The sequence below is a fragment of the Euwallacea fornicatus genome, chromosome 3 (assembly GCF_040115645.1).
Source record: "Euwallacea fornicatus isolate EFF26 chromosome 3, ASM4011564v1, whole genome shotgun sequence".
Lineage (NCBI taxonomy): Eukaryota > Metazoa > Arthropoda > Insecta > Coleoptera > Curculionidae > Euwallacea > Euwallacea fornicatus.
This window is the reverse complement of record NC_089543.1, coordinates 968,081-1,940,369: the sequence shown is the minus strand read 5'-3', so window position 1 is coordinate 1,940,369 and position 972,289 is coordinate 968,081. Positions and strand designations below refer to the sequence as shown.

The window sequence follows — 972,289 nt, the reverse complement described above, 5'->3', positions numbered from 1 at the left end:
ATTCATCAGTCAATATGGAAGAAAAAGTTCACTTTCAATTTTTTTGTATGACACCCAGTTTTCGAAAAATTCAAAACCATTTTAAAACTGGCCTAAATGGTGCTTGTTACCATGATATTTTTTAAGCAAAGCATTTTTCGCACACAACAAACTAGTATGATTTTTAGATGTACAATAAGTACGGTTAAATTGTCGCAATTTAAAATTTTAGCTAAATATCTAAATAAATGCAGGAGCTCTAAAGAAAAAATTGAAACATTTCTGAAATTTGAATACTCTGTAGATAAATAACGAAAGTATGCGGCCCTACGTTTATACAAACTTCTGTATGTACGTACATAATATTTATGAATACCCTGTATTGTATCGAAATAGGTTCCAAATTTATTGCTCCTTTTACTAAATGCAATCAACAAGAAGAGAGTACAGCATTTTATAAGCTGTATAGGATATTGTTAAGGTGTTTGGTACATAAAATAAGTAAATAACCCAATATTGTACAGGGAAACGGTGTATACAAAAGGAAACAAATGCCGAGTATTGTCTTGTTTTAATTACCAACCGAACACTCAAAATTGCAAGTTGATCCTTAGAAATATATCAGTTGTGTACCTACGGACGTAGCAAGTTTTCTTTCCCACATTGAGAGTTTTTAAGATGTTTTTGATTGAAGGCTTTCGCCAATTTTATGTTTTTCATAACACTACGAGAAATAAAAATAATTCATTAACGACGTTTACAATATAATAAAAGATTCCAAAAATAATAGTTTTTTCTTATGTAACCAATTTTGTAATTCTCATTGTCTCTAAGAAAGTAATTATCGACATATTTACATAAACCAACCGACATATGGGAGTTGGTACCTAGCAACCTCCTTTTTGGGTTTCTTGAAGAATTTGTTAACCAGTTGTTGGTCTAAAAAATATAACACATTTTTGGCTTGCTTCTGCATCTTTTTATTATTTTTCAAACTTTCCACTGAGCGTAGCATTGTACTTTTCCGATTTTTTAAATTTTGGCCATCGATATCTCGAAAATTTGTGGATCGATTGTTCTAAAAAAATATTATAAATTAATCGTGTGATATATTTTAGTGCTTAGTTTACCGAGAGAAGCGGAGGTCGCCTCCATTCTTTATTTTTGTAATATTGAAGGGTTCTCAAAAATATATGTCCCTCAGACTTCATTCCCAGCGCTCTTGCGCTTGAAAATTTAATGATTAATTGAAGATTTGCCATATTTACAGGTATGAAGATTAATTATAGTTTTGCAAGCTTGTTCCGATAGCCGATCTAGAATGGACCGCATTCATACCAAAAGTTCAGAAAATTATAATTTTATTGCATAATGCTATAGATATTATAGATATTTCTAGTATATTTATATGGAATATCAAATATTAATACTAAGCATTATGTTATAAACAAGGAGTATACAATTTCAAGGGGTCCGGTTCTCAATTGAGGTATCTTGTCCGGGGTTTGTAAATATGAGAAGCTTCAACACTTAATTTTTTACAGACAGATGTAGGTTAGTCAAATTTTTCTTATTTTTCAATTTTTGAACAATACTGGAGATTTCTCAATCAAATGGAATATGTTTGACATAAAAATTTAGATGTATTTCATTTTGCTTCCTAATATCTGCATAGGCCATTGCCGTGGGAGTACAGGATGAGAATTTCTCTAAACGAAGTATAAAAAAATGAGTTTCAGATACTTACCTCCAGTCAAATCTTCGTCACAACATTCCAAATTTTCAACACTGTCCCTTCCCTATTAGGAACATACAAACATATGAAAAGTTTTCAATTTATTAATAATTTGAGATTAAAATTAATGATAATATTTAAAATAAAAATGCAATTACTTTTTTATACCGATGGATATGTGTTATTTTGATAGTTGATTGGCCATCTAATCATTAGCGCATTCGCAATGTAAAAGGCCACATGGAAATTTGAAAAATAGCCAACTAGCTGATTATGGAAACATACCCTAATGTATTTTGCAATAATATTTGTTACATATTCCATATCGAAATGGGGCAATATTAACACGAGCACAAATATATTCACAAATACTTTGTTTATCTATAAAATACCTTTAGTTGCCAAAGGTATAAATATAACTGAATAGGTACTACCTACGTAAGTTGGTTAGGTACTTGTATACTCAATAATTGATGGACCCAACGGTAAACCATTTATTTTAAATTTAGGAATGATTAAAGCATAAAACTTTCTACATGGCTGATCTTTATAACGCACAAAACCTTAATGTCGATCATGTGACCGAGTACGACTGCTATTAAATTTGTATAAAATGTGTTAATATGAAACTGGATTAGGTTGAATAAAGTGAGTTCTAAGCCAAGGGTCTTGCAAAGCTCGGGGTTTTACAGATGTAAAACAGGTAGATTATGTTTTATTGTAGTCAGTTATTGAGTTTGCTTTCAAATATCCTCGTAAACATCTTAATGCTTATTTTATACTTTCGATCTTTTCCCGCTGAAATACTTTAGTAAGATGCAAACAGCTCTGCAGAAACTTTCTTCTTTCAATTAAAACAACTTCCCAATTTCTATCGGCATCGTTCTCATACCGAAATAATCATTACGTCATGCAAGTTTTTTATAGTCACCCAATTTGGTAAGTTTTCTTGAATTTTTAATATAACCCTCTTTCTAGAATCTTCGACGGATAAGGCAGAGGGGTATTAACTATGTGGAAACTTCATTTTTCTTTTCAGAAAACAAAGTGGGTGTAACAACGTTCTCTTGAAACACATGTTTAATTTCCTTATAAGAATGAGTTAGTTTTTTGTAATAAAACAACTTACTTTCTACTCTGTTTTTTATTGCTGCAAGTGAGGCGAAGGGATAAGAACTTCATGATTTATTTATGAGTCAAAAATAGAATTTTGATTTCGTCCAGTTTTCTTTCCACTAAAGAAAATGTAAATCCTCCGACTTCTTTCGGAATTTATCGGCCACTCGTCTTTGAAGTCGTTTGACTAATATTCCTTTAATTTAATCTTTTTATTGTTTTATGCATCTTGAAACTCCCCTGCCACTATATGAATTATTTACAGGATCTGATATTAAATATTTATAAATGGTTAAATAACTAAGCAAAATCAAATACTTGTTTGAGAAAATGTTTTATTTTTTAAAGTTTTTTCGTAATTTATAATTGACTTCCTTTGGATTTTTCCCGAGATATTCGGGGGTGTCCTGGAAAACGTGGACTAAAGGGCACAGTAAACTTCTTAGGTATAAAGTAAAATGTGCCAATTGAATTCGAATGATTTACCTGACGTGACCTAATAACGACCTGAAAAGTTTCGTTCTTATTACAATATTTTTAATCCCAGGAATTTTTTGAAAGTTTTTTTTCATTTCCACTTTCTTTACTTTTCATCCTGCTTTTACAGAATTTAAAAGTCCAAATTCCCCAGAATCTTTGTGCTAACGTTTTTAAATCAAGGGATTTTTCAACATTATGTCTCTCATTTATACTATTTTTGGACCTTATTTTCATCTATTTCAAATTGCGTCCAGGACACCCTTGCTTTGACTATATTTTTTGACACACCATGTAGGTTGAATCAAAATGTTACAAATCGTTACAAAATTATATAACAAAAAAATATTTTTTAATTAATTTTGATGCCCTATATCACTAAAAATATGGTCGCATATGGATAAAATGAGTTAAATGAGTATATTTTCGCATGAAACATTTCTGGTGTTATTTTGGGGACATGCTGTAATAGTCTCTTTTTACTAAGATGTGATGTGAAGATTTCAACAAATAAAAAAAAAGCAAGAAAGTTGGTTGAGTTGGTTCGCTTTGAAAGTGCTTAAGAAAGTTTCATGAGACGTTTGCTCTGGCGTGAAACTTTGTTGTTTAGGAATTGGAAATCCTTGTTTTGGCTTAACAATAATTTAAAAACATAAATAGAAGATAAATGTTGGGTATTATTTTCGTTTGAATGGTTGTGTTCTCAAAAACAAAACTTGAAGAGTATCCAGGACTTGTAGAGTTGTAGTTGTTATCAAAGCTTTAAATTCGGTGGAATCTGAAGAAGCAAAGAAATTTTAGAATCGACAAATTTAATATATAATCTTTTCAGGAATTAAAAGGTTTTGGAGAAGAATTAGTTAGGTTTGGGAAGGATCAATATGGCTAAAGAAGCATGTGGGTAGGTAATGACCTCCACTTTTCTAGCTAACAAATCGATTTGCTACGTTTAATAGGGATTCTCCGAGAAGAAGGATGTTTAGATAAGCACCCACTTCCTACTTGTCTAAGAAAAACACTTTAAAGCAGTTATTAATTAATGTCTCGAAGGCTAAGATAACGCGTTCAATGAAATCTGCTAGCGGAGGAACAAATTGCTTATTCTTATTGAACGGGAAGTCCCAACGCACGAGTAAGTGTTGGCGTAATCCAACTTATTTGATCTATAGTCACTAATCCCTACGTTTTTGATGGAAATTTATAACACATCCTGCAAAAAAAAATATTTTTGTGAACCGCTAACTTGAACTAAATCTCTTGAGAGGGTCGATCTGAACCAGACAGTTTTCCTGGGGAAGTGGACGGGCCGTAAAATTTGTACTCACTTTCAGAAGCGATTTAAAGCTTTTCTTTTTGTATTTTGTATCAGTGCTGTTTTGCTGGAAACATCTCTGATTTGTAGCCTTTTTCACCCTTTTTAAAGGGAATTTCATAAAAAGAGCTGAATTTAGCTGGCCTGAGTTTGCCACTATTAAGTTAAAGTTAAGTTTTATCTGCAGCCGCATTAAAAAAGTTGAAAACATATAAAAAACTTTGAGGTGATCGCTTTTTAAGAGGATGTTGAGCTTCCTTTATTACCATGGACAAGATGGAAAATTGGGTTGGTTTTTTTTAAATTGTATTCTTGATCGTAGGCTGGGGATCGTTTCAGTTTCGAGCAGTGGTTGTGTATCATAGTTTTCTCGAATGTTATTTTAAAGAGTAGAAATTTTTATTTTTACTCTCCATATAATTATTCAGATTCACAACTAAATAATTTATAACAAAGGGGGACGGTGCAATACTACACGCTATGGGTACTAGAAATGGTAATATGAGGAGGTATTTCCAAAGGCTCGAAGATGGTACAAGATTATCTGTCCTTAAGGGATTTTTCAAAAGAATATCTAGATATTATTTTATTTAATTATTTGTATCGAATTGAATTCATACATTTCTAAGTCTACTTTTCAGTTGTTAAGGATGCAATCTAATTTTTTTCAGAAAATGTTTGCAATTTAAAGAAAATTTTAGAAAGGTCTTTAGAAAATGGTTTTCTATAACCTTTGAAGAATAGTTTGGAGCACAAAGTGAGTCGCTTATCAAAGGGTTTTGGGTGCCCCGCAGTAAACTTCCGAATTTGGGAAATTTCTTGATATTTCCCGTTTTATAAGATTATTGAAGGTATTGAGGATTTTTTAAAATTTAAAAAGCCTTAAGAGTTATCCATGAGCCGTCTAGCAATGTTAAGCTTCGTTTAATACCTTAGACAGTGCGGAAAATTTAAATGTATTTTTGTTCAATTTCATAGTAGTCTTTTATTTTGAAGCAATAGTTATATGTTTATTTTATTAGCAATTTTCGCGATTTTTTATCCCAACGAAAATTGCCCCAATGTGGATTTAAATAATTCATATGTAGGAAATGTGGCTGTATTTTACACGACCTTACTACAAACCATACTAGGAATGATGACATCATTATTTAATGAGGTTTATCCGGATGTTCAAGACCTTAGTTATATAACGAAATCAGGTCACTAGGTGAATTGAAATGTACTCTAATCCATTCCCTGTTGTTTTCAATTTTTCCTCGTACTAGTAGGGACGGGGAATCGGATCGATGCTCTCCATAGGCCCCCGGCTGGAATGGCGATTTGCCTCGCAGCTTTTTAATAACTTTGATGTACAACTGTTGTAGTTATACCTACACCCACTTATCCTCAAGGGATATTTGCAGTAAATGGTCCGACCTGCGTCAGCTGTTACGCAAGGATGAAATTGGCATGTGTGCCCTTTTACGTGAACATTGATATGATTAAAAATTTCAATATTATATTATGAGGTCGATATTCCCATTCCTAAGACTGTCGCAGCTTCCCAGACAACTTTGTACAAATCAATGAAGGCCCTTGCGCAAGAGCACAAGAGTGTCGCATCAGGATCCTCTAAAGAGTAAGACGAATAAGATAAGGCTTTTTATTTGCAAGTTGTTTTTATAGGGAACCAACCCCATTTTGAGCAGGTAAAAGTGGTACTGAGAATAGTGGTTCTTTGTGTAGCTAGGACCAGAAAAATCAGTAATCAACTTTAGGAAGCGCTGTCGAACGCTAACACAGTTTTCAAACAGTTACCGCTAAAAGTTTCAGGCACGCTAAACATACCAGGGGTAATAAAACTAGGTTTGATTTATCTGCTGGAGGTTGATGCCACGTTGATTAATGACGTAAGTTAAAACTGAATTTGCGCCGAGTTTAAAGCGAATTTCTCGGATGTGTTGAATGCTGTGCGGATTTTTTACAAATATATTAAGAATAAGTGTTCATTCAAAAAAATACCTCTGTATTCTGCAGTTTTACGTTTCGAGAAAAACACCTACTTTACTGCTTTTAAAATTGTTTTAATATTCGGAAGGTACTAAAGGCACGTCGAAAAATGCAGTCACGAGGGGTGCCGATCAAATTCACCATGTAAAGTGCCCGCAACCACTGGAAATTAATTTCCGGTTGGTCTGGAAGGATGAAATGTATACGTCCGCGAATCTCTGCTTCTGTTATTGCCACACATAAAATTCAGTTTGAAAGACCCTAAGTTAATCCTTGTGTCAGGTAACCAGTTCAAGTATACTTAATATTATCTTTCAGTTATATTTTATAGCAGCTTTAAAAAGACTCCCTCAATTTATACTATTTACGTCTTAATAAGCTTGTTTACTCTTGTGAATACCGACTTGAGTAGGTACTCCTAAGAGCCCGAATGGACTTAATGGTGCTTCTCAAGAATATACGTTTCTCTTTTTATTAGAATATATTTCTCACCTCGCAAGTTTCGCGGATTTCCTCCAGAAATTTTTATACGATCTTTAAGTCTCAAAGAATTTTTCAGACGAATTTAATTTAATTTAAAGATTTCTCAGTGTAACAAACGAAAATAAGGTTTCCATTCCCAAAGCAAATACAAGTTAGCTACTTATGGACATATACAGGGTGTTTCATAAACATGCTTACAAATTTTCAGAGGACATGTAATTCACAAAAACAAATATTTATATCGAGTAAAGTTAGATCTGAAATCGCTTCGTTTCCAAGATACAAAGTGTTTAATTTATTGTTTTTTTATAATATTTTTTCAATACTTCGAAAATCTATTGAAATAAAGACATGGAAATTGGGGACATGGGCCCCGTTATGGCGGGATAAATGTGCTTGTTCTGGAGCAGACAGAATGTTTACACCAATACCAGGGGCCCCTGTAAGACTATTCAATAAGATATTAATGAAAAAAGTGGCACACCATTTACTTTTTTTATTACGAATATATTTTTTTATATTCTATAAATTTTTAATAAAAAAGACTCTCCAACATGAACATTTATCCCTCCATAGCGTATTCCTAACTTCATGTGCTTATCCTAAACATTGTATTTTGGAAACGAAGCAATTGTGGACCTAACTTTATTTGATCTAAATATTCGTTTTTATGAGCTCTACATCGCCGGAAAATTTGTCGGTATGTTTATGAAATACCCTGTATATTTTCATTTCATTACGATTCCTCTTTTGTTTTCGGCGATTTGAGTAGCCCCATTAGGATAAAGGACTATTATTATTGCAAGTTACGCTCTACGAGCATTTAGGTCCATTTACATAGATTAAAGCTTAATCCCCAGATTAACCAAAGGACTGGCCAAGGTGTGCCCTTCATTGAACCAGTTAAAGATCAGATTTGGCAAGAATGTAGCCCAGACAAACACAGTTTGATTATCGTGTTACGCTATTCTATCACAGTAATCTAAGATTAGGTCGTATGTAGTTACACACTAGTTTAATCAATTGAATTTTACCACAAAGAAATGCATTTAAAAGTAAAATTTGGATTAGTTACAAATTAAATATAACTTAAAGTTTTAATTAAATCGATATCAAAATGGCCTCATATCTCAGAAACGAGAAGAGGTTGTACAACCGGCTGGTGCAGACTTTAATACTATTTAAAGCCTTTGCTGGGAGGATTCCGGAGATATCTATGCTTAAAGTTGTGAAACTATTGAAAACTAGACAACGTACTTTAAAAACGAGAAAATTTTCAGGAAAATTTCGAAATTTGTAAGATGCTGTAATTCAGTGTGGTTATGCATCAGTTGCACACTGTATTAAATCTGATTGTCCTAATTGTGATCCTAAAACTTTGGAGAGCTAGCTTAAGGCGCCCTCAATTTAGAGCACTTTCAAAAATGTAAAAATAAGTAGCAAAGTCGCATCTCAAAAACCAAAAGAGACGTTATTGGGAAAATTATAGAGTTCGTCAAGGCAATTTAGTTGGGGAAATCAAGTGTGTTCCAAGTTTAAAAATTACATGAAAGTGGATACCGATTTTTACAGTCCTGTTTGAAAATTTTCAGTAATATTTATTGAAAATTTTTAAGTAGTAACAATAAGTCGGGTCAATTCGGGTTACTACAAGTATCAGTGAAAACTGAAATGAAGCTTTGGTACTAACGACTTAGAAGTAATGCACAATTTACACATAAAGTAGCAAACAATTGCTGATATTCACTAAAATTGGACCCAGTTCTTGGACGCAAAACCGCCATGTATTAGTATTTCTGTGATGTTATTTTATCGTGAAGGATTATCGGCGAAATCGGTGCATATACCTCGTAAGAATAATGATGACATCTGCTCGTTCATTTCACCGTCATAGATTAGGGTCTTATTTGCCAAAACGAGCAACAAAGCTATAAAAAACCGGGCTACTTCCTGCTATTGATTTGTGCGATTGAACGGATCAATTTTGAATCTATATCCCAAGCTTTTTCCATTTTAACAGCCCTAATATTAGTATTAATATTTGGGTATTATTACACGGAGCATTGGTCCTTTATCCTGAGTTTCAAATCAATACCCTCTCCAGAATGATTTAGATGCACGTTTAATAAAATGTACATCATATCCTCATCGGTTGTGACTTAATTCCATTGCAGAATGGTGGTGACTAACTTAAGCTTCAGGCCATAAAACCATGTGCAATATAGGTCACTATAATTCAAAATAAGTGCTTTATAGTTTAAAGATTTACGCAGCTAGATTGCCTCTTTGTGAAATTGTAATGAACGTACTATCGTGTAATTTAGCTTTGGAGTTTAAAGTATTTTGCTGGACTAAGTAGCTTTTAATGCATCGACGTCATTAAGTGGGGCAAATTACAGCAAAACCACCTGGGGGTAGTTTGTTTGGAGTAAGGCATACGTTGTTTTAAATTAATGATTCACGGCTGGAATAAAAAAAAGTAGATAGTAACTTTAGTCCTAAGCTAAACCCATTAACCTATTACGAGCATAACTCGGCGTCTGCTATTTATTAAGTAATATTGTGCTGAGTGTCAGTTGCAGTGCAGAACTAAGCTTATAAACTGCCCTTAGGGGTATTAAAACTGCTTTGGTAAATCTGGTCTCTTTTTTAAATAGTAAAAGTCATTCTCAAGAGATGTTGTTTCGTGATATTTTTTTGAGGAAGTCCAAAGAAAATATTGGGCAATATTCCTTAATGAACAAAACCTTTCAAACATAATGCCTCAATTTACATTTAGTGACTACGCCGGGGAAATATTTAGATTTTAAGGCCCAAACTTTACTAATTTTGTTTCCTGGGTTCAGAAAGTCGTTATAAATCTCCCGCTTAGGATGCAAATTGCCTAAGTCCACTTTTGACAAAATCCGGGATAATGTGTCACTTCATAAAGCAAAATCTGCTTTTAATTTGCAAATTGCTTTTGCGAGATTTGAGAAGTAACTGACAAGAAAAATTATTAAAGACTTAACATTACAAGAAACGGTTGTTGTTCCCTTTCTTTTTATTATCCAGTGGTAAAAAGAGCGTCATTTGAAATATTGCGAAGAAAATTGCTTATTCGCCCCAGAATGTCGGATTAATTTAACCCAAACAAACGAAATTCAAGCGTTAGCTATTAATTGACGCATTTATAGCATAATTAATTCACAAATCCCAATATAACCGCACATTAATACTCTCTGTATCGGTTAAGCATTCTCACAGACAGCTTAACGTTCCATCTGAATCATCGTTGCAACTTTATGTCCGAAAATGCTATAAACTTGCTAATGAAATTAAGACCATTAAACTCTGTAAAAGATGCAAAATTAATAACGTTTAACGTGCAAAATAATTCCCTGAATATCCCATTTGAACTTATAGTTGCTAAATTCGAGTAGCGGCTATTTGAATTAGTTTAATTAAAATTATGTTTGAAATTAGGTGAGTGAGAGTTGCTGAAATTTCGATAAAATAAACCGAAAATCAACATAACAACTACTTTATTCATTTTATCAAGCGCTACTGCTGTTAATTCATTAGTAATGACTCAATTTATATGTAATGCTTTTAATGAGAAAAATCTAATACGTGTAGTAAATATACCGATTTTTCAAAGGCCTTTGACATGCTTGATAGTGTTATTTTGCTAACACAATTAACGAAGATTGAAATTTAAAATAACGCAGTTAACGTTTTGAACTTTTATTTAAGGAAGTAAGTTGTTGAAGGTTGTGGTCTTCCCGAATAACAATTAAAGTCTCATCGTACGTACCGCAAGGTTAAATATTGGGGCCTGTCCTATGTAATTACATAATTAATTAATTACAATTACTTTTACAACTAAATTGAAGAATTTTTTTTTTATGGCGGTGATATGAAATTATCGTGTCATGTTAGGTAATTTCAGGATAGCTACTCGTGTTTAAGATGCCTCGTGGCTGTTCTCTAAAGAAGAGAGTTGTCCTTCAGGATTATCAATTGCATAACTACGAGTGGATTCATAGCTCGTCATTCAGGGACCTTGGTGTTCTCTGTGATTATAAATTGTCATTTCACCGCACATGGAGGAATTAATTAGGTCAGCTATACGAGGATGTAGGGATTTGTCATTCGAAATACTCGAGGTTTGCACAATGGCGAGAGTATAAAATTATTGTTTTGCCTTGGTAAGGTCGTCGTTAGTGAATGCGTTTATTTATAATATGGTCTTAAAGCTGTTAGACACTGTCAGAAAATGTCTAGCGGTATTTCTTTAAATACCTGACATTTACATTAATTACCTGGTGCTTCCCATAAGTAATCATCGATTGGACATACCATGCAGCTTCCATGCCTTAAATGTACGAGTTCGCATGCAATTCACTGCCACTTTGTAAAATTTTGGAAAATTTATTTGGACAAATCTATTCAAATATAGTTTCAAATTTCCAGACACTCAATATCTATTATTCAAATTCAATCCGTAGTTGGATGGTCCTATCAATCCCCCTCTAAACTTGCCGATAAAACTCTTGAAATGCCCTTTTCACGTACAAAACCGGATTTTTGTATTCACACATCCCCCGTGAAGAAATAATTTTACTGAGTAATATTTTTCGAAGTTGTGAACATCCTGAATATCTAATGTATGTAGAGAAACAATATTGGGAATATTAATATAGTATGTGTACGTATGCAGGGTGTTCCTTAATAAGGTTTTGAAGTGGAATTCTACATGAAAAAATAATGATAGTTTGTTATATAAACTATGCTCTAAAAATGCTCCATTACGAAAATAAGAGACTACAAAGATTTAGAAAAAAAAATGAACCTTAATGATTATTTTCGAAACCTCTTGAGATAATTCAATGCAATTTGGTATGTTATAAAGGGGCATTGATTGCAATAAAAATATGCGTTTCGATGCAAACTATTTTAATACGACAAAAAAAGCAATAGAAAATTTAACATATTATGTTTGACATCGTAATAAAATATGAATTACATCTAATGAGGAATTAAAAAAAAAAGATTTTTACAATTGTTGAAAATGAACCCTTTCACTTCATAGGCATGCTTCCCCCTTTTTCCTCATAGAATTGTGATCTTCTTTCAATATTCCCGGTATATTGTGTATTCTGTCACATGTTGCAACTATCCTCTTTTTTAATTCTTTTACAGTGTTAATGGACATATCGTAAGCTAGCATTTTAAGATGACCTCATAAAAATAAATCTAAATTATTAAAACCGGGGGATCTTGGTGGCCATTTTTGAGGCCCATCTCGACCAATTCAATGGTTTCAGTAAACCCTTTGCTAATAGTCGTGAACAATTAAACTGAAATATGAAGGTGCACTATCATGCATGTACCACATTCGATTTCTTATTGCTAACGAAACATCCTGAAACAGGAAAAGTAGTTGTTCCTGACGAAAATTCAAGCAAGATCGTCCATCCAAGTATCTCGGAAGAAAGAATGGGCCCATTAAATGGTTACCAATGATTCCTGCGCACACGTTAACAGATAATTGATGTTACGTATGCGCTTCGGTTAAGACATGAAGATTTTCATCTGCCAACATGTGATTATTGTGGAAATTTTGAATGGCATTTCTCGAGAAATTAGCTTGAACCGTAAACAGAATACGAGTGATAAATTGTGAATTTTGCGTAATTTCACTAAGGTACCATTAACAAAAGGTCACTGGCTCTGTAAAATCTTTAGAAAGTAATGCCTATATTCTTAAAATATGATACAGATATAACAAAAAATCAACTAATGTTCTTCAAACAGTTTGATAGGAAATATTCAAGTTTCTAGTGATCTTCCTGGTACTTGTCTCAGAATGTTCTTCGACTTGGTGCAGCACCATCTCCTCAATTTCAGGTGTTTGTACAGTTCGAGGTTTACCTTCTGATGTACGTTTATGGAAAATACGAGTTTCAATAAGACGTTGATGAATGTTATAAAAGGTTTGGGGATTTGGCAAAGCACGATTAGGATACCTCTCTTGATAAATGCGTCTGGCTTCTGCATTATCATCAACGAGGCCATACACGTAATGCATTACTGCCATTTCCGCATTTGAATAATTTACTATTATTAACATTATAACACAATTGGAAAAATAAAAATATTGTACTAAAGCACTAGACTGTAGTAACAAAACATAAAACTGAAGGAATATTTCCATAACAATAATAACAACAACAAATTTTCTTTTTCAACTATTTTTATTTTGATAACAATCAGTGGCGCATCTTCTTTTTCTTTGAAAATATTGAAGTAAGCTGTAATTCATATTTCATTACGATGTCAATCCATAATGTGTTAAATTTTCTATTGTTTTATTTGTCGTATTAAAATAATTTTGAATAAGGTTGCATCGAAACGCATATTTTTATTGCAATTAATGCCCCTTTATAAGCTACTTTTACATTTCAAATTTCATTGAAATATCTAGAGCGGTTTCGGAAATATTCATTAATTTCCGGTTTTTTTTCTAATATTCGGCAACCCCGTATTTTCGTAACGGAGCACTTTTGGAATACACCTTATATGTCAAACTATCATTATTTGTTCATGTAGAATCCCACCTTAAAATATCGCACATCATTAAGGAACACCCTGTAGAAATGCAAGACCCAAAGTCCCCTTTAAATTCCCTAAAAATTGAAAGAAATATTTTTCAAGAAAATGGTGGAACACGTCAAATATTATTTTTAGTTGTGCATTTTTTGATGTAATAGAGATGTATACAGGGTTCCTCGTGTAGTAGATAAATGTATTTTTACATTTTTCTATTATGAGTATCATGACGTTTTTGCGTTCTTTCAGAAATTCTGAACATATTTCATGTAACATACCCATGACTAAATTCAATATAGTCCAAAGCAAATTACAAAAAATAGAAATAACCATAGAACGATTAATACTTAAAAAATAACAATATTAACTATTATAATATAATGTATTAAATGTTTCGAACCCTGTCTCGTTGACTTCCTGACAGGGGCAAGCCACAATTCGCTTACCCCACGATCCTTTCTTATCATTTGAGAGGATATTTATTGAAATAACCCCATAAAAAAGTCTATAGTGGTGAGGTCAAGCGACCTAACAGACCACGTTAATTGCAAATATCATATTTCAATATCTGTTACATTCAGACGTGAAAATACATTAAATATGTTCAGAATTTCTCAAAGAATTCAAAAACGTCGTAATATACATAGGGATCCGCAAGAAACAAATGATAATACATTTGTTTATTACATGGGTAACCCTATCTGTCACGTCAAAGAATGAAGAATTAAAAACAATATTTGCCGTGTTCCAGCTTTTTGACGAAAAATATTTCTTTAAATTTTTAACGAATTTATGCGGAACTTTTGGTCCTCTATGTATATCGATGTTTATTCTTTCGTTCAAAGGTTTTTAAATGCCAAGTGTTAAGGCTGGTGATTTGAGGAAAAATGTTGCTTTTATCTTTTCCTTTTAGTTTTCCGACATGGGGTTTGTAGGCCGTCATTAAAAAGATGCCCTCCGTCAGGATGTTTTAACAAATATTTACGTTGTGTCCATCCAGCTAAAGGCTTAATTGAAAAGTTATCCACTGATTGATTGGCGATATAAAATCAATGATGGTTTCTCTATATGTGTGGGAGATATTCCATCAGCTTGTAAACTAGCATTAACGATATTAATTTATGTGCCTCGAAAGCTTATCAACTAAAAATGACTTATACGCATTGCGGTCGGAACCTGCCTTAATCGCACAGTTGCGTTTTAACGTACATGGTTATAGAATAACAATGCAGGCCATCGCTAAAAATACGAAAGCTAGCTCTCACTCTAACCCATATTTTTAAAAACGTGATGGCAGGTCAAGCAAAACTGTTAGGTAATAAAGTATATAAATAAATATAGGAAAAATGCATTAAAATCTATAACTTATTGTTTTACGTTTTGTTTTAGTCCAATTATACTCTAACACAATTGGCATTAATCGGCCTAAATATTAACAATTGGTAAGACATTTTAAGCTTAGTATTACCTACGTATAATTATGAAGAAATCTTTAATATTCAATCATATTGTAATAATATAAATTTCAGATGCGTTTAAATGAACTATAAACGAGTTTGAGTATACAAATATAAACAACCGTCTCGTTATACTATCCGCTTAGAGCAATATTGAGTTCTAATTGACTCATTATTTCAACAACTCTTGCAATTTTATTTAATCATTAAAAATGATTTGCAGTTGTGAGATCTTGTAATTACGAACCAGTGGAGAATTAAATAGCCGCAACCTCGAATATTTGAAGAAAAATCTATCTTTGCAAATAATCTCACATAGCATTAAAGTTAAAGGTTTATTATATTGACTGAAAACGGGCTGAGTTTTCAGAAATTTTTTACCTTGCATTTTTGGTAGCATTTGATGCGTACAACCACCCTCTAAAGTTTGGGTAGGTAGTTCCGAGACACCCTGTATAAACATTTCGTTAAATGAAAATTATAAATTCAGAAAGTAGGTTGGATTTGTCTAGATCTATGGCATTTTTTCACCGAACTAATCTGAACCGAATATCTTAAAAAATCTTTAAAGACAATTAAAAATTTTCTGAAAGCCGTAGCAATTTATTGCACGTGCAAAAATTATTTTAGCATCAGAAAATCCTTTAAAGTTTCAAAAAATGCTTTAAGATATTCTACAAAAACATATTTAAAATGTCCCAAAAAATTTTAGGAAATATACAAAGTTAACTAAAACTTCTTTGATAGCTGGAAAATATTCTCAGAGACCTACAGATTGCTTCAAAGAACCAAGAAATTCCTGAGATATTAAACTTTTGTCTCTGGATAGAGTTGATAGCTAGGCAAAATAATGGAGTTTAGAAACTACTCTATTTTTTTCAATTCTTCTGCTGCTGTACGCTTGATTATACCCTTATAATACTTTTTGTCGATCAACGTTACTGATAAATTCGGCAACTGGCAAGTTTAATTATGTTAAAACCAGCCAGAACAAAAGTATTGCGCTTGAAATTTCGTTTGACCTAGTTTAAACAAATTTACAGAACTTCAGTTTAAAGGCCCTTTTGGAGATAATTGGATTGGCATATTATTGAATACAGTCATGTAACCGAAAAGAATTTTCAGGTAAAAATGTTTTCGTTCGTTCCGTGAAAATGTTATTATAATAGTCGGAAAAGAAATTTACAGAAACTCAGTGAACTCAAAATAGAACCGACCTAGAATTTTATCTAGAAACTGATTGGCACGCCATTATACAGGGTATTTCATAAATATACCGATGCATTTTCGCGGGATGTAGAGCTCATAAAAACAAATATGTTGATCAAATAAAGTTAGGTCCAAAAATCGCTTCGTTTCCAAGATTCAGAATATTTAATTTTTTTTGCATTTTTTTAATATTTCAAAAAAAGTTTAGAGTAAGGATACGATATTAGGGACACGCTTTGATGGGATAAATGTGCATGTTCTAAAGTACACAGAATATTTTCACTTATACCAGTGGCATCCTTGTGATCATTCAATGGGAAGTTTTTAAGGAAAATGGTACTTTAATAACTTTTTTAATGCGATTTTTTTATATACTATTAATTCTTAACAAAAAAAGGCTCCTTAGTATTTTGTTGCTCAAGTAGCCATTTTAAAATAAAAAATAATATCTCATTCCTATGCCCATCCAAAAACCGGCATAGGTTTCCAAGTGAGATTTTTGTAAATTCTTTAGCAGAAATTTATTAATTTTTTTTTAGTAGAACCAGAAGATATGAAAACAAACATGTGTCACACATGCCTCATCGCAAAATCATACCCTTCTTCCAAAGCATGGTTCCATTAAATTTGAACAATTTACGCATGTTGAAACATTGGATAGCCATACGGACGCCACTGATGTAGGTAGAAATACTCTGTTTACTCCAGAACAAATACATTTATCCCACCATAGCATGTCCCTAATTTAATTTCTTTATTTCAAATCGTTTTTGAAATATTTGAAAAAGAAGAAATTAAACACTCTGTACCTTGAAAATGAAGCGATTTCGGTCATATATTTATTCGATACAAATAGTTATTTTTATTAACTCTACATCCTCTGAAAGTTTGTCGGCATGTTTATAAAACACCCTGTACGTTATTGTATTTGCTTCAAGGTGGTATATAAAGAGTTCTTGTCTCAAACATAACTCTTAAAAAAGTTTTGACCAACGCTTTTTGCTGGTGTTTAAATCCTAGTTAAAAGTTAATTTGTAAGCTTCAGGAGGGCCTTCCTTGTATAATAGTTTAGAAAGTTATGCAGCTCTTTTTTTGATGGGAACAGAACGCTGATAAACTTTGCCCTATTGCATATACCGGGAGGATAGTTGGAACTTTCTCGCCAGTATGGAATGTGTTGCGGATTGATGCCTTTAGGGACAACTGAATGAAAAGTAGAATTTCCTCACCGGATTGGAAATACGTTTTAAAACATGAATTATGAGTGCTTTTACTTATGATTGACATGTTTAAATTTGTGGAATTATATGGGTTATTGTTATATTATGTTAACAATTAAAAAATAATAATGATAACCATAATAATTTAACTCGAGAACCCTATACTCTGCAATAATGAACTCTTGCCTCTGTAGATAAATGTTTTGCGCGATGCTTACTAAAGAAAGGTTTCTATTATTCAAACGTCCCTAATTTCACTTAAAAAAAGTAAACAAAATTGGTAAAAAATACAGATTTACAAGAGCGATAAATCCTAAAAGAGTATCAGCTATATGTGGCATCATAAAAGAATTATATTACAGGCAACGTAATGGTTCAAACTGAAAAAACATATTTCGTTTACTTTTTTGAATTTAAAAATAAGAGGCAATTCATCGTGGTATGTCACTATTCAAGGGGGTGAATTTATACATGCAATTTCCGGAAGCATTTGATATAGCTGAAGATATAGGCTATAATGGATAATCTCCCCGAATTTCAGGAAAATATCTGACAAAAAAGAGGGCAATAAGGCAACGCAAAAGTGCCGTTTGTAATGAATGGGAGACTCTTTGCCAAAATATAAATATCCTTAATGTACTGTTTAATTTAACTATTGATTTACATATATATTAATAGAAAACAAGGGCAATACAATTTGAAATGAAACCTGGAGTGTCATATCTAGTGATACGAGTATTCATTTTTATGATGTATTTTGACCCGAAGCACCATTACGAACAACTCCAAAATTTTATTCCATAATGATTGACAAGTGCAAATTGATTTAATTTTGTGGCAGCCAAAACTCTGGACCCACTCTTCTTTAAGAGTGAATATACAGGTTATTTATATGTAGAATTAAATGTCTCCGAATGGATTTTTTAATTTGTAGCAAGTATTAAATCTTGACTGTGTCTTAAAGTTATTAATTCTTCAACTGCCGTTGTTCACATACAAAATGAAAAAAGAATCTAAAACTTTTGTCCCTTTTCTATCTGAATTTTTCTAGTCCTATTTAAATATAATATCTCGAATTTTCTCTGTAAGTTTGACAAAAGTTTTCTTGAGTGATTTATAAATATATTACAGTAATTCTGTCTTCAAAGTGTAACTATGCACATGTAATATACTGAGGATAAATACGACTTCTGCGACCAATTTAAATAAAATATGTTTGATCAAAGAATTCAATCGAGCATTTCATGGAAGAAGATTTATAAGAAATATAGTCATTAACAAAACCATTTTCTAAGAACTTTTAAATATAAAATTACGTAAATTTGTACGTCAATAAATTATGTACAACATCTTAATTCCAGAAACTCTTTTCTACCATACCGTAATAAAGTTTTCTCTGGAAATTTGCTGTCTTAATTGAAATCTGTATTTATTCTTTAGTTACCATTGCTGATGCAGCACCATCGTTAATAAACATTATTTTAAATCTCTCTTTTCCATCATAATTATTCCAGTAGTAAACTTATGAACACAATTATTGCATTAATAAAAATAAGAAAATTTGAATCATAAATCACGTTTTGTAAATTCTGTAAGTGCGAAAAAATACTGACTTATAAATGAAAAACAAAAAATAATTTCCATCACGCCTCATTTGTTTTTTTTTGCGGTTTTGTAACAAATATCTTGAAGTTTAGGGCTTATCACTCCTGACTTTCCTAGAACTATCACTAATAATATCAAATATTTTGAGCCAATTTTTTGAATTCTAAGCCTCTTCAAAGATTACACTGTTTCTTAAATTTTCACCGAAGAATGGTTTTTTTAAAGCAATATTAACAAGGTGTTTATTAAACACTTATAAAAACTCGAAAGGATGAATTTTTGACTTATTTTAAGATAAAAAGTTCATAGAATGTGGATATGTTTCGGTTTGGTTTTTGAAACACAGAGTTTTAAACATTATTTTTTATTTCGAAATTTAATTATATTTTTGTTCAACAACATGGCAATTTTGAAGAAATTCTGAACACTGGAACTATCGGTGATGAGAAACTAAAATATTTACTTAGTTTTTTGTTTAATATTAGAGAGCGCTACATTTAATGTTGTATCTAAATAGAAACAACCATAATTTTTAGTATTTGCCCCTCAAAGCAGCCGTTGTGGAAAAAAAAGTTGAAACTTAAACTTGCGTTGAAAGTTTGTAAGTTTAATCACTGAGAGTTTTTGAAAAAATAAGCAGAAAAATGTATATTTTGTTAATAAATTTATGATCTGACAAACTTAGATCACTTATGAGACTAACACTAACGAACTTCTGCAAATAAGTTAATAACATTTACAGGAATTTCCGAAAATGATTTTTGAGTGCTGCAGTGCATGCATCAATTCGTTTTAACACTGATTGACGAATTTTTTAGAATATACCTATGGTCTGATTAATAATGGCACATGATTAAAATATTCTGTTTCTTAGATCTTGTTCATTTTGGACTAGTGTTTAAAGTTGTGAGTTCAAGTGATTCCGCAGAAAACAATTCAACAATTCATATCTGGTGATCTGACAGGCCAGGTTTGTAATTTCGCCCTTCCTATTCAATGGTTAGAGTATGTCTCATAGAGGGAAGATTCAGGACGCTTTTTGTGAATTTTTATTTTTATCTAATTTTCTCTAATTTGGTTATGTCAATTTGTAAAGTGATGGTCTAACATAGCGCATTATACTAAATGACGTATTTTTCCGCTTAATTTTGACAAATCCTCAGTGATTCAAATGACAAACTTCCAACGCAAGTTTAACTTTAAATCTTTTTTCCAAAACGGGTGCCAACAGTGATAAATAGTAAGAGTCATGGTTATTTAAATTCAGGCATAACACTGTATGTGGCGCTCTTTAACATTAAACAAAAAGCTATGTAAATGTTTGAGTTTCTCATCGCGGACATTCTCAATATTCAGAATTTCGTCAATCTGTTGAATAAAAATATATTCAAAATACCACAATTTTTTTTTGAAGCCGTGTGTCTCAAAAACCAAGCCGATACGGACCTATATTCATATGACCTACTTATCTTAAAATTTAAGCTTTTTTGCTAATTTAAGCAAACTTTAAAAAGCGAAGGTTTACTCTTTAAAGTTTGTACAAGTATTTAATAAACACCCTGTATTTAGTTGATTTGTGGCCGAAACGTTAACCACAATATTCATATGAGCCGCAAATAGATATTATTTTCAATTAGTTTTAACGGTACAATTCCAGCGCTCCACCAACCCTTACTTGTATGTCATGCGTTGTTTCCCAAAAATAAAAAAAGGATGAACAATCAACCTCAAACCTATAGAACATATCTATCCTTATCTCGGATACGCTGCGTAGAAAGATGCGAGACATTGGTAGAATATGTTTTTCCTGGAGTGAGTCCGCATTGCCCAAACAAAACTGCACGCGAATACTTCTCAAATTCTCGTTAATCCGTAGATCTGGATAAAAATTGAGAGCAATATAATTCGAGATGAAACAATGGAAATCATACCTAGTGGTATTGTGACGAGCACTAATTACAATGATCTATTTTGGTTCATAGCACGCTAATAAATAACCGCAATTTCGTAGTAAATATCCCGCCACTATATTCGATCTAAACTCAGCCAGCAGCGCGGCCTGGCTGAGCTGCGTGCGTGCCTTTTTAGCACCTTCCTGGATATTTCCACTGAGATAGACGAGAACAAAGAGAGCGCAGTCACGTCGTTGTCATCATGAGAGTGAAACGCGCTGGCGGGCCATGTGAAGCGGAGTATTTGGAGGTTGGTGCTTAGCACAGAAGTGAAGGGAGGGAAGTACGGGCCGTAGTTCAATTACATCCGTATCGCAGTGGAGCTGTCCCGACTCGCTATCGCTATGGCTTTAGTTCACGTCTGTGTGCACTTATAGTACATAATAAATAACCTAACACCTCTCGGCACTTTATATTCCGGTACTTCGCGTGTATGACCGCTCGACACCCCGTACACGCGGTACACCAAATAAATCATTTTTTCTAATGCCTTGTGTTAAACGAAAAGTTATTTCTAAAATGAGACTCAAAACAAAATTAACTTAAAAATACACCTTCCAAGGTTATTCAGGTTTTGCGCTGGCTCCAAGATTTCTTCTGCTCCTCAACTCTTCACCAGTATGCAGCGTTGTTACTTCTACTGTCGACCCAGGGCCCTGACGCTGGTAGTTTGTCTGCAAATCTGCCTTTTTCTACCACACGGTACAGTACACCATTTTTTTACTCACAGCATCTCTTTCCGTAGCTAGAAAACAAATTTCAATCATAACACATAGGGTTATGTCACGGAACTATCGAGCAGTGCGCTTTACTTCTCGCTTGTTAGACGATTTGTTATATGAGCACACCAATTTAATGCCGTTTTATTCGAATGGGTTACTACCTACCTCGTTTTGCTTTGAGACGGCAACTGAGAAAATTGACCCAGAAAAAGAGCAGCTTCAGAAAGGCAGTATTACTTACTTTATATTATTATTATTATATTACTATATATTATTAGTAACATTGTAGTTTGAAAATGATTGCGAAAATTCGCCATGCAAGTTATTCTAGTTAAAAACTTGGCTCTGGAAATTAAAAATCTGGCCCCGTGGGTTTCATGAAAATCTAAACTTGAAGAAATTAAATGCTTAAATTTAATTGAAAACACAAATAGAATTCGACATGTTTTATCTAAACTGAAAGTTCTGTAGTTACTATTCTACTGAATGCTGTAATTTTTATTACTATTAAGACCACCACAAACTCCTTAAAATGCAATTGCAACATCACTTCTAAACTAATTGCAAAATCCCACTCCTAAATCTCTAGTTCCAGGTTCTTGAATTTATCGTTTAGCTTTGGAAATTCAATTTTCTGTGCTGTGAAGAAAATCTATTCGTTTTAAGTATTGTCGGTATTCAAATGAAAATAAATATTATTCAAAAACATTGCCATCTGAATGACTCTACTATAGCTATTAATATTTCTAAATACTCACTAATTAATGAGTTACCATTATAAAAAAAACCTCAGTGAACCAAAAACGTATGGGTTAATGATAACCCATTATCATCTATTAATATTTTGTTATTAAGCTGTAATCCAAAATTATTTAAAAGTTGGTTTTATGAAATTTTGTGATTGCTACGACCTTCAAGTTATTCTGTTTTAACAAATATTTAATTAGAACTCTATATAGTTATGTCTTTTGGTCTATGCTCATTTGTATTTCGCATGGTGTATGATATTTCAAATTTTCAATGAATCATCGAAAACTGTTATTAGTGATATTTCCCCGGAAATTTGCTGTTTTGTGTCATAAATTTTATGATTCTTCATTTACCATTGTTTACAACCAGCGTTAAAATGGGGGGAAAACGTTATTCGAAATCTCTCGTCTCGTGTTATTATATTTTATACGTATCATCACTCAACCGCGTTTAAATAGAAGAAAATAATAAAAATGTTCCTTGAGCATTTGTCAGGATTTTACAAAAGCTCAGACTTGAACGTGTAATTATGTAACTTAACGTGTCTACCATAAAAACTTTCCTCAAGGAGCTGAACTAAAAACTTTATGAGATTTTTCTCCTACCAATTCCTAAAACCTACATATAAAATCCCAATTCCAGAAACTTCAATACGGAATATACAAGTCAGTGATTTTTTCAGGAAATATGCAGCTTTGTGTACTAAATTTATTAATTTTTCATGCACAATTATTTATAAACCGTTCCAAAATTTAAAAAAAAAAACATTATTAGAAAACTCTCGCCCTCTTCCATATCAATTTTTTTACGCCCATTTTACTAAATTATTTTGAGTGTTCTTTAAGAATTCGATAAATTTTTTTTTGGGGAATGTAATAGATTTTTACAACAATTCAGATTTAAAAAGGCTGATGAAAATGTTGATTATAGAAAAGAATATCGTCAACAAGTTCAAACAATACTTGGTTAATCAATGATCTACACCCAAATTTTAATAAAGTTTTATAGGAAGTTAAACACTAAGTTCCACCTTAGCATGCCTTATATGAATAAATCAAAACAACTTTGTAAAATTTCGACAAAATATTGCATCACAACTTCAAAATTACGTAGGTGTATAACCTTATTTCAAGTTTTTTGGAAGTTCGTGGATCTGTCCTTTAAATATATTGATTCTTTATTTGGCATTGTTTTTAAACCTCACTGAAATGAGGGAAAATATGATTCTAAAACTCCCGCCCCTTTTCCATCTCACTTATTCTAATCATATTTAAATAAAATATCTCGAGTTTTCTTGAAGAATCTCATAATTTTTTTGTCGGATAATTTCCGAGAAATCTTCTTCAGACGAGAAACTGTAATTAAGTACATAGAATAAGTCAATGGTAAAAATAAACCTTCATCAACATCAGTGACCAAACGAGAATTTAATAACTCCTATAACCGATAGAAGATAAAGTACTTTTTTTAAGATTTTCATTGAATTCTCTTATTCATGGAAACACGAAATTCCAGGCGCTGAACAAATATGAAGTTCCATACTTACTTAGCTTTGATGCTAATTCCTTGATGATCAATTGATATAAGAAGGAAATTTTAAATGTAAATTTAGCTTTACTTAAAAATTCTAAAATGATTTTCAAAATCCCACACATAATACAAGTTGTTTGTTTTTTAACATGAATAAGTTTTTGCAACACCTTTTAATTTTTTACATGAGTTCAATGCAACGTGTTTCACTGTTTTCTTTTTAAATGAGCCATATTCAAAATTACCCAAGATATAGAGTCATCTATAAAGATGATTTAAGTATTTTGCAGCTAATGTTACCTAGGGGGTTATGACAGGAAGGTTTAATCAAAATGCAGACTTTACCCGAAAGGGATTCATGTTTTCTTTTGTATTCCTCAAGATCGAGTAGCTGGGAATTTTTTAATATGGTTTCAACGGAATTTTTATTAAAAGTTTCCGACACAAACCAATAGGTAATGGCAGTTGAAAAACATCACTTTGACCATCTTCATAAATAATGACCTGTTAAGTTTGAAAATTTTTACATTTATGCAGAAGTACGGCAATTAATATAAAGTAGGCAATAGAATGAAGAAATAGCACTTTGGAAGCATTCTCCTCAAATTGAACATAAATTATCATACAGTACAGCACATAATTGAAAAAATTAGGGAAAATTATTACAATCATCCCATTGTTTTTAATAAAAGATAGAAGAGAAAGAATTTTAGTAAAGAATGAACTACTTCGAAGAAGAAATATAGAAATATGCAATATACAGAAATAATTACTTTGAAGGCTAATACTTCTAACGACAGTGACCTACACTCTCTGCTCCAATAAGAAAATCATTTATAAAAATTACTCATCAGGCGTTAAACCTAGAGTTCAATTTAATAGAAGATTTTTAATTAATCTTTTCTGCAATTCTACTAAAAAATACCTTTAAATTAAGCAGCTAATTTCCAAAAGTTTATGCTAAAACTTTCATGGCAAATGAACCAAACCATCCTGTACATTTTCACAAATGAAAAGCAATTTTAACCCCGTAGATTACAATCTTCTTACGTAACTACCGGCATATTTGTCGTTTTTACCTGTAAAAATAGATATTTTTTTGGTGAGAAGACACTCTTATTATTCGAAATCTCTTATCTCTAACCCTTCTGAATTATATCTAATAGGATTAACCAAAAATACAATTCAATTTGGAGGTTTTGAATGAAACAGTACTTCTGCAGCGATTTTCCTATTTAATGAGTAAATGTTTGCTAATGCCGTTTCAGCAAATGTTGAAAGGACTATTGCACTTATGTCCCCCATTGAGCCAAGTTCCATGCTTGTTAATAATGCCATAAGAACAAATTGCTGTAAGGATTTAATTATTGGCATTGAGTGGAATAATCAAGCTAGTGCTAATGCAACGGTATTCCAAATAGGAACAAACGTTCGCAAATGACTGAATTCAGTATCAAAGTCGTATTGCACACGGTAAGGCTAACTCCATTAAACAACTAACACGAATTGTAAGTTGTACATCGATTATCAGCATGTCCTTTGTCAAGTGATAACGTTTGTTCTGGACCCTGAACAATTAATGTGGACTTCTCGAATAAGCCAAACACGTATTTAGGTTTCCGAATCCGGCTACAATTATCTCTAGAAAAGCGAGATTCTCCTAGCTGGGGATTGAGCTGGAGAAAAGCTAGGTTTTCTTTAAATTGAAATTCTAATTGGGTGAAAGTAGCAAGGCTAAAGTCACAATTTCAAATTCAACACAATTCAAGAAACTTTTGTAAAGTGCTTCTATTTAAACTTTACCACGTCACATGTTGAACTACCTAGTTCAGGCTTATGATATTATAAAATATGCCAACGAGAGGCCATAACATCCGGCCTTTCGATATAAGGCGATATGTGTTCATAAATTTTTAACTTCAATTTGTCAGCTTGAGTAAGCAGTATTTTTGCCTCTTTTCAAGAGTCACTTTCCTCAATAGACAAAATTCTGAATGCCCCAGTTTACTAAACTCCACCAAAGTGTCCAATATTTTAACCGCGAACGTTTTGCAATAATATATCTTTGGTAGTAAAGTTTTATGAAACCATAAAATAAAGCTACGTTTTGCCTAACATTTTAATAAAACGTATGCAATAAGGAGGTATTTGTTTTAGACTAAGCTAACAAGGCTTTAGAAGGGAAAAACTTTAATAATAGATTCTGTAGGCCACGCATTTTAAACGCCACAACCCCTAAAGAATATTGCCTACGGATCTGGGTCAAGGGCACGAAGGCGAAGTTTAAATTGTGGGTTTGAAACAAAGTCTATATTTGTGTGCAGATCAAGGATCTCCAAGAAGAACTTCGAATTTTCCGACAATCGCTCGAAAATTAATTTACCATTGCGTTCCAAAGTAAGCAGCTTACTGGCCGGTTTCCAGCTGTGAAGAGCGCCACAGCATACAAATTTAACCTAAAGTTTCAATCTTTTACAAACCTCATGCGTCAAGTTTGGCCATTGGAAATTAATTTTTCAAGCGCTATTTGGACAAGCTCCAAATAGGATCAGTTTCTAGAAAATCCATACCTATGCTCCGAAATTCTGGGAATATTAGTAATAGGTCTTTGTTGACACCTCGAGTATCCATCATCATCTTACTTTCCACTCAGCTGTAGAATCACATCCCTGTCCATTAAAGCATCGCCAACAAGTTTAATTGGGTAAGCAGATTTAATAAATTAACAATGAGGCGGCGCGTCAATGTCAAGTGCTTGCCTGTCATAATAACACTTTAATAAATTACCTACTGAACTTGATTTCAACAAGTCTCTGTAATAGATTTTCATTGAAAAAGGATAGCGAAATGCGTAGGAAAACACAAACCAATTACTGTACACACTTGTTATGGCTCTTTCAAGTACACCCTTGCAACACTGAGCCTCTAACCCTAATTACGAAGCTTTTAAACCCCTGAATACTTAATTTGTGGTTGGTTTGGGATTGCTAACTTTGGTTGGTCATAAGCTAATTTGAGTACCGTGGTATTGCCAGTTTTGCCGTCTTTGAAATTATTAAGTTTACTTAGGAGGTAATAATGTGTTTTTATTGATGTGTTTTCTTTTACACTTCAGTTTTCCAGTTTTTGCTCCTTCGTCAAAATAATTTTGGGTTCATAGTTGTTTCGTCATATTAAAAGAGCAATTTAGTTAGACGCTATGTTGCAGTGAGAATCAATAATAATGTATAAGTATGTCTTCTCTAGTCTGGATTTTCAGTGAGCTTTATCTCCTTTTTTCATTTAGTTGGTTTTGTTCTATGCTCCTAGTCTTGATCGTTTCTCTGCAGTTTTAATACGGAAATTATTTTTAAATTTTGAATTTCCAAATCTCAAGGTTAAAAACTATGTCTTATGGATAACTTAAAGTGAATCCAGGCACGTCTGAAGGTTAGAACTCAACTTCAAATTCAACTCACACAAGACTTTTGGAAATAATTTTTTTTAGGAAATACAATCGATTTATATAACTTGATCTAAGTGAGTTTCTCGTCTTACTATTTATTCAGAAAACTGAAAATCTCACTAAAAAAACTAAAAAAATAAAATCAAGGTATTAGTATATAAATCTCACTAAATACTCTATTAATTTCGAGCTACTGTGTGACTGATTGAAATGAAAACCTGATTAAACGTGAAAAAGGTGATTTCAAGCTTATTGGAAAAGACATTCGAATTTCGATATCACATCGGGGTTACTTTAGATTACTCGAAGGAAGATAAAACTTAACATTCAGGCCACTAAAAGTAAAATCTCATTAAAAATCTAATCAATGCACAGAGTTCGTGAGAACAAAATCAGTCTGGATTCAAAAATTTAATTTGACATTATCCAAGTTAATTCTATTTCCAAGAAATAAATCAGGTTACTTTAGGTTTTTGGAAATAAAATCACAATAAGGTTTTGAATCACAGGTCTTAAATTCCATTTTAGTCATTATCTCAGATTATTGCAAATTAGTGGAGCAGCGCCAGAAAATAATTTTGATCACCAGATATAAAAACAGTCATATCTCACACTACAAATCGTATTAATTTGAGTTTTTGGGAAGATAATTTCTTTGGAAATAAAACCCGAATCAACCTGATCTGGGTGGTTTCAAGGTATTACTCAAGTTCAACTAAAGCCTACGATCAAAATTTGATCTAATGTGTACTAATATCCTTTTGAATTCTGATCATTACCGATCATATAACTTTTAAATTCAGGTTTCTAAAAGGAAAATCAAATTTATAATTCAGTTGGGGACAAGTTAAAAATTCAAGTAACTTCAGGTTAATTCAGGTTAGTTTAAGGAAAATTTTAAACTCAAATTTAATTATGTATCTGGGAATAAAACCCTTCTTATTTGGCCTTCTATTATCCAATTCCTCGCTTTGGTTTTGTTCTTAGTTCTTATTTTAATTCTATTGAAGCAGTTGTTAATATAGTCTTTTGGGATCTGGCAGTGAAATGTACAGAGGTATGTGTCTTTCTGGTTTTGACGGTTTTACCAACCATTAAGGTGAGGAGGGTTTATTTAGGGGTATAATAGTGATCTTTGAAAGTATATACTTTTCTCTGATATTTTCTCTTTTTAGTTTTTTTGGCTTTAATTCAGTAAAATAGGTGCTATGGAAAAAACGAAAAAAGTTATTCAAAATTTTATCCGCACACTTATCTCCTAGTGTTGCCTAGTTGGTGAGCATCAAAATATCCTTTCCATACAGGAATTTTTTTAAAAAACTATTTTAGAATTCTTTCCTAGCGGTTGCCAAAAACTCGACTTTCGTGTATAATTTCAGACCTTTCATAACCGTAACTTCGTGAATGATGTTCTATCAAAAAATGCATTAACAAACGAGAAAATTTGCAAATATATAATTACGCCCTTTCCACCAAGAGGGGAATACAAACCTTTATAATCTGGCCAGCGTTAAAGTAAACCCTCTGTATGGTTCAACCTTGAATAATCAGAAACACAATACTGCTTCATCAGGTTCAAGCAAAATGAAATGGTGGTTTGGATTTCGAAAGCAGCAAAAATCATTAAAATATCGTCCACAATAGGTGAAAAAGCGCACGCATTCAAAAGTCGGGCTTTCATATAGTTTCATTTTACTGTAAACGTTGTTGAATTTCGCTCTTTCATGGCAAAGCTCGCCAATAAGTCGAAATTGAAATGTTTTTTGTAGAGTTTATTGGCAAAGCAAAATAATCCAAGAGAGCAAGATATCGCAGCTGGTTGTGCCGAATGTTCTATAAAAACGAAGTAAAAACTAATGTTATTTTAAAAGTCCCTTAAATATTCAAAAAGATCCTATTTAAATGTGAGGTTAAACAAAATCGGTTTAAGGGTAAAAATAACACGTATTTTTTACAGAACCTTATCTAGGCGAGTTTTGCATTTGACGTCATTTTACGAAAAATTATCTTGGGTTTTCAACATGCGACTGCACAGTGATTTTAATTCAGGGGAGATGATTTTTTTAATTACCCTACGTGGGCAGCGCTACACAAATATTGTTTGCTACCCATACAATGTTTCACATATGCATAATTCATCTCGTTTTTATGTCGAAGACACGCTTTTTTTGACCATATTGATCGCGGAACTGGTCCTTAAATGAAATTATTTAACTGTCTTCTTGGAAAGGCTTTCAAATGAATCAGGACAACTACCTCGTAAATTTCATGATCCTAAAAAATACGAGAGGACGTTTAAACTGAAGTGAGAGGAATGACAATAAATGAATAGCATTCCTTATCTAAACGGAACTAGAAAAGGTTTCGGTTGATATATAGCATTAATTTGGCTAAATCTAATAACAGAATAACAGCTAGCAACACGACGTTTATTGAAAAGAACTTTCCGAGCTTTCGCAATTTATTCTTTCAGTGAAATGAATTGCCAGCAAATCAATATTTAGTCGTTCTTAAATGAAATTTTATTTCATTTTTACATTAGACGGCCCCTTCAATTGGCACAAAGGTGCCATTGAGCGAAGGCAAAGGGGCGAAATTTAAGGGGATTGAAGACAAATACGATTCCCAAGTAATGGGGCTATATTACAGCTGGCAGACACGAACCCAAAAATTATGCAAAGTATAAAAATATGCAGGAAAGCCGCAGAGGAAAACGTTGGCCTAAAAGAAGATTATTAGGTTTCTTTGCTCGTCTGGAGTTTATTGGCAAGTCCAAAACACTCGTCCAGATAAGTTTCTATTTAAGCCGATGAGCTTTCGAGAAAACATACTTATATACCTCTAACTTTACCTCAAAAGTTACTAGCCTATCTATCTATCGGTCAAGGCAAGTTTTATTTTCGGAAATGTCATTTTTATTCATTGAGGCGTGTCATCAAGCATTTCAAGTTCAAACCTGGTTTGCTCCTGAATTGCTAGGAGGCTACTCTGTTTAATGCTAATCTATTTGGGAAGCAATAAACTAGGGCTTTATTTGGAAAACAACGTATCATTTACTAGGAGTTATGGGGATAGTTAACAAATTAATCGCAGGAATTATCTGCCTACCAATCCTGCATTAACGAAAGACCTCCGTTATATATTTGAAGAGGGGTAGGTAGGAGGACATAAGCCTTCATTTTGTTAGTTTTTCGATTTTATTTTCCTGGTTAAAAATATATTTGAAATCTTTATGTGGGCTTAAAACCCATTTGATATCCTAAATTTGAAATAAATTTCTAAAGTTTTAAGTTCCTTCAGGCTTTCACATAAAATACCATATTCTTCTATAGAGTAAAACTAAGAGCTGTGTAGAGGGCGAAGTATGAATATAAATCAATAATGTGTCAACTTAGCCGCGAATTTATTTCTTCGGTTTTGAGAGAACTCTTTCCTTTTGATAAATTAAATTTACTTGTTCTTCTTGGAGGGTACCAACGTTTTAGCTCTCGCTGGAAAATTTACGGACAGAAATCCTTTTGTAAACTAATTTTTCGTAAACAGTAATAGAATGCGGTTCATTAGTCGTGTTTCTGTAAATGAAGTAAATGAAATGAAGTAATTAAACTCTAGTGTTTCTGTTGTCTTATTAATTATAATGAGTAATACTTTTCACGTTCTCTTACTTCCTATTTTCTTAAGTTCTATTGATTTTTTGCGTAACTATTAGCGTTTTAATGGATGTGTGTTTAGTAATGATGCTGTTGCTTGGAAAATGCAAATAATAAGAGTTTTTGATTGAAATCCACTAAGAGTTTTCTTTGCAACAATGTATATTGTGTTCAATAGTAACCGACATCTTCTTTCCATTTTTACTCGAAGAATCTATTCGTTGTGTGAATTTGCCACTAAATTTTCCTACATTAAAAATTCAAATTAATAACCAACTGGGCAAAGGCCATTTATTTTAGAGCCCATAAATAATTAATAGCAAGAACATTAAGTAATTGTAATAGAAAAAATATGGGGATAATTTTAAAAAATATCACATTTATATTGATACTAAATTTTGAGAATTACAGGTCCGTAAAAATTATTTTTAGTTTAAGGACTAAAAATATCTATTTAGCCCTAAATTGTAATATATGGTTGAATTCAGAGCACAAATAGTTTCTCGAACATTCTTTATAATGTATATCACATATTTAGATAGATAGTTTCTCGCTATAAAAACGGACGTAATTAAAAAGTGAAATTGATGGTGATTGGTCGAAAACGAAACGTCGGATATAAAATTTGTAACGTGAAAATGAAATATCTAACAAGTTTACTAAGCTATCAATATGCGACACTATCACCATGAAGACTATCAGCTCTTTATTGATCGCATACGGTGAATCTTTAAGAGTGGTACTTACCCAGAATTTGAATTAAATATCTTATAATATCTTAGGAAGCTGCAAACAAGAGATTGGATATTAATTTCAAACCGTAACGCTCCATATTTTTGTGTTCTGTAATAAATTAAATAGTTTTGATTAATATGGGACTTATGTCAGTAGGAACTATTTTTTAATTTTCATCTTAAGAATTCTCCTTTGGGTTACGTTTACTTTTGAATCACTCTGTATATGACATATTTATTACAATGTGGAGTTACTTATGTCGTTTTCTTTCCAATAGTGCAATAATACTCCTTCTTTGTTCACAAATAAATTCTAAAAAGTTCACGTCAATTAAAATTAATTCGTGCTTTTCATGATATAATAAAATAAATGCATTGTCGGGTTTTCACGATTCGACAGAATTCAGTACGCTTGTTTTTAAATTTCTCAATTAATTTTTTTAAGCCTTGTTTCAATTACAATTAATACTAAATATTCTGTTTGTATAATTAATATTTTCTAAAGATTTTTGGAGCATAAAGTGATGTTGTTTTTATTTGTAACATCATGAAGAGGTACCCACATGGGCTTTAAAAGTCATCCCATAGGCACGACTTCATACTGCAGAAATCAACACAAGCAAAACAGTCATAGGTTAATGATGAAAATATACAGCGCTTGTAAAAAGTATTGCAACACATTTATAATATTGCTCAAAAAAGTGCCTAAAGACATATAATTTTATTTAAAGAAATATAAAGTGCATAATTTTTTATGTTCAAATTTTTCACCTCTGTAGAGATATCCCTACAAACTTGTTATTTTCAAATGGAAAGATATCCATTGAAGTATGTTAAATGAAAGTTAATTCAATAAGGGATACTACAATATACTCTGAGTTTTGTTTAAAAAATAACATTAAGTACCTTTTTTAAAACAAAATTATTATTGTTTGAGCATGTTTTTCAACATCCAGTTTATGAAAGTTGCAGTATTTTTTACAAGCGCTGTACGAAGTCTGTTCATTTAATACGCGAACTGTTTGAATTGCGCAGACTCAACTAGTTCCAGGGAAATGCGCTTGGTGTTGCTATGTTCGTGAATATCAGCTTATTATAACGCCATGTCCCAATTGTAGATATCTTCATTTGTCGAATAGCTACCGGGTTTTTGGAGAAATGCAATTTTTTCTGATTCGAAACGAATGATCTAAAGGAGCAAAGAGTTGCTGTAGAGTTTTGTGTAAAATTGGGACAATCTGCTATTGAAATATTTACTATGCTCAACTTGGCTTACGTTGATGTTGATACGAAGCGTACGGCATGTTTCAAATGGCATGAACGTGTTAAGGACGGTCGGCACTCGAGTGAAGGCGATGAGCAATCTGGCGTCCTTTCCCGTCAATTCACGACCTAAACGTCGTCCAAATCAATACCTTGATAGGGGCAAATCGTCGTCTGACCACCAAGGACCTTGCTGAAGGGTGTGAGATATCAGCTTGATCTTGTCACAAATTTTTGACCGAAAAATTGGAGATATGCTGCGAAATTTGTGTCACGCCTAATGATAGGCGAGCAAAAAGTCCATCGCGTCTCGTTTTGTCAGCAATTGCTTGATCGATCAGAGGAAGGTGAAAACTTTTTGTCAAGGATCATAACTGGTGACGAATGATGGGTTTAGGGTTCTGATATTGAAACGAAAGTCCCATCGTTAGAGCGGGTGGGTAAAACGTTCCTCAGTCCCAAAACAGCTCGCAGAGTTCGATCCAATGGCGAGGTGTTGCTGACAGTGTTCTTTGCTGCTAAGGGTGTTGATCATCACGAGTACCTCCCCCATGGCTGAACAATGAATCATATTGAGTACATTGAATTTCAGAAACGTATGAGAGAGGCCATTCGACGTAAAATGTCAAAAATGTGGAGGGGTGGCAACTTAATTTTCCATCACGACCACGCTCCAGCTCATGCAGCCATCAGAATTCGTTAGTTTTTAGCCAAACACTCGATCACTGTTCTTCCCCATTCCCTCTATTCACCTTACCTTCCCCCTTGTAACTTTTTCTTGTTCCCCATACTCAAAAGACCCTTAAAAGGAAGAACATTTGAGACGATTCTCAAGATTAAGGCAAATGCGATGAAGATGTTGAGCGATATTCCAGAAGAAGCATTCCAGGGCTGTTTCAACAAGTGGAAACACCCTTGGGATAAGTGTGTGAGTCGAAGAGGAGAGTACTTCGAAGGGGACCTAGACATGTAACTTCTGAATGAAGTACGTTTTGTTTTATGACGTCAGCATCGTATTTTTCGAACAGACCTCGAATATTCCTTCGAAGATGCTGAAGGTAACTATGCCATATTAAAAAAATATAATATTGGCGGTAGTCAAGTCCCGTGTCTCCTATGGTTACCGAAATTCATAAACATAGTTCTTAATTTATCCATCTTGCGCCTACATGGTGATGATGTTGTTCACAAATGTCGCAGACGGAACCCTGAAGATGAATAAATTTCCGTGCTAACTCCATGCGAGTAACTCTTACAGGAGAACCTGAACAGTGTTGTTAAGAAGTACTTGGTAGCTATATGTTGTATAGAAAAATAGGGAATGAAAGAATGGTAATTAATCAACTCGACGATAATAGGGTGTATATGAAATATATGGAATTTCATCTAGCTATAAATCAAAGTTCCAGTGGAGCAAGGCTAAAAGATAATAATCAATCAAGCTGCAAGTCCAACCGAAACTAGTCCTAATTAACGGGGATTTTCCGCACATCTTATCCAAAATCTCGTGAATGAAAGTGTCATGAGCTGGACTCAAAAGAGTTGCATTAGACATTAATAACTCACTGAGTGATCGGATCACCACGAGTGCATTTAATTATCTCCTGCCACATCGAGGGCTACATGGCGGCTTATCTATAAGCCCTCAACATGGGCTATCTAGGTGTTGGAATGTTTTACAAAAATAACACCTTATAGCTAAGTGGCGAGGTACGATGTAAGTATGTAAATTTTATTTCAATCGCGGCAACAACACGCCTCGAAACTGCTGCCTCCCACAGTGTAAATCCAATTATAATAGCGACTTCAAGGCAGACAAGAGCCCCGTATCTGCTTTCAGTTTTCCAAATTTCGATTATCTGCAGCGCGAAAGCACCGGCTTGTATCTTCCTATTTTATATGTATGCTGTTTTTGGTAAAATAAACTGATGGGATATCTAGACAAGGTAGTTATGTTAAATATCTACTGAAAATTATGGCACTAGAGTGCCAAACGCTAATAGAAATCACTGAAATTTGGACGCAGAAATAAACAGGATGGCACGCAACTTACATATCCATAGATTAAGCAAAATTAAGGCTGACAATGTGATTAAAGAAAACTAAATTGTTGTTTATCAAAAGCTAACAATTTTTGGCATATACCATAGATCGTGATGTTTCATCGTTGTATCATTGTTGTATGTACTGCTTATCATATAGACTTATAGGGTATCAAGATTAGCCAAAAGGCCGCAATCCTTTTCAAATCTCATTGGGTATATTTATAGGTAAAATCGTTTCAATTGGCTTATTTTCACCTGAGAGTTTTGAAATATGCATTTGTTCATGTTTCTCTGGGACCCATATTTGCAATATTAAAGTTTAACTGTTTGAATATTTATTAGTTTCCATAATTTTCCATCAATAATTAGTGGATTTTATTAATATGGTCATAACTCGATTAAACATATTTCATTTTATATGCATAGAATACATTTATTTAAATTAATGCAAATCACAAATCAGTTAAAATTAAAATTTAACTACTATGAACTTTAGTGTTTGTACACAAGGAAAGCACGAAAACGTATTGGTCAGTTGCCGATTTTGAGAAAAAAGCAAACATTTTTCCGTTTACATTTTTCCACTAGCAAAATCATCGTTATGACCAGGGTTAAAAATTTAGGATGCATAGGAAATTGATATCAAATTCTCAATGTCTTTGTTGAAGACAAGTTTAGAGGTGCGCGAGTTCTTTCAAATTTTTCCAAAATATTTACAAAGCACATTGAGTACCCATGTCTGAAGAATCCGTAGATTAGTTAAATGAAAAAGCACTTCAAATTAGGTCTAAAAAAGTAAGGGTCCCTTCGATGTGTTTTTGACAATTTTTTCCCATCGCTACTCAGAACCACATATTTTATGCGGGATTTATCAATAAACTTCCAGTTTTGCATTTCTCTCATTCGTTTGTTTGAGAAGTAAGTTTCCTAAGGTTAAATTGAAATGCAATCACGACCCCGTATTCAGAAGAAACAAACAGAAAATCAGCTTAAACTTTCTTGTGTTTGTAAGTAATTTTGAGGTAAGTTGGACAAAAATTAGGCAATGTGGTTCAGTCGAAGTAGCAAATGGACAAATATTTTGCCATAGATGGGTATAAGTTCTGATTCCGAGAATACCACCTGGCAAGTGGGCGAAATAAATACTATTTTTTACAAGCTGTTATGGATTTTATCTTGATCAACTTCTTGTGAAGCTTAAACGCTTTTGAAGGAAACAAAAAATTCGATATGAATAATATTATAAATGTCAGTTCCCCAGGTTATTTTAGTAAAAATAATAGCGAATTTGTTAAAGCTTTTCGAAGTGTTCTTTGTGAGTTGAAGGGCTAAGATGAACTACCTCTAATAATTTTATAGAAAGAGCCTGAAATGAGGCTGCATCTGCTCTAATAAAACATCAACCTTCATCTCATAATGTCAGTCCCAATATTACGAATGAAGTCCACTGATATCTTCCTCTGCTTGTTTACGCTGGAACTCATTGACCTATGGCTATTCCAGACGAATTTTATGCGACACAGCGATATAACGATCGATTTGTTTCAACCAATGCCGAGGAAATGAAATGTTTTCTTGCTATGAATCTAATAGCTTGTCTGTCCAAGAAACCCAGTTATAGCCCCAGTATAGATATCTATCATAGAAAACCAGTAGAGATATCTATCTAGATGAGGAATCCCTCTACATCTTCAAGCATGACTTGTGAGTGTTATTCGATTCGTATTGGAAGGGCCAAATGTTTGAACATGAATGATCTGGTTTGAAAGGCCTACGCGTTCGTGATGTGTCTCGACTTACAGGACCCAAGCGTGTGATAATGATCTTTCTGATAGGTCAAAGTGTGGGCTTTCGCAAAGTGACCGCAAAGATAATTATAGGCTGGATAATCGCGTTTGGACCACCTTAATTTTGCAGTCTTACAGATGCTGTTTCATACAAAAATAACCAAACACTCTTCCTAAAGTTAATAAGGGTTTATCGATAAAACTAATAATTTAAGGGATAAACAATATGAATAAACACAATTATGACAAGTATCGGACTACAATATGATAGAAATGATCCAGCTAGGTTAGCGTGACAAAATTTGGCCGAAATGACGTGCGCGGTCAGTGGAAAACATGAGAGAACAAGAGCTTCCCATAAGTTTCACTTCATCCTTAAGTACTGAATCTGAGGGTCAACACCCATAGACGTACTTCGATAAAGAGGTCCATGACGGTTTCTAGGCTAACTATCACAGCAAAACGTAGCACTTAGATGAATAGCCGATGGGTCCTTCAACGAATCACTGCAATTATGCTCGCTTAGAGGAATGTGAATTATACCTAAGTTCTAGACTGACAAAGGAAATTGTTGGAAATCCCATACACAAACCAACCCCCATCTGCGAATGATGGGCGTTAAACTATAAACATTCCGGGCATGATACCAAATAGATGGTGGTGTCCATGAGCGTAACATAAGGTCTAAACTTAGGCTAAAGAACTTAAAATTACTAAAATGGAATAAGATGCAGGATTTAACGAGTGTTTTAATTGTCTTTCCTTCAACACTCATTTGACTGACAACTTGGTGCAACAGAAAAAATCAAGCAAAATTTGACAAATTGTACGCATTAACACCAACGATAAATATGATTTCCATTGTTTTCTTGAAGTGTCCCAGCTTAATGAGAACCAAAGCATTGACAAATTAACGATGAAGTTCAAAGATAGAATAAAGTTTTGATAATACGTACCTCTAAATTCGAGAAAAAGAGGATTTAAATTTGGATACGTACAGACCAGACTGGGTTTTTCTCACATTCAAATCTCATAAACTAAAAAATTGGACTCAACATACCTTATATCAATGTTAAATGATTCAAAATTACAGGGTGTTAAAGGTTGAAATTTAATTTGAAAAGTCCATATTAATTTTCTAGGACGAACACTAAAATTGGGGTATTTAAATTTTTGTAAAATTCCAAGTAAAAATTTCGACTAACAGTTTCGTATCTCCTAGAGGACACTAGTTACAACCCATCCCTTGATATATTTGGTCATACGTTGTAACTAAGGTGAAATTCTATTCAATATAATGAAAAAGCCTCTATTTTTTCTCAAAAAAGATTTTGTCGTTTCCCGATATCTCTTATCATTTACGAAATTTTTATCAATAAGCTAATTCGTATTGTATCATTTTAAATCTTCAAAAATGATGACGTTGCCACTGCGCTAGCATTTGAACAATATTTTTCTATATCGATGGATCGGTCGTAGAAGTGAATTTTCATGGCTCGTTCAGACTTGAACCTATGGAAATTCTTAATATGATTAATTGTAGCAAAAAGTATAATAAACAGCTGATGAAATTAGTAATTACGCCGATATGAAATTTTGAATAAAAAGATCTTTGAGAAAAAGGATAGTAAAATGCACTGAGGTGAAAGGTGGTCATTTTGAATAGCTGCTTAAATAAGACTTATTTATCATGTCTTAAGGGGTTTTCATTTTTAATGCAGCGAAAAGCTTATTTAAAAATTAAGAAAGCCAACTTAATAAATTTTTAATTACGTTTTTTTTTAAATAAAGTTATGATATTTGACCTATAGGTCTGAACTTCTCAGGGCCTATGGAAACTCACTTCCACAACCGATTCATCGATTGGGAAAAATATTGTTTAGATGTGCACGCACTTGCAGCCACCATCGTTTTTGAGTTTATGAAATGGTAGGACACGAATGTGCTTATGGTTAAAACTTTCATAAACGAAGGGAGATATCGGGATTAGACGAGAATACCTTGTTTGAGCAAGAATAGATGCTTTTTCATTATATTGAATAGAATCTGGCCTTACTTGCAATCGTAAAAAATACGACCAAATACTCCGTTGCGGTGGGTTCGAAGTAGCGCCCTGCCCTCATTAAAATTCGATAAAAATTAAAATTTCGACCTTTAACACCCTTAACACTTATAATTCTGAAACACATAATATTGATATACGATATGTTGCGCCCGATCGTCATATTTGGCTTTCCCCTATATCAGGTTTCGGCATGTCCTATTCTCAATGAATGATCCTGTATAATTCAATAGACCAGAAAACACAGCACCTCAAAAATCACTCAAAATCCAACCTAATACAGAGCTTCAGCAATTTCTTTTCTCTTGTTTGTGAAGATGAACCGAATTGATGAGGGTTAACAGATTCCAATCCGGTATTCGTGCAACTTCACTCGACCACGAAGGCGTTTCGTGTTCGACGACAGGTTTCCAAATGACTTTAATAACCATGACGGTTAAGTATTTTTCTGGATCTTCCACGAAACTTTAAGTGCCTTCAAAAGTTTGCTGTATTACTTAAAAAGTATCTCACTTCTGGAAAATTCTTTAAAATTAACTTACATTTCATGCCTAGCCCAGAATGGAACTTGAGCTTGCGTTTTTTGTCGGATAGACCGAGGTTAACGAGAACAAAATCGAGCGTGTCGAATACAAACTAAACTCTTAAAATAGACTGATAAATTCCATAAATGACAGGTTTAAAAAGTCAAATCAATGATAAAACATCCAACAGGCCCCAGGGTGCAGTTGTTAATTGTTTGTTTGCAGGTTTCGAGGATTCGGGAGAAGAGCTGTGATTGTTTATCGATTGCGTGAAACCCGAATTAAAAATGGATATTGAGAAGAAAAATCCTGGTTGTGCCGTGGAGGCTCATCTGCTTTAAAAATGCATAGTGCAGGTAGATTTTTGCAATATCAGGCTATGGATGATTTTACTCCGTAAATGTATAAAGCCCCACGATATTAAGTTAAAGTACCTTCTGGAATTGTTCCCTAAAGTATCATGTAATAAAACTCATTGCAACGAGAGGTCAAGCTTATTTTGAACATCAATTGGTTTTTATTGTTCTCACTGCAGATCAAGAAAATCGAAACTTGGTAATCAACGTTTATTTACCGATATGAAATGGCTTAACATCACAGTTCGGGTTGATGTGGTGTAAGATATGAAATACGAAATATTTCAAACGCATCGAATGCAAATTTAGTAACAGGCACTCGAATTTCTAATATCCCTTTTAAGGTCGGATAAGGCTTAGCTGGTAAACGTGACAAGACTGTAAATTTGTAGCTGTGATGGTATACAATTAGGAAATTAGAGCCTTACGTTTTAAAAGGGATTAAACATTCTAGAGATAAATTGACGTTTTGTTGCAATTAATTCGAATTCTCTATAGTCTCGGGTACTAACAGTAGCACATAAAATTTTAATACAGACTATTCTATGAATTCCTGATAGAAACCATTGCTTGATGTTGCTAAAATTAGTTTGGCAGTGTGCCCTCATCCCTTCGAAAGATAAGATTTTGAGGGGATCTAGCAGCAAACAAGATTCAGGTTTAATGCGGAGTTCTTGGCAGCTGCAGCATGCACAACTTGTGTTCAGTCAATCAGAAACAAGCTGTTACCACACCCGAATTTTCTTTATTTTTATCTATTTCGGGAAAAATTATTTTCAATATATGGAGAAACAATCCAAAAGCTGGGTGAATAAAACCAACGTTCAACCTGGGACAAGCAAGTCGGAAGTAACCAGAGGGAATTAAATCAATGTTTTCTTAATTGAATCTCGAAAATCGGCTCTGCAGGGAGCACTTTGAGTTGGGGAGTCAAAGAGAGGTCGAAAATTAGAAATGGCCGGGACTGCCGAAAAGTTCAGAATTTGCCTTAACTTATATCTGTTTACAATTTTCTGAAACTTACAATTATATCGCAACCAAAACATGCTGATAACATATAATTTGCTTAGAAAACCCAACATAGAAATTAATTAGTCTTTGTTTTAATTACATTAGTGACCGTAACCAATTAAATGTGCTGCCAAAGAACATAGCAGGAATTTGATGATTAAATAGCTAATCGATGTAACCCACCTGCGTTCAAATTGTATGAAGATTAATTTTGAATTTATTACCTAACGCGTAATGTATGCAATTGCCTGATAATAAATTTTAATTTTAAAATATTGTTTTCGTAAACGCATATAAGTGGAAATGATCCAAATCTCACCGAATTGCCGCAGGCGGGTCAGATTAGTATCAAATACAAATCCGTCGATATAAGTGAAGTGTTATTTTGAAAGCGTATCCACTACCTCTGGAAAAAAATCGAGAAAACCTTCAAACACTTTTTAAAGGCCAAAGTACTCCATTTTTTTAAAAATTTGGTATGTAAAGGTTAATTATCATTTATTAGTCTAAAGTGATGACTTCAAATCTTATTCGAGTCAAATTTTACAGCTGTAATGCTAGTAGATCCGAGACTATCATTAGATTTAAAATTTAACACGTAAAAACCCACACAATTTATATTTTTTAACTGTTAGATCGGGTACTTCTGGAACTATCCCCGCACATACCTAAACGGTTTGCTATGCACACATATATTGTGCACTTCAAAAGTCTCCCGTTAATTGGAATTGTTCATAGAATTAAAAATTCATTGTTAAAACAATTATTTGTCTTCAAAAATAAAAGTATGTCTACAGAAATTAAAATTCACAGTTTCATGGAAACGTACTTAAAATCTTGCGAACTGGACTCAAATCCCACAGCCAACCTTTGGCTTATTGTTGTGCAGCTATCCAAACATGGAATAATTTAACTTGTGTGGGTTAATTTTACTTTTTGTGAACACGGCAGTGTAAACAATCACAAACTGGAGAGCGAATATTTGAATGTTTAAATTTGATTTACATATTATCCCGAAAACCTTAATCCCTTGGCGCCTAAATTCATAAGTTCGCTATGATATAAATCAACTGCGAGGATAAATCAAGAGACAACAGATTAGATAACCTTGGGTATTAACACAAATGTGAGGTACAACAAACCACATAAACTTCATAATCGATATACAAACAAACTTTCAATTCTGTTTGGAAAGTTTAGCGTAAATCTACCTTCAACACGTGTCCATAGCTAATTTGCTAAAACTCGTGGCAAACTTTCCTTTCGATGTGAATCAACTGAAACAAAGAATGGTGTAAATGAAATTTTCATTATTTGATCGAGTAAAGAGGCTCTTCTCCATGTTCGGCAAAATTAGACAATTTGAAACTTAGTAGTTAATTTAATTTGTTTTAGATACAGCGTCGGCGTTGAGACGCCAACACAAAATCGCAAGATTTATTTCCTTAATCTGTCAAAGCGGCTCCACGCTTTTCCACTTTCCATCATTTTTTCCCTCGAATAAAGGAAAATATAAATTGAAACAATTTACTCCATTTTCTCTCTAAATTGCCATATAACGATGCATTTGCGGTTTAAGGTAAAAAGTTCCGGGACATATCTCGTTATAGTTACACAAGTTTAATGTTCGTTTCGGTTTGATTTTTTATCACAATGAAGGTCCAGGGGTTATGCCCTAAACTTATTAATCATTAATTAACTTACATGGTTTCTGACCGAGAAACACATCGGCTAAGTCTAATATGCCTATCAAGGATCCCATGCAAATTGGCATTTCCTGGGAAATTTCCATGTGTAGATAATATATTTCATACAAATGTTTATTTCATAGCCGAAATGCGAAACCAATTTCTAAAGTTTGAAATTCCGCATAAAATATAAAATTGCCCTTATTGAGTGCAACTAGGAACAGCGGGGATGAAGTGGAGAAATAAATCAATAAGATGTCAACAAAAGTTCGAATGTAGTTCTTTGTTTTAGAACTGCCTGAAAAGAACATTTCCTCATCGGTGTTCAGATAAGAAGTAATTCAATTGTTTGCATTTAAGCTTTGGGAAAAACATCCAGTTTCGTAACGGAAAGACCGACGATATTCTCTCAAAACTATTTTTCAAATACGGCAATTTATTCTTAATGTAATAAATTGGCTGGATAGACTAATATAATTAAGACTCAACGTCTAAGAATGTATGCAATAGTTTTTATCGTCCAATGTCGTTTTATAAAATTTGTCCAAAAACGTTTTTTCTAAATAAACGAACCACTGGCATCGGATCTTAAAAATATCACGTAGTAAGAGAATCCAATGGTACCATATAAATGAGGAGAGAACAAAGAGAAGAAGAGAAACAGATAATATCATATCTCTTTAGGGCTTTTATTAGTTTTATCAAAGACTTCAAAGGCGTTTATTCAATCACATAAAACTGGCACTGTTTTTCATCCAATTTCCCTCCCCAGGTGTAACAAGATCATGGCCCTAGTCTTGAAAGTTCAATATCTGTATACGCTCCAATTTGGTCCTCAAATTTACTGAGATTGCATTTGGTTATTTTAGGTTATTTCAGGTTAGTTTCGGTCAGTTCAGGTCGATTCCGGTTAATCTATCTACAGCATGATTTATCAATTGATTTTTCTACATTATGTTGCTTGTATTTTCCTCTTGAAATAAATTTAAAATGTAAAATTGGTAGTTTCAAATTTTCCTCAAGTTCAATTATTGTTGCTCTTTTTTTCTAATTCTTTCTTTGATCGGTCATTCATCATCATAAATATTCTCCGAACCACTAGTGAAAAACTGTATACCGGGTGTCCAGGCAAATCCTGGAAATAAGAGATTACTACGGTTTTTATTTTCGGCATCTGCTTAGATCATCCAGTTGAAAGACTTTAACATGAAGATTATAATACTCAAGATCGGCTATCATTCCGCCACTTTTTCCAATCTACTAATAAGAGTCGTTTTCATTCAAAACGCCTACAAATTTCAAAAAATTTGAGCGTCCCGCGTAATCGTTCGATGCCAGAGTTGGTCAAAGTCAAGATCAGAATTAAACAAACACAAAGTCTTGATTTTGACCAATCGTGGTCTTGAACGGTTATGTGGGACATTTAATTTTTTTTAATTTGGAGATGTTTTGAGCCAGAACGTCTTTAATTACAATATTGAAAAAATTGCGGAATGCTGACCGGTCTTGAGTACTATGACCTCCATGTAAAAGTTTCTCAATTGGATAATCTGTGTAGGTGTAAAAAATTAAAACCGATTTCCCATGTTAATCTGTTATGTCTAGAATTAGCCTGTGCATCCGATATAATGGTTTCCGATCCGCATATGTAAAGAGTGCATTAAACATCAAAATGGAAAGTCACAGAGGGAAGCTAACACAGTCAGGCCAAGTATGAAATTGTGTAATCATAGAATATAAAATCAGAAATGTCTTTATGAACATTATGCTACCAACGTGCTGATTGAGCGAATTTCGCAGCATACTGAAAAAGAAGAGTTCATTGACAAATTAAAAAGAAAACTGAAAAAAAAATGATCAAGAGGTCGAGAGCCAGTCAGGAACAAAGCCTCAGTAGTTATCAGGACAAGAGATTAAAAGTTATATTTCTCATGTTCGCTACAGTCATTAGCAGGAACAACAGTACCGTAACCGATGGTACGAAATTTGTGGATATATCGTTTATCACCCGACCTCCAATCTAAACCTATTGGTATATGTATTTTATTGGTGTGACATTAGTAGAGTGAGTTATATAGTCCGAGTTAGAGTGCAACTACCGATTTGGCAGACATAATTTTCTCAGAGATGCAAGCTGAACGAATATCAATTACCGAAGTATCAGCTGCTTCGCCCTTATTAGCTGAGAGGGGGAGAAACGGTGAATTAACTATTCATAAATTAACTTTTGGAATAATGGGTTTTAAAATTGAACTTGGTAGTATAAAATAAGGTTTACAATAATTGCGAAGGTATACAATGTGATATGGACTAAAAATTGGAAATAGAAAAGGCTTTTGCCATAAGCGTTCTAAGTTCAGAGGAGGGTCTTCATTGTATCATCTCATACTGGTACCACCAATCATTCCAGAAGAAAGCGGCTAGCCGCATCGTGTTCTTGTAAGCTAGCAAACGATAACGATGGTTATTAATGGTGGCTACTGATGTCAGAGTAAATTAGTCTGTCTCTTTATTAAGGATTTATACTCAAATGTTAGTTTTTAATTTCCTGGACGTCATATAGATGCAAACTACGAATTAATTGCCGTCAACGGTACGTTCCTGATAACAGAGATTTCCAAGCTTACTCTAGGAGTTGACTTCCTGACATATTATGGTGCGCTGCCAGGCTTGCAAAATGAGAGAATTCTGAACGTCATAATTCACTTAATTTACAGGAAAAAGTAATTGAGTGTGCAGTACCTAGAGTTAAGATAATAACCGAAATATCGCACGCAAGTTCACAAGCTTTTTCAGACTTATTCGAGAATTATTCAGCACCGTCGGGGCTGAAAAGCTTCTGCGATAATGTTAGAAATGAATACGAACGAAAAACGAAAAAGTGAAGACGGTGAAGAAAGATTTTGAAGATCGGTACTTGCGTGTTTCAGCATTTTTTCCTAAATTTAGTGCGAAAAGGAACTATCCATTATTAAGTTACTGTTGGTTAATTCCCTGTCATTGGAATAACTATAATGTATTATTCACCACTTTCGTTTTTAGTGTATTCAATTACGAGCCGTATAAATCCAACCAGTGGAACGTTTATTCATAATTTATTGTATTGTTTCACGATTATAATTGCAAAAAATGGTGCAGAAACTGAAAGTTCTAAATATTTTTTGGTAGATTTATTTTTTATTTACATACCTATTTCTGCAGATACAAAATATTCCAGAACTATGGGTTGACAGTTCTAGGGATAGTTTAGTGCAACAATAGAAGTCAAGAACCCGTGTTCACATATGTCTCCCTAAGCAACTACCTTGTGATGTTTCTCAACAGTTATGTGCAAACATGTTTTTATCGAGTGTTAGCACGTTTCATTTTAATTTGTTTGCACAAAATAACACTATAGAAATTATTCAAAATGTCCTCTTTGAACTTGAATGCACCTGTTAAGTACATTTTGTTAAATATTTATCCAGCGTCGTAACCTCTGGGATCACCCGATCCAACACCTTTAGATTTCTTTCTGTGGGGACAGGGAAACGTTTGTTCAACGCCAGTGGAAACAGAGCAAGACCTGATTGTTCGACTCACTGAGGCATTTCAAGTCGTTCAAAACGATTATCAAATTTTTAGCCTAGTGCGCAGAAGCCATATACATAGTTCAGGCAACTGCATTGAAGTTCAAGAACGACGATTTGAACAATTATTGTGATATTCTTGTGTACAAATAAATTAAAATTAAACATACCTAAACTCGATAAAAACATTTTTTCACATAATCGTCTTAAAGCACCATAATGCCGCAGCACCTTAGGGAGATTTTGCGAACACGGGTGTTTATTCTGATGTCTTCTATTGATGCACTGAACACTCCCTAGAAATTTGATCAAATACTTTCGAAACACCCTGTATAAAACTTATACATCTATCATGGCCCTCAAAACGTATGGGGCAATACATTATAAAGTTGTAAATGAAAACAGCGTTGGAAAGTTTTTTCAGAAGCAGCAGCGGACGACCAGAATAAGTTGAAAATATGTCGTATATTCGACTGTAACTTTCCGGCCGTTTTACGCTTCATCCATTTTTCTCTCTGTTATTTAAGTGTCATTTCGTCAATTCTCAACATCGTTTGATATATTGTTTGCTATATTTTGGCTAGTGAGTGGAATCCTAACCAGGGGATATATCTCTATTTCCAATGACGTAGAGTTAAAATGGAATATCAAAAACATACGTCGAAAGGAGAAGTTAGAATGCAATACAAAGTTTTCATCCATCATTTTAGCAGGGGAGTTTAAGCGACGCATCATTTACAGCAGGAGCTTAAAAGGAAAGTCATTGTGAGCTTTTATGAACTGGTGGCAGTATAAATAGCACAGGGAACTTTATTATATGTTAGAACGCGATATTATCCCTCTAAGGAATCACAGATAAAGGAAAGACAATCCGTAATTTTCTTAAGACCTTAAAGTCGATTTTCCTGCCTCCAGTCACAATTTATCTCCGTTGTAAAGATGCGAATGGTTCTCGTAAATTTTATTTCCTGTGTCTGGGAAGAGACAGAGCTAGACTGCGCATCAGTAAAGTAAACATTACGTTTTTAGTACTACGTACCGGAAATCGATTGAATATAAAATTTTCAGCCGTCCCTTTAAACCCTTCAACAACACTGATAGCTGATTTTACATGAAATAACCTGAGCTCGTTTTACATTTTATTTATCCAGGGCTCCCTTTAGTGCCCCAAATTTCGATGTAATATATAGCGGTAGAGAGCCACTGCAATATTTTAAAATGATTAAAATATTAAGGGGTAAAACTTTCATAAAAAGGGCAATGGTGTACTTTGAACGGACCTTTCGGCTTCAACTCGTTTAATTGGGTCGGATATGGGATCCGAGTTTTCAAATATTTATCACTTCATCATAGGGGCGAACAAGGTAATACTTACTTATGACACATTTTTCTCGCCAACGTAAAAACTCCGATTTTCCTCAGCTATTTGATTCAATGCAGCTGAACTCACGTGCCACATTTGTTCGAAGAAATTCAGTAACAATTCAGTTTCCCGAAGTTCAAATCGTACGAAAAATAAAATCCAACATACTTCATTTAATCTGACGAACCCGAATAGGAGGGATTTATATTTCAAAATGTCGGCACTTCGAATGCTGAAAGACCATTTTCTTGAGATTCCTCATGATTATGAAAGTCCAGATTAAAACTTCCGAGATTTTGTCCCTTAACTTTTAACCTACACGGGTTACAAACCTTCTTTTCTTCTGTCATTAGCAATTCAAATTTACATAACAAAATCAATTAGGTTCTAAAATGATTTCGGAAAAACCGAAATTATCACCCGGGAAGGTGCATGAGCCATAATTACATGCACGTGATAGAGTGCTAATTCCATAATGACGGCCATCCACATTAAAGTTGTATTTTTGCCCCGTTTGCAACTGGCGGCTAGACCATTGTTTTTACAGGGTAAACACTATGAAAATAATGACTAGGGAAAGTGGAACTCATTACAATGCTCGAAGCATTCGCTCATGCGCGATGAATATTCAGGAACGCAGAACTGGGCTTGTAACACTACTAGCGGCCATGCTTAATAACTTTTACTGTTATACATCGCGATAACATAACGGCGCAATTTAATGAAATTTTTATCTTTCTTAATTAAGAAGTTCAGGCAGAATTTTGTGGCTCTTAGCATATCATAATTCTTTCTCGAATGCGGCTCTCCAAATTTAAGGGAAGGTAGGTGTTAGAATGACCTTTTTTAAGACGGGTAATTGGGCATTGTACTGTGAAAGATTAATGCATGTTTAGCCACAATGCTCCTCAGAATTGATTCCTTTTTCTTCTTCGCCAGCGAAAGGTGCTGACAAAGAGACACAGGTCATGAGAGGGATTTGCAGTAACCTCATGGCCATTAGTTTTTCACCACCCTCCTCTGACATCTTTCTTAATAAACAGATTTCGAATTGGACCCTGACGGTAATAAGTCGCCTTTTTAAAAGAATTTTCGGAGATTTATTGAATAGCAGTGCTTAGATTGATCGCCTCACAAGATAGAATAAAAAAGAATATTTTTTATTGATGATAGAATCCCGACAGTTATACCAGTTGCTGTTAAGGTTTTGTAAGTGGTTGAAGTAACCACTGCCATTTCCGCGGAGACTTTCTTTCATAAATGGACATTACGGCATCAATAAAGTAATTTGAATAATAGAAGATTCCGTCAGTGGCATCCGGGCAGTTGTGGCCTTTAAGGGACTTGAAAGGGCATGCAAGGCAAACTATAAGAGTTAATATGATGAGTTAAAATTTGAAAGGTGCCTATTGATATGCTAAATCTTTACAGTATTGTGGTTAAATTTCTTTTCATTGTAATTTAGTCCCTTTCTTCTTTTTCTCTAAGCTTCTTTACCTACGTACGTCCTTTATTCTGTCAACTTTCTTGTCGCTTATGTGTTTAGTTTCTTTTTGCTGATTAAGAGCATTCACCTTTTCCTAGGGGTAAATGAAAAAAAAAAGAATTTAATTTCGCAGATTTTTACTTCTCTTGACGTTCCTCTCTGTGCGACTTTGCTTACTATTTAATTTACGTAGCAATTACAGCTAGGAGTAACTTTAAGATTATTCATCCACGAATGAAATACTGAGATAGTATTCAAAGTTCCAATCTTTCTCAAAACCCGCTAGTTCCTTTTTAGCTATTTGATCGAAACTTTCAGGCTATTGCAATTCGTTAGAGAATTTTGAAACATAACACTTATAAATACTTCGGAAAGGTTAACAAACACGCTGATAGTTTGTATTATTAAATAAATACTCGAACGGAGAAAAAATAGAATTATTTCACAAACATATTGAACGCACTGTAAATAGAACGATTTCTTGAATCCACAAATCCACTTGAAAGTTATTTACTTTGATATATTTTAAGTGCATTATAGTTTTCCATTCAATCGAAAGGGCTTCTCGAAAATCGAAATCTCAAATATATCGAATAGAAGGTTTATTTTCAGCCGGAAGAAATTTGTATTTTTTAGCATTTACGCAGAAGTAGGTCCAATGAATTTAAAGTAGGTATAGATAAAATTACAAAATGGAATTTTGCAGTATGATACTTCATGTTGACGGATCCTACTTATGCGAAAATGCTAAAAATTTCAAACTTAAACTCAGATACATCATCGTATGTCGGTTATCGATTGAGCATTTGATGTGGTCAAATGCATAGAATGTTCTGATCTTCGCTTTTGTTGTTAAAAATATATTTGAACGAAAATTGAAAATTGAATTATTTTTTAATTTGTCTCAGTTAATTTCTTGTAATGCAGGAGATAGGAAATGAGTGCTTAAATCGAGTTTGCAATTTTAAACTTTCGTCTTGAATCTCGACAACAAAAACTTTTAATAAATTATATCGGTATCAAAGGAAACTTTTAAAAATTGTATAACGGGAAATTTTTGTTTTGATTAAACACATTCAATCCATTCGAAACTGTTTCGAGCCATTTTTCAGGCGGAACGAACTTTTAAGCTTCGGTAGCATTTGCTGCCTTAGTTTAAAATCTGATTATCCAGCCAAAACTTCCACCATTCATCACGGAAATTGTTCTATTAAATAATTAACATCAATTTCATTCTTTAGGCTTCCTACGAAAGATATTAATTGTTCATAGCACCAAATTCAGACAGTAAATTTTTACGTCGAATCACCTTAACTTAATTGTATAGCAAACGCGGGCCTGATTGCTCCGTACTATAATTTCCTGACAAATAAAGCGACGCTGTATACTTGTGTTACTATGCATTTTTTGATGTAGCAGATATGTATACAGGGTTACCCATGTAGTAGATAAATGAACTTTGTCACTTCTTTCTTATGGAAATCCATGTATAGTACATTATGACGTTTTTGAGTTCTTTGAGAATTCTGAACATATTTCATTTAAAATACCCATGTCTAAATTCGACAGGTTTCCAAAATATCGCGAAAAATAGTAATAATGATAGATCGTACACTTAAAAAATAACAATATAAATTACTATAATCTAATGCATTAAATGTTCGAACTGTGCCCCGTTGGCTTCCTGACAGTGGGCAAGCCGCACGTCAAATTCCTCAAGAACTTTTCTTATCATTTGTGAAGGTAGTTGTTGAGCTTCGTGAGTAATTATATTTTTTAATTCTTCCATATTGTTGCGGTCATTTAAATACGGTCAATGTTTCACATCGCCCCATAAGAAAAAGTTCATAAGGGCGAGGTAAGGCGATCTAGCAGATCGCTCTAATTGCCATATTGTGCAAGTATTTCAATAACTGTTGAACTTACTCATGGATATGTTACATGAAATATGTTCAGAATTTTTCAACTAACTCAAAACCGTTATAATATACATGGGATTCCACAAGAAAAAATGCGAATATACATTTATCTACTCCATGGCAACCCTGAATATGTGTCTGTGACGTCAAAAAGTGCACAATTGCAAACAATGTTTGATGCGCTCTAGCGTTTTTATGAAAAATATTTACTTCAATGTTTAACGAATTTATGCTGGACTTTTGGTCCTCTATGTATGTTACTTTTCTAACATAAAGCGAAGTAAACCGTGTGCAAATAATCCAATTAGCTTATACGCTAAACTTTACTCTGTCGTATAAATTTTACCAACGCCATTGACAAACATAAAGAAAATAAACAGAAATAATATCTAAATAGCAATTCATTAATTTCAATACGACAGGAGCTATACTTCCAAGTTGAATGCTTATTAAACTGTCTCCATTTTGCTTTGAATTAGGAATTCTTCTAGTGTCTCAAGTCGACATAAAGCCTGCGGCTGCTAATCAGAAACTATTGTTATCTATTCAAATTAAGGATTTCGTCTCTAAAGCCGAGAATTCTCAGATGACATCTTATTGCCTCGGTTACTTCGAAACTTCAAACGAATTAGTTCCCTAAGTTATCGTTGTGGTATCGTCAAAAACCGATCATGACAACAATACCTAAACCATTTTCAGTTGTTACCAATTGCTAAAACTAATACTTAACAATGAAAAAGTAAAGCACCCTGAAATTAAAATGGCGTAGACAAAAGAGTTAAAAATTTATACTGCAAGAATGAAGAGTCCCTTTTTTCTATACGAAAAGCTTTGTCAACTCGGTATTCAAATGAAACATTGTTAGGAGCGCAAACGACCCCAACGCCTGTAATTTTTATCAGTTGTGAGAATATCTTGGAGTCGGGGCTTCCTGAAAATTTGATTTGCACTGCTCGGAGAATTTTTCACGTGAAGTTAAGTTTGGCTTGAGACATTTATTTACGACATAAGTGCCACATTCGCCAGATTTGAGGGAGATAATTACATTGAAATTACGAGATATTCGTGAAACTCAATACTAATAATGCCTCCATATCGAAAACTCCAAGTGTACTTAATTAAAAGTTCAGAGCCGATCAGCAATATTGGTTTGCTCTCTGATATTAATTGCAGCATTGTATCATCAGCATCCGGTGATTGTTAGTTTCGACATCAGATTTCTCCAATTTAATTGGGATGCGGTGAAATACAATTATTTCTTAAAGTTAGTTGCCTTTTTCCATCTGGACTGCACCTCTAAAACGGAAACCTTCAGACAAAGTTCAAGGTAACTGGTATTGATTAAATTCGATTTTAATTATTCCGGTGGGTTAGTTCTTAAAACTATCCTTTATCGTTAATATTAATCGGAGGAATGCTCCCAACCCGGGATTTATCGATTAATTCAATTAAATGCACGTTCACGTTTAATTCGAATATCTTGCTATCAATTCAAAATAACGCAAACTAATCAAATGCAAACTGAGGATTGTCTGAATTCTGTAGGAAACTATCAATATTAGACCATCGAGGGCGTTTTCAATGAGCTGCAGCAGACCGATCTGAAACAGCTATCCGAAATAACACATCTAACTATATACTTACTTCAATCTTAATTCACAAAAAGAAATATGTGACATCTAGTGCTTCCTTTGTAGAATATACTAAACACCCGAGAAATATTAATCTAATTTTGAAAATTTGGGGGACGTGCGAGCATTCCCTTCTAAATGTACTTATGGTGGAAAACAAACTTCTTTAATGTAATTTGAGCGCACAACATGGTCTAATGTAAAACAAACATAATATTGTGCTTTGTGTTCACAGCTCGAATAACAACATAGATTACCTGTGAGCTCAGGTGAAAATGTTAATCTACAAATTAAACTCTTTGTAGGATGCAAGGAAGAAAAGTTGAGCACGAAAATACTCATTAAAACATTACACAAAGGTAGGAAATGATGTGGAATAAGGAAAGGAAATGAGTTTATTCAAGACGAAACAAAATCAACAAATGCCTTTACTGCAATAAAAATGAATACCCCTGTAGTGGGACCGTGAGAACGTGACACGCAGTATAATACTAATGGAGTATATTGCGGTAATACATTCAATTCTCATTTGCAACAGACTGAAACTCCAATTGAAGAAATAAGGAAAATCGTGTTGCGAGACTAAAATTGCGATGGAGTCTCTGACTTCAGGTGTTTTCGAAATAGACCATAGCGAATCTTAGACAAAAACCAAACGAATACTGTTCGCCAAAAAAAATAAATAAACGAAGGAGGAAATGGAGGAAGAAGGAATTGAGACGTAGAATGTGAAATATCAGCATTATTTTTATAAGACATTAGTGATATTTCCATGTTAAAATCGCCTTTTCTTAAGATTCGAAATGAATGTAAATTATAATCAAAAGGTTTAATCCAATGTTTTTTCCTTCAGCAGTTCATAGCTTCGAAGTTAAGAATGAAATAAATGGAGGAAGAATGAATATGCATTTAACGAGATCAGAAAACTATAAAATAATTTTGGGGATAACATGAAGAAATGTCCAGACAATGTGAAGTAAAAAAAAACAAAATTTTCTGATAAAGATTCTAGTTTGGTTTTCGGATTTTTTCACAGGGCATAGCAGAGCCTTATTTCGGTTACGTAAGAGGAAAAACATTTGATAACAGGTGCTGTATTCGGAAGTGCCTTAGTCCACATGCTGACTTTATTTATAAACAGTTTGCTGAAAACGAAATTATTTTTTGGACAAACATTTGTTTTGCTGTTTTGAAAGTGAAACCTAGAACTGGCTTAGATCACATAATATTCATTGGACATTTTTTAATATTATCGATACGAAAGGTGCATGTTGAAAGATGGACCGAGTCTTAGGATTTTTAGGAATATCTGGAAAATTGAGATTGAGGATCTCCCGAAACTTATGAGAGATATACGAACAAAATTGCGATTCACAAGAGATTATCGCTACATTAAATGAAAAGAAACGAATTCAGGTCTATGATAGTCTACTTAATAAAAAAAAATTGTTTATTAAATTTTTGCAGTTTTAAACATATTTGATTAATTATTTTTTGGTTAAATTTATGGAACACTTTGTTATTAGTCCTGGGAGTAATTATTTTTACTTTTGCCGTCTTAACGAACTCTTGCAAGAACCTAGAATACCCTGTAGATTTAGTGGTAGCCTAAAAGCATTTTATTTCCAAAGGCAATTCTAATGTGCATTGGGTTTGTTTTGTGCTTTATTCTGTACACTTAAAAAGATTATTTACATCTCATAAGATACGTTCCTTTCGTACGTTACATATTTACAAGTCTGTGGAATACAATGAACGTTCAGTTTTTATAAAGTTTTTTTAACTGAATTTACTCGCCCGAATTCCAAAGCCATTTCTGCATTTAATTGGCGAAAAACTGATGATAATTTTCAATATGGGAACATTATAGCTGCTCTCGTCAATTATTCCGAAGATAATATTCAAAATTCTCATGATTAAATCACTGAAAACAAGTTGAATAATATTCGAAATGGATAATAAACTGTGCCAATATGCAGTTAATACTTCAGAATAATTCAGGCTATGCTTGAATCCCGGAATGGGGAGCTAATTCGATTTTTTCTGCCGGGCCCATAAATTGTAATTTATTTTCCATAATACAATTTTGATTTTGATACCTCTCGCCTTTCATGTTCTTATTGTTTCCCGAGGCGTTTTTACGCCATTCGTCGGTGGATAAAAAGGGGTGAAAAAGATTCACACGCCTTTTTAATTGAAAATGTGTGTTTTGGTATTTTGCCTGGCTTTGAACGCGGATGTAGGTGCATATTAGGAATTTTATTATGCTTTCAGTAGGGGAGAGGCTCCTTGATTAATTAAAGCAAAAATTCCTCGGCCTAGGTATTTATTCCTCCGGATAGCCGAAAGCGTCTCCCGATATAAGATGACTAGAGCATTTTATCACTCGGTCTTTTATTCACATTCACGAACTCTGCATAATATTCCATTAAAACGTAATCCTTAAATGTATTCAAATCCTGCTTCTAATGCAAGTGTCGAGACATACTCAGTTACGCTTAAAAACGAGTGCATGTTCTAGAATTATGTCAATATTATGTATTACGTCAGCATTTATATTGAATTTATGGCTTCCAGAATTCCGGCAAAACTATATCTATCAGCTTTATCCTAAAGAGACTTGTTAGACTGAATGCTGCTAACGTAATTGCTTTATGCAGGGAGCTATCTAATTCGATGGAAAATTATACTGTCCAGAGGTGCATGTTATTTATACGATGCATGTTTGCGTTTGATTTATTTCACTCCTCCCTCGACCTAAATTTGTTCGGCATTTTAATTGAACCATTCACAATGGCTTGATCGAACTAGCCCAATGTTATGGCAAAATGGAATTAGGGCAACAAGGGTAGGAAAGGGTGAGATTACGGTTTAACGATTTCAAAACCTTCTAAATCTAAAACCTACACGAATCTACCTGTGTCCGCAATTGTCGAAAACTCCGCGAATGCGGACCTGCTTTAATTGTGTCTCCATTATCAGCGCTCTGCTGTAACAGGCGAAAGACGTGCTTTTATGTTTATCATAACAGTCCACAAACCAGGGAGATTATAATTCTTTTCAGACGGAAAATTACTTTTAAAATATGAATATTTCGTACAAAATCGATTTTCGATGTGGCTGAAGGAAAATCATCTCTTTGTATTTAGTTCAACAATAGAAAGCCTTTTTTTGTTGATCGTTTGACTGACATTTTTAGGCGTATGAGTAAATTTCAAGGTATTAAAACGTTCGTTTAAGCAAGCACGTCGGAAGAATTTATTACTAGAACTTTTATTTTTTCGTCAGCTAATCGAACAAGTTAAATGGGACGGAAATCAAATTCGAGATAAAATACTTAGTTCGTTTTAGCAATGCCAGCAAGCAAAAGGTCAAGCGAAAAACTTCCAAAAGTAAAAAGTAATTGTGTCATAGATTCCTAGGAAAGTTTTTCAATTTAGATTAAAAACTTTCACGAATTGTCTTGGTTGACTCTTTCAAAAAGCCCGTGAAAGCTGCTGTATACAAAATGGATAAGTATCTAATTTAGGCGACATATTTTCAGACTAGCACCCTTTAATATGCGGAAAACGTTACTCGTTCGCCTCGTTCAAATAATAAATTACTGTTTGTTAAAAAGTAATTAATATTTCCGTAACGGCTATTGTTCTCTTATGCAGACCCGGTTTCCAAAAGTTAATTGCTTTCTTACTTTTGAAAGTTATAATTTGGCAACCGTAATTTAGATATCGCTCTCAGTCTGTAAGCCTCAAAATTTTAATTAACCAACAAGGTTTCCATAATGGTCCGATCCCCAACCGCGAGGGATGGTTAGTTTTTAAGCGAATTACAACACTGATCTGGCTAAAGATTTAATAAACCGTAGGGCTACTTTATTATTTCACATTCCTCCAATTAATACTGCATCAATTATAGGATACAAAAAAAACCGTTCCAGGTGTGATGGGTAAATTTCACGAACAAAAGTGGCGATAAGAAATTTCTGAAAATATGTTTCAAATTCCCACACCTAAAATGCATCGAAATTTTTCACATGAAATTTGAAATAACGGAGAAGTTTTCGTCATTTGTTTAAAACAAAATTCGAGACCATCTCCTCCATTTGCTCGACTGATTAGAGGAAAATGTCGAATACCAAAGTTGGTCGCAGTGGACCAAGGCTTCCACATCGTTTTTTATTCTCATTGGTACGACGGTGAAAAGCAGTAAGTTGTAGCATTAATAAACAATATTACAAGTCTCCCCATGAGAAACAAATATTTTTTAAAAATATGTATGAAAAAAGTTTGGAATTAATACGTCAGCATTGAAACTGTTGGCATGTCCCAAGTTTTTCGTATCCAATTTTCTTTATAAAGCCTTCCAAGTTGTTGTAACGTAGTGTACAGTCCTACCGAATAAGTTTTTCACCTTCTTGAATAGAGATAAAAGCAAATTTTTGCTACTTTGAACTTTTGACATTTTGCACATATAAAATTTAATGGAACACAGGTGTTTTTCGTATTTTCTTTTTAGAGGTTTCCACCTATAACAATATGTGAAAACACATTCGCGCTCGGCATTACCGTGGTTTTAGGGCTTTAAAATACGACATTGTAAAAACATCTTAGAAAAATCACTAAACTATATATCGAATTGGAAACAACAATAAATTTTTATATTGCGGGTTTTAAAGATACATTGGATACAAGAATTAAATTACTGACTTTAATCGAACGTATCAATCTTCCCATTATTGAGGCGGAACGTATTATCACAAAACATGATAATATTTTTTTTAATTATTATTTATTTATACTGGTGTAAGGTTAATGTAACATTTCGTGCAAATTAGCGAATGAATTGTTCGCAGCTTTGCCTTTGTTATCAGTTGCCCACAGACAATAGAACCCACATGGGAAAATCGTAAGTTTTTAAAGTAATTGAACTCAGACTAATGTACGTTCATTAACCAACTGATAAATGAAAGTGGAGCAAAGCTCGACGTGCAGGATGAAAGCTTCTGAAAATAGAAGCAGAAAATATATTATACGCTTCTCTCTTCACACCACTGAAACCCTGTTAACCGGTTCATGTTCAATTATTTGAAAGGCTATTTCGCAATCGATAACCTGTTTCCCAGATGTCATTAACCTTAACAGCAATGTTTGACGTAAATGGCAAAATATTTTATATAGTTGAGGGATTTTCGACTGTAATCTGTGTTCAGCAGCCATTCAACATCGAAACCATAGTAACAAACAGTTTAATAAACTTTTGGTTGGCTTTCCTTTGCAAATTCAAACAGTGAGTGCTTACGCTATTTTCAAACACAGTTCAGGTTAATAGACTTTTCAGATGCCAATAACAGTTATTTTTTTACAATTGGGAGATATTTTCCTGTTTTCAGTTGCAGCTGAATGTCAGGCTAAATTTAGATCTTTTCATGGAAACCTTTAGAAAATTTCATCTTCCGCTTGAGAACAGATTAAATCCACGGGAAACCTTTTAAGTATCCTTATGTACTGCATTCGTTTTAACATTGTTATATTATTGCTAGAGGAAAAGAGAAAACATTAGGTTCTGAATTTGCCCCTTTAAAGACGAAATCTGTTCTATGGTTCATTAATTTACTTTTCAACTCGAAGTTCAAATTCAGAAATCTCAAGTACGGTGGATCTTATTTTGAATCATATTTCATAAAATAAGTATCATTCAAAAGCTTTTTTCGTAAAATTATCTTATTTTATGAATTATTTATTTCTTTCATATGAATATTACGTGCTATAACGAACCTGCTAAATCCTGATTTTTCTGGAGAAATTTATATGTTTAGTTTTAATATGCGAATTTTGCTTTTGATAAATTTGATAAAATATATTAGCGTAACTTTATTATTTACATTTAATATGTAATACATGTATACAAGCATATAGAATTCAGGGTGATTTCTATTGTTTACGGATAAATTTTTAGCTACGCTCTGCATAGAGTGTCTCAGTAATTCTGTTGCAAGGCGAAATGTCCGTTATCATTAGAGACACTGGAAAATGTTTTGTGACACAAAGTATTTTGTTTGATGAAACTTATTATGTGGTGGGAATTTACTATTTTCACTACTTGCGGTTATACCGGAAGTCAATGTCAACTTGCTTATTTCAAATGGTACGCTCTGTATATTTCTTGCATTTTTAGATTCTATACACCAGAATGATTAAATAATTATTAGTATTTTGTATTCCTAAATCTTGCGTTTAAATTCTATATGCGATTTTGGGCTACATAGAGCTCAAAAGTACGCTTATAATTTCGTTTACACTCTCTGCGACTACTGAAAAAGCTATTTTGTCAAAAACCAGTCATACCAACTATAAAGCTAACAAAGATATCTCTAATTATTATTATTACTGAATATTAAAACTTGCAAAGATTAAGAATGATTAATCACTCCGCGGACATGCTTTTCAGCTCTTTGCAACCAAAAATCGCATATGGTATTTATATCACTTTAATGTGTGGAATCTAAAAATGCTAAAATATACATGATGTTCAATTTGAAATAAGGAAGTCGACATTGACTAACATCACGAAGTAAAAACACTAAAGTCCTACCACACAATGCGTTTCATGAGTTCAAACAAATTATCTTCAAAATATTTTCGAGTATCGCTAACCATAACGGGTATATCGCGTTGTAAAAGAGTTACTGAAACACCCTGTATATCGAAAGGTAATTTCTAGTTTCTTAAATAAAACACATTCCACAAACGCTCCGTTAAAAAAAAACTCTTTAGTTCTATACGAGGAGAACATGGTCTTGTAAAAAATTCTACAAAAAAATCTTATTAATAGTACCTTTTTGTTCGAAAACTGTGCGTTATTCGATAAATGCTGAAGAGAAATTTTCGTTCAGATATCAACAGGGAATTCAGAAGTAAATTTTATTTGCCGAGAAAAAACGAATATTAATGTTGATGATTTCTAAAATAAATCGCCATTAGATCCAAAAACACTTCAGTTTCATATGTCGCAATTATTCTTAACAACTTGCAGCGAAATGACTAACGTCCGGATAGTTCAGGATGCAATTACTGAACTGAGAGTAAATAAAAAAATGTATGCTCTACGTTTTCCACCTTCTGCGACTTTTTTTTATAATAATCGATCATAACATAGAACAAAATTTCCAACAAATATGAGGCACTTGTAGAAAATAGGAAAATATTCCATAAGACTTCCAAAAAAACTTTTCAAATCCGTGTTAGTTAAAAATACCAAGGCAAAACATTTGTGCTGCTAATAACCTTTTGGAAATCTTAATGAGTATGAAAATTCCTTATAAATTCTAAAGGTATTTGTTCTTAGGGCAAAAACATACCACAAAAAGTGAGCAGAGATTCCCATTCAAAAAGTCGCAGATCATAATGAGATCTGAAGATTGATTCCGCGATAGATCACCGGATCCATCGATTTTTGGGCTGGAACTACACATTTCAAAATGTAGTTTGTTTCTTTGTTTAAATGTTTTCACCAATACACGCATTTTTCAATCCAAATAAACTTTACCCGGCACTCATAGATAATATTCACACACATCATAAATGAAACTGGGAAACGATGAACGAAAAAACGAGTGCTAGCTACTTTTACGCAGTTGATAAATGACATTGTTCCAGATTCGAATATTGTTTGTAATAACAAATATAATAAAATTTAACTTAACTTGACCGTTGCAGCAGGGATGTCCCTCAAAGTTTCAACGGGTGCGGGAACGTTGGGAGGGTCAACGTGGTCTAGCCCAGTTTTCGTCGATACGTAAGTGGTTTTATTACTATAAGTATAACTCACTCTTGCAAAATTTTCGCAATTATGGGTTGGCTGATTTGTTTAGCTCCATTATTCTGGAAACAATGCCATTGTTTCAACACTAAGGGCTATGGTCTAGTTCACGAAATTTGAATCGCAAAGTTAAAAAAGTGCTCATAAAATGAGTGGTTAGTTATGGCCCTTCTGAAAAGAATATAATCCAACGGATCTCCTCGGCTAAACCAGAGACTTCATTTTTAATCAGCACATTTTAATAAAGATCTATTACCTATCCAATTAACTGCATCCCGGCCTGAATTATTTTGGGGCTGGGATAATATTTTCCAAGCGAGTCTAACCACAATGCTTCGACGAATATTTGTTAGAAATTTGCTTAAAAAAACAATTCCTCGGTAACTTGCAACAATTGATGCTTGAAATGTACCGATAACAAATATTATTGCTTTGTAAATCAACAGTAAAATATATAGGTGATTTTGAAGCCACTGCTTTTACGACCAATAAATTGACTAACTGGGCATAAAACGATGTGTAACATCGATAGAATAAAATGTTTGCTCCATTACACTTTTATTGGCTTCTATCGATTACAGGGTTTAAAAATAAGTGGCGAGTTCTTAATTAAAAAAATTATGCTTCATAAACAACCTCGGAAGAGTATTAAATGCCACCTGTGGTGTAGTAAACTTAGAGCACATATAGTATATTTTCTCTCGAAAATTACGAAACCACACTTTTGGTATTTCAAAAAAAAAAAAAAACTTTTCCAGATTAATTCTTTTATAATAATTCGATTTAATCCTTGAAGGAAGCTCTCGGTAAAATGACGTAAAAGTGTAATCTTCCAGCCTATTACCGAATTACTTTTCGGAGGTTTTGTGTTTGCTCTAATAAATCCATATTTTCGTGTTGGTTGGGAGATCTACAAGAAACCAGGTTATTGCCAATTTCCTTTGTACTCGATAGAGTGTTCTTACTGCTTTATCCCTCTTCTCTTTTCAACATGACACATAAGCTTGTCAAGACGTTTATTATAGCCTGCTGATTGATTAACTTAGAGCAATGTTTCTAAATTGTATTTCTCTGTAATTTTAAGTGGAATTTCTTTCGCGAGTAGGAGGTTTGTAATTGATCGATGTATTGAATATATCAATCTTAGCTTCACTTTGCTGCTTAAGTGCGCATACATTTTTTTATCCCATTTTGGTGTAGGTGTATTTATTTTTATAATGCACACATGAAAATGTACTATCCAGCTTGACATCGGGTCCAAATCAGACAAAATTAGGAAAAAGAGCTATTAAAGAACTTCGAAATTATCTAATCTCATTCGCCCAAACGAGGTTGTAATATTTCATTTAGTATCGGCGATCGGGAATCGCTTTAGTACCTAATGTCGTAGAATTAAATGTACTTTAAAACCTTTCAGAAGCCCGAGTTGATCAAGTGTAAATACGGGGTGTCTTATAAACATACCGATAAACTTTCAGGGGATATAGAGCTCATGAAAACAAAAGTTTAGATCGAATGAAGTTAGATCCGAAATTGCTTCGTTTCCAAAATACAGAGTGTTTGATTCATGCTTTTTCAATATTTCAAAAATGATTTGGGATAAGGACATGAAATTGAAGACACGTTAAGGCGGGATATATGTGCATGTTCTGTAGCCAGCAGAATATTTCCACCCACACAGGTATGTTTCATAGATGTTGATCTACATATCCTCTATCTCTACTAAAATAAAATAAAATTCATTTCTCCTAAAGAATTTAAAAAAACACACACTTGGAAACCTATACCGGTTTCTTGGTAAACACACGAATGAGAAATTATTTTTTATCTTGAAAACGAACATTTAAGCAACAAAACACTAAAAAGATTTTTTTATTGCAAATTGATGGGATAGTAAAAAAATATATTAGTATTAAAAGAAGTTAGTGACGTACTAATTTTTTCGTTAAAAACATCCTATTGAATAGCCACAGGGCAGCCAGTGGTGTAAGTGGAAGTATTCTGTCTAGTCAAGAATAGCAACATTTATCCCGTCACAATACGTCTCTGATTTCATATCCTCATCCCAAACCGTTATTAAGAAATTAAAAAATTATTTTAAAATATAAGAAATTAAGCACTCTGTATCTAGAAAACGAAACGATTTCAAACGAAACTTTATTCGATCTAAAAATTTTTTTCTGTGAGTTCTGGATCCCGTGAAAGTTTGTCGATATGTTTATTAAACACTTTGTATATAGGGTCCAAATTAGTCGACATAAATCGATTAATCTGCATGAATAGGCTTGTAATGTTTTCTCTAATTTCGGAAATAGAGCGACAAAACACTGTTAATACATTTTTCAGAGAAGTGAAATAAACTTTAAAGGATTTAATCCAGGATCGAAAATTCGGCAGTAAACTCGAAGGGGTTAAAATCTAGGTTCATAAAGACATGAAACAGTAATATTTCTTAATAGGTTCCATTAATCTTCAGAAGGGCCAAATGAAAGTTACAGATTCGTAAATTTCAGCAATTCTTCCGTTGAATTCTAAAAATGTCAATTTCCTGATATTTAACTAAGGGAATTATTTGCTAAACATAAAGAAATCTCTTTTATAAATAATTCTGTAAATTTTTAATTAATACTCGATGTTAAGGGTGTTCCTTCGATAAATGAAACACGACAAAGACAATTTGTTTTATGTAAAAATGGACTGTATTAACTATGCACTTATCTCAAAAGAATGTAAGAATCTTGGTCTAAGTAACGAAGAATAGGGAGAATGCTTATTGGGCGGGTACACGATATGATGCGGATCACATCCCGTCACCGACGTAGCTTTCCCCGACAAGACCACAGGAAGAGCAGAAAAAAAGAGTGAAAATTGCTCCGATTATCCCTTAAGTACTAACCCCGAAGAATTCCAACCAGGGGCGCACCACCACCAAGAACCATTATAAGCTATGGCTACAACGAATCCCATAACTCGTGGCCATCTGGGGAATATCTATACTAATCGCTTTTCTGGGAATATTGCGGGTCCAACAAATTGACCATCAAAGCAATAGTCCCTATAGAGAAAGCTTCTTCGACTAGTAGCACATTCCCCAACCAAAGCGTATCCTTAGCTTTGGCCTGATGGGCCATGTGGTCTGGCACCCAGATGGTATTCTCCGAATAAGTATCGCAGTACATAGGCGCAACTTAAGGGAATAAATGACAGTATACATTAAACCTAACATTAACAACAATAAAAAATAAATAGAAACAAAAAAACCAATAACTTAGAGTCCCTAACACTCGAAGCTTTGAAGGATACATTAATGATTCGAAATCAATCTATCTTTCATCTCATTCTAATGATATTCAACCTCCAATAAATATGTCTTTAAAAACGTTATTAATTTTTCAATCATTCTCTTCACTGGATTTAACCCCCCCCCCCCCCTTCCATTAATGCAGTATTAATAATCGTAAACAAATTATAAATATTTCCAACAGAAACCCGGTACTAATTATAATTAAACCACCAAGAGGTATATGATTTAATAAAACCTTTTATTGGTAATTAGCGTAATTGCCCTCCCGCAATGTGTAAATATGTAGTAATAATTCTGTATTATCAAACTAAAGTGTCTGTTTTGTATGTCGACATATTGTGTTTCGAGTTAGGACATTTCTAGGGAAAAACGTGGTGCTGCAAAACAGAAATAATTATTCGAAAGCGACACTGACAAAGAGAATTGGTTTTTGATAATTAACCACATTCGGGGATTTACATGTTGCAATGCACAGAGCTTCAGGATTAACGTATTCTCTATTTGGTGTTGTTAAATTGAGTGGAATTGTTCAAAGGCGGGTATATAGACCATAATACTTTTTTAATTGGAAAACTCATTATTTATACTGGAAATACTTTTAAATTTCTCTACAATTTCAATAATTGTGGGAAATGCTGATTTTTAAAGACCTCTTTGCTTGGGCCGAGCTTAATTTTTCCCTAGAGGCTTCAAATAATGGAGAACCTACCTAATGTTGAATCTATATGCATAGGTCTGGAAAAGAGAAACCTTTAGAGCTTTCCTTTTCAGATCTTTGTTTAGATATTGTTTGACAAAAACCGCTACATTCAGCATTGAAATGCATTGTTCCGTGACATGGCAAACAATGATAAGTGTATTTAGTGTCACCTAGGGCCTGAAATTTCTGATCTATGACTATTTCACACGTCAATGTATGCAGCCGAATCAAATATCATATCGCGAGCCATAAATAACGGGTTTTTGTATAGAGCGGCGGTGATTAATTTTACTTATTTTGTCCCATAGTTTTGCAGGATTATAACAAATAGTACACCAGATAAAACTAAAATCAATGATTTGCTGGGTGTGTTTTCGATAAAGTAAAATGTTATACGATGCTAAAGGACATGAAACTTGAAGCTTGAAATAGTCGGGCGCCATTCAACGGGCGTTACTGTGCGTGTTAAATGACATTTTGCGTTACGGTTTAGAGAACCGGATATGATTAGATTTATGGTGAGGGGATCATTCAGCTATACTTTTTAGTTTATGCGATTAGCTGCTCATTTAAACCTTCTTTTTTAAATTTGTTTCGAATGCCATTGACGCTACTCATACATCGATCTAATCTTTTAATTAAATATTTGAGCCAATATAGATTGGATTGAAATCACCGACGCATAAAGCCATTTTAGAAAGCCGGGAACAAAAGGGTTTATCATTTAATCGAAACACCCTAAAACAATAAAAAAAAATAATGACTGAAAGGATTTCATGATTATCTGAAAATTCTTTCCAAATTCACTCATACCAGTGCCGCATCCAAAATAAAATATTTTGTATTAGTTTCCTTGGATACTGTAGGTTTAAAATAGGAATGTTTAGCTTCAAAAATTTCACAAACGTGTTTGAAATACAATATCTCTGTAAGTTTCTGAGATGTGGTTGTCACCTCGATTTTTATTTTTGCGATTACCTTAGTACCCAAATATTGGCAAAATTATGTTCACAGTGAATCTTTCCTATAGTGCATTTTCAATTGCCTCAAAAGAAGTATCTAGAGTCCACGTACAATCCAAACCAATTAATTTAAATGGAAACTACTCAAGTTGTTCAGGTATTCGTAAATATCCTCAAAACTTTGTCAGCAATCTGAGAGTTCTTCGCATAAAATTTAGGCAGGATTTTCTGATAATTGTCATTCACAAATTTTGCAACAAGTAGAATCTTTTAAAACTGGTAAACATTAATGTAGAGTGGTATTAAAAGGAATAGTTGATAATAGTTTTAAAAAACCTGTGTCAACTTAAGGATAATACAATGTGCTTGACAACCCTTCGTGTGGATTAAAGTGAAAATGTAAATTTGACACTTACACCTTAGAAAAAAACCTTTAGGGTGGAATGAAAATTTGAAAATTCTAAGATAATTTGCGATATTTCTCTGGATCATACAATTTTTCTTTATTTAATCACATCTTACCGTTTACATAATCCACATGCTCAGCTTCCCTTTCTTGCACAGACTATAAATTATTACCTACATAAGCATACATTGGCGTAAATACGCCCTAATGATACATCAAAGCTTCGCATTTACCAGTTTTCATTCCCTTGTAAAAATTATTTATCTTTTGAAATAAAATTTCAAGTTTAGCCTATCAGCAAACCGAACGGGAGTTATCGAGGATTTCATTATTTACGCATATTTATGTCATGGGCGAAAATACTAAATTTTTTATTCATTACACTCCAACCTATGTGATTTTTTCTAGCTTAGTGAAATATTCTTTATACACAGTTTTGTATTACTTGTACAATGCAAATTCGTGCAGTTTTTTAAACGCTGGGTTTGATGTACCTAATTCAAAAGTGATTTTGTGTAGTTCGCTCACAAAATATAGTGGCAGGACCGGTAATCGAGTTTCAATACACCTAAAAAGACCCAAAAACTTTTGTTCAACTTCCCAGAAGTTTTCTCATATTTTATTCTTGCCCTTTAGCGCGGTAGGTCTCGATAGCCGTTTTCTTGCCCTGCAACCTTACTAGGATGCGCTTACTTTTAAGGTTGCTTTCAAAATTTTATGCGATATTGCACTTTTCAGTCATTATTCTCTCGACAATAGTGCTGAGTATTATCGATCCAGAGCTATTGAAAGAACTTTGCCAGTTTTATAACCAAATGATAATATTGTGCCGCAAATGTTCAAAGTGCTACGAAACGCCATCATATTGGACTGTCGAATGGGCTGATATTTAATTCACACTTGCGTAGGCATGTTTCAGCATGAGAGAGCGAAGGCTCTTATATTATTTAGCATTGCAATTGCAAGGGCAACTCGCACATCGTCAAAGATTCAGATATTGAATTTGGAATGATTATTGTTAATAATTAAAGAACAGCATTCGAACTTTTATATCAATGAGAAAAGAAGTTTAAGCATTTGAAACTCTAGAAAATATTTAACATTAACTAAACTATCGGATTTTAAATTTCTGTTTGACGAATTATATTCGTGTTTATTTTAGTCATTACTGGATACTAATTCCGTCAAAAGTTGTAATGTTTTGTCATATAAAGTGAAGCCAAGAGGTGCTTTTTGACTGATTCTCCTGAACGCCCTGTGAAAGAATCTGACGGCACTATGAGATCTTTGTACGCAATTGTGAAGCTCTGTGTTTCCTTAATATTCCCTTTTTTGATTCATAACAATACATCCACTCGCAAAGGCATTACAATTTTTTTTAACAATAAAAGTGAGATTTGGAGAAAAAATCATAACTTGTTAAACACATAAATAATAATAAACAACATAAATGAATATCCAAGTTAAAGATAAACACTAACTGCGTGTATTTCCACCTCGTGCTCTAATGATAGCAGCCTGTGAGGTAATCCTAGAACACAATTGGCAATTAGTCTTTGCGGAATATTTTCCCACTCTTCAAGAAAAGCTACTCGAAGGTCTGCAATGGTTTCCAGTTCTCTGTTGTGAATACGTATGTCCCTTACGTGTTCAGTTGGGTATAGAACAGGGCTAGGAAAAGGCCAATTTAACCTCGGCATCTTCCAGGTAATTCCTGACAACTAATTTTTATTAATTAAAATATTATATTTTTTGATACATATTTGTTTAACATGTTTTGATATATTAGTTTTTTGGTAAACCGCATCATTTTTTCAAAATAATTGTAATTCTTTTCACAATGGGTATGTTATGGATCAAAAAAAGGAATGTTGAGGAAACAAAAAGTTTTACAATTGCATTCAAACATGTCTCATAGTGGCGTCAGATCCTTCCACAGGGTGTTCAAATATAAAATTTAAAATACTACGTAAGATTGAAATTGAATAATATTTATGTCGTGCGGTTTTTTATGTCCAAGAGCATATGTTTAACATGTTATTGTACTGCTAGTAATTCGGTATATGATGAATTGGGTGGTATAACTCTAAACAAATAAATTTAGTTGCATGAAATAAGACTTAAGATAAAGAGCATTTATCCCCAGGACTAATCAAACTTTTTCAGTACATTACATCGTATCAGACTGCGCCGGAACTCTACTCAACAATATACTCTCGTTTGGAGCTCGGCAGAATTTAACCGGGTATAAATAAAAGTTTTATTCCGGCAACCGCCGAAACTATTCCAATTGCGGATTCCATTAAAGTATCACGAAACAGGAAGTCAAGATTCTTGGAAACACTCCCATTATTCGATCAGCATCTTCGGGGATATAAGAGGATTAATCTATGTATTAAATATGTAGTTACTGCCTTCAATCGGGTTTGAGGGCAAAGAGTTGCTTATATTTGCATTCAGGTCTGAAGAACTACAGATGAAAATTATTGAACACCCTGCACATTACTAAACCGATAAATGTCGATTTCGGAGAGTGATTGAACGTACTTTCTTATAATAACAGAAAAGTTATTTTGAATAATTTCCCGTTTGACTTCTAACCAATTCCATGGATTTGACGTCAAAGCATATTATAATAGAGAGTTCTTAGTAAGAATTTTATGTGTTTTTCAATTTAGAGCAATTTTTTCCGTCTATTTCTTATCGCTTTTCCTTTTCGTACTCGAAGATTTTTTTAATATTTCTTGATTTTATAGTTGGGTGCAGCTTGAACGATATCTTTAACGACATAGAACATAAACAAAGCAAAATACTTAAGTTTAAAGATCAAAATTAAAAATAGCATTTTTTACGCGGCTTTCAGGTTTTTGGCCACCAGTTCTCACTGCTCAATTTCACTCAAATTCATAACTTTAACTCAGCATTCTTTTATGAATTTTCAATGTTTTACGCAATAAATTGAAGGAGCTCAACGATTCCAACGTTAATATCTCAAATTCAGGTTCATCAATTTATCACACACACACACACACACACACACCAGATGTCTATTTCTACAAAATTCCCAGATTAATTTACACAAGAAAAATTTCACGTAAGAACTGAAGTATGCAGGGTATCCGTTTCCAAACCTCGCCAACCATAAAAGATACGAAGTCGGTTGTACTGAGGGAAAATTACCCAATTCGGAATTCAACATTTTTCCTCAAAAACTGCAATTTTTTCTGAAAATCTCGAGCAGTCATCGGAATTTTTAATATTTTAAAATGACATATTCTTGGACTCCAAATTGTACAACTTTGCCGCGATTTAACCGACCTCGTATCTTTCACGGTTACCGAGATCCCCACGGCTAAGCTCCAAAAACGTACACCCTGTACAGGGGTGCTTGAAGAAAGTTTTAAGAGATTTCTAGTATTAAATAAATCTTTCCTAAACAGGTTTCGGTTGGCTATAATTCTTGGTAAATTTGTCGCTTGATGGTTTTCGGTCAATGACTATTCGAACTAAGTTTCCTCTCAGCAAGTTTAATGCAATTGACTTAATCTTCGAGTAATGGGTTGTTAAGTTTATCGGGTTATCAAACTCGGCAATCTAACATTGATGCATGGCGACACAATTTAGTGCTAAACGTTTATATGTAATGAATGTTTCCTTGTGTTTCAGAATCTTGGGCTGGCTATTACGAAAAAAAGCTTCTGCATAAACTACTTGATACTTACAACGTGCTAGAACGCCCAGTTGCTAACGAGTCAGATCCGCTCCAACTAAGTTTCGGAATAACGCTAATGCAAATAATAGATGTGGTAAGTTTTCACTTTTTATCCTACCCCACCGGGATGTTAGAGCTAGTTTGGGTATTATGGGCAAATAAAGTTCTGACCTAACTAATTATGATAAAAGATTAAAGTTCCGAAAATTATTAAGTTTTATTAAAATATGCGGTTAGTCTTTGTCGAAAGTTCCAGTTGAGTTTTCGGTTATTATCTCCATCCCTTCCTGTTTTACCAGATAATAAGTCCTTTAGCCCATTACCTAGAGAGAGTATATCATGTTCTTTATAGGGAAACTTATATCTTTAATAAATTTCCCTGAGGATTCAAATATGCTTTTATATCAGGCATGATAACGACGAGGAATATGGCATTCTATTGTCATATACATTATCTTCACCTCATCTTCAACTTAGAATTGAAATATTTGTTCTCAAACGATGAAAAGCTTCACTGCCACGCGAAATTGATGGAAAAAAGACACAATGTATTTCTCACTACATAATAAAGTTTTAACTAATCCTTTGTTCTATGGTAGCATCGCGAGCAAACACTATTTTGCTACTTTAATGAAAACTTGTGCGAAACAGTAAGCCCTGAGGCTTTACGAAAATGTATCCTTTTTTAATAAAATAACCTTCTAAACTTCTCCCCGAATTTAACTCAGCTACTGGCTAGCTCAGCGATATAAAATTAGGGAAGATAGGCGAATTAAAACCTGAAAAAGCCTCTAGAGAAATTACTTTTGGACCAAGCCTTTTTGCTCAGGCCAAAAACTCTTAACTTTCATCACATCGTTATTTTAATATTTAAAGAGCTAAAATAGATTTATTCAAAATATTCTGTACACAGGGTAGTTCAGTATCTTTGCCATTTTGATTTCGTTTTGTAAGGATTTTAAAGAGAGAAGAAGATAGATTTGTGTCGACTTTGTAATTGATTCTTAAGAATTTGATATCAAAATTATGAGCAAAAACGACGTTGGAATGCTATTAAATGACCTTGAAACATCTCAAAAATATCAAAAGAGGTGCAGCACCCAATGAATCCAACAACATCGTTGCTCGATGGTTTACTTTAAGTCCATAAAATTTAATGTCCAATCACATCAAACTGTGTGTAGATTTTGCTTGCCACAAATTTTCTTCTTCAGTCAATGATATTATGGCAAGTTTGAGATATTGCACGAGCAAGTCCTGCACAAGAAATTCCATTTTGTTTGTTCTAGGTAAACAAAAATCTTCAGCTGAGAGTTTTGTTTTTTCTAGATGTTAAGAATTTATTTCCCAATATTCCACGGGTAAATGCATTGACCTGAGAAGATTCTCGTTGAAGAGCACGAATGCCCGTCCATTAAAAGTGGACACTTAATAAATTCCCACTACAGTATTAAGCTGAGAGTTTTTTCAGTTGAATGGGAAATAGTTCTAGTAGAAATTTGCAGAGAATTCTTCGTAGTTTTTTTTCATTTTATATTCATGAATCGCTGAGATCAAAACGGAACGAATAAAAATTGAAACAAAATTAAAAGTTTTGCGAAAGGTATATTGATGATATTTTAATTCTCTGAAAAGGCGATCTGAACTAACCTGAACGTTCTGCACCCACGTAAATAATTTATCGTTAAAAGCGAGGCAGATGCAAAAATTTCCTTTTTGGAACGATTCTTGATAAAAGCTGGTTCCACGATCAACTTTGATGTCTTTAGGAAACCCTCATCTATTGCCAAGCTCCGTATAATTCTAGCTCTCCTCACAAATTTTCACCATTGAATTCCTTCTTTTACGAACTATTCAACCTCCTACTGTCAAGACCCGCTCTCAATCAGGCGTTGAGGGTGATTAACTACATTACGTCTCTAAATGGGTGCCCTAGACAAATGGTTATAAACTTTATTATAAATTCTTGAGTAAATACAAGTTTCAAAAATCTTAGAACATCATTCAAAACAAATGCTGGACTAATCCAAAGTTTTAAGCTAGCTTATTGATCTCATAAATTTTACCAGCTTTCAAGACTGTTATGGATTTTAATTTAATGTAGTTTTAGAATCATCGGAACCTTTTGGAATATATTATTTTTTAAGGAAGTTTGCCACCATACCTCCACAAAATTAAATCAATTGATAAAAGCTTTTACTTTAATTCGTGGCGGGTTCAATTCATTAAGGTTGCTCACCCACACAAGGTGTCTGAGAATGACATATACGGGGTCTCCCAAAGCAAATAAGACAAAGAGCAACGGCAGATTCCTGCCATAAAAATATTAAGATCCGGCGTAATTGTTGTATTCCGTAAGTTAATATTAACAAAGATACAGGGAGTAAAAGTTTAAATTTTATTTTCTATTTTATTTCATATCTTTACAGTCTTCTTCACCTATGATACCGAAATTTGTGTATCCGGAGGTTTTCGTACGTAGCAAACCAGCTAATGTTGTCGGTTTTATAGTAGCTCATAGGGGGCGCCGTTTAAAACCGTCTTGGCTAATTAAAAGGGCTCTATTTTTTTTCCATTCAGCTCCAGTAGTTATATTAATAAAGAATTTGATTCTGTTATATATTTTAGTCAAGTTTTATCTGTTACTAATAGGTACATATCTTTTATCTATAATGTTAAATAGAATAATATTCTTTATTAATAGGACTACTAGAGATGTATAAAAAAACATTAGAGCCCTTTTAACTAGCCAAGACAGTTTTAAGTGGCGCCCCCTATTAGTGAGAATAAAACGACAGCATTAGCTTATTTTCCACATCCGAAAATTTCATATATCAAATTCCAATACCATAAGCCAAAAAACTGAAGATATTAAATAAAGTCAAAAATAAAATTTTAATGTTGACAACCTGTATCTTTATTAATATTAACTTTTGGAATAGAAAAATTGCGTTGGATCTTAATATTTTTATGGAAAAAGTCTGTGGTCGCTCTTTGTCCCCTCTCTTTCGGTCACTCTGTATAAATGGAACAATTATGACTAATTTTAATAAAATTTATATAATTTCTGATACATCTGATATAGGGGAAAATTTTGTAAGCCCATATCAGTATGGACTAATGTACAGTATTGCGTTGATATGCTGCCAGCAGGTTTAAAATGAACTTCACTTTTTAGCAATTAAGTAAATTCCATCAAATTGTCCTATTTTCACCTGAGAGATTTGTGGTCCATTTAGTAGATGCTTTTTCTGGCCCATCCCGAATAAAATGTGTATTTGATAAATAAATTTAATATGTGCCCATACGATGTATTCCCTTACAATGTTACGGAAAACAAAAATTATAGACCACTCTGCTGAAAATGCAAACTTTCTCGTAACAAGAAAGTTTATATCAGAAAAGCAAACACAATAAAGGTTTTATAGTCCTAGTTTAATTTATATAGAAACGCAAAGCTGTAGTTATTCAAGTTCGGGGGTTAAAACTTAAGTAGACACAATATGAAAATCTCATGCAGCATGCATATTAAACAGTGGACGAATTTAATGGGGTAACATATTTCATATCCCTCGAGTTGTCCTAAACTATAACTAAGTTTCGTAATGTATGCCTAAATATATTTGCCAAAGGTAAGTGGGTTGAATTTAGTTTGGGGGTTTATTTCCAAGATCAAATTTTATTGCTTGAATTTTGAAAATCTGGCTTACGGCTAGTACATACTTAAGAAATTTTAAAGGTAATCACAAATTTAAAACGAGTAAAAAATAAAAATAACGCCCTTCCGAATATCGAATTCAGATGCATTTTTGAAATTATTTAGTTTAGAAGGAAACGAAATAAAAGTTTCAAATAAACAGATCTTTGAAGTGAGTCGCAAACCTAAATGCTACAATAAATTTTCTTTTGTTTCAGGATGAGAAAAACCAACTACTAATCACAAACATTTGGCTAAAGTTGGTAAGTGTGACACATGAATTTATTTAACATTAGAAGAAGTTCTTCCTGAGAGAAGCAATCTGCTGACAGTTAAATTGAATAATCCGTCAAACAGCGGCCTTTATAGTCAGGTTCTGGAAGTTCGTCTGCATTGTGAGGCTTAATTACAAAGAACATCGATCAACCTTTCGAAAGCCGAAACGAAGAGATACAAACATATCTTCTCATGATTTCAGATAATCAAATTTCAATTTCCCCCTTTAAGATAAAGAGAATCCTTTAGAAAAAGCAACTTCATAGCAATATCTTACATTAGTTTTGAAGCAAACGTGAATAAAAAGCCGAATTCGCTTCGAAATACGCGTGCCAGAATCCGGAGCAGTAATATGAGCACAGTTTTATATGGAACGAAGTTTCTGGGACTGCGAGAAAATCAATATCTATTTATATATTTTTTACGTATATGCAATAACTTCCCAGCAGGTTCGCAGTTTAAAACTTCCACTCACACAGTACGTGCCAAGAGGGAAATTTAAAATGCAATATTTGATCCAATTTCCTCTTGTTACTTATAAAACACGATAAGCCATTTATGAGTTCAGGGCATGCTCGGAACGAAACTTATTTGCATGAAATACGATGCATGAGGATCACGTGAAGATATCTTTTTTATCCGGGGCATGTCCCATCAAAGACATTAGATAAGAAAATTATGTATGGACATACAGAGAGAATACAATTTACTTATTTTTAACGATTTTTAAATCTTCTTACTAAATCAAACACATAGTTCGGAACCAAGATTACGTAGAAAGCTTACGTATTCGGTGCGGGTTAGGAGAATGTAGTAATAGAAAGTCTATGGTTGGGTAAAGTCATGTTTGAATTTCTTGAATTTGAATCATTCCCCAGAGACCTGCTTTTAGTTTTCAATACAAGTAGGCACTCAAAGAAATAACAAACATATTAAAATGAGAATTTCTTTATTTTGAGTTCAATTTTGTACTTTCTTTAATACCAATTTTATACCTGATTTGAATTTCTCGTGTGTGCAGTAAAAGGAGTTCTACTTCCTATTTGAGCCTCTATGATTCAATACTTGGCACCGGACTCACAATTTGTTTAGTACACAGGTACCAAAATTTCCTATTTTAAATATTACTTACAACGTGAGAAATCTTGATATGAACTGAGATATCTTCATTAGAATAAGGAGAAATGGTATGCCATAGTATCGTAAAAATTATTGGTCTACATAGATCTAGATTATATTTATGTTTATAGCCGAAGACGTGTGTTACTCCGCAACCAAGTCAAATGACAGGCTGACAAAATATTCCCGTATAGCTCATCGTGTATACAATAGTACTTTTACAGCTTAAAAATTTGAAGGTAATCTTAAGTTGCAAAAAAATAGTGTATGTCTCTTCTTGGAAAATCATATGCTCGCCCCATGATATTTCCTTAAACTGCCATTAAATTACATAGTTTTTTCTTACTGTATACACAACATTCTATTAATGGTTCATCTAGATGTAGTATTCTGGTTATCAAACTTTTAATTTTTTGATAGGTTTCCGAGAAATATTTCCCATACTTAAAAAAAAGAAAATGCTGACAAACGAGTTTTCTCTGCGTCGCAAAGAGCGTGAAATTTAATATAAAATAAACGTACGAGGAGAAAAATCGATATGCTGGAAAATCCTTGTTTTCTCATGTGGAAGTCGACCAAGAGGTTCCATCACGAAATTTTATTGGAAGCTCTTTTTTGAGACTCTGAATTTCAAAAAAATATCTTTAAGTTGTCGGAAAAATTGCAAAATTTTCTCTCCAAAAAGATCGCTTTGGAGAAAACTGCTCTATGTGAAAATTTTAGATTTAGAGATCAGAACTGTAAATATGAAGTATTTTCTAAGTTTAGGGAATATGAGAACTGTTCACTATAAAGTCATTTCCCTTTTGGAAACAACGTGAAATTCAAATTTCGTATAATTCTTAATTGTTCGAAACTCCTAAAATCTTTTTTGGAAGTACATAATTGCTTATCAGATAAAACGAACATTTTAAAAAAATAGACGTTAAGTAACGAACATGCACAAAATTTTTGCGGAACAAACTAAATAGTATACGACGCCATTCGGGCCCTTGAAAAAATCATACGAACTATCTGGAAATCCGCAATTTCTTCTAATTTGGGAATTCACGCACGAGAAAAAAATATTCCATTAACTTCATGTTGCAACCATCAATTTGTCAATGGCTCCAACTATCTGCAATATTGGGATTTGAAGCTCTTATTAAATTTCCGATCAACTAATAAATTGCTTTTTGACGTGTTGTGGCTCGAAATATAAAGATTTTGTAAAATTTCGAAATACGGAAGAATGTTAACAAAAGAGTTTTTCACGATCCTAAAATGAGACCACCCTCAGGAAAATACGGGGAAAACAGTGGTTTTCGTGGGGTGACAATCGACCAGAAATAAAAATTGTTTCAAATGAAAAAATACTCTTAGACGAACAGGTTAAGATTCTATTTGGACGACATTGAACAATTATTTGACAATATTTATTAACACATTCACCTAAACAAATATACTAATTTTCATACTAAATTTTGCATTATTTTTCCTATACATTCTTATATAAGGCACCCCAATGTCAAAGAAAAATTTTGAATTGGTATACAAAAAATTATGTATTAATGCATATCTTAGTTATATAATAACGGTCCTATAACAGAAACTCCCTGTTGCAAGATTACCCTGTAAATTATTGTAATATTAATTAGTTTTTGTTCAAATTTAATTATTAGTGTGCTCGTCAAAATTTTGAGCGTAAAATTTTATAATGAGTTTTTGATACCTATAAAAACCCAATCAATTACCTGCAAATTCTGATAATTAAGCTACGTTTAATCACGCAGCAAATGTATCCTACTAATTAATAGAGTTCTATGTATGTTTGCCCCAATTACTCCTCCTTGTGTAGACTATATCAATATTACTTGCACCATCCTATTGAATATGTACATAATATTACCGGAGTCGGTGAACCTTATTGGCGATAAATGGCCCCTTTTTATCTGCCACCTCCAGACATATTCTGATGTAAAACAATATGTAGCTCGACTTGTCTTACAAAAGAAGATGGGGCTCGTACAAACAAGACTGCCCCACTTACCCTGAACTCCTAATGTTGTTAACTGCTCGGAAAGGGAATATTACATTACGAACACAATTCAACAACATTAAGACGTTTCCACAGATAAACTACACGAAATTATGGTGTGTGAACATTAATTCAACTCTACGTTCTCTTTCACGATCATTGTTTCACTGAACGTCAATCGAGTGCACCCTTTTCTTATCATATAAGGCGAATTCGACAACCTATCAGTGGGTGTATCGATTTTTAGATTCAGCTCAGAGCATAAAAGAGAGTGAAATACAGTAAAGAACAAATGATATTTACCCTTGCCATACATAATAAATGTGTGCTAACGTTGAAGTTTTTAATGGGATATAAATTGACTCAGAATTGTTCATGAGAGCAATGTCAAGGTAAATTTAGTAATCTCTTATATGATATGCTCACATGAACCAGAGAATTTCTTTTACATCCTTTTACGGAAATTTAGATATTTCCAACTGAGCCTGGCAAAGGTGCTATTTTAACTCTGAGTTGCAAAATTATGATCTCGGAGGACATACGTTTAAATAACATTTCTAAATTCCATAATAAATTCGACATGTAACATACTGAAATCTAGATGTAAACGGTTCAAAAATCATATAAACTGAGCCTGGTTTTTATTCCCTTTCCAGGAATGGAACGATGTAAATCTAAGGTGGAATTCCTCCGAATTCGGCGGTGTCAAAGACCTAAGAATACCGCCTCATCGTCTGTGGAAACCAGATGTGCTCATGTACAACAGGTAAGTAAGTCGTAAATTAAATCACTCTGCTGTCACATTTGCTACCACACCCGTATACAGGATGGGAGGCATAAAATGAGAGATAAGGGAAAAGGCCGGAAATAACGCGAATTCTTTTTTGGGGTTTGCATTTATTTGAAATTGTGGAAACACTGGGGATATTTAAGGAATGTGCCTCCATGGTAATTTAAGGATTCTACATACATTTAACCCTGTTTTTGTGACGCGAGAAAATTTTTATGAGCGTTCATATTGAAATCGCTTTTAGGTAAATGTCAGTTTTTATATGCCAGATAAAAGCACAAGTCCTTCGCTGAAAGCCTCATACTAATGACATTGATTCTGCAATTTTAATTTGCCTTTCAACAGCTGAAATCGATGTTATTAAATTTATTTTGGAATGATCTGACCTCTGACAGAATTGTGCGGAGAGAAAATTGCCGAAAGCAGGTCCTCAGGTTATTTGCTGAATAATTTCTGTTAATTATGTTGGATCAAACCTATTAATTCCACTACATATTATGTGCACTGTTATATTGTCTATATACGATAGTGGAGTAGTAAAGCAGTCGGTGGTAGGAATTTATACTTTGTGAACACTGATCTGCAGAAATGTATTCCTGGCTACTACTAAAATCAAAATTTTTCCATTTCTAGTCGTCGCACCAACCTCACATGTCGGAATTGACCAGTTCTACTCGTCTTCGAAGTAGAAAATTTACTTTTACTACTCATCTCTAAAGTCAATACTTTTGATCGATTTTTTATGATGTAGCCAATCAGGGGTTGAAAATTGACCCTATGAAACCATTATTTAAGTCGAAAACTTTCAGTTGCAATCTCCTTCATGTCGATATTCGCTATTCGACACTTTCCATGTGCTGCCGTCCCTGAAGATTAGAATTTACTACTCAAAAACGAAATTTTTCATTTGTGATCACATTAAAAGACACCTTAGTAATTTACAACATAGATTTATTCCATATAGCAATTAAGGCTTAAAAGTTTGCAAGAAATGTTTATGATCTAAATTTCCTAATTATACGTATAATTGGAGGGTTAAACATCTTTTACTCATTCACTAGCTAGTTTGACGTAATAAATCGTTATAAACGGCAATCATTAAAAAAAAACTCAAGCAGGTGTTGAAATATCAGAGATATGTTTTGGATAAATACATCTGTTAATCTGTGGCCAGTCAAACGTTTCGTGAAAAATAACAAATGGCTCAATCAAGCCCTTATATTCACGGTTCAATTACTACGGTTTTTTAATCACTGTTATAGTCACTGTTATTGGGGAATAACTCGCGATGCACTGATGAACCAATTTAATTAACTAGTTTCTTGTTAAACACCTGATTGAAAGCTTACCTGTTACCGATTCTCGCACACTTTCCTAATAGAAAAAGCAACGGATATACTATGTCGTTTTTTTGGAGCTTCTCGGAACGTTGGTTCATTTTATAGATGGATTTGGACTGAGAGTTTTCAAACAAATTTATCCTTAACGCTATTTTTCCAGTTCCTCTATAGCGAAAACAAAAATATATTTTTTAATTAGCTCTTTTAAGACAAAGTGAGTAATTTCATATTGCATTTTTATGATGAACTCATTTATTCAAGAAATTAGTATAATAAATAGTCTCTCTTTAATTAATAGCGATTTGGCTTGGAACTTCACGTGTGCTGACCATCCTGTATATGGCCAAGCATACAACACAATGGTCACTATACAGTCCTAAATGTAACAGGCATTAGTCTTAATTTATTTCTGTATGGGCTATAAATCCCGAAATATTGTTTCAGTGCTGACGAGGGTTTCGACGGGACTTACCCGACCAACGTCGTAGTCCGCAATAACGGCAGTTGTTTCTATTTGCCTCCGGGAATATTTAAAAGCACATGTAAAATCGATATCACCTGGTTTCCTTTCGACGATCAAAAATGCGAAATGAAATTTGGAAGTTGGACTTATGATGGCTTACAAGTAAGTAGAATTTACTTTAGTTTGTTTTACCACCGAAGCTGAAGTGGAAAGTTAACGAAATTAAATTTACATAGATTATTTACCTGTCATTTGCTGAAACTAGAAAGCGAGTTTCAGTTAGCTACCTTTAAGTTGGCAAAATTTTCTTTTAAGCGTAGCTTAGAGAGTTATAGCTTTTGAGTTTGAACGTGCTAATGAAAGGATGAAGAAAGAAGCTGGAAGACACGTCGACGAAGAACGAATTATCTGAAAGAAATTTAAGCGATATTAAAAGGTCACAAGTTGAACCAGTATTGAAATTTTTACACTCTAGTAACTTCTGGATAACTTTTGGAAGTTTATTGGACTCATTTTCCCTTTATTTAAAAAAAGAGTATCGCCAGTGCAGTCTTGTGTTTGAAATATCTATTTTCAACTTAATAATATCAAAGCCTCGAAATTATTTTGCTAACCTTTCTTAAGTCAATCGAAACTATTGAATGCTTCAAAGGTTTTTCAATTATATTTTCATTAAGGTAAAAAGACGATTATTTAGATCCATTTTAATTACATTTGCGTTTCTGTCAATTTCATTTTCTTAGCATTTAAACGATTAAATACATTACAGCTCAAACTAATTAAAGAGATTCGATGTTTACTAATTTCGAATCTTATTGCAGTTAGATCTTCAGCTGCAAGACGACAACGGAGGAGATATTAGCAATTTCATTACTAATGGCGAATGGGATTTAATAGGTAAACACACTTCATTTGACGAGAACTATTCTATTTGAATATATAAAGAATCATGGCATATGTAATATATAATTCAAAACTCCAATTTCATAGAGTGCACTTTTTAACAATAATTCAATTTATTGAGATGTGAAAATAATGGTCATGGTCCCAGTTCAATTATTATAAAATGCATTTTTAGCCTCGTTCTTTTTAATAAACCCACCGCATCCAGTTTAAATAAATAGGTCCTCCCAGGTGATTGATTGCTATGGGAGGGAGGTAATTTTTGTCTAAAAAGCATAGGTCGTTTCACGAAGAAGAAACAATGGAGCTTTTTAAATAATTAAAAGAGGTTTCTTAAGTGCTGTCGCAGAAGGCTCTTCTTTGCCTTTTTTTACCCACTTAACAGGTGTCGTTTAGAAAGCTGAGTAGTTCTCACCAATTTCAATCAAGCGTCCGAAATATTTAATATAATGATGGAACTATTCGAGTAGAAACCATCATGTAGACCTCATTTGGTTAAAGTCAATTCATTTTATAAAGCGAACAGGGGCGAGAGTTTTTAAACATTTTTATTGCCTTATATAGTTTCGTGGTAGCCATACCACACATCTGATTCGAGACCCAAATGAGCCATTTCTTACGCAGTTTTCCATTAGATGAGTACTTAAATGGAAATCATCATGAAGCAGATCATATTAAACAGATGCTATTCCGCAATGTTGATTCAATTTATAGATCAATCAAGATCGAGTGTCTTCGAATAATTTGGTTATCCCATACAGTTTCTTGATAAATTAGGGACTGTGCATGAAAGGTGTAGGGCAATTAACAGGTGATTTACTACTCAAACCCGAACTAACACAACTACTCAACTGCAATTTCACTAAGTGTTATTATAAGTACTAATCGTATGTTCAAAATTGCTTATACTAATTTTGTGACTTTGGAAGTAGGCTAACATTAATAAAAGTTTCACAAGTAAGGGCTTACACCTGTAAACACATCTTTTAGTTTAAATGGACATTCTGATTCCATTAGTGAATTTTTAGCTTTCACATACAACTATTCAATTAGAGTTGTTATTTGCTCGCATTAAAGACTTGAAGAGCTATTAAAATATTCCAATATTATTAGTACATCTAAAATCCTCACTTAGTCAAAGGGTATTTTGCAATGTTCACAAAATATTCATGCTCATAATGCTTTTGAAAGAATTTTTCTACTACATAGGAATAAATAGAATTACTATAAAAACTGCCGTTTTAATTATAAATCATTCTGATGAGTCGATTTATGTTGTATAGAAATCGAGAGGTGGAGTTTGTAAACAGTTTTATAATGCCATACAGTCTTTTAGTAAATATAATATATTATGGTTAAAGGCATGGTATAACTCAATTAATAGGTAATATATAATCACAACTCCCTAATTAAGGTTTATATTTATAGAAACATTATCAAGCTAATAATTTCATTCTCAAAATACCTGAAAATTAAACTATGGCGGTTTGACCTTTATAAAATTTAGGTAATTAGTGTTCTGTAACATTGATTGAATATATCTTTTCCTTGCGGAGTTTGCACTTAATATGTTTAAGCATGTAGAATCATTGGACGCGCTAAAAGGTAATATTTGTAAAGACCTTTTTGCGAATTCAAAATATTTCAGTTGCCACACGTGAAGCTTATTTATGGCTTTTCCTTCTGAAAAATACCCCCAAGAAATGTAACGATTTATTTCTTTATTAAATTTTCATGAGGCTCTTGAAATAACACGGCTAATAAATTAATTTCTGTTTTTACAGGCGTCCCAGGGAAAAGAAACGAACTTTATTACAACTGCTGCCCGGAGCCTTACATCGATATTACGTTCGTCATAATAATCCGGAGGCGAACCTTATATTACTTTTTCAACCTCATCGTGCCATGCGTATTGATAGCTTCGATGGCCGTTTTGGGGTTCACCCTTCCACCAGATTCGGGAGAGAAACTCTCCCTCGGGGTTACCATTCTACTGTCTCTGACGGTGTTTTTGAATATGGTGGCCGAGACTATGCCGGCCACCTCTGAGGCCGTACCACTATTAGGAACATATTTCAATTGCATCATGTTTATGGTCGCTTCGTCGGTAGTATCCACAATTCTCATTTTAAATTACCACCATCGAAATGCCGATACTCACATCATGTCACCATGGGTAAGTACTTTGTCTAATAGTTCCTTTCTTGTGTATTTTTCTGAGAACCTTAATAAAAAAATATACGAATTTACTTAAAAGAAGTCTACTCAACTTGGACGGAAACAATTTAGATTTAGCAAGAAACCCTGAAAGGGCGGAAATAAAAACGATGTTCTTATTCTTTCAGCAAGATCCTCAGATACTTGAAATTATATCCGATTCTTGGGCTTATTATCCAAAAGAAAGCCTAAAAGCCGATCGAAGTTAATCTGGGGGAACAAAAGAAAATATTTATTTCATGTAGGTATGCGACTGTAAAGAAGCAGTGTACTAAGAAGTAAAACACTACGGGTTTAAAGTTAACTTTTGAGTAGAGTTTACTTGACATCAACTAGACCTTAATTTCACTCCAAAATTTCAAGTAAGCAAGCAAGAACTTCGAGAAAGTTTATACCACAACCTAGAAAAATAAAATATTACGTTCTGAAACTAATTTTCAATATAATTGATCTAAAATTGACAGACCCTAAAGTTCTAAGTTTATATATGTATACAAACTCCACTGGCACGCGTTAGTTCAAGAGACCAAAGCCTTAAATCTCCTTTTAGATCAAATTTTGATGGCTTTGATCCGTTATTATAGGGGTTGTGTTGTACCAATAAAGAAGGATTTCAGTTTAACAGTTTAACTCTCCGGAATAAGGCTCCCCAACATTATATTCGGTTGTTTCTCGATGGTGGCTTTGAAGAGATTGGACATTTTGAGGCGCCTTTTGAACTCGAAATCGGACCTTACACGGAGTATTGATTTCCCAACATCCCTGGCACGAATTAAATAAAAATCTACGAGTTTTAATATTTAGTTACGGATTGCCGTAGTGAGGTCAAAACTTCAGGGGCAAGATAACGACGTTCTGGTTCCCGTTGGCAGAAGTTCAAGGTGATTCACGTGACCCATCTATTCAGCTATGCATATTCACGGTTGAAAGAGGAATCTGAAAGTTCATGTAGGCTAGATGAGTTAAAACTTTTTCCCAACAATTCCAAGTTCCTCACACGGTTCTTTTAGGAGATAAAAATCTTTGTTTTATTTTTGGTTCAAAACCACGAGTGGTTTATGAACTTTTGATAAAGTCCTGCTCGGGTTTTACAGGAATACCAGTTAACATACTTGATAGATATTTCATTTGTACAGTCAAAAATTATTATTATACCCTAATCATTTTATTTTTTTAACATTATAGAGCACTTTTAGTTGTAGTGGCTTACGATACCCGTGAAACTGAAAAAAAGTTAAAGTACAAAAAGGCGCAAAATACCAAATTCAATAAATTAACAATGAAATAGTGCAAATTGATCCTTACTTTCGTCAAATTTACAGACAATTTTTACAGTAACTCCGAAGATTTTAATAGAGAATAAGATGACCCTGAAATAAGATCAGAAGCCTATCCTTCTAGTTTAAAAATTGACAGGTTCTAGCTGTCATCCAAAGAAGGTTCGAAATAGAACTGATATTTTCATATCGTAGGATGTCTTTTTGCAAATCTTCAATTGACGCGTTTAGAGATTCTTCATAAATGTGTACGTTAATTCAATTGAATTTATTCCACTTGGCATTATACAGATACGTTTATATCGTTCAAACTATCCCGAAGATTACTACCTATATATGAAGAACCCAACTTGGTTATTAATCCTCATGGCAACTGAAATATTTGATATCTATCGATATGGATTAAAATCATCTATTTGCAGCCACCCCATTTATGAATCAGTCAGCATAAATTCAAATTCTAGGTATTGCTGCATTAAAATTGATAAAGGCCGGGAAATCCTTCAGCGAAATGGGGGATGATATTGAGGGTTGATGCGTTTTTCTCGTCGCACTGTCAATAGTAATTTATGTTCGAGTGAAATAAGTTTCAAACTAATTTCAGTGTAGGTATGCGTTTATTTTTCTATTTTTTTTTGTTCACTTAGTCAAAAACGAATCACTGCCGTTAATTTAGCAAACACTCTCTGAACCGGGAATGCTTTTAGCATTTAGATTTTTAACTTCTCCAAATTATTGATAAATCATTAATACAACAGCGATTTACATCAATTTATACTTTTTATGGGAACATTATTTCAGTTTATCAGCAACCATTTTTCCTAATTTTAGTTAATCGAATATTAATAAATTTTAATTAAGCGAGATAAAGCCCTCGTAACCTGGAAGTTTTCGAGCGAAATTAAATAATTAGAATTTTCCTAACAAAAGCTTAGAAACCTTTAAAAATGGGCGACCCTCATTTTTTGAATGCGTTCCTCGCTTCGTATAATTAAAATGTATACAGAGCGCGCAGCGTAAGAACTATTAATTTTTTCCATTCCAAGAATAATATTTCACAGTTCTAAACCCTTCTAGAACACTGAGAAGCGCAACGTTCAGCTGAGCCGGATCAATTTAATCTTCCGCAATTAAAGGAAATTGATTATAAGACAATGCCAATATAAAATCAGTTAACTAAAAAATTAGACCAACTTTTAAGCAATCCCATTCCACACTTAATCCCCTTTGAAGTCGCTTTTCTCACGAACTGATTTATGCTAACTGGATCGTTTAGAGGGCGATTATTTGAATTGCAGTATTGCTCAGAAAAAAATGCAAGGAAGTGAATGCATTTATCGATTATTTTTTAATGTTCGTGACTAAAAATGTTGTTTATATGGGTTTCAGGTAAGGCTGATATTTCTCACGTGGCTTCCAAAAATCCTGAGGATGCACAGGCCTGGACAAGAGGAGGGTAGTTCGACGTATTCGCCCCCACCAAGACCGTCTTCGGTCCAAGCAGATAGAAAGACAATAAATTTCCCGGATGTTGAACTGAAAGAAAGGTCATCGAAAAGTCTGTTAGCTAACGTTTTGGACATAGACGATGACTTTCGACATAATTATCGTAGTGCTGGTACACCCACGCCCTTACCCGCTACGTTTTACAGGACGGTTTTCAGGTAAGAAATTATGTTGATTAGGTGAAACGTCCGGAAGCACCTAAAAGCTTACAAAAAATTTGTAGTTAAAAGCAAATTAAGCCTTGAAATATTCAGATTCAGATGTTGCAACTTTATTTAATGCTACAGCTCCGAGTTCGTATATATTTAATGAAAAGGTATTTTGCTCCTACGTTTTGTGTTCCGAACTTGAGTCGACAAGAGGACTGAACAAGTGTTTGTTTTAATTGAATAGAAAGTGAATTCTGGTTTTGATTCAATTTAAATCCCACTTCACAATGTTTCGACATTCACCTACATATAGAAATTATACCGAACTTTTGCCCTTTCATTTCATTTAAACTTCATTCCAGGAGGATTTTAACAACCACAATTATTATAAGACAACTTCATTATGGAACATAAAAATAGTTGTGACCAATATACTCGTACATAGAGTTTTAAAGGACCTTTTTATAATTTAACATTTCTAAGTCAAACTGTGCCATGAGGTGAAATAAACCATGAAATGAAGACTAATAATTTCATAAGAATAGATGAAAGTTAATTTCTCGAATGTAGATATTTCCCATAAAACTTAATTACAATATCTAAAATTGCTCCGTGGAGACCCAATTTTAGCATTTAGTATAATGAAATGTAGGAGTATGAACAATGGAATGACCTAAATATCGCTGAAACACAGGAACCCCGAAAGGATTCGCAATCTGTCTGCGCCTCATCTGATGAAATTTTTAAGTAAATATCTTTGGGACTTTTGAATTGTCTTCGTATTAACAAAAACCCGCCCGGGAATATCCCTTCATGAATAAAATCGTTTAATTTAGATATCGATCGCTAACCACCTTAAAGCCAATTTAACACACGGATGGGTACCAATTAATCTAGCGTACCGATAGAGTATTGACTGAATATCGTGGAAAGGCCTTGTTCATTAGTTTATCAGAGTCTATTCTTCCAGATTTGGTTTTAATGCAGCTCATTTCAGCAATTTACCTACAAAATTTCTTTTAAATATTTCTTCATTTATGAGATTTTGTAATTATAAAACAGTCAACTAGATATGATGCAATATGTAATCCGAACTTCTGTATTCAGAAATGTTCCTGCTTTTAAACTTGGAAGACAGTATCTGTGTTAAAATATCAGTCAGTTTTTAATTCCTAAACTGTGAAATTTTCGGAATTAATAAACCTTTTAAACTTTTAACTAACTAGGAATAACTTCCCTTTTCAGATCCTATATCTCAATGCAGTGAAAACACTGCCATATGGAATTGCAGCTTTTGTATTCAGAATCACTCTCACTATTCAACTTCTAAAGCAACATTTTTTCTAGGCTTCAAAGAGCAATTTTTCCGACTGAATTACTCTCATTATTAAAGCTCTCATTTAACTTGATCTAACCTCGCCCACCTCACTTTTCAGTATCGTTTAATTATAACTCAATCAATCAGAGATCTTGACATCCAATGCGATTACTGCATTCAGAATTACCTTCATTTTTCAAGTAATAAAGCAGTGACCTTTTACTGAGAATATTTGTCATGTTTTAAACCACGATCTGCTCAATATTTTGTAACATTTTCAAGTAAAATTGCCACATCTGTAATAAAAAATTTTGCTATTTCTGCATTTTCAGAAAATATTTTCACAAATAAAGTATTTAGTGTCTGGTGTTTCTATTCTCTGGTGGTTAAGCTTTGTTACCTCACTTGCACCTACTTTTCAAGTAAAAAATCTTTCTTCGCAATATCAGAATTTTTTTTGCAAGAATTACCAACATTTCACTTATTATCAATCAAGTTTTCCTAAGCTCATTACTGTCATTTTCGACCACTAATTTCGACTATTACATTTTTAGTCTTCTTACCAAGTCACTCATCTTATTCCTTAAATGCGATCCGTTACTTATCGAGTCACCCTTACATTTCAACTCACATTGCACCTAAAATATTCGTTGTTCTAATATAGCTATCGTCATGGATCAACGTGATCTTTGTAAAACTATGTATTTTACTCTGATTGTTGTGAGGCAATTACCCTCACTATGAACAAGTATTAAATTTCTGCTCTTTTTAAATTTTCAAGTCGCTCGTCTGGCAACATTTTATTATTTCCACGCAAATGCCGTTTTTTAATTTCTTTGTTCGTAACTAGACATGCGGTTGAACACTTAAAGTCAAAATTTGTGACTGAAGGCAGAGATAGTAATTTTCAGCTATGATAAGCGTAACCCATCAAAGTGTCCCATGGAGGACCTTTATTATGTAGTCGCTGGCAGCAAGCTGATGTCCATATCGTGCAATTTGTGAACCGAGATGAAGATATTTTGATGACAATTATGTGACGAGAGTGCAAACAAATCTCAAATATTTTTGAAATTGTTCTATTGAAATATATAAATCAGCCGAGAATTTTAATAGAACTAAATACTTTTAATAAAAAGGCATTTTTCTTTTGTGTCAGGTATTTTTATGAAGAAATTTCTAAGGATTAAATTTAATTTTGTTTTTCCGATGTCGTTTTCCTATAGTTCGGAAATAGTTTCTCCTTATTTGCATTATCAGCGTTGGAATTTCATTTGAGAAGGTTTTATGTAATTCGCATCTCTCTGTAATCAAAAAGATGTTCAAGGCAAATTGCTTTCATTAAACTGGTATCCATTTGTCGCCGTTTAACACAATTATATCGCGCATATTTAGATGAAAACGGAAGAAGTATTCACAATCCCTTTGCAACTTCCATAGAGAATTGTGAAGATTTTCTTAGCCATTTGTATGTTATATCCGAGAAAGGATCAAAAGATATTTCGAAAACCAGCGAAATACTTTTATTCAATTTGCTTTGCAGTCACATTCTTCACCGTTTTAACGATACTTTATAGCCGAAGGTATTTTTCCGCTTTATGGTCTCGAGTTGAGCTTTAAGACACCTCAGTCAAAGCTTTTCGTTTCAAGGACACGTCAAATTAATATTTGTTCCTCGGGGTGCAAAATGATACTTCCTTGAAATAACGAGTGCCCTGGGGAGAATGTATAGGGTTCAATCCCCTCTTTACATCGGAGAAGTTTAATAATTCTGCGGCAACTAAAGACCTAGGTAACAAAGCTCCTGTGTAACGCAATATTGATTCTTGCTCAAATATAATTGAAATTGATTCGAGCGAATTTCATTTTGGGCACGTTTTCCCAAATAACATGTTTTGTGATATATTGAATAAGCTTGTTTAGTACAACGTGCCTCAAACAGCTGGTATCTTCTGTCCCGTTTTTAGTAATTGAATATGACCTAAATACAAAACGTGTTTACGAACTTACAGCACAGACAAACTACTTTGAAAGTAGGACTTTCGCGTATTGCTATATGAAATACTAAATCCGCCCTCGTATCTACATTGAGTTAGAAAACTGGACAAAATCGGGCTGGAGGTAAAAAACAAAAAACTTGGATGATAAATGGCATTCTGGTAAAATCGAAAGAATTTATTGGATCCGGGGAGACAGTTCATTAATAACTATTTGCATATCAGCACATTTAGAAAGAAGGATAGATGAACTGATTCCTTAAATCCTCACTTTTTAGAGGGCTGCGACGGAAAAATATGTCAAACGGTGATGTACGATGTTCTTCGGAAGCTCTAGAATTCAAATTTCAATTTAATATTTACTTTCCGTTAGAAGGTGTAATTCATCATGGCATATTGACGGGGTATGCTTACATTTTACATCTCATTACAGAAAAGTGAAGGTGTAAGACCGAGAGAACACGCACTTTGCCTAAACACTTGAAAGTTTGACGTGTGCTAGCTAAGTAACGGGTGGTCACTCAAAATAAACATGCAGTATATGGTGACTTAAAATGTTCTCTTTTTAAATCACCCTACATGTGGGGTTTTATTGAATAGCTAAATAATTTTACACAAGTTGGTATATTCCAGGGAAATCAGATGATTAACAGCATAACTGACACCGTGACGAAAAATCACGATATATACTGAGATGGCTGATTGCGTAGTTATGCTAATTTTGTATGCAATAAAATCTTCTAAAAAAAACACCCATGAACGTCATTACATTAATTGAAAAAACATTAATGAGATACCCAACATTTTTTACGAGTAAATTTCACGAACGGTTAACTTTAGCTACAAGGAAGATGCTAGAATTCCAGGTTTTCATTCAGATATGATATAGTTTTTAATTAATAGATACGTTTTTCGCGGTTAAGCAAATAATTTGTTGAAAACGACATCAAGTAAAGTAGGTATTGTAGTATTAGGTTTTGATACTAACGTAGATATAGAGCGGTGTTTATATCTATGAAAGAAATTACAGGTCAAGAAAAAAGATTATAAATGTGAGTTTATTAAAGCAAAACGACAACACAGCGGAGGTGAAAGCGCAGACACAGCTTCTGACTCGCAAGAGGCCAACAGGAAGAAAAAGCTCCCGTACATGCTCTTCAAGTCCCTTTAATATAAAAAGCCTATGGTGATAAACCGTGGGCTCACCCTGACTAGGGTGCCAGTAACGTTATCTACACTACTCTCCGCATTAAACCCGTCACGCCTAAACTAAGAATTGGTCCTTCACCGACGATTCCGCCAAACGGAATTGGGGCTGCAATTCTAGGGCCGACAAAGTCTATTGCGAGGAATTCCAATGCCGTCAAAGCAAATCGTTGGGAATTCTCGTGTATCACCTAACACCTACCAGTCTATAGCTAAATAGTCAACTACAATTATTGGTTACTTTTACAGCTCTACAATAATATAGAGGAACAAAAGTCCCGTTCAAATTCGTTAAAAATTGAAGAAAATATTTTTCATCAAAATGCTGGAACGCATCAAATGTTGTTTTCAGTTCTCCATTTTTCAATGTAACAGACAGCTATGCAAGGTTTCAAATAACCTCATGAAAAAGTCTATAGGGGTGAGGTCAGGCGATCTAGCAGGCCACTTTAATTGCCCCCTTAGTCTAATCCATCGAAAAGAAATTATAAAAATATTTATACATGTTAAGGATGTTTTAAATTACTCAAAAACTTTATAGTATACATGGGCTTCCATAAGACAAAAATTAAAAAGTACATTTATCCACTACATGGTAACCCTGTGCACGTCTCTTTTACATAGAAAAATACAGAACAAAAAACGATATTTGACGTTATATTATATTGTATATATATATTATACTATCTAGTTTGAATTTCTGCGCCACCTTCTAGTAATTAAAAAGATCGTTCACGTCTCTTCTAGACATTATTTTGTGAACTCGCTTGGTGGCGTAATGGGTCGTTTTGCTGACAGAAACACCAGAAATTATCTTTCAAAATTCCTTCAGGGGTGACAGATATGACGAAAACTGGAGGGGGGGTAGTGAGTCACAGATGTGCGAAATATTTTCACTCCCATTTCAAGCCTTCATGTATAATTTATGTGGCAAGAGAATAGCGTAACAAGACGACAGATATTTCGTTTTCCTATAAAATTCACCGTTCGGTATCAGTTTAATCGAGACATAATTGGATATAAATTGGGTTATTTCAATAACATGGGTCTCTAGAAAATCGTGAATGAAAAAAAAAGGGTTTCGTAACCCTAAACCCCGGATATATGCCTTGGTCCTGCGACCTCAGGGATTTTCAAAACTCAATAAAATCTGATTATAAAAATGGTAAACCTACGTTGGAATGATAGGGACAGAGAATTATCTGATTCCTATTATGTAGGATATTTGTGACCTTTTTAGTCTCCTTGCTACAGCACACGTAGAGGGAAACTCGTTGGTATATACAATTTTATTAAGGGTATTATCATGGGACAACAGAGTAAAAATATGTGAAAGGAATCTTTAAGCAAACGCCTAAAGAGTTGGAGCATTGGTTTTAAAAGGACGCTCATCTGAAATTTAAATTGTCTCTCCCGGCCTGGAAAGCTTAATATTTAAGCAACATTTCCACTTTAAATTGTCTTAAGACTCAGCCTACATAAAAAGAATAATTGTACGGTGGAACTTTTAATTTGAGCACCAAATGTGCGTTGTGCATTTCTCAAGAACCAAGAAGGAGGGGTCATTGTAATGAAAAAGCTTTCGCTAAATTCTCATTAAGTTTCGCCCTTTATTCCTGTCACCCTACGTTTCCTCGCACTACTGATTTTTCATGCCTTGGCCTACTCGGCCTAATAAGTTGTGGATTTTAATTACAACTTTACGGCAATTGCATTTCATGCATTTTCTAGACCTAAACTACACTATAAAAACATATGTCCATTTAGGTTAAACGCAAATGTTCCCCATAAATTTAAATCTTTCTACTGGCCATGAATATTAGAATTCCTTCGAATTGCCGCATCATATTTTATTCCAGAGGCTCGTTCAATATCTTTGCAAATTTTAACAGTTTTCCTGGTTTTAGCCGCTGAATATATTGAAATAATATCTCAGAATTTACCAGGCCTGTCACTTCCAACTGTTTATTGTAAGAACTAACTGAAAATCTTCCGCTGAAATGGCATTTCCCCCGGTATGCAAATAATTTATAAGATTAGGGGTTTCAACAGCAGGAGGTTTCTGGAGCAACAAATGCAGGGCACCTGTGATAGAATTTCAGTTTTCCTGTCCGTAATATGTAATGATGGACATATATAAAACAGTTATCTATCCCCAACACTTTTTCGCTAATTCCACACGAGAATCTCACTTTTGTGATAAAAGCTAAATAATATTTCATCCACGTCCAGCGAGTAAGCTATTTCTTTCAACGTTCCGGCCAATAAATAAACCTAAGTCTTTATCTACCAAAATATAAATCGCCGCTTTAGGGAATAAACCGTTTGAGCTAAATTCGAACAGTCCGTTCTGGATTTCTTTTCAACGCCGAGTTCCAGAACTGGTAGCTTTAAATAAATTTTCTATACCTACTTTATGGGCCGTGACTGATATTAGAGGTACGGAAATCAAAACACATGCATAGCTTGTGCTTAAGTGGGTGGAGCTTTAAAAAAAAATCAATTTTTGTGTGATACGAAAGCTGCCGATAAAAGTTTTATGTAAAAAAATTAAGTCGAACTTGAAATATTAAATTTATAATTCAAGGTACGTTTTCATATCACATATATCTGTATAATAACAACAAATTCATCTGTCGACTTGTACTTTGCGATTTTGAACCACTGCATTCGATTATCCGAAAAAACAGTATCTTAAAATTTTCGAGATTTCACCTCTCAGGGAGGAAAAAAAACTTATGGTTGACGGCAGAAACTAGGGGCATGCTAGTCAGCAGCCATTCAGAGCGAGAAATTAAGAAAATCATTATTGGTTTGATCAATGATGGATGAATTTAACCCTCAAAATTCCAACTCTCCGCTAGTGATTTTTACCCAGAATAATTGCCCCAACCTTTTACTAAAAACAGAATAAAAATGAGACCCCGAGGACTGAAACCAGAGATGTGCTGAACAAAACCGTTTCTAAAGCTACACAGCGAAAATCCAGTCATGGATTAAACTAACTCCCAAAATTGCCACTCTAGGCCACTGATTTTTGCATATAATTACACTTGCTGGTGGTGCACTTCGATAAAATCACAACAGATCTCACATTTTCAAATTTGTACTATAAGATCTAGCTCCACAAAAATTATGCACATATTTAAGCTCAGTGGAGGAGCCATTTAGAGTTTCTGAAAAACAATTATTGTCAACAACTACACGTTTTTAGATAAAGCGAGAATATGGATCGGCATTTTTTTCTGATGGAACGAAAAGCAGTAAATTCCTGAGCAATTACTTACACATTGAACGTGTTTTCGCTTCCAGCTTTAATGTGTGTACGTATCGCTGGGTTTTGCTTAAAGCAGCCCTGGTGTATTAATGCACAACTTGAAATTAACGAGCTTTGAAGAGAATTTAGTTGAAAGGCTCATGTAACTTGGTTGGCAGCAACAACTGGCAAAGTCCAAAAATCTAGGAAAGCGTAAACTGAACAAGGATTTCCAGATAAAGGCCAAGGCCCAACTTCGTCAACTTTACTCACTTTGGGTCTGATGTACACGATTCCAGGAAGTTGGTTTCCCTTGCCCAGTTTTAGTGATAAATTACGAATTGTGTAACAACGACGTTATAAATTGCCTCAATTACACCATTCCTGCAGTGCATGTTCCTAAATTTACACTCGAACATGGGAACATTTGTTACAAGTTTGGTTTAGGCAGCACATTTTTCCTAAAGATGAGTTCGTATTGACCGGCCATTCCTCGAAATAGTTACTCAGGCATTTCTACTACGTACAGGGTCCTGCAATAGTACTATGTATATACTAAGAAAGTTAACAATTTTTTTTTCTACAGGATTACCCAGCACATAAAGACGTATTTTCACAAATCATTTTCTAACGTAGAGGGTGGCTTTAAAAAGTGCAACGAAATACAATTTCGTTATTTAAATGGAATTTCTCAATTTTATGATTCTTTTTAGATTTTTCCTTAAATTTTAAAGTTAGTCTGTGTTAGATGGCGTATTTGTAAAATTTACCATTTCCGAGTTATTCGGACTAATTTAAAAAAATTGAGCTGCTACAATACCGATTTCTGTGTAACACTTGGAAAGCAAAGAGGGGCAATTTTCGGGAACTCAAAAAGGGGAGTTGGGGGACAAGGTAAGGTTAAGAAAAGTGGTAGGTTTTTGAATTCCGAACACGATACCATCGAGAAAGTTGAGGCATTTCATTAAAAATTAGTAAGTTATTAATGTTTGACGTCGTGCAAATTCAGAGGCCTATTTGGGCGGTTGCGGAGAACTTTTTTTAATTAAAAAACGTCAAAGTGTGGCTTATTAGAGCCTCTTTGAGCTCCAGAACGCTGATTCCGAAATTCACAGCGGTTAGGGCACAAAACCGATTTCCGTGGAACGTTGTATTTGTCAAATTTTTCGAATAACTCGGAACTGGTAACTTTTAAAAATAGAGCACGTTAATAAACAGGCATTAAAATTTTAAAGAAAATCCGAAAATAACAAAAAAATGGAAGGTTCTATTTAAAATAATGGAGTTATATATCGTTACATTTTCTGCGATCACACTGTACCTACGAAAATAATTTCTAGTCGTACTCCTTTATGTGCTCTGTAATTCTTCAGAAGAAACAAAATGTTAACTTTATTGGTATAACGGGTAAGGAAGTGTGACGTACTATTGCAGGACCCTGTATACAACTTTTCATGCCAGTTAACCATATTTGAGAGATGCTCTTGAGAGTTATGTAATATTGAAATCTTACTTCGCGATATTTTGAATAAAGCTCGATACATCAAGGTGGATTTTATATTCTCTATCCTCCCGAAATGTGCCAAATTCATTCCAGTTATCAAAATAAAAAAGATTAATACTCCTTTGAATTTATGGTTCTGTTACTTACTTTGGGTCTATAGATCATTTTAAATGGCCCAGAAGAATCCCTTTATGAAACCAGCCGCTATCATAACACACACGAATGTCAAACGCTCCTATTTTAAACATTTAAATATACCTTTGAGTATATTTAGAAAAGTATGATAGATGTTGAAAGCTCAGTTCTGCGAAGAGCATAATTAATTTCCTTCTAAAATCGGATTTTTCTCGGAACTTTAAGACCAAATCGACACGTTTGCGTAGAACTTGGTGTGTAGTTGAGTTGTAATAAATTTCGGCTATATAGGCACGTACGTGACGGTTCGTTGCTCTGAACGTTCTCAGTGCGACAATAATTCCCATTCCCTTATCACAACCACGTTTTATATGAAAAAAGTTAATTAACGAATAAATGAGAAACATAATAGCATTTAGATTGAAAATTGCTTTGTTGGATTTTTCCAATAACAGATGGAACCTAAATAAATATTTTGGTATATTATAATGATTCCAGGTTAAAAGGTGCATTTAGATTGAAATCGGCATTCCCAGGATTTAAAGCAGGCACCTTAATTTACGCGGTCATAGATCATGAGGCTGAAAAACCTGTTCACAGCAAAAATTTAATATTTACAAAACAAATAGCCCATTAATCAATTTACACATGCGCCCGTTCATTTATTCTTCCAATTGAATCAATCACTGGCAAATTTATTAACAGAATGACATAGAAACGTACAACAAAGAATGATTTTAATGTTTAGAATCGGGGGATGTCAATCACGACTCGTATCCAAATACAAATGGTTCCAGTAAACGGTGTTAAAACTTATCGACGTTTAATTGTATCAGCAGTTCTTTGTGCCCAAATTCCCAGAGAATCAACGAAATATCTGGATTTACGTCGATCCCAAATGATTTAAATCTCTCCTTCAAATTCATTGCGTCAATGTGTACAATGGCACTTGGTAGATGAGGAACATTAGTTCAGTATATACGATAAGATTGTTATGACTTCATCATGTTGCAGATTACTACGGTAAATTTCAATATAGGGCTTGAGTTTTTCTAGACATTTTAAATGAATTGGTTAACAAAAACTACAATTTCAGGAAGTTGTACTTTGCAGTTTAGAATAATAACCAGAACCAAAAGATAATTATATGCAAAATTAGTATAGAAAAAGAATTGTTACGAAAGTCCTAGATCAAAGGAGGCCAATCGAGATAATGACCATAAAGGGCCTGATTCCTCGTTTCGGTTTTCGATCTAAAACCCAATGGAAAGATTATTATGCCAGGGTATTCACCCTTTAGGTATGCGCAACTCGTTAGACTCCAAGTTTATCTCTGCTGCTTTGGCGCATTAAGGAAATGAGTAATTTAGCATCCTAGCTATACATAATGATACATAAAGCGCTATTGGATCAAATAACTCAATTTACCGGAATTCTATCGAAATTTTCTTGGTTATACCCGGTGAGGAGTTAAAAATGAAAGTAGCAGCCTTTACCATTAAGTTTGAAGGAAAAGCGAATTGAAACGTTTATTTAACTTTCTAATTACTTTACTTGAAAAGTCATTATTGGAGATTCGTTATTGCCCGTTCATATTTTTAAGGTGAAGGCCGACTAAAACAATCCTCATGCATTCGAAAAATTTATTTAAAAAGTGTCTCAAAATTGAACCGCAAGTTTTTGAAAGGAAATCTTTTCAAGCAGTTGAAGAGCAATTTTAATAATAATTAGTGTGCACAATAGGACTGCGCTTAATAATGTCACCACACATGGGAAAATTCACTCGTTGCAGAAGTTGAGGCAGCAATGTGCCGGATGTGTAAAAAGTTATGACAAATCCAAAATTCAATGTAAATTCAAGAAGAGTAACCATCAGATAATTTTTAATCCAAATACGATTTTCATGTATGGAATAAGCATGGATAATTATTTGTATTCCTTCTATACATACACGAAAATTGAATTTGCTGCAAAAGTTCCAAACGCTAAATTCTCTGTAACGTTCCATGACTGCCAATTTATTGGTATGGATAATCCTACTAAAACTTATAACAAATTCAAAGTACAACTGTTATTCAGAATGCCCGAATGGAAAACTTCAGGAATTTTAATTCAGGACCCTCAATATCTATCAACTTGAAAGCTATTTAAGGTTAATTAGGAAAATTTTTCATTGATCCGAACTCCAACTGACAAAAAGAACATTCAGCTGCACGAGTAGTTTGCTTAATTACTTAGACGACATTTCAGGAATTCCAGGTTTTCTATTGATTCCTTTGAGGTATATTTTAGCCGAAAAACCAGTGGCTGCGTAAATTTCTCTAGACACCATTAAGCACACGCCGGCCGTTAGCCCAGAAAGGACCTCGATAGCCGAGGCATATCTGATGGTTAAAATGACGCAAAAAGTTATATTTCGGCCGAATTTCATATTAGCCAGATGAATGTCACTGGCAACATTTCTTATCGATTTTGTCATTAGCAATAAGTGCGAAAGTTTTTATTGGTTATTGGGCAAGGGGAAAAAATGCTGCTACTGTTTTCGATGTCTGTTACAAATTGTTGTTCCTACAACAGAAAATACGAAATAAATGTTTGTGATTGGAACATGGACAGAAAACGATTTCGTATTTTCCAATATGACATGAGAATTTCTTTTTAGATTTACTTTATACACGCAATAGGTGGGAATTTTTAGGTGCAGGTAAATTGACATGTCGGAACTGTGCGGAGAAGACCAAAAGTCCTGCATATATCCGTTAAAAACCGAAGGAAATATTTTTCACGAACATGCTGGAACGCGTCGAGTATTCTTTATAGTTGTGCATCTTTTCACATGGCAGACATGTATACAGAGTTACTCACATAATAGATAAATGTACTCTTTCAGTTTTTTTTGTGGAATCCCATGTACATTATGACATTTTTGAATTATCTGAGATATTCTGAACATGCTTGATATAACATATCCATATCTATATTCAACAAGTTTCGAAAAAATACATAAAAAAGACAAATAATGATAGAACTATTAATGCTTAAAAAATAACAACATAAACTACTACAATCTAAAGTATTAAATGTGGCAACTCTGCCGCGTTGGTTTCCTGAGGGTGAGCAAGCCGAAATTCAAATTCCTTAAAAATTTCTCTTATCATTTGTGTAGGTATTTGCTGAGCTTCTTGAGTAATTTTATTTTTTAACTATTCTATGTCGTTGGACTTATTTAAATACACCCTATATTTTAAATAATCCAATCAATAAAGTCCATAGACACCATATCAGGCCATGTGGCAGGCCCCATTAGTTACCATATTACGCAAATATTTCATTAATAATTGTTCAATTTCGACGAGAATAAAGAATTGGATATGTTGCACAAAATATGTTCAGATTTTTTTTTTAATTCATAAATGCCATAATATATACGGTGTTCCATAAAAAAAATTTTTAAGTGCATTTATCTACTGCATGGGTAACCCTGCATAAATGTCTGTTACGTTAAAAAATGCACAACTTAAAACCATATTTGACATGTTCCAATATTTTGATGAAAAATATTTCCTTAAATAGTTAACGAATTTATGGGGGACTTTTAATCCTAATGTATGAAGTGAAAAATGGAACAGTTTCGAAGAATCTTTATTAATTCCAAACAATCTGAAGATTACGAAGACACTAACCTTTTGTAATATTTATCACAATATCAATTAAAAATAAACCTCCAAGTATGTATATTGCTTCAGGTCTCTCGGAATTACCTACAAATTCCAACTATTTCACTTAAAAGTGATTCAAAAACCAAACACATTAATGTTCGACCGAATTTTCCATCCTGGATTCATCCACATAATTAATTGCATCAATATCGAATATGTTTCAAACTCAAATTATTTTTTAGAAACAATGAGGAGAGTAATGGGAGCGGTCCGAGACTGCAAGAACAGGGCATCGTGTCATCTCAAAGCAACCTCGTGAGTCAAGAGTACGAGTTAGCAATGATTTTGAAAGAAATCCGATTCATAACCGATCAAATGCGCAAAGAGGACGAAGCTCACAGCATAGCGAGGGACTGGCAGTTTGCTGCCATGGTAGTCGATAGACTGTGCCTTATAATATTCACGTTGTTCACCATAATCGCCACGCTAGCCGTATTATTTTCTGCGCCTCATATCATCGTTTCGTAGCTGCAGCTACCCGTCCCTCTAAAGTTAACAATTCTCCCGTACGACATGAATTTGCTGGTCTGCGCGAGCGCGACATTTGAAGAGGTTCACCCGTAAGTAATGCGTAGTTAGTGTTTGTAAAGTGTTATTACCGGGGCTTCTCAAAACTTAACTGCCAACTTAGCTCGTGTTTATTTCTCATCAGAAGCAATAATGAAATCAAAGCATCGTTCAGAATTTTACTAGAGATTTATTATATTTCAATGTTTTATGTGATAATGCTTTAATAAAACAGGGTAACTAAGGCGAAAGCCCATATGCCTACATTACATTTATCAGCATTTAACAGATTGTTAATCTCTAGCCACGAAAGGAGTCGTGATGTTTAAAACATTTCAGTCTTACTAAGTTAACGATTTCCTAAGTTACGTGGATTCTTAAATTTTCAGAAGTCCTCGAAATTTCTTAGCATTACGACGTTTGCTATTTTATGAAAATAACTAATGAATATATTTATACTAGAGCTTACTTAACGTAGTCAACGTCTTGCTTGAGAGTGACATGTATTTTAGAATATCATCGATATTATGATTATCAACTAATTCACGACTGGTTGAGTCGAACAGCAATACGGTGCCAAAAGCTTTAACGGTATCTTCCAAAAATCAACTTGCCAAACAATAAGTTTTGCTCAATCTAGTTCGCTTGAGTTCCAGAAAAATGATGACCACGTTATTCTAAAATACCGTTTGCCATGACAATATAAACTTAAAAATTTTCCTCTAATCTCGGATCAGGTTTATAGATTATGTGCAATTATTAGCAGTTGAAATTATTTTCATATAGCTAGAGGTAGTTAAAAGAGGCGTGTTCTTGCATGTGCGTGAAATTAAACATAAGTTAGATCAGCAAAGGTATTGAGGAAATCTCTGATAAGTTAGCGAATTAAGTCATTTTTGCTATCTTGTATATTAACACTTGATTGCCGTGGCATACAACTCATGACTTATGAATATCATTAAATATAGAGAACGTAGAATTTAAAGGGATGAGGAACAAGCAAGTAGTTTCACTCCTTGTTAGTTGAATTTCCTTCTATTTCAACTAACTTGTGATATACTCATCAATCATCTATGCTTACATCTGTAAGATTCCTCGGCCAAATCTTCCCCAGATATGCCACATGGACAAAATAAACTTCTAATCACATGAAAAATTTTAGTAGTTTAAGGGTGATATAAATATGAAATATTTTGAAGGCAACTCGGGAACATGTTCTTTTGGCTACACTTGCTGAATTTTCCATATAAACACGTTCATTGCCTAACTCAATAAACCCTAATATATCTATCTAGTATTATCTTTAGAAAAATGTCAAAATTATCAACATTAAATCCACCATCAAGAATCTGTCCAGCACACACCAAAGTTAATTGACAGTAAGTGGAAATTCTGATAGCACGTAGGTAGTAACGTCAAGAAGTTTTCTGATGACTGCCAGGAAATCGTATTGTTAAAAAATCAAACATGATATCGAAAGCCCTTCATTACTGTATCCGTTCATTAAACGATTTAACGAGATGGCAATAAGCTTATTTACTACAGCTTCGTACTGGTTTCCACAGCAACGAGGTAAAACAAACAAACATTAACTTCCCGGCGACAATTTTAATAACAGCTGTATTGAATTTGAAAGTTTTAAACCAAAAATCCTTAATATTTCTCATAAATGGTGGAGTAGAAGAAAAAGTAACGCATACAACTTGTATAAAAAATGTCTGCTAATTAGATAACATATATTATATGGCTCTACATTGTAGCCCCCCCCCCCCCCAACACTATTTATTTTTCCTTTTTTTTATTCAAAAGCAGAATTGAATGGGACAAAAACTATTATCTTTTAACGATTGTTTATTTTTTTGTATATTTTTTACGTCACTACTAACGCAAAATGGCTGATTTTTTAAAAACTGAAACATGAGTCAAGAGACATCTTAAATTAAAGTCTTTCACAAATACATTCTATGGTGTGTTCCGATTCAAAATGTATTAATTACTTTTTGAGAAAAACAGCTATAAACTTGGTGAAAAAATGCAATACTATCTCAGTTAAATAGCACGTAAATATTGAAGAAAATTGTTTGCTGATAGAAAATTAATTTATTTTCAATTTTATACTCACAAACAGTCTTTGGCTATTTTTAATTATTAAGTTTTTTAACCAAAAACTTGTTTGTGACCAGAAAATCGAAACCGAATCAATTTCCTGTCAATAAAGAAATTTTTCATTGTTACGACTGTTTACCTGAGTGCGTATTGAATTTTTTACCAAATTTATATCTGTTTTTCTCAAAATCTACTTGATACATTTCGAATGACAATACGCCAGTGAATACACTTTTCAAAAACTTTAAATTTTCAGAATTTACTTGCCCCATGTTTCAATTTTTTTAAATCGAACATTTTTCGCTACCGGTGACGTAAGCAACATTAAAAAAAAACTAAGCAAACCTGAAAAAATTGTATTTTTTTCTTAATAGTTCCTTAGTAGATAGTAATATTCCTTTTTTCCTTTAAATTAAAAAAAAAATTGTTAAAAAATTAGGAGGAGGATGGAGGCGGGTGACAAATTATTGTAGAACTGCACGGTATACTATTTTTACAAAAATTCTTTTAGATCAGGTAAGAACCGACATTTTATTTCGTCGTAAAAAATTAATTTCTAGTTTTTTAATAAATACTAGTAAAAATAGCAGACCCAATAAAATAAAAGAGTAATAAATACATAAGCAGGCCTTTGACTGGTGGATTGTCGTGGGATTTTATAATTGAGATTTATAATTGAGGATTAAATAATTGAGAATATGGCTCAAAACTTCCATAAACACTTCATGTTTATCGATGTTATGTTACATATATGGAACATATTTATCGTTAAATCGAGGAATGAATTTGTTTAACACAACACGATATAAAACACAATAAGTTTCAATTAAGGACGTCATTTCTTAAATTAGATAAACATCCTGGAATTTCAGCAGAAAAGAACATTGGAAAGAGTTCATTTTTCCACATTTTTAGCGATAATGCTAGTTCTGAAAACTTGATTATTCCTGACAAAGCGACCGAATAATATTAAATGTTTGGAAAAACTGGAAACTTCATAACAATAATGAACGGCTGACAAAACAGCGGAATTTAGGACCTGCACGCAGGGTCTGGAACACATGGGACAATGAATGAATTTTGCGATGAATTTAAGTGAGCTTAAGAGTTTAATTATTTTGAGTGAATTTCTTGTTGTTTTCCAGAAAGTCATAAAACAATACGTATTAGAGGAAACTCTAGACTTTCTGATGGTGCTGGACTTATTAAGATATCTGAGATAACAAATTCCCAAAATAACCAAAAAGTCAATTTTTTTAAAATTAAACAGAAATTTCTAATATATAAATACATTCACATATTCCATTATTTCAACACAGACCACATATACAACTTGATTTTTCCATATTTATATCCATTTAAGAGATTGTGCCAATTGTGAAACTGGAATTTTATCCGAAGAACCGAATGACTAAATTTTTATATTTACATAAATCGGGACACTCAGCGATGACTAACGGCTGACTAAACCATGAAACTTGGACCCTGTGCAATAACACCAACACGTGATTATAATCCAAGGCACACTGTATCAATTTGTTAAGCAAATTTCGGGAAAATATGCTCGAAAAAATTAAAATTCGCTCAAAATTTTAGTTTTCTCGACGAGGAATTTTAGTTAGAATAATTGCTGTAGGGGAATTTCTTCTCATTTGAGAAACACGCCAAATAATGCGATTTAGGGAAAGCTCCAGGTCTCTTCATGGTTGTATGTAAAGTGACCTCGTGATGGAAGTTTCCAAATGAACTTGAAAAATTTGTTATATTTTCTAACTTTATCCGACCACTTTCTCTTCGGCGGGGTCAATTGGCCAATTATTGAGTAAACTGAAATTTTTTTTTTAGATTTGACTACCATTAGTGGCTATTTTTTTCTTTTGACGAATCTTTTGGCTCCCATCGTGTTCGGGAAAAAAATTAAAACATGCTAGAAATTTTGTCATATGCGACTCCAAAAATAAAAATTCTGATTTGTGTTCCTCTCACAATCTCAAAAATTGCATAATAATCTTTGAGATGCTTTCTCCATCTGCAGAAAAGGAAGTTGCAGAAGAGACTTGATTCCCTAAGGTCTTTGATTGGTTGTCCAATGCTGATCTTACAAAAATGAAGAGATGCGGCATTAGAAAACCATTTATCAGGTTTCTGCAGAGGTTTTTATGCTCGGGATCAGACTTTATATCTAACCTTAAAACATTTTAAATTTGAAAAAAGTCAACGCATTTGGAACTGTTTTAGATCTGAGTGTACAGGATTTTTTGCTATAAATTTGAAGGAAACTCATAATTCCTCGACAAAGCTGTTTGATGAGCAAGAGCTAATTCTAAATATAATAGAAATAAAACACAATGAGTAACATCTAGCACAGAGTAAAAGAGCACCCTATAGATATACTAAATGTTTTTTTGTGATTACCTTTGACGGCCATGTACTGGGTGTGATCGACCTCTGTAAAATATTGAATACTGTATATCATGCTGGAAAGGTTGTCACGTCATATCTTAACACCGGGTGCATCTTCACTACTATATTTCGATAATTTCATCTCAGATCTACAGTATGAAGTGAAATTTCTGATATAACAGTGCTAAAGTAGACCGATCTTTCATTATTCAAATAAAGCCCTTAGGATAGTTCTGAATTTACCACGTGGAAAATAGTACAGAGAAATATTTCGCCGAAATGAGTTTTAACTGTATCGGCTTTGCATATTCCGGAAAACATTTTAATTCGCAAAAAGGGTTCTGGGAAATTTTTCTTGAGAAAGTGATTGAAAACAGTAAAACCAATTTTTTTCTAATTTTGCACTAAATTAAAATTGACTCAGATAAATTTATTTATATTCTCAGTAAAACTTTTTCTATAATGATATAGTCAAAATTTAGAACTTATATTTTCCAATACTTCATAAATGATTTGACAATTTGAACAGTATATCGTAATTTTCAATTCACTTGCATCAAGTAACAGTCGTTTTTGTAAAAAGAAATGTTAGATCTAATTAAGGGGGGAATAATTCGTTTAGCTTTCACATTTGCATATGAAAAAGCAAAAAAACTACACTTCCTGTAACCACCCGGTATAAGCGATACAAAGTTGATTAGATATTGCGCCCAAGAACATTTTCCCTAGAAATTCCCCTAACCAACACTTTTAAAGTTTGGAACATTACCTCTAACTATACCTGGAGGACATTAAATCAATATTTGCTTACAGGAGTGTTTCTACTTTCATGTCTCTCTCAATTTTTATGATAAACAATTAAGGAGAGTGCTATAAGAACCTAAAAAAGTAGTGATATATAATAGATATAACCATTGTGATGATATCTGTTTTTGATGTTGTTGATTGTATGACATGGTTCCGAGTTAAACCCTGTATATGTATATGGCGTGATAGATAGCAAACGCAATAAACTCTCGGATCTTGAATTACAGATATTAATTACCCAAGTTCCGAATTACAATGATTATGTTAACGGTTAGCTATCGTGATGGTTAACGCTCCTCTAGTTACGTTCTATACAAAGCACAGGTACATTAATATTGCCATTAGGGTCAGTCAATTCAAGTTGTTATAACCCCGTGCAAAGTGAACTTACGTATAGGTTGGGATATCCATAGTAGTGCGTGTTGTAGTTGAAATTATTTTTATCCAAGTTGCTAGAACTATAAACACAATCATTCTGTGATATAAAAAGTTTTTGGGTTAGTCGGCTATCTTGTACGCGGCTTAACTATGTTCAATGGAACAGGCAAACTGTCAAATGCTTCTATGTAATTGTTTTTTTGGTTCAAGTTCCCCTCAGTATTATAGACAAATGATAGTGTCAGATTTTTAAATACAAATTTTAAATAAAAAAATATTTTTGATATACCCAACCGATTTCATATAAATTGGTGGGCCATCGAGTTGAATGACCCTCTAGATCAGCTTATGTTTCGCAATGAAAATATTTGAAAAAAAAATCGTTAAAGGACATTTGGGTTAGTTAATAATAATAATGTTTAGTGCTTAGATTTAAACTTAAAGAAAACTTTACCATTTGTCGAAAATCTTTTTTCAAAAATCCTAAAATTACTTAGTTTGCCACAAAAATACATCTTTAAGATGATATTAGTAAGGGTGGCTCCACTTAAACAAACAAAAAGGCCAATTTTCTACATCTCCATTACAAAGAAATTTTTTAAAAATTATTTTAAATTTTTTCCGAATTTATAGAATGTTATTTCGTTTTTTTTAAATTAAAACAACGAATTTTTCAAGCTTAAGAAATTTTAGTTATCGATTTAATTTGAAGAATACTATTATATTCCTAATTTCGCTTACTCTTTTAAATATACCATCAGTTTGCAAGGCAGTATATACATGGTGTTTTTGACAGGAGCCATAAGGATTGCAATGCAATATATTGCTCTGCTATTTTTCAATAAATCATAGCTCAAATTACTTTGTTGAATTGAATTTTACAGGGAACAATTATTGAAGATGGTTCAGGTGGTATTTGATTGACAAAACCTTCTACATTGTGAGAGAAATATTCAATAAAAACTCAATTGAAGCCATGTTACAAACTTGCCTGCTACTCGATTCTGAGTAATGTAAAGAAAATTTGAATTTTCTTTCAGTTAAATTATGCAACTTTTATAACGTAGCAACACTATGTAATCCATCTTCACGTACATATAATAAACAATTATGTAATTTCGACTATTACATATATGTTTTGTTTGAAAAAAATCCCTATGATCTATGATAAAAAACACCCTGTATTCGATTGAACGACTATTAAAGCATTTCAATATAAGCAAATCGAGAGCCTGAAAATTAATTTTACCATAGTTTTACGAGGAACATATATCAAATAAATCTCCCTCGCCGCTGCAAATCAATACTGCGAATAGTTGGTGGGATACTTCGAGCTCCCAATTTAAAGGAAGATCCGGTACATAGCAGATACAGGATGTGCGGTAATCACCAAGTATGCACATTTACTCGTTTAACTCAACAAAGGTTATATCGTTATGCGCATTGTTTCGTGTTTCGTTATATAAAGTATGTCCCAGCGTGAGCAATATCTCTAATTATACCAAAACGGTTTTGTATGGAAATATGCGAATGGGGAAGCTGAATCTTTGTTGTCATATTTATGTTAAATTTAATTGCTTTTGATTCTAATTTAAAGTTTGAAAGGGGTTTCATAACGCTGCAATATGTGACACACCGTTTATCTTTTCCTTGTGACCCGTACAAAATTATAAAGATTTGAACAACCCATTACGAATTCTACAGGAGAACTAAGAGCAACAAACAATGCGGGAAAACTAAAATAAAATAGAACCAAGTACATGCATAATAGAGACTATTCTATGAGGGTACTACAACAAAGAAAAGTTTAAATTGGAAAGTAAATTCGGTAGATATCAGCGTTATATTATGCAAGGAAATTTGAATATTATTATACACCAATGTCAAAGGGGTAGTTTAGAATGAATTCCCTGTCGAGGGGCTTTTTAAACAGGAAAATTACGATGCAATGGAATACATTTTATTTACGATGCACAAAGGAACCAATATCAGTGCACAGCCTCCTTCAGTCGATACTTAGCAGAGGAGAATTGGCAATGCGACCAGAGAAAACAGGTCAGTGGTCATTGTACCCAATTGAGTATAAAAACGAACATTCTGTACCTTATCCTATTTCGGTCTCATTTACCAATCGGATGACTTGACTTCGGTGTAACGGATATTACACTGACGAATATCCCCACAGTTTTGATCAAGAAACCAATTTAAAAATAATTATTTTCGTTCGCCTGATATCTTTGATATCAAGACGGGGTTTATTTTATTTATAGCTCCACCGGCCTGATTGAAATGAATCTCTTTGAATGCGGACATCTATATGCGTTACCACACCTTGCATAGGACGTGTATTCGGAGAGAACAAGGAATGTTTGTAATAAATCACGGTATGATGCCAGCATTCTGCCAATGCAGCCTCAACATACCTCGAAAGCCATATTTTAATTTGCGGTGCCATCAACCACCACGTCCTAATTCATTACTTACTGCGTTATGAAAAAAAAATCTGACATCATCATTTAAAAGTTTTCTAAGTATAAGTGGAGACCTAAATGCATGCTTGAACAATTAGGTTTATGATTTGTGATCACCAGTCTTCACTTAAGCGTAGATGGTGTTATCACCACTGTAGAAAGTGTTTTTTCAAAATTAATAACTCTCGTAGAAGCTTGCTTTAAGTTGATAGGTAGGTTTAAGGTTGTAAAAACACTTTCTACAGGTTTTTGACTTCTGTAAATAATAAGCAATACAGTTTTTTAAATGTATATGTTAACTTGTTTCTCTTGGTAATGTAAGGATAATATTTCAAAAGATTGTTAACTCTTAATAAATACATTTAAATCTAGAGATTAGAGTGTAGTGTTTTATAGGGTTGTTGGTAATTAAGATAAATAGGATTTGTTCTTTGAACGTTTATTTTGATATTTGCTTATGGTTTACTTCATTAACTTCAAGGTAAAATATTGTTGGTAATAAACTTTCAATACTTTGCCAAGGAGTTTTCATCTTCACGGCCTCAGAAAGGCTCATTGACAGACTGCTGCTCAAAATGTATCTCTCGTTGGATTAGTCTGTGAATTAAATTTATTTCATGTATATATAATATGGATTTCAATTAAAAATTAAAACTGTCTGATGCAAATAATTCGCGCCTTTGTTAAATCTATCAAATGTTCTATGTCCCGACAAACCCAATGCATCCCTATAGGGATAAAAGCTTTCCATGCAATAATTTAGTCGGATTTTTAGATCAACCCCTATGTTCATGGCTACTTGCTTTTAAAGGAACAATGAATGCTTTAAGGAGCGACCATTCCGACAAATAGAGGGGCGTGGATAATAATGAACATTAGATTTGTTAAATTCATCAATGCGGCTTTCAAATTAGAGCTATCCCATAATCCGATTTTCATTCCGGGTAGTTTGGGTGCGTTTGATGGCCACATGAAACTTGCAGCAGGGGTTTTATTTGAGGAAATGTATTTAACTTTCAGTCTAACGTGGACGAAGAGTTTTCAAATTTTTATTGGTGCCATCGAATTGCAACGTAACTGTTATTTATATATTTATATAGGACATCCGATCGTGCGTAAACCAAACTTCAAGATACAAATCTACAGTAAAAGCGACGATCCAATTCATAAGAAGCAAAGTTTGGCCGATTGATTCAAATTTGATGCATCAACTATTCTCCATTTAGGAATATTTGAGGCGCCAACGGTAACAAAATTAAATCAAGAGCAGGAATGATGGACATCCATTATAATCTTTCCATTTTTTATTGCCTGCCATTTAACCAATTTCAGCGGTATTTTTCTCATGACATATTGATCCTACTGTTTTGTCCACTCGTACCATTTCATACCCTCAAATTTAGCATACATATTTCCGTCCACTTTGTATTATCTCTGAAATAAAATTTGCCCGTCTTAGAAGTTTCCTCTTCAAAAAATGTGTGTAATAGTGCAGTAAGGTGTAAAATGTTTGAACTAAATAAAAATGCAAAACGTATATTGTCATAAGCGAAAATGTAAAATAAACCCCAAAAAAACTGCCGGAGAAACAATTTTTTTCCTACTTCACAATCACTATTCTCCAATTTGGTCCATTATAGAAATGCTTTCGTCCTCAAAACCTCTTTGGAAACTCGCTTCCCCATCGGACCAATACGTTATAAAACAGACAGTGGCGTAATAGTTTCGGAAATTAAACCAATAATGTCCCCAATAATAGGTCCTGCTTTAATCGAATGCATTTCCGCCTTACATTAGCACTCATTCTGATACCAGGTTGACCCTTATTAAAGAGAACTTATTGGATAGGATGATTTATTTAAGCCTCTAATTTGAATTAATTCCGAAAATCTTGATGAAAAATGGTTTTAAAAAAGTGCTTCATTATAAAGCTCGTCCGTGATTTTTGACGTAAAAGCTGCCTATACATTATGTTATCCCCAATGACAAAAACTCACTTGACCGACGCATAATGTTGGAAAAATAATTTGTTCGGTGTGTTCGACAAAAACAGTCGATCAAAATGGAAAAAAGCACCCCTTTCTGGGAGACGCAACTGTTCTTTACCCTTAAATGGATCTGCCGGACAAAAAGGACCCTTTGAATTTGTCATCGCTTTTTCAGGAAGCGTATGATAAATTTGCGAATATGAATATTGAAGGATGGAAGTTTGATTTCGTCTACCTTTTATCTACACTATAATCACGTTAATGTGTGAAATATATTCTAATTATATTTACCATGCCACAGATGTACCACATTTAGTGTCTTCGTTCAATAATGGTAATGCACCCGTTCTAACCAATAAATTATTTGCATCGGCCAAATACACAGTCATCGGTTAATGATACAAGTTAAGCAAATACTAGATTAGCGACTAGACATAAGCATTAACTCTCGCACACACACTCATATTCGTGTGGTCTATCTCTCTTAACAACGTATGTGATGAAACTAAAAAAAATGTAAAAAGTTTTAAAATATAAATCTTTCAAAAGATTAATATCTAAGTCTAGGTAAAACTATCTTGTTCGATTGTTATGTAAAATAAAACTTTTTTCATTATTTCAAACCAAAATGTTAATCCCATAATTAAAATATACTTGTAAAAACTGACAATCCGTTTTGTCATTTTTAGTCACAGATAGCATGTCTTTTCTTAAAGTGCTATGGGTATATCAGTTAATATAACTATGGCATTTTAATGCCACATTTAAGTAGTGCAGTTTTGTATCGTATCCCATGCTGTTGTAACATTTTACTACAATGGATTGTAACTTTGTTAAAAAGGATTTCAATTAAACTTTTAAAAAATTATATATTTGGTATTAGTTTAGTACCCCAATACCCTGTTTAAGTATCCAAAAAGGCCACTTTAATCTTAACACTTGCAGATGCAGAAGGATAGTGGTGACATTTATTACCAACAAAGTCATGTGACGTAGAGTTAAGTATTAACTGCAATCCTAGATGTTCTAAATATGTTTAGCTTGAATATCTCTATATAATAATGCTTTGATCATTGAACAATACATTAATTAAACATTTCACTCATTTTTAAGCAAAAATATTCCATAATTAAATTACTTTATCACTCAACTGAATTCTTATTTCGATAGAGACCAAGTTATGCTTTTCTGCAGTAAATATGCAAGGGCTACAGCCTTGAAACTTCAAAGAGAGATTGAAGCTCTTGAAATAAATGACGGAAATTATCATGGGAGCTTTAAATAAAATTTGAGCAAAATCCAGGATTTCAAGAGATGGAAATTCTCTAGTTTTCAATAAGTAAATGTTTTTAAATTATAATTAGGAACTGTTTGTTTCAGTCAAGTAGACTCATGTAATTGATTCGGTAATCTTCTCTAATCTTAAGTACGTTTTCTTAATTTCATTTAAATCGTTTGGTTCTAAATGGAGAAATAATGTTTTAAAATTCAAATACTAACCAAAAAAAACTGTTAAAACAAGTCACAAGGAACAATAAATAACGATATTTGTAAAAATGGAAAATTAAGAAGGCTTTGCTTAATTATTAATTATATACCTTACTTCAATATACAACTACTTCATTCGAGGTACTTTTCCTACTAATGAATTAATATTTGTATAAATAATATTGTATAAGAAAATTTCAGACTGCTTTTTCGCTAAACCCTATTTCATTTACTTGGGCAGCTATTTTACATCAAATGTAGCAAAATCGAAAGCTAATTATTGTATAGATAAGAATTATTTTAAATTTGTTGATTGAGAAACGATTAAAGATCATAGAAGATAAAAGGAGAGATGATAAGAGGTCTCACATATATTCTGAATTATATATCGGATAATAGAGAATAACTTTTTTAAGTGCAGAAACTAAGCTAACTTACACTAATCTGCAGTTAATATTCAACCAACTTGTGTTCAACCAAATGTTAAAAAATAATTTAATAACTTTGCAAAATGTCTTAAATATTTCCTGTATTGTATCTCAGATAATCTAAACTGACCCTGAGTAGGTGCTGAAATTGAGCAAAATTTATATATTCATAATTCATGTTCTATATTTGTCTGTTTTCCAGCTACAAGTAACAAAAGTATTTTTATAAATGGTGAAAATGAGGTGACCCGAATGATCCTTATGCTGCAGAAATGTATATCACAAACATTGATGAAAGATTGAAAGTCAATATAAGAAAATTATGAATAAAAATAAGGTAAAATGGGATATTCGACAACATTTAACCAAGCAAAAGTTGCCTTAAATCAGTCTCAAGGGTTGCTGAGGCTTGAGATAAAATGTATTAAATTCCTGAACAATCTAATTAGAATAACTAAAATTCCTTTTCTTTACTTAAAACAACATGTAGGAACCTGGCTCACCGCTCTGTTAAAATATATTTAACGAAAGAAGTTAAAGAGCTAAAATAAAAATTATTTCTGAGCGAAACACCAAATGAAAATTTAAAGTGCAAATATAACTTTCTGATTATTGAATATCACGAGAAAAGAACTGCGACATTAACCTTTTATCCTCTCTTATCTGGAATATTTACGGAACAATTGTGATTTTTTCGCAAATAGAAATCAAATCAACAAAAATAAATAATTAATTAAAGGAACAAAAACAGCATTCAACAATTCAACAGTCAACAATTTGGCAGCATAAATTGTCTCCACTTTCACAATTAAAGCAAACTTTATGGCTGTTGCGAATTTCTCCCTGTTATTGCAATATTTGCTTTCTGCTATACAATTATTATGTATGCATCAAAGTCAAGTATCAAGCAGATCTAGGACATGAATTTTCAAATATCTATTAATACCGTCTTCCGCAGTTCGGGGAAGCAGGGATAATCGACAATACTGAACCTCCTCATAATTAGCATTTTTCCGACAGTGATCCAGGGCTGTTGCCAAATTTTCCTGGCAAAAAATACTGTTCTTTACCTGAATTTCATCCTTGAATCCATGTGGATGCAGGTCAGTGTTGCTTCGCCATTCTGTCGCGAAAAGTTTTATGCCCTGCAACCTTGATCACTTTATCGGAGAACTAATTTCATTTACTGTTTGGAGTTGTTAAGGGAGATTCTAAGGCGTCTCCCATTAACGTTTTAATGACAGGACTCATTGGTTTGAGATTTAGCATGCAATAAGGTGGTCTGCAGGTAGCGTGAATGAACTTAATCAATGAAACTTCCGTAACATTAAACCCCCAAATCCTAGTTATACGCAAATTGCCAAAAATTCCCTGATGCGGATCCACCTCTGGAAAAACTTTGAACAAAGCAAACTCTTGCTTTTATACATAGCATGCGCGCTGCTTTCCAGCCAAATCGATAGGGCGAAATCTAAGTTGCGGCATACTCGTCACAAGAGGCATTCACCATCATCAGGTCGCCCAAATCGTCAAGGGTTGAGCCAAATATATTCACCATGACATGAAATGTTTTGTGGACATGAACACGACTAGCGATGCAGGATGGGAGTTTTATAGCATTTTGAAGATTGATTTGACATAATTTTTTTAGGGATAGTTTTTGAAGGAAATTGTACGTTTTCTTTTTTGAGGCCTGTTTTGGAAAGTTATGCAACGCCACTGGGGTTCCCGCTTCAATTCAAATGACAAATCGATGCAGATTTTGTTGGAAGGAAAGCCGATTGCCTTTGGGCTGTAGGTAATAAGCTCTGGGTTTACTATATATTTTTTTAATGTTGGTTTTACCCTAAAAGTTCCATAGAAAAACCGAAATTTTATTGATTATTTGGGTGTGTTACGTAAGAAGCTGAGAATCGATGACTGCCGACTGTTTTCACCCCCGTAACAAACAGACGTCAATAGCACTGTTGCCAGCCTTAAGGCAAATTTCGCGCCAATTCTTCCCTTTTGAAAGCAAACATCAAACATCCCTTCAATGCCCTCTTGCATAATGCTGAACGAATTGCTAACATGATCGTCATTATACTTTAATTGTAGGGGAAAATGCGACGAGGGATTGCGGGAAAAATTAAAAGATTGAGTAAGGGAGCGCATTTGGCAACTAGGTTGTAGAAGGGCTAAAGTGAATTGAACTAACACCCATTCCGCGCCCTTAACTGCGCCATCTGTCGCTCTAAGCGCGCAGCATTTAAGTGGGGATGAGGGGTTTAAGGGTAAAACCGCCCCAGTCGAAAACGTTCGTCGAACACTCCAGGAATTTGGTGTGGCGTGTTTAGGCTCGCTGTTTGTTACTACGGTCCTGAGTTGCGACGATGTTTAGTCCGAGTAAACATGTCTGAACAACACAAGAGTGAAATTTTTTTCGTGAGTGAGAGGCGTGATTTTTCGCTTATTTTCACGTAAATTTAGTCTTTTGGCTTTCTTCTACATTACAATGGAAGAAGCCAAAAACGGCCGCATTTTATATCGATGATATTTAGAATACTTTTCATACCCTCGCACGAGAAACAGTCATGTGGACAACAATAAAACGTTTGGTGTTTCCTTGGGTGCTACTTTTCCTTCACGTTGCTCATTTAGGTAAGCATGCAATTTATTGCCGGCACACCCACTGGAAATTTTTCTACTAACCTTTACGATGTAAACAAAGCCCCTCCCCAGAAACAAAGACTATGCAATTCCTTATTCAACACATTTATATATCTCTTTTCCAGTCAACTGTTCTGAGGATGAAGAACGACTTGTCAGAGACCTTTTCCGAGGATATAACAAATTGATACGCCCCGTTCAGAATATGACTGAAAAGTTGGACGTTAGATTTGGTTTGGCTTTCGTTCAACTCATCAATGTTGTGAGTACCCTTTTTTTATTCGATATGTACAAGTCCCAGCATCGATTCATTAGACATTTCCTAAACTATTAAATAAATAAAACACATAAACTTTAGATGGATTCTCTAGAATTTAGAATATGTAAATGCATTGCGTCTAGAAGGCAATAAGGCACAGCCAGAGTTAACCTATAAACCAAAAAGGGTGTGTTTGTGTCACCCCAAATTGATATTCTGGTAGTTGTGCTAACTTAACGGCTTTCCTGCTTTATGTAAAGCCAAATAGGGAGAGACATTATTTATGATCAGTTGAAAGCTTTTAGATTTTTTAATATTGAACCATGAGGTTTAAGTTATGGTTTGTTTTAGGTTCTGTTAGATTAGTCGAATGGAAGCAATGTTTAGAATAATTGTTTTAACAGATTGCGTTTTCGAAACGAGATTAATGTACCTTTGGTGATGAGTTATCCAAATCGATTTTCCGATACGCAACAGCTTTTCTAATCAAAAACATAATTGAGTGGTTTCAGTGGCTGTTAGTAGGCCAGTAGCAAGGACCTTTTTTAAATCGCATTTTGATTGATTTATTTCAAGCAAATATAGAAATTCTTTTACGTTAAATTTGCCTGTAACTATATATGTACATTTTGTCAGAGATGGTTTATGGGATCCCTCTACCTATTTTTAACATTAGTTTTATCCTCCCTATCGGATTTTTGCATGTCTTGAAGACATCATATTTTTGATAGATTAGCCCATAACGAGAGTTTCTCCTAGATACAACAACTTTACCTCACAATTAAAAAGTCGCGGTTTTAAAGTATTTCAACGATGGTGTATTTTCCACAACCTTTATTGACCTGATTCAGATTTTTATCAACAATCCCATTTTATCGCGTCAAATAGGTGCGTTTTTAAAACCTAGAACCAACTTTTATATAGACAGCATTCCTATAAAAGCACTTAAGACTGCTTTCTGGAAAAAACTGCTTTCATTGAGTTGGGCAGCTACTTTAAACCCAATCCACGACTGTGATGAGAACTGAATAGTGAGTGGATTAAAATTTGCAATTCCGAAATTCTCAACTGTCTTCTGGGAATTTGCAGTTCCGAAAAGTCTCAAATATCTGTATTATTTGTCAGACAACAGAAAATACCAAACGAGTTTTCTTATGATCATAAAATAGAATTTACTTGAATTCACATCAGCAGCCCCTATATCAAGGATTTTTTAAATCGTTAGAAGAAATGTTTAGTTAAAAGCAGGGTAAAAGAGGGCAGTTGGTAAAATTAAATCAAGCAAACACTTAACACGCAAAAAGCAAATCTTCAAATCACTTTTAGACTTATTAAAACCTGAGATGAAGTGTATCAAATTCATGAATAATCTAATTAAAATAACTAAAAACATATATAAATCTGAGATCGAAAGCCGTTAATATGTATTTAAAGAACGAAATTAAAAAGTTAAACTAACAATTATTTATCGAAAAGATAACGAATAATATAGGAATATGGTAAAATTGGAGAGGCACATGCAACTTTGGGGTATTTTTAGGGCTAAAAACTTTTTTTGTTTTATAGTAAATTCTCGTAAAGCAATCTTGGTTAGAAAAAACTTCCTATTAGGCAAATTAGATATTAGAATTAGATAAGCATTTTTATGATTTTTTATCCTAGCCAAAATCATTATCACTTGACTCAAGTTAGTAGGTATCAGTCTGTTAATAAATGACATCTTTTATTAGTTTTAATTGGTACATTCCAAAGGCATCCTTAAATGCTTTTACATTATTCATGTTAGTGTAATCTCAAATTCGGATAAAATCAAGTTAATTTTATTTACGAATTTTTTTTTTTTACTTTATTTTTTTTAAACTACTTTTACTAATTATGTGAATACATATCCTTGGGAAATTTCCTTATTGTTTTAAATATAAGATTTCCTCTATATTGTATTTCCGGTTTAAAGAGTTTTAACTTTTTAATTAGTAAAATTAATCCTTCCCTTCTCCAATATGGAATATTTACAGTAGCATTACTATTGAATATGTTTTACAATAGTGTAAAACTGGCCATTCAAACCAGTTAATAACGGCAGAAGTGAAAAAATTTAATACCTCTCTTCAAATAAGTTCTATTGTCATGGGCTGGGTTGAATGTGCTTTGGAAAATGGTCTGAATGCTTTTGCAAGAGAGCAATGTGATGTATAACACTCAATATTAGAAATAACTGGGAAACGAGGTACTATTGCAAAAAGTGAAAGATTTTTAAGCGCACCTTTAAGAAAGTTGAGTTGGAAGATGCCCAATAGCACATGCCTTATTCTATTTTTTTTCGAGAATAATTCTATCTGGTAATACTTTAATTTACACCAGACAATATTGGGCAAAAATGGAAAAGCTGCATATTCATGTTAAAGGCAGGTGAACGAGTATGCTTTCAATATAATACGTTTTGGAATCATTATCGAAATTCGTGTGCATAAGGAGAGTATCACGAAAAATATCCAAAATTGAAGATAGATAATCCATTAATATTTGTGATCAGGTCTGAAAATTGGGAAGTTGGTTGTGTGACGTTAGACCAAGAGGACTCAATATTCTAACATGAGCAATGTAAGATATCTAAAATTTTGATAGGTACTATAAAAAAATCTTGTTACCAAAATGAACCTACTCTAATGCAAATAATAGTGCTAATGATGTTTGAGTTGATTGGTTATAAAACACTCTAGTGGAGGAGTTCTATTCCTAGACCTGAGAATGGCCATTTGATAGATGCTGCAACAAAGACGAATCATGGAGTTCCTAGTAGCTAAAATGGTTCTACGTTAATGAATTTCGGTATACATAATTATCACATAACGTTAATTATTAAAAGCAAACTGGGAACTTATGTAGACCAGAGAGTAATAACTTAGCAGGACTCTATTTTCTGACACAAAAAAGCTCTCTCACTGCAAGAACACGAATTCGGGAAAATTCTACGAAGTAGTTACATAATCCCACACTTTGCCTATTTTGCGATAAAAAAAAAATCAAGATCTAGCTATTTTCTAGTTATCCCCAGTGTCTGTTCGTCAATTCCTCCATGACGTGCTTGTCGAATGCTGCATTAAACCCAGAGCTACTGTGTGTTAATAAACAACGTAACGTACGATTTTACCGTAAAAGGCATGTGTCAATAAATCGAGCACCATTGGCATGAATTAAACTTTACTGATCAAATATGTTCAGTTCCGAACTACCAAAAGTACGATTTATAAAGAAATAATTAAATATTTGTGTGAACGTTATGGGTTGATAAATAAAATAAAATATTTTTGAAGGACAGTGGTTTTTGTAATAATTCGGAGAAACATTTGAGCGAAAAAAAGTTCATCTAAAGGTAAATCGAATCTAATTTTACTCAATATTCTACACAGCAAACCTAACTGATATTTCAGTTTAAATCGGTATAAGTTAAAATGTTCATCTATAGACCATGTTCAGGCTTTCTCGCTGTATAGGATAAAATCATCAATCATCTCCGCTTCTTCTATCTCGACCCACAATAAACATTACCTTGCACCATTTTTGTTTTAAAAATGCATTTTAGGGTAGGTTAGCGCTACTAAGTCATCAAGACATTAAGTTGCGAGGGAAAGTTCATTTTTCTTAGTTACATGCGTTGTAGTTTGAAACTCGTCGGACCATAACTCACTTTTTCGGCTCTTATTTTGAGCTTTTGTATGCTAATGGTCTTAATAATGTAGACAAGTTTTAATTAAATTTTCTTTGAGTTAGATCGCCTAAATTTGAATTCAAATAAAGGTTTTTGCCCCAATGTGGAAGTCAATGAGCTTTATAGTTTTTAAATCCATATTAATTAGTTCTGTTTGGCCCTTTAATTAACTATAACGATTTTGAGGACGTACAAATGTGCCGCTACCATGAAGATAGTTTTTCGATTAAAGCATGAAACTGCATTTCGGCGCTCATTAAGTGTAATATAAATTTAACGAAATAAAATTACTTCCGAACTAAATATTGTTCTAGAATAATATTATCCAAGCCTTGAATTTAATCGCTTGCATTAGGTGTTCATTCCCTGTTGCCACTAAACTCACAGAGCAATGGAATCTATTTTTCTTATCTGTGTTCATTAATCACCATAATTCAAGCACGTGCATGCAAATCAGATATTCCTTTGTTCGAAGAAAACAGTCCTCTGATTGAATAAATCGAATTCAGGGGGCAAAATATCATCGCAAACAACTCTAACTCTCCGATAAATAAGTTGCCTGTCCTCTATATAAAGGGTTTGCTATTTCGGTCACTTCACAGTCTCTAAGTACAATTTCCTGCTCCGCATTCGGGCTGAGAGTGGTGTTTTCATTATTAAATTCACGTTCTCTCATACATTCGATTTTTTGTCCAGCAAAAACCATAGGTCGCAAACGTTAGAAAATTGTGTTAGGTGCTGAAAAAGACACAATTCATCGTGTTACTGGGAAATAAATGGGTTTTACGAAATGATAGCCTAAAGCTCATTTCACACCCTCCCTCTAATTTTGTTAATACAAGGAGTCTTTGTGTTCATGAATTTCGTAAAAAAAAACACCCTCCCTATCGAAAAATGTATTTAAAATCTCGCCTCGGGCAATGAGTGTTATTGGAAAGGTATCTGACTGTTTTTGAACATTATCTTAATTTAAAGCATCGTATGATATTAAAGAGGCTTTTAAAATTCACCATACCTCATTCCCGAGTCTTACTTCCTAGTGGCTTAAAGAAGATCCTGGTTTAAAATTAAATGAAGGATATGTGCCCTTGAGATAACAGGGTTAATAATAAATGAATTTCCCTTCTCGAACTGTCGCAAAATTTACTTCAATTCAAAGGGTTGTTTCATTAAACCCGTAATATAACTTCAACAAAGACGTGGCAAGAAACCCAGTACTTCCTTTTGATCCCAATAATTTACTTCAATTTGCCCTTTGCGAAAGAGCTTTTAAAGGCCGAATCAAAAATACAAATTTTAATTGTATCTCCTGCTAACCATCAGTTCGAATTTCAATCTTCGTATGAGCCAGTTTCGAATGGAAACTTCATTGGAGAAGGCACTACATTAATTCGCTCCTAAAATCCAATGTCTAAAGTAATTTATAACATCCCAGTAACGGGATGATCGAAACAGATAAAACTAATTTAAATTCATTCTTGCCGCTAACAACTCGTTAACATGGAAGACGCAGACGGTACCAACCACTAAACAAAATTTTTTGTCTCTTAAGTGTCCATATTTTTCAGCAAATTTATCGATCAAATTAACTGACACTGTGTATTTTGCTTAAACTCTTAAGATAAAAGAAACGAGCAAGTCATGATTTGTATTGCAGTCTATGATTTTAGATTACCTAATTGCACGTTACCAATGTCATTTGAGAATTACTTGCATTGAGACTAAGCTATAGACTTTTAACATAATTGAGTATACACTGCTTGCAAAATTCTACAGTAAAGTAATTATTTTTATTCCAATTTTAATTATGCATAATTTAAAAACAGAGACGTATTGAAATTCGGTTTGTTGAGTTCTTGACCGAAAAATTTTGACGATACTACTGAATCTCATGTTTTCTCATTTAAAGAAACAAATCCCATGTAAAGTGATTAAAAACGTCTTAAAAATATATTCAAAGTATGCTATTTTATTGTTGTTATGTTAGTTTTTTATTGCAAAAGCAACTTTAATTTTTTTACAAGTACATCAAAAGAGTCCAATACAAATATGAAGAAAGAATCATTTTTCAGAATTTCTGTACTATAACTTTATTCGTATTCGGTAAGGAGGTTTGATAGAAATTCATTTATTTTACATGTTCCAATATTGTTTATTTCTAATTTTCGAAAATATTTCTTATGGCGTTATTCGAACCTTTCAAGGAAAGATGTATTATACATAAAAAATTCCACTATTTCAGAAATTTCTGTATAACCAAGTATTGAGGCGAATAAAACGAATTTTCCAGAATTCTAGTTTTTCTGATAGCTCAGGGTCTGCATAAATTTTGATTGCTATCAGATTGGAACTTTTTTGACGGGATTTGATGCTTCTCGATTTCGTTTCGAGGCATCTTTGAACAAAAAAGTCAAAGCCACAATCAGAAAAGAATTACGTCCTAAAATACTAAAGCATTTGCAAAAAATATATATAATAAAATTAAATTAAAAAAATGTGATAAGTACTTTGAAATAAAACGCGAAATGGTGGAAGCAACAAAAATTTTATTAACTTTTCTCTTCTTTAATTCCAATAATAATTTTATCGAATATTGTTACAAATAAAATTTAATTATTGACGTTTTATTCCATAGCTTGCTTCATCAGACGAAATAAATTCATGCCCAAAATGTGATTTTTATTTCTGCTACAGAATTATTACAATGTAATTTTTTTAATGAAATTTGGTACGTGTGATTTTAGATCCAGGGGTGCACTCAGATTATTTGTTTAAAAAATTAATAATTTTAATTTTAAATATTCCTTAGAGTTTCTGGGGTAAGGGTATATGCAACATAAACATACCACTCTGTAGTACTCATTAACTTAGAAAATTTTCAGCAATTGTCAGATTTTTCCACATATACGGAATGATTTGGATCAAATGTTGATTTTGGAAAGTGCATTTGCCTTATAGCAAAAATCCAATTGCCAGAAAATGCCATGTAGTCTTTGAAATGACTTTTAGGCACTTTTATTTTAGAGCACTTTTCAAAATTGCGAAAATGAGTTTCGATTTTCCCTCCCACTCCGTCTCCAAAACTAAAAGTGACATTAGAATTCCGTTTCGCCAGGATTGTTATTTGGCATATCGAAAAGATGTTCCACCAATTGTTCCAATATTCTCCGAGATTTTAAAGCTGAATAACATATATTCTCATCTCAATCTACTAGTTTTGAAACGTCTGTTATTGTCATTTAAATTCAGAGTTTTCTGCATTTGATGGTTATTTAAGCCTGGTTATTATTTCTAACTGGGTACCACATGGATGCCTACTTGGACATCTTCAAAAATGATGCCATGTAAGTAGGAAATAAATAACATTATACATTTGTATTCTAAGTCTACGATTTTTTTAATTTACTAAATATTGAAATGAAACACCCGGGCCAAGGGCTGTATTAGCTGCGTAGAAAGTGGGCATTGGAGCGTCCAAATAATTTTAGGAAAAGAGGAATATGTTTTACCGATTTTTGACAATCCCTCCATATATGGCATGCCAAAAGTAAAGCATTACCCAATTTCCCGGCAAATCTGTTCTAGCTTTAGAAAAGGAAATCTGTTTGCCATGCCCATAGAATTAAAAATTTCTTTGATCAAAAGTTATAATAGGTCCAAAGAACCAAATGACGGCATAAATACTTTATTTCTGGTGTAAACACTCGGTATCAAATTTATGGACTTTTGTTAACACTTTGGATTGTTCTACTAGATTTTTCAGAAGAATTTGGTTCAAATTAATGAAGCAATCTAAGACTGTATAGTCATAAACTTGGTCCTATTTAGGTAACCAGAGCCGTTCTAAAGATTAAACAAAGATAATTGCTCTTGGAACCTATTTGCGAACATTACTATTAAGCTTAGGTTTTGTTTCGCCTTGCGAAATATATAGGATTTAGCTGAATTGTGCTCAAATTTGAAACAAAGCAATCTGCTGCTAATGACGTTTAAGTTGGAGATAAGTATTATCCAGTTTCAGTGCTTTGAAACCCGGTCACATATATTTTAGAGTAAGTTTTGATGTAATTTATTGCGTCTTCAAACTTGTCAAAACTGATGATTGCCATAGGGGAATCATTATCTTGTATGTAAATCCTTGCTCAAGCTCCTCAGAAGCTAGGGTAATATTCGGAGTGAACAAAAATTGAGTAACACAAAGTTAAATTATGAACAGCAATTTATATGTAAATTCTCGTCTCTTGCCTAATCTACCGAAAATTATATTAGACCTTAACCTTTGCCTTCAAAAGTGACATAAATTAACTCATATGATATTTTAATTAGATGAGTTTCTCTTGCCCATACTCTGTGGTAATTGCCCAAATACGGTGAATTTGCCTTCTAGAACAGCTTGTTTGTTAGTCAGTAAAAAGTAGGAACACCTGCTGTTGCTAAATCTCATAAATTAGTTTGAAATGTGAAGGGTGAAGGGCATTCCCCAGGTAAACTAGTTCCCTCCTTGGGAACAAGGACCGTTAATAAAATATTTAAATTTCAATCTTAAGTTCCTCAACGCTGAGGAATCAATCCCCTCCTCTAAACTGAAAAGGTTTGACAATGAGTCCAACTCCCCCCCCTCCCCGCCAGTTTTATTTGTGTGGCGAGTTATTCCCTGAAGTTCACTGATAAACCTATTATCTGGCGAAATTTCGAAACTGGGTCAGTGTGCTAATTTTTACTTTACTGCTTTATTTCATGAGAGCATGCTATTCAACCAAACGAAAACAGGAAAAATATATCTTTGTTGTCCTAGTTTCACGGAACTTTATAAAATGACCGCTTCATCCTTTAATTTATGGACCTCAACATCAAAACTTGTCTGAGATGAATTTTAATATCCACATTAGGAACTCGTACTCGTTTGGCTCTAATTAATCTTCAATTAATCACTGTTTAATTCAATATTCCTCCATTACCTTATTATCCGCAAAATCAGGATTTGGTTTCTTATGAGTAGAAAAAGGATTAAAAGTAGCAATTATTCCGCTCGAGGTCGTTTAAGTAGGAAATTAGGCCCACTTAAAGTTACTCTAAATCTACACTAGTTACCGGCCATTATTTGGATTGGAAGCACTTAAAGCATCTTACAAACTTCACGTTAATTTTCCAAAGAGCCTTTAGAATGCTTTAAGCCCTTTAGGCAGATGCGTCCAAAATATTTGTCCTGCATAGTTTCAACATGCTAGGAGAGTTATCTGAAAAACTTCCAAAGAATTTTAATTTGCCTCTTAATTATTACAGTTTCCGAGTTATTATTAGATTGATTATTAGTTAGTAATTAGCAAGGGGTTGCACAATCTCCAGTCAGGCATTTCATGCTGCTGTAAGCATTGAATCAATTCGACCCGAACTTCAGAGTAATACGTCCGTGAAATATGATAGATTTTAAGGTGAACCATGTCGAGAGAGACAACAATTAATTCTGGCTGCCTCATTTATACACCTCAAATAACCAAAACAGCAAATTTCAGTAACCGGATACATGCAAAATAGATCGCTGCTATTGTTTCGGGAAAATTAAGTGATTTCTTCGAACGAGGCTTCTTTAATTAAACACGGAAAATCGATTTATTTTGAAATAATTTATATTAGAAGAATTCATCGGAACATCAGGTGGAAAAAGTAAATTTTCCTTCGAATTGCTGAAAATTAATTTAGATAACAATTTCCAAAGATTTACTTTTGTAGGTCTATTGTAGACGCCATTTTGAATAGGACCGTCAGAGGACTAAACGGTGACTTCTTTCTATTGACTATGATACCGTTCAGTGCTATACCTGTTCCATATACAACCAATCAGCGCAGAGAAACCGTTCAGTCCTCTGTTGGTTCCATACATAATGCCGTTCATGATAGAATTGGTGGAACATTTCTGGATCTATGCATATTAATATATTTTAATTATTTGTTTAGTAACAGAAAATTGATAATATGTTTAGAATTATCGGATAATTCGATTGTCTCTACTCCGTAACCGTTATACCTGGTTTAAAATATGATTCGCAAAAAATACAACAAAAAATAACTCTGACAACCTGTATATCGTAAACCATCAACTTTTGTACAAGACAGGTTTAGTTTAAAAAAAAAACAGAAAATCTCTGTAAATAGTAACAGTTAAACCTCTCCAAATCTCATGAATCATAACCAACACTTCGAAATAGTGGCGTATGCTCTAATTCCTTATCTAGGGCATGTACTTGGGTCGGACGGAGAACTGAATGGTTTGACTGCCAATCAGGCAAGAGGAACCGTTCAATGCCCCTGCAGTCTCACTCTAAATGACGTAGACGACTATGCATTTTTTATAAGACCCATACTTTGATTTCTTACTGGGTGAGATGGAAGACTAAACAGTATCGCCACCAATCGGACAAGAGAAACCGTTCAGCTCTTCATCTGGGCAATTTAATATGGCGTCGGTCATAGTCATTAACTAATGTAATAAACGATCCTACTCTTTTGAGGTGTAACTAACAAATATTAGTAAACAGAACTGAAACAAAATTATTTACCTTTCGTCTTTAATAACAAAATCAACACTCGCCGTCTTTTATACATACACAGTTTCTATTAGGTCTGCTATAATTTGAATTTACTTATTTCCCAAAATTAGCAAACCCATTGTTAATCATTCATTTGCATTGCCTTAAGATAAGACAAACTTAATCATTTTCCGTGACTTCCCTAATATTATTCATACCTGAAGCAAATAAGAGGGTTCTTGAATCTTAATTGATTGACACGTTTGAGCGTAGAATGCGCTAAAATCTGTAATAACTGCGCATTAAATCTTTGCAAAAACTTTGTTTTTGGTACTCTAGAAGATGAATCTAACCGATGTTACATACAAAGTTTTCTTGGGTTTCAGAACGAGAAAAATCAAATTTTAAAATCAAACGTCTGGCTTAGGCTGGTAAGTTCGATAAATTAATGTCTTTAGACACAAACCTCAAGATTTTGATATTTCCAGGTATGGAACGATTATCAGTTACAATGGGATGAAGCTGACTATGGTGGAATTGCTGTCCTCAGGTTACCTCCAGACAAAGTGTGGAAACCTGATATAGTTTTATTTAATAAGTAAGTATATCGAGCTAAAATACTGCCAAGTAGTGATTGATTAAATATTCAATGTTCTTTTTGTTACTCCAGTTTCAAACTCAGGCAATTTGCATCGTTGGCTTGACCTTCTTATTTATTTATTGCCCTACGTTGGGTGTAAAAACATTTAAAAAAAAGGAATATTTTCCGGTAATAGTGATTTATTTTATGAAGCCGAAGAGGATCATTAAGCTCCCTTGTTCCACAAATTTGTAAGAAACTTACTTTTATTTCAACTAATTTAAGATCAACTTTGTTTTGTTTTATATAATTTTTTTAAATGAAATATCTGTTTGGCAAATTCGCTCTACTGAAAAATACTTTTTCGGATTTTATATACGTGAATATTTTATGTTAGAAAAATAGTCCAATTCGCCAAATTGCCGTTTTCAAAGTATTCCCTTGAATCACTACTGGCTATTAAGGCTTTTTATATTTATACAAATTTTAGCTCTCGATACAAGCAAAGGATTCTTTATGTGAATTTTTGCTTTCATCCCAACGCATGCAATGCTTAAAGCGCTGTTCACTTTTGCATGTTACTGATTAAAATTTTAAATAATTCGTTTTCATTTCAACACTAAATACGTAAAAGAGGTTCTTGTTCAAATTACAGTTTTATAAAATAATATTGACATAAAGTGGAGCAGTACAAATTTTAAATTATTTAACTTCTCTTCCAAAGTTTGAGGAAACACAGTGACTTTATTCCTCAAAAATTTTTCGACACTTGAATTGATAAATGTAAAACACAGTAGCTCAGTGCAGAAATGCATTTATCCACACATTTTTGCACGGATCTATATCTCAAAATGTCCTCAAGGAATGTAAAATTTCTTACTTTAATCAACTGGATAGTTCTTTCTGATGTGCGCTTTCGAAATAGAAACTCGATTTAAAAAACCAGCAGTTAATCAATGTAGAAATTAGTTTATCGAGATAATTTTGTTCAGCATACGTCTTAAAAGCACCTCTTGAAATACACAAATTCTCACTACAATCAAAAGGAGAGTTATATTCTTTTCGGGAGAACTTCAAAGGGAAAAACTTGATATCAAAAATAATCGATTACTTATAACATTCACCATATTATACCCCTATTGAGACGTACATTTTTTGAAATATATTTACACAGTACGTGCACCATTGGTGAGACTGAAAATGTTTTATTTGTATTACCTCAGTGTTAATTAATAATTTGGTCTTCAAAAATTAAATGACAGAATAGACAAAAGTCAAGAGCAATAAGGTCGAAAAAATAAAAGTTTCTTAACGGATTTTGACTCATTTAAGGTCTAATATATTCTGAATAATTGCTCAAATTGTTGTTTCAATTTTAATCTGCTTGAGCTAAATCGAAAATCAAAATTTTAAAAAGATTTATATTAAATATTACTAGAATTTCTTTGATGAAGTTATGTAAATTTGTGCTGTATTATGTCTTCCCAATAATTTCTCAAATAGGTATTTAAGTATAAAACCATAAAGAGTAGTTTACCAGAGATGACTTTCGAGTGGTGATTTCTGCTTTAAACTCAGTTAAACAGAAAATATAAAATATTGGAAAATTTGAGAGATAAAGTAACTAGAACTTCTTGATAAGTTTTCGCCAATCAAGAAATTCTGTTATCAATTATTTATACAGAAAAAACAGGACCAGATTTTTTGAATAAGTTGGAAAACCATATATATGTACATATATATATCTCTTGTGACTAGTAGATGCTATAAAATTCTATCAGATCGGGAGGGCGAATTCTAAAAAGGAAACTAAATCCAATAGGAGAAAAATTGTATCATAGCTATCGAATCTGAAATTTTAGATTCTTTAGATTATTGAATCTAATGGCTGATTTGAACTCCCAGCTATTTTACTACTAGCAAAAATTCTAAATCAGGTGAGTGACTTGAAATGATATCCCTGTATATGTAAATATATACGACAAAAAGCTCTCACTTTATTTGGCAATTTTCCCCTATTGAAGCTAAAAATGTCTTTCGAGCTGTTAAATTATTAATGCAGACATTTAAAATGTTAATATTTTGACATCACTCGGGAAGGTTACCCTGAATTTAAATGTTTAGTGCTTTACATTTTTATTGCTTATCTCGTTTTGGGATTTGTTATTGTATTGGACAGAATTTTGACGCAAAAAAACCTTTGAACAGTGACTGAGAACTTGCCACCCCTTAGCAAAAAATCTACCCCAAAGATTCTTTAAATTCCTAAACAGCATCCTGATATTTCGAGAAAAAACTGTGATTTGGGATTTTTTACGGCAATCTTCCCTCGGGATGTTAAACGTATTTATTAAAAATGGTTCCAGTTGTATTTTTCTCACGTAGAACTGATACGATGTGATTTTTATAAAAAGGGAAGTTCATAATAAAGGAATGTAGCCGAAGGCAAGACGGTGAAGATTCATGCTTCAATAACGCCCTGCCTTCTCATATAAATTTTTATGCAAAATGTAATATATTTTTTAAAACTCTGAAAGAATTGTACTACCTCTAACACAATGGCAGAAACATGTAATAGCACATTATACTTGCATGAAAATCTACTTATTCCTATGAATCCATTGTCATTTTGTGCCAGTTTGTGACAGCAATTTGTGAAAAACAAAAGGCCTTAACGCTTCAAAATTCAATAGAGCTGTCACCAAAATGGTCGTGATATTTTTAATATATGTGTGTTTTGCCTCGTCGCTACAGACACTCGTACAAAACCGTGTGGAATAAGATCATTTCCTTACCGCTGCGCGCGCAACCCGTGGGAAATGAAAGAATGGAAGTGCTTTTGGATATGTTTCTTGAACTAGTAATAGTACAATATCCTGACTGTCGTTAAAAAAATTACATCGGTTCATGTGTCATCTCTGACCCATCATACTTAATTATCGATGGGATAATATGGGTACTTGTTATTCAAATGGTTCGGGTTTATTTTGAATTTGATTTTAGGGACCTCATTGCAGGAGGTTAATACGAAATCACTTTTCAAATTTACTTGTTGATTTAATCTCACCATTTAGAGGATGATCAACTTTACCTTCGTTGTAAACTCATTGTCTTCCACGGACTTTCGTCGTGTTATAAAAATCCATTGTTCGAAAGTTGACCATAATACTAAGGATTATTCCATATAAATGAAAACAGAAGCTCCTTCCTCGTTGAAAATATTTTTGTTTCATCTCAACATCTTGAAATATGATACGCATTTTAATATTAGACGAGGTAGAGTATTCCCTTTTTTCTTTTCGCTTCCTTTCAAATGAGAACTGATTTAAGTTAACTTAAATTGGCATATTTACAAAAGAATTAGTAACAACTTTAATTAATGTTTATTTCAGTGCTGATGGCAATTACGAAGTCAGATATAAATCAAACGTACTTATATATCCCAACGGGGAAGTATTATGGGTACCACCTGCGATTTACCAGGTAAGTCCAGTAAACTTTATTGCTTTTATTAAGCGCTCGTAATATATAAAACGTCTCTGATCTACTACTCAAGAGGAATGAAAAATAATGTCTTTATATATGGGGGTGCCAAAAGCTTTATTAAAAGAAATACGATCGTATACGTACTTGTTTCGGAAACGTAGAAACGAGGGAGCCATTGAAATAAAGAATAATGGTCTTTGGTTCCTTCTCTACCCCCTAAGATGATAAATCTATTGTTCATTAAATACATGCATTTATTTCAGAGTTCATGTACCATAGATGTAACATATTTTCCATTCGACCAGCAAAAGTGTATAATGAAATTCGGTTCCTGGACATTCAACGGTGACCAAGTGTCTTTAGCGTTATATAACAATAAAGAATTCGTAGACTTATCCGATTATTGGAAATCGGGTACCTGGGACATTATCGAAGTACCCGCCTACCTCAACATTTACGAAGGAGACCAGCCCACTGAAACTGATATCACCTTCTATATAATCATCCGAAGAAAGACTTTGTTTTACACAGTGAATTTAATTCTTCCCACGGTTCTCATTTCGTTTCTGTGCGTTCTAGTTTTCTATTTGCCAGCAGAAGCAGGCGAAAAGGTTGGTAAATACTTGCTTGCATGCAGTAGGAATATCGACTCAGACAGTGCTTCTCATCCTCAACCTAGCACAATATTTGTAAACATTGAAAATATGATTGGAAAAAATTTCAAAGGAGCGTAAATGAAGGTCCTCAGAAAGGTTTCTTCAAAGCGATGAAGAAAACTAGGGTTGCATAAACTGCCGACCAAATCAACAAGATAATTCCAATGTTTGTCCCAAATTTAACTATTTAAAGCTTCCTTCTACCAAGGCCATTTTTTTGTACACAAATTTGATCAAGCATCCCATTGTCAAATTAAAGACATAAATAAAATGAAAAAAAAAACGAACAGAAACAAGAGAAATAACTTCGGAAGATTATTGGGTATTAAAACACATGTTCAGCACTCTAAGCAGTGGCGAACTCATAGTCAGTTTGGGATGTGCCTAGAGGTTCAAGGCCCACATGAATTTGCTTTGCAATGATTTTCACATACCCCTAAATCCAGAACTAACAAATATTCAAAATATTTTAAATTACCCCGTATGTAACATTCTCCGTTGTCGCCGCAAACCTCGTTTGAATATACTGTACGGCTTCAACACGAATGGTCAACTTTTTAACAATTTTTTTTAACTCAAAAATATCTGAATTTGGGGTAAAAATTGTTGATTTGTCTAGCACTTTATACTAAAGAGTTGAGAAACTGTGAACTGAAACTTCCCTGATATACTTCTCGCAAGTTAACCATAAGCATCTTTCAGGTTACATTAGGAATAAGTATTTTACTATCACTGGTTGTATTCCTGCTGTTGGTCTCAAAAATCCTGCCACCCACATCGTTGGTATTACCGCTCATTGCCAAGTACCTCCTTTTTACCTTCATCATGAATACCGTTAGTATACTTGTTACTGTAGTTATAATAAATTGGAACTTCAGGGGGCCTCGGACACATCGGTAAGTTCGCTCGGTGTTCGTAATTTCGGCATTTCATATATTATGGCCTGCAGGATGCCATCCTGGATTCGATTTGTGTTCCTGAACTACCTTCCAGCGATGATGCTAATGAAGCGCCCTAGGAAAACGAGATTACGATGGATGATGGAGATGCCTGGTATGGGCGTTCCGCCACACCCGTATGGGGTTCCTGGGGACATTCCCAAACATATTAGGTAAGCTGTTAAATCGAATGTAAAAAAAACAGAAAATCACTCTCAACGGAGGTTTAAGACTTTAGAATAAATAAAATAAAGAAAATCCCAAATAATTCAAAATATTGATGAAAAAAGTTCTTGGGTAATGCGGCGTTAATTCATTTAAAAGCTTTGAGGAACTTAGTGAGCAAACGGGGATTTTTATTTGTTCCTTTGTCTAGGGGCATAAAAAATATATTCTTATGTATATTGATTTCCCCTCAACGACCCTTCCGAAATCGAATTAATTCTCAAGAAGATTTATTGAGTGTCTTAATCCGATTATTTTTCAGTTATCACTGGGTGCATGACTGTAATTTTATTCTCAGACTTAACAGCCCTGATTGGGAACCTTTTTACTTTGGCATTTTTTAAATTTACGGATGAAGGGAAGATTAGGAATCCAGGTTGGCAACGATGAAATGAAATCAAATTTTATGCCTCTTTATGAGAAAGAAATTTAATTCAATTACGCTGCGATGTCGTGACAGATTGAAAGTGACTCGGAGGCCTGTTGACTATTTTATTTTTTGTTTGTTTCCAAATAGCGATTAGTGCTAATGAAGTTTGATAAACAGTTGGGACGCTTTTTTAATTATTTTAAAGAAGTAAAAGATTACTTCTCTCTTTAATGTCTCCTGTGTTAGAAGAAAGACATATTGGCCTTCTACAGAAGACATTAACGGTAAGTTTCCTGGCGGTGTATTATCAAGTTGTGTAGCCCTAAAGAAGATAATAAATGTTTCAGAAAACTTAGTTGCTATAGAGTGAAAGCCTAAGCCGATCACTTGAGAATTCACTTCTTTTACTTAATTTTCAAAAACAAGAATTTTTCAACTAAAGTTGAAGTTCTGTGCTTCTGAAACCTACATTCATTGTTTCTGACTTGAATAGATCTTGAGAATCATCAGATTAAACATTCTACTCATTTGGACCCATTCTCCATACATGCAAACCCTTCTTTTACAGATATTATACATTATGGACACAAAAACTCAGGCTGGACAATTCCAATTTCATAGGGCCTATTTAACAAAATCAAAGGAATAATTTCACAGGGTTTTGGTTAGTCTAATAATGATCATATTTTGCTAGTAATTCCGAACATATTCAGTTTTATCGACCCACTGTCATGTCCTGACAATCTTATACACATGCCGTTGAGCTACTTTGCTATAAAATCTTGTTAACGTCTTATTCCTTCGCCGCCTTGAAAATCCTGTCTTGTGCCCTTAGGGATGATGGGCCTTTTTTCGGTAACGTAAGGCGATTTGATAGCAGTCCCTTGATGAAGGAATAACGGGAAGTAATTTAATAAACTGTAGTTCGATGTGTTTTACGATGGGATGGCCTGAGCTAAACGAACGTCAATGACCAAATAACACAAAAGTTGACAACACAAAGAATCTCTAAAAAAATATAAAATATTCAAAACTCTTAATCAAATTAATAAGACGGGCTTTATAATTTTTTTTACTCAAGATTTGTTGTCTTTCCACAGGGTTACGTGCTTTTATCCCCGGTTATTTTATCCACATAACTCCTGGCTATTAATAATAAGTATTTGGGGGAATTTTACGTTTTTACTACCGCATTAAATTGCCTCCCAATTGCTTTGCCTGCGGCCTTTTTGGGTAATTTCAAATTTAAATAAAACCCATTTTGTTAGAAGGATTAACATATTAGGAACTTTCCTTAATGAGTAATGACTGATTCTCTCAACTAACCCCCTGAGGCAAATCTATGCAAATAAGACCTACGTCTCCTGACGATTACAGATTTTGATACATAACTGACTTAATTAAGTGCGGTATTAAAATATACATCCCTAAATCGATTTCCTTTCAACGCATCACTGCAAAACTCCAAAAGATTTATTCGAGGAAAACTTCATCTCCAACATTTTTCAGCTTCGTAATGAATTCAATCCTCATATTTCTCAAATGCTTAATCAATACAGACTAGATTTCTCCATGTCCATATTTCGTATCTAAACAAAGCCCTGATTTGAAGTAAGTAAGAAAATACCTTTAAAAAAACTAAGGATGTGCTGGAAAAGAGAAACAAAACGAGAAATGGGAGGCTCGAATGATACTGGAATTTTGTCAGTTGTATTGTATGACCTTTGGGTTGCCTTGGAAACTTATCGTTTGAAATTAGATATATTTTACGTGATAGGAAAACGACAGCAGTAATTCCGTTATATCAAGGCTCTAATCAGATAATATGGGCAAAATTTCATTATTTCGTTTACACAACGAGGGTTGTTATCTAGGAGATTCATTAATACCAACCTAATTCAATACCCCAACATTGTGGGAAAGTAAAAAATGTCAATTCAATCAGCCAATCCCACTTTGGGTGTTTAAAACACAAGATCGAGGATCATCGAGGGTTCTCAAAGGTAATTTGTATGCAAATACCGCCTCAAATTAATTTACTCTTGCCCTAGGTTTATTTCCTTTAAACGTAATTTCGTTCCAAAAGTCATGTTAAGTGATATTAGAAAACTTTTCCCGAAAAAGGTCACATTGAAAAGCAACTTAAATTATTTGAAAAACTCTCTTAAGGTCTTATCTTTTTTCATTCAATTTTGGAACATGTTATATCATGACTGTTTCATGGTCTCGGGCAAAACTCAGGTGTTGAAAGACCCAAGTCTAATTAAAGGAACACTTAAATGTTAGTTTTAGGTGGGATTATATCATTTTTTAATCGTCTTCTTAGTCGGAGGTTTAAGGAAAAATTCCCTTTTGATGGCCAATAAGAGGTAAATTTGGCAGTTGAAAAGTTTCAGACGAAATGCACGATTTTCAAGTCACCCAAAGCATCGAAAAAATACTTTTATCTAGACTTGCAGTTTGGCCGAGACACCATAAGAAGGAATTTGGCATGTTTGATCTTTACATAATTACTTCCATAACTGTTTCCTTCAAATTAGTACATTATAAGAATCTATTGCTTCAGAAAACCCCACAAGGAAAAGTTTCCATACTGCTAATTCCCTTTAGTAGCTGTTAAGGAATAATTTTAACTTATTCTTCGGTAATAACGTTCTCACGAGAAGAAAAATCTCATCAACATACGGGGTGTTTATTAAATACTTGTTTAAATTTTAAAGAGTGAATCTTTAACTAATATTAGAGATAGAAAGTTGATATGAACATAGATCCGTATCACTTTGGTTCTTGGGGTACAGGGCTAAAAAATAATTTAGTAAGTTCATTATATTTTTGTTCAATAACATGTTAATTTGACGAAATTCTGGTTACTGGGAGTATCGGTGATAAAAAAACAAAAAAATTTAATTAAATTTTCAGTTAATGTTTCGAGCGCCACGTACAGTGTTGTACCTGGATTTAAATAACCATAATGCTTAGTATTTGTCGCTGAAAGCAGCCGTTTTGGAAAAAACGGATTTAGACTTAAACCCGCGTTGAAAGTTTGTAAGTTGGATCACTGAAAGTTTTTAAAAATTAAATCATAATCATAGATCATAGATAGAGGTCACTGCTTTACCAAACTCTAGTTCAAAATGAACAAGACCTAAGAAACAGGATATTTGAATCGTGTGCTATCATTAATCAGACACTAAGTGTATTCGAAAGAGTTCAGTCAATCAGTGTTCAAGTGAATTGATGCATGCATGGCAGTAAGCTGCAGTCATATTCAGCAATTATTGTAAATATTAATAATTTCTTTACAAAAGTAGGTTAGTCTAGTCTTGTCAGTGATCTAAATTTATCACATGATAATACAATTAACCCAAAACATATTTTTTCACTTATTTTTCAAAAACGCTCAGTGATTCAACTTACAAATTTCCGACGCAGGTTTAAGTTTTAAACCCGTTTTTTTCCGAAAAGGCTACTTTTAGTGACAAATTCCAAGATTTACAGTTATTTAAATTCCAGTACAATACTGTATATGGCGCCCTATAACATAAAAAAATTAAGTAATTATTTAAGTTTTTATTATCGATAATCCCAGTATCCAGAATTACATCAAATTGACAAGTTACTGAACCAAAATAAAATCAAAATACCAAACAATTTTTTTAAGCCTTGTATCTCAAGGACCAAAAAGATACAGACCCATATTCATGTGAATTTTTTCTCTCAAAATTAGTCAAAGATTCACTCTTTAACATTTGAAAAAATACTCTATAAACACCCTGTATATTGTATTTCGAGCTTTTTTTCAATCATCACAGTAATTTGCCACTCTTGTAGCAAATTATTGTGATGATTTGACTCATAAATTCCTTAGAGTTTGAACCTATTCTCTAGATATTAAATTAATACGATATATTGTTTCTAGTTCTGTAGAGTCCCAAAGCAAAGTGGAAGTTATGGAGCTCTCAGATCTACACCATCATCCAAATTGCAAAGTGAACAGAAAAACCAATGCCGATATAGGCGTGGCAGTGGGCGCCGATAGCTGTAGAAGAGAAAGCGAAAGTTCCGACTCCATCCTTCTTTCTCCAGAAGTTTCCAAAGCTACAGAAGCAGTAGAGTTCATTGCTGAACATTTGCGCAACGAAGATTTGTACATACAAGTTAGTAAAATTCATTAAGATTTATAAAATTCGGCTGTTAATAAAGAATCAAATCCAGAATATTCAGCACCTCTCCCGATAAGGGTTGAAAGATATCCCCGAGTTAATTTATTTATGAAGACATTTTGCTTCTTTTAATTTAATGCTTTTTAAGTGACTTGAAAAATAAATAAATTAAGACATATTTTTGCACCTAATTTCATAAAATTAAAACTGGACTATTTCCTTTTTCAGACTCGTGAAGACTGGAAATACGTGGCAATGGTAATAGATAGGTTACAACTCTACATGTTTTTTATTGTAACCACCGCTGGCACCGTGGGCATCTTGATGGACGCGCCTCACATCTTTGAGTATGTTGATCAAGACAAGATCATAGAAATATATCGTGGGAAATAGAAAAGAAAACGGGAAATTCTTTTGATCCAGGCTCTTAAATCATGTGGCTTCCATAAGCGAAATTCACAACAAAGGCCTATAGTTCGGTAAAATAGTGTACTGCGACTGGAGGCAAATATTCCAATGATAATAGGTTTATAATAATTAATTATTACTGTAATTGGAAATAAAAATTATCCGTATCGTCCGCACGTGTTAATTCAGAACAATATTTTATTTATTATATCGACAATCGATGAATGAAACTACGTGTGTGCAAATGATATAATAAACGATATCGTCTTTTGTCGCTACCAATAATTTTTGTAGTCTAATAAAATTTTTGATAATGTATAGGACAAATTGCAAAAGGCCATTTTATACTTTTATATTATTCTCTCAATTTAAGAGCAGTATCAAACTCGAACTAAGCGAGATCCGTCTTATTTCTACTAAACCTGAAAAACGAGGGTATGAAATCTACACTGTGTCCCATGTAAAATTTATACCGCAACCCCAAATTGAAACTTTTTTCTGTTGCTTGTAAATCTAATGAGTCTGTAGAGGCAAAATTGACAACAGAAAATGTGCGGAAGCAAAAACGAGCAGAAAAAAGAACAAGAACGACAAAAAGCTTTTAATATGAAACTGTGCCTTAATCATGTATGCTCGAGCTCCAATTTAATATCTCCAAAAGTGATCATTCCAACCAAACTTTCAACCCAAGTCTTATTTCGTTTGTCGAATTTCGCCATTAAACCTGAGTTAAAACAGAAATTTTCCTGATGAACTTTTAAATATTTTTGTACAAATGCGGCATCAATCCCTCTTTTTCTAACACCGACAACTTTTGCAATTAGTTCTACCTAGATATTTATATAACTTTATCAGACTATTAAAACTAAGTTGTTACCAATGGTGCAAAATATTAGAAACGATTTTTTTAAAAATAAATCAGTAGTCAGCTCAATAAATACCGGTAAGGACTTAATTCCAAACACCTACATTTGTCAAAATAAAAGTGTTTAGACTATAGGTTTAGCTTACGATGTCTAAAAGGTAAGCCCTAAATATAATACAGATGCGTTGTACAGGGTGTCTCAGGTTGAAAAATATGCGAGGTAGACCTAATGTGAATTAGAACTTTCCCTTGCCTTGCCTTATTTTACAAAGCTAAAAGGGCGTTGCATTAGGCTTCTTTAGGTAGGAATCGCGTTTTTCCAGGCACCCTGTAATTCATAATAATATGTATCGTCTGGCAGTGAAAAATACTGCTTAAAGGTATACAGGGTAAAAAAAATCCAACTCTCCAATTCATTGCTTTTGATTGTTAGTACCTACCGACATTCCCACTTCACGGCATTAACGGCATACCTTCACAAAGGCTTCTTTAATTGTAATAACACCTTATGTGACCTATAAATTTTGAGAATATTTGTAGAACAATAAAATCACCTAATTCGATACCTATATGTAATCGAACACCAATATCTTTTACATCGACTGATAAGAAGTCGAGTAATGATTATTTAGAGTTTACATTTTTAGGAGGAAAATATGTCTTTCATAATATAATACGTTGATGTTTTACACATTTTACTTTATTTTGACGAATATTAGGTGTATCGACGGTCTTGGCAGAACCTTTAGTAAGTAACTAGACATGTCAAGATTTTACAAATTCAAACGAAATATTCCAAAATCATATATAATAGATTAGAGTAGGATCAATGCATAGGCAGTGTTATACTGTAATAAACCTGTATGATTAAATTTATCAAAATGATACATTCCTCGAAGTTGTCACGTTATAGATGATCACAAGTGTCTGCAAAAAAACATCCTTAAAAACTTAAAATTTTTGTTCTCGTTATAATTTTGTCTATAAGAGTAGCGATCGAATTTAACAATATGATTATTTAGAACGTTAGTACTATAAACGACTGTTTTCCAGTATGGTTGTGAAATGTTTTTCTTTTTCTGTTAGTCAGCAATTGTGCGAAAAATGTATTCCCCCTTGTTAAAAGTTCCTATAAAAGTTTACGTAGTAGTGCTAAAATATAAATGTTCTTTCAAGAAACAATATTTCAGAAAGTGGTGCTACTAAATATTGAAGATGTGCCTAGAGTTAAAAATTATCAGTAATATAGCTATGTTCACATAGAATTGATTCATATAGAAGATATGGGAAACTGCCAAACTCAAACCGCGGGCTTCCAAAATTGCTTGCGTTCTATTTTTTTGCAGGCACTTAATTTTTTAAAATAAACCCCATTTGAGAACTTGGCCTCAAAACGACGAGAAATGAGGATAAATTAGTTATAGAGTTTTATGCATACTTAAAGTTTGTTTGATGTAACCAAAAGTGATGTATGTCTATACACTGTAAAGTTTCAATATACTTGTAATGCAATATAGGTATTACATTCATGTAATTTTACGTTTGTAGCTGATAAATACATATTATAGAATATGTTGGGGTGGCTTCTAGAACCATCCCTAAAGTATATAATTTGTTTGAACTTAAAGTATGATATATACTATACATATAGCAATAAAATTAATTTTGTACTAATTTTTGCAATAAGTAGCTAATAATGCTTAAATTTATAAAGACTATGGATTCTCGATTATGTAAAAAGTCTTGTTAAATAGGTGAAAAGAAACCATTCGAATTCAGAATGCTCAAGGAGAGACGTTAGATAGGACAGAATTCTGAATTTTAAGGAAACTTACTCTCATAGCGAAATATGTAAAAATATGTATTAAACGAACAAAACATTCACATTAATGACTTCATATAATAGTAGGGTGTAAGAGATTTTTGTTCAGAGTAAATACCTCAGAAGCTCTTGGAAATTGACGCAATGCATACATGACATAGTTGTAGGAATCTATCAGTACGAGAATAAATTGAAATTTTTAAACACGGAGACGACATTACCTACAGCATTATGTTTTTGTATTCTGTGGACGATTCTTTGTGATGAATTTGAACATTAAAATTTTTCTCATTTTGGGTATTACGAAACGATTAGGAATAGCAAAAAACTGTTTGAACTTAATTGTCTTATTTTTCAAAAATTTACAAATTAACAAAAAAAACGACATTGATTTTATAAACAAATTAGGTTTACTAAGACTAAACTAGGTCAAAAGAGTACAAATCGTCTTCTTCTATTTCAAACTGTTTGTCAATTAAAAATTGTTAAAATTTGAAAAATGTTAGATTTCAAATGTCATTATCGATCGCGTCGTTCAAAAATAATACAGGTTGTTGCGTTATTTATTTTATTTACGTTATTAATCCAGAATAATTCAAAATATTTCCAATCTAGACCTCCCGTCACCTTCCTACAACTTTTCCATTTAGCCTTTTTGAGAATTTCTAATAAGCCTGAGATATTTGCTGTTAACCAAAATGTGGCACACCCTGTACATATAATAAAAGTAGCTAAAATTAATTCTGTGTTATTAAAACTATGCAAGAATAATTAGAATGCCTACACTCCTGGACATGGGGCTAATGATATATGTTGTCACTTACCATTAGTTAATTAGATTTAAAAAAAGAGGAGCGCAGTTTTCAGAACCTGGTTTCCTCCTTTTTTTCTTAGTGTTCAATTTTTAATGGTAGTTCTAAAGGGTACGAACTTAATAATTATTTCATGCAAAAATTCGCTTATTTCTTGTTCGGAGTTTGAGTCACATTATGCTAAACCCCCCGTCAAGAGTCTTGCAAATTTTCTATCAAACCAGAACCGCATTCGAACTACAAACCTCCATAGAAACAAGTCTTATAAAACTTAACATTCGCACAAGTGCAAGAATTTACAGTGAGGTCCTTAAAGTTTAAGCCTTCACTAAAGGTTAAACTTTAATTATTAGAACTATACAGGTATCACCAGTTCAAGTGGAACATAAGGATTGTATAAATGGGAGAAAGACTGCACAAGGCTTAATATGCTGCTATCAAAGAAATACAACAGAAATGGCCGATCGACGTCTCCACTTGGATATTCGGGTTACTATAGATTCGCTCTCTTCGCAATGGTGGAAATTAAAAAAATATCAGAGCAAAATGTAGCAATATAAATATATGAAAAAAAATGATCCACCGCTAGAACTTATATTCGTAAAAATTCAGAAACGGCGAGATATCTGGACACTGGAGTAACTTCGCCTACCCCAACCCCTATTTTCGCGACTCATTTTGTTGACCTTTTTTTAAGGCATATTAAACCTTATGCGGTCCTTCCCTTACTAGCATAATTTCTATATTTCCACTTGAACTGGTAGTATCTATATATGAAAATTACACGAGAACATTATGGATTGTACAATGTCGGTCCAACGGAATCATATACTCTCACTGAAATTGTCACTGTGATAGTTTAAGTGAGAGTATTTGAGATTTACGAACGTTTTGACTACATTGATTGAAATACTCGTAAGAAAAGCGTTGTATTTCAATGTTCTATGCACGTGATACGCACTGCACTTTCTTTTCGCAACCTCCAACGTGGGTATATTATGCCATTTCGTATAATTGTTTTCTGCTGCTTATTTATAATATTTTCCGTGATTACAAAAATTTAGTGCCTAGGCAGTTAAAGTGATACTTTACAGCATAGGCATTAAAAGTAACTCTTTACAGCCTAATTGGTGTTGCATGCTTTTTTGTCAAACTGAGAGAAAATGTTTTAGTTTTAAACCTAACAAAAACTATGACCGATGTCTTCAGCTCAGGAGTGTAATTTCATACCCACCTTAGCCTTTAATTGTTAAAGATTTTAATATCTATGTTCCTCTTTAAGCAGCTTGTATACAGATTTTATCATTTCATTTTTTTTTCTTTTCAATGGTTAAAACTCTTTGTCACTTTTCCGAAAAACGAGTAAGCATAAGATCTTCGAAAATTCTCACGATATTTTTTTAACAGTTAGGACACACCATAAGAAGGTAGCATTCTTCTAGAGAACTTGAATTGAAAACTTTGCTCAATATATTTAGAATTATTTCCATTACACAATTTCAACCAACAACGTCCAAATATTTTCCTTCCTGTGCATCCTGTAAAATAGTAAAAATCCGGCGTTTCAAGCAGGATGTAGCATTGTTATTGCGGTCTTCCAAGATTCTACGTTGTTGCTTGAAATGTCCCAGTTTATGTTTGAAATTATTAGCACATCAACTGCTCCAAAGTAATTAATAATAAGTATATGTAACTGTAAAATCGGGAGATTAGAATGATGTACTATATTGCACAATATCATACCATCCTTTAACTCTATGCATAGGTGACTACTATATCTTGTATATATTTTTTTAATAAGGAGCAGTTATGTTAGAAGTTATGATTTACTTTAGGTTTGCTCTAGAAATTCGTGAGGCAGAAATTCAAGTAGAATTTTGAGACAAAACGATGAGAGTAACCTGTACTTTTCTGATCGTCTAACTAACCTGTAATTCAAACAAATATCGAACATTTAATAGAAGTTAGTACCGTATAGCACTGCCTGTCGTGTTTCAGCACATAATCGCTTGGAACACCACTGATTGACTACTATAACTTAATAAAAAATACTGTTACTGTTAATGTAATGTATAATACATTAACAATAAAAACAAAAAAGCTAACTGTTATTAAATACTTTGTTTCATTTCCCCATTTCTTGGTGATTAATAGGAAAGGGTGATTAGTTGGAAAAGTGCAATGAAAGTCAATTTATCTTACATTAGATATTTATTTTAAAGCCTATTTAACAAGTATCACTTATATCTCAAAAAATGATTTAAATAAAAAAAAGTATTACATTGTTCGAATAAGAAAAAATAAATTACTATAATTATCAAACAATGTACTCAACTAGTAGAGTCACAGCCTTGGCGACCAACAATACTTGGGTGCTTGTTTCAATATTATATTTCGAAATACAATACCTACTAAATTACTCAAAATACGCTAAAACACTATAAGATCTGTCGCACAAATTGAAAAATCAAAGAATGCTGCCATTAGATTTGGGCGATGAAAATTCTTGGTTAAAAAATCTGCTATAAAGGAACTTTATGAGTAAACTAAATTTAAATCACTTGGCCAAGGGTCTCATAATTATTGTAACACAGACATAGAGGAGAATCAAGGGATAGTTATATAAATAATAATTAGTCTACTACAGAAAAAAAGTTAATTTCATTCACTAAAGACTTCTTTAGAGGTGTATTAATGTAATTGATTTACACGAACTGACGTTTTCGCATGTATTTAAATTTTTTTCGAAAAAGAGTAAAACCATCTAAAAATTTTTTAGATGCTCTGAATTTAATGGCGTTGAAGTTAAACCTTACAGAATGAAGGCCTCCAGGATGGAGGGTTCCACCCTGATACAGTACAATCTAACACCTACAGTTCCATTAAGTTTCTACCTTATACAAAACGAGCTATGTTATTTAATTTAAATTTAGGATGGTTAGTTTTAGATAAACCATGATTAAGCTATGGTATAACTCGGCAAATTTTCTAAAGATTAACCCAATCGATTATTTAATTTGTAAGTAATCGAAGTAAGCGCATAGCTCGAAACTCGTTCTCGTATACGTTGGAACATTTTAATTACTCCATTCCAGCAACAAATTTTTACACTTTTACTTCATTAGTTGAATAAAATTTTTGTGCAGTTTCAATGCAGATTCCCGATTAATTTCGAGAGCATCCAAATACACGGTATTCAATGAGAAAATGCCGAGGATAAAAAGGAAAAATCCTACATTACTCAGTAGTTTCACTGTTTCCTTTTTTATTGAGAAGACTTATTACTTATTTATTATAAGGAATAAACATCTTTACGTTGGAAACGCACACACCTCCAATCGCTTTTAACGACAAAATACGGCCTTAAACCTCGATAAAAGTTTTTCAGTTCATTATCCGAAAATTACTTAACAAAATGTAAATAGACCCAGTATTGTTGGTAGCTACCGCAACCTCAAACTAATGAGTCCATGTCATTTTGGCGACTTATAACAAGGAGATTGCGTTTAAACTGCAATACCACAAAAACTTAAAAACCATGCTGATCGATTAGACGTATAATGGATTCATGTTGGGAAAGCTCATTTTCTCCTGAATACTGCATTGCATCTGTAGATTCGCTAACGTCAGCATGAATAATAAACCCATTGACGTCAGAGACTAGTCTTTTACTGAAACCAGTAGTCAGTTTATCCGTAGCCGGTCTCTTGCAGTTGACTTTCACACCTCCCTTGCCTTTTAGTGTATTTGGACTATGAGGACTATTGCTATGATTTAACCCTGATAGTCCCCGTTCAATATTAACAGTCTCCAATTTTTTCAGTTCTAGGTCTATGGTAGATAACAGATCGTTTCTCTGGTCTTCCAGAAGACGATTGGCTAGGAGGATGGCGCCTCCTAATTTACGCGCTCCGAAATTCGGCAGTATTATAGGTTTAGGATGTGACTTGTACATTCTTACACCATTTAAGTGGTTACTGGGTATGGGCAACACAACTTGCTTCCTTGCTGGTGTCTTTGATGCCGATTGGGGTGATTCTAGAGATATTATGTTGTTGCCTATTTTTAGTAGCTGAAAATGGGAAAAACATCGATAAAATTATAAACTAAAATCAAAGTTCTTATTGTTTTAGTTCACCTTCCTAAAGAGGAAAATCTTGTGAAAACATCCGCCCAATAAAAAAAATAACCCAATTTCGGACCGCCAAAAACAGTCTTAAAAACATGCTCAATATAGATCTGATGGCCCGAAATTAGTTTACTCCTTTGATGAAACATAGCTGCTCTTGAATGGTTCTTTTCAATCTCAACCTACTTCAACAAAAAAATATTCTAAACGCCTTGATGCTTACCTGGACTGAACTCACCACAGATACAGGACTAACAGGCATGATGACAACAGGCACAGTTCCGATCGCATTTCCTTGAGTATTTTCTAAACTTTTTGCTCGAGTTATGCAGCCATTTGCAAATACCTTTGAGGTTTCGTGTTTTACTTCAGTAGACGGTGGTTTCTGAAATAGAAGAAATGTTGCTTCAAAAGCCTAATCGTACCTTAATCTATATATATGAGTGTGTGGAAAATTGTGGAATCTCAGATATGTTTGGAAAATTTGCCGATTTATCATCAAATAATGCAAATTTAAATATCTTTAAAAGAATAACGATAGCTAGATTTAAACTTTGCAAAAGCAAAATTCTATAAAAATTTTAATAGAAGTAATCATTGAAGCTATTTTCTTACTTTTGCTAAAACGGAGGTTGCCGTAGACAATTCGGTATGATGGGTTGAAATTCTAGGTAAAATATGTACGAACGAATTGGCGCCGGTATTATTCTCAGCGCTTGTTGTACTTGCAACTTGGCTCACAACGGCAACGTAAGTTGTATTTGAACTTGTGCTTTTCGCCTCACTGTTTGGGGGCGTGGTACAAGGAACTGTTGTGTGCTTTAGGTCATTTTCCTTCGCAGCTTTCCTTTCGGCTATCAGTTGATGTATGTCTTTGCTTCTGCCCGCCACCTGTTTTCGAAGATGCAACTGAAAGTATGTTCAATATGACTCAATCCACGGATTAAGAGTAAGTACAATAAGTATACTCACTCTATGATTAGAACATATAATAGGCCTCATACAAGGACCCCTATTTCCTTCAATAACGCCGCAATGTGTATCGGGGTCGTATGTTTTTGGAAGGATTTTTGAACCACTACTGCTAGTTCCACTGATGCCACTGATGCTATTACCACTGCTACCTCTCTTTGAAGTTCCAGAAGAAGACCTTTTGTGCCTATGACTGTGAAGATGATGTGAAGGTGGGGGAGTAGCTGGAGGTGAAGTATCCATTGGAATTGTTTTTGATGGTGAAGCTAAGAAAATTGACATTTGTCAATTACAAACTAACAACTTTTTAGAGAGCTTACATTTGGAGTGATGGCTGCTGCTACTGCTGCTACTACTGCTACTTCTGTGGGTGCTTCCATGGTGACTACCACTCTTAGATGGCGACCTTGGGCTGCACTGTACTGACGAAGGACTTTTAGAAGTATGATGGCTTGTGGACGAAGAGGAAGGACTTCGGGGGCTATGATGGTTAGAAGGATTTTTCGATGTATGATGACCAGATGAAGAAGTGGAGGGGCTTTTTGGGATGTGTGCAGATCTCGAACTATGATGCCCAGATGAGCCTTTCGGAGCGTGATGAGCAGTCGAAAGAGTTTTTGATGAGGAAACTATACTATCGGTTTTCTCCTTGGAGGTAGCTGTCGTTGACGTGGTTGTAGGAGTAGTTACGGTTGTAGTTTTTGGCGACTTGGATAAGCCGATTTTTGTTACAGACACTTTTAATTGAAGCATTGAAGGTAACGTTGACCTGGCTGCAGCTTTTGCTGCCTTTACAGGGGGAGGAGTAAATGGCCTCTATAACCAAATATTGATGTCAAAATACGTATTTGTTAAAAGATTTTGTTATACATAAACCTTTTTGATGTTCATTATTTAAAGTAAAAAAAAAATAAATACAAGAAATTCTTTAAATTGTAGTTCATGTGATTTTATTTAATTGAAGTTGTAAAAGTGAACTTTGATTGAACTTTGTAGATGAGTTATCCTAAATAAAAAATTCCAAATCCAAAACCAAAAATTAATACCTAAGAATCGCAGCTGGGTTTACCTTAAATTCAAAGTCCAAAGAACCCTCTCCACACAAAGCTCCTGCGAGAAGAGCACTATTAATTGCTTGGCTACTTGAATTTCCATTATTCAGCTTCTTGTTGCTTCCATTTTTTGCTTGAACTTTCTTTTTTAACAAAGCCAAATGAGGCATATGACTTCTTGAACAGCTCTTATGTGACAAGATATCAAATGGGTTAAATACATGGCCACAATTTTTACAGTAGCTAAAAACCCTCTCCTCCATAGCAGGAATTGTTCCATATATCATAACATCTTTTCTTGGGAGGAGTTGTACTTCATGATCTAAGTAGTGAGTGCCTTTAGGAACTTCTTCTCTAGTGTGAACATTATCTACAGGAGTTAAATGATAGAATTTTACTATTTTGACTAATTTCTCAATGTACGTAATACCAGGGCTATACCAACGAGCAGTTTAGCCCAATGGTGTACACCCCATCTAAGCTTTTAAGATGAAGGGTTCTAACTCTTTTAGTTTCATATTTTGTGCCATAAATAATTGTCATAACACTGTAACAGTTGTAAAACATATTAATATACAAGATGAGTTTTAAATAATAATACTCATAGTAATAGAAGTTTACCAAATTAATTATTTAATTAAAATTAAATTATGTAACAGCGTGCGTTATTGTTAAACATCTACAGATATGACAAATGCAAGAGACAAAAAAAGTTTCTAAATTTAATAATAACTTCGAGTCACAGGAAATGAGCACCAGTGGGGAACCATAACATGGTTTGGAATGAAGGTATAATCCAAAAAAAGAACCATAATGTGGATTTTAACAACTTTTAAAAACTGGTTGTGAAATTTTTACACTCTGTACCTCGAAAACGGAGCGTTTCCGAATTTACGTTCATATGAACTTTTCCTCATATAATTACCCAAGCAATCACCTCAAATTTTGAAAAAGTCATTCAAAGACACTATATAGTTCCGATCAGTGTAGTTTGTAGTTCTAGTCCAAATGAACTAAACTTGACTTGGGTTGAAAAAGAATGACAAAGGATTTGTTGTATATTCTGGATATTTGGGGCGGAAGGGCAAATATTTCACTAATATGTTCGAAAAATGAAATTAAGAAAAATAAGCCAATATGTTGCATTGGTGTATTTATTATTTATTACAATACACGCTTCTGATACCTGAACGCCATTGTTGCATAGGAACATAAAGCTCAAAAAATACTATCCAAGAGTTAAAAATAAATCGTAACTTGAACCACGTTTTGATTTCTCATTGAGATATCAGGGCTATATGTTAGTTGTCAATACAATTTTGTTGAACAAAAAAAATGTTTTCAAAAAACGAAGCTGCAGTTTGATGACAAAATGGTTTTAATTACTATCTGCTGTAGTGTAGCTCAAACATTATTTTTGAAAAAACCTTATTTTCTTTTTGCACCTATATCTATAATACCAAAAGATTCATTTAAAGATGATAATAAGCATTCCTGAAGAATCAAGCTATAACTGAAAAAAAGTTAACAATATTCAGTGAGCAGGCCCAGAGATAATTTTGCTATTTCCATAATTGTGCTGTAATGTATACATATATAGATGTACAAAACAATGGAAATAATTGGTAATGATATAAACTTAAGAGACATAAGTTTTAAGGAGAGAAAACCTATGTTGCAACTTTTTAGAAGAATCAACATCATAAATATAGGTACTGATCCTTGAAAATTTACACATAAAAAAGGGGAAAAACTTTTTAGCTGCAGACATTTCCCTTGGCTCAATATTATAGGAGTAATTAAGAAGACTTTTAATTATTGGTTTCCTTCATTTGACATAATGGTTACCTTCAACACTGTCACCCTCTCTCTATAATTATCAAAAACATTAATATCTAAAAAAACATATGCAAATTGAAAATAGCTTTCTTAGAAATGTTTGCTAAGACAATGAAGCTGAAACAGGTCAATGGAATAAATCACAGGAATTGTAAATGCAAAACGTACTGTTGAATATTAGGGATATTAAAAAGGTTGAACTAAACTGAAGATTTGTGACCTTGCAGTTTGGGTTCAATATCCTGGAGAAGTAATTAGTATCAAAATAACCTTTTACCTGTAACTAATTTCCTGCTCAATCTTCTTATGCCATCCCATGTCTTCTGTATAGTTGTCATAGCTCCTTTCCTACCCATAGAAAGAGTGTAAGTATTTTCGAGGGTAGTCTTAAAATATCGATCCATTCTGTTACTAGATTTACTTGTCTTTACCATGACCCTGGGAGTGGCATAGTTATATTAGAATAAATTAAAAACAACTATAAAGGAGCCTTACTTTAGTCTGACTAACTCAGGAGCAATACACAACCTTAAGTGTTCAATACACCTTCACATGGCACATGGGGGTGTTTAAAAAGCTATCATATTACAAACTGGCCCCTAAAAAAGTATAAATGCTTATAAGCAAAATTATTTGCTGAGGCTATGTTTTGATATATCTAGACAAATATGTTAGTAATGAGACAAAAGAGAAATAAATAGAGCTAAAGGGGAACTAGAGTTTTTGTGTTTATCTTACAATTTAGCAGTCTACTTTCGTTTTGTTCACTACATTTACCTTACAAAGACTGAAAATGGTGTACTCTGATAAATGTTGAATGTAGATGTCCTGTTTTCATTCAAATCCGAATTCTACACACAATTCTAACCTCGATTTCGCAAGGGACGGGGCGACTTGTATTGTCTGGTCGACATGCGAATAAGCATTACATCTGAATGGATTTTAATTTTAATAAAAATAACATTAAAGTTCCTCGAAACTCCAAGTTTGTCTGTTTGTCACACTTCATTACTTTAAAAGCAGGTATCAACATAATTATTTATAATATAAATTAAGACGTGAGAGGCCTAAACATAATTCAACGAGACTCTTTTTAATTAAATTAACAAAATTAGTAAAATTTTGAATTAACAGTTCAGGTAGTAATAAAAAAGAGATCAAAAATCTTCAGAAAATCGTGAATATAGTAAGTGTACAAATGACAGGACCTGACGTCACAAACGTGTCGGTGCAGTAGAGGGGGTAAAATTAAAGACCAAACTGGGAGCAGCTTCACGAGATTGAAGTAAAATCGGTAACTTATGGGCTTTTTTATAGTTATTAACGAATCTCATGAATTAAATACCACAATTTTAAGTCAGCTCGACCTAAGGAACTTTATTGCTGAAGCAGATTTTAAGGCAAATCGTTATATTAAGATAATTAAAACACATGACATGAATCCTTATTATCATGCGCACTACTGCGCAGTGAAATGGCAAGTTACGTTTTAGCAACGATCAGCAAAGCTGACTGATGGCCAAAGACCTGCGCTTTATACATTTACCGTTCGAGCAGCGGATATCCGGAACTCTGACTGTTTGGTCCGCTGTTCGGGCAAGGAGTTTGAAAATTTCTTGATGATGTGACGAATATCAGAGCGGTGTGAGGGTCGCTTGCAAACTGGGTGTTGGAGGCATGCGCTTTGAAGTTTTTTGGGTAACTGATACCTCGAGCGGCTGTAGTTGATCTCGCACCCCCATCTTCTATGGCCTAGTTTTTTCTCCACGTGTGCGTAGCTTATTTCTTCTTTCTCACGTGCCTAGGTTTTATTTTCTACGTGCGCGTAGTTTTATTTTCTACGAGCTCGTAGTTTATTTTCTACGTACCTTTCGTAGTTACTTCTAATAAATAACTCAAATATTCTCTCTGCAATTTCAACATACACGGAGTCAAACAATGTAACGGTGACGAGTATCATTATGCTGAGTAATTGCTTCTCGAACATTTTGAACAGCAGCCGATCTCACTCGGATTGTTGAAAAATAATGGCGAAAAGGGAGACAAAAGTTAAACCCGAATTTCGGAGCTTTAAGCTATTTTTCATTTCACTTCTCGCCTTAAATTTCTGGCATGTTGGTGTGAAATAAACTGACGCTCGCATTTCTATATTTCAGCGTTCCATTCCAAATTTAGCATATAGAGAGAGTGTAGCATTTATCACATATGATCGTGATCTGTACCTACGTTGCCAAATTGTGGGGTACATTTCACTATACACCGTGTATTTCAAATTTAAAATAAGAAAATATGTGGATTCCACGCCATTTCCGAAGTCTTTCGATATTTCTCTTTGCCAGCATGTATTACAGAAATCCATGTCGAAAGTCCAATATGGAGAATGTTGCAAAGTATATATTTAATCTTTTATCTATTGAAAATAGGTATAATTTGAATAACAAATGCAAGGTGGCAACATCTTTATTTTATTAGATAAGATAGTCCAGAATATTTAGCATTGTTACGAGTTTTACCAATCATTGAATTCGGAATGCAAATTAAATAGATATAACATCTAAAATTGAACATTAATTCGAAAACTAGGGGAAATGCACGAGGCCTTTACTATTAGACTAATAACATATTAATCTTCCGACCTAAAACTAGACGTTAACAGTTCGATCACCATCATTATGCCAACATTTTTTAGTCTTAAGGACCACATTTAAATTATATTATCAAGAACAGATAAACTCTTCACTGACTCGACTTTAAGAGCAATTTTAAAAGGAAAAATAAGAAACGACTTTAGGAAATCACTTTATTGGTTAGAAGTAGTCATATTGAATTTTCAAAAATAAACATTTTTGAAAATTCAATGATATAAAAATAAAAATAAAATTAGTCCCCGACTACTACTTCTTGGTCTTGGCCGCCTTTTCTGCAGCTTTCGTGACTTTGCCAGCACCACCTTCCTTGAAGTTAACGCTCTTAATAACTCCTACAGCAACAGTTTGCCTCATGTCACGGACAGCAAAACGCCCAAGAGGTGGGAATTCTTGGAAGGATTCGACACACATTGGTTTGGTGGGCACCAATGTAACAATGGCAGCATCTCCAGATTTAATGGCTTTGGGGTTTTCTTCTACTGCCTTACCAGAACGACGGTCGACTTTCTGTTGAATCTCAGCAAATTTGCATGCAATGTGGGCAGTGTGACAATCCAATACAGGAGTGTAGCCATTTGAGATTTGACCAGGGTGGTTGAGTACAATAACCTGAGCCAAGAAGTCAGCAGCTCCCTTAGGAGGATTGTTCTTAGAGTCACCAGCGACGTAACCACGACGTAATTCCTTGACAGAAACGTTCTTAACGTTGAAGCCGACATTGTCACCAGGGACAGCCTCTTGTAAGGCTTCATGGTGCATTTCAACGGACTTTACTTCTGTGGTGATGTTGGCAGGAGCAAACACCACAACCATACCAGGCTTGAGGACACCAGTTTCAACACGACCGACTGGTACTGTTCCAATACCACCAATTTTGTAGACATCCTGAAACAGAAAAAATGTTAAAAAAATTAGTAAATTATATGGGTAAAATATTTTAAAATTACCTGCAATGGCAGACGAAGAGGTTTGTCAGTTGGGCGACTAGGTGGAAGGATGGCGTCCAAAGCATCAATAAGGGTCTTGCCTTCTGCCTTTCCTTCTTTACGTTCAATGGACCATCCCTTAAACCATGGCATCTTGGTGGATGGTTCCAACATGTTATCTCCATGCCAACCAGAAATAGGTACAAAAACGACAGCAGCCGGATTGTAACCAATCTTTTTGATATAAGAAGAGACTTCCTTTTTAATTTCTTCAAATCGAGACTCGCTATAGGGCGGTTCGGTGGAATCCATTTTGTTGACACCGACAATAAGTTGTCTTACTCCAAGAGTGAAAGCGAGAAGAGCATGTTCTCTGGTCTGTCCATTTTTCGAAATACCAGCTTCAAATTCACCAGTACCAGCAGCTACAATTAGCACAGCACAGTCAGCCTGGGACGTTCCAGTAATCATGTTCTTAATGAAATCTCTGTGTCCAGGGGCATCAATGATGGTTACATAGTACTTTGCAGTTTCGAATTTCCATAAGGCAATGTCAATGGTGATACCACGTTCACGCTCAGCCTTCAATTTATCCAATACCCAGGCATATTTGAAGGAACCTTTACCCATTTCTTGGGCTTCTTTCTCGAATTTTTCGATGGTACGTTTGTCGATACCACCGCATTTGTAAATCAAATGGCCAGTGGTTGTAGATTTACCAGAATCTACGTGACCGATTACTACAATGTTAATATGAACCTTTTCTTTACCCATGTTGACCTGTAAAAGATTAACAGGTATTAGATGGGATTTTTAGCAATAAAAAAAATACAAGCATGTACTTTTGAACTTTTTAGAAGTTATAGCGAAAAAACAACAGGTGAAAAATCAAAATTGTGCAAATATAATTAGTCATTGTTCGCATATGCCTGTAACCTTTAGTATCTATAGGAGCACGTTTTTTTTTCAAGAGAAAATGTACTTCTATTAGAAAATGATACTTGGAATCAAGTGATAGTGAAATTAACGTGGAAACTAACTAATTTAAAGGCGAATTTGCAATATTTCAACATATGGCGGCCATTTATATATCGAACACAGACACGTGGTGAAAGCCGACAATCAGTTTTCCACCAATAAAATTACGGCAACAAAATTTTCACCTAGATAAAATGATAAAACAATACTTCAGGTACTTACGGTTTGGAATTAAATAAATGCAACAGTTGAACTAAGTTGGGTTTTTAAGGAACACTTGAAATCTAACAACTTAACGAGACGGCAACCGCACCGGGAGACGAGCCAGTCAAAAAGGAAGATACTACGGTTTTCAACTCCGTCCCCTCCTTCGTAGCCGTAGTCGGTTTTGTCATGACGTACCGGAAATTCTACAAATGTAGACCAACATGTGCTTTTACGCGCCAAGTTTGAAATCTTGACCCGGTAGATTGTTGTTATACCTTCACAATAACAATTTTGGTAACGTTTATCTAATGAACTTTGAATAAATATGTTTTTCAAATCAGATGTATAGCGTATTCTGCTATTGGAAAAAATCTTTTTGTATTGTGAAATCGAACATAAAAGATATTAAAATTCCATAAATGTAGTAGTGATGAATGTGTGGAGTAAAGATTTCTTTATGAGAAATAATTTTTTTTATTTTGATTTTTGAGAAAACATTAACTAATAGGATAGTTAGGTGTTTCCTCGGTTCCTTCTGTGCTTTGTACTAATATTTTTAACTTTTTTTTCGCCTAATAAATCCATTGACTATTCCGCATTTTATTTTTAAACATTGCAGACTTATTTTATTAATAAACGTACTCACATGCAGCACGGCAGAGACTAGACATGTATTGGAATTTCTGAAACCATTAACCTAGTCGGTTAAATGAGTAAATTTTTGTTGAAGTGTATAAATTTCTATTGAAAAAAACGAATCGGCTCTCACCACTCACTTTTTTGAAGAATTTTGAAGTAACTAAAATTATGCATTTTCAAAAATATCATTATAGGTCCTTTATTTTAGATGACCGCAATATAAAACATTTTTTGTTTGTTTCTTACACATGATATAAAGAAAATTTTTTGTTCTCTCCGAAAATTGAAAAATGTAATATGGATGTTTTAATTAAAACAAAAGCCGATGATGATCTTAAAAAACCGAAACGTTTAGTTTTTAAAGAATGAACCCTGAAGATATTTTTTTTATCAATAATTTTATTGCGAATTTAAAAACTTACAAATCTTCTCGAAAAGAAAGATAAACAGGGGTGGCTTAGGATATTTTTGGCTCTATTTTCTTTAATTGTAACTTTTTACGCAATTTCATCACAGGAATGGAAAAAACACGATTTTCTATATTAAAAACGTGCTCTATATTAAAAAATGAATTTTAAGCAGTACCTAACTTCTTTAATTCCAGGGTTTCACATTTCCCAATATTAGATTCTATCTCTATTAGGGTCCATTTGCCAATATATGTAATTATAAAGTTTTTTGTCGTACAATTGCCCCGAGAAGTATCTTACCTACATCTAATTTTTGAACATCTTGTATGTCAACAACTATCATAACAATTTATATTGCATTGCGTTTTTACAAAAACCTTTTAGACACAATGAGTATATCCAGCTTCTGCTATCTAGATTTCATAAGTAATAATTCCTTTACACCAATCTTTAATAAATTATAACGGACAATATCTGTCACGAAAAATGGAAATACAAAAATAACTAAGTACACAAAATTTGATTTGAAAAAACAGTTTATTAAGGTTTACTAAAAGTTACAAAATAGAAAACTAGGTATTTGTTCCTTTGGTCAGTCCAAGAAGTCCATATATTGCTAAACATCACAACCACCTACTTGATTCTTAAACTATGCGCCTAACCTTTAAGGCACAATGTGCATAAGAAGTAAAAAATAAATTTACGAATTATAACAGAGCTTATGGATCAAACTATGAAATATTTTGCCGAGTATTGTAAGACCAAACAGAAAACATTCTGTAACTATTAAACAATTAAGAGAAAACCTTTATATGGTAGCATTAACCCTATTAACCCACAAACAATAATTGAAATATATCTATATATTTCCTTTTGAAAACAATGATTTAAATGTTATTCTATCACATTAAAGGTATGAGATCGAAGGGTGAAACCGTTTTCCAGAGAAGCTTAGATATACTTGCAGAAGAAGGAAACGTTGCTGTAGCATAATAATAAACAGCAGTAAAATAAAGGATCTAACAAAATTTACTACCATTTTTAGTTTTGACAACAGTAACTTAACAAAATGCGAAGAAAGTTTCCAATTGTCCCTTTTATGGTAAGTACATTAGATTAAAGAGCTACAAAAAAAGAGGAATATCATTGTATGATAATTTGTAACTTCTATAACATTTTGGTAGTTTACGCCTAATGATAACTATACATTATATAAAAACTTTCCTACTAACTCTAAAAAACCTTAGGCCCGTAAAAAAATACTATACACACGATAAAAAAACTTTTAAATATATTATTTATTGTTACAAATTATTGCGTTGTACTTTTTTGCATGTCTCCAAATTTTCTCTAAAACGCTCAAGCGAGAATATACTTTATGAATATATACACTAAAAATCTTACAATTTTAAAATGTCAACGATTATAAGAAATTAAAATCAACTTTGTGAAGTTAAACGAGAGTAGCTCCAGAGCGATTTTCCGCCCTTGGATTATTATTTTCCAGGCTCTCCCGATCCTGGTACCACGCATTCATTTCCTCGGAAAAATGTTCGGAAACTGTTATTTGGGTGAGATCAAGACTGTTGTTTAAGTTAGATTTTGTAGTTGAGGTGGTAGAATCTCTGTTTAAAATTAGCAATATCAGTAGAAACAATTGATCATTTCCTAAAAAAATTACCTATGATGCAGAAACTGCATTTTAGCAGGATACCGATGATTAACCTCCTCTTGAAACCCTTCACTCAAATTCCTTTGACTGGCAAGCCCGCCAGAAACACCCTTTCCAGTCTCCTTTTGAGGAGACTTATTGAATTTTGTTGAATATTTATAGAAATCGGACATCTCAAACGGTTTTGACTCCTCATGGTATGGTTTGACAATCCCAGCTTGTACAACAGTGCAATTCTTAGGTATATTATTATTTAATAATTCCATATTCGGAACCTCAGGTGCCACCCTAGGAGAAGGTCGGGATTCGGCAGGTATTTCCAAAGATGGTTTTATAGACAAGGGGCTTTGAACGGGTGGTGGATGAATGTTTGGTAAATGATGGGGAATATGGTGCATAAGGTGAGAGGGGAAATTTTGGCTGTGCAGGGGCATAGAAGGAGAATGCTGAGGAAGCGGCGGAGGAGGAGGGGTGCGAGTCAGGTACTTATCCTCTGAGGCGAGGTTTGCAGATACGATTGAATGTGACGATGAAATAACTGAATGGGTTGGTGATATTGGGCCGTCTAAAGAAGTTTCCAACCTAAAATGTGAATGTGCTCACAACAACTATCTCGTTTTTTACTGATACGTATAATAATAAAATGAATAAGAAAGTATAATTATATAGAACATCGTATTACATCAGGCACTCTACTTAAATATAGCATTATGGTCTTCGATAAAATTTCATTGCTGCGAGATTAAGCAATCAAATAAACATTCAACTTTTTTTAGGAAACCAAAATATATAAATTCTCTATTATATGAAACCCGATTAGTATTCTATTGTGTTCTACTATTTACATACCATTCTTTCTCTTTCTGCTTTCTTACAGCTCGAATATCCTTAAAGCTGCGGCTGTCACTTTCACATGAGGACGTGTCATCACTCGGATAAACACTATCAATAGTCTGACCTACACTGCCTAAAGATTGAGTTCGTACCAATTGCCTGTGATCTTGAGACCTCCTGTTTGTTACCTGAAAAATGATAAGCAAATATTAAAGACTGCATTCCGCTGCAATTTAGAAGTTGTTATCTCTTACTTGAGAGGGCTTAACAAAGGTGGCCTGACTTTGATCACTGTGTGTCGGTACTATGGCAAGAGTAGCAGATTTACTGTCCACTGGAGAAATTTTCCGTTGGATTCTTTTGTTTTTTCTTCTATCCAAGCTTCCGAATCTGCAAAAACCATACGTTTTGAAGACCCTTAGATCAACTTTATGAGATAAAAACCTTTTGTCTCTTTGCCAGCTACCATCCAAAGTATTAGAAGAGTACACCCAATGCATCTGCCCTGACTCAGACTTTTTCCAGCACCCACCCAAACCAGAATTCATACCATTATTTTCATATTGCTGGTGAGGTTGAATAGAAGTAGGAAATGAGCTTGCATCCACAGTATTTCTATATCCACTGGCTTCCATAACAGATCGATTGTACATAGGTTCTCCATAAATAGTGTGAGTAGGATAATATTGGACATTGCCTTGGTTTCCTGTAGGACTAGATTGAAGTACTTGGGGATACTGTTGACTCATTCTTTGTATAGTGAGGCTATGCTGAGAGACAGGGCTGTGTGACAAATGGAGAACTTCTCTACGAGCTTGAGGGCTATGCTGAGATACGGGACTATGCTGTGAAATAGGGCTGTGCTGAGAATAATGGGGTAGATATTGGTTGCCTTGTAGTACATGGGGGCTATGTTGTGATATTTGAGGACTTTGTGAGACTGATGAAGGGCTATGTATAGCCTGGTTATAAGGATGTGGATAATTGTATCCAAAGCGGGATTGATAGCAGTAAGCTTCTTGCCTACATTAATACAAAATAAGTTACAAGATGCTCTTGAAAATGACACTATCAATACCTGTCAATATAGTCATTGTATCCATTCACACTTAAACGATAAAATCCAGATGACAGGTCTTCAGATCTTGAGTAATCAAACTGAGGGTTTTCTGAATTTCTATATTGCTTGGATGTGCTTGGATATCTGGCTTCTGGATAGGTGTCTGTTGGGCTTAACATTGAAGTACTGGATTTGTTTGACAATTGACTATGTCTATGTTCCTGCTTTAGTGAGTAAGCCTCTAATGTCATCACAGACATGTTATCATCTTGTGATTCAGAAACCCTAGATTTTTTCTTAGGTTTTAGCAGTTCGGATGCTGCCTTTTCCTTCAAAATGGCTAACTCTTCTTCAAGAATTCTTAATTGTTCTTTATGCTTCTGGTATTGAGCTCTATGTTGTCGTTTTACAGTCTATGAAAAGTTTTAAAATTGTATAAAAAATATCGTTTTAGAGCTTCATTAGTTTCCATTCATTAGCTATTTTTGATATAAATTGTATCAAAATAATAATTAAACAGAAACTAATTAATATATATAACAACTGCTTTAGAAGTAATAAATATTTAATTTAAATTTGTTCCAACTGATAATAAGTTTTAAAGGTGTGATAACCAGTTAAAGGTATATACTTGACAGAAGTCTTAAGTAAAGTATACTGAGGATATTAGCACTACACACCTTTTTTATATTACATCAAAATAATAAGATTGATAACTTACTTTACTAATATTTCCTTCATTTGCTAAACCCAGAGCTGCATCCATCATTTTCATATGAAGCTGAATTTCTAATTCCAAATCAGTGATCTTTTGTCTGTCCTTGTTAGTATCATTAAAAGTTAATAAACTTTCATTGAACTGAAAAGCTGTTCCTATTTTTCGTCTTATAGTAGGAGGGGTTTCTCCTATTTCCAGGGGCATTTCCGGAGGAGTAATACCTGTTAGTTCTGCCTCCTAAAGAAAAATTTCTAATAAAAAAGAGTAAAATTTAAAATTCGGCAAGATTACCTGGATGCATAAGGCTTTTAGTTCTTGGTTACATTTTGCTAATTTCTCTTCTATGTGGCGCTTTTTTTCTTCAAGTATAATTTTTCTAGCAGCACTATTGGTGTTGGGAGATACCATTTTTTCTGGTTTTGTTTCACTCGAGGTTGAAGCTACTGCCAATCCATCCTGTAAGAGTGCTAAAACATAAAAATGGGTGTTTGCATTATTTGAATTTAAATGTAATCTAAAATTTTGTGATTTGTGAACGTAAAAAATATGACAATTCTTACCCATTTTTGAAGTGGCATGAATTAATATCTCATAATTCTGCTATGCACTGTTCTGCTCTACATTTATGACTAATAGAAGGAAAATTATTAATTACAACCTTATTTTTCATTGGACACAATTATGATAAGGCTGTGTATGTCATTTTTAGATTATTTATTCATAAGGTCTACTACTGTCCTGGAAATTGTTCTAATGCAACAAGTTGTATGGAAACTTAAAGTAGTCTCACTGATAAGAGTAGTAGGTCTTGTATATAGTTAATAAACTAGTTAAGTCGATTGCTATTTTCCTTGCATAAAACACGTGAATTTTACCGGAAATCTTATTTTATTTTAGAAAATCCATTGATAAATCTACTATTTATTGATATTTCAACTTTCAACAACAAAACAATAAAAATGATGAAACTTCATTTTAGGAAAAAAATTGACCTGCCAAAAACGTTAAATATGTGTCATGTTAATCAGTTGTCAGTATGTAGTTAAAGGTTTTGTTCACAGATGGTCTAGACGCAGATATCAGTAGTTATACCTATTTTTGGTAAAAAATTTACTTACAGAAAAAAAAACAGATATTAACTTACTTAGAGGAGTAAAAAATGAGGTATTAAAATTTTTTTTTGATAAATTGTTACTATACATACAAACTCCCAGACTACCTAAGACGCCATTAATAAAAATTCATTTGATTTAATTAATTCAAGACATATGACACTTTCCCAAATGGCGACCGAAGTCTCAAGGTAAAAATAAAGTGTGTTTTATTTAAATCTTGGATTATTGTCTCTATTATCAGCAATATTTTAATATCTAGCCGGTGCAAGAATCTATTTATCAAATCATTTTAAATATATAATGTTTTAAGCAGTGTCAGATAGTGTGTTTCTCAGTAACATTTGATATGGCTACCTCACAAACTAATGAATCTGACATGGACTGTTCTGATAATGAGGATTGTTATGAAGACTATAATGATTACTATAACGATGACAATAGCGACGTTGAGCAAATAGATCCCTCTAAAACTGATCCAGAGTATTTTGAATACAAGTGCCTCTCTGAGGAAGAAGTGGAACGTCTTTTAAATGAAACTGTAGAGAGTTTGAGTAACCGTCTTGTTATAAGTCCTTCGTTAGCCAAAGCAAGTACCTACCTACTATATATATAATAGTTTATCTAAGTTCCAGTTGTAGGTTCTATTACATAGTCACCTTTGGAACACAAACATAGTTATCCATAAATATAAAGAAAACCCACAGCAAACTTTAATCTGGGCTAAAATTGACCCCCTATTGCCTGCAAAGAATATTATATTTACATCTACTTACATGGCTTGCCCAGTCTGCATCACTACTCAAAGCATAGATAAATTTTTTCATTTGTCATGTGCACACATGTTTTGTAAAGATTGCTGGACTACCCATTTTGAAGTTCAAGTCAGCCAGGTAAGAATTTTTTGGTGCAGATAATAATTATAGTTTTTCGGATATCCACAACTGTAGAGTTTACTTTTTAAGAAATAGTGCATGGTTTTTTCACATATTCAAACATTTATCACAAACAATTAAGCATTATACAGCTATTTTTTACCTGATTTTTTTTCTTTCCACGATCATGAGTGTTGTAAATTGCTAAATTACTTGAAAGTTAAATTTTTTTTCTAAAAAGTCTTCATCTTTCTTACTTGTTAAAAAGAGATAGCGTGAAGAATAGAATGACCATTATAGGGCACCTCAACTGCTATAAGCTGCATGGCCAGGGATTGTGCAATTCTGGCTCCTGAAGATTTTGTATTGAAGCACCTTCAACACAAAACCAGCATCCGAGAGAAATACCAGCACTTTACTTTTCAAGATTATGTGAAATCTCACCCTCAACTAAGGTTTTGTCCTGGTCCAAATTGTTCCATTATTGTTCACAGTAGTGAAATAAAAGCTAAAAGAGTCTTGTGCCAGCAGTGCAAAACTGCTTTTTGTTTTAGGTACCTAAAATATTTTCTAAGGTGAACACTGTTATGAATAGCAAAGTTTTTAGATGTGGGTGTGACTATCATGCACCAACAGATTGTCAAGTAATTAAAAAATGGTTGACAAAATGTGCTGATGACAGTGAAACAGCAAATTACATCAGTGCTCATACCAAAGACTGCCCAAAGTGCCACATATGCATAGAAAAAAATGGAGGCTGTAACCATATGCAGTGTTACAACTGCAAGTATGATTTCTGTTGGATGTGTCTAGGGGATTGGAAATCCCATGGATCTGAATATTATGAATGCTCAAGATACAGGGAAAATCCCAACATTGCCCATGAATCTGTGCATGCACAGGCAAGGGAAGCTTTGAAAAAGTATTTGCATTATTATGAAAGATGGGAAAACCACTCAAAATCTTTAAAGTTGGAAGAACAGACCTTGGAAAAGCTTAGGGCTAGAATAAACCAGAAAGTAATGTCTGGTTTAGGTAAGCTTATATTTTGTTAAATATGTTGTTCAGGTACTGGGTGTACAACTAAGACAGGTTGCTGACTATATCTTGGAAACTATAAATAGCAGAAATTCAAGATATAAACATTATGGAATATGATCAAGAAAAACATTTTAAAAATATTTTTGTCATTGTAGCATTATCAGTTTCACTGGCAGCAGCAACATAATAAGATGTATGGACAATCTTTATATGTGAGACAATTTTTAGGTATATCCATTATTATAAATTTTTTTCACAGTAGTAATATTAAAATAACGATTGAAACCCTAGAGTTAGGTTTACAAGGATTCTCTCTGTTCCCTAACCTTTTTCTTCATAAAATCGCCGATCGCTGGTGCATTGCCAGCCGACTAATCTTTTGTAGCTTAGATGGATCTTGTTTCTTCTCAATTTATATTCTTTAAAAAGTGACATTGAACATTATCTTTTATAGTATCCGAGATATACACGGCAACATTTCTTAATTGAATGCATGCTATTTACAAGGCAAAACAAGGTACATTAAAAAATTAAATTTTTTAATACTTTTTGTTAAGCAAATAATCTTCTGTTTTACAGTTACTAAGGCCTAAATACTTGACCCTAAAAAACCCAAATATTAAATATTAACTTAGAAAGTATTTTGCATAGGCACAATTATATCAAATTAAGGTACTTTAAAATCCTGAACAAAAAAGGCAAAAAAAGTAGATTATTTCTATAATAAAAAGTGCACTATTGTTTTTCTGTATTATTGAACAATAAATTTTAGGCACATGGATAGATTGGCAATATTTATTTACTGCAGCCAATTTATTGGCAAAATGCCGTTACACTTTGCAATACACATATCCATTTGCCTATTATATGGACCCTGGCCCAAGGAAGGAGTTGTTTGAGTATCAACAAGCACAATTGGAGGCTGAAATTGAAAATTTGAGTTGGAAAATAGAAAGAGCCGAAACGACCGATAGAGGGGACTTGGAAAATCAGATGGATATTGCAGAGAAACGACGAACCACTCTTTTGAAAGACTTCTTAGATGTGTGATATTTTTTTATTTAGTTGATTTTTGAGATAAATAATGGCAAGGTGCCACTTCCCAGCTCATTTTGCAACTAATTATCAACTGTGATTATCCGATAAAATTGGGCAAGTTCATCAAAGTTTCCTTTGATTTAATTATATTTTAAGACAACTCAGTTTATATGCATTGGCCACATAATTTTATTCCATTGGAAGACCATAATATGTGGCAAAGTGTATATTTTTTCATTTAGGTCCACTTACTCATAATAATGACCTTACTTTTTTTAGATTATATTATTGATCTTAAACTAGTCACGAACTTAATTATTTAACTTGAACCTATAATTAATCTGAATAGTTTTAGGAGATGTGCACTTAGACTTATTACTCCCATTCTGTATGTGTTACATGGTCTATTTTTGCTTAATCATATTTGCTAGGTTTATGTGCTCTGAGCCGTTTTAAGTTCCTTAGGTAAGTTTGCAGAGCTATTTTTTATTTAAAACAATATTTTAAAGCCTTTTAGCATAGACCAAAAATGTTCAAATTAATATTGTACTACTTATACAGAGCTAATCTAAAACCTCTCCTTTGGCATCAAAAATACCTATCTTTGGACAGGGGAGATTTTAGGAAGGCATTGTGTGTTTCCCTGATTTCCATTAGGAAATCTTAAGCTAAAGTGAAAAGAATGTCTAAATAAATGTTGACTCATAATCATAAGTTGAATATATTTATAAATCAGGAATAGAGAGTATTTCTAATACATATAAAGTCAGTTTCGTGGGTCACGCAAATTACAAAACCTTGTCCAGTTTTTATAACTTGTGCTTTTATGATTTTTAAATAATTTTACTTTATTAGAATGTGTTAATTTTCGTTGAGAGTAGATTATGTTTGAAATATATAATTATGATCCTATATTAGCCAATTGTGGAAAAACAAACTCGACCTGCGAGTAAAATTATTTTGCATTTGCAATTATATGTAAATAAAGTCGATGCTTTTGTTGTTCAAGCAATGTAAATTTTAAAAATCAGTCCGGATTGTATTGTCTATGAAATTTATATGACAATTAAATAAATTTTTGCTCTATTTTACTTGTTTTTTATTTAAATCAGTCTCATAAAAGGTAGTTAATTGAATAGTAAGGAAAAAACCGCTGACTCCATATGGCGTATAACGTCAATTTGAATGCGTTTTTACTGAGTTTCATTATGTCCAGTGTTCTTTTGTTAAATAATAAAGTAATGATTTATTTGCTTTGTAATAAAATTGCGAATACATTTTCTTATCTAATCTGCTTTCGACCTGTGCCAGAACAATTACTTGCGAAGTTAATTAAAGCAGAATTTCCAACTTTTTATTTGGTTTCGTCAATCGCTAGGGGCATAAATAGAGACAGATAGAAAATACAGCTTTTCCTGTAATAATAAAAGAGGGCATGACAATCCGGGAGCGTAGGCGTTTAGAGTGCTGCCTACGTATCTTCTGCCGCTAGGTTTGACGTCATATCCCTCCTAACCTCAAAGTATATTTGACATTAAATTTAAAAACAATCGATTCATTATTGATAATGAGTAGTAGCCATATGTTTGGCCTTTTAATTTTCTTGTTTTTTTCGATATTTGCCGAAGTGACATGGGGCTCAGATCTGAAAAAGTATCCCCTTTTGATGCCCAACGTCCATCCATATCGGGTAAGACTTCCTTAAACAATTCTGTAATTTATTTTTATTCACTCTCTTCTTGAGTCTTAAGAAATACAAAAAATATGGCGCCATATTTGTTATTAAATTGCAATTGCATTATAAAAATCACCTTAAGACGTACTTAAATCTATTTCTTGCGTATGTGGGAGACATGGTACGCCTTAATACAGGTTTTACTTCAAGTATTTATCTAAAGTGATTGCAAGTTCAACTAATATGTTGGGGTTCTTATTTTTTGTAGTTTTTTCTATGATTTCTGAACAAATGTGTTCAGATTTTAAAAAGTATTCTTTTTTAATGCCTAATTTTCATGTATTTAGGGTAAGAAAATATCACTTAGTTTCGTTAATTTTGTTAATCACCACATTCTTGTCCATAGCAGAGTTTATTGATTTATAAATTAACATGAAGAAAAAGTAACCATATTGGTTAGATTGTAAATAACAGTGCACTTAGGATGTGAATATGTATGATGATACATTGTTTAATTACTGTTTAACAAATATTTTATACAGACGGACAGCTACCATATTTTTCCACAGTACCATAACCTTAGGTGTATTATGGCCCACTCAATGTAAGACCTCCTTTGCACTTAACTGATAATTCTCTACAATTTTTGGGTTTGTTGCATGCTTAACTAGCTCTGTAGGACATCCTGTTTAGGCCTTCTGGCCTGACTACTTCTGTGTAAAATAGACCTTACCCTTATCTGGCAATTTCCACATATTTGCAAGGAAATGGTTCATGATCATCTTCTCCCCAATGCACAGCCATCATTCCAATATCTTAGAGATATTCATGTTATGCAAGTGAACTCTGAGAAATAATACTCATTTCTTACTTAACTGTATAACACAGTATGCTGTTGTGGATCAGTCAGAAATTTTTTCATGTGTGCCTTCATATCAAGTAGATTTTTCTAATGCTTCAAGAAAATCATCTCACTCAATCTTTGTAATACAAAAGCAACAATAGTGAACAATCTAAATTTTCATTAATTACTGGGACAAGAATTATAGTTAAAGTTGAAATTATTATATGAAATTATATGTTTCCAAAAAGCACACATTGAGTCTTTTATAAGTTTAGTAAAAAATTATTAGAGCCACACAAGTATTTGTCCAAAGCAGTAACCAATTTTTAAACAACCATAATAATTGCGTGTACATATTTTGTACTAAAAATAAGTGTTGCATGATTTGCATATAGTATACTTTGCTCACCAGTAGTACCAGGTAACTTCTTTGTATAAAATAATATACACAGGAGCGCCACAATAGATCCCTGAGGGTACTTCATAAGTTAAATTTACCTTATTAGATACAATTTTTTGTCCTGAAGATCAAGTTCAATATCCCGTTGTATTTTATGCTTCACATACAATTCCATTAAATGTAATGCATTATGTCTAATACTATACTCATACCATGCTTATTTTGAATTTATTGAGTTAATAATATTTAACGCTTTAGAAAGATCCAGGGACATAGCCACTGTTCACGAATTTTTCTGCCCCTTCAAGTTCTTTCTTTTTTTGCAGGATGACTTTTATGTTTGTACCCCTATCAAAATAGTACCAGACAAGTCATTTTACATTGGTAAGTTTTAATTTTAGGTATTCAATCTTTATAATGCTACTATTTACATTTCTTATTGTCAGTTGGATTTGAACCCAATGCCTCAATGAATGTAGTTCATCATATGTTGCTATTTGGTTGCTCAACTCTAGCTTCATATGACGCATACTGGTAAATCTCAATTTTTCATTTTGCAATGGTATTATGTTGTATCATTAAATAGGAATTGTGGGGAAATGGCTGATTCTGAATGGGATGGAAGGTTGCAAAAAGCTACTCCATGTGCACAGGGGAGTCACGTGATTTATGCATGGGCTCGAAATGCTAAACCTTTAAAATTACCTGATGATGTTGGCTTTTTGGTTGGCAAGGGTACGCCCATTAAATATTTAGTCATGCAAATCCATTATACAAAAAAGTTTCCTGAGGGTCAAACAGATAATTCAGGACTTTTTTTGCTGTACACTCAACGGGAGTGAGTATTTGTTTTGAGTTTTTCAGAGAAATTTTTCATATGTGTGTATTTTAAAGACAAAGCAAGTTAGCAGCAGTACTATTATTGGCAGTGGGAGGGCGAATACCTCCTCATAACATCACCCATATGGATGTGGAGTGTAGGATCAAAGAGAATAAGGTGCTGCATCCTTTTGCTTACAGAACTCACACTCATTCGTTAGGTGAGTTAAAAACAATATATTATATATAAATATTTGCATTGTTTTATGCTTTCAGGTCGCGTTGTATCAGGATATAGAGTTACTAGAGATAACAAGATCGATCATTGGCATCTTTTGGGCAAAAGAGACCCATTGACTCCACAAATGTTTTACCGAGTTTTCGACGAAACCCCCATAAGGCAAGGAGACAAAATTGCTGCTCGTTGCACGATGGATAGTACCGAACGAGAAGAATACACAGAAGTGGGTCCGACAAACAAGGATGAAATGTGCAATTTTTATTTGATGTATTATGTGGAAGAGGGAAATCCCCTCGAGACGCCTAGCTGCTATGATATGGGCCCTCCCAATCAGTTTTGGCAGAATAACGACGAATTGAATAACATTCCTGATAAAGAGGCTTCGTCTCTTTATTAAGAATGTTAACAAAGTCTTTACTGCTTGACATACAGGGCTGCTCAAAATTTTCGTTTCAATAATTGAGAGTTTTTTTTACCTGGATTTTCCAATTTACTGCTTTTGAAAAGGTGCTGTATTGCTTTCCTATGTCTCTCGTTAAATTGACGTTATACACTAAGAATCAGTTGCACAAAATTTGTAGATTTCTTAGTGTATGGCCAATATTTTAATTGATCTAAAAGCTTGTTTTATTATTCTTTGAATTATTTATTATTTAAAAGACTGCGGAAGAAAATGAGAATATTTAGTATTATTTTGTTTTGAGAAATCTCAACAACTTTTATATATTTAAAAAAAATTTTTTAGTGAATTTATTTTTGTATTGTATACGGTACCTATAATCTTCAGGGACTTCTTGTATCTTATCATATCAACTAAGTATTGCTTAATTATAGTAGCAATTGTTTAACAATATCACAATTTATTTTTGAAATTATTTTTTTAATCATACATGTGTAGTTAAATCAACATAGTAACATTAACATTAACAAGAAGTTAAATTCTATGATTTACGATAATTATAATATATTTAAGGGCATTTCCTAAACCTCACATAAGCCTTTGAGGTATACTTAAAGACTTACATAATAGAGTCAAATTATGTCATGTAATATGTAAACTAGAAGTAACCTGTAAGAAGTATAAATAGAATAGACATAGTCTAAAATTCTATAAAGAACCATCTTAGAATATATTCGGTATTTCGAACTTAACCGCATTGAACATTCCAATATATTTATTTATTATATTTATTCCTTTTTCTAGTCGAAGCAGCATTTAGCTGGAATTTTAAGATGGTATTTTTGGACATTTTAATCTGTGGTTTTAACATGTTGCCTACTGCAAGGTATGTATCTGTTTCATTGTGATTGGTTTTGAAGTTTTTAACTAGGTTAACGTTCCACCAAATATTTTATGAGGTTGAGTTTTTGAATTATACCTATATGTTACTACTGCAAATAAATAAAACTGTTTCGAAACTGAATATGTGTGCTTTAATTTAAACGTTGGATTCAAGAAAGTTACACGTAGAATACGTGCCTTTTCCACTTATAATTCTTAGAGATGGATCATTCACGTCGGGTATATGTGGACTTACGGCAGTCCCGTTGAATTAATGAAACTGACAAGTCTACTGAGGTGTAATTTTTTAATACCGCTGGGCAATACAATTAATTGGTTGCCCCAAATATGCCGTTCTGACACGCATCAAAGTTGGACATTCTGTCAGCATCTGTCCAGACGTGTAGTTATGTGCCCATTAGATTATGATATCGTCTGAAGTCGATGCTCTTGTATATCATGTACAGTTGTCAAGCGGTGCAGGAGTATGTGCTTAATCATTGGTGAGTGGTGTGTGGGGGGTCGAGGTAAAGGGCACCGTGTTGGAGCTCCTTATTCCCTATTACAACCACATGGGAATTCTCCTGGTGAATGAATTGGGACTGCTCCATATTACAAGGATCCTCTAAAGGGTAAGTTGGTAGGAAAAGGGGTTGAAATGTCAGCGTTCTCGAAACCTATAGAGTTGTATCTAAATGCATATGTTGAGGAAATTTTGCTGTGTGAGATCTATCTCCATGAGATATTCATGAACATCTGTATTCGTAGGTTTTAGGTGGTTCTACTAGGGGATAAATAACATATCTGTTTGCACTGTAGGATGATATCCTATATCATGTCTACAAGATAACTTTTTGTTCTGTCGGAATTAAAGGACCTCCCTCCTTTGTCCGAGAGAAAAGCTACATTTTAGGTTGCAGAGGCGCTCAATATCGTAGCTTTGATGTGCAATTTCTCCTCATTGCAGACTGCTTCCAGAAGGGGGTGCTAAACGTAGAGTCACTTCGGGAAACTTTTATAGACCTTTTTTACGAAATTGAGGGTTAGCGAACGGTTGGCAGCCTTTCCAGCGCGTTTGACTGGACGTGGTGGAATCTAGAAGAGCCTGTTCCTCGCCCACCTCGAAGGTGGTTCACGACTTGAAAGTGCGTATGAGGAAATTACTTAGACGAGGTTGGTATGCAACAAATCCCTTAGACTCTTAAACAATGTGCCTTAATTTATAATGAGATCCATTCACTTTATTTCAATTGTATTTCTATAGGTATCAAAAAATGTTCTTAGATTTGTGAAATAAATGGTAACCTTCACGCGTAACGTTGATTGCTCATGTAGGATACTAAAGAAGTTATCTAAGTCACAAATTTGTTAATTCGTATAACTATTGGAATTTTATGCATATTATGTCTTTTATAGGATTTTTCTGCTTGGTGTTTAATTTCGTTGGCATTTAAAACATACTTAAATGCAATCTTATCAAAATAAGTAATAATTTAGCCTGTTTGGCAGAATTAATCAGTCGACTATTGTTTAGATTATTTAATAAATAAATTAAGTAGGGTTTATCAAGAGAGGTCGAAGTGTAATGACATTATTAGTAAAGTAGTCGTCTAAATGAAATCATAATGCCCGCCGCAATAAAAGCTGCGTTTGTCTTGTGTGTTTTACAAGTTTCCCTTTGGAGAGTTCATGGTGAAGATGAGTACAGATTTGTTACTAAATATATTGATATGCCTTTGGATCACTTCAGGTAAGTTTCTTTTTATGTAATCAATGTAAAATAAATAAATTATTGCAGTTTCACCAACAACATCACCTTTAAACTGAGGTATTTGGTAAATGATACTTTTTTTGGCGAAGACAAACCCATTTATTTCTACACTGGAAATGAAGGGGATATATCAATGTTTGCCCAAAACACCGGGTTCATGTTCGATTTGGCTGAAAAAAAGGGAGCCCTCATTGTATTTGCCGAGCACAGGTTCGGATTTAGTCTAATTGTCACAATTAGCAATAACTGTGTTATGATATAGGTTTTACGGAAAAACTCTGCCATTTGGAAACGATTCTTATGTATCTCCTAAAAACCTTGGCTATCTAAGTACCCAGCAGGCCTTAGGGGATTTCGTATATTTGATCAACGACCTTCAGAGACAGTATGTCAAGGACGGAAGTCCTTTGAAAAAACTACCCGTTATAGCTTTCGGAGGCTCTTATGGAGGAATGTTGGCTTCTTGGCTGAGAATTAAATATCCTTATAGTGTCATAGGTGCTATAGCCAGTTCAGCACCAATTTGGCAGTTCAAGGGACTCACTCCATGTCAGAACTTCTACAAAATCACCACGGACGTGGTGAGAAATTTAGGTACAGAGAAATGTGTTCAGACCATTACGAAAGTTTGGGCAGCATTAAGGTACGACGAGTGGTAATGTTTTGGTTAAGGTTTTTAGTGGAATGTAAAAGTAGCGGTCTTGTTGGCTAGGCGCGGAGGGTGGGGGGGGGCATTGATTTTTCTTCTGTAATGAAAATTTAAGACAGAGTGTTTCTAATACAGTCAAGACTATTATAGTGCCTTTTTCGCTGTTATGCGCATGAAGTTTCAGTGGATGCAAGCAAAAAGTAATAATTAAGCGGTTGATAAGAGCGACTACTGGTTCCACTTCCATTGTCAATAATTCGCTAGCGTTTTTGACTCCCAAGTAGTACGTCTTAATTTGAGTGTGTGTGTGTGGTTCTATGTGATTTTGGAGAAGGTAAATTACGCGTATACAAGCAAATTTGAATATGTTCTTCGAGAATAAATTCCATGATAAATTTTCATGTAGTCTATCTCTACAAATACTACGATAGAAATAGTATCTTTAGAACGCATAAATTGAAAAATAAACCCTTTTTGTAACGTAATCCGTTCTTGGATTAAGGCGCACTGCTTGGGAGTTAATGACGGTACTCTGTTTCCTTCGCACTTATCAATCTCCTAATTGCTTTTCGTTTGTACTCATTAAAACCTCCTGTGCATACAACGAAAAAAGGGATAAAAGCCGCATAAAAGGAAATTTTTATCAACAAATTCTTAAAATGAGGAAAATAGCAGAAAATCTTTAAAATTTTGCCATAAGTATTTTAACAAAGCCCATTCTGAAAGTTGGGAATCCGTCTATAAATTTTTCGTAATACTCCTTAGTTATCTATTGCCCAGGTAGGTATTCGGAGCAGGGTATCCAGAAAAATTAAATATTTTACGATATCTACATGAATAATTGGCATTTAATCTCTTTTAAACATCTTTAAAGTTCACATTATTGATTCCATACAATCCTATCTGTTCTCTGTATTAAACTCAAATCAACAAAACACACAGTCAAATATCCTGAATAGGGGTGGGGGTGAATAGGCTCCATTACATTAACACTTAGAAATTTTTGAAACAAATTTAAAATGTTGCTCTGTTTTTACGTTTTACGCCTCTTACATGGACCTTAAAACTTACGTAAATTTGCAGGAACCTTACTAGAACTGATAAAGGTAAAGCAAACGTATCCTCTCAGTTTCAACTGTGTGCTGCGTTGAAAACTGACGATGATGTTGAAACCTTGATTGGCTGGTTGGAAAATGTTTATGTGAATATTGTCATGGTGAACTACCCATATCCTACCAATTTCTTGGCTCCATTGCCCGGACACCCTGTTAGGGAAATTTGCGAGCAAAGCGATAGTGTCAGCTACAATGATGATGAAGGCTTGGTGATTGCTATCACCAAAGGATTGCAGGTTTATACTAATTATACTGGTACTACTAAATGTAACGATTTGCTTCATACTGCTTCTTCAAATTTGGGAGAAAAAGGTTGGAACTTCCAGGTAAATTGCGTCAATTTAATTAATTTCTTAAATGCTATTTTGGTGAATAGTCCTGTACAGATATGATTATGCCGATGTGCAAGACCGATGAAGATATGTTTGAAAACGCCCCTTGGAACTTCGAAGAGTTTTCTAATTCCTGCTTCCAGCAGTTTTTGGTTCGCCCTCGTAACGAAGAAGTTCCAATTTTGGAGTTTGGAGGGAAAGACCTTGCTACGGCTTCTAATATAGTTTTCAGCAATGGCCTTCTTGACCCTTGGTCCAGTGGAGGTGTAGTAACCAATATTTCGTCTGAAGTTCTTGCAGTTCTCATTCCAAATGGGGCTCATCACATGGATTTGAGGGCTTCCAATCCTCTTGATGGAATAGATGTTAAAATTGCAAGGCAAGTTCATGAAAGAGAGATTGATAAGTGGCTTGCTAAGTTTTATTCGAAAAACTTCGCACTACCAGTTGAGCTGATTAGGCACTTGTAATTACTACACGAAATCACAAACATACGAACACTTAGTGGAGATTTATTATCGATTATAGTTAGCGATAAATCTACTGCAGTAATGTGGATGTGGAAATAATTCAAAACCCATTTAGGTCATTAGATTCCAAACGTGTCTGCTTTTAGAAAGCGGAAAATTTCGGTTATGAACATGGCAAAATTAAGCAAATTTTGGCTTTTTTATGTGATTATTTAGTAAATAAATAAAAAATAAAATGAAACATCAAGTTTTTGGAAGTCAAATTGCTTAGCTTTTCAAGGATTCAATATTGAAATTTGTCAAGTTTGAAGGTTTTATTGCGTTTTCCATCGGCATGTGTTGTCGAAACACTCTGTAAGTCCTAAAGTAATTTTAAGATATTCGCCTTCCATTACCTTACAACTTTATATTAAATTTTTGTCTGCAACTCAAATAACAGGAGCGATATGGCTTGTAGCGTCAATCCCACTACAAGCCCACCTTGTATGTAAAATTTCGGGAATCTGGAATATGAGGGTATCAGTTTTGCTCTGAAAACTCAGGAGAGTCAAATAGGCACTTGCAATTACTATATGAAAATATATAAATTTTAAAACTTGCTGGAGATCTATTATTGATTATAGCGATAAATCTACAGTAATGTGGATGTGGAAATAATTCAAAACCCATTTAGGGCTGGTGATATGAATAGTAGAGGACAAATTACGGCAGTAATCGGCTGCGGGCAATTGAAAATATCTCATTGTAATGGCATAAACGAATTTTGTCTAATTATTAATTTTGGAAGTTGACTTCGTACAAGCAGAGGCGCTGCTTGGTCATCGAACAATTCTACTCATTATAAAAGCAATCTCAGAAAACTTGAGCGCATATATAGTGAATTCTAGAGGAAAGACCGTTAGTCTGGTACATAAACCAGACAACTCCTAAATCTTAGCTATTGAAAACACTCGAGAAGCATCCCCAATACTCTAATGAGACCCTCAAGTCGGAGATGTGAAGTGTGTTCGTCACATGCCGTCTCCATATAATCTTGATTCTCATAAATTCGACATTGCGAAGGATGTAGTCTCAAGGTGTTGGAACATTCTAAATTCAGGGAATCCTTGTTCGTGTCAAAGAAAATAATTAGATTTCTGGGGGTTTGAATAATTCAAATGGTTTTGTTTGATGAACACGATAGTACGAAGACGTTCCAATTATACTAGAGTTTGAGTTTCTAAAAATGCTTATTTCGATGCATTCTACGTCCACATAGGCAATTTCCGGTGTGTTTTCCCAGTTAAACCCCGGTTCGATATTTCCACTCAACGTTTTGATGAAATTATGTTAAAAATGGCATTGTGAAAAGGTATAAAAATATTGTCAAGTTTGCTTTACCCATTTAGTTCGTTTGATAACCTAATATACCAGTCAGGAGGACGCTCTTCTTCACGATTCGTTACCAATGATCCTGATTTTGCTCTCTCTTTTCGGAGCTTAATATTCCCAAAAAATATTTTTGCTATTTCCATCGACGAACAAGTTAAATTACCCAAAAAACGCCAAATTACATTTTGCGTTTTAACATACATGATACATAAAAGAATGAAACAAATAAGGAAACGACATCTCCAATTCATAGCCACTTGAATAAATTCCTCCAGTTCCGTTGCTAAACTTCCTGCTTTGCTATACATGCATTACTTCAATATGAGAATTTCCTCATGCGACTTTTATTATTTCAACTCCTAATAGTTGATGAAACTCGGGAAATGTCATTTATTAAATTCATGTTCAGTGGAAACTAAAAGCAAAAAGCTGTATCATATCCCTGGATTGTCGATAAATGAACAGACTATTTCCGGTATGAAAACTATATTAATTACGAAATTCCAACTAAAACACAAGGGTACGTAAACGATAATCTGAGGGATTTTCCACTGGCAGCAATTGCTGATGACCAGCTGACCATAATAATTATTCCAGCATTTTACGAATGACTACCGCATTTTTGTCGTCAAAAAGTTGCTGAAATGAAGTTCTCAATTTTAGATGTGGAAGATCTGAAAATTAAAGTAGAATGGAAAAAAATCGGAAGATGATAAACAAAAATGACTTATTAGCTGATCAATGCTAAAGTATATAATTAAAAATGAGAAAATATAATTTTAAATTCAACAACAAAAAATTTTGGCGCGCCATAAACTTTATGATGACAAATCTGAAGATACAAAAATGATTTTCGAGAAAAATGATAATATTTCTCATTGGTTTAAATTAAAGTACTTATTTTCGATACACCCTGTATAATATTTTGCAACCGGCTTTTATTTTGATATTTTTCTATCTGATCTTGAGTAAGTATTGAAAAACAGAAGCTAGAAGTAACTTTTTTTTTTAAGTAGAGTAAAGGTGCGCTACTTTTACGAAATTTTGGAGGTCAATAGGATTCAAGACTGTCGGTTTTGAAACACTTTTTAGGTCCCCAAATATACAATATATTAAAATTGCACGTTTTTGAGGTCGAATTGCGTTTGTTTAGATGAATCGGTACAAGAAATATATATGTAAAATTTTGAGATTTTCATTATAAAATAATGGCAACAACATTTTTTTGCGGTTAATAAATGTTTAGTTATACGTACTTTAAAGCCCACAAGGGTTCTGCTCAAGTATTATTAGCTACTCAAACTATCGCCGATGTAATATTGGCAGATAAGACTTTTTAAAGTTTTCAAGAGTTTTTTTTTGAAATTTTGAGGAAGAGCCCATAACTCAATGAAATAGTAAAAATATGGAAAAAGAGGTATTCAAGCGAAACGTAGAACTTAGTTAAAACTTATAGCAGCATTTCAAATGTTTTAGATTATATACAGTTGATTTATAGAATTTATTTTAATTTATCTAAGGCTAATCTGAGTAATGCTGGATTGAGAATATGTTGAATTTATTTTACACACACTTTGAAGAGATTTAAAATTTTCGGTCAATTGGTGCGTTTTTATAATTTTTTATTGGCTGAAAGAAATTCACAATCTTCCCGAAGAGAGCGTACCGACTGTCTAAATTTTGAGAATTAGTGGAAATTTCCTTTTTAGGAATATAATTTTTATGGATTCTAGGGTTTTCGGGCGGAATGTGTGATTTATGGATGGTTTTTCAAATTCCCTGATACTTTTAGAGCCTAGGACTTGAGATAGTTTTTTTTTGGAACTTCTTTTCCATGAATTTACAAACTATTTGAAATTTGGCTTCTTTGTAAAATTCTTATATTTTCCCAGTAATTGTTTTCTAAGCAGCGTTGAAATCAGGTGTGCCAATATTGAAAGTTTCAGGAGACGCAGAGGTCCAATGTTTATTATGTCTGCTTTGAAGGCCACTAGAGTTCAAGAGTGGTGGTGAGGTGAGTGTTTTGCAAACCAAAAACGTTAAAATCACCCTTGCAGCCAAAAAGACAATATATGCAAAATTTTAAGGATCTCTTCTTTATTGTTTTTTGCGTGGGTTTTTGTGTGTAAAACTTGTGGGTTTGGTTCAACGGAATCAGTGGTGTCAGGTTTGAGTTTTTCAGATAACGCGAAGTGTTCAGATTTGTGTAGTCGCCAAATTCATAGATGACCATTTATTTTTTTATTTCATTAATTTTGGATATACACAGACCTAAGTTCAATCTCGCTATCGAATATCCTTTAAGAGTACGTAGCGGACTTCAATGTTTTTTAAAATTAATATATATTTATGCTTAGGTTTAGTTTAGACTGAGGTCAAGCATCTTTATTTAAAACTCAATTAGCCTGAGAAAATGATTAATTCTCATTTTGGCTATATTATTTTACACTTAAATTCAAGTAAATTTCTCTAGGAAGACACTAAGTTCGATTTTAGATTCGAAGACAATCATATTTTATAGCGGTAGTATACTCTCGGTGAAACGTCTCGGCGAGACCTCTTGGCAAATCTAAACGAGGCAAGAAACTGTGCGAGTGTTCTGCTGTGTTTGTCCAGCCGATATTTTCCGAGATCGTATAGAAATGAGCTCAGTCATTTCGCTTTGTCGTCGCGGCTACTCTCGGATCCTTTGACTCGTGCCAAAAAATAATGATTTTACATAGAGCCTTTACGAGACGAGTAAAGAACAGTCGGGCAAGTTCAGTACATTCCTGCTTTCGGTTGCACTCACTACATCTTTGCGAGAATGTACTGCCGGCATTAGACTCATTTACGTGTTTAGTCTCGACGGTTATGTGCCTATTCTTGTATAGATGTGCTATACACTCGAATTTAGACGCGTTCTCGATCAAAGAGATGGATGACACATTCACACTAAACTAGTGCACATGCTAGCTCTTTTCGAAAGTAGTTTCACTCGTTTTTCTTTCGACTGTCAAATTTCTCACAATAGTTGTATCGCGAAGTTCTCGATATTAATAAATCTTAATGAGTGGTGAAGGCTATTAATTAATTTGTAGGAAAGAGTTCTCTGAGACTACAAGCTCTGAGTGATCCGGACGCAAGATATTCGGCTCAAAATCATTTTTGGCTACCACTTTGTGGAAGCACCTCACCTCGAACATTGGGAAGGATGAAACATTTGGTCCTCAAGCCGGATCATATTAAATTGGCTTCTCGAGCTGAACCGCACATTTGATACTTAAACCTTCAAATCACATTTGGTCCTTCCATCGGACTGAACACAAAATGTTGTTTTTTGTAGCACGATTTGTCTCAGGTCAGTAAGGTCCAAAAATATCGCAGTTATCCCAGCCCTGAAACAACTGCCTCTAAAAAACTTTGAATATCGAAATGAGCGAAAGGTTTTCTTCTGGCTCAGTTTTTCTGCGATTGATGTCACGAATCGGTATTTCCCCGACATACGATTTTTTCGCTAACATAATTACGACTATTAATAGTAGCAAAAAGATTCCAGAATTCTCTCTAACACCCGATTATTCCTATTCCCAACATTAACGTCACTTGCCTGCAATTGCAAGGAAAAAACCCGAGACCATTTTACATACCTCCTAAGCCGGATTCTGGAGCTCATTTCCTTAAACGATGTTTGCCAAATTACGTGGAATCCGCCCCAGTAAACTCATAAGGCGAATTTTAAGGTGAGCAAAGCCTCCGGAAGTTACAAAACTGTTTGCTTAACGGTTAACCTGAACTCAAAACATGCTTAATCTGCTTTTAAACACAACACTGCACATATTCAGAGGTTGAGTAATACGTACTTATTTACGCGCAAGGGTTTTTTTTATTTGTGGGGCAGATTACGTTAAAACAAAAAGTTAAGTTCGGAGTTGGAGATCTACATGAGAAGTTTGAGGTCACAACCAAGTTTTGAATTTACATTTATTAAGATAGGGTTTGCTTTGCGAAAGATAAAACTCAGCCCTTTCGGGGAAGGAGACCTTTGGGGCACCTAAACTCTAATAGGGTAGTTAACTAATTTGGCTTCTTTGGCTGCGTGACTGATTCCAGCGTATGGTGGTTCGATATTAATAAATCTTGGTCGTTAATAAGCGAAATTAAATCTCTGGCCATTTTTCACGCTGGGGGCGTATTTAATCATTTTTCCTGATTATTTACATTTCTTTTAAATTAAGCACGACAAAATCCTTCGATTACACCCCATTCATTCTAAAACAATTAACTTAAAAAAATGTAAATTTTTATAATTTCCGAGCTTTACGGGAAAATTCTCGTAGGCTTTGATAATTCTTGAACAAAAGATTCTGAATACAAACAAAGGCAGCAGGCATTTTTCTGTTTGACTTGGCTGTGAAAGGTGAATCGTACGAATAACTATTATGAAGCGCTGCAATTTTAAAAAGCGTTTTCGTGAACAATACCCGTCAGAATAACCATCACTTTTCCGTAATGCACTAATATTTCCTGGATTGAAATTCATTTCTCCCCATCTAAGAAGCAGAAGGAAAAAATTGCACAGGAAATACATTTAATTATGGACAATGGAATAAGTGAGATCACTGTGAACCATTTCTAATTGAAACCTGATACGCAACAGAATATAAACCTCACGATGGTGAATCATTTTCATAAATCAATAAATCCAAACTACGGTCTTTGTGTAAGCATTTACAATCGAATATTGTGGTAAATTTTTGTGGTGGAAATACGTTTCTACTGAACTGTGAGAGGCAATCAATCCCTTGATTGAGATCCATGATGGACTGTGTTTTAATTCACTTACTTGCTTAATATGATTCTGCAGCTCTCTTAGGGTCTCTTAATAGATACATATTTGAGTGATTGAGCAAAAATATTCATCAGCATACTAATAAGGACTGCGTGAGTTGAATGTAAATTTTCGGGCCCTTTAAATTGGATAAAAAATGGAATGGCTTGAGAACCTTATCTCTGAGTAATCTTTCTTGATTATATCGATATTCTCTCATAGAATGTCAAAATGAACAAGATAAAGAGGTATGGAAACGAGGGGTACATATCAAATAAGACTATTATGGGAACACTGAGGGCATATTGTGTATCTTTCTGAGGAGGGAATCGTGTTTAAGGAAACGCACATTTTCTTAATACATATAATTAATGTGTTAAGGGGTTTCTTCGATAAATGAAACCACAAAAACGCCAATTTGGTTTACATAAAATGGACTGTATTTAACTTGCACTTATATCAAATAATGAAAGAGTTTTGGTCTAAGTAGGAAGAGGGAGAATGCTTAATTGGGCGGGTTACACACTATGATTTCGATCACATCCCGACACGACGCAGCTTCCACACGAAGAGAAGAAAAGAAAAAGGGAAAAAATTACTTCGATTATCTCTTAAGTACTAAACCCGAGGAATTCCAACCAGGGGCACACTACCACCAAGAACCCTTACGGGCTATGGCTACGCCGGATACCATAAATCGTGCCCATCTGGGGAATATCTATACTAGTCGCTTTTCTGGGAATATATTATAATATATTGCAGGCTCAACAAATTGCCCTTCATGGCAATAGTCTCGACCGAGAAAGCTTCTTTTGACTAGTAGTATATTCCCCAGCCAAAACGTACCCTTAGTTTTGGTCTGATGGGCCATGTAGTGTGGCACCCAGATGGTATTCTCAGAATAAGTATCGCCGTACATGGGCGTAACTTAAGGGTAAAATGCAAATACATAACAAAAACCAATAACTTAAAGTCCCTAACAAATGTATATACATATCAGATACATACATTCTTGCGTAGTTTTAACTTAGTTAAATCTTGACCTGATTAAAGTGTTCAAGAGAACATCCTTAAAACACTAAAAGTTACATAATATTTTATTTACACTCTATCAGCACTTAAACGATATTGCCTGAACTCCTGCACTGTCTGTGCAAACCTCTGACAAAGTATACAAAAGTAGAGATTTCCTACATTTTGCAGTTGATCATTTTAACAAGCTCTTGGCATGTTCAGGCCAGTTGAAAATGGACAAAAATTTGGAAAGTTAATGTGACTTGACTATAAAACGTCTAATACCCTGTTAAAACTTCCTTCTTAGAGTGGAGAGAGTTTATGAAGAAATAACGTTTTAGTGCCAAAAAGGGAAAGCAGCTATCCATTTCCATTGGCGAACCTTGCCAAGTGTTCTAATTAGTAATATGTACATACTAAATTACTTATTCTACATATACACAGTGCACCATATGATAAAAATTAAGCAGGTATATTAGCACTAAAACGCGGAGTATGTTTTAGTCAAAACTCCCCTGACATCCATTGAGGTCAATTATAATTATGTTCCTTTACCCTGTATGTGGATTTGTATTTTTACATCGTGAACATATAACTTTTTATCATACGGTTAAATGCCTTAAAGTATGTTTAAAAAAGCTACATATTACATTTCGCTACAATTAGCCGAATCTTTGCAAAAATATAGTACATATTAGCAGGCAGTAAGGGTCTCATTGCCAACTCTTTTTCATTGATGTAGAAAATCATACTGCCTACTTACATCACATCAACAACAGTGAAAACCTACAGAGTGTAATAGATAAGATAATACAGAGTGTGACAACAAAGGCGAGTATTAATTTTGGCACCACGGTAATTTTTGGCACTAGCACGAAGCGGTTTTATTTTTTTTTTCAAGAACACTCTGTATTGCTCTGTTATATAGCTCACCTTAAAATTACCGTTAAGTCTCTATGTAGCAACCAACTAATTAGTTTTAAGTGATAGTGATGAGTACTTTAAACTTTTTGGTTTCATTTTGATTTTTTTAGGTTGCGTTTAAAGCAATAAAATGTAAAAGGGATTATACCAGTATAAAAGAGATATATTTCACTATTTTGTAAATTAATTATTTATGAGAGTAACTGCAAATAGTTCATCAAAATGTGCAATTAGTACTTAGTGTATAATTTTTGAAGTTACAGCTAAACTTTTTTTAATCAAGAATAATTACTTATTATGTGCGATTTTCCATTAAGTTTCATTCTATTCAATCTCAGTCTTTATATTTTAAAATAGATTATACATATAAACGATTTTACATTTATTTAAGCGCTCTCAGCTTACAGATAACGTCCTTAAAAATAAGACTAACATTTAGATACCTGCATATGCTATTTTAAGCAATTCATCGAAGAAGTATATATGTTATCACTTGGAATATTAGCACTGGAAGTATCCATAAATCTGAAACAAATATTGGCATATTAAATTATAGGTCCACCCACATTCAGTCGCCAAATATAACACATATAAATCGCAGGGCAAATATTTAAATTATTTATTAAATACATTATAGGAAGGTAAAGGCTAACTGGGCAAATACTTCAGAAATAGTTGAATTCGTAAATATTGACTATCAGCAGATAAATTGGAAAATTTAAATTTTAAAAGCAAATAATATGTTCCATGGAATGAAGTGGTTTTTATCTATCATGTATAAGTAAATTTAAAATTATATAAATTAATTAGAAAAATGCATATAGTTGATTTTGTGTAGAAGTGCTAAAGTGAGGGGCGTTCAGAAAGCGATGTAAAAATAAAAAAATTGGTATTGTTTTTGGTGGCAGGACACTAGAGAGAGTTATTTCGTATCTTTTTATGGTCAAAAATTGCCTCTAAGATTCCAATATCCCCCTGAGTTAATTCCAGTATTTTGTAATTTACTCGCACATTCCACTACTTTTGAAAAAATTAAAAATTTGGCCTGGCCTCTAAATGCTCTCACGCCTCTAAATTTTTTTTAGATACCTTATTTAATAAAATGTAGAGCCTAGAGTCCTACAATTTATATCTATTATATACTACGTGTTTTAAGAAAATTCAAGCTAACTTCAATAGTCTTCCAAAATGGTTGTGAAAACTGGGAAATTACTAGTTCAAGGTTTGTTGTTTTGTGGCTTTGTCATTATCCCAGATATCAACTTCTACAAAGTTTCATATCACAGATATATCTATTTACTTAAAATGACGCCATTACACGTTGGAGAAAATATCGTTTAGCAGCAAAATATAAGCAAACAAATGTAAAAGTGTACATTTCTCTTTGCATTTATTCAAAATTCTGTAATTGTATCCCAGATATAACGCTGACAAGGAATCGTTCCGAAACTTTCGGATTTATTCAAAAAATTCCTGACTTCTGAAAAATTACATTTTTTTAAATTTTTGACCTGTAACTGCTAAGCACCAAAGCTTTTTGTTGGGTGATAAAGAAAACTATTGCAGGTTTGAGTTTAATGGTAAAAAGACTTCAATAAAGAAAACGAATTCTCAGCAATTGACTTTCTTTATTATCAAAAACTCACGATACACATGCTTGTAGTGGTTGATTTATCTGAAAGGTACACGTTTAATACCCAACAATCCTCCCCACTAAAATTTCCTTTATAGGTTATATTCTGCAAGAGTCGTGTACTGTGTAGTGAACTATTCTTGACCATTATTGTCTGATATTGTGGTTGTGATAAAATTAGGTCATCAGATGCTTGAAGTACTGTTCATGAGGCCTTTCCCGATGTGGTTGAAATCCCTACGGTGAACATCATTTCCAACTTGAATCGCCGCGCTTCGCTTCTTAGCTAAATTAAAAATGTTCCCATTGATGTGTTCACTACTGCAGAGGCCAATTTACTCACTAATTCGAAAACTGCGATTTTTCCATGTTTTATAATTATTATTCAACAATAATATTCATATATGAGATGATTTTAGATCATTCCAATTTTGTTCGAAAAATATACGACTCTTTATCATATATGATTTATAGAAATTTAAAGTCAATAGAAACCTACGGTAAAACGCAGGTTTTAACCAACATATTTGTAATTACTGTTAATGATAATTAACATGTTTTAAAACACATGGATTCAAATAACAATAACATCACCTCTGTTCGTCAAATGATATATAGGGATGTAGGGAATAGTTTTCCGGCAGGGAGCGACTCATTCACGGACGTCAAAGGACCAAAAGCTATGGGTCAATATGAAGGGGGGAAATTGAGAAAATTCTATTTCCTTCGACCTTTTGACACGTTATAAACTGATGTGCATGACTCCATTTATATACTTCGAAGGGGTTTGCACCAATATATATATATATATATATATATATATATATATATATATATATGTATCGTCTGTAGGCTACAGTAATGGCGATAACTGTTCACGAGAGTTTCGTTTGAGAGAAATCAGTCGTTTTTTTCCATAGGATTGACGGAAAAATAATTATTTTCTTGTGCCATTTAAAAGCTCTTTCTGCTTGTATTCGCAATCTAATCCAGTGACAGTTTCAATATATATTTTTTACACAAGAGGTCAACGTTTATATGGGGGATGTATTTATTACACTTGTTGAGTTATTTCTGGTTTAGACAGAAAAATAAAGTTTTCTTTTTAGGATTTTCCATCATTTAAGATTCCGAATTTGACTTATTTGTTTATTTATAGCATTTAGTCAGGATTTATAGGGAATTATTTCCAAAAGGAAAAATATTAGCTCTATAGTTTCGCACAGGTTCCCCAACTTAAATTAGAGATGTTAATGGGTTTCGTAAATTTTAGATGTCATATTTAGTGCTGTTAGTAACTAAAATGCAAAGTGGACCAGAGCTATGCATAGCGAGAGTAAAGGGAATCCTATATGCGTTTGGGGACACACATCAAAGACAATATGCGTTACAGGAATGGTTCCTGTAAGACGAACTCCAGATTTTACTTTTACGGGTATGTCGTTTTCCCCCGTATCTCTTTTGGCGGCTTAATATTTTATTCCCCACAGTGAACATCCATTATCGTAATTTTGTTGCGGTTTTTATATCTACCTGGTGACTTCTTGTACTTTGAACGTTCGCTTTGATCGAAATTTTTCGATTCTACTAGTTTTTATCACCTATTTAAGCCACTACTTCTTAATTTATGCAACGCAGCTCCCCAATTAATATGTCGAATTAGCCCAAATATCTGTTAGCGACAATTTTTATAACAATGTATATGTGAAGGTTTCGAGATATCGAAAAATTCGTGGAAAATTTTCTTCAAAATAAATCTTAAATTAATCATTTAAATAAACATTAAGAGTCTGCGCCATTCACATTATAGTATCTCTTTTACTTTTTGAGATATAACGCTTGTTAATCCCTCTTTTCGCGATTTTGAAAGTGATTCTAAAACGAACATACTTAAAAATGCATTTTTAAGGCTTTAAGGTCTCAGAATTACATAAACAAATATTTCATATGTCGGGCAGTTAAGTTAAACCGTTAAAAACCTGCAATTTGCTTTTTACCGTTTTTTTACAGGAGCTCAGGCAAAGAGGGACAATTTATTGAACATACATTCTTGAAACTCAAAATGTTACCACACGGCAGATTTTCACAGCAGCAATAATGATTTCACCTTAAATACCTTTTTTAAATCCGGAGAGATAAGTATATTGAATTAATACTGCAAGCATTTAAGCTTCGAGTTCTATAAATTGAAAAGAAACTTTCAATTTTAGTAGACTCTTTTTGATTTCCTTGAAATTCACTGGAAAATCTCAATTTGAAATTCTCATGATCCAGTTTAAAATGTTCTTTCACAATATGCAAATGAAGTCTAGTTTGTCTTGGAGTCATCGGATCGAAATTACTTAAAATTCATAATAAAATCTCTACATGTACATGTCTTACCGATACATGGTCATGATGAGAATCGATTTAATCTATATTGACGCAAATTGATAACATTTTTCGTAAAATACATACTAGGACTGATGAATTGAGCTGTTAAATAAAACAACTTGTAAGTTATAGTAAAATCTTTATCTTCATCTTTAAACTACTAAGATCATTAACACCGATTGTATTGTCGCTGTTGTGGATCTTGTAATTGATATAGTTTTGGACACATGCATTTCTCTTATTATGCAAATTTCATCATGGCACTTAAGACTTAAACATTTTCATACGAGGTGGTTAATCGATCCTCATTAAGAAAGTCACAAAATATTTTACACGCCCTGTATTAAGACCCTCAAAGTGCAATTGTTTTGGGATGGGGGGAAAATATCATGTACATAGTATCAAAATACTAAATCTACTTACCAGTAGACTTACTTTTAAAAGTGGAAGCACTGGCTGTTTCACTAAATATTCCCCCCTTGCTGTCAGTATCCGTAATCGACTTTTGCTCAGATTTCCCTACATCGTCCAAATTTGACTGGTATTTGGCATCTGAAAAGAAGGTGAAAATGTACATTAGCAGCTTCCACAAATCACATATTGAAGTGGAAATAAATAATTCTGGTTAAATTTGAACCATAAAGTTGCACGCCATAAATCCTTGGCTGATTAAGGGGAAGTTTTATATTCAAAACTCCAGCCCAAGTTAATTCAAATTAGTAATTAGTGGGCATTTGAGTGGTTGTAGAGTTTGTTTGGAGAAGTTGAAGTTTAAAAAAAATATTGCTAAAAAACCAACGTCTAATTACACTACTTTTCATCAGAATTTGTCTTTATATTTGAGAGCGCCTACCGCGTTTTAATGATTGAGTTCATAACGAAAAAACAGCATCATCGTGCAATTAAATGTAAAGTGGCATTCAAAGAAATGTTCATTAATGAATTCGCCGCCAAAAAGTTTGAAGTGAAGTTTTTAAAAACATTTCTCAATGGTCAAGTCCTTTTGGGTTTAAATAAGGAATATTTTATAATCGCGAGCCTTTTCAGTCCAAAACAGGGCGGACTACGTGTTCTAACTTTTAAATCCAATTAAAAAAGGAAATGTAAAACCTTTTAAGGAGTAAAACTTTTTTTGATTCGCATTTCTTCGAGCGGCGCGATATTAAGTAAATGTTTTCGTTTTCAATGTTCTGTTCGAGGAAACTAGAATTCTTTTCGCTTTTGGCTTCTGGATACCCCATACACATTCCGCTATAGCAGTGGAATTATTAAAAACATTCTTTCATCAACTTTCTTCCTGCAGTTCAGTATCAGCTTTATCTGTACTTAATTCTTAAAAGTACCTTACCGGCAAATATTTCTATTGGTGTTTCACTTTAGAAACTGCCAATTTTTGAACAGCCTCTAATTCGAGATAACCTAAATCGAAAGCATAAAAAGGGCCACATGGGATAAACAGAACGAATGATCTGCAGGAGTTGTTGGAACTTTTAAAGTTGCCAAATCTGTCTGTTTTTCTCTTTTCCCTTTGTCGGGAAAACAATAGCCGAAAAGGGCAAAAGTTTCTGTATAAACTCCTTCCTAAAATTCCAATAAACGTATCAATATGGGAAAGCCATAAACGATACTATAAACAAGAAAATTAAAAAGGTTTTCCCCCTTGTGTAGACAGATTTTTACGAAGATACTACGGATAATATATTTTTATCTTTCATCTATTAGTTTCCTTTGCGATGTTATTCTTATTTATATACCTGTCGATTTAGAAACATATCTCAATCAAGTCAATAAAAATAAATTATATTGGAAATATACAATTTCACTGCAAAGAAGCTGATAAAACATGCAAGTTGTGCTCAAGTTAAGTCGTTTCTTTGATCTTAAAGCATAATTAATAAAATAAGAACACGATACCTTTATTATCAAGATGTATCGTCAAAGAAGATGGGTTTCCATAAACAGAGTTGTTCAAATCTCCCAATCCCCAATCTTTCACTCTACTAGGTGTTTCGGTGGTCGTAGGCTTTGGAGATGTAGTGGGGGGTGATGATACTGCGACAAAAACATGCTTCAGTCGCCCAGGACTGATCAAAATTCATAGAAATGGGATCATTCTTATTAACCCGACAAAGATCTGGTTTCATGATTCACGGAACATTCGGAATAATCCCAAATCTAATAATGCTTCAATAACTCTAAAACAATATGTAAGTATAAAAATGAAGTTCTTATGTCTAATTTTGATTCCTGTGGGGTACAGTTTATTGCAGACTGCCAAACAGAGATGAGCAAAGCGAAAATTGAAGAATTTAAGATCAGCCCTAATAAAGCGGTTAAGTTGGAGGGCTAAATTTCTTCGTTCCTTTCAGTTCAGAGTTATCAAAGCTTATTATCTAAAAGTGCTCGTGGGAATATAAGCTAAGTGTTACGTAACATAATTCAAAATAATATAGCTGCTTTTTGATTTAGAATGGCGAAAGCTTTAAAATAAAATATTTGTGTTCTAGAGAAAAATCTTTTGGTGCAAAAATCTGCTGGCAGTGTGCAAAGAACTTAGTGTAAGTGGCACTATACATTCGTTACAAATAAAGGAAATTATTATCCTTCAGTTATATTTCGACATGCTTTAGACATGCTTTATGTTTTTACCAGTTAGTAGATGTATATTGAAGTATGTAGATGTTATATAGTAGTTCCCATTGTGTGAAATCCAGAAACATTATATCAGGTTTGGTTATATTTGACTTTTAACTCTAAAAGCAACAATTTACTTGGGAATATGTATATGACTTAAACCTTTAAGTTTTCAGCCAACATAGCAGATGCTTACGGGGGACCCTTGGGTGTAGATAATTTGAATTGAAGAAAGACAGCAAGGCATATAGCGACAATCCTCAAGCCACCTCATTTCAAGTTTATGAATCTACCTAGTCAGGGAAGGTTGAATCTTTGAGCATAATTTTGATCTTGTTCGCTTTTTTAAGTGATCAAGATTCATAACAACAATAAACTATATCAACCATCTCTTCGCATTTAAGAGTAATATATTTTTACGTATAAATACATAGCATCTTGATATATGCATATATTTTTATTAAAGACAGTTGCCCTTATGAGAAATGATTCTGATGTCTTCAGTAAACGGAGGTCGAACTTAGCTCCGGTCTGGCAACTGTGGCTGGTTCAATAGAAGTCCAACAATTTTCTTTTATTAAAAAAATATTTTCTTCGATTTTGATGAACCTTGAATCCTTGGAATGATATAGTTAAAAGCGCAAGTATAAGGACGAGATAAAAAGTGTCCGACTTCACAATAACTGAAATTTGGTTTCCTCAATAATTTAATGTGTTTATTCAGTGGCATTCTCCTCTTTTTGTTTTTTTTCGTTTCTTTTGTTCAACTTTATGATTTCATAACGAAATGTCAATTAGTTTTAAAATTTTCACTTTACATGCACTTATAGGTTTGGTACTTGCCAAAAAAGAGCAAAATGTGCTTTCATAAAATACTTTTATATCAAAAGTTGAACGTCAATAGAAGTGAAAATTGAGTAAGGTTCTACATTAGGCAATTCATCTTCATCATTTTCCCCCATAAAATTACCGATGGCGGACCTCAAGGTTGGCAGAACCAGTACGAAAGATGTTACACGTTCGATAAGGACCAAATCAGGTACCACTGAAAGAATCAGTTGAAAAGTGCACTAAATTGCCTTAGGTGACCGGAAATTAAAATTCGTTGAATCTGCTGATACTGTAGGAGTATCTAAAGAGCGGACACATCATTTGCTGACCAAAATGTTAGGCATAACAAAACTGTCGGCAAGGTGGGTGCAAAGAGGATCAAAAATTGACTCACGCAAACATTTCGCGTCAAAGTTTGAACATGTTTATGTATGGAATATATTATGTAACCAGACTGATATTCTGCGTCGTTTCATTAAGATGAGACAAAAATGGATTCAGCATTATTTACTGAAAATCAAGGAGCAGTGTCGACAATGGCCAGCAGAGCATGAATGAGTTCCAAAAAAGCCAAAACTGTTTCATCAGCCGCGAAGATTATGGCGAGTGTGCTTTGGGGTTCCAAAGTGATTATTTTAATTGACTGTCTTTCAAAGGGAAAAACCTTCAATGGAGCATACTATTCAAACCTCTTAGAAGAACTATATCAAAGAAATCTGAAGAAACGTCCTGGTTTGGCCAAAAACAAAATCCTCAGGTCAAAGTCCATCAGGACAACGCACCATGTCACAAGACTCATGCCGTGGTGGATAAAATGGAGCAGTTGTGTTTTCAATTACTACCACATCCACCCTATTCACCAGATTTTGCTCCATCCGATTTCAGCTTGTTCCCGAATTTGAAACAAAGCCTCACCGGCAAGAAATTCGGGACAGATGCTAAAGTGATATCCGTAAACAAATGAGTATTTTGAAGAGTTGAACAAATCTTCCTGTAGCAATGGCATAAAAGCCTTGGAGCATTCCTGGGGAAAGTGCATTAAACTTCAGGGAGATTACGTGGAAAAACTAAATGATAACACCACTAATTTTAACGGTGCTATTCAATCTCCACTGAATGACCATGTACAACAGGAAGGGCAGTAGGTATCTACTTATTAATAGGATAATATGGCAATCATCACAAAGCAGAGAGTAGGATAGATTCTAGGCGTGGAAGCTTTGAAAGAAGTTTGAATATAAAAGTGGCAGGGTTTTTTTCGTTTAATATCTTTTGTTGAAAAGTCCAAAATCTCCATAGGGCTGAGTAATAAACTGGGGCATATATTTTGTGGTTGCGCCTTACTGTTATTTAAGAGTATAATAATATGGCTGCTCGCATATCGGTACGGCACCGTGGTCTGACAATTTGCAACGTACGACGACATATTCATTTTCATTTTATCGTTGATGAATTGCTGGATTTGAACAGTGACACTGATTGAATGGTACAACTCGATTAGGTGCGGTGTTGGATGACTTGCTTGAACGTCGCCAAATTTGTCGACGATCCTTTATATTGCCACTGAAGACGACATGCCATCTGATTGACGGCTTCCACTTCCCAGCGTGAGGTGCTTCAATTTTATATGGATTTTCTCGAGTAATGGAGTTTTGCAACAATTTTAATTAAACAAATATTCCCCCGAAAACCCTATATCCCCGTCAACAGTTTTACATAAAGCATACTAAATAATAAACGTTCCCAAATCCATCCATTTATAAAGTAAACCCATTTCGCAGCGTTTATTATTAAAAAATACGGCTCCAAAGTTAATATTTTAAACTGCAGCAAAGCGATTTGAAAAAATAATGTCACAAAATGCATGACCGGATCATATATTACTCGGTTTTGCCCGCGATTTTTGCCTCCATGGGAAGTTGGAAACGATTTCGACCCTACCCTATGGCGACAGGTGTCCCGTAATGCTATTTCCAAACCCCAAGCATGTCAATATGCGACCAATCGACATTACTATATAAAAATTATTATGCATATGTATCGAAACTCCACCGCAGTTATTTGCCACGAATTTCTGCTGTTTACTGCCAGATGTGCGGGCCACATCCCTGGAGTTTGCGCCTTTGGTAAGGTTGTGGAGAAAAATAGCAAATTCTTGTTGAAATTTATATCAACGCGGGTTTTATTTGTTTTCGGTCGGGTAAAATGTAAAAACTTTCTGAGAAAACTGTCTAGTTTCATAACGGTATAGATATCTTTGCCCTTTTAATTCTTGGAGATTTTAATTTAAGTGAGTGCTTTATTATTTTCTTGAGGATACATTCAGGTGGATTTTATAATATTTAGAGACAAAAAAGATCTTGGTCGAGCCATATTTCCATTACAGCTATGGTTTAATTTTCATTTCAAATATAAGTTACTTGAGGAATTTGCGAGAAAGAATATTCGAGGAAAATCTTTGTAGAGGATTTAAGCAAATTTATTTCTGTCTTCATTTGGATCATATGAGTGAAACGTGTCAAAGATGAGAAACATATTAAGCGGCATGATGATAAATAGTATAAGTATATCCGCAAAGACAGGAAAACGTCTCCATTTCCCTGCGAACGTGAGACATCCGGTGTATTTTTAATATAATGTTTGCGGCGTAATGTCACGAGGTTGTGAGAAGTGAAACCAATATAAACTTTTTCAGTTTCCACGGAATCTTGTAAATTACATTTTTAGAACTTTCCTCTTCTAGATCGACGCGTGCCTGGTATTTTAAATGCTGCTGTAGTATTACAATTCTTTATCCCCAACGTAAGTGGTCTTTATGCTTTAGGCAAAAAAAAATCGAAAAAATAACTAATTAGAGACCGAGCAAGCTGGATAAAGCGGCAAAAATAGATGCTTCGAGGCGAGCAGCGTGTCATAAATACATCCGATATCAGTCTGAGAGGGAAAAGTAATTCCCATAGAAAAGTTGTATACAACAATAAGCTGAACAGATGTGCGCCAGTATTTCATATCTTATGAATTTTAGTAGTTGTTTTAAAAGTCGAATGACTGGTTGTTTGCCTCGCCCATGATTAAGTTAGTTTTTATCTAGTTAAGAAACTTTCTCTTATAAACGGCCAAAGAGAACAATAATATACAGGGTGGTCCCTGGGGGAATTTCAATATTTAAGGAGCAGGTTTTTTGGCTTCCAAAGCAAAAATGTTATATAAACGTATGTCCCAAAACGAGTCGTCTCCGAGACACGGGGTGTTAAATATTAAGGAGAATAAAAAAGTTTTCTGCGCATTTTCAAAATGGTGTAAGATGTTTTATTGAAAGTCGGTATACCTGCCCAGTAGTCCAAACAGTACAATTGCTTTCTATTTAAAGATAAATGCTGTAACAATACCTAACTTGAACTAACCATAGATGGACGTAAGTGTTACCATGTTAATTCTTATAGGAGAATGGAGGTACGCCTCTGGTATTATCTAAATTGGATACACGCTAACAGTTGTTGAAAACGACCACCGTTTGCCATAATACATGCGTGAATCTCTTTTCTCATGGACTCTCCAACACGTTTAAAAAATACCAGGGGTATCGCGAATTACCTCACCCCACTCTACTATACGAGGTCTTAGATGTTTTAAAGTGTTGCCTGGCATAGAGTAAACTAATGTTTTTAAATGTTCCAATAAAACATACTCTAAAGGATTAAATTTCGGAGATTTATTGGCCACGAATAGTTTAGGTGTAGTGTTCCCCCTCCTATCCAATGACCTGCATAGTCACAATCCAGATTGTCAACGGGGTATTTTTTTTTCTCAAAAGCAAATTATCATATTAAACAAACGCAAAACACATTTTTGGTATATTTTGAATCGATTATTTAAAAAATGTATCCAATTTGTAAAATATCAGTGACATACCTTCCATTCCCCTCTAAGGATTAATATGGCAACCTTTATACACGTCTATCGTTATAATATTTTTTTTAAATAGAAGGAAAATGTACTGTTTGGACTATTGAGAAGGTATACTAAGTTTCAATGAAATATCTTAAGCAACTTTTAAAGTATACGTAAAAATATTTCATTTTTATTAATATCGAACGAAATTTATTTCGAAAATGACTCATTATAGGATATATGTTCGTATAAAATTTTCATCTTCAAACTAATCTAGCGAATCAGCTTCTTAAATAACGGAATACCCTTAGGGACACTTCTGTATAAATAACATTTGCAGCCCTCCGGTTATAATTTGAAATTTTTGGTTTTAGATTGATCAAGATATAGTTTTTCAATTCACTAACAAATGTGTTGGTACTCTGAACATCTTAGTTAAATTAGGTTAAATTTTCACGACACAGAATATTAGTCCACGATTTCAAACTGATTTGCAATGGGTCAAGCTGTTATAATAAAATATTATAAATTTCTTTTTGTCTCTATCGGAAACAGGGCGATTCAGGTGTTATGTGAAGAAATTTTAAAGGCGATAGAAAAATAAAAAGAAAAGTTGCATATTCCCAGGCACCGCGGCTATAGCTCTAATTTTTTGGAGATACGATATGAGATGATAGCTTTGGTCGTCATCAATAAGTTTCTCTGTATGGCGAGGCGATGGTTACGACCGTTGGCTTTTCCTTATAAATACTTTTACTGCAGATAAAAGCTTGAATTTGAGAAAATATTGAATTGAGAAAATCTTTTATGAATTCCTGGGATACTGCTGTGTGTTTTAGACAGCCACCTAGCAAAACGACTAGGTCACTGATTTTTATCAGAACTTCAGGAAAATTGGACGTTTACTTTTTCATTATTTGCCCTTAAAATTGGAAAACAAACAGCTGTGAGAAATTAAAGCAACATTACCAGTAAAAAATAAAATATTAACTTTACATTTTTTTGGTAGATATACGTCTTAAGAAATTTTAAAATTTGAACAATATGTCCAGATTTGGAGAAAGTTAGCATTATTTATTTACTTATATCCATAATTATATTCGAATTTTTATCAATGTTGGTAGGAAGAAATCGGATCAATCCTAACTTAAAAAACTGTTTACTGAGCAAACTTGAATTTTGTGTGTGTCAAGTCGTATCACAAAGTACGAAAGACCCCCGTGTAAAGTTTGCTGTTTTGGGTGCTGGTTCGGTTCGTCGAGATAACTAACAGTGGAGTCAACTTCGCGGCTATAATCGTTTTCATTTTCATTGACGTAACATATTGGTTGTGTTATGACATTGTTCTGTTTTATTAATAAACCAAAACAACCAACACTACATTACATTTTCTCATTTTTGTTGCCTAAAATATGTATGGTCCATTTACGTGTTTATTTTATTTGATTATGATTAAATGGTCAATTACATTGATTACATTACATTGATGATTGATACATTATTCAAAAAACAAAATTACGTACAATCCAATTATTTACTTTTTCTTTACGGACCGTCTTGGCATAGTATTGCGCCGAGCATTTTTTTGCAGTCAGTCTCGTTTGACCGCCTCGATCATTTTCTGGTACGATACTGATCAATTTTTTAAAATATGAAATCCTTGTTTAATTAAAAAAAGTGCACGAAATTAGTTTATTTAATTGATTTCAGTTGATTGACTTTTTCACATCGGTGTCCGAATACTGCCGTATTAGGGAACAAAGTTTTCTGTCTTATTTCTGAAAAATGGTTACATTTACATAAAAACCTTAAGTGGCAAAAAAGTATCTTAATTGAACAAGAAATTCATGTCGCTTAGAACAAACCATCAGTGGCATACCATAAAAAAGTTTGGTGTGGTGCAATGGTGGTGCATCCAGAAATATCATCATCCTGTACATAGCCGCGATGATCGAATACGCCCTACGGTGTAGATTGTAAAACGCTTCATATGCTAAAAACTTAGTGGAACATCTTACGTATCGTAGGAGCTATTTAACCCTTTATTCTTATAGCTAGCTAATTTTTCCCGATTAAAATCTGAATCACCCTATACGCTAACGAAAATATATGTTTGTTTACGTTCTAGTGCGAGAGTGAGTAAGGAGCAATAAACGAAAGACAGGAAAGAAATTTCAATTTGGGGCATAAACATTTCAACACAACAACTCTGCCTTTACTCTATAAGTTGCCCAATTAGTAACGTTACTAAATTGTATTCAACATTAATAAAAAGATATAAGAATTATTAGGATGAATTTTCTCCACTTTAACGATACACGTAATAAATAACGCATAGGCAGAATTTATCTTCTTGACTATTGCTTTTCTAACTAATTCAAAGGGCAGGCCTAAAAGGAAACATTCCGGAACCCTCAGTGCTGTACTTATCAAAAAATTTAGGGCAAGCTCTCAAGTGGAGGCCAATTAAGATCTAGCCTTTTACCGTTTGTGAGGAATTTTTGGAAATTTTCCTGAAAATATCTAAAGGAGTTAGATACCTTCCTACTATTTGAGATATTTCACAACTTTCACAGTACTTGTAAAAAGCAACAAGTTAATTGTTAACGCTCCTATCTAGTTCGATTACTCACTTTATCTTAAATAATAAGATTGTACGTGGGAGTATATTTTTTTATTATTAAAATGCTGAAACGTGACATACGTACATGCTAATAGTTCTTGATCGGTCTAATAGAGATTGCGATTTTCGGAAAAAAAGTTTTTCTATTTAGGAAGCAAATTTAAAATCAAGTATCAGAGTTTTCAATTTAAAAGTAGCAAAAGAAAATTACGTTAGCAAAATGACGATGAAGCAGCTTGGTCGATGGAGAAAAATCGTGAGTTCGGCTAAATATGTGCCGGGACCGCAAATTTTATAATTTCGGCTTTCGAGTTTCTCAATCGTGGTTAGTTAGAGACTTTTTTCGTACGTGAATGGGGAACGTATTAAGTTGAAATCTCTTTAAGGGTTGAATGCGTCGTTATCGGTGTTAGTGCCGAGTTTGGCAAACTTAATATCAAACTATTCCCGAAATTTTCAGTTAAGAGGGCAGAATTAGTATTATTCGGGAGCAATGTATCCAGTTGCTAAAGCCTAACCAAAAGCCGAAACATATAAACCCATCTTAGTGCCTTCTTGTCTCGTTGTGCTTCTTCCCAGAGGTCCTTTTTTATCTCACGACGTGACAAGATTTACAAAATAACATCATGCTCAACACGTGTCGTTGCTATAGCAACAGTTTGACTTGGACGAACGTCTAGATAGTTTACTTGCTGACTTTTACTCGTTACCGTGATCATCTTGAAATAATACACCACACATGTCGGTATCTCTCGATACAGCCGTAAATGGTTGATGCAAGTAATATATCTATAAGCAATTGAAATTATTTACTGAGAATACTTTTAGTGGAGATAGAAAACTCGTTCTGAAAGAGTATAACTTGAAAGGTTGGATATCCATTACTCAGTGGTGCCGAAAACCGCAGCATGTCTCGTTGTACAAACTTCAAGATTTAATATTTTATTTGTCGCCAGTGGCATTAGTGCTTTAGGTTCAAGATGGTTAGCTGTAATGATGCGGTCGTAAAACCCCGCATAGTAGTGTTGTGCGATTACTTTTCCATAAAAGGGCGATAATTGAAAAGAGATGGTCCTTAGCGTAAAATGGTAACATTCTGTTCTGATTTATACGTTGTAAGCCTTATTAAGAATGTTAACAACGTAATGAATCAAAACCAGATGGGGCCCTTGGCTTTCGCAAGGGAAAAAAGGATTATTTCATTGAAAGGGTGAGAGGAAATGAACTTGTCGCTACGATGTGTGGAATGAAAAGCCAGCCCGGATTTTTCTACTTAAGGATAAATTACTAACTCCAGATGATTCGATTTATTTTATCTAGCAAAAAATTCACATATGGATAGACCGCAAAATCGAATCTATTACTATGGCTACTTCGTTTGATTGGGGGCATTTAACTCTAGCAAAACGGTAACGCGGAAACTAGGAGAGAATCACAACCTCTTACCTCGAAGTGATTAATTTGCCTGAAATATTTATTCTGGATAAGTTATTTGAATCAGAAATTACGAAAATGCACATTAATTTGAGCTCATCTGGGAAATTAAAAGAGATATCACATCTCCGTTTACATTTCCATGTTTTGGAGAATTTTGAAAAAAAATTATAATTTTTCGAGCGTTGCTTCAATGATTGTGAGTTTACTGAAAAAAAAAAAACTAACAACCTTGCTCAAATTTGGACTAAAGCTCTATATTTGAAGATGCAATTCTCGTGAAGATGCAATACACTTAAAGATCCTCCAGTTGCAAACCATGTGCACAAAACCTTCTTTTACTAGTTCGAAATGCCCGCTGAAGTACCTACATGCCTGAGGGATTTAGTAAACATGAGTTTTCAATTAGCGATTTAACATAATAGGGCGAGTTGGGTGATTTAATCGTTCATTTAACACTGCAAGATTCTTAGAGAATTAATGTAGCGGGTAAATAAATGAATGGCGACAGATCAGTTAAACGTTGTAATAGTTGGCGAAACGGGCAATAGTTGAATGGCTAAACCGGAAACTAAATAATTGAGCTGCAGTGTCCGGTCCAGTTGCATGGACGAAGCCCGACAGATTATTGTCCCAATCTCGATACGAGATCACGTCCTCCGGTGGATCATTCAAATTATCTACTAAATACCCGGTCGAAGCGACACGAGACTTCCATTTGTCAAGTTCTTCGCATAAGCCGCTTCCAGAGCTGCCACATCATTCTGTTCCTATTACCCTTAGAATCACGAAAAAACCTCCTGTTTTATCACAAAGTTAAAAAATTTGAATTCAGGGTAGCTTGCCTCGAATTACTGTTTTTAGGATCGGAGATTATTATTTAATAAAATTAATTACACCCGAGGAATTTCTGGCCAAAAAGACGGATACACACGAGTTTAAGTTGCCACAGTATCATAATGTGATTAATTAATATTGGCAATATTGTTCCCGTAAGTGGTAATACGACAGAATAGGAACAAGCGGAACGAATTAAAACACAATCAGAATAAGAGTTTGCAAACTTATTTGCATATTGAAGGGGGAGCTTAAACAATTTATGCATCCCCACTGTACCGATGTAATTTGATTAACGTCTGGATCGATTGAGCAGGTATACATTTGCTTGTCTACCTATTCTACTATTAAGATATACTGGGTGTATACACAATTGTCTCTATACTATTACATAAATTGTAAATTTACAACAATTATATTTTACTGAGATTCTATGAAATTAGAAAACTCCAATCCCCCATCTCTCTAGCAGACTAAACATATTCTACCTCTCGGATATTTCTTCATATTTTTTTGAAGCAGAAAATATCATGACATAACATTAAGCATTAGATTTTTCATTTAAATAACAAGACATTCATAAAAGTTCATGAAAATTTAGAATAGATAGATTAGAATAGATAAAAATACTTTATGATACTACACTGCTCTTAAATCGATATTAAATTCCAATGGTGATTGCACATTACTAATACATTCGCAGAAAAATTAGAGGCGTAATTGGACAACACGAGAAAATTCCATGAAATAATGTTAAAATTAAACATTCAAAAGTTCATAATATTGATGATGATTCAACAAAAAATTGACAATAAACGCATTTGCACTAAATCCTGGGGCGTGACTGAACTTTAGACGGCGCTCACAAAATAAAACTGACATCTTAGGTCCGAGTATTAAAAAAATTGTAACTTCTTTTAGAGTCTTGCTGTGCCACCAATTTTAGTGAGTTGTCTGCTCCAGAAGTAACTTTTTATCTTCTATAAAATTTAAAAATAGATTTTTCCTTCCTGTACCCTAAACGGAGTAAAAGTTGGACGACGTTTTCGAAAATTACAAAACTCCCGTCCCTTTTCGCTCTAAACAGTAAAACAACCTCCTTACGAGTAAATGGTTTTCGATTGAGTTATTCGTGAAAGGTATTTGTCAATTCAGTGAGTTTTCTTCATCATTTTCAAAGATAAGACGTGATATAATATTAAGATCCAACTCCTATTAAGGTAAGTTTGTAAAACCCTTGAGAAAAGCTTGATATTTATGGCAGTGTTACCTCTATTTTGGCCGCAAATTATTATTACTTGGATTTTAAAATGAGGAAAACTCAAGAAATAATAACGGGTAATCATTAAATAATATTCGCCGTAAATTATAAGAAAATTGGGTTGCTTAAACCATTTGATATTTATAATCATATATCTGACTGCTTATAGATTAAGACTTGAATTTATACCAAAATGTTTTGATATTGCAATGACTATTTGAAGTTTCTTTGAATCATGATGTTGTGGTTATCCATATTCGTATATAATTTGTAACAACCCTCAGAGATCTCCATTATTGATTCTAATAAAATATACTGCCCTTGAATTTTCGCAATCCAAATATTTAATCAATACAAATTTTGTAACAAGCTCTGAATTTAGATGGAAATTGTTGCGAATTTGTATTGAATCAGGCTTTCGAAAGAGTTTCTAGTTCAAATTTCCTCGTACCTACAACTTTTGCTTCAAGTGATACTTTTCGCAAACTTCGACTTAATTTAGAATGGAATTTTCAAGAATAGAAGGAAAGAATTTGTATAGAATATAGGTAGATGTTTTCAAGAAGATACTTGAATTCGAATTTCCCTAAAAAAACTATTCGCCCCACTTAACAAAGAAGTCGCACGTACAATCTGATGGAACGAAAACGTAATTTATAAGATCGCAATATACACTTCACCAAAAACGCCCACCCTGTATATCTTAGAACCGAATCACACAGCTACTTTTATCCAAATAACTACCGTGATTACCTATAAATCTTTTGATCTCTGCCGTCTTCATCACTTATGAACATCCTTGACAATATTTCCAATCGCAAATAAGAAATCTGCTCTACGTATATGGTATTTTATTACGCAGATCAAAGAACTGTCCCGAGTTGGAGAATATGAGAAATATTTTCATTCGGGCATCCACAAATGCACGTATTTACCGTCGAAAGCCAGATATCTCTCGACTTATATAATGTTTGGTCGTTGCAAATATATAACGGAAATTCTGTTTTTGAATCTTTATCATTCTTCTTTCCGAGTAATTCTCAGTATGGACTCTTCTAGCTTTATAAACTAACAAAACTTGTACTCCTTTAGGAAAAATAACTGAATTAAAAACATTTTCCGAACCCAATTCATAGGTTTCAAATAAACACACAAATATAACCACACCTGGATATGGAAAATAAAAATTGGAAATAGTGTAGTGGTGGAACTGTATCGTGCATACTCACTGTAAAGCCTGATAGTTCCATCTGTTTCACCCCTGGGATTTTTTGCTACACATTTGTAAGTTCCATAGTCATTGTTCTGGATATTGTTGATAGTTAGTCGCATGTGGATTTTGTAGCTCGGGTTACCTTAAATTAATAATCAATAATATTAAACTTCTCAATAACACTATAAGGTACCTATAATATTTTCGGCATGATATTTTTTAGATTCATGAATCATCTGTCCATCTTCTCGGGTCCAATAATTGAGGGAGTTTGGATAAGCCTCGGTGAAACACTCTAAGGTCACTGAATAAGCCAAAGGGGCTCCAACCAATTGATGAGGTATCCACAACATAGGAGGAACTGAAAATAACACATTACCTTTAATTTACCAAACATTATCAAAACTATTTCCTCTCGCTATGTCTATAAATTCCAAAGCATAATGTTAGGGGTTAAAAGTAATTTCATTAACGATCTAATTTCAACGATGGTAAGTTATGAATTTGAATACTGGTCACTTTGAACAACGTCCGAATGTCATGTGGACAACATTAAATTTGTCTGTGGCTCTCAACAATTAATTAGAAAGTTTACGGTGTATCAACTTGAGTACATTGGTGAAATCTATTTTGGTTGACTTAAAATGGCTACATTTACTAATGTTTGGCTGTTACAGCCCGAATTTCGATACTAATTTATACATAGTTCTATGATAATATTAATTAATAAGTTTTTAGTTATGAATTTCTATTTAGTAGGAAGTATAGAGTAATGCGGAAAATACGTAGGTCCTCTTTGTTTATAATAGCGTAATATTTTCTAATTACCTTATAGGATGGTATAAAGATGATTTTTAAGTTATGATTGCTTTATTGTTTTAATATAATCCTAATGAAGTTTTAAAAACGTTTTTAAATTTTAATAGAAAAGCTCACATAACCTTTTAACTCGTTACGAATGTACTCTGATTACCGCTGGAAAGCTCTTAACAGACTAAGATTATTTCAACGAGACTGTCTTAAATAAACTAAAAATAAATATTTTCTAAGAATTCAACTGAGAAATTGAAATTTAATATATGAGCTTTTATTATAAGGGTCTCTAAAAGTATAAAACTTCACAATCACAATGAGAAAATCCAAATTCAATACACAGAGTGGCCCAGAGAAAACTTTGCACTTCAATTTTCAGTGTTTATGTAACGAAAATGTGTAAGAACGTATGAATTCGTTGATTTTTGATCCGAGGGAGATAATTTTTTATTGTATCTTTAACCTTTCAACTTCAACACCTTGAGACTGGGTAAGAGTTGGCCTTTTATTTGAAAGAAGTGTGGAGTAATACCTCATTTTGAAGTTAGGTGTACCCTAATTGTAACGTCCAAGTTTGAAGACGGGACTATTATGCTCGTTGATATGACAGCGTGTCAAAATTTGTGAAAACAAAGCTTTTAATAAATAATTAATTTATCATAAAAAGAGCTGCAGACTTTAAAATAGTGGTAGGAAGATGTTTAAAAGTGAGATGTCATTGAATCATTTGGACAGATGTAAGTTTGGTGTGTAGTTTCCACATACGTTAATCGCCCTGGAAAAAAGACTAAAGAGGGAAAAATACCTATCTACTATTGCCATCATTCGAAGTTTGAGTTAAAATATCTTGAGAAACCTTAGAACAATCACTTTAAGTAATGGCTTTTATGAATGTTTTATTGACATTCATAAGCTTACACTGACCGGGTTCAAATATCTATTTTTTATTACTGAGATACGACTCTATTTTGATACCTAAAATCACGATTTTAAAACGACATCTATTAAAGACGATCAATGATCGATACGAGGAGGTAATATTCAAAAACGGATAAAAACGAAAATTGAAAAGGAAGGAAGGAAATACCTACTATTCGTTATTTTTCAAAATTACGGTCCCAGTATCTCTTGGTTCCAAAATATAGGGCTAAGTTGATGCATATTTTCCTAATTTTCAAATTAAATTTTACCTTTAAATTCAATTCAAAAAATGTTACAAAGACAATATACTTTTAGTGATAAAAATTTAAACTTCTATTATATTTTATTTAAGAATGTAACACATATAATCTTGCAGTATAAAACAGTTTTGCTTAAAACGTTTAAAAGTTAATCATATTCGTTAGGATTGCTCCATTTTCACCTAAAAAAGAATGTTAAATGAGCACAATAATGTGCTTACTAATTTTAATGTTAAATTTGTTTAACTACTACTTATCTTTTTAATGTTTTAAAACGTCACAATATTGATCAGCATTTGGTATTTAGACCTACTTATAAGAAAATCTGAGCTGTTAGCTCAGTTCTACTATTCTATTTTTACCTAGAATTAAATTTGAAAAATTAAGTACGTCTGTTTTTCAAAATGTAATTCTGAAAAATAAGGTTGATACCTGTTTAAATAATTTAAATGCAAGGCAGGATAGTATGTGATTTGGAAAGGGAATAGGAGGTAATGTAGACGCCGTAAGAAAGATAGCTGGCATTAATCTTGTCAGAATTAAAGACAAGAAGAAACAAGAGAGCGATGTGTTTGATTCAACGTCTTTTCGACGGGCACAACAAATCAGCTTTAATTTCAAATTATTTGCGCTTATTTTCGGAGAAAGGGATGAATGTTGAGCAGTTCTATCTCTTAAATAGCTACTACGTTTCTGACGTATCAGTGGGAGGAATCTGAAGTTCAAAAATGTTCACTGGGAGAGCTCGTTGATGAAACACAATAATAAAATCCCTTGGGGCTCCGGAATTATTTATTGGCTATCTCTGGATTTGTAGCTTAACCCAGTCTTGACGTAGGTAATTAGAGTTAAAAAAAAAGAGTTGTTAGTGGAACAAGAAATAAAATTCTTTTAAAAAGAGCAACATGCTGCGAGTGATGATTCATGTTGGATATAAAACATTTAGATATTCCGGATTTTTATTATTCGAGTGAAATAGTGGTGAACCGGGCAGCAATATCTGAACTGTTTATATTGCAGCAGTGCTACAGTCAACAATATAAATTAGTATCCATTGTATAATAGGAACTCGGCGCAATTCCTGTCACCACTACAATGGACACAGCTCTGGACTGGCTGAAAATTATACACGAGCCACAATGGAAGGCCAATTCAACCGAGGTAAGGTCATCTTGAGACATTCATGGTGGTTTAACAACCGATTTAATTGTCTAACAGTCAAAAGTCGTCAGGTTGCTTATAAATCTATGAATAAACGATTATCGAAAGAAACTTCCTTCGTTAAAGTGAAGAATATCTGATAAAAACAAAATAACGTTTTTCTCATCGCATGAAAATTCTTTTAAACCTGTTCAAAGAGACTCTTTATTCGTTTTTTATCTCGCCAAAAAATCTGCCGGATTTAAAAGTCCGTACTCGGTAAATTAATATATTTAATCAGAAATCAATACGATTTTCCTTTTAAAATGGAAAACAATTCTACAAAGCAAGGCAGTAAGCATCGGGGGCCCAGAATGTTATGCATTTAAAGAGGCTTCAAAGCTAAATGTTCTTGTAAACAGCTTTTACTCTCGTGAATACGACTGCGGTGTGCTAGGAAAAACGTCTTCACCTAAATTGTAACAAGACATTATTTTATGCTTATCAGGGCTGAGGCTCTATAGTGTAAGAAACAAATTAATTTTAATATTTCGTCAATGCAATTTTGGCACTTCCGCATCTAACTCAACGATTTTTAAACAACGCGTGGCACGCCACTGTTTTCTCTTGAAATAAAAAACGGAAAATAGGAAGTCCTCTGGAACTTCCTTTGCGCGATGCACCATTTTGAAGCAAAAAAATATTTTAGGAAAAAATCTTAATTTAACGATGCAACTTAAAAGCATTTGTCACACAATAATTTTATCAGCTATCAAATTATTTATTAAATTGATTTCAGTTCCGGTTAGTTCAGGTTAAATTTTTTTTTTCGTGATATAAAATGATTTTTATTTGTTTACTCGAAAATGGTGCATTGCGCAAACGAACTTCAATATAACGTTGTTTGACCAACTTGAAGGGGAAAAATTTTATTAACTTTTCAAGTAATTTTTAGATTCCGGAAAAATAGTGTTGTACCATTTTCCCTTTTAAAACTTGCCAGTATCGTGCCGCTAACCGTGAGACTAAAAATTTAGTTTACATTGCTGAATATGCGATTCCTCTCATTGCCATCTTTTACAAGAGTTCATAAAAATAGGAGCTATAGAATGCGAAAAAACTTAGATTCTCGTTTGAACGGGGACTACCACGACACCGAACAAGAACAAATTGCCCAAACAATTAGCTAATTCGCAGTTATAATTCGAGAGACGATTCAGATTCGGTTGGTTTGGGTCATAAAGTAAACGATGCAAATAATTAAGTATTCTGGAAGTCCTTCCGTATGCTAAATAATTCCGCTGGCCTGCCTTTCCAAGCGAGAAGCCCAGGGCGTCCTTGCTAAAGCGAACTACAATTTCCTTTTTAATACAAAAACACCTATGTTGATTTCGGATTAGGACTAACACCTTTAGGATACTATATTCCCGACGGATATATTGGATGATGTGATTTAGGTCAACAAGTAGGAGGTTTATAACTACCTTAAAGAGCAGAGAGGAAATTTGCGGAGGATTCAAGTGAAATGCTTTATTGAGGTGCAGCATATGATTACTGAGTGGATAATGTTTGTAGAATTAGGTCATTTGAGATCGAATTAATTATTCACAGTTCTCAAACCAACTTCGATTTTGAAAAAGCAAAACTTCTGGACGTCTTGGGGAATTTCGGAGAATCATAATTAAATATTTATGCCTCCTAGATGGGGATTGCTAACCCCAGCTTGTGTCCGTGTCCGTTTTTAGCGCGATTTTTTCTCTTCAATTAATAACCTACTTTGTCAGGCTTGTTATATGTTTTAGTGAGCTTTAGCTCACTTAAGAAAGCTGGCGCTAAAGTTGTCGTCGCATAATAATGACGTTACTCCCGCAGATAAAGCTAAATCGACAGCAATAGATTCCTTATTGGAGTGCTCAATTGAGCAAAAGCTCAAGTTCAGCATAGCTTAAGTCTTACTTGTACAACCGCGCTTAATCATTCATTTCGCTTTCCAAAACATGATCAACATCTCGATTTGAAATTAGTAAGAAGCGAGAATGTTTCTTTTTTTATCATAGTTAAATATTCTCTTTCATTTTATAGTCACATCCTTGTTTCTGCCAGTGTTGAATTTCTGAAAAATCTTATTGATAATGATTGTTTTTTAAATTAGAGGTAAGAACTTATGTTTTAATAAATTGAGCTTCTTTTATTCAACAAGTTTCCCTTTCAATCTAATTTACAGATATTTTGGTAGCTCTACTTGGATATTCTGGTAGAGATCACCTATTTTCTGGCTAACCTTTGAAGGACTCTCCGGATCTTTAGTGGAGTCTTAATTGAAGCTTTTAGTATCCGCACTGCTATGTTTATGGCACCATGGCCTGAATTTTAGTCAATCAACATATCTTTGAAATTATTGTTTCGTAACAATTTCACAATTTCATGAATAAACGATGCATCTCCGAAATGGTTAGAGGGCTTCGGCGATAATGAATTGGCACAAATTTCCAACTCCCTATAGGTACTTAACACTGTTGACTTATATTATAGTTACATGATTTAAATAACTTTTATTCATATATGAATGTTCGTTGAAACTATGTTTTCTCAAAATTTTCAACACTAGATAATATGAAATGCGGGTCTTGAGGAACCCTAAATATTGAGTAATTAGTGCGGTTAAACCCTAATTTTATGTTGTTTATTAAAACATACCTTGAATTTACGTATGTAATTGAAATTTCATCTGTAACTGAAATAACACGAAGTTATGAAACCAAAGATTGTTGTAAACATGCTAAATTCGCGAATCTATTTAATTTGTTCAATCTGACCGGCTGAAAGCAACTGAACATGAGCCGGTGCCAACATTCAGTTTTCCAGAGAAACCTTCGTTTCCAAAACAAAACTTTGGATCGACGCAGACTAGTATAACGTCCGATATTGTTACAGTCCTTTTAATGTTATGGATATCCCGTCAGATGCTTTCCATTGTGTACTTACTGGATTTCATGATTTGAAGTTACTTAGCTGTAAACTGCAAGGTGGATTTAATTACACGTACGTTATTAGGAGGCTGTTATGGTTTCTAAACAAGAAAAGAGAATAAAAAGAGCACCTGGTGTAATCCTAATTTGAAATATCCTCATTAGCGTTGAAATTAATTCAAATTTTATGAAAGAAAAAACTGAACACCCTCTCACCAGCTATTACTATTCATTAGAAGGCGAACCTGAATGTCGGCCTTAATTATTACAGACAGACGACGAACAGAACTGAGAATATTTTAGAAAAGTTCTGAACAAATGTTTTACAAAACTGTAGGAGGCACCGGGTGAAATTTTTAACTTATTTGCTTAATATTTATGCCCTGGGTCGTTCGCAGAAGAAATATGTTCATTAAGGTATGCAAATGAAGCAACTGGAGTATAATGTTACGAATTACGTTAACTCTCATTTGAATATTTTATCAGAACGTTGCAGAAGTGCCTCAAGCTTAAACCCTAGAATTAAACCCAAACATGCACAGTGTCGATTCAAGGCTCGGAAGCTAAAAAAGTGCAAGTGCTTAGCATAAATGTGTTTCATTAATTACCCATCCAAAGACGTTAATTACCCGCTAATATCTAACTAATTCCGGGGATATAATAAGCTGATAAAGGAAAATAATGATCGTTACTCCCGAGAATAGAGTTTCCCAAGTGTCTGCTTACCAAGGTAAAATATCGGAAGTCGAAGTTTTAAAACGCGACAACTTAGGAAGTTATAGGGCATACGCTACAGTATTGTTGTTCCGTTCTCGTTCGGAATTTCGTTTTCGACTTTTACCACTTTCTGTTCGTTCAAACTGCCAGCTGTTTTGCATGCTATAATGAAAAGACATTTTAGTCGGTTTGCCAGACCGTCATACAGCGCAAACACCACTTGATTATGGGCTTCATTTTACTACACTACTTGTAACTTGCCTCTTTGCCCCCATAATATGTCGGGATTTTGTCACGTTCTGTATATTCTTTTCAAATTATACTTATGCAAACCTTTACAATTTTAATAAGCTTTTCCTATTATAAATACCTATTTTGCCATGTTAGTCGCCTGTCGACTTTCTATAACTCTATTCTGTGAGTCGAAACGCTACCCCGAAACAATATGCATAGAATGCTTGTTAAAATACACGCATACACATTCCACGAATTTAATGGAACTAACAATAATCACGTTGACAAATTGCAAATTTGACTTTTGGGGAACACCGATTTTGAACTAGTAATTCAATGTAAGAAAAAATCTAAATCGAGTAATGTATGTAAGGGAACATTATGAATGCGCTGTTAATTTTAACTGCAGGCTAATTAAAATAAATTGTATGAATTGAATAGATATTTGATTAGTTTGGGACATAGAACGGTGATATTTGTTGACCGTTATGATTAGGAGGTTAAAGCTTAATTGTATACTCTAAGTTTAAAATCAAACTGATGTTTAAGCTTTCGATTTCACCTATTGCCGAGATTCGACAAAATATCCAGCTTATCCACGGGTGAAGTTTAAATTAAAGCTATACAACCGAGCGTATGAATCTCAGAGCCCAGGCGAAGTCAGAAAGTTAAAAAAAAACTTGCTGCCTCCTAAAGCTGAACTTGCATTTAAATTTTTTCATTTTCTAAATAATCAATTTTAGTTTCCTTGCTTTCCTCTGGCTTTCTCGAAACTCGACCCTTGTGTACAAATACCTTGTGTATTTTTGAGCATTTAGAAACCGCAATCACGGAGGATGATTTTTAATAAAGATCTCTCTACACCTATCCTTTATTGTTTAAGAATTAGAGTTAAAAAAAATCTTTGCTCAAAATAAACTGTAAAAAAGCCATTGCTATTTCATCGCCTTTTTCCCATTAAAACCTCAACTTTCTTGAACAGAACATCCTGTGCACTTTGAATTTTAATGCACTGCAACCAAGATTCTTACTTGATTAAAGTTTCTTAAAAAGGAAAGATTATGTGAAATTGTCCATTTAGGTTTTTATTTAACAAGGAACCCTTAAGACTTCTAAAAATTAAAAATTTGTGATCGTGGCAGATAGATTCCAATATGAGTCTCGCTTAACTTGTGTCTGAGGTACAGAGTCTGAAAGGCCAATCAACTTGTAAAAAAGAAATCAAGGGGTGATGCTTAAAAAAAAATGCGAAAAAATTCACATAAATACAGTTCAGACTTTTTCGCTAACAGGGCAGTGTTGTGTGCATAATTTACATCCAGCTCTCGACTAGCTGCCCTTTTTGTCTGGCATTTCATTATTAACATAACCCTACTTTCGATTTCGGTTTTTGCGAAAGGGAGAGAGAAAGTTAAAACAAAGTCGTAAAAACCTGTCTGCGAAAGTGAAAGTCTTTTAAAAGGAAACAGAATATTAATTAAAATAGGAAATGTAGTTTAAATGCTGGCACAGGCACCGAAATCCGGCATTACCTATGTAAGGATTTGATTAGATTTTTTATCAGTCTGTTCCGATCTCCAATAAAGAAGTTACGTTACTTTCGAAGAAAACCGTTAAGTTTTAAGGGGCATTACCGGAAATTTATTCGAATTTAGATTGTAGCTTTGGGAATATGAAAAGCACATAAAGATACGAAAGCAAGACGATACGTATTCCAATTTTCTGTCATATCAAAACTAGAAATCTTCCGCGGTTTTATTATTGGTCTTCTTTTAATTACCAATTAAGAAACTTACAATCTACGCTGACTTTTATGCGTTTGCTGACTGTGGGAGGTACACCATTGCTAGCTATGCAGAGATAAGCCCCCATATCTAGCCTAGATATTTTCGTCAGCTCCAATTTCTCCCCGTCCCAATCCGGCACTGTAAAAACACGTCTGTGCACACTCTGACATTATACAAAAATTCAAAATTCAATACCTTGCATAGTTTTATTAATAGTAATCTTAATATTATCATCCCTCTTCCATTTTACCGTAGGCTCTGGCGATCCTGTAGCTTTACACACTAAAGTCTCATTAGCTCCTTCTCGCACTATAACGTCGCTGCTGCTGAGAGAGTCATCAATATTTGGAGGAACTGTAACAAAACAAGTTCTCTTAAATAAGATCATAAATAAGAAAAACTATCGGGACAAAACTGTGGCTGCTGTCTGTCCGCCTCGTAAATGCAAATATGGCGCAATTTTGTCGATTCTCGACGTTTTAAGAGCTATAATACACACACTTTTTCTTATAAGAGGCTTCCTCTAAAGCATTTCAAGCAACGACACGTAAAGCAGATAAATTTCACGTTAACTGCCAAACGTTTATAACCAAATTTCCCTTTTATACACTACATCCATTTGGAGGGATTAATAAAACTATACAGAATGACTCGTTTCAGATGGGTATTATATTGCTGGGAACGTAAATTCCTTTATTGAGAAGTGCCAATTTATTTATATTGGGAATATCAAGAATGAAATTATGACTAAGATTTTAGATCATAAAAATTTTGTTTACTGGTGCAATAACAGTCGAACTGTAACATCTTGCAAAGACTGAAAATCTAGGAAGTCGATATTGTTTTTCAATGAGACAATAATCGAAATGAATGCAGGTTATTCATTTTATTTGCACAGTATATAATTGAAAAATTCTTGTCCCTCATCGCTCAACAAGACAATGCAACTCTGATTTAATCGTTTAACCGTTTGTTTCCAGTCTATTTCAGATCTAGATAGATAAGTAGAAGAATGAGATACTTAAAATAATTTCCGTAATTCACAAATTTTAAATGTCTGAAAAGAAACAGGGTGTTGCGTGTAGTACGAGTCCATCTTTTTTTTCGTTTTATGTGCTTCAGTACTCATTTCCTCATCAACATTTTTACATTACAAGGTTGTTCAGCGGATTTTAAGACAACAATATAGCGCTAAATCAGCTTTGTTTCAAACACTCTGTTGGTTTTCTCCAATGCATGTCTCTTGACATGACGTTTAATTCTAATATACGTTAGCAAATTCTAAAGTTAAAAATTAGTTTTCTTAGTTGATCAGTTATGACTTAAGTTAAAATCAGAATACTCATATCTCCCTGCACACATCAATTTAATGTTCAGGTCAGTCAAGAAAAAATATCTCGGTGCTCAATCGGAGCAGAAATTGTGTTTAATTTTAATAAAACTTTGATTAAAATGAGTCCCCCAAAATCTGAAGTGAAATAAAAAAAAATCTTTTCGCCCTTAATTCAAGGCAGAAAAATTACTTAATTGATTAATTATTTGATCTGCATAAACTAATCGCAGGTTAAGTAAATCGAAAGTTGCGTTGTTAAAATATTACCAAATTAGAGGAATATTGAGCTGAACACATGAGATTTAAAACATACCTTTTATTAAGTGTGTATAGATTTTTGGGAAATTATTTATAAAGAATTAGATGTAAAGGGAAAAAATTATAATTGGATTAGTGGGATTACAGGGCAGAATTTCTAGGAATTTAACTGCTTAAATTAATTTCGCACACTTACTATTTTTAATTTAATATTCTTTCTGAGGGTTTATAATATAATAACTTTTAATGTATGCAAAATTATGTAGACGCCTGACTCTGCTGGTAAACCAATGTATTTGTCTAGGAGAAAGATTCATTGCCTGTGAGTAAATTGGAAAATCAACTTTTTACCTTGGATATATAAGCTTTAAGAAATTTTGTCACTGTGTAATGGGTTCGGTTTAAAGTAAGGCGAATTTATATGCAGTGTATGATAATATTGTATACGAGAGACAAGCGAGAAATTGTCTTCTTTGATTACTTTGTTTGAAGTGTTATTCACCTTTTTACAAAACAACTTTATCATAAATAAACTTCATTTAAACCAGACAAACAGATGGTGACGCAAAGTTTTTAATAAGGGTCTCTGAACAGAGCTTTGTTGATGGGCTGTCACGAAAGTTTATTTTTGAAACTATAAAATTTACATCTGTCAAGCACTTGGAAAAATATTCCAAAGGAGTCGTTGTAAAAATCTAAATAACAGTGAATTTCTTCGAGGGGCTCCATATTTTTGCATAGAGAACACGCCTTTAAAATAGGAGTTTTCTTATCCCTCTGCTTGACATTATTTCGTCAATAATTTCATTTGATAATAAAGATCTTAACAATAAAGCATCCTTTAAGCTTATTACTTAAACTCTCGTGCTCCCCATATTTACGAAAATTCCCTTTTTCCAAACAGAGATAATTGAGTTATGTTAAGTAATATGCAGAAAGTACACAAACATATATCATAATTTAAGAACCAATCTACTTTCAAAAGTGTTTTCTTATAAATTACAGCAAAACGAAATTAGGTTTTAAACTACTTTTCCTGTTCAAGCTGTATTGATTATGATTTTCCGCTTTTATATTAAGCTCCTGTGCCAATCGCACTAAAGAGAATACTTTATCTGTGGTCTTAAGGTGCTAAAGTTAGCAACTTACTTGCGTATTCTTGGAAGGTGCCTTCAAATACTTGAAGTTAGCGTAACGACCTAAAATCCGAGCTTGAAATAAAAACGCAATTAGTAAATGCAGTAAAGCTTGTTGGTTTTCCTAAAACAGGGTATGAATTAATCAAAAGGCTAAACCACCGAGTCTAGATTCGAAGATAGAACACACTGTGTCTTTACGGTAAGACGCCATGCAGTTCAGGACCTAGTTAAACAGCACGTACGGTTGGGCTGATTATGGGCAAATTTTACCTTTTTGACCTTTCAGGGCCGTTGTGCCTGATTTTAAATGGACCCGGTCTAATTTAAATGTGCTTGTTTGTCTTATAATTATGTTTATCCGACCATGTTTAAACCTGGATCCGCACAATTCCTTTTGTTCTAATTTCGTTTTTGTTTATTTTTGAGCAGCTAGAAATTACAATTCTTCGAAAACATTTCGTTAATAATGTATATTTCGTATTTTACAGAAACATCAAGAACTACAGAGATACGCAAAAGGTTTTTTCCTCGATGTGGTAACGAAATCTTGTATACAATATTCACGTCGAGTATTGGAGTCAAACAATAAAAATTCTGTACACGGAAATTCGTTGTAGCAATAATAATTTTAAACCACAAATTCAATTGAAGTGCATCCCCTTTTAAACGTTGGGCCAGACAAATCTGGAATGTTCTCTCGGGGACCACAATGATTGTCTACTGAACGTTCAACTCAATAAGATACTCGAGTCCAACTCGGCATTAGAATCCGGTCCATTCGATCAAAGCAGTCTTATATATTTAAATTTTGAGATCCTCCTATTTTTCTTTTTACTGCCAATGAAATTTGATTTCCTCATGGGGCACTTTTATTAACAACCTAAGTATTTTATGTTTCTTATCTGAGTTTATTTTCCCATATATTTTTTTCTAAACGGATCCGTTCTGGAATTGGATACAATGTTTTCATTCCCTTTAAGCATAAAGATATAAATGTTTTTAAATTGCTCAAATGGAAATCACATATCTGTGTTGTATAAAAACAAGTCGTATTTTCCTTTTATTATTTTTCTGCAGTCGAAGCGTAACGAATAAATATAACTGAGATGAAGTTCTTTAACATCCCAAATAGTTATTCACAGCTTAGATATGACTTATTCCGTATGAACCACTATTAGCTTTATTTTAAAGACTTACTATGCGAACGACGTTCTTCGACCTTAAAAATATACTTTACTTTTTATTTTTGTGTTTGACCTTTAATGGCCATTTTCCGATTTTTTACCATCAAACACAATTACTTTCGTTAAATTCGGTAAAACTGCTTTGCCATTAGAGCTACGAGGGCCAAGAGTCCTCTAATTCACAGGGATTATATTTACTACCTTATTGACGAAGCATATCAACAACAACAAATGGAAAAGGTTTATTTAAAAGACAATAAACTTTACGATTTATTGAAATTCCCTAAAGCCGGCTCTCGACTGAGTGTTCGCTTAATTGAGGTTAGTTTTTACAGACAGTAAACAACATTTGCATATAAATTGATAGTTAATTAAAATAACATCCTTTACATGTTAAAGCCTTTGTGTTTTTATATGATTTATATACAAATTTCCATTCCTCCGTAAGACTTAAATACTCGCAAAATTCGTGGTACGAATTATAGAGACTAACCGTACCAAAGGGGAATAATCCTAATTGTGATTTAAGTATTGTTGTAATGCCTAGAAATAATGATTACAATAATATTTTTTTTTTGAAAATAAACAAGAAATATTTTAAGATTACGCTCATAAAAAATGGGAGAGGGTAAAGAATGAAGTTTAATAAGTAAAAACTTTTTGAGCGTGGCGATAAATAAAAAAGTTAAAAACATTTAATTCGTAAATGAAAAATGGGTGGCAAACAGCAGAGCTATAATTAAAGTGATGAGGAAAACCGCTGTTAAAAGTGAACAATCCTCTTAAATTATAAGTTACAAACATTAATTTCTTAATTAACAACTGTGACCTTATAAGTTATTGTTCATCTGTTCCTACAGATCCTCGGAACAAAAAGATGAAACTTGCCGCTGTTCTAGTAATTAATTGCGATACTTTTGACAATGCAGTTCTCAGATTATACAATTGCTTTAGCTTTAACTTTTGCCTTCAGGTTTGTCCACCTGGGTTCACTAATTCTAACTACGTCCACAATTTCCAATATCGCACTAAACAAAAGCAATCACTACAAAGCTTATAGCGTTGAGTTTTTAAAATTGAAAGACACTAAGTCCAGGCAGAAAATTCAATCACGGACCATCTCTTATAAACTTGCGATTGTTTGGTGTAAAACGAAAGAGGCTTTTGTTAGAATATCTATTTCAATTAGGGAACTTTCTCAGTCATGCTCTAATTTTATTTTGTACCTCCCACTATTCGCTGTCCTGATTCCCTTTTTTGGTTCTGACTATACGATATAGGGAAAACTTTCTTGGGTGCGTTTAATTTGGCAATTTCTTAAATATTTGATGGTAATATATGAGACGTATATTAGCAGTTGGGGTGTTGTTTAAACATAATTAAACTTTCCTCGATAGGTACTTTAAATAGGAAGTGTCTTTGCGTAGGGAAATGTAAATTAACTATCGCAAAATTTAACTTGATAAACAAACGGTTACTAATCGAAGCATTCTTTAACTTCGATAGTCAAGCAACAAATTAAAAATTACCTTCTTCACTGAACGATCTGTCAGTGGCAGAGGGGAGAGAGAAGAAAGACAGAAACATAGTAAAGCACAAAGGACTGACAATTACTAGGTTTAAGGGAATTTCAGCCATCCCACAGATTTCAATTATAATCCTAAACCTCAATTCCATTCGATGTAATTGACCAGGTAATAGCTTTACAGAAAGCTTCACCTTACAACCGAAAACGGCCCAGAATACATATTTGTCTCCACCGCACATTCTAAATCATTTGGGTTTAATTATTAGCCTAGGTTTGTTTCTCTTTCAGATGTTTACCAGCTCTATCGATTCCACCTTATGATGTAGCTGCACGAGTTTATTGAAGGATGTGAATTTATAATTGAAGGATATTACCTCTGCAGGCTTAAAACAAATAATATAAAATGTGAATCATACTTTATAAAGTTATGAGGATAAAAGAGGATTAATTACCTACACGCAGAATTTACAGTAACTTAAAAAAGGCTTTGGCTCATTACTAGCATTTAATAAGAGTAGCAATCTAGGAGATCATCAATTAATAATGTCCAAAGAAACGAGAGAGCTAAATTCCGAAAGGCATTTTATCGTGAACAAAAAGAGCCGAGATCGCTATTCTTATCGTAATATTGCAAAACCTCCCAAATACGTTACACCACACATTTAGGACTTTTCCTCTGGACCAATTGTTCGAAATACAATGGGGATAAAGATCCTCCTCGACACGTCTTTAAGCTTTTTTACGCCCATTTTACGATGTCCGTTTTTCTATAATTGATTGTCGTTATGTGGCCGCTACCTTTTCAGTTTTTTATATCTCTATTATTGGCAGGAGCCCTTATATGTCTTTGGATTTTTTTCTGTTTGCAGTTCAGTTTTAGTTAAGCGCCTATAGGAGGCCAATGATATGGGCAATGGGCAACAGAAAGACCCAGTTATAAAGGCGAAAGTAACAAACTAAATTAAAATGTCTAGGTTCTTTGTGTCTTTAACGGAAAGGCAATCTATAGTGCAGCAAGAAGAGAAAAATTGATGTGACTCTTAAGCTTATTTGTTTTTTGTAAAGCAATTACGGTTGGAATTAACTTCAGGAAGGTCTAACTTTTAATTTAAAATAGGGAATAATGGGATTTTACGACCACTATACAATTGCAGAAATAATGCCTTTGCAATAGTTTCCGTTTCTCGCATAAATGATTTGTCAAAATTTGGTCTTTGAATGGTTCATCGATATGATGTTAAAAATTCATAAGCAAGGCAATGCTAAATTTATTGTTATACTGTCTCTGAAGAAAATATAAAAACAACAAAGCTGAAGTGAGTCTTAAACAAAGAATATTTTAATGAAAACTTATAACTGAAAAGGGAATTCATAAAATCCACAAACGGCCTATTTTCCATTATGAAATTACTGCCTTCAGTGCTAATCAGCTTATTAATTATCTACATTTCAGCGATCTAGTCAAATTAAAACGTTTTAGATGAAAACCACTTCGGAAATTGATCAAGAAACGGAAATAAAAGGCGTGCTTTCTGGAAATTAAATTTTATTTTAGGCATGAAACCTTTTGTCAATAGAATAAAGGCTTATTTTGAATAAAGGTCCGACTTTTATGTACGTTGTGCTGAAAACAAATTTGTCTTACATTTCAGCGTACCGACGACGTTCTTTACAATGGCGGTATTTTTGCTTATAACGTGTCATTAATAAAATATGTTGTCGTTATATAATTAAAATAGATTCTTTTCTACTACGAATTTAATTGCCGACACTATCAAAAAATTTCCCTTTTTATGTGTTATTACCAACTAACTGATGCCCTGGCAGGGAAGAAATTCCTAATGAATTCTGACAGGTGAAAAAAGTTTGCACCAGCCCTTGGGGTGCTGCAGCGAATAGTAATGCATTTTCATCGGACAGAAAGGGATGAAGTAAGAAGTTCTACTTCTTACTGTTGTTTTAGTTGAACGCTAACCACCTCTGAATTCGATAGTACTCAAACTCGGAGGATGGGTATCTAGTAATTTAATCAACTTTAAAGAACGCTTTATTTCTTTTACAATCATGGTGAGCTTATATTTTCGTAATTTGCTTTAGTTTTCTTTATCGTATAATTAGTTCTTAGCAGTTTCAAATAGAAAGTTCAAGATCGGAGAAAAATATGAAAAATAGTTACTGAATTGAGAAATAAATTAATTTCATGTTAGAGCAATTAAAAAGCATTCAGTTGTATAGAAATTACTATGATGTTTTAGAGTGACACGGGACAAGCGCTTTCTAATTTACAAGACGTATCCAAAATTTAATTCCGTTTAGAGTTGAACTATTTTTAGACATTTTTCCATAGCAGCCATGGCAAAATGGGCAGCAAATCATTTAAATCTACTTTTATAAAAATTAACGTTATCAATTATTTGAATATACTGACGTTACACCTTATTGTAATAGTTAGAGAAAATACTCAAATTGGACCAATTAAGTATATAAGTTTTTCTGAGAGTGATGAAGGATCAAATTTTCCTAATTTAATGATTACTGAAAAATTTGAAAAGTATGAAAACTTAAATGCGAATTGCCACCTACATCTAATAGTTGAATGAACAAAATTAGTTTTATTCAATCAAACGCATAGGTAAATCAGAAAAGTTAAAATTGGTTGTTTTTTATGATACCACAATTCAGAGGTGTTTAAGCCAATAGAAAAAATATTGGCATTTTAGAATTACCAAAAAAGATTGTTTTCTAAAATTCAAGGATATTGTCAAATTTTTTCAACATTTAGAATACAGGAATGACTCTGATTCTTGTCGAACTTATTACCTGCAGGTCAAACGGGAAAAGCAATGGGAATATGGAACCGTATTAAAGGGAGTTATCAAGTTTCTGCTCAAGGCCCCTAATAATTATCATAATATTTAGATATTCCATTTGAATATTATATTATGAGGTTTCTTCCTTTTGGTAAATATGGATAGAAAAAATTTGGTCCAAAATTAATTGAATTTTCATAAATTTCAAAAACAATTTTTTTTTATTATTGAATAGTATAGAAATTGTTTCGATATTTAGAGCGACGAGAGATGGACTTTTTCTAATTTTCGAAAAGACAGTTAAGCTTCTTTTTAAAATGTACCCCGTTTTTAAAATGTATTTTTCAATTTAAGCTAAAATGGAGTAACTTCAGAGGTTGCATAATTTATTAAAATCAGTTGCGTACCAACTTTCAAAGGACGGATACAGTTTTTTTTTTAATCAGTGTTGGATGTCCGTATTATTACACGAGTTTTGGGTCTTTCGAAAAAGTGAAAGGTCACAGATTCTACAATTTTTTAATATTAAAATGTCAGGTCTTAGTTCTCATTTAATGTGTCCTCTTTTGAGTGTACAGATACAGTTTGTGGTCTTCTAGGAATGTGAGAAGTAATTTCATTTTAAAAATTGAGTAGTTTTAAGTACAGTGACGTATAAAGATTTTGTGTTTTTTAACAAATGTTAAATTTTTTTTCTTGGAAATCGCTTTTTTTGTAAGGCAAATTTGAAAAAAATAATTTAATTAATTTATTTACTCACATAAAAATACAACGCATCGTAATAGACCACTATGTCATTCGTTCATGCCACTCCGTGGATCATGAACTGTACTATTTGAAAGTTTAACTTCAATTTGTTCAATTGAATTTTAAACAAGTATTATAATTAATGCAAATAAAATCTATGCAAACTACGTTGGCGTGTAGACCGATAGAGGACAAAAATCTTCAAATTTTAGCTGATAGATTTAACTTCTGACATCTAGGGAAATTAAAGAATGTTCTAACTTACTTTTTAAAATGATCAGGGACTAGAGTTTCCAAATTTTGCCTGATACAATTAAATCCGAAATACCAAGAAGAATTCAATAGATGGGACGTTTAATTTTAAATGAAATTAACCCTTAACGATGGAACAAATAGATGTTTTTTCTAACTTGGCCTTGGTATTCAAAGCTACTTTATGGCCGGGAATTATGTGTAAATATAATATTAAAACCCCGGTAACATTGCAGACAACCGTGTAAATACTCCGTTACTGAAGCTAGAATATTTCCATGAAAAATCTAATATAACAAAATCTTACTTAGCCTCAGGGTTCAAGGAGAAGCATAACATTTTCATCTTTAATAATTCTTCTTGGTGAAGAATTTGAAATTTCTATTGAGTTATAAAAATGTACCTACCAACCACATGAAGATATCCAAATTGCGTTTTGGCTGTCACAGTGTTGATTTGACACATGTATCGTCCTCTGTCTTCCTCTTGAACGTTGTTTATATGCAGAAACCACGTTCTGTGTTTATCATGCGATACGTTTATCCTTGGGTTACGCGTTATCACGTGATTGTGAACTGTCAAGATGGCGGATTGCTCGAAATGCATCCACGCGACCTGGAAGTAATAAAGAAGGGGAGTTAGTCACGTGGTACATAGTCTTTAAGCTGCAGAATTATTTAATAACATGTTTTACATCGAATTCCACGGCAGAAAGTATAGGAAAATTCCCTGTTATTAAAGATTCTTCGCAATATTGCATTTTAACATAAACGACCAATCTATTACAGTTTTTCTGTATTTTGCTTCGAATTTCTTATCAATAAGTTAGTTGTTTTGAAAGTTTTGGAATCGTAGGAAATAGAGAAAAATCGGGAAACACTTAACTTACCGCCGAAGTTTCTGAATTGAAAAAGATTCGCATTTTAATATTGTCCATTTTAGTTTATATTTATTTCCCAAACTTTCTCGCTTCCAGCATATATTGTTTAATTCAACTTGGCTGGAATTACGTCTGGATTTTCCAGATTTTTATTCGGTTCTCTTTCAGACTTGTTAAAAACGAATTTACTAAATTGTCAAATAAGTTCGAACAAATTTGCTATCACATATGCTTTATTTGCTTCCTTCTCGTTTTCAATCAAATAAGGCTACTGCCAATATACTTTCTCCTTCTCTGATTGGTTACTTGATAAAGAACTCCACTGCGATGAAAGTTTTATTGCATGAGGTTTTACTGCCCTTTCATAACTGGTCATAAAATATGCATTTTTCTTCCTGAAAACACATCTATAAATCTTCTGTGACGGGGTTAATATTGGTGTTAGTTCAAGGTGAAAGGTAACAGTTTAAGCTCAATTATCCAAGCCCAGAGGGTGCAGCTAGAAACACATTTATTGCATTGAACATAATAAAAAGTGATGATCAGGAGTGAAAAAATTTAATCAAATTTGCATTGGCTAACTAAATACAAAGTATTGTACATGTGCCTTAGAGTAATAAGAAATTGAACTTTCCGAATGTTCGAAAAGTAAACTACAAAAAATCCGATTTATAATAAAAAAATTTTGATTTAATTTGATGAGAACTGAAAACATAGAAAGAAAAATTTCTAAATTACTAAAGTTGAACTGGGAATAAATTTTAGTGTTTGATGTATCTCGCTGCTACGCTGTACCTAGTAAAAGGGGACGCATGTTTTATATTTTTGGCCATCCAACAAAATAGATTTTCACTGTATTTCCCATGTTTTCCAATTTAATAAGAAAGGGAAAACGAGTTTTCGAAGGCAGAATTGAACTAGAAAAATGCTGTTTTCAATTACGAAATTTGGATTTAAACATGATCATAACTTGAAACGGGACAAGGGCCCACAATTTTCTAATTCATTAAGGTTAACAAGATCTACTAAATTCGGAAAACTGAAGTAATCAAACTGAACCAATTAAATTGGCAATCAACTTTAGAGACTGAATACAAAGTACATAAAATTAAACAAATTCCTACTCTTTCGACGTTGCCCGATTTAATGAAATATATTGATTGTTATTCACAGGTTGCGCTCCCACTAAAACCCCAATAGTGGCATTGAATAAAGACTTAGTACTTACTAACTTGTGTTTACTCACTGGAATTGTTTTCATACCTACCATTGAACACCTCAATTGTCTGGTTAACTGAAATCTTGGATAATAAATTAATCGACAGTATCCTACAAATTTATGGTTATTTGCAGAATATACTGCATTACCCTGATAATTCTAACATACATAATTTAGTATACAGGTTGAATATGTAAATATAGTAATTGTCAGATATAAATTCACCCAACGCTTCGGTGCGAACCATATTCATCTGGATAAACCGTGAATGGTGCAAAATGGTTTGGTACGTATGTTTGCATGTATGCGATTTGCTATTTAAGACCGCTTTCACGTGGAACGCTTGTTGTCTCACTGATCTGGAAATTCTAAACATTCAGCTCTAGAATTGATTTATTAGTGGTATCCCATTAGGATAGATCTATGATTCATATAGTGAGAACCTCAAATATTTAACAGCTAAATTTGTCAATTAGTAGTGTAAAGCTTGAGCGCAAATCACCGATTATCTCGTATTATTCCACCCACATGAAAATCTTGATTTGACTGTATTTTCAAGTAATTATTCCTGGCAATGACATTAAAACTAGTGTGCTTCTAAAATGCTTTCGGAATGTAATTTTTATGTTTTGTTCAAATATTCTTCCTATCGATCAAAATTTTTTGTTCTTGTTGTACATATTCATAACTCATTCAACAGGTTTTCTGATTAATCCCAAATGCTCCACAACAGTAAAGTTTATTTTCACTAAAAATAATTTTAGGATGTAATCGTACAATTCCCTTTATTTGTCATGCTGTTAGTTAGTTTTGAATTTATTAACATGCATATGTACATGAGTAGACGTCATGTAGCCGTGTTTAAAAGTCACTGAAAGTTACATTCCAGACGATTTGTTAATAAGTGATAATTTAATACAATTTGAAATTTTTCGCCTTTTGTCATTTGAAATTTACGCAATTTCAGTTAGTATTCCTTATTAATACCACGAGAAAAGATTTTGGCCCTCATCAAGTCGATAATGTACGCAAGTTTATATCATAGTCGACGAACTTTTTCCATTACATTGAACAGACAGACAATAAAGTGGGGTTTAAAAATACACCTTGCGTCTTTTTACAATTTATCGCCTCCTGGGGCCTTTAACTTCTTCAACTTAAACTCCTTTCCCTGAATCAGCCATTATTTTTCTATTGGTGCGGTGACAACATTAACATTTTGCAAGTTAAGACCCCAGTAAGATTGCTTTGCTAACACTCTTATAATCGACTATACAGAACCGAATTTCTCTCGTTATTGTTGCAAAACGTATGAGCGGAAGGCGTTAGATTACATAGGATGGGTAACAGTTTATATAGGCCAGACGGTATCAGTTTCTACGTCAAGTAGTCTAGCCTCTCTATATTTATCTATAGGCACTTATCTTTACAAACAAGCTTGTAAATATTGTATTACCGAAAATAGGTCTTTTTCATTCAGAGTTTAGCATACAAAAATAACATTGCCTCTCTTCCTACATAAAATGATATACAGGGGCGTTATGCAAGTACGTAGTCAAATTTCAACGGGTAATTCTTTGGGTTATACTAAAATGAAAAATTTATATAAACATAGGTCCGGCAATGTTTTCTTTTCAAGGTGCAGAGTATCAAACTTTTTTTTTGTTAATTTTTACACATTAACAAAAAACTCATAAATAACAAGAAAACGTATACAATTATGAACTTGAAACTTGACGACAATTTTTAACGTAGTTGAAACGAATCTTTTAAGCTAGAAATTTTTTTTTCACAGAAGTAACACCGAAAATTTAAGAAACATCAAACAAGAAAAACTCTTTATTAAGACTACACTCAAACAATTGATACGCAATTATTTTAGTACAAAACATTTAATAATAAGTAACACGAAAGTTACGATGGTTGCTGAAAATGTCCTCCTTCAACTTCCATGTAAGCATTAGCTCGTCTCAACATCCATTGCCGAACACATTGAAATATTTCCGGCGTATATCTTATCTGATTACATGAATCCCGTATCCGTTGGATTAATTCTTCTTTAGTGTTGACCGGAGTTCTATAAACAAAGGACTTAGCATTTCGCCAGAGGAACAAATCAAACTAATTTAAATCCGGTGACCTGTGTGGCCATGACCGTGCTTAATGCTAAAAAGTATAAAAGTTAAAAAAGTCAATGAAGCATAAATAACAATAATAACTATAAGTGACATTGCCAAATTTCAACAAAATTGCCTAAAGAATGATTAAGATTTTTGAAAAAAAAACAGTATTTTTAAAAAGAAGTTTGACACCCTGTATCTTGAAAACGAAGCCTTAGAGGACCTATATTTATGTAAATTTTCCTACTAGAATCACTCAAAGAAACACCCGTTGAAGTTCCACCACGTATTTAAATAACATCCCCTATAAGGCGATGGCTTAACGAAATTACGAAAATGATGTCATATAATTTTAATTCATACACTCATATCCCTCTGAAACTGCCCATTGATTTCATTATTCTTGTAATTCTTCAGGAAAGCTTTAATATTAAGTATGTATTTAAGCATTACTTTACAGTTTAATTATATGCAATAACATTTCTAATGACATTCTATTTGGCTCATCTACATATCAGTCTACTACACTTCTGTAATATAGTCTGCATTGCCTAATTTTGTCTGTCACACTTATCTGGCAACCCACTGTCTTCAATGTTTTCCTTTTTTGAGGAAAGCTTTAATCTTGAGATTTTTTCGTCTACTTGTTCGCAAATTTTACTATCCAATCATCTCATTTTTTATGCTACATCATGTCTTCAGTATTTTTCTTCTCAAGGACTACTTAAAGGAAGACCTTGAACGTACATATATTCAGTACTTTTTGAGTCATAAGGAAGGCTTTTGACTTGACAGTTTGACAGATACACGTTTCATACATATTGTTCGCAAGTGGGTCGCTTAAGCTCTGATCTTTAAATTACTAAGGTATGAGGATTTGTAAACTTCAATAGACTGAAAAATTTTAACGCATATTTAAGTACTAAATTGGAAAACTGCAACAGCGTTTGATCGTTAATCATGATTCTTTGAAGTCTAAGTTAATATCACCTCAAATTATGTTCTGTTTTAAAAATTATATTTCGGATATGTTGGATCTATATTTTAAACTCCGGAGATTAAACCCGATGTGCCATAAAATATTCATTTTAGACTGAAGCTAATCACTGTGGAAGAAATATGATATGAAAGACAGTGCTCAGATTTAAAAATGATAAAACAAAGACGGAGAAGCCACAGTGAGACGGGTCGAGACAGAAAATCAACGGTCGAGAAAATGAGGTTGGGATGCTCTGGACCGAATAATAGAGGATGGTAGAAGTCGCTTAGCCTCCAGATCTAGGAGTATTTTCGTATTATAATCACTTACATGTCAGTAAACCAATCGAATGTTTTATAGATAGCGGTTGTTTACTCTGAGTGTTGCATAATAAATTGCAGTTATGAAGGGAATTTAATTTAATCTTAACTAAGTTTTGCGGGTTTTGCCAAAACTCACCCCATCGGCTTAAAGTGGCGCAGGTTGTGATGCATGACGTTTAAGGGGATGCTTGATTATTTTTGATTTATTGAGCTTCACCTGGGGTCTTGTTGCCGCTTCCAATTTAATTTTTTTGTCGTCGCGGAGAGGGATTTGACCTGTCGATTTGGGCGCTTTTCAGCAGAATTATACAGGGAAAAAATGGGTAATAGGTATATGATTTTTGTGAAATAAATCCTGAATTTACTCAAGTTTGGCGTCCTGCAAAATGAATAAAAGCCCAAGCGGCTTTGAAGCGTATAGAAAATACCACAAGGAGATAAAGAAATTTGAGGCAAGAAATCTCGAAATTATTCATAGGCTTTACGTCACCGAAGGTGGAATTCGAAAGTATCATCACAGTCTTTTTATTTCTGTTGGTTATCATTTGTCAAAAGAATTTCCTTCGTCTTGGTGGGACGGTCATTTTCGATACAATTTTCAAACGGCAATACACGCACCTCTTCTAGGTTTCCTGGGCGTATATATATTGCTTTATTAACTCTACTATATAGGTGACCCCTCCTTGACATCAAAAGTCACATATACGGTCATTTTTTAATTATAAATCCACGTTTCTTTAATCTCAATGGAGATGTGGATTTTGATGTAGCCGAAATGGATCTTTATGTAGTCATAACCAAAGATTAAAAACTTCAGATAACGGACGGTGCTCGGGCTTGTCAAAAAACCTTCAGACCCAAAATGTTTATTTGAAACTATAAAGTCAGATTGCTAGAATACTGGACTTGATAATGTGAAGTAAATATAAAACATTCCCGAAATATTTCCGAATTCAGCGTTATGTGTAACATTATCTTCTAATGGTAAAATTATCGCCAGACATTTGTCTCCAGGTGGAAAACTCTACTACAGATTGGAATTTCTGAAAAATACTTTTTAAAGATTACCTGGTTGCAGCAAGTCAATATGAGGCGCCAGACAAGTGAAATAATCAATATTGAGAAAGATTATTGGTAGAGAGTCTGCCGGGATTATGTCTACATTCTCAGATCGTGGAGCCGAATCAGACAAAAATAACTCGATTATTTAGTTGATCGAAAAGTACGTCAAGTCGAGGATCAATGAATGTTTTGAACACTACAATTTTCTGGAATGAGTTCAAACTGAGATTGGGAACTACTTGAGCATTTTTTTTACAAACTTCCAGCACCTTATTCAAACCGGTAACTATAATGAGGTAGACACAACGGAAAGTATCGAGGACAAAGCACTCCGAGACAAGATTGTGATGATTAAGGACCCGGTGACCCGAGAAGCCCTGCTGCGAATCGACAAGTTAACTTTGGATAAAGTCATTACATTCTGTAGGACTTCGGAGCAAAGTAAGCAGGAAGGCCTGAAGTTTCAAGACGAAGGTGCAGCCGCAGATGTTAATTTCGTAAAAAAATATAAGCTAGTGCAAGCAAGGTATAGGTCAAATGAGAAAGAATGTATAATTTTGCTATTGAATCGAAACAATAAAACTAAACAATAAAACATCTCAAACGACGATTGATTCGTTTTAAGACTTCTTTAGATGTCCTAGGTATCCAAGACATTTAATCGCTGATAATTTGGCTTTTATTTTAATGCACTGAAAAAATACTACGACAGTAAAGATGCTATAATCGAAACTTCCTCACTACATTATCACTAAAGCAACGGACTGGCTAAAAAAGCAGTTAATATTGGCAAATAGATCATTAAGAAAAGTTTTGATGGGAAATCAGGCTATAAAGAAGTTTCAACCGAATATGACAATACTCCATTAATAAACTTAGATGCATCTTCGACATAGAATTTACAAAGCCGGAATTTTCGATCACCGTTACTAATGCTAGATTTACAGTTAGGACTTAAGAAAGAAAACCATGTTCATGAGTGTGTTTGCGAACAAAAATATAAAATAAAACGTCTATATGATACATATGCTATGGGATTAGGTAAGGGCGATCATTCTTTCAAAATCTTACGAGCCCAAATCGTATTAGGTCCGAAAAGAGATTTCAGACGAAATTGTAAGGCGAAACACCAGCCAAATTAAATTGCCTTTCATAAAATCAGAGCTCAAAATGAAATCTAGCAGTGTGTGCATTACCACCACACTTTCGTTTTGGTCTTCCTCTCAGATCTCTTCGGTGACAATCTTTGGTGTGGGATGTCGAGATTGCGTTTGAGAACATCTAGTGAAATATCAAGTAAAATATCAGAACTCACTAGCGTGACACAGAAAAATAGTACCATGGACGTTTTTGTAAAACTATAAAATCAAATTAATAATAAAAAACTTTTAGAAAATTTACTTTAAAGTTTATGTCGATGATCGATGAAAAGTGCAAACATTTTGAAACTGCATGGGAGTCCACACCTTTTGCTGAACAAAGTTTACCTGAATTGACATCCAGGTTAATGGGAGAGGAGGAGAGATATAAAACATGTGAACACAGTGTAGTCTTTGCAGCTAAAAGCAATAATACTCAGACAGCAAAATGGTTTTTACACCAAAGATATGGTAATTTAGCTACACAGTGTTTTGACATAGAGGTTCATCATAGAAACACAAAACAGAAGTGTTTTTATTGTAAGAAAGCAAGTCAACTAATAGATAATCGTCGGCAGAGAAGAAGGAAAAAACAATTACCTTTATTAGGTGTGAGGGAAGTATTTAGTATTTTTTTTGCTCCTATGTACATGGAGTTTTAGCGAGTGTAAGCAAGACGTAATTAGGCGATTGATAAATGTAAGGGAGACAGGCTAGCGTGGTCGAATCGCAAGGAGTACGCCTCAATCTGAGGACGGATCATATCACAAAAAGGGCTTGTTGCTCAACTGAGATATTCTAAAAATACCGTTTTTATCGTGGTGTTTGTAGAGGTAAGGCTAGAAAAAAATTTATCATAGAATTTGTTTTCCAAGAACACATTCGAATACCTATAGGTATGCGCATAATTTGCGTCCTTCAAAATCACATAGAACTACATCCCTCAACAGATTAAAACGTACTGCTTGCGAGTCAACAACGGTAGCCGATCGTTAACAATGGAAGGGGAAAGGGTAGTCTGTCTCCCTCGCACTCATCAATTGCCTAATATATGCCTCTTACTTGCACTTACTAAAACTCCATGTACATAGCAACGAAACTGTACTGTAGATGATCCTCAACTGAGGGTAACAGATCGGTAGTGAGTATTTCACTAGAGAAAAACGTATTTTCTTGAAAAACCGTTACTTTTAACAAGTACGAAACCAAGTTGAAAGTTTTAATGTGGACCGATACAGGAACTTGCAAGATCCACATCTTTCTTAACTAATGTAGTTTATGTGCTGGCCTTAAAGTTCAATTTGTTTTTCGTCAGATGTGCATTAGATAGACTATAATATGGACTCAAGTAAGGATGGCTGTCAGTTATTGGAAAAGATAAAATGGAATCTGTAAAGTTTTATATCAAAGAACCTGTAAATTTGGTAAGTGACACTAGTGATCAGAGTCATAGCCGTGAAAATATGCAATGTTAAGTGACACGAAAAGTTGTGAGTGGCACTCTCGAAACTTGGCACAATAGTTAGATGAATTTTGAAGGTCAATAATATTCCATTCGTAAATAATGGATTTGTTTGTGAAACGTGTCTTACTGAGAAGCAAGACATGTGGGGTATGGACAAGATGGGATATGTTATACCGTCAGGGCCTGCTGCCTTATTATTAGGAAACCGAAGTAGGCATTTTCAGATTTCGGTAGGGGTACATAGAATTGATTGGTAAATATGTGGGGGATGGGATAAGCCTTTTCAGTAAATCTACGGGCCGTTTCGCCAATTCTCTTCCTCCTCTTCGCCTCACGAAGCTTGTGTGGCGACATTAAATAAATATAGCGAAAACCTCGGCTTGGGAGATCGCTGCATAGTTTCCCAAGGGAAATAATTCGCCTATCCCGCAGCTTGTCTTGTGTATGCCGTGTTCCGATGACTGTTTCACTCATTTGTGAGCCATCAGTACACCAAACCTGATTGTTGATCGACGGTGCCTGAGAAAGTTACACCTTAAATTCCTCTCTCCTCGAAATGTTCATTTCAAATGACTATTTCAATCTGAGATGGTTATTCTCCTCCTTCTCCGATAGTACCCGTGGTATATCCCGTTGAACGAGCCCAGTAACGCGTCAACGACTTCGTCTAATGTTTGCTTTCGCTGTTGGGAGACCTCAATTATCCTAAGCGAAGTATTCCTATTGATCCAGTTCCAGTACTTGAAAAGTTTTTCAAGAAAAATAGAGTTCTGGCTGGGCTCTTTACGAGTCGATATCTCCGCCCGGAGGGAGTTGTGGGGCAAAAAAGTACAGGAAATTTACATATTTTTTTAATGAAGCTATTTCATATTCGAGAGGTTTCCGACCTATTCAGAAACATCCTGTATATGATATTACGCCATTAGGAAATGGATCTTAGCTGACAAAGCCGAATGGAACCGGATTACTATAAAGAAAAAAAAAATTGTACCTCGTTGGTAGCCTAACCTTATCCAAGTGTAAATAAATGGTTGCAATCACGGTTTGCTGGTGTGGTCAGAAATTACGCAAGACAAAATTCCCACAAAAAATAAAAGTACTGAATAAATATCGGAGCAATTAAAATACCGAACAGTGCCTAAATACTGTTCCTCTAATTTTTTCTGAGAAGCGGCAACAGAGTCCGCTTAAACAGGCCGCAGAAAAATAAAGGAAAAATTTATAGTTAGGGGAAGAAAGGCTTTTTTGTCGCTCAAAACGAATACCGAAAATTAAATGAAACATCTTTTATTCATAAAATACACGAGGACATCCCCTGGAGTTATCTTTGGGAAACGCGTCCTAGGATATTAGTAAAAAGTGTGTCCAATTTCTTTAGGACTAGACCGTGACGTCTGATGTATTAAAAAACTAACCGTCAAGAACCGAGTGCGAAAACGAGCAAAAGAGGGATTGGGGAAAACCTCCAGAAAGAAAATTGAACGGCGAAAAAACTTTTGCAAAAACGTTTGCCAACTGACTTTACATCTACATGGGATTCGTATGATTTAAATCCGATGTCCATCGATGAATCCATCATGCACCGTATTGTCCGCAAGAATTTCTTATCCATCATTTCCTTCCAGAAACTCTGACAATTTGGCTCAATACTCGATATTAAAAATACAACCACAGATGTTTCGTTGGTCGGCTTTTGTAAAACTTTTCGCCTTTATTTGGGCATCGTTCATAATTTTTGAACTATTCAGCCACATCGTTTGTCGCTAACAAAATATTTCGCTTATAAACTAAAAAAAATCTCCCACTCAAAATCTGAAAGGCCAGTCAAGACTAAAGCAAATTTAATTAAATTCGTCAAATAAAAGTCATGTCGTTCGTTTTATAGAGTACGTATGGTCGGAAGACCTTATTTAATTTGCGGAATTCTTTTGGCTCTGTTGTGTTCGATTGTTCTTTTCGAAAGGGCGTTAAATCCGGGACTAAACCAGGTTCTCAATGGCTTTCTCTGTCCCCCATTCTTACTTTACAAGTGGCGAGATCTCAGCGATTTAGCTTCTTCAGATACCAGCAAAACGCCTTTTTGTAGCGTTTAATTCGCCGACTCTTAGAGCTTTCATCGTGGCCTCTTAATTCGAGGAAATTTGTTTTATCCTAACTGATGAGGAACTGAAATAATTGAAATCAACCCCATCTATATTTTTGAGAATGAAGACGTCTAAAATGGAAGGGAAAATTGAGAGGAAATAAAATGACATCGAAAGACAAATATGCAACCTGTGAGATGGGGTAGTCAAGTGCATTCCTGTGTTAAGTGAAGACTATTAAAGCGAGTAACACAATTAAAATTTCGCGTTTAGGAGAATGTGCTTGAACGGATTTAATTAAATTGTGATTCGACTGTTTTGGGCCGAACAATTTTATTAGACAGGTTTACTTTAATTTTTAGAATGAAGTCACGTATTCATTAGAAAAATCAGAAAAAAGACTAATTATGCGCGAATAAACACTCTGCATGGTGTGAAAGGTTTGGATATAACTAAATATTTCCTTAACTAATATCCCCTTGTGAAAATCGAAAAATACCTATATTTTAAAATATTTTGGAGTTTTGAACTTTTTAACAAATTGCTCAATTCTCGAACATATCAAAAAATAAATTTAATACTTAAAAGAGGGATTCGCCAAATTAATGTAATACATGATATCATTATTTTGTAAATTCTATTTATTACATTCTCCTTTAGACTCTTTCTTAACCAAAGTTAGCCTCAAAAGGAAACCGCAGTAATACCATCCCTTTCTGATTAAATCAAACTTCATATCAGATTAAGACACGCTATTAGGATTTAATGAAATTCCGTAAAATACGGATGTATAGGCAGTACACTTATCGGTATTACTTCTTAAGTTCTCGGGTAAACTCTAAAAGGGGGTTTGATTTCTTAGGTCGAGGTGAGAGAAATTAATTTTGCGATTAGCAGGGGTGTTTTTTGAACAAAATATTCGAAAAATAGTACTGAAAAGCGCCGTCTTCCGGTACAGCAATGGAAGCCAGCGAGTCTAATGGAGCACCGGGTGTTTGTAATGTGGTTTCTCTATTGCGGGTGCGGTATCAAACGGCATTTTCTTGATTGATAACTCCAAATCTTAATTAGTATTCTATGTGCGTTATTGTGTATTTATAAGTGTGGACTGAGTTATAGTTTGAACACACTCTACTCCAGATTAATGAGGTATTGGAAAATATATAATAAATTAAATGGACAATATTTTTCGTAACTTAATCGATACTAAAATTTTTTCATGGTTACTGTATGGTGTTCAAAAAATTTTAAACCATCATGATAGATACTGCGTGACATAGGAAAAGGAACACTCCGTAAAAATGGTTTTATTTAAGTCATTTTTGTTATGAATGTTTCTTACACTAAAATGAATGCTTCATTAAAAAATTGGACAAATTTAATAATTAAAAACCAAAAAAAAAATTAATAATTTGGCGGGTTTTATATATTCCTGTACACGTCTAGGTACGGATCTAATGAGATGATTGATGTCCTTTTGGGAGATTTCATTCCACACTAACTGGACAGCATGACATAGCGCTGCTAGTGCTTTTGCAGGATGGGATAAATTATGTAATCTTCTACCTACAATATCCCATACATGTTCAATCGGTGAGAGGTATGGATATAGAGGCGGCCAAGGTACCAAATTAATTGCATTTTGTTGAAAGAAGTCCATAAACGCTCTAGCCACATATAGTCGTGCATTGTCTTGCTAAAAAACTGGATTAACAAGAGTTTCCAGACAAGGGACGAGGTGAGATTCCAGGACTTCTTGGATGTATCGTTGGGCTGTCATACTGCCTGAAAAGTAAAGGTAACTTGCTAACATATGCAATAGAGCATCCGAAACCATTACCCCAACAATCTGATGGACATGCCTCTGTATTGTAAACTGAGGATCCCGTCTTTTACTCTGTCTTCTTCGCACTTTTATCCGATCATCATGCATGTCCAAAAAGAATCTGGATTCGTCATTAAACACGATATTATCCCATTCCAGATTCCAATATATCCGTTTTCTGCACCACTACAATCGATTTTGACGATGATTTAAAGTGAGGGGTAACACAAGATGGAGAAGGTAGGAAATCCAGTTTAAAACTTCTTGTACGGCAATAAATGGTTCGAATCCCAATGGGCCTTCCATACTCAGCAAACCACCGATTCGCCATCGTCCTCGACAAGACGAAGCTAAGGCGATCTTGGCGTTCTGTAGTTCTTCGGGATCGTCCAGTATCCCTCCTTTTACCTGTGTACTCTTCTTGGAACTATGCCTAACAACATCTCACTATAATGTTTACATTAGAGTTTAATATAGTGACGATTTTCCCTAAATGACCGACCAGCCTCTCGGAGATCCTCTATTCGACCTCCCTCAAACTCGCTCAGTTGATAAAAACTTCACTGCATACTGTGTGTAGGCATATTTGATTGATCTAAAAGCAATTTCTAACCACACTATACACAAAAAAATGATATTCTGCAATTTCTATAGTAATTTTTTTTTAATCCTTATAACTCGTAAATACTTTGATAAAAATGGCTGAAAATTTAATCGTTTTTTGTGTTCCCATATACAAACTTCATACAAAAATTATTTAAATAAAACCATTTTTACGAAGTGTTTTCTTTTCTCTGTCACGTAGTATATTTATAAATAGTTTTAGTACAAACTAAGAAATTGGAAAATAGAATGAGCACATTCACTATCCTTCTTTGAACTAGAACTGGATTAATTAGAGTGAATAAAATCGAGTTTGCGCGGGGCAGTTATTTGGTCTGGCCCACGACTGAAACAAAAAGAAAGGAGTCGATGTGATACAAACGAGAAGAAGGAGTTGATGAAAGTTAATATAGAGGACATACAGTGGCTTCATTTTAGAACAAGCCACCTTTTAAATAATTATTAATTACGAAAGTTTATGGTTTTTAAAAAAAACACGGCAATTTAGATATCAGGTGAAACATTTAAATTAAAATATTAAATAGATTTGTCACACCTGCGCTCCCAGCTATCCTATCATAAGAACTTTAAATGGCACTGCCTGTCAAGTGATACCCCCTATTAAAGGGTATTAAATTCGCTATTCTAAAACATCAAAAAAACTAAAATCGAACGAGTATTTTTCAATGTAAATAATAAGGTAGGGACCAAGGCAGCTTCATATGCATTATAACGTTGTTTAATAGCGAACGTCAACAGTATTAAAGCCTGATTAGTGTATAAAAAAGGTCTACACGTTAGAATAAAGCATTGAAATAAAACTTATTTACTGATTTGAAGATCATTGCGCTCAGAGAACTGCAAAAGTTTTCAATGAGCCGCATCTGGGCAAGAACGTTAAACACAATTACATCTCGGAACTAGTTCACCAATTTTACGTAACAGGCTCAATATGTAATAAGAAGACTTAAGAGCCAAAAATTTTAAATGAATATTTTCAAATTGAAGTTCTTGGCCACTTCGCTGCAGATCCCAACTTATCTATTACAAAATATCTCAGTTGATCAGTGCATAAGGTTAAAAAAAAATCCGTATAAAATTCAAGTTTTACAATTACTTAACGAACATGACTACGAGAGAAGAATTTAATTCTGCGAACAAATTGTACAAAAAACAGAGGAAAATGAAAGTTTTACTTTCGACATTTGTTTCAGTCATGAATCTACATTTTTCTTGAACAGTTTTGTTAATAAACACAATCGCCGACATGGGGATAATGAAAATCTACACATGCTTAAAGGTCACACCCAATACCCACAAAAAATCAATGTTTGGGCAGATATTCTTGAAAATACAGTGATAGGATCTATTTCTCTAGAAGAAAATTTAACAGGGGAATTATATTTACCTCTTTTCGTAAATGTAATAGACCCACTTGTTGTTGTATCATTGGAACGTCAATTAGATCAAGCCGGAAATTGTCTTAATGAAGAACATTTACATTTTCAACAGGATCGTGCACCTCCTCATTACACTTGTATAACAATGGAACTAGGGAGACAATGGTTAGATCAGCGGTATCCAGGAAAATGGATTGGGAAAAGGGGTGCATTTGAGTGGCCTGCAAGATCCCCCCGACTTGACCCGCTTGGACTTTTTCATCTGGGGACATCTTAAAACGACAGTTCATAAAGCCCAACCGAATGATATTCAGGATCTTAAAGATCGAATATCCTACGAATATAGGCGTATCAGTGCAGCAATTTGAACAAAGTGAGGGATGAACTTGGCCATCGTATCTTTTATTGTTTGGCAAATAATGGTAGTCATTTTGAAAGCCTAATTTAATGATGTAACATATAAAAGTTTGAAAGAAAATTTATTGTTTCAAATGTAATAAACGAAAACGAATTATAAAAAAAATATATTAAAAATTTTACAATTTGTTCATTATTTACATCGAAAATAACTCGTTCGATTTTAGTTTTTTTGGCGTCTCTCAATAAAGAATGAAATGTCCTTTAATAGGAAGTATCACGTGACAGGTAGTGGTATTTAAAATATTGATTTAAATGTCACACTTGATATCTAAAATTATGTTTTTTTTTCAAAACCTTAAATTTTCCTAATTAATAATTATTTAAGGTGGCCTGTTCTGAAATGAAGTCACTGTATATTTCCCGGGAGTCTGACTTGGTATACAAATAATATATTAATAATATAGTATGATATCGTTTGTAAAAAGGTAATATAATTTTTAATTATGAATGTTTCTACAAGTTTTTAGCAACTTGTAATTTCTCTGTATCTCAAAGACCGACAAAAATATACATTCCTGGTGGAAATGAAATTTAGGCGAAATTACGTGCCACTATGTTATATTAAGTAATAGCTCTAAGGTGACTCATGCAGCAATCAATGTGTTAATAAAAATACAAAGACACGGTTTTCGAGAAAGGTGCCTACGTTTTTATGGAACAGATTTCTCAATGCTTCCTTTGTTTATCATAAGTTGTCGTAGATTTTATGATTAGGGTTTCAGCACCTGTTATAAAAACGTACTTTGCAACAGTTCGCTACAGGGCCTTAAATTTCGAGCCTTCCTTTTATGCCTTTCTCAGTTTTTCGGATATTAAATTCACATTTTTTACTTACACTTATCGGTTTTCGATTCGCAATTTTTATTGAAATATACAGGGTGAATTGTTTTAAGAAATGAATGTCTATTTTATCTTCATTAAATTTTTATAATATTGTACTGACTTAAAATTTGATTTTCTATCAATTGATTTTTTTTGGCGGTAAAGTTTTTTTTATCTGTTTTTATTCAACTTGCTTGCAAGGTTACGAAAAAAACACCTATTTTTAAACATTATTTTCCTAATAATGTTTCAACTTCCAGGCATCAAAACAGTTGAAAAATATCTGGATCAGTTCACTTAAATCTTTATTATAAACTTTGCCGTTATGTTCATTTTATATTCATTTATAGTAATTATTTGAGAAACATATAGGGAGATATACTAATAGTATGGGATTGTTTTTCCATGCATCTGCAAGAAAATTAAAAATGTTTCACTGATAAAAAAAAATCAAAAATTGAAAAAGTCTCTAAACTGGGCAAGAAAATCAAATTTGAGAAGCTCAACAGCTAATGCTGTCCCACAAGATGGTTCAGGATGGTGAACGGCGTTTTATTTCTAAAAAACTTGGAACCCTGCATAGTAATACTATAAAGAACTTTAAAGTTTAGCGTTCTTTTTAACAGTAAAGAAGAAAATTACAGCTTTCGTGTACGCGAATAACCCACCTACAAATACGTTTTTCTGATAATTATAACATGTATTATATGTAAATATTAATGTTTTTTGTGTGTTTCGCTTTTCGCTACAGATTGTATCTGCATCTTTGCGGTGCTAACAAAAGAACTTTTATTGCTTTTGTTACCATATTGTTGTCACTTCATCTGGTTTGCTTTTGAAATTTTCTGAGGCCCAAGGCTAGCAGGGGCAAATTTAACAGAGAGACTGAAAGAATAACGTCAAGATAGCTAATCACATTATTCCCTTCGCAAAAACAGAAACGACAAACCCCGGACGATTTTCCCTTCAGCATCGTTGAATTGTCGAATTGAGAGAGTAGATTCGTATTTATTTTTTATATTGAGTTTAAGAAGCGATGCCAAACATTCAAATTTTGAGGTGCATGTGAAAAAAACATTAATTTTCTGGAGGATTTTTTAGAGAGCGCCAATGGTGGTGAAAAGGAACTAAATGAGAACTAGATGGGCACCAAGCCAGCAGAAACAAAGATTTCCTGGTGCACCCCGACCGAGTGTGTAAACGTGGATAAGTGGTAAACAAGGTAGTAAATTTCCTGACTCTAGACGCGACAGCACTGAGTTTCTAGTCTGACCTGAGCTGGACTTACCGCGAAAAATATTCACTTCAACTTCTGATTTAGTATAGAGCTTTCCTTTAGCTTATTCTTTGCAAAGAGTTTTTAATTTTATAGACTTTTCAGCTAACTGGAAATCGCAACAATAAAAATTAAAACATTTTTAGACCTAAGATTTACAAGGTTATAGATTGAACAAATTAAATTTATCGGCAAAGAAGGTCTTGGATGCACCATTTGTTGCAGTTGTAATTAAAACAAAAAGCATTTAATCTCCGTTTGTTGAAAAATGAAGAGAGTAAAGTTTAAAAAAGGTAATAAAACGATAATTTGTCCCCTGTAAAGCGAACTGGAGCGTCTGCGGAAAGTCGCGATCCCGTGATAAGAAAGAGATACCATCACACCGCTATACATAACCGGACGCCGTAAAGTCGTGTTTTCAGGCTGCTCTTCCATTATAGTTATTGGGGAACTTTTAACAATTATATCCTCGTCTTTTAAAGCGAACCTTATTAGCCTTACGACCGAGGGTATAACTGATAAGGGATTATTAGTCTTCGTTTTAACGAGCTATAGATCGCTGATACCTGGCCCTATCTTCATTTGGCCTTAAGTTTGAAAAATCTGCTTGGGGAAACGGTTTTGCGTGCTAATCATTCAAAGTCTGAAATCGATATAACCGAACCCAATCTACGATTTAGGGTGTATGTAAAAAGAGAGAAAGGTTTTGTGGAAAGTCGACGTTCGGTACGGGCGACGGACAAGACCGAGCTGACGTCGTAAAAACCGTTCCAAACTTTCTCATCACAAACTTTAAATGTTTTTATTGTTGATGAGCGTTTATCTACTTTCGCAAGGGGATTTCTCCGCAGCCTTTTCTTGAAAACAGCTATCACTCAACTCTGAATAATCTCAAGAAGTCATCATAAAGGCGTTTAATTTGTACTTTCTGATTTAGGAAGACAAATTAAGGTAATATATTTCCGGATTTGTCGGCATTTTTTCACGTTTCTTGCTTTACTCGACACTATGCTTCTCTTTCCTCTGAGACACAGGTATTTGTTTCTTAATCTTAGATACCATCTTTTCGAATTACTGGGATTTGTCCTTAATTAGATTACCTACCAAGTTTAATTTTTCATCTAATTTCTTCGGCCCGGTTTTGCAATGATTTATCTTCGTGCAATTTATTTCACCCCTCCTTTAAATTAACTTCGATAATCTTGATCGGGCACAATTTTATTTTTAAAGCATTTTTTACAACAAAAAGTTTAAGACAAATCGACCCTTTCAATAGAGCCGCCGAGAGAATGCCTCTTCACAACGTACTTATTTTTTTCTATTTTTTTCAAAACCACAAAAAATATTATGTTCTATTTAGGAAAATTTACTTTTGATGAGTTGAACTGCGAGTAACCTAAATTGAGAAATTCTTGCATGGTTTCTGAATATGCCCTTTTTGAGCCGGTGTAAGTTAAAAAGACTAGGGACTAAGTATAGATTCATCTATACTAGAAAAATCTATATCGTTTTCTGTATTTATGTGTCCAGAGTCGAGTTTTGATTGGTTGAAGACCTGCGAAGAACCTGAGGTGAGAATTTTTCATGCATGTGTCTATGTTTTCTTAAAGTATCCTTCTTTGAACATCTGTAACTTGAATAGGGTGAGAGATAGTTATAGTATGTGCATATCAGAAATAGTCTCTGCCATTCTTTGTATTTAAATATCCAAAAATGCGCAAGGCGCCGCATTTAAAAATTTTATACTGCAAGTGATTTTCACCATCTTACGAATTTACAGGAGAGACGCGTTTCAAACAACTTCCTTCTTAGCAATCAGAAATGGGTTCCTCTGTATCTAATCACAGACGCATTAAGGCAAATGCGCGGGAAAAGACATCGGCTAACCCTCAGTTCACTCGTAACTATTGCTCGTCATCTCTTGATCTACAGGGCGTAGTGGATAAGTCGAAGGATCAATCACCAGGATGCTTATGATATTTTAAGTAACGATACGCAAGATTGTCTTTGACTATAGAAAGTATTATTAACGCCAGGGCATTGCTCACTTAGGAAACCGTAGCTTGAGCGTCCTGCCTTCTTCATTCGTTAATTTCGTTCAGCGTCGACATTTGTCTTTTTATTTTGACTTCCTGTAGAAGCTAAGCAAGCAACTTTGGTATCTGGTAAGTTTAGCTCAATTGGTCTATTTTTACCCTCCAGCAAGATCTATACGTAAACATTGCTCTGAGTAATACGTGCTTCATGTGACGTCAATTAGGCTATTCAGGGGGTAGATAGGCTTAAAATTAGCTAATATTAATAAAAAAATACCACAGCTTCAAATTTCAGATACTCTCCTTAAGGAAGCTACTTTCTACGATTTTTCGAACTTGAATACTGATATCTCACGAATTTGCGCATAAATTCAATTATGCCACTTTATGAAGATTCTGTATACTAACAGCACAATACGAACTTAAAACAAAACTGATTTTAGTTCCTGTTTCTATTAGAAAATGAATTAAGTATCGCATCGATCGGAAGAAGACAGCAACGCAATTCCCGAAATTAAAACCCGAAATGAGTCTTCTAATCTGTTTGATTTCCGATGGCGCAACGTAATTATAAGATACAATAACGCCCGAAGGACCTTAAGTTGTGCCTGGTATACTCGTATAAGTTATGGATTTGATAAGAATACTGTACGTGACTTTGAATAATTGTAATATTCGCGGTGGCATTAAGGCGATTAAAAGTTTCCCACCGAGTTGAGTAAGCTCGGCTAATTTCCAACCGCGACATCCTCCTCAGCTTGTCGATATTTAACAATGCAGTTTTTCTCAACTTTCAGAGTACAAGAATCACGCTCTGACGATGAGAACAAAAGCTTATTTGGAGAAGACTGGTGGCAAAATCCCACGGGATAAACTATCCAAGCCAATTCAAACAAGAAACGGTAACATATGCTGAAAGTAAATCAGACTGTGCTAATTTCATTTAAATTAGTTGGAGAATTATTGTTGAAGGGTTAATCAACATGAGACGCGACATGAATCGGGTTTCAAAATCAAGAATTTGTACTTGGGAAAAAGTGGCGATACTGGGAAAACCGCTCATTGGGAAAATAGGTAAATAGTATTGCCAGAAAAGTACGTCTAAGAGTTCTAACGAACTTCTTTTTTATCGGTGTACAACAACGAAATCTTGCTGCCGCAGTGCTTACTTCGATTGAATATTGAGCTCTTTAGAAGATATGTGGATTTAAAACAATATTAAGGACGGTGCACGGACCTTGTATACACTCCAATACCTTTATCTAATAAAGCGATAAAGGAAACGAGTCCTGGAAAGAGAAAATAGGTAAATGGCATTGTCTGGAAGCTGTAACCAGAACTGCGAAGGAAATTCCTTTTATTCAGTCGGTCTTCAGATTAAGGTGCCAGATTTTTGCATCACACTACTGCCTAAAAGCGTTAAACAAACCGAAAATGCTTTTTACAGATCTTAAGCGAGCTGAGGCGTCAATAAAGTTGTAAAGTAGACCTTAGGGACTGCTGTCGCTTGTAAATCCTCCCCATAAACTCAGACATGTTCGGTCTCGCTCTTTCTCACATTTATAACAAATAATAACAACCCATACATTTTATGTCATTCGTTTGGGAAGCGAATGCCGAGAACTGACTTGCTTTTCGTATTTATGAATACGAAATCCGTTTGTTGTGTATAGGGTTTGCTTCGAAGGAAATGAAATTCATGACGGAGTTGTTTAATTGTTTTTCTCTTCCATTGTTCCTCAATAAGTGATCCATTGAGAAATCATGCCAGTTGTACAAATTGCAGAAGCTTGTACTCGGGAAACATTTTTAAATTTGGGATTAAGAATTGTAACTGAAAATCAAGTTAATTAAAGGGCAGCAGTATTTAAAAAAGTGTGCCTTAAAAAGGACCTGTCTAACCCAAAGACTCTTTTCAGATTACGCTAGCGACCTACCTACGTCTCTCAAGTGTAAACAAAGGAGCTCAATCTTTTAAGTAAGAAAATACATTAAGAATCCAAGAAAGACAAGCATAGATGGTTTTCTCAGACTCCAAAAACTAGCTATATGTACATATTTCTAAATTGCTGAAAAAAATTTACTTGATATCTTAATATTTTTGCAAAGTACCGAGCACGAGCTACGAACAAGGATCCAGTCCCAAGATCTCGACCTAAATGTTAATATTAATATCCCAATTCCAATCCTGAAAATGTGTGGAAAAACCAACAAGTTTGGAATTAGAGAGAGCATTCGGATCGGCGGCTCTCTGGCAATAAAAATACATTCTCAGCTAGGTGATTTCATTTTGGATGAATGCGCTAGTGTTATACAGAGGAATTTTTGCATATCTGAAAGATTCTTCTTTTTTTATTGCCACTATACATTTTTATATTTTGTATTCTGTGTTAGTTTTATCTACTGAACTGACGTGTGTTAATCTAGCATACCATTAGAAGGAGCCTTTCATGATATTTCAATAAATTTATTGCGATCTTTTAAAGTTTGAGATTCAACCCCGGTATCTTCGAATTACACGTTTTGGTACCGAAATCCTAAAAATCAACTTCGATTTATAAAATTAAATTTCGATATCAAAATAATGAAAAGCATATTATGATTTTTTTAAAATCTGCGTACGAAGATAGTTCTAGAAATACTCGACTTGAAATATACAGTCAGTCACGTAAGTCTACGTACACCTGGCACACTCCTATCATATTATAATTAGAATCATGATGTAAAAAATATTTTTAAATGTATTGAAACATTCTCATAAATGATCATTGTTGGCAATTAAAAATTTGAATTTCGATTGATAGGTTGGGAAAAAAATTAATATAAAAATTTCCTATCTCATAAAGGTGAACATAGAGCAGATAAAATTTTATTATACTTACCATAAAAAACAATAAAATACAAATTAATATTTTGTTGGTCTACCTTTTGCATCTACAACTGCTCTCAACCTTCGGGGTATGGATGAAACCAAATTTTTTGTAATATGTGGGGTAATTTCACCTCAAGCCGAAGTTAATGTTCTTTTTAGCGAGACGTTTCCTGAAATATCGTAATTTCATACCCTTCGCTCTAATTCGTCCCATAGGTGTTCGATAAGGTTCGTATCTGGCGACTGTGAAGGAGAATGAAGTTACTTAGGCACGTTACAAAAGAGCCATTTTTTGACAATCAGGGCGGTATGTTTGGGATCGTTGTCTTGTTGGAATATCCTTTGGTTTCCTGATCCCAAAGGTTCAACTGAAGGCAATAGGTTATCACGCTAAATTTGGAAATACTTCTGATGACCCATTACACCTTCAATGAAAACTAAGTTCCTCACTCCAACCGTAGACGTTGAGCCTCATACCATTACATTGCTTTTGCCGTGCTTGACTGTGAGTAACAAGTTTTCAGGTTGCAGCTTTTCATTAGTTTTCGCCATATTTTTCCTTTATCATCGAATCCAAAAATATTGTTCTTGCTTTCATCGGTAAACAAGACCGAGCTCCAAAACTCAAGGCTTTTTTCTAAATACCTGTTCGCAAATTGTAGGCATTGTTTTTGTAATTTTGCTAGGAGATCAGGGGCTTTTCCTAGGAACCCTTCTATGAAATCCCTCTAATCTCAGAATTCTTCTTATAATTTCAGCACTAATACGTTTATCAGTTTGTCTACAAATTTGATCAGCCAAATTCGAAGCACCAATTTCCGGGATTAATACAACTTTTCTAATAGTCCCAATATCGCGCGGTTTTATTTTTTTAGGGCGTCCAGATCGGCGTTTATTATTAATTGAATTTGTTAAATTAAAATTTTTTATAATGGTTTGCATTGAAGAATTAGGTAACTTAACAGTTTTGCTGTGTGACCATAAGATTTTCCTTCGTTTCGTAATTGAACTATTAATTCTCTAATTGCTTTTACAATTTGTCTACACACCATGATGTTAGATATTCAAATTTCGATTTAATGTGTTTCATTTAAAATTTTACACGAGACTAAACGATTCTTTGTGCATATTATTGCGATAAAAATGCATAAAGTGTAAACAAATTTGTAGTTTTTATGGTATTTTTGGTATCTGTTCATTTTGGTGATATTGCAAATTTTGATATTCATTTTTTTTTCTTTCAATCTATTAATCGAAACCCAAATTTTTAATCATCAATAATGATCGTTTATGAGAGAGTTTTAATATATTTAAAAATATTTTTTTTATCGTGATTCTAACTATGAAATAATAAAAATTTTCTAGGTGTACCTAGACTTGTTTATGGGACTGATTGTAGATGACGATTTTTGTTAAAAATCTACCTATATTGCAAAGACCTAATTTGAAAAAGCTTATGTTTACAATTTGAGGTTCGATGTGTGGTGGTTTTGAAGCCGTTGTTAATGAACACTTTTTGAGATTTTGTGAACGTAGAAAAAATTAGTCATCGATAAGTGATTCGAAACTATTATTTGGTTATCTTAGTCCATCTAACATTAAAACGGAGTTAGATTCTACTTTGGGGAATCTGGTCGTTCGTTAACAACAGTAAAATATTGGGTGGCAGAGTTAAACGCGGTCGTACGGGCTGCCAAGACGAACTTTGCAGTGGTCGACCCAATGAAGTGACCACTCCAGAAATTGTGGTGAAAATCCACAAAACTGTACTGGAATACCGTCGGCTAAAGTTGCATGAGTTAACAGACATGACAGAGATTTCAAAAAGTACTGGACATCGCATCTTGACCGAACAATTGGATATGAGAAAACTGTGAGCAAGATGAGTGCTACGCTAACTCACAATTAAAGAAAAAAAGTACCGTGAAAGTATTTCAAGAGAGTGTTTGGCAAAGTTTGGCAGCAATAAAGCCGAGTTTTTGCCTTGTTCATAGCCATAGATGAAATATAAGTTCATCATTTCATGCATGAAATGACAGAGCAGTCAAAACAATGGATTCAAAAGGGAGAATCGGCTCCAAAGAAGGTGGAAACCGTTCCATTTGCAGGAAAGGTGATGGGGTCGGTGTTTTAGGATGTACACGGGATAATTTTTATTGACTATTTCTCTAAAGGAAAAACAAAAAAAAGGAAAATATTGTACAAACGTTTATTGTAGCGTTTTAGTGAATAAATGAGGAAAAAAGCAAAAAAGGAAGTTTTGTTTCGTTATCAAGACAACGCACTACTTCACACTTCCGCCATTGCGTTGACCAAAATGAATCACCTTGGTTTCGAACGTTTTCCTCACCCATCCTATGAGACAGATTTCGCCATTTTAGATTATTTTCTATTCTCAAACTTGAAATAATGGCTCAGTGGAAAGGAATTTGCACATAATGAAGAGAAGTAAATCCAAGGTTAATGCCTGTTTTGAAGCATTCGAAGCTTTTACTAATGACAGAGTATAGAACATCGCTGGAAAAATTGTGTCTACTTCAAAGGAGACAATGTTGAGAAATAACGTAACAATCTCCAATTTATTTTATTTTTTTTAATTATTAGGTCGGGTTCTTTTGGGACTATCCTCGATACTTTGGTTAATGTTAATACTAAGTAAATTATTGTCTCTGACGCCAATGTTTCTTACTCCTGATTTTACTTTAAATTACTTTAAGAAAAGCCTGACTGACACATACGAGACTTTATATGCAACTTTATTTCACTCCATGTAGTCTAGTTTAATTCTGTTTCAATAATCTTGATATTTCTAACTTTAACATACATAGACAATTTTAGTGCTTATTAATTAATAAAGTCCACAGTTCCAAATAAGTACTCGGCTTAAAAAGAGCTTAACTTTTACATACTCTTTTGTTAATTAATTTTGTTATTTGTTTCCAATGTTACCGCGAAAATTAGAAACCGCAGAAGGATATTAGTCTGTTCAAATTAGATTAATTTGTTTACAATAGGGAGAAACTACGCTTCGTTTAGTACTGATATCATTTGTTCGCCTGAAAAGTTCCATTTATGATTATCAATTGGAAGGTTTGTAATTAGAAACATTCTAATGCTTAAAATTGAATTGTTCATAAAACTCGCATATCGCAACGAATCCATATTTGGGTGCTTTGTGATACGCGAAACTCCGCGAGCACTCCAAAGGTATTATTTGAACACTGATGGTATTATAGATCAGACTAATCCTCATCCGGATGTTTCCTGTATTTATGTTTAATCTTCCCTTCGTCAAGAGAGTCCCATTATAATTACTGTCGAATATTTGAGCTCATCATAGCAGAAATAACGGGTCGAAGTAAAAGAATTTGACATAAACCATGGCCCAACCGCAAGTTATTTAGAACTAAATCCACATAATACAGCGCCTTAAATGAGTGGTCTTAGTTAAAATTCATTCGCTTTATGACCGAGGGCAAAATTTCTTTGATCTCAGCGTCGATGTAGTAAAAGTTTAAGGGGTAAAAATTCATTAAAACTGAAAGAAAAATAAATAAGGGCGCCTAAAGCTCCTGAAATGAGTTTAACTCATTAAAAATACATAGAATACCTTGTGTACTAAATTTGTTTTACTTAATGCTCGTTTGTTTGTCCAAGAATTTAGCGGCTGGTCAAAAAAATGTTCCAACTTCCGACTACTTACTTTGTAAGATCCTAAGTTCTTCACTGAGCAGGCGAATTTTACATTTCTCCCCGCTGCCACTGTGATGTTTTCGATGGTATCGGTGAATTCTGGTTCTTCACTTACAACTGAAAATTAAGAAATATTTATTAGTAAGGCAATAAAAAAAGGATTTTTATTAAAATTGATATATGTATTGGATGAAAGTTAATATTAGGCAATTCAATAATTACAATGGATTCCCAGTATGTCGTGGAAAATTGGCACACACGGAAGGTGTTACAAAAAAAGTACGTTAAACCGTCAATCATACAATCCTTGAACGAAAATAAAATAATGTATATTTATAACACAATTTATCACCATAGCGCGCTTTGCTCGAGATACAAAGTGTGAAAAGTTAAATAATTTCATAATAACTGACAATGAATCACTACTAACCCTCTTAACTTATCTGTTCCTATGCGAATTATTTTAAAAAATAAGTTTTTCGTTTAAACTACTTATTTTAGGGCATTGGATGTGTCTTACATCTTTTGCTAGTTCTTCGTGTAGGAGAAACATTAAAATTAGTACTCTGCTGTTTTTGTAATGCGCAAAAAAATGATTTTTTAAGTAATTTTTTTTTTTAATTTTTATGATCCTCTGAAAAAAGTTTTCAATCAGTTTTTATGTGGCAATTCAATTTTTCACATAATTGCGGAAAATGTGAAGTGTTACTACATACACATTTTTACGCCACCTTTTCAACAAGCAGCAGGGCAGTAATTTCAATTATTGTAAATACAATTACATTACAAAAAACCACTCATCTGAAGTAGGTACTTTTTTATTTGGTTTATAAGTAATTGGCGTGTGATTAAAAATATTCGGTTGCCGGGAGATGTTGTTCCAATATGTTCCTTTTCCATATACCTTTCCAATTTTTAAAACCGGTATGCGATTTTTATAAAATTATGTAAAACTTTCCCCGTTTAACCAACTTTGCAGCTCTCACGGTAAAAGAAGGGATCCCCACATAGGTAGGACCAATTGGCGACGCACTGTATGAAAATAAAAAATAAATTTCAAATCGATGAGGGCTGTGTCTGCTAAAACTGCATATTCTCTTTGACATATTAAATTTGGAATTCAACGGCAAAGTCAAATATAACGAGGACTATTTGTCAAGCAGAGAGCGCAAAATGGCGGCGTATTTGACGGTTTTAAAATATTCACTAGAGTAAAGTTACACCAATATTGCCGGTTTACAATGCTTTAGCCTGTTTGATCATTGTACTATTTCAATTTGTAAAGCTATATAGCTGCTACTTTTTTCGACGGAATTAAATCAATCCGGTTTAAACCGTAATTTTGCCATTCACTCACACTTTCCAGACTGGAATCACCGTTGTATCTAATTAAATATTCGATTTGTTCCAAAGGAAAATAATATTTTATTGCGTGCCAATCACGAAGTCAATTTATCGCGCACTTTCAAGACTTCCAAAGCCAGAAATAGGCTAAAAAGTTAAAAATAAGACTTACAAAACGGGATTTCTCCTAAACGTGTTCTGAATTATTTTATTTTTTGATAGAGCAAATTCGCACTTCAGTTTTGGATTATCCAGACATTAAATTTTCAGGAGTAATTGACACCACTAGTTCATAAACCAAACGCAGTCGAGGAAGGCAATGTTTTGTTTTATCATGGATGAGATTCGCTTTCGAACTAAAACAAATAGTTCTCTAGTAAAATTGCGAACATTTTAGTGGAAACTAAGTAAATTGTGTTCAAGTAGTTGCAACAAAGGGGCGGGAAAATATTACCCGTCGTTGTTTCGGGGCGACTAGGCCGAATTAATTGTTTCTAATTTTATTTTCATCTTTCCGACATCTCGTTGATTTTAAAACGTAGACAAGATTTCATTCAGCTATCGTGATTTTCCATGCGGAGAGATTATTATTTATTTAACCTGTCAGGATATTAAGCCAGAAGCAGAAAGGGGGTAGAAAATAATAAGTCAGCTAAGGGTTCTAATTTCTATCGCAACTCCAGATAGAAAAAAGAGATTTTAACATAAAGGCCTGGATATTCCGCAGACGTGAAATTAAATAAACTTAATTGATGGGACCAAATTTAATAAAAATAAAGCACGGGTAAAGCGGACCCTACAATTTCGAGTGAAATTTCTGTTTTCCTTTGATCCCAGGCGAGACTTTGCGGATTTGTTTCCGAACAAAAACCTAAGTGTGATAATTAGGGATGAGAGACGTAAATGTAAGAAGGGATTAAAGAAATTCCGTGGAGGTTAAATCTTTACTTCCCCTTGCGCCCTGTTAAAATAAAGGTTTCAGTTTCGAATACGTGCCTAACATAAACCAGAACTTCACCCTCGGTATTTAAATTTTAAAACCTTAATTATTTGCTATACTTTACCTCTCGCTTCTTGAATTCTTCAGAAGAAGTTACTCTGTAATTAGGATTTAACTCATTGAATTTTTAAACCGTCTATAGTAAGTAAGCCTCCATACAATGCATGTTAACGCCTCCAGTTACATACGTTCCACCTGCTAGCATTCCTAATAGCTCTCCTATTGATCAATAGAAATTATATCACTTACGACACATTGTCCCAAATCGTTAATTATACTCCGTTATTGATAATGTGTTTCTGTAAATCGGTTAAACCGTTTTACATCCATTTGCGATATTCCATACCGGTCTATCAAACAAACGTATCATTTACAATTTAACTCGATTTCTTTGGGCATTGTTGAAATAAGCTGATGATCTAACGAGCTTTCGCAGGTAAACGATGGAAACGAGCACGAGATCGGGCGTTTTTTTTTGTAGAAAGAATCAACCATTGATTTTGTACGATAAAATTCATATTTGTGCATCCGAGATATATCTGCTTTACATCAAGTACTGCGGAGAGATATTTTTTGTCCCATTTATTGATTGGTACATTTTGCAATGGAGATTTCACTATTAAAAAATGAATTATGTTTTAAATTTACATTTTATGTATGTGTTAATATTCATTAAATAAGATCAATTATTTTGTCGTTTTTTGTACAGGATGTCTCAAAAAAGTAGGCGAAGGTATGACTCAGTTATTTTTAAACGGATTGTGATGAATTACGAACCAAATAAAATAATATTTTTCCGTCTACTAAAGTCAAAGTTTTTTTTTTATTTTAACCTTTCTGCTCCTTGGGTCAATTTCAGAATTTCAAACAGAACTCCATTTTTTTTACATTTGTTGATAGAAAGTATTTTTCTGAACCCGATGACGTATAACAAGCTAATGTTAAAACAATTTTTAAAGCGAAAAAATTTAAAAATTATATTTCTTTGACTACTCAACATTCACTTGAATATTATAAATAGGATGTTTCTTCTGCATTTAGCAACGTGTTTATTAAAATTGACATTTGATGATTGCCGCCAATAACAACACTAATCACATTTTTTATTGCACTAAAGAACAAATTTACAATAATCACACTTGTAGCTTAACTGCACACAGAAAATTATATGGAAGAGTGATGTGGTTCCAATAGTTACGGACAGGTTTGTCTTGTCCTTTCTCGCTGGGTATCATATGGGCGCCACTTTTGCATGGCGCCAGGCGTCTTTGTACAAGATGATACAATGGGATGAGATGGAATGAAATGCACATGATCACAGAATAACGCAGATGGCCCCATGACAATACTGATGGTTACATAACTCATAACGTCCAAATTTAAAATATAATCAGCTATATAATACATATTGTTTAAATTTGAAATTTGTTTTCAGTAAAAAATTGTTTGAACGTTAACTTGCCATACATCATTAAATTCAGAAAAATATTTTCTCTCAAAAAATGTAAAAAAGAATACAGAGTTCTATTTGAAATTATGAAGTTGACACCCGAAGCAGAAGAACTTGAGTTAAAATAATCGACTTTAGCATTACTTAGTAGCCTGAAAAATATCATTTTATTTAGTTCCTAGTTCGTCAAAATGCAATTGAGTTATAGCTGCGCCTGTTTTTATTTTGAGACACCCTGTGTTTCATTTATATCATCCAAGATTTATACTATAGAGTTCTGGGAAGATTTATTCTGCGTATTTATTCTTGTACTCTATTCCAAAGGTCAGATTTTTTTTAATAAAAACGTGAAATTAGTATTTAGTGAAAGATGAAACGGAAGAAGAACAACGCTTGAAAGCCTCCCATCACGTGCCGGCATCCAGTCGGCATCATAATCAGTTGCCTATTCCTGGATTTTCTTAGAGACGTGAGAGAAAATAAGTACGACAGCGACGGATATTACAATGTTTTAATAAATCGTCGAATCCGTTACAATACGATATAGTAAAATAAGTCAGTACTAAATAAGCCGATTGCATTTTCAGGAGAATCAATCTCAAAAACTTTTGAAATATTTTGATCAGTTTTAGATCTGTTCGCAGCGTGAAACTGCCCTTTTGAATATGTAACTTTTGTCCTATTTAGCTAAGTCTGAATTGAACATGTGAACGTCCTTATCTTGGACACACACGGTATATCCTGCTGCCAACTGTAATTCACAAAACGTCCCGTCTATTTTTATACGGAATAGTCAATTCTATGTTATAAAAATATGCTACGAAATTCTTCATGTCAAATTGTACGTGTTGGAGTAATACCAGAAGAAACATGACTGGAAAAAAAACGTAGAAGTGACTATTAGGAGTCATTAAAAATTGGGAGAAGAGAGACATTGTTTGAATCTCAAGAAGGATTTCCAATTAGATGTGAAGCCATATGATTTGATAAGGTTTCGTACCAGCCGAAGTGAAAAAAGAACACGTGGTGTAGCATTTTATTAAGCAAAAATTGCCGGAGGTGTGTGAATGCAAATAAACGCGGCAAAAATTCAGAAGCGAAGCGAATTAACCGGCCGCAAGATTTCTTCTGGGTGAGGAACTACGATTCCGGTTGCCGTAACAGCACCTCAACCGCGGGCAATGCGTATATGAAGGTGGCTGATTGTAAAACGATTTCATAACGAGTATAAAAATATCGATAACATGTAAATTGAACATCGGCCCGGAATATGAATCGAATGAAATGAACGAGCGCCGAGTCGCGCTTTATTGGCTGCGAGCTGCTGGGGGAGTCAGCCCAGTGATAAAACGTCTGCTCATGCTAACAGTGCGTTTTACCACCGAGGGACTTGTGCAATTCATGTTACGGGTTAATTCAACCACTTCTAAAGTGCCGTCGACAAGCCGCTTCGCCCATTATCTCTTAGTCAAGTCTCTTAGGGACCTTCAGCGCGACCACTCTCACGTTTATTAAATGCTACTTACTTTCTGCAAATATTTTGCATCAACCTCCCCATCTCTTTTCCAGAGCTTCACCCAAGATTAGCTTCGCAAAAGATTTCATCGTAATGCAATTGAATTTATAGGTTTTGGTCTTACGGCTTCGGTCTATTGGCCCCATCTTTCAACAAGCAGACGCCGCTAACCCTAAAACATTGTTCCGACTTAAAGCCCGAGCTCCCGGTTTATTTGCAGCATTAACGGTTTTCATTCAGGGATTAAATATATACAAATTAGATATCCAATAGTTCTGAACGCTTTTTGCGAAGAGACAAAGCTAGAAAAGAGTCGTCTTATAGAATATTCTCCGGCCACAGCTATTTGAAATAAATTCTCGTTTCTCTGATAGTGTCCATTTCCCTTTACTCGAAAGGCCAGTAACACTTTAGTTACGGAAATTACTTTTTAAACTATTAAAGAAAATTGAATCTTGATTACTTTCATTCTAGAACCTCGTACATAATTAAATATTATAATAATGGTACTTTACAATTATTTTTGCGTTTTAAAACTCGTTAAAACTCTATCTCTGGTCGAATAAATGCCGCTTGACATGTACTCCGGCAAGGGACACTAGAAGATGCCTTATATTGAAATAAATTTAATGCCCTCCTTATTCCCCCAACGAAATAAGAGAAACTTGTGGATTCGCCGTCCGAAATCCGGAATTAGAGGAATATTGCAGAATGCATGTCAATTTGCTGGCAGTGTCAGCGCAATAGCATTCTTGTGCTAACGAAAGTGCCTTCAACTTGAAATTGTATTTTAAGTTCGACCAGAATTTGGTCTGCGTTGCATAAATCTCTGTCAATGTGATTTTAATATACATGCAGGTCTAGAATTAGATATCAGACGTGTACTTTTTGGAATATGAATGCATGATTTATATGAAAACACGTAAAGTAGGAAAAGCTTTTATCAAATAAGAGTATTTATATGTACATACATGCAATGTAATGAAAAAGTTTAACAAACTGCTTTTCCCAGCTTCTCCAAAATCTCATATGAGGTGTCCCGATACGACATAAAGTCCAATAACAGGCGATTAGATTGAAAATGACACTTCGAAAAATTTCGAAATTCTACTGCAGCTTTTCAAATTTCAGCTGAACATAATATCGGGTGGTCCATTTAACCTGACAAATTGGAATATTTCGAAAATTACGCATCGGACTGAAAACAGTTCCGAATGAGATTTGTTTGCCGCGAAGGGACCCATTTAATGCTACTAAACACAACTCTTCAACCTTACACCTGGGGGTGGGACAGGCGTAACTTTGAAATCTTAAATGACAACCCCCATTTTTTTGAAGATTCGGATTCTACGACGAAAGTTACGTGGAATTTTTTTGAAACTTTTTTTGGATTTGCGACAGATGGTGCTATCGTGAGAAAAGTTTTATCCTGATTCCGGAAGAAAGTCTCGTATCTTTTATTTTTTAAATGGAAACTAATCTTTTTTTGGCACATTCGATAGAGTTTAAGAACGTCAAGTGGACTAGGTTTAAGGAAAGAAAATCATCTATAAAAAATAAATTTCATTTTACTTATTATTAAGGATATAAATAAACTTTTAACTTCAATTTTCATGCCAATCAACACAACAAATCAAACATTAAATTAACGATGAAGCAAATATTTAAAATGTCCACCACATTCATCAATACGTTTTCTCAAGCGCGCCTGCAATGCGCGCCAAATGGACACTAAAACTCCGGGAAAAATAGGGACACAAGCATTCCCAATTCTTTCTGTCGTGTTTTCAGGCGTTGTGGTTACTGTTTAATACACTTCTTCTTTGAGATGATCTCATAAGAAAAAGTCAAGTTGAACAAGATCAGGCGATCGTGCTGGCCAACGAATAGATCCTCCACGTCCAATCCATGGATTGAGATGTTCACGATGTAATGTTTCTCGGGAAGCTAAGGCCCAATGAGCTGGGCAATCCTTCGTGCTGCATCGTGTAACTACACAGAATGACAAGTTTCCAAATTAATATCTTCCAAAAATAATGGCAAATGTTTATTCAAGAAATTTTTATACTTTATGCCATTCAATGAACCATTAATGAATATTGACTAATTATTGTATAACCAAGTATCCTACATAAAAGATTTACAGACCATGGCCGTAGATTAGCGACTTATAATGTTCAGTCTAGTTTTTCGGTAGACTAGTAGCGCAAACTGCTTAAATTTACTTGTTCATGATTTGAGAAGCTGGCTACATTCGTAAAGAAAACAAATGAAAAAAAAACTTATTTTCGTTAATTTTTTGCAATGCTCATTCACAAAATTGCATATAAAGATAGATATCATTTTGGTTCAGTTCTTTGTATAACGAAGTGCGGTAAGGATGATATTTAAAATTGTGAAGAATTCTGAATACACTTTCTAGCGATATCCCTGACTCTAATGATAATCTTCTCGTACTTACATGTGGATTTACATTCACAGCTCCTAAAAAAGTATTTCGTTGTTTTCATGAGTCAATATTTTTGAACGCTGTTTTTCGTGGAGGTTTAACGCAACTAGTTTCTTTTTAAACAAACATACAATGCGGTAAAAGGTGGAAAGGGATAGCATTCCTCTATTAGCAAAACAATTCCTATAAGTTTCGAAAGGAATGTCATAATCCAAAAATGCCCCTTACGCAAAAATAATATCAATTCTTACATCATTAAATAATGTATTCATGGTAAAAATGAACAAACAAAAGATATGATACTTTCTTCCGGAATCAATTCGCTATCTGTGACGAACTGAAAAAAAGTTTTAGAAAAACCCCACGTATTTCCGTCGTAGAATTCGAATCCACAATAAAAAAATGGGGGTTGCCATTTAAGATTTTAAAGTTACTCTCGTTCCACCTCAGGGTGGTAGAGTTAGGGGGTTGTGTTTGGTGTCATTGAATAGATCCCTTCGAAACACAGAAATTTCATTTCGAACTTTTCTCAATCCGATGCGTAATTTTTGAGATATTTGGATTTATCAGGTTAAATGGACCACCCGGTATAGTTCCATCAAGTGTATGAAACCTAAATCGCGACTATGTTACAGAGATTCATCCAGGTATGTAGAGAAGTGCTGGAATTGAGTACTTGGTACCTTGTTGCGGGTTGGTGCTACGGAACTGGGTTCTGTTGCATGTCTGTACGTGGCTTTACATGTTAAATGACATGTTAAAAAATGATGATATACCATTATATAAATTATTAGAGCCGGATGATTCTAGATGTTTTAAATAAGTTTTTAGCAAACATTACTTATATTAGTTGAATGTTAAAACTAAAGTTTTGGCCCATACGCAATCGTAATATTTTTTTCGGTATATTTAAATCATGAACAAAAACCCTCCCCACATTTCACCTCAAAGTAGGGCTATATTTTAACTTATCTATGGCAGGAGATATCTCCACTTTTGCTGGAAGCTTCAGGAATCCATTTGAAAACTGTCAATCCTGTTAGTTTAGGATATTACGGGATATGTTTGCATAACTTTATTAATTAACCAAAGTCCGTGCCGAATTAGGATATTTTCGACCCTGATTTTGTTTTGGGGCCAGCAGGGGACTGCGTAGAAACAACAATCCCCCTATAAGGTTATTTCATTAGTGTCGTTACCTAAGAAAATGTTTTCTTGAAATAATCTTCTGAAATAAGCAACACAAAAATGCTCATTTTATTCATGCATATCCAGTGTTTCTTATATAACATTCCGAATTCTCGTCCATGCTGTGTTTTGATTTCTGCTCTTCGTTGATATGTCCGTATATCATAAGATCAAAAAACATGTCTGGAAGCCGAAGTGCTACGTAGAGAAGTTGCAAATCAGCTGTGTGTTTACGTCCCGGGAAACGTGCGAAAATACATGAATATAAATATGTACAAGAGTTGTTAGATACACTATTTTTTTTACATAAGTCAGTGTTTTTTAAAGTGCTTCAAGAATATTTGCTTAAAGCGAACCCTGAAAAGATCAAGAGTCAATACGGATGTTGACATCTCATATTTCCTTGCGGGGCAATATTAAAGACAGCTTATCGGTGACTTACTTTTTCGGTTTTTGTCAGAAGAATGTCACGTTTTAATTTTAATGTTCACTTTATTTATTTTTTTTTGTTAAATATGAATAGGAGTGACACCACTGAAAAAGCTAAATTTTTAAAATATCATTTTAAAAAGGATCATCTCCATTGATTTTCCTTATAAAGAAAATTCTAACTAGTTCAGGTACAACTATGATTTTCTGGCAAAGTTGATTTTTTTTATGTACGCTATTCTCCAGAATCAACGTGGCTACGATTCACACTTTGTTGTAAAATTTTTCAGGGTGGTAAATTTTTTTGGGCCAGGATCTCCTTTACCATTTTGGGCTTTTTTATCGTACGCTACTAGTCTTCTGTTGACCGAAGCTTGGAATGCTTCTTTAATTTTACAAGATTCTCGCATACTTGGATTGTTTCCTTATATAACCATCAATCAGGGGCGAAGGCAAGGATAAAGTGCTTACAAAATATTAAAATTTTATTTGAAAAACTCATTAGAACTAAGACATACAATAAACGCCACAACATTTGTATGATTTGAAAGGGTACGAAAGTGTGGCAAGTCAAAAATCAAAGCTGTTCCGCACAGCGAACTGCAGCAACAAATTGTGTATAGTAGTCACGGAGGTAATGAGTAAATCAAAAATTCCTGGTTAAGATTGTTTTAAAACTAATTGTACTTACTGCACACGTGCCAGAATTAAGTTGGGCACTGAATTGTTTTTTTTTTAATTTAACATATTTCACCTGCAAACTTCTGCATCTCTGAATTTTTTCGATACATTCTTTACAAAATATCGACTTATGTCATGAAAACGGAATGAACTGCAATGTGAAATAAAGGTAAATCTGAAACTTCAACACTCTGTATATCGGAAATGCAGGATTTTAAGAATTTAGTTGATATATCACACTATTCTCAAATGCATATTTCCTATTGAACTTTAACAACCAAGATATTCTATATATCTATCTCAATTGACGTGCTTTTGGTCTAAATCTAACGACACCTTTTTAAAATGACACATTATATACGAAACTGACGATTTCATCAAAACAACCACAAGGTCAAAAAGCTTTTAATACGTGTTAATCCCTACAAAGTAGTCATTCATATACATATAATAAATTAAATCAGCCATCCATGTTTGCAATTAAATTGTTTGAAAAGAAATTAAATTTCCGATATGCGTATTTATACGAAAAATTAAATTATTGATGATTTAACATAATCCCGAAATATATCATTTTTGTTTAGCGGCATTTGCAGAAACTGTTTAAATTGACTATATAAAATTAATAATTAACCTGATGTTATTATTTAACGTTTTGAATGGGATTTTATATGGACCATATAGAAATACTAGGGTGATTAAGGTCAGTATTGCCATGCGGCTCACGATTTTTGATGAATATAAATTCAAACGTTAAACCCGATTCACATTTTTACATTATGCAAATTCCCGAAATTTAAATGAGATGTAATAAACTCGTTGAAAATGCCTCGATAATTCCATAATGTCAAACAATTTAATGCCATAGAGTTTGTTATGCAACTAGACATCGATCATTATTAAATTTTTGCCCTGCCGTGCCTCATCTTCCTGAAAAATCCTCGACAATTTGTTACAAATTTTAGAGTTATTTTATGTACGGGATATGACTACTCGTCTTCTCTCGCGTCGGGGGTGAAAAATCCAAATGCTTTTAGTAACGAACGCAAAATGAATGTAACGTAATGCATAACAAGTAGTTAGCTTGAAGGGTTACTAAGCCGCCCTTAGAATTATAAACCGACACTTCTTTCATCAGCTCTTTATAACATATTTATACGGGGAGAGCTTTCTTCCTTTTCAGACTTCATACCCGAAATTTTCAAACAACCCATTTAGTCTTAAATTTATGCGTTAAACCATTAAAATGCAAGGAAAGGACACTTAAAACAAATAACCGACAAAGCCATTAAAGTCTATATAAGGGAAAAGTTTGAATATATTCATGAAAAATATTGTCACATTTCTTTTAGTTTAGATAAATCTCTTTATATTAGGTGTGTGTATACCCAGGCATGTGGCTTCTGGATTTAGGGAATACATAATGCAGATCTTTCCATGTCAGGAGTGCCAGGCCATATTTGAGTCGGCTTGAATGCATAACCAACCTTGTTGAGCTGATTCCTAATTTGTATAGTTGCCAAGTAAAATTCTTGCTTTTCGTCATCTTCTGACGTTTAAATCAAGCCGACTTAAACGTTACAAGATGACATACAATATATCATAGCTCACCTTCTTGTGAAAGCTAAAAAGTGGACAACACATGATAAATTCATAGTTTAAAAATGGTATATGTGAACTGTCACACAGCTCTTATATTTCAGGGGAAGTGCATATGAGATTATATATTTCCCTGGTTAAAAAAATCCCTTTGGGGACAAATAAAACATAAATGTAATTCCACTCTTTCTGATACAATGGATAACAGCATGGGGATGTCGCTAGTTGGAAGTCAAGAAGTCGGAAGGAATTGCCAGAGAAAAGGGGGAAATATCCAAAATAGGAAATAAGGCTTTAATATTTATTAGATTGCTGAATTTATAGGAAGGTAATAATAAATATGTTCTCTACCTACTTGAGATTCAGTATAATTGGAGCCGATCCCTTGCTAAACCTCCCATCTTGGGAAAAATAAGAGCAAGCAACGGAGTTACAAGTTTATTCATTAAACTCCCCAGGAAATCGGAGCAGTTGTTATTGTGATTGTAATAACGAACCGGTATTAAGCATTGATTTTAAACTGTTCGGCAGATACAGATATCTAGCTGGAATATATAAAGCGGATAGTAAGGAATATTATCTTAAATGCGGCGGGAAGCATTCCTTCACAATAGGTTTGTTAGTAACAAGCCGATTGCCAGAATGCGCAGCCATGAGGTTATAACAGTTATCTTAGCGGCTGGTTTCGCCCATGTTTCTACTAAATATTTACACAGTATTCGTTCCATTCTAGCCTCCTCGGACCCAAAACTAACTAAAGCACAAAGACTGTTAATTTTGCAGGAAAACTATGTTCAAACATTACAGCAACGAATAGATTTTTTTTTCTATTGGAAAAAAACTGACTTTTTAACCGCTTTAAATAGACGATAAAGCGACACTTTTAATGCCTAAGCTGTAAAGTAACACAGTCACTCTGTAATCCACCGAACTTGACAGACACCTGTAACTACCCAAAAATAATAACCGAGTAAGATATCGTTTCCCAATGTTGTTCAATTTTTATCGTTATTTGATAGTTTGGAGTATGGGAGGGGGGCAACTAGGCCTATAGTGCAGCATTACGCAAATTATGGGCAATTAAGGAAATTTCGCAGAGGTCGAATTGTTAGCTTCGGGGAAGGTGGGTTTTCCTCCCGGGAAATTGGAAATCGTCTTAACCGAAGCCAAACCACAACCATACGTTGTTATCAGTCGTGGATTATGAAGGGTTAGGAAACTAGCAGAAGGGAAACTATAGACCAGAAACGTTCTAATGAGATGCAAGACTTCCACGTTTGTCTAATCACAATTAGAGACCGACTGTCCAGTACCAGAACAATGGTTAGGTAATAGAGGTCGTACTGTAACGGTAAACCGTTTACCGCGGTGTTGAGACTTTCAGCTTATTATCCTATTTACCACATCTTAATCGCTCTCTTGCCTTTCTCAAGGCGAACATTTTTAATGATTCGGAGCGACAGGAAGATACGGATTCGGTTTTTTTCATATATAAACCCTAATTAAAACCTTCGAAACAGCGAAGGAAGGTGATTATCAAGTCAAAACGGTTTTTGTGCAATCCCTCACAGCTCAACATCGACAGCCAACATTTGGAGGTGTGAGAAGTTGTGATTGCATTGGAATCTGGAGGTAGGAAGCCTGTAGTATCCAGTGAAATGTCTCGATTTTATTTGGAGATCTGAGACATCAAAAGTCAGGCGCAAATGTGGGCCATGGCATAATGTGCACTGCGCCTTAGAAGGTAAGTCAGAAAAGTTCCCTCAATCTTGGTCTATCGACATGAATATGTGCCGACATCCCTATTTGTAACGAGCAGGGATGTCGATTTGTCGATAATCAATGGATCCTAATTGACAGCTAAGAATCCGGCTATAGGTCTCAGTTCGTGCTAAACCAAGCCATTGTGAACGCTCAGTGGAAGATTCATGAGGTGGGGGAGCCCCGTATTTTCATATATCTTCCACACATACAAAACCACCTTTTTTAGCAAGATCATATCCGCCCTCGTGTAGTGAAGCTTTCTATAGGCAGATCTGAAGAGGCCCATATCAGCTTATCTACACTAGTAATTGATTTCAGGTAATCGTTGTGCGACGCGTTTGCCCTGGAGTTTTGAAGTTTGGTATTGGTATTGTGGTATTTTTGTGATCAATAAAGCCATTTAACATCGGTAAAGAAATTAATGCTTTACATAATAATGATTTGGACTATGAAATTGGAGTTTGACGGTTTAAACTTGCACCTGGAATTGAGGATAGAATAAAAGTTCGCAGAGGTTTTCTTTCTCCAGAAAATGCTAATTAGAGTTTCCCACAATCTTTGAATTTGATGCGGGAATAAAAATCATTGTTGAACCCCCAAAATCTGTTAAAACAAAAATGATCGAATTGTCTGGCAATTCTAGGAGCAGTAAATGTAAAAGCTTAGTCCTCCAACTTTGACATGTATCTGGCACAATCGCTCAAATGGGTTCTTCTTTGATAAATAAAGAAGAAATATAAAGTAAATTCATCCAGTTCGTTATGTTGCAGTTTAATAATAACATATTTTTTCCCGCATTTTAATAATAATAATTTTCGTATCGCCTCGTGGCATTACGGAAATTACAAATTTTCGCAACATTTCAATTGAATTGTTCCTTTGTTGCATTGAGCAATGTATTTTGGGGTTCGTGTCCCGGAGTGGGAAATATGAGCAGTGTAAAGGAATTCATGCGACTGACTGATTTTACTGAGCACGAATTTATTGATTTCTGGTTGTTCTAATGGTACTGTGCTCACAGATTTGTCGGCGAATCGTTATGAGCCACTTTTCAAATTAAGTTTTCGATATTAACTTCTGAGGCGATTCTCCAATTTTGGTGTCAATACTGATTTGGTGCAAAACGTGCACAATACCCAGTTGTGATTCGTTTTCCTTTCCAGATAAAGAAACGGTTATCCGGCGTCGCCCATCGATAGCCCTTTTTAAAATTCCGCCGAAGGGATCGCGCTGTCTTCCTTTTGCCAAGCCAGAGCTGCTTTAATTACGGATTTCCAACAAAACATTTAAATTAGCAGCGAAACGAGAAAAAAATCAAGTTGGAACTGGAAAAGGGGAAAGCAAAAAGTTTGCACCCCGAGTCGGTCGGGGATAAACGAAGCCAAATTGAAGTTGCTGAAAGTGAAACTTACGTAGCAACTAATATAATGATATTCCGTGAATTTGTAACAAACTGCACCCCTTAGAATACAACTGAGACTCCTTTGTTCGAAATGCCGAGTGGCCTTAATTTTACATGCTATTCCTAACACAGGATTATATCGATTGTACACACTGACTGACTGACTGACTGATATGTCCTTAATTTTCACAATGCTGAGCAAAGAGAGGGAGCATAACTATGTCAAATCCAAAATATCTCTGGAGGTTTCAGGTTTGAAGTAGCAATCAATACGAGGGTACCTAAAATCTATTCCGAAGGTATTAATTTCAAATCTGTCAATCGGTTATTGTGCTCGTACGCTTTAAGATATACAGCGTTATGTATTTACACAATTTTAACGATCAGATTAAGCAAATTTTTATTAAACGAAATTATTATACGTTAATGTGCATGCTCTTCCTTTGTTCAAGGTAGTTGAATTGTCTTTTATACCCTACATAATGTGTTTAGTACTAGACCTTTTAATTGACCGACAAGTGATTGTGAATATTGATAGAAAAAAAATCTATTAGATTCTACCAGTGGGAAATTCCCAGAACGTTTCCAGAATATTTTGCGACGATTTTCGATCTTCTTTAACTCTCTGAAGTTCGTAATATTTCTCGAAGATTCTTTTGAATTCCACGGCAGCAAAATTGTCATCGAAATTTCCATCTTTGGAATTTTCGCCTCTCTAGTATATCTACCAGTTTCTTGAATAATCTGTGATGATTTCCAGACTTTCCAGATCTAATTTAAAGGCTGCTTCCGGCAGCTTTGAGTGTTAATAATACTAATTCCGACAACGTGGGTCAATTATAATTAACCGGTAGGTTCGACTAATCTTTAGGGGATAGTATTTTTAAGCTTATAGTCTAAATAACCCGAAAGCTCAGGGTAGCATTCTCTGCGCGTAAGATGAAGCCAAGCAGAACTATACGAACGTGACTCTGAATAAACTCTCTGTGCAAATATTTGTTGCGCTTTCGGATCTTTCCACCTGTGTACCGAAATAAACCCGAAACCTCCTAAATACCTACAGGATGATTCTGCGGCAAAAAGCGACACGCCTGTGTTCCATATAAGATTTACTTCAACAGAGAATATTTATTTGTTTGCTCTCTCCTTTGGTTAAATCTTGAAGCTAATTTTGTGTTTTACCGATATAGCTCGAGTGTATAATATTTTCTTAAAGGGCTGCAGAGAGTTAGGATTCATTCGACTGGGAAACATTCATTATTTCAATACAATGAACTGCACCATTTAGCAATTTTACACTGAATCTACACGCGTTAACACGCTATTCCCAAATCGTTTGTTATTTCTACAAGATTTACAGGCCCTTAATTCCCATATGTCACGTAGTAACGACGGTGGTAAACAGTAAAATCAGTAGCGTAGTGTTTGGTTTAAAAATTGCTGTTTGAGCATATAACGGAACCCCCGTTAGGAATTATATTTAATGATTAAACAGTCTTCTATATTTTATGTTAATCACCGTAGCAAATTTTGAATTCTCCAGTATGTAATCTGATTTGCACGGACCCACATATCTGCAAATTTGCGCTGATTAAGATCGACAGTATGAGATCCCATTCATAATTTGAAGTGATTGACAGCATAATAAGATTTTAGTTCCACCCTGTCAACTGTCGAGCAATTAACGTTTGCAGTCGAATTATAAAAAGGCATTTGGGATTTTAACCTCCCTCCAATAAAAGTTGAAAACTAGATGTCAGCTAGATGATTTTATCTGTTTCAATAAATTGCAGAATAACAAGAAAGCAACGCGCCGCATCCGACTTAAAAAGCGTATTCATTTAAGATTTAAAAATGCGAGGCTTTAGATGTCAAGAGTTTCTGCGAAGACAAGCTCAATAAAAATTTGTCTTATACTGTTGTAAGTAATGTCTCTTTATAGCCTCTTGTAATATGTACGCTCGCAAAATACAACGGCCGGGATCTCGCTGTAATTCTGCCTCTTATGCTCCAAGTAATCTTTGAGAAATTTGTTTCGCGGTATTCGAAACATCAAGTGGCTTTTCTATCTAGCTTCAAAACAATTCCTTTGAAATATTTTTCCAGGGAAATTTATTCAACTGCATACATCTCCGATAATTCACGATACCATAAACATCAAACCGACCACTCTCCTCTAATTCCAATGGGAATTAACATTTGTCCATCGCTGATTTTTATTAGTCTGGATCGGTATCGGTTTACCGCATTGCTACCATAAAAATCGAAGGCCGTAAAACGGTTGTTCTCGCGACACTCCCGGTTATGTAGCGATTCCAGGAAGAAGGGGAAGGAAGGAAGCGCTATAACTACATTAACAATTATTATCTCTTCCGTACGTTCCTTCTCATAATAATTCCGGCAATTGTTACGTCTTGGAATTTATTTGCCTCTGACGTGTTGAATTCCTCACATTTATGCCATCCCCAAGAATTAATTGTTATTTGAACTAATTTGAATACCGAATATTGTCTATCCAATCTATATTCTTCGCCGTATCTGCGTATTAACATCAACTATGTACAGGGTGGCTCAGGAAAAAGTGTTCGTCCTGAATATGGAAAAAAAAAACGCTAAACATGTGAGGTTTGATAGGGAGAGCAACATCATTTGGTAAAGTTGTTTTCGCAGTGTCATCTCTCTAGCCCTGAAAACCACCCCTTTTTTTCATTTGAAAGAAGGGTCGTGCTATACCTCGTTTGAAAGGTAATTTTATTCTCCACATGGCCAAGCTTTTATTTTATTTTTTTTCGTCGGTCCTGTAGAAATGAAACAAAAACCAAATAACTTGATTTTAATCATTTTCCCTGATGCTTTATTTATTTTATAGTAATAAATGTTGAACGGGATCTCCATCGACTTCCATGCACATGTACGTAATGCGTAAAACGTCGTTGCACGTTATCTAATATTTATTGTGTAATAACTTCTTGAAGGAATCAGATTGCATCACAGCTTTAGGTTTTCAAATGTCCTGTTAAGAAAAAAGTCCAAGGGACGTCGCGGACCACTCTTCTCCCAATCAATTTTCCACGAAATTCTTTATCTTGATCATGTGAGAAAGCAGTAGTGTAATGTGGAGCCGCCCCATGCTGTTGAAAGCCTAATTTTTGAAAACAACTTTTCACCAGATTGTGCCCCATTAAAGTTGACGTTTTTTAATATTTTTTTCTCAAAAAACTATGGAAAAGATATTCAGGATGGACATTTTTCTCTGGGACATTCTGTAGATATCAAACTATATAATCCATATTACACTAAAACAATTTTTCCATTTGTTATTAATTAAAATATAAAAATATTTCCGACCGGCAATTGAATAGAGCCCCACATTTCAACGTAGGAATTTCAGAGAGAGTAAGAGATAGGAGGTCGATTAATTCAGGTTAAACAAATGCGTTTAATAATATTATTCCCAAAAGGTTAGATAAAGCTGGTGGCAATTATCATGAACCCACATTTTAAGACTAAATGTTATTTATACAAAGTTTTAACAGAAATTATTCTAAAGCAGTGTCTTATAGAATAATGATTTTATTTTTACAATTTTATGTTATTTAAAGACATTAAAAACCGATCATTTCTTTTTCTAATGAGAGATAGCATATAAACCTGTATTTAACTGACATGAAAAAATAACAGATGATTATTGAAAAAACCTCAAGTAGTCGTTTAAATATCAGAGGCATGTCTTAATTTAAAAGAAATAGAGTTACCTGGACTGGTTTCCTGGTTCCGGTCCTTTGTCTAATGAGAAGCAAAATTCCTCAAAACTTTTGTAATATACATATATATTTGAATATTTCGACACAACTGTAATGCAGAGAGAAAAAAACTCTTTCTACAATATTCATATTTTTTATTCATATTTGTTGCAAATATTTAAAAAAAATTATTGCCCTTCAGGAGAGAAAGAAATTAAAACAGAATTTTTGTTGTTTTTTTTTTAACTACATGCGAATTATTATCAGTCTAAAAGAGTTTATTTTGGCTATCGAAAAAGCCTTCTTTACAAAATTTTGCTTTATTTGACCAAATTTTGTTTAAAAAAAAATTAAGGCATCTTTATTTTCGTACTAAAATCGCTTTACATGAATTATCGTAAAATAATATACTAGAACGCTAATTTGATATAGGAAACTAGTATCAACTTCACGAAAAAGAATGAACTTGGTAAAAGCGCCCGCATCATAGCTAAATAATGCGCCGTTCATACATTCCAAGCGTAGATTTTCGTGAATCTACGCTTGGAATTTTTGGAAGTATTGCCGAAGTCGATTGTAAACTTTTTACCAACCCTCCATAACACATACATTTGAAATAAGAAAAACGTTTACTTACCCTGTATATCTAAATGAATGAACTTCTCGAAAACTGCAGAAAATTGTTTATTTGCATCATGTTGTGGATCCTTTTGATATATTCACCGAAAATTGGTTAAACTTTGCTAAATCATGCAGGAAATTTGAAATCAGCCTACAGAAAACATTGTTGTTTAAATTAGATATTGTTAAAGGGTCAATAACATTTTTAAACTTTATTCTTCAATGCAAGGCAAACCGCGTTTTAAATATGTTTTTGCGATTTCAAATAATGCGTCTTTCCAGTTGGACCGCTGCCTCATACTCCAAAAAATGTTCATTTTTTATACGTAACGTTCCGTTCCGCTTTTAGGTATTTTTCGCTGTATTTGGCAGTGGCCTTTGGCTAAAAATTAGCATTATGCGGTTGATTTGGTCAGCAGTTTATATCATGAACTGATCTTTTTTTTCAAGCAATTTTGCTTCCCTAGAAACTTCGAGGCCCAAAAAACAAAAAAATGTATGCTCTAGTTAACATTTTCCACCAGAACTGTGTTTGGTGTTAACCAAATTAAGTGGTGTTTCATTAAATTTATCGAATTGAGGACGTTAAAATTATCGACAAGTAATATTACTTGGAAAAAATTATTTCATAAAATAGCTGAAATAAACAGGCACCTCACCATTATAAATAAAAAATTGTTTTTTCTTTCAACTAAAGAATAAATACTTGTGTGGGATTTGATCTTGACACCCTCAACGCCTAGATTGTTGTTTACTTTAACTCCATGCGTTTCACTATCAAGGTGGATTCTGCACTCAAAGAAAACGATACCATAGCCGTTACGACTACTATAATATAATCTAACTTTATTACGCTATTTGTAGCCGTTGTGTTTGTTTAAAAAGTTAATAGGCAGAAATAAGTTTCCTTTTTTTTTACTTTCATTATATTTAATTTGAAACTATATTTGTGCTCTTTAAGGGTACGTTTTAGTATTCTACAATTTGAAAAAGTTTATGTCGAAAAAAATTTTGCAGGCTAATAGTCTTAAATATCGTAAAACCTGATATTAAAAAAATTCTCTACTAACGTAAAAACAATAATTGAACCATTATATTAATTAATTTTAGAGAAGTCAGTATTTCATAATCCGTAAATTTTATAACAATCAATGAAATAGGTACTGAACAATCCGCATTTTTAAAAATCAGGTTTCAAATATCGATGTTCGAACCTATTGTTGAATAGTTTATCCATTCAATCTGATTTAAACAACGAACACAAAATTTCTTAAATTGATTTTTTGAAAATTGATATTTCTTCATGAAAAGATGTAACGGGTTTCATATGAAAAAATTAACTCAGTCATTTGGGATACCTTCTACTGGAATGACGAAAATTATTAAGTTTTATAATATTTGATTAGAAGACTCTTGACCTTGATCGGTCTATTTGCCGATTACTCTAAGACCCGTAATTTTCCAAATACAAGATTTCTAAATGGATAAAAAATCAAAGCTATTAACTTTACTAAGTTCTATAGGACCCTCTACAAAAACACATCTTCTTTCGCCCAAATGGAAGTGTGAAACAAAAAAGGGAAGAATCAACAATCCGCCCTGTCAGAAGTGGGTGTCCAAAGACGGGAAGTTACATTTATTAGGGTCCTCTAAAGCCTCAAAATGTCCCGTAATCGTACCGCCAGGCAGTTAGCTAATTTTGGGGCAATTTGGTGCTGTTTTCATGGTTTTATTGGTCAAATTCTCACAGGTGAGACAAAAAGATTAATTTAAATCTACTTGACCCAGTCCATGAGGGAGTTTCCGGATCATCAGTAATGAAATCGCGCATTTAGATTCGGATGAGATGATTAAGCCTGATTTCCGAAAATACCTTTTCATGATCCTAAGCAAATAGTATAGCATTGAATTCATGCGAAAACATCAACTTAAACACGGTTGACGTCCAGTTTACACTTGGATTGTTACTTATGACTACTAAACTAAAAATATAATATTGATTTTTTTGCTCTAAATTGATAGAATTTTTTTTTTGCATTTTGGCCTATTTATAGATATAACTCAATCAATCTCATACTCGACTCGAACGTCGAACGGGGTTCTGATTTAATTGTCCGTCGTACTGTTTTAAAAATTTGGACAGCTTGAATAAGCTTTAAAAAGTTCATTTTCTGGCCGTCCTTTCGGAGAATGGTTTCTGTCTTCAATAATGCACAAACCGAATATCTGCCATTCGGTTTGACATCGACAGGTTTGCCTACCTTCCATCAATTGATTAAATAATGAAATAGCTGCAATCAGGTCAGATATTCAAATTTTTACCATTTATTATTGAAGTTTATCCACAACACGTTTTTCCGAAATTCTCATAACGTTAATCTCGTTTTAACAATGAAAATATCTTACCAATAATTAGAGTACGAATGCCGTTTGAGCAGTAATTTGTGCCAATTAGAGCAATCTGATGTGAAAACTTTATTAATTTAAAGCTATTAAGGTATTAGATTCCTTATTCGTCTTGGGCTATGCTCGTTTAATGGTTACCTTCCAAAGGAGATATCGGATTTTGATTATTAAACGGCCCTTAGGTTTAATACGGAATCTTCCACAATACACCTTAATCTGTTACCATTTATTGAACCGCAAAGCACATATATTCTGCATTACATCCTAAGCTATACGAGGATTTAGTAAATTCAAGCAAGTTATCCTCGGCCAGTCGAAATTGCAATTATGATAATGCGGATTCGCAGCGTGTGTTCCTTTTCCCATTTTACCATAGTCAAATTAGATCTATCATCGATCTAGGGCTTCGTTTTATAAAATTGGACGTCACTCACTCGCGAGTTTTCCTGACTGTCTGCTCTTTCGTCTTAACAAATTACTAAGCTCATCATTCGACTTGATGTCCAATATTCTTTGCGTCTCATCGAAACCTTCCTGTCATTTTTATTTCATGCCTCAATGCACTCACATTACCTCGAGAACTTCTCTTCCTTTAAGTACTTTTCATTTGTCTTTGCACATTTCGATATCGTGCTATTGCACCCCTGAGTTAGTTATTTGATAACTTGCCGTAACTGGTTTAGCCATATGTGTCTATTTGAAACAGAAACTTACATTTGATTTGATGTGAATAAACTTAAAGTGTAATACTACCCAAGTGGAAAAATATTCACAAAAATTTCGCAAATAAAATAACAAATTGCTCTACTTTTCCCTCGCAAATAAGGTTGGTTTTAACTCAGAGAATTAGGTAGAAATCTAGAATTGTCAGGTCCATTAATGTGTTTTGCTGTTACGTATTAATTTAATTTTGTGTAGATAGAAGGTCATTTTCAGAAAAATTTTGTCTAATTTCTTTAAAATTTACTGCATTTACTAGTATTCCAGCAATTAAAGGGGATGTTAAGCATGAAATTAACATAGAAAATGAGTCAAATTTTGGGCATAACTCAAGATTTAACTCCTAGAGACGGGCTGTAAGCGTAACAAAACAAGTATTCTGGAGATCTGAATTTAATGTTGAAAACCAATTTACAATCATCTTTTAAAAGTACATGAAGTAACGCATGTAGAAGAACGTTTACTGTAAGCAAACTATTCCCATAACGAGTTCCACTCGACCTGGTAGATCCTTGTAAATCATGGGCTTTGTATACACAAGCATATTGATAAACTTCGAGCAATTTTTCCGCATAATTTCCATTTTTATATAAGATGATCGCTTTGTTTTAACAGAGCGTTGGCCTCTGCGCCGTGCTCTCGCTTCAACGAACGGACATCACGGGTATTATCCTCCACTAAAACTATTATCGGGATATAGCCAGGATATGGACCTTTGCAATAATAAACCGGTGGATAATCAGTTTCTGGCAAAAAATATTATTCAGATAATTTTGTCTTTTTTACGATCGCAAGGGCAACTTTTTTTGATAATGGCTGTGCTGCGTTACGATGGATTTGGGGTTTTATTGCTTTATTTGATGAAATGTTTAATTCTCCAAAAATAAATATATTGTACCTCCTAAAGGATACTAAATAACTGATATCAATTAATAAAATACGATTCTCTATGGTGGAAAATTCGCGTAGCATATGACTAATGAATTTTACCCATACTTGTTGATATATATATACTATATAATAAATAAATAAATAAATAAATATATGTATATACATAATTTATGAGTTGCACACTTAATAAAACAGGTTAATACATCTGTACAGAGCAAACGTGGAAATTAATTTTAATTTTACAACGTAAATCCCCAAGTTGATCAAAGATGGAAAACCACCGAATTTAGACAGCTAAAACCATTATTGGGTCAGAAATGACTCTGGGAAAGGTATTCATACAGGAAATCGATTTATGGAAGAGATGGTTGACAGCTATATGCATTTGATAAGTGGGAAATGGAACGAATTGATCAAGAAGATAAATGTATTAATGCACATCCTTAGCTATAATTAACGTCATAATTAATTAACATTGTTATAATGCAGGCGGTTATGAGTCTGAATGCTAATATTGTTCTGCAAGCCGCTGAAAGGGGCTTTTGTAATAGGGAGTTTTAGCCCTTATTCATAAAGCTTCAAGATTTTTTCCAATACGCTTCTTCACTTTCTAACATTATTTTTAGTCCTACTCACCAAATAATATACAACAATGAAATAAACAAATGGTTCATAAATAATTTTATTAATCTCCCCTTATGTTATATATTACGTCAGGTAATCCGCAAACAACTTCTTGCAGCAATCTTGAACAGTTCGGGGATAGTCTCATATTGTATTAAGGCATGCAAATCGAGTTTAAATCACTGGAAGTAAGAAACATAATGCATTCTGTTTTGACTATATAATTTACGTTTTTATTACTTATTTTATGGTAAATGTCTGTGAGATAGTCTAGAAACAGAGAAGTATCGCCGAGAGCGAAAACATTGAGTTAAAACGCAAAAACAGGTCGATTTAAATTTTTTTGACCTCTACAATTCGTCTGTTTAAATACTTTATTTAAACCTGCTTCTATAATGGATGTATATGTAAGCAAAAGATATCTAATCTACATAAATCGATCTAAAGGGGCATATTTTTGCATTTTTGCTAAATAATTTCATATCCTGGCATATTTTGGAGAGCTTTCTGAACTTGATTATCGAAAAGTTAGACAAAATCCAGGAAAATGTGGAAAAAATAAATATTTTTCATTGGGAAAATAAAGGAAAAATTCAAACCACATTGCAAACGTCGATATCTCAAAAACAGAAGAAAATCGAAATAGAATATATTATATGAAATACGCTTAGAATTTAAAGGTGCATCCGGAACTTAAATTAAACGAGTTTGTTGTTGTTTTGCTGCAACGCTCTGTATGTACAAAAACTGTATTTGAACGCCATGCGATATTGATGCTTTGTATTGTGAAAGCCCCCAGCACTTTCTTGAATGATGGGGATTCACAACATGAAAACTTCTGTGGGTCGTATAATCTCATATAATCTTAGATGAGGATGATTCAGTATAACTCACGACCACTCACCATTCTGTTAATTTTTGAGCTAACTAATTATATTATATCTATCTCGGAAAAGCAACAGTGACAAAAAAACACCAAAATTAAAAATAGTATTTATTCCACCGTACCAAATAGTCCACCACAATTATCTACCATTCAACAGAAAGGTTCAATTTATTTATAAGAGGTTACGTTATTTTTTTCAATACACGTTAGTAAAAATTAAAAAACTCGTACATACAACTTTCTCGTTCATCTGGGATGGCCTCTGAAATAAAGAGATGCGAACTCTTTTTTCCGAATTTAGAATAAAACGAAAATGAACGGAAAGGGAATACTACAGGGTGCAGCGCGAGAACCAAGCGTTTTTAAATCGAGAAGATTCAACGATTTATAATGGAATTGTTGTGCCTCGGGCATTTCATTATCTGGTCCATAGCATGTTATTATCATTTTTCAGTTGCTACCGTAAAGCAGTCATAGACGATAGAACATGGAATATTCGTGTGTGATGGTTTTGTCATGAGTGGTGAATCTCTGACTGCAGTTCAGCGTGAGTTTTGTTGTAGAATCGATATTAAAAGAAATGATTCTATTCCCACACGTAACACAATCTCAACAATCTACAAACCAGAGGTTCAACAATGAGAAAAACCTCCCTGTCCTCAACGTACTGTGATCGCTCCAAAAAACATTGAAAGGGTGAGGCAAGCGATACAGAGAAGCACACTTCGCTCTGCTCGGAAACATGCCAGATGTAATTTTTTTGTATATGATTATAGAATGCTTTTGACTTTGCTATTTTAATAAAAAACATAATTTAATATCAAAAACTAGCGATTCTACGGGTATTTCAAAAACATTCGATTTCTGCGCCACACCCTGTACGATAATATGTGAGCACTACAAGAATGTAAAAAAACACCACTCGTAAACGTCTATGAAAGAATCTAATCGAACTGAAATAATCCCTGGCTTGGTCCATTACTGCGAATCCTAGAAATACAGAAGTATGTAATAGCAAAAACGGGGTTTTCTGAATTTGCATAATTAGAGCCGTGTTGTTCGAGGCTCCTTAAAATAACTTTCCTTCCCATCTCAGTCCTGTTTTCAAGTTAAAGACAACTTGTTTAACTTCCTTTACTATTTCGTCTACACAAGAAGGCACTATTACGTGGTTTTCCTGTTGGCTTCCGGAAAAGAATGATGATTACTTGATTTTTTATCGTCCAGCGAATGTTTCTTAATAAAGGTAACGTTCCTAGGTAGTGACGGATTGAATTTAATTAGTTAGTTAGAAATCGATTATCATAATAAGTTTGACAGTTTGTAAAATTTGATATCCGTAATTTTATCCGCAAACTGGTAGTAAAATAAGAGAGGGGTTTCCTGTTAACAAGCGCCGAGAGTTGTGTATTTTGATGGAACGCAGCCTGGAAGGTTCCCGGCAATAAGGTGTATAATTTTACATCAGATTTGCATTCTAGATGATACGGATGGCAATATTTTGCCGCTGAAAGTTGCGGTTCAGTTCGAAATGTCATTAAGTTTTCATGCATATTGAACAAAAAGGGACGATGGCTATTGTCCCTTCTTTTTCAGCCGAACCCATTAGTTCATCTATAAAAGTTTTCCTGCACATTTTATCATTCGATCTCAGCAAACATATTACGTACAAATAGATGCATTCTCCAATCGTTGCTCCCACCCTTTGTTATGTTAGATGCGTTAACTTCAGACGAGAGTTGGGGCGAAAGCAATTACGCTTATTAGGGAATCCGATTCATCTGGGTCGATAGAGATATTGGAGATTTGGGCTAGGCTTTGTTTCACAGATAACAAAGGTAAGAATGCCCAAAAGTTAGTATAAGAACCTGCCGGCAATGAAATAGCTTATCAGCAGAATCAAACTTCACAAGATGGGCAAAATTGGCTGAGGAGGTCGGCCATTCGAGGTTTAAACAAATCGGGGAATTCGGTCGAATCGTATTAACAAGTTGGAGATATCTAACTATGTTATGCCCAAATTTACATGAAGTTGGGCGCACTATTATTTAGATTGTTTCGGCAGCAGCTTACATACAAATGCGGCTCTCTGATTTTCACTTATCTTAGGACGAGATGTTATTGACCTAAACCGATTGCGAATTAAATACTACTAATGGGGTTTCTAGAACACAGATTATTAGATTTTCTGAAATATTAATTAGTCATGATTTTATTTTATTTTTTTTTTTTTACTTCCAAAAATACTTCCTAAATCAACATTAACTTTGCAATTCAAGACCATGGAAACAACGCAAGATAGAACAGTCCTAGTAGGGCCCCTATCTTTAATACTTACAATACTTTTATACTACGTGACATCGAAAAGAGAACGCCATATTAAAAATTATTTTATTTAAATAATTTTTGGTATGCATGTTTCTTCCGCTACAACAAACACTTTATTAAAAAACTGATAAAAATTAAATTGTTAAAAACCAAAAAAAAAATTAATAATTTGTCGCTCGTCCGCGGTATTTTATACTTTCCTGTACACGTCTAGGCATGGATCTAATGAGGTGATTGATATCCTCTTGGGGATCTCATTCCAGGTTAACTGGACAGCATGACATAGCGCCACTAGGATTTGTAGGAGATGGGGTAAATTATGCAATCTTACCTACAAAATCTCATACATGTTCAATCGGTGAGAGGTCTGGAGATCGAGATGACCAAGGTAGCAAATTGATTGAATTTTGTTGAAAGAAATCCATAGTCACTCTAGTCACATGTGGTCGTACATTGTATTACTGGAAAACTGGATTAATAAGAATTTCCAGGTAAAGCATGAAATGAGGTTCCAGAACTTCAAGGATGTATCATCGGGCTTTCATACTGCATCTAATGCAAAATAAAAGTCATCTGTTACCATATGCAATAGCACCCCAAACCATTACCATAACAATCTAATGGGCATTCCTCTGTATTGTAAATTGAGTGTCCCGTCTTTCATTCCGTGTTTTTCTTATTCTTGCCCAATTATCTTCCATACCCAAACAGAATTTGAATTCGTCACTGAACACGATATTATGGCATTCCAAATTCCAGTGTATCCTTTCTCTGCATCAGTGCAGTCGATGTTGACGATGATTTAAGGTGAGGGGTAACGCAAGATGGGAAAGATAGGAAATCAGGCTAAAACTTCTTATCCGGCGATAAATGGTTCGAATCCCAATGGGCCTTGCATACTCAGCAAACCACTGATTCGCCATCGTCCTCGGCAAGACGAAGCTATAACGATCTTGGCGTTCTGTAGTTCTTCGAGATAGTCTCCTTCTACCTGTGTACTCTTCTTGGAACCATGCCTGACAACATCTCACTATGATGTTTACATTACGATTTAATATAGTGACGATTTGCCCTAAATGACTGACCAGCTTCTCATAGATTCTCTATTCGACTTCTCTCAAACTCGCTCAGTTGATAAAAACTTCACTGCATTCTGCGTGTAGGCATATTTGATTGATCTAAAAACAATTTCTAACCACATTCTGCAATTTCTACAGTAAAAAAAATTAAATTTCTGATAACTCGTAAATATGTTGATAAATATGGTTGAAAAATTAATCGCTTTTTCTGTTCCCATATGTAAACCTTCATACAAAAATTATTTAAATAGAACGATTTTTACGAGGTGTTCTCTTTTCTATATCACGCAGTATATTTTCATTCTTCTCTTTTGATATTGCACGGAAAACATGCCCACATTTTGCGTTTCCTGCAACTATAGCTAAACTTTGAAGGGAAATCTGAAAAACAAGTTTTTGACGGGTATCAAAAAAATCTAAATTTTGTGAATTTTGTCACCTATCCAAAATTAAATGTTTTACCTTGAAAGTTAAGGTGGCAGTGTGATTTTTCGCTATAATTTCAACACTTACTATAAGATAAATTAATTAGCAAGTACAGCCGTGGAAAGATGACTGAATTTAGGTTAGCTGGTAGTAGTAAGTATTATAAGCCATTTGAAAATTTTCATACAAAAAAAGATCATTTTTATTGCCTCATCGAATTTAGTAGTGGTACTGCTTTCGTAGTTCTAGGTCACTTTGAGATCTTTTTACCACGATAATATATATAACGATTTGCCGTGCGATATAGAAGAAGATTCCTCACATTGCAATAATTTGCCGAGGATGTCGGTCTGTCCTAACACCGATATAATAAAGCGAATAATTGGAAATAGAGTATACTGATGCAGTCGTAAGAAATTCGGAACTTTCTCGAAACTAAATATGACGATGAAGGATTTTTAAAATATACGTGGCAACGTAATAGCAAACGCGACTTGAAAATTTAATGCGGCGTACGTGGTCTAAGGTGTCGAAAGGAAAAAAGTTTAATATAAGCCCCACAAAACCATCTATCTTTTTCGGTAATGGACCACTTCGTATCAGTTACCTGTCACCCTATATTATGCCGTTCACAAATAAAGGTATTTTACCGCACCCTTAAAACTACAAGTAACTCTTTTAAAATTTTTCAAGATAAATTCATCCAGATTTTTACAAGGGATGTTGATTATACTAACGGAAAAAATGTTAATCGATATATGTATACATAAATAAACCAATTTCTTGTTATTAATGGAGAGCTACTGCGGCCCTTCTATGTCGAAGGCTGAAAGTTATGAGAGACTTGCAACTTCAAAGGGACTTATTTATTAAGGAGCATAAAAATGTATGTGACTGAAAGATACATTTTCCAATCCCTTGAAATGGATTTACGGAACGCGGAAAGCCATCAGTTAAAAACACATTTTATTATGGATAGAACAATTTCATGTATATATCAGGGAGGGTGGAGCAAATCGCGTTAGCCAAATTTTCAAAGGCCAAAGCAATAAATCGAATTTTACATACAACTTAAATCCAGACGCTTTGGTTGGGCGTAACTTAGTTAAGCTCTCTGACTGATACTAATCAAAGCCATAAGGACTATTTAGCTTACTGACGTCCATGTAAAACACTTGCTGGAAGTCCGAATTTAATTCCGTTAAGTTCCAGTTTGTTTGTGCGATTGCAATAACTAAGTCTAGATTGATTTTCTGGGTTTGCAAGAAAATTTCCCCTCTAACACACTTATTAGTTTTGTGTCTCCAAAGAAATACATCTGGGTAACGTAGCCTTAAATATAGCCGCGTTACAAATTGCTTTGGCATGTCTCGCGGCTAAAATGCAAAACTCGGGCTGACGTTAAAATTAGAAGCCGCTTGGTGGGCGAGAGTAAGGAGATTTTTTGAACTAACACTGAAATATCTCCACTATAAATATTAAACGTATTTTGAGGAGAAATATTGCTCCAAGTCTTTTAAACTCTTGTATAATACGAAGATCAATGTCGTACTTAACGCATATAAATATATTAGATTCCAAGCTAAATCTGAAGAGCTTTTAAGCAAGTATATAGTGTGTTACAGATTTTTCGGGATACGTTAAAGTGGTCCAAGAAATTTGCGAATGACCATCTCGCATCTAATAAAATTAGAATCAAAATTTAAATTGCAAACACTTTTAAACCAGCACTGGTTTGGTAGATGGCTAATTTTCAGAGTTGGGCTGCAGTTATAATCGCTTCCCCCTAGGCGAAGTATGTTTCGATGTTCTATATTATTTTTATTGCTCTCTTCGAGCTTCCGTTGAAACTGGAGTATAGCTTAATTCCATATTTCAATTTGCTTATTAATTAGGCTGCATACTATGCCCGTTTATTTGGTAGTCGCTAATGAAACAATGAATTAGTTAGAAATATTTTTGTTTTTTGAACGTCTGCAGCTACTCCCGTTATTAATGTATAAATATAATTAACGTGCACAAGGAGATAAAAACAGTTCATATGGATATCAGGCTATTTTTTTGGAAAAAAGTTGTAGAATTTTAGTGAAATATAAATTTTGTTATAATTGTACGTCTACACTGTCTTGCACGAAGCTGCATAAAAATATTAAATATGATGTATTATACATATTCATATTTCGTAGAAAAATAGACTGACTCATTCATTTAGGGTCAATTTTTACATTTAACCAACAGAAAATTCAAAGCTTGGTAATCAGGTTTTGACCCGCAATTATTGAAAAAGAATGTGAAACTTTAAAGGGTGGTTTAATTTCACCTTTCATCAGACAGGAAGTGGTATATCAAATGTTCCATATAATCTTAAAAAAAAGGGAAATAAGGAAATTGGTTTCATTTCCGGTTTTTCACCGAATAGCGAAATCAATTTCCTTACTTCAAATCGAACACCCTGAATATTTGCTCATTTTCGGGTTCTGCTATAATTAACAAGTATCGATCTCTTACCGTTTTCGAAAAAATTCCGTCCGGATTTGCTATGTTATCTATAATAAATGTGGATTTTTTTTTCAATTGACGTTTCTATTTTCCCAATATTTTGACGCCCAAGGCACTTTAAAATATGTTTCAAATATATTAGATTTCAGTAAAATCAACCATTTTCACAAAGTATTTTGCAAATGATTTTGCCAAATACTGTTTTAGGTATTTATGAGATACTGAATGCGTGAATCTTTTCAAAATTGAAAATTTATAAATTTTTTATTTCAAGGAGTAGCATTTTAAGGGTTTTGAATAATCAGAATGGTGCGTCGAATCTCCTGTGTTCGCTCAATTTTTCCACCATTTTTTGTTCACGCTTCGTAACTTCTGACATGTTACGATAATAAGAAACCTTGAACAATATGATCGTTTCGACTTGTCAAAAAACGCCGCAGATATAAACGTTTTTATGCTGTCTGTCTTTGACAATTGCTTTAAAAAATGTATGACTATCAGCATAGCAACCACTTTGTGCTGGAAATGAATTCAAAAAAGCATAAAATGTTTTATATCTGGCCGGTGCCAACTAAAGCCAAAAATACCCATTAACAATCCAATAATCATTACCCTAACATTTATTAAGGTAATTCATTAGGCAAATATTACTGAACTGTAAAATAGATGAAAATTATTAAAACCGTTTCCAACTAGGTATATTAAATTCCCCTACAAATTAAATATTCATTTACACTTTTATGCACTATTTAGTAATTTTGCGAGGCAGCGCAATTTTATAGTACGTCTCATACCTTATCATAGTTAGAAACGATGATTTATGCGGTCTGTGCCATGAATTACAAATTGTAATCAAAAATCGTATGTAAATTATTGTTGATAATGATATTTGGAAAATGATCGAGAGGAATATTCTCTGGCGAAGTAACTAGTAAGATAATATCTGACACAGCAATAAATCAAGTCTCGTATTCTGCAAGAGGACTCAGATAAAACCATTTGGAGCCACGTCTGAAACACCTCAGGCAATTCTTGCGTCGAATTTCTGTCCCTAGTTGTACAATTTTATTTATGCTGGATGGAATATTTCTGCTACTCTGTTTGCCCTTTAAATTAAGCCCATCTTATCAACTCCCAGTGAAACTTTTCACGACCGGCCCTGCTCGGTTTAAATTAGAAAACACGTGTCAGCAATTAATAAATCTCAATTAACATTTAACGAATAATAGCCGGACATAAAAAGAAAGTTGATCCATGGACGCCACGTAGTCAAAACATTACGGAAATATGCCTGATAGGGGGTAGCGGCATGAAAATTGACCAGTTAGTATATAGCACGTTTAAACGATAGTCGTAATTAATGCCCTGATTAAAACCGACTAATATTAACGTCATATATCCACTTTCAATTCAATATACCGACATTAAACATTCCCTTGTGTTTGGCTGCATTATGTCCTACTGTAGACTCCTGACATTGTGAAATAATGTCTTTAGCAAAACAATCGCTTCAGATTCTCATATATAACAAAGAGCATTAGTAACTTAATGCTTGCGCATGACGATTATTACTCAGTAATAATGATTTTTACTCAGGAATTTCCTTAATTAACCTGGACCGAATTTTATCAGGTTTCCGTACTATTTCCAGAGCGGTCAAGGTATGTTTTCATGGAAACCTTTTCAAAGCATAAATTTAAAACCATTTTTCTGGCTTTATCAGGAATTTTATGTGGCCTTTTAAAGATATGCGCACGGTTCGTTCTTTATCGAGTCAGAGACGTATTTTAAATTTTGAAAGTACGTTTCTTTGTAATTTTGTCAATTCCGATAAATTTTATTGTGGCCTCATAAAATATAAATCAACCTATCTAGGATTTGGTCGAATACATTCTTGCGAATATTACATGAAAACTGCTTATTCAACGGGGTTAGAGTATTCGGCTATATATTCGAGAGCTAGCAAAACAACCCCCTTTCTTAAATCTTTTTACTGCGGAAGGTGCTTTATATTTAAAACTCGAAATGTTTCATACGACTTGTTTACATTACTTCAAAAAATAAAGCAGATGTTTTTGTCCACTCTAAAAACACTTTGATTTATCATTTAAATAAATAGAGACAAAATACAAACAAAACCTTTTATTAACTGGCAGTTAACTTTTTATGCACCTTTCTCCACAAAAATCACTAAAAAACTAATTTAAAACGAGAACAGCTTTATTAAAAAGTAATCGCACGATAGGGTTTCCATTGAATTTCAATTAAAGTCGAATAAGTTCATAGCCATAAAGCTTGTTTTCGCAAATTATTTGCGTCCAAACTTTTTAAAAAATCGCAACCCTCCCCATTTGTTTCATGAATTATGCAGCTTTTTCAATTCTTACTACTCACTGGAGAGTGAACAATTCGAACGCGATTATTTATATATGTATGTGCATTATCAAAAAGCAAAATCAGGTGCATATAAATGTTTTTAGCGAACAAAAAGTTGCCTACTACTACAACTTTTGAAATATTAGCGAGAAACGCTTTGTGGCCTGACATCGTGGCATCATTATTTCTAATCATTCTTAAAACATGCCAACGTAGAAAAACTAAATGTGGCCCGAAAATCGACGAAAACTTTGTCTATAAGGTGTTAGACAGTTGGATCCAAACGATAAAATGAATAGAACTTGAAAAAGTTGTTAGAACAAAATCCTTGTCGAGATAATTAATTGCAGGCACACGTTCGGGAAAAACAAGTATCCGGGAGAGTAAAAAGTAGAAATAGATAAAACAAAAACTTTCCTGTTTTCCTTTGCCAGCATCAATTTTAAATTGGCTTAAGGAAAAACACTAATTGCCCTACTGCGATAATATTTTGCCTATTTACTAGCAGCATTTTAATTCGACAGTTTTTGGCTGTCTAAGCCATATTTATGGGAGTTCCTGAGGGTAATTACCCATCTAGACGTTAATTTATAACCATGAAGTTCATTTTAACTAAAAAGATATAAAAAATCTTATGTTTTTTCCAAACGTCCGAACCCAAAACTATCTGTTTTTTTTCTCATTTTCTGGACTAAATGAGAATTTATCAATAAGTACTTGAAAAACACATAAAAGGCTACAAATTTCATTGACAATTAAAAATTATTATAATTCCAATGAAGTAGTTCGATAATGAATGTTGTTATGAAACTTTTGGAAGAATCAGTGTCTGTTAAATCAATTCTACCAAATCATGAAGGAATTTGGGTAACTTTCTAAGTATACTTAGGCACTGAATAGAATGATTGGTACTAAAGAGCAATGGTATGAAATTGCTGTTTACACAAACTTAAATGGTATTTATGTAAAGGTGCTCGCTTGAAGCACTACCGGCATTTCAGCATTGCTTTGCGTGTTTAATTAATGAGCCACAGATTTCGAACTCATTTCGTAACTGTTATTTTTGATGAATTTAGGGCTGATACTATTTTATCTTCAACATCACTGTGTTAAAAGCCCTCCTTGCGTATTGTTGATCAACGCTTTTTCTGTTAACGCCAAGAACTAACGTTATTTCAGAAACTGCAAAAGAACGTTTCATGATTTCAATAAAGTTGACCAAGCCGTTGCTTGGAGTGTTCGTCTGTAACGAGAAAGAAGCTAAAAGTCAATATCTCACGTTGGCATGTTCCTATCCTGGCAGTGACCTATTCATTTCCTGCTATATACATAAACGTGAGGTCACAGAATATAGCCAAGCCAGAAATTTACATTTAAACAATATAGTGGGTATCATTCGCATAATGAACACAATTTAAAAAGTTCCGACGCTTGTTTACACCAGCACCGTTGAAAAAGTAAATTAACTTGTCATTTTCCGTTTTCTTAAATGAGATTTTTTGATGTCGCGGTCGCACCTAAAATGGCGTCGCAATTATAAATTTCTCGTTGCTCATGAAGCATTAATTTACTCGGAGCAGGTTTAGTAGCCGCGAGCTACGAATTCTCCTGATAAAATCTAAAACAGGTTAGTTGAAATCGTGAATAAGTTTAAAAGTGCCTGATGGGGCGTTGTAGCGTTTGCAGCGGGACTAACCGGTGATAATGGCTTCCATCAGAGAGGATTTGTCTCGGCCGGTCTGTTCCATCTAAATCCCGACGATATAACAATAAATCTTTCGCACTATCTGTATCTCGAGCTCCAACTTTAGCTTCCCACTTGTCACTCGCTGCTCCTCGCGAACGAACAATCGTTTTCGCATCTTTTAACTTTTCAGATAAGTAAGATTCATCGTCTTTAGAAGCCTGCCCTACCTATTATTTTAGCCAATTCCGCCGAATATTGCGCTATTTTCTGCAAATTATTTTCAAAGAACAAAGATTCTTGCAAAGCCCGTTGAATGTCAAAACCAAAAGGGATTGAATAGAATTTTTCAAAAATAATCGCAAATGAGATAGAGATCAGTTTCACGATGATAGTGCTTTCAGCTGTGTATTCTCGCGAGAGCCGTCTCAATAATTGTATCACGAGAATCCAATGCCTACACGTAAAACATTGTCCTGACATTATCAACATCTCTTGTAATGATGTAGACACTGAGTTAATTGCACCTCAGAGAGAGAACTATCACACTGTCATTCTCAATACCCGTGATAGTTCCACAGCGGCGGTGACAGTTCTCTCAACTATCTATTTAAACGAGATAATGGTGTAGCGGCGACGCAACAGTGTGATAGGATAGCGTGCCCGTACAGTGTAGTCAACTATAGTCTCGTTTGTACTGTGATATTTTGTGTGATAGTCGTTAGCACTGCATTGTCGCCGTAGACCTTCTTGCTGCCAACTCAAATTTTTAAACAACTCTTCAATACTTTTTTACCCTTTGTGCACGTAACACCCCGCAGAAAATAATAATATACTGCGTGACATAAAAAAGCAAACGCCCCGTAAAAACAGTTTTATTTCAATCATTTTCGATACGCATGTTTGTATATGGGAATACAAAAAACGATTAAATTTTCATCAATATCTATCAATGTGTTTACGAGTTATCAGGAATTTTAGATTTTTTTACTATAAAAACTGCAATAAAATTTCAACAACGTGGCTGTAAAATATGATTTATTCATGTATAGTGTGCTTAGAAAATGCTTTTTAACTAATCAAATATACTTAGATGCAGAATGCAGTGAAATTTTCATCAATTGAGCGAGTTTGAGAAAAGTCGAATAGTGGGTTTAGGAGAGACTGGTCATTTAGGAAAACCACTTAAACACACACACTTAAAATCTCCACCATTGACCTATAAAAGAATTGAATTAACGCTCATAAGTATTTAGTATGAATGATAATATGCATACAAAAGCTCAGTTCTGTACCTCGACGGGTTTCTGAGATATTGTCATCAAACTGAAAAAAAAAATTTAACACCCTGTATCTCGCAAACGGTACGTTTGCTGGCCCGTGTTAAAAGGAACTTCTTTTACGATGAGCAAATAAAACACCCTTCATATGCGAATAGATGTTTTGAAACACCCTGTACAAAAGCTTTTCAATATTCAAGGGAGTAAAATAAAAATGAAAATTTGTCCTTTTTGAATTTTACCTACTAAATCAGCTAGTTAGATTATTACATTTTCGAACAAAAATATTTCCATTTTGATCGAAAACAAAAAATAATTCCGAGTTGATTGAAGTCTTTTCAAATATAAATACGAGCAAAAGGGGTTAACGTGGAAGTCGTGAGACTTTGAGCATTGTGAGACAACTTTTTATTACGAATTCATGATTCACCCTTAGTCGTATCTAACTGCTTTTCATTCGTTTATTAAAACACAAAATCCAAAATAAGTGTCCAATATTAAACTCAAAACCGAAATTCTGTAGCTTCAATTCCGAATTCAAAAGTCGGATTCCGATATTTTGTTGCCGTATTTTATGCTAACGAAACTTTGGAGGAAGAGTGGAAACTAGCCAAACAGCACTGATGTTGCTTTTATGTGAACTGTAATGGAAAGTGGAAAAAGAAGGAAATATTAAAGAGGAAATAGGAAGTGAGGAGTGGATCATATTGAGGCTTCGTATCGAAATCCTTAGGAGTGCTATACAACTAGAAATTCTTGTGGTTTAATTTATGCATATTTGTCTGTTTCCTGATAACTTAAATTAGAATTTTATCTGACAACATCGAAGCCCTCAAATTCTTGTTATACTATTACTTACATATTGTGTTCCTACATTGAAATCTTCCAGAAAAGCTTAAGAAAAGGAAAAAGCGGAACACTCTTTTTGGTTTATGTCCCAACGAATCGCCGGTATTGGATCGACTCTCCAATAGATTAAAGTCAGGAATTTCGGATTTCGATCCCTAAATCCTGACAAAACACTTCTGAAAGGAAAATTTTGAGATTTTCTTCCACATAATCTTCGGAGTATTTCAAACATAGCTGTCTTTTTTTCGTTTATTCTTCTTATTCATGAGTATGTATATATTTTTCTCATTATTTCAGAAAAGAGAAAACGAATCATTTTGTTGGAAACGTTAAGAAAACGTGACGAGTATGATAGACTAATTTCCGTCTTAAACTGCTCAAAAACAAAGAGCAAAAGGGTTCAAACTAAATATTTGTCCTCACTATTTTTTCATATAAATGTTCAAATTGGATTAAAGCTATGGTAGGATTAAATCCTCTAAAAATCATGCGAAAACAAAATATCTCTTTTAATTCTGAAAAAAAAACTTCAAAGCGAGTTACTGATAATGTAAAAGTAACGGGTATAGTTTTGCATCTGAACTACGTAAGAGCAGATGAATAGGGGATATCAGAACTGTTGGAAAAAAGAATTAAAAACTATCAAATGGAAATATTCTTCCCGTTATTTACGTGTCACCAAGACGAATAACATGCTAAATCCTTAAATTCTAACTTTTCTAAGGGTAATTTCCAAAATGAGAATAAGCCGCGAATATTCCGTAAAACATGTATACGACATTAATTAAAATTAGCGGCAAAGTTAAACTGCACATTCAAAAGGGCGACAAAGTGACAAACAGCGGGGCTGATATAATTAACCCCAAAATATATTTTGAAAGTCCAAAAACTAGTTGGCACCGTTTGAGCTTTATGGAACTTTAAAATTTATCCCTTTGCCTGATTTATAAACGGCGCTAAGCTATTTGTACCACTTTGTAATGGCCACTACCACTGTACAGAATTTAAGTGATAAATTTCCGACTGATAAATGGCATTAGTAGCAGTAGCAAAGCGATTTTTTGAAAACATACTTATTTGCATTTGGCTGAAGCGAGGATGTTTTCAATTATGAAAATTAACTGAAGACAAAGAGAAAAATACCATAAATAACTGTACCGATAAGACTATCGCTCTTCAATGAATGAAATATGTTGTCTTTAATTAAATTGTATATCCCTATACAAAGACGCATATTTCCACACCGTTTGATAGTAATAGAACTGCCCTATGCAGGGCCGGATGCTCACACTTTAACCCCCGTATGTTCCCCTTCAAAAATTTCAATACTGGGCCAGCTAGCACCTTAATTAAAAAAATCTAATAATGAAGTTCTAATAATACGGTTTTGGTGGTTATGCCCGATTTTAAGAGGGTTTTCTTTTAGGATGGGCCATAAAAATTCATCCTGAAACCGGTCCATCAGGGGAGTTAAGGGGAATATTAAACGTCGGGGCTTTACTGTGTCCTCTGGCTGGGGTACCAGATGCGGTGCATAAAAATGATTCATAGGGAAGAAGCTGATTTCGACTAATCCTGGTGATTCCCCTTCGCAAATCACATAAAGAATGTCGGGTAAGTTATTATTCTACTACTGAATGCCGGATTCAATATGGGCGTAAACCATATTTGAGCACAATAAGCAGGGTTTGAAAAGTCCGTTTGGTGGTACCCCTCGTATTCTTCTAATTAGAAAAATATGTTAATTTCAGAAATTTTTATCTTCCATTCCTCACCCTTGGAATGCAGTGGCATAAAGGCAATTTACATTTTTACACAAAGACAAAAGAGGCCCAATTTATAGTAAAATAAAATTTGAGATAAAGGCTGTAACTTTAGCACTGAAATATGAGCAGACTAAATTCACCTAGCCTACCTAGTGTAAACATCTGTGTTAATTATTTCTACTTTTGCATTTTATCTTGAAAGTTTTGTTCTTTCTGACCGTTTTTATTCAGGGATTCTGAGTGTTTTCACAAATTTATTGCGGCTACGGCGAAACACTAAAGGGAATATTAAGTAAACTAATTTTACAAGTCAAATTATAAATATACATCCCTTTCTGTACACGCGGAGGTACGTCTCTGTCCTAGGCCTTTATCTTAAGCAATTTGTGAGTTAAATGTGGGTGAAATAAATTATTTCAGTTAATTTCGCTGAGATTCTATTGCAATTACGGCATTTTTCTATTGCATTGGTACCGTATTTTTCTGATAAACATTCAAATTTCAAGAAAAACATGGAATCAAAAATTTGCTCCTTTAAGCATGAATTGATAAGCAAGAAAAGTCAAGTCCATTCGAGCCAACGGAGTATTTTTTGGAATTAATATTTTGTATGCATGAAGCTCTTCATGAAATTTAAAGGCGTCAGGAAGGAGAGATATTTCTAAATCGACAAAAACTATAAAAATGTAAGGAAAAAATTAAATATATCTGAGATAATCTGCAACATTTGGTATCTGTTGATAAGGATATTTTTATGGTGAATTATCTGCATTTAATTAAGTTTCTTTGGCGAATACTTTTTTGGTAGTTCCATGAGGATTGAAAATGTATAAAATTCCCTAACCCTAAACCTAACCTAAAAATTTAATTAGTTTAAAGTTATTATATAACTTTATTTATAAAATTTTGAAAAAGATTCGGGTCAGTTCAGCTCGATGGTTATACGCAATTGCCTGGCTCCTTTTTAATTGGGTTTCAATACACTTATTCCAGCTAAAATATATCTAATTAGAAGGATTAAAACAAAGGATATTGGCTTGAATATATTGGAAACTTAAATGGACGGGAACATAAACTCAAACAGAAAACTAAATGCTGCCGCTCGCCATGATGTATACTTTAGCCGCTCAGTGTGTATATCCAAACCATAGCTAAATTTCTTCAGTGTATCTCCGGAATTAATTAACTTACTAAAATATTTACCGATAATTAAACTCTCAATTAAGTTCATTGGGTCTGCGCTCTAAATAGATAAATACTAACTCCCTTCTAATTTATTCATTAATATTTCGTTGCTAAGTTAATCCGCTATAATATTCTAATAAGAGTAGGTGGTTGGTTATTTGTGAGTTTGATATTTAACGGAGGCTTTTGTGTTAGCGTAAATTGATATGATTAAATTAAAAAAAAAGAGTGAAGAGACATCGTATACACCGATTTCGTTTTACAAAAACAAACTGTGCCTCCCCCATCTGACAATGTGTTGAAACCGAACAGATGTAACAAAGCGTCTATTTATTTGTAAACTCTCCCAATTTTGTCTCTTTTCCGAGTGTTTGCCTTTTGTTTAGCTTACTATTAGCCCGAAAGTTAGGGAAGGAGATTCACCAATAAATTTTAACCCCTCGTGTTAAAAGGTATTTCATTTTTTGCATACTTTTGTCTCTATTGTACAAATCCGAGGTGCTATCTCTGATGGGATGAAATCCAATCGGTGGCAAGACGACCCACAATAGCACGAGGATGGAAGAAAACATCCCCTTAAACGACATCGGGTGGAGAAATTTACATGAGCAAAAACAAAGAGAAAACAAACATAGGTTTATTCTAGGTTTTAGGTAGGGCCGGAAACAGTGGGAAATTTTCATTTTCTAGCAAAAATCGCCCAATACATCCTGACGATAAGAATAAATAACGCTCCCTTTTCGGCGAAAGGGCCTTTTATCTGGATTCAGTTTAAGGCTACGGTTTCATCCATTTACTATGTTAATCCTCTAATGTTCATGGACACTGTCACTTAATGCCCTCTAATACCGCTCTTTCTTCTTTAAATTAATGGCCATCTAATCATCCTTTACAGCCGAGCTTCCATTTGTTTTACACATTGTTAAGTTGCCGTATTTCTAAGATTTTCTCTTCTACGTTGACTTTGAAACCTTGCTTTAACGAGTCTCCTCATTGCTAATAACACGGTATTACTGGCAAACCTATAGGATTTTTTATATGACGTTATATGAACTGGTCTTTTAATCCCATGAACATAATCCAAGCCTTTAATTTTAGACGGTAGTCGAAGTCTGCAAAAATATTCTTAAGCGACTTTTTAAATTAAGTAAATCTGTGAATATGAAATTTCAACACAAAATTCGAGTCTTCTGAAACTACCATCAACTTATATTTTTCATACTAGGGCCGTTTTGGATCTTACAATTATTCGATAGTAGGGTGTGGGTCTTTAAGTTTCATTTTCACCAGCGTATTCTGTTTAAAAACTTTTTTTCAAAAATACCTTTTTAGACTTCGTTCATCTAATATGAAAGACTGAAGATGTTTTTTTTTGCGGCCGCCCTATTTTGGTTTTCTCAAAATATCTGAAAAACCTCAACAGTTAATGTTGGCCAGGTTCAGATTGTTAACCTCGTCTTTCGTTACAAACATAATTGTCTAGAACTTTCCCCGTTTAATGATTTCGTAGCTCCTATTGTTTCCGAGATTCCAATACGTGAGATACCAACTTGGAACGCACTATGGGTGCATAATTTTCTAGAAGAATTAATTTTATGGAGTTAATCAATGGAGTTTACTGAATTTTAAACAGTAGATTTGAAAGTACTTTCTGCCTAAATAACATATTATCTTGACAAAAAGATTTACGCGTAAAAGAAAAGGTTTTAAATACACGCATGCTGAAAATCTAAAGTTATTAAGGATTTTTATTAGCAAAATTGTTTCTAACTGCATTACAGTTATGTAAGGGACATATGATATCTGCAATGTTTGTTAATGTAAGCCTAGGAATAGGAGGTATTTGTAAACAATCTTGAATTTGAAAAAAATTTACAGTATGAGGAAAAACAAGATTCAATTTTTTAAATAAAATTAATGTACTGTAGTTGTTTTTGGTGAGCCCCGATGAATCATTGTTCTTCAGTTCGTTCAATTTTCATTATTTTAAGGATGCCCAGATGACGTTTAAGTGAAAATAAAATGTGACGAGCTATAGGATTGCGTGAAGCTGCGTTACTGCAAATTATTATTGTCGATACTATGGGAACCACTCAGAATGTTATCTACCGCGTCTGTACCCGTTATCGAGACGCTGACAGTCAACGAGAGAGATATTTGAGTCGACCAAGGGTGACAACTTCTCGTATGGACCGTTATGTTCAATTAAAAGCTCGACAGTGACACTATAACTACAGCCCGGTTAATTAATCATCTATACGGGACTCATAATATAGCTGTTTCAAGACATATCATCTACAGGAGATTGAGAGAAGTTAATTTAGTCTCCAGAAGGTCTTGTTGATGCCAACCTCAAAACTGTGGGAAACGCGAGGCTCAACTAGCAAAGGTTCAAAAACATATGATATGAGAACCGGATTAATGGAGAAGTATTTTGTTTCGTAATGAGTTTTGATTCGATTTGTATCCAGATTCTCGAAGAGTGCGTGTTTAGAGAGTACCAGGTACACGAAGTCGAATTCAACGCACACAGGAAGTTCACAGCTACAGAGAAGGCATAGTCATTACGTGGGCAGGAATTTCACTTTGTTGTACACACTGCCAGAGTCACGAGAAATTTATTGAAAGAGAAAAATATTCGAGTTTTAGACTGGCTCGTGCAATATCTCGATCTCGATTCGATTGAGAAGGCTTGGAATATGCTTCAAAGAAAGGTTTCTAGAAACCAGAATGAGTTTCAAGACCAAAATCAGTTATTTCAAGATCACCAACAGGCCTGGAATGATATTAATTAGCAAGGTTTTCTAAGTATCGAAAGGCGTTGTAAATGCACGTGCAGGACACATTCCATATTAAACTTGAAGTTTCTATGCTTTTTTAAAGAGTTTTCAATAATTTCTTTTACTACAATTTATTTTTTATGTATCTTTAAATCGTTTTTGAGCTTCCCTGTAAATCGTTTTTTATGCAGATCCCTTAGTTTGGCATTAGACGTATAGAAATAAAAATAATTTCCATAAACAAGTTCAGGGCCCGGTTCAACTTAAAAAAATAACTTATTGACAAAATCTGGAATTTACCTTGTTTGTGAGCATGTGTGTAAGTAATAATGCGGTAATACTCGATTACATCCTTACGTCATAGTTTTGATAATAACATAAATCGTTTTTTCATCTCTAAAACAAAAATTTACCTGCATGTTCCCTCAAAAAGCCAAAAGGGAATGTTAGACACATTCCAAAGAGGCAATGATATAAAAATGTCAACATGCCATGGGGTTTTCCGTAGAGCAAAAATATAATACTTACATAAAAGCAAAAAATAACAATTAGAACTTCCCCACATAGGAAACCCGAAGGAGGCATTTTGATCAAAGGGAATTTTCCTTGGAATGCTAAGATAACCGCGGTACAAACGTTGTGATTTAATAAACAAAGAGATCGTTAGAAATTTTTAAAAGGTCGGAAAGAAATGTTCATAAGGCGGAAAGAAGTGCTCGTAAGGGTCGCCAGGAGAAGCGTGACAATCAGAGGAAATCGTGACATTATAAATATGTCCCCACAAAAAAGAAACGAAACCCAATTACCACTTTAAGGCTGTCTGTCATCTGTGGTTAGATTCGCTTCCCTCAACAAGAACGTACGATGCCGTTAAATTTGACAGTGAATTTCTGTCCTATATGGGGGTGAAATATTTAGTTCGGATTCATTGCTCCTGTCGATAGCCGCAGAGGGTTTTCTTGTCTAGGGGATGGTCATTGTGAAGGTTCAGTGGCACCAATCGCTTTTTTTTTTAACTTTGTTGCTGAACCCAATTATACTGAAAGTGTAGATATTGAATGACCTAGATAGGGATTACGTGCATGGTGAAAAATTTTTTCTACCTATAAAGAAATTGCGAGACAAGAAACTAAACACAGCAGGTGCGTCACTATCTTCCTAAGAATGGGGCAGATAATAAATCACGTCACACTACACCACTGACATGTAAGGGAAAAACATGGTAAAGCGCTCGGCAACCCCCTAATCAACGTATGGCAGGGTGCAAGCTATTACATTATTGCTAAATAATGCCTGTTTAGCCGAAATTAGGGTGACGATGAATGGCACAAGTGGCTTTTACTTACGGAGACACATTGAAAAATTATTGCCTTCGCTAGATGGGACGTAAAATCAAATTTTCCTTTAAATGGAATTGTATTCTCCAAGATATTAATTCTGCTAATGGCCTCGTTTCTCTTTTATGTACACGACAATAGCTTGAATATTTAACAGCGGTTGAAGAGCATTTTCTGTTTAATAATTAAAAGATTTTAAAGTTTTAACCACACTCAACGCAATTTAAAAAATAATGTTTACTACATAAGCCGTTACTACTTTCTTCATCATTTAATTCAGACATTCTAATATTCCGTTGAGTCAGCAGATCAACATATAGAGTGTCCAATATGAAAATGCTGTCTATGCTACACAGGGTTGGCCACTTTAGCGTATCTTCTTTATAGCTCACTTCCTACCAAGAAAAAGTCGTAAAGATAAACATAAGGGAAGGAGTGGAGATCGTGGCTAGATGGTGGTAAAAGTTACTAAGATCCAAATAATTTCCTTGGTGAAAAATGTGATTTTGGATTGCTATTTTTTATTTCATTTTGCGCGTCTATTTAGGTATTTACATACTAGTGAGGGCAACAGCTAATTCTGGCTTTGGAGTCAGCCCCTAGTCGTCTAATTAAATGAATTCTATATGTTTGAAGCAGTTCCTTCGTTTTTTTTTCACATCTTTTTGGAAATAAAACCGTTTATGTCTTATTATTACACATTATAGTTATATTGGCGAAACATCTAAACCCCCAAAACCCAAAAAATGAAAATTTCGTAGATGAAATATTTGCCAGCGTGATGTAATGAGAGAATTGAACTAAAGTTACCAGATCTGCAAAATCTGTATGCGTCTGCGGAATTAGAAACCCATATTGATATTAAAAATATACCTCTGAGCTCAACAGGACATTTAATACCCAAACTACAGCGTGGTGTACGCTAACCAAGCTATTAGACTGATTAATTTACTTTTGAGGACATATTTTACTTTTGCAGTTTACCATCCCCATATCATTCTCTTTCGCTAATCAGGCTTATTAGTCTGAAATAGGAATGCTGTAATAATTGAGGGGTTACAAACACAGCTGTTGTTTAACAGACTGGGAACGTGAGGTAAATCCTTCATTATCAGGGAAACTTTTCTATATATTGAGACATTACCGTTGGGGAAGTTTCTCTAATGAAATTGGCGGCGGCATTAGGAAGTTTTTTTGGGTCTGCAAATTAAACAAAAAGAAGATCAATTTAAAAAATGGGATCGAGGTAATTAGGAATCAGGTTACGTTGCTCCAGGTAAATTTTATCTTTAAGTTGGAAAAGTAAATAATTTTGAATGCGTGCGTCGGGCCCTCATCAAGAAGTTTCCCTGATTGGTCGTACGTGTTTTTGGCGAAGGTCAAAAATTCGAACAATTTCATTGAATTTGGCGGAAGTCGGCGGGAGCCTAATGCCCAGAGTTTTAACAAGTCGACAAGCGTTCAAACGGGATCAACGAGTAGAATGGCAAGTGAGACAGCCGAGCCCGGCCTAGGTGAACTTATCGGGAGAACTTTTCACATCGCAATTTTCCAGATCGCTGTTGGTATTATCTTTTATCCAGATGCGGATTTGCTACCTCCGTAATAATATATTGTCGATAGACTCGGGAAAAACTTTTAAATGAAAACGGGCAAAATCGTTAACTCAGTTGCTTATCTTCTCGGAATGACAAAGAGAAACTCACCGCCGACTACCTAATCCTCCCTAAAACGAAAATGAATTTCATAGGCCATAAATAGACAAGACAACTCCGACTTAGCGTTACGAGTTCGGCCCTGTCATATCCGTTTTACGGTTCATTGTAGACAATATTTCCAGCTTTTCCACATCAGGTGCCCGGAAAGATCCCTCAGGTGCCCCTCAACCGTCTCCACCTCATCATTTTATCAAATCACATTTTTGCCCCGCAAACTTATGAATTTTACAACTGTTTAATTTTTCTAGTCCCTGCTTTCACGATTTTAATAGCCTTTCCGTGATCCCTATAAAACATTCACCCCCTTAAGACTTCCAGCAGAACATTATCATCCACGGATTTATATCCTCCCTTAGCTCGCATCAGTCTTTAATTACATACCTATGTTGATTTCTTAGAGCTATATTACCCAAGTTCCAATGCATTTAAAAAGTTATGTGATTGGGGAGACACATGGGATCCTCAGGATTAAAGGAAGTTCTAAGTCTCTCGTCTTCTTTGTTGAAACTTGATTTTCGCAAACTAAACTCTTTCTAATTTTGGATCAGTTGATCTAGAAGTAGGAACGTAAATTGACATGTCTTCGGCATTATTGCGTTTTATTTAAAAACTAGTTAAGCTCTGAGGTTGGATAATCTCTCCTATGGCTGATGTTGGAGTTGCTATTTTTTTGTGCAAATATAACAAATAACTTCTAAAATTCATTCTGTTAAAACTCTTATACAAAAACATTTCTTTATCTTAAAATCAATTGCCAAATATGTTTTCTTCAACGACTATATATTCTGGTATCTCTAATGGATTTCGGTATCCTCGTGCTAAAACTTGAAATCGAAACACACTGTATATGTCCAGGATGATTAGATTTGAATTGTTTTGACGGGAAAACTCTATTTCTTGATCGGAAAAGGGAAAATCACCTTATATATCATAAGGTCAATTTTTGATAAATGTTTAATGAAAAAAACCTCAACCGTGTTTTTTATAAATTTAATTTTAGATAAAGCAAAATTTCCAGAATTATTAAGAGAAATTACAAGTTAATAAATGGGGTATTCTCTACATGGTGTTTTGTAACAACGTATAGAAAAATTAAGAGTATAATCCTGGATGCATTTCAAATGAAACTTTTGTGACGTGTACGGACAAATGTCTACAAATCCTTCGTTTTCACAATACAGGGTGTTAAAATATACCAAAAATTTTTTTTTTCTTTAATATTTCCAATATGGCTCAAATTGGATTCTTGAATTTTAGCATGCGAATGTGTAATAAAAAGATTCACATTTACATTTAATCAGTTTTTTTCCACACGACAGTGGCATACGCTTGCGATATCGTTACTATTCTATTTATACGCAAAATGTACGACGTTGCGTTTGCCGTTAAATAAAAATTGATTTTTTTTTGTTCTTTATTCCAATCAAAACCGAAAAAAATGCAGAAACACTTAGCAAGGTTTATTTATTTCCAAATCAATTAAAAAAACCTAATTGAATATTACGAGAACTATTGAAAAAAAAACTTGAATTAAAAAAATAAAAAGAAATCTTGCACTAATTATAAACTACCTACCACTTTCAACGGCAGTAAAAAATAATATATTATTTTTTATATCAATGAAAAATCTAATCCGTACCGTAATGTAAATATTCAAAGAAAACGTTTTTTCTTTTATATATTTTAACACCTTATGTTTTGAAAACGAAGCATTTGGGGGCATCTGTTTATCAGACATTTTCTACTTGAAATGCATCCAAGATTACATCCTTAAATTTTTTATACATAGTTAAGAAACGCTATGTATAGTAATAGTTCCTTTCAGAATGCTTTAACCAAAGTTTGACATAGGGGGATTTGAATTAATGGAATGAAAATGGAATGGCTTAAAAGGAAGGAGACCAAACAGAGAGTTATACTATAATTGGCTTAATTGAAGAATTGATTAATTTAAAATTTGATTTATTTTAAGGTGTTAAAAGTTAAAACATTTTCGGTGATAGAATCTTATAAGAAACTGATGATTTTCTGAAACTAGAGACTAGATTCGTAGAGGGGAATTAGAAGGACTGACCCTTGGTTTAAAAATTAGTTCGAATCAAAAAATTCATTCACACAAAGTTGGAACTGAATAACCTTTAAAACTAAAAAAGCAGCTTATTTTAGATTCCAAGATGATCCAGATGAAAAATGATAAGTACAAGAAGTGTTGGTCGAATAGTTGCGATGAGGAAGAGTCTGTCAATTAACCGTCTAGACAGAACAGAAAGTTAAAAAATATATAAAAAGAGAAAAAAAATCAAGAAGAATAGGGATAGTTGCTTGAAAAGAGTTCTAAAAGCAAGTTAACCTCTTGATGCTAGAATAGAAGATGAGAATGAAAAACAGTGAGATAATTAATTCCTACGGAGTAACTGGCAAGAGGGTTGACAAATTCGACATTTATCTAACTACGAGAAAATTGAGAAAGTTAGCGTCTTTTTTTCTTTAGATTTTAAAACGAATTTGTGGATCAAGATAGTGGAAAACATTTAATTTTTGCAAAGATTGACAATTTTCGTTAATAACTATAAAATTATTCCTTCTCAGGTTTATGCACGAGTATACATATCAAGAATATATTCGCCTGCTTATTTTAAAAAAGAAATTCGCTTTTAGAGCCAAAAAAAAGAGAAGTGATAGTTGCAGGTGATTGGACTATTCCCGGTGTTCAGGCATGGCATTTGGTATTCAAATTTCAATTTACAACGTTACTTTTTACGTGAGACAGAAAAGAAAATAGAGGATAAGCCTTTTGTCTTTATTTTATTGAAAAATATTACATTCCGACCAAGCAGAAATAACTGCTTTGCAAGTTTCAAATTTATTTCACTCAGCTTCCATTATTTGCTGGGTGTGTATATAAAAAGTCATAATCCAAATATGCCAAAGAGTAATTAATTTTTTTAAAATCCGGGTCGGAATTTACTTTTACGTTATAAACCATAAAAAGTTCTTCCGAATTAAGGGGAAATAAGCTTCCGAAATAATATTTCAGTCAGAATAAACACCTCGCATTCGTTTGTATGATTTCAACTTTTGTTTTTTTTTTTTTAATGATGTAAATACTATTTGAACTTTTTCGGAGCGCAACAACGAACCGCTGGATATACGCAGGTACAACAAATTGAAACTTTTAACACCGCATTAATGCAATGCGCTTAATAACACTATTGTTATCTCTTCCACTGTACAACAATTTAAAAATGCATTAAACATTGCAGAGGCAATTGAAATGGATTTGAATCAGGATCAGCAAGGGAAAACTCGCGGCAAAGCCAATTAAGGGCTAAAATACAAAGTTTGCATGGCTGTCACGTGATAATTCAAATTTAGTTCGGCGAAGCTTAAACAAACGTCAAAATCTAATCAAAAATAGCCGAGCAAAAGTTTTCGCATCGAGGAATAGGCAAATGCCATGAAATCATCCGCAGATATGCTCATTTGTTGCGCAGGAAAAAAAGGACCAAATGCACAATAATTGCAGAAGCAGATTTACGCTCAACTTAAATTTGCTTTCCATTTCCACAAAATTCAATTACTTTTAGTATTCGGGCTACAGCTCTATGTCCTTGATTGCATTAGTTTATGACGTGTGCGGAACACATTTTAATTCGTATATTTGTTATTTCCTTCGCTCTTTTGTCCTCTACGGCCTCTCCGAAGAGTTGCACCATCACAGGTATCTAAAAGAAATTACTGAAGGTTTTCCCCCTATGTGGAAACTTTTCTCTTGAGAAAATTTATTGTTGCCGAAATATATTCAGTTCCTCTTCCGATCTTTTAAAAGAAATTGAAATTCCCTAAAGGTTGACTATTGTAGATGTTAAGAAGTCAGCCCTCGCAAAAATAACTTCGTCCTAACTCAGGCCTAACTCTTTTAAATCGCCCCGAACAAGGAAATTTTATTTCCTACTTTCGAATCTTTCCTTTAAATAACTTGATATAGCATCTGTGTCTTTATGTCTGTCGCGTATCAAGGACATAAGTACTGATTGTCTCTGAAATTCTCGTGTTTCACGCATCAACTTAATCTAATAACAAATATCAATGATTTGGCCTCTGTGACCCCGGAGAATTCTTTATTTAATATTTTTGTAGGCAAACTAGCACAATCATCTAAAGCTATATACAAAGAAGTCGGCTTAAGCAGTATGTCATTTTACCGCAAATAAAAAAAAATAAAAATTACACTTTTACGTGATGCTTGAAAACCACTTATTCAGTATTACTTGAAATGGATTACAATATTTGCAAACGCTCCTTGACAATGCAATAAAAACCTTTTTCGTGGAAATTTGTGTGAAAGTTACTTTAGCAATCTACCGAGAACTATTGATCGTCCAAAATTATTACCAACTATTCTTTGTTCTTCAAGAAGCCTAAATTTTGGTGCTGGAGACTCCATGAGCTTCTAATCCGTCGATTAGAGCCTATAACAGCTTTTTGCAAACTTACAAGCTTCTCTGGAGGAAAATGAAGGAAAAATCCAAAGTTGGTAACCTTATTGATAACCTGAAACCTATGGCGCTTATTACATTTTCCAACCCTCGATACTACGGCAGTTACAGAGAAATCTAGCCCAGAAATTGCATTAAATAAATCGACCCGTCGAGCTCTATTTTGAGATGTTCGAAAAAGATATTCAAACTGCATTTCCATTATTTTTGAAAAAAAGCTCATCCTCCAAACACTAAATACAGGAACATAGCGAAACATTCAGTCAGCACGATGTAAGCAGGTCAAGGATGTCTTTCCCCACCTGGACATATCCAAGGCATCATGGCTGCTAACTGGGAGTCTGTAATACATCAGGGACGTAGTAGAAAGTTCCGAATTGCACCCCCAAAGGCCTAATCGCAGGACTTTAGCCCTTCGTTTGGCTACTACACTACTACTCCTACTTTCCAGTTTCTCCACCTCATCTGAATGATTTAAAATTCACATGTTTTAATATGTTCCAGGAATTATTCAAAAGAAGAAAAGTACCTACTTTTTTGACGTTTTTTTCGTGTTAACATTCAAAATTCAACAGAAGGTATTCAATAATAGAATGTGGCAAAAAAGAAGTTTACATACGTTTTCACTGAGATTTTTAATAATGCTATTATTTCAATTTGAAACTGCTGATATACTCACTAGCAGTTCCATATTAACGAAAATAAATGCAAATTTGCTCTCAAAATCGCAGAAATTGGTACGGAAGTTTGATCAAAATTAATTTCCATTAACGTTTGAATTCCTCTAATTCTGATTCAAAAAATATATTAACTGAGACTCGTGATCAACTCTATAAATTTGCATAAACGGGATTTTTAAGCTTCTTAACTTTCCGGAGTTGAACACCACTTTGGTAATTTATTTTGTGATTTTGGAAATGACTTTAAAAAAAGATTATGGAAACTGTATTTCCACGGTATATAAAACTCAACCCAAATCAATGAATTGCAGTTAAAAACTGTTCTCCAAGCATATGAAAACTTTCTCAAAAATGTTTAAAACCACCTTTAGTTTCAGAAGTGCATGAGTTTTGTTCTGCGATTTATTTTGCGACTTACAAAATGCCTTTGGGAAAACTGCTGGATAATTAAATTCCACGCCTTCTAGCCACTAGCTGAGAATTCCAGAGTTGATATAGATTTCAGAAAAACCTATCCTGATAAATATAAGATATTTGCTGAAATTTTTCAAAGGAAGGAAGACGCAGCCGTTATGGTATTTAGAAAAAATTTCCTGACAATATTTATGGAACCTGTGAAACTATCCGAGTCAAAGAAAAATATCAATCGAATCTTCTTGATGAGCTCCATAAGCCTGCTTAAATGTAGTTTTGAAAACTTCTTAACTTTCTGAGGTACAGGGCGAGTTCGTTCATTAATTTATTTTGCGATTTTGGAAGTGAGTTTACAACTCAGTGTAGGAAAAGTTTATGTAAACTAAATTTATGATGTTCTAGAATTTCACAAGTATTCGAATGCTGATGTAAGATCCAATTAATTGATTAGAGTCAAATATTAAAAGAAATTGTCTGAAAACTGGGTAGAACTCTTTAAATTTCTGAAATATATGGGAAATTTCATATTATATACTTAAATTTCATAAACAACTCGTAAAAAGCTCTAATTGTCCTACAAATAACCAAACGTAGGGAAGCTAGTTACTTTTTTTGATATTTTGATCTCAATATTTGACCGTGACACCTGTGGAGTATTGGGTCTCAAGGAACTCTATAAAAAAACTTTTATAAATGAAGTTTTGCAAATTCTTTCACTTTTCGAGAAACTAGATAACTTTGAATTTATGTTGCGATTTGGATAGTCCATTTAGGATAAAAGTTGCATTGGCAGAACTTCTAGAAACAAAGAATTATTAAATTTGAATTAGTTGATTGAAGTAAATAACACCTAAATTTTAAGAATTTGTCGAAAAATATTTAAAATCTTTTACTTTTCCGAGCGGTCTAATTTTCTGACGTTTTTCAATTTTTTACATTTCACCATTGATATCTCTAGGATATGTGAAATAATCTCTATAAAAATATACATCTAATGAATCATCTCGATGAAGTCAATAAATTTTCATTTAAAATTTCTTAACTTTCAGACATACAGGACAAGTTTATATACTTTTTTGCGACTTTAAAAATGTATTTAGAAGTTGATGGAAACAGCATTTGCAAAATTTCAAAAACTCAGCAGGGACTTTACGGTTAATATAAGACATATTAAATAAAGTTAACAAAGTTTTTTGAGTTTTGAAACTCCTTTAGGTTCCGAGATGCAGAGACTTTTTGTTAATTTATTTTGAAGTTTCAAAAATGCCTTTTGAAAAAAATCCCTGGAAACCGCATTTCCAATCTTCCTGGCCACCACTAAGTCCCAGAGATGCTATTGAATTGAAATCGTCACAAATTGGAAATTACTGACACTGGCTGATTGATCCACATTTTTCAAATCATGAAACATGTATGAAATTGTTTTTATATAGAGTTCCTAGTCCTCAGTTGAGCTACAATTTAAAAACCGGCTAATCTGCTGATTAATCACGACTTTTTCTCTAAAAGCTTTTTCATTCTAGCGAGGTTGGAGTACATACATGTGTATTTAAGTGAATGTTTGGTGTTTTAAAGGATGTTTTAATCTTTCTATACATATAAATACAATTATTTTCATAAAAATATTAGCGCCTAAAGGCTTATTAATGAATTATTATTACATCTGTAATGCGCTAAAATTTGAACATGAATTAATAGGTACTCGATGCAAATTATAATAATTTAACAATGCAGTGATAAATTTCTACCTGTGGCCTTAATTACATAATGTTATTATAGTTCTCTGTTATGAAATATTACTGTGGTGTTGTTCTGATTATTAGTGGTCCTGAATCACTGGCAATGTAAAATTTGTACGTGCTCAAAGCTTTTGAGCAGATTATCTCTCTATTATGTGCTCCATTAATTTCAGGTATAAATCGCCCTATTAAGTCAAATTTTTTAAGAAACAACTTTGGTTTTGCATAATCTTTGGACTTTATAATTATTTGTATAACATTGAGATGCAGCATCTCTATAAATAATTAATATATAATTTTGTATATTTATACGTTACGTTTTCGGAGACGAGCCTGAGCGAAAGTAAACACCATAACATTAAGCAGATGTTGATAACCTATGCAGATAAATTTGACCTAAAATATATTTTAAACTTGTTTGTTCATATTTGGAGAAAGAAAATTGTACCCTGGAAAAAATTGGTCAGCTACGCCAAGTTGACTCATAATGTAGTAATGACCAGAAAATTTCTCACAAAACACACTCACCATTTGCAGGAGAACCTCCTGAAGAAGTGGCAGCACGAACTTTGATAAAGAACAACCCGAAGAGTCCGAAAAAAATCACGTACACTTGTCCTATCATGTTTGCGAAAAATTGGTAAAATCCACAAAAATAATGAAGCGCGTGTTTTTGGCTCTAAAATTCAAAGAGGCACTAGTCTCTATACCGATGGCGCGAAGAATACTACGGAGAGCGTTTAATATTTTCCAGATAAAGCGGAGTACATGCGCCTTCTTCTGTCCCCTGCCAATGAAAGGCCGACCGCGTTGTTCATAAACCAATGGGAAAATGAAAAGATGGTACATGGGAGGGACCCCGATATGTAAGATATGTAATTAACATTGTAAAATACAGGTAAGACTTTAGTATGGCTTACCGAAGTTCATTTCTTTAAACTTTCGTACCGACAAACCTAGTTTACTTTCTTTCAAACAGCTTTAGAATCAAGCACTTTATGGTTAACTATGTCTATAACCTGCTTGCACACTTTTACAAACATCTGCTCGAAATTATAAAAGAATTTTCTTTGTCATAAACCGAAACGCAAACTTCAAAAAGAAAAAGCCCTTAAAAGTAATATAGAATTCTAGAAAAAAATACCTTCGTGGGATAGAATATTGCAGGATGGAAAATCATTTGGCAGAATTCTCAAGAGAGAAAACTAATTTAACGCAGGTCAGTTGAATTTCAACTTTGAGTATTCTATGTTTGAACCAACCTGCAGAAAATGTTCTAAACAACAGAGCATTTCTAGAAACATAATTTTTCGTATTATTTTTGACTATATCTTTGCCTTTGCGTCCAGAAAGGGCATTGTTTCCATCTAATTAAAAAAAAACAATTACCATTGTCTATATATGATAGCTTTGCTATGGACGAATTTTATGTGATGGAAAGTTACTTTGCAGAATTTTTAAGAAAAATAACTAATTTAAGGTAATTTAACTGAAATTTAAATTTTAGTAGTCCATTTTCCAACCAACCTCCAGGAAATATTCTAAACAACACAGCAAATCTAGAAACAGACTTTTTCGTGATATTATCAATTTTACCTTCGCCTTTGTGTACAGAAAAAGTATCCTCCTCATCTAATTGAACAAACCAATTATGATTTTAAAGGGAACGATGATAAAAGGATTGTTAAGAATTCCACACGTTTCATGTAAAACTACCCCCACAGACAGAGAACATAAATTCCTCTAAAAAGCTCGAAAATCTACGTGTGCCCGTCGTAATAGAGCTTGAAAGGCAACAAAACATTTCACAATCTCTCAGATAGAGGGTCAAAAAGCAGACGGAAATTAAAATATACGCGACCATTTCTGTTAAGGCTGGTCTGTGAAACGAAATGGCAAAACTTTTAGAGAAAGGACAATAATTTAGTTAGCAAAAGAACAGGGTCAGGAGACGGAATGCGACAACTTCACTGATACTCTTAAATAGGTTTTTAGTCAACGCCCTTTGATATAGCAGAAAGTTTCGTTCAGAAAAAGTGACAACAATGAAGTCCATTAATTCCCTCAAACACGGTAATGTAGGTAAATATTCTCCTAGCTGGTGGCGTCTTATAACGGCCTGATACAAGGCGTAAACAGAACACTAAAGGTTTGTGTGTCTTTTGGCTTCTAAATTGCACCTGTACCTTAACGACTCTTCTGGCCTTATAAGTGGCAATCTAATTATTTTTAAAATATTCCGTAGCATGTCCTAGGATTTTGCTTAAACCTTATCTTGTTTGGATCATCGATGGATATAAATATTCCTACTAGAAGATGTATTTAAGAACATTTGCTCATACATATAAAGCCATTACAAATTTTGCATTAGCATTCACAAGTGAAGTTGCCTATATAAGGGAAATATGTGTAGCGAGAATGTACTTCTCACAGGACCGTCTATTTCGACTACGCTCTCAAAAACCTCAGTCATCCTCAAAAAGTGACTGAATAAAGTTTTTCTAATATTAATACTAGGGTTAGGGGGCTAGAACTAATTGAAACTTGCTTGCACTTGATTTGTTTTATGCTACATGTTTATAAGCTCCAAACATGTGTTTAGGGATAGAGCGAAGTCCGGCCCTGCAACGACGGCAGTGACTCCCCAGGGAGTGTTGGATGATCTGCCAACACGCGTCACGTCTCAAATATACGCAGTTCACAGACATGTCAACTCTTATTTTACACACACTAGTCTATCTCAACGAATAGACAACGAGGACATTTATTTTGCCAAAGTCATTAACAAACCTTGAATAGTCCTGATCAAACTTTCTAGTTTCAGTTTAAATAAGCCTACAAGACAGCTGTAAATAAAAAAATAAAATTTGTCCAGTGCAGGCCTGGCATATTCTCCTCTGGGCGTCTTTATAACTTGAACTTTCTTGTTACCCAGCAAATTACCTAACGACGTATCAACACAGGACTATGTTCTAATTGATTTTAAGATCGATTCGTCAACTTGAATCCCAAATGGTTCGTTAGCGAAAACAGGATATCAACGTTTAAAAAGGTTCCTGGTCTTTTCTTTGCAGTGCCTAGATTTTGTTATACATTTACCAGTTCGATTTTGCAGTTATTACTAATCTTGAAGGCATATTTGATGCTCAAAATCTACAGAGTGGCGTTGTTTTGAGATATAAAACATCTGCAAAAATAAATGATACTTCAAAATAATGTTAATTCTTTAGATTTGCTGCCCACCTGTGATGGTTTGACATTTTCAAATATTGAAAATTTGAAAAAACTCTTGTCAACGCCAATGAGGGTTTTAGCCCTCAGAGTAGTTATTTTTATTTTTCCCCTTTTTAATCTCATCTTATACAAGACTCTTCGCTTACCACTATCTGACGAGCATCAAACAGCACGAAACCGGTAATGGCCTTGCCAGAAATTTTTTACCCACTGACGCAATATGCAATGTTCCTTAATATAGAAGTGTAATATCTCGTGATTATGATTGGGATCAGTGGAATTTCCCTGATTTCATAAAAGATCGTGTCCCAGGGAACAGTGTAAACTCCGAATATCTTTTCTATTGCATGTTAAAAAAAACAACGCTAAAACAAGTCAGCTTTGACAAAAGGAGGGAATTATTTGGTGAATAATTTTTTTTTCGAAATGACAACCCTCTACCCCTGGAAATCACCTCTTTGAAACTTTCAAATTAGAAGGATTGTATCATATCTCGTTTAGAAAGTAATTTTATTCTCCACAAGGTCAAATTATCATTTTTTAGTTTTGTACGTGGATCTTATAGAAATTAAACAAATACCAAATAACTTGATTTTTAAAGTCAAGTCAGTTCGGAATAAAAATTTAAATCCAAAACATTTACACATTACTTTAAGTTTTCTGAAAAGAATAAAAATATGTGGCTTCAACTCAATTCAGGGAGCTCTAAAAAAAAGTTTTGTGAAAATCACTTATTCAAAAACTTATTAAAAAAAATAACAAAAAATACCAAAAAACTGAAATGGGAGTAAAGTGTGCTCCGGACTAAAACGGATTCTATAGGATAAAAATCGTTTCTCATAAATCCCGCAAATATTCTTTAAGGTGTCTCCAGATAATGGCATGTCCAAAAGAATTGGAACACTGATGCGATGCAAGAAAATGACCCTCGGGGGTAAAATTCGTAAATTACTGCAAAGTCTTTATACTGAAACGTTAATTTATAGATCGAAAAGTTCTATTGAGTACTGGATCAATAAGCAAAAAAAATTATTGGTTTTCCTCTTTTGCAAACGTCAAACTTTCCCTTTCACTCAATCCACAAATGACGAAAGACAATTCTCGCATAATCCCCTAAAATCGCATATTAGGGGTGGCAAATTTCATAGTCTGAACAAAAAACTTTTTAACAAGAATCACGAATCTAACTACTCAATTTGGGAAAGTATTTAAAACTTAATAATTTTTCGGAATGGGAAGAGCGCTGTTCAGGAAGGTCGATTCTAAATTGGTTGTATGATAAACTTTGAACCTGAATTCAGCCTGTCCTGAGGGCAGTTTTCAAGTTTTCAGTAATCTTTCCGTATATCTGAATTTTAAGTATCGCCCAGAAGCGCTCAATTTGTATTAAAAACGAGCCTGATAAGGCTTATGCTCGACTTGTGCTTTAAGTTACAAGCACGTTTCTTAAGAACGATGAATTGGTGTCAAAATTCTTCCAACCACAATTTACCTCTCAATCCTTAACACAAACATCCCATTAAAAAATATATGTAATTTTCTTATTTCTGGTAAATTTAGGCCGACCACCTAGATATCTTGTAAATTAGAGTTTAAAGCCGTAACTGTTGATAGTTTAAAGATCAAATATCTGTCGTTCATATATAAATAGTGTTTTAGTTAATTGAAGGAACGAGCTTCGAAGAGCATCATCGGTAATGCAGGCGATATTTTAATTTAAAAGCAGATATTTTGGGCTTTAGCAAAGATATTCCCCGTGTAAACACCATTTTACAATTTAAAAAAACTCCATCAAAAACTTTACTGAAACATCCTCAAGGTTTCTCTTCTTTTAATCAAGAACCTTTATAGACGACTCTGACTTGTCAATAATTTGTTATAGCCAGTTAGCTCTTGGAGGGAGTATATCCCCAATTGAAGTAGATTTATAGTGATGAAATCCTGGACAAAATTAAACTTCTTTGCCTTTTTTCGTGTCATTACTTTCTCTGGCCTTATATTTAAGGGAGTTCAAGTTTTTGCTCAAACGGTGAGAAAAGTTATGGCTATTCCCTTCCAATCGTGACATTCTCCGCTTAATAAAACATTGTTTATTTTTTCGTCTCTGGGGCAAATACAATAAACAATAAGTCCCGAAGGAATTAGATAAACGTGTCAGACAAGATATAAGGATCCTTTCATTCTTTTCAGAGTTAAAAGATGTGGCCTGGCCACAGCTGTCGCCTTATAAGATCAAACTTTGACTTTTCTAAATCAGCTACACATGTATGGGGCCCGACGACGACCCGAATTTCATATTGGAAGACCGAAAGATTAAGGGTCTCAATATGGTTTTGCGTATTATATATTAGATGGCTCTATTTAGGTATCCAAAAAAATCGGAAGAAAATAAGATTTAAGTCCGAATAGCACGCCCCTGGTTTCTTCCAGGTCGGCTATAGTGCATTCATCATTTTAAATTAAGCATTTTAATTAAGATTTATATGGAATCCACGAACAATTTCAATTAAAGGAATATAAAAACTTGATTTATTTCCATTTTTATACGAACGCGTGTTTACAAACAGCAAAGAGAAAAGAGCTTTCGGCAAGTAAATTAGATCTCAAAATTTCACATAACCCCAACCTGACTCTATATGACCTTCATTAGCCTAGATTAATTCAATTATGAGTAGCATCCTGAGCAAAATGAAGTCAACATAGGAATATAGTGGAATAATGTGACAATGCATAAGATCAGATATCTCTCCGGAACCGGAAGTACCGTCGAGGTCAGGTTAAGTCGCTAATCGGGTAGTTCATTATCTAATGCGTCCGGTTGATAAACACGCCAGGCGGGAGTTTTACCCCGTTTTCACCCCTTGTCAACCGATATTAGATAACCCCATTAATATAAATTAGCCAACCGGTGGTGAAATCCCGGTTTTAACTTTAGACGCCGCTACCTTGCTGTCCATTCATCCCATCATTTTTTCTACCTTTCGCCCTTTTGTTTTTCCTATGGGCTAATCTAATTTTAGTCGGATGCCGGATGCCCATGGCGAAGCATCGTAAACGCCTCTATTGTTCGTGATGATGTGCCATAGCTAAGAGATAATAGCACATGACGTTTACCACCAGTGCCGGGGATTTACCCATATAAAATGTAGTTCATGTTCCAGCAAAACTTGCTTCTTCATCTCTTCAATGCCTTCGACCCTGTTTAACCCAATGCAATAAAACTAAACTAGTGCCAAACAAAACGCATCAAGCGAGTATTTTAGGACCAAATTTGAAATTCTTACTCACTAAATGGTCCCAAAGATTTGTTCCAGATATAGATGTGTTCCTGAAGGAATTTACAGGAATACTCAAATAATTCCAATGGCAATCAACGAGATAGACCTAGTCAAATGAATACTAATATTAGAGATTCTTAATGAATAGCATCGGTTTCGGTATGGGTCTCATACACCAAACTAAGACCGACGTCGAAATTAAGATTGTCTCGGACCCAACCTTAAAGTAGAAAATACAGTTTAATGCAAGACCGAAACCGAAATTACTCTTGTGATTTCGCACTGCGCTATTTCGAATTAATTAATATTATATAGGGTACCCCATATTAAACTATGCACTTTAAAAATCAATTAAGAACTTTCTAATCAAAGCAAGAAAATCTTTTATTGGAGTAATATACTATAATTAATTCCATAGAATTTTTCATTAAATTAGATAATTATTCAGTTTTAAAAAATCATGTTTTCTAATTGCCCTCCATCAACTTAAACGCAATTTTGAATTTTACATTAAAAATTTTGCATCACCAGATGAAGTAAATTTCAATCAATTTTTGCAGTTTTAACTGAAAAATCGTTCGTTTACCTCCAAAATTGTTCCTATATCAGCCCAAACAACGACTTTTGAACTGTGGAGATTTTTGGTAAACATTTCGCGAGAATTTTCAGGCTAATCACGAACAAACAAGTACAAAATTTTAAAAAATGTTACAGACTACTCATTTTGATAATTAATTTAAATCTGAAAAAAAAAGGATTAATTTTTCTTACAGAGATTAAGATCAAGATGAAGATTTGCTTTACTGGGAAATGCAAAATTTTGAACTTAAAATTTTAAATTGCATTGAAGTGGAAGGAGGACATTTAGAAACCATTATTTTTAATAATTGTATTGCAATATATTTGTAGAGAATAAATGAAGTAGTTATCCAAATTAATAATAAATCCCATAGAATTAATTATAAATTAATTCAATACGATTTTTAAGTACATAATTTAATATGGAGAACCTTGTATATGCCATAAATATCAAATATTTTAAGGAAAGTGTGTTCAGAATTAGAAAATATTTCTATGACTTCTTGCTCACAAATATCACAAAATTTTTAACAGTGGCACCATATTTCACTATAAAAAATTTTATGGAAAAATTGTAAATAAAAATTTTATACCGCCAATGAAATACCACCAAACTCTCCAATACTTTTCCGAAATTCTTCTATATCACCGATATATATTTTCCTAAATACAAATTTCATTGTGCAGGACGGCTCGCCTTCAATGTGGGATTTTTTTATTTTATAATTAATAATCCTTTGAAATCGGAATACTAAGGATAAAAAAAAGATGTGGTGCTGTTTCTGAGATACCATTAAATTGTTTTAAATTATTTACCAATATTTCTTATAACGTCACTATATTTCATTACAAATTTAAAGAGCGTAGCTAACCTTTCTTCCAATTTAAGAATTTTCATTTCACAGTCATTGGAAACTCCAAAATATTTAATTCAGACAAAATAAATCAGAGGTGGGTGCAACACTAATGAAATCATAGAAAGCCGTAAAAGTCATATATTAAGAGAAAAAATCAAACTGCGATGTGAACTAATGGCAAGACATGATTAGAAAGAGAACCTCTGCAGGGTATGTTAAGTGTGATTTTCTTTTTAAGGAATAATTAACCACTTCAAAAAAGCCTTATTGAACTAAAGACACTATAAAAAAAGATGTAGAATAATAGAGATATGATTTTTTAAATTTATTTATTGAACAATTTATTAATTAACATTTTTAATAATCCGTTTAAAATCGTCTTGTTGCTGAATCTGTTCTAAGTTTCGCACGAGATAGCCAGCAATCCACGTAAGTCGCAAAACTGTGTTTCCGTTAGTGTATACCATATTCTTCATAAGGCCATTTAAATAAAAATCGAAGGGTGTCGCATTGGGTAACTGAGAAGATCATAGAATCCATCACGACCAATCCATTGATTTTACATCACTCAAAGACTGGCGTACTAAACGATTTAAGTTAGGGGGTATGCCATCTTGTGAAAACCACCTTTGTCGAACCACCTCATTTAAAAGAATTTGTTCTACGAAATGTTACAAAGGATTTTGCTAAAAGAAATGAATAATCGTATCTGGTTAATCGATTTGGCAGCACAAAAGGGCCAATAACTTGTCCATTCACCAGTCTGGACGGAACGTTTATTATGGATGACCGATGAATGTGCATTATCGACCGCCCAGGTATGAATATTATGAGAGTTGTTTATGCCATTGCGTGTAAACACTGCTTCCTCGTTAGCTAATTCATAAGTGGAAAAGTTTAGAACTTCATTACTTTCTTAAAAACTATCCACCAAATCCCAGTTGCAGGAGATACCTTTCAAGATTTAGAGCTTGCACTTTTTGTGAATGAAAAAGATACAATCGATTCTTACGGAGTGTTCTTAAAACAACATGATTGGAGATATTTATTCGGCAATCAGCAACCTTAAAATTAAAATCTCTCCTTGATAAAGATGGTACGTTTCATCAAAAGATCATGTAAGATTGCGTCTTTATGAAAGCAACAAACAAACAAAACAGATTTTATTCATCGAATATTTGCGTTACCAAACAAAATTCTTTAATTAATTTTAAAAATACACATCTCCTTTCTTGTACTGAAAAGTACATAATAGAGCTCAGCTGTCAGTTAACAACTAAAAATTTAATTAATTGAAACAAGATAAGATTAAAAACCCTTTTTTAAGGTAAGCAAGAATAAACATAAATAATGCGAAAATGCAATGATTTAACAACAAAAGTGTGAAGAAAACACAAACAATTTTATATTTTAAAGATTCGCAAAACTAGAGGGGCAAAAAGAGAACAGTTAAACTCAAAAACAGAAAACAATCTCTCGAAATTGATGGTAACTTTAATACCGCTTATTATCATGAGAATCTAAGTATCCCTCAAATTAAGACGAGGAACGTCTAGAACGGGCTCAAAATCAGAGTCAGAACTGCTTAATTCTATGGCGGCGAAGAGACATTGCATTCCTGAAGGTCCCATCTGTTCCTTGTCATCATTCTCAGTGCTGTTGCACTTGAACACAAAATTCTTCACGGCCTCCTCTAGCTTGTTCTCATCGTCCAATTTCTCTATGATCAACACTTCTTCCTCCTCTTCCAAATTCTCTAAGTCAAGCTCAGGGGTGCCTGCAACAGCAGTTTCTTCCACTTCCCCAGCAGTTAGCTTCTCTTTCTTGCTACGCAATTGCTCCAACTGTAAATACATCAAATCTCCTTAAAATCTATTAATTGGTACCAATAACAGTCTACCTTAATCCGTGCATCCTGTTGCATCTGTAAGTTGAGTGACTCAGAAAGGCCAATCATCTGAATTCCTGTACGCAATTCGTTCATTGACTCGGTGCGCGCAGTAGAGATTTTACATTTGAGAACATTGGGACGATAACGGTCACGCTGAGGGCTTCTATCCAAAGAGCATAGGCGAACAGTATGCGCATTGCACATATCGCTTTCTGATGCGCACTTTACTGATGTATCTTTAACTTTGGTATGGGTGACTTTATGATCTTGACGGAATCCAATTTCTTTACGAACTTTTTCTTGGGCAAGACGGAGTTGATGACCTCGATCAGGGAGGCGCTCTACAACAGTCCTAAAATATGAAATTTAAATGTAATTTGGTAACATGATATTGGGTCACACAATGATGTTTTTTAAAGTAATTTCTTTTGTAAAAATAGCAATTTAAAACAATCTCATATTAGGAGGTTTTTAAGGCGACAAAAAATTGAAATCCACCTACATGTTTGTCATGTAAGTTATACAATTAAAGTTGACGCATATATTTTGGGAATTATAAATTATAGGAGACTGAAATAAAAATATTGTTAAGATACATGGCCAAGAAAGGCTTTGCTCAATATGGTAAGAATATAATATTTTAATCTATATGGTACATTCAACATATATACTAAGCACAAATAATAAGCATAAACATTTAAGTGAGAGAGAAAGGAATAAGAGAAAAAAATAATTAAAAATACTGCAGATGCAGTAATAGTGTCCCCACAAATAAAAACAAAATTATATTTTTGGTTATCAATACACGGATATATTAATATCAACTACGTTTATTTCTGCGCTTAAATAATATGTTGATTAATTCAAGGGATTATAACTATGGCTCGAAAGACTGTGGTCTCAAAAATAAGATCTTTTAATTGTTATACTTACGGTTTGTTAAGCAGAAAAGTAATGCGGGTCAAAGAAGCCCTCAAAGCCTCAAAGGGTAGCTTCTCTACATCAAAATTAAAGCTCATTTGACTTGGGCGCAAAAATGCAAGGGAATTTTCCTCAATAAGTACAAGTTTGTTTGGAGCGTCAATTTTGAGGTTAGACTCAGAAAATTGATGTTTGCGAGAGTTGTCATCAGGTTTGGCCATTTTTATCGTAGTCAGGAAAAACTGATGAGTGCTTGGACCGTATAGGGCAATTTCCTTTTAGAATACGAGATGTTAAGAGGAGAATTGAAGATTTTTGCATAGAGAAAAAGTTTGTTGTAGGAGACATGTCAAAATACTATTAACTTTTGAACGCAGGTTCCAGAGTTAGCGCAGGCGCACTTTTAATTAATTATCGGAGATGCATAATTAACGTTACATCTATTCACGTTGCAGACTTCTCGCCCTTGTTTAACAACGCCACTAAATAAAGACGGCATGTAATATAGTTTTTCAGTTAACAAACTCCGGGACTATAAAAGAAATGTTCAAACTACGGAGTTTCTTCAACTGTAAAACTGTCAAAAATTCCTTATCTCGTATCAACACATAGTATGATTAACAATGAGTACATGTTAGAAATGTTACTAATTCGAATTTGGGGCCCTATGAGAAGACAAATCTGTATAAAATCAAAACAAATACATTCTTCTATTAAACTTTACAAAGAAGATTTATCAGAAGATATAAAGGAACTCTTATTTTCTGAGTTGTAAGCCTTAATTTTTTTTATTTATTTTATTCAAAATTTGAATGCCTCTATACAGTGCACAAAATATTCTAGAAGAAAACATCACATATTTGAGAACTGACCGTTAATGCAATCAGTATAAGGAAACTTTGCTTTTTTTGAGTCATACTAGATTTTTTAAGTTATCTAATAAGTAATATTTCATATGAAGTTTCCAACTTTCCTTCTTCAAATCTATTAAGCTATTATTACATTCTGAAATATGGACATGGAATATCCTATATAAATTTTATGACCCATTAGAATAATTATTAATGGGTACCTAAATATGTACCTATTTAGAGTTTGCATTTAAACTTTTAATGGAAAAAGCAATTCATTAGCAAATAAAGTCAGCATTCAAAGGTTGAGTATAAATCACTTTTTATCTGAAAAAAACCAGTTTCCTTTCTTTTCAGACAATATAACAAATTAACAGATCACTATTTTCATATAAAACAAGCCCAGAAGTGCTTAATTATACAACCTTTCGTTAAATGGGGCCCAAAAAAACTCTCTATAAGTCCAAAAGAGCAGCTTTCAGAAGCTGTAGCTCTAATTAATACTTTGCCAGCATGGGTTGTCAAAAACACTGTAACAATCCCTTTGGACACTTTAGACAGAAAAGCCCTATTTAAAAGTGGTTCAATGGATAGGATCCAGGATATTATCCAAGAGAGTCCTGACATTACTGCTATCTTTATTAATTCTGGTGCCCTAAAGAAAAGTACTGTACAAATATTACAGGAGAACTTCAAAAGACCCGTATTAGACAGGTATAAAATAGTAATGCAGATTTTGAAAGCTCATGCCACCAGCAAACATGCTAAATTGCAGGTAATATTAAGTCCTGTGATTTAATTTTGTAAGCTAATGTTTGCATTGTAAAGGTGGCTTTAGCAGAGTTATATTATGTGCAAAGAAAATCAGAACAAGACCTTATGTTTAAAACATATAGCAGTGAGATTTTGAGGCTTATGTTTCAACAAAGAGAGCAAAAAATTAAAGATCAAATTAAAATTCTCAGAAATCAAAGAATTCTTTTGAGAAGCAAAAGACAGAAAATGAAATATCCTGTAGTTGCTGTAGTTGGTTATACAAATGCAGGAAAAACTGCTATCATAAAAGCTTTGACAGGTGAACAGGGGTTGACACCTAGGAACCAACTTTTTGCTACTCTTGATGTAACTGTTCATGAGGGGCTCCTGCCTTCTGGCCTCAGTGTTCTCTATATTGACACTGTGGGTTTTATTTCTGATATACCTACCAATCTTATTGAATGTTTTGTTGCTACTCTAGAAGATGCTTTACTAGCGGTAAGTCTCCTTATTATGATGTATGTACCCCATTGTATTTCCTTTAGGATGTTATTTTACACGTAGAAGACGTGTCTTCAAGCAGCTTTGATTACAAGAGAAAGCACGTTCTTGAGATACTGTTGAAGCTGGAGAAGGAAACTGGAGCTCAAAATGTCTTAAATAAAGTGATTTCAATAGGGAACAAATGTGATATTATTGGGGAGGAATTTAAAGATGACAATCTGTTGCAAGTTTCTGCTAAAAAGGGATTTGGTATGTAGGTCTGTGATTTGATGTTGAATCCTTACTGATTTTTTCATAGGCCTAAAACAGCTTAAGCAACAACTGGAAGAGTTTATATTGCACACAACTGGTAGGCAAAAAATTACCATTAAAATTCCAAATGGAGGAGATGAAATTCGTTGGCTCTATAAAAACTCTACAGTCGTGGAAGAAATTCCAGATCAGGATGACATGCAATTTATTTTTGCCAAAGTTATTATTACTCAAGCAAATTTACAGAAATTTAAGCATCATTTTATTTAACATAACAATAGACTATGTGTTACAAAATGTTTTGTTATCTTCACTTTAAGGCTTTGTCTGCCTCCTTTTTGGTAATTTTTCAAATTTTGAACGCTGGGATATCAGAATTATGGGCAATTTCAAATGAGAAAATGAAACTTTTGCAAATAATATCTTATTTATTGAAAGAAGTCTACCCTGAAAATTGGAAACATGATCACATTAACGCCCTGTATATTAAATTTATATAGCTAATTACAAATAAAGGTGAACTATTATCAGCAGCTTCTTTTCCACAATGCACCTCTCATATGTAAGACAAGGATAAATTTAGTCTATTTCTATTTAAATCACGTGAACTGCGTAAGAGCAAAGTGTTAGGTTATGTATATTTGCTTACATTCCCTTATAAATGATTAATGCTTTAAAGTTTTTCTTCATTTTTTTAAGTTAAAGAGCTATTTTATGATAAATAAAAATTCAGGAAAACTTTTAAAACCCAATAATTAAATTTCACAAGATGTCATTAAACAAAGACTTTCCACTTCTGAAAAATGATAGAATCTTAAAGGTAGCTCGAGGAGAGAAACCTGACAAGCTTCCAGTATGGGTAATGAGGCAGGCTGGGCGGTATTTGCCAGGTAACATTGAGCCCCTAATTGTATTGAATTTTGATAAACCCTTTCAGAATTTCAACAATATCGAAAACAACACAGTTTTTTTGAAATCTGCCAAAATCCTGAATATGCTTGTGAAGTTACTCTTATGCCATTGCGTAGATTTGAACTGGACGCAGCAATTATATTTAGTGACATTTTAGTCATTCCGCAAGCCTTAGGCATGAAAGTGGAAATGCATGCTGGAGTGGTACGTCAGCATGTCACAAAGGGGTAACTACTAATCAAATATGTGTATGCCAACTTTTTATATTTAAAAAATTAGTTATTAATATATTACCACAGGGCGAATTACATAGGTTTCTTTGCGTGCGGACTTTGGATTTCTGTACATTAATGAATTTTTATTGTAAAAAATGAAGTCCTTCACTCATGATGCTAAATGTTTAATCTATAAGACATAAAACTTGATAAGCTTACACTATTTGTCAATGACAAAGTGAACCTCCATGTCTTGATATCTTTGAATGTTAGTTAGCTTTTAAAGTATTTTTAAAAAGGGGTTTTTAGGGTTCTGTTGAAATACCTGTTTTAATAAAGAGTTTAAGGATGTTGGTTTGGAGAGACGTTTCCACACGGTTTTAAGTTGTGAATGTTGATTGCGATTTGGAGATATTACTAGAAAAAGAGTTTGAATACTCTATTGTTCAATATTTTTATGATATTGCTTTATAAACTGTTCATTGCTAATTGGGGATCTTCTGTAAATCAATTAGAGTGATTTGTCTTAGGGTTACTTCGTAAGTTTGTTGATGAAACCATAATTTTGTAATACTTTAGGAGAGTAGATAACGTGTCTCCAATTGTAGCCCTTGATATTTTGGCGAATAAAATTTAGCGTGAGGTAAACAAGGCAATCTTAAATTCTAATTAGACACAAATGTTCTGGTTTTCTCTGTATTTTTGACAGATTTGGATCAAGCAAGCATTTTTATCTTAAGATAGGATCATTTTAAAATTGATTTAGTGCAATTGAATATTTTAATTTTAATTATACTAGTCATTTAAGTAACATTTCACACTTTTGCCTTAATGGTTACTGTGCACCACATTTGACAAGTTATTACCCCCTCATTATTTCAATATGGGCATAACATTAGTAGGTTAACACATAATTTGTAGGGCCCCGTACTTCCAACACCTTTAACAGTTGATCAAATAGAAACCTTAACTGTAAATTGTGCTGTTAAGAGTTTAGAGTATGTGGGTAGGGCCATTAACTTGACCAGGCACAAGTTGGAAGGTAAAGTTCCTTTATTTGGCTTCAGTGGAGCCCCTGTAAGTTTTTGTTTTTAAAATATTTATTTATCTCAAAGTGTCTTTTAAGTGGACATTAATGGGGTACATGATTGAAGGAGGAGGCTCTAAGACGTACTCACAAGCCAAAAAATGGTTATACGCTTTTCCTAGCCAATCTCATGCTTTACTTAAAATTTTGACTGAAGTTATTATTGATTATTTAGTCATGCAAATTGAGTATGGAGCTCAGATAGTACAAGTGTTTGATAGTAATGCTGAGTATTTAAATAAAGACTTATATTCAAAATTTTGTCTGCCCTATTTAAAGAAGATATCTGAGGACGTGCGCAGAAAATTAAAGGAAAAAAATATTGACCCAGTCCCAATGGTAATTGCCTCTTAAATCTAGGACTGCTTTATTATAGAGGAAAATTAATTTATTTTAGGTTTTATTTGCAAAGGGTGGTTGGTATTGCTTAGAAGAGCAAGCGGATTTGGGTTATGAAGTGTTGGGTATTGATTGGACTGTAGAGCCCAAGTTTGCCAGGAATTTATTGAAGGACAAGAAAGTCACCCTTCAAGGGAACTTGGATCCTACTGCGCTATATTCTCCGGGCTTAGAGCTAAAGAACTCTGTGGAGAAAATGCTAGAGGAATTTGGAAGTGAAAGGTATATTGTCAATTTGGGGCATGGCATTTACCCTGACGGACCTATCGAGTCAGTTAAAATTCTGGTGGACACGGTTCATAATTTTAATATATAAAAATTTGTTTTGTATTTTTGGAAACTTTATAATTGTGAATGTTTAATATAGTATTTGTTGGTTTATTCATTTATTATTGAGGAAAAAAATTACACTAAACTGTAAAAATTTTTTATTAAATAAATTTAAAGCTAAATAAATTATCAATATACAATCACAATACAGACAGAAGACTCAAACATCACACATTCCTTATAGACTATTTGAATATAATTTATACAATCACGTTGAGCTAAAATAAAAAGGCAAAATATAGGGCATTCGATGATACAGGGCAGTCTTTCTGGGCTTGTTTAGTTTTTATTTACATTCCTGGGAGATTGCCCTATGTATATACATTAGTTAAAAGAGCGTTTAAGAACTAGAAATCACAAATTTGACATTCCTTTAGAATGTAATTTGATACAAAAATGCAGATTATATCTACATTTTTCTCAAGAAGATTAGAATTAAATAAGCAATATGATCACGCCTAGCAGGCTGGCCACTTGCGCCACGAATTTGGAAGCACTGTTTCCCTTTGGTAGTTCTGGAATTGCATTGGAATCTGGAAGTAAACATATCCGACATTATTATTTATTCCTATACTAATTTATGTCAGGTTAATATACAGTTTATCATATGGCAAATATTTATAATAGCAAAAATAATAAAGCTTAATAATGTGGTGTCATAATTTTTAGAACACTGGCATAAATGTTTGTGAGTTAAGATGCATTGGAGTAACTGGGGTCATCAGGTGAGTTCTAGTGCTTACCTATAGTTTTAGTGGTTGTTCTTCTAGGACTAGATGTGGTAAACCGACTAGGAATTGAGAATCGGGGTCCTGAAGTAGTACTTTTGTTCGCGCATGTATAAATAGCTTTGGTCTTAGTCAACTTCATTCCATATTTCATTGGGTCTATGTTCCTTTGGCAATGCTCCCCTGCTTCCTTGATATTAATTTCTTTGTCCGATACGATCGACCCAACAAAACACTCGTATGTCCCGTCTGCCACGTCTCGCCTTTCAGTGTAGGTATACAAAACATTAGACTCTTTCCAATGACCTAAGCATTGGTATTCACGCTCTTCGTAAATTTCTTCAGTTAAGCATTCAGAAACTTGATAGTACATTAACTCAGGAGCTCGACAGTCTGACCATAGTTTCGCACAAAGATCCGGAGCATCAGGAATCCGTCCTGTGTATTCCCCAGTTATGGGGCAAAGACCGTTTTGCATTGATCCGGATATGTCCAGACCTGGAAACGAAAATATCGTCAGTTTTATTCCAGGTTCAGTTTAAAGTGTACAATAAATATCTAGTTAACTGAATGGCATAGGTCATAAATTAAAAAATTGCATTTATTATAGTTAACCGTTCTTTTCTGAGTGGTTTGAAATTGATTGTGTCATTCAAAAAAAATTAATTTAATAAGTACATATACATTTATTTTTACTACTAAGAGAAAATGCGTGACTGACCTGAATCTAACCACAAAGAAATTACTTACGTCCTTGAGTAACCCATGTATTGTTATCAAAGTTTTCATCAGCACATAACTTGTAAACATCCTTATTGCTGCTCGAATTTGTCCCTAGTTGAAATTCCAAAATATTCCTGCTTCTGCTTGCTATCCTCATACAATTAAAAGATTCCTCATCACTGCAATAACTCCTCAAATAAGATCTATATTCTCAAATAAATCCAAAAAACGTACCACTGAGTTCTGCTGAATATCAGATATTTGTCTCCATCCTCTTGCACTCCTACACACTTAATGGTGTAAGTCTTAAATGAACTATGATCTTTGTAGACCATAGTGTCTCCTTCAACTCTGACATACTCCCAGGTGCCAAACATCCATTTGGGGAAACTGCAGATTCCGTAACTAACCTCTGGTGGCCATGGAGTCTCAGTTTTGAGAGCCAAGACAAAGGCTTCAAAACCATGTGTGGAGTTGTATAATTCTGAAGTGCAGGTAGAGTCTCTGCTTACTGCCATTTCAATTTTTCCGGTTACCTTGTCTTGTTTATATATCTAAAGAAGATAACGTTAATTTTAAGTTTGATAAAATTCATGCTCACCAACTTACACCACATCGATATGTAGGTCTTTGGCCGTCTAAATGCCTACTGTCAGTGAAAACTAAGAATGTTTCGTTTTTGACGCCTTTCCAATGCCCCAAACAATCGAATCTTAAATCTGAAGTTTCATGGTGAAACATTTCGATCCTGTATATCATAAAAAAAACTTACTATGGTTTTCTAAATCGCAGCCTCGAATTCTGAAATTGAGTGTAGACCCTGAAGGACATGAGTCTATAGTAGAGGTAAACCCTACACATTCGTTATTCGTGGTGATCTTGCCCTTATAGTTAGTGTAATATTTGCCATCAATTGGACAGTACTGCTTTTGTGTTACTGCCCCTAAGTCATCCTTTATTTCTGCAAGAAATAATATTTTAAGTTCAAGCCCAAGGAAGTATTTACCAGGTGCATCCTTTAGATAACTGCTGCTGTGCATATTTAAAGATGACACTTTCATTAATTTTAATTGGTTTCTAAATTAACGTCATCTAAGTGGTTTGTGATTTTTTTCATTTCCACTAAGTATAAATACAGCGACATAATATTAATTCGGCTTTGCAAAATCCCTCGGAAAGTCACTGACCAACTAAAGGTCGCTTGTTAAGGTGAAGTGCAAATACATTAATAAATTGTATTTAATCATCAGTTATCGCTGCTGCCTGCGTATAAGTAACTTGATCAACATCAGTGCCCTTTGGACGAGATAAAAAAAACATCGCAAGTGCTTCCGCAAACAAACTTAATTAACCGAGTTAAGGAAAGGTTGTTAATTAGAGGATGGTAATGCCCATTGTCTACAAACGCAGCTATATATGTAAATTACTTACTGAACAATAATATTTCCGTTGTTTCACCACGTGTTTGAAGGGATTCTTGTGAAGGACAATTTGCTTCCGCCGCCAGATCGTTCGTGAAACATTTGTCTTGACTTGATATAAAAACCTGAAGAACATTTGAAGAACGAAGCTTTAAATGGAGGCACATGTAGCATTTCGGGTTGCTGTAACTAAAATACGTTTTCCTTAAGAAGACACTCAATTTTGTTCTCATAGAGACTTACTTAGTTATTGATAAGATAACATTATTATTATGCTTTTTGTGACAGTTGCCCCAAACTGATATAGCATTAGGGGTGATAGCCACAGTGCTGTACGCAATCGCTCCTCCTACATTTACTGATTTCTGCATCAAATATTCTCCTTGAAATTGTTGCGAGAAGTAGCAAGTGGACTCTGCAACAGCACCTAGAACACATTTTTTGTGATAATGATATTGTTTGAAAAAAACTTAGATTTTTTAGTAACTTGAACTAGCTTGGCTTTCATTAGGAGTTGCACAGTAACGTGAAATGATAACAATTGTTTTGACGAATTTTCAGTATTTTGGCATGTTTCGGCGAGCGGAACTACTCTTGATTTTTGTAATAATTTTTTTTTTCTTTTTAATACAAGAATCTTCCCTTGTTTTAAATTTCTTTAGCCATCCTCAGTAGTCTTTTTTGATTACTATTGTATGCACAAAGTTGACATATACAGAGTATTTCAGAGTTTAAGTGGCAAAAACTTAGGGGAGAATTCGATCAGCAAGATATCGAAAAAATTCATATCAATATGGGTCGGGAAATGTTTCGTTTCCGAGTAGTTTTTTTTTATTTAATTTTTATTTATAGCTTTAGTTGATTTTAATGAAGTTTTTACGGTTTATTAAAACAATTATCAGACATCTACTTGACTAATTAAATTTGATCTAGAGTTTCCAGGGGCGTACCCAGCGAGTAAATCGGTAATTTTTTTGCAGAAAAAAGTATCACCTTGTAGTTTTTTTGCTGTTTCCGTGTAATATCCGAATAAACTTACTAAAAATACACTTTTTTTCATAATTTTCTTGAGTGTCTCGCTATGTTTTTGAGAAAAGTAAAAATGTTTACGAATTATCCGAAAATTTATCGTAATGTGTTCAATTTATGAAAAAAAAAATTAACTCAGGATCAAATTTAATTAGTTTAGTAGATATCCAATAATTGTTCCATTAACCGCAAAATTTCAAAAAAATTGGTTAAGGCGTTTTTAAGCTAATAATAAAAAACTTAATTTTTATTAAAAATATAACACTCTGTATCTTGGAAACGAAGCATTTTTGAACCCATGTCGATATGAACTTTTTCCCATATTTTGCTGAGCAGAATCTCCTCTAGGCTTTGTCACTTCAACTCTGAAACATCCTATATATGTAATTAATTTCTGAGGTCCTTCCCACACAGCCAGATATGCAATTTTCTTTTCCAAAGAGTATAATTTTCTCTGACCACAATGCAGCAGAGATAAAAACTAGTTCGGTAGTTAGCTCTCTACTATGTTTGTTGGGCTACTAGAATTAAAAAAAAAACACGGTAATGTGCGGTAACAAGTTAAGCTCTGTCGATCATACAGGTCGCTGACTTGTGAAAACGTCAGCGAACCATATCAGATCGTTGTATTCCATTCCTCCTATTCTTAAGCAAAAATATGAAAATTTGTTTCAATGGTATTCGTCGAGTGGTCATAAGGAACCACTTTCGTTCGTATTAAGTAACTGTTTCGATCCCAAGATTATGATTAAGCTCAATATAAATTCCGATTAAGGGTGGGTCGCGGTCCCACGGTCAGGACACCCCTGCCAATACATAACATTCCACTAAAACAATCCTGAGGTCTACTCGACAAGCCATTGTTACAAGTCTTTTTATGACACCGCGCTTTCGCCACTCCCTGTAGATCCGAGTTGTTTTACAGCATCGCTTCTACCTACATAGTGTAAGGCCCCAAGAGAGAATATCATTTTAGTGCCCTTGACGCTACAGGTTAACTTATTTAGTGCGGCCTTAATAAAGAATGGTGGCAGGTGACACAAAGTTACTATAGGCCCTTTTCTGACAATACCTTGTGCCTTTACTTTCAGGTGTGGCTCAGGTGCCTATTCAGAACTAGTGAAATTTAGGGGAGAGAAGCAAAGAATGTGAGTAATCCGAAGATGCAGCGATATTAACAAGAATCGAAGAAAAAGTAGATTTTTATTTGTAGTTCGGTTCAGTGGCCAAGCGTGTAGAATCGAAAATGAAATTATAAAGAATTCCAGCCGCCAAATTACTATCAAAGAATAAAGAGTAACTGCTAGTCATGCCCATTCCAAATCTGTTAAGCTTAAAATCTAATTATCTTTGGGGGAAAGAATTTTACCCACTATCGTCTTGCCTCGTTCATTTCATTTAATAAATCAATTTTGCTCCATAAAACTGGGATATCAATTTAATTTTAATTCTTCAGCCGTGCTCCTATAAAAGTCCCATATTAATCACTGTCAATCAAACTAATATAACATATTAATCAATTTTATAAAAGGCGATTTTAGGAGTTCAGCATAAATACGTTTAAAAATGACCCAAAAAATGTCCAGTGAATTTTATTTCCAGCAACACTGTAGTAGGACTTTTTATAGTTTTACATCAATAAGCATAAATCGGTAATCGATAAACAATAATCGGTAACATAGTATGTAGGGAATCACGATAAATATACGAAATACTAACAAATATCGTAAATGCCTTTTTTTACAAGTTTACAATTGCCATCAAAAATTCATTTTCTTAAGTTATAAGCAAAGGGTCTTTTTTTGCCTTTTTTGAAAAACTCTTAATTTTTTATAATAGATACACGAATGATTTTGACGTTCTGATTATAGAGAGTGTCTGTAAAACGTGTGTACAAAATTCTACCACAGATTTCTGAGACGAAAACATGACGATTTAACCTAATTTATCCTAGTCCACCAAAAGTGAATGGTTTTCAAAATACAGGAAGTTAAAGGGAAGATTACAAAAAAGAAAATAATAAATTACTTCGTTTGTAATATTACTATCGAGACAAAATGTCTTAACGGGGAAGTTTTAGGGAGGAGAAGAGAGAAATCGTTTACATTTTTGATGCACATTGTAGAGGACGCCATCAGAGCGAGGTGAATTCTTTTTAAAGAGGTATTATTTTTTTTATCAACCGGTATAAAACTTATTTACGCTTAAATTTGTGTTTTCCTGCATGTTTAAAAAAAATATATATATCTTGGTACAATTTGTTGCGGGATTCCTTCTTAAGACACTTAAAGTTTAAAGTTCGCTGCATATCTCCAAAATTAACTTATTATATTAATTATATTTATTCGTACAGTTGAAACGAAAAAATCAAAATAATTAATTAATTTTTAATGTTTATAATTTTTTTTAAATCTTTACGATTTAATTTCACTATATCAGTTTTATTTATTTTACTTTATTGAATGAATAAGTATGTATTTATGTAAGTAAAGTATGCGTATTGCAAAGCTATTTTTCAAGACATGCACAAACTTTAAACCTCATATATTTCAACAAGGAATGCCCGTAGGGATTTGTCAAAATGTCTTTTTTTTTCTAAAACATGTAGGAAATACAAATTTAGTCATAAATAAAATTTATACTGGATGATAAAAAAGTGATGCCCCTTTAAAAATAATTCACCTAGCGCTGTCAGCGTCCTCTACAATATTCATCGTAAATGTAAACAAATTCTAATTTCTTCCCTCTAAAAACTCCCCGATACATTTTGCTCCGATAGTAACATTGCAAATGAAATAATTTATTATTTTCTTTTTTTTTAATCTTCAGGGTAAGGTCCTGTATTTTGAAAATCTTTTGGATTCAGATGAATTGGATTAAATCGTCATGTTTTCATCTTATAAATCTATGATGAAATTTTGAACAGACCTCTTAAAGACACGCTGTACATTTTTGAGTAAGTTAAAATGCAATATCATTGTTTCAGTTATTGCATTTTTTACTGTGTCAAAATAATATTAGGAACATTCTTCATAATTCATAAATGTTAATTTATTAACGAAATATAGAAAGACAACCTAAAGAATGTCGACTGCATCTCTACCCTTCTATATCTCAACTACCTATTTCTACTCTTTCCCTCTTCATTCCTGTTCTCGGAGGTATCTCAGTTCAAAAGGGGAATGCCCAATACTCGGTCATTTAGTAGCGAAGATAGTAGTAATCTCGTCTATCAGTACTTTATCCCAAGATATTTTGTCAGCTTCCTTGTCATAATCTTATTACTAACTCTAATGTCATAATGCTAAAAACTTGCGAACTACTAAATTTACAAGAAATATAATGCATTCTCGTGTTGGCGTGGTTGAAAAGGTAATTTTTTTCACAAATTAACGATTACGATGTGATGAGTGATGATTGATCATAAATGTACGGCCTGATCCGAATTTTGGTTATTGCGGAAAAGGCATATTAATCTAATTTGACTTAGGGATGAAATGATGTATCTACAGTTCGTTATCCTCAAATTTTAAATTTGCCCCAAAAAGGGGCGTAGAGAATATTGTAAATACCTATTCATTTTTCTGTTACCGACAGTTAGGAAACTCCCTAATGCACAGCATTTTTCTTTTTTTCGTCTCAGGAAACCAACATCAACTCAACAGCCCACATTCTACATTACCCAAAACACGCAAGCTCCAAAAGAATAAAACAGTAATTTTCTGCTCTCATTACAACGCTCAAAACAACGCACAAATATCTTTATTGCTTATTCCTTAAGCGTAATTTTTTTCTTAGAATAACTGTTATATAATTACCGTCTTTCCGTATATGGCCCTGGTTAGTGAACTTGTGGCGATTATGCGGCTAATGTAAATCTCTTTAATTACAATTTAGTTCCCTCCAATTAACATCGAATTTTTTCTAATTCTTTTTAATGCAAATTCACCATTTCGGATTGAGCTGGGAACAATTTTTTCAGTTGATCATTGATTTTAGCCGTTGCTTTCTCATTGATTGTGTTTCATTGCTGATAAATCTGCGCACGTAGGAGTTTTGGTATTTATATTTAGGTGGTGTTTCCAGTGTTTACTGAGAAACGTGACTGGTGTCTTAAGCGTCTTCTATGAAAGTGTGAGATTGTTATCTGTGTGTGTGTCTGCAAAGTAATGCGATCAGGAATCGTATCATAGTGAAAGGTTTTGCAGCAATTTCAAATAAAATATTTTAAACTGCATGGCTAATAAATATAATTTAAATAATTTTCAAAAAAAAAAGTTATGGGTTATGGGAGTAGTTTAACATTGCACAACTTTCCCAAAATTGTTCAGTTTCAGGTAGTTGTTTACGGATTCTGAAAATTTCAGTAAAAACTAAACTTTTCGGATGTGTAAAAAATCAAGAAAATTACGGCAAAACTGTTTTACTGCAATTAGTTCAAAATATTAAAAAAATATCTTCAAAATTGCCAAGTTTGGTAACGTAGAGGGTACTAGACCGATTGTCTCGATACAGTTATTCATGAGTGTTCCTATATGTATGTATAATCTGCTATCATGGGTACTTTATATTCGCTTAAAAGCTACTTATTCGAGCCATCTATCTGCAATAATTGAGATTCCTAAATGAAACATACAGGCACATGCAGATGTCTTAAAGGCCGAGTACCCACTTGAAAACGAGTCACCTTAGTCGGTTGCATTATCGAACGGTCGTGTTCCGATTTTTAATATTCGCAGACAAGAATAATTGCATAAAATAATCGAGGTAATCAAAAATGTATCCCATTACGGCAATATCGGCGGATATTAATACTATTGGAGCCCTTGCAAAAACCGGTACTGCTGGTTTTAGCAGGCCGGATGCTCAAAGTTTGCGGGGATCTTTAGAGGAACGGAAATTGGAGAATGCATCCACCAGGCCTAGCAGGTGTTCGGCTGCCACTATAATGGGTTGGTATTTGTAGCAGGGTTCTAAAGCAGGATTTTCGAACTAACGCAACGCGATTAAATTGCCTTTTAATGCCCTCATGCATATTATATCCGGCGCACTTGTACAGCGATGCCTTTAAAGCCAGTTTCTTTATTTCTTTCGACTGAAAGTGCTTTTTTAATTATCTTCCGATAACCAATAATTTAACTCATTCCGAGCGAACGAAAAAAAGACCACAATAAATCTCAGGTAAAAATAAAGGTTCCGAAGTTGATGGCTCGAAATTTGGCCTCTTTCTACCTAATAATTGGCATTCGCCCATTATCCACAGACCAAAAAGCACAAGCCACTTGCTCAAATGATAATAATTTGAAGTCGGCCAAGAGCTACCTTATCTTTAACTTTTTTTGCCCAGTTTTCACTGTCAGAAAGATAATTATCTCCTCGGCCTTATCTTCTTTGGAATTTATATTGCGTCCAGGCACTGTCAACCGAACAACTAACAAAGGAGGCGACATAGAATTTAATATTAATGTCATTATGTCACAAATCTACCATTTATATTTCACCCATGCACCCATTATAACAGTACTTTTTCCCAATGAATAAAAATCCGCTCATGTGAATGCCCGCGTCCAAGGAAAGAAGTAAACAGTTCATTCGATTCAAAGAACCCAAAGGTATTCATAAATAAATTAAATCTCGTAATTACAACACTAAAAGTCTTGAAAACGATTTATTGTTCATTGTTTTCGTTTTGCAACCGTGCAGTTCCTGCGGGGCTGCATTTCGAAAATGTACAATCAAATATTAACATCCAATACAGTGTCCATTTAAGAGCCCTTTGGACTCCTTTCAGTTTATTTCCAATTTGATTAAAAAAAAGTTAGTTATGGATATATGAGGGTAACGAAAGTGAATTTTAAAATTAGTGACAACCCTACAGGATGTCCCAAAAACCGGGATGCCCAGAAGTGTTATTTTTTTAAATGGACACCATTTGCATTTTTTTTCACGTACCAAAATTGTCTTTTAATCTCTAGTTTTTTTTACCGTGAAATGCAGTGACTCGAAGCTATGATGTTTTAATTTTTTTCTTAATATTATACAATGACCAGTAAAAAGTACACACCATATGGGATTTATTTAAATTTGTTTGAAATTTTTTTGAAAAAAAAAGTTTTGCACATTTCTGCAAACTCAAAACGCAATGAACTAAATTTGTAATTCTTATTTCATATGGGGGAGTTCCGAAAATTAGTAAAATATCTCAAGAGTAAAGTATCCATATTTATAATTTTTAAGAAAACGAGTATTATGAAAATATGTTTAGAATTGAAAGATAAACCCAACAATGAAGTTTGGAGATTCTATTCCATAAAACACTTTTTAGGATTTTTTATGAGCTACCCCGCATAGAAAATAAAACTAATTTATCTAATATGCCATTTGCGTTTCAGAGAGGATTAAAAAATACAATAACACCTAATAATATGAATAATGTTATTTGTATTTTTTCATTATTCTGTTGCAATACTCCTCCCAAAATGCTCTGAAGTCAGTAATCAGAATTTAAAAAGACCTACAAAAATTGAAAATTGTTGGTTTCCAAGTCTAATAAGCAGCCCCACTATCTATTATTTCCAGTAGTAGCAGTATTTTATTTCTTTCGTTCGATTAAAAGTTATTTATGAATTTCAAAATAAAAACCATTGAAATTTTGAATTTTAACTGTTCAAGTAATTCTAAACAACTTTTTTAAACAACATTTTTCTTAAAAATAAGAAATTAAGTTACTTTACTCATAAGTCAAAGCTATTTTTTGAAAGATTCTGATCTCCCCGTATTAGAAAATCATTTTTTCTCAAGATGAAAGATGTTTTTGAAAAAACTTTTCTGAGCATTGACTTTTTCCGAAAAATTGCTGCAATATTTGTCCCATTTGTGATATAGGGAACCCCACCTGAGGACACCCTGTATATAACACTGCAAATATCTAAAATTTCTTCTAAAACGTCATTGCCTTTACATCGTAGGATAAAAAAACTTATAATTAACATAGGATCAAGAAAAGATTTCATCACGTGAAAAAAATGAAACTAATCCCATTTAAAAAATGACACTTTTTGATTCACCGCTTCTTTGGGGCACTCAGTAGAGTTGTCACTACACAATTTTGAAATTTACCATCATTAATCTCATATAGATCCCCATAAGTTACACACGTAAACTCATTGAAGTACCAAGGGTTGTGAAATAGACATCCTGTAGAGGCTTTTGAATTACGTTATCTCTTGTTTTCAGGGAGTAGTGAAAACAATACCAAGAAATGGGGCCATGAAGGCCAATATGCATGTCAGGATAATATGCATATTAGTCACTCGAGGAGGTTTGCAGATAGCGCAGGTGGAACAGGGGCGTAAAACTTAATTTTCAGTCTCAAATAATATCAAATGTATTTTTTTTAGAAAAAGTTAAGTAACCAGATAAATAAAAATAATAATTTAAATAATTTTTGCCCATTACCTGAGAAAATGGTGCTTATTCATATTTCATATATAAAAATCAATTTTCTTTGTGTGCCATCTTCCGTTCGTCAATACAATGCTTCTCTTGAATTGGGCATTTGTTTTCTGCTCAGTAAATGTTTGGTACCGTAAATCAACCAAAATCTATATTTGGTTGTTGCCAATCTCTTTCACTAAGTAACTTGAATTTGTCTTTATGTCTCATGTTCAGTTACCAAAACTGAATAACTGACGACAAATTTGAAAACAATTTGACTAACCTGATTTTTCTTGAGGGCCCCGAACTAGTCCGAAATTTCGACATAATTTTTGATAACCTGAATTACCATAAACGTATATGACTTTGAATTTTCACTATCTTTAAAGCGCAGGCAATCTCAAATTTTTATTATTTTGTCACTAACCTCGATGCAGATTTAATTTCGTTTCATTTTTGTTCATAACTTCAACTAATATTCGTAATCGGAAAAATTTAATTTCAAAAGCCAAGCTGAATATTTTAAGAAATTATGAAAACTGAAAACTCTGATGTTCAAAACACTTGTCATAAAGTGCAAATTCATACAATCATGTATTGTTATGAAGTTATTATAGATACATTTTTTTATTAAAAAAACTGTTATATACTTAGAGGACCAAAAGTCCCGCATAAATTTGTTAAAATTTGAAGGAAATATTTTTTATGAAAATTTTGGAACACGTCAAATATTGCGTTTAGTTGCAATTTTTATGTAATATATGTATATACAAGGTTACTCATGTAGTAAATGTAGTTTTTAATTTTTTTCTTACAGAATCCCATGTATATTATGACGTTTTTGAGTTCTTTCTGAAATTTTGAACATTTTTCATGTAGCATATCTATGTCTAAATTTAACAGATTTCGAAAAAAATACAAAAAGTAGAAATAATGATAGAACCATTGACATTAAAAAATAACAATATAAACTATGTACTATAATGTATATGTATACCTACGTATATAACATTATTGGAAGTGTTTTATTATTTACATGAGAAACATTTTCTTCGATTTCTAAAGAATTTATGTGGGACTTTAAGTCTTTTATGTGTTTCAATTTGTATCAAAATAACGATTACGCCTCTGTTTCGAAACATGATATGTGCGTCCTCAAGGAACCAAACACTTTCGTTATAAAGTATTTTAATATGGACGGGTTCCCAGCTGACTCATGACACATTTAATCTCTTGGTCGCCGTGTTAAGACTTGTTTGTTGCAACTTTATATCATCTTCCAATTATTTTAATTCGAAGCTGAAGGTCGCACAAGATTCAAGATTAAAAATTTTTCTTAGCTGCATCAGCTTTTACAAGGTGTTGTCGATATTTTATAAGGTACGGTTGTCTATGAGAACATTTTTAGAAAGTTAACGAGCTAAAAATATTAGCTTAAGAGGTCTAGACATTGAGACATTCCTCGGCAGTGTAAAAATACAGACATGTCACACGATGTGTTATCGTCAAAATAGCCAGTGACTCAATGGGTATCGGCGAATGTTAAAAAGCTAATGAGTCATTAGTGCATAATTACTACAAAACGTAAAGAACTTTTTTAAAAAGTTTTCATCAATGAAAAAACGAAGGATACAAGAAGGGTGAGCGTGTATGGTTCATTCAAAGCAACTCGTGGATTTTAAAAAACAATGGGACAAAAAGTAAAAGAAATTTACCCTAAATTTCTATTGAAATCAGCTGCCAAGTTGGCGGCTAATTCCTATTCCATATAACGTACTTCCGCCCTATTGTATTGCGAGAAATACCAGAAAAGTATAATGGAATTCCTTAACGTATTTGACTTCTATTTCTTTTATAGTTCCTACATTCGAAGGTAATGTACCATAAACTTGAAAGTTAAGCCGACTTCGGGAAATTAGCATTAATTTTACATTAACTATAAGACGCTTGATTAACAGTTTTTTTATTGATGATGATAGCAGAAAAGTTTTTTTTTATAGGTAGTACTTACATTTAAGGAAACAGAGGAGTCCAGTCAAAACAGTCGCAACCACGTACTCCCTCTCCATTGCGGCACCGACTAACCCAAATGAGAAAAATTGGCCTAAAGTCCACCTACATGAAGTTTCTCAAAAAAAGTCAAATTAAACTGCGACCACCCGAAAGAACAATAAAATAATCCGAAAAAGCCGCGAGTGTGGGCCGCGACGAGGTACTAAAATCGTCCGAGTAAAATGTGTGGTACTTTATTCTTGTACTCAACCACAACTGAGAACGAGGAAAGACAGGTGCTGCCTCTGAATGAACTGCTCTGCTTTGATGTTTGGCGTGTTATGAATGAAATCATGGCGAGTAGTACCAGCGATGGTTCGCTCTGGGCTTCTCTGCTGACGCCCTCCGGTTGTTACGCCACAACACGGACTAGGGATGTTTACTATTAGGTGTAGACGTAAGAGAGTAGGGATAGGAGGGTGCGTTTTTCAATGAAAAACACCCGTTTGAAGTGTTGTGGGTTAGGAGGTTGCGTCATTCAAAAGGGTGTTCCACAACATTCAGCAAATGTATGAGTAATTTAGAATCAATTATTGATCGATACTCTGTTGTGGGTTAAAGGGTTCAAAGTAGGCGGTACCATTGAATACTCGCACATTTTTATTGCTACAGTGATAAGCATAATTTTTTTTCCTGTAAATTGCGGGATGGAAGGAAAATATGACAGCAAACGACCTTAAAAAGTAAAAACGTACTGGAAATTCCAATAAAAAATTACAAATGAAGTGTTGAAAATGAAAGAACTTAGCGTCGAGTATTGCAACTTTGAAATACATTAGTACTAGGAATTTTTCAGAAATTTATGAATGAAGTACTATTGGAAATAAAAATATCAGAAACCAGTTTATGTACTTCAAGCTGAGTCAAATAAGCAAATGTAGATCATCCACCAAGTTGGTAGTGACAATTTTCCGGGTATTTATGAGTGAAGAAAATTTAAAAATAGAGCGTGGAAGTTGGTTTTAGGTACTGTAAAAGGGAATGTAAAACTTCGATTGTGATCAAGCACAAATTTTTAAGTGTATGACACAGGTTACAGAAAGATTCTATAAATTATGTGATAACTGATAACCGAAGAAACAAGAATTTATCAAATAATCAGGGGATTATTTACTGGAATATATTAACTATGTGGAAAATTGGTACTGGCAAAGTGTCCAAAATATGTATATGATTTAAAAAAACTGAAGAAGAAAGAACGACGAGTCTTAGCATATTGGAAACTGGAAAATCAGTTTTTGATAATCTGGAACAGATATAAAGTACGTGCTAGTAAAGAGTTAGTACGTACCAGTAGTTTTCTAAAGCAGTTTCAAGTTTTTAAGTATCTAATTTTTCATAACATTCAAACTCTAAAATTCTCAACTTTTCAACCAGTTACACCATTTTAGTTGTTGCTTCAAACTTGTTTACAGAAACTATATGAATAATTTAGATAGTTTCTAGTCTCTGAACACTAATATACCTAGCGTTGCATTATAGCCTGACAAAAAATCCCCGTAACAAAGCGAGAATAATCCTTATTTAGTTCCGGCACTAAGAGTTAATAACCAGCAGGGCAGTTATAGTTTTGCGAGTTAAAAAATCTTGATGCTTTGCAAGTATCTACTTGCTCATTTTATTCAATTAACGCCAATTTTTCTTAATTGCGTTAATCAAAGTGCTTAGGCAAGTGTTTATTAGAGCAATTGGTTGTCTTGCGAAGGCAATTTCAGATCCTCATTAGCTGTTAGATTAACAAAGGGCACGAAAACAAGAAAAAGTAAGTAATTGGCTATGGAACCATCCAAAGTAAATTAGAGGGATGCTCTTGGCATGACAGCTAATTGGAATACCTACGTGTATGGGCTGTCTACCCGAAAATTTATTTGGTGAGGAACAGATTCAGTCTAAAGATAAGGCAATTAATTTAGTAATAGGTTTTGGAGGCCAGCAGGTAATGCCCTGTTTTATCCATAGGAAGGATATTGTGGTTTTTTAACCTGATCATATATACTATTGTTGCCTCATCAGGATCCTACCACAACTTCCTTTTACTTCATATCTATACAGGTATTTACCAAGAATTTTTGAAAACCAGACAAAAGTTCTTCAAACCAAACCGCAGAATTGCTTTTTTAACTACACTGCTCGACAACCGGCCAGAAATCTAATATTAACGAAGATTTCATTGATGCGTGTCATGCAGTATATGATCTGTGAAATATCTGAAAACCATAGACCGAAACTAAAACCATAAAACCGGAATTGGTCTCTGTGAAACATTTTTGGGCTCATCAATGATATTGTTGTGTGCTAGGTCTGAGAAAAGCTAACATTTGTTTTACTGGTGAATTGTTGTGAACCTAAATAAACATTACAAATATCATATACGGTGTTTGTGTATTTTTTTATAATAATATGTCACTTAATGTGTGGGAGTGCCTTTAAGCAATAATGAATAATACACAGAAATAATCCCATATTAAATTAGGAAATCGGTATTTCACCACGCTATGGATTTAGAAATGCAGTTTTCCCAATCGCGAGAGGCCGAAAATTAATTTTTTTTAAGGTAAAGTGCAGTTTCTAATTATACTTAGATAAAGAAAGGCAAATATGATGAATAATATAGACAATCTAATATACGATACATCGCAAAAAAGTTCTGGAATATTGTTCATATAAACAGTGGCCTTTCCTGTAGCACAATTTTTCCACAAATGTTTAATTTTCAAATTTCAACGATCATTTGATCCATCTATTGGTGCTACTCCAAATGCACATCGAATACTGTAATGGTTCTTATTATTGGAAAAAATGCGACCTAACCCAGAAAAGAGGACGGAAAATTCGGGAAAGTTGCCTCATGAGAATATTTATTTTTGATCCAAAGAGTACCTAAGAAAATATTTCCAAAAATAAATTTATTACAGAAAAATGTCTGCAAGAACTCCGATATGTATAAACATATATATACTAAAAAATATTAAAACCGTAATACTTCTGATTGTATCGCAATATACTTGATTTTTCGGATGATCAGACCCACTCAGGTAAAATAAATCTTAACATTTTATGTTCCCTTTAAAAGAAATTGGGATCTTCGGTACTTATATCCGCCCTTTTTGTCCGTTAGTCAGCTTGTATTCATTCAAATAAAAGGAAACTTTCGAGTAGCACATTTGGGAATATATAAGCTTCTGCTAATACCTGCGCGTATGCACAAGTAATCCCTTTGGAATTTATATGTAACAACGATTTTGTGAATCATATGTATATTTTTGTTTATTTTAACATTGTCAGCTGCTTTGTGTCACACTAATCCCTGGCAGATCTGGAAACTTTATCATAAATATCTGGGAAAGCATGAACACAGTTCTTTCGAAGTTTATCGTAAAGATCATGGTCGAACATCCTACGGAATTCCTCCTTGGTCATGTACGTATCTGCATAAAGCATCTGAAACCTGAAAACAATTGCTTAATGCTTGTTTCGATATGCAAATCGCAAGCTTGTTGCAATTAACTCCAGACCGCTAAAATGAAAGCTAATTGCTGCTTGATTAATTTTATCTGAAATTACCACCCAGAGAGTTTAATGAACAAACTTACCCATTAACTTCAGTAACATATTTCTCAATTTTCCTTATATCTTCCTTAGGCTTGAACCCTCCAACTTTAGGCACCCCATACAGCCCTATATCGATATACAATTGTTCCCCTCCACTCTTTGGATGCACAAATCCGGGGTTGTTGGGCAAAATAAACGGACAAAGCCATATAGGAAAGACATTAACGGTCTTTGTGACGAATTTAATGCTGTTTTTCATTGTTTCGATGGGCACTAATATGTCCTGCAATACATGGTTGTTTTCATATAACTTCTTAGTGGCTGGTGTTTGAGTCAGTTTCAACAAAGATATCTTCAGGGGCATCATCCAGCCTAACAACAACCGGAAAACTGGGTTGTTTCCGAAAGGAATTATGTCCTGAAATAACAAAGGCACCATTACTTTGCAAGTTCCGACAAGTATGGGCGTTATCTGTGGGCTAACAACGTTTATCTGGGAGATGGGTAAACTTCCTAATGTTGGTGCAATATACCTGTATCATTTAATACATTATTTATTTTTTATAAGTTGACTTTAACTCACGTTTCCAAAGAAAATCTAATTTTTTGCTTAATTTCTTCAATTATCTGCTATTTGTTTCAATTCGTGGCTATTGAAGTTCAATTTAGTTTTCTATCTATATTAACTGATTACACCGACGGCAACTAACAGAATGATTGTAAAATAGATTTGCTGGCAAATTTCCATTTTGTAATTTTATTAGTTATTTTATACTCATTGTACCAATTGCTGCGTAAATGTTAAACATTTCAAACTGAAAAATTAATCGGAATTCGTTTAGATAAGCAAAAAGTGGGAAGGCAAATGACCGGCAGTTCTAAGTTGATAAGAGAGTAAATTGATATCGGGGAAATTAGGTTTTAATTAAGGTTCATCCTAAATTTCATTTCAATCTCTAAAGATAAATAAATCTCTGTCCAATTTCCTCGAATATAAAAGTTTCTGTCTGTGGACATTTTATCTGGTCTATATGAAAGAATTAGAGCGTCTGCTCCATGGAATATGTGTCCGATGAATATGAGAATGTGATTTATGGAGGTAGATATTGATAGTAAAAGGCGTCCTCAGCAACGTTTGGTGCAAAAAAAATAGGGAATGCAATAATTCTTTCAGTAAATTTTTTTTTCCCAAAAATAAGTTATAAAATATGAAGAAAAGGGCATTAGTAATCTTGAAATAAAAGTTTCAACATTCGGGAAGATGATATTTGTTTTGAGTATGACAGTTTTAGGTCAGTTATATTATAAATAGCCTGGAAAGTTGGGAAAAGCTGTTCGAGCCTTCAATTATCGAAAAAGAACAGATTTATTTTTTCCTGAAGTTCCCGAAAAACACGTGAGAGCACTTTTCGTCTTATCATGATGTGAAATTCAACAATTCTTATTATTATTTGCGTATTAAAACATTATCAAGTTTCTTTAATATTCTAAAAATATTTTGCCGAATTAAATGCATGAATACAAGATATATATCCGGAAATAGAGTTGAAATATCATGGGGGGTGACTCTAGAGATTATAACAATAAAAGCAGTTATTCTAAACGTACCCCAAAAATTGTTTTTTAGAGGGGCTCGAACCCTTTAAAGGGGGAACAACTGTGAACATATTTTTTTTGCGATATTTTCGAAACGAATTAGAGAATGTTTTGAAATGTGTGAATAAATCATAAATCTTAAATAATATTAATCTTATTATTGCTGGTTAATAATAAAAAAAAAAACATTTCTATTACAACGATGTTTAATGTGTCTATTAAGATGCATTTCGATGTCCATAAATCGTACTTTCGTTTATGAAAACTCATTTTTCTGGAAAACACGTCATTTTAATGAGATGAAATAAGAGGACCTTTTGTATTTAAAAATATTTGCGATTCGATAATGTGATTTGAAAAATGAAGAAATATTACAAATAAAAAAGTGAGGGTCACATTTACGTAGAGTACTCTCTGTATCTGATGGCCGTGATTAAATTTTGCAATTATTAACGCAAAAATGTTTTCTTATTTCAACTTATTAAATTATTCCGCATTGTATAATTTTTGCGTAAATGGTTTTGAAAATATTACGAATAAAACATGTTCAGAGTGTTTCCTTTAACGGGATTCTAGCCCCGTTAAGAAGTAATTTTTGAGATATGTTTAGAAGAGTTTTTTCTTATATTTTAATTTCTAGAATTGCCTACCAACATATTTCGACGTTATTCCCGGACACACTGTATAGCTGATTAGAAATCTTAATAAAATCTTTTACAAATCCAAAAAGATGCGACAACCGAAACTCTTCTTTTGTTAATGTGTTTATTGAAAAATATAACTTTCTTGGTTGGCCTCAGCAAATAATTTTTTTTTGCTTCTCTGCTTTCTTAAGTTACACCACAGCTTATCTCCCTACGTCGAACTGCAAAAGATTAATTCCTTCTCTGCATAAAAATAAAAAGTCATAAACCTTTCGAAGCTAAAATTCATCTCAAGTACGCCCCTATATCTTGCGTTCTCGATACCTCAATAAATTTCATCTTCCCCAAGTTTTTATATAGATTTATCGCCATAACGTACCTGTAACTCCCAGAAAATCGATCTCGTGTGTCTGTGGTAGTAATCCCTAAGGGGTATATATTCGGTTACAGGTGAGCTCTCCTTTAGCATCCCTTTTACGTGTACGAAAAACCAAGGTTTATACCACTTCCCTATAGCATTAAACTGAAACCCGTTTCATTACATAAAAATCAACTTCATTCTTTAAAAACCACCTTATCATTTTCCACCTCGTTTGTCATAGTTCCCGTCATAATTACAGCTTCGTCCTCACTATAGCCCAAGGCCTCAACAAACTCATTATTCAGATCCTTGCTGGCTTTAGTAAAGTGATTGGCAATATGCTCAGCACCATTTATAGCCTGATAAGTTAGCTTAACGTACTTTTTAGCAGGGATTAGTTTGATTTCTACAGCTGTTAAAATGCCTAGAGTGCCATAGGACCATGGCACTGCACAGAAGAGATCAGGGTTATGTTCTCTAGAACACACTATTAGGCTCCCATCAGAAAGTACCAACTCGAAAGATTCGCAAATGTGTTGGAATAGTCCATATTTGTGTGATGTCGATTCAATTCCAGTGCCCATAACCAGTCCCCCGACAGTCAATTCATCAATTTCCGGCAGTACTGGGATAGTCCAGCCTAAGGGGTTGAGAGTGGCTGTTAGCTGCCCCATGGTGACCATCGGCTCCACTCTAACAACCTGATTATTATATATTTTTATTATGAGGTCAAATTTCTAGATGGTTTTATGGCTAGTTTATTGCTGACGGATGTACTGATTAATTTGTTTTCGTAAAAAAAATGGTAATTGCAGTAAAAGTGGAATGTCCTGTAAATTAACAGTTTAGCGCAAAATATTTAATTGCTAGACTAGTCGCCCACACTGGTGATCATGTTTGTTTATTCGAATGTTATTCACCTTCTTTTCCACGTCTATCTCGAGGATGTCAACTAAATCCAATTCGATTTTCGTCATGGTGCTTTTGTATTTGGCCCGCCTGAAGCAGACCGTTTGCCAACTGGGCCGGGCTGTGCACATTTGAGTACCTTTGCCACTGGAAGCCCATTCTCGAATCTAAATAATGGTCCTGCCACTGATATAATTGATCAGACGTACTTGAGAAAATTTACCTGCTTTTGGACATATTTAACCTTGCTGTCATGCTGTTTGGGCGCGCTGGTCAACTTAAAAACAACCCAATTTCGCAGATAAAACCATAAATCATGGAGGAATGATATTGGTAGCAGAAACAAGCAGACAAAAACCCATCGGTAGTTGATCAAAATATATTCGGTTAACGTCTCGCAACCTTTGCCCATTGTAAATAACACTGATTGATAAATTATTTTCGACAGTCTCTTGGTTTGAATTTGAATAATTAATGACAAAGTTATCTGTCTTTAACTTAAATTGGTGATAGCAGCTCAGTAGCGTAGATATCATTTATGCCATTCGATAAATATGAAATTTCATACTGAAAATAAAGTTCGTTATACAAGGCGTCCCGCGAATATGCGCCTCCATGCGTATTTTGAAAATTATGGCTAAGAAAAAGTTAAAACAGGGTATCATACTAAAATTACGACAATATTTTTAATAAATAGATAGATTATACCGGAAATGGATATCAACTCGCTTATTTTAAATAGAACACTCTGTATATTCTATTAATTTCGATTCTGCGGAACATTATGAACACTTTTCATGTGTAATGTTCTATATCCAAATTTTACGGCTTTCGAGATTTTTAGACGATTTCAAAAAAATGACAGTTGCAGCTATTAACGTATTTTTTAACAAGTCGCAAAGGGCTAAGTATGTTACAATGAAATTTTACGCTGTTGCATGATATGTTTATTATCCTTGAATCCGTGAGTAAATTATGTTATTTTGTACAGTGTGTTCAAAAAGATAGCCCATAATTGTCATTGAAAAATTGTAAAAACTTTCATTTTTTAAATACGAACTCCCTATTTTTTCAACGAATACATATTTAAGATAAAAAAGTAAGTATTGTTTTAGATTCAATTGTCTTTCTCTAAACATAACCGTTACACATTCATAAAAAAAAACACTTCAATGTTCAGTATTCTACTTTAAGTATGGCCGCAGCCATAAATTATACAAACGAAAGTTATTTCAATATTTTAATCATTTATGATGAAGGTAACAAAATATTAACCAGAACAGATCATATATTTGGTATTCGAAATCTAAAAAAATTAAGCCATCATGAAAAGTTCTCAAAAGCATAATAGATCATTTTAAAACTAGTGGATCTGCCAAACCACCTTAAAAGAGACAAGTCTATTGCTGATGATGAAATAATTAAAACTGCAATTTGTAAAATATTAGAAAGTATATTAATGGCTGCCAATTTTTTTGGAAAATTCTAAATATCTCGATAACCATAAAATTTAGGTATAGAACATTATACATGAAAAATGTTCATTATGTTCCGTAGAATCTAAATTTGATATAATATACTGGGTGTTCTATATGAAATAAGTGAGTTGACATTTAAGTTCCGGCATAAAAGGAAATTGTATTTTCATACAAATATTTTTAATCGATAGATCACGTTTACTTTAGTGTGATATCTAAAGTTCAACTTTTTCCTAGTCACAGGTTTCAAGATATGAATAGAGGCCCATATTCGTGGGACACTTTGTATAGGGTAAAATAAGACTCTGGACATTAATAGCGAAATCAATACTAGATACGCTATTTAGTAAAGCGAGGAAGGTATATTTTAAGCCCCTTTCCGCGTCTATTGAGAATGGAGAAATCTGGGAATATAATACCCTTGGTTTCAATAATTTTGCTTAATATCGCAGCGGTTACAGAAACAAACATGGAAACGTTGGCTGGAACCGATAGTACGTTCCTGAAAAGTCTCTGGAAATAATTTTACTCTTTCGCCTTATTAAAGCAGAGACTTGAAATTTAAGGCGCCCACAAACTTTTACTGCTGAATCCAGCGAAAGAAGGCGATTGAAGAAATAAATTGGTAAAAGGAAAGACTTGAGAAAATGATGGGCCTGTGAATTCTTTTAAGTTCAGTTTTATTTTCGTAAAAATTGTTTCAGATTACCCTAGTTGCTATGGGATTCTAAGATATATATATACAGGTGTATCAGGATTAAACGAAAATACCTTTTTAAGTAAACATAGACGCTCTTTCATTATATTGAATAGAATTCGACCTTAGTTGCACTCAGAAAAAAATACGTAAAAATTAGATCAAAATTCTTACATGGCATATTACAAAAATCTAAGTATATCAATGTTTTTATACTTTGGTTTTTGTATTTATGTTATGGAAATACAAAAAGTTATTAAGAAATTTAAAAATTAAATTTTAACCTTTAGCACCCTATAATTCTGAAACCCGCAACATTAATATAAGATATGTTGGGTCCAATCGTTATATTTTCTTGTCTCCGATCTCAGGTTTTGCCATGTTCCATTCCAATATGAATCATCCTCTATGAAAATACAATTATTCAGGTTAGTTCGGGTTACTTCCGAAAAATGTCTATAATTTTTTTCGACCAAATGATTCATATGCTCTCGCCTTCAAATTCAGTTTCTTTTGTAAAAAATAATTTTTCTGAGGTATATTATATCAGGATCGTATCTTTACAGCCTATTCTTCTGTTTAAGTTTATTTTCACTTCTAAGCCAATTTTGCATATGGCCTTTTTTGTTCTATTGATGATATGCGAGTGATAAAGTAAAAAATGTATAACTGATGTTCCATCACAAAAATAAATTTTCTAATTTGTTGTTAATTATCATATTCACATTTTTTTTTTGTTTTTACCATTTTAATTAGTGGAAAATTGCTAGAAATTTGCTAATTTAATCGACTTTGTATCTATAATAATAAAAAAGTTATCAATGGTGAGGACTTAACTTAGAACACTGTATGCTACTCTTGTCCTACAATATAAGTACTCGGCGTTATTAGTCTTGTGGACACGGTCTCCCAATTTCGACGGTTCCTATTGTAATTTCGGAAGCTGTAAGAATACCATGTGGTTTAAATGGGTCGAAGTTGTGTAAGCATTCAGGTAATTTTAGTATTAAAAATTCCGATTATTCCCGGACATGTCCGGAGGAAACACTAAATTGCGACTTTCATGATAACTTTCTTGACTTTATTTTTGAAGGTAGAGAAAATCTGAAACTAATTGTAAGGGCATTTTTGGGCGGACTTTAAAACGTGTTTTATGCACTATAAATTTATTTTTCTAGTGATGAGCAAAACAAGATCAAGACAAGATTCGTCTTATGGTTAGTCTGTCTGGTTTTTGCTTGATCTTGATTTCGCTAAATTAAATATGACCTTGACGAAATTTCGCTATTGTCCATGAGATATTATCAATAAATTTTTTGAGCCAAGGTGAAAATTTGCAAAGATAGTTTGTCGTTGAGCTTACTCCAAACACTAAACTGTGCAAGAAGTTAACGCCCTGTTATTTGACCACAAAAGTTGATTCTCAGGACGTGGCCAAAATGAAAAACATTTAACACATCTGAAAAAGTTCATTAAAGCATATCATCTGTGGTTTCAACTATTTTTGATAAGATGCTTGGGCTCTGCATTCCATTTTGCGGTTAAGGTGATATGTGGTTTCATGGATATTTGGTGAAGCAGTGAAATGACACACATTCCTTAAATGTCAAAAGTGCTTTGTAATTTTCCTCCTTGGTCTGTATTTTCTATAAAAAGGGAGGAAAAAATAAATTTATGTACATATGTGATGGAACCCCCCGTTTCATCATCAACAGGAATAAATTTCACGCTATTGGGGCCTTGTTCCCTCATATTCGCTGTTGTCAGGCAGGAAAAAAGGATGGAAAATTGCCAAGTTCCCTGAACTCTGACCCGCACAGCAGCGACAAAACATCAGGGCTCAAATTAGTTCTTCCGGAAGCCCTTTTGCTTACAAAACGTAAGCAAAGCGTAGTCAAAAACCGTAAATTATCGTAAAACTAAAGTGTTTTAGATAATCTCAACGAACAAAAATAGCATTGAAATGGAAAACCCCCTTTTTTTAAAGAAAAATCATTAATGCTGCAGTGTTTGGAAACTCCAGCTGTGTGCAATCAATAAAGAAGGAAAAATTTGGCAAATCCTACACGCCATTCCGTGTTTACCGTGTCTGGAGAATGGCAGTATAAAACCTTCTTAAAGTCAGCTTTAAATTATACAGGTGATTGCGAAAGTAACAAGACAATAGCGTGCACTTTTGGCAATACATACAGACCACGTTCAAAGGGAGAACGAGGGGCCGAGGGTTAAATTTGATATTCAGCAGAAATAGTCATTAAACAGAGCAAGTTCTTATTTATGAATGGCGCCACTGCTGGAGGGAGTTGCGTAATTCGCATAAGGAAAGTCAGACAGGATTCTACTGCCCAACTGGCGCATATAGACATGCAGGACTGTACACCCCAAATCCCTTATATCTTTTTATGTAGTTAGCTAAAGCTTCCAAGTCAGATGAAATCATCCTGGGAGGTCCTTAGGACTTTCAGGGCGTAAATGTCTCCTACAGAAAAAACATAAAAAAGCCGATAGCAGTAGCATATTACGGTTAAAGAGGCAGTCCGTCCCTGGTTAGGAATAGAGCAAGCGCCCCAATATTGATTCTCAAAGTATGAGGCCTCTGTACAAACCGTTAGGACAGACGACAGATAGTATACTGCAAAAGGTGGGGCACGGTAATGTCCACCCTCACTTTCGGGCTCCCAACTGTTAACTCCCACTGAGAGGTCCTGTAGCTCTTTGAGAAGCTTTTTGATTGTTTTATGGCTTCAAGCCGATCCTCTCACCATCTAAACGGTTTTTGAGCATCAGAGACTCATGATCGGCTCATTTTGGAACCTGTGTAGAGCTACGTGCCCTGCTATGCCCGTCGATAAGGTAAAATTATTTTTTCTTTGTTTGAAATTTGATATTCAAAATCCTTTCGTTAAACGATAATGCGTTTCTGCAATTAAGATTTTTAAGCAACATTATTTGGCTTAGGGTCAATTCAATTCACCACAATAAATAATAATAAACGCAAAGGTTATTATGTTGTTGTCCAACTATAGAAAGCTCATGGGGATTATCGTAAAATTTCGACGGATCAATAATGAATTCTATTAACAGAAAGATTTATCGCCTGAATTTAATAAAAATTGACCCAATAAATGAGGAAGAGTTTCTATTGAAGGATGATTTATGGAATTAAATTAAGTTAAAAATTTGAAAAACGTTAGTAAAACATCTGAAGATCTGACGCGCAAGACTGTTCATGGTCTGAAATTACTAAATTACTGAAGGGTCAAATGGAATCGTTTTTAATTAGCTTTAATATGACTTACTTCTCATTTAAAACCAATAAAATATTGAGCAACTACATTTGAAAAATACATCTGAAATTTTGGAGTTTTTGCCAGTTTTTAAGTGTTTAAAAATCGATATAAAACATCTGTAAAATTGCTTGAAACATCCTTTACATCCTAGTTATATCCTATTTTCATCTAAAAACAAATCTGGAGACCTAACTGTTTTTTGTCAAAAATTCTTTCTCAAAGTTCTAATAATGAAATTACTTTAAATACCAATTTCATAAAAATAAATCGGTTCCAGGTATAAATCAGAAAAATTATCGGAAAATTCATATATTTCACTGCATAATCTTTTTTTCAGGTTGATTCAGGTTAGTTCATTGTAATAATATTTAATATATTTGATTTCACGTGAGTAAGATTTAGGTACAAAGTCGTTAGATTCTCTTAGGAATCTTGAAGGCGGAATATCTCTTAACCGTTTTTAAACCCTGAAATTCTCTTTACTTTTCAATTATCGAAAAACCACTAGAGGTTTGACGTGTCAGTCTAAAAAAGTCTTCAAATATTTCGAAACCTAATGAATAAGCGAAATCTTGATTATTTATCCTTTTACTCAATACGGCTCTTCAACAACCCCGTGTTCGAATGTATCATAAATAATTAATTTAACTTTTTTGATTTGACGAATAGGTAACTCATCAGTCTGATCCTTATTATTATAAATCACAGTAAGAATTTTTCTTAAAGAATTATGGTCTGCAGATATTAAAAATTGACTTTTTCTAACTCTTTACTAATACTTTTGCCAAATGCGCATCCACTATATTGTCAAGAAAATATTTTAACATTTTCAATATATTTCTTGTAATTTTCTCTTACTCCGTTTTCTAGCAATTACACTCCGAGTACCGGAGTACTTACCGATGGCATGAGTATACAGGGCCAAGGCAAGAAGTGGTGAGAAAACCCCCTATTCAAAATGGAATGCCTGCTGGTATTGGGGGTGTTAATGAGCCAATTGAGAAGCCCATCAGAGAAGAGGACTTTCAGTCTGATACAGGTATGTTTTGCCGCCTAGTCAATTAAGGACGTTGTATGCATATCATGCGGTTTGATGTCAACAGCAATTTAGGATAATTAGTCATAGTCTGGGGCGTATTTTAAGATATTTCATGTTAACTAATATCCGGAGAGTGAGGAGGAAAAATTCAATTTCCACCGTAGCTTTAAAGTTGATTAAACGACAACCGCAGACCAACTGGGGTTATAAAGCAAATGTTTCTGGCACCAACAATGTGCTGGATAGATTTATAGAGGTAGTTTCGCCTTCAGATGTATGAAGCAATAAATCAGAAAAAGCTTTTTCTTTTCCTAGCTTACTCTTAACTGGCATTTAAACTTTTGCGTACGTTTGTGACCATAAATTCTGAAAATGCACATTTTTTTCAGCTCCCAAACAAGAGCCTGTAATGCCCCGGAGGAAAAAATATCCAGACCTTGCTTATCGCCATCACGAATTCCTTATAAGCGATCGTGGGGTGACCACCAACGGAGGGGTTGATTCTCGAGCTAGGGTGAGTTTCAAAGCCCCTCATAGCACGGTTTATGTAGAAATCCATATATCCGACATGCTCTCTACACACCTATCACACGCTCGAATTACATTCTCTTGAATTTTATAAGGGAAAACCTAGAAGATTCAGTTAAAGGGCTTAGAGTAAAGAAGATCAATTTATTTAGTTTAATTACGTGGGCTTGGAACTTTTTAAAAAGATGTAGTGATTAGTTTCGGTGATTAATTCAGCTCGAGAACTGCCATTTAGAAGCTTTTTGTATAAAAGATCGTTACCGAGCTTTTCTGAGTTGGACTCGGTAATAAACGAGTATTTAATTGCTATAAATGACTTTACAAATTAAATCCTTTCTCTAAATCTCCGGTATGTCGTATCACAGGTTGGATGACCGGAATCGGTAACCACAAAAATTCAAAGGCCTGAGATTGTTCGGTCATAACTCCGAAATTTATCGATTTGTGAAGTCGTAGAATACCGTCTTATTCGGTTGGATTACGTAAGCCTTGAGTACCTACACAATATCAATAGAGTCTTTAATGGCACTAAAGCTAAAAGCTATGAGCTTAGAGCATGTCGATTCAAGCATAAATATCATCACAAATCACTATAATATTGCCCGACACCTTGCTAACCCTGCCACTAGATCCTTAGTAGAACTCCTATCATTTCCCAATGTATAACTTAGTAAAAAGTAAGTAAGTTATAAGTAAGAACAAATCGATAACAGACACCAAATTAACCGAGTATCTTTAGAAGTAAAATTCTCTCCGGCTTGCCTGCATGTCGTCTTAAAATGAAACATAGAAGACGCCAAAAACACGCATTTTTTTTTGTATTTTGAGCATCAAGCATAGAGCTTCTATGGAATAATGGAGTAATAAACATAGAACAACGATTTTTGACACTCGCTAAGATGTAATGAAATGTCTCAGTGAATAATAACATTGTTTTAATTAGAAGTAGACATAGATAGTAAATGAAGATTAAACCAGCTAGGATTTAAATCTTACTTGCAAACATCTTAATCGTCATTTCCATATAAATTTGCTTGTAGCTTCCTGCAAATAGGTTTGTAAATTCAAATCCGACGCCTCCGGTACTTTATCATGGAGTTAAATAAGTCATTTATTATTTATTAGAAGGACATTATTGAGGAAAGCGAATAAAGTTTATTGGACATTCAAGACGTATTTATATTTTACTAATAGTACCTGTCAAGTAAATTTCTTACCATCAGGAATAATTTAAGAGGTACTACAATGAACATTTTAAACTTGCGCACATACAGTGGTCTTCGAAGCATGAAATTTACAAGAATTAATAATACAATTTCCTCATGAATGAAATAATTCAATATCCATATCTGGTACGCTGATTATCTAACTGTGTTTACAAATGCACGCTCGGACGAACTTAAGATTCATCAAAATCCCTATACTTATATTAAATTCTTTTATTAACTTGGGAAATAGGTACTTAAAAAGCGAAACATAAGGTAAGTTCGCATATTGGTAATTATAAAAAGAACGTTTTGGTATATTCGTAAAAATGAACTATATCATATTGGAGCTGTTTTGCGATTTTTCGGACAGCTTGACCGGGTGGCAGTAACTTTGACCCCTGTAGAGATAAAGGCGTCGAAACACTATCCGGTCCACACCTCTTAAATCGATGTAACATTAGATCGGTTCGGTCATTTATAGGTGTTAATAGTTTTGTCTATTAAATCATCGTGAGTTTAGGCAGATTTTCACATATATTGGACATGCCTACGAGGTAACAATGAGTTGGGGGTGGGTTATGTCCCATAGCGTTAATCTTGTATGTATCCTCAAGTACCTTATGTATTGTTTTTATTATACACTTTTGGGCAATTTTACTGTTTTTGAAGGACGATTACTAACTCATATATTCTATCTGGCATTAAACGTGTAGTTATAATCACATTGCAACATATAATAGGCCACAGGACTGCTTCGAAAGTCCCGGAAAATTTTATGGACAACTGCACAGAAACGGACTTATATCAAAGAAATTTCATGTGGGCCTAAATCTGATTACCGTACTGATTATGATATAAATGATTGATTTATCACAATGTTTTTTCTACAAACCTCAATCGAGGAGCTCAGGTTCGCTATAGGAAGCATATTAGTCGATTAAAGAGAACTAGACAGCATATTAAACTTCTTTGAAAATATCTAACGTACTTTATTATATTTTTTAAACTTGAGGTTTAATAATAATGTTCTAACAACCCTTTTAGTTTTCGAGACACTGATAATCATTAAACAACTTTCGCCATATTTGGTTTTGAAAGAGCCATTATTCTTCTGTATTTGAATTTCGATTATTTTTAGTAGCACCAAATTTTTAAGCAATCTTGACAATTCCACTATGAATAACATAAACTAAACTCATATGTTTCGAAAGGCAAAATAAACACTATTTTTGCATATTATTATATGTACTAAAATCTGTACCGTCGGGTTAAAAATAGCACTTACTGCTGAAAAATTATTGATCGATCTGGTATTAGTTCGGTCAGTTGGTGAACAAATACTCTCTTTTCGTGAAACAGCTAGAACTCTTATGTAAGTAAATACGTCTTGGTAATACAAATTCCATAACGGAACTAGCTGATAATTGAAGTCAATTAAACTGTTTTAACCTGCATGACGGTAGTCGAAGCAATGTTTATACTGTACATATTTTGCAGACTCTTTTTGCAACAATAAACTTAACAGAAGTACGGTAAAACTAATGCATGTAGCGTATCAGTTATACAATCAACCGATTTTAAAATGAATACGTTTCCATACTGAAGGATTGGTTTTTAGATGGCGGGTATCTACAGGGTTATTAGCAACTACTTGAAAACCTACTTGTTTCTGTGGCAGATATACATAGGTCTTCTTTTTAATTGTCAAATGCTAATCCTAACCCTGTAGATCAGTACACAAATTAGAGCAGATTTGAGTAGATTTTTGACCCTCCTAAAAGCTTTATTTTCTATAAATTTCTGTCAGAATTTTAACTAATTTGTGTAAAAGACCCAATGGTGTGCATGCAAAAGTTGAGCATATCGTATATGGGGCATGAGTTAGAGATGTATTCATTTTAATTTCAGTCGGAAGAGCGATTCGGGCCCGATTGGAGGCCCTCGAGGCGCAGCAAGTCGGAGGGGCCGCGCAGGGGGATCGAAACCGAACCGGAGCGCAGGAGAGAGTCCGATCCAGACATGGAAAATATGGTAAAAGATAAGGTCGATTTCCTGCCCCAGGTCGATAATTATTAATTTGGTGTCTTTTTACATTTGAGGTGTTAAGTTTATGAGGTTTGCATTCCCTTAGCCTTAGCACTTTTGCACCAAAATTGTCACTTCTGGGTTTTCAGGGGGTGCAAGCCTCCAATTTCCTCTAGAAACATTACCTGATGATTCTAATTTTATTTTGCTTTAATTAGGGTCACGAAAACGGTCTTCTTCGTAAGGCTATATCAAAAATTAGCACAGAATATCGGAGACAATTTGCTTGGCCTCCGGGGCATGTGTCCAGAAGAGATGAATTGGATGGGACACCGAGGAAGTCCCAATCCATGGGGGCTCTTAAAGCTAACGCTAATGCTTTGATTCACAAAAAGAGGATGGACGTCGAAAATAAAGACGGTTAGTGTTTTGTTAACTAATGAGACCATAAGCTACGAGGTCCGAAATCTCAAAAGGGTAAACCAACAGTCACGTCAGGAACGATATCTGCTTTACTGGCTTTGAATCATAGATATTTTAATCACTAATTAAAGAAAATTATGAAATTAACGTCGTAACGAATTTAACGCTATTATACTATATGTCCTCATAAAGTGAGTGATATGGTCGTAGTTAATCGAAATCTAGAAGGATTCTATCGCTTCTGTATATTTAATTTCGTATGTTAAATAATTTGTATCTGACTTGTGATTTACTTTTAGCGAGCGAACTAGAACCGTTAGTAGATGATCGGTCAAATAAAGAAAAAATTCGAGAAGAGCTAAATAGTGAGTATAAAAAAAAGTTTAGGCCTTTTAGTCATTACCAATATATAAATGGAAGGTTTTCCTCAAAACGAGCCGTTGCCCAGATCGAAAATGTACATAAAGATTTTTCTACAGACTTGGATAACGATTCGTCTTGGTACCGCGAAGTTGTTGAACTTCGCAAAAAAGCCGGAGAATACAAGGTAGCCTCCTTGTGAAGTTAAAACTTCCACCCTGACACAAAATATCACAAATTTTAGCATAGAGGCTGGGGATCAGAGTTAGCACCTGAGCGGTTATCGGACATTTATAATAAACAAGTGGAGCTATGGGACCAAGTCTCTAGAAGGAGTTCCTTATCGGCTCTATCACTAGCATCTCACATGACTAAGAATACTTACACTAAAGAGGATAAAGATGAGGACAATAATAGGAAGAGCTCTCCCACTAAGGCTTATAGGAACGCCGAAAATAATGCCCGAATGATTAGAGATATTATTAGGCATCACTTGGAACGAACAACTGGTGGGTCTGGTACGGCGTTCCTTAACAAAATAAATTACGCTTTCGTCAATCCTTCGCTTTTAGAATTAGACGGTTTAATTCTATCCCCAACAAGGGAAAAACTAGAACCTACAGTCCCTAGAAGAGACGACGATTCCAGAGGTTCGCAGAAAAATAGCCCAAAGAAGGGCTCACCGTTGAAAACTTCCAGTAAAAGAGGTAGTCAAAAAGGAAAAGAGGGTAAGTCACCAAAATTCTTATAAATATAAGCTAATAGCAAAGATTTGTCTAGTTCGATCTCACTCAGTGGGGCCTACGGAAACTTCTAACAAAGAGAAGCAATCTCCGAAAAGGCAATCTAGATCTACAGTGAAAGAGGGCAGGAAATCTGCCTCCAACACCCCATCAAATAAAAGACCGAGGCCCTGTAAGGTTACAACATAGTAGATGCATACAAACAAAAATATACAGAAATTCATTCAATATTTAATCACACGAGAACCGAGGGTGATCCAACGCTATGGAACTACTCTTTTGAGAAAATTATCATTAGAACCAAGTTATCTTTAAAAATAAAACGTCATTGACACCAAGTAATCATTTTAAAATATTAAAGCAATACTAATTGCGTTATATTGTTTTTTAAACATAAAAATTGGGATGTTCCTATATCGTTGAAATTTTGAGTCAGTTTCTGTATAATTATTAAAAATCACCAGTGTGTGCCAAGGGTCGCCCCTTGCTTTTCACATATGGCTTAATTACAATTTCATCAATGTATGTCTCCTTTCCCTCCAAATCCTCTGCCTCTGTAAAGTAGTTTCGTGAATGTGTGTGGCTGATTTGTTGTGACTAGAAACTATTTTCATTATTAAACTTGAATATTATAAAATAATAAAGAAATTGGTTTCTTGTAAAAGCTTTTGCTTCAGAAAATTGGTATTTCAAGGAAAGCTGAGCAAATACCAAGAGTGCACTTAAATCTGTAACAAATGTTTCGGGTTTTTTAGCATCCCTGAACACCACTGTTTCATTCCGATCTAAATCGAGTTCGGTAGTTAAAAACCACGACGACAGATTGGCCAAAACAAATAAAAATAAATCATTAGACTCATCTAAGCGAAACCGAAAAGGAAGTCATGAAGGTAAGACCTTGTCATGAGGCTCGACACTTGGCACACGCGTTTTGTCACACTCCAAGTGTCACTTGTTCCCTGGCATCCCCCAAAAAGATCTCGATTTAAATAAATCTGCTTTAGCGTCGGAACAAGCGAAATCTGACCCGATTGCTATTGAGATGAAAAAGAGCGTGGAAAACGAACAACCGGATAGCATAGAGTATGAGCCAGTTATCAAATCTCCTCCTGAACCTACCAGAGTTAAATCTCCTGAGCAAATTATTATGAGATCTCCTGATCCTGTCAACTGGACTGTCCCATTGGACACCGGAAAAACTTTCACTGTTACTCAGAATGTTCGTGACGGTACGGAACAAGCAATTTGCAAAGTTTTGAAAAAGTAATTTGTTGGTAAAATGTGAATTATAGGTGACCCAAGTAGTCGCCCTCAAAGTGAGGTGAAAGCCTGGACACCTCCAGAAGTTCCCCCACCTGTGGCCCAATCAGCTCCCCCTACATTAGCTCAGGGGCAGGCAACCTTGTCCTAGGCCTAAGGAGCCCTGACATATGCTTAAACCATATTCGATTTGATTATGTTGCTTTAGGTATGGATTAGGAGGAAAGGGTAAACTTGGGCCGAGGCAGGGCCATTACTGCACAGGTACGGATTAGAAAGAATAATTAACCGTATACGCCTACATCTATATGTTTATAGTATAAGACGTCCCATATCCAATATACAATCTCCATCCGAAATTGTATCGTCGCAGCCACCTCTTTTTGGATAACCACTTACATACATTAAACAGTCAAAATGTGATGAGTGAAGGCAACATTAAATTGTAATACGTAATAGCTAGATTAGAAGTATATACTGTGCCATACTTAACAGGGTAGTAGCCAAAATCAGATGGGATAAATGTAGGATTTTAGCTGTCCTTATTTTAAGCCATATTTTAAAGCCATTACGATACTTGACATAACTGCTTAGGTATATGTTTCATGCTGTCCATGTTAACATCGAGTCCGTCAAAAGTTCGCAGCAGGAAGTAACTCATTCTTCGATAAGCAAATAATTGAACAAACAACCATGTAATCCAACGTCCCATTTTTTACAAGATTTTGACAAAATTTGTGATCTCTTATCAGTGCACTCGTGTTTCTGCCGCTAGAGGTTATACAAACTATGGTTAAATAATATTCCATATATTTTGTGTAGATGCGTTTGCTTGCATATTTTCTTGTTAATTTAGTGTACATCGAACGCACTTATTTACTTATAACATAAGTACCGTAAAAGAGATATATAAAGTTTCTGTTAATACTTGAGTTTTACTTCTCATTTGTCTTGCCCACATTAACAACTTATCTACCTACTCAAATTTGTACCTATAAAATACTGAGAAACTGATTCCAGGATTTATTTTTAGAAAATCTGTCTGAAAAGATAAACATTATAGGGTATGCCTTTCGGGATCATGATTATTTGTTTAACAAAAACGATAAAACTGGAGAGTCTTGTGATGCAACTGAGAAACTTCAGAAAAATAATAGCCTCAAATAATTTCATTCTGCAAAAATTTCATATTTTCATTATGAGTTTGATTGTTGAGTAAAGATGGAATTTTAAATTTATTCTACAAAAACTTTTCACAGACCATAGAAGAAATGCCATGTTTAAAACTAAAAACAATTTACGAGTGCAAACTGTTGTACCTGAGGAGATCAGATTTAAGTCTACTTGAATTCCAAAAATTTTTTTTTGTAGATTTCTTTTTAAACTAGAGTTTTTTTACTTACCGAGAAAATGTAGCAAACGAATGTCTTAGATAAATTACTCTTTTTGACATAACAAAATAATTATTTTTACATGATGCATCTGGTATATTTCACGTTCAAAAGTGTCCTATATACCAAAGACTGCATTTAATTTCCAACCACTCTGAACAAGGTACATCAACGGTATAAGGAAAATTTTCTTGACAATGTGTTTTTAATGGCGAACAGTGAATACCACTAAAGTATCCATTACTTTAGACAGCACGGAATGACCTGAACCAAATTTTCTGTCCTTGCGTGTAATGTTTGTTTAAAAGAAGACAGATACATACTCTAACTGATCTCAGCAACGAAGTACTATTACATAATATTTTTATTTTATCTTCACCCATGCATGTGCTCAAGGTTATTCGATTAATTAGGCAGTTAGGTGGTACTAAGCTATTAATTGAATAAAAAATGCACCTAAAAAATTTAGATTTAAGTTATTCCTAAAAGAAAATTTTGTTGTAACAATTAAAATAAAATTCTCTTGTACTTGTTAGCTCAGTTTGATAAGCAAACGTTAGTCGTTACTACACTTCCCACAAATTACTAATTTTAAATTTATAGTAACAAATATAAACTATTTGAAACCACGGTACTATCGTCTCTTATCACTTGAGATCTGTCAAAATTAAATATTCTTAACCTCAAAAGTTACCTTAGTGCGCCACATTCAAGGCTCTTGAACTAGTGATCCTCTATTAACATTCCTGTATTTTCTATCAGTATTTTTACTGCATAGCCTGGAAAAATGTTCAGGTCCTCAGCTATTCGTATTCACAATTTATTCAAAAATGCTACTAATGTAAGAAATGTGGCCCAACCTATTGTATGTGGGGGTACCAGATTTATGTCCAAACATAGTACTGAAACCGATGAACAGTTTGACCAACGGTAAGCCCATTTTTAAACCTTCAACCCTATGTTAGCTTTGATCTTAAATGCAGTTATGAGAAATTCTTCAACAATCCCAACATAGATGGGTGGGATGTCCGCAGTGGAGTCACTGAGCTCTGGGGGTATGATTTGGTGCCCGAACCAAAAATTTTTATCTCAATCCTCCAGGCCTGCCGCAGAGTCAATGATTTAGCACTAGCCATCAGGGTTTTGGAAGCTCTTAAGGACAAATGTGGAAACAAAGTTAATGAAATTTATCCTTGGTATATGGAACAAATTAAACCTACATTGACTGAATTGGGAATTCCCACCATTGAAGAAATAGGCTATGATAAACCTGAGCTTGCCTTAGAATGTGTATTTGATATGTGATTTATTCTATGATTTTAAAAGGGCTTTTAGTTGAACATTCCTATACCAGTCAAACGTTGGGGCCAAATAACATAAATTGTTCATAAATATATGTTTCTAAAGATTATCGCTTTATTTTGCGTATTACCTTTTTAGTTAAAATTAGTTTCAGTAATTAAACTTAAAAAATAAGAAACTTATATAATATTTTAAACAAGTAGCTGAGTTGTTGCCACCTATTGGGAAAAGTCTGTAGCTTGAACTTGAGCTAATCGTTTGCTAGAGAAAACTGTAATCGTGGACAGGTGTCAGAATCACGTTTAAAAGGGATGTCAGGTGTTGATAACGGGCAGAGTGGGGCGCGGGGTGCAAGTGAACCCATTCCCATCACAACTCCCATAACAGTTTAACATTGAAATTTTTGTTGACATTAACGTTTACAAATAGCATATTACATTCAAGTAAAACTCTGCACCAAATTACATTAATAGCCGCTCATATACCTTTTGCCTTCTTAGGACACAATTTGACAATAAGAATGCGCCCACATGATGGCCCTGAAGGGAAATAGGTGATATTACTATAGAGTAATGGACATTGGTCAAGAAAAATATGTGAGTACATTACGCATATTTCAACTTGTTTGTGTTATTTGGGGTGCTATTTTTGTTTTCTATAATTAAGACACTGATGTTACGGTGCTTTACAAATATATGCCTTGCCAACTTAAATGAAGCTCGCTAATTTACAAGTAAAATATCTGTAGTAAAAACTTTATGGTATTGGTGAAAATATGTGAGGATATTTCTAGTTTTCTAAAACATATTATTTATTTTGAGTAAACTTAGAATTGCATTATAGTCAATCGGTAATTGAAGTACCCCTCGCTAGCTTTTATGTTACTCATATCAACTAACTCTTTTGCTGTTTTAAACTTAATTCACTAATTTGTAGGTAATATATAAATTGCAAAACTATTTGGTATTGTTAAAAAAAATGAGTCCATTTCATTTGAATTTATACAATTTTTTAATTCTTAATTCGTAAATATTTAAGTTAACTTGTAACTTATAGTTACTGTTGGAGTTTATCCAACTCTCCAATTTATAATTTCTAATGTGTCTTGATAATGTATAACCTTGAAACTTTTCAACTTTTATCTTAAACAAATTAAAGATTGTGGATTAGATGCTCAGAGAAAAGTAAATCCTCATTTTAGATATAATACACATAAAATACTTGTTGCTATACTTTGTAAGCATATTTTTATAAGAAATATTTGAAATAATAGATTAAAAAAGGTATTTCCAGAAATATAATTGTGGATATACTGCCAATTAATCGTCAATATAACATCCTTAAGAATTAGGAACTTGCATAATCAGTCTTATGAATTACAAGTTAAAGATGAACATTATGAATTAACTACTAAAAACTCAGCAATTGGAAAAATGAAAAAAAATTACTTTGACAAAACAAAACAACAGGTTTCTTTTTTCTTTAGTTATTTAGTTCTTGATCTATCAATCGGAAGGCGTATCAATCCAACAAAGCAGATAATTTTTAAATTTTAAAATAAATTTTTTCATTACATTTAAACTCATCAATTGAGTTCTTTTTACTTCACAAACCCATTAAACTTCTTATCACCAAATATTTTGTTAAATTGATTGTTAATTATAATATTAAACCTCGATAGTGTTGCTCAGCAGCTAATTTCTATTTCTCAGTATTTATATAGACAATAATGTCCCTTTAAGTATAATTAGCTATGTTTGGGTAACGGTCAACAGTGCTGACTGATGACCAGAGGCATGCGCATTAAACTTTTGTCATTCTGTCAGGAAATATATGCCAAACTTTGATTGATTCAAAGCGTTTTGTTTAGTGTTCGGGCAAGGAATTTTCCAATTTAAACATAGTTTCATAATTTTTTTATTGGTTTGAAACAGACATGATTTACGCATGTATGATTTAAACACGTTCGCAAGAATCCTCAAACTATCACGGATAACTTGTCAAAACACACCCAAACTGTTTCAGCAACGATATTCTATATTAGGCCACATTTACGGTCTTATAACCAGTTATAAGCTTAAAGGGAACAAACATATTAAATAGTTATGGTCTTTGTTCTATTAGTAGTTTATAATTTTTATGGTATGTTTATTTATGCAGTTAATGGGCAATTTTGTCTGAAATTAGAGCATTAAATTTTGCATAATTTTTTAAATTTTAGGTTCTTTTACCCTGGATTTTCTTCATCTCCATGTATCATAAGCTTCCTCAAATTATAATACACCATATTGTTTATTATTCTGCTGTTGTTTTGCTTTTTGGTTAACGTACTATTTGTGTAGGCGTGTAAGTACACGAAAATTCTCTTAGCAAGCTAAGGACTATTCCCAACAAATAAGACGAAATTGTCCTTTTTCCCTACAAAAGTGCACTCTTGAATAAACACAACACACAACTCCTTGAATTAGGAAAGACCCATTATATTGACAACCTATTCAGAACCCTTATGACAACGAGTGCTTTGTCCCGTGGTAAACTAATCAGCGTTCGTCCCATTAGCTTCGCTTTATTGCAATTGCAGCTGCACAAGTGCTGGAAAATTTAGTTTGTTGCCCAGCAAAGATACCTAAACTTAAGTATAATTTCTTATTAGTTGTCAACAAAAAAATTGTATAAATTAGAGAGGAGAGGAGATTATTTAATTAAGGCTTTATTGTGAGCCGACTGGAAGTCGAGAGGTATTTGCATTTTATTGAACTGATTTTCCAACCGTTGTGCGCCTTTGCTTAAGGTCGGGCTGAGGTTTTCGAGGTTTTAGTATGCAAAATGCATATCGTAGGAATGGAACTGATTGATGCAATTTAAATTCATTAACACCATCTCCATGTTTAATTGAAATCTAATACTGCAGTTTGTGGGTATAGTGAGCGCATTTGTCGGTAATTATTTGATTATTTCGTCTTAGAATATATTCATAATTAATTTTCTTTAGTAGTTACCTCTATTTCTATCCCGTTTCTGATAAAACGTTAGAAAAATAGTAATAATTATTACGCGATCAAAGCAACCGCATTTTTAAAGTCTCGATTTGAAAGCATATCTATAGGTAATAACACCTTAAATTTATTTATTTCTACAAAATTCTTATCTTGCTTGGTGTTTTAAAATTTAAACTGAAGTATTGAGATAACTGTGGTATAAATATGTAGTTTATGAGTTTTTACATTCAGTTTATTAGTAAATAGCTAAATAAAATGTGTTGTATTTGCGAGGTGACAAGTTCAACAATTGTCAAATTTGAAATTACATTTTAGGTACTCCAATAGAGGACATGCCATATGATGAGCGCAGGACGGAGCCAGATATGGCGCCGTCGAAATGGAACGACTTTCTGGATACGTGCAGGCCTGGTACTCTTCATAGTAATATTCATATGGGTGCAAATAAGCTTTATCGATTTTGGGGGCTCAGGGCCCCCGTTTGCCGATTTCAACGACTCTCAAGCGGCCATACTTAGTATGGTACCGGTGGTGTTGCACAAGTTTCTAGCACCTAAGCCTAAAAACGGTACAAACTTAGGTTTAAATGGAAGCTACAATAATTTAGGGTATTTTAAAGCCACTTTTAATATATCGGACATCAAACGAAGCATAGCGCAATACAATCTTCAGCAGACTGTTTACAACGAAGATCTTTTCGGTCCCCTTCAAAATGATTCTATTGTTATTGTCATTCAGGTAAGAAATTTCATTGGTTTAAAAGTTGGCGTAGTGATTTATTTATATTGTGTATACAGATTCACGATCGGTTAACTTATTTGCGCCACCTAATTGTGAGCTTAGCTCAAGCACGGGACATCTCACAAGCACTCCTAGTTTTCTCTCACGACTTTTATGATGAGGAAATCAACAGTTTAATTCAGAGTGTAGATTTCTGCAAAGTAATTCAAATATTTTACCCCTTTTCCATTCAAACGCACCCCAGTGAATTTCCAGGGGAAGACCCTGGGGATTGTCCTAGAGATATCAAGAAGGACAAGTACGTAGACTTTTTAATTTAAGTGAAAACCGTATTAATGAGATTTTTATGACAGAGCGTTGCAGTTAAAATGCAATAACGCGTTGTATCCGGACTTATATGGGCATTACCGAGAAGCTAAATTTACTCAGACCAAACATCACTGGTGGTGGAAAGTGAACAGGGTGTTCAATCAGTTGGAAATCACAAGGAATCACTCAGGTCTTCTGTTGTTTTTGGAGGAAGACCATTATGTGGCAGAAGACTTTATTTATATTTTGAAACTCATGGAGAAAACTTGCAAAGAGGCTTGTAGACACTGCAATATTCTGTCATTAGGAACATATCTAAAGACTTACAACTACTACGGGGATTCGAAGAAGGTAGGATTCATTTATTTTATAACATAACTACTTCATGCCCTATAATATATTTTGGAATTGCTTGCTTCCTGTCTCTCATTCTCCAACCATTATTCATATTAGACAGGATGTTTTCATATTGGTCCTATTGTTTTCATTTCTATAAGCTCCATTATTATCGTTCAGTTATTTTTGGAGAATTTCAACGCGCAGCAGCTGTTCCATATCTTCGAAGAGATTTAGTCAAATCTATGCAACTGCTTGTATGTGAATTAAATTGGCAAACTAAATAAATTTACAGAAAGAGGCATTGCGCGCGAAACAGCTGTCAAATAAAAAAACTGCCGAAGTTCAGCCCTCATGGACATTTCAGGTGTTACCCTCATTGTATCAGCACCCGCAAAAGGTAGCTTCTGCTTGTTCATCATACTCTGCTTATTGTGTTCGTGGTTTTAACCTGCATTTTCACGAATTTGGCATTTCTCAACACATTACTTGTGGTTGAGCCTTTTCTAAAGGAGGTGGAAATGCTTTTTAAAACAGCAGTGAGTCACGTGAACGATTTCTGCATGCTTTCTCTTTGTTGCCGAACCCTTTCAGGCGAGAAAGGCAGGCAGAAAAAGGTAATTGGATTTGTAGGTAACAAGAAAGTGCACAATGATCTTCAATGTTTTTAAGTTAAGCCTGGTGATGACTCGAACGTGATATCGAAACGTTACTTACATGAATTCATTTCGAGTTCAATAATCTATAAATTGAATTTATAACAGCCGTTTCAATAAAGACATTTTAAGTGGTAATTGTATACTTTAATGACTGTAGCAAGTAATTCATCATTTTACAGTAATTTTTTTAACGACATAACGGAAAATTATTTTATTGCTTAAAGACATTGATTAGAAAGTACTGGGAAACTAAAAGTAGAAGTTTTGAGATCTTGATTTCGAAAGAGGCGACTATATTGAAATACATAAATCACTTAAATTATTATCAGTAATTGATGATTCAAAGTAAAATAAACCTTGCATGAAATTGACCTTGCTCCAGTGTTGCTTTAATCGATTTTTGTGGTTGGTTGCGACAGAACCTTATAATAAACAATAAGGTAGTGAGATAATTATTGTGTTATTTTATTTTCACAGGCACTCATTTTTGAGAATATGCAAATGCACGCATTAGGTTTGTTCGGGAGATTCTCATGTTATTTACAATTTATAATAACAGTAGTATGGAGATTTTATTATTGAAGTTAGAAGAAGAGGGATATTTGCCATTCATAGTAATCCTTTTCAGGAATTCATAATATTAATAAAGATATGCACTACCAGAAAGCGATAAGTCAAGGTTGAGATAATTTCATATTCCAAATAAATCATATTTTTTTTCCAAGAAAATTTACATTTTACTATAATTCCTGAATTTCAAGTAATTTTCAACCATTTTTAATATCAATATACAGGGTGTCCTCGAATTACGTGGCCAAAATAATACCGCAGATTGTTTGAGTGAAAATAAGTCGATTTAACTAAACTTCCCTCAGTCCAAAAGTTGATAATTATGGAGCTACAGGGTGTTAAAGTTGAAAAAAAAAAATCACATTTTCTTTAATATCTTTCGATTTCTTTGAGTTAATTTCACGAAATTTCATATTTGAGGGTGTTTTAGGATACGAAATTCAAATTTATTAACGATTTAGTTGTTTCTTCTAGGGGGCGCCACAAGCGACCATTAGGACACATTTCAATCTCTGTAACTTTTTCGTGCCACGGTGTATATTATTTTGGTATTTAAAAACCTTTTTTCCTACCTTTTATACTTAGAAAAGGTATACTTTATTGACGTCGCTAGAAGCAACGGTTTTGGAGAAAAATGCATCTAAGCCTGATGATGCATGCAAATTACCTTAAAATTAGACGCCTTTCAATATTAACAAAAGTTTTCCGATTTGGAATTCTACGGAAAGGATATTTTTCCTTGTAAACTCGTACACTTTTTTGACTATTACAACGGCAAAGTCCATAAACTAACAGCATATCCACCATTTCAGAATAAGTGAATTTATTGGCCATACTTATGGATATTTACAGGAACAAGAAGCGAAACTGACAAGAAAAACTGAGGGCTAAATAAAAAAACTGACATTTGAGAAACAAATTCAAGTGTTAAAATGTCAATTAAAAACATAGCCAACTGAGTTATTTACTTAAAAGCGCTAACGCAAATATGCAGCGCATTAAAATTATGTGTTTTTCTCCAAAACCGTTGCTTCTAGCGGCGTCAATAAAGTATACCTTTTCTAAGTATAAAAGGTAGGAAAAAAGGTTTTTAAATACCAAAATAATATACACCGTGGCACGAAAAAGTTACAGAGATTTAAATGTGTCTTAATGGTCGCTTGTGGCGCCCCCTAGAAGAAACAACTAAATCGTTAATAAATTTGAATTTCGTATCCTAAAACACCCTCAAATATGAAATTTCGTGAAATTAACTCAAAGAAATCGAAAGATATTAAAGAAAATGTGATTTTTTTTTCAACTTTAACACCCTGTAGCTCCATAATTATCAACTTTTGGACTGAGGGAAGTTTAGTTAAATCGACTTATTTTCACTCAAACAATCTGCGGTATTATTTTGGCCACGTAATTCGAGGACACCCTGTAGAGTCACGGGTAAACTGTAATATAGTTTACCTGTAAGTTATATCTGTTGACTAAAGTTGAAATTCTATTTTCAACCTTAATCACTATATAGGATTCGCAGATACTCCCGTCTAAGTGCACCATTGTTTCATTGTCTTAGACGCAACGTTTACTTTTTAGTCTCGGACACCTGCGAACAAACTTGCCAAGTATCTTCACCTACCTGTCACCAGTGTTTATTTACGCACTGTATCCTTCTATCTGAAGTGTCTCCAAAAAACTATTCATCAGGAAGCACCACAGTCGGGGTGCTAAGTAGCTGCCCTGTAGACAACAATTGATTTCCCTCTAGTGTTCTCTCAAAGATGCCGTGATTTTGCATTCTCGAAGCACGGATTGGGGTCCATCTTATCAGCTAGATTGGAATACCGGGAGTCGTAAGAGCATTGAAAATGTTGCCATCCTTTTTCTTATTGAATACTCCTTCCAAATCAAGAAAGAGTGCAAGCATTATCTCTGTGTCTGAATAAGCCTTTTCCATTTTGTACATTACTACTAGAGAGCCGTTTCTGTCGATGATATTCGATTTTTCTTTGCTATATGCATGTTGTCTTTTGCTAACAGGTTTTCATCCCAATATTTATTTTGTTATATATCTATCAACATATTTTCTCACACTTTTCATTACAACAGATGATAAACTTATTGATCTAAAGGTTTTGGCAACGCTCTCGCTTCATCGTGTTTTCAAAATGCGCCGATCTCCATACCTGAACGACATACTCCATGCCTGGAGAACATACCTTAGCATATCATATAGATGTGTCATGCTAGTCCTGAACATGGAGCTTAACGATGGGAGCACTTTGTTCAGTTTCTTTTACATCGTTGCTGGCATTATGCCGTTAGGACCCTGTGCCTTAAAGGAACTGATTTCAGTTGACACTCCTTTGAGGGCTTTGTTTGTCGGCAGTTTTCAACAGGATTGTAATTTTTCCACCCTGTTAATATTTTAAAATTACCTCTCAATAAATTGTTTTCATTTGATTGCTATACGATTTAATATCTCATTTTCAGAAGCTTAAGCTCGGCAATTCCGTAAGTATTGATGTACATTTTTCCGTGATTTTCTACCTTGCTTGAAAGTGACTTCGGAAATTGCCTATTTATTGTCATAGTTCTTGATTGTGTTTTATCAATTTCGCTTATTTCATTGTTGAATTTATTGTTATTTAGTTTAAGCTATGCCTCAAACTTGTTATTTTTCCAAATTTTCTTTACTTTTTAAAGTGATATAATATATTATAATAATAAACAACTGTCATCCATAGTATGTAACATTTAAAATCTCCCATTACGCGCATCTGCATATTTCCTGTTGGTTTAAATTTCATCAAAATACATTGTCCAAGGCGACTTCCCCTGTCAATCTAGGGTTCTAATACTTGACATTGCAGGTAGAAATTACGCCTTGGATAAGCAGCAAACACAACATGGGCATGGCTTTTAACAGAAGTACTTGGAACGAAATTGTGAAGTGTGCTTCGTACTTTTGCAAGTACGACGACTACAATTGGGACTGGTCTCTGCAGCATATTTCTCAAAATTGTTTGAAGCATAAACTGCACGCTATGGTGGCTAGAGGACCTCGAGTTTTTCATATTGGGGAATGGTCTGTATCTGTTAAAAAGTGACTTGTATTGAAATTTTTATTTTATATCTTTAGTGGGGTTCACCACAAGAAAGATAACTGTGGTTCAACGGCGGTGATATCGAAAGTGCAGCAAGTTTTGAGGTCCGCTAAAAGACACTTGTATCCTGATTATTTGACTTTAACTTATGCGACGATTTTGAAGAAAAATAAGCTCAGGAAAGGTAACGGAGGTTGGGGGGATCATAGGGATCACAAGTTGTGTATGAGTATGACAATTACTTGATTATCAAATTTCCAAGGTTGTAATATTCACTGGCTGATGGCCCTCTGGAGCCATTTTTCAGTTTTCTACAGTTATTTAAGGCCGTCGGTAAATCGTTTTGTTACCTAATCTTTACCATCAGCAGTGGCGTGATATTTTAAACTTAAGCTATAATGCATTTCGTAAGTTAAGCTCTGGGTGCGTAACTCTTCCATTCGAATATTTGAACAATTTAATATTAGCGACCAACTTAACAATGGCAATATTTCTTTTTTGAATATTCTAAAACTTGTTTTCTAACAAGAGACTGAGGATGTTTGTTGTGAAATCAACACCACTAAGGCCATTTACTCAAGCTGAATTAGCACAATATATTTAGAACAAAAGACTTTGAAGCAGTTACTGCATTTGACGGCGTTTTAAATTTTCTGTATTCTATTCTGCATCTTATGTGAGGTTCTAGTCAAATATTTAGCCAATTTTCACTTCAGCGGAATGATCGAAAAGTAATATGTTTTAAGAAACAAGGTACTGAATTGTGGTAATGGATGTTTTCTAGTCTTCATTAGATGAAAGGTCAGGAAAGTCGGTAATGTAGAAAACTATGAACCATTAGATTTATGATATAAAACCACTTGAATGAGTAGTAAATTTTTCTTTAAAATTTAATTTGATTTAATCCATAAACTACAATGCCAATTTTCCCCCTTTCTCCACGTACATTTATAAAAGTCCTGCTGAATGTGATAGCAATTTTTTGTTGATAATTTGTATTTATTTGTTATATTATTGTTATTTTATTGCATTGTTAAGTACATGATTTTGATTTGTGTTTATATTCTGAAGTAGTTTATGTTTTATTTTTGTTATTCAAATATAGCAGTGGTAATATCTACACTACCGGAAAAGGATAGCCGGAAGTTGAGATGAATGAAATATGCTTCCATCTTTTTTAGAAGTAATTTCATGTATTTGTCATAAGTTTATGTTGCAAATGATAAGGTAAGTGTACTAATTAATGGGAAGAAGTACGGGGATGATATATGAAAAATATTGCAACTTTAATTGACATTTATGCATGCATATTTTCACAATAAAATATTGTAATTCTTACGAAGTCAGCGTTTTTGGATACATGCATTACTTTTTTTCTCTTAGAAAGTAGGCGTGGTGCTCCCCTCTGGATTCGCTACTGGTAAATTACTTACCACAACACAACATAACAGTTTTTTTTAACCGTCATTTTTATCTGTTGCCCAATTTTCATTTTAAGTTGCTTCGTGAACACATCAGAACTTATTTCTTTAAATTTTATAATTATTTAAACAGTCATAAAGTACAGAAAATTTAGATTTTGGTAGATTTGCCGTACACCTGCGTATTAAATTTTATTAAGACAATTTTAAGGCTGTATTTTTAAAGAAGTCAAAAGCAGCAAAAGCGATCTTCCTAATTATTCGTGTTTGCGTCATTACTACATAAGCTGGTGCAATCCTCTAAACCCACTTCTCCACTCCTTCGAAAGCAGGCAAGTCAAAATATAACCACAACTTTGCTGACCGATTAATTATTAATGATATACCCTGCAGTAGCTACTCGAATAATTCGTATGTAATACAGGAATCTCGCCTATAAGGACTTTATAGCTTCAAACGTATACAACTTCATTAATTTTAGCTTAAGTAAGTGTACGTGTCGAGAGCGAGGCCATATTAATTTTACTTTTTACATTTGATACAACGAATTTAACTTACTTGTTTAAAAAAAGTATAATTAATGGCTTATTTTTGTAATAACTGGCCATAAAGCAAATTAGTGTAATCCGTAGGTAAAACTGCAATAATTAAGGAAAGTTAAGAAAACTTCGACTTAAGACTTCGCATTCTTAAATACGAATCGGTGATAGCAAATGACATCCAGATTTGATTATTGTGCTTTAATTATTCATTTTTTACTTGTATTGTATCAGTATGTATAAAATACATATTAAATTAAAAATGTGTCATTTTTGTATCCATGACCAATAATTTTAAAATCCCTTTAAGGAACAATCACAATAATCACTCTACATTATTTTGAAGGTAATTTATTTAAAAACCATGAATTACATTCATTTTTTATTATATTACAACCTTGGCTCAGGTACAATAACGTAAACAGAAAACATCTTAAACGGTTATTTCATCGGTAAAACGACTCTTATCATCTAAATTGATAACAATAGAATGCGTTCTTGCATGGCCGGACATTAGATGCCGCCCATTGGTATCAGTCGAGCTTGTCTTTTTGCTATCACTAGGGAGATATGTTGAGCTGCCTGTTTCTTCGTTTTCTTTATTCTTTTCTTGGTTTTTATGGTCTTCGTTTGTCGCGGAACTAGCGATTTCAATGTCCTCATTCGTACTGGTATCTGTTACTGTAAAAGTGACCTCAGTTGTCCGGCATTCATTGCCCCCTTCGTTGGACTTATTGTTAGCGTCTACAGCAAACGAGACACTTTGACGTTTGATCTTAACGTATCCTTCGTCTCTAACATCAGTCATGGATCTTTCTGCAGATATGCAGAGACTACTGCTACTTCGAATAACAATGGAAGATTTTTCGTTGTCGTTATCACACATCCTCGCAGCATCCTGCATAGCGTTGATTTTGGAAGCCAAGTGTCGGTTACCCACTCTCATATTGCGTTCTTTTAATAATTCGAGTTGAGTGTAGAGTCGTGAGAACTCATCTTGAATGTCCTGTTCACTATATTTGGAGTAAATTACTTCTTGTCCCACCACTGAAGAGTTTGCGCTGGTGTATTGAGATGTTTCATGCCTACTTTTTACAAAGAATTTGGATGGGGTTTTGTACACCATGCTTGAGCCGTCTTCCTGCTGTCTATCTCGGTTTTTTATCACCATCACCACCTAAAACGAGAAAATTATTTTGTGAGCGTTCGAATTAATATAAATTCAGCTTAGTTTAATACACCCACTCAATGGAATATATTGTATTACCGCGGTCAGTCGTTATATTTGTGGTCTATTTAAACATAAAATATTTACCATTGCCATATAAGCGTGAAAATTCGGCGGGTTTGAGTGGATAAAGCGGGGGTGAGTTTCATATTTTGCACAAAGCAAAAATTGTTCTGTTTTTCAAGAATGGTTCTATTAAAAACACCTTATCTAAGGGTTTCTCGAGGGAAAGGCCGTTTTTATAAATATTTAATTTTTTTTTAAATTTCGCAAAGTGTTGATATCTCCATAACCAGGGGAGCAATCGCATTGAAACCTACTTAGGTAACACGTCTGCACTCCAATTTGCTTTAAAAGCTTTGTAGAATGAAAAGTTTACATTGAACTGCGACTTCTAAATAAGCGAAAAGTAGCACGAAACTACTTTTCCATATGAATTGATGAACAAATATTTGATTCAGATAGTGATGATGTGATTTGGACCTTCAAAATTAAAACAAATTGGTAGGCCCTCTTGAATCAAGTGTATACATATTAGGGGCACTTTCCGAAATAGTGCATTCTGGAGGCACATTGGAGACTATAGTTTTTATATATATATATATAAGAAAGAGAATATGATTCATTAGGTACCTTGCTTCCGAAAATGAGCCCCAAGAGTAAAGTCACACTGAGCTGAGTATGCACGAAGTAGATTATATACATTAAGTCCGGGTTGGCTGGTTTTTGCAAGAAGAATCTGAAAAGAAACCGGTATATATTCAGTCCAAGCTATAACTAATAAAAGTTCTAAACGGGGAAATTTATATTGCGTTAGCACTAAAACTTCAAGTTGAAAGAAACATAAAAGGAACTTAATTTATTTATATTAATGGGAAGAATGGTTTTAAAAGTTTGGTGCCTCATTAGAAATTTTATTCTATGGTATAACAAGAAAGGCTGTATAAACCTGGTTGATATGTACTAAAAACTTTGCTGATGTTATATGAAATTTGTAGAAGTGTGGGCACAATCACCAAATGGTGGATAATATTTTTTTCTGGCAATAAAGATACACTTGTGTGTAAGTATGTAACATTTAACCTTGATATATATATATATATATATATATATATATATATACATATATATGTACAAGTGAAAAAGTAAATTATCTATGAATTTACCATAAGTCCAGAAATGGCCTAAATAAAGTTGGAAAATTCCAGATTTGGAAACTTTGGGGAATTCAAATTAGCGAAATAATTGCATGAAATAGGAAAATCTTATGATAAAACTTATTAGTATAGATTTACTAATTTGTATTATGAAACTGCTAGAAATTGTAGAACAATTTTTTAAAGTACTGCAAAAACATCTAATGCTGGAAATCTATTTGTCTTATTATCCAGAACTTAAATTTATAAAAACTGTTCTCCATAATTTGTTTTGTATCTTTATTATAGTGGTTTAAGGTAATTAAATTAACCGGAAAATTCTTCGTAAAGATACAGTTAATAATTTCCTCATGACCCGAAATAGTCTCGGAATTAATTCAAATCCACACCTCCAGTGGCGAAAGTTTTTCCGATTTAACAGCAGCGCAGTTAAGATTTTTTTACGCATATGCTTTTGAGAATGTCTCAACTTTGTGATTACGTAAATATAAACATAAGAAAATAAAATCCATGCGGCTTAACAGTTATTGTTCAATCTGGGACTTAAAACTAATCTAACTGAATCACTTTACATTATTTCCTGAAACAACTAAAATTTAAATTCGGTTTATCCCTTGGAGTGTTTAAATAAACATTTGCGTTTGGCTGAGTTAGATCAAATCATATGGGAATTTCAATAATCATAGTTGACAATTCCGAGATACGCTAATTCCAGTTTATTGATTAACCAAATTCAAGGGTGCACCATATCGGTGTCTGTAACGGAACAAGGCTGATTGTGTTTTGGCTTTAGCAATCCGTTTTGCTGAGATTGATCCTAATTTCCCAGTGCTACTGCTTGATAGCTAATTGGATTTTCTCAGGACATGTCTGTAATTACACCAATTTGTCGTTAATTTGTCGTTAAATCAATATCTGAATGTGTCGTACTTTGCCTCCCGATTGTAATTATGGTCCCATACATCTTAGGTAAGGTTTAGCTGGTGTAAAGGACTGAGACATATCGTCGTCTTTAGTCTAGTCTATTTAATATTTGAATTATAGACGGGTCAGATAGGGAAAACTCTTATATATTTAAACCGTGTAAAGCAGAAATAAGTAATTGATTGAAATCGTCTTAAAAGGATATCACGAGCGATGGTACAAATAGCGGAATGCTCCATCTGATAATCCCTGAACGTAAACTTCTGGGGCAATATAATTAAAGTCCAGTTCCGGCTTGCTTAACTGATAAAAATGCTTTTCGGATCGAGATCAAATCGATAATTTTTTTCCATAATGGGATTTATTTTTATTTCCTGAAACTGGCAAGTATTTAAGCAGATTCCAATCTTTCCCACAAAAGCCTTTATGGATTTTGCGACATATACGAACAAATATCTCCAAAGTTAAATGGGTGTGAGTCCGCAGAATGAGGACTGGAAAGTAGGGCATTTTCTCTTATCTCTGGCACTAAATTCTTAGCAACTGTCCCACTAACTTATCGTTATTACTTAAGCGCATACCGGTGTGATAGAAAAATGTTGGTGAGGAATCTCGAAAGATTTTCTCAGAAATCTTTCTGGTTCAAAATAAAAATATTTTTCAACTTTGCAGCTCGACACTGCTCGCCAACGAACGAAATTTTCTTTTATGCGCCATCCGAGAATGCTTTTTGAAGCTGAAACGTGGTTTTCATAATTTCACTACATACATATGACATGCAATTTTAATATGTGAGACGGGGATTTTGTCTTTAGATCTCTCCCTTATGTTATATTTTTAGAGATGCAACGTAATTATTTGCTAAACATTGAGCAAAATGGTTTTAAGTATAATCCTCTTCAGGGTGGGTAATTGTTTCTCCGGAGCATGAACAGAAGCAGTATATAAGAGCAAATATTAATTAATTGATTACATAATCATCTAAACGAGAACATTGTTAAGTAGGCTTTTATATATGACTTGACCTAATTTCTTGAAAATTAAATTTGTATTATTACTCCTATTTGAGTAATGCTAAAGCTCTACACGACCCTTATTTTCACAAGCGCATATGAGAGGCCTAGAAACTCATTGTTATGTTGGTGGCCTAAAATGGCTAAAATTCTATCCCTTTTCGAATTGGTTCCCATTACTTTATTTGAATACTGACTTACTCGGCATTTTAATTATTCATCAAGTTCATGCTTGTGAAAAACGTTTTTAGTGGACCAAATTAGCAAAAATTGAGATTTTTTGATTTAGGTAACCACCAATACAATACTGCCTGAGGAGCTCTTATACAGAGTGATTCATTAACAATGGCGCAACCGAAGGCTGGAGATACTACACGTTAATATAGTGATGATTGAAGAAAATATAGCTTATCCGAAAGTTAATAGTTTCGAATGTATACAGTGCTGAAAGTTAAAATTTTAGTTAATTTGTTTACCATTATTCTGCAAATATATAGATTACACACTCGAAAATTTGTAAAGTTATGTTTTTCTAAGTAACTAATATGACATTTTTTACAATTTGCGCGCTGCCAAGGTGTCATTTACTGTGAATTTTACAGAATTTACTATTAACTTTACAACCTGTACATCCAACTTGAAATTGTGATTCAAAATTTGAAAGAATAATAGAACAATCATTTTACCACGAGTTATGTATTTGTTCTGCATTTTAGTATCTAGATCCGTTTTTGAAAAAAATCTATTAAACAATCACTGCATTTAAATTTGATAATACTAGAAATTAAAAGCTAAACAACTTAATTGTGTTTTCATTTACAGGAATATATAACTCATCATCTAAATAAGCATAATTTTATAAATTTTCTAGCGTCTGATCTGAATATTTTCAAAATAATTGCCAAAAATTGTGTAAAAATTTTAATTTTCAACACCTTGGATATGTGACAAACTATTGACTCTTAGATACAGCATATTTGTCTAATAGTGACCATTTAACGTGTGGTATCTTCAGCTTTTGGTTGTCCCGTTGTCAATAAACCACCCCGTATTGCATCTATGAGGCCCGGTTAACGAAGGGGTAAACCAATTCCGAATCATCAGAAATATGCGCAATACACTGTGCGGAGTTCTTGAACATATTTTTGGTTGGTTTTAATAATTCGGAATTTCTACTTTGTTGGATTGAAGCAATGAAAATAAAGGCCCAGATTGCAAATACATATTAATTAATCGCTAAAAGACTTTCGAGATCAAAAGGTCCCTGCCTCGCACAGAACCTTATTGACGGTCTTTGAAAGCGGTTAAGTAAGAAGTTTCATGGAACATGCTAATAGTTTGAATTATTGCACCTGCATGGTTCGCTTCGGATTTCAGTAACAAGTTTTTTTGTGATGAGTTTACATATCAAGGATTTAGAGGAGATGGTGCCAGTATCCTCTACATTCGTACTCAATATTGAAATACCTGACACTAAAGGTTTTGGGCACATGACCTACCATTTAAAAACATCTACTACGACGTGACAACGTTGATATTTGTTAAAATCATCATATTGCACCAATGTTTCCAAAGTTTTTTCATATCCCGTATATTGCTTCAAACTTCGTTAAGGGCGCATCTTGAGCTGTTAAGTTGAGTTTTGATCAAGTTAACTTTCTTATACTTGCACGTACTAGAAGTCGACAAAAAGGCTTTATTTCCCAACTGAGAGTCGTCGCTTGAAACTCATTGGAGGTATCGATAAACAACTTTCAACTCGATTTAACTGTTCCACGAAAAACTATATATGTGTCTTCCGAGTTTCAAGAGTCAGTTTATTAGAGGAACGTTAAATTGTCTTTGCAACTTTAAGTGTATTTCATTCTACGTGGTATTGATAACGGTAAAGTATAAAAAATACATAGTATTAAATGTTGCAGAGAAATGTGCTAATTTAGTTAATTAACGCGATTGCCATTCGAAAGCGCGGAGTGGTATATAATGCACTAATAGGAGTTAATTACTGTTGACGGATGGAAATTAGATTGTGTGGCTGAGGTCTCAAGACCCTTAGGGCAAATTAGGTAAATGAGATAGGCCATTATGCCCCTACGCACATTCCAGGTGATTTACCTACGAAAAATGGAACAAAACCTGTACCAACTGTGTCATGTGTCGGTATATCGTTACGCGGGCAAACTGAAGCATAAGGCGTGAAACAACACAGGAAGTAGGAAACTGCGGTATAAATCTAAAATCAATTATCGTGGCCAGTCGAGGCGACAGGATTGTTCCAAAAAAATCCAAAATATTTAATTAAATTCTCACCGAGAGGTCTCAGCGATGCGGCGGCGTGCCAAGCCTTTTTAATCTTAAAATCCACCTCCATTCTAGCAACGTTAAATTGGCGTTTAAAAGGATCTCTGCGTTGCAGTTAACTCGCAAAAATGATTTTCCAGTCAACGACACTTACGTTGTTACATTGAGAAATAGGCTCAAGACGAACTCGTTGTAAATTGCCAAGGAAATGAACTTGCTTTCGTTGAATTCCGAGGGCGCCTTCCTTACGACAACACACAGCCGGATGCCCCAAATCAAGAAGGTTATTTCCACTGCAAAAAATCAGCACATTAGTACAAAATGCAACAATATTCTACCGAATATGGAATCGAACATGTCCAGTGTGCCTACTTACGTTTGAATCATGAGAAATACTTTTATCAGTAATTTTACCAAAAAAGTTTTTATAAGAATTGTGCAATTCAAATATGTAATTAATGAATAACAATAATTTTTTTTGCTAATCGGAAAAGACAAAGGGTTAATAATATTTGTGGGTATGTAGGATTAGTTACTTTAGTTTTAAGTCAAGCCACCAGTGTCTCGACATACCCAGCCTCTCTTTCAAAATATTTAATCGTCCTTTGACAGTCAAGTTTGATATATGCTAATACATTTAACTCTTACAAAAATATCGGCAAATTTGGTTCCAGTAAGCCGGTGCCCAATGCCACAGAACTTTAGCTGTTAGAGAACATTCCATATTTCCAAAATATTTTCAATAGATAAGCAACTTACACACATTTAAATATATTTTGGCCTGCTAGATGTCCTGACTTAACCTCTATGGATTATTTCTTATGGGGCGACTTAAAATAAAAAGTCTACCAGCACGACCTGTTACATAATCTTTTGAAGATAATTATTTTGAAAGCACGTTGGGGAATGAGTCAAAATATATTAATGAATGTATTAAGGGAATTTTGCAGAAGAAAGATTTAATGATCCGAATCGGCTATGTCGAGACTAGTAAAATTACCTGAAACTAGAATAACTAATCCTGTATAGTTACACAAATTATTAACTTTTTGTCTTGATGTCTGTCTTGATGAAAGTGAATGATTGTTATGCATTAATTACCCATTCAAATTGCACAATTGTTTTAAAAACATATTAAGAAAGAACAGTTATGATCTTTTCCTTAAACAAGAAATACATGTGCCTTACTGAAACTAATAATAATAAAATTTTCTTGAACAAAATTCATATTTTTAAGATAGCTGGTTTTCGACCTCAAAATGTGATGTCTCATTATTTCATTCTATGTGCAGAACTTTTTATGAAGAATAATTATTTTTCGTCAAAATAATGATAAAAAAAATTCCCATATGATTTCAACTTAACTAGACATACTTTATAATGATATAATGCCGTTCTTCGCAAAGAATGGATCTCAGCAAATTAATTGGGGATTTCTTTGGACGTTTATTTATTGTTGGAAAGCTTAGTTGGAGAGTTTGTCATAGGTTAGGCAGTGTTTTTTCAAAATTCTGAATTAAACATTAAGTTAGGTCAAGGTGTAATGTAAAATTGTACATAACTACTGAGGTAGCCACGCACACTATTCTAAGAATCGGCTTGAGATGTAGGCAGAAAACGTGAAGATTCACAGTAGGTCAATTAAGTCTTCATATACCCAGACGAATTCCATTTATTTACAATTTTCGTACCTTAAAAATAATTTAAATCACAAACGTTTAATATATTTGATCAAATAAGGCATCATTACTCAGATTTATGAAAAATATAATCAAGAAACTCTCTCACTGTAGAAGAAAAATAAAGAAAAATGTCTTTAGATTTGCCTAAAAAAGTATTCATATACTAAAAACCAAAATTTTATGACTCTAAAGAACAATGAAATTTAGTCATTTATATTTGGTGGGATTCTCCATAGCATCGATCACAGCTTATAAACGACGATTCATTGATCCAACTACATTATAAATCATATTTTCAGATATTTTGGATCATTGATCTAAAATAATGTTGCGAAGAAACTCTTTAGTTGAATTTTTTCTTTTTCTTATCCATTTTTCCATATGTTGTCATAAGTGCTCAATCTAATTGAGATCAGGGGATTGCGGTGCTGTCTTTAACAAATGAAGTGTATTATATAGTAGGCATTCTTGAATTAATTTTAATAAATGCTTGTGACCATTGTCTTCTTGAAAATAAAAACTCTTCCAGTCCAAGGTTTTCAGTCTAACCTTTTAAATTGATTTCCACGATATGTTAATACATGAATCTATCTATGTTTCCTCTCAATAAAAGCACCCAACTCATACCCTTTACTGCCATACAGTCCCAAATTATCATCTTTCCACCATCATGTTTTACCGTTAATTTCAAATTGCACTTTTTTATACTTTCCTCCGGGTTTCTCCATAATTTCTTGACACCGTCGGATCAGAATAAATTATATTCGCCTTCATCAGAGAAAATAATTTCTTTCCAGAACTTCATGTTTTTTTTAACCGGTTGTCCAGGCGAATTTTGAACATAGGAGATTAACACGGCAAATAGGTTTTTATTTTTTTGCGCCCGTACGGATTATCCAATTGAAAATTTTTTATATGAGGGTCATAGTATTCAAGACCAGTCATTGTTCTGCAATTTTTGAATCTTCTAAGTAGGATGGTGTTGGTATAAAACGCTTACAAAAAATACATTTGAATGCTCCACGTAACTATTCGTAGTCACGATTAGCCAGAGTCAATGTCAGAATTAAACAAATACAAGGTCGCCAACAACACAAGCGTGAAAATCCCATGACAAATGAATTTTCTTTTTATTTTTATTTTAACCTTTTGTATTTCAATGCAAAAAAGAAAAATTGAAAGCAAATAAATGAAACAACCACCTACATATTAAAGTTCAAATAAACAGGTAAGTCAGTCAAAACAAAAAATTTTAACAAGGTTTTGAAAAATATTTATAGCAATTGCTCAAAGAATCTGGCCTCGAACGGTTATACGGAATGTGCAAACTTTTGAAAATAGGAGGCGTTTTAAGCCAAAACGACTCTAATTAGAAGATTTAAAAAAGTTCGGAATAATGGCTGGTCTTGAGTACTATGTTTTCCCTATAAAAGTTTTTTAATTGGACAATCCGTGTAGGCGCAAAAAAATTAACACCGATTTCCCATGCAAATCTTTTATATCTCGGAGACATTCGGTGTGTTCAAAAGCAAAGGCAACACGTTTCTTCTTGATCACTTTATTTATCCAGGGCTTCTTGGCTGATCTACTTCCATAGTATCCGATTTTTCTGTTATGATCTCTAATATTTTGTGCATAATTTTTTTTCAAGTTCTCTCTTGCAATTATGAAACGAGATAAAGTGCACTTACATTAGAATACTTTTTAATCTTCTATAGAATGAAGCTTTCATTTAATTTCGTTATTTTTCGTGGTTTCCTGAAACGTCTTAAATGATCGATCCTGTAGATCTGTATTTCTGTATGAAGTAATGAATAGTAGCATAACTTATCACAACAGCTTGCTATTCTTTCACAAAATTTTCCCTCTTGATGATATTTGATTATCAACTTTTTGACATTTGCGTAAATTCGTTTTCCTCTTCGCCCTATAACTAGTATTTTTAACTTTACCTTGATCTCACATGTGTAAAAATGTATTAGTGACGGCTTATCGCAATAAATTAAATTTGTAAATAGCAAATTTAGTTTTAAAAAAACTAGAACATCTACGTATGAATACCTTTTTGGGTATACATAAATATGTTTGTCTTTATTTTCCTTGTACAAAGAGACAGTTTCCTGGTTATATTTTTCATAAATCTGTGGAATGAATCCTTATTTGTGCAAATATTTTAAATTTTTATTATTTAAATTGTTTTTAAGTTGCGAAAATTGCAAACCAATGGGATTCGCCTGGGTTGGACCTACTGGACAAGCTTTATCTAGATTTCATTTCAATTTCACCGGGATTTAATGAATGCTACCCAAAGTGAAAAAATTCACACCACGTTGGCATAAATTTCGGCATTTTAAAATGGTTTCGCGATAGTTGCAACTGGCCACGGGTTTTTTCGTGTTTCGTTTTTATTTCAAATGTCAGTTTGGTATTCGGACAACCATAGCAATCCCCCATGCATAGTGAAGATATATTCCGACTGAACTAAAATAATGGGGTCGTTCCTGACCACAAACGGAATGAACGAAACGTGAAAATGAACGGTCGAATTCAACTAACCATCTGAAAGAGGTTGGATAATGGAGAGTCATTTATCCACACCAAATGTGTGTGTTGCTATTATTCGATTTAATTCAACATTGAACTAGTTAACGAAAATTGGCAACATTCGATTTACATTGAAAACACTTCATTAAAAGGGCATAGGATTTATACTCATTATTTTAATGGCAGCCAATTATTTCGAACAATATAAACTATTTAGACTGTATATCAATGAATATTATATTATTCTCAAAATAATTTAATCTCAGCTACATTCAACTGCTAATTCAAAACAAAGAGAGAGCACTTTCTAACATGACGTTGATTAGCAAAATTTTCGTTTAGCAATTTTCTAGCTTTATTAAAACATACTAAGCATCCGAGAATAAAACTAATGCAAGAGAATTATGTTTAAGAAGTAAAAGCTGAGATGGCCTTATAAATTGGAACATCACGGCGATCTACTCAAGATTTAAGATTTTCATAATAAGGAATAAGTGGAGTGCTCATTAATGAACAATTTGTTTGGAATGTTGTTCTTGTTTTCCATTCAATAGCCGCATAGTCGCAAGAGAACAAAAGAGGCTTTAAAATCTTATAAACAAAATAAACATTTAATGATCTAACATTTCAAGGGAGTTGCTTATAAAGTTGATTTTAAGCTTGTTTGAATGGGAGATGAGAGTCTACAGGCGGCTACTTTTTCTTGTAAAGAGCTCTAATCTGTCTGGAAAGGGTAAACCGGAACAACTACAATTAACATTTCATTATCTACATAATGAAAATTTTCGATCTTATTTATTGGGGCCCAAACTTTATTTTTGATTTATGGGTTTCCTTATGCAACTTTCGACAAAAGCATTGTAAATTGCATTGACATTATTTGTTTCGCCCTTACTTCCAGAAATATAATAAATCTTTTCATTCATTCTGCATGTGTCAAAGTATATAAATATCAGGGGTATTGGATCATATCTTTGAATGTCTTCACACCAGATGAGTTTTGTAAACGTGACATGAGCCTGTATATCTATTTTCTGCTATAAGCCATTAGGGAACTTTTTTCGGGCGAATAGGCATTCATCTAAAATTTGAGAACGGACAGGCAAAATCCAGAAGAATTTGTTTTTTACTTGTGTGTCTATAACATAATTGGGAAATTGTGTCATTTCCTTTCTGGCTATTGCTTTAGTGAGCAAGTAATAAAGCAGAGAAATTGTCTAGCAGTAAAGCAAGACGCACGAGAAAAATTATCCTTTCAGACCCAAGAGTTTGGGATTTATCTTTTAATAAAGGCACGTTGAACAAAATTGATTGGACAGTTTCAATATTGGACAAATAATTGTAATGCAAACATTTAAGAAACTACAGAATAGAATTCAAAAATAAACTTCTTTGACAAAAGTCCTCGTTTTTCGAAACGTTACATTTAATGAGAAAGAAACCGTCACGATTCCATTTCCATGATTTCTACTACAATACCTTTTATCGTTTGCTTCAATTTGAAAGACATAAAAGGGATGTAAAAAGGACTTTGTATTGTATTTGCAATTTATTGGAAGACAATGAGTATTAAACTTTTATTTATTCCGAGTCCGGCCTTCAGTCTCAGGCGACCCAATTCCTAAGGAGAATCTGCTTTAAATGCTGATGGTGGGCAACAACGGTTCTGATTCTTGTACGAAAAAAGGTTTCTTCGTTCTAAAAAATAAATCTTCAGCTGAAAATTTACTGTGCGTTTAATTGTGAAATACGTGCCCTTCGAAATTAGAAAATTAGAAAATAAATTTCGGTAAGGTATTTTCATTTAACCTTAAAGAGAAGGTTGTATAGAAAGTGAGAAAATCAATTCTGCTTTCTAGACGGTCCAATGGAACTCTGGAGGAATATTATTGCTGCGTAGCTCAATTTGACGTCGAACTTTAATATGCCTCCAAGGAATAAACTTTCCAGCTAGTCATATGTCCAACTCATCCATCAATATATCTCATTACTCTCTATTCGCCGATTAAGCCAGCTTTGCACAGAGCTAATTTAGCACTCAGGTGTATCCCTAATGTAAGATAATACGATACGGTTCAACCAATGTGCCCCGTCCCTTACCCGTTTCCACTCCATTTTTTGTAACAAATGATTATTTTTTAAAAATTCAAAAGCAGCACTAGAGATGAAAATAATTTTTTTGGCGTTTGTATAAACAGTTATAAATCTGGTAAAATATGCAGTACAAATTCAGTTAAATAGTACGTGAGCAATGAAAAAACTTGTTGGTCGATATGAAATTGGCTCGTTTTGAAAAAGTTAATAATTTAAATAACTATGTATCATTATTTATTCTAGCTTCAAGTTATTCCTCTAGAGTATCGACATGGCTACCTTCTTTTTCGAAACGTTTAATCTTTCTTTTATAAAATTCCCTTAATACGTTCATTATCATATTTTGAGTAACTACATAACATGTTTCCGAAATACGTTTCTAAATGATTAACATTTTGAAATGGACCGTGCTGGTAGATTTTCTGTTTTAACTAACCCCATGAGATATAATCTATAGGGGTTAAGTCAGGAAATCTAGCAGGCCAAAAAATATTTTAATGCTTGTGCGTTACTTTTCCATTGAAAATATTTTGAAGCTATAATCTAACAGCTAACTTTGGTAAGCATAAAATCGAAAACAAACTAATATCTTTTTTTATCAAATTTGTATCTATTTTGTTCAAAACCTAATCGAAAGAGTTTGAATCCCAATACACTATTGAATTTAGTTTTGCGAGACCTCCCATTTGAAGTATCATTTGACACATATTTTAATTTTTTAATAATTAACCATTTTGCTCTATCGGTGATATAAGCAACATGAAAAAAACATCATAAGATAGTATTATTGCGTTTGAATAAAAAAAAATGTTTAAAAGATAACAGGGTAGGTATAATTCAAAGCCGCACTGTATGATGATACACATACATTTCCTACCAGGCGTTGAATATTAAATTAGCTTTTTCTCGGTAATTTCAGGTATACTTGCAAACATCCAGATTCTGAGGCGACAGCAACAAACGTTACTCATCATAGCATTTGCCAGTCCGAAAGCTGGTCTATGCATACTAATGCGTTCTACAAAGTTTTAGCCAGGGAACTATCGTCTATATCGTGAGCTCAAATCAAGATTTGGTTATTTGATAAGACAAAGCCGTAAAATTCAGACACATGCATCAACGCAATTTGTCAAGCAGTGAAAATGTTCTTGCAGGTATCAACATGTTAAATGGACTAAAGTTGCAGAGTTGCTAAACAAAAGTTTCTCCGCTGTCCTACTTCGGTAACTATGCAGGTCTCTTATATTGCACACATCTGAGGAGTTATTCATAGAATCCCAGCTAACTTCATTCAGCAAACTGCAGACACAATGAGAAGTTTCTGTAATGGCTTAAATTAGATCATTCCATATGACAGATTTCATATGGAAGTTTGACAGAGTTGTATTGCGGGATATTTTTGTTGCAGTAAACTAGGTGGTTTGGTCTCCGAAAACCTCCTATTTCATAATTTCACTAATTGCACTAAGTATTAATACTCTTAAAAGCCTGAGAATTGCGACAGTTGTTTATGTCTATAATTTCCCAAACGGATTCCCACTTTTATTAATCAACTATTCGGTTTTTCTTGACTCTTTTGTTCTGAGGAGTTTTTTTTTCATATTTTAAAGGCACACACTCGGAATTAAATTCGTTATGTGGAAAAGTTCCAAGCCCTTAAAGACTAGTAAATTAGCGGCTTAAGGTGCACAAATTCGGGTCTCGTTAGAATCCGCTAATCTGGCCAGACATTCATGATAAATTTTACGTGATTAATTACTTGAAATCCAGAAACCCGCAATGAGACTGAAACAAAAATACCGCAAAACGTATAGACCATTTTAGAGGTCTTATAATTTTTCATTTTTGACGTGGATGATTTTAGAAAATTATTTTAACAAAACCGTAGGACGCTATGTTACCGTAATTTCCCTATGGGAAAGAACAGTTTTTGCTTGATTCTTCTATGACAATTCATAAAAGATAGTTGCATTTCCAGTAATATACGTACAGATAAGAAATTTTCTTTGATAATATTATGAATTACTTGAATTGATACGCGATCCCTTTGAAAAGTTACATCACCAAAACTTTTCCTCCTACGCCACCGTACTTGAAACTACTCGAAAGAGTGCATTTGATTGTCATATTTTATGCTCGAATTTTACCAGGTACTTATCACATAATGGACAGAGATACAAAAAAACTATTTTTAATTCATAAAATTAAAAATAGTTTTGGAAATCACCTACCTGAAGCAACTTGAATTCATTTATAAACTTTCATGAGAAGATATTAATATAAATTTAAATTGCGAAAACTGTAAGAGATAACTATTTGAAATTTTGAGGGTTTCCGGGATAATCGAAAGTGTTTAAGATAACGTTAAAAATAATTTTCAATAATCAGTCCGTTTCGGTTGAGCTATTAAGATAGCCTAAAAGTGGCCTAAAAATAGCATTTTTTTTTCAAAAATCTCCTCATTTGTATCGTTTTTCTAGTTACTCCTTAGCTTGCTTTAAATGTCACTTCACTTTGTCAAATTTAAAGCCTTCTCTGAGGTTAATGCGTTTTTGCTCGACTTAAAGTTTGAACAACAAAGTTAGTCAAAGTAAAACTCGCTAGGGAATATTTTGTCACACCACTTATTAATTATACATTAACTGCGTGTAATATATGGGGCCGTGAATTATGGGGGGTTTGAAAAGCGGTAGTCACCCTCTGCACGTACATGTAAAATGTAAATGTATTATATTATTATAATGGATGACTTACCTGGCAAATTAGTTATAAGCTGGTTTACATGCTACATAAACCATGTTTAATGGACTGACTATGATACGGAAATTTTGTGGTTACCATTGCGGATGACGAAAATTATTTAGAGAAGTTTTCGCTGTTCACTTATGGATATAATGAAAGAGCCTATGGCTTGTTAAAATGCTTCCCCAGAACCAACGAATAAAGGGAAGATCAAAAGGCAAATCAATCAGTTTCCCGCATTTCGAGCTCGATTTCCTATCCTTTTAGATGTAGTGCTTTTGAGAAAATTGCATATAATTATTCTTGGAACAGCGAGCGAGAAAATATTTCCGATTTTATCAATTGGGGCATAAAATTCTTAATTGCAGTAAACGAAATTTGCCACTTGTTGTAGGTTGTAAACTATAATTTCGCCCTTTCAGATGTAAACCTAATAATAACAGTATATTGAAACTTATTGTAAACTTTTCCGGAAGTTTTCCGCTTTACCGCCGCTCCTCTAAACGGTTGTTGATTTTCTAGTTTTAGGAGTTTAATTGCTTCTGGTACTATCAATTAAAGCAGCCATTTTAGTTAATTGATTTTCGTTCATATTAACTCATTTAAGACATGCGCATCATATATTTTAAAATAAAAGTGAAAATACTGTTAGCAGTAGAATATGATTTGGTGATGTGCACGCACATCAAGCAAACATACTATATTGTGTATTATCAAACGAATTTCACGTTGAAGAGGGTAAAGGAAGTCTGAAGGGGGGTTTGCGTTCAATCATTATTTAAATACGAAGCTCTTCACGTCTAATTAGAGTTAGCAATTTGAATTAAAGGAGCGATGATCAACCTAAAAGAGGAGATTCCTTTAAAAAGCGAATAAGCATTTCTCTATTTTTAAATTGCGAAGGTTTATTGAAAATTTGCGATTGAAAGGCGAAAACTTACAAGTCCTTAAGACCATTTTACGGGAAACTTAGGTAATTTTCTATAGCTCGTCAGGGCGTTAAATGCACCAAAATGATAAATTGATTTGCTTTATCAACTTTGTGAAACCAAGTCCTGGAGAATAAATTAGATTTACGTTTGGCGTAAAACGGCAGTTTATTTTCAATTTGATCTCGATACTTTAAAATCTTTCTTGTAATTGAAATGCACCGAAGAAAATACATCAATTCGTGAACGTTGCCGACAAAAATTTGTCTATGCTTTTAAAAGTAGCTATCGAGTGGGTAATTTAGTGGAGTAATTTTCTTGATTGCTTTTTAATGTACTTTTTAATTCAGTAGGGACTCTGTTTTTAATTTTGCTTACAATGCTTTGGCAATATCGTCTATTTTATGGCTTCATCCAGGCGCTGAAATTTAAATTAAAAATCCACAAAAGCAAAGGAAGAAAATATAGCTGCAAGTCTTCCTGGCTCCTTCAACTTCACACTTTTTCGCTTAACGAAAACTTTTGTATATTTCAAATTGGTCAGAAGTCTCGGAACAAAGCGCCTGTTAAAAGACATTGCAAAACTCCAACTGAGACTTTAAATCTGCGAATAAATGCCAATTGAATATAGTGTTTCCAAGTTATACATAAACGCTCAACTTGCTCTAAGTTTCCATTAGAAGTTTGGAGCTGGTTGAAACATTACTGTCATTAGGTACACTTTTAATAGGGTTAGAGTTGTAAAATTACGCGATTAATCATCGAAAGTTAAACGCAGAGCAATAGAATTTAAAATCTTTAGAAACATCTAAATTCATGTTGACTGATGACGATATCATCCAAAACAATAATTTAATAGTTTAGAATGGCAACATAAAATCCAATGTTCTCAATTAAAAGCTCTCGAAAGCGTTCATTAAAATAATTCTACGTAATAGCTCGGTAACATTTGCCTGACGGTTTCACGAAATATCGTTTTTGGTCGGCACCTAATTCATTATAGTCCGCTTATAAGCTTTGTATGTTATCTATTCTGTGTTGTATGTTTATGTTTATTTTCGCGCGATAGGAGTTTTTTTACGACTTGCCATGTAAACATTATTAAATGGACCTCTACAAATATTTTTTATTGAAAATTTGTCAGTTTACCACAGATTTCTGGGTGAGCTTTGTACTTTTGCATATTGATTACCAGAGAATTCCAGGAATTTCTTTTAGTTGGATTTTTTGGTGTTGTGATAAATGCGTACATTTGGGTAAAAGGTTTTGAAGCAATTTCGTTAGGTATTTCAAAATTATGTAGGAATATGTTTTGGATGGTTTGGAACTACCTTATAAATGTATAATCAGCCAAATTTTTGAATTCCTATAAAGTGTAATTATTAAAAAAAAAATCGAGTTCTGTTCTTGAAATTCTCCCCACAGTGTGAGCTACACAATTTTCTTACGCCTAAGCAATTAATTTTACAGCATTTACGCATTTTAATTACATTATCTGATGGCCGAAAAAAGGAATAACAATGCCGGGATTAATAAGACTACCTTCCTGTGCCGAAGCAAAGGCAGAAAAATTAATTAAGATTTTTTTTATAGTCCTTTCACTTTTCTTCTAGACAGTGTATCAGACGTTCTGGATAGAAAGTAAAATTGGATTTTTTTCTGAGAAATCTGATGCATTTTATTAAAAACATGTTCCTCCACGATTTGTCCTTGTAAAAAATTCTTTAGCATCATGGCAATGCGTTAAGAGTTCGAAGCATGTCTTTTATTAACTACCAGATTGAAAATTAAAACTTCAGCTATAAATTCTCGCATGGGGCCATTACAAACCCGAGATTCGTCCACGGAATTGAAACAAGTTTGCAGGTTTTGTAATAAAATTCTATCAGCAAAGTCATAAAGTGTTAACGGGACAGATCAACTCACTTTAGACTTTTTTAGTTTTTGAAAAACTTTCCTGTCAACAACAAACTTCAGAAAAGAGAATTATGAGAGTTAAGTGCATCGAGTTGTTGGCTCTCTTACAACTCATGCTGATTGAATGACTGCCCTTGTGTTTAGGATTCTTTGAAATAATGTCTAAATGTAAGTAGTAATTATCTCGAGGAGCTCTATAATACACTCACTTTCACATGAAATGCACCACCCAGTAATACTAATAATTAAGTCTTGTAATTTTGGCAAAATAATGCTTCAAAATGGAGTATCAAATGATTAGATTTTCAGTAAAAAAGAAAGAATGCTAGTGGTTTTTTTGTCATTGACTTTTTAGATTTTTTATTCAATTGTAAATAAATAAAATAATAGTTACATGAAAATATCAGTTTATTTTGTTGTTGAACTGTGAACAAGACATCTCGAAATGCCCCCAGTGAGATAGCGTCGAAATTTTTCCCACGTTTCGGATTTTGATAGAGGACGAATTATCGGCATGAAGGAGGGTGGACTTTCTTTCCGTGAGATTGCCTGAAGAATGAATCGGAACCACACCACGATTGCGAGAATATGGTCTGCATGGTCTGAAGAAAGGGTTCAGCAACATCGTGCAGCTGGACGTTCTCCCCGTAGCAGCAATGCATGTGAAAATCGACTTCTTAGACGGATGGCCATTGGTGATCGATTTCAAACAACAATGTCTGTTGCAGTAGATTGGATGGGAGCTCTAAATCGTCAGGTATCGATGGCAACAGTTTACAGAAGAATTTCGTCTTTTGGCCTACATTTATACCGCCCAAATCTACGACTGCCACTAACCGCCCAACAGCAAGCTTCCATATTGGCAGGTGTCAAGAACGAGTTGATTGGAGTCATGAGTGGAACAATATCGACTACAGTGACGAGTTGCGATTTTGTTTATGGATCAATGATGGTCGTAGAAGAGTCAGACGATACCGAGGTGAAAGAAGAAATTTGCAATTTTGTGAAATGCGCCACACAGCTTTAACACCTGGTGTTATGGTCTGAGGTGCGATATGTGTTGGTCGAAGATCTTCTCTTGTGTTCATTTCTTGTGTAAACGCACGTCACTACATTAACAATGTTCTGAGGCCAGTATTAGTACCCTTCATACAAACTTTACCAAATAGCATTTTCCAACAAGATAATGCAAGATCACATAGTGCGAACATAACACGACAATACCTGGAAGAAGCACAATTGGAAATACTGCCTTGGCCTGCACGGACACCGGACCTATCGCCCATCGAACATCTTTGGGCCATGATGAAGTGGTCGACTTCGAAATTTACCGAGGCCTCCAAACAATGTGGATGACTTACGACATCACCTTGAGGTAGCATGGAATGAAATACCCCAGGAAGATATTGATCATTTGTTGCAAAGCATGCCGCGAAGAGTACGTGCTTACATTGCCATACGAGGCGATGTCACTCATTATTCATTTTTTAATTAACAAATGTTGTATCCATTTACTGAAAGTCTGATCATTTGCTACTCTATTATGAAGCATTATTTTGCCAAAGTTACAAGACTTAATTATTAGTATTACTGGGTGGTGCATTTCATGTGATAGTGAGTGTAATTTGCAAACGTATTTGTGGTATCCCTTTTACTAATTTGCGCAATTATAAAGTTATTAAAAATACTTTTCCAGGAATTTTGGATCTCACATAATAGAGTAACCAAGGTCGATATGGGACAAATCAACTAAGAATTCCAAAACGTTGAAAATTTCCGAGTTTCCAAAACTACAATTGAGGAACCTAGGTTCAATATAAGATTCATCTAATAATTCATTGCAGCGAGAGAGGTTCATCAAAATTTCAAACAGTACGTAATGTAATCCGCATTATAACGTATTATTTGCAGTACATTATATTATTTGAATTGCTATACAGGGTGTCGATTTGAAAATTTCTCACCCATATTATCTCGAAGTGGGATAGATTTTTTAAAAATCGCCGCATTACATACGTCGATTTTATTATCGAAAGGGAACAATTTTTATGTAGAATTTACTTCACTTCTGTGAATCCTCTGTCCCGTTGAGCCACCTTTTCAAATATTTTAAATAGTAAAGAAGGTTAAGTGATGCATCATTTTAAAGGGCTTTTGATTCTCTACAAGTTGGTACTTCATTTGTTAAATTGGACTGTTGCGTTATCAAGTTAGGTGTCTTTAATTATTCTAAAATCATCTTTCCTATTACTGTCTTGATACCATCGAAACTAAGATTTTTCTATTCAAACATGTCTGATGACTGAGAAATTGTTGTAATAAATCAATTTACTTAGAAACAATATTGATTTATTGTTTCTCCAGACCGCCAAAAGGAAAAATGCATTAATCAATGAAGCAAATGTTTATCAATCTAATAAATTTCTTTAGTTTTCGGTAAGGAACGTCTATGCAGAATATGAATATTGTTATTGCACTTTTGTTTGTAATTCAATGCTGTTTAGATCAATTTTGATATGATCTTGCCTTGATTGTGTTTAGTTGAAAATAGGTAAAAATCGTACAATTGCTGAGTAGCATACTCGAAAGAAGCTGAAATTAAATAAAAATAAAAATTTCGGCAACTGAAAAGAAAAAAACCATAGACGGACATGCAGTGCAGTGCAATGCATGTTATGTTGAAAATAAATACAGTCAGTCACGAAAGTATTCGAACAAAATAAAAATTAATATAATATTGTTAATAAGTACACATATGGTAAATTAAATTATTCTATGAAAAAGAGAATGTGTATAGGCACTTAAGAAAGCAAATGGTTATAAAAAGTATAAATTTGTTCAAACGATATTTGAAACAATCTTCATTTTGCACCACAAAAGTATTCGAACACAATTGAAGTGATTATATATTTGACCTATTAATATTTAGTAGGGCCTCCATTTGCTGCAATTACAGCTTCCAGACGACGTGGTATGGACTCAACCAGGTTTTGGGTGACTTCGGCATTAATGGAGTTCCAAGATTCTCTAAGATACATTCTCTCAAACTTTCCTTAGAGGTGATAGAATAAACTCTAAGCCTTTTTTCGACTTCATCCCACAAATGTTCGATGGGATTCATATCGGGGCTTTGTGGTGGAGTTGTTAATAAGTGTGGATTGTTATAAATCAACCAAGTTTTAACTATGTGCACTGTGTGCTAAGGATCATTGTCTTGTTGGAACCAATAATCCTCAGGCAGTCCTAATTTTCTTACACTATCTTTTAAAATCTGCAGATATTTCATTTTATCCATTATTCCATCTATAAAAACAATATTTCCAACACCACTTGCACTCATACACCCCCACACCATAACCGAGCCACCCCCATGTTTTACCGTTGCACGTAAATTTCTCGAATCCAGTTCCGTATTCTTTTTCCTCCACACTTTTTGATGTCCATCACATCCAAACACATTATACTTGCTTTCATCCGAAAAAAGGATTTTATTCCAATAGGAGTTGTCCTTGAATAAGTACTGTTTTGCAAAGTTTAGACGTTTTTTCCGGTTCTTTTGGTTGATGAACGGCTTACTCCTGGGAACTCTACCATGAATGTCATTATTTCGTAACAAACGTCTACATAATTCTGGATATACTTCTTTTCCGAACTGTGTTAAAACATATCCGGCTAATTTTGGAGCAGAAAGAAAAGGATTTTTTCTGTTTTCACGCAAAACCATTTTTTCCTCACGTTTCGTCAACTTCTTTGGTCTTCCTGATCGACGTTTGTTAATAATATTTCCCTCCTTCCTATTTTTTTCAAGATGTATGAGATAGTTGACTTAGTTCTGTTTAATAAAAGAGGAATTTCTGCGTGTTTTTTTCCTTCGTTATGCCATTTTAAAATTAATTCTCGTTCACGCGCCATGGATTCATTTCTTTTGTTTGCTATTTTCATAAACAATACACTAAAGTGGTAAATCATATTTAACTGTTAAATTTATAATGTTAACTGAAAAATATTTGTGAATTGTTGTCAAAATGATACCTGAAGGTTATTTTTTTTCCCTTCTAAAAATTTTATCTACAAAATGTTCGCATACTTTTGTGGTTCAAAGCACACTATATTCCAAATAGCACTTAAACAAAATGGTTAAAAAAAAAGTTTTTGTTTGTTTATTTATATATATATATATGTATCCTCTTTTTCATAGAATAATTTAATTAGCCATACTTACCGTACTTATTAACAATATTATATCGATTTATATTTTGTTCGAATACTTACGTGACTGACTGTAGTAATTGAAATTTATTTTCTCAACGGCTGAGGAATGATGATAGTTTATTTGAGAAGATTCCAAAAAGGTCATAATTAAAAAGATATTTGCGGTAAGTGATCGGTGTTCGATCACTTACCTCTGAATGTTTTTTTTTCACTGTTTATGTATCCTTCCTCAAGCATATACAGTCAGTCATATAAGTCTACGTACACCTAGCAAATTCGTATTATTTCATAGTTAGAATAATGATCCAAAAAATATTTTTAAATATATTAAAATCCTCTCATAAATGATTATTATTGTTAATTAAAAATTTGGGTTTCGATTAATAGGTTGGAAGAAAAAATATTAAAATCAAAATTTCCGATCTCACAAAAGTGAACATACAGCAGATAAATTTTATTATACTTAAAGAAAACAAAAAATTAATATTTTGTTGGTCCACCTTCTGCATCTACAACTGCTTGCAATCTTCTGGGCTTGGATGAAACCAAATTTCTTGTGACATCTGAGGTAATTTCACACCCTTCGCTCTAATTCGTCCCATAGGTGTTCTATAGGGTTCATGTCTGGCGACTGCGGAGGAGAATGAAGTTGCTTGGGCACGTTGTAAAGGAGCCATTCTTTGACAACCAGGGCGGTATGTTTGGGATCGTTGTCTTGTTGGAATATCCATTGGTTTCCTAATCCCAAACGTTCAACTGAAGGCCATAAATTATCACGCAAAATTTGGAGATACTTCCGATGATTCATTACACCTTCAATCAAAACCAAATTTCCCACACCAGCCGCAGACATTGAGCCCCATACCATTATATTGCCTCCGCCATGCTTGACTGTGGGTACCAAGTTTTCAGGTTTCAGTTCTTTATTAGCTTTTCGTGATATTTTTCCTTTACCATCGGAACCAAAAATATTGTACTTACTTTCATCTGTAAACAAGACCGAACTCCAAAACTGAAGACCCTTTTCTAAATACTTTTTTGCAAATTCTATTTTGCTGTGAGATTAGGGGCTTTTTCCTAGGAACCCTCCCATGAAATCCCTTTGATCTTAGAACTCTTCTTATAGTTTCGGCACTGACACGTTTACCAGTTTCTCTTCGAACTTGATCAGCCAATTTCGGAGCACTAATTTTCGGGTTTAATGTAACTTTTCTAACAATAGTACGAATTTCGCGGAGGCTCATTTTTTTAGGGCGTCCAGATCGGCGTTTATTATTAGTTGAATTTAATAAATTAAAGTTTTTTATGATAGTGTGCACTGTAGAACGAGCTAACTTGACAGTTTTCGCTATGTCACCATAAGATTTTCCTTCGTTTCGTAATGAAACTATTAGTTCTCTAATTTCTTTTGCAATTTCTCTTCGCATTATGATGCTAAAGATTTAAAATTCGATTTAATGTTTTATTGAAAATTTTACACTAAACTAAAATATTATTTGTGCATATTTTTGCGATAAAATCTATGAAGCCCAAAAAAAATTGTAATATTTGTGGTATTTTTACCTGTATGTTCACTTTTGTGAGATCGGAAATTTTGATTTTAATATTTTTTCTTCCAACCTATTAATCGAAACCCAAATTTTTAATTACCAATAGTAATCATTTATGAGAGGATTTCAATATATTTAAAAATATTTTTTGGATCATGATTCTAACTATGAAATAATAGGAATTTGCTAGGTGTACGTAGACTTATGTAACTGACTGTATATATACAGGGTGTTCCGTGAAGAATGCGCCAAAAAGGAATCTGATAATCTAGACATTAAAATAATAAGATTTAACCCAACTTGCCTCATGAAAATGTTATTCGTTTAGGATATACAGGGCGTTAAAGTTAATTTTTGTATTTGAATTTCTTTAAGTAAATCGAGTAGTTTTGAAAATATCTTATTCAAATTTTGAATCTATGTTTTTTTTAAGACCGGTAAAATGAATATTTCATGAAATTTGGGTTTCGAAAAAGAGGGCGCTAGTTGCAGCCTATAGGGCGCACATTTATGTCCATATTTTTTTACAAATGCAATAATTGTGATTTTAAGAGGTATTTTTGATAGATCTATCATTTCTAAAGATAAAAGGTATACTTCATTTATTTCGCTAATTCAAGCCATTTTCGAAATATGGCGAATTTAAATTTCCATAACGTGTCTAAGTAAGAGCATAACATTTTATTAATACACTCGTAAGTAGGCTTTGCAGGATTGTTGAAAACAATTGAAAAAATGTCATGTTGTCAATCGACTGAAAATCAACTGCAAATAGTAAGTGGTTTATTTTGATTTGTATTAATACTCAAGTACTATTTATTTAAAAATGCCTATGAAATGAGAGACATGATCCTAGAAGAGGAAGTGTTAGTTCGCGTTGCAGAAAACCTCCAAAAAAGCGTTAGGCAGTTGGTAAGAGCTACTGGAAGTTAAGACGAAATATCATCTTTATGCATGATGGCGCTCCTCCACATTACCCCATTGTAGTTCGTAATTTTTTGAATAGACAATTTCCTAATGGATGGTTTGGACGAGGAAGTGATGTACCTTGGCCAGCTCGTAGTCCCGACCTCAACCCAATGGATTTCTCGTTATGGGGATACATGAAATCCTTAGTTTATGATACAGAGATAAATACGCGTGACCAATTATTTCAACGCATCCAGGATGCCGCCACAGCGATTAAAAATAGTGACGGTTATTTATTTAGAATAAGACAACACTTAATAAAAGGAGTACGAAAATGCATTCAAGTAAATGGTGGACATTTTTCACACTTGCTAAAATAAAATATACTGTTTCAATAAATTAATAATTGTTATTAATAAATTGTTTTTACTTAATATCGAGCACTTACTTAGACACGTTATGGAAATTTAAATTCGCCATATTTCGAAAATGGCTTGAATTAGCGAAATAAATGAAGTATACCTTTTATCTTTAGAAATGATAGATCTATCAAAAATACCTCTTAAAATCACAATTATTGCATTTGTAAAAAAATATGGACATAAATGTGCGCCCTATAGGCTGCAACTAGCGCCCTCTTTTTCGAAACCCAAATTTCATGAAATATTCATTTTACCGGTCTTAAAAAAAACATAGATTCAAAATTTGAATAAGATATCTTCAAAACTACTCGATTTACTTAAAGAAATTCAAATACAAAAATTAACTTTAACGCCCTGTATATCCTAAACGAATAACATTTTCATGAGGCAAGTTGGGTTAAATCTTATTATTTTAATGTCTAGATTATCAGATTTCTTTTTGGCGCATTCTTCACGGAACACCCTGTATATATATCAATTATGAATACGATATATGAAATTCTAGATTAATATTGTTCTAGAAAAACCTTTGACCTCTTTTTTGATCAATTTCTCTTTACAATAGAAAATATATTTTTTATTCTATCGGGGTATGTTTACATAATGAAACTGCTGCCTTGAATTTGCAACTTTTCCCCCATCTCACTAAATCTGGAAACATCGCATATTATTTTCTATCGTGAATCGTTCTCAAGACCGATCAATTGTACCTTTATAAAAGGTAGGTAGTAAATTTTTGTATGTTTTCGTACCGATATCGCTTTGTACATGATTCACTTGAATGTTAGCCCGGCGATGAACAAGAGGTTCGTAATGTGTGCTCCACTAAAAATCGGGATAATCGCGTTTTCTTTTGTTCTAAAGACCCCTGAGGTACGCCAATAGTATATCCATGGCTTCGTGAGCGAAAGTGGATGTTGCTGACATGATTCTGGCTCACGCTTTTGCTGCCTGGGGATGGTGTTGAAGGGGGGGGGGGGGTAGCAAGTTCGGATTAATGCTTTTTGTTATTTTCAGTTAACTGCTAGCAAGTCAACGAGAACAACGTAATTAGAATTTTGGTTGAAAGTCGAAATTTTTTGTAATTTGCGACCTTCGGGAATTATTCTTTTGCCACTTTCTAGGATTACCTTTGGACTTAATCGAAGAAAAGTATCGCAATTTGAGCTACTTCAAAGATTAATTATTTTTTTGTGTGTCAAGTTTCAACTGTGTACGCTTTTGCTTTGAGTAGAAATTCATTTCGAAGTCAAACTATTCCATAGCTTTTCTCTTCAGGAATTAATATTGATTTCCTTTTTGTTTCAGGTTCCACCTGTGCTTGCCCTTGCTTCGAGTTCAAATTAATTCGAATGTCAAACTGTTTTGAACCTTTTTTCTTAGGAATTAATGTTGATTTCTTTTTTCTTTCAGGTTCCAACTATGTCCGGCCCTGTTTCGAGTCCAAATTAATTCGAACGTCAAACTGTTTCGTATTTTTTTCTCAGGAATTAATGTTGATTGCTTTTTTCTTTCAGGTTCCAACTGTGTCCGGTCCTGCTTCGAGTTCAAATTAATTCGAATGTCAAACTGTTTCGAACCTTTTTTTTCCCAGGAATTAATACTGATTTTTTTTGTGTTTCAGATTTCAGGTGCGTATGTATCTGTTTTGAGTCCAAATTACTTGAATTTCAAAATTTTTTGAAGCTTTTTTGCGGGAACTAATATATATATATATTTCTGTTTCATTTTTCAATTATATCCGCCACTGCTTCGAGTCCAAATTAGTTCGAGAGTAAAACTGTGTGGAAGTTTTTTTCTCAGGAATCAATACTGATTTCTCTTGTGTTTCCGGTTCCAACTTGTACGCTTTTGCTTCGAGTCGCAACTCGTTCGAAAATCTAATTGTTATCAAGATTTATTTTCAGGAAAGCATTTTGAATTCATTTTAAGTATGTTAATGACTTTTTTTCAGGAACTAACGTTGGCTTTTTCAGAAATAATGTTGAATTTTTCTTTTCAAGAATTAATAGTTTTTTCATGCATTTAGGTTTCTACTACATGGTAAGTCAGAAACATATCAATGATTCACATGTGTATTAGAATTTCTAACATCAAAAATGTCCGTTGTTCTTCTGGCCCATCTTACTTAGTCTCCATTAATAAAAATAGTTTAAGTTTTTTGCCGAACCATGTATACCATTTTTAAAATTACTCATAATAACACAGAAATTATTCCAATAAATTTTAACTGGTTTGAATACCTATGAACATTGAACAGTACCACAAATAAGTGAATAATATTTTTCATGCAAGATAATGCCAATATTTATTGGCATTCCACTGTAAACAAAATTCATATTCTACATATTTCGTTTTGAGAATCGAGCAAATTTGTTAAATTAATAAACATTTGCTTAAACAATAAGTCAATAGGTTAGTAAATTTATTTTTTACAACAATTTCCTAACCATAAGAAATATTTGATAAAAAAAATTTTAGTTTCAACGCTATCAAGACACTAAAAGGAAAAAATATTCTAGAATGATTAAAGACGTCTACCTTCATAATGCAATTGTTGGAGGTAAGAAGAGAGGTACCAATGTGTAGAGAATTAAAAGCCTTTTGAAATGATGTATCACTTAACCCCTTTACCATTTAAGACATTTGAGAGGGTGGCTTTATGTGATAAAAGGTTAAAAGAGGCGTAATAAATTTTATATAGGAATTGCTTCTTATTGATAACAAAATCGACGTCTTCCGGGGATTTTTTTTAATCCCCTTTTCGCCCGTAAAAACTCCGTTTCGAGATTATAGAGGTGGAAATTTTTTCAAATTGACACACTGTATACCGCATTACATGGCATTAGACCACGGTATTATGCATTATATCGCATTGCATGCGACATTACAAAGCACTACCACATTACCAACAGAAAGTTTACAAAGAACCAAACAAGCATGTTGAAACGCACTTTGTATTTAAGTTAGGAGTTTGTACAGGGCGTTTCATGCAGGACTAAAGGTCCTTGACTTTCCATTTACTCCGTGTTTATTTAAAAGGATAGAAAGAGCCATTTTGTGCATTTTCACCTCTTAGAAGATAGAGTAGATGTAGAATTTTAAATACTATTAAAAAGGTAATTTAATGTAAAGCAATAAACAAAAGGGCTATCACATAAAATTGTCATTTTGTAATGGAACATTGTATATATTACTATTTCTTACAGCGCAAACATTCATGATTTTGTCACCTGGTTTTTCAAAAACTATTGTAATCTGTGAAGCAGGTCAATGCTAAATAGGTAATTAAGCCTTTTTTAAGGCCAAAATATGGTGGTTTAAAGTATCCAATAATTTACTAATGTCATTAGCAGATTTCTTTGCTGCGTCGGGCAATATAAATAACCATTCATTAATGTAAAAGTTGATTGCTATCTCATCAGCTTATCGTCATTTTAATAATTTTAAAGCGATTAATGATTCGCTTCTGCAAATTCCGAATTGTCATGAGGTTTAAATCATCCTCTTTACAGAGACCTTTAAAAAATTAGTTATTTCCGTAAGCCTTTCCGATTATAAACGATCGAGTTGAACACGTCAATGAATCCAAACCACGTTTGGTGTTTACAAAAAAGCTCAGTAAGCCAAATCCGGTAATTTCCCAAATGTGTTGAGTGATGCCAATCGATCGATTTGCGGGTTTGCTTGAGTTTGAATATTTAATTGCGCGTCATTATTTTGTATTTTACTTGCGTTTGATCTGAAACCAGTTGCTTTGTTCTAGCTGTAACTGAATAAAATCTAGATCCAATCTCTGGCGAGTATCACATTCGATTTCGGACAAAAACTCCAAGCGCGTCTGTATCAGAGAAATTATCCTCCACGCTCTTTAAACGAGTTTCAATTTCGAACTGATATTGTCGGTTTGATTTCAAAAATTCACAAAATCGATTTGGCCGCTTGCAAATAACTTCTCGGAGCATGTTTGGACTAAAGAGGAACATAATTAAAAACTGCTGCTGAACCATCCGAACTTTGACTCAGCTTTTTGGGCATTTTTGCAGATTGGTACAAAATATGGAAAATATGAGATTTTTAATACCAGATATTTGGCAGTAATGCGCGAGCATGTCTTAAATTTGTTAAGAATCATAAAGTCAACCACGATTTGACTCGATGATAGCTTGATGATAATCGAGATGTGAATACAAATTTCAAATGATATAAACGTGGTTGTGGCGTTGAACAAAATGCGAGAAAATACCAAAAACGGGTCGAGTAAAATCTAGACATACACATTGAAAATGCAGATAAAATTTGAAGGAAACTTGGAAAATAGGAAACTACGGATTGGTCAAATAATAATTAAATGATCTCACCAACTGACTGGCTAATGTGCTGCTTGTGCTGTTCCTCAAACTGCAAAATTTCAGGCGTCCCAAAATAGCTTCGTGTACGTGAAATTCTTATCGAAGAACGATAAGTGCTGCTTCAACGGATTCTTTACGCGAAAATCCGTGTCGTGGGTCCAAAAAATGTTCTTGAGAGGAAAAGTGATAATAAAACGAATAAGACTTTGTGGATAGCAACAAAAATGAGAACGTGTACTCTGAACTTAAATACAAAAAAGCGTTACAACATGTTTGCTCGATTTTTTTGTACACTTTCTATTGATAATGTGGTATTGCTTTGTAATGTCGCTTGTAATGCAATATAATGCACAGTACTGCGGCATAGTATCATGTAATGAGGTATATAGTAATGCAAATAGTGTAATGCACTGCAACTAATGCACTGTAATGCAGATTACATTAATTACTATTTGTATATATAATGCATAGTGGTCTACCCGGTCGGAATTTCACGATTGCCTGGAAAACTGCATTTAGAGGGTTGCTAGGACGCAGATTTATTTTACGAGTTAAACACCAAATGTCCTGAAATTTTGATAAATTTTTCTCGTTGGAATCGACTAATGTCTTATATTAAACCTGGGTGCTTTCGTTGACAAAGATCCTTAATCTGGATTTTTTTATAAAATTCAATTCAAAATGACCTTATATCTCAGAAACTAAAAGAAATATTACCTAATGTTTGGTTTAAACGAAGTTTACTTATCAAAGTTGTAAAACCATACTTTTATGAAAAATAATTATTAAATGGTACTCGTTAATGTACAATGTTGTAGGCATAAAAGGACTTGTTAATTCTAAATTAACCAAAATTTGTTTTTAAAGCAATGTCAGTGCTGTTTTTGGCTTTAAAATAATTGGTTTATATACCACATCGTCTTTAATAATTTATCGACAGGCCAAGAGACATGAAAATAGAACGGAACTTTATATCTCTTAAATGAAAGAAATATCACCATTGCGAATATAAATTATTATAGAGCTCCTCGCAACAATAACTATTTACATTTAAATATTATTTCAAGGAATCCTGAACAAAAGGAAAGACATTCAATTAGTATGAGCAGTAAAAGCACCAAGAGCTAGGAGCACTTAACTTTTATAATTCTCTTTTTTGAAGTTCGTTGTTGACAAAATAAATTTTTCAAAATCTATAACAATTTAGAGTGATTTGATGCGTCCCATAAACGCTTTATGACTCTGCTCATAGAATTTTATTACGAAAGCTTCAAAGTTGCTTCAATTCTATGGACGAATCATCTGGTACCGTAATGACCCCATTGGAGAATTTACAGATGAAAATTTAATTTTTCATCTGGTAGTTAATAAAAGGCATTCTCTTCACTCTTAACGCATTATCATGACGCTTAAGAGTTTTTTACGGGGCCAAATCCTGGAAGAACATGTTTTTAATAAAATGCATCATATTTTTCAGGAAAAGTTCAAATTTCGCCGCTTATCCAGTGCACCTGATACACTGTCTAAAGGTAGGGAAATGTTGTCGTGTCTGGCACTGTTATTCGTTTTTACAGCTATCAAATAATGAAATCAAATTGTGTAAATGCTGTAAAGTTAATTAATTTCCTAGAAGTGAGAAAATTGTGTAGCTAACACCGTGAGGAAAAATTTAAGAACAATACTTGAAGAGCTTTTTAATAATTGTACTTTGTGGCAATTAAGAATTTGGCTTATTATATATTTATGAGGTAGTTCTACAGTAGTCAAAACATTTTGCTGAAGCGCGTGCAAGAAGTCGCAAAATGTACATTTTGAGTTAAGTTCGTAACTTAGTCGTAGGCTTATATATTATAACTTAACATAGTCGTTGAAGTGAATTTTCGAAATATCAAAAAAGACACAATTTTCATCACCTCATGTGGTTTATTAACTAAATGCATATTTTGTGATTGTTCCTCTTTGCACGAATTTGAGCTAGATATTCACATAATTTTGAACTATGTAATAATATTTTTTTAAAACCTATACAAATTTGCTTTTTTCCCGCAACGCCAAAAAGACACCGTATAAAACAAATTCCTGTAATTTTCTCGTAATCAGTGTTGGGAAAATACCCAACATCTTCACCCACTAATAAACTTCTTTTTATGTTGCCAACCTAAACCCTTATTAATCACCCTTAAGGGCAGTGTTTACATTAGTCAACTGCATACACATTCCACACTCTTCCCACGCTCATAACTCTTTTTACCCATCATTTTTCTCACACCTTTATGGCACTGTATGTTAAGCAATTCTTAGTCCTCAGCACTAATAATTCACATTAATTGGTATGACTATGAGGTGGTAAAAATATAAATAGATATCATGAGGTTCACATTCGGTTGGAAAAATTGAGATTTGGATCAGTCTCATAGAATCTCTTATACAAAACGCAACGCCTCTTCAACATCTCTCCTATTCTCTTTTTAACTCCTACAGTCTTAGTAGGATCCCTGTACTGCGCTCAATTCACATCTCAGTTGTCCTGTTCAAGGAAAAACTCCCAATCGCAAAAGTTTCTTAACATTCAGTGATCGCTTGTGTTTTTCTAGTTTGCTCTAATTTTACAATTTGTTATGACATTTTTCACTTGTAAAGTAACATTAAAAATTTAGTAAGACAAATAGAAGTGTGTTGTTACCAAGTGTGTTTTGTTCTGCATTGGTTCAACGCCAAAAAAGCTGTGGTCTTTCGAATAAAATAAAAAGCTACGCAAAACAGATACAGTTCCCTTTGGCACTGTCAACCAACTGTGCCCCCCTTGTGTCTGGGGTGAGACAGCAAAGAATACGATCATACTTGCCCCGTTTAATCAGTATTCAAATAAACAAAGTTCACCAGGAAATTTATGGTATACTACAAATTTTGAATTAAAAAAACTGTGGATGTTAGTTTAATAAGCTTCAGTTGATTATTAGATCTTAAAAAAGAATCATTCGAGCAAGGATTCATATAAACATACAAAAGAGAATGGACAATATGTAAAGCTGATAAACGGATGTGAAACCTTCATGCAAATGTTACCGAGCTGTTTCATAAAACTATTTTAACGGACGATTTCGAGAGCTTCTAATTGGCAAAATTGGATTTCGGATTGCTATTTTAGGCTCTTTCATTCTTGGTTTGAAAGATATTGTCATGTTAATACTTAAGGCTACTTCGGATGTTTCAGATGGTTTTAAATTCTTTCCTGCATTTAACCCTCCCTGAAAAGCTGTACAATTTTCTAACTTGAACCCAAAATAACTTTAGCATTCTACGTTTATGAATTATACATATCACGTTTAGGGTCAGAGTCTTCTTCTCAATTTTTTAAAATTTTCCATAAAATTCAGTCCGATATGGGATCTAAATCAATTAACCAAAAACAGCGCAAATAAATTTTAATTTTTTTACGATATCTTTTTAATCTTTATTCAAAGTTAAATTCGAAAGTGTTTTATCGAATACTAAATAGTTATTTCAACCCAGATTTTGTTTTGCTTTTTACACATTTTGACACAAAGTAGTAAGGAATACATTTTTTACAAAATTTTATGTGAAGGTCCAATCTTTGTAATCAAAAAATGATATAATTTTAATGATTTTGCGGGATATTTGTCGACTTCTGCGCTAAAATGTTGAAAGTTTCAGTTTGCTGCTTAAAACACTTTTTTAATAATTATAATTGAAAGTTCTGGTTGAATGTGATTCTTCAATAATAAAACTCGTTCATTTTACCCCGTTATTCCCTGTTCTTTGGCTTCAATAACACCAATATATGCAATGAAATAAAGGAAGCCTGAGAATGATATTTCGATCTAGGAACCGTCATAACGGGGCAGCTTGATAAAAGTTTTAATATCTTGCCCCATTTGAAATAACTCAGTTTACAGGCATATTGTGGTTGAACTGAAACGGCGCTATAAAGGCCTGTTTAATGTTATTTGGACGAAAATGTACTTACCAACGCTGAAAAAATTGTCCCATAGGTCAGTCCGGCATAAGTAAGCTTTTAAATCGTCTTCAGTCCTGCCAACGATGACTATAGGGGGAGCGACGAGGGTGCGAATGGTCAGCAGAGTGGCAAAGAATGATACGATAAGTCCCAATCTCTTGAGAAGGTTCACGTCAGTGATTTTTATTGCTTTTGCTGATCTTACGCGAAATATTACCGAAATCCTGCAAGAGGTAAATAAAATATGTTCAAAGAGAAATAAACTTTCAATAGGAAATTTGTATCATGCAGTGAAGCAATTTTGAATTTCCGCTACGTAGAACTCCTTATTTAATATGCATTAAGGTAACGCGATATACACTGAGTACTCTTAATACAGGAGAACATAGAATACATGTTTTCGCTAATTCTGTTACATCATCTTCAAGCTCCTTTTCACTTTAACACAAACGTATCTTTCAAAAAGGAATGTGTTTAATGGACGAAAATGTTAATGAGAACATTGACGCAGTAGTTTAGTACTGTTTCCCTAAGTCGCAATCAAAAATTAATTCTGATATAGTTTTTGCGGCCAAAATTGGAACCTCAAAAGAGCCTCAAAAACAGAGCTAAGTCATGAAAACGTATTAAATTTCAGTAATTTTACTCTACAAATTTTAGAAATATTTACTAACAACATACTAACACACTAACCTTTTAGCCCCGTATACGGAAAAGGAAGCATTTTTTCATATATGTTTATATGAAGTTTTGGACCTACTTTAGAACCTACAATATGCTGTGAATATTAATGCACTATTTTCAGAGATACATTGTATTTCCATTACACACTCAATTTACAAGAGAATTTTTACTTTATGCCATATTATATTATATTTTGCTCGTTATTACGTGAAACTATAATACCATGTGATCATTAATAAAAACCTCAAGTAGGAGTTGAAATATTAGAAGCGTGTGTTGGGTAAATTCATAATTCATCAGTTCTTTATTATCAATGTCAAATATTTTATGATAAAGGTATAAGGATGCGTATAAGTCAGACGATTATAAATAAGATTGTCCAGAAATCATATATGTATCAAAAGCCCTTTTTTCCAACTATGGATCGACGCCTAGTAGTTCAAATTGGTGTGATCTTTCCTTATATTCATTGTGCTAAATACCAAACTCCAGCTACTCACTAGTTGAATGGGTCTCAACTGTTAAAAATCACCGTCACTATCATAAAATGTTTTTTTTTTATTAATGAATATATAGAGTGTTTCAGAGTTGAAATGACAAAAGCCTAGGGGATAGTCCTTTCAGCAAAATATGGAAAAAGTTCATATGAACAGGGGTCTGAAAATACATAATGTCGGAGATAAAGGATGTTAAGTTTTTTTTATTAAGAGTTTGAAAACATTTTTGTCGATTTTAATGAAACATTTCCCGTTTATTAAAAAAATTATCAGATATCTACTGAACCAACTAGATTTGGTACAGAATTTTCAGTTGGGTACCCAACAAGCAGTTCGGTTGTTTCTTTTGCTTAAACAAAATATCACCCTGTAGTTTTTTTGTAAGTTGCATGTAATATTTAGATACACCCATAAAAAATACTTTTTTGCCTCTTGACTTTTTATAATGTCTTGTTTTGTTTAAGAAAAAATTACAATACCATATCTCGGCACGTTTCTAAACTTGATAAAGGAAAAAAATATTTAGGAACTACTCAAAAATTTATTGCATTGTTTTTAATTTATGAAAACACAAAAATAACAATAAAATATGGAAGTTCTTTATCAAATCTAATTAGTCCCGTAGGTGTTTGATAATTGTTTTAATAAACCGTGAAAATTTCATTAAAATTAGCTAAAGGGTTCTTGAGCTGTTAATGAAAATCGCAATTTTTGAAGAAACTTGTCACCTTGCAACTCGGATACAAAGTATTTTCGGACCCATGTTCATATGAACTTTTCCATGTTTTGTTGAGCGGAATCTCCCCAAGAATTTTGTCAATTGAACTTTGAAACATTCTGTATATCGGAACTAGATGTTAACTCTCCATAATTATCTAGTGAGTGTAAAGTGGGTGAGTGGTGGGTGTTATTTCACTGCGTACAAAGTACACTTTTGTTTCATATATCGCCATGATTTTAAATACGTCGAAGTGAGATGGACTAACGTTCAGAGCGCTGAGATATTTTATTCTGTAGGAAAACATGAGAGTGCTAATGAAACTTTTGTCCAATCATATTGTCGAGTTAAATTCTTTAACCAATCAACATCGCCCAAAACTTTATTCTCACCTTCACTTTTTCGTATAGAATCAGCGGTCACGATGCAATTAGCTAACTCACTGTAAACGGAGAATGTACAGCTTCAATCAATGTCTTATTACATCCACGGTCCACTAGCTACTACGAGGTTTTTTTTAATAATCACACATTATTTTTATATTAAACTTACCTCCAAGTTTTTAACATCAATGCTCCATAAGTTAATGAAAATCCAATTTCTCGTAGCCATATACGAGCCGTGCAGAAGTAAATGGTGGGTTTAAAATACGTCACAATCATCTGAAAACAAAATGGCGGCGTGAACGAACTCATACAAGTCACAGAATTTTTAAAATAATTTTTTCCCGATTATGTGGAAATATTGGAAAAGCAGGTCCTGTGTTTTCAGGAATTTAGCGGTTATACAGCTTTAAAATGATTTTCGATTGGAATTTATTTGAGGTATTATTTAATTTATCATCAGCGAATACAAAGTTCTGAGACCTATCTATTAACGTGAATACTTACGGTTCCATACATGAAAAAGGCCCCTAGGGCTACAACGCGCAACAGGACAGGACTGGCAGCTCGTACAACCTGAAACAATAACAAATTATTATATTTTACTTTAGTAATGAAAATCTTCTAGTAAACTTAATTATTTATCTTTAGTGCAATAATAATCATTGGATTAATTAATTACCAGCAAACAAACGGACGTTACCCGTTTTGTCGTTATGAAATGCTCATTACACATAGTTCTACTTCACTTTACTCCTAAACAAAGGCTGTTCATAATTCACTCCTCGAAAACATGCAGATTTAAGCTGATGCTGATGAGGCTTTGTTCAGGGTAGGTCGAATGATCAGCATTTAGGGGAAACTAATTAACATATAGCTGCGACCAATTTGTCTTAACTCACGTGTGTATCCATGCTAAATACTAGGGGCTATCCGGTTTGTTAGGGGTTGTGATTCTATTATTATCTTAGATCTGAAATTTTAATCATAAGATAATAGGTACTTAAGATAGTATTGTTTTTTAAGTAGAAGAATGCTGTAGGATGTCACATGTAAAATTAACAAGTCCACATTTAACTTCCTGAATAGCAGTAAGTGTGGCCGTACAGTATTATAATTTCATAATTAATTGTGCAAAACTTCATTAAATTCAGATAAATTATTTTCATTATCGCTTTATGTTAGTTACAAGCAATCGACCCAATGGACTCTATAGGTCTATGAAAAACTGGATTTCAGTATATTTTTTAATTTTTGAGATATGGAGTCAATTACTTTCGCTGTTTTGAAAACACCGCTAAATGAAAGTTTTTTTGGCTTCATCTTAGACAGTCTTGTTAATCAGAACATACAAAATTTAGAAATTTTCCACAGAACGCTCAAAAGGGGGGAGGTAAGGATTTAATTTTTGCTGTGTTTTCAAAATTTACTCCCCGATATCTCAGGAATTCGTGGAGCAATTACTATTGCCTTTCAGTTGCTTCCTTTAAAATAGTTTAAATTAATCGTCTCAGTCTATATATAAGCTTGCGTAATCCGAGTTGTAATATCTCTATTACCTTTTGAGATATGGGATCAATTTGATTCCTATTTGCGCAAAGTGCCATTGGGGTATAATAATGAAAACTGCTTGTTCAAAACCGCTAGTGGCAAAACTGGATATTACCACAAATTCAACTGCCGTTTAAAACAAACGAAATGAATTATTTTTTTGTCATTTTCATAGTCAATATCTCCGGAATTGTTGAACTGATTTTAATGAATAAACAGATTGTTAGTACTCAATTGTTCTGTGTTTATGTATGGGATTTCGTTTTTTTAGAGTAGTGCCTAGAAAAAGGTACCGCGAAAAAGGTCGAATTGAAATATTGATAGAATGGATTTATATTGGAGCTACCGGTATAGTAACACCTTCTTAAACACCCCGCATTTCATGCAGTAGGCCTTATTTATATTATTTCAGTACGCTCCAATGGGCAAAAGCTCTCAAAAGATTTTTCAGTTCAGTTAATCCGGAGATATTAATTCATGAAAATGGCGGAAAAAGTTTTTTCCGTTGATTTCAACAATGGTTAATATTTTTTTTTGCACGATAAATAAACATTATAAAAACCGCTAATTTCAAAATTATAATTTGCAAGCACATTGCGATAACTTCCAATGCTGTATTATTTACACTTTAGGTTATTAAAAATTTGTTTTATACAATGCTATGAAATTTCATTTGGGAAATTAGTTCTTACTTAATCCATAGAAGACTTTTTAATCTAGGTAGGATTATTTATTTGTGTTCTTCCTGAAACGTGCGCATATGGTGTTGAAATCAGATCACTTTTGCAGTAATTTGGGAAGTTTCAATGCAGTTAGACGAAGTTGAAAATTGACTCCAAGCTGATTAATGTACTGAACAAATTTGCAGCGGAAATTGAATCTCCTTTTTTGTTTGCTGTCATTTGCTGTCCTGAATAGCAGACAAAGAGTCAAATCCATATGAATGCTATAAATAAATTCACTGAGGGATTTCAAAAAGTGAAAATTACATGAACTTTTCTCTACATTTCTAAGTAAAACTTCTACAGCAAGAGAAAAATAGAGAATTGAAAAAGGAAATCGAGGTAAGGCACATGTTCTAGGGCCGAATTGAAAGCTGAAGCCATTCCAGTCGCAATAAAGCAAATCCGTATAAATAATAATATTCACAACTTGTATTATAATAGGTAGTTGGGGAACGTGATAGAAAATTTAAGTTTTCTCTAGCGAACTTCCTCAATTTGTCTGACGTTCACTTTAGAGTACATGTTGGGTTATCCAATTTTAGGGATAAACCCAACTAAATTCAAGTTTGCATTATTCATAAGGACATAATACTCACTTTATATTACGCAATTTATTCGCTCAATTCAAATAATTATCCACTCAAGGATTAGATTGCCAAACGTGATTGCACGAACAGGAGTTCTGACGGACATGGAAATAACAAAGTTATCACAGTGGACAATTTTCTATTTACTATGAATGGCCTGTACACAGAGTAATCAGTGAATATATGCATGTTAGTTTAGGGTAAAGCGATGGAGCCATTGTTGATTTTAGGTTTCAGGTCGAATTAGATATTGTTGACTTTTGGTCCAATTAGTGAAACGTTTTCCAAACAATCTTGATGTAAATTTTGATTACATTTCAAGTTAGAGCTTGATACTTCGAATGAAATTTCATTGTACCTTATTACGCAGATTTTTTCACTCAAAGCCGGTGACATCACAATGAAGAGAGCTTTAATGAATTAGATATTTTTATATAGGACTTGACAGTCCCGGCGAGGCCCTATCTAATTAAACTATTAACTTTTAAATTACACGAGCCAGTTGATTTTCTGAGGAGTGATTTCTAACTTGAAAATAAGCTTGTTAATGATGTAAATAAGGTTATTTGCATTTGAGAAAATCCAGCCGCTACTTTGAGCGAGGGCCTCCAATTAGATAATATTAAACACAACGAAAATCAAAATGCAAATCACTGGAAAACAAAAAGCTTTATGAGTTTCAAATGGCATAATCTTATTACTCTTGCTTTCCGCGAACGAGCCAAACTGGATAAAGTGGTTTCAATCAGCAGTTGCTCGCATCTAAGGAGATATTAAAGCCAGATATATGGGCAACCTCAGTTCGGAATTATGACTTTAATTTGCAACGTAGTAGAGCCAAAACACCAATATTATTTGGTTATTTATATGCCACCTTCCAATATTACACAAAATAGAATCCCATCCGGAACAATATTTAATATCGTTATTATTCCAATGTGATAAGATAACAAAGTATGTATACGGGGCGTTCAAGAATGATTGTTCCCAGTTTAAAAATAGGTTCTAACCGTAATTTTGAGAGTGGACTTGATTTGGTTGACTATAAATAAATTACTCTTCTATACTCCTGTCCTGGAACCTAAATTTTCTCTATGTCTGTGGTTATTTACCATTAATTATGAGGTACCCTGTAAATTATATAGATACTTTCTTCATCAGCCAAATTTACAGTTACTACCCTACATCGAAAATAATTTTTATATGTACACTAACAATAAATTGAATTTGTAGCAGGCTAGGATTTTATGGAGAAAATCATAAGAATCATAAAAGTCAGCCGTAACCATAGATTTATAGCTGCCATCTGATAAAAATGAGTTTCCTTTACGATCATCTATCTACGTTAGTACTATTAATTCATTTAAGCATTTAATGGCTCAACGTTACTCTTACGTTCGCTCGCAGGGTCATATCCCAGGCGAAGAAGTAATTTTAATACTCCATCTATTTTCCCAAAACTGACTAAAAGTTGTTCAAGTGGTACATAATTTAATTTCTTTCTTTTCAAGCTTTCATAATATGCTTGAAAGAATGCACTTCTGCAATATTTAAAATTTCCTTTCTGGCTTTAATTAGGTATCAAACTTTTAAGCAAGACTTCTTTTACTAAAAGGCTCGGGATGAACTCTTGACAGTGCTATTAAAGCTATAATGTGGTTTCAAGCAGGCTTTGATGTAAGCAAAACTAAAAGTTTATTAGAAAGTTTACTTGCTGTAATAATTCAATTAAGTTTTTCGAAGTCTTACCTTTATATTTTGCCATTTATACGTGAAGAAGAGTATAATAGGTAAGCAGCAGGCAATAATGCATGACAAGATTAGTATCGAGCTACGCATCATCCAGTTTAGAGATACTACGCATGGTCTCTCGTCATTGCAGGAGTCGCATCCTTCCGAACATGGTAAACATTCGAACATACCGGGAACATCGTATTGGTTAGCAAGAGCCTGAAAAACAAATTAAATTAATGCTGTAAACAAAATTATGTGTAACTTAATGCTGCCAGGCAATTAGCATATTCATAGAGTAAATGTGAACAGGAACATAATTGCTATGGTGTAACAATTTCGGTAATATTCAGCGGTACATGGCTTAACTTGATAAATGTAATGCTGCAATAAAGCTGGCCTTCGTTAGTAATGAATTTGAGGATAATGATTGATGAAAATAATGAGCTTGCTATATTCATTATATTTCATAAAAGAAAAGCAAAAGTTCTAGAAAAAGTAATTAAGTTTGCCTGTTGATTTATTGCGTTCTAATTTAGACTAATGTGTGCTAGAGGTTTAAATTCTAACTCGCTTTTTAGAGTTCAATAAGAGCCACGAGCTGAGGCAGCGCTATGAAAACGAACAGTGCAGCTGAAGAGTTCCTATTGAACCTATTGAATTGCCTCAATTCCATGTTTAATTATCAGGCTTTTCATTCAGTCTGTTACATATGCGGGAGATACCCTATAGAATGCTTTTCTATGAAAAAAAAAAAAAAATCCACCTTCGATTCGGCGGTTCTTATGCCCATCCCTTTTGACGTCAAAATTTAACCATTTTAAATGTTACGAACACGGACAATTGAATTGCTCTGTTTGTCGAGAATAACTGCCCATTTGTTTGACATTTAGGATTAGTTGTTTCGTTTTTAAATTCAGATTACGCTATATACTACCCAGTGCATCATAATATAAGTGGCTTTTGGGATTAGCTTATGCGACAATTTCGGGATTTTCTGATTTTTTAGGGATCATTATGCTGCTGTGTAAATTTTACAGCTTCCAACAGATTTCCTGCAATATTTGTCTATTACTTGAAACATTGACGCTGACACGAGTCAGCGTCAATGCTGCCAGTAATGGGAATTTAATGCTTATCGAGTGGAAATTCAAAAGTGGTAACATTTTTTTTTAATCCAAGAATAAGTGAAATAAGAAATTATTTTAAATTAAACTACATTTATTCGTTTTTCGTGTTGCTCTTATAATTAAGAACATTTATAGTTAATTAACGTTATTTTACCGGCCATACAGGCAAGAAAGGTTGGCGGTTGTATAGTGGAAACTGCAAAGAGTGGAAGTTTGAAACAAAAATTTTACTAAGGGAAATGACCAAGAAAAACAAATGGGGTTTGCGTCGAAGCCTTTAGCAAAGGGTGAATATTATTATCAGTTAGATTTAACTTGGAATCCTGTGCAATTCCATCACTCCAAGCCTTACTTGTGTGTGAGGCGATGTTCCCAAAAGGTGAAAGGAAAAACAAGAAAAACCCTTCGAACTATTTTTGTGAATGCATTCTTGCCAGATCTATTTGTAGCCAGAGACATATGATGATTGAAGGATAAGTCCTGTGGCTGAAGTGATTTTTAGACACAACCTTATTATTTCAGCTATTTTTTTATATTAAGTTTTTTGCCAAAATTAGGTCTTTGAGAAAAAAATATATGTTTTAATAACCAGTTTAGTGATGGGATTTTCAAAATATACAAATAATAAAAACATTTATAACATTGTCACTGAACAGATCGCAGAAAACTAGAGCATAAAATGCTGGTTATTGTGTTTTAACGCGAATGGTTTTCGTTTTACAGTCCTCTAAAACGGCAACATTTTTTTTTCAAAGTGAAATGTTCAAATTTATCTAATTTGAAGCGCAACCTTAACATGATCGAAATTACCAAGGCAGTAAGACTGAAGTTAAAAATTGTCTTAGGCATTGGGTTTGTTCTTCAGACATTTTGTGATCAAACCACATAACGTGGTGTGAACTGTTTTTCCTTTTTTTATAAATTGTAAATATTATTTAAATAATAAATTATACGCTTTAAAATTATATGAGAAATTCAACTTTTTTACAATTTTAATTATAACTTAATGAAAAAGTAATTCCAATTTTTCATAAACTAAATTAAACAAAAAAAGTGCTCAGTATAGTAATTATCATAGATAACATTGCTAAACACAGTTTCTCTGTGAGTTATACGAATTCTAATTTTAAATTTCGGAGTAAAAACTTTTTAAAATGTATCAGAATAATAATACACATCAGTCAGGCTTAATCAAAATTGGATCTTTCTCTTTGCAGGAAGTTATCTGTAAATGAGTAGTTTTTTGAAAACTTTAAGTGGACTTTTCATTTGTCGCTCTCCAGTCTGACGCAATATTGTAACAGTATTAAAGTTGAAGAACGTTTTAATATCTCGCGATGACGCTTTTTCTATACGGAAGTGTTATTTTTTAACGTAATTTTTTGCAAAAAGTTCCTCAAACTTTCATGGAAGAGTTTTGAAATTAAGTTTGAGTTGAAAGTAATAAAACTTGGGGCTGATAAGGTATGTCATTTTTCTGCATCGCCCAATCGGGTTTTTAGATAAGTTTTAGCGCTGCATTCCACAAAGTATCAAAAAAGGATTTTGGCACGTGTAGTCGGCTGTTTACGAGTCAGTAACTTTCAAAGCATTAAAGCGGTCTTTTGTTTATTCTTTGCATTCCTTTGCTGCTTAGAACACACATATTACGAGTACCTCCAAACACGTTTTAAGATAAAATGCACTTTCTTCTTTACACAACACAATAACTCAGGAAATGCGGAACTCCTGTAATTTAAACATGGAAACGTGCATATTTCTTTTATCCAATTCTGAGGAATTCACAATGCACAGATTTTTTTAAGATTTTACTGCAAATATAAATTTAACCCTCCAAACTTCTACTCGTTACTTATGATGTATTAAATTTTCATTTGCACAAATAGCTCGACTTTCAATTTTAATTTAGGTACCCCGGAAAGGGGATGATGTCTATTTGTTTTAAATCTAGCTCTAAATAGACTACCATACTTTATACAAGTCCATTAATGGTGCAATGTTTGGAGAAACGTAAATTATTGTATTAGTAAACAAAGCAAATCTGTTAAATAAAATAAAACAATTACGCATTTTGATGTATTAAGATGAAAGGTAACTTTGCGGTGTCTAAAATCCATCGCACTCAATCTTGTTGTTGTTACTAGTTAAGCTTGATGGAATTAATTAAGTTGGGGGTTCTTCTCTTGGTCCTTCATCAGCATAATACTTTTATTGGATTTTATGTGTTAAGATCAATTTTGCCACGCAGCTGTTAGAATAATAGACGTGCTGAATATTCAAAGAGACGTAAAACTCAATTTTTGAATTTATCAATACTAATTGTCATTTTTTCTCCCTACATTTATCACGTTAAGACACGCTTCACTTTAATATATTCCCTTCTACATCAATTGTGACATACTCTAATGATATCGTTTTTTCTCATAGGCAAGCATTAAGCTTACATAGAGGATCCTTAAATCTGGAATGTGGGCAATTTATTCCGAGTGGCGTTTCGACAATATTATCATCAGGGACAGCAACGTGTTCTTATAATAATGATGCAAGCTTTGGAAAACTGAGAGCGGCTTTTGTGGTTGAACCACTTGGAATTCGAAGTATATTAGGATTAAAAAGAGGTTGAAACCTCATACATCGGAATATTTCGTGAATTTTCTACAAAGCTCACCTTTTAATAATGAGAGATTAAAAAGAGTAGCCCATGAAATTTCTAATAAAAGTACTTAATTGAAACCCGGCCCGATTTTTTTTTAGAGTACAGTTCATTCAATATGATTGATATTATGGCCCTTAAAATCCGTGCTAGAATTAGCCCCAGATACGGTTTAGTGGTCTATTTCTGTAGTTTTTTTACTTTGCATATTTTTGCCAAAAATGCGAGGTAATTTTTTCTGCAAACACATTTTATAATATACCTACAATTCGAAGCTATTTGTGCTGTTTATCCAATTCTTTCATGCAATCCAAATAATTCATTTCGGCAAGTTGCGTAAACTTCTTTCATTATATTCTTATTTATTCCAAATAAATCCCTTAAGTTACTTCAATTTATTTCAGATGCAATCCGCTTGATTGCATTTACTTATTGACTTGCACAGGGTACACTGAGAAACCCGGATCATAGAAATACCGAAAATGCCTTCGAGCTTTGAACATTAATTTTGATGTAGGCCGGAACTGAATCTAAACCCCTTTCGTGTTTATTTACTGACTCCGGCCACGTCCTAATGGATCAGCGGCCGCACAGTCCATTGTAAATTAAAATTATTTTTATTTTTCTTACTTACATTATCATAAATTGCTAATGAATCACACTAAAAATTTAGTAGTTGCAAAAGGGTTGTATTGATGTTGAAAATGTTGATGAATTTTTAAAGGTCATATGAGAGAATCATGAATAGTAAAACAGATTTTACGTTTCAAAATGCTACTCCTGCATCCGAATTTAAAATGGAGTTATTGACACAGTGTGTAATAAATATACGTGTTAATTCGAGTTTATAAGATCTAGTATATGTATGTATATTGAGGTTAAAATAAAAAAATAATAAAAAAATCAGTAATATGGGGAGTATCAGTTATTTTTACTTTAATAATGAATAATAATAGCGTTAAATGTAATAAATTGAATTGAACTTTGAAAGAGGCAACTTCCAGAAGTACTCAGTATCTTTGATATGTCAAATAAAATGATATGTACAAATTTTTTTTTGATACGTTTTATATATACAAAAAATACAAAACTATGTTTAAATAAATGTTACAAACCAATTTTCAACTTTATAATTGTAAAATAAGATTTACATGGACGATGGTACAATTACTGGAATAGCATGGTGTAATTAGGTTAACTATCCGGGAAGTGATTTTACTCTTGAAAAATATTTTTCATGTGATATTTTAAAAACGTTTTCAAAGCTACAAAATAGTTTCATAAATATTCTTTTGCTGTGGTCCCTCTACTCCTGGAGTATTTAAAGCCATTTTGTTTTTCTAATCGATCATTACAAGACAAAAAGTTATATATTTCAATATCAAACGAAAACTTTTAATTTGCCATAAACAAGACAGCTATTTTTGTCGGAGATAAAAGAGAGAAATTAGACCTGAGGAAAAAACCTGTACAACTTAAACTCCCTCTTGATTTGTTAGGGAAAATGAGAAAGCTGGGCGGTATTAAAGTCGCCAATTAATAAATTGTTCTTTATTTAAGATAACCAATTAAAAAACATTTTAATCTCGTTTAAGCTCAGCTTAAGGGTAGGCCGTGCTTACAGCAAAATAAGAGTGACATAATTTATTTTCCCGACAAAATTAGGGGATAAATAAAAAACAAACTTACAGCGAGCCTCGTTCTTTTACTATAATGCATATTCAGTGTTAATAAAAATAATAAATCTTAAAGAGAGTTTAAGATGTAAATAATTACATTAACTTAGCTTTTCGTGAAAGCCCAGCTTGATTTATTTAAAACTCACTTTATTTTTTTTAATCTTGGATATAAATTTCTGTCAAAACAAAGCGAATTTGCGACGTTTAAAACAGAACAGCTCAAAGCAGAAAAAAATGTTTAATAGAAAACTTCTACTGTCAGTTGGTGGCGTTTTGATTTAATTAAAGACCGATTAGTTGTCTCTTCTTGAGAGCATCGTTCTCTCCGTTAGTCATAAATTTTCTATGAATCCAACCCGCCCATTTGCTGAGAAATAAATCACAAAGTTCGAAAAAACCCCTTAGGAAATGAAGATGATTAAGGCCGTAGACTTCGAAACTTGCCTGAAACAAATAATTGGGTGGAACAAATAGAAACCTGCAACGTGTAATCTTGTAATAATTTATCGCCCATCAAAAGCTGCTGCAAAGAGAAAATCTGCAAGTTGCATGCCCTTATATCATCTCCATTACGCTGCAGTTTTAAATTACGACCCATCTCAAATTCTAAGAGACGTAAAACAGGGATATCTTTAATGCTATAATAACATAATGAGAATAATTAAATGCAGAATGACATCTCTGGAAATAGTTTCTGGCCTTGGCACTACTAAGTTTACTAAGAACAAGTTTTTTTCAGGGAGACCTGTGAAGTAAATGCGAAAAGCGAGACAGTAAACAAAATTTAGTCATTTAAAGCGATTTAGCCGCCGGAATCATGGCAGAATCGTTGGTGCTCCCTTCACGATACAGAAAATATATTGCGAAAAAGGATTCAAATTCGACTCTAATACCGGCCTAATGACTTCGTATCCTATATATCCCTTTTTCAATTTTACAGTGATGTATTTCATCTTTTATTAATTTGGCAGTTATTCACATAATCGTATAAACTCTTTAAAGTATTATTTTTATAAATATTAGTCGTAAAATCTGCAGTTGTATTATTATTATGTTGATGTTTCAGAAGTATACTGACAGTATCACTGATTTTAATTTCAGTTTTCAGTCAAAAGCTGAATAATTAATTGTGAAAAATATGATAATTAATACCATGATACTTATATCTGTGATATGTGTTTCGAATACCAACCACTTATATCAATATTGTTTCCAGTTTAATAACTGATATTTGAATTATTACTTTTAATATTGTTTTATTATAACTTTAATTTAATTTACGTGAACGAAGGTTAGGAATTTTCAAACATAATGAATATTATGTATATTGTACATTTTCGCTGCTATGCACATGGAGTGCCAATACAATATAACAACAAATAGCTAATTAATAAGTGTGAAGGAGGCAGGCTACCATCATTGATTGGCAAGCAGTACGCCTCAATCCGAGGACGAATAATGTGACAAAAATGTCTTGTTTTACAATTGATGTGTTCTAAAAATACTATTTTTATCCTGATTTTTATAGAAATTAGACTATATGGAACTTATTCTCGAAAAACGCATTCAATTTAGCACATATAATCGTAAATTAACCCCTCCAAAATCACGTGGAACTATATTCATCCTCGGGTTAAGGTATACTGAATGCGAGTAAATGACAGTAGCCGATCGTTGACAACGGAAGGAGAAACGGTAGCCTGTCTCTCTCCCACTTATCAATCGTCTAATTCCCTTTCACTTGCACTCACTAAAACTCCATACGCATAGCAGCGAAAAAAGTAATGTATAATTAAATGTCCAGTTTTCAATAAACGTAATGATGGTAAATGGTTAAAAATACGAGCAAATATCAGTTGCTCATTAATTGTGAATATGATTTATTTTTCGTTTATGAATTTCATGATTAAAATTGTACGATTTGAACCTATTTTAAGTGAGTAAATAGATGTGAGCCGAATATATTTTTACTATTAAGTGTATTTAAAGCACATAGTGTATAATCAATACTTTAATAATTTTGACAAAAAAATATTGCAATCACAAATACATCTTTACTTCCAGGAGTAAATATTAGTAAAACAACTTCAGATTTAATATTTAAAATAACAACTTTTTCAGTATGGATTATGGACTTTGTAGGTGTATGTTAAAGGATATCCCCCCACATAATCATTTGCTGCTAAACCCAAACCCTGTTAATAATTACCAAATTTCCTGATGAAGCTTTTAAGGTGAAAACTATAAAGTGACACAATTTTGTAAATGACGGCCAACAATTAAATATAATTTAATCCTGTTGCGAAACTTATTCGTATGTCTCCATATTGTATAACCGGGGAGAAATTGTTTTATCAGATATTTTCTAACCGAGTTTTCCGTGTAGTTCGCTGGCATGAAACTTTTAATATATGTGCGGAAAGAAAAGCTGTAGAGCAACGAAATATCATCAGTGCTGTCGGGAATTGCTTGACCATTCTGGTTTTACGAAACATCAGAAGCGTGAATATTCAATTTCGCGTTTAACAGTGTAGAAAAGTTGCCTTTTCAATTGCCTATATGAATTTGTCAAGGGGTAAAATTGCATCTTGAAAAATTGTTGCCATGAATAAGCGAGGTATTGATGTTCAGTTGAAGTGAAAAGGGTTCGATTCTTGCTATTTTATACAATATTCGCAAGGAACTATTTCTGCAGTTAAGTAGCTTGGAGAGGACTATAAAAGACGTAAAAAGAATTTTCCGTCCTTGTGCTTAGAATGGAGGAATAAACTATGGAAATGAGGTGCCGATTTATCTCACTCATCCACATTTAACACATAGATATTTTACATGTAAATCCGTCCGGAGTGCGGCTTTTCACCAAACCAAATTCCCTTTATACCATGAAATCCGAAATCAATAACAACTTATAACCTACTTTAGTTTCCGTATAACGTGAGAAAAGTAAAAGCTACCTATATATTGAAGTTGCCGCTGAGAAAATAAAATAAAGCAGATTGCTAGTATTTTCGGGAGCATTAATCCATTGAAAATGGGCTCTTAGAATTTGAAATTCTATAGAATTGCAAAGCAGTAAAACCAACTAGCCCTTTAGACTAATCCGATATTTAACTGCAACCTGCAATGTCGCAGTTTCCACCATAAAACATCGTGTTTGACATTTCCAACATAACTGTATTCACGAGAGAATGGCACTTAGTACTTGTCTTGGCTCATTCTTTTGCCACATTAACCTGCGGTTAACGCTTTTGAAGGTTAAAATTATCCCATTAAAGCAGACAACTGCTTGGACAAGAACAAAAGAAATTAGAGTTTCCGTATACAGAATCTAAACCATATTCTCTGGTTATAGGCCTAACACGTGTTGTAACTATACGCACTGATGTTCAATTACTTTAAATTTTGTTGACCGCGGAGATAACATTTTTAACATTAAAGAAACATGTTTTAAATTTCATCTTTCGCATTTCGAGTTTCATTACGATTGCTTTTGACGTTTGAAGGCTAAAATGTTGAAAATTGAATTTGGGTGGAATATTGGAAAAGAGTTCTCTTAAGAGAAAACTTTACATCCCTCGAGAGTTAGCTGATTGTTATGCTGTAAATATTTCTACCAGAATTTGTAAAATAATCCAAAATTAGCCCTTCTGCTTAAATTAGGTCAAAATCAAAAGTTTAGCATCTAAGAAAATGAGAACAATTATCTGTCTGTTATTTTACGACACTATCCTATAAAATTTGATTATCGGATAAACGTAAAATTTTAGTGTCGTGGTAATGGGACACAGTCAAAATCGTCTTGAATGTGATGGTTGACTTACCACTGATCAATGCTGATTAGATTATTTGCCTCTGTACAATAATGAGCAAAAAAATCGTGGTTTTGCACTCTTGGCTTAGGCTTTTCTTACAGATAAGGACTGTCTATGCGACAACAAAACCAACGAGTCTCACAAGTTTTTAATTTCTAAAATCTTATTACCACCATAAAATTCTATAATTTTGAAATTGATAAATTCGTATTTCAAGCGAAAGGAAATCGAGATATTCATTAATATTTCTGGGTTTCGGGTTATTGCGAAATTTCGGGTTTAGTAAATTCTCGATCGTTAAACATGCATGATATATAATACCTAAATTTTTAACCGCAAGTTCTAGTTAGTAGGAATATCTGAATTATGAAGGTTACAAATATTTTGAAAATGAAACATGAAAAAACACGATACCGAACTATTTTGTATTTCACACGATTTCTTAGCTCTCTGTTTGTCTACGGCTGTTTAATTATTGTGAAAGAGTACAAAACCAGTGATGGTAATGCCCTAGAATTCTGTGTTCACTGCAGTGTGGAACATTTCTCAACGTGTCAGTATAAACTCATTTTAGACTCACTGCATGGGGTTAGTCGAACTTCTTTGATTTAAAGGAATTTCCTCAAGAAGCAGAGCTGGAACAATTTGCTTAAACAGCTATTTAGATACAATTACAACTATTTTTGAGACAAACTGTACAAGGAAAATTATAAATACTGGTTCCAAATTTGAACCATGGTTTTTAATGTTAGACTTGACGAGAGTGAAATTAATAAAAAAATCAGCTCTTTTCATAGATTGAGAGAAAATTGTGTGTATGGAAAAATCTTAATGTATGCCATTTTGAATTTTTTTTAACTATCATAATAGATTCTATTCTTTGCGACTTCGAAAGTTAGGTAAATGTTTTGCTGAAAATTTTTAAGCAACTATTCGCCCAGTCTTGTTAAGAACGCATCCATAAGAACAGTATAGTTCAATGCATATAAGGGTATTACCCCTCGGATAGTAGTTGTTTCGGTAATTATACCGTAAACGGTTTTTGCTCCGATCGTTCTGATTTTTTAATATGTTATTCTAAAGGTCATTTTGAACAACTTTTCTAAAGGGACAAGGGCGCGCAAATGCTTCTTTCACACTTTTTTTTATGTTGAACATTTTTCCAAATCCAATTGTCTTACGGGATCGTGGCGCGAATAGGGGTGCTGGGTGGGGTAAGGTAAGGTAAGATAAGGTAAGGTGAGGTAAGGTAAGGTAACACATTTCCATTTTTCATTCATTATTTCTCTATTGAAATTGAAAAGTTACATCCACCTCAGTAAGGAAATTTATTTCATTTAGTTCAGGTTAGTTCAGGTTAGTTCAGACCACCTCAATAAAGGAAATTTATTTCATTTAGTTTCAATTCTTATCAAGCAATATGTTTTTCATTTACTTATTTTGATCAGAATTTATATTTTTTTTCAATTGCGATTGCAATTAAAATAAAATTGTAAAATTTTTTGTATCTTTCTTGCGCAGGGGCCACGCTAGTATTTTAGTCGATTAAGTGAAGTGTCTTTCGGGATTCATGGAGTGAATTGGAGTGCTGAGTGGGGTAATTATCAACAACGTTTCAGATCTTTAAAGCAACAACAAAATATTACATACCCATAGTGAAGCAGTTTACTCCACCCAGCACCCCTATTCGCTCCACGATCCCGTAAGACAGTTGAAATTGGAAAAATGTTCAACCTAAAAAAAAGTGTGAAAGAGGCATTTGCGCGCCCTTGTCCCTTTAGAAAAGTTGTTCAAAATGACCTTTAGAATAACATATTAAAAAATCAGAACGATCGGAGCGAAAACCGTTTACGGTACTGTTACCGTTGTTTCTGTTTATCTCGCTCCAAATAATGACTTAGAACAGTTGTTATAATATGATTTTGTGTCACTCTGTATAAACTAAAATTACTTTAAAAAAAGCAAGTCTAGAACTAAAATTGATGAGTCCGAGCACTGCTTGTGAATTTTAAATAAATGTCTGTTGACATCTTTCAGTTTACTGCATAATGGCTAGATAGGCAATCAATACTTAATTAACAAAACTAACACCATGTTTAAGATTGGAACATCTAGACTAATATTTCCCAATACAAAAACAAGACCAAGACTAATATAGTATTAGTATCGATCTTGGTCTTGATTTGTTTATCATTATATATGATTCTTGTCCAAATACAGGAATTAACATTATATAGCACGGAACATTATACAATCATAAATCATATCAAACGTGTGTCTGCAGGTGGTTGTTGCCAATAATCAATCAGTATTTATCCATTATTAAAAATAAATACAAGATAGGCAGCGCCATAAATCATTGCCACCTGCAAAATTCTGATATCAAGAATTTATGTTTTATATAGAGAAGAGTTTCTGAACAAACCCGACCTTACAAAATATTTCATCTGCACTCAGCTTTAGAAAGAGCATTTTCCTAATGACTAAGTTTCCGTAAAACCTCATACTAACCTTCGAGAAAGTAGAACAGAAAGAAAAATGGGCAGTTAATCAACGCTTAGACTCACTCTGGATTTCCTGTACTATGTCTGGCTTAATCGTTTTTGTTCGAGCTAAGTAAATCTGTCTCCCCAGAAAAGGGTGCAAAGTCAAAAGTTCCGCAAAAGTTTTCCCGTTAAGGTGCTTACAATAAACTGATTATTGCTTTCGAAGTTAACATCTGGACTTAATAGCTATTCACGTTCCCTTTAGAAAAGCCTCCCTCATCAGCGTTATGACATTTTGAGGAAAACATAAAATGCATACAACATTATAAATATAATAAAAATAACCCGACCATACAAACTGTTAGATACAAGTATATTAGATTAATGGACATGAAATCTTAGTTCCCAACATAAATTCTCCATAAATTCCACTTCGAACTAAGTTGACGTCCAGGAAACTTAACCGAATAAGGTCCAACCAACCTTAAAAAGTGAGGATTTAAAAGCAATTCTCAAGAAATATTGCGAAAAAACAAATAAAAATATATGACTTCATCTTTACTTTTATTTGTCTCTCTTGGACGTAAGGACCAGAGAGAAAAATGCTGTAAAAGTTTCAACGCGATTTTTCTTTTTGTGACTGTTGGCGTCAACTTAGCTGTCTATATAGCGCTTAAAACTTTTTTCGAATTTTTCTTTTGTAGATTTCAGGCACAGGACATGAGAATGTTTTTGTGTGTAACAAGTTTTCCAACGGGAGTATTGTGCTGATTTAATATTGTTAATTTAGAAGTTTACTATTGCATTTTATAGCACATACATATGTGCGAAGTAGGGCCTTTGGAGATTATGTTTAGTTAAACCGTTGGGTCAGTAGAGACATGTCCCTCTATAATATCAAAAACATTACGAGGATTTCAAAAATTAGTACAAAATGACTTCAGAGAAAGTAGAACTTTTGCCTGTATTTTTTCATAAAAAATGTATTCCTCTTTTATTTGAACGTCCTGTACATAGTATAAGCAGTAACCCAATTTTATGCACCTTTTATACCGTGCTTTCATTTTAATTATAAACCTTATGGGCAAATAGTAAAAAATTCTCTGCATCATGTATTACAATGGTATCAATTAAAATACGTTTACTAAGTCACTTTTATGGAGAGAATAAAATATTTAAAAAATATTTTTACGGTTTATGGAAACAATTAACCTGTTATTTGAACAATTTTTTTAAATTATTTTCAAATACAGAAACATGACAATTTCGTTTAAATATAAAAAACTCAGCTATGCGAGAAATGCTACTACATTAACTTGTATCTGGCTGCAGGTTTTTTTTTTATGATGATGACTATTTAGTTTGTATATATTTTGTTACTCATATACAATAATCACAACGAAATTCGAACAATTCCTCTTTTTTTCAAAATTATTGGAATTCTCGAAATAAAATGTAAAACTAAAAACTAGTTTAATTTGGTTATTAATATCTAAATAAATCGTCAAGAACTTTTAACATTTAACCACACATAATTTATAACGTATGTAATTTTTGAAATCTCTAATTTAAATTTTATGATGTGGTGTAACAAATCTCCAACATCGTCCTACTAAAATTGAAGCAAAAATAAATAAAGCTTTACTGAGAAATTGTCAAACTAGGCAACGCAGTTAATTTCCGAAAGGAGTCCCATATCCAAGAGGACGTAATTAACACACGCTGCAGCAAAATGTATTTCGTCCATTGCAGCAGTTATATTTATGTCCATCTAGTGTCTCAAACAGCTTTGCAGGCCCCTGATGTATTAGACCGAGGTACAATTTATGCTTGTGTTCAATATCTAGAATTGTGCTTCGGTAATAGTCTTTTTCGGAACCATCAATCACCTCGTCGGTATAAAAAGCCATACGTAAATACTAGTAGTTGATTAATGTTGTAATATTTGAAAAATATACTATTTATGATAACTAATTAATGCTGAACTTCTCGCTGATCACGAATTCTGTTTTAAAAACATAATTATATTTATGTTCAATTTCGAGTTGGAAATTTCCGAGGGCGAGACAAGCCAAATCAATATTTTCATTTTCCCTAAAGTTCGTGATCGAAATAGATTCATTTTTACTTAAACCAGCTTCGTCGCATTTCCGTAATTTAATTTTTGAATTAAGCTTTGCTAAATAATCTTTTTCATGTTATAAAGACGTTATTAAATAAAATATACGTTTTGCAACCAACACTGAAGTTAATATTTCAAAGATCTTGTGATTTTAACAAGTCTTTCTGAAATTAAATTTCGCTGATTTACGAAAGAAACTTTTTCTGCAATTAGTTTTATATCAATGAGATAGCATAAAGAAAACTAGACCTTTGACTTGTATTTAATCTTTTAAACGAGATGTAGCGCTGTGCTGTGTTTGATGCAATCCGCGAACCATAAACTATCCCAAATTAACTATCAGAATTTTATTTAGAAATGGATGGAAAGTTATTTGCACATTAATTGGACCGATATTGCTCATTGCCTCAAAAGGCTCAGTTTGGTGTATAAATTTTGAGTGACAATTTGCTTTTCGTTTTTGCGTGGTATTCAAATTGCAATCGATAAAGATGTTCCATTTCCCATGTTCTATTTTCTAGCGTGTTTGCTTGAGCTCAGCTGCATGTAACTTCTCACCTTAATTTAAAACATTTTGCATTGTCTAGGAGAAACTTGTGCACATTTAAGCTTTCCTGAATATAAACTTTAATAATTTTAATAAGCATAAGCCTGGGACTAATTTATGGCACCCATAAATATTGTTTAAATTTTCTAACTATCAAAGAAATCATAATAAAATACGTGTTATTTGACGTCGAACTTTCAAACTTAAAAAACCCTACAGACAAGTTAAGTTTTAAAAGTTTCGTTTTAATTAAAACTCTTTGTATTTTAATGCCGTTCTTTTCAAAACAGATAAAATTGCTCTTTTTATGTTTATTTGACGTTGTTTTAGAAGTAACTGAAGCACAATACTCGCTGCAGGTCCTCGAATTTCAAACTAACTCTTACGATCCATTAGAGGTTTTATATTTTTTCTATTTGAAATCTAAACGAATAGACTAATTTTGAGTATAAGTTAAGTTAGCGAAACAGTTGCTGATCTTCGAGATGATATTTGTAGAAACTGGTGGATAATATTAAACCATCGCTTATTGCATTAAAGATAATAATGTTGTACACCGCGTTATTTTAGTCTTGCCGCGTCATTTCATTAAGATGACATTTCTAATAAAATTCTTCACAACTATAATTAGTTAACGATAGTTTGAAAAATAACGTTTCTGTCCATGTGAGTGAAGTTTTGAACACACTGTATCAGTATCTCAAGCCGATTATATTTTTATTGTATTTCAAATTCGTCTTAAAATTCTACTAATACTATGTATGCACAGGTAGCCAATCAACTTACACATACGCATACATAATGCTTGGAATACACCGACTTTTCAAATATTACAGATTTTATACGTATAAAAGTCTACATAGAGCAATCTATTAAGGCTAGTATACTGGGGGGTCCTTTTAATCTAAAAAATGTGAATATCTCGAAAATTATGCATCCAACTGAAAAAAGCTCCAAATAAAATTCGTTTGTTTTGAATGAGCTTATTCAATAACACCAAACACGACTCTTCAACCTGCCATCTGGAGGTGGGGCGTAAGTAATTTTTTAATTTTAAATGGCAACCTCCATTTTTCTTGCAGGTTCGGATTCTACAACGAAAATTATGTGGGCTTTGTCTGAATTTTTTATTCGATTAGCAACAGATATCGCCGTAACAAGATAAATATATTTTATTCTGATTCTGAAAAAAAGTACCGTATTTTTCATTTTTTAAATTGAAGCCTGGTGGTTTTTTAGTGCATTCGGTAGAATTTAAAGGAAGAAAATCATCTATGAAAAATATATTTAATTCCACCTATTATTAAGTTTATAAATAAACTTTTAAATTCACTTTTTATTTCAATAAATACAATAAATCAGACATTACATTAATGATGAAGCAAATTTTCAAAAAGTCCACCACGAATACATTTTCTTAAGCGCATCTGTGATGCTCCCTGAGTGAACACTAACGGTTACAAAAGAAACACAAGCGTCCCTACTTGTTTTTGTCGTGTTTTTGGACGCTGTGGATACTGTTGAATATATTTTTTCTTTGAAATCACTTTATAAGGAAACTTTGAGTTGGATAAAACCAGGCAACGATGTTGGCCAATGAGTAGGACCACCATATCCAATTTATCGATTGAGATATTTACGATGTAAAATTTCTCCGGATGCTAAGATTCAATGAGCTAGGCAATGAGACATCAATGAAATATGAACCAATTATTTCACTGCCAAGTATTACATGTCACGTGTCTACAGACCATGGTCGTTGATTAGCGACTTGTCTTGCCCAGTGAGGATTTCCCGTCCACCAGTAGAGTATATTTCTTAAATTTACTTGTCCATAATTTGTGAGGTTGGCTTCATCCGTAAAGAGAACAATCTTTAAAAAAATTTGATTTTCGTTCACTTTTTGCAATGCCCATTCAGAAAATTGGATATGAAGACCATAATCATTTTGGTTCAGTCCTTTGTATAACGAAATGCGGTAAGGATGATATTTAAAATTGAGGAGAATTTTCAATACATTTGTTCGGCAATATTCCTGAATTTAACGATAATCCTCTCGTACTTACATGTGGATTTAAATTCACAACTGCTAGAATAATAATTCGTTGTTTACTCGAGTCACTATTTTTGAACGCTGTTTTTTTTTGGAGGTTTAACGCAATCAGTTTTTTTGAAAACACTTAAACCGCGGTAACATGTGTTTCGACAGCAACCTGAGGTTCTAAAGATGTTCTATATGCAAAAATCATATCAATTCTTATATCATTACATAATGCATTCGTGGTGAAAATTAAAAAACCAAAGATACGATATTTTCTTTCAGAATCAAACGTCTATCTGTCGCGACCTGAACAAAAGTTTAGACAAACCCCCCGTAATTTTCGTCGTAGAATTAGAATCTGCAATAAAATTAAGGTTGCCATTTAATATTTAAAAGTTACCCCGCCGCACCCCCAGGTAGTAGGGTGGGCGAGTCGTGTTTGGTGTCATTAAATGGGCCCTTTCACGACAAAAAAATCTCATGTGAAAAATTTTTCAATCCAATGCATAATTTTCGAAATATTCCGATTTGTCAAGTTGAATGGTCAACTGACTGCAATCATGTAATGAAATCACAATGATTGCTAGTCCAATGACTAGCAATCATCTCATAAACATTATAGACAGATTTTATTAAAAATGACAATAAACTAATATGCGTTTATCATAAAAGCAAAAACTCAGCTGTTTGATTCCTTACCTAAAGCTTCGTATAGACCTGAACATTTTGCTGAACAAAGACCAATACAAGGAACCGATCAGCAAACAGACCGCAAACGGCCGGAGTTGAATATACTTTTTGATCCGATGAACTGAAAGACAAACGTAATGTGTTTGCGATGTTTCCACACTTTTTTAGTTTCTTCGCAATTGAATCTTAAAAAATGAATCAAGGCGTAACTGTATATATTTATACAATCTGGCCCAAAGTGCTGAAGTTGAGCAGTATTAGGAGACTAATGGCGTGTGGTTTTGAAAACAATTTTAAGTCTTTCGATTCTCAATGATTTCCTAAAAACCATTCGAAAAACTACTTTAATTTTTTTAATTTAAAATATTTTTCAAATAGGAAAAATGCTAAGGCAACTTGTTTTGCAATAAGTGCAAATGTGTAATTAATAAGAAAGGTAATTGATTATTCGATTATTGTATTAATTTCAAGATAGTAACACTGTACATATTTCCTTCTTTACTTTAGTAATTTTTAACTGCATTTATCCTTTTTTTTCTTAAGGTTATGTATGGCAGATTTTAAAAACTCACATGAGATAAATTATTGCCATCGCATGCTCTATCGCCTCGAACTTTCCGTCTTTTCCAATCTCTGTACACCAAACTTCCTTCGCGGTTTATCCCTCGGATATTACCTCGGATATAACTCAATCTGAACTGTGAGTTACTCATTTTCAACTGTGATTCCCCACAGTTACATACATATGTATCCAATGAAATCAATGTAGTATACAAGTTGCCCTATTTTCCTTCTGAGATAATTGTATTAAAAAAATTATCGGGTCTTACAATATTTTAGAGCAATATAAGAGAAACTGTATTAATATAAAAAAAAATTAATTTAATCTTTCTTTATTTGTGTACTTTAAAATTTTGTCCTATTTTGCTATCCTTCGAAAAGATTAGAATTTTTCTAAATAGTGGTTAATTTGTCACATAAAACATAATAAACAAAACTTGAATTCCCGGCCATATTGTTGTCCACTATTAATAGGAACGTAGGTTCATTAGAAATTTAATCTTAATGAAAGCACTAGAGACCATAAACTTGATTGCTTATATCGATTAAAGAAATGCCAAAATAATTTATGGCTTCTAGTAAAAAACGTGGGTTGATACACGGAATTCTAAGGGATTAATATTACCTATGCCAGAATTGCCAGCCAGTATAAAGATAAATGGAATTTTCCTTTATACGAGGTTCATGTTAAAAATATATTACATTATTGGAAATATATGTATATATATATTTGCTCTTATTGATAGTAAATACAAATATTATTTTTTAATAATTGTATCTGCAGACAAGTACAAATGTATAAGAAGCATTTGTAACTGTATTTGTTCACCCTACATTTGCATCGTTGCTGATAATATGTTTGAGGTACGACTTGCAGAACCGAACTCGTCTTTTGAATTCTAAAGCTGCAAGTCTTTCCACACTAGTTTATGACGTCTTCTGAAACTCGAATTTGACGAGACAGGTGCCTAACAAACATCATGGGATTTTCATAAAATATCGCTTCAACCTTTTGAACAACTTGTTTATGAGGGTAGTTGCTGGCCCACCTCCCTCTATGTAAATGCTTCCTGTTTCATGAAACAAGTTTATACTCCTTTGAAGAGTATTTTCAAACTCTCTATAATTGACTGCCACATCGGAAAAAACTTCTTGGAACTCCTCAAGACAAAACCGAAGCGATATTACCAAACTTCGTTTATTTCCAAGCGATCGATTGCGAAACTAAAATATTAATAAAATATCTTTTTGCTCAGATGTATACAGTCGATATAAGAACACCAAAAGGTTGTTATTGAACATTTCAGTATTAAAACAGGCTGATTTTTGTAAATACTTGGAAAATACAGTGAAAACCTAACGAATTTGTTTCCTAAATATCCGCGTGCAATTTCACTATGAATATAATGACATTGTATGATTTTTGTATATTTAATATTTGAAAGCTTTTAGTGGACATCTGATGGTTTATGAACATATCTCGATAACAAAAAAAGATGAATATTTAATTTTTGACGGTGTAGCTGTCGATGTTATTAAAAGAGGGCTGATATAGCAATGAAATTTGTAGGAGTAGTTATGTTTATTTGGAGAGTGTAAATTCTAGTTCATCCATAAATTTTATATTTTTAATATCCTTTAATTTTTCCAGTGGGGCAAAATAAATGGTTTGTATAAAAATTATTACGAATTCCTTATTCTTACGCTACTAGATCAATCATCAAATATTTATCTATAAATCAATTATTTGATAAATAGCCATCAATAATCCTAAAACTAACTTTTCTTAGACAACACAAACAAGCAAACCGCGATATGAATAGCTTCGATCCGTTGAAAAGGCTATTGTTCGAATATTGATAAATCCCTAGGCACTGGGGCTTGGACTGTATCTGACAAAATGTTTATTAAGAATCTTCTCCCAATATCTTGAGTTTGTTTAAAGATGTTGGGGTATTTTGACCTAGTTACGAATTCAGGATTGGCTTTACAACAATTTGTTGGAAACTGTGTGGTGTTACTCCAACTGGGGTATGAAACATATGCCACAAAGTTTGACCGTAGCTTTGGCAGTTCCTGTTAATAGTATCTTCAGGAATTCGTGTGATGATAATTAACGTGTTAATTTGACTGAGAAAATCTCTCGCCTGTAAATTTCCCTATTAACCGATTTTGCGTGATGTAAATTGGCAAAGTTCAGATAATCGATTGTGAATTTGTGCTAGAAGGTCTAGCAAGCGAAATAAATAGGGAATATTAATGAGGTAGTTCTTGTCGAGTTCATTACTGAAATCTTTTTGAAACCCATTTGTGAATTAACATAGTCGTTCACTTTAACACAATTATACGTTTACTGCTTAAAAATATTACCCTCAAGTGTTGAGAATAAATTACTTCTGTCAGGAGAAATTTGCTTAAGTTCCTAAAAGAAGAGCAATTTATGCAAACTAATGCATTCAGTAACACATCACCCACTCTTTACTACGTAAAACATAATAGATATTTCTGTATGAACTGGGCAAACTTATTAATTATTGTCCTTCTGACGAATGCAAATATTTCAATTCCACTTGTAAATATTTTAGACAGATCAAACGTCCCTGATAGATCAGTCCCAGTGTTAAAATGTTTTCAATGATTTAAATTGTATTTGATGTTTACACATGTGGATGAATGCATTGGAAATATTTTTTAAGTTAATAGAGTGGGTTTTTAATTAACAAAAATAACAGAAATGTAGGGTGCCATGCAAACTCTATTAGTATTTTACTGTTGAAAAATCACTTACCAAATAGGACCGTAAAATCCTACTTCGTAGAGGTTCAATTAAAAGTTTTTTAATATGTACTTTGTGAAGCGCATATGGTCGCTGAATAAACGCACAACAGTTGGGAAATATATAACAAGAATTTTTGTAAAAAATGTACTAACGTCGAGATGCAAATTCCTATATCATCCCAACTGGTTAAAGAAGAGAGGAAAATTAAATACATCAATAAATCTACAATTTGCTGTATTGTATTCGCTCGCAGAATGTGCAATTATACCAACTTTGAATTAGGAGATTCGATCGTACATAAATTATGTTAGATATTTCGATTCGACATCTACAATCCTTTCATGTATGGTTAATTCCTAAAATATGGTTTCCCTCGAACTGAATGTTAGTCATCATTGCATCGAGGGCAATAATATTTCAACATACTAATCCACATATCTAGATGTAAATCATTGCAGCTCTCATCTAATAGTTTCTTGGTGATTTCTGGAGATATACAATAGTTGCAATTTCACAATTATACGAAAAGAGATTCGTCTCTTTGAATACAAAACATGTTCAGGATTTGATGGTGCACGTATTCTAATCCAGAAATCAATATGCATTATCTAAGCCCTGTTTAACATATCTTTGAACAGAAAAGTTTTTCTCGCTATTAAGATAAGAGAATGCAACATAGTTTCGCCGGATTGGGAAATCGAATGAGCAGCTTTAACGCACGCGGAATTGGAAAGAAGGATCCTTTGTGTATTCCAACTAGTTAAGCGAAAAAGTGGAAATTGCTAAGAAGTAATAAACATCGTAATCAAGATATAGCAATTAACTTGAGTGCCTCAGTTATCTGTTTTTTTTTTTTTTTTAAGGGAGGTTTTACCCTATTTGATTCATTTTGCAGCTGGCTAAATCTACAAAGGCTAATTTTCAGATTAAACGCCAACGTGTTACCAGTTAGCCTTTGTATTAGCTGGAGATACACGACTTCGCCATTAGGCAATAAAGAAATCAGCATCGAACCGGCTATTTGCCGTTACCCCATTCTGCAGCGATTCGAAAATACATATATAGTATTCCTAATGGCCTCATTGTTTCAAGTTAATGCATCTCTAAGTTGGATTAAACTCAGCCAAATCTTCAGCTGCTTCCGCGATTATTGATGTTTAATCAGTGAAATATCACCGAAGTCGTAAACTCGAAGTTCGCAAGCCGAAGTCTTTCACAGCGCTCATTTACCCTCACAGAAACTATATAGCACAATAAATATCCCCCATCTGGAATAAAATGGTAAAGGATTCCCAGATACAGTGCCTGGTAAGAGTGGAGGGAATGTTGTTTTTCGGATTACATAAGTAAAGTAAAGCCAGCAGTCTTGGCAGGGATCCTCAAGTATTCAATTATGATATTGCAAACATGTGAATCTTTTCTCAACAACAAAAGCTTTATGGAGATGTTGATGAAAAATGAAATAAAATAAAATAATTTTCATACATTTAATTATTTGATTTCTCTACAAGCGTACGGAAAAATGGTTTTATCGCTGGCATTGGCAAATTAAAGGTGGCACTTTACCACACGCCTGAAGTAAAAATGTATTTTGCACGCTAAACAAGGTAGCATTGGCCAGTATAAAAAATCCCTGTAGATAAAATCAGTTGTATTGATTTATGCGTGTAAATGCTTCATCGCATGCTATTATTTTATTGAACTGCTTCCAAAGTTAATACATATACAACCGTAAGGAAAGTATTTCTTCCATTTTGTTACTACTGTGTGCTGTTTGATGCATATTTTACTCAATGGATTTGTAGGCGATTCCGGTTAGGTAAAAGGAAATAGATTTCATTTTATCTGATTGATCAGTACAAATCAAACCTTTGAAATATGAAAACTCATATTTTTGTCGACGGCCGCATCTGCAATACGAAACTGACCAACGTCAGCTCGCAAATTTATTTATAAATTGATTAGATGTAAGTGGATCAATAGAAATTAAATTCGAGATTTTAATGTCTACTCTTCAACTATGGTAAATATTCGAATATTTTGGGATATTGAATATGTTTTTTACTGCAATTAATATAGTTTTAAATATAGAGGTACTATGATGTATCTTCGAAAATTAAAAAAATAGTCTAATTTAACATTAAAACCAAAATAATGTGGAAAAAACCGATTTCGTTAAGAATTCCCATTTGATTTGTCTTGTCCTCCAAAAATAACACGGGGTTCTTTTCTTTTATCTTCTTGCTCAATGGCAACCTTCTATTTGGTAAATACTATTTCTTATTTTAAATTGTTTTTCTTACCCGGACAAGGGTACTAAAGCAATTTTCCAATTGTCCAGCTTCTTACTTTAGCTGCAATTTATTTCCAGTTTATAAATTACTACATTGAAAATAATTCACCAACTAATTAGAATCTTAAATGGACTTATATTAAAATAATGTCACTGTTAACAGAAATGTGTGGTGAAATGAGTGTAAAAGAAGACGTATAAGCATTTAAAATAAATCCTTTCGATACGGTATCTTCTATTATAAGTGATATTTTTATCCATACTCTATAGCTAATATTTTTCCCTACCGAAGGAAAATATTTAAAAGGAACATTTCCAAGCTGTCACTCTAGAGGTGGCTAAAAGACACACTTTATCAGGTGTCTTATTTGTGCTTATTCACGCCACCTCAAAGAGGTGTTGATATGTGTAATAATTGTTTGCATATTTTTATAATGTTGCTTTCATAAGATAAATTTTGGCGACAAAAATTATTCAAAAAAAATGTTTTGAATCACGACGAAACAGTATGACAAATATATTAAATGAAAATTTCATATCGGGGCTATTATTCGGTCGCTACGTATAAAGTTTTGTCACTTGTTCCTTAAAAGGAGCCTTTATTAATCCTTTTACGAAAAATATTTATGAACGTTAATTTCGCTGGGCCATACTTTTACTGCGCCCCTTTTGCTCTTAAGCTTTCGCAGAAAGTTCTAAATGAAGAACTTTATATATTTTTATTATATACCATGATTTACTTCTCCCTTGTCACTTTTTTATTAAAATCTATTACTTAAGGCGCTTTTGAAAATTTGAAATACGAGGGTTTACATGCAAACAACTTGTAATTTTTGCCTATCTGGTAAAAAAATAATACGAATTCATCTTTTATTAGCTCAAACATTTGTCTTAACAGTTGTTTAAAAAGTGAAGATTCTGTTCGAAAGAAGTTTAATTTCAAGTCGATGGCTTAGATATCAGGAAATGTCTGATCGTTAACTGATCCCCCGCCGATTTAATTAAAATTATTTAATTAAAACACGGTGCATCAACTTTATGATTAAAAGTTTGATCCGAAACTAGGTTCTTGCAGCAGGATTGCTGAACTTCTCAAAAGTCAAGTATTTTTAATCCTTTTCAAAACTGCTAATAGAAGTTGTGTTGTTTCTAAATAAGACAAATTGGAACTGCCGCTCTCAAAAAAATTATAAGAAGTTAAAAAACGACAGGGTCAAATCTAATATGTGAAAGACCTTCGCTTAATTTAAATTGTTCGCAGCTAACCACTTTAGAGGGTTCCTTTAAGGGCGGAAGGAACAAACCTAAATAACCCGAAGTTATTTAATCTAAAAATAGCGATCTTGGAATTACTTTCTTCGAGACGAATTAAAAAAATACCTTCAACCTTAAAATAGAATCGGGGGTGCCTTGACAAATAACACTTTTTCTTTTTATTGTTATTCGAAGTATTGCCTTAAATTCCCTTTGGAACCGTTTCCTATACACATTTGGATATCGAGAAACTCGATTACAATCCAGCTACTGTATTGGAAGGATACCCGTTTAGGAAGCTTATGCGGAAGTATTTTATTATTCTTATGATTTTTCTCATGAGACTAGTAGGTAGGAAATAACCACTTTACTAAATTGATAAACTTAAATTAAAAAATTTTAATATTTTAAATCTTTACATGCTTGTTCTTACGTCTTAGTTTAGCGTTAGTACTAAGAAATTGGCGGATAATTCAGAAATCACGTAAAATATGGGGTGCACAATAACAAAATTTGGAAATTCCTAACCTTTATCAATCTATAATATATCGTGTAATCATGGTAAAGTGCTCAATCGCGTGAGAGCGATATGACCGATCCCACCGTGTTTTATAGTCCGTTGATTTACAACCAATAGTTAACTTAACAAAAAATCAACATCAGTTCAATGTGTACATTAAAATAACGTAACATTTCAAATTTTGCTTGATGATATCTAAAAGTGGGTCACAACCGTTAAAATGTCTACTGCTCCGATGGGATATCTAGCCTTTAAATAGTGATACTCTAGTTTCTTTCATTTTTTATAATTTAAGCATTGAAAGCTTGTTTTAGATTTAGAAGAAATTTATACCTAAAGGATATCTTCGAGGAAATCTTTTACGAAAAATATTGCTAATATTTCATATATTTGTTACATGCTGTAACATTATTATCTGTTTACCTTTTGCAGATGTTAAGCTTTTATCCTGATATTTGACCTCTGCGAATTGTACCAAGTACGTTACTTTTAGACATTCGTTCGATGGTTATTTTGTAAAAAAAAATAAAGGAAGATGGGGTAGTATGATGACACATTGTTTAGGATAATAAAAAATGCTTTTTCTTTATCTCTTTTTATTATTGATTTTTGGGCACTATTTAAAAACATGCTATAATAAAATGATGATGGTGTGAAATGTCTTTTACAAGGAAGAGTTTCTTTGGAGCATTCTTTTCTATAGTCATATATGTATCTAATCTGTGATGCATCAAACGACCCTCACTTCCATTTAAATTTGTTTTTTAAAATAACAAGAGGTTCAAAAAAGACAGGGGAAGAAAAAGAATTGAGACGAGCGCTGTATAGCAGGTATTTTTCCAATTGTGTTCCTATGTTTACATTCGATGCTTGTAAAAACACGTTGTTTTTACCATAGATTTTTTTTTGTCTTCATATGTAAGTAAAAACAAAATATTTTCATATTTTTCTGTAAATTTGTGATTGTTTTACCAATAACGTTAATCAAATATTTCCATAATTTTTAATCACTAAAGTCTTCGTTATTACTTTTCACCAGTTTAGCAGAGTTATTAAATGATGTAATAGTATTTATATATGTACATTTATTTGTATATGGTCCTGTAAATATTTTGATTAGTTACAAAGAAAAGATTTTTAGTTGTTATATTTTCACCCCATACCGAAGTTTAGTACCAAAAAAACCTTTCCACATAATAAAGCATGAGATTTCACACTCGTACAATTTAATAATTATTTTGTGAGAGAGAGGCGTAATTTCCTCCAGCTTTTTCTATGGTTGGTGGTAAAGTTGAAAAATAAAAGTTGGAATGACTTCTGAAATGTAAGCATAAAGAACTTCCTTTCGACTAATTTCTGGTGAATGACAGGCCTAATTTTTATTTACGCTCGTTTGATTTAAAGGGAAAGTTCGAGGGCATTTATTTTTTCTTATGCAACGTCCAGATACATGTTTTTTTTTGCTCTTTTTATTCAAGAAATTTATTATTCAGGCAGACTATTTGGAGAATAATAATTCACTGAATAAATGAATGTTTCATTTTGGAGGACTTAATGTTGTTTCGCCTTGTCAGAACAAGTTTCCCTTTAATCTGCTTAGCCTTTTCAAAGTAAAAATTGATTAGTCTCTAAGCGTTTTAATTAATATCGTGCCTTTGCAACATTGATGTCCTTTAGTAGAGATTCTTACACACTTTATTACCAACAAGCACTAAATTCGTCAGGAATGTTTGCAAAGAAGGATAGCTCAAAGCAAGTGACTTCGCATCTTGAAACTTTTAACTTATAAAAAGGAAATTTAGCCTTTCTCGGTTTGAGAAAGCGTGGGTGCAACTAAAATTTCATTTACAATACTGACAAGTACACTGTTAACCCTGAAACATTTTAGTAAAACGCGAAATCTTGCTGTAAAATAGTGACACGTGTAATAAGCCAAGTTCAAGACTCAAGTTACTATTGTGTAAGAAGGGTACATAATTAAGTTAGAATAACTTTGTAGTTCTATTTTAGAGAAGGTTACCGCCCTCCTCTCCACTTAAAGAAAGTAGATGGAAAAATCAGAGATAATTGTTTCTTAGAAATTGCACGTGGCAAAGAGTTTTCTCACCATCAACAACTTTTCATATTCCTCTTCAATTTCTGTGCCATTGTAGTAGCGATGCTGAGCATTGGTGTCTGGAAAGTAGAACCCACGTTTACATATGCACTTGTAGCTCCCTCTTCGAAATCCCAAGCCTTTGACGAAAACGCACTGAAAATAAAAAAATTCTAATTTAAATAATATCCATATTTCTGAATCATATTAAGACGTCGACGATTGGCCCCGATATTTGAGATATTTGAATCAGATTTGCCTCTATCCGTAATAAATCTCGCGTTCCCCATATCAATATAGAACTTCGATTCAAATTTATCGCTCCAAACATATTTTCATTTCCTGGCTACGACATTGCTTTCGTAGCCTAGAGATCACTGTGACTGCACTACTTTAGAATGCCCTTACTTGAATTCCCAGATCTAAGGGCTCGTTAATCATCGAAACAGACGCAAAGAAACTCTTAATTACCATAATGACGCAGTTTAGCATACTGAACATTTAACGATGACATGTGTGATGCGGTTTTCCGTTGAACTGTTGGAGTAAGTCTTCCAAGCCACAAGCATGCATTATAAATTAATTGCGAGCTGGTCTTTAGGGCTCTAGTTCCGAATTGGGTACAATAATGAATGGAACTTTAGAAAGTGTCGCAAACTGCTTTATGGAATTGTGGTTATGATGCGCGATATTTATCTCATTTTCTTGACCTATATAAGACTTTGAATGCAATCTTTGATTCGAATGAAATCACGTTACATATTGGTTATACAGTGCAGCTACTGGAAATTTAAATATCAGAATACCCAATCTCGGTTTCGTAGGGACCGTTTTACTGTATGTCTTTTACTCGGTCTGATATACATGCATCGAAATAGGAAGTTTCCAGCCATTTTGTCTTATAACGATAGTTTATGACTCAGCTCGCTACAGTAAACCATAAACCACTTTTACAGCACGCGACATTATTTTTAAACGGACTGTTCACACTTTTCTATACCGCCGCAATATGCCGCTAATATCAATTTACCAATATTGATACTGAAACTCGTTTTTCTTGACCTTGAAGAGTTTTTCATAGAATAAAATTATGTAAAACTACCGTCAGCATAGTCCTCGTGGTACTCATTTTGCTTGTCAAAATCTGCATTCATAAAGCGGTCAAATATGACCCAGCCTTAATTTAATGGAACAGTAAAATGTGGATGTGAAGTTTTCAGAGACCACGGACAGTTTTATGTACTTAGACGAGTACGTCATGTTTTTCCATTGTGTATGTGGATAGAGGATTTTTAAAAATTTAGGTTCAAATAACGGAGAAAATCCTCATTTGTAATTATTATAAAGTTGCGCATCTTTTATATGCGTGATTTGACCTGACAATAACTGTTAGAATATTAAATGTAAAATTTGTTGATTAGTGTCAATATCATTTAAAACTCAAATATTTTTTGGCTTACTGGAGAGATGGATATGGCTACATTTACGTACTTAATGAAAGTCTTCAGAATTATACATGGTTGGTCATTGGTGAGTCGAAGTGCGATACCTCAGTAAACACGAGTTTCAGAAGGTAATATTTCATATAAAAGTTCTTGAACATTAAGAGAAACGTATTTTTAAATAACATTCAGATGCGCTGGATCCGTCATGAAAGTGTGGTAGCGCCCAGTTAAGTTTTTTTTTTAAAGGAATCTTCTAGTGTTTTTACCATTTTCGGATTTATCATCAAATTTTCAGCTCAGTTTATGTAAAGGGTCATACGTCAAAAATATACCGTTTTCGGGTTAATCGGGACAATTGGCTAATTTCGAAAGCTGCAAACTTTCACGAAAATTCGTGGTGTATCCTAACCGTGGCGAATATCGGAATTGGTGTTGTGGGGTTCTAAGAAGACCTGAAAATCTGTCTTGACGGAGCTTAGTAAAAAAAAAACATTTCCATAATCACCGAAGTAGGCTTCCGAAGTTACATAACTTCAAACCCCAATGACTTGCTTGTTTCAAGTGGAATGCCCCAATTTTCTCGGCTGCGTCGTTTTCGGAATTCAACAGCCAACAACAATTGTTCTCATTAAAAATTTCTGATATAGTATCCTTTACATAAACTGTCCTAAAATTAAACGAGAAATTTGAAAATGGCAAAAATATTGGGAAGTTGCATAAAAAAAAACATTATTTGGTACCATCACACTTTTGAAAATAATTTTAAAATACATACCTCCTAATAACCAAGAATTTTTATATGAACCATTTCCTTCTGAAACTCTTCGCACTTTAACGTACGAATTAGTAACCCTGTACATTTAAAGTTTAACTATAACAATATCATGAATATGTATCATTTCAATTGCTAGCATTGCCAGTTGCGATTTTAGGAATGCTCTAAAATGACAATGTATTTCTTCAGAACCTCAATTCTTGAGTCAGCAGTGATTCACTATGATAATTATGATAATAATCATGTTGTCACCAGTAGCAGTAATAGCAACAATATTCCACCTCCCATTATTGAGAATTTTCGCTGTTATTTACCGTATGAATTAAACAATGGCAAAGCTACGAGACCTCCAGCCACAGCTTTATTAAAACCAGCAAGCCTTCACGGCTACACATAAAATAGTTTCTTGATTTTGTGCAAGTCCAAGTTGATTTTAACCATCAGCTTGCGGTTTGCTTTTACGACAAACAATAACATTTTCTCCTGTCGAAGTCAGAACCATGTGTTGGGAGCCGTTCTACAAAAATCATTAGTTTAAAAGCACCGACTGTTCTGGACAAAAATCGCCGACGAGCACTGGTTTGAACTATTTGATAGAAACGATAAGAATAAGTGGTGTGGGGTGGTTTGCGGTAGCCCCGGTTTTAGATCGGAAGTTGGATAATGCCGGACAAAAAGCTGACATAAGATGGTTCAAAGCTGGATAAGGCTTGGCAAAGTAAATTCTCTCAAACGTTCAGTATAGTTGACCTTAACTTTGACATCAGATGTTTATTCAGCGGGCTTCTGCATTGAAAATAGATTTTAGGTCTGCGATCACTGGAACTGAATTCCAACATACAAGTTCGAACTTTGCGCGTGTAATGACACGTGTCGGCTTTCTATTATTAGCTAAATCAGGAAGGTATTGCGCGTGGGAATGCATTGGGCCATTGTAATTTTCGAGGGAACTACGAGAGTTCAATGGGTTAATTATAGTTTAATAACAATTATGGTAACATTTTGACGTAAAAAGTATTATTTCGTCGATTTTCCATCAAACAGAATTCTACAATCATGTTTCGAAATGAATTTCAACGTAATGAACAGTGATATATAGCTTCCCTCCTAAATTGCCAGGCTGCTCTGACAACTTGACAAGGAAAGTTAAAATTGTAGTTTATTAAAGTCCAACGCAACTGCAATTATCCATCTGAATTAGTTGTTGCGCCCTTTGACCGCGGTCTCAAATAAAATTAGACTTTATTCGTTAAACAAGGGGATGCTCATCATGTTCTCTTTTCAGATATGAGAAATTCTGACACATTGCGTCATCATTGATGGTCGTAATATCTACGTTCATACTTCTCAGCGGGAGTTGCCAAATATTTTTGGCAAAATAGTCGTCCACTTAACTACACCCTTCATTGTTATTAATTGCGGTTGTTGAAATGACATATAGCATGCAATTATGGACAGGATCCCATTTTGGTTAGTCGACGCACGCAATTTATAGTATAAATTTCTCCCCGGAGATGAATTACATACACTAAAAATATAGAAATATTCATTAATCGCTAAATATATTTATTGCTAGAGGTAGTTACCATTGTAGTTGCTTTTTTGCACTTCGCAGAGTCTTCGAAAATGTTTAGTTTTTTGTCACCCTCTGGTGTTGGACATTGATCAATGTCCACGTGACGCAGGTCTATGTCAATTCCACTAGTACCCCTGCAAAAGAAAACATTTAGCTTTAGATTTCCAATATTTTCATTCAATGGGGCTATCACGCTCGCATTTTCCGAGCAGTCGTAATTTGAAATCAATCTCTCTAGAACCACAGGCAACGATTCGGTTTGATGATTCGTTTTAAATCGTTTTATAACTAAACACAAATCTCAGTCGCTCTCAAAACAACAATAAGCCAAACAGTAAAGAGTCCACACAGTACTGTTTGCTCAGGTGTTCCAACGACATTATCATTAAACTAAAATTTCAGACGTAATATCCAAATTTCAAGATCTTGTCGTACAATTTCATTGCCAAAGGAGACTTAATAATGTTTGCTTTAATACACTAATCTCTGTTTGTTTTGAAGAGGTTGTATCACCTCAGGGATGATTTTCGTTGTTACGTTATAGTAATCTTGTGATTTGAACTTTAGACGAATTCCAGGTGTCCTTGGATCTACAGCTCTATAGTTCATAAATAAGAAATTTTAAAAGCTTTATCAAAAAAACATACAGATATATTTCAGAACACAAAGAAGCATTCACATATATCGCACTTTAATTTTTTATGGAAGTGTATACTTGGCATGAATTATATGTTACCTACTCGTATGTACAAAAGAGTCTGACAAATGCGTTCTTTTTATATATCGTTCTCACTAAAAAGAAATATATGTTTGACAATATATTGCTGTGAAAATTTTACTATCATAATTATTCTTTAAACTTACGTTGATGTTAGCGCTTCTATTATGACATATACAGGGTGTCCTCGAATTACGTGGCCAAAATAATACCGCAGATTGTTTGAGTGAAAATAAGTCGATTTAACTAAACTTCCCTCAGTCCAAAAGTTGATAATTATGGAGCTACAGGGTGTTAAAGTTGAAAAAAAAATCACATTTTCTTTAATATCTTTCGATTTCTTTGAGTTAATTTCACGAAATTTCATATTTGAGGGTGTTTTAGGATACGAAATTCAAATTTATTAACGATTTAGTTGTTTCTTCTAGGGGGCGCCACAAGCGACCATTAGGACACATTTAAATCTCTGTAACTTTTTCGTGCCACGGTGTATATTATTTTGGTATTTAAAAACCTTTTTCCCTACCTTTTATACTTAGAAAAGGTATACTTTATTGACGTCGCTAGAAGCAACGGTTTTGGAGAAAAACGCATAATTCTAATGCGCTGCATATTTGCGTTAGAGCTTTTAAGTAAATAACTCAGTTGGCTATGTTTTTAATTGACATTTTAACACTTGAATTTGTTTCTCAAATGTCAGTTTTTTTATTTAGCCCTCAGTTTTTCTTGTCAGTTTCGCTTCTTGTTCCTGTAAATATCCATAAGTATGGCCAATAAATTCACTTATTCTGAAATGGTGGATATGCTGTTAGTTTATGAACTTTGCCGTTGTAATAGTCAAAAAAGTGTACGAGTTTACAAGGAAAAATATCCTTTCCGTAGAATTCCAAATCGGAAAACTTTTGTTAATATTGAAAGGCGTCTAATTTTCAGGTAATTTGCATGCATCATCAGGCTTAGATGCATTTTTCTCCAAAACCGTTGCTTCTAGCGACGTTAATAAAGTATACCTTTTCTAAGTATAAAAGGTAGGGAAAAAGGTTTTTAAATACCAAAATAATATATACCGTGGCACGAAAAAGTTACAGAGATTTAAATGTGTCCTAATGGTCGCTTGTGGCGCCCCCTAGAAGAAACAACTAAATCGTTAATAAATTTGAATTTCGTATCATAAAACACCCTCAAATATGAAATTTCATGAAATTAACTCAAAGAAATCGAAAGATATTAAAGAAAATGTGATTTTTTTTTCAACTTTAACACCCTGTAGCTCCATAATTATCAACTTTTGGACTGAGGGTAGTTTAGTTAAATCGACTTATTTTCACTCAAACAATCTGCGGTATTATTTTGGCCACGTAATTCGAGGACACCCTGTATAGTAAAATTGGAAATCGCTGCATTATACTACGATTCTGTTTATCTCTGATGTCGGTATGTATTTTAATGATGGTATGATTTCTACTGGTTGTCATTCTTTGAGGTCTATGAAGCGTCGTACTAAATCTCAAAGTGTCCGTTCCTGCAGGTAAAATATAAGTTTGAGGGAAGTTACGGTAAAAACCCATCCCAAAAACATTCCCTAACCACTAATCATTCAACAGATCTACAAAAGGTTCACTATAATACAATTTGAGATAAATTATAAAACGATTTGAGAGAACAATTGAGTATAATCCATGGCCGAGCGCAACGAGCAAAGTCACAAACATAAAAGAAGAACCGTATCGAAAGCTCCGGAATATCCCAAAAAGTTTTTTTAGTAAATTTATTCCTTTTAAACATTTTTTATTTTCAAAAAAAGAGAAATATCAACATTTAGTATTTTTATACGTTGATAGCCGATATTTTCAGTATTTATTAATAACTCCACCGGCAATAGAAGCAGACAAATATAAGCAAAGTGATAAATATAAACTAATCTTTCTTGGATTGCAGGATACAATTTCGTGGGTTATTTGATATTGCAGTGAACGTTCAATAGTTGATCAAATTGCAGCTCTATTAATTACTCAAATTTGGATATAATTAATATTAAGTAATAAAGAGTAATTATTTATTAGTTATTTACGTCCTGTTTATTGGCTAACCTCTATATTTCAAGCGCACGATAAATACTTGTCGACATATGCCTACCAATTTATTAATTGATATGGGTGCATTTGCAAACGTTGAAATCGGTTCATGTTGGTGTTTTAGGATTCAATTAACGCCGAATATTATACTCATGGCAACGACATGGACTATTATATAATTTTATTTATAAACATACGTTTTCCATTATTATTGCCGCTTAACGAATGAATGGAGAAAACTTCTCAGCCAACTTCTTACGTGATTGATAATATTTGTCGATAAAAGACGTAATTAGAACATGCCACGAACGGCGGATGCTTAGTTTTAATTAAGGAAACTCACTTAATGAGTTGAATCACTTTTAAAAGGAGCCAATTGTTCGGAAAGTCCTCCGTGGCGCATGCAATAATTTAAATCGCTTGAGCTGCACTGCAAGTCCCTAACGCATTTCAGAACTGACATAGCAGAATTCCTTATTTAATTTAAACCGGCGAACATCTTGCTAAACTATTTTGCCAGTTTCATATCTCCAGTTGTATTATTGTGTTGCTAGCCAGATCAGCGGTGCTTGATGCACTAAATAAGAGACATGATGGAACTGGAATTGCTGTAGTTACACAATTTGGAAAGAGAGAAATGCACTCCCAAGTTTTTACCGTCGTATTGTTGTGCTCCTGTTTATGTTACGAGTAAACTTAATTGATCCATAAAAATTCACCTCGTCTCAAAAAGAATTTGGCTTTTACCGCTAAAGGGAGCGCAAACTAATAAAGCTGAACCGAAAAATTTCTTCTGTGATAATATTAAAAATGATCAGCCTAAAGTGGGTTATACGTTCTGAAATGCTTAGCCATGAAAATTTGAAAAGGATAAGTAAAGAGTCTCCGACTGGATCAAAATTGACCTACTTAGAAGAAAAAAGATGGCAAAAGTTCAGATTTCTTGCTACTCATTTAATAAGCTTTTACACCGTTTAGAACATTGGGAATAGGATTCCGAAGAGAGGAGATTGAAAAGTAGATTATTGGAGATTTAAACGATCAGGGTTATTCAATGCAGTAATTATCAATTTTTTTTTGTCATGTAAATTCTCATCATATTAAGGGTATGAATGACATCCGAGGTCACCTTTGTATTCTCATTTTAAATTTTGTAGTCAATACGACTTATTTAAATATTATTTTGGTTAGCGTTTTGAAATATTTATTAATTCTGTATTGTTAATTAAATTAAATTAAATTAAATATACAAAATTAGTATACACCGACAAAATTCGAATAATTGAATACCAATGTAGACAAAATAATGCAATATTATAAATGTTGAAAAATTCTTAACCTGTATTTGTCTATTATACGCATTCCGAAATTAAAATGTTAATTCGGCTAAAAATCAAAATCATATATATTTTTTAAGAAACGCTCATGCATTTCAATTTATTTTATAAAAGAATTACTCTTTTGAAAAACTTAATATCAGCTTTTAATAAATAAAAAATAAATGCCAGAATTTAACATGTAAGTTGAAAATTTGTACTTACACCCTTTTTTAGAAGCTATATAACCATAATTCACAATTTATTGCCTACATCTATAGGGCGGTATTTCTGCAGGAGCCAAAATCTCTTTCAACACTACATATTTTTGATACACCTCACTGAACGTATGTTTTCCAAAATTTAATCAATGTTTAATTCAGAAACTATTATTTCCGCATCTCTTATCGATATTCATTTATTTGAAAAGAATCTAAAATTGAACATTACTTTTCTATAAAAAAAAATGCACGTGCCTTGCGTTTGTTACCGTTTAGATTTATATACATATTAAATTATGGTAGAAATGTAAGGAAACAGAGAAACATTTTTACCGTAATTTATTAGGTATTTGAAAATCCAAATGGAAACATACGAAGCGTATGCACTTCTTATGGGAAATCCACGAGTATTCTTAGATACTTTTGCAACTAACTGTAGAATGGTGGCAAATAAGAAAATAATACACGAAGACTTTTAAAATTTTAAACTGAACAGAGATTTCAAACTACGGAAAACAGACGCTCAGTAGCATGAACCAGTAGTGGAGTATTTTGTGTATAAAATATTTTTTATATATCTACGCTTGTTGAAACATTGACTTCAGAAATTATAATAAAAATTCGAAAAAAACTTTGAGTTTTATTTATATCTTAACATAGAACAAGTAATTTTAAAAATATATTTTTTCCATTGACGTCTTTATTTGGTAGAATTTTGAAGTGTCTAGCAAGTGAAAAGGGGGTAGCTTAAGGGTTACCCTTGAAATTTTATTAATTATTTTGCCTTAATTTATTTTACTATTAATGTCCAACAATTGTATAGTAAATGCAATTTTTTTACTGTCCAAAAATGCATCTATTTTCTGTAACATCTTAAAATTTACCCTTAGCTGCATTTTAAAGTCTGTTTTATTCAATAATTAAACGTCATTGAGATGCGGTTCCATAAATCTTCCTCAGTTTCAACAGGCGTCGGATGTACACATTCTTTTAAAGTCCCTCAGAGAAAAAAAAGTCACATTTATTTAAATCTGGTGATTGTGATGGACGGTGTTGAGGGCAATTATTTCCACGGCCTATCTATCAATTTGAAAACTGTTGTACATAAATCAAATACCACGGAGTAATCGTAAAGGGAAGTCTTCTAGTATATTATGTAGTACAAAAAAATAAGTTGTACCTTCCCAGTGGTTTGGTAAAATAACTGGACCAACAAAATATCGCCTAACAATACCTGCCCATATATTTATTTAAAATTTTCTTTTATAACAATAGGTCAGTTATTGTCACAATTTATATGTTTATTTTGGCCAGAATATTCATGACCGTTGGGCAGATTTATAAACTCTTATCGTATAAAACACGTTTCGTCCGTGAAAAGAATGCTTCTGCAAAAATTAATGTTCTCATATAGGATGAGATTACAAAAAATCATCCTGGGTCTCATGGCTTGAGGGAACAATTCTTGAATTTTTTGAAAATAATATCGCTGCTGCAGATTACGTCGTATAATTCGGTAGACCGGGGGCTGCGGTATATTAAATTGCGGAGATATTATTCGGGAACTAGTTTGGGGTGAATTTTCAATGTTCTCTAAAACGCGTTCCTCATTTCGTACATTTTACTGTGTAAACGCGATCTTCAGGACTGCTTCGACAAAGAGGACCCTTTTCCCGCCCTATCCATTCAACATTGATAAATGTTTGACCATTTGCAATAATACGGTTGGGAAATACGAACAATATACATGCAAATAGGAAGCAAGAACAAAAGATACAAAGTGTTTTGTTTATAGGGATATTAAAGGGATACATTTAAGTAACGTCAGGTGTGACGACAATAACATCAGGGTGTTGTTTCTAAATCTGGTCTAATTGGTTCTGATCAAAATACGATTTCTCGAAAACTTGAGAGAAATAAAAAAGCGGATTATTAAATGGGTTATAAAAATGGTAGATTTTCATTATAAATTGCATTAACGATTAGAAAAATAATAAAATTTTAAGGTTGATCTACCTCTATCTCATATTCTTAAGCTGCCGGTTATTTCCAGTTACTAACAACTCACAATGATTAACTGCCGGTAATGAACTAAAGTTAAGTACAGCAGTAATTAACCCAATTTTTTTTCGAATTTTTTTAAACAAATTCTACGGCCAATATCACAGCAACGGCCCGCGTGAGAATAATTTCATATCAACAATCGACTTGTTTTCAGGTTCTGTGCATGCATGTGTACTGTATTAATTGCGCCATGAATCGCTTTGCATGCAATGCAGTAACTCTAAGTACTCTGATGACTTTAAAAATTACTGCCTTTTTTCAAAAAAGAAACTCTTGCGGAGCAAACAAATATTATTTTTATACATACATATAAGGTTCTTTTTTGTCCTCTATAAAATTTTTATTAAATATCTACAACTTTCGTATTTAATACTGTATAAAAGTTATATGCAACTCCGTATTCTAGAATTTAAATCGAATGTTTAAAAAGCTTTAAATTTAACCAGAATCTTTGCGAATACTGAACTTTCAAAATCTGGAATGAAAAAGATTGAACCTTTAACTTGCATCACGGGTCCTTAAATCCAATCTGCACGTTCAAACTAGTTTTAGCTAGTCTCTTAATCGTTTTAACTCGAAACATAAAAATACTCTTTCCCCTCTCCCCAGCAACATTTCATGAACATCGTTCAATATCCCGGTTAAAACCATTAAATCCCGATGTTCTTGGGAAAATCCAGGTGCAGATTACACTGCTGCAAGTTAATCAACCGGCTATTCCTGCTTAATTAACGATTCTGCAACATCACCATCTTCTGCGGTGTGTTAACAGGAAAAGTTTTTAAAGTCTAGCCTCTAGAATTATAATTTTGCATCAAGCACCATGAATAACTGATGAGGCTTTGCCTATATATTTAACGTGAGACTTAATTGATTTATTTTTGTCTAATGGTTCTACGGTATAATAGCTTAAAGGAAACATTAAATATCTTGGGTAATTGGAGAGACCATTGAATAGTAGCCGTTATTGCGTGACATTGCAGCAATTCATATCTGGTTCCAATAGTTCCATAAATTGAAGATATATTTTATGTTGCTATAAACTATGTTTCCGGAAATATATAACGTTGTTCCTAAACAATGCTAAATCAACAGTTTCTATTATTAGGGACTATAATTGTTGAAGCATGTGGCCCTTTATTCATTCTTTCAGCGGACCCCAAGCTTGCGGTCAACATGTGTGGTTGGCATAAAATTCGCCTCGTTATATTTTATACCCCCAAGAACATGTACGAAAAGGAGCTAAAACGAATAATATGAGTGACAGATCTTTTACCTTTTCCTACTCTCTTCGTGCTTACCTTGCCGTTATTGGCATGACAGCTCTCGTTCGATGAAGGCCGCACGTGCTTTAAATAATGTTAATTTTAAATTCATTATTTGCTTTAATTAAATCTCAGCCTAAGCTGCTTTATTAGGTTTCGTGCAAATTCTGGATTTTTTTGCTACAAAAGCAGATACCGTAGCAATGTTTTATACATACACAAATTACATGCTTTACGTTCTTTTGGGGAACAAGAAAATTTAATTAAGTCTGTACTGCGCAAACTGATACTTCAGTGCAAAATAAGGTACGACTAAACTTGATTAAAAGCTCATCATACTATCAAATTTCTGTAACAAATTTTGTTAGAAATCTTAAATATGTAGGATATTTGCTTTACGGCTCTTCCATAAAGGCCGCTGATATCTTAGAGGAAACATCTATTATAGTGCATACATTATAATAAGAGCAAAAGGACGTTCTGGCTTCTGCCCTAATGCAGCCTATCCCTTTACACAGCCTGCAGTTATCAATGTGGTGGTAAATCGTTAAGGTAACACGAGAGTTCGCAAGGTGCAATCTAAAGACTTTCCGTTGTTGTGGACGTTTTGCTTTTGAAATATGGTGTTTCTCAAGGATGGCAGGTTAGAATATATCGTCCGGTATATTTTAGGGTCAAAGCTTAAATGTAATATCCGCTGTATTAATCCAAATTTAGGAATTCATCAAGCACTGAAAATCTTGGAAAACGGATGGTTGACTTCACTTGAGTTATCAATAGGCCTGTAAGGATATCGAACTTCTTCAAACTTAGCTTTGTGCTTGATGGAAATTTACCATTATAAATATCTCGTTTAGGTTTGCTCGATGAAAGGGTTCGATCCAGAATTTCTGCTTACACTTTACAATTTTGGTTTAGAAACTTTAGATTAGTTCAGGTTTATTTGGATAGTTCTGTTACTCGTGAGTTTCTTCTTGAAGCTTCGTCATCATGAATATTTCTGTTAAGCTGACAACGACAACTTAAATTCATAAATTCATTCAACATGAATTATTGTTGCTAAAACTTTTTAATTATAATTAATTAAAAAATAAACTGTTTTGAAATTTATGTTTCAAAGTATTTAGTGGTACTGCATCACTTTTTTAATAACATACCATAACCCTCCTTAACTTAATATTTCATGCTTACACGATCGTTCTCTTGAACATAAGTTGAGTTAGGAATAATGGTTAATTTTAACATCTCATATGTTTAGCATGATTAGTTATTTTCAAAAACTTATTTTTTTATGACTGAGTGCCAAAGTTACACTCTATTCGCCACACTATAGCACCACTTAAATGTAGTTACGTATTTATTTTTAAAAATTCTATGGCCCATTTCTTATTATTCATATATTCAAACTTGGTTTTGCAAAATACCTACTTATGTATGAGCTCAAACTATATATAGAGATACTTTCAAAATAGGGTTCTAAACTGCTCATCGTTTCCTAAAGCTGACTTATCCAAAAATCCAATTTTGAAGGAATTAAAGTAGTTTTAGATCTAAAAGTATACGATTGACTGCATGAAAAGACACTAAAACGAGCCTTTTCGTTTTCGATACAAGCTTTGAGTGCTTTCTGGTGTCTTGTCACTCGAGATTTCTCTTAGAGACGAGAGATTGTTTCGGGCTCCCTAACAGATTTGGCCATTTTGGAAAGTCCGAGGATCTTCCGTTAATACTTCGCGCATAAGATAACGTTATAAATGCTGTAATGGTTTATTGAAAATGTAAAGTTGGAGTCTGTGCCAAGTAGGTCTCGGGAGAAAGATTCAAATTTGTAAGTTTAAATTATACCCCTTGTCACGACTTCCTCGGCCATTTATCCGGAAAAGCTTTCCAGAGGTATTTAAATGCGGTTTCTTTCTAGTTTACGTTTGTTGTCCCGGATAATAGAGGGAAAAATCATTTCTGTTAGTTAGATAATAAACCCGCAACAAAGTTTTAAGTTAATTGTTTAGCACCCTCGGGTTTCATTAATTATGTATGCACATAACACTAGGAACACACCCCTAATTTGTAGAGCGCATACAGATGCAAATCTTTGCTTTTAAGAAATATAGACCCATTTATTTTAAACAGCCCCTGTTCACCCTTACAAACAATAAAATTTTTCTTGCAGTTTAAATCATTGAGAAAGAGCTCTAAGCAAAATAACTTTTATTAACTTTAGGTCAAAGGGGTCAAAGAAGCCTAGTCGCAAAACCCAAATTTAAAGGTATGGTCCTTACACATCAAACACATTTACGATCAAAGCCCTCATTACTTTGAAATATTATATCTTTGCTACCTAATAAAGGGTACTATGATGGCTAAGTTAACCTAAAACTACCTTTAATAAACCTAAGGTTTCAATAATGTTTACAGCGGTGTGTGTCTTTTATAACAATGTTTTTTCTTGCTTTGTCTTGTAGGCAAAATATAGGGGCATTCTCTTGAAAAGATGCCTTTCTTTTTTCTAATTTTGAAAATTATCCTGCACATTCTATTTTTTTAAAATTCATTGTGTGAAGTATATATAATTTTAAGGGCTGTGATATTTGGCAGTTACTAAAGATGAAGAGAAAGTTAAGAATTGTGACAACGATTTTTGTTGTTTCTCGATGTCAACTTTGCTGTAGAAAAATTCTATCAACATAGTGCAAATATTCAATATTTCAATACGCACTTCATTTTCCATTGAGATATCTAAGCAAATTTGAAAGAGAGAAAAAAGAACACATTTCCTTCGCCGAAAAATTAACTCCTTTAATGGCTACAGCTCTAGGCGACATTTCATCTAGCGGACGATGTTAAATGAAACGGAAATATCTGGATTATAAGTAGCGGTGTAGCTCTCCTCCCTGGAAGAGATATTTCTTTTCTCCATCTAATCGCAAAAGCTAGCGATGGTTCCTCCCGGAATACTATATTTTACATTTTAAAAGAACGGATAAAAGCGGTTGAAATTTCCCTAGGCAGATTGTAATGTTCAGTTCGGATAAGCATAAGTGATGCCCCTGTTTCATGAGCCATCATTAATCCTACAAATCCGGTAGTATTAAATTACCGATGAATGTTCTCGGGTAACAAGGTGGCAAACTAGTTGTATTTATTTTCGAGCCAAGTCGCAAATCTCGCCAGAAACGACATTAGCTTACATGAAAAAGTAGGTGTTGTTTTTGAATCCGAAGAAAGGAACTGTGTATGTGAGCATCCAAATATTGCCTCCGCCGCAGTCATAGTACGGCTTGGACCATTTCCCATCCTCATACTTTACTGCCAGAATCTCTTCGGGTATTTGAACGTCGGGTGCAGTCCCATTGATGCGATAAGTTGTGTATCCTGAAACAAAATAGAATTTTTATGAAATATCGGAAACAAGTTTGGTCACATTTTTTCACATGCGAGAAATTGAAAATGGAAATACGTTTGCCTTATTTAATCTTCGATCTAAAATTTAAAAAATATGCCACGAACATGTGGCTCTACCTTCGTTTTTGTAACTATTAAAACTGTTAACAAAGCTTCAACATCTCTGTTTGTCGAGTAATAATTTATTATTTAGATGCACTAAAATGGAGCTGAAGTAATAAATTTAAAACTGTAAATGAAAAACTAAATCTGGGATTTAAATGTTAAATTAGTTTTCCTAGCTAATAGTGCTTAGCTTTACCCGAAAATTTCGAGTCTTCATGATAAGAAATCTCCAGTTGGTAATTAATAAATCATTGGGCGTAGATAAAACAAAAGATAGACGATGCATCACTGAATAAGCACAAAACGTGTAATTTGAGTAACATGGCAGGACAGTAAATAATGGCGGAGCAGTGTTTTCATTTTATGCGGTGCAACTGCAATTAACACAAGCCCCATTTAGTTTTTACTGGCTAATTATTTGCCAGGTTTTGAGTCTGGAAATTTCCATCGAGAGTTGGTTTTGTTTCGATTTAAATTTTTTGGATATCGTCATCTCGGTTTTATTCCATTTCGTGAATGTCTTTAATAACCAAATTCCAAAAATTCATTTCTTTCCTCATAGATTTGCACATGGAATTTTCCAAAAACGTGCAACTAACAATATTGATTTTTATTAAATTGACGAATGTTTGCTCTTATTTAAAACTAGGCTAGAATAACTATACCGAGTGATTTTAGATAAATTAAATGCAAATATCTTGAAACCCAGATCTACGAAAAAATTGTTTGAATAAAGTATTTTTCATTTTCGGGGGCTCGACTTTATGTACTGTAAACTTTTTTCACGATCACCTTCTCCTACCTTTTATGGTCAACATCGTTTTTTTAAACGAAACACCTAATTTTTTTTTAATTCGAAGTCTTTTTTGCTGAAAGTAGTAAAATTCATAATAATACTATTTACAAATTAAACGCTTTGTTAAACTTTATTAAGGTATTTTATTTGTTATGTAGTAAATTTTACTCTACTAGATTCTAGGATCATAACATACAGTACTTTTTTCGCTGCTATGCGTATGGGGTTTTAGAGAGTGCAAGTAAAAGGGAACTAGACGATTGATAAGTGGGAGAGAGACAGGCTACCGTTTCTCCTTCCATTGTCAACAATCGGCTATCTTCGTTTACACACAAGCAGTGCGTCTTAATCCGAGGATGGATGTAGTTTTACGTGATTTTGAAAGACGCAAATTATGCGCTTACATGCAAATTTGAATGCGTTCTTCGAAAATAATTTACACGATACATTTTAATATAGTCTGATTTCTACAAATATCAGAGTAGAAATGGTATTTAAGAACGCGTCATTGGAAAAACAAGCACTTTTTGTGATATAATCCTTCTTCGGATTAACGCGTGCTGCTTTCGAGTTAACGACGGTGGCCTATCTCCCTCGAACTTATCAGTTACCTAATATGTGCCTGTTGCTTGCACTCACTAAAACTTCATGTGCATAGCAACGAAACCGATACTGCAATCTAGAAATACAAGGCTCCTTTTAAATAAACCTTCCCAAAATGAATTGTTTAAAATTTGCATGATCCATATTAGCAAATGTTTTTTTTCGGTAAATTTCTGGAGTTTCCATTTGAGTCTGTCCGATCTACAATACGGGATACCGTTGAAATCTATATTCAAATGTAGGCCCTGGGGAAACCCGAAATTCAATAGTTTAGTAAAGGCAAATTAATCCACTCTGATGTGTTAAGGACACGGGGTAGGGTTTGCTTAATTGACACAAATAGGGAACCAGAAAGCTGCTTATAACGCTTAGAGTTTCGGTAGTGGACGGTATTGATTATGTAAATATTAGTAATTTGAGTGTAGTGTATAACGTTATTTAATCATTAGCGTTCGAAATTATTATATATTATTGTTTATAAGCCAAATAGGAATTTTCAGATTTTGCAACGAAATACTACAATATGGTACCAACATATTCCAACTTTTAACGTCGCCATCAGAAATATATATTTCACAAGTAGACACATAAAACTTTATAGCACAATCGCATTTATAGTGCAAGTGAAGTTATAGCTATAATCTTTTAGTTCTTATTTATGTCACGTATAATATGTTAGTGTCATTTCACATTTATCATCATTCACAATGATCTATCAATCCTAGCATAACTCACAATTCTATACTTATCTGTATTAAACAAGAAGAAGCATCTATTTATATATAGAGTGTGGTTTACATTACCAGTAAAACTCGGGCAATCGGTAACTTCGTTTTTGAATGCCATTTAGTATTTTCTCTATTAGAGTTCTTAGAACCTATGAGATATTTGGCTGAAATTTCAACTATGAGTAACTTAGTTAAATGCAAAAAGCGGAGACATATGAATATGGTTAAAATCTGGAGAGCAATAGTGTTTTTACGATTTTCGTGATATTGTATTGTAAGCGACTCATCAACAGTGTATGTATAATATTTGTATTTTTCGTCGATGAAGCTGCTTGCATTGCACTTCCGGTCGCTTTGTTGCTGCTGTTCATAGTCCTCACTAGGCGAAGAATGTATTTGAGGCGGTTACCCGCAAAACGTATGAAGTCTAGTTTTAATGGAAATGAGTTACTTAGTAAAATTACATTTAGGTGTATTCCAGTGCTATTTCTTTGGAAAGCCGATATAAACAGAAAAAATTTAATACGATTTAGTGCTGAAAATTTAAGCTTACAAACAAGACAGGTGAAGTTTCTCGTCGATTTCTTGCCCTGCCTTCCAAAGCTACATAAGTGGATTTTACGCTTTTTGCCTTTAACTCCCTCAATTATCTATAGTAAAACAAACGATCTAGGATTTTCGGAGAGTCTCATCAAAATCTCTTTTTCAAAGTTTCTCTTTGTTGTTATTTTCACATAATAAATATCACGTTAAAAATCCGCATAGTTCTTGTTTTTATCACTACTCGGTTAATAGAAAATTATGCGATAAAAAGAAGTTTTCGAAACGATTAATCGTCTGTAAAGAAATTTTTCCCTTGCTTATCAACGCTTCAGACTTATTTTGGTACTCATATATTTTATCTAGACACTGATGTAAATGACACAGAAAACAATAAACAGAAAGCGTTTTAGATTAGTATATATAGAGAAAGTGAAGACTTTTCCCCCAACAAAAAGCCGGGGATACTGCAAGTGACATTTTGTTCAAACGTCTACTTTATATGCCTTTGTTGGGAGTGTGAAGTGAAATTGAAGAAATTTAAGGGACGTCCATTTGTTTTTCGCGATAAAGCTTTGAATAGCATTATTACTGATAATAAAAAATTGTAAAGCATAATAAAGAGGAATTATATCGGGATTACTTGTGTAACTTGGTTTATGGCTTGACACAGCTTTAGCGGTAACTGTACCGGGTAGTGAAAATTTATTTGTGCTGATTATATGTACATATGCAAACATAGTAGTTAGCTAAATTTAGCCGGTCCAGCGTTCAAGCCCCGTCTATTTGATTATACAATTCGGGGATGGTATAGAGATACCAACTGTGCATATATAAAGTACTTATATGAGGCCTAAACAAATGTTTTAATGGAATTTGTAGTCGCTTTTCATACGGTCACAGAGTTGAATCATTTCTATTGAAATCTATGCAACATGAAAAATTCGAATTAAAAAAATGTAATTAAAAGTTCCGTTTCCACTTTAAAGATTTTGTCTTAATTGGTTCAATTACCAGTGGAATTATTGTTGACAAACATAATTAATTCGTTGCATTGAAGAGAAACCTCGTGGAAATTCAAGCCGCCTATAAAATTATGAGATAAATTTTGGTAAGAAATAATTTTCAGCCATAATTGTTATGAAGATGAGTAAACTTTTACTTAAATTACTAACACCGAACACCGAAATAATTTTTGCTTCTAGCTGCCTCAAAGAGATAATTTCCCCAAGTTATTCCAGCTGTAAATTCTTGAATAGTTTTTAAGCGAAGTTTTTCGTAACTTAAATATTAAAGTGATATTATTTAAGTTTAATCCATCTGGTCTTAACACTTTCAACTTGTTAGGAAAAACTTCGGGGAGGAATTAGTCGGCCAATAAAAAAGCGCTGAACTTCTTAACTAAAACTGTTGGAAAGTCGAGATATCTAAAAACAAATGTTTTATGTTTTAAAGCTAAAAATATATTCTTCATGACGATAATAAAATCACTCTATAGATTTCAAATTACCAAATTAGAAAACTGTCTACAGAAACAACTCAGCTATCTCAATGATTTTTTCCAAGCTTTTCCAGCATTAAATTGTTAAATGTATAATCCTAATGCCTGAAAGTTCGCGCTAGTTAGAGATAAAATCTAATAACTCTTTAGGTCTAGGCACAACATATTAGAGGCGATATCGCTCGCTACGAAGGAAATAAAACTGTATATATTACCAACCCCGAATGATATCAGACCGAAACTAATTAGTATTGGTTCATTTAAGATTTCACGACAAATCCCGGGATTAATAAACAACTTCTTGCTTAGTGTAACGTAAGCATGTAGGACTTAATTGGTTTTTAATAACCGCTGGAAGCTCACAAGGGTCTCTCTAATCTCCTATTTTTCCGTTAAGGGAATTAATCCGAAATGACTATTTAATACCTTTTACGGCCCATTACTTCTCACCCTGGTCGCTATGCGAGCCAGCAAAACTTGACTTGGATTTTGTACTTATTCGTGACATTTTTTTAAGTGGACCCTCAGGTAAATATCCAAATAGCCTATCTGGCACGTTGCCAGTAAGAAAAACCTTTAATTACCTTCATGCCTAACCTTTAATGAAAATATTCCATGACCACTTCTAAGTTAGTATTTTCAGAATTAAATTGCTGACCATCCAGTTTCATTCTACGTATTGTGCTTCGGCTTAATTTTAATACAACCTCGAAATTTATTAAAAAATATATTTTTTGTTTTTCGCTCTTCAATTAGAACGGTACCCTAGGAATTACGGATTTTTTTTTGTTTTCATATGAAATGAGTAATCCTTTTTTTGTATTTAATTCATTTTTTGGGATACACGGGAATTTTAATCTCAGCAAAAGTGGCTTTCACCAGTTCATTTTACAGTCTAGAATAAAATTAAAATTAAATGAAAACTAATCAGCGTAAATCAATGTGTAAAAGTTTGTTTTTCGTAAATTGAATCTTTACGTTATCCTGAGCTTGTTTGTATACTTTCGTCATTCCTGAAAATTTTCTTATATTTTCTTACGTAATATTTCAATAAAATGGACTAAATACTAGATCATGAGACTACTTGACTCGACTGGACCTTTCTTGCATACGCGAAGTTTTACTCAAGCTTGGTTTAATTTTTGAATAAAACCAAAGCACTGAAAAGTGGAATCAAATCGCGAATCTCTATTTTAACTGTTGCTGGTAACAATAAAATATCCAATTTACGTATGCGGATCAGTAATAAGAATAATGTGAAAAAACACTTATTTGGAAAATTTAAAACACCGCATCTCCTCACAGAAAACGTAACTTCTTTTTTTATTTTAAAATATTTTTGTTCTTCTATTTCTCGTTTCAGTGATAAAACCTTTAAAAAATAATCAAAGCCAGATTTAATCTGAAAAAATTTCACCATCTTCGAAAGTATTCTTATATAAAACGCAAACTCACGATGGTAATTTCTACACACCCATCACCAGAATAGATTCTACGAGCTTGATATGGCCGCTAAATATTCGCCCTGCCCTCAGATATGAAAAATTGCCTTACGTGTCTGGCCTAACAACATAATTAATAGGGCGAACTTACAAACAGCAGTAAGTTCAAGAGCACGGATTGCCAAAGTTATTCGAGTCCTAATAGTGGAAAATCTTGTGCAAGTTAAACAAGGCACGCCATACCATGTTGAGTAATGAAAATTCATTAATAAATTTGGCCTGCACGCATCTAAAAATAGAGCGAGCTTTTAAAGCTTTGCTCCATATAATGGAGTATAAACTTTAAGTTTGATGTATTAGGATTCTGAAGTCTGACGTCTAACGCTTATATGTGCATTTGTAATATTGTTTTCGAGGCCTTTGAAAAAGGTCAAGTATATTTGATTGATGTCGTATAAAAACATTTTTGGTGCTTTACTTTTTACGAAAAAATATAGTTTATTTAAATTCAGTTTTCCACTTAACCACCATATGTCCTATTTTATTTCCACTATTATTAAAATAAAGTTTTGAGTGTTAAAACCGAAATAAAACAATCACTCGTTGTTAACAAAGGCAAGTGGTTTGCGGTCATTTCCTAAAATATCCGTCCAACTTTTAGTATTATAATCCTAACAATAGATGAAACCTGAATTCGCACTATGATCCAGAAACAAAAGGGCTGTCGTGGGAATGCTTTACACCCTGTTTTCCCGTTTCAGAGGAAGGAAAAGATGAGGTAAGTTATAATAGGATTATACTATGCTCCCTTAATATTAGGAATATTTGATGAAATAAATTATGTAAGTACTTTTGGCAAAGATGAAATTAATTCAAGTGTCGTCAGCTCCTATGAGTTCACATGTAAATGCAAATTTATCCAGGAATAGATCCAATTTAAAGAGGGATGGGAAAAACAATCCAGTCCTTAATCCTAATGATCCTCAATAAGTGAATAGTCCAAATTAGAATTTTGTTGCCAAGCTGGAAATTTCCAGGAGATATTGCTTTAATACGGCTTTTGAGAAGAGAAGGGGTCCGGTGTTGGAGTCACTAAGCAATTTGTAGTTTTCGATTAAAGAGACAAATCACGTCTCCAAGTCCATTTGAAGTACAGGTGCAAAACACTGATGATATTACTAAACGAATTTAATTCCAATTCTAACTTGAACAACCAATAAACTTTTTATGACAAAAAATGAATTAAATATGTCCACTACATTCAGATTAACGAGTTACTATAGTATACATATATCATAATAAATTTTATCTGCAGAGGAGGTCGATCGATGAGTTCTTTACACCAATTCAGCATAGAAACGTTTTAAAATCTATGCATAAACGAAAATAAAACTGATTAAGATTGTTTTAAGTTGCAGTTATTCTTGAATAGCTCCATTTGAAAGAATACAAAGAGAATTTGTATTGTTGTCGGATTTGTAATTGAATGCGCCAAAAAGAAAGGGGTAGGAAAATCCCTCTCTCTATTGTTTTGTTATCAGATAAGCTGTAAAATTTAGATGATTATTTAAAGGATATTTTGACGAAGCTAACGATTTTTCCCACTACTAACTATAAGTGGCACAATTATTCGATATGTTCAATAAGTGTAAAATACGTTTTCCCGCCTTTTCTCTAAAAACCCGTTGAATAATAGAGCAATAATGACAAGCATTATTTACCTAGCGAGCAATGAGCCAACGAGTCGTCGTCATCCCTTGCTATTTTATTTATGGTCACCGTAAAAATGAATGTAGAAATGAAAGCTCACCTTTGATGTTATGAAGATGCGTTGTCTTTTAGTTAAGTTTAAGCAAGACAGTAGTGGAAAAAAGCGCATATGCACTGCAGTGATGAAATATGATTTTCTCGTCTGGGATCTCTCAGTGCTGAGCGCTGCGGGATTTTATCTTGACGTTAGGGTCATAATAATGTACTACACAAGCTTGGTGTACAATACTGTTGATTGATAATAAATAATATGGAATAAAGGAGACCGTTATTGAGGATGAGTCAGGCTAAGACTAATACAGGTATAACAGCAAAGCGATTATAATAAGCGATTTAAACTGCTTAGTAATGAAATAGTAATTTATTGGTAGACTATTACTTGCCAAATTGTAGTTGTGCTTATTTGTCAAGTTAATAAACAGTGTTTACGTTGAAACGGAGTATATTGGAATCACTCGAACTCTCGAAGTCGCAACTATATCTATTAACTGTTTAAACTATGGTAATAATGGTGGACTCGTTAATTTACCCATATTTAGATTGCGATGTTGTTTACTATCTTTATTGTTTACTATCTTAACCCGCACAAAATTGCTACATTCGCTTCATATACATACATATAAGGTTGCGAAGTTTGATCTTATTACGTCCACATACGTATATTCAAAATAGTATTCTAAAATTTAACCTTTGAATGAACCTCCACTGCATATTACATGTTCATATGATTGTTAAAAAATAAAGTATGTCAGTATACTTAATGGAATATTTGTTCTGAAACTATCTGTAAATCTCTACAAGAGACTTGTAGACTTGCTCTCATATAACATATTTTTGCACAAAATGAAAAAGTTTAGAAGATGTTTTTCGTACTAGTTGCTAAATCTATTAAACTCAAATATATCTAGTATCCTTTTTGCTCTTATGCACATGGAGTTTCGGTAAGTACAAACGAAAGGCAATTAGGCGATTTATAAGGGCGAGAGAGACAGGTTACCGATTTCCCTATCATCATAAATGACTGTCGTTAACTCGCAAGTAGTACGCTTCAATCCGAGGACGAATCATGTGACAAAAAGGTCTTGTTTTTTAAATGATGCATTCTAAAAATATTATTTCTTTCCTGATATTTGCAGAAATCAGACTACATTAAAATTTATTATGTAACTTATTTTTGAAGAATGCATTCAAATTTGATTATATGCACGTAATTTGCGTCCTCCAAAATCACATAGAATTATGTACATTCATCCTTTCATTAAAGCATGCTGCCTGTGAGTAAACGACGGTAGCCGATCGTTGACAATGGAAGGGAAAACGATAGCCTGTCTCTCTCCCACTTATCAATCGTCTAATTCCCTTTCACTTGCACTCACTAAAATTCCATACGCATAGTAGTCAAAAAGGTACTGTTTGTTATGATCCTAACCTCTAGCAGAGATGTGTTTTAGAAGAAAATTATGTGGTTACCACTAGTATGGTCTATGCCGTTTGATGCTGCTGTTTAGGGATGTGTGCATTTACTTATGACATCAAATAGACGTTTCTCTACTCTGTTCCATTCTAAAAACAACAAACAATTATTTTTCCTAATGGAAAACTTGCAGCTATTTCTTACATTACCAACAATTTGCCAATAGGAAGAATGCCCATGACTCAAAATATGACAATTGATAAAATCAACTCAATTAGATCATATATTATTAACGAGAACTTTTCTTCAGTTTTTGTCTTTTGATATTTTTTCCAAATCCAATAACACAGCTGTCGTAATAATAGTCAGTAATGAGCTCTTAAAATAACAATTTTATTCGTATTTAAAACGTGTTCTTAACTAATAGTTCATGCTGGAAGTAATTTATTTTAGGAGATGTGCTGTCTATGAAAAAAGACACGTTTTTACGTCATATTTTTATTAATCCTGTCTGAAAATTAGTAATCAATGTCAGCACTAACAGGAAATTAGTTCCTGCAAAACGAAATTTAAGCTAAAAAGATGCTGTTCCACTCCGAAGTATCGATCTGGTAATATTGGGGAAAATATGCTAATTTTTCCATAGCCTCTGAAGTTTAATAGGACTTTGTAGAATAGGAAACTTTTCCAATTCTTATGTGAAATCCCAATGATGTTTATAAAAATGCAAATATATTGTGCTATAGGGTTTAATTGTAATGGTTTTTTTTTTAATTAAAAACAGTTTTTTTATCGCAATATTAATATAGGGATATTTACATGTAATTCGGCGTAATGAACAAAAAATATTAAAAATCCGTTTTCTCATCAGCCTAATAAAGTCAAATTAATTTGTTTGTCCCATTCAAGGTTGTGATTCATTCCAAATTCTTCATTTCAAATGCTATTTTGAGCTTCCACAAGGCGGAAGAGTAAATAAATAACGTTCGTCTTAATTTACGGACTCTGAGCGAGTTAATAAACCTAAAATTGTAGCTTTTTATAGCTAACGTGTGAAAAGTTTTGTATGTCGTTTAATTAAAGACGAATAATTTGGATTCAGATAATTATTTCACTAGGGATTTCAATGTCAACGTTTTATAATTGCAAGCTTTACAGTAAGTGCAGGAATGTTTTTGAATAATCCTACGCATTTATACATGCATAACATCTGGGACTCAAATTTAGAAGTAGCCAACCTGGGCCAACACGAAACTATCCTGAAAGTTCCTAGTTAGAGATGGTTTGCCTAGCCAGTGGCGGTTAAAAACCGTCAAGCAACTGACCACCGTAAAGTGTTTTCTATAGTTTACAACTTACTGTAATTAACATTCTTAACCATACAAAAGAGAACAAGCCGTCACGAAACATTATTGAAGGGTAGTTTTTCTCAATCACAATGACGTTGTTGTCCATTTCATTTTGTTACCTAAAATTTTTCCAATATCACCAAAGGTAGAGGAATGCTTATTTACCTCCAGTTTTTACAATCTATTCAACGTCTGTCAATCTGAAGATTGACTTTTGTGAACTTATGGTGTTTCTATATCCAGTCGAAACATTAGCTATCTATATCACCAATCCGTTATAAAGGAAAAAGACATGTAGTAAATAAATAGTGATTCAGTATATGTTGTTGGACGTTCAGGTCGTATTTTTAAATCCGTTGACACGTGTTTTCCGAGAATTTACGAGTCAAGCGCTGCAACTTTAGTAGGTACTAGTTCCCAGTAGTGTAAATTCAGGCGAATGGGTAAAAGAAAATCACTAGGTAAACTGAGTCTAACAATGCTTATTAATATTAGAGCATGTACATAAATGTATTCAGCAAATTTAACGAAGCGTTTATTAAGTGGTTGATGAGGAGGAGAGATCTAAATTACGGCAAGGGAAAACATCCACCTGGAAGCTAAGCAGGCAGATTTCATTGAGGTGGAATACCAGAGCGAATGCATTACATATAAGATATAATTTACTATGTTCTCAAATTTTTTGTTTCAGCAGAAAATGTGTCAGTTATTGAAATTAAAACATCATACGACATGAAATGGCAGCATAATTTTACCAATATTTAATGCAACAATTGGTATTGACAAGCGTTAAAAATATATCTAGTATAATTTTACAAAACCAAAAACATTTAAATGCTAATAATGCTCAACAGATGGAATTTAAAATAAATAAATAATTTTTCCATTGATATTATACCGTGTTTTGGGTAGCGTTTTTGAAGGCATAAGCGTGTTATTGTATTGGAAACATTCATTGTTATTTCAACTCATATCGGAAAGTACGCCCATTGATTGATAATTCGTTTGAAAGTAGTGTACAAAGTCTCGCGAAGGACGGAAATTTACTTTTAACCGTGACCAAGATTTTACAAGGGCTTCTTCATAAAGGCCGCATAACGATTTTTAATTATTTATCAGGAGAGTCTCATTTCTATTCTAGAATCGCGGAATCAAAGGTCCTGCAGGAATTTTAAATAAACTGAAAATAATAAATTCTTCCGCTTGATTTATTATTCACAATTTGCAAGGTTAAATTATAGATATGACTGCTTTGAATCCTTTTGTCATTCACAGGGAAACTAGAGGCATATAAAATGTTTGTCGGGTTAAAAGACGTGACAGCTATTTGTAATATCATTAAAGATTTATCGGTTAGTTTAGGTTAGTGCGAAGATAATAAATGTTATTGGCGCCTTCGCCGGCGGCTCGTACTTCACGCTTGTTTATGAGTTTATGAGTGATTTTCTTTGTTTGTTATGTACTAAGTATACCATTTTCCACAACCACCTACAGAAATATTTATAGCGCACTCTGAATGGGGGCTGGAAAATGAGCGATATCCTTTAGCTGTGCATTAGAATTAGCAATATCCTTCAGCTATGCAACTCCACGTTATGCTATCAGAACTCCGCTCCTGTTTGCAGAAGTTTCCCAACAACAGAACACCTGGACCTGACGGAATACTATACATCTTATTAAAAAATCTTCCCCGAAAGGCCAGAATGTAGTTAACTCACATTGTAAATGCTACATTCAGACAACAGCATTTGCCACGTTCATGGCAAAAAGGCTGCAGCTATATTTCTCCTAAAGCTCGGAAGAGACCCAAAATTGCTATTCTTGTATGGCCCCCATTTCCCTCTTAGATACTCTATCTAAAGTTGTTGAAAGTCTCCATTGTCCTCGGTTACGACAATTGACTGAAGTCTTATCGATTATACCTGATGAAGAATTTGGATTTAGGCTTTAAACAATATAACACCACAGGTCGCTCGCATTGTAATAGACATATTTTACGATTTCAACCGTTAAATGAATAATGCTCTGTTATTGCTTGACATGGAGTAGGCTTTCGATACGATATGGCACGCTGGTTCACTTTACAAACTCTTGTTGATTGGCAGTTATCCATAACAGGTTCATATATGTAGTTTTCCTCTTTTTCCTATATTGCAAGTATGTGGATCATTTCAATAACACCTTAAAATAATTTTATTTTCAAGGACCAGCATTCAATTTATTAGAATCAAGAGATTTACCTAAAAATTCCGACAGAAGGGTATAACTTTTTAAGTGGGTGAATAGCAGGTTTTTTAATAAAGGCCTTTATCGTGAAAGGCTTGAAACTGAATTTGGGCCCTGCTCCCGTATTTGCGTCATTAACGTGGGTTTATTCGGGACGAAAGTAAATATTTCATCTAAGGGATACATTGTTTTGTCAATATTGAAACGTTTGAAACACATCATATAAAATATAAAGAAATTTTATCTGACTTGTATAAAAAGTTTAAAAGTAATATATTTTATATCTTCTTAGCATGGTTTTTCTGATATATCGATCATGGAATCTTAATCAAAATCTTTCGGAAGTCGAGTCGCAAAAAACTGATCTTCGTCGGTTGGAAAATCTTATCCAATCACAAGCAACTCCTCAAATTAGCTTGAATTAAACTCTTATATCTGTCCAACTAAACTATTAATCTCAGCATTGCGGAAAAGTGACAGAAAGTAATTTCATCAAGTTTATTCAGACGCTGCTGAAATAATTAATAGAAGAGTGGCTAGGAAAGACCGTCTTACATATTTCAAGTCACGTCCAATACATCCGGCCAACTCTTAACTTTTTTAATCCCTAATTAAAATTTCCTGTACATGTTTGCACAAAATACATTTTGACGTTGCCTATACCAGTTATGGAAGGAACGTTGAATTTTAACCATCCTCAAGAGAATGTTTTCTATTTTCTATTCTCAAGGGAGGTTAGTAGATAATAAGTAATCGAAGATAAGAACACAATGCTTATAAACATAAATCCTAAAAATATTTTGCAGAGGAGCTACAGCGCTTTAAAGGAGGAACTGTAAAAAAGGTTTTATTCAGAATAATGGCAAAACGGGGGTAGTTAAAATTATTAAACTTGGAGTACTAAGGTAACTGAAGATGTTGAAAAAGCTGATGTATCTTGTTTTGAAAAATATCAGAGGCGTGGAAATGGGGGGAGGGGGGGGGTTTAGATTTTTCTGTAACTTTATCGAACATCAATTTTTCAGTACCATAAAGGCAAATCATGAAATTTCAAATTACTTTTTCTGAAAAAGGTATTCTTGATTGACAGTTCTAAAGTCCAACATTTTCGCGTTAACAGGATTTGAAAACTTTGCGTCTAATTTTATATCTAATCATTATGAATTAAAATATCGATACATGTAATGTTTTTGATATTGAAAAAAGCACTGAAAATAAACATTTAATAATTTCATTTATTTAACAAAAAAATCTAATTTTACTATCAACTGTAACAAACTCTAGAAGGCGTTGTGATATCATTTCTTTTAATAATTTTGAAATACAAATAGGAAATATAAAAAAAAACATTTTGAAAATTTATTAAAGTTATAGGTAATTGGTGATAACAAAATGATGTTCAAAAAAGTTACAACAAAATCTTCCTCAGCTTCCCTAGAATACACCCTTCTGGTTGGCATTTTGTGAAACGGAATATATCAGTTTCTTTAATGTGTCAACTTAGTTTAATACTCCAAATTTGCTAATTTTAACTGCAACCGTGTAGCTATTGGTGCAAGCAAAACTTTGCCATAGCCGCTCACTTAAAGAACTATCGCTTCTCTGGAAGGTATTTTTGGGCATATATTTATAAGCATTTTTCCCTTATTTTTAACCATATATTCCACCATTTCTTTTTGGTGTACTTATTTCCGGGCGCCCTGTATAATAAGCGGGGAAAAACTTCTAATATTTTAAGGAATAAAACTTGATTGACATGCTGTTTAAGCTGTTCCGGGGTTTATCCGGCTTGAAAAGACGTTCAGTTCATGTATAAATATTTGGCGATTTTCGGAATATTAAATGGAACTTTTGGTTTTGGTTGGTTAATATTGTGAAGAACGCAAAAAATTGTGACTCTTGTTTTCCCACGAAATACAGATACTGTATCATTCAAACTGTCACAGACCAGTAAATCCTTGGTACTTAACTATGGGCTTGAATAGTTCAACCGTGTTCAATGGTTAATGGTCCTTGAAGAATCCACGTGTATTTGGTAATGAAGCGTCCAACTCAAATGTCAACTTGTCTTGCTGTAATCTCTAGACGAGTATTATCAATTGTGAAAGGACCAATTGCAAACCTGAAATTGTGTCGAGATTAGCTAAAGTGGTATATCATTAGCTTTGCCTAATTTCCTAGTTTTAGCAATAATTTCTACAAACTTCGCAGATTTGACCATGACTCTATTATTCCGTGACTACTATTTAGCCCATGATTTTGTTCAAATTACTTTGCATGAGAGCTAAAATTGCATAAAATGCCTTGATAATTTATATATGAAATATTAATTTTCGAGGTAATTCTGTTATAGCAACATCCAGTAAATGAACTTAATGATAACTTCAGCTAATATTAGAGTAAGCCAGTAATATCCTAAATTAGTTTTGGAACGAACATTTTAATTTTATGCAACAAATATTTTATTTTCCACCCGTAAAGTTCTAACGAAAACAAGGTAATGAATTTATCTACATAATTAACGTTAATTGCCTAAGTTTCTGATCCGATAGGTGTAATTGATATATTTTCGACGTTAAAATTTTGCCTTCGTTTGGAAGTTTCAGAACATCAAATATTTTGAAATGAATTGAAACATCTAGAATTGCATATTTGCAAAGCATTTTATTGTGTATTTATTTGCATTTGTGTGGTTTAATACATTATGAATACATTATTAAATCATGGAAAATGTTACAAAGAACTACGTTATATTATTATGCCGAGTATAAACTCCCCGCGGGGAGATGTTATATTCAGAAATTTTTAAGTAGTATAGATAACAAACCAATGTAGAAGTAGTTTCAGGCTTATTTTTTATATCAATTTTCGAATATTCGAGAACCGAAGTATTTTTGGCTGTTATTGATTATTGAAAGGGTAATAAATGGAAATAGTCGTGCGATGAAATAGAAGCTGTGTCAATTGTGAATAGTGATTTAGTAAAATAATAGTGAATGTGGGTGAATTTAGTAAGAGTAAGCGACAACTTTTTTTTCTAAAATTATATAATTTTATTTATGCTTTCTTTTCCGTATTTTAAGCGTTTTTATGCAATACGATTTATACCATTTTCCAACTATTTTCAAACACTACGCAAACTATATTATTTACACTTTTAACTTAACTAAATCGTTCCACTTCAATTTAATACTGAATGTAGGTGATCAATTTGTCTTGAAATAGAAAATTATTTAAGCCTATATTCCATTCTTGTTGGTCAACATTAATTATTCAATAAAATCGAATTGTGAGGATGCGCCTTTGAGTTGTGGTCGTAGAATATCCGTATTTGACCGATTTTCTGTACTGGCGTACGTGACCATTTATGGTAAAAAAAACATTACATTAAAAAAAACGACCAATCCCGGACGTGCACTCCTTTGAGCATATCTGTCCGACTATCGGATAAAACCAAAACGTTGTATTTTTTTGCAACATTGTACACCAGTTGAATTTGGCTTTGCATGCTAACAGTGATTTTGAATGCTTGATATTTGAACAATTAAGCTCGTTAGTTTTGCCGTACCGCTAACCATTATGAGATGCTGCACTGAAAAGTTATTAACAGGGACGTGGCAAGAAAACTTTGGCGACGAAAAGACGAATAACTAAACCGAGTTTACCTATTCAATATTATCTTTTGAGAACCTCTATGTAGAAAAGGTTTTGTCAAGAGTTCACAGTAAAAATTAAAAGCCCGAGTTAAATATTAATGTATCATATTGAGCATTTTTAGGTTCATATATCCGCAAGATAAAATATTGTCTCAAATTGAGAAAGTCAATCTTCTCGTTGTAGCTTTGTTAACATTTCTATTAAGTAAATATGACATTGATATAAAGCTGCAACTTGCATCAAGTAGTTCATTTTGTTGACTTGAGAACGTAAAATTCTCATGTTGAATAAATATTCGTGTCATATATTTAAGGTAAGAAAATACTTAAAATAAATAAGCTCTATTCAAATTGACCTTTTATTTCCTATAAATGTTCCATTCCTTGCGATTCGCCTTATCAAGTATTGACATTTTTCTGCGGACTAATATTAAAATTGATGAAATATCGGTTCTTAATGTGTGCAGTTGCCCACTTTGCACCACCAAATCGACCGTGCAAGTCTTTCTACGTTTTACTGCCCGACTACAGCCCTATTTACACAGAAAATTACATTAAAAACGGCAAGAGCTCTTTTGGATTGTTATTCATTATCATTCACTTCAAATTACATTATCATTCATTTTAAAATTCAAAGTCGAAATCGAATGGTTTGAAATCAACTTGACGATCGTTGTTTACTCAAAATTTGGTAAAAATTATATACATTTTCAAGCTATAGAGCTTTTCATTTCGTTACGTCTTTGAATTTTAAAAATTGTGTGCCGAATATCGTTTCCGTAGTTTTTGCAGTTTTTCATGCAATTCTCTGTAGATCATCACTGGAAACAGAATACCTCAATTTATCGCAACAGCGATCGTATATTTGCATATAAAATCTGACACATTCTGTATGAAAATGCCACAATTACATCCGCAAATCTCTAAATAAAACTATGATGACATTCAATTAATTTCATCAAACAAATATATGGCCCTCTCTCAACTAAAATTGACTAATCATAGAATATAGCAAAACCGCTTTAGAAATGGAATTCTAATTAGTCAACGGACAGGCAAATACCAGCAGAAGCTTCGTTTCCTAAATCACAATTTCCAGATATGACGCGTAATACAAATGTTAATGCATACACGAAAAGTTATTGCAATATTATATTTATTTAGGAAAATTCACAAGTGCTACCCCATATTTCCATTCCCTGCAAAGGGCAGAATCCGAGAAAATTTTTAGTGTACATATGTTTAGTAAATCTTCGTTCCTCCAATGTTCTGTTATACACAAATACATACACTCAGGATGATGCTGACGGGTTTCGGTAGATTGAGCATTCTGACGAATTATGGTATATCTACTTATTTTCCATTTCAATTGATTGCTGAGTATTTTCTATTGGTTAATGATTGCGGTGTGATAACTCATTAGAGATTCTATGCTTGGAACAAGAAACTTCAGAGTGGTAATTTCTATTATGCTTTAATCTCGTTAACATCTTTAGATACATTGGATATTTCCAATCTCTCGCCAGATAGAAAGCAGTTTTTTGTAGTTTGTAGTTTCTAAATCCATTGGTGTATTTCGGCTATATTTCACTTACCATCATATTATCCGACGTTCGAAATATGCATATACATGGTGTGTCAAATTCGAGGAATTGAAGGGGTATCTCAGTTATATTCTGCATAATTCATTATATTTACAAGGTAATTCGTAACGCGACCGCCACAGAACAGGTGCGTGTAGAAAACCTGAAAACATATCCATTTTTATATGAAGTTTTTTTCTGATGCCTACGGTTGTTTAAATATGGGCTTCAGAAGATAAATAAAAAAATTTGAAAAAATTCTGCATTTCAGGACAGTCTTAACCTAGAATAACCATATTTGGGGATTTTTTAAATTTTAGTGAATTCTTTATTTGTTAAAAATTTGAAGTGGCTAGAAGCTCAATAAGGAGTGGTTTAGGGATGGGTCACCCTTAAAATTATATGAATTTTTTAACTCTAATCTAATATACAACTCAGGTTTAATAATATGATACTAATTGTAATATTAGAATTTTTTCTACTCTTGTACACGTTTCGAGAAATCGTTCGTTTTTGAAAATAACAATATTTTGTGACTTGGTGTCAAAACGAATCAAATAGAATAAAAAGAAATTATGTGCCTTAAAGGCTAAAAGGGCATGCTTCCACAGCTCTTCATTCATTCTGTTGCTAGGACATGACTTGTCAAATCTGACTTTATGCAGGTGACTTTGTAGCAATTTTGTAGTCAAAATAGGTGGAAAATAGAAAAAATCGACATGTTTTGAGGTCCTCTTCACGCACTTGCTCTACGTCGGTTGCGTTGCGAATCACCTTGAATAAAAGTTAATTTAAATGAGTTCTAATGTATGAAAATGAATTGAACGAAAATTCGACGCCTTCTTGGTTGCTTGAATATGGGGTGTTTAAAAAAAATCACTTTGGCACCGTCTCGCATTTAATTTATTTGAGAACAAATCAAGAAAGTAGAATGTATGCTATTACATACGATTAAACCGTAAGGTGCAGGATTACACACAACGTCAGTGGGTTGTACCGAAAAAATGCTATTAGAATCTGCTTTTGCTTTCTTAATATGTTGTTACATAAATGAAAGGCAGTAAGGGGTACCATAATGCATGAGTTTTTTTCAACGACTTCCATCAATGAAACCAAGATTGTGATAATTTTTCTGTTACTGCTAACTTTCGTTTCATACAATTTGAGCATAAGGTTACGAAACATTCGTGGTAAATGCAAATATATTTAAAAATATTTAGGTCCAAAGTTATTATTGAAACATTGGTTGAGCTTTCTTCGAACATTGCAATTTGAATGATCAAGCCGCCGTAAAATAAAAGTTTTACGTTTAGACCAACTACCATCAGATTTATGCGGGTACTTTGCACTTTTACTGTGGCAATGAACTTTTTATTAGTGGATTTCCGATTTTCATTACCCCATTGCGAGAATATATACCAAGCTGCTTCGCACTGAGTGAAATTCAGTGCGAAGTAATTTCATTCAGGGCGAAGCATTTTCCTAAAAAATTCTTGTTACCGTTACATTACTCCGTCAGAATTGCATTAGTGAAAATGTGCTCCTTTTAAAGAACGGCCCAGGGCCATATTAAAATATGAACGATTTAATTTCTTAAAATCCGTAGTCCCAATATTTTGTTGGAAAACAGGGCCGTTTTCAGGGCAGACTGAAAATGACGGTTTTCCTTACCAGATCCATTTTTTGTACTTCGTTAATAAATGATTCTAAGTCTACGACATTGACATAGGAAATGCAAGCTAATGTTTTCCATTAAAAACAAAATTAGGATTTGCCGGCGTTAAGCTACAGATTTTAGGTATTTTAATAAAATTGATAAAGATTTCATTATCGAGTAATCATCATAATAGTCAGAAAACTTCCAATACCAGCTGCTCGAAACTTTTAAATCGATATTAGGGTTTTTATTCAGGTCTATTTGCTTTCGTGTGCTATTGAGTAACTATCATAATAATTTCCTTTTATTTGCACACATTTAAATATTTGCTTTAAAAATAAATGCAAAATAGCTTATGAATATGGCATATGACAATTTAAAAATATCTTTATTCCTTCTCGTAATAAGGAAAATAAATAAAATTTCGTATATTCAGTTTGCCAGGAAAAATTAATATGTCAGAAATTTATACAGCAAGCATAAAAAATTTCCCTCCATCTTCCAACTTCCAAACGAATTGAGACATAGACTTGATTTCATATTCATTAATAATATGGTAAGTTGTTTCTGACAAATTTTTAATAAACAGCTATACATATAAAGTATTGACCTATTAAGTCCCTTATAGGCCTAACCGAGATTTTTGGTGACCAATTGGTATCTTTCTGTCATATACTAGACGACCTGCTCTTTCTTACTTATTATGATTAATTGTATAATTAATGTAGTAAATTGTAGCATCTGGACGGCCATTCTGATTATTGTCATGTGATTAGTTGTGACGATAAGGGGTTTACGGCAAACGCTTGTAATTGCTTATAAGTTTGCGGTCGCGACGCTCACCGAAGAAAAAATGCACGAGCGGTTTTTCTAAGTATTTCAATTATCTCAAAAAATATGAAAAAAAAAACAGGACAGAATAGAAAAGGCCAAATATCTAATTATATAACCCTGAATATATAATAATTTAATAATACTTAAATACATTATTTTTTTTTAAATGGATTTCGCTATTATTGAAAGGTTTTGTACAGGAATCCTTGGCCAATGATTTTTTAAACACTAACGCAAAAAGTTTGAACTGTGTTAACGAGTGTTAGATTACATTGTTTGTTTCACAAATGACCACGCAGAAAATTTAAAAAATCAGTGGTCCAAATGTGTTTATTCAATTATTCCCTAAAATCAGGACACTCAATTCTACATATAGAAACCGTGGCTGTGTTTTAAAAATTGCATGTGACAAATCCGTGAAACTCTGAAACACTGTCCAGAATTATTCTACTAACAAATTCAAGTGTCGGATGATCTATTCGAAAAAAAAATCTTTATGGCGGCTGGACAAAACCGATCAGCTTTATTTTAAAAATTTGTGCAGTAAATGGGGATTTAGACGAGCAGTGTAACCATGCTTTCGCGATCGTAATTACGGAAAAGCGAAATTTGATGAGGACATTTGCGAGTGAATAAATAAAGGGTGAGGTAATAGATCAGAGGTTTGAACTTTGCCTATAACATTAAGCTTGCGGCATTAGAGACTGATGTTTTCCCACTTCAGGTCTTCTGACTTCCCACAAGGGAAACTTTGGACAAACTTACTGAACATATTGCCTGTAATAACACTGTCGGTGTTCTCAAATTAGATAACGCCCCCTTGTTTGGACGTTCTTTGGCTGAATTTGACGCTTCGCCTCTCGATACTTTACTGAATGCTGCTGAATGCTTATCTTCTAATTAAAAATAACTAATATAAAGCAACATCGCATACCTATTTAATAAGGTTTTAAATGCACCACGATGCAATTTTATTACCCCGTAGTTACTTTTAATAGCCCCCACTCGATGAAGCTAATTGCCCATTAAACGCCTTTGAGTAATGAGTTTTACGGTTTCCCGTAACTAAACTATTTTATAGAGATCCAAATAAAATTTGTTATAGAGCTTTATATTCAGATGGAATTTCAACTGACCATGAAAGGCAAAATAGATTTTACGAGTGAAAAGCAAGTCGCCGAAGATAGTTTGAGATTTTTCCGTCTGTGATGACACGATCTTAAATTGAGATCTTTTCTAGATGGTAAAGTTTGATAAACAGAGAAATGTTAAAAGTTTGTTATTGTCTAAATCAAAATTTCGTTCACACTTTTTCCTTGACATCTCAGGAACTGCGGAACTGGCCTAATGGAGATATATCTTACAACCTTCCTTCTCTGAGGGTTTATTTTCGAACATTCCCAAGCAAAGGCACGAAATAACATGGCATGAAGAGATATTAAACCCAATTAGTCGCAGAACCGCTTTATATTGTCCTGTTTCTAATGATAGCGCCGGATTTAGGAATTCAGTTGCTCTTACAGGATCAATACCACTTGGCGAACAACGGAAAAATATTTGTTGAAAGCTCACAATCTATATCGTGAAGGGCAAAATACATTATTTTATTTCTGATATTATGAAACCCACAAGGAGCAAGATTTCAAGATGTGCAACAGGTGAGATTTGTTTGCAGTTTTCATTTTTCCGTTTGATTGATGATTGTGTGGTTGCAAGAGGTTTTGTGTAAATTTTATCAGGCTAAAGTGTTAAGGTGGTTATGAATCATTTCGATTATTTGTACGTAGTGTTTATGCAATGTATTTCAAAACTCCTGAAATGGTCAAATACTCTAGAAACGGTTTAAGCAAGAATTGTCAAATTTCCGTAGGAGTTAGTTTCACTATTCTATGACACATGTCTGATAATTAAGGAATATATTTATGTAGATTCATACCAGATGTTTCATGATAGTATATCCAAAATTTTGGAGCCGAATCTGTGGATGATTTTAAGGAAAAAAGTTCATATGATCATGGGTTCATTTACACATTCTGCAGGAAATACAGGGTGATAATTAAAAAAAATATTTTCTAATAAGCCCATTTCATCACATAATATTTTTATGAAAATTAAGAGCTTAAAATAAGTGTAAAAACATATCTTTTCAGGAGAAAACAAAATATACAGGTTGTTTCCTAAGTGTATATAGAAATTTTAAGGGCGTAATTTAGAATGCATTTCAGTCAATGCATTCTAATAAACAAATGTCCGGTAATGCTTCGTTTTCAAAATAAAGAGTATAATATAATATGCAATATAGCAGGAGTTTTTGCAACAGTGAGAAATTCATTAATAAGAAGGATTCAAGTTTGTATTATAAATAATGGCTTTAAATTTCAAGAATTTTTACAAAATTGAATTAATTTTTTTTCTTAATTTCGCAATAAATAAATTAATAAGGTCGACAAAGAACATAATACTTGGTCTTAACTAACAGTAAACTCAGCTTCATACATTTTGCGTGTACATAGAATAATAAAGATACCTTAAGTGTACGCCACTGTTGAATTCAAAAATTCCATTTTAGCCATATTGAAAATATTCAAGGAAAACTTTTTTTTTGTATCTCTTATCACCTTGTATTTTAACAACAACGCTCGTGCGGACAATTATTTAATAGACATTTTCCAATTGTGATGCAATCAGGATTACGCCCTAAAATTTTCTACATGTAGTTAGAAAACCCTCCTTACATACAGTAGTGGTCAAAATTATAGCAACTTTTTAATATTTCAAATAATTTAGACTTAACGGCCTAAATTCAAAATAGGTTTTGAAAATATGATTCTACAATAACTGTTGATGATAGCAGTATATAACAATAAAACAATAATAATTTGTATACAAAAATAAAGAAATATATTCATTTCGACCTGGACAAAAATATAGCAAATTTTCCAAAATAATTATACAGAGTAATAAAACTTTAACAAATTACAAAAGAATTGTTCAATAATTAATATTTTGTATAATACCTTCGCTCCTGAATAACTTCTGCAAATCTTCATGATATTGAATTTATTAAATTGTTGATGTAATTGTTATCAATACTCTTCCAGACTTTTTGAAATGCCCGAAATAAATCCTGTGTATTGGAATATGTATTATTCCGAATTTTATTATCCACACATTCCCACAAATTTTCTATGGGTTTGAGATCGGGAGATTGCGATGGCCAAGCAAGAACTTCTATCCTTTCCTCTCTAAACCATTCTGAAACAAGTTTGGATTTATGTTTGAGGTCATTATCTTATTGAAAAATGCTTCTTAGTGACATAGTTTCTTCAAGATATGGTTGTAAATGATTCCTGAGGATATCTCTGTACATGAACCGATCCATGCGACCTTCTATTTTTTGAAGCGGACCCGTATCAAAATCAGAGAAACAACCCCAAACCATAATCGAACCTCCTCCATGTTTTACGGTTGGTAAAACAAACTTTTTTTGCAACCTTACGCCTTTGGGTCGTCTAACGTATGATGGGCCATTACTTTTAAATAAGTTAAATTTGGACTCATCGCTGAAAATTATCAATTTCCACTGTTTAGATGTCCAGTGTTGGTAATTCTGCGCAAACTGAAGTCGGAGTTTCACGTTCTTCTTAGACAGCAATGGTTTTTTTCGCTGGTCGCTTACCAAATAATTCATTTTCCTCTAATCTTCTTATGGTTTTGGAACTGATATGAGTTAAGCCCGTTTCCTCTAAATGTGATTTTATATGAGTTGATGATCGAAATGGATTTTTTTGACACTTTCGAATTATCCATTTATCAGTTCTTTTTGTAGTTTTCCTTGTGCGTCCTGAATTTTTTACAGCTGCTTCACTTCCTGTTTGTCTGAATTTGGAAATAATTCGAGATACAATTGACTTATGCACACCCAAACTCTTTACAATTTCGCTTTGACTTTCGCCACTTTTATACCACTCAATATTTATTTTCCTGACCTCTAATGAGGTTATTTTACCTCTACCCATAATGAACATCGTCGGTTTAATTTAGAATATAAAACGTCTTTAAACACACAAGTCAGTAAATCAAGTGAAATTTTAAAATTCCAAGAGTTGCTATATTTTTGTCAGGTATTGAAAAAATACGTTTTGATAGTTTCTTATAGGAATTGTTGATATTTTATTTGGATGCATTTCAAACATCAACGGTTGTGGAAGATAAATAATATAAAAACATATATTGAGTTTAGCCGAATAGATACATTTTATTTAAAATTTTTAAAAATTGCTTTAATTATGACCACTACTGTATGTATGTAGGGATTCTTAAATATCAATTTTAATATCTTTTATATACAGCAACATTGTTGTCATTAGCAACACAACGATATTCAAAAGATCCATATAAACTTAATTGTTAGTTGCAAACACGTTTAAAGTTAATAGTTTAATAACGTTAATTGCATTAGTGACCGCTCTTCGCGTATAAGCAAGCATCGTTGAAACTTGGCTCATTTTATGTAACATAATCACTCAGTAAGTATATAGGCTAAACACTACCATGTTATGAAATTGAGGTACATGCTCAACCATATCCTCGGCTTAAACTTAGTTTAATTAAGTCTTGGAGATTTGATGCAACATTGAAACCCCGATGTGACTTTACTTCGGACCAAGTTTAAATGTAGCTGAATTTTCACCTAACTTTCACCTAAATTTAAAATAAGTCCTACGAACGGCAAGGAATTTAGTGGACGGATTACCGGATTAAACTGAGCAATAAGCTCTAATCAGCCTAATAGTGTTGAGCCGTGCCATAAATTCACCTTGAGCTTGGTCACGGAAAGGATTAATATTATTTACCTTGTTGTTCTTGGAAAGTGTAGGCATTAATTGCCAGAGTTTCCTTTCTGAATTAACTTTCTTCAAGATCTTTCCACAGATGCCTCATCGACAGGTATTTGTCTTAAACTTCGGTATTTAAATCTAGAAATTTCCAGATATTCAAAGAACGTCTTCTGGCCACACTTAGTATTCATCGCGACTTGGAAATGGCACAGCCTGTACCTCTGCTATCAAATTCGATGTGAACATCTCACTGAATAATTCTTTTACTGTGGATCCAAGCGTTTGAATCTATTTTTTGCATTCGACGAAATTTCATATGCATATAAATCAAAGCTCGGATAACCGGGGAATCGATAAGATTAATGACGCCTCGATACAATATCGGCTCTCGTGAATATTTTATTATTTTATTGAGTAGTTTCTCCTCAGTTAGACTTTATTGGATGCGATTAGGTTTCGACTATATTTTTCATAACACTGACCATTATTTTTCGCAAACAGTCACGGTACAAAATTAATTTGCTTTTCAATGTTTTTCGTTCTCTAAATGGGTTTACAGAAGTTCCTCGGAAAATTCCCGAAAATTAGAAAAGATTGATGGTGTTTCAGTAGCAAACGTATAATAAATATTTTATTGGCTTCACTGAGAAAATTTACATCATCACGCTCATTAATCACTCTATACGGATAATCCATTGTGATATAAATCCTCATGACCAAGTGACAAAATTATACTTCGAAATTGCTTACGCAGCTAAAAGGAAAATATGTTGCTTGGGCTAGTAGAGTATATTTTTTCATTATGTTCAAGCAACATATTATTAAATAATAAATTAGTTTTTTGCCATAACATGCATTTGCTCTTATAAAGTGCAGTGGTGCAAGTTATAAAACTTCTCAGCAAACAATATATTAGATCATAAAAATGCCAAAAGTTTCGCCCCTCTAATGCTGAAGCTTAAAGGTTTTAGATTTATGCACCCCATGTTTTGGTTCCATTCACTTTGTTTTCACATACGTAGATAGATGCACTTAGCTCGAGGACGAGAAAATTGCATATTGCTAACCTACTTTCAAAATCATTATTTATTATAACATAAAATAGTTGTGAAAGAGTTATGAAAATTTGAAACTCCTGGAACTTTGGCTACATGTTACACAAGAGTAGGAACTGTTATTTTTAATGCGATACATGGGTGTACATTTACTGTAAGAGATTTATATGAACATTGAACATTGTTGTTGGTGGCAATAAATTTCACGTGAACTGGAACAGCGCTGTTAACGTGTGAAATATATTGAGAAAAAGCACAAAACAATTCGTTTCACACCTAAAAATTTCAAGCAATAAAATACAGTATCACAGATACGGCAGGTAATAGCTCTAGACCAATTACTTCGATCGTGTATAGAGACAATTTGGAACAAACACACATCAACTACATGTCACTAGGAAAGAAAAAATCAGGTGCGTTTTATTTCTATCAAACCCCCTTATGCCCGTGAGAAAACAAATATTATGATGCAGGATTTTGGGAGAGGATTAAGAGCTAATCCTACTTAATACAACCTGAAATTTTTCAAGTTCTAAATATATTCCGGATTAAGTTAATATAAATTTAGTCCATCAAACTGGTAAAGCTTAAAAATCATAAGCTCCAGAAAAAAGACCTTCTAAATAGATTCCCGGATAATCTAAAAGTACATCAGTAAAAGTTTCTTATTTGCAAATAGACACGCTATATCCAATCCGTGGAAAATAGAGAACATGTGGGAAACGACTGAAGATTAGAAGTCCGCATTAAACTTGGTTAGTATTAGGCCTTCAGGCATTTAATCCAGTTTGGGGGAAAGGTAGTAAATCATTTTAAAGTTCTATTGTTTAATTATTAGGTGGTTTAATCATGCGAAACATATCCAGGATAAAGGTCAAAGGCTTATCATAATACGGGTTTCAAAAATAATTTAGCATATTATTTTACTAACTGGATTAGTTTATTTAAAAAATGTAGTTTCATGTTACTGAATGCATTTGACAAAAACCACAACTGATAAAGAGATCTTGTCCAACTAGTTACTCTTATGAAAGAGATATTGTTCGTTTATAAAAACAGAATTGGAAATAATAACATAGTTCGCCATTTGCAGCGAGGATTACTTAAACCCTTAATTAATAAACGTTAATTAATACCCGTTATTCCACTTAATGAAAACCGTGAGAAATTAAAAATTCAGAAATCTTTATGAATCTGCAGCTCTTTCCGATCTTAGAATGATTCATTTCTCAGAGAAACTAGATATTTCAAAACAATCTGGCCTGAAGTAAATTCTGGGAATTCTAAAAAACTCTTCTAAGTTCTCGAAATAGAGGAAGTTTGCAAGTTAACTCAGGCTTCACTAAAGCTAATAAATTTCAATATAATTTGTCCCAGAAAATGTTTCGATATTCAGGAATGACAAAGTATTTAGAAAACTATGGAATTGTTAGTTCCTGGAATGGATGAATAAATTATGATAAATTCGTAGAAAACATTTCTGTTTCATTATTTTTGGCACAGTTTCCTATGAGCATGTTATCCAAGTCGCTGGTTAAATCAAAACAATTGAAATATGTATTATGGAAAATGGGTAAATCCAGAAAAAAATCATTTATTAATTATAAATTAACGCTTTAATGACAAATTAATAAAAAAATATATCATAAACATCTTGCTGTTCCTATTTCTGCTGATGCAAAAATATTATATATATTTTTATATCGGTGTTGCCTCATTATGGGATAGTGTCTCAATGATTCTGAAAAGAATTAAAAGATACGCTATATAGTTTACCTATAAATTCATGAAAAGTATACAGAGTGGCCCATTAGTGCGTCAAAATGCGATATCTCATTAGATATGAATTTCGGAAGGAAATTTTTCTTATTAAAGTTTTTGGTCATTAAGAGGCACGTATTTTAAAATTATTTTCAAATGTACAGTCTATCATAAAAATGTGGTAGTAGTTTTTTAAATGGTACTCCTCAATTTTTTTTTACCATTTTCGGATTTATCGACAAATTTTAAAGTCAATTTGTGTAAAGGATCTTATGTCAAAAATTTACCGTTTCCAAATTATTCGTAAAAATTCTAAGATTTTGATAACTGCAAGGTTTCATGGAATTCGGTGCTGTACCCTAACCGCTGCGAATGTCGGAATCTGTTTTATAACGCTCCAAGAGGACCTAATAACCTCGTTTGGACGTATTTTAATAAAAAAAAAAAAACGAATTCCATAACTCCCAAGAAATAGGCCTCCGAAGTTGGATAATTTGAAACCTCAATGACTTGCTTATTTCAAACAGAATGCCTCAATTTTCTCGACAATATCGTGTTCAGAGTCCAGAAATCTACAACTTTTGTTAACGTTCCTCTTGCCCTAAACATGGGCGTTTCTGAATTTCCGATAATTGCATGATAATAATAATTATTATTGATATTTTGATAATTATTATAAATCTTTTCTGATAAAACTGCAACTGTGTTTTGATCAAAACGAAGGACAGTTTGAGAATTTATTGCAAAAACTTAATTTGCATGAAAATGAAATTATTTCCCGTAGTTTGGTACTGAGCGTTATCGTGCATCCCGTAACATTTGTTTATAGTGACGTCACCGATCCGACTTTTGAAACATTTTAAAGCCAAAAAGGGACAATTATCGGAAATTTAAAAATAGCTAGGGATTAGGTAACGTGAACAAGAGTTTTAGATTTTTGAATTCCGAACACGATGTCATCGAGAAAATTGGGGCATTTCATTTGAAATAACCAACTTATTGGGGTTTGACGTCAGTCAACTTCGAAGGTCTATATCGGGAGTTAGAAAGTTTTTTTTTATTAAAACACGTCAAAACGTAGATAATTTAATAATAAACCGATTCCGATATTTGCAGCAGTTAGTGTACAGCACCGAATTCCTTGAAACCTTGCAGCTATCAAAATATTTGATCTTCGTCGAATAACTTGGAAATGGTAAATTTTTAACATATGACCCTTTACATAAATTGACCTTAAAATTTAACGATAAATCCAGAAATGTCAAAAAAAATGGGGGAGTTCCATTAAAAAAAAACATAACTTGCTACTACCACACTTTTATGATGGGCTCTGTACATTTGAAAATAATTTTGCAATACGTACCGCGTAATGACCAAAAACTTTGACACGAAACATTTTATCCTAAAACTCATATCTAGTGAGATATCGCACTTTGAGGCACCAAAGAACGCCCTGTATACGATATTCAGCAATGCTTTCAGGAAATGCTTAGACGTACGTGGAATACATAAGTTCCAAAACTCTAAAGAACCTATTAATCTTATTCACGTCCTTAATCTTAAAGAAATTTTACCAAATGACAAAAGCCGCAAGATTTAAACTTACATGCACTAGTGAAATATGAGACATACATAACATTTTAGAACCCAGAATCAGCCGCTTTTTATCTCAGAAGAATTTACGACTGACAGTAAAAGTTCTAGATCATTCTTTTGTACTATTCGAAACGTCTTCGGTTTGAGAAATTTAAAGCGAGTCTTATGCCGGTGACACATTTACATATTGCGATGTATCTAGTGGTCTCAATAGTATGGTCTCAATTTATTTTTCACGTTGTCGGAAAAATTTAGTATTTACATTATTATTACTATTACAGTACCGCGAGTCTGTTAGAAATAAAAGTATACCTATTCGCTTACTCTATACGGAAAGCGGTGTCCCGGGAAATTCCAGCTTACCTAAGGAAAATAAATAAGCAATTTCTTTCTTTCTAAGTACCTCGATTCCCAGGAGAATGGATTAAGCTTAATCTGAATATACATATAAAACAAGAATTTTTGGGCAGCTTTATGGGTATGTAAATTTTAAACACCAGAAAACACGAGGTTTTCCACGAGGTGCGGACGCAAAAGAAAAACGTATTAACAAAATACTTTAAAATGACCCTATTGAAAATATGTTTCGGCCACAATGAATTAAAAAACCCATTGTGGTTTTAATCTATTACATGAGCACATACTTGGCTTGAGGCCAAGGGTGCGCGAATGGCTTGACGTTGCATTTTCCTGCTTACTTCCATCTATCGTGTGCAATTTTGTTTTTCCCAACCCTTTAAAAGACTTTCCTTTCCTCTAGTGCAAGGATTAACAGTTTTTGAAAGTAATAACAATGTTTGGCATTTTACTAAGCAACTTCCTCAGAAGAGACATTTTACCAATTTTCAAACATCCTGCTTGCTGTTATCAAGAGTTTCTATTCGAGTTGAAAGTTCGTAACAAACTCTAATTGAGGGAAGGATAGTTTGTTTTTCAGGAAAACTTTGATGGTTTGGTCTCGGAGTGTGTTACCAAAGTCTTCGGTCCGAGAAATTGTAAAAATAAACAATAGTTTGAGAGGGTGACGAAAGACTTGTGGAAGTTAGGGGTCTGAAACCGGTTTGCTTACGTATATTTAGAAACTACGGTAATTAATGATAAAGATTAATAAGATCGGAAATTAACAATTATTGTAGAAGTTCATCCAACAGTTCCAGCAGTGGTTTATAATTACTACGCCATAACATCCATTATGATACTCAACGATGCATATCAAATTTATTTGGGGAAGCAGAAATATTCTTATGTCTTATTTCACAACTAATCAAACTCTCTTTTCTTCAGATTCGATAAAGTTTTATCTTGCGTTATGTTAACATACGAGCAAAGTGTGAACGGCACAGATTGATTTCTCACATGAAGATAATATAATTTCCCTTGTCTCTACAAGATATAAACTGAGAACAAAATTTCATGCTTAGTACTTCTTAGCCGGGACTGGTTTCTTTAAGATAAGATAAATGTGCTTGTCGTGATTATTATAATATACATTTTTCATAACTTGTTATTTAAATTGTTTCACTCTTTTATGATATCCCTAACTATTTGGCATGCTCAATGATGTCGGACCTAAAAAGTTATTTATGCTCTCAATGCGAGGTGAATATCTTAAGAATTCTAAGAGTTATAAAGACATTCTTTTTTCATTTACCCACCATTGGCATTTGATTCGTTACATTTTCACTGAAATATGACGAAAGACATATTGATGCAAACGCTTGTTTAATGTAGATTAATAACTCTTAAAGAGATATTTCGTTCTTTCCTGCAGCCATCTCACCTTCGATTTTTTCATTGAAGAATTAATGGAAAGGAGACGCAGTTGAAGAATTTATCTATAACGCCTAAATCTAATAGCAATTTAGGGCCTTAATGAAAACTGGAAAGTTTAGAGGAAAGTTTCATGAGGTAGATCGCTTAATGCGAAGATGGGCTTCATCTCGATTAATTTAAATGTCCGGAAAATTTTCAATATCTTAAACCCAAATTTCACACGAATTATTAATAAGGTATGTCTGATGAATAAACGATCTAAGATAACTTCTCAGCAAGCAGCAATGTTTTACTGCTTGTTTTATATTGAGACTTCGCTAGAGAATTATACCGCACAATACGCCTGGATTTAAGAGATTTATGTAGTAGAGAAGAGCGTTTGTGCGAGTTATCTATTTAAATCAGCTAAATCTCTCAGCTTTAGGTTCGAAAAGAAATCTGTGGCAAAAAATCTTTAACCTATAGCAGCCTATTCGATACGGGATTTGGTGTATCGGGCAAAACCCAAAATTTTCGCTAGGTTTTCGAAAATAATGTCTATGTAAAACGATTTCTGATAAAGTGTGTGTGTTGTTCAGTGCATGCTTACTCTACGAATATTACATGATTATGATTAATTCAAAACGATAACTGCGTTTGCAAACAAAAGCTTTATTTATTTATGGATGGAACATATTTATTAGCCATATAAATAATATCTATTAAAAACGAGTTGCATTGTTACATCCACCATCAAAATAACTTTATTTATGAGATATGTCAACGAATCAGATTGCAAAATTACCATTTAAAATTGTTTTTTTACATAGACAGAGAGATATGGTCATTTTAAAGCAGCGAAACTAATCTTTGCACTAATCCCGGTAATGTAAACATTTGATGTATGCATATCGTTAATGATATAGCAAAGTCATATAGAAATTGGTCATTTGGTAACGATAAGAGATTATTTAACTTTCTGATATTTATAATTGTAGTATAAATACAAACTTTATGAGGTAGAGAAACTAAACTTTGATAAAAAAAAAGAGTTTATAATATGTAAATCACCGGAACCTCTTTTTAATGGCGTAATACATTATCCAACTTTCGAATTTTATATCACCCTAGTGCATGAATCACCTCTTAACAACTCCGTCGTTGCTCATTTCAGAGAGTTCTTTAGTATATTTATCTTGGAACCGCGTTAAAAGTATTCCTGAGTCAGGCTGTTTGAAAAAATCCGATATGTTATTTTTCCGGCGAAAGTTCTACTTTTGTGGCTTATTGAAAATTGATGAGTTTCCAAATGCAAACACATCTACCTCCAAATGTTATTAAAAGATTTTCAATATTTAAATTCTCGGCAAAGCTATGCATGTGCTGCACAACGAATGAACATTATTGCAAAGCAAAATTGTCAATAAATCTTTCGGAACAAATGCATCGTACATGAGTGAGACGTGAATTTCAACTTCTTAGAATTCCAGAGAGGCCTTTAGCGGTTCCCGGGGTATGTTTTAATATTTACGTAATTAAATATTCGCTGAGAGTACAAAAGTCATTTTGTTGTTAAAAGCAATTTTCTTGTGCCGCTACAGACGATAGGAAAGTAAAACAAATTACCGTGTAAAATTTATAAGCCGAAATTTTTCAACTTACCGAAGTGGGCAGTAAGACGAGGCGTGAATGGGTACATAAATTCACCTTGTGTATCTTTCCCAAAACTATTTGAACTTCGAACTCTTTTAGGAACGAAATTTTTAAGTTGTTTATGTTAGTTCGTTTTAACTTAAAAATTGCTGATCGTATGTCTCACATATTTAATTTGAGGATACATTCATCTTTTTTATATCTTTCCAAACTTTGAGCGGCGATATCTCGGGAGTCCGTAGAGTAGTTGCCCTTTAAGTCAAATCAATCATCTCGATAAGTTCTATAAGCTTGCGAAGATCGAAATAATGCTTATTGAAAGAACCATTCAACAATTTATTGCCTCGGTTAGTCAACTATGACACAATTTTGGATGGAAATACGTAATCGCAATGTAATTAATGAGCAACGTTATTAATTTCCCTGGCTTGTAATTATGTTAGTAAAAGGAAATGAGCGTGTATTTTTTATTTTTAAAATTGCACTGCACCAATGTAAAACTTTCCAACCGAATAGACCCGTACTTGATTCATTTTCAAAAAACAAAAATTTCTTGAAACAATTTTTTCTTCGTTCCGGATATGTTTCCAAAAAACCGAACCTGAACTAACCTGTTGACCAGTTGCCTGAAAACTTAGCTCGATTTCATAATCTAATACCTCAACTGCTTTTCATGTCTTCAGACTCGAAATACTTCAAATAAAATTTTGTTTAGCGTGTGTGCAGTTCTACTGTAGCTTGCGGTTATGCATTTATTCAGCTCCAGGTCAGTTAGTTCGCTCCGCCTCGTTATTAACTACACCTGAGATTAAAGGAAAGTTCTGCAGCCAGGATTATTAGGAACTAGTTTCAACTTTCGACTTAAATAACTGACTTATTTTTTGCACTTACAAAGTGCCAAGGCCATGCGTGTTGGGGATTTTATGACCCTATAAATTACGGTATTGGATTTTATATGCTAATGATTTTGCCTGGTATCAGCTGAATAAACAAGATTCGTTGCCTTCATGATACGCATTTTGAAGATAGGTTCGCTTAAAAATTAGTTAGCAGCGTAATAGGATATTTATTACTAATTACTTAGCGACACGAGCACGAGGTCGTCACCGATGTAACTTCCTACTAATGTTGAGGAAAAGAAATACTACCGAAAAGCTAATTTATTATGGAAATTTAGACCCCTCAGACAGCGTTCGAAAAATTTATTTCGTTTGCTTAAATAGAATTTCATGGACAAATCGAGCTTTTTCATGTAGACCTACCTAATACCTATAATAATTACCTAATACAACCTAATACAAATCCCGTACAAAAAGGGTTTAGGTGTGACTGTTTACGTATCATACATTAAATCAAAGGTTATAACTGAAATAAAATATGGCACATTGTTACAACAAGTTCGTGTCATACATAATAAATCCGTCCAAGTCACGAATAAGAAATTGCTAGGCTCACACATTCCACATTATACATATTTAGTGTAAAACGTGAGCTTAAATGGCCTTAAAAATTCTTTATTGTTTTCCTTTGCAAATGAAGTAATAATTGCGATTTTTCATTCACTGATAGCACTCACATTACTACAACTATTTTTAGAGTAACTTTTCCATTGTAGTCATTATTGTACGTTTAAACTAATAACTATGCATTTCAGCTACTTGGAGCAAATTATTTTTAAAATTTTATTTTAATTACAGTTGCCGTTTCATTGCGTGAAAAGATTCAATTACTTTTTCAAGAGACTTCAAAATCAATAAATCAACTTCGCGTTACCTGAAAATTCATAATTATTTAATAGGACTAGAAGTCAGACGATATTGTCTCTGAATGCAATTATCACTCGATTTGTTGGTATTGGATGCAAATACCAGCTGATTGCACATCGGAATATTTGCTGCGTTACCTCAATTTGTATTGGCTTTAACATGAATATAATGTTAGTAGGTTATTTAGCACAATCTTAATAGGCAAACATACATAAAATAACCAAAGCGAACACCTAACTACACTGAAATTGGCGTCAAATTACTCAATTTTAAACTTTGACGCATGTAAACTTCGTTTTGCAATGTTAGAGTAAAGTCCATTTGCAAATTGGTCTGGACAGATATTTCATTGCTTTGCATATAGTGTGGCTGTATATTGCATAAGACTTTGTTGGTGTCAACCCCAGGAAATATGATACAACATTTGCGAAAGCGTGACAGTTGTAGGTATTTGCCTCAGAAACTCTATTTATACAGGCATTCAATAGAGAATTAACCTGTCTCGTGGTTCAAAATATTAGTGTCACACAATCAGTGCAGCTATTCCATTAGGACATTCTAATCGCGTAGAACTATCACGATTTTAAAAATGTTACAATTTGCAAGTTAGGAGCTAACCAAGTTATTATTATCCGTGACTTAGGTGAAGTTTGCTACCGCCACAGAAGAAACTTTGATAGAATAGAAGACCGAAGTTAAATTGATGTGGCTTTGCACTGAGCATGACCATGCATTTCTGAATGCGGAAGACTCAATTTGATATCAGCCAATGGCACATACTTCCCATTTGTTGATATTTCAAGTCATAAAACAGTCGTAATATACAGTTAGGCTTTGTTAGGCACATTTTTCAAATTACGTGCTACTAACATATGTAATTGCATTAAAAAAAGCGTTAAAGTAGTGATGTTGAAAAACTGACGTGTCAAGCTCCTGCATGCGCGGACTTTTATACACAACATTTGGTGCCAAATTGTACGTGTTTTAGAGAAAGCTTCGTTAAATTTAGTGATTCTCGCATCTCCAGACAGGGAAAAATTTACATCGTGACTGTTTGAAAATAATATTTTGGAGTACAAGTCTTAAATATCAACAAAGCAGATAGAAAATTCAAATAATACAATAAATACTCTTACTTTCAAGCCTGAGCGAATGTATAAAACTTAAACATAAAATTGGGAATGACAGGTTGATACAAGCACGCAAAAATGTAGTAGCATGTATAAGGTAATATAAGTTGACTGGTCGTGAAATTCCAGATTTAGCTTTTGTAGCTCAATTTTGAAAGTTTTCGGCGGCAGACTTTCATCTCACAAGATTTCCATCACGTTTCAATTTTTTTTTTAACCCGATGTAAAATGAAATTTGTACGTTGCTTATGTATCTCCCAGTACATATGTCCATATAAACAGGTATATGTAGGTTTTTCACCTTAATAATATTGTTTATGTATCGCTGAAGAAAGAATTCGGGACGTTTGGTAAGGATAGTAGTGACTCTGACACACTGACAAATATTATAACGATTTAAGCTTTAAACCGGGTGAGTATTTTTTGATGGGCAGTGAAGGAATTTTCGAAACTAAAAGAGATAGAAAGTCAGTTAAACGGCGAAAAATTCCAGTTTAGCGAGCTGAGTTTACAGAATACGCTGAGTTTAATGGTTCAAATAAAGTTATCGCTTATGAGACATTCACTAAAAATCAAAATAGGTCAAAAAACTAAAACATATTTAGTTTCTTTATTACCGATGACATGAAAAATGTGCAAATATAAAAGTAGTAGATAATTGTTTTGCAAATATGATAAAACTCATAACTTTTTTTTAAATGGAAATCATATTGAAAAGCAGTTTTCTAAAATATCACACTTTTTCCCCTTTTAATGATATAAGAGTTCATATATATGCTTCTTTTCAAACGTGACAAAGTTATAGAAAGTTTAACTGTCTTATTAAATTTTTTCCCTAGTTGGTTTTAGAAACAATAAAATTGGCAATTAATTGGAATGATAATTTAACAATCACACAAACATTTTAATATCTTGCAGTTTTTATCTAATTTATTGTTCTTAATTTATGTTTCTTCAATTAAAAATAATTTTTTCTAATTTAGAAACACGTAATATTGTAGAGGGTTACACTGTGATAAGAATGCAGTTAAGGCTGCAGAACAGTATTTCCAAAGATATTTTCATCGTTGGCAGCCCAATTTGTCTACATTTAAAAAGTTGTGTGATAACTTACAAGAGTGCGGTTTTTTGTGAGTTTTAAAGTAGAAGAACCTTATAAAATTAATGAAGTGAATAAATTTAAGAAATCAATAAAAATGGTGAACTGTTTGAACATTATTTATGATGATCATTAAATATTTACTTAGGTACGTGCTTACCAAATAATTTAGCATATTATATAAATATAGACGTCGTGGTTGTATCTAATTTTTGGTTTGGTTTTAGTTTTGCAATTGAGCTAATATTTTTAACTTGAAACATATTTGGCTATTTAAGATATTTTAAGCTGTTTATTACTGGCAACTAAGATAAAGTATACATCTTAAATAACACACTTAAATGTGCTATAATTTTGGCAGTTTTGAAAAAATATATATATCATTAAGAACGTGAAAAAATATGCTATTTTATAGGCTTACTTTTTAATGTAGTTTCTATTAAAAAAAATGTAACTTTCCATCATATCTCGGAAACGACGAATTAAAAAAAAGTTATGTATGTTATTACATTTGCAAAACAATTATCTACAAACTTCATATTTTAAAACGCACTCTCGGTCTCCTTAAGTTTCAAAGATCCCTTTGCAATGCATAAAAAATACTCAGCTTGTATAACCCAGAAATCCTTCAAAAAGTAAAACGTAAAAGCAACTCCAAATATTTTAGCTCTAGAATAATGCTTCTATGCCATTACGGAATCACTTCAAGCATTAAAGAGACTGGTTAAAAAAATCCTCAAGTAAAAACCTTGCATTGATGAAAATTCGTGCACGTGCAATTTACACGGATCATTAATGAATGATTTTCTTTAGATAAATTAAAGGAACGTGTTGCTAGTCATGGAACAGAAGAGAAATTTATATGTTTAAATATATTTATTTACTTTTTAAAATTATTCGCTAGTCGATGTAATTTTGGCAAAACTTTAAAAGAGGTTGTTGATGACTATAAAAATAAATTGCTACTGTTCGGTTATGAATAAGTAATTAGAATGTGTAGGCCTCTGAGAGAGCAACAACTTAATTCCTTCCAATTTTGAGCTACACAACGTTAAAAAATATACGTAATTCATATATGAAACAAATTTGAAGGGAAAACTGAAAAAAATCTGTCAAGCAATCTTAGCTTGAATCCTAAAACAGCTCATATACGTGCAATATTGCGTTAGTGTCAAGCATTGTTGGCTTTATTAAAGTCATCGAAGTACACAGGAGGCTGTAAGCTTTTTCAATAACGGCACAACGATCAGCTGAAGCGCATAATCTCAATATATAGGCCTTGATCCTGAAATTCTTGAGTGCTTGATATTACCCGCTTATACTAGAGACAATATACAGAAAAATAAAATTCAGTTAGGGCGATTTAATGCGCTTAGAGCTGTTTATTTGCTTAGCTTACTCTACCTTTTAATATGCTTTAATGGGATGATAGCGTTTTACAAACCGTCATGAAGGTCTTCAAATGACCAAGTCATTCTAATTAAATTTAACCTGAACATAATTGCTTTGAAAATCAGTTTAGACTAAATAGCTTAAACTCTAGCCTGAGGGGGCTTCCAATTCCAAGAAAAATCAGATTGAATTGTGTTCTCTCCAGGCACCGATCAATGTTTCAAGCTTGAAAAATATATCTGTGACAAAAAATTGAATTTTGACCAGTTAGATAATATTGTTGATAAACAGTGCTGGCATATTAGTTAAATCGCTCTTTAGCGAGCATATAGAGAATTTTCCTGGTATTTCGAAATTTTGCAGTTTATAGTCAGACTTCGCATATTGCTGTTTGAAGTGCCGCTTGGCAAATTCTGCCTTTGATAGGTGTAGATCAAAGTGGTTTAATTAGTTGGAATCAAATGAAAACTATATATTTCAGCAAAAATTTATTTTTATATAGTAGAAATATGTATAGATGTAAAATATGTAATATACATAGTGGTTAAGGAGATATTCTGTGGGCCAAAATGAAAAAAAATGTTATAAACATGTCTAGAATAGCTTCGTCCTCGAAATACCGAGTACTAAAAAAAAGGTTGTTTTTTAAAGAGTTCGATGGTCACTGAGAAGATTAGATTCGTGCAATCTAGTTGATAGTAGTCATGTTGAACCTTATTAGAACATCATCTTAAACAATAATTAGAACTTAGATTCGGAACTTTTCTCTGTTATAAACTACATTTCTAATATTTACTGCATTAAAATGATTATTTAAGAAGAAACATCTTTTAGGCTAAATGGAGAGATTTATTAAATTATTTAATTTATTTTGAATTCGCTCAAAGGAATCTCATCCACGTATGTGCATTGTAAGGGTGTTTTTTCCTAAAGATAAATATCTAAAAAGATCTGAAAGTCCCATAAGAGGAAAGCTCAAAAGGTCTAAATCAAATATAGTAAACAACAGAGGGTTTAGATTTGCGACAAGAAATGAGATTTTGTTTCTTTGATCTATGGTGCATATGAAACTGCTTTACTCTGTACAATACAAATAACCTAGTATTTTTGGGACATAATATTATGCAATATAATCATATAAATAAATAATTTTGGGTTAATATATGATGTGCAAAAAAACGCTTATGAAAAATAGTTGTTCAAATAAAAGAGACAATTTGCTGTAATAAGTTCCTTCCCAACACAAAGCTTGGCAATTTTCAAACTCACCAAAAGTCAGTTTATTCGAAAAGTAGCCTTTCAAATCCCTTAAAGTCTTCCTCCATTTCTGTTTCGATAAAATAATAAAAACGTATGGTGTTATTGTGGCAAGGCCACTTTGGTCTAAATCTATTTCTCAATATAGATTATTGGAAATGTGGCACTACAACAAAGCAAATTTTAAAAACTTTAAAGTGGAAATATTTGGTAGGTGCCCTAGCCGCAACTTTCCATTAGCTTGCTTTACAGAATGAATTATTTAAACTCCCAAAAACTTACCGCAGGCTCGGAAAACTTACACGTGAAAGCCCATTAAACATGAAGCATGTGAATTTCTGTAATATGTGGTTTTAGATGTAAATTCGTTCACTGACAAAAATCTCACTTAACTAATTATTCTTCTGCCCTGATTGAAATTTATGTGAGACTCTTTGCACGTTTTTCACTAAGGACCCTTCCATCTTCCGAAAAATCCCTAAATGGAGATTTCTTGTTGCCATAAAAAGAAAATTAATGAAATAGACCTGACGAATCCGATGTGGCTTTTGATAAAACGCCTATAAAAAGATAAAAGCTCCAAATTTGGGAGGACGGAAGGCAATCTCTCCTGCGTGACTTTGTGGGCCGAAATTTATTCTTCAAAGTGTAATTTTTTTGAAAGAAGTATCCAAACCTTCTTTGATCTGCTTTTCATTGTTTTGTTTGTTGTTATTGTGCGATGGGAATTCCGATTTACTGTAATTTTTAGCCTATTCACTCCGATGAAGCATTAATAAGGGATAAGCTTTCCTTTTTACTGTATCTTTTCTGCTCTATATTTCTGTGTCATAAGCGTTAGTGGAAAAACCCGATGAAGCTATTTTCCAGACTTAAATAACTGACCTCTTTTGAGTTACTAATAAACCAAATAACTTGAAGGGTTATCGTAAAAAACTATTTTCAGGAAAAATATATTGAAGCTAATTTATTTAGCCCAATTAATTGAAATTTGAAGATTCACTCTCAATAGCGAAACTTCTCGAATTCTTTCACACACAATAAATAAGTTTAAAGGTCATAAAAAACGATGATTTTCATTGAATATTGGAGCTTGGCCTAGTGTCATTTTGTCTGCCTACTCCCTCCGCCGAAGCGTTAATAATAAATTATCATTCTTTTTTTCCTTCTTCCGCTCTACACTTCTGATTCCATCTGGTGGTTAAAAAGAGTTTCTCTCATGCAGAAAATACGGTCAGATTTATTTCAACTAGTCACCTAAGGATTGCGAAATTGCATGCCTTTTTGACCCTCTAGGAAGAATGTTCTATGACGTCTATGAAGACCAATGTTCGTGTGAACTTTGACGATCGATGATAGGGCGCAAAACATTTTGCTGGGAATTTTATAACTCCAGGAGAATAGGGCCCAGCTTTTGTCGCCCAGCAATATGTGATATTAAGGAAGTGATCCTGCACATTCGAGTTTTTAGTTTTAAAACTGGGTCTCCACGAAACATAAAACTGTGAGTGACATTAATAATTCATTATGTCAGGAATATTAGTCACAAGGTTATTCTGAATCGTTGCTCTCATTTACACAAAATTTTGGATTAAAAAATCTTTTGTGGACGATAACTGGCAAAAAATACTGTAATTAAAAAGGGTCGTTTCAGATCGAATAAATGGAATGCTCACAGATGTTTAAAGCCATTGTCATTTTCAGTCGGAAGTCATTGTGTCGTTGCAGAGACCTCTTTGCAGAGTCATTTGCCCGGCAGGCTTTAAAAATACACTCCAAATGATATTGCTTTGAAAAGAAAGTCAAATACATTCCAAAAAAAAGCATATAATTCTTTTCGTGATATATTGTGTTTTTGGAATGCTTGGGAACCGTTTTGATGAAAGCGACCTGGCTTTTAGAAGTTATTGAGCATTTGTCAATACGAAACAATTTTCAGACGTGACTAAGCAGCTAAAATTATCCAGAAATATATTTTCCTCCGAAAAGTAAGATTTTCCATCCTTAAAATCTCAGATTTTGACCTTGTATAAGTGTCAAAGTTGAATGGGAGATGACAAGCCATTAAAAAGTCGGCCAGAATCGAATAATGGCTTCTAAATTGTAAATCTTTATTGCGGCGAATTTTTATAAATCACCACTTTCTCAACCTACTTGAAACTTTTCTATGGGCTTCAAAAGCTGGAGCTTGTTATATCGAAATTTATTTCCTAGAATAAAAAGCTCCTTCACTCCTCCAATTTTCCCTAAAGTGCTTAATTTTAAGCTACAAGATATACTAATAATCTTCTGAGATGATAAGGGTTTCATAAATCTGATCAGACACTAGAGCAATTAAATATACATACATCACTTGCTGCTTACTTCTTAAAAAAGAACCCTTTACTCCCAACTACAAATAACATTTATAATTGATGCCTTCTTTGTGATACATGTTTTAAGTACAAAGGGAACCAGCTGTGTCAACCGAAATTTCACTTTTCCTAATGCTCAAGGGCTGAAGGCGGTCTTTTCTAATTGACTGGGTTACGCCTTAATCAGCCTTACACACCCCAAAGTCACATATCGCGTTTCTGACTAATTATTCTCCTTTTAGCCTTATTTCTCGAGTTAAGATGCAAAACGAAAATTATGCAGATCTAAACGGTTGTTGCGCACTTTGAGGAATTCGTTTGAGGTGTAATTTACCGCTACTGTGCTAAAGAGCTGAGACTAAATCAAAGAAATAATTGACATTGCTTGAAATCTAAAATTAGAGCTTTACAAGATAGAGATAGAGCGAAAGTTGTGTAGTTTCGACCTCGCTCTCGCATTTTACAATTTTTTTACAATTAAATCTCGTTTTTGTATATAAAAACCGAGTACGAGAATGCTATAATCTCGGTATCATTTTTGATACTGAGATCGAGATTGGTTTCGTGGTCCTCCAAAGCTCTAGTGTAAACCATAAACTATACTTTGACAAACGCGAATAGTATTTACGACTTTTCGTTTTTGCCACTTTTGTAATAAATACTTTCATATTGTTTATTGCCTGCCTAGTTGGAAGTGCTAAAAACTTGATTTATTATAGTTATTTATAGTTATTTACATCACAAGTGCGGTAGTAATATTTTCCCTTCCAGGCTGTCGCCTTTGCTTCATTGTTCCGTTTTAGCCGTCGCGACAGGAAATGTAGGGCGGAAGATTAAATTAAAGAAAAATTCGTAGGAAATGAACCAGTGCCATTTTTTTTGTAGCAATTCAATGCTTTTTTAAATTACTAAGCACCTATTGATGAAAATCTCGATATCGGAGGGGATCTTTTGACTGTTTTCGACAGTTTTTCGGAACTTCGATTTCTCTATGGTTTTCCAAGGGATTTAAACTTTTGTGGAGTTTTGTGAAGTTCTCTAATATATTGTGGTTAAACGAATATTAAACGGTTTCCAACAAGTACCAAACTTTTTGTGTGGAAGTTTAAGCCAAGTCAAGTAAGTGGAAAATAAAGCTAAGCCTACCTTTCATAAATGTGTCGTAAGCAATTTTGAGTCGTCTTTCAAAGAAACTCTTTCCGTAATGCGCATGAATAGATATTACTCACCATTCTGCCCAAGTCGTAAATGTAGGGTGTTGATTAACCCATCTACTATTTATCATCAAAAATTTCACATAGAAAAACATGGCAATAATAATATGTGAATTTGTCCAAAGGTGCGTCAGATATCTACATGCCTTCTTAAGATTTTTTATGGACACTCATTATCGTTTGTATTGTTAAGAACAGATAATTTTGCCGTGATATGATAATCTTTGATTGTAAATAGAAAAATAAAATCGTATTACTGGAGCTTATCATCAACCTAACTAATAAACTCAATACCGGATTTAGTAATCCGCCTCCAAAATTCTAATAGCGATTTATCCTGGCCCTGCTTAATAATAGATGGGGGCAGGGTGAATTTTAAATCGGTGTTTTTCCAAAAAGCAGATACATCACAGTCAAACAGCTCAAGATCCCTAATTATTTCAACATTTTATGTGAGATCATGTTAGGATTTTATAAATATTACGACTTTGTAATATATTATTTATCTGTGGGTCGCATGACGAAGGAGAGAGATAATTCTATTTTTTATGCGGTTAACACATTCTTTATTGACTAAATTGAAAATCATTTATTGTTTGTCAAAACATTAAGGCGATTTTCTTAAAAATTGAAGTTTTCACGCTGCATAATTTATTCAGGAGACGTGGCAGAATAAAAAGAAAAATTATAGTTTTAAGGTTATCTTCCAGAATTTTTCTGTCACGTTAACCCATTTCGTGGACTTAGATTTATTTATCTAGCTAACTGTTTATTAAATTACACATATGACCCATGGCGACTGAGGGTCCCAAGTTATATCCTGTGTCGCATTGTTATCGATACCACGAATAATATTGTCGTTATTGTCTGAGTTAATAGAACGCGGCACTAGAAACAAAAAGTTTATGGTTTTGTGCCAAATAGAATCGTCTAAAGCTGCGTAATCATTTTCGGTATTCGGAACAGTGAATCTGGAAATTTACCTGTACTTTCGTTCTCTTAGAAAGACGACATAATTGAACAAGGAATGATACTAAAATTGCTTAAAAGCCGCTCTTGGTGAATGTTTGTCTCGATTCCAATAGAACGAGCAAAATACGCTTGTCAGGTTAATGTTCTCAATTTGCGCCAAACAATAAATGGTATACATACGTACACGATCTGTTTCCCTGTGATGGCAAACCTAACGAGACATATTGAATAACCAAATATCAATAGAAAATATTAGATTACCACATTGAGCTTTTATCCCACTAATTTAATGATTTTACTAAATATACGACGGTGGGTGAAGAAAGTTTAATGATGTTTGTTGAGAATAATTACATTACAGCAAGATGTCAAGGTAATTTGCACTGTTTTCACGGAGTTTAGGGCACTATTCTAATTAGAAGCTATCCTGTGTGGAACTTAATAGTATTAAATAGGTGAGTGTCGTAATTGAAATGTTATATGTATAATGAAGATATACCGTTTGTCCCCCGACATGTGAACCGACTCTTGTAAACGATGAAAAGTTTTCAAATTAAATGTTCATTTCTTGGGGTCAGTCCTGCTTGGTTGAAGACTAATTTCTAACAATAATTTCACTCTTAGAAAATCAAGCCTGTCAAGGAATTTTTCAAAAAAGTATTTTCTTGTAGATTAAATTTTTTTCTGTATGAAATACGACATGATGCTATTAAGAAAAATTATTTAGAATTAGGACCTAAGTTCGTATACCAAACTTGAAAGTATTCGACTAAGTTTCATTTTTTCACAATTTGTTGTATTTCCCGAAACAAAAGAAAAATATTTTAACCAATTGTTTTTTATTAAGATAAATTGTTATCATTAAATAAATAAAAAAATGTATAATCTCATATTAAACTGTTTTGCCTCAATAACCAACTTGATGAAAGATGGTTGGAGAGAATGAGCCGGACATTTTGGTCTACCGGACTTTACGATAATGGATTTTTTTGTTTAGGCTAGAATGAAACAAAGAGTTTATAAAGAACGCATTCCAAATTATACGGAAATATGAAAAAAACAGGATATAACAGGTATTTCGATTCATTCCTAGAAAATACGTTCAGGCAGATTTTAAGGAAATCCGAAACTCTAACAATGTGCAAATTAAGGAGGAAATTTAGTGAAGTTTGAAGATTAATATAAGATCATAATTTTTTTTATTTACCTAATGACAATATTTCATCATTTTAATATAATAAAAAATCTCAAAAATATTTTTTTTAATTTTGGAAGTACAACAAAATGTGAGAAATGTAAGTTGGTCGTCGACTTTCAAATTTGGAATATAGGCTTAAGTCTCGATTCTAAACGAGTTTTCTCAATAACATTTTGTCGTATTTGACACAAAAAAGCACTTTACAAGAAAAATGTTTGATGGTTTTTTGAAATTTCCCTTGACTCACTTGACATCCTAGGAGGGAAATTATGTTCGAAATTAGTCTATAATTAAGCAGGGCTGAACTCCGAAAAATAAAAATTTTAATATAAAGTTATTTGCCTTTTATAAGAGTCGATTTATCTATCCGAGGAAACAGGGTATATGTGGGTTTGTATATAAAGACAATAGTAGTGATATAATTATATTAGTAAAATTGTATCTTTAAATTTTCTATTATATTAATTATTAATTTGATCGAAGTTTCGAAAGAATAACTGTCTTTCAAGAAAGAAAACTTTTACTTAATTGTTTGTAGCGGAAAGACATCAAGTAACTTTATGATTTGAGAGGATATAATGTAACATTCCAACAATTCGTGTTAGGGAATTCTTAGCCTTCATTGCTCTATTGTTTGAACTGTTCTTTTTAAAAACAGTATATAGTCTCTTGTTAAGGAATCCTAACCGTCATATATCGGAAATTACAAATTGTAGATCTTCTAAACAAAAACAGTGAAGTATGAATTCTGTACTTCATTTCTATGTATCATACATATATTTCGTTTCTTACATATTTTTTATATATTTTCGTTTCAAATACGGCAGTTTTTGCACTTTTACCGGCCATTTGGCTTAAAGGAAATAAATTTAAATTACGGTGGTTTTTCCAGCAATATCTGAACTTATAATTGGTATTTGAATCTCATGGAAAATTTGACAATTTTTTACATGCCTGAATGAACATTCTTTAGAACATCTTCCGTACGACCCACAATTAGTAACTAATCTAGACAGTCCCTGTTATGACTGTCATATTAGCTTGAAGTACAATGACCAACCAGAATAAACTTAACTTGACCAAACTGATTCTTTTTAGTAACCCGAAGTGCTCTACGCGAATATTTACTAAAATGGACATTAAGGAAAGTTTCTTCAATTGAAAATGGACGGAATAAGCACAACCGAAGCAGATCCTATAACCAGAACCTCCGATGAATCAAATCTTTATCAACCTAATTCGATGTGATTTGAGTAACCGAAGTGCAAACATTTTATGAATGACTGTAAAAACATTTATCCTTCATCATTCTACATAAGTAATTTGAGACGTGTTTGCAAAGCCAAAAAAGCACCAATTATTCCTTCTCAGCAAATAGCAATACAAATTTATTTTCATGGATAATTACGTGGAAGACGAACATTAGCAAACCCTAACCTTAATCCCTCCAAGTAATACTCAAGTCATTTGTGCAGTTTTATTTTCTGTATTTCAAAGCGTTTTTCCTAACTTATCCTCTATCAGGCCATTACTGAGTGCACGATTTTCCAACTCAAACAGTGAATTAATTTAAATGCCTGCAACGTGCTCGTTTCATGACTGCACTTTGGGGCTATGTAGAAACAAAAATCCTTGGAACATAGCGTTAAAATCCACCCAGCAAGAACACAAATTTGCTGAAATATTAAAACTCTAAAGAGACCTACTGCAGGTTTCTTAGTGAAAAGGACTGGGGGATTTTATATAAAGTTGCTTTTTAGAGAAACACATAGAAGACTCTTTTAAGACTTTGAGTCTTATAGACTGTTACGGTTCGAGGAGAACCGTGCCTTTAAAAAGCATGCTGACATGTCTGAGGCAACTTACCTCTGCTGAATTGATTGAAGTTCTTGATGACATTCTCAGCGTTCTTCCTGGCTTTGTAGAACCACTCGGATGAATTACTCATATAATTATATTCAACAGCAAGGTTCTTAACTGATATTGGTCCTTCGGGCATGCGATATGCGTAGGGACAAAACAACAAGTAATCTTTGTATTGATTTTGATCATAACAGTTGCCGGCAGCAAAGATAACACCATCGAATTCTACCATAGAAAACACTGAGGCATACAAGAAGTATTCAGAGTTCATCACTGCAGGGTCTGCGTACTTCCAGAGGCGAGTTAACATATTAGCTTTATTTACAGCAACATCAGCTTCAACACGAAACCTATCTTGAGCATATTGATCAACAACACCTTCATCTAAAGTCAAGTTGGTGCCTGCAGTGCAGTTGTCCCCCAATAAGTGCTGGGATTCCACTATCCGTAAGAAATGGGAAACTATGTCGACGTCTCCATTAGCTAACCTAATGCTTGAGTTTTCGGGTTTCTTTCGTATCTCCTCTAAATAAGTCGTCTTGTTAAAATCTCGCTTAAATTTGGAGTCAGTCAAGTTGCTTGTATGAGAACTATCGGAAATATCGGCTAAGTATAAAAATGTCTTATTGTATGCGTTCTCGTAGTTGATAGCTACATTGGTATTTACAGTGATGTTAATAATGTCGTATTCGCCAGAGCTCTGCGAGGTGGTCTCACTTGGGGGTAATCTAACAAAAACTTCCTCCCCTATGGTGGTAAATGTGACATTATCATCAAAAACCGTTGTCTTTTCAGTAATAAATTGCTTCACTTTCCTATCAGCAGCATTCTTATGGCTTCGATTTCCATTTCTTCTGTGTCTGATCAGCCTCGACTTTCTGTGCCGAATCTCAAACTCCTCCCTAATAAACTCCGCGGATAACAAGTTAACAAGCAACAAGAAAGATGCTAATTTCAATTTCATTATCGAACTCGGCGGCCCTTTGTTACATATTAGCGAATTGAATATTTGAACTAGGGATGCGTCGCAGTAGAGGAAAATTCATAGTTCGAAAGTTTTGAATTTCGCGCGGTCTCGGGTGAACCCGAGGGCTCCACACAACCAGCTTCGGGGTTGGCGAGTTTCGAACTAAAGCGCAGCAAACGTGTGCCGTCAACTACCCCAAAATACAAGCAGGGATGTTCAGCCGCGCTTTTACCCTAACAAGATAACGCGGCGGCGCAAATTTTGTTTTACGTTTACTTTCGACAAATCTTTTGTTGCTGCCTGTATGTGGTGTAGAATCTGAACTAAACTTTGATTTTGAGACGATAGAAAGCTAGGTCTTCACCCATATTCCTGCATCAAGATGATATTCTGAAAGCTTTTGTGAACGACGCCGAGCACCTCGAAAACTGCATTTACAGTGGGCTGATTTCGGAAAACATTCTATTAATGTTCCTCGACATTACAGAAATTAAACTGGTAGAAATGTGAGTAGTTAGGTAATTTTCACGAACCTGAATAACGACTTGTGTAATTTAATCTAATTAATGAATACAGCAATTTAATACATGTGAAAATTTGACGAAGCTTAGTTTTGTTGATGTGACTATAAAAAATAAGAGGAAACAATTTCTCAGACAAGAGCCCCGAGACAAAACTACTTGATTGAGTAGAATAAACGATTATAAATTTTTACCATTCACCATGAAAGCATTTTACATCAACGTTAACGAACTAAACTATAAAAAGCATGTAAAAAATACGCTAATTTATACATTTGGCTCTAAACCAAAACACTCAACTATTTAGCCACTTTTCATAAAGACTAAAAACAAACAAACCACACATCTGAATGGTAGAAGAGTCTATCTATTTAGAGAAACTTCATTTAGTTTATTGGAATAATTCCAAATGCATTTTTTTATTTTATTATCTTTGCATTTTATTAATGAGTATTTATATATAAATGTAAATTAAGTAGCTCTATCAGAAGAACAGCAACGCGAAATGTAATTCATTAATTTCGACCCTCTGCACAATGTGCAACAATATGTCAATTTTTATTTTTAGACTTCTACCATTAACGGATGTTTATTTTTTTGCTGTATTGATTTGTTATGGTAATGTCGTAATAGTTAATTTTGAACATTAAAATTGAAAAACCGCATTTTCAACAACAAATCAAATTCCAGAAAAATCCAAGGTTTCATAAATTGGTATTTATTATAATGACACAAACTGGATTGATAGAATCGAGTAATTAGCTGGTCTGAATGATGGCCATGGGAGACCAGCTAAAATCAATTTTCCTCCAACGTATTATCCAAATTAAAAAGAAATCTACAAAGCCAGTGGTTCCAGCTTTATAAGATCATTAGATTAAAAATTACTTAGTAAGATTCCTAATAAGACGAGATTCCTATGTAGAATCTGATTTAAAAAGACACCGCAAAACGAAGTATCCGGATCCTTCCAGAACTGCCAATTTGCAAAATTAAAAATATTCGAAGACCGAGAGCAAGGAATTAAAAGTCCCCATTCAAGGACCTTAGTTTTCACAATTTTAATTAATATTTTTGTAAACCGAATCAGCAGTTAATCATAAGCTAATCCGTACAAAGCAAAGCAGTTATTTGAATTTCATGAAAGCAGTGCAACAACTTCATAGGAAGCAATTGTAGGGTTTAAGTTGAAGCTGTGAGATTACGTGGACATTAAATATTTGGGACCATTTTGTTGACTTTAATTAATATTAAATGTAGAAAACTCATTAGTATCATTTCTATATTGTAATTAAGCCAGATGAAACAGTGGTGCTGTTAATACAAAATTAGAAATTTCCTGCTACATTCAATCGAGGACAAATTTACAAATTTAGTTGCAGCTGTAAACGAAATGTCTGCATTGTGGACTTTCAGTTAGGACCATAATTGACATGTTTTGAAAGAACCAATCAGGCCAACAAAACCCAAAACAAAAGAGAATAAATATATATTTTACAATTCTTATCCGCATTCAGGCTAGATAATGATTTAATCGATCTATGCAATTTTTTAAATTGCAAAATTGGACATTTGAGCTTACGATATTTTCGCTACAAGATATAATATTCGTTAATAGATATTCCTTCAAAATGATTAACAAGATGGATGATCTTTGATTCATCTACATAAAATTTTAATGTAGCAAATCCAAACCATGTATGTACATATTTCATAACAAAGCATTAATTTAATAAAAAATCATAAAGACAAATTCAATGGAAAGAATAATCCTCTTATTATATATAGTATTAGCATGAGGCAATATTGACTTGAAAATTATAATATGAAAATATGACGTTATATTTACTTATAGGGAGATGACATAATAATCCCTTTGTAAGGGTCTTTTGAAAATTACTTTAAAAATACATTGAAAAAAAATTATTCACATTCTATTAGAACCGTCAATTTGGAGAGTAGTTGTAAGTAGTAAAATTTTACCCTTTGTCACGTCAGTTCCTGTTACGTGAGGAAATGACACTAATCACAAGCTAACCGAAGCAAAATATACCAGGTATCTGAGCTAATGAAAATAACAATTAAAGAATTTAATTAGGAGCAGTGAAAGGACGTGGAAACTCTACAAGCTCTAATTTTATCCTATGTAATTAATACTGTCTCTGGCTTTGACAAGAAAGGTCGCAATATTCGGATTCTGGGTCATGTTTGCAACACATCAGTTAAAGCCTTTAAGATTGACGCCTCGAAATCGATATTTCCGACATGTTATTTTTGCGTTACTATTATCTATTGGATTTAAAGAGAGTTTTCGTGGTAAATATTTCTCTGTTCCTCAATGGGATTCATGAAAAGTTCCCTTCCGACCGTCAAAGACGAATTTTGAAATATTTTTTTCCTATTTTTTTTCAATACTTGATAAGTTAATTTGATGAAATCTGTAAAGAATTAATCTTTAAACATTTTTGGGCGCTTTCATAAATATTACTTCCACTATGAATTAACTCATTAAACAGTTAACTGCTTAATCGGTTAAGTTCGTCCAATGAACAGTTAACCCAACTTCCGTGAATCTATCCTACTCTAAGAAATTAACCGTTTAACAACCATGGGAATGCCTAGCTATTATGAAATATGGGTCTTCCAAGTTGGTTAATAATTCAATCCCTATCAAACTATATAATGATTTAGCTCGTGTCTTAAATGCGCTTCACCTAAACCACACCTAAGGGGAAGCCCGAGAGGTAGTTTCATTATATTAGCTTCGCAATCTCTTATCTGGCAACTATTATACAATGAGGAATCATGGTAATTTAGGTTTTATTAATGGACTGTTTAAAATGGATATGTCATGTATTCGGGAATATCGAATTTCTAAACCAAAGTCAGAGTACGAGCTACAGCAGTTTCTACTTATTTGCCTGCACAATATGCATTCGCTGAATTGAATTTCGTCATTTAATGCGGGGAGAATCTAGAGAGATTTATAACTTTAAATCAATTCTAACCCATTGGGATTCATGCCTACGTAAAATGTCTAATTCTTATCCAATTAACATGGGAGTGGTTCGTTCAGATAATATCGCTTTGTTTCAGAGGCTGATAAGTAAGAATTAGAAATTTTGTCTATTTGCACTTGTACTATTGCATTATTGCACACACAAAAAACTAAACGAAAAACAATGAAAATTAAATTAGGTCGTTTATAAAGGAAAATTTATCAGTTACGGAATGTTTCAAATTGAAGTTTTTACTGGCGTGGAAGTACGAGCAGTTAATGGGATCGTTAAAACTTCACCTCAGATGTTTTTTTCTAAAGAGACACCAAAATTAAATAGACAAAAAAGATTTATACGTTAAATTTAAATCTCATTCTACTTGCTTGAGGTGAATTTGCACTACAGTCCGAGATGGGAAACCCATTTGTCAAAAAATCACGCGTAACGTATAGGGGGTGTGATTGATCATATGCAAGCAGTGATGATCGCGATGGGCCGCATCAAACCAACCCCAATGGGTTCAAAATCATGCATTAATAAAATGCATACATCAATATAGGTCATTAATGAATGGTTTTGTATACATTAAAATAACTTGTTAATACTCAGTCGGCGGAAAAGAAATTAATAATATAAGGAATAAAATATTAAGGCGAATTTCGCTCGAGGCCATAACAAACAAGGATTCTATAAAAGCACACCTAAAAGTAATTTTCAGCTTTGGAAAAAAAGCAACAATTGTTTTAATCAAAACTAGTGATTAAACGGGTTTCATTTCCCAACTAATTACATATTCGTAGCAAATACCTTTAAATCATAAATCACTAAACAAATAATAGGAGCAATAATAGTGGTTGTACACATGTTAAATCTGCAACCAAAAGCTTCCTTCAATTTTATACGATCAATAAGAAATTAACTCTGACGCGTCCCATATCAGAAAACTTTGACTAAAATATAAATTTCACTTATTAAGAAATATCTCCTCGAATCACATCCCTGAAGGCGAAACACATTGTATAAATACAAATACATAATATTTTGCCTGGTCAAATATTATAGGACAGTGCTTTTCTCTCAAAATTTACGGCCAAAAACTTCATTAACTAAACTGGATCAAGTCGTTTGTCAAACCCGGGCAAAAATGTCTTTTACAAGCGCTCTCCTGTAGTATTTTTAAGAAATTCCTTTGCAGCGCTATTTATTATAAATTAACACAGAGAGAGGGTGCATGGGACTGGGCCAACCTTTATATCAAGGCCAAAAAATTATGTACATTTTTTCTTTCAATCACTTTGCGGCATGAAACCGACGAATTCCCAATCTCACAGCCCGCGAAACCGAATTTGCAAACTTTCCTTCGCTTTAATTCTGAGAATCTCAACTGTGAATTTGAGCAAACACCTTAATCCAAACAAAGGGCTTAAATCGTCATCCAACCAAAATCTGCGTCGCAGGGTTCGTGGAACAAGTTTAAAACGCCACCATTCCTGGAAAGAGGAATTCCTTCCTTAATTAGCATGCTTCAATTCAGAAGGATTATTCTGTGTACTAGTAAGCGTTTTCTACGAGCTGTTAGAGTCAAATAGAAACTTTGCACTAGGTGCTTATTAAACTCCTATTTTACGCAGGAAATTAATCAAACTACAATGCATAATGCCAAAAGCAGTAGGCCTCACTAATTCATCGAACAGTGAAGTACTGGAATTTTAGTTGTGGTGAATGCCTAACCCTTATAAACACCTTTTGGTGCCTAATGAGGCTTCTTTATTGAAGCTAATTTAGGTCTTTGAAGTAAAAGTTTCAAACCTTCATCAGAGGTGTCTCCGGGCTGTTCTAACTTTACTAACCCCGTTTAATTTATGTTCAGAACAACTTTTTACGCCATATTTAACTGGGCTTCATTAAACCTACAAAACTGTTTTTATGTTAATAATGAACGCGCTATTTCCAGTTTAAACCCTACTAAATTCCAAAAAATTGCACAATACTGAAATGAAACAAATTGAAAAAGTATGATTTTGTATGTTGTTCCAATGTGAACGAAAATTCGGAAATCGGTAATTGGGCATACGTGCGCTTTGGAATTACAAACATTGAAAGGGCTTTTGTTAGAAATCTCATCCTTCTATAAAAAACAAAAATAGTGATTTCAATTAAAAATATCTGTCCCTACTGAGGACGCCGTCTAGTGTGCAGAAGCTCAAACTGCATTAATATGGAGAACGATTGCTGTGGAGTTTTGATATTTACATGGATGTTCTGAAGATGGAAAATAGATGGAGAAGCTTGAAATCTTTTAAGGCGATTTGATGTCTATGAGGATTTGAGATTGGTGTGGTACAAATTAATATTTCACTATTTCAGTTTCCATTACTGACAATTTAATTTTCTAATCAATATGTACCAACTACTAAGGCAAACTTAAGATAATATTATTAGCCTTTGCACTGAGTATCAACGCATTGCTGTATGATAGTAGAGTCTCCATATGGAATGAAATAATTCCATGTTACTGCATTTAGTCCAATTGTTGTCTTCAATTAACCCTACGTTCTCCAAATTAAACCCTCATCCTAATAGTTTCCAATCTGACTTACATGCCAGGAGACATTTGACATTCTGACATTTAACAAGAATAGGAAAAATTACCTGAAATTAGAGAAACCTTAAAACATCGAAATGTCGAAAGTGTCATTTAAATGTCAACTGAGAACGTCAACTCAAATGCAACAACTCCTTGAAATTATGTTCAGAATTTCTCAATTGATTCTCCTAAAGCAAACGATTTATTACAGGGTGGTTCATAACAGTATATCCTGATTCAAGGTTGTGAATATATGCATAAATTTAAGCAAAAAAGCACACATAAACATATATCCGCAACTACTCCATTTTTCTGTTTGTGTTCGTGGATTTTTTGAAGTATTTTATCCAATTTTTCAATATAGATTATCTATTATGACCAACATCGTTTGCCAAGCCAAATAATTGTGAAAATCTTCTGTATACATTTTTTCCAGGATGGGCTTCCCCGTGCGAAAAACATGCTACTACCATCACTAAAAACAAAATTAAATATGTACCCTGTTCATTTTAAAAACCTTTTTATCCCTTGCGTTTTTTCTTTCGTATCTGCGCGTTGTTAAACGAAAATCACTAAATTTATCCCGTAATTTTCTAATTTTAAATGCCGAATTTTAAAATGGTCTGGTATGAATAATTCATGTGAATAATTTGTTTTGATTGTTTTCACAATTCGTCATTTACACCATAACTTGTGTCTGCATTGATGCGTGAAAATAACAAATAAAAAGAAATTAAAAAATTCTTAAAACTTGAACAGCCCGTAGACAGGTAATTACGTATTTATGAACCAAGGCACACTGATCGCTATCTGAATAAAGATACGAATTAGTTATCAATTATTAAATAATTTATAAGAGAGATTTATCTTAAATTTCAATTTAAAATCATATCTACGTTCACTCCCTTAAATAATTACATAACGTTACAGAACACCTTGTATTATATGCAATTCTTACCAATAAATTTAATTCCCTAACATCTCGACATTTAAGTAAAAATACAAAATAATTTATACAAATACTTTATTGAATTATTGTCATTTAACGTACAATTTTATTCATTGAGGTAAAGATATATTTATAGTAATATGGTTTTTCGACAATATACATCAATTTTAGTACATAACAAATTTAATAACAGTTATTTAATTTAGGTTCTACGCTAGTTAAACAATATATGATTGTGTATAGATTAATTCAGACTTTACTGTAGTTTGTTCCTGGCGATTCTAAAAAATCTACAGTTTTCCCAAAACATACAGTAAATATTCACAAATTTAATATTTGGTTCAAACGAAAATTAATTTTGATTTGAGCATATTTTGAATATAGTTTGGCACAAAGTTATTATTGTGTTGTTTCAAGAAATTCATCAATTGTTTCGTAATTACAGCACTTACTTTCCTATGACTCTTAAAATACTGGAAATTAACCCTAATAAATCACAAATACAGTGTTTAAACTTGTTTCGGAAGACTTTTCACGATTTATAACTACCAGCAAACAATTTACTAACAATTCATAGGATACACTGGGAAAAGACAATGTAGCAAAGTTATGGTTTCATTCAGTAAATGAAATCTTCCTAAATCCTGTATGCTTTATTGTCAATATTATATTTAAACTGAAAATTTTTATTTACACTATTTTTTTATTGTCACCTATATTGCCTAACTAATAACCGCTATTATCCAATATATTTGAAGCTTTTTATGGAAAGAACATTACAAGTGCGTCGTTGTAGTTGTAATAACTTATGCAATCATTTGCCACAAGATTGCAGAATTAGTTGGATGAGGGCAAAGAATTGCATTAAAACTATAACAAGTATTACAAAGGATTATGAACAATTGTTGTTTATTATTGTCTATGGTATAGGAAATTCAGTACTTATATTTAAAACGCTCTAAAATAGTTCCTCATGAAATGAAATAAGGAAACTTGGAAATTACCCTGTATATTATGCTGTGTTAAGAAACTTGTTGGGTGCTATTTAGAGTAGAAACTTACTTGACGGAGTAGAAAAATATCTGGGCATGTCTCAGTAAATTTGTTTAGCTACCCTAAATAATACCTTGGCATATACAAAATGAAATTCTGAGATGTTTCTTTTAAGTATTACCTATCTGTTTAGGTTAGTCGACAGCTCTCTTTCTGGGTCACTTTAAGAGTGCTTTCGAGAAGGAGAGGTTTCAAGGTAAAAGCCCCAACAAAAGCAAATGTTGGATATTTAATCTTGTTTCAGAAGTGGCACATCATAAGTCAAGGAAACTAATTTTTAAGTAGAATAGAATAATATGTATATTGGATATGCGTCTTTAAGGTGATATGCATATTCTATCAAAACTATAGTTACAATATATAAATAATTTTGAATAATATCTTTCAGGGTCTCTGTGACAAATTATTTATCGTGGCTGAGCCAATTTGTAGAAAGTTCAAATGAATCATTTACTCCAGAAACTTCATAAGTGACAATTTGAGTGAATTCAAAATTTCAATCATTCTGACGAATTATTGCAGCTGACTATTGCTTCGATTACTAAAGATATCGAAAATCTCATAAACTAAATGGAGTATGATCTAGATTAGGGTATTGTTATTTCTGAAACCATTTATTCTGCAGCTAAGAGGTTTCTGCAATGTACTATTTAAAAAGTTGAATTGTCGAATCTAGATTTTAAGGTTGCAGTCTTATTTCTTTGGTATTAAAGTTGCATTTGTTATACCTCAGGTCTAGGCCAAACAATAAAACACAGTGTCCCCGAAACTGCGGCGGGAAAACTCCATTAACAAATCTGGCTCTTGCCGAGTATGCAGGTTCATAACTAAGGGCCATTTATGCCATAAATTATGGAAGTCCTTGTTTTATCCCTATAGATCTTTAGAGGAAGAGAAATTATCGACTTGAACATGAAATGAGAGAGGACGCTATTTAATAATATCTTAGAGGAGAAGTTATTATGAAAATCCCGAGCCTCAGAAAAGCTTCGAAATGGTATTTGCTTTTGTTCGACTTGCATGCTTACCATAATATGTTATATGTACATTTTCTATATAAGTATTATTTATAAACTATTGTCTAAAATCACCAGATGTGTAAAAATACATCCAATAAAAATATAAACGTATATCTTTGATAAATTCATTGCGCCATTTCGCTGCTGCGAAATGACAGAGGGTTCTTGTGTCGTAGATGTAGGAATAGAAATCGAGGGCGTCAAAGGCTTTAATTCTGGATAGGAGGGGTTAGATAAGCCCTTTTCTTCCTTTTTATTATCGTTTTCCTTTTTCCTCGGTTTGCCACTTTTCGGTTTTGTCGGTTTCATTAACGGTTTGTGAGGTTTCGTCACTGTATACCTCGGAGTAGTCGTCGTTGTTGTCGTTTCAATCATAATCATTTCTGAAACAACATTTAAGAATAATCACAAATCACAATGTAGAATTAAATTCGGAAAATTCTGTAAAGTACATTCTGAGATATGTTTTTACCAAATGAGAATGTATGTTTTTGAGATGAAAGACTTTTAAAAATGTTTTCATTTTAGTTCTTTCACTGACCCATGGCGTGATAGCATTTGCAGAATATACAAGTGTTTAGCTTATCCATATTCGGATTTCATTTATTAATAAATAAAATATAAAACTATATCACACAATACGTCCTTGGTAATTCGATTTCTCCCACCTCTGTCCTTGGACATCTAGTGAAAACAGCAAAAGTAGCATCTTTATTTACTTTAGCATGCTATCAGATAGTGAGAATGAGCCAAAATAAACCATAGAATTATATATATTAACAATTCCTCGCTTTTTTGGATTTCATCGGCGCTGCTTTACTCTGACTAAATCAAAGTGCCGCGGCGAAGTGAACTTTCTATGATACATATATGTTTCTTTACTATAGGTTATAAATCCGCAAGCTTATAGAATAGATAAAATTCTGACCCATCATACATACTAAGAATGACTGCACTCGTGAATGAACGTTTTAATGTGTTAATCAAAAGTAATGTTAATTTTTGTAAATAGGATATTCCATAAAAGAATTATACTCAAAAATTTTAATAAATTAATGGTCCCGATAAGCCCTACAAATCTTAGATGGCACGATTGTGATACTTCATCCAGTTTCCTAGATATGGGAGGGTATTACTTTCGTTTGTACTATTTTCGTGATTTTGAATATCTTTATAGATTTAAAATGTCTCACATTTTAATTTAAGAATTTCAAGGTCAATTGAGGATTAATTTAATTGAAAAACAACGCTTTTAAAACGTCACTATTTTGGAAAAAGTACAAAGGGGATTAAAAAACTAGTTCACATAGGAGTAATATCTCCATGTAACCTACCTAAAATAAGGCTAAAATTTGGGTAGTTATTAGACTATCGTCATAAATTTGGTCCTAATAGTTGTCTTTATTTCACATACATATGTATACTATGTGTATCAAATTTAGTGATAGTCCTCAGAGCTCGGAGTTAGATGTCTCAAAACTAAAAATGAGTGTTTTCTTCTAATTTGTCTATCCATTTGTCCTGCATTTGGACTGCCATCTTACATCCAGTATGTTTGGAATAGAGGCCACGCTTGACTGATTTTGAATTCAAACCATGCCAAAAATTTAGAAATATTGCCATAAAGCTGTCGTCTACAATACTTATCACAATTGTAATATTGCTCCAGATTCTTGCTCAATATTGCTCCACAATTAAAAATAAAAATGAAAATTTGGACACACCTTTTAGTTTTCCATTAAAGTTATCTGAATTTTTCGCAAAAGGCGAATTTTGCCATTTTTCAAAACTTGGCCGTTGATATATTGAAAAATTTGAAGACAGATAACCAGCACTCAAAATATAATCATCTTGCCAAGACCTATAACCTTCAACACACAGAGCTCATATATGATCTCGTCCGTTCTTAAAGTCTTAAGAAGAATTTAAGAAGAACTCAAACCGTTCGAAAGTTACGGCTTTCAATTGCAAAAACTGTCCTATTTCAAACTTTAATATTTCGAAAACTATGGAAACGTCTGTTGACAATAACTTATACAACATATTTAAAATATCGAGGAGAAACTATAAATACAATTCCATTTAAGATCGGCAAGCTGAAATCTATTTTCGATATAATCGGAAGTGCTTGCATCTATAAATTACTTTAGCTGTAGAATAGTACAATGTCATAATTATCATCTTCATACAGTATATTTTCAAAAATAATATTGAAATAATAACTATATTTCTCAGTCATAAAATTCGCATTTTGTAGATAAATCATCTTTGTAAGAAGAATAGTCGCTTTGGTGTTTTGAAAAGTTTGGTTTTTAGTAATAAACTGTTAATAAACTCGGTAACTTGTTAGTCATTTTACCCGCACAGCTCGTAGTAGTTTAAAGCCATACAAGTTAGACTTTCATGGCTGCAACTAAATTTCTATGTTCCCCATATCCGAACTTAAGCTCACCAAAGCCCGACTTTCAATTTCGATTAGACGCTGATTAATAACTTCTCTTTAAGCCTCGCAAATTAAAATAATTTTACGGTGATTAGGTTTCAAAGAGAAACTTACTTTGGATCTTAAGGGTCATTTGAAACACATTTCGTCATTTTTATCTTTTTGTTTTAATACAATTTGCCCTTTCAACTTACCTTGTAATCTAACGGTTCCCTCTGCTTTTCCGAGGGCGTTAGACGACGTGCATATGTACCCACCAATGTCCCTCTTGTCGATGTTTCGTATCCTTAAATTCATTTGAAGAGAATATTCATTTCTAGGAATCTCCTCCATTATATACTTATCGCTGGGTATTATCTTCTCGCCTGAAAGAGAACAAAGTGAGAGGATATTATTTTCGACCCTTCGTCATTTTGCACAGTAACGCCGTTACATAATATTAAACATAAGGATTTTTGTTTTCTGTGAAGAGTTTAAAGGGATGTCGGTTAATCCTCTTAAAGAAAAACGTCTGTAAAGTATGTCTTTTTCCTGCAGAAAGAGGTAATATTTCATAATCACTTTTCATATCCATGAAGTTGCAGCTGCAGCCAAGTAAAGCTATTTTTCAAATATTGACACGCAAATTTTTTATTTCTTCAGAGCTTTCAGCTGGTTTTTCTGGAAGGTTTAAATAGGGTTAACTATATCATAATCATTAGGCAATGGAGCTCTATGAAGAACGAAATTGCGGTTTTCAAACTTTGATGCCTAGGAGGGTGTACTAATTTCCTACCACCCTCTTACGAGGGGTTGCTAATAATTACTAGTAATTCCTGCTTTCAGTTAAGTTCCCACTTCAATCAGAGTACGTACATCTACGTAGGGGGAATTTTCTTTGTGAGTGGTTCTTTGTGCGTTCGGTGTCGGAGACATTTTCACTACAACACCTCGCAGAATAAATGAACTAAATTTAACAAATCTGTCTTCAAGAGAAAAAAGGGCTAGTTTGAAATTTGAGTATAGGTGCATGGTTTTGCACCACCAAACGTTAATTGCCTTTCAATTTATGAACGACAACTACCCTAACCGCTGCGTAGAAAAATAATAGGATCTCGTGCATGGCCTCCCAAATGACCGGATACGGATCCAGTAGATTATTTTTTGTGGGGTCGTTTGAAGTCATTAGCTTATAAAAAAAGGTTGTTCGCAATGAAGAAGATCTAAGAAACAGGATATTCGAGTCTGCGACATTATCAAATCAATACTAGGTCTATTCGAAAGAGCCAATCAATGTTAGGAGGACTTGATTCATATACTGTGAAAGGTGTCATTTCCAACAATTATTGTAAATGTTATTAGTTCCTTATTAATAATTCTGATCAATTTTGTTATTTTGATAGGTCAATTGTTTGACAGTAATTATTTTGCTAGTGAAAGTTGAAATCTTGCTAATAATTCCTGCTTTTAGTTAAATTCCCATTTCAATCAAAGTACGTACATCTACTTAGGGTGACTCTTCTTTGTGAGCGGCCCTTTGTGCGCCGAGTGTCGGAGACATTTTGACTACGCCACGTCGCAGAAAAAATAGACTAAACTTAACAAGTCTGTCTCGAAAAGGAAAAGGGGGTAATTTGAAATGTGGGTATCGGACTGAGCTGGATAGCGTAATATATATGAGTTCGTGTCGGTTAAGCCCGACTCAAGGGAAAAGTGCTTACCGGTGTCCCGCATCCAATGGTTCATAGCTTTTGGGGATGCTTGAACCTCGCACTGCATTACTACGTCTCGGGCAATCGGCGATGCCAAGAGTTGATTCGTAACGCTTATAAGAGGGTGGACTGAAATATTAAATAGGTTATTAGAGCCATAAAATTTATATGTGAGTCACTTTAAAAAGGTTAAGCGATGGGGACACACATGGGGGATAATTTAATGTCTCCCGTTTTATGTTATACACTTTTACCCCGATTTTCTGCTTTCTGCTTTCTGCTTTTATTAAAACACCACTCACTTTTAAACTTATGGCGATTAATGGCTCGGAAGGAAACCTGTCCAGCTTCCAACCTCTTTTATGTATGAACGCAAGAATATGAATTTACCTTCATCTAATAGCACCTATCGAACAAAAATTTATTGAGAATGATATAGCTTTTATCGAAAATAAATAAAACTTCCTGTATAAGGCTTAATTTTCCACCACATTTAACGCTGCAATAACTTGCTGCTCCCAAAATACTTTTAGAACAAGTTTCCGGCTATAAGCTTTAGACATAAAACACAGGTAAAATTAATAAATTTTCCGTTATATTTACCTTTAAAAATGTCCTTCAACCCTATAGAATAATTTATGTGATTTGATCGTATAAAGAAGTCCTGCGCATAAATAATGTAATATATAAGATATCTTAAATTGATTACGTATATGTTGGAATTTTGGACGCACTAGCACTGTTCAAACGAGCAGAGATATACGCAAGTCTGTTAGTACTGATGGTGTAGTACTGGGGGTGGTAGTACTGAAAGCGGAGGGGTTCTATCTACTCCACCAATTGAGGCACTTTGAGAATGTCAAATTATGCACTTGCAAAAATTAATTTCAGTTACACAGTGTAGAGTGAGCCAGACTTAATGTTCAAAGCTGCAAAAGGGCAAGCTGGAGATCTTTTAATGCTAAAGTTAGAAATTTATATTAACATGAGTCAATAACGACTAAATTATCGAAATATGAGGCATGAGATAGATGAAACGAACTTTGATGAACGATTAAAAAACTTATGCTTCCCTCATTTTGCCGGGTTTGAAATTTAAACTTTTAGTATTAAAATTACAACACTTGCGTAATTTACTTTGAAAACGACAATGAACAAGAACAGAATGCATGCAAAGCAAACCTTGTTAAATTATGCGTATGTTTCCATGGTAGCAAAATCACCAAATTTGTTAATGATGGATTTTAAAATTCTGAAAATGGTTGCCAAAATCTCAGTTTTATTTGCATTTTTTAAAATTCATTAAAGAGACATTTTTAATAATACATTACGAATTGTGTTTAAAATGGTCCGATTTAACAACGCAGAAATGGCGGCCATGTATTTTGCCTATGGAACGGCTCCGATAATACTCAAGCTGCAAGACGAATGTATTAAACGCGATTTCCCCACCGAATGTCTCCAAACGTCCAAACTTTTATTAATATTCACGCAAGACTTCGTGAAACTGCCAGTTTCAAAAGGACAACATAGAACCCAGGAAAGCCTGCAAGAGTCGCAACAGGGAATATTGAAGAAGCTGTCATAAATGAAATACAAGGATACCTACAAATTATTACACGAAAGCTCAACAGATTTATTCTTATCATAAGTTACGTGTGCAAATTTTATTATTACCTAAGCATTTCTTTCTTAGCACGAATTTTTGTACTTGGTGACTCAATCTGCAAGAACCCTGAATTTTATAAGGAATGCACGAACGTAGAAAAATAAGCATGTTTTCATAAAAAATGATGATCAAGTGCAGTTTTTTCTTAAAATTTTGGTTGAAATCGCCGGTGATCATCTCATTGAACCTTGCATTCTTACGCAAAGATTTAATGGCGAGCGATGCGAAATTTCGTGAAAATGCTGAGACATTATCGAAAAATGTACCTGAAAAATTAAATTTAAGTTATAATTTGTACATCTTGTATCTCGATAACTTAACTTTTGTACATCTGCGTTAGTATGAAGTTTTCATCTTAAAATTCTTCAACCATTCTCTTCTGAAAGTTTATCTAGCTATTTTCGTGTGGTTTTTTACGTATTCGTGAGCTTCTTCAATCCAAATCTAATTTTAAGTTATCAAATCTAAAGTCGTATTTTTTGTTTTATTAGCAAAGTGATATTAAAATTCGCGCCTCTCGTCGTTCAACAGAGTAAAATATTTTCATTCCTATTAGTAGAGGGAAACATAACATATTTATTACCACAATTAAATTTCATTTTATTTACGATTGATGCCGTTTCAAAAAACACTTTTTCAAATACGACGTGTTAAATTCAAAAAAACTTCACTTAGGTACATAGTTTTCTCGTGTATAATAAATAACAAATCAAAATATTAACCAGTTTTTGGGTGAGTATGCGAATTGCTGGTTGTAACAAACTCTATACAATAATTTAGAATTCTATACACCTTTCAAGTATTATACAATGGTATTAATCTGAAGTTCTTTATATTTCAATTGTATTGTCTCCCCTTGCAAATGCATCAAAATATCCAATACACTACATAAAGCCCCATTTAGCTTCGGTGACAATTTACGATATGTTCCGAATAGCAAATGGAAAAAGGGTTTATTTCGCCCTCTTCCTTGTCCATGCCCAGAATCCCTGATTAAATTAAAGTAAATTTGGAGATAACTGGATTTCGGCACACTTTCTTCTACAGGGGACCGGCAAATAATGCAGATGGAAAGTTCGTGTAGCTCCAGAACTTTTGTTCAGGTGGCAGATTTAAGTACAATAATATACTTACAGTGAACAATAACCTCAAAGCGCTTGCTGACTAGAGGTGGGACCCCATTTTTCGCAATACACAGGTATATGCCCATATCTGTTCTCTGGACATTTGTAAGGGTTAGGACTTCTCCGTCATAGCTCTTGACAACTAAAATAAGCAACGATATTTTAGAATTAGATACTCCAATAGCTAGTCAACACGTGATAATGAAAAGAACTAGTGTAGATACCTTCTTTCTTATGATGAATTTTTAAAGAACCTTATATTTTTCCTTCAGAACGTCTCAGCGGTGTGTAGTCGGTCGATATATCTTAGCTTGCATTAGATTTAGATCAAAAGGTTGAATACGAGGAATGCAGAAAGTAGTGTTTCTCACAAATTAAAATGATCTTAAAACAAATAAACAATCTCAAAACCTATCTGGTAAAGGATCAGTAAATTTTAAAAGTTTTTTACCGGTAAATTAAATTCAGGACACACTTTTAGGGTTAAACTACTATGAGAAAAGTCCCTATCTTTAGAATTTCACTTATAAAACTTTCAGTAAGGAAAAATCTCCATTGCCAATTATCAATCTATAATAGCTTTTCTCCGAGAAGTCCTGCGGGATCGCACCTACTTTTGTTTCGGAGTCTAATAAAATTTAAAAATGAATGTGTTCTGAAAAAAAACCAGGAGCGCATTCAATAGGACTGGATATGAGGAATATTCAAATTTACTTTTATTTCCTGGATGGTATTCCTAAATTATGGATGGTTTATTCAGACATGTATCTCTTTAATACTGATATCTCCTCATTCATATGGGTGTAAAGAATAGTTTATGTTCAGGGAGATTCAAATAATTGGAAACTCTTTAAAATACACTGACTTTCAAAAAAACCGCAACACCAAGAAGAATGCATTGTATGTATTTGAAATTTTGGTATGATTTTAGACTTGTAAAGAGAAAAAAATTATAAAAATTTCAAGTTCGTATTTTAATGCGATATAAAGTTTTTCTTTACTTTTTTATCTGTGACGATCGTTCTTTTTGCAAATTTTTTTACAGGCGGATAGCGATAAAGGTATTATTGTTAGTACCATATTGAATGTGGGGTAGTGCAAAATGCCTCATGTACGCCAAAATACAGTTTATCGGCAGTTAACTTCCTTTGAAAGGGGGAAGAATTGTTGGTATGCATGAGGCAGGTTCACCTTTCCACGAAATTGCACGTAGATTGGATCGAAACGCATCAACAGTGCTAAGAGCTTGGAGAGATTGGTCTAACGAAGGGTCAGTAAATCGTCATCGTGGTAGTGGCCGTCCAAGAATGTCGAACCAACGCGAAGGCCGGCGACTTCGTCGTTCAGGGACAGACGCCCCGTTTGAAACAACTCCGCCTCTTGGTGCTAACTGGGTAGCCACCCGAAATCGAAGGGTCTCCCTTTGTACGATGTATCGCAGAATTCGAAGTTTTGGACTAAATTCATATCGTCCTATGTGTCGACTTCCATTATCACGAAACCACAGGGTGGTCCGACTGGAGTGGTGTCGTCTGAGAGTGCAATGGGTGGATCAGTGGAGAAGAATCGTGTTCAGTGATGAGAGCTGATTTTGTTTATGGCGATCTGATGGACGGTTACGTGTTAGAATGCGCAGAAGAGAGCGATTAAATTTGGACTTTTTGGAAAGGCGTCATTCTGGTTTAACACCAGGTGTCATGGTTTGGGGTGCCATCCAGTAGGGTAGTCGGTCTCCTCTTGTTTGCATTTATGATAGATTAAATGCTCAGAGGTACATTAATAGTGTCTTAGAACCGGTTCTTGTACCATACATGCACGACCATCCTGGAAATACATTTCAACTGGATAATGCGCGACCACATGTAGCCAACGATACTTTGAGGTATTTGGAAGCTGAAAATTTGGATACTTTGCCTTGGCCAGCTCGGTCTCCAGATTTGTCCCCAATAGGGCATGTATGAAATATAATGGATCGGAGACTTCAACGTTTAGCTCGCCCTCCAAAAACCATAGATGAATTCCGCGAGCAGGTGCAGATTGCCCGGGATACAATACCACAGGAAGATATTGACAATTTAATTTTAAGCATGCCACGTTGCTTACAGGAATATATTAATTTAAGAGGAGATACCACCCATTATTAAATTATTATTAAATTTTTTCACTTATTCACAATAATTTTCTTTTGATGTTTTGATCGTTTTTATCTATTACCCGACCCAACGTAATGCCAGAATTTCAAACGTGTACGATGTGTTCTTCTTGGTGTTCCGTTTTTTTTTAAGTCAGTGTATATAACGATTGCGATTTGTGGTTGCAGACTTTCAAACAACGAGATTTTAAAAAAACATAATAAAAAATTTTTTTTCTATAAAAATTATTTATATTCTTGTTGCTATAGAACGCAAGAGAATAATAATACTGATGCATAAAAACAAAATTAGAAATGCCGCATGCCATACCAAAGTTGTATATGCAATTGTTAACTTGTTTCTAGAAGCCTAAGGTTAAAAGAGATATCAACCGAATGCACTTTACTGAAACACTGTACATGACGGGGAAGTAAAAGTCTTTTTTCTCCAATTACACATAATTTTTCGATAAAATCTACCTTTTCCATACAAAAACCAGTTAATATGGTCGTCTAGGTCTTGGGACAAACAAATTTCATTTCTTCAAGATTTATCAATCGGCTCGAAATTCTTTAAAGGTTCAATTTCATCGACGTAAAAAGGAGAGTTTTTGTAATAAATAAGCAAATATTTGCAGATTAAAATCCGGTAGGCAACGAGAGTATAAGCACGTTGGAAAAAATGAGAATTCTCCCTGCTTTGATTGTTCAACTCATTAAAAAGTAAACAGTTCAAAAATGAAGCCTATTACTGCCAGAATACTGACGCCCAAAATATTAAATTTTTCCAGTGTAAACAAACCGAATAATTCTTCTGAAAAAGCGGACTCTCGATTTGGGCCCTGTAGGGCTTTCGCGACCACAACTCATTCAATTGGAAGAATAAAGACAAATGTTTAGTTGGGTTTCAAGTGCTGTTGGATATAAATGCCAGTCGCAATGCTTGTTCTATTTGATGAAACGTGCACCCTCGGACTGGTGAACAATAATTTCTAATAACTTTTTCGACGTTAAACTTCGGCGGTCATATGCTTTCCGTAAAAATGGTTTTTGCAACATTTAATACGCTTACGTGGCTTGGCTTTATTAAGTCCAGACTTCCATTATATTCCCCTTATATTAAAAGTATTTTATTACGTAATTTTTTTGGTCTACCTTCCAAATAGCCATAAATGAGTTTTATTGAATTCCATCCTGTAAAATAATACATCGTTGGCACATTATATTAAAAAACGTACTTGTGTCGGATGCCTTTGATTAAAGGCTCATATTTTGAAAGGCATTTTGAAATCTAAATGCACCTGGATCATCTTTTCTATTCTACTAGGTAATAGGCTATTTAAATTTTAAATGAGCTAGATTTGTCTGTCTCGGTTGTAAAATATATTCTCCTCGCGGAAACTATCGAGACGGATTTGTATTTTTTAAATGGCACCTGTTTATATTGCCGCAGCAAAGATTAAGTCTCTAAATGGTTCCTTGAGCGACATCTTTGTTCTCCTGGAAAAAGTGTAATTAAAACCTCGTTTCATCTCTTCGCTTTCTGAGCAAAAGTCATTGTTAAAATATTTATTTATTAAAATTCTTCCCCATCTGGAGATTTAGGGTTCACTCCTTTCCGTCAATAAGCGGAATGCTCTTAAAAGATGCTGTTTAGGTTTGTTGCCAAACCGACCCAATAAACAATGGTTTTCTTTAAATTAATATCGAAGTTTATACGGATATTCGATAGCGAGTAATAGTAATAAAATAGGACTTGCTTCGAACACCATCAAAAATATGGCTTCGGCTTAGGATTCTAAACTAAGTAAAAGGTTATGGGATCGCATTTTAACAACACTATTTTGCACTTACTTCCTCGCGTTTTATAGCGCTCTATATTTAAATAAAGATCATAAGAACGAATGGCGCATACCCTTTTCTCTCCCTCCTTCGTGCCTTAAGATGATGTTCCTTCCGTCTTGCCTCTTCCAACTGACCGTTGGGTCTGGGACACCCACAGCTTTGCACCTCAGACGAATGGTCCCACCTTCAATGGCCATTCCAGACCCCTCTGACGATTCGTTGTCTGGAAGAATATCGGGAGGTATCACCACGTTTAGAATTCCCATCTGAAAGGAGAGCACGGCAGTGCAATAAAAGAATTCCTGTGACATTCTTTCATTTGTTTAAACAGAAAGCAAACGTTAGAAAAACCTTATGGAATTTCGTATTAAGCTCAAAGCTTTGTGCGATACGCTTCATGCCACCGCAAAAATTAAGCTCTTTCCAAATTCGAGCAAAAATATTTAAAGGCTCCGCAACAATGAAATGTGTATAAAACTTGGAAGCATGAGTTTCATTAAATACCAAAATTCATAATTAAATTTGTGCTCATAAGTCTTTTCAGTTATTGCGTATTTTCGGTTCGCGAATTATTACAATTTTCAAGTTTACCTGACTTCTCATGGGGTCAGTATTAATTTGGCACATATACGTCCCCGCATCCTCCTTTTGGACATTGTGAACATTCAATTTCCACGTGTTGTGTCCATTATGCGTTACTTCAAGTCTGGAATTTTGAGCCACCATGTGGGTGTGAATAGCTAAGATTGCTTTAGTGTCAGATTTAATCCAAGCCACCTGCAACAAATGAATAAAGAAAATGAGGATAATTCACGTTTTGCCCGTTTCAACATCCTTCCAAGTACTTTTGCTGTTTATCTTTTCGAATAAAGTTAAACTTACAAAGGGCAGAAAGTGGAAGTGAGGGATAATTCAAACGGTTCTGAATTTAAACGGATTTCAAGCCATTCAGGTAAGTTGGAAGACATCCCTAATTTATCAAGACCATTACACACGGCCCTGTATATTATTAAATTTATATCCATCCCAGTGCGTAAGATATATCGTGGTAGATTTACTCGGAGAGAAGACAAGTGATTAACAGCACATGTGAAGTAGACGTGCGGTAAAATATTTTGGTCTCTGGAGACCTAGAAACAATTCCGCAGTCTGTTTCATTAAATTTTAATAAATGATTTAATTAAAACTTTCCTGCTTTTAAAGCCGTTTTCAATTCTCACGGATGTTCTATAGATTTACTTTTCTTTATTTAAACTACTGCAGATGATGCTGAATTGTTTTGTCTTTCTGCATAATGTAAAATTTTGGTATTCAATTAACTGACCGTTACATGTATTTATTTAAACTGCTCGTGCCTAATATTCGATATAATTTGTTTTACTTCGAACGATAAATGGATAAATTAGAAGAATTCATTGCAATTTGATTTTGGGTTGAACATTTTTCATTTATACACTGCTTCATTGATGCACGGTGTAATTGAATAAAAGTAATATACAGTTTGTAAATGAGTGTTTACAGCCAAATCATTTTTATTATTAAGAGAATTACTATATTTTTTACAATTGTTTAACACAGCATTTTTTTACTTGCTAAAGTGCTTTTTTATTATTTGTTTCATTACATATAAGCTGAGTGCAATAGTTATATAACAAACTGGCATTACCCGGCAAATTCTTAATTCCAATTTTATGATTTTTTCAAAAGTGAATTGTTTAATAGATTTTTTTTGATGATTTGAAGATGGATTTTGATTTTTGCAGTTAACTCAAAATATTTTGAACGATTATAATTGGGTTTTAATTTACCTCTTTTCATTTTCATAGAATATTTGGATCTTCCTATAAAGACAGGACTTTTTTGAGGTCTTCACTACTTTAAAAATATTCTTAGATTTTTTAAATGTTCAAGTGGTCCTTTGTTAATTACACTAATTTAAATAGATATTCAATATATTTCAAATTTTAGACGAACTGTTAGTACACGAGACCGCTAGTGCAACTGAACTTGTTTTAATTAAAAATGTGCATCCCCTGTGGAAATTAAACGCTCGAAATTTAGTGCAAATATCTTACCCGGGTTCGCAAAAATGTGATATTTATTTGATAGGGATATTTAGAGTATTGATACTTCGAAAAAGTACCCAAAGGAAATATGTTTTTTTTTTAAACCTTAATTGCCGGTAGAAGTATTTGTCAACCTTTGATATCTCCCTGTATTTTATAATTTCTTAAACACTTTTAGATACTTCTTAGTTGCCTAATTTTTTTCTTTGCATTTTCCAACAAAGTATTTTGGTAACGACAAAAACTTCGATTACCGTTTTCCACTTTTTTCAAGATTGTTGAATAAGTACCTTTTCAAAAAACTTCACATTCATATATCAGCTTTTTAAGGCAAATTTAAATATTCAATCTCAAATAAATAAAAATGTTTGGGTTTTTGTAAATACGTTAAATTGGCTGTTTTATCAGAATAAATAAAAAGTTGATTTATAAAAATGAAAACGGTTTCGCTTTATTTTAAACTCTTTGTTATTAATGAGCCATAAAAATGTACAATGTGTGTTAAATCCAAATACCTTGAGAAAAGTTTTAATAAAATAAGGGACATAATAGTAAAGATGTCTAGAATTACTATTAATTAGTTAATAAAAGAATAAATTAATAATCATGAAAAATTAGATTGCCATTTAAGAAGCGTTTGTCATCGTTAAGCTTCTTCAGATTAGTTCGAATTAATTATCCTCCACCGACATACTCATCGAGTCAATTTTAAGGCTTTTGAAATAGAGCAATAAAGCAATTGTTCAGTAATTCATATGTATGTATGTATATAATTATATACGTATATGATGCGTGCTTACCTATATTATAGTTAGACCATTAAATGTTTACTTAAATATGAAAAGATTTAAGGAAATGTTTAGTTAATATGCTCTTATATATGTATGTTTTGAAGATATTATAAAATATATTTTTCGTTGCTTTGATGCATGTAAATTCATGTATCAACGTTGAATTTCAATATCAAATAAATCTCTCACGAACGGTAAATAGAATTTGAGGGATTTTCCCGCTAAAAGGGACCGATAATAGACATTGATTCTAAAGAATGGCCACAATTGGTTTTTCGCCTGATTTTATTTACAAGAAACTTTGTTTGCAAGAAGTAAAATCCAATAAGTGTTTGGTGCAGGCTGATTGGACATCTTTGTGTTACCTCCGGCAAACCCACAATGCAATCAGCGCTATATATAGGTGCTATCGGTGATCTCGGCGGCATCTTTGATAAAATCATTTTATACTTTTCTTTTCCGATATTTCAGGAGCGTGAGAAATTGAAGATATCGACGTATATTGGGAAAATAACTTCGTCACAAAGAGTTCATATTTTGTGGAACCCGTTAGTTTTTGTCTTTTATACGAAAATTCTTCAAATAGTTTGGCTTTCGCTCCAATAAATTCATATTTTCGCTCGCACAAATATTGGACGATTATAGGTTGTTATTGGAATACAAATCCTGTTCAATATATGGCAAATATGAATATTGCTTAAACTGCGTATGTGAAAGCTGTATATAAACTTACTACCGAAGTTCCTTTGTGCGAATTTTAATTACACAGATTATCAAAGTCTGCTGAACATTTGAATTCGTGTCTGTAAGTTATAAACAAATCTCCATCATAAGCAGAAGAGCAGTGAACTCGAGTATCTTAAATATTTACCTTGTAAGCCGACAAGTGGTTGACAACGCAAGTAAAGACGATATCCCTGCCTTGAGTGACTGTGTGATTCTCCAAAGGAGCCAGAAATTCAGGCTCGGGCTCTGGCATTTGACCTAAAACACAACAAAAAGACAACTGCAAAGGGTGTAGTAACAGGGGTTGCTTTTACCTAGGGATTTTAATTAAAATTACCACCGGAATGCGGTATTTGAATATTTGGGTGATATTTTATAATTATTCCTCATACAATTTAAACGATTTTTATAAAGGACACACTCAAGACTTCTCTAATCAAACCTTTATTATATTCGTGCAGCAACGGATAGTTTGGGAAAGGGCGGTTCTGCAGCAATTTTGACCCACCTAAATATCAAACAGTTTGTTTTTGTCCCCAATTTTAGATAATGGAGAATTGTTGGGTTCGCATTTAAATGTCCGCAACCCGCCACCTGAATGCGAGTAAATATTTAATAAGCAACATTCCAATGTAAATCAGTCTCATTTTCACGAGTGTGACATTTCGACTATTTAAATTCTTATGTTGGCCCGGCTCCGACTTTGTACACAGGACACGTTCCTGCCTGCTTTCAGCAGATTATACTGTTGAATATCTTCAGTTCGCTTCTTTACTTATCTGGTTGCCAAGTCTATGCAGTTAACCAGGGGATATTTCCACTTTTATTTAATGGAAAAGCTCATTGAATTTTAGTCCACCTATAAAGATAAATACGTGTTTTTTCGCCGCCAGGTTAGTAACTCAGGTCGCATTGGAAAAGCAATGACTGTTAAATTTAAAATTTTTTTCATTTTCGAATTTACATAAACCCAAAATAAGTTGCAATTACTTTAAGCGAGAGGAAGCAGCCTCTACATTTTCCATAAAGTCGGTTTAAGCCAGTTTATTTAAATCGTATTTTCGGCGAAAATAAATCCATAATGCTAACTTACAGAACTGGTCTTTTCCGGCATAATGCTTCAAATGTTCAGTCGTTTGTTTAAGTTTTTGAAATTACTGTAAATTTGAAATAAATTGAAATTACATTAAGACAATGGAAATCCTGTAAATTTTAATATTCGTTAAAGTCGGTTAAAGCCGCTTAACATAAATTCATTCCTCTGAATACCGGAACTCACTTTTGTGTCCCTGAAAAACGACATAAAGTTTGTTAAATTTTGTCGATGTTAAAGCCAGTCTAGTTGAAATTCGATTTTTGAAATGTATGCAAATCTAAACTAGCTTCAGATTATTTTAAGATAGAGGAGCCACTCAAAAGTTTTTCATCCTTCCAAAAGTCGGTTAACTCAAATTTTATTTTTATGAAAGACTGTTAAATTAAAGAAAGTTATGACGTATCGTAATTTAAATCTCGGTTTTGCCTTCAAGTATTCATAGTGTTAACTAATCAGAAGTTAATATTCAAGCCCTAATATAGTACTACAGATCACTAAAATTAAAAAGTGTATTCTACTTTTAAAATGCAAAAATTTTAAAAAATATCAAAGGAAAACTTGCTCAATATTAAATTTACACCACAATTAATTTAATTACTTGTTTATAGATGGATTAGTTGCAAAACTTTCCCGCCAAATTTGCGAAAAATCCAAGATGTCTTGCGGAAAAGCGTCAGTTCAATATGAATAGATTTATTTTCTTCTCTACTTTAGGTCAACAATTGCTTTAAACATGAGGCATGCTGATAGGAAAAAAAAACAAAAATCCGAAAATGAAAAATATACCTTTTTCTTCATTTATTACGTCATATTTCATTACTGGAGCTGTGAAGTAAGTTCGATATATTTACAATATAAAGGCCCTGAATGGTAAATACGTTTTCCGTTCCTTAGAAGCGAGAGTTTAACTAGAAAACTTTGAAACTTAATCAAATAAAAGTAACTTTGAAAAATGATTTAACATTCGTTTGAAATTGTACTTCCTGGACTGAATGTCGGGGAAAGTTAAAGCACTGTTGGATGCCCGAAACGAGGCGGAAAAAATTATTGCTTAGTTGAACATTTTAATAGACCAGTATGCATGTAATCCATCTGTTTTAACATTAAAAAGGTTTTTCCACTGGTGGAGTCTAACAATGGGGGATTTATCTTTTTAAACTAGCTAAATTCAGACGGCTTTTTAACCTATTGCCCTTTATAATAGTTGAACAAAGCTGTCTCATGTAACGTAATTTTCAGACCAAAAAACAGAAAAAAAGTACCTCGAACGCTTTAAGGAAGGAATTCTCATATGGTGGTTCAAGCTCGAACGTGAGGTATTTAAGCAACGCACCATGGCAAATTTGTCGTTTACCATGTATGTTTAACATAACTTTAAGCCTGCTTCGAAACATGGCATTTTACTAGTTAACACTTAATAGATAACACCCATGCATTGCATGTAGGTCTGGCCTTAACCAGATTTTCCCAAACCGAACTATTGACGCGTACTATATTAGGTTTGGAGAATCTACTGCATATTTTATTACTTTTGTTGCCAAAAACTCTTCCATTTCAACGTATTTTCTGGCTTCTGGATGTGAATTATGACCATTAGATATCACATATTGACCAATACTTGAAATGCATACTGATGCCACTATTATATAGGGCTTTTTGATGTATTTGCACAATAATCAGGAGAATATTGATTTGAAGGCAATTAACGGGTGGGGGCAAAGCTCCTATATTATAACTGAAACATGTATTTTCCACTAATTTAAAACAAATGACAACAAAGGTTCCAACTGTGCCACGCTTTGTATAACAATCCATGATAAAGTCGAAATTTTCTTTGTTGCCTTTGTTAATGAACTTTAAGGCGATTTTGAAATTCAATACTTTTTGAAATTGTAAAATTTTGCTTATGCATCAATACTCAATTCTGTACAAATAGAACCATAACGTCCAGCTTTGTTGATACAACCTATATATTATTTACCCTACAGTACAAAATTATTGATGATATTGAAAGTTTAAAATTTTGCCGCAGGCTAAGATATAAATTCAGGCTTTAATCAGAAAATAAACGGCTTACATTATGTGACTTGTGAATGCCTGTCTATAGACCTATTTACCATTCAATTATAAATTGCAAGGGGCTGTAAGGCATCACACATCAAATATAGAGAAAAAAATTGATTCCGTAATCTATCACGTATAATTGTTTTTTACATGAATGATATGCATAGTTTGTAGTTCGTATCTTTGCGAGTGTACCAAATTAGGTAGCACGTAGGTGTCTAGAGTGTGCTGGAAAACTTAATATTCACATAAGAAAAATAGATATAATATACATGTCGTCTAGAGACTAGACTAACGGGATAAAATTAACAATGGGGACGTATAGGAGTTGAATAAAGGTGGTGGTGTCAACGTACGTCTTTGAGTTGGTTATTTGTTACGATTTTAGCACGATCGGAATATACAGGGAGTTCAGACTAGTTAGTATAAAAATGAAAAAGGTGAAATTAAAGCGAAAAAAGTTAAAAAAAGTTCCTATAAATATTGATTCGATAAAGCACCGTGACTGAGATATGACCCTCCAGAAGGCTTTTAGTAGTTGGATATATTTTTAATTAATTTTCTTTGCCACTAAGATAATGAAATGAAAATTATTGCTAATAATCATACTATAAAGGTCTGTAAAGATTATAAGGTTCATCAAGATAAGGGTCGTTTTCTAATTAAACTTTAACGAAATTAATTTTTTTTTAATTTTTTTAACTTATCAAGCTAATAACATAATTTTTTTAATGATTCAGCAGTTTTGGAAGAAAAAAAAATATTTACCGGTTTTTTTCGAATTCTGCCTAATTTAGTAAGAAATAATTACTTTTGAAAGAATGTAGGACTTCGAAAAGTAACATCTTTTTTATATTCACATAGTAAGCATCTTTCATGGTGACAATATCCTTGTAGCGATTATTATTTTTTGTAATGGAAATAGTCTGGACGCTGAAAGAGACCTACGGATGTACCTACAAAGTTGCTAATTAATGTAATAAAGCAAAGGTGTAAAGAAAATGCATTTTTATATTGAATTTTAGGTTACAACGTTGTATTTTAAAAAAGTATTAAAAACATGTAAGTGACAATAACTTCAATGAAAGTGTCAGCGTGAAAGATGTCTAAAATGTTAAAGAAAAATGTGAAAATGTTAAAAAAATGTTACTGTTTTGAGTTATAAATTATTTTAAAAATAATTATTTCTGACTAAACTAAGCAGAATTAAAAAAACTAACGAAACATTCCTTTAAAAAATTATAATTAAAAAAAAGTAATATTATTTACTTGAGAATTCAAAGGAATAAAGAAAAATCGAAAATATTTTTTAAGGGTAGATAGAAAGCTACCCTTATTTTAATCAGTTTTGATGAAACTTATGATAGTTAAAGACCCTTATAGTATGATTATTACGTACAGTTTTCTTCTCATTATCTCCATAAGTTAGTTATTTTAAAAATTACAATATCTAAGTGATAAGACCCTTTTCCAGAGCCATATCTTAGTAACATTATTCCGTCAAGTCAACATTTATAGAAACTTTTTTAACCATTTTTAGCGCTACTGCTACCTCTTTAAGATTTGTACCAATTTTTTCAAACACCCTGTATGTATGTTAATGATTTCCCTCTATTCATATATTTTATTTTTCTAATGTTTAGTTCATAAATTAATAGTTCTTCATCTTCCCACGTTTTACCTGCCTTTGTTAGACCAGTTTTTCTTGACATCAGTTAATTCAAGTTCAAAAATATAAAATTCCTGAAACGTCACTAGTCACATTGTATGTTGACTTTAAATAGATTTGATGCATGCGCCATGATGCACATGCAAAGATCTAATCAACAAACCATATGCAGGTAGAATTCACGACTATTTTAGCCCTTCGGGCAGAGTTTGATCTGCTATCTGACTGCCGCATAAAAATATTGTAATTTGTAACATTTAATAAACCACTTAATCAAATTCTGATACAATGACAATTGTTATTAATGGTCAATAATAACAATAGAGGATCGTTTAAGTAAACATCCACATTTGGTTAACCATTAGTTTGGGCAGACGTTAGTGTCAGCAGCAAATATTATTCTCTTTGCACACACACACATAGTCTCCCACACAGTAAATACTGTACACAAACTAAATTACAATATTAGCAGTTAACTTAAATGCTTGTAATTGACGGAGCGGATGTATATGCATTAAGTATGGTATCATAACCTATTACTGGCAATTTCCACTTAGGACATAAAGAAGGGCTGTTGCATTATGTCACTCCAAAGTTACAGCTAACACCAAACAATTAAAGCTAATTGTCTATTTGATAGAACGCTATCGCACGAAATATATAACCCAAAGAAGGGAAACGGCTAGTATTGATTACCCCAAGGGTTCCCGAGGGGTAAAAGGGATACTTTAAAAAGTTAACCGACCTTGCACTTATCTGAATAAACATATTTATTTATTATGCGGCTTAATTCTCTACTAAAGAGCAAATTAAAAGCTAACTGCAAGGGCCTGATTTTGGGCTCGACGTGTTTTATCGTCGAGATTATAATTTTAAACCTGACATTTATAGATCTTTAGGAGACAAGAGATCGTTTGGGGAGTACAAGTCTGTCGAAAATGGTATAGACGGGTGGAGTCCATTAAATTTCATTTAAAAGGGTAGAGAGTAAAATTCCCATTAGTTTGCCCTTGACTTATAAGCCTTAATTGAAAATCGGAATTTTAGTGTGAACAATTACAATTAATCCCTTCCTAATAAGATTATTCGATTGTAAAGAAATTCCTCTATATAACATTAAAAAAGTTGCAATCTCATGAACTTGTATTGGTTTTCCTGAGAGAAACATCTTCATTAGAGGTAAAATGGGAATCGTACCTGCATTTCGCGGCAAAAATCTGCTCTAGACTTCGATACATTTCGCAGATTGTTTTTAGCAGGCAATTTATCACTGACATCCGAATGTTCGATACAGAGCGAATCGCAAATTTATTAATTGCCAAGAATCGCAGACAAATTACATGCGATTTAGCCCCATACGCGTACGAATATAAAAATAAGTTTACGTATTCCTCCAATATGGGCGTTTTGATTTGATTTCTTGCTATTCCAATGTCAGAACAGATTTACGACGGTTTTAAAGGATATTTTTATATTTGATAAAAATGCTGCTTTAGTTCACACGAGGAGGAATGAGGATGCCTCCCGTACCGCCTCTTTACCTGAGCGTTCGAATTTGAAGATAAATTGACTTTTATGTCTTTTAAATCTTGTTTGATGGCAGCTCCGCATGGGAAGCAAAGAATAAGACGGGGGGTATCTTTCTTAAAATGGTTTTCATATTTAGATATAAGAATATGTTTAAAATAGACTTCACTAGTCTGAAGTCAGATAAATAAACTTACAAAGTGGGAAACAAATAAAATGGTTACCAAAGTGTGTGCTTAGCTTAAATGTAGTGTGAGACAAGATAAGATAACACAACACAACAGAACAACCAGTGTTAGTCGAGATGAAAATCTTGCACACAAACTTCAGTGTAATTCTAAGCTAAATTAATAGAAATCCCGAAATTTCTTAGTTTACGTTGGTTTCATTTTCAACAAATTCCATTCCGGGGCGAAAATAATTTCACTGTAATTCGCACAACGTTAGAATGCGTTTACTGAATTAAAGGGCTGCTGCATTACCGCGATTCAACACCTATTTCAACAATTTGCTGCATTATTGGCGTTTATGCAACTGTTATGATTCGCTTTTAATATTCTCAGTACACTAAAATGCACTTCAAATATTTTAGTGTCAGCCTTTAAACAGGGAAAAATTCCATTCTAGTTTGATTAATTTCATGCGCAACGTTATTTAATAAAAACACTAAGTTTGTTATTAGAAAAGTTCCTACATCAAGAAATCGAAATATGACACCCTATCAGCTTTGCACATCTCATCTTGTTCAAACAAGATTTTCAGATTACTTTTTTAGGTATTCGACATATAATTGCAATTACTTTATAGCGCTTCCAACCGGTTTAATCGGAAATGGCATTAAATAAATGAAGTTGAAATGGGACCCTCTCCAAGTGATACTTCGACTCTAGAGGGTGAGTATTTTCTTATGGTTAGAGAAAGGGAACTATTACAAAGTTGCTTAAATGGGGAAAGAATTGCAATTTAGGAGACCAATTAAAGGCAACTTTCGTTTCTTTGAAAAAGTTTATGGCCAACTTTTAATCGACGCTATTATAATTGGTTTTAAATTCATTATATAAATATGAATGCCGAAGGGAATTTTCACCTTAACGACGTAATGCATCACGCATAAATCAGGTTCGTTCTGTCTATTGTTATTTTTGATTTCTTTAACGTTCAAATTCCTTCACATTTTCACACGCAACATTAAGAAACAACTTTGTTTTTCTTATAGTTCAGTCTATCGTGAATAAGAAAAAAGATACCTGTCTTGAGATGGTCTCGTCTTTGAACTGCAATTCCCTCCCTATTGTGCAACAATTCCGCAACTCAAATAGTTTCCAAGATTCTTTCGCTAACCATAAAATTGCGGCTTATTCACTATAACTGTATACCGAGTGGTACATAGAAAATATCAAAGATCCAGTGTAGATAAATTATAGTTCGTGCGATCCTAAATTACTAATTTTTTATTAAATTATTTCGTTTTCAATCTGAGCAAACTATGCCTTTGGTTCTTATCACTCTGATACGATAATTACAGGCTTTTCGAACTAAACTTATGGTTGTCCCGAAAAAACTTAATTGGCATTTCAGATTAATTAACATCTAAAATTTTCTTATTAATTTCGACAATCAGACATTATAATAGCACCTTTATGAGTTAAGGTTAGTTAATGTCTTCCATTCCGAATTTAATTGGCAGATTAAATAATTTTCTAGTTGCACTTAATCTTATTTTTGAAACCTAAGCTAAGTTACCACATGAATTTTTTACACTCAAACCTACCTCATGGTTGAAAAATCGTTTTAGCGCAATCAGGACTGGTACTTGAACCACTTCCGGAACGGATATAACTGGGAAGCAATTCTATTGTCATGGAATGGTTCAAACATCATGATTCTGTTAAAGCATTTGAAACACGATTGTACCCCGAGTTTCAGTCAAACAAGAGATTCAGTATTTGAATGATAAATATTTCATTCAAATTAATTTGGAAATAAAAAGAAGTAAATAAACAATAAATATGATTTTTTGCATTCTTATTAGCGTTCCAAAACAGCAGCCATTTTTCAACCAAAACAAATAATACTTTTTGCATTCAAAGTGAGTAAATTTTATCAGAGTGTCCTCAGCTCGAGTGAACAAACGTCTCTAAAACTTCAACTTTCCAAGCGATATTCTTGTATCTGGAATTATATATGTTCTAGCTTAAAACTTTCTTGCCACTGACAGATCCTAGCGAAGAGAGAAACAGCGGCAGGATAATTCAAATCTTTCGCGCGTGTATAAGGAAGTTTCCGGCTTAAGTTGTATTGAATTATCTACGAGGCTTCAAACGGTTTCACTTTTCTCGTAAGTACAGGGTGTTCGGTTTTTTTATAGCAGGATCTTAATCGCACATTTTACGTATAAAAATAATATTAGTTTGCTATATAAACTATATCCGAAAAATGCTTTGGTAATGAAATACAGGATGTTGAAGTTTTGTACTTTTTCAATTATTTTTTTTAGCTCCCAAAGTTCTTGAGATATTTAGCTTAAATTAGAGCATACGTTGATAACATAATTAGAACGATGTCCTTCACATTATTCCTTGATGGTGAAGAACAAGCTAAGTGCAAACTACCTAGATACATGGGTAAGTCGTGGAGGATCAATTGCTCAGCCACCTCGATCGCCCGATCTAACATATCTAGATTTTTATATTAGATGGTTCATGAAGGAAAATGTATACTTTACTACTGTAAACATTGAACACGAACTTCTAAAGCAGATAAGAAATTCTGCTAGAATAACCGCTCAAAATTTGAGAGATGTACGGTGCTCTTTATGGCGACGTTCTAATTTATGTGTCCAACGTAATGGCGATCATTTAGAGCAATTTCTGTAATCATAATTATTTGATATTAATTTAGATTATTTTGTTATTGAATATATTATCGATTTTAAATTTATTCTGTATTTGAAGTTACTATTTCCCAGTTGTGTTTCATTATTTTTTATTTCTCTTCTGTTGAATATGCGTTTTGCTCTTAGATTGTCAATAAACAAATCCTTACTTCGGTCTACATCGTGGTAGTGTGTCAGAACATGTTGTGTCAGTAGAGAGTCAGAAACCAACCAAACCTTCTCAGTAAAAAAAAACTCACGCCCTACTTCACCATTTTACAAATAGCTGAAAAACAGTGATAGATGCTAAAATGCCCAAGACATATAAAAATTTCTAACTTGAACAGGCAATTAAAATTTTTAAAATTAAGCATTACGCGGCGCACCACAAAAAAGTATTTGGCGATTAAGTGGGCCATAATCCCAAAAAATCTGTATATTTTCACGATTCATCTAGTATTATCTAGTCATGTAGATCTTAAGAGGTAATTTATGATCAAAATTTGAGCAAAATATCTCAAGAGCTTTGGGAGCGATAAAAGATAAATTGAAAAAAAAATACAAAACTTCAACACTGCATTAAGTTAACGAATCATTTCTCGAATACAGGGTGTTTCCTAACTACGTGTAAAAAATTTAAAGACGTAATCCTCGACTGATTTTGAGTCAAAAATGTCTAATAAACATATGTCCGCAAATGCCTTGTTTCCAAGATACAGGGTGTTGAAATGTGATAAGAAAAAGAGATTTTATTTCCAAAATGACTCAATTTGGGTATTTGAATTTTGGAAAAGACAATTTTTTGGGGGAATGCTTTAATGATTAATCATAAGAATTGTGGAAAATGACCATCATTACTTATAATGCACGCTTCCATCCTTCTTGTTAATGATTGTCTCACTCTCTCGAAAACTCCTGGTGTGTTGCGTATCGTTTCACATTTCAAAAACCATATTGGTCATTTCTTGAGTGTAAATAGGCATTTGAAAAATTTTCAAAACTGAGGTATAATCTGATTTTTGGGACACAGAACTAAATTCTTTCACTTTAGAGAGTAAAACGCCAAAATAACACTGACTATCTTGTTTATAGTAGTGGAAGTAGCAAAAAAAACTAACAATGAACAAGTTAGTAAATACCACCAAACCTTTAGAAACCTTTAATACCTTTTTCAACGTCTTTCAGTCAACACCCAGTATCTTGGAAACGAGGCATTTGCGGACATATGTTTATTAAACATTTTTGACTCAAAATCAGTCGAGGATTGCGCCTTTAAATTTTTTACACGTAGTTAGGAAACACCCTGTATAGTTTATATAGCAACTAATATTATTTTTATGCTCAGAACAAGCGGTTAAAATCCTGCTACAAAAAAATCGGACACCCTGTATGAAAAAAATATGTGTGGCGACGTTCGATGGGATGTTGGGGGGGGGCCATGTGTGTAAGGGACCACCTATGAAACAATAGTTAAAGGGAACAATTGTGTCCTTTCGATGTCTGCGCCGTTAAAATTAAACCGCAAACCTATCTGTCTCTCCAAACACTCATCACACCCTCATATTCGACACCCTTCACTCGCCTTTGCACGTCATTCAAGGCACAGCGCGTCATTTTTGGTACAATAAATCTGGAAATCGTTCGACTGAAGGGTTTGTGAAAAGCGATGGTTACGTCCCGTTAAAAGTTCGATATGCCACAACAATATGCCAAATACGGTGCTATTTTGTAATTACAAAAATTCGGCAACGTGGATGTGTCTGTCTTTTTTGCATATGTTTCATTTTTATTGTACCGATTGGGATTGAAATTACGAAATGTTTATGCGTTCGGATATTTCATGCCAGTCGGAGAGGTGATAGAGCCAGAAAGGGTTTATGAAAGTCTGTTTCTGCGAAAAAATTAATTCGCAACCAAAATTAGTCGTTCGAACCAATGTTCCGCATTAAATTATAGTTGTTTTCAATTGTCAATTTATTGAAGTAGCGCATTTTAACACACGGTTGTCTCAGATTGTTAAGTAATGCGAATGTTTAAATCCACACTTGGAAAGTTTAAAAGGGGCAACTCCAAGTACAATGGAGCGCTCTGTATAACCGTGAAACAAATAAACTGAGAAGGAATTCCTTTACAATTGGCGGAATTCAGAACGGTTGTGTTTCACCGATAAGAGCATTTCATATATTCGTCCTTTAGAAATGCGTTTAGTTTGAGTCAGAACTGGAGGGATTTATTTTGGTTGTATAGTGATGTTTAATTAGCCGGACTTTGAAGTCTCGCCGTGGCAAACGAGTTGTTACTTGTCATTAAAGTAAAATGGAGTTAAACAGCAAACATAATAATTAAAAGCCTATTCTCCACCGCGCGAGGTTGATGGAATTAAAAACTTTTCACTTTGTTATTAAAATCCATTTATAACAGAAGTGATGGCCGCCAAGTTAGGAAAATGTTAATTATATTGGTTTTATTATAAAACTTTTCTGGGCAACATCGAACAATTTCGAAATTACGAGGAAACTGTTTAAATGTGTGTAGATGCAGTAAAGTTTTCCGCCTCGATAGATAAAATTAATTTAGGAAAATAGTTTACCGGTCGCTTTTTTGTTAGAATATGGAAGCCACAAGTTCTCCACACGTCGTAAACTTATGCTAACTGGTTTAATAAACTCTTAGTACAAGCAATAGGGAAGGGAAAGTTCAAGGTGGTTTTAAATGTCATTAAACAATTACAAAATAAACGCGAAGTGTTTTTGTTCCCAAAAGCGGATTAGGTACGAGATCCCTAACCTTTACTTACACAAGGCTGATTTGGGTGATTTTGCCAAATAAGGTAATTCGAGGCTTATCTTTAAGCAGCCACGTCTAGCAAGCACAATAAGATTTCTTGAAACTTGATATGTTTGGAGTAATTAGGACTGTTGCAGGTCGTGTAATGCCACTATGACAACTACTCCTAATTTATCAGGCCTGTCGTGCACGTCTTATTTTTAACAAACAATATTGTCGTGTGAAGTAGGGGAGAGTTCAAACTTGAGGGGGTTTGATATTTCTCCCCTCAAAGACACACACAATATTTCAGAATTTTATGAACGCTCTGCCTCTTGGCGTTGGCTGGGGCTAATACATTAAAATCTGACATGAAATGGCATGCTTCAACGCCCACCCTACGCAAACAAGCATCAAGTAGCAGCAGAAGTGCTGTATTCAGCAAAACTAAAATTTCCGCCTCCTTGTTTCCCTTATATATTTTCAGTATATGTAGGCACAATAATTTTAAGGGAAGATTTGAAAAATAAATTTTGCCTCTTATACAATGCCTCCTTTTTGAAATGTTTTTGTAAATATATTATACGACTAATTACACGTTTCAAAACAATCATTAAAATTTTTTATCAAATATGTATTCAAGTCTTAAGAGATTGTAAAAAAAACCTCAGTCGCCCAAATATGTCCAACTTTTTTTGAAATTTAGACCTTTCTGTATTTTGAAAATACACCTATTCACAAATACGGTATTTGGTTCACGTAATTCTCAGAACATTCATGCATTTACTGCAATAAGTTTTTAAAGTGTGATTGTTTCTGTGCATTGAGCTGCCTTAGATATCGTATGTGCCAAACGGTTTAAGTCAGAACTAATCAGTATTTTAATTTGTACTTCGTTTTTCCCTATTACGGTTTTTTTATAATATACATATAGTCATATTCTGGATTGTCCATTAAGCGCGCGTCGGACCATTACGACTTTATATAGAGTTTTTTTAAGATGTTTTTATTACAGTTATATGTGCGACATTATAAGATACGTTTTAAAAATATTTTCATTTATATAGGGTCTGTAAAAAACAAACAACAAAAAAACATTGTTTTTTAAATGGAACATGATATAAATTATTGCATTTTTGAATTTAGTACCAAACATGCAGCAATGAATAAAAGAAACTTTTAATTCAGCTAATCTTTTAATACGAAAAAACATATTATTATCTCTATTTGTCTGTTTACATAGACACATCCATCATATTCACATTATAAATTAGAATGATGAATGTACCGTCCATGCATAAACTTTAAAACAATATTACACACAAAATATGCAACTTTAATATAGGTAATTAAATATGAACATAGGTTATTTTTCGATATAGTTTCATAATACATCAAAATAATAGAAGGTTTTCATTTGAAATTTTTAACTTTTGACCATTATATATTGATGTTCAAGTTGGCTTTATTTTTGTGGACACCCTGTAGAAAGTGTTAAGCGAAGCTTGATACTATACTAAAAAACGGACTTTCTATTGTATTGTGACAAAAAAGAGTTCTCAAATACCTTTCCGTTTGTTAATAATTTGCAATCTTGCAAACTATTAATTCTAAGATTGCCAACGTGATAATCAACTTGCATTAAATTGAACTTCCATTCAAAAATGCAATAATATATAGTGTTCCATTTAAGAAAATAACTTTTTTGTTGTACCTTTTTTTCGGCAAGCCCTGTATAAATGAAAATATTTTTAAAATATACATTATAAGGTCGTACATATAACTGTGAAAAGAATTTTCGGAAAATACTATAAATAAGATCGTAATCGTCCGACGTGCGCTTAGTGAACAACCCTGTATAGTGACTCACTTTTTGAAACGAATATTCTGTAAGGGAACCTTGAGCCAAATTCTTGAAATGTCGATTGGATTTTGATTGTCACTTTATCAAGTTCAACTGTTTTATTAATTAGCTTTTGACTAGATTCGGCAGACATTTCGAGATATTTGCACATAGCAAAGCTCGTTGCAAAGTTCTTGAAATTTCCATCCCGAATTCCTATTTAGAAAGATAATTAAATTTGATAAAATGACAATCGAAATTGATTTGATGTTTCAAGAATCGGGCTGTTTCTATCCTTACCTGTGTAAGGGGACCTTACAAAGAATTCATAAAAATAGATGAAAGGAATTACATTTATTTTACGAAATACATATTTGTAAAATAACTAAATGAGTTAATAAATAATAAAAAATTACTAATTATTATATAATTAAAGTTATCACCGATAAACTTATCGAATTCTATTCAGTTTTTAAAGATGTGAAAAAACAATTAAAAAATAACGAAAAACGTATCGACAATATAGAAGAAAAAGGTATAGTAAAACATTTGATATTTTCAAGTGAGTGATAGAGAGTGGGGTGCATTTAAAGGCTTGCGATTTATTCTCAATAATCATTGTTTGGATAAACATATTCAATATTGGAGCTAAAGTGAAAAATTGTTTTTTTTTTTTCGTCAAAATGTATTGATGAGCAGACTGCCCCCTATGCCTATTAATTTTAAAGTTAGCTAAAAAGAAATCTCTATAATTTTCTTAACTGTATCGTCGTTCTCTTTCAATAGGGGAGCACTCAACTACTTCATTCTCCAGAATCGAGAAGCTGAAAATCTCCAACGAATTTGGGTACTACATCACGATCTCGCGTTTAGGCAAACTATTACAGAAACAACCTTGTGGTTTGCCTCTATAATAGAATCAGCAGGGCTATCCTTTTTACAGCAATATTACTGATGAAATTCCTGGAATTGTTCACATTAATTGATGACAAGATATTACCTAGACTGAAACCTGTTGATATAGGAAAGCATGACCTGAGCCTGAGATCATTTATCTTGTCTTATCAGGAAAATAACTTACTTTTTAGTCCCAAATAAAACGTCACTGTGTTAGAAAAGCCTAAAAGTAAAGAGACTTTAAGTTTTGAGGGGCAAATGAAAAAAAAAGCATTAGTCTCTAAAGTTAGAGTTCTCCAATAAATCAAAACACTTTTCCAGACAATTAAAAAAAAAAGCAAAGCAAGCATTTTTGCATTTATACACGCTCTGAAAGCTTTCTGTCACTTTTGTTAACTAATAATTAAAAGTTGAACAAGTATCTTTTATAAATGCTTTGTGTATCAGGTTTTAAAAGTTTACAGATTCATAACAAAAAGCAGATTCTACAAAACCGGCTTCAACGATAATTAATCAGAGCGAAATTTTCATTAATTACAAAAAGTTTATTAGCTTGGAATTTATGTAATTATGCCTACAGTGTAACTTTTGCAAATATTTATAATTTTGTAATTATTAAAAAACGTATTTTACCTACCAGGTTCATGTTAATCAATATTAGCTAAACTGTTGGGAATTCGTAGCCCATAAAGAACATTTGAAACTTATATGTAAATTAAACATTTACTCTTTTGTTTTGTAGCAGTTTGGATATTTTTGTATTATATTACTGTTTATTGGAAATTTAAAAAATATATAAAAAATTGGCCGCCCTACGTCACCGTAAAATAAGGTTTTATGACCATTCCCGGATGGCTGATATTAAAACCTGAAAAGTCATGTATAAACCACAAAATTAATTTCTTAACGTCCAAAATTCATTAATGAAGATTAAGGATTTTTTTCTGCACAGCGGACAGTAATTAAAGTTAAAGTGGGGGACTTTTTCTTTAACTTTAATTACTGTCCTCGATGCCAAAAAATACCTTGCTCTTCAGCCTGTGTAAATGTTAAGTTAATTAAAAAACATTTAGGTTCTGTAAATTAAAATCTTTCAACTGATACTGATTAATAAAAAAACAATAACGAAGAAAAAGAGTTCCATAAATTTGCGTGGAGTGCTGCATACCTCAGCTGTTGGCTTCGCACTTTGGAAAAAATGATCTGGTATTTAAAATGGCCTCATCGAAGAATTTTATTCAAAGTATGTAAACATTTAATTCGCAATAATATAATGTTAAACTGCAAAGGTCAAATTATTATATATTTCTAATGAAGTGTACTGGGGACAGGAACACACATATATAGGTCACGTAATCACGAAGATCATTTATAAGGAATTAGGCAAGACGGTAAATGATTTGGCGGCCACTGCCTTTAATAATCGTTGGATAGTTGAGACCGTCTCCATAGCTGTGGTCTGGACCAAAGCTCTGGCTAATCCCAGATTAGCGATGTTGGCGTAACTACAATACTAATTTGTTGATTCTGCTACAACGACGTTGAGTTATTGCTGGAAGCTCCCACATATGCCATGAACGCATAGTTAACAATATTGAGCATTGAATCAGTCTAGTGTCGAGAAATACGGCTGCCATGTTTGTTGAGCAATGTTTTACAGAATTTTGTTCAAACGCCGCTGATGCTGGTTGAATTTATGGCTCTTGCTTGTTGCTAAATGAGATAATCGATTGTCCGCGACTTTCAGATGATATTATTTATGTGGTATTTCCTAAAGTGGTGTCATGATCAAGCGTCATTAAATATTTAAGCCGTATGTAAGCCAACAACACAACGTAGTCATTAAGTCGAGTAAACACAAATAAATATGAAAAATTGATCATTAGAGATGTAATAGCTCGAAAACAGGGGAATTGCGTTAAAGATATTTATTTGTTCTTTAATGTTCGGTCGGCATCAACGCTGAGGAATCGATTTTAAATAACCGAGTTTGTGAGTAACTCACCACCAACTAATTACTTACGTTGGAAGAACGTATCTTCAAAACTTTACCGAACTGTAATGGACTCCACTTTTACAAACCTGCATGGGAAATTCAATTTCAAGCAGCTTTTCGTCAGGTTTATACATATGCATCGAACTATAAAACTGTGTTTTACTACCCCGAAGAAGTTAACTCGGTTCGGTTTGCCCAAACAGCGGTTTTGATTGTACATTTTAGTGCCCTTTATTTGTTTAATTCCGCAGTTAGATATTTGTCTAGCAATTCGGGTTAATTCAAAAACAGCTATTATCTGAGCTTTGTAGCTTCTGCGCTCAGCGTTGAAGTTTAATGATGCGAAACAATGACATAGTTTTCGTTTATTAAGAACCGTTACACCGCTTGTTCAAAAGGGGTTACTAAATTTCCACGAGTGTCTTAATCCTCCACTAAATTGAGTTGGGATTTAGTTTCGGCTACTGATTGAAATATCGTTTGCTGTCTTCCCTCGTCATGACTTTAGAAAACTTACTACCTGATGGAATGAATACATTTCATATTCCTTTCGACAGATCTTTAATTACTGAAAATAACTGAAAATAAAAAATATGTGTCGTACAAGGATAGTCCCAGAAGTACGCGACCTAACATTTAAAGACAAAAAAATTGGGAAATATTAGATTATTTATCAACCTAGTCCTTTGATACTGACATACTTTTTTCAACGATCTTCTATGCCTTCTATACCCCGTTGATGGCAAGAAGTGTCGAATGTTTCAAAATAGGCACGAAACGCGGAGTCCAAGTCTTCATTATTGGCAAATCTCTTTCCACCGATCTATTTTTTCAAGTTTCGAAATCGAAAACGATCTGAGGGGGCTAAATCTGGCGAATAGGGTGGATGAGGAAAAAGTTCGAAACCCAGTTGATTGATTTTAGCCATTGAGATAATGGAAATGTGGACTGGTGCGTTGTCTTGAAAGAACACTCTCTGTTTCGCGAAATGCGGTCGCTTTTTCCTAGTTTCTTCACTCGAACCCTGCAATAAATTTGTATAATATTGTCCGTTCATTGTTTTTCCTTTATGAAGATAGTCCATAAAAATTATTTCACGTACATCCTAAAAAACTGACGCTATCACCTTTTCTACGGATGGAGCGATTATCGCCTTCTTTGGAGCCGATTCTCCATTTTGAGTCCATTGTTTCGACTACTCTTTCGTTTCAGGTGTGAAATGATGCACCCCCTGTTTCATCCATGGTTTTGAATTGACGCAAACACTCGCCTTTATTGCTGCGAAACTTTGCCAAACACTTCCTTGAAACATCCTTACGGTGCTGTTTATGTTCAATTGCGAGTTGTCCTGGCACCCATTTTACGCACAGTTTTTTCATATCCAATTGTTCGGTCAAAATGCGTTGTCCAGTACTTTTTGAAATGCCCACCATGTGTCCTAATTCGCACAATTTTACCCAACGATTTTTCAATACAATTTTGTGGATATTCACCACATTTTCTGGAATGGTCAGATCTGAAATACTATCCTCCTATATGATGTTAATAATTATGAGGCTGCCTGTCGTTAACTGCTTTGTTATAATTAAATTTACCGGATTCAATATAATTCTGAAGTTACTCGTCATTCTCTTTAGTTCGAAAATAATCGTAATCGCATTACCTTTAACGTAAAATAATATTTCTATTCAATTTATAATATTACTCTTACTATTTCTACTGTTGTTAATGTTACTGCTACTTTTATCTTGTTTCCTCTAATTGGCAATAAATTATTTTATAATCATTACTTAGATCAACCTCTATCGACGCTTAAAATATTATTTACCTTTTGGATTAAATGCCACCTAAAGAAAAATGGTGAAAATGACTAAAGCAACTAATCAAATACATTTTACGTCTAATTTATAATTACAATGAAATCTGTAGCAAAATGTAGGTTAGATTAATTTTCAAGTGAATTTTTTGAGAAAGAATAGAATAATATCTTTCTGGGCTATAATCCGGGGTGAACAAAAACCACCTATTCTTCTTGAAATATTGAACCTATTAATCCAAAACAGAACACTGAATATAAGCTGTATATTTATTTCATATATTGTCTATCTTCGGCACGTTGAATTTGACAAATTGATAATCGTTTGCAAGCGAAATAGAAATTCGAGGGAAAGTGATTCCACAGAAGCTTGATGCATTGTACGAAACTAGAACACCTTCCACCTCTATTTCCACTTAATCGGGTTCATTTAGCTGTTATTCAAAGGAAAGCAAACAAGCCACTTTCATCACCTGAAGCGAAAATGGGCCGAGTATACAGGGTCAAATTTCGACCCCAAAAAATACACAATTATCGTAAAGGGGCGAGAAATTCGCAAATTTAATCAAATAGCGCTCCCGCTAAGTGTAACCCATCTCCACTAACCAAATTAAAATTCTCCGCTGTGCACTAAAAGCAACTTTACATTGCAGCAGAGCTTTCTTTATTCTAGATCTAGCTTAGTTCCCTTTGGGTGGGATGTTTAAACTTCATAAAAGCATATTCTGTTTTTCATTTCATTCTTTAAATATTCTTTGTGTTTTTAAGGGCACAGTTTATTTGAGGCCCACTTTAAAAACACCACAAAAGCCATCGAAGTGTTTTAACAGCAGTTTGCTAGAAGTCGAAAGTTTCGTTTATAATGACGAAAGTAAACAGAGAAAAAATATTTCTTGATATTTTATTATACAGTGCATATGACAAGTCTGTGAAAAATCTCGACAACTCCATTTTTCAATTTATTATGGTTTCTTCATGTCAATAAGAAATTATGATCCATTTAATGACGAGTTTGGTATTGTTGTCAGGCATTTTTAATAGAACTTAATAGATATTTTAATTCTTTGACAAACACTAAACACTTTTCTTTAAAACATGCCACTAAATCTGGAAAATGGGTCTTCCAAAGGATTTTCTCAAGTTCGAATACTTCGAAATTTCTAATAGATTTTTTTTCTGACGATCGAAATTCAAATTGTGCAATGAGTTCACATACTGGATTCTCGGGTAATGGTTTCTAAGCACTTTCAATATGACTTCGATACTCAGATCGGCGTGCAATGAATATGTAACACGTAGCAAATTACAAAATGGCAGAAATTAATATGAAGGGAGGAAAAATTACAAAATGAACATTTGCAAGCAAATGTGTTTGGCAGTCATTCCATTGATTATAATAAAAGATAGGACAGAAAAGGATTTGAGGAGACAAACAGAAATAACTACTTCGAATGCTAATACCCCTGCCGCCATTGAACTACCCTGTTTGCCTCAAAGAGAAACGAAATTACAAAAATTACCTATCAGGCGTTATATCTCGAGTTTAGTTAAAAGAATATATATTTTCTGCCATAAATAGTTTGAGGTTGGAAGTTTTTGCGTTTATGCAGAAGTAGATTTAATGAACATGAAGTAAATAATAAATATTAATTTTTACTTCCTTCATATCCATTTTTGCCCCATATTTTCTAATTTTATTTCTATGACAATTTTGAGAATCTAAAAGATTAATCCAAATATAATTTAAAAATTTGTTACTCAGATTTAGTTAGAGAAATGACAATGATGAAGTAGGCACACTTAAGCACCTTCAGAAAGTGATTGTGCAATCACTCGTTCCAAAAATGGGTAAGTTTTTTATCCATTCATTCCATATGTTGACTTTAAATCAATTTAATCCTCTATCTATCTGTAATAATTTTCAAATTTCGAGGCAAATGTACGGGGATATCCAATAAGCTGATCTGCTCTTTTTTACTTATTGCAGAATATTGTAGTTTAGAGGTCACTCAATCACGTACTAATTGAATACGAAATAACTCAGAAAAATGGAAAAGTTGTCTTTCCAGTGGGAGACTTCGGAAACTGCTGCCGTTAAAGTAAATTCGTTATAGTATAATATGTATCATATTTGCCAGCGGACAGGAAATCTTTCGGGATTCAGCTTTCCCAGAAAATATTGTCCTAGATAAAGTAATTAAAACTTTCAAATAGTAACTGTACACATACAATTCGTATACTGATTAAGTATAAGTAATCTGGGCACATTTACCAGATATAGTAAAATAGTATGGAATAATCACAAATGTGTTAAATTAAACTGCCCGCAGTGTATGTTATCCATACATTCAAAGAGATTGACCCTCAAATACAGTAAACCCTGAGTGATAGCTATTAGTTAGATGTGACGTAGCATTTATTAAATAGTTGGATCTCCGGGCAAGAACCAATTCGACTGGACCCTTCCGAGTCCGTCTTCAATATATTAGTTGACCGCAACTATTTTAAAGGGCCCTCTATTTAAGTAAATGAAATTTAATTAAGCCCGGAATGTTTTATATTAATAAAATATCGGCATCTGATGACATATTTTCCAGAGTTAATAGTGAATTCCTGAAATATCGTTCCATAGCCCCGAGAAGGATTTTAACGGGATTTATAATGGTCCCTGTTTTAAAAAAGTTTATAGTTTCGGCTACTCCCGCTTCTGGTACTAATTATGTCATCGATGCAAAGACGGAGTATGCCAGAGGGCTCTCCTTAATTACGTTTTAAATTTTAATAGAAACTGCTCCCTGGCTTGCACGGTGATTTAGAATCAAAATGATTTATATTGGTTCCAGTGTTGTTTCTTAGCAAACCATAATAATTTCCTCAATGCCAGTGAAGGGCTGAACCGAGTTAAGACAAATTAAACTTACATAATCTCAAAGTTTATCTGTCCCCTGTCAAATTATTTCGAAATAAATTTATTTCCTTAATCCACCATTATAGAAAGATTAAACTAAGTTGAAAACTTTCTCTATATATTAAATACTGAATAAGAAATCGGAATAAAACCAATTTTGGTGCGATCGATAGTTTTTGATTAACGGTCGAAGTTCAATGCTGATTTCAACAAGTGTTTTAGTGCTCAGTCAATTTGAGCACAATAGAGCGGGAAGTAATAAATCATTTTCCAACAATAGGAAAACACATGTATTAATGAAAGAACCGAATCTGATCTGTATGTTTTTAATATAATCGAAAGTAAGTAGTTTTGGACAAAGGCTTCTTTTCATCACAATCCGCCGAGAAAGCTTATCTTTCCATTATTCACTTTTTACAGATTCCTGTCGAAAGACCCATTGTATAGTCCTACAAGGGTAGAAAGTTAGGCCATATTCGACCGTCAGACTTTTAGGCCCCAGTAAAAATATTTCTATTTAAAACGTCCTCTAATAAGCAATTTCGCAGGGCAAATTATTACCCTTTCCCCGGCGTCCTTTAATTACATTAGTTCGTGGCCGTCCAATGAAAATCTATCGAATTACAATAATGTTTATCTAATAAAGCCCCTATCGCGGTTTCGTTGTTGTGCAGTAAACATATGCAGCCTTTATGGCAAACGCACCTCATTATAACTTTGTTTTAAGGACCCTTCACCACTTTTGTACCTCTAATATTCACCTTTAATAAAACTTTAATATCTCCTGAACGTCGAAAATCCCCATGAAAAAAAATACGAGTCAGGATCCGTATATTAAAACAGATCATAGTTTTTGGTCAACGAGTAATAATTCCAACATGGTGCACGTTATTCGGCTCGATTTTTTATTGGGATCCCGAAGACAATATCGAAACGAAATCATTCTCAATATGTAGAGGAAACATTTATGAGCTTTACCTTCGGTAAAAATGGGCTGCAATAGAGTGCAAAAAAGGAAGAATGCTTGCGTCGCTGTCATATCGGGGAGCTGAAGGGAACAGTGTCTATTTAAGGCTGCCATCTTTGATTCCGATAAGCGGTGTGCGTCTTTCTACCATTCCTGAAAGAAATAAAATAACTGTTTGTAAAATGCGGATTATTGGATTAAGTCGCCTGGCAGGAACATGATTATGCATTTTATACGAACGGTAACATGGAAAACTCAAACGACTACATTCAAGCCTTAATAAACAATGCAATTTTGCGTCAGTTCTCATCTTCGTACAGTAACAGCAATACTGGTGCTTGCAGAGGAAAAAGAATTTAAACTACCTAAAATCGTCAAATGTGGCAACGTTATCTTTAATAATTTGAGTTGTGTTTCTCTAGCTGGTACTATACGTATATTTTAACACTGAGAAATTACCAGACGTTGAAGCCCGATCAATTTTCGCAACTGGATTTGCATCTCGTACGAAATCTGCTCGTCCTAAATGGAGTCCCAAAACTGAAGCGCAGGAAGAAGTAGTAGTCGGGAAACGTAAAGGCAAGGCGATTAAATGATTAATTAAGAAGTAATTGGTTAAAAAGAAAGTGTAAAGAAATCCAGGGTATTCACTTAACAGCTCTTCGAACTCCCATGGGTTTATTTATGATTTGAAAGAAAAATCAATTATGGAAATTTGTATGAGGCTAATGAAGGTAACTTTTAAAATTAGTGACAGTCCTAAAGGGTGATTCGAAGAAGCGGGGCATCATAAAGTGGAATTTTTTTATACGGGATCAACAGCGTTTGTTCACGTGATAGAATCTTTTCTTGATCCTGCGTTAGTCTTTAGATTTGTTTTACTCTGGGATGCAGTGACTCGAAGCTACGACATTTTTAAATAATTTTAGACATTTACAGGGCCTCATAAAAAATAAAATCACAGTTAGCTTATGTTGAATTTTGATAATCTCAGAATTCGATGGATTCTAATGTAAGATTCTCTTAGCAAGCACGAATTCTCATTTAGCCAAAAATACATGCAGGGTGTTGACACTAACAACTTTAATTTTCAACTTTTCAGCTTCGACTTTCCTGATTTTTTCAAATAGGGTGGTGTTTTTTTATGACGTAGAACGAAGGAAAAATCTATTGTTTTCATTTTAGCATAAAATAATGTCATATATATGTTAAATGTTAATGGAATTATTAATTATTTCAGAAAATCTTTCATTCATGATTATGTGTCTCAGCGTTTAGCATCCGTTGCCATGGTTTCGATGTTGCTGGTTTTAAGTTTTGACAGCTCATTCACCTCCAGGCTAATCTCTGTTACGTTAATTCTTAAGTTTTCTACTACTGATTAAGTGATGTATCGTTGATTGTCTTCTCCTAAAACACTCTTTTTTTATTTTTCTTTACATAATTAATACTTCCTGTTCGTTTAAAATGTTAATTTAGACATTTTAGACAACTTACATAGTTAAGATGTCACATGTTAAGAAATCGCTGTGTTCTATTCGGAATCGTGGTGCCAAATTCTTAATAAAAAATTTCCATCATATGAACTAATTACATAAATAATATTAATGACTTCTTGTTGAGTATACTTCATTTTGATGGGCCGTTTTAAAATAAGCAAATTTCGAAAAAATTGAAAACTGTAAATGAGCTATTCAAATTTAAAGCAAAAATACTATTCAAACTATGGAAACATACTCTCAACACTCAGACACTTAGCTATAAATGTAAGTTTTCCCCAAATAATTCCATTCACATTTACGATAAATAAATATTATTTTATACCAAAATGATGAAAATTAAATTTTCTTTCATCCTACGTCATAAAAAACACACGATCCTATTTGAAAAAATTAAGAAAATTAAAATTCCTAATGTGAACACTCCGTACATATTTTTAGCTAGATAAGAATTCGTGCCCGCTAAGATGATCTTGCATGAGACTTCATCCTAAAATTATCAAAATCGTTTAAAGCTAACTGTGGTATTAACTTTTTATGAGACATTGCAAATGTTTAAAATTCCTTTTAAAACGTAACAGCTTTGTGTCACTGCTACCCAAAGTAAAAAAATCTAGGAATCAACACAATCCCATTTGAAAAAATTACATTTCATTCGCCCCACTTTTTAGACCACCCTGTAAGGTTCTAACTAATATTTAAATTTACCTTCATTATTCTAATGTACATCCCGATAATATATTTTCTTATCACAAATAAACTCGTAAAAGTCCAAAGGGATGTTAAATGGAGACTCTGTATATAGGTGGTTAGGAGAAAGGGTCATAAAAACAATTCAGAACCGTACACACCCTTCAAAATGAACATAAAGCACTTACTATCATTAAAGAATTGGAAGCACTCGAGATTTAGCCTAAAAAACCAATGAAATAGTCTTCAGGGGAAAATTTCGTAAAGAAATTCAAATTGAGGCAAACAGGAAATTGGACTGATAGTTACCGTGGAAGAGCAGGGAAAAAAGGTCAGACTTTTGACACTAGCGAATAAATTGATATACCTGAGGATGTTACTGAAAGCATGGTAATCCCATATGTATGTGTAAAAAGAAGGATCCTAGAAAAGTAATGATATAAGGGGCTAACACATTTGTTAAGACGAAAATGGTTAAAAAACGTAAGGAAGTCAAAGAAAACAATTCCTTTTTCTGTGCAAAAGTGGAAGGATAGACCGTGGCATTTCAGGCTTATGAATCTTAGGTAAGCCAGAGTATCTCCTATTTATATTCATAAAGAACCTGAAGTCTTTATGAATATAAATGGCGTCTACAAGCGCATTCCCACATTTGAAACATTACCACTTTTGAAAAGATAGAAATACCGCCCTATTTATCAGTAAAGTATTGCTCGCATATGAAGTTTTATTTTTCATTTTTATTCGTATATTCGACGTTTAGTTTGAGCTTTGCTACTAAAGGGTTGCCGACGACAATCTCAGGCTGCAAAACCCCAGTTAAAGTGAACATTTTTGCAATATACAAGCCGATATTATGCGTCCTGAATGTGGGCGTTGTTTTATAACATCAGACAAACGGAATTTGATCTGATATTTGGGATATTCGGATTATGCGCTTGAGCTTACTCTTATACAAATCCCTCGATATTTTTCGCTTAGATTTCAGTCTTAGAAATTATTGCGTTCCTCGCAAAATACGCGGAATATGCCTTTGAGATCTGCAATAGGTCATATTTCTGGCATAAAAGGAATGTTTGATTTTGATGAAAAATTTAACCAACACGATGTTCCTGCGAATACCGGGACACCTGCTGACGTAAATTGGAGGATGAAATATGGAAAACATATATTAACATGGACGCATAAAAATATTACGTATCGGCTGCAGACTTTTAATATTAATCATTTATTACACAAATATGTGGCGAAAAATCAGCAGTGGGTTTCGAAATACATGATTTGTGTGCACGCGGATATTTTATTTATAACGTATATTTGGCAACATGTTTTTATTAAAAGCAACCACTTGAAATATATTTTTTAATCACCGATTTTAATCGCATAATCAACGAAATAAAATTAAATGACTGAACTAACACACATTTTATCCTAAAGCGCAGCAAAAAGAAACAATTTTAATGCGCAGCGCTGTGAGCGTTCAATGTGTGCGCCTTACCGACTATATTTACAATTAATTTTGACGGTTACCATAAACATCAAAGTAATTGTTAATTGTGGCGACAGCACTATAAATCAGGTTTTCATGTGCTGTTGATGCAGGAGCTGTCATTTAGGCCTCCTCATAAATGATGAACAGTAAAACAGATTTATGATACGTTCTCGAAAACATCTGCAAACGCACTATCGCACTGCGCAGAATTATTTCGGTGTGATGTCCGTTAAAGTGTGGCGACCTCTATACTGAGGTGACCGAATAAATAAACCTAAATTCGAGGAACGCATTTGAGTGCAAGAGCATGAAAGAACACAATAAGCCGATGATATCGTACGGCCATAACTTATAATGGATATAGACACATACAATGGAGGCTCGAAGAGAACCGATAAAATTATTGATCAAAATAAAGATGTAAATAATGAAGAGGGGAAGGGTCGAAGGTTATTCAAATGATTCTCGGATACTGGAAGTTAATTCAGCGTTGGGCAAACAATTTTTATGCCAGACAAAGCGGAAAGATATTGTTTGGAGATCCGGGCTGAGAGAGGACGTCGGGGCCGAGTTGTGTCTTAAGAAGCTATACATACACAATGTTCAATAAACAATTGTATAATTGAAATGCCCCAGTTAACGGGCAATAATTAACATATAATGAAACCCTATTCACGATGGCTTGTATATTGGAAATGTTTGTTGATAATGAAAATATCAAAGTGCAAACTTGTTTTTAAAGTCATTAATTTAAACGGTAAATTATGTCCCGATGTGCTAACATAAACGAATAATGTTCTTCGACAATTTAAAATGAGAATAAAAAGACTGAAAGGGTTTTATAAATGATTTTTTGCCATTTTTTATGAGGTGAAAATTAGTGCTATCATAAAATAAATTTGATCTAAAGTCTTGGGAAAGTTTATGATTATCAGTGGTTTGCTATTAAATTCCTCGTGAAATGTCCTGAAAAATTTTCTGTTTCCGAAGTTATTTACGTGGTTCCGGCAGCAAAGTTTTGATTAACCCCAAATAGTTTATTGAGTTCGGATATAGTACATAAATGCGAGGCCACATTGCCAAAGGCTGCACATTCTTAATAATATTCATCTTCGGTATATCACATGGTTAGAATATCTGTTCTGCATTTTTCCTGTTTTAAATATTTCGCCATTATGGAAGGTAATAACGCCATACACTTTTCGGCGAATATGGAACGTATCATCTCAGTGATCAAATTGTTATATACGCAGCTCTTGCTCTGTAACCCATAAATGCCAAGAGAATGAATTATAGTTGAGATAAAAGACTAAAAAGGCAGTTAATTCAGGCTTAGAGATCGCGTGATAACTTGATGATCGAGTGCATTGTGAAAACGGTGCAAAAATTTACTTACGATATTTTTGCTTTTTGTGCAGCATTCAGAAAGTACCACATAATACGTAGTTTATAGCCGCAAAAATCGAACAAATCAAAATACAATTTCGCTCAGATATACATCATATTTATCAGTTACAGAACCCTGTATTTCAACAGTTAGATAAAAATGACGCGCTTAATTTTGTCACGGCACAGCTGCAATGAGTAGGCAAATGAAATTTGCCACGAAGTGCAAAGCTATAAAATAACCGTAATTCCTGATACGCTGTTCAAATTTACTGGTGCTGCAATTCTGGGAGCGTTTTGTTTTAAATAAACCCCCCGCACATTCGTATTCATATTGCGTAAATTACTAAGAATGTACACCAGAAAGTTTGCAATGTGCCGCGTGGAATATACAGCAAATCTGAATTACGTAAAGCTTTTCTGGATTTACGTTTACGTGTACAACCTTTGATTGAAACACCGCGGCTGCCACCTGGGGCACACGTTCATTGTCAATTCACTCTTAGGGCGGAGCTTTATACTCCGTTGTGTACAGGGCGGCTGATTATAACTTTCATGAGTTGTCTAGTTCCTTTTAGAGTCCCATAGAGGTAGAAGGTTGCTGCCACAGTGATATTCCATAATGATTACTAATGATTAAGTGCTCACAAAGTATATGCAATGTCTTGTCAACAATTTAACACTAAACTTGAATAGTGCTTTTAAAGAGTGACGTATATAGCCTCTCATAAGACCTGCCGTATCTATGCAAATATCGTTTTTACCAGATATGCGTCACCCAAGAAAAAAGTTTTCAATAGACAAAGTAAATGATAGAACTGCTCTATTCTGTTCAGTGATGAGGGGCGCGAGTTTCGTATTTTTAAAGTGTCAGTGAATAGAAGCTTTGCATGTACACCATAAGAATCTCATAAAGAGTTATAGATAGACTTTAGCGAAGTTGAGTCTATAATTTTTTACAGAACACTTGGCTTCCTCAACTTCATTACATTCTTGTTTGTCTAACTAAAACCCAGGGCCGGCCTATAAGCAGTTATAAATATTGTAAGTTTGAAAAAAAATCCATTATGTTTAATTCAAAGGAATTTCATTCCTGTTATTATGAACAATAACGCAAAGTTATAAATGGAAAAAATATGAGACCTCGACTTGTACTGATCTACTATTTACAGCTACAACGAACATGAGTGTTATGATTTCAAATATTTTCAAAATGTAATCAAATTATAAGAAAGTTGATTACTTGCATATAGATCACTTAGTTCCCTTAGTATTTAGGGCGATGTGAGGACAGGAGTTCTCTAATTTTAAATTGCAAGTTACATATGTTAAATCAAACTGAGTTTCAATTCTTTAATCTTATATATTTTTTGTATTTAATTTTGAAATAAGAATCTTCGGTGTTCTGTCCATCAATATACCAATACAAATGGCGTGTAAACTGAGGTCTAGAAGAAACCTTTACGGTAACTTTCCGAGATGCACACGCCCTTGCAAGGCCTGGTTAATCGTATTCAAAAGTCCCCGCAAACCAGAAATCAATCATTTTTTGAATAGTTCATTTGAAATGTGTGCTTTCAAATAACCTACCAGTTAACAGAATTCTCTTCATTATCCGCTAGTGCTGAACAATCTAGTTTAACATAATAATTTCAGAAAAGGGACTAAGTTAAAAATTAAGATGTAGGCTCGTAAATTTTAAAGATAGACCTTATAAGAAATCGAAGGAATATGTCAGTTGCTTCGATCAAGTTTATAGTATAAAAAGAATATAAATTATAAGAGTACAGAGTAGCAACCTCGACAGAAAAATTAGGCGGACTGAGGCAGGTTTTTTTAAGTAAGTAATAAAAAGAACTAAAGAAACAAAGTTAGTTAAGTTTAAAGGGATAGTCACAATTTTCAGAACGAGAATCCCTATAATTTTACGTGGAAGATTTTTTCTTGAAATGTAGAAAATAAGCCTAGTTTGTTAATTATTAAAAAACATTAAACAAAAGTCTGGACTTGCAAAAAAACCTTATGATTCGATACTAAATTTATAAAACTTTAATTTTTAAATCTCTTTGAAGTAGGAAGCAAAATAAAATTATAAACAATAAATATTTTTTATAAATTTCCTGAATTTTTCTATGAAACTCTAAATTTGCCTCTTGTTGAGATTGAAAAATAATTTGACCCGAAGCCACTGGTTTTTGAATTCCTGGAAACTCGGTGAAAACTTCATCGCTTGTAAATTCCTTGAAATTTTCAATGAAACCTATAGAATAATGAGAATCAATATGATGTGAAACTAAACTGCATACAGACTGTTCACAAATCCATAAGATCCTGGAAATGAGGGCGATCCCCCAACGCGATCGAAGCTCAGATATGGAAGCATCCAGCATATGACACCGTCTCAGTGAAACTCATTAAAAATGAAAGACTGCTTGATGATAATTGCCTACATCAGGCTTTCTCATATCCGAAGATTGAAATAACGAAGTCACAGACATGCTACGATAAGTTATACTTTGTTCATACTCTGATCATTCACATCTTATCTTGAACTGCAGTTTTTTTGATCATCAATTACTCAGTGTATTGGATGAACATCCGTAATTGATCAAAGCAGGAATAACAAAAAAATTAGAGCAACTAGACTCAAATTACAGTCAAACTCGCAGGTCGTTTCTGAATTTGGCCCCTAATTTATATCTACTAGATCGAGTGAGCTTCGATTGGTTTGTTCTTTAGACTAATGAACAACATAAATTTACCAGCATTGAAGTTTCCAAGGATAAGTCCATCGGAACCGCCTTAAATTTAGTTTTAAATCGATAAATTTAAATTTTTGGACTTATATCTATACAAATACCTATCATTTTAGATATCAAACTTTATATTTTAACATAGATTTCTAATATGCATAGATCTTCCGACAAATAAAAAGGCTCGTAAGTTCTTTTATTAAAATTTTGATCACGGAACAGTCAAACTGCGAAAATCCCCCATTCCCAAGGGACAAGGCCTGCCTTTTTACCGCGAAAAGTCGAAGAAATTTATTGGATTAACAGACAAGGACTATTTCACTTTACATTCGAAAGAAATTCAATATATACCATTTGCCTGACACATTTTCTATTTTCTTGACAATACAACCTCCATGAATGTTAAAATGAGAGAAAAAGAAATATTCGGAGAAATCCATTAAATTTCATTCCGTCGGTGTCTTTTAGTTAATATAACAACACACTGCTGTTGATATTAACTCCTTCACTCTCCTGTGAGCAGTTTTTTAAGAGAGAAAGGGAGAGAGCCGGTACACCGTTAAAACTTTATATTACCTATTTAAAGTCGTTTAGCGTTTAAATCGTCTTAAACAGCTCAGTTTGCTTCTTAACTGCAATGTAAGTAGGTGGAGGCAAGTGTTCTTACTTACTGGCGATTATTTCAATGGTTTCTAAAATAGATTTCCGTCTGGAAGTGGTGCTACTGATCGTTTAATAGCTTCCAGACGAGATACGAAAAAATATTCCCCTCTTATCGATCTAATAATGTTGGAATAAACACACTCCTCAAGCAAAATATAATAAATGTCAGCCGAAAATAAATTGAGCAACATCTTATGTTCGACGTCAAACTCGAAAAAGGTTTGTGACATTATTAAGTCAAAAAGCCCAAGTGAGAAAGGCGTTTTTCATCCGATTTCGTTAACAAGGAAGACCTAAACTTTAAGGTGGTTTAAATTACTTATCCTCTGACATGCCCAAAAATTTATAAAAAGAGTATGCGGAACAGCGGAAGCTTACTTTAGAGCGTCTATTATTATCATTCTGCTTTACTCCTGATATTCTCTGATATCGTGATTTCTAGCAAAAACTGAATTTTCGCACCAGTATCTTTTGCCTCTAGTCTAGACCAATGACTGTAATTATGCCGCTCTTTTCAGAAACAACTACGGTATTAATCAATACAAAGGTCGACCTCCACCCCCAACTTTCCAATCTGCTTTATCTCTCTTTGACACATAATATCAGTTATGTTATTGCTCGACTCCCCAATAATTTAACCCGACGTGGAAACCTGTATCTGAACTATTCGCCCCTAAGATATCAAAAGCCGTGGACAGAGCCGATTAAGCTACGTTGTGGCTCCATTAGCCTGATACTATGATTAATGGTTAACAAAGACCGCTTAAGGACCGTCCCTTACAATGAACTGTCTATCAGGTTAGAGCCCCCTTCCCTTTCTTCTTATCTAGTTAATTTTGCATCTATATTTTGACCTACATTGAATATTAATTTGCTTAATGCACACCTGATCCTCAATTATGAAGAGGAGATTCAATTAGATGCAAAATAACATAATATGATAATCAATGTTAATCATACTGCTGTTAGTCCTATTAGTGATAGTAATAAAATTAAATACATTTTCATACTGCCGATCGTTTGTGCCAATTTTGTACCCATATCTTTACTTATGTTAGAAACTGTTTATCTTCTCAATTACGTGACAAACGTTCCAATTATCTTCTAACTAGTACAGTTGCTAACTTAAAAAATATGTATACATTCACTTGGTCTTACATATAGTCACAACCTAAATGGGCTCTTCAATAATACCTCTTTTGGGTTTTTAATAAAGAGAGTCCTCATGTGCGCCATTGCATGGAGCGAATAAAGCCTCGAAGACAGTAAACAATAAAGGCGTCGTAGAAGATCTGAAAATTGCAATTTCGTCATTGTAGCTGCACCAGACGAATATAGGTATTGGTAAGGTACAGTGCAGTGGAGACAAATCACAGGGATTTTATTCTGCAAAGTTTCGACCAAATTTTGTCTATAAATCCTCCTTTAAAGTGACTTGTAATTTATTCGATTATTTATTTCCTTATTTATCAGCACAAACTTCTGAACAGTTTAGATAGATGAATGATTTTAGGTTCAGCGTAATTAGTAAATTCAAGCTAAAATTTAAATCGCCTATGAATGAGTTTAAATATGTAATTTACGCCGCTACTGAAAGTGCAGAATTTTAAAACCTCGAAAGAGTGGATCGGAGCTTTAAGTAGCTTTTACCTTAGGCCATAATCTTATCACTTTCTTTATTCGACGGAAACCAGAGCATTTAAATGCCCTATTTTAAATATCCTTCTGAATATTTCTGTTCTCGCCCTTATCAGGTTAGCAGCGTCCTTATCGAGAAAAGTAATGCGAGGAGACTAGGATTGTTTTATATTTAACAAGATTGTATTCTATTTTGAAATTAGCATTTTTATGTCCCTGTCATTTCCATGAAGTACTTAAATATTTAAAACAAATGAATTTAAATCAATGCAATTACAAAATACGTTGTCGAAAAGTTAATTATTTAAATTGGAAATAATGATGTTGGGAATTAGGCCATGATGTGAACAGTTAAAATTATTCCAACATAATGAATATAAAGGTATTACGCGTTTTACATATTTTTCTTATTATGTTAATAAATTAAATTTTGCAGCTCCCTTACATAGCGTATATAAAAAATATTCACTCAATTGGATATTAATCGACAATAAATTAATTAACTCCATATTACAACTTTCAAGTGGATTTTAACAGCGAACTCCATAGCATCGTTCAATTACCATAAACAAGAATTAGAAATCCTGGAGAGTGGCCCATTTAAGTTTCCGTTAATACGAATTTTTATCGCCCTGAAACTATTTTATCCCAAAAACGGCTGTAACCACAATAAACTTTTAATTGGCTCCAACTTTAACTATTTTTTAATTGTTCCTCGCTAATCAATTCGGCTTATTAATGTCTTAACTTCCTTAATTTAGTTAACAATGTGCTGTCTTTTATATTTTTCAAAATAAGTTATTGTTTTAAAATGTTATTGATGTTACTGCCGTTTCCGATAAGTCACGTGAGAACACAGAGAGCGAGGAGATGCTAAAATAGTACATAATACTATGTTACCTGCCTTTGCTTTGATATTGTTCTTGATTGTGATGACAACGATAATAGTGAGGATGATTATTCAATTGCTTTTGTTTTAATTTTAAGATGTTCGAAATATAAATTATATGTATAAATAGAATAAAAACATGCTATCTACTACTAGGAGTAGAATAAATATCAAGGAGGAAAAAAGTAGATTTTATATTTTACAACCAGTCCATTGAAATTTATCGGATATTATTAAAATTTTATGTATTTTATCAAATTGAACTATTCATTAAAGACCTGTAATATTTCAAATACCTGCAAATCAAATACTATAAATCAGTTTAAATATACGCATATCTATACTGCTTCGAATCGGGAAGCAAGAATTCTAGCAGCATGTACTACGCGGAAATTTCAAAAGGTGCCGATATTTCGGAAATCCGTGTAGAAATTTTATCCTAAAAAATAAATCAAATCCATCGTTTCGCCAAGCCGTGTAGGCTTTCGCAAACGAGATTTCGATTCTCCTTTATTTCTTACAGTTTTTTGCCAATACCGCCACCTTCTAATCAAGTTTATCCACTTCTTCCAATGTCCCGTGCCGTATTACCAATCGTATTCCTCGCGCAATCTTATTATCCAATGATATTCTATTTTTGCACAAATACTTCGGCCATAATTTTTTAAATACGCATATTCCATTAGGCTCCTGTCAGTACAAACATTTGAAGGGAGATATTAAGCTCGAATTGTCCTTTTTCACTCATATTACGAGTCTAATTCCAGAACACTTTCTACACGACACATGTCAACACAATTCTTTCGAAATTAAATTTCTCCTACTTTCATTTATGCTTTTAAATTTGTAGCATAAATGCTATGCTTGTTCCACAGTATTCCATTAGACGCTTGTCGAAAGAATTATTCTTTTGAAAATAGACATTCAATATTTTTTAAAATAATTTCTACCTCGAAAGTTAGTTTTCCGATTTTTTCCGATGTTGCGTGCCTTCCATCGTATTATCCCTTTACAGCCCATTTCGAGCGCAGCTTCAAAGCTCATTCGATTCGGCGCATGTCGGTGAGAACTCTTTTAAAGAGAATTTTTTTTTTACCTTTTTCCAAATATTTTGTACTGGAGGTCATAGTTTTCTACTTTTGTTCAATGTTGAGTGCCGTCCATTGTACTGTTATATCGAACACATAGATCATGATTCACATCTCAAATCATATTAGATCAAGCTCGTACCGATACAACTTCAGTAGCCCTTTGTAAACATTAATTACACACAATTTTTTTCTTTCACTAAAAATTGTTCGTACTATTTGGAACTTTCCACGGATTTTTGCCTTGTTGCACATAACTTTGGAGTGCATTTAAAAAACACGTTCCATTTCTATGTCAAGAACAAGAATACGCCCGTGCTGAAAACGGACGTTATCAATCTTAAAGTAAGCATTATCAACCTCATGTAACGAAATTCCATGCGAAATGAGCAAGGAATAGAAATCCATATGAAGGCTAAACAAAAAATACGCCTAACTATCTATTTATGCTTAATAATTCGTCCTTTTGTGTCACCTACTTTTACAGTGATAAAACGGCCTACGGCCAGAAGTCGAACAAGCAAACTCTCCTATATCTACAGTTCTAAATTATGATTAACCCTGTGACTTAAAACTATCTGAAAAACTGACTTACGAATAATTTTTCGTTATAAACTTTACTTTCCTAAAACTTTCGAAATATAGGACACCCTGTACATAGTTGCCAAATTCTCCCACAATCTAGTCCGATCGTTGATGGATATTCGGGTGCCTGCAATCAGGGCCAAAATTCCTATCTGGTACAGCCGTATTTTTAACTATAGAAATATGTGCTGTCAGCGAGTTTAACTATGTTCAATGACACATAATTAGAATAGGGTTTTGAGTGCTTTTCGAGTATCGTAAAATATTTATTCAGCATATCAACGCTAAGATGCGCACTATTAATATCAATTTTACGTGAAATGCCTGGTCGTGAAAGTAGGAAATTTTGCTGCTAGCGAACAGCCACCCAGCTAACTGTACGAGGCGAAAATAAAATCATCTGTCAATCCTTTTAATTATATTTCGTCCAAAAGTATATAAACGATGAACCCAAACGTCAGACCAGAAACAGAGGGTTGTCAGTCGGGGCTTGTCGGTCAGCCTCTCTCGCACCAATTCATTTTCGTTGTGTCGTGTTCTATCTCAGTGCCATCTCCAGACAACAGTCAGCATTACACCACAAAAACACCCCAATATGTAGCTTTTAAATTAATGATCCCGGCAATTGCTTCCTGCCTGTCTCGCCTTCCCTCCAACTAATATTCAACGCTACTCGGCCATTTATATTTATTTTGAAATTTGCTTTAAAGTGACCGCAAAACCACGATATGCCCACTGTCACGTCGACTTATCGTTCTATTTTCCTCGCCACGCTATTTATTTAAGCGACCGCTTAAATTTGGCCAGTTTTATTTGAACTAAAAAAGTACGTGCCCTAACAAAAACCATCTGTGTTCAGGGTGAATTTGACTTAATGACCGTCACCGTTTAATCAGTAATTTATTCTCTTTTATCTCAACTTTCCACGGTTTTTACATGCAACATCCCAGTATAGCTACTATATACATTCCAACGTATATAACATAAATAACAAAATATTTCACGGTCCCAAATTATTCAGGGGGTCATCAGCTCTGCCGATGTAATCATGTTAGAAGTTGTGTATAAACACCACCTACAACAACACATTCGGAAATTTTCCATTGCCTAAAAAAAGAAATTTAAGCCACACTTTCAATGAGAATTCCCAACCACATAGTAATGTGCGAGACACACGTTAAAATTTTAAAACTCTCCCTAACAGAGCGATGGGGGGAAAGAGTTTTCGAATAACACTAAATAGTCAACATTCTTGCATTACACAGAATGTTGCAAAATTTCCTATAAAAAACTATAAAGTGGATTTTAACGTAAGTTGGCAAATGCTTTGTTGCCGAGATACAGTATGTTTCTAGATAGCCTCGAGTTAATAATATATTTATAACTGACAAAAAATAGGCTATTTATAAGCATATGACCTAAAAATTATTATTTAATGTGGTATATATCGGTGTAGACCTATAACCTTCTTTTTAGATTGAAAGAAATCTGGTATTCAGCCCTCGAGGCCCGGCTTAGAGTGATATAGTTTGCCCACTCTGTGTCACGTCGACTTTCCCATCCAGAAATCACCCACTGGCTAAACCCCCTGTGCAAACTTATAACCTGAAATAACCCGACCTAACCTAAACTATTCGCTAAACGAATAATCAACAATTAACCAGTGTTTTTAAATTTATTTCGAGAGTAAAAAAAATTCCAAGAAAATTATACAGAAAGAAATTCAACCGGCAATTTTCGACATAATAATGACACCCAAAAAGCCAAAATTTCAAGTGCATCGATCCATTATTGGACAAACCTGACACATAGATATATAACTATTCTGATGCCTTTAAATGCAAATTTCCTTCTGAACTTCTGAATGAAAATAGTTAAAATATTAAATAATAGAATATACTAGACAATTGTTATATCAGTTGCTATCTGAGGAGGCAAATTGTCCATTGTTGCAAATTGTAATAAAATTGTTTAGTTTCAAGTACTTATCACTTTAAATCCTTTTGTTTGACTTTTGAATTCTGAAAATTGCGCAACAAATTCAGTTTTTCATATAGCTTTCGACTTCAAATTCAGAGAGTACCGAAACTACAGAATTGTCGCATAGAAATTGCAATTATTCGAGTTAAGCAAAGTAGATTCATTGTGTAAGAAATTTCAGTCCGTGTATGCATATGAAATAAATGTGTTTCCTTGGTAATACCCACAGAGTGTAGCTCCTAAAATTAGTTGCACAATTAAAATATGCTCTATGAGAGCTCTATGGATATTAATTCCCCTTTCTCAGAAATAATTATTTAGGTAACTGTATATTCATGCTTGGAAAACTTCACTAGAATTGAATTAGATGTTGCAGTTACAGAGCAGAGTCTGTTTTAAATTTCTCTAAAATGGTTAATCCTACTTAGCTGTGGCGCAAAAGATTTTAAGTTATCAATTTTTCTCGAGAGTGATTTCCTGCTACTTCTGGAATTAATATAATTCTGAAGCTGAAGGCCATAAAAGTAGAATTGTGCAGATGCTATCGATGAAATAAATGAGAAAAGTGTAATAAAACAAAATCAATCAATCAGTCAAATAACAAACCCACTTCCCCGATTTGCGGATGACTGTAGAGAAACGATTATAAATGATGTTGGGCAAGAAATTTAAAGAAATTCGTTTCGATACTTGATCACAATGTATTATTTCTAAAATACGGCATAAATGATGGGATCATTAGTGCTTCTTCCAGTTTTTGTTCTATTGTATTTAAGCAGAGAACCCCGAGAGCCATGAACTAATGAGGAGAATCTGGCTTTATAACAAATTACAGGGAGTTGAATTAATATTTATGCGGTACTTCAAACGTGTGAATCTTAATCGGACAAGTTGGTTCTGGACCGCTGAAACACATTATTGCAACTGGATCCGTTTGATATGAGATATTGTAATCAATTAAGGGTCAGTAATTTTCACACCCTCGTTTTGAGCATCAACAATATTAACTAATTGTGAACAATGTCAAGATAGAGATCGTGCTAATGTTGCAGCATTCGAAAGCCAACATATAGACAATATATTTCGATCTCCATTGATAAAATCATATTCTCATTGGTTTGAATAATTTTAGAACCTTGGGTTATTTCAGCAGTAAAAAAAAACAAAAAAATTCCCTCTCGTAAAATGGCGACGTTGAAGGTTCGAACTTTAAATCACAATGCCAGGGCAACTTTTTGTCTCCGGATCCAGTTTTCTGAAGTTCTTCAACCACTCCTTCCTTTTTAAAATCGTCCGCGGTCGCGAAAATTGCACAACTAATATCTCGCAAATAAAGTTGGCCTCATAAAATAAAACTTCTGTTTGTTAAAAAGTTTCAAATCCAAAGCTGACCGAGTATTTGCATTGGGAATTTTAGTTTTGATGAAATTAATTTATATCGTCGCCAGGTAAACCACACGTAAAAACTAGTCAACCGTTAAAATACTTGCACTATGTTGATCCCTCCCAAACTAAAGCAGCAAGGGTAATTATCCATTAACAAGTTTTGGTTACTACAAGTTCTGTCGGTTGATTATTGTGTAGGAAGTTTTATTCATTGTTCATATCGCGAATATATGTACGTGGGGATGCAGAATTCAGGCCGCAAATGTTGTTCCGCAGTTTCGGATTTACAGTTGTAAGCCTTCACTAAACAATCGTCCTTTCAAGCAGCACTTTTTCCGACCTCGCCGTAGCTTTTTATGAAATTAATCCCAAATAATTCGACCCTAAGGCAGCGATATGTATTCAGCGTGCCTAGTAAAACTAGCTATGCTCAAGTGGTCGGAAAGAAAGTCGTATTCTCTACTAAGCATCTTTTTCAGTAGTTCGAACATGGGTTAAGCCCTTCTCCCTTTAGAAATCGGGGAGCTCCAGGCATATAAAAGAACCATTGAATCTTTATTACTCCTTGCAGTACATTAGCCCCTAGACATTGAAAAACAAAGCCAGTAGTTGCTCCAGGATCGAACTCGGAAGATGTTTTAGTCTTATACATAACTTAGACCTCCACTCTACTCAATATTTGGTATCACTTTACCTAATCTCTTAAAGTGCCTTTAAAATAAACGTGCCTCAAACATCGAACGCCAATATCTTTATCCAAAATTCAAAAATCGCCCCTCGCAGTAGAGGAGAACTCTAGAAACATAAAATATGCAAAAAGCCTCTTTTCTATTTTGTGTATTTCGGAATCAAATTGACAGCTTTAGCGCAGTGTTACAACATCAAAACAGTATAGAAATAGAGTTGTTTCTGCACCGTCTTTTTGATGTCTCCCCATTGACACTGCTTAAGCAAATACCATAATAAATCTTTCGCTTAAAAGACGTAGGAATGGAAAATATTGACTGTGTCGGTAACTTGACAACGGTGTTAGTTTAATTGATAATTGAATTATTATTTTTAATTTATTAATATTATTGATTGGATATCTCTGGCGTTTGTGTCAAATGGCGCCTGTCGAACTTCCTCAGCTCAACTAACCTCCACAATAATGCGTTCAATAAAAATAGAACGAGCAGATGGGACCATTCAGTGACACGTATTTGTGCTTATTGGCTTCATCAGGCATTTATGCGTACAAATCACTTACACACACAACATGCAGCTCATGTCCGAGTAACACATACGTTCGTGCAGCCTGGAAAGGACCCAACAAAATAAAATTAGTTAACTTTTACCTATATTTACGGTCATCCGCGAAAAGATTTGTTATTTATGAAGTTTCCTGGCTGGGAAACATCTGAAGGGCAGATATCCATGGCGAAGTGACCGCGGATATCATGAACTCTTCCCTGTAAGTTGGGAAACTGTGTGTTTCTGCAAAAACCTGATCTGATGTCTTTCTGGGGTTCCCTTCTTTTTTCTTCCCACCCTTTCCAGGTCGGACCCAAATGTGGATGTGGCTTGGGACATGCGCACAACGTGTATACCTACTTTATGCTCACACATGTCTGTTGTAGCCAATAATTAAAAATTTATTATTTCAGCTTAAACACTCAATTTCTTTTACAGACTGTTCTTTCAGTTTTGGAGTAATTTTTAATAAAGAAATAATCAACAAATTCTCACTTCTCTGCTTATGTAGGTATAGCTTGCTGACACCAGGCGTCGCCAAAGTCAAACTTTTATTGGGCTATTAATAAATTATAGCAACAGGCGAACCAAGCCAGAATGCCTATTGTTCATGCATTAACTCAAGTAGCATCTTGGCTTGACATAATAATGAGATTCGGGCTGATATGGCAATAGGATTTGGCTAAATAGAGGTGATCAATCACAGGCACGCCGTGTCACTGCATCGACTGCGGGAGTGCGGATCTGAGAGCCGTTCCGAATCAGCCACAGCACCTGAGCCTTTATTCGAGAAACATCCAAAGAAAAGTACTTATCTTGCTGTTAAAATTTTTAATCAAACTCTCCATTGTGGAGCCCACGGAAAGCTAGGCAAACACATAACTCGAGAAATAAAAGGAGTGTTATTCCCCGTATAAATAAGTCGTCTCTGCTTTTCAATAAAATAGGGTCATTAAACAAAGGTTGGAGTGCCCTAAATCACCACAGATAGATTTTCCCTAAAAAATCCCGGGGCTTGCTTTTCTTTATCGTTACTCTTTTTTATTTTATTTTGTCTCCTAACAGAACTTCATTGTGAAAGGATGAGTGTGTACGACTGGATTTGTAAAGAAATTAAAGTCTCTTTATCTTCTTTAATTAATTTCCTTTTTTAATCACATTAATTTTATTACCAGCAGTCTTGCGCACAATTTTATTCTCTTGTCTTTCATTTAATTAGCTTCAGTAAGTTGAGATAAGCCTCGAGTGCTGTACATAAGGCCCTGATCGGGCAACTATAGATTTTTCATCCCTTTTTAATTTCCGGCTTTGTAGTAATTTTACGAAGCTGATAATGTTTTCATTCTCGTTCTAAAAATTAAAGGAATAACCCCTTTGATGTTTTTGGATCTGCCCTAGTAGCAGAAAGAAGACAAGGCTTTACTCGGAAGAAAGTCATAAATTAATGCCACACAGAGTCAACGAATGTACTATAAAATCCAGAGTACAAAAAATTAATGTGTTTTCTGTGTATTTAAAGCTTCAATTATTGTGAGATATGAGTGTGCGGCAAAATAGAGCTAGTTTCGCCGCCTAACTAATGGAAAGAGCTTCGAGATGATATAAATTTGAGATTGAAAAATCCGGATAGAGTAATGTCGCAAGTATTCAGTATTAATTAAAGTTCGCTAACGGTTGAGTGGAGAAACCAAGCCGGTAAAAAATTATGTGTTTAGTTGGCATTTGGCTGAAATTCGTGTGATTAAAAGATGGTATTTGTTGAATGATGGCTATTTATCTGTGTCAGCTCGAAGGTTTAGAACTGGTTGCTTCTCGCGCCAGCCTTCCCTCGCCTGTCCGTTGTTATTTGGACGTCATTCATTCAATCCAATTGAATAAAAATATTTAGTCTGACAAGAGATCCCAATTCACGGCTCTCACTTTATAATTTAAGCGTGAGGGAGATAATAACAACTAAAATACTATTTACAACAATTTCTCATTGTTTATAAAGTTTAGTATTAAAAAGTGGGGAGTTGAGTTTATTGTTAAAAAGAAAATATTCCAATAAACAAATTGGAAAATTTAGCCAAATTTAGCTATTTATTCATTAAGCCGCTTTATCGGTTCGGCAAGGTAAAACTTAATGAAAAATTAAAGCGTGAAGGGCCCCGTGTACCAATTTAATTAAAATTAAGAAGCTCTATAATCAACTCTATAATCAGCATATTAATTGCTTAATCTCTCTTTAAAATTCGAAGAAAGAAGGGAAGTAATAGTAAAACCCCAAAAGCGAATTAAAAACTTTGAGTCCCCTAACGAGATAAATGTTTTATTGATTTGTGTATCCAATTTAATTTTTTTGGCGGCAGAAGTTATGCCTCGAATTTATTTTCTGTCCATTATATTCATGGGTAACATATTTCGTTGTCTCTTTTAGGCGTTTATTACATTTTTAACGCCCTTGCTTTCCTCTTGGAATTAGGCCCAATTTACAAAGGGCACATTCGACACGCTTTTCGACAGAAGCTTTCGAAACATGTTCGAAACGTATTACTTGTCGTTTAAAGCTTAAAACATATTTAGGGTACGTTTACTTTGGGGCTCTAAATTAATAATATATCATCATACCTGTTCACCGCCTCAAAAAGGTATTGTATTCAAAGTATGCTGCACTCGAGGGAGTCCATTCTGCAAACTGCCCGAATGTTATCATCAAAAGTTTATTTGGTTTTTAGTAGAGAATTTCAATGGGATCGCCGGATGGTTTGTTTATAAATACTTTCAAGTAAGATACTATTCAAATATGCACCAATAGTGAATAGGATACGATGTTTGTGACTTCTGTTATTTGGCTACCTCTTTGTATTTGCTTAGAATTTATTTTCTTTGAGAACAAGTCCGTTCTTCAATTTTCTCAACACCTGCAAAATCGCACCTCCTGCAAATGTTAATACATTAATTAGAATGTTTTTAATTAAATGAAGATGGGCGTGATAGTTTCAACAAAATCGCAATATCCACTTCGTAATTTAGACCATCTTTACTACGAGAAGTTAATTTTGTCAACGAATAGACTGAAATCTGCACCTAGAGGCTTGGAATTTATTGATGACGTTATTTATGAAGACTCTGTTGCTCAGCTGTTGGCATTTTAAATATTTTATTTCAGAATTTAGATCTTAAAATGGTCTTAATTAAATGAATCTCATTTCTAACGGTCTTAACGATTTTTTGCAGATGTATACTATTTAATACATTCTGCAGCAATTTTTTTACAAATTATTATTTGAAAATTCTAAATTGGATGTACATATATTTTAATGATAGGTGAAAATCATACGTTTTATAACTAGGATGAAAATTCACAACGTCAAACATTATGAAAGTTTCGATTTATCAGGAATTACTTTCCTACATTATAATTAACATTTACTTACTTCAACAAAGCAAACTTCATCTATAACGTAATATCATCGGATATCATCATGTACATAAGCGTATGAAATTACACAGTCCTAACAGAACGCCTTAATACGGAAAGTTTCGAGCAAATGAAAAAAAAAATGTAAAGGAAAGTTGGTGACATGTCAGTAAAAGAAATGTAGCGTTCATACAGACACTGGAAGAAGATTTTAGGCCTACTCACCGATACGTGTTTTTATTTATTAACTTTATCGGACATAATAAGAAACATATAAAGAAAGTACACATACATCAAACAATTCGTGTCCCACGACACACGCACTAAACACATGCGGATATAACCTAGAAAGAATGGGACGAAAAAGTGGGTCAACTCAAGAAGGCATCACCTCAGTCCTTTCAGGAAACAAACAACATTTCCCCCTCTCCTTCTATACATATACATGCCTGATGAAGCCAATAAGTAGAAACACGTTTCGCTGAGTTACCCAACATTGTGTTTGTATTTCTATTTGAACGCTAGATTCCTTTACATTTGCATTACATTTGTGTTCATCCGCACGAAACTTTCTATGTTACGTTTTTAGCATTCCTGGCTGGGAAAATCACAGCTTCCATGGCCGGTCCATAGCGAAGCTGCCGTGTATACTCTGAATGCATCCCCGAAATTGGGGAAATTTTGGGTGTTTCCAGAAAATGCTCGGTAGATGTCTATTTGTGGTTCTTTTTTTCTTTTCCTTTCATCCTTCCGAGGCTACACCCATTAGAATATATGTCTTCATGCACAGCTTGATGCTCGTGTACGCCATGAACCTTTGCCATGAACCATGCCATGCATTTTTCCTTACGGAATGTCAATATTTTTTAATTTAAATGCTTGAAAAAGTTATTTAAGTTTGCTTATTCTCAAAATCTAAAATTGGAATGTATACAAAAAATGTGGAATCCAAAACAATTTTTATCAATAAGACGAATTGTCAGTTGTACATTTTACCATCATTATAATACAAGATTAGGTATATTCATATCTCAGAAAACATTATCATAATTGTATACGAGGGGTGATCAAAAATTAAATTATGAGGCAACGACGCATCGAAGTGCAACGTTGTTTTTAGCGTGATTCAGCTCAAAAACTACTGCTTTTTTGTGGGCGATTTTTTGATATTTTCCAAGATGATTTTAAATGAAATGGAGAATGGACGCTTTTTTAAATTATATTAATATTAAATTTAATTTAATAATATTTTTAATGAAGCTGTGACGAAGTAGAAATTGAACACTGCACCGTGACAACACACCTGTTGATTTTGCGTTGTTCATTCGCGATTTTTACGCAGGGAACCGCATGATTGCCATTTCTCAGCCTTCCTACTCACCAGATCTGACCCATAAGAAGTTTTTCTTGTTTTCCTACATAAGAGATCTTTGAAAGGGCAGCGATTTGATTCGATTGACAACATTAAAAAAAATCGCTGGAAAAGTTGAACAGCATTCCACAAAATCAGTTCTCAGGATCCTTCCAACAGTAGAAGCTATTTCGAAAAAGGTGTATACGTTATTAAGGGGAGTACACTCAAGGGAATAAAGTTGGATGATTTTTAATATTTTTAAATAAAGTTTTCAAGCATTAGTGTTGGAACTTTTTGATCATCCCTCATATTTAGTATTTTTTTCTTAATAGACATTATTTTCGAAGTCAATGATAAAATATTTAGATTGACGATTCTAAAAAAAAACTCCGGAAAAATTTTCCTGCATCGAAATTAGCAGAAATAAAGAATCCCAGGAAAGTATTTAGTGTCCAAAACATTTCTCTTGAGGTAGTACTGAAATTTAATTGTTCAGAAACGTTTTTGACAGTAAATCTGTTTTTAAAAACAAAATATATAATATAATTTTTTTCCTATACCTAATAATCTAATATTTCATAAGTTCTTTACGGTCATTTTTCAAAGTTGACCTGTTCATTAAGGACAATATATGTATGTTTAAAGTTCAGCCTAACGCAGTGAGAGTGAAGTAAATGAATTGTATGATACCATTATAGTTTCCAATTAAAAGCCAGATGACAAAGTAGTCATGGCAAAACAACCAAAAGATTTTCGTAAGTTAATAAACTAATTAAAAGATGCTTCATTGCCTGTGAAAGTTGATGATGTAATATGCTAATGCTACGTATTATTTCTCCGTAAATTTTACGATAAAAAGAAAATGATAATTAAGATAGGTTAAAAGCCGTTCCGTGAAGCTGGCGCAGACAGAAAACGTTTCTCACAAGAAAGACATCGGGTTATTAGTTGTATAGGTATCCAGCCATTGTGTCAAAGTCAATTCGGTTAAGCAAAGTTAATGTACTTCAAGGGCTGCTTTAGAGCAAAAGCCAAGCTACGAAATACGATTAGAGTTCGAGCGCAGGTGTACTTAAATTTATATACTCTATGCAATTGCCTCTGACGATGAAGCCTTTGATGGCTCAGTTTTTAGTTCGATCCATCGGAACAATTGCTTAAATTCTCGAGAAAATATTAAGTTAAATATGAATTTAATCGGATATTGGGTTACAATTATAGCGATATAAACTGAGGAATAAATATTTCCTCTAGTGAAGGATACCTCTAACCACAAATATCTACTAGCGAGAAAGCTGAACATATTTTAATTTAAAACTGGTACAACTTTATTCCCCCTTTTATTGGTACACGGAATTTTTGTATAAATATTCATAAGAAACGTGCTGCAAAGTTTAACATCCCTTTTAATTATAATACCGGTTATTTTTGTTCACGTCTCTCTTGGATTCCGATCGTTATGGAATGAGAGTTACATAATACAATACGCCCAGAAACCTTTCCGATTCAGAATCATATCAATTTACATTTTTGTTTATCTTTTCTTACTAATAGAGTCTCTGTTAGATTGTATATATATATATATATATATATGTCACATTCTAGGACCCTACAAACGGTAAATGGTAGAGAAACAGGGTCAGTTACTATTTATATTGTAGGTGTCCAAATCAGGCTTGGGGAATTGCGGCAAATCGAATATATAAAACAGATGGTTTTATTTCCTAACAAGGTAAGCTCTGCAAACGTTTAATGTCATTTAGTTTCGCTTTGGATTTATTTACCTTCGTTCGCTGTTCCTGCTGAGTAATTTTTTACTTGATAAATCACTGGCCAATAGAGTTGCCGCTTATTTCCCAGCTTTCAAACCATTTCAAGTCAATTCAGGAAGTTTTGAAAAAGAAGCTTGCAAATAATGTTAACATACCCGCTGAAAAACTGTGGGAAAGTTTCACTATTTTCCTTTAAGATTAGAAAGTTGAAAAGTTTGTCGGACAGAATTTATCTCTGCTAGACGAGACGAGATTTCCTTCTCAAATTAGGACTATGAAATCCAAAAATTAACTTTCCAAAGTTTTTATTTTTGCACTAATGAGATTTACTAAAAATGTTTTATCTTGAAATTAACTTATACCTATTTTTTAAATATTTAAAACGTTTTCTAAAATGTGTTGTATCTTTGAATATCAAGTTAGACTGTTTTTCATGTTAAAATCGTGTTTTCCCTGCTTTCACATACATGTAGGATGAGTCAGTTTACATTAGCGGAAGAAACGACTTACCCTTTGGAATTTAGTTGAACCTATTTTATGTCAAGTATTGCATGTTATATGAATATCATACAGTCCTAATGCACAATTTTTAAATAAATATCAGTTCTGCCATTTTTATGTTTCCCCTTTACAATATATCTAATGCAGGAAGGATCATGTTGGATAATAATATTATACCAACATGTAACTCTGATTTTTTAAACATAAAAAATAATTAGCATTATACAAAAAAGTGGCCAGAACCTTGTTTCATAATCCATTAAGGTAAATCTGAGGCTTAAAAATAATAATTTAATGTGTGGTAGCATTTAGGCGGTTAACCGAGTAAGAAAATTATGACAGCCATTACAAAGTGTGTTCTGCGGGCGAGCTAATTAAAAAGAGAATTCGAGATTATAGTAAAGATATAATACATAATTTAGGGAAACTGTGGAATTTCCTTGTGTTTCGCGAATACCGCAAAAATTTCATTTAACTGTGGAGGCCAAATTAGGGAATTACACATTCTTGATTTAGCCGAGCGTGAATTCCATATACATTCCATAATTACCGAGTGACTTAGAGCCTGTGATTTATATTTTTTTGGAGCTTTATAACAATTACGTTCGTAATTAAATTTACAGTCTGCGGATAAAACATAATGTCGCTAAAAGCTTTACAAATGCATTCTCTTGGAGAACAAATAAAATTTTTACATTTTTCCCTGTCTATATATACTCCATTTTATGCCCGCGTTAAGAGCGTTTAATGTTCGAAATGAGGAATGTGTATATAGATTTGGAAAATGCTGAAAAGTGAAGTTTTTTCCAGTTGATAGTGACAGCTGTAAATGCTTCCAATAAAAAAACCGTATTACGATCATTAAAGGATTTTTGTCAATTTCGAAAATATTTTGCGGTATTGGGAATTAAAGTGGATACTTTTTAATGCTATTTTTCAGCCGTTTATTTGTTCGCAAACCGACCGAAATCGTTTTCGGTGATCGTTCATTTTTTGATAGATTATTAGTTGCATTGGTCGACTTTGCTTTTAAACTAATTGAAATGGGCCCTTGTTTCAATTTAACTAATATTTAAACCAGGCTTCAGTTATAAATATTTCAACCGCCCTTGAACGAATTTGTTGCATTGTTTGCCTTTCTTCTGTTACTGCTTCATTTTAAGTAAATTTCAAGTAGTGGAAGCCAAATTTCTCAAAACCTCTTAGCAAACGAAAAAGCAAATTAAATAACTAAGGGAAACCATGAACGGAAATATTGCGAATATATGTCGTTGGCTGCTGATTCCTGTTAGTATATCTGTTGATGGCAGATTTTCATAAATGTAGCCAAAGCTACATGTTCATATACGCAAGTAATTGATTAGAGTAGGCAGGAAATGACGGGGGCTTGTAGGTGATACATCACTAGCATATGTGTGTGGTCAGTGCATGCATATTCATGTGGGGCCACCACGGACGTTCCAACGAGAGACAGTCCGATGCTATGATAGGGCATTCACACGCCTATCTATTTCATACATTGCGTTGTATTCCACAATATTTTTTTAAATTTAGTTTCACCGAACAAAAGATATTTAAAAGAAAAAATAATTCAAGTTGAATAAGTTAGGGCTATTGAACCAATTAATTTGCTTTCCAGGAAGTTCGGAAACAATAAAGCTTTTTCTTTCTTTTAATTTATTGTTGTTACTAACAAACCAATGAAACAGATTTACAAACAAAGAACGACGCCCATTTCTCGGATAATATTTCTGAAATTATGCCCATATATCAATATTCCATTATTGTCTTTTTTTATTTTCTACTTTCAGCTTCTTTCCTAATGCCGCCAATAAAAAGACAGACAACCCAACAAATTCACGAAACAGTGTTCCTGCAGATAATAGCCTGTTCTATCAGGAATTACTTCACTTTAATTGAGTACAAACCAACATGGAGGTTAACTTTTATTTAGAGAATCAAGAGAAATGATGCGCCATTTATACTTCTTGCTCTAGTTCTAAACTTCAGGCTAAGAAACTGCTTTCAGATAGGGCATTCAAGCGGTAAGTTAGCGATTTTTTCCTTGTCAACGGGTTAGAAATGTTGGAGAGGAGTTGGTCGTGTAGCACAAATAGATTTGCCAATGAAAAACAGCTGCTTGGAAAACTCGTAACCTCAATCCCTGTGCAGGTTGAGTATTTTCTTCAATTACGCTTTCAGATAGTTAGTTAACTAGAAATAGTTAGTTTTCGGTACTATAGAAACGAATGAGATCTGTCAATTAGAAGACAGATTGCTTGTTTCAGGCTTGGAAAAATAAAGAGATGACTAAACTAATTACAACAATAGTTCGAGGGCAAAGCGAATTTTACGCCGCTTCTCGGATTCGTACAAAATTCCAAACCAATTTATATCATTTACTCCAGTTCCAGGGCACGGCCCAAGGATTTGCTTTCTGATAGGGCATTCATGCAGTAAGTTGGCGATTTCTTCCTTATCAATGAACACGAGGGCCTCGGACTTAAACTTCACCACGCCAACCGGTGTGGCAATACATTTTGTCGAAATCATAAGTATGCACATGCAGCTTAATCGCAATATGTCTGAGGGTCTAGTTTTTCGACCGACTTTTAGAGTAACTTCTAAAATAAACAAAAAGTTGTAGTAACCTAAACCTAGAAAGGATGATCGAAATAACATCTTTAAATGCGAACTCAATGCCCTACAGCAATCATTAGAAAGGCGGATTATACAAAATTAAATTGAGAAGACCCACAGCAGAGCCCTTCATTATTCCTTTAAGATTTCTAAAATACAGGGAATGCAAAAATCTTATCCAAATTTGCTTCATGAAAGTTTTGTTCAAACGTATAATTTAACCTATGAATTACGGGTCCAAGGTAAATGAAATATATTAGCACTTTACCTGGAACGAAAACACCATATTCATATATATTCCAAATCAATATTTTAGCTTGAAATTCTGCAGCATGAAATATTCTAGAATATGAACTAATTAGCAGACTGATATGAAACATTCGCTCTCAATCTGTTAATTGCAGGATTAAAACGGCTTAACCTGATGGTATATGCCTCAGATTACTTAGGGCTGATGTTTGCACTGCTAAAATATAAGCTAAAGTGGAGCTTAAAAATATTCCCATGTAAAATGTGTTGCTGTCAGACAAATTGTCACTGAACGTTTTTTGACACTAAAAGTCTTCTAAGGGGATTTTTAAGCCCCACTTTAGCTTGAGCTTTAAACCGAAGGGGTGCAATTTTTGCAGGATTGAAGAAAAAAAAGCAAAATTATTAAAATGTTAGTAAACTTACGATGCAAATAATTTTCAGGGAAAATGTTCAATAGAGAATGTTTGAAAATCTATACGAGCACTTATAAATTTAAGGAATTTTATTTATAAGTATTTCTAAAATACTGAAAACAAGTGCTGATCTCAAAGATCAAAATTATTTTCTAACCGGGAACTATTCTATTCCAAAACAGAAATTTAAAAGTATCTAAAAATTGCTGAAAATCCAAAAATGTTCTCAAGCTTAAAAAAACAGCATTTTCTACTGCGTCCAGATCCTCTAGATACCTTTTCAGCTTCAGAGCACAAATGTTATTTTTTTTAAAAGTAATTAAATTGTCTCGGGGTTTATTTTGATTATAAAAACTTATCACTAGCAAAAATTGAGGGTGACTACATAAGTAGAATAGAAACCGAAATAAACAAGTTGCTAAAATACTAAAGAGAAATCGACATACGAAAAGGTTTCCAGATACTTCCATTTTTGATGAAACTATTAAAATTTGAGAATATATTTGTTTGGAAATGCTCAACTTTTTTTACCATTAAAATATTCAACAATACGTTTCTTTATAATATGCAGATATTTTGGATATCCTCTGAGCGTATGAGCCCAAACTATAATCTATTTAAAGATTAATTTAGTTTTCTACACTCTTACTCCGGCAGTTAAATAATACATTATCATGAGGTTAACGCTAATGCATGACAACAAAAACAGAAATTGAAATATCTAATTACAGTATCGTCGGAAATTCAACTAAACTAATTTTAGGGCAATATAGCAAGTATAGGTAAATCCCTACATAGGATCATTTTCATAAAAACTGTTAAATAGAGGCACTTCATTTTCTCGTTTTTTTTCAATATAAATTGGGTTCCAGCTTCAGTTTGATCTATTGGTTTTAAAAAGCTTCATATTTCCTCTATAGCTAAGAACACAAAAGTTTTAGAACTATATGTTAGTTCATGTAAGACTGTAGTCTCAATTCGTCTTAAATCATATGGTGACTAAGTCCATGAGTGGTCCAAAAGAATTCCCATCTGAGGTTTGGAACTCTGCTCCGCAGAGAGATTGAGATTATTACTTTCTGGAGAGTAACTGACTTTCAGGATTTAATATGTAGCCGAATTGCCGGATTCGGTCAATTATCTCCGATCGTTTGTTATTCAGCCAATTGTCTTAGAGCCATTTTGCGAAGGTTGAGAGATTAAGTGTGACCGCTGTATCGAAGAGCCTTCTGAAGTTCGAACTGGAATTTGACCTTTTACTTAATGCTTGATTGTTGGATAATTTGACTTAATTAGAGGGAGTCTAAAGAGAGAGAAGACGCGCAAAGTGTTTAAAAAGTTTCTAAGGGAACAAAACTACAGGCTCGGCGTGTGCTCAAGACACTTATTCTATACACGCTTTATTTATATTTTATAGTGCAACCGTGGTCTTATGCAGTTCAACGTCGATTTGAAAGTTCTCGTACAAACTCAGACAAAAGACTCTATAAAGTTTTGAAAAAGTTCGTAAAACTGCATAGATCCACTCGGAAGGCTTTTAAAAAAGAACAAGCAACTTACCGGCCACTTCTGAAGCAAAATTCTCCAGCACCCACAAACCAAAAAGTTAACCAACAAAAATGTGTTTCCGATACGACAGAGAGAAAGAGAGAGAAAGAGTTTCTACCGAGAGGTGTACAGAACTTGGCCGTTCGCGGACTTGCTTGAAAATGTGGCTGTAACGGCTTAACCCGTCGCACAGTCGCGTGCGAATGGTGGCAAGCGTGCGCTTTCTATGACCCCTTCCGACCTTTCAAATCCTGTTGCTTCTTTTCACTTAAGTGTTTTATCTGAAATTCTACTCCCTAAAATCAAAAGTATTTCTAATAGACTCAATAAAATATCGCCTTTAATTTTGCTTCCGTTTGTAGCCGCCCTAATGAGCTGCTTGAGAAAGTTGAACTGCTACGAATAAATTGCCTATCGTATGCTCTGAGATTATGAAAATTTTTGCAAAAAATGTCATCTGGCGAGATAGAAATGAAGAACGAATGATTGACATTTACGAGTTACATTGTCATTAGTGCATTGTCGTTAAGGCAATCTCAAAGCTCGTGTTATTTGCTGTGCGAAAAATATTACAAATTCAATTGAATAAAATTTTAGTATTTATGTTTAAAAATAATACGTGATTAAACTTTGTAGTTTTCTCATGTAAAGATGGTTCCGGCCTAAACTAATTCCCTCCTACGTTACTACAAATTAGGTACATACCTAGATTTTTATGGATGTTTTAATAATAATAATTTTACACAAGTCATCAATATAACTACGTTTCAAAATCCTTAAAAAGTAAAATTTAAATTAAGATTATTACGCAATAAACATTCAGTAGAATTTTTCATTTTATTTTAGTAGAAATTTTCATTTCAATTCAGTAACAACAGCAATCCAAAGTTTGTAAAATAGCAACCTCAACACGATATTAAATCAAATTAAATGTGTTGGCTCTAAGATATTTGTCAACATAATAATAGGCATTTCTCATTAGCCATTTTTTAATTCTCAACGTAAATGTCTCGAGGATAGTGTCCTCACCGGATGTGGTAACTTGTTATAAAACAGAGGTGTGTGAATATAAAATAGCTCAAAGGAAAAGAGTTTGTGTGAAATTTAGGGAAATGTCAGCGGTAAATTAGTACCATAACCACTAAAAAATCTTCGATTAGTTTATTATTTAAACGCTTACTACCAAATATCTCCAAAACTAGTACTTCAAAGCATGAAAATAAGGGTTTCGCGTACCCTCCTGATTGCCTGAATTATATTGAATATAAACTGAAAAATATTTTATCTGGATCCATAACTCAAAGATGCGTGTGTATAGTAACGTTACAACCTAATTATCATATTTTTTGACTATCTGAGAGGCTTTATGGAAATTTCTTGAAAGCTAATTTATCAATATTAGAGTTTAATATCATTGCCCTTTTCGTGATAAAATTTTAATAAGGAAATCGCTCAATTAATAAAAAGAAACACTTTAGACTCCGAAGACAAAATGGTAATCATAGGACGGGTCAGTCTGGATATGTTCCATAACTGCCTGTTAGAACTTGCAAACACAAAGGGAAATATTGTTTGCGGTTAACTAGAAAACTTACTGTATAAAGTCAAATATTGGTAGACGTAAACCGGGACAAAGCTAGGTTATATTTGGCCCATGGCACTTAAGGAAACCAAATAGAAACTCTTGTGTGCTCTATGAGCTGGAGGACGAACTCTGACGTCAATATAAAATTAATTTTAACGTTTCATATTTGGGTTTCTTTGAACCACATCAGACGTTTAGATCAACATGCACTAGAGGCAATTTTGCCTTTACTATTCATGAAATGCTTCCTACCAACTTTGTATGACTTGATATGATATTCACGTATTTATCTTTGAGGAAGTGTAATGTAATAGTCACTAGACAGTTCCATTAAAAATATAAATTCACACTTAATTTGCAGTGGGTCCAATTTTCCAAAAAAAGAATTTAGAACAGCATAAAACAGTTTTGGACCTAAATATTTTCATCAGGACTTAATAGCCGAATCCCAACCCTGTTGGAACTACATGGAAATACACTGAAACTGAGCAACCAGTAATTAATTATATTGTCGATTCTAGAAAGAACTACCCACCCTTAACTATTTGTAATGTTTACGTTAGAGTAAAGTAGAGCAGTTAATTAAACGAAGACGTAGAATCCCTGATCCAGGCAGTAAATTTTCATTGTTTCTTTTTTAGGATAAAAAATATCAGCGAATTTATATTGGTTAGAGGCCGAAGTGTTGTTTCCCAAGTAATGAGCTCCCCGTACTTAATAGACAACTTCGAAGCTGCAGTAAGTGATTGATGAAGTCCGTAAATGTAGACTTGGCACTGTGTGCCTGCCGGCTAACGGTTTAGAGCCTGCAAAAGTAGACCCCTTCACTGGCTCAACAGGCACTTTGTGCCCTAAAAAACTAAATAAAACTAAGAGAGATTTATTGCTCTTGTATATTTTTATCGTTAGTTTTAATTCTCTCCATACACCAAGCTCACTCCCGGCTTAGATTACTCAAACCCAATTGTGATATCTCCTTCATGGAGTCACTTTAACACCTATTTTTCCATAGTGGAAAGACCTATAGTAACATGAATTTGCGAAACTGAGGATAAGACTGATCCTCGTCAATCGCGTTAAGAAAAAAATTATTCAAAAAAAAAAAATTAACATCTCTTGGAAAATGCCAAAGTGTAGTTCTATGATGCTATGGTCCTAAAATCCTGAGAGATTTTTAAAAATTTTCGAAAACTTTCCTGCATATTTTTCAGTCGGGAGATACATTCAACTTTTCTATTTGGGAAAACTTTAGCTTCGATATGTCGAATTTTCTTATAAGATTATATAAGTATATACTAGCTTGCGATGGTGGGGTTATGATCTCCGATTGGGTTTCCGAAATAGTAATTAACTTCAACACCTATGTTTCGAAGCTTTTATAAAATGCCTGTAATTTATTTTATGAGTTATTAGCATTCAATTGAAGTATCGGGGTTCAGATAAGGCCCTAATGGATTGATTTGATCAAAAATCCAGAATTTTTCCTGGAAATTTCCAAAGGAGGAAACCCGATCTAATCTAATTTTCTCCGTTTTTCAAATTTACATAATCGTCCGACAAGCTCTGCAAGCTCTCGCAAACGAGGTTCTGATATCTTTTTTAATTTCCGAGATACTACCCTGAACTTCTAGTCCTTTTCTGAGGATTCTAGGCATCGTTATAAAACCCTAGAAATGTAGATGTGAGTGCAGCAAAGAAGAAACGAAAGGAAAAAATCTTCGAAACTTCATTTGTCGATATCTCAAGATCCTGTAGAGCATAAGATTCTCTATTGGGTAAAACAAATTACTAACATTCAAAAGCAAATTTCAGACTATTGCCCTAAGTTAAACTTATTCGACTAATGCCACCCTAACGTAGCCAATTCTTTTATAGGAAAAGGGTGCCAGGTGCAGATTTTAAAGCGAAGAAAATAAATTTCAATGTATTTTACTTCCCAGGGTGTAGTCCGCAAATTTTAAAAACGATTTTGCTAATTTTTTCCTGCATCCCAGTCCTACTTCCCTGCAATTTTTAGATAACGAGATGGAACGCTAAAGTAACGAATTGGGAATATATGTAAATTAGAATTTTAATCAATTTCAGTCATATGTGAATATTTTATGCAGGCCACTAGTGAATAATATGCTTGCAGAGGTCCTCTCCTGCGGAAACACAGGAGACATTGCTTCGAAACAATACTAAAACCAGATAGCTAATAAAAGTGTTGTTACAAACCCATCTGGAGAAAATGGAATAGCTAACTAAAAGGTATTTCAAAACAGCAGTTACCGCAGGAAATTGGAAAAGCGATCGGATATTGTAAAGGGAAGTTATCGAGATAGATTGATTCAGAACAACCTGTAGCTTAGCACTAAAAGCCTTGAAAAAATTTGTCCTGATAACGTACCAATGCTCATCGATTCATTAGAGAAGGAAGTGACTACGAAAAATAAGCATGTTTTTGATAACAATGTCAAATTCATGGCAATTCAATTTCATTGCCGTTGGTTATCAATAAATTATGAAACACATTCATAAAAATTCCCATGGATGATGAACCTTAAACTAATGGCAATATTTAAATTTCTCCATGACCGTTCAGAGCTAGTTGATGGATGAAAAAGTAAACAAAACTGGACCTATCCTTCTGCCATTAGGCGGCAAAAGTAAATATGCATATGTTGGCCTTGTGGAACATTACATGTAGCTAGTTTAGTAACCTATATTCCGGGCCTTATGCTGAAATATGTTCACAGATAAGCGATATTCTATGAGCTTATAGCATCCATGTAAAATGTGGGTGCCTCGACAGAGCATTTTTTTATTAAAGACTGCTTTTACGCCATCGGATGCTTATCGAATAGGTAAGCTCGTAAAGTATCGACTGGTCCTGTCAAAACCTTTGGTTAACGTGGAAAATAAACATGGTAATTAAGTAATCATTTTTTTAATCATTGAGGGGAAAAAATATATGCAATTTCTCCATTCTACAAATATCGAACATATATTAAAAATTACACTTGTTTAATTTTTTTAATGATGCGTGACTCAACAGGTTTCTTTAGTCCAAAAGTTGAACTACAATAAATTTTTTCCTCGAATGTGTAACTTTTCCCCCAGGATTATTTAAATTTATGTTTTAAGCCCACAATTTCTATTAGATCCCTAGATTTTTTGGTATTTACATTTCAAATTTTAATCCACATTCTTCTAACATTTCTCCTAAAATGTCTTAAATTAAGACAACCCCACTTCTTTAAAACAATAAGCTTCCCTGCCATTTAAGTCACCGCGTTCCTGTCGTAGTTTTCAAAATGTTGAAATTCGAATTTGAAACACCCTATATACTAGGATATTGCTCCCCATTCATTTTAAACAAGGACGTGATTCTCACAGGAGCAGATTTAAAGAAGGGCAAAGGGGATGTTCGCCCCCAGCAACTTGCCAAGCGAGCATTGATCAAGGTTTTGGCTTCGCCACAATTTAAATTAAGTTGTTTGTTACCAAGGGATAAATTAGGTGCATTTTCTCAATAGTTCCATATTAAAATATGTCAGGGCTAATTTATAGAATATCAAAGTTTCACTAATAATAACTCAGGAAAACTTGCAGCAATGCTGCTAGTTGTTTACTGATGAGCCAGGCCATCCTGAGCTGAAGTCTATTAATCTGGCTGACTGAATTTTGCAGGACCTGATGTGAATAATAGATGGTCGCAAACAAAGAATAATTGTAAAGTGGATTCTTGGAGAGAAAGAAATGGCTGGAATTGTGACGATTACGTCGTAAAAGTATCATCTTCAAGTACGTCTGGGAGTCTGGAAACTCCCAACCTTCACTATACAGGGGCTATAAAACTTAAAGCAATAAATAAATCCCGCAAAGGGGCATTTTATTGATCAAGTTGGGATTGCTCACCAGGGTTTTTTGCTTTGTCAGATTTGTTTTGAATGAGCCCCTTTATCTCATTTCAAGACACACAGGCCAAGAGGAAGCAAAAAACAAAATAAATAAGTCCTCACATCAAGGCAAGGCCCTTCATTAGAGAAGTAGAGCAACTTGGGAACAAGAGCAATCCAGGACACAAACATTAGCCAAAAGTCATTCCTATTGTTCAATGAAGTGATCTAATCATTTTATTATACGAGAGTAGAGCTGTAGGACTGGGGGATTTCACGTCTAGCGTAAGGATCAGAGAGTGCCATTGGCGCGGACATAGGGATACGGTGGGATTAAGGACCTTAAAGGATCTCGAATGGATTGGTTGTCCTTTGCAGAGGTCGAACATACTTACACATGTGAATGTACCTCTCGATAAAAATGTCTAATACTAAAACTAAACAGCAATAAGCTTTTGAGAGCGCGCCATTGGCGTGCAAAAATATGAAGGGTGTAGTTACAGCCTTGATTTGCTGCCATCAAAAGAGCTTGATTGAGAACTCGACGTAGCGAGCAAATACGACTGGAGTGGGATTTTCCATTCTCAGTCGCTTTTGGTACATTTTAACTTCTTTTCTTCTAGTTTTGCCTAGATGACATCTTTAAGGTCCCTTAAGCGTGTAAAGCTACACATCAGGGCTGAAAGTTGTTGCTGGTACGTTTAAACCCTCGGCAAGGCTGTCAATAAGTTGTCGGATGAGTATATTAACGGGCCAGGATTTCTAGCTGTCAGCCTTGTTTTAACTTACTCAGGGTACGTAAATATTGGCTCTATTATTTAGAAGCTTAATAAGTGAGAGGATCAATAAGTTTTTTAACAAAAAAATTAATCTCGCATCCCTCTTACCAAACTTAAACTAGTTTTCTGAAAGAGTGCAACAACTGCGCCTTGCTCTCTCAATTTTAAGATGAGACAAATATCTTATATTAAATGTGAGATATTTAGCAAAGCAAAAAGCCCTTTAAGACGCCGGGTTCTTTATACCAGATTGACTTTCTCGGAAACCCTTTAAAACTCGATAGAGTTTAATTTAGCGCCATAACTTCTGCGACAGATGCGAATTAAAACATTTTGAAAAGGGAATTAATCAGTTATAATAGCACAATAAAACCGAAGCCAAAAGCAAATTATTTTGTTATAAATTTATAGATTATTTTCTTTGCAGCTTATTAAATTATTCTAATTTGTTTCGAGGGTTTAATAAACTAAATTTACCGATCCTCAATCTGGATATTAATCATTTTCAACTTTCTCGGGAAATACGGTCGCCTTTGCCCAAGGCTTTACTCTACTTTGACAAATTCCCAAAATTCCAACTTTGGCATTGAAAACAACCTCTTCTAGCAGTAAGCAATGTAAAAGTAAACTGTGGCATATAGGGATGCTGAGCCTTTAGTGTGGAATACTGTTATGACATTCCGTAGAGTGTGCGGCATTCGAAAACTATGCCTTAAGTTCAGATGAAAAGCATTCCTGGGGGACCATATGATAGATAAATAAACAGACGGTTCAGGACGAGAAACACTACCATCAGCTTATCTTACTTTAAAGGGACTTACACTCCCACAAAAGTGTATTTTCTGGCAGGAAGGGTTTCTAATTGTACTGCCTTCAGTTTTAAGAGGAGTTGATTTTATTTCAAATATTGTTTCTTTCAATAATCCTTAGAGCTTTTGCCTAAATTGTCCAGTACAAATAAAGTGTGATAAGCAAGGAACAGCAGTTTTTTTCATTGCGAACGCCTATGAATTTTACTATTTTTGTGAAATAATTTCGTGTATTAAATCCAACTTTAAAGGAGGAAGAAAAGTAATTTGCAACAAAATTATGAGGTTTTTCGATTTTGTCATTTATTTTGCACCGAGTCCCTAGTTAATCTGAAATTTATGGAAATAAATGAGTTGACTGAATTAAAAAAGGCTTTAATAAAATCCCAATAGGACTTATGCCCATGTGCTCTTCTTGTTTTGTGTGACCATTGAGGGAATTAAAAAAACATCTAAGATATAATGAGAATATTCGTTTTAGAATTCTAAGGTACTACAAAGTACCTCATTCTCTTGCTCATATTTGAAATTTTGTTTTTACCGGAGATGCAATATCGGTAAAGTGAAAACTTTTCAGAGAATCATATGAATAACTTAAATTGCTTGGCCATTAAGAAAAAATCAAACTTAAGGTAACTTTCAGCAGATTCAAAAGTGAATAAATCCAGTTTTGACTCTTTTGTGAATACATAAACTACCTTCAACATCTGATTAAAACGGATGCTCTCCAACGTCTGAAACTTGTCGATCTATCTTCAAAATTGGCTCAAAACAAAATTTTAATGATTTTTTTTCAAAATTATAATCTCTTTTTAAAACATTCAATATCTTATTTGCGTAAAAATAACCTGACTATCTAAATATAAATAGTGGCCACAGCATGAAATAACCTGCGAGATAACAATTTACAACTAAACGCACTCTAAATCACTAATGAGTTTATATGTAAGTGAAACAACCTAGTACGAAACACTTAAATAAAGTTTTGGAAAATTATCTTGATAGCAAAGTTTTAGGAGCTCCAGTTTAGTTCCACCTAAGAGATTTAATGAAACTATACGGACTTGGTGGCATACAGCCGAGCCCTTGAAACAACAATTCCAGTCGAGGTATATGGCCTGGAAAACATTGATGTTGTCCCTCTTATCTCAGATAATACGTTTCAATTTAATACGTTTCAATTATGGCCAACACTCAACTGATCCAAGTTATTCTCAAGGATAATTGGATTATGTCCTTCCCAATGGAGTGGTCTAATGGCTCTAAAAATCCTTTGGCGATACATCACTCAAATGTATAACACAGCAAATCAATTGCCTTATATATATGTACATATATATATATATATACATATATATGAGAAACAGGAGGCCGGGATTGGCTGTCAATAATCATTGAACCGCGTCATTTTCGGATATTTGAAGGATCGAGCCTTCTACTTAAATCTGCTTAAGGATTTCCGAAGGATGAACTGAGCCTTTAGGCCGATTCCGAAGGACCCTAGCTCGGTTATAAATTTGTTTAGTTAAGAGAATTTTCATTAGAAATTTTCAATGCTCTTAGTGTATAACCATCCAATAGTAAGTCCAAATACATTTTTTCGCTAATCATAGTCTAGATAAATTAATACTGCATTATGGAACATGGACAGTGACATCTTTCACAATCATGTACATATATACTTGTCCAATCAATAGAGGAATTTTGAGGGCAAATTTATGGATTGTGCTTGTCTGCAGCGACATCTTAAGGTATAGGCGATCAATATCCCCGAATTCAGCACCATCTGTGAATCAATCTACTGAATGAATTGTTGATTTCTTCTAATCGATTTCGTTTAGTAACTACTAATGAATTCAAATGAATTTTGTTTATAAACAAATAAACTAGGCTGCTACTGCAAATTTATTCCGACCTAAATTTGATTACACGTTTTAATAAGTTAGTATAGCAATTACAGCATTTAGCGACAGATTTTCACTAAAATAAGTCGAATTTATACGGGTTTATTTTTTTTGCTCAAATGTTTATATATATATATAAATAAATGCCTATAAGGGTGCCTAATCAGCACGCCTTAACCCACATATTCTTTATGAAGAAATTTTACGATTTAACTAAATTTTTCTTTAACGAAAGTTGATTTTTAGATAAAAAAAAATTAAAATTACTTTTATTTTTATCAATTTGACATGTAGTTCTAGCAAATATTTAAATATTTAATTAAAATTTGAATTTAGATTCACTCAATTAGAAGAAGTGACGTGATTATTAGAGCCTCTTTACTCCTTTACTGCGCTCCACTTATCATTTTTTTCTGAACAATCAAACTCACAGTTCAATTAAATTTTTTTTCATCTTACGTTTACCATACAACCTGATACGGTTGCAGAATTATTATATCTAAATATATTAGACGGAACACTCTGTTTTTACTGTAATATATCAAAATTCAGTTTTTATTAACTATGAACAATTCACATATTATATGAATAAAAATATATGCTGGTTATTTTTTTAAATGCCTCAAAACGGTGTGACGAATAAAGTAACATAAGAGCGTTGAGGAAATTTCATAGTTAAAGAGAAACATATTACTATATATCTAAGGAAGGTAAAAGGATATATTTAACCTCATAAAAAGTGATATCCCATTAGTCCTAAAAACCATTAGGTTCGTCTTGTGGAGGAAAACTAAATGAGTATCACCTTATCAAAATTTGAATTAAATATCGCAAAAACTTTCTAAATCAAACGTAAAATTAGAGAAACTTCAACACTTTGTATATAAAAATTTGCCAACTTTCATGTAAGATGAGTTTGAGTGATAATATGATTTTTGCAAAAGGCATATGTCAATAAAGTTTGATCCATGAAGCGAGGGTCACCTTGTATATTACATATAATTTTACACCCCCTTGAAGAGCATTCCCGATACACCCATGAAAATACTTTACGTGACATTATTTTCCTTACCGAAGCACCCAAAGCAAAAATATTTGGTTTAAACCAAATAGCTTCTCAAAACAATCTCAAGGTTACCTCGAGAGGTCTAAGAAAAACAGCTTACCTAGGTTCGATTTACAATTGGAAAAAATGGCAATACTGTTTAATAAACTAATAATTAGCAAGCCAATTAGTATTGTGGAATTCCAAAATTTCTTAGGTGGCAGAGATTGGGTCGCACCTGGTGTTTAGTTGTTGTTATTCGATTCGAGATATCTAAATGTATTATTGACAGTTTATTTTTATACGAATTAGAATCCTTTTCAATGCTGAAGTGTAGATGCAGTTGATCAAGATGAATCTATGGGTGAGTTTTCAAATTTTAAAATGACAGTATAACATTCTTGTGAATGCAATGCTAGGGAAGGTGAACAAATTACAGCCACCATAGCATCAAGAAAATATCTGTAACAAGATATTTTTAAACATTTTATTTAAGACTTTAATAACATCTTTATCTTTGATTTTCAATTTCATGAAAGAGCCAAAAACAAATTCGAAAACTTTCAGTTTGCTAAAGGTCTACAAACATTTCCCTCTTACATCACTGCGAGTCGGTAAGCAAATTCACCTTAGTTTAGTATTAGTTCACAGGCTAGTCAGAGTTAGTAGAATATTCAAAAGACAGTTCAGTTATGGTATATTTATTAGTTTACACATTCATTATAAGTTTTTTGATTAAAATAGTTTGTTTTTTTGGATGATAAATTTAAACCAACGTACTTAAATTTCGGTAATTTAAGATTTTTTTGTTTTTCAAATAACATGACTAAAGATTTTCCATACAGCAAGATCCTTTAAATGAAAGAAAAACAGTTTAGCTTCTTTTCTTAAGGTAATCATTTCAACTCGCAGAAAGTTCATCAATGTACTTCGACCTACCAAAAACATTATGGGGCTACAAAATTTTCAAAATAGAGCTTCTTGAAATTCAGTCAATGATATTGTCAATATTCTCCAGTATAACAATGAATCTACCATATTATCAAGAAGTTCTGCATAAACAAGATTTTTATCAAAAGGTTTAAAACTACATAAGAGGAAAAAATATTTCCTTATGTTTAAATAAAATTCATCTTAGTTCATAATAATCAGGGTCCTCCTTCCTAACTATGTTGATCAAATCAAACTCCAAATCAAATTTAAGAAGGAGACAATATGTGTAAGTTCTTAATTTCCGGACTTGACCTTTTTCTAAAAGTTAAGAAATCTTTTTTGATGAGTATTTTATTACGTCAACTTATCTAACAACCGAAAGGTAAACGTATAATTCAATTTACTATATCACATAAAATAAGAGAGCGAAACTGTCGTGACACCTTCCTCACATTTAACTTTCATTTAAACCTGATTACATAAGCAAATTCGTCCCTATTTTTTCTTTCAATCACAAGTCTTCCAATGTGTTTATTTTAACCACCAGATGTTCTTAAAACCGTCTAGCTCCGATACAATTAGAGTTACATAATTTAAAAAAAAATGCTTCTATTTGTAAAAACAATGGCATCATTGAGATATTACATACACGTATTGAGTGTAACGCATCCCGAATAGGTTAATAGTTCCATTATTTTGCTAGATTTGCAATTTTTCCGGGTATCTCGTGGAATACTGAAAAATGAATCCGCCAGATCGGCATTTTAAACGGCTTATTATAATTGGGAAAATGTCTCAGAATTCAATTCCGTTATTGATTGCAATGAAAATACTACTAAGAGGCAAATTGGAAATCACTAAGAATTATATACCTTTATAGATATTCTCATTTGCCACAACTCTTTTGGCATTTAGTACCAAGGTACTTGGCACACCAGTGACCAATATTCCAGTCTGTAGCATGCAGGAGATGAGACTACGAGTACGACAGTCTTGTGGGCAACTCAAGAAGCCTTCTGATAATTTTGGGCAAAGAAGTAGGGTATAATAATTTTTTGTCCTAAAAAATGTACTAATATTGTTTTGTTTTAATTCGTATGTAGGCAAAAGAAGTTACTCAATCAATCGAGTAGAGGTCTCCGAACCGAAGTACTATTTCAGGATGAAGAGAGACGAAATTATAGGGATTTGCTGCCCTCCTAGTTTAATCAAACTTCACGGTAGCAGATGTGTGGAAAAATATACGTGTTAGTTGAGATTACTTGTTCTATAGTACAAAGCAAAATAATATTTTATAATATTTATATTAAAGTTTTATACGGTTTTTATATTAAAGAGAATTTTAAGAATGTCTATTTTATAATTTCAGTAGATAGTTAAATTATTAAAATAGAAACTAGTATTAAATAATTTATGGGCAAATTTTGCACCAATACTATTTCTTATCTCTGCTTCTTAAGTCAGTTCAAACTATGGCCTGTTAGTCATCCAGTACTGAGCTGCCGGTCCACAAATTCGCAATATGAAAAAAAATGTTTCACCAACGCTTAGAAATCTGACATGAAATCATTAATAAAATCTGAAAATTTAATGATGCGTGAATGGTTCAATGACATAGCGGGCAATGATTAAAGTTATAGAAAAAGTCCATCACCTTCGGCTGAATGAATCACTACCCAGCTGAAGGTGGTCGACTTTTTCTACGGTATTAAACCATTCACATATCATTTGATAATTCGGATACTATATCATTTTTTGAAATTGAAATTTAATATTTGTAGAGCTATATGAGCTTAAATTTAGGATAGATTTATAACGGTCCATTGTTTAAGTTTTGTAAATAAATTAGTACAGTTTATGCAGTTTTGCCCTGTGGATAGTAAAGTGGAGGTGTATTTACGCTTGTAACAGTTTCCACACCCAATCACATTCCAGTTAATAGTACTATGTGAAAAAATCTTTAGTGGTATAATAATTCCTGATATCATAAGATGAGGAAACACAAGAGAATTATAGTAAAATGAAGATTTCACTAAATCGACGGGAAAAAATTCAATGATTTTTCCCCATGAATAAAACACGAAGTTGAACTCTAACAGCTTAATATACAACCCACGTATAAACCTCTAATTCTTCCCATTATTTTAAAATTTAAGTTCAACCACCCTATCGCACTTAATTTGATGTGTACCCTTACATCGTCTGGCCTATGAAATTTTTATTTACTAACTTTATTAAAAATTCGACAAACAGCTCAACAACGCACCCCAGTGCTTAATCAATTCTTTAAGGTGTTTTATCACATCATTGAGCAAATGAGGTATTTTAGTTAACTGACCAGGAGTGTAAAAAAGTAGCTAGCGTTAGGTTCGATTTATTTCGACTTAAATTGTGAGCACTATCCGATGCCCAGTATTGCTATATGTTCATTGCATTGTATTAAGATAAGTGTTTTAAGTACCAACATTCTTAATTATTTGTTATACAAAGGTTTTTTTATTATTTCAACTCTTGCATATTTATTTTAAAAATATAATGATGAATTCATAGAAAAAAACATAAAAAAAGTGTTCATTCCTGTGTGATAGAATACACCACTGATATTGAACAGTGTTAATCTGTAAACACTTAATAAAATCCAAATTTTGTCAAATCGTTACACAAAAGTAACCCGCACAGTAAAAGAAATTTATAAAAACGAAAGGGAAGCTGAATTATTTTCTAATTAGAGCTTAATATTTAAATCATCCGTAATCCTTCTGGGGACATGCTATATTTGAAATATATCAATGATTTTTTGTAAGAATTAAGATTAATCGCAAAGAATTTGTATTCTAACGAGAGAAGTCCTTTCCTGATCATGGTGCCAGGTCCTAGCAAATCTCCAGTAAAAATTGCCTTTATTTCCGAGGGGTGCTCCTAAAGAAACCTAGTGATTACTATCCCATTTTAGTGCAATATAATCACTATACTGATGCACGTCATATCGTCCGCTGCACTAACGATAACTGCACTCAAACCATTGTGAAATATCTTAATTGTTCAACCCCAAACGAGGATCCCTTAATTAAGGAGACCTTTAATAAACTGTTTAAGGCGAATAAAATCCTGGAGAAACCCAATGAGAACCCCAAGAATAATTATTACAAAAACACGAAACATCAGCGCCTGTTAATGAACAACCTAAATAAAGATTTCGTGTCTCTAGCGGTTTTAAATATTCACAGTGAAGCATTTTCCGACCCATGGACCTTGATGACTTCAATGACGCTTCAGCAGCTCTTCTGCGGCATTGAATCCTAGCTTCAAACTCGACGGTGAAGTACCACTCAGGAACGTTCAGGTACTGTATCGCCATCAAGGATAAAGTGTGGATCCTGAGTAGTGAGCTCGACCGTGAAAGAGTGGCCTTTTCTTTCAACTATTCGGTAAAAACCTTCATCGGCCAAAAACCAGCATGTCGGCCACGATCACTTTGGGGACCCAAGGGGGCTAATTGGCAGTTTGCAGTTGGTTAGGCAAGTTATCCCACAAATCCGTTCATGGGCGTCATATGACACACCTGAATAGGTCATGTCGAAAACTGGCCACTATGTAAAAGAAAATAAATGAGGGGAAAGTTGAGAAAAGGCCTTTCAGGTCTCCCATTCCGTATTACATTCCAGGACGCAAGATTGCTAGGACAAAGGACGATGAACCAACTACCGTGCGTTTAAAGAAATTTTGATCAAGTGGGTTTTGGAACTATTTGACAGAGCCCGTACGTTGTTGATATGTTCTATGTAATCTCCTACATAAACCAATCAACGTAACCTCGCTTTTAATTTTAATCTTTACTAGTGGTCAAGAAAAAGTCAAACATAAATGTATTTAATTAATATTTATTTACTTATCCTATTTACAATAAATGCTCAAAGACACGGTTGAGTTTCAAAGGTCCATTCTCCGTTTGTGAACGGTCCAATCCGAAAATAAGGGTAAAAACAAAGTGAAATATCCCTTCGCTATCCGATCGTGATAAATCAAAGCAATAGAATTATATGAATGCAAACAAACTGAAGTTATTCACTAAGCATCACACCTCGCACCTTAGATCAACGTAAAATGAGAAACAAAATATTTTGTTTTCCAGCGGCGAGGTGCGTGAAACTTGCCCTGTGATTGGTTCTCTCAACCATCCGCTTCCTCCATGCGACAAGAGTGCACATTGCGTTTAATCAGTAGTACCCCATATGTATTCAGTTCGAAGAAATAACCCAACATCGGTACACATCACAGACCAAACTTCGCAAAAACAAAGAATAATTAATAATTACCACCATATCCAGGTATTTGACGAGTCACTACCACTATCTGAAAGAGACAACATATTGTCCACCTCTCTGTTCGTAAGATACCAGACAAATGAACTACAATAAATGGCGATGTTCAATTCTTGGCGAGGTGACTGATGAGGTGCACGTCGAGGTGCCCGACAAAAGGCGGTGGTTCACTATGTTTTTAACCTTATTTTCGAAATGGACAGTTCATAAACGGAGAATGGGTCTTTGAAATTAAACGCTGTATTTTCAGCATATGTTATAAATTGGGTAATAAATATTAATTAGATTTATTTATGTTTCATTTTTTCTTGACCACTAGTAAAGATTAAAATAAAAAATGAGGTTAGGTTTATTGGTTTATGTTCGAGATAACGTAAGGCTCAGTGTCAAGCAATTCCAAAGCTCACGTGACCGGTATTTGTTTAAAACGCACGGGAGCACCAATAAAGCACAAAAGGAGGTAAATGAATTAAGTTAATTAACACTATAATAGTTAATATCTGTGGTTTCACATATTTGGAATTAAATAGTTGTTTTTTTAAAGTTAATCAGTGTAGCCCAAATTCGTTATGTATATCTTGGGATGTTGAAAACCAATAGGGTTTCACAGATGATTAAATAATCAACATTTTTAGAGATTTATAAAGAAGTCCTATGCATTATTTTTTTTTACTTTTACCGTTTTCCCGAAGAATTGAAAAATTTGTCGAAAATTAGAGTATTTATCATTAACACAAAATTTTAATTTATTTTTCGAATATGTGATCGAAGTATTATACATACATATATTAGTTTAGTTCGTGGATGCCTTATATTACATACAGAATGGATCAAAAGTCATCAGTTCTTAAAAAAACTATTAGTTGACAGAGAGCTGAACTTAAAGGAGTGATCCAAGTTTATCTAAAAAATATTCAATAATTTGGAAATTTAGAGGGGAGCTTCACGCCTTGGTCCTCGCTGCATGATTTTTATAATGAACTCCAGTCAGAAGTTTTTTGATAATATTCAGCTACTTACAAACTAAAACTTTTCTCCGTCATTCAAGGCTTTTTACTGCCATTTAAAACTACACTTTTATACCTGTAGGAATAAAAACGTATGTTTGACCTGAAAAAAAATCAATAAATCGGTCAAAAAACGATGCGAAACCCCTTTTTCATCCTGGACAATTTTTTGATAACAAAGTGTGTGCCTGACTGTATCCGCACAAACATTTCCCATCCTCGTCTCCATTAGTATTAACCTCCGGGGGCGGATGTGATATTTAATTCAACACGAAAGTCCCTTCTTAAACCATTACAATAAGAAAAAACCAACCCCCATAAACTAAATGAAAACATAAAATAAAAAATTCAATAAGTGGGGTATGTATGAAAAACGTAGACAAATATACGACGACATCTTTCTGCCCTAGAGGACTCATATTTGGGGGTCTTTGGCGTACGTGATATTGTCGCTGTGGGGTACGGGGACATCACATTTCATATTATCAAAGACAATGGGTAAAAGGTGACTGCAAAAATTATATGGACTTTAATGCATTCCTAGGCATAACTAATATGGATGTCGATGTTGTCCGAATGGCTAGATAAATTTTACTGGTAATGGCTGATGATAGCCCATGGAATGTGATGGTATCTATAATGCATTTACATTGGTATTTAATAGTCTCTAATAAATATTCCAAAGTCCTTTTGATCCATTTATATGGCTGGCATAAAGAGGGTGTTGATTTAAAAATTAGTTTTACCCCCTGTAAATCCACTTAAAGCATTTTGTGTTCATTTTAAAACCGTAAAGTTAGAGACAAAGATACCACCCTTGGAGTAATTTGAGCTCCTAGATATTCCATACGTGAGGGGAACCCCTGATATTAAAGCACATGTCTATAATAGGGAAACTTCGCATTAGCCCTGTAAGTGAATTGACTTGAATTCTGCCGGTAGTAAGGGTAGTTTAGTTGCGAGGGTGGTATTGCAAAAACTCGACATTAAGAAAGTGCTGTCAGAAATAGGGGTCGACATTTAGCCGGGAGTTGTGGACGCGTCGACCGGAAGCGCACACACAATTCCTCTGACTTTCGATTTATTATATGACCAGAAAAATGGAATTTCATGTGGGGGTTTCTCATTTCTTTAAAAATCGCACCACAATTACAATAAAAACCTTTTTCCTCATGGGAATTCATTGTCGCCTTGTTAGAATCATGTGAACGAGAGTGCGAAAGTGTGAACGCGACAATATCGCGCAAAAAGTGTTAAAAGGGGGCATGAAGGGCCATAATAACTCACCCACCAAACCCTTTAGTATTCAACTTTAAATAGAGAAGAGCTGTTTTCAAGTCGTTTTAAACTGGTTTTACATGAGATAACTAAAAATACAGGATTATCTCGAAAGCTAACACATTTTTAGTAAAACGTATATATTCCAGGCCAATTTGAACAATCGTCAACCGCATTCCTTTCTCTTCCAAATACGGGTAGGGATCTCAATTATCAAATTTTAATCATGGGAGTTTCCCGGATATTTCTGGAACTAACAGAATATTTTCTAATCCTAAAGCCAGTTCTAAATGGGCAATTGCGCAACTTTGCCCTAATTTAACCAACTTTGTATTTCTTCAAATAATTGAGATACCCATGGTTGAATTTGAGAAAACGTCACCTTGTCTAACATGTCCCATATCAAAAGTGTAATTGCATTTAATAATTGACAAACCAAAAATATTACAAAAACTTAGTACCCCGCTGGAGTTTAGTTTTATAAAAAGGAAAATTTGTAAGGAACTATTTTCACATTTTTGTTAAGTAATAATTGAAATATAAAGAAGAGTGGAAAATGGCTAGTTTTCAAAAATCATCTCTACACCGGAAACAAATAAAGATGGCCCTTTACGAATTCCAAAATCGAGGTCCAAACACCGATCTTAGTTTATTTTATCTATTACGTTTCCCCTGTATCCCGTGTAAGTCACGAAAAATTGCCACCCTGTATATAATACATGGCGGATTGATCCATTTTTTGGGGTGGCCCCGCCAACTTAATTAGCTTCCACTTTACAAATCCCCTTGAAATACATTTTTAAGTCCGGTCACCCTCATCTGGAACGATAATCAGATTTCGAATGCATCCCCAAAGCGGCTCCTCTTTATCATTTTACTTTAGCAAACTTAATGCAATTTAAGGATTCTTTGTAACAATAATGAAGCCATCTCTTTTGATCTTTCGTTAAATATTGCCGATTCAATTTGGGTCTCGTTTCTTCCAGAATTTAGATTTTTTTTGGATACGTCCCTGCTGAAGACATTGAGTGCAAACCACTGAATGCACATCGCGTATATCAGTATTTCAATTTCGGAATGGTTGTGCTATATACACATGGGGATTTCTTCTTGATGATTGATGTCTATATGGGAACTTGCAATGCTTTTAGGTTTTCGGTTTGGAACAATCTTAAAAAATTACTTTGCTATACCTTTTATAATAAATTGCAATAAAGGACGCCATTCCCCAGTCTTTTCAACATGTTTCGCATGGAAGGAACGTGTTTATGTAAATTAACGAGACATTCACAGAAAGTGGATCGTGCATGTAGACGATAAAAACGCTATATATACGAATCAAGATTTTCTTAAGTAATAATAAAATGAAAATTAAAATATTTATGTAAAGCCTAAGTTCATTTTCATACAAAATTAAGCGATTATGGATTAATTTACGAGGGAGATAAGTGGGTTTTCAAGGGACCACGCAACTACGTGCAAAATATGCAGCGGAACTGTTTGAAATTGGCAATAAAATTATAAATCACGCACTTTATGTAGGTGATTATTTCAAGTTTTTGTCACATTGGAACCACAAGGTACATGTACGCTCTTTAATGAGAACTAGCAAAATTAGGCGAAATCCTTAAAATGATGACATGAATTTTTTTTTTTACTTATTAGAAGCTATAAAGATATAAGCCACTTGTACTTCGAACGATATGCCAAACGAATTCTTTAGATATAATAGAAAGAACCTTTCGATATAACTCAAACATCGATTACAAATTCAGCAGGTAGATATTTACTTGGAAATGTTCACTTTCATATCCATATCCAATAAGCTTGCTAATTAAACAATAGTGGTGATTAATTGTTCAATTGAGTAGGAGCAGACAATAATCGGTAGTGCAATTGTGTGGGAAGTCACTTAAAACTTGGAGAAATTTCTTCAAAATTGCTCAGCTGCCTCAAAAGTACCAAATCCAACCCCCCAAAAAAAAAAAAAAAGCTGGTGTCATCCCAATATTGCTTGTATACCTAATAAGATCACATAATAGAATTGTTACCTTTGAAGACCTGCTCAGATTTTTTCTCAATATTGAAGATCGCACCAAACTCATCTTGGTGATTTAGGGTGTCGTCCAGCCAGAGTGCAAGATAGTCTGATGCGAAAATAATTTGTATTTGGAGATGCTGAGAAGGGTCATTCTTTATGAGGAATCATCCCCAAGAAAAACGACAAAAAGGCTTCAAAAGTCATCTACTAGTATTAATATGGCACATTTGAACTTTGTGCCCTAAATGCCGGGACATCTTAAGAATAATTTGCTTTCAAGACAATAACCAGCTAATCGAAAAATGCTCCCCAGGAATACCCCAGCATCACCATTATTAAACCATCTAAGACCTGACAGTAACGATCTTCTAAGCACCAGCGAGAAAATATAATAACAAGAACGAAAGGTATGTAGATTTAGTTCCCATTACTTGTATAGTTGTATTATTATTGTTTTGTAGTATTATCGTGTTTCTACTTAGCCAAATATTTTATTTGAATAGCAGCTTTGTTCCGGAAAATCATTTCTTTACTTCATCCAAAGCCTTCGGAGCCTTATCACGCTTCCTATCTATACTAGAGCACTGTAAAGCCTGCTATTTCCACATGCAATGAAACTCAAGCTCCCTGTACTTGCTGCTTATCACCTACTTTTATTTCACCCATAACTTTAACCATCGATATTTATTCCGACCTTACGACATTACCTCATAAAAGAAAACTTTAGTCGCCGACCAATCTTTCCAAATGCTATTTTCCAGGTTTTATCACACTTCTAGAACATACAAAACTAAGTCAATCCTAGCGATCTATAACCATAGCTTAATAGAGTTAGTATATATGCAAATCACCACTTAAAGCATTGTAAACGCAAAGTATTCGAAATTACTGACGTGCCTGCTTCTAAACGTGCTCAAAGCCACACGAGGGGCCCTAGTTTCTCCAAGGAAAGGGGATAGAGCCTTTCTTCCTACAAAGACTGTAGGAAGGGCACTAAAAAGTGTGTTAAAAATTTCATATACATTTTGAATAGGAATGTCATATGGTCTTTGTACTCAATGCTTCTTCTAACAGTAAAATAGACGAAAAGAAAGTTGTTAGTACTCAAAAACTACTTGAGAAATATACAGGAGATGCCAAAAAGTAAGTTAACTCTATATGTATAATCAACATCTACCTGTTTATTATTTATTTTAGTAATTTATAGACTACAGGAAGTTGTCAGAATTCAAGTTTATCTATGTGAAAAATATACATAATGTCGCCAAAAATGTGTGTGAAAATTCAAATACATTTTTAAAAAGTTTCTGCCAATTTATATGTATTTTTAGTTATTCTTGTCAGACATGTGTGCATACCAAGTATTAAATGTATCAAATACTCTGCCCCAAAAATCCTAACTCTTACCAGGTTTAAAAATTGCATTAACGTCTCTCATTACCTTCAATAAAGCTCACTGCTTCTTTGATCTAGGGCGATTTCACGCTGAATTGGCTTTGGATGTGAATTCAGCTACCGTTCTTGTTTAGTTGAAGTATACAGGATGTATGTACAGCTCTAAAGGCTTTCTCTGTTGACTGAGAGGCCAGACTTCTATGAACCCAATTAATACTATAAAAAGATTCATGGTGTAAGCTCAACTTCTCTTAAAGCTTCTACAAGTAGAAGTTTCAATAATCGCTCGTTTTTCCAGTATAAATTTTGTCCCTAAATATTGCTCAAACATAAAAATGTTTCGACTCTATCTAAATTTGCTATTTGATTCATTACCGTGTATAATAAACCGATGTTTCAAAGCTCAGTTCCCAGTTACGATGGAAATTTTATGTTTTCCGCCATATTTTATACAAAAATATTCCTAAGTGTCTGCCGGGAAATAAAGTTTAGCATAAAGCATGCAATAAGCACTTTGAAGTTTATAAAGTTAGCTTGTGTGTAAGCTAATAAAACTCCACCGTATCAATTTCCATTCGGGCAACAAGGCAGCAGAAAACAAACAAGTTTGCAATTTTTTTACGAAACTCAATTTGCTGACAAATTTAGTTAACTGTGAAGTAAATTAGCCGGCTTTGTGTTATGCAAATGCTTAATTAAAATTAGTTAGGCATTTGCTGAAAATGCACTATTTTGAAGTGTATGCGATTTCAATGACACAAGATACTTCTCATGTAGTTATCCCTAATTGTAAAGACTCAGGCATGAATCATCACATCGGGACGCATTCTTTTTGGGGTCGCAAATTTTGTCTCCTACCCTTGTAATACGTCAAACCGAATGCACGTACTGTTTGTGACACGTGATTCATGATAAATATGCTGATGGGTCCGTATATGCTTTTTTGCTTCACATTGAATCATGAAGTGGAAAGGGCCTTTGGAATACTAAGTGGCAACAGCTCATTATTTTTTTTATAAGCTAAAAATATGTAAATATTAGCTTCAAGCTGGGAGTTTTGTTATTACATAAGCCAGCAAAATTTAATTTAATTCTCCCAGGTATGTAAACGGTTTAAGTTAATGAAGTGAAATTTTTAAAATATCAGGTTCGCATTGGCACGAGAGAACCCTTCAAAATGCCCTTTGTGAATTCGATTGAAGAGTGCCTAAAGCCGGATTAAATGATTGTCATATTTTTTTTTATTTCGCTTTCCCTGCAATTTTAAAAGTAAACTTAGAATATTAGGTATTATTTAACATATTTCAAATGGAGGAGCAAGAATCTTAGAAACTCTTAATTAATCGCGTTGAATTTGTACAGGGTGCGCGAAACAACCTGAATTCATTTCCAGGGGTAATTTTTTCTGTAAATTAACCTAAAAAGCCATTTTTAATTTTTTTGTCAATTTCTAGTTCCTAAATACCCATTTTTTAAATCGATTATCTCACTTAATATGACTAAATTTCATGCTGTAGATATTTGAATCTTTTAGTTAAATTCAGCTTAGTGTATTTAAATATAAAAAACAAATGCATATCGTTGTGCGTAAAATTGAAAATTATAGTTTTTGTCAATGTACTAGAACTTCGAATGGTTCTGATAACTTCAGGTTAGTATATATAAAGATCTTAATATTTGCTGGGGAAACTGTGAAAGAAAATCCAAAAAATTGATATTATTGAAGTGTCGATACATCAATCGATTCGAATTGCAAAGTGTCGATTAAAGAAAAGATAACCATCACATCAAAAAATTGTGATTAACATAAAATTTGCGATATCACTCAAGATAGGGAATTAGCTATTTGATAATATTTTTTATGGGTAATAGTAGTCCATTCATATGAAATGCTCGATATTTTATTTCTTTGCACATGAGCGTACATGATTGGGAAATAATTTAATGATATAGTAACTAATTGAATAAGGCAGTAAGCATTTTGCCGGTTAAACTTTTCAGCAGTCTTTGACCCGTATGTTTGAAATTTTTATCAAAATATACTAAAGTATCGTTTACCTCTCCAAAATTAAGTAATTTAGTAATGTCAATTCAGACAACTACCCCTATGAGAAATTTTTTCACCAAAAGTGACGATGTACCTAAGCCGACACTTTTGGGCTTCTTCTCTGGTTGGGCAGTAGGTAGTTTTACGACTTGCAAACGAAAATGGAATCTGAGAATGTGATTTTGAATAATCAGGATGTAGCCCCCCCATCTATATTTACTACAGATAATGCGCAAGTTAAAAATAAATTTAAGTTAAAGTTAAATTTGGTCTCTTTGCTTTGACTATTTTTCTCAATGGACAATGGTATTCATCATCCTCTCCACAATAGAGCAAACCGCATTGTTAGAAATTGAAGAATAAAGCACCTGGTGCTACGGTTCCATCTAAAAAACTTGTCCGTGATTCAAGTAATGGAATTCATCAGTTGCTGTGGAATGATCTCTCTCCTGATTAAGATTGTTCCTCTATTAAAGATGTACTTACAGTTTACGAAGGACAAGATTGCAAAGTATGTTGACGCTACAATTACCCATATTTACAATACCTCTGTGCTTTTGTGAATAGAAATTTGAATTTGTGTCAGTGGTTTCTTTTCCATTAAGTCGGGACAAGATTTCCTTTGTCTCGTTTTATCTCAGCCGCCTCTGCCTTTGACAGGCTAATTATCCTAGAACTAAAATGCCAAATATTGCAAAACCTCCAAGTTCTAATTATAACGCTCAATATCTGACTGGAAGAGTCATTTTTAAGGGATAATTATCACGGAAATTAATTATCCATTTCCAGGGCAGTTTTGATCAGGTATTGAGACAATAATCCTTAAGAAATGTCCGCTATTTCATCCAGATTTAAATAATCTTGTTGTATTGGTTAAGGATGAATGTTCCACATCTAGTGCAGGTTTTTACCCTCTTAAACCTAATCCCGTGGCATCAGACAAAGATCTTAATATTTCAGTGTTTCACATTAAGGAAGTATAGTGTAGTGCACTCACATTTATCCTAATAATAAAATAACCGCCGCTCGTTCCAGGGATATTTTTCTTGGAGCAAAACTCTGGAGCTGGCTAATACGGAAAAGTCTAAAAAATTCTTCCGTGGTTTAAGAATTTATGACACCACGTAAGGGAGGAGCGTTCACTCGAAAATATCTAATTAACCTTTAAATTTTAAAGCCGGCTTTTAGGTTTAAAGTGTTATATAGTCCAGAGTTAAACTAAGATACCGTTAAAATGCTTTTGGGGCTCGGACTTTTATTCCTGCGGTTATGTTCCGAATTTTACTTCCAAATTTAATAAACATGCATTCTCGTTAGGGTAAAGCTTAATTAGTTCTGCTAAAATGAACATTTGGAGTTTTAATATGGCAGGGTAATTTTTTCTTCTAATTTGTTCTCGTTTCGAAGCGGCATCAAAAAGGCGCTTAGATGATACTTTTTCATTTGCGAAAAAAAAAACACTTAAGTTAGTTCGTTTCAAATTATTTGAAGAAACGAATCTTTCCAAAAAGCTGTAGTGATGACAAAATGGTGAAGGATAAATAGTTCTAAAAATCGTTGAAGTTAAATTTAATCGATGATATTTTTATGAATCAGTATTAGAGATCTTTAAAACTAATTTGGATATTGCACCTCGTCTCAACTATGAGTATAGTATAGAAGAGAATAGTCCTAGAAGTGCTGACCCTAATATTTAAGGAAGAAGAATTCAAAAATATTAGATTATTTCTCAACGTAGTCCTCTTTGAAACTGATACACTCTTCCCAGTGATGTTCTATAGCTTCTATTTCTTGTTTATAGTAAGAAGCTTCGAATGTCCCAACATAGGCAGCAGCCTGGGACTCCATCTTTTTTTATTTGCAATTTTTTTTCCACTAAGCCATTTCTTCAAGCTTGGAACTAGAAAATAATCTGAAGGAGCTAAATCTGATGAATGAAATGATTGAAGGATAAGTTCGAAACCAAGTTGATTGATTTTAGCCATCGCAACGACGAAAGCGTGAACTGGTGCGTTGTTTTGATGAAAAATACTATCTTTTTCGTCAAATGCGGTCGTCTTTTCCTCATTTTTTGCTTAAATCTTGCACTAAATTTGTATAATATTTCCCATTTATTCTTTTTCCTTTAGGGAAATGGTCAATAAAAATTATCCCACATGCATCCCAAAAAACTCACGCCATCACCTTTCCTGCAGGTGGAACAGTTTTCGCCTTCTTTGGAGCCGACTCTCTTCCTTTGAGTTCATTGTTTCAACTGCTCTTTCGTCTCACGTGCAAAATGGTTGACATGAATTGATGTAAAAATTCGGCTTCATTACTGCAAAACTTTGACAAACCTTTTTGAAATATTTTCTCGGTCCTGTTTTTATTCAGTTGTGAGTAATCGCGACACCCATATTGCGCACAGCTTTTTAATATCCAATTTTTCGGTCAAAATGAGATGTACAGAACTTTCTGAGATGTCTATCTTCCAGTACAGTGTTGTGGATTTTTACCAAAATTTCTCGAGTAGTCAGATCTGAAGTGTCAATGGGTCGATCACCGTGGAGTTCGTCTTGGCAGCTCCCTTGGCAGCAGGTTTAAGCTGACACCCAGGTTCCCCCAGAGTAGAAGCCAACTCCGCTTGTTGGACGGAATAAAACTTTTCAACTAAAAGTATTGAACTGTGTATTACTTACAAATGTTTTCCATGCTCATAACATCTCTAAAAGCATTCAGGAAATACGATTTCAAAACAAAACACATATCAATGTAGCACCCTGAAACTTTAAACATAACCTATTTAAGGTTAGGTTTTTGTAATGCGGGCGAATTTTTAAGAAGAAAATCGCCATCTATATATCAAATCGGGTACTTCCGAATCTATCCTCGTAATCTTATTCTGTTTTTCGAACTCTATGAAATACAATATCTTTAAGAACTTGCGGAAATTAATAAACAAAAAGTTTATTTATCCGACATCGTTATCTTCTTTTATCTCCCTCTATATGAATCTAAATTACGTATTACATGTATCGGTAAAAAACCATTGTAACGTAACTAGCGGAATACTAAGCTTCAATGTTGTTCTGAGGGTGTATGTTCAACTATGCTTCATTTACTTGCTTGCATATTAAGTAGTATTGACCCCAGGTAAATACAGTAAAATGTTATGCAATCCAACAGTTGCACATATCCCCTATAATACTGTAATCCTTCATGGTTAATACAGTACAAAACTGACACCCATCAATTTATCCTAACACCGACCCTTGCATGTCTTCCTGTAACAGGAAACTGCGGTAAAAATTGTAATTCAGCCACCATTGAAGTGAATTTATTCATATCGGTAACGCCCAAAGATGATGGATTGATTGCTCATTATCGTTATTATCTACCATGGGCAAATAATAAGAAATTTCGAGTGGGTGTTGAACCAATTTGCGGGGTGGCTATTGATTTTTATGGGACACCCGTAAACACAGGCTTTCCTGATTAGGCACTAGGCATTCTGATTACCAAGTGTCAGTCAATATTTAAGTAAAAGCACGCTGCTGAATCGATAAACAGGAAACATGTCTCTTGTTTGCTGAAGATTGGTTAATATGGAGGCCGATGGTGCTGTGTAATTTCTACATGTGATGTTAAAAGCAGTTGAAGGGCTGCGAATCTCTTAAACGGTAAGAGAGGGAGGGAGTTGAAAGTTATTATATAACTCGAGAAACTTAACTGTTATCTGATTCGAAGCGTTGGAACTCGGAGCTATTAGGTTGAAAGTCGCTCACCTAAATAACTTCCCTTAAAGTGTTACCCAGACACAAACGTATGAGGTTCTCGGTAAATTAGATAGAAAATCGTTTAATCCCACCGAATACATTGAAATTTAATCAGACGAATTAAAAGGCGTGTAAGCTGGTACGTGCTTTTGTCGGTACTGATTAACAATATATATGTTAATTTCCCTCAAAACAAATCGATCTAAATTCAAATTGACCCATTACAGATTTCGCCAATAATGCTATTAAGTCCCCAAATCGATTGCGGGATGTAAATGTTGATAATTTGTCTCTTGCCCATGTGTTATCTAGGATAGAGTAGGAAATTAGACGGACACACACGTTAACCAACATCCTAGCGCATTTTGGATCATTCCTACTTGTAGCTATGTTGGTTTATTCAGAATCTGAACTGAATGACCCAATTTTTCTTAATTAACTTGAAGCTAAACTAAATTCAAGTGTTTATACCTTTTAATAATATTAGAAAGTTTCACATTCTCATTAGCATAATCCTGCAAAAGTTTAGCAGGAACCCTTGCCCACGGTTTTTTCCCTACCTCCCTTTGTCGCAAACTTATCTGGACTACTTGTCAAGGGGATACTGAAAGGATTTGCCACATCCCATTGGCGTAACATATATAGAGACATCCAGTTAAGCAAATAAAATAGTTGTTTTCTGCGTTGGAATGGTTTAGAAGAGTTGGAATTTTATGCGTTTTCGCAGAGGTTAGTAATACTATTAAAAAATGGTAAGTTCAATCAATCGTAATTGAGTATTACAGATGAAGCACGTTAGATCCTCACTGAAGGCATAATATAATATAATTTGTTACGTCGCTCTCAGGATCAGTTTTAAGGCCAGTCATGAAAAATTTAATATAATGTGGACCTTTGCAGATCTACAAGATATTTCGCTGTAACCCGATAAATTTTTACGTCAAGAAACGTTTTTGATTGTGATGTAATTGTGATTCAAATGAGATATTTAATAAAAATTTGTTATCATAAGTAAAATCCACAATTTTATTTTAATAAAGTCCTTTTCGAATTTATCAAGAAAAATGAACTTGTCAGAGTTTGCCGCAACAAATGAGTGCTGTACTGAATTTAGTTCTATGAACTTCCCGTTAGGGCACCACTGACCTATAGATTCTTAGGCAAGAGTACACCCCACTTTGGTCCATTTGGATCAAGGATAAAACCCTTCATTATCTCATATTGTTAGACGTTCCTGGCCGTTGCTTAGAATAGGATCTTTCGAATAACTAGTGCAGTCAGGGCTATCGAGGGTAGCAAATTTGCGGCATGCCCAGACGCACAAAAATAAAACCGTTCCCATTAGACAATCTAATGCTTTTTCTTCGGTAAATTACCTACGAAAGGTCATTTTTCATATAGGAATGTCTGAGACATTGAAGCAAAAGTAGGTCAAAAATAATCAAAGCTGCCATTGGAAATGAACTGTAAAAAGGAAGAAACCCACTCTTAAGAGATTTTCCATTATAACGTTACAATGTTCGTAAGGAAATAACGGTAAAAGAAAAATATGTCAACATGTCGGGCAAATGCAAAGTAAAGCGTATGAGTACCTTTAGATGCAGGCTGTTGTTTTGCGAGATAGCAACCTAAATGACTCAATGAAATGTGCCCTTTAAAATGCATAGAACTATATTTTGTACTCCGAGATATGCGAGTTTTTGTCTCGTTCCTTAAGAATGTTTAAATTGCAGCTTTCTTACAAAACAATTCGTAAGAGGAATTTTAACCTAATTAGTTCTAAATTTTAAAAACTCACTGGAGTTTCAGAAACGTAGGAGTACATATTTAAGCCTGGAACAAGAAGTGGAGAATCAGTATTCTTCAAGACTATTATTTAATAAAAATTCGTAGCTAATTAAGTTTTCGCGAAATTTCGCGAAACTTTTCAAGGGAGTACGTAACGAGTTTAAAGCTAAGTTTTTAAAACTGAAGAATATAACGTTTTTGTAAAGACAGGGATTTCAAGAGGACTTGGTTGGATTACAATTTCGTTGCTCAGCAGTGACTGAGCATAAAATTTCACTGATCCTCAGTATAAAAAGTCCACTCCCTCGTGTTGTTATACGGATGAGCATAAATAACATCACTCAAATCCGAAATAAATATGCAAACGGAAATATAAGCCAAGAAACGTTATATCAAAATCCCATCATGCGTCTCAAAATCCTGACACATCTCACTCCAGGGATTCGGATCTTTCAGCTAACAAAGGATGTTTTCCAGTTATAAAAGATGCTCTGGAGGTGAAAAATGCGATACGATTATCGAACCCAAGAATAAAATTGTTTTGGCAAGACACTTCCTCTTGGAAGACCAAAGCAACTAATACGAAAGAGAATTTGAGAAATTGATGCATGCTAGATTTGGAGCCTGGATGCTTTTAGTCAGGAAGAAGGCATGTCTTGCATGTCGCAAGATATATTAATATGCAAGATTCAAAGCACCCATCAAATTAATAGCCCCGACGAGCAAAATTTTTATAAACTGCGCCGTTTCCTTTAGATTGCCCTAAACGCGGACTCTTATTTTTGTGATTTTGAAGTATGAACTAAGAAAAGGGAATTTCCTACTATCTAAGATCAATATAGAAGCCAAATCAATCGATTTGAAACCAAAAGGGCACGCGAAAAAATTAAAAAATTTCCATTCCTACATTCTATCATTTTTTAAACGTTCGTCAATTTCATTTTTTTTTTAGTACCAATTTATCGAATATCTTTGAAGCCCAAAAACACTTCAAAATGATCAAGACCAACTCTATTAGCTTGCGTTAATCACCGTACTTGATAGCTATTAATACAATTTTCCAAGTGAACTAAGCTGAAGATGCCTCAAAAAGCATTTCCAATATTCACGAATCAGTTGAATTATCGTGAGTAATCAAAGAATGCAAATTAATCGATAGAGTGTAAGACTCCTTTTGAAAACTTTTAAAATGTTTCTAAACTAATGTAAAGACCTTGAAATAATTTAACCACAAAAATGAAAAAAAATTAACAATAAATCTATAGCTAAATTACATTAAATATTGATTCGGGCTACATGAAATAGTTCAAAATGCTAATACTAATTTTCTAAGCTCATAATTCGAGTAACCACATATAAAGATCATTCCCGGTAAACTTTTTAAACTTTAATAACACCCCGATATCCCTCCTAATGCTTTTAGGGCGAGAAAGTTAAATTATAAATTTGAAGTTTTGTATCGTAATCGGTAGTGCATCAGGAGCTTTATGGACACTTGGAAGCCCATCCTTGGAAGGGTTAAGCTCATATACTCGTCAGTTCATGAAAGTGTCAGTGTTGTTGGACGTGTTTCAATTCTCTTTAAAACATTTCTCGCCTGATACGTAAATGGTTAATTAACTTAACTTATCAAAGGTCCATATTTGTTGTTAAGGGTAGGTATATTAAGATGGCTTTCCTTTAAACTAATTTACGCTAATTGGGATCATTTTTAAAGTTCGCATAAGGGTCTGGAAGTTTGCGAATTAATTAGGGTAATGCCATACCTAAAATTACCGAAGTTTCGATCTAATTAGCACTTAGAGTTGGTAAACCCGGAAGATTTGGATAAAACTACGTGAAAGCCTGTTTGAAGCCGTTTATTTCCTTCGAACTGGTGGATATTTGAGTGTAGCTGTGTATTAATAATTTCAATTCTCGAAAGAGTTAGGGAAATGTAACGGAAAGTACGATTGCCAGACACTGAAAATTGACTTAAATCAAAAGCGTATTGAGAACAGACTCTGTTTTCCTTACGAAAATATAAATTTTCCGAATATTGCATCGATTTACAAAACAAACCCACGTATTTCTTGAATAAAGCAATTTGGAGAACGAAAAATTACAGAGCGCAAGCTGGGAGCTTGGGAAATTAAGCTTTATGAAATGCAACGGAAAAATTTGCTTCGCCAATGTAAACTCGACCATAATTGCTTAAAAATTGTTTTCTCAAATACTCCAAATTAAGGGAAGCTCTAATCAAATTCAAATGCGACTGGCAAATGGCCTTTGATAAAATAGTCAACCTAATGGTGGCAGAGAATAATATCTGTTAGCCAACCAGAAATACGGCAGCGACTCATTAATATTTCTGTCTGATTATTCTGATAGTAAGACCACGATTAATGAGCCGAGTTGAAAACAAAAATGCAAAATTATTTGCTTTAGATATCAGGGGTGAGGTGCTTTATGTCTGCTGTTCCAGCTATTACAATGGATAATTGTCATGATTAAAAGAAGCTCTCTTAACCATTTTTCGTTCCTTGAAAAAGCCAATAATCGAACTTTTGGATCCATTCGTATATGGCTAATTTGAATAATTTTGGACAATTTATCAGGGAAAATCTAATTTAAATTTTTATTTTGAACAGTAGTAGTCATCGCGTATTCTTTGTATATACACGGCTAAATATATCCCTGGGGAATGACGTATGACCATGCAAATCATCTGCAATATATCAAATCAATAAATAGGCAATAAATCACAATATATCGACGGCTCTTTTGAAGTGCCCGTTAGATGTTTTCTTGAAAAAAGTGTGGGGAGCTAATCTCCAACAACTGCCGGGTTACACGATTCGTTTTGCATTATCAGCTGACCTTAATTTTTTTTTTTATACAGCCGATTTGTGGAATTTGTTTTGTTTTTACCGCCAAACTGTATTGTACTCGAAGAGTAAATTTTATGAAATCTCAAGAATCTAATTTCCAAGATCGTTACAATTACTTAGTTAATATCTCGCCTCCAAGTGTTGAATCTCAATGAGAGTACTCACTGAGGACCTATTAAGCTGCAAATTTGAGTCAATCCTCGAATATTACTCTGTACAATTGTCAAATTTAAATTGGGATATTTGAACTACTCAAGCGACATATTTTCATCCTTTACCCTTTTAGTATTACTAAGGATAATTGAGGGAAAAAATTTCTACCGACTAGAATGCATTTCCATGATTGGGAACTTTTATCACAGCTGCATATTTTCGCAATTCCCATATTGCTAAGAACGTTTCCTAATTATTCACTTTGGAGTAGCGGTGCTTCAAGGAAAAGTGTTCTGTTTAAGCTTTGATATAGTAAAAGTACAAAGTACCTTTTGTTCTTTTAACCTTCAGTTTTGCATTCTATAGGCGATGCTAAAAGGGATTCTCTGATAATTGCCTTGCACGATACTCTTAGTATACCATCACGGAATGTACCTACATACATACATTCGCCTTTGAATTGTCGGTTGAAGACATAGTTATGACAAAGATGATGTTGTTTAAATTAAAATCTGTGTTGACGGTTTAATTCGAACTGTTATAAAGTCCGCTTTGTTTACTCGTGTTCCTGCATTGAAGGATAATAAGCTTTCAATCGGGTCAACCAGCAATTTGCTATGATTTATTGCTTGCGAGAAATTTTGATTGCTTGCATGGAGTGGCAAAAAATGACTATCTTTTTACAGGAGATTAGCTAAGACTTGATTACACCTGCGGAAATAGTAAATTATATTCGAATTTCGATATGATTGGTTTTTTTAAAATGCAGCCTATAGACTCGCATCTAATGGGAAGTAACGGTAATGGCCAGCTCTACGCTCTACGGTTCGGAGGATTTCGAGAACTAATGAAAAACAAATCTAAAGATTCGATGAATGCACTATTTAAGAATCAAATCAAAAGTTCGGAAATTAAAGCGTGGCAAAAGAATTTAAAGTATCAGGAAGAAATAAACCAGTAATAAGGTAAAATTTGCTAATACGAACATGATCACACAAAACCAAGTCAGGACAATAACTGATTAACACTTCCAATTATTAATGCCTTTGCGTTTCTTCTTTTTCATCAAATATCTTTGCTCGTTTAAATCTGTATAAAATAATTTATTAGTTAATAATATAAAATCTTTCGCTGATAGAAATTTAAATCAAAACTAATATCTCTGAGAGATGCTAATAACACTTTTGTTCTTTTTGCTCTCCCCTTCAACCTCGAGCGTCTTCAAAATTTAGATTAGTTTACTGCATCTTTAAATATCCGGCAAATTTTTCAACAATATCACCTGCAGATTCTAATAACACATAAATACCCTTAATTACACAGGATGTTCCAAATTGATTTTACGTGTTTGAGGTTTGGTTATCGTAAGAGATATAAGGTCGGTTAAATTGTGGTAAAGTGCCTTTTAAAAATTGAAATATTCCAAATGACTTCACTTATAAAATAGTATAGTAGCCTACCATCATTATCTTTATTTTTGTAATGTAAACACACATTTTTTTTACTTTTATGATGCCAGTGACCTATACATCTAAGGAAATAAGCAATATAGCTACCAGAGAACGATTCTCACAATAAGCTTTTTTTATACTTATTATTCATTTGGCAGAAATGTAAAAAAGTTTTTTGTTTTAAGAAACCGCATTTCATTTCGTTAGAAAAATAAATAATACTTTAAATAAATTTTTATTTCGTGCTGAAATTATCATATGCAAGACAACTCCGTACATCCATTACAAATACATTATACAGTTATAACCTATTTTTGAGAATCAATTATATAACTATTAAAAATATTTATTAGAAAAATGTAATATTCAAGTAGTGAAATATTGAAAAACGCTTTCCTAGTGATCAAAATAAACCTAAAGATGAGTAGGTCAATAAGACAGAAATTTGTATTTCACATTGGCGATTTCGATTGGCTCACACTGTAAGATATACAATAGAAAAACCTTTATATGGAAAATAATACACATGACTGAGAAGCATATTCCTGTGCTTTAATTGCTTTTTAAAATCTTTTCTTGAGTGTTATGTCTTTAGAAAGGACAATAAATGTCAAAAATCACTATAAAGGGGAAAATAAATTCATGATACTGACGTGGAACTGAAGCGACGGACAGACAATTAAATTCCTCCGGTTTATAAGGGAGTAAGGAAACGTGACAATAGCGTATGCGGCAATGATTTTTAAAATATCTAATTAAATGGAGCCATGACAAACGAGGAACGGATTTGACAATTTTCATTACTTTCCACATAACTTCAGAACGACTCGGAATTTTCTTATTCTTCTTTCTTCTTGATTTTCTTATTCCTTACCTCTCTTACCATTTCCGAGATCACGATAGTGCAGCTACTTGAACTACCTTGTACGCATCGATATCGTTATGATGCTTTTGTCGACTGTAAGAATTTTTAAGAATTTTCAAACTCGCTATTCATCGCTCAGAAATTAATAACAATATAATTTTCTTTGTTACGTTGTTGCATTCAATAATTCATAGTTATTCAGTAATACTCAGAACTGAAAGTGGACATTCTGGCATATATAGAATTGTTGTTGAAGAATGAGTGTCGAAATTCGTGCTAAATAAAAAAAACTTGGAAATTATACAAGGTACGTTTCCAATAGCTTTTTCCTATTCTACAAAACGTGAGTTAACTTGACGAATGTGGACACAGCAATTGGTTTTGGACATTCAAACCTGAAAGCCATTGTCATTTGAGCTTTTGGCAACGGAACAAGCGTATTATGTGTATTTATCTGTAATGACCCATTCTGAGAAATTTTAATTGGCGGTATCAAGAAAATGGTAACAGGAAAAACTGGGTTAAAGTGCCAAACGGCTTCGCCTTAAACATCGACTGCCGTCCGCGAAATAAGTTATAACTTTTAAAAATGCTTTTTCGATACGCATTCATAAAGTTGGAAAGTGACGTGACATAAGTTCCGACTGTAATAATGATAGTTCTTATGATGTACAGGGCACATGCCAAGCGAGTGCGTCCCACCAAAAGCTAAACTTTGTGCTTTGCCTTGCTATGCCAGTACGTACAGAGTACAGACCTGAAGATTATTCAGTTTTGTTGCGACCGTCGAGTCGTTGAGGAGCGCTCTCTAGCGGCTCGGGAAGCTCGAAAGTGGATATTTCGCGTCGCGGCGCGGAAACTTCGAACAAAAGCTCACTTTTCCGACGCGCTTTACGGAAATTTATTTTGTGAACTTTTTCTCCCTCATCCTTGCTTTGGCCAGCACTTCCAGTTAAAACCTCAACTCATACATGGATTTTATTATACTTAAGGTAAGACTAGAAAATTTTCGAAGTCTTTGAAAAAGTCGGATCAAATGGGAAAAGCTCCTTCAGAGTTTTACCGTCTAAGCGGTTTTCCACCACTTCCTTAGGGCTTAGGGTCATGTCGATGTCAACTGCCTGGAAATTGCTTATAAGAGAACTCTCTCTAAGTCTATTTGCATTTTAAAAAATATTTCCAGGGCATATGGAACTTCTCAATGCATGTAACACAAAACAAATGTTTCTCGGCTTGGTCTCTTGGGTGGTCTTAGGTTTCACCCATATTTTGCCATTTCAGCTTTATCGCAATTATGCCTACCTTCTAAGTATACTTACTATTGACCATGTACAAAAAGCTGGGTGTTATCGTTTGAGTTCCAATAAGCTTGCTTATATTATTAAACCTGAATATTTTGCACCAATCAAATGGTGTCCAATGTTAAAAATGGAAAATTCATTCAAATTTAAGTTTTAGTGCAGTGTAGCTCTTTGTGTCTAAAAGGAATCAAACTATGGCGTAAACACTACCGAGATAAATGTAGTGAGTGCTTTATCTGAAACCTGGTGTGTGTCTGTTTATTATGTGATATTTATTTTGGTAGCGAGCATGTTCAGTATTCACCAAGAGACATTTTCAACTTGTTTAATCTATGGCTTAGACCAAATGTCCATGTCGTTCTTAATGCAGTTTCTAGGGACATGAGTAGGTACTATTTATTAAGGCACAATTAACTTTTTCTGCTTACCTGCATAATCTAACTGACCTGAACTAACCTGAGTATCAATATAAAGCTTATAGGTAGGCGGTTCCCAGAGCTTGGACAGCTGTTATCACTAAATTTTTTTAGTCGTTTGGTCCCCTATATAGTTAAAATATTTGTTTGGATTATTTACTTGGAATCTGAAGAATACTTGCTGCTAGTTACACTTTTTGGTAAGGGCTTATTAACACCTCTTTACACCTCCCTGGCCCATTATTATCAAGAAGATCCTAAATCGTCCGGGAGTGCTAAAAGATGCAAAAAATCCATCAAAAATGCGACACACAAGAAATTGCCGACGAGATTTATGGTTTCCTGCACGCCCCTTGAATTTTTTATGTGTGTACTTCATTTTTTTTAATTGCTCAATGGCGTTTAGAAAAAAATCGAACATTTTTTAAAACATTATTTTGCCACGGGAATTTGTTTTAGATACATATCACATAATACATAATATTTGAAACCTTAGGACACTCTTGACTATAATAGTTACAGTGCTATATAGTGGCCCAAATCATTGCAATCACCCCTGTTTTTCATTAACTTCATAGATACCTCATATAGGTATCCATCCCTTCCTTTGACGGATTTATCCCTCTTTTTAGTCGCTTGAAATGGGATAGGTACTCCAGTAGGTTGAAAAATCCATCTCCTCCCAAAAGTGGATAGATGGATTAACCTTTACAACCAGGAGCTCTGCTGTGAAATAGATAACTCGAAATATTCCCAAAATCCCCTTAATAACCTTTTAGTAATATAGCCGACAAAATCTGATTACAAGACTTGCATCCTGGTGATGAGTTCAAGTGAATTTTTGCGCTCAGGTTGTTTCAAGTAAAATGGTACACTATGTTATCTTCAATCTCAGGAGATCTTCTGAACATTTTGTCGATTCTGATAAAGATTCCATCAATATCTTGGAATTTCAGCGATTTACGTCATGATCATTCTGTCATCAAGATCGAGATATTCTCACGGAAATTTGAAGGAATTATTCTGAGAATTTTTTTAGAACTTTCTTTGGGATATTTTATGAATTTTTTTTTACTTCGAAATAATTTAGTAAACATTTTTTTTTTAATTTTTGAAATATACATGTAATAATTTTAACAATATTTTTTTTAACACTTATATCGAGCTATCCACAGTTTTTTAGTTATTTCACTTGTCAAGCGAGATGTTTTTTAAAGTTACTTAGCATCTGCTATCGGTTTAAATTAATCTTTTGACAATTTCGCAATTTTTAGAGAATCATTGTACATCTCATGAAATAAAAAAAATCATTTTCCAGTGACGTATTTGAACGCTGCTGGATATTTTAAAGCAAAAAGTTGACACGTCCCTTCTGTTTCATACAATAAAAATAAGTTTGGAATATCCGATTTAATCTTGACGAAAAAACCATGTTTTCGAGTTTTCTGTACGACTTACCGTTTTCCAGTGAATAATAAAAACCCTTTCAACGCAGTTGTAAAACTGACTCATACAGTTTGGTACATATATCTAGACTGCGACGTTTGAGGAGAAAGGGGAAATAAAAGCAACTTAAACATTTTTTAGTTATGTTGTAACTCCGAAAATATAGTTGCTTTTATTGGTCGACTCTATAATCGTGTATCGTGTGTTTTTATTGGCATTCTTTTCATAGTGCTAAACTGACGTGTCGAACTGTATAGCTACCTTTTATGGCAAAGCTTAAAGGCCCAGACTGATTTGAGCAGTTTTTTGTCATGTAATGCTCAAGGCGAGCAGTACATTACAATGTTCGTATTCTTCACGCTACGACTGCTCATTTTGAATTCTTGGCTCAATAGAGCTACACTATTTTATGGTCAGTCTGTTCTGAAATGGCAGACTTATTCGTACGACGCGTACTGACTTCTAATTCAACAATCAAAAGGATTCGTTTGGGGCCCACAACTGACTTTAGCTAAATATAATGAAATACAAACATTCGCTAATCAATGCAGTCAAGTAAGCGCGAAGCGAACGCGAACGACGAACGGAGCATCGATACTCCACATGACTGTTTTTTTTTTAACGAATCGAAGGCTTTAACGAAAAACGTATTTTGGTAATTTTGCAAAATTTATGTAAACTAATGAAGTACTGTGAAGGTAATTTTTTTTAAATTAATCTTTACCACATTAATAGTACATTACATTGCGAAAATAGTAAGAAGCGTCTTCCATTTGAAAATCGACTGACTGATCGTCTTTAGAAAGCTGTGCAGCATTGTTGATTCAAACATTCAAAATGATCATTCGTGTTGCCAAGACTGCGAGCATTGTATTGTAATGCTCGTCTTTAGCATTACATTGCAAATATCTGCTCAAGTGAGTCCCAGCCTTAAAAACCGACAGTGAAGTGGAGCAAGGAGGCTTCGTTCGTGCTCCCTTATAGGCACTGACTAGCGAATGTCCTTGTTACATTACAAAGTCCAGCTACAAATCAGTTGTGAACTTAATATGTCACTATATTTGTCTAAACGAAGCATTTTGTCACATATATGTGGTTTATATTATGTGTCTCCGCAAAGGTGAACCGACTTTTTTGAAGGTAAAAAATTTTCAATTTAAATTTTTATTTTTTGAGGGTTCCGCCCTGCTCGGTTAAAGACTAATATGTAACATAATTTCACTTATAGAAAATCCAGTATGTCTAGAAAACATGAAAGAAAGAAATTTTCCTAGAAAGTAAAGTGTCTTTTCTATGTCAAATACGACGTAAGTCTTCAACCAACTTTGATTTTTCATTTTGTTGTATTTTCCAAAACAAAAAAGAATATTTTCACCAATTTTTGTTTTATTAAAATGATACACTATTATCATTAGATAAGTTAAAAAATTTATAATCTCATATTAAACTTTTTTTGGTTAAATGGTCAATTTGGTGAATGATGGTTTACTATAATGAGCCAGACATCTTGGTCGCTCAGATCCACGGATCTTACGATAATGATTTTTTTTTGTTTGAGCAAGAATGAAACAAATAGTTTATGAAGAATACATCCTAAATGATACAGAAATGTTAAAAAAAAGGATAACAAACGCAATTTGATAAATTTTTAGAAAACTCGTACAGGCAACTTTTAAAGAATTACGATACCATATTGAAAAATGTACAAGTTAAGGAGGAAATTTAGTGAATCTTCAAATTTAATATGAGATTATATATTTTTTGATTTATTTAATGATAACAGTTTATCAGTTTGATAAAACGAAAATTGGTAAAAAGATTTTTTTATAATGGAAATGGAACAAAATGTGATTAATAAAAATTAACTGAGGACTTACAAATTTAGTGTATATGAGTATTTAGGTTTCGTTTCTGAACAACTTTTTTTTTTAATGACATTTTGTCTTATTTGACACAAAAAAGATATTTTACATTACAGGAAAATTAATATTTTGAAAATGTCTAAAATATACTTGATTTTTCGTAAAAATGAAATTATGTTAAAAATTGGTCTTTAACCAATCAGGGCTCAACTTGAAAAAATGAAAATTTAAATCAAACATTTTTTACCTTTTACGAGAGTCGATTCACTTATCCGGGGACACACGGTATAGGTAACTTTGTAAAAACGCTATTAAATTGTTGCAATTGCAATTCGAGACACATATGTATGTATGTATATACATGGTGTTACTGCGATCAGGTTACAAACCTTAACGGCAGACTTCTCTCAATAAATTTCCTTAATACGATGTCAAAATTGAAAATATATTATTTTTTAGGCTAAGGAATTTTGTTAGCACTTTACTAATTATAGCAGGCCCCACATTCAATGTCCTAAATAAGTTTAATAAAGCTAAAGATTATAGTGTATTTACCTATGTAGTTTATATTGAAAATATGCGGCAAAACTGTTAGCATAAGCAAAAAAATAGAATCTAATTACAGATTTCAACACCCTGTGTTTCTTGCTGTTATACGCTCGAAGAACATCTTCCATGCACTTTTACGTATTTAGTGGTAGGTACGCACTTTAAAAATGTAAACAGTTTTAGTGCTACCTTAGAAGCTGCAAAAGAGTAAATAAAAAGGATCTTTATGAAAACGATCTAAAGAAAATTATTTTCCATTGAGACCTCGACTGGGACCATCTAACGAGATATTACAGTCTTGATGAAAAAAACAATTTCAATCATAACTTTTAAAATGTTTTACGTTCTTTCTCGTTCTAAATTGGCGAAAGAAAAAATCTCGACAAAATTCTTGAACATAAAAGCGGTGGGAAAGAATGTTATTGCCCTAAAGGGACAGCACTAATGTGTCAATAAAGATATAAATTATAGATCCTTTCCCTTTAAAAGTCGGCTGTTCAACTTCATAGAATTCTGTTAGCCAAATGTTGGACCCGTAGAGAATAACGCGGATGCCAAGTTTATTAAATTTTCACTGAGATGTCCGTAATTTGTGTACCACAAGTGATCTACAGGGTATTAATTAATTCATAGGAACATTCCAGAAGTTTACCTTGCGACCCTGAGGCGACTTCCCAGGAATTTTAGACAAAGTATGCACATGGGCATAGTCAACGAAGTTTGGCAACGGGGTACTAATGGGAGTAAGGGTCTTTTGGTCGGAGTGTTTTTACCATCAAGGATGTTCAATTTAACATAAAATTTTCTAGGGCAGTAAATTCTTCTCGTTCCTTAATTTACATTATTAACTGAAACTATCTCATCTTGTGCAGCCATTCTGACGGTCTAACGATGTGACAAATAGGGACGAAAGCTTTTTTAAGGAGAAAAAGCATTAACTCTACGGCCCTACGGGAAGACACGTCATACAACCTGGCTATCCAGGATATTAGCAACTATATAACGCTCTTTAATCCCGGGATAATTGAATGTTTCTATGGGTAGTTAACCTCCTATAAAGAAACATATTGTATTAGCTGCTCGATAGGAAGAGTGCCTCAACTTCTCATAAACAAAAATTATTTCAACATAGTGCAGTGAGCTTTGGAATAACAAGCTTACAGGTTACAAAGTAAACACACAAACAAAAAAGTGTTCGTGTTTTACATCTTAGAACGTGAATTACGAATAGTTGAAAAGTGTTTACCCTTTTTCTTGCTTAATAGTTGAATACTTGTTTTATTTGCAAACTAGAATCATCTTGCCCCAGAAAATCCGAGCTAAAGCCCACATTTTGTCACATGCACACATTAGCCTGGCACGGTTTTTACTTTAGAGATTGTAATCTCGGAGGATATTATGCTCGCCTGCATCTCTTTATGTTAGCTATCTGTCTCAGTGGTACTTGATGACACCTTCCCTGAATGGATAACATATTGCGTTTGGCTTCTGTCAGCTGAGCTCGAAAACTAGCTTTTATTCACTTTTTCCACCTTTACTTTACCAGATTTAATTTTGGTTAATAGTTCGAATAATATTCCTCTAAAACGGCCAGATCCGAGTAAAGATTGTGCTCGTTCTGTTGCGAGTTAATTGGTTTTAAAATTGGTTCATTTCATTTTTCGTACTATAAACTTTTATTGATCTGCAAGCGGAAATCGGGAATATTCCTAATTAGGCTTTTGAGGTAATTGGATCTTTGACACTAACACTTCAAGATGTTGGAATACAAATTTTTGCTCTCCATTCGAGAAACTCTCGGTCCGTGTAATGAGTTGGGAACGAACCTAGACTAATCTAGAAGCCGATATGTGTTTCCAGGACTCCTGCAGCGCCTGTTTATCCTGTAGAAAGATCGATATCCCTTCTGAGGATAAGATATTTTTTCAGCTTTATAATGTTCTCTCCAATAACTAGGAGCCTATTCGTTGGTTAGATTAAACGCGTTCAAACGAAGATTTGAAGTACTCGATGAAAACACATTTCTGAAGTTTCTGAAAAAGTGTGACTTATGATTAATTTTTGAGTGGTTTTTTTTACCTACCAAGTTTTATGGCGATTGATATGCACTCGTGCATTATTTTTCTTTGAATATGCTTTCTATGCAGTGTGTTATAGGATCAGCGGAAATGATTTAGGACCTGATTATACACCCCGTTTTCGCTAAAAAATGACATAAACGGGTCCAGAAATGGTTTTTACCCATATATATAGAATGTTAAAATTTGAGAGTGGTTCGTTTTTGGCCTACAATATTTAGTTTAAATTTCGGGCCAATATTGTATATCAAGAAATCGCAAAAGCGGCAAGTTTTTCCCAATTTTACGGGTCCTGCATATCCAAGAGTTTCTAAAATAGTTAGAATAGGAAAGTATTCTTCAAGAATATTCGCCGAATTCTTTCGAGTTTTGCAAACGTTACACGTTTCAGAGAATTTTATGTCTACTTGGGACAACTTCATAAAGACAAACACAATTTTTTAGCGATGACGAAAACATGAACATGATCTTGGAACTGTCTCGCGTGTCTTACCAGAAACTGAGACCCTCAAGGCGTCCCTCCTACAGGGCGAGGCCACGAATCACAGTCAAAACAATGGACTAAAATGATGTAAATATGACTTAGACAATGATAGTTGCTGTCCAATGTAAATGATAGTAAGAAGCCTTGTAGGTGGATTCTGGCCTTGAATGGACCATTTCAACAACAAAGCACTTTTTACCTGCATAATTGTTCGCGCCCTCCTCCCTCAGCTTTTTAACTCGATTTCGCGTTGGGTTTGATAGATTCCCCAATAAATAAAAACCTGTAACAAAGAGAATTAATGAAGGATTCCGTTTTGATTGGGACTTTTTAATATGCCGATCGATATGTGATACCATAATTCAAAATCAAATTTACCTCTTGCACGCCAGTGTGCATTGTGATGACTATACACTGCTAAACATAATTATGGTGTCCTGAAACGCAATCGGTCGTGTACTAACGTGTCCGGAAATTGTCGGTGCATGTTAAGGAGAGATTTTCGTAATGGTTTAATCAGCATGTTTCATTTCCGTAAAGTGTGTGTACGCAAAAATTACTATTAGGTATCGTGACATTTGACCTATGATTGAGCCTATCCGAGACTAGCTTACATTTGCCACCCATTTCGTGTAAATTAAGCAACCATTCATCTGTCAATTTTAATTTGAAGTCTGCTTAGTTGTATGTTTCACTTGTCCAACGCAAACCAGCCAAATCGACACGGTGCTATAGGTACTAACAAGAAAACGGGTATCGGTATTTTTCCACCTTCCTATAAGGAGTTACGTGCCCATATTTTTAAACCTTTTATTTTGTGCCCGAGCAATGGGCACGAAGATCGTCTACGATAAGATCTTTGCAATTTTAGCAAAGGCACACCACGCGAAATGAAATTGTTCTTTTCCTGCTATACCACTACGCGGTGTCCCACATTTGAGAACCCATTCAATACCTCGAGGCTACTTGTGTAAACCGTCCTAAACAAACCATAAGACCAGAGGTTGGGATTAATAAATCTGTTTGACTTTTGCAATTAGTTTAAATAGTCATATTGTCAGGGTTTGCGACCTAAAGAAAATTCTTAAAATTTTTCCTTGGGCGGGCTTTGCTCGTTCAAATTTATATGCAGTGGGTCCACATAAGTATTCGCATAGCAAAAAGGTTGCGTCTTTACAAATAAACCAAAAGTCACGAAAGAAGACTATTTTGATAACCCTCCTTCGTCTAGCTCCCTGCTGTTCATTTTTTAAAAGAACTTTTAGCTTCACCTTTGATGATATCTTTGAAAAATACAGTGGCGGACAAAAGCTTAGAAACTTTTGATATTTAATTTTTTGTCGAAATACGCTTTTTAAGAGATCCCTCGTGTGCACGAAATGCTCATTGACTAACCATACCATTCTTGAATAAAGTTGTTTATTATAGCGTATTTGCATGTATGTACCATTGGGACAAGATGAGATTTTTTCGCTGACAAAAGTTTAGAAACTTGTAATCCATGTTCCTCGCAACGTATAAAAATATTTTGGTGGGATTGCCGGTATTAATACTGTAAGTCATAGGTAAAACTAAGTGTATTTATAATGATTAAAAACAAAATATCGTTGAATTGCAAAAAAGTAGTAAAAAAGGTTTTTATTGCTAAAAATCTGAAAATTAGTAGAAGTGCGATATAGAAAATTATAGTTGCTTCTCGTAGTGGTGGCTATTATAAGGTTGAAAAGTGTAGGATGCCCACGGAAAACTGTCTGCGCAATTAATAGTGATAAAACGAATTTTACAAGAAGATCCTTGTAAGACAGATAGGGGAATTAATCAAGAAATTTGAGCAGAATTTTATCTCTAGTTGAGTGAAGGGATTGCGAGACGTCGTGTATGCAGTATGGGCTAATTGGGAAGGGTTGCTCTCCAGAAATCCGTATTATCAAAAAAGAACATCAAGGCCCATTTATAGCTTGCTCGGAATCTCTTGGACTGGACCTCTGAAAAATGGCTTACCGTTCTTTGGATTGTCGAAAGTCAATTTAAAATATTCGAATCGAATGGTAGACACTGTAAGAAGGCCAGTAGTTGAGAAAATCAACGTCAAATATCAACTGTTAAACATGGAGGTGGCAGTGTTACAGTATGGGGGTGCTTTAGTCCGTCAGATACCGAATCTGCGGTGCAAATACAAGGAAGAATAGACAAATTGCAATACCCGATATACATATATGAGAATAATATGTTGCCATTTTCGGAGTATGAAATGCCTTTTTATTGAAGTTTCCAATAAGATAATGACTCAAAACATATTTCCAAGTTAATCGAAAATTGGTTTTCTTCTAAGAGGGTGGATATAATTTAATAGCCGTCGCAATCCCCCGATTTAAACCCAATTGAATATTTATGGGGAATCCTAGATAGCCGCCTCCGTTTGAGAAACATTCGTAACAAGCCTGAACTTTTAGAAATAATATTGGACGAGTGGAAAAAAAATCCCAAGGAAATGGGTGTGAATTTTATTGATTTAATGCGTAAAAAATATCAGGCAGTGGTTAACTCGAAAGAATATGGTACCAAATATTATGTTTCTTTTTTATTGTAAAATTAATTGTTTTCTAAATAAAAGTTTTAAAACTTTTATCCGATTCAGAAATATGTTTTATTTATAACTTTTTTTAAAATATTAATTTCGTTAACTTTACGTTTTAATAGTGAATCTGATGAAAGACTACAATTACATAACAATAATATTTTGATGATTTGTCTTTAATTTCAACTAATTTAAAAATTAAAAGTTTTAAAACTTTTATCCACCACAATAGAATGAGTGAAAGAATGCCTAAATAAAAAAAAACTAACTTGTAGCTGATCACGAATATTATGAGCTTTTGGTTATCGTTACTAGCAATTTTCGCCATTTTTTCTCCTAATAACCCAATCAATAACAAAAATAAGACCATCAATAATATATAAAGCTGTTGCACTTGCAGTGTTTCAGGCTTTAAAATAGCACTTAATGTCAGAGATCTATTTTAATCGCCAGTAGGAAATGCTTTATTATATTAAACACCCATTATTCATCAGAAAACAAAGAAATCTCTATTGATTGCCATTTATTACGTTATGTTTCGTTAAGCCTTATGAGCGAAATCTATATCTATTTGTACTCGTGGCGAATAAATAAGTTTCGTATTCTTGGATGTTTTGGAGCTGCTACTCATCATCATTGAAATTCTGATACTGTAAAGCACTAAGATCCAGTTACGATAAATCACAATCTCCTCACTTTTACAACCGTATGTTCAGGAAAAATTGCAAAATTCTAAGTCGTCGTCATACGTCGTACAAAATATTTAATTTGATGAACTCTGACCTACATTTTGATTTATCAAGCCACATCTAATTGACCTTGCGCCGAATGTTTTGGACTTGCAGATGAGCATTAATAACATGCTTGATAGCACAATTAACAATGTTGATCAGCATTTTACATTTGCAGGGCTAAGGTCGGGCCTTTTGATGTGGAAATAAGGCCGACCCGTTATTTCACTTGTCCTTTTAATTCCGAGTAGAGCACTTTTTTGCACTCTATTGTTTTGTGAATTGAATGTCATTGCACTGGTTCAGATTGTACACGTACAGGGATTGGTACCGACGACAATTTGCCTCCTAATGCTCTCTCTTTTTGGTCTCTCTTTAAAGTCATTAGAGATGGTTTGGAACTGGAAACTAGGACTCGATTTGTCCTTCTATTTAATTGAAAGAGAAGACTTGAAATGATTTTTTACGAATTAGAGTATTTCGTGTATGCCCAATTTGCAATGCCCAAGGTATGCAGATGACATTAAACTGTAATGCGTTGCTCACTCTTGTTTATATTCCTTTCCATTATAAAATGATGTCACGGGAACAGGGAGGGACGCAAATGCACTTTATGGTCATTTCGTTGGGTCAACCCTTATAGCGACTTTCTAAATCCTCTCGATTTAGCTCGGTCTTGGCATATTCCGATCATGGCACGATGGCAAAAAGTGAGTTATCGCGTTGAATACTAAGTCAAACACATAATTTATATTCAGATAGTGGTGCTAAGTTCCGAATTTAATTTTTATCGAAAAAGACATAATTCTGTTGTTTGCTTGCAAACAGGCGGAACAGCATTAGCTTTGGGCTGTTTTTGAAATGCAGAAAAAACATCGTTGAGTTGAGTAATACATCCGGATAAAATAAGGGTCCACTCTATCGTAGACTGAAAGGAGTATTTATGTCAGAATGGCCCCATATAATGGGTCTAGAGATCGATTTTTAAAAAGAATAAGTATTTCTATGGAGGAATTTTCTTTACATAAGAAGATGAATTGAGATGAATCTGGATAATATTTAAGAACCGGAGAGTTTGTATTATAGTGGATCTCAACACTATCGAATCGGGATATTATTCGCATACAATCCGTCTAGTATAAAAGCTGATTTAGTGTACATTTTCCTGCAGGGGGTTGCAGAGCTTGATATAATATTCGTGTAGAATCTAAAAGCCATAGAATAATCTGATTTGTTTGGTTGAATGCCAAAAAATCAATATTCCCAAGCTGGGAATTGGAGATTTAAGTCAACAATGGCAACAAAATCAAAAATTGATGTCAATATAAATTTTAATGGGGAATTATTACGCCTCCTGGATAATGATTTTATTCGAGTTTTATGGGCAGCATCAAATTTTTGGCAAAAATCTAGTTGTCAACTAGTTTTCACTGTTTTAAATTGCGTCGAACGGTAATCGGTTGTGCGTAGATTAACGAGCGCAGCGTGCAAAAATCCCCCTGCAGCAAAACTAGTTAACAAGATTAGTTCACTAAATGGTTCAATAAAAAAGTAAAAACCTTTTTGTGATCCTGTGTTATTTTTACATACAATAACCATGATAATATGTTTTCAGGCTTCTTTAAAATCTAAGCAGCCATAGGGGCATATAAGCCTACCAGCAAATTTATCTCTGAGCTTTAAAAAACTAGAATAAAAAAAATGAAAGTTCATTGAAAACCGTTGTTTACATGCACCAAATAAAACGTGACTATTTCATAAAACGAAAAATTGATGGAAACGTGGCTGAATCAATGAAATTAAACAAATTCTCTCGGACTGAGTTATTTTCCCAAAAGGTGGCTATTTTCATGATTTTGATTGTTTCACATATTACACTACCTTATACATTATATGGGGAGGTATTACAATTTTAGCACGATAGTTACTCTAAAAATAACAAACATCAATATGCTTTTAACTAAGAATATATTAAGTGCGATTTTTTCTTATATAATTTATGGTTACCTTTCACATGTTGTGTGTGCTATTTAATGGAAACAATAAATACTTTCGTCAATTATAGGCAACGTTGTGAAGCCCATTAATTACTTTTTAAATGCATTGAACAAAGTCCAGGCATTTTCATACGTATTAAAATATTCTGCTACAGCCCATGGAGCTGTATCAAATAAAGACGAGAACCATATGGATGTTTTCTTTTTAGAAAGAGACTGTCTAAATGTTTAGATTTTCATATTACTTATATTCGTTCAAACAAATATCGTGTTTTAACTCTTGACACTGCATTGCGGTTTATTGTGGCCAGTGCACATTAGTATTGTTACGTTTTCCAGAGGCAAAATTCTTTCAGTGTCCTCTAGATAAACACATCTTATTCAAATAGAAGAATAGCAAAGCGTAAACGAGTTTTGGCCTCGTTTTATCACAGTAAGACACGTCCATTATTTTATATTTATTATATTAAAATTATTCATATTCTTTAATGGTTTTTGTACCAATAATTAAGGTTATTTTTGAATAAACTACAACATGTAGTTTTTGACGAATTTGAAAAAAAAATTACACGTGCAGGATGCTCCCTATTCGATGGATATTAACAATTCATTCCTAGGGCTCTGTTCTAAAGAAAAAATGATTGACTCAAACGACATTCCAATATAGTTATTAGTTCTCTTCAGATTAATTCTTTCTCAAGGCATCCTTAGTTTATATGTATTTCCATGGCATAGAAATCATGCGTTTTAAGAGTTTTCAATGAGCTATGTAGAAAGTTTGAACCACCTATGCAACCACCAAACATATTTTTTCATTTCTGCCAAGAGATTAGGATTCAGATTTGATAAAAGGCCTGTGAGCGGTAACTTTGAAAACATTAGATTGTCTCCAGTTTTCATTATGTATAATGAAATGCTTGTTCTATATGACAAAATAAATTTTTTTAAATCCGTACTATGTAAGGTATCCATTAAATATATATTTAAAATTCGGGGAATTATTGGCTGATATATTGCAAAAATATTTTGTGTTCTAATGATGTTTGAAAAACCTCTTCATTCTGAAGATACAGGGCGAGTAGAAAAATTTTCGGGAATAGTAATATTTACTACTAAACCTTACATGTGAGGTTTTTTAATATAGAAGGACTGTTTAAAATGACTACTTTGAGTGACGTAGTCATTGTGTGATCCACTTCGACCAATGCATTTCTTGAGAAATTCGCTTCATCTGTAAAAAGATTCAGGATCAGTACTCAGATCTTTCTCTACCATGTTCAACACATTGTATTCCGCTTCAGGCGTTCTTACTGTCGTTGATCTTCCTGGTCGTCCACTTCGTTTCAATGTGACTATTTCACGAAGACGTTGATGAATAGTTTGGAAGGTTTGAGGAAAAAAGTGGACAATGTGGAAGATTTGAAAAATCAGATCATGGCTCGATATGATTCGATAAGAAACGATGCTAGCGTCTTTGAAAAAGTTAGGCATTCACTGAGGAGAAAATTAGATTCTTGCATCCTAGCTAGAGGTAGTAATTTTCAACAGTTCTTGTAGATTAAGAAGCTTTACATTTAATATTTAGTGGCTTTTATTGAAAAATTTTCTCGCCTTGTATTTTGGGAACAAAGAGGCTGTTCAAAAATAATCAAATAATTAAATATTCTTACAATACTCCAGATAATAACTCCCTGATTTTTTGCCATTAACTTAATGGACACTTTGTATATTTCAATCGAAAACACATTGTTAATATTATATTAAAAAATAACGCAAGCTACTAACAATTACAAGTTTTTAAAAGTGATAGAAAATCGATACAACTATAAAAAGTTAAGAGGATGTTAAATTTTATAGGAAACACCCTGCCCTATGCGGATCATGTCGAAATTTTACTATGAAAATACACTTTCTGTGTGATACATTTTTCTTGGAATAGGTAGTTCCATTCTAATATCATTTATCGTATTATGTCCTTCTTTTCACATGTCATAGTTCGTTTTACCGAATTTTCTATAATTGAAAATCAATATCTCGTAAACACTGTATCTAAGAAGGGAATTGAAATAAATATTCTCTGCTTTGAAATGAACTGGCTTAATTTCGAAAATTAAGATCTAATGCTTCATTGTCCAACTCCTCAGGCAATTAAATTCATTGTAGAACCATTTATCTAAGTTCACTGAGGTAAAATTAATATTATTTAGCTTGATCAGCGTTAATGAAACCCTTATTGTTTATAACAGTAAGTACCAACACAAAATCAGCATGTTTAGGTAATCTGACGCTTTCTAAATTAGAAAACACAAAGACCTTGAGTGATAAACAATAATAATGTTTGCATTTAAGTGTACCGTTAAGTACAAGGCTCATTGTAATTAGCGAAAATAATTACTATGGCCTTAACGTGCACGTCGATATAAATATTTTGTTAGTAAAAAGCGATTATGAGAAATGGTACTGCCAACTTTTCAAAACCTCAAATGCGGCAACTTTGCCTTGTCAGTTAAATTACACTTCACATATTTAATTGTCAGCTTATAATAAGGCCCTATCAGACTAATCCAGAGACATGTAATGGTATGCTTATTCGAGTTAATGTGTTGGATGCAACAGATTGTTGGTTAAATGGAAAAAATCTTGGGAGCTTGGAAGTTGCTGCTCTGAGTTCTTTTATTAGTGAGACGAACTGAAAGAGCAAATAAACATGATGTAGGCGCAGTTCGCAATTTACCTCAATTACAAGATCTACGTGTAAAAGCTTAATGCAGCTACGTCAAGCGGAAACACCGAAATGTAACGTGTTTTATTCTTGTTTAACGTCGAAATTGAAATCATATATTTGTGGTTTGTCGAACACTACATTTACCATTACGCGCTAGGTATTGTGACTTCGTTCCAGTTTGGGCAAAATAATTGCTGCTTTTGTGTAGTCAGACATTTAAATTAACCAACGATAATTCTCGCAACACTAAGAAAATGGGGTGAAACAATGAAAGTTTAATGATCAAATGTACGAGTTTTTATCACCCCCCTATGAGGTCAATGACGCAGTTTTGCGAAATACATAATTTAATTAAATCCTGGACAATAACAATTTTAATCCCACCCAGGAAATTAAACGGCCAGAAATACAAAAGCGTGGTGATGATAAATGCGGGTAAATTCAACAATATCGTTCAAATGGTTTAATTACTTGACATGAATTCGATTAACTAAAGTCGTTCATAACATATTATCATTAGCTCGTCGTGTTTACTGGCGCGGATTGATGTAGAAATTAATTCGCTTGCGCCAATGAGTAGGTAACTCTGACAACCCTTTTGTGGCTAATGATTCTAGTTAGACTACATGACTGCCTTAATTGTAATTATAAACATATACCCGGGTAATCAGGAGCACATTTTCCCATCAGCCATCGTGTAAATATGTTTTTCTTTCATTAACTTTGATTAACACTCTCTTATCCACAAAATTGTTGGCATGCAACGTATCGTAGAATGGAAGTAATTAGAGATTTCTTCTTTATCAGCACTTAGTGAGGCATCATCCGCATAAAAGAGGGTTTTCCGTTTTGCCTGAAAGCAAGAGGAAATCTCGATTATTCAATTGCAAAACATAATTTGAATTGGCCAAGGAAACACTGATAGAAGAGAGGTTCACCACAAATGCAGAAACTAAGGAAATGGAATAAATTTATTGCCTGCCACATTGGTAGAAAATCGTCCGAATTCAGAGTTTAACATTGAGAAGTAGCAGTGAGAGAATAATAATATTGACTCAATATTGATATTTTACTTAACTCTTAAATCAGAGAGTCCTCTTCCAGAAATTCTTTTTGATTTCATAATGTACTCTTACACCAGGCGTCTAGCCCAGCCCTGGACATAAGAGATTAACGTGAGTAATCGGTTTTCATTTTTTTACATCTGCACGGATTAGTAAATTGAAAAACATTTACAATACATTCTGCTATTTTTTAGTCGTTTAATTAGAGCCATTTTGGGTCAAAATTCCATCAAATTTCACAAGTTTAAATGTCCCTCGTCATCGTTCGGGCCCAAGATTAGTCAGATTGGTCGATGGTCGCATCGAGCAAGTGCCGTAAATGTTTTTGTAAACAATGTTAAAGTTTTTTGTTTTTGTTTACTTACTTGTTTGGTTGAACTTTAATGTGTAAGTAGTTATTGAATTTATTTATTTTCACTTTTTCTTAGTTGCATTTTACTAAAAGGTTAAATTAAAAAACAAAAAAAAAATCATTTGACATGGAGTTTTTAAACTTATGCTGTTGGCGACTTTGTGTTTATTTAATTTTGACCTTGACTCTGGCCAATCGTAGTCTCGAAGGTTCCCGCGGGACATTCAATTTTTTTTTTTTATTTAAAGGTATTTTGAGCCAAAGCGGCTTTAATTAGAAGATTTAAAAAATAACAGAATGACGGCCTGTCTTGCGTACTACGCCCTCCTGGCAAAAGTTTTTCAATTAAATAGTCGGAGCAGGCGCAAAAAAACACCTATTTCCCATGCTAATCTCTTACGCCCAGGGTTGGCCTGGACACTCGGTAAATTAACGTGTAAATTAATCGTGCGGCTAATTCAATGGGAAAATCACATTATCGGCCCTCAATAATGATTGATAGTAACCTTAAATCAAAACTTTACCTCGAGCTTTTATCGAGGACAACCACAATATAATTAGATTTATAAATAGAGCCGTTATTGGAGTAGTGGAGCCCACACCACTAACTTAGACGAACTCCTCCAAATTTCGTAACAGATTTAGTCCAGATTTTAGCTGCAGGGGAAATTTAGTACGACCCTATTTAGTGCTAAAGGCAACTCATTAGGACACCATTAACTCCTGCGTTGGACTGATAATTGGTTTAGGTTTAAAGTGAAACTTAAAAGTCGGTCTCGTACTTACAAAATCCTTAGGACAAAGGCTCCTTTGTGTTATTCGGGAGGAATTCTTATGGTGAACTAAACAATATGGCCTTTTTAAGGTGTTTCCAGTAGCGGATCGACTTCATTTTTGGCTGCAGTAATTAGGCTGGTCTGTCCTGAACATGACAGCTGTCGAACACTTCATTATATTACTCAAAGCGGAATGATTCATTATTGCCTAGGGTAGGTTTAATTAGTTGATTAGCTAGTGAGGCATGTGGATACGCCTTTGAAAAACATCCTTATTTTTACCTTAAGTGGTAATGTTTACTTATTGGCGAACGTAAAATGAAAAACATGTTCTTTACCGGTTCTTAAACGCCAATGTCTAGATACATTATTTATGAATAGTGGATAATGCTGCCTCTCCAAATGATGTATATGTATTTCGCCATAAGTTAATGACCCACCAATCTGGAGTCTTTAACGCCATTTAATACCGGGTGATGTCCGGAAGATAACCGCTGTTCGAGACCCCTTCTATGTTGCCGTATTACTCCACGTGAGGAATGCCTTTGTAGCTTAAACTACGCGAGTAACACGTGAAACCAATCAATGCCAAGGCGAATTCCAAATACTGTAATTACTTCTGAAAGTTATTAACTGGTTCAATAATATTTGAACAGATGCTGTGCCGAATCCTTTAGTTATGCTAATTTCAGAACCGAATGCGGTTGATGCCGAATTTGCAAATGTTGTACTTCTCGTGATAGCATCTTCCAGATGTCTCCTGTCGATATTTGGTTTGAATGAAAAATGTCGAGAGTTGATTGGGCTTATTAAATTCCACGTAGCTTGTGGCGCAATTTATGCTACTCTTTTAGCGTAATTTCAGTCATTAGTCTTAAAGCTTTTTAAGTAATTTGAAATTACGACGGGCCCCGTTCAGCATCACGCTACTTCGTGAAATTACACTCTGCTACACGTGACATCCATCACTTACTACTGTGGCAAAACCAGTTTTTTATTGACTATTTTCGAACACTAAACACGACAAATGAAATGTTAGGAAAGACATTTAAGGCCAATTTTAAAACCGAAACTCTCCAAAACGGTTTAATTGAGTTTTTTAAGCGAAACAAATGCGCGCAATCACTGCGTGAATTCTTTAAATTTTTGGGCGTTCATTAAGACGCGCAGTGAAAATTTAAATTCACAGGTTGGTAGTTATTGAATTCTGCACTGTTTTCATTTGCAAGTGTTTCTATGCTATTTCAATCCTGATACGGTCTCGAAAATTAGCGAGTCGATTTTGAAGCAAAACGAGATCGAGAAACGAAAGGAATCGAATTGAGAACGGGTTTGCATGGGAAAATTCAAAACTCAAAACGTTTCCAGAATGTTTTCAATTTGCATGGAATCATAGTGAATATAATCGATGAGGGGAACCACTTCGGAATTGGACATTAGGATATTGCATTTGGTGGCCTTGTCTCGGGCCTTGTTTCTACTCCTCCTCAAACCCCCTTGGGTTAAAGAATAATTCAGAATTTTCGAAAGTATGTACTACCCATACTGCTAATTCCTTTTCATATGCATTGATAAGGAATCAAGTAGTAACACTATTTTACTTTCCCTTAGAAATGTGGTGACTCGTTTTGTGAGTGCAAATACTGTTGTCACGTAACTTCTTGTATTTTATATTCAACTTGTTTTTATGCTTAATTTGGTGATTAAAATGTATAATTTCTGCATATTTTGGCGATACAACGATATTTTAGAATTATACCTGTAATACGAATGGACTTTACTGAAATAATTGAATTTTCCAATCACTGCTACCCAATTATCAGGGCCTTCTACGTTCAATTATTTAAACTTTTTTATCTTTACATCGCAACTGCGGAAAAAATGATTTTTGTTTGGTCATCAAAGCGTTTAAAATTGTGAAGATACAAAAAAGGAAAAAAGTTAAAATATTGAAAATCCACATCCACGTTTAAAAAAGTCATTTCGTGAGGAATAGTCTATGGATTTTGATCAACATTTTATGGTTACCCGCCGAAGAAGAGTCATAACATGACCTTTAAGATCATAAAAGAAACATGGAGATGATGGCTCTCCTAAAAAGTTTATGACTATTTAAATGAATTTTTTTATTTGCGAGTGTTCAAATATGGAGGGTTTTTAACACGTTATGTTTTAGCTAAATTGATTGGTCAAATATCTGTAAAAATTTATAGGGCCATATTTTTTATCCCTTTTCTATCGTTTCGAATTTTTTGCAATTTACCACTGCCCGTTCAATTCTAACCACACAATTAATTATGATATACATTTCAAATGAAATACCGAAATGATTAACTAATTAGGCGGAGCGCAGAGATTATTTAAAAAGATAACACTTATACCAGATATTTAATTGACATTTTTCACGTTCAATAGATCAAATTTGTTGAAGGTCGACTTGTTCTGATAAAAACAAAATGGCTTTACGGCTTCATAAGAAGTAATTACTAAAGCATCCACTTAACAAACCATCATGTACAAGAATTGGTTAACCATAACCACACGGATAAGCCTGACCGGTATGGCATCTATCTCGGCTATCTGCAGCAAGCCTCGCATGCTTGCCTATTCGATATGAATTCTTGCGTTTAAACGTAAATGCCTTGTATGACATTAATTCCCAACATAATCGACAGATGAACGGAAATCTATTTCGCAGGCAGGTGACCTGTTATAATTTCTTTAGCGCACGAAAGCCCAGTGAACTGAAAAAACGTTCACAGACGCTCAGGGGTGCATCGAGCGTAGCACCCTTGTGCTATAATAGGAATATGCCCTAATGCGCATCAGTTATGCATTTCAAACGGTGATTTGCGCTTTCAACGCTAGCTTAGTTCTGTTGTTCTGGAGGTAATATACTCCCTTAAAGTGACACTCATTAATATGATGCGTTATGTGTACAGGACATTCTTTGATGATGCAGGGTATAATAGGAAAAAAGAAAAACGGGAAGAATTTTAAGCAATTTTGGTTGAAAATCTTTCACCGCTTACCGGTGAATATTTCGCTTCAGCCTCTCTTGTCGCCTTTGAGATTTGTAAAACATTGTGACAATTTTTAGATTACTAATGACGTTACTAGTCTAATTAATTTTTTGACCGAATTGTAATATACCTTTTAATTTCCGAGGTATGGGTTTGCGTTGATATGATTTTCGTTGTTTAAAAAGTGCATCAAAGCTCTATTTTAAAACCCTTAGTAGGTCAGATACGTTATTATGCATTATAGTTATAAATGCATTTATAAGGTCACTGACTCATAACTGAGGTAATCATAATCATTGTAGCCTCCAAATGCAGTGATTTAACTATAATTCATCTGAATATTGGAGAAATGAGTCATCGCCTTAGACCACGCAAAAAAGCAGCAAAAATGTCTAGACACCTGATAAACCGTCCAGGGGTCCATATATAATGAAAATTTTAAAGTATATTATTATTCGCAAAATTTTAATGTTCGTTTCATATAGTATTTTTTAACAGAAGGCCGTAATATATGCTTGTTTTTTTTTATTAATCGTCTAGAATTTATTCAGGTCCTACGTGAAATTTATTCGTGCATGCACCCGATAAACTCCGATTATATCTGAACGTTAGTTATACAGTCATCCATAGCATCACAGGGCTATCTGCATCATCACGAGATCATCTGTACTTCTTAGCATTTTGCTCTTTCTATATAGTGACCATCGATAACCGAAAACCATTACGATCCAGGGATCAGGGCATTAATGTGGTATGATCTTGATACAGCAACATTTTGAGCCCCTGCAATCGCAATGCATGTATATCTCTAACCCATTTTTGTGTGAATTACCGTGATGACTAATTTTTAGACAGAGTATGAGAAATAGCCTGTAAAAATTTCCAAAGGGTGGGTCTTTTTACCTCTGTCAAAAACTTTACAGTATCTTGAGAATTTGTGGACAAAATGAGATAAAAAAATTTATTATGAAATTAATCGCTCTGATTAGCTCTATAAACCGGCACTGTCGGATTTCAATACCTGATTTATTCCCAGATTTAATTTCTCACATTGAGTAAATTTGATATGTATGCGTGATTTTGAGAGCGGTTCAAAATGAACTAGCCCTAAAATGCATTTTACTGGTTCTTACAAGTGTAAGGAGGTGTCCAGGAATCTTGAGAGTTTGAGAATTAAAAGGGGGAAACATACATTAAATATATCTTTACTATGAACTCTATAAGCTTAGGCAAAATGAGATATATTATTTCCACTTAGTTTATGAGATGTGGGAGAAATTTGACATCGGACTTTAAAATTTCTAAGGTTTAAAACCGATAAGTGAGGTATCCAGAATCTATATAGCATCCACGTCAATCGATTTCAGTGACGAAAAGGACCGTATTTGAGTTTTTATTAGATTTTTGCTACTTTCTAAATTTTAACCGTTTCGCTGATATCTCGTGAACTTGGAGAAATTACAACAGAATAGCATTATTAATCATGTGAAGCCAATACAGAAAAATGCATAATCATAATCCATTCTATACATGAAATTAATCTAGATGAGGATAAATGGGGGCTAAACAATAGCGATTGGTAAGTATGCTATTATGCGGGCTAAATATGTAATTAATTGATAATTCCATAAAATAGATATCGTTTTAATTGAGCTTGTTGGTCAATTTGTTTACCTGATTATCTCATTGGGTTTTCTGATGCTCGGGAAACGGACATAATGACATCAAGGCATAAATAATTCATTTCAATTAGGGATGGACGCAATGAATTGTGGGAGAAAAATACATTTTTGTATGGGAACGCAAAGAGTGTCATAATTGTGGAAACCATGATAATTGATCTAAGATGCAGTTAGAATAGGTTTCAGTCGACGTGACCATAAAAATTTCAAAGTTCCATTTTGTGTGCGATTGTTCCACCATCGGCTGTTCTTTACAGCTGGGAACCCAAGCAATAAAACCCACACTTGATATTCACTGAATTAATTCACCTGAACAAACCTAACCTGAACCAACAGCCTTCAAACGTCTAGGTGAAAACAAGTATTTCCTAAATTTCCTAAAGGAATATTAAACGATCCACAATTCTGAACTGATAAAATGAACTTACGGATATGATGAAAGCGAATTTCACATCTCAGTAACATTTAACCCTAGTGGAACGGGATGCAAATTTGGTATTAAGAGGATCCGCCACGAAATATTTCTGGTTTAATTATCAAAATGCGTACATAAATTCAAATCCAGGGGTGTTAAGTCAAATAAACATGCCAAATTGGAAAAGTTGGGGCGTGTCAAATTTATGGGATAACCTGAAATAAATCTTGATGCAAATTTTCTACCTGCACTGCCGCCTTTTGGGATGGGCACATCTGTTTCTTGATCGAATGACACCTAATATTTCATGCATAAATGGTTTTTATTGAGATTAAGAAACCACAAGTCAAGCCGAATCCGATAAACGTTTCGAGTATTCAATATTCTAGGCGACATTCTTGAGAGCTCCGAGATTCTATTGTCTCGAGTTTTCCTGCTATGGCTTGAACTTTAAACAAAGCGCCTAATTTATTCGGTTGCCTCATTGAATAAAAACGATTCTGCTGGATTTCTATTTTAACTGCCCCAATTGTGGATTTATCGGTTTATTGCAACCTAAATCCCATGTATTTGACGACGTCCCTGGAACGTATGTAAGCAAAGAGGAAAGGAATTTGGGTTATCGGACTAGTTGATGAGTGAATTGACCGGCGGGGACGTTTTATCTTCCATTTTCCCAAGAAGAGGTGTCGTAAACTTTTGAGTCACTGGTTTTCTCGAAGATTCTTCCAAAACGTACCGCCAAATTGAAGCTTTAATATTCGATTTTACGCTTCTTAATTCTACGCCTGACTGAACCAAACGGAAGCGGAGTGATTTTTGATTTCATAAAACTTAGCTACGATAAGACAAAATGTGACAAGCTGATTGAATTTAAATACACTCTAGGCAGTGTTTTGCAGCCGTGTGCTCCTAATCCTTTAGAACTGCAATCAAGAAATACAACACCGAAAATTTCCTCTAATTTACCGGAGCACACGTTAAATCACTACGCTTACGGTGCTGTTCAACGTGAAATTAATACGATTATGAGAATTAGAATTTGCTCAACGCCAGCGGCCAAGCTTGTGCTACTTCAATAATGCACTATTACAGTTCCAAAACTACAACAAAGTATAAACTTAAACTATATACAATATCTACATATTTCAAAGAGCAATTTCCGGTATTCTGTAGGAAAAATCGGTTAACCACAGATGGCGCACGAATTCGAACTAATTTTGAGCAATATTTTCTCACAAATGAGATAATCTAGATATTCTCGGTCAAGTGAACACCGTACGAGGTAATAGAGCTATATACCGCGCGTCTCTAAATTGCTCCTCACCGCTTTTAACTTAAAATTTTTCCCCCTTTCGAAAGCAGCATTACAACAAAAACTATCTCTTGATGTTAGTTTCTTCTTTTTTTTAAGTTGTTTACGTCATCGGCAGTACCAAATGGCCGATTTAAAAAAATTCAAACATGGGTCAAGTTACACCTCTAATTAAAGGTCTTTCAAAAACCACGTTCAATGGTGTATTGCAACTCAAAATTTGTCGATTAGTTTTAGGAAAAAATAGGTATAAATTTGGTACAAATGCAATACAAACTCAGTTAAATACAGATGAACGCGGTTATAAAGAACACAAGGGGACCAGATATTTCGTTCGGTATAGCCGAGCTTCCTTACATCCGATTCTATTTAATATGTATAGACATATACAGGGTATCCTCGAATTACGTGGCCAAAATAATACCGCAGATTGTTTGAGTGAAAATAAGTCGATTTAACTAAACTTCCCTCAGTCCAAAAGTTGATAATTATGGAGCTACAGGGTGTTAAAGTTGAAAAAAAAATCACATTTTCTTTAATATCTTTCGATTTCTTTGAGTTAATTTCACGAAATTTCATATTTGAGGGTGTTTTAGGATACGAAATTCAAATTTATTAACGATTTAGTTGTTTCTTCTAGGGGGCGCCACAAGCGACCATTAGGACACATTTAAATCTCTGTAACTTTTTCGTGCCACGGTGTATATTATTATGGTATTTAAAAACCTTTTTCCCTACCTTTTATACTTAGAAAAGGTATACTTTATTGACGTCGCTAGAAGCAACGGTTTTGGAGAAAAATGCATCTAAGCCTGATGATGCATGCAAAATACTTTAAAATTATTTTCCGTTAAAAAAAATTAAGTTTTTCAAAAATAATTATTAGTAAAGGTATAACAATAAGTTTTCAAAATCAGATATTATTAAATAGAAAACAAAAATAATAATTAACAAAGAAACAACAACAAGCGAGAATAACACTTACTAATTAATTAAATTATTATTGGCCATACTTATGGATATTTACAGGAACAAGAAGCGAAACTGACAAGAAAAACTGAGGGCTAAATAAAAAAACTGACATTTGAAAAACAAATTCAAGTGTTAAAATGTCAATTAAAAACATAGCCAACTGAGTTATTTACTTAAAAGCTCTAACGCAAATATGCAGCGCATTAGAATTATGCGTTTTTCTCCAAAACCGTTGCTTCTAGCGACGTCAATAAAGTATACCTTTTCTAAGTATAAAAGGTAGGGAAAAAGGTTTTTAAATACCAAAATAATATACACCGTGGCACGAAAAAGTTACAGAGATTTAAATGTGTCCTAATGGTCGCTTGTGGCGCCCCCTAGAAGAAACAACTAAATCGTTAATAAATTTGAATTTCGTATCCTAAAACACCCTCAAATATGAAATTTCGTGAAATTAACTCAAAGAAATCGAAAGATATTAAAGAAAATGTGATTTTTTTTTCAACTTTAACACCCTGTAGCTCCATAATTATCAACTTTTGGACTGAGGGAAGTTTAGTTAAATCGACTTATTTTCACTCAAACAATCTGCGGTATTATTTTGGCCACGTAATTCGAGGACACCCTGTATATATTATGCTCGCCTTAAAAATTTATATGTGTTGAAAATTAATTTCTTTTATAATTTCTATATGTATACATCATTGAAATTTATACCTTTACAATTTTTTTTCTAGTGAAAAGGAAAAGAAAGGTAACAAGAACACTTCAGTTTTATTTATACTTATGTAACACTGATGTAGTTCATCATATCACTACTACCTATTTTGTACTGTAAAGGCGTCATTTCATATTACATTTGGTTTTTAATAAAAGAATGTCTTTTAAGATCGCTACATAATTTTGTCGAAAATCGATTGTTACCAAATCGTTATCTATATTGGTATATTCTTCTAGATTAACATCATTATGTTTCTCAATTCACTATAACAACAGAATATTTTCTTCATGTTGGTCTACGCGTTCTTATTGCTGTCCAAAATCACATAAAGTTGTCTACGATTCAATACATGGGGAATCCCCGGTGTGGAGATGAACGCGAGAAAAAATACCCTAAAATTGGTGTAATAAATTCTTCAGTGTGGTCTTTTCAATAGATACTAGTTCGTTATAACTAATCGGACCTGCAAATTCTTTCTCAAAAACAATACGCTAAAACTCATCGTTTGTTGTGTGTTTGCTATATCAGAACAAAAATAACACATAATTAAATACGCACATTGTACAGTCCTGAAATTTAGTTCGTTAAAAGCGATCGTTATGACTCAGGTTCGCTACAACCCAATTTGAGGGTAGTACGTAAACAATAAAAAAACTTGTTTGTTGATAAGAAATTGGTTTGTTTATAATTTTATGCGTATATATAGTCTTTGGTTATTTTTACATATATTTTTAGTTTTATTTTTTATTATTATAACTTTTAATTAAAAACTGTTTGTGAGTACAACGTCTTAAACTAATTTCCTAACAACAAACAAGTTTTTTCATTGTTTATATACTATTTAACTTAGTTTGCACTGCATTTTTTACTTAATTTCTACCGGGTTTTCTCAAAAACTAATTGATAGACTTTTTTGAATCGCAATACATCGTTGAATGTAGTTTTAAAAGACTTTTAATTTGAAGTATCATTTGACCCATGTTTCATTTTTTTTTAATCGGTAAATTTGTGCAACCGCCGACGTAAGGGACATTGAAGAAATAAGCGAACGTCAAAGATTCTATTTTTGACCTATTTAATGTCACTTCAGAATTTAAAAAAAAAGTACCCGAGGGCTTACAATTTAGAGCTGTATGGTAGAGCCCTTACGTGTGGGATTATTGAAAGTAATAAAGTAGGCTACGAGATTCTATTGAGGCTACATTGTAGGTCATCGCCAGTAACAATGCACTTGCGAAAAATTCGCATCAATTCTAATTGAATTATTTATTATTTATAATATTAAGGGGGATTATGATATTTGCAGGCTTTACGCGCTTGAAAATTTAAACCAGCAGATATGCTTACAGAGTCGCACCAAGGCCAGATTTCAACAGTGTAATCACTAGCGCAAACCACAATAGCGAAGAATCTTGAAAAATTCTTTTTCTCATATAAGAAATCTAGAAGTTCGACATCTTATCAGGAAATACAGCTGTATATGTAGTCTTGCATTTCTAGAATACCAAGAAGTCCAACAAAATGGAAAAAATTCTTCCGCCCAAATGCGATAATCTATATCATAATAATGCTTTATCAACCCCTGTAATCCCCTATCTCATAATGTAAATGCTCTGACAGCTTTATCGTTAAGTGTCAAACAAATCTTGTTTGAGTAAATAATTTTTAAAATTGCAAAATCGTTCTCCTCTTGGACAAACACCGAGCTTAACTTTGGTGTTCGCCGCAAATAAGTTATCATTTGTTTGAGGACATGCTGAAATTCAATGATGAGCTGGGTACAAGCTCTTTTAAAGCCTAAAATGAAATAAATAGCGTTTTAAGCATGTGCGTTATTATATAGGGTGAATCGTTTTACAGCCTCGTAGTAAATTAAGTATATATACCGCCCGTTGATTCGGTTCGGTTCGGGCGTGTTGGAGTATGTTGTAGACTCAAAAACAATGGTGATGATCAAAGTCCAAAAAAGAATAATCAAAGGCTGCAGTGGTAATTCAAGTTTACACCTTTCCACTAACGTGAACACTGTGCCATATGCACCGTCTGTATCTGCTTTCAAATACATTAACTCCGTAATCTAAACGCCAAGTGTAAACAGTACTGGGTCAAACAGGAATCTATTTTTGGTATTCAATTTTATTAGGAGCAGTTTAGGATAACAACCCGATTCTGTGTGTATACGTACGTTTCTTCTCATACTGTTCATCACGATTTTACAGACTTTAAAGAATTCAGCGAAAATCGTCAAGTACAATTAAAATTCACGCTAGATAAAACAGTGCTTTATTTTACCGCGGACTGTCAGTTAAATGAAATGGATTCATGTGGACATGTAGGGTGGCATATTTATTGCCTACACCAACTCGATTCGCTAAAAAAAAACGCTTTTATAGCTGGTTTTCTGCATTCGAAAAATATCATTCCTGACTTCCATTAAATTAATGTCGTAAATTGCGTTTATCTACGAAAATTTTCAAAGTTCTTCACAAAGTTATGGCACGCAACGAAAGTCTAGAGGCTTACAAAGCTACCGGAAAAATTAAATCCCCTAGAGGGTCAAAGTCCCGCAAAGCTGCACCTTCGATGTAGACATATTTGCCTTCTTGTCTTTGAAATATATTGCCATTTTCAGATAATTGTTTGCAGACAATCCTTAACTATCCGGAGTTCGTCGCTTTCGAACTTTGTCCCTTGCTACAGGCTTCCTTTTCCACGACACAGCCGTGGGCAGGAAATTGAAGTTCAGCTCTCGAAATTAAAGGAAGAGGTCTCCTTTTATTATTTTTTTCGAAGGTTATTGGAAGTTAGTGCAAACTTAATAAACACGAAGTGAGGCAAATGATAAATTGCCGTTGTGGCTCGGGGAAAACCTGACAGAAATTGGAGTTGAAACTGATATGCATTAGGGCCTGCAATTAATATGCGCACTCCGAATGCAATATTAAATTACGAAAATCCCATTTGGACACATCAGGGGACCAAGTATTTAAATATACATTTGTAGCGTCAATCTGAAAATTATTCACATGTGCCAGCCTTCAATCGGAAACAAGAAACAATGAATGCTGCAAATTACTATCAGGACTGGGCTTGCCCTTAATGAGTATAACGGTATGGAAAAGAGAGGGAAATACGAGATGTAAGAGAAAATTCCATGAGTTAATTTGAAGAAAAAACAAGAATAAGGGCAGTGGGAAACATCGAACATTTAAACAAAATGGTAACTACAGTCAGTGTTAGGTGATAAAGGAAGAAAAACCAGGAATAATCATTACAATAAAATATGGGCATTTCGCTAGGTAATCAGATTTCAAGGCGAAGAGGAAAAATTGCAGAAGTGCTGTACTGGCACTTGAATGGACATAACATGGCCAAGCTGAACAATATTTTGAGTAAAATTGATGCAGCTTTCGTCGAATATATACTATGTAGGAGCAAAATTATCTATCGAATCGCGCAGAGTTAATAATTTGTAGCATAAAATGGTTGTTGTAAATTGTGACACAAAACATGCGAAGAGATGTTAAAAGATATAAAAAAAGCAAACGGAAAACGTGAAATAACATACGGCAATAATTAAAAAAAAAACACAATAATAAATATTATTGAATTGTATTTGTCCAAAATTGACAAAAAACACATAAGATGAACAATAAAAAAAAAAGAAATGAAAAAAGGGTTGAACCGAAAAAAATACTAGAAAAGAACATCGAGACAGGGGAAAGCTCGATTTATATCTTGTACGTCTGAATGTATATTAAACCGCATATAAAAATGTTGTTTGCTCAAGGGTGCCTATCAATGGCTTTGCGTGCGTGTGAAATTGAAGTGATAAAAATAATAACTGTCCCATTAAACATATAGCTTTCAACAAGCCCAAACCGACACTGGTTTATTGAGTCTAATAAAACACATTTAATATATCTGTCGCCCGAGGCAATCAATCAAAACTTGTCAAATATGCGCTAACGGTAGCTCTCAAAGGAACAACCAGCCTTTTCAAAATTAAGTAAGTTTTCATAATGGTGTAGTTCGAGGACTATGATGTAATTCAAGACAATGTGTTTCGGTTCGGTTACGTCTACATCGACGGCTTTACAACAAATGTCACAGTGTTATCGTTTGATTTGATAATGTCAACGAGCTACTTACCGGGGCTTATCAAACAGGTGACGCTTTTACAAACGCAATGAAGTTGTTATTGACTTTATTTATCATATTATTGGGGTTCTTCACGGCATTTCCTTTTATGAACTATTAAAATACGCCTAAGAAATCTTTGGGAAGTTATTGAAAAAAAGCTAAGTTGTCTGATCCAATTTCACTCGCGCAAATTTACAGTTATAATGGCACAGCTCTTTTTATGTCGGACTTCCAAATACGTTAATATGGTGGCTGCACTGAAATCGATAGGCATAAAGTAAGTAATAAATGAGAGCAGGACCAACATAAACATTGTAAAAGTAATTTCCTTTGACGTTCACATGCTTACTGATCGTAAAAGGAGACATTTGAGCAAGCGCCCACAACATTCCAACTTTAAGTAATTTATTGATATGCCTGACTTTTGATAAATAATTGCATCACACCTAATTGAGAAAACTTATATGTAACTGCATCAGGCATTCTTTCAATGCCCCGCCAACCCCCATCCCCCACCCCCTAAAATGTATTTAATATATAGTATATTTAACATTTAATCTAGCACAATGTCCTCCGAGAAGGTTATTAACAAAAGAAATCTTAAAAGGAAACAAGGGCAAAACATAAAAGTGCCACATTATTTTTGTAGGGGCATGGATCTCCTTCGTTTAGGAAGGGACTATAATAAACTTGACGAGACCCTAAATTCCAAAGGCCACAGTGAATTAAAGTTGCGTAAATTTGTTTAGTGCTTGGATGAAGTTGCAGGTTCTCATATAAGGTTTATGTGGTAAGTTTGAAGTACTCTCACAGATGTAAGTGATACTTGCCGCAACTGAAAACAAAGAAAGAGTATGAGTCACTATTGATATGAACACGTTCTTGGTTGGGAAGGACACTCGTTACATTCAGACCGCTGACTAGCAAGAAATGAAAATTATTGTGTCTCGATATTCTTATCATCTAGTGAAACCCAGAAACGTTTTGTGCTGGAGACAAACGTTTTTGATAAAAAAAAGCTCGGCAAAGCGAAACGTACACGAGACATTCTTATCGCGATTGGAGAAATATCATTTGTTCCGGAAATAAGCTTTTATTTATACCTCACTTTTCCCTTAAATTAAATAGAAAAACTCTTGAGGCCTGCACAATCTTCATACTGAGGAATGGCGTGTTTCTGCTTCTTGACCGATTAATGGCGCAAATTAAGAGTAATACCCTCGAGCCGGCTCGAACATAAAGTAACGTTTGTACTGACACGAACCAGCAAAAACTTTATTTCCAAGAGATAAATAAATTTCAAGGAACATGCATTTTACTTCAACTTCCCAAGTTGTAAAATTTTTTTCGGAACCAGGGAAAACCGCAATGTTGCGCTTGTTGTTAGAATGACAAATAGACAAAATAGAAAGCTGCAAGAACTTTTACTTCGACGTTCGATTTTGTTGATGTAAATATCCTTTCTGGGACGTATAATGTAAATCCAGTCCCACACGTTACATTTGTTCTTGTTGAGGTTTAAAAATTTTTAGAGGGAGCTCTCCAAGGCCGTACATCCAAAAACCTTATGCATAGGTATTAAGGGCAAGAGCACACCTGAGTGGCATTTGCAGGTGAAAATTGCAATATTTGTCAACACCAGTGAAACGATTGTAAAAAATAAATCCACTAATTAGAAAGCTTTCCAATTAGTTAATTATTGATATATCATTCAACTGATATAGAAGCGATACGTATCTTAATATGGGAACGTTATTGTTTTACGAAAATAGAAATCTATCATATAAATTAATTATAGGAAAAGAAAATTAATTTTAACGATGCTCACTTGGGCTTGGTATAACCTAAACACGAAACAATGAAGTTTATAAATTGTTTTGTATTTAGATAAATGAGAAATTATGTACGTGAAAAATCTTGACTAAAATTGACGATTCAAGTTCAACAAATTGTAAAGCGACCTGTACAGGGTGTTTCTAATTACGTGTAGAAAATTTAAGGGCGTAAACCTGGATGCATTTCTAATGGAAAATGTCTGATAAACAAACGTTCGCAAACGCTTTGTTATCAATATATAGGGTGTTGAAATATACAAAATAAAAGTATCGTCCTTGAATATTTGCAATATGATTCAAATTGGACTTTTTATTGTTATAAAAAAATATAAATATTATTTTTTGCTGACATCCAAAGTTGCAGTTAGTTTATAATCAATGCAAGGCTTTTCTCAATTTTTTCAATTCAAGTTCATTTTCAACAGTTTTTAAATGTTCAATTAAGTTTTTTTTCTTGCTTTTGCAAGAAATAAACCTTACACTGATCACTTATCAATAAAACGTTCCTGCAATATATTTCGGTTTTCCTTAGAACAAAGATCATAAAAATCGATCTTAACTAAGGAAAACGCAACGTCGCACATTTCGCGTGTAAATAGAATAATAATGATATCCCAAGCGTGCGCTACTGTCGCGTGATAAAAATCTCAGTACATATAAATATGGGGCTTTTTACTACACGTTCACTTGCTAAAATTTTAAAATCCAATTTGGGCCATAGTGAAAATATTCAAGGAAAACTTTTTTTTGCATATTTTAGCACCTTTTACTTTGAAAACGAAGCATTTATTAAAATTTGTTTATTAGAAATTTTCTACACGTAGCTAGGAAACACCCTGTAGAGTACCAAACGAAAATCGTAAATGAAAAGTTTCTGGTAATTTGGGACACGAAGAAAATCACTGTCTTTAAAAAAAAGTTCATTAAAAGACAGGGGTTTAGCTTGCCATCACCAAGATTGATTATTTATCTCAAATTTTAACAAGACTTTTCTCTTTCAAATGTTGATGAATTTTGAGTCTTTGTGTGGTGCAAACCGATAAAAATTAAAACATGTGGCAAACCCAATATTTAAAAAATTCTGAAAACCGATGTAAACTACGCTGTATCTAGAATCTCAAACCTCAAAAATTTCTGAGCAAAATTCAAAACTTGAAAGGGGATTCCGGGAATTCGAGTATATTCTGTTAGAAAGAAAAGGCTACAAAATTAAGAACAGAAATTCACGGTTTTCAACTTAAATTTTTTAAAAATAAGCCGACTCCAAATTTACTCAATAAAATAAATTCGAAGGTTTTCTTTTATTGAAATAGTTGTATTTTTATGATGAAAACACAGAAAAATTGATTGAGTTGATTTTCAAAGAATATTATCCAGATAACGATGAAAATCTAACAAGTAAAAATTGCTAAATTACGTTGCTTAAAACAGATATATTGTGAAATGATGAAAACTTTTCTAGGACCAATTCGTAATTACAAATTAGTGACTTTTAGACTCAATAGAGAACTAAAAACTGACTCATTGAACTATTTTGCAATTAAAAATGTAATATATAAGCTGAATATTTGCGGGTATCATCTGTATTCTGGAGTTTGTAGAGACTTAATTGAGACTTTTTAGCTTTTAGCAGACAGCTTTATAACTAATATTTCCCCTCAAAATTTGCTATTTTGAGCAACTTTGTAGAAATATATCTCAAGGTTATGTTACCCCACATGGGTTTTTTAAACGAAAAGACAAAATCTTCTTTCACGAGGCGATTGGATTTTTATCTCTGAAAAGAGGAAAGTTAATCTGGAATCTGGGTTACAAAGACTGGGGGAGGAAGTACAACAGGTTATTAGATATTAATTACAGTTTTCGATAAAAGGTGCTATGTTGCCTTTCTAGTTGTTTTCTCAGTGTTTCTCATTTTTTATTATTGTAAATAGTTCACTGGTCAGAAAGGACCAATGTTGATAGTTTGAGACTATAAACTGCCAATAACGTAATTTTATAACCGGAGGTTTATCAACTTTTATTACTCACTTAGTTGTTTGCTAATTTAAATTGTTATCGCCTCTCTTATTATTGTTCTAATGTAACGCAGTATATCCGTGGGTTTTTGTATTTTCGAAACATATGCATGCACTTTTCTCATTTAGTTGCAAATCCACTCAGGACCAAGCTCCTGCATCTCTCTTTTTCATACGTTTGAACTGGGTCCCCAGTGAGTAAATTTAAATAAATATGTAAGCCAGCCCAAATGACATTGCAGGTTTATGGAAGTCGGTCTCTTTTGAGGAAGGCTTTCTATTATTAAGTGACAACACCCGGTATAGCGTATAACAAACCTCGCTCCATCCGAAAATATCACAGACCGCCATTTAAACCTTTCTGTTTAAACTGGCGAGCCTTTACGGCTAATTCACACACATTGTCCTGGATTCTTTATTTCTGTTTCTACCCTATCAACAATGGCCACGGCCATTGTGGTCTTCTAAGTTCTTTTTTAGTTTATATTAAATTATGGACATTCTCCAAAATGTGGTCGGAGGGTCGACTAGTTCCGAATGTATATGTGGGTTTGAATGTGTGCATTGTCCTTTATAGACCTACAGATTTGCGGCAGAGTTGACAGGCTCTTAATAAAATTGTCTGAAATGCTTTCGAAAACACGTTTTTTTGATTCAGTGTCTACTCAATTTAGTGCCATTATCTTCTGCATGATTACGACACATTATTTATGTAGGCGTTTCTGATGTTAGAAACAATTTATGTCCCTGGCAGTTCCAACTAACGATTTATTTAAAAAATAACTGTATAATTGATATTTAATGTCCTGCTATCTTCCCAAATACTCGACCGGCAATTAATAATATTTTGACGCGTACAAAGGGACTATTAATCATGACCTTTTAGTATCAGTTCCAGCCATGTCAGCAACGTAGCACTAATTTGATTCTTTTTGCGTTTCAGGTAAATACAGAAAAAAATCCAGCCATAGAAATTGATCCATCACTAATAGACAGGCAGTCGTAATCTAAAACTAGGTATTATTTGATGTTTTTTACAATTCTTTCCCGTAAGGGTTTAGTTCGATAGGCAAACATATCACATTTTCGTCCCGGTTCAGCTCGCTTCAGAAAGTAAGTATTTGTTTACTTTTTATGACTAAAAGCCGCCAGCCACGAAAACGGTCGTCTATGCTGTCTTTAAGAGTTGTCGAATCGAAAAACACATTACGGGGATCTGAAATTGCTTGGGGCGCTTTATTGATTGCGAAAAGGCCTCTGACACTGTGCACAAACACCTACCGCGTCTACTTTTTAAAATCGGTCGTACCCCAGATTCTAAGTCTCAATGTTTTGTAGTTTTTAATATTTAAACGCTAAACAAAAGTTTCTCTCGTTCACAAATATATCTACATCAACATCTACTGACAATTCTGCACATTTTAATGCGATTAATATTTTGTTTCACTACTGTTTCAGTTTTTAAGATATTAAGTCTAAATGCTGGAACACGTCAAATATTATTTTTAGTTGTGTATTTTTTGACATAGTAGACATGTAAATAGGGTTACCCATGTGGTAGATAAATGCACTTTTCCATTTTTTCCTTTAGAATCCCATGTATGTTATGAATATTTGAATTCTTTGAGAAATTCTGAACATATTTCATATGCAGGGTGTTCTCAAAGTTGAGTCATTTATTTTAACAATTGGTAGAACTTGTAAAAAAAGTCGGTTTATCAAAAATTTTTTATATAAAAGTTGCAGAACAAAGTAATTATTAACAATTATTTAGAAAAATTTAAATTTAAAAACTATTACAAATCTGATTTTTTTTCGTTTTCGACTATTGCGTTATAAAAACATTTTAGTAGTAAACAATTGTTTGTTTTTGATTTTCGATGCATGCAGCCACTCATGGGTACGCCGAGCAAGACTTTCCACTAACCGAACAAATGGTGAAAATTTTGAACATTTTTTGTAGAACAGAATGACTTTTACCGGTGAGCATAGCATAATTTTTTATTTTCATTGCGACTGAGAGCTTACAATTTAATATTATTTAATTCTCTTATTCTGCAACTTTTATATAAACAATTTTTGGGAAATCGACTTCTCTTTACGAGTTATACCAGCTGTTAAAATAAATGACAAAACTTTGAGAACACCCTCTATATATATATATATATATATTGTTTTTTCGATAGATTAGACCAAGGGGGCAATTAAAGAGACCTGTTAGATCACCTGAGCTCACCCCTATGGACTTTTTCTATGGGGTTATCCGAAACATAGGGTGTATTTAAATAATAGAAAAGTTAAAAAATACGTCCTCAAATGATTAGAAAAATTCTTGAGGAATTTTAATTACGGCTTGTTCACTGTCAGGAAATCAACGGGGAACAGTTCGAACATTTAATACATTCGATTATAGTAGTTTCTATTTTGATTTTTGGTCATTTTTTTTCCGAAAACTCTTTTTAGACATGAATATGTTACATGAAGTATGTTCAGAATCTCTCAAAGAATGCAAAACGTCATAATACATATGTGCATATGGAGCTTCCTAAAAAAAAACATGAAAAAGTACATTTATCTACTGCATGGGCCACTTTTCATAACCACCTGATATATTAAAAAATGTAGAAGTAAAAACAATATCTGACGCGTTTCAGCATTTTCATGAAAAATATTTCCTTCAATTTTTATCGAATTTACGGGACTTTTGGTGCTCTATCTCTAATACTTTTTAGCTTCTATATCCCCTCCTCCAATCTGCATTAAAATATGCATGCTGGATAGTACTTTTCGAGAGTTGGGTTTCTTTTACTATTCCAAACCCTTTTCCAACTACTGACTGCGTATTTCCTGAACTTTTATTTCTTCATCAGCTTATTTAGAAATTCCAAGTTCTACACTATTATGTGATGTAGTTTTTAATTCTTTTCTACTACACAAAAAGAAATTTCTTTCGAATATAAATCCGCTCGTTGAGAGAGAAGAATGCAACTGTTCTTCCGTTTATATAGACGAACACTTACATAATACGAATGCGGGCGGCAAAGCCTGACGTATCAATTTTGCTTTATAGTGGCACAAAGAACCTGTAATATGGCCAAAATTGCATCCAAGGTTTTCCAGGTTGAACCAGTAAACTGAAATTTATATTTTGTAAACACTAAAGCATCTGTTTGTGGTGTGTGTATATGGGAGTTATATGAAAATTTCTACCTTTCGAGGAATGCAATTTCGTTTTGTTGATTTGATGATTGCGACAAAGGAATGTTCTTTTGTTCATTGCAGCTGAGCGGTTTAAGTTCTCCAATTTCCCTTATTAAGAGAAGCTGTCGTTAAGTTTTAAACACGACTCAACAACAAAAAGTGGTTTGTAATATAGTTACTCTACACTTATTTCAAGTCCTCTTATAAAATTTTTTCATTACTAGTTCCGGACTATGATTATAATGAAACACTGTCCTTACAGCGAATAAGGAAATTTTGAGGTAGAGATTTGAAGAAATGAACGAAAAAATACTATGACTTTGCACATATTTCCTGATTAATTGCATTTTGATATATTCTAGACTATTTGTTTTTGCCTATGTTGGTCCCTTTTACTGGTTCTAAGTAAGTTCACGCCTAATTTTTTCTTTTGGTATTTGGAGATATGTATAATTAGGTAAATGTCAACATATTTTCTAAAAGATATTTGTCGGCTATCCACAGCTCTTTATATCAGTTTTGTTAGTGCATATTCTGAATATTTACTTTTGCAATTGTTGATTCCTTGTCTTAGTTTTCTTTATTGTAATTATTTTCGTTTTAAATCCTTCCTCAATGTCAGCCTCGTTATGCTCCTTAAGAAAAGCGCTGAAAGAGAAATCCAAATATGGACGTGATTTTGGGTTTGGCAACAAAAATTTCCAGCGATTTTCCAAAGACTACGAAAGATTTCTCGCAGTCGCAGCTTTGAATGTTGATTTAAGCATTTCCCGAATCGAATTTTTATTTAATAAAAATAACCATACAGACTGCATGAATGCTCAAGTTGAAAGCTGTTAAATGGGGCAGGTGATCAGAATTTAGAGACTTTAGCGAGTCTTCATTTTGTTGGATCATTTCCTCCGAAATGCTTTTGCTGGCTCATTCAGATGGGAATGTTTTTAAGGACTTCGCTAAATTGCGTGTAAAAACGACCTAACTAAATTTCAATTCGATTATAACCTCTGTATATAATGTTTTGCAGCGACATAATTGGCAGACATAGCTGAGGACCACTTTATCTATAAAAATCGTTTTTAAACGGTCTAGCCAATTCAGCAAATCGCGGAACGAAAGACAATTTGGAATAAATGGATTGCGTCTAATTTAAAATAACGAGGGAATTAAAAAGCCGAATGAAAAATAATTGAGTGTAAAGCTCCAGAGGCGAATATTGGCTAAGGCCGGTCCCCAACAATTATGGATATTAGTGGTCACATTGGGGAAATCGCGATAATCTCTATACATGAGTAATGGTCGGCTATAAACACACTTAGTGCTCTTTTTCTAAAAGAGCAACCCCTATGTACACTGGAAACAAAAATATAACAATAATTGTTTATTAGAGAACTTGCAGTAGAATTATTATTTAGTTAAGTTTCAGTTTGCCTGATATCCACATTGAAAATTGAGTTAGCAAAAGGACGAGGGAATGTAAACCTCTATGCCACATGTGTTTAGGTAACATTTGGTGAGTGACCCAAGCTGGGCTGCATTTCAGACTCTGCAGTCAAATTTAATTAAATTCCTTTACCCTATTAGAGCTTGGGGTGTTTGGTAATTATTATGTTTATACTAGGACATTTTGTTGGTGTAGAGATAAGGTTTGGCCGCCCGAATTAACCCAAACATCACTAATAATTTATGGCTAATAATAGTAACCGTTAGAGACACCATAAATTAACATCTTCTTGTGTAAAACAGTTTTAATGCTACAACCTCTGACCGGCAATTTCCTAATAAAGACCCCTTGATTAGATCTTTACTATGGGCACGTCCCAGCATTTACCACACAAAACATGTGACTAAATGACGTATTTTCTTTTGGCAGAGGAAACTTTTTCTGTAAACTTCTGAGAAACTTAATTAAATGATAGTAAAAACTACCTAGTTGGGTTCCTGAGTGTCGCAAAAACGGGCTTAATTACAGAAACTTGTTCCATAAACCTCAGAACAATAAATTGTTTCAGCATTGTAACCGAGTCCATGCGAACAATGTACAGTTTTGTAGAAAACTAATTTTGTTATCACGGAAAGTTCTCGGTTTCACTTATACGAAATATTTTAGTAAACTAGGATATTTATGTATAAACTCTTTTAATGGCTCATGTTGCACCTGCAGGTTATACTCTTTTGTTACTTCCACTTTGGTTGTGCAGAAAAATTGTTTTAATATTCAAAAAAGTTCACCTGAAGTAGGGCATCCTTTATTCCTCAACCTGATGACGGATCGCATCAAGCCTGATGGGATCCGCCATCAGGTTCTGGCAAAGATAAATCTTTGATCACCTTCAGAAGGCGCATTTTCTCAATTAAATTTCCTGGGGGGGGCTACTTTTTGGCAATGTTTCAAGCTGGAGCATCGATATCTCGCCAATCGTTGGATCAAATGCGTTAAAAGTATGGTTAAAACTAGCGATGAACTACATAAGCTTACTCCACTAAGTGGGGACAAGATAAACAAAGCACAATAATAACAGCGCCAAATCGTGCAGTGTATTATTCCTTGTTTAGGGTCGGAAAATGGAAATCTTCTCATATTAATCAGGAAATAATAAAATTTTCTCTTTCGATTGTATATTTATTTAAATATTACCATGTTTATCGAAATATTGTTAATTCGATTAAGTAAACTTTTTTATCAACAAAAGCAATTTATTTTCAATACAATTAAAATCATTTCACTAAACTAATGAAGTTTAATGAAAAAATATACGTCTATATCTATTTCAAAACATTTCCCAAGAGGTGAATTATCTATGAGTTATCATTTTTGAATCAAAGGTTTGGATGACCTTTTGGAAACGCAAACATCATCATTATCTCATTGACCGATGATTCTGATGTCCTAAATTTTACATAAAATCTTCTATTAGATTAAAAATAGACAGATGTTTAATTAAATTTTTAAAAATGTATGTGGTGAAAGATATGAGATTAAGCAGTTCCAGTTCCTTCAGGTATTTCCCAATGCAAAATGCTATTTAGTCACTCGTTGCATCCTACAAATTAAACCTAACTGGAAATTATATATTTATCAGAACTGGCACGATGGCATAACAGTTTTCCTAGAGCGGAATAATAAATGAATCCGGAAAATTAGGAGAGGTTTCCAGGGAGAGGTGCCTGAAATTGATACACATCGCAAACTAACAAGAAAGTGTCCCTTTTATATTTGCAATGGAGTTTAGGTAATTCTGGCCTTTTTGGGAGTAAAAATCAAGTAAAGCTTTATACTGTCTCCCTCATTTGGCGGCAAATTAGCTATTCAAGCAAGGCAACAACGCCTGCTTTTATATTCAATTTTCGCGATTTTGTGAGCACAAAAAGTGCTGTAGTTTTTTAATGGGAGGAAATTTTCAATTTAGGTTCACATTTCATTAGGAAAGAAGAACGTGCTCCTTATTACCATAATGTCATAAAAGTTGCAGGGCATGGTAGTTTTTTTTGTCTCGGATTTACAACAGCTGAAGTTCATTAAGAAAAGGCTCGTTTATTTTTTTATCGCCTCCCTAAATCCTTTTCTAGTTGAGGATTAAAATGCATTCCTGGCGAAGAAGAAAATTCGCTATTGATGGCTTTAAATTGTGAACTTCAAATGAGATGAAGTCGGACAATATGTGCTATTCACATCCTACTAAATACTTAAGTTTCGAATCTTCATTTCTGTATAAGAGGTCACACAAAGGGTATGTCCATTCGATATTCGATTCAAGGGATCTAAAAGTTCTATTGTGGTTTTCTTTATGTTGGGCTTGACCCACCGAAATGGAAACATCAATAACCTTTTAGAACTTTTATATTGACTATTCGGAATGATACCATTTCTCTCGTTTCCCCGGTATCTTCAGCGTATGTGAGAGTTTCAATATTTTATGCATAGCATTGTTCCAGGATTCAGGTCCAAGCTGATAAAACCAAAGCTGACAAAAACTGCAACTGGAGCCTTCATAATATAATTTTCAATTGCAATACGTTTATTCTGGAGAATGAATAAACGGCTTTGAATTTATGGTGCTGCCAGGGGCGCCGGAAACGTTCTACGTTGCCAGGGCCTATTTTTAGTACTGTAGAAGCTATGTGGGTACTGGGTGTTAACTTCAAATTGTATAATTATTAGATTTGAATTCCCTCGCTGTTGACGAAACGACAACCTTTCTGTATCAGTGGAATAAGCTGATGGATATTTCGGACACACTGACCGATTCAAATCATAACGTTGGAACTAGATGGTGCGTGTTGCGACATTCTGTTTGCCATCACGTTTATGATAAATTATTACGTAGTCCGCTGTTCGTTCAATTTAGACGTTCGTTGTGCGTCCTACTTCTGCTAAAAATGCCGGAAACAAGAATATGTTAATGGGGCATTTATTGATGGCTTCGTCTATGTGTGGTCCATCGCGGGAAAATTCTCTATAAAAGCTTTTAAGGAAGTCGCAGAAACATCTGTTTAAAACCGATTCATCCAAATAAATTCCTTATCTTGTCTCGCTATGCCCGTTTTAAAACGAATTGCTGCCAGCACTACTAAATAAACCTGCAATTACATCAATCAAGCGATAAATCTCCGGATTAAGATATCTCTTTCACCTAAGCGCAAATTTTCAGATACCAGATCTAAATGCCCATTTTACATGAACCAGCCCCTGTATATCTGAAAACTTAGGTGGATAAAAATCCCTTCGCTTTCACTCGTAAAAGTGTTATGTTATGATTCAAATCAGGCAATTTATAAGCCAAACACTGTTCGACATTTTTTTTGTATGGGGAATTCTCCAACCCAAACAATATTGTTTGCCCACGCTAAGTCAGGCTCTTATGAAGTCTGTTTTCTTATACGAAAGACGATTTTGCAAAGAGAAAATTACATTTGGTTTTGGTTACGTATTGGGTCAGTGGGCGCTTGAAAACCTTTTATTAATCCCAGTTTCGGATGAGTTGAACCCCTTGAAAAAACGCATCCAAAAAGAAAATTTACCCTATATATTGCTGGGAGATTGCCTCGTTGAGAACGGATCAAATAACTTCCACAAAATATTGTTTACGCGTTGCTTACACATTTATGAAGTCGTTTGCATCAGCTTGACAAAATTACATTAAATTTGATTTTTTTTTAATCGTAAATTTTTGATTCGTCTGCTTGATCATAATTTCCTTTCAGAGGTTTCGATTGTTTCATTGTTGGTGCAAATACCCAATAAATATATATTTTTGGAAACTGCTTGACAGGATTTCTTCAACGTCCGCCATCATCAATCATTACGGAAACTTTGTAATAGGTTACTGACTTGTGCATCAGTCTATTTTTTGGACAAAATATTGCTAGTTTCCAGAGATTCGTTAAATATCCTTGAAAACTCGGAGAGTTCAGTTGGAATATTTCTATATACCCTTTTCCAAGATCTCTATTTTTTTCAATATTAATAGAGAATTTAGCCCTCTTTCCAAATTGCTCTTAATGAATCGATGATTCCTACACATGGCTCTAAAGAAATATTGCAACGCTTCGAGTTATTTGACGTTGTTGCGTTCTTCCAAGTTCTTTCTAACACAATTTTTCCTAATATGTCGGATATACCTTTCTCCCCTATAAATAAAAAAAAAACTGCACACTTACCTCATTCTACTCCCAAATACGTCTATATCCAAGCAATAAGCTGGCTGCAAAATGATTTCCACCTTCCCAGGTTTTTTCCTGGATGAAACAATCCGTTTTCATTGAACCCTATTTGTTTTCGAATATCTTGCGGGGTAATCGGATCAAGTCGATAAATTTCCGGAAGTGTCTTTGAGCAGCCCCTACGTCAAACATTTATTCATGAGGCAAAAGTACGAACGATCCCATCAATATACGTTATTGCGAGTTGGTTTCGTTTAGCACTTTTTCTCCCTTAACAACCGCAGAACTCATTATGTGTTTGCACAATAGTCGTATCTTCGCCACTTTCCAGAAAATCAATTTAAATCTAGTTTATCCGAAGGTTTGCGATGCTCTTGATGAAATAATACGCCCCTGAAACCAGCGCGAAACTCTTTTGTTTCAGTTAAAATTTGAGTTATTAACTTTCACCACTTTTCCCTTGAAGACGACTATTTCAGTCACTTGTTGATTTTGCAACACTAAAATCTGGCCCAAACTCTTGTAGTCATTTTGTGGGAACCAAGATCCGAATTCCATTTCGTGAATAATCAGGGTTTCCAACCCCAATAGGAAGTTTAACACGAAACAATTGGCTCTCGCATAGGAAATAGGAAAGAACTCATTTCAAGTAATTTCTACAAGAATTCCCCCGGGGGTAATTCGGTGAGTGTTTGTCCTATAAATTTTCCTTCTATGAGAGGGCCAAAAGGGCAGTTGATGTTGGCGAATGGTTATGAATTCACTTTTGTTGCACGAGGGTGATTTGTCCAATATTGTAGGCACGTCATAATAAATTTATTTAACACTTATATGGAACCCGGTAGTTAAATGTTTCCTCATCCTCAATACCAGGAAGCATTTTATGGTGATAATTCAATAAAATTTAGCTATTAGCACTGTGATACGTGCCTCGTACTTGTCATAAATAACTGCATCATATGAATAATAGAGTTAGTTTTATTTTATTAAGAAAATTGGGTATTATAGGGGCTAGAATTACAGAGCGTTGTGATAAGGGAGTGGGTACGTATCTCCTGTAAGTTTGGATATTTAGTGTTTTTAAATTACTTTTTTAATCGCATTTTTTAGGACGATGTAATGTCATACAGAGTCATCCGGAACCATGCTACATGTGCGAACTTTTATTTTTTCATTGAAACGCCGTGGGTAACTTTTCTAGTAATTATTTGAAACTTGTAGTTGGATAGGTTGCAAAAAACATATTTACATATAAAGGAATCAAAGGAATTGAAGAATAAAGAATAATACATAAGTGATTTTCTCAAATGTTATGCAAAATTCTGGTTCGCCTGTATGATATTTTATTGTCGGAAAATTGCATTTAACTTGAAGGGATTTTTGAATTATATATTCGGTTTCTGATTTATGAGAGTAATGTAAGGATCTAACAAAGCGATCAGGAGTTTGATATTTTTAAAAAATTCTAGACTTGGCGTGAATATCGACTAATTTTAAAAATAAATGCTTCGCTTAACTTCTCTATAACGAAACTACATTATTAAAGACGTCATGTGTCGGCTTACTGCTTCAAGGGAAAAAGAACGATCGCTTATCCTAATAACATTTGTTCGGGTTGATTCTGCAAAATTCGTTTATTTAGAAATTTTTTTTACACATAAAAAAACTAACACTCTTGCGCTGTTAATTTACACCATACATAACTACGGACAAGGGTGTCCTGGATTTTTATCACAACCCTGTATAATACGTACAGGGTGCGGTGCGGGAACCAAGCGTTTTTAGAACGAATAGTACTCGACCGTTTACAATGGAAGGGTTGTGTTCTAACAGGCATTGCATTCTTTGGCTCATAGCATTTTATTATTATCTTTCAGTTGCCGCTATAAAGCCGTCATGGACGTTAAAACATCGAATATTCCTCTAGGATTGTACTGCTAGGAGTGGTGAGTCTGTGACTGCACCTCACCGTGAGTTTCGTCGCAGATTCAATATAAAATTGAAATAATTCTGATCCGAGGCGGGACAATCTTACATTGGGTTAACAATCTACGAACGGATAGTTCACTAATGAAAAAAAGGAAAAGAGATTTGAAAAGAAAAAGATTTCGTGACATTTTATGGCCTCCTTGGTCGCTTGATCTTTCCTTATGTGATTTCTTTTTATGGGGTTATCTGAAGGCACGTGTCTACGAGACTAAGCCTCGTACATTAGAAGAAGTAAAAGAGGCAATCCGACATCAAATCACCGAAATCAATGGAGACTTGCTGGAAAGGGTGAAAGTAAATTTTTTTTTAACGTTTTCAATATTGCATCAGCGAGAATGGACAGAACATACCAGAACTGATTTTCTCGTCGTCATTATAAAACGCCATGTTTTGAACGTTTTAATAAAAAAACAAATTATATATCGCATACTGATGATTCTACGATTATTTCAAAAACACTCGATTCTCATGCCGCACCCTGTATATACAGCATCGTGTAACATAGATCGCGATGTATGTAACTTCATAAAGGGAATATTATATAGTACCATAAAAAAAATTAATTCGGCTTGTAAAATATATCGACACTTTCAGGAACATTTTATTGTCCCATTGATGTAATAACTAGCATAGTAATTTATTGCTATAATAAGGGCGCACGGCGCTTCAGTGCCAGTATTAAAATCAAATTAATTCCCCAATAGCGACAAATGTAAAAATGTTTGACCTAATGCGTTTTTGTTTACCAAAGAAAGCCATTATTTAAATGTCATGCTGTCAGCCATTGTACTTATACTGCAACTAATTAACAGCCTGAAGCAAAAGCTAAGTACTATTTACTTGGCATTCATTTGCGTCTTAATGATCCAAAGCGCATAACTTATATTTCGCAATGTCTGCAATATCTCAAAACTCTTTTTATTTATAAACAAGAACCGTCTTAATTAAATGTGATAAATCCTACAGATTTGAAGATAAATCCAGCCGGCGTGTATTTATACAGACTGATCGACACATATAGATATATGTGGGGTTTGATGAGCTTGAAGAATTAGGTAAACAAATAGTGCACGTTTTCGCTCCTTCTGGAACTGGCATTTAGCCAATCATACTACACAGTAAATTTATCACAAGTAAAACAAGTAAAAGAGTTTTCCTAGTAAACAAGCACGCAAAAACGAAGCCAATTTTTCTCCGGGATGCTTGCTTGGAAATTAGATTTGTTAATGGTTAATTGGACATGTTATTCTCTTAGGGGCACTATTTGGGAGTGTAATTTTTTCACAATTATCGTTTGCAGAATTTGTGGCGAGTGTAATTTTAAAAACAACCCGGAGGGTTATTGTAAAAAAAAAACAACCTATAATAGTTCCCACTTGTCGACCGTCGATATCTTGTGAACCCATTGAAGAATCTTGACGACTGAAACCCCGTTGAGCTAACCAATAATGAGAACGTATTTACGTGATAGGTCTCCATTAAAAAAAAAAAAAAACAAAAGTTCAACATACCACGTGCTATTGAAAGCACATGGGACACATATTTAGAACCTCATTTAGGGGTTTTAAATTACTGCATTTTGTATTCAGTCGTGTATTGTCGCTTAAAACGTGCTGTTGGCACCTTTGTTTGGAAAAATAATTAAAACGTCTACTTTTGTACAGCCATGTTCTTAATGAGGACTTGGTTGCTACAAAACAATTCTTTCGGTTCCCATATATTTGTCATCAATTAGCCCCGGCGTCGGCGGATAAAAAATTGCTGCAGATAATACGTGACACTTGGTCCCCAGTTCAGTAGTCAAAAAGCTGAAGTCGTGACTTTGATGAATCTGCTGCAAGATGGACAAAGTTTAATTAAAGCAGCCAAGTTGTTAAACTAGCCTTAAGAAAAATAGTGGCACTATCACCTACACTAGTTAAAATATATGCATAATGTCCCCAAGTAGAGCAAGAAATTAAACTTCGGAAAACTTTTTCAGCAATCCGCCCCGAGGCACCCAATTTGCATCTTTATTAAGCTGGTTATTTAAACGATTCTTCCCCTATTTGTCCCAAATTTCCGTCAACACCGCCTAACTTAGATACCTTTTTTAATTTAAATTCTTAGTTTCAGTAATTGGAATTATATAGTTCTTCTTTGCATTCCGACAACTCAATTTAAATTATCCAAAAATCAGTGCAGAGCTGCAATCAGGAAATGTCTCTTAATGCTCCTCACCGAAGAATGATATTAAAAGAGATATCAGTAGATTTAAAAAGAACGGATTAAAAACGGCAAGTTTTGCCCATTTAAGAAGTCACTTAATGTAAGAGCGTGATTACACGGTGCTAAAGCTCTTAAACCTTTTTTATTGATAAATTATTACCTTCGTTTAAGCCCACACGAGACCACCCTAAAATTAATTTTGCACTTTGCTTTGGCGTCGTTTTGCACAATTTTAAGGAAAATTTCCGAAAACGCGAGTTTCCAAGGCTCCAGAACCTCAAGCATTTTCCCGATTTTGGAAATGTCCCAAAATGAAGTTGCCTCAAAAAAGATTCCTACGCTCTCGGACTTCGCTCGTGTTAAATAAGATTAATATAGAATATAAACGAGTGAAAGAAACGCCGCAGTCAAAAAATTTCAAAATTAAAAAGAAATGCCCAAAGGCATCGGTTCCGTACCTATTTGTTGCCAATTTCCCCACTGCAATGGTTAATATCTCGGGAATTTATTGCTCTCAAAATAAAACTATGCATAGCAGACAACTATAACACAAAATTTTATTAATTCTGAGGTGAGGAAAGTCTTCGGGTTGAATCGACTTGAATGGGTCTAGTCTTTGGTTTTCTTGAAAAAGAAAGTTGTGAAGAACAGTGATATAGTTTTCCATTTTTCATGGCGAATTAGCTCATCAAAGGCGGGAAAATTACTTAAAAAAAAAAACAATGTTGTTATTATATGGAGTTTCCTGAAAGCTGTCCGGCAGGTCTGAACCTAAAAAAGGTGCCTTGTATTCGAGGCAAAATGGAGAATTAAAGCACTGATAAATATCTGAGTAGGATGATGCGAAAGACGGTGGGTGTGAAATCGTCGTCCGTTTTCTGTTTAAAGTTGACCGCTTTACATGGTGTGCGTTTTCCTTGAACTCCTCTTTTAGGGCTGCGCAATGCGTTTTTCTCGTTTTCTTCCTTGTCGCCTTTCCACTTAATTGGCCAAAGCGACATGGTCAGGAGATCTGCGGTACTTTTTACATTAGTTGCGCTAATTACCTTTTCCGTCACTATTATGGGTGTATCATAGAGCCATTTGAAGTCACATTGCGTATAATCGTACCTCCATGTTAGTATGATTTATCGAGGGGCTCAGCAAATACCTCAGTTTTGCGGTAAAGATATAAATAACTTCAAATTTAACCAGGGAATTTAGTTTGACAATAGGGATGATATACGTTCCTCTGTTAACTGCTTACGTATGGTGTTGAACTAAAAGTAAAAAGGCTTTTATCGATCAAGCTTTTGATATTCAAATACACTTTGTGTATGAAGAATATTATGAGAGAGCCACAGGCAGTATATGAATAACAAATTGGAATAACAATAAGAGACTGCTAAGCAGCTAATGGACATGAATCGCACATTTTATGTAGTGGAGACCAGCTGAATGCCAATTGATTACTGCCGATAAGATATCGAATGCATCTATGGATTTCAGTGACAAAAACGTCTTTAATCTTCACACAGAGGTTTTTTTTAACTCGTTTTAAATAATTTTAATTCCGAGCGCTCTATAAATTGCCGGAAAGCAGTAAAAGAGAAAATTCCTGGCTAACCCAAAAACAGAAAAGGAAATCTTGCAAATAAATTAAAACGACACTTTCGTGGCTAATGTTATTGCTCATAAATTGTGCCATTATTGTGACTAACTATTCTATTTTTAGCAGAAATATTAAACTGCGCCACGATACCGTCTTCAGGGGTATTAATTTAGACATTAGGTACCTACTCCTCACGCCTTACACTTCGATAAATCATCTCTTCATATATTCTAGGTTAAATGAATCACCTCTATAAACAGCAATTCAAAAATATACCGCAAAAGTTTACACGGTTTTGAAAGTGAGAGATTCCCGCTTTTGAGGCGAATGCGGCACTAAATCTGAGAAGACGACATCGGTTTGACTTGCGTGTCCCGTTTTGGTGGACTTCTTAATAGCCAATTAAGTTGACTGTTTTGTCTTTGATTTTAAATATGGCCTGACTAAATTTTTCGATCACTTGGTGTGGGTGGAGGGACATTTCGCTCTATTATTTTATTACATTGCGCAGAGATGATTTCGTCAATGTGTTTGAGTATCAAATGAAATTGCTGGTAATTTAATTTTAAATTTAATATACCATTAAGGATATCTATAAGTTGCCTGGTTGCCCTTGTCCCGATTCGGAATATATCTTTCAAACGACACGGAATGAAGTTATTAACTCGAGCGATAGTCATCAGCTCAGCCGTTTTTTGGCTTTTATACGCAATATTACCCATTGTCTGAGGGTCCATTTACGAAAATTCCCGCCCATGATAAAGCTGGCTGAGGACAAAGCAATTTGGGGGTACTCTTGCAGAAATTAAGCAAGAGTTAAACTTCCCCACAATAAATTAATTTTACCGGGGCTTAGATTATTAATCGATGGATTAGTAATTTCCCTGCTCATCTACAAAATTATACGGCTGATGATGACGGTACCAAATTTTAATTTACGTCCCTCTTGGCTTCATGTTCTCCATTATTATTTTCTTTATGGTAAATAAGGAAGGTCCTTAGTTAACACTTCACGGGCACTTAAGGCAATTAAAATTTGATTTAATGCCCGATGTAATTATATGAATTATGTAGAAGGGGTAGATAAGGAAAACACCAAGATAAGGGTTGAATTTTGCTAATTTATGGCATGCAATTTATGTTATGGCCTCACTATCTATTTTGCCCAACACCTACAATGTTTTCACAACCTCATAACTATTCATTATCTTTATTTCTTCCCCTTCGTTTGTTCCTGTCATATATTTATCCCCAAATACAAAATAAAATTTGCCATGGCATTCACCATTTTGACGAGAATGTTTTATTCTCGCAAAATGGCATGAGGTTGGGGAAAATGAACAGATTAGTCTAAAATCGAAATTTAACATTGGGATCTCAGATGTAGGGGATACGGCTGTCGATAAATTGTTTCCATTAGGCATTTGATAAAACACCTTTTTACCTAAAACAAATTCAATGCTTGTGTTTCCTGAATGTTACGAAATCTAAGGTCTGTTTATAGCAGCGTAAAATTAATAGAAGTAATTCTTCAATTTGGGTCGATTCTAGCACCTAGTTTGTAAAGAAATCCACAGTAACAATCAACGATCCGGTGCAAAAACCATAGAGCCAAAACTCAATAAACTAAATTGAAATACTGACGCAACAAAAGAAGAATATCCTGAAATGACATAATAGAATTGAAACTTCTTTTGTACACATAGAGATATTTTCGAAGCGAATTTCATTAGTGTGTCTGGTAAGGGGTTAATCTTTTTTTGATAAAATTGAAATAGTTTATTGAGGCTGATGTTTTCTTTTGTTAATGACCTTTTCAGGTTTCTACATTTTTATAAAATAAGATAACGAGACCACCTTCCTTGAAGCTGAAGAAGGATTTGTGCAATTTATTATCGATTGAAGTTGGTAAATGCACCTGACATGACGTTTAGGAAACTTCCATAAAACTTTGTTTAGTAAAACCTATTAAAAATAAAGTTATTGCTGTCCCTTCACACGACTTTACTTCTTAAACTCTCGATATTTATTAGACTAAACTTTATATACCTTAAATGGATTCAAAAAGTTTGAGAACTAATAAAGAATTGGGGAATGTTAGAGTACTTTTATGGCACGCCTGACACTTTCTTCGAGAAGAGCTAACTTATTGCGGGTCATTTTAAGTTTCTCATGCATAAAACTCAGCAATTTCGCTTTAAGGAAGATGAATGTATTCTAATTTCAATGAAAGTTTCTCACATACAAGCCAGGTCCTTACGTAAACATAGTGACACTTCCGATGGGACATTCCTTCGTATGCTGCTTTTTCTGAAAAGAGCATGGAATGTTCTATTACTCCCTAATATTTTATCCTCTTGCATTACATATGCAGTGCATGTGCGGATTCTTGTTTTTATCGAGGATATTTGGAGGTTTTAGTTTAATGTGTTTTTGAGTACAAATGCATTAAACTGAAGCGGCGAGGCGTTCGGGTTAAATTTATAGGATTTTTCACTCCAGTTAGTTGGATTGCAGATGAAAAAAGGCAATAGTACGATGGGGAGATAAAGCTCCGGTTCTGTCCAAATCCTTTTTCGATTATCCGTGTCAATGTACACTTTTATAAAGCCCGACAATTTTCACTCTAAGCTAAAAACGTTTTTAACAAAAATACCCGAAAATCTCCTGTCAAGCAGAGCTCTCGATAACTCGCCCGTTTCATCTGATGAATGATTTTTAGACACTAAGTGAAAATGATACGTATTTCATGTTCAATTTTCAAATGATACGCTTCAAAGTGATAAATCATGCAGGGGGAAAAGTTGACCAGAGTACCTACACATTTAATTAATGTTCATTCAAGTGCTGTTAGATTGATTTATTGAAAATTGATTCCACTGGGTCAAGACATGCCCAATATATATTTCGATACCCGATAACTTTTTCTGTCTCGTGAATAATTTCATGTTACGTGAAAGTCTCCACATAACATAATAGCCAGCAAAATTTGATTAGTCATGACCTGTACCGAGACAAAGAAAGTGAAATCATTTTGATTCAAAAATATTCATCTGAAACACACAAGTTCGCCCGTGTATCAACAAAATTAATGATGCATGATTCGAAATGGCATTTCTGGTTTATATCTTATTCAAGCTGAAAGCAAGTCCTCTGAATAATAAGGTTCGGGGTAATATATGTGGTTTCATAATAATAAAAAACCGCTTATTGAAATAAAGACCTCTATTAATCTTTTTTGGTACTCGGGCTTGTTTGGAACCGTTTCACGAGATCGTGCTTTGTTTTCAGTGCCAAATTGATAAAAATTCTATCTCCAAATTAGTGTGGAAAATCCGGGCCTTGATTCCGTCCTCGACTAAATACATAGGCTTATCTTCTGATTGCCTGGAAAGATAGTAAAATATCGCACAAAGGCACGGATTTGGAGGACTTCTTTTTAAAAATTTGAAGCGTCTTCTGGATCTAGTCTAGAGCTCTTGAAACAAAGTTAGCCGGAAGCTCTTGTCTCTTTAATCATTTTAACCGATTTTTCCGGCAATATTTTAATTTTTCCCTCACAATTTTATCAGCTTTAAGTCGATCAAATAGTAATTAAGTATTTTTCCATGAAGAGACATAAATCAAGCCAAGATTTCCTCCTAGGGCCTGTAATAACCGAATCTAGAATTTCACCCCATTTAAGCTTATGACACAAAACAGCTTTAACATTAATAGGCAGACCACCATATAGGAGAGAAACACCCTGTGGTGTCCTTTAGACCATATGGCGCGTTCTGTGTGACTCTATTGTTGTATTTACATTGTTGCGATTGCGAGGGTCGTGCACCCTAAAGCTCGAGTTTTGTTATTTGCTTTTAAAATTGCCGACTATTTGACAGTTCTGTCAGCTTGTTTATTTAGACCCACGTACGAAACGAAATATGTTAAGTACTTGCTTGGCTGGAGTTTTATGGAGTGAGCTAACAGTTGTTAACTTAATTAGTTTTACTACAAATGGGCTCGAAAGCGTTCGTTAAAGTGCTCGTCTCATGTTCAGCCTGCTGGTTCTGCCACTGTTTTAAGATGATTCTCATTGCGTTATATACAAACTCAAGTTAACAATTTTCTTGAACAACAACAAAACTCACACAGAGACATAACTTTTTCATCGTGTCCAAAGTCTGAAATTTAGAATTTCAAGATTATTGAGACGAGGGCGCTGGTCGTTTCAACTTAATCTAGCCCGAACTAACCTGCACCAAATTTATGAATTAAACATAACTTTCTCAATATTACATTTTCTTGCAAATCTGTACAAATTTCTGTTGAAAGAAACCTAGAGGTACTGCTTCTATTGCCTTTCAGGAAGCTCTTCATTATAGGCCAATAATGTCTGACCAAAATCAGAAAATTTCTTCAAACTAAACCCACACGGAGTAACCTCTACTAATATCATGAATCGACAGTTTTGTGATAATTCAGTTTTCTTGCAAATAAAATACAGATTTCTTTCTGTGGAATACTAAAGACAAAACTTATTTTTCTTTACTAAAGCTTATAGGTCACAATTCAAAAAATTCTGATCAGACGGCGTCAATTTCTTCAGTAAAACTAATTTGAATTTTACGAGGAAGTAGAAAAAAATCCACAAAAACTGAATTTTTGCAGGTCTTTTTTACTGAAAATCAATGAAAGTGAAAATATTGTGTGAAATTACTCCGTCCATTTGAAATTTGCACAAAGACATATTTGTTGCATCGATTAAACGTCATTGGGGTTTAATTACTTTTTCATATTGGCAGATATGACGAAGCTCATAACCAACGAGGAAGTTGTTAATTTTCCGGTTTTACCCCAAAATTCTAGAAGTCAAATTTAGTTTGTTGCTTGTTCAGACATCAGTGACGTTTCAATTCAGGCAAGTTCCAATAGAACTTTTTGTATTTTTCGAAGATAATTTCGAGCATATCACGTAATTCCAAATACGTTCAATTTTTCATACAGGAGCTTAAAAGGATGAGGTGAAGCCATTCGATAAATCAAAGTCGAGTTAGCACCTTTTGTCGATGAAATTGAGTCCAGTATCCTGTTCCGAAAAATCAACGAGCATGTCGGAAGTTCTTAGATATCTCTCAGAGATCCAGTCATTTTATATAGTTCATATATTATAGGGCGAGATAGAGAATTTTATATAGGAGACTGGAATACTTTCCATTAAGTTGTCGCATAAATTAAAGTGGCGCAAGGCACCTCAGTTTGATAATTCGATTATAATCCTCCGTCTCTCCAGAAAAACATTAAAGAAGCCTTTGCCCGAAGCACATGAGTTCTACTTTTTGCTATTATGCCATTATTCCTTGGGGAGAGGGGGTTAGAAATTTGCAAGTACTATTCAATCCGCGAGCTACACTACCTATGTAAATGAAAACAAATCTCCTTTCCGGGAGTGAAAATCCAGAATGGCGCGATTTCTTAATTAACTAAAACCATACGAGTTTCCATTGTTGCGCATTTAATTATTTAACACTCATTTAGAACCGTTTTATTTCTGCCTTTCCAGAAAAAATATGTGGCAAACATCATCGCATCAAGAATGACTAATTAGTGACAATAAAGAAAGCGGCATGTTTGACGTGGAAACGCAAATAGAAATGGATTAGTCGGTGCTTTAGGAAAACATAGCAGACACAAAAATCCTGGAATTCCTGTGGATTCTCGAAGTTTAACCCTAAAAATGAGTAAAATAAATCTGCGGCGTGTCTCCGATGAACATTTGTGGCATTCTTTAAAATATCTACAGGCTATTTTCGGTACTCTCAACAACATTTTCATTTGTGAATGGAAATCTCAGAGATAAATCTTCGGTTTGTCAAGCTCACTCGGAAATTTGCGAATACTACGTGCTTCTAAATGTAGCTCTAGCGAAAAAAGTGGTTCTTACATTTTAGCATGAAAGGGAAAATTAATATATCGAATCGTGCTCTTAGACAGATTTATTCTAAGATCATAAGTGATGTTTTCCATATAAAATAATTTCGCAGATCTTTGGATAATGCTATCTACTCATCTTCTGATCAATTAAAAAAAAGTGTCTAACGAGTGTCCAACATTTTTTGCTGATATTCGAAGAAGTGCTAACGTATCGAGAATCTCATTTTCGCTAGCATTACATTAGAACTTATCTGCTCTGAATGTAAACTTAATCGTAAAACAAACTCATTCCATTACTTGTTAGAGAATATTTTTCTGTAATCGCTCGTGATAAATCGTTCGCGTGTGGTATTTTTTAAAACATGTTATTCCGTATTAAACGAAAATAACAGTAACTGAATTGCCGCAATTCCAACGTAAACAAAAAAATTTTCGAACTGCTTTTATTTTCCCCTTTCTCCTCAGTCGTCGCAATGCTAAATATATATGCCGAAGTGAAGCTCCTTTTGGATCAGTGCCTCAGAATTGCATTTTATAATAAATTAATTCTAATGCTTTTTCCTGCACGATAGATGTTGTTAACGGATTCTACCAGCATGGTTATTTTAGATGGCATTAACAAGTCAGCTATGCGTCGAAATATACAGGGTTATTCACGTCACGCTACACGGCATATTGCGCCCAAAGTATTTAATATTTTAATTTTTCTTCGCGTTGTATAAAGTTCAATTAGAGTTACATTCCGAAATTATATTCTTCTTATGCGGAGAGTTGTAAATAAGTGAAAAATATCAAAGTTATGTTTTTTTTTTTTTTTTTTTTTTTAATGGAACATCCAATATATTTCCACAGTTTTGGATGTCTTCAGAAAAATAAGTGTAACTTTGAAGGTTTGCCTAAACTAAACCTTAAGGATTTCGATATGGTTGATATTTTGTACAAACGTAGTACAAATTTAAAAACTCGACTTTAAAAAAAGTTTTAACTGAAGTAAGTCGCAATTCACACCAAACCTCAGACGTGAGACCTTTCATGCATGCTAAAGTAAAGAAAATTTAGGTATCTTATGCAGTATGTTCAAAAAATAAGTTGAAAAATGTATTTGCTTTGAAGAGTATTAATTTGCTGCTTAATTTAAATGGAACGCCTTATATTTGATTACTTGAAGTAACACATACTAATCGAAAGCTATTGTACACTCCAATACCTAAATGTATAAGTTTTAATCGAAAACTAAGATTTAAAAAAAAGTAGATAAGGCTATTTCTTTTTGTATCAGTTGCCACGGTTATATCCAAATGGTCAATATAAAAAGTCATGTCTATGTGTTCTCATTACGGATAATTTTTTATTTATAATATTTTCCATATTATTTGCGTATCTTACAAGACAAAGGGTGGTATTTATGTTTTCAAAGTATTCTGCTACATTCGACTGACTTATGTAGGTATTTTGAGTATTTATGCCTATTGTTAGACCTATGGTCTTCATCTAAAATGTCGTCAATTATGAATTATAATATATCAAATTTCCTGTACAAAATGGCAGATACGCTCCTGTTTCTCCTTACAAATTTTTGACCGTGCCACTGTTCGTTTGCTCAATGGCGGACATTTAATTCAACAACTAGAAACTACGAGTGGTAAAAATGCCACTCGAAATTTAATTAGTAAAGAAGAAACCCGCTGTGAACAAGGCAGGAACGAAATAATAATTAAATTGTAAAGAAATGTTTAGCCGCTTTACCGCAAATATCCTAAATTTAAAGCAGCATTTATGGTGAATTATTTCGCGTTTTGGATAGGGCTATTATTTATAAAGGCATTTAATTGGTTTTATAATGGTTTTTCCTCTGCGTAGAGCTTAAGTTGAAAATGACATTTAGAGTTTTTCTATTAAAAACAGTACGAGGCGTGAAATTTAGCGATGCAAACATTCAAATTAATAAATTTGAGCTAATTGGCTATGCCAACACGGGAAATGTGCGTATTATTAGTTAATTAGCGAACCTTAATTAATATCCAATATGAGATTTAAACGGTGGTGCAAACTTCGCACTTTAGGCCTCGATTTGTGAATTCTCCCAATTAAAATTTTCACGTTGAAACAAGCTCTTACACATGAATCGATTTTACAATTGAGTCTTGCTTAAAGTTCCTCAACAGAGGCCAAAAGTCATTAAGCCGGATTAGAAAGTGAGGGGAAAGAAGATTGAAATATAATTCGTATCTGCGATACTGTTGGGGTTAAAGCTAACATTAATATTTATATAATTTCATTTTCGTCGATTTCAGAAAGGGTGATTTATTCAATCTAACCGCGAAGTGCTCCCCTAATTGACCTGGAGTTCTGTAATCGTTTCGATACTCAATAAATATTTACCTTAAACCTTTCGAGAAGTTAAAATTATCAAATGAGAAATTTTGTTAAACGTATAAGGTGAAGGTGCAGCAGCTCAAAAGGGATACATGCACACTAAATTTACACTCATTAAAAGGACGCCATCTAATTAACAAATTTACAGCCACACATTTTTTCCTAGGGCGAGTGAAATTTCCTGAAAAGCTTCTGAAACTTTCTCTAAAAGCACCACACCGGAAGATCTTTATTACTAGATATATTTGCCTGGGCTTAGAGGGTGAAAAGTTGGAAAAACACACGTCTCTTAAAATTTTAATGGGCTTGATCTTCTTTGCCACAAGTTTTTGATGCGGAAGGTTTTTGATCAAAACATTCGAAAATTTTCCACCACCGATAAGGCATTATGAACATTAAGAGAAACGGGAGCATTTTCTGGATGGAAAATTTAAATTAGACTTTTAAATTTTCAAAAGAGAAATAACTTCGAGGGTAACGGCCAAAGTTAAACAAATATTAAGGTTCTTTAGATTTCATTTAAGTACCCTGGGAGCAGACAGAAATATTTTCCACTATGCCGGAACAGCTGTCGAAGGACAAGTGAAAATTTGCCGCTTTCCGGCTTAATTGCATTATCTTAGAGGATTTAAAAACATTTTGTCAATTAGACCGTTCGCAGTCTCGTCCAGCAGACAATTAGGAATGCTAATTATTTTTTTTCTATAAAATGCCACCCATTAGCTTGCTTCACGTGCTTAGTTAGTTTAAAAAGAAACTGCACATACCCCTGCTCTATATTCTCCAGAGTGCTTTTCGCGTTGAAAATTTGTTCTAGTTAACGCGAATAAAGTGTAGTTGTCTAAATTGCTTCACTCTTTGATAAACCCTAAGGGATCTATACTTACTTCTATCAATCATCGGCAACGGCAGCAAAGAGTTTACCTAGAGCTCTATGCGACTACCGAATCTACAAATTAATCATCGTTAGAGCATTGATTTAGGTGTCCAAATCAAGAATGGAGGAGGTTGGCAAAGTTGGTAATTTTTAAATTTTTAGATGATATTGAATAAATGATCAAATTGTGGTACAGACTCTGTGGAGAGTTTGAAAATAAAATGGACTTGGAACCTAAATAAAGACAGGTGATGGAGCACCAGTCACAGGTGGTATTTTTTTCAAGGGCTTGGGCGTAGTGTTTTTTGCGGAAAACCAAAATGCATTTTACTTTACCGTATTCAGCAACAGTTCTCAGCTAAACAAATCTTAATATTTGTTCTAACATTACGAATTTCGCTCGGAACGATTTTTGGAAGTTTTGGTCTTTACGTGACCACGCATTCCTCATCTGATGGATTGTTTTCTGAACAAAAGTGGAACTGAATGCATGAGTAAGGGAGCTAAAAAGCAGTAAACAATACGACTTAATCGATCGTTTCTTTAGAGCTACTAGAGCGTTAAGTATTTTTCTATAGAAATCAGTGGGTAAGTTCCGATTTTGCGTAAACTGGAAGCGAGCCAAATCGGAATTTATGGTTTCAAAACAACGGGCTAAATCCAGCTTTGCACGAGTGAGTTAAAGTGTGCAGCACAACCCTCGTACTGAGGCAAATTCTCCATGTTATATGTTCAAACTATTTCTGATGAAATTTATGGGTTCTTAGATGTTGTAAATGTTTTATGGCTTAAGTAGATTTGTTGCTATACTGGTATGTCCCATCTAATGAAGGTTTCTTTTGCCTTCAAGTAGTCCCACTGCGTACGATTTTGGCAAGTTAAGCAACTCCGCTGTTGCGAAAACTTTTTATGCTAATATTTTAATCATTTCCTATGCTGAACTCGTTCTGTTGGGATTTCGTATTAACAGGGGCCTAGCAAGCAGTACATAAGAGGGTGGAAAATCATGGATAAAATAATATGCCTCGTTAAAATACGGTGTTCAGCTCTCGCACTTGTATTATTTTAGCGTAAACAAAATGTACGTGACATTCATTAAACCTCACACTTATGGCCCTGTAGGGGGAAATTCGAAGTCGTCGTGCAAAATCATCGTGGAATCGAATTGCGATTATTGGGGAAATCACTGGACGTGCTTCTTCTTTTAAATAGTCTTTGTTACCAACTAGTAATTTTGCCCTATACTTCGGGAAGGATTTTTCAATTCCTTTTATCATTGAACACGAACAGCCTCTCCCTAGATTAGAAGATGAAATTGTTCCTACTTCTTTCAGGAGGCTTTAGGCCGTCGAAAGTATCCTTATAAAGATCCATTTTCTTTAAAATCTATTTTTTGGACGAAATAAAAACTTCTAAGATCCTTTTGTTGTCCGGCCGCCGTAATTGCCGGAACTTTTTCCAATAAAAATCTCTAAAAATAAGAAAGTTATTAAGAACTCCCTGCTTAATATGATGAAAGTTTTAATTGACCGTTAGCTCTAATGGGAATTACTACTGGAAATTCCCATCGGGTGTGTGTTTTTGCCACGATGTGAAATATGCTCTGTGGTGACAAATAGCCAGGCATTCTGTCAAAATTTTCAGTAAATCAACAATTTATCGACATTAAAGCCTCAATAATAAGTGTTCACTTCAGTTCCGACAAGTTTTTCCGATAACTGCACCCTATCTAAACGTCCATATATCAAAGTAACTTTGACATAAAAAGAGTGAACAGCAAACCCTTAATTTATCACCCTGAAACGTTTGATCTCTATCAGATTGTGATAACCAGAAATTAATAAAAGTCAGTAGTTAGAGCTACCCGTTGGTTTAAGGTGAAATACCCTTTGAGAATTTATGCCCTTTTAGGTAATCAGTTTTATCGATTTCTATCCTGGATTTTTATGTTAGAAGGTGTGAAACATATGTTAATGAGATCCTCCTGTAATAAACTTCGCATACAGGAAGGAACACATATTTGGGATTATATTTAGCCCACCATTCAGCGAAACATCTTCAGTAAGCTGCCAAAATAAAGTTACGCTCGAGTAGCAATTTTAGTGAGGAAAAGTTATTTACACTTTGTAACGTTTTAGAAAGCAGTTTTTTGTTAAAGAAAAGTTAAATTTCGCATTCATTAAATAAATTTACTTTCACCTAATGTGATTTAGTGTTGAATATTCCAGCTAAAAGGGAATATAGCAGCAATGTGGCAATTAGACATTAACGTAATGACCCAAATAATGGTGAGATCCTGCAATACAATTTTGTAATGAAATAACGTGGTATCGTTTAATATGAAAAAATTCCAAATGCGAACCGACAAGGATGGAATTAATTAGGCATCTGGGGTCCCTGGTAATAAAATTCATGTTTCGGGGCCGATTCCCTATATATCCCACTTTAAAAAAATCTAGGAAATTTAAATAAATAATGCAGCTTTTGGAAAAAAGAGGACCAGCGGATTTGCATTTAGAATTAGTTTCCCCTCGCATGCGGATATAGAGCTTTATCTTTAAGTACACGAGCTGCATATATTAATTTTGATTTAAATTTTTGGTTATATGTAAAGGCCTAAGTGCATGTTGATTTTTATTCCGCCCAAAGCTCCCTCACATCGATTTACACAAAAATTTATTCATTCATCGGGTCAAATGACAGTGAATTAAATCAGACCTCCTGAAAATAAATCTCCATGTAAACAGATCAAAGAAATTGGGCGCCTGAAAGAGCTTAATTTTCCCTGACGTTATTCTCGTCTTTTTTATATTTAAATCTTACATAGAGCCTGTAACCGAGAAGAGTGCGCTACTAATGAATTTATGAGAAAATCTGCAGGTAAAAATTAAAAAAATCCTTATTGAAAACCAATCAGTCGAGGTGTAGAAAAAATGTTCCCGCTGTGGTTCTTTTTATTTAATTTTCCCGTTGTGCAGGAGTTGTAAATAAACATCCTGTCTTCGAAAATAAATGCCTTCACCCTAACTACCGCAACTGACGTATTTATAGTGGCAACCTCGTAGTGTCAAATGGCTTTAGGAACATTCAAATTGTGTGAAATTGTTGGAAAGAAAACCTTTGATTAATGAATGCTTATATATCTGCCAGTATTGTTTTTCAGCTGTATTTTTTAAGTGTTAATCAAGGCTCAACACCAGGTCAGATCAGCAGAGCCCGGATCACTGAAATCTCGATTTCGTTTCGCTTGGCATTGTATCAAGTTTAATTGTGTTTTAAATACGAATTCGGCAAAGAAATTTCGACATCTTTGCAAACATCCTTGTCATCTGCAAAGAGCTACGAAATACCTTTGCCAAATCTAGCCGCAAGTTAATTAATAAAGCAATTAAACGAATCGAAATCTTGAAATCGAATCGAGATTTCAAGAATCCGGTTTCAAGTGTATCTGTGAAAACAGTTACCCTTTCTATCACTAAATAAAGTCTGACACCATTCAAAAACTCAGCAGATTTCATTAATATGAGACATGGAGTCGATAATATCCAAATCATTATGATATGTTTGTAAAAATACCCAGCAGTATCAAAGTTTTGCTGTTGAATAAAGTACGAAAACAGGGTCAATGTAGGATTTTCATATGCCAGTTCAACTAAGCTGTAAACAGCAACTCACAAATTTTAAAATGATCTTCAAAAGTTTTAAATGGGGAGAGCTAAGGTTTTAGTTTTAAGGAGCCCCTTTTCGACCCCTTCCAAACTTTGAATACCGAATTTAAATCAAAATTTTAATTTTAAATCTCGGTAACCTGTAGAATAAAAGTATTATTTCCTTAAAAATATTACTTAAATGGATTGTTTGGATGGGCTGTATGAGCCTGCATAAACCGAGGTATAATATAGAGTGACTGACAGAAAGTAGGAAACATATGGGTTTTTTTATTTTATTTGAATATATCAGAAACTTATTATATTGTGGGATAGAAACTTGAAACTTCATGGTTAGACTTATCTTTTAATTCTAGACAAGTTTTAATAACAGATGTTTCCTTTAAAATTAAAAATAAAAGTACTTTACTCATCAGCCATTTTCATAATTTTCGAATATCACCCACATGAAATTAGATACACCAATTTTGTAAAATCCCTGTTGAGTTTACAGGAGTGCACAAATTTTTATCAAGAATAAATTATTCCGATAAATTCAAATAAAAAAAAATCCCATATGGTGCGTACTTTCTGCTAGTCACTCTATGCTTGCATTTCTGACATACGGAGGCAGTTTGGTACCTACTTTTGCAATTTTGAGAGTGCCTCTAGAATACATGGTACTGACTCCGGCAGAAAAACTGAAATATTCGGTCTCGAAATTATACAGGTGGCCTACCCTTCGCTATTTCCCAAACTTTGACAGAAAATATGTGAGAAATCCGTGAAGCAATTATGCTCAAGAAATATCTCAATCTACTCATCTCGATGAGATATCTAACACACAAGGCTGTAATACCTCTTTCAATTTCTGAAATACGGGAACTCCTTAATATCGATTTTCATTATTTTGGAAGAACCCCTGAAACAAAGGTACTTGAAACTGGCTCATTGACTCCGCCCAATTAAGGCATCCAGGATCTATAGAGCAGTACAGAACATCCTAAAAATTTCGAATTTTCAAATTGTTAAGACGAGCATCATTCGTATACCTTTTTGTTAATATTATCATAACTAATAGATTGCTGCTGTATATCATAACAGCCATTCATAAGGCAGACACACTTCCTTCCCACAAAAGCATATTAACCTTTATAGCCCTCAGAGCATACGTTTCTGAAAAATTTATGGGAGAGTTTAAATCCATTATACATTAGTATCTCCCATAAAAATAGTACTAAAGAAAGTTCAAGAGCGCCGTTTGCGCGTTCTGGGCTGCTTAGAACCAGGAAATTATGGTAATTTGATGTAAAGGAGCCTAATCATATTAATATGATACTGTGTATCGAGCTGCGGTGCTATAGTGGTTAAGAGGCACTTTTGGGTAATGATAGTTCACAGCTAAAAGATAAATTTCTATGTCCAGCACCTCACTGAAAAGTTAATTTAAGGATTTGCTTCCATTTAGAGTTAAGTCTCAACAAATGGTTGTTTGTGTTGAGCTAATATATCACCCTAACTGTTCTAATAACTTCTTCACACCTTAGGAGGTATATTGCCCGTGTGGCAAATGAAAATAAATTCTTGGAATTTCGGCGAGCTTTTCCACAGATATAACGGGTGTTTTCAAGTTCTTCCATTTTGAGTGTCGATGCGGGGGAAGAAATTACCCAAAGAGTCCAGTGCTCCAACCAAAGCTTTTATGTAACAAATGGCCCCAATTCCGGACTTCAGTGATGTACATCTGGTTTGCTTCAAACGGTATTACAAATAATAAAGACACCTGAGTACAAAAACGGTGCTCCCAATTTACATAAATATTTTTGCTCCTATGGAAATCTTGCTCCACCTAAAACAAGGGAACGTGTCCCAGCGTCCGCAGTGTAATATCCACGCCTTGCTTCTCCATTAATTAATTCTGTCGGTGGACTAAGTAGATTCCTAATGCCGTACTTTAGGGAATATACTGAAGAATAAATAAGGGCTTTTAAGTGTGGGATAGTGAAATGGGCTAGAAGGGCGAGTTTTTTTGCATTTTTTACACATAGCAAACAGCCCCAGGCAGCGAGCAAATTGACCTGATAAAGTCTTTGTCCATGGGATATTGAATTTCTGTGTCAGTGAGCTAAGTTTCTGAGTATATTTTTTACCATTTAGTATTTACTGAAGCATTAGAAGTTTCTACAATTTGCGGTTGTGTTAGCAACGCCCTATTTAAGGCTTTAAGTGGTCGTTATCGAGTTTACAAAGAGCCTTTCTCTATCTACTATTTGGTTAAAGGGTTTAAATATTTTTCATGTTGCGGAAGCTCGCGCTTTGTAGCTTTTTAACGACTAGCTTTAATGTAGTTTAGAAACCATTGATGTTTATGAATCGCGAAGGAAACTCTTACATTTGTATAAGTTCCTGTAAATGTCATAACGTCACTCTCTGGTAAATCTCGTGTGTTAAAGATTAGCACGTGCTGTATAAAAATAAAACCGAGTTAACTTTGTAAGAAATAAAACCTCATACTATGACATGATTTATATTTGAATTTATGACATAGAACAGATTTATGACCTACTAAGATGCACATAAAATCCGATGCATTTAACGCACAGAAATATTAAATTTCAGTTTATTTTTTTATGGTTAACAAATTTGCTAGTGTGAAATCCTCAACTTCACCGCCAAATTAAGAAATTGTTTTACGACTGGCTGCTCAGACTTCACCGTCGGTACCTTTCGAGATTGCGGATGAACGATCAGTAGTATGCAAATAATCAAATTTAACAAGAATATTCAGATCTTTCCAGACTCGCAATAATTACACTGCGTGATTATTGATGACAAACGGCACATGGATGAGAACAAATTGGTGAAACGCAAATTAGCGGTGTAACGGCAGATTTCATTACAAATTTATAGGGTGGCATCAGTAAGCTTTGACATTAATTAATTAATAACGACACAATAAAATTGGGAGCGAGCTAAATTGCATCTGTTTGGGGTACCGGATACTATTACAAACTTTAGCAGGGCCCAGTTGTTTTTGTGTATTCGGGCAATTAATAATATATGAGCCGTCGTGTCAGGTCGTTAGAACGTTAAACTTATTAAATACAGGCCACTTTGCAAGTGATATATCCTAAAGATATTTTTATTTTTGTCATTATGCTGGTTTTTTGCAGCAGAAGGAAGAGGTACAGATTCTAACATTTTTATGCATAGAATACGGGGTTAAAATAGTGCGACAAAGAAATAGAGCACATTCTATAAGAAGAGATATACAGGGTGGTTGCAAATAAAGCTCTTCCACCTTTATTTTTCTAATTCCGCTGTACAAGTTGGTGTGGGGTAATGGTTTACTGCAACAACTGTGACGGAAACGTCGTTCGTAAAGCAATTCAGTTTACATGATGCAAGAAATTCCTGCAAAGCTTTAACAGACTTTTAATCCATAAATGCCTCTCCAGCTATTTATCATTTTCTGTATCTCCGAATCTGAAAACGTGGCTAATTGGTTGTATCGCCAGGTGTTTGAAAAAGAAATTTACTGTTCGTCCAATTTTCTCCATCAAATGCAGGATACGTCTCCATTATTTCATTTCAGGCTACTTACAAGTATGTAATTTGAACATGCATATGTTGCATTTGTTTATTAAAAGGTTATTTAGACTTTAGACAATATAGCAATGAACGATAAATTTAGTATGGCAATTTATTACGAAGTCGGCACCAGCAAATGAATAGCGTTAAGCCACAACAATTACAGAACTGGCTCGAAGTTATAGTGCTGACGGAGTTTCCATCTCAAGAAAGGACAAAAACTGTTTCCGCACACAGCACATGCAATAAAATATTTCGAAGCTAATTTCTCACTTTAACTTAGTATTGTCTATTATTTCAGAAAACAGTTACACATTCTACAAGCTACATTAATGAAAGTTTTCCATATATATATAGCTGAATATTTAGCTCCCTACGGCAACATAATGCTTCGAATAGGGAACGACCTCAAACCCTCGGTCAATAAAAAGAACTTCGGAGTGTCTATAAAAAATATGAACTTCTTATATTTCGGTATATTTGGGGATTGGAACGATTAGTAGTGAGCTGAATATATAAAATTTAATGTGTCTTAAAATTCCTCAATCCTTTCCCAAAAATTAGATTCGTCAACAACATAAACCGAAGGAGATGGGATCTTCTTAGTGAAGTCATAAATTCCAGCCAGTTAGGAAGTTCCTTTAAAACTCCATGGGGCGGTTTGATGTATCGACTTTTTAGAAAGGGAAAGGACGGATTGTGCTATAAAAATTTATTTTCCGGAATGTTACTGCAAAATTTCACTTGTCCCGATTTCTCGGGATATTGTATTCTATTCCTTTTAAGGATCTTTTAAAGATGAAAGATAAACTCGTTAAGGATCCAAGGAGAGCAAATATTGACTTGACGAAACTTCGTTACGTCCCTACATCCAATCCTTACATGAAATTCTAAAATTCCTAAATTTTCCTTTAGGCTCTATTTAGACGGATAATTTGGGAACACTAAAACAGAGGTGTTCGAAAAAGGCAGAGTTATATATTTAACATCTCGGTATTTTTTAGTGATTGGCGAATTTTTGAGCAAACCGAAGAATTGTTGAAGTGTGAGTGTAAATCAGTTCCCTCATCGCTACCTCAAAGAACCCTCAAAAGCTACATCGGCCTTTTAAACAGTCTGCCCCTTATGGGCGAGGAAAATTTTCTACATGATGAGCCTCTGAACATGTTGGAAATTCTGGATAATTCCCCCATATGCGCGTTTTCGACGCCGGTCTGAAACCTAATGAAGCAAAAGCGATGCAATCCTTCATGACGATGCCATCACACCGTTCTTGTCTGCAATAGGGGAAGCACTACATAGCCGTATCCAAACTGTTAAGGACGATAAAAAGGCTAAAAATTCCACCCTCCATTACGATGCAATTTTTATGGATTTTATACAACACCTTTTAAATTAGAATTTTAGGAGAAATCTAAGCTAAGGATAGAACCTTATGCTATTATACTCTAATGGAATTAAAATCAAATGTAAACATGAGTAAAACTCTAGGCGTGCCCTATTTGCGGGAACAAAGCAGGGAAATGTCTACTTGAGCCTGACGATGGATGTGTTAGACGTCCTCTTTAAGCAGCTCTTCGCGCCCATGGAAAAACATCCACAGGGCTGGCAATTTTTTATTTCTTCTTTACCCGAGATAAATCATGATTAAGAGAAAAAAATCGAACATGTGTGGCATAAATTCAAAGAGCTCTGGTATTTTTATAAAAACTCGACAGTGCCATAAATAATTTGGCAATAGCTCAGATTTATTTGGCTCCCTTTACAATGGTAACATGCAATTTAAACTTTGGGGAAACAGATTTCCTGGCGCGTTATTCGCACCTGCAGCATGCGTTTCCATCAAAACATTTCAAAACCATTCCACTCAATTTCAGTATTTAATGGCATATACATACTTCCCTCGCATGCAGGGACGTATTTCTTAATTTAAAAAAGCCCAATTTTCCTAGCTGTCAAAACGACGCGGTATCTAATAGAGCGCAGTAAATAGCAATTTTTGCCTTCAAGTTTAGTTCCTGCATGTATATATAAACTCTACTGCAACTCCATTAAATTTGTTGCACTCTCCCTCTTATCGTGGCCATAATAGTTTTTCAATGAAATGTTTAAACCCGGCAAACAAATAATAAGCAGGGAGACACTCTATTTCAGATGTCAGATGCAAGGTTTGCAGGCTAGACTGTCTCTTGACATTAAACCGACTAAAATATGATCACGAAGAGGTTCAGCCAACAATAATCTCCGTTCAAAACCACGGATATTAATCATTTCTTTTCGTTTTGTTGACGGTTCCATCATGCATTGAAAGCAATAATCAATAAGCATGATTTGCGAATGTTTTATGCTTGTTTTCAGCTCCAGTATTCCAAATACATGGCGCTCTAATAGAACTTAAAAACCAAAATCAGCTATTTTCGACTACAGCTTTGAAGCTGAGAGTAAAGCAATTAATACAGTCAACTTACTTGTTCGTAGTAATAATAATTATTGCAATAGCTCCAGCGTATTCCGATGTTATCAAAAGATACGGTTAACTTCTCATTTAAACTTCGCGGGTACTGTGAAGTCATGAAATTATGTTTTGTAGGTTGGTACCACTGTTTGTGATATCTACGCAAAGTGTCAATATATTCAATTGGGGCAGAGCTACACGTGTTTTTCTAAATTTGCAAAAGCGTGTTGTTCGATTTTTGACAATGTCTGATTTTGTTGAGAAAGTAATTTGCGCTAAATTTTATTGAATTTTTTTGAAAAAAACGTCGCGTTGAAGTCGGTCAAACAATGATTTCTGACTACCAGGACGTCATGAAATGCAGTATTACGGGAGATGAGATTTGGATCAGTGTATGCCGCCAGGAAATAATCGACCAACCGAGAAAATATCACGCAAAAGCTGAACCAAGAACGGAAAATCCGCGCCAAAGTCGCTCAAAAATCAAGGTCATGTTGATAGTTTCCTTCGATTATCGCCCCCTTGTGCACTATGAATTGCTTCAGCTAGACCAAACTGTTAACATGAAGTATTATTTGAGCGTCATGCATTATCTGCATGAAGTATTCGCCTCAAGAGATCGGAATTATGGGCAGAAAATTTTTGGTTTTTGCATCACGATAATGCACCGTTGCACACTGCATTAGTTCTTCGAGAACGTTTTGCCAAAAACTCGACCCATATCGTGTCACAACCACCGTAATCGCATGATTTAGCACCGTTGGACTTCTGACTGTTCAACAATCTTAAAAGACCGTTCCGGGGACACGGTTTCGACTCGATTAAGGAGATAAAAGCAGAATTGAAGAAAGTATTGAAGGCCGTACCAGAAAAAGATTTCTCTGACTGTTTCAAGGATTGGAAAAAACGATTACGAACGAAGTACATTGTGTCGTGTGGGGAGGACTTTGAAGGCGAAGAAATTTATTTGCAAGAATAAATAAAGATTTTTCATTTTATCAATAGTTTCACTTTGTTTTTTCATCATAGCAGTTCATTAAAAAAGTGCCTAAAAATCTTTATAAATTAGATCAGAGCTGTACTAAATAAAAAGCGAGGATTGGTAAAAATGTTAGAAAAACTAAACTTCAGAGAATATAATTAATATCGAGTAAAAAATAATTAAAAACTTACTTTGGAATTAGATTACGACAAAAATACGAGATTTCTAGCTTTTTCGACAAATTCTGAAATAATTTTGAAGGCCTGTTTTTGTCTTTGTTTCAACTCAATAATGGGTGATCATAAAAAAAGCGGTAGACGGAGAACCCATATTTACCTTAGATATTACGGAAACCGTTGATGTAGCACCGCTCCACAGGTTCAAAAATACGTTCAAGCTACCTAAGGATACCCTAGAATGCTTTTGTTAAGTTACGCCACCAAAAAATTCTTTAAAGAAAATAAGGGTGTGTGAACCTACGTTCGCAAATCTCCATGATCTCAATTAAGATAACCAGATTCAATACAGGACTTACATCTGTCGGCTAGAATGAGAAACAGTAGAACAAAAATTTTGAAAAAAAAAACATATTTTTTCTGATCTTGAATGTAGATATCTCGGGAATCCGTTTGAGCCAGTGTCCACAGAAAATACATTAAATCAAAAAGAACACGGAGCTAACCGAGGTTGTGAGAATGCTAAACTTACAGTTCTTACGACAGTGTTGTTTCCAATAATCCCATTATTTTCTCAGAAACTACTGTTTCATGGGAATTAATTTGTCAAAAAGAGAAAGGTTTCACGCGAGTGTATTTAGTCCGTTTATATAGTGAGTGATTTTATCCAGGTGCACGTTAGGATATACCACATGAGTCATGAAGTTAACATTTTTCTGAGAGAAGGAATTTAGCTTCTATTTTAATTAGATTTAGTGGCGAAATGGGGTAAAGCCACATTTAATTAAAACATTATATTAATTATACCGTCAGGGCTAATTTTCGAGGCTTGACTGTGCACTTTTTGGTAGTTAGCGTGTGCGGTTATGATGAATGATATTTAATTTTTATTGCTTGATCGTCTGTGACTTGACATTGCTGTTTAACTTTCATGAGGAAAAGTTGAAGAAAAATTGCTCGAACATGGAACGTGGAACAATCATTCATATTAAATGGGGCAAACTAAATAACGAAATAGATTGTTAACAAGCAATATATAATATTATACAAGACATATCTTAGTCCATATAGAAGCTCATTCGAGTAAAACGATGCCTCTGGGTATCATTGGCGGGGGGCCGCATTCAAACATTCTAATTCGTGTTTTTAGGAGGTTTTAGTTTTACAAACACCCTTAAACCTAGCAAGTTTCCGAGTAATTAACTACTCAAACAAAAACACGTTTTTCCAGGAACACCCAGAAATAAATTGAAACGCAAAAAAAGGCAAAAACGTTCCTCTTGTTTTCTTTCGAGAAACCCTGGACGATTCGTTAGCGATCTATGCAGAGTAAAAAAGTATTTTATCCAGGGTTTGAGATTGGAAGGCCCAGAAATAGGTACAAATTGATCGATTTAGATTTAGCCCTGGTTTACCTAACCTGAAAAATGAAGTTCTGTTAGGAGCAACTCGAAAAGCTCATTACTACTCGAGCTTAGTGTCTTATAATGAAAGGGTAGCAGCTGTCTTGAATTATTGATGAGTGGTCTGTCCTCTAATCTGGTAGGTACAACTAATTTATTCGCAAAATCGGAAGCCCAAGAAGTCGAGGTATCCATGTAGGAGGCCATTTGAATATCTTCACCTGATAATGAGTGCAAATTATGTACGTGCTGTCACATGTAAGAGATCTCTATTATATTCTAATTGAGAACTTTTCACGAAGTTTTATAACTCCATATGCAACGACCTAATCAACAATCCTATCCCATCGCAGCAATAATTTTTAATGAACTTTATTGTTTAATCTGATCCGACTTCAAAAGTCAAGAGACCCATAATTTTTGCAGGCAAGCCATCATTAATTTGTTTTGTTCTCAAAGTGCTATGCCATTTTTACCTTAATTAATTTAATTGAAAGTGTTGCGTGCTCTGCAATGCGATAGATATCACCTGCCAGTCTACGGTACTTGCAGATAATGCACGTTCAACCTTCTTCCTCATATCACACCTACCAATCAAGACCACATTTTACGTTGAAAGGTTCTTTACGTTGAAATAAAACTAAAGAGCAGTTCAAAAATTTTCAATCAAAAAGGTATTTTTCTTGTAATTTTACTTACTTCGTGTGTGTGGAGCAGCTTCGCTCGAAATCTATTTCAAGACAATAAGTCTTGATGAGTTTACAAGACTTCAATTAATAAAGAATTGAAGTTTAAAGAAATCCGAATGAGGGGCGTAAAATTCTTAATTATTTACCTGAAGTAAAATGCGCACAGAAAATTTTCCAATAAGGCAAAAAGTCATTTTTGGCTTCCTTGATAGCTTATCCCATTCGTTAAGCCTTCATATAAACATCCAGTACACAGGAGGTGAAATTTCCGCCTCATGTAGGTTTCCTTTTAGCACCATGCAATTGCATTTTCGGGTTTTCCATTCAACAAGTTGAAGCTGAAGCCGCACTAATGATAGGGCCCAGACCGTATTCATTATTGGAGAAAATTGATATTTTTCCTCCGTAAGAATTAAAAAAGGCGCTGTTCTTATCCACACTTTTATCCAAAGAAGTGATCTTAGAAGAGTTTCCAAAAGTTGGACAATTAAGTTAAATGATATGCTAAAAATGTTCGCCATGAATTTTAAAGTGTTCGAAACAAATTTTATGGAAAAAGTGTGCGTTGTAGTGGAAAACTTGCAAAAAGGCCAACTTCCGGGAAAGTACGATAATGTTTCCGGCTACTACCTATACTGCCTTAAAGAACTTTACCTGTAAAACAAATCGAGACTTCCCTCGCTTCGACGAGGTATTAAAATGAACTTTTCTGCTTTCGAATGTTGTAAAAATTGATTTCCTCTATACTATAGGCCTAGTTAGTGCTGCTCTTAATAAATTTCCACCTTCCGTTTAAATTCAAACTAATATACTGCTATGTTTCTTAGGTTAATGGTACGGATGTGAGCAGTTTCCCCCACGAGGATGCCGTCAGGGCATTTATGACAGCCCAGGAACCTATCGTCGTGGAAGTGAAGAGACGCACCACAGGTTCTCCGGTGCATTCAAGAGATGGTTCCAGGTACGTGTCGACCAGCTGCCAAACCGACCTCTGCGGAATCCAGTGGATTGACGAGGAGAATACAATAGACTGTTTCACCCACGACATAGATTTAGAGGTACGTGAGGGAAAAATGAGAAATTCCTTCCTAGGGTTGTTTACGCGAATTATTACATGCCCCTCTATTGACGTTTAGAGGGGGTAGGATATCAGAAGTGCCATTTGTTTACAGAATACTGCCGAAATACATTTAATATAGCTTCAGAGCATTAATGAAACGTTTACCTGATTTTAATTAATGCCTAACCTGAAGCGGCAAAGCGTGCCCGGATTTAGTAAAACTGTTATTATGCCAAACCCTCGGGGACGAGGCTATGCACCCTCGAACAAGGAAGAACGATTTTTTTTTTCAGATTATCTAGTGACCGCACTAGTGGCAAAAATTTATTTAATCGTTCATTAAATTATGTCTTGAAGGCGTAATCTGGAGGAGCAATTCGTAAAAGAGCCGGAGCAATAAATAAAAGGAACTAAATAGAGCCAGGCACAGGCCAAGACGATTAACCATAAAACGTTTTAAGCTGTCATAAATAATATTAAAATAGCACCGGCGCCTGAATTTCCTTATTTAGAAGTTAGAACGAGCAAACGAGGCATTTTGTTCTTAAAACTAAAATCCCCTTTAGAAAAGGCTCTGTTCTTTTTTAATTAACCGCTTCGGATTCAGCCCGGAGCCACGTCACGATATATCTCAGAGTAATTTAGTTTGCCGGGCCTTTACAATTGCGAACTATTACCAGCTGGAACATATTTTAAGAAGTTGGGAGACATTTATTAAACTTTTCATAAATCGCAGACGTACCACTTTTGTTGAAGAAATTTACTGGGATTTCCACTGCTAAGTGTAACTTTTGTAACTTACCGTGTAGTAGGATTTGTAAAATGAAAAAGATGATAAATATAGGGCCGTAGGATACACATTAGACGATTAGAGCGTAAAATAACACCGCTTTTCATTGTTTTTAAAATAAGTTATTTTTCCTAAAAAGAGCTTATAAAGCTGAAATGGAGGTGTTCAAACTGCTTTTTCTTAGCTTTCAGGCGAGGTGTTCGTGATCGATATAGAGATCAGATTTGTGAATTTATTAAGCTTCGCATTCCTTGCACCCTCCTCTACGGCGCTCTTTTAATATGTAACGCATGCGCAAGTGAACTGAAAAAATTTTAAAAATGCAAACTATCGTATTCTTTCCGAAGAAACACAAGTTAGAAAGTTCTTAAAAATTCGTTTTAACAATGATTTCAGTCACTTTTGAATCCTATGCAAAGAGATATATATATATATATATATATATATATATATATATATATATATATATATATATATATATATATATATATATATATATATATAGAGAGAGAGAGAGAGAGAGAGAGATCATATCACTCATTCGATGTAATGACGACGTAATTAGAAAAATCGTTTTTCTTTCGCTTAACTTTTATTGGTAGTGAATGATCGTCGGCATCACAAGGAGATGTTACGTATATTCCTTTTCTGTTTATTAATATTATTTTCTTTATATACGCTACCTGAAGATTTATTCAAGATCGCATGGTCCACATTATTAATTAATTATTATTACTTTATACACATTATTATATTAATTGCGTTTTGAGAGCGGCCCTTTTAGCGTAATTTTTATTTTAAGTCCGGTACAAAAAAAAATTATTTAATAGTTTTACATGTCTCCTTTCGTGCAGCATAGTTTACACATAGTAAAATACACCTTTCCTGCCCCTCCTTGCATCAACCTTTAAAATTGGCCTTGTTTACTCAACAAAATGGCCTTTATATCCTCCTTACCGTCGACTACGGTCGTCTATGTTCCTGCCACCATCTTCAGAAGCAGCTTAATAAACGTGATATTTGCCCAATCTCTGACAATCACGTCCCACAAAGAATCTAGCGACTTTATCCTAAGTCTAATTTACACCCGCTATAAAGTTTTGTATCAGGGATGTTAAAAAACATACCTCGTAGCGTCTTTTGAATATTGGATATCCAGGCTGCATTAGAAACGTGACAGGCCATATGAGCTGCAGTCTTCGCTATCAATCCGTTGTCAAAGGTGGTGCCGTTTGATTTCCCTGCAGACCTCAAGTGGGAATTACGTCCAGAAATCGATTTACTTTACGATGTTGTTGGATACCGGCACATTTCCTGCGTAAGTTGATGCTGCCTTACGAGATTAATAGATTTTTTTTGTACTTTGGCGGGAACGCGAAAGCCACCCTTCAAAGGCAATCTGAATGAAAAGAAAGTTTAGTGTTTAAAAAAAAAGAGTGGATCTATATAAAATCTTGTCAAATGCTCTCTCGAAAGACCTATTTTATTAGATTCGTTAGGGAGTGTCTTTGCAAAAAGCTACCTCCGTTGATTTGGCGTTTCTGTGACTATTCGAGGGTACAAAACAGAAAACAAGATTTATAAAAAAAGCTCAAATTCCATTGGGAGCGACTTTTGAGAATCGAAATCAGTAATATTTGGTTATCCCTTGAAATTTTGAAAGGGCTCTTTTTAATCGAAAAACTTTGTCTGTCATATAATAAGATGAGCCGGGATAAAATCTACTCATTTTCTCTGCTTGTATAATAATTCCAAAACTTTTTCCATTTTCCCTGGCTCGTCATCTTCTCGCAAATCCCTGCATAAAAATCAAACAAATGGCGAAACAAGTTTATTAAACTATTTTTATACAGTCCAAATTGCGTACGACCGAAGTGTCGAAAAATAATGTGGCGAAAAGCCAATAAAAACATGGGATGCCTACTATATATTAATAAACTAGGGGCTACTTTAAGAGAGCGAAAGAAATAAAAATCGAAAAATCATTACTTTTCCTTTAAATCCCGGCGGGTTACACAATATGTTGTGCGATCCAGTCTGGCATCTGTAAATATAATACCATTAATCGATCATCCCCAAAACTACCCTAAACCCTGACCTAAATTTTAATCATAAAGCAGCTTAAACTTAAAATCTCCCCAATTCAAAGCAGAATTCAAATATTACTTCGGAGATTCAATGTTTGACCTCTCTTGGTCGTCAAGTGATATAGAGTTAATGTTTGCTGAATCGATTAGAGCCGGGGGTTCCTGCCTGGACAAATTAGAGATATCAAACTGATTTTCTTGTTTACCTCGAACTCCTAAATCCAGACGATGGATTTATAATTAACGAAAATGATAAAGCCATCATAGATTATTATATTTTGCCTTGAGGTCTAATGACGCCAGTTTCAATGGGCTTTGATTCGGTTAAGCTCCTAAGTCCTTTCATCAGATGAGCATCCATCAGGTTTTCTTGCTCTTGTTTGCATTAGATTCTTGCCAAGGGGTCTTGCGATGTAGTATGAATAAAGGATCCTAGGGCACAAATACTCCGGAATGTTACTCATCATTGACATAAAGAAAATATAAGATTCTCCGAAAATTTTGTAATCATGGCCCTCAAAAATTGATATTCCCCATTTTACGTGTTAAACTCATATATCCGTTATCTTCACCGTTTCCAAATTCTGTTGTAACAATCTTCGTAGCAAATTAAATGTAATACGTGGATAAAGGCTATATAAGGGTAATAACACATAAAATTTGCATAATTTTAAACAAGGAATATACGGGAGGATTTAGGCCAAGTTCTTCATCAATTTAAAATTTAAATAGCCCAAGATCCGAAGTTAATTTTTTTTATATTGAAAAATATCTAAAAATAAAAAAGTTATAGACTCTACAAAGTTATAATACAAAATAATACTTTTTAGGCCTAATTTTAATGAAAAATTAGAATATGGTAACGTCAATTTTGGTAGCAAGACAATCGCAAATTGTGAAAATTTGCCCATTTAATGACTTCAAAAAGAAGAATTGTTTATTAAGTATTTTTTTTTAATTTCCACCTTTAAATTCAATGTGATAATAACGGTAAATAAAGTGAGTGAAGGATGACGGATTCTATTGGCGAATGGGGACAGTCATTTAAAAGTGGGACAAAATAAAATAAACACAAATGAACTTTAATTCAAATGCGATACTTGTGAAAATCTGAAAGGTGTGTATACAGGGTGTTTTATATCGATGTGTTCATTTTCATTTCCGAAACGGTGAAACTTATAAAATAGATCAAATGGAAAAACAATTGTCATTTTTTTAACTTTTTAATATGCTGTAAACGGCATTGCCAAATTGTTTTTGTCTGCTGAGTTTTTACTAAAAATAAAAATTTTCAACAAAAAATATTTCAAAAACTGCCACTTTAACTGCAACAGTTGAATTCATTTTGGTGTTAGTTTTTTTTTCTTCACGACATAGGCGTTTTTCGCGTTTAAGATCTTGATTCCAAACTCACTTTAATTTAATATGGACCTATCATTTTCATTTCTTATTTGAAAAGGGATTTTCATTTTATCAAATCATGCGCGCTTAGAAATTAAGTTTGACGTGTCCGAAACAATTTTGTTGCTTCACTAGCAAGTCGAGAACAAGCTTTTCCACTTTTTAAACATTAGCGTAAAAACTAGGTGGCATATACAGAAAGGATCAAAAGTCCCTCAATAATTAATTAAAAATAGAAGGAATTATTTTTCATTAAAATCTTGAAACACGGCAAGTTTTTTATTGTTTTTTTTTACGTGACAAACGTATATACACGATTATCCATGTAATAGATAAATGTACTTTCTCATTTTTTCTTTGTGGAACTCCATATATGTTATGACGTTTTGAATTCTTTGGGAAATTCTGTATATATTTCAAGTAACACATCCACATTTAAATTCAACAGGTGTCGAAACAATAATAGAAAAAATAAAAAAATAATAATAGAACTATTAATGCTTAAAAAATAACAATACAAATTACGTACTATGATCTAATGTATTAAATATTCGAATTGTGTCGCGTTGATTTCTTGACTTGTGGGTAAATCCTAATTTAAACTGCCTCATGAATTTTTCCTGTCATATCAGAAAATATTGGTTGAGCGCCTTGACTAATTAATTTTTTTAATTCTTCTATATTATTGGGCTTATTTAAATACATCCTATGTTTCATATAATCCCATTAAAAAAAGTCCATAGGGGTGAGATCAGGTAATCTAGCGGGCCACTCTAATGGCCATATTGCGCAAACATTTGAATTTATGTTGAATTTAAACAGATATGTTACACAAAATGTGTTGAGAACTTTCCAAAGAATTCAAAAACGTTATAATATACATAGGATTTCATAAAGAAAAAATGAAAAAGTGTACTTATTTATTACATGGGAAACCCTGTATACATGTCTGTTTTACCAAAAATTCATAACTACAAAAATATTTGACATCTTCCAGCATTTTGATGAAACATATCTCGTTCATTTTTTAACGAATTTTTGCGGGACTTTTGGTGCTCTATGTAGAATCAAAAGTAAACGTTCTCGTTAAAAGTGCGTAAAGTAACTTTAAGTAGAATTTTTCTACATATTACACTATGAATGGCATTTAATATAAGTCAAGCTAAATACGATTATTTAAATGAGCCAAAAATGATTGACGTCCAGTATAAACCTTCCCATTGATGATTCGAAATCATTAGCCTTTCCTATTATACAGCAAAGAGGCTAACGATGCATACACAAATACTAAAGAATATCTCTAACAGTTTGTAATAAGTTAACAATTGGTTGTTAAAGAGACGTTTTACTTCCGGCAAGTTGATGGTTTCCTATTTTTTACCGGGGTATACGATAATTACCTCGTGGTTTGCGCCTAATGGGGTTTAATAGATTAATCCTGATATAAATTACTTTGCAGCAGGTTTTTCTGCATTAATCTCCGAGATTTTACGGTGCCCGGTTTTGTTGTAGGTGTTCGATCGCTGAAAGATAATCACTCGCTTCGTTGCCAACTTTTCTGCCTTTCAACTAGACCTAGTTTCGTACAAAAGTTAATTGCTACTGCCAGAGGCAATTTGTTGTATTGCAGTTTAATATGGGAAATTCATTCTATTATTTTCCTCCTTACAAGCCTGAGTATTGTTAATAGATTTCCTCCTTGACGGCAAATCATCTACATACCCACATCCCTAAAGGCGATCAAGTATTCGGTAGGTTTCAAAATTCGTTGAATAGTCAAATTGGAGAAGTCAAAATAAAGAACATGCACAAGAGGTGTTGTAAAAGTTATTCCTTCCTGCTTCTGGATGGCTTAATTGAGTAATTTTAGCCTATATAACTAATTGCTAGATCTTTGAAACGAAAATTAGAGCCTGTAAAACTAGGAAAGTATTTCCTCCTTCACATCTCGGAAGATTGGCAAAATGATTTAAATTGAATAATTGGCAGCTTCCCCACAAGCGTTATTTGAATTTAACGATTAGTTCTTGAACGGCGTTGGAAACCGATTATGACAGTGAGAAAGTCTCTCGCTAGGTCAGAATAAATCACCAAAGGCCACCTAATGGCATTAATAAATCAAAGTGTAAGCCATCGAATAAATCGGTTTAATACAATATACTTTAGCAGAGGTTTGTCATTTATCTTAAGATGCCCCCTCGACCACCGATGACAATAAATTATTAATTAACGAACTGTTTTAATAGCGGAGGTGTGGCTCTCAACTTTTATTTATGATTTTTTGAATGTTTTATTAAAGTGCATTATCTCGAACTGAAGAATATAATAATTCATACACGTCCCGGGTAATTTATGTCCGATATTTACTTTTGACGCCGCTCTGTATATGATTAAATAATGCACGTTCTGTCTTTTAAAAAGGCCTCTCATAACCGTCGCTAAAAACTTTTTGACGGCAACTTCTGAATTCTTTAAGAGGTTTATACATGATGAGAGATAACGCAAATTTGCATACAAAGTTAGTGTAGTGTTGTTGACGTTCTTCTTCTGTGTCTTTGTTTTGTCGGTGTAAAACAAACATGGTTGATTGAATGTTGGTTCAAGCATAGGTCGATAGCACACTACACATCTCCAAGTTTAAGCTTTGTTTTTTTAATTAACACATTTTCAGGTAAAGGGCACAGCCTTCATGAAATCGTTGCGTCAAATGGGTTTTTGCCTCTAATTCCCCCTGTCATCGCCCATTTAAAAGGATATAATGTGTTTTTAAAAAGCCTCGATTAACATAACAATGCCGCCACCGTGTCGGTAACAGCACGGTTACGTGACCTTATATATTTTATTAAAATTTGGCTTTTATATCTAAATCCCTAGGTTTTTTCTATATACACTGCTTCAGGTTATCTGCATAATCACTGTTTCTTTTATGCTCAGTTCCCTGTCGTAACCGAATTCCATGCAAAAGCAAGACATCAAAAAACAAGTTGAAAATCTAGTTAAAAATCCCTTACTTGGCGTGTGATACCGTCCATTACTCTATAGTGTCTTTCGAATATGTGCTTTTCCATTGTTTTCTGTTTTGATTTTGCTTTAATATAAATTACTTATTAAATATTCATATACTTCAATATACTCTATAGACTTTGTTTGGAAGGCGGTAAAGAAAAGTATGTTCGAAGCTGTTAGAAATCTCAGAATCATATTGAAAAAGACAAAAGTAGAAAAGTTGCAATTTATTTTCACTTCTCCATATTCTTTTATCTTTACATTTTGCAATTTTTCAGTGTTACTTATGTCCAATCCTTTGTTTATGACGAATAATCTAAGTATAAATTTCCTATATGACGTTATATCAGAAAATTTGACTGACCTAACTAATGCTTTACTTATTTTATTACATTATATATATATATATATATAATTTATATAATATATTTATAAATATATTATATAAATATTAAATGTAGAATTAGCTAGGACTTTTAGGCTTGACACTCCAGGTTCCTTTTGATCTTAATCTACACGGCGACTTCTAAGAAAACCGACACAGGACAGATGTGTAGGAGACCTAAAAATATGACAATTTGTGGAATATACTTTTTCCTACAGTTGATAGTTGAGGAAATGTTGACCTTCAAAAACGACTTGTAAATTTCTAAAAAACGGCATATTTGAGTAAAGCATTATTTCAACACAACCAAATCTGGAACTTGTTTTATTCTTTTAGATATCTTTAATTGGTAAAAATATGAAGTCGATAGATGCTGAAAAGAGGGTTAGATTAGGGCCAAGATAAAGCTTAAAATAGATAAGATTTTTTTAATCTATAATGCGGTTAACAAACGTACAACACCATTTAATAGCAACCTTGCCTGGCTCATAGGCTATCATTCAAAATTGAGCCTAAACAATAAAACCTTAATTTATAAATGCATTATTCAACCTATTTGGACTTATGGCATCCAACTTTGGGGAACTTCTAGCAACTCGACATTAACATATTACAGAGATTCTCAATACAAAACTCTACGATTGCTAGCAGGCGCCCCATGGTATGTGAGCAATGATACCATTCACCGAGACCTGAAAATAAAAACTATCAAAGAAATTATCCAGGAAAGAGCTGCAAGCTATCTCAAACGTTTGAACAACCACCCCAACCATCTAGCCGTCAACCTTTTGGACTCGAGTACTTGTTCAAATAGACTTAAGAGATTTAATCCACTGGAATTGACCGACAGATTCAACTAAAAACTGAGGCAGACTGAAGTGTTAGTCTCTTTCAAATCATTTTCGGTTTCTGCACGAAAAAAAGTTACTAAATGTTCATTTTATATTTTATTGTGACAGACTGTAAAATTTATATTTAAAAAAAAATCATTTAATAGCAAATTTAATTCTAAAACTTTTCTTTTCCTTCAAAATGTGTTACAAACCTTATCATTTTTGATCAATTCGCAGTCTTGGGAGCTAGGAGGTCAAATTTAAAGAGATTACCATTTAAATGTAATGCAATGATGGAATGCGACATTTACGATAACTCTCACTTGTGTGACTTTGCTAAATTACAAATAGCTTACCAATTAAAAACCGCATCGTTTTTGACTAGTGATATCTTTAAATCCCTTTCATTTGATTTGGTTCTGTCTAACAAAACTGCAGTTTTATCAAAAATAATAAAGTTTTCGATATATTTTAAAGGGTAACAAAAGTTTCAGAATTCAATTAACTATTAAATTGTATTGCCCATTTGTTATTTACTATACAGATAAAAAAAATCCTAACTTTTTTAGATTTTACCTTACCCCCAATCCAACCCTTATTGTGCACCCTTCCAGTTCACAGTTCCACTAATTAAAGATGTTTATAAGCATAAAACATGTTCCATGTATTGTGATGACGCATTACGGAAATATGTTGTTTTTTCGACATTAACAAACCAACTTCGGAGATCAATATTTCCTCAATTGTCAACAATACAAAAAAAATTTAACAAATCCTCATATTTTAAGATCTCCTTGACGTATCTGTTTTGTGTCGGTTCCGTTGCAACTCGCCCTGTATAAAGCTGCATCAGCAATTCTGTGTTTACGTACCAATAATAGGTCTGAGAAACGGATACATAGAACAGAATTTCCAAGGTTTTCCCCAAAATTTCATTTGTAGCAAAGATTTCTTTACTGGCGTTAACTTTGCTTTATTCAGAATTTTAAAATTAGTGATCTTAGTGGCTACCTAGTTTACTTTATCATTCGGTTTACCAGTTAATCTCATTTTTCAAAAAGGAAACAGACACTTCTTGATATCCCACTTTTTCAAATGCTCAAATTGTCGCCTGTCGGAAATGCCATATCTTCCTTGTCGTTAAACTCATCATCACTAGATTATCCATACAACGTAGATTTGAACAATAACTGGTTTTATCTAGTTGGTGAGAACCGCTTCGGAGAAACCTTTAAAATCACCCCTACCTAAAGTCATTGAATCTGAAAATAAAATAGAGCCCCGCGGCTCTATTTTATTTTCAGATAATCTCCCCGTATAATTACTCTTACCATTTCCTTTTTATCTGTTTTCCTCTTAACAACATTCTCTCCATTTTCCACATGTATCAACTCAGATTCAATTTCGTTTATGGCAAATTTAGTTTGATTTGCATTTGAAGCAGTTGCTGATACACTTTAATTTATCTTATAATGAATGAGATATTTTTATCGTCATGATTACTTTGATCGTTTTAATAAAAGGTCGATTTGGGAAGGTTTTCACCAAAATAAGGCATTGAGTCCGTCTCTGTTTGAAAAATTAGCATCATGTTTACGTAGCCATTAGGGCAAAGTTTGCATTTCATCGCACATTAGTCGACATTTAAAGCATAATCCATTAAATGTGTTCAAAATTTCTGGCTCACGCTGAGGATTGGCGCTACCCCATAGAGACGTACTGGTCCTTGTTTGAACTTCCTTTACCAGTCTTAATACCCCTGGCGACGTAGACGTAGCTGTTACAACTTGTTTTCTTCCTATGATGATTGATAGATAATATCTTTGAATGATGGACTTAGTATGCAAGATTAAAGGCTTTGCGTAGGCTACTTATGATATCTAAATGCGATTGGAGACGGAGAGTTTTGCAGATTATAGGATGCTAATGAAAATTTATCGCTTCGACCGGACAGCTATAAATCAAGTTCAATAAAAGTTCTATCCGTCATTTAGGGGAACTTGTAAAAAAATTGGAAAATAGAATCGGCACCCAGTGGCCATATTGCCGAAAATAGCCTAATAGATATCCTCGTAACTTATCGTCGAGGTCTCGATAAGGATCCAAGGAAAAAAAGTTTCCTTTAACCTAGCCGTAATATGTTATTTTGATATAAAGGGTCAATAGGAAATCATCCCTTATATGACAGATATATCGGCGACTCGGTCCCCGTACATCCCCATTATCTTTCCCCATTTCTTTATACTTATCGATGTTGGGGGAGACCTCAGATTATTTGTTAAAGCCAGAGGGGCCTAAAAGACCAAAAATCTTCTGTCACACCTCTATTTCAGACCCGTTTTTCTTCAGAATATCTAAGAACATTTTAAATTAAGGCCGATTTAATCCACAGTAAAACGCTCACGAAAAGGGCCGCTCTCAAACAATCGAAAACATTTTCCCTAAAAGGTGCAACCACTAAAATATTCCCTTGTTGTCCTCTCGTTCCTCGTACCTTTCGAATTTCTTTATCGTGGCAGAAAGCCGGCTTGATTTTATCTTATTTCACTTTAAACCGTTTTGTTGCAGGAAGTAACTTTAAGAAAATGCAGCAGTGATGAAAAGCTGGGCCTCACTGTGTGCTATAGTTCCGGTTCAGAAGTAGATACTTGTACAGAAGTGTATATTCGGGATATTGCGCCACAAAGTGTAGCGGATCGAGATGGAAGGCTTAGACAGGGTGATCAAATTTTACAGGTAGGTAGCCCACACTTAATAGGGATCGGAATCTACAGGGTGTTGTTTCCAGGACTACATATTTTTGCCCTCAGTTCCTATCATTTTGGAATTCCTCTGGAGAAATGCATCAATTTTTAATACAGAGTGTGCGTAAGAAACACGAACAAAGGATAAGCGTTTATACCAGGCGGCGGTGGGAGGTGGTCGACTCTATCTAACTTTTTTATTTGGGCCGATTAAAATTAAACACGAAAAGGTTCTAGGTTATGTATAATGCATTGAAACAGTAGAGGATATACTGTTCAATTTCGTAATACAGGATGTTCATCTTTCACTACAAAAGTGGGCTATCTCGACCATTATTAAATTTAGGGGTTGTTCCGCTAATGACACTCGGAGCGATTTCACCATTCAGCTCGGTTTACTCTCAAACCTTACATGACGAATTTGGTTAATAAACTGAGTCTGAACTCGACTTAGATGAAACTAAACGATGGCAGAAAAGCCCTTGCCACGTTAGCTTCGTAGATAGGCGGTGTTTTTTGATGTCCATCCAAAATTTGATTTCTCTAACAAAATACTGAAAAAGTGAGAATTGCGCCCGAAAGATTTTATTACAAAATTAGGCATTTTTAATTTTCTTATAACATGATTTACGATCCGTGAGGTCTTTGTCCTTTGTCTGACAAACAGACGTTTTTGGCCTCGTCCATCTCGCTCACCCTGTATATTTCTTAACAGTTCATCAAAGCTGCCAAAGGAAAATTTGAGTATATTTCAAATCAACTTTCGCGTTCACCGTTTATCTCACTAAACCTGTTTAATTCAAGCCTATTTCATCAAGAATATGTACGCGCATTGAAAGGCTTCCTAGATATACTTTTTTACATTTGAAATGTATCCTGCTTTTAGCATCGCAGGTCTAAATTGTAATACGAACGAAATGGCATAAACCGAACCTTAAGTTACGCACGAGAAGCCCAGAATATAATACCCAATCTTCAAAAAGCTACACACGATACGATCTGAGATGTATGCAGAAATCCGAGGGAATTTTTATCCATTCAAATTGCAAATCCTAGTGTGAAAAATCTCTTATAACAGAATGCGGGCCTCGACAAAGCGAAATATTCTACATACTTTGCATATCTTTTTTCCTCTGGTTCGGCATAAGCTCAGAATAAAACACACTGCAAACTAAGAGCTTCAATATGTTGCATTTTTGTTGCCGATACCGTAAAGTTTCAATAAAAGCGTCCCTTATAGCCCTGCTCATAACGTACCCACCTACTCATATCTAGTTGAGAGCCCTAAAATTTTTATGTGAGCGTTGCATTATTGAAATGTGAAATGTTCTATCAACATCGAAATATTTAACCGTTGAATTTTTTGGATTATAAAGTGCAACAATACTCGGCAACCCGTTACGTCGTAACTCCTTCTTTATAACTTCTTTGTGCAATGGCTTGAAGTAAAAGTCGTAAACTATCTCCTATTTCTTTTTCATAGGTAAATGGCAAAGATGTGGCAAATAAGGAGGAGACGGAGTCACTTTTCGCTGAGAACCGGAAAGCCGTTACTTTGCTAGTCAGCAGATGTTATAATAGGGTAAGAAACCGAACTTTTAAGCTCGAGGGCGCCACCCCATTGCAGCAACCCTAACCAGGGGTAAAATCGATGACTCTGTCGAGACCGCCGAATGATCACTCCAACTCTATTTTTGAGGTTAAATCGTGTGCATACGTGGTCTGTAGACGTGATTATAACTTCATCGGTCGGGAAAAGCAGTCCAGCCACTGGGGAACAGATGGGCAAGCGTCTTAATCAGGTTGCAGAATTCCTATGGGGCCCTGATCTAGGTCTGCGCCCTAACGGGTCGTCGTGTGGCCGACCTGAGGTGCAGGCCTATCTCTGGATAGAGGTTTTGACAACCACTATTTATATCCGGCCTATGGAAGGACTTCCCATCATTTCCGCCAGTGAGCGCAAAACGCTCTATAATTGTGTTACTCAAAAAGGTTCTGGAGTGGTTCTTCCATAAATATTTTGGGGTGGTTTTACCTAAAAGGCTCTGGAGTGGTTTTGCTCAAAAGGCTCTGAAGTGGTTGTTCCCAAAACACTCTAGAATGGTTTTGAACCAGATCTCCACAATTCAACCCTGCGCGTGCCTAAAGGCAGACTAGTCCTAGTCCGGCATATTTAATGAAAAGTAACCATTTGGTAGAAGGTTGCTAATGCGACGAGAAATCATCAAAACTCAGGAAGCAAAATCGGTCGATTTTATTTCAGAGTGAGGAATATTTGGATGCTGAGCCAATAGATTCACTGACGTCTCCAAATGGCAAAAGTGCAGCTTATCAGAACAGTCTTATAGAGCAGCTGGTGCAGCAACAAACCGAAGCGCAACATTCCCCTAAAAATGACAGTCCTGCCCCTAAAGTACCTTCACACTTCATTCCTGATAAACTCAACCTCACCAACTCCCTGGTGCGGAGCAAAATTGACTCTATCAACCAGGAAATTTCCCAACTGGATTTTCGGATGCAGAACATTTCTTTTAAGAGCGACAAGCGCAAAGCTCCCCAACTGCCTCATATCCCTCCTCCAGAGTCAGACACTGAACACATATACGAGACCATACCGGAGGATTCCGTAATCGATGGGGAGATCGAACCCATCTATTCTTGTCCTTATGAGCCTGGTGATGATAACATGATCGAGCAATGGTTGAAAGTGCATCAGGAAGAAGCCTGGGTGGGGACATCTACCAAAGAAGGTATTAATGATGTAGAGGAGAAAGAAGAAAAGAAGATCAGCAAATCTAAACCTCCTAAGAGCAACAGTAGCGGGGAAGAGCACGAGAATAGCTCTAGTGCTTATAATACTGGAGGTTCTTCAAACAGCAATCCTTTGACTTTTGAGCTAGCAGCGACGCAGGATTCCAAACAGAAAAATGTTTATAGGTTAGTTTTTAACTTTAGTTTTTTAGTTTTAGTACTAGGGAAAGATGAATAGCTAACTGACAAATCCTAGGTCCACTTTAATCCTTTGTCCGTTGGAAGAAAAAGAGGACTCAATTAAAGAAAAGGAGGCCAAAAATACCTGTGAATCGTGTAAGCGACAGGCGAAAGCCAAGAAGTCCAAGTCCAGTTCCAAACTCGTAAGCCCTTCATCGCCCACACGCAGAGTTGGGCTCAGCCCTGCACATGTCTTATCGGACACAATGTACACCAACGTCGCTAATTTGCAGCAAACGATGCTCTTGCAGCAACAACTTTTTAGACAAGCTTTAGTTGCGCAGAATCCTGAGGTGAGCAGCAGCATTAAACCTACTACGAGTTTTACGTCAGGGAGTCTTAGTCAGTATCAGTTTGTGAGTGGATCACAGGTAAAACTATAAACATACATACATAGTATTCTCACGTTCACACTATAGTGATTTTCGAATATTTCAAATTCCAATTCGTTACTAAATTATGGAGACACTGCCAGAATTTTTGCTGAAAATTTCCCATAAACTTTCCAAAAGCGGACAGGTACTTACTAATTCAAAGCCCTGATATCTAGGGAATCAATGTCTGTAGTGTGAGCATGACAATGTCAGGCTTTGTAAATTTAATTTATACAGGGTATTGTGGTTAGAATACATTTATTTGCATATTTAGAGCTACACCACCAATCACCAGGACAAAAGTATGGAGACAAAGATGGAATGGAAAGTTAAAAGGAGGCCTGATGGGACGAGATACATAGTTAGAAGACCTGTTAGGAATAGGATACTTAAAAATCGCGAAATACGGCTTTCTGAAGAAAGAGCTGGTTTAACCACCGAAGATGACACCATTTCTGAGCTTAAGGTTGATCTAAAACAACTTGAATTATTTTCAACTAAATTTTCTTTAATTAGATTGGGCGATATTGGACCAAAGAAGAACGCAAGAAGCACCTAGAGAAATCCCGGGAACGTAAACAAAGGCAGGAAATACTGACTGCCTCGAGACATATAGAAGAAATAGCCGAAGAACACATAAAATCGAGTTCGAGGAAAACTGCCAATAACATTGATAACACAGCCAAGAAGCACCGGACCAAGTCTAGAACTCACAAGGAGAAAGATGGGCACGATATGGTGCAGGAAGTCATTGTTCATGGCCAGAAAGCTCCGCAGACTAATGGAAAGATGGTTGGGTTATTGTCGGTGACTACTGTATAAGGATATTGTATAGATATTCCTGAACGAAGTTCCATTATAAATAAGTAAGTAGTGTAAATTAAGATGGCTTTGTAATGGGTACCACCACAATTCATGGTCCTTTCTAGGAGGGCTGAAAATGTAAATTAAAGTGGCACTTAGGGAAAATTCCATTTCATTGATTTATTAAAGTCTATTATCATTTGTACTGCCCTAAGTATGTTGCGTTTTGTATTATAGTTTTTGCCTCAGACGCAAGTCTTAAATACGGTAATTTAACTGAAAATGTGATGTTTTTATATTCTTAGGTGTACATATCAATATAATATACATATACAATTAGGTAGACAGTTTCCTTAAAATTGCCTATGTTAGAGGTTTCAGGCGAAACTAAAGGTTACTCATAGCGCACCATGTATGTTAATTTTTGTAAAAATAATAGTTGTTGAATTATTATATTCACCCTGTTCATAAAAAAATTTACAGGGTGTTGCATTATTCCAACACTGCAAAACCATCGATGTCTATTCTATAACACTATAATCCTCTCTAAATGTGTATATTTATTAATACTTATAACAAAAACGCTTCTAACTGTTTTATACATCTGTTTCTATAGCCAAATATATGTATAATAATTATCGCAAATTTATAAAATGAACTATATGTGATATTATTTAAACAATATTAAATCGGCCGCTTTGTAGGTACGGGCGGAGTCAAGTTGATACACACTAGAGAATCAAATGTGTTGTATTGTTGATTCTAATTTTTTAAATGCTGTATTTAATTTTTTGTTTATGAAAATTAGTTTACTCTATAAATGAATATTTTTTTGTCGAATTTTTAAGATTTTCAGGACATATGTCCTGATTAATTTTACTGCAACAAATGCAAACTCCTTAGAAATGTAGTTTTTAATAAAAATTTCAGTTAAACCGTTCAATTCTAAACTCGTTTCTAGTGCGAATCAACTACTACTTTTGAATATCGCAGTTTCATATATTGGTTTCGTTGTTTGTTTATTGCTTTTAGCAAGCACTGGTATTTAATGAAGAATCTAGCTCCACCTAGCTGTATATTCAGTGTCGAATAAAATAATGACATTATTGATTACTATTGTGTTTTATTTGACCTACTAGAGAACATTTAAAAAGTCCGCTAATATAAAAATGTATTACAATTCTAAGATTTAGAAAACAAAAGAAAAATACTAGATTATAGGAGATCGTAAAAAATAAAGTTAAAAATCAAATCAACTCTCATTATTTCAAGCTTTAGGATTTGGAAGTCTGTTCAGGTTATTAGGCATAATCGTGATTTAAAATTTTAATTGAGGATATTTCAATTTATCATGATACTCTTCAGTACAAAATTTAGGCGCTAATCCTATTAGCAGCTCAGGCAATTAATAATAAATTAGAGAGTTAAAGATTCAAATTAATTTTTCAGGTTACCTAGTGAGAAAAGCAATAAAATATGAGGCCAATTTAGATTACTGAAAAATATCAAATATTTGAAGATATTCCATTTTATAATGAAGTAGTAGAGTGATGGGAAAGGACGCGAAATCCTACGATTTCAATCCCCAATCCACCTCTTTATGACTCCTTCTCAGTCTCTACTCCCCTGCAAAGCGGCCTGTCCTCCTTATGAAAAAGAATATCTTATTCTCGTTTTTAACTTTTTTTTCAATTTCTTAAATATTGCAGATTCTAAAATCAAGTGCACCTTTTGCAACATTTCTTTCAGCTAAGTCCTTTTGCTATGCCATCGTAGCTTTTTAAATGCTCTACAGGTCTCAATATAGCTATCCCAGTCGCCCTGTTGATTGTTCGGTGGAGGGTCCGCCTGTATTTCGTCTTAATACGCTTCAGTGTGTTATTTCACTACAGAATTCTACGAGCATCTAGCCTTCTACGTGGACACGATCCCTCGAAGGAGTCTTAACGAAGAAGCTTTAACAACTTCTCATCCTCATTACTTTATTACGGAGGGTAACCGTCGGTGATTGGGAGCCATAATCTTACCAAGGTTGTTACTGCATTTAACTCAATCTGTAGTGCTCAGATTCCTTATCGGGAATTTATGAAGTTGCTTTTGAATGAAAAATTCACGTGGATATAAGTGGTTGCGAAATTAATGAGCCAAAAATGTAGATCAATTAAGGTTAAATAATTCAATTAATTGAAGTTTAATTCAATAAAGTAAATTTAAATATTAAACTAAAATGAAAAAAGGTTTAGGCTTCATTTCATGAAATTGAAAAAAACTCAAGATCACCAGAAAATATAATAAATAAATGTCCATTCTTAAGTGTATTTTGATTATTTTAATGCTGGGCCGTCCGTAGAAATTGAAAAAGAATTCTTGCCATAATGGTTAATTATTCAAGACGCAATTCATGTATATACCTTCGAAACATGGGAAAGAATTCTGTGTTCTAAAGTTTTGTACACAGTCGAACCTTTCGCCTTGGAATGAATCGAACGCCGAACAAAACCCTAATTTGGATAGGACGAGATGTACCTTCGCAAATCTTACAAGTTTGTAGCGTCGTCCAAATTGGTGTTCTGTTCGGTGTTTAGTTTGCCGTATTTCGTTCAGTAAGGGAGATAAATGTTCAGGTCTGTACGAAGTTTACTGTAACAAACAGCATTTCATTCCGAAACCGCTCACCGCTCTACAAAATACTCCGTTCACCATAATGTCCAAAATAATGCTTAACCGCATTTTATTAGATGCGAACCTTTATGGCAAATGAAGTAGCCAACCTCATTTTACTGTATATCACAAATTAACGATAAATATACAAAAAAAATGTTTGGCAATGTAATAAAATATGAAGACTTACCGGTAGAACACTGCACGTAATTTCAAGCAATATTGATTTCTGGAGCTGAGTTTAATCACTACATCTGAAAAGGAATAGATGACGCCATAAGATAAACGTGTTCAGAATAAGTACGTTTACTCAAAATAAGCATACATAGCTGCTCAAAACATGTTAGACGATATTAAAATATACCTGTGTATATTAAAGATGAATCACTTCTCGAAATCATTATTCATTCCCAAGGAGTGATATTTTAAATCGCATTTACCTACTGATGCGAGCAAATATGGATATTCAAATGAGGCGTATTTCCACTATCTCAATCTGATAATATTTTTGCAATAAATCTTACCTATCACCAATATTAAGCCATATCTGACTAACACTTTAAAAGAAATCTGGAATGGAGGCAACTTACATCAAAAAAACATACAAGGTGTCCCGATTTTTTGTGCAAAATTTTAACCATGTGTTCCACGCATAAAAATTCTATTAGTTTGCTATATAAAGTATAATTACAAAATGCTTTATTAAGAAAATACAAATTATTGAGGTTTCATTTTTTTAAAATTTACTTTTATAACTCCCAAAGTTTTTGTGATATTTGGCTCAAATTTTGAGCGTAAGTTTCTCTTTAAGTTCTACAAGATTAGATAATATTAGATGATGGTGAAAATCAACATGGCGATATTTTTTATGGTTGTGACCTATTTTATCCCCCAAAACTTTTATGTGGTGCACCACATAGTTTTTAATTTTAGAAAATGTTAATTGCCTCTCCAATTTAGAAGCTTTTATATGTTTTAACCATTTTAGTACCTGTCACCATTTTTGAATTATTTGCAAAATGGTGAAGTAATGCATACTACTTTTGGTATCAAGTAGGTTTTTGACATTATATTTTCTGACGCTCTACTACAGTGTAAACCGAAGTAAGGATTTATTTATTGACCACCTAGGAGCAAAGCGGAGTTCTAACAGAAAAGAAATAAATAATAATAGTAGGCAAAAGAATAACAGTAGCTTCAAATACAGAATAAATTGATGAACTGTCATATTTTATTCAATAACAAAATAATTTAAATCAATATTAAATAATTATTATCACAGAAATTGTTCCAAATGATCGCGAAAGCGATCATTGTACAAGGTTGTGGTTAGAAGTTACTACATTCTACACATAAATTATAACGTCATAAAGATCGCCGACATTAGAACATCTCTCAAATTTTGAGCAGTTATTTTAAGAGCACAACATCTTATTCGTCTTATAAATTCTTCTTGAGAGTTGACAGGAGTAAATTACACATTTGCTTTCATAAACCCCAAAACATAAAAATCTTAAGGTGTTAAATCGGATAATCGAAGAGGTCACACAATTAGTCCTTCACGACCTACCTATCCTTATGGATAGTTTGCATTTAGCCAGTTCCCTACTACCACGGAAAAATTTAAAGGCCATCTGTCTAATTACGCTATTAAGTTATACTCAAAATTTGAACTAAATATCTCAAAAACTTTAAAAACTAGAAAAAATAAATTTAGAAAATATAACACCTCAACACACTGCAGTTCTTTAAGAAAGCATTTTTTGTATATAGTTCATGTAGAAAACTAATATTATTTTTATGTGTAGAATATGTGGTTAAAATCATGCTATAAAAAAACCTGGACAGTCTATATATGGGAGAATATGTAAGAGAAAAATCAATGTATCCATCAAAACGAAAACACTTAAAGAATAATTCAGATTTGATAAGCTCATTAGAAGCGAAACAAATCTTTCTCGTACCACTTCCTGTGGTGACAAAATGACAATTCTAGTAAGTTAAATAGGTAATTCACATTTGACTTTGAGGAATTCAACGATTAACATATTAAAAAAAATGCTTTATAATTAAGTTGGTGACGTATGCAATCTCGTGTGTGTCCTATTCCTCGTCTAGACCTATTTACTCGCACTATTAACTAAAATGAGATTCGCATATAAGTAAAAATTGGATGACTATTAAATAGTCACTAAGGAAAATGGGCTACTGGTATTATGTGCTACTTCAGCAGCCACAAACGAAATTCAGGGAAAAACAGTTTTATCTCCAAGGATTGCTCAAATGTGAACCATGGGTGACCGCACACATAAGGGCATTTCAGATAGTGATCAACCATTAGAATCCAGGCATATATTCAATTGCCAATAGGTTTGAAGGGGCCTAAAAGGCCCGCCGAAGGATTTTGTGCCGGGTCTTGGGTCGTTTTTTCGGAACGTTCATTAATATTCTTGATAGACGAAAAATCGTTTTTCAACAGCTTGATGTCATAATGTAGATTTTCTCCCCGTTTTAGAAGCATTCGGGATTATTTTCCTTATCGCGGTGCCATCATGGATTTTAAATTCTTTAGTGGCACTGTTCTTCCTGAAATACAACGTTGCAACTAGGCAGTACCAGATCAGGTGTGGCAAGTTGGTGCAGAGTAGAAAGAATGGGGCGGATAACGTGGTTTTCAAACCTGAAGATGAGGAGGATTTTCGAAGTGACCGATCGTAGCCATGTCTTTACCGCACACAACACGCCGAATGGGACACTTTTCATCGTTAATAAAAATATGTAAAAAAAAGAAAAATGTGGTGTGTTTTTTGTGATTACCGTAGAATAAAGTTACAAATGGATAAAAGCTTTTTCTTCCTAAGCGTTTTAAATCGGACAAACAAGGGGATTTGGTTTATCCAAGAAAAAGCGTCAAAAAAATTTATTAACACCACATAAAATTCCCGAAACCCCGCCTATTAAATTGTGCTTTAGCTTGTAGCTGGAGGACAGGGCGCGCACTACTGCAAAATAAAATACTGGACTATAATTTTCCTGCCGGCCATTCTGTTTGTATGTGCTGCACGATTCTAAGAAAAGGCTGGTTAAGAGGAAATCATAACTTTTCCGAGACTATTTTGGCTTCATCGCGTTTTCTTATTTTACTGTCAGAATTTCTATTAAAGAACTAACCATTACGACTTTTCTAAATTTAATAAAAGTCCATCCTTAGTAATTCTACCATCGCTTAAAGGAATGTAGACATGTGATTTTTGCTTATCGATGTTTGAATTTTAAAGAAAACAAATTTTAATATCCCAATTCAAACAAAATATGAAAGAATACGAAATAAAAAGTTTGGTCTATACGTATTCAGAGCTTGTGCATTATGATTTAGAAAATCGATAGCTGCCTTCATCCCATCAGGGCATCAGGATTAATTTCGGGGCATAGTTTGCCTCCAACTATACGCTTCTTTTATCTTCGATCGCATTTAAAACCATTTCCTAAACGTTATATTTCAGTGGGGAATTTGATTATACCTTTGATATAGACATTCAATTCAGAAAGACAATATTCGTTCAGGAAATATGCACCAAAGGCACATCTGAAACAAAATTGTTAATAATACTCTTTCTCGAAGGTTTTGTAAAATAAAAGTTGACCAAATGAAAAATAATAGGACACACGTTATTTACATATTCTTTCTGTCAAAATACAATATGCTACGATTTGACTAATATATTTTACACAAAGATTGGCATGTTTCAAAGAACAGGTTGTCAAGATTTCAATTATTTTTTTCCAATTTTGCTTATAGCTCAAACAATTTTTGAGATATTTAATTCGAATTTTGAACCGATATCTATTCATTTATGTTGAATTCACTAGATGCATCAAAATGATTATGAGAATTTACAAGATAATATTTTCCTCTCTTTGACCCTCTCCTCATTTTACGTAGTGAGCCACTGAACATTCTTTTCTGAAAAATCAAATTTATTGTTCAATGTAGAAGCTTTTTCGACCTCCTTATTTTGCTATATCGCTGACCCCGTTTTAAAGGTATTTGCAAAAATATCACGCAATGCATGCTATTTTTCTGTTACAATAACTTTTATTTTTACATGTTCTTTAGTACAAAATCCTGAATTACAGTAAACGCGCGTTGGTTCGTATATTTGCAGATAACTCTAAAATGTCAGCAAGATAATAAAAAAAGAAAAAATTTCTAAATTTAACAGTGAATTTTATTTAAAAAAGGTTATTGGGGCACTGCAAAAGTGTCAAGGAGGATAATAGGGACCTGACCTCATGAAAGTCACATCCTGTAGACACTAATAATTTTTTTATTCGTTTAGACAAGTAAATGTAAAATGGATGTTATTTTGAGAAAATTTTGATTATAAAAAGTTCAAAAAACCTCAAAGTTGAAAAAAAATGAAGCCTTTTGATACTGCACATCAAAAATTGACAACTTTTATATAAGACAAATTATATACAAAAATAAAGAATAATATTTTTGCAGAGAATATATGTGAATGAAGTTTTAGAGTGTTAAGTGAGAGCGACCCTGTAGAAGAATTTTTGTCAGGAATTTATACATGAACCTGTAATTTGCGGTCTGATCATATTATGTTGATAACAATTCGATTTACAATAACTCTTTTGTTTTTAGAGATGCATGCGACAAAGGTTGTTTTCTAGAATTTCTCCACAAGTTTTTTGGAAATTTAAAATGAATTCCCATACCTGTCAAATTATGATGTTCATTAATGTGACTCGCATTTTTGAAAATGGAACATCCTGTATAGTTTGTCATTTTGGTATTCTAGAGAAAATTCTAAACATTATATAATACATAACATGTCTATCTCTTAATGTAACTTAGTGTGCCAATTTACAAATTCAATATAGTTTTCATATAAAACGACCTTTAACCTAAACAGTCTTGTTAGAGTTAGCGATTTGCCTTTCGTAAACAATAGTAGTAGTATTAAAACACTGTATTGAAATTATTTTTCTTTACAATGTTATAAACTTATTCTTTTATTTCACATCTATTAGGTAATTGATGAAAACAATTATTAAAAATTAAATCAAATAACAATTAATTATGCTTAATTAATAATGCTTCTATTTGTTAAAAGAATTGGTGAACGTCACCACTCTGTTGCTGTTGCTCAATGTGTTTTTGATAAATTCTGATAATATGTGTCAGAGAATTTATGAGAATTTCTGGTTTCTCTTTTAATTCTTGAAAAACGTTTATTTTTAATTTTGATTGGTGAATGTTATTGTAGAGAGTTTCGTAAACTTTACTTTTCACATATGCTCAAAAGAAAAAATCCAACATCGTTAAATTTAAATTTTAAATTAAAATTAAAATTTCATTTTCATTTTAATTAAAAACTATTTAACTTAGAGGCTACCTGCATAATACGAAAACTATTTTCAATTTTTAAGTTGGCACACTAAACTGACGCTAAGAGATAGATATTCTAAATTTTATATAAAATATATTTAGAATTTTCCCGAGAACACGAAAAAATATACACAAATCTACATTTAAAGAAATGGAAGTTACGTCAAAAATGTCAAATTTGACAGTTGGGGGAATGTATTTTGAGTTTAGAAAAAACTTGTGAAGAAGTCCTAGATCACAGCGCTTGTTACGTACCGATATTTTTAAAAATAAAAAAGTAATTGCAAAATGGAATGTTATCAAGATAAAATGATCACACCGTACAAGTATACTAATGAAGGGACAGTGCTCAATTGCAACCAAACTTTCAGTCTGAATAAATGCGGTGTACCATTGAAGAACCAACGCAATGTAAACATGCAACTTAAAATGCAGATTCAATTCCATCAGTCCACGAATATACGCGGAAAAAGTGACGTGAACCGGAGATGCTTATTCCGAGTATATAATAGTGCTCATTGTCATTCAACAACTACTAACAAATGCAAAAAATCCCTTAGGGCGGACAGAAGCCCAAAAAAATTTGGTTGTCTCTTTAAAATAACATTAGCTTTCAATTTGGGAATATTTTGCGTTGCTTCTGCACTGTTTTATTTCAATTAAAACCACAAAACGCTAATCAGATTTTTTCCCACAGCTGTTAGGAAAAATTGGTCGGTACGAAAAAGTAGCCAAAATCAGCTCATGTGAAAGAATTTTGTATTTCGGGTTTCTGTGTAATTCCCCATAACTGCATATAAAAACACCATTTAGATTCGAGCTGGTATTAAATATTAATTACCCGTTGAGCCCATGCAAAACTTGGCAAGGGAGTTGTTTTAGGGTGCAGAGGCAGCAGTGGTGAGTTGAAACTATAGGGAGACAAATAGTAATTGAAAACTGTTTGTCTGTTTGTTGTTTGTGGTCCAGAAACCAGATTTTAATATTGAAACTAAAACGAGAGAACAAAAGGACAAGAATAAAACGAGAATATTTTAATATACCGCTCCTATACAAACTCGCATTTGCTAGGCAGTAAATCGATGGAATTGAGTTCTTTTAAAATTGGAAAAACTATTCCATCTCCCTACTACCCGAAAATATTACAGCGAAGCGAAGTTTAAATTAAAAATTTCTGCCCAACAGGGATGGACTTTTTCCGGTGAACTTTTACCCCCTAAAAACCAAATCAAACGCCTGGCCATCGGGGGACCGCGTTAGGTAATTGCTGTTCTATTTTTCCTACAGATTGTCGAGCTTGAAATCACATTTACATTATAGGCGGACTACGGGCTTAGACAAATCCTTTTTTTTTAAGCTTATACTTAGGACCGGAACTAACTTTCCGAAAGAGCAATCTCTAGATAAAATAACATTCCTCTACGTACGCTAACAGTCGCCCCAATATAATTATACACCCAAAAACAATTACTCCTTTATTATTGGTTTTGTTAGTGAATAAGCCCAATAGGCACCAACTTGCGAGTGCGCAGTATGGCTGATATATCTTTCAGTCATATTCAGAGGTTTGTTCCCATTTTGAGTTATGCTCGTGAAATAGAGCTTCAAAACGGGCATGTAACCATAGGAAAGAAGATTATTCCAAAACAGACGATGAGGCCTGCCACTTGGATGCAAGAAAAGTTATTGAAGTCCACACAACACTGTCTTGCAGATCACAAAAAGAGAAGTTTTTTTTAAATTATTTGTCCAGGATTTGTATTTTTTGGACGATAGCAACGTTTAAAAAAAAGATATTTACTGCGAACTATCGTATACTAGAGAAGTAAAATGTTCCTCGACCTTTCCTCACACTTTGCTTTTAAAGAAAATTAGAAACAAAAATTGAAGAATAAAATTATATAATTAATAACGCTCAAGAACTCCATGATAACAAGGAATCAAGATGTCATTCTTGGTCTCAAAGAACGGTCCAAAACTGGTCAATCGAAGAGTTAAAACATAAAGACTATGACTGAGGTTTGTTCAATTTTTTTTTTTATTGAAGATTTTATAGTAGTAATTCATTGAGGCTCACATACACATAATCAAATTGTATACTATCGAATCGGTATAGTAGTTTGGAGGAAGCAATAAAATCGGCAGATTCCGGATGTGATGTGATCAACTACAAGTTAAATATAGTTATTGTGAAATAGCAATATTCTTCGTTATCTTGAGTCGTTTTGCTATGTTATTGCTGAGCAATCTATTCAAGCTAATTGGTCACGTAGATGTAGAGATGGCTAGAATGGATTCAATTTATAGAAAGCTCGGTTATTTCGAGCTGATTGATTAACCGAACTGAATTGATACTGCTATATTGCCATTTAAGTAGAAATTTGATTCACAAAGTTAGAGTTAGCTCATTTTCAAATAGTTCCCTCCATAGAATGTAATGGATATGGAGAAATTCTATCATCTGCTCATTTGCAGAATACTCGGCAGGATATTTTATTATTTTTCACAATTATTGATTCTAGTTTGAGTAACTTATTTTACTCATATCTAGATATGACATTGAAATAGGCCTAATGTCGTATTCGACCACACCACGACAGGAATGACCACTTTTAGAGTGTCAATCGGATCAATCAGTGCTATAACCGACCCTTGTGATGAACAAAAACTGAATTAGGCAGCCCAACACTTGAAATAGTGGTGCGAAATGATGATTTTTCATGCAAAAATTATTAATCAAGTTTCAACATGCGACATGACCTAAAACAAAAATTTGCAATTCCATACCTAATTTGTATCTCAATTCGTCATTTATCGAGTTTTTCTTTTTTATAAATAATTGGCTTTATATCCCCCAAAACCGATGTGACACGAAGCTTTGGGAGGAACGAGACAAAAATAATTAAACTTTGAAATCGTTAATTCTCCCTCCAGATATTCGAGGGAACCTTTTAAAAAACATACCCTGACTCGTAAAATTGTCGTGCGCGCAGTTTATCGAGTTTGAAAATTAACACAAACTTGACATGCATTTGAAATAACTTGTTGCCATTTAGAGAAAAGGGGTTGAGCTCTACATTTAAAATATTTAAGCTCCGTTCTTTGTATTTTGCTTTCGGAGAACCCGGCTGATGCGACTTTTCATTTGAGCTTCAGTGTGATTTAATTCGAGAACTTAAAATAAAATTAAGAATATTCCTGGGAATACTGCAAATTAGCCTTTTTGCCCCGGGGTTGAGCTAATTTTTAATATTACGGGATTAACCGCGTTCGTTTGTTTTACTTTTAATTATTCCGGGGGATTTTTCTTCACTCTGAGGACGCAAAGCGAATAAATAATAAATGAACTGAGGCAGCCGCAATTTGAAAAATTTATTTCCCATCGAGTTTGTGGGAAAAGCATTGAAGATATTGAATGCAACGCATAAACCACTACCGCCTTTATCGCCTAAAATGCATTTCTTTCCATTTCATACCGAATCCTGGAAAACCAGGATGTAGAAAATATTATTTTACATATAAAGTGCTTAGATTTGCTGGTCCTAAATCCGATGAAGCATACACAGAAATATGTTGAAGTGTGTTGTTTATTTAGCTGTTACGGGGGAATATCATCCCAGAGACACAAATATATACGGAAATAGGAGTGTGACACTAATAGAATCGTTTTGTCTCGATATTGCGATAGATCAGCCCGCTCTCGCTTGAGAAAACTGTCGAACGTAATTTTCTGAAGAATCTAACGATGTTTCCATCAAATTTCCACACACCATAAACACTGTAATTCCGTATAAAATATACTCAAACCATGTTCATACACACGCATTCCTGGGAACTACATTTGTGGTTACGCTATCTTAGCTTCTGTTACATATCATGCGCTACGACACATCCAATAACTAGTGATTAAATTTCGTCATATTGAAAAAAATTGAAAGCAGCGTCGTCCCAAAATCTCAAGTCTCATCATCATTTCCATCCTGCATAAATGCAGCCAAAATTGCGACTACAAGAAGTTGCCTTGACGGCTTCCTGCTAAATGAAAAATTGCATCATTTTTAAGCAGAGTGAATATTTTGACCGTAAAAAGTTCGAGTTTCAAACTTGTTGTTTGTTTATATACTTAAACTCTCGAACTTCTCTACTTAACATCTAAAATGCACTTACTTTCCTCAATCAGATCATTATATACTTGCATTTTTGAAATAACTTCCCAAATAGGCTATTGTTGGAAGTTGGGAAAGTCTCCTAATTATATTTTAGTTTTGCCGTATAAAGCTAGGCAAGATTTCCATTTAAATTCGCTTAATCGCCACACATTTTTCGCGAACACAACGATAGTTTCATTTCAAACTACATTGGATTAATTGATCGAAATCCAATTGATCGTAAATTAAAAGCCGGGAACTTAAACATCCCTTACCTCTGAAGTGGGAAAACAGTCTTGATGCTTTGGGAGAAAATTAAACAGACGAAAAAACGTGGCATTCAATTTTCGGAAAGGAGAAATCTTCAGTCTCTATAGATAGTTCGGCCAGAGTTTAATTCTGAACAAACAACCACTACTGAATGAAACTAACCATTTCAATGCAACGCAACTTTTCCTATTTATTATTTGGCAAATCAAGACAAGACCAAGTTTCCAGAGTTTTTGCTTTTAGTTGGAAATTACTGCTTCTAATGAAAACAAATCGTTTGTTATTGTTTGGTTATTTCGTGTCTACAAGGAGACACTGCATTCAATCAAAAAACGTACCTTGTTTTAGTCGAAATCATTACACTACAATGAAAACAGAATTGAAATTCAAGCTCTCTATTTGAGAAACATTTTTACGCATAGAAAAATCGTGTTAGACCATGTGTTCTCCAATTTTAGATACCTCAAAAATTCCTGCTCTTGAAACCAAAATTATTAGATATTAAGCAAGCGCGCTACGCCAATGTGCGTACTGCTTGGATTCCGAACGTGTAATAAGTGCCTCATTGCTTTATCATCTTCCAATCTGCGACCATAATAAAAAAATTGTGTAAATTCCGATACTAAATATAATAAATCTAGATTTATATGCACTCTTGGTAAAGCATAATAGAAGGAAATCCATTGCCTAAAGTTTGGCTTCTGACTTAATAGGTCACCCGTTCATCTTGGCTAGGAAAATCCCTGAAATCATTCTAAGATGTCATTAATCTTGAACAATATGGTTTGCAGGCTAAACCTAATGTCAAAACTATTTTAATCTATAGTCTTACTGGGGTTGTACAGTTTTGGCCCGGATAAAATTAGTCCCAGTCGGAGGCCTTAAAAGTTAAATGGCGATCAAAAGTTTTTAAAAGATGGCTGAGAAGGAGGAGGTATTTATTAATTATTGATCGGAGGACGTTTGGATAGTCCATTCGTCGCTTCCAATGTGAAACGAAAACGGAAGTCCATTAGTTGACATCTTCGAAAAACAAAACTCTTGACTATTAGAAGAGGTATCTATATAATCTTATCACATTTAGGCTTTGGCAATTTATCGTGAGTCGCAATGGAGCTAGGAAAGAAATTGTGTCTTTTTGCAAACAATAGAAACAAAAACAACACATGACAAGGCAGCTTTGCAGTATAGAATAAACACAATAGGTAGAGGAATTTCCTTTTCTTTTAGGGGATCCACTAAGGTCAACCCCTCGCTATAAATTGATTGAGTCGGTTATTTATATGGTGGCAACATCGTTTTACAATGTCAGGGAATATTTTCCAGAGATTGCAAGCAAAAAAGCTCGCGACAGATAGAAGTCCCTATAGGATACAAGATATTTACGCATTTAGATGCTCTTCGCCAATTCTGATACTCGCCATTTGAAAATCCTTTATATTACACTTTCATAGAATCTTGAACGTGACCTCCTTATAAAGACGTTGAGGATACATATATAAAAATAAATGGAGTGGTTAGTTTGTCAGAATCTTCTGGGGGAAAAAGGCTGCTTTTAGGGCGAATTTTAAATTATTTCCCATTCAGACAGAGGTTCAATCTCCAATCGATATGAATAGAGTTATCAATAGATCCATTTTTTAAAGCTTTTGAGAAAATTGCTTTCAAGCTCAATTAAGGTTGCTTCGGTTAAGCTACTTTCAACAACTGAGCCCGGATATTTTTAGCAGACTCAATCAAGCACGCGGGTTTGGGTTTGAGCCGAATTATTCTTCTTATAGATTATAGAAAAAGGGGGATTTGTTATCGTAAATTAGGTAGGAGTTCCACATATGTGTGTTGAATAATAGGGCGAAAGATTTCCATACCATTTACACACCGAACGCGGATACCGAATATTAGCTTAGGTAACTGAAGATTTCAGCTTTGGCAACTGCCAAAATATTGCGCCAAAGGCTGTACGCGTTTTCATTAAATTTAAAATGAGTCTTAAAAACTTATAACTACCTCAGATTTTCTGAATTATTTAACATTTCTAAAATCATTGGCGTTTTTCGAGCTGCATGACTTCATGAATTTAACCTTAAACCTACTAATCAGGAAGCAAAACTGAGATGCGTATCATATACTGACCCACCTCGTATATTACACAGAAACCCTAATTTAGTCTGACAACAGTTTAAAGCGAGTATCTGCTCGTTCTGTTCCAACTAATAAACCGAATGTATGTAACACTTACCTCCCTTTTATGCACCTCGCCCGGAGGCTCCTAATCTAAAATCCATTGGGCTATTAGTACACCAAATTGAGCATAACACATATGCTAACGGAATTTCATTGCTAAATTAATCTCCATGCCCTCTCAGATTCCTTTATGGATTATACAGACCGTATCAAGGATTATGGATTACGTAACACGAGCCCAAAAGAGGATTTTGCTTGCCAGTATTCATCCCGCCCGCAGCGATTTCGATTCCTCTTCCAGGTCTTGGAAAACCAAAGTCTTAATACAAAAAAAGACTGCGGTTTGCTAAAAAATGTTTGTTTCGAGTGCTTAATCGGCATGGAAAACATTCAAGGAGCATCGTACCGAGAGTGGGCCAGTCGAGAGCTTTCCGGCATTTAAAAATAAAACAAATGAGTTGTTGATAGGTATAAGCTCATTATTGGTAGCTAGTTAACATTCTGTAGCAATCACATTAAAATAAAGGGTGAGAAAACGGTTCGGTCATGCGCTCTGACCGGGCGGCTGCGCCGTATTAGGAAAATTGTGCCCAGTTATTTCCTCTCTTCACAGTTTCGTACGAATCTTTTGGTTAACTGTACTACAAAAGCTCCAAAGCTCCGACCGCTTTCGCGCGCTTGTCATGTGACTTGTTTGAAAATTTTCGTGACAACTTATTCGGGTGCCAGATTTTCCGAGGATTAACTCTCAAGGGAGCGCTCAGGTATTTGCTATTTTTTTTTTTGAATGCAAAAATCTAATTTGGCAACAGGCATGCAGCTTCAATTAACATACTTGGCGAATGCTGGGGTTAAGCGTAGCGTGAATAAGGGCAATATTAAAATACTTGTCCAGGTCGGGCTTTTATTATAAAGATGCATTTCGCTCTCGCGTACGAAGGAATGTAAGTGGGCGTTTAGGGCTTTTTGAGGTTCACAAAAAGGCCGTTGCACCAGTCTCTATTAGGTCTAATAAGAATAGAGGTTCTGTAGCATTACTAATATTCGTTGGAAGCGTTAATTCACGATTAGGGATTGATTAAAGAGCGTTAAGTGCGCAATTGGAGCAGCAGTAGAATTTTTTAGTCAGTCAAAACAGGTATCTGGAAAACTAATTCACATCCATAAAGGGGTGTAACTGCAATTTGACGTATAGAAAAATCGCTTCAAGCTTAAATAGACAATAGAAGTCTCTCTGTCATTGATTTTGATCAGTACACCTACGTGCCAAACACCAAAGAAAAATTTCAAACAAATATTCCGCAATATGAATCTCCACCTTGGAAAATGTTCCATAAATTTCAAGTTTTCAGCGTATCAAATTTAAAAATATTTTCAGCTTTTTGTCAGTTTCGACCAGTTCTCCGGTCTTGTGTAACTTGTCTCAACTTCCACCTTCCTTTCTGCAAATATATTAAAACTTCCGCAAATCTCTCATTTCACTTTAATTCACTTTATTTAACCACCTCCAAATATACTATAGAATTTCCCTTTTTTTCTATATATGCTCTGTCTAAACGCTCCCCTAAACAAGATGAAAACAATCATCTTTCATTTTTAGTATACCTTTAAAAGTGGTCTTATTCCCTGTATAATAGGACCACTCCCTCATACTTTATTTTAGCAATTTTCCAGCCCAGATTTCAAATTTATACTCCTCTCTCTCTCTCAACTTACACACTTCTCGCGCCTCTTTATCATTTTTATTTCCCTTCCTCCTGTCAATCATGTTTCTCTATATAAAAACAAAAAATTCGTAGTTTTAGTATAAAATAAACTACTAGCATTACTAGTGGGGAACTTGGTCACTAGTAGCCTAGTTGGGCTAGTTGAGTCTGTAGAATTTAATATAATACTTTGTTGCACATTCAGATTTTTTTGTATCGTCCACTCGTTGCTTCTTTTATAAGCGACATAAATTCCTTGAGTTTTATAATGTTCAGTGCAATTCTCTGCAAAATGATTTTTAGAGCTTTACTTTCTCAATTTCGTTATTCTCATGGCCTCCAATTTTAATTCACATTATGTTCCGGTTCGAATTAATGAAAAACTAAAGCATAATTTCAAAACGCTATTGCTGAATTCACGTGCTTGGAGTGAAAACCTCTTTCTAACAGGATTTCCTTTTGATTCCAGATCGGATCCAACAACGAGTGCAAATCTAAAGACAACTCCGGGCGCATCATTTCAAAAGCGTGGATATTTTTATTTTTTCTTTCTAGCTCGCGGTATCCCAAGGATAATAAAATAAAGCCCTTGATACCCACAGCATACAGCAATCGGTACAAATGCTAAAGTGAACAGTGTCAAATGTTGCAATATGGAGCGATTCGTGTTTCAATATCTTAATAGTGAAGTGCAGTGATTCAGTTCGTAACGAGAGTTGAGCTGTTCAATGATGAAGATGAGTGTCACCATTCCAACGAAAGTGCTGGCTTTCTCTACCTGGATGGTTATAATGTTGGAGCTTAGCACAGGTAAGTTTTTCGGTACGTTTAACGACCCAAGTAGTTTTATTGGCCTCCACATGAAATTTGTGTTGCAAATACCTCTGCCGGATTTTATTGCCTTTGATTAGTATGGAAATGCGGCTTTGTTTTTTGCGGTGCCGCATATAACAATGTGACAAATTTCTTTGTCCTATCTTCGCGCAATCCACACAAAAGCCTGGAGTTTCGGTCCTCTCCAAAAAGGTTTCATGCACAACGTAACTTCCCCATTTTTCTCCGAATCATTACCATGAAGGAAAGCAACGTCACTGCAGTACAGGAATAATCACATTAAAACTGAAACCGGGGATTCCTCATTACACTTTCCAAGATATTCGGCCCTGGAATGACAGAGATGGTGAAATCTGAGTTTTCCCGTTTTAGCAGCTTGTATGCTCCCCGGTCTCACACGCAGCGCAGGTTAGTTTCCAAATCTTATTATTTATGGTTAAGTGTTAACGCGGGGTAATTATTCAGGATTTGGGATTTAAGGTGGGAAACGGAATCTGCATAAAATCTTGATATCTCCGCTGACACATTTCTGGAATTTCTCTAAACCTGGTCGCCTTCTTAATGACACTAATGGTTGCTCATTAGCCACCCAATTACAACTTAAATTAATTCGCCCCTTTTGGGCTTACTCGACGTTTCGATAATTTGCCGGTTTCAGCTTGAGTCAGACACACGAACGCATATAATTTTACACAGGGGAGTTCATGTTTGTTTGCGTTTAAATACAATTTTTAACTTGCAACAAACCCAGATACCCTAATTAACATCTTTCTTTTCATAAGGCAAATGATACCTTCGAGCGTCCATTACCGCTATTGCCCTCTTAAAAAGCTCTTAAAACAGAGATGTATAACAGCTGTTGCAACCTCGACAGTGGGCCGTTAAATATCATATTTATGGTGATACAGGGGGTTCATGTTTTTGTTTTTTTATTTCACGAACCAGGTTAGCATTTCAAGAATTTCAAAACTTATCGTACATCTTACAATCCGATTTGTGTCACATTTATGAGAGTTATCAAAGTTATTATTTAATGCAATGATGATTTACTACACCGGTGTCCGAGGAATCGACGTTCAAAATAGGAAAAGCCACAAAAAATTAGGTACCATCCCTCACCTTTCTTAGGAAATTTTCAGTATAAAGGTTGATTCCCATTATAAATTATTCAATTTCCATCTCACATATCATATCCGCTCTATGTACATTACATTCAATTTGCTAGTCCGCAATTGGCGATATGTAAAGGGAATGAATAAACGTGCACACGCGTGCAACTGCTAGATAGGTGAAAGTGGCTCAAACTGAAAAAACTGACATATTACAAGCGGATTTGAGCTGGATTCTAAAACTCGTTGAGTTGATTAATTTCATCTTTTAACTCCATTTGCTCCAAAAAAATTTCGGAGTACATATCGACAATCAAAACTGGAAAAATGGCAAAAAGTAGATATTTACTTCTTCACTATTTTGGAAATTATGAAATTTACGAGGTACTTTTTTCCATTCAATTGACTAACTGAGATCTTATATTGAACCTGAATGCCTCAAATGACGGTATAGAGACTTGAAAATGGTTTTTGAAACACTTACATATTTCAAAACTCATTTTGGTTTATCGAAAACCTGCTTAGGAACACAAGGTGTTGTAATCCCTTTTTGCCACATGCGAAATTACAATAGCATAAACAAACAACTGTAGCATTGCATACGGTGCATCAGAAAGTTACAAAAATTGCATTTTATAATGTCGTGCTTCGCGATTGGGAATTCGTATCGAGCCAAATACAGGGGAGGTAAATGAAATGGTTTCTTAATTACCCAGATAATCTAAATTTGAAATTTGCATTTAAATTCCATCGACTAGCTCAAAATATTATTGACTTATATCAGATACTACGTGAGATGTGATAGACCTATGTAAATTCATATGATTTCTTTTTCTCGTTGTGTAGTGTAGTATTAATGTTATACTATATAGGTTAGCATATACATGAAACGGTTTCACCCTGGTGTCCCGCCGAATCCTGGACATAGCAGATTCGCATGCACAATCGGTCTTTCTATCTACTGAGTGAGATAAAAAATAGGTTATGTCTTTGCGTTATCACGGGATAATGAGAAACTTGTTTGCTTACTGTGGGGACATCAAAGTAGATCACGTAATAATTATATTCAGATTTTCCATTGATTTTTCACTGAATCAACTAGTAAATAAGTTAAAAATCGCTTAGACACTAACAAAATTAGAAAATTTCTTTGACACGGGGTTTATACGCTAATAATGTTGGCTACTTTCTGTTTGTTTAATTCTGACCTTGACTATGACCAATGGTGGCTTCGAACGGTTCCGCGGGTCATTAATTTTTTTTTTATTTGGAGGCGTTTTAGAACAAAACGGCTTTAATTAAAAAGTTGAAGAAATTGCGGAATGATAACCAGTCTTGAGTACTATAACCTCGATGTAGAAGTTATAAAAAATGAAAATCGATTTTCCATGTTAATTTCTTTTGTCCAGGGTTATCCTGGACACCCAATATAACATTTGTGTAGGTAAGCTTTAATTTTGTACTCATTTGGTTTACAGTTTGTAGAGCTTTTGTAAATCTTTTCGTTACCATATGTGTTGTTTTACTTATTTAAGGAAAAATTTCACTTTCACCATACCATTCTTATCAGATAATATGAAATTTAACGCCGACAATAGTTGTTTAACCGACAAATGTATTAATGAAGGCTATTAATAATCGGAAACGGTTTAACGTATTCGCTTTGCTCACGCATTAATAGAAGTGACGTTATTAATCGCATATTAATGCACCAGTTCGTAATAATAATTTTCCTCTGTCTGCAAGTATTGATCAAGGTTCTTAAATAAAATATGATTTTTGGTTTAACATAAAAAATAACTCATAATTCCAGTTTTTAAGCTTAACAGTGACATGTGAACGGAGCCCGTCACTCATGGGAGCATTGTTAGAAGTAGGTATGCGAGCTGTCTATTTCAAAAATTCAAATCCAATGGCAGTGACAGAGCCATGCTATAGCTATCTCTGTCTGTTGAGTGAGTGTCAAGTATGATATTAATACCGCGTTTGTTGAATAATCGGTTGTCGTATAACCATATACGTATAACGATATATGTGTAATTATATGTACAATAGTATGTATAATTGTGACTAATTAATTACTCTAGTAGTAATAAAACGATGAGTCAAAGGAAAGCAATTAAAAAATTGAGCGCATGTTCGTTGTAGAACTGCGTATACTCTCAAACATCTTAAAACTTGTAGGAGCTGTTATTAAAAAACGAAAAAAGTTTAATTCGCTGTATTGGGGGCAACGAAACTAAGTCATAAAAGACCAAACGTGCATTTCGTAGTTCAGATTTGAAGATCTGCAGTGTAGTTAGAGGATAGTTATGGGAAATGCGGGTTGGGTTGCCTATTTTTAAGTGATTTCAATTTCTGCAATGCATATTTTTGATTAAACATTTCCCATACTTAACAATCGAATTAAAACCTCATTCACAGTAGAAATTCATCATCTAACGAGAGCATAAGGGAAAACTCTCACAGTTAGAGCGGAGATGTTATAATAAGCTAATTAGTGTTAGATGTGTGGCAAGTTGCCGGAGTTGTGAGCAATGCAAATCTACGTATAAATTGATATTAATTGTCCCTTTGAATTTCATGTGCCCAACTAATGACTAGAAGTTCGTTAAGTAGATTGCTTGGATGGCTGATTTTACTTTATATACCGTCCAGCCATTACTAATGTGCAGACAATAATGCATATTCACTTGTTTAGTGAGATGAGTATTTGTCATTTGCTGAAAATGATAATGGAAATTCTGCTTGCAATAACCGATCTATGTATGTACGTATAATAAACTACTCATTCGCTCATTATGAGGGTGGCTCGATGGTTTAGTACATCCAGGCAGTGCGGTTACCTTGGGAAAATAAATTCGAACAAAGTATTGCGTCAAATTTCTAAGGGGCACTTTATTCCACCATTACTCTGCCTAGATCTCCTGACGTAGATGCGAATAACGGCACATTAGTAATCCACTCCAATGACATGTTTTCAAAATAGTGGAATAAAGTGGGGACTATCCGCGGATAAATTAACACCAAGGGATTTGGCTGGAAAATCAATCACTCCCAACACGCGAAAACCTGAAGTAAAGCGTAATAAAGGATCGGACAAACATTTAGGGACCATTTTTGCATTAAATTCTCATTTTTTCCTCACTTCCTGATATTACGCAGTGGGAAAACTTTACGCAAAATTCGATTTGCCCGGGAAAAGAACATTTAGACCAAGTACTATTCGAAAATAAATCCAGCGATATCAGTTTATCTCGATACTTTGTGGAATGTATCACTATACTAAATTTGCCACTATAGATTTTCAATTATTGGACTATAAAAATACGTTGTGTCAAATCAATTACGCTAAGTGGGCAACAGCAAGGTCTACAGTAAAAATTGCACCGAGTATTAAAAATATTTGTATTTCCAATTACATGCTATAGATGCAGATTTACTGCCAGATTATGTGCAGATATTAAAGCAATTAAAATTTTTTCACAACGCAATTTATTACCCAGTTGTATGATATTTCTAATTGGGAGTATGTTAAATACAGCCCATTCCATATTGTTCCATACTTTGTGTAATGATAGATATGAAATATTACGCTCAAATTAATACTTGTAAATATTTAAATCGGCATTATATAATATACGAAATTGTTGGGGTAACCATTAATCCAGATATTTCGGGCGTCATTACCTGTAGTCAGGAACATGATTTTCCAAACATATTTCAAACAAAAAGGGAAATATTTTAGTGACAATTAAGCCTAAAAATCGTTAGTTAATGGGATTTTCTTATTAACTAACAATTCGCTAAGCATAGAAACAGGCAGCGGACAAACGATTAACGCAAAAAATAATAACAAGGTTTGTCCCAATGAATGTTTTCCCATCGCAAAAACTGATTAAAATTGCGTAGTGTATCAGCTGCCAGATAATTTAGATTGTGGCTAACTTTGTTTTTGCGTTGACAAGTAGCCTTCAGCGTTTTACGGTAATGATTGATTAATTTGCTCTCGGACGTGTTATGATTGACATTTCAGGATAGGGAAATGTGCATCCACCCTATCAAATTTAGTTCTAAACAGTGAATATTTTCATTCGGCTGGGGGACCGACAAATATATTGAAAAATGTTACATTGAGATGAGTAGAAAAATTGATAATGTAAAAATAATAATCAAGTACAAAAACGCAAAACCTCTGTTTATGCAGGGTTTTTATGTGATCATTTTGCAAACTTTCAGAATATGCTTATTTCAATAAAAGAAAAAAACAAAATAAAATTTGTCTCATATCCATAATAGAGGGTTTATTTCGAAAGATATTTTCATTGATTTGCTAAAAACAAATATTTTTCAGTTTGGTACTTTGACTCCTTAAGGTAAAACATAGTGAAGCGTCACACCTCGCAGTCCGCTAATGGTTAATCAAAGTAATAAAATCATATGAGTGCGACCAAACTGAAACTCTTCACTGACCAACGCGCCGAAACGTGAGGAAGAAAATATTTTGTTTTCCACAGACGAAGTGCTCGAACCTTGTTCTATGATTGATTCTCTTAATCCCCCTTGCCTTCATACGACAACAGTGCATGTTGAATTTAATCAACAGTACCCCAGATGTCCGGTCCGGTGGAGGGACTAAATTTGCGTTGAGGATAGAGAAACCATACCAAACTTAACATAAACAAAGCATATAATTAATAATAGCTACCATATTAAAGTATTTGATAAATCACGATCACTATCTAAATCAGGACACATTTGCGTGGCGAAATGTGATGCTTCACTATGTTTTTATCCTTAAATATAGAAAGAGCCGAGGCTTATCGTATTTCAACACACCTACTCCGTCTAAGTGGCCCTTTTGGGTCGTAAACCAAAATAGCCAGTCAGAAATTTTATCATATCACCACACTAATTTAAACCCGACACCTTCGATACCTTACAACCTTCTCTGAATCAACGGTTATGACCGCTATCCTTTGACCCAAAGCTGTAATAGATATACTTCAGTTAACTGTCTAACTAAAACAGCAAAGGAAATTAATATTCTGAAATAAGGGATAGTGGGCTAACCCTTGGAGGTCTTATATTAGGACCCTGGGGCCAAAATCGGCAACTCCTTTGTGATTATCTTAAGAAAAAGTTTTACGCCAGTATTAAGAGAAAGGAGTTTTATTAAATTTGAAATGGAATTTTCCCTTTCAGAAATAATTTACTAAGTGAGTTTACGTGGCAATAAACACCCTAGAGATAAAAACAATTTTATTCAAAATGAAATAGGTCAATAAATTCTTCAATGTACGGAGATATGCCGAATGAAAGTATTTGATTAACTACTTACTTCAACCTACATAGTTATCCAGACAAAGGTCCAGAAGCAAGGAATTCTCTCACAACAAACAAATAGATTTTATTATGGCTTAGATGTCAGATAAAACCCTGACGGAAAGAAATAAATTCTAAGTTACAAATTACAAGAAATAAAGAGGGGAGGACATAGAACTTCGTGAAAAATTACCCCCGTGGCATTTATAATTTGCCACCTTTTAGCTGCAAGTTTTCCGTTGTGCCATTGGTTCATGTGTGTCAAACCTACGACTAGGTGCAAGAGTTCTTCTTGGCTTTTGGTTTAATTTAAGTAGTAATTGTGAATAGAATACTTAATAAAAAACAGCCTACTGACTAATTTAAATGATCAAGTTTTAAGTTAATTCGAAACCTCGAAGCCCGAAGTACTTGTAATTACACATGGGATACCACTTAATTTGGTAAAACAATAAAATTAATTCGCCTCGAATTATTCAGTTAATCAACTTTGTTCCCGTTTAATTGGTATTGGGTCCAAATGACCCGTTTTACCGATCTGATGGGATTATATACATATCCCCTTTTCCTAAAAAGGCATAATTTTGCTTCATTTGTTCGGCTGATTTTGCCCTCATCCCATTCAAGGGTTCGTCCTACTTTATCTTAATCGAAGTTTGTTGACCGACAAACCCTTTTAAATTTTAATTACCGTACGGTTCATCCGAAAAGTAAATTTACATGTGCTGATAGATGTATATGTTTGCAGATTCAGCTCCAAACGTATGTATTAAGAGAAGAATTAATATTTATCTAATTCCAAGTCTTGCTAAGGGCGAGATTTAGAATTTAATGGTAAATTTACATTCTGTGACATTTTTTTGTATGTTTAGGCTGTAATACTAGGTAGCATGAAACACCGGAAATTGAGTAATAGTTTAATTAAGTAGACTCAATAAGTTGTTTCCTTCCCAACGATATAAAAAAATACTGATACATCTGGTTTTCAATTTTTAAATATAGGCTTTTCCCGTACTCAACTAACTCAAAAAAACCAAAATAAAAAATTTTTTATTTGGGAAATGTCCATCTTTACTGGTAGCTCTATTTTCTTCCCAAACAAAATAACAACCGTTTGCAGGTAAGCAGTAAGCTACCCAAATCAATGCTTATACAGGGTGTTTGGTTTCCCGATACACATCCGAAAGAGGATGGTAGGTAAGATGATTGTGAACGTATTTGACCATATATACTATTATACAAAGTGTCACGCATTTCCAGATATCGCCATTTTTCCGAATTTTACCAAATTCGCTGTTTACTTTCGTGTAAGTTACAATAAAAATTTAATAGAACATTTGCTGTGACTCTGCCGGTTTTCGCATAAACTTGAATATGTATTTTATCGATATAAAACATGTAGTAGTATCTACATATGAAAAAAAAATGTGATGCTTTGAAATTCGAAAAATGAATTTCTCTAATCTCAAACCTTAATTTTATAAGTAAATCAAGAGAAAGATGCAAATGGAAGAGTCGTTCAAGCACATTTAAAAACTTCTTTGACCATTGAAAATCATATTTCAAAACGATGGATGTCTGGCCCATTATCAAAAAACAATAAAAGAGTTTTTAAATAATCACTTTCCTGAAAGATGGATAGGACGAAATGGACCGATATTATGGCCTGCCAGATCTCCAGATTTCACCCTAGTTGACTGTCATATCTGGGGACGAATGAAAGAACTGGTATACAATGAGGAAATTCATGATCGAGACCATCTCATTTAAAAAATTGATGGGGCAGCAAAATTAATGAAAGCTGAAATGAGGCTAAGAGAAACCACCACAGTGGTAAGACGAAGATGTCGAAGTTGTATCAGAAACGGTGGTTCCCATTTTGAGAATAATAATCAGTTATAAGTAAATAGTATAATTTGCATAAATAATAATTACTTATTAAGTTTTTATTCAATTTGTTAAATTGCCCTATGCGTTTTTTCTGATTATTTTTCTTTTCTAATTAAATACCTTATGGAGCATTAAGGCTGCGCCTTTCAATATATCATTCAAAAGAGCAATGGTCAAAGAAGTTTTTAAAGGTATTCTAACGTCTCTTCCATTTGCATCTTTCTCTTTATTTACTTACAAAGTCAAGATTTCGTATTAGAGAAATTCATATTTGGAATTTTAAAGCATGACATTTTTTTTGTCCTATGTAGATACTACTACATGTTTGATATCGATAAAATACATTTTCAAGTTTATGCGAAAACCGATAGAGTCACAGCAAATGTTCTATTAAATTTTTATTGTAACTTACACGGAAGTGAACAGCGAATTTGATAAAATTCAGAAAAATGGCGATATCTGGAAATGCGTGACACTTTGTATAATAGTACATATGGTTAAATATGTTCACAATAATCTTACCTACCATCCTGTTTCGGATATGTATTGGTAAACTAAACACCCTGTATACACTGACTGACAAATTAGAGACAAGTTAGGAAATCTAGCCTTAATTTTGCTAACTTTCATATCTGTAACTTTAATGAAATAAAGGTCAGTGTGATATTTAAATTTTAGTATGTAAAATCCATTTTACAAAATGTTATTCGATTTTAATTTTTTTATTTACAAGCGAATTTAATTATTAATATGTATAAAACCAAAGTTGTATTTACTTGAAATATGACACATTCGGCACTTTCAAGGCCTATAATTTCTAGCCAATGTCTTTTAGAGAGAAACAGTACAAATCTATTCCATACAATAATTCTAAAGATTGAATTCATGCATAAAAATTGTCAAATTTTGCAATTTTTTTATTTTCCTTAAAAACATATAAATGTGAATATTATTCTGCTTCATTCCAAAAGATTTGGATTTCGTGAGTTTTTAAAGCGCAAAAATTGCTATATTTCAAACTCAAACATCTTAAAGATTGTTTGATACGCGTTAGGCTATGTTACATGTTTACAATTATAAGCAAAGTATAATAATAATGAGGAAAGAAATCCATCAAAAAACGTATATTTAGTTTCTTATTTGATAAGTCACCAAATCAAATATAAAATGCAATTTTATAAAGCTGAGATTCATTTTCGAATAATTGGGATATTTCTAATATTTAGCTATTAAATTTTCCCAAATTATCACAGCGTAAATTAAGTAAATTTGAGTTAAAACGTAAACCCCCTTAGTTCACAGATATTTTCAGAAATTTCTTTATATTAGAGAAGGACCCGAACACTCCTAATTCTTTTCCAGAAATTAAAATTTTGCGAGGTTATTGATCAAATAATACGCAAATTTCCAAAGGTTCAAAAACCTTTAAGAATTTATCTATAATGAGAACTATGTCTTAGAAGATCTGAATTATCTAAGGGAATTTGCAAATTTAGATGAATTTCAGATGAATTCCTGATGAATTTTATAAACGTTGATATGCATCTGTTTTAGATTAAAGATACTTTGAAAGTTTATGGCGCTCTCCAAGATTTAATAGACGTTAAAAAAGTTTTCGAAAAAGCTGAAAATTGACAAGAATTTCTTTATCGTCTCAAAAATTCTAACTTTAGAGAAGTTACTGGTCAATTATGCGGAGTTTTTAGAACTCTCGAATACTAGATAATTCGTAGAAAATTTCTACAAATTTAAAGATCCACAAATATTCTATTATTAGTCATAATCTGGTCAGTGTTCCGAGACGGTAACAAATGTTGGACCACGAACGGTCACCATGATATCCTTCGCTCTAATTCAATTCAACGCTATAAGAAAATCACGTAAAGGTTGACTGATAGTAGACTATGAGAGGTTCTCAATTGAATAAATGCATTTACATTTGATTGCATGAAACTCAATAATAATTTAATGATTAGTAAACATCTCTATTTATACAGTCAGGCGAAAAATTCCAACCATACGGTATTTTTTTTTAATTTGAATATGTCAGAAAATTTTATTCTTGGTAATTTGTATGTTTTTATTTTTTCTGAAACAAAACTATCATACTAAATAAATTTATTTTATTTTCTATACGAGGTAAATTATAAAAAAATCGTAAAAAGTATTTTATGGAATAGAAACTTGAAACTTCATTGTTGAGCTTATCTTTTAATTCTAGACAATTTTTCATAATACATGTTTCCTCGAAAATTACAAATAAAGGTACTCTACACGTGAGCCATTTTCATAATTTTCGAATCTGTCCCATATGAAATGAGGCATAAAAATTTCGTAAAGTGCGTTTTGGGTTTGCAGGATTGCCTAAACTTTTACCGAGAATAAAATGTTCTAATAAATTCAAATAAAAAAATACCACATGGAGCACATTTTTTGCCCGTCGCTGTATGTCCTTTTACACACGAATCTTCCACATTACTGAGCGCAAGTAATAATTAATTACTGACAATGGTAAAATATATCTTTTCCATTTGATTAAACATAATATTCATAAACAGGATTCAACCCTAAATCAGTCGCACAAACCATTACTCATCTAAAATTATAAGGTAGAAGTTGGGCGGCCTGATTTGTTCTAAATATATTTTACGTTGTCAGGGTTTTTGTCTCGGAGGCGTGTAGCGATATGTTGCTTTGTTTTTCTTTTAATCTTTTTTAGTGCCATATATGATCTTGGTTTGGTTTTTTCGGCTACACGGACGTAAAATGAATTTATCGAATTTTCTTTTCAGACCTTTTGTTTGGACCCTTTATATTGACTTTCGCCTGTCGTCGACACAAAAAGAATTTATACTTCCTTAATAAAAGTCTCTCCCGAATTTCTTTATATCATATACATACTAATGGCGTATCTTGTTTGAGCACAAACTTGTGTGCAGGTTAAGCAAAAAGTGGAAATCAAGAGAACATTTATCATGGAAATATTTATGTTTTGCTCGAAAACACCCGGCGAACAAAAGGAGTTTGCTGTAAGAATGGCGTAGCTCTAAAAAATTAGAACGGGACATGTGTGGAGGAAGGAAAAAATCCTGCTGGAACAATATTGCGAAACAACTGTAAGCCGGAAAATATGTCTAACTCAGGATATTTGGGACTTATTGCAGCTTAGCGAGATAGCTATAAGATTTTTTCACTTTTATCCCAGCGAAAATGTAACGGTGGCAAATGGACGTTACGAGCATTAAAAATGAATTTTAAAGGTAGTCATTTGGTGTTTATTTGTTGAAACAAAATTGCAAGGCTAAAAATGGCTTGTCATTTTCAATTATTATTCCTGCCCTCACTGTAATCATCATTTATTTTTAATACTTGCGTACTACTTCGGAACAGATTGAAAAAGAAAATAACTGGTTTTGATCTGACACTTCGTCTGTTTATTTAGAATTTTACGCTTTACAAAGTTGGCCTTCTAAGCACCCTCTAATGACTTCAGCGCTGCGTTTTATATCAGAAACCCATTTACTTATTAATGGCACGTTTCGAGTTTTTCCATCGCAATAATTTCGATACCAAAACAAGTTTTTGCCCATCACACAACAGTTTTGCAATCGCTACCATTAATGCTTTAACTCCCACTAAATGTCGAAATAAATGAAAAATTCTGCGAAAGATGCAGCATTGTAATATTTCGACCTATATTTCGACTCATAAACTTAATTACTATCGGCACGTCTTTCTTTCTCAAAGCTCGAAAATTTTGCCACTAATTAGTTCCTGATAAAGCTAAAAGAATGCCACTTTGGAGTTAGTTATTGAGACCGCCAATTCATCATTCTTTAAATACTCCGCAACTCCTTTTATATAATTAGAGTTCAGATGTTGATTCTGGCCGTAAAAGTTTCCAGGTTTGTTCTTTTCCGGTTCCTGTTTCTTTCGGCATCTTTTTCTTATCGTAGTTTTGTTCGCTCGTTCAACCTCAGTAAGATGGTATTAATGAAATATCGCTCTTACTCATTGACAAGGGCTTCTGTTAAATCAGGTGCACGATATTTGATTACAATGAGCAGCAAAAGGGCCGGCCAAAGAAAAGGAAATTGTGACGGAGAATGAAATTCAACAGGGGATGTTGGAAATACATAAATACGGAGGATCCTCACAAAAGGGGAAGCCATATCCTCGTTAAGCCTCCGAAACCCAGATTCCCCGGTTACAAAGAATATATTCCGTTATATATATATATGTGTGTATATATATATATATATATATATATATGTGTGTGTGTATATAAATATATACATACATACGTACATATGTCATCGATAATTTACTTTACGCACAAGAATCAAATAACATAGAAGATCGTCTTTGCCAAGTAATCAAATACCCTTAAGACCACAAAATATATACTTCTTTCCCGGTGAGTGAAGAATAAAACAATTTGTTTAACAAGAATCTATGATATCACGTTTTTAATAATATTTCCTGCCAGAAAAGATAAAAGGAGATGCATAGAGGTTAACGGCGATACGTTAGAGCAAAATTTAATTTCGTTTTCTTGCATATATTTCCTCAAGAAACTATTAAAAGTTATTACATTTTTCGAAGCATGTCTAATGTACCTTTCAAGGGTCTAGAGCGGAACGAAATTGTTGAGCGCATATTATAATATGCTCATAAGAAAACCTTAAGAAAATACAATAAACATACTCAGACTGAGTTATTGAATGATGGCTTGAGCTTGGTTTATCTAAACTCGACTCTTGGAAATTTTGGTTGTCCATAAGAAATGCATCGTCGTCACAAAACAATTTCTTTTGTGCATATATATAAACTTAGAGTCCATTTTAAGGGAACCGGGCTTAAGCCACGATCGAAAACTCGACCTCAAAATAAAAACAAAATGTTTTTCTTGATGGGTTATTTGTATAATTTTTAATTGGTTATCTATTGGTGTCCATTAACTCAGTTACTAAGATGTTCGAAAAATGTATTTGAATTTTTTAACAGTGCTTCAATTTGGTGATCAAATGGATTTCGCATTAGTTACGTCATCTGCAAGCTATCTTAGAGCACATTGGATAATGTAGGGACAGTGAAGACTGGATATGTTTCTGAATTTGGAGGAGGGTTTTAATACGGTTCCCTATAAATCCTTCCTGAATGTTCAGCGGCTTAAAAAAGATAGAATGCAGTGTGTAAAAATTTGAGATAAACGCAATACATCCCTACGAATGAAAATCTGAATACCACGGGGCATTGTTTTTAGCCACACTGGTTTACCGATATGATTAAGAATTTGCTAATTACTTTTAGGCTCGGTTTGAATATGGGAAACAAATCAAACTCATCACATTTTCAAGCATAGCTGCCAATGTATCGCTGTTTGATATTATGCATACATACCTTTGAATATGATTGAATATTGATAATCTCAAGGGAAACAATATCGGCATAGATTCAATTGATATTCGGGTTGTTTTCGATAAACATGTGAATGGAATAATCATGTATGCAGACATATAATCAACATTCAAAAATTACTACATAAATTTTACATTTTGAATGAAACCCTAAGTAAAAATTTTCGGTTATAAAATAGTTACAGTTTTTTGATAGTCTTCGTTATAACGTAAGGCCATGGAGATCCCTGTTGTAGAAAGCATAGAAATTTCTCTGCACAGTTCAAAATTATATATATATCGAAGAGTGTATTTTAAAAATATAAACGCAAAATCACACATCTTCCCAGAATACCGAAGTTTCCATATTCTGAAAATATATTTGGCGTTGGCTCTCTGTAGTATACATCTATGTGTACATCTGTAAATTGCCCAGCACTAGAAACACCATTAATAGACAATTGCAAATATCGACTAGCAACGCAGTGAAATATTTGTCTTATATTTAGCTCCTAAACTATATTTAATTATCCTTATATACCAGAGTATTTAAAAAAATGAAAGGAATTTAAGGAGATGGTGAAGTGTTGAAGTTATAAAGTTACATACTTCATTGAATTTAGTAGGTTTAAGTGACAATTAAAAGCGAGGATTTTCCGTAAGGTCGACGTTTCGCTTTAATTTTAAAGCTTCCTCAGGATTGAACAGACACACAACACAAATACACAACGACCATAAAATATCATTATAAATATAATAGAAATCAGTATAATACCATTAAAATAAACAAAATCACATATTACAAATTTTAAAAACCACAAAAGTGAAACCTTCATATAAAAATTTAATTACTTAAGTTCACTTGCCTTGCAATATATTTCCCAGGTATGATACACCGGGACAATTTGGTAGGCGTCCATAGGCCAGAAATTATCTATGGTTTTAACCAAGAGAGAAATTCATATTACTAAGGCTACTTTGTATTTAAATTTTTTACTGTTTTAGTTCAGCGAAATGGAGAAGTATACTGCGTGATATAGAAAAGAGAACACCCGTAACAATGATTTTATTTAAATAACTTTTGACATGTATGTTTCTTAAGGTAAAACAAATAGTGCATTAAAAAATTGAACAAATTTAATTGTTAAAAACCAAAAAAAAAAATTAATTTATCGGTTCTCTGCGATGTATTATACATTCTTGTACGTCTACATATGGATACTTGTACGTCTACATATGGATCTAAAGAGGTGTTGATATTCTTTTAGGAGATCTCATTCCAGGCTAACTGAGCAACATGACAGCGCTGCTGGGGTTTGTGGAGGATGGGGTAAATTATTCAACCTTCTCCTTACAGTATCCTATATATAAATAATCAGTGAGAGGTCTGGAGTTTGTGTTGGCCAAGGTAGCAAATTGATTGCATTTTGTTGAAAGAAGTCCATAGTTACTCTAGTCATATGTGGTCGTGCATTTCCAGATAAGGCAAGAGATGAGGTTCCAGGACTTCTTGGATATATCGTTGGGCTATCATACTGCCTCTAATGAAAAGTAAAGGTGACCTGCTACCATGTGTTATAGCACCCGTAAACCAATATTCCAACCATCTGATAGACGTGCCTCTGAATTGTAAACTGAGGATCCCGTCTTTCACCGCGTTTTCTTACATTTGCCCGACCATCATCCAGATCCAAACAGAATCTGAATTCGTCACTGAACACGATATTATCCTATTCCAGATTCCAATGTATCCGTTCTCTGCACCACTGTAGTCGATTTTGACGATGATTTAAGGTGAGGGGTGATATAAGATGGGGACGGTAGGCAATAAGTCGAACATTTCCTATTCAGCCATAAATAATTCGAATTCCAGTGGGTCTTCCATATTCAGAAACCACTGATCCGCCAGAGTTCTTGACGAGTCGAACGTGTCTCTTAAGGCCATAATTGGAAGGCGGCGATCTTGGCATTCTGTAGATCTTCGGGATTGTTCAGTACCTCTCCTTCTACCTGTTTGTTCTTCTTGGAACCATGCCTGATAACGTCTCATTATAGTGTTTACACTATGGTTCTATCTTGTGGAAATTTTCCTAAATAATCGACCAGCCTCTTGTAAACCCACTACTATTCGGCCTCTCTTAAACTCGCTCAATTAATGAAAATTTAGCTGCTTTCTGCATTTAACCATATTTGATTAATCTAAAAGCACTTTCCATGCACACTATACACCAACAAATGATATTTCACAGTCATATTGTTGATATTTTATTGCAATCTTTATAGTAAAAAGAAATCTAAAATTCATGATAACTCGTAAATACATTGATAAATGTGGTTGAAAATTTAATGGTTTTTTGTGTTCCCATATACAAACGTGCATACCAAAAATTATTTAAAGAAAACCATTTTTACGGAGTGTTCTCTTTTTTATGTCACGCAGTATAATTAGAAATTATTTTTTTATTGTTATTAAGGCCCAATTTTCAGTTCGTTTATGCCTAAGCCTGATGAGTGGTATTAAAAATTTATTCATTCATTTAGGTTAGGTTAAGTTAAGAGTTAATATTTTGATTGCTTCGACGTTTAGAGTTGAATTATTTTTCTTAAGATCATTCCTAATTTTTTTCCTACAAACCTGATCCATTGTTTCAAATTTTCCAATCGAAATTCTCTAAACTTTTAACATCTTTCAACTGTATTACCAAGTCATGTGACTCCAAATTTTGTTATAAAACTTGAAACTTTGGTCCATTCGAGGCCCCATAATCGTTAAACCTAGTTTTAAAAAACGGAAATGGAATATAACCAGTCATTTCCTCGTACGGTCCTTAACTAGGCTACTTTAAAAAAAGTTATAAGCCATTTACGGCTTTCATTTATGAGCAAAATATAAAATCGGGCATATTTTTTGCACGTTAAACATGCAAATTAAAACCGTTAAAGGTCCGAAGGGAATTCTTCAATTTAACATGTTTCAGTGAAGTTGAATAAAAAATAAGATATCTAAAAGGGGAACTGGGCTCATTATCCGTCGAGCCTTAGATGAACGGCTGGGTTGCCAAAACAAAAATTATGGTACACCCTTAATAAACCTAACAATGACGCACACAAAATAAAGCTCCAACTGAAAGTAACTTTGTTAGTTTAGACCCTTTTGATGCAGAATACTCTGAAGGCTGATAACATTAATAACTAAGTGGTGACCCTAATTAAAACACGATTGCTTTTTGAACTTTTTAGCTTATGTGTTAAAAACCTCGTTTTGGGATGTTGAGAGCTTAGTTAGCAATTAAACTTTATGTTTGTTGTACATGTTCTACGCAGGTTACGTTCCAGGTTTTTGTACTACAATACATTGAGGTTTAAATTCATCAAACTTATAAAACTCGTGACCTCGGTCACCCTACATAAGAAAATCATTATCCGCAAACTGGTGGGACGTGTGAAAATATATAAGGTGGTCTGGACAAACATGTTAACTGTTTTCACTTTATGAAGATAGAACCCAGAAACATAAAGCCATCAGAAACAACGTGAAACAGCCTAAAGGCAGGGACAAGTTGCAGTTTATGCCACTCGCAGTTGTATTATTCAGTACATGTCTCGGTAAAATTCAACCGAAGTTGAAGGTGGCTAACTTGCCGAAATATTAGGCGCACCTTTTTAGGTTTTCACTAGAGTTGTTTGCTAAGTGATTATTAGATTGCATTTGAAGAATGTTTTAAAAGTCTCTCACCATCCATTGGTAATAAGGTCGTGAGTAGCAAGAAAATGACGCCGTGTAAACATAAATTCCTCGAAATCAAATCTGCGTCGACCTTAAAAATTCCGCTCAAATTGAAGCCATTTCAATTCGAGCATTTCCTCTTGAGAGCCCAAAGAAAATTAATTCAATTCACATTATCTTTAATATATACGGACGACTCTAAAGCTCGTTCTCCATTCTCAGGTATCCTGTCACACCCTACAGGCCTTCTTTAATTCTCAAGTGGTTAGAGAGCAATTATAAATCTACCCTGGTTATGCAATTTTCTTTGACGAATATTCAACCCCATGAATTCAAGATATTTTGTTGCAAATCCTCAATTGTTTTTCCCCTAAAGGATTTTAATTAATCTTCTTTACCTTTCGTAAGAAGAGCCTGTGGCATCATCTTATTGGAATAATATTTACATTTGGGCTTTTAGAGCGTTTTTCCAGTTATCACGAATTCCTGAATTTAATCTTCAAAGCGTTTTGCCAGCAGAATTGTTTCAATCTTTCGGACATTAAGGGTTTTAAAAATTTCATACTAACGGATCAATAAGTATTTAAAATGCTAATGTTTTGTAGGGCTATTATCTTTATGAACGAGCAATTACGATAGAGAAAAATAATTAAAATGAAATATGGATAATATTATTTTTGTTATTGATTGATGCTGTGGTCGTTGATACTGCCGTCACGTTTCGCAATTTAAAGCTATAAGAGATGTGTAATCCTCTTTGAACGTTTTGATTTGTATTTTCGCTATTTTGAAAGGGCTTCAATATGTAAATTCCTCAAATTGCATGTCTGAAAAGCGCTAGAGCCTTTATGAGGATCTACACTTTTTAAATTTTGATCGTCGATATTTAAAATAATCATCTTTCGACTTAATGGTCTCAATTGAAGATCATTTAGCCTTGTTTTTGTTCTTGACGAATTTGAAAATGTTCCAATTTTTAAATATATCTTTTGTATCTCTCAGAGTTTGGAAGATACCAATAATCACCATTGAAAATTATATGTATATTTCGTATTTTTATATTTAATGATTTAAAAAGAGGAACTCCGTGTCTAAATATAGCATTCGCAACTAGCTTCGACATCATTAAAATTAAAAAACAACTTTATAAATTGAAGTACGTTCATTCAGTCAATCAAAACCAGGTAAACTAAGTGATAAAAATTCTCAGGATTCAGTGAATCCTCTGAAGCTATTTTTAATAGAAGCCAGCCCGAGGCAAATATGTAATTTTCCATAAAAAGATTCTCCTTGCATGATAGAGCCAAAAAGAAATAAAAATTGAGAGTAACAAATGTCATACCGTGAGGAGGCAGCAGTAATCTGATGTTACCAGTGAAATGCATGAATGTTTGAGCTATTTGTCTTCGCAAATTTAAAAAATTTAATTTGAATTCAAAAGGATGGAGTGGTATTAAAGTAAAGCAAGGCTGCATTATTTTTATGTGTATAGTTTATCCTCCTTTTCTAGGATACCTTGAGCTTACGAAATCGCTGATATAAAAGGCAAATAAAAATTTCGCCCGCCGAAACACATAACAATAAAGAGTTATGGGGAACCAGCCAGGAATTTTTATTCTAGTTAAAATTTTTGTCACACGGGGTAAAATACGTTTGAGGTTACAATTTTTCGAAGATTTATTGTGGCAGTTTTTGTTGTTTCTTGCGGCTAAAAATACATACGAGCCTTTCTTGAAAATTTGCCGGACAGAGAGCTATAAATAAAACGGAGATAAATCACATTTTATTGAAAAGCTTTCTTATCCCACTTTAAAAGCAAAGAAACCGCTCTGTCTTCTGCCAGAATAGGTTAGCAAATTTCATAGCTCTTAACGCCCCTAGTTTTTATTCTTTCTCTCCATTCTCTAATAGCTCCACGCTTTTCCTATTCAAGCCAATAGTTTCGCATCCATCAGCCTTCCAATCAAGGTTCACAAAAATCATTACTGATATAAAATAGTGAAGTACGGAAGCTTTTCATCATTTCCAAAGCCCTTTAATAGCCACATTAGTAAAGGGATGTAATTTAAAAGGTAAATTGAATGGAATATTCATTGAAACCATTTTGCTCTTTTGTGTTCTTAAGTTATTTAGGCCAGGCTTGAGTTATTGAGGATGAAATTCATATTCTTTTTACTCACAATAATAAACCTTAGCATTATTCATTTGCATAAATTATTCTCTTGAATGATTTCCAAAACTAAGTGGTTTGGGGAATTTCGATTGTAGTAGTAGAATGCCTCAAAACCGATGTTCCTAATAAGGAATGTTAAAGTAGAAAAGAAGGTGAAATTAGGAAATTTCAGGTCATTTACACCCGCTAAAAAAATGTTTTTTCAAAACTGCGAATAGACAAAACTGGCGTAATTTATGTAATGTTGCATATGTCATGTGTATATGTAATACTATAATACTAATGTATGTTCTTTGCCTTAAAAAATCTAAGGCTCTCAAAGAATGAAACTATCCAATTTTTGAAACTACTAAGTATTATGCAATTTGAAGACAGCTCCTTGTCGCTGATTGATGCTTTTTGTAATATCTGATTAATGTCTATGTCCTATGTCTATGTCTGATTGTTAGTCCACGTCCAAAAAGAACATAACGGAGAGAGTTAAATTACTTATTGGTCATATATTCGGTTGTGAAACATTGGGTGCATATACAGATTTATACATGAAAACTGATATATTACTGCTAGCAGTTGTTTAAGCCCATACCAGTTAGATCCTGAGCATTACACTAATTTACTTTATATTATATGCCTCACGGTTGAAGCGGTACAGATATATGTTACACAATGGTACAACAATTCGAACTAGCGCCTGTTGTAGCCCCACTTGACTTCAGGTGAAAATAAAATAGGAGGCCTCATGGCACGTTATTATTGTGGATTCAAAAGTAGCACCAGTAAAAAAGATACAAAAGTAATTATTACTAAGGAAATTAATTAATATAACATAAAAATTTACGGGAACACTGCTTGGGTTTAACGGCCTAACATAATACTCGATCACTTCCAAAAACTAAAATTGGCTTTGGTGCTAACACTGAAAAATCGGCAGTGAAAGACCGTTATTTACTGACTAAAACTCGTTTTTTCTGACTAGTAAAGGTTTGTAAATGCGTAAAATTCGAAATTACTGTTTTTCATTATTTACCAAATAGAGGATGTTACAATAAGAACGCAAGAATTGAATTTTAAAAAAAGTACCGTTTTTTGGTAGCAAAATATTGCAATATTTAATGATTTAGAATATAAACATTTGGGAATTAAGTATGAAATAACACATCCGATAAATGGCCACAGCGGTTTTGGTGGCACAAATACACTCTTTTGACGAAATTTTGAACAATAGTTTTGTGTAAATGTGGTGGTGTTTGTTTGATGCAGCATTCAATTTTAGCCTTTAATGCTCGGGTGGTTTTAAGCTTATTGGCATTAATACGAATTTTCAAAAAATCCTAAAGAAGAAAGTCAAGAGATGCTAGGTCATATGATCGTGGAGGTCAATTCTTGTCATCATAGCGGGAGGTGACCCGACCGGTGCCATTCAATGATCAAATTGGTGAACTCTGTTCGCTGTGCACGGTCTGTAGGCAAAAGTTGTTGAGTCAGTTGGATGTTGTAAGGATGGAGGTGTAAATCTTTAGTGAGAATACGATGACGAGTGGCGGTTGAAATTTTCAATTTTTGTGCACGTCCATGAATCGAGGTAGGTGGACTCTCGCCTACGCTCTGGCGGATTACCTCGATATTTTCTACTGAACGACCGCTGCGAGGTCATATTGTGTCTTTTCCATCAATAACTGAACCAGGGATTTCAAATTTATCAGTGATTGCTTTTAAAGTTGATGAAGTGAGAGCACTATTCCTACCGAAAATTGGACACACTTTATGAATTATACCAATTAAGCTTTCACTTTTTTTTTGTAAAAAGGGCGCCTTGCTGCACCGTACATCGCTCCATGTTTACTGACTCCCATCTGTCTTCTTTCGATCTGACATGCGTATTCACTTATTAGACGATTACAACTGAAATGATGTCTAATTCAAATATTTCGTTCTTATTCTAACGCCCATTATTTGTGAAACGAAAGACGGTTGAAAAATTAACCTTTATAAAACTTTTGAATTTTTAAAAATGTCTTCCGAATCGATCAAAATTTGGAATAGATCCTATCCAAATGCCAGCAATATTACAGCAAATCCAACATCCCCTTTCCATTTCTATTTCAATGCATAATATATTTTTTAAGGAAATGCCGTCACGATTTTACGAACATTCAGTTCCTCTTGTGGCGGTTGTTACTTTTGCTGTATTACCATTACTGTTTCTAGGGTGATAATTCATCTGTTTCTACTAAGCAATATACTTATCTAGTTCAGCTCATATCTCCGTTTGCATATTCATGAGTTTTGCCGATTTAAGCGGAATTAAATTTTGTAAAGAAATTAGGAATGAAACATTCATTGCAGAAGTTAACACAGCAATTTCTTTTATTTAGCCACTATGGTAAAGTTTACGAGCGACCAGACAATATCAAGGGAGTTTACATAACGCTTCGAATTGCAGAGGCAAATTTGGCTTCTCCAGTTGTCCGTGAAGAGCTCTAGTTCTAGCGGTAAAGCTGTCCTCATTTATATTCAATCGTAATATCCTCTAGCTCTAGGCCACTAGCTCATGGGCTTCGATAATCGAAATCTATAAATGTGGTTTAGTGGAAAACTATTACGGTTGTGTATTATGGATCTTAGCTTGAGGCGGTTGCGATAATAAGTATTTGCACTAACAAAGCATTTAAGGGAATTATATCTGTCATAGGAGTATTAACTGAATAATTATCGGATTTTCTGGCTTGCTCCGATATCCATGTTGCTGCCCTGTTATTATGAATAAACGTTCTATTAAGGGCTCAAGTTCCTTTATGTTATAATTGCGAAAATTGCTGTGGGAGGTTCGGTATATTTAATACTGTTTTGTGTTACTATAAGTGCACTTCCGCAATGGCGCTCCATTTATTTCTTAGACTAATCATTAATATTTGAATAGAAAATCATGAATGCTTTTTCTAGCAGCTTCTGGTACTATTACACAGGAAAGAGGAGCAAAATTACTTTTAAAGCTAAAGGCGTTTGTGAGACGTGGCATAACAAGAATATTTTCTGAGCCTTGATGGTTAATTCTTAGTTAAACATTTTCTTAACTCCAAAGCATGTATTTGCATATCCACTCCATCTTGTTTTTATTCGTCAGGAAATTAAATATACCTCTTGTCTTAATTTTAAGCCCCGTTAAATTTGCATACCTAAACAATGCCAACCGTTTATGTCTGTAACCAGAAAGCTCGCTGGGAACAAACATGTCAGATAACTCAGCTATATAACTCCAATATTTGCAAAGAGATTGGCTAATTATTGTAATCCCTGTCTAAACTTCATTGAGATTAATCTTGTTCCTATATACCGTTGGTAGATTTTTTGCCATCAATATGAAAATTTTAGAATTGTGAGACAATAGAAATTTTTGAAAATAGAAACAATGGATGTTCTTGAACAATAGGCCCATCCCATATATCCAAAGGCCTAACCCTGTTATTTCTAGCTAATTAAAGTGTCGGTAAAGCACACAGACATTTTCCATCCAATATTCACGTATGCCAACAGCACAATGGGACTAAATTAAATGCATTCCAAAATAATTTTCATTTTTTCTTTGCTTTCTCTCGAAATGATGCTCTATTTCCCATCCCTCTTAGGTATTGGCAGTTCAGTTATGCCCTAAATGTAATTTGCATGACATTATTTAAATGAGCTTTGATAGAAAGTCTTTGAAAAGAATAAGACCCAAGGTATAAGAAATATAATTATTTATTTCTTTCTACATCTCCGCCGCCTTTTTGTACATTCAAATGAGTCTCATTTCTGTCCTAATTTGAAAACGTTGGTATTATATTCACTGTAACCCAAGTTTAGGTGATAGAGAGTGAAAGGAATATTTCACCTTTTTACATAACATAAAAAGGATTGCTCTGACTTCGAGGATGCACCTCAAAGATATAATTAATGTTAGAATTGAAACGAGCCTTCTAACCATGAAAAATTGATGTACTGAGAGAACGATTTGAACGAGTCGGTACACCAGGTAGTAAAACGTCCATAAATTAGGAATATAATTCGTATATAAGCCCAACCTATTAAGAGTAAATTTTACATGACAACATGTTTCATTTCCTACCCCCTGATTTACAAAAACAAGTTTTGTAATCTAAAATTTAAATTTTGGATAAAGACGGCACTCAGCTGGAATGATTAAGAAAACACAAAACAGTGCTCAAGTTAAATGTTCTTCGTAAAATTAGGAGTTTTGAGATATATTTAATAACTGCTTATGTTAGTTAAAATATTCACATATATAATGCATAAACATTTTCTTGCGTGAATATTTGTTGTATAGGATGATTCATCATATTTGAACTGCGTCCCGTAAATGTAAGACAAAGCAAATACTTTAAATTCAAAATTGCTATAAATCTAGTTATTCCCTAAAACACCTAATTCAATAATGAATATAAAAACAAAAACATCTGATAATTTCTATTAAAAAAAAATCCTTAAGCAATATCAATGAAAATAATCGGAGTTTCCCTTCATCATCATGTAATATTTGTTTTTTATTTAGTATTCAAAGTTATCCCATAAAGGCACAATTTTGCCTCCGTGCTAAATGATTGATTTGTTGACAATTGATTGAACCGATCAAAGTTGTGCTTTTACGAAAATTTTGCTTGTTTCAATTCCAAAAATTGAATATTTCGAAATTTCTGCACAATCTGATGCTACATGCAAAAGTGACTTTTATTTTTGGATGTCGCGGTAATTTATCTCAGTAACTATTTGAAGTTTTTAAAAAGGCATAATAATATGCTTTTCATAACGACAAAACTTAAAGTCCGTCTAAAATCGTCCATGTCCCTGAAGGTTTTCGATATCTCCAAGTTGGGACTCGAATTTATACTTAATAATACGATTTTTTTTTACTTTGCTATTCAGAATTAAATTATAATTAAAAAGCTTAAAGTTTATAATTCGTCTTATGCACACTTACATTTAACAATTTAATAGATGTCGAATTTGATACTCAGAACCTAGATTGAATTTAAAAAAAGAGTGTATAACTAGGTCTTAGCAGTGTAACTAGGACGTATCTAACTCGATTCAAGCTTCATATGCCCAAGAGAAAATTTTAATGTTCAATCATTTTTAAAATAAGTAAATTTGGTCCAAAAACTCACAATAAATAAAATAAACAATATTCTTTATATTTCAGTAATCATTTGTTAAGCATGTAGGAATCCACAATTAGCCCGTTATCCTTAATATTCTAAATTAATTATAATAAGATTGTAAAACAAGACATTTCATACCATGGAATAATTAAATCTCGGCTTTAATCCGAATCATCCCTAAACTAATGCCTAATTGGGGGCCATTTGTCTAGGCTGTACAGGATATTATTGCTTCGCGTTCCTAAGAAGGATAAAACGAGTCTAAATGTTAATTGGGGGTAAATATGTGAGTCTTGAATCATCTCGTCAATACATGATACTTAAATCTATTTAGACTTCATGGACAACAACGCGAATAGTAATCATTGAAAAGCGCTTTTATCATATCTGAATAATATTAATCGTTTTACGTCCCCGGTAATTACGCATATGCAAACCGCCATTAATTATAGCAATTGTTGCTAATAGACTAATTATCGGGAAGGCCGTTATAACCAAGTACTGTTTATGCTCATTTCCGTTTCGAATTGCAGCCTTGTTTAAGTTCCCTTGTGATTTGCTTCATAGGATGGTCGTCCTTCAGGTCGATTTGTTATAATTACGTTAAAGAATTTTCTTGCGCGATTCAAAGGCAGCTGCATTAAATATTTGCCAATTTGAAATATAAAATTGATGTCCTTGCTTCCGCCGAAGCAAGTTGTACCTGGCAAGGTTACAACCTCCAAACTTTTGGAATTCAATTTGAAAAATTTAAATTACGTCTGCCCCTGTGTTCCTCGAAAGAAACCTCGTGGGAGATTTCGAATAGCAAATTTCATTTATAATAAGAAAACGTTCTAATAGAAAATCTACGGGGTTGAATTCCTTAGTGTATTCAACCCTATGTCTCTTATTTCATTATCTCCACCATAATTTCATTATGGTATTCATGCAGCAAAGCTCGGCCAATCTCGGCCCCTTCATATGCTCCTCCGGATTATTTCTAACCTACATTTTTATAGTGAAAACCCTAATTGAAGTTACGGCCCCTCAGCTCTATATAAATAGACACCATATAGGATTTTATTTCTGCAAAATAGAACGCCTGTTGTTAATTTAAAACGGGAATGATATTGTAATATTCTGTACTGAAAAAACGACGAGTTAAAGTATACAATTTCAGCTCGCGCATTTTTCCATGATACGAATTGGGTACGTACGCTTATCTTGTAAATAAAAAGGGTCATCGGATTAGAGCTATAGTTTCTGTCAATACTCCGCTTGCTTTTGATATACGATGTTCCATCGCTCAGGATTCCAAAAAGAGATTTATGAGTTGCGGGAGTAACTAAATAGTACATTTTATGAAAGGCAGGGTGCAGAAGGAAACATAACAGCAAGTAGTTTGGGGAAACTTCGTCTCGTGAGCAAAGTTTTATTGAAATTGAATTCTATATATGTAAATGACAATAGCATAAAAAATATTCATATCCCTATTTTGAAAAAAAATAGAAATGACTATTGACTGAATACTAGAATTTACTTTTAAGCGATTCCTATGAAGAGGGAAAGACGTTACAGCGCATAGCCAACCGATACTCTTTGGCTGGTATCAGGGATTGAATCCGTACCTGTATTATAACCACTGGATTTAATCGATTATCTAAAATACCCAATGGACATAAAATGGTCCTTATTGCCAACGGTTGAAAGCTGTGCCAAATGTGTCATAGATGAAATTATTCTAAAGTACGACGTACCAAGTAACTTTATAAACGATAAAGAAGTCCAATTTGTTAGCTCTCTAATGCAACAAGTAACCCATTGTCTTGAGTTTAAATAGAGCCTGAGCTTCTTCTAGACTCAAATCTCGTTGAATGAAAGAATAAAGACGTCACAATTGAATTAACCTTCCTGGCATGAATCGAACCTACTAGTTAGAAGTGGCGTATCTTATAGATTATAACAGGAAATAAGTTACCTGCGGTAATCACGCCCCTTCTACAAAAGTGTAGTACCATTTTGGAGACTGCCCTAGAGACTCAGGACCATAGACCCCCATACACTCACGGAACTTACCATCGAGGTTGTTAAATCTCTTAGACCTATTCGCAAACAGGGTCGACCACTAGCTATTAACCGATGAACGGATGTTACGCTATACCGAGCCATTTTAGGAGGAAGTTTCTCCCAACCCTAACCATATCCTAATTGCAGTAACTAATAAACTTTGTCAAAATTAAATCATCGTTTCCACCGCTAAATGTGTACACATAGATGCAGGTATTTTTTCAAATTTCACACAAAAATCAATGTTCATACACGTTAATAAATATTTTTACTGTATTCGAAATATACATATTTCTGCTATTTTGGTGGGTGCGTTTATAAAATCCACAATAATGCCAAATTTATAAGCAATATCGAATGAAAACTTCAAGAGAAAACATGAGTTATTTTCATAATGATTGCAGTCGATGAAAGGAGATACGTACAATAGGTCTGACTTACTTTTGAGTTCATATATTGCCACACTTAACTTGAAAGAGGCTAAAAGAGACGGAGCTAAATGAGAGAAAGTAATAAATACTCCAAAAGCTTTGGGAAAACGTTGAAACTATATAAATGAAATATCTTTACTTTAGTTCTCTGGCAACGTGATGCAGTTATAAATAATACCAAAGAACTTAAAAAAAAAAACATTAGAATCTGCTTTTATTACTGCTCTTCTTGAGACTTGTAAATATTGATCATTAAGTATGGACAAAGAAAAGTATATCTTCAATGTTTTCTTTATTACAGTATGTCTATGTCAGTGCAAACTTCTTGCTAATCTGAAATGAAATAACCTGAACAATGACTGACAAAAAATTGGCAATATATTCGCAGCATCTGGTAAAATGGGAAAAGTCTAACTTCCATTTTACAGCAAAGTTTGATTGAATCGAAGTTCCCCGCTTTGCAAATTGAATTAATCCACCACCGACTAGAAATAGATAAGCGCGCAAGTTAAATTTTTCCAGAACCGAAACGCAAACATAATTTTCAAGAATATGATACACATTTGGTTTAAAAAGGGCATTTTCCCATAGCTCCGTTATTAATGGTCGTAAATTTTGGCCAAGATACCGAGGAATATTAATAGCGATTTTAATGTGTTTAAGGTATTGAATTTGAGAGGTAGATGCTTACCCCATCTAAGCGTGGTGTGCACATTTTTGTGGGAGTGTTCCAAGCTATACTTCTAGCGTATCAGCCAATTTTTTCTTACATTTATATCACCAAAAGGACCTAGCTGAACATATCAAAAAAAGGTTCTTGTATATAAGAAAAGGCGGTTCATTCATTCTTTAATCCAAAGTGGATCCATTGAAAAAAAGACTTAAAAAGCTTTTCTCACATAACCTTACAAAAGGTACAATCTGTATCTGAAGAGGCTATAAATATTCACTTTTTATGCGGGAAAAAGATTTACAGTGACACAGCCACTTACTTTAAAGTAACATTTAGGAATGTTCATCAATCAATGCTTAAGGACACCTGAGCCGCGAAGGAAAGTGTGGAGAAATGAAAAATTAAAACGACAAATCTACATTTGCGAAACATTTCGTATATTGGAACACACGAATCTGAGAATACGTAAATTGTCGGTCTCAGACCTGAGTTTATATTGATGATTCAGGGCGATTTTCCCACATTCACAATTCCCACATTTCGTGGAGAGACTAGAAGTTTAATGCTGACTGTTGTTGAATTTAAGAGGAAGTGGTGTAATTACCTATAAAGTAATGGCATATTGGTTAACCAAACTGAAAGAAAACAATTTATCATTTTATGTATCTACGTTATGTAGGGATATCGGAATTGGCAACAGATGCAAATTTGGTTACAGCGGAAACATATGGTTCAATTTAAAGGCCAACATTGAGTATTCGATATTTTTATTTAATTTCTAGATAGAGAAATATCGAATAAAATATTATCATAGTAAATTTAAATCAGGTCAAAACCTACGTGATCAAATTTTTTATCCGATATTTAATCCAACCATTATGTTAAGGGGTTCCTTCGATAAATGAAACCACGAAAACGCCAATTTGGTTTACATAAAATGGACTGTATTTAACTTGCACTTATATCAAATAATGAAAGAGTTTTGGTCTAAGTAGGAAGAGGGAGAATGCTTAATTGGGCGGGTTACACACTATGATTTCGATCACATCCCGACACGACGCAGCTTCCACACGAAGAGAAGAAAAAAAAAGAGCAAAAATTACTTCGATTATCCCTTAAGTACTAAACCCGAGGAATTCCAACCAGGGGCGCACCATCACCAAGAACCCTTACGGGCTATGGCCTTGCCGGATCCTATAAATCGCGACCATCTGGGGAATATCTATACTAGTCGCTTTTCTGGGAATATTGCAGGCCCAACAAATTGCCCATCATGGCAATAGTCCCGACCTAAAAAGCTTCCTTCGAGTAATAGCATATTCCCCAGCCAAAACGTACCCTTAGTTTTGGCCTGATGGGCCATGTGGTCTGGCACCCAGATGGTATTCTCAGAATAAGTTTCGCCGTACATGGGCGTAAGTTAAGGGATAAAATACAAATATATAACAAAATCCAAAATTAACAACAACAAACAAAAAACCAATAACTTAAAGTCCCTAACACATCACCATTTTCAATTTTTTAATGCAGCTGTGATGTTTTTTTATAGCGAACTTGCGAAACTATTGTTATTTTGAATTCAGACATTTATATATCACAAATGATGGTTAAATTATGTTAAAAGTTCATTCTTTACAAAATAATTGATATGCAATCCTCACCACTTATATTATACTATTATATATCTATAATAAATTATGAAAGTTATCATTCTCGCGTTTATTTTCTTGTATTGTACTTGTTGGATGATCACACATAATATAGCGTGGTTCTTTAGAGTAAATGTTAATGTATCAAAGTGAGTATTCTTGGATTCATGTATATATATGCAAGATCACATATATGTTTGAATTGACAAAGCCAATTTCTTTCTTATAATTTTTTACATTCTACATTCTAAATTCTACATTTTACATTTCTATTAAGTAAATATAGTAATGCAAGAAACTTATATCAAGTAGTTACTAAACTGATTTGAGAATGCCAATTTCTCAAGTTTAATAAATATTCATATACTGTATTTAAGGTAATAATACTTCAATTAATCTTTTATTTCAAATAAATGTACTATTCCTTTCGATTCATCCTATAGTTGCCATTTAGATGCATTAGTTTAATATTAGTTCAGGAAAGTGCTTCCGTATTTAAATATTCAAAATAAGTATTCATATTTTTCCGTAATTCATTTATTATTTATCAATTGTTAATATTGCGATAGTTATTGCCTACTTATTGAATTTCTTGCTCATATATAGATTTAGTGAGTTTCAGTATTATTAGATAAAAATGGTATAGATACACATCAATTTCCATTTTTGAATAAGATGAAGAACTGAAAATGTAAGGCACCTTTAAGCTGTAATACATAGTGGAATTCAAAATAAAAAAAGCTTCTCCAATTGGCTAAAGACTGCCTGAGAATATCAGGTACGCGTAAAAAAAATAGATTAGGGTTGTTCGAAAACGAAAGATCTGATTAAAAGTAATAAATATAACAGTTCAATCTGAAAAGTGTTATACTTCATTGTTCATTGAAAAAATCAATAAAAACGTAATCAAGTATTAAACTAAAATATGAACTATTATCTTACGTAAAAGGAAACTTAAACGCCACCTTGGGAATTAATAATTCTTGGTACTAAAAAATTGACTATGAAGCCGAAACCACTTAAAATACCTTCCCCCAATCACTCTTTATCTTCCCAGAAATATCTTCCATAAAATACTGAACGTAATGCGATCGATGCTTTAAGTGTTTGTTTATTGCGAGCTACTTTATCTCCTTCATATTTTTTTGCAGAGCATCTTAAAGGAATGAAAGGGGAATTTTAGGATTGTCTATCTGCAAGGTAGAAATTTCCACCCATCTGTGCAATTTGCTGGAAAATATTCAATTAACAAAATTGTTATGCTGATATCGTGAGGCATTTAAATACTTTACAATTCAAATAACAGCGACGAGTACATAAATCAGCTTTAATAAGTTGCGTAGGCCCCCAGTACAAATTCATGACAATTTCGGGATAATTCGCTCAACTACTTAATATGCACATTAAAACTTACAACCTACAATACATCGCTAATTTCCCTGCCAAATTGTTGTTCGCTCTAATAACAAAATAGACTGTTTCTAGGTGTATTTGAGTATTGATTAGCAAACATAAAGCGATAATACGTGTTTATAATGTTAAAGCCGGGACGTGCTTATTTTAACTAGACAAAGTGGGCATTATCACGATAATGAGATGATTGACAATTATTTTTACTTTTTCCAATTGAACCGAAAATTTTAATCTGAATTCATGGAATTCGCCTGGATTTGCCTGTTGGAAAGATTATCCTGATACATAGATCAAATAAAAATCGGCTTTCGCATAATACATCATTCTTCTACATTATATACATCCTATAAATTTTTTCTGATCTGTTAGACACAGCTTAATTCTAAACGACTGAAAACCGTGAGAAAGGCCAAAAATGGCAAGAGCCGAATGCAAAACTCCAAGTGTTTTAAAGGAGAACGAATGGCTTCTTCAGTATTTTGAAGGTAAAGGTAGAAACATTTGGTGGCGTTTAGAGAAAGGAGCTTCAAATTTAGCCCTTAATATTTCAGAAAGAAATACGTCGATGAAAACCAATTAAAATTCCCCAGGTGACTTACAGGCGAGAGCAAAACTGGCACTCAACTATTTAAAGCCATGATAATAGCTAATGGGGTTACTTTAAGCATTTAATGTCATATTATCATAACGGTTACATTAATAAAAATTCTCTATAAGTTTTAATTACTAAGACGCGCCTCGGGACTATTCTTCACAAATTATTTTTAGCTTCGCAGAATTAAGTTTTGCTTTTTCGAAAGTTTAGATCCAAACAGACTGGGAATTTGTTTGACACCCTAATTAGTAATTTAAATTGCCCGTAATTAACCTGAATTAAATTTTAAAAAGTGCATTAAAAATTTATAAGTGTTGAGAAAGAAGAACTAACACAAGGAGCGATCTCAATGAATTTTTTATCATTAAAATGAATTTGTGCGCAGTTAATCATTAATCTGTACGATTATTACCATTACGCTAAATTTATTCAAATTTCATATAATTATATTAGTGTATTGATATTAATTTATTATTCAAGCCGTATCATCCTTCCCGTTTCTATATCTGTGTCATCATTGTCAATAATGAATTATATGATATATATTATTATGAAGAAAATACATGAAATATTCGTTTTAGACAGTTTAGCAGTTACAATAAATCCATATACATATTTTTCATAAAAATTCATTGCTGTCCTACCTTTTGCGCGTTCTACTGGAAAGAGAGATCTTAAATTTCTCCCCCGCAGGCTATTTTATGCGTGATTTAATTTGACACTTTCCCTAAGCGTGAGGCCTGGAGCAATTGCTCCATTTTTATTCGTAAAATTCTATTTGCTGGAAAATGCCTATTATTATGTACTTTAGAACGTGTCTCATGTCTGATGGCTTAACTTTGTAAAAAAACGATTTTATTTTGGAGAGCTGAGAAGGGTGAATTGCTTGCAATTATTTTTATTTGATTCGCCCGAAGAGTTCTTTGAAATATCGGTTTGGCGCCTGAGAACGAACATCTGTCATCAATCCCGCTTAAAATAACGGGTGATCATTTAAAAACGGCCTCGCAGTGGGTGGTGAGCCGTAAACGTAGGGTGTGGATTAAGCTATTTACTATTTGCCATCAAACGTCCGTCTAACAAACGAATTCATTCCAGGCAAGCATCTAATATTTTAACACATTCTGAAAATTTTCCATAACGATCATATACAGGGTTACTGGTAATTCGACGTGTTGTTTTGGAGAAGTTATAGAGCATGAAGTAAGGAGTAAATTGAACCTACATATATATGTATGTTCCAAACTCAGTAAATTTTGAGATATTTATTAATTTTTTAATTTGGGGTCTTAATGATATCACAGTAATTATTCAAATTAATGCTTCTTGGATTGTTTTACCTTCCTTACTCGATCACTCGATCACTTATCTAACATTGTGATTTTTCGTTTGGAGTGAAATATGTCCGAAAATATTTGCATTATGTGAAGATTTAGTTATTACATATCTAAATTTAAGATTAATCATTCAACTAAAGCATTTCAAGTATTTTTTGGGTGTCACAAATGATTTGTTGAACATGTACCTCATTGCATAGCTATTAAAATGAGAAAGATTTTTGAGTAGTTTGTACGCATATTACCTAGAACACTTTTTGGAAACCGCTCAGAAGAAATTCGGGTTGTCGACGATCAAAAAACATTTTATGAAAGTTTTTTCCTCAAAATCCTGGCACAATGCCGACAATGCTACAATCTTCGAATATAATTCGTTCCGCACGGAAGATCCTAATGTTAGACAAGTGATCGAGTGGCGACAGTAAAAAAATTCAAAAAGGGTTTCTTGAAAAATTGCTCTGAAACTATTAAGACCCCGAATTTAAAAAAATGCAGATAATTGAAAATTTAGTAAGTTTTGGAATATGCATGTTAAATTCAATTTATTCCTTACTTCATACCTCACCACCTGTCCAGGCGAATACGTCAAATTATCAGTAACCCTGTATAAACGCAGAACATATTGCATTTTTATATTTTGCTCCCTGAGTTTTACGTCGCAATTTTGGTAATGCAGTTTTAAGCTGGATTTTCAAAAGGAAAACGATAACAACACCCAAGAGCCACATAAAACTGCTGGTAAGCGGTTACTGGCGTTATAACTCTTTTGTGAAGAAAATGATACGGTTATTATATAAAGGTTAAAATACACTATGCCGTCGGAGGTTTATAATTAAACTCTTATTTTTTTATTTGCTACCTTCCATTCTAAATGTAATTGTCATTATATATGTCATGGTCTTAGCTATACATATGTAGACCTGTATGAAATAAAAATATAAGACATGATATTGCGCACGTAGGATCACGTGACTAAGAGTAAAGCTTTAGGGGATGTTTGATCGGTATATGTTACACGATGAATATGCACCTGTTTAGCACTTCAGATTTTATTTACAACATTATGAAAATCACGTAAATATGACTCATTGCCAAGGGGATCTTATATACACTTTGGTGTTACTTAGTTTTAAATAATTAACACATTCAATGAGGTTAGTGATTCTTAGTGATATGTTTGCCATAGAACCCATTGGCGTAGTTCATTTTTTTCAACACCATGTAGTTTGGTCACAATTACCTATAATTGCAATTTCTTTACGAAACATCCGTATATTAACAGTGAACAAATTATTCTATAATTTTTTTAAGAAATGAAAAAAACCACTTCATCAGTAATTCTTTTAAACTGGCTGAACATAGGTCTGTAGCATTACTATTAAAAAAAAATTAATTTCCTAGTAAAAATGTTTATTACATATTTTATTCGATACATACACATTCTCAATATTTATTAATGATTACATTTTGATGTAAAGTATAGAGGATGTCGTGAGCGATCCGTCCGTTAGATTATCCCATTAGTTGTACATAAAATCTATATACTTTCTAAATGCCACTCAGGCGCGTCGTTGTCCAGATATTTACGTATATAAATATTTCCTCATAAAAGTTATGCTTACCTAGATTGGAGGTGTTGGGGACAAAGTTTTCAAAATAAAAATTAAAACTTTTATTTTTCAAAAATATACAATTTTGCTTACATGTTCCAAATATTTTTAGAATGATTTTTTCATAATTGTAATTTTAATAATGTTTGTAAGCAAGAGTTTCACTTATCATCTTTTCAGTACAAATTAATCAGGCGAAATGTTTATATTGTAATCATAATAATATTTTTACGTAAGTAGCATATTCTATTGTACGAAACTATTAATAATTATATATATTATAATTATATTATTATATAACACGAAGCCCACAGACACTTCTTGGTCTGCGAATATATATATTTTTTCAATCTTTAAGCGTTGATATTTTGATTAATTGAATGCACAGGGTGATAGTTTAATCTTACTCAATAGATGTTTCTGTAAACATTGGTCTCGAACCAATGTGACTAATTTCATTTTAATTCAGTTAACCCGTTTTTAATAGAAAACCTAATTTAAATATCTAATTACACTTCGAAAAGGCAGAATCGGGTAAAATCAAATGGAGTGTTGGGAACAAATGTTTACAGTCACGCACTTGCTGTCTTTGATCACTTTGCCGGCTCCATTTAACGAGTTAAAATATTCGCGTATTTTGACAAGGTGAGAAATTGTTCTGGTTTATATGAAAGAAATGGTTTTAGAATTGTGCCTGGCTGAAAGTTGTTTGCCAAGCTTTTATTGCATGTTATACAGTTATTTTCTGCTTTATTTCAAGTACGCTCATGGCGACACTTTGTCCCTACAAATAGGGCTAATCCGTATAAAGAGCAGCTGCATCCTAAATCATATCGCAGGTATAAACTTTAGTACACTCGACCCTTTGGGTTTTCTCTATCTCCGTATTCTCGGTTGCGCCGTTTGATAGCGGGGCTTGTTATCGATAACCGGCGGCTAAAAGATTTTTGCATAAAATAGATCTCATCCGTCTACACTGAAAGCTGAATCTATCATTTTAAAATTTTACTGTCTTTGAAAAATAGCCAACGATACGTGTCTGGGTTTTAACAATTCAGGTTATACAACCGTGTATAGCTTTCACCTAGCATGACGTAAAATATTCAGCTTCTCCTCTCTTAACACTCACATCAATATGTTTAAGCATTGATTGAGTTCAGTATCAAGAGAACGAATTAACATTTAAGTTTCGTTCATATTTAATATTTTACGCGGGTTGGTTTACTTACGTATAAATTAGAGAATACAATAAAATACAGACTACATTTAGAAACAAAGTTAAACCAAATGTATATTCTGTTACCGAGTCTGTAAGGCCCGAAATAAAGGCCACTTACTTTTTCACTTTTTAATTAGCAAAGCTGAAAATTACGACATCTGCGTCATTAATTTAATTACGTCTAAAGAAAAAAAAAATTAAACAGTCCCAATTGTAGACTTTAGTGGTTTTCTGTCTTGTCTGGTGTTTCGTATGTAGTACAGCCCCATGAATTTAATTGAAGTTTTAAAATGAAGCACTTACTGCAACAAGGTAACATCAAACGAAGCTACAATTAAACTGAATTTTATCTTTTCCCGAAACGTTTTACAATAGCGCTACTTATTATATTGCTGGTGTTTTATGGAGCAGGTTTCTTGTTAGTACGTACATTATACGTATTATTTATTGTTACAGGCGTTGTAAAGGTATTTCACTCGAAAGCTTAGAGAGATATAATAAATACAGTAGAAAACTAAACGTGGAAGAACTACTATGAAACAGAATTTTTAATAAATAGATTTGCAGGCACGTTTTGTGCCCTGCGTGAAATACAAACAAAGTACTTTTAAATGCATAAAATATTCTTACATTTTCATCGGAATTTTGTAGATCTCAGGCCACTAGCACGAGCTGGAATCATTTACCACTCTTTAAGTCTGCTACAGCCTCAATCTTATCATACAACCATTTATTACGAAACCTCTTAAACTGTGCTTTTATTTCAAAAGTACCCAGTTATATCTTCGTATAAAGATACAATTTGGTCGCAGACCATTCTAACATAGGTTATTCCCTTGTTTTCTTTCTTCAACATCTTCTTTAAAAATATCGAAAAGACATCTTAAAAATATGTATCTCAAATTTTTACGGATGACGCGTTCCATTTAATAAGTGTATATAATATACATTACTGAACGTACTCAAAATCCCTTTGGTAACTTCTGGATCGATCGGAAATGACACCGATACTTTCAAATCTACATAACATACAATATAAGTATAATGAAATCGAGGGAACGGAGATAAAAGCAACTGATATCTATAAGTACTTGTCAATACCCTATGTGATCAAATGATTATGGGCTGCTTTAGAAGGCACTCAGCATCGTTATTTCATATAGCACCAATGCATAAGTCGCAAATTACACACCAAGGACAACTTATAAGACAAAGAGCAGCATAAAAAATGGTTACAGTTGGTGAAGATGCCGATATCAGAGTCAACAGCAGCAAATATGGGAAAAGTCTGTAATGAATATAGTCTTATACACATCCTACACTTACATCGGATTTACAAGGGTTCAAAAATAAATTTCCTCAAATTAGTGACTAAATTAACATGTGAAAGTGAAAATTAAAACTAATCATCAACCAAAATTTAGTTTCCAGTAGTTTTAAGAATTCCAATTGGATTTTAATTAGCGAAGCTACGTTAAGTGATCAATGTCTTTTTCTTTCTTTCGGAGCGTCGTTCTTTCATAGAACCTAAAAGCCGGTCGTTTGATAAATTAAAAATTATTAGGTGTCTGATATAACCGAAAAGGTGGAATCTACGAGGGAGAGTAGAAAGAATTTAATTTAATTTTTCCGCCTACTGGTCTGGAACAAATTTATTTTATTGCTGAAACATCGATAAAAAAATTTTATGGCCAGTAACGTGTGTTTTTCCATATATCACTCGCGATGACGGAAAAATGAAATATTTAGGAGAAACATGTGGAAGCGTCGTAATTTTGGTATTTCATTTCGTGGCATAACTTGAATGAGTAAAATTGAGCGACACTTCTGTGTATAAATGTAGATAATGTTCCCGAAACAGTCTGAAGTGGAGTTGTAAAATCGTTTCTATAACGTGTACGTGGCGGGTTTAAACATTCATTGAATCCTCTAATGTTAATTAGATTTTGCCCACTACGATTATGTTTTATCTAGTCATCCAAATGCAAAGCACTGCAAATGTCGATTACGTAATACAAATATGCTAACGTTTCCCTGTTAAATATGTATCATTTGAATTTTCTAAAAATGACGTAAATCTATATTGCTAAATAATTTTTCTTTTGAATAACAGTATATCGGACGAACGAATATGTATTTTTTAAATTTAGCTCGACCTAGTCGGCAGTAGCAAAGGCAAAAGATTTCATAAATCAGCAAAAAGGAACGCTAAAGATAACAATTTTCTCAGAAGATCCTGTAATTTTCCATTATTTGAGGCATTTCATTATTTGGCAAGGAAGAATTCTCTGCGATGATTTTCCTAGCATTTTTCTATTATTTTATGGAATAATTCTGACATTACACGTAGACGTAAAATAATTGTCGTCCTACCGAGATAACTTGAGAGTGCAAAATTTTACGCTTTAATTTAAGGAATTTTGCTTTCGACGTTGGAACACTTTTAACTTTATGCAACCTTTCCGTGTATTACTATTGATAGTGATATTTTACTCACAGTGACATTCTTAATGCAGAACGTAGAGTGTGACAATTTTAATTCTAAAGAAAGACAAAGTATAACAGACATTTCAAGAAGAGAATTAGGCGGCCTCTAATCAGAAAATGTATCAAAGAGAGCAAAAGGGGGAACTTCGGTGTAGGGAAATTTAGTAAGGTATTGTTCGATAAATTCGCAAATATAATTTCTAACAATACCTCAGTTCCTTAATTGAAAGCAACTTGTTTCGATGTGTGAATACACTATTAAGTAATTGATATTTTGCTGGACGTAGTAAAGCTGAAAAGTTAATTGTTGGGGATATAAAATCCAAATGTAATTTTAATTTAAACATTCTAATTGGGTTTTTGCTACCCCAACGTAATTTCCACAAAACCACAGCGCATTATTTATTTCGGATGGAAGTTAGTTACTGACTACTCATCCGAAAGTTGTAATAAGCCAAATTAAATGTGTTTCAATGGTAAATATATTCAATGATTACAATGAGCAGGAAATTTATTGGGGCTTGCTGTCGAATTTACCGCCATGAGCTATCAATTCCCTAATGCCCTAAAATACGTATATGCCAATTCTAAATGTTTGATAAAACGTTAATTTTAATAAATTACGCATAGAATGCAATTTATACTGAATCATAACTACATAATCATTGTTTTCAAAATTATAAAACTCTTATCCTCGATCCGCTTAAAGAGTAAAGCAACACTGGAAAAGCCAGTTTAAAATAAGTAGGTTTCATTTTTTTTTTAAATTTAATAAGGTTCAGATAATTTCAACATATGAATGTCACATTTCTTAAAATAATAAAAGGCAAAGAAAGCAAGAGTATGTTAGTGCAATTTCTAGAAGTTTCCGTTTCTTTGTATTTCAAATAGAAGGTGGAAAATCAATTTACATGTAAGTATATAAATTCCATTTATTGTGTTCATGTGACTTTTCCGAACTATTCAAATTTAGCAATTCCCGTCTTTCATCAAGCTAAATAGCAAACCATTTTAGGTAGATTTTGGTTTTTTTTTTGAGTCGCGTTAGTTAACCGCGCTATATTAAATTTTGCCCTCCATGTTTCTATAATTTTAGCGATACTTTCCAAACAAAACGCTTTGGAGCTAATTGTTTGCGTGTATGTACGCATTATACATTTTTTTAAATATTTAAATATGTTATGTAAGAAGTTGTGTACAATAATAAATGAAAAGAAGCCTCCTCATTTTATTTCATCTGCCTGAAAATCATTTCTGTTCATGGCAAAACATTTTATACTGTCTTTCAGATGTCAACGTTTGCTGAGAAACAGTTTTTGCTAGGAAAGAAACAATGAAAACAGGAGATAAGTTTGAAGCTGTCCCAAAACGAGCGATTTAGAGAACTGCATTATTTTCTCATCAGGGCTTTCTAGTAAAAAAGGGCCTTCACAGTCTATGAATAGCCTGGATTTCAGTATAATTTATCTTAAAAGTTTCCCGTAAAAATAATCATTTTTGTGTGTGAAGGTTAATAAAAAATTTTAGTGTGAAAGGAAGTCATAACGTACAATAAACGTGGGGGCAAATAGGTAACGACGAAAATGGGTCCTGTAAATACCTTTATACGACTAAATGAAGGAAAAAGAACAAACCTGTAACTAAAACGCTGATAGTGACTATTACCTGGCAGGCAGTGGCGTTGCCTTCTACATTGCAAATCGAAAGAAAGCGGCAACAGAATATAAAAACAGCAATTTCCAACATTCAAGTATTGTAGTTATTTTAGAATGTTGTCTGAGTTTTAAGTAATAAGTGCAATACAAAAGTTTTAGTGTATCAATTCAAACAACTTGGAATTTAAACGTTAAGCATAGGTATCAATAGTTCCGCCGCTGCCTCGGACGATGGTAAAAGCGGCCAATAACTGTAATCCAAAACTTAGAGTCTTTCACTGGAATAGAACTGTTAGTTTTACTTTCAAAATGAGACCGAAAACTTCAGTCGTTAAAGAGCGCGATGCTTCCCATACAGGATCGCGTTTAGCTTTATATGGAGCTAAACGAGACAGAATTCTTGCTTTTAGTTTGTAAATTTAAGATTACTGATTATTCATCAAGGTCTTCATTGTTACTTGTAACACGTACTCATGCTAAATTGTAAACCCTTTTGATATTATTCACTTCGACTTAAAGCAATCTATGGAATAAGACTCACCGACATGTATCTTTTGTTTAAACACATGCCAGCATTTTGAGGGCATGATTGATTTTTTTTATTGGTAAAATAGATTTTGTAAAGACGTCATTAACAATTCCATGAATTCGGTGTCAAGCTCAACAAACACGTGTTGAATATTCTAAATTACTCTCTTAACATAATTATTATCATATCCGAGATGAAGATAAAAAGACATGATATTTCATGAAAAGTAGTGCTAGTATTACAAACATTTCCACAGCACGGTGAATACATTTTATGAAACTTAGTGCCATGTGTGTTGAGCTTAACTAGATTCACTAAAATTTTACAGGCTTTTGCAGTACTGAAAACCTGAAGGTATTACATTATTGTCAACTTCAAAAATTGGTCATAAGATTCCTCTTTGATATATACAAATAATTGAACGTGAGAAACCTAGAAAAAATTGACAATAAATAATTTTCAACGTATTTTTAGAATATTCTTTACATCTTATTTAGATAGATAATAATCGAGAATGAGTTTTTCACCAACAGAATGTAACCAGAGATTGATAAACGGTGTAAAATATGCTAAATATTATTTATAACTGTAATTCGGAACATCCATGAAGGTGTTGCAGGTTTTCTCAATGGGAGTAGCAAAAGAAAATGACATTTTCTGGATCATAAACTTGAAAGACTATCAAGTAGTTTGTAAACAACTAGCCACTAAAATTCAATGGATTCTAGAGCTTCCTGTCCCGTATAAAAAATACGCATTTGGGTTTTGATTTATCTCTATGAGAGAAAATATAAATCTGAAACGGCAAGAAAGAAGAAAGAAAAATAGGTTGCTCAGTTTTCCGTCTGGTTTGGTTATCTAATATTTAATGCGAAATAATAATACTTCGACTCCGCAGAGACATTTTTGATTTGAATACAATGTAAAGCGAAACCCATCGGGAGTTATGCCCGTTAGTATTTTTAAACTGCAGTTTATGCAATACTGGAAACTATAAAAATTATCATCGTACGTATTTAAATGTGCATTCGTTCAGAATTTAGATTTATGCATTAATATTGAACGAGATTTAAAAATATACGAAATGCACAGGAACATATTGTTATGGGACTTTAATATTTAAAATGTGGCAACAACTAATCAGAGAATAAGAATAATAAATTGCGTTTTTGAATACATAGACGAAATGTCGAGTGTTTCATCTGACATGTCGCAAACAATATGATATCAGAAAGCTACAAGAGAAATACAGAATGACATAAAAATAACCAATATTAACAAAACGAGGTTTATTTTAGTTTCCTTTGGAGATGATATAAAATCTTTGGCATGCTAATATTAGAACAACTCCACAACATGGAGTTTTCTTTCGTAAATAAAACTTCCTCGGAAAATATTGTTTGATTCATACAACAGGAAAGCTTTTGTTTAAGCTCCGATAAACAAGTGAGAATTATTACCTATAAAATTATGAACACTGCGCCCCGTCGGTAATGTTTATTTCCCTAATGAATATTTACCGAGATCTTAAAGAAGGCTTAAGAGATTACGATGTAATTGATGCTAAATAATGTTTGTCATATTCGATAGGAAACCGAAGGCCGCACGTAGGAGTATATGTCGATGGGGTAAAGGAAAAAGAGTACGAAGTGGAAAGCAAAAGCATTGCAGAGGGGAATGAAGGGAGATATTGGGTGAAATACAAATGACGAGACGTCGATGTGAACCTACAAGCTGAATACTGAACAGAGAGCTGCGGTATTGCTTCGTCTCTAGGTCGCTTTGCCATTCCTTCTAGGTAATTTCTAACATTTTCAGACGAGGCAGTTACGTAATAAACGTATTGAAGTTTGTGTAAAAATGAAATCTTGCGAAGTATGTGTTCGTAATATGATTTTCAATGTGCGCGGCATCCTTCCATAAGTGAGCACTCTAACTCACAATCCAAAGTAACACCATTTGCAATTCAAATCCTTATTATTCATTTTTTTTATCTCTTAAGCTTGAATGTCGAGAAAATGTAGCTCCAAGGTGTTTGGAAAATTTAAGCAGACTAAAATGTTATTTCTACTCGATTATTAATAAGGTACCTACTTAAACCGAAAACATAATGAAAACGGACCACAATTTTTATTCGTGCAGAAATACCGAAACATTTTGCCAGATTTCCTGACAAAATGAATTACTCAAGAAAATGGAGGTAGCGTAAAAGATAAAACCAACTGGAAAACGTCGAAAAAAACTCTCACGCACTTAATGAAACAATAACTCAAAGTAACTGGAAGATTTTTTGTAGCATAACAGCAGACGACCCAGTCTGATAGAACTACTCTCAGGAGTGTCGTTATTAAAAAATGAAAGCAAATTTTCTGTGCTTAAAATTTGCCTGTATATGACGCCTAGCTCGAAATATATGGCTTGGCGAATATCAAAGAAATTTAAAGGAATAAAACGAAGAAAAATATTACCGATAATTGCCCTTCTGCATTAAATTTCCTGGCGCCGTCGGGAACGTGATAAGATATATTTTTGACCATTTATTCTTTGTTATCAGATCTATTTGATGCTAGATGTAGTTTCTACTTTACTTTGCCGCTAAGTTAAACACGTTGAATGGTTTGCTTTGAACCTCAAATTCCCTGAAATTTATTATCTATTCGATATTCTTTTAGCTGTGCTAATTCTCTTTTCGGTATGTCTCGTCTCAGCCACGTTTCGGAAAGGCAATATTTGCGTGGAAATTTAGTAACTGCTTCTAGCAAAACCATTGAAATTTGTCACAAATTAAAACGACTAGGACAACAACTAACACGATTTTCGTGTTAAACTTTTCGGAATTTAATGAAGTTAAGGGCATTACAAAAAGATAATTTACTAAATCGGATGAAATGAATAATAAACCGTATTTTTATGTAAGGAACAGCAGTTAGTTAGCTTTATTATTTGAAAAGACACGCATTGTGTAGAATTACCAACAGTAGAACTCGGTAAAGCGTTTCAATATAACCAGTACTTCCCCATCAGAACAAATTTACGAGTAGCAAAGGACTTGTAACACCTGACACTAAACTAACTAATAGACTAAAATTAATAATGGAGGCACTTTTAACTTATAATTAATTGAACTTTATTTATTAGTCAGTTTAGTGTTAGTTCAGCATAATGAGGGCAGTAATAATGAGGACTTTTGGAACATCCAGTTAATTAATTAGTTTATTAGTTGATTCGGTGTTAGACATTTTTATTTCTTTATTACCTTGAACTTGTTCTGATAATGAATAATGCTCATATTGTAACCTTTTCAACAGATGAGTCGCTCAACTCATTTCTCACTGAAATCGTCTTCATGGGTTTTATACTCGTATCGATATACAAAAAAATGGAAGATGTTTAGAATAATGTTTGGTTTTTGCTAAATACTTTAAATAAAATTTTCTAATATATGTTCGTGTGAAACTGATCCATAGAAACAAACATTAGAAAGTTGACTGGAAGTATAATTTAAAAAGAAATCGCAAAACCATTACATTTTTTTGTGCAAGGTAGGTGTTGAACCTTGCTGATGAAATCCGTAACATCCATATTTCATATACATTTTATGGGCTTTCAAAGTTATGGAGTTTGTCTGCAACTTTGAACATCCAATTTAATAAAAAAATGTATACGTGTAGAGGTATAAAAGCTAAAATGTTATTATGCCAACTTTATATCTAAAGGCTACTTTAGACAATAATATGACTCTAAATACGAACACAAATATTACAGCAAACATCTCAAAATTGTTCAATGTTATGAATGTTGACGGTAACACTGGAAAGGAAACTTATGCGAGCAAAGCTTGGCTATGTGCTATAACTTTTGTATAAACGAGAGGAGCAGTCTATTTATATGCAGTTAAAACTTTAAGCACTTTTGTGCGGTTATGGTCAAGCCAAGGTTATTAATCTTATTCTACCTGTTATATAAGGAAATAGAGAATACATTTTGCGGTCTTCAAAGTTGGACATGCTCGTTTTTATATTTTCTCTATTTCTATGCACTGTTACATGTGGAAGTAAGGTGGAGGTATTTTAACGACCCTTATATCGGTAAAGTACAGTTTATGCTGCAAAATATTCATGTTGGGCGGAACGAGTTTTTAATAGGGATATTTGAATTTTAGATTACTTAATAAATATTTCTTTGTCATGCTACGATTAAATGCTAAAACAGTAAATTGCCGTATTCCTGCAGAGGGCATATATGTTCAAGCGACACAATCATTGAGGGAAAAATTCTTTTTCAGTTTGAAAGGAAAACTGTTCATTCTTTGGGAATAATTAATTACTTTGCGAGTTTTCCTTCCGATTAAATCCACATCACTTCTTTCCGTGGCATTTTTGGGTTAACGGATAACCAAACGTTCAGCAACAAAAAATCCATCTGCCTACTAATGTCAGGGCTACAAAATGTGGGGTAAAAGGTATCTCTCATGAGGGCCAACAAATATCTGATTAAAAAAAGTTTCCTTTGAAACTTCCCCCTAAAACGAAGAGTATTTTATTATATAACTCGAGAGAAATCGCTAAATCATTCTTCTAGCTTTTCTATGCATAAAAGTTGCAAGGATTTGTGGATTCCTTTTTCGCGGTAATGCAATATTAAAATCTGGAAAAAGCTTTATGTTTATAACACTGCGCGCCACTAAATTTATGCCAAACGCCATTTACATATTCCCTTTCCTACAATAGGTATGTATATGAATGGTTTATGTTTTGGCAAACCTCTCGTGGCCCATTGCATTTGACCTACAATATTTCGTTTTAATACTTTCCGACATTGGTCAATACCCCAACTCGACGAAGTAATTCTGCTCAATCTTTTGCGTGTACATATTAGTTGTTTAACGCACGAGTTTGCTAATGCTAATGTGAAAAATAATCAAAAGATTTTAACGCGTCAACGAAGTGAACTTTTTAGCTTATAAAAGTTGAGATTATTAACCACTCATTAATACAGTGAGTCCCAAATCGACTCTATTTATATGAGAATCTTGGTTACCATAAGAGATACAAAGTCGGTTGGATGGGAAAAGTTTTAGAGAATTTTATGAGAAACTCATATCTGATTTAAAAATTGATGTAGATTTTACCGTTCTCCAGAAAAATAGAAAAAAGTGAAACGCTGTAATTTTAACTTTGAGGTGTAGTTTCTAAAGCAAGTTCTGGTGTAGAATGCAACAACGTATCAAAAATAATTCTATCGACATTTGTTTCCGAGTTCTGTACGGTAACTTTGTAAACTTTTGCATTTTATGAAAGCGGTTAAAAAGACCTTTTCAACGATGTACTTGTTGACACAATCATTTGGTTTCTGAAGTGCACAGTGAAAGTTTAAAAATTTTTCTCATATTAACATTTGGAAGACTTCGACACTTAGAGTAGTAATTATCTTTTGTATTGCATGATGGGAGACATGATTTGCAAGTGAAATTTCTGTGCCAAATCGGTCTATCAAAACAGCAACAAATTATTCAAACGATGACAAAGTGGACATGGTAGAACTCTATTTCAAATTAAACAGAAAGGCAACTGCAGCAGTCCCGTAACGTGCACAACAGTTTCCCTAGCATAATTATGTACATACATATGTAGGTACAAACTAACTGATTCCATTGAGAAAATAGATGAATTTTAAATGTTTACAAATCGTCGATTATTTACAATTTACAACACTACAACAAGGCTGCAAGTGCTCTACTTTTATGAAATAGAGATCCATTAAGGTTTTTGAAACGCTTTTCGAAATTGCACAAATTCGAAGTGGAGTTTATAAGAATTTACAAAGTTACCATACAGAACTCGGAAACCAAAGACGATGGAATTGTTTTTGGCACGTCGTCGTATTCTACATAAAAAGTGCCAAAATAAAAATTTATCTTCCAAATCACTTTAGGTTTGGCATAGATACTACAGGGCAAAGTTAGAAATGCAGTGTTTTACTTCTATCCATTTGTCAAGAAAACGGGGAGATCCGAAGCAATTTTTAAACCAGGAGAAATTTCTTAGAACATTCTTGTTTGTTCTATTATGTTTATTGAAAAATGATCATTCGTACAGCAAATAATATTCCAGTCAGTCTCCGCGATCCATCGTGTTTACATTTCCATTTTCACCTATTTCTATACACAGAATAATTTCAGCAATCCATTTTCACGTAAAAGTCCTCTCTGAAATATTTAAACGTTTTAATTGATTTTCTCTCGTGCTCATCCCCAATATTTTCATTTGCCATTTTTTTTACAGCTTTCATACCTCTATCCTTCTTATTGATTAGTTGATCGGCTTGTTTGCTTATTTCTAAATCATAATCTAGCGTGACCAACCAGCGTCGTCTCGAGGGGGTGTGCGTTAACAGTATTTCATTTGCCTCTCAACCCACGTTGCGTCATGTCGCAAAGGTGTAACAGATCTGGGAACGTCAGGCTCAAGAACAGCTTACGAAGCAATTTACTTCACAGTTAAATAATGCACCTCAATCAGGTTTAAAAAAATGAAGGGCCCAGTTAACGAAGCACACATCCCCACGACGTTTCGACCAACAGAGCGTTTGCAACTGTTGCGAAGGTCTTAAGTACCAGGGCTGAGGGCCAACGCAACATAGGCGTACTACGGCTTAGAAGCGATTATCGGTTAATTTATTGTATATCCTTTTGGAGCGTAACATTTAGTTGAATAGTGAGATGGGTCTTCTATTGGTATGTTGCCGTCATACCAATTTAACGAAACGGGATTGGACCTAAATTCTACTTCTTTCAAGGAAAAGGGGGTGAAAGTTCTATTATGCGGAGCCACATGTTTTAGAGAATAATGGATGCCGAACTCTGGCCATACGGCTAAAAAATCATCAAGTACGTGGGCGTAGCATAAGGGTACACGACAAAGGAAATAAATTAAATAAGGTGTTTTTCCATGAAAAGGATTTAAAACTGACTATTGTCATCAGATTCTAAGCTTTCCACGATGGGGAGTAGAAGTAACAGGATAGAATGCTATAATAGCAAACATTAATAAACTAATCCGAAGCAGCTAAGTTTAGATTAAAGTAATAGTCGTTTCCTAAACACCACCTTTAATTTCTACCCCAACCTCTAAGATGCATTGTTCTTGTTCGTCTTATAAAATAGCTTAATGACAAAACTTTTTGTTCCTTTGTGCCTTGTAAAATATTGCTTGCTTCTTGCATCAAGAATTCTCTAAACGTTATTAAATATATATTTCAAGTCTCGCGATAACTAGTCTTAATCACTGAAAGAATTTTTAAACTGCATTTTCCCGACCTACTTTAAACCCATAATACTTTATTTTGTTTTTCGCTCGGAGGATTAACCAGTGAATTAAACAGTATCTTTGTAAGAAACGCATTACTTTAATTACTGTTTTTGTCTGGACGGTTTTGACTTTAGTGTATTTTGAGTTTTTTAGGGGAGGGCTGAGCGATCACGCCGAAATAATTAAGTGGATTTTCATTTGGTAGATCACGGCATTATTATGCTCGCAGCGCACCCCAGAGAATGTGAATCAGTCCGAGTCCACATAAAGCATTAAAATAACATAAATGGTTTGAAATAACACATTAACTATAATGTATGTGCTATCTGAATAATCTGGCCTCTCCAAATGGTTGTGTAAATATACGAATGGGCAACTTGGCAACGGATAATATGTTTGTTGCGACTGCGGTTTTCGACTGATCACCAGTTGGTCGAAATAATGGGCAACGCGCAGTTGGATTCCTGATCACATGAACGACAAACATCTATATAAAAACATCACCATCCGAATTTCTGATTTATTATCGCCGCTATTTTCTCGACTCCATAATTTATCGCCCCAACCTAGGATTGACCGAACGGATAAATAATCTAAATTGAATCTGTTTCCCACGCAGAAGACACGTTCGCTGAAAAACAATTAACATCTTCCTCAGCAAAAGAATTATATAAGAACGTGCATCCTGGTGGAGGGTGAGTTAGTCGCTCTTTGGGCATGCGACACATTTTCGAATCAACAAAACATTTTCGGTTGTCCAATCTTTATAAAGGGTGAGTATAACTTCTTTAATACGGTCCGACAAGAACGGAGCTAAAACTAATTATAACGTCTGAAATTTGGGAAGTGACTAATTTCAGTTTAACTGTAAATGCTATTAGTTAGAAAGGACGTTACGAGAGGAAAATGCGGTCGCAGATACTTTGGTTAATATTAACTTATGGGTGAATAAATATGCGATAACTGGAAATTTTCTAGTGTGTAAAGCACCTAGTAGCAAATACATATATTTATTAAACTTTGATATTGTACGAGAAGTTCCGTTGTGTAGCGAAACAAAAAGCGGAAGAGCCAATTTAACTCCCAGCGAAACTGTTATTACGTAGGTAGTGGAAACAACTCGAGAAACTGTCACAAATTCAGTATTCCCGCATCATTTGTGTTATGCTCAACAAATTTTAGTCTCGACAAAACAAGAAGCGAATATCGAAATAGATGGGAATTTATTTTGATGAAATCGTATGTGTCCCTCGAAGGGAACGTGCCAACAGTAACTGGAAAAACCTTTGACGTCTTACAACTCGATTGCTTTAAAAATTTATTTGTCAGGGATGTCTTTTTCACTTTTACGCGTCTTTGGAATGCGGCTCAAAATTGCCATTCTCGCTTCGAAAGAATGAAAATAGCAGTTTATGTTTAGTGACGTATTACTCAAGTATGTTGCCTAGAGAAAAGGAAAGTACCTAAAGAGGATTGCCATTGCGGGATGTATGTAGACACGGAGTACGAAAAACAACGGTCCAAACAGGAGCCATTGCGAGTCGGAAGGAAAAAAAATAGCCATTCGGCCAAACTTGACCCGTGCGAAAGTTGGGTCCTACTGGGTGTTAAAGTAATTTTTCTATTCATCCCGAGGGGATTTGTCTCTCCGACATATCCAGGATTCAAAACGTCCGCTTAACTCGAGCCCAAGGAGACTCAGATTTCTGAGGTTCATATCGTACTTGCAATATTCATAGTGACAGTTTCTTTCCATAATATCTCTCTCATATTGGCGTCGACCTCTGGAATTGCGGTCAGAAAGCGCTTCGTAAAACGCTCGATTCGCAAGTCATTCTTCTAGGTAAAAATTGCGCACTTTTTAGAAATTGGGACGATGGCTGCGCACCCAAAAACCAAAATCCAAAATTTCAAACTAAAAAAGGAAGAAAATATTTGATAACGTGTGGAAATGTTTTAATTAGTCCAAAAAAAAAATGTGGTTCTTGGCGCGTATGGTATAGTGAGAGCAGCAATTCTTCCTTGGGTTTCCTCTTGCGCAATGGTTTGGATAACCACACCTGCCAATTCTGCTAATTATAGCAAACGTTTTTATCTGCCCGAAACTCAAAATAATAAATGCGGGCCTATCAAGTGTGAGAGTGAAATAGAATAATTGAACGTCGCGAACAAATTCTGAAATATTATTCGATGGAAATAGTCCATATTGAGGATAAAAATTCATTCCATGATGGAATATCATTAGTCTTCCACTATCTGAAATAGGTGTAATGGAAGTAGCGTTTTAAAAGTGCTTTATCTCCCTCTCTAAAAGCATTGCCTCAATTATAGATAGATCTGAAAGTTTAGTTATGTCTTTGTTATCTATAGGAACGCATTTTTCCCTTCGGTGACTGTATACTTTGCTGTGGCGATATATTATTTACAAACTCATTTTGTGAGACTTCCTGCTAAACATACCGTTTGTTTATTTCAAAACTCTTGATACGGTCAGGTTTGAAAAGCAATTTTGTGTTGCAGTCACCTCTGGGAATTCGTTTTACAATCCACGATCGGTCACTTGCCAAATTTACCCTGAAGGGAGTAATTTTGGTTGTTTTGTTGTCACAATTCCGCTATGTCAACGTTATCTTTCAAGTTTCGAAATTTCAACGTGGCTTCATGCTTCATGAATGCACCCCTCTGCATGGACGTGGAGGCATACGATCGTAGAAAAATTATTTTACACGGCCGAGTAATCTGATAAAATCTCTCACTTGCTTCGGGCTTTTTTTTAACTGAAAGAAAATCAGATCGTCATAGATTGGAAAGGCCACAAACAGTGAAAATTGCTGTGAACGCAGCTAATATCAAAGCGAACTAATAACCTCTAATTACTGCTGATTGTCACTATATCCAATTTTCTTTCATTGCACTTTGCAAAGTGCATTAAACGTGGTTTATCTTTTACTCTCGGATAATTATCTAGAAAGATTTTATTTCTCTCGCAACTACGAAATTAGATTTCCGTCGAATTCCAGTTTCGATTTTCTCGAAATTGGTTTCTACAAGGACTTTACATCTTAATTTGGCACATTAAATACTCCGTCTCGTAATGGGAAATTAGGTAATTTGTCTACTCTCGGTTTTTTCTCGATATATAGTTTTTTGTTTTAATTTAGTATCAGATTCATTATGAGACAGTTCTTTAAACTGTTTCCATGATACGTTTGAAGTTAATTTTTTTAATGGCTTTTTTTCCATCAGGGGTTCCTCTCTTCGTATTATATAAAAGAAAGAGGAAAAGAACTCGTTTTATGCCCCTTCCGTGGCATCTTTTCTTCTCCCTTAATGACTTTTCTTTAAAGACTGATGTTTTAAATAATTATAAGCCTGGTGCTCAAGGGAAAGTTAGTTCAACCTCACCGATAGTTAATTAATCTCCATGCCAGGTTTTATTTGAAAATTGCGAATATGTTCAAATAGAGCAGACCTTGGTAGTTAATGAGGTGTTTCAGTCGACGCCATTGAGCTTGAAAAAGTTTGATCAAAACAAAAGGCCTTTTAAGAACGGAACTGATTACGTTATCTGGTAGTTAAATATTTGAATAATACAAGTGAGTTTAATTCTCTGGCTGGTGACATTTTGCCGGCGGAGGTATTTTAACTTAAATATTTAATATGTAAATGAAATTTATTTCACCAAATAAATTTACCTCATCTTGGGGCGCGAATTTATTAAAATTTACATAATACGGTTAAAACAAGTAATTTCGTTAACTAATAAAAATCCCCGTCCACGAAACCATCAATCCTTGCATTAAAAGCATTAACCCCCTATTAACCCAATTTGTTGAATTCGCTGTGACGCGTTATCAAAAATAATGGAAACCCTCGTTGTGTTTAACCCCGAAAACGCATATTATTGATTCTCTTTCAATTCGCTTCTTTAATAAATTTGACTCCCCTCGTCCAATAAATTATCGGCTTTTATTAATTTTTCTAAATGATCAAATATTTGCTCGAAACAAAAATATTCCAATCTCTTGAAGCATATTTTTTACACTCTTAAAAGGGGGCATATTTTTTAACTCAATAAAAAGGTGCAATTATACAGATAAATCAAAAGGAATCAGTTAATATTTGTTGATATTTTTTAAATGAATTTAACAGTTCCTCTAATTTGTATTTTCCGTACTTGTCAGAAACTGCACCAGCGCCTTGAATGTGGTTTTGCTACAAATAGTGCAACGTGAAAATTAATTTATCCCATGATTTTTAGGTAATTGATTCAAACTATAGAACTGCAACAATGAGTGACGAGGCAGTTTGGTTTAGGTATATAACGAGCTGTCTAAAATTCGAATGATTAGTTTAGGGTTCTAGAAAAGCCCTAAGGGCTGTGTGCTGTTTCGAAATTTTGGAAGACTGAATCATCATGCCTTGCAGCTCTAAATTGTCAGCTCCCGTTAATTTTTATACAAATTATTTTTCATTTAAACAAACGTCAAAAGATAATATTTCTTGTCCTATTTAATGTTAATTTTGAATTAAAAAATTTATAATTTGCAAAATAGTTCACGGTGGAGGAGAGGAAAGGGGGGGCTTAGTACTCTCACCGTATATAATTCAACATGAAATGGATCACGGCTTATTACTTACTAAAGGAGCTAGGTTGCGTTAATAGAATTAAATAAAATAATATTATTTTTTTAACTAAAAGTTCAAAAATTATCAAAATTTAGTAAATAAGATGAAGGAGACTATCTTTCCTTTTCTCTATTCTTGGTCAGTTAATTTAAACTGTTTCATTTTATTAATTCTCCGTGCGAAATTCATTTAATGCTGCCAATTAATAAGGCTTAAATGCCATAAACCTTGAGGAGGAAATATGCGTCTCATTACCTAATTAGAATAATAGATTTACCTGTCACAAAGAATCTGCTGGCTATGGTCATCGAGGCGACGTCAGATGAGAAAATCGTTCTAGAAAAAAACATTTTTCTTGAGATTAAGTTAATAACAAGTCGAAACTATAGTTGATTAAAAATTCAAGAAAGAAGCAGCAAATCTATCTCTATACTTTAAGTTGAGAGAACACAATATACCATTGAAGGGAAAAGCTATTTCTTGCGAAGAAAAAATTAGTGACTTTATATTTGTTGTACGTATTCGTGCATAGACATTAAAAATTCCAAACATAAACACAACATAGAAGGCAAGTTATCGTGACTTCCTCTACAATAGGGAATTAACTCATTTCTTTGATTACATCAAAATACACAACTAAATAACGTCTTCAAGTTCTTCAAAATTGCAGGTTTTAAAGGATTATTAGTAGTATTTGAAATCCAAATAGGCACACTTTTGTATGGTACGAAATTTTTAAATGCTCATACTTTGATTTAGAAGCATTAATTTCTAAATTTAATTTTAGGACAAGTTCCCTTATTTTACTTAATTTAGGTTAGGTCAACCTACTTTAACTCAAGCAATCGTTTGCGTAACTCGTATCTTAATAAAATAACGCCTTTTCAAAATTTATTTATTGCTGTTTTAAACCTAAAAGCTTATCTCTTAAAACAAGAAGTTAATTATATAATTAATATGTTGTAATTATACACAAAATGTTGATTTTCGAAAAGTAATAAATCATCTACAAAAAAAATTTCAAGGTCACAACAGGAATTTAATTACTCAGAACCTCTACCGATATTTTCTTAAAATTAAGTTTTAGCGCAGTTTAAATAAGTACTTAATGTACTTTCTGTATTATGATTGGCGATTTTTGAAAAATCAAAGCTATCTTCGTACGTGAATGGATAAGAATTCATTCTCATATGTGCAACGTCTTTTACTGGCAATTTTGTCGTGAATTAATTCATGAAGATATTTGCGAAGTTATTTGGAAGTTGTAAAACGTACACGAATTTTAGTGAAATTTTGTTTCTTCTTTTTTTATCTCCGTATCTCTGATTTTTCATAAACTGAATGCGCTCAGGAAGCACTGTAATTGAGTATTTTACTGTATTTTTGCCTCCAATGGCAAGAATGATTTTGCACTCACTCTTTCAACTTAAAAGCCACCATAAATTTTATGATGGTTAGTTTTTTATTTTTTAGTAAAACAGCCGGTATTTTGTGGCGCTTCAATGCCTTTTTCACCTCACCCTAGCAGCTATTATATTCATCCCCAACAGCCAGTTAGGAAATGCAAGCTTGAGATATTAAAAATAGTCATTTATAATAATGTTTTCATCAATCTTTCGACACGTTTTTCTTGATAGTTAGAATTATTTATGACCAGTATGACTAGGCATATTTGTAAATGTTTTAAAATGGGGAAAAATTTATTTATGGTCATATTTGAGTCGATGTTTTCGGAACGATCGAGAAGGGGAGTTAAATGACTGGGAAACTACCATTACGAGCATGGAAAGACGTAAAATGCGAAAGCCAAGAAACTTAGGTACGTTCTCCTCCGGACAATTACCCAAATTATAAATTTTCGGTTATATGCATGTGTGCAGTTATGAAAACTGCTTTCGGAAGATTTTAGGACTATTTATGTCTCCGTTTCTAAACTTAATTGATCGGAGTTCTCAAAGGAAATGTTTGATATCGATTGTCGCAGCAAATACTTGGTAGCAAATTTCGCCGAAACGCCGAAACAAATAAAGCGGGTTGAAGATTTCCAGAAAAGGATACCCGTAATCACACAAAGAAGTTTATCGGTCCACTAAACCTGACCCTTGTCATATCAAGTGTAGTTTTAAAAAATTGACAAATTGTTCAAGGATCATCCCAGTGAATTTTCCACTATTCCTGCCAAAGCGATTTTGCGACATGTCATCAGTGGCGAATCAAAACATATTTTTCTGCTCAAGTATAAAGCGACTTTCAATTTTTAAGATCAGGTTATACGCTTATTAAAAACAATTTCCAAAGGTGCATTCAACGTCACGATTCAATTACTAGCATTTTCTACTATAAGCCAAGACTCGAGTCCTCGCTTTTCACAATATTAACTTCTTCGAATTTTACTTACACTGCAGCACAATTTAATTCAAAACAAAAGAGTTGAGCTCCTTATTAAAAAATCCAAGGCAAATTGAACAATTACCCTAAAATATTCGGAGCAAGGAAAAATCGACTTAGAATATAACACCTTCACGTTCGACAATAAAAGTTGATTTGTAAGGACCAATTCGTCACGATTTTGGGTGGAGCTTCAATTAAATGTTTATAAACAGCACACGACCCTTTTGTTTCCCGTTTTCGTAAACTTTCGCCATTAGTTGTTGTTTAGGAATTTAATGGTTTTCTTCGATAAACACTGGTTTATAAGGTACTTTACTGCCATGCTTGGGTTAATTTGCAATATCGACCTTAACGCCAAAATGTATCCGCTAACGTTTCAAACAATTATGAGAAAAACATAATAATCGATCCTCATTAAGTTCTTGTGCGGCAATAATCCTGGCCCAAGTGTTGTTTTTGCTCTTAGGTAAAACTGAAATGGGTGTTTTATCTACTTGAACATATTTTATGTTCTCGCTTTATTATATAAGGAGAAATGTTCATCAAGGCAGCTTTTCTCAGTCCGACAATTAATGCCTCACATTAGACGGTTTTTGTTGGCTATATAACCGAGGCTTTTCTCCTCTTCTGGGACAATGATTGGTTGGAAAATGTAATTCCACATAACAAAGTGGTTTAGTTTAGTTTATTAACTAATGATGTAAGACCATTAACCGAGGGGTGATTTGAGGCACATTTTTATGCAAACAGGAGATTTGTTTTCAATTTTATGGCAAATGGGCCTCGCTAGCGGCTTGAGATAAATCTAACGTAAGCTTCCTCAAAAGCTATCAGATCTCTAGGGGTCCTTGACTGAAAATACAGAGGAAAATATATTCTATACGAGATGTGCTATTCTAGGCAAAAAAATACAGACGCTTCATCACCCCCTCAACTGATTTACATTTTCTGCTTAAATAGAGTCGAGAAACAAATTGGACCTGAACGCGATTCTGATTAAGCATCACGTAATCCTTGTATCAGTCTACAAGAGCGTAAACATCGAAAAACCTTCGAGGCTAATAAACACGTGTCAAATGCCATGTGTCTTTACCATGTTGGGTTACTAATTACTCTATTTTGTGTTTAATCGGCATGGCATAAACCTTTTTTTTTATCTCAACTCTATTTTTGTCCTCATTAATTGGTGTTTTTGTTTCGAGGTATGCCCCTACCCAACAGCTTAAAAAATTAACAAGTACCTTAATCTAAATGCAAAATAGCTGCCCATAAGTCGATTAAATAATGATATTAAAAGGTATCCTGCCCACGCCATTGAACCTAATTATGCCCCATTGTTTCCTCGAAAAGAAAGCTAATTAATCCCGTTTGAAATTCATCAACTTCGACGAAACAATAAAGACTAACTTCCATTTTTACTTGTCTGGTTTCGGGGTTCATTACTTTAAATTTGTACTTATTGTTTTGAAAAGGATTGGAACGAAACAAGCTAAATTATCCCTAATAATCCCCGCTAAACAGCCACATTCCTTTCGACAACGTTAACGGGATGTTTTCTCATTAACTTCCAGACCTGATTTTTCCAAATTAAGTTCGCTCTTGAAGTTGTATCATTTCTCAGATATGAAAGTATACAATTTAACGCCGACAAGTGTTTAATTAAGAGTAAATATGCGATTAAGCCTACGTATAAACATAAGGACAGAAGGAACAAGTTAGAAAATATGAAAGGAAAAATTTATCCGTTCCATCAGATGATGCGCTACAAAAGAAGTTTCTCAGTGACACTAACCATTTCTGAGAAATTCCACCGCAAACATATTTTAGATAGGTTAAGTTTTCGTAGATTAATTTTTTCTTATACTGTCTGAAATGATCTAAACTAGTCGACTGGAAAGTTGCTTTTTACTCCCATTATGCCGCGTTGCTCACGTAAATTAATCGTGTCCGGAAAATCTTGTTCACCTTATATATTATTGTTAGATACCAATAAACGTTAGCTTGTAACATTTAATTTTGACTTAGTTACTATTAGTCTTCGATTACTAGAACGAATTCTCTAAGGAAACCGTAAAAACTAAAATTACAGAGAGCACAAATTATTCAAACGCCCAAAACACCACGTGAAGCTTGGAAATACCATTTTCTATATTTAGAAGAAAGTAAATAAAAGAAGCCAGAAACGTGGATCACTAATTATATCTGCCATTAATGGAAGCCATTAAGGGAAAGGGAAGGTAATAAAACCTTATAAAATGCGTGAAATAAAGGCAAAATAAAAAAGGGAAGAAAAGATCAAAATCAAGTATAAAGACAAAAGGAGGCAAAATGCTGGACCGCAGACGATAATTACCAGTAGAGGTTTTTGGTTTACCACTGATCGACATTCATCGTCGTTTTAATCTGGTGACCACATTAACAGAAGAATAATTAATCGCAATGGAAATAGAGAAAACTAATTTAACAGTTAAAAACATGGTTACCGTTTTGTAGTATTTTCAGTTCCATTTCGACCATGATGCCCCTTTAGTAATGTGTGTCTATACATAGTAGACCATGCAGTGAAGGGATAAAAATAAAAATATTTGCCAGTTCTTGCATCCAAATATATTTCAACAATGATTCAGCGATGTTAAAATCAAAGCCTTTTTTAATGTTAATGTTTCATTCCCATTATGACCACCGGAATGTCAATAGCGTTTTTTTTTGGCGTTTCATATTCTGAGTGATTAATTTTTTCATTTGAACTGCTATATGGTGAGAAATTGGTAACGTCACTTGATGCACAGATGATACTATTTTCTTGGTCTCGGACGGCCTCCAAATGGTTATTTAACGATAAAAGTCACATAGCCGAAAATAGACATAAAGAATCTCTTTCCGGCGGCTCGTCCATCGATTTGGGTCGCGTTTAACCACGTCATCCCTCGCGGGGTTCATCAGTGACGGTTTTTCTTTAACCTCCGTTCTTATGCTTTCATAACATAATCTGTTTTTTATACCGCAAACATCAAACCTACCCTCGTGTTTCCCTTGTCCCTTCTTCGCCTCGGTTTCCACGAACGATAAATACTGCGTGTATAGGAAAACCATATTCGCACATCTCTTTTTCTCGACGTCGGAATTTCAGTCACGATATTAGTTATCGAGAACTCTCGGGGTTGTCCTTTGAAATTGAAAATTTAATTTTTTTAAGTGCACACTTTCCATGTGGAAGTTCAAATTTATTATTTTTTCCGCCAGCTCTTTGGCTTAAATGATAGGAAATGGAATTTATTTACTGACGACTAAAATAAACAAAATCTAATCAATCTTGCCCCCAAAAGGTACTTTATAAATTTAAGTTTTTCAAGCGACCGCCAGAAATACGTCTGTATACTTCTCTTAATTACTTTTCACCGTTCTGGTCAAAATTTTGACTGAGTTAACTGGGAGGTGGACTTGACAATCGAAATATTACTTTGTCCAACGGAAGGACACTGATTTATGTGATTTTGTTTTTAAACCTACGTTGAGAAATAAAAAGTCATTCATCAAATATCACTGTTTAAATCCCATAAAATGTACATTTTTTAACTTGTAGCTTAATTCCGTCAACGAGCAAATGAAATTCTGCCGCCTTGTACATATTACATCGCAATTCCTAAAATATGATTTGTCATGTATAGAACCTCGCCCAATGAGAGACACGCCGGAGGGTTTCCTTAAAGTACAGAGGGGTAGAAATTAATAATTGTCTGACACAAATTAGGCCTAAAATAAACGCGAGGGTTTCCAGTTGCTTTGCTAAAGTTCTCTGTTCATCGATTTTGGTGATAGCTTAAAATGACCCAGCAATATCAGTTTTAAGGGCATGGGGAAAACCACAACTTGGTGTAATATCCATGGCAAAGCATTTATTGCGTTTCGCAATGATGATTTTTTTTTTAAGTATACTAAGTTTGTTTTAAGATGCTCATTGTATACTAGTTGTTATTTGTGTGGTAGAAAAGGCAATAAGCACAGGGTGTACTTGTGGCCCTTCTAGATTATTGCCCTTCAAGAAAAATAACAATTAAGCGTCTGTATTCTGATTTTTTTTCAATGCAGTGTATCTCCAACTTGTGAAGTGATGACCACAAAATACACTTAAATTAAATATATGGTGTGAGAAACAAAGCATTAGTCAATTTTTATTTTATTGTAGTTATGCATGTGAAGATGTGATTTTAAAAAATATTAAACAGCAAATCCCATAGAAATAATTCGACTTTAATATACATATGCACAATAATGAATTCGCAAACAATTTCGAGTATGCCCTTTTATGCCTGTATGGTCAAATATGTTCCAAATAGAACATGTTTAATAACCTTTTGTAAACAACGGTTGAATTTAATTTAATTTAGATATTATTATTAATAAAACTGACTACTAACGGTTTAACTTCTCTGTGTAATAGTGTACATGTGCATCGCAAAAATTTCATAAAAGGCCTTTGTGCAATTTGGTGTTAAAGGCTTGGGATAAGTAGGTAGAAAGTCTCATAGGGCTTGTCCATTTTTGTTTAAATCTTTAGTCAAGCTTTGGTCAACTCCTTAATTTAGAAATACAAATTTTAGAATGGTTTTGTGTAATATTCATATAGAATGGAAAAATGCATATAATTCTGCATTTTATAATAAGAAAATGTCATATTTATATTTAAAAACATATCGTTTTTCTGTGAAAACGTGGCTTTTTCCCCCGAGCGCTTTAATTGACATTGTTAAATCTGTTAGTACTCGTATTCCCTGATATGAGGATACAATATGGATTCATATTGCTGCTAAAATAGTTTCGGGAGCTATATTAGGACCAATTTGCTCTCGTTCCCTGTAGCTTCCGGTTTTTTCTCACAATATTATCCTCAACAAAATCTCGAATGTTACTGAGATTGAATCTAGAACTAATGCCTAATATCCACCCATTGACAAGCCTTAATGAGATGTAATCTTAGTTTTATAGATTGTTCCACATATGCCTTAATTCGGCACAAGTTTAGAGAGTGGCTTTGGAACTCTAATGCACTCTCCAGAGTGTTTGGCCTACGTGAGATGACGTAGTTAGCAACAAGTCATATTAAGCTAACAATAGCTTAAGCGTATAGCAACTGCTTACCTAGTATTATCAGCCATTATTGATATACCTGACACAGGGGTGCACATATTGTTTGTGTGAAGATTGGAAGCGTTTGGTGTGCCCGAGAACAAGTTTCCGGGCTTACTTCCACATGGAAGCACATTTTTAATTCAATAAAAAATCAAATTTCGTTCGTTTGTATTTTTATGTCCAAGGCGCCATTTGGCTTCTTTAGTATTTCATAGAAGCTTAACAAAATTTTCGGCGTCATCCCCAATTTCCATTTTAATTAAGTTATTTTTATCGGGATAAAAGACATCGGAGATTTAAAATAAATATAATTAAATTAGGCCCTACAAATCTGGAATATTGTTTGAGCTTGTTGAAATTGGCAAGTTTGAATCCAGTCTCCGGGGCTTTGTGGAATATGTTCAAATGCAATAAAGTCAAGTTAAACTAAATATGATACAGTCTCGGATTTCGCATAGTAAAAGTTTTTAAATTTGCCATTATTGCGCTGATAATTCATTTCCTCGGTGACAATTGCAGTTCCAGTTAAAACTTTATCTTCAAGTTAATTCTCAGTTGAGTTTCCAGCCAGTCGCTTTCTGAGATAATGTACCTGTTCAAACAACGAAACCTGTCTCCCTCGAGGACCAATAATAAAAACTAGACTCCCCGGTAAATGTTATTGTGACTAAACCAAACAGTCTCATGAAATAAGCAATTTCCTCTAAAATCCAGTAAAAAGATCGTAATTAGATATAAAGTCCCCGATAGGCATTCATAGGGAATCCTCTTCAGACAACACCAGTCAGTTTAACGACACCCAAGGCAATACGGTAATACATCATTCCTGCACAGCATCAAATTTTTCGGGGAACAGTAGATACTGTTTTTACGAGAGTAAAAAGATACTTTACCTACGAGCTCATGCGTATGACCGATACTCAAAAATAAGATTTTCTTCACAGGAATATCTCGAGCAATTTACAAATTATGTTGCAAAAATTATTCAAAAAAATTAGCTCTTTCATCTTTCAAAATCAAATACATTCCGCTTGAGACGACATGTTTTATATAGCCTTTTGTAAGCAACAGCTACGTTTCTTTTGATTTCGATAAAAAACGTAGCAGGATTTTTCCTGGCATTAATGTTCTGGCAAGAGACAAAGAGGGAGATAGCAGAGCCCCTTCTCCTGAAATTGGAAAAGAGGAAATTTCCACGTTCGTGCACCCATTCAACCCTAATCACCCCACACCCCGTCACCGGTAAATTGAGCCTCAAAATAACAATAATGCTGCTGCACAAAGTTCATGCTATGTTAGGGGATAGCCCTAACTTATTTTCACAGTGTAGTATCCTTTTGTGCAAAACAAAATAGGTAACTAACTAAACAAACGATACGCCATGCAAATAGAAGAGAAGTGTAATATTCTAAGCGCCTCGTTTTATGTCGGGGTTTGACGGTTTACGTCGAAATGTTGGTAATCATGGAACTATCTCGAAAATAAAAGAAATCGCGTATGATTAATTGTCTCAAAAATAGTGGAAGAGTGCCCTAAGGGCAGACTTTTAAAAGCAATTTAAACTAAGCCCTAAACAAGACTTTCCAAGAGCGTTTTTTGCACTTTAAACGTCGATTTATCCGCAGCTGGAGAATTGCCAATTAAATAACTCTTAAACACCCTGCATAGTAAATTTCACCCCTTCAGGGTGGTCTTTTCGCGGTGAAAAACTTGCATTTAAGCACGAAATTTTAAGGAGCAAAATAAAGTTATTCGTTAAAAATCCTTTGTAAAAAGATCTCACTAGATCAGGATTATCTCAAGGCCCCGTACCTTTTCAACATACATATTTTATATGGAAGAAGGTCAAGCGGAATTACAAATTGCATTAGAGGCTTAGGTTTTCTTAATAAAGCTCTAATAAAAAGGGCTTGCTTAGTAAAATGTTGGTAAAACTTTGCTGTCTTAAGACTTGCTAGGACGTTTCAGCCCTTAACGAAAATAAACTCTTCAAAATGTTTGAATATTTTATTTTGAGACCCGGTACTTCGTTGTAGCCCGAAATTACGCCTGTAAAACTGTTGTTTAGAGGTAGTTTAAAGGTAAAAAACTTTACTGCTACTCATAATATATTTCGCAATTTTAAAAATGATGGCAGTTGAGCTCATTGTCGCACCACTCCAAGTTCGCGAAACGAAGAGCGAAGAGACGAGTTTTTCATTTGGATGTGGAGCAGTCTGTGGGGCAAAAGCTTTAAAAAAGACATCAAATTAATCGTCTCGATGAGCTCTATAAGCCTGGAAACCGAGGTGTGACATCTCTTTCAGTTTTAGTAGAGATTATCTGAAAACCTTCTCGATTTCAGATCTCGTAAAAAGGAACTTTTCGATATACAAAGTGGTATAAAATTAATGCGCGAGAATTTTGCAGCGTAATTTACCTTAAAATACGTAACAAAACGTTCTTTATGAACATCCAAAAACGTTTCGTTACCATCATACAAGATGTTAAACTTTAATATTTTACTAAATATTTTTCTCTTATAGCGCCTACAATCTTTGAAATATTTTATTCAAATTTGCAGTGTGTAATATTTCATATTCTACTCAGACTCTACACAGTCAGATCCCGCGAAATTATTGCGTAACGTGTAGGGTCATATTTTTCTTGAGTCAGACCCTCTTTTACTGGCCCAAAGTTTTTCATGGCGCGCCATTGACCCGTAATTTCCTAAAAATTGCATTTCCTGTTCAGTTAAGGAAAATTATTGGCCTATTGCCTTGTTTTCGTATTTAAAAAATTGAGATCGGCAAAAAACACGTATGGACTGAACTAGACATGGTGTATACTGTACGTTGAAACAATAATTACGTAAGAAATTGTTTAGCAAATAAAGCCCACAAGATGTGACGTCATAACAAACTAAATTTTTTTTGTAAACTCCGGATTAATCTCTACCAAAATTTCCAGTATTCCTTTCTATACTAAGACTAATTTCCTCAAAACCTGTGCTAAAAATCATGGTAAAAAAACCATTACGAACCCTACCAAGGACAGTCTCGCTCTGACAAATTTCATGATGGTCCATTTATTTCTGCAGAGTAATTTAGCATGAGTGTGCAAATTCCCAGCCCCCGAAACCACATTACACATCCCAGAAATAAATCATCAGCAAACTCACTCTTATATACTCTTTGTCTTATTTTAAATCCTATATTTAGCAGAGGGGGGCGTCCTGAGCTCGTCTCTCATACCCTCATATATTATTTGGAAAGGAGGCGTCACATTTTTACAAGATGCGTCGCTTGTTACCGTTCAGAATGCACCAAAATAAATAGCTCCTAAAAGTATTTACACAACAAGACAGCATAAATCTTTGTAAAACATGCGGGGGATATCTTATAGCTAGTATCGTTGCCCGTGTGAATCTATTTTTGAACGGTTCTTGTGCTGTGAATTAAAGACGCTTTCCTGGAATATTTAATCATGCGTTTTAATGGATTCCTGGGAATTTACTTCCAGGGTGGGCCAAATCAGTGGGTGAACGTGTACGAAAAAAAAAAAAAATCAAAGTACACACAAACGACGAAGAGATTACGGCAGATTCAATACAATCTGGGGGAGCACAGCACGACATGTTAAAAAATAATAACATTACAAATTCAAAACAACTATCCTATATGTGTATATCACACATTTTAACGTTTTGAATAAACTTTTGTTTGAGTAAATACTACAGAAATAATTGTTTTTTTTTATTCGCCCTTGTTATGTAACGTACATGAAAACTCGTCACTCCGCATGCAGCTTATTAAAAATTGACGTTGCCATTTAAAAAAAGGGATGACATATGGGTGACACTTATATTGTTATAAAGTATGTCTGTTTGTCAGAATCTGCTCTTGGAAAAATTAAGTTTCAAGGATCCGAGTATTTTGGCTCTTCATTCAGCACATGTTTTCTGGTATTTCTGCAAGCGTTTACGCGCTTAATGTATATCTGTGTATATTTTCAGTGAATTCAATTCGACTGAACACACAAGAACGAAAAATTTCTGGACGCTGGACTGCACTGAAATTCTAGATAACTAATCAATTTCAGGCTTGCGTTAAACCCAGCTTAAACCACCCATGAAGTTTACAACAGACATTAACTGGGATGTCACTTTATTTAAGGCGAAGTAAGACGCATATAAAGATGGGGAATTAAGATATGGCGAATAGAAGGCGCTTTTCATTGCGGAATTAATTCCAAAAATTAAATTTCTTTGTGGTTAGGAGTTTATGCTCCTAGAGTAATTTGTTAGTAGAGCCTTTTGTTTTGTTTCTGGTACAATGCATTGGAGACCAAGGAAATTACTTCCAGTTAAACATTTTTAATAAAGGAGCATAATTTCACTCGGGCAGGACAATATATGCAAGCCTACGCCGGAGACCTACTATGTAGATAAAGCACATACGTTGTCAGGAGCACAATCAAATTACACTAAAAGCATCAACATAGACCATCTGCTTTTACAGATGTAAGCATATTAAGGCGAGAAGAAAGAAAATTACTCCAATGTAATCTTTAGATGCATAAAATATGGATGGAAAATTGAAACCCGATAGAGGCGGCTTTCGACTTTCGAAAGAAAACAAATTAAAGAAGATAGCTATTAAGTCGAAGAAAAGACGTTTATCGAGATGCAGACTACAGCGAGTTCTTTGTAATGTATATTTGCACCAGTTTAAATCTAAAATTAAATCGTTATACGAAGTGGTGTATGCCTTTGATCTTAAGGCCCTTTGTTCGCACCATTCCAGACGAATTCCACCATTACGTCCTATTTATAGAATTAGTTTTAACGCTCCTATTTGCGAATCACAAAAAGGCCCCAGAAATTGATTTTATCTTCAAGGACAACAGTCGATTTGCGTTAAGGAAATTAGGGAAATAGAGCAGGACCATAAAAAACCCAAGACCGCCGAAATAAGGACATTAGGAAAGTGCGAATAAATTCCGGTCGCTCTAAGGCGCTCCTCCAAGAAATACCGCATATTGATATTTTATTTATAGTACATTTACGAGTTGTTTTTATTTTATATCAGCACTTACTTTAAATAAATCCTTTATAGAGCCCTGGAGGAAATTTTACGCCAGCCGAAAGCCAAAATAGTTGACTTATCACTCCTTTCCTTGATTTTTATAAAGTCCTGCTTGCATCTGCTCAACTGCAGAAACGTCTGTTTATTTATTTCGTCTACAGATGGAAATTTCTGTAATTTTTAACTTATGAAATATTCAGAAAATTTCCTGGAGTATTAAGACCACTTCACTGCTTAAAGACAGAAGAAATAGAATTAAAAACACTCAACGACTTAAAAGGAGTTAAAATTGGCCAGAATATTTCTAACCGGATTAAAAAGCTCCACAATCCAAACTTTTTCAGTAATATTAAGCCATCCACAAATTGTATAAAAAGCCTTAAACCCGCTAACAAGGTGAAATAAAGCTTTTCAGCAACATTAAAATTTAACGAATGAAATAAAGTCCCTGACCCATATTTATTTCTTCTCGCTAACTCCTTCGTTAAGATATCTAATTTTATTACACTGCTCTAGGGGGAATCTCACATCAAATTTTTTGTTTAAGGGCTATGTTGCGGTAGGTCTCGTATTCTCTATAACCAGAAAGAAGCTTATTATTCTCTCCAGCGCATAATTCAGTCCCAGACCAGCTTTTACCATTTTTAAAGCGATTCGATAGATCTGTGAACATCGAGCTTAACTGCGTTATTTTAACTTTTCCTCTAAATTGTCTCTATAAGCCAATACAATATTGAAATATATTTCTCTTGCTGGAACCAATAAAGCAGCAGTTCCCCCTTTTGTCTACATTTAAAACGATTTGGATAAACATACGCTACAGCACATCAAAAATCCGCATGTCACAAAAAGATTCCATCCGATTTGGCCTTACTCCTAAGGTAAATAAAATATTACCCCCTTCAGGAAATCAATGCGGTAACCCAGGATCAAAGGCCAACAAATACATATTGTGCTGGAATATTTGCACTTTGAAAAGTTATTTTTCAATATAAAAAAACAGTTTGCTTGGATCATTATTGGAATCTTTCTTGATTTCTTCATTCATGATTCCATTTAAATAAATTTTTAGAGGCCATTGGACACAAAGTACGACGCACAGAATAAAGGTACAAAATAGAACAAGAGTTTGGGGAACAAATAGAACACTAAGCGATTGAAACAGACGTTGAGGTCAATTAAAGTTGCTTAGGTCAGATTTCTCAAAACAATCTTGATTCCTGTGGTATATTTATTTCATGCTGCTATTTGTAGGTTAGCCAAAGAATTTCGAGATGTTTGGAGATAATTAAAGACCTTCGCCCGAATCTCGGAATTTCTCTCCCGAATTTTTATTGAAAAAAACAGTAGATCTAGATAAAATAACAATCCAAACCGAATCGATATTTATAGATTCCAGTGTCTGGTTTAACGTAGGATTTGTCGATTAAATGAATCATAACCTCCTCGAAGATTTCAAAACGTTGGAAAAGCACCCAGTTATTTATTGCCGCTTTTGAAATATCGAGAGCTGGTGTATCTAGACCCAAACTCATTTGTTGTTGAATTAACCGGCCCAAGGCAACTTAAACATATCAACGAATCCATCCTAAAAGAAACCGACTTGCAGCAACTAATGAAAGTTACTAATGACAACGCCACACTAAACTAACCCCATACCATGAACCTGAAGGCGGTTGAGTCAACTGAGGCAATCTAATTTACAAACCTGACCTTACCAAACCAACCTAAATTAACATGCCGATCCAACGTAAATAAACCAGACTTTCTATTTAACTTCTTTCATCGACTTGAACTAACCTGGCCAAACGAATTAAAAGCACTGATCCCGCCTAACCAGAACATGCTTAATAAAAGCTCAGCTCCCTAGCGGAATCTAAAACATGAGAAGTGAAATCAAGTGATGGTCACACGTGCTTTCCCCTGTAATGGCGCATGCTCCGTTCGCTCAAACTAGATATGAAAGATTTAAATTTCGTATGACGTCACGTATGGAGGGAACGATGAACCTTGGGAATAACTGAGACCTATGTCAAGCTATCAAACTGAAAATTTGCCCCAATAGAGAAAGCAATGTTTAAAAACCGCAGGAGCAGCCAATGTTAATGCGTTTTTTCCCCAGCATAATACAAAATCCATACATACGCCCTTCTTTCTTGCATAAAACCCGTGTTTACGTAAAAATGGAGTGGAAAGAGAGACAAAAGAAAACATTTGACGGGGATACCGTGTACGGGGCAAAACATTTAATATTTTTTGAAACGTTAAGCCAACACTAAACGTGTAGTACATCGCACTAATATCAGCAAATACCAGAACACAGTATTTGTTTTGTTTTGCAAGCTGTTGTAATATATAACAGCATAATACGACATGACATGTCATTCGTCTGCGTTAAAAATTCAGCAGACCCATACATGTACTTTGGCGAAAGAGCGTGAAGTAGGTCACAATTGAGGTGACGATAACAATGTGTATTACGACATTTTTTAAAACTGGTAGCTACACCGTTACTCCGATAAAATTCAATTAACTTTTGCAGAAAAAAAACCGCACACACTTTTTGATTGTTCATAACAGGGTTTGGTTGACTGGTTGCTTCACAGGTAATAAATGAATTTAGCAGATTTTCGCTGAGGTTTAATGGTTTTTGCGAGCTCTGTAAAAAAGAAGATCTGAGAAGATGGGAGTCTGAGTAGTTAGACTACTCAAAAAGTCAATTGCCTATTAGAATTTTGAGGGAGTCGAATGAATTGCTTTCCAACTGGGACAGGTTATTTAGCTGAAAGGAAATATTTTCAGGGTTAAACTGCTTATCCATTGAAATAACACATTTGAGATTTCGCAGCCACTTCGACGTTCCACTCAGGCTATCATTCAACCTTCAAGTGGATTTTGAAAGGTCTTTCAAACAGTTAGCAGACGACACGGAATTTGCTTAACCCTTAGATGAGCAGTATTAAGGATAATAAAACGTCTGTTAAGTTTGCGAACAGGAAATCGTAAAAAACTGTACACCTCTGTCAAATAAAATCCCCGAAGATTCAAACTTTCCGACAAAAGTTCGCCAATTCTAAGAGATACACTAAAATAAATTCCTAGAACCTTCCGCAAAGTTTACCCTTATTATCCAAAATACCCCTCGACTTCCAGATCTAAAAATAAAATTTAAGCCGTTTAGGTAATAAGTAATCCCGCATTGAATATAAATTCAAGTGATTTCGAATAACTGGATTCGTCAAAGCTGCAGCATCGAAGCATGCAATCGGATTTCTGCCACGAAAGGAGATTTGCCAAAAAAAAGTCAAATCTGTAAAACATTGAACTACTTGAGATAACCTAAAGTACCATATGGGCTACGTGCCTGCCAGCAGAGTTATGACAATTATATTAAACGACTGTAGTAATTATTCCACAGCCAGGCCGTGGAGAGTAATAAGTTAAGTTGTCCTATGTTTCAAGGCTTTTACTTCACGTTAAACGGATTCCCTCGTAATATGGCACAGAGTGCGGTCGACAAACAAGCTAGAATCCGATTTCAATAATGTTTATAAACCAACTTAGTTACTCCGTTTAAAACTGAAATTCATTCTTCAACTATGTTGTTTACCAAGGCAGTCGATATGTAAGATGATAGGGAAGTGTTGTTATGTCGTAGTTCGGCCAATCAAATTACTTCTCGTTTGGGGTGAAAAAATACGAGTAAGAAAAATATGAAATTTTGGGCAACAGATGTTGAGACTATTTGCATGTGCAAATCTGACGTACATAACAGTAAATAATTTCATTAGTTCCCATTTCCCACCTTTCGCAATTTTTAAACATTAAAACTGTTAAAGATCTTATTTAAGATTTTCGAGAATGGGGCTTTTTCTACGACTTCCCACACTGATTCTTGTTTTTTAGAAATATCTCGAAACTCAAATCACTCACGTCGTCGGAAAATCCTTTGAAATTCGCTAAGAAATTTCCTAATATTTTAGCACATAAACAATGTGAAGAGAATTTTTTAACTCTTAGACAAAATGTTCATCGTTTACAGGAATATCTTTCAGAAACTGCCAAGCATCTGCAAAATATCCGTCGAAAGCTTCAAAATCTCGAGAAATATCTCAATACAGAGCGTTTTTTATAGTCAACTAAGAGATCTGGAAAAACGTCAGCGCTACAAATTCACTTAAATGGAGAGAGTTTATAAGAAGTAAGGAAGGAGATATTACAGAATCAGAATCACCGTATTCAATTTTGGCATTAAATGACTCCATTAAAAATTATGAAGTAGCTTTTAATCAGTAGCTTTTTTTAAGAAGGGAAGCAGATGTAGCAAATATCCTCTTGTAGAGATTTTGCTGGGGCTTGGAAGAAATTATTTTTCATAACAAGCCGCCTTACATTTAGATTAAACACGTCTCTGTCTCCCAAGTTTTAGCACGGATTATATTACAAGCCCTTGTTCTATATGTTTCTGCTTTCCTATTTTCCCCGGAACTTCAAGTCAGATGCTAATTTTGAGTTGCCTCAGTTCGCTCTGAAAGAATAAAACAAGCAAATAACGTTTCAGTTATTTTACTCGTTCAGTTTGAATGGAATCCAAATGCCATCAATTAAAAGCGATCGGACTTTCTTTCACGAAATAATTGAGTGGTTTATTATTTAGTAAATTATCGTGAAGTGAATAGAGTAATCTGTAGCACACTAAGCTGACTTACTAACTGTCTAAATCGGCCTTCCATTGTTGAATGCTTTGAAAGTTCGGTTTGTGTGTGTTCTTCGCAAGTTGGCAAAGTTTTGTTAACTTTGAAGGAATACGTATAGTGAGGTGTTTTTTTTGTCTCGGAACATATCATGTTATTACCCTATGTTTAATTTAGAAAAATACACTTCAACGTATTCAACGTAGCAATCAACATTACACAACGAATGTTTAACGCTACAAATGATTAAAAATTTAATGTCAAAGTCAATAATTTATCATTCAAAATTACTCTTTCTTTTTCCTTTAACGGCATTAAGCTACTAATAAATACAAAATAATGTTTATATGATAAAAATTCAAATTTTATTGAAACAACAATGTTTAAAAATGAAACAACTTAAAAATTTACAATAAATGCTAGAAGTGCCCTCTTTGTTCGAAACACTGGTCAAAGCGGTTTGTCAATTTTTGCGCAAAAATCCTTAAAAAAGCAGGATTTATGTTCTTAAAAGCGTTACGTATTCGTTGTTTTAATTCTTCTATATTTTGAATTTGAACGTTATTATAAATCTTAGATTTAAGGTAGCCCCATAGAAAGAAACCACTAGTGGAGAGGTCTGAAGACTTGGGCACCCATAAAATTGATTAAAATATGCCTATTCATCTATTCGGAAAGTCCTGATTTAATAAGTCTCTAACATGTGTAGAATGAGGAGGAACACTATCCATGTGAAACCACGGATTTTCAATATTTAAATTTGCAATTTCTGGCAACAATTTTGTCTCACAAAATCCAAAAATGTAGTTGTATTAAGATTTCCTTGAATGAAAGGTGGTCGAATACTGATATCATCAATTGTGCCGATTCAAATGTTGATTCTCGCATTATATTGTGTGTGGGTTACACTTTGTAGACGGGCATTTTTAGTTGACCAATACCTGAGGAACAATAAAAAGTGTAGATGTAACGAGATACAACAGAATCAAAATAAGTTCTTACCTATAATTTTGAGAATTTACAGAACCACTTAGAAAGAAGGATGCTTCATCAGTAAAATACATTTTTAATAAAATATCCCCATTTCCATCCAGTAAGTTTTGTACACGTTCGCAAAAAACTCTTCTAATTTTATCTTCTTCGTACAATAATTAATGATCAGAATGCTTGATGTTTGAACTCTTTGGGATTTTACGTACAGAAGATTTGGAAATTGCAAAATATTCAACTATCTGCTTCAGAGATGCGATATTATATTCTTCCACAAAACATAAAATATATAGCTTCATTTCTTCAGTAACATCTTGTGAGATTTGAAGCCTTTTTATGTGAATGGACTACATAACCTTCCGAGTTAAACGATTTTACAATGTAGAGGATGGTTCTTATGGCAGGTATAAATTTTCCTGGATATTTTGTTGCGAATAAATCTCGTATATTTCTAAAACTGTTGTCGCTTTAGTGCGAATTAAGCATTTTTTTTGCCTTTATAATACATAATTTTTGGAAAATTCGGAAATTATCAACGGAAGACTGACTGATGTTTTAAACATTCGTTGGATAATGTTGATTCTTTGCGTCGAGGTCTGTATTGAGAAATTGAACATGGGGTAATAACATAGTATGTTCTTGGACAAAAAAACCTCATTGTATATAGAATATTGTCAGAAACATAGTTTTCTAAAAATACAGTTTTTAGAATCTTCGAGAAAAGCAGGAAAGAAGGAAAGAGATAGATGTTTAGTATATTTGGCTTTGGAGACCATTGAAACTTATTTATGGTTGTCCGGTTTGTCCGAGTTTATTGCGTTTGGGCTCATTAATTTCTTGAAGGAACCGAGCTTTAGTGTCTCTCAGCTAATGCCCGAGAGTGCTAAGTGAATAAGAATCACATTTACTCGAAGTTTGCTAAATTTCATTTTCCTGTTTCGAGATTAAAAGCTGGCAGCTGTTGCACAAAAAAAAAACTATTTCATACTTTCTGGGTAGATCTGTTTATTCTGCATTGGACTGCATTGATTTACTGCGGGGAAATATACCAGTGCAGCTCCTGAAACTGTAATGCTGTTAATAGGTAATTACAGATACATTATTAGGCATATTATTCATTATACGAAAATTTTTAAAAGACACCTTATTTTCATGGAACATCGTTTGTTTTGACATTTTTTTACTGTAATAATATTACAAGTACGTCCAATTATCTTGCATGTAAGTACTTAGAATATATATTCTTGGCAAATTTAGTCACAATAATATATTTAATAATGTATGACATAGAAGACGTAAAAAGTCGAACTGCAACAAACCACCAACTTATGACATAAATAACTACTACTAAATGGGCAACTATTTGCGAATAACTAATCAATATACCGCCTCTGTAATGAGCCTTAATTTCAATTTTGGAATTTTGAATGTTTTCAATTGAGTCCGTTAGTTTCGAAGGCAAAATTCCTTTTTATCGCTGACACAGTTACAACTAACAGTGTAACAAATAGCCAAAGTTTTTTGCGTTACTGTATTTGGGCTCACAAAATCAGCTCGCAGAAATTCCGTCGCAGCCATATCCTCTGATCCTCATTAGTCTTTTTTCTTATTAGGCAAAGGCGCAAAATAAGCACTTCTGTCCCGAAATTTAGGGCTCATTTTTCATAACAGCAACAATAACGGATTAACTTAATCGTCTTTAATGATTTACTACCTAATTTAATCTTATAGACGATTTAATATTTGTCATGTCAAATTAGTGAAATTGTACCTGAGCTGACTTGTTTATTTATAGTTAAGAACTAATTTGTCTTTATCTAGTTTTTTCCGTCGGCTTTAGAGCGCAAACGTTCCTACTAAAAGTTATTGCAGAATAAATCCCCAAAAACATAAAGTACGGTTTTCGGCATTGCAAAGAAAATACGATGACATGATCAGAATTTCTTCAAAAAAAATTATCTTTATATTATAGCTCAGCTTATACCTCCGGAATAATACAGGGTGTCTCTAAAAGGTCTGTACAAAATTCTACCACAGATTTCTGAGGTCAAAACATGACGATTTAACCCAATTTACCTTAGTCCAAAAGTGGACGGTTTTCGAAATACAGGGCGTCAAAGTGAAAACAAAAAAAAGCAAAAAAATTAATTTCTTGGTTGGTAATGCTGCTATCTACACAAAATGTCGTATCGGGCGGTTTTTGGGGATAAGAAATCAGAATCTGTTTACATTTTCGATGCACAATGTAGAGGGCGTTGTCAGCGCTCGATGAACCCTCTTTAAAAGGGCATAACTTTTTGATCACCGGGTATAAAATTTATTTATGACTAAACTTGTGTTTTCCTACATTTTTTAAGGAAAAAAGTCTCTTGTTAAAAATCTCTACGAGGTTTTCTTCTTGAAATATTTGAAGCTTAAAGTTCGCTGCATGTCTTGAACAATAATTTTAATGTACTACATATCTATTCTTAAAGTTGGATCGAAAAAAATAATCGCATTTCAATCCTGCGTCAATTGTTACGATGCAGGACTAAAATTAGTTAAAATAAAGAGGAAACAGTAATTCTAGAATTTCCTTTGACCATTTTTTCTTGCTTTGAGTAAGTACCGGTATCTCGGGAATTTGTGGGAAAATTGCCTTAATAAATACCTCAATTAATCGTCTCGACGGGTCTTTAGGGGATTTTGGGTGGGTTGATATACCGCATGACAGTTAAACCTTAGAAGAATAGAAACTTTTTTATTTGTAGATTTAGGTGAGCCTACAGATGGAAAATAAATAAGAAATCATACGAACAACTGCTTGTCATGAAACTACGATATGAGATATTACGTTTGCGATTATTATACAGGAAACATTACACACTACAGTTAAAATAAATATTTTTTTTATTCTTCTAATAAAAATTTGGGTGAAAAAATATTAGTTTTGAACCACTTGAAATTTAATTATCATTTTTACAAAATAATCCAACTTAATTTAATTATTTGTTGTATTTTTAACAACCACTGTGAGTTCACCTTATTTGCCCTTTGCTGACTTTTCGAATGTACGAACGTGAAACTATTTTGTTTATTTCTTTTTGTTGAAGTGTCAACGACCGATTTCTCCGAAAGATTTCCCTTTTTATAGCATTTCACAATTCATGAAAAATACTATTAAAGATATGTATATTGCCGGTTCATATCCAAAAAGGCATAAATAATAATATCAGTTTTCATACTTTATGATGTAAACGTCTGGACCCATTAAGTATATATACGACTAGATAATATAAACAAAAGAGGAAAATAGGGGATACAGCACGACATAGAGAAGGGATTATTAGTTAGTCCAGGTATAGATCTCGTCCTTTGAATACCATAAAATAAAATATAGTGCTCTGGCTTGTATTGACAACTCGTGTCGTTTCATTATCAACGAAACTCATTTTTCCCTTCCTTATCCAAGAAATACCTACAAGGAAGTACCCTTTAACTGTGGTACCGTTTTTTGATTTTACCGGACTTTTAAAAGAAGGAGGGAGGTGTCAGTTACTGCAAACCACTTGCACGGAGAAAAACTGTATTTGCAAAAATTCAAAAATATTCTAAACGAAACGTTAGGAGTTTTAAATATTGTTCAAAATACCCTCTTTGTTGACGCAAACACCATTTACACTTCCGAAGAATGGCGTGACCAACCTCAACTCTCCTCTCACCTATTTAGACACAATCTGCACGTATTCTTTGTTCGAATTCTTCCACTGTGTCCAACATTATCTTGGTACACAAATGTTTTTAACGTGCCCCAATTTTTTTGCAAATACTGTGTTTGCGCACATAGTTTTTACTGACATCTCCCTCACTCTTTTATAAGTCATTTATACTCAAAATACTCACGATACCACGGTCGATTGGTACTTGTTTGTAGATGTTTTTCATGAAGTGTGGAATGATACAAGATGGGAAATTGTTTGGAGCAATGGGCAGTTGAAAATTTAACAAAATGAAAAAAATTAAAAAGTTATACGTTCAGTTCTCTCAAAAGTCAACAAAGTGCAAATAAGATGAACTTAGAATAGTTATTTAAACTAAAAAATTTAAGTGGCTTTTCAATGGTACTATTGAAATTTTTGCAGTGGCAACACAAAGGAGTATACGGGGGTATATATATACAGGGTGTCCCACAAGTGTTTCATTATATTTCAGTGGGTAATAGTACATTGAAAAATAATATGACTCCCTATATAAACCATATTCCAATAATGCTTCATTAAGAAGATACAGGGTGTTAAACTTTACTTAAAAAATCTAACTTTTATTGATATATTCAAAACCGTTTGAGATATGTAAGTGAAATTTGGCATGTTTTGAGAGTTAATGTAGACGCATTTATTTATGCAAAAGGGCTATTTTTCGTTTCACCAGTGACGTGCATACGGACACCTCTCAGCACATTTTTAAAGAAAAACATGGTGCGCCACTGCTTTTTATCAAAATAAAAATTATTTTTAAAAGTTTAATTTCATTTAGAAGAAAAATGCTCACTTGACTCTTTTTCGTCCGACGTATCGTTTGCCAGTAAAAAATTGAATACCGTCTATATGCACGATATTCTCTAAATGGTTTTAATAATATTAAGTTTGTTTTAAATATTATTTATTTGCTATAACATTATAGAAATTGTTCAAATTGGTGGCCATTTTGTTCAATACATAATTGAGCTCGCCTGTTCATTGATACTCTGATACATTGAAATATTCCAGGTGTGTTTTAAGTTTAACACCCTGTATCTTCTTAATGAAGCATTATTGGAATATGGTTTATATAGGGAGTCATATTATTTTTCAATGTACTATTACCCACTGAAATATAATGAAACACTTGTGGGACATCCTGTATATAGATTACAAAATACGACGAGTCCTCATATATCAAAAAGTTAAATTTATTCAAAATTGACTGAGTTTTTCGAAATTTTCTACTTTACATTTTTCATAACATTTTATGTGTAGAAGTACTTTCTGAAGTTTAGTTAGGTAATTCAGAGACATCCTGTCTATGTACATTATTATTTAACCAAATTGAAAAAAATATTAACTCAATTTAAGATAATGTAAGTGACTTAACGATATTCAAGGTCCTAAGTTACTTTACGTTGCAAATGTTCTTTAACCTAACAATAACGTGTTATGAAATATTCCACCTGACGTGTTGTACAACAAAGTTAGTGAGACAGCCAAGCTGGCGTCCGCTCATCCTGAGCATTAACACTTGTGGACTACATGAACAAAATGGACGTAACGGTTATGCGTCCAAGTTAACGAGATATACGCTAACATCGATTGGAAATCTGTTTATTTTGTATCGTGATGTAACATACCCTAGCCCGTTAAGCTTGTGCCAATATAATCTAGAACCCTGTATGTACTGCCATATCTGACAAGAGAACTTAATGCCCACCTGAGCCACAAAAGAGCTTAGAGATGGGAAAGCTCGGAGAATTAACAATTTGATTGTAAAAGGTTTGTATAATTGACTACGATATCGTATGAAAAATGAGGCAGAAGGAATAATAAATGTCGAACGATAGACAAACCTTAATGATTTGAGTTTATATCGGCGTAATATATGGAACTGTAATTGGGTAAATCCCTAACTGTAATCTGCTCAGTTTGCCAGATTGTAGGTGGACGACGATCACATGGGGGCAAATTGTGCTTCAGCAATTATTTTCAATTTGTAAAACAACTGCGGTAATAACGTTTGATTAATCTGTATTTATCGGAACTGAGCCTTCGCAATAACATCCTCCAAGTTATTTTTAAAAAACTTTACTGCGCCTCTCATTTCTTTATGGCTCAGATATTAATAACGATAATCTTTTATAGATAATAACTTTATAAGTAAGGACTGCAGCCTTACAGTGTCCACTTAAATGCTTGTTCTTTGAGGTGTTGCAGCTGAACTATTTAAAATTTAATTTTTATTTACAGCGACGGCAGCGTCGATTTCAGCAATGGCCTGTTAGGGTGTAAAAAGGTATACACGGGGTTCAGGGTCAGTGTGGCACTAAAATAGTTAAATACCTGTTTATTGGTATTGTCCTAATACTGAGCATTCGAGTGTCCACTACTTTTAAAACAAACTTTATACACAATTTTTGACGAAACTAGAATGTTACCACATTCTAAATTTAAATTTAATGAACATAACTTGAATTGGGTAAATTATTGGTAGGATAACCCGTTTAATAATCCATTAGATCACAAATACAAGCAAGCTCCACACAAATTACAATGAGGCACTAAAAACACAGCACCGAGAAGAGACAATATAAAAAGCAAAGTTCTGAAAAACTTAGCTTTCAGAGTCACGAGCAAAACCAACTTAACCAGCTTAACGACTGTATTATAAATAACACAGCTGAAGAAATATGGACAAAAGAATTAATAATACATATCCGAAAAATACACAAACGTCAAATTGCAGATCCATCATGCAAGGTGTTGCAAAATGGTAGGCCCATGTGCTAACCATAGACCCCTTGGGCGAAAATAATTAGACTTTTCTTAAGTGACTTTTTTTTGGCGCTTTGTGCTCACTATATAGTGTTGAAATTGTTAAAAAAAAATGTTAATCACTTGAGTATTTTTTGACATATTTGAATGAAATTTTACAATGATGCAGTTTAATGAAATGTACTTTCCCTATATTTGGGTTAAAAAATTTGAAACCAAAGTAAAGAAAATGTAAAGTCATTGACATATTTCTTCCACAATTTTTTTTTCGGGCACCAATGATGAACGTGTTTAATTTTTCCAAGTAAATGTTCCTTAATCTTGATTTTCTATCCTTATAAAATTTAATTTACCGCTTACTTTAGAAGACGTTCCAATATATGGCCAACCAATACATGGTACCCATTTTTCGTTCGTATCGGGAATTTCTGTACAAAACTAATTCCAGTTTCAAATTTTTCTACCCAAAGTACAATTAAAGTGCGCCTCATCAAACTGTGCATCATTGCAAAATGTCACTAAAATATATCAAGAAACAACCATGTTATTAACAAAATTAATTTTGCTTAACAGCTCAAACATTCTGTTCAATGAGCGTAAAGCGCCAAAGAAAAAAGCCGCCTAAAGAAAGTTTAATTATTTTCGCTCAAGGAATCCTGATTAGCGAATTGGCTTCCTAATTTGCAACACCCTGTATTGGAAGTAAGAAGCCTCTAATGCTAAGTGAAATTTTTGAACCTTGAACCCATAACATAAAAGAAAGTTCAAGAACTAATAGGTTAACATACACGAAATTCAATATATTCGTATTTCAATTTATGAATTTAGCTTTAAACCAGAAGATTCGACTCTTCTATTTATTCTTTGCTTTCACTAAGAACAGGTCCAAACGGGAGATCATTAAGTATATTTGTGGACGTTAATAAGGCATTTGATACCATCTGGCACAGTAGTCTATTTTAGAAATTGTACAAATTTCAAATGCTAACATACCTATTTCACATTATTAAAAACCTATCAGAAAATAAACAACTAGAAGTATGAATCGACGATTCGTTCTTTCCATTTTTCTCCTGGACAAGGGTTCCCTTAGGGATCGCCACTTTTTCCCTTCCTTTATAATGTATACTGCCATGACATATACAACCATGAGTTAAAGGACAAAAACATGCAGCTATTGTACAGGACAAATCGCCTGAGAAGACGGTAGAAAGACTTCAGACACCAACAACACAATGACATGGTTCTTAAATGGAGACTAACAGCATATACCACCACACACCAATTCTGTTCCAGTAGAGAATAGTTGAAAGAAAAGAGAAGCAGGATTATAAAGCAAAAAGAGTTCGAATGGTCAAGTTGTGACGATTATGTTTTCATCTTGCCTGAATTTGTTCCGTTCTTTTAGTTATTCTTGTCATGTTTGTGCATTCGCATGGTAGGTGGTCAAGTGTCTTTTCTTTATGATTTGTAGTTCGTGCATCGTCTAATTTTTTTCCTTTGCACTGTTCCTCAGTATGCGCCCGTCACGAAAACTCAAGAAGCATTACTTGAACTTTGAACATTACTACCCAAAATTTCAAAGTGACTATAGTTACTCTAAGAGAATTTGTGCTTGAGCTCGACATTGAAAAGTTCTATGTAAAAAAACTCGAATCTCGCATAACAAATATTTATCGATCACGTATCAAACATGTGTTGTTGCTCAGATGTACAAAACACCCTCAAAATCATGCATTAATTGGAATTATTAATGAACGCTTTTGTATGCATTAAAAAACATATTAACATTCAACCGACGCAAAATGAATGTTTAATCTAACGTAAATAATTATAACATTTATTTTCATTGTTCTACTGCAATATGTCCAGATATGTTAAATTTCATATGCAATAGTTTCCTACGGAAACTTGATAACGGGATTGCAGGATCTATAGAAACAGGATATGCAAAACAACTCCCTTGAATAACAATGTATACGCAGGTTGCATGTATAATTGTATTACCTCGTAGGCCTATTACCTATAGAATTGTCCGTATGTATCTAATTGCCCTTGTCCATAGATACGACCGATTCGTGTTCATAAGGAAAGTGTACGCAGGTATTGTTCTATGGCATCTGACCACCTAATTAGGACTCCCTTCCTCGCAATTTCTTATCAAATTAGCTTTAAAATGAAATTATGATCGCTGATAGTTCAAAGGTATGTCAAATGGCAAATACCTCGAACTAATTAGAAAGTTTAGCATGCCAAATTGATTCAGTTGTGTAATTGCAATTTATCCGGTACTCCTTTAAGGTAGCTCCTCCGAAATAACGTTTATCCATCAGTTGTGCCAAATATTGCTGTAGATATCATAAATAACCGTAAATTTCTAGCTCTCATTTGTAAGGAAACGCAATAGTTAATTTCAATTTCGAGGGAAAGACGATCGTGGCATAACTCGGGCTTGAAATCAACATTCCATTGACCATTAAGACCAGAAGAGCGGGCCAGGTCCGTCCACGTCCACTAATTTCCAAGGGTTAAGAGGGACTGGGGATCGCTAACTTCGCAGTTAGCCCGTCACGTTTACTTCATCTGTCTGTGACTGGATTCTGCTTGCGTTGCTTGTGCCAGTTCCCTGGCTATGACGTTCGTCCCGTTTCCAACTATAATTTTGGAAAATACTTTAATACAGTTGAACGTGCAACGGGCGCAAAACTTCTCCAGTTGACCTGGATAAACTACTTTTAATTATACGTGCTCCACAAACGTTGCATATTGTGCAAGCTTCAAATTTATACAATTAACGCAATTGTTGTTTTATTGTGATTTATAACTTCGGGATACGAAACGTTTTAGTTCGAATCTATTACGTTTAAACAGCTGATGCCACGCTACAATTGAGAAATCGAGGAGTTTCGAGAGCCGAATGCTTGACACCATTGCAACATTCTAGAGTTGATTGAAATAATGCCAGCAGTACAAACGCAAACCTAATTCTTTGATCGCTTCAAGAGGATCACAATTCGGAGGCATGTGATTCTCAAATTGCAAAATTTTCCTAGATCGGTTGTATAGTATATTAGTAGCGCATCTAGGAATCAGGTGCGAAGAAAATTGGTGTTGGCAAAGTGGTGGCTATAAAAATTATTGCTTTTCTTTCTTGCTTCTTTATTTTTATTCAAAATTGCGCCATTAGGCTTTTGCTAATGTTATACCTACAGGAAAGTTTACCGAGTTATAGCAGTGCTGAGCATGCACTATATTAGTGGATTGTCTCGGCCTTTTAACATCTAGCAGTTTGACAAATTTTACTCTTTCATTCAGATTAATGGGCACTTTTTTAGACGTTCCTCCTATGTAATAAAGACCAATGGAAATAGTGGTTTCAACTCGAAAGATCTTTCTATATTTCACAACTCGGAAGCTTTTTAATTAAAATGTTGATTTCACCATAAAACTAAAATTAAATTTTTTTTCTTTAAACAGCTAAAATGTTTATTACATATAATAAAAGCTGCACAAACAAACCTGCTACATGTTTCAGTCCAAAATAAACTTCTGCTTATGCACTCAGAAGTAATATTTGCCTCTGCCCAGCATTAATTTTAGAACGAAAAAAATGCGGCTCTCCGGATTAATTACAAACGGTTAGTATGGATAAGTTTTGCTAATCCGTTCGATAGAGCACTAAATTTCAATAAAAAATTCTCGAAAAAACAACGTATGCGTCCAAACTGGCTGTCAAGAGTGATAAAAAACATTCTTTTAGAATACGATACGGAAAAACGAAACTAAGACTGCAAGATTGGTTTTCCTAAAGCGGACACATTAATCACAAGTGAATCTCGGGACAGAAAACTTGTGCCTCGTCTTATAGAAAGCTTTCAATTTGGAAACTTATACCGCGACAAAACTAATTGAACTCTGTAAGACGGCAGTTAAAACGGAAATATTTGGTTCATCAATTGCGATACTTCCTTATTGCCCTCCGGAAAATTACATTCGGGTTTTCCATCCGTTTATTTTTTTATTCGTCAAACACATCGCTAACAAAACTTTAAATTAAATTACAATAGTAGAGGATAAAACCATTATATTATGTTCCAGGTACCAAATATCGTTACCCCTGTTGACTCTATCTAACCTGCTTATGTTTAGAGTTAATACAGGGCTCATTTATTTCTCCCCCGAGGTTTTATGTAATTTGATCTGGATAGGAATAACTGAGGTAAAGCGTCTTAGGCGTCAAGGGACCTGCATTTAATTTATCTATATCTTGCCTGACACTTTCTTGCCTGTCGTATTGATTACGGACGTTCTAATGTCTCATGCTCGAACAGCCTAAAGGTTATAGAATACGTGAGAGTATTAGCCCAGAACGAAATCGAAGTTTTATATTTTCGGTAAATTTAATTTATTCCTAAATTTTATGTACATAATATAATCCGTACAGCTTACCAAAAATTAAGGGATACAACGTAAAGAAATTCTGGAAAACTGAGACCGAAAACACGCAGAAGTTTTTACTTCACGTATTCGTTCTTAACTTCATGAAGACAACATTATGGAACCAACTATTTTGCCGCTGCTGAATTTGCGACAACTGACACTCTTTTATACAGGGTGATTCATTGGAAATGGGTTTCATTTTCGTTTTATTTTTTCGTTGGACCATGGCAAAACTCGAGATGGGAACGTCAAAATATCACGATTGGACCGAACATAGCTTATATCGATGTTGCGTGTTTAGGAATTACAGGGTGGAATGAAATTTTATTTACGAATTTCTTAATAACTTTTTGTGTTTCTATAGCTTCAATACCAAAAATGGTATATTTAGGGTTTGTAAGGTGCCCAGTAGAAATTTTGTTCAAATTTTTACGTAGCCCATAAAGGGCTCTAATTACAACCCACCGTTTCAGTATATTTGATCATAATTTTATGAGTGAAACTAAAGTAACATTATATTCAATATAATGAAAGTGTCTATTTTTTTCTTAAAAAAGGTATTCTCGATTAATGTTGATAAGTCTCTTCGTTTAAAATATTTTTACTCATAAGTTAATTCGAGTCGTACCATTTGAAATCCTTAAGTAATTATTTCTTTTAATTTTTTAAATAATAAAATATTTCAATGATTAAAAAAATGGAAAGCCATTACCAAATGAAAAATATGTTTTATTATAAAATTCATTTAAGCAAAAACACAAATCACATTATACATTTCATTACAGAAAAAGCCATTCTGTCTTGGTATTTTTACTTTTAAATTGTATTTTTTTATTTAAAAAGAGCAGCTAACAAGAAAATAGTCTAATTACTTTACTACAAGCTAAAGTAATAATAACTAATTAATGCACTGCCATACAAGTGAAGTACAGCGACCATGATTTTTATCGATTGGAAATAGGACGACACGAATTGGCATATAAGCGAAAATTTCGTAAATAGTGATATTGGGATTAAACAAGAATACCTTTTTTGAGTAAAAATAGACATTATTTCATAATCGTGAATAACATTTCACCTTACTTGTACTCATAAAAAAATATGAACAAATATACGGAAGCCGGTGGTTGGAACTAGCGTGCTCTACGAACTACGTAAAAATTAAGTCGACATTTTTCTTGGCATCTTACAAAACATAGGTATACCAATTTCGGTGCTGATGCTATTAAAACACAAAAAGGTATTAAGAAATTTTAAAATAATAATTCAGCAAATTTCAAACATGCAACATTAGTATAAAGTATATTGGGTTCAATCGTCATACCTTGGTCTCTGCCATCTTAAGTTTTACTATGACCCATTTCCAATGAATCACCATGAATAATATGTAAAATGTCTAAGATAGTTGCTGTCTACAATGAATACTTGAGGTTTTTGTAAATCTCGTTTTACCTATTTTACCGATTTCACTTCCTAAATTATAAAATTTTTTCCCATGTATCTATATCTAATATGTTATGGTGTACGAAATACCCATCAAGTTGATAATCCTGATGAGCGCTATAAGCTTGCATCGATCGTTGTATAATACATCTTTTTTTTCTAAAAAAACGTAAGGAACACCTTTAAAATCCTATTTCATAATTTGGAGATTACCACGGTGTAAGAGTTCTTTCGGCTGTTTTTCAAAGCCTCAGACCCTTAATTGAGGCATTCATAGTCCTTATAGCACAGAACCTCAATAATGTTTCTACAAATTTCCAATAGGAGGGACATAGGTTTCTATATACTTTTTTTAGTTTTCAAACATCGATCCTCGATGCTCGGGAATTTCTAAGCCAAATTGCCTCACAAAGCACCTCGAATTAATCGTCTTGCTGAGCTCTGTATAAGCCGGCACAAACCGAGCTGCAATACCTCCTTTGGTTTCTGAGATACGGCGGAACTTGGATATCCAGGGCCCCCTTAGGGTCATTCAATTTAAACGAACAAACGGCACCTCAAAAATTGCAAATCTTATCTGAAACTTTACAAAGGAAGGGAAGTACTTACTTTTCGTCATTTTTGAAATTATGATTTTCAATATCTTGGGACTTATTGTATACCCGACTACCTTTAAAATATCTCAGATCTATTCTGTCGCTATACGCGCCATATGTTAAGATCGTTTTCTATACAGAGCAGGAGCCTGATAATGTAAACTAATTCAAATCAAGTAGATATGGCTCACATTATCGAAATGTTTACGTTAGTGAACGTGATTTGAATATAATAAACGATTTATTAAAGAAACCTTGCATATATATATATATATATATATATGCAAATTATATATATATATAAAAAATTGAAATATATATATATATATACATATTTCAATTTTTTGGAAAGAGTTACTCTATGCATCCGTCTAGGTATCAGTTATTTTGAATCGTTTTAAAGGAGGTTAATAATAATTAGTTATTTACTCCATTGTAATTGTGTTGTAAATAAACTGTTTTCTTCAAAGACATTTTTTCTAATAACTGATTGTTTCTGCCGTTAAATGTGTCGTTTACGTTTTATGTACTTACATGTTTAAATGCCGAGAACGATTGGTTTTAGAGATATTAGCATGGTATACCTTTTTAAAGTAGAAATGATAGGAAAAAAAAAATCTAAAACTCAATGTGACATACGCAGTGGCACAAACAAATTTTGACGATTTAAATGTATTGAAATAACTACTTGTGGTGCCCTCTAGAAAATATAGCGAAAGAGCCGACAAATTCAAATTTTTCATCTCAAGAAATTCCCGAACACAACATTTCTTAATATTAGTTCCAAGTAATGGAGAAGTATTAAAGAGAAGGTGATTGTGTTTGTTTTTCACATTTGACACCCTGTACCTCGGTTATGATAGAATAAACTAAAATTCTCATAGTGATAAAGTATTTTTTAAATACGAGTTTGGTCTGGTAAATGTCTGAGGTATTTTCTGCAATTTTAGTCTACGTAAAGTGGCGCTTGGCATCGTCTTCCAGTGCCTGCACACGTAGTTTGCGAAGAACTAAAATATCCGTGTATGATACCTCTTTTCTTTCAACACAATCCAAAACTTGGTTCAAAACTTATATGGCTCACGCATCAGTCACTACGCTTCTAACTTCAACGGGAACGTCCTTGTTGTCTTCACTGTCCATATCTTTCTCCTTATAGACATTATTCGTGTTCATGTCGTCGTTCCATAAATGGATATTAGCTGGAGCGCAAGCAATATTGAAATTCACTATTTTCAATAAATTAAGAACATCCGATGACACACTGATAAAAACATCAGCATTGGATCGCAACTGTCCCCTAATTACGTTTAAGGGGCGGTTATTTTTTTATTTTGATCATTGGTACGAAAGTGATTCGTCCATCATTTTTGAATAGTTTGCTGATTAACTGCATCCCAGGCCAAACGCAAGTATAAAACAACTTCTCGTAGTTTTACCTGTTTCAAAGTCTCAGATATGTTCTCAAGATTCTTTGAAAAGAGCGACGAAAATAGAAATTTTCGGTAGTATAGTTTATTGCGTTCTGGTCTATGGGTTGAATTGATGGAGTTACGTTGAACGGTGTGCACATCACAAAAATTGATCTATGGGATCTCCTCAATTGTTGCTCTGGAGGATGACTTCGTGGATTATATAATAGTAACAACGATTTTATAGGAAGCTTCTTTTTTGTAGGAATTTATTTAGCGCTAAATTAACTAATCTTCAAAATATGAATATGAAGAACATTTGCGATTACAAATTCACCGTCATATCGCAGGGACAAAGCGCTTGCTGCAGCTATTCCAGGAATATATTCCTCGTCATTCAAGCGGTTTTTGAACAATTATAATTAAAAGGAATATTAAACATTAAATGAGGGCGATGTTTATTGCATTTCCTATTTTAATTGGTTTATTTTGTGTGTCACCAAAAACTGTTTACATCATCGAGCGCACACCTTGTTTACGTTATCGCGCACTCAGCTCGATCCGTAATAGGAATTTTGTGTTTGTATTAGAGCAATATTTCCATTATCGCGCGTTTACCTTATCGGACGTCTGCTGTGTTTATAACTAACCGGCGTAAAGAGGAGTCCATGAGAACTATATGAGAGTCGTAACTAACTGCTTCTAAATCCCGACCGATTTCGCAATTTCCCCCTTTTAAATGATTATTATATGAAATATTAATTAGAAAGTTATTGCTGCCATGGAAGTTTAGAAAACTGTCAATGGGAAACAAAGTTGCTTCAGGCACACTATACCGAGGTACACAAAGAAACAGCGTGCGCAACGTACGTGTTTTAATTTAGCTTCATTTAGTTGAAAACTTTTAGTAGCAAAAAGCTGCTGCGCTTGCTTGTTCTTGTTTGGCTGATTTCCAAACCTAATTAAATATATTTTAAACTTGGGAAGTAATTACAACAAATTTTGCACAAAAAAGGATTATAGCGGTTTAGCGTTAACAGCTAATCCTAATTTATTTCTCATAGGAGCGACACTCGTTATCTAACTATGCATAAACTTGTCTGCCAAACTAATTGCATTTTACGTCGTTTAACAAACTTTATTTCAGAATCTATTCGACACCGTCTAAGTACCAGCTATTGTGGTTTAGCATGAGAGGTACATATTACATCCCTAAGCTTAATCCACATCCCGAAACATCGAATATAAATGTGTGGTTTCAGAAAATTTTATAATGGAACGAGGAAGGTCTCTCCCGAAACTCCCAAGATATATTCGCACTAAAAAGTAATTTCTTAACATTTCTCTAAGACACCAGCAGTGGATTAAACTAATTAGAAATATAAAACTGAGACCGAAAATTGAGCTTTTAATCCACGAATTTCTCACTTGGTGCATAACATCTGGCCAAAATTAATGTAAAATCAATAGCCCGCTTCGTAAGGCGTTCGCTTAAATGACATAGGGTTTTTCCTTGCAAATTGATACCGAAATTCTTTTGATTTTAACTGCGATTGTTCTCTCTATTATGCTAAAGCGGGGATTATCCCTTAATGTGTGGAAAAGGCAGGATGCTTCTAGCAATCTAAATCGATTAAGTTCAGGATGCAAGACTTATTATAAAGTCAAATGTAGCGGTTCTAAAATTGTTCCGCAGATATTTCTCAAGAGGTAATCAGGAACAATAACGAAGTTACACTGATTTGAGTTGGAGGAGGACGTTTTAGATTCTAAGAAAATGGAAATTGCCCTCGAAGCAGGACCGAACAACGCTATTTTATAATGAAATATTATTTCCTGATTTGATTTTGATCACAGGTCGTAGATATCCCAGTAGCCGATTATCCCGACAATCGAATTTAAAAATACCCATTGTTTACTTCCGAATATTGACTTTGGCCATATTGGAACGTGGATTTTCAATTTTTAACAGCTTTACGGAAAAGTAAACGAGCCGAAAAAACTTGTTGGTAAATACGTAAAGCTCCAGGTCCTGTTTACATTACAGATGTCCGTCTCTATGTGAACCACACAATTTGAAATTTTGTACCAGAAAATCCGAAAATGGTCTTTCCTGTTACAACCTACGAGTATTTACATATATGAATAGAAGATACATGCAATCACGATTGATTTGCACTGTAAGTTTCTCCAAATGCAGGGCTGCCAGTAAAGTTTAATGCATTAGATTCGACTGCACGTTTTATGTTACACAAAGTACTCGGATAACAATCCTACTTTTAAGTGTTTGGACATGGAAGATTTACATTTCAATCTTGGAAACCATCTCTCAACTTGCGCTTACATTATCAGACAGTTTTGCACTTTTCGCTAATTTTTTTTACTTTTTTTTTCGATCCAAACCTGAAACATTAAATAGGAATCTATTCGAAAAGGTTGCCAATTTCTATAAATTTTTTGTTCAATTAAGGTAGTCCATGATAGGTATAATTACCGGTTTGATTTGACGGGAAAATAGTTATTCGTTGTATATAAAAATTGTATCAATGAATTTGGCCTAAAAATAAAAATTCCGCCTCGTGTAGATCCCGTTCAATTTTACTAGGCTCCCCAATCGATCAATATAAAACAAATCCAATATATTCCTGTCGGTCAGGTATTTACAATTTCAGATTAGCTTTCGAAAGGAAAGCAATAAAATAAATGAATAAAACTCTTATGGCACATTTGAACACCTCCAATTTCTTATCTTAGACGGTCAGCACCTAACCATGCATTTTACAAAAGACTATTGAACAAATAATAGTGGTATCAACGGATACGAGTCAGTTTTGCCAAGAATGCATTCGCTCTTATTTTATCACTCAATATATATCAAACAAAATTTGTGAGGTAATAAATTCCGAGATTATGACTGCTTATATAAAAACCATATCAACATTTCCATGGAAAATAATGTTTGAAATTTTACGCTTTCCGCGTTATTTTTATGATTTAAGATACTACCGCACAATGTAATTGCTTTCCTCTTCAGCATTTTACAAACGTTGCCACTAAGCCTTGATTTAGCTCCTAAAGTTATTTATGAGTTAAATCAGCTTTCTAAAGCCGCAACGATTAAAATTCATCCCCCTTAATTTTGCTAAGCGGAAATGTACCGGGAGGGGTGACGCATCACTTCTTGAATCAATGAAGAGCGCAAAAGTGACAGATGAGTCTAATCCTCAGAACAGTTTTATTTGACAGTTAGTCTCCAAATTTTATTACTTTGCGCAGCATCATTCCTAATTTTATTAAAGCATCATCGTGTGCTGAGCTAGAAGGGGAAATGCATAAGTCCACATTAAGCTACAGACAAAATGACTGCGAACAGTAGCGTTAACTTATTAATTTAGCGTATCCTAATATCAAGGGAATTGAAACTGTGTCTAAATAAATGTTTTCTGGATACTTTTTTTCAAAAACACACCTAGTCTGAATCCAAATCTTGAGATAAATGTGAAGTGATTTTAAGCTTAAAAAAACACGAATTTCTCTGCATTGCGTTAAACGATCGTTAATCGTTTTCCACTCTCACTCTTTAATTTCGCTCTTTACAACAAATGTACATCATGCTAAAATTAATGATGAGCACTCTGGTACTTAGTGTTTGTAACTCCAAATCTTCATGCGCAAATAAAATATTTATAATTGTTTAATTTTCAGATCGTATTACGTTGTGTACCATCCATCTTAATTACTATAAATGATCAGTGTCACACTGTAATAGGAGATAAAATAACACAAAAAATATAAATAACGTTAAAAGCAGTTATAAATATTTTAATTCCTATATTTTTTTTATCTCTTGTCAACAAATCATATCATCACATCCAGCGCTCTTTTCAACAGAAAAATTAAGTATTGAAACTGAAGCGCAAATTTGCTTTCAAAGAAATGAGAGTCACATTTAAGGAAGTTATGAAAAATATCTTTTTCACATTATGATATAATTAAAGTAGAAGTTGTGAATATAAATACACTCGTCAAATCTCCCCTCCCAAGGTGTTCGAAATGAAAATTTGGATTCCTTGGGCGTTCAAATATTGGCCACTTAAAAATCATTAGGAGCAATAACTTGCTCCCAGAAAAGGTTCTCCCTCGACTTTACAGAGGGTCTAATCCTTGGGATTATGTATACAAACATATTGATACTTTATTTGCATTTGATTATAATGACAGTATGAGAAAAATTTATAGATTTTCAATATGGAAAGTATAGTTGAAACTATACGATTTATTCTAGAAATCCACTCCCCTGTAGCCCAATTCTAAAGGGGGAAGAATAGGTAAACCTTAAGCTGGCAAATTTAATCTGACGTGAGTATAAGGAGCATTTTTATTGTTTGAGCCAGCACAATTCAATCTGACAAAGTCAGATTTAGGAGCAAGAAATCCCTTTATTTTCCCAATTTTGTTTAGACCTTCTTTTCAAATGTTACATATACAGAGGGTCCCGCCCTCAATGGAATATTAGGCGTTTTTCAAGAACTGTAGAGCGGAACGCTGTGAAAAATGTACACGAAAGTGAAACTGCTATATACTTCTAAAATATTGTAGAAGGAGGAGTGTTGCCGGTTCGTTACTGAAATTCTGAATTTCTCTCAAAGACTTGTAAACGTCTAATAAAGGTTGTGTTACTCCAATTATTCTCCTGTTTTGAAAATAACGATGTTTGCAATATGACACTTTATCAAATTGCTAAATCCATAACTTCAAAATAAATTGAGTTTGAGCGTAACTATTTTGGCATTTCTATGCTAACTCTCAAATTTTAATATCTTTGTTTGAGAAACGCCGAATATGCCCATTATTGTGACAGCTGTTAAAGTACAGAAAGTATCTTATCCGATGGATTTTAAAAACTAAGGTAAGAGTATGAAATCCGTTTTACTCTAACTTAGTTCCTTCCCAAGTAACGATGTGCAAAAATACAGGATAGTGGTTTCTCGAAGGATTTGTAGGATTCAAAGAATATTACAATACATAGACAGATGAAATCTGACGACACATTCTCAAATCCGAATGCAAAATAAATTTTATGGTGTGATTTTATCACCGCTAACTTAACACGTTTTCGATATACCCACCCAATGGTCTAGGGGCGACTCACCCCTAAAATTTTATAATTTTTGAGCGGGTTGATATGCCGTTAGCATTGGGATTTTGTCAGAGCAATTGCCACAGAAGGGTCGGCAAATACCTAAGAAGATTTCCTAACCGTATTATTCCAAATCATCAAACGTTTGCCAATATTGAACGGAGAATTCGGGAAATGAGTTCTCTTTACCGAAGCAATGCTCGAATTCGCGTTTACGCAGTAAACGCACGAAATAAGGAACGCGTTTTTGACAGTATTGAAAATGAACCCCAAACCAATACTCGAAAAACATCCCGGCAATTTAATATACCACAGCCGATGATCCATCGAAATAGAAAATGTAATCTGTTGCATTCATATAATTTTCAAAAAGATCAAGAATTGTTACCGCAATGATTAAAGCCACAGATGATTTTTTCGTCCAATCTAGATTAGAACGCTGATTTTCACATTACTGTTTTTTCACAGATTAAATTTTCTTAGCACGGAGCGGGATTACAAATCTGCATACCAGTCATGAATATTCTGATCACAACCCACGTGCTAAAATAACCTATGCTTACGAAAGAAAGTTTAAAATAAATATATGGGAAAAGCTATAAATAATAAATATAAGACTGGGCGATATTTGGTTGGTTCAGTTCATTTTCCAAACCACTTAAATAACGCAACTTATTTGTTTGTCTTATAAAACACCCTTTCTGAGCTACTTCAAAATTTGTCTTTACAATGACGTCGCGAAATTTGGCTTATGCATGACGGCATTTCAGCATTTCAGTGTGGATTTTCGAGAATTTTTAAACGAACTGTTTCCAAATCGATGGATAAGGTCACGGAAATAATTGGCCTCAACACTAGCCCCTGCAATCCCTGCCTTTTATTAAATGCGATTTTTTTTCAAGGCGATCATGGCAAAAAATTCTATCAATTATTAAATGAAAGGTCGACGTTACCTTTCAGCGCAGGGTCGAAGTTATGTTCTGCAAGCAATTTTTCGAACACCCTTAGAGCACATAATTTTATTTTTATTCCATTTACTGAATTTTGATCCTTATCGCAATATCGCAGTTTTCTCGTGCATGTTCAAAGCATGGCGATTATTTCAATCGCTCGCGAACAACATCTAACGTTCCATCGAGTGTGGGACACCCTGTACGTATGGGTAATAATTGTAATTTGAGGAAGTAATTCAGAGAGTAAAAACAAATGGGACATCAGTTCATGCGTAAACCACAAATGTTCAATGTAGGTTATAAGTTAGACAAGCTTAATACATGGTTGTACGCCAGAGCGCAAAATATAGTGATGTAGCTCTATAATTGACAAAACCGCACTGTGTCTGGGGAATGAGAAATTAGTGGCGCATTAACTTGTGCTAGATTTGTACAATTTAGGACTTTATATTCGACTGGGATTCCGTACTGGATTTCTATTTCAGTTTTCTGCATCCGCCTTAATGATTTAAGGAAATTTAATGTCTTCATATCTACCGATTCCTCCCGTATTTTAGCAATTACACACAACTCCAGCAATCGTTTCCTTCCGAATTAATTACAGCCTCACTTCAAATTGTAAACTCTCATGCACGTAGATTTCAAACTATAATTAAAGGAAAACTTCTCGCACTCGATCAATTTCACATGCAAATGGATATTACTTTTAAAGAATCAATCAACTAATCGAACCACTTAAAGGAATAAATTTTTAATTAAAGCCGTCCCTCTATGTCGCTGTTGTTTTACGTCTAATATGCAAATTCACAGGGTTCATTTTATACAAGTACATCATGCGATGAGACGATGCGTGAAATCCCATACTTTAAGATCTCTTTTGCAACAACAGGGATAGAATCGAGAGCTTAAAAAAATACGCCCCACGTACTTGAGGACGTAAATTAATAATTTACCGTAATTTGTTTGTTGTTGATTTCCTTTAGAGAAGCACAAGTTGTTTATTGATAAACATGCGCAATGGATTAAGTACAAAATAATATTGATTTGATACAGAACGGATACAGAACACTTGATAACAGAACAGTGTTCACCTCTACATCTCGTTTGTCTAATAATAATAATAATTGTTTAGCATTTAATAAGAACTAGGTACCTCCATATTTCTCCTTTTCTCGAAGAGGCCCGTGGTGTTTTATTAACAAGGATAATCGGTCAGAATTTCTCATTTTCCCTCTGCTTCTTTAATACTAAACCCTTTATACAAAGCAACAAAAAAAAGAACCTACTTAAACCAAGAAACTTTTATATCTATCTTTTCTTGCATTTTTACCATTTTAGGGAAAAGACCTAAAATCACCTCTCGTAAACGACGCTGTACAGAGTCCTCTGACACATAAAATGAATCTAAACACTAACAAATACCACTTGGAGTGACCACCAACACATATAATGGAGTTTTAAATAAGACAGGTTAAATTATAAGGGTGCTCATATAACTGTTGTGTTCGTCCAAGCCCTTAGTAAAGGGGTAAATATTATTCCCAGTTAGATTTCACTGTGATGAAGAGAATAGTGTGTAATTCAACCGCTCGAACAATCCCTACTAGTACGCGAGAGGTTATTTAGAAAAAATAAAAGAAAGAATCAACAACACGGCTGAAACGTATAGAAAATATTTACTAATCATTTATGTTAAAATCAACCTTTCGAAATGATAAAATGACCCATGTTAAAAACTCAACGATTACGATTGAACATTTTCGGAGTGTTTCGTACAATTTTACCCAACACATTCGATATATTTTAATTAGATTTTTAGTAAAAATATATTGAATTTCCGATTTTGTAATTAATTTTTCCTAAGTTGTGAATATGATGAACAGCTTTGTTATTGAAACGTTAACAAATATTTTCATCCTTTCTAGTAGGGCGACCTATTAATCTCGGTTTTAACTGAGAATAGTAAGAGCCCCTACTTATGCATGAAACATTGTTCTGGAAAATGTTCACAGAAAAAATTGACAAATATATTTCAGGCAAAAATATCTTTAAATCCCTCAGTTAAACATTTATCGTCTCGCGTACATGCATGAAACGAGTATTTTTACACTATTAGCACAAAGGGAGCATTGGAACAAACGGCGAAGCACCCATCCTATTAGAACTTGAATTGAAACAAAACAAGTCTTACAAATAAAATATTTTGAAACAGCCGGACTGAAGGTAAATACGAGTATCTAGAGCATCTCAATAGTGAATGAGTGAAGAGTCTCCTATCAAATAATCAGACGTGACGTAAAGCTTATTTAAACAGGAACATGAATCAACATTTTGAGGCCTCATTCCGTTTACAAAACTGCTAAGCAGATTATTTGTTTACTCTTCGCTGGACATTATTTTTATTTGCAATTAGGAGTACGTTCTTCAGAAACTTAATATTTACTCTGATTTATGTTTTCTAAATTGATTTAGTTCTTCATGCATAGTGGATTATTTATTTTTATCCGCGCTTGAGTTTGAAGGCCAGAGTCGTTCTGCAACAGAGACGCACAAAGTGGTTAATTAAGTGGTAACACTTGTCCTCATGCATGCAGCTATTAGAGTGGTCTATCATACTCGACATGAATTAATTAATTGCAGTAAAAAAATGTACAATGTATCCATTTCTGGATTTCACCCATGCGGCATTTGAAGATAATTGTGGAAATATGTTTTTATTTTGTCCTGAGTTCATTTCACGAGGTAATTCAATGCTGCTGATACTTTGTTTTTTAAATTATTTGTCTTCTACAACGTGGCGATATCATATTTCGAATTAGACGTTTCGATTTTCGACAACCATCGTCAACTCCATTTTACGCAATTTTGCGTCAATTCCACCGGCACGAGACGACTGTATTATGGTCCTCACTTTTGCAGGAATACAAACTTACGACAGTCATTTGTGTCACATGAAAATAATCAATATCAGTATTTTCGTTTCAATAAAAAATCAATGAATAAACCAAATCCAATTAAAGAGCTAAATGTGAGTAATCAATAGGCTCTTAAGGCGACCTTCAAGATATTTTTCCTTTCGGCGCCAAGAATTTTATTATTTGGTCGAAGTTAGTCAGGGGAAATGTATGCTTGAAGCCTCTCTCATTAAAAATAATGGCTTGATTTCGCGAGGAAAAACCCAAAAATATTTAAATGATACAAAACAATTTTGTTTCAAAATAAAAACAGCCCTAGCTAAATCCTGGAAAAACGCGTCAACTAATTACTTCTTGCACTCAAGGTACAACACTGGATTTCAATTCTCCTAAAGCACTCATCAGATTGCCACACTAATATATGTTAAATCAATAATCCCTTTTCGTCGAACGAGAGAATTTCAGGATAGGAAATTTGTCTTTCTGCAACCACTCACCATGTCACGTACAATCCTGAAACGAAACATTGGCAGCTTTTAATTAGCTGACATCAGAAGGACTCGGGCAAAAACCACCCCCGAAACAAAACCCATTATTTGACGCTGAAGAATCTCTCGCGCTTGTTTACAAAACATATCTACCCTCTGTACATGTGTCGTCTTTTCATGTGTGATGTCAATTATCAAATGTGCAGTTTATTTTAGATAAATTACCCTTTGTTTGGTGCATTCAAGAGCGCTTAGTGTTCTACCAATAATACCCCTTCACACCTACATTACTTTGAGACACAACATTTTCAATGAAGAAAGGAGTGACGGTGAGAATGAATGGAAAATTGGATAATATTTATTCAAATATGGATTATATTATCACTTGTCGTGGTACATTGAATAAAGTAAAATTGGAATATGTTAATAGAATATTAATGTCACCATATACAAACCTCGGACGTTCTGATGCTGCTGATACCGGATATAATATAACACGTGTTCTGTTAAATTTGACGATAAGGATGATAGTGGAAACGGCATAGATTCAACTAATTTTGGATAATGGAGCTTATTAAAATGTAATTATTAAAATATGGCTCTAGACGATCGGAAATATATTAAATTAAACAGGAACGCCATAGAGACGTTAAGGAGAGAAACTTAACCTACTCTTAAAAAACATGAAAATAGTTTCTGCAATGTGTAAAATGTGCAAATTAACACCCAACACTGGTGAAACGCCAAATTTTTGGTATTGGTGGTTGTAAAATCCACAAAAATAACACATACTTAAGACCTATTTGTAAGCGGCATCAACTCAGGCACACGTCCACTGTCTAGACTTTTATTAAATATCCAAAATCCACTCAAGTGCTCAATATTGTGTTGTGTTTGTGTGTATCGAAGTAGCTCTAATCGAATGTTACAATGATCTGATTTCTAACGTTACTGTTGATGCTGCCTATTTTAGGGTATGTGATTTATGCACATACGTGTTGTTTTGAATTTCCTAATAATGAAAACTCAATGTTTTCCACGACCACAGTCTGAGCAGCTAGAAAAAAATTAATTAATCCGGAGGACAGCCGCAAGACATTTGGTTGTGTCGTAAATAAAAGCATCAAACACAATGTCCAAAATATACACCCAAGATATTTAAGGTCCTAGATAAATAAGCTAGCAGCAGTGAGCGTTATCCTTTTAAACTCTACGTTTGCGTAAAAAACCTTGTGCAAATAAGTCCGGTTCAGAAATTGTTTGATTTTGCTTCCACTAAACTTCCATACCGACATGTTTAGTATTCGATTCACACTAGACGATAGCGCAAAAAGGGCAGTTTTTTCACCAGAACCTTTTTATGTGCTTTTAATTCATGGGCTGAAAAGGCACAGCAAGAGTCTTAAACCAACTGAGAAACATTATTATTTGGCAGTTTGTGAAGAGAAAACCCAATGTAAATACTTCGGATATTGCGTGACGTTGTGTATTAACACTTATTTCATTACCGCTTTATTGGATTTGTGGTTTTTTCATCCGGGTTTTATTTTTTTATATTTCTTGTTTAACCACCCAGGAAGTAATTATTATATCGTTTTTATTAATATTTGATTTGTTCAATTATACATTTCAAACCGGCGTGTAATTACTATGCACATCTGCATATTTCTGAACAGATCCTCATTTTAAAAAATGGAGTACGATTTTTTCATACCTTAAATTAATCAAATCGAAGAGCTTGCAAACTTACACAAACGGCGTTACGCCTCGCAAAGTGTCCCAATTACTGCGGCAGCTCAAAATTTTTGAAAGTCCTCTAATGATTTCCAAAAGAGGTACTCGGTGCTTTTTAAAGTGCAAATCAACTGCTTTAAAATTGACCTGAGGTGCCTTTGACTACCATTTTCAAAACTTTGACGGTGCCACTAAAACACGGACACCTAAAACTGCAAATCCAAAGATGCAATATAGAATTAATACCGGTTGACGATAGCCAAAATGGTTTTAAAAAAATTAACCTAAAAAACATCACGTTTTTCCACTAATTAGCTTAATAAAAGATGAATTGAAATTGTCACTATAAACTTCGCTGCGTTAGTAATGTTCTTGTTCCCTTAAATAGATGGTCTCCAGCCAAGTTATTTTACTCTGTAAGATCTAGAGCTTTGATTTAGTGCCCAAGAATAGAAATAGTAGTTAGGTCGGTCGACAGCTTGTTTATGACCTTATCAGATGAGTGGCCAATCCGAAAGTAACGGTGTTTTGGAGGAAATTCTAGAATAAAACCCAGTCAAATGTTCTGTAATCTACCTGCCGCCGGGCAAATGAAATTTTATCCATATTATAATCGTAATGTGTGATTTTTGATGAAAAGACCTTTTGATGCGGATCACCAAAGTTGGAAAATTAATGGGGATTATTTTAGTCTCAAAGGAATCTCAGTTTCAATGCCAATTTAAGAGAATTAATTCCCTTTGACAAGTATATCCAATTGTTCCGAAACAAAAATCCACAGCCTGAGAGCAGCAAACGCTTATTCGGAAATGCAGTTTAGCAAATTAATGGCTAAATTATTCGACGGGGCTGTATTTGGTAAACAGCAATTTAATTAAATCTTTGATTTGTAATTTTAAGTTGTTTTCGCAGCCGTTCAGACGCCTTGGACCCAATATCCATTTTCCTTAGTTATACAAAGTTAACAAACTGGCATTTAGAGTTCCCAAAAAGCCCAAGGAATATTTTAAAACTTCCTTATAATCGTTGCCAGTTATAAACTTGGCCACAATTGGTTCTCACTACAATAAATAATTCTTACATTTAGATTTAATTGATTCGGATGGAGGCTAATTTTTCCCTCTAAATTTTCATCTTCAACTGAAAATCCGATAAATTCAGATTAAAATAAAGGAAGCTAGAAAGTACGGCAAATAAAAGTGAGGCAACAATACCCAAAACCAAATATTGGAACGCATGACAACTGAATATATTTGTTCAGTTCAATCGGCGACAGGAGGAAGGAAAATAATATATTAGGTTTATCAATCAGAACCGTTAAAGAGGCTAAGTATGCTCATTTTTAAACGTCACTTTAGATTTATCCCTCAATTTAAATTAAATTTTTAACTTTACGTTTTCTTGTATTATTTATTCAGTTCGACGTCAGGAAGGTTTCGGTGATTTGAGTTCGGTTTGGTGTTGGTTGCCCCGTCCATAAACTAGTAATCTCTGTGGGGAAGAAGCATTGAAACATTCCATCTGATTTATTTACCAGACACTTTTTCGCAGCACCTAATTCGTACGAATCGATAGGGTGTCCCACTATAATTTAAGCCTTGCCAGTTTAGCACCCATAGCACGGCTATGTAATCAAAATAATTTATATGTCAACGCTTAGTCTAGTGCAGCTTACCATTTAATTTACTAACCATAGTCTAACCACATCCACTTAGAGCTTAATGATAATGCTTCCGTGTTATCATTGCAAATATCCATTGAAGTGCCGAGGTGTGTTACATCACCAGAAACACCTTAATAAATAGAGAAAGTAATGTCTTTGGAGGGGTTATGTCACAATTGAAATTCATGAAAAAATGGTTTTAATGCAACAGGTTCGGTGTTTGCATACAAAGCATGGCCCTCTATATTGCGCCAAAGCAGTAAATAATTACCCAAATTAATACCTGCAACATCAGTATTCCCCTTGTTATTGTGCACATATTCATTAAGGGTAGCATGCTCAAGCTACATCAGTAGTCTGAATGCGGAATGCTCCAGTGCAATAGCTTCCTCAATGCTTTGTTAACAACTCCTTGAAGATTAGATTTTAAAATAAACCTACTAAAAATAAAGACAAGAGGTAAATCGCACCACAACGTACGTGAACATTTAACACATGAGAACATAATGCACTAACGGCAGGAAAAATTCCAACCTTGGGAATAAAAAGGAAAACCACTGATTGCTACTGTCTATCTTCCGCCCTAAGACGTATCTGGGACGATGCGGCTAGGAAAAACGATCTCAACCTGGATTACGGGAATTCGTGGACGTCCATAAAATATTCTCCTTAAACGCTTTTGACACGCCTCGATCAGTTCTTGTTTTCGTTGATATTTTACAATGGTTAGGTGAAAACACTTTGCAAAGGTTCTAGGCCAACAAACCGGCAAATTATTAGCGTTAAATAGGTTGGATATTTACATCGGTTCGAATTAAATCTAAAATTTCATCGCGCCGTTATACTGGAGGGGCTAAATTGTTTGTACCTATTCGAAATTACTGTTTTAAAAAAATGGACAGTTGAAATATAAAACTACACGAGAAAATGGATTCGCATGGATTATAGCAGTGAGATTAATGGTATTTTGTGATTCAACGAATATTTTGCTTCAACTAATTTAATTTGCATCTCTAAAAAAGAATTTGTATACATTTAGAACATGGGCAAATAAAAAAGAAACGCTTGCAAGAATCAGTTTTTGAATACTTTCAAATCCTCGATGCTCCATTTCATGTTCCCTATAATTTCATTTGCGTTCAGGCTCATGCGTACTCATCGAATTAGCGTACGCTGCAATAAGCTTCAACTTTCGGTGGCTCTTTCACATCGATTAGTCCCTTTCGGAAGAGACAAATTAATCATAGCAACATTGCCGGCTATTAATTACCTATCTTTTGTGCAAATTCTCTTTCATACTTATAGTATATTTCCCTTCGCGGAAAAAATAAATCAAAACAAAGCGGCTTACTCCACACAGACAAAGAAAATCAAAGAATAGGAAGCCTCTTCCTAATCGATAATAGTTGAGTGTAGTCTTGTACGCGTTAAATTGATACCACATGTGCGCTATATTATTTGTTTTCTGACTTGAGACTTAATGGACTTTGAACGAAAAATTATTGAGGTTTTGTTTTCAAAACTTCCTCTTTGTTTGTCCGAGCTTCAATATTTAAAGAAAGCACTCTAAAACAGTTATCGAATGGAAAAATTAACTACTTCTTGCAAATCCGTCCCGATTTGATTTGTGGCGTTATTATTTTATGTTTAGTTTTTTTTTTCATTTTTATTTTCAAATTTAAAAAGTGTTATTTTTTAATTTTAACTGTATGTCGCAAACACTTCCAAAGCATTATTTCCATCGAATTTGATTAAATTACGACCCCATTTGATTCCAAGTACCTGATAACTTTATTTTTAAGGAAAACTGCAAGAGGAAAATACAAAATGAACACCGAATTTTTGTATTTGAAATTCTTATGTGACACAAATACTATAAGCATCAATTGTTCCAATTTCGATTAAGTTATATTCACGTCGAGCGCTTGGTCAATTGGTTTTTATGAAAAATTACCAAAGACGTGTCCTTCGGTCGGGCCACTAGATATTCCAATTTAAACTATATTTGACGAATGTTAAACACATCATTTGCACTAAGTTAAAACTTATTATACTTTAACCCTAACTAAATTTACAGTTAAAATCTTCATTGTTACCTCCAATTCGAAACAAAAAAAAAACCATCTCATTTTACAATATTTTTTTCAATGCAAAATATAACAAAAACCACTCCAGACGGTGTTCGAAATATCCCCATTTCCTCTTGCACATAAAGAGACATTTCACTGAAAGTTACAGTCCGCTCTATTCAATAATTAAATTCCATTTTTTATAGTGATATATTTGTTATTAACGCAGTTTCATAAATTTTCCTCAGATTCAACGGGCATGTACAATGAATTCTTTTGAAGTTCCCCAGAGAGAAAGTCACATTTATTTAAATCTGGCGGACGCTGTGGTGAGTATTGAGGGTAGTTCTTTCAACAACTAATCCACCAATCGACTTAAAAACTGTTGGTTTAAAATTTTCCGAACATGCATACGGAAATGCGGAGGCGCACCATCGAGCATAACCACATTTCGTGGCGTAATTGTAAAGGCAAATCTTCCAGTTCCCTGGAAGGGTATTTTGCAAGACAAACAGATAAGTTGCCCCATTCAAGCGGTTTGGTAAAATAACTGAACCAACCAAATATCGGCCAACAAACTCTCTTTGGTAAAGATAGGTTGGTTACTGCAACATGTGCAGTTTGATCTGAATATTCATGATTGTAGTGCAAATTTGCAATTCCTCTCCATGTAAAGCAAATTTCATCTATACAAAAATTTTGCTGTGAAAATCAATATTCTGGTCTGTGATGAAGTCAGGAAAAATCATCCTTAGTTCTAATTTGTGCGGTAAAAATTTTTCGAATTTTTGCGAATCATATAAATGCCGCAGATTACGTTTTATGATTTGATGAACCTGAGGCTGTGGTATATTAAATTGCTACGGTATTTTTTGGGTATTGGTTAGAGGTTTATTTTCAATACTGCCGAAAATGCGTTCCCCCATTAGTGCGTTCACTGCCTAAACACGACCTCCAGCGTTACTTTGGAAAAAGAATTCGTTTCCCGAACTCTCCGTTCAACTTTGGCAAATGTTTGTTGAATTGGAATAACACGATTAGGAAATCTTCTTCGATATTTCTCTACACCTGTACTAAAATTATCTTCGCAAAGGTCCAATACTAACACAGCATGTCAATTTGCTCATTAAATGAAAAATTAGCAACCACTTCCACCAATAAATCGCATGACAAACAGGAATAAGGTATGCGTGCACTTATATTAAACGTGTACATATACAGTGGTGGCCATAAGTATGGAATATTATTTTAGTTTGATAAAATATTTATTAAAAAGTATTAAACAAAAATTCCACAAATGCTTGAACGACTTTATTCAATTTCCTATAATTATAACATAAAATTAAGATTTCTAATTAAAAAACTTAAAAAAAAATGAAAATGAAAAATTACACTTGGACAAAAGTATGGAATATTTTTTATATCATGGAATGGAGCCTGCCATCTTAAGTAAACTCAATATTTTGTGGCATACCCCTTAGCATCTAGGACAGCCCGACATCGACGCAGCATTGAATCAATTAGATTCTGGCACGTTGAGGAAGAAATGTTTTTCCATTCTTCTTGTATGATCCTCCACAATTCTTCAGTATTTGACACGTGTCTTTGTCTAATTTTTCGTTTCAAATGGTCTCGCAGTTGTTCGATGGGATTTAAATCAGGAGATTGTGAAGGCCATTCTATAACATCTATCTGCTTCTCAATAAACCAATTTTTATTCGACCGCGAAGAATGTTTAGGATCATTATCCTGTTGGAACCGCCATACCAGTGGCATTTCTTCCTCGGCAAATGGAAGCATATACTGTTCTAGGATATTTTTGTATAAAAACCGATCCATTATTCCATCGATTTTGACTAATAGGCCAACTTCAGATCTCGAAAAAGATCCCCACACCATTAAACTCTGACCGCCATGTTTAACAGTGGACTTTTGGTACTTGGGATCAAATCTCTTCCCTATTGGTCGTCGAACATAAGTTTTTCCATCCGAATGAAACAGTTTGATTCTGATTTCGTCACTGAAAAGGATGGTATTCCATTTTCGGGTGTCCAAAACAGATGTGAGCGTGCAAACTTAATTCTGGCCTTTCGGATTTTTTTTTTTAATTAATGGTTTCTTCACTGCCAATCGTCCAAACAATCCAGTATCACATAGACGACGCCTCACAGTATGATCACTAATTTCAATACCACTATTAGTTGTAATTTCTTCCTTTATTAAGCGCGATGATTTTTCGGGAACTTTGGAGGATATAATTTTAATACGTTGGTCTGTAGGGGCTGTTGTTTTTCTGGAACGTTCTATTTTCGGGTGATTTTTTACGGCGTTGAATACCCTAAACTTCCTCAAAATTTTCGATACACACCCCTGGCTCCCATTAAATGTCTTTGCGATGTCCTTCTGATTGGCTCCGTTATTTGACATCTCCACTATTCGTGATCGAAGATCTTCCGAAAGATATTTTTTTTAACCATTTCGGCTTCAAATTTTATCGAACTGTAACAGTCAATACTGAATACAAAATGGAAAATAAATTTAAATCTATGATATTCCATATTTTTGTCCATCTAAAAGACTTTGTTTATCGGTGAAATTTTTGATAACAACATTCTATAAATACTGTATGGTGTAAAATATAGAATTGACCTATCCCAATTTAAATATACCAGAATGGAAGAAAAAAAGTAAAGGCCTTTGGCTAAATAAAGTTTCAAAAAATATTCCATACTTATGGTCACTACTGTACCTTTAGACCCTTTAAAGTTTTAAACTTTTTACTAATGTGCATTTGAAGTTGTTTAAGGTGTTGCCAATCATGAACTTTTTACCATTCCTTCATGAGAGATAACATTCATGTAAGAAAGTGGTTTCGATCAAAACATCAAAAAATTTTGGTTAAAAAATAAGTCACGAATGTTTAAAAACAGTTCCACAGAATTCGAATCAAAATTAAATACAGGCCCAGACTTTTTGATGCAGTTAAAAATCAGAGGATGTTTTGAGGCAGAGTAACATTTTCCAAATTTGGTGCCTAAAATCAGAGCAAAGCACGTTTGAATATGTCTTTTCGTTTTTCTGTTATATTCATTATACGGGTGATTTGGCCAGTAAGTTACATAAAACTTTGAACTAATGTTAGAAATACTTTACCACACGCTGAGGCCGAACAAGAAAGATATGGCCAAAATGAAGAAAAACAGATAACAAATTACAAATGATACTTTTTATGCCGTTTCAATTTGTAACACACAAAATTACTAAAAAGATACTAAGCACAGGGCGTCCATTATTTGCGAAACCAAACTCTATTCTATTCATAGAGTGAAGCTAAATTTCAAACTACCTGCTACTATATCCATTATTAAAATAAACAGCCCATAACCGATTTTAACCGAATGACGGAATCAAAGTTGGTAAACACCGTGGTTATAGTGCGGAAACGCTTGATGACGTGCAGACTTTGGTGACCGCTTAAACGTTTTGGTTTCAGATTTTCATTTTGGTTATTTGCTTAACCTCAAGTAATTACTTTTACACAGTAAAAAGTGAATACATACTTTTAATACAGATCTTAAAATGAATTTATACTCTTTAGTTAACATCAAGTAAATGCATATTAATATAGGATCCAGTAATCAACTCAACCACCCTGTAGATAATTTTGAATTGTATCGTATTGTGTATTCTGATCAGATTGAGATTCTATCGGAACGGTTGTAAATTGTATATAGAGTTAAGGTGTTAAGTTATTGTTAAGCAGTCGATGTACCTCTTTGGCACGCTCATGGTAGACTTTGGTTGGCGCGTGAGAATTCCCACCGAGTTACTTTGTCGACGTGAGCACTTCCCGTGATAAACTTTTTCGGCCCTAATATTGCAGCCGCAATTATGATTGACGAAATCGCCGACGAAGGACCTCTTATCAGGTTCGGCACAACGGTCCAATACGACGGGTAGTGCACATGGTGTCGATGGCACCCCAACTAAGGTACGTTCATGGTACGCCGCCAGAGGGTTTACTATTTAAGACTTTCCCGAAGACTGAAAGATTCTATTCCTATCTTCTATTCATTGAGCACCTTCAAGAGTTACATTACTAAGTGAAGACCAAAGCCGTGTCCACGCTCATAAATCCATTATTGTATTATACATTAGACTAACAAAACAAAAACCTATATTAATTGAAAATATAGGACGAATGGAAAGTAAAAGAAGATTTTAAAAAAATAAGAGATCAATTAGAGCAGTATTTATTTGGATGTATTTTACATACGATGGGTGACCAAAAAGTTCCAGAACTTTCTAAATTACGGGACAACTTCGCAACGAAACGCAGTGCGGCTGGCAACATTGTTTAACGCGACTCAGCTCAAACAGTTGAGTTTTTTCCGATGCTCAATTTTTTCGTTTTTTCGAAGTTACAACAGAGTTTATAGGACGAGTTTTGTATGTTTGGCGATTTTTCGATATATTGCAAAATGAATTCAAACGAAGTGGAGAATGGATGTTTTTTTTTATTTTATTAATATAATAATTTTATTTCGTAATTTTTTAATGAAGCTGTGGCGACGTAAAGATTGGATGCTGCATCATGGCAATGCACCAGTTCATTTTAATTTGCTCATTCGCGATTTCTGCACATGAAACGACATGATTGTCACCTTCCGTCTCCCTATTCACCAGGTCTGGCTTGTGCGGACTTTTCTTGTTTCCCATACTGAAAAGACTTTGACAGGATAGCTGTTTGACTCGATTAAAAACATTGAATAAAAATCGCTGGAAGAGCTGAACAGCATTCCACAAAAACATTTCTCAGGATCCTTCCAGTAGCACGAACAACGTTGGAAAACATGTATATTTTGCCGAGGAAGGTACTTTAAAGGAGACAATGTTGAATAATTTTTTATATTTTTAGATTTAGAAGTTTTCAAACATTAGTTTTGAGACTTTTTGATCACCCCTGGTATATTATATTTCATGTTGAGGACATATGTATTTACTCAACATGAAAGATTGACATCCACAAATCTATGAAAGAATTACTTGATGCTAATGGCTTTTTGCACCACTGGAATTTTTGAATAACAGATTTTAAGTTTAAACCACTTTACGTCCAACTCGCTCCTGTCAATAACAACCGACAAATAAAACAGGTCCCGGGCTGGATTAAAACCGTAAAATCGTGGCGACAATTTTGACACACGACAGCTGATTAATGACCACATTGAAATACTAAACAACTTTGTAACCGCTTATACTAAAACAAAAGCGCAATCACCATTTTACACCGGTCATTCGCTTAAAATCTCTTCAGTTTTGGTTGATTTTGATATTGCACATGCTCAGCACTCATGTCACCAGTGAACCCAGTGTCTCCTGCACTCAATGCCGTTTTCGATTTCAAATCAAATTCACCGCTTCTAATTTATTAGTAATTTAAGTATTGCGCGTGCCCACTGCGCCTGGCAATGGTAAATAAGCATATATTTACCTCCTACGGAACCAACGCTTAGTAGTTAAAACGAAAATTGATCAAAAACGATAGCCAAAAGCGGAATTTCCGAATATTAATAAATGCATTATTTAATACAATTAAGATGAAAATGAAGATACTCCTTTCTAAACACTCTTCAAAAACATTTTTTTAAAAATGACAAAATTTTAAATAACAAATCCATCGAATTAAAAAAAAATCGTAGCTATAATATTTTCTACTAAATGACGGTTTCTTGTGTAAATCCTACACAGGCATGGATCTTCAGCTTATTTTGCCATATTTGAGATCATCCAACTAATTCTGGGTGTTAAGAAAATAAAAACACAATAGACCGAAGCACAAAGACACAGTACTAAAGCTGACCGTTTCCTCACTTTTTTCGGCCCTCCGAGTTTTCATTAAAAACACGTAAATTTTTTCGTCAAAGGGAGACACAAATTTTGAGTATACAGCAGGCAACTCTCACTACTTGAAGTTGCATGCATTCATAAATTTCTTTCATTTCCGGAATGTTGGAATTTTCTCATTTTGCAAAAGTCAAATCAAACTGACCTTGACATCTACTAAAAAACAATTTGTTGAAATGAAAACATTCAAGTACTTCCCGGCAACTCTTATGTTGGTAAAAAAACAACTCTATATCTCTTGAAATCTCTCTCTATTTAAGAAATATCATAATTTCCTACTTTTTTCTTCCACTCGAATTTAAAGAAAGCGATTTCCAGACATTTTCGAGAAAATATGATACGCAGATAATCGATAGAGAAATTTCCCAACATTGCGGATTGCCATTTTATGCTGCGACTTACATGATTGCTTTCAGGGCAGAAGCCTAGCTGAGGATATACCGTTCTAAAGCAGTTGACATACAACAGAGGCGAAGCATTTCAAGTAAATAACGGAGCTTTTCCGACTACTATTGCGAGCAGTGCCAGAGCAAAAATTTCGCAAACTTTGCAAGTTTCTCACAGTTTCCCTGTTTTAGCGATTTCAAAGCCCAGCAATACAGGTAATGAAGGCTCCCAGAACCCTAATTTTCATGGAAATATGCAAAATATCCTTGTCAATGTACATATGTGGGGTTGCTTAAAATCAGTAAAAATCAAATTCTCTTGGTCTCCAGTAGGATAAAATGAAGTCACATGTGTGAATATGTAGCTAGCATCACGAAACCGAAAATTCCTAGCTTAGAACAGGGTTTCATTATGTTTTTGGTTTCGATATAAGCTCTAGGAGTTATTCATATGATTATGGCGAAACTTATTAATGTGGATTAGTTTGTGCTGTGTTTTGCGTTTAGATTTCATAGCAAAAAATAAAGTCCAAGTTTTTTTTCGCTCAGAAAGGCCGACCCGAAGAAAACGTGATCGAGACCAAAATTTCAATGTTGTTTACCAGATTCGCTCGCCTATAAATATTTTATTGAAATTTTACTTGATTATACTTTCAGCAATGTTTAAATTATCTAATAATATCAATCGTAATGTAAAAATTCTTTATTATTAACTATATTTATTTAAAAGAACGTGCCGCTTAATTCTCTATTTTCAGCTTAAAATCTGGGTTCCCCTCCATGTTTAAGGCGGTTATTTAATATGTAAAAATTAACGAGTCGTCCCAAAATAGGGGTGCTGTTCTCTCGATCTTGCAGGTTTCATCGCGATCAATCGATATTTGCAACCCACGGAGATGACCTAAACGAAATGCTTCGAGTTTCCTACGCCTAATACTGATCTGGCCCCCCTCACGGGATTTAACTCACCGGGATATCACTAAAAAGTGTTACACAACACGTTCGCCCCCACGATGTTTCGCAACTCAGAGAAAACGAAACTTTAACTTATGGACGGCAATTCAGTCAAATACAATTGAATTTTTGGAATCAAAATTATTTAACGTTCACTTTTGCTCGTTTCCAATGGTCGTCACGATTAATAACAGCTCTTATTCAATTTAACAATGTTTTACGCTGTAATCTGAAAATATTAAAACGCAACTAGTCCAATACGATAATTCGAAATGCGGTCAAACTATACTAAAATTAACCTGAGCACCTCAGTTCCAACTTCTGGCCCACACAACTATGTATTCATTACCTTTATATTTATGGCTTTTTGTGCTTGGACGATTGTCGGTGCGCCAGTTGCAAACTTTAGAACTTTCCCGTATAAGTTGTGTTAAGTTTAGTTTTAGTCCAATTAATAAGGTAGAATTTCCAATTTAAAATTTGACCCATTTAACATGAAGAATATAGTAGAAAGTTGGAACTTTTAGGCAATCACGAAATGAATGAGTAATCATTTGTTATAAGAAGGAATAGGAATATCTTCTAGACAACATTCTCTATAAGTAATGCCTTCTAGACAACATTCTCCTTGACAAATGAATAAGGAAATAGATTTAAAACCAATATTGTCTGCTGGAAAATCGAACAAAAAGATGCAGGAAGATTCTCAAACTGACAAATAATAGGCGCCTCCAAAAGTTTGGAAAAGAGATCGATTGAACTGTTGTCTCGATAAAAAGTTTGTCTTTGTGTTCATTGGAGGAAAATAAAACCAAGCCAGGGTTATTTTCTTTTATTGAAATAAAATAACGTGGAGAATTGATTCCTTTCACTAGTTGCAGATAAACATCGGTATTGGTACGTTCACATAATTTTAATAGGCTTTAGAACAACCTGAAATTATATTAAATATTTTTAGCTCTTTTGGAAAGTATGCCGATATAGAGACAAAATGTTTTTTTTTGAGTAATCTTTTAATTTAAATGTGTACTTTCGCTAGTGTGATGGATATTATAATTCACTACATTTGCAATTTACTGCGAGTCGCCTTAAGATTGCGGACCGGCCATATTTCAAAAACTATAAATGATAATTTATACTAGCAGCATCTGGCATTCTAAAGAGCACCTTGTTTTAATTTCACTATGTCATTCGATAAATTCGAAAGTTATTATTAACATTAATAACTACATTCTTCCTTCTTTGAGCCACTTTTATGCATTAACTTAGGTCATATGAGGCCACTCGTCTTGCATTTCAGCGCATCTATTGCAAAGTTGGAAATGTGCTTATTAATATTAAACCTATAGACAAGAATACTTATAAGACTTCAACTGCTTAGACACATGCTTTCAAATCTAATTTATAGGTGAAACAACTTGGACAAAGTTCAGTGAAATGTATACTGTGTGGCTCGAAATTGAAACTTTTATTAGCCCCCCTTTAACTTTTCAACAAACTATATATTTTTTTCATTCAAAAGCAGCATTAAGTACCGCAAAAAATATTATCTTTTGAATTTGTTTATTTATCTAAATATTGCCTACGTCACCGGTAGCGCAAAAATGCCGAGTTTTTTTAAATTGAAACATGGGTCAAGTAACACCTCAAATCAAAGATCTTTCGAAACTACATTCAATGGCGTGCAGCAATTCAAAATCTATGGATTCGTTTTTGAGAATAACAGGTAGAAATTTGATAAAGAAATGCAATTCAAGCTCAGTCAAATAGTATGCAGACAATGAAAGAACTTGTTTCTTGATAGAAAACTGGTTCGTTTTCGGTTTTGCGCTGCGAAAAAAGAAAAAAAATTATAAAGCGCTAAATAGAAATAACCAGAAACTGTTTCTAAGCAAAAATTCGGCACAAACCAATTTCCTATCAACAAAAAACTTTTTTCATTAATTACGGACTATTTAATTGAGTTTGTATTGCATTTTTTACCAAATTTATATCTATTTTTCATAAAAATTTAATGATAGATTTTGAACCTCAAGATACCATTGAATACAGTTTTAAAAAACTTAATATGAGGTGTTATTTTAGTTACATTTCAATTTAAAAAAGTCGCCTATTTTGGGCGACCAATGACGTAAGTAACATTTAAAAAACTAAATAGACGATAAAAGATAGTATTTTTTGACCTACTTAATGCTGTTGTTGAATATAAAAAAATAATAATTATTAAAAAAGTTGGCCGAGAAGAGGTAAAGTTTAGACCCACACTGTATTTATGTAGTATGTGCCTTATATTTACCTCCTAAATTCTAAAACAATAGAATATTCCTGACAAAATATTTATTGCGGCTTTTAGAATCTATTAAAAAATAACGATAATCGCACAATGTATTTCTGGCTTTAACCTATAGCTACAAAGTTGCCCACTTTTTAATAAAGTTTCGAATCTTAAAGAGGTTTTACGATGACATAAAATGTCCAGTAAAGTTAGTGTTGTCCAAGGCAGAAACATGATTTCATTCTAATTGCCTGGTAGGTCGTGTTGACAAATTCACGTCCACACCCCATAAAAAATTTAAATGTTTGTGAAAAACACCTCTATATCTTAGGGCTTTATAAGGGTTGTTATGAGGCGCAATGTTTTTTACGACCGAAGTTTGTAGATAAATTTTAAAAACTTCTCCAAGCCAGCTAATTTATATTCTGAATTAAAAGTACCTTGCGCATTAAGGGGAATTAGGATAGCGAAATCTAATACTAATTCTATTGACCCTGAAACTTTAGTACATGCATATTGAAGCTTTATTATTTTCCTTGGAAACTTTTTCGCCTTTCCTAGAGGTAGTTCAACTTGAAACTTCCTTAGTCGATGCGAAGTTACGAAGCACGATAAAACGAATTAGCTATAACCTTGATTATAAAATCACTGCGTTATTATCTAGTAAGTAGGTAACACTACATAAACGCCCGATATTAGGTGTTATGTCCCACGTTATGTAAAATAAATTGGCAATACCGATTAGCTAATGCTATTCGAGTTGACTCTTGATAATGTAAAATGTTCGGCATTTTGAGTTTCATCTCCAGAACATCGAAAATTATTCCATTGATATAAATTACAAAGTTTCGTACGCAATCAGAAAATCAACTGCAGAGCAAGCAAGATTTACTGAGTATTATTCAACAATTTAGTATACCTAACATAACTTTTATCTACTAGAACACGAAGCATTGTCTCAAAGCTTGCCGAAGCAATTAGCAGAGGATATAATTCTCCTTCATAATTTATGAAGTTAGGAGTGGTGGAATTATAATAGAAATTGCTATGTATTTAGCGAGGTACTGATCGTTTGATGACTTTTTCCCCTACAGGCTACACTTAAGGGCGAGTAAACCAGCTGAGATAAAATTTTTATTCTTAGTATCCTCGAGGGAGCAAAGAGGTCCAATATTAACGCTCAACCAATCCCTAGAGCAAGTTAGGCAAAGACTGTTGTTGGATCGTTTTACTCAATATCCTTTTATTATTACTTGAGCTCTGAGCGCTAAATTACGCGAAAATTAAATCGTTTCTTGGCGAGCGACAATAGATGTAAATATATACAGCCCGACAAAGTTCTATTTTGTCATGCAGCAGAGAAATATTGCAAAGCAAACATTCGAAACGCCTCTCTTATGGCGGTATATCGAGCGCCTTTAAATTCAATAATGGAGATGGATGGTGGCGTTGTTAAATATACACCACCTAGGCCATAAGGACATGTATATATGTGCCTATTTCTTCAGTCGAATTGAAAAATGGCGTACCTATCGACGATTTACTTTATGGCCTTTTATCGATATTTTTATTTACTTGATTCTATCAAATTCCTTTGAGGAGGCAAATATTTACCTCCTTTCAGTGTGACTCTTGAGTTTCATTCGCGTTTGTTTTGCTGTTTAAGTTCCATTTCAATATATTTTTATTAACGGCATTAACGAACGAAAACATGGCTTCGCGCTTGTGAAAAACAAATGTTTCCTAATTTAAATAATTCGCTTGAGTGGAGACTGGAAGGTGGAATTTTTACCGATGAATATTGGAAATAAATGTGACAGCCCTATATAAATTTTAGCGTGACAAGCAGGCCGCAAAAAGTAGTAATCCGGAAGGAAACTATATTTGTCAAGCCCTGGAATAGATTGGAAGACATTTCGAACTGGAGCTTGGATTTCTGAAGCGTTGACCGCAATGACATCAACGGTTTTTTTGTCATCATTTTTTTATATAATCACTTGCGGATACATCTCTCTCTCTGTACAGGGTGTTTCTAAATTATAATGCCAAATTGATATCGGAGATGGATTATGTCACTTTACGCAGGAAATTCTGTATGGACATGTACCCAAAAAGGTTTTTAATGATAATTTGGAAAATATACTCGTATTTCTTCTTCCAAAGGGCAAACAAAAATTTTTCAAAGCATCTTTTAAAACATATCTAGGCCGCTCCTACTATGTGGTAACCACAGCAACAAAAAATAATGTAATCATCAATTGTTGTTTCATCTGAGGGACTTACTTTATGTACCAACATTTAATAAAATCGCAAAAGCCCTTGGGAAGAAAATATTACAATACAAGTATGCTTTTCCAAACTATCATAAAACGTCCTGCATCTTTTACATTAAGCATTTTCGGAGCTGTACAATATTGGCCAAAAGTATTAGGCATCCCTCTGATTTTTTTATTTCAACAAATGCGTTGCCGGGGACCATTTATTTTGCTGATTATTAATTATTTGAAACATTACCATGTTTTCTAGAAAGAACGCTTTTTAAAATCGACTTTTTATAACCCATCATAAATATCTGTCAAAATTTAATTGCATTGTTCCCAAGACGCCTGTACCTCTTATCTCACAGTCGGTCTTTTTTGATCATTAAATGAATGCCGACTTTTTGTGTTCGTTTAGTGAACACTACGTGCGAGTAAACATGACGAAAACAAGACAACTTAACATCGAAAATCGTTCAAAAATCATATTTTTATATGAACAGGGTCGGAATCAAACGGAAATTGAAAAAATAATTAAATGTTCGAGATGCGCTGTACAAAACGCAATCCGTTGTTACCGAATAAGCGGTGGCAATCAGGATTTACAACGGCCTGGTAGAAAACGTTTAACTGCGACTAAAGAAGACAGTTTGTTGATATGCGCTTTTTTAAAAAATAGAAGAACAATATCTTCTCAGCTGTCTAGCAGCTTCCCAGAGCAAGTTGGAACACGAATTTCGGCACGAACAGCGAGAACAAGACTGGCGGTAGCCGGATTGAAAGGTTTTAAGGCCAGAAAAAGGCTTTGGATATCTCAAACTAATAAAGAAGCCCGATTAAAATGATTCTCACACCGTAGGTTTACAGAAGAAGATTGGTCTAATGCTATGTGGTCCGACGAATTTAAATTAGAGGTAAAGTTTAAATGATTGGTTTTTAATGCCGTAAATAAAATTCCAAAAATTTAACTAAAGCAACTTTTTTAACGCTATTTTGATAGAAACCTTTTTTTCTAACATGTGACTTTTAATTTTTAAAGATATAGCGAACGAACAGCGTCGCACTTGCGAAACGGAGAATAGGAAAGGCATGCAACCCTGAATATCTAGTACCCACTGTAAATCACGGGGGTGCCAATGTCATGGTCTGGGGTTGCATGCCAGCCAGTGGAATAGGAGAAATCGTCCTTTGCGAAGGGCGAATGAACAGTGAAAAATGCATAAATATATTAGAATCATCACTACATTCGTCTTTCTCTATTTGGTTTGGCGACACTAACTTGGAAGGTGTGACATTTCAACAGAACAATGCCCCATGTCACAAATCAAGGTGCCCAATGCAATGGTTTCAAGAAAATCAAATTTAGTGACTAAAATTGCCCACACAGTTCTCAGACTTAGACCCTGTTGCGCATTTGTAGAGTATTTTGAAAAAGAATGTTCAAGTTGTGCTTGTAGAAAGAGCTATCAAGTAACCGCAAAATAAAATCTTAAAAAATATATAAAGGAAGAATGGAGTAAAATATCTGTTAATATATGCAAACAGTTAATAGAGGATCTATGCAGAGAACATTTCGGGTAATTACAACTGCAAAGGTTGACCCACTAAATATTAATTTTATATCTGTATTTTGAAACATATTTATCCCTAAAACAATCAAACCTAATTTCATTCCACTTAAATAAATGTTTGAAACATATTTCGTAGGTGTCTAACACTTTTGGCTAAGATTGTATTTATACAGAAGTTCCGGCATAAAATAACGTGATGCACCTCCAACATCAATTTGGCACCATAATTTAAAATCACCCTGTGTATTGATTTGTAAGTGTAGAGTAAATCTGATGTGTTCGTTCACAAACCAGAGCACTAGTTTACTTTCTTGATTCATTAGCTGTAATTCAACCGAATTATAGTCGGAAAGAGCTTTGAATCCGTATGCTTTTATTAACATATTAAGCGCTTTAATGAAGGATCCGGGCATGAAAAGTTTAATTAAAAATTTTAATACCATTCCTCCCGAACTGAGCAAACATAGTTATATCTATGTAAATCCGAAAAGCTAATATTCTCTAAATATTTTATCAGATGTAACTTAAAACCTACTTAAACTTTCCAGTGGCGTAATGCTTAACCTCATGTAGAAGTTTTTTCTTTTTAAGTGGCTCAAACTTCAGGAATACCTTGCGGGAGCTCTCACAGTAATATGCTTAGTATACGGTAATGCCACTTAAGTTTTTATTTAACACTTTTCATCAAGACATTATGGAAATCTCATAATTTTGAGTTAATAAGTTCGTGTGTACAATAATATCCTTTATAGTCTAAGAAGTCATGTATTCTTCATTGAATCGGTCAAACCACGAATAATCTAAAGGGAGGTACATTTCTTCATAATAAAGGAATATTTGAAACAAGTAGGCACTTACTCAAAAAAATCTTCCACATTTAAATTTATTCTGATCAAGAAATACGAGATGTAACATGAATTTAACTGAGTCAAATGTTGAAGAATTCACTTGAAATTAGGTGAGATAAGCAATAATTTAACCATATTAAACCTGTCCAAAAGTCACTTCAAAAACATGTTTGAAGACAGGCTGACAATAATGAAAATTGTCTTTAACCAGCTTTGAGGAAATTTTTTATTTGTCGAATTTTCGAAAAGCCAGTTTCGATTATTCAAAACTGAAAATGCATAGTTTGCAAAACTAGATTTTATTATTACCTGGGATTAAGAAAAATTGAAAGGAATTGAACCACGGCTCTCATAACTATTAGAGTACGTTCAGATAATAACTCACAGTAGTATCTCAAATAAGTTTTTGCTTTAACTTCCTCTAACCCACTTTACAAAGAATTTTGAAAGTTCTATTTCGACTGAAATCACCTGGGGTTAAGTTAGACTTAAATATTTTGAAAAGAGAGATTTATAAAGTTCTCGAAAACTGACGATAATTTTTATGATCAATTCTCATCTATGACTAAACTAACTTTATCTGAACTTTGACTAAAGTGAGGCACAGAAACGTAAATTGCGTTAACTGACTTTAAGGAACCTTAAGGAGAATTTTGACTCCGCGAAATGCAATTCGGGTTACCTTAGGTTTGCAATAACCTAGAAAGCTGAAATTTAATACTGCTTCAGTATTAGTAAAACTGATGTAAAAAAAAAATAAATGCTAATGAGTCCAACGGGATTCGCATTAACAGACTTTAACTGACTTTAAAAATGCATTTTTGAATTAGTTTTTTAGAAGAACTTCAAATTCAGATTAAGGAGAAAAACAGGAATTACATTAGCAGGTTTTATCCGAGTTTTAAAAGAGTTTTTTAAAGTTCAAGATTTTTTAATTTAATGGCCGATATCTACGCAAGAGATTCTGTAGGGCAAAAAGCATAGTAACATCTTATGCTATTCTAATGTATGCATTTTTGAGCAATTGGGGATTGCTCATATAATCTAGGATTCCATAAAACAGTACAGTGTGCTGGAACAAAATCAAGGAGAACCAGTAATTTAGAAAAGAACTACCCGAAACGTAACATTATTTTTGGTGATACGTTAATTGCCTAAAATAGTATACACTGTGTACGAAAAGTCCGGTAAGTCTGAAATGTCTCTCTAAAAATATGCAATTTATTAAAAAATACCTTACACAAAAATTGAAGGAATTTAAAAATTCTATTGTTTTGCGGTGTTCACAAATATACAATATTTGTCACAAAGTAGTAGTGTTTATGTTATGTTTTTTCTTATGGAATGGCAAACTTTTTATAACATTATCTGATTCACTGTCGCATTCTGAACCCATTTCCTGTAACATATCCTATTGCTATTTCTGGCGGCTCAGTAGCTATTGCTGAACTGAAAAAAAATGAGATTGCGCTTGTGTAATTGAACTTATTTTTATTAAAGAAATTGCTCAAAATGTGTCCCTGAACCGTTTCATAATGAGTTCAATTGTCATAGAATTTCTCAATAACATATTCCAGCATTTCAACAGTAATGCATTGGCATTCGTCAGTAATTCTTCTTCTTAACTCATTTAAATCTGCCGGTTTCGTGGCATGCACCTTACTCTTTGAATGGCCCTATAACAAATAGTCAAGAAGTGTCAACTTCGGTAATCTAGGGGGCTATCCTATTTTGCCTCCACGTCTCATCCAAGCTGCATAACAAGCAAGTTGTTTACTAGAGATAGACTAGATGTATAAAAACAAGCCATTATCACCGTTATTAATGACATTTAAAATGGCCTTTTAAATCATCAGATTTATCGCATCTGCATATTTTGAGCACTTAATCCAATAACAATAAGTTCGTTTGAATTTCTTCACACCTGCAATCGCGACTGAATGGCTAGAGTTGGCCGGACGACCTGTTTCGTGAAATGTGTTCAGAATACGAGGATGAATTAGAAAATATCATAAAAATATAAATATAACTTCAATTCACTGTTATTTTGTAACGCATTTTGTATATTTCTGAATACCACAGAATGGTAGAACTTTTAAATTGCTTCAATTTTTATACAAAGTATTTTTTAATAATTTGTATATTTTTCGAGATGTTTTAGGGTTGCCCGAATTTTTGTACACATTGTATACAGGGTCATTCACGGTGGGTATTCTATTTAAAGTTTACGGAGTTCTAATATAGCTAGAGATCTGAAATTTTGGATACTGATGTAATGGAGTTTGGTCTGTTGAATCAAAATATTGGTATCGTTACGACGTTGACAGATCAATGTGCAACTGACAACAACTTTGTTATTTTAAATGGCACACCCTGTATTTTATTACATTTTCGAATTTCTCGGAAGATTTAAACCTCAGTTTATCTATCATATGCCATAGCTATGATGAACCGTTTTCGAAATAATTTTTTTTTTTTTGACTGATTTGGCAACAAACAACTCTAAATTGAAAAGCGCATATCTTTTCAGCTATCACAGCTAGAGAGTTGAAATTTGAGCTACAGAGTCTTATTAGTTATCTGTAACTTTTAATATCATAAATTTTTTGGATTTACATACAGGGCGTGGAAAAATTAGTGCGATATCAGAAGGATATAAATATGAGCATTAAATGAGAACCTTAAATAGAACACCCTATATTTTTGGATGGCATCTGAAAGATCAATAAATTCTCTATCGACAAGTATTATACGTTAATATAATTGTTTTCAGTTGTTTTTGAGATATTGGCAAATATTAGAATCTCTGAGAGTAGAAGACACCACTTATTAGTTGGTTCGATTAGGAGTCTATGGGTTACTATGGAAGCATTTTAAATAAGCAATTATTTTTTTTGCAATATCCTCCATATTATTTGTTAAGCATTAGATTAGATATTTAGATTTTTAAACTCAAGAAATATCTAATCTAATGCTTAATAAATAATGTTTTGTTGCCAAATCCGTGAAAAAAAAATTATTTCAAAAACGGTTCATCATAGCTATCGCATATGATAGGTAAACTGGGGTTTAAATCTTCCGGAAAATTCGAAAATGTAATAAATTACAGGGTGTGCCATTTAAAATAACAAAGTTGTTGTCAGTTACACATAGATCTGTCAACGTCGCAACGATGCTAATATTTTAATTCAACAGACCAAACTCCATTACATCAGTATCCAAAATTTCAGATCTCTAGCTATATTAGAACCCCGTAAACTTTTAATAGGACACTCACCGTGAATGACCCTATATTTATAGGTATTATTTTGGAAATAGAATATCTACAGTTACAAATCTGACGGCAATTTTTCCTTTCAAGTGTAAAGCGGCAAATTCTTAACGCTTGACAAACTGACTTACCCCGTTAAGGGCCCCAATCCGAATGCATGATATGGTAAACGCACGGCGAAAACTAAATGTTTGTTTACTATTAGATTTACAACAGAAACATTTGTTGTTCGTCAACACTCGCCTTACATGGTTTTGCCGTAGAATAAAAATAATTTAAGGTCTTATTAAGTCAACTGGTTGTTTAATTTATGAGATCTCATATTTCTGTCCAATAGAACAGGAGTGAAAACGTAGCGTGACTCCAAGGTGTGCGCTCAGGAATTTACCATGTTGAAATCTGCTTAACAGCACAATCTCATCGATACTAATGTAACAAACCCCGCCCGGGCCGCAAGTTACAATTACAACACTTGCGAATCAGAGGAGGTTTCCTTTAACGAATTTTCCCGGTGCCAGCCCAATTTGATGCATTTCGTGATTAGGCACCTCAAAGTCAAAGACATTTATAATTAGAGGTTGTGCCTCACCTTGCTCAGCTGTCGTCAGAGCTTGTTTGTAAAACTATCGCGTGACTAGGCAGAGTTTTCGTACATTCAACAATTTCGCTTTTATTAATTCCTTTTTGACTGTTCCATGTTATTAAGTGTTTGCGTGGTGTGTTCTATTATGAAATAACTGAAAAAGGCACAAACATTTAGTTTGCCACATATGAAATTATTTCAAGAAGAATTGCTAATTGAGAGTAAATTGTCTCTGTCGCTGAAATGGAGCCTGTCTAAAAAACCAAAGCAATAAACTGTAATTTCTAGTCTCGTTGTGCAGTTCTATATATCGTATTTAGGTGGCGTTTTCGTTTTCCAGTCTCACAATGTACTTTATCTCCGTATATTGCCACTTTTCGTAAATTATGCAATAACGAGGGTGACTGTCGGAATCAATGCAGTTTTTAACATTTTAAACTCGTTTCGTGTCTTATTGTACGGCGAATATATTTTAGATCGTTACTAGTCGGGATATCGGTCCCCTGTGGGAACTCAAACCCAATTTTTATTACCAAATAATACACGACAAATTTTCAAAGTGCAGTTTTGCTATTTCACAGTTTCACAGATCTAGCGAAAAAGCAGTGAAACGCCCACACAAAGGTGGAAATGTCAGGAACCTAAATTCAATATGATCCTTCTATTTCCTGTTTTTCTTTTTAACCTTTCAGCCCTTATAGCCCTCTTTACGGATCCAAACAATATCAAGTTGAAACTCGATAGTTCTGAGAGACAAAAGGCTTGTAATTAAGGCCAACATTTCCTTTGGATAGTGAAGTGATCTTTTACATGCCCCTGTCAGGTCCAGGGAACTCATTAGAATTCGATAAATAGCTTTTATATCTGATTTGACGTCCCTTCGATAAATCTTCAGGTCTTTCAAATGTACTTTCATCAAACTTTATTCAAGAAACATAAAATGGCTATAGCGGAATTAGCTGCCCCTGATAGTTCCAGAAGAACATTTCACGGTCTTTAAATCTGCTTCACTTAAAACTGCGTTTTCGCCAGCTCTGCCACGAAATTGTAAAAGTTTTTATTGAGATTTTACGCTTTTATTGGCTGACTTCAAGTTTAAATAGAGCGTGTTTTATACGTAAAAATGTTGGAATATATTTTGACATATTTGAGTATAACTCCTGGATGTTGAAGATTAGTATTCTTGAATTGCAAAGGAGTAACAAGCACATATGCCGCAGAGTGAATCAATTTCAATACATTTTCACCGATCTGTTTACGTAATTAAAAATTTGCAAACGTGAACAGTATAAATGGTAAATGGAATAAATTTATATCCGAAAGGTATATCAGCCTGAAGGTATCGAATCGAATAAAATCGTATTTTTTCTCGCCAGGCAGGATATTATTTCGAAACCTAATACATCTTGCAGTGGTAAAGAATATGTGAAATATGAACATGATTTGGGGCGAAACAAATTTATAAAGGGAGAAATGTATGAATAGCATATAGAAACAGTGTATAATAAATCAAGTCGACAAGGATGGTAAATGCAAATCTGCTGAGGTTGAATCATTTATTTTTTATATCAATCTATGACGAGATATAAAGAAACCGTGTCATTTTGCGTTCTAGTTTTTATGCAAAGAGGGAGGGGGGAGGGGGTGTGATAAATGTTGCGGAGATTCTCCGATGTTACCGTAATAATACACTTAAAATTGTGTAAACGTAATTGCAATTGAAATATTCGTCAGCGATTTCAGCAAATATTTTCAATTAAAAACATAAAAAATTGTTCGTATCTACGTACATGGACCCACGCGAACTCTCCTCGTGCAAATAATTGTGCTGATTGATTGCTTGTTATTTACAGTTCTCTGTGCAATAGCCTAGATAATTTTTTTGTACCAGACACACAAAAAGTCCAATTTATTGGATTTTCGTCCCTAGTTTTTCAACGACGATTACATTATAAATAACAATGCGAAAGGCAATTTTTGAATATTCTAAAACCCCACAACATTGAATCTAAATAAATGTAACAAATTGTTTTGTAAAATTACCACAGTGAATTCAAAACCGAAACACTTGAACGGAGTAACTCAAACATCATGATACAAATAAGTATTTGGTGCTAGAGAGGGAAAAGACTCACTGATTCAACTAAATTTGCCCTTTAGCAAAGTTGCTTGTTTTCATTTTACAAGGTATTAGAACATTTTTGCAAATTCTATGAACTAGAAAAAATCTCACATTTTTTCACTTGACTTTGACTTGAAATTACTCCTAGGAGAGGTTTCGGGTACGATAAATTGATTTAGAATGCCGATAACTTGAATATGTTTATGAAATATGACACTCTCATCTGTTTGACATCAAAAGAGACTCTACAAAAGGATTCGTATCTCCAACGGTTTCCGAGATATTTTCCATTAAGTGATTCTGTGCATTTTCCTCCTTAATAGGAGGAGTCTTTTCTTAATATTAGTGCCCTGATGCTCCATATAATATGTGAAAAAAAATTGAATAGTTGAGTAAACTTTTATAGTTTATTATTATTTGAAGTCAACTAGTCCATAAGATAGTGAAGAGAAATTCAGATATCTGTAGTTAACACGTAATTTATTTTAACGAAATCAATAATATCCTGAATTGAACTAAGAGACTTTGAAGAGAGCATAGTTATTATTTCTGATTGTATTTACACTTCCTTGAATATTATACCATAACTCTCCTGTGCTGTCGGGTACGAATGTGTGGATCAATTAATGCTAACCAATAAAATGATCGATCCATCATTCTTAAAGGTTCGTTCCTTTTCTTAAGGTTCGAGAAATATCCTCCATAACTACGGATAAGTAGTTTTTCGAAAAGTTCAACAACTGTTCCCAATTCAGTTTTGCCGGAAGTTTAATTGGTCCCAAAGTCATATCTCCCAAAACCCCACACCACACATTAATTGAAAATTAATGTTGAAAGTGCTATTCCCTCATTCAATTGATATATTCTACGTTGTAAGAATGGTCGTTTCTCCAATTAAATATGCCTCCTCTGCTAAATGTTGCCTAGTCTGTGAACACTAGCTTATCAAAGGACAAAAGGTTATGATGTGGCTTTTGGAGTAAAAATTACAGGAATAAATTCTGAATTGAATATCTTCTTGTAACGAATTTCCAGCAGGTGTGAAATGGTATGGAAGCAGCTTCTCTTTCCGTAGAAGATTAGAAATTATTTGCTGCCTCGTCGGTTGAGAGGTACGTCTCATGTCAGCTTCCGGTTTTGGACGAAATCAACGAGTCTCACCCAATTAGTCGTAAGGTTGTTTGAAATTTCGATAAGCTGGTTGTCTATGGTAGATCAAAAATTGTGAGTTTTATTCTTAATTTACAGATTTAAAAAAAAAACCCTGTAAAACGAAAAGAAGTAATTTTTTTAAAAGGCTAAATATATGGACTGAATACAAGGCGTATACTGAATCGCTCTACCCTGTTATCCGCTAACACGCTTTAGTCATTTGTATCAATGTTTCCGGAATATCCTGTATAGGCCAAGGAAGTATTTATTTTTCATTAGAACCTGAATATATTAAAAGCACGCAAGGGAAGTGTTATTATTCCTCAATGTTAATTAGCTGAAAAGTGTATTAGGAAAGCGAAGTTGTTTGACCATTTCCGACCCTCACCATCATTAACTACGACGACGAAAACAATACCGTAGTGGGTCCACTCGCAGAAACAATGCTTAGGGCCTTTCACCTCCTTCTTGTTAAATAGTTTTCGACTTTCATTACGCTCGAGAGTGGTTCACCATTAACAGTCGGTCTTCGTACTTCACAGCTCTTGAAGGCCTTTGATCTTTTAGACCTCTGAAATTACAAGAGAATTTTAAACAAATAGACTTGATGGACGGGCACCTTCATTACTGTTTAATTCATGGACATTAAGGTTGTCCCGTGTAATGAGAACTACAGGATATTGACATGACCAAAAAATTGAGTCCCCGGACAATTAACAGGCTTCACTGGTCTCAAAGGGAGTTTGAACCAGCGAGTCTCTTCCATTCGCCATATACAAGATGCCTCCTGTGGTAATACACACTTTGTGATTTCGCTTCCAACAGAAAATATATAATTGTTTAACGATTAATTTGAGTCGCTTTTTAATATACAGGATGTTGTTAAAAAGTTTTCCTTTCGAACATGGTGCCGTATGTTGTCGTGTATTATGGAGATCTGGAAATGGTGGGGGGTCACTTCTTCAGGATCCTCAATAGTCCAAAATTGACGATTACGCTTGTTAAATTCTCGGCAGGTGCTGAAATGCGTTTCACCTGGGCAAATAACATTACTGCCGAAATTACGTATTTCACGACATTGAACCAATTTGAAAATTCGACCCACTTTAGATAATCTATTTCTCTTAATCCCTGAACAACAGTTGGTTTTTACGGACCATATTTATTTTCCTTGAGAACGCTCTGAATTGTCGTCCTCGGTAGCTCTAAGTCTCTTGTAGCGACTCTTGCCGAAGTCGTTGAGTTCGCATTATGTTCGCAAATGTTCTGTAATTCTATTATTGCGGATTTGATTGTTATTTTCATAATGCTTGGGCGGTGGTTCTTCAAAGTCTCAATAGTTTCTTAGGTTCATTACAAGGTTGTAAAGTAATCTTGCGCTGGATTGTGAGCTTTCAGGATGGAGTTCCAAACATTTCGCCGATGCAAGATTGTTATTCCTTTCACATCTAAAATGATATTGCACAATATCAAATATTTGTTCATTGAAGTATTGCAGTGCCATTTTTAAATTATTTACAAAATATATATATATATATATATATCACAAATAATCCTAACAAATAAGTACGTAGTTGTTTTGTTGTTAATTATTGCATAACCGAGACGATAAAACTGCCGTTTGATTTCACAGATCGATAGTTGTGAAAAAATTACCTTAACAATATTTTTATAGATTTGTAAAATATTGTGATCTTGAAGTTTTACGGTACCTTTTTGAAAAACGTTTTTCTTTAACTTTTCATTTTTTCAAAAAAAACTCAAAAACTAAAAAACTTTAGATCGTTTCCAAAACGGTAACAAACCGACCATTAAATTCTCTCCGACTTTCCGCATTTAATAATTTATATATATATATATATATATATATGAGCTTTTCTAAACCGGATTTTCTGTGATTCCTATTCTTATCTCCACAGTTGCCGCAACTGCACAAAATGCATTAAAATAAAAGTTCCCTAAACTGCATTTTCAATATTCGAGCACCTCACGTTAGGTACTTAATCAGGTTCAATATAGGATCCCCATTAGTGGATTAGACCGAAATCAGCGCTTCTAAAATTAGAAATATTTTGTGAAAATTTACATGCTTTTGGCACTCCGGAAAGAATGACGTAATGATGTAAATTGTGTTCCGGACTATCCAATTCTCAGAGGAGAAGAATCTATGATTATTTATGTTCATGTCCGTTGGCAATAGTAAATTATTCCAATCCGTAATGTCGAAGTTTTTCGAAATGTTTCGCGAGCATTCGTTTTAAACAATATTATTCATTTGCTTGAAATTTGAAACACCAATCGAAGTCTGAACATTATTGCCACGCGGTCGTCACTAAAACGACGGGATTGTTTCCTTTAAAATAGAATTTCTCCGAGCTTAAAACTAGTTTAGGGCACTACTGGTCTACGTTAGGAGCATAAATTAAATTTTAACTCATTTGGGACGAAGTGGTTTTAAATTAAGGTTGTGGGATAGGTTGTCTTGGTCATGGATATTAAGGTCATTCAAGGATTATTCTCAAACGTGTACAATCATGATTATCATGATTGAATTTCATTTTAGAGCAGTAGAATTAAATTTGAAACTGTTCTGATTAATTTTACTGCAACTGAAGTCTAGTCGAAATTATCTCGTTTGTCCGCAAATTTCGAAAATGTATTTATGTTTCGCCCGAACTTATTTCCTCCACAGGCGGGCAAAAATAAACCGTAAGAAGTTATTCTATAAATTTCCCAACTTTCATTTCGGCAAATCGTTTCAACTGAGACAGAACTCGAGATTGGGAGAGAATTCTCCTATAAAAATTCCTATTTGCCAGAAGTTTTTGCCTGGAAGTCCAAATTTTTATAATGAGCTTGTTAGTTTAAAGCGCATAATTTTAGAATTCCACTTCGAGATAGCTCAATTAATTTTAAAAAGCCAAAATACATGATACATTTTTTCCATTAGTAAAAAATAAATGACTGCTGAGGATTGTATGCATATAGTTTATTATTACATTCAGCTCCGCTGCCAACGAAATTTATAGCAATTATTTTATTCGTAAATTCAGCATTTATAGTCCCCCATTTAGCTAAACTGATATCTAAAGAGTCAGCCATGTGTTGGAGTTTGTTAGAAGTAAACAAGCTTTCGGCCCTGCGGGGTAAAATTAAAAAAGACAAACGTTCGTAATTTAAATGCTAAAAGGGTGAAACGTCGCTTTAATAAAAACTATTATCTGGTGAAAAGCCACTATGCTTCAGGGATCAAACAGAAATTTCCTAAATAGGGGATATTTATGTAAAATAATTTTCGGTAGTGGTTGTGTCAGATAAAATTACGCCCGAATTTAACACTATCATAAATAAGCGACTTTAACGCTGTTCCTTATTTCACTAATTTCACTAGCTAATTTGTGAGTCGGAACACATAAAACCGCCCCACTTGTTTTCCTAATTTGCCTTTAGTTGTTTGCCTTCAAAATAATAAAATACGCCCCTCTCTGCTTCTGCTCCCGTTTCATAGCATCAAACACAGATTGTAGCCACTCGACACATGCCGTGGTTAAGTTTAAGAAACATTCCCTTTTAGTCTGAGTAAATTTACCAATCACATAGCAAATGAAGTGGTTCGTATTAGCGCTTAATTAAAAAGCTGGAATATGAATGTTCGATCAAGCTGCATAGAAAAGTCATAGCTAATTGAAATCATTAGATTCCATCCGTTTTGCCCGCCTTGTTGCTATAACAGAATGCCAAATTCTTCGCGTTATTTGATGATTTATGCTTATTCGTTTTCCGAATGAAGCATAAAGAATGCACCCTCAAGCATTCTCTGTATGGAGTTGTTGAATAATGGCTCCAACACCTCATAGCCACAGTACACTAATGAAGTTTTAAGCGAAAGCAGCATAATGGCTAGAACGCAGTCGTTTAACTGATAATTTCGAATAATTCCTCGTAATTTCCGGAGAGGGTACCTACTCGTATTTTTGAAATTTTGTCAGTCGATTTTTCGAGTTCAATTTGAATTGTTTGACCTGAAATGTGTCTAAATCAAATGAATCGGCTCTAGATCTATGTAACCCTACACAAACTAAGTTGTGTAACCAATTACCGGCAAGCATGACCTGAAATGGTGGCGTTTAAAAGTGTTTTTCCAAGACTTCAGATCTTTAATTGCGGTATGTGTCAAAAAAATAAAAAATCAAAAAAATGAATGGCCCGCAAAACCATCAGCGTTAGTAAAAAAATGTACAAAAAATTTATAAAGAGCCTGTGCGCCCGCACGTTCTAGTAAAAGAGACGATCGAGGAGAGCTCCAGAGATAGCCGACCTGACATAGAGATAGCGATTTTTTGTTAAAAATTTGCCTATATTATACCTAATCTTAAGAGGCTTATGTCTAAAGTTTGAAGGCGCTATGTTAATTTGTGTTTGTTTTAGAGCTGTTTCCAGCAACCACCTTTAGCGAATTTGCGAACGTGGAAAAAATTGGTCATCGATGCGTGATTCAACAATTTCCATTAAACGATCTCAATCCAACATCAAAACGGAGTTAGATTCTACTCTAGGAGAATCTGGTCGTTCGTTAACAACCGTAAAATATTGAGTGATGAAGTTTAAACGCGCTCGTATGTGTTGCCAAGACGAACTTCGCACTGGTCGACCCGATACACTCCAGATTTGACCACTCCAGATTGTTTTGTGCTGAAAATCCACAAAACTGTACTGGAAGATAGACATTTCAAAACTTAATAGACATCGCGTTTTGACCGAACAATTGGATGTGAGAAAGCTGTGTACAAGATGGGTGCCTCGATTATTCATAAAAACAGAGCCATGGGGATGTTTCACGAGAGTGTTTTGGAAAATTTCGCAGCAATAAAGGCAAGTTTTTGCGTCGCCTCATAACCATGGGTCAAACATGGGTCCATCGTTTCACACCTGAGACGAAAGAGCGGTGAAAACAATGGACCCAAAGGGGAGAATCGGCTCCAAAAAAGGTGAAAACCGTCTCATCTGCAGGAAAGGTGATGACGTCAGTATTTTCGGATGCACGTGGGATAATTTTTATTGACCATCTCCCTAAAGGAAAAAGAATAAATGGGGAATGTTGCACAAATTTATTGCAACATTTGAGCAAAATGTTAGGAAAAGACAACCGCATTTGACGAAAAAGAAAGTCTTGTTTCATCAATATAACGCACTAGTCCAAACGTCCGTTATTGCGATAGCCAAAATTAATCAACTTGGTTCCAAACTTCATCCTCTCTCATCCTATTCGCCAAATTTAGCCCCCTTAAATTATTTTCTGTTCCCAAACTGGAAAAAATAACTCGGTGGAAAGAGATTTTTCGATAACGAAGAGGTGGAGGCTGAGGTTGATATTTATATTGAAACATTCAAAGCTTCTTTCTATAAACCGGGTATAGAAGCCACAGAACATCGCTAAGAAAAGCGTGTCAATCCCAACGGATACTATGTTGAGAAATAATGCATTATTTTTTAATAATTTTTCTTCCTTTAAATGTTAGGTCGGGTACCTCTGGGATTATCCTCGTACTCATCTTTGTAGCCAACCTATCAAAATATGACATTTTCAATTTTTAAAATCCATTTGCAAGTTACGTTACAGAGTATTATTTCTACATCCACAATAATTAGCAGAAGATTTGATAGCGCAAATTTCATTTAGACGATAGTATGATATTGCAATCGAGACTGCCTCTCATGTTGGGAGGATATTCGTGTTACTCGTCCTCAGTAAGTGATGAACTATCAAGTTCGTTTTTTTTTTCAATAGCTCTAGTTCTTTTTAAGAACGAAACAGGAGCCACATCGAGATAGAAGCGTGCAGGAAAAACTTTAAACTGATGTAATTACAACTTTAGAAAGGCCAGGGAATTCACCGAATGCAAATCTCATTCAAAACTTATAGAGTTTTGCTTCCAGAACAATTGCAAACAATGCACCCAAAACTGTAGATAAATTTACTGAAATCGGTATAGAGAACTGGAATCGTATTCTACGTCAGACAGTTTGCCAATTTTTATTTTACATCATAAAGCGTTTCGTACTTAATTTAATCATTAAACTTATGCTTTATTTAACATAATGTTACTGTTAACCTAGATATATTTGAAATGTTAGTGCACCTATATCAATTTTCAATTGAATTTCCATAAAGGGAACCTAAAAGCAGTCATTTTAGCTATTTTCAAAAAAAAAAGCAACCAACTAAAGACGGAGGAAGGATTATGTTCAAGCCCTTTAGTATTTTGAGTACTATAAAAAAACAGTGATATAGGTGATTTTCAACGGTACTTGCTGCAGATTGGCAGGCAGGAGATCACTTATTAGGATGCCTAGTGCTAGAATTTTAAAAATGATCTGAAACGAAGAAGTCATCGCAACCTTCAGGGTATGTGTAACACTCCAGAATCTCAATTCAAGTCAACGATCAGGTTCGTCGGAATAATTAAGCGGAAAATAGCAAATCAAACATTTGAAAATGTTCATCAAAGGTTCCAAACAACTTTTTAAAATTTTTTAAACTTTGACCGCTAAGAGATTTGGCGAAGGGCACTTTTATGCTCTATAAATCCGTAAAGTTAGAATATCTCCTTGAGTTGTCGAGGGCCAATATAGGATTCAAAATAATCGAAAAACGCGCAAGAAAATTTTAGTTTACTATCGAGCCACTTTTGTAGCGTTTTCTATTATGCCGAAAGGGCCTACGAGAATGGTGGTTTAAATTGCATTTCAAAAATTCTTGGCCCCTAGTCAACCCACCTCCGAGTGAAATAAGATTCAAATGTGCGCATGAAAGCAGGAAATCTTTGACGTTTTAAATTGCGTCTTATAGACCATTAAGAGCATGATATTCCTGGGTTGCAGCATCGTAGAGATATAAATCTCTTAATGATTAACATTTAGCCGTACTAAATAATGCCCAGTGATATTTTATCCGACAAAAGACATCTTGATTAAGAATCCCCACTTCGATTGCAGTGGGAGGGTGCGATCACAACTGACAACTCGGTCCACAAATATACGGTTAGCACCCGATAAATCCTATTAAACCGACATGAAATATTTGCACCTCAGGATATAGACGGCGTGTTTTTATTTTCAGATTGCAGAAATTATTAATCTGTACAGTTTGCTCTCTCTTTCTTTCTCTATATCTCTCCCCATCCCCTCTCTATCTCACCCCCCTCTCTCTCCCTCTCTCTTTCTATATATCTCTCCCCCTCCCCTCTCTATCTCACACCCCCCTCTCTCTCCATCTCTCTACACACACTCTCTCCCCCTCTCTCTCCATATCTCCCCCCTCTCTCTCCATATCTCTCCCCCTCTCTCTCCATATCTCCCCCCCTCTCTCTCTCTCCATATCTCTCCCCTCTCTCTCTATATCTCTCCCCCTCTCTCTCCATATCTCTCCCCCTCTCTCTCCATATCTCTCCCCCTCTCTCTCCATATATCTCCCCCTCTCTCTCCATATCTCTCCCCCTCTCTCTCCATATCTCTCCCCCTCTCTCTCCATATCTCTCCCCCTCTCTCTCCATATCTCTCCCCCTCTCTCTCCATATCTCTCCCCCTCTCTCCATATCTCCTCCCCGCTCTCCATATCTCTCCCATTCTCTATCCCGCTCTCTCCCCCCTCCCCCCTCTCCCCCTCTCTCTTTCTCTCCCACTCTCTCTTTCTCCTCCTCTCTCTTTCCCTCTCTTTCTCTCTCCCTCTCTCTCCCTTTCTCTCTCAAAATTTGGTTCAGAAAAAAATGTGTTTTTTTGGTTAAAACCACATAAATCAACGGGAGCCGAATTTAAAAAGAGGGGTCTGAATAGTGTATCAGAAAATATTAAGGGTAGCAAATCATGCCATGTCATGTCTTGATAAGAGTTAAGACCATAGTTTTCCGATATGTCACGGAATCCCTTTTCACCTACGGATCAATAGGGTTGAACCATAAATAGGTATTCGGTCAGAGCCGTTCCAATGCTGTAACGCAGCCCTCTTTGTGGGGACCTTCTTCACATCGTCTTACTTCCACGCCAAGGAGCAATCGCCAGTGTTTAGGATTCACGTCGAGGGCATTAAGGTTTTCGGCACATTTATTTAACTAAATGTTGGTAATCCTTTCCCGAAATTGTGTGGAGGCGACGGACTCTCATATATATATTTTCCCCGTCTAAAGGATAAGTATTTTAGGATACTTGAATGCCGCGTCGATAGGTTTCACACCTAATTCTGGGATAAAAAAAATGTGCTAAATGGACTAATGCCTGGTGCTCTTTCCGCTCTTGTTTCATGTGGTCCTGATGCCGTTTTATGAATAATATATTGTTCCATCTAAATCCGAGCGATAATTTAGCAAACTTCATTATAATCGTTACAAGAGCGGAGATAATTCGCAATTCCGACACATTACTCTGACCGCTTTAAATTTATTGTGAGCTCTGCCTTGTTTACTTCGATGACTGTAATATGTTATTGGTTGTGCCACTGATGTTTGCGATTCGAAATTCACAAAGCTGATTTACCCATTCGCAGTAATATTACTATCGCATATTAAACCAACATTCAGCTTGAGCGAGTTTCCTCTCTCCACTGGGAATTCATCAGTTTCTCACTTTATATGAAAAATAGAATATAAATTTCTCATGGTGGCCAACAAATTCAGCAATCTCGTTAATGGTATATCTAATTCGGGATTCCTTAATTTCCATTTTAAAAGAGACTCGTTAGAGAAGAATATTTGAAGTAAGACTGGTTAATTTTCGAGATTTTAACCTGCTTCACGGAGAAAGTTTCTGAGTGCGCTAGTTTATTCCAGGATACTGCTTAAGTAAATCGCTGTCAGTGTAATGTGTGCATTTTGGATGAAAGCTGATTAGCACCCGGATTTAGTTCTGGGCAGGAACTTAAAATTCCCGTCAGATTTTACGAGTCGGATTTATGAAAATTTAGACGTGGCAGAGTTATAGGAAAGATGACAATACTCTATGCCCAATTTCCCCATTATGCATTATATGCGCACATGCACGTACACAAACACAGAACGATAAATGCACCTTTTTAACTATTTTGTAAAGCGAAGTAAACATTCTGCTTTCAGTAATGCCGGCATAAAAGCCCTTCTTACGTCTGAAATGTATTCGGATATATCAATGTTTTCCACTCTGAATACTGAGATTTGGATCTAAACTGCACTCTTAAATAAATGGCTTTCTTAAAGCCCTGAGGACAACCTTTCTCTATCGGATATGCCGCCTCTATTTTAAGTCTTACCTATAGGTTATATATTTCTTTTCGCCAAGCGCAGTTTTGAGTGCATTTTTCCACGCGAGAACGCTTGATCATCAAACTTCAGTATTTACGGCGATGGAATTTTTAATCAGTGTTTTTAATGACCGACAGTTAAAAGTAAAAACCCAAACTCCGCTCAAGAGACTACGGTAAATATGCATTTATTCCACCGCATTGATATCGCGGTAATTTATGGTATTTTTATTCATAAATTGAGCGGTACCAGTTCACAAAGCCCGAATGGCAAACCACGATATATTGCTGCTCTATTCTTTTGCCACAAGAGGATATTCCAATGCTGATATAGACGACTGTGCATTGTGTTAGGCAGAATGATTTATAAAAATATTGCGTCTTTTTATCTTTCAATATTTCTTCACCCGATTCGAAATAATAATAAAACTACTCCGAATGAATTAAATACCAAAAAGAAGTTTCAGGAACTAGATGTTTGCCGCTTTTGTGGTCGTTCGTTATTTAACTAATTCAGTAGAATTGCGGATATCTAAGGGTTTGGAAATATGGCTTTTAAGAAAGCTCTAAAAGCGTTCTCAATCGATATATATATTTTTTTTATTGCAAATTTTGGAATTATATCGAAAGTTTTGAAGAAGGTGAGATCCTATATTCTATCTATTCTTCACGCTATTCTTCAAGGCTTTATAGCAAAGGTTCACAAACCGAATTTAGATATCTTCTTCAGTTTGTGAGCTTCCCCTTTGCAGTGACTGACACCTATAAATTCATTTGGAATGCATCAGAATTCAGTTAGCCAGGGTCACAGTAATGTTATAATAAGTTAACATAAGTAAGTCAAGCAACCTCTTTAACGGTCTATAATATAAGTTACAAATATTCTACATCCTACATAAACGGGGTTGTGCTCTGTATTAGAGTTTTCGAGATACCATATCATTTCTGTACTTATTTTCGTGGTTTAGAACCTGCATCTAAACAAAGTCAGTTTTCAGTAACTGTTGTGAATCACTTAAATCCAAGAGCTCCACACACTGAAAATATTGCCTGGATGATAGTTTCATCGCAGAACCCGACAGCCTCGCCGATGCCCCGCCTTGATTTGAAACTTTTAATGGGGGATGTACACGTATTCAACCACTATTCATTAACATTTTTCTGCCACCATTCTATCCCTATTAGCAAAAAGTGAAAAATGTAGATTAGGGTTTATCCAAAGGCTTTAACATCAATCAAAATCATCAAATCAAAATATCAGCAACAAATTTAGCCATGTAGCAAAACTAAAATCCATTTTCTATCGGCTTTACTCGCGAATAAATATTTTAAAATCGTTAACGAGAATAAAGCCCGACCATTAATTATAACCTTTCTAAGTCAATCAAAGTAGAAGGATTAGTTAATTAGGCTGAAAGTGGAAAAACAATTTATACAGATGGTCCTAGAATGTGTACACCTGCTGTTTTCTGGAATAAATGAAATGAAATTAAACATAAATTTTAGGCTGCCAGTCCGAAAGACGATTCCTTAGAAACCTGGCGAAAATTATTTAGTTATTTAAATTTAGACGTTGGCACTCTAGGGGCTAGTTTATTGCTTGTTGCTGGCAACAATAAATTGCTTATTCCCTGCGATAGAAGTTTTTTCGAAGACAAAGTAAACATTATCCCACTCAATCATGTTCGCTGTATGTTTCAATCAAAAAGGTCTTACTTCCCCTTAGCCATTGATAATCTTCCGTCAAGAATGCTCTAAAAAGTTCCTAAAGTTTCAAAATTGCCCTTTCATATACAGAGCGTCTTTAAAAATGTTTCACTGGCGTGTATCAATCTCATAGAGTTCAAGTAGTATATTCATTATATAATAAAAGGCTTTATTTCAGACTGTACCTGACACTAATTTGATATTAACAAAGGCAGTTAGAGGCTTTAACGGGAAATAAGCCGCTCTCACCTTCAGTGAAGTTAGTTACAAAATATCCTCGCTTAAGCAACCTTCTACCCTTCTAACGACGGTCAACTTGTCTTCACAGAACTTGCTTTATTAATGTCAAACGTGACAAATTACCCGGATACTCCTTTTTGCTATTGTCAAAGAAGTTTGCGGAAGTTCGAGTTGTATGTAGCAAATGGCTAATAATAATGCCTCAATTATTTCGAAAATTAAGTCCAGGATGAGGAGCATTAATCACTTAGGTGCTTTTCGAGAGCAAAGTTTATTTTGCTTTAAAGTTTCTTCTTTCTTTATTCGCCTAAGTAGAAAGATCACTAACAGATAAATCTCTATGTGCACTAATATTAAATATAACAAGACTAAATGTTTCTCTTAGGAGACTTTACTGAGCACTCAGTGCAAGGAATTTAGGTTTTAACTTATTGCGAAGCTCTTAGACAGACAGCCTTTGACTTGGAAAGCCTGCAATATGCGTAACAGCAACCGAACTATGTTCGAAGACATTTATGTGGTTTCGAGTTTCTGCAGTTACATGCACTTACGCGGAAGTTAGCGGAAAGTTAAAATAACTTTATATAGAAAATTGATTTCTTGGGATATTTGAGTAGACTTTGCAGCGTTTATGAAATTGCGCTGCGAGCAATCAGTGAGACGTAATTTCGAAAGCGGTGGTTTTTAAATTTTAATCTTCCACAATTCGGATTGCTCTGGAAGTTCAATATTTCAAAAGTTTTGTTTACGAGTGGTTTTATTTTTACAAAAGATCTATGTGAACCGTATTCGCATTAATGTCATTCTTCCCGGAAACTCTTTTGGACTCAGCCTTAATTATCAGGCAAAAAGTTATCGTCTGAGAGCACGAAGCTGGGCAATTTCTTTGGTGCAAGATTCTTACGAAAATTCAATTCATTCAACCAAAATTAAGTAGTTTCGGCACACTTGCCGCTAATTCTTATCAAACCTGAGCCAGCACACCTGTTGTTCTACTCCTGCAGATATTTTAATAATTGATGTCACTTAACGTTACATACTTGACTTGTCCCATTTCGCGCAGAACGGCAACAATTAACTAGAACTAAAAAACTTGAAAACACAAGAATTCTTTCAATGTGTTATTAAATCGGAACGTTGGGCGGTCAGTTTTAATTTTCAAAGATTAAGTTATTTATATCAATTGCTGTTACATACTTGGCTGGCCCAATTTCCCACGAACCGGCAGTATTTAACCAGTACTAAAACCAAGGATTTCTCTCAAAATTTAGTTGTAATACACTGACCGATGAAGGTTGAGAATTTTCAAACATTTGAAATTCCTCCTCTATTCTCTGTTTGAATGTGATTTGAGTCTCGCAATATCTCTTTCAGCTGGAAATATATCATTTTCTTCGATGTTCCATTACCAAAATGAAATCTCTCCTTTGATTCTTTCATCTAATGGGTGGTTCATTAGTAACACTTCTCCGTGCTAAAGTCTTGTATTCTGTTATACATAAAGGCACACCCATCTCATTTCGACACCGTTTAGAAAGTCGTTAAGCAATTTTATAAAACGAATTGATAAGAAAGCAAGTGCAGCATCGTAAAATACGTTGTTGTTGCCAATACTCGGGGCCTGTAGCCATACATTACTTTCAATTTGATGTGATTTAAAAGCTTCGCACTTATAGCTGGAAACGGAATTGAAACGAGCGTACCAAAACGGGGTTTTATTTCCGAGGAAATTGAGAAATTCTTTCTTCTTCACTTGGCCTTCTAAGAACTGTTCGGACGCTTTTCGGGAAATGTCAGCCGTTCTATTTGGAGAAAGGACTTTTAACTTTTAGTTCAAGTTGTTCATTTTTAGGTTAATAAGATAAATTGCGTCGTATTTATGATGCATTTGTATTCACTGTTAGATCGTTGCATCACTTATACAGTTATTTAATTTCAAAAACTTTCTTACTCTTGTAATAACTTAACACATCTTCGGCTTTCTACGTTGGAATGAGCATTTCCTTCTACTTTGTAGCCAATTGATTCGGAGTAATAACAGGGGGAAAAGTTGTATTATCCAAATTTAGCTATTACCTTATTCAATATTTACTGTGCTGTATATCACAATGAATATTTGCAGTACGTCCGATGGTTAGTGTGTGACTGCCGAGTCGTTAAGGGATTGTTTATTATTGCTCCAATGTTCAGCATTGAATTCCCGCAGCTGCACGAGTAAATATTTAAAACGTACTTTGCTCATTTGCTAAAACGTCTATGTTTACAGAACAGTGAATGGTTTAAATCTCAGAAGAATCTACTGGAAGAACAATAGAGTTTTTTAATATTCACATAGGCATTTACAAATGACGTATTCCTATTTTACTCTGCCCTATGCTCTGGACAATGCCGATAACGCGGCTATAGGTTTTTTTTCCCAGAGATAGACATATATTTTCCGCATGGTGTATATGTGCAGATATGGATTTGCTTTTTCACATCAAGGAAGCAGATAATCGTTTTGAATGGCGCGCCAGTTGACAGTATTTTTAGGTATAATGAGTTCATGAAAAATTTTAAATCGCAGTCACCATCTAACTGTTAAACGCAAGCTTAGCGGTAACTTTTGAGAACGAAAACGTATTCGTTAATGAATTTATATTATTGTACATGCTTACAAATTGCAGCCCTAACTTCACATTAAAAAGTTTATTACACAGCAAATCAGACCTCCAACATGCTTCATGAATATTCCATATCTCGAGCTGAAACGTTCTATAAAACTTCGCATTTAATTGAAGAGTTGCTAGTTAAATTTTATTTCCTGTTATTTTTACGTCCTAGGCCAGGTTTTAATTGTTTTTCAGCCAATGTCAATGGGGTTAGGTTAATTTGGTTTATTGAGCCACCTGGATAAATTTCTGTGGGTGAGATAAAAATTTGGACTGTTCTATTTGTTTATTTATTTTTCAGCACAAGCTGATTTATACATATATGCCATAGACAGGATTTATCGTTATCGTTTATAACTGTTTTTTTCTTCGTAAAGATTAATCAGATTTTATGGTAAGTAGCAATATCAACGCAGTTACATATGGAGTGAAAAGGAGCTACCTATTAGTTTACCACACTGATGGCTCAAATAGCCGCTTAAATATTAGAGCAAGTCTTGTATAAACTTATGTATTACCTACCAGTTGTTAGCGAAGTGTTTAGTGGTGAATAGCAGATGGATTCATCAAATTCCAGCACTTTTAACGAGTTTTTTTTATGATCATCCTCTGCTTAATGTACCCCTAAACCTTATAATGGAAAAATTTTGAAACATTTATAATCTGTACCACTACACGTAATTAATTGATATACAGGGTGAGTCGGGAGGATCGTGCCAAACTTCAGGAGCGTGTTGTACATGAAAAATAAATGTAAAAAAACTCAAATGTTGTTATCCGATTTTCGTTTGTTTACAAGTTATAGCGTAAATAAATTTTTTTAACTAGGATTCTATTTACCATAAACGTATCTTTCCTGGACGTTGGATTGGTCGTGGCGGCCCTATTAGTTGGCCTCCAAGGTCTCCAGACCTCACACCACTAGACTATTGTTTGTGGGGTTGGTTTAAAACTGAAGTGTACAGAGTAAAAGTGGACACCCAAGATGCACTATTCAACGCATTAGAAATGCTGCAGCTGCTATTAAAGAAAGACATGAAACAATCAGGAGCGCAACGAATGCTCTTCATAGGCGAAGCCGAAAATGTTTAAAAGTTAATGGCAATATTTTTGAACATTTACTATGATATCCAAACGTTAATTTATGGAATTTCTTATGAAATTTATAAATTTTTTAAATTTTATGTTTTAATTTTATTTACGCTATAACTTGTAAACAAACGAAAATCGGATAACAACATTTGAGTTTTTTTACATTTATTTTTCATGTACAGCACGCTCCTGAAGTTTGGCACCATCCTTCCGACTCACCCTGTATATTCAACTTATGTTTTCGTAAGGGTTCGAAGATCATTTTGACATCGCAGTGACACTATTATTACAAGTTGTATTAAATATGTCGGTATTTGTTTGAATTCTCTGAAATCTACTTGATAGAGGTAGTGTTGAAGGATCAAAAGAAGTTCTTCGTAGCTATTTTTGAATCTCAACATAACATCTCTATGTGACTACTGCATCGCAACAGTAATAAAACATGTTCTCGTTATACCTAAAATTTGCATAGACATATGCTCAAAATAATAAATTAAACATTGCAACATTCTTCGCCTCGGCTCAGACGGTATCCCTAAAATAAAATTTTAATGTGCGAGCTCTCCAGATTTACAAGAAGTTGAGATATAAATTCGGAGATTTACAGAAAAACCCCAGCATTCTTAGGGGTCTTATAGAAATAATACATTATTAATATGAAAGATATATTAAAATTATTCTATCGAGGTGTTATCTTCCCTGAAGGGATGCGTTAACTGAATGTATAATCGATTGATGGTGGAATTTATTTGAAGTCAAAAGTTGTGTTGCGATTGTCGACACGAGATACAACACACAATCTATAAAAATAGAACTTCATTGCAGTTGCCTTCTAAATCACGAATTTTTAAAATTAATTTGCGTGAATTTAACTTTTCCATACGATAAATTGGCAGCATTAAAATTTAACGTTTCCCGTAATTGACACTGATAAATTTTAATTTCGACGGCAAACAAATTTAATTAAACGGATTGATATATCATACATGTTACATCAAAGTAAATCTTCCGCAGATATTAGTTTTTACGTTTGCAATTTATCCGGATTCAGTAAAGCGGTATTAATTTATAAAATATTTTGCGTATAAATATTCTTTTATGTTCACGGCACGTAAATCGAATATTGTTTCCATTAAAACCAAACCACAGATTTTATCTTATTATCTTCCATCGTGAGTCCCGCCTTTGGAAATTCCACACACTTATTTACGACTTTCTGGGAATTAGTGTTAAAACTCTCCACCACTCTAGCTCTGTCTCTTCCTTCCTCAAGTCCTAAGCAAAGTACTGAGCGCCATTAATCTACTACCAACACCTACACTTCTGATTAAATCCCCCAAAATTTGATAATAAAATTACCCAGCTTTGGGGAGCTTATTATCGAATGTTTACAGTCACACCTTAAATGTTAGGTCGCTATCTTCGGCATGACAGTATTGCAAAACAGTCCCTCGTAAATATTGTATTATCTTTCATTTAATGTTTTAGACTTGGCCTGGCCAAGTTCTGTAATGCCATTAAGATAGAATCTTTTGATATATTACGTATCAAAAGCAGAGACCGCGTTTTTATCTCAAATGAAGTGACAAAATGAAGAAAATACTGAAATTTAATATAGCAGATAGGTTGAATGGTTTTAGAAAGTTTGCTTCCGAAGGGTTGTTTTTCGAAGAAATATCTAACACAATGGTACATATTACTCAGGTATACAGTAGATTTAATGCCGATAAGACAAAAACTGTTATTGAATATTCTTGTTATGGTCCTACTGATGGTACATACAGGATGTCAGTCGCTGTGTTATAAGGCGATATCTTCATTACGGTTAGAAATACTGGAAATTGTTTTCGTTTTGGTTTGATGAAACACATTATGTGGGGGGACTTCATTATCTTTACTACTTCCTGTTGTACCAGAATTCAATGTCAATTTCCTTATTTGAAATGAAACACCCTGTATATTTTTGTATTTTTAGATTCTACACATAAAAGTGATTAAATAATTATTGGGTCTTCCTATTCCTACACCTTAAATTTAAATGCTCCATGCGATTTTTATTTTTTTAGAACTCAGAGGCACGACTGTAATTTCCTTTACACTCGCTTTTGTACATTTTGTTAAAAGATAATTTCTACAAAATGTCAAATTTTCGACTGTTTAAATAGCTAGTTTTACGAAACTTTTATAACCATTCTTGAACAAAATTACATAAAATTTAAAGAAGGTAAAGAATATAAACATAAATTTTCAAAGGAACTCCCATTTAACCATTCCATAGCTGTTTTATTTATTATTCGAAAGAAAGTTCGATTTCCATAGTGGTGACTAAGCAAGTGACTACTTCCACTTATTACGCTTTTTTGCCTATAACCAGCCATACTGCTTACTAAGCTAACAAATATATTTCAAATTATTATTACTCAATATTAAAATTTGCAAATTTGATTAAGAATGGTGAATCATTCCGTAGACATTTTACTAGTATTAGGGGAATGTAAACGAAATTACAAGCGGACTTCTGAGCTCTACGCAACCAAATATCACATATGACACTTAAACGTAAGGTTTAGAAATAGGGGAACCTAATAATTATTTAATCACTTTGATTTGTAGAACTTAAAAATGCAAAAATATACATTGTTTTCCATTTTAATTAATAAAGTTGACATTAACTTCCGGTATAACGAGAAGTAGTAAAAACAGCAAAGTCCTACAAAATAATGCATTTGATCATACCAAACAATTTGTCCCAAAAATATTTTAGAGCATCTGTAATCATAACAGATATATCGCGTTGCAATAGAGTTACTGATATACTCTATATATTGTTGGAAAAGTATGTATACTTTTAAAGATATGGTGAGTATCGAAAAAATACGATTATTTCATATTTTTTCCCTTTTAATAAATAACTAAACATGAAGAAAGACTCTTTTCAGTAATTTTCTCGAGTGACTTTCTTCTTAGTACCTGCACATGACACTCTAGCAGTAATCTGCCAACATGTGTTGATCCTATCGAGCCTGGTACACCTTTTTCATATTTTTTAAGTCGTGATGAAATCGCTTTTCTGGTTCCTCACTGTAAGACTCAAGGTTGTCTGAAATGTTATCTAAATGATTGTAGAGAGAGTAAACTTTGATATTCATATTGCATCTAAGCTTTTTGAAAATTTCTAGCATATTTTGCACCAATTCACGATAATTTCCACATTTAAATTCCCTAGGAAATTTTTCACAACATTGACGAAAAAATTAAGTTAATGATTCTATATCATTCATTGAATGCACGAAATTGTTATCTTTCATCAAAAACCTAATTTGTAGTCCATCAAAAATGACGGCCTTAAGTTTTTCCATTCTGTGACCAGGAAACTTTCTCGAAACGTAATTAAAACACGAACTATTTTTATCCAATGCTTTGACATACTGTTTCATTAGTCCCAAATTTATATGCAGTGGAGATAAAATTATTTTCTCCCTAGTAACTAAGGATATATTTACGATATTTTGTTTCCCAACTGTCAAGTTTTTTCTTTTAGACCAGTTTGTCTCATTCCAATTTTCGGTTTTAGTTCTGCTATCCCACAAACAGAGCAAACAAAGAAATTTGGTGGACGCTTTGTTGACTCAACAAAAAGACTACCATTTTTAAATCAACACATCCATATATCCCAGTTGTGGACATGGTACTTAATTTTTTTCAATACAAAATATATGGTTTTATATATCTCTTTTAATTTTCTGGAATGAGCCATAGAAACCGCACCACGCTTATTACTCTCACGCAACAAAACACATTTCAAACTCTACTTGAAACTATCTACAAAAAAGCTCCATCCATTTTGGTTGGTAGCTCAAGAGACTGATTTTTGATAAAAGACGTTATTACAAAAAACATCATTTTCTGAACAAAAAAATGGAAGCAATTTCTTTGCTCGAGTGCAATAATATCTAATTTTAGTTCCTGAAGAAAGTAAATTCCTTTCTTTGAATTTGGACGCCAACAGTTCTGACCTTTCTTTTGAAAGGTCCAGGTCCCTGATAAGGTCAGTTAAAGCGTCTCGAGTAAAAAGTAGAGATTTTGACGATGTAGCTTCAAAACCAACATCTTCTTCGTTCGTACAAGCTTGGCTAGCTTCGGATGTATTACATTCTGTATCTGAGAGATGACTAAGGCCATCGAAAGTTGGAACAGGGACGAATTCCGAATGACGAACAAATCTTTTAGCTAATTCAATATCGGTATAAATAATATTTTTCTTATTAACTACGTGCATTATACCTAACCAAAAATAGCAATCATCCTGGTGATTTTTTGATTCCTTCCAAGTCATAGGCGTACCAAATTTGAGTTGACTTCTTTACGATTTATCCATTACCTTAAATGTTCACTACACATTTTCCAAACATTGTTTGGAATCCACAGTTTATCAACGTCTTTGATATTTAAGTTAAAGTAAACGAAATGCGCATTTTTCACAAATTCTCATATGCTTCTTCGAAACTTTTTCACCGTATATTCGCCACATAAAAGCATTCGAGTCGTTTAAATACGATCGACTTGACGAAAACATTCTCAAAAATTTATTCATTAACTGATTTAATTCACCAAACAACAAAAAATCAAAAGTTAAATCGCTACTGATAGGAAAGTATTTATCAATGTAAGTTAGTTTAAACCTGTACGTACTTTTGTTACTGTAACACCACTGGGCGTCTTCCTAGACCCTACTCTTTAAAATTACATTGAAGTCTCATCGGCACCAATTTTTTTATAGGCTTGTGTTATTGTTCCTCTTAAAATGTTCTCTGAGTAAATTTAGTAATTGATGAATATCTTTTAAGTTATTTCTAATGTAACTAAGCATTCGGATATAAATTTTAGACATATCTTATCTAATAAAGGCCCACCAGTGCAGCGTTACAAAACCAGCCATGAAAGCTTAAATCAACATTCTATCAATTCAATTCCACCGTTGGAAAATCGTTTGGGGTCTGGCCAATACCCTCCTCCAAGTTTTGTTTGAGTTGGCACAAAGTACATCGGAAATACACATAATAATTCACTCCTTTAACCTTTGCAATCACTAATTCCTTTTAATGCTATATACTAAATTTCCGTTGCAATACTGAATTTCGACAAGAACTTTGAGTTTGAGATATTCTCGGATAGAAAGTTTTCTAAAATTTCCTCAAACATATAAATTATGTTGGGACATTAAAAAGATAAATTAATTTATTTCTATGATATATACAATGAATGTCCATCATAATTCTCCAGGGTTGGCTTACCGCCAAAAGGTCACTGTGTAAGTAGCAGTAAATTCCCAGGGTTCAGTAACGTATTCTTTCATAGTGGTAACCAGATAGCCCTATTAGATTTTATATATGGAAATATTATTCGCATCCTTATGTCTATAAAAAGGTTCATTGCCGAAGCCTACACATGTAAAATGTAGTTATTTTGTGTATTTGTTTGGAAATTTGTTCACCAATTGTTTAAACCAAATTTGTATTGAGAAATAGATGTAGTCAGGTGCAAACAATTAAGCAAATTCTAATAAAAGTAGCTACGAAATCATGCGGACATAATCTAATTTCCAATCGGGGTTTCAAATAATTGTTCAGAAATCCGATCTGGCTTGGCTTGAAGGAGAGATATCGATTTCTCGCTTAAGGTATGCCCTGAAAATAATTCCTTAACTTATTACTCTGCAGTTCCATTGGGTATAGTTGTGAACTGTCTGCAATCAATATGGAAATAGTTTTAGAACTTTCCGAATTTTTCACACAGAAACAAAAAGGATTGCTCATTACTGTTGTCTAAAACGACCAACTACGGTTAAAGCTGACTGACTGGATCCAGTAAGAGGATTAAGCGTCAATTTAGAATGGTTCGCTGGTTTATTTATCTGTAATCCTACGTGCACAACTCCAATTAAGCAACAGAAAAATAATTAAAGAATATTAAATGTAAAACTGGAAAATGGAAATCGCATTATTATGGCACACTCCTGAGGGATTCAAGTCTCAGACAGAAAGAAATACCAGGCGAATTGAAATACAGGAAATTGTTTCGTTTCTGTTATGAATATGTAGTCGAGTTATATCGATTTCAGTACACAGCACGAAAGTTCAATTTAGAACAAAATAACTTACAAGGAGTACGATAAGAGCTATATTGGAACGAATTTGTCTTAACTGAATTGGCAATGTATTCGTTCGTGTGGAGCTAAGGACAGGAAGCTGTTACGCATGCCTCCACATACTGAAAATATCCCTTCTGTAAAATACACAACATTTTTATTCTCAACTCTATTGATCATGTGGATACGGAAATATTAATCACATGTCCACTGGATTATTTTAAATTTACTTGCCACTATAACGAATAATATTTGTCTCGAAAATAACACATTTCAGGTCAAAATGTACACAGTGTCCCATTTTCGATGTAATGAAGGGATTTCAGGTATTTCCCGAGAAGATGGAGAAAAACCTGATCGAGATCCTTGACCCGATTTTTGAGCCAATTTCAATGCTCTAAATAACATTTTGACATCTCGACTCATTTGGGAGACGCAGGGTACTTTTTATTTTTTTATCGTTTCCTTTAAAGTCCTATAACATTTTTGTTCCTGAATATTTTTATTTTTGGCAAAAAACATCTTTTACGCATTTTCTTACGCGCAATCCAGTGGTGTACTCGAAGTTTTTCTGACTTAATTCATTTTCTAGTTACAAACCAAAGTTGCATTTTTTTTCGTGGAAACCATAGTCAACCATAACCATTAAATAGAGATTCTTTCACCTTTATCAAAAGATATAGTCTTCATATATTTATATCAGTGAGCAAGAAAATTATAAACGATTTTCTTTTATTTCAAAAGGAAATGTATCACTATGCGTAAAACCTATTTTGTACCTAAAAAAAACTCCTCATAGTATTTTATGACATGTAAAAAACATTAATAAGAAAAAATAAAATTTTTATTATACATATAATAATCGGTTTTTACTTCAAGTATTGATCAAACTGTCCATTATGACGTAACAATACTTCACATTGGCGTGAAACACACTTAATTGTCCTAATCAAATGAATAGATGTATGCCTTAAATTTACTGTTTTCCAAAAACTTATATATAATTTTCTTATTTACTGCTATAAATATATGGATCTATATATTTTCAGAAAGCTAAAACGAATCTTTAGTTAATGGACTTATGGCCAACTATGGTGTCCACAAAAAAAGCAACTTTGGTCTACAACTCGAAAATAAATTAAATTAAGCCAGAAAAAATTCGAATACAGCACTGGACTCCACATAAGAAAATCCACAAGGACGTTTAATTAGAGATAAAAAATATTCACACACAAAAAAGTTATGGAGCATTAAACAAAAAAACAAAAAACACCCTGTATCTCCCAAAGAAATCAATATGTCAAAATGCTATTTAGATAATTGAAAGTACCTAAAAAATCGGTGCAAGAGTCCCGACTACAGTTTTTCTCCATCTATTCTGGAAATATCTGAAACCTACTAATTACATAAAAAATATAACACCCTGTACAGGGAGAAGCAATTTATACTACCAAAATCCTGGGACACAACAAGAAAACCTAATTTTAAAGTAAATGTGAATAACATAGCGGGAAACGCGTCGTTGTTGAAGTACAGGGAGATGCAGTTAAAAAAATATTTGCTGTGCAAAACTATTCAAAAAAGAAAACTTAGAAAGATATACTAAATATACATATAAAGATATATTTATACAGGGTCACTCAAGAACATTTATGCTAAGTGATAAGTGTGAGATACCTTTATTAGTTCTTTACACAGGGGATATAGTTTTTTTTTTCATAAAATGTCACAGATATGATTTCTGAGAACTACAAGCGAAAAAAGTACTCACAAGTTTACATTATATCCAATATCTGTTCGAAGATAGTTGATTGTTGGTCCCATAATGGTGTTCTCAGAAGATTTTAATTACAGAAACCAATTATATTCTATAGGTCAGTTTTGAGTTTTTCATGAATTAATGTAGAAATTCCTGACAGTAATTTTTGAGGAAAATTTTTTCTTAATGTAAACAAGTTCAGAGGATCACAATTCGTATAATATATCAATTTATGGGAATTGGCAAAAAGTTCCGATGATTTTTTGCAACTGAAAAAGGTACAAGTACAGCGCCATTTATCAATTCCATACACATATTTCGGCAATAAACGCATTGTGTTATCCAGTGACTCATACTGTTTGTATATTTCTAAAAGCAATATAGCTATTTCCAAGTTATTAAAGTATTCTACATGCCCACAACAAACTCTTATTTTTCTGTATGGACATTATTGAAAGTTATTGTTGATTTAATTGCAAACAAAAATAAAAACTTATCGGAAATTTTATATTACATTTTATACAGCGGATTTTCCCATTCTTGGAACATACTTTTCATTATATAACCGAATAAAATACTACTACAGTAGACGACACAACAGTACGAGTTTCGATTACTTAAATTGTTGCAGAAATAGGGCTTGTTAAGGGTGTTCCTTCGATAAATGAAACACGACAAAGACAATTTGTTTTATGTAAAAATGGACTGTATTAACTATGCACTTATCTCAAAAGAATGTAAGAATCTTGGTCTAAGTAACGAAGAATAGGGAGAATGCTTATTGGGCGGGTACACGATATGATGCGGATCACATCCCGTCACCGACGTAGCTTTCACCCGACAAGACCACAGGAAGAGCAGAAAAAAAGAGAAGAGAGCGAAAATTGCTCCGATTATCCCTTAAGTACTAACCCCGAAGAATTCCAACCAGGGGCGCACCACCACCAAGAACCATTATAAGCTATGGCTACAACGAATCCCATAACTCGTGGCCATCTGGGGAATATCTATACTAATCGCTTTTCTGGGAATATTGCGGGTCCAACAAATTGACCATCAAAGCAATAGTCCCTATAGAGAAAGATTCTTCGACTAGTAGCACATTCCCCAACCAAAGCGTATCCTTAGCTTTGGCCTGATGGGCCATGTGGTCTGGCACCCAGATGGTATTCTCCGAATAAGTATCGCAGTACATAGGCGTAACTTAAGGGAGTAAATGACAGTATACAATAAACCTAACATTAACAACAATAAAATAAATAGAAAACAAAAAACCAATAACTTAGAGTCCCTAACATGCCCCCGGCCTTGAAGCGCTTGCAGCGTCTTCAATGACAGTGTTCGTCGGCAGGGGACATATCTTGCTAAAAGAGCGCTTCACCAAACCACTAGAAGTTCTCAAAGTAGCCACACGATTCACTCCATCCTGGCCAGGGTGTACTGCAACTACTCGTCCCATGCGCCATTTGGAGGGAGGAAGGTTGTCCTCCTTGACAAGCACAAGTACCCCTTCCTGGACGTCCTGCTGACGTGCCTTCCACTTGACCCTCTGCTGCAGTTCGCTGACATATTCCTTGCTCCAACGCGTCCAAAAGTGCTGTTTGATTTGTTGGATCCTTTGGAATACCGACAACCGATTTGCAGGAATATGCTGTAGGTCTGGGTCGGGCAACTCCGTGAGACTTCTTCCAATCAGGAAGTGAGCGGGTGACAAGGGAGTTAAATCATTGGGATCTTGTGACAAGGGAGATAAAGGACGGGAATTAAGTATTGACTCAATTTGTGCTAGTAGCGTAATGAGATGTTCGAAGGTCAAGTTGGCATTTCCCGCTACTCGTTTTAGGTGGTGCTTTACCGACTTGACACCCGCCTCCCAAAGACCTCCAAAATGAGGCGATTGGGGGGGTATAAAGTGCCATTGCACCCCCTCCTGGGCATATGAATTGGCCAGTTTACTCGATTCTTTAATCAAGAAATGGCCGAGTTCTGCCAATTCTCGATTGGCGCCGACGAAATTCGTGCCGTTATCCGAGTAAACGTGGCTAGGTCGACCACGCCGAGCAACAAACCGACGAAAAGCAAGCAGGAACGACTCGCTGCTTAGATCGGACACCAATTCCAAGTGTAAAGCCTTCGTCGCAAAGCATATAAATACGCTTACATAGCACTTAGACAACCTTGAGCCGCGACCCCTTTTGTCCCGTATATTGAGTGGACCCATGTAGTCCACTCCCACAAATGCAAATACGCTCCCACCAGTTAAGCGACTTGGCGGGAGGTCACCCATAAGAGGCGCCAAATACTGAGGGTTGAATCGCGAGCAGGTAACGCAATTCCTTACAACGGCCCTAATCAAATTGCGCGCCGCGACAACCCAGTATTTTTCTCTTAGGGATGCGAGCAATAGCTGAGGGCCGGCATGCATCAATCTCCTATGCTCATGTTCGCACAACATCCGCGTCAAACGATGTTTTGGAGACAAAAGCATAGGATGTTTCTTATTGAATTGATAAGCCGAGTTTCGCAACCTTCCCCCTACCCTCATTATGCCCTCACCATCTAGAAAGGGACTCAAACTTAACAACTTATCCTTAGGGTGCAAGGCGACACCCCTGCTGAGGCAATCGAGCTCGACTGGAAAGCTACTTCTTTGCGCAGTCTTGACCAACATTTTGATTGCCTCATTTAATTCCGAACTAGATAATGGCGTGCTGACGATGACCCCTTTCGATAACCTTAATCGACAATTGCCAACGAATCGAAGGACGTATGCTACGATGCGACTCAATCGATTGAAGTCAGAGTAGCGCTCGAAGAAATAGTCCCCTATGGCGACAAAAACAACAACTCTCTTTGGAACGCGGACCTCGGGCACCTCCTTAGGTCCTTCAGACACACTAGGCCAATGACTTTCCCTGGACTGAAGAAAGGAAGGGCCATACCACCAAAGACTAGATTCCATGAGTTCACTGGGAAAGACCCCCCTCGATACCAAGTCGGCCGGGTTTTCCCTAGTGGGGACGTGACGCCACTCACAATCCATTGTAAGCGTTTGGATTTGTGCTATCCGCGCGCTTACGAAGACCTTTAGGTTGCTGGGAGACATTTTTAGCCAACTCAAGACGATGGTTGAGTCTGACCAGCACACCTGCCTAACAAATTGCAATCTAGAGGCCGCCCTTACCTTGCTTATAAGTTTGGCCATGACCAATGCACCGCATAGCTCCAAACGAGGGATAGTCAGGGATTTCAAAGGACTCACCCTGCTTTTGGCGCATAATAACCTCACGGTTATATCGCCGTTTCGATCGATCGATCTGACGTAGACGGCTCCACCATAAGCGTCCTCACTAGCGTCAGAAAAACCGTGCAACTCATGGCACAAAGCATCCACGCATGCAATGTGGCGATCAATGTGAGTTCCATTGAGATTCGGCAACTCACTTCGGAATTTTGTCCAGGCTGTATGCAAATGGGCAGGGACTGATTCATCCCACGACAACCCTTCTTGCCAAAGCCTTTGGATTAGGATTTTTGCGATGATTACAGCCGGACATAGAAGACCCAAGGGGTCGAAGACTTGCGATATACCTGACAAGATGGTGCGCTTTGTCACTTTCACGTTCGTGTCAAAGGCCTGAATTTTGTACGACAAAACGTCTGACGAACAATGCCAAGTTAAACCCAAAATCTTAGCCCTTTCGTCCCCGTGAAAATCTAGCACCTGAAAATCCTCGTTTCCTTGACTCACCGCACGCAATATAGCGGGTTCGTTGGAAAGCCATTTCCGCAATTTGAAACCACCCCCTGCCAATGCAGCGGAAACTCTATGACACATTCTAATTCCTTCCTCAACCGAATTTATTGAGTGAAGGAAGTCGTCAACATAGAATGACGATTTTATCACCGAGGCTACATCAAGTTCACTCTCCTGTGCTACTTGATGTAGACACCTTACGGCTAAAAAGCTGGCACTAGCTTGCCCGTATGTGACGGTGTTCAATTCAAAAACCTCGATAGGATCTGAGGGCGATTCCCTCCAAAATATCCGTTGCAAAGAACGTTGTTTAGGCTCCACAAATACTTGCCTATACATCTTGGCGATATCCGCCGAAACCACAAATCGGAACTCGCGAAAACGAATCAAAATATCAAATAAGTCCGATTGGATCACGGGACCGACCATTTGCAAATCGTTCAGGGATTTCCCTGTTGAAGATGGCATACTACAATCAAATACGACCCTCAATTTAGTGGTGCAACTTTCTGTTTTAATAACAGGGTGATGAGGCATATAGTAGGAGACACGATCATCCTCATCAAGCACCCTAGTCATGTGCCCAAGACTCGAATATTCCCGCATGAAACTGCAATATTCTTCCCTCAAAGCTGAATCCCGGCTGAGCTTACGTTCTAGCGAAAGGAACCTATGGAGAGCTTTCGTCTTTGAATTCCCCAAGTCAGCGACGGGATGCTTTAAAGGGATGGCAACCATGAAACGGCCGTCGACCGAACGCCTATGCGTTCTTTGAAAATGCTCCTCACATTCGAGCTCCTCAGCCGACCAGGCCTTGGTCTCAGAGAAATTATCTTCGACCTCCCAAAATTTTTTCAAATCAAAGTCAATGTTTGAGCCACTTGGCCGCGAATTTGTACTCAAATTGCAAATGGAGTTGATGCTACCGGGATTCGCCATTGATCCGGAGACAATCCATCCGAATCTGGTTTTCTGCAAGATGGGATTGTGCGGTCCAAGACTAATTTGACCGACACACAACAACCCATAAAACAATTCGCTGCCAATCAGAAGATCTATAGGGCCAGGTTTGCTAAATTCCGGATCTGCCAACGTGATGTTGGATGGAATATTTAGCCGACTAATATTCACAGGAGCACCAGGAATGAAGCCGGTGATCCTGGGCAAAACTAAACACTTTAAGGAAGACTTATAGCCACTGTGTCGCGCACAAACCTCGATGTGGCAACAGTGTTTCACCTCTGACGCCTTAGATCCCAATCCCCCGACTATTACTTCGAAATCGCCCAATTTTGTCTTCAGCCTCTTGCATAATGAAGAGGTAATGAAGTTTGACTGACTTCCCGAATCTAAAAGTGCGCGCACCTTTAAGCGCTTACCCTCGGCACTGACAACGTCAACCAGAACTGTGGATAGGAAGACATGATTATCCGAACTAAGTGAAGACAACGAAACCTGATGCTCCAAACTCTCCACTGGTTTGGGGGCATCGTCTTGCACCCTGACGGGTTCAAAGTGCAACAAGGTGTGGTGTTTAGCCGGGCACTTGCTGCAATTTCTCAAGCGACAATCCTTTACAGAGTGACCCGGCTTCAAGCAATTGAAACACACCTTGAGTTGCTTGACCTTGCCGAATCGTTCGTTGGGGGACATAGCCAAAAAACTTGGGCACTTAACTAATGAGTGTTTGGCTTTACACACTCCACAAGAAATATCGCTCCCAACGAAGGTTTTGGCGCTCGTCTTATTAGGTTTGAGTCCTACATTTCGTTCTGGTTTACTATTATTGCCCCTCTGACGATCGATAGCTTCGAGCATGTCCGCCCTGGCGCTCAAAAACTCTCTCAAAGAGTCCCATGAGGGGACCTCTTTGTGGGTGCTCTTCGCCTCCTCCCATTGCCTTTCCGTCACGGGGTCCAGCTTTGTGCTTATGAGGTAGGCTACCAGAACACCCCAATTTTCGGGTTTTTGACCCAGAGCGGTCAGCGCAATTAAGCTCTTACTCACGCTGTCAATTAAACTCCTCAATTTAGGAGCCGATTCTCTATGCATCGATTCCACTTCAACTAGAGTTTTCAAATGGATGTGCACGAGCACCCGCTTATTATCATATCGCTCACTCAAGGTTGTCCAGGCGATATCATAGTTGCCCTCTGATAATTCAAGAGTTCCCAAAACCCGAGACGCTGCGTCACGCAGCGACGCCCGCAAGTAATGAAACTTTTGAATGCGACTCAGCCTATCGTTGTTATGTATTAGACTAAGGTATAGATCTCTGAACCCAAGCCAATCTTTGAAATCGCCAGAGAAAGTTGGCAATGAGATAACCGGCAATTTGATATTATCTAAAGGGCTGGGAGATTCCGCCCCTTGCGAGGTGCCGCCTGCAGTGGACGCATCAACCCTACTGAATTTTTGCAGTAAACCCTTTCCTTTGGCCTTAAGTTCAAAGTATCTATTCTCAAAGTCGTCCCGCTCAACTAATTCGTCGTCGTAATCGTCAGCATGCAGCTCCAACTCACTTTGGATAGTTCCAAACCTCTCGAAAGTACCTTCCAATTTGTCGAGTCTCTCAATTATCTGCCCTATTTTTTCGGCACCTAGACCGCTACTTACATCTAACCTTTCGAGAAATTTGCTGAACATAGTGAGTTGGGCTTTGCACGTTCTCCTAGCCACGTTTAACCCTTTTAGCTCCCCAGCAGATGCCATGATCACAAAATCTCGATACACGCGTCTACCAGGTACGATCTGCTCTAATGCAGGAGCTCACAACAACGGCACGCAATTTGTAGCCACGCCAAGCTTTGTAATATGCGGCTACAAGTCACCGTGTGCGCAAAGGTAAAGGTTAAGCAGTACGGCACACAATTTGTAACCACGCCAAGTCTATATAGAATATGCGGTTACAAAACGCCAACTTTACGATACGAATGATCTAATCACTAGCAAATAGCACAAACGAAAGCAATACGGTTCAAAGGCAATAGGACAAGGACTTACCCACTTCCCAAACAAAGCTCCCTGGCTTCCACGATGATCCGGAAACACCAAGATTTCTTCTTACTTAGCCCCAGACGAACAGCGATTTTGTTTGTTGTTCTGGCACGTGAAGCAACTTCTATCACGCCTACAGAGCAACTTCTCGGTTTTGCACGCGAACAACTTCTATCGCGACACAAACACCGACCGAATGATTTTCCACAAGCCCGAATCCGGCTCGAAGGACCAAAATGTTAAGGGTGTTCCTTCGATAAATGAAACACGACAAAGACAATTTGTTTTATGTAAAAATGGACTGTATTAACTATGCACTTATCTCAAAAGAATGTAAGAATCTTGGTCTAAGTAACGAAGAATAGGGAGAATGCTTATTGGGCGGGTACACGATATGATGCGGATCACATCCCGTCACCGACGTAGCTTTCACCCGACAAGACCACAGGAAGAGCAGAAAAAAAGAGAAGAGAGCGAAAATTGCTCCGATTATCCCTTAAGTACTAACCCCGAAGAATTCCAACCAGGGGCGCACCACCACCAAGAACCATTATAAGCTATGGCTACAACGAATCCCATAACTCGTGGCCATCTGGGGAATATCTATACTAATCGCTTTTCTGGGAATATTGCGGGTCCAACAAATTGACCATCAAAGCAATAGTCCCTATAGAGAAAGATTCTTCGACTAGTAGCACATTCCCCAACCAAAGCGTATCCTTAGCTTTGGCCTGATGGGCCATGTGGTCTGGCACCCAGATGGTATTCTCCGAATAAGTATCGCAGTACATAGGCGTAACTTAAGGGAGTAAATGACAGTATACAATAAACCTAACATTAACAACAATAAAATAAATAGAAAACAAAAAACCAATAACTTAGAGTCCCTAACAGGGCTGATGTACCGGAATTTCAGCGGTCGTAATATTTATGGTTTCTACAGGGTGTTAGGGAAATGACTTTCGTAAATTTAACTAATGGTCATGAACATTATTTTAAATAAAAAAGTTCCTTACAACAGGGGTAGTAAATACAATCATTTCCCCGAGGAAACCAAAAAAACATTTTTTGAGAATTGGTAATGTCGTGTCGTAGTTATTTCATTCCGATACCTTCGTAAATAGCCGCATCAGCGGGATATGCATTGCTACACAGATTTTTTGGGCCCAACAGGTTTTGTAGTTAAAATTTACATATTATGTAATTCTTATTTTATTATTTAGAAAAGCTATTTACTTTTAAGCTACTGTTGTCATCTTCAATTGGCAAAAAATGATACGTTACATATTTTGAATCACCTACAGCGCAATGCACAACACAAATTGGTTCTTATTTTTACTAAAATAAATGTTCGAAATGTCCACCATTAGAGTCTATGCATACACGACAGTGTTTCAACCAATTTTCCTGTACACAAAGAAAAAATCCATTTATCGAGGCGAATATTTTTGTTGGGAAAAAACCCAACATAAATCAGCGTTATTGCTGGGTACCAATTAGGCCCTAAAGACGTTGGAACAATCCCTAATACATCTGCTGCATTGCACCCCGCGATGCAGAACTTACCCTCACGTGTTTAAACCCGGCCACCGTGATGGCACTGGTTCCTTGAATTATCGCTGTCCCGATTTATGGGGGGCACCAGATAAATCTGTCAAGGGAACCAGATAGCCACATCTGGGTTTTGACCGTGAAGATTCTTAGGAAAAAACTTTCCACAGAACTAGGGGGCGGTGTCAGTTGGGATTGGTCAAGATCTTTTCGTGGTAATCTCCCTCCAGCCCCACCATCCCTGGGACGCAAATAATCTAGGACTCCTAAAAAACATTCTCTCAACGACAATACTCGCGAAAGCTTCTTCCCGTTTTGTGGACACTCTCGATCTTTGAACGCGGACTCCCTCAAAATCTCTCTCGTATAACTTAACTCTAAACCAGTGCTCGCGAACTCTCTCTCTCTCTCTCTCCCGTTTCTTGGACACTGCTCGATCCCTGAAGCGGAACACCATCAAACCTCTCTCACAACTTTACCTCAATCTCTACTCCATAACTCTTTTACAAGTCACCCTTCAACCTTTATACGTATCATTCTCAGATCTCGGGCGACCCAATACCGACTCTGTAAATAGATGTATAAAAAGTGTATATAAAGTTGTAAATCGTAGTGTAAGTTAGAGCGATATCTGTAGTGTAAAGTAAATTACTTAATTCGTGCTACGGAGTTTGTCTTCCCCGAACCCTTGAACCCCGTTTACAATCAATTGACGCATCAGCGTCTGGTCCTTCGAATCAATAACTCACACCAGCAAAATAGGAGATACCTCTTCGGGTGCCTTGTGAGGCAGTTGGTTCTGTTAGGCAGTGACTAAAAGCCCTTGGCCTAAACAATTTTCTTTCTGAATAACGATTAGCGTAATCTTTGAAATTTCGTAACACCTCTGCATAAATCAAAAGCATGTCATGATACTCGCGCAAAGAGTACATTTTCACGTAGTTACTGTTAATCAGTCGGAATAAATTCACGTACTAATGAAAGGTCAGGTCTTATCAGCTATCGAATGTTAAAGAATTGTAAAAAATAATCATAACAAAAATAAACTTTTTTCCCTTGATCAGGTTCAATGCGATGTTGCCGCCTAAGGTTACTTTCGCCGCTTAAGTTGTATTATTAGTTGTTAATTAGTTTCAAATTGCTTTTAGCAATGTTATCATTGAATAATTTTAACTTTTTTCTTACACGTCAAGCAATCAACATCTGTCAAGTATGTTTTCCGTCATTTCATTCAAACTTTGACCTTATATTAGTTTCTCAGTAACCAATTTCAAAATTTTTTCTTGAAAAAACTATTAGATTTTCGAACCCTATTGTAAGGAACTTTTTTGTTCAAAATGACGTTCTTAATCAATAGTTAAATTCACAAAAGTAATTGCCCCAACACCTTGTATATTTCATCTACGTTGCACTATTGCAACCTGCAGCCGAACTAACGCGAACTGGAGTCTTACTCTAAAAGACGACCTTGGAAAATGGCCCATCGTTGATAATTGCAAAAACCTACAAAGACCCTGTTGACTCGTTTAAGGCATTTTAGAAGACCATTGCTGTGACTTTTGAAAATACGATATATTTCAGGAAAATGTGCATCTAGGAAAATTTAACTCTTTTAAAGAAAATTCTTACCATTTTATAAAAATGAAACGGTGCGTTTTACAGAAAACTCAAAGCTTCTTGATTGCGCCGTGTCTAATACGGTAGCTGGAATGGAAAATTCATAAAACAGCCTCAAAGTCGTCTTATGAAAATTGATCCTAAAAAATTCAGGGTTTTTAAACAAATAATTAGAAAGTTTTCAATTGAATGTTGGTGCCCTACTAACAAAAACTGGTTCACTCAGAACAACCATAAATAACCACAGCTACAGCAGCAAAATGTTTAATTCCCATCGTGTTTTTTTAGAACACTTAAAAATATCCCAAGCTTTATTAATCTCTTTTTGAACATAAATTTCAGCTCTACCGTTGATATTTTCATACAAAACCCAAAATCATCGCCTTTCCCCCAAAAACTGAAAAGTTTTTATTCTCAGTACACACACAAGATTCACCATACGAGAAAAAGGGCCAAGTAATATTTCATTTGCTATCACTTTTGAATATATCGCACGTCAGACACTTAGGATTTACGTTAAGCTTAACAATGAATACTAAATAAGCGAGATGGTGCAATTCTTTGGGGGGTTTTGAAGGGATGATGTATAAGAATGTGAGAATTTTTTTTCTGTCATGCGAACGTTAAACAATGGTACAGTTGCAGCTAAATTGGAGCTATAGCTTATTCAAATAGCCCAAGTCGAACAATTAAACTTCCAGCCAAATTTGCAATAGGGCTGTACTATCCTAGTGATTTCAACTGGAAAATTCCCCAATCTATATAAATGTATTCATCATTAAAATTTTGATAAGATATTCGTAGTTTAAACTTAGAAAGTATTTATTCTCGAGTAGTACGTTTTTATTACTGAAATATAAAAGTCAAAGACCTGAATGGGCGAAAAGTTTCTCAAACAAAATTTTCAACTATCATAAGTTTATTAAGAATTGCTCAACAGGCACAAACTTTATGGAAGTCTAATTCTAGTCTTTGGAACAATATTTAATACAAGACAAGTTAAATTTGCCTTCAAGTTAAACGCGTAGGTAGATAGTATTAAATTAAACTGTTAACGTTGATTCCATTTGGCTATATGCTAATAAACTTAGTTATTAATTTGCGATTTATTGATACCTCAAATTCGCTCATAATGCGGCTAAATAATTGTTTTCTGATAGAACTGTCAATATATAATATCGTAAATTTATTGTGCTGCATCCGGAGCTCGTAATATAAATTCCTGCAGGAATCCGGGAAATAAATTAACCAAAATACCTAATTAATAAACCCTTACAAAACGTCAATAATTCACCATGATAACAATATGTATTTGGAAAACTAATTCTGTTTAATCCCCTTTAATATTAAATCATTGAAAACCGAATCAGCAGCCATTTTAAAATAATCCATCGCAAATATATCAATAAACCGCAAGTGTAAAATTGTTTTCTGGTCTTGAATATTGTAAGAGAATTAACGCGTAAAAAATATCGGTGGACACAAAGAATTGGCAAATAAAACCTGCAATCCGCAACCCGTAACAGGAAGTTGTAAATTTTATTAACTGCTATCGAAAACACTAAATTTACCGAAGTGTCAATGTAATAAAGCAAGCAACATATACTGGGCGAGCTGGCAAAAAGTGAGACATTTTTTGGCCTCGATTAAATTAGACGAAAAAACGGCAATTTTACTTCGTAATTTAAAACCGACCAACCACTGGACAAATAAAATATAATACTGCCATTAATTTAACTAACAAAGTGCCAGGTCCACGAGGCCAGAATCCAGGAGAATATAAATTTTCCGCCCAGACTTCTAGGGAGTTTGACACATCGGTAAGGTGGAGGGCATGTTTTTCAGTAAAAGCTTTTAATGGCGTGATAATTGTATGGAAGGGGCTGCCTTTCGACACCATAAATCTTTTTTGGAACAACATTTATATGGAAAAACTGCGAAAGGTTTTTATTAAACTGCTTCAAATTCGTATTCCTACGAGCACAAAATATTTAAAGCCCGAACCAGCTCAAATTGACAGCAATACTGCTATATGCATAACAAACAAAAAGTCCTGCCTAAATTCGTTAACAATTGAAGGAAATTTTTTTTCATGAAAATGTTGGAACACGTCAAATATTGTTTTTAATTGAACATTTTTTGACATAATCGACGTGTATTCAGAGTTACCCAAATAATAGATAAATGTAATTTAATATTTTCTTTCTTGTGGAATCCCATAGATATTATGGCGGTTTCTCAGTTCTTTGAAAAATTCTGAACATATTTTATGTAACCTATCCATGTCTAAATACAACAATTTTCGAAAAAACTAAAGAAATATAACAACTGAAATATTAATACTTAAAAAATAACAATACAAACTACTATATAATGTATTAAAAGGTCGAACTGTGCCCTGTTGACTTCCTGACTGTGAACTAGTCGCAATTCAAATTCCTCAAGAACTTATCTTATCATTTGAGAAGGTATTTGTTGAGATTATTTAAATACACCCTATTTTTCAGATATTCTCATAAAAAAACAATTTGGGTGAGGTCGCTCGATATGGGAAACCACTTTAACTGCCACCTTCAACCAATCCATCGATAGCATTATAATTGTATTACTATATTACATGAAATATGTTCAGAATTTCTCAAAGAACTCCAAAACGTCATAATATACATGGGGTTCCATAAAAAAGAAACGAAAAAGTACATTTAGAACTGAAACAGTTCATAGTGCCAAAAATACACAACTAAAAATAATATTTAACGTTTCGAGCATCTTCATGAAAAATATTTCATTAAATTTTTAACGAATTTATTCGGGAGTTTTGGTCTCCTATGTAAGAATTTTATTGCGAAAAAACATTCTGTTAACTTAAATATGAATTAGTTTCAATATTCATACATTTGGTTATTGTAACCAAATGTATTAGAGAGTGTTAATTTTTACTAAAAAATTACACTTGCTAGAGTAAAACCCGGCTTAGCCTTGCTTTACTAAAACAAATTCCTGCAAATATACCATGTGGATATTTATTTTTTATGGAAATATACGTAGGTTACACTTACCTTCGTAACATTTTTAGTAGATGACAATTGTATTTTCCTTATTAAAACTACGTTAGTTTTGTGTTGAAAGTCATCTCGTACACATGCATATGTATTTACATATTGACCACTCCGTATGAAAATTAAGAACTCCGTAACAGCGGATGTAGCTATTGTAACATAAATCAATAATTAAAAAATGACTATATACATGTATTTGTTTGTTTATTTATTTAATAAAATGAGGTTTTAGTGTAATTGTTGGATTGGAAATGCCTTTATCGTTTTAAGGTTTAGTAAGGAAGTCACGCATTTTGCGTAACTTATGCCCAACTATTCATTAGAATAATATTGAATTTCATTTTCCAAAAATTTTAAATCTCTCAGTCGAATGTTTTTTTTATCTCTGACATTGTCTGTTTCCGACTCGTATATTGGTGCTATTTAACACCACCGAACAATTTTTACACTTTTAAATTAGCCAACAATACGCCAATGCGACCGGGAAAACACCGAAACGTATCACTGGTTGGAATAGGATATTGTTGTAATTTAACTTGATTCGACCTGCATTTTGCCGATATTTCTATTGTGATACTGTCAGTCAGTTGGTATATGGCTAATGACTACAGATTTTGAACTTCGTATAAATTCCCTGGGCGTGTAATGGCGTTTAACTTAAATAACTCTTCCCTTACAATGGGAACCACTAAAACCGAGGCGGAAGTGTCATACTTTATATGATAGATATAAATCTTCTTTGCAATTCTACACATTTTAATGTCTTTGTACAAATGGTTTTAGTCGAACTTAATCTTTTAAACCGAGCAAAAGACGCGGATAATCCCAAAAATATTTCTCCGGTGCTTTGGGAAGATTAAAAATGCAGAGTAAGCAACCTCGGAAATCCTTCCCAGCGCATGCAGGCTGATATATCAAACCATCATTTGAGCTATTAAATAGCGCTCTAACGTATTCTTCGGTTTCTAGACACTTTAGAAATGGAAGTTTTTTGCCAGAACTTTTCCAAAGTTTCACCCCTTCTTTATATTAGAATTCGAACGGTGCCAGCCGTTTAAAAAATTGCATGCTCCTGGATTTCTTTGAAAGGGAATGAAGTACGAATACCGAGAGCCAACTTTTGTCATTACCACACACGTCGCATTGAATTATATTTTGCTCGCAATTTAGGTCGGTTAGAGAAATAATCCGGGATTATAAAATGTTAGAGCCAATAAAATCAAGCGAAATTCGAGTCCATTGAATAAGCAAAAGAAACATCAGCCAGCATTATACATAAACGAGGAAACGAGTTCTCGTAACAAATAGAGGCAGCGCCATCTGCTGTATTTATTGTAACCTTTGCCCCGCTGTGCTTTACTATCGCATGCCAAACTGCCTTAGGGCGCTTCACAGGAAATCTTTAAGAAATCTCCCGAAACCGTAAATAGACAAACTCCAGCAGTTATAAGGAATACTATTTTTCTACTTTTTTGCTCAGCAAAATTCTCCCATTTCGTTTGCATGCTACTAATTTTAATCATATTTTACAACAACCATAAATAGGTCCACAAATCATGCGGCACAATGATTATTATGGGTAAAAAACGTTAATTACTCGCAAAAACGACTATGTTTTTCAAATAATCTCTACATTAGTTTTTTTATCAAAATATAAAATATCTACTCTTTACAGACCCGGTACTAACCAACAGTTCTAGTTATTTTTAGGATCAATTCACTAGATTACACTTGTTTTGCGATTCGTTTCATCACCGTCTTCATTATTTCATGTTCATCCTGTTGTCGCTGCCACATATCTGATTGAGACAAATGATGTAACGTCCTGCTGTGCTTGACTAACATCATGCACTTTAAAAAGCGAGCAACGAAGAGCTTTAAAGCTTCTCCTTGCAGTTTAAGGAATCTGTGACTTTCTATTTGAAGAGTTGTGTTAGTGAACTATTAGGAGATAGCGAATAAACAATCGCGACAGCGAACCATAAAAAATTCGGTACGTCGTTTAGATCATTGTTATTCAAATATTGTCATGATGTTGCATAGTCAAAATGTTTGTTTGACCTCCCCTATTCCCGGAGTTAACTCCACTGGATATCTTTTTATAGGGATGAATAAATGAACTGTCTACAATACACGTCGGACAACTTCAGACGATATAAAAATACACTTAAAAAGTGGATTTGGAACTGTTACCTAGCAAATGTCCAAAATTAACAATCTTTGTAAATGTCTGGAAATGGACGGTCGACATTTCAAACATTTTTTAAAAATATTTTGTTTTTGTTTTATGTTAATGTTGATATGTGATTTAGAACTTTCAATTTAAAAATACCAAATGGCCTAGAGAAGAGTTATTTAGCATATTTTGTAAAAATAGGAAGAGTTAGCTATAAACACCCTAATACCATTCGACTTGCAACTAAAAGTTACATTTCCTGGTAAACTAAAAAATCTGAAGATGTATTTAAATTAACCAAGTTATAGCCTCTCAAAGTCCTTATTTGATTAGTTTTCATGTTTGGACATACTGTATAACATGGCAAATTTATTATGATTTTGATATAAAATATGATCTACTGTTACAATTTGCTGTAAATTACGTTTGCAAAACTTAAATATTTCTCAAGTATTTAAAACAAGATAATTACGTAAAAGTTTGAAAATCATCAAATTATTTAAAAAATCTGAAGTTTTAGGGATTATGAACCTTATTAAAACAAACACTTATTTTTATCGAAGAATCCAAAAATGCAATAATATACAGGAGGTTTCATTAAAAAAAAAAAACAACTTTAATACTCTTAGGGCTTTTGGGACACCCTTTACAATATCACCATATAAACTTTTAATTATGGTATCTTGTTTTACTCAAATGTTACGTAAAAGTAACTGAAACCGAGCTTGAAATAACTCTATGTTTGATGAAAAAGTTCCGGTAGGTAGGATGCGGGATCTTATGAATATTATCAACTAATTGAAATTTGTTTGAGGTTTTAAAGTTTTACTGATCGGTTTAATGTAATACATGTCGGGGCGTTTTATCAACCTTTACATAGTTTCGACGCTGCATTTTGGATTTACCCAAAAAAACAATTTTATCTAATTGAAAGTCGACACTTAAACCACTCGGAATAAGCCGCTCTTATTATTTGTTCATATATAATAATTGCTCTGCTCTGAAGGGTATTCCACTCCAATAAATACGTTTTACACTCTCCAACAAAATCAGTTTAAACGTCATTTAACGCATTTCGAAGCAATGCTGAATGTACGAGTGAAAATATAAAAAAGCTAGACCAGAATGTTGACAAAATCGATAACTTTTCCCATGTGCTTCGATAAAACTACCTATTTATTGCAAGAAGCTGCTTTAATAGACTTAATTATGGAGTGTAAGACCATAATGGCCGGTGTTGTTGCGAGTTCTGTTAAGTGTGTTGGTCTTGATTATTGCAGTATGAATATTACATTTGCTAGAAGCAAGCTTTTGTTCCTCGCAAAGTTGCACATTTTACTTGCCGAAGCTTATATGTATATACTAAATAAAAATATCATGCTGCACCAGGATATTATTAAAATGTCTGTAAAGCTATTTGAAGGATTTGCGGCACCTTATTTGAGTTACCTAACTTCAATATGAGATCTATATTAGTTTATGGAATCGACATAGTTCGAGACCTCATGGAGCCAATGCCTTTCAGAATATCTCAAACTGAAACGAACAGGAGGCGATTTTGCCATGGTTCTTCAAATGAAAATTTCTCATATTGCATTTTTCAGATTCCAAGTAACTTCCATATCAGTCTATTAGATGAAAAAACAGAATTAAAAACATCTAACTTTACTTGGAAAAGATCCAAAAGGTGCTATGGTTCATATTTTGTGTGTCGATATCTGAAGATATTGTGAAACAATTATCTTAATTAATATGTAAAATTAACCGAGTCTCGGATACGTATTTTCTCAATTTTAAAAGTGCTCATACAATGAAACCTCTATTGAGCTTTCCAGAGTCAATATATGGAATCCAAGTCAACTTAACAAAACCACTTTCCCGATCCAATTAATTCACTCCTTATATTTTCACCTTACTGAACTCGGCTATAAGAAAATTTTCAAGGTTTAATCTCCCCTTGAAAACTCTCTTCATAATTATTAATCCCACCTGCATTCTCCCGGATGGAAATCACCAATTTGATCAATTAACTAAAATTAATTGGGAAGTTTCCAGGACCTTTCGATTCTCCAAACTTTACTGAAAGGCGTTTTAAATAATTTTCTTATGAATATTGACTTATTAGTCAACAAAAATGCTTCTCGCTCGGGTGTAATAATATTTTTATTACATCCGTTACGGTCGTTTCGGTACCAAGAGCTCATTGCTTTAAGCTTAAGTGCACTCCATATATCCCAGACATTAAAGCTTTATACGGAGAAATTTCTCTAGGAACGTATTTCATAATGACCAAAAACCGTAGCTTTTAACTCGGGCTACAATAACAATACCGAAACCTTCTGTTTTAAATACATAAAAACCTTAAGACTTTTATTGTCACCAGTTTATAGATTCACGTGCAATTATACAATGAAAACACCCTATTTACGAATTTCAGCGGCTTTTAAACCATATTTTTGATTGCGGTTTATGTACAGTCGTTATAAACCTAATTCTAATTATAGAGTAAATCCATGCATATTTTATCTCTCTTTTGTCATTTTATGTCCGAAACATAATAGGGTCGTTATTAAAGGGGATCAATAATTTTAATCGTCTCAAGAAGTAATTTGTCAAAAGAGGAATAAATTAACACCCTATAGTAGAAAATACGAAATTTATTTGATAGCGGTTTGCAAATGTTAATGAAATATTTGTGTAAAATTATAATTAGTTGTATGCTCATTAATTATTGCTTAACAAGACTAATACTTTAATTGAGGGGTTAATTTAACTAGTCAAAATAATTATTTCTCTTTTTCATTCTGATAATCAGGTCTTTTAATAGGTTTGAAAAACGTTTCAAATTTTGATGCATAAACTTAAAGATTAAAAATTAGGCGATAGTTTTATCACATGTTAATTATATATAAAAATATTACACTAAAAGATGACAATAACTAACGATTTCAAAAATTTCAATATTTTATTAAATTTAGTCCGTCATACAATAAGAAACTTTTTGTAAGTAAACATAACTTCTCAATATACCGAATATTCCTCTTATCTTTAATAGTTTTATTAATTTTCAATTGTGTAAACATGGGAAAACGAAGAAGTGCGTCCAATGTTTTAAGAAAATTAATAATTGTAAACACAAACAAGGATTACAACAAAAAGTTATTACTAAACATTTGAATTTACACAAATCCATCGTGAGTCGAATAATTAGCAAGTTTAGTAAGGATCCTACTTGTAGAAGACGTTTTAGTAGAAGAAAGCCGCGAAAAACGTCAATTGCAATAGACAGAATCATTGTAAAAATTTGTAAATCGGGTCCCACACTAACTGCACCACAAATTAAAAAAAAGCTGAGGCTAGAAATTGTGTCCATGAAAACAGTTCAGCAAAGATTTTGTGAAAAAGGTTTATTTGGACGTCACCTTGCCAAAGAGCCTTTAATTTCGGAGAAAAATAGGAAAGCACGATTTGAGTTTGCCAGAGAACATCTCGACTGGTCAGCAGAAACATGGCACACTGTATTATTTAGTGATGACATCAAAATAACATGTTAAATTCTGACGGTGTTCCGTGATTAAGATAGCCAGTTAACGCTAGATTCGATCCAAAATATACCATAAAAACAGTGAAGCATAAAGAAGGATACATAATGATTTGAGAATGTTTCTCTCATAAAGGTATGAGCCCACTGTTTTGGATAAAAGAAACAATGAATGCTGCAAGTTATAAAAATATTCTTAAAAAAAGCAGGTTGCTTTATACAGAAGAGTATATGCCACTCAAGTTCTGTTTCCACAAGATAACTACCTAAACACACTGTTAAGAGTGTGAAAAGTGGTTTGAAGATGAAAAATTAACTGCAATAAAGTGGCCTGCTCAATCACTGGATCTTAATCCCATTGAACATATGTGGGACGACTTAAAAAGGCATATTGAGAATCAAGTGTTGCAACAAGCAAGAACTGTTTAATTATATTCAGAATCTCTGGAATAATACTGAAGAAAAAATCATTGAAAATTCGATGAATCCTATGCCGGCTAGATGTCGTGAAGTGATAGAACAAACACAAAATATTAATTTAAATAATGATTTTTGTTAACATTAGCATAAAAAGTGAAAAATTAGAACTGTTGCTTATTTTATGTCTGGCTGAAGTGTAAAAAAATCGATATTTGTGAAACCTATAAGAATTTTCTTCCTTTTTTGTACTATTTACATGTATCGTTAGTAGGTAATAAAGCTATGGTTTAATTTTAGATCTTTATGATTTTATACCAAAATTTGAAGCGCTTTTAAAAAGTTGCTTAATTTATGTCCTGTACTGTATATGGATAGACCGTTTCTCACTCTCTGTAACACATTTTCCTTATCTGGATATGTAAATAATGGAATATACGGGATGTTTGATAGAGCGATAAAACGTTTCCGATGATAGTTAAATGGGGTCATTTTGAATCCATAAAACCATATTTATTTTTTTACAAATCTCATCGTTTTTGTAACATTAACCTTTTTAGACTTTTTTTGCGAAATAATTGAGTTGATACAATTATTTCCATTACTTTAGTATTAATTACTTTCCGTTTTTCGATTTTTTTAATGTCATTAAAATGCATATTGACAAAACAAAACAAGATTTGATTAGAAATTATTATTACAAACAATTAAGTAGACAGCTTAAAGAGTTAACATACTTTGGTTCAAATTTATTCTTCCATTTTTTGCAAAATTTCTTTAATGTCCCACTAACAGAAGAAATACAAATAGTGTTAGACTTTTTTATTGTACACTCTTGCTACTGATATATGACATTATGACAAAATTTTAGTTCAAAATACTAAAAACAAAAAAAGCGACATTAAATTTAAATAATTATTAATCATTTTAAAACTTATAGCGCTAGTTCTGACACAATACTAATACTACTTAATTTCATTTCCAAAATGAGGCCATTTATTTCTCATACATTTACTTATCCCTTCTAGTCTGCTTTCCCTACTCTCCTTTCTTGACTTATATTTCTAAAACAATGAACCATTGTATACGGATAAATATACTTACATAAATTTAATATGAGGTCATATATCTCCCATTGAAAACTCTCGATCGCTCTATCAAACATCCTGTATAATATTTGAGTCAAATATCGGAGATAAATAAAAAGTTTTGGAAGCAATTATGTTGAAAGGAGGCCCTGAGAATTGAATAACAATTGATGAAGCAAATTTAACTAGATCCCGATAACTTTAAACATCAATGTCTAACAACGATTAGTGATGTAGATACGCCATATTGGCTATCATCTCCTATCAACCTGACAGTGATTGATAAATGTGGGTCTGATTTTCTCAAGTCACTCAGTCGAGAAAGGCAAGTATTCGCAGTAACTAAGGAAACGAAAGGGTCCGTTTTCTTTCTAAACGAGAACTCCCATTTCAGTTTCTGTCTTTCACTGAGGCGCCATTGTTTTCTTTTATATTAAGGACTTAATTTAACTATTTTATATTTGTATTTATTAAGGTTTAAAACTGCACAACAAAAAAGAATTTTCTAATTGAAATAAACTTGAAATTTCCCAGCGAAGAAATCCTGTACAAGCCTGTACGCATGTATGCGCGTAATTTGCGTCCTTCGAAACCACCAAGAACTACACTCATCCTCGGATTAAGACGTACTGCCTACGAGTTAACGACGATAGCCGATCGTAGACAATGGAAGGAGAAACGGTAGCCTGTCTCTCTCGCACTTATTAATCGCCTAATTCCCTTTCACTTGCACTCACTAAAACTCTAAGTGAATAGCAGAGAAAAAAGTACTGTATCTACATACTATGCCGCTCTCAATGCTAATAATCCAGATATGTTGTTGCAAGCACTTTTTTGCATAACGACCTCATCTAGTTAGTGGAAACTACATTCAAACATTTTCTCATCAAACTTCAATATTATTTTAATATCTCAGAACATATGCGGGAAATATAACGCCATATTAAAATTCTATATGAAGGTTATTATAAGAGACATATTGTGTATATGAAACCAAGCTTGAATTAAACAAATAATTTAAACCGAGAAATTTAAATAAAACCAGGGTTGAGATATTACGCTATTTGGGGGAATCCGCTTTTGGCGTTGTCGAGGTCGAAAAATGCGAGAAAGTTATGAAGTGTACGAGTGAATGACAAAGGGACATGTATGCAAATACGCCTAAGAAGACATAGAGAACTCATAATACACCTTTATGTAGGTATTCTCAGTTTCGTCGTATTCTGCTCTAAATGAATCCAATTTGATTCAGTCTGAAATTTCATTAAGTTGATAGTTTAGCTTTAGAATTTTTGCAATGATGGTTTTCAATCAAACTGTTTATTTATCCGGGAACTTTTAGAACTGCGGCAGAACAAACACCGGAAAAGAAATTAAACCGACCGGTTTATCGCTGAATGAATTGTGTAGAAATTTGATCTTGGCTTTATTACTTCGCAATCGGGCGACAATGGGTAAATATTAGCACGTCCTATGATATCCGATGCTTTCAATTTTAATCAATTTTAGAGAGTAAATGAAATTACTAGGTTAGATGCAACGAGATTATCAGTAACCATCAATGATAGACTCACCAGTCGAATTAATTTACAAGCTATATTGACAAGTTCCACACAACCGACAGTTAGTTCCATGACCAAGTATTTGAAAGCCAAGCAATGCTCATAATATGCTCTAAAAATAATTAAATAAAAAACCTTTTCTCCCTTCAAAAGGGAGGAAAAGGTTCCCATGAAAGTATTGTGGTGGCAGCACACTATTCGAATTATATAAGATGGCCCAAAACAAAGTAGCATATTTCACGTTCGTTTAAGGGATGAGCTACTTTTTATTTCCGTTTCGCATTGTGCTCAAATAATGTTTTGTATACTTAACATATTATATTAATAAATTCAATTGTTTTGGACATAGCGACATTTGAATATGAAAACTGAACAAAAGGAATAAAGTCCTAACAAAATTTATTATTAACTAGAAACCACAATAGAGATTATTTGCAGTGAGACCTAATTGACCAGGACAGTATTATATTACGGCCAATACTTTCAAATGTGCAGCTTGGTATCCATTTTTCCTTGCAACGGTATGAGTATTTCAGTACGTTTTTCTTAGTTTTGCTCTAACTTTGCCGGACAAGTTAGAAAAGAACGAAGCTGCTAACACTATTCTCAGTTTTTGTAAAACGAATGGTGATATTGACAGAAAAGTTGTAGCCGTGCTCGTTTCGTAAAAAGGGAACACTATTAGATCGGAGGGCTAATATCCCTACTCTAGCATTGAACTGTTCTATTTATTTCGATGACTTCTTGATCCCTTTATTTGCTTAGAGCCGAATGATGATTGTCAAATAGCACAAAACCAGTAACGCTCTGACCTGGGATTCTGTGCTTACTGTAACATGGCACGTTTCTCAACAAATTGGTGTAATATCTTTTGACAATAATTGCATGGGGTTCTACTGTACTAAAAAGCTTATCGTATACGTATCTAAAAACAGCAAAATTTCTTTCAACAAAAAGGAGAATATATAAGAGAAACGATACAAAAAAATAAAAAAGTTAAAAGGTAACAAAGAGTTTCGAAACTCGCACCCTTACGTTGAGAAACAGACACCGTATCACGGGGCCAAGCCGCAGCTTGCTTGTCTACTAGCTTTAACGCTTTATAAACAGCCATAAATACAAAAGAATACGCCCCGGCACGGAATTTTCATTTGGTTGAAACATTGCGAAAAAGGGCACGGGACTTGTGGGTAAAACCTGAAAACTGCGTAAGATTCTGATTTTTGTTCGCCATCTAGTTTTATGCCGTTCTGGGTCACATTTTTGTATAGTTAACGATTAAAGTTGCATATTTTCAAAATGACGTGAATAAATTTCCAGTAGCAGTTTATCGACGTCATCTTAGAATTTATGCGCATACCTCGATGAATTTTTGATTAATATTTTGGCAAAATTTGCGCTTTTTTACATGAAAATTATGGCTCGTAATCGATGTTTCGAGGATAAGAAATGAATCAATCATTTATAGAAAAAACTTAGATTTCTAATGAGCTTTTTCGGAAATTTCTAGTTGTTGCAAAAAATTCAAAAATCGGCGGCAAAATTACACTTTGTAAAGTAAAATTCAAAAATGTTGCGATCATTGTCATTTTTGGCAGCTTCATGCAGACATGCACATGTGGAACATCTTCGGAATTTTTTAAAATTTCTACCTCTATGAGATCAACCTGAAAGCAATAGTTTTCAATCCCTCGTGACCCATGACTTACCAAGACACAAAGAGATTGGTCCTTCAGCTGCGCTATCGTCACATTTGCTCGTCTTCTAAGCTTAAATACACCCTTTTTGCTTTGTGCATGGTCAATTTTTATAATTTGACAAGTGAATGCGAGTTTATAATTGAAGTTAGGAGAAAGTTTTGTATATTGACGAATATTTTTATGATATGATATTAGAAAAAAAACTTCACATCAGAACCCGACAAATCAATCGAAGTTAAGTTTTTTTTAACTGGGACCTCCTATATACATATTAATGCATATTTGAATTCCGCCAATTTTTCCCTTTTCAAAAATATATAACATGTCAACTTTTGCTCCAGTAGTTTTCAATATATTTGAATTGAGAAGACGGGATGCGTCTATACGCCCCGATGACAGACAGATCCGAAGCAACCATGAAAGATGGGTTAAATGCGTTAAATCCTTAAAATAAAATAAATTTTTGTCAGTATTAACGCCATATTGACCTATGATGATATATTATTATCTTAAACTAATCACCTTAACAAAAATGAGAAACGAAAAATAATGAAAAATCTTTAATGTGATCACTATTATTATTTTTACACTTCATATGCCATAATCTACGTAATAAAATCAGAATTTGCTTTATTTAAATTTTGGATGGACAGTCCAATTTTATCTATTAGTATATTTAAGTCTGTATTAGTATCGTTCTAAACTTCAGTTTTTAAATAGCCCTATAAAAAACTATCCGTCGGGAAAGATCTGGGCTGTTTAGAGGTAACAAAATAGTTCCCGTTTTGTCTATCCATACTTCATATTTATTGTTTAAATAATTTTTTACTTCTGGTACATTGGGCGGAGGTGTTATGTTGACATGATAAAGAAAACTCAGAATGCAAACGAGCGTGCTTGGCTCAAGCTGCATTAACATTTTTATTATTTTTGTAAACTAAACGAACAACTTCGAAGTTTTCCTCTCCGTTAAACATTACTTTATATTTTTTTGATAATTGAATAATGTAATAAATTGCATATACGATATACTTAGCTTAAGAGTACCCCTCATTTTTCAAATACTTTATTTAAATTGAATATCGAACAATACTCGAGCAAATCTTAGCATATAATATATTTTTAAAAAGGGAACATTTGGGCGATTCAAAATATGCATTAGTATACAGAGGGTTTCATTAAAAAACTTTATTTTTATTGATTTTTCGGGTTCTGATGTTCATTTGTTGCTCTAATATATTATAAAAATGTTCTTCAATATATAAAATTTTTATATACACTAATTTTTCCTAAGTGTAACAATAAACTGGCAGTAACTTATCAAATTATGCATATGAACAATGTACATACTGCCTAGTTGTGAGCACTGTCATTGAACTCTGATATTAAATATAACAAACGTATATAGTAGTCGCGAAAGCATATGCTAATGCACGCGTGTGTTTCGAAAAATAAGTAAATTGTGAATGCAACGAACAACTTGGACTTACCAGCAACTTAGCTATTACCCAGGGGTTTCCAAAAAAGCAAAATGTTATTGAATTCCATAACAACATTCAATAAAATGTCACAAAATCTCAAAACCGTCGCCGAAATGTTAGATTTTTGCTCGATTGTCAATCAGGCAGACTTTCCTATTTTTGTGAAAATAACCATGTGAAAAATTTGGCCGTAGAAAAAGTAAGATACTGAATGTTACAAGCTTAATGCCTTGTGTCTTATGTAAAGAGGCGCAAGCTGAAATAGCAAATTTCATTATGGAGTCTCCAACAACCACCAGTTAGTACAATTTTTACGGAAAAAAAACTTTTTTTCTACTTTTCAAAATGGCGGATATGACATTATGGCAATGATTTTTTTACATGAACATACGTTTTTTCATGTTTTTTAAATTAAAAATGAAATTTTCTGATTGACTTATGTTTAGATTTTTTTTCTTATCTATCTTACATTCGGAAAAAATATGTCGATGGGAAGAATCTTATTTATAACCTCATATTCGTCATTTCCAAAAGAATAAAAATTAATTTTTAATAATAAAAATGGAGCTCTGAGACACCGTAATCCAACCTAGAATTTTATTTTCCGTTTCCTCGCACAAGACGTGAGCCGCGAACTTTGAAACTCCCTGTACATAACTCACAAGAAAGTTTCATAACACTCTCGCGTGATTGCAACATTTAATCCTCGTGCATTGAGAGTCACATACTGCAGTAACATCAGCTTTGAAGGTACCTACGTACTTGAGGTGTGATCTAAATCAAAATAAAAATTTAATAAAAAAATGATTTTTTCATTAACTTATGCATTATTTTTCTGAATTCAAAGGTATTGCTACCATAACTATTAATGAGAGCGGTTTTTAATTAAAGTGTAAGCCCTCCATTACCCTTCAAATTATAATTTTATCAACAAAATTACGGAAAATTATTTACCTGCTCTGCAAGGTATTTCCTTTCATTTCGAAAGTTGTCTATTAATTAGAAAGTGATGAGGTGGAGTCTCAGATCCATATGACATATTTCTGAAGCCACATTATTACAGTGTAAACCAAAATCCATGGCATTGCTTGTTGGAAGTCTCCGAAATTCGCGACTACTTTACTTAGCATATTAAGTTTGCCATGGAGCGAACTAATTGAATTGGCTTGATTCGCTAGTACAAGAGCTATGTAACCAGGCCCGTAATAAGGGCCATACAAATTGCTTTGGCGAAACTTAATCCAGTTATGTTCTCGTATCCAATCCTTTGTTCAGTTCGCGGATGTATATGAGCAAAATGGCGGAACGGTCCCGAATCGTTGTCTCCCCATCCAGGGTGCATGTTCTTTTTGTTTCTTTTCCCGGGAGACCGATGAACGTCAATTAAGTTTGCCGAAATTTGGGAAATGTGCCAAAAATATTAAATTAGGTATTGCCATAAATTTGCCATTCGCCCATATTTTTACAAAGAAGTAACTGCTCCACGAGCCATTTACCATCATGAATGACTGTCTGCTGCTATTGTATGTATATTTATTCTCATTTTACACTCTGATAAGCTTTTTCTTACCACTAAAGCTAATATCACCGAGTTCAATGGAATCTAAGCAAGAACTACCCTTAAGCGGTCACGCTAAAGCATAAGTCTTCGACTATAAAAGTGAAAATCGAGGGTAGTCGTAATGAGATTTTCGACAGCGAGAAACAATAAATGAAGTTAAGTTTTCACTAAAACATAAGCGGCTCTGGGATAATCTCATTTTATTGGATAATTTTTTATGAAATTCACAGGCCCAGTGATGTGGGTAAATATAATTTAAAATACCCTAAAGAGAAAAGAACTTTTCGCTCTTCTGGACATCGTTTCCCTGATAATTGGATAGCATTTTAGTGGTAACTGGGGCCCACTTTTGCTTTTAAACCATTTCCAAAATAAACCGATTTCGCAATTATCGGGAATCACTCGACATTACAAGCAATTATAGGTGTACAATTGCATAAAGGGCTCACTCTCATGTTGAATTTCCTAACGATACGTATATGGGCAGTTTTCAGCTTTAATGTCGGAGGTAATCAACATTTTTTTTTTCGATTTTGCTAATTTCACTATCTATTGAATATGGAAAAATGCAGTAGAAAGTTGTTTTTTCTCTCAAATTTTAATTTCACTCTTAATAGTTTTCTATAAAATATGAAGATGGTCCATTTTAGTAATATGGCATATAAAATATTAATCAGCAAAGTTTTAAGTTGCAAAGTTAACTCATTCCCTTTTAACTAAATAAGAACTTTTCTTGTTACTGGGATATTAATAATCTAACCAGCATTAGCTACTATTAAGCCCGCGAATATAATATGTATCCGGTCTAGAAGAGAAAATAAAATGAAAAGCAGGTTTTCAGCAGAGAGACTTATTAGAAAAGTTGAGTCCAGGGACTAGCGGCAGTAAATCATAATTTCCTGCGTGTATTGATTTATGGATAGAAAACGTTGTGATGCATTCTTTTGCTTAGGATTAGCTGTCAGATTATATTAGCTACGTGTTTACAATTTAAACCAAAACTATCGACTCCGCTCAACCGAAACCAAAATTTCAAGATTGAGGTAAAATCATTTGCATCTAAAGCAGTTTCCAACGATTACGTCCGTTGAAATGACATTTGACTTAGCCCAATCCGCAACTAAATTATTTTGGTATTTGTTGATCAAATGCATTTGAGAAAGGTAAATTTAAGTTCATTCGATATTCCACACTAATACTTCATCCCTATGCAAATTCATGCAGATATGTTCGATTTAATTAATTTTAAAATCAACAAATCCACAGTTCACTTAGTTTATTTGTCCACCTTTCCTTTCAGCTTACGCTGCATGCAATGGATCGATTCTGATGGTAATTAGCCAAGATATCTCCCTATATGGAATTGAAGGTCTTGGACGCGTTTCAACAACACCTAAGAGAGAGAATCGAAATATTTACCCAAATTTTAATGGAAGTAATAGCCACAAATTGTCGGAAATTGCTCGCCTAGGGTGTTTCCAGTTGACTAGCCAGTTTTAGGTACAAAACTTTGTCTGGTTTACCTATTCTGCTACTTTCTGAATGACGTTTAGCTTTGGGAAGTAAATAGAGGCCCCAAAGTTTTCAAATTTAACTTAATTTATATGGTAAAAAGCGTCGACAATCACATCATGCAAATTCAAATTAAATCAATGCATCGATAAGTAGAAAGCAGTCGGTGAAAGATTAGTAGGCATTAACAACAAGTTGTTTTAGCTTTTTATAAGTGATTTTTTCGAGAACATTTGAGATTTTATACACGCAAAAATGTTGTAAATAGACATTAAAATACTCAACCGTTAGACAATACTAGCAGTAAAGCATTTTGAAGTACCACATTATATCACATCATTAAATATGCAGATTGTTGCAGAACTATAGAACGAAACTTATAGGGATTGTTTAGTGCAACAATAAAAGACATCTGAGTGTAACAACTTATGTCCGTGGATGTCTCCCTAAGTCGTTGCAGTCTTATGACGTTTTAATACAATTATATGTGAAAATGTGTTTATCGAGTAATTTTATTTATTTTCAAGCCGGAACATCTTGAAAACGTCCCATTAAACGTTCAACAGTAAATAAGGCCGCAACATGATGGTGAGCCTGCATATTTTTCTGTTCAAGCCCGTCCAGTTTCGTGGCCGTCTAGGCCACCTGGTCTAACATCTTTAGATTTCTTTCTGTGGGGACATGTAGAGCCTCTGGTTTATGCGACGCCAGTGGCAACAGAGCAAGATCTGATTGCAAAAATCACTGCGATATTTTAAATCGTTGAAAATCATTATCAAATTTTTAGCGAAGTGCTCAGAAATCATGTACGTGATTCAAATAGGTGCATTGAAGTTCAAGCACGATATTTTCAATGACACATAACACATATACAATATATAGAAATAAATAGAAATGAAACGTACTAAAACTACTACTTTTTAGGTTTTAATACATAGTACCATATGTAATTATGTTAAAGCATCGTAAGGCCGTAGCGCCTCAGAGAGACATTTGCGGACACGGATTCTTATATTTAGATATCTTCTGTTGTTGTACTGAGCATTCCCTAGAAGTTCGATCCTATAGTTCCGAAATACCCTGCATGTACAAAATGATTTTCATGTTCAAAAATAGTGAAAAAATAATATAATAATTTTTTCGAAAATTTTAAGGTTCTTTCTTCTCTACTTTCCTGAAGGAAAAAATTAGTATATAGAATCGCTCAGAAAGTTAATGTAAAGGGAGAACGGTTAAGTTTAAGCAATAGTGTTGTATGTCATAAGTTAAGAAATTTCATTTCAATCTTCTTTTTCTAATTTAGTGTACGAAGTAATTAACCGTTTGCCTCCATAAAAACGTAAATACAAGAACTTTCATACTTTATATAGACTCTTGCTATATAATTATTGTTATTTCGTCAAAATCCATTGTCACAACGATTTTTATTATCCAACAAATACTGAACACAAAATATACATTCATGTCATGCTAAAAGCGATCTATAATCTTATGGAGTATTTACTATGGTTCAGTGAGTGGAAAGTTAAAAGTGTTGGTTACCTAAGCTGAGTGTTGGCGTATGATGTTGCACAAGGTCTGAAGGAATTTTAATCAGGGACTAACAGTAATAGCTCTCAAGAAGAAGCCTTCTAAAATTCCAGATTTATGGAACGTCCTGAAAATTTAATCGTTTGTTAGGTGAGCCCCAAAATTGTTTGAAGCGTCTTTACCTTACAGGTTTTCACTCGCTTCACGGTTCAGTTGACGATTTTGTTCCTTACGTGCTTTATGTTTTCTACTTAGAAAGATCAATAATTAGTGAGATTAATTTAAATGAGGAAATTAAATATGGAGTATGATCTTAAGTAGCGCATATAGAATATATGTTTACGTAGAAGATTACATGGAAGATAAACCAAACGAATTACTGAAACTTAAAAATTAAGTTCTTGTATCTGTCGAGGAAACAATGTATTCGCCACGTTAGAGAAAAGTACTTCCTCTCAAGCTGCTTATTTCTTATCAAAGATTATCAAAGGAGCCAGCAGATAAAAAGCGGTTCAATTTAACATCCAAGCAGGGTCCTTGATTAATTGCTTTACTACTCAGCTAAATAATTATTCAACTTCCTCTCTACTTCTAGAAATAGATTGACTCCTGCATAAAACGGAAGCGGTATTTTCTTGGAAGCCTTTTATAAAACAGATGCGTTCTCCAGCCTTTCAATTTGATTGAAATGCGTGTACATAACTGCGGGAATGGGACTAACATTGTCAACAAGCGACAAATTTGACAAACTGCATTGTTTCAAGCAAAGACGAATTTTCGCTGTTTAGCAATGTGATCTGTCACATTTCACACAGAGCTTTAGCCCAGGTGCATAATTCCAGCCAAAACGAATTTTGTATTCATTATCTAGACATTTTAAATCAGATGCAGTGCTTAATCGTGCCCGTTCTTTAAGTGACTGGATACTATGTAGAGACATCGTCTTTGCAAAATTGAGTCTCTTAGATTTCAATCTCTCACCATGTTCTTGTTCAGTAAATTGAAAAAATAAGTAAGACGCTTAGTGATATTAAAAGTGATTTTTGCGATGGTACTTTATTTAAGCTCAAACTTCAAGATGGAAGCTCATATTAAAGCACACATTCAATAAAATGGTTTTCACAAAGCTCAAAATTCAATTGGAAATATTTCCCGCTGACGGTGGTGCTGCTGCGAATCTACTAGTTTCCATGCTAATTATACTCATCGTTTATATTATTATATCTTAATATTCCGAGGTTTAAATTTCTTTCTATTTCCGAAATATAGAAACATCGACTTTTATTATATACATATAGTGAAATTGTGTTTAATAACATCATTTGAGTTATTGCACACCGAAGTGCCGTTTAACAGATTTCATCTCTGGGCATAAAAATCAATAGGAAAAAAACTCTTTCGGGAAATAAATTCCATGTATGCTGATGGTTTTTTTGCAAGCGACCCTGGTGACATAGAAAACGCATCCACAAATCATTCTGTTTTTGTTGATTATCTAAGTTAATAAATTTTATGGAGCATATGGGAATCTGTCTCGTCCAGCGGCTGGCTATGTTTTGTAAGTACAGGTATTCCATCACAAAATAATTTACACAAGCTGGAGCAATAATAGAATTATTTTGCCTCTCAATAGACGGATCGATGTATGTTACAGACACAGCTCCATTAAAAAGAGCCAAGGCGAATGTCCATTTATTTGTCTCATCTTGTCTTATCTTGTACCCGAAAAAAATACTTCTGTCTTTAAATATTTTCATTAAATATGGTAATAACATAAGACAACAAAATTAAATGTAAAATGTATGTCAAAGCTCTACTCGAGTTAATATTAACCGAACTAAGTGAATTAACTCGTGCATTAGTCGAACTGGTACAATTTAATTATTATTAACGTACGTAAATTTGCGAATTATGTAAATATGAAGAAAGAAATATAGCTTGAAGATATTAATCAGTTAATATTATTCCAAAGGACGTAATAACTTTAAATGGTATAAGCACAAAAAACTTAATTCATTAGAATATACATTACAATCAGAGCTCTTTGCCTTAAAATCAGTTGAAAGCAAATATTGGCAAGCATGGCTCGTAACTATTAGAAGTTCCGAGGAATTTTGTAGATTTGTTCTAATTTAGATAGTAGGAAGGAAAACAATTGTTTAATTTCAGGAAATGTGTTTTAGTTTGATGGGAGTTTAGGGTGGGTAAACAATTTAATTCGGTTACCCACAATTTATTGCATTATAAATTATCCCCAATCTCTCTGTTTTAATCTTCAACATTTGCTATTCGGGTTTCCTGGGAGATCGGTAAATTTTGGCGCTTCTGATAGATGAAATATGTATTTTACTGGGGCGCTAATCATTTTCAACCAGTCTATGCTGAAAAAGAACCTTTCAAACAGCTGCCGACATGCATTTCCCTATAGGAAACAAACGTGAAAGCAAAGACTTGTCACGAAAGTCTGGAACACATTTGCCCTCAGTGTATGAATTCGACATTGCTTAACTAGATATTTACTTTACTTTTTCCTTTTTCTCATCCCGGCTTTTGCAGATTGCCCACTTATACAATATTAAACCAAACTCCCAGTTAGAAAATTTGAAAAATCAGCTAACTTTATGATAAATAGCATTGTAAAATGTCGCTATATATTAATTCGCCAAGAAAGGGTTAGTGACCTTAAGGAAATATGAGGTCGCTACTGAATGGAAAAGAATTTGCTGTCAGGTTCTAAGTCACATTAAATCAACTTGCCGTTAGAATGCAATCGGGAATAGTCATTTTGGAAACAGCAAAACATAAAAATTATTAGTCGCCTATTTGTTGTATATTTCAATTAGGAAATATGTATCTGTAACTTTTTTATGATTTACATATTTATATTTAGTTAATTAGTAATTACCAATTATAATATTTAAAGACTTAAAAAACCCACAACTCTGATAATTGCCAAAAGAGGCCAAAGGAGCCTTAGAAACTTCTGAGTCCTGTTACCTACAGTTTTAGAAACTGTTTTTCTTTACTAAATAGTAATTAATCTGCACGTGATTTAGTTCACATTCACACTGCTTGAAAACTTATTCTCCCTCCGTGCGGAAATAAGTGTCCGATTTTCTTTATTTTCAGAAATTAACTTTGTCTTGGTAAGTTTGAATATTTTTTACTGGCAATTGTTAATATAGTATATACATATACATTTTATACATTTTATATATTTACATAATATATACATAGAAAACCTAGAGTACCGCATAAATTCGTTAAAAATTGAAGGAAATATTGTTTTTAGTTGTGAATTTTTTGTCGTAAGAAATATGTATAAACACAATTTTTCATTTTTTTATGGAATTCTATGCATATTACGACATTTTTGAGTTATTTCAGAAATTCTGTATATAATTCATGTAATATGCCCATGTCAAAATTCAACAGTTTTCAATAAAAATACGAAAAATAGAAATAACGACGGAACTATTATTACTTGAAAAATAACAATATAAACTACTATAATCTCGTGTATTAAATATTCGAACTGTGCTCCGTTGTCTTCCTAACAAGGAGCAAGCCGCAATTCAAATTCCTCAAAAACTTTTTTATTATTTGAAGAGACATTTGTTAATTTTTTTTAGTATTTAAAAATGTAACTCTTTTATATCATTAGGTTTATTAAAATACACCCTATATTTCAGATTATTCATAAAAAAAGTCCATAAGAGTAAGGTCAGGCGATCTAACTGAGCACACTAATTGCTGCGTTTCGCAAATATTTCAATAACTGTGGAAGTTAGACATAGGTATGTTACATGAAGGAAGTTCAGAATTTGTTAATGAACTCAAGAACGTCATAATATATCTGAGAGTCCAAAAGAAAACAATAAATAAATACATTTATGTACCACATAAATAATCCTGTACACAAGTCTGTTACGTCAAAAAATGCACCACTAAAAACAATATTTGAGGTATTTTTTGCATTGTCATAAAAAATATTTCTTTAAATTTTTAACGAAATTATGTATAACTTATAGTTCTCTATGTATAATGTAAGAAAACTTATGTAATAATTCTTCTATATTTAATATACATCCAATTTTATGCATTGTTATGTCTGAAGTTTGAAATACCGCTGTAAGAAAAAATGGAAGGTATGAACGAAAATTTAGTCATTCCGTCAAATTAAAAATTAAATCTATCTGATAGCATAACACATTAATCAATGGCAGAAGTAAGTACAAAACACTCCATTTGAAAAAGGAGCATTTGATTCTTCAAGACCCGCTGCCACTTAGTCTGCCATGTGATATTAATCTTGTTGAAGAAACTAAAAATCAAATCACCAAATAATGATGTTACAATACAATAGTATGAGTATTTAACGATGGAATAGTTTAACAGACCAAGTATTTCATGTTTATTTTAACGCTAAGAAGTATTTTTTTTTGCAACTGAACACTTATTTCTTACCAAAAAAATATTTTAAATCGGATACTTATTACCAAACTGAGAGAATATTACTTAAATCTTGAGTTGCTGCTAATGGAGCAGGTACAGAACAGAGTGAATATTGCTCTAAGAGGAAAATCCCTAGAAAATAGAGTATGCACACGTTTGCATGTAATAAGCATAAAGTTTCGCATATTTCTGTGTCACTTTGCTGGTCTCTAAAATAGCATAATTTTCCCCCCTTAACCCAATCTATATTTTCTGCCATTTCCCAGATCCCCATACCATTACTCCCCACTATAATGGATACAGTGTATAAAAGACAAATAACATAAATTGATAAATATATTATCTATTAATATACGAAATGTAATTAAGTCTGAAATCCACTTTCAAATCTTTCTTGCAAATATTGCCTAAATGTGGAGCAAGTTTTCAATGTAGCAAAGGGCACTAATTAGTGAGAGTCATCGAGATGTTATTTACTTGTATGAGTCGACCAAGTCCGAAATACTTTAGTTTCAACTCTATTTTCCAATACACGCCAACTTTCCACGAAGGATATGTTTGAGGCCTATCTTTGAGTAACTATAATTTTACAGTATAACCTGAAACTGGGTTAGGGATCCTCTTGTCGTTTTAATTATTAACTTTTACGTACTCTTATCAAAATGCTGAAGCTGTAATGAAGCTTTAGATAACATGCCTCGGCTATTCTTTTGTGGTAATTAAATTGGGAAGTATCTGGTTTTCAGGGATATATAATGAGGTTAGAAAAATGCATGGCGAGATTATTACAGGAAACAGGATATTCTGGAAACATCTAAAAATGTGAAATATTTTATCGAATATAATCTAATATATTCGCCGACAATAGCATATAATGTAGTCAATGCGACATGTGAGATTAAAGCAGGAATTCACGATACGATTCTTCCATTGGAAATAAAATCGAGGAGTAATCAAATCAGATTTATACCTGGAAATAACTGTCTTGCCGAGTACAAGTAGTCTCCTTGTAGAGAGCTATAAAGGCCTTTTCAATCTATTTAAAGGGGGACAATTCTTTCTAGAAGTCATTCAATATTTTATGAGTTATCTGCTAGCTGCCTCCTTTTTAACTCTAGTCGACAATTCAAGACTAGTAGGTAAAACATATAACTGAATCAAAGAGTCATTAGTCCCTTTCATTCTAAAGCAAGGCCTGATTTACAGCCTCCTAATCAGTAACTTTACGAACTTCACTTTTTTAATTACTTTAGTTTGGCTTAGTAGACCCATCCAATAAAAGAGCTTGTTTTATCTTGAATAGGGACAAGCCAATTTCAAACTTTAGATTATCCTGTATGTTTATTTAAAAAAAGTTGCCACATATTTAGTGTTTCGTCAAAATTGAAAATTCGATAGGTATATAAATTGAGTATGAAATCAGTCGATAACGGTAAACCAGCTATCGCGTGAAAGCTGTATCTCATACTATATAACGTATATAAATAAATTTAGTCATAAAAGTTTTATTCGATTTTTGGAATCACTTGGTGAGCGCTAGCATGTATAGCAGAAAATAGATCCAGACTATGTCATATATCGTATCCTAATTTAAACCTTTCAAACTCGTAAAATATATCTCATACATATTTATGTATGTATTATATATATTCATATATAAACGTATTATTTACAGATATATCTGTGAAGAGCATTTTTACATTTCATTTTACTTGTGTTTAATGATTTTGTCTAGGTAGGGTGCTCCGTACGCGGTTTCCTTTCAATGTTACTACGTATTATCAGCTTTTCGCATTAGGGCTTGGTCGAATAATCTTTCTATGAATATAAAACTTATCCGTACGGATACCTTCCTCTTTTATGTAAACAAATCCAAGATTTATTGCTTTAGGTACATCGTTATCGACGAGCCATAGAAAAGGGAAAATTTATTTCCCCTCATGCTCAATTCAACTTAATTTCTTGCTATTGATTCTATCAATGTTTGCTTCAAAGTCGATTAATAATAAAAAATAAAACCGCGTAGCCTTTGTCCAATCGCAGCACTATCTCTCTCAATATATTAAACCAGCGAAGCGTGGTATATTTGCTTAGTGCTAAGAAAATAAAACATAACAATTTGCATACGTTAATATATAAAATTAAAATGCATACTAAATGATTCCGCACACAGCAACAACAATAATCATATGATTCCCGCAAAAAGACGTTTCATTGTTACAAATTTAGATACGTTTAAACGTTAGATACGAAAATACACCGAAACATATAATATATGTATATATATATAGGACCTAAAAGATCTTTTTATTTAAACATTTTCTTGTACATTATTTTTAAGTAATACTTTTTAAAGTTGAACAATAAAGTTCAAAAAACCAAATATTTAGGCAAATATTTTATTCTCTAACCTTGTGGTAAAATATAAATTATGAAATGCAGCTGAAAGTCAAGGATGATTTTGAAATTACCTAATTATAAGGTAACTACCATCTCAACAATTACTTGTTTAAGGATTTCGTCCGCAAAGTTGATATGAGATGTTCAAAAGTTAGATATAATTTCATTGTTATAAAACCAATACAGACGGTCTACTACATAAAAATACTTATTTTAAGTAAATATGACGTCAAAATAAATGCATTTTCCTCTTCATTAAGCATCTACTTATAATTTAATAATATTATAGATACGTCATTTTGAACTAAATCGAGATTAGTAGGCCGTAAAAAGATGAAGTCTAATACAAAATATGGCCACCATGGTTATTAGTTACAGTTCTAACTCCAACGTCCATAATCAAAATAATATTGTTGATTTCCGCTTACAGTTTCCCTCCCATTCTTTTAACAGTAACTCTCGGAATCCAAAAGCACCGTAAATGATGGCCGTATGTGTCGAAATTTTCCTTTGAAGCATGTCCCCGACATGCTCAATTGAATTCAAATGTGACGATTGTGCTGGCCATGGCATGCAACCATTCCTTCGTTAGTCAACCAGTCTGTCACAATACCGACGACATGTCGACGAATATTATCGTGCATGGGGCGAAACTTCTGGCCAACAGCGCCTGCAAATGGAGGGACTGTAGGGTCAAGAATGGTATCGATGTACTCTTGAGGTGTGAGGAACCGATTTGGAAAAACCAGGTCGGTTCTGCAGTCAATCATTATTCCGGCTGATACCACGATTGTACCACCTCTAAACGAATAGACTTCTTGAACACATTGTAAACGTTCAACATTTCCAGACTGGCTGCACATTATTATTCGATAAGAATCTGGGCGAAATCCAAATCTGGATTCATCAGCGAATAAAACTGCAGCCCAATCAATCCCATTGCAATTTCGATATTCTTGAGACTGCTCTAATCTTTAAGCGCGATTGCCTCTGTAAAGAAGTGGACATCTCAGCGGTCTTTGCCTTTGAAGATTGGCGTCATGTAGATGATTTCTAACAGTATCTCGATTTATAGCCACGCAATGCGACCGTTATAAATCTGCAAACAATTCAGGTGCCGTAATTCTGGGTTACCTTCTAGCTGTTAAAACTAAAAATCGATCTTGAGCTGCAGTTGTAACGCGTCCACGTCCTGGGTGTTGTTTGGCCGGAGATCCAGTTTCCCTAAAGCGCCGCTGTAATCGACTGATAAGACTTTGGAAAACGCCCATGCGTTCAGCTACTTCAATTTGTCTTAAACCAACTCGAAGAATGCCCACCGTTCGATTCATCTCATCCAGATTTAAATGTTATGGTTCCATGGTAAAACACGGTATTTTCAAAGCACCTGCTAATAACCAACTGGCATCAAAGAAATGAAATTGAATCAACCTGGTAATTTAACAGAGGACAAAATTCTAACTTTTTCACGTCCACAAGAAAATTGTTTATTTACTTTTAGAATTTTTCAATCAATTGAAATATGTACACAGAGTGAGGACTTGCACTACTATAGTTCAGTATACACTGTAATTGAAATTACTTGTTATTGGTTTTATGATTTGTTTTTTTAAATCCTTAGACTTTTACGATAAGGGTACGTAGGAGCATAGAAAAGTTTCATTAAATGTCATATTCTCTTTTTGAGAAATGTCACATTGTAAATCGGGGTACAAAACATTACTTTTCTCTCTTGAAAATCCATCATGTGCATGAGTATTCCCGACGACCTTTGACCAATTCATGCTTGTTACAGCCACAAAGTGAATAAGCGTCGAAAATGATTAATTCAGAGTTTAAAATTGAAAAATTCTCCCACATAAAGCATGTATTACTTAAAGCGGAAGCGAGGAATGAAACTGTTCCCTTTACCGTAAGAAGAAACAATCGTTCGGAAATTGTTTCGTGGAAATAAATATCCGGGATCAGGAGCAACGTGCAATTTTGATCCAAGTGTCGCAGCAAGAAAAATCATTGTTAGAGTTGAATCAAATATTAGCTGGCAACAGAGGGTCACAAGGACTGAAGTTACCAAGTATCGTAAAACGTTGAATATTCCTGAAAAGACATTCTGTTTTTTTTTTTTTCTTAACCCAATACTATGAAATTCGTATCCGATGGTTTAATGACCCCCTGTCTTTTGGGAGTTACGGAGAAAGTTTTTTTGACATGCATATTATAAACTCATGGTCAAGGAATTAACATATTCGAGAAAAACGCTCAGGACTCCGTATTATAATAAATTATGCTGCAGGAAACTTTTGACTGACGAAACAAATTATAAAGTTGTCACGTGCAGGCAAAGTTTTTCATACGAGACCGGCATTGTGGTGTCCAAATCGACTATTAAAGGGCGGATTGATTTTATTTGCTCATGATTCATAATGAATTGTCTCAAAATTTCTCATTTAGATTTTACTTACCTGCAAACAATATGCGCGTTGTTAATGACCCTCTCATTGAAACGCACCTGAATTTAATCCTGGGGATAATTATTAAGGACAGGTTCTCAAAGAAGGAGGATTATTACGAAATTATTTAATAAATATCAGCAATTAATCCTCGCGGGAATGATAGATATTTTACCCAAAGGTCCTGAAGTAGTAGCATGGTTCCAGATTTTCAGCAGGGTTGCTTATAAAGGGAGATAGGGTCAGAGCTGAAGCTGGGGACATTATTTACCTGAACAATGCCAGGTTGTCCTATAAAAGCGAATGTTTATTAAGTTGTGTTAAACAGATGGAAAAGCACCGGACCGATAATACCAAAACGCGTATAAAACGAAGGACCCGTGTCCTTTTTAGGGGGGAAATTAATAATAATATACGGCCCGTAAAAGAAGTTTCTTTTCCCCCCTTCATAAAACCTATACAAAGGAAAAGTAGTTAAAGAAATAATATATCTCGAGACAATTAAGTAGGGTTAAAGTGTCCCGGATATAAAAACTTCGAGCTCATTTTGGACACAAGAAAACGGTATTATATGACTGGGAATTCTGCAAATATTTGTGTGTGTTTTTGTATCTTGGCAATTATTTCTATTAAATAGAAGGTCTAGATTTTGAACAAGAAAATTTCCATTCTACAGAGGAGGCCAAATACGATGGAAAATAGATCTTAATATTATAACTGTAAGTACCAAACACATTTTTCGAATCGAGTTTGGTGAAATTTTGTTACCTTTAAATAGATTTTTCAGAGAAATAACAAGAGGGAACTGTCCTAAATTGATACCAAATTTGCATATTGTAAGTTCTGACGACTTCAAAATACATTTATTACTAAAGTTTTAAATTGATTTAAATTCTGTTACCTTTACCTATGGTGTTGGGAAAAAACCCAACATAAATCAGCGTTATCGCTGGGTACCAATTAGGCCCTAAAGACGTGGAACAATCCCTAAAACATCTGCTGCATTGCACCCCGCGATGCAGCACTTACCCTCACGTGTTTAAACCCGGCCACCGTAATGGCACTGGTTCCTTGAATTATCGTTGTCCCGATTTATGGGGGGCACCAGATAAATCTGTCAAGGAAACCAGAGAGCCACATCTGGGTTTTGACCGTGAAGATTCCTAGGAAAAAACTTTCCACAGAACTAGGGGGCAGTGTCAGTTGGGATTGGTTAAGATCTTTTCGTGGTAATCTCCCTCCAGCCCCACCATCCCTGGGACGCAAATAATTTAGGACTCCCAAAGAGCATTCCCTCAAAGACAACACTCGCGAAAGCTTCTTCCCGTTTTATGGACACTCTCGATCCTTGAACGCGGACTCCCTCAAAATCTCTCACTTAACTTAACTTCAGACTAGTGCTCTCTCTCTCTCTCTCTCTCTCTCTCTCTCTCCCGTTTCTTGGACACTGCTCGATCCTTGAAGCGGAATACCATCAAACCTCTCTCACAACTTTACCCTCAATCTCTACTCCATAACTCTTTTACAAGACACCCTTCAATCTTTATACGTATCATTCTCAGATCTCGGGCGAACCAATACCGACTCTGTAAATATATGTATAAAAAGTGTATATAAAGTTGTAAATCGTAGTGTAAGTTAAAGTGATATCCATAGTAAAAGTAAATTACTTAATTCGTGCTACGGAGTTTGTATTCCCTGAACCCTTGAACCCCGGTTACAATCAATTGACGCATCAGCGTCTGGTCCTTCGAATTAATAACACACCAGCAAAATAGGAGATACCTCTTCGGGTGCCTTGTGAGGCAGTCGTTACTGTTAGGCAGTGACTAAAAGCCCCTGGCCTAAACATATGGTCCTTCGAGCCGGATTCATAAAACTCAAGGGTTCAAAACTCCAATATACTCAACTCAAGTTCACGCGATAGTTACATACTAGTGGTCCACTCGATCATCAACTCATCGATCAGCCATCTACCCTCAAACCAACAAACACTTATCTAGCTCCTGTATCTGTGAAGTGTTGTGTTCAGTGTGTGAGTGCGCGACACGGAAGTGCTTCTCAGGACATCGTTAATCGCTCTAGGACAGCTAGTGACACTGAATTGGTGAGATCTATCCATTAAGAACCTTTTGATTATAAATTCATACCATTTGCCATGTCTTACTCTGTATTAGCCAAGCAGCGTACATCTGCTAAGGCACTAATAACCCGGATCCTCAATTGGGTCGATGAAAATAAGATTTCAGAAACCACGGTCGCGGCCTTTAAAGTCCGTAGGGACAGAGTCAAACAGGCTTTCGAGCGGTACTTAACAGCTCAAGACGCAATTGAGGTTCTGGCGCTTGAAGATAGCACTATCTCTGACAGTGAAGATAGGTTAGCTATGGAGGACAAGTTCCTCCAAATAATGACGGAAATCGAGACATGTATAAACAATCTTTCAAGGGATCAGTCAATTAGAAGTTCACCAGTCCTATCACATGCGGACGTTCAAGCTCAGAACAATCCCAAACCTTACACGGCTGTGCGCCTCCCTGAAATTGGAATCCCACTCTTCAAGGGGGACACCACAGAGTGGAAATCCTTTTCCGACCTATTTCAAGCGCTTGTTGTCAACAACGCTACCCTTACGGATGTTCAAAGGTTATTTTATTTAAAATCTTTTTTAAGGGACGAACCACTCAAATTGATTAATTCCTTGGAAGTCACGAACGATAATTTTGTAACCGCGTATGAACTTCTACAGCGGCGGTATGAGAACGCAACTCAAATAGTTAATGCATATTTAAATGCTATTTTTTCAACGCCTGTATTGAAAAAATGTACTGCGCGAGATCTGAGAAAGATGGTAACACATCTTAAAGGAAATCTAGAGGCCTTTAAGAATCTCAAAATCACTCCCGAGCAACGGGAAAACTTAATACTTGTATATCATCTACAACAAAAGCTGGACTTCGGTACCCGTCGAGCTTTCGAACAGGAACGAGACTTGACTGCTCTTCCGACGGTAGACGAGCTATTCGCGTTTCTCGAAAGGAGATGTACGATCCTCCAGAATTTAGTCATTTCTGAAGCTCATTCGGGAACGAAGCCCAGCATCACCTTGCATGCAAGTAGTGTCAGAGAGCAACCCAGCAGTCCTCCCCCGGTATTCAACCCCCCTTATTGTAATATGTGTGCTGAAGCGGGGCACAGAATCTATTCTTGCAAAAAATTCGCAGCGTTATCTAATTCAGATAAGCGTGCATTTGTCCATTCGAAAAAACTATGCAATAATTGCTTAGGCAGTAGACACTTGTCCAACGACTGTCTGTCTTTAAAACGGTGTTCAACTTGTAAAGGAAAACACCACACCTTGCTGCATACCGAATCACGGTTGTCACATAATCGCAACACGCAACCCTCAACGCAAAACAGCAGGACAGAACGTAGATCGGAACCCTCGCAAAATCCCATGCCGCAAAGACAAATCCCTGTTTCTCACAACAATGGAAACTTCCGCGACTCGGCCAACATGGTCACTGTTAACCCCGAAACAGTCCTGGAGGAAGGAGTGTCAAACCTCGCACAAGGAGGACCTCCAAACTCAGTCGTTCTGCTCAATACAGCTGTTGTGCAATTGTACAGCTCTAGGGGCACTCCCATATCGGCAAGAGCTCTGCTCGATAATGGATCGCAGCATTCATTTGTAACTCGCAAACTTGTCAACCTCCTAGGATGCAAACTCAGCTCCAAAACCCTCAACATAACAGGTATTTCTCAAAATGTCACGGTCTCAGATGAATCAGTGAATATCGTTGTCCACTCAAAGGTTCATCGAAAAACTCACTTAACCATCAATTGCTCAGTCTTGGAGACTATAACCACGCCACTCCCTCAAATTGGCATAGACCCGTCTAGATTAAACATTCCCCGTGAAATTTGTTCCCAGCTAGCGGACCCAGAGTTCTTCAATCCCGCTGACATCGATCTGCTGCTGGGTGCTGATGTTTACTATCAGCTACACTCTCCCGGATTCATAGCCCCTCAATCACGAAACAATCCCGCATACATCAACACCCAATTAGGTTGGGTGGTTGCGGGTGTAATTCCCTTGCGTTGCTTGTCGTCTTCAGTAGGACTGCTTTCAGTCAACACCCACCACTGCGTCGTTGACAAAAGTGGAAACCAATCCCGGGATGAAAATCTCGACACTCTATTATCTAAATTCTGGACTATGGAAGAGATACCCTCCGAACCCCCCCTCTCAGCTGAAAGCGCCTTGGCAGAACAAATATTCAAAACTACAACGAAAGTTCTGCAGGATGGCGTGTTTCAAGTGGATATTCCTCTTAAGTCCCCCACGGAGCACAAAAAGTTAGGTGACTCATTCTGTGTAGCCAGAAATAGGTTCAATTCCCTAGAAAAGCGCTTTCAGACAAACCCAGCACTATTCTCTGAATACAAGCAATTTATCGATGACTATGTCTCCCTTGGTCATGCTCGATATGTCCCGTTGAAGAATATCAATGAAAGGGGGGAAAACAAATATTTCATCCCGCATCTGTGCGTGATTCGCGACTCAAGCACTACCACCAAGCTTCGCGTGGTATTTGACGCCTCCGCGAAGACCTCTACACACCATTCGCTCAATGACGTTTGTCTCAAGGGATTCCAAGTACAGCCAGATCTATATGACATTCTATGCAGATTTAGATTATTTAAATTCGTTTTGACCTGCGACATAGAAAAAATGTACAGGCAAATTAGAATAAATCCCCAGCAATGCTTTCTACAGAACATCCTATGGCGGGATAGACCAAACGACCCTCTCAAATGCATAGAATTGTCAACCGTTACATACGGCACAAATTTTGCGCCATATGTAGCCACTCGTGTTCTGTCTGAAATCAGCAATAGCAACATAACAAAATACCCTGCAGCTGCAGACAGCCTTCGTAACCAGTGTTACGTTGATGACATCCTGAGTGGAGGTGATAGTGAAAGCGACATCCTCACTCTGTATTCCCAATTGAATGCCTGTTTGAATGAATCAGGATTCCGCTTGCACAAGTGGCTATCCAATTCGCCACAACTCCTCAAAAGGCTCCCTTTGCAGAATTCTCCCCATGAAAACGCGACCGTTGAGCTAAATTTGGATGAGTCACCAACCAAAGTTTTAGGCCTCAATTGGTCGTCAACAGATGACACATTCTATTTCACTTCCCCGTTACAACAAATTGAAACCTCACTGACCAAAAGGAAGGTCCTCTCTTGCATAGCGCAATGTTATGATCCTCTAGGCCTTGTCAATCCCGTAATTGTCAAGGGGAAAATCCTTATGCAAACGCTCTGGTCAAAGGGTATGGATTGGGATACGGAAATCTCGGATAGTGAAGCTCTATCGCAATGGGCGGACTTTTCCGAAAGTCTGTCACATGTAAAAAATGTAAAAATTCCTCGCTGTATCTATTTTCAAAAAATTGCGCGCAAAACAGAATTGCACGGGTTCGCGGATGCAAGTTTGAAAGCATATGGAGCTTGCGTGTACATCCGTCGAGAATACGTGGATGGTAGCGTCTCGTGCAATCTTTTATCGGCAAAGTCAAAAGTAGCTCCCATGAAGACCGTATCCCTTCCCAGGCTAGAGCTTTGTGCCATGCTGCTCCTAGCAAAATTGGCACACAATCTCACGAGAATCCTTGAAAATAAGGTATCCTTCGATTCCCTAAATTTATGGTCAGACTCTCAAATCGCGCTTAGTTGGTGCTGTAGTCATGCCAGCCGATGGACAGTCTTCGTGGCTAATCGCGTCTCCCAAATTCAGGACAAGTCGCGTAATGCCACCTGGAGACATGTTAAATCAGCTGACAATCCAGCGGATCTGTTGTCCCGAGGCCGTTTTTCAGACGAGGTCATCAAGTCTGGACTCTGGTACAACGGCCCTAAATTCCTATTCAAAGCCGAGATGCGTCTGGACTCTATTAGTTTGCCACTCCCCCCATTAAACCTTCCTGAAGAAAGGAAGACAAGCCTGTTAGTTAACAGCGAAGTTGGCGGACCAGCTCAATTCTGGTACGACAAATTCGCAAGATACTCGACGTATTCTCGTCTCAAAAGATCCATGGCATATGTGTTACGCTTCATCAACAACGCCCGTCCTCGCAAATCACAAAAACTAACATCCGTGATATCCGTTGACGAGTTAAGAAGCGCTGAGAATCTCATCATATCCATGATCCAAAATCGGAGATTTCAGAAAGAACTTCTGGAACTTAAAAAACATAGATCCCTAACGAATAAAAGTCTCAAGGCCTTGACCCCCTTTGCGGATCCTCAAGGTCTCCTCAGAGTAGGCGGAAGGCTAGCTAATGCAAGCATCCCCTACGATCAGCAACACCCTCTTCTCCTCCCATCTCAAGATCGCCTAGTTGCCCTCATACTCACTCATGAGCACATTCGGTTAGGGCATGCGGGCGCTCACTGTGTGTTGAGCAATATTAGAAACCGATTCTGGCCACTCAACGGACTACGCGAAATAAAGCGCATCATCAGGAAATGCGTCGTTTGCCATAGGTTCAACGCTCGAACCTGTGAGCAAATAATGGCCAGTTTCCCGAAGGAACGGGTAACAATCTCGAGACCCTTCCAAAATGTGGGGGTAGACTTTGGCGGCCCATTCCTGCTAAAAACGTCCAACCTGCGGAAAGCCCCCATGACCAAGGCGTATATCGCGGTGTTCGTGTGCATGGTTACAAAAGCTGTGCATATCGAATTAGTATCGGGCCTTTCCACGGAACACTTCATTATGACTCTTAAACGCTTTATTTCTCGACGGGGAAATCCCTCCGTCATTTTTAGTGATAATGGCACAAATTTTGCGGGATCTTGCAATGAGCTGAAGGCCTTGTATCAGGCTTGCAAGAAAGACAAAATTCATGCCGCACTTCAAGACGAAATGTCCCTGAATGAAATCCGATGGAAATTCATTCCTCCACGTTCTCCTCATTGGGGAGGATTGTGGGAATCGGCCATCAAGAGCGCCAAATATTACCTCAAACGACTGGTGGGCAACGCACACCTTACGTTTGAGGAATTATCCACAGTATTGTGCCAAATAGAGGCCATACTGAACTCTAGGCCACTCTGCCCCATGTCCGCTGATCCCTCTGATTACACAGCCCTAACACCCGGACATTTTTTAATCGGCGCCTCCCTCAAATCGTACCCCGATAAAGATGTTGCCCATATAAAGGAACATCGACTATCTCGATGGCAAAAACATGCCCAAATCCAGCAAACGTTCTGGAAGCGTTGGTCCATGGATTATCTAAACCGACTTCAAAACCGTCCTAAGTGGGCCAAGCCGTCCAGAAACGTGAAAGTGGGTGATCTGGTTCTTGTCAAGGAAGATGGTCTTCCCCCCTTAAAGTGGCCGCTAGCAAGAATTACCGAAGCCATGCCCGGTCCTGATGGAGTCGTTCGAGTGGTAAAACTCAAGACCCAAAGGACAGAAATGACTAGGCCAATTACAAAAATTTCCCTTTTGCCTGATCAAAACCCTGACCCCCCTGACCTTGTTTCGAATGAACATTAACTACTTTGCTGCAGTAGCATAATCTCTGCTCTTCTTTCTCTTAGTTCTCATATTCATAGGTTAGTTCAATCACCCCCTTGTATATACTCCTTGTTGTTTCTTCATCCCTCTTTAGTCTCCAATAGTCTTTCCCCCCGCGGCATTGAACCAATGCTCATGATTTCCCTGCGTCACCTAGTCTAAAGGGATTGTATCTTCACATTACTCGCATTCTATCACCAGTATTATTCCGTTTCCGCTGAAAGCTCCAACGCCGGGGGGCAGTATGTTGGGAAAAAACCCAACATAAATCAGCGTTATCGCTGGGTACCAATTAGGCCCTAAAGACGTGGAACAATCCCTAAAACATCTGCTGCATTGCACCCCGCGATGCAGCACTTACCCTCACGTGTTTAAACCCGGCCACCGTAATGGCACTGGTTCCTTGAATTATCGTTGTCCCGATTTATGGGGGGCACCAGATAAATCTGTCAAGGAAACCAGAGAGCCACATCTGGGTTTTGACCGTGAAGATTCCTAGGAAAAAACTTTCCACAGAACTAGGGGGCAGTGTCAGTTGGGATTGGTTAAGATCTTTTCGTGGTAATCTCCCTCCAGCCCCACCATCCCTGGGACGCAAATAATTTAGGACTCCCAAAGAGCATTCCCTCAAAGACAACACTCGCGAAAGCTTCTTCCCGTTTTATGGACACTCTCGATCCTTGAACGCGGACTCCCTCAAAATCTCTCACTTAACTTAACTTCAGACTAGTGCTCTCTCTCTCTCTCTCTCTCTCTCTCTCTCTCCCGTTTCTTGGACACTGCTCGATCCTTGAAGCGGAATACCATCAAACCTCTCTCACAACTTTACCCTCAATCTCTACTCCATAACTCTTTTACAAGACACCCTTCAATCTTTATACGTATCATTCTCAGATCTCGGGCGAACCAATACCGACTCTGTAAATATATGTATAAAAAGTGTATATAAAGTTGTAAATCGTAGTGTAAGTTAAAGTGATATCCATAGTAAAAGTAAATTACTTAATTCGTGCTACGGAGTTTGTATTCCCTGAACCCTTGAACCCCGGTTACAATCAATTGACGCATCAGCGTCTGGTCCTTCGAATTAATAACACACCAGCAAAATAGGAGATACCTCTTCGGGTGCCTTGTGAGGCAGTCGTTACTGTTAGGCAGTGACTAAAAGCCCCTGGCCTAAACATATGGCTTCAATTACTTTTTTTTCAAATCATCTGCAATATTATATTTAACAATAAACAAAGGACAAAAAAATGTTAAAGAAAATATAGAAATTTTCGATGTTCTGTAAATTTCTCCAGTACTAGGTAATTAATAAGAGATTTTTAACTATTAACAAGGCGATATATCCTTGTCAGCAAGTTTGCCTATATCTTTAATAAATTTAGATATCTCCATCCCGAGGGTCCAATTTGGAACACCATGAATATTAATGAATAAATGATAAAAGTCGATTAACGAAAGATACTTTTACTTACCACTTCTTGAATTCAAAGCATGAGTGGATGCATCATCATCGGTGATTTTTCATGTCCTGATCTGCTTCTGTGAAAATCCATCCACTTTTTTATATCATCCTTCGTACCTCAAAGACTTCGAAATTTCCGGAAAAATTTGTATCATGGAGATGTTGGTATTGAAGGAAAAAATTAAGAAATTGGGACTAATGGAAATACCCCCTCAAATTCCTTTCAAAATGGTTCGATCCATTTCTTAAACAATGGTTGTTCAACAATATATCAATTTAAAACATTTCAACTCTATTTTATACACGATTCCTAATCAGTAGTGACGAAATTTTTTAAATTAAAAATGCCATGAAGTTCAACTAAATATTTCAGAAATAGTACTTTATTATCTAGTTTTTGACACAGCATACTTTTAGCAGTTAATTGAGAATAAATATTTCGTTCCCTAAAATTTAACCACTCATAATCTCATCATCAAATTTTCCCAATCTTCGAGATCGATATCCACTAAAATCTACTGTAAGAACATACAATATCATTACATTAATATCATATAGGTTTAACATACATTTCACATGTACTAAGGACATAATTACTTCGAATCATAATTTAATTATCTCAGGTTACTCAACACAGCATAACCTAATTCAATATGATACATGCTTTAATCTGAAGATTCCTTTATACCGCTTGATTAAATATCGAAGCGCAAAACTATTTTCCTCCTAGCTGCTGAGATGATACCAGATATCGATGAAGATCATGCGAATTTAGGCCATCTAATTTGATCAAATTCACGGAAAACATATTATCTTCTTAATAAATTAATTTTGTGACCTTCATATTTATCTTATATGAATTTACATTATGCGCACACGCAAATTTGAAGTAAACCAATAAAAATATTTGAAAAAGAGAAATGACTTAATTTACTCATGTCAAGGTAGAGAAGACGGGTATTAAGTCCCTGATTTTCGCATTCAAATATGTTCCTTTTTATATCGACTGGAAAAAACTACCCCAACTCATTTAGACCTCAAACGGAAATCAACACGTGTTACCTCTTAAATCGAATGGTTTAAATAATCGTCGTGATCAAATAAGCTTTATTTTCATTAAACTAGTTTGCCTACCTTTGTAAACAAGTGGTTCACAGAGCTACGCAGTTGTTCCTGCGGTGTCAACATGCAATTAAGTAACCGTTTGATGCAATTCCAAATGTACTAATCTCACTACAATTGTCCTCTTGTCTATATGTACGACTTGACTTAATGTCAGCACGATCAAAGGAGCCAACATGAGCTTTTAGGCCTCTAAATCCAAATTAGTTGGACAGATCCAATTTATGCGGAGAGGCCTCTTGAAGAAGAGTGTTGGACGGAAGAACCTGAATAAATGAACAACCCCGTTCTTTAGGAATTTATATTGGATTATCTCAGTGGTTACCAGAGATACATTTATTATCTTGTTCCGATTGACAGAGGCATGTTTGCTTTAAAAAAGAAGTAAGGACCATTTGTCTTTCGGTTTGACTTTAACCTATCTGGACGTTTGCAAAAAACCCAAAACTTTAACGAAGGCTTAAAGCGCCGGATTAAATTTATCCTGAACGCTGGCCGAGCCGACGAGTGAAAGTAAAAATAATGGTCAAATGTAAATTTTGTATTTGGCGATTGTAATGGGTAATCCTTTGCGACGTAATCCCTGCACATTTTTGCTCTCAAAAATTAATAAGATGAGCCGAAGACACATTTTTTTGCAGGAAAACCCTAATTAGCTCTTTTTGTTTCAGGTAATACGCAAAACAGAGCCATTTACGGTAAGCCCGTTCACACGAGAGTTTTCACTTCAGTCAGCACCACGCGAAGCCCACACTTTTAACAATCCCCTCTCACCACAGCTACTTTTTACAAATCTAATTAGCAATTAGCACGAGTGTATCAGTTATTGTGCTACAAAAACCCATACTGATAGTAATTATGATCCTAATTAGCCACATGACTAATGATTTTGCTAGGATTCTATATAGTATATTTCTAACGGTTGGTTAGGTTACCATTAGTGAACGATTTTATTAAATGGGAATATTTAATTATACCGTTTTTGCATTCATCAACAATAAAGTTCTCAATTCTGTATTAATTATCGTTAATAATGTTGATAATTAAAATCTAGTCTTACAGGATACGGGTGATTAAGATAATATAAAATATACGTGAAGACAAATTAAATTAATGAAACCACAGATGACTTTTGCATTTTCTGGCTAATAGAAAGAAGTTGAGACCTTTGGCAGGCAACATCTTTTTTGCCCAAATGGGTCGCGTCCCAAATTAAATCCACTGTCATACCTCAATTATAGAAGACAAATGAAACTGCTACAATAGCCCTGAAAAAAATTAACCCAAATTAAGACCATTCAAGAGCGAAGGTCGTTTTGACAAGGAGCTGATAGAAGAGGTCTGCCTTGGATAAATGGTTCGCTTCAAGTTATTGATAACGGTTGAACAGGAGCCAACGACACAAACTTAGATGGTTTGTTTGCAAGCATGACTAATGAATGCATGACAAATTGATCCACATTTATGAAAACCTAGAGCTATTGTATCCGCGACATTTCCTTAACTTATTGCCCGGACGACAAGTTCCAAAACAAGTTTTTACGTCTATAAAAGTAATTTAATAGTGGATCCCTGTGAAATCCTTTCGAACAAATTACACTTCCACGCATCCTCGTAAGGAAATGCGACCTGCTAATCTATGAAATTCTTAAGGGAAGTTGTTATCAGCAAACTACTTTGGACCTAGATTTAGTCGAGATTAGGTTAATAGCATAGACGTGCCCTTAATGTTCACTCAGCTCTGCCAGTTTGTTGATTACTGCTGAACATTAATGGTTTTTTAAGACGTTGAATGCTTATAGAATATCCCTTCAAAGCTTTATAGAATATTGCCCTAATTATATATATACTTTAAACCTCCAGAAATACCCACACATGAAACACTTTAATTGAAAATTCATTTATCGCAGGAATCCATAACAGATAATTAGAGTACTACTTCTTTCTATTCGATTTGGTTTCAATTGTCAGTTAAATCCCTAAAAAGTAATGGATTGGTAAATAATGAAAGACTTTTCCACTCGCAATATGCATTTTGTGATAAAATAGACATATTAAGATATTAGGATAACTGCCATTTTAGTATCAAATTCGTTTCTCTTCAAGTTTAGGCCTGATTTAAGATGCGTGGCCCATTTTCATAGCTACAACCAAGCTAGATAGATTAATATTTGTTTTCGCCACCACTGGCACATTCCCTTTCCTCCTATCCTTGAATCTTTAAACACAATCACTTTAATAGTGATATTTCTAAAATGACTTGAGGGGAAATAATTCCTTCTGAGTAATTCAACATTGTTAGATTTAAGATATCGAGGCTACGCTATCACATTGCCCTTTACGCTAAACGTTCCCAACACGAAAACTTCCATTCTTACAAGAGAAATGACATTTTAATAAAAAAACCAGCCAAGAAAGTCTTAATTTTAAAAACGTATGGAAGTTTCTTCATCGGTTCCAGAGATTTTTATTCAATTCAAAGAAAAATTTTCCCAAACTTTCGTTTACAGAGAACAAACTTTAAATCCAATGATGTAACGTTGGAATTGTATGGGAAAGCAAAGCTGGTCAGTGTTTGTATAAATATTGTTAGTTCTTAATATGTTAGTTTTTAAATATTTTTTTTATATGGAAAAGTTTAATGCAGATGAGCACAAATGTAGGAACAGCTAGGGGCATTAATATATATATAGGGGAATGCCAGCAAACAGAATAGAGCATTTAAACAGAAAAGGCTATAAAAAGTTGGACTGTAGCTTTATTCAAGGGGTTAAATCTTCAACAATTTTGATATATTTTGTATTACGAAAAAGTGTCAGAGAGGTTAAATTTCATTTTCAATGGTCTTTTGAATGTTATTTCTGACATTTTTACCATCTAATAAATTCCGCAAATAAATTTTATTTAATTAGCTAGATCTTGAAGAGAATAAATCGAAAACAGGTTAGAAAAAAAGAGGTCCATTGTGGGTTCAGTAACACAGAGTAAGTGGGATTTCTTTGCAGGGCTTCTCTACTTCCGATATTCAGTTATCTAGGGACTGAGGGGGGCGATGAGTGCATCACCTATCTGACCCTTTTTTAGATGAGGCTCCGTTGATTATATTTATTTAATTTGAGTATTTCAAGGGGAGGCTCAAGTGAATCCCATGTAGTATTCTTATGGGACAGAGCGAGGGCTTTAGTATAATAAGGCTTTATAAATTTTATAAATTTATTTCAATATATAGAAATCAAGCATCTTACTTGATAAGTAAGATTCGGTAAGGACAACCTATCTTTATCCTGTGTAGTTTATTATAGGCCTAAAATTCTAGTTTGGAGAAGAGCTATTGTATTTCAAAATACTTCCTCGCATCACTGAATTACGATATTCTAAAGAATTAAGACTTCATAGAGACGTCAAAACGGGACCTAACTTTTACATTCCAAGCAAGTTCATAACATTTTATATAATCTTACTATGTAGAACTGTTAATAATGATTGATTTATATTTTTGACTACTATTTTTTAATTAGTTCATAAAAGCTGAGAGGTACAATGAGAGGAAAAAAATAATTTTGTATGCAGGATGTTAACGTGACCGTGTTAGGGTACTTTGAAAATAGATATTTCTTGCAGTAATTGAAAATAAATATAAATAACAAATTATTTGCAAAGGTTTCATTTCCAAAATGTAGTGAATCGCAGTTAAAACTGTATTATAATTTTTTTATTTTAGTAGAAACAAAATATGTAACCAACATTTGGTACTCAGTACTTAATGTTAATTTAATAACTGCTGAAAATGTCCTCCACGGTAGTTGATACCAAATAAATTTAAGTAAATAAAAGTAAGTTACAAACCTCAAGACCCTCTGTTGTGTAATCTTTGAAGATTCTGGATTTTTTTTCCAACGAAATGGAAGATTTTTACGTTTTGAGGATTCTAAAGAATTTTCGAAAACTTTACTCATCATTTATGTAATTTCTGAAGATCAGAAGCACTATTCGTGGAAAATGTATTTCTAGATTTTGGTAATTTAAGAGGAATTTTTAGATATACTTAAATAATTTTCAAAAGATGTTTATGATAAATTATATATATATTTTTGCTATGATATATACTCCTGGATGGAAAATTTTCAGCTTAGCAGTATTTCTTTTGTAATTTTAATAGATCTGTGAAATGACATTTGTAACACAACAACCAATGATACTACTACAGTTAAAATTTAAAAAAACTCAAAAAATACGTCTATTTCGTGCTAGAAATTTCAGAATTGATGTTAATGTTACCCTAAGTCTTCCTGTTTCAGTTATGAGAAATATATAAAATTGCGCACATTAAATTTTTAAAACATGTTAGAAATTTGATCGCTTCAAAAATTTTTAATATTTAAAATTTGGTTAAATTTAAAAAATCGTATTTGATCAATCTTACAATACGGAAGTAAAAGGTAAAAACAATTGCAGCTATCTAAACCCAAAACGTATTTATAAATCTTCAGAATTACAAAGTATAAAGTTTGGGAGTTCATTATCTCAAGAACTGCTGAAGAAAGGAGTAGAAAGTGCTGGTTAAAAAATATTCAGAATCCTATACAAAATCCAAAAATAAAATAATATAGATAAATATTTTTTGCTTAATTAATACCTATATTATTCGATTTTTGGATCAATTGATTTAAGAGCTGTATCAGAAACTATTCACCACTCTTATAAATATTTAGCGACATAGCTAGTTCTGTGAAAATTGAATTGCCAATAAACAGGTTATATTTTGTTAAATATATTAACATTTATTTTTCAATTGAACAAGTTTTGATGAAAAATGGATGGTAAATAAATAAAAACTATAGCCACATATTTATGTTTAGTAATAGATGGGAATATTTTAACCAAAAGAAAACAAATTCTTATCAATGAAACCCTGGGTCTCACTGGTCTTGCTTTTCGCACATTGCGTTCATAGCTGGTGCGAGGAAGATCTGTATAGTTTGACAGTAAACCCGTCTTGGTTTGCACGTGCGACCCATTTAGAATTCCTTGCCGAGGCAATAGACTTTTAAATTTTATATCACCACCGAGCATTTTTACTTGCTCAACTTCCTTGCTCTTATTATTGGTAAGTGCATTTGACCGACTTGTATTTCATTTTACATGGACTTTGGCCGCTTACTTTAATAGCCATGCACAAAACAAAAACACTTTAATTATAGGGTTTCCGATCACGCAATTTCTATTTTTAGCTAATAGGCTTAAAGTGACGAGGCTTTATAGGAAAATGTGTTTTCAAAATGTAACGGAATTTATTAAGTTTGACGTCTTGTAAATTAACTCTCCCGAAATATTGTAATAAGCAAAAGGGGTGGCTGATGCGCGGATATTTCCAGCCGACTCAACTTGATCCCTCAAGATATCATGGGTTTATTAAAATATTTTGCTTTTCCTCAGAGGAATAATCGAATTTGTGCCTTTATTGAAATGGGATGATATGATTTTAACCCTTAATTTTATGGGCTAATATTTTAATACCTAACATAACAGAGGAATTAATCAAGTGGTAAATTTATCCTCCCGTATAATATGATAAAATTATTCATATTGTTGCCATTATTATTACAACTTTCTCATAAATAATGTAATCAGAGCACCATATGAAAATGAAAATATATTTTTTTTTGTATACTTTTTTGTTATAATATAAGGAAATTAATTATTTATTTTATCAATATTGAACTAGATGTATGGGATTTTCATAATCTTATGTGCGTTTCCATATGAATACTAAACTTTATTTAGATATATCTTAACGTTTTACAGAATGCTGAAAAAATAATAGCACAGTTTTACGTCAGAAATACCCAAATATCGCTCTCTTCAATCCATGTTCTTAATTTTGTTTCGAATTATACACACCGAAAAAACATTTTCATCCAAGTTATTATACAATAAAAAACATGAAAAAGTTATATCTCAGAGGTATAAAAATGTATAAAAGTGGATTGACCTATTTTATTTATCTGGCAACATTAATCCAGAACGAGGTATTACAGAAGTATTGAATCAGCGAAGTAAATAATTAAACAATTTAAATTCAGGATTCGTATTTGTTCTAAATCCAATTTGATTTAAAAATTAATATAACTTTCATGTTCCTAAATCCAGCGAAGAAAAATCCCTTGGGAATAGAATAGCTGGTAATCTGGAAACTCTTTACATGATTTACCTGTTAGAAAATTTGTATAACTTGGGATTTGGATAAAAAGTTTAGTTTCAAGCTGTAGATTGTGTATACAAATTTCCCCAAGGTGTACAGGAAGGAAATACGCATTCACTGCGATGAGATAAAGTTCCGCATTCTATTTTAAGTTAAATTATTTTTCGTCACCTCTGGAATTTTATTTATTTTACTCGGAATATGTTAAACTCGACTTCATTTAAATTGAAATTTATTCCACTTGTTGACGGTTATTCTAATATTAACCTAATTATAAATTTGAGCTAATTTAAGTATACCAAAATTTTCCTTTTATTACCAAAAATATTTATTCAACTGTTAAGAATTACCTTTGCCAGTGAACTAGATAATCTTTGTGTAACCCCTGCTTAAATCCAGAAAGGCATTATAGGCTCAGAATTTTAGTAAAGTAAGCAAATACATATGCTTCATAGAAGGTATTTAGGATTTGCGGTAGATTATCCCGTCGGATGTAAACATGACTTAATCCTCAGAAAGCTTTAGTAACTTCTGGGCGTAATCGAGTGAAAACTGCCTCTGGCGACACGTATTTTTATTGCACTCCGCGATTAAAATGTATAATAAATCAAACCCAAAAACGTTATTAATATTAATAAAACGAGTATTGTGTATTATATATTGGCAAGTTCTATAAAAGCGAAATGCAACTTTAACATTTATCAGACCAGAAGTCGTTATCGCCTTGATTTATTTGTTTTTAATGCTTAAAAGTTAGTTTCTCTTTTAAGGTTGGAGAATCATTTGTCACCGCCTGTTGGAATTTGTACCAGTTTTTGATCAAAATTGATGAACGACAGACTGTAATTCTCGTATAAACTTGTATCACCAGAGATTTACCGAAAAATAATAATCACTCTTATTAATGGAATAATGCTTTCGTCTATCAATCACATGTCTCACAGATTGTTGTCTCCACCGTTTTGAAATGACAGAACAATAGAAAAAATATCCCTTGGATTGAAAAATATTGTCCATAAGACCGTTTCATTGAAAAATGAAAGGATTAGAAATTTTCACTACTTTGTATAGGTTGAGGTTTGGCAGATTTAATATTTCAGAAAATTTAAACTTCGTTTGACGGTGAAAGTCCTAATTTAAGGAGCGCGTTATATCTTTTCATTTTGAAGAAGCATCCTCACAAGCGAACATCTGATCTCGCAATAACGATTCATATTGAAATATCTCAACCATCTCTGGAAATAAATTGTATGCGAGAAATTTTTAAAATTCTGAACATGCGGTGACATTTAACGAAGGGAAAAATGCTTTTGTGAGAGTGTATTTCTTTGCGCCCTCGAATAAAGTAAATAACCAAAAAACGTAACGTCACTTATTCCGGTAAATACGCATGATTGGATCGTATTTATTCCCATCTCGATTTCCCCTTCTTTTCTCAATTTTCTCCTCTTAACATAAACCAGAGCGCAACGTGATTACAGCTTTGGTTTTGGTAAATTGATGTTATAGAAATAATTCTTTTCACCCAGTTTAACACCCTCCTTCACCGTCGCTGATTCCCGATATATAAATTATGAGAAAGAAACTAAAAAGAATTAACGATATCCCTATTCGTAAACCCCAAACTTCGAATCATACACGAAATAAATATGAAAATTGAAAGTTGGGATCAAACATACTAATCTCCGGCCTTAAAATTTTATGGAAAAACAATAACTTTTATGTGGAAATTTTCAAAGAAAATGTTCCTAAATGTCTAACTTTGCAGGCTTACCCACTTTGTCGTAAAAGGAAGCGCCCTAGAATGAGACTTAACATTGTTAAAATCGTTTTCATGGGTGTTTTTAATTTTAATGCTCGTAAAATTCCGAACTTAGCGGAACTTAAAGGAAATATCGGTCTAAACATAAATATCTATATTAGAGAGGGAAATTAAATTAAAGTTTCGCAACAAGTTTAGTACTTTATAGGAAGTTGAAAATAGACATTTGATTGATGTAAATAATGATAATAATAATTATTACAGTAACAAATGTGTTACTGAAAGTGAATTCAGTTAATAACTCACATATTGTTACTATATAGATTATTTGAATCTAAATACGTTATATAAAAATTGATTTGAACTTGTAAAATTTTTAATGAAATAAGAGGTAGACTTTAGTTTTTTAAATAATCTGAACCAATATATGTTAACAAATCTAATTTTGCACACACTTAAAAAAATACATTTTCCTCATCAACTTAAATAACGAATGCAGATATCTAAGAAAATTCAAATTCTAAGTTTACGTAAAAGTTTTATTTTACAGATCTGGCAATCAAAGATAGCTAAATTCCTAGAATTTTAAATTTGTTCTCCAAATTGAAATTAGAATCCCCGTGCTCTTCAACACTGTAAACAGAGAACCAGTAGTTTTACACAATCTGATGTTAAAACAAATGTTTTCAAATTAATATTTTCCATAATATCGCGAATTCCCATGTCTTACTATTGACTCAACATGCTTTAATTATATCCACATTGGATTAAAATATAATTTGTGGAAACAACCCTATATCAATTCTTGAAATTTTAATTACACTGGAAATTTAAAAGATCGAGACCCTCATCATTGTACATAATAATACGTTCGTGTCTTTTTGAGAGTTGAAAGAAAGAAAATGAATGGGATGTTGTGCTTTAAATTGAACTATCTTGTACTCAATAAAGGCTCTGAAGCTTTTTTTTATAAGTACAGATTGAATTTGCAACTTTACGTACCACTCGACCAGCAAGGCTAATTTCCCAAGAGAGGTATTAAAACCTTACATATACGCGTTCACAAGCATAACTCACACTTTCCTCGGCATTTCTAAATCCCATAAGAAATAACTTGGGCTTCCCAAAAAATTGCTAATTAATGGATGAGTGTAATCCACTCTGTAAAGGATAATCAATATCGCCGTTTAGTTCTCACTTTCCCAATAACCTGAAAATCCGCTTTTACAGCACGTTTAAGCAACATTTTAGATGCACACGAGTAGTTAAATTCGCGATGACAATATGGATAAGTTTAACTAAGTGAGCATCCAGGTTGTTAGGATATGTAACTTTAGCAAAAGAAACAATATTACCACATCTCTAAGACAGCCATCTGAAATAGAGTGGCAGGTTTTAGTTCACGTTTGAAGTAATTATCCGATGAGTTATTGCCGTGGTTGCAACATGCAATAACGTTCATTAATAACTCCTCGTTCCCTTAAATTTGTATTTTGCCGAACTTCTAACGAAAGATCAATTTTACAAATTGCTACTAATAGGTTAGGCACTTATATTACGAAATATTATAATTCAAATGATAATTTAACGAGCAATATGTCACGACACTAATCTGTTTAATGTACAATGGCATCACTTAATGGCCCCCAAGAGTATTAGTAGCGTTCAAAATGCTCTCCAACTTTGTTGCATGGTTCGTACGGTCACAATAATTATCTGTGATATACGCATACCCATAAGAATTTAAACAGCTGTAATAAATCTTTTCATACGCCCTCTGCATGTCGATGACTATGCTAATTTCAAAGACAAACACATAGATTTTATGAATTATTGTACTTGTGTTGTAATGCGTTTCAGGGTTTATCAAGTTTATGCTTGGCCCACTCCATTCAGCCTGAAGATATGTTTGGTGTATGCATATATCTTACTTTATTCAGAAAATAGCAAAACCATAATTACCAGTCATGTTTCTATTATTGCATATTTCAATTATATTCGCATATTGTGATTGTTTTGACATGCAACGTTAATTAAAATTCCATGTCACAGATGATTGCTGAAGAGATGATCTCACTATAAATCATTTAATAGGTATAATACATGTTGTTATTATCAATATATTGGCGTTTATTTTGTAGTTGGTAGATATCTGATTTCGTGTTCCAGAATCATGTAAATCGTGCTATTAAAGCAAGAAAATTAAATTGAAACTACATTTGTTATTGCAGTAAACAGAACTGCAATATCTGTCAATTCTCTATGTATGAGATTTAATACATTTGTCCGTGTTGTAACGACTCACATTTATTTGTCTGAAATGTGTAGAATCTTTTTACCTTATATATGAATTTAGTTAAGAATAATCAAATGTTTTAAGGAATGAGTTTTTTTAGTTTTGGAATGCTGCATTAACATATACCGTCTCTTAAAAAAACTTTTTAACATCTACCATATTAATAATAATTTCAATATTATACACAAAAAATCCTCCATAAAAAATCATAGAACAAAATTAAAATACTTTATATATACTTTCAACATACTATAGTTGATTTTTTTATTCCTATTTATTTGTAAGGTAAAATATTGTCAAAATATAAATATTCTTGCTCACTATTCCTTTAACAACTGTTAACTTTGCGTAACAGTGTTATAAATAACAAAAACGTTCAGAATTTTTTTAATAAGTCGAAAGTGAACTTAAATAAATCATATTCCACTAATTTGTATAATTTGCTGGCCATTTTAAGTAATTGAATTTATCAACAAATATAAACGAAAATGGCTAGTAACCGAAACTAAAAATGCCAAATTCGTGTATCAGGGCAGTAATAATGACATATTATCTATTCGAACCGGTACACTGCATATAGAATCAGTAATATAACAACAAACATATAACATTTACAGGGTTATTTAATATACTAGAGCGAGTTTATGCTCTCTACTAAATACCGAATAATGCATTTTCATGAATATGTAAAAAAGATGTTGAATTATTTAGTCATCCGTTAGTGCTTGTGTTTGCTGGATATGATAATGAATTTGTTAGTTGAAATTTCCGACATATTGTTGTGAGTGAGATCAATATTAGAGGCAAAGGACAGTTTGTTTACGAGGGTAAATTTGAACCCCACCCCTAAATCGAGGCAAAAAGCCTGACTAGCATAATGGTTCTGAAAGTAATGTCTGTATTGTGATGGTTTGAAAGATAAGAACTTAATAATAATCCCCTCACACGACCCGGTGTCCCAAGAGAAGAGCGAATATAATCCCTTTAGAAACTCTGGGAAACAATAATTAAAGATCAAAGAGTTCACCATACTCGTGTTCGTAGAAAAGTCCTGTTTAAGACTTAAATATATTTTGGCGTCTTGTATCAAAGGTTACTTACTCGTAGTGGCACATACGAAGACAACTAATTAAATTAAAACTTTCTTCATCAGCGTTTAGGTTGAAAGAGATCAAAATAAATACTAATCCAAGTTTTAGACAAAATATAAATTTACGTCACCAGCTTGTCTCATTTTTCTCCTCACCTCTAATTTAAAGATTTTAAATGGGTTTGATTTATGCGGGTAAGCAAACCCACGTATAAGACTGAACAAACACTGACTTGGGAAAAGAAAGTAGAGAAGGAAATACATGACAGCCCAAGAATCGGCACTGTTGGAAATAGGAAATTGCGTTCGTGTTGGATTCTAACTTGGAAAAACTATGATTTATTGGGCACTGAAACATTGGAAATCCATTGCACTCTATTTTCACATGGTAAGTATTCCAAATTTTTTATTGCTTCCGCCCAAGCGTATTAAAACTTGTTGTTGTAAAACTGTGGTATAAGCAATATTAAAACATGTGCCACCAACGAATATCGCATACCATATTAACTATTAAAAAGCTTTTACTAAAATTAAAATGCAAATCTAGAGGATACGTATTGGGCAGAAATAATTGAGCTTTCGCTGGCTTTTTCATTTTCCCATTGTCTAAAAAACTAATCAAGGTTTATGGTTTATAATAAACAATTTCGACAATGTAATACATGTATTATTAATATTATTAACGAGAATTAGAGGTATACCTATTTTATCTTTAAAGGAAATTTTTTTATTAATATTTTCAATATTTACTTAAATAGCATTAAAGGTTATTTAAATATTCATTAATTGGTTTTAATTTTTTAATTATTTCATAATCAATAATTTGACACACTATATAAAATATAAAGAAAAAAATAAATTGTTGGTATACTATTTAATTTATTCGGTTTAAAAAGAATATGTTAATAAAGGTAGGTACATGGCTTAGGATCCTTGACATTTGATTCTGCCTGAAATTAGATAATTCGCATCCATCATCTGTGTAATAAGAGAAGTAGTTAACACCGTCAAAGCTCCATTTACGTAACAATGTTGCTAATAGTTTCCTTATTTTCACATATTTAAATTCACCGTGAGCGCATACTCACACACCATACCATAAGACCTCATTATAAATGGTTTCTTTTTTTGGATGCAACTTTAAGAACCTTACATGGGACTTTCCTCAGCATATTAAGATGATTTTAGAAAATATAACGCGTCGGAATGTGAGTTTCCGAATGTTAAAGTTATTTACGGGTTAACTGAAAGTTAGCTTTAGAAAGTAAAGTTTCAAAAATACATCCAAATATAGGAATGCTAAGTATTTTTTTAAAATTGAATATCAATTATCCGCCATATTTTTGAAAATGGACTCGCAATTAATATTATTATTTTTATTCACGACATAATTTCATTATAACATTTAAACTGTGAAGTGATGAAATTCAGTAAACTAGAATGTTAATATTAGCACTAAATTAAATTGCATATAATATTTTTAAAAAGATTGAGAAAGTTAATAGTTTCGCAACCTAGATATAAACTATGAATTACTTTCCTCTTATAAAGGTATAAGGTTCTAGTTAAATAGATTTATTCTGTAGCGATAAATCAGGGTGTCGTGGCAAATTACAACATTACGAGCTTTGGAGGACAATGGGAACATTATCTATATTAATTGTACAACTAATTGTATCTAAACCCCAGGATCATTGACCAGCCAGTTTATTATCATCTAACTAAATTAAGGCCTTCTATTATAGACGAATCAAAATCTTTGTAACAACAGCTGTTCTCACACCTGAGAACTTTACTTTTTCAAATAGTTTTCCGCGGAGAAATTTCAATTAGGATGTTGTGAAAGGAGATAAATTATTAATACCAATTTATAGGCATAGAAGGTTTAGATGATTTTAATGCTAGAGAGTATATTGTTATTCAAGACGGAAGACATCCGACTGATTTAATATAGAACGTGTGACAAAGATATATGTTAATGTTTTGTTTTAGAGAGATGGAGCTCTAGTCAAATACGGGAATATGCGTGAAAGCAAATAACCAACCGGAGTGGTTTAATACAGGAATAGAACTGGGACGGATGTGTTATGTCTTCGTTGTTACTTTACATATTTATAGGACACAGTAGCTTTTATCTACATTTCCGCTTTTGTGCTTGTTTCATTTACGGCGACTCAGTTCGTCTTAATTACATGCAAAGACATACATCTCAGATCTAGACAAATGACATTAATCGTAAAATCATACTGTGGAAAATTCTCCGTCCAAATTCTCTAGAATATGTATTACTCTTTTAAGTAGATCTTCACAACAAACCAGAAATTCGGAACAAGAAAATATGAACTAGGATCTGAGGTATTGTAGACATGCAAAGGCATTATTTATATTCAGCTCAACTTGTCATCACCAAGTGAAACAAATATTAATTGTTCTCATTATTATTCCGAGCCAGTTTTCTAGCTGTTCCCTTGGGAAATGCTTTAATAACACCGCTTATAAATTAAAACGTTCTCCTTATGTATAGTTAGACAGATTGTCCAACCTTAATATTTCATCTTATGATTATTAGATTATTATTATTTATTATTTCGTCTTATGACTATGGATCGTCTTTGTCTCCCAGATCTGTCGTAAAGTATAAAATTATTCTATTCCTTTAAACTAAGCAAAAAGAATAAGGGTATCTTACGATTTAAAACAGTCACTTTATAATAAAAATGCGGCAGTATGTTCCTGTCAACATTCATTCCGGGGTTTGCTCCTTCACCGAAATAAGAAATAAAGAGAAGCTGAGAAAGTTTAACTGTTTGCCATTTAATAAGATGGATTAGTCTAGTTATAAGCCTCGAATAACATCATACTGATTATCGCCCCTGGTTTTTCCACCTGGTGTTCCAGGAGGGGCCTGTGACCACTTGTGCGAATGTTATTATTATGTTATATTCGTAGACTTAAATCCAATAGAAACAAACAATCCGACGCGAGTTATTCGTATTGCTCGCGCTGATATAGCGAAATTGTTTTAAACGTAGCCGCATTGAGAATGGGAAATGCTCATAACAGCTTTCATCGCATAGCACGCATATTACGCGATGCTACGCGTCTGCGGTTAATATTGTGCATGTTACAGGCAGTCTTTCTGAACTGACACATAACAAAATAATTAATATAAAACGGAAGCGTCTTAGCGCATTCACTTACGTAGCATCCTCGAAGGATAATGCATAAGAAAAGGCATTCATCTTGGATAACAATGCGGTAAATTGGCTAAATCAGCATTCGTTTTATAAAGCGCGACGCAGACCGTGTTCTCAACCGAATGCTACTGCATTTTCTCTCGCAACACAGACCGTAACGTTTGATATAAAAGTGTTTTATATGCAATAAAGTTCACTTACTTAAATACTGGGCTATGGAGCTAGATACTGCATAAAATTTTTAGTCGGGCACCGTAAGCTTATTTTTTATCATTTAGTCTCCGCGAAAGCAGCGAACACAAAGTTCTTTTGAAAACAAGAACTAGAACGTCTTAAAACGAAACGATAAATTGATTACGTTAACATAACATGTCAATGTCAACAGAAAGTTATTTCTAGCTATTTCAGTAAAGACATTACACTTACCCCAAGAAAAGCTGCTGATAGAAATTTTGGTACGTCCTTTATTTCCACTTCCTATTTATTGACAATATCAAGAGCTGGAACTTGCAACATATCAAACTGAACAATTTGCTCTATTTCAGTATTTTATTAAGGCGCGGGAATCAGCACTGGGTTTCAAGAAACCACAAATTGCAACAACACACAATTGGCTCTTCCTTGCTGAAACTGCATCCTGGCTTCGCTTTGTACGAATTTCTTTTTGGGTCACGGCATTCTCATAAAACTTTTTCACGAAATAAAATACAAGTTTATTTCTCGGTCAAAACCACTTTTTTACTTTTCCTTGTTGAACCATTAATATGTGAAAAAACCTAAGTTTCCAGACGTAAACGTAACGTAGTAAATAACACATGTGGCGTAACACACACACAACAAAGAACTTTGATGATTTTCAATGCAGCCAACAGCTCCAGTTTGCGATAAATCAGCTCTTAATGAAAATTGTACCTTTCGGTTGAATGCTGAAAAATTTATGTCCGTGGCTGCAACAGAGTTTTTGAATGTATATGTTTTATATACTGGAATTTTGCTATTTTTGGCTGCTATTCAGTCAGATGTACAATAAATTCTCATTAATCATTAACAGAAATAATAAGCTCGTCGCCCTCACTCAGAGCTGCCCCGGCTGCTGTTGTAGTTGTAACGATAAAAATATAAAATCTCTGTACCTAACGAATTAGTCTGTTAGGTTTCTTTGAGCCATTCGTCATCAAGAACCACAACTAATGCATCCAGTTGTGCACTGCAGAAAATATGTTTTCAATGATAAGTGAACAAGAAATTTCTTTCGTTTGTAATTATTTTGCAGATTTATAAATTATCAATGAAACAAAATATAGCGAAATTAACAGCAACAACCACATTAGTTCTTTTGACAATTAAGTTTTATTCATAAAATAATTCCACACATTTATTGTTTTAAAGCTAGTAGTGGCATCGTGGTTAAATATAATTAATTAAAGAAAATTATCCCGGCTTATACTCAATACATTTGGTTTTCTACAACCACAGAAAAAGCAGCTTTTAACACACTTAACCCCATCCAAAAACACAGTTTTCATCTTTAGAGATACAGGGATCTCTAGAGAATATCCTATCATGTTAACTTTCCCATTTAGAGATGAAAGCTAAATAGTGACGTGTGAACACAGCTCACAAGTCACAGGAGTATTGTCGGAAGTAAACGAGTAGCCCATATCAAGAATACAAGCTCGATGACAGTGATTAAATTATGACAGGAAGCAGAATGGCAGATCGCAGAAACTTAACGTTTTATAACATATCTCTATGTGCTGGATAAGCGCCGAGTGGTGCTATGCAGTGGTGATATAATTATCTCGCAATGGAGGTAAATATTACCATTTTTAGTTGATTTTATGTATAATTTACTGTCGATATTAATAATTACCGTCCGGATCATTTGTGGGCGTACAAAAAATACTTATCGAAAACGATTTTCTCTAATTTGCGAACATTACTAAATCGTTCTCTCAATGTCGGTGTTAAGGGTGTTCCTTCGATAAATGAAACACGACAAAGACAATTTGTTTTATGTAAAAATGGACTGTATTAACTATGCACTTATCTCAAAAGAATGTAAGAATCTTGGTCTAAGTAACGAAGAATAGGGAGAATGCTTATTGGGCGGGTACACGATATGATGCGGATCACATCCCGTCACCGACGTAGCTTTCACCCGACCAGACCACAGGAAGAGCAGAAAAAGAGCGAAAATTGCTCCGATTATCCCTTAAGTACTAACCCCGAAGAATTCCAACCAGGGGCGCACCACCACCAAGAACCATTATAAGCTATGGCTACAACGAATCCCATAACTCGTGGCCATCTGGGGAATATCTATACTAATCGCTTTTCTGGGAATATTGCGGGTCCAACAAATTGACCATCAAAGCAACAGTCCCTATAGAGAAAGCTTCTTCGACTAGTAGCACATTCCCCAACCAAAGCGTATCCTTAGCTTTGGCCTGATGGGCCATGTGGTCTGGCACCCAGATGGTATTCTCCGAATAAGTATCGCAGTACATAGGCGTAACTTAAGGGAGTAAATGACAGTATACAATAAACCTAACATTAACAACAATAAAAAATAAATAGAAAACAAAAAACCAATAACTTAGAGTCCCTAACAGTCGGGAAAGGAAATTTTAGTCATTCAATAATTGTGCAATACACGAATTTAGATGCTCAATATTAAGTTTTCAAAAACTTAACGAGACATTTTTTCATAAACCTACAATTTCCATTAACACACATTAATGATTACATGACAACCTCTAAATCTCTATACTTTCATAAGTTATTTAATAAAACTAGCACAAGGACCAGTTTGCTTAAAAAATAAATTGTAATTGCGAAAGATAAATAGGGCAGTGGTCTATATTTCACCAGGAAGTGACGCAGATAAACGACTAAAAAACGACGTGAATGGTTCATACACACTAACCCCGTATGGTGCTTTTTTCCCCAGTATAAATATATTACAGTGCAGCAAAGCTGTAAGGCAGTGGTTTGTATTAGAATGCTGAATCTGACTTACGAAAATAAATAGCACTGCGAGTGTCGTAAGGATTTTCACTTCTGACATTTTCATAAGCTGAAGCAGCTATGTAAGCTAAGTGGTCAGCGTGAATGGGGTATTTAAGTGCGCTCTATTTGAGTTGGACTTAGACGTGAATTATTACTGTCTATGTCAGTGGTGTGCTTTAAATCTTTCCTTATTAGGTCACAAGTTTGCTTTAGATCGACACTTTAAGAGTTACTAATTAAAAGACTAACAAAGAATGATTCATCACCTATTTCACGGAATAAAAGCACTTCTGAAAAATATCCGGGACAGGAAAGATGGATGTGCCTTTAAATACGGCATGAATAGTGCCATTATGTGAGCTTGTGCTACACGCTGCATTTGAGCAGCGAAATGGCTACTTAGTTAACATGACCAATTTGGCGACTACTCCACTTAATAGGTATGTATTATGGGGCTATGATGCACTTGAAGTTTGCTCATGGAGCACTCGCAATCGCTTAATGAAAATCCTATGAAGTGAAACAGTCGGAATGCGGGTCTTGTACTGGACAAAATAACAAATATTAGTACTAAATAAAACTCCGCTCTTATTAATATGTGTGCAAGGGCTGGTATCACATAATTTCCCGACAGCACAAACGTTCAATTTTGGAGAGTGTTTTTTATAATGGTGTTGCTGTTAAATGATTCCGTTATGTACTGAAATTCAATCCTCTTTACAATCAACCCTATGGATATATACAACATCCAAAGAGTATGGAATTATTGCAGATAATTGTTGGCTGGACGGAATTTGACGTTATTTCGGGCTGACGAGTGATACGTTTTTGCTACTTCAAGTTTATAGGTTCTGTCCATACATAAATCCGTGAGTGAAACAAGGAAAGAATGTATCAATTAAGGTACTAGACGCCTATAAAAGAAACCGCACCTATGTAATATTTCAATTTTCATCGTCTCTAAATGGAATGGAAGGGAAGAGGTCTAGTGTTAGCCCAAATCAAAGGATCACCACCGATTACTCGGGAATTCTTCCCGAAATTGCTTATAAACACATGTTATTAATCACAGCGATGAGCACCCTAAGCCCAGGTAAATCAGATTTTAATATTTTTTTAGCTTCTGACGTATACAGTTACTCACAAAATTGACGGTACATAGGGTAAAAATGAATAAAATAGTCATAAGTCAATATTTCTACGCTTTTTTTTATTTTACAGAAGATAATATATTCATTGCAAATATTAGTATAGAATATATGTTACAACAATAGTTCCTATTCAATGAAAATAAATAACAAACAACAATAAGCGGAAAATGTAGGCACAAAATTAACCGTACGAATATAAATGTATATATCATATAATCATTTATTTGAAGTAGTTTAAAGATAAAATTAACATCTAGTATTTAATACTTAGTGACACCCTCCTTCGCCTTAATTATGGCCTTCAGGCAGCGTGTCATCGATCCTACTAACTTTCTAGTCATATCCGAAGAAATATTTTTCCCATACGTTAAAAACAATTTTGTTTTAAATTTATCTAAATTGCTGCAGTTACAGCAATTTGCACTTCATTTTTTTAAATTTGCCACAAATTTTCAATTGGGTTGAAATCTGGCGATTGAGGTAAAGAATTTAATAATTTTGGCACATTATGTGTTAACCAAAGCTTTACAATGCCAACGGTGTGCTTTAGATCATTGGTCTGGTAGAAATAAAACATTCTCAGTATGTTCAATTGCTCTACTGATGGTTGCAAGTTGGCTCTTAAAATATCAAGGTAGATATATTTTTTTATCCATTATTCCCTTAATTTGGTGTATGTTGCCGGTACCATTCATTCCCATAGCACACCATAACATTAATAATCCAACTTTGTGTTTTATTTTTTTTTTATATTTCTATTCCGCGGCTATGTATTTGATTTCCTCCATACGATTTGTCTTCCATCCGATTCAAACAAGTTTATTTTCGTTTCGTCTGTGAAAAAGGCGGTATTCCAAAACTCAACACTTTTTTCTACATACTTTCTTGCAAAATTTTTAATATAAGGTGTTCCTTTCTTAGTATTCTTCCTTTAAAATTGCTAATTTTTAGAACTCTTCTTATTGTTTCAGTTGACACAGGTTTACAGATTCTCTGGGATTCTTCTTTTGTTAAGTTAGGGACACTTTTCTTTGGATTAATCTTTAGTTCTCATACCATAAATCGTTCATCCTTTTCAGATAGCATTTATTTTCGTCCTCTTCCAGACGTGTCTTGTACTAATTCTTGACAAAGATATTTGATTATTATCCGCTGTACTGTCGAATGTGTCCTTCCTGTTAAATTACCAATTTCTCATATTGTTTTTCCGGTACAATAAAGCTTTATCATTAATTAGCGCGTCGTGATGTCGGTTTGCACTCTTTTATTTGCCATTTCTAACAAATTCATGAAATAAATAAAACTATTAAATGATTTTAGACTTAACTCATTAGTCTCGAAGGAATTTGCAAAAAAAAAATGTTTTAATAAATATTTACAGCCAAAATAAAAAAGAATATGATACCGCGTACGGTTTATTTTGTGCCTACATTTTTCACTTATTGTTGTTTTGTTATTTATTTTTATTGAATTGGAACTATTTTTGTAAGTTTATTTTCTAGCATATTTTCTATACTCACATTTGCAGTGAATATATTAACTTCTATAAAGCAAAAAAGCGTAGAAATATTGGCATATGATCATTTTATTAATTTTTGCTCTACATACGGTCAGTTTTGTGAGTAACCGTAAGATAAGTTTTATTTCTATTTTCACGCTTTCGGAATCCTCCCTTTAAGAAAATCTCGCCCAAAAATAAAAAAATATATATATTTTTTTTGTTTCTAAAATAAGAGCACCTCCAAGCTTCATCTTCCAAAGCTCCAGGACTGAGGTGATGGTTCAGTATGATATACATATATTCCTGCGTCACATAGTATCAAGGTCAATAGCTCTCCCATAACAAAACGAAATCTCAATCTTAAACAAAGAATATAGCTCGTATAAAAGAAATAGGCGTCCAACCTAAAGCCTCAAACCTGAAATGAATCAAAAACAGCCCATCACCTTGACCAATAAAATCGACCCTATGGTGTTTTAAATGCATGGGAGTGTATCTGCTATATATCTAGAAAATCGTGTGGCATCGGCAGAGGAAAACTGGAGTGGACGTTGCTCATTTGCAACGAGAGAAAGGCATTAGCTTAGTGGTGTAGTCGCGTTTACCAGATGCTTTCTCGGTGCATTTTAACCAAAACAGTGGCGGTCCGTATATTATCAAACCGTAGGAGAACTTGGAGAGAGAAAAAATAAAAGTTTGCCCTAAATTTGGTCCGTTTCATAAATATAAAAGAGGTGGAAAAAGTTTACTCTCCCCATAAGTAAATGCGTGAAAGGAACGCTCTATCGATAGTAATTAGAGTTCAGGAAGATTAATCGACCATTTCATGAGCGTCAATAAAAGGAATATGGGTTACTTTTTGCTGTAACGGCAGTTGGCTTTATGACTTTCTTCCCTAAAATACTGCCGTTCCCAACCAAGCTGCTGGCTCGATTTCTTTGACTGCCATCAGCCGCAGTGCGTAGGGTTGAAATGTAGATATTGCGTAAAGATCTTTTATTCCTCAAAAATATCGGGCTCTTGGCTGAATTCCCCTCGCTGTAAATTTCGTCATTTGGTTCTCGAACCTCTAATAGTCTTTTAAGTGACATGTATCCGTATCGACTGAATTATGTCTAATCCATGTATACCTCAGGAGTTTGTTGGTTTGTTTGAAACTACATTTAGTTTTATTTTTATTACATCAAATTAGAACATTCCGTCTGGAAATAAATTGTTTCAATTTTCAGGGAATTCTCATGCGATTTCAGCATTTCACTTCGGTTGTTTAGAACTTCTCCGTAACTTTTTATATTCAGTTGGATTTATGGAGGTTTAATTGAATCTGCCGCTGTCTGGGTCGCACCGCCTCTGTTCAATCGATGTTTAGTATTCAGTGACGTCATGTTGTCAGAAAATGTCGAACCGATCTGGCAAAGCCCTGTTCAGATCCATCTATCATAGAGCGTGTATTGTAATACGATGATATCAGACTAACAGCTTGCGCTAAATTATTTCCAATATCTGCCAAAGTGGGTCGACCTCTAAATATATACTTAAAGCTAAGTGCCTCACCAAGGTAATTTACCGGAAAATCACTTAAACTGCTGGGATTAAGAGTTTTTCTTATGAAGGAGCGGTGAATCATATCTTAATGAATTATGAAATCTAAATTCAAGGGGATACATTTTGAAATATTTCCTCCACCCTTGCCTATCTTTCTCACTTCATTTTCCCGGTTTAGTAAAGCTAAAGTGTCCCTGCAGAACATCCAAAGGACAAAAGATGCTGTTATTTTATCCCTCATATCTTTCCCATTGTTTGTCTAATCTCTTTACCTTTTGCTCTTTTGTACTTCAAGCGACGTCAGAATTACCGCAAAAAATATAGGTTAGGGCTTTCTTTCAGGGCCCATAATTACTTTAGGGACTCATTAAATAACAATGTTCAGATTTATGAGGATTATTAAAGCTTCAACAAACATAGTTATATCTTTTATTATAAATAAAATTAGAATAACTGTTTTCAAAATTAAAGCTTTCTTTTTTAAATAAAACCCTGGTATCCAAAGACAGGTATTCACCTATTCACCATTTTAGTGGATTCCAAGACAATTGACATAAATATCAAGAAATTCTGATTAATTACATTAGAATACACTTTGGAACTACTTTAGAAGGATTTAAGAAATAGTTTTTTGTCCCTCGGCATCATACTGATAGCAACAAACAAAACAATAAAAATCAGCTGTCGAATGACCATTTTAGTGACACCTGTATCGACTTTTGAGAAATATATTGCTTTTTTCCACAAATTATTATAGTCGTTGAAAAATAATAGTATACAACTTGCAAAAAATGACCATATCCTGCGAATGTGAAAATATTCGTAGAAAATGAGTAAGATTTCGTGCGCTGGTAGTATAATACATTATTTCTTGTCTCATGTAAAGACCGAATCAAATGTTGTCAATCCTAGAGGCAAAGCAGATTATATTTCCGGTCTCTCGTGAAGATTTAATTTGGCTTGATATCTGACATATCCAAAAAAGAAACATCATAAGTAAATAAGTCTCTCATATTGTTGACAAAACATCATCCTAAGTAGCAAGATCAAATATTTGTTCGAATGTAAAAATATCTTTAAATATTTATAAAACTCTCAGACAGGGAAAAAGCAGATTTGGATTTTTTATGTTGTATTCAATTCCGCGGGATATAGGTAAGAAAGGGATGTAACTTGAAGGGTTTCAATGAGTTTTTTCACTTTTCATGACAAATCGGCTGTTCCCAAGACGTATTTGAAATCGTCGAGTATGCAAGAAAAACTGCTTATCTCACCTGCTATTGAAGTCGCAGATTATTCATAAAGCACTTTTTTGATGTGGCCTTTATTAAACAGCTCAAGTGCTCCTTTTCTTCTAGCTTCATAATAGGTATTGTGAAAAATCAGTTAGCTGAAAACACATAGATAAAAGAGCAAGAAAAGTTTCTCTGAGACACAAAGGAGAATGTTTTATTACAACCTTTCAAACTTTTAAATTGTCTAGTCGGCGTCTTTAATTAAAAAACTTACCAAATCAAAGATGGCGGTATATCGGCGAAGGTCTTTTTAGGTGATTATATTGTCAAATATCAAAACGTAAAAACTTGGGGATATGTCGCTCATCGAGGCTTTAGCTCCGGAAATCCAATTTAAGTTTTTACATTTAACAAGTATGTTAAATGTAACACGTTTTACAACCCCTCCCGAATAAGTTTGTCAAAAACCTAATTAAAGTGTTTATAGTGAGATTGTTAAGGATGAAAACATATTCATTAACGACTGGTACTTCTTGGATAAATCGTGCAAGGAGCGTTATTAAAAAAAGAACCCGAGATCTCAGAAGGGAATAAAATATTGCTGGCTCCCACTGTTCTCAACCCCATTTTTAATAAAACAATTTACAATTTTAGCTTGCGTGGCAAAATAAAAGTAAGTAGAATTTTGTGTATCAAGTTTATTCTCTCTATGAGAGATAAAAGTAATAAGAGCGCAAGCTTTTGTTCTTTCTAGCAAAACATCATACTGATATTAAACATTATGTTAGGGCACGTAAAATATTCTTGTCATCGCATGATCTCGTGGGTTGAAAGGAAAAATTTTAATAGGAGAGCTTTTTTATTTTTTCTACGGGCGTTCGTGACTAAAGACAACGTAGTAAAACGGTGTGCCTTCATAATATTGTTTGGTTTATTTCCCTCTTTTATATATTACGTTCACTCCATTGTAAATATTTGAAAATGTTTCCCTTCATTTTAAATAGGCAATGACCTTTAAAACAATTAAAAATGCACAACATAAAAAAAAAACAAATAATAATCTATATTTTAATGTTTTAATGTCTGTACTTACGGTGGGTCATAATTAAGTTTAAATTTTTTACGAGTGAATTTTTCAACTCGAGCCATTCAGAAAAGTCCATATAAAGTTCGATCTAAAAATATCCCTTGTGCGAATTGAGGCTACTTAAAAAGGGCCACAAAAACTGGTTTACGCTGTATTCTTTTCAAATGGCCAGAGCAACCACAAACATTCTTGACAAATATTGTACTGCCGTCATAAGCTATTATTTGATTATAATAAGCGGTAGAAAATTCTAACCAACAGCACACACAACAACTTTTCGGAAAAAGTTTTAGAAACTTTTTTTAATATCGAGAAATCGGCTCTTATAAACTTTAACCCTAGTTCGTACTCACCCTGTAGCTATGGTAGAATTCTAATACGTTAAGTGAAGCAAAAATCATTTGAGCATATTTCTGACCTACATGTTACTATTTTTCAAACGACAGTTGAGTTCTTGAAAATGTATAGATGAATTTAAAATTAGCCGTCTCCACAAATGAAAAACGACTCTTGAAAAACGTTGAAATTTATCTAACAGTTCCCCAACTTTTCCACATAAATGCTGGAATTTAAATTTATTCCCATTTATAATTATCAATACAGTTGATTAGTAGGTTGCTTGTGAAAAGTACAAATCATTAGGAGAATTTATCTATTAAACATTTGTAAGTTCGAAGTAAGTACATACATATATACTGCAAATATTCACCGGAAATAATAATTTAAATAGGGTCTGATAAAATAGAAATGTTCCTTAAGATCCCCGGCTGAAAATTCCTTTTCATAATTCATACCCGAGCGATATTTTTACAAAGTGTTACTCTCCGTAGGACCCTTTTTTAAAAGAAAATAACATTATGCATCCCCTCGGTACTATATAATTCGTTTCCATATCGAGATCTGGCATTCAATATGTTGCCATAAAAAATAATTGAGTATAAGTGGAAAACTTCGGAAGAGCTTATATGTATTTTCTGAAGGTTTTCATGGTATGTGTATGTCTGAAAGTTCGGTTTTAGTTTGAAGTTGTGTTTACTATGCGTCTCATTTCATCAAAATTTATTATACACAATGTATCTGAAACTAAAGCTTTCTTTGAAAGATAACTTGGAAAGTTTCATTTGATTTGAAAATGACACCAAGTTTTCAGAAGATACTTAACGGCTCTCCATTGGTAGGCACAACATTTAATTAACCTAAAATGAGATCGATAGTGTTACATGGGCTAAAGCCGACATTATGCAGAGCAGCTGCCTAATCAAGTTTAAACAGGATTAACATGGAAAACCAAACATATCTCTTAAAGCCATAAAGTATCTCCCTAGGAGAGCCCCATTGGAATAAAATTTAGCGTTCTACGAGGGTAAAACCATAAAATGGACGCCACTTAACAACATGTCAAATGAAAGATACTAAAGAGATCTTGCGTAATACTAATGCAACGCAATTACTAAGATACATTTTCATCAATTTAACAACTTCATTTCTAAATCCACCTTAATCCACACTCGGCACAAACAGACGATGATTAATTTTAGCGAACTACTGCCTTAATCCACTGGCATTTAAATGCTGCCTGGCTAAAAAAGCAACAACCTTCCATATATTACACACCACTCTAATTGGAACAAGTATTTTCTTTACTTCACAATTTTCATCATCAAAGGAGTTTTTCTTTTTCGAACGAGATTAGAGCCAGTAACTGACAACTGTTAGTTTGCATATAATGAAATTAGCTTTCACAGCATCGTCAAAAGTCAAAGAGTCCTTTAGCCACTCCTGTTTAGATTTCCAGCTTTTATTTTTGATGTCTGGAGCTGGGTCCAGATTAAAAGGAAAGCTACGCTAATAAAAATTTTGTATCATCACACTTTTCAATACCTGAGATTCTAACAAATCCGTGGATATTCTGGGATGTGTAAAACCCATAACTTCATTTATTACGACGAACATAGCTAGATACGAATCAACCGGTTACAATAGCACAAATCGCAATAATCTTAATCGAATTTCACCCTCGACATTCCATCTTTTTACATCTCCTGAAGCTTAGAAACGCATTTTTTCTATTTGATATTTTGATCTAATTGCGATCATTAAGTAGATATTTACACAAAAAGAAAATGCACCTTTTTAATAATTTTGCAATAACTTTCTAAAACCTATCGATGTTTCGATTTTCAAAACAAATTCTAACAGGGCCCTAAATTACACAACTTATTCCCCATCGAACCAAATCTGCCACCATTACTGTTTCAAAGATTCAAATTAGAATGAGTAGCTCTAACAGTACCCACCCTATATAACTGGCTGGTTTTATGATTCTGTAATATTTGGTCAGTTTATGATTAACTTCACGCAAACTGCACATTTTCTTTGATGCTCAGGAAAACCGGAGGACGCTTACATAGATGGCAGTAAAAACAGCGTTCCACCTCCCTTGAAAGGGAGGTTCTAGGTTCCAGTTTAATAAATGTATTTACACTGTACTATTTATCTATTATTAACATTCGTATTATTAACCTTCTAGCATCTGCAGAATTTGCAAAAAGGTTTTATAATCAAACAACAATTGATTCTGTCCAGGGATCCGTCGATTCTGAAAGCGTTTAAAGCGTTCAATTAACATTTGTGGCTTGTAGTTTGACAGCGATGGTGGATTTCCAAAATCTCAATTGTATTAGACCACATCAAGGAATCCGCAGTTTACTGACTTTTTCGGCTGGCCTGAATCGAGATTTATTCCTATTAAATGTGTCACATTCAGTTAGTTTGGTTTTGACTGGGAATGGAGTGAAAATCATTTCAAAACAACTTCAAGTATGCGATGAAGCTGCATTGCCAAAGAAAAAAGTGAAAGGAAAATGGTGTTCATTCGCGTATCAAAGATCGTCACGTGAGGACTACGTCACTCCACTCACTTTACCGTGTAGGGTAGGTTAATTACAAGTTTAATTACCAACCTTTTATCATAACATTATCATGAGTAAAACGCTGTCGAGTACAAATAATATCATGGTGTTATTTCGCGAATTTTGTCGCGTAGCATCGCGTAGCATCGCGTATCTGCTACACAAATTGGTTCGTAATTTTCTCGAAGTTATCACATTACGAGGCGGCATTCGATACGCTCAAAAGTGTAAAATTAGGCCCAGAAAATGTTCATCCATAAATTGATTTGTGTCTTAAAGTTCTGAGCGTTTTACAGTTCGCTCATAAAAAAGCATATCTGTCTTTTTTTGCGCTGACTCTCGGAAAAATAATATTCTGTCGTTGCGTGAGTGAGTCACGCCGAAAGGGTCGAATTACAGGGATATTTCGCCGCTTCCCTAAAGCTCCAATTTAATTTTCACGCCGTTCCGAGGGCCACTTAAAATTTCATAGTATCGTAAATATTGCACCAAATGTGCCAATCAAATTTGCTGCAGCCATAAACTGGTTATGTGCCATGACATTCTTGAGCAAGTGCTAAAATCTAAATCGGTCATCAATACTGTTTTATGGCAGGGGCTAATTTATGTCGGCTTAAAATAAATAGTTGCCCTGGCTAGATTAGGACTTAACTAGTGTTAATTAATGGATTTTCATAATAATGTTATGCCCGAACGGTGAAACATTGAAAAGCATATATTTAATGGCAAAAAACAATGAATTATTTAATGCTCTTTATAAAAGCTGCTTATTATTATATTGTTCGAATGGTGCTTTTAATATTATGCGTGTATTAGTTTTGCCTAATTATTGATAAAATAATTAGGCAAAAATAACATTTAATGGAGTTCCAGTGCGGTAAAATTTCGATTTATTTGCGGCTCGGATGGTGTTCTGCATAAATTTCTAACATTTGCATATGCCCGAAATATACACGTATAAATCACGGGAAGTTATCTTTGTACAGCTGATTAAAAATGCAAAATATAAAATGTTATGTAACGTGTTCTGGCCGTAATGAAATTCTCTGGTAGTAATGAAATTTTGCATAAACATTTCAACGTGCACCTGTTTTATTATACAAAACAAATTAATTTATGTAAGCAAGTATTTTTGCATGAAGATTTAAATATCCAAACCCGCCACACATGGCAAACATACAACTACATCAGGACACCTATCATCAATCCCAGCAGGTGTTTACAGTTTAAACCTTCTCATATTGCCCGAAACAAAGGATCAAAAATCCATCAAGGCTGAGCTCACGTTATTAAAAATATTCTAAATGGATTATCTCAACGCCATATGTAACAAATCCATCAACATCAAAGTATCAAATATACATTTAAAAACTTTTTAAAGAAGCTATTTAATGCGAGCTGTCATAAAGTGTTCTGGCTTGCATTGTATCAGATATAATAGGGCGCATTAGACGGAAAGTAATTGTAGCTGAAATACCCTCTGAAGTGGAGAAGTAGAGAATTTGGAATTGTTTAAGTTTGCTCAGTTGGAGTGTTGTCTCCTTTTCTTCTCTATTGTCATCGGGTATCGTGGGAAAGCATATTTAATAACTATCGAAAACTACAAGCCACTTCGCTTTAATGACTGCTAAAATCTGCAAGTTTCAGACAAAATGATACCAAATAAATTAACACGTTAAAAAAGTCGTTTATAGAATCTCCAAATATCTTTGACACCCGACAATTTTGGAACTCTTAAGCAATACTTTTGTTGTTTTGATTTAATTCAAGTTTAATTTTTGGTTGATAAATTCGCCTAATGGTAATGGTAATCACCTGTCAGAGTGTAGAAATATTTACGTTGACCTAGTAATGATTTTTGTATGAATTTATTTTCCCTTGTCGTGAAAATTGACAATTATTATTAAATATAAGAAATTTTAAATATTTGTTGACACGCTATGTGCGTTGAGCTAACCCTCTTTGCTGAAATTTTCCAGGCGTATGCAGGATTACATATGATGAGAGACCTTTCATTGAAGGTATCATACCATCTATTTTACCATTAAAATATTTGTTTGATATTATGTAATTATATTACACACATTCTCATACCAACCAGTATATCATAAATATGAACCATTAACAGTAAATTTGTAAGTATGTTTCAGGACTTCAGGAACAAGTGAACAAATAGTTTAATGGAATAGAGAATTTATTTTCGGCGAGAAATATTTTAAGTTTGAAATTTGTTATGTTTACGCGGAAGCAAATACAACGAATATAAAATAAGCTTTGTAATTTCGATCCTGTAATTTTATTACTTACTTCATATTCCTCGTACATACTTCTGCGTAAACACTAAAAATTTCAATCTTAAAAAATGCTAATATTTTGATTTTTTTAAATTCCCGGCTTTTATGTTTTTTAAACTTTAATTTAAAACTTGTAAAGCAAAGTGGTACCTACTTTTAGTTGTGCCACTATACACCGACGTTTGTTTTTGCATCGAACCATATTCTCATCATTTACTTTCGACTAATTTGGACGCTGTATATCGAGGCAATACTACAGCTATAGTAGTCTTTTTTTATCCATCTCGAAAAAGAATGATTAGTTAGAAATTAAGCAAAAAGTTAGATTTGGTTTTAAAATATGACTCAAAATTAATGGAATAGAATAAGATGCGCTTGTTTCAGACGGAAATGGGCACTTACTTCAATGAGCAACTACTCTTACGAACTTGCCAAAAGTGATTTTATAGTCACTCTGCTCAAGCATGGGCAAGTTTTTAATCTATTTCTTCCATATGTTAAATATCACTCATGCCGCAAAACCAAATCTCATTTTATCTTAATTTCTTCAATTATTTACTTTCTTTTGTCAATGTTTATAATCAATTGAATTCGCTATCTTCAGCCATAAAAATCAATTGCATTCAGTGAAAATTTGATTATATCAATTTTAATTCAACTGTACTTTTAGTTTCGATTTCGTAATGTCGTTCATATCGTTTCTGTATATCCTATTTAGAGGTAGAACTAAAATTATTAAATATAATTTTTTTTTCAGTGCTGTCAGGAGGTGAAGCAGCTCACGCAGTGAAAAGGTACGCAGGGTTATACACAGGTCCATACTTCGACTCAAGTGCTCCAACGAATATTACAACCCAATTGGGCACACACGCATACCTGCCATGTAAAGTGAAGCAATTGGGCAACAAATCGGTTTCCTGGATCAGGAAAAGAGATGCTCACATTCTAACTGTAGATAAATTTACTTTTATTGCTGATGATAGATTTCAAGCTTTCCCAGTCGAGACTGCCGACACCTGGACCTTACAGGTCAAATACGTTCAAGCCAGAGACGCAGGACAATATGAGTGCCAAGTTAGCACTGAGCCTAAAATGAGTCATTTTATTACCCTTAATGTTGTTAGTAAGTATTTACGTCCTAAGATGATTAAAAGAAACTATTTGACGGTTTGGTTTCAGTACCAAAAATTGAAATCACTGGAGAGCCAGACATGTTCGTTAAAATGGGAAGCAGCGTTCAGCTGAAGTGCGTAATAACGCAATCGCTAGAAGAACCTTCATATATATTTTGGTACCATGACGGGGAACGAGTGTTGACATACGATAAAAACGCGGTGGACATTAGGGCAGAAAGAGAAGGAGCTGATACTACTGTAAGCACCCTCATTATCCACTACACGAACCCTGAAGATTCTGGGAACTACACTTGCAGTCCGTCGAATCTCGATTCCTCCTCAGTTCTCCTCCATGTTTTAAATGGTAAGTTTTGGAAAAAAATTCACACCTACCTATCAGTCAAGGGGTTAGTTGATCATTTTATAATTGACATTGTGTTGCATTTTCTTTAACTTGGACAAATTATGTCTTTGTGAGATATGTGCATAAATTAGCATAAAAATATATCAAAGTATCATCTCGAGGAGCTCTATAACCCTACATAAATGGAGTGTACTGGAAAGTTTTCGAGTATGCCTTCAGGAAAATACTGTAAGGTTAATTAGCGTCTGAGGATACGCACTGTTAAAATGCAAACGGAAACGCTAATAGTATTAGCATTTTTTGCTATCTAAGCAAGAGTTTACGGTAACATTATCTTACATTAAAACTGTCAACGTTCTAAATAATGCCTATTATAGCATCAAGGGAATATCTATTAGTGTTTTAACTTAAAGTCAAATAAGTAAAAAAAGCTTTCTGATATCTTTATTAGTTTCTTCGATAATATTAATATTTAGTTTAATAATTTTGAAAGTGATCTAAAATGTATTTCCAGGTCTTCAGGAATCCCAATTATTTTATTCAGGATCAATATTGCCGGCCTTACTGCCCAAGATTTCACTTTATGATCCCACCATATACTTAAAAATCAACCCTTATCCCTTAATCCGAATATCAAATTGGTCAGGACATAAATTTTGTTGTCGTGTTTTCTACTAGTTAAAATGCAGGGGCGTATTTTAGGGTGGAGCCCGAAGTGCCACTTGCCTGCATATAATTGCTTTAGATCCCTGATAACGCGGCTACCTTTATTGACTTATCAAATGAATATGCCATGATTTTTGACAGACGGACTTAGCGTAACGGTCAGTTCACATGTGAATATAATTTGTTCGGCTCTATTGTTCAAGGATTGTAGTTGCCCCAGATAAAGTTGCAACCCCGAAAACTAAAATGTTTTTATTCAGATATTTTTAGCAGTTTTAGTCTGGGTCAGCTATCACTTGCAAGCAAGATATCCTAAACTACGTGCCTTATTAGCGAAATGTGAAAAGTTCGTGTTGTGCACCAAAAGTAGCCGAAAGATGTAGGGAAATTAAAAATATTTTAAGGTACATACATAGATTGAAGCGAAGTTTCGTCTTTGCAACTGATAACATAGCATAACAAAAACAAAACCAATTTTAACGGATATTTCTGATCTTCAAATAGATAATAATAACGGGACAAAATCCATCATTGGAAGGGAAACTATTTGATTTTGTGAACGTTCGACCCGAGTTTCATTACCCGAATTATTTTCAAAGAGACGCTTTATTATTATTTCATGGTGTTTCAGCGCAAATGAATTCTAGTTTTATTTGCGTCCATATTTTCGAAGCCGTTTTAATATCCTGCACCCCTTGTGTCCCAGTTTCCTATTTTATAGTTATATAAATCTTTATTCGCATATTTTAAGAGCGTGGATTTCCGATATTCGTTCCCTGTGTTTGATGCCACTAGCAGACGAGAGATTGTTTACAGCTTCACGATACTTAAGCATTTTATCTATATGGATATGCCCCGGTTAAACCGTTAACAATAACGACTCCGCAAACACGTATTGCATTCATTAAATAAAATGGCGGTCCTGTTAACTGGACCTAAAATGATATTTGTAAATGCTTACAACCTAAATTAAATTAATGAAATCAGTGCGGCTGGATGAGCGTTCGGCATGTTTCACACAAGAGGTGGTTTAAAACACTATGTTCAATAATTGTAATTGTAAACCAATCATGTTTATTTTTCACAATTTATGTTAATCTAGTGATGTATGATAATGTTATCAAACCACAAGGCTCTTTCTCGTGAAAGTTTAAAACACTTGCAGTGAAATCCATTAGATGATATCAGACTGATGCAGGACAGGAGTTTTCAAACTTTTGTAAAACAAGTTTTCTACTAACTGAAAATTTCTAAAGAGAGTTCTTTCAGGACTGTAATTGAGTTACTTAGCAACACGATAGGATTCAAGTTGGTAGACATAAGTGAAAAATAGCATCTCAAGTGTTTTAAATTTTTCTGAAAATTTCCACGAGAAAGGTAACCTTGAAATACGCTCCAATATCTCCAGTACAGCAATTGACTCCTTTAAGGTTAATATAGGATCTAATTTGCTTGATTTAAAGTTATTTTAGCACATTGAAAACACATTATTCTCACGATTGCTAAAGATTGTTGGTCTATCTAGTTTTATAGTGTCCATATTTTTACCAAATATAGTTATTTTGAAAAATCTGTCTGACTAGGAGGTGTAATAGGCCTAAAACTATAATCAAAAGAAAATTTACGAAATTATTAAAAAACATTAATAGCTTTGAAACTATATCCACCAATTAGAACTAATTCATAAATATCACAAGAAAATATTTTCATAAAGTCTATGTTAGTAACCTTTTTCAAGTTTTAAAATACAACTAAAATGAAATCAATTAAACCTAAAAAGTTATAATTCAAAAGAGGTACAATAAGTAGATTCTGCTTTTTATGTCCGAATTAGAAACATACTAACTTCTATCTTAAAAAAAAAAAAGCATAAATTGTCCATTAGCTCTTCGCATGGAAAACTACAATTAAAACTTTGGGCTCTTAAAAACCTTCATTATCAGAGTTGTTTCTCCAAAATCAGGATCGGGCTGGAGGATATTTACCATGGTTAAAAAATAAGTGAGAACCGATTTGGAAACCTAATGATTTAAAACTTCTGGAACATTTGTAAGATTAAAACTGTTTCTATTAAAGCTAATAGTTTCGAGTTTGAATCTTGAATAATCGGATCACACCAGACAAATTTCGATATCAATAAAACATCAGCGTAAAGAGAGGTGCACACTTGATACTTAAAAATTCATAAAACTCTCAAAATCGAACTACGTCACTGAACTTAGCCAGTTTTACGATCAAAATTGATATATTCGAGTTTAATTCGTGAAAATATTAGATGATATTCTCGAGTATGATCCTTGAAAGTTGGGATCATACTGGATGGATCTAAAAATGAAAAAAAATTGAGCGGAGAAGTTGGTGTAAATTCAATACCTTACTTTAAAATCACGTTTAAATTCCTTTAAAAAGACGAAAATTTATAAACCGTAACAAATCGTTTTAGAATTTAGAAAAATGACTAATGATTTTTTGAGAGCCGTAGTTTATTGCAATTATAAATTCAGAACACTGAATGACGAACTCCTGAGAATGCGCAGTTTCGAAACATGAAGATGGAAATCTCCTTATAGTTTATAAATCAATTTTAATTTATATGTACAGTGTGTTCTCCTTGCGATTAATGCAATTTTATATTTTTTTATATTTAAAGACAAAGATTAATATTATATATAATTAAAATTAATTATATATAATATAAAATATAAAATATAAAAATTAAAGACATAGAGCTCCGTAAACTGCATAATTTACAGTGTTCAGCATAAACAAATTGTCTGGGCGTTGCCTATTGTGATTGATGAACGAAGTAACTTTTTTTATATTTGGAGATATCGAAAAAATGTATTTGAAAAAGTGTTTTATAATATTATTTTAAACTTTGAAATCTAAAAATTCCCATTTTTAATTTTTTAATTATTTTGTATAAATAAGTAATGATCCAGACAACAACATTTAATAAATTGAAACGAAATTTTTTTTTTACAATTTATCAAATGTAAAGATATCGAATGAGAACTGTTTCTACTGGTCCACATTCTAGCCTGATGCATTTTTCAATCCACTTACGATTATTGTTGACAACTCTTTTAACCTCCGCTTCTGTTATTTCATGACAAACTTCAGTAACTCTTTGGCACAATTAATCGCGATTTCTAGAGTGTACTTTGTATACCTTATTCTCGATGGTGCCTCAGAAATAAAAATCTAGAGGCGTAATGACTAGAGAGCGTGGAGGCATCATTTAAAAAGGGCTATTACTGCCAACCCACTTTAGTGGAAAATGTAGATTTAACCAATCACGACTCAATCAAAAATTATGAATAAACGCACCATCTAAATGAAAATACACTTCATGTCACATATTTAGAGGCAAATCTTCAATGATATTCCATAATACATTTTTTAACAAAGCAGGCGGTTTACGTTTAAAGTAGCGTTAAAGCAAAAATGTGCGGTTATTCTGTCCCCTAAAATGACGCATCAAATATAAGTTTTTTCTGAATATTGGTCTTTGCAATTAATATATATTTAATATTTATAATAAATTAGTAATCCAATGAGGATTTTCTACAGCTGAATATCTGAAATTTTGTGACCACGCCGTCCCGTTCATAATGAATGTAGCTTCATGGGTAAACAAAATTGTCATTAAAAATTCGGCCTCGTTTAAAAAGTTTCCTTGGACCCAATAACAATAATCCAACCTTTCATTTTTGTCACTTTCCATCAAAGTGTGTAAGTATTTGAGTTTCAATGGCTTTATTTCACGACGAAGAAAACATCTTTTTCCTCGGTTTCTTGAATATTTAATCTTAACGACAAATTTCTTAAACTGACTCTGGGATTTTCTCGGTTTGCAATCGAAATAATTGTGTCTTGAGGATTTTGCCGATTTCTACGAAGTAGATTGCCCAGATTTTTTTTACTACACAACCAGTACTATAAAACTACCTTTTTCTGTTCGGTACTGTCACCTGTTGAAAAACAGGCCGAAGTGGACGGCGTGGACGGCGTCTATAAAATTATCGAGCAACTTTTCTACTACTTCGAACATTGTCTAAAAATACAAAATAATTTTTTTCTCATAATGTAAGGTATTCGACCGACGTTTCTAATTTTACTTGTTAAACTGGGAACGATTCAAATAACTATTTTGTTTAGATAACAGAACATGTGTTTATTAAACTGTCAATTCAATTGTTTTTGTTTCCATGGTTTTTGTATTCATGGCCTACTAGTAAAAATAATGGTAAATATGAGAATCGTGGCATGGAATTTACACAAGATAATTCAAAACCTAAAAATGCAAATTTTTCAACGAAAATCGATATGTACGCTTAAGTAATATTTTGAACAATTTTTTCAAATTACTTTTTTCGATATCTCTAACGAGAAGCGAAATATTAGAAAAGTTGCTTTGTTCTCGATTGCAGTAGATGACATCTCAACATTTTGCTTATGTTAAATATCGTAGAATATGCAGTTTATGGAGTTCTGTAAGTGCACCAAAAATTATTTTTTTTCCTCTAAAAATAATGAAAATATAACACTGCATTCCTCTTAAGTGGAGCACACTATATATAAATGTAAACTTTCCACTTTTGCTACTCTGCTATATGTATTTCCCGTTCCAATTCTTTTTAAAAAAAGTGGTAAAAATAATAAGCAATAACTCCTATTAAGACTTATTGTTCCATGTGAAAAAAAGGGAAGAACTGAACTTAAAAATTCAAGATATATAGTCTGTAAATCTAAGTTGGAAACTCCACTTCTACAGTTTCCAAATAAGATTCAGTCGGGTTCGGTAAATAAATTTGAAATGGGTATCAAATATAAAGCTTCCATTCCATCTACTCTCTTATGTATTTACTGTATGATCGAAACAATCTAATTTAAAACGCAAAATTGAGTTTTATTCTTTTTTAAGAATCATGCTTTATATAACTCATATATTTTAAGGTTTAAACAACAAAATATTGATACTTTGTCTCGTTGGAGATACCTTGCACCACTGACATTTCGGATATTTGTGAGTAAAAATTTCGTCTCGCTCTAGAACATTTCTCTCTATTCAGGAGATCAAAATTCGTCTACTTAAGGGGAAAAATTTAATTTTGGTTCAACAGCTTAGTTACTAGATATGTACTTAAGGTTTTTTTCATATTAAATCTTAAACAATATCATCTGACTTGAGGTCTGAAGTACCGTTCATAGCACACTAAATTATCAAGTAATATGTGTTTTCCGTTCGTGATTGTGGAAATCTGTTACAGGAGAGCATCCAGCAGCAATGCAACGAGGAAAGAATTCAGCATCGCCAATACCGGGATGGTCTCATCTTTCGATGGGTTTGGGTTTGGCAGCTTGCACCCCTCCAAGGTTTGCTATAGCAGTGGCGTTATCTTTGGCTATAATAAGTGAGGTACTCGCTTGTTAAAGTGTTGTTCTTGGGTCACTGCGTCTCTTTATCTGAAGTTGTGCTTGGATCCATGACTACTAAAGACTTTGGTTGTGGTGAAACGTAGACATAAAGGGGATGAAATATATCATCATTTCAATATTTAACTTAGGGATGATTTTGTTGAGACATGTATTATAATTTATTTTTTAATGAAACTGATAGGATAAAATTTAATAAAGAGCTTAGTAGGTACAACGGATTAAACTAAATTTATTTTAAATTTTCGACTAGTTGTTAGGAAAATTGATACAAATAATTTTACATTGTGTAAATATTAGAGTTAAGGTTTAAGGAGCCTTGATTTACTCATAGTTTCGCCCCCTTTGTGCATATATTTATTTAGCAGTCCTGACATTTTCTCACTAGATTTTATATTATCAGATTGTAACTATAAGAAAAAATGCCAGAGGTACAAGTGCTCGGTAGGGAAATTAAGAAAAATCTAATTAATTCCCTTCTGTATTGCTATGGTTAACTTCTTCAATTTCCTGTTGGGAGTTACTATTCTGAGGTGGTATAGCTTAAGAGCTTATTTCCGGCAATATCTGATTTAAATTTAACTTCACGCTAGGTGGAGCCGTTTCAACACAAGCTCTTTATATTGCGAAATACAGATAATATTTGATAATCCCCCAGAATTTTCTTAGAAACACAATTACCAAAAAGTTTTAACTGATCGTTCTACTTTCTAACGGAGCGTAGAACAAAGATGAAAGAGAAGAATATGTTTGCAAATTTAGCAATTTATTACATTCCTTCTTAATAATGGACGGCTCTTGAAAAGTAACTTTTCATTTATGTCTCACAGCACCCAAAACATCTACAAGAACTTCGTTCATGTACCTACTCAGAGAGAAACTTAATACAATAACGCCCATTATTACCCTCAAAGGTTGACATATGCCTGGTGACATCATCACGCAGCCAACTTATAAGTCGTCTATATAATGTTGATTCAGGACTGATTAATGTTACAGGTATTAAATTAATTTATCCTTTTAGCGGGGCTGATTGTAGCAGACGTCAATTTGGTTTCCCGTTACAAGACAAGCCGGATAATTATTGTTAGTGATAATGTTGAGTTTAGACATACGGCACTAACGCAGGTCCCAAATTATGTCGCAACTAATTACGTTATATCAATGAATTTACCTTCAAGCGTAAGGTTATATCAAAGTTCGTTAAACTACCTAGATTTCGGTATCCGTTACCGTATTATGTAACTATTCGAGTTTTTCTAGAGTATTATGATTTTTACAAGATATAAATGCCCTAAAAACTCTAAAGCCCGGAGTAGATAAACAAGGGAAGTTTCAGCTCAATTAACAATGTTTCTAATTTGGTTCAAATAGCGATGATAACAAAGGCGCTCGTGTGGCAGGTACCTCTATGGTCGGGATGAGGAATTAGATATATTAAGTTATCCTTGATTTGTGTTTGGGGGCTTCAGGAGAATGAGACATGGCGAAAGACAAATCTAATGTATCAATATTAACAATTTGAGGCTTTGCAGCAGCGTTCTTGTCCAAAAAATTCTTCACCTTATAATCCTTTACATATACTAAATCGCTTCTTCACAAGTATTCAATCACTATTCAAGTATTCCAATAAAATCTGTTGAATAATAAAATTCATCAACATCATGTGCAGCGTGACTGACCAATTTTTATATGGCTCATAGTAAAGACTAGGTTCTAAGCGGATTGAATGAGCAGTAACTTCTTTGTAAAAATCTTGAATATATACAACAATACTCTCCATTGTTCTTTAATAAGTCTGTGCCGGGTATTGTTTCAGAATCAGTCGAATTGTAAATGGAAGTTTTTAAAGAAACATCCAATGTGGAAGCTTTAAAAAAGAAACCTACAAATATAAGACATTTAAAACGCATTGGGTTATTAATTATAAAAAAATTGTAAAAGCCGTTTCATACAGGTAGTAGTGGGAGTGACAACTCGTATATACTTAAAAAAAGACTTGATGATAGAGTAAAATAAGAGGATACTTAATTAATGCTTAAAGGGTAAATTCAGAACAAATGTAATCCTTAATTTAATACATACAAGTGTAAAAAAATGTTTCGTGTATGCAGTTCGCGTAATGAAATGTGGAACTTCAAATATATTGAAAAACCCCAATTTATTAAAAGTGAAAAATCTTGTGACCAATGTAGATGTATAATTATTAAAAGTAATTACAGACATGCGCAATATAAATATTTTAATACCAAACATTTTTATTTTAATTACAAATTTATCTCAGTGATTTCAGGATAACATAAAGGATACAATTTTGGCGAAAATAGAGAAATTTCAAGAAACGGATATGTTGATATGTGTATATGAATGCACTCTCCGCCAAATAATTAGTCTGGTGGTTAGCATTAACAAAGTAATTAACAGAGTTAACTGTTCTGTACTAAATGTTGGAAATTCGTTTTTGAGAATTTTTAAACCTGGTATAGTTAAAATGGACAAAAGTGCATTGACATAGGTATTTAGAAGTTTAAATAAGTCTACAAACCTATATACTTCTCTTTATTTAATGGTAATAATGCAACTTGCTCTTGTTCTGCAAGGTTTTTTTTATGAGAAAATAAGGATCACATCCAAATAAATTTTGGACTAATATTGAAATTACATATAGTATTTTAAAGTTTAAGTTACACCCTAATTCTATGAAATAATTACGGTCAAATGCAATAATGTTATCAGATTTAAATAATTTCTCACAATTCTGACATATTTTAGCGCTAATGCAGTCAATTGTTTCGGTTATGGGTTTAATATTTTTTATTTGAAATTCAACTAGATTTTCGATATGTTTTAATTGAATCGAAAACCAATCTAAACAATCCATTCCTCGGTAACTATTATAGTATAATATGGAGTCAACATATGAATATTTAAAATAAAACTCTACGCTGAAACAATATGTTCTTGATAACGTCGAGTTTTGTCATTTTCCAGAACAGGAATATTTGATCAAATTGACTTGAAATCTGATAAAAATAAACAGTAATAATAATTTCTTGTTTCGTAGAAACTTTATGTTCATTTAGTTTCTATTCATTAGAAAAAAATTTATACTTAGAAATCAGTATTATGTTTATTCGACTAAATCTGTAAGCAAAGTAAACATTAAGTCTTAATTAATACGAGTACCCTTACATATCTAAATATATTTATAGTCAATAATAGTGATTGAAATTCAGCATTGTAGTAAAGTAATAGAATTTCTTTTGATCTATACTTTGTTAGGAAAAGTGCTATGATCATATAATTTTTTAACTTATTCTTAAATTTACACCTGTCCCACAAGATAAACCATCGTAAAATTCGTCTAAAGGAAATAGATAAATATGGACTATTCCTATTTACTATTTACATTCTAGCTCAGACCGCTGAGCAGCATTGGCAGTCATTTTGCTTATTGAAATATTCATATACCTCTTAGCCATTATTAGATTTATACAACATAAATGTGTATATAAACTCTTGGAGGAGAACAAAAAATTAGACAATTATGCTACATATAACATTCATAGAACCTGTTATTCAGCCGATTTTTTTATTGTTGAGCAATCAGTGGAATATTGATTGAAAAATTTTCTCAGAGCAATTTAGTCTACGTAAAGAGCTATAGATTGAAAAATTTCATAGGCAGGAACTTTCCATAAGTTATTAACATTGACACATTAGATTGGTCATGGAACAGTATGTTTAGAACACATTCATAATATGCCTGCTAGGGCTAGACATATTCAATACACAAACAGCTATTTTAATTTTTCACCCCATATGTTTCCTCCCTCATTGTATCCCCCATATCTCACCCTCATGCTGTCACCAAACACGGATGGAGGACCCTTTGATTTTATGTTTATATGATTTGTGCAGATTGCTTTCTAACTAATTACATATGTCCCTGTTTTTTGAAAGTCACAAACTCATAGGATAAATTGATTTTTCTCATATACCCTCCAGCAAAGTTATATTTATGACAGATCTAACTTCCCTACAACAACAATTTTCCTAAAAATGAAGACAGTTGAATTTCTCCGGCAAGTCACGAATACAAGTTAATTGATTTATGATAAATATTGGAATTTTTAAAATCTTTGAAAATGTCATTATTAAAACAACAATTGGCTGACAAATACCACTAATTTCAATTTTTGAACACAGTCTGAATCCTTAATTAAAGAAACAGTAAATTTTAAATAAACCTTCGAGTAAATTCCTCGCAAAGCTATTAATTGTTCCGAATGGCATTTGTACCTTTAGCATTTCATAAAAAACTTCGCATCATTTAATACTAAGCTAAGGATGATGTCCCCAAAGCACTGCTGCTGTATTATAGTCATAAAATATTAATTTATATGCATACTTGCCAGACATGCAAACATACTTTGTACCGACATGTTTTGTAAAATTGTGACTTTAAGATATATCATCCATAATTGAAAGTAACCTTTGGATTGCTAATCCAGTGCTGCATGTTCTGGACTGAAGCTGCAATTTGATATTAAAGTCAAATAACAGCTAGTCCACAGTGCCACCACTATATGAGAAGAAATTGTTACATATTAAGATACTACCCACTAAGTAATTAATTTATTTTCTTTTGAGTTTGTAAATATTTTTATAAAGCAGTTTTAAGACGGATTTGCTCCAATAAATAAAACAATTTAAGTGGGATTATACATTAAATAAGTTAGTCTTAAATGTAAATGATCTATCAAAATGGTTGACTCAGAAACATTCGAGGACGCTGTACAAAGATTTGCTCTTGTCACTAAATATTGTTAATTATTATGAAAATTTTTGTTAAGAGTTAAATTTTTTGTTTGTTGACTTGATATATAAAATTTAAGTTTATACACCAGACATGTATACAGTTCACAATTCAAATCAAATAATATTCTGCTGTTGCTAAAATCTATATTAGCCATAGAGTTTTATCTTTTCGTGTCCATTTTATTGATGTATTTTAGATAAGGGCAGAATGTAATCCATCTTTATGTTAAATATATCGTTAAAACAATTTAATTCAGTTTAATTTCCACGTGGAAATATTTTGTAGAGAAATTAATTTCTCATGAGTTAGGCCAGACTCAATATTTACTTTTGGTTTTCGGGTGACAAGGAAGTCTTGCGAATTTTAAATAAAGGTGACGAAGGTCCAACTGACATCCCTTGCCAGGATTTAAAATACACAAGGAGGTTCAATTTAGGTCGGTAATATTGTTGACAAACGTCTTAATTTCAGAACTTTTATCGACAGCTTTTTCCTTAAAGGAGAAACTGATAACCCCGTAAAAGATCCAGCTATCGAGAGAAGTATTGATAACGCAGGAAATTTACCCATCACTTGACCTAAAAGTGTAAATTTTGGTAAAAGCCTGATTTTAAGAATGGTAAGTAGTTATTGGAGTTTATAGTGATAGCAATGGTCATAAAAAAGGCAGATTCTTGGCTTGCTTTCAGACACAGAATGTAATTTAGCTCTCTCTACAAAAATCGCATCTTTACTTCATTACGAAATCATATAAATTAAGTAAATACGAAAGTCTGAAGAGAATAATTTGAAATAATTTACACGGGTAGAGCAAAAAAAAACAGAAGCTGCGAGAAAGTTTAAGTTTTTCTTTCGTATTATTAGAGATTTCTCCAAACAAAAATTTTAATTCAAGTTCATTTAACGGGATTTCACATTCAAAAACTTTTTTCGTTAAAACGCGAAAACTGAAGTTTTAAATTCTGAATTTTTTATACTATAAAACCATTAGGCTGAAATCTTTTGCACTTGTTCGTAATATATTCGCTTCATACCATTAATAAAAGTCTGTTACTTGAGTTAGTTCAGGTTAGAGAGATGAATTTTAATTTCATGTAGAGAAAATACTAAATAAAATGGTGCATCAGTGTCGTTCGTAATTAAGAACAAAGATTACAGATAAACCCATACTATGTTTATGTAGTTCTAAGGGTCTTCTCAAAGCGCAAATGATTGTAAAATACAGCGTAAAGAACGTCTGATTCACCCGGTTCTTAAAACTTTTTAGACTTTTCGTAATTTATAGCCCCGGAAACTCACAGAACGGAACAAAGGTCAACTTTCATAAAAGTGCTATAAATTTTAATAAGTTATTTCGCTAAAGGATATTAATTCCTCCAGTACTTTGCCATACACGTTTTGAATAGTTCCGGTAGATAATTACTATGATGAAAAACCGCTTTCGTTTTATAAAATATTGATTACCTAACCAACCAATGTAGCTACGTAATGTCGCCTTAAAAACTATCTTGAACAATGCAGTGCCAAGACACTTTCGGGTCTGGAAAGGAAAAAAGTCCATTTTATAACGCTTCACTTTATCTCCGCAAATGCCATAATATTAAGACCCTAATGAGAAGGCGGTCTTTTACTAGAATTTATCCTCAAAAATTTTCTGCTACATTTACTGTTGTCCGCCATATCGTTTAAGAAGGCGTTTTATCATTGTGTCGTACAGAAGAGTATCATATCGTTATGCTGATGCTGGATTTAATGTTTTTCTGCTGTAGTTAAAGAAAACAGATATAACGTGACGCAAGGGAAAAAGTAAAACTGTACAGAAAACATGCGTATAACGGAACAAGTAAATTATCTTATTAAATGTATTTCAGCTGTATATCAAAAGTCAAAATTGAAAAAAGTACCTCAATATGAATATTCTTCAAACTACTTTTCCAAGACCCTCTCAATATAAAACCCAAGTTAGTCAATATAAGCGGAAAATAGCACTTCACACACAAACTTCCAAATTCTCTTTAAAACTTCCAAAAGAGGAGATAGCTACATCTTGTGATTTTCCACGGCTTGAGCATTGATATCCCAGGAATTCAGGGAGTAAATAAAACATATTTTTTGGACTTTAAAAGATACATCAAATTAATCGCATTGATGATTGTACATGCCGGTGTAAAACCAGCATGTAACGGTACTTAAAGGAAGCAAATACAGCAAAATTCTAAAGGAAACAAACTGCAAAATATAAGGTATATATCTTCAAATTATTAGTACTCAAAAAATATTTTTCATTTATTTTTTACAAAGATTTCCAACTTATTATAGAACCGATTATATAACATCATCCGGAAATATTAAGGAATTTACCCGTAAAATGATTTTTTTTGACAATTTCATCTGAAATTTGATTGATTTTTTCAATTGGCCATAAATGACTTAGATACAATATAAACAACACAATTCCAAACTTTATGTGACTTATAAAATATTGGGTCAATATCTGTAAAAATGGTTTTTAAAAACGTATTCAAATCGTACAGTTCGAAAAAAAAAATCAATTATAAATATTAATTTTTCCAAGCCTATACAGTGATACTCATACACTGTCAATAAAAAGAAAAAGAAAAATAAACCGCCGAAAAGCCTCATGACGTTTTACAACATAAACTAAACTTATTTGTTAACCTGAAACTTCAAAATTGACTCTAAACGGTCCTGAATAGACCTTTTTAAATAATGACCTAGTAATACCATGGGAAAGCTATTGATTGGACTTTAATTGTGTTCAGATGTGCCCTGGACAGTTCCGTATTTCAGAATTCCCATATCGCATTTAGATGTTCACGACTTGCGGTCCATGTTACATTCTAATTACCCAGTTGCGATACAATTGTTGTTCTTGCTTACGAAGGTGCTATCTATAACAAATATATGACTTTATTTGGTTAGAGAAATCTAATTCTGTTTGCCAAAGATCCTATCCTGGGACAATTCATGGACGTTTGTTAATTCCGATAGTATCACTACGAAATTACGTGATATCTTTAAGACAAAGTTTAAAACCAATCTGCTGAACTAATCATGAGGTGGGACCCAGTTTTGACTAATTTCAGGTGAAACATCTTTTTTCAATTATATATAAATAATGAACTAAATTATTTTAATGTAGCTAACATTCGAAATATGGCAAAAAGAAGTTTTCTGTACAAAAAGTAAAATTCGTTCCGCAATAAGCGTCGATGTAAAACTGAAGCGTGTCCTCATTATAATATAAATCAGGTGGTGCATTCCGTATGCGCGTTATTAAAGTGATTAAAGGGCTGAATTTAAAAATATAGTTTATGCAGCTAACTGTTTTGACACTTCGATTAAAACTGAAATGGCCATTTTGATTAACCGCCGAGATATCAGGACACTGGCAACAAAATAACTGTCTGGGTCAAATCGGTTATTAGGGTAAAGTTTCCAAAATAATTAGAGTACATAAATTTTTTGTAGTCAAATGAATCGAATTGAGTGAGAAAAGAGAATTATACTCATCTCCTAAAAGATATTTCCTGAAAAAATCTCAGGAATTATATCCTCGTTTTAATTTACTTTCGTATGTGAACGTGTTGTATTGTGAAGAGGGTGGGAAATCCATACAAGGGGTTCGTTACGTTTTAATGTCACGCACCAAAATCACGTACCAGAATTAATTAATCTTCCACATTTCCGAACAATCTATGACAGATGGCAGTGATCTATTTGCATTCTTATGTCCACCAAATCCGGTTTTTCCACCTCAAGTATTGAGACTGATCGTTTAATTAAGCATGTTTTAAAAACAATCAATATTCTACAAGGAAAAACCGTTTTAGAATTAAGGAATTTGCGGCAAAAGTAGCAAGCGTTAAAATGGGAGTAATTTAAATAAACTAACAATCGAGTGAATTCGTTCCTCAAATGCTGAAGTTGATTTTGAGGATTTAGGAAGTTTATTACCGGAGCTTTGAGGGGTGAATTTGTGAGTTTTTGTTAGGCTTAGGAGTTGCTCGCTCCAGCCTGCATTAATACAAACGAATTGGATTTAGAAAAAGTTATTCATAACTCACCGTACAGCTCTAATGTTTAATTACAACTTGCAGAATTGCGCTGACTAATTGAATTTCACATTTCGTGGATACAAGACAAATCTGCGTATCCCCCTTACAATTTGACTTAACGTTATGTGCTATATAAACATAGAGCACTTAAAGGAAACGTTAATCTTAAGAACAAACATACCTGTCAGGTGGAGTAACATTAATCTATTATATTTGTCGCCTTGCGAAAGTGACTAGTTTGCATTTACCATTTTGGAAGAGTAACTGGATATTGTTCCTATCACAAGCAAGATAAATTGAGCACATCTATAGAACCATGTTTCACTGGATTTTATGAAATAAACCGCTCTCTTAAACACAACAATTATCATGAAAACATTCATTGCCACATACGAAGACGTCAAAACGTAAAAGTTAATAGACTTGATGAATATATTAGTATACGAGATATTGATCACGTTTAAACAGAACAATTAGAGCTCAAATTACTGTTATTAATAAAGAAACTCACTTTCATGTCATTCATTTTGAACGGAACGGTAATTTTATTAGTTTTTCGCTATAAAGAGTTGCCACGTTTGAGGTGATTGCAATCTGGCCTTCAGAGTACTTTGAAATCTTGAATATTATTGTGACCTTATCCAAATGTTGGAGTTCAGTCTAAACTCGACTTGGAAAAGTCCTGTTATTATTATTACTGTGTTATTGTCTCTCATAAAATTTAGATTTAAGTTGTAGATTATATTGAATTGTGGAATAAACATTCAATCTTGCTTGGAAATTTCAAAATGTACATTTATTTACATATCAGGCATTTAATGAATGTCCCTGAAACTCTTGATCCTCTACACCTCCCCAAGATTTTATTCAGCTTATGAAATGCATTACTGCGCTACCCATATTTTTTTCTTTATCCAGTCTTCAGGACTTACACGTTTCAAATTGACAGTCTTAGACAGATTCATTTAATATATATGTATAATTCACTCTTATATTGTGGTTTAATCCGGAAATGTAAACATTAAGCAATCTATTCCTTATTTGTGTTTTGAAAACAATAATCCGTTCAATATCCCTTGTCTACTTACTAATTAATCCTTCCCCTTCGCTCGCATCAAAGACTAATATTGACCTTTAGCCGTTGTGAGCGGAAGCATTAATATCATCTTTAGCAATGGTTTTATTTAAGCCACCCTAAGCTGTAAATACTTCTTATATCGTCCAGTAAGGTTTAATTTAAAAAGGCTTCATCAATGCTTTCTTAAAGTAAATATTAACATACCTCCTTCATTTGCTCTGTCTGCTTATTTATTCCAATCTACTTAGAAACATAAAGCAATTGCGGAAATTACGTTATTTTTCTGAGCAAATAACTGTTGTTTCTTACGTATTGTTGATGTTGTTTACGGTCTAATTATTATTGCGTTAAGCATAAAATAGTTTTTATAAAAAACTGTTTTTGTGCTGTCAACTTGAACAGCAGGAAATCCTCCACTATAAAATATTTGAGTACGTGAAGGTTTTTAAAACCAGCAGAAAAATAGTACACATCCTCCATGTCTAGACTTAAGAAACGGACTCCTGCGAACACTTTGTCAATTAACCGCGGCAACAGAGTTCTAGAGAATACAGAGCAGTCAGAAATAGTGAAGCAAGCTCACAGTGTCATTAGCTAATCTATTTAAGGGCTTATTTGTTCAGGAGAAGCATTTATATAATAGATGGTCAAATGTCGCAACCCAGTTAGAATTGGGATCACAGTGTGAAACCGAAATGTCCCTGTGGGACGCCTTGAGCCTACGTTTGTTGTGGCAGGTCTCAGGAGAGTAGAATTGCATTACACAGTGTGATCTCAAATCCTGAAGTTATTTGTTGCTAGTGTCCTGGCAAGAAGGAACACAATTTTGACCCTCAGTCTATGTAGTTTTTTTTATTATACGCTGCAAATCTGGCTCGAGGACAATGCTCCCCTCTAACTACCAGTAATCCGGGGACGAGCATTAATATACAATAATTTTCCGTCTGTTCATTCTTCGCCATTATACTTGACTTTGGCGTATTCCCACAATCGTATTCATCAATGCTATTGTCTCGATTATCCGAATTTACTTGAGCCGGCTTGGGCCCATTTAGCTCGACATGTTAAAGGCGTAACCAGCTGCTTTTACCGGCGCAAAGTCACAAGAACTAATTCGGAATTCTTGAAACACCATCTAGCTTGAGCAATGAACCTTTTTGTTTTTCGTTTATTTCCCTTTTAAATCTTATTAATCAGATCTTTTGTCGAAAGACAACAAAACAATTTAATTTTTGAGCCATTATTTTGGATAATGCTAAAAGAGGTCAAACATAAATTACGAGTGTGTTAATTGTTCTGAAATGAATATGGCACTGTAAATGATAATGATGATTAGAACATAACTACTATTATGTTATTAGTACAACTCTACAGCAAAACGAACTTTACAACGAAATATTATATAGGTACATTTTATTACGCCCTTTCCTTTCATACAATTTCCGCAGAGGGACGGTTTCCAAAAGCATTTTTCGCGTAGCTTGAAGTAACAGAGAAGCATTTTACAGTTAATAATTAATAACAAAGCAAGCAAGTCTTAATTTTCCAAATTCTCCACGGGCTTAGCTTAGATTTAAAACAAAAGAAAACCTTATCCCTTGTTAATTAAAAACGTAGCTAATTCATCTCTTGTTCAAACGCGAATTACCCGGCTCTACTTTTTTGCAACAAATGCTTTGATTCTGCTTCCTGCAATAATAAATGCAAATATCCCAACGACCTTTAAAGTAGGTATTTGGTAATCCACAGTCTCTTGGAGCTTAAGTTAATACCTGCCTCAGCAGTGAATACGGGAGCCTGGCAACTAGAAATACGGTTCAACTAGACTTATGCCCCTTTGGGAACAACGCTGTAAGAGATATTGCTAATTACTATGCAAAGTGCGTGAATTTGTAGCTTCACCCACGGACAACGATATCAGTAGTACGGGGGTGGCAATCTTAAATTTCCCTAGAATTATTCTATACGGATGAATGTTGTTACCTACAGGAATTATCACGTAAACAATGTATATAACAAGTAAGTGCTTGCATTTATTTCAACATGGAACACACAAAGTTTTGTAGACTCAACTAGTCATTTTTTTGTCAAGCATTAAAATTCATAGAAAAATAAAATGACTCAAAGTCTAAGTATCTTCAGTATGACAGAAACGTATGAAATGGGCAGAATTTTAAACCGAAATAAAACGGTACCAGGAATATCAAAACGATGTGTTTTACTTCCCTGAATTTTTGCTACGCTAACTGAGGCTAATCTAATACGTTCTCATTTAAAATTTTGGTTTCTGATACTAAAAACAAATAAAGGGCGTGCAGAGGGATGTGAAAGAACCCGTTACGTTTCAAATGACATGTGTTACACCACCGAATTTCTATGCAATATGGCTACAGTGTGTCTACTTTACTTGCGAAATTCACTTTTGTAAACTAGCTGTAAGTGAGGAACGTGCAAAGAATAAATATATTAAAGGGCATTAACCGATATCGAGAAATTTAAGAACATCATAAATTTTAAAAGACGTGCCTACAAGCCTTTTTGAATTAATGCTTAATGAAACCACTAACTGTGTTCTAAGTTCAATTGGAAAATTCAGTTTTTAGCACTTGTACAATGGCAGGAGTGTGTAGAAGAGAAGGTATATTGCAAATAATGAAAAAGGTTGAAAGATACTGGGAAACTTAAGAATAGGTTACATTTCCAATAACGTCCAATAAGGGTCATACCCAAGTTACACCATTGGATTTGTATTTATTGGGTTGTTCGATAATTAATGTTGTATTTTTTATGTTTTTTCAAAGTGAATATACTTATATTAATAATAGATATTAATCAATGATGTAGTGGTCATCTTGGTGGATGACCTTTTGCTATCTTTCGACAAGTTGGAAAATTCCGCGTTCGAAAAAGCTTTGATTTTTGGAAGTAAAAAATTGATTTAACTAATTTTTAACGGCTTGATCAGAATCGAAATTTTTACCATTCAAATTATTTTGAAGAGAACGAAATAAATAATAATCTGATGGCGCCAAGTCAGGGCTATATGATGGATGAGGTATCATTTCCCAATTTAGTTCCAATAATTTTTGACGCGTTATTAAAGACGTATGAGGTCTAGCGTTATCATGATGGAACAGTACCCCTTTGCGATTGGCGAGTTCAAGACGTTTTCTTTTGATTTCTTCGTTCAATTTCGATAGCTCTATGACAGTAAACATTCGAATCAATAGTTTGGTTTCTCGGAAGCAGTTCAAAATAAAGAATACTCTGGTAGTTTCACCACACAGATAGCAAAATCTTCTTTTGATGAATATTGGCTTTGGACGTCGATTGCACAGGCTTATCTTGTTTGGTCCATGATCGTTTTCGGACTACGTTATCGTAGACAATCCATTTTTCATCACCCGTTATGACTCTTTTTAGAAACGGGTCGTTTTGGTTACGATTCAGCTAAAAATCGCATATGTTAATGCGTTGAGTGAGATGAATTTCCTTCAATTTGTGAGGAACCCAAACATCTAATTTGCTAACATACCTGTTTAGGCCAGGGGCTTTTAGTCACTGCCTAACAGAACCAACTGCCTCACAAGGCACCCGAAGAGGTATCTCCTATTTTGCTGGTGTGAGTTATTGATTCGAAGGACCAGACGCTGATGCGTCAATTGATTGTAAACGGGGTTCAAGGGTTCGGGGAAGACAAACTCCGTAGCACGAATTAAGTAATTTACTTTACACTACAGATATCGCTCTAACTTACACTACGATTTACAACTTTATATACACTTTTTATACATATATTTTACAGAGTCGGTATTGGGTTGCCCGAGATCTGAGAATGATACGTATAAAGGTTGAAGGGTGACTTGTAAAAGAGTTACAGAGTAGAGATTGAGGTAAAGTTGTGAGAGAGGTTTGATGGTGTTCCGCTTCAAGGATCGAGAAGTGTCCAAAAAAACGGGAGAGAGAGAGAGAGTTCGCAAGAACTGTTTTAGAGTTAAGTTATGTGAGAGAGATTTTTGATAGAGTCCGCGTTCAGGGATCAAGAGTGTCCACAAAACGGGAAGAAGAGCTTTCGCGAGTACTGTCTTTGAGAGAATGTTTTTTGGGAGCCCTAGATTATTTGCGTCCCAGGGATGATGGGGATAGAGGGAGATTACCACGAAAAGATCTTGAACAATCCCAACTGACACCGCCCCCTAGTTCTATGGAAAGTTTTTTCCTAAGAATCTTCACGGTCAAAACCCAGATGTGGCTCTCTGGTTCCCTTGACAGATTTATCTGGTGCCCCCCATAAAACAGGACAGCGATAATTCAAGAAACCAGTGCCATCACGGTGGCCGGGTTTAAACACGTGAGGGTAAGTGCTGCATCGCGGGGTGCAATGCAGCAGATGTATTAGGGATTGTTCCAACGTCTTTAGGGCCTAATTGGTACCCAACGATAACGCTGATTTATGTTGGGTTTTTTCCCAACAATACCCAAGCTTTTTTAAATGTAGAGAAACAGTTGAATTCGATATGTCCAACTTTTCTGCTATCTCTCGAGTTGTCATACGCCGATTAACTTCGATTAAGCCCTTTATTTTATCGTTATCAATGGTCATTGGGCGGCCAGTGTGTGGTGCATCTTGGACATTAAAATTTCCGGAACGAAAGCGAGAAAACCAATGATGGCACTAGCGTTCAGTAAGGCAGTTCTCACCATAAACTTTATACAATTTCTTCTTAGCTTGTACTGCATTTTTGCCCTTTCGAAAGAAAATAATAAAATGTGTCCATAATGCTCACTTTGATTGTCCATCTTCAACTTAAATTTTAAACAACTTCTTGTTTACTAATCACGTTCAATTTTCGATCGAAAAAAGTCTAAAACATAACCTTTAAAATGGCATATAATAATATAAGCGACGAGATCGCTATTACTCGATATGTATAAATTAAGCCATTTATGAGAATAAAACGACATTAATTATCGAACAACCCAATAATATACCTATAGAGACTCTATTTTATTTAAGATATTCCGAATTTGAAACTTATAGAAAGTTAGGACATTCTTAAGTGACGGTCAAGTGAACAAACTCAAACCAATATTGGGAACATACATTTGGCCTTAGTATCTGTCTGTAGTCTAACAATTGTTTGTACATGGACTTGTATATTTTTGTTGCAGCTTTTGTACTGATCCCTTTATCTTTATACGTTGACGATTGAAAATATTTTGTCTGTGTAATAATTTCTATTCCCATATTTAGTAAGTATTCTTAATTGCGTGCATTTGACTAGGAAGTTCGTTCAAATAACTGAAAATTAAGTTTTTAAGAGCTTACGTTTCATGCGTCAAAAATGAACCATTTTAGCTTTATAGTCATTTATGTTAAAAAACTTCGATATTCAACTTAAGCAAACAGAATAAAAACAAACAAAATTATTATTTTTTTGTTTCCTGATACTAGCTTATTAATAGCATTCCTAAACTCGATGTTGAAAATTGATTTTAATCGTAATTGCAGCAAATTAACTTTTTAATTGGCTCGTTCCTATTTCTATCTCTGGTAATGGGTAAATTCTACGTACATTTTCAACAAGGCGTACTTCCTTAGCTATTTGATAATACACACGTTCCTGTCCTACGGGATAAAATGTAGTTCTAATATAACGGTGCACCTGGACACTTAGCGCATAGTCTGCAGGACCATCTAGATCAACATTTTTATGGACAATCATAATTGGAAGAAGTGGACCTATCAGGTAGCCAACGCAAAGCCCCGATTTAAGCCCGCTGGATTTTTTCCTCTGAGGTTACTACTGCAAATCATTAGTGTATGATACTCCTGTACCCAGAAGAACTGATGGGAAAAGTGTTCTCTTTTTCTGCAACAAGGTCCACATATCTTACAACTAGCGCGCGATTCAATGATTCGAACAACAAATTTATGTAACCAAGTTAGAAGGGCCGTCATTTTGGATTTTTATTATTAACTTTGTTCCGCTATTTTTAATAAAAATAAATTAAATATCGAAGTGTTTTGATGTCGAAGAACTAACATTACGTTTTTGAACAAAAATGACTACTCTGATGAGCAAAAATCGTTCATTTTTAAAATACCCTTTATTATATCGAAAAACTTACCATCAACAAGCATGGAACTTGTTATCTTATAAAACATCTTCATTTAATTTCTTCTTTAAGCTTCTTGGAAACTTGTCTTCTCTTTTCTACTTGTACATTCACCTTTAATTGACCACATAAATTTTACGTACATATGTACACCTTATTATTAATTAAGATTTTAAGTAAGTGTCCATGTATTAAAGACGACTTTTGTTTCTGAAAAAACAACCAACGTTTCAAAAAATTAGAAATTTCGACGAATTTACAAACATAAAAAAGTACAATTGCTGAAACAACTACAGCGTCCAATCACCGTTTGTAATATCATGTTGTCAGAGTACGTCACTATGGTCACAAAATTAGAACGTGACGTAATAAAGAAGGCAACGTGACAACGACTATGGGGTTAATAACCCACTAACATATATAGGTTGACGTCTATATGTGATACTTGATGACGTCTAAGGAATAATAATCCAAAAATTATATCCTAAAAAAGTGCATGATATTTTTTTTAAGATATCCCCATTACTCAATAAAACGAGTTAAACCTTACCACCCTTTTTATGAATTCTGAGGTTAGGTTTGATTCGGAGAGATGTCAGGATTGAGCGTTTTGCACTACTGCAGTTGTGATGATAAAAGAGAATTAGCTTCAATCAATTCCCCTTAACACAATTCAAATTAGAAACTTTTTGGCCCCATATAAAGAAAATCAAAATTATTGTACTATCCTTAAACATATAGCTACGGCAGATAACATCACCTCGAAGCTCTGTTCTGTGAGCAGAATATTTTTTGAGAATGTAAGTACTTTGCATTTTTCAAAATTCCCGCACTAAAGGAGTAGACTCCTGGGATATTTGAGTGTACATGATTGAGGTGTTTGCCGGTATTTTCAAGAATATCTAAAAGTTTTGACACATTTTTCTTTAAAAAAAAAACATCAAACACATACCCCTCGATGAAACCATTATGATACTGATGGCACTTAAAACTAATTTTTCAAAATTATTTCTTTAAATATTCACTTTCTTAAATAATGAAAAAGTATTAGACTATACCTACCTAAATAATTTCATTAAACAACTTTAAGTTGTTAATAATCAATCATTCAGCCAAAAAACTGTAAGCTATAAGGATTAAACATCCAGTTATTTCTAACATATAGACCTCTAATGATGCAGGATGTATATTAATGTGTAGTTCTGGGAAGGTTTAACATTAAATTCCAAATCTTAAAAAAGAGGTAATGAACTGCTTCGAGAAATAATAAATGGTATAGAGCAAAATAGAAGAACCTTGCATATTCCAAAAATTAAATTTTGTCACGAGGATAGTTTTATGTACAGGAATATCTAGCTGGCATGCTTGTTACTTTACCAGTGCAAGCCATCCCAGAACTTAGAATGATTTGCACTACAAACTTGTAAAAGGAAAGGTGATATTTAATCAGTTGATAAGTAAATAGTTATGTAGTCAGCAGTTTCCCTTCCACAAAACATTTTGTTCCAATTATTCATGGAATTTTGGTATTAACATTATTGGCATATCATTGTATAATATGGGTCCACTACATAAATTTAGTTTTTATGAGCAACTAATTAAAAATAATTTAACAAGGAAAAATAGATATATGAATACATATATTTTCAATCACATTGAATAAAAAATAGGAGGATTGTCTCAATCAAACTCATATTGTAATCTATTACTTTTCTAGTGATGGAAGTGGTCTAACAGTACAAATAGCATGTTAAAATAATTACTGACAGACTCAGTGCCTTGAAACGGTTTTCTTTTTAGAATTAAAACGCAAAAAAATTATTTTGCCATTTGAGGTTAAAAGATGTTTGTAAGTATTAAATACTAAATAGATGCATTTTAAATATACTTCATATATCAATATTCAGATATTACATTAGATTTGTTATGTTGAAATAGATGAATTATAGTATAGATGAAAGTAATGTTCATAAAGGTTCTCAAATTTCACCACTAACTGAAATTTCTCAATATTCATAACACCTCCAAATATATCATTTCCTCTCTACTTATTCTGGATATATAATATAAAATCCTGTCAAAATGGTCTAAATCTAATAGAATTTTAACGTCTCTTTTTTTTCCGCCTTGCAATCCAAAAGCACATCAGTAATACAGCAAGCAATAAAGAAATGTATAAAAATATGACTTAAACATGTACCACAAAGATTGAAATATAATAATCGTGCCGTATAAATTATGTGATTCATTTTAGCTACATTTTACACATTGCCTTTTGAAAATTTCTAATATATTCATTTTTCCGGGCTAAATTTTATTTCAACCGATTTTTTTTTAGTAATATACAAACAGTTTGTGCAATACTTAGATAATATAAATCTATAGTTGAAGAGCATCATAAATACATTTGTATTAACAGAAATATATCAAAAATGCTTTCTAACACATCAACTGACCTTAAAAATAATTTTGAAACGAACAGATATAAGTAATGATTTTGATTATGGTTATATTTCCAATACAAAGCAAGAAAACAATAGTAATATTCTTGGAAAATCTATTGGAAATCCTGGACATTTATAAAATAATTTTCGCAAGTTATTATGAAACATTTATCATAAAGTCTGCCATAAAATATTAGGCAACTGGTCAGTAACCATCCGTAGTTTTATTTGTAATTCACTCGCAGGTTCTTTTGCGTTATATTTTAATTAATACTTAATTCTACAAGGGTTATTCATCTTTCAATAGTTTTTCAGAAGTAAGTAGATATTCTCATAAAAAAAAAAAGTAGTGCTAATTGTATTTAATCATCCAGAAGAACAAATAAATCCTTGATACAAAAATTATATCAAGAAAATCATCTTACTACTGACTAATCACCCTTTGCTTTCTTAAATGTTGAATTAGTAATAAAGTTTCGTTTGGAGTACATGCTCTTGGTGTGTTTGGGGGACATGAGAGAGCTTGTCTGGTCACTTAGGGAAGATTTGTATATACGCTTGAGGTCTATATTTTATTCTCTCAAAGTTTGACAAAAAACTTAGGACATTTAAAGAGTTTGCTAACTGGAAAGAACAGTATTTAGAACGTTTTACCGTATATTGATTTTTCGGTTTTGCATATCATTGATAAATAAATATATTTATATTTTCTCTTTCTTCGTTATGCTGTAGACATTTTAGTTTTAAATGAACCTATTGGTAAATACGGAAGTGATCTTCCAGAAGTAATTCTTCAGAAATTTATTAAACATTACAAGCATATACAGGGAGTTCATGTAGGGAGATACAGTACGCGACAATAAAATAGCACACAGTGAAATTTATTGCAAAAGTCATTTGTAATGCATTTTATTTAATATAATAATTTTTTGTTAACTTATGTAATACATAACAAAAGAGAATGATTGCTTTACAATTTTTATGGAAAAGAGGTATTAATAAATAATACAATCAAAATCGTGAAAAGTTAACGCGACAAAATAATAGCACATTCTTCAAAAATAACTAATATTACAATTATTTAATTAATAAAACTTAATACATTTTTAAGCTAGTACTTTGTACTACCCCCTTTATTTTTTATCATCTCTATAAGACGATCTGTTATTGATTTGAATAATTTTTTAATATATTTTCTAGGAATCTTATTCCATTCATAAATAATACAATTTTTTAAATCTTCTGCATTATTAAATTGTCTGCCATTTTTGTACACAGCTCTTGCAAGTTTATCCCAACAATTTTCGATTATATTCAAATCGGGTGATCTTGCTGGCCATTCCAAAATAGTAATATTATTCGTTTCAAAATACTCTTTAACGCACTTTGCGGTGTGTATAGCTGCGTTGTCTTGTTGGAAAATAAAATTTTCTCCTGATATTTGTGTAGCATACTTTTTAAGTTGTGTATTAATTAATTTTATGTACTCACGACTATTTAACCGTCCTTTAATAAAGTTCAATTCAGTCTTTCCTCTATACCCGATACCAGCCCAAATCATAAGGCTGCCTCCACCCATTTGCCGACGACTTCAATAAACTTCCTCCTTTCTCAAATCATGATAGTAATGATTCCACGCATCTGGTCCATCAAGATTAAATTTTTTTTCATCACTAAATATGACACATTTTAATTTTTTTATAGATTTCAGATGTTTTGTCGCAAACTGCAAACGAGCCTCTTTGTGCCTTGAAGATAGGGGTGGCTTCTTTTTAAGTTTTTGATGTTGCATGATTGAGGAATGTTGAAGTACACGTTGTAGGTTTCTGATATTAGTATTTATGCCCACTGAATCAGCTATTTCTCTGGCCGTAGCAAAAGAGTTTGATGCTGCTCTCAAAATAGCACGTTTCTCACGGTCTTACCTTTTTTTGCCATAATTACTGCGATTTTTAATTAAATTATATATTACTTTGCGGCTTCTACCCACAATTTTGGCAATTCTTAATATGGAATATTTTTCTTTCCATAGGCATAGAATCTTAGCGATTTCACTCTCATTTAACTTTGTACCTCGCCCCATGACTTCGAAAATTGAATGGTATTTGTGTTTATTTATATTGCGTATGGGTTTCATCCTTCATAAAAAAAGATTAAGCATAAATACTTCAAATTACTATTCGCTGAATCACCGCAGAGATAAATCAAACTACAATGTGCTATTATTTTGTCGCGTTAACTTTTCACGATTTTGATTGTATTATTTATTAATACCTCTTTTCCATAAAAATTGTAAAGCAATCATTCTCCTTTGTTATGTATTACATAAGTTAACAAAAAATTATTAAATAAAATGCATTACAAATGACTTTTGACATAAATTTCACTGTGTGCTATTTTATTGTCGCGTACTGTATATTTTAAGCACTCATTTTACATTCGAAAATATAAAGAAAAATTGGTCTAAACTTACGCCCGCAAAAGCTTTCTGTGGAAACTATGGACTTTCGAAGATGACCTCCAAGAAATGTGGAACAGGAGGGGATAGTTACTTAATATATTCCTGCATCCTTTAATTGTTATGATAATTTAACATCAGAATATGATTTATTGTCTAAAATTATATAGGAAAGGTGGTCTTAGTAAATTGTCGTAGGATGAACCGTTTAAGAGATAAGCTAACGTTGAATAATACAATTTTTTATTGATTTGAAACTTAAGTTTTTAAGCCTTGTTATCGTTTCATATTTTCTATAATAGAAAAAAAAAACGTTTTGTTTTGTTAGAAAATTTCACTATCAAATTTCAGCTTCTCATCTTGCATTGTTTCCTTTAAAGCCGTATATCTCTTAAACGGTTCATCCTACGACGATTTATCAAAAGGTTCTTTTCTATATAATTTTAGACAAGAAATCATATTTCGGTGTCAAATTGTCATAAAAGTTTAAGGATACAGGAATATATAGAGTAAATGTAGCGATCCGTGTTTACACCAACTTTTCTTCATATTTTCTAATGTAAAATCACTACTTAAAATATGTCCCCCTATTTCATGTACACCCTGTATATAAAGTACTTCTAATATCCGATGATAATAAAATATAATGATGGTTCATCGGTAAATATGCTTCACTTACTTCTTCAAAGGTTGCAATGATTGTCTCAGATTTCCCAGATTATTATCTGTCAGAAATCTCTCTGACGGGAATACGATAAAGTTTACATCAAAGTCATCTCTCTTCCATAAGTAAATATTAAAAACTTGCTAAATTAAATAAATTAGGCCTGTGTATTTAAAATCTAGAATAACATTCAATCGAACATGAACTAATTGATTGCATCAGGTCCGAACATCCTCTAATCGAGAGCCTTTCTCAGCTTAACACCTTCGCGTATTCTGCCCTTAACAGGAGCTATCAGGACTAACTTAGCTGTAGATTCTCTCCGCAATTAAGTTTCAAAGTTCCTAATCTTAACATACTCCGTGCAAAATCTTAATTGGCAGAGGATTTGGAAAAACATTCCCAGAATGAAAATTAAGGGAACGGATTCTTTGGAAAAGAGTCTCATTTCTCTAGATATCTGCTCGACTTAACTAATGCCATTTTTACGAGTTTGTGCATGTATGGGGGTGCAAAATCGGAATACTAATTTAGCTGAAACGGTCTTCAAAGACACGTCCTTTCGCTTGCAAGACAAGCTTTTGCTTTTCGGAATTTTGAGCTTTCCTGTAATTAATTTCGTTAATTTAAATGTTTTCAGCATTCAGAGTAAACACCTGGAATAAATTTCATCCGTTTATTCAGGATGTTAGATATCCAGGCGCGTATATATTCACAGGTGTACCCTTCATGGGCATCGTGCCTCCTGTTAGAAATGCACAAGGGATAACGTTTTCGCGTAAAAATCTTGTATATGTTTTTTATAGCCCAATTTTTTTCTGTCAGTATATATAATTGATTTGTATGTTTTTCCTTTCTGTAATCCTTCAATATTTAATTAGGAACTCACCATATATCTCTTCAGTACATTTTCTTATTTCTGAATATCTGAAAGCGCTATTAAACCAATTTATTTCTAAATTTTATTAGTTGGATTTCTGCTGCAGGTTGAAGTCAAATAAAATCTACTCTCAATAGCAAAAGATAGCTAAAAATTAGATTTCTAAGCGTCCTCTGAAGTCAGACGTTGAATTACCGCCTAAAAGCGAGTTGAACTTGAAATTAAGGAAACCTCAATTTAATCTAAATTTATATCTCTTCGAAAATTAAAACAATCTGTTACAATATTCGACGTACAGTTTCGCCCAGCTTCTTTGTATAATCCTGGAATATATATTTTTAATTAGCAAAAAGTCAAGAATTTATAGCACTGCAATAGCTTTTTGAATCGCTGATTTTGTTTGAATTAAATAATTGTAGTTTCGTTTAAAAAGACACTCTAGTACTTCATATACACAAAAAGTTTAAATTATATTTGTCCTCACAACATAAATTTTTGATAGATTATGAGAGTGAGAAACTTATGAGAATTGAGGTTTTCATTTCGTTTAAATTGGGATCTCTCAATGCTTTCTCGCATGTAAAGGGCCACTATGTACTTAATTTGACATTATTAAAATTTTAGAAAGTACATTTAACTAAAAAAGAATATACTTTCTTATGATATTTTCAAGGTTTGGTAACTTCTGATTTTACGCTAACGGGCAGGTATTTTTGCATATTTGGAAAGATCGCCAAGTCTGTTTTTAACTCGCGATAAAATTGAATGGCTGTTATATTTTTAAAACCTTTGCATGACCGTTTCCAAAATCCCGCACCGCTCTTTTCAAACATGCAAAAATACAGGAGCGTTTTGATACTTAAAATTACACAGATAAATTATTTTTGGGTACCTTAACTCAAAATTTAAACATTTATATTAGATATCTACTTAAAACTGAGGAAATATTACTATTCAGCGACTTTAAAATGTAAGCAATTTCCTACATCGCCCGGACGGAAATCTGTTTAATTCGTAAGTATCCGAATTTATCTGGACTACCCAATCTTTGTATCAAAGACCCGCATGCCTCCAAAAATTAAGGTGGTGTCACATATAAAACTTATTTAATTAAAAGACTAATTTTCCTCATATGCGGGTAGCCGGTCTGGAAAGCCCTTAACGACCCTCTAAGCTTCAAGGAAACAAAATAAGGGCGAGAGCTATAAAAAATCTTTATAGTATGCGTAAGCTAGAATTGCCCCAAGATTTAATGGCCCTAAAGACACTCAGGTTAATAACCTAAATGTTTCGATTAATAGCTTGTGTTGGTCTCATATCAGCCCTTCATATCAAAAATAGATAGTAGAATTGAACTGATTTCGTTGACTGTAATGTGTTTTGGCGAAAATTTGGTTAGCTTGGATTAACAACTAATTCGTTAGAATCATATAAACGAATTGTTATAATATCTCTGCGTCTATTAATAGAATATCTGAGTTTATATTAATGGAATATTCCGAAAAAATAGTTAGAAAAACCTAGAAATTTCTAGATTAGTGATGTTGATTCCCATCATCTCGGTTAATCTTCACTTGTTCTCAATTTTAAATATTCTACTTTACAAAGTTAAGCAAATTCGCTGCTCACCATGAGAGTGGCGAAAACCATAAGAGATACGAAGTCGGCTAAATTAGAGTAAATTTGCGCATTTTCATGCCCAACAAAACCAAGTTATAAAATAAAAAACATGCGATGTATGCGAATATTCCAAAGCATCCGATATTTGCTGAAGTAGTTTTTATTTTTTGTTGAGCTTATTTGAAAATGTTTCTTAAAATAAATTTCACGTCGCATTAAACAACTTTCACGTCTTGCAGAGGGCAAAAAAGTGCCAAGAAGAAGTTTTAATCATCTCTTTAAATAAGTTCTGAATAAAATAAAACCAATTTGCGCAAATATCGGTCTCTCTCAATTATTTCCGGAGCCAGTCGGAATTTTCTAAATTTGAAACGTAGTTTCTGTTCGGCATAAAAATGCAAAAATTGTATTTTTTACAATGGGAAGAACCGAGGAAGCAACAGAGCATTTCCTTTCATATACCAAAATCAACATTTATGTTAATTGATAATTATTGTATTTTTACAGTTAAATAGTATAAATGCAAACAATACTCAGGTAACTGTTAGAGACAGTTATTTAATGAATAAATATATTAATGAATATGATAAATAGTCAACAGGTTTTTTAAATAAAATTTTTGAGAGTTGAAATTATTAATAATCTATTAATATACGTTAGAATTACAATATTATGTCAAAATTATTGAGAAAAAATAGATACAAATACAATGTCAGTTTCAGAACTTAAAGGACAATATAGTTATTCTACGCTCCAAAATTAAAATCCCATATTGTTCGAGAAAAAAAGAAAATCTCGAATAAAAAATTATGCATTAAGAGCCTTCCTTAACGAATTATTTTCAATACACGTGGGCTCTAGGCTCTGATTTCATATGAACAGGATGAATTTTTTTGTCGGTATTGATTAGTCAAAAAATTTCGATAGACAATTTACACTAATTACATCCACTCACATAAAGTCGTTAATATATATGCTATTTAGTTGTTTATTTTTATTTATAAAAACTAATTTTTGAAGGATTATATCTCTATCTTCCACGATACCAATTTTTTTGGAATAGTTTCGCTCAATATAAATATCGCTCTACACTCTACTATCCGACGTTGCTACTTCATAAATTGCAACATAATAAAATACCTGAATTTTGATTAACAATCTTTTTTAAATTGGTAAAACTTAAATGAGATATACCGATTTAGTGAGAGATTCATATGAGAATCTTTTGGGGAGAATATGAATTGTTAATCACCAAAAAATTGGTGAAATTTCGTCTTGCTTGGTTCGAATCAGGCAACATTAACCTTCCCGAACTTGTAAGAAACTGTAGATGCACGTAAAATGGAAAAGTTTCATTTTCATAAGTTTTGACGATATTGAAAATTGAAATTCTCACATGACACATGAGAATGGAGCCCTGCTAGTATCTGTCATAAAGTGACACGACATTTTCAACTGTTAAATCATCAAGCTATCAAACGGAAACGTCACATTTTTGTTAAAAGGATTTGTGTTGGATTTTAAACAATTTTTAGTTGTTTAATATTTATTTTTTTTATTTTGGGTCCCAAGTAATGGATGAAGCTGTATTCGCTTACAGAGCTAAAAAGCGTATCAAAGAAATTAAGAAAAAGGCCCGACCCGGTAAGCGACAGCCTAAACTAACCTCAAAATTTTTACAAAAACTACCAATTTTCCGTTACATTTAACAAATTTCACTAATTATATTCCAATAAACTCCATATATCTTACTTTTGGGCTATTGCTTTTAAAATTCTCCACATGTTATGCACCTAAACTCTTAAAACTGGAAGATACCACCTCCTAACACATTATCCCCAATTTCTTCCAGAACTGAACCCCAAGGAACTTTGGTATCAACAAAACTATGCCAATAACTTCCAGAAGTTCCACAATTTCTTGGATAATTGTCCTCGGATTGACCAATCTAGGGTTACTCCAGCAGAGTTCATTGCCAAGTATGAGCAACCATATAAGCCAGTAGTAATCACTGGGAGTCAAATTGGGTGGCAGGCCAATGAAAAGTGGACTCTGGAGAAATTGGTCAAGAAATACCGTAACCAGAAGTTTAAATGTGGGGAAGATAATGAAGGTTATAGTGTCAAAATGAAGATGAAATATTATGTTCATTACATGCTCAAATCTAAAGATGATAGCCCCTTATATATTTTTGATAGCAATTTTGGTGAAGTAAGTACATAACTTTGTGTGTTCATTATTTACCAATTAATACAGAGAAAAAAGTCTTATTATTTAAAAATTTTAGTACAATAAAATAAATGATAAAAGCTACTTTTGAGGTCCATTGTCGCTCAGTTAGAAATTTGAGAGTGATCATATTTGATACTTCTAGTTACATATCAAGTATTTCTTATTTTATTTGAAAGTTGCCTTTAATAAATATTAAATACTACACAAATCATTCAAGTCATTGTTAATTGTGTTGTGTCTCAAAACATATTTTGACTGCAGCAATAAGTTGCCATGAACTCAAGTAGCATACTAGATCTCCTTGTCTTTATTGGCACAGTATTCATCAATTAGAACATGACTTTGTGAAGATGCTGTGAATAAATATTATTTGTATGAATATTAAATTTTCTCACAAAACAACTAATGGGTCAAATAAGAAAGATTACTTTTTAATAGTTGCCCAAAAAAAGTTACAAAACTTATGGAAAAGTTTATTAAAACCGGTTACAATCGTCTTTAAATTGGATCTAAAAAATACAATACTGGAATACTTTTTAAAAGATGAGGTTTTTTAATATTTAAAAAACAAGATGCATATGATGTCCATATGGTGCAGTTATGCACTTATAAGTTAATTTACAATTGATTGTTAAAAAGAAATCTATTTTCTATATAAATTGCAGTTGTGAATTAGCTTACAATAACCCTTGAAACTCTTTCAGCACCAGCGTAGAAGAAAACTTTTAGAAGACTATGAAGTGCCCTTATACTTTAGGGATGATTTGTTTAAGTATTCAGGGGAAAGTCGCAGACCCCCTTACAGGTGGTTTGTAATGGGTCCTGCCCGGTCAGGTACAGGAATCCATATTGACCCGCTTGGGACAAGTGCCTGGAATGCTTTAGTTGTGGGACATAAAAGGTTTGTTATATTTAAAACTTCATTTATACCTGCACTATATCCAAGCAATGCATAGATGGTGCCTATTTCCAACCCACACACCTAAAGAACTTCTGAAAGTTACTGGAGTTCAAGGGGGAAAGCAAAGAGATGAGGCAATTACCTGGTTCAATATTATTTATCCCAAAACTAAAGAGCAGAGTTGGCCTGAGGACTGCAAACCTATAGAAATTTTACAAAAGCCTGGAGAGACGGTGTTTGTTCCTGGAGGATGGTGGCATGTTGTATTAAACTTAGACACTACAATTGCAGTTACTCAGAATTTCTGTAGCAAAACCAACTTCCCAGTTGTAGGTCACAAATGTATTGATAAAAAATATTATTTTACAAATTAATAATTGAACTTAGGTGTGGCATAAGACTGCCAGGGGTCGTCCAAAACTCTCTAAAAGGTGGCTAAGGAAGCTCCGTGCGACTGAGCCAGTACTTGCGGCTTTAGGAGATCAAATAAATCTCGAACAACCATCAGGCATGTTAATTTAAAAAATTACACTACAGAATATTAATTCTTAAAATTTAGGTGTAGCCTCTGATAGTTCGAGCAATTCTTCCAGTTCTAGCTCAGATTCTGACAGTTCCACTAATTCAATAGATGGAGACAGTGGACAGGAATCCATTATTGCTAAGAAGAAGAGGAGAAAGTCTGATAATGACTCTGAGAGGAATAGAAAGGCGCTTTGTAGAGATGTAAGTTTTTTTGTAATTTAATAGTTTCTGTTCAGTTTAGTAATCCTGGGCTGCCTAGATTTTCTAACTTTAGTTCGTCACTCATTTTACTCCCCTATTTTTTTGCTTTGTTTGGTAGATAAACAAAAAATCTTCTGGAAAATGTCTAGAATGGATCCTCTTTGTTGATTACAGATCCCAGAAAGCTTCACCCTGTTCCTATTTTTATATTACAGAAGGTAAAAGGAAGGAATATTCGAATTTTTCAACATCATCAGGTGTATCATAACATTGTAAATTCAAATGAGATAAAAAAAAAAGTATTTCAAAGTTAAATTGTTTTTCTTCACAGATTTTCTCAGTTCTTTTGTTTCAAACCCAAAGTCACATTTCCCAAAAAAATAAACATACCAAACTAACACAAATTTAGGGCCTAGCTTGCACTCAGAAAGTGAGAGAGCAGTGTCTACAGAGCACTCTTAGCTCATAGAGAACATTTTAATTTTATTCCTCAGGTAAATGATACTTCTCACAGAACCAAAACAAATCCAAGAGCTACCGCAGCCGATGAAGAAAACACCGGAGTTCAACCCTTAGACAATTGACACTTATTTTGATTTTAGTTAAATTATTATTGCGTTTCTCTTTATTTTTAGTATACTTTTATACAACCATATCTAATTCCTCATCATAAATAGTAGGATATTTTCCTTGTAATTTATTAGATTTGGTGGTTTATAAACTTATACTTTATGGATTTTTATTATTTTAGTTATGAGTTAGCTAGTCTTTCTTAACCAAAAAACATTGAATTTTTTAACAAGGCTAAAGACACTCAATTTTTCCTTGTTATTATACTTGCGAAGTATAATAAAGCCCTCATTCCTAATATATATAATTAGAACAATAACTAACAGTATTAACTACTGGTTGAGTTCCATTAGCGATAGGTAACGGGCTGGTTTGTTAGAAGCACGAAAACAAATAAAAACGTGTCTTTATAAGGCATCATTTGCCAAATGAATATTATCTTATGATTATTTAACTATAGCGTGCCTTTAAAAAATACTACTTTTTGTCTGTGCTTGGTGCAGTCAACTATAAATATAGAATTCTAAAAAATCATAACTGCCAAGTGCAGACGAGTATTAGATTTCTAGAAATAAATAACACCAATTAATAGTGGTAGTTTTGTGATATGCAGAAAAGTGATAATACTGAATACTGCTGTTGTTCACGAAGTCTTGTGTGGACGTTTGAGCAACTCTGGTCCAGGGACCTTTTTAACTGCCAAAAACACACAATAGAACAATTTTATTATAGCAAGAAAGATATCTATTAACATTAAGTAATTTTATAGTTCTAATCCAATTGAAATATAGTATTTTCAGCTCATTCATACAGAATAGAATTAAGTCGTTAGGTATATTGTATTGTTTCCCTTATCGTTTCATTTCAAGTGTTGTTGTGCCTTTTTGAAATATGTATCTTTTTCGTTATAAACAATTTGAATATGATTAAATGTCTTTTATTTCAACATTTTATAATATAGACATATAAGTTTACCGCATTTTGACTAGGCGATGACCATCTGAAATCATTGTAGTATTTTATAAATGTCGGACAATAGGTACATTTGTAAATAAAACCACAAAATGTGTTAAAATTCTTTACATTGTATTAACATATTTTTCTGTTAAAACGCGGAATGTAAACATTGCATTGAGAAATCTCAGCATTAATTTTTATTAAGACATATTTCTTTTAAATTGCTTATAAATAACATTCAAAACGCTTAATAACTACATTTGTAAGTTACATATAGTAATTATAAAATATTAGCTTATTTCTAACCCGGTACGGAGTGTCCCAAATAAAAAATCAATATGGAGGTTAAAAAAAATGAAATATTACAAGGTCAGGTAAAAACAATGGATTTTGAGATCCTCATTTTAAAATGACCTGTTACAAGACTTCATAAAACTTATGAGCATTAATTTTTATTTTTCTTTGGTATTAGTAAAATAAGTCTAATGATGAGCGATATGATTTATTTAGTATCACAGAAAAATTAGTATTTAAGCTGCCGCCTTATTGTCTTTAATATTTATTGCTTTAGTGGCCGCCTTTAATTAATTAGCTTGAAATTAAACAGTAAAATGTCACATTAAAATGTAAAATTCACATTAAAAAATCTAATGTGCATTAAGTATTTTTGGACCATAAATTGTATATAAATGCAAAATATCATATATTAAAAATTTAATTTCCATAAATAGCTAAGTAATCTATTAAATGTTCCTGACTTATTGAATATCTATTATTTAAATCTTGGAATTCTATTATTGGAATTTACTGATGACCCGATAGTACCTTCTGTTACTATCGTGATTTAAATAACGATATGACACTTAAAACACAATACTAATATCAGCCCGGTCGTACAGTTAAAAAGAAAATAACAATAATAAAAAATAATAAACTGAAAATATCTCAGCTCTACTAGAAACGAGCCTCTGGTCTTAATCATATAATTTTTGCATCATTCTATCAACATCTGGTTGCTCGAGAATTTTGAGATGTAGCTCTTTATTTACCTGCAACATAGGCCAATATGGCTTCATCAAGTCAATGGTCGTCTGCATGGTTTTAAAAGCTTCTGGATGGATATTCCCTAAAACTGGCATCGCTATTTTTTCTCCGAGTAAGGCTTTTGCGACATTGACCATCGAAATTGAAGTCGTCTCCAGGTTGTATCCCCCTTCCAAGGCTACGATGATTGGAGCCACGGTCTTTAACATTTGAACTATGTGGCCAAATGTTTCTGGAGCTACTTTGTACCCACCTGAAAGAAGAAAAGTAGATTGTTATCATTTTTCCTGCCACATTGCTCCTGTCGGACAATTTGCCAAGGCCAACGGTTAAACATAAAATTCGTCATTAACACAGATGTTTTTATAGAATTAGTTTTGAAACTCGCAAAAGTAAAATTTATATATTTTAAACTGAGAAGGAATATTGCTGTACTATATTTGAAAAAAAATCATATATCATAGCCAAAAAAACAAGAAAACTTACATAGAGGATCATTGATACCTGCGTCGAAACCAGCCGAGAGTAGGATGAGTTCAGGATTGAACTGGTAGACCAGGGGTAATATCACCCGTATGAATGTGAAAATGTATTCAGAATTTCCCATCTTTCCCTGAAAATTAAGATATTTACTGCAAATTTAAGTAATACAACGACAAAGCTCAAAAAGATAATAACGTTGAAACATTGCCAACAAAGTAACTTCGTTACTAATTCAGACATATTCAGCTGCAACACCACCAAAAACAAATATATTGTCATCTTACTTTTTGGAATGCCACGTTGACGTTATAACCAGTACTTTTTCCTACTCCAATTTTTGTTGGACTACCAGCCAAATCATTGGGAAAGAATTTTCCCTGATCGTGTCGATGCATAGACACGTACATAATATCATTTCGCTGATACGTTATATCTTGAGTTCCATCACCATGGTGAACGTCCATGTCAAATATTAAAACCCTAAAAAAACCCAATCTAAAACTAAACTTGAACATTTTTTTACATGCCTCTTGTATCCCATCTGGCTAATAGCGTAATCAGCTGCTACCGCTACGCTATTAATCAAGCAAAATCCGCTACAGTCATTCATCTTTGCGTGATGACCAGGAGGCCGAATCAAGCCAATTGCATGGGTAAGGTTGTTCCGATTTAACTCAAAAATGAGGTTGCAAAGAATTGCGCAAGAGTGCTGGCATACCTATGAATTAAACATGTATAAACAGAGATTTTTTCAAAAAAATCGTAGACGCACCTCAAATGAACTTCCTGTCCAATACACGTCGGTCTTTGACCCCAGGCCCTCAAATTTTACCATGCTGATATGGTCAGCAGAGTGAATTCTTTCAATGATTGTTTCCACGATGTGGAAAAATTCTGAAACTCCGCCTTCGGCTTCCTAAATTTCAACATCATCATATGGCATAATATAAATAGGAGAAAAATACACCATAAAAACTCAACAAGAATAATATTTTTGGGAAAATAAAAAATAATGAATGTTTGTAATTCCCAAAACCCTTTTCCGACAAAAAACAATATTTACCTGTGTGAAATTACATTTCCACATCATTTGCAGCTCTTTAAAGAATTCCAATTTTGCAACGACATTAAAAAGACGTTCCTGGATTTCAAACCATTTTCCTTCTTTCATATCATGACTTGAAGCTACTTCATTAATCATGTAACCCACCCGGCAATGTCTGGTGTGGTAAAATCCTGAATTTATACAAAATGTGTCACAAAATTGGCATTAACACGATTTCTAGATTACCTCTCAGATAATCGAGTTTCCTCTCCAGAAGTTCAGTTTTCTCTTCTGAATTTTTTGGATAGCACTCTCTTGTAGGAAATGGTGGTTGAAGTACTTCCCCATAATACCTCACTACTGCAACGTGTTTATTATGTCTAAAGAAGAAATATCAAATACTCCTAGAACCGATTAATGTTCGGGGTCCAAAAACCTGTCATAATTTAGGGCGTTTTCCACCACACAAGTTTGTATCGTTTGCCCAAGGCATTTCCAATATGGGCTCAAAGCAATTTTGACGTCATTAATTGTATCAATAACTGAGGGATTTATGTTCTTATGGTATTCTAATGGAGGAATCCTGTCATTCAGTAATGCTTTTGCTGTTTGCAAAGCTCCTTCTGCGAGGCTTGATAAAAAATAACCTCCCTCCAGGACGACGAGAATTCTGCCCCCCGCTAGGCCACCCAGTAAACTAACCAAATGTGCGTAAAATGCTGGAGTAACGTTCATCTCCCCCTAAAATCATTTATTACAAAGATGTTAGTTTTTTTCTTACATTACAATAAAGTGTAATTAAACAATTGAATGTAAGAATGTGTAAAAGTATGTTAGAATGTACCTTATGATCACCCACACAACTATCATATCCAGCTGATATTACTACTATGTCCGGATTGTACTAAAAGAAAATAGACGAACATAAAAAATTACCTCGGGACATCCAATGCAGGCGTCATAGCCGGCGGACACAATAATCATTGTAGGGTCAAACTATAAAGGAAAATATATTTTGCTAAGCTGCGGTTTTGACAAAAATACTCCTACTGGCTGCAAATTCTATTCACAAATTTATACTTACTTCATACGCTACTGGCAGAATAATGTTAATTACAATTGCAATATAATCTATATCATTAAGTCCTGTTTCATTTAAAGGGATATTGACGTTATACCCTTTTCCTTTTCCGTCTCCTATGTGATCAAAACTTCCTTCTCGTAAATTCGGCCAAAACATACCATTTTCGTAACGGTGGATTGATATGTACAAAACTCTTAAATGAGTATCAAAATAAAATTAAATATTAAAAATCAATAAAAAATTGCACTACTAAATATAAATTATTATCTAGTAGTCAACAATTGAATAAAAAATGGTGAAATTTTTGGTCAAATTCTAAATCAAATTTATTCTGAATAAAATCTCTATCCATTCCAAATCTTTCAAAGAGCCAAAAGTCCCTCCTAATTAAGACATATTTCCAAGGCATTTTTTGATTTTGAAATTGGCTTAAATTTCACCGTTTTCGTTTGAATTGTTAGTAACTGAGTTAACTTAAATAAAAAAAAAACTACATACTCATCTGTCTGGTAAAACATCTTTTGAGTTCCCTGCCCATGATGAACATCAACATCCACTATTAATATTCTCTCTGCTAATTTGTTTTTCAAACAGTATTGCGTCGCAATGGCAACATTATTGAACAAGCAATAGCCGTTAGGTACTTCAGTACCAGCGTGATGCCCCGGAGGCCGAATATTACAAAAGGCATTTTTAACAACTCCTTCAACAACATTTTTCGCCATTGTTGTCGCCATTTTCGCAGCCTTTACTGCACACATATAGCTTTCCTAAAAATTTTCGTATTTTATTTTTTATTTGATGAAATTCTACTTGGAAACTTACATGATCCCAATAGATGCTGTCATATTTTGCAGCAGTTTCTTCCAGGGCTTCAATGCAGCATTTGTTTATATTCTCAACATAATCCTTTGAATGGATTAATGTTAATAATTGAGTGTCTGGTATATCTATCATGTCTTTGTCAGTAAATATGTGAAAGCGGTCAAGATGACTTTCTAAGCTGTAAGGAGAATAAAACCATTTAAATTTACAAATATTGTTCCAACTTTGTCAACCATAATCATAGCTCAGCATATTATAATAACAGAGATATTAAGTTGAACATAAATGTTAAATCACTCAGTTAAATGAAACGTAGTAATGCTTGAAATTTTGTAGATTTAACAAGTATATGTGAGATATTACAGCTTTTAATAACACAACCTGTGATCCTTAGTTTATAAAATTTTATTAGTAAAAAATGAAAATTTGTCCAAATACCCACTTAACATAATAACTGCTACTTACGCGGCGTGAATGCAATTTGATCTTGGTGGACATTCTGGGTGTAATGGATCCCACCTACTCCTATGCATGTCACTGGGGACAAAGCAATAACCAGTAAGAAGATTATCAACAAGCCTCAAATTGTAGGTTGGTTTGTATGGATCATCAACTGTACTCTCCATTGCAATCTGCTCAGAAGACTGTTTTCTTGATACTGCTCGGCCTTGACGTATAACTTCCCTTAAGCTCTAAATAGAGAATTTTCACATAAGACCTGTAGATAATTTGCCAAATAAAAAAGGAACTTACCATTTTATGAGAGGGATTTGAGAATGATCTGGCTTTGCTTGCTGATACTGGGTAAATTACTGCTGATGGGATGCTGATAGTATCTACTGTGACATCATTGGCAGCCTCAAATTTATCATGAACACTTGGCAAGTTTCCTATCTCACTATCTGAAGCAAAGTGAGTGACAGTTGTGGAGGTATTAAGAGCGTTTGTAGGGCTACAAGGAACAATGCTAGAAGTCCATATGCTTTCAAATGGAGAGTTTAACAAGGATCTAGTAAGTTTAGACTGAGAATTCACTGATAATTTTGTGACATAAGTCGGAATGGGGCTCTGTGAGTCTCCCAGTCCAATTGAGCTGAGTGAATAATCTTCGCACCTAAAGCTTATGCGTGTAGAATGTTCTGGGCAGGTTGTGCATTCACAATGTACTGGGCTGGTTGTGCGTTCAGAATGACCTAAGCTAATTGAATGCTTCGAGCTTACTGAGTGTTTAGGCCTCGATAGGCTTGAATCACGTCTTTCTTGAGAGTTCCTCCTACTCTCCTCCTCTTTATCTCTACAAAAACAAAATCTTAAGGTTGTTGCACTAATTAATTGATAAGATTATATCAATAAACGAATTACATACGCTGTTGCCTCTTCGTCCCTCATTAAGCTGTTTTCTCAGACAATAAACATGAGTTTTGTCACGAATCTTGAGTTAAGCTAATATCATTTTGTAAACAAATATTTGTTGTGCGGATTTATTTTCCATACATGAACACGATCATAAAACATGTATGTATAACTAACATAACCAAAATTGCATGTTAATTCATTTAAACGTCATTGTCTTTTGTTAAAATACGAATTAGCGATGTCTTTCTATGTTTTGAAGAACAAAAAGAGACAAAAGTGATCCACTTGCTACAAAAACTTCGATAAATTTAGGAATTACCCAGGAAAATTGAAAGGGGCTTTTTAAATTATAAAAAAAATACTGGAGGTGTCAAGAGACTTAAAACCGACGCCCATTGAATTGTTCAGCAATTAATCCAAATTTGATAACTCTCAAGATAACTGAGGGACTTCTCTATCTATAATTTTCAGTACAGATATATGCCTAAAGATTTCTGGACCTTTGGAGATCTTTTAGTAGATCAGAACCTTACGTAAACTTGTGATTTCTACATTAAAATCCTGGAGTCTTGAGAATATTTGTATTACTTATAAAGTCACGAGAATTTGAAAAAGCTCCTAGACAAAACTTAGTTATCTCGCTAAATTTGAGACTTCACCACAAAAATTAAGTCTTTCAGGACAATTAAGAAATTATTAAAGCTTACAGGAAACTTTAAATATATTTTAATTTTATGGGAAGCTTTAAGTTATTCTAAGACATATTAAATGTAAAACTGTCGTTCATTGAAGCTTTGAAATCCCGAAGTGGGGATTTGATATTTCCCGCTAATTAAGACGAGGTATCTCTAGCCATATGGGCATTACAAATGTATTAATCTAGTCTGATATCCAATATCTGATACCACAAAAATTTGTTTGGCCCTTTACACATTAATAGTCATATTTATTAAGGAATTACAGAAGCAAATGAAATGAGTCTCAAGAGAATGACAAACTATAAAACCTTCTTATGAATAACAATCTTTATTCAACATAAATATTAAAAAATAATATCACATTATAACTGGGAATACTATTTTATACAAATAAATTACTTACAGACACACCAAATACAATTTCCCACACTAGAACCTTTATTACTACAGAAATAAAATTTTCTTGCAATTCTTTAAGAGAAATTATGCTAATAAAATCATCTCTACTTATTCTAATTTTAAAGAAATTCATTGTCACATTAGGCAAAACTGCAAAGGAACCACAACACATATGTATTTGGCAACACATTTTAAAGTGGAAGTACCCAATTTCCAATTTTTCATACACACTCTCACTCATGCTAAATGCCTTTTAACCCTTAACTACCCCCAAAAGCTTTGTTAAGTTGCTGTGTAAGTTGATCTTTCAAATCAGCATTTCTGTGTGCCAATAAATAATTTGCCACATATTCTGATAAAGTAATGTAAATGGCTACACACAATCCAACTATTGCTGCTATTGTTACATTTTTCTGCAAAATAATATAGGTGCAAACACAAAGACCAAGATAAGTAACATATCTGATGGTGGAGATGTAACTTTTCTTCTCCTCTTCCTCAACATCTAAAAAGTTACTATTAAATATAATTTAAATTTGAGGGCTGAGAAAACTTACTGACACATAGCTTTTCCTTTTTTTTATAGCCAGGTGCACAATTGACACACTCATCAGGGCCATCTCCTGCACAGCCAAGACAAGACTGGTGGCAGTCCAAGCATCTATAGCTGCCTTCAGTATTAACACAAAACTGGGTGTTGGTACAGGGGGCTTTACCCATTAGGCATTCATTAACATCTGCACATCCCCTATCTTTATTTTCCAAATATCCTTCTTTACACTTCTGGCATCCTTCAGGCCCTGATTTAGTACATTTTCCATCACATGATTTGTGACAAGGAGTGCATAGAATTTTCTCATCATCCTTATAAGAATTATAAAAACCATCTGCACAAATATCACAGTAATCTCCTATATAGCCATTGTCACAAAAGCATTTCCCATTTCCTTTACGAGTACCTGAACCCTTGCACTTTCCGTTCTTATTGCAAATGTTATCAGGAAAGCCATGACATGGAGTGCAATTACTACCATAATGCAGTTCTGGGCAACATACTTTAAAGTTGTCAATGCACAGGTGTTTAACCAGGTCTGGTTCAGTTTTCTGCTTCTTGAACCACCATGTTTCAAGAGCTTCATCATATTGTTCAAGCAACTGATAGCATTGATTTTTACCTTCTACAACTTCTGAGCATAATTTTTCTTGTATTTCTACAAATCTAACTTCACTATTGGCATAGCTTCCTAAGTTCTTTTCTTCCCAAGCTGTGTCACCACCTTCAAATTTAAACTTGGCCGTTCGTTCTACTCCCTGGTAAAAATTGATGGATGGTACTATAGATACTCAGTTGGTTAATGTGGCTGTACTCACCTTATTGAACGATTCAACAAATGCTTTACAAGCTCTGCAAGGAGGCAGCTTAATTTTTTGGGCTTTATCACTTTTCACTTTACCGTCAGAGTGTATGCCAATGAAATTTAGAGTCATGACAAAAACTATGACACAAATAGTATGGGATATTTTCATTTTTATCTTGGCTGCACCAGAAATTTATAGAGTTAAATATTAAATTTGTTTCGAGCCTAAGCTCTAGGTTAGGTTGTCTTCTTAACTTGACTGGATAAAAGTTGGGTGATAACTGATAATTATGTTCAATTTGCTTTTTATAAAAATTGCTCGTCTTGCTAGTGTTTTAAAATAGTTTTGGAGTAAAATTTTGTATTTTAAAAAACTGAACACATATAGGCTAAATAATGAATGGTGGGGACCTAAAAACTCAAAAGACACGTTCCTTGAGACCGTTGGTTGGTTGAAAATGAAATTAAATCAATGAGAAATTGCACCAATCGTGTCCATGAACTGTAACTATTACAGAATGAAACAGAATACTATTAGGCTAGACCTTCTAAAGCTGTTTCAAAGAGGGCAACAGTAGTATCGATCATTTGATTATTACCTTTAGTCAGAGCAATACTTAATAGAGGTAGCTTTAGTGTAATTGTAAGTATAGTGTATACCATGAAAATTGATCGAGTTGTCTAGAACTTTACGACATAAAAAGTAATCACGAAAAAACCTGAAGCAGGCGTTGAAATGTCAGAGACACGATTACGCTATATTATCCAATGTCTTGACAAGCAATACAAATCTCGAAATAAGTGAAATTATTAACTAGTAACCAGTCTGTATATCACATATTCTACTTTTTTATTACGACCAAATTGTTAATGTGCTGTTTTAGTTATTTAAGTCACAAGTGCAGCAAGTAATTTATTTCAGTACAGGTTTTTTACATACGAGGTATCGTCAGGGACCGAGTCTGTTACTACTGTATTAACATTTAATTATCAATTACAAAAAAAAAGTGTTAATTTAAGATAATATAATGTTCCTTGAAAATATGGCGACCGCAATTTAATATTTATTAAAACCTGTCAGTGTCAAATGTATTTCAAATTATTCTCGAGTTAAAATTAACTCCCACTATGGCCACAGTCCTAAAAAAAATAAATAATGTAGATGGCCACAATTTTTCAAACTATAGATTCCCAATTAAACCTAACTAATGTTGAGTAACAATATCATTGCAGTATCAGATACTACAATTTTCGATTGACCAACGCCAAATCGACACAGTGCAATACAGGGTAAATAGATTTACCCGGACAGTATGAAATCAACTTTATAGGTACAAAAAATTTTTCATGAAGACCTTGAAATAAAGCCTTACAGCTTAACAGTTCCAATTTGTCCATTGTTAATCTGTTAATCTGTAATATTGTTTAGGTCATCCAATAAGACTCCAGGAAATTGAAATACTCGTTTCACTTTGTTGACAAACTAAATTCGGAACCCAGTACCCTTCAACAAACACAAATTTGCGGCAAGGCCAATTACACCGAAATAAACTCCACTGATAGCTCCAGGATTTGCTATATTAGTGTGTGAAACAAATGAACTAATACAAATTGTGTTGTCCGTTTCAATCGGTACTAACGCAAAATATTTTTACTAAAGGTTAGTACGAAAACTTTTATTAATGTTTCAATAACAAATCTGTAACCATTTTCAATGCCTGTGAAAAAGTAAAAAAAAAAACAGAGCTAAAACATATGAGCGTATGAGTTGTGAATATGTAAAATTTTTGAAACACTTTGAAAGTTCGTTTTTTCAGCAGCTGAGAACAACTTTTCAATAAAAACCTTGTTATTCCCCAAGATAGAAACGAGGAATTGTTAGAGTGTTTTATATGTACATTTTAATTCTATTATTACATATAAAACGGTAATGTGAAACATTAACATGTGCTTGCTTTATTTAAGCAATTAATGTTTGGTTGTTTTTAAACAACAAAATATTTAAAATAAACTACACTAAATATTACATTGTTTTTAAATGTATGAAGATTAATGGTCATTGTACAGAAACTGGTAAACAAACATATTTAATAATAATCTAGTAATTTTAGTTCCTCAGGCTGAGTTTTATGCGAAAATATTCATTAAAAATTCAGCTTCTTTCTTTTTTGTTTATATTGAAAGTAAAAAGTTACGTGA

General features: G+C 33.9%; 25 protein-coding genes and 3 long non-coding RNA genes across 57 annotated transcripts; 17 read left to right on the top strand and 11 right to left on the bottom strand.

Moving 5' to 3' along the window:
- Positions 1-2,104: 2,104 nt before the first annotated feature.
- On the top strand, positions 2,105-2,849 carry LOC136350611 (uncharacterized). The gene is made up of 2 exons (XR_010734181.1): positions 2,105-2,417; positions 2,693-2,849. It is a non-coding gene; the product is annotated as an uncharacterized lncRNA (long non-coding RNA).
- Positions 2,850-21,232: 18,383 nt separating this feature from the next.
- On the top strand, positions 21,233-109,985 carry LOC136350609 (neuronal acetylcholine receptor subunit alpha-7-like). The gene is made up of 10 exons (XM_066302497.1): positions 21,233-21,833; positions 69,523-69,662; positions 73,484-73,528; positions 77,334-77,443; positions 79,252-79,432; positions 80,092-80,167; positions 81,958-82,349; positions 85,057-85,331; positions 98,640-99,017; positions 106,929-109,985. The coding sequence occupies exons 1-9, from the start codon at positions 21,752-21,754 to the stop codon at positions 98,923-98,925; spliced, it is 1,587 nt and encodes a 528-aa protein (XP_066158594.1). The 5' UTR covers positions 21,233-21,751; the 3' UTR covers positions 98,926-99,017; positions 106,929-109,985.
- A 3,350-nt stretch (positions 109,986-113,335) lies between these two features.
- nAChRbeta1 (nicotinic acetylcholine receptor beta1) lies at positions 113,336-140,603 on the top strand. Its single transcript, XM_066301813.1, has 10 exons — positions 113,336-113,673; positions 113,808-113,944; positions 124,564-124,608; positions 124,666-124,775; positions 128,150-128,240; positions 128,507-128,854; positions 129,602-129,795; positions 129,849-130,010; positions 134,352-134,589; positions 134,824-140,603. Exons 1-10 carry the CDS (start codon positions 113,607-113,609, stop codon positions 134,986-134,988), a joined length of 1,557 nt encoding a protein of 518 aa, XP_066157910.1. The 5' UTR covers positions 113,336-113,606; the 3' UTR covers positions 134,989-140,603.
- Positions 140,604-140,694: 91 nt separating this feature from the next.
- LOC136350294 (uncharacterized) lies at positions 140,695-148,210 on the bottom strand. Of its 3 annotated transcripts, XM_066301810.1 has the most exons (10): positions 147,840-147,952; positions 147,272-147,425; positions 146,990-147,093; positions 146,772-146,932; positions 144,673-145,025; positions 143,924-144,419; positions 143,604-143,869; positions 143,247-143,540; positions 142,855-143,016; positions 140,695-142,574 (listed from the first exon to the last, which is right to left on the bottom strand). In XM_066301810.1, the coding sequence occupies exons 4-10, from the start codon at positions 146,926-146,928 to the stop codon at positions 142,032-142,034; spliced, it is 2,271 nt and encodes a 756-aa protein (XP_066157907.1). In that variant the 5' UTR covers positions 146,929-146,932; positions 146,990-147,093; positions 147,272-147,425; positions 147,840-147,952; the 3' UTR covers positions 140,695-142,031. The 3 variants fall into 3 exon arrangements, with proteins under 3 accessions (XP_066157907.1, XP_066157908.1, XP_066157909.1); XM_066301811.1 differs by lacking the exons at positions 147,272-147,425; positions 147,840-147,952 and adding an exon at positions 148,041-148,210; XM_066301812.1 differs by lacking the exon at positions 147,840-147,952 and having other exon boundaries at positions 143,247-143,522; positions 147,272-147,696.
- A 1,070-nt stretch (positions 148,211-149,280) lies between these two features.
- Positions 149,281-151,426, bottom strand: LOC136350779 (elongation factor 1-alpha). Its single transcript, XM_066302848.1, has 3 exons — positions 151,269-151,426; positions 150,090-150,848; positions 149,281-150,027 (listed from the first exon to the last, which is right to left on the bottom strand). Exons 2-3 carry the CDS (start codon positions 150,840-150,842, stop codon positions 149,389-149,391), a joined length of 1,392 nt encoding a protein of 463 aa, XP_066158945.1. The 5' UTR covers positions 150,843-150,848; positions 151,269-151,426; the 3' UTR covers positions 149,281-149,388.
- A 1,394-nt stretch (positions 151,427-152,820) lies between these two features.
- Positions 152,821-157,547, bottom strand: sstn (stepping stone). The gene is made up of 9 exons (XM_066301907.1): positions 157,147-157,547; positions 156,878-157,053; positions 156,590-156,823; positions 155,887-156,281; positions 155,253-155,831; positions 155,063-155,198; positions 154,824-154,996; positions 153,984-154,556; positions 152,821-153,927 (listed from the first exon to the last, which is right to left on the bottom strand). Exons 1-9 carry the CDS (start codon positions 157,148-157,150, stop codon positions 153,756-153,758), a joined length of 2,442 nt encoding a protein of 813 aa, XP_066158004.1. The 5' UTR covers positions 157,151-157,547; the 3' UTR covers positions 152,821-153,755.
- Positions 157,548-157,688: 141 nt separating this feature from the next.
- On the top strand, positions 157,689-161,743 carry ari-2 (E3 ubiquitin-protein ligase ari-2). The gene is made up of 5 exons (XM_066301908.1): positions 157,689-158,287; positions 158,340-158,591; positions 158,874-159,127; positions 159,181-159,608; positions 160,387-161,743. Exons 1-5 carry the CDS (start codon positions 158,048-158,050, stop codon positions 160,662-160,664), a joined length of 1,452 nt encoding a protein of 483 aa, XP_066158005.1. The 5' UTR covers positions 157,689-158,047; the 3' UTR covers positions 160,665-161,743.
- A 425-nt stretch (positions 161,744-162,168) lies between these two features.
- Positions 162,169-166,055, top strand: Phm (Peptidylglycine-alpha-hydroxylating monooxygenase). 2 transcript variants are annotated; one of them, XM_066301931.1, is made up of 6 exons: positions 162,169-162,342; positions 163,898-163,955; positions 164,018-164,105; positions 164,158-164,409; positions 164,466-164,611; positions 164,667-166,055. In XM_066301931.1, the coding sequence occupies exons 1-6, from the start codon at positions 162,220-162,222 to the stop codon at positions 165,026-165,028; spliced, it is 1,029 nt and encodes a 342-aa protein (XP_066158028.1). In that variant the 5' UTR covers positions 162,169-162,219; the 3' UTR covers positions 165,029-166,055. The 2 variants fall into 2 exon arrangements, with proteins under 2 accessions (XP_066158028.1, XP_066158029.1); XM_066301932.1 differs by lacking the exon at positions 162,169-162,342 and adding an exon at positions 162,496-162,675.
- Positions 166,056-167,221: 1,166 nt separating this feature from the next.
- On the top strand, positions 167,222-170,848 carry LOC136350355 (lysosomal Pro-X carboxypeptidase). The gene is made up of 5 exons (XM_066301930.1): positions 167,222-167,663; positions 167,712-167,894; positions 167,947-168,327; positions 169,417-169,774; positions 169,825-170,848. Exons 1-5 carry the CDS (start codon positions 167,539-167,541, stop codon positions 170,248-170,250), a joined length of 1,473 nt encoding a protein of 490 aa, XP_066158027.1. The 5' UTR covers positions 167,222-167,538; the 3' UTR covers positions 170,251-170,848.
- A 6,000-nt stretch (positions 170,849-176,848) lies between these two features.
- LOC136350647 (neurotrimin-like) lies at positions 176,849-295,521 on the bottom strand. 4 transcript variants are annotated; one of them, XM_066302596.1, is made up of 10 exons: positions 295,290-295,514; positions 241,420-241,526; positions 215,599-215,806; positions 206,136-206,294; positions 205,950-206,078; positions 197,293-197,460; positions 197,116-197,241; positions 184,290-184,427; positions 182,799-182,927; positions 176,849-178,894 (listed from the first exon to the last, which is right to left on the bottom strand). In XM_066302596.1, exons 1-10 carry the CDS (start codon positions 295,384-295,386, stop codon positions 178,836-178,838), a joined length of 1,320 nt encoding a protein of 439 aa, XP_066158693.1. In that variant the 5' UTR covers positions 295,387-295,514; the 3' UTR covers positions 176,849-178,835. The 4 variants fall into 4 exon arrangements, with proteins under 4 accessions (XP_066158693.1, XP_066158694.1, XP_066158695.1 ...); XM_066302597.1 differs by having other exon boundaries at positions 182,811-182,927; positions 295,290-295,511; XM_066302598.1 differs by lacking the exon at positions 184,290-184,427 and having other exon boundaries at positions 295,290-295,521.
- Positions 295,522-303,828: 8,307 nt separating this feature from the next.
- Positions 303,829-305,881, bottom strand: LOC136350655 (uncharacterized). Of its 2 annotated transcripts, none has more exons than XM_066302610.1 (3): positions 305,534-305,881; positions 304,610-304,952; positions 303,829-304,553 (listed from the first exon to the last, which is right to left on the bottom strand). In XM_066302610.1, exons 1-3 carry the CDS (start codon positions 305,740-305,742, stop codon positions 304,230-304,232), a joined length of 876 nt encoding a protein of 291 aa, XP_066158707.1. In that variant the 5' UTR covers positions 305,743-305,881; the 3' UTR covers positions 303,829-304,229. The 2 variants fall into 2 exon arrangements, with proteins under 2 accessions (XP_066158707.1, XP_066158708.1); XM_066302611.1 differs by lacking the exon at positions 305,534-305,881 and adding an exon at positions 305,103-305,521.
- Positions 305,882-305,997: 116 nt separating this feature from the next.
- On the top strand, positions 305,998-308,411 carry LOC136350645 (putative GTP-binding protein 6). The gene is made up of 5 exons (XM_066302591.1): positions 305,998-306,292; positions 306,730-307,147; positions 307,201-307,626; positions 307,674-307,881; positions 307,931-308,411. The coding sequence occupies exons 1-5, from the start codon at positions 306,135-306,137 to the stop codon at positions 308,152-308,154; spliced, it is 1,434 nt and encodes a 477-aa protein (XP_066158688.1). The 5' UTR covers positions 305,998-306,134; the 3' UTR covers positions 308,155-308,411.
- A 109-nt stretch (positions 308,412-308,520) lies between these two features.
- On the top strand, positions 308,521-310,878 carry Urod (uroporphyrinogen decarboxylase). The gene is made up of 5 exons (XM_066302603.1): positions 308,521-308,774; positions 308,822-309,000; positions 309,933-310,088; positions 310,138-310,437; positions 310,496-310,878. The coding sequence occupies exons 1-5, from the start codon at positions 308,654-308,656 to the stop codon at positions 310,811-310,813; spliced, it is 1,074 nt and encodes a 357-aa protein (XP_066158700.1). The 5' UTR covers positions 308,521-308,653; the 3' UTR covers positions 310,814-310,878.
- Positions 310,879-311,259: 381 nt separating this feature from the next.
- Positions 311,260-324,608, bottom strand: LOC136350640 (uncharacterized). The gene is made up of 9 exons (XM_066302577.1): positions 324,177-324,608; positions 313,943-314,126; positions 313,710-313,888; positions 313,051-313,239; positions 312,888-312,997; positions 312,513-312,832; positions 312,306-312,457; positions 311,571-312,053; positions 311,260-311,360 (listed from the first exon to the last, which is right to left on the bottom strand). The coding sequence occupies exons 1-9, from the start codon at positions 324,232-324,234 to the stop codon at positions 311,263-311,265; spliced, it is 1,773 nt and encodes a 590-aa protein (XP_066158674.1). The 5' UTR covers positions 324,235-324,608; the 3' UTR covers positions 311,260-311,262.
- Positions 311,480-345,255, top strand: LOC136350638 (micronuclear linker histone polyprotein). 7 transcript variants are annotated; one of them, XM_066302573.1, is made up of 14 exons: positions 311,480-311,552; positions 337,615-337,783; positions 338,173-338,297; positions 341,428-341,562; positions 341,763-341,964; positions 342,267-342,332; positions 342,435-342,514; positions 342,572-342,845; positions 342,900-343,055; positions 343,108-343,242; positions 343,826-343,960; positions 344,075-344,299; positions 344,363-344,594; positions 344,649-345,255. In XM_066302573.1, the coding sequence occupies exons 1-13, from the start codon at positions 311,526-311,528 to the stop codon at positions 344,479-344,481; spliced, it is 1,848 nt and encodes a 615-aa protein (XP_066158670.1). In that variant the 5' UTR covers positions 311,480-311,525; the 3' UTR covers positions 344,482-344,594; positions 344,649-345,255. The 7 variants fall into 7 exon arrangements, with proteins under 7 accessions (XP_066158670.1, XP_066158668.1, XP_066158666.1 ...); XM_066302571.1 differs by lacking the exon at positions 311,480-311,552 and adding an exon at positions 335,959-336,307 and having other exon boundaries at positions 342,572-342,836; XM_066302570.1 differs by lacking the exon at positions 311,480-311,552 and adding an exon at positions 335,972-336,307.
- On the top strand, positions 314,797-324,246 carry LOC136350662 (uncharacterized). Its single transcript, XR_010734185.1, has 3 exons — positions 314,797-315,762; positions 315,820-315,876; positions 324,166-324,246. It is a non-coding gene; the product is annotated as an uncharacterized lncRNA (long non-coding RNA).
- Positions 327,458-331,769, bottom strand: LOC136350644 (delta(24)-sterol reductase-like). The gene is made up of 6 exons (XM_066302589.1): positions 331,503-331,769; positions 331,291-331,446; positions 330,583-331,071; positions 330,389-330,532; positions 327,811-328,187; positions 327,458-327,665 (listed from the first exon to the last, which is right to left on the bottom strand). The coding sequence occupies exons 1-6, from the start codon at positions 331,689-331,691 to the stop codon at positions 327,518-327,520; spliced, it is 1,503 nt and encodes a 500-aa protein (XP_066158686.1). The 5' UTR covers positions 331,692-331,769; the 3' UTR covers positions 327,458-327,517.
- Positions 345,256-346,330: 1,075 nt separating the features above from the next.
- On the top strand, positions 346,331-347,132 carry LOC136350661 (cytochrome c oxidase subunit 5A, mitochondrial-like). Its single transcript, XM_066302616.1, has 2 exons — positions 346,331-346,651; positions 346,705-347,132. Exons 1-2 carry the CDS (start codon positions 346,509-346,511, stop codon positions 347,024-347,026), a joined length of 465 nt encoding a protein of 154 aa, XP_066158713.1. The 5' UTR covers positions 346,331-346,508; the 3' UTR covers positions 347,027-347,132.
- A 151-nt stretch (positions 347,133-347,283) lies between these two features.
- On the top strand, positions 347,284-357,955 carry Mgat2 (alpha-1,6-mannosyl-glycoprotein 2-beta-N-acetylglucosaminyltransferase). Of its 7 annotated transcripts, XM_066302583.1 has the most exons (8): positions 347,284-347,466; positions 347,524-347,619; positions 350,338-350,760; positions 350,820-351,061; positions 351,117-351,423; positions 351,704-351,808; positions 355,499-355,713; positions 355,768-357,955. In XM_066302583.1, exons 3-8 carry the CDS (start codon positions 350,362-350,364, stop codon positions 355,976-355,978), a joined length of 1,479 nt encoding a protein of 492 aa, XP_066158680.1. In that variant the 5' UTR covers positions 347,284-347,466; positions 347,524-347,619; positions 350,338-350,361; the 3' UTR covers positions 355,979-357,955. The 7 variants fall into 7 exon arrangements, with proteins under 7 accessions (XP_066158680.1, XP_066158679.1, XP_066158681.1 ...); XM_066302582.1 differs by having other exon boundaries at positions 347,284-347,619; XM_066302584.1 differs by lacking the exons at positions 347,284-347,466; positions 347,524-347,619 and adding an exon at positions 347,666-347,800.
- A 72-nt stretch (positions 357,956-358,027) lies between these two features.
- LOC136350635 (metabotropic glycine receptor) lies at positions 358,028-488,295 on the bottom strand. The gene is made up of 11 exons (XM_066302564.1): positions 487,153-488,295; positions 439,829-440,012; positions 428,992-429,115; positions 425,198-425,341; positions 398,542-398,742; positions 394,437-394,505; positions 394,099-394,208; positions 391,657-391,871; positions 364,470-364,608; positions 359,554-359,659; positions 358,028-358,869 (listed from the first exon to the last, which is right to left on the bottom strand). The coding sequence occupies exons 1-11, from the start codon at positions 488,111-488,113 to the stop codon at positions 358,126-358,128; spliced, it is 2,997 nt and encodes a 998-aa protein (XP_066158661.1). The 5' UTR covers positions 488,114-488,295; the 3' UTR covers positions 358,028-358,125.
- A 6,935-nt stretch (positions 488,296-495,230) lies between these two features.
- Positions 495,231-809,644, bottom strand: LOC136350646 (lachesin-like). 4 transcript variants are annotated; one of them, XM_066302592.1, is made up of 12 exons: positions 809,406-809,644; positions 754,794-754,852; positions 687,796-687,859; positions 605,563-605,646; positions 534,166-534,307; positions 511,876-511,988; positions 508,739-508,924; positions 508,218-508,413; positions 504,182-504,313; positions 501,388-501,507; positions 499,882-500,052; positions 495,231-497,627 (listed from the first exon to the last, which is right to left on the bottom strand). In XM_066302592.1, exons 5-12 carry the CDS (start codon positions 534,266-534,268, stop codon positions 497,293-497,295), a joined length of 1,356 nt encoding a protein of 451 aa, XP_066158689.1. In that variant the 5' UTR covers positions 534,269-534,307; positions 605,563-605,646; positions 687,796-687,859; positions 754,794-754,852; positions 809,406-809,644; the 3' UTR covers positions 495,231-497,292. The 4 variants fall into 4 exon arrangements, with proteins under 4 accessions (XP_066158689.1, XP_066158691.1, XP_066158690.1 ...); XM_066302594.1 differs by lacking the exon at positions 605,563-605,646; XM_066302593.1 differs by lacking the exons at positions 605,563-605,646; positions 687,796-687,859; positions 754,794-754,852; positions 809,406-809,644 and adding an exon at positions 563,332-563,489.
- Positions 573,529-575,583, top strand: LOC136350511 (uncharacterized). The gene is made up of 3 exons (XM_066302281.1): positions 573,529-573,686; positions 575,136-575,292; positions 575,359-575,583. Exons 1-3 carry the CDS (start codon positions 573,660-573,662, stop codon positions 575,505-575,507), a joined length of 333 nt encoding a protein of 110 aa, XP_066158378.1. The 5' UTR covers positions 573,529-573,659; the 3' UTR covers positions 575,508-575,583.
- Positions 578,155-578,867, top strand: LOC136350441 (uncharacterized). Its single transcript, XR_010734156.1, has 2 exons — positions 578,155-578,520; positions 578,584-578,867. It is a non-coding gene; the product is annotated as an uncharacterized lncRNA (long non-coding RNA).
- Positions 597,986-686,057, top strand: Slip1 (SLo interacting protein 1). 2 transcript variants are annotated; one of them, XM_066302568.1, is made up of 8 exons: positions 597,986-598,219; positions 669,297-669,527; positions 680,600-680,767; positions 682,259-682,357; positions 683,039-683,712; positions 683,783-684,059; positions 684,415-684,606; positions 684,657-686,057. In XM_066302568.1, exons 1-8 carry the CDS (start codon positions 598,199-598,201, stop codon positions 684,960-684,962), a joined length of 1,968 nt encoding a protein of 655 aa, XP_066158665.1. In that variant the 5' UTR covers positions 597,986-598,198; the 3' UTR covers positions 684,963-686,057. The 2 variants fall into 2 exon arrangements, with proteins under 2 accessions (XP_066158665.1, XP_066158664.1); XM_066302567.1 differs by having other exon boundaries at positions 597,988-598,219; positions 683,783-684,137.
- Positions 700,238-937,315, top strand: LOC136350654 (lachesin-like). 2 transcript variants are annotated; one of them, XM_066302609.1, is made up of 5 exons: positions 700,238-700,375; positions 701,787-702,127; positions 925,421-925,786; positions 925,843-926,142; positions 932,082-937,315. In XM_066302609.1, the coding sequence occupies exons 2-5, from the start codon at positions 702,046-702,048 to the stop codon at positions 932,243-932,245; spliced, it is 912 nt and encodes a 303-aa protein (XP_066158706.1). In that variant the 5' UTR covers positions 700,238-700,375; positions 701,787-702,045; the 3' UTR covers positions 932,246-937,315. The 2 variants fall into 2 exon arrangements, with proteins under 2 accessions (XP_066158706.1, XP_066158705.1); XM_066302608.1 differs by having other exon boundaries at positions 701,787-702,139.
- A 20,544-nt stretch (positions 937,316-957,859) lies between these two features.
- PSR (Bifunctional arginine demethylase and lysyl-hydroxylase PSR) lies at positions 957,860-961,772 on the top strand. Of its 2 annotated transcripts, none has more exons than XM_066302601.1 (7): positions 957,860-958,056; positions 958,265-958,623; positions 959,349-959,545; positions 959,601-959,874; positions 959,933-960,053; positions 960,105-960,271; positions 960,446-960,580. In XM_066302601.1, exons 1-7 carry the CDS (start codon positions 957,987-957,989, stop codon positions 960,491-960,493), a joined length of 1,236 nt encoding a protein of 411 aa, XP_066158698.1. In that variant the 5' UTR covers positions 957,860-957,986; the 3' UTR covers positions 960,494-960,580. The 2 variants fall into 2 exon arrangements, with proteins under 2 accessions (XP_066158698.1, XP_066158697.1); XM_066302600.1 differs by lacking the exon at positions 960,446-960,580 and adding an exon at positions 960,766-961,772 and having other exon boundaries at positions 957,862-958,056.
- A 116-nt stretch (positions 961,773-961,888) lies between these two features.
- On the bottom strand, positions 961,889-967,828 carry HDAC6 (histone deacetylase 6). Of its 4 annotated transcripts, XM_066302559.1 has the most exons (16): positions 967,646-967,827; positions 967,394-967,573; positions 967,033-967,231; positions 966,745-966,971; positions 966,280-966,457; positions 965,953-966,224; positions 965,455-965,647; positions 965,307-965,366; positions 964,807-965,111; positions 964,617-964,750; positions 964,389-964,561; positions 964,098-964,241; positions 963,853-964,043; positions 963,610-963,805; positions 963,329-963,455; positions 961,890-963,095 (listed from the first exon to the last, which is right to left on the bottom strand). In XM_066302559.1, the coding sequence occupies exons 1-16, from the start codon at positions 967,666-967,668 to the stop codon at positions 962,773-962,775; spliced, it is 2,925 nt and encodes a 974-aa protein (XP_066158656.1). In that variant the 5' UTR covers positions 967,669-967,827; the 3' UTR covers positions 961,890-962,772. The 4 variants fall into 4 exon arrangements, with proteins under 4 accessions (XP_066158654.1, XP_066158655.1, XP_066158656.1 ...); XM_066302557.1 differs by having other exon boundaries at positions 961,889-963,095; positions 967,033-967,573; positions 967,646-967,828; XM_066302558.1 differs by lacking the exon at positions 965,307-965,366 and adding an exon at positions 965,215-965,274 and having other exon boundaries at positions 961,889-963,095; positions 967,033-967,573; positions 967,646-967,828.
- An 814-nt stretch (positions 967,829-968,642) lies between these two features.
- Positions 968,643-970,556, bottom strand: Creld (Cysteine rich with EGF like domains). 2 transcript variants are annotated; one of them, XM_066302200.1, is made up of 3 exons: positions 970,104-970,556; positions 969,294-970,043; positions 968,643-969,237 (listed from the first exon to the last, which is right to left on the bottom strand). In XM_066302200.1, the coding sequence occupies exons 1-3, from the start codon at positions 970,257-970,259 to the stop codon at positions 969,136-969,138; spliced, it is 1,008 nt and encodes a 335-aa protein (XP_066158297.1). In that variant the 5' UTR covers positions 970,260-970,556; the 3' UTR covers positions 968,643-969,135. The 2 variants fall into 2 exon arrangements, with proteins under 2 accessions (XP_066158297.1, XP_066158295.1); XM_066302198.1 differs by having other exon boundaries at positions 969,290-970,043; positions 970,104-970,554.
- Positions 970,557-972,289: the final 1,733 nt, after the last annotated feature.

Coding starts and splice junctions, on each gene's coding strand:
- LOC136350646 (XM_066302592.1), bottom strand. CDS start 534,268: ATGGCAGCCTTAAATAGACACTGTTCCCTTCAGCTCCCCGATATGACA. Junction 508,925..511,875: donor ACCACTTGTCGGCTTACAAG/GTAAATATTTAA, acceptor CATTTGTTGCAG/GTGGCTTGGATTAAATCTGA. Junction 501,508..504,181: donor CTTTGAGGTTATTGTTCACT/GTAAGTATATTA, acceptor TTAATATTTCAG/TCCACCCTCTTATAAGCGTT.
- Mgat2 (XM_066302581.1), top strand. Junction 351,809..355,498: donor TGTATCAGCACCCGCAAAAG/GTAGCTTCTGCT, acceptor TTGACATTGCAG/GTAGAAATTACGCCTTGGAT. Junction 355,714..355,767: donor GTTTTTCATATTGGGGAATG/GTCTGTATCTGT, acceptor TTATATCTTTAG/TGGGGTTCACCACAAGAAAG.
- LOC136350294 (XM_066301811.1), bottom strand. CDS start 146,928: ATGGTAAAGACAAGTAAATCTAGTAACAGAATGGATCGATATTTTAAG. Junction 143,017..143,246: donor CAACCTCCGTTTTAGCAAAA/GTAAGAAAATAG, acceptor CTTCTATTTCAG/AAACCACCGTCTACTGAAGT. Junction 142,575..142,854: donor CTGTGGTGAGTTCAGTCCAG/GTAAGCATCAAG, acceptor TCCCATTTTCAG/CTACTAAAAATAGGCAACAA.
- Creld (XM_066302198.1), bottom strand. CDS start 970,259: ATGAAAATATCCCATACTATTTGTGTCATAGTTTTTGTCATGACTCTA. Junction 970,044..970,103: donor TTGTTGAATCGTTCAATAAG/GTGAGTACAGCC, acceptor AATTTTTACCAG/GGAGTAGAACGAACGGCCAA. Junction 969,238..969,289: donor AAAGGAAAAGCTATGTGTCA/GTAAGTTTTCTC, acceptor GTAACTTTTTAG/ATGTTGAGGAAGAGGAGAAG.
- LOC136350511 (XM_066302281.1), top strand. CDS start 573,660: ATGCAGTTGATCAAGATGAATCTATGG. Junction 573,687..575,135: donor TGATCAAGATGAATCTATGG/GTGAGTTTTCAA, acceptor ATACCTTTATAG/ATATTCTCATTTGCCACAAC. Junction 575,293..575,358: donor TGATAATTTTGGGCAAAGAA/GTAGGGTATAAT, acceptor ATTCGTATGTAG/GCAAAAGAAGTTACTCAATC.
- LOC136350661 (XM_066302616.1), top strand. CDS start 346,509: ATGTTCAGGTCCTCAGCTATTCGTATTCACAATTTATTCAAAAATGCT. Junction 346,652..346,704: donor GATGAACAGTTTGACCAACG/GTAAGCCCATTT, acceptor TCTTAAATGCAG/TTATGAGAAATTCTTCAACA.
- LOC136350779 (XM_066302848.1), bottom strand. CDS start 150,842: ATGGGTAAAGAAAAGGTTCATATTAACATTGTAGTAATCGGTCACGTA. Junction 150,028..150,089: donor CTCTTCGTCTGCCATTGCAG/GTAATTTTAAAA, acceptor TTTCTGTTTCAG/GATGTCTACAAAATTGGTGG.
- LOC136350635 (XM_066302564.1), bottom strand. CDS start 488,113: ATGAAATTGAAATTAGCATCTTTCTTGTTGCTTGTTAACTTGTTATCC. Junction 425,342..428,991: donor GCAAAAAAGCAACTACAATG/GTAACTACCTCT, acceptor TTTTATTTTCAG/TGCGTTTTCGTCAAAGGCTT. Junction 398,743..425,197: donor AATATGAAAAGTTGTTGATG/GTGAGAAAACTC, acceptor TTTGTTTTTCAG/GCTCTTGCTAACCAATACGA.
- LOC136350644 (XM_066302589.1), bottom strand. CDS start 331,691: ATGGGCAAAGGTTGCGAGACGTTAACCGAATATATTTTGATCAACTAC. Junction 328,188..330,388: donor CGATTTTCTGGGAGTTACAG/GTACGTTATGGC, acceptor TTGTTATTTCAG/GACATAATTCCTTTCGGAAA. Junction 327,666..327,810: donor TATGTTACTGAAGTTAATGG/GTAAGTTTGTTC, acceptor AATTGTTTTCAG/GTTTCAGATGCTTTATGCAG.
- LOC136350654 (XM_066302608.1), top strand. CDS start 702,046: ATGATGAAGATGAGTGTCACCATTCCAACGAAAGTGCTGGCTTTCTCT. Junction 702,140..925,420: donor TAGCACAGGTAAGTTTTTCG/GTACGTTTAACG, acceptor TTTTTTTTTCAG/TGCTGTCAGGAGGTGAAGCA. Junction 925,787..925,842: donor TATTACCCTTAATGTTGTTA/GTAAGTATTTAC, acceptor GTTTGGTTTCAG/TACCAAAAATTGAAATCACT.
- LOC136350645 (XM_066302591.1), top strand. CDS start 306,135: ATGATTAACAATGAGTACATGTTAGAAATGTTACTAATTCGAATTTGG. Junction 306,293..306,729: donor GAACTCTTATTTTCTGAGTT/GTAAGCCTTAAT, acceptor CTTTCTTTTCAG/ACAATATAACAAATTAACAG. Junction 307,148..307,200: donor GCAAACATGCTAAATTGCAG/GTAATATTAAGT, acceptor TGCATTGTAAAG/GTGGCTTTAGCAGAGTTATA.
- LOC136350638 (XM_066302569.1), top strand. CDS start 336,248: ATGATCGGCTCATTTTGGAACCTGTGTAGAGCTACGTGCCCTGCTATG. Junction 342,515..342,571: donor AAAAAGCCGGAGAATACAAG/GTAGCCTCCTTG, acceptor CACAAATTTTAG/CATAGAGGCTGGGGATCAGA. Junction 342,846..342,899: donor ACGAACAACTGGTGGGTCTG/GTACGGCGTTCC, acceptor CTTCGCTTTTAG/AATTAGACGGTTTAATTCTA.
- sstn (XM_066301907.1), bottom strand. Junction 154,997..155,062: donor CCTTTGTTAAGCCCTCTCAA/GTAAGAGATAAC, acceptor ATCATTTTTCAG/GTAACAAACAGGAGGTCTCA. Junction 154,557..154,823: donor AAGCAGAAAGAGAAAGAATG/GTATGTAAATAG, acceptor TTCACATTTTAG/GTTGGAAACTTCTTTAGACG.
- Urod (XM_066302603.1), top strand. CDS start 308,654: ATGTCATTAAACAAAGACTTTCCACTTCTGAAAAATGATAGAATCTTA. Junction 308,775..308,821: donor GGCTGGGCGGTATTTGCCAG/GTAACATTGAGC, acceptor AAACCCTTTCAG/AATTTCAACAATATCGAAAA. Junction 310,438..310,495: donor ATATTGACCCAGTCCCAATG/GTAATTGCCTCT, acceptor AATTTATTTTAG/GTTTTATTTGCAAAGGGTGG.
- LOC136350647 (XM_066302596.1), bottom strand. CDS start 295,386: ATGATAGGACAAGTGTACGTGATTTTTTTCGGACTCTTCGGGTTGTTC. Junction 241,527..295,289: donor AGGAGGTTCTCCTGCAAATG/GTGAGTGTGTTT, acceptor CTTAATTTTCAG/TTGTAAGTGAAGAACCAGAA. Junction 197,242..197,292: donor TCATGCCGAAAATATTATAG/GTACCTTATAGT, acceptor TATTAATTTAAG/GTAACCCGAGCTACAAAATC.
- LOC136350355 (XM_066301930.1), top strand. CDS start 167,539: ATGCCCGCCGCAATAAAAGCTGCGTTTGTCTTGTGTGTTTTACAAGTT. Junction 167,895..167,946: donor ATTGTATTTGCCGAGCACAG/GTTCGGATTTAG, acceptor GTTATGATATAG/GTTTTACGGAAAAACTCTGC. Junction 169,775..169,824: donor AAAAAGGTTGGAACTTCCAG/GTAAATTGCGTC, acceptor TTTGGTGAATAG/TCCTGTACAGATATGATTAT.
- nAChRbeta1 (XM_066301813.1), top strand. CDS start 113,607: ATGTGGACAACAATAAAACGTTTGGTGTTTCCTTGGGTGCTACTTTTC. Junction 124,776..128,149: donor GATATAGTTTTATTTAATAA/GTAAGTATATCG, acceptor TGTTTATTTCAG/TGCTGATGGCAATTACGAAG. Junction 134,590..134,823: donor ACGAAGATTTGTACATACAA/GTTAGTAAAATT, acceptor TTCCTTTTTCAG/ACTCGTGAAGACTGGAAATA.
- Slip1 (XM_066302567.1), top strand. CDS start 598,199: ATGGATTTTATTATACTTAAG. Junction 598,220..669,296: donor TGGATTTTATTATACTTAAG/GTAAGACTAGAA, acceptor TATGTTTCTTAG/GTTAATGGTACGGATGTGAG. Junction 683,713..683,782: donor AAACAGAAAAATGTTTATAG/GTTAGTTTTTAA, acceptor GACAAATCCTAG/GTCCACTTTAATCCTTTGTC.
- LOC136350640 (XM_066302577.1), bottom strand. CDS start 324,234: ATGGAGAGGGAGTACGTGGTTGCGACTGTTTTGACTGGACTCCTCTGT. Junction 313,889..313,942: donor GTTATCTTATCAATAACTAA/GTAAGTCTCTAT, acceptor AACGTATTTTAG/TTACAGCAACCCGAAATGCT. Junction 312,458..312,512: donor ATATTCAGCAGAACTCAGTG/GTACGTTTTTTG, acceptor GAGTTATTGCAG/TGATGAGGAATCTTTTAATT.
- LOC136350609 (XM_066302497.1), top strand. CDS start 21,752: ATGCAGCGTTGTTACTTCTACTGTCGACCCAGGGCCCTGACGCTGGTA. Junction 77,444..79,251: donor GATGTGCTCATGTACAACAG/GTAAGTAAGTCG, acceptor ATATTGTTTCAG/TGCTGACGAGGGTTTCGACG. Junction 82,350..85,056: donor CTCACATCATGTCACCATGG/GTAAGTACTTTG, acceptor TATGGGTTTCAG/GTAAGGCTGATATTTCTCAC.
- ari-2 (XM_066301908.1), top strand. CDS start 158,048: ATGGCTACCTCACAAACTAATGAATCTGACATGGACTGTTCTGATAAT. Junction 159,128..159,180: donor AAAACTGCTTTTTGTTTTAG/GTACCTAAAATA, acceptor CAAAGTTTTTAG/ATGTGGGTGTGACTATCATG. Junction 159,609..160,386: donor GAAAGTAATGTCTGGTTTAG/GTAAGCTTATAT, acceptor AATAAATTTTAG/GCACATGGATAGATTGGCAA.
- LOC136350655 (XM_066302610.1), bottom strand. CDS start 305,742: ATGGCCAAACCTGATGACAACTCTCGCAAACATCAATTTTCTGAGTCT. Junction 304,953..305,533: donor ACTTTTCTGCTTAACAAACC/GTAAGTATAACA, acceptor TTCATATTTTAG/GACTGTTGTAGAGCGCCTCC. Junction 304,554..304,609: donor AACAGGATGCACGGATTAAG/GTAGACTGTTAT, acceptor ATGTATTTACAG/TTGGAGCAATTGCGTAGCAA.
- Phm (XM_066301931.1), top strand. CDS start 162,220: ATGAGTAGTAGCCATATGTTTGGCCTTTTAATTTTCTTGTTTTTTTCG. Junction 163,956..164,017: donor AGACAAGTCATTTTACATTG/GTAAGTTTTAAT, acceptor TCTTATTGTCAG/TTGGATTTGAACCCAATGCC. Junction 164,106..164,157: donor GCTTCATATGACGCATACTG/GTAAATCTCAAT, acceptor ATCATTAAATAG/GAATTGTGGGGAAATGGCTG.
- PSR (XM_066302600.1), top strand. CDS start 957,987: ATGGATGAAGCTGTATTCGCTTACAGAGCTAAAAAGCGTATCAAAGAA. Junction 958,624..959,348: donor TTGATAGCAATTTTGGTGAA/GTAAGTACATAA, acceptor AAACTCTTTCAG/CACCAGCGTAGAAGAAAACT. Junction 959,875..959,932: donor GCAAAACCAACTTCCCAGTT/GTAGGTCACAAA, acceptor AATTGAACTTAG/GTGTGGCATAAGACTGCCAG.
- HDAC6 (XM_066302557.1), bottom strand. CDS start 967,668: ATGAGGGACGAAGAGGCAACAGC. Junction 966,458..966,744: donor TCAAATTGCATTCACGCCGC/GTAAGTAGCAGT, acceptor TTCTCCTTACAG/CTTAGAAAGTCATCTTGACC. Junction 963,456..963,609: donor TCAACGTGGCATTCCAAAAA/GTAAGATGACAA, acceptor CTTAATTTTCAG/GGAAAGATGGGAAATTCTGA.